The sequence below is a fragment of the Vidua macroura genome, chromosome 7 (assembly GCF_024509145.1).
Source record: "Vidua macroura isolate BioBank_ID:100142 chromosome 7, ASM2450914v1, whole genome shotgun sequence".
Lineage (NCBI taxonomy): Eukaryota > Metazoa > Chordata > Aves > Passeriformes > Viduidae > Vidua > Vidua macroura.
In genome coordinates this window covers 6,995,807-8,146,372 of record NC_071577.1, presented here as the reverse complement: position 1 = coordinate 8,146,372, position 1,150,566 = coordinate 6,995,807, and the positions used below count along the sequence as shown (strand labels likewise).

The window sequence follows — 1,150,566 nt, the reverse complement described above, 5'->3', positions numbered from 1 at the left end:
ATCCAGCCATCACTGAAAATGGAATGTATAAAAAATGCTGAACCTCTGGTTTGTTTTATTAAATCCAATCCAATAGGAAGTCATGCATTATGATGCAGATTTCCTGCAAAATACCTCTGTGCAGAAGCACTGAGTAATGAATCTCTACTCTTATTCTCGATATTCAGTTCTGGCACAATATTCACAAGTGCTGATTGCTTATTCATCTGATTTTTAAGATGAAACTGTAGGATTGCATCCTGGCATTCCTTCCGAGTGCAAAAGCAGAGAGATTTCAAAAGGCTTTCAAATCCAGAGGAGGTTCTTCCCTGAGAAATTACTCTTACTGTGTTTAAACCTTGCTTCATAGACAAATAGGAAGAACTCCTTTCATTGATATGTAAAAACACATAAACCAAGAATTTATTATCAGTCTAGCTAATAATTTAACAGTCATGTTATTATTAGCTGAAAATAATGAACAGAGAAAGAAGAATGAGAAGTGTGCATATAAAAATATTTACCTTTCTTAGCTTACCCTGCTCCTCTGAGCCCTTCAGCCAAGAGTTACAGTCTGGCCTTGATGTGGTTGCAGAGCTGCCACCATCACTAATCCTTGGCTGAGGGGAATAAGATGCTCATGGTGATGGTTTCCTCTTCCTCTCTCTGGGATAAGCTCAGGACAGGTTTTTTTTATATAGGTTTGCTAATATTTTTATAGTCATTCTTCCTCTAACAGTTTGCAGCTTCACATTACATCCAGATTTATTACATGAGACACTTAATGGATGTTGGGAGCTAATGATTTGTTCTCAAAGCCAGTTTTGCCCAGGTTGCATCCCTTTGCATGACCATGGCCAAGTCACTCACAGACCCCATGTCACCTTATGCCTTTGCATCTCCACGTGCCTCCTGTCTCTTCAGTTTCCTCCACCCTCATTACCTCACCAGGCCTGGATTTCTCTGTATTATTTCCTTTGTGAGCCCCAAATGTCACAAAACCATAGTGGCACCATAAAAGGGTTACAGACTTGCACCGTTTGTACTGCCTCCTGTCAGCTGCAGGACACAGGTTATACCAGGGGGGCAAAGCACAGAGAAAAGAAGGGCTGGAAGCAACTCACAGCACAGTTTTCCAAGGCCAATGCCTTCAAGCCATTTCCCATAACACAAATATGGTACACATGGAACTACAGATCAGCTTTCCACAACAGCAACAATACTGATGAGTCATTTAATTGGCTTGCATTTAATTAAACCAGTACCTCATGGCCAAAATCTCATTTGGTGTACAACAAAATAACCAATAAGCAGATCTGCTTTAATCTTTCAAATCAAAACTACATCAGTACTTCAGTATAATTTTGCCCATTTCAGTATAATTTTGCCAAACCTTTGTTTCACTGCTAGTGTGATCAGCACAAAGTCAAAATTTATCCACTGTAAGAAAGACTCTCCATAAAGAAAGACTATTTTATTATGCATTCAGTGAGATGAGTACAGCATATTTTACTACTAGAGATTTTAGTATTTGAACAACAAGGAGAGGAATGAACAGCAACACATTCCACTGCACACAGGCCTTGAGGCTGTTCAGCATCTCACTTATCAGTGATGCTCAGATGATTTCCAGCAGTGTGACACAGACTCCCTTCTTCGTGTAACACATCTGTATTCTAATGCACTATTCATATTTAAAGTGTGCCATTCAGATGAGGCATTTGTTATAGATAATTATAGATAAATGTAGGTGTCCTCTACAGAGAGGAAGCTTCTGCATCTTCACAGTTTGTGACAAAGAACCTTCAGCAACAAAAGCAAAACTTCTACTTTAAAACTTGTGAAACAGCATGAAATAGGAGTAACTGTAATAGAATTGAAACAGAGTTGATAAAGATTAGTGGTGTAGTCAAGAAAACTGAAGTTCCTTTCAATGGAGAAAAGACAGTGGTAACATATCTGCCATATTTTCTAGTGATGAAATATTACACACTTCTTTCCTACATACTAAATGGAATCCAGAGATATGAGTAGACCTAGGTAAATCTCATTCTTCCATAAGGGTGTTGGGGATTTTTAGACAATATTTTTTTTTATTTCTACCCAGTCTTTCCTACATTTTGGTATCTCTCTCCTGCTCTTGGTTCCAGAAACAATTTTAGAGGCCAGTAAAACTCTATTTGCCCCAGTACTGCAGTGCTGCATTGAACTCCAGCCTCCATGGGGATCAAGCAAGAGACTAAATTGACATCATTAACTTCCCAACCGAATCCTTTAAGGTGCAGTTGATAGTGCAGCACAGCATGAACAGCAAAGAGGTTAATGCAACATCTCTAATTCACATCCACACACCATCCTGGAAGTTGTATGCTCCAAGACTGCCCACATTCTCATTTTTAGCTCACTTAAGCTTTATAGACAGGCTCATATGATTACACTACAGTCCATTACACTACCATGTATGATCTATTCAGGGACAGTGCAGTATTTTGGACTATGATGTAGAATCTTTTGAAGTTGAGGACACTAAAAGGTATCATAATCTCATTTAATCTTCAAATGTTCTATCCTGCACCAGTTGAAGAAGGTGGCAGCACTTAACTAAGTCTTCTTTGCAGCTTATTTTCTGTTATCATAGAGCAGAATACAGGTCTATAATATCTTTTACACATACTGCTGCAGGTAGCACAACCACAGCCCCCAAAATCTGTTGGCCTTCTCAGTTTGTTGGAAATTTTTGCCCCGGGGATAGATCCTCCCCCTCCAGGTCAGTCTGAGAAATCTGAGCAAGTGGGACTCAAAATTTAACCTAATTGGAAAGTGAACTCCTAGGATACTTGGCTTTTAGTGAAGGCCAGTGTGGATGGGCTTAGCAGCTAGTCTGCAGGCCAAACAACTGAGTTAGCAGAAGAAGAAATTGATAAAATAATAGTTTATCCATAGCAAGGAAGAAAGCAAGGTCATTAGCATGGAAACTGGTAAAATAGACACAAAAGATATTTGCAGTTAGAGGATACATGCCTTAGTGTGCAGCATGCGTGCCTTAATTTGTTGTAGACTCTTGCCAATTAATTATTCACATTAATTTCTTTATACCAATAAAATACAATAAGCTATTGCTTCGACCAATGAATTAATGAACTATTTTGATGTAACTAGTGACTTAAGGTCACGCTTTGTCAAGGGTATAAAAACTTGGAACAGCTTATAACAAAGTAGAAGCCATTGCTGTCTCTACACAAATGTGTGTGTGTGAGGTGTCCATCTCAGCAGCAACAGGCCAGCTTTCAGATTTCACCCAGGTTCTCTCTTGTGTGCCTTGTACACACAGAGGCCACAGAATTTGTTAGAGAAGGAGCTCCCAGCTCTGCTCTCAAAAATGCACAGTTGCAGTGCTGTCCCCTTCTAGCTCCAAGAGCTGATGTGTCCTAACGATACCCAGAGCATGCTTAAATCTCACCACTTCCAATGGTCCTGATGAAGGAATCGCAGCCCACGCTGCTGCCATGACACGGCAGCTCCAGCCCTTGGCGTGGGGACACCCCTGACCCTGCTGCTGTGGTTTGTCACCCGGGTGTCACAGGTGCCTGCAGGGGACAGCTCTCAAGAGACCTCTCAGGGCAGGACACAGCAGCAGAGAGCTCCCATCCCTCCTGGGACAGAGGGATCTGTGAGGCAGCCAGGGCAGAGGGCTGCTGAAGCGTGACAAAGAGCATCCCTGCTAAGCAGGGCTGGCTGAAGAGAGGCAGTGCCTTTAACACTGCTGGCTCTGTACAAACCCATAGAACAGCCATGCTCAGTGGTGGATGGAAAGGTTAGCAGCAGCAGTGAGGGCTGAAATTTCACACAACTCCTAGGATGACATCTAGAGTCTCCACCCTGGCTTACACAGCTCACCAAATCACCCCAGTGCAGTTCACTGGAATGCTAACAAGTATTTCAAAACAAATTACAGGTTTCATATCCATGCAAAACCAATGCTAAGTTATGGGGGCTTCTCTGTGTGTGTGCACGTGAAGTGAAATTAAAATGTTCAGAATTTTAGACTGCCAGAAGTATAATACAGGCTTGCTCACATAAAATCAATAAAAGAGTGTTAAAGCATTCATTAAATCATCTTCACCAATTAAAAATGAGACTATTCTGATAGGTCTGATTTGTATTCTAAGGGTGTTTTGCACAATTACTCAAGCCTTTGAAAAGACATAATGAGAAAAATTAGTGACAAAGAAGAAAATGCACCAAATATAAATGACATTATCTTCACCTAATTTAATCGGTCATTCCCAGACATGAAAAAGAGCTAAATAAATTCCTACTCTGCTTTTACTTTAACTATTATTTCCCATTGAGTCTTAGGACCAAAAAACTTAAGAAAAGCATTTCAGATTATTTGGATGCTATTCATTTTTAAAAGAGCATCCAAATAAGAAGGGAAAAACTAAATTGTACTACAAGAGGTAACCAATATGAAAGCATGATAAACCCTAATTGAAACACATGGCACATGTTATAAACAATGTCATTTATATTGTTTTAAAAATCAGCTTCAGGTCTAAGGGCAGAGAAAGTCAGGTGAGTGCATGATTGGTTTCAGCTGTATTTAGGGCAGCAGTTCAGCACATGCTCATTGTTTTTGAGCCTGTCCTACTCCATGGCACAGGACATGGGACCTCTGCACCTTCTTGTCCTTCTTCCAGTGGGATACCTCCTAAACCTTCACAATGCATGTAAGAGGGGAGGACCAGCAGCAGCTGCCAGTCCCCTTTTCTCCTGCATTAAAGTTCTACTCTCTGACACAAAGTAAAGCGTTCAGAAAGGTTCTGGGCAACTCCAGGGCTTTTCCAGTAAGTTTCAGAGGATGATGCCCTAATTTGAGGTCTACCCTTGTGGTCCCTTAGTCCTCCTTTATAGATATGCATGGACTCATCATTGCATACTACATTCACATATTTTTGTCAATGGAGATCAAAACTATTTTAATGAAGTATTTGAAGGAATTGTTTCTTCAATTTCAAGCCAGTTTTGGAAGCTTCAGGTAATTAACCAGACTAATTGTATGACTGCAAGGAGACATTTGATACAATACATGCCAATTCATAATGTACTTTCTTAACTGCTGCAGCTGTAAAAAAAAATTGGATTTTTGTTAATAAAGCTAAAAATCTTGTAGGCTATACAACTTCCAGGTGCTAGTCTGTCTTTCAGTGGTACAGTAAGTTTAGTAAATTACAGACAAGGGCTGTCCTCCTCTTCCGTTCTTCATAAATGACAGAAATAGTTACATCACTTATTTTTTTACCTCTGAAGTAGTTAACTGGAACCTAAGCCGTTGCTTTTACAATCCCATCAGTCACTTTACAACCCCTTTAAATTCTGAAAAAAACTGCAGCACCAGACCAAAATTGGGGTGCTAAGTCTGCAACCACTTTCCTGCCACTTCTGTGCCAGAGACCCCCCATCAGATCCACTTGCAAATCCCCTCTCACATCACCCCACGTGGTGCCTGTACCCTTCACAGCAAGGCAAAGCACAGCAGAAGTTCATTACCACACTACCAGACTGAAAGCTGCTGCTCTTCGGGACCTTATTCATGAGCTGAGCAGACATCCCTGCCTCGGGGTCAGAAACATTCGTCACAATGATGGAGCAAATGGCTGGGGACAGCAACAGCATCTGTTGTCAGGTCTGATCCTCATCCCCTCCGTGTGTGCCAGAGCCTGGATTCTCCAGTAGGGTTTAGGTTAAACCAGAATATAGCTTTGTGCCTACAACATCACAGGAAAGCCACCAGTTTCCAAAAGGGCTGTTTGATTTGTTGAGCAAAATTAGAACCAAACCACTGAAATTTATATTCATGCCCTTCTCCATTTTTCTAGCATGACACCAAAATCAACAAAATAATTGTGATGACTCTTAGACACTGACTATTAGAAACCAGGTCTCTACAATAAAGCTTTATTTAAACAAATATTAAAGAACACACATTAAAATAGCTTAATCTGATAGTAGGAGGGAACAGTAAAAGTTCAGAAGGATGGTAATTGAGGGTAGGCATGTCTGCTTTGAAATTACACACTTTCAAACATTGTGATCAAATACACTCAGTGATGAGAAAAAGAAGAGTTATTTCATTTTGGAGATCAAATATTCTAAGATGAGGTGACTTGAGCACCTTAATGAACCAACTAGTCACTTGAAATTTACTTGGAAAGGCACCAGTTTGCTGTCAGAAGCAGTCCATAGCAATCTCCACATAAACTTCAGCCTAGCATTTAATATTCCTTTTAGCCCTTACTAGAACTGGAGGTAGGTTTTTATCTGAATATGCCTGACTGGAAAATAAAACAGAAGAATAAGCAATAAGATACTAGAGCAAGGAATTGTTTTGCAGATTTATTAGGGTTTGGCCTTCAGCATAAAGATTCTAGTGTATTTTCCTTAGGGAAGCAGAACTATCAATCTTAACATCAGAGATACCTGATTTTGTGAGGGAAAAAGAATTGCAGATTATTCCTAGAGCTCACAGAACCTGAATTTTACTGATTAAATCCTGTTGAAGACTCACTCCCCTCAAAGGCCACTAAGGTCTCTTGCAAAGCTTGAAATATAGTTAAGTGAATTTTTATATGCTTTTACATATAAAGGCTGTATTTTTAAGATTAAAAAAAAGTCTTGGATTTCAGCAAAAAATAGTTTCTGAATTTACTCAATTGCTTTGCAGGAAATATTTCCCCAGAATCACTAGTTTCCTCTGGCTGAACTCATTTCAACAGTTTTTTCCCAAAAGATAACTAATTTATGTGGGTTTCCCTGCAGGTAATAATACAGGATGCATGAGCTTTAACTCTCCTAAATGGACAACATTTATACCATTGAAAGTCCTCATTTTTAAATCATTCAACTCAAAGGCCAATTCCATGCAATTGGTCACCTTGCATGTGCGCTGGGATGCCTCAACTTTGCTCTGTTATTTCTGAATCTGCTCAAAGCATCATCAGAGGGGGGAAAAACCTTGATTGTGTCCAGCTGTTTGTCTGTAAGGACCCCTCTAGTGACATGCAAGGAACCTCTGCAGTCAGGAGACTGACTGAGGAAACTAGTTTAGAACACACCTTTTAAGACAAGTTGTATCTTTCCAGGGTACAGAATGCCCACTTGTAGGTCAAACTTCTTGGTTCCTCTGACTTGCAGGAAAATACCACCTAGCAAAGATGTTTATGATGGCAGAAAGTTTGCCCAGTGTTTCTTTGCTGCTTAAGAAGCTGCAAACTGCCTCAGAGGCCTGGGTTTTGGGGAAGAAAAAAAAAAGGAACAGATCAACTGAAATACCTAATCCAGCAATTTTATGAAGAGTTGGTTTGGCCCTCTTCTACAGTTATTTATTTTGGCCAAGGCTGAATACCAAATTCCAGCTTAATAAAACAGGATTGAATCCATATTTTAATGTTGGAGTGAAATGAAAAATCAGGAGCTGCAACTAAACAGTTGCAGCTAATAATACAGTTCAGCTAATAATACAGCTAATAAGCAGTTCATAGCAGATCATGATACAGTGGCAAGAGGTAAATTCCACATTGTGCAAACTTTACTAAGCAATTTTACTAAGTGCAAGTCAGAGTATTCGGAGCATGAAGCAATAGCATAAATATTGAGTAAAAACAAATATTCCAGACTACTAGAAGTTTTAAAGAAATCTAAGTGTGTAATATCTACCAGCCACAAAAACCTCCCAGAGTACAAACAGATCACACAGAGATACATGACAGAAGGAGTCTTCCAGAGAATGGGAATTTCAGCAACCTCTCTCTCAAATATATATTTAAGATATATTGCTTTCTTAATTTACGGTATTCAGTCCAGTCCTTTATTTTCCTGTTTTCAGCCTTTCATACTTTGTCTCAGAATTATTTTTTTTTACCTGCTAAAAGCTTCTTTAACAATGCAGCCAGTGTTGCTTGCACTCTCTCCCACTCACTGAAGCTGCAAGGGATGAAGGAGTTCATCCAATATGCAAGAGATAGATTATACATTTTTTTGATTAAAGCTAAGTCACAGTAAGTGATAAGTGACTCTCTTTTGAGAGCCTGATAAATAGACCCATGAGTGGCAAGGTAAACATTTGGCTGCTGCTCTTGTTTTATAGAAGATAATTTTACAAGAATCAGGATTGATGGGAAAAGGGAAGAAAATGATTACATAGAACAATTATACAAGCAATAAATAATATGGAATTGCTACGGTGCTATTTGAGCAGTAGAAATAAAGATTTGGTTTACACAACTATAAATATGAAGTACTAGGAAAGCCCTAAGTTTAAGCTTCAAACTTCAGTAGTGTCTTTTTTATGGCATAACTCTTCATCCTTTCAATTAATAAAGCTTTTAGCAGAACCAGTGCAATTGCTGTGCTGCGGGGGCTTTTAGCCTCTCCGCACGACGGCTCTGTAGCTGCACTATCTGAGGGTCCACCAAGAGAACGGGAGGGACACTCGGGCTGCTGAAATCCTGCTCGTTTATTGAAGGATCACCAAAGGGGCAGACAGGGAGACAACGAAGCAGAAGGGAGGCAGGTTCTGAGAGCCCCAAGGGGCGGGGTGAGGGATCTTTTAACTGGGTAAGGGTAGGCGGGTCCAGGGTACGAGGGGACAATCGGGAAAGGGCTAAAGGGAGGGGAGATATAACGTTAACCAATGGGGAAAAGGGAAAGGAGTGGTCTTGGTGGAGGAGCCAAAGGGGAAACATGGAGCAGAGAAGATTCTAGGCTAAGGGGCAGACTTGAACAATAACTGACAGGACAGGGGGAGGGTACAATTCTCTTACAAAGGGGTGGGGAGCTCATACAACTGCTGTTTCCCATGGCAACCCTAGACTGTCTTCCCCAGCCCCTCCTCCTACACAGTGCATCATTTTACTCAGGGTGGTCCAGCCACCCACCATATGTGCCAGGCAACAGGGACTGCTCTCACAGGCAGCATCTCCTGGTGGGGACAGGTCACATCCTTAAGGAAAACTCATCTCCTGCCACCCTCCTTGCACCTGCACATGCAGCCACAGCTCTGACTGCTTGATGAGTCCCACCCCACAAACTCTGCTCACAAAGCAGGTGTAAGTTCTCCTATAATTACTCCTGGTTTTATTTGGTCTCACAGAAGGTCTTTTTTGTCCCTTTATTTCAGTTTCATTGGAATGACCATCTTCCACCCCTAGCATCAACCATATGCATTACATTACTATCACCATTACAAAACACTAAACATTGTTATTTACTTTAAAAATTACTTTAATACCTTTTTTGGATTTGAAAATTCTACAATTTAAGTTCACCACCTAATTGTGAAATCTTGAGAGTCACAATACACAAGTAAATCCAGTCCATGAAAAGCTTCTGAAAAGCAGATTATTGCCCCACAAAAATTCAACTGTAGTTTAAGAACACATTTATTTAGTGTATTTTTTTTTCTTCCCAAAATCCTGAAAAATTTCTAGCAGGATGTTTTCACATCCTTAATAGCCCTGGTTTTCAGATTTCCCCACCACCAGGCTATTATCAACTTCTTTGTATGGAGTAAAGTGATTATTTCCTTAGAATGCTGCACAGGAAAAACTCAAGACAGCTGCTATTTTTACTTCAACAAGATTGTACAAAAAGCAGTGCAAGTTATAAAAATTACTCAAAATGGTAATGCAAAGTCAGTGGGGAACCAGCTCACTTCATTAAATATCAGCATCAGAAGTCTCAGACTCACAGAAATTAAATTGGTTTACTGTAATCCATAATATTTACTGTAGCACCAAGTGTATTCCCCAGGATACAGGAAGGGAGTAGGAATATAGAATTAGAAACTCACAACTGGAACTGAAGAATTTCCTATGAACAAAGTCACTGATTTACAGATCAAAACAGTTGTGTGCAGGTACCTTGAGTGGCAAAATCCCTTAAATTATTTCTAATAAATACTTGAAATAACTGCCTTTTCCCCTCTACTCATAAAAACTCTAAATTCTGCATTTCTATAGACCAGCCAGTTGGAGAGGACAAATTTTCAAGTTCAGGACAAACCTCACAGCAGTGAAGTTTAAGACTGAACACAAAGCCTACCAGGGATGCACTTTTCTTCCTGGGTCTCTCTAGTCCATAGCCCTGGCTGAAAACATCACTGGATGCTAAAGACACCTTCATAGTTTCCTAAGAGTAATTCTTGCTAATGGATTCCTGTGACATTCACATTCTCTGGACAGAGAGACATAATTCTCTCTCTCAGAAGAAGCACAAAGAGAAAAAGAGAAAACAATCTTTATCTCTGCTCCTTTGTTTTCCCCATATAGAACTTAGTATAGAGATTGCTTACCTGAAGTGATTACTTGTTTAAATTCTAGTAAAGGTTGTTTAAGTTCAATAACCAATCAAATCCAACTGTGTCTCAGACTCTCAGCAGAGTGTCACAAGTTAGTTTTAAATAAGTAAATAAGTATATATGTAGAATAATATATCTCTTTAAATAGTATATTAATGTAATATAGTAGAGTTTTAATAAAGCTATCCTTCAGCCTTCTGCTCTGGAGCCAGACATCATCATTTCTTCCTATCAGGGGTCACCTAATTTCCAATAGATTCCCTGTAACTCAGAGGCAGAGAACTTCACAGGGATCATCACATTTTGCTTATCAGAGAGCACAGAGATAACAAGTCTCAGGAATTTTGTCCTCTTCCACGTTACCAGCTATTGTAGTAGTGCCAGGGTGCAGACACAGAGCCAGCCTTAGCTGAGGGCAGGGACAGCAAACTTCCCCTGAGCAGTACTTCCATTGCATCCAAAGACAAGCATGGATCTGGTTACCAAGCCAGTTTTCCGGTATTTCCCCCAGCAACTCAACAGTTCAATCATCCTTTCCCTTCCAGATGAACATCACAGCTGAGCACCCAGAACTGAACAAAGTGCCTGCCTCCATACATGGACAGCTCCCCCAAAATCCAAAGGACATGGATCTCATCTCATATTCTCTTGCCTTAACTGACACACAGTGCTTGAAACAAAGAAACTTACAGTATGAAAAATCTATTGCAGGGATAAATTTGCTACCTGCCTGCTCAGTAAAACACAAGTGTTTAAGGCAGAGAATGAGAAGTTCTTCCATCAGGGGAGAGTAGATTAGTAAGTGATGCTGTAATTTATCCTTAATTAGTTGGTTAGGCATCTGCAACTTAATCTTGCTTGAAAGCCAAGGAAGCATCTTCACTGGGCATAAATACCCTCAATTCAGCTACCACCATTGTTATCACAGCACACCTGTACAATAACATGTGTGTTCTTTTCACACTCAAAGTGAGGGACCATGAAACAAATGCTATTGTCAAAGTTTTCCACTTACTCATCAGAACAATGATGACACACCATTACCATCCCACTAAGCACATTATCATGCCAGCACACCAAACACAAATATGAGAAATCTCCTAGTGATACTTGGAAGATATTCTCGATGTCAAATGAAATCATAAACAGTTACAAAGATCTTAAGGAAAGAACTCAAAATCCTATAGGAAGGGAAAAGGAATTGGCCTGGAAAGAGGGAACAACTGAGGTAGAGGCATTAAAAAGTGATGAAGCAGAAAAGTCGTTCAAATGAAAAATGTTTTCTTTCTTCATATTCCTCTATTTTGGCCCAAAGCACACATCTGGATACATGACACGTGATTGCAATGTAGCACACAAATTAAAATGCATTGATTTCTACCAAATAAATATTTGTTTTAGTGAAAATCTATTGCAATTACTTAAAGTATCCTTTTTCAATACAAATTAATCTAAGAATACACAAGTTGGTTGCAGTGGCAAAACAATTACAGCACTTATCCTGTAGATCTTTGTGGTGCCCTTGAATTTTGTCCTTTAGAAAAAAATCATTAATAACTCTGCAGATATTGGCTTGTTTAGGCTTTTTTTTGCATTATCACTTCCAAGACAACCTCACCTATTGTTCCATGTTGGGCGCATATGACTTTCTCCAAGCTTGTTTTTTGATTTTTAACCACTACTCTAAACTAACATGGGTGCAGTCACAATTCTTAGCCCTAAAAGTTTGATTGTCTCCAAAGAAAGCCTTTCATAGGCAGCCTTTCTTCATCACATAGAAGACAAAATTTCACACCAACATCCCTACAGGAGCATCACCACCACAATTCAAACATTGCTCAGCACCTGTGGATGCTGCTACTGAGCCCAGCTGAAAGCTGTGCTCCACTTTGCACTCTCTGTGGTACTGGAGTTTCAGATATTGTCTCAACTCACAATCAAATGCTGAAAGAACAAAGCTGTTACCTCATTTACACTCTCACTTTGTACAAAATGAGGTTTTTCTTACACATGCCCCTCTCCACTCTTTTCTGAGAACTCTACAAGTCAATAGTGAATCAGTTGTATTTAACTAGCACAAGGCTCCTAGTATCTTTCAAGTATTTACTAAACGAAAAAACAACTCAAACTACATTTTAAGTTAAGGGAACATGGTATGGCACCCCAGTTTCCTAGATGTGCAGCCAAAACACATCTAGCTTCAACGCCAGTTCAGTTAGAGAAAAAAACAAAAGCAGTCAGGGAAAATATAGATTTGACATCATGAAATTGACTGGTTTTGTAAGCAAATCTGAAAAATCAGCTTATATCTGTTTTTTTCTTCTCTTCTAAGAGGCTATACAGTCTTACAATTCCACCAATATTCCCAAATCCACATAAGTTAATATTCTTAAAGAAACTGAAACTAAGCGTCAGTTAAGAATCCTGCAAGAAAATCTTAAAAGAGAATGTTCTCATACCCTCATTCTCTTGGTTCTGTCCTGTATTAACACACACAATGATTTCACCAAGTGTCAAAATGTGAAACTTATTCAAAAAGGAGACATTGTATGAAAAGTAGCCCTGCAAGTTTACTGACACATGCTAAATTGGCTGCTGCTGCTAATTACCCTGTTAAAATCCATCCCAAATATGATGGCTTGCACTGTTTATCCTTTTTACAGAACTGTTCATTAAATGTAACATCAGGCAGGCATTAATTGTCATTGTTATGCAAATTCTCCTATTTTCAAATTATATGCTTTGCTTGATTGGAAAAAAAAAAAAAAAAAGGCAGGAAATCTACTTGGAATACATTTCTGGACCCACAAAAGAGCAGAAAGCAATTAGGAACAGTGAACAAGAGTTTACCACAATGAAACCCTGCAAGTCCAACCTGGCCACCTCCTAAAATCAAATGACCAGGTTTGTGGACAAGGGGATAGCAGCAGACAGCATGTACCTGATATCTGGGGAGACTTTCAACCAGAGTCTCACACCCAAGTTCTGCTGTCTGCACTCAGGAGGGATGGAGAGGTCTGATGGTTGGAAGACCAAGCTCAGAGGCTGTTGGTTAATGGATTCATCATCTCTCCAGGTGGAGACCAATAACTTCACCTTGCACACCTGCAGCAAAGTCAGGGCTAAGGGAAAAACTGAGGTAAGGAGAAACATCCACCTGTGCATTACCATAGGCAGCTCAGGAGTTACTGCCACTGAACTGTTTGCTTTCACAACTTCCCAGGTGTCTGAGAGGGTCAGAAGCATTCCCCTGGGTTGCAACTGAGAAAGTCTGTGTTGTTCTCAAGTAATTTAGATTATAATCCACCTAGAAAGGAGCTCTTTTTACCTTTATTTCTGTTCGCAGAGGCACAGCAAGATTACCTCAAGCTGCATTAATGCTCACTATGTTTCAAGGTCTGCTTGAAGTTGGGAGAAATGGTGAAATAATGGGATACAGGAAACTCTGCTATCTTTCAGATGGGGATCAAGCCTACTGTCAGTTTACCCTAGATTTTTAGCCAGCCAAGTTGCAGTTTAAGATAATCCACTTTTGGCATGCCTCCCTCCTCAACACTACTGCACAGTTTTGAAAATGCTCAGCCCTACAGCACAGAGCCCTCCTCATTTGGAGCTCAGCAAGAGACACTTTGGAGTGGATTCTGGAAGCACTTCAAAAAGCACAGCCATAATATTCTTCACAACAGTTTCCTATAAGTAGAGATTCATTTTTCACTAATGAAATGCTAATATATAAATAACTGAATATTTATGGAAACTGAGCATTAACATTGAACACAGTAATAAATAGCACAAACAGCCACTTAGTTCATAATTGTATTTTTCCATTAATTCTTATTTTGCTACTGCAATTCCCTTCATGGGAAGGCAGCACATCACCTAAACCTTGCATTACAGACCATAAACAGGTGATATGTGGATACCTAATGCAAAGAGCAAGGGTTTAAGCAATGAATTTAGAGAACATTTCTGTGGGCAGAATTCACCTTTAAGTATGGATTTATCTGTTGCACAGATTTGTGCCATCCCTTTCCATCAGCAAAATCATAGGTTTTTCAGGTATCCTTCTGAAGAACATACTGCTGTGAAGTTGCAGTTGTGCAGCAATTTATATTCCCTCTAAATATCAGCTGACAGAACTCCTGAGGGTTACATCTGTAAACTATTAATTTTTTTTATGCATCAGGAAAGTTTTCTATTAACAAGTTTAATATTACACCTGTGGACAATGCACTTGCAGTATAAACCTAATGATTCACCACAGCTGTTGATATTTTTATTCTATTTTAGGTTTACTTTGTGTAAGTTTCCTATAAGGTAACACGGTCAGAAAAAAAGTGAGAAACAAAGCTGTAAATGGAGACCAGGGAAAGGGCAATTAACAGCAACTCCTGGGGAAAAAACAGAACTTCTATGACATAGAGAAGTTGTATTTTTCATCATCAATGACATTGCCATTGCCATTATTAATATGTCTCCTTACATTAGTGGTGCTTCAGTGCAGTTAATGGCCCATTTCCCAAGCTACCTCACTCTTAATCTGTGTCTGCCTTTATTAAGCTGCTGGTAAGTGAGCAAAGACAGTGCTCGCTCCTAACACCTCCCATTGAAGACTGGATGTTGCATTGCTTCAAACACCAAATACACAGATCCCTAGAAATATTCTTAAATTATAAATAACACATGCAATTCGTGTCTTAATATCTGTTAGTTCAAAGACTCTGTGGCAATTCATTTTTCAGCCCATAATGTATTTTTAAAAGTCTGTTTTGTTTGCATGAGTGTATTCAGAGTGAGCAAATGCAGCAATTTTTGTGCCTGGAAGCATTGATAAAGTTGGGTTTTCCACTTAGTACTCATTTAATAAAGTCAAATGGATTTTCAGTATTGTTTTTAAGTAACAAGTTGTTGTTCTACTGTTACTGCGAAAATAAAATATGCATTTAAGGATAAATATTCATTTCTTCCAAGAACAACTTGAGAAAGTAATTTAAAAAAAAATTAAGACTACAAGGCAAAATATGGAAATCTTTGCTACATTTTTTTCATATAAAAAAACAGAAGGGCCAGAACTGCTGGTTCTCAGACTCAATTTTTCTACTCTTTTCAAACTTCTGTTCCAGAAAGATTAACTGAATGTGCAAATATGAATATTATGTTAGGCCACACTACTGCCTAACTGTTTATGGGGCAGAATTTTGCCAGCAGAGCAGATCAAGGGCCCAAAGAAACTGCCTGAATATTTTCCTCAGGACTGACTATGCTAACACAGGAATGTTACTCAAGAATCTGCCTTTCTTCCCTGGTGGAGCAAGGAAGGAAAGCAGGGACCCTCATGTTGCATCATCAGCTGTTTTGGTTCAAACCCAGAGCTTCACTAAAACCATTCTGATTACAAAATGTTGAGGGAAGTAACTGTAAAAGGTCTGCAAATGTCTGTGCCTGCAAATGTTCTCTTGTGGCAGTTTCCTAGTGTTGTTTGCAATGGAAGGCTGCATGAAGCCCATTTCACCCAATCCTTTCCTATAGTAAACAGGTCTCTTGATATAGCACTGAAATATGGGAAAGTGGTGAAATATTTCACAACAAAAATATTCCTCAATAGCAAAATTCATTTGGATAAAGAAAGCTGGAAACTTGAGTTCAGTATGAAGTATAACTCTGATTGAAATATGTTAAGGAATGCAAGTTTCACATTCACCTTTTTCTTGTTCTGCTGAAGAGGCAATCACCCAAACATCCCATCTGTCACAGAAAGCCTGACTGCTGCATTCAGGTTCTTTGAGACTCAGATCAGCTGTGATATGTCATTTGACTTTGAAGCTCTGTAAATTAATCCATCACATTCTCTAAAGCTTTGCATATCACCTTGTTCATAGAAGATGCTCAGAAGAAAAAAAAAAAAAAAACAACCAAGAAACACCAAGATGATGCTGTGTCACCCTGTCAAGCTGTACTATGAAACAGTTTCAAAAAAAAAAAAAAAAATTGATTGTTGCTCCCCCAAATATTACATGACTGCTTTAAAACTTGGCCTACTTAAGGCACTTGCATCCATTTATAATTCTACATTGAAAACTTTATTTCCTTTTTGAATTTGACCTAAATTCATTTACAGTTTCAGATCATATTTTTCCCTGTATAGATTATTCACCAAGGGGAAGACAAGCCCAACTCTGAATATTAAATTTATGAGAAAATTATCTGAATGGCTTTTCCAAGAAAACCCACAAGAGGATACATTCTGGTGTGGAAGTTTTTCTGACCTTTTGTTAAGCATTAAAAAACATCAGAGAAGACAGTGTAGCAGGGGTTTGTGGGTTTTTTCCTGGAGTTTTCATTCCCCTCCCCTTACATTCAGAGGTTTAAACTTTTTATTTTCCACCCTTTTCACACTCAGCCCCAGAGCATTCTATGTCCCTCCACATTACTGCATTGCTGCACGTCCATCACCTTTTCCATCACACACAGCTCAGACCTACACGATGCAAACCTGGAGCTGCATTTTGCACTCCAAGCAAGCTGCCCTGGTTCATTTCTTTCCTTTTCTAAGGGTCAGTTTTACAGCAGGTCACTGCTTATAGGAGCAAATAGGTAAGAGCAGCAATAATCCAAGAAGCCATATTACACATTCTCAACTGAAAGAAAACAATTTCAGCATGTGGAAGCACAAACTTAGCCTTTATTTCTAGACTAACATCTCGTTGCTTTAGCTTTGACTCAGAATTTCATGGGACAACTTATTTTGGTAAGGCACAAACCAGATGAAAGCACTGCTGCTATACAGCCCACAGATAACCCTGTATGCACCCAAAGATCACAACACTCAGCTATTAACCACAGACCTCTTGTAGAGAGCTAATTTGTAATGCCTGATAGAGCTTCAACACTAGAGCTGAAATCACTTCCATCTCCAAATATTAAAAACATTCTGTTGTTGATTCTGACTGCCAGAGGCAAGTTCACTGTTGATCTCCTTGTGAGATTTGACACTGAAATTGCTACAAGAAAAAAACAAGACAGATAAAATTAAGCTTCAAATAGAAACAGAGATTAAAATTGTGTGAGGTATCAGTCTAACTGCTCACAGCTGATTATAACTTACCAAGACACACACACATAAGCAACCAGATAGAGTATAAAAATATTTATTATTAAATACACTTGGAAAATATGCATAGAATTCCTAGAATAAGGGCAAGAGGAATGAATTACATCAGATTTGGAACTCTCAGATGCAGTAATTGACTGTTAACATTTCTCCTATCTTAAAAAAAATATGCTGCTGAATTGCCAAGTATAGTATTTTTCACTGTTCTCAGACAATTTTTCTCCTGTTGTGACTAGCTCAATCAGGTAAGTTAAAGAACACAGGATAGTCAAAAGGAAGAGCTAGTTTTCACTGGAAACCTGAAAATCCAATTTCATTGGAAATTCCAATTTCACTGGAAATTGGCTGGCTGGGAGCATCTTTTTTACAAAGTGGATGTTGAAGAATAGATATTGTCAGAAAAAAATCAGCCCCTCTTATGTGGTAATGACCAGGCATGTGGCAATTTCTCCCTGGTGGTCTGTGAAGAGCAGCTTCCAACCCCGTAAAACGTGTCTGAGTACTGGATCTGCAAGCTGAGATAATGCAAGACACCACTTCCAAGTGATGGCTCAGTCAACAAAGCATTAGAGAGCGATTACTTCCCTCTCCTTCTGCCAAAAAGCTGAAGTAGCTGTAAATGAAGTGTCGCCTACTTCAGCAACAGCTGCTGATCTTGCAACACAAGCACAGGCAATGCTACCTGGGACTACAGGAAAGGAGTTCCCATCCCAGAAGCAATCCCACCTACAGGTGGGGGTCCCAGCCAAGCAGCACTTTGAGAGCTTTGAGGGAACAGAAAATTCAGGGTCAGCACATCTGGTGCCTCGGTTTTACCCCAGCATTTGTCAAATACTCAGTAAGGGGTTGGGTTTCTAGTTTTGACGGCATCATACAAAATAGGATCTGGAGAGGGGTGTTTTCACATGGCATAAAAACACATCCTTTTTTCACTGTATCACTATAGGAAGACCTGAGAGAAGCAAGCACATGGTCACTATTAAGTAAATTATCTGCTATGAATAATCATTCAACAGCTAGGTACAGGAAAAGCAACCAGGCTCTCATTCCGGGAAGGATCAACGACTGTCTCTGTGCAGCCTGTACAGTCACCTCCCTCAACACTGTTCTGAATTTTGCAAACTCAAGTATCTTTAAGCAGCAATGACCAAAGAAGTTTAAAGCTGAATAATATCTTCAAGATGGCAATTGAACTCATTTGCATTGAAAAGAATTCTTTGCATAGCACTTTAAGGAAAAAAAAATCCACAGTTTTTTATTTTTTCTCTTTTTTTTTTTTTTTTAGTTTAGGAAAAACATACAATCTGGAATTTAAGACTCAATTATTCATATTAAAAGGGTTACCTATTTGCAAGAAGCAAGGCAACATATGGGTTGACCACAAAAGGACCTGTGTTCTCAAAGATTATGGGGTTGAGCACAGATTTTTACTTCATTATTAACAATCAAAACAGCTGCTCCTCCAGACCCTGACTTCTTAGTCTTTGCTTTCTCTAGCTGCTTTGTAACAATTTTGGTCCCTTAGCTCAAAGAACTGATTTGCTAAGAACCAGTTGTTTTATTATTTCACTGCCTCCAAACAATGATACTATGAATGTGCTTTTAAGAGCTAAGTTTTAAGTGGCAACTGCAAACCAGTATTGAGAGTAGTTTCTACAATAACAGTACAAGAGAATCACGTGATGGAATGCTGGCACCAAGGTGGCAAATGGGAGAGAGAGTGCTTTGGGAAAAGTCTTTTCTAGATGACCCCTACATCAGCAACCTTAATGCAAATCAAATAGGTAAGAAAAGTACCAACATCTAGCCTGGGTATGGTTTTTCATTACCCAAGCCATATTTCATTCAGTTTTAGCATTTCTTACAGAAGCTCCATTAAAAATATCATTTAACACTTTCCATTACAATTTAAGGACTAATAATATTTTACCTGTACAAACTATTCAACAGAAAGACAGACAGGAAATTGAAAATACATTGACAAAATCTCTTAGTACTGAAATCACCTTTATGTTTGTACAATAAAATCACTGTCAAAAAATCTTGTTACTTGTCCAAAAAAATATATATATAACAAAAAGCAAGCTCAAACTGAAATGCAAACCAAAGTAAAACAGTTTACTGTATCATCTAGAAATGATAAATATTTTAGTAGGACAAAGGAGGCAATTCTACCTCCCAAACCCACTCTCCTTGGAGTACTGCATCCAGTTCTGGGGTGTCACATAGGCCTGGGACTTGGAACAGAAGTGTAAAGGGATTTTTAGGCATCTTTTGTTTGAACTTCCTATGCTGCTGCCACCTTTCTCATTCCACCCGTATATAGACACAGAACAGCTGAACGAGAAGGAATGGAAAAGCTGAGCAGCAGGGGCTGATGAGTGACACCCCTGTGTGACTAGAGGCACTAACTGGGAATTTTCTCAGCTCTGGGGCTGCCTGGTGAAGGAGCCAGGAAACCTGCAGAGCACCAAGGTGCTCCTCACCAGCACCTCGCAGGAAGCAGGTGCTCCCTGCAGCATTCACTCCTGCTAACTTCACTTCTTGCAGCAATTAAGGGAGCACGGTGCTCTCTAATAAGTACTGTCGCTTATTTAGCTCATACTTTGCTGCCACTTAATCTTTTACGTGGACTTCTAATTATTCTTTCCCAGAGATATTTGACTTAAATGCACAGCACTGCCTAAGGGTTTCTTAACTTTTATCCAAAACCCTCCAAACACGTGCTTGGCTTCTTGCAATTGGTTTGGTTGGATTTCAGGTTTTGGGATCTTTTGTTTGGGTTTTCATTTTTTTTTTTTTTGATTGCTTTTGTTTGGGGGAGGTTCTTGGGTGGTTTTTTTTTGTTGTTTTGGGGTTTTTTTGGGTTTGTTTTTTTTTTTTTTTTTTTTGGTTGGTTGGTTTTATTTGTTTATGTTTGCCTGGCTTGGTTGTGGAAGGGGCAATATTTTTTTCATTTTGAAGGGGGGAATATTTGTTTGGCTTCTGCTTAAATTATTAGCTACTTTTCCTGTCTGAACTCACCCCAGACTTCAGCAGCCCCTTCAGGAGGGCTTTCTTAGCTCAATTTGACCCTTCAAACTCCTCAATTACTAAATATTTCCTCCCTATCTACAGTTATCCAATTCAAATTCTTGTTGAAAGCCTTAGTAAAAATAAAGAGCACTTCTAATACAGACATAGTATTGAAATAATTTTTCTTGGGTGTTGCTGTTTTGGTTGGCTTTTTTTTTTTCCTTTGCTTGGTTTGTGGTGGGTTTTTACAGGGTTTCTTTTTTGCACATATATATATTTAATTTTCTTGTTAAACAGAGTTTTCAGCTAATTGGACACATTTCAGTTGTAGTTTCATTATTGGTTTTGTCTGTTGTGACAGACATTCAGTATCTGAGCCACTCATTCAAGTGTGAGAAGTAAATGATTCCCAAAAGAACTGCTGAAATATCATATCTAGTTTACTTCTGAAGCCACATAGGGAAGGCAAGATTGGGAAGGTACACATGCAAAAGAACAAAGGAAAAAAATCCATGTATGATATTATGCTGCTTAAGCTAATAAAGACACATCTCTGAAATAAAATTTTGCTTTCATCTGCAATTCCTCACACAGCTGATTAAAACCATAGAAGTAACTCCCAGCCTTCTGTAATCTATTGAAGTCAAGTTGCCCAGGTGAACATTTGTATTTATGCAGCAATTATATAAATAGAAGGGTCCCATTTACCTTTCAAGGAGTAATGAGATGGTACTGACTGCTGTTGTGCTGTACAGACAACTTTTTAATTAATTATGTTAGAAGAAATTTAAAAGTGGAGGTATATTTTTTTCAATAAGATAATCATCAGTCCATTCATTTCTACTTTGATCTATCCATTCCACAGTAAAAATTATCACTTTTAGGGTAGCTATTAGCCAAATAGTTTTGAGCTAATATTTTGACATATTGCCTAATGGCAACAACTCATCAACTGAACTATTTCCAACAGACACCACAAAAAGGCTTTTAACATATAACAGACTGTTTTAATATTGTTTCCCTGGAGAAAACATGTGAGCTTGACTAAAGTTCTCTGCAGTAGATAAATATTTTATACATTGAAGAGGCTGCTGATGAATATATCTGGATTGAAGAGATAAAGTAGATACATATGGTTATTAAAAAAATTAGTCACTTTCCCTAAATGGAGACTTCTGCCCTTCAGAGCTGGAGGTACTTCTCATATACCAATGTTTCTGAAGATACTTTACAGTAATTTCACAACAGTGTGAAAGTCACAAACTTATTAGAACGAACCTTATTTTAAATGTTGCAAGCTACTCTGCCTAAAACTCAGAGTGAGTCATTTTGCTCCTTGAAAAGATAATAAATGAAAGTGCTGAATTGTAGTTCAACCCAATAAGCGATACTTAATTACACGAACTCCCTTTAATAGTAATGAAAGTCTAGCAGGATTAATTTATCTCTCCAGCTGATCATCACATCAGAGAAGAGGGACCATTTCCCTTTTGTGTACTCACAATGGATTTCAAATACTGCTGCACAAATGATTCAGTGCAGACCTTGGCCTGAAACAATGCACCAAGAATTTATTGAAAATTGCCTTTTATTCACCTTACAGCAGTGCTCCGCTCAGAAGGATTTCCAGTCCTACATCACATACTGCTCAGAGACCTGAGAAAAAAGGTTGTTGTATGCAGCAGAAACAATTTCCATCCTCAGCACAGCTCTAGATGGCAGGTGGAAAGCAATTTCAAGTGTGCCAGCTTATCACACAGACAAACCACACAAGCACCAAGTGCAGTGGTGGAACAAGGAGCCTGGCTCAAGCAATGCTGTGCACATGCACTGACTGTGATCATACACACACGTGCCTGAATAAAGAAAACACCAAATTTCCTAAAAATAACATCTTGTCAAATGCTGAGAGATACACACAGTGAACCAGAGCTCAAAAACCTTCCTGTCCCCAAAACTATAGCACAGAAAGCCTCAGCCCAGTGAGAACATCAGTACAAATATTTTAAGCTAACACGGCAAAAAAAAAGTTGAGATAACTTTGTTTCCCACTTTATTCTTTGAGCCTGAATCTGTTTTTGCAAGATCCATTTTTAAGCAGAGCAATATCCAACTATGAGTCATCTGCATGTGAAAGAGCAAATCTAAAGGCAGATGAGAAAATAGGGAAAATACCCTTTGTACTCATGTCCTGGGTGTCATGGAACACCATGCCATTCTGCCAGGGTTTGACCTGGGAGTTGAGAAGTTGAGTTACAGGACCTGTGGAGAGAACTTAAATCTATAGATTAAATTCACATTTCTCGACTTTCAAAAGAATCTTTGCAGGAGTGGCTGAGATTTAGGATACACAGCACTGAATAGTTAAGAAAATCAGGGTGTATCCAGCACAACAATGATCACAGGAGTGAGACTGCATGAGAGCTTTTTCCACTGGACATCTCAGGACGAGTATGCAAATACCACCACTGAGAACTAAATGGTCAACTAAGTCACAACAATGGAAGTGGAAATCATCTTTTACCTTGCAAGGGCAATTTGCCAAGGAAGAGAAGCACACCTGTGGGCCCCAGTAATTATTTCAGACTGGCAAGAGATCAGAAGCTACCTGTAGGACTGGATCCAATGTTCCTCCACATGAGAGGTCCAGGAAGCATCTGTATTATTCTTGCACTCAGTTCATCCTTCAAAGCAGCAGAAAGCCACTGCTGAAGAAACTAGGTATTTCAAAATAATAAAGTTTCTAGCTGTTTACTTAATAAAAATTCCCTTCTAGCATTTAACATCCTGCTTCAATACGATATAGAAACCATCAATCTACACATTGTCTACTGCCCTGTACAAGTCCTGTTCCATCAGTGTCGAGATACCAACTTGCAAAATCAAGTTTTTCAGCACAAATGTGGCTGCTTGTCTTCAAGTGAAGAGGAGGAAAAAAAGGCAATAAATTAAAATACCTGAATTACAGCAATCAGCTCTGAAAATTAGAGCACCATAAATGCATTCAGTTTGATTTCTGAGTAATGGCAATATTAACAGAAGTTATCTCAAGGCTTTAAAATGAAAATAGATATTTGCTTATGGGGCACATTTAAAAATAGTCCTTAGATCTCTACACAGGAGCATACTTGCAGAAAGGCACAAGTAATCTGAGGAATTGAATTCTACAAAGGAACCGGATAAATGATCACAATATCCTCAATTATTTGTGGGTTTAATCCTCCTTATTAAACATCAGACAGCCTATCAGTTTTCCCTTCCTAAGGGGGAATTGGGATTCCAGGAATGCTACAGGAATTTCCATGTGCTCTAATTCCCATCTCCCTCAGTAAGATGGCTTGTCTTCTCTGGAAATACAAACACAACCAGCGTTTCCCAGTGAATGATTCATCTCCGAGCTTTCTATTCTGGCACCTCCTTATGGCTGCTGATATTTCAGCTACAGCTCAACGAGGCAAAAACAGAAATCCTGACCTTCCCACTCAAGGTAACTCTTTTTCCTAGTCAGGCAAGGCAGTTCTCTGCTTCCTGTCACTCCAACCCATCACTTGCATGTCACTGCCAATTCTTTCCCCTCCCATCCAGTATCTGGCTAAGCCATGGTTATTACTCCTGCTATCTTTCAGGCCAGGCTTTCCTGTCCATCCATGCACCAGGATTCACAGCCACTATTCACATCACAACACATCTGTACCACTGCAATTAGCTCAATGCAGTGTAGAGAAACTCTGCCTTGCTTCAATTCATTGACCAGTCCTCCAGCTGCACTGAAAGCTCTCCTCATACTTTTCCTTCTTATTCACCACTGTCTTAAAAGTAATCTCTTCTAAAGAGGAAATTCTTTTTCTCTGCGTGTGTATGTGGCAAACACACACGGCAGTTGAGGCATGACAATCTTTACTGGTCCTTGCTGCTGTCACCATTCCCAAACACACAAAATAAATACTGCAGGACACCACTCAAAGACCAGCAAGTATCAGGAAATAAGACTGGTGGACAGGCTTCATAAATCACACACTAGAGCAGGCATGTGACAAAGAAAGAATGGGGGTGGAGGGAGAAATGGCTACTCCAAAGCAAAAGGATGTCTGTAAGGAGCAGGGACATAAAGGCACAAAAGAAAACAGGCAGTCCAAAGGAGTAAGTTCTTCTTATGAGATAAAAGGGAGGCAGTAAGAAAAAAAAAAAAAAAAAAAAGATAGTGGCTGCACAAAAAAAAAGTCAAGACAGGTGATGGTTCCACATTTGCTGTAAATCTCCCCTGTCATGGAATCATCACAGGTAAGTGATTTTTAAGCACAAATCCCATTGAACAGTGATGGGAGTAATAACGTAGTTTGAAATTATCAACTCCACCAGGGTGAAAGGATGCTCAGATTAGAAATAAGCTGCACACAAGACAAAATGACTGCTCTGATCTGTTCAAAATCAACAGGAATCCTTTGAATCATTTTAAGTTAATGAATGAGGTTTTGGTTTGCAGGGTGGGACAGAGAGGGAGAAGAAATATATTTTAAAGTGAAAATTAATTGGAAAGAAGGATCTATCCTGAAAGAAGCTGAAAAACTGGAAACACTGATTTTATCCATTCTTATTGCCAGTTTAAGGAACTTCTAAATAACTTCTGCAATTATATCTCAAGTCTTTCATCAATGTAAATACATTAAAAATGCACAGTAATTACATGAAAAATATCAGTCATCATTGCCTTATTAAAATTAGTTTATTCAACAAGTCTCTTCTTTCTACATCAAGCATGAGGGGACAAACACCCCATGGCAACTGAAGCAAAATTTTAATCCATCTTTATACACCCATTTAAGATTAAGTACAATCCAAAATCCTAGAGGTAGGTCTATTTCTTATTTAAAACTACATCTGCTACATGCATTCTTTTCAAGCCTTGTTCAAAATTGTCTAGGCCTTTGATAATTTTCTCCTCTAAAAATATCCCCAAATTCTTTTCCAACAAATGCTAAATGAAATGCTGCACATCCCTTCTGAAGAAAGCTCTCATACAGTACAACTAGAAATGTCAATCTGAAAATGTCAAAATATCTCAAAAATAACCCTTTTGAAGCTGCAGGAATTTAACTCTTTCAGCATTCTGATGGAAAGCTTTCCTTCAGGTCAACAGAAAACAGCACACAGTGAAAGTATTTGGTTGGCTAAGTCTATCCTGCCCCATTAGAGCCACTCAAATTGGCTGGAACACAATCAGATGACCAACAGATTATCAGCTAGAATAATTCCACCACTTGGTGAGGGAAGGTGTGCTTCTCCAGTGCTCACATGCAGAACAGAGCTGCAGTCTGAGCTGGGATAGAGAAGATTTTGTTTCGTGGAAGTAGTTTGAAAAAGCACATTTTGAGACAGCTCAGCCCAGCAAAATATTGTACTCTGTAACAACAGAGAAACAGTGATGTCTTTCCCTCCATTTCCTCAACAGGCAAGTATCCAAATTTACTAACAAGTGAACTCAGAAAATTCATCCTAATCTTACAAAATACAGGTGTATTTGGATTTTAAGTAGTGAAGAGATGACTTAAGTTCAGATGCTCAATTTTAAACATTTTTTTTTTCCAGACCTGAGCCTGCAGATTTATTTTTTCAGGGTTTTCATTCAGGAAATCATATTTATTTGTTCCCCCTAGAAGTACCTCTAATAGCTGCCTATTCATGTCTCCAATTATTTTACAGAATCAATTAGATTGGAAAAGACCCCTGATAGTTAGGAGATCTGTATTGCTTGGGCTGGAAGTGAGGAGATACTTGAATCTTGGCCTTTCTTTGCTTGATGAAGAATTGAACTAGTGAGGCTTCTGCTAATTTGTTAGTGGTAGGGAATACCCACTAATCCTCCATCAGAAGTTATTGTGTCCTACAGGACACTCAGCAGCATATTGTAAAAGAGGAATGAAAAAAACACTTATCTGTTCTGACTCGCAGTTTTTGGAACCAAGCTGCTCCCAAGGTATTGCATCTATCACACAGCACTCACACTTTCATTAATAAAGTTTTCTAGCAGCCTGAGTTGGTTTGTTGTTGTTGGTTGGGGTTTGTCTTTTGGCTTTGGGTTTTTTAACCATCTGATTGTACATAGAAAGTTCTTTACACGTTCAGGCCAAGTTTTGTTTTTAACTTACATGCTTGCTTTCAGAGAAGACAACCAAACCAATCTATTTCTTCAACTTCTTGGAGAGAAAAAAAAAACCTAGAGAAAAAAGATTGGATACACTCTGCAACTGCCTCTGTCGACAAGAAAAGGCAGTATGGTGGGGTCCATCATCTCCTTCAGACTTCAGAAAGGGATACCAACCAACCCTTGTTCCAATTATTTAATGATTAGCTTGGATTTTACTTTCAAGTAAGGGAGGGAGGAAATTCAGAGGTCAGAGAATTTTTGCATCCAAAGGCTAGGAAAATAAATAAAACCAGGAAGAGGTTGACACATCAAAACTAACCATTAATATTTAACCTCTCATAAAGAGTTTCCATCCATCGTCACTTAGTAGACAGTTACTTGAAGCAGCAGTCTGCTCTAAAAAATATTGTTCAATATTCACCAGAGCTCAGAATATCTTAAGGAAAAATGTATCCATGTCTTCTGAATATTAGCAGATTAATGCAGAATATTAGGAACTTTAAAGAGGAGAATACTATTTGGGGAAAATATCTGAATTAAAAAACACTAGAAGAACTCATTATTAGTGACCACTGAGCTACTTCAACATTTTTACATGCCCTTTGTGAAGCTGAGCTCAAGGTTAGGACCACATTAGGTAGTGAATTTGTCAAGTGCAGCACTGACACACTTTAGTTGGACCTTTAGAACAGGATTCTTGAGCTTCACCTTGAAAGAGGAAGAGGCACAAACTTGATGACAGCAGACTCAAGTGATCCTCATAAACACTTTAGTCTCAGTGGAGTTTGTTTTGCTTGTGACACAGCTTGGTCACCTCTTACCCTGTTATAAAAGGATAACTTCTCTGGACATGACAGGTCAAGGCTGGGGAACAGTTCCAGTTTATGCAGACCAGCGTACACACATGCATTCCCAACATGAACTGGAAGCTACTCATCCCTCACTGTGCTCCCAGAGCCCGGCTTACAGACAATCTGTGAACAAAAAGGGGTGACAATGACTCAACTCCTTACACATGGCAACCTATCTGCTATTATGAATTACTCATTCAGACTCTGAACACCATATTTAAACGTGTGAATCTTCTCACTTTCTTGTTAATAGTGAAGGGCACAGTTGCATTTACATATCTCTTTGAAGGTTAGTAAAGTAGTTTATGCCAGATCCTCGTGGAGGAGGAAACTGGTACACACTCACAGTTTTGTTGTTCTGGGGTTTTTTTTGAGTTACTGTTACATGTCAAATAGTTTTACATCAGAACATATAAAAAGAAATGTCAATTCAGGGTCATGCCCATACCAACAGGAAAATCATCCTGCTCTCTACCAACAATTAGTTATTCCCTAGATAACAATTAATGTTCAGGCAATAAACTCATAAGCATGGATGGAGATAAAATTAATACATAATCATCACAGCTAGAACAGCGAGGTGAACACACCCTGGCTGGACCAGCCACTCTACCACTCCACTCCTTAACTGAACAGGAGAGGCAAAACAGAACTAAAGGATTGTGCATCAAGATAAGGGCAGAGAGAGATCACTCAGCAATTTCCATCACAGGCAAAACCTACTCCACTGGGGCAAATTTGGTCTTCAGTATTTGTATTAACAAACAATACAATCTATGTTACCAAAACCAGAAGTGGCAAACATTCCACACCAAGCACTGCACTTTATACACCCCCACGTTATTAAGACGGGGCTCACTTTCAGAATACACAATCCATTCATTTGTTATGTCCCCTGGAAGAAGGGGGCACACAAGTCAGCCTGATTTACTGGACCAAAAAATAACACTACATAACATATGCTGGTTATTAAATGGCCATGTCAATAAAGCTAATTTTGTCTACCAGATAACATACTTGACAGTTGACTAACACCTACAAAAAATGTACAATATCAAGAAAAATGCAATTAATACACAATGTCACCTTGACTGGGTGAAGCAGTTTAATGTTATTTGGTTCTTTTTTTTTTTTTTTTTCATTAGTGCTTGCCTGGTATTTTAGACATTTTCAAGACATTTTTCAGAATATCCTTCTGTAGGCAAGTATGAGTAAGTCAAGCCATTATAGAAAGATAATCTACTCCAAGACCCATAAGTTTGGGATGGGGGGAAGGAGTTAAGGTTTATTTTTCTTCTTTTAAAAAGTTATTTATGCACAGCACACCCAAGTGACAAATGCATCTTGTTTTCACAAATGTTTCCCTCCAAAAAATTAAGTTTAAAAAAAACCCAGTTATTATCATAAGCCAAGATATGCACCTTCATTATATCAAATCTCTCAAATTTCTTATCTTTATTTTTTGTATCAGCTTTAATATCATAGGTATAAAACACAAAGACATCTAAATTGCAAACAACTATTGAAAAATTTAAAACAGTAAGTCAAAATAGATGAGATGTATCCCAACCAGCAAAAATATTGTCCATGATACTACATAAAATCTGAAAGATAGATCCCATGGTGAGGCAGAACAAGTAAAATGTTGAAGCTTTATTTTGCTGATCTGGTGGGTACAGACACATTGGGAAGGGGGTGACACAAATTACAGAAGTTCATCTCAGTTTTTAAAAGAAACCACACATACAAAGAAGAAAATAACATAGCATTAATATCAACTGGGAGTCTCTAGTAACACATTATAAAGAATGTTGAAGAGGCAAAGCTTAATTTTTCAAAGCATAATGACAGAACTGTACAATCAGCAGAACTGAAGAAAATAAAAAGGAAAGTACTACCACAAAAATAGCTATTTCCACAACACTGCCAGTATTACATGGTAACTTCATAATAGAAAAAGACGACACAGTCAAAAATCTTTTTACACCCTCTTCCCTCCAAACTGCAGAATGGTATTTATGTGACAAGATAAATTACTTTATTCCAAAACTAACCCTGGAAGATACTTAGAAGCCATTTCAGCCTGGACATCACTCACCACACCAGATACCTGCACCCAAGCCCAGCCAAACAGGATGACATGGGAGTCAAAGAAACAGCAAGAATGGCTGATAGATAATGGTTTAATGTTTTCAATTGAGTTATCACATAATTAACTATATCATCTTCTACATTTATGGAACTAGACTGTGTCAATGTACGCTGTGGTAAAACATTTTGTTCTACTCAAGCTACATCCATATGGGACAAAGATATTTAATCACCAGAAATAACTGTTATATTCTACATCAGATATTTAGAGACTGGCCAAAGGTGTCTGCAATGATAGAGAATGAGCTTTTGACCAAGAGAAATGCCTGCAGGGTATACAACACTTGGGGTGGCGTATGCCCAGCAGCAGAAAATACAATTGGAATGCAGAAATCATTCTGTGCACACATTGCTGGCCCAACCCTCCATCAGCCTTGCATTCCTTACCGTGTTCCTCAACAACCAGAAGACAAAACCAGGTATCTTCTGCCAAATACTGGAATGCACCACTGATATGGTTTATTTCATATAAAAGGTAATGTATTTAAGGATGAACATTATCTTGTTTTAATACGAATTAAAGACTTGTTCCTATCATGCCTTGATATATTTTTGTTTTATAGGAACATCCTTATACGAAGCACGCAGTCAATGAAACCATATGTAGAGCCATATTTCTTCCCTCACAAGCAACATCATAATGAATACAATTTCATTTCACTGACATTGGGACAAAATATCACTGCTAAATTAATCACAGCTTGTGGTGAGGCCCTGGCACAGGCTGAAGTTGTGAATGCCTCATCCCTGGAAGTGTTCAAGAGCAGGTTACATTGAGCTTGGTCGAGTGGAAGGCGTCCCTGCCCATGGGTCATCTTTAAGGTGCCTTTCAATCCAAATCATTCTATGATTCTCTGTCGTTGCAAAATTTAGCTATAACATATTTGTATCACCCACAAAACTATAAATTGATGGCACTAGGCTTGAACTCAATATGAAAAACACCCCAAAAACACTACCAAACTTTTAGTTCCATATTTCTGATTCAGAACACAGTAGAAACATCCTGATGATTTACAAAAGGCACTGATATTACCTACGTGGCATGCCAAAATGAGCCATCAGAAAGGTATATATTTGAGCTGTGTGGGAGAAGGGGGTCTGGTGTCACTTGTATAGTTTGAAATTCAAAAGCAGTTTAAAAAAAGGAATTCAATTAGCTCATGCATCTACTGTGAGTAGGAGGTCTCATTGGGACTGTCAGAGGAAATGCTATTTAATCAACATGATGTCAGTCAAGTGCTTGTCAAACCTACTACAATTTTTCAAAATCCAAAATGTTTTAAACAATAATTGATGGAAAATTATATGTAGAGGTCTGGCCACTTTAAAATAAATTACAGTATTTGAATCTTTTCTAGAAGTTTCTGGCAGGAGACATTGTTACTAGGCTTATTACAAAAGCCTCCCTTTCTACTCTGTGGAAGAAATGTTTAATACCCATCCACCCAAGTAGGATTTGGACCATCTACAAGAACACTTAATTACATAATTATGACATTAAATGAGATAGGCATTAATTAAATCTGCAGCATTTTCTCCCCCAGTTGCATTACAGCAAGTGTTTCTGAAGAGCAAACCACAGGATCATCCAGACCCAGGCTTCCCCCTGGAAGTGTGCTGGGGCAGGTTTCTCCTGGGGGTCTCACACCTGCTGCTGCACCCACCTCCAGGGCTAACCAGCTTTACATTAGACCATCTCAGTGGCACTGCCTGGTGCAAAGAAAGATTAGACCAAGGTTAAAGACTCTAGAGGAGACAACACAAGATGAACAAGGTCCAGAAGAAGCTGCAAGGAGTCAGCTCAGGGCTAACACCAAAGTCAGAGCTATAGATAAGTCTCCAGAACAACTGTTGACCTTGGCTTTGATGTTTGAGTAAGGTCAGCCTAGAAACCCCTGAACTCCTGCATGCTGCTCTCCCAATGGCTGCATGGTGACAATCCTGAAAAGGGCCACAGCAAGGCACCTTGAGACAGTAGTGGCCAAATCAACATCTGATAGTCTTGTAGAACTCCATCTTTCTGGAGGACTGGGAATCAGAAGCTCTGAAAATTTCTGGTACAACCTCTTTTTAACAACTTACTACATCTATCCTTATGCCCAGAAAATTTCTCTTATGTAACAGAAAACTCTTTTTTTAAAATAAAGTGAGGATCTAGGCAGCAAATGAGATCAACAGTATTCCATAACTCCTGTCTGTTGGAAATACCTTAGGTTTGTATCATGCAGAGATACAGGCTAGGCTAGGAGCAGTGTGGTTGGGCACCACAAGGTTGATGATACTAAAGAACTGTGAGGGCTTCTCCAGTGGACTAAAACCTCTGCATCAGCTTTTACCAACAAAGAGCAAGTTCACTTTAGATAAGTGTCAGGTCACAGAACAAAGCACATTCCAGCTTGTGCAGAAGTACATAAAAAATATGATAGATGAAACAGCTTCATAAGCATTTCTGAGCTTCAGCAGGAGGTCTCAGCACAGACAAAGCTCTGCAAATTCAAAAGGAATTATTCATAAGAGGAACGGGTGTTCCTGCAGCAGTAGATGAACAAACTGTTAGACCCAAATCAAATGGAAGAGTTCATGTTTCTGTGCTTGAGAGTCTCCCCCCTAACTGAGGAGGGCTTACCACAACCACACAGACTGCAACAGGACACGAGAGGTAAACAGATTTCGATAAATTGGAAGAGAAATAACTTACAGTATTGGCAATACCACAGTAAGACCCTACTCAAAGCAACAGGCAGTTTACTGAAAAAGCTTAGCTTGATTGATAAATTTTTGAGTTATTGCACCCATGAGAATTCTTTGCAGCCTTCCAGTGAGCTCGGGTTATAAAAGGTGCATTTCTGAGAAACATAACTTCATTCTTCTTTGCTTTGGTGACTGACATTCCATGGAAAGGCTTTTGAAATTGCTGGGTTGTTTTGCAGATACTGCTAGAATCAGCCAAGGAATGAAAACAGTCTTTAATGATATTGAGCTATAAGTTGCTATTAAGACAGCCAGCCCTTTCACAAAGCATGATCCAAAATGTATACACCTATATTATATACATACATTTAATAAAGAAATTCTTGCAATGTCTCTACACAGGCAGCACCACCTGGCAAAAATGCAACTTTGTTATTTGGAAAGAAAACTATGCTTGATCACTAATTTGGCTCAGAGCCATCCCCACTACTGACACAGACTGGGAGATGTACAGATCATGAGCAGGCCTGCTGCGTAGGACTTGGGGACACTGGTGGACAAAAGAAAAACACTGTAATAGGGCAGCCATGCACACTTGCAGCCCAAAAGCCAGTCTTAACCTAGGTTGAATAAAAAGAGTGGCCAGCAGGTCAAGAAGATAATTCTGCTCTACTCCACTCTCATGAGCTGCTCCTAGAGAACTGCATCCAGCTCTGGAGGCTCCATAAAAGCCAGACCTTTGACAGCAGCTGCAGAGGAGAGAGAAAACAGAGGCTAATCTTGTATGAGAAAGGAACATTGTCTGGGGAATGTTCAGTCTGGAGAAGCGATGACACCTGGGAGACCTTACTGCAGCCTTTCAATAAAAGAGGTGGGGAAGAAGGTAGACTTACAAGAAAAATTTAGAAGGGCATTTTACCAAGGTCTGTAGGGTCAGGACAAAGGGAAATAGTTTCAGACTCAATTGTATCCAATTTAGATGGTTTTGAGTAAGGCTTTTTTGTTAACACAAACAATGAAGGTGGTGAGACACTGGCACAGGAACAGAGAAGCTGTGGCTGTCCCATCCCTGGAATTGTTCCAGGCGAGGTTGGACAGGGCTTGAAGCAACCTGGTCTAGTGGAATGTGTCCCTGCCCAGTGCAGAGGGATTCAAATTGGTCTAGATAAGCATTAAGGTCCTTTCCAACCCAAACCATTCTATGATTGCATGAACCATCCAACAGTTGACTGGGAAATCCCTAATTTTCAAGCAGGAAACCAACACCATAGATAGCTTTGGACTGGATGTTTTTTGTGAGATTTCAAGGGTATTTTTTGTTGGTGGTTTGGGGTTTGTTTTTCAGTGTTCATCAAAATCAAGATATTTTAAACAAGCAGCAGACACAGAAGTAGTTAGTTGTAGAAATGGATGTAGTATTTTATACCATATATCTGGACAACCAAACATTGCAAGCTTCACTCTCTCCATCTTTACCAAAAGAAGTATTTGAAAACTCAGAATATTGAAACTGCTCTGGCTGGTGTCCTTGAAGAAGCGGATGTCAAATTGTTTATTATCATAACAACCTGTCACCAGAGAACTACTGTTATGTAGCAAATGCACTACAGATAGATGCATTTTAGTTAAAAGCCTGAAAACTCTGAAGCATTTGGGGGATAAAATAACAATTCAAAACCTAAACAGCAGATTTCGCTGCCTGCCTGTTGCCACTCTAACCTCTGCATCTTCAAAACTGATCTAAACAACCCAGTCAAACAGATTCCTGCCTCCACTAAGAGTCACAATTTAAATGGACTTTTGTTCCACACTATCGCAAATTCTGTAGTCCATTCCACAAACACAGGATTACAGTTTTATTTGAAGGTCTTTTTCTTATTGTCAGGTTTATCCTATATCATTAGAAAGACTGAATGTTTAAATTGGCAATCACCCAAGTTATGCTTTTGCTTCTTTATGGTTGTTTGTCACTGTGTTTCAAAGAAGCTCAAATGCAATTTTCAGAATTTATTACAACCTATTTTAAGTAGTGCAGAAGGTCCAATGACAATTTTTTTTTCGTTTTACTGTTTGGTATAAGATGGGCATTCACATTTAATCATATCCAATGATTACCTCAATGAATACAAATGTGTTACATTATCTTTAAATAAATGAATGTCAATATGTTCCAGGGTAACAGAAGTAATTGCATATTGATAACAGTCATTATCATAAGTCATGGTTGCTGGCAGAAAACCCACTTGTATTTTTTAATAAGGTGCAATATTATGGTCTATTTTGAGATGATAGCTTTCTATTTCCCCATACATAATACAGTATCACTTCAATATAGCTGGCAGACTGTGGAAATAGATAAAAATTCAGAATGCAAACCTGCAAACGGTAAGATTTTACAGTCTTTTGAAACTAGTCTGGATAGTCCAAAATACCTCAGAAAAAGTGATATGAGAGAATCATTATCTATGCCAGGCTGATGTACCTTCTGTTCCACTCACCACAGCAGATAATAGCAACCAGCACATTATCCCAAATTGATACAACCAGATATTTCAGACTTTGCATTGTAGCTCATTGCAGTTTTCAAAGTAATCTGAAAGACACTTGAGAAAGGGACACGTCCCCCTGTTTTTAAGGGGCGCAGAACTTTAAAGCTAACTCAGATATTCTGTCTGCATCTGTTACAGGAGAGCAGGGAAGTTCTAACATCCAATACCAGGACTGGAGGCTCTTGTTCTGCACTACTGCTCTACTTTATTGCTTTCAAGCAGCAGAAAGGCAGGACTTGTTAAAACAAGCAGACAACTGCAGAGTCCTGAAGTGTGGACAGACTATCCCCTAGAAACTGTCCAGGCTGGAGATGACTGTGTAGCAGATTTTGCAAAAGAAAAGCTCCTGAAGGGTCTTATGTGGGCAAGGATTTTAACGTGGAGCAGTACGGTGTGGTTGGGCAAGATCACAGCAAGGTCAAAGCTGAGTGACTCCCTGCTCCTTGGCAGCTGTGAGGCCATGCCTGGAACACTCTGCCTAGTTATGAGTTCCACACACAAAAAAGCCCTCAGGGGAGGCAAAAATAAGAATACACCTTTAATATTCCAAAGAAGCAGAGGCTTTAGTTCATAAAGCGTGGAAAGGGACTGAAGAAACAAGTTTTATTTGACTTGGAGAACAGAAAGCTTGTAAGAGGTGGGTATTGCTACTGCTCTCAGCAGCCTATAGCATAGCTGTGGAGACATGGCTTCTACTCCTCTCCAAGATACTTAATGAAAGGATAAGCAACACAAATACTGCCTGCAGCAATGGAAACTCCCATTGCATGGAGGGAAAAAAAAAAAAAAAAAAAAGGAAACAAAACACAAAAAAACCCCACAACTGGAATTTCACAGTGGGAATGGATAGACCCTGGCAAAGCAGATAGACCTGCTCATAGAGGATTCACCACCTGCCGAGATCTCCAGAACCCAAAGAGCTGGGTCTGCCTAGAGCAGAGTTAGTTTCTTTTACAGCAGGAAGGAAAGCACAGCACACACAGGTGCTGTAGGTTACATTTTTGACCAAAACAGTTCTGGTAACATAGTGATGTTGACACTTCTGCTGAGCAGCATTCTTTGTCACTCTTCCTCACCAGTGATCAGACTGGAGGAGGGTGTGCAGTAGGCTGGAGGGGACATAGCCAGACACTAGCTAGATATTCCATATCACATAACAGCATGCTCAGCAGTAAGAGAGAAAACAAGGCGGGATTTGGAGGGTTTGCCATCTTTTGCTCAGAAACCTGAATGCTTCAGCCGGCACACAGCAAGTGACTGAATCACTTCACAGCATCACTAGCGTTGAGAGGGACCTCTGGAGATAACCCAGCCTAATCCCCCTGCCAAGGTAGGGTACCCTCAAGCAAGTGACACAGGTAGTTTGGAATGTCTCCAGCAGTGCTCTGCCACATTCAATGTCAAGAAGCTCTTCCTCATGTTGAGGTGCAAACATGGTTTAGTTTATGGCCATTACTCCTTGCCCTGCCACTGGGCACCACTGAAAAGAGCCCAGCACCATCCCCTTGACACTTGCCTTTGAGATATTTATATGCATTAAATATCTTGCTTTATTATTCCACTTGTGAAACAAGTTTATTCCCTTCACTCTTGATGCCATCAAATCAGTTCTCTAAGAGTCGTAGAAGGGTTTGTGTGAGGGATTCAGCAGAAAGAGCACTGTGCCATCCCTTGGGAATGCAGTGCCACACCGAGCCCCACCGCCTCCCCAGAACACCCAAACCAGCACTACCAGGAGAGCTTCATTTATAATTACTCATAGCTTCACAAGATAAATACATAATACACTGCTTTGTTGCACCGTTCTGTCATTCCACTGCAGTCTCCGGCAGGGAAAAGGAAGGTGTCAGCTCTAACTTTTCTTAGTCATGGGCACACAAATAAATACGTGAAATAAAATGCCTGGGCAACAGAAGACCACAGTCACCATTAAAGCTTTTTCCCCAGGTGAGGAGTGAAGTCTGGCAGGGGCAAACAACCCTGAGTGTTCTCCTGAACTCACCTGCAAGGATGTATAATTAAACCCTCATTTGTTTCTATGCAACTCTTCCACCAAAGTCTCACACCCGAAGCTTTCTATCCAGCAGCCAAAGCCAAAACTTTTAAAGAGCCAAGTATTTTGAAGCGTTATCAAGTAAATGCCTCAAAGGCATGCCCTGAAAGCAGCCCGCACTGCCCCGAGCCCTCAGGCAGGTGGGCACAGCCACCACGGCAGCACAGTTGCCCTCGGGGCACTCATCAAATATGTGGTTTGATGTTTTTTCTGGGGTTTGGGTTTTTAATTTTGGTTTTTAAGTTATCTCTGGCCCAGGCCCGGCTCTGTCAGGCCCGCCGGCTGCCTGGCAACCGCACAGCACGGGGGGCCAGCCGCGGCAGCCAATGCTGAACTTCCCCAATTAATAAACCTAATTAACATTGCTACTTCTTCATAAGCACTGTAATTCTTCCACTACGGCCAACACCTAGCAAAGGTTTTTCAGCAAGTCGCTATTGTTAGAATACGGTTTGGGAACATTACTAAGTTTTGAAAACCAACCTTGGTATGTATCAAAGCACAAAAGCTGGGGGAGAGATGGATTGCCGAGAACAGGACACAAAGAAGGCAGAATTTATGGACAACAAGGACGTGTTGCAGAAACCTGAGATAAAAAAGAAACTAACAAAGACAACTCAGCAATTGCACTGAAAAACTCTCAGAAAAAAAAGACAATAAAAAGACTACAAATGTGGGCTAATTAGCATGAGAATGGAGAAACCAGTAAAAGAATACTAATTAATGGACAGAATTATGCAATTTATAGCCAATGTGTATTAATTTCTTTGTTTGCTAAAACCATACAAATATTGAGAAGTTTTCCAAATGAGTCTGTACATCTGGGGAGCGATCACACACACACCAAGTGCTGTGAATAAAGTAACACCTGCCTTCTAATACTAATATTAGTTTGATTTATCCCACCATTTTTGGTGACAACAGGGCACCACCACGAGTTAAAAGCAACAGCAATGCGCGTACATACCAGATCTTGAAGGTTGAGCTGCTGGTCTTCCTTCAGGGAGTCAAGGTGTGCTCCTACATTCCCCACACGTGCTCCCCGAGCAGCCCCAGGCGTGCAGAATGGAGCCCAGGCTCGTTTAAGTTCTATTAAGCAGAGTTAATTGGGACCAGCTGTGGTGCTGCAGCCACACCTGAAGATTATCATTGTTAATTGGGTGCAGTCAGGCCAGGGCATTGTGCTGGGAGAACTTTCTGGAGGGGCCAGAAGGACTTGGTGGACCTCAGCTTCTATTTGGAGTGCCTACATGATGCTGGATGTGCAATTGGGGTTTGCCTAAATGCTCAGCAGCCTTGGAAAGTATGCCAGGTGTTAAGGCTTCAAAATGGTTCTGGATTGGGGTGATATGAAGGAAAGTCACCCCTTCCCCTGTGCCTTTCTTGTTCTTCACAGAAACAATATGATTCCTGAGAACACCAGGAGACTTACAAAGCATCCAGGATTCACCACAGACCCAAATTCTCCACGTGGGAGATGTGGAAAATATTTCTCTGACATCCACCAAATAAGATACAACTTCTATGAGTGAAGAAAGGTCAATAAAAATATGTCCTTCAGTAACCAGTTGCGACTGAGCACATGCACTTAAAAAATCCCTCACTATTTGCATACTACTTATTTTTAATGTTATAGGCCCAGCAATGTTGGTAATTAGTGCAAGTGTACTGTAAAGTCAATTTGAAAGTGGACATGTAAAAAATACTGAATTTGTAATATTTTACTGCCTCATGAAGGGCATCTAATTTGGACATTGAACATTTTTGCAGTGAGTAAGCACTTCTATGAATTTCAATGCACATAGTTTCCCACAGAGTGAAATTTTTATGGGAAGTTGCACAATTCTGAGCTGCAAATACTCTGTGTGCTTAGTTAGCAGTTTTATGAGCAGCCAAATTGCGGTTGCTATCAGGTATCTTTTTTTGTTATGTGCTCTTCTTTAACTTCACAGCAAGTATAAAGGCTCTTCTTAGGAGAAAATCGTCTTTCCACTGAGAATTAATCTTTTTTGGTATGCTCTCTATTTCTGGCTTTCACTCTTCTGCTGCTGTCAAAACCCAGGTTCTCTACAAGGTGACTGACACACTGAGTACCTCTTCCCTCGATTTTAATAATAAAGAATCTACAGACATAATGATTTGTTTACACTTTTGTGCATTTTCTGTTGAAGGAATTTTCCCTTTTATATGACTATTCTACTCCAATTTAAGGCTGAGATAGAGCCACACTTAAAACTATCCAATGGGGGCCAAAGAAGTCAATACCTCTCCAGTCTGTATAGTCTATTTCCTACCATTGTCAGGGTCCTCAAGATTTAAAAGGATTCCCAGTTAACTGTGGTAATTCTGAAATTTGACAAAGTTGTCATGAATAGTTCAGTGAAGATCTCTACTCACTGAAAGCAAAAGAGGGGAATGAGACTAACATTGATAATGCATTTGGGTACAGTGGCAAAGCTATCCTTAATATTGATCAGTATAGGAGAAGTTATGTGACACAAGGGGATTAAAGCAGAAAAGGTTATAATTTCAAAGGAAACTTTGAAGACTGGTTGTTTATATTCAACAGGAGACACATAAGTCAATATTTTAAAAATAACAATATTTCAATTATTATATTTCAGTTATTTCCATGCATCTCATAACACTACAGATTTGGCCTCTGTCTCTGTACTTACACATAGAAACTATATCATAATGTGAGTTATCCAAATAAAATAAATCCTACTTGGGGAGGGCGAGGGCATGGTACAAACAGCAATTATAAAGGATTTCCTGTGTGGAGGGCTGGTAACTCTGTTACTGAGTGATGTAAATGAGATCAGAATTTAGTCCAAGGTTCTGTTCTCCATTCCTAAACCGGTTACCTCCCACTGTGGCAGATGTGAATACATATGGGAGAAAGAACAGAACGGATCGGATCCATCTAGTGGGAGGACAGGAACAATGTACATATTGATCTATTTCATGTAACCACAAATCAAAGAATTTTCACATGGAACAGGAATGTATGTATTTGTTTCATATATGACATACTTGCATTTTTAGTAAGCATTACATTTAAAATCATGGAAAGCAACAGCACATGAAGATATGATAAATGAACACCAGAAGTTATGTCACCAAGTATTCTTTAAATCAACACATTTTACTTTTTTAGCTTTATAGCTAATGTTAAATTCAGAATTTTTCTGTGTTTGAGCCTGGAGTCCTTTAAATATACCTAATAAGAACTGAAATATTTCTAGTAAGAAACAGGGCACAGTAGAACTTTTTTCTTTCTAATTCTTCATCCCTGCCTTGTCTGTATTCTTACTCTTAATGCCATTAGTATTTGTTACTTTTTACAGTGATTTTCCAAGAGGAGTTCATGGTAACTATTTATTGTGATGGGATCTTGTTTTTGTTTCTGTCACATAGCAAAAAGTTACCTTTACAACAAAAAAGCTGAAGTCATGATGAAAAATCATCCAGAAAGTTTCTGAATTATAAAAATATGTAAATTATGCAAAACCAAGTCTTGCCTGAAGGGTGAGAGACAGGAAGCCTTAAAGTAAGTTGACACAGTTTGTGAAGTGACAGACAGGCCTTGTTCTTGTGCAGGTTTTAAAATGGTAAGAAATTCAAAGAAAAATGTGAGTTAAACTAAAAATCACACATCTCCACAAATCTGCAGGAAATGTTTCCTGGGATGATTAATTTGCTGGTGTGAATGTCCAGCAGCTTGGCACATGACAGTCACCCCTGTCTGGTCAAAAGTTTAAAGGAACGTGGGTTTCATTAATACTTCCACCATTTGTTCCAATATTTTTCCATTTCTACACTAAGCAGAAATAGCAATTGAGCTGCTAATTTTTTTCCTCTATCTTTCTGTGTTGTATTTTTCTGCAGATGTCCTCAGAAAGGATTTGCTGCTGCCATAAAAAACTGCAACTGATCATGGAAAGTGCATTGGATCAAATTATTCCTTCAAAATGGGCACAGCCTTGCAGGAAAAGGACAAAGGACATGAAAATGGAGGATGTAATTTTTGATGACGGGAGTGGATCCTAGCAGGGACGTGCACCCATTCACCTGCCCATTGTATCGTACACTGGTTTTATTCCTGTTCCTGTTTGCAGGAGTAACTGGCTGGAAATAAGAGAGAAGTGGGAGAGCTTTCCAAAGATGGTGGAAGTTCTCATCACCATGACAAGAAAACAGGAGAAGAAGGGAGATGTGTTGGTGGTTTTTCATGAACATGTGCTGGGGTACATTCCTTGAACTTCATTGCAGCATCAGCCTCGTTACATGGCTGAGACAACTGAAAGATGGCAACAGCTCACATACAGCCAACAGCAGCCAAAGATTTCTTTGTTACAGAGCATTTTAAAAACTCTCTAGCCAACAGCACATTGCTAAAGCTCACAGACAGTTGTTCTAGCCAATCACTGAAAGCACACCTACACCTGCTTCACACAATGCTGGCTTGTCTGCTCTCTATTAACAATACACAATACTTCATTATTAAGCTTAAAACCTTCTACTATCTTGCTAAGCATAGTTTTCTGCACTCTTAAGGTCTATCTTAGCCAAGCCTAAAACTCAAGCTATTGTTTCATGTTCTTGCTTGCTGTACTATTGTAACTTTTCTACTTTTAGACTTTACAGCTGTAGCTAGTTCTAAGTTTTCTGTTCTTTCTGTTTCTAAGGCCTGCATTCTCACCTTTCTGAAAATCATCTTACCTTTACTATTTCCCACAAGGAGAGGTTAAAACCCTCTTACAGCTGTCCATTCTCTAAAAAAATATCTGCTTAGGCCAGTGTGCTGTTTTACACAATTTCCAAGGACTAGAGTATAATCAGTGCTGAAACCTGTTTAACATTCACATGAAAACTGTTATTTGCACGTAGGAGCTTTAGATCTTGACCACTGTACTCAGGAGTATATAAAGAAACACCAAAAATTTAATTACTGTCCTGTAGGGAAAAATAAGCACTTAAACCTCTTAAGTTCCAAATATTCTATATTGCATTATAACTGTATTCCTAGAATTTTAAAAACTGGTTCAAGGGGGGATAAATCTGGTTTCCTGTGAGTCCATCCTTGTAAAGCTTAATAAATTATGTATTCATTTCATTTTCTGAGTCACTGCAGTTGTTTTGCAACATATTTGCCCCAAAGCAGAAGTTCAAAAATGGGCTGCAACCTCTCACAAGATAAAAAGAAGAAAACTTGAAACAGGGAAAAAAGTAAATACTTTAAATATATATATAATATATATATTTCATATATACTTTAAATTTTATGTATGTATATACACACACATATACAAGGTGTAGGTCCTAAGGGCTGTATCTGCAAACAAAATCCTTCAATTTACCAACCAGTACAGAGCTGCCATTCTGACACTCTATGGAAAAGTTGGCCCCTTTTGCTATACATTTTAATAGAGAAAAGAAGAGAAATCTGAATTCTGGATGGCCATTGGACAGTTTCCAGGGCTACAGTAAACTGTGCTACCTTAAAACAGCCCAGAGGACAAGAGTTCATATTTCCTCAAAAAGCTCAAAAATAGTCTAAACCTAGTAGTGACTTAGAAACAGAGAGGAGGCAAAAAGGAAAAACAAATACAAAATGTAACTAAATCTAGAGCATCTCAGCTCTCTGGAAAGGAGATTTTTTTTTTTTTTTTTGACATGCCTTCAGTCCTTCACACACATGGTAAATTATTTATTAATATAAACTGGTACAAAAATTATGTGAAGAAAAAAAAAGACAAAATTAAGGCCATAGTAATCAGTTATCAAATGTTTACTATCTAGATTTTCAGAGGATTTTTAATAGTATTAAGTACCTAGAAATGGTTGGGTTCAATCATATCTACTTAGGACTAATTTATTTGTCAAGACACAGCATAATAAATACTAAGCAGTCCTGAATTGAATGTCCATATGTCAAATTGCTGTTCTGTTTGCTATCAGCTGATGTTTATTTGTTCAGAAGCCTGTCAATATTCTTCAGAGCTGCTATTATCACCTAAATTTAAATTCTTTACATCTCTACATTATTTATGCTGTCTAGAGGAAAAGATGTAGGACCTTCAAAAGATTCTTCATAGCAAGAACTTTGTTTAGCATTGTGGCCTGTCCTCTCTCTATCAGTAATATGATAACCTGAGGGGAAACATTCTTCTAACTTTGATATTTGAGTTGGTTGCCAAATGGCAAGAAAGGTAAATATCCTTGTTTCTCTTCTTTGTAAATACTTCCCTCAGGATCTCATTTGTTCTTGGGGGTAATTTACTATTTTAAAAGTAGAAGGATTAAGCCTTTAGCAAAAAACAAAAGCAAAGTTACAGAGAGAAATATGAGAAAGAATAAATATATTAACATGGCAAATAATTTAGCCATTTTTCTGTTTGTGTTTTAACCACTTATTTATAGCTAATTAAATCAGACCATTTGGTTGTACTTTTTTATCAAGATACTGATTTTTTAATCTGCCCTCTCTGAAATTATCAATTTGAAAGATTAGACTGTAAAAAAACCCTGCGTATTTAATCCTGAAATGATCTTCAAGTTAAAACAGAAGTCAGCGAGGGTACCTACAATATAAATCAATCCACTCTAAAGATACCAATTGTGCCTTTTGAATTCATCTGGTTAAAAAGAAAAATATAAATATTTTAACTTATTTGGTTCAGAGGAAAAGTGGTGGTTTTTGCAGATGGCAAGTGATGATTCTTGCCATTTCTACAATTCAGAAATTTCTAAATCTCACCTCAGTTGTCTTCCAGACCATTTCTTCATTATTTCTTGCAGCTTTTCCAGATTCTAATTTGCCATATAAAGTTGTATTTTCATTAACAGATATGACACAAAGTGAAGGTTTAAATAAAGTAACTACAGATAGCAAGCAAAAATTTCTAACAACAAAGGTAACTGACCAGTCAGACCAGCTCAAATTAACTGTGGAGTATTCAAAGCTTTACCTTCAAAGCAATGCTGGGAGAGGTGTGTTAGGACAATAGTGACCATTAAAAACAGAACATAAATCACGCTGTCCAACCTCAATTAGGGTTTTTGATATTTCTAAAACAGAGGTATCAGGGTAAACATGGAAGCTTGTGCTTTACTAAAACATAGACAAGATGGTCTATATGTCTTGTTCTTCTATAGATACATGATATTTTAAAGTCATCAAAACAAATGCTTCAGTCATAGCAGACTGCTGAAAATTAGAATTTGAAATGTGAGCTCCAGCACTGCCTTCTACATCAGCAAATTACATCTATTATTTAAAGGTATGCATATTTTTATGGAAGTGTTACCCACCCTGCTGCTCCATGGATTTAACCTCATGTTTGCAAATCACGTGATTGGCAGAGTTCATAATCCCAAAATCACCAAGGGCCCTAAAGCCTTGCAGTAGACTAACAGGGCAAGACATTGCCATAGAAATAAATAAATATATAATAAGCCATGCAGAAGAATTTAAAACTTAAACTATGTATATATATATTTTTTTCCAACTTTCCTAAGGCTTAGAGCCAACTGAGCAGAATGCTAGCTGGCATGAATCCAGATGGTGCCCCAATTTCTTTAAGGAGATGCCAGTGTCTAGCCTGGTGTATCTGTTATTAGAAGAATAAAAAGAGCACAAATATTAAGCCCTATTAAAGTAACCCATATGGGCCCTTGAAGTGATTAAGTGAAACAGCACACAGTGTTCCTTCCATGTGCTAAATTGCAGCAGAAATTTCTGTTCACTCCCCTCTTTTCTAAGGAGAGCTGCTTCTTTCTGTGACTAAAGGGAGTGCAGAGAGCAGAATAGTCCTGGAAACAGCAATTTAACCTCTTGCTGATTCAACAATTTAGCTAAACAAGTGGAGTCTTCAAATGCACTTATCAATGAGGAAAATTGTTTCTCTTAAACACTTTTTGAAAGGTCTGGGGGAAACCATGTTATTCTTACCATGGAAATCCCCTTTTTCTTACATAAATACTCCTTGCTCATCTCTGCAGAGATGATGTTCTCATTGGACCAGAGGCTGATAAGATCTTTTTCATAAGTTATATTTTAATTATTTTACCAGATATGTATAACCTATTTTAAAATATTAATTTCATTACCTACTTTGTGAAGCATTTATTGCACTTCTATTTGTAATAGAGCTCAAGAGAAAGTAGAAAGCAGAAAGAAACATAAGGGGTCAATGGAAAGGGAGAAGATTGAAGCCTGTCTGATAGAACTGAAAGTAAGACTGAAGGTTAATCTAGACATCTGATATCTGACCCAGAAATGTGTAAATCAGGAGAGCAGAACCCCTTTTATAAAGGCACAAGGTTGTTTCTTTAGACATGAATAGTTCAGTGTGCAAAACAGTGCTTAACAGGGCATATAATTTAAAAATCCTGCTTCCACAACAGATGGCTTTATTTACCCTGTTTAGAAACTTGACATGGGGAAATCTTCCACTGGAAGCGCAGTTGTGAGCACTGCAAAATAATCAGATGTGGGTCAAAAATCAGATTGCCCTAATACTTGGTGCCAGTGTTTATGTAAGATTGTCACAGTCTGTCCAAAGCAGGAAAATATTCAAATAATTAAATGTATTTAGTGTATGATGTTTTCCCTTCTAAAATAATTGTGACCAAGTCTCAAGTGAAGCACCCCTAAGGGAACAGCTTTCCAGTGCTGCTTTTTTCCATTTGGTACAGTGTTTGAAGTGTGACTTTTGCAAGATCCTTTCTTGCCTTCTGATAAGTTCTGGGAAATATGAAGCCATATAAAAATCGGGGTATGCTGAAGAGTGGCTTATGGATGGAAACATTTAAGAGCAGCTCTAGGAGACACTAGAAGGAAATGTTGGAAAACACTGCTCAGTGCTCTTCAGATTTCCTTGCTAGTGAATGTCTTATACCTAAGAAAGCACCAAGTGTTTTCCCTGCTCCTTATTTTTCTGCCCAAGAATGCTGCTGACCAGTCTGACCAGAGGAAAAGTAAAAGGTGCTGTAGCACAAGGACACCCAAACAAGTAATGAAAGGAGAGCCTGGAAAACAAGAGGCAGGATATCAATATTCTGTGTTGGGTGATGGGAGATAACGTTTTGTTTGGAGGAGAAAGTGGCCTAAGTAAAAATGGAGATGTGTCTCTGGAGTCCATGGGCATCCTGCATGCACGACTATCCCTTTAAAAAATCCTTTTCCTTCTGAGTTCAGTATCTATCCATCCTGGTCATACAGCAAAGGATAAAAAAACAAACAAACAAAAAAAAAAAAAAAAACACAAACAAACAAACAAACAAAAAAGTGGTGTTAGTTTATGGATTCTGAGGGTTTGGGGTCGTTTTTTTGGGTTTTTTTTCCCCAAATTTGTGTAAAACCAGAAGCAGTTTCTAATTAAATTAAGGTCATTAACCAGTTCCAGTGTGATTTGCTAATAGCAGCAGCAGAACCAAATTCCTATGGTGGATCAATCATAAGCATAACCCAGAATATATTTTTCTGCTGTTTGCTTCAGAGGAAGGTCATGAGCACAACAAAACTACACTGGTCTGACTGGACTTCTCACAGATCTTCCTTCAAACTGTGGAGCCAGAACAGAGAGAACCACAGAACTGGTAAATTAAAGTACAGAATTGGGATGCTCTTCAACATTACTAATTTCTAAACTATCATTAACCTAGAGTTGTTACTAATTTTAAGTAGGAATGAACCAAACAAGAGTTTTATCAGTTCACCAACAACACATTTTTTAAGTAAAAAGAACAGAAGTGATATCAGTACTCATCTACAGCTTCATTGTTACTCTACAAGAAATTGGGTGGCTCAATGGCGAGCTACCCAAATTGTTTTATACAGACATTTGCTGAACAGTATAATCAAGAACTTGGGGCTTTCCAGAAAAAGAAATGAGGACAATTTTAAATGCAGTTCTTTAAAAGTAAGTGTATATTGCAAGGGCTGGCAAGCTGATTAATGTTACCTTGGGGTTTATTGCTTCATTAGCTATAAATTCTGCAGTGCTGCTGCAACAACAGCAACACAGAATTATATGTGGGGTTTTTTTTTGTTTTGTTTTTGTTTTTGTTTTGTTTTTTTTTTTAAATTGTGGTATTAATTTCTCTGATTCTCTCATTTTTCTTATCCTGAAAGTTTGACTCGCTGATTTTCACACTGTTGGCTGTCCAAGCTGTGCCTGGCATCTTGGCTCCGTTAAACCGAGTGGCAAGCTGGCTGCAGAGGGGAGGGTTTCATGTGCTCACAGCAGATGTTCTAAATTGCCTCGAGGGCATTCTCACTGCAAAAACAGGAGAACACGACGAAGAAGCCTACAGTTTCTAACATATATACCAAGCAGCTGGAAGCTTCTCAGGCTTTCTGTGTGCTGTGGAGGTATTTTGCTACATATCAATATCAGAAGTTGCTTCTTCAACACTTTCCAAAATGATTTCCAAGGAAAGAGCTCTAGAAGTCAGGGAAATGCATGGCTTAAGTGTTGTGCAAATTGCGTGTCCTTTGACATAAACTAACTCCTTTGAAGCGTTAATTTGGAGAATTTGTCTCCTTACTCCCTAAGTTTAAAAGGCAGATAAAGCACTCTGGTAGTGATAGACTGTTGAGATAAGATAATGGATAACAAGGCTTAAACAGAATAGTCCTTTTCTTCTTTAATTTTGGGTGTGGCATAAATTTCTTCTTAGGAAGCCTTGGGGGCCACTAACAAAAACCATTTTTCTTTGGGGGAAATTAAATTTTTAAAAAGGGCAGACAAATCAATCAGTGGATATTGTGGACAAAATACTTTGTCCTTGCCTCCATCAAAAGAGTGGATGAAACTGGAGGGGGAAGAAAGAACGAGACACTATTTTTTCACGTCTCTAACAATACCATGTATTTTACTTTTGAATTTTTTCCTGACCGCAGTATTGTCTCCTCAAGGAAGTGAAGTTACTTAAATTGCTCCTGTGTGTGGTTTTTCTATTAATACCACTTGCAAGCAGCCTTCCTGCAGAGTTTGACTCTGTGTCTTTCCTCGGCCACATCTGCCGACTGTGTGAAAGCAGATGTGCGGGATCAGTGACATTGAGGAAAGGCAGAACGCTGACACCACATTAATTCCCTGTGGCCAAGCTGTGCTCATGGGGTGCAGTAGGGCAGTGACCCTTCTCCCCGCAGTGGTCCCTTGGAAGGACACGTGCTAGGCAGGCACAGCTTGTCACAGCACCTGTACGGACTGAAGGCACCTCTGCACATCCTAGTCTGCCATAATAGGCTGCAATTTCTGCTTCATGGGCAGAAAATGGATTTTCTTGAAAAAATTGATCGATGTGATTGTGAAAGTCACAGAAATGACCATGTTCTGAGGCTCCTGAAACCATTTGGGTTTGAATCATTATCACTGCTTTTAATGAAGGAACGGGACCATGTCAAGCTAAGAACCCCTTATTGCTCAGATTAACATCAGTCTCAGAGGCCCTGAGATTTTTAGGGTCCAAGCAGTTGGCCATAACTCAAAGTAGTCACAAGTTCCTTGTTACAAGACAATATAGAACTTTCAAATCCAATAGATAGATGCCACAAAGTTTATTTTGCTTTTCTAACCTATCACCTTTACTTAATTTTGCTGCACTGAGGATACTTTTGTCCAATGGGCTGCTATCTCACGCACACACATATATTCTACCATAAAACACTTCTATTGTAACTTCCAAACTCTTAGCTTACTCCACACAACCACACCCCTACAATATAAACTCTTCACCATCTTATCAATACAGTTTTTCTCACTTACTTAAGGCATAGTCTTACTTACAACTATAGAAACATAAGTTTGCGATTTGTCTACTTAATGTCTGTGTGTTGTATTTTTACATCAACCCAAGCCTCTTCCAAGGCTGCAGATCAAACCCTTCAGTGTCTGTGGAAGTTTCTGTTTTTCCAATTCCCCCAGGTTTGTTCAGAACAATAACTCCAATCGTGTACCATTGCTACAGCAATAGCAAATTTACACTAGGTCCTACAACAGAGAGTGTGGTTGTGGTTTTCATATTAAAACCAGACATCTGTGCTTGATTACATGGGTCTTTTCTGGATAATGATAAACAAGAAATAAATAAGAGCTTCAGTATTATCTCATTAATAGCTTTTTTCAAAAGCACTGAATTTTGTTAGACTCTAGCATTATGTCCATGCACATAAAAATTCAGAAGACAATTCATTGACTTAAAATCTCTAACCCACCATCTGAAAGAGCCCTGTGGGAGGTGTTTGATGGTTTGAGATGTGCTTATAGTGATGGATAACTACTTCAGGCACCAGGCCTCCCAGGGTGAATTAGCATGCTGAGAAGTCAGGGTTTGCAGAGGGTGAGGGTGGAAAGTCAGGTCCCTGTGAACGAGTTCATCCCTCCTTGCTGGACACACTGTCCTACCTGCTGGCACTTTCCTTCAAAGAACAGCACTTTGCCTTGCCATGACCTGGCCCTGATCTCTTATTTAGACATCAAAACAGCAGATATTTTCAGGCTGATACAGTCAATGCTACCAGCAATGTGCACCTGAGGCAAAACACCTGAGCTGTCTGTGCTGAAGGGATGTGACACTGAACACATCTGCCTGTAATTAGGGAAATACAGAGACCCACAGGTGTAGGGTTTTTTTTTTTAGTTAAAGAAGAAAAAAAACTTAGATTTGAAAGAGAGAAAACAAACATTAGAACTGTTTTCAATCATTTAAGCAACATAGTTCTCACTTGAGAAGCTTTGATCATGTATAATCCTGTTGAAAGGCTGACTTGTAACCAGCCTCACATACATTATGTTGAAATGCTGTGGCATTAGTGCATGACAGAACTTTATTTTCCATTAATTCATTCTTTGCTGGAAATATAAACACTCTATATGCTTAATAGCCCAACAAATGAATAGTATTGCTTTTTAAAATTGCCTGTTAATGAGAATTTTGCTTGCTATTAAAGAAATCTGAGTGCCTGAGGACCATATTTCAAATGCTGACACACCTATTTTCAACACCAACAATCCTGAACAATCAAAACAAAATCATCCCAGGCACTGCTCTTAGTAAAAGCAGCCATGTTTTTTAACTGATCAGAATAGATATTTACAGCACCTGTGAACCACAACTGATTTTAAAGTAGCTTTTCACTGAATTTATGAACAATTTCATATCTACTCCAGTGCAGCAGTGATGGCTGTGCAAAAACATCCATGGAACAGGCAGTTATTTTCTCAGGGAAAGGCCTGTTGTAAGCAGGCACCAAAAAAAAAAAATATTTAAAAAGGTAGGAAAGTCTGCTGAATCAATAAATCCATGCAAATACAGGGCCAGGCAGAGCTGCTGGCACTCGTAGAAAGAACCAGTTTCCCCAGGCAGGGATACTCTGACTGCAGGAGGGGTCTGAACACACTCTGGTGTGTGGGGAAGGCTCCTACTAATTCCAGTCACACCCAGTGCACCAGCAAAGAGGAGGTATTTGTAAGAGCTTCTGTGTACTAACAAATCACCTGATCAGGAATAGCTGAAAACACAACTGTGCACTCCAAAGAAAGAATGGAATTCACACTGTTATCAGTTTTACAGAATATTAACTAAATCTGGATTATCCTACCTGCAGGTTTTCGTGTATGCTTGTAAGAGCAGGAGCTTCACGCAGTCAGAATCTGAAAGGAAATAGTTACCCAGAGTGGTTGATAGAAATCTTGTGCCACAGGATTAAAAACCCTTCTTCCCAGTTTTGCAAACTTAAAGCATTACAGGAGAAACAGAACAATTCCTTATCTTACTTCCACATGTAAGTAAGGACTTCTGATAGCTTCTGGTGACTGATATTATACACCTGTGGAGGCTGGATTTAAAGCTTACTGCAGTTTGAATATTTGGAATTTTTTTTTATTCCTATTTTCTACTTTCTTTTTCCTGTGCTGGGAAGTAGGAGGGGGAAATCCCTTCAGCTTATTCTAGGTATAAATGTTAAACTTCAGGGCATTTTGTAAAACTTCAAATATATATAGAATGTGGCACTGATGAAGGAAATAGCTGAATAGGTTGTTGAAAAAATGTTAGGATTATTTCTATGTAGCAACAGTGAAAGAGAAAACATTTCCCCAAACTTCTAGGTCTAGTGTCTGCTTTTTGTAGCTGCCTATAGATCTGTGATAAATTCTTTGGCTTATTATTAAATCTTAATCCTATCTGTAGCTGTGTGTCATTTTTGGCTGGCCCTAATGATGAAAAGTACATTTTCCTCCCCATGGAAGGGGGTTTGGAATTAGGTGATCTTTAAGATTCTTTCCAACCCAAATTATTATGTGATTCTAATGTAAAAAAAGGCTTACAAAATTAATGGTTCTGTGTTTTCCATCATGGTGGGAAAAGAGATTATACGAATAGGGGCATACTCAAATATAAAATATGGCTAAATAATCTCAATCAGAAATCATATTTTCATTATATTCTAGTATGATACAGAAATACCACATCAGAAATATTTCATTTTGTCCTTCTGCTGTCCTGTGGTGGTGTTCTGAGAGGGAGCTGGGGAGCTACAGGCACTCGTGGGTGCATTTGTGATTGTTCCATTCTAATTCTGTGTTGACATGGACAAATAAAAACAGGACAGAAATGAAGCTCAGGGGGAAAGAAAAGTTACCTCCACTCAGTTCTAAGTAGAGATATATTGACACCACAACACCTTCTTTGCTGGCACCAGGTGCAGTCACTGATGGAAGGGTGTCTTTGTTGGACAGCCAGGAAGGGAAGCCATGGACTGAGTGGGTCTGAGTAATGATCTGAGGTGACACACATCAAAATTAAAGATATTAAAGAAAACAATGCTTTCTATATTATTATTTATACTGAAAATAAGTTCAAAGTAATACAACATAAAATTATGTGGCTTTTTTAAAAAAGAGCTCGCTGAAGATGCATTTGTAATGATACATCCTGGGTTTTTTGCACAGCCAGTGAAGTTTTATATCAAACATCTAATAAAGTTCCTGTTGGAGAGGCCCAAGTATCATTTAGGAAACCCTGTATATTCCCAGCACACCACTGAGAATAGTGTAAAGAAATACTTTCTCTCCTGGTTTAATTTCCAGCATATCTGTTTGTAGGAACTGTGCACTATTTCATTATGTATAAATACATTTTTTTTCCCCTACAGGCAATCACCACATAACACATAGTGGCTGCAAACCTTAACTATACATAAATAAATAGTCCCATAAGGACTTTCTACAGAGACTGTATTTTCTGATATTCAAAAACACATTCTCCTGCTCTTTTGTTAGAGCTCTAATCTCATTTTCATCTAAAAATATAGAACAAGGAAACAAGCCAGATCCTCACACATTAGGAAACCCATGCATGCCCATAGTACATGGAATTATTGGCTCAGAAAGTCACTAGAAAGGTGTCCAGCCACTACCTTTTCATTTGTTGTATCAGGATTTGATGCCAATGCATAGGTACCAGGCATGAATTGCAACTTCAGAGTAACCTTCTTTACTGCTCTGTTTAATATTTTGTCCTCAGTACCACAAGGTTAGTTCATACACTGAACAAAAAAAAAAAACAAAATAATTTCAGTGTTAGACAAAATACAAATTTGAAGAACCAAGCCAAGAATTTTATTTTATTTCAATGGAAAAAGTGTTGTTTTGCAAATTGTACAATTACAGACCCAAATGGATGCATGGTATAAACTACAGACACCACAGAGGGAAGAAAGCCCTGCATGAAGAGTTTACAGTTACTTTGCTTATCTGCTCTATTGATGTCTGGAATAAAGATGAAATACTAATTATAAAATTCTTTAAAATCTTGAAAGAATAAGGAGGAATAAGTCTCCCTGGTACCTGGAGCCCTGTTTCTAAGGGTAAGGAAATTGAAATCTGTCTGCTGAGTTCTGTCCTTGCGACCTGGTTTCCTAATAGCATCCTGTGGGCCTGTGAAGTGGTACAGATGGTAATAAGCTGAGCCTCAGATTAAAAATGTGTACAATATGAGGAGAGACCACGCAAATTGAAATTCCATCATTTTAAAATGATTTGAGGAGGAAGGCAGTGTTGTAATTAAAGTACTTACATTTTTGAATGGGATAAATGAGGTCTACTGAAGTTGCTATGTGCACTGCAAAAAAACAAAAAATGAATTTGTTAGTTATATAAAAATAAATCTGCAGCAGGTGTTTTTAACTACTTTTTCATGTACAGAGATATAGTGAAATAGTTGCTGTATCAAACACAGGAAAAATAGCTCATTCAACAAAGAACTAAAAAGAAAAGACACAAGCAATAGGCTTTAGAAGGAACCTTGAAGTATTATTTTTAGATGGCTGAATTATAGCCATTTAAAAAATTCCTTTTCCAGCTCTCACTCTGCCTTTAGTTTCCATATATTAATAACACATACTCTGGCAGAAATAGAGCTATGTTGCACACTTGCCTCTGAAAACAGAGGTGAAACACATCTTCTGAGCCAAACAAATAAATCCAGGCTCTCAACATCCCAACTCTAATAACAGCCTGTGAAAGCAGGTGTTTGTTTCAAGCATTCCTGTTTATTTTACACTAAAGTCATACAATGCCATTAATGCCCACTTTAAAAGATTTAGAAGACTAGACACAGTCTTCTCCAGAAGTGATTGCAGTTTTCATGGAGCAGTGTAATTTCCAGTACAGAAGATAAAACAAATCAGGGCCTTAATGACAGAGTAAATATTGAGATTAAATGCAGCAGGTCAGCAAAGCCTGCCTGGATTTGGAAAGAACAGCTCACAAACTAAGATTTTAAGAGTAGAGTGAACTTTCCTTGACTCCTCCATTGTCCCTGCACAACACAGCAGGAAATGTTCCCTTTGGCTCTCATACCCCACTTTGCACATCTACTACCCAACAGATACTCTAAACAACAAGTTCAGCAAATATTAAACAACATCAAACACTGTTCAGCAACTGTTTTCCACTTTTACCTAACCATAAGTCAGCCTTTTCCATGCAATTAGGTCATGTAAGAAGGGAAGCAATGCCAACAGCAGCTGCTTTATGTAACTCACTTCAGCTCTTTCCCAAGGTGAAGAATTTTGCCAGTCATAATTCACAGAAGGGATGATGGTTCTTCTTCCAGGAGTGTGAGCCCTGTGGTCAGACACACATGTTGTAGCATTGCCTCTGTCATCACTGGCCTTCCACATCATATCCAGCACTGCTGAAATACAGAGATATTTCCAGTGGCAACTCCCTAGAGTCCTTCTATGAAGAACTCCTCTTTCCCAGGATTAGTGATGAGGTTCTGATGTGCAGAGCACTTGGCATACACGTAGTGCGTATATTAATATGCAGGCCAAAAGAAAAAATCAAGCTATTCAATAGAAAATTAAGTTCTTAAACTTCCCAGTTTTTCCTCAGAGGGGCAAGTCAAGATGTTCTGTTGCCTGAAGGAGACCAAGAACATCACTGTGATTTTTTTGTTTTATTCCTCTAAACAATTCCTATCTGACACATCTTAAAAGGCATTACAAACAAAATCTGAATACCCAAAGGCAGAGCTGAACTTCTGCATCAGAGAGCTCTGCTCAGGCCATGCCCTCACACAATACTAACTCTACTCCTCAGACAGCTCCTGTGTCACCAAAGAGCAAGTATATCTTCAGTGTGTGACTGATAACTGGCTCAGAACATTGCACCCAAGCATAACTGCTGTAGAGTCTCCATCCTTGGAATGCTCAAAAATTATCTGGCCATGGCTGGAGGAGACAACTGCCAGAGGTACTTTCAGCTTCAACCATTCTGCATTCAGTAAGGCCTCACAGTATAACTATTAAAGGTTTAATAGGCTTTAACAGGTTACATAAAACACTTTTTTGATGCTGGACAAAAGACTGATGCTGAAGATGGTGGCAAGTATCAGCAGTTTATTGTCCCGCAGTACAACATTTATACTTTTTCTCTATATCACACACATAACACATGCTCATTTTGCATTGTCATTGGCTAACAAATTATGTGCATGCACCTTCCATCCTTTTGTAACTGGTTATAATTTTCTCTGTTTCTTGTTGTAAATGTCAACACATATCCACATTCCACACTTCTCCCTCAAAGTTGTTTACCTGGCTCATTCAAGGACACAGCTGCAACTCATCAAGGCCGAGGCTGCCTGCAGCCCCATTCCTATTCTCCTGCACTTTATACTGGATTTCCACCCATAGATTATATGTTTCTTCATTTTTCAGGGCTTTCACATGTGTCTTTCTTCTCCATTCTAATCTTCAGTATGCACCTGGGCTGCAAGGCACATCTGTGTTGTAGGAATCAAGCACATAGAGACCACCTCAAGGTTAAGGTTCCCCCTATGGAGCAAGGTACCTTGACTCCTTGAGTGATAATTTTCATGTCATTATTCTGATGGATATTATTCTTCAGGTTTCTTTCTGAGAATTTTTTTATCAGCAATCAATTTCCCCTTTATTTGCTAGTTTTATTTTAAGTTGCTAAGAACAGCAGGAAGATAAACAAGAATAAAAGTCCAGTGGTACCTTTGCCTACATTTGGACAAGCTGGACAAGCCACTCACATAATGACCAGTGGAATAATGTGGCTCCATGATTTTGGTCAAAGGGTGGCTATGGGCTTGAGATCCTTTGCTTGGTTTTGAACCTTAAAACTGAGGAGAATTTATCCTTAAGACTTGTGCCATCAGACACCTAAATGGGATCTTTTTCTAACTCTCCAGAAGAATAAAAAAACCTTCCCTTTGCCTTTCAAAACAACTCTGTGAACAAGGATTTCAGCTTAAACCTTAAAGATAATCTAATTTCAACTCCCCTACCTTGGGCAGGGACACCTTTCCCTAGACCAGGTTGCTCAGAGCTGCATCCAGCCTGGCCTTGAACCCTTCCAGGGATGAGGCATCTGCAGTGTGCCATATATGTGAGCCCCTCACTTTTGGCTGCCCCCCTCATGTTGTATTTCAGGGATGCAGAGCAGTGCCGCCTCTCTGGTACAGCTTGGCAGAGCAACCAGCAGGTCAGCACACCCTGAGGGGCAGCTTTTGAATACAGGAAAGAGAACACGAGGGCCATGGACTAGCAGGGATTTTTTTTGCAGGCTCCAAAATGTTCCTGTTCAGATGAAAATGGCAACACTGGCACTGTTTTCTTGCCCCCCAGTAGCTGATTTCATCTCAATGTTACACAGTCCTAGAGGAATTGGAAGGGTGAAAGCGGGAGGCAGCTTTAAAATGCAAAGATTTTGTATTTTCAGGGTCAAGTTTATCACTTTGTTCTACACCATTAATTATACATATCATGCATATGATCTGACAGTTTTATATGCTTTGCATCTTAGGTGAATCTTTTCCCTAGGAGGGAGGAAAGAGAAATTAAAAATTTGCCAGGTTTAAAACTCAGGAGGAGAGCTCCCTTCTCAGGATAATTTTTTTTTTTTAAGTTTACACAGTTGCTGAACACAATTTTCAAAGCAAAAAAAATTGTGTCTAAAACTCAGATCCTTAAACTCACACTACAGAAACTTAAATAAGAAGCTTGATATAGTGCCGAGCAGGCAGTAATCCCAGGAATTCCAGAGAACTGCTGTATGCTGTGCAGGCTGAAAAAAAAATCAGACTAGCAAACTGCAGCTACTACACTTGCAGGTTTTCATGAAGATATAGTTGTTGAAAATTCCCTGATTAGTTGGAGAATAGAGCTGTGGTTATCTTACAGGTAGAAAAGGAAAATGGATATTTTAGATTTAGATGCTGAAAATGAAGTCTAGGAAAACTTGCTTCTGACCTAAATATCAACTGAAGATTTGAACCTTCACCTCTGAAGTGGCCATATCATTTTTTCCTACCATTTCTGCTAAGCTCTGAAGGTCTCAAAGGGCCCAGCTCCTTTACTGTGTTTGTGGAATGTATATGCCCAGACACTGCTTTGATGTACATCAGAATAATATCACACCAGGCTAGGGAACATGGATAAGGACTAAATACATATTTCTAAAAAATAAGAGTGTATTATTAGAAGAAAAGTCCATCTTAGTTGGTCACATCCTTATCCTCCTTCTCGCCATTCCTGCAGCATGCCTCTGTTGGCTGCCCATCCCTCAGGCCTGTTGGTGCCTCTAGGCAGGCTCTATGTTTCACTGCCTTCTTCCACCCACATAACCATCAGTGGAATAATGTGGCTCCATGATTTTGGTCAAAGGGTGGCTGTGGGCTTGGGATCCCTTGCTTTTCATTTTTTAAATTGAATAATATAGATTATTTAAATATGTTTTACTATTCATTCTGATTTTGGTTTTTAAATTTTTGTATGTTTTTATGAATGGATTATGAATGATTAGGTAGTTTTATGTAATATACTTTATGTAAATTTATATATTTATGTTTATGTATTAGCAAAAGAAAATTTATTGTTGTTTTGTAGAGTTGTATGTTTTATACTTTTGATATTGACTAATAAATTATTTAATGTAAGAGAAGTAGTATTCTAATAATAAGAAACTTAAAATATATTAAGTTTCCTTAAAACTGAGGAGAATTTACCATTAAGACTTGGCTGAGCACCTTCCTAGCACATCACACAATGGCCCTGTCTCAGCCAGTTTCGAGCTTATTAATTTATGGGAGAGATTTTAGGCTTCCCAAGTGTACCATCTATTAATAGGCAGCCTGATGATCAGCAGGCTCCTGCCCTGTAACTTTGATTTAAGCACATTTCCCTCGCCACGGCCAAAGCACAGCCTGGGAGCTGCCCAGCACCCTACCCCAACTCCTGCTTTGCTCAGCCCATGGCTTCACACGGGCAGCACTCACTCCTCGTAAGAGTTTGCACTTCTTCCCTGCACCCTGAAGCCTTGTTTTTGGAACATCTAGCATCAGCCTTCTGCGGCTGACCCTCGCTGTACTTAACAAGTATCTTTTGTTTCAGCAGCTCCTCTGCTGATCTCACACTGCGCTGCTGACGAGGTGAGCCCCTCCGTGGAGCTGCTGCTGCAGGGGCCTCAGCTTAAATGGAAGTGGCAGCACTTCAGCAGGGCCTAACGTACGTTCTTTGACAGAATATAGATTCCCAAGGAGAAGGCATTCTTGCTGCTGTCATAAAACACTGCTTTTTTCAAACGTCAGCACCATATGGCACTGCCATCCATAGAGCAACTGCTACCACCATCTACTGGCAAGAGCATAGAAGGGAAAGAATGGAGGGCGGATATTGCCTTTGGGTGGGTCTCAGCAGGAGAAAAAAAAACAAGAAATAAAGTATATTGTGGGAAATAGTAAAGGTAAGATGATTTTCAGAATGCTGGGAAAGCAGGTCTTAGAGCAGAGAAATTTAGAACTAGCTGCAGCTGCAAAGTCTGAAAGTAGAAAAGTTACAATAGTACAGCAAGCAAGGACATGAAACAATAGCTTGAGTTTTAGGCTTGGCTAAGATAGACCTTAAGAGTGCAGAAAACTATGCTTAGCAAGATAGTAGAAGGTTTTAAGCTTAATAACGAAGTATTTTGCATTGTTAATAGAGAGCAGACAAGCCAGCATTGTGTGAAGCACGTGTAGGTGTGCTTTCAGTGATTGGCTAAAACAACTGTCTGTGAGCTTTAGCAATGTGCTATTGGCTAGAAAGTTTTTAAAATGCTCTGTAACAAAGAAATCTTTGGCTGCTGTTGGCTGTATGTGAGCTTTTGCCATCTTCCAATTGTCTCAGCCATGTAATGAGGCTGATGCTGCAATAAAAGTTCAAGGAATGTACCCCAGCAGTCCCATCCTGTTTGTGAAAAAACTCCCAACACAGAATATGATCATCTTTCATATGTCAGCAGCCAGTGTTGCACTAGTGATTGCTCACCAGTTGCACTGGTAGGAAAGAGCCTCAAGGATGAGCTTCAAGGTAAAGCTTATGTGTTCCCTGCAGCTCGTGGATTGTAGCATTCACATTCTCTGGAAAGAGAGACATAATTCTGTCTCTCAGGAGAAGCACAGAGAGAAGAAGAGAAAACAATCTTTATCTCTGCTCCTTTGCGTTCCCCATGTGGAATGTGGTATGGAGATTGTTCACCTGCAGTGATTGCTGGGCTGGATTCTGGTGAAGGTTGTTTGGGTTCAGTGACCAATCGGATCCAGCTGTGGCTCGGACTCTCAGCAGAGAGTCACGAGTTTGTTAGTTAGATAGGTAGGTAAGTATGTAGAATAGTATAGTATCTCTTTAAATAGTGTATTATATGTAATATAGTATAGTTTTAATAAAGCTATCCTTCAGCCTTCTGATCTGGAGCCAGACATCATCATTTCTTCCCTGAGCTGGGGTTTGCCGCATTTTACTCTAGTGGATGTTACTGCACTGTTCAGCTCTGCCTTGCAGCAAGAGAAAGGCTGGCTAATCTGCTCTCTGCACTGCCTTTACCGGGAAAACATCACTAGGATGTGGTGCTACAGGAAAGCAGGGAGAGCATCACATCCGAGTGCTCAAACCACGCAGTCCTGACAGAAGATTTGTGTATCTGAGCAGAATTCAGGATAGATGGAGCTGTGTCAGCATTACAGAGTAACTGGGAATTATAAAAGAGTTTGAAAAGAAGAAAAGACTGTGCTGTGGTGCAATGATTCACTGTGAATCTGATTCAAATATTATCAAATAAAACACCTTCTTTTACACCAGTGGGAATTAAAGCAAGCATTAGACAAAATGTACTGATGGGGAATGTTGATACTTCATAACAACTTTCCTGATTTAACTGTAAAACTGTCTTTCCTTAGAGAAAGTTGGTGTAGTTGACTTAGAGATATTAAGCACAGATTCCTGGTAGTTTTTTTAACTTGAGTCTAAATGAACATGCAGGCAAATAACCGCTTAAGAAATCATAGAGTTTTTCCCCATTTTTCACTGACACTGATTGAAAGATAATTGAGGGTCTTGGATTAAGTTCTAACATGAAGCAAATAAATTAATCCTGTTGTATTCAATCAATTTTGGTTGTGTTCTCTGCATAAATCAAGTCCAGAAGAGGTCTTAGCTAAGGCATTTATTTCTGATTCCTTCACCTGACAATAAAAACAGCCAGATGAGATGATTTTATGCTCACTTATAGATTACCATAAGGGAAAATAAAGAAATGCACCAGCATCTATGTCAGAATCAGATATTCAGACTCATAACCAGACAAATCAGGGCATGCTGAAGTCCCAAAACCCTCGCCCCCCATTTCTTCCTGAGCAGTGCCTGGGTCATCTCTGCTCTAACCTGCAGGACAAATGGCAGCCCAAATCTTCTCTGCCTAGTTGTGAAGACATCTGACAACCAGTTACTCTCTGGAAGAGACTATCCCATTTGAGCAGTGGTCAGCAGCTTCCAAGCTTCCAGACAGTGATGCTGATTCATTACCATTTCATCTTGCCAATCTCCTGCTATCTTTTACTGGATAGAGGGCACAAACTACAGCTGAATGCCAAGGAATAAGATCTGGTACGAACATGATGTAACACAGCAAAGTCCTGAGCCAAGATCTGCTGGACCAGCCAAATTGCATCCCAGTGAACTGTTGGAAACGATGAAACCATCAGTTCTTATAAGTTGTACTCTGCATCAGTGCCCAGCACCAAACACTGCCAAGAAGTCTTAATATATTTCACTTTAAGTAACCCAGGCACTTGGAAGATTACTCAGACTGCAGACCCCCTCTGCCTGTTTCAATCAACTGAGAACTCAACTGCTCCCACAATTTACTGCAGTCCTTGAGAGACTCTGATACACCAGAGAAATTTTACACAAAAAGTGGTGACCCAGTCCAAGTTCTGTAGAGTCTCAAGAAACAGCCCCTTGAATTGTCATTCTGCTTCATTCAGGACACAATTCCCCTTTTCTTCCCTGAAGTGATATGTTACTTGAAGAAACACCCTCAGGGGAGAGTGTTTACAGTTGTTGTTTTATGACTTGGGATGAAATGACCACTCAGACCTAAGATCATAAAGCTTCCCACCCTCTGTGTTATGTGCCACGTACATCTCTATGCTATTGTCCTAAAAGATTAGTCCCAACTGCTGAGATCCAAATGCCAGCGAGACCCAGACTTAAATTTGGAGAGTTCACCAGTAAAACAACCTAAACTGCTGCAGAGCTTGTGTTGTGAAGCATCTGCTGCCTCTGCCCTGCCTGCTCTGCTCCACCAGCCCCTCCTGGGTTGCTGGTGGCTCTTGAACCTCGTCCTGAGAGCTCTGTGAGCAGTTTGGGTTTGATCAGTGCTCCCACGCCTACGTGCAGCAGCCTTGCTCCACATTTCCCTATCGATCCTTTCCCTCACTCCTTTGTCCTGTGGGTGGGGGCCCATAATGACACAGAGACCCCAGGCAGGTGCAAGGGAGAGCCCCTTTATTGCAAAAACCAGGACTTTTTAAGCATTTAGGCCTTTACCAGTTACATAGTTTTAAATCATAACAAGCATAATCCAACCAACCACCATACCCCACGATGTGAGCACATCATGGTTATGTAACTTCTTTTTCTACCTCTAATTCAGCTGAGTCACTTTCCCACAGTGCTCCTCTACTGAGCCAAAGTAGCAGGCCATGATTTTACAAGGGTAACAAGGCCCTTATTTTATAAGACTTTGCACCTATATGCAACATTTTCCCTTCACCAAATATCAGCAGTCCCCTCTGCTTTTCCAGGCACCCTTCCCTGGCATCCACTGGGGGCACTGCCACTGGAGACTAGGGATGAATTTTCATTTAAAGGAAAATCTTTGAACTTCCCTTGATATAAACACAGACAACTGACCTCAGTTGTACCAGCCTCATGACAGTTCAAACAGTTCTTCAAGCCCTCCAGAAGTATCTGAGAAGAAAACAAAAGAAAGTAAAATGTTTTTTCCAAGCTTCTCTGCACCAAAATAATGCAATTTCTCTGATGTTTTGTAATTTATTTATTTTGGAGCTAAGGTTAGAAACAAAAGTAAGTAATCATGCCTTTTTCTCCTTTTTTTCCACTTCCTTTCTACCACTGTTGCAAATAGTATTATCTCTTTAGAGTAAGAGTTGCTTTTGCTTCAATCTCTTTGGCTTTTCACATGGTCAAGTGTCCAAGGACTGCTGTTCCTCTGCATGAAAAAGCCTAGATAGCCCAAATGTTATGTTTGGTTACTTCACTTATCCTTAAAACCTAATTGGTTGGTTGTTTTCCTCTAAGTCCTACCCTGGATTTTAATAATCTGTGACTGCAGGAAGGTAGTTTTGTGGCAAAAGCATGGTATAGCCTTGATTCTCTGTCATAATTGCATTATTTTCTTTATGTCCTATTTCTGGACCTCATTCTGACCCTATAAATCCTGTCAGATGCTGCAGGTACACAATATCTCCATTTTCCCCATTTCCTACTGATTATTTTATGAGGACATTCAGTGTATCATGGATTTGAGCTTTGCTGGTGCCAACAGCTCCCAGCTGGGTGAGGGAACAGAACCGAGCTCTCTGTGCTTGTATCTTCTTCAATAAAGAAAATTGGGAGGCATTGAAAGCATCTATGTACTTAAAAATTGGTCAAAATTCAGGTGTTGAAGTCTCTTTTTCTAAGGTGACTTGGTCACTAGTAGCCAGTCACTGCACCCAGGGTAAGTCAGTAGGGTTTACCACTGAGAAGATTTTGCAGCAAGTGTTTCTTCTGTTGCAGCAGTGCAGCAATGTTTATTAATTGCTCCAAGAGCCTTTGATTAAAGGACTTGCAAATGTAGAATACACTATTCACTCTCATTAATTCATTCTGTAAACTGCCTCAATGTCCTTCTAAAGCTGCTGCTGCATCTGGAGCTGTTTCCAGTTACAGTTGGGATTAGCTTTAGACAAAATGGAAATTTGAATAACCTGGCTATGAAAGGAAAAGAACAGGCTGTTCACATTTTTATTTGCAATATTATGTATTTTTACATGTCATGCAAACATTAATGAGCAAGTAAATGTTGACTGTTGGGCTGCCTTCTTTCTGATTAATGCATTTCCTCATAATAAGCTGTGATCCTCTACAGTTCCCTCCAAACCCTGCTGCCTGAATTATTCATTAACCCTCCAACTAAAAAAATTCTTTAGTTAAACTTTTATGCATCTTTATTGCTTCTTTAAGTATCCAAAGAGAGCTGGACATGTACCAGAGAAACTTGCACAAATAAGAAATCCCTATTTGTTTGCTAAGAATTTGAATAGGTGTTTTTAAAATGATATGATGAAGTAAACCCAAAAAAAATAGAGCCACAGGATTCAAGGGTAATTGACCCATTGCAGCAGCCTTAAAAATCACAACCTTCTTTAAAACATGTCTTTTTCTTCAAGGGGAAAAACCCAAATCTTTAGGGTAAAATTATCCCTTATTTGATGTAAAAGAAATTATTTCACTGTAATCAGCTTTCTTCATTTCACTAATGAATAAGTCAAATTCATTTCAGGAGCAGATTAGTCTTTCTCATGATGTGACATACCCTGGAATGCTATTCCTGCTTTGTGCTGCACACACAGTGTTCGTTTTGAGCTACCTATACACTGTTCACAGCACTTTAAATGATTACATAGTAGGTGTGTGTTTATATATAGTATGTAATCATCTCAAATGCTGGGATTGCAATGTGAATAGGTAATAAGAAATAAACTCCACTTTTGATTACATAGGCTTGTGATTAATTGTTTGAACTTTGGTAAATGAAAAAGACTTAATTAATAAAAAAAAAAAAGAACAACCAAAACCAGCAACTCCTGAAAATGGGCTGTTATTATTTAAGGTTAATATATATTTCATGGGGTTTATGTGCAGAGTATAGCACTTTTTGGTTTTTTTTTCATTTTTTATTTAATTTGGTTTATTACCTTATTCATTGATTTCCCATAATAATGCTTCTGCTTATATACTGCCTTTCACTTGGGCTCATAAGGTATTTTACAAACATTAATATATTTTTCTCACCCCTTTTATTTACATTCCCCTTCTAATGAAACTATCATAGACTAGCTGTATATAAATTACACTGAGTGCAAGAGAAGCAGAAGGCAGAACATGTACCAGACGGGAAAGAAAAATTACAATTACTGAAAGGAAAGCCCAAAATGCCATATCCCAGGTGGCTATTCCACCTTCTGCTCTGCCCTCGACAAGGAGAAGTAGGATCATGGATAGTACAGCTGCTTTGGGGCTGAGCCAGCTATGCAGAGGTCACTCAGACACTGGGTTAGCCTGTTCTTAAAAATTTCCTATTAGAGAAATTGTCTGTGGAGAGCACAGACTCTGTTCTCACCCTGAACTACCCGTGCTGTTGGAAACCTTTTCCTAATGTCTATTCTAAATCAGTTGCTTCAGGTTTAGCTTATTACTCCATGTCTCATTCACTTGGACACAGAGAAAAATTGCTCCCCACCTTTGCAGCAGTCTCTTCTCAGTTTAAAGGCAATTATCCTGCAGCACCTGTGCCTTTTTTCTTCTTTAGATGAAATAATAGCAGTTCATTACACTTTCACTAGTAGGCTTTCTCATTGCCTTACACTTGCAGGTCTCTGGTGTTATCTTCAATGAAGTGCTGGAAGTGGACATCAGATTTCACCAGAGCACCTTCACTTACCCTGCAGGGCTTGTTTCTTCTCATAGAATATTCTGAGTTGGAACAGATCCACAGGAATCATCCAGGCCAACTCCTGGCCCTGCACAGACACCTCAACAATCCCACCCTGTGCCTGAGAGTGGCGTCCAAACGCTCCCTGGGCTCTGTCAGCCCTGGAGCCTGACCATTCCCTGGGCAGCCTGTTCAGTGCCCCACCACCCTCTGGGGGAAGAACCTTTGCCTAATATCCAACCTAAATCTCCCCTGGCACAGCTGTTCCCTTGGGTCCTGTCCCTGGTCACCAGAGAGAAGAGACCATTGCCTGATCTTGCATAGCCAGTGAGTGCTTGTGTTTTGCACAAGAGCTTGACAGTGATTTCTCCCACTAGTGATGCCCAGTAATGGCCCAGATCTTTCCCTGCAGATCCATCACCCAGTGTATTCCGAACTGGCACAGCTGGCTGTCCTCGTACAATCATATTGTTGGTCAGCATTGCAAAGTTCATATTTGTCCTTAATTCAACTCCACTCTATATTTCAGTCCATTTCTCCAAATTATAAGGTTATTGGAAAGAATTTTCTTATTTTCCCAACATGCCTGAGTCTGACATGATCTGCATATAAACCTTTGCTTCATCATCCAAGTTACTGATGAAGAAGTTTCTGCTGCACCCAGGGTACACAGGATCCTGCTTGAGAGCTTGGCAGTGAGTCATTAATAACCTCTCTGTGAAAAAGGCTTTCCAGACAGCCCTGTATCAACCTTAGGGCAGTTTAATTACAGACACACTTTCCCAGTCTACTTTAGAGGCCACTATGTTATGCTTACAAAGCTCAAAGTATTCCACGCTGGCCAGCTCTACTATAGCCACTCTATTCTTTCATAGGAAAAAAAAAAAAAAAAAAAAAAAAAAAGCAGGTTTGAAACTTGGATAATTTGCTTTTGATAGATCTTTGTTGTTTCACACTTCCTTGGGTTCACTTGGTTCTGTGCTGCTTTTGGGTTTTTTCCTCACAAATTATTTGTTTCTTCAGTATTTTTTTCTGGGAAGGCTGGCTGATCTGTAATTCCTCTGATCTTCCTTTTCCCTCTTTTTAAATATAAGGACAGCATTCACTTTTTCCAGGATCTAGGACTTCATAAATCCTTCATACTTTCTCAAAGATTATTTTTGATGCCTCTATTTGAGTCACTTCATTCATAACTCCCTGTGAAGAGAGACCAAGTCCACCCAATTTCACAAGTCCAAAGTTGCTTAGCTCCCTGTGATGATTTCTTCTCCTGCTGTAGCTCCAAATCTTGCTTCTCTGCTGCTGTTCATGTGCAGCTGATCTTCCTACTGAGAGCTGAACTCTGATTGATGCAAAAAAAAGTGGTATGAAGTATGTTGGCTTCCTCAGTGAAAATTGCTATCTAAAACAGCATCCCAGGACTCTCCATCACTGATAATCTCTCTACTCTTTCCTGGAGTGTCATATTCTGTGCCCTAATGAAAAGGCTGACTACTGCAATAACCAGAATAACTCCTGCAGATTCTCCCTTGATACATCCTTCTCGTTGCATCTTATATTGTACAATATATCATCATTAAACCAGTCTTAGATATATATAAGTATAAAGGGCTATTTGGGCATCTTCCTGCTCCTTCCACTTCTCCTGCAAGATTGTTTTAGAAATACAGATTTGACAGGAGGCTTGAGCAGTGTCCATGAAAGGCTCTTTAACCACAGGCACTCACCACTTTCATTCTGCTTGGCATTGAACAGATTTCACTCATGTGGTTACAAAATATATGGCACTGGGATAACAATTGCCATCAGAAGAGTTCAAAGCACTTTCCACATGAAACTTTTTAATAAGGCAAAAGTAAGTAAAGTGACTTTCCAGAGGTCGCCCATCACGTTATGGGCTGAGCCAAGAACACAGTCCAGACCTCCCAAATCCCAGGCCAGTGCTCCATCATTATGTCATCCAGCCTCCCATGCTATTAATGCTCAGCCTAAATATATTCTTGCAGCAATTGATTTAATGCCATTAGTTTCAGACAGCTAATCCAAATCTCCTTTAGTTATCCAGCCTCCAGGGATTTGCTGGAACAAAGAACTTCAAGACTGATCCAGAAAATAACATAATAACTTTCCCAGGAATCCTAGCTGGAGTTTCTTAGTGGTAAAGTTATTTTGAAGGAAAACAATCACCTGTAATTCTAAATCCACTGAAAATCAAATGGAAATATTGCATTTAACAAAGTGAATTTGCTAGCAGGCCCACAATGGTTTTCTGCATTTCCTTTTCAGATGATAACATTCAATAAAGATGTACGGTAGTAACTAACGGTATGAAATGAAGATAATTATCATGATACATGAAAACAGAATTAAGTAAAAAGTCCTTGTGGTCTTAGAGAGATGAGAGGGTGGGTGGAATTGGAGGCTGCAGAAAAATTATATCCAGTCAGCATCTCTTGAGCACAAGAGGAGATAAAGGTTCTGTGTGAATTATGGGAACAGACCAGATTATACAACAACCAAAGGGAGATACCTACAGCCATAAAAAGGACTTTGGAGTCCTAAGTCTTTGGCAGTGCCCAGAAGGATGCAGTTCAAAGTCCTCAGAAGATGGCAGAGAAGTAGGAGAACCAAAAGTTACCTGTTTGTTAAGTGTGTGAGAGAACACAGGCAATTAGGACAACCAGACAAATATGTGCCAAAAGAAAGGTCAGGAGGAGGTACAGAAATCTTCCCATCAAACAAGCCACACAGCTTTCTGTGCTTTTGGCTTTCATAATCCAACTTACTGAACTAGGTGGGAGAGGGTAAATGCACCTTTCAGTCTACTGTCTGAGACCTGTATATAGATTTTCTCGCTCACCTGGATTCTTCCATGGTGTTGTTTCAAATTATTGAAGCCTTCAGAAAGCTCTGCTCATGCTGTGTGTTCTCCAGGACTGTAGATCAAATAATAGAATATTACCTTCTTTCCATGTACGTTGTATGTTTCCTTTACAGGACATTTGTTTTTCTTTTCCAGCCAGCCTTTGAATCAGACCTTATTCTTTATAGTGCTTTTTAATTGCCATTATATAACAATGTCAATTACTAGGTTTTATGTCAATGAAATTTCCCATGCCTTTTACAATTTAGAATAATTTGTTTTTATTATCTCTGCTTCAATATGGATGTCAGTGTTCTTAACAGCAAATCTAGTAATAGCTTCTGTTTTCTACAGCTGAGTACATTAAGAGGATGCCTTGTGCTTCAAATACTCTATTGTGTACACAGATAAAATAGAAAATAAAAATATAAAATACAGAATCAATTATTCAAAGAGAAAATTTAAGAATTGTAGTACATAGAAGGGAAAAAGAAGACTTTCTCAACTCTAAGCAGAATCAGCCCTGAACAAAGGGAAAAATTAAATTTCGTCCTACCACTGATGCTACAATTTTACATGGATGGTTTTCCTTTACATTCAGATTCAGCATCCACCAAGCCTGCTGCATTTTACTGTCTGACTACATCCCAGCCTCAGAAGAACAACTGAGATTTAAAATGGTACATCTCAGGGATGGGATATTTAAAGAAACAGTAGACTTGAGGAAAAAGTTCCCGAGTATGCTTTGTACAAGAAAGACCACTGTAGTTACCTTTGTAACCAAGCTGAGATTTAAATATATTTTTATGTACATAAGCATATATAAAGTAAACACAAATATACTTTTTTATAAATTATATACGAGTATATTTTAAATATACTTTTCATGACAGAACAGAAAAAGAAAATCCTGTGACTCACATTTAAGGTGCAGAGCAGGTCTACATGCAAATCTCTCAACTCATTCAGGGGAGATGTTTGTCTGTAGGCAGAAAGCAAACACCTCTCCACACTAATCTCATGTGATTGATATCTCAGTGTGAGAACTCAAGCTCTGAATCTTCAATAAATTGCTCAAGCCCCATATAATATGCTACTGTATCTCTGTCTGCCACGAGCCCTGTTTGAATCCAGTGCTGCCCGTTTCATGTCAGGCTGTTTGTCACCATCCTGGGCTCCAAGCACAGGAGCAGTCAAACATCTGCCTCCTGCACTCAGCTGCCAGCTCTGAACTTGGAGCACTTGAAGTAAGCCATTATAAATCTCACACACAGTCATTTGCAGCGTTTTATCAGCCTCCACTAGTCACTGATCAGACTGCAGCAGCCCACAGTCCTCCAAGCCTTAATCTGATACCTCAGGTTTTAGCTTTTATATTTTTCAGATTCTCTGCTGCTTTAATGTGTAGTTCTGAGCTTCATATGAGGGGATGGTGAGCTCTCTTCACAGAGTGGGGAGACAAAACAATTCCTTCTCCAGCTGGGGACCAAGGACAAATGATCCAAATCTCAGGCCCAAGAGCACAAACAGCGTGGGCTGAAGAGAGAAAAACAAGAAGAATGGGACTTCATAACCTAAAGCTGTAATTGCACAATTAACTCCAATATGCAAATGGAGCAGAACTTATAAAAGTGAGAGACCCTGTGACCAGCCGTGCATTTTGTGACCATTTTGGTTCATCTTGGGTGTAGCCCTGGCTGGGCTCTTGTGCTGCCCAAGGTGGATCCATTGAGGCTTCCTAATAAATCCCTACTTTATTCTTTAACTCCATCCAGCCTGTGTTCTAGGTCAGCATTCACAAGGCATCAAATCCTTCTGATTTCTGCTGGCAGCCCCTCAGCAGCTGACCTGCATGGTAACCTGCCTCAGCAGTATGTGGCTGCACAGGCATTGCTTATGGCCTGTCCAAGGAAAGATGAATGTGCCAAGAAACCTGCTTTTCCCATCCTAAAGCTTTACAGTGTCTCCTAACTTTGTCCATGTTTCCTCTGTAGCTGTCTTTTCTGAATCAGATTCCAGTACAAGAGTCAAATGAATCAGTTGTATCAGCCATGACAATATGATTTCTAACCACTTGTTTTGTTTGCATTGTCATTTTTCACCTTCAGTAATGAGATGCAGAAGCTGGGGAGGTCACTTTTATTACCTGTTTGGACACTGGTGGTTCAGGAGTGGAGAGTAAAACTTAGAAGAGCAGCTGCAATTCCTTGCACACTAAAGTACATGGACTGTGCTAAATTCTGATTAGAGAGGGGTGTGCTTCCTTGTACTTGTGCTGAGTTTTCACCTGCCCTCAGCCAAGCACAAACCTTGTGGGTTTAACAGCTTTCAGAGAATTTCCTTTTCCTGAATCAAACCCAAGCCTTCTTTCACCCTCCCAAACTGACAAAAACCCATGCAGAGATGCATGTACACAGTAACATGAGCTGAAAAGAGATGGCCATAAAGCAGCAGCAGCTTTTTGTGGCATTGATGTGTTTGGCCATTTTCCCTTTGTGCTGGCCTTGCCTTTTCCATGCACTAAATGACCTACAAAAAGTTGTTCAAGAGTTTCTTCAACTGTTCTGGCAAATGGAAAAGTTATACATCAGGCTGATGTTCCCCTTCTAAGCTGAGCTGAGTCTGGTGCTTATAGAGGAAAAAGCATTAAAACACCCTGGAAGTATTTATTTTCTTTTTTGGAAATTTTTCTTTGGGTCAAATTTAAGAAGTGGTCCTGAGAGAATTCAGTGCATCTCCTGAATACTTTTTTCCAAATATCCCTCCAAAGAGCAAGTCATCACATACCTATAGGTGTCTGCACTTTCTACAGCAAGGACTGTGCTGAATGAACACAAACTTTTCATTTCTACAAAGCTGAAATTTGGTAGCATCAGCATGTTGAATTCTGTTCGTGAAAGGAAAATAACAATGACAAATTCTCTTTATGGAAGTATCTAAAGAACCACTGTGGGGAAGGAAAAAAACCCTGAAGCTACCTTTCTCTTTGGAAAGAGGCATTTCTAAATGCCACACATCTTTTCAGCAATTGAAAATACAATGACAGTAGAAAGTTTCCTTTACGAATTACCACAGCATTTTTTCCTTCCACTGGAACAATTTTATCAGGTAAAGCTGCAGAAAAACTTTATATTTATACTAGTTGACAGATCTTTACCATCTTCCCAAAACAACGATACCTCCTAGCCTACCATAATTATCATATTTGGCCAAACACAGTGGATAGACACATACATGTCAGGAGGACAAGGTGGTGGCATTTGGTGACATTTAATACAGTTCCTGTGACAACCAGCTTGGTGGGGATTTGTCTTTTTAGGTGAATTTTCACCAAACATACACTTTCTAATACTGTCTCGAGCCTCTAATTCTGTGAGAGAGATCTTAACTCAAGGCATGTACACTTCCTTTAAAAAAAATAAAAAAGAAAATTGCGTATTGTTGCTATACTAAGCAGCTTCTGACAGCCCAAGGGAAACCTTATTGACCAGAATTGATTTAGTCATAAAATCCAGGACAGCCTCATACAGCTGATGCTTATTCTAGTACAGACCAAAGTCTTACATGGGGTACCATGAACAGTTTGAGTTCACAGGTAGAAGAAAATAGAAGAGAACAAGAAATGATCATCAAAACTTAAGTTAGGTCAGGTTCTCTCATGTATAAATGGAGGCAACTTCCTGAGCACTTTCAAATCTGTTTCACAACAATATCACTTCTTAAGTAGTCTTAGAACTCTTTGTTTCCACTTCACTTCAAAATACATCCCTGCTGGAGCATCTCCTCAGGTAAACATTATCCTGATTTCAACATGCCAGCCAAAAAAACGTCTTTGAACTAATCTTTTCTATTGGTAGCTGAACATTTTTTGTTATGTTGGAAGGACAAACATTTTACCATGGCAGGTATTTTTAAAGCTGAGACCTGACCTTGGCATCCACAAATGTAATACACATTTGCAAACTATATTTTGAAAGCAAAATTCACCATCTGCATCTCCACGTGCTCAATTCACGCTTTGGTAAGATTTGTAAAGACAAGCACAAAAATGTGGGCAAAACACTTGCTCACATGAAGAAAGCAATTATTCTTCTGAATATCTGCTCCTTACCTGACATGTCAAGTCCAAGGATTTAATGCCTAAACAACATGCCATCTTATATATAATTGCTAACATTAACTCCTGTGTTAATGCCAAAGTACCTAATTTTTTGATAGATTTAAGGTCTTAATATATTCATCCCTTTCTGGGAGCTTGCTAGGTTCTGACATTTGTTATTTTTGCCAAAACACAAAGGTTTATAGATGTTTGCTATGTGCAGTGAATTAAAATGCAAATCTCCTTAGTACAATGAAGGCATTTTGTACTCAGGGCTGAAAATTTACCCAAAGTACAAAAATAATTGAATAAATGGTTGCATTCCTAACTATTCACTGACTTCTGCTCTTCTAATTTATTTTCCTCATCCACACTATTACTAGAGGAGACGTTTACTGAAAGCTCATTTCATTGTGAAGCCCAAAACTATTAAGAAAGGAAGCAATTCCTTCCACCACTTTGAAAGACAACAGCTTGATGTGCCGTGTATACTGCCTGAATGTAAAGCTATTTAGTTTTTCTTTCAAAGGAAGGTTGTGACAAAGCTGTCTCAACATAAACCATCTTTGAATCACCAGTTATAATAATCATGAGATAGGATATTCCTGGCCTGTTTCACCTGACTGTATATAATAGAAAATGCATCACTCAGCCATGTCAGAAAAATGAGACTCCAGCTCCCCTCTTCCTGCAATATCAAATTATCTGGTAATGCAGATAAAAACACAGCACATCACAGCTTGTAGCTCCAGCCTTGGGTTGCAGAATAATGGTATGAAATAATAGCTGGCATATTTAAGTTTGGGATAGTTCCTGAAATAGCTAGTGCTGCGTACTCTAAAGAAATATTAATAGAACAGGCCAGTTACAGATCAGAGACCCTGTGATTTTATCACTGTGATTTGGCATTATATACTTGCATATCAATGAAATATGTAATCTAAGATAGTTCTGTTATCTCACATGGAAAGAGCCTTCTTCAGTTAATTTAAACTCCAGTTCAGCTCTGAATGGGGTCACAGTAAAAACTGCTTACCTTTCCACAGATTTATTTCTATGGCCATGTATAGCTGATACTTCACAGTGCTAAATCTCTTCTTTTTCCCTCTTCATCCATTTTTACTCTTTCAACAAGGACAGAACCAGTAGAGCAAGGAGCATTTGTGCAGGTTACTTTTCACCAGAGCCATCAAACCTGTTTACTATGATCAGAATAATTACATCATTATCCGTGTTGGATCATTAATGATGAATGATGCAAAAGGAGAGAAGAACTGAGCTGGACTGTCAGCCCTCCGTTTGAATTTCCATCAAAGAAGCAAACAGTTCCATGGCCAGTAAAACTCCTAAAACCCTGTTCCTGTGGATTTATGTCCTGTGCTTCAAATACCAGTTGCCCAAAAGTGCAAATTCTCATTCCTCAGCAATAAGAGACTATTTCTGTGGGGGTGATCTGTTGTCTACATGATTTCCCAGTAATTAATGATTAGACTGATGTAATAACTGACTTTTTTAAAGCAATTATGCTTCAGCTACAAGCATATGAAGCTTTTCTAATGAAATGTAAGAGCTCATAACCAATTCTTTTCCACAGAAAGGTGGAAAATATCTCTAAGAGTGAACTTTTACAGAGCTAAAAAGAAAATCAGGTAGTTCAGGCCCTGACAGAAAGCTGAATATATATATAATTTCAGAAAAAAAAAATTATATAAATCATTCAGACAAATAAATAGCATTTTTTTCATCATTTGAAATACAAAACTGCCTCTGAGAGGGAGACTTACTCTTTCATCACTTTTGATAGGAGCTTTTGTTGTTTTATTTCCAATCTGTTGTCACTGCTGGCAGAATGGAACCGATTTTCACTGAAGTCATCTTCGCTCCTCCTGTTGCCTTCCTTAAAAATAACTAGGTAATGTTTTATATGTATGTAGTAGCATTTCTCTCATTTATGTTATTTTATGACAGCATTAACTTAAAAATTCAAATAGTACAAATATGTCAGGACATGTGTATACATATTTTTATGTATAACATTGACATGACTGACAATGACATACATCCTCAAACAAATATAGAGACCCCAGACAAATAGGCAGAGTTTCCCTCTCTAACTAGAACACTGAAATGCAATAAATCCATTTATAATCATCCTCCAAGCACATGAAAAGTTTCCTATAAATGTTGTAATTTGACCTTTTCAGAAAAGGTCACCAAAAGGCCATCGATCTCTCATTGGATTTCGATTACACACACTTTGAACCAAAGATCTTTACATTTACTGCTCTCATTTATCACAGAATGCTGATTACAGGAAACATCCAAATTCTGACATTTCAAAGGTCAGTTTGCAATTTTTAAAGATTCCCCTCCATTATTCATTTTATTGCCTACTCTGCTCCACAAGTAATCCATTAGAAATACAAGTTTACTTTTTGATCAAAACAATTTGTATCAGAAACTCAGATTTGAGTGGAATTAAAACCACTGAAATGAAAGCCAAATTATTATGCTGGTTATTCATCAGAGGAAAACATTTTGCTCAAGATAAACTTCTTTACATTTATATAGCTGTAGAGGTGGTTGGTTCGTTTTTTGGAAAGGAAGGGGTTGCTCTTGGTTTTCCTAATCATACTTTAGATAAAAGGTGAGACACCAAACTGGAAAACAAGAGGTGTGTATAGTTTTGGTTTCTGACTTACCACACTGCCAGGTACAATGTCAGTAGCATTACAACTCTCCAAATTTCCCAAGTTCTTCAAGGTCATGCCTTGGCAATGTGGCAGGCAAGTCTAATCAGCTCCTACATTCTGCTTCAACATTCCAGTGAAATACTTTCTCTTCTTGAATGCTCATAAAATAAATGTCTCCTCAAATACATTTTAGTCTGGGATTACTTGTCATTATATATAAATAAATAACTTATCCAAAAATCTTAATTTGGTGTTCTGTTGCAATAATAGAGTGAAATAAATATTCATAGTTCTGAGCACTAACATGATACTCAGCTTATTATGGAAGGGGAACACTATCTGTGGTTTGTTGGTTTTTTTTTTGGTTTTTTTGTTTTGTTTTGTTTTGTTTTGTTTTTTTGGTGGTTTTTTTTTTTTTTTTTTTGTTGTTGTTGTTTGTTGTTTTTTTTTTTTCCCCATGAGGTACTTACCAATAGCAGCTCTGCAGTCTTGGTAGAAAGGTGCTTCTAACTGAGCTTGAAAACCCCACAGATGTACACCTTCAAATAGACACAGCTGCTATGATGACCTGTAAAAGGATATTAGAACATGAGTGGCTTTTTCTGTTCTTTATCAACTATTGGCAATGTGCAAATACCATTAATCACATTTGCAAGATCACCCCCAGGTCTCCCTTCCCCTGCTCCCTACTGTCCCGCCCTCCCCAGGGTTTTGCCACAAAATTACATAATATTTAATTAATTTTTGATCTTTAACTTCAAGAGGAGGACTGGTAAGCCCTGCAGTGCCAGGCCCCTTGCACTGTAACTGATTCCTGTGCAGCTCCTGACCTTGGTTGTAAAGTGCCCTGTCACAGAAGTGACCCAGCCCAAACCTGAGCTCCAGTGACTGCCATCAGCCGGGTGTTTATGTGCACCTGTCAGCAGGAAAGCTGTGGCATGGAGGTAGAAATAAACCATTAAACTTCAGGAGTAACAACGTGTGAAACCCAGCAAACTATCTCACACAACTGGGTTCAGGACCCCAAGGTTTTTGGTTTTTTTTTTGGTGCACCTTTTTATAGGCTGAGTTGACCTGTGGTGTTACAGCTTTATTTTGAGCACTATACACCGAGGTGTATTTTGATATGAGATATGGGACATTGGGGCTTTGCAGAGAAATTATCTGCTTATTCAAGAATAGCTGAATAAATACCAAACAAAATTTGACAACCAAAGTAAATCTTATATCTCTGGCATTGCCACAGGACTGCAATAGCATCTGCCCTTTCCCTTTGGGATATTTGGTCTGTGCACTTCAAAATGCATAATGTAGATATGCTCAGGAGTGGAGCTGTGACTCTTTGTGGGGGAACAGATTTACATCAGCATTTCGTACTGGCTGCCAGTTGAGGCCCAGAATCACTTAAATATCTGTTCTAATGCCATAGAAGTTGGCAAGAACCATGAAGTGCCATGACCAAAATGTGTATAAAGCTTTCCTGCTGAACATACAGACTCACAGATTGAGGATCAGCCCTTTGATATGCCCGTGGAAATCATATGCTATGGAACATGGAGGAAATCTCCCTGCATTAGTGAATTCCTACCTGTTAAAAATCAACATGAGACAAAAGGGGGAAAAAGCACCCATGCTTTTTATTCCCACAGCCCAAACTTTTTGACTTGCATTTTCTGGAGAGCTACAGAATGTCAGATGGCTGCTCTTGTTTAAACCAAGAGCTGAATCCCTCAGGTCCTTCAGATTTAAAAAATGAAAGAAAACACTTCTAAATTACTTCCTTCTCCACCACTTCCATGCCCTGCTCTGATTATGGGTTTTCCTGTTTCTAATTCAAATGAAAGAAGAAACAGTTCTAAGGCACAGCTGGCAGGATATCATACTTCATTTCATTAGTCTTTTTAATAGAGATTAATAATATTCTCTCCTGTTTTAATGGGATATCACGCTTCCTGATGTACCATGAGAAGCACTTTTGATAGACTAAATTCCAACTAGTGCCATACAATCTTTTAGGAAGAGCTTTTAGGAGGTTTTCTATTTCTCTGCTGCATATAAAAAAAAGAAAAGAAAAAAAAACTGAAAGAAGCTACATTTTCCACTTGCAGATAAAATTTTATCCACACAGATTATCCAGGGTGTACTTTACAGATAATATTTTCTCAATCCTCATTTAGAAATATTTGGGATTTTTTTAGTGTTTGCAATGTTGCTTACATTGGTGTTAATCTCAACCACATTAAAAAAGTCAGGCAAACACTAATGACTTATTCCTTCATTAAAGTACACATTTGAGTAATGGATTTATTCAGAGCATTACAGCTCTTCATTATGCACTAGATTGAGCAGTTTGGATTTACTAGCAGCACTTTGATACTCTATGAAAAGTTAACTTTAGAATGGAATGCCTTATTTGCCATGTTAAATGTAACTGAGCAAAAGGAACATCTCACATTCTAAGGAGGATCACAAACAAAAACTATTTGAAAGGACTGTTCAAAACTCACTGCAGCAGCACAGTGCATTTCTTCCTATCCTCCTGAACTCAGCCCAGTTGATAAAATGCATTAATTTGTGCTGTAGATACATCAACCACCTTGCATTGCATTCTACATGAAAACCATTGCTGGCTGAGAGAATTTTTCTTTTATGTACTGAACTGAGGTGTTTTCATCAGTACGTTTGATAGGTCCTGGTTCTGATCTCTACATCAGAAGGAGCTCTTTGGCACACCTTCCTTCAGAAGATGTATTACAAACCAAAGCAGAACAGACACCTGAGTGTCAGCTCTGAAGGAGAGAAACCAAGCAGTGCTATGAAAAGGATTAAGTGCTCCAAAATTGCCATGCTCTCCGAGCTAGCTGACCTCCTTGCTTTGTTTCAGAGAGTTTCATTTCACAATTGTTACAATAAATTGAGTTAGGATAGTTTTAATGCCATGAGGGACATCCAAGGTACACACCTGTAAGGTACAACCAGCTAGAGGTGGGGTAAAAATCCCAGTTTCCAAGTAGATACAGCAAAGGTCTGAGCTGTGGCATTCACATTCTCTGGACAGAGAGACATAATTCTGTCTCTCAGGAAAAGCACAGAGAGAAGAGAAAACAATCTTTATCTCTGCTCCTTTGCTTTCCCCATGTGGAATGTGGTATGGAGATTGTTTACCTGCAGTGATTGCTGGGGGGGATTCTGGTGAGGGTTGTTTGGGTTCAGTGACCAATGGGATCCAGCTGTGGCTTGGACTCTCAGCAGAGAGTCACGAGTTTGTTAGTTAGATAGGTAGGTAAGAATGTAGAATAGTATAGTATCTCTTTAAATAGTATATTAATGTAATACAGTATAGTTTTAATAAAGCTATCCTTCAGCCTTCTGATCTGGAGCCAGACATCATCATTTCTTCCCTGAGCCGGGGTTTGCTGCACTTTACTATATGAGCTGAAGTACAAAGGACTGCTGGCTGTATCAAGCTCAAATGTGAGTTCAACTGAATTAGGTCCAACTGGACCTAATTTGTGAAAGCCAAAATTACCTCTGTTTCTTCTACTACAGAATCAGGCAGTGAAATTCGCTGCACTGAACACTGACTGCGAGAAAATACTTAAATTCTCATTCAATGGGGTGTCCCCCATTAATCCAGTCAGTACAGAATTTCTGGTGACTCATGCAAACTGTATTTTATGCAAGAAACTAATGATCACTGAGATAATATCCTCAAGAAGAATGAATGAGCTAGACCCTGAGGAGCATAATTTATTTTTACTATTTTAAAAAATCCTTACTGGTCTAATAAAATCCCTATGTTTTAGCATATATATAAATTTAGACATTTTAGTAAAGTTCTTTACAATCCATGATGGGCTAAGTCTCTCAGGAAACCTTCAGTCTGAATCAAGAAGATAATTTGGACTAGTTTTATCAAAAAGAGGAATTCACCCTGAACTACTAGGTGCTGTCAAAACTGCTGGCAGTTTATAACCAAATCCCATATAGTGTAATGGCAGGGTTGTTTTGTTCTGACCAAAGGTCTGATTCCTTATAACCACCCTAATCATTACATTCCTTTTGCAATGGCTTTTATTTAAAACAGCAGAACAAAATGTGCCCTGTTAGAAGACAAAAGATTCTCACTCCTCTATACCACAAATGAAGTCCTCATAAGAACTTTCTGATAAGGAATCATATTTTTCAAAATGCATTCTTCCCAGCCAGAAGTCAGGATAGAAATTCTTAAATGCATTTAGGCACTGCTTCAGGACACAGCAAGTGTTGGTTTTTGGTCATTGGTTTTGGTGTGGTTTTTTGTTTGTTTGGGTTTTTTTGGGGTGATTTTTGTTTTTGTTAGTTTGTTTGTCTTTGGTTTGGTTTTTTTTTTGTCAATTTGAGGATAGAAACTTTTTGGACTGGTTCAATATTTCTCATGTAACTAAGCCTTTTTTGAGGCAGGTACAGCCCCCAGCCAACCTCCCCCACTGCTCTATGCCCTATAAAGAACCCACATGTGGAACAGGACCTGCCCACTGTCACTTTAGCCAAGATGCCCACCCTGTTTGTACCAGTGAACCCTCAGAGTCAGCATTAAATAAAGTATTTAAGGGATTGTTGTGAAGGAGAGACTTTCACAATGCCAAAAGTGGGCAGATTAAAAGACAGAAAGTGTCTTTCAAACTCAACTGCTGTGTGACTTAGTCTTTACCCATTTTACACTCTCCTTATACATTGTCTTTTACAGCTTCTCAGCAGATAGAAAAAAATAGATGATAGATAGATAGATAGATAGATAGATAGATAGATAGATAGATAGATAGATAATCAAGCTGAGGCCCAAGGTGGCTGAGCTTTGAGAGATTAGAAGATTTTGGTTCCAGTAGGGAAATTCCAAAATTGTCTTTAATGCATCTATTTCAGAATTTAAGTACCTAAGACATTGGGGTTACCCATGGACTTCATTTGAACTTCACTGTGGGATTTGAATCTGTGCTGGAAAATTTTGATAACAGAACTTATCTTCCCTTTTACATCTCCTTAAAAGGAAAACATTTTAAGTACTGCTTTATTTAGTGATCCCTAGGACACTAGTCCTTCAATAAAATTTTAAGTTCTTAGGCACTAAGAGCCCAAGAGTTAATTTGGTGACTATTGCTCACTGGGTGACCCGATTTCAGCATCTAACCAGGAGAAGCACAATTGTTTTGTCACTGAGGCAGGGCTTACTCAGGGTTTGCTTCTGAAAGGCCAGCAAGTGTTTCACACCCAGCATACCCAATTTCAGAAGACTGCTAAGAGAAAAATCAGACTGTGCATCAAGGCAAGCTGTGTAAGCTTTTTGTCTTTGTTAAGTGAGAGGACAAGAGAAAGGGACTCCAGCACAGAAAATTACATGATCATGCAACACCACCAGACTCACAGGTCACAGCAGGACCTGTGCTTCATATCTGCCCCTTGATAGTGGTGTCAGTTTTTAACAAGAGCTGTTAAAGATGGCTTAGCAGCAGGTTAGTCTCACAAATTCTTATGCAGCCTGCTATTGTAAAGGAATAGCAGCAGGCCTGAAATCAGAAGGGCGAGTTAAATTATCTGCTTTTTTTGTATTTTGTATCATGTTTTTCTTCCTGGAGAGTATGGTATTTCTTGTGGTTCAGCCTGGTTCCTCCCTTTGCTGAGCACTGAATTCTAAATCCAGAAACCCCACAAACAAGGCACACTCTGCACTTCCTCCACAATGCAATCTCCCCTACACAGTGTCTCTAGATCCTTTGGCTCTCAGTTCTGTTAAAGTTGGTAACAAACATCCCTGTCTTGGAGCCCCTCAGAGCAGGAAGAAAGTGCCTGAGCTCGGCAGAGCAGTTTGCAGGAACTGGTGTGCACACTCCAGCCAGCAGTGCTGAGCACAGCAGCATCTCCTGCTCTTGACCATTCCAAGGGTGCTCAGGGGCTGCAGCACCACTGTGCTCCATTTTCACTGAAGGAATTGACACAAGAACACATTCATGTCATGCCACTGGCTGTTCTCACAGCCTTTGTCTGAAAAATCAAGGCTCAAGTACAACTGCACTTGTACTATATCTCATTTGCCAGGGAATTGGTAGAAGGGCGGCAAAATTTACAGCTTTTCCCATGTTCTGCAGTTTGATTCTTGTCAGTTTTGAAGGGTTGGGGGTTTTTTAAGGCTACAGGGAGAGGAGAGACAGTAATCAGAAGGAAATAAAGATATCACAGCACCCTGCACATGAATGTATTACAGCAGTCACGTGCACAAAGATTGCTCTGGTAGACAGTGGAGGGGGAAATAGAATTCCCAAAATTGTCTTAAAAATGGATCTATTTCAGAATTTAAGTACCTAAGACATTGGTGTTACCCATGGACTTCATTTGAACTTCAGTGTGGAGTTTGAATCTGTGCTGGAAACAGATAACAGAACCTACCTTCCCTCCTACATCTTCTTAAATGAAAAACATTTTAAGTATTGTCTTATAAAAGCCATTATATATGTATGAAAACCATTGTTATCAAGGAATTCACTCTAAAACCATGGTTGACATTCAATGTTTAGCCTTTACACGCTGCCAAACCAAGACAGGAATGTAGCCCATTAGTTTTCTCAATCAGTGGTATAATAAGGACCAAGGTATAATTAGCTGACATTCAAAATCAATAGCTGGAATATGTTTGAGCAATTTATGCTCTACTAATTCAAGAAAAAAACAACTAAAATTTACTCAGATTTATGCTCTGAATGAACCAAACTGCTGAAGAGCAGTGGAGTGTGAGTTGTTCATGGACCAAGACCAGAGAGGCAAATTTTAACCAAAATAGATGAGAGGCATTCATTCATGCAGAAGCAGGATTTAGAATGGAAACAAGGACAAGGCCTTAGAACATTGGCATTGTAACTAGTAGAGCTCAATATGGCACTGATGGGATCAAATTCTACCAGGGCACACTTCAGCATTAGCCAAAATTAAAACCTCCATAGGATGGTTGGAGTGGCCACTGGACTCACTCATGCACTTGCATTTTAATTACATTGCAGGAATTGTTGCTGACTGGCACAAAGTGTTTGCTCCTGTGGATTGCCAGGGTGAAAGAGAAAGAAGTTGGCAACAATTCTGTTTCCCCATTTTATCCAAAAGACCCAACAGGGTCTCTCAGACCCAAAGTTGACATTTTATAGGAGCAGATGCAAAAACCCTACAGCAGCTTACCTGGAATCCACACAACTGACTGCACCTGCTTGTCTCTTACTGTAGATATTTTTGTTTCTTTCTTCATTGGCTCTCAGAATAGTCAAGATTGCATGCCAGCCTCAAATATTTACTTTCAAAATAACCTTGAGGAGGAAAAAAAAAAAAAAAACACACTGACATTTTGTGGACAAAGAGACTTTTAAAACTTTTCACAATAGTTTGCATTGAGCTTACTGAATCCACTCTCTCTCATGTGATTGACTCATTATTTCCCATCAGTTCCATCAGTGGAAATGATTTCCAATATTTTTCAGAAAAAAAACACAATGTCAGTAGGGCACAGTCAAACACAATGGCTGTGAGTAGCTCAATAGACTGAATTACTCTTGCACAATTCTCTTTGCCCTGCAAAGAGACATTTTGCAGCATCAATTAGGTTCAGCAAGCATTTTGTTTAAAGTCAAGAGCTGGAAGAATAATGAATTTCTTTGAAGTCTGATGACACCCAGGCAATAGCACAAGTAGAAAGAGAAACAATCTGGAAAACTCATTTACATAAGAAATTGTACCAGCTGACCTTTTATTAGATCTGATCTTATGAAAGATATCAGTATATGAATTTATCATTCATATAGTATATCACAAGCAATTTCTCATTTAATGAGGGCTATTTGCTGCAAATTATGGCACTGGGCTCAGTAACTCCCTAGTAAGGGTCAGTGAGAACAGAAATTATGAATATAATGGACAAGTGCAGAGTGCTCAGGTCCAGTGAATTTCACACCTCATCTATATTTAGTGTTAATTTGCAAAAGGAAAAATCTGCTTGCTACCAGGAAATACCAGAACACCAACAGATTTGCCAAAATCTCTCTGTGTACCTTCAGTAGTTTTTGGTTTTTCATTTTGCACAAAGCTACCCAAAACATTAGGAAATTGAAGATTTATGGATGTATAGTCATATATTTTTGGTTCTTACAGGTGCCACAGGACCCTCAAACAATGGTTTTTATTAGGGGCATTGATGTACAGCTTTCCAAGAAAATTTAAGCAGGGAAGATGCCAGAGATGGTAACAAGTGTGAATGTGGAAGGTTTGCACTGACACTCTTCAGCATTTGGAGGGAATAGCACAGAGATACAGGAAAAAACAAAGGTGGGTAAACTGAGCAGCAAATTTAGGGGCAATCTGAAGACAGAAGTCATGGGAGTGACAAAGAATAATTTAACTCAATGGTACAAAATAGGTATCTTGAAGTTACTGGGGGAAAAAAGCACCTGATAATAGTGAAACAGAAGCACTTTATTTCCAAGATTGTCAAAATATACCTTTTTGCAGCAATCTCCTTGTGGGTTTTTAGCGTGTTAAGTTGCAACATGAGCAGATATTTCTTCTGCGATTTCATTGCAGCTTTCAGTAGCCTTGAAATGAAATTCTTTTTTCTTCACAAGAGCATCATTCCGTGACTATGCCAACAACTCCAGTTGAAAACAGTTTTCCAGACACTGCCAAATCCAAAACACCATTGTCAATAAAGGATTAAACCAACCAGCACTGATTTGTTTCTCCAAGAAACATCAAAGGCCTTCCTAATAAATGTGGCAACTCTTGAGAAAAATTAATTTCCATTATTCAAAACAATTGCATGTTGTAAACTTATCTTTTCCCCAATCAGTTTATATTATCTTGATGATGAATCATAGTCATTAATGAGTATTTCTGAAATAAAACCAAAAAAATTAAACCTTTGAGCATGTTTCTATAATATAGCACATACAGACAGATAAATAGAAATAATATTTGCTCATGTTTTTAGTTTTCAGATTATAGAGCATTTGGTAATAGAAAACAGTATTAGTGCTGAGGACCTTCTTGCTTTGCAGCTTGAGGGATGTTTTCATCCTGTTTCTTTCTGGGAGACTGTGTGTAAAACCTTTTTTCCTTGGGCTTTTTTTGAAGGGAAAGAGAGAGTGAAGGAAGTTTTGTTACACCAGGAGTAGAGGCACTTTTCTGTCATGCTTCCAGCATGAAATAATCACAAGCAAGAGGAATCCTAGTTTCATGGGGGTGCAGTATTTATTTCCTATGTACTATTCAATCCCCTTTCTAAACATCATGATGCTATTTGCCATTAATCTCCAGCTGAACTGTATCAACTACATCATATCACTAATGATCTTCCACCCCATCCTGTGATTTTTGCAGTTTCTTAAAGCAGTTTATTTTATGTTTTATTAAAGCAGTTTGTTTTGACTTGATTAAAAGCACCTGCAGATCCAGATATTATTATTATTAATAATAATAATAATAATAATAATAATAATAATAATAATAATAATAATAATAATAATGTAATGCTTATTTTTAATACTTACTAGGAAGAATAACAAGTTTATGAGAGTATTTCTATATATTTTATATTCACACTTCTCTATGTGTCTTTTCCAGCATTCAAATGAAAGTGGCAGGTCAGTTACCCTGCAAACTCATCCAGACCAGTTTTATAACTTCAACAGTAGCCAATTATTTGCCACGACCAACTCGGTTTTGAGACTAAACAAATGAGAAATAAAGCAATTAAATTATAAGAGTGGTCAGAAATGCTACATCCCCTAAACCTGAGGTTCTGGAAAAATATAACAGAAAAAACTGTTTCTACAGAAAACTGAATACTCATCTGAAAGGCCAAAACTGCCAGAATGGTTTGTTTACTTGAACAGCTACCACAAATTATTTTTTAGGATTCCTAGGAAAGCTTAGGAAAGTTTGGGTTAATATTCAGATCTGCCTTCCAATAGAAGGGTTGATAAACTGGCAGCCTGGATACACAGACACACATATCTGTATATTTGTACATTTATCTGTGTATTTGTACATTTATGTGCATCTCACACCAGAGAGATGAATCCTACAGTCATAGGGAGCAGCACTGTCATTCCAGCCAGTGGAACCAGCCATCAGAGCACTCTTTGACTACAGTTTCCACTAATAAAACTGCTCCTATTGCAGATGCCAGCACCAGCAGAGTGCTCAGAGCTGTTAATAAATACACTGAATTAGAAAATGTCTCTATATGAACAATGCATCTGAGCTAGACAGATTAGAGGATTAAGTTTCCCACTGCAGCAGTTCATATTATGGTGACACAGAAATGTCAAGGATAACAGAAGTTACTACTGAAGCATTTGAAAAACTGAATATAAAAACCATGACTTTAAAGCAAAAGAAAAAAAAATAATAGATTCACAAATCAAATTAAGCAAGACACTGAAGAAGTAAATAAATTCTGAGTAGAAATTATTCAACTGTCTTGATAAAACTCATTAAAAGGTCAGGTCTCAAATCATTCTGTGTGACACACCAAAACCAGGGGATCCATTTCCTAACCTGCTGAAAGGGGCATTTAGGATAAATTTAATCCATTTACCTCTTAGCAATTCAAAGCTTTCTGGATGTATGCTTGCATCTAGAAAAAGCTGCAGAATGTCTCTGTGTGAGAAATCTTGTTATTCATCTTGCTTCCAAAGGATTAGAGGTGGCATGGGGGGTGTCCACCAGAGAGATCTTCATGTAAAACAAACTAAAGTGTCCAAACACAGAAACATCCTGTTTTAAAACCTTATCTCAATTCCTGAAATTACTTTCCTGTTTGTTGTCATTGTCTTTACTGTAAAACTAGTATTTGTTCTGCCTTGCAATTATTTTTTAGTAGTAACTAACTATAAAATAAATTACACATTATATAACCACATTGGAAGTAAAGAAGTCTCCTGATTTCCCAGTATCACCCAGGTAATGGAAAGAAAATCCTGCAGGGATTATTCTTCTTGTTGGTTATTGCACCCGTGGGGCTGGAGAAACACTTGTGACCTTCAGGACACTAAAGATACTCGATGTCAAACCCAGAGAAAAGGTAAATTCTCTGCTGATGTGGAAAAGGGGATGAAAAATTGCAGTTAATGGAGTCAGTTCCCTCTGAATCGGTCCCTTTGGACTTGCCAACGTTTTTCTGTCAGGTAAAAGAATGAACTTTAGTCTACAATAAATCATGAGATGCCTGTTACCTTCTTGAGGGTCAAGTGTTGCTGTTTGTATGGGCAAGCTGGAAAGAAGTTTTAATTTCAAATGCCTCTTTAAATGTAGCCCCTCATCTGCACCACCAGCACAAGCTTGATGTTCAACTTTCTAACCAAAGGTTATCAGCACCTTCTCTCAGGAGCCCCCTCCAAAATTCAGAGCCCAGCTCCAAAACTGAGGTTTTGCCACCAATATTTCACATTTCTTTGGGGAATTACATCCCACGAGAAAATAAAATATAAACACAGCCTTTATAAGCTCCTGCAGTAAAGGCAAATGATAAAAATACTTCCTTTACCATCCTTTTCACACATAAATAAATAAACAGCTATTTCCAGTTCTCCCTTGACACAGGCAGTGCCTGGAACCCACCAGCTGTAACTCTGCCAGATCTCTGAACTGTGCCCTCCTCTGGCTTGGTCAGCACCTGCTGGTAAAGAATTACACAAGAGGTTGTTTTCTTCAAAGTCTGAAAAGAAGATGGAGTGAGGGGGTAGCTGTGAATTTTGGGTTCATGTGTGTTTGTTTTTTTTTAATTTTGCTTACGTTTGATTTGATTTGGTTTTGTTTGCTTGCTTTTCAGGGGGTTGTTGTTGTGTTTTTCCCCACATAATACAAAAAATAATGTTTTTCCCTTCAACTGATGTCTCTGGGCTCCCTGTTCTTTTTGTTTATTTATCTTTGATTAAAGAGTATGTGCAGTATCAGATAATAAATGTGAAAAGGGAACAGGAAAAAGCGAAACTTTTCCAAAAATGTCCAATAAATAGGCATTTAGAATGCAGATGTTTCCGAGCCACCCTGTTGAGCACCATTAAATTCACCTTTATGCTGCAAATCCACCTTACCAAACAAGCAGAGATGTGCCAGCAAACTGAACCACAAAGGAATTGCTGTCATACCCAAGCCTCTGAAACCTGGCCTAATGACTGTTATTCATATTTTAAATCTTTGGAAGGCATAAACCAAACTTACTTGATGCTATATATGCAAATGTGCTATCAAATACTGGTGCCTTTTAGATTATAAAGCACTTATTTTCCTGTGGTGTTTTCCACATAATCTAGCCTCAAATAAAGACATCAGTAATTTTGACTTGATTACACTATAATTATTTAAATATCTTTAATTTCATACACTGGACTAATTATCGTATCTGTTGTTATCATTAAAAGAGATTGTTACAGATAATGTATCTCATATAATCCCCCTAATTGAAAACTGCAGTTCTTGAACAATAACAGTTGTGACAACAACAGCAATTCTGTTTAAAGGCTACCCTGGCAGTACAGCTGGAATTATTGCAAACAAACTACAGTGAGGCACCACAATTAACAGCAGAGCTGAGGGACAACCTGCTGACAGCTGACTTGGTCCTCTTGCCAAATTTCTTTTTCTTCACAATGATCCAAGAGACAGCACTGGGATTTTGCCAGGGAGCTCCCAATGCTTATTATTTATAAAAGTCTATAATAGCCAGGTTTTATCCCAAGTAAATTCGGTGTAGTTGTCTTGTACTGATGACTTTCAAGATCCAGGCCCCCCAGAAATCCTGAGTAGAGAGGCAGAATCACTTCCCTCGACCTGCTGGCACCTTCTCTATTAAAAGGTGTGCTTTCTCCACATGACCTTTTCCTGTTGGCAGATTCCTGCTGGATATGGGAAGTGAAGATGATGCCTCAGGTTTTAGCTTTTATATTTTTCAGATTCTGTGCTGTTTTAGTGTGTAGTTCTGAGCTTCATATTAGGGATGGTGAGCTCTCTTCACAGAGCAGGGAGACAAAACAATTCCTTCTCCAGCTGGGGACCAAGGACAAATGATCCAAATCTCAGGCCCAAGAGCATAAACAACGTGGGCTGAAGAGAGAAAAACAAGAAGGATGGGACTTCATAACCTAAAGCTGTAATTGCACAATTAACTCCAATATGCAAATGGAGCAGAACTTATAAAAGTGAAAGACCCTGTGACCGGTCGTGCATTTTGTGACCATTTTGGTTCATCTTGGGTGTAGCCCTGGCTGGGCTCTTGTGCTGCCCCAGGTGGATCCATTGAGGCCTTTTAATAAATCCCTACTTTATTCTTTAACTCCATCTAGCCTCTGTTCTAGGTCAGCATTCACAAGGCATCAAAGAGGGATAGAACCATTTGCCAGAAAAAGTGCCTTTGGACAGATGATGGCAGGAGTTGTTTGTTCCCAGATCTCCCCCAAAATTGAAAAAAAAAAAACCCAAGAGGGAAAATGACAGACAAAAAAAGCATCCATGGAATGGATGCTCTCCATATGAGAGATTTTTTTTCTCTTCATATGAGAGAATTGTGACAGAGGTTTAAAAATGGAGACTGAGTCAGTACAAGAAATTGCAGGAAAGGGGTGAAGGAAATAAGAGAAGGGGACTGTAAACTGTGAGAAGAAGAACTACTGAGGAGAGGAAAACCGAAAAATAGTCAGACATAAAAGTGCAGATGCATGAATTTCAGATTTGCCAAACACCAACACAGTTCTGAGGAAGAAGTTCAGGTGCTATGTACCAGAATAAAAGAGGATGGAAATACCAGATGAAATGATGAACACTGTGAATATAGAGTGGCATTAAGACTGAAAGCTCTTCAGGGGAAAGACTGCCTTTTTATTGTGTGCTTTAGCAGAAATCAGGAGGATTTTTAGCATAACTCTTTTCTCCAAGTGCTACTTCAGTACAAATAATTAATAACAATAACAGTCAAAATAATTCATAAGACTAATGACTTTACAAAAGATCTTGTGCAGTTCTCTAGGGTAAGTGCTCCCTTCCCTCAACTCACTCCCCAAAATTCACCAGTGAATGTAGCTGCTTCCCTTGACAGCTCATCTTATCTCTCTCTTTTCCTTATTTCAGCTTGAATTATGGACCAATTAATATACTTTCTACCTTATAAGTGGATCCACAGTCAGCTCTGTGCTGAAGCTGACTGCATGTTGCATTGAATTTGTAATGACTATCCTTCTGGCTGGCACTCAGCACTGCTTTTTCAAAGCAAAGCATTTTGGATAGGTAAATAACAAATGCTGGATTTGTCAGATCTCTGGAACATTGGCATTCTACCACAGATATTGCAGTGTCTGATTACCACACCCCAGTGTTAATATCTCTGTAAATGTATGCTCTCAAGAAAATGATCACATTTGATCATTAACTTACACTTAGAAGTATGGACCAGCTCCAGCACAGTCTACTCACTCTTCCTTCACGCTGGTGTTCTTTCCCAGCACACACGTTGGGCTGGTGTTTTAGCAGGAACAAAAGAGCAGAGAACGAGAGCCCAGAGAGTGTTACCTGGTCTGGCTGCAGACTTGAGCCACGCTCTGAGCCTGGGGACACGAATCCTCTCCAGCCTGGAAGGGTGGATCCATGGTTCCAGCACATGGCAACAGTCCCTTCTCCAGCAGACCCACCAGTGTCTCCTGCAGTATGCCAAGGTCCACCCAGGAGCAGCCACCATTCCCTGGCAGTTAGATGTCAGGGGAACAAGGAAATAATCCCATACACCCCTTATCCACGGTGTTTGTCCATGGTTCACCTGTCTCATGCTGTGAGGAAAGGGAAAATTGGATTAATTTATTTAATTGGAATGCTGGAAGCCTTTTGTTATCCTCCTGCAAGCTCCTTTTAGATTCCTGCTATCTTGATTTCTAAGTGAAAACATTCTTAAGGTGCAATTTCTCAGTAGAAAAAAAAAAACCAAACCACCAAACACCAGAGCATATCATCACCTTCCCTTGCAGCCCTTTTCAAGTGAAGTGGACCAGCAAGGGTTTCTCTTTCTTTACAGTACTCATGCCCCTATGTGAATGAGTGCCTTCCCAAAAGCCAGTTGTCAGAGAGCACTGTTGTATTTCATCAGTGCAATTCTCACTTCTGAAGGTGAAATTACTGTAATTAAAACAGAATCCATGCAGATTAAAAGGCTGGCAGGCTGATCTTCTCCAGGATCCTTCCAGATCTTCTTGATAGTTCTCTCCATCCTCCACTCTTGTTATCTATTGACTAAGATGTAAGATTCAAGGGGAAAATGGAAATTTGTATTTACAAAAATAAAGTGTTTCATTTGCTGCTGCATTTTCTAACATTGCAGCCTCTGAATTCTTGAAAAACCGGTGGACACATTAGAAGAGAACCAGGGAAAGGAAACTAATTTGTGTCACCTTTGTACTGGTCTGCTGCTATTTCACCTTTCTGCTAACTGTGATACCAGCACAGAAATATTTAGAGGATTTAGATGTTTTTGGTGAAGCTAGAAAAGGGTCTGATATTTCACCAACTCTATTTATCAGCAGAAGAAGAAACAATAGATGGGACATCCGTCTGTAGACAGAGCTTCCTTAATAGAAGTGACAAAGTTCTGTTGCCACCTCTGCAGTTCTGGGGCCACTGCCACCACATTTGGAACTTAATGTACATGCTTTCAAGTCACAGATTCATTATTTCAAAGCAAAATCTCACCACTATCTCTAATGAATACATTTCTGAGCTAGCAGCAGCTTCACTGCAATACCATTAACTTCTACTTGTGTGCAAACGGATCCTGTCTCAGCATATTTGAATGAGCAAGGCTACCCTGTAACTGCAGTTTTGTTATAAATCTAATAAATAATAATGCAAGGCAAAATTACATTTGCTCTTTATGCTGTCATATCACATCCATTTCATATGGAATGATTTGTCTGCTCTCAAACAAGAGCAGCACTCATCAAGTTCCTCTCCAGTTTTTCCCTTCTGTGCTTCTAAATAGCATTCCCTAATACTGTTGGGAGAGCTAAAAATGGGATTGGGGGGGGAGTGTGTTGCCTAGGAGGCAAAATATCTTCAATGTTCATAAAAAAATAAGTGAAAACAACAAATCTGCATCAACTTTCCTTAAATAACAGCAGGGTGCCAAGGCAGGCAGCAGTGCTCAGAGACAGCTGGGCCTGGTTGGAAAGGGAGGGGAGAGAGACAAAAACCAAAATCAGCATTCCTGAGCACTGATAGGATTCATTTTGCACATTGCAAACATCTCTAAACAGGTTCTACAGTGCAGGACAGCGTTTTAGACTGACCTGTGACAGAAAAACATTTCCTGCACCAGGAGAAACATGAGCTGGTAGCATGTTCTAGCAGGTACCTACAGCTAAGCCAGGCTGACACTTCACAGGGGACCTGCCAGCAGCAGGGAGGGATGCTTCTGCTTGGGGAATATTCTCAGCACTGGATCTGCTTCCTCACTTCCAAAACCACCTTCTGGTGCAAGCCTCCCATGCGTGATGGATCTGGCACCAGGTCCCAGCTGTCCCTGGCAGCCTCCCACGTGCACTGGAGGCAGGGAGCAGCCCCTGTCTGCTCTTCAGAGGCTCAGCAATTAACAATTCATCTGATCATGCAGTATCAAGAGCTGTTAATAACAAACAGCAGCTGCAACGTGAGTAACAACAAAAGAAACAAAAACCAACGGCAGCACTAGAAAAGCAATCCAAAGGAGCTGGTTTCTTCAGGAAAGTGCAGGCTGGTTATCCAGGGGTGAACATAGGGATAAAGAGGTCGAGAGGCAGGACCCAGAAGAGCTGCCTCCTCACATCAGTTCTGGCTGAAAAGATGAAACTGCTCTGCCTTCCCTGGCAGTGTTCCAAACCACGTGAAGGTGGCACTTGGGGACACAGTTGAGTGGTGGCATTGACAGTGTTGGGTTCAGTGACCACAGAGGGCTTTTCCAGCCTTATTGGTTCTGTGTCATTCTATTCCACGGCCCTTGAGCAAAAATCACAAGAAGGGACTGAATGCACCGCAAATGGTCATAAAGGCTTCACTGATCCCCCAGGTTTCTATTGCCACTGCATGAACATTTTCCTTTCTGACTCTGGCAGAGATTTTAATAAACTATTGATCAGGCAGGATGTTTTTGGTACTTATCTCTTCAGGTTGGAACAGCCAGAGGCTGAACTTGGAAAGAAGTGGCTGACTGTCTTCCAAACCAACAAATGCTGAGAACAGGTGAGATCAACCCCTCAGTTAACACAGGTACAGAGGGGTTATTTTGACATATAGGACCACTGCAGGTACTTCTTCAAAATACAGATGTGTCCAGTTCCCTCAGCCCACTGCAGAACTCTGCAGGCATTCCCACCTTGTTTCACATCCCAAAATACTGGAAATTATCCATGCAGACCAAACAGAACACAAGTGATCCGCACTGCAGATAAGGGAGGTGAAAGGCATGTGTCAGAAGAAGAGGTTCAAGCTGGTTGGCTAAATTACCTGACCTAAATACTTCTCCAAAGATTCCATGCTTAATCCTGTTGATATTTGCATGGTGATAGCTGGGGTTTAAGATTTGATCTGTCTGAAATAAAGTGAATAAATTGGGTGATAAATCTTTTAAAATCAAGCTGCAACTCCTATCTCACTGATTTTATCCTTCCTTTGGGACTCAATGCTGTTTGATTAAATACTTGCCCTTTTCTCTCTATTCCATATTATACTAAATTCATTATGATGATTGCTACAATCTGTGTAGCCCTAACTGTAAAAAAGCCTCCTCAGTAAATCTGCTTTGTTTCTGCCAGGCTCTGTAGTGGCTTCAGGACATGCAGGAGAGGACAGTCTCAAGCAGGACCCAGCCTGTGAGATCACTTTGAACAGGGATCCCATCTCTATTCCAGTTCTGGGGGAGTCGAGGAGCCACATTATCACCTGTGGTGAAGATCATGCAAATGACAGAAGGAAAAGGCCCTGAGCCAAGGGAGCAACAACCAGCTGTGAAAAACCTGCAGAGATCATTAAGAACTCACTGCTCTAAAATTTATGGGAAACACCAGTTTCCTGCTGCCTGGGAAAGAAGGAAAAGGGAGGAGGACTTCTAGAATACAGTAGATATTTCAGTTGGAATGAATCAGGTATATAAAAAAATACAGAGTTTCAGAAAGAGAAATCTAAGAATATTTACCCTGAAAAATTAGTTCAGATTTATTTAAATAGAAGAGACAGAAGGGGTCCTTCTGAGTCCTGCAGTACTGCTGCTTATCCAAAGCATTCAAAATTCAAATCAGACCATTAAAAGCAAAAGGATAAAGAATAATGCACAGCTATGACTTTTGTTCACTGCTTCAGCTTTTCTTGACAGATTTTAAATATACTTAAAACCCTGGTATTCCATTATCTCTTAAGTTACTTCTTTTTTATAGTGAATATGCTTTCCTAACCATAACTGGGATGTGGTAGAAAGCTGAGCTTGAATGACAGTGACAGGCTTATAACTACAAACATAAGATGCTGTCTATACAAGCAGTGCATGCATTTTATCAGGAAATAGTGGGCTGCATACACCTCTCCTTCTCCTTTTCTCAACAGATACATCAGCTGTGCTGCTCCTAAATGGGAAAATCAAATAAGTAAATAATCTGTTTAATTTAGTAATGCCTGAGGCTTTAATATGTGAGATTAAAATACTTGATTTCGGAGTATTAGGAGAGTATCAAATAAGTAGGACAACTCTGCAAGCCTCTGATTTTACTCTTCCTGACTTTAATCAATCTCTGCAGTCACTGATCCATGATTGCTGCACTGTGGGTGAAACAGCAAGTGCTTTTTGCCTTGCCCAAAGTGTGGGAAAAGAGCCTGTGCAGCAGAGGAGTCCATAAGCATCCAGTGGGCTGAAAAAGCAGGAATGCGTGCTGCAATCTTGCTGGAGGAGTTGAAAAGAAGGGCTGTGCAAGCTAATTGGTCTGTGCTGACTGCCCCAAACACCGTGTGCTCCAATTCTGAGGAAGAGCATGGAATAAAGGAATAAACCCTGAATAATCATTCCCAAAAGAGGAATCTGCAGCAACGGCATCTCAGAGTTGTGCTGGCCCAGGGACTGCCAGCAAGGGGAAAAAATGGCAAGGAAAGGCAGGACTTGGCTCCCAAGGACCAAACAAGGAAGGAGGGCAGGCTCATCCAGACACCTTTGTGTGCACTGATTGCCAAGTGAGCCATCACTTTTATTATATTCCTTTTTAACCTGCACAGGGCAAGAGGAAGATGGGGTTTCTCAGTATTTTCATAGCTTTGTAAAAATTCCAGCCTTACGGACTAATGCCTCTTGGCATTCCCCATGTGGAAAAGCTTAGCCTGAAAATCCACCAGAAATTCAACCCACCCATCCTAAAAGTCATTCAACTGTATATTTGTAGCACTCTGTCCCTCACCAAAGATGATTGGTTTAAACAAAGCCTTGTGCCAAAGCAACTACAAAGTTTCCAGTTTAGACCAGTTCTGGGCCTGAAGGCTTAAAATACAAGCATAACAACCTGAAAAAACAGGTCTTTAAGGTCTTGCACATGTAAATTAGTCATAAGTACAAAAAAAAAAAAAAACCTCAGCTAGGGAGGACTAATTTTTCTTTGCCTTCATATATTTTATTAATCAGAGCCAGTTTAGCAGGGAAGCACTTGCAGAAAGCACATCAGTCAGCAAACCTGACACTGCCTCTCAGTGAAAGGCCAGCTGATGGTATGTTGCAAATTAACCCCTTTTATCACAAGCAAGAAGCTCTCTCACTCAGAAGTGGTCAGGGAATCAAAGGCTGAAGAACAGTCCCAAACCCATCACACATTGTGTAGCAGCCCCCAGGATGGGGCAGGTGTCCTGCTCTGCTCCCTCACCAGGTCTGTGCCACAATGACACTTTTTCCAGGTGAGACACATCACACTGTGGGACTTGGCACTCAACCAGGATCGCCTCAGTGCTGGATTGTGGATATTCTCAGTTCAGTCAGAGAGAAAAGAGAGAATTCTCCCAGGCCTAGCCTGGGAAAGTTAGGAGAAGGAATGAAAACAATTATCATCTCTCTTTCTGTTCATGTTGTTTGTAGATATGTTGTACCACAGTGTGCTATTCATAGTGCACCAATGGTGTGAGAAGTTTTCACTTTGAGGCCAATCATATTTCACCTTAGCGATCCTGGCTATAAAGGGACACTATTTCCTGCTGATAAACATTCTTCTTTTGCCTTCTGAACCGTGTGAGTCTTCTCGTCCATCCCTGCCTCAACAGCATCTCTGGCTAAACTTAAAAACATCAGTAAAACAACAACTGCTCCGTTTCCTCCTCCAAGAACAAGGCTCACTGCTTCTTCCACGCTTCCAGCCCACAGGAGCTTCAAAGGCATTAATGTTTGAGCTCCAGATGTGAACTTGGATCCCAGTGCTCATCTTGGCTGGAATAAACACCAAGTGGCCCGTGGCTTATTTACCACCAAACTCCAGCAGCAGCAGGCACAGCAATGTGGGCAGCTGGGTATTAAATTGAATTTTATTGCATTTCCCTGGGCTTCCCAGAAGCATTTTGCTCACATTAACGCTGCATTCAGGAGCCCACGAAAGGGAGGGTTAGTAACACAATTTTAAGAGATTTTAAATATTTATAGACTGTGGTTTCATGATTACAATAAAACCTATTGCACTTTTGGGGCATCTCCATTGTTGAGGTCTTCAAGTTCTATGAGGACTGCTCCATTATTAACATGAGGTTGGCAAGTCATTTAATGGGTTTTTTTTAAACACTACGAGCAAATCATTGAAGCAAGCCCATATAACCCTGGAAGGAATTTGTGTGTGCTCTTATAGATACTGTTTGAATCTGGTCTCCAAAGATGACATGATTTTCTCCTTACTCACTGCTTCTGGCTCTAAAGCTAAATTTGTGTCACTTACTCCGAAATGGAGTAAAAGAGAACACAGAAGCAGCATCTGCTGCAAAGGATTCAAGTCTCTGCAGGGCTACACAACTTCGCTCCATTCCTCAGCATGCATTTTTCAACACCACAGCCTCCCAGAAGCTTTGACAAATGGGCAGGCATATTTTAAGGGGATCAGGGAAGGAAAAATAATTTGTATCACCTTTTGACTGCTCTAGTAGTAAGGTTTTTGGTACTCTGTTTTCTGCTAATTGTGACCCCAAACGCATACATATATATCGATAGACACACATTTGTAGGGATTATTTGTTTGACTGGTTAGGGGTTTTGCCTAAGATTTGTAAAGGGGATGTAACCAACTGTTCCCATACCCAGAAGGGTATGTCAGCCTGCAGCATTTCAGCCTGAAATTTCCAGCACCAAATGAACCTTTTGATTTTGTACGAGACGGGCAGCACCAAGAACAAATAGACAGACTTGTTTACCTATCTTTCCAAAAATCAGCTTCTAATTAATCATTATTAAGTGGAAATACAGAAATGTCTTGTCTGGCATTGATTATTAACATCAGGAAATGACTGTATGGGGTAGAAAGCATCTGGTTTTAAACTGCAGAGATCTACTAAGACCTGACTTGCCTCCTATAGACACAACTCCTGTTTCTCACAGGAGGTAAAGGTGCTGAACCCCACTGTGCCAGATGCTCTGAGAGCCATGAGTGACAATGACTGCACCTCTCCATGAGCAGGGATTAAGCAAAGTCATGGCTTCCCTAAAAAACTGGTTCTGTTTGTAAGGACACTGGAGGTATTTCAGCCATGTGGATCAAATCCAGCTGCTTTCTTCAGCAAAAATACACATTACCTCTACAATTATTTTTAAAATTCCATTTCTTAAAATGTTAGCTTCTGATCAGAGCATATAAAATTACTTGATTTAATTTAAACCCAAAGGAAACTTTAAGATCTCAGCATTCCTGTAGCCAAAACCAACACCATGGCACCATCTTCTGGGCACTTCATAAAGCAAGTTCTGGAAAAGCCACAGGTACAGGCTGCTTGTTCCATCCCTGAGCTCAGACAGAAGCACTGTGTCAAAAAACCTTCTAAACTCTGAAACTCTTCATATCCAGCTGTTTTGGAAGGTATTTTACAAGTTCAACAGCAGGTTTAAGAGAATTTATGTACATTTTTGGTACAATTGTATCACCAAAAAATCATAAAAAAAATATAAAAAGCAATCCTCAAACCCTGCAGGTAACATGAATCTCCACAGAATCCTCAATGGGAATCCTAAATCAGACATGTGGATATAGATCCTGCCTTCAGGAGTAAAACCACTGCTGTGATGAAGGTTTTTTGTTTTTGCAGAAAAAAATTCATCTGATTTCTAGCCCATATTTTGATGCTGGTTTTAACCACAAAACCATATGTGGCTTGAAACTCCAAGTCCTGACACAGTGACACACTACATCAATCTATCCAAAATGCCCAAAAATCTTATTTTTACAAGGCCAGCAGAAGAAGGGGAAGAGGAGTAGGATACTTTTACATCTAAATCTGTCTCCATTTGGGTTAGCAGTTCTTTTCATATACAACTTTCCAGCTGACAGAAGGAACAATTGCACTTGGAATTCCATAAAAAATTGCCTGTTACCTGCTTGCTAATTTTGTGTCTTTTCTATCCGTGAATGTTTTGTCAGCAAGACTGTAAAGACATGAAGAAAGCAATTTCTGTATTCACAGGTTTTACATTTCAATTTGGACCTTTGAGGAGCAGGTTAAGAGTGCACAGAATTACTGAGGATGAGGAGCAGAGAAATCTGTTTAAGAACTCTCAAAGACCACACCATAAAGATTGAATTTCCCTGTAAAATAATTTGGGCATCACAACAATTGAGGCTACAGATGAAGAAGCAATGGTTGGGATTTCATACAAGTTCTTCCTTGTATTTGTCTGTCTTGTCCCTGAGCCAGAGGTCAGGGGCTCAGATAAAGTCACTTTTGCTCCAGCACCCTGGTATTCCCTTCTGGGCTGTGGGGAAGTCACTCTTGGATCAAAGCCACAGGTATCAACCTCACAAGAGAAATGACTGAACAGTGTGAAGGGGCATCTCACGCCATTTTTCAGTGGCAATAGAGCTGAAAACTGCATTTCAATTGCCCTTGGTGAGAAGGTTTCTGAACAGAGAGGAAAGCATTCTGTGCCTGGCAATTCCAGGCTATTGTAGCAGATGTCACTGAAAATAATCTCCTACAGCCCTGCATTCACCTGCAGTTCTCCTGACACTGCTGCCCTGGATTCCTCCTCCTTGTTAGAGATTAAAATGGCTGCAGTCAAACTGAAATACCACACTATTGCAAAAATCTGTTTGGGAATTCAAAACTCAGGGATGACTGCACTCTGCAACAGCTCTGATGCCCTGCTGACACTTTAACATCCTTCCTCCCTCCACTCTCAGCAGTAAAACCAGCTCTAGGACTTTTCTGTGTTTTCATTGTAGTTGACTGATTTCTGCTGAGTGTCTTTGCCCTCTCCTCCCCTTCTCGTTCAGTTGCACCAAGCTCACAGGCAGAGAAAGATTTAAAACACGAAGCATCCAGGAGAAAACTGAAATCCTGGCTCACCCTGCCTCATGCAGGCAAGGCAGGCATGAAAATCACCCTGAAAATTCAAATCTCCACAGTCTTTCAAGTGCCTCCTTGAGAAACTCTCCAGTGATCAAATTGTTCCTAGACCTGCTGAAGCTTATTAAGAAACACCTCTGTAAGCAGAAGCAAGACTGCTCTGCCGACTGCTTTATCTCAGTGGAGAATTTGTTGGGTATGGATCCTAATTGGCTTCTCTAGAATTCAGTCCTGACACTGGCAGCACACATGGAGAGGTCTCCAGAGGCTGAGCTCCTGCTGCTGTTGGAAGCACAAAACAGCTCCCAGGGTTTACAAGACCGAGGGCACTCAGAAGGGACTTAAAGACCCAACTAAAATTGTACAGCACTGACTCAGCAGTAACCTAGTGCAGGACCTCTACAAAGTAAACTGGACAGAAAATTGAGCCATCACCATCTCAAGCACCTCCTGTCCTGCCATCCCTTCTGTGTATATCAGAATTCACAGATACAGACCAAACACCAACATGATGCACGTTGAAATCAGAACCAGAAAGACTAAAAATACAAATAGTAAGTACAAATAATAATAACTTCTTCTTTTATAAGAATGAAATACAAAGTGGTCTTGGCTGCTCCGAGCTGACAAGGCATTGGTTTGGGCTTATTAAGTACTCAGCTGGGAGGCTGGAGAACTGGACTCACTGTTCCTGCCCCTGACATCATGCTCTAAAACAAAACTATTAAGCATTGTCAGCATTATATTTCATTAGAAGAGACTTCCTCATGGACATAGGTGTAAAACTCCCCCTGGACTCTCAGCATGCAGCACTGCTGCTGGGAGACAATCCAGAGTTAAGGATAATGGGGAAACACAGGGAATTACAGCTGCACTGCATGCAAGTGCATCCCTAAGTGCCCAGGAGAGACCCAGGTACCAAACACTGCCTGAGCTCACTGGAGAAAAAAAAAAGAACCTCATTTTCTCTCACATTTGCTCTGGCTGCTTGCCAGGGGTTTAGAATCAATTCCTGCATGGATTTCCAGACTTTCTAGACTTTTTATGCTCATATATATGCATATAAAATCTCAGAGCACTCAGTAAGGTGTTTGGAGTGTGATCAGCACAGACTGGGAGGGAAGCCAGCTCCCAGAGGCCACAGTACATGCAAAGCAGACCCATTTAAACACAGATTTCATTCTTCATCTACTTAAGATAGGGCTACATTTAGCTGTATTTCTCTGCTGGACTTTAATATACACATAATATACACAAATATGTATGATACATATATTAAACAATTACAGTTTGAAACACAGAACTGGCAGGAAAAATAATACTGCTCATCAACTGAATTCTTCCAAAGGAAAAAAAAAAAAATACCAAGTGCTGGGTCCCTGTGAGTGAACACAGGCTTGGACCCTGTTTCATCACCAGGGCACATGGGCATTGCCACACTCTTGGCAGGTTGAGCTGCCTTGAGTGGCACAGATGAAATTCCCAAGTTTCACCTCCTCTGCTTTCCTATTACACTTTAGAGTATGTTATATCCACACTATAACATTATACTATTCTCTTTAACACACACAAAATCGTCTTTCACAAAGTTATTTTGAGCCTCTTGCACCAAAGCAGAAAATTAACTCCTCTAAGAAGCTGCAGTGCTCTGTGACTTTTTCAAGCCTACAGTATCTAGAAGTCTGCAAGAGCAAGAAGCTTAGGAACTCCATAACCAGTTTGTGACTCTTGCTGCCAGAGAGAAGAGGGACCCAAACCTCAGCTTGAGGGAAAAGCTCTGCAAGGTCACCCCCAGCAGATACAGCCCAAAACAGAACACAAGTACCCTGGTCTAGGAGACAGAATCATGAATTTACTCATCTCAGAATTCACTTTCCTCCCACACTCTGCCAAAGGGTACCAACACCTCAAACTGCTGCAGCTGCTCTCTGTGTGAGCATGAACCCTAAATCCTTCCACTGGATCTCCAGGATTAGTCCAGCTTTACATTGTTCAAGCCAGGTTAATTCACCCCTTTACGTCTTTCCCCTCCGCCCCATCCCCTCTGTGCCTCTCATGAATTTTGATAACTAAAAATGTAGAGTTTAATACCCTCTTAGCCATTGCTCTATTACCCAACATGAATCATATCTACTTGTTGTATTGAAGGGAGGAAATTTGGTCAAAGAATAACCTAGGTATGAATTTCTGCTCTTTGACATGCAGCTGAGTCCCTGAGTGCAATAGAGAAACAGCTAAGAAAGATACTCAACCACAAATCTGTTATTTCATGGAGCTCTATACACCCAATTCCTTTGCAGTTACAAAAAATTATATTTTATTTTAACTGGAAAGGCAACAAAATTCAGAGCAGCATCCTTAAAATGCCACCATGGGGATTTGTTCTCTGAATCAGGAAGGGGAGGGACAGTGGAGTGAGCCACTCCTTTTGATCCAGGTTTCTTTTTCCTAAAACACCTAGAAATAAAAATAAATGGCCCCAGTGGCCAGCAATTTTCCTCTTTTCCAAGGAACTCAGAGACTAATATGTCACTTTGAGACAAAAGAGACTTTGGCTGCAGGGTTGTTCAACACACTGAAAATTACTCTTATTTCTGGCACTCTGCTAAGAATGCAACCTGCCTCTGTTCATTTCTCTCATAATTTTGCTGTTTCCAAACACACAAACAAGCAAACAATCAGCTCAATGGGCTACTACTGATTGCAGTCTCTGTGGAAAGAGTGAAATGTGAGCTCTTCAGCTGGAAAGTGGCAGATCCAAAACATCCAATAAATATCAGAAGGGACAGGGGGTCCTGTCTCACCATCCCCAGCCCTCTCCTGAGGTCCTTGTCAGCTCAGGTATCTCCCTCAAAAGGCTGACAAACACCAAATCCTGGTGGCAACTCTTCCCTTCACTCTATTTCTAACCACAGTGAAGCTAAACAACAAAATGCCTTTCAGCCTACACCACCATGCCAACCTCCCAGTACTTTTTGAGCAAGCAAAAAGGTTTTCAAAGCTTATCTATTTTTTTATTTTTTTTTTTTAAGACTCTATCGTTGTTATTTGAAAACTTCCTCTTGCCAGGTCACTGTGCTGCTTCAGGGCTCTCCTTTCCTGTTTGACAGAGCCCTGAGGCTACAGACTGGTTTTCCAGGTGTGCCACAGATGTGGGCAGTGCCACACTTCCTCTGAATGCTCTTTGGAAACCAAGGGTCTCAGCACAGAGGTTTTATCCACTTTCTTTTAGTTCACTGTTCAGCAGCAACCTACAGACCCAGTGGTGAAGAGCATTTTCATAGGACAGCAAGGATGAAACGTGGAGAAGAGTCATGGATGAAATAGGTATAGATCCCTGACCTAGCTACCTATAAAAAATAAAAAGACTGCAAGGCCTTCAGGCTGCCCAAAAACCAAGCAACTCCCAAGTTCTTATTTATCTTATTAGCCTAGAGTAAAAGTAAACTATAACTGTTGGATTTGGGCTTTATGGTTCTTAAGAATTTAGGGATTAAGTTGTACTGTGAAGAAGAAACTGTGACAACCCAAAGCTTAAAACTGAGGAAGGTTCCAGCATCTTCAAGGTGAATTTATGCTAAAATATATCATATTTCAAAACCAGAACCATGGGTTTTGCCACAGATTATTACAGTTTATTAACACTTTATTAAAATAATTAAATTAGTTATTAAATTATTGAAATTGTGAGGGAAAGATGCCCAGTGCTTTCGCCTCTTTCACCAGCTGCTACCCCTCCCTCTGCCTAATGCAGACTGCTGGGAGAGAGTGCATGGAAGGAGCTCACCTGGCACTCCCAGAGTCCTCACTGGGCAAATTCCCACCTCAGCCAATCTGGCCAATCCCACTGATGTGACAGTGGAAAAGAACGAGCCCAGTGCATCCAACTTGGTGACAAGTCCTGGCAGATTCCATTGCAGGAAGAGCAAGAGTGTTTTAGGCTTAGATGGAGAGGCTTTCATGGCCTCCATATTTGCAGAACAGAACAGGGGGGGGAATTGATAAATCTTCATCAAACAGTAGGTGGAACAGCAAACAAAAGACTAGATAACCTCAGTTTTAAAGCTGGTTGTTTGCCCTGGCTTTGCTATAAACTAGCTATTCCTAACCCAAGGAAAATAATGAAGTCATCTGCTGTGGCTTTAATGAGAATGCCTTATAGTAGCCATCAATTTAAAACTAATAAAGTTTAATTAAAATTGGTTCTCTGCACCCATGTTTCTGCAGAGCAAGCATCTGGATTTGTGTTCACATGCACAAGATGGGAAAATAAGCTTTGGAAAGGATGGCTGTGGGATTGCATCTCCCACCACTCCACATGAATTCCAAGTTTGCAGGAGGTGGAATTTGTTTTCCGCCAGATAAACGGGACAGAAACTACACAGCCTGAATTTTATCTCAGTTGTGAAAAACATCTGTACAGCTCTCGGTGTTCCCTGACAGAACACAGGCTGAACTGGCTATTGATATGTACCATATTCTGTTTGTTACTAATGATCCAAGAGAAAGTTAAATGGATACGCTGAGCACCTCCGTTTTGTGGCTTATATTGCAACAAAATGAGAATTTTACCCTACAAGCAATAGACACACCAGTACAACTTTTTACTGCTCTCTGTTTAGAGCCTCATAATTCCTGGCATGTATCACTGCAAGATTTTGGTCCTCCCAAAAGCATCCTGAAGGTCACTATTCCCACATTCCTGAAGTTCAAGTGTCCTGTCTTTGGCAAGCACAGCAGCCCATCAGTAACCACAGTGCAGTGCAACAACCAGCAATACTCATAAGAACCCAGCTAAATCTTTAATTCTTTCTCAGACAACAGGAGGAAGGAGGCTGATGGGTTTAGGATTCATAACACAAGCTGCAGAACTCTCTGGAAGCTGTCAGAAGGCGATACAGGCACAGACTTCACGCAGGGGTTGAGTTTTATCAGCACTCCTGAAGTTGCTCTGAGTTTTACAGAATCAGATCCTAACCCAAAATCCTAAAGCAAATCTAAGGGACTTGTTCAAATTTATTCACTTGTTCAAATTTATTCCTTTGGGAATAAATCCATTTATTCACTGGGCCCCTGCAGAGAGGCTGTAACCAGCTGCCTTTAGTGGATATTTCTGCTTTCCACAGCTCTCCCTCACAGCTTTGCTGGCAAGTCCATCACATTTTCAAGAAGTACCTCAAAAGGATATTTATTAAAAATTACCATCATTTCATCCAATGCTACAGATGAAGTCCTCCAGTTTCATCCACTCTGCTTTCCTATCATACCTTAGACTATACAATATTTATAATCTTATAAATATATAACTCAGTACAGCTGTTTTTCCAGTTCTGACAACAGCCTCTGCTCCCTCATCTGTATCACTCTCTAACCTGCATGTTCTTTAGAATGATTTTTTTTCCTTCATTTTTTTCTTTTTATGATATATTTTACTTTTGTATGCAATCAAGGCATTTTTACCCAAGCTGGCAAGAGAAGTGGAATGGGAAGTAAATTAATTTTCAAAGCAATTAGGACACTCCAAAAATAGTATGGAAAAAAGGTGGCAAAATGCAGCACTGTAAGATTTTGCTTCACTAGAAAGAAAGAAAAACAGTGGCTGCTCATAAAAATGCCAAGTGAATTAATGTTTCATTAAAGAAAAAAAAATCCAGTGACACAAAAGACTAATTCAGGTCTCAACATGCCACATAGTCACTGTTTACTATTCCCACAGATAAAGGGTAAAATATATTCATGGTCTGGTTGTCTGTGCAGGTATTTATTTCACCTAAGTCAGCTGCTCTGGGATACTCAGTGCCTTTAGAGAACAGCTACAGCAAAAACAATTACCTTCTCTTAAAACAAAGTTACTTGAAAACTAAGAAGTATAATAAATACTAATCTTCCTAACCCATAGTCCTGACCTAAAGACAAGTAATATTGGAAATGAAAAACATTCATCTCTTGATTTTCCCAACCCAGAGACTTTGTTCATGATGTATGAATTGTCAGTTTACCTAAAATACATCTTTGTGTTGTTTGAAATACCCTGGAAAGTGGGATAGCTGCTTCAGAAAAATTTAAAAAAACTAGGAAAAAAACAAAAGGCACGGGATGGGATGAGAATTTATGTTACACTGCTCTTATTGTGGGCTACAGATGAGCATCAAAAGTGCTGAAGGGCAGTATTTTAATGGGTTACAAGACATCAGCTACAGCATTCCTTGACCTGTTTCCAGGCTGCTCAGCAGTCCAGTCTTTATTTATCAAGTAGGTCACCCTTTCCTCCAGTCTAATAAAGGCTTACAGGGCAATTTATGGACTTGCACAAGAGCTTTATATCAGTAGTGGGTCCAGTCGTGCCTAGAAGCTTCCAGGACAGGAATACCCTTTCAGAGCCATGGTAAAATCTTTTGATCTCATGAATTTATGTATTTGGTTGGCAAACTTTTAGAATCTGCAATTACATCGCCAAGTTTTGAAAAATAAATCAGGAAAGAAGAAAACCAAGTAACCCCTGTGGCACTAGGAAGCCACAGGATATGTGTGGATGTACTGTACACACAGAACATTTCAAATTCTTTCCCCACACAGGTCATCACACTTCCACTCTAATTTTCAGACTTTTTCTCTAAAGAGGTCTGAGTCAGGACTAACTTTTCCACAGAAGCAGGCTCACAAAATAGCAACAATGAATATGAAAAGGGAAAGCATGAAATTGAAATTTGCAGTCATCTCTCACATCAGAAGCTCACCTCTCAGTTTTCTCAGTCTTACTTCCCCATTAAAGGAATTTTTTCCTCCTGTCTACACATAAATTATACACATGTTATGCATGCAATTATGTGCATAAATTATAATGATTTTAATTGCTCTATCTTCTTCAAAAAGACAGATACTCTATTTATGCATGCTCCCTCTCCATGTAAGCAAAGTATTTCTCTGCTCTGGAATTAATTACAAACAACTTGAAGTTGTACTGTCAAGTGAGAGAACTTGAATAGTTTTGAGGCTGATTTCACCTGCATATAGCAAACAGTTTTACAGTAAAGTAGATGGATAGATTTTTGTTCAAGGAATTCTTTATGATGCTTCAACTTTTACCAAAATTACCAGACTTTTTTCCATTCGCTTCCCCCCACACGCTGTTTTAGCAAATGCTTTGCAATCTCAAATCCATCCTGGATTTCAATAGTTATTCACAAAGCTATTGAGGAAAAAACATGGTGAATTTTCACTTTCAGAGTTTACAGATCTGATTTCCCCACAGAAATCAGTGTCTGAGAACTGTAGGGGTCAAACCCCACAGGAGTCAGTGTTTTACCCATGATTAGTTTCAGTGGAGGCTGAATTTTTTGCTCTGTTTAAAAAACACAGTGAGTGTTTGAGAAAAGAGAGTATTTCAGGAAATAAATATTGCTGGAATTGTTGGAAATTGAACTCTTTTTTTTTTCCTCTTCTCCTTCATTTTACATTTGACACATATTACTTTTTCTAATGCTACTCCCTTTATATCATGGCTGCTTTTGTCAAACAGTGTTGGTACAACCATAGCATTCATGTAGGGCCAGAACTTTGCTGGTAAGCACAAGAACAAGTTGGTCTTCCAAAGATAAAGTCTAAAAATCCTTTTTTTTATTCTATACTGATCTGTTACACAGCACAAATTTTTCTTTGAATTGTTTCCCACCTCACAAAATACATTCCAGAGATATAATTTTATATTTTAAGAAATACACAAGACTAGTTATCATTTTCTTTGAACACCACAAATGAGGACTGCCACTTTTCTAACCGGGCAGCTGTTGACAAGAGCCATTTAAGCTGCCACACACACACTAATGAACAGCTGTGCACTCTGTGGGCTTTTGGAAAGGTAAAAAAAAAAACAGATTAAAATGCTTTTAAGCAGCAGAAGCTGGGCTGTGCAAGTGGGAACAGCTTTTTGCAAGAGCAGGGCAGTGCTGGAAAGGAATCCTGCCAGCCCACAAACACAGTGGCACCATTGCACACTGTGGTGACAGCAAGGGGCTCCAAGCTGGTGTCAAGCTCTCAAGGACAGCTGGAACTCTGCTGATGCAACTTTCCTAGCTTTAAACCACTGACCTACAAGAGTCCTTGCAGCAGCTACTGGTACTGAACATTTCTATCCACTTTTATTGGCTGCTGCTGCTGCCAAGGAACTCATCAACTCAAAAGTGCCACATGTGTCCTTCAGCGTAAAATCACAAATTGTTGTTAGTAACAAATACCTTCATTGTTCACAGGAGTGTTTAATCCTGGTGCTTTTAAACCAAAGACTGTTAACCTGATGAATACTCAATTTCTTTTTATAAATATTGATCATTGAAGCTCACAGTGTTCTCATCTGATGAAGATACAACAACAGTTTTCACTCTCAGGACCTGCACTGGTCTGCTGCAGCACTGGTTGAAATCCAAGCATTTGGTCAAGCTTGTTTCCCTGGCTCCTGGCTTTGCACAGGACATGAGAATTATGTGTTTCCCACTCGTGCCAGCCTGCAGTCCTTAGAGGAGAGTGACAGAGTCAGCACTGCACTGCAGAAAATAATCCTGGGCAGGCTCACCCAGGTGGCATTCTGATCCCAAATGCTGGAACTAGGGGAACATAAAGAGGTAATGATAGCACAGAGTTTGTTTCTACAGTCTAACCTTGCTTAGCTTAAACCACTGCTGGGTGCATTTTAAAAGGAATTGCCTCGAAAACAGATCCTGTTCCATACTCCTTAGGTGTAACAACCTTGCACTCGGATTGCAAACATGAAAAAAAATGAAACACATTTGAATTTCAACACAAACCATTTTTTTTCTGATTTTCACTAAAGACTGCAATAAAATCTCTGCTTTATATGCATTGTTTTGCGTATTTGCAAACAAGTTTGCACATCTGAAAACTACAAAAGGACAGTTTAATTTTGCACATGAGTGCATGCAAGCATGTGCAGATTTTGTATTATCAGTACAGTTCGTACAATATGCACCAAAAATTTTAAAACCTTTCTATATATTTTCTTGTCATCAAAAAATTATATTCTGATATTCACTGGTGTTTTTTTCTATTCAGCAAGACACTGATGCTTAAAGTAAGCTCTAGGCCTCCTGTGAAGCCTACACTAAAGTCCCTATTATTTAAACCTGTCATCTCAAAGCAGCATATCCCTGAATAATTTGCTAAATGGGGATGTCTTAAGAAATTGCATATTTCATCCTGGAATTGGGACCTTCATCCTCAGACTGGCCCAACATGAACCTGAGCTGATCATTGCCAATAAAAAGTTACCTGGGACTGCTGTCAGTCTGTTCCACAGTACAAGCTCAAAGCAAAAATAAAGAAATTCATAAGCAGCACTCAACAGTTCTTTAAAATAGTCCTGATGGACAAAAAAAAAAAAAACAAAACAAAACAAAAACAAAAAACCTAAAGATTTAATTTGTTAATACAAGAATATGTTAAAAGAAAATCCTCAATGAAATAACAATGAGGCACTGGAACTAGTAATCTCTGGAGAACAAAGGTCCCTCCAGCAAACCAGCCCAACCCAGTATTTGCAGACTGGTGGAGGCAGAAACAGAACATAAATCACATTTTGAATTACGGGTTTTTCTATTCTCTTGAACACTGAAATGTTTTAGAACTTAATAAATGTTTTATTTTTATAAATGTAGCTTGCATTTCCATGAATAGAAGGATTCTCTCTGCAGCACCAGAAGGACAGGCAATTAAGGAATGAGCTGATCAACCCCATTATGTGACAAGGGACAACACGAGAGACTAATTAGGTCAGTCCCATTTCATTTTTCTCCAGTAAAACTGTGTCTGCTAGGCAAGGAGTTACAAGTTGTAATTAAAATAAATTATGAATTAGCCCATTACCCAGCTTCTCATTTGGGCCAAATGTAGGTTTCCCATTTTAAAAGAACATATTGAATTTTGGATTTCAACACTAGCAATACTGAGGAAGTTTCTTTGATTTTTCTAACATAAAAAACAGAGGGTTTTTTTTATTTTCATAAAATGAAAACAAAACCACTGTTCCTTGTTTCTTTTAAGTGAGCTTGTACATTTTGTAAACCAACTTGAGATACCCTGTTGCTCTGATTTATGGTTTTATTTGGTTTTATAGAAGGAAAAAAAGACCTTAAACTGACAAAATCTGATGAAAGAAAATATAAACCTAAATGGCATCACTAAAGGGATGACTAAAGGAGTAGATGCACACATAGCTTACATTACTAAGCCCAATATTGTAAAAAACTTTGTTTCAACACAACAAATATCCTAATTATCACTCCCAAGCCAACTTGCTTCTGTTTTCCTAATTTTAAAAACAACGTGAGAGTTTTAGCTGGATCTGACTCTTGATCTCTTCTCAATTACTTAAGACCTGCAGACCAAAATCAATCTAATATGACCACTTTTAACAGCACCTAAATCTTTAATTAGAATTTTTTGAAGTGACTATTGGATACCAAGTGACATCCTTTGTTCCACTCATACTTCTAGTGGGCAGAAGCAAAGCTGATGTATGTGACCAGAAAATGTCATATGGGGGAAAAATGTGTGTGCAGGCACTCAGTTGGTAAGACCACCCCAAACAGCACTTCTGCCTCAACCTCTGGTGTCTTTTTTACCTTTCAGAAAGTTCTTTCTCATCTTGAGAATCTTCTGCAGAGGTCTTTGTTTAAAACCACACTGCCTGAGGAGAGACCACGTGAAATCTTACCTGCAGCCACCAATTTTAACACATTCTAGTCAAACACATTTGGATCAATACCTGGGACTGTCTCTTGAATTGCTTCAAAATGCCAGGTCAGGAGCTCCTTGGGTTTTTTTGCAAGCACCTCTGCCAGCTTTCAAAGCCATGTGGCCCCTCCAGAGGCCAAGCCCTGCCAAGACTTTGGTGGCAGAAATACACACTTGGATTTTCTACAGGCCATACTCCTTCCACCAAGATGCTAATTTTAAGCTTATGTTCCTTATCCTCGGGGAGAAAAATATTTATATAGTAATTTATATAGATTATTACAATCTGAGGGGGGGAAAAAAATGAGAATTTGGTGCATTACTTCTATTTGCCACCAAAATCACAATCCACCAAAACATTCCTACCAAAGTTGGGGATCTTTTAAAATAAAAAAGAAATCTTTCATGAGTGTATTAGGATAGGTCTGGTTTTTGTAAGGTAGCTGAGCATTTAAATCTCAATCTGACAGGACCTCTCTTAGGAGGGAAAAAAGCCAAGCTTTTTTTCCCCCTCACTTAGGGGAAAAAAAGACCTATCAGCTGCTGCAGTGTGCAGTTGACACTTCAGATACAGGAGGATTCCACCCTGTCTCCTTTGTGTAAATAATATTCCTTTGTTCTCTTTTACTGAGAGATCTCTATTGCTTCTGCAGGAGCCTGGGACTTAAACTTTCATGTATGTAATTCTTGCTGCTACCCCATAACACACCAGCCCCTTCTTTGCTATTTCTGTTCTCCTCTTTGCTGTTGTGACACAAAGCCAGCTGCACTGGAGTGACAACACTTGTGTACAGCTCTTGGCTTTGAGCTGATTACATTTGAAGATGACAAGGTAAAACATTATTTCCACCCCTCTCAACACACTTGGGTCCTGTCTGCAAAATCAGAGGGGGCACAAAGGAGGGGAGCAGGCACCTCCACCTCTGTGTGTCTGTGCCCCAAAAGAAAAGGTGCACTAACACAGCCTTACCCACAGTTTTCTAGCAGAAGCAGCCCAACACCAAGTTCTCTTCAAATAAAATAAATTTGCTCGTTCCATAGTGACATGAGCAAGAAGGGAAGAATGTTTTTTGTTGCAGTGCTAAACCAGACTCTGATCCACATTTGTAACTCCAGATCCACCCTGTAACCTTTGATGCCTTGAGAAGGCTGACCTAGAGCAGAGGCTAGATGGAGTTAAAGAATAAAGCAGGGATTTATTAAAAGGCCTCAATGGATCCACCTGGGGCAGCACAAGAGCCCAGCCAGGGCTGCACCCAAGATGAACCAAAATGGTCACAAAATGGACAACTCGTCACAGGGTCTCTCACTTTTATAAGTTTTGCTCCATTTGCATATCGGAGTTAATTTTCCAATTACAGCTTTATGTTATGAAGTCCCATCCTTCTTGTTTTTCTCTCTTCAGTCCACATTGTTTATGCTCTTGGGCCTGAGATTTGGATCATTTGTCCTTGGTCCCCAGCTGGAGAAGGAATTGTTTTGTCTCCCTGCTCTGTGAAGAGAGCTCACCATCCCTAATATGAAGTTCAGAACTACACACTAAAGCAGCAGAGAGTCTGAAAAACATAAAAGCTAAAACCTGAGGCATCACCCTGGGTCCAGTCCCTTGACCTTTCAGCTCAATCATTTCCATGTCTGTAAAAGGAAGATGCCAATTTCCATCAGTGTCACATTTCCAGGTTTTCAGCTCTGAAGGGCAGGACCTACTCCCAAAGTGTCTCTGCAGTGCTTACCAAAGGCACCGTGACAGGAGTGGGAGTCTAAAACCAGTGTGACAGCACAGTGCTGGAACAAATAATTCTGTGCTCCAGAAGGTCGAGTCCTCCACACAGGATTTGGAAGGTTTAAGTTTTCAGATTTTGAATATTTCTACTGAAGACAATCTTCAGCAAATAAGGGAGGAGATACCCAGGTTCTAGAAAGAGATTCTCCTACAAGAGCAAGATCCTTCCCACACAAGAGTGAAACTCTGAAACCCCAGGTTTTAATGGTGACCTCAACCTCCTCAGCCATCACCTGTTTAACATTTGCTGTTCCCACACTTTTCCTCCCTGCATGGTGAAGATCTGTGACCCTTTTCCTGCCTAGAATCTTGGCAATTAAAATGTACAAAAACCATTCAATGGTTTATCAGCTGAATTTCCAGGTATTTGTATCTCTTTTTAAGAGAGGAGGTTCTTCCTGCTGTGCTTATTTTAATTTCCTGCAGTAAGCCACAACAATTTCTAAGTTTTCTACTCCCCTTGTATTACTGGACACAGAGAAAGTCTACACCATTAGGGCTAACAGTGTTGGGATGCTGGGAAAAAAAATAAAACAAAAAAAAAAAAAAAAAAAAAAAAAAAAAAACAAACAAACAAACAAAAAAAAACAACAACAACCAAAAAAACCCCAAAACACAAACCCAAAAAACTGAATAAACCAACAAAACCTACACACCACTCCAAAAAAATTGGTGTGAATGTGAAGTTTGAGCTGCATAAAACTTTACCCTGCTTTTACTGGAATTTCTTTGATGTGATTAGTACATTTGTTTCTATGAGACTATTATTAAAACAATAAAACATACCCATAATTCATTTAACACACTGTCAAACTCACCAGCTATTTTAGTCCTGTCATTGCATAGCTGGAGATTTCAATTTTAAGATTCTCACTGACTGTTGGAGACAAAGGTTTGAGAAAATTAAACCCACAGAATATGAAATAAAACACTATAAGGCTTCAGAAAAGAACAATTAGACTTATAGTTGAAGTACAATGATTTTTTTGGCTCTTAGTGACATCAGAGAACAAAAACAATATATTCCTTGTATGCAGTTCATATCAAATTATCTGGTCAATCATTAGTCCCTACATGAAAATTGAAGTCTGTATATGCAAAAAAAAAAATAGGATTTGTGATCAGGGTCAGCCTAATTTTTTTTAATAACAGTTTCCTGCTGGTTAACTTTTATGGTAGTGTTCCCTGGGTTTTTAATAGAAATGTTTTGAGAGGAAACATAAAAACCAAACAGAACCTAACAGAGTCAAAATCCCCATACAGACCCTTTTTTCCAGCCCAAAGAGTTCATATAAAGTACAGGCACCATCATTCCCAGTCCATCCTGCTGGGACTCCAATGTCAGCAGTTCCAGCTGGTCAGAGCACAGCAGCCACACAAGCACTTCTAGGTGTTGGGAAGAGCTCCCTCACCCAGCAAATAAACAGCTCAGAATGCCAGGCAAAGCCAGGCTGTGCATTTCTGCCACGCAGGCATTCACAGCACTGCTCTGCCAGCCACATCCCATGAGCTTCCACCTCAGGGCAGAGCTGGCAGCTCTTGCACAAACAGAGGGGGCAGTTTTGATCATGCTGCTTTAATTGCACCAAAAAAAAAAAAAAAAGGGCACTGGAAGAACGCTGAGAAAGTGTTCTTAAGCCATTTCTCTCTCTTTCATATGCAGTGATAAGGCTGAAAGCAAATAAATTTATGCAACCTCCTTTTTCCCATGCAAGGTGTCAAGGTTCAGAGACAAGTGCCCTGTTGTTATATGTCAAAGCTAAATTTAAGTCAGAATTTTAAACTGTTGTGGGCAAGGTCTCTCTCTCAGTGAATTTCTTCATCTGAAGAGACATCGTGCTTGGCAGGTGGGAAACTTCTGTTACTGTGTTGTTGTTTGTTCTGTTCTGTGATATATATACACACACATAGATATCCTAAATAAAGAACTGTTGTTCTTTTTTTTTTTTCATTTTTGCCTGGAAGGCCCATAATTTTCAGACTTATCATAATTTGGAGGGAGAGGGTTCCCCCTTCCTCAGCAGACATTTTGCTCTTTAAACCAAGACATAAACTTCTCAAACACATCTCAGATATATCAGAACACCAGCTTCCAACACTTGTTTGCATTTTACAGTAGTTTGGTGATTTTGGGGAAGTTTCCCAATCACTTTTTCAGGCCATTCCTGATGCCTTACAGATTTTACTCTTCATTTTGGATTACTTGTACTTGACCTAGTCTTTGTCACATTGTGTACTGCACCAATGCTTCCCTGACTCTCACACACACACACAAAACATTTCTCAAGGTTCATTAAATCCCCATCCAGAACCAGATGCCACAAAAGCCCTCTAGAAATAAAAGCATCTACACAGCTGCTCCTGCATCACAATTTGATTTGCTGCTGCAGCTTTAATTCTCCTAAATAAACTTGGATTTATCTCCTGGGGGTCAGGATGCCAGCTGCCACCACCCCAGCACAACTAGTGGCGAGTTAAAATAGGTACCAGTGCCATAGTCGGAGTGACAGGAGTTGGAAGCTGTGATCCTTATGGGTCCCTTCCAGCTTGGGATAATTTATGATTCTCTACCTTTCAGGACCTTTCCCAGTGGCAACTCTACTTAGATCTGGGGTAAAAAAAACCCAAACATTTCAAGGCTCAGCTAGGAAGAAGTCTAAATTTGACCATCTCTAGCTGAAGGGACAGTGGTAACCATTACCCACTGCACTAAAACACCCATATTGCAGTTAATCATTGTGTGTCTATTAGGCTAGTTGTCTCCATAACAACATAATTAAAAGTACATTTCCAATTCTTCATTATGCTCGTGTTCATGAACAAGATTAATTTTTAGAAAGATGCTCTTGCAAGAGATGACTTCTATTGCAGTCTGGATTGATGAGCATTTTTGAGCAGGAGACAAAACTGACTCAAGTTGAATTAATAATATATGTTATTAATATATTAAAAGCTCTAAACAGCTTTAAAAATTGATTTTACAGTGCTTTTTTGTCATTACAGACAACTTTGTAATTCAAATTCTGTCAAGCCAACTATACATTCAGTTGCAGGAGGAAACAGGAGTTTTGGCAAAAAACACCATTTAACTTAGCAACATCCAAAAATTAGGTGGCTGAGATACACAATAAAAAAGAAAAAAATATTGAAAAGTTCTCCATTTTTCATACTAAAAAAATTATTTCATCCTTACAATGAATGATACATTCATAAACAGATTTCTGCAGTAAACTATACCAAAACCTGATGCAATAAACAATTGAAACCATAAAACAAAGGCTGTTCTGAACAATTTCTCGCTTTCCTGCTGTTTCTAAGCAGAAGAGAGACTCCAGCTTCAGGCAAAAAACTGCAATGAACAAAACCCACAATTCATCTGCAGAGATCAGAATTTTGGGGTTACTTTAACTGCATCTGAATACATCAGCAATCATTTTTTTTATTGAAGCTGAAAGTCCACTTACAAAGCTGAAAAACTTGAGAAACCAAGATATCTGCTGATGTGCAGGACAGCAGAATTTAGAGTTTCTCAGCCACGCTCCTGATTTCAACATGAATTTTACTTGAGGAAAAGTGGAAAACATCACTTTGTTGGTAGAAGAACAGCTCATGGACATTACTCAACAACATACCTGAATCAAAGCATTCCTTCATAAAGGCAAAAAGCATTTTACAAAGTTTTTTATTCTAAGATGTTTAATCCTGAGCCTTCTCACCTGCAGTCTGAAATTCAACAAACCAGCTCCCAAATCCAAATTGCTTGTGGACCAGCTGATTTTGTTTTCCCTCACTTAATGGCTGAGCAGCCTAGTGTTCCTAAATGTAGTTAAGCAGTACATTTTTGAAGGCTCATCTGTGAATTAAAGGAAATTGATGCAAGTGTTGTATTTTTACACATGTACACAGACTGAAAGAAAATACATAATTCTGTTTCTACAAAAAAAAATTATATTCTGGTGTATTCTGCTGAAATATCATTTACTCAATGTACCCATCTCAAAATGGAGATGAGTGAACACTGCTAAGATTTTAAGTGAAGTTTAAGAACGACCTCATTGAAGCAATATTTAGAAGTTTGAAATACTGCTGAATTAACCTATTTAACTCATCTTTGTCCTTTTTCCTACTTCTGTGCAAAAGCACTTCAAGTCAGTTCTGAAGAGCTGCCACACGGTGGAGGTAAAAGCCCACAATTCTAAAATGAGAGGCACCCACGAGTCACTGTAACAATTCTGTCCCCCTTTTATGCCAGTGGAAGTGAATTACTGAAATAAATACCACTCGCTTTGAAAGTTGCTAGAAAGCTGAACTGAGGAGGGGTGGAAGGGGAAAAGAAGGGAAAAAAAGAAATAAACACCAAGATTTTATCCCAAATATAGCTTAAATAGTGGGGAAATTACTGTTGAAAGAATTGAATAAACCTTTTTCAAATTAAAACCTCTGCAGATCGATATGCTAAGAGAATTGGATCCCTGAGGAACACGCTTGTGAAACAGACAAACAGAAAATAAAAACTCAAAAGTTTTATTTTAAACTGAAGCCATAATACTACAAAAAAGTGTCATGTGTAGTCTTACAAGAAACCCATGTAAGTAAAACCAGAACTCCCTTTCCTGAGTATGCTCCCAGCACCAGCTGAAGTCCTTAGCTTTGGTTGTGATGTAAATCACATCCAGCTACAGGCAGAAGAGAATCTTTCCTTCCTGCAAAGCAGAAGGTACACTGCTAACAAACTGAAAACTGGATTTTAAAATGCAATTCTACCTGACACCTGCAGCTATCCTGGAAAAGGTTGGCTCGAAGACCTTCCAAGCACTCCAGAGATTTTTCACAGGTGTACTTGTCAACACATGGAGCCTGTACATTTATGTAATTAATCACAATCTCCATTAAATTTAAATAAATAAATAAATAAATAAATAAATACAACCAAACCTGGCCTTTTTGGGGAACAAAGGGCCCAATCTGTGACCAAACTCTCCTTTTAGGGACTTTTTTCTGCCTCCTTGGGGCTCAGGATAAGACATTACCAGGAAATTTCCACAGCCTCACAGGGCCTTGGGATTATTATTGGCTGTTATTTTTCTGTGTGTACCAACAAAGTCCCAGTGAAAGCCCAAGGGTGTGGGAAGATTGTTAAAGGCTTTGGGAGGGGAGGTGCTGCTCTCTTCCATCCTCCCAGCTGTAGAGAATGACAGCAATAGAAACAGGTGGGAGCAGTTTATCCATATCTGGCTCTGAGAATGGCAACATTTGTGGGTTTGGGGTGATCTGTACAACACCAGATTTGTTTGTGCCCAAAGGATTCACCTTTATCAGTGGAGGAAAATAACTTTTGCCTCATAAGTTGGCAGGATCATTCAAAAGAGCACCACTGTATTATTTATTCCATAGGTCATTGAGGAAAATATCCTTTATAGATAACTTCAGCTTCCAGCTGTTAGCTGGGACTATCACAGAACAGACTCAAAGCAGCTCCAGGAGATTCAGGTAAAACTCAGCTGGCAGCCAATCCCTGGCTGTGCTCCCCAGGCTCAGTGTTAGCCCAGTGATAACAAATTAGAAGGAACAATTAATTCCCCTGGGAGTAGAGAGATCATTACAGAGAGATCCTGATGGATTAGTGCACTCGAGAAATCACCAACCAAGTGGGATCCAGCAAGGACAAATGCTGGATTCTGCTCTTAAAAATGCTGCAATTCTGGATGTACATCCAAACTGGGGGACAAGTTCCTCACCAAGAGGAACTGGAACTCACTTGGAGGGGGAAGTTGCACTGAGTTTGGCTGGAAGAGTTTCTATTTTTTTCACAGCAGCTGATAGAGTGCTGCTTTGCAGATTTGAGACCAAACCAGTGTTGACAAGAGAGCAATGTTTTACTGTTGCTGAGCAGCACTTGCACAGCATCAAGGCCTTCTGTTTCTCACTCTGCACCTGCAAGGGAGTGGGTGGCTTTGTTTAGGTGCTGAAGGAACAGAGGCTGGTAAGATCATCATTATCTTTCCATCAGGTGTCCTGTCCTGCTGCAAGAGGAATCAGAGAGGATTCTTTTTGATATTTCTTGGACAAAAATAAAGCACAAACAGGGCAGTATTAAATCTGAGAACCTGAGAATTTATCATTGATAAACGTCTCTGCAGAAGAGGGAATAGGAAAGAGAGAAAGGAAAATCTCTGCCCCGGCTGGCTGTCAGGTGAAACCTCCCTGGGACAGGGCTCCCCTCTATTTTCTGCCTCCTTAACACATGGCACTTGTTAGGGCTTTCAGCACAACCCCTACAGTAATTTTTCACCCCATGGCCAAAAATGGATTCATAACATGCTGAGGCATAAATAAAAATCAAATTGGTCCCTCTCATCAGGGCCTGGTTTGTAATACAAACAACATTTGTCCTGCCACAGTCCTGGCTGAGTGGTCCAAGCTCCCCCTTCTCCCTGGGCTGTAGAAGCCAACCACCCTTGCTACCACACAGGGCTGCTGCTGAAACCTGCATTTTTGGATGGTTCATCTTTTGTTGTGCAGTACAAACATCCAGAAGTGACAGCTGCCAGAAGATTCCCATGATTTCCATTGCAGTGTTTGATACAGCCATGGAAAAAAGCACAGTTACCTCTAAAAGCTGCCAGCACAGCCATCCAAGGAGAATGTCTCTTGAGGTTCACCACTCTGTGGCTCATGAGAGATTTAGCTATTTCCAGCCATGTACCTAAGGCACTGAGGAGAGGGGGATGAACATCCTTTTTTCCTACAAAAAGAGGAGTACAGCCCTACTGGGTTCTAGGAAGGCTCAGTGCTGTGGGGCCATGTGAGTAGAGGCCTCAGTGAATTGAGAGGTGCCTGTGCAGCAACAGATCTCACCCTCTGTCCTCTCAAAGTGTGATGGGTCACCACTGCAGTTTGATTCCTGTAGGCACAGCCCCCCTCAAAGCATTGACCTCTTATTGGCATCCCTTGGATTCCTTTTGGGGTCAACTCATAGCTTCCCATCTTACTGGTTTGAGGTCCACAGAAACTGCTCCAAAGGCCGTTTGTCCCCATGGCAGAAGTCCCAGTGGCTGCAGCAGTAAAATTATTTGTTTTCTTCAAATGTTGGCACCCTTGCTAAGCTTGGGATGATGCCTCTCATGCCTGGGACTATATTGGTTTGTTTTCCAAAAGCATGCAGACATTGCTGCGTGGCACCTGAAATAGCTGTCTGTTTACTGTTGTTACAGATCTTTGTTTGAACAACTCAGTGTGAGCATTAGCTGGGCCATCACTTGAGGCAAATCTCCTGGTTTACAGACCCCACTTCAGTACAGGCTCTGGGAGGGAGATAATTGACATTTTCAGCAGCTGAAGTACTCGTGTCTGGGCTGATCTCTCAGTGGGAAGAGCCGAATGAGCAGCAGCACCAGCAGTCACACCTCTGTGTTACCACTGTGGCACGGGCAAACTGCAGTGATTCTGGCCATTTGCAGAGGCTTGAACTGAAATTCAGAGCCCAACTTTTCCATGAGGTCGTGACAGAGAGTGAAAAACAACTCCATCAAAACTTACCTTGGTACCCACAGGCTAGTGTTTCCAATAATACACTGCTCAGCTCTCCCATAACCTTCCCCTTTGCTACAAATTACAGATTTCAAAGTGAAATGGGATAAAGCTTTACCTGCAGAAGAGCAGCTCCTGCACTTTCCCTTCCTGCCCCAGCCACCACCACCCTTCCCTTTGCTGCCTCTGGAGATCACTGCCCTTTACCAAGCACCAACAGCTGAATCTGGTGCAATTAATCCCGGTGGGGCTGTCACCTGGCTGGGCAACAGCCAGTGCCACAGGCTGGGGAACATGCCTCAGCCAGGAGCTGCTCTTGGCACTGGTGCCTCTTGATGTGGTGCCCCTTAACCAGCATCCTCCAAACTGTGATTGTGCAAGTGCTTGGTGACAGTACCACAGACACAATTAGGTTGGAAAAGACCTCTGAAGTCATTAAGCCCAACCTAAACCCATCAAGCCAGAAACCACTATCACAGTGATAGAGCTTCCTTTAGAACATTCCTTGCTTTCCCTGTTGTTCCTAGGAAAGGCCATAAAATATTCCAAGTTGGAAGGGACCCATAAGGATCATCAGAGCTTACAAGGGGTCTTGCCAAAACAGGTCCACCACCCATGCACGGATCTCCCCTCTTACTCCTGCTCCCAGTCAGAAATTGATCTGGTAAGACAGATGATGGGGTCAGCAAGTATCAGCCTGAAGGCTACTATCCATGCCAGTCCCACAAGCAGCAGGCTGTGGAGCAGTTCTGGAGCAGAACTTGGATCTGACTCTTTAAGATGTATTTCTTCTATACAAGGTAATTTGGTGCACCAGACCCAGAGGGGCCTTGTGTCCGTGGCTCCCTGCCCTTCCTGCAGCCCTGGATCTGAGCTGGCATTTCTGACTGAAAACTAAGACCAGGCTTCTCCAGAGGCATCCTTTGAGCAGGATGCAAGGGTAGCACATTTGCACCAGACCTTCCTGCTTTGTTGGGACAGGCCCTGGTTAGAGGTGACCATCAGATGTTTGTGCTCCTGCTGTCCCAGCACTGGGGAGCTGGGTCCCCTCCTTGGGCAGTGGCAGTGCTGGCACCCACGGGGCTCACCAGCTCCCACAGCAGCAGCTCAGGGCTACCCACCAGGATCCAAACCCAATGGCAGACACGTGCTGGGGGGATGACCCTGGTGACCACCTACAGGTTTTGGGGATCCCACTTGGGATTTGAGTGCAAAATGCCAGTTTTAAAACACACCACAGGTGGCACAGCCCTTCTCAGACCCTGACACGGGCCATGTGTCTACACTGGAGTCACAGATCTGCCACTTGCCCTCCCCTTTCCCATGCTCCTACCAGCTCTTCAGGACATAACCAAAACCACCACCTTGAGGACCAGTATTTTGTGACATTTCACTTAATTGTTTTGCTGTCACTAGCAACACTGACATGAAAAAAAAAATAATGAAACTTAGCAATTATATAGCTCTTTATATTTTGAAATCTCTGTACAAACATTACTTAAACAAAGCAAGGTAGTATGCAAAACAGTCATTGCTTAAAATAATCGACCAAGGGGTTGTGCTTCAGCGGTGACACCGGGAGGAGGACAAGAATGCTGTAAGGAAAGTGACAAACCAGAGGTATAACGAGGTCTCCTCTTCAGATTTGGGGTTATGAATGGAGAAAGTGTCAAGGACAGTATCTGAAAGTGTTCTTTAATAACCTTACACCAGGTAGGTAAAGCTGATGTGTTTGCACTGGCACACAGGGAGACTGGGGAAGAGTAACTGCTTAATGCAAATAATATACAGCAATATTATACATAGGGATGTATAAATACATATTCACACACACACACATTGGATCTTAAACTTGTTGAGGACGTCTCAGCCAAACTGCAACAAAAATGATACTGATGAAGGTATTAAAAACAAAATCACAGCAGTGACACCAACTGTGGAACTCTCCCTCCAGAGAACAGATACTACTTGAAGTGTTCTGTCTGCTGAGCTGGCTGCAAACACAGCTCTCAATTCTCTTTCCTGGAATGACTGAAGAAACCAAAACACAGCTACCCACAGAACTCATTCCTGCAAACACAAATGCTGTTGGTGCAATTCATGGCCCATTCATTAAAGGACAGCGGGACAGGCCTTCGGCTGAAAGGCGCAGAAAAACACGGTACATTGACATGATCCAACAAGAAATGTGTGCCTTCCCTGGTCCCCACAGCCCTGCCAGCTTCAGGATTCTAGCCCCAGCCCAGTTCCTGCAGCCTCCCTGATGACTGGTTTGCATCATTCCCAGCTAGACTGAAAGTACAGAAAAAGCAGTTTTACTGGAAGCACCGTACAGGCTTGAGCACACAATGCCAGTGGATGCATTGAGGGAAAATTGCCAGAGTTCATCTCCCCAGCTGTGCTTGAGGAACAAACTCCTGCCTAGGGATGAACCCCCCCATCCTGCAGCTCCAAACAACAAGCCTGCCTGTCCAGAGACCCACACAACTTCTCCCATGGGGAATCAACCCAAAATTGCTGCAAATACTTCAGTTGTTTGCATAAAGCAAGCCCAATGAACCTCAAAAGCCTCAGATGTACACACAAAAACCTCTGTGCCTCTGCTAGCTCTAGCCCCAGGATAAACACGACCTCCTCTCCCAACAGAAGCACACAAAGTGAAGGTGGAAACAATTTAAGCTCAACGGAAAACATTCCATATTAGAAAATAAATAAATCAATAAAGAAACCCAACAAAAACCATGCAGTGATTCGGAGACAGAACAGTTATATTTTATATGTTTTATTTCTGTTGGGTTTTAGGTTTTAAATAACATGAGAAATTTTTGTTCTGACTCTATACCTGAATTGCAGCTCTCCTTCCTTTTCAGTAAACTTTGGGATAATTTTCACAGTGGACAGTTAATGATGATGAAATGGGAAAGAATTCAAAGTGCAGCTTCTCTGCAAGCATGAGCCTTCCAAACATTAATTTAAAGAATAGAAATAAAACTATTTTGAAAACTACTGATATCTAACAAACCCAAAATGTTAATTATGTGGTGACCGTGACTAAGCAGTTCTTAGAACACATTCTCAATTCCTAGCTGGTAATTTTTTTAAAACCACAGCTTGGTTTCCAAAAGCAGCACTACTCCATGACAGGCTCTGCCTCATGCTCCCAAACACTCTGAACCAACAGCTTTAACTTGTGCACACTTGCACTGAGAGCACAGTGAGTTATGGGTTTTCCTTGGCTACATGCACTCTTGGACATCACAAAATCATTGAATGATTTGGAAGAACCTTAAAGCTCATCCAGTTCCACAGACAGAGACATCTCTCACTATCCCAGGTTGCTCCAAGCCCCGTCCAACCTGGCCTTGAACACTCCCAGGGATGGGGCAGCCACAGCTTCTCTGGGCACCCTGTGCCAGGGCCTCACCACCCTCACAGGGAAAAAATTCTTCCCAATATCCAGTCAAAATCTAACCTCCATTAGTTTGTAGCCATGCCTGTTGTCCTGTCACTCCAGGTGCTCTCCAGCTCTCTTAGAGCCCCTCTAGGCACTGGAAGGGGCTCTAAGGCCTCCCCAGAGCCTTCTCTTTTGGTGAACAGCCCTGTCACAGCATATGCCAGATCACATCGAGCTGTTTCACCAGCTGAGACAGCCACCATACAGAGTATCACCACACAATTTCACAAAGCTTCAACCCATACACAGTAACACCTTACCTCTTCAGAGGGCTTCAAGTGTCTGCCCACAAAGAGTAACACCGTGTCACTTCAGAAGGCTGCAAGGGTCTGCCCTTCTCGTCCTTCAGCCCAGCCTTTTCTACCCCTCCTGTTCATGCAGTGCACCTGTGTGCCCTCTGCTCCCTTTGGTGGTTGCTCAGTGCACCTGGGCACTCCATGGCTCATTGCTGTCAATGCTGCTCACCTGCTTCTCACAGCTGTGCCCATGGGGGATGAGGCTGGGCTGCAGCCCCACTGCCAATCACCACAGCCTGTGTGCCACAGCACAGCCCCACTGCCAATCACCACAGCCTGTGTGCCACAGCACAGCCCCACTGCCAATCAGCACAGCCTGTGTGCCACAGCACAGCCCCACTGCCAATCACCACAGCCTGTGTGCCACAGCACAGCCCCACTGCCAATCACCACAAACTGTGTGCCACAGCACAGCCCCACTGCCAATCACCACAGCCTGTGTGCCACAGCACAGCCCCACTGCCAATCACCACAAACTGTGTGCCACAGCACAGCCCCACTGCCAATCACCACAGCCTGTGTGCCACAGCACAGCCCCACTGCCAATCACCACACACCGTGTGCCTGCACAGACACTGCTCTCCCAGCCTGTCTCCAGACCTGGACTGATGAAATGCAACACCACTTCCCTGATCCTGAGCCTTTCAGCTGCTAGTTCTCTTAGATTTAGATGAACTGCACACAAAAACCTTCTACTCTGGAGCTTCCTGTGCAGTAACCAGCCATGAAAAGAGTTCTCCAAGACAAGGAGAAAATGAGAATTGCCAACTGTACAGAAACCCCACTGCTGTAAATCCCTAAGACAGCAGAGTCACTGTTCCCACCACCAGCTGCTCCAGGGGCAGAGCCAGCTGGACATCCCCACTGCCAACAAGCTCCTACACAACAACACTCACACAATCAATAAGAATAATCTACAGTTACTTCCAGGTCCTGAGTACAGCCATAAGCAAGATTTCAAGTGTTAACCTTTAGGCCCAGATTTTCTTAAAATTATCCTGCAGAACATATATATATATATATTTAAAACATCTATATTTAAAATTATCTATTTACCTAATCTATAAAACTTTACTACAAGCCAGACTGCCATCTGGAGAAAAAACACCTTAAATTCAATTTCAAGTATTCATCAACATTAAAGTTGTTACTCTAAGTCCTTTGAAGATCCTGAGACAAATACTCAATTATAATTATGTAAATATTCAATCAAAATAATTCTATAAATATTCAATCAAATATAAGGGAGAAAAAAAACAGTAAAAGAATGGAAGCAGCTCCCAGAGCAGCAGTACAACTTCCCTGTGCAGGCCTGCTCCCACCTACCCAGCCCAGGCTTTCCAGAGCCCTCAGCCTCCAAAAGCTGGTCTCCTACAAAATTTGGCAGCTGCCAGAGGCTGAGCTGTCTGATCTTTTTTGCAGTCACTTGAGATTATATACATGGCTATTCCTCCTTGCTCGGTGACACTGATTTCCAGGGATCTCTTCCTACTTCCTTCCACGTGTGAGCTGCACAAAAAGGAACAAGGGATTGAAGGAAGCCAAGCAGTTTTGACTGACTCCCAGAAGACAGATATGGATTGCACACAACCCTGGAAAACTTCTTTTTAAAATCCCAGAATTACCAACTCTTCCTCACAAATAACCTGACACAACTCCTTCATCGAAAGATTTTGGCATGGAACGTATTTCCATTATAGTTTAATGTTAATAGTTCATTCCAACACCTAAAAAACTATGTCTATAATACTATTTAAATATTTTATACACATTTTTGACTTAATTAAAAAAAATAGTTTGAGCTACTACTTTCCTAGTCCTCAAAAAAAATTCAGAGAGACACCAACTTTTGAATGAGTCCCTTAAAAATGTGTATTTCACCTGGGAGCAGTAATGACTCCAAGGAAACACCCACGGCGTGACCACCTTTGCCCCAGCCCCACAGAAACAGGTTCACACACTCAGCTACAGCCCCAAACAGAACTTCTGCAGTGTGACCAAGACAAGGTCAATCCCAAGGCTGGTGTCCCAGTGCTTGCAGAATCTGACCACATACAACTGAATTCCTTTCTGCTTTGGAAGAGGTCAGTCTGCACCTCACTTGGATGACGACTCCAAGAGCCTTGTTGGCCCTGCAGAGGCCATGGGAGTGCTCTCAGCTTTAATGAGAAGCTGACAGGGTGACTGAAGCCACCACAAAGGTGAATTAACCCAGCCCTTCTCTTGCAGCTTCTTCCCCCAGCATCTGGAAAAGGCAGTAACCTCTAGAAGCATCAATTCCCTGAGGGGACCCCTGGGTCCCAGACTCTCTTGTCTTCCCAGAGGAATGCTTGCTATTATCCACAGTACCACCCCAATGAACTGTTTGCACCTCAGTGTCTTCCTCCCAATACATGAACCCACAGACTTCAACTATTGCACAAGTGATTTTCAGGTCTGATCAGGTTTTGAAGCTGAGAACAGGCTCCTACTTGAGTAGAAATGCCTTATCATTAATGACTGGCCAGAGTGGATTTACACCAACGTCTTCAACACCTCCAAGGACTTGCTGACCCCAGGGGTGCTGGGCCTGAGGTGCTCCTTCTACACAGCACTTAATCAAACCTCAGTATCTAGCTTCCATCTTACATTTTTACATAAAGCAGAAGTGTCCACACCTTCAGGAAAAAACACTTTTTAAAGGAATAGTCAAAGCAGATGGACACACATTTGAGAGCAACTTACCTAATTAGCTCCATGATGCCCATCACACATGTAAAGCCCAAAGGCAAGGGAATCTCAGACACAACAATTTGGCTGAAAGCAGATATAACTCACAGGAAATAAGTTTTAAGAACTGGTTTCTCTGTTACAAGAGCTTCTAGAGGAGAGCAATTAATACCCAACAAGTGACTGGTTTTGGCAACTCAGGCTTGGTGCCCTTAAAATGAGCAGATTTTTTTAAAGCTGTTACATTGCTGTTACAGTTAAGATTGTATTTGGATGAGTTCCTGGGATACACAAATCACCTACTTCTAAACAGGCTTCTGAATGTTATAGACTCAACTTCTTAACTTACAAATAATTATTTTGCTGTTTCCAGTTTACAATGGTAAAAAAATGAAGACTTCACAATGGGTATAAATGGGAGGTAAATGTATTTTTAAAAACAGAATAAAAAGCTGCATGTTAAAAACTGGCTCACAGACTAATAAATACATACATCAAAGACATGAAATTTTCAGCAGCTGGTTTTAAAGAGCAAGGAATTGGGAAAAAACTAGCTGTCCTGTCCAGACTCCATTCTGCCTCTGTGGTCTATGTACTAAAAATATCTGCAGTTGAAAAACAAGTTAACAGAGGAGTAGAATCAGCTTTGTCACCTATTTTCTTTTTTAAAAATTAAGCTACTTCCTAAAAGTGTGGTGTAAAACCTAGAGAAACTATCAATTTCTTCATGCACTTGATGACATTGAATTAAAAAAGAAATTATTTTAACCCAGAAAAAATGAGTCATTGTATACAGTAAGGACAGCCTTACTGCAAATTTTCTACAGTAAAAGTATTTCTAGAAATACACCAGAAATTACTTTCCTATAACAAAATATACAATTATGCGTTGCATCATCATTGAGTTTCAATACTTAGGCAAAACAGAAACAGCTACTGTGAAGTTTCAAAAAAAAACCCAAAGAAACCCAACTCCAAAGAGCAGAAAGATGTTTTGACGGCTGTGGAGATGCCAGAAAGCAATGCTGGACACCAGGAATCTCCAGAACAACTCCTCTTCCCAAGTGATGTGCAGTTTGTGAATTAGACTGTGAGAGAAAACTGATCCTGTTCTATGGGCTTCTCCACCCAGGCTCCAAGTCCTGCCTTCAGGAATGCTTTAAACAAACACTCTTTAGCAGTTTGATACTCCGTGGCTCCTTGCTTGGTGTCGTGGTACAGGTTGGGCTTGAGGATCTTTGAGCGCAAGCTGGAGGAAAGCTGTGGGGTTGAGAGACAAGAGAAGGAAAGAGACAAGACCCCATTAAGCCAAACAGCACCAGAGTGAGTTATTTAAACAGCTAATATTAAAACAAGGTAAGGATCTATCAAACAAAATGTTGAGGCTAAAAAAAGCACAAATATACTTCCTGGAAGCTTTATTTCTGAGAGTAAAGAGTGAAACCTCAGCAGTGAAAATGGGATTATCCTTCCAAATAAATTAAAATGCAAATGCAAGCTCAAAGGAGACAGAATGCTTCGCCTACTCAGCTATAAACCAAGGAATATGCATTTTGGACCAGACAGCATCACATTAAAAAGTAAGTTAACAAACACATTGCTCTTTTCCATTACTGCATGAAGCAGCAGCTACCTGGCCTCAAGTTGTACCAGGGGAGGTTTAGATCAGATATTAGGAAAAAAAGCTTCACTGAAAGGGTTGTAAAGCATTGGAACCGGCTGCCCAGGGAAGTAATGGGTTCACCATCCCTGGAAATGTTCAAACAATGTGTGGATGTGGTGCTAGAGGACATGGTTTAACGTGAACATGGTGGTGGTGCTGCATTGATGGCTGGACTTGACCATCTTAAGTGTCTTTTGCAGCCTTAATAATTCTGTGGCTCTAACACAAGGCTCAGCTTAGAACAGGCTGAGAAAGTTGCTTCTGAGTACAGAAAGCACATCCAGGTGTTTCACTAAGACTTCAGGAGTGCGAAGGCGGCCCTCTGGAGCCGTACCTTGGCGTGGATGCGCATCCAGCGGCTGTAGAACGCGTGCTTACAGAGGCGCGACGCGCGGCCCATCTCGTCCTTGCCAGTCGTGGCATTAATGACTTCCAGGCCAGAGTCTCCCACTGTCCAGTTCACACTGAAGTTTGGGGCTTTCCCTGGCTGACGGGCTTCTGCGTTGCTGATACCTGAAAGAAAAGTGATGTTTAATGATGGTAATAAATACAAATGCTTGACTTTTGGCTTTTGTTGGGGAGTGAACAGTCTCAGAAGCAGACTTTTTATTTTGAGGGCATTCTCTGCAGATTTCCCACCAACTCTCAGAGGTAACACCATGAACCTCTCACTCTCATTCTGGCTGAAGTGCTCTTCAGTTCTGTCCCTCCCAGTGGGGCAAGTGTGCACCGCTGCAGAAAGCAGCCTCCTCAGCAGAGGGGACCATGGAGAGCTCTGTGGCAGGAGGTCATGGGGTTCATCTCGCTTCCAAATGCATGCGAAGCTCTGAACCCTGGAAATGTTCATGGCCAGGTTGGATGGGGCTTGGAGCAACCTGGGATAGTGGAAGGTATCCCTGCCCATGGCAGGGGGTGGCATGAAATGGGCTTTACAGTCCCTTCCAACATAAACCATCCTGTGATTCTACTGAAAGCGAGCCCCATCCTCAGCACCCTCCACAAAGCCAGAACTGGCAGACATTTGGGTCTTCCAGCACAAACCCACTGTGTTCTAGCTGACTCCCCATTTTACAGGCCCAGAGATAGGGAACCACAGGATTCCAAACAGGACTCAAATCACTTTGCTCAGTGTTAAATTAAGTGACATCTTCCAGCTATGGCTCTATCTCCAGGGATGGAGAAGCAAAGCCACCAGAATCCAACCCAAGTGGAAACCGAGTCTGGCTGCCTGCCCGGGGCAGGATTTCTTCCCCACGACACCCAAAGATGGACTATACATAATGAAGGTCACAGCAGCTGCTGCTGTGCACGTGTGACTCCTCAGACATTGCAGGGGTGGCTAAACTCTATTTAAGATGCCTCAGTCACCTCACAAACAAAGCACCAGTGCAATTTGTTGTCTCTAGTAAATGAAAATCACACTTTTACTTTAAGGCAGCTCTCGCCAGAACCTATTTCAAGTCTACTCTGCTGTTAGGCCAGGTCCTACACTTAATAAAATCTAAAGAATTTGTGGAAGCTGAACATAAGCAACACAGCAGGATGCACTTCAGGCTGATATCTGGAACACAATCTAATAAAGCTGGGCACCTGGGAGCAGGACTGGCTCACCTGGCTCAGTCTCATGGCACCCCTGGGCCCAGCACTGAGAGTGAGCAAGGTCAGAATGACCCAGCAAAATTCAGTTTGCTTCCTACCATCAATTCCTCATTTAATAAACAAAGACACCTTTTGAAATATAAACCACTGAAGCTGTTATATTTTTACTCTTGGTTTGGATCAATCTTGTCACTATGACTGACAAGAAATGATTAACTGAATAATAACAGAAAATAACCTACTATTCCCCGTTTTCTTATAATATAAGCTGAAAAAAAAGAGAATTGATATAGAAGTTGATTTTACCAAAAGTACTGGGCAAAAGTGCTAAGAAATTGATGCCACATTACAGTTTTTTGTCTTTTTTTCCCTTTAATTTAATGACAACTATACTATTACCTTTACTTTCATTCCATACACTATTAAAACAGTACAGGGATCAGACAGAGGTCATCAAGGACTCCAAAACACTTGTGATATCACAACCAGTCCCATAAGCAAATCAAATAAAAATGAGAAAGCTGAACATCCAGTATGCACTACATCTCCACTGCAATTACAATATTCCTTTCCTTGGTTTTTGATGGATTAATTAAATTTAAAAAAAGAACACCAAAACCAACCCAGATTTAGAATTTCAAATAGATTTAATTAATAACAACCCATTCAGCTGCTTATTTGTATGCAAGAACCCTGGAGAGATGTCAAAGGAGTTCCTGATGATGGATCACAAGTAGCATGGACAGGGAATAAATGTCATCTCAAAATCAAAGCATTTGATAGAACTTTAGGTGGGTCATATCTTCCCCATCAAAATCTAGCCATGAATATAGCACAATATGCTGAGATTAGAAACAGAAAAGAAATTTAAGATAGAAAATCAAGTATTTTACTCTTCTTTGAAAACTAATAGAACTAAAGCTATTTAGAGAACATTGCTCAGAACTTATTGTTGAGTATTATTACAAAGGGATATAATAAAAGCAAAGGTCACAGCACTTTGTGCCAGTGCTTATATAAATAATAAAGTTTGCCAGTTCTTGGAGGAGAGAGCTAAAACAAGCTTCATGAAAAAGGACATGGAAAGCTGAAAAACACCACTGTGAACAGGAGGATAAGGTACCAAAAGAACAGCCTAATTAAAAAAAAAATCACCTGAAGGATTTATTTTTGTCTACCTTAAAAACAAATTCACTAACACCTGGATAAAGATGATCTCTTTGGGAAGAGTGAACACAGTTGGAGAGCCTCCAGCCTGGGGCAGACCTGGGATGTGTGTGGGGGGGAAAAAACTGAGGTAGGATCATTGATGATACTAAATGATTTTTAAACAGCTCTAAGAGGAGCAATAGCAAAAAGTAGCAGAAAAAACCTCACATACTGGGTCTCTAAGCAATAAAAAGTCAGATGAAATTCCTCACAGATGAATATAAAGGAACACACATGAGGAAAAAACCCAAAGCAATCTTGCACAAGGAGTGCTGCACTTGGAGCTTGATATTAGCATCCAGGAATGAGATTTTAGTTTCTAACATTCAGTTCTACCAAAAGGTCAGGTCAGTCAGCAACAGTAATCAAAGTGAATGTCAGGAATTATCAGAGAAGGATCAGGGAAGTGAACAGAATATATGCCACTACATGGACTGGTATTGCTGCTTTTCACTGACTATCACCTACTGCCCTGGTCTCACTAACACAAAAATGGGTCTGCAAAATGATCCTTCTGTGAAAGGGTCTCCATGCAAGGAACAACAAAGTAGACTAAGACACTTCAGCTGCCAAAAAATAGGATTTATGTAGGAAGGAATATCTCAGAGGTATAGAAAAGTGAGTGTCATGACCACTGCTTATGGCCTGGATCTCACAGAGCACTGAGGAACATCTAATTGAGTAAATTAGCAGAAAGGAAGTTCCTTTGCACAAACCTCTGCACACTCCACAGTCCTCCTTACTCAAGGAAGCTGTGGATGGCAAAAAGTTGAAAGCATTTCAAGAACTGGAAGCAGGAATGAACAAATGAAAGATGTGTTAAGGATTTCTAAACATAAAGATCTCAGTACCTTTCTCAGGCTTCAGCCCAGGTGAACTCCTGCATGTCCACCTTCCACCAGTGGCTCCCCCACAAAAAGAGTCTGTGCAGGTCACCCTGCAGATGGGCAACTTGATATTGGCTGATTTATCCAACCATCCTCACTCTGATTGAGAAATAATTTTTTTTTTTTTCAGATTATTCTAGAAATTTGCAAGATTCAAACCTGTCTTCTCTTCAAGTGGGGTGGCCACCCCTCAGGGAGAGCTCAACTGCCCTCAGTGCTGGGGTGCTAAAGGCACCTTGAAAAGCTGGATCCTGCAACCAAGGCTTCCAAGAGTCAGCACAGGAGGGAGCTTTCTATGAATAGACAGATTTCCTGCATCCCTCAGCTGAAAAACACCTGCTCTGGTATGCACTGGAGTTCAATATATGGGGATGTGTTAGTGGTGGGCAGGGCAGTGTTCATTGTTGGATTCGATGATCTTGGGGGTCTTTTACAACCTTAATGATTCTATGATTCAATCTGCTGGCAAAAGATGTAAGCAAAAACTGTCTTATAAACAAAGAAAGATGATGGAAGACAATTTTTAGCAGTACAAACAGTATCTCAAAATAATTTTGACTTAATGCAGGTGCCCCAGAAGACATAAAATTTGCTTTATTAGAGGAAGAAAACCTGTTTTTACAGTACTTTCTCAGCTAAACAGGCAGGACAGTGAGGCAAGACAAGTATTTCTGTTCTAGTTCATCCCCCTGGTAGAAATAAATCTCAGAGGGTGTGTGTGTGTGATACAAGAAAGAACACAGTACTGGAGACAGGTATTTCTGCCACACTTCCTCTAGGTAAGAATACACTGAAAAAATATGGGAATCCAAGAGCACATGGGCAGCTACACAAACGCCCCAGCTGAATCTATCAGCAGAGGTCAGAATATCAGCTTTCAAGACAGTATCAGCTTTCAAGACTGAACCAGTAAAAGAAAATACATCAACATAGTTCTCAGCCCAACCTCCTAAAGAACCTTTCTGTACATTTTTGAGATGTGTATTTTTGTGAAAACTCCACAGCTGAGAACATTTCCGAACTCTCTCTGCTGCACAGCAAGTCCTGGCTCAACTGTTTAAACAGATGGTTCTACTTCATGGGAAATAGATGATAGCACCATTGCAGAAAGATGATTTTCAAGAAGACAAGGTACTGTTACATGCTGTGAAAAGGATAACAAAGATGCTTCTCACCCTGCCACAAACCTGCTGTCTTGAAGGACTGATAAAAATTCCCCAAAATCAGGCAGAAACAGTCCATACATCAGCTACCATGCCCATAAAACTATTAGATATTTGGTACAGAGTGTTGCAACTGTTACTTGCTAATATAAGGACAAATATGTTATTTAACATTTTTATACATCCTAGTTTAGGGAATCCTTATTACCTTTCTTACCTAAAGAAATACCCATTGTTCACAATGCTCTTTTCCCCACTCCCTCCCTATGTTTTTTTTTTTAAATTCATGTCAAATTTCGAACACACTTTAAAATTATGAGCTTTTTTCTCCCTGTAAAAATAAACACATGCCAAAAGCTAACCTCTACAGAACAAAGCAGTAGACATAGTGAGAGGGAGGATGAGATTTCAGTTTTAAAGCTTTCAGAGCATTACTGTAACAAGCCATTTTAGAATTTAAGACAGGTGAGGTGTCATCTCCATCCATTCTGAGTTGATTATTGACCTAGAAATTGTGAACCAAGTGTGTCTATCTTGGCATAGTGATAGATGAAGGGACCACTCAACAAAAATCTGCAGTGCAAGAGAAGTGACAGTGAGTGCTAACACACTATTCCACAGGTGGGAGGAGATTTCCCTAAGCCTTCAACTCTCTTCCTAGGACATGTTCCAAACGGGAATGGTGTGAAAACTCATCCCAAGTTTCATCCACCACTTCTTTCCAACTTTTAAACGTTCTTGCTATGGTATTTCTGACTGGGTGTCTGTATTATGTTTGGACCACAGCTTCTCTATTGTAAGCAGCAAGCAGTTTACTCACAGCAACACAGTTTGCAAGGTTTTGAGAACTACAAAATCACAATGCTACTGGAACAGACTTAGTTACCGGCACGGCCTTCTCCATTAGATACTTGCCACTAAGTAAAGGTCTGTTGAGTGTATAAAGAGGTGGTAGATCTTCTATCTCTGCTATCCTCTGGTATACGGCTCTGGATAGATGATCCCCATGATATAAACTCCCCAAGATGATGCTAGAGAAGTAAATTGGCTCCACAAAGAGGCTAAGTAAGGCTCCTTGAATACCCAATACGTTCCACCTAAGAGGGAGGGAAAAACAAAACAAAACAAAAAACAAAAAAACACTTTCTTTTTAATGAAACAAGTAACATCTGCCAGACATAACAGCAGTTAATCACAATGGACCAGACTTTCAACCCTTCCTCCTGACTAGCACATGACCATGGTAGCATAAGCTGTGACACCTGCCAGAATTTCAGAGATCAGCTTAGGGGATACTCAGTGTAATCCTGAGAAAAATGCCCTAAAGCAGGAGCAGACTCTGTAACTTGTACCTCTGCTAACATGTCTGGTGATGCATTTTCCAGCACTCTGATGCCAGAGATGGACAGGATCATTCAATGGGAGAAAGCCAAACTCTGAGATTCTCCCCCAGACACAGCAGCTGATACCACCAGAAGACACCTGGCAGGGAGAAGAGCATCCTTCCCAGAGCACAAGAAGGATTTTCTGCAAGACCTCCATACCTCACCACCACAAGGAAAGGCCTGTCCTTCAAACCCTGGCCCAACTGGCCACATCCTGCTGGCAGAAAGGGCATGTGCACTGGCTTGCAATAGCCATGGGCAGGGACAACACTGAATATGAAAACTGAAAACATACAAAGAATGCATACAGTCTTTGCTCCTTTTAGCTGCTTCACAGATTCCAAACCCAAATCCCTGTCTGAGAAATATGATTTACACTGGATCAGGTCTGGTGGAAGGGATACAGAATGCCTAGGAGCAAAATCCTGATTTTGTTGGTTTTTGTTTTGTTTTGTTTGTTTTGTTTTTTTTTTTAATTGTGCTCATTTGATAAAGTTTGGGCTCTCAATGTCTCTGTAACTGTCACATGAAATACTTTTGAAAACCTCAACATCTCCTGCAGAGTATTTTCACTGCCTTGCTCTGAGGAATACTGAGGCACTATGAAAGTAGCATATTTCAGTCTTGGAATCCCAGAATGGTTTGGTTTGGAAGGTACCTTAAACATAATCTAGTTTCAAACCCTGCCACGGGCAGGGACACCTTCCACTATCCCAGGCTGCTCCAAGCCCTGTCCAACCTGGAGTTGGAGTCCAACTGCAAAAGCCAGACACAAGCAGCAGGAAAAGTTTCCTTTGGTGCTTGGATAAAACAGAGGAGCACATCAGAAGCTCTCATGCTCCCACAGAATGGTTGTCCTTATTAAAAAGCCCATGCTATACCAGGTTGCAAGGTTCTCCTAGGAAAACAAGAAATTCAGATGCTGCTAACAGTGTTTCCTGCAGCTTGTGCTGGCCAGGCTACACAGCAGCATCCTTTTAGGCTAGAAACTCCACACCACAACTGCTTCACTACTCCAATAACTCAACTACACAGGCTGGCTTCAGGACTTGCAATATGTTTCCTTTTTTTTAATACCAAAATGGTAAAACAAAGATTATAATCCAAAGAAACTGTTTCTTTGCATATCTTTACTGATGATGAAAATGGAGGCAATATGCATTAATTTACTCACCCATCATTAAAAAAGCTGGCCTTAGTAAGTAAATAAAAATACTGTGCTAATATATGAGGTGTATTTTACATGGAATAAAGGCATATTTTTAATAAGACTGAAAACCCAATGAGCAAACAAGTGTCAGAGTAAAGATATCAAGTGAAAATTGCTGCTTCCCAGGACCAATATGCCTTTCTGACTGCTACAGACACAGATAATACTATGGAAGAAACATCTGGAAAAAGAATTCCAAGACTGAGCATTGCAAAGACAAGGCACATATCCCATTTTACACTACATCATCAGTGCTTAAGTCATTTTAAAATAGGCCAAAGCACTCCTCTGGCAAGCCCTTACTTCCTAAATAAACCCTCTGCCAGACCCTTTTCCTTACTTCTGACTTCAGTATTTCCAGAGCTCATGTTTTGCTACTTCCTCCCACACCTGGTGACCTTTTCTGGCAGAGAAAATGAAAGCTGACATTTGTCTTGTGAACTTCTGGTTAGAAGAGGACGAGGAGTGAGGACAGTGAGCAAGTCTTTGCAGAGAGGACTGTATGAACTGGTATTAGCTGATATTCCTGGGCACAGGACTGCTTTGCTGGGCTGTGCTGAATCCCCTTTGCCACCCCAGCACACACTCGTGCTGGGCTCAGGGCACTGCAGAACCACTCACACAACCAAAACTCTTCATATTCAGCAGGCAGGGCTGGGTGGTGGTTAGGTTTATAAAACTAGCTTTAAATTTCACTGTTATGACAAAAGAACATATACTTCTCTACAGGAATGTGTTCTTTTATCAGAAACTGGTTATAGTGCAGAGACAAACAGGAAACCCAAAGGATAACATAATCAGTAAGGCTGGAAAAGCCCTCTAAAATCATCAAGACCAACCACTGACCCTGTCCAGCACCAACGTGCTCACCACTGTTCCCAGGTGCCACATCCACACACCTTTTGGACACTTCCAGGGACACTCCACCACTTCCCTGGCAGCCTGTTCCAGTGCTTGGCCAAATTTTTCCCCAATATCCAACCTGAACCTCACCTGGCACAGCTTGAGGCCATTTCCTCTGGTCCTGTCCCTGGGAGCCTGGGAGAAGAGACCAACCCTCAGCTAACTCTGCCCTCCCATCAGGGAGTTGTGGAGAGCAAGAAGGTCACCCCTGAGCCTCCTTTCCTTCAGGCTGAGCTCCCCCAAATCCCTCAGCCTCTCCCTGTCAGATTTATGGTCATGTTCTGCAGATCACAGCAGAGTGAAAGAAAGGACTTTCTTCTTGTTCCTTTTTTATGCTGTACTTCTGTCAAGCAGTATTATCTCACTTCCATTAGCATGTACACTCAAAAAACTTTTATGAATATAAACTGAGAAGGAACCACCACCACACATCAGTTTTCTAAAGGCCACAGGCATCACCTCCAGAAGTGGTAAAGCTGCCTCATCCTCCAGCTTACAAACACAGACTGGCAGAACTCACACCAACAACTGCTGCCAAAATAGCATTAACCTTTACTGAAAGCAAAATTTCTTTACTGAAATTAAGGGGCCAAATGCTGTATTGAACTACAAACCATGCAGTGCAGAGCAGAAAAAGCAAAATGCACTGCAAAAAACTTCAAGTCAGTGTTGTCTTTCCAGTGGAGCAATTAAACAATGGATTTTTTTTGTTGTTGTTCACATTAAAAATAGTATCAGAAAAGAGTTAAGTAAGTGAACTGACTTAAGTCTAGCTTACAAACCCAAACTGGGTGCTAAAGAATGAGCATGAGCAGAACACAGGAATGCTGCATCACATCAACAGATACTGAAATGCCTAAAGTAAGGCATGTAAAGCAGAGAGTTTCAGATGGGAAAGAACACCCAGGGAAGCAGGTAGGGAAATTCTTCAGATGTAAACCTTCTCACTGGAAACACCTGAGATGCTTGCCTAAGGTAATAAAAAAAATGTTTTATGACAGTATTTAACATATTCTGAGTGTTCTGTTTTTAAGTCACAAGAATTTTCTCTGACAACCTTTAAAAGCTTCACCTTGAAGTAAAATTGATATTTAAAGTTCAAGCTCTTAGATTGGAATAAACAGGCACAAGATTTACATTCAAACAGCTAACACTTAAACAGAGGTGCCCTGATTTGAGATGAGGTACAGCTAACTGTGATTCCTCCACTGTTGGAGTAGAAGGACAGTGTTGGGAAATGCTCCTTCAAACCAGTACATCCCAACACCTTTGCAGGCTCAGCCCCAAGCTTGGCCTTTGCAGATCAACGCACATGGGCTGTGTTCAGCTCCTGTCAATTTACACACAGGACATTCTCTGTGTACTGTGCTCACCTGATGAATTATAGATGAGCACCTCAGTGGGAAATCTGAATTTTATTAATTTGTCACACTCACTGGTTTTCTTATTCTATAGGCACTGCTGTGTATCTTGTTCATAACAGTCTGGAGGATGGGTGCACTTCCTCAACCTTTCTGCTGTTCTCAAGCACACTGCACTAAAAAAAGAGGGTGGAGGAACCAGAGACTGACACCAAATCAAGAGGAGTCCTCTCCTCCTTGCTATGTTGTCACATTTCTGCTTTGGACCACCATCTGCTCAGGGCTATCTACAGTGGGTTCCTAAAAGGTCTGTGGATTTCTTCATGAAATGCAGCTGATTTCACAGCTCTTGACACATGAGAAGGTAAGCAAAATTTAACTCTCAGCAACACTTTCACAGCATGCTGGTAGCACCTCTTGCCAAAAATAAAACCAGTTAAAAATACACGTGGCAGGTAAAAACTCTCCTCTGAATTTTCCAAACGCAAAAGGTACAGAAATTCTGTTATTCACATTATTTTAGAGAAATTGCAGAATTGAGGGAGGCCTAACAGCAGCGAGTCATAAAACTTGATGTTAATATCAAACATCTTAGTTACTCATTTTTATACAGAGAGCAGAATAGGGCAGGGGAGTCGCTACGTGTGACCCACAATGGTGTCCACATGGAACTGGGGCCAAAATACATCTCAGGAAAACAAGAGTCTCCTGCAACTACTCAAACAAGGCAAAACCTGACAAGTGTTGACAGCTGAAAGAGCTTTTCATATCAGTATTATTTATAAACAACAATTACTATGATGAAATGAAAATTACTTAGTTGGCACTTCATTTATCACAAGTTTTTTACCAGCAACTGATGGCAAGTGAGAGAAGGTGTCACTGTAGAAGATACAGCACTATCCCAGAAACCACTTCTTCTGGCATGCAGAAGGCACAATTTCAAAACTGATTTCTTTTTGTCTCCTAAAGAGATTAATTCTCTATGACCACTCCTCTTCAAGAGCCACAGCTGTAAACAGGCAGCAGTATCTTTACAAGGAGTGAGAGCTTCTTTTAAATCAAGTGGCTGGGTCAGCAGCCCACACTATAAATTTTAAGTGCAGGAAGTCTCTGGCCTTTGACAGTAGCTCTTCTCACAAACACCATTTTAGATTTGCAGTTACAGGCATGCAGATCCCCTTGTAGCTGCACTCAGGCAGGCAACCACACAGCTCAAATTTGTCCCAGCTTTTTTGGCATTGCCTGGATTTGCTGCCTATATGTTGTTGGAGACTGAAATGTTACAGTTTATGACTTCAACATCTTCATGAAGAACCTTTGCCTATTACAGCAAAACTGTATAAAAGCTGCAGAGAAAACCACCAAAACGCTGAATGGGGTCCTGGACTGCATGTTGATAAGATAAAGTGACTCAGGTCTGGGCTGGGGGCAGAAGAATACATTCACAGAGGGATCAAGCTTAGCACCTTGGGGGTGGAGGGCACAGCCCTGGGGCTACCAGCTGCCAGGCTGGCACAGACCCTGCACCAAAGGGTGCAGGGAGAGAGGTTTTGGGTGTGTGGTGAAAAAGCCTCTGCTCAGAGGCAGTGAATGCTCACCCTCTGCTGTGCAGAGCTCAGCTGTGGGGCCCTTCACCCCAGGAGAAGCTGCAGGACAGCTCAGGGGTGTCATGGCCCATCAAAGGACCCTGAAGCGGTCCCCAGACCCTGCACATGCTGCAACACATCCAGAGTCCTGCAAGCACAGTGTCTAACTGGCCCCCTGCAAGGGAGGCACGTGGGCATCCCCACCTGCCCCAAACTTACATTAATCCACTGGGTTCTATTCTTTTCAGGGCTGCAGGGGACCCTCACCACCAAGACCAGATGGAGGGGAGCAATGAGGCATCACTGGGACCCCCCTGTCACTCTCTTCTGTCCCCCTACCCCCCCCCCCCCCGCTTTCTCTATTTCTTTTGTTTCTCTTTCTTTCTCTTTGCCTCTTTTACTAGTAAATAAAATATATCAATTTTTGGCACCAAGATTGGTTTCAATCACATTTTTTGGGTATTTTTTGAACATTCAAAGTTCTGCCTGCTTTATACACAGAGACTTAGTTTTCTTTGTTCTTCTTGGTTTAAACTAGATTGCAACATATGTGAGCTTAGTTAAGAGGTTCCATAATGGTACACCTTGGGTAGTCATTTCTCACCACCTCCCCTCAGGTATTTCACCTAAGTGCCACAAAGCCACCATGCACTGCAATTCACATCAGCTACTGTCACTGGGTTAAGAACTGGTAAGGAGAGATGCTCACTTTTGGGGAAAAAAAGAGGAACACTGAGTTAGAAATGTCTGTTTGGATTTCCCTAGATGAGCAGGGAACGAGCACAAAACAAGGCCAGTGGATGGGTGTGTGATGTTATTTCACACAAAACTTTATCAAAAAAATATTTTCTCTTCTTTCAAGTAGAAGAGCACCAATGACCTCCCTTTTAACAACTCAACCTTTCTCAGTTCCTAGAGCTTTTCTAAGAAACTGTGTGATAAGAAATTTTGTGCTTCTCAGCAGAACATTAGTCATTAACTGGACTGTTTGATAAGAAGGTAAGTAATTATTTGAAACCAAAAATATAGGCAGAAAAACACATCAAAAGAAAGACGACAAAAATCAACATTGTGAAGTACCATGGCACCAGGCCAGGATACATTTAAAACAAATGCATGTATATTAATGTTAACTCTGGACAGAAACCACCCTAACTCCTTACTGCAGAGCCACCAAGCTCTACCACACCAGGAGAATCCTGTTTTAATGCTTCCAGTCCAAGTGAGATTACACTCATGACCCTCCCAGATTTCTCACAACTTTTCTTGCATGTTCCTACCAGGTCTAGGAGGGTGCTGGGCAGCACACTGCAGCAAAGCACTCAAAGGCTAGAAACAGTAAATTGGATTATCCAGATAATCCACACAGATGAGGCATTTCAGATACAACTGCAATCCCACATCCCAAATTTATCCACATCTTTCCCAAACTGTGACTTGTGAACCTTTGGGAAAACTCAGTGGAAATTCCTGGGTCTGAGGCATACTGGAGGACTGATTGCTGGACACTATGGAGAAAGGCATTCTTTCAAATGTAAATGGACAAAACATGTCAGGGCAATGTGAAAAAAAAAAAAAAGATTAAAATTTGGGCCTCCTTACCCGTCATATAGTCTTTGTTCTGTGTCAAGGGGTTCTATTTGCTTCCTTCACTGGCACAAACAAAATTATTCCCATTAGCCCCAAGGAGAGGTGACAGCTAGCTATGGAAGCGAGAGATGGATTCTGTTCTGCATCACACAAAATCAACAAAAGTGTCAAATGTGTTCTAGCTCAACAACTAGCTTTTTTTTTATATATATATATTTGCAATGATAATGTGATAAAAGAATGTGGCATGAATCCCAAGTCAGGTGGTTGGGAGAAGCCCCTGGCATGAAACTGGGAGATTTATTTGGTGAATTTTACTGAAAATATTATAAAAGAAGCCAAAATGTGATTTTTGTAGAATTACCTTTCCCCAGCTGCTTGTCCTACCTTCTGAAATGCCCTATTCATTTATGTTAGAGGTATTTAAACTAAAATAAAATGCCTTCCTTCAACAGAGATGCTGATTACATGAGACAAGACTAAAGGAACAAAGCCATTATATAACTTTCCTCCTCTATTTTTCATTTGGCATATGCAGTTCACAAGAATAGTTCCAACTTAGTATCTTTACTAAAATTTGAATCAGGCTAATGGTGACTTGAGAAAACAGCAGAGCTCTTTTAATTAAAACATATATAACATACATTTCATTGAAAATAACAGTTTCATTAGCTGAAAAATTTGCCATTTCTCATCTACTTTGTAAGAGCACAAAGGCTGCAAACATGCAGACTCATTTAAAAAAAATTATGATGATGCAACTGTCCCATATTTCCAATACTTGTTAAAGAATACTACTGCTGATTTTTTTTGTCCACTTATGCTTTTGAAAACAAACAACAAAAATCTTCCAATCTTTCTCAAAAAGAACAACAAAAAAAAAAATTTGATGAAATATAAATGAAAATATTGTTCTGGAAGCAAATTATTTCAATAAAATATTTAAACTATAATTAAAATTCTAGAGTACAAGCTGGAAGTGCCCATCAATTAGGATTTTTTTTAACAGGGACACTTTTCACCATGAAATATAATAAAAATCTAAACTCTGCATGGAAAATGTAATAATCTTTAATATCATGGAATGGTTTGGGTTGGAAGGGACTTTAAAGTTTGTCCTGTTGCAACCCCATGCCACAGGCAGGGACACTTTCAACTAGATCAGGTTGCTCCAAGCCCCACCCAACCTGACTTTGAACATTTCCAATAATGGGGCAATGATGAGGAAGTTATTCAAATATAAGTCATGCAATAGATTTATTGTACTGTTTTCCTAATGGTATACTACTTTAGGGGGGGAAAAAAAAATCTAAAACATTCCTCTGCTATTCCCCAGTGATAGAAATACAAAACAAAGCTGTCATGACTTGATGTGGCTGGAATGGTACAGAGTGATTACACCTTGCCTCTGAAGCCAGCAAAAGGTGTGACACCAATTGCAGGTGAAGAATGAGAGCTTTATCACAGGGGTGGCAGCCACCCTCACACTATATCCAAGCAGTGAGATAAGTCCATCAATTCCCTGCACATTCACTGTGGGTACCATGCACCCCTCCTCTCTTGTAAGAATCACAGGATGGTTTTGGATTGGAAGGACCTTAAAGATTAACTTATTCAACCCCTCTGCCATGGGCAAGAACACCTTCCACTAGTCCAGGTTGCTCCAAGCCTCATCCAGCCTTGGCCTTGAACACTTCCAGGGATGGGGCAGCTACAGCTTCTCTGGGCAACCTGTGCCAGGCCCTCAGCACCCTCCCAGGGAAGAATTTCTTTCCAATATCCCAACCAGCCCAGCCCTGCTTCAGCTTAAGGCCATTCCCCCTTGTCCTACGCCCTCCTTCAGCAATATCATCAACAGTAACAAAGCCAACCAGAGTCTCACCTGGCTATCTTGTCACTGCAGGACATGGTCAGCAGCCTCTCTCCTTGCAATACCCCATCCCACGTCTGGATAGTGGTGGTGGAGCGCACAGGGATGGTCCCTTCCCCAGACTCGATTTTTGTCCGGAGCTGTCCTCTGGCTTTGCGGTTTGGATGTCTGTCCCCTTGGTCTGAAGGACAAAAAACACTGAGGATCAGCTGAGGAATCTTCTCAAAGTGTTTTACATTAGAATCACAGTGAGAAGGACTGATTTGAGGTATTTGCCTGCAGTTACTGCTGGCTTGCATCACAGTTCCTACTGCTCTTGGCAACTTAGCTACAGCGTCAGACACCTCTCACAAATACTGCCTTCCAAAACACACTTTCAGTTAAACCAAGCTTTCACCAAAGGAGCAGTAGGAAGCAGGCAGCTCTTGAGCTCTGTTCTGTGTGTTACAGAGTTAAAATGAAGTTAATGGGCAGACTGTGGAAGGGGCAGGCAGAGAACTGCTGTTAAAGGATGGAAACAGGGAAAGGGGATGGTTAGTTCTGTAGGAATACTTGCTGACTCACTGGCTTATCTCAGTTAGCATCAGCCTCTTCAAGACCACAGGGTTCATCACTCTATACTGAACTTCTACCACAGAGGAAGAACAGCTCAGATTTTTTTGGAAGAGATCTTTGTCTAACACACTTCTATGCTAAAAGGAAAGAAGACACCTAAATTTTAACCGTGCCACTTGTACATGCCCCAAGAATAATTTAAGCTCCCTTGGGTGGAAGAGGAGGACTGCTGTCATACCCTCTTGTGCTGCTTCATGGGGTGAGAAAATCCGAGCATCACCACAAGGAGATGTGCTGATATAGAGATGGAACTGCACATTCTCCTTCAGCTTAAACCCGCCTTGCTCTGATTTGATGAAAATGGATTTTTGCTGATCTTCTTTATTGCTGCAACGGAGAAGAAAGCTGGAGTCAAAACTGACATTAACATGGACACAGGCACAAGCTGGACAGACTTAACAGGCATTAAAAACAAACACAGGATGGTTGAAATTTCTGTAATATAAATCTAACAGTTATGACAATTCACTAAATTAAAGGACCATTGAGACAGGAAACAAAGAGCCTGTGGCAATCCCAGATGTCAAGAGCTTTCAGGCACTTAAATGAAACATCAACAACCTTCAGCCCACTTCGTATTATTTTGATTTATATATTTACAGTTTACAAAATGATTGCCAATTACTTTCCCTGTCCTCCCCTCTTCATGACACACCTCACTGAATAAATGTTTTGTTCAACTCAAACTTCAGGGCAAAGGGCACGAGTTCTAAATTCAACATCCTAATGCAACAGGACAAGTGCTTTACACTGAAATCATGAAGACAGATGTTTTCCACAGACACCTTTTCAGCTCTGTGTGACCAGCTCATCATCTTTTTCCCTCCAGTTTACCTTAGGTAAAGCTCAAGTTGTGTGTACAGAAATTTCAGCAGACACCGTCGAGCTATGATTTCTGCATGGCAATCATTTAACGCAAGACCACGATCACTCATGTATTCCCCATTGATGCATTTTGTTCCTGTAGAAACACTTATTACCAGGGCATCCTTCACATCTGTACCTGCAAAACAAAATTTCAGGAAGGAGATGCAATTAACATCACAAATAATGCACTGAGTGATCTTCTTGCAGAACCCAAACAAGGCTCTTTTTTTTTGGTTGTTTGCTTCTTTTTAAAAAAATAGATGTTTTTCCTTCTGATAATTTATTTAAAACAAAAGCTTCACTCAGCCATACCTCCCTGCAACAGTACCATCAGTGGTTCTTACGAGAACTACTCTCTTCATGTTAGAGCTCAGACAAGTTAAAAACTGAAAACTTGCAAGTAAAAAGTGCTGCTTCAAGAAGAATTATTAAAGCCTGAGATCCAAAGTGCTTTTTTTCCTGAGATTCAGGCAGCCAACAAATTTCAGCTGTACCTTCTGGCACCTATGCAGATATTCACAGCCACTTTAGAAATCTGAAAGGCGTTGGTTTATTAAAGCAGCAAAACATTTTGGAAGGGTATTGAGCCAACAACAGGAAAGCTAAGACTAGAGAAAAAAGAAATATAAAAAGAAATATAGATGTTTACATCACTGTAAAAATTACCAGTATAATGTGTAGTTCTTGGTATGAAACCATTCCATGAAATAGAACTTTAAAAGTACATTAGGTGGATGTTTTCTATACAGAGAACTGCCTTTATCATTTAAAAAGCCCAGCTGAATGAAGGACTAAGAAAGATAGGTCAAAATGCCACTTAGCAAAACACTCAGGGGTAAAAAAAAGCCCCACAAGATAAAATGAACCTGAGCCCAGCTGGGCCCTCCTGCCACAGGGTTGGAGGAGAAGCACCAAGCTGTAACACAAGGCTATGCCACGGGGTCATTTAATTCCAGGCATTCCCAGACACATATTCATGGCAAGATATTTTCTTATTCTGTGTTAAGCTATTTCTTCTGTTAATCAAAAGGAATTCACATGTTAGTTAAATCTTAATTCTTTGGCACATGACTCTTCTTGGAATTGCACATACAGGGCTGTAAAAACCTGTTAAATATTACAAAACACAACACCACAAAAAATAAAAACTACAGCATGTTCCTCATATATTTGGGGCTAAAACAGTGTTATTAGCAGATGGAGGTCTGGCTGTTGCTCAACAGAGCTTGAAGAGCATCAAGGCTTCCCAAATCTCCCAACAGCCTGCGTGAGTGGGAGGGCAAGAGATCAGGAAGGGAGACAGCTGGGACAGCCTCAAAATGAACATTCCACCAAGGGTTCACATGGATTGAAGACCAAGATAAACCTTAATGTGAGGAAAACTCAGCAGCAGCATGGTCACAGATGAGTTTAGGGCAGAACTGCACTGTTCTGGCTGATTTGGACAAGCAGAGATCTCGTGTCAGCACCCAGGGAACCACAACACCACTGCTGACATGTGCACACCTCTGCCATCTGCCAAAACATCGACTGCTTTCTTCAGATATTTTTACTAAAATGACTAACACAGAGCACTAAGAATAAAATGTAGCAAGAAAAAGTGCAAAATCCTAAAGCCTTGGAAAGAAGTGTAATTCAGGCATAACATGCCCAAACCAGGAACACCGATGGGGGATTTTATTTATTTTCCCGAAGTTTCAGGATCAACTTTAAAACCTACATTTCTTGAGCTACTCAGATGTCTCAGGCAGAGGACAGAAACCCTGTGGAAAAAGAAGTATTTGCAGGTCTAATTTTCCTGTAAGTACCTGAGATGTAACTACTATATTTAATCCACCTTCATGATTAAACAGTAAAAATACATTTCAATACTTCTTGACTGAAAAGAGTTAGTTTACTAGATGCAAACATAGCTCTCATATTTAAGCATTCAAGATACTACTTTTTTTTTTTAAATTTACCTGTTGTCATGACAATTCCAGCAAGGACTTTTCGACGTGCATGTGGAGATGAGAAATTTTCTGTCAAATCACTGAATTTATCTACAACCAAGCGTGCAACAGCATCAGCTAACACCTGTAGGACCATACAGAAATGCACATTAAAATAATTTTAAAAATAATTTTAAAATTACAGGAGCATTAAATTATAAAGATTTACACTTTTAAAATGATTGGACAAAGCAAATGAAGTGAGTTTTTATTGCTCACTTTAAAAATTGACCTTGAGGTGTCCCTTGCAAGTGGAAGCAGAGGTTTGAGTGCTCTGTGTCTACCAAAACAAGGTCAGACAGTGCTAAGCCAAGCACTGAAGCACCTAATTCCCATGATCTGATGAACATTTGAGGCTTGGGAGAACAACTGGATAGACAGATAAGTCTATACTCTCATGCTCAGACCTCAAAACACATCATTTCAGTATCCTCAACATTGAACCTGACAATAAGACTGAAGTAAAAATCCATGCCACTCAAAAGAACCTTTTATAACAATATAATTCCTTATCTAACTATTACATAAATAAGGACAATTTTGTTTTCAACCCTAGTTTAATGCTTCCTGTTTTTACAAGACCTATACAAAGTTAGGAATAGAAAATATCAGTGTACAACCCCAAATAAGCGATCTCAGAATTAGGAAAGATTTCTGTCTTTCAGGAAAACTTGAACTTTAAGTCAGGCTATAAGTGAGGCTAACTTCCAAAAGGAAGGAAAACTTTGAAATAGCAGTCCTGCTCCTACTGACAGACAATCCAGTTCAGCACTGCAGCTAATCTCACCTGCTGTTTTCAAGGCAACTGGAACTGTAACTGCTAGAAAAAATGAGTCAAGACCAAATTATTGGATTTTCACCTGAAAAGAAGCTGAAGCCAAGGCAACCATGTGTTGATAACATGTTGATAACAGCAGTATCTGAGATATTCTAGGTGTGCATACCTGGCCCACAGCTCCACATGCCACAAAGGCACAGGTATTGTGTCACACTCACCAGTGCCATTCAGATGTTGAGTGAGGCACTGGAACAGAGAAGCTGTGGCTGCCCCATTGCTGGAAGTGTTTCAGGCCAGGCTGGGCAGGGCTTGGAGCAACCTGGGATAGTGGAAAGTGTCCCTGCCCATGGCAGGGGGTGGATGAGCTTTAAGGTCCCTTCCAACCCAATCCATTCTATGATACAGATGTGTTAGATGCCCAAAAGGAAAAAGGGAAAAGAAAAAAAAAATAGAAAAAAAGAGAAGAAAAAGGTTTGAAGACCATCAGCCCCATCACTCCCATTTCCTTAACAAGGCTCATGGGAACCAACCAACCTAGAAATGATGTGGACATGCTCTCAATGTTAACTTTCTTTTGGAAAAGCTTTAGCAGCCAAGAAATAACTAAAGCTTGGGTGTGATGATTACAGAGCTCAGCAGCTCTCACCAGAGCCTGACAGAAAACAGTGACCAGCAGTCAGGTCCCAGCTGCACCAGCCTCATCCAGGTTTTGCAATCGCTCAGCTTGTGGAATCAGAAGACTCTTGACATTGCAAACACCAATTTTCTTGAAACATTTGAATGGACTGCAACTCAGAAACTCCATATATTTTTCAGGAACACAATTTAGCTCAGGGGTCATGAACATGTCCAGTCAGGCACTGATTTTCAAACACAGTCTTTTGTTGCTGGACACAAAATTGGGTTAGTCCATGTTCTGCCAGCACTACAACCACACAGCTAAAATCTGCATTTAATTGCCCTAGTACTTACCTAATGCAGAAAGCTGAAATTTAAGGTAAATACGCAAAAGCAAAGGCAAATAATTTTTAATCACCCTTGTCTTAGAAATGGAAAATTAATACACAAAAGGTTTAAATTATTAAGCTCCCTGCAGCCATGAGGGCAGATCACTGTATAGCCAAGGCACAGAGTCCCCATTCCAGTGTTTTACCCCTAGCCTCACTGCACAGCAATGGATACTTCCTTCCCAGTTGCAAGTTTTACGCTCTCACTTCTGTAATCCATGTATTTTCTGCTCTACCCTACACTGTGATGTGCTGGACAGCACTTTGTAAAATAATGCTGAATGACATTGTGATGGAATATAGATACTACAGAAACAAACAATTCCAGACAGGAAATGCTTCAGGGCACTTCCAACCCAAACTATGCTATGATTGTACGCTTAACAGAGGCTTTTCTAAAGAAGTGCTGTGCATGGCGATGGTAGCTGGAGGAGTCTTCCCCAGCTCTGGGAACTGAAACTGCCATGTGTTTCTGGGAAGAAATCCATGGCCACTTTGCCTGCTAATGCCATGACAAAAGGCTCCCTGAACAGCAGCTGCATAGTAAGCCTGCATCCATTAGCTTCTTCCAGAAGGATCTTTTTTTTCACATAACAAGCAAAGCAGAGGAAACTGTGGTGGTGGTATACAAAGGAGCACACAGTGAGTTCCTCCAGGAAGATGGAAGCTGGCACAGCAGAAGGGGATGGAGCTGCATCTCACAGAGCCTGGAGCTAAGCTGCTGGCAAGGCAACCTAAAAATGTTTGGATGAACTTAGAGCCGGACACTGGGGAGGACTCATAAGAAGGCCTAAGCAGAACTCCACCCAGACAAAATGAACCTTGGAGATGCAAACAATCCAGGATGAACTGGAGAGGAGGAAAAAAAACACACTGCCAGAAAACAGGCAGCTATATTAAAGATTTCTTATTTCTATTTGATACACGAATTGCGTGACAACAGCTGGGCAGTGAGAAATAAACTCTGTTAAATGCCTATAGAGGTAGTCACTAAGATTTTGGTCTTTGGTAAGAATACTCCCCCAGGAAATTAGAAGAATTATCCCTCTCTCCCAGGCAGCCTATTACACTGACATAGTTAAGGGCATGGAAGAGAAGGGAATAAGGCAGCACCAGGAACAAGACTTACTGGCCAGAAATTACATCCTGCTGTCCCCATCTCAAAACCATGGACTTGAAGCTGTTTCCACAGCAAGCCCAAGCCAGTGACTGGCCTGAGTAGGGATCTTTCACATTACATTCTGCTCTACCGTCTTTCATATAAAAAATATTGATTGGAACAGAAATGGAACTCATGTCTCACCTTTCCTGTGAATGCTCTAACATCTGACACACAGTTTCTCTACCCCTGCTCCTGCATTAAATCATTATTTCAAGTTGAGTAATTCAAAAAAGGAAAGACCTAAAATAGCTGGCAGTTGGCTCAGCAAGGCATGTGAGCTCCACATTATTTTGGGTGTGTTGTTCCCTTCTCTGATGAAGTCACAGTGAATCCACTCCTTTTCACACACACAGACTGGTTTTGGTTAAATACAGATGTTGCAGCAATGTTGTAGCAGAACCACCCTGATCATTCACGCTTGAAAAATATTCTGGAGCTGATGAAGTTCAGGTCAATCTGGAGCTGAAGAAGACCTTGGAAGGCCCTGGAGACCACCCAAGATGAATGCTGGCGATCCCCTGAATGGTGGGAAAGGCAGCAGCAACAGCTCACAGCTCTCACAGGAACAGACCCGAGACATCTCAGTCCTTTGTGCTCTCCTTGGATCTCCAGGGACCCTTCTCAAACAGAAATGTTCTCCCTTGGTTTGTTTTGAATTTTTTTTCGTATCTTCACAGTTTATGGCTTATGTGAACTTCCCACTGCAGGTAAAATCAATGTCCTCCCCTTTAACAGTGACCAGCACACACAATTCAGAGAAGTTTCCTGTAATGACTTAAAGAAACTTCTGCCTGGTTGTAGAGTCTTTCACTGCTTATACTGATGTATCTTGTATATTTCTTCCAATTCCTCAGCAATTATTCCAACATATAATTCATTATATTCCCATAAATATATTCAATATTATCTTTTTCCCAGGTTTGAATCCATCTCATTCTTACTCTCCTGTATACACTCAGCAATCCACTGTAGCCAACTGCCTAGAACTCCTCAGTACCTCTGCAGAAGCAGCTTTCCCAGATCTCCAATCGTGTTATTATTTGTGTATCTTTTATAAATTTGAGTAATTTTTTATACTTCTCCTTGCCCCTGCTTCTCACCCCATTTCTCCTGCTTAACCTTTTGTTCAAAATCTGTCCACAACAAGAAGAAAGGATAAATTGAATTAGGTGAATGATTAAAAATACTCTCTCTGGTGATGTTTTTCAAACTGATCTCATTTGCAGCTATACTGCTCACTTGTGTAGCACAACTTGCTTTCTCTCACCACAGTCAAGCTTTCTAATTTAAGTAACTGTATTTAAGCTTCAATATGTACGATTTCAATTTCCAGCTCTCTGCACAACTTGACTAATCAGTTATCTTTTTAAGTAAAAAGTTTGAGGAAATAACATTAGGAAAACCTCCATATCAGCTTTCTAACATAAGCCATGAGTGGCCTGAAGAGGTGATACCTCCAAGCAGCAGGATCCCACTGTCTGATGGAAAACTTTTCCTTGAGTGACACCAGCAGCCTGGACTGCTGAAGGTTTGAAGCATACACTGGGAATTACTGCTACCAGCATGTTCTTTTCTCAGTTTTACTCCAAAGCATTTGGTACTGGCCTGAGAACTTCTTTTAGGGACAGCACCATGCCATCTTTGACAGAGGTGTGAGACCCCTCCAGAGAAGGCCACCAAGATGTTCCAAGGGCTGGAGCCCCTCTGCTCTGGAGACAGGCTGGGAGAGCTGGGGTGTTCACCTGGAGGAGAGAAGGATCAAGGGAGACCTTAGAGGCCCTTCCAGAGCCTGTAGAGCTGGAGAGGGACTTCGGGCAAGGGCCTGGAGAGAAGGAGAAGGGGGAACGGCTTCCCATTGACAAAGGGCAGCATTAGATGGGATATTGGGAAGAAATTCTTCCCTGTGAGGGTGCTGAGGCCATGGCACTGAGAAGCTGTGGCTGCCCCATCCTTGGAAGTGTTCAAGGGCAGGTTGGACAGGGCTTGGAGCAACCTGGGATAGCAGAAGGTGTCTGTGCCTATGGCAGGGGGTGGGAATAAGATAATCTTTAAGGTTTCTTCACACCCAAATAATTTTGTGATTGTTTAATTTTTTTTAATCAGTTCACAAAGCAGAGCTAACCATAAAAATATTTTCTTTGTTTTGGAGAGGCAAGTTCCTCTAAAGCAAGTGTGACAATCTGTTCAATACCAACACACTGCCAGGTGCTAAATGCACAACTGCTGAGTTTTTCACTGGGACATTTCTACCCACTCTGAGGCACACATTGAGTGTGCTCCTCAGTTTAACTCATTTTCCCAGAACAGAGATGTTCCTCACTGCAGGGAACCTTCCTTCATCCCTGACAAGAGACCAAGCTGTGGGCAAGCAGACAAGCTTGAACTGAACCACAGCATCAGCACCTCAATAACCACCTGTACAGACCATAAGATTATTGTCACACCCATTTCACAACAATCCATTTTTGACTGCAGCAACCCTTCTGTACCATTTGATACCTTGCACCTGTGTTTCTGCTTTTAACTCTCTTTGGGGCACCTGCAGCTCTGCTGGGGTCACAGACAGACATCCAGCCACACTCACAACCACCACCACCATCACAGGGAACATCTCTCCTCTCAACTCCATTCTTCCCACCACAAATGACCTACAGGCAGGTTTGGACCTGCCACCCAACAGTCAATTCCATCTTCACTGGCAAAACCACACTGCACTACTTTTATTTCCCCTAAGCACTTAGTATTTGATTTTTTCCTCCCCTCACATATTTGTAGCTTTCATTTTTTCCAACCCAATATTTTTTCCACTGGTTGTATCAAATCCTATCCTCATTTACATCATTCCTGCACTCTCCAGTTTTTGTGATTTCACCCACTTTAGGATTATCTCTGAATTTAACACTTTTTTACACAGTAAACAATGTCTAAAATAATTAAACAACTCACAGACTTCTTTTAGAAGATAAATCAAGCACGACCTGAAAACAGCACAAATGCTTAAATCATTAAATACACACTAGACCAAAATTACTAATATGTAAAAGATCTAATGTAATTCCAGTAACAGCTAATTAAAATTCAAAGCAAAGCAACACAGTGAAATGCTCGATGACATCCTGATGACAAGCTGATCAAAAGCCCCTGAATAAAAAAATTACTTGAAATAGGGTCTAAATGAGGCAGCACCCATGTACCATCTTTTTCCCAGCTCAGCTTGGGTTTTTCACACTTTCCTCTTCCAGTTTCAGTTTTCACCATTTTACTGATGCAAGAACTAAAAACACATGAATTACTAACAGTGAAATTTTTTTGGTGTCTGGGGTCAAATCTACTTTTAAAAGCAAAGATCCAAGTCTAAAATCACTGAATCTACTGAAGACATTGTAACTACCCAAACCAGCACGATCCTGGATTTGAAAATGAAGAAAACATTTTTCAGTAACACAGTAATTGTGCAAGATTAAAATGAAACCATATGGGAAGTAATAAAATATGCATAATGATCATATATTTTGAGCAAACAACATACTCAAAACAGTCACATTTACTTATACTCTTTGACCCCACATTATGTTAGAATTTTAATGAAATCTAGAACAATGGTTTTGAGATAGAAAAGGTCAAAGCCTTGAAATTCTCAAACAGAAAGCTGCAGAAGAATTCACAGACAAAGATTTTAATTTAGATTTAGGGCATATAATGTCATTAAAAAGACCCAAGAGATGCAGTAGAAAGACAGTAATCAATTATTAGTGTAGTTTGACTGGGAAGAAACAAAAACAAGAAAAGAGGGGAGAATTTTTCTGCATTAAAAAACCCTCAAAATTACTCCATTCTAGTGACTTCAAATTTCTGATCTGTGTCCAGTATGTTGGATACTTTTCCTAGTTCATGAACTATTTGATTTAAATTATTTCTCAGCCAGATTTACTTGCCTAAGTAACTTCCACATGCATATTAATTCGCTTGCCTACAGCACAACCCTTCAGATGAGAGCCATTTAACCACACATCCATGGATACATGCACATGGAAATCAGTGGCAGTTGCAACAGCCTCACTTAATCTGACCTTGACTCACAACAATTTCTGTTGGCAGGAGAGAATGATTTTCTTCTCTGCTAAAAACTGTTGTATCAAATAACAGCTTCACTTAAAGCAGTAATTCTCACTTGAACTCCATCTAAGTCTTGCTGCCTGAGACGAGCAAGATGAGATTCAATCTTTCCCCAGCACAAACCGTAATTCAAGCTGGCACTGGTGCTCTCTTACACAACATGGTCAAGGCTGAAAACATCAGAAACAAAGCCTCTTCTCTGTGCAAGAGAATACAAACTGCCAGAAGCTGTAACTGTATAAATCACCTAATACAGATATACATACACACATATATATATAGACACACATATCTACAGAAGCAGAAATGCTGTTCAAACTGATGCAATACCCAATTTGACTCCTCTTGGTCATTACCCAAAGCCATCCACAACACCCGAAGGGTTTCTCACCTGTGGCAAGTGTAACTGGAGCCCCTCGCTGGGAATGGGCTGGCGAGATGGGGTCTGGTCCAGCTGCATGTTAAACAGGGATGCCAGGGCTGACTGAGCAGCCCGAGCTTTTGCCAGCTTTTTGTTCCTTCCCGAGCCTTCGAAAGTCTGACCGTCCACCGCCACAGCCATGACGAAGTTCTTGGCATGGCTCTCTCCGCTCTCCGAGAGGAACTCGTACTTCAGCCCGGGGCGCAGCTCGTTGAGGATCATGACGGGGTTCTTCCCGCTGGCCGTGGGGTAGGGGGAGGGTGGGGGCAGAGGCGACTGGGAAAGGCTGCTGGCTACGGCAGACGACGGCAACCCGTAGTCCCCGCCGGAGCCAAAGGAGCCGTCCCCGTTGGAGCCCAGGTAAAAGGAAGCGTCAGAAGGGACCGGCGTCTCGAAGCCGTTGAAAAGGGTGTCGGGGAAATCGGCTTGGTCAGATGTGAAGTCTGTGTTGACCGACAGAGTCCTGCCCATGGCCAGGTGGGCTTCCGAGGCGTTTGGGAACTGGACAAAGGAGCGCAGAGCCTTTTCGGCAGCGTGAAGCTTGGCTTTCTTTTTTGTTGGGCCAGACCCCTCAAACACCTGCCCATTGACTTCCACCGCCATCACAAACATGGGGGCGTGGACCGGCCCCGTCTGGGAGAGGAGTTTGTATTGTAAACCGGGTTTAATCTCGTTAAGCTGCATCAGGGCGTTCTTTGGCAGAACGGGGCCGGGCGTTTTCTTCCTCTTCTTGGGGCGAAATTTGGAATGGCCATTGTTGCCCTCCTCCAGAGGTCTCTTCCTGCTGCTGCTGCCACCGCCGTTGGAGAGCGGGGTCCCCTCGCCAAGGCCCTGCCCGGCGCTGTCCTTGGGGGGAACGTTGTCCACATTGCGATTTTCTTTAATGTCGGTGCTGCTCGAACCTGCGGTGCCCAGAAAGAGTAACTTACAATGCCTTCGGTGCAGGATCTTGTAAATGCAAAATTTATAGATTCCTTTATCTCTCTTTGTAACTGGTTAAGTGATGTGTGCTCACAGGTTAAATATTTTTGCAATGCAACTGGAGATGATAATGTAACACAACCTCTCAATAATTCAAGAAACAACATACTCAATCTTCAAACCACACACCTGATACAACTGCACAGCAAAAAATCACTACAACTTTTTTTCTTCGTTTTAATTATGCTGGAACAAAACTTGTACTTCTAAGTTATATTTAGCCTCAAAAATCTTTAAATCAACAATATAAGCCATAGCAACATATGTCCACAAAACAAGCAACTACCATTTGTAAAGTAAAAATGGAGGCCTAAGACCACAACTCTGAGCTATTTAATTCTATTTTATTATCAGTTTAGTCACATTACTTTTGACCCTGCAGTGATTTTAGTTGCTTAAATTGAAAAACTACATAAATAAAACCTTCGTTCAGAACAATGAAAAATTAGGCAGCTCTTTGGCAGGTACCATGATTACCTATTGAATGCTTTTGTTTCTCTTTAGCTATTCCATATTTTTCAAATTCAGTGATTTTTTATGCCTTTTCTAAACATTCATTTCACCTCATCCCAATTTTGTCAGGAACTACAGCTGCCCACTGTTCCAGCAGGACCACAAGACCATATATTTCCACACAGCCTTCTATTACAAAAAAAATCTCCAATTCATCATTTATAAGCATAATTCCTTGTCAAGGAAACTGCTGTCCTGGAGTTACAAATCCCAAAATCACTAAAGATCCTCTCTAAGGCTATGTAGAATAGAAGTGTGACAAAAGCTGCACACTCACTGTGATAATATTTTAATGGGAGGGCAGGGAAGACAATATAGTATTAATTTAATGATTCATTTTCGAAAATGTAAATTGTGGCAATGATACGTCAGAGCTATACATAAGGAATTGAATTTGCTCTAAGTTCAAAGACCTCATTTTCACCCTGATAAAGAAACTAAGGAAATTACCTATTTGTGCTTTGTACTGGCATTTTGAATGAAAAGGCAAATGTAATAGATCAAGTATGTTTAACTCTCCTGTTCCAAAACTTCAATGTATCATCATTACATCTACACTGACTCAAGGTGGTAAATGGTCATTGAAATTAGAGCAAACCAGGTGGAAGCTCTCCTTCACAGTGACAAATTCCAGTCACACTTTCAGTCCTTCCTAAGAATCCCCTACCATGCACACATCACTTCACCCAGGTTACAAAGCTGATGGAATGGTTACTAAATTTTCATTTATAACATCCTCCAGCAAAAGCTCGATAGGTTACTCCTTTCGGTGCTCAAAGAGAAAAAAAGGAAGGGAAAAAAAAAGATCAAAAGAAAAAGCCAAAGTAGAAACACATTTTGTTAAATCACAGCAGCACAATAAAGAATTGTATAGTACTGATCGTACAATTAAGTCAATTAAATTCTGTCAAGAGTCAAAATTCTGAAGCATTTCACTGCTAGAAATCTGCTAGATATAATCAAGTATCTCTTGTTCAGTAACAAACATATTGCCTGGAGAATGAAGGCTATAGGGCCGCAACTGTCAATACACAGTGTTCACACATATATTCTTTATAAAAATATGTATTTATGTGGAGGAATCTAAGGACAATGGAGGAAATTTTTAAATCTTTCCTTACAGCGAGTTTCTTACATCTCATCCAAAACACTGCCCTTACTGGTGGCACCAGGTATTTGCTACCAACCACCAAGACTTTCAGGCTAAACAGAAATCACTGAGTTTACACTAATTAATGTCCTCTGGTTTCATTTCTTTTTATATGAAAACCACTACCAATGCCTGTAGGAGGAAAAGAGGTGTTGAACAGACTTCAGCTGAACAACAAAAACTTTTGCATGGAAGCATGGCAGCTGGAGGAACTCCTTTGTCAGGCAGGGGAATTGATGTCCTGACAGAGAGGAGGGACTTGTAGGGAGCAGGAAATAAACTCGCAGGCTTACCTTGTCTCATTAAGAGAGAAAGGAAGAAAACTACTCCTTTGTTAGCTTTGGAGAACCTGCAAAGTTGTAGAAACTTGGAGAAGAAGAAGACAGGGAGCTAATCCTGAGTCAAACCAAGAGACCAGAGAGGAGGTAACTGTGGAGCTGATCCAATTCCAAGTTTGTGATGGAAAGTGAAAGACTTTCCGTGCAAACCAAAAGGACCTGTGCTTGTTTCAACCCACAGAGTTGCTGGGCTGCAAGGAAAGGTCCCTCCCTCTCTCGAGGGTGAAGGTGTGCTTTTGGTCCTTTTTGTCAGCCTGTCCAGCCCAGCAGTGCTGAGGCTCTCTGATTACCTGAGGGCTTGGGAAGGTCAGTCAAAACATAACCTGTTCAAGTCAGAGACGTCACCGCTAATCTTAGAGTCACATGGAGTAACTCCTCCAGCCAAGCCTCTCCCTGGATGCCTTTTCCAGGCATGCCACCCTTCCAGGGAAGTTAGGAATGGCCCTCCTGGCTCTTCCTCACCTTGCCCAGCTCCCCACATGTGACAGGGCCACCAAGGAGGAGGAGGGGAGAGGAGCGTAAGACACATAAGTGTCCTCCAGGGACATAAGTGACCCTCCCCAGAGCAGCCTCGCAGCTCTGGGCTCTCCCAGAGACCATGGCAGGGAGCCACATGTACTTTTTTTCCACAAAAAGTGTTTTCTAATGGCTTTTAAAGATCCCATAAACCCATGGCATCCACGATGTCCTGAGCAAGGTGCTTCACCACTTCATCACAAATGGCATGAAAACATCTCCCATTGCTTTCTTTGATCCTCCACCTGCTACTCTTACTGCATCTACTGGGGTTTATTTGCTATTTTCTAAAGTTTGATGATTCTAATATTAAACATCCCATGTTGTGCATGATTTTACAGAAATCTCTAATATTTCCAATCTTTAAATTGAATTCTTCAAGGAATGAATGCTTTAGAGAGCCCTTTGAAGTCTATCACATCTGCTGTGTATTTATGGCTTTAAAGCAGCAATAGCACATACATAAACACTTGATGACTGAGATCCTGTTTTCTTAAACATTTATACAACCCACGATTTAAAAACTGGATATTTTTCATGAGACTGGTGTATAGTAATTAAAAATATGTGGCAGCTTCAACTAGATATTTGACTTATATCTGTGGAGGCTACCTTAGTAAAAAATCATAGCTGACACCAACTTCAGCAGAAGGTCAGTTCTGCCCCCCAGATTTCAACTGAACACTCAAACCAGGAAAAAGTAATGGGGAATTTTTCATGCCAATAAAGAAATAAATCTTCCATGTGGACATGCTGGTTTATTTTTGAGTTTATTCCCAGTAATTAAAAAGTGTCTGCCATTAAGATGCTTTATCCATTGGGGACCTTCCATTACCTGCTTGCTGAAAGACAACATTCCCCCTGCTCTGGAACACAATTAATTAAATTTAACTCTTAGCTGAATCAAAAGATGATTCTAGCTACCCTTTATACTGCTGCTCTCATTTAGTGGCCTGGGGAAATTCTAATTAAGTCATTTATTTCATTTAAAAACAAGCAGAAAAAAACACATGCTCTCTTCAGAGCATCTTTTAGAAAAAGGAGTAAATACATCAAAGATAGAGGTCAGGAGAGTCACATGCTTGTGCTCCAAGTGTTCAGAGTGCTGCAGACACACCAGCCATGCAAAACAACAAAAAACAAATAAAAACATTCTAAATAACCATCTCTTCCCCCAAATATCTTGTAGCATCTCTTTGACCAAAGGATAAAGAAGGAAAACACTAAAAATTCAAGTCTGAAACACTATTTTCTCAGGGATATTAATTTATTAATGTAAGACATCATCACTGCCTTATATTTCATCTGAAAAAAAAAGAAAAAAAAAAAGAAAAAATATCAACTTAATTCTGGCTTCTGCAGAGAAATTCTTTTTATGCAACCACGGGCTACAAAGACTGCATAGCCCACCTTCCTTTCCTTGAAGAACCTTTCCCCAAAAGCAGTTACATAAAATAATAAAAAATTAAATAGGCAACTTCTAACATGCCACTTCACAATTATAAGAGATATAAAAGTAAAGAGAGCTAAAAAGTCAAAAAAATTATATCTCTGCACAAATCAAAGCAAAGAACTTAAGAATTTAAACTTTGATTTCTGACCTCCCCAAATGAGATAATTTAGTATTTCAAATTCATGATGAAGGTCATCCTGCACTTTATATGAACTGGGCTCAGCCAAGGTTCTGACATCTCAAAACTGAAGTTATACAAATGCATTCCCTAAACAGTTCCATGGGGCCAAGCTCCTGACAAAACAACAAATTCCTTGAATGGTTTCATGTATTGATGCATTAACACACAAAAAAGCCCAGAAGCAGACAAAAATTTAGTGTTTGTTTTTTTTTTTAATGACACAGAATTAAAGAATGCCCCTATAAAGAGATTATATTTCTACAGCTCAGGCAGGCACCTTCTATGCTCAGATATACCATTACTGAGAAATGGGAGGTTTTATCAAAAAAAATTATGAGACTTATCCAATTACACTTTTTGAAGGCCTCTGTAGGGAAGCCACCTTTAGAAACAGTTAAAATATCCATGTGAAGTAATTTGTTACATATCAAGGAAAAGAAAATTATACCAAGCACATTGCAGTTGAGTTCATTGTTTCACTAAGGAAAAAAGATTAATTCTATTTCAGGTAATATTTTTTGCTTCAGTTTTGGGTTTTTTGAGGGAGAGGATGTTTGTTTTGGGTCTGACTGGTTTATTTTAAAATAATGATCTAACTTCCTCATCTCCCTCTGAAATTGTTCTGTAACTCCTCCAGACTGAACTACAACTCTTCTGCTCCAAAGCTGTTTTGGGCTTTGTCACCTTTGCCAGATGCACTCTTAAGCCACTGTCACTTGGGGGAAAAAGAAACACATTTGTTATAACATAATGTACAATTATTTACAGTCAGGCACAGCACAGCAGCAACAGAACAGTTCTCTGAATCACGGAAAAGAGACAGCTGAAAGGCAAATAACAGTAAAAATAGTTTAGAACAGTTCAATGAGAATACTTTTCTCCTAAGTTATTGGATCTTAGTTATACCCCAGAGTTAGAAGTCTCACACACTTGGCTACATCAAGTACACATCAAGATGATCACTTTATTTGACTTTTTTTGTGCTTTAAAATCACTTTAATAATTCAGTAGCTCAGGGTTGGGACAATCACCATCTAAAGAGAATAAACAACCCATGTGAGCCCTGCACAGAGCTTTTCAAGCTCCTGCTTTGCCTTTTCCTTTCTCCTTTTTTCTTCTCCCTCCTCTATATTACACTCTTCAACTCCATCCCCTTTATCTCACCCCTCACTCCTTACTGGTACTTTACCCTTGGCATGGGCACTACTGATATCATCCCTCCCTTCTTCACTGCTGGTTCAAGACAGGGGAATATTTTGATTAGTCAGCTGCTGTAGGAAAAAATGTAAGGTATAAAGTATAATACAGAAGATATAACTATATTAGCATCTTAAAAACACTTAATGCAAAAGCTCCAATTCACTCTTCTTCACTGCATTTTAAAGTATCTTCATTTCTGCACCTGAAGTTTCTTTGCAGTTGCCCCTGTGCTTGGGAGAAAAAAAATTACTTTCAGAAACTATTAGAGGGTTTATTACTATGCAAATAAACACATCTTACTCATGTTTTCTTCATCATCTACATCCATTGTGAAATATCTTTGCTGGTTTCTTGCCTGGCGGAGACGGCTTCTGTCTGGAAAAGAGGGAGGGGGATACTTAGGCTTTAAGGTAACAACTTACTAGGTTTAAAACTTATTGTTAGTAAGTTTGAAACATTGTTTAAAAGCAGCAGCCCAGGCTTATCATTGGGCGGTTTGGGTAAATCCTGACCAAAGATCCCTCCTAAAACGGAGATGTTCATCAGTGACTGAAAGATGCAGCCCCAGTCTGCCAAAGGCCAGACTGGGATGATGAAGACCACAATGAGGTCTCCCCACAGTCCCCTCCAGGCTGAACAAGCCAAGTGCTCTCAGCTGCTCCTCCTATGGCTTCCCCTCCAGACTCCTCACTTTCTGGATAGACTCCTTTGGACAATCTCTAACAGCTTCATGTCCTTTTTTTACATTGTAGGACTCAAACCTGTCCCCAGGACTCAAGGTGAGGCCATGCCAGCCCAGAGCAAAGTGGGACAATCTCCTCCCTTGCCCAGCTGGGGATGCTGTGCCTGATGTCCCTCCTGGCTGCCAGGGAACTGCTGACTCCTACTCAACTTGCCATCAAACAGGACCCCACAGATCCCTTTCCACAGCACTGCTCTCCAGCCTCCCATTCCTCTCATGTCCTGGTCTATACACACAGCCAGGGTTGCCCTACCCCAGGTGCAGAATCCAGCACTTGCCCTTGTTATTAAACTTCTTACAGCTGGGGACTGCCCAGCCCTCAAATTCATCAAGGTCTCTCTATAGGGCCCCTCTGCCCTCGAGGGAGTCAACAATTTAGTCTCAATTTAGTCTCAGCAGCAAACTTATTTAGTATTCCTTTGATTCCTGCCTCCAGGCTGTTTGTGAAGATGTTGAAGAGCACAGGGCAAGGATAGAGCCCTGTGGAACCCCACTAGGGACTGAACACACACCTGATGTCACCCCATCTACTTATAACCCCTTGTGCCCAACCCCTGAGACAGTCTGCATGACACAACACCAGCACACTCCACTGTAACAAGAGGAAATTAATTGACTGTAATCAACAGGACTTGTAAATAATTATCACCTTAATTAGCACATCAGCCCGGCTACAGTTACTCCTGCAGCACCACTTTGTACTCAAGGACTAAGGAGTTTACAAATTCCTGGTTTAACTTCTGCCAAAGAGATCAGTGAGCATCCCTGAGCCAAGCTAGAAGTGAAAAAGGCTGTAGAGCTGCCCCACACTTCCACACTATGGATAAACTCTCCTGAGGAGCTGGGTTACCAGCCTGGGCTCAGCACCTCACCCCACAGCCTGAAGGAGAGAAAAGGCAAGCTCCTATCTGCTAAAAGCAGACGCAAACAGAAACTCCACTTGCCTTCTTTTTTTTTTTTTTTTTTTTTTAATCATTTCAGTAACTGTGCTGAAACGGATTCTGAAAGCATCAAGGAAGATAAACAGCCAAGGACAGTTGACAGAAGAGCCCTAAGGCACCTAAGAGATGCAATCCTAGAGTGTTACTGCAGCCAAATGACACTAAGCTCTCTGTTTTAAGCTTTAACCACACGTGTACGAGACTTAGACTACTCTTGGCATATAAAGAATGATCACTTTTTCCCTGATCCTTTCTTATTGAAAAAAGCATGAGTACAGTTAGCAGTGCTCAGCTCATCCCTCCAGTCCCCACAACTGCACCAGCAGATCACTCTGGTAAAGAACGTAAGAGTCACAGAACCATTAACTTCAAGACCTTCACAATCAAATCCACCCTTTGACTGAATATGAGCGTGTCCACTGAACCAAAGCATGAAATGCCATGTCTGTTTTGTTTCCTGAGCAATTCCAGGGATGGTGATTCCATCCCACTTCTCAAAGCTAAGCCTCCCTCACTCTAAGCACTAAAAGACTGTGTGTGTTTTATACAAGTAATTGATTTCCATTACAACTAATTTCTAACAACCACCCACTTCAAATCAAAAATACTTGGAAGAAAATGTATCAGATATTTAAAGAGTATGAAATGTTGTAGATGCCCCAACCCCAGCACTGTTCAAAGCCAGGCTGGATAAGGCCTTGAGCAACCTGGTGTGGTGGGAGGTGTCCCTGCCCACAGCTGGGACTCCATGATTTGTAAGGTCCATTTCAATCCCCTAACATTCTACATCTCTATGAATAATGTGTAGGGGACAGTACTGAGCTGGGCAGAGAGAAGGAACTCAGTACTCTGTATACACATCTATCTTCCAAACTTCCTCCCCCACTGTAATCCATGGATTTTTTTTTCCCCACCTGGTTTTCAAGGGTAGAGGATTTGATAATAAGAAAAAAGGTTTTTCAAAGTCCTTCTAAATAAAATAGGACCCATGCCCTCAGAAAGAGAGGGGAGATGTTTTCACCAAATGGACTCTGAGCTCAGGCTGCTCACTACAAAAAACTTCCCCTCTTGCCAAGGCATGCTTGATTACTTCTGCAATCATCAGTGATTCAGTTACCATTTCACTTTGAAGGAGGACAGCATTTCTGGGTTCTTTGACCTTCCAAACTTTTACTCAAGCAACAAAACTGCATTAATAAACACATTCACTGCCTGTAAGTAACCTGTTTAGCAACTGACCTCCAGGAACATCTCAGGTCCTACAGACACTGACACCACATGTGGTTGGGTAATGGTCAGTGGCATCTGAACCTTCCAAAAGGACTTCACTGAAGCTGTGCATCTGCCTTGGACACCATGGTATGTATGATAAATTCCTGAGTTTCATTCCTAAAATCCTGCTATGGCATAAGGGACACAACTACAGTAACATTCTCAGCACTGGAAAAAACTTTTATTTGGGAAAAAAATGTAAGAGTAAAGGAAAAAGCTTAATTTCTGTTATGGATTAACAAAGCTTTCAAGAACAGTAATAAGTGCCATAAATACAAAGTGATTTGGGTCAGTGTATTTACAGCAGGTTCTGTGAGGAATGGGGCTGTGGAAGAAGCCAGCTCCATGGCTACAGGGACTGTTTTCTCTCAGGTATACTGATAAAATAAATTGAGGGTTTGACTGCACTATGCTGGTGTAGCAGAGGGGAGTTTTTTGCTCATAACACAGAGCAATAAACCTCCACTCAGCTCTTACCCTAAATGCACTGACTGAAGCCAAGGGATTCTGCACAGCAGCACACCCTGAAATGTTCTGACTACAAAAACCTTTCTTTTCCTAGATGCATTAAAAGCCAGCCATATCAAATGGGAAAACAGTATCTCCATGTATGCTAATTTAAGAGGAGCCAGGAAAAAGTACACTTTTAATCCTCTCCTGGTTTTAAAGTCTTTAATTCCTGTAGAGTATCTCCAAAGACAGAACATCAGAAGTACTTAAAAATGCAGCAGCCAACACAACAGAACTTGCCTTTGTTTCCACAGAAGACTACTTAAGAGATTTTTAGGTAAATGTTAGCTACAGCAAGCACACAGCACATGAGGACTTAGAGATAACCTGCATTTCTTGTTTCAATATCCTAGGTATCGACTGCATGCAAAAAAGAGTTGTGAAAGACCTTAGGAGTTATTTTGGTTTATTCTCATTACTGAGAGAAAACCTAAATATATTTTGAAAGGGAAATTTAGCACCTAACAACACTTTAGATTCAATGAATGGCGTATATGGAAAAAATCCCATTAACCTGAGAGATGTCACAGAACTATTAGAAAACAGTGTAAGTCAGAAAGCTGCAGTTTTAGAGAAGTTTCCTATTTGTTAAAAAGTCCTCTCCTTCCAAACTTTGAAAATCAAGTGAAATAAAACATTGGGAAATGGATCTTGCTCAAAGTATTTCCAACAAACTGGATTTCTTATGAATCCAAAGTGCAAACACAGAAGCTGCAGTTACCAAAGAGGTTCAATCCTCACCTGAAAACTACATTTACACCACCACCACCCCCCCTCCAATGACTCCTTTGTTCCAGCACTGAAATGCAGCATTGAAATTAAAGCCCTACCTTTCCTCTCAGATCGCTTCATCCTCCTGCGCTTCCAGTGCAGGCGGGCCATGCTGCAGAGGTTCCCCAAGCCCAGAGCCATGGCTTGACGTGATGCCATGCACCCCCCACCACCTGTGCCACCCCTCACCCCCTCCCAAAGCAGGAGCAGCCTATTCCCAAAAGGAGGCTTCTCCTGTGCTTCCTCTGCCCAGCCCCTGGAAGCCTGCAGTGTACTGATGCACAGTCCAGGGAACAAAGATGAGCAGAGGATGCAGCTCACCCTCACCCACTGCCAGAGGCACATGTGACAATTAACCCTTTGTCACACAGAAAGGGCAAGGAAGGACAATTCTCTGAGAAGGACTACATCAAAGGCATCCTCACTGCTAGGTGTGGAAAGGCACAATTAATTTTATTTTGTTATTAATAAAGGAGGGCAACTCTTCAGTCTTGTAGCTCAGAAACAAGGAGAGACAAGCAAGGAAATATTTATACAGCCTAGTGCATGAAACAAGATGCCTTCAGCATCCTCTACAACTGTTTCTCATGTTCCCATTTCATACACTGCCTCAAAAGGCACAGAATGTAGCTGGAGTAGCAGGAATACATAAATATGCCAATCTCAAATACACTTTAGTCACAGATTTTCCATACAGGGGTTTCTATCAGGCCTGGGCAAGAGGCCTCCCATTGTCAACATCACCTGTGGTATTTTCTAGCTTTTTCATAAACTAAAAAGTAACGTGTGACATTATGGGATAATGTGGTATCATCCTGTTTTCCCATGTGAGTGACCAACAAACATATGTTGATCCTGTAGATCCTACATATCATCAGCACAGGCTGAGAGTTGCAGCTATTCTTTAATCCTGCCCTCAGATTAAACCTCACAGGACAAAAAAGCATTTTCCAGCTGTTCTCAGATCTTTATTTCTCAGTACATCAGGAACACAGCACATGACTGAATCTAGATCATCTCTGGTAAATTACTTACATGCACCATCATATTTTGACAACTATCCATGCTGGCATTTTTTGAAAAACATTGCCACTGGCATCTTAAAGTAGGAGTACTTCACTAACCAAAGCCAACATGCTCCAGCTCACTAGAACTGGGTTGATGTGCTAACAGGGTGCTCTACCTGCTGGCACTCATTCCCCAGATCCCAGATAACAGCTTTTACATCTCCAAACTGTGATGGAGAGCAGAGACTGAGTGACTAATTATTTTTGTCTGAAGCCTAAGCACTAAAAGCTTCAAACTTCCCCACTTCAAAGGAACTCAAGTTCTACTTCGGCATCCATGTTATTAGACACTACTTCTCTGAGAATGAAGAAAGAGCAACAGGATCATTTGAGCTCAGTTGACACTGAATTTAGAAAGAAGAACTAACCATGGAGGAACAAGCCACCAATGCAATAGTCATGCCACAGTCACACGTTCACCACTAAGATCAGGAGGAAATGAGTCCCATCAAAGAGCAACTCTCCAAACCAGTGCTGTGCCTAATCTGCTGTGCTGTTCTGCATGCTAATTAAGAGTTTCAAGCCAAGTTTCACATTTCAATATACAATAAGCTGTGTGTGATAGGCCAAGGACATGGAGGGTGAGGTATCTACATCTACACAGCTCTGAAGGAACAGCAATACTGACAAAGAGAGAAAGGGAAAAAACATCCCTTAGGGGGATGAGAATTCATTTTTAATCTTGGAGAAAAAAGAACAATTTGTAAAATGCAAGAACAGCCTGTGCAACTACCAAGCCCTTTACCGTAATTCCTCCAGCTGCTCAAACTTTTACCACCTTGTTCTCAGCACGGCCAAGATTGAGATACATAATAATGTGCATTTCTCCTTCCTTCTGGGGGCCAAGTTCCTGCATTAGCTATCTGAACTCAAAAGTGATTTTGCTCTTAATAATTACTTTATCTGCCCTAACCTGTCAAGAGATTTGATTTGGCATGAAGAATGAAAAGAGACTTCTTCAGGTCACCTTTGTAGCTCTCCTCCCCAAAGCAGCTCCTAACTCTACCAACCCCTGCTCCTCAAGGCAGTGACTCTGGGGTATGACACTCAGGAAGGAGGCCTAAGACAAGGCCTTGAAGGATGACAGCTTTGAAGAGAGAAGATCATCTCTAAGATCTGACTATTGCCTAAAGAACATACACAGTGCATTTGGGAGAGAAACTTGGTGACCTGCTGCAGGTGTAACATTAACAAGAGTTTTAGGAAATAAAAAATATCATAGAACCAAATCATAGACCAGTAGTTTGAGTTGGAAGGGATCTTAAAAAGCTCACCTCTTTCCAGCCCCTGCCATGGGCAGGGACATCTTCCACTAGACCAGGCTGCTCCAAGCCCTGTTCAATCTGCTCTTGAACAATTCCGGGCAGCCACAGCTTCTCTGGGCCTCACCACCCTCAGAGGGAAGAATTTCCTTTTAACTTCTAATCTAAATCTTCCCTCTTATAGTTTACAACTATTTCTTCTTCTTTTATCACTATCTTTCCACATAAAAAGTCACTCTTCCTCTTTTTCATAAGCCCCCTTTAGGTACTGGAAGGTCACAATGAGGTATCCCAGAGTCTTCTCTTCTCCAGGCTGAACAACCCTGTAGATATGTATGAAGTTAAATACTCAATATCCTTAAATACCTTATAGTGTCCACATGATTAGACAAAAGCAGGTTGAAAACCAAGTGCAAGGAAGTAAATACTGCACACAGAACAGAACTATGGCATTCAGTGTTAATGTGTGTGCCGGAAGCAGTAAATCCCACAACATCTTGTATTTCACAGATCTGACACCCAGTGAGCATCAAGGAGAAAATGGGCTGCCTTCTCTCCAAAGAAAGAGCAGTTCCCAGGTGGAATTTGGGACCTACCCATCTCCAATACTCCCATTTCACCTGCATCCCTGAACCAGGAATGCAGAGACACTGAACAACTCCAGCATATTCCACCCAAACCCCAGAGGTAAACTAACCCAGGTGAGATCAGAAACAACACATCGAGACTGATGGAAAAGTTCAGCATCTCCCCAATCCTCCCCTCTGCCACCTAGCCCAGTGGAACAAAGCCTATTATTCCATGGATTTATGACTTGTGATAGATGGAGTTTTGTGATGAAGGATTTGTGAGCCCAATTTAGAGACCCTGTAGCTGTGGCATCTCTAATCCCTTTTCATCAGGTTCCCTGGCAGCGGGAGGCTCGAGGCCATGCTGCAGCCCCTATTTTGCATAGATATAAAGTATACTTATACACATCACCTATCATATGATAAATTTTTAAATAGATAACACGTGAAAATCTCCATGCACCAAAACATCCTTGAAAATCACATTTACTTATAGATTTGGCCCCCATTATCAGCTTACTTTACATACTCTTTGAAGAAATACTCATACACTGTATTTTTTAAGTGCTTTTAAAGATTTTTTAAATTTTTTGCTCCCACAAGCAAGCGGGGTATTTTTCAAGCACAAGGACAATATTACAAGCCAACAGCAGTTTTCCTTTTAGTTTTGTGTACTTCAGCAAGAATGAACAGAAATCAGCATCAACTGCTAGAATTAGTAGGAGCTAAAGTACAGACTGAGTAGCTGCTCTGCACAAATTCCAGACCCAGAGCTGCTGGCTGCATACTGGGAACCCCAAGAGCTCTGATATAAACCTCATACTGGAGTTTACTGGTCAGCTTGGAGTCTATTCCTCAGGTGATTAAATCCATTCCAACAGCACCATCTGCTGTTAAAGAAATTATTGAGGTTGCATCTATTGTTCCCTCAAACAAGGAATTCTAGAGCTCTGCTCCCAATTAGAAATAACTTAAGATGTTTGCAGATTTATTCCTTTGTCTCTAACCTTCTTACCAGGTTTCTGTTAGGACTGAACATCTCTTTTTTAACGTATTTTTTTTCTGAAGGACTCCTCAAGTACCTGTAACTGTCAGAAATGTATTTAGGATGTGCTACCAAGACAAAAGTGGAAACTATTCAGAGTGAAAAACTGAGCAGCCTGGACCTCCCAGTAAGTAATATTAATATCTTCTATATCATTTAAAAGATAATTGATACAGCTATCCAGCACTAAGGAAAATAATCACTAATTGGAAGAAAAATCTAAAATAGTTTTAAAGGAGATTAAAAGAAATTCAGGTATCTTGAAGCTGTTTCATAAAAAGGAAAAAAAAAACAGTCATAGAAGTAGGCTGATGCTTGGGATTAGGGGGTAGACTTACAATTTGGGCTTATTTCCTCTTTTCCCACCAAAATCAGTTATTAAGCTTTGCTCAAACACTCTGCAAACTCTCAAGTCCTACATGCCAGTTCTGCCTATTTACTTTATTAATATGCATTGGATACAAATTTGCCCCCAGAAAGGTAACCAACTTTTTGTAATATCAACTTGTAAAACAATATCCTCTCTATTTTCAAGCTGCTGATCCAATAACTGTGAAGGGATTTAGAGTCCAAACATAAATAAAAGTTATAGATAAAACAAGAAAGTACTAAATAAGTGTTCAAGTACATTAAAATGAAGTTTCTCCTCCTCCAAGTTATGAGCCAAATGAATCAATCAGAAAACAAAGAATCCTGCTCCATGTTTGCAAATACAGTGTGCTTACCTTTTTAGTTATTGGAGACACATGCTGATTCTGCAACCTGCAAGAAGAGGAAATCCAGTCAATTGTTTGTTCTTTAAAAATTTGTGCATTACAAATAGCAACTCCTGACCTTAAAAGGGACACATTTCTGATTCTCTAAAAATAAATAGTCCATACTACAGATACACAGTCCCAGAGCCAAGTCTTTTGTTACCCTAACAAAGACATTCTGGACATTCCTGGTTGGAAAAACAAAAATTAAGAAAAGAAATCAAGACTCAGGATGCCTAATACTGTTTCAGAAGAAACATCCCTAAGGTACAAGCAGTTATGTAGTAGAACCCAATCTGCAATCTGCAATCTGTACCAAGAGAGAGGTTCAGCAAAAATGTAGTAAATAATGGTGTAAAACTGATATAAACATCTGTGCTATCACAGCCAACTTGAAAGCAAATCCAGAGTTCTCATCTTGTTAAGATTTTTTTTTTTTTTTTAAGATCTTCAGTTTTTATTTTTAGGGAGTGATTTTAATCCATATAAAAGGCCCCTCATACAACAACCCCCTTTCCAAACACCACTTTCTCGATCCCACTGACATCAGACTGCATTCTCCTGCAAAAGTGGAAAATCCCTCAACTACCAGCAGTGGGGTGGAAAACAACTGGCAGATGGAGGGTAAAACACATACACCCCTAATCTTAAGGTCTCTTCCAACCCAAACCATTTTGTGATTCTGATTCTAAGGAGGATACAGGATAACAGGGATGCTGTGAGCAGTTTTATTTCCATGAATAAGCACCAGGAACAGACAGCTTTAATTCAACAGACAAGTTCTAAAAAAATACTAATGGGGCCTTACCAGTGTGAAGATAAGGCTTTTCTAAAACAATATTCCCAAATCACAATCACACAGCCCACGAGAGGGTGCTGGTACCCTGCAGAAACCTGCACTGAATTCAAGTTACACAGAGCACAGCTACACAACACAAGCTGATGGCTGCACATCTCTGAAACTAGTTTGGTCAAAAAGGGATCAGACATAATATTTGAAGTCCATAAATTAGCATGTTGCATTGATTTGATCCCAGCTTTTAAGACATTTCAATTTCAACACTTCATAGTGGCATCTTCCAATAAAAATAAAAAGATCAATGTAAATACTACATTGGTCTTAGCATAAACCAGGAAAAATGCCCAGAATACTGAGTTCAGAGTCAAAGTCCCAACCTAGTGTTCCCATATCCACAATATAAACTTCCAAACTCTTGAAAAATGAGCTATAAATCAGGTGTGATGTGAAAATCCCATATTTGTGGCAACAACCACCAAAAATGTGTTTTAAAAACAAGGTTTTGTTAATTCTCTTCCTATGTGAGCATTGCTTAAAGTTACAATTAATCCTGAGAAAACACACTGCTAATAGTTTGTATATTAGTATATCCTTGAGTTAATTTAGGTTCCACATTATCTTCCTTATATTACTCCAGTGAGTAATTCCCTAACAAACTAAAAACAATCCATGAAAATTGAGATTTTAACTTTACCACTGAGTACCAAAAGTCCTTACATATGGACAGCTGCAGTGAGTTTTACAGAGAAAGAACCAGCCAGGGTTAAGAGCTAGGAAAAAAAGCTTATCTTAGTAATTATTTTTGTTATACTGTGAGCAGTAAAGACAGGTGGAGGAAAAACTGAGACTTGTAACACCTTAAACCAGTAAAAATTCTAAATAGCAAAGAAAGGGAAATACCACTACGTTATAAAAGCCAGAAACAAAGCTCTGATCTTCAGCATGTCCTACCTGGCTCTGTCCAGTGGCAAATGGCTATTTTGGGGTTTGTTCAAGTTGTGACATGCTTCCCCAACACCTTCTGCAGGGAGAGCCTGCCAGAAGGGGCTCCTCTAGGAGCTCAGCACTTTGCCACAGCATCTCCATATTGTTACCTTGCAAAAAAAAAAAAAAATCAATAAACCAATTCTTTTCCCTTACTAGTGAGTTAATTTACCCTAAAATGTTCAGAAACATGTCCATGATTTCTTCCAGGGCAGCAAAGGATACTTGAAAATTATTTGAAGAACACAACGTGTCAGCCATTTAGGAATATCTTCAAATTCTAACTTTTTAAAGATCAGCTGAAAATGATTTCAAGGCAATGAGAATCAAAACAGACATCTGTGGGTATCACCTCAGGGCATAAACCTGCAAAAACCACCCAAACACAAGGCAACAACCTGGAGGCACTCAGCACCAGCCCTATGGTCAGGATAAAAAAAAAACACCACTTCCAAACTTTCTGGGTTTACTTTCCTATTTATTTTACTTCTCACATGTTGAAAAAGAAAATTAAATCTGTTGAGGCATCTCAACTGCTGATGCATGACAAAAACCACAGGTATGTTAAATCCAGTGTAGAACAGTTTGGGTTGGAAGGTCCCCCTTCTCAATATAGTGTCCTGCCACGGGCAGGAACATCTTCCACTAGTCCAGGATCCTTCAAGCCACGTCCAGCCTGGCCTGGGACACTTCCAGGGATGGAGCAGCCACAGCTTCTGTGGGCACCCTGTGCCAGGGCCCCCCCACCATCACAGGGAAGAATTTCCTCCTAACACCTAACCTAAATCTCTCCTCTCTTAGTTTAAAACCATTCCCCTTACCCTTATCCCTATCTGCCAGTGTAAAAGTCACTCAGGGAATGTGAGGAAGAGATGCCTTGAAGCAAGACTTTGTTCCTGATCCCAGAAAACAACAGTGTGAGACTCCAGTAAAAGACATGAGGTTAAGAAGTGCTTGGACAGTGCTCTCAGGTGGGATTCTTGGGGTGTCCTGTGCAGGGCCAGGAGTCAGACTCCTTGATCCAGAATCTCCAAGTCAGGAGATTCTGTGATTGTGACATGACATGTTTTCTCATACACCAAGTCATGAGTCTCCACCATAAACTATAAATGCAGTTCAACAGCACAACTACAGAACCAGGTTTTCCTCTGAAAACATCTTCCTTCTAAATATGAAGAAAAAATTTGACATCTATGATGTACTTCAGTTTATCAGTCTGAATTAAAGGAATAATAGCCCAAATCCAACCCACACTCCCTACAGCCCCTTTGAACTGCTCATTTAAAATTCTAAAGCAAATTGAGAAAGAATAGCAACTGAGCACCACAATGAAAAAAGTAGTTTAGAAAAAAAGGACATATATGCTGCAATTGGAAAAAGTAATACAGTTTATACATGATACAAGCTGTCAGAGGCTTCTCCTTCCCTTGATATAAAACAAACTCTTTTGGAACTTACAAAGAGGTACACGAGACACTGAAACAAAGTTCACTGACACTTCAAAAGCTATGAAAATTCAGCAGCTCTTAAGCAACAGGAATCCATGGATAAAATAAAAAAGAGAATGCTACTCCATCAAGTAATATCCAAGCTTTTACTGCAGCAAATAAACAAAAGTATGTTCATTTATTCTCATTCATTATAAAACACACAATTATCCAAAAAATGTTAAGGAAGAAACACAACAAAGTATTTTTCAAATATTCTCTCACCAAAAAGTAGTTCCATATATTTGCATAGTATCAGCAAGAAACTCTTCACTTCTAACTTTTTTTAATTTTGCCATCTCCTATGTTTGAAAAGTTATATTCACTGGTGTACTGGCATACATTCACACCATATATTCACTGGTACATTTGGCATCCTAAAGCCTCAAGAATAAATTTTGATACTGAAACAACATCATTTCAAAATCAAAGGTTTTAATGCCACTCCTCTTTTCACAGGATCATCCCATGTATAAGAGCAGTTACCTTAGGAGAGAACGTGATTGAAGCCAAAGGAATCATTAACATGAGCAAAATTACCATAAATGTCTTCAGGGGGGCTTAGGCTTTAATCTTGTTGTTGCTGTTTTCACTATAGCTAGTGTTTAAATATTTACATTACTCATTTAGCTGCTTTAAACATTAGTCAAACTGAAACAGTCCAACAGTGCAACCTTCAGTAAGCAGCAACTTTTACAAGGCAACAGAATTTAAGAAGTCAGTTGTAGTTTCTGTTTGGTGTTAGTAGCTTTTAGACAACAGCTAAAAAACAAAAATAAGTTAATTTTTACTACAGACAAATTGTGGACAAGAATTTAGGCTACAGGAGCAGCAGAGACAGGACAACCCACCCATCCCACCACATTGACCAAGTCTGACACTGGAAGATGCCCCACTTTGGAGCAGATGTTGTTGCATCAACTTGATAAAACTGCTGAAAGCTCTTCTCAATGCTACAGATCAACCAGAGTTTTCAGCTTAACATATTCAAAAAAAAAAAGCCAAACCTGCAAAACTTCCTTCAAACTTGTATGTGCGGTACCTACTAGAGGAATGGAAATCTTTCTTCCTTTGAACAGCAGCAGTATTTTCCAGCCTTCACAACAAGGCAGACTTGATTACTTTCAGTCTTACTCCCACCCTATGGCAAAGATTAGATGCATGTGAACACTTTGTACTTAGCACTGGTCTTCAGAAAAATGCCTCAGAAATCAATGTTTAATAAAAGATGCCAAATAATTATCACTCAGATTAACAGTGTTCAAAGCCATGAGTTTATGTTGTGCATTAAAGATGCGTATCTTCTCTGGCTGGTACCTGGGAAGTCACTCTCCACAATCCTTAAATAAAGTTTATTGCTTCAGGAGTGCCAGAACAAGGCACTTTATTCCCAGACCTCCCAGACCTTTAAAACAGGTTGGGATGGCTGTGCCACTGCCTCCAGCCTCTTGGTGTAACAAGAGATTGCTGACAAGCTGGGAGACAGGCTGGGAATTAGCAATGGTGGGATGAAGTGTGCATGCTAAGCCATGCCTAAAGTGATACACCCTTCAATGGGAGCTCCCAGACCATGCCTACAGCCTCAAGAACCAATGTGGTTTATTCCTGGATTTAAAAACAGAACACTGAGAGGCCAAGTGTTACCTCTCAGCACCTGATGGTAGACAAGTGACATGACAGATATTTAAACCAACCCCCCTGCTGAAAAGATCCAAGAGGCAAAGCCATATCCACACACAAATCACTGCAGGAAAAAACATCTTATGCAGCCCAGACAACAAGTTTTGGTGATGAGAGGCAACTTGACTATAGTACTGTCCCGAGATGAGGACAGAACAGTAGAAGAGGGTGCTGCAACTTCAGTAGAAAGAGTTCACCAAGGTAAAATGTACAAGCTGGAAACAAGGCTTAACACAGTCACTGATTGTGCACATTTCACAGTCTCAGAACGGTTTGGGTTGGAAGGCGCCTTAAAGACTTCTTCCAGCCCCTGCCACCAGTAAGCGACATCTTCCAATGCAGGAGCACCTTCTACTATCCCAGGCTGCTCCAAGCTCTGTCCAACGTGGCCTTGAACACTTCCAGGGATGGGGCAGCCACAGTTTCTCTGGGTGACCTGTATCAGGGTCTCTTCACCCTCAGAGCCAAGAATTTCTTCGCAAAATCCCATCTAATGCTACCCTTTGTCAATGGGAAGCCATTCCCCCTTCTCCTTCTCTCCAGGCCCTTGCCTGAGGTCCCTCTCCAGCTCTCTTGGAGCCCCTTCAGGCACTGGAAGGACCTCTAAGGTCCCCCCAGAGTCTTCTCCAGGGTGAACACCCCAAGCTCTCCCAGCCTGTCTCCAGAGCAGAGGGGCTCCAGCCCTTGGAGCACCTTCAAGGACTCCCCTGGACCCACTCTAACAGGCCCATGTCTTTCCTGTGCTGAGGGCCCCAAACCTGGACACAGCACTCCAGGTGGAGTCCCACGAGGACAGAGGGGGAATTTTGGGCTTATCCTCTGACTCCCAATGCCAGCCATTCTCCAGCAGCCTGCAGCTCACCAATAGCTTCCCCCATGGGAGATACAGCACAAACTGCATCTGCTGTGCACAAAATGCCAGGGGGGAAAAAAATTCATGGATTGTACAAGTGCACCCACCAACAGCCTTTTTACCAGGTATAATATTATTTTTTAAATAGATGTTATGCATGTAATGTGGAAAAGCTTTAGAGCTCTTTATTCCTTTAGCTTTAACTTGCACCTTACAGGAACTCCATGCACAGGGAAGTTAAAAGGCTGTGAAAGAAACCTGAATCACGCTGTTTTCCCAGCAAAGGATTGGGTTTGCTGGAAAACATATTTCCAGGTCAGTTGTTTTCTTGCTACTTCTCTATGGATATTAATTTTGTGCTCTGGGCAGAGCTGGAGACTGCAGAGGAGCACTGTAGGGATGGAACCAGACCACAGCAAGGACTCTGGGCACACGGTGGCTCTCACCCCACCACACTGGACAAGGAAAAGACACCCAGTGTCCCAATGCAGCAGGAAACCAAAAAACCAGTGGCAGCACCTTAAACTGAGTTTTCTTCTCCACACAGGCCCACTCTGAGGCTGTCCCAGAGAGGGAGCATGGCAGCAGCAAGCTAAACTAAAAGCACTCCATGTTTGTAACTCAAGTCTCACTGACAGCCTGCGTTTCCATAGTGGCGACTTCCAGGATTTTGACATCTGTCTCATCCCTGCAAGGTTTTAGGTAGAAGAAGCTGCTGGACTTCTAAGAATATGAAAGTGTTACAATTCACTTTTACAATCACATTTCTGCTTTTCTCCTACTAAAATATGAGCAGATTTGAAGAACTTCAAGCTAACTTTTGATGTACCTTGACTTCCCGCCAGTCTTCTGAGATCCTGGAGGCCTTCCTCAGGATCTGGCCTGCAACTGGCTGTCAGGGATGTCTCTAACCAAAGACTGACTCAAACTGCCCCTTCCAGGGCAGTTCCTTGAGTTATTCAACATCAAGTTACTTTTTGTTAGAGAAAGAAAAAAAAAAAATTAAAAAAAAAAAAAAACAAAAACCCCCAAAAAACCCACCAAAACAAAAAAAAAAAAAAAAAACACCACCAACCACACTTACGGTGTAAAATCTGAGTGCCATCACCACTCGGGTGTGTGGGCAGAGTGTTTGCCATCACAGAATATTAGACATTTTTCAGCCACGTTCTGCAGAAATGGGACTTACCACCTTCGTATTCAAGAAACTGTAATACATCCCAGAGTTTGACAAGACAAGCAAGGAAAACACCCAGAAGATTTTGGATAGGGCAGGAGGACAGCAAGAGAGAGGGAAGACGCTGGCATGACCAGGCACAGGTCAGGACCTGTGGGCTACATTACTCACATGTGGAATCACAGAATCACCAAAGTTGGAAAATACCTCTAAGATCATTGAGTCCAGCTCTTAAGACAGAACCTCCACATTCACAATTGAATCATGTTCCCAGGTGCCACATCTACACACCTTTTGAACACTTCCAGGGATGGTGACTGCACCACTGCTGTGGGCAGCCTGTGCCAGTGCCTGGCCACCCTTCCAGTGAAGAAATGTCTCCTACTAGTCAATCTAAATGTGCTCTGGTGCAACTTGAGGCCATTTTCTCTGGTCCTGTCACCTGTTGTCTGAGAGAAGAGATCTATCCCTGTCTGGCTACAACCTACTGTGAGGGAGTTGTAGGGAGTAATAAAGTCCTCCTTGAACAAAAACCACATCAGAGAGCAACTGGACCAAAACTTGTGAGTGCATCAAGACAGTGACTCAAGGCTACATCAGACATTTTTGACATGTTCCTCCCAAGGGTTGAGATGTTGGGAGGTAACTGATACATTAATTTTCATTAGCCTTTTTGAGTTCAGATAAAAATTGATAAATAACAAATGATGTTAGGTTATCTGAAAAGCTGAGTATTAAAGTTGTTCCTGATAGCCAAAGAAAATAAGACAAGACAAATGGGAGTTGAAATACTTACACCTACTTTATCTACTAAGTTATTTACACAAAATAGTCCAAAGAATCTCCCAGCAAGACAAACCTGAAACTATTTAGAGGGCAAGAATTAATGAGTAAGTGATGAAAGTTCCTGATCATAGAGTCCCAGGCTGGTTTGGGAAGGGACCTTAGAGCTCATCTCATTCTAAATCTTACCATGGGAAGGGACACCTTCCACTATCTGAGGTTGCTCCAAGCCCTGTGCAACCTGGTCTTAAACACATCCAGGGATGGGGCAGCCACAGCTTCTCTGGGCAGTCTGTGTATACACGACCCTGCCCAACTTTGCAAATCAGCATCACATCAAAGCAGAAGGCAAACAGAGAAGGACTACAGGGTGATACATGGCACAGGGAGCCTGAGAGAAGTACCCTAAAGAGCTGCTCAGTCAAGAAGAACAAATCAGAGTCTGACCATACAAACACAGGGGGAAAGGGAAAAAGGGAAATAATTATCAGTCCTGGAAGGGAGCGCTGTACACAATCAAAAGCAAGAAGTAGTCTGTGCTTTTCAGGCAGAATTGATACATGCTGCAGATGTTGGCAGAGCAAGTACACTAGATTAGCCCCAAGCACATCTATCCTTCTACAGCCCTCCAGAAAGCACATCCGGGTGGCCCCAGGAGGAGGGCAGAGCTGCCAGCCTTCCACGTGTGCCACAGGCAGGCAGCTGCCAGGCAGCACCCACCACCAAGCAGCCAGGAGCTGAGGAGGAAGGATGACAAATCCAAGAGACACCAGCCTTCACCTGGGACACGGGTGAAGGACTGAAGAAATCACTTGCCTGTGATTTTGTTGGACACCAGAGAACTCTCTTCCCTGTTCAGTTGTATTTCCACTCCAGGCAAAAGTGGAGCCACACAAAATGCCTGCTGCCATCCTCCCATCTTACTGGGCACACACACACCTGGACAACCACCACATCCTTCCTCTGTCTCTGCTGCTCCCAACACCTACAGCAGCACAGGCATAAGGTCCAAGGATGACCCCACCAGAGGCCCCCAAGATTTTAAAACAGCAGCAGATTACCAAGGAGACCAGCACTGCCTCTGCACAGACTGTACCTGTTCCAGGCAATAGGATGGAAAATCCTTGTTCCCCTAGCACACCAACCCAGGGGAGCAAATAACTCAAGACATAACATTTCCTTCAGGTTCAGGACAACAAAACCACAGAGAGAAAGCCATTTAATGCCATCAAGAATACTTAAGAGATCTCAGCCACAGCAGCAAATAGTCTATCAGTTCATATGCCAAAAAAACTCCATGTTGAGTAGAATTTGGATTATGAACCTACTTTAGTGACCTTTTACTGTAGTTATTTTTAGACTGAAGTTTTTCTTCTGGACAAAGTACCAAAGATAAAATATTATACATATGCATGTATTTTTAATATATGTACATACTGCATGCATTTTCTGTGAAGAAGCAGCTACTGATTCAGAAATACAGGGAGTTGGCTGTTCTCTCAAGGATAACCTATGCACTGTGAACATGCACTTTACAAGAAACCAAGTCTTAGCTCTGGGAGGTGAAATCCTCCAAAAAGAACATCAGCAGCCTCCTAAGATAGATCCAAAAGTCATTTATTCAAAACTACCCCGCTGCACACATTTTAAAGTAGTATACACTAGCAATGTTGCCAGCACAACTGCTGGATCAAGAGGTGTTTGTATGCATTTTAAGTATAACTGGATGTAAAAATAATCAATACAATTCTTGTATTATTTTGTATTTTTACAATTTATGTCCAGTTTGGACTACAGCAACATCCCAACCCTAGGCAAGAAAACACTGGAAGACAGCAAGGAAGGTCTGTGACCCAGGGAGATGTAAAAATACCCAAGTCAAAGCCATAAATAATGCTGAGGAGCTCTGCTACACTGAAAGCTACCAGAAGAAAAATTCCTTTTCCTGCTTTCTATCCACAGCATTCTAAAAGCTATGACCTTCAAAATATTGGTTATTTTTCTTTAGCTTTAAAAGCCTGCTTCATCTAAGCTGTCCTACAAATCAGGTGACACTCTGGCAAGAGAGGAACAGTCAATAGCCATATTCTTCAACAGAGCTTTTATTACAATAATCAAATGTACTTCTAGTCCCTTCCATATTCACTGAAAGCCACCAAGAGCAGTTACTTAGAAAATGTTCTCACAGCTATCTGGGAACCTCGCTTAAGTCTGGAAAGCAAACTTTAAGAGCAAGCAAACCTACTGAACAAAGGACTGAAGAAAGAACATGTTGAAAGGAGAGCAAGCCACAGCTCGTCTTGGGGTTGTCCTGCGCAGGGCCAGGAGCTAGACTCAATAATCCTTGTGGGTCCCTTCTAACACTATGAACCCTGAACTTGAAAAAGGCTGAAAGCTGAAAGCCAGCAAGGGCATCACAGATGCTAAGAGAAGATGTAGGTGTTCATACCCAGGCTGGGCAACTGGCCCCAGAAGTGTCATGGCCCAACTTCAGCAGAGCTGCTGACTGAAACCTGACTGAGCTTCTGTCTGAGCAAAAGCACACAAGGAGGACAAAGGAGATGGAAAATAAGCAGTGGGGTTGGGAATACTATCCAGTAACACTGGGTATTATCTGGGCTGCAAAAAAAGAGCCAGCTAGCCATCATGATTGGAAACACAGTGATGAGAGGAAAAAAAAGTACAGGGTTATAGGAACACTAAGTTTATTTATTGAAGTTGCTTATATATATATATATCATATATACTAATATTTTAAATATATATTAATATTTTAAAATCTATGAAATGTTAACTGATATAGTATCTTATGTAACTGGGATGTGCCAGGACCAGGAGGGCAGGACGAGCCTCCCTCCGGCGGCAGCAAGCACCCGCAGCCCGGCGGCCGCGGCCCCGCTCGGTACCACGGAGAGCTCCCTTCCTCCCTCCTTCCTAAAATGGAAAACCCAAATTGCCACCAAACAATCGTTTTTCCTTCCAAGCAGGAAGGAAAAAAGCCAAAACGATCTCACGGGCTGTATCTGAGGAATTTGTACGCAGAAGAAGTTCTCTTGACAGCACAGAAGTTATGTGCATGAAGAATGATGCTGCTGTCCAAATATATGAATAAATTACCATCTTGGCAATAAACACAAGCCAAAGCTCAAAAGAAGTATTTCATTTCCAGGCAAGTTCATTCATAGATCTTACTAATAGTGAACCTGATTCCTTTAGGAACTCAGGAGCAGCAGAAGGAAAAGCATATAAGAAGATTAGGTTAATACTATATTTAAGCATATGTAAGGACAGTGAATGAAATAGTGATTATTCACTCATTTAATTCAAGAAAAACAACCAGTTACTAAGAATAGCTTTCAGGGGATAAAAGAAGATAAACTAGGCTGCACCAGGGAAAAAAAAAAAACAACTCGACAGAGCTACAGTAGTACTCACTATCCCTCATTATCCATATTTGTCAGCACTGAGGTCTGGGGAAATCAACTTGGATATAAAAGCATCAAACAGGGACAAACAACCCAAAGGTTTCCAGACTAATGCATCCTTTCTACCAGTTCAGAAGCTTTCCCAACTCATTATCATCCTCATGGAAAACAGCAGAGTTGCATTTAACATAACAGATTTTTGCAAGAGTTTCAAAGACACGAGATAAAACATATCTTGTGGATTTGATAGAAGGACCTGACAGTCCTTGTGAAATAGAGGGGGGAGCTACTGGGCTTGAGCTCCCACCAATTCCAGCATGTATGGTGGATTATGGAGTGAAGACAGGATTTTCTCCACTTTCACAAAACACTTCCTGGGAGACTGCGCCCCTTTGGCAGTACTTTGCCAAAAGCACAGGCACATGCTCCCAAGCAGACCTTGCTGCTTTCACTTGCATCAGCTGTGCTTTTCTGCCTCATGCTCTTGAGAGCTGCTAATTCAATGAAGGGTCCCGATTTAGCTTCTTATTAATCAAACTCTGAACAGTCATTAGCAACAGAAGCACAATCCAATCACAAACTTAGAGGCAGTGGACATGCCCCTAGAGCTCATCTCTGCACTCACCCTCCTCCAAAGGGAGCCTGTGCAAGCTGTCCCACCTCAAGCACAGAGGTGGAGACATGCAGGATTGTCACAGAATCACAGAATCATCAGGTCTGGAAAAGACTTCAAAGACCACTGAGTCTAACCAGGTCCACCACTAAGCCATGTCCCTGTGTGCCACATCTACATGTTTTTGTTGACTCAGAAGCATGTTCCCAACTCCAATTAAAACACTGGCATACGCACCCAAGCCGCAACTGCCAGGGTCAGTGGTTTGAGTTAAGCATTAATTTCCAGCTCCTCTTTGTTATCAAAACACAGTATCACATGACATCAAACTGCAGAACACCACTTGGCACTGGTGAGCGGCAGGAGATAAAAAGCATCTGTAAAAATACCACTACAAGAAGGTCTGTATAATACACATTAAATCCCAGGAAAGCCTATCTGCTGCCAGCACTGGAAGGATGGCTTTGCTGCCTGTAAAAGTGCTTCTAAACCAAGAGACGGTCCACAGACCTAGAGAAGACATCAAAGCCACCATGGCTGAGAAAATACAAGCATTGTGCCACACAGCTGCTCTGAAAAGCTTACAGGAAAAAAACAGGAACATGCTCTAGTCCTGCTGGAAAAGATCACTCTGGTTTTACAGAGAATAATGATTCTGCAGTTGCCTGTGATTCCACACCGATGAACATCCAGACTTTTGTAGACTCCACAGGCAACAGGTCCAAGGGGCTGCAAATCTGCACAGTCAGTATCCAAAAGGTGCTGTTCAATCAGCTGACAAGTTTTAGCTACCAAAATTTATGGGAGAAAACCACTCTTTGTCTTCCAGATTCAGAAGCTATGGCAAAGGCCATCTCTCCCTACTTAATACACCTTGGTAATTTCCATACTGTGGAAAACACCCGTGCTATAAAGTGCTTTCCAGGTGTAAACTTGACCAAAGGCTATCAGGGTTATAAAAGTGAGTAAGCACCCAACAAAAGAAGTTATCTCCTCCTCCTTTGATCTCCCAGAACAAGCTACTTGTGCATATCAAGAGCAAGCCTTAAAACCTGGGCAGTGGAGGAGGGATATAACCCTGGTTCCCTCACAGAGCCAGCTTTATTACAAGTTTCTCCCAAACAAAGCACAGTTCAGCCATCGGCTTATATTAATTCTTCTCATTTTTCAGATATTTAAATATACCAGCACTGATCCTTCAGCTGTGAAAAACATGGCAACTCTAAGGCCAAAAGCAGCATTAAAATGAGTTATCTTAGTCCAGTTTTGAACAGAATGTTTTAATTGGAGATCCTACTATGATCTTACTGGGAGCCATCTAAAGAGTTTTAGAGCTGTTTTATTAAGTACTTGGAATCTGTGCTCAGTGTTTGAGGTGAAAAATAAAATCACATTTTGATATACAGAATGACCTCTGTAAACAAGGTTTTATAAAATCTGCATCTAAAGAAAGTCAAAGGTATTTTCCCCCTCTAATAGTTTTCCAGTAGACCGTGCACAAATATTAGAGCATAACTAAGCAAGGAAAAAGGCAGTGAAACCTTAAACTTAAAGGCTCATTTGCTAATAAAGTTGAAGTGCTGAGTAAATCAACCTAAATCAAGATTAACTTCATTTTAGACACACTGAACACTTTCAGGAGGAGCCCTTCAGAATGGCAGAGGCAAGTATTAACTACCTCTGCAAATCTCAAAACCTACACAGACTAAATGAAGAAAAAATACTCCTGGTTGAGGCTGCCTCACAATTCCTATGTAAAAACTTCACATTACACATGACAAATGAAAGAAACTAGTGTTTAGCATACATGCTCATTCTCTTTTTGATCAAATTTTAAGCTGTTCAGCTCTTTTCAGAGTTGATACAACAAAATTAATAGCAGAAAAAGAGGAGCCACTGCTAAACTGAGTTTGCAACAAAGACAAATTGACATTGGTATAGTACTCACACATAATTTTACCGGCGGCCCATCATACAATTGTTTATGCAACTTTAAAGTATCATAATAACAAAAGCACCAGGCAGCAAAGTAATCAGAAAGTACCTTCTGCCATGCAGCACCAAACTCACCCCCAAGTGAGGAAGATTTCTACTTTAAATTCAAAATATGGTATATTCCTCACATTTTCTCCAAATGAGGGTACTCAGGATACTCTTCATCTTACCTAGGTCCAAGAACTCCATTCTGTTAAAATCTTTTTAAAATTAACTAAACCCAAAAATTCCTCTGCAATCTGCTGAGCAGCCCTTCCTTTTGCATCTCTGCCAAAAGCACTCTGCATGGAAAAATCCTGACCCCGGTGCTTTCCTACACCTATAAAAGGACATTATTCCAAACAACTGCAAGAGCCTTGCAGGGAAGGGAAATTGAAAATCTTCACTCTGTCTCCCTTGTGCTTCAGCCCCCAGGGGCAGGGTGAGGGACTGTACCCAAGTCTTTTGTTTTCTTTCATCACGTATGATGATGCAAGAGTGCTCCTTAGATCACTCCTCTCTGCTTTCACGTAGGAAAACAAGGGATACTTAGGAAAATAAGGACCTACCTTTTACTAGAACTACTTATGAAACTTGATTTCCTGTTTGTCTCACTACCACAGAGCTCCTCTGATGTCCAATAATATCTGCACTCCAGCAACAGCTTTTCTTTCAGGCGAGCACTCATCTGAGATTTCCTTCCTCACAGATTCTTGTGCTCACACAACTCAGAACTTACCTGTGACAAATCCACTCTCTTGCCAAATCTGATGGACTTTTCAAGGTGTTGACCAATTTTGTTCAAGGGCACTAACGGTGTGATGCCAGGCAATGGGAAATCAAGCTTAGAAGCACAAGAAGATAGCCAGAGTTCCAAATAAAGACATTTTTTATGAAGCAATCTTGAGTTAGCAGTATAGACAGCTCTCAACCACAAAGAGACCCAACCCTGGAGCATCAGGGAAGACATTTCTTTCTTTCCCAAAAGAAAAACAAAGCACCCCTTCCTCTTCAAGCACATAAATCTCAAAAAATAATTTAAAAAATAAGTAAGTTCCAGTAAAATGTAAAGAAGGAACACAACTCACAAAACCATAATCCTGTACACAAGAAGATTCTTGTCTCAGAGCTCCCTGGCACTTCCACAGATGCTCAGTATCACACAGAAAAAAAAAAAGCTCAGTAACGACCAACTTCCACCAACACACACAACTCAGGAAAGCAGTCTGACATTCCCAAACCCCTGTAACCAGGTGATACTCACAGAGGACAGCTCTGGAATGAGGTTACAGGCACACCCTGGCTGTGCTGGCAGCGGGCTGGCTGTGCATTCGAGGGGACAGCACTGAGTCACAGCCCTGGGCAGGCAGCACTGACTCAGCCCCGCGCTCCTGCTGGGAACAGAAGCTCAAGGTAACCCCGGCAGCTTTTGTGGAGGAGATGGATTCCCTTGGCTTGGGGACAGACACACACCACAGCTGACCCGGAGGTAGAGAACAGGAAAAGATCCCGAATCCCTTTGCAACCAGACATTCTTAAGAGGATGACTGTACTGAGCATCCTCTGAGCTCCCACAGTAACAGCAGTTACATGAGTTTCTTTGGGGGTTTTTTTACATTAATTATTACTTAAATGCACTCATGTGCTGCTGCTTTGGTCAGCTACAGCCCCAAATACTCATATCTGGCTCCTGCTAGCTCCCACAGCCTGATGACCTCTTTAAGGACTTAAATTGCAAAAACAACTATTTCTCATACCTACCATACAAAAAACATTCACTAAAAGGATTTTAAAAATGTTAAACAGCAGGAAAGAGAAAAAAAACCCAGCCACTCTGTCTCCAAACAGGAAAGAAACTTTTGCTTTAGAATGTCATTTCACTTGCTTACATAATCATTTCACTAAGGTTTTTTTTTGGTGGTTTTTTTGTTGTTTTTTTTTTTTTTTTTTTGGTCAGGCAGCATTTCTACTATAAAGGTATTTCCTTTAAAATCAAGATACATAAATAATAACATCCACTGATAAATACAGCCCAAACCTACAGTTTCAATCTTCAGTACTTAAATACAACCTGAAATCCACACTGCAGCAGCTGGATGGCCTGAGTTTCAAACGTGCCAAGCACCTACCAGTTTCAGAAGTTGCAGGAATAGCAAGAGCTCTGGTCTCTCTTCAGCAGACCAGGTATTCTCAGGCATCCAAGCAAAGAGCCTCATGGTCCTGCACCAGCATGACTTCAAACACAAGAGCCTAACAAGACACTCACTGCAAGCACCTGGAGATAGCCCATTTCAGCTTCACCTGAAACCACCCTGGCACCAATACCCAACCCAGCCCCTGCAGCAGCGAGGGAAACATTCCCCACCTGAAGCACAACTACCACTGCCATCCCCAAAACCTCCTCGAGGCACAGGTGACACTGACACCACTGATTGCTGGGAGGGCATGTTACACTCATGGTCTGTCCTAGGGTGCTCTCAGAGCAGTGTTTACCATTACCCTGCTCAGCAGGAACCCCTGGTTCCCATCCAGAATCTCTGACCCAGACACTGGGAAAAACCACAGGCAGCAGTCTGGGGTTTGCCAAGTGTAGGCATCAGTTTGCTAGGGAGTAGCAGAGCCTCACCTGGTCCCAGTTCCAAACTGTCTGAACTAGTAAGCCCAGCCATTTAGGCTTTACTCACTTAAACCAAAACATGGGTGGCTTTTAAAAGAGAAAAAATGTCCCATTTAGTTAAAAGTTCTCCAGAAGACCTTTGTGCTCATAGCAAGCCAGAGGCCTGCAACTGAGGGCTTATGGAACTGCATTTCCATTCCCAAAACACATACAGCTCAACTTCCAACTGAGCAGATAAATCTGGGTAACTGGGGGCAGTATCCAAGTGGGTCAGGGTCTGTGAGCAGTGTGATCAAAGCTATGAGACACTCCTGTCTCCAACACTGAGCACAATGGGACCTTCTCAGAAAACAAGTGCTCACAGAGCAAACACTGCTCCTGCTGAAAAAAGTTGGCTATTTTTTCTCTCTCGAGCTGAGGAGCCAGCACTCTTGAATGTCAGCAACACAGAGAAGCCTCAGCCAGCATGCTGGCTGCTGAAAACAAACCCCAAAAAGCATGTGCACATGAGAGGCTGGGCCAATGCTCAACCGTCACGCTCTGATAAACCACCCGGCAAGATGTGAGAAAACCCCTCGTGCTGTCCTCGCTCCTAACTACTGAAAGCAAGAACGGTGTGCTCACACAGCCGCAGCCTGGGACACTTGGAAGGCATCCCAGGAAGGATCAGCACAACCAGGATCACACCCGAGCTGCTCTGCCCCTGTCTGATGGAAAACTGTGGAGTCAGAGCCCAGATGAATGGGGCTCTGTGCTGAATTCATGGGGGCAGTGCCTCAGAGCAGGGGTGCTGCAGTCACCTGGCAGAGCCCACTGCTAGCCACCTCCACTTGGGCATGGATTTCATGAAGAAAAACAGGACTGCTCAACCTTGGGCTGTCACAGCAGCAGTGGGAAGCTTTTCTGTGCCAGCCCTGAACAGCGAGGGTTACTGAGCCTTGCCTCTGGTCAGTGCATACAACTGCACAGCGTAAGGGCCAAGAAACATAGCTCACTGCAGAAGGAAAAAAAAAAGATCTGGCAAAACCCCCAAAGGCATCTATCTCGGACATCCCAAAAGTAACAACAGTCATTCAAGATATGACTTGTTTATACTACGAGGCTCATTACACAGAGGCCTGCCTATTTTTAGAGGTAGATATTGCTACAACTGAGTGCTAGATAAACCCAAACAATTATTTTAAAGGGGTATTCCATCACTAATTATTCTAAACATCTTGTGCGTCCAGGAAGGTTGGCCTGCTGCCACTCTCCAGCATAAAACTGCTCCGAGAACAATGCTACAACTTCACTCTCAGGAGTGACAGAGTAACTCACAGAGCAAGCAGGGTGCCTGGGAGATCCTGGCTCCAGTAAGCTCACCACCACTGGGATAAAATAAAAAACAGCGAGAAATGAGACCCTAATATCGTTTATGCTAAAAAAATACATGAAGTTGGTTTTTCCTTTATATACCACCAAAAAAAGTAGATAAAAATTGAGAAATGAAAAAGAAAAAATTGAAGCCCAGGCCAAGGACCAGCATGGCTGATGGTGGCTCGTCCATCAATGCCGTGGTTTCACCAGCCTGAGTGCAGAGTCCTGAATGCTCTGTAGCCCTCTCTGCCATGAGCGTCCTGAGATGAAGCCGTGAAGATGGGCAGAGAGCAGGAGTGGCCCAGGGCAGCGGTGCCCCTCGGTAACCAGGCACCAGACAGGCGCCCTTTGGAAGCCTTTTATCTTTGTTATTTTAAGCAAGCCAGACTTTTAAAAGCACAATCACAGATCTCACGACTGCAGTTTTGCTCCAGCACAGCACAAATCCAACCAAATCCCAAAGGAACAACGAAACCCACCGGGGGCCACGGCAACAGATGGAGAAGGGCTCTGCTGGGGTTATCCAGCCGGGAAGGAAAGGCGCTGGGATGTGCAGCCGCGTTTCACGCCCGAGCTGCTCTCCAAGGACGCGCCGCCTCCCCACTGCAGAGGGCGGGCGGCGGTGCCGGGGGCGGCCGGACCCGGCGACGCCGGAGGAGCACGGCGCCGGCCCGGGGGGTACCGGGAGAAGGGCAGGGCGGTCAAGCCGCCCCCCGCGGCAGCGGGTGCCCCGCACAGGGGTTCTCCGCTCCCCCCGGCCCCGGGCGGCCGGGGCGGGCGCCGTGACGGGCGGCCGGTGCCGCTGGGGAGCTGCCCCCGGGTCGGGCGGCCGGGGCCAAACTTCCCGCGGTACCGGCAGCCCCCCAGAATGGCCCCGAGGCCGCCGCCGCGGCCCCTGCCCGGGGGAGCCTGGCCGGGAGCTCGCCCCCGCCGGGAACGGCCGGGCCCCGCTCCGCGCCGCACTGCGCCCCCGCACCGGCACCTCCACCGCGGCCCGGCCCGCCCGGCCGCCGCCGTCCTCAACAGGTGCGGGGCGGCCGCGCCGGCCGCCGCCGGCACCTGCCACCGCGTCAGGACCTGGACAGGTCCCGCGGGGCGCTCTCGCCTCCGCCGCCGCAGCCCGGGCTCACCTCTGGCCGCGCCGCTGCCCGGGCCCCGCCGCCGCCGCCGCCGCTCCGCCATGCGCGGTCCCGGCCGAGCCCCGCGGCGGCCCCGCTGCGCCGCCGCCGCCGCGGCTCCGTGCGCGCGCCGCCGCCGACGTGCAGGCCGCGCCGGGCCCGCCAGCGGCGCGAGCCCCGCGCGCGCGGGGGCGGGGCCGCGGGCGGCCCCGTCATTCCCAATTGGCGGGGCTGAGCGCGAGCGGGGGCGGGGCCGAGGGCGCTCGCGCGCGGCGGAGATGGCAACGGGGAGGCGAGGGGCGGGGCCGGCCGCCGGGAGGAGCGGCGCTGATTGGGCGAGCGGGGGGGCGGGGCCGGCCCGGGGGCGGGGCCGAGCGGTGCACGGTTCGCGCCCGCAGCCCCCCGACCCGCAGCCCGTCCCCCCCGCACCCGGCACCCCGCACCCCCGAGAGCCCGCACCCCCACCCCGCACCCGGCACCCCGCACCCCCGAGAGCCCGCACCCCCACCCCGCACCCGGCACCCCGCACCCCCGAGAGCCCGCACCCCCACCCCGCACCCGGCACCCCGCACACCCGAGAGCCCGCACCCCCACCCCGCACCCGGCACCCCGCACCCCCGAGAGCCCGCACCCCCACCCCGCACCCGGCACCCCGCACACCCGAGAGCCCGCACCCCCACCCCGCACCCGGCACCCCGCACCCGGCATCCCGCATCCCGCACACCCGAGAGCCCGCAGGGGAGGGGCTCCCGGCCCAGCCTCCACTGCCGGGGCACCCGGCACCCCTGAGCCTCTGCCATTCCAACGTCATCCGGGATGCGGTGTCCGTGTCCCAGTGCATCCCTCCACGCCAGGATGAGAAGGCCAAGCAGTGTTTTCCAGAAAGCGGTGGGAGATCTCCACCCAAACACCGTCAGTCAAGTTCATCAGTGCTCCCACCACGCATATGGCTCTGGTGTTAGAGCTTCGTCCTCCGGCGGAACGGGGGATCCAAAAAGGATGAAATAACTGCTTTGAACCTCGGCTGTTTGTGACAGCAGGCTTAGAACGAAGGTGTGTGGTCACCTAGGGAGCAGGTTTCTGACTCGCATTTTGCTCTTGACATAGAATCCCGGAATGGATTAGGTTGGAAGGGACCTTAAAGCTCATCCCATTTCATCCTCTGCCAGGGGCAGGGACATCTTCCACTCTTTGCACCAAGCCCTGTCCAAATTGGCCTGGAACACTTCAGGGATGGGGCAACCACAGCTTCTCTGGGCAACCTGTGCCAGGGCCTCACTACCCTCACAGCCACGAATTTTGTCCCAGTATCCAGTTTAAACCTACTCTCTGTCAGTGTAAAACCACTGCAGGTCATTGCAGTTTAAAGACACCTGCAGGTCCTGAGCCCAGCTCAGCCCATGGGATGCTGCAGGACACAGAGGAATGCAATGCTGGCCTCGCTCTCCCCAGTTTTAGTGGCTCAGGGTCTTTACCCCACCAGGAACTGGGATTCAGGCTTGCAAAAGCCAATTCAGGCTTGCAGCCTGGTATCACTCCTCATCTCTGCCCTTCAGAGCACTTTCATCGTGTCCCAAAATCTCACTCCTGGCCACAGTTGCCTACAGGCATCAACTGGTCAGAGAAATCTTAACTTTCCCAGCCTTCTGTGCCTTTGAGGTTACCTGACCACCTTTTCAGTGAAGGAATTTTTCCTAATATCCAATCCAAACCTCCCCTGGTACAGCTCGAGGCCGTTTCCTACGGTCCTGGATATGTGCTGACACGTGTTGCTGCATCAAGCACCACGGCATTGCTAAAACTTGGTGCTGAGAACTCTGTGTGCTTTCTCACCTGTTTCTCCAGAGTGTTTAGGTGGGGAGACCCACATTACCACGTCCCTTCAGTGCCCAGCACGGGCTCCAGGTGCAGCACTGAGTGGCTCGTGGCTTCTTCCTTCTCCCCCAGTTCCTGGTGAGGTAAAGATCCATGCAGGCATTCACAGGGAGGGCAAAGAGGACCAACACAAAAGCCAGTGCTGGAAACAACAGCCTATTTTTATACTTCCTTGTCTCACGGCACCGCCCTTTGCCTCTGCCCTGCTCAGGAGCAGCAGCAAAAACGGGCAGGCAGCTTTTGGCTGCTGATGCCTTCACCTCTGGGAATGCCTGTCTGTGTTTTCTTATCCCATTTTACACTCAGGAAATTTAACACTAACTACTGCATTTTTCCCTTGCCTTAGGATCAGCAGTGAAGCCAGGGAACAAAACCACTTTCCTCAGTTCCACCTGTGTGTCACCAAAGTGGTTGTATCCCACCAGGACGGTGGGAAAATCACTGCCAGACACAATCCTGTGCCGTGTGCTCTGGGATGGTCCTGCCTGAGCTGGGAGGTTGGACCAGGTGACCCTTTGTGGTCCGTTCCAACCTGACCCCAAAATGTGGCAGGGACAAGGGTGGGGTGGGAGGCACAGCGTGTTCCCAGGCTCCTCATCCTGCTTAATGGCAGACCCAGCTCCAGCATGGATTAGCTGGCTCCCTGCCACTGTGGAATGAAAGGGGCTCCCTCCCCAACCAGCCCTGGCCTTGCTGAGCTGAGCCACTGTGACTCAGCTGCTGGTGCTTATGAAACATCACAGTTTTCCAAGTAATTCAAAACTTGCTGTGGGTTTTTTTTGGGTTTTTTTTTTTTTTATTGGTTGGGTTTTTTGGCTTGGTTTGTTTTCTGTAAACCCACTTTAATAAATGAATGGCTCTTTAACAATGTTTTTTTCATCAAAGTCCAGGGAAATTGGAAATATTGGGCAGTCCCTCAATAGAAGTGACCATGTCGCATTTCAAACACCACAAGTCAAAAGCAGCTTCACGGTTTCCACACTCTGACAGTGATTTTCCACCTCAGGGAAACACGATTTGCAAACTGGTCTTGCTCCTTGGGGTCCCCACATGTGCTGAACACATCCCTGTGTGCTGGTCCTGGTGCACAGCTCTGCAAGGATTTGGATGGATTCTCCATCCCACATCCACCGTACGGCAGACACACCTTGCAGCCAGCACACCACTTCCTACAGACCTGCTTTCAGAGTCCTTAACCTCACCTGAGGATGTGGTGGATGCACTGCCAGACCCAGCACCTCCTCCACCATTCTGTGCCACCAACCCAACAGAAGCTGCATCCCTGAAAAGCCCTGGCAGCAGATCCAAGCTTAGGAGTTTCTCCCTGCTGTCGCCATATGATCCTCAGCGGGGCAGCTGCCAAGCCTGGGGAACCTGTTTCCAAATCTATGCTGCAAAAAGAAGGAGGGAGGATGTTTAACCCATTCCTTGCCGAGTGGCACGCTGGCAGTCCTGTGGAAGGACAGTGGCATTGTCACCGGGGTGGTGGCTGCTGCTGTAGGACAACTGGGGAGTGTAGCTGCCTAATCAAAGATCCAACTGCTTCACAGATGGTCTGTAACAGGAATTTCTAAGGCCAGCACATGCTTCAAGGCAGTCTGGCAGCTCCTCTTGCAGTAACCTGCTTGTGTAGACCCCTGAACAATGCTGAGGTGTGTCCTCATGCCTACCCGGCGTCCTGAGCTGGGTCTACAGGCAGGATGGTGATGCCAGACTGCCTGTGAGCAAACAGATCGGATGACAGCCAAGCAGAGTGCCCTGCCTGATGTCATCCAAGGGAAGAGCTGGGTCAGGGCAGCCTCAAAATGGACAGGCCCCCACACTGGGCTGGGAACACATCCTAAAGACAGGGATCTCCATCCACAGGGAACTCCATCCTGAGGGGTGGAGGAAGAATGACATCCAATGCAATTTTGCACGAGCACCAATGGTCCTGGTCTTTTCACCCCACCAGCAGGGACTCCACTGCAGTACAGGGCAGAGGAAGGACTCTGGCTCCCCCTCATCCTCTCACACCCCCAGGCTGGGCAGCCACAGGCATGGGGCTGTGTGGTGCCACCCATGGCAAAATGTGCCCTTGGGGTCACACTGAGCAGGCAGGATCAGACACCAAAATGCAAAACTGCCTTGGGGACAGTCTAAGCACTGCCCAGCAACAGGTGATGAATCAATCTGCTCAGTGGTTCCATACAAGGCCAATTTTTAAACCATGAGCATCCAGAGAGGTTCTGGTCATGGCAGAGGAGCTCCAATGTAGGCTGGCTGTTACTGCTCAGCTGCAAGGCCCTGGCACCAAGACAGACTGAGCTGAACTTTTGTGGAATTGTGACAAGGAGTGGTCAAAAAAAAAAAAAAAAAAAAAAAAAAAAAAAAAAAAAAAAAAAAAAAAAAAAAAAAAAGTAAAGTTAACATTGGGAATTAGGAGAAGGAAAAACTGGAAACAAGACCCAGCAAATGCTATTCAAGTACAAGAACATCTCCAGCTCAAAAATCCCAAGACATCTGAGAAGCTGGAAAAAAGCTGGAAAATGGAAAAGGATTGTTTGAATTGGTTCACCACTTCTGTTTACACTGGTCACCACCAGCAGCAGCATCCAGAACTCACCCCAGGTGCCTGCAACATCCACTGCTTGTCTGATGCACCTGCATTGCACACTGAGCAATGATGAGTGTCCCAGTGTTCTCTTGGAGCCCACCACCAACATCAGACATTGTGGGCACAGCACCCCTGAAAGCTCTACCTTTACACAGAGGGCTTAAAGGTGGGTGGAGAAACATCAGCAGAGCTGTAAGAGTTAAGTGTCTTCCCAAAGTTAACACCTCCTGCTCCCAAAGCAAAGGGAGGCAGGCAGGGGTTGTTTTGCCAGTGAAGTGGAAGGTGTTTAGATGAACCATCACATTGGTGAGCAGTGATTACATGTACCCAGGACAGCTGTTAAGTGTATCCAAAACAGCTGTAAACACAGCCACGCTCCCTCTGCCCAGAGCGCCAACACAGCTCCAGGCCGTGGCACCAGGGATGTGGATGTGCTCATAAACCCATCAGGCTGTCTGGGCTTGCAGCCCTCGCAGCTGGAGGCACTGATGCCCCCTGGCCCTGTCCCACAGCAGGGCTCTGAGCAGCCCCCTTCCTCCCTGCGGAGAGCGGGGAACCAGGAGCAGCAGCATCCCCCAGGGAAACAATTCTTCTTGCCTGTCCCCTTCCGTGGGTTGGCTTCTGTCCATCAACCCCTCAAACAGTTCCTGCTAAAGCTGGACAAACCACACTTCAAATACAGATCAAGTGCTCGGCTGAGAACCGTCTGTCCATGTCTGTCCATCCCCCTCACCCCCAGGCTGGCTGAGCTGGGTGCCTGCCCCGGGGTGATTATCTCTTCCTTCATCTCCTTCACTTGGGAGGATATCCTGGTATCATCTGCTTTTACCTGCTCGGGGCCTGACATTTGTTCCATTTCCAGCACCTTCCTGTTTGGGACATTTCTTTGTCTAAGCTTCCTCTCCTACTTGAGTTGCTGAAACCAAGTCCAGGGAGCATCAGGCAAACAATGTATTGCACACCACTGTCAACATCCTCCACAGCAAACTGCATCCTACCCACTCCTTGAGCAGACAGACCAGCAGCAACCCCCCTGGTCATGGCTTACGCAGTCTCAAAGAGAACCTGCACTGCATTCAACCACAGAAGTTCTCAGTTTAGGAACACTGAGCATGGATCCAGACTCCACTCCTCACTGCCCACCATCAGGGACAACTGTGGCTCCCCAGATGTTTGGGGATGATGAGCCACAAGGAGCAGACACAGCAGACCTGTATGGTTCATGTACAAATCACACTGAGTTCAAACAAGGTCACCAACACACCCCATCTGGCACAGAACACCAATCGTTAAAGCAGACAGAAACCCTTAGATAATATTTTATGCATCCTACTTGTAATCAAGCAGTCTGGAAAATCTCAGAGAATCCAGATGCAAAGGTCTAAATCTTAAAAACGCTGATGGCAAGGCACTGTGTTTTGTTTGCACTATTTAAATATGTTTGCACATATTTAACTTATTTCGTAAGGAAATTTGAATTGGTTAAGGAAAAAAAAAGACACCACAAAAATCCTTGTCCCCCTGTCAGCAATACCACTCCTGATGCCAATCCCAGTTTGGATTGCCAGAGCACCCAATGAGGCATCAGGACCAGACAGAGAGAAACCACAGAGCCACACACCAGCTGCCTCTCCCAGAAAAAAAAGTCTGACCAGCATTAAATTGCTCATCAAACTAAAAACACAAAGCCAGGTTTAATGCCTCACATAAAGCAACCATGGTGCAGAGCACAATCAGCAGATCCCAGATAATTATCTCATTGGGAAGAGTCAGCATGCAGGGCATGGCTTTCCCTTGCAAGGAAATGATGAGTATGGAGATAAGGGTGATCCAATTAACTGGACTTTATAGGGATTTCAAAATGGTATGTGGCAATGCTCTTAAGCACTTAAAGAATACCCAAAAGCTCTTAAAGAAACTCAGCTGCCATGGGATAAGAGGTAGAGCCCTCCTGGGATTAGTAACTGGTGAAAGGTCAGGAAGCAAAGAGCAGGAACAGGACTGCACCTCTCAAGGGAAGGTCTGCTGCATCCCACCTGAGTGCTCTGAAAAGGCCAGGACACAGCACTGTGACAGCACAACCATGCAGGATGGCCACCAAGGGCAGTGCTACCAACAGACAAAGGCAAAAATGGTAAAACCCGTTCTTCTGGGGGCAGGGACAAGTGGGGTTGAGCTCTGAAGCAAAGGCTGGATCAGGTGATTCACCTCTGCCCCTCTCTTATGCAACATCTCAAGGAAAGGAGCTGCTGGTGCCAATCTCATCTGCTTCCAAAACCATCACGCAGCTCAAATTTACATGCAGTTGTATTTCCTTGGTTCCCTGAGGCTGCTCCTGCAAGAACCCACCTGGGTTGGTTCCAGAGGTAAATAAAGGGCAAAAGAAACAGACACAAGTGTGGGAAATATAAGGATGAGCCAGGGAAGAGGGCATCTGGGAAAGGAAATAATCCCACACCGGGAAAAACACTCACTGCACGTGCTGGAGCATGCAAGAGTGGCAAAAAGTCAGCAGTGCCAAGTCTCTGCTCTGCCAGCCACTTTCTAGGCCAGAAGGAGCAGGACACACTGGAGTTTCTGGAGCTCCCTGAGTGCTGGGTCAGCCACATTGCCCACAGTGAGACTGTTGAGGACCGTCACCATGGCTGGAGGGGTCTGCTGGCACCTGCAGCCATGTCCCTGGCAAGGTGCCCCAGGCAGACTCTCCTGTGGGCTGGGGTGTGACTGGTGACATGCAAGATTATGGAAAGGTAAGGAGTGCAGGTCTTTTTTGTGAGCTGGGAGACAACTCCTCACCCCCAGACAGCAAACCTACAGATACTCCCCCAAATGACCCATGGAGGCTCAAAGCTCAGACTGAGCAGTGGCTGTGGTGAGGAAATGCAGGGGAAGGCAGTCAGTCCTGCTGTGCCCTAGCCAGGGAGCAGAGGAGAGCAACCATACTGCAGCAGAGACCCAATGCTCCCAATATTCCCACTGCTCCTCACCAGCTGCCACTGGCACCCTAAGTACAGAGTAAGAAGTGCAGCTGAGGGCTGGAGTTGCATGAGCCAGGGCCTGCTCTCAGCTGGAGAACCTGGGAGTCACCTCAAGGAGCCCATGGCAGCCCCACTGCTCCCAGCCAGCACTTGGGACAAGCTGTCTGGAGCCCAGCAGCCACAAGGTTTCCGCAGCAGCCTGGGAGGCAGCCAGCTCCACCCCAATACCCGCAGCACCAGCACATGCCTCAGTGCCAGGGCTGGCAGGGCTGGCAAAAGCCATCTCACACGCTTAGCTAGCTCCAGGGGATCAAAGAAAGCCACGGGCACATCAGGCAGCTCATGGCTTCAAACAGAGTGTAAGCAAAAGTGCTCTCGACCCAGCAAAAGCCACATTTTCCATAGGCAAAGGGGACTTGGATGAGGTCTGTAAGGAAAACTTTCTAGGGCAGACAAGCCAGCGAGCGGAAGGAAGAAGGACGTAGGCTATGTGCTCACAACCCAAGGGATTTCCTTGGGTTAGGCTGTGTCTGTGACTCACTGCACCTTTCCAGGCTGTGCTGCTGCTCTGATGCAAGCCCTGCTCCAGCAGGAACCAGCCAACGGGCCATCGCAGGTACCACGGAGAAATGTGGGAGTAGTAAGAGCAGGGATATTAAAAAAATATCCCTGCACACCAACAACACTACCCAGGAGCTGATGGGAAGGGAGAATCCCCTTCCACCCACTGCTTTGTGTGTAGCTGAAAATACCCACTGGTACCACCAGATGGACAGGATACCCTGGCTCCCACTTGCAGACACAGCTCTATGAACAGCCTTCAAAGGCGAAATCCCCAACAAGAAAGAGAACAGCTCAAAAAAGTAGCCCCAAATTTCTCCAGTGCCGAGCTGAGATGCATTCACTGCTTACTCACTTCTTGCCAAGTCTGGAGCTGCTGGGTTGGGCCCCCACCCACCCCTCTGGCACAACTACTCCATACAGCTTGGAAGCTATTTTTTTCCCACCCTGCTATCTAAAAAAGAAAAAAAAAAAAAAAAGGCGTGAAAGCTTTTATCATCCTGAAAACATGCCAGCTGCGAAGGCGACTCTGTGTCTCAGACGCCTGTTTCCTGGCAGATTTTAAGTCCTTTGCTCAACTGCTCGGATGGCGGGGGCAGGAGATGCCTGCAGCAGCAGGCTGTGAACTGGAGCTCTAAACACTCACATGTTTAACTGCTGCTATATTGCTGGGGGACCAACAATTCCAAACAGTGGGCTCAGAGCTACACACACAGCCAAGTGGGCGCCGGCCCATCCAAGGGCCACCAGCCTGGGCACAGGAGGTACTGAGGGGGGTCATGGCCCAACACCCCCATGTGGGGACAGCTACCAGGCAGTAAAAAGGGAGGGGATCACCCTGCTCTACCAGATCAGTCACCCCTTCACTTCCCACATAATGAGGCTTCACCCCTGTTGGCTCCCAGAGGTTTCAAGGGAAAGAATGGGACCCAGCAAACAGGCTGAGCAAGGAAAAAGTGCTGGACAACTCCACTGTTGGTGCCCAAATCTCCAGTGACCAGCTCTGGCTGTAGCCACCCAAAGGTGCTGGGAAATCCACAAACAGCCTGAGGGGTAGGGACCCCACCTTGGTGCCACCCCAGAAAGACCTACACACAGAGCCCTTCATGACAGTGATGCCTTTGGGGGCTCCAAGTGCTTGGAGCTGGTTTTGCAGAGGTATATCCAAGTTTTGACTACAACCCAAGGATTTTTCCATACCACCTCACGTCATTACCAGAGTGGGGAGTAGGGACTCTCTGGCTTGCAGTCAAAGAAAAACATAGCAGCATTGTCTGCCCTCCTTCATTGTCTCAGGGTCTGGGCAAGCATTTCTCCACATCAATCACCCCCTCTTTTGTACTCTTGTTATTAATATTGTTGCTGTTACTGTTCCTTTTCTTATCTCATTGCTGTTTCCAGTTTTCCATCCTCCTTCGTACTTAGAATCACAGAATAAGAGAATTATACAATGGTTTGGGTTGGAAAGGACCTTAAAGCTCATCCAGCTCCTGCCACGGGCACAAACACTTTACACTAGACCAGGTTGTTCCAAGCAGTGTCCAAACTGACCTTAAACACTCCCAGGGATGGGGCAGCCACAGCTTCTCTGGGCAACCTGTGCCAGGGCCTCAGCAGCCTCATAGGGAACAATTTCTTCCCAATATCCCAATATCTAACCCAGCCCTCTGGCACTGTGAAGCCATTCCTCCTTGTCCTGGTCCTCCAGGCCCTTGGCCACAGCCCCTGTCCTGCTCTCTCTGAAGCCTCTATAGGCATTGCGGGGGGGGGCTCAGTCTCCCCAGAGCTTTCTCTTGTTCAAGGCTGAACAATCTCAATTCTTGGATGTCTTTGCCTTCTTCATCTCCCACCTTCTCTCCCTTTTCTGCACAAGAATGGCTGCACCTGGGGCTGGCCAGCCTGAGAGCAACAGAATGGAGGATGGGACAGAGTCAGCATCTCTCTCTCCGTGGCCTCTGCCAGCAGGAAGCTCCTGCCAGGCCCTGTGGGAAGAGGAGTGGCATTTGTCTAACAGGCAGAGTCAGCGACAGCGTCTGCACTGCCAGAGCCAAGAGGCACCAGACAAAACCTTTGTTCAACAGTGCCAGCCCAGAGAGAGAACAGCAGCAGCAGTACTACTGAGGCACGACAAGTATGATCAAGGTGCCAGCCACCTCCACTGAAGCTGGTTTCAGGCACTAACTTGGGTCAGAGTCAACTGCAGCAGGCTGCTTTCCCAAGGTTAAGAAGCATCAGTTAAACTATTTTTATGGTTCAAAAGACAGCACTGGTATTTTTAGGTGTCAAATTGGGATCATGTCTAATAGGGAATGGCCCTGCCTTCAGTTGTGCCCCATAAAAATTCACTGGGGTTTTGTGAACATTGGTGTTTGGTAAAGGAAATGCCTGCTCCAGAGGTTCCCAATCCCAAAAATAACTGGCTGAAGTTCACAGCCTGCAGGCTGGACAAGTTTTGGGATGCTTCCTACAGGGCAGGCCAAACAGGACACAAAGGCCAAAAGGGATGAGCATCACTCACAGGAAGCCCCTCCAGGGCAGGAGGAAGGCAAGTCTCTGAGTTAGACATGATCTGCAGTTATTTGTCATTGCTTGTAGCAGTCTCCTGATTCACTGCACACATGGAAAGAACAATTATTTTAAGTCATTTTTTTAGAGAAATAAATAAACTCATATTTCAATCCCTATTTACCAAAACAAAAGCCAGACAAACTCTGTGCTGTATGAAAGTATGTTTATTCCAGAGCTAAATTTCTCACAGAAAACATTCTCTATGAACAGCAGCACTGGTCATGACAAACTCCAAAAGCCTCCTGGGCCCCAGGGCATGGAATCCTGAACCATCCCAACAGAGCAAGCAAGAACCCCTTCTCAGAGTTGTCAGAAAGAGGGGGGGAAGAATGACAGAAAACAGATACATGGCCACTTGGCACAATTTCAGAAATCATACCTGCTCACAAGAAGAGCAAATGTATGAAGACACTTTGCAGGGAGATTAATGCCTGCACAAGAATCTCACAGAGCACCCTGCTCTGTGCAGACTGCCTGTAAAGGAGCAGCTGCCCCTGCCAGGAGAGAGCTGCATTATTCCTGCAGACAGAAAGCAGGGCTCTTGGTTTTCATCATCTGCTGAACTGCTTCCAAGGGCCCAAGTGGCTGGGACGTCGTGCCAGGGACGTGTTCCTCTGCAGCCTGTGCATGTCTGGGCCCAGCTGAAGCTCTAAAGGGGTTCCCCTTCTTCCCCCTGCCTCAGCCTCTCGGAGAGGTGCTTGCTGATGGCCAGGAGGGGGTTGGCTCTGTACTGGGGATCGGTGATAACCTCTTGAAAGCGAGCCACTTCCTCCTCTCTGAGGAAAGAAAAGTAACACACCAGTTCTCCAAGTGCCTCATGTGAAAGGAACTGAGCAGATAAGGACCAAGTCATAAAGTAGCAGATTTCTGTTGAGACAGAGTGATCCTGAGTGTAAATCTCAGAGAAAGACAGTGAAAGAATAAACCTAATTTAGCCAAGGGCAAAGCTCGAATTGCTGCCAGCTCCATGGGAGCCAGGGACTTTGATCTCATGCCACAGAGACACAAACAATCATGACAGTGTCCAGCATCACTTGGGAATGGCTTTTTTTAGAGCTTTCCCCTAGTAAACCAGAAACAAGAGACTGTGGATCTGGTGAATCACCAGGAATGAAAATGCCTTCAGACTGCACCAGCACAACGCCAAATTCTCTTTAGAGAGCTCCTCTACTGACTCTCTTTATTGCTGAACACTGAGCCTTGGTAATCCTACATGCAACACTAGCTGGGCACCATGGGAAGAGCGTGACAGAATTACCTCTGCATGCCTGGTCACAGCTGCTTCCTGGGGAAATGGCCTCGTCTCAAAAAGCAAGCAAGCAGGGAGGGACAAGAACAGAGCAGGAGTATAAAAAAAACCCTGTGAGTTTTCACACAGCCACATCCACTACAGCATCCTCATCTCCCCCAGACTGCCAGGCTCTCCACAGCCTCGCCAGACAAGCACTTGGTAGCGCTCAGCTACTTCCCTCCCCTTCAATGCTCCTGCCAGAGAAACAGAGAGAGGAGCCAATGCTCCTGAAGCTTGGCTTGGGGTATTAAGGTGAGACTTAGGGAACCTCTCATCCAAACTAATACCTTGGGAAAGAAACCTCAAGACCTTCCTGCAAACTTTTTCCCTCCCAAGAAGCACAGACTTGCCAGACCACCAAAAGCAAAGCAAGGCAGAACTGAGAGAGAAAGGCATCCCAGCACCAACACAGGCTTGTTTCTGACAGCAAAGGTATTCATGGAGAGCAGTGCTGCATCTGTAGCCTGTTCAGCCTCAGTTTGAAGCTGAATGGCTCAAAACTGACAGAAATCCAGGAAACAAGAAAGCAAACAGTGCCAGATCACAGAGCCTAGCCCCAGGAGAGTTGTGTTGAGGGAAAATGAAATTCTTGATGCCACTATAAACTATCCAACAGATAGGGAATAAGAAGTTGCCAGACTAAGTCCAGGAGTTACTTGGACACATTTAAGCTCTCCATCCTTATTGATATTCAAAAGCCATGTGGACTTGGGTCTTGAGCAACCAGTTCTAGGTGACCCTGCCTGAGCACGAGGCATGGATGAGGTGACCCCCACAGATCCCTTCCAGTCTCAACCATTCCGTGAGGCTCAGCAGGAATTGGACACTGAAAACTAGGTACTTACAGGAGCTGATGTTTCTGAGCTTGTTTCATCAGACAGAAGTCTGCTGGTTCTGCCTTTGCTTTTATGTGGCTATGGAGAGAAAAAAACAAAATAAGTGAGTGTTAGAGCATTAATTTAGCAATGGCTGTGTAGATGGAAAGAGTCCAGGGATTCTGCGTCTGCCTTTCCAGAAAGGACAGGTAATTAATTGTCCTGCATGGAAATTCTCCTGAAAGGCAATTATTTCCATAGCCAGGCACCACAGGGAAATGCAAACTCCTTCCACCCAAGGCTGAGAGAGCAGGAGGCATTACAGGAAAACCAGATCGCTCAGAGCCAGCACTGGTCATTAGCTGTCCGTGCCCAGATCACTTTCTGCTTATCACTGACCCCCAGGTCAAACTGATCCCATTGCTTAGAACAAAGACTCCATGGAACCTCCCCTCCCCACCACATGTGTCACCTCTGCACAGCTCATGTTCCCTCCTGCTGACACCACAGAGCTCCAGCCCCCACAGCCACCCACTACAGGGAGTGCCAGGGATGCTCAGCAAGAGGAGGGAGCAGCCAGCCCTGCTCTGGTTCCTGCAGTGGGATCACTGGGATATAACATGCTATAATGCAGGGTGGTGCACTGTGTGCAGAAGAGGCACAGCAGCAGATACAGATCTGCCATCTCTCTATGCATTCCTTATTCCTGGGCAAAGTCCAAGGAGACCAGGGGTGTAATACCATCCCTCGTGACGCCCGATGCCAAGCAGCAGCAGAGATTTACCACAAAGCCAGCACTAAGCCCCAGCAAGGGACACACAGGAAGCACAGAGATTGCTTTTGGGACTTGTGGTGCACAAGAGGAGCTGCTGGTAGAACTGGACATTAAGGAAAGGAGAAGAAATTTCCATGTTTCGGGATTACACAGATAGGAAAGTTAACAGAAGAAAGAGGCTGGGAAAAGGCTCTGCCTCTGTGGGGTAGCTCCTCCCCAGTTTGCCCTGAAGCAGACCCCAGCACACAGGCCAAGGGGGAGAAAGAGAGCCTGCATCCCACCTCTCTGTTGGAGCAGGGATCAAGAAGGAATATTCCCATACTGGTGGGCACTGGGGGCTATGGCCACCCCCACTTGATCTGCCCCAAAGGTCAGGAAACACAACAATTTCTCACCTCCTCTTCAAGACAGCAGGATCTGGTCTCTTGTTACAGTGACCTCCCCTTCCTACTTCCCTCTCTGGCATGCTACCCTCCATCCTCTTATACTGCCTTTATTTCCCCCAGTCTTCCTTTTTTCTTACTCCCCTTGCCTCACATTCCTTCACGTCACTCATTTCCATCACTCACTTCTATTCAATCAGTTCCTGCTCATTTTCCTCTCCTCTCCCTCCCCTCATTTTTAACGGCTCAGCACAGGAACAACTCCTGGTCCTAGTTTGCCTGGAATGCTCACAGAAGCTCCAGAAAATCCGTCCTCAAGCTGGATGGCAGCCCTTGGTCACCAGAGCAGGGCTTGCCAAATCTGTGTGTGCCACCAAGTCACCCTGGCAGTCCCTTCAGAGGTGAGCAGCTCTGCAGAGGGTGACAAAGCCTAAAGGAAAGTTATCCTGGAGTACATTTCCTGCTGGATTTCCCCTCGAAATCACCAGCATGCTGCCTGTTCACTTGGACCCTGTTAGCAGCTCAGCTTCATTACACTTCATTGCCTTCATTCATTATAAAGCAGAATAAAAACCTCCCTGTAATGCGCTTTTACCCTGCAGGAGATCAAATTCCTGGAGAATCTAATCTTTTATTAATACTGCTGACAAATCACCAGAGTATTACCCTTCCTTTCTGTAATGATTCAAATCCTATAAAGGCCTCCTCTGATTATTTCAAACACTCCTATACAGACATTCAGGAAGCCAGAAGCCAGCAAGGGGAAGAGGAGCCTGTAGCTCCTCCATGGCAGTACCAAGGGGGACTGGTTTGGGGTGAGCAGGTCACAGGCAGGGTAGGTGACATCATCCCATGTCAAACTCCCTCCTCACCTGTGCCAACTTGGGCTTCTAAAAGGAGAGACTTTTGGCAAAGGTCTGAGATAGGGAGAGACGGAGCTGACAGTGCACAGGGAACAGCCAACTCAGCCATGCTCTTGGCCGAAGACACACTACAAAACAAAGATTCTGGCCACAGCACAAAGGCTTGAAGTGCCTCAGGACAAAGCCTGGATGAAGGCCTGGAAGGATGGAATATCAGGCTGCAACACCACAAGACGAGGTTATCAGGTGAGCTCAGCAGCATTACAACGTGGACATCTACGTGCCACTCCTGCAACTCCCAGGACATCTGGGTGCTCCCAGCCTGTCTCATGCCAAGCCTCATCCAAGCAATATGGTTCCCCTCTTAGCTGTGGGTTCAGACACATTTCATCTTCTTTTCTTGTGCCAAGTGAAGCATAAAAATGGTTAAAATAGAGTTGTGAACGAGACCCTGTTCTCCTGACCGTGGCCTGCAGCTACAAGCTGAGCTGAAGGCCCCTTCACCCCACAGGAAGAAGGGAAATACATAGCCCATCTCCAAATGGCACATACCTTTTGAGAGGCTTCCTTCCCCTGCCACCTGTGCTCAGGTAAGAGAGCTCAGGCAGGGCTTCCATCAAGGGCTGCATGTCTCCCACCACAGGTGTTGCTTTCCGCTTCGCTTCAGCTTTTTGCTTTTGCTTGGCCATCTTCACACTTTCTATTTCTGTGTCAGAAACAAGGCATTACTGGAAGAAGGGGAAACACCTGCAGGAGATAACCCTTGAGCTAAGAAATTCATAAGTTGTTTTACCATTTACAACAAGCCAGAAGTGATTTAAACCAGGGAAAAAAATGAACGAAATGCAGCTGGGTCACTCCCTCCATTGATGTATTTGCTTGTAACTATGTACATCCCTTCTGACATTGCAATGGGAAGTGAAATTCCCAGATTTTGTCTGTTTCCATCCCTTACACTGTTCATTGCTCACATCAAAACAGCAGTCCTGGTGTGGCAAAAACCACACTGAGCTTGCATAGAATTGGGGAACGAGAGGGGAAGGGACAACCCAAATACAGTCAACTGGCCTTAAACAGGCACAGCCCCCTCTCTGTGTTGCTGTTGGGACCAAACAAGAGTCTCCTAGCACAGAAAAGATGGGCTTAATGTCACTTGTTTACTTAGTCTGAAGCGAGTTGAGGCTCCACCTTCATGACTCACTGTGGAGTGCAAGCAGTCAGATGCTGGATAAACTGGACCCTTGGAAAAGCACTGCACCGAGTGGCAGATGCACAAGGCTTTTCTCAGGACCAGGTTTCCCAGTCTCCCAGCAGCAGCTCTGACAAGAGTGTGGGCACAGAAAGCTGCACAAATGTTACATTTGTCTCCTTCTTTCTCTTAGGAGGTAAAAGCCACAGGCTTCTGCCTCAGTCCTTGAGGCTCCCTGACGTGGCAGCGAGTCCCACAGCTACCCACACTTCTCAGAGCCAGCAGCTTCCAGGTGAGCACCAGCAGAATGTGTCCTTTAGGACAGCCCAAAAAAGCCCAGCACTGCTACAGGCCTCCAGCTGAACTCCAAGATGCCTCACATGACCCACAAGTCCCTCGGACAACTGCAAGGATGAGCTTCAGTGCTGAGCTACCAACTCCTTGTGTGGACATGAGTGTGCCAGAAGCCACAGGGCTGAGCTGGTGACACAGGGAGGCCAACAGCTCCTTGGCAGCATGGCCACAGAAGCCAGAAGTATTTTTGGTGGGAGCACAAAAGCAGCCAGTCCCACTTACAGACCACAATCCTGGGTCTAATCCTGCTCCCACAGTCAAGGAAGCAGAACTCAAATTCAGTGGCTGCTCCTTTAATGCCTTCGCCTTGCTTGTTCTCCAACTCAGCTGAGTCGAAGAGCAACAGATTTTCATGAACTGCAGTTCTGCTGTACATGGATGTTTGTGACAAATCAGGATTGGAAACACTTCTCCTCACAGCAATCCCTGCCAAGAACACAGCTTTCTGTTCTGCATTACTTCTTTTTTTGGTCTGGCTTTATGAAGCTGACTACTTCAGTGCTTTCATAAACAGTATGTGCTGAAAATTTTCAGACACCTGATTCTGCACAAACATCCCAAATTCTTTTCCTATGAAGTCTTGTTCATCTGAGGAGCCATGCAATATATGTATTTTTAAATGTGCATACTTCTAATGTCTGAAGCATTACAGAAGTTTTTTCCCCTCTCCAGTCTCTCCTAAGATTACTTATTGGAATGGAAGAAAGTTTTGCATTTGCACTACTGGGCTGATCTTTGGTTCCCAGGGTCTTGGCATCCAGTGTCACAAAAGCAGCCCTGGGACAAGAAGAAACAACAAACTCAGATTTAGGAAAACAGAGATGTAGTGATAACTTCAGCAGTCCAAGCTGGGTTCTCTTTTGGGGGACAGAAAGCTCTTTCTCCACAAGAACTGGCAGAGGTTTTAGGTACTTCTGTGCCTGCAAAGCACTTCTAACATCTAGTATCTCCTAAGACAGATAATTTAGCCTGGAGTTTACTGTCTTAGTGTTCTCCTCAAAGCAACAACACTGCATTTCACTCGTATTCCCTCATCTCAGTAATTTCAGAGCCAAGAGAAAGGGAAAGAGGCCACAGCAGGGCCAAAATAGCACTCATGATCTTGGGAAAGACTGATGCTACAAAGGCATCAAGAGGGCTGGATTAAGACCATGTAGGGATCCTGCTCCCAGGCTTTTCCAAAGCAGCTGACCTTGACTAGCACAGCCATCTGTGTTGTGTGTCCAAGCAAGATGTCCAGGCACTCAGCAGCTGTTGGCTGCTGTTGGTTGTTTGGGAGGAGGTCTCCTTCACACTCATGCGTGTGAAATTCATACCTTTTTATCTAAGAACAGCCAGACACACCTTGAGTGCAGCTGGTGCAATCAAAGGTTAATGAACTTGGGCTCAGAGCTCAGGCACACAGATCATTTGGTGTAGCAGAAAGCCACTTCCTTCTGTCCCTAACACAGTCTGTGTCCAACTCTGTTGGGCAAGAAGGTGTTAGGAGAAAAGCCTGTCCCAAGAACAGCTTCAGGCGACACAAGGAATCCCTCTGCCACACTGGGTACGACAGCATAGTCCCCTACTATGCTAAGGCACTCAAAGCAAAAACAGGAAAAGAGAAGCATTTCTGCCATGGGCTGAGTTTGTTTAGCTCATATTTCAGTGCCTCGAGAAAGGCCAGACTGTCTGGTAAGTGGGTTCACTGACCTGTAGCATGTGGGAAAGAGCAGTAACACAGCCAGCAGTGTCCAGAGTTCTCCCTTACTGAGGGGGCAGGAGAGCCCACTGTAGGGTCTCACCACAGAGGTTTGGGATTAGCTGGTGGCAGCATGGAGCTCAGCTCCAGCCTGTCCTGCCATCCCCATGGCTCCTGGGTGAGGAGGAGCTCCACTAGACAGCTACTCACATCTGTACCAGAGTTTTGTAAGATGGAAAAATATGCTAAACTTACATGGGCACAGTGCCCTTCTGGATAAACAAAGGGTTTATATAGTCACATATATTACACATATATTACACATGGTGAAAAATCAAAAGTAGAACTGGAGCAATGACTAAGTCTGAGTGCTAAACACTGAGAAACAATACCTGGAACTTCTATTCCAGTGCTGGGGAGGAATGAAGATTTCTGAGAAGCATTCAGCTTCTTCCAGCACTGTCACCAAACCCAGAGTACAGAGATCCATCAGAACTATGCTCTGTGATATCATGTCACAAGAATACTCACTCTGCAGCCATCTTTCCTTCCTCAACTTCATCTTCTCTTTTTTGGAAAGTATTGTTTTTTCTTCCAAACCTAGAAGAGAAGAGACATGAGATGGAGCCTGGCTCCTGCATAACAGATTCTGTTCAACCCTTGATGCTTTTGAACTTGCTGGCATGGCAGGCAGGCTGCAGGCAGATCCAGAGGCTACCCTGCACCCCAACTTTTAGCCAAACAACTCAAATCTGCCTCGCTGTGAGTTAAAAAACAAGAAACAAATAAGTAGATCAGATCATCAGCATAGGATCACAGAATGGTATGGATTGGAAAGGACCTCAAAGCTCATCCCATTTCAAACCTCCCTGCTGTGGGCCCCAGAACAGCTTGTTCCAAGCCCCATTCAACCTGGTCTTGAACACTTCCAGGGATGGGGCAGCCACAGCTCCTCTGGGCAACTTGTGCCAGGGCCTCCCCACCCTCACAAGGAGAAATTTCTGAAATATATCCAGGGCAGCCCTAAGGAGTAGCTGGTCACTAGCAGCTTGTAGAAAAGACTAGTACCTACTATTTACCAAATTCAGGATTGGAAAGCAGCTGTTGAGCACTGATATCCAATATAAAGTAAAATACTATCACAAATATTTTTACTGGAGATCTGTTGCAACTACTACAAAATTATATCTTACCTCATGTGTTTAAAACAAAATTGACTTTAGCCAACTTTTCTCCTGAAATGTGCTGGAAATACCAGAATTCCAATGGAGTAACAAGCTCCCCAAAGATCATGCCATTCACTTTAGTTTATTCTTAAGTCTGGGGAAGAAAAAGTACACCGTTTTTTCCCCTCCCCAAAAGAAAGAGAAGAAAGGAATTCAATACAATTATGAAAACAACTCACTAAGGATAACTTATCTGAAGCTACAGATCCTTTAGGATAATTTAAACAAAAGCATCCTTTAATAATTTCTTAAGAACAGAACAAACCTGCTGGGGCTAAGGCTACCTTCCCATAAAACTAACAATCACCACCATGTTTTGAGTTTCTAAGACAAGGAGAATGAAGCTGGAGCTTCCACAGCCTCATTTCCCAGAAAAATAAATTCCCAAAAAGCACTTACCACATTTGTTGTGGTATAAAAGCAGATGCTGAAAGAACAAATTGCATGGTCCAATAACCAACTCTGAGTTACGCCCACCCCATCACCCCACATTTCTGTGGTTTCAGGGGAAAAAAAGGATGAATTGTAGTCAATTATCACATACATATTATTATTATTATTATGGAATTATTATCCCACCCCAATGATCTCCAGAAGGCTGCCTGTACAGGACACCACAGCTGCTCCAGCCTGCCCAAATTTCAGCCATGGCAATGCTGGGAAGATCTGCCCCTCATCTGGAAACACACTCATGACTTCACTGGAAAAACATCGCCTGGCAGCATTTGTTAATGAAAATAAAAAGGCCCAATTCAGCCAGCTGGCCAACTCTAGTAATAACAGCAATTCAGGTCTGGGTTGGTGTTTTTTTTTCCCCAAAACAGTAGTGGAATATTTAAGGAAACACAAAAGCTGTTTTCCTGGCAGGAACCCAACCTTGCTGCTGGCTGGGGGAAGGTGGCCACAGATAACCAGAGGGTGCCTGAGGGAAAGGAGCTGCATCCCTCCTGTTCCAGCAGCCAGTTCCTGCCCTTTTCCATCACTTGGCTCCCTAGACACTCCTATTTCCATATCCTAGCCTGCCCTCAGAAGGCAGTTCAGCTGCTTGAAGGTGCAAAGTTGTGTTTGGCAGCTTCCAGCTGCAATGTCGAGTGCCAAAACCGCTGGAAAGCCACTGGAGAACAGCGAAGGCAGAATTTAGCTAGTTAATTAACAGCACAGACTGTCCCCAAGGTAGCCTTTTATTTTTATTTAGCTTGCAAGCACCTCTGAGATCAAGCCAAAGCACAGCTCCATTTTAATTATTTTCCTGTGAAATCAGAAGGGTTTGAATCCCCCTCTCCAGCCCATTCCACAGGTAATTTAACAACACTTGCCTTTGAAACCCTATGCATGGAGCAAAGGTGAGCAAACTCCATTACATCAGCTAAGGGAAAGGTGAGCAAACCCCATCACATTAGCTAAGGATAATTTCCATACTGTAAACTTGACAATTATTTGTTTTAGCAAGAACATTTCTTGCTTTTTTCTTCTTTTTTTTTCTTTCTTCCCTCTGATCTGTGCAGTACAAGACATGCCAGATACAAACAAGTTAAAAAAAAACACAATAGCTTTTTGCCAACTACATCAAGCATTTGGTACTACTCCTGGCAATCCTCAGGATCCTGCTTTCATGACAGAGAAGCAAATTTTTGAGGATGGCTTCCTTAATTTCAGAAATCTTGAGGGTTTTTTGGTAAAGGACTCAGACTAAAAATAAAAATAGAATATATATATATATACCCACACATATATATATGTGACTATTTTTCATAAAGAACTTCTTAGACTAGATATATCTATAAATCCTACCTTAGAAATCCCCATTTTATCCTTTCTAGGCATTCAGAAAGAAGCTGGAGTGAGTTAAAGCTGTAACACTACAGGCTTCCCTGCCCCAAGATCCCACTATTTAATTTTGGCTCTGCAGCCAAGAGGGTTTGACAGTTCCAGGAAACTACATTACTTGGAGCATTTGGCCATTACCAGAAATATTCAACAAACCTGTGCAATGCCACATGGACAGAGGAGGGTCCTTCAGCACCAGGCATTTGCTCCCCGCTGCAAAGCTCCTCCTGGAGCTTCATTAAGAAGTGACATGTAACATTAATTAATATTCCAAAACCCCAATGATACATAACAGTAAAGCTGCTGCTGCTCAAAACATAGTATTTTGGCAAACTGAAGTTAAATAACAACAGATGTTTTAATTTTAGCTTCAGTTGTGTAACAGCAACAATGAGCATATGCCTACAGCTGTGGGATGAGTTAATGAAGGAAGTCAGACTACATCCAAAAGCAGAATATTGGGTGTGGTTTGGGGTTGTTTTTTAAAATTACATAGTGTCACTTGTAAATTGTGCAGTGCTCTTGTCCAGTGGAAGAGCCTGGGAAATGGTAAGGACAGTCTCCTGGGGCACACACAACAGTGCTGTGACCTGGCAGCTGTCAGTGCACGACCCCTGAAGGTGTTCTTATTCCTCTAGGAACAGAGTTGAGGGACAACACGGGCCAGGCAAAAAGCCAGCCAAGAGGTCCTCTGGCAGAGAGGATGCTCCACAGCTCCCTGCCCTCATCCCAGTCAGTGACCTCCAGCTGCACTGCTCCCAAAAGCACTGATGCACAGGGGTCACCAGCGTGAGCAAGGCTTGGGAGTGGCAAGGACAGAGGCAGGGGGCTGTATCCAAGCTCTTTGTCCTCCTGCTGTTGGGGGGGACCCCAGCTTGGCACCTGTATGTGGGCACAGAAAACCCATTTGGGTTTTGCCCAGTCCAAGCCCTGCTGCATCCTGAGCAGGCTTGGGATCCAGTGTTGGAGGAAAAGGTGCCAGCTCCTGCTGGGCCAGGGCAGGTTTCTCCATGGATACAGCATTTGCTTTTCATGATCTAAAACAAGCTACATTATTTTTGTTCACACTTAATAATTACACCAGCACGCACACACTCTTCCTGCCCCAAGGTGGAAGGTGTGAGAAACGACCCTCACTTTTAAAATTTTCAAAAGGTTTATTAAACCATGACAAAAATTACAACAAAGGACTGAATAAGGAAAAATCACAGCACAGGGAGCCCTCCCTTGACTACCAGCCACGTGGCTTCTCTACAAAATAGATGCTCTGCTTTTTTATATCTTTAGCTCCTCTGCTTTTTTATATCTTTAGCTCCTCTGAAAGTTTTGTCAGTCAACTCTTTCCCTGCCATCCATTGGTGGAGACTACTCTTTACATCTTGATTAGAGGTCAGGTATTGTGATGCTACATCCTGGTAACAAGCCAGCCTCCTCTAAATGTCTTGACTACTAAGACTTTTACAAGGGATGGAATGACATATCACAATAACATTACTATACATCTATATAATATCTATCTCTTAATTGTGAGAGCCAACTATTACATTAGTTATCTATAACAAAGGCATCCTACAAAAAGTGGGATCTGCATTCTCTGCCCCTTCAGATCCCCTGGTTATGTGAAGCAAAGCCTACTTCCAAGCCTGGCTTCCCACTGGAAACCCAGAGCAGCAGTGCAGCTCGTGTCCTCACACCAAGGTCATGGCTCTGTCAGGCCTGGTAAACATCCCCAGGCTCCAAGCAGCCCCAGCAAGGACACAAGGCCTCCCAGGGCAGCCCAGGGCACCCTCAGCTCACACAGAAGCACACAAGTGATGCTCCATTAGAGGGGGGAGCACATCCCCTCAGGAGGTGACCGGGAAGTCACAACGTGCACAGCAGTCTGTGAAAGGTGACCTCAAAGTCTGTCCTTATACACGGTGTCTAAAGTGCTGCTGGCACACTCAGACCCTTCCACAAGGTAAAAGCACCTCCATCTCCTCCTCTGCACAAGGCCTTGCCCATTTTAGGTCCTCATCCTTCCTCAGCAGCCCTCCCCAGAAGAGAGGCTGCCCTTCAGAGGCTCAGTCACACACAGGCACAGAGAGGATGCTCAAGGTGGCCCAGTGTGTCACTGCTCCTAAAGCCACTTGTGCAGCTGAAGGTTATTTTTATAACCAAGGCTGAAATGCCACAGGGAACCCAGATTGCTGAGCCAAGGACTGCAGAATGCCTTGTCTAAGACAGAAGCTTGGTATTGCTATTTCAGGCTCAGGGAATCAAGGAAATCATAGAATGGTTTGGGCTAGAAGGGACCTTAAAGACTAACGCATTACAAACCCCTGCCATGGGGAAAAGAAAAAGAAGAAAGGAAGGAAAAAAAAAAAAAAAAAGGACAGGTCTCAGTACTCCCTGACGTGGAAAACTTCAAAGCCCACAAAACAAATGCAGAAAGGCTCACCCACAGACAGATGCCCTGAGAAACACATGCCATGTCAGGGACTTTCCAAGACCAGGTGTGATCTCCTTCAAGCAACAGGGCTTTCCAGCTTTGGGAGAATGAGTCTGCTTACAAGAAAAGATATTTCAACCCCCCAACACCCTTTTCCATGTACATGCAACAAAGGTGTGTACATTTCTTCCAACGAAAGAGTTCTCCAAAAGTATCATAAATTACACAGTGCAAATGTTTTCATTTGTCAAGGAATACCTTGGCAAAGAAGTTGACTTTTTCCTTGCTGTCACTGGCATATATTTGCTCTCTGTGCAGCCCCATAAACAATTTAAATACCTGTGATCACAGTGGATTTAATTTTATGCCCAGTAGTTCTCAGCAAGCTCTTCTGCAGCTTCCAGACTTACAAAAGGTCACTCATCCACAACAGCAGCAGAGGCTACAGCATCAGTGCACCAGCCCTGGAAGCATTCAAAAGGTGTGTGGATGTGGCACTTGGGGACATGGCTTAGGGGCACACCTGGCAGTGCAGGAGGAATGGTGGGATTCAGTCTTAGAGAGCTTTTCTAACCTTAACAATTCTATGAGTGTATGAATGGCAAAGCCTTCTTGCAGTCAAGCTGGTACAGGCAGCTGTAGGTCTGCAGCAACCTCGGATTTTCCACACTCAGCCAAGAAATCTGACTATTCCTGCCTGAACACTGTGAGCAGAGAAACCCCACCAGAGGCTCCTGAGGGCAACTGCACAGCCCCAGCCCCCCTGAAGAGAGGAGAACCAACCATGCTTTCTTTGCTTTCACCACTCCATATTTAAGCCCAAGAGAAACATCTCCAAGAAGTGCAGACAGTGGAGCTGAGGCCAAATGCTGCTTCAGGCAGCACCAGGGAAGCCTGGACCCTCCCTCACCCAGAGGAAACAACACTGACTGGCTCAAGATATTCCTCAAGAACAAAAATTGGCAAGCCTGTACAGTGGTATTAAGCATTGCCATCCAGTTAAGGCAGCTTCCTCTGCTGCAATTCAGACATAGCAGCAAATGTAGGAATGCATATATATATATATATATATATATATATATATATATGGAGATATACATATATATCCATATATATTCCTCAAGATCAGACTCTTGGGGGAAAGCTTCCCTGGGAGCACAGGCAATCCTCACTTCCCCAAAGACCAGCTTTCCCAGAGGTGCAGCACCCAGCTCCAGCAGAAGTTCTGCAGATAAGCAACACGTGACCCTCCTTGGGATTACACCCACTATAGCTGCAGGTCTGACAGGATCTGTAACACCTCTGTCCCACATCTGGATGTGTGAGGCCACATGTGGAGTGATGGGTCCCCTCCTGGGCTCCCCAGGACTAGGGAGACACACACTTGGGGGAGTTAATCCAGGTACAGGCCACTAAGATGATTAAGGAACTGGAGTGTCTTTTACTTAAGGAGAGGCTGAGACAGCTTGAAAAGAGGCCTAAAGGAAATCCTATAAATGTGCATAATACCTGACAGAAAGGAAGAAGATGAGGGAGACAGACTATTCCCAGTGGTGCTCAGTGACAAGAGACAAGGAGCACACAGTGAACCACTTGTTTTTGGGACAATTTTTATGATTTTTTTCAACTGTCAGGAGGTTATGGAGTCCCCAGATCTCCACCAATGGAAACATTCAAAACCTGACTACACACAGTCCTAAACAACCTGCTTTATCTGATCAAAGTGGACCACCAAAGTAGATTCCAGTGAGTCTGCAGCACAATTTGGACAGTTAGCAAGAGTCCTTTCACAGAGGATAAAAATTTATATTTTAGCAACAGAGATGCACGCACCATAGCTATTTGTGTGGATGTTGTAGTTTCAATAAAGGGCAGGGAGAAGAACAGAACACCATTTCTATAAATGCTTGAACAGCAACCAATCTCTGGAATGAGATTTATTCTGAGACCAGGAGTAATTCATGTTTACCAATGGGTAAATTCTCTCCTTAGGGCTCACTAAGGGAGGCAGAATACTGAAACATTGCTATGCTTTTTGACAATGCCTTGCAGGCCTACATTTGAAAGAGATTTTCCCCAAAATATCCTTTCCTTTCCTGCTAATAAGATTACCTTTGACTATCCTATCCTTTGAGAAGCTTTAAAAATCAGTAGTTCAGTATCTCTGCAGTATTACACAGTAAAAGATCTAGATCTGAAATAGTTACACTATTGGATTTTATCTGGTGCTTCTTGTTTATGCAAAAAGCAAGAACAGTTTACCTTAATTTCCTTGTCTTTTGACTGCATATTAGCTAGCAGACAATTAAACTGGCAATCCCTAGGGAAGTTTTCCATCTCCAGCCACTGGTTCCTATAACCCCTCTCATACTGTTTTTGGCACCTGGTGTTTCTTTTACCTATGCCTTCATATATGCTCTTGCAGCACCTTAGGGGAGGCAGCTCTGCTCAGCTGTACTTGTTAGTACATTCCCAATGGATGGATTCAGTGGAGACACTGAATTTTATCACAGAATCACAGAATGATTGGGTTGGAAGGGCCCTTAAAGATCATCTAGCTCCAACCACACCTGCCTCAGGCAGCATTTTATGCTGCATTTCCCCTCAAAGCCAAAGCTGTGGCTTGATGGGGTGCTGGGGAAAGGTGAGAGAGCAGACAAAAATAGAGAAGAGAGGGGGAACAAAACATGGATTGAAAGATGCTCAGAGGACAGAGGGACAAAAGCACAGAGGGACAGACTTCCCAGGCAGACAAATATGTCACTGTCAGGTGCCACTGCAGCGCTGGCAGCAGACCAGCTGCACACAGGAGGAGGTATGAGACATCACCCAGAACGAGCTGTGGAGTTGTTTCTGTTTCTCAGGGATTACAGCAAACACCAGGATCTATTACAGGCAGAGCCCCACCTTCCCCCCACTCTCCCACACACAATACATTCCATGGATTCATTTGTCTCTTTGTAGAAGTACCCAGTTTCCCTCATTTCTTGGAGTCAGGTTTAGCATTCAAAGCCACCTTCCTGGGAAAAACGGGCCATGGAGGGATTCAGACAGATTGCATCATCTGGAATCATTTCTTTAACTGAAATGAGGAAGGACAGGCAACCAGACCGTGTTCACTGTGCAACTTGGTGAAACAAGTGCCTGCAGGAACCATTCCATCATCTGACAAGGCAGGGATGCAGCCAGTACCAAGAACTACAGCTGGACCTTCCCTCAGATGGAGATGGAAAAAGAGAGGCAGGAGCTGTCCCAGGGCTCAGCCCTTCCAGCCTGCTAAGCACACACAGTGCACACTTTACCTGATGGCAAGTGTTGGGGAAAGAATAGAAACTAATAAAGCAAATAAAATAATACAGCATTGCCAGCTGGTCAAAGGAAGAGATTGTCCCACTCTGCTTTGCACTGCTGTGGCCTCACCTCGAGTCCTGTGTGCAGTTTTGGGCACCACAATACAAAACAAGACATCAAGCTGATAGAGAGCTTCCAAAGAGGGACCATAAGGATGGGACAGGGTCTGGAGGGGAAGCCTTATGAGGAGTGGCTCAGGTCACTTTGTTCAGCCTGGCAAGACTGAGGGGAGACTTCGCTGTGGTCTTGAACATGCTCCTGAGGGTAAGCAGAGGGCAGACACTGACCTCTTCACTCTGTGACCAGTGACAGGACTCGAGGAAAGGGCAGGGAGCTGACTCAGGGGAAGTTTAGGTTGGATAGCAGGAAAAGTCCTCTAAGGTTATCAAATCCAACCACTAACCTACCAGTGCAGGTTCCATCATTAGGCCACGTCCCTAAGCAGTACAGACACCTTCTGAGCACTTCCAGGGATGTGAGTCTACCACTGCCCTGGGCAGCACCTTCCAATGCCTGACCACCCTTTCAGTGAAGAACTTTTCCCCAGTAGCCAACCTAAACCTCCCCTGGTGCAACATGAGGCCATTTCCTTGCCCAAGCCCCACCTGGCTGCACCCCCCTGTCAGGGAGTTGTAGGGAGTGAGAAGGTCACCCTGAACCTCTTTTTCTCCAGGCTGAGCCCTCCCCCAGCTCCTCCTCATCAGGCTTTTGCTCCAGACCCTTCCCCAGCTCCGCTGCCCTTCTCTGGACATGCGAAGAATCTCCCACCACACACACTGAGGAGAGGCTATGTGATGTTTTACACCAGTTGTGGCACAGGGGAAGCTGGCAGGGACTGTTTTGAGTTTAATCACACAGCTCCCATTAAAAGCTGCCTTTGGCCAGAGGTTTTTCAAGAATTTTAATGGACAGAATCCAATGTGAACTGGTAGCAAGACTTCACAGGAGAGAAACATTTTTTTTCCATATTAAGCCACATATCCACAATGGATCCTCTCTGTAGGGCTAAGGAAAGGGTGGGAGTCAGAGCAGTGAAGACCACCAGGGAGCAAGGAGGACAAGCTGGATGTTTTTGCACTCTGTGATGTGGAAGCTTGGCAGACAGACACATCTTCCAGCCAGTAGCTACTCAGCTTCTGAATCAGGTCAACCATTGGCAGATAGTGTGAGTAAGGGAGGCACTGCCATTTCCCAGGAAGCCCCCAGAAGCAAAATGTTAACTGGGATTACTCCAGCCTGGCTTCCCTGGGAAGTAACCACTGAGGTAGTATAAGGCTTCTGAAAATATATGATTAGTGGAGAACAATGAGCAGGAACAGGCAAGAAACAACAGCACCAGCAAAACAGCAATGCCCAGAGCACCACTGGTCAAGGGACTCATAACCATTAAAAGGCAAAAGAGAAAGCAAACACCACTCCAAGGCCCATCTGCACCCTTCCTCCAAACACACACATGCACTATGCCAGCCAGTAGGTAACAAACATTACTGGAATGACATCCTCTTACACATAATTAATATATTAACTCATTTGACTGCTGAATGCCCAGTGATCAATACTTAATTATATTTCCAGGCAACAATGCCAGCCAGAAACTGCATTGAGTAGACTCTGCAGATATGTAACTCCAGGGTAAAAAAAAAAAAAACATCAGAAGATGAGCAATGAGTTACATACAGGAGCTTCAGCAGCACAGAGAGGAGAAAAAAGATCACATCACAAATGTCTCCACAGTGAAGGAGGAAGAATTGAGCCATGAAGGTCAAGAGAAGACTGCCAAAACTGGCTGAAATCATAGTTTCAAATGACAGGAGCATAAGGATGAAGCTCTTGCAGAGAGAAAAAGCAGAGAAGTGGGAGCAGCAAGGGAAGGGGCAGAAACAAGGACATTAAAGGAAGCTGGACACCCACAGGACACCATTAAATATTCAGTGAGGTTTGTCTTCCAGTAGAAAGGTGTGGGGCTGCCACAGCAAAACCAAAGCCCACAGAAAGCCCATCTGGGCAGACAGGGAGAAGAGCTGGCAGGAAGATCATTTCTGTTCCTAGCCTGATGACCTGAAGCACCTACTCACTAAGCCCTCTCTTTTCCACAGGACACATAAGGCATAGACTGGACAGATCCTCTCCTTCCATCAGCTGAGAAGGAATAAGCATTCAGGGGCACAGCAAAAGGCAGAGAAGAGCTGGGAGAGGAGAGAAATCCCCCTACCATTATTACCTCCTCAGTGTCTAGCTTGCTAGAAGGGCATCAAATACTTCAGCAACTTTCATTTGAGAAGCAATTGTGCTTATGCCAATCAGTGCTTTCCAGAAAAATCTGAACCTATGACTTTTGAAACATGACAGCTTACCCAAAGGTAACATCCAAGCCTAATCTCTGCACTCCTCCATCTCCCGTGGCAACAATTCTTCCAATAGAAATATGGACTTGGACTTGCTAAAAGTAGGAAAAGACTTCTAAAATTATTCCTGAAGCCCTCCCTTCTTCACAAATGTCCAGAAATACAAGGATACAATGAAAGCACGTGTGCAAAACCATGAAAAAGCCTAGAAAAACATTTGAAGATCCACAGAAGTATTCTTCCCAGGTAACAGTTTCCCTGCTTCTTCTTGGGAGATTTGCTAAATTAGCATCTAAAGGGTGTACTGCAATCCAGACCTGAGGAAAGGGATTTGCTGGATGGCCCTAACACTGGCAAGTAGTTATCTCAGGCTGCCTTTTCAGCAGAGAGGATACTCCACCAGAGTAGGAAGGACCACCCTGCCACCATTGTTCAGAGACCTGCACAGCTCAAGGACAACCTCTGCTTCCCTCCCAACTCCTCAAAAAAAGTTCCATTAATCAGAAATAGTGCTTTAGCATCTACAATCAAGCTGGGACTTCACCAAAACACCTATTCAAAAAAAAAAAACATGTCAACAGTCAAAAAGCCAGAGTGTATTCAGCCACACCTAAGGTAGGCAGCCCTCACCCCTGGCTGGGCCACACATGAGGGAAGGAGCCCTGATTTCATTTAATAAATTCTCTGTTCAGTAAATCTGCTTTCCTGGCAAACTGGCAGCCTCTTCCACCACATGCCTGTACAGGTAACATCTCCAGAACACCACTCCAAGGTCTCTGTATGCCAATGCCCCACCTACTGCTAAAGGGATTGCAGACACACTCTCAAATTCTGCAGTGATGCTGGCAGGATGTTTGGGGGTGCTTTGGGGAGCAGGGAAGAGGTCTGCAAAGTGCTGACTTGCTCCAGGGAATACTGAATGCAATATTGGATTGCTTGGCTCTAATGGAACTAAAGAAAAAACAAAATCAGCTGTAATCGACTTCCATGTTAATGACACAGAGCCAGGGCTGTTTCCCCTGGAAAGATCGACATGGAATGTGAAGCAGTATCAATACCAGGGGCAGTATCAACACATGACATTTGGAAACTTGGCACAGAGACAACAGCAAGCAGACTCCACAGTAGCTCAGGGTGCTGGTAAATGAGAGCTTAACTTATCCAAGCATTTGTTGTTGGTTCTTCCACCCTGCCTCCCCCAGGTCCTGCACACAAACCCAACTCCCCTGCACCAGGTCAGCTTCCTGCTTCTTTAATGAGCTAAGCCAAACCAAGGGAGATGCATGGTCAGGAGCACAGGGAGCTCTGTGAGCCAGCTGCACTGATCTTTCAGACTTCAGTCCCAAGGTCTAAAGTACCCACAATCTATTTTAGACAGAAGTTCAAATTCATCAGTAGCAACATATCTCTAGGCCAACTGTTGCCCCTATTCCAGCCTGACATCAGTGAGCACACAAGCACTCCCAAGTCCTCAGGACAGGTTCACAAGCAAGGACAGAGGGAATGTCTGCAGAACCTCTCATAGCTGGAGGAACAGGGGTACTCAATGGATTTGGTACTGGTGGTACCTACAGCCTTCTACCTGTGCAGTTCACTAGTTTGTTTTTTGTAACAGTTATCAGGCACTGGATGCTTCAAGTACCCAGCTAAGCATTTTGAGGAAAGTGCTGCTTTATACTCCCAAGGTTTTCCTTGCTGACTGCTGTCAAAAGATGGGAGTGCCCAGTTTGGATACTCTTTTTGTTCTGACACAGCACACCAGCTCCTATGCCAAGCCTTCTGGGTGGGTAGGGATGATCTTGTCAGTTATCAGCAGTGACAGCACCAACCAAGCCATGAGAAACAAGAAAAACATGAAAATCATTGGTAGACCCACCCCAACCCTCACTGTGCAAACACAGTTCTCCCATACACAGGAACCATAGAGAAATACAGGTCTGACCATCAGAACGAAGAAACAAATTCCCTGATCAAACAATTCTGACTCTGATTGCAGCCTGGAAGCAAAAAGCAGAAGCAGCTTCAGAAACAGCTCAGGGGTCAACATCAAGCAGCAGGTTTTGACCTGCTCTAACACCAGCTCATCAACAGCCTGAAAAATCCTCCTTCCTCCCCTATTTCACTTTCTCCTTTAGTACTTTTAGCTACAGATTTCTTAGCTGGGTTCTGCCTCTTCACAAGGACCTAATTAGAAGAACAGCCAGCCACAATGCAGAGGCCACAGCTCCACTGGGAAAAAGGCAACATGTGCATGGGTGAAAGGAGATGACCAGAGGCAGGACTTGGCACAACACCACAACTCTGACTTTTTTTGATTCCCCAGCCACACTCAGACATAGGACTCCAGAAGAGCCCCTGTTGTTAGACAGAAGGTAAAGGAGGGAAGCAGCTGGCAGAGGACTCCTACAGAGAAACCTGGATGCACACTCTGAATAAAAAGCTTTGGGAATGAATTCTGTGTTTCCCACATCTGTCTGTTAAACAGTTACAATGAACACTGCTACAGCATCTTTTCTTTCTTTTCTTCCCCACAGACTGAGTTAAAGCTGTATAGCTTAGCCTGTTGTGGAACAAGTGTCTCTCCTTCCCTCCTGAGGCCTGATAACTGTTCCAAGAATGAGCTTTCCACCATGTCTACAGTCCTCTCTTACTTTCCTACTCACTCTTTAGGGGTACTGAGATATCAACACCTCTGCCTCAAAACCCAGAAGGGAGAGCTTGGTGAAAGATTAGCTCACCAAGACTACACAACAAAAAACGATCAGCTCAAGACTACCAGGAAGTTGGTGGTAAGAGGCTGTGCAAACCCACCAAGGATGCAGCAGCTTTCAGACACATATAACAAGAAAGTGCCTGACCTGGCTCCTGGAGAGTTGCTGACATGAAAAAAATCATGCAGAGATGTATGGACACTAGACTTTCCCCCACAGGGACCTCAAGAAAGAGAAAAAAATACAGGAGATATGCATAACATTTGGAGACACACATCTCTGCATCCTGACTGCCACGTCCCTACAAGTTACAGGTTTAGTGTTGCAAACAGCAGATTCCTGACTGGTCCCAGGCACATGACAGAGCACAGGATTCACACAAAACCAGTGCTACTCCCTCAGCCACTCCTCTGCCCTGTGTGGCCCAGAGCACATACCCAGAGAGGAGTATGTGCCTCTAAATTAAAGATATAAACATGACAAACTTCCCTTCAGATGCACACAAGGGAATTTTACAAGGAATAAACAGGCACAGCTTGAATTGTAACATAAGCAAACAAACAGAAGAAAACAGAATTAGAAAAGAAATCCAGCAGAGGACTCAATGCTCTGGTCTGCTTTATGAATGGGCATGAGGTGAGAAGCAAGGCATGGGACAAGATCCAAGACTGCAGTGTGCAGAGACCAGGCTCCAGTGAGACCCAAGCCAGGAGCACAGACATATCCTTTGCTGGGACAAGGGGGTAGAGACAAAGTTCCAGCCTCTTCTAAGGAGTTCCAAGTGCCTGACCCTGGGCAAGACCAATGAGAAGTTAAAAAAGCCTTGCCCCACCCCACTTTCTTTCTGATGAGCTTTCAGTGCTGCCCTAGTTAATCCAATCAGTCCATGACCTTTCCAACAGATCCCTGCCTCTGCTTTCCAAACAGTAGCTCTTTCCTGGACTCCAAACAGTGGCATCCCAACCACTTGGGCTCAAGTTACCCTTTTCTGAGGGCAGCAGAGTCAGCATTTTTATTGCTTACCTTATTCTTGCTCTGTTTGCTTGTTGAACTGTAATCTCTCCTCTCCTCCCTAGTGCTAAGTAGCCAACGCTTCCAGTCTTGGCCATAAGCCTTATTTTCCAGACAATACCTGCATATTCTATTTTGAAGCAAGAAACACAGAGCAGATGCCTGGTAGCTTACAGAAAAAAAAGCATGTTACAATCCTGTACTTCACCTGAGATAGCATTGCCAGCAAATGTCCTGCCATGCGCAGTGGACAGATTTCTTTCCCTGTTCTTTTTTCCCCACCAATTAATTCCATGATGGATCTGAAGGACAGCAGGAAGCACAGGAAAGAAGAAAGTCAGTACAGACTAATGACTGCAGAGCAGACTGGGAAGATATACCAATTTTCTGGCAGTTGCAAAAACGTTACAGGCAGAACAGGCAAAAAAGCCCAAAGCTTAACCCGTACCCTTCAAGTATTTCAATCAGCTCTTCTCAGTTCCAGCAGGTCTGCCACAGAATTGTATTAAAAGCATGTACAAGGTCAGATTCTTAACACTTTCATTCCAGTTTTTAAATTGCAACAGAAATACTGTAGTGACAACTTTATGCTAAAATAGTCAAGGGGCAGAGTGACTGCATGAATATATTTAGGACTGGGATCAGGGCAGGAACAAAAAATTCCACTTTGGCACTGCTTAGCTGTACCATTGGTAGCCCCTCTGCCACATCTCCAGTTACAGCCTCAGGAGAAAAAAAAAAAAAAGCCACTGAAAGTGGCCTGGAGGGAACACCCACTGGAGCACCCATGGGCAGCCCCCTGGCCTTCCACCTTGTGTGGCCAGCCACAGGCACAGGCTCCACACCAACATCTCACAAAGCATTAACAGAAGGCACTTTGAGGACTTGAACTGGAGCCTGGTGTCCAGCAAATTGCACCGCTGAGCTAAGAACATACCAGGCCTGACCACAGCTTTGTGTAACTCCCAAGTAGAGAGTGCCTGCATGCAGAACCTCCAATGAATTTTTATTTTGGAGGATCTGCTTCAAATCCATGTGGGTACCAGAAATTCAGAACAACTATGTGCAAGGGGTCCTGCAACTTAACTGCCATTTTACTGAAGGATCTTTGCCCACCTTGAACCCAGCATCTTCTAGTTTGTTTCATCCCCACTTACCTTACTGGAAGACACTGGGAACAAGTTTAGTCTCTGGGGCAAACCAATTTGATTTAACTTCATCAGCTCCTCTTTTTTCAATTGATCAGAGCTCTTTTCCAAGCAAAAGAGCTCTGATCAATTGAGTCATTGCTCATATTTCACACTTTGGGCATCAATGCCAAAAACCTGATCTGCAGATAAATGTGAAAGCTCAGGAAGGACAGCACTGACTGCAGACACTGCTGTGAGCTCCTATACCTCCTCTGAGGTGAGGCTCGTGTGCTTTTCCTGCCCTGTGCTAAGGAAGCTCAGTGAACCTGGCATCACGTTCACAGTCACAAGGATCTGGGCAATGCCTGCACACCAGCAGAAAGAAAAGCAGAAGAAGAGTTTCTAGAGACACTTCCTGACTGCTCCAATCAATTCTTCTTATGAAGTAATTACTCTGAACCTTATTCAGAGCTTTAGGACCATGGCAAAATTTCCACTGTGTTATTTTAACTGTTGATTAATTCTCCTCTCCTGGCACTCCTCCTTGGATTCTTTAACATGCCTGGTCTCAGGCTCCCTGTGGCGTGAGTTAGCTTCCCCACTCACAATACTCCATGCATTGACAGGGAAATGAAAAAAGTAATCACATGTCAGAGCTTGCCCTTGATTGTTAAGTCTGTGTGGCAGATTAGTGTAGTGTGGTCCCCTCCCCATGCTGCCCTATCTATTGCACAACCATACGTCAAGGAGTTAATCCCACCATCTGCAGCTGTCAGAGCTCCTACACTCCAGGAAACCCACACACCTGCACTTTGGGAGCACTGAGGACACACTAAGTCCAGCCACATCTTCTACCACTGAGCAGATACATATTAAATATAATCATACTCATTTCTTTTACCCAGTAGTCTGTTTAGGCAACATATACAAAGTAATTTTAGATTTAGACACAGAAAAGAGCACCACAACTCAACCAGTGTAACACCAGCAGACTTTCATTATTTACATAATTTAAGAATTATTACATATTTACATAATTTAAGAATTATTACCTCGATCCAGTCACATTCTGATCAGTCAGTTCAAACACCACTTGCATCACAGGTGGCTTTATAAACTGCTGCACACACACTATAACACTAACATAAAGTAAGGAGGGTGAGAATACCCAGGAAACTTCCCAAATAGCTTGTGCCAGGCATATGTTTGATCTGCAGCCCCCAGCTCAGCTGGGCAACACCTGACACGCAGGATTGGCAATGCAGAACACTTCCCATTCTTCTCCTTTTTAGGGGCACATACAGCAGATTTCAAAATTGGGAAGTATTTGAAGAATAGAGCTGGAAAAATAACCACCTGGAGAAGTACAAGGCATAATATCCTTGCTCTTCTGATCTGTGATTGGAGTGGAGATGGAACTCGAGGCCACTCTCAGCATCCATTGCAGCTTAGCATCTGCTGAACCCAGGCACCCCCTCCTGCCCCACAGGAGCACACAGCCTTCCCTGCTTAGAGGGTTGCAAGCTGCCAAGCAGAAGCCCCTGAAGGACAGATCAAGGTGATCCTATGTGTGCATGAAGTCTCTGTGTGATCATAATGGCATTTTAACCTTGAAAAGGTCTTACTAGTTCTAGCATTCAAACATGACACAGGTCTGATGGGTTTTTTTTTCATGGTGGTGATGTTGATTAAACAGTTCAACAAGCCCCAGCCCATGAAAACACTCATTCCAGGTGGTGTCCAAGCATGTCAGGTCTCCTTCCCTCCTCCTGGGAGCACTGCAAGTGGAACTGGTCCAAACACTGCTTCACCATCTTTTCCAGCTGCCACTGCCACTTCTGGTGGCTGCTGCTTTTGTGCTGTCTCAACTGCTCTTCCGCTTCAGCTGACAATTCAGAGCTCCCAAAAGCCCTGAGGCACCAACAGGATCACCAGCTCTGTCATCTTACACAACACAGTCACTCACACAGCATCTTCCCCCCTGGACAGACCTACATCCACATCCCCCTCCCACTCCTCCTCTGGCTCCAGGGACACAGGGCACCATCCCACTACCAACACACCCCTGGGACCATCACCTCACTGCAGACCTCCCACAGCATTCTTCATCTCCTGACAAAGCCAGGCTTGCCCCTGTTGGGGAGCTCTTTGTCTGGCCCACAACGATTCTCACACAAGACTTGTTTTTCAAAAAGGGTCTTAGAGCAAGCCTCTCTACTCCAATATACCCATTTGGCTCACTTAAATGCAGAAGAAATGTTTTAAAAAAGGAAAATCAAGGTCTGGGCCCCTCTAGAAGAGGTAAAAGCTGTTCTGTTGTTTGTTTTTTTTTTTCCCTCCAGCCCATCACCTCTTCACCTTTATTTCAGCCCTGCAGGTCAGCATTGGTTCCTCATCTTGGAATGACATTTTCCTGGTAGAACCTATTTTAAGGCAAGTCAAATTTTTAAAAAGTGACAGGGCTCTGTCACTTTGTACTTGATGCTCTTGCCTGCCAGCAGCACAGGCAGACAATAAAGTCTCATTTACACTGTCTGCACTAGCATCAACGGGTCCAGCCCATCCACCCCATGCAGAGATGAGATCAGCAGCTGCCAGCACAGAGCTGTGGAGAGAACATCCATGATGTTAAAAGAAATAACAGGGGATGGCAAAGGAACAAACTACCATGCGTAGGTGCTTCTCTGACACTCCTTGTCAGCTTTCAGACTTGCCAGACATTTGGCATTGCCCTGATCTTCTCTGGTCTGGGACTGCAGCAGCAAACCCTGAGATTGCCCATCCATGCCCTCACCTCCCATTCAGTATCCCCACACTGGCAGGGCAACAAGGACTGGCATCCTTCCTGTGAAGTAAGTGCTCCCTGAACAAAAAAGCTACACACCCCTTACGAAGTAGTATCTGCAATACTTAGGCTCACCACACCCAAAAAAAAACCACCTACTGAGAACACCTATATCCCCAACAAAGTACCATGTTAGTTCCCAGGAGAGACTTCCATTAAATGAGGGAAGGCAGCAATCTTCCTGCATTGCACAGAAGATGCTGGCAGGAAGAGTGTTTCCCTGCATGAAGAAGGCTGTGGCATGAGCACTGTGCCTGCTAATTTCCTAATATGGATCACAGTCCAATGGAGTTAAATCCACACGCCTACAGACTCATCACGTTTCTCACTTGGTGTAAGACTGAGTTTAATCTTTTTACCCCGCTGACAGGATATTAATTTTACCTAATGGCCCAAGAGCTGCCAAGAGCTATGAGCCATTGTTCACATTTTTATGGCTTTGTTCAGCTTTCCTTCCCTGATGAGGAGCTCCCTATTAGTCCTGACTTGGCTGAGGTGTCACAGCATGACGTGAAGAAATGCCAGCTACATGGTGGATCCCAAACCAGGAGTGAAAAGCACAATCTGGACTTCTCCAGGAGGCAGGACTGATCCAAGCTACTGTGCCAGGAACAACATTTTGACAGTATCAAGAAAGTTGTTCCATTTCAGCAGTTTGTGGGTTTGGATATTGCCACCCTAAAAATAACTCAGGGCAGAATTGTGCTACAAAACTGGCAGCACCCAAGTACACGTTGCTTTGGTACAGCCCCCATGCATGTGAGGAACACAAGGCACTCACAAACTCCTGAGGGACCTGTCCCTTTGCACCTTTGGCTAGAGCACAGGGAGATAAAGCAGCCTGCAGGATGTCAAAACACACTGTGGGTAAGAGAGAAAGGTGTCATGCCTCCCCCTGCCAATCCTCCCACCTGCTCCACCATGCCAGGCCAAGGAGAAAGATTAGTTAATGAAGTTTGCTTCCACTGAGACCTTCCAAAATCAGTCAGCTGTTGGAAACCAATGGTTGATGCTGCTAAACCTAAAAAACAAAAAAAAAATTCCTGCTATTCCAGCTGTCTTGAACCAGCTTACCTTTTCCAAAAGCCAACGGCATGCAAAACATTTCCAGCAAGATGTGCATGGAAAAAGTTCACCCCCAGCCAGGACTTGAACCCAACTCTTCCAGAAGCCTGAAACACACTGGCTACAAAGTCAGTGCTACAGCTGTCTTCTATGAATGTTACATAATAAATAATTCATTTTAAGTATTGTGATGCTGGACTCCAAATCCCAGCCTCACTTAGCCTTTAAAGACAGTGCCATAATTATTTACAGTATTTACATTCCAGAGGATGGTGGGGGGTGTACTATCAGATCCCATTTAAAGATTACTTGTGGATGAAGCAAGGCTGGTTCTTTAATATTTTCTTCAAGCAGAAAAAGGTGGTAGCAGCAGCTGGAGTGCAGCAAACAAATCCATAGATGCATATGGACATATAGGTCAAATAAGAATTAGGCTGAGCAAAAAACAAGTTAGCTGTGAAATATTCTTTTGGCTGTTTTTCCACATACTGTGCTGACCATTTGTGGTTTAATCTTAGAGAAGCTCTCTCTCATATAAGCCTGCAACCCCCCTAAGCTTCAAAGAAGCAACTTTTACTATAAATATTCCGTATTTCTTTATACAGACTCAGGTTTTCATATGAGCATTGTTGTTTTGTACACTTAATGCACCAGGAAAAACTGAAGTAGGAACTGGAAAATTTTGTTCTATGCCCTGCAGAGATGAAAAATAATCAAAAATATAGACCTGACCTAGAAAAAGGAAGAGTTATTCTGCTGCCCTCTAATGAGCACATCTAATATCCGAAAAAGAACACACTCAAAAGAGATCTGTTCTGCCCTGCCACGTCCTCTTGTGCTAAGAAGCTGTCAGCAACGCACACACAGCTGGAGCAGCACCTCCTACACTGCAAAGACAGGCAGAAGAAACACCCAGATGGACCCAAGATCTGTTCTGTACTTCCCTGAATTCAGACTGGAGTATATGGCTGTGTCCTGTTCTGCTCCCTTTCCTTGCCTGTACAGAGGGAGGGGAATAATTCCTAATTCTGACCTTCAGGACACAAAGGCCTGTGTACCTTGTTACAGGTATACAGGTACACAGGCATGTGAAAGAATGACTTGCTTCAACACCTGTGACCTCAATTAAAAGGAGTTCTGCTGTCATGCAAGAGTGTCCCTGCATCTGCACAACTCTCAGAAAACATTCAGCTGAAAAACGCAGTAGGGAAGGCAGAGGAGCCACCACGGGGACAGTTCTACCTGGTACTGAGTTTCATCTCAGTTTTTACTGAGCTACTGTGATACCTTGGCCAGCTGCCCATCCAGCTGCTCCCTCCCTCATCAAAAGAACAGGGGAGAAAAAGAAGATGAGAAGTTTGTGGGCTGAGGTAAACAACAGGGAGATCACTCAGCAATTACAGTTACAGCCAAAACAGACTTGACTTGGGAAAAAATAATGTAATGTATTGCCAATTAAAGTAGAATCAGATGATGAAAAGCAAACACTGAAACACCTTCCCCCCACCCATCCCAGCTCAGCTCCACTCCTTCATTCTGACTTCTTCCTTCCTGACTCCCTTGAGCAGTGCACAGGGCCAGGCAATGGCATTACAGTCACTCTCTGCTGCTCCCTCCTCCTCACACTCACCCACTGGGGTCCTGGTGACTGGAGCACCTCCTTTCTTCCTTTTCTGTCCCTGATCTTTATAGGGCTCTCTCACTTTTTTCCTACTCCTTCTTAATTATATGTTTTCCCAGAGACAGCACCACTGTGCCTGACAGGCTCAGCTGTGGCTGTACTGGGCACACTTCAGCTCTTTGGACCCAGCTGTGCTCAGAATGTGACAGCTCTGGCTTCTGTCCTGCTACCAAAACTCTGCCACACCTAATACAGATAAACAGGCCAATGCCCTCTATTTTGAAGGAAGAAAATACACGAAGAAGTCATAATAACCCCACATAAACAGTATCTAGACATCTGTATGCTATTTCCATAAATAAAAACCCACTCAGGTACAGACACTAAAACAACAAGCACACCTGCAGCTGCAGAGGAGCACACCTAAGCCCAGCCCTACCCAAGCCCAGCCCTGCAGTCACAAATTACTGGCATGAACCAAAAGCAATAGCCAGAGGCTCTGCTGAGCAAAATACAGAAGTGTCACTGAACAAAGCAATTTAAAATTGTGATTTCTGACAACAGAATTCCTGCAGTGTGGAAAAGCCTTCCCATGTCTTCCTGTCAACAGGCACACCAGGTTATTTCAATTCAAACCACATTGTGAAATAACTGCTGCATGTACAGACACAGCCTGTACCCACTGCAGCTGGGAATGTCCTCTCCATGCTAAAGAAGCCCATTCCCGTTACATAAGAACACACAGTGACCTGAATTTACAAATAACCTTGGAGAGGAAAATAGACATCAGGAAAAAACAGAGTTAAAAAGCCATGGAGCTAGGAAATGCAACAGAAGTCAGCCCAGAGCATGTACGTGCACAGCACGAACATCCAGGATCAGAGAAGCCAAAATTCTTTACACAGATCTATTGATTTGCTGTGTGTTCTCCAAGCAATCAAGAACACAGCACAAGTGGGTCAGGAAACAAGTTTGTATGCCCCATTTTCCCTCAAATTTCCTGCCTGAGACTCTCTGAAACACCCCATTTCACTGAAGCTGATTATCACTATCACTACGTGCCTTCCAGCTCACAGTCCCTTCATTTTTGAAGAAATGCTGGGATAGCCTGTTTTTCTGCAGCAGGATTTTCTCCAGAATTTTCTGTGGTTTGCCTTATGGAACATTTGCAGCACTGCTAGTTCAATCTAAATCTGTCCAAATTATCATTTCAAACAACCCAGAATATTCCAGTACCCACTGCATTTAATCCTTGCTTAGCTGTGTTTCCCACATTTAGCTCAATGTATATTGAGATTTACTGTGTTAAAAGCGTCATTAAAAAAAAAAAACAAAACCACACCAAAAACCCCTTTCTACAAGCCACTTGACTAAAAACCTAAGCCCAAATTAGATGTTATATGAGCATCAGCAGTGCCACTCTGAAGTGCTGAAGGGGATAAACAGATCTTCAGCTGACACATGCATTTCCACCCAAGCATAAAGAAAACCTTGGTCCATAAATTGCTCACAAAGACCAGAAAAAAGGATAACTTGCATAGAATAGAAAAACACTATAGATCCCACTAGGTCTAAATTACAGGCATGAACTTTTGAAATCTCCCTGTAACAGAGCCTGTAACTCAGTAAGACCCACATTAGCAGGGCAGAGATTTATCTCTCAGTAAATGAGAAATGTGATTTATATAGCAAAGAAGTAAAAAAAGAAGCAGCTTTTCACATAGGCATTTCCCAGAAGGCTCACTTATTCCTGCACCTCAGAAACATATCAAGACAAGTCAGAAGAGGGAAACCTCTCGTGCCACCCACCCTACATCAATTTTCTAAACAGTGTGTTTATTAAACTCCCAGGACACGTATTTCAGAGAGACGCTTGACAGTTTGACACAACACCATACCACTGCTGGTGACAAGGAAATAGCTCTGACTTCCAGAGCTATCAACCTGCCCTTTCCAAAAGTGCTTCCTCACCCCCCTTCAGATTTGCTTTCTCGATTCCCGCAGTGTTGAGCCATCCATCTCACACCCCACAAGAGGTTTGCATTACTGGAACTTGTGCTGGGAGGCCCCTTTGGCACCAGTACAGAGCCATTCCACCTCTCTCTTTGTAGAATTTATAATTTTATAAATTAATTATGTTAAAGCTTGACCATTAGTACAGCAAAGACAAGGATTTCAGTCCATAACCCTCTTTTGTAACACCACAGCTGCAGTACTCTCCTAAGCAGCGCTGATCTATTTTTGTGTAAGGATGTCCAACCATTTTAAGTTCATTTCACAAGAGAGTACCAGGCTAGAGGAGGATCTTTTTAAAGCTCCAGGAATCATGATCACACAGAGCAAGACATGGCATGACATGCAACTGCCACGCCCCACCACTCCTGGCCAGGAAGGCAAGGGGTCACCCTGGCCTCAAATTCAGCAAGCCCCTCAGTGGCACAAGGCACTAATAAGTTTGACCTAAAAAGATCACGTTTGAGCAACCAACTTTTACAAAGTCTGGAAGAAGGCTTTGCAAAACCACAGAGCAGCACCTCAGGAGCTTCTCCAAAGAAGTCTCCAATCCCTCACTGAGCGATATCCTCCTCTCCATCCATCCAGCAGCATGGAAAGGCTGCTCCAGGGCAGGCATGTACCTTCCACCAGTGCTACTGGTGAGCATTACACAGCAGGCACAGCCAAGGAACCAACCAGAATAAGAAACCAGAGCGATCTGACACATCCTTCAAACTGCTAGGACTCATTTCAAGCTCTTCCCACTGACAGCCTCCTCCCCTGGAGCAGGCTGCAGAACATTTTGGAAGGTTTGGGCTCTCTGGAAAGTGTTTGTGTTTGTATAGTGCTCAGCCACGAGCTAATTGGAGTCTTTTGGTTTTTTAATGTTAATTTTAAGAACAGAGACTTAGCCCCAGCTAGAGGGAGGGAAAGAAAACAAAACAGTTAATTGGTTCCATAAATATTAACACAACTGATTCCTGTGATCTGGCAGAAGGCACTCACAACATGGAAAGGCTCTATTTGCAGAAGGGAAGTAAAAGCACTGAAAACAGTGCAAGCTTCAGATGCTCATTTACTGCTTCTCAATTAATTGCATTTACTTTAATTAAAGTGGAGCTTCCCACAGCTATTCTCACAGCCAGCACCACACTGCACAGACAAATTGTTAAAGCAACATTAGGCAGCATGGATTTTTAACCTTTTTTTAAAAATTATTATTTAAGGCACCAATGTCTTTAGCTTTTAGTAGGATGCCCACTCCACAGTCCCCAGAGACCACAGCAGGTCTGTTCTCCATTTCAACCAAACCCCACAGCTGTTCACCACTGATACAGGACTTGCTCAATCTGACTGCTGAAGTAAGATCCCACTGACTTTAATCCTTTGGACCAGAGGAACAGAGAAACCTTCTGGCTTTGAGGCAAGTTGTTGGGAACTACACAATCTGTTTGAGGTGTCCTGCAGACTGAGGTCATCTGACCTCACTGGAGAGGCTTCCCAGACGACAAACCACTATCTCAGCTCCTCCCAAACACAGTGCAGTTTTCTAACAGCCTGTTACAAAACTCTCAAGACACCAAATCTGCCCTTAAAAGGTGATCTGGCATTGTCAAGATAAAAGCAGGTCCTAATGATGCAGTCAAAAAAAACCAAAAAAAAAAAAATTCAGCTGAACAGCAAGGCAGAAGCAATGTACAGTGAATAGTTACCTAAAGCAATTTACCCAGATAAGGCAAACTACCATCTGTCACTTTATCAAGCTACCAGGGTGGCCAGCCTTGGGCCTGGAGGAGAGGTAAAGAGTTTAATCCCCTCACAGCATTTTCTCTTCCCTGGGAACTTCTCTTGCCTTGCAAATTTTGTTCAAACACTTTCACACACAATGTCAGGAGCAAGACCAGCTTGTGCAGGGAAGTTTCTCCTTTGAGCTGAGACCTGCACATTCAGTCCTGGGACACATCCTGGACCTGTGCAGGTGACACAAAGGACACAGGCACATTGCAGAAGGTATGGGGTGGAGGGAGGGGGGAGCTAAAGCAAGAATTCCCAGCTCAAACAGCACTCAAACAGCTGCTCCTTCCAGGCCAGCACCCAAACACCCATCAGATATTTTCAAAGGCATTAAAACGGTTTCAGTGCACCACCAAGGGCATCACTGACAGCATCAGGGACAGCATTTCACCACTCCCCAAATTCACCCCGCCCAAAGCTTGGGCAGCTAATAACAAAGACAGATGGAGGAGGAACACCTCGTCACTTGGGTCTAGCACACCACAAAGGCACTTCCCAGGGAGATTTCAGCACCACGTTGGAGGTGCTGCAGCCACTCCCTGCCATCCTCAGCGTGAGGAGCAGCCCATTTACACCCTCCTATCCCATCTGAGCAGTGTTACTGTGGGAACAGCTTGAGGAAGGCGTTCTGCACAAAACAAACACAAGACAGGCCTGACAACTGCCAGCACAGAATGAAAAGCTGAAGAAAAGCAACAGCAGCAGAATTGTGAGGATCCAGCAGCTTTCCACACCAGAGATGTGAATGACCAACACAAGCAGATTTCAAAATTCCCCAAGCACGCATTAAGAAAAAGCAGCAGAGGTTTAGAACTGATACTCAGAACAGATGCATTCATTAAAACAATCAGGATTAATTTTTATGTTTTTAATCCTTCAATTGTTAAACACCCCAGTATGCCAGAAGAGTAGGAAAAAAAAAAAAAAAGAAAACAAAATATCAAATCAAAACAGAGGAAAGGTGATGAGAGATGAGGACAAAAGAGGAGGAACCTTAATATTTAAAGGCAACAAACATGCAGAAATCCAGTCAACACACAGGAATAAACTATAGGACACAAAGATTGGCATCCTGTCAAGAGCTCCAAAAGAATAATGGGGGCCTGGTCATGGCTGCAATTTTTCCATACTGGTGTGGATCCACTGCAGGAGTAACCACAAGTCTAGACATTGCAGGAACAGCAATGCTGTCAGAGAAGAAGTCTTACAGGGACTCTGTAACATTCTGGTACAGCACCCATTAAAAAAACCCCAAAACTGGACAAACTGAAATCATATTGCATGAAGCTAACGCAGGACCGACCAACCACAGCTTTTCTGTTTCTCTTGCAGGCTACAAAAGGAGAACAGAATTGGACAAGCGGGTGCAGAGCCCAAGCAGAAGCAGATAAGGTGACAGACCCAGCATATCTGGAACTCCAGAGCAGAAGCTGAGGTGCAAACCAGAAGGGATCTGTCAGTGACTCTGCAAACAGAGGAACCAAAAGAAACTCACAGAAAACCTCAGAAAGGAGGAAAGCAAGGCTGTACACAGCCTGCAGACCCCACAAATTCACTGCTGTCAGTGAATTCCTGCTTAGCCTAATTTTATCATCTCCCATCTCCACATTTCTTCAGGAGGAGAAGGGAATTCTTTGTCAGATACTCAGTTGTTTCCCTCCTCTACACCCCTGTGTGCCACTGACAGCAGCTCCTGTGCTGCAAGACAGTCCTGGACTTCAGAGCACAACCTCTGCTCAGGCTCATGACCTACCCCACCCTATGCTTCACACCCTGCTATAGAATCACAGACCCACAGAGAGGCCTGGGTTGGAAGAAACCTGCAGAGAGCATCTACTTAAACCCCCTCTTTCATCTGTCATTATCCCAGCTTGCTCCAAGCCCCATCCAGCCTGGCCTTGAACACTTCCAGGGATGGGGCAGCTACAGCTTCTCTGGGCATCATGTGCCAGGGCCTCAGCACTCCCATTTTAAATTGAGAAGTCTTTCTTTATGTCCAACCCAACCTCAGAAATCAGGATGATTTTGCACCAGGTTTTGCAGACAATTATGAACTTGCTATTGTTGCACTTTTGTTTTCTTAATAACACAGCCTGTCACCATTCCATTCTGGAGTAGCTGAAAATAAAGCAGGAAGCTACCAATCCAGTTGTTCATATCATTCCACAACTGGTTCATCATCCACTCCAAAAAAAGAGACAATCACAGGCAACTGCTCAGCCAGAGCCAAGCTTGAATAGGCCCTTGCTTCAGGGAACAAACACTGACGAAGGAAAGCTAAAGAAAACAAGAAAAAATGAGCAGCAGCAACCCCGATATGACAGGTCATTATTTCTGACTTGGTAGGAAACATTTAATTCCCACGCTACAGAGGCTCACCCAAATGAGATTTATCCTCTCACTGGAGTCACAGAGGTCCCTGCGTGGATTAGATTACAGCAAAGCCTTTGGTTTACATTACGTCAGTGGCTAAGTAAACTACACTGACAGGAAGCAATCACTGAGCACAGAGTAACCCAGGGACTGAACTCCAGCATTCCCAGGGATGGCACTAGCTTCTGTTACCTACACACGTGTGGAAATCATCTGGAAGCTGGTGTTAAACTGAGCTAATGATTAAAGACAAAAAGCAGAGCAGGAGAAAGCAGTTGCAGCAGGTCTGCTTCACAGCACGACACAGCTTAGAGCTACCATATTAAAATACTTTCCTTTTTAGACCACTGGCTTTTTATATCACATAACACAAGTCTCACCTACAATGAGTTCCATTTTGGTGACATTTTTCATTACAGTTCCACCCTCTCCTTCTCCTGCCACAAGGATTACTGATGCCAGAACAGCCTGTGCTGGTACCTCACACTAATCACAAGCCCACTGAATCAGCCTTGTACCTAAAGGAAGCAACACCCCGCTACCATGAGTAGCAGATACTTCCACAGGGCACCCTGCCTCAACCAGATGTACCAACAGTCCTCAGAAATCCCCCAAAAAACCAGGCCTTCAGCCAACAAGAACCAACACCACCAGTTTATCCTCCCATAAAAAGGGACCTCACTCCTTTCAGCCCCAGCACACACAAGCACTCCTGTTAACTGGGATAACCCTGCTAGAGACTCTGGACTTTCCAATTTACACATTGTGTTCCTCCCTGTTCCCTCAAAACCACCATAGCCAAAAGAGCAGCAAAAGCTGCTCACTTACAAATTGAGGAAAACTATGAGGAAAAAACTGTAGAGAGAGGTGTCCCCTCTTGTTGGCAACCACAGGCAACAGCCCTCAAGCCCCAGCATAGCAGTGGATTGGTTTCCTACAGGACTGCAGCCCTTTGGCTCTGACACAGCAAAGCAGCTGCTCCAGGTGAAGCCTTTTATCTCCTTAAAGTAACCATGCTCTGCTGTGGGTTAGTTAGCCCCTGTGATGGTACACATAGCATCAAAGAGCTGCCTACACCATGGGTTATTTAGAACATAACAATGCTCTCCACGTCCTCTTTTCCTCCTACTTCCCAACATCCAACTGGCTTTTTTGACTACTGTCAAGCTCCAAGCTGACATCCTCTAAAATCTAACCCAACTCCAGGATCTTCCTCAGACTAGGTTTTATTTAGAAGAGAGTCACAGCTTAAGGCCAGATCTAAACACAAAACACAGATACTAGCATTCTTGGACAATGTGAATAGATCTTGGATAATGTGAGACACACACACAGGACAAATACCTGTTTTTCCAACTGCCACACAGCAGCCTTGGCAGAAAAAAAAATCTTCTCTAGCTGGGAAAAGCACAGGAGATAGTGAGCCCACCTACAGTCTGCCAACTTGACCTTCTCAGAGCTTGAAAAGCAAGTGGGAGAGAAGCATGCTTTTGTCTTGTTATTAAATCTTAAAATAGCAATGTGTAGGAGAATCCTACCCTCCTGCCCCGTGCACTAGGCTGAGGGGGAAAGGGAGGAAGAGGTGGAGGGAGTGTTAGAGTCAAGTTGAACTTCCTGCAGAACAGGCTCTGAGCTGACCAGAGACGCCAGGAGACAAAGCACATCTGCCTAGAACCTCTTTTCTAACTCTACTGTGTCTGCCATTGTATGCACAGCCTAGTTACAGTTCACTGAATTAAGAAAAAAAAAAAAAAAAAAAAAAACTGATTTCCATAACGAAAAACCTCTACATGGCTCCAGAGTGCAACAGACAGGGCACAACGGCTTGGGAAGACCTAAAAAAACAATCAAATCACTCTTTGCCTGGTTGAATTGCAGTTTGGAGCCCCCAAAAGAACAGTTATTTTTAGCTGATCATCTGGAAAGCGCGCGAGAGCGCCAAGCAGCAGGGTCAGCACGGCTGCGTGCAGGGAGGCAGCGCACAGCCCCGAGAGAGGCAGCCAGGCACTGCACATCTGCATCATCAGCACTGCACAGGGACCAGCAGCACGGCTCTATTTATAACCCAGACATGTAGCCTGCAATGAAAGGCTGGGACTGCAGGCTGCCAGCCCCCAACAACATGTGTCTGATTTAATTAGAGATGGCAACGTGCACACACGGATGCATACGTGTCCTTTTCCCAGGAGAGTTACCAACAATGAGCCCAGTGTTTCAAGAACAATGTGTTTTGCCAAGGTTGCTGTGCAGAGAGCAGGCAAACGTGTCCTCACAGAACCTCCCTGCTTCCTCACTCTGTGCCCAAATGTCACTGATGGGCAGCTCAGGCAACCACTTGCCCTTGTGTGACTGATTTCTTTATAGCCCTCAACAGGAAAACAAAGTCACTGTATTATTTATCCACATGAATAAAATAAATTAATTTAGTTTGCAAATAAGGTACTGGGAGTCATATGCATTTTCTGCATCAGGACAGCTTGCTGTGCTACCAGGCTCTGTCTGGTAGTTTGTTCCTTCTGGGATTTTTTAAACATTTACATACAGCTTGTGGGAGGCTTGGGATTCAGGTTTCAGAGAAATTTATTGAGACCTTGCAGACATTTAGAAGTGAAAACTGCTTTCAGATACAAAGCTCTCACAGTGAGCAGTCAAAGAGAGCATTTCCTTGCTGTGGGACTGGAAATCAAAGGGCTCTATCATGTCCTCCCTTTTCCCCCTCTCACTTTCCATACTCCCTATGAGTTAAGATTCTCCTGTTAACTGGGAATCCTTGAGCCACAGACACCACAACAGCAAAGGACAGGAGAAGATTTGCTGCAGTCAGGCTGCAGTGAGTGCACAAAGAGAACCTGCTGACATAGTACTAGGTTACCAATGGCAGCTGCTCACTTACAAATTGAGGAAAACTATGAGGAAAAAAACTGCAGAGAGAGGTGTCCCCTCCCACTGGCAACCACGGGCAACAGCCCTCAAGCCTCAGCACAGCAGTGGATTGGTTTCCTACAGGACTGCAGCCCTTTGGCTCTGACACATCTGTTCCAGGTGAAGCCTTTTAGCTCATTAGTGTAACCGTGCTCTGCTGTGGGTAAGTTAGCTGTTAGCTGCTGGTGAGGCAAAAGCAGCCACAGAGCAAGCCCAGAGACCAGGTTAAAACCCTGGCTCTGCTCCCAGCCCTGGCAGTCTTTGGCTGTACCAGGATATCCTAGATTGCCTGAAGCTAGTCCCTCACCTGGGGATCACTAAGCACAGCCATGCAGAAGCCCATCCAAAAAGAAACCTCCTCTAAAAGCCTTCAGAGGAACACAAGAAGCAATGTTTGCTTGGTAGCTCCCTGAGCTTCCTGGGACAGCCACTAAAAATACAGTCCCCAGTGTCTTTGCTCAGAACCCAAAGCAGCACTCATTCAAAATACAACAAACCTGTTCTGGAGGAAATGATGCTTCTGGAGTCCAAATCAAGCTTCTTTACTAGGGTATCAGGGTCAATTTTCAGCCCAGAAAATATACCAGAAGATGAGAAGTCCCAGTCCTTATGCAAAAGAAACATAAAGCAGGAATCAGTACATACACTACCAGGCAACACTTGCTTAAAAAAAATTAAAAAATCGAACCCAGCACCATCCAGATAGGAACAGTGGTAGTGAGCAGGTGTCTCTCTAGAGCAGGCAAGGGCACAAAGGCACCCTACTGTCCTGCTCCGCCCCACCTATCCCCCAGCCCTTCCACACAGAAGGAAGTTTCACAAAGTCTCATTTTGGACTGTTCTGTTCCTAAAAGATTCCTGCCTCAACTCAATCTCAAGTGCATTCACTCCCAGGAGAGCTGCAAACAGCATCCTTAGGAAAAGATGGATTTATTACAGGTACTGAACAATACAGACAAGCAGCAATTGAGAAGATTAGGGGATTAAAGCCTTAATCAATGGACATTAAGCAGATTCAGTTAACTACTAGCAACTCACCAAATCTTCAGCATCACGCTTTAGGCACGCAATGCCTCCCTAAGATCTGCAGTAGCTACATTGGCTGGATTAGAATTTATTACTTTACCCAGCACTATCTACCATCACCAACACATAACTTCACAGTGGGATAAACCCAGCTGTATTCAGCACAGGCAATTCCTCCCTCCTCACAAGGAAAGCTTAGGCACATAGTGTTGAGGGGGTGGCACCTGAACCATGTATTGAAAACACAGCTGGGGAAAACAGAATATACTAAATAATTCTGAATAAACAGCGCCTCTGAATCTGCCCTAACCTAAAACTGAAGGCACGCACTGCAAGGCTCCCCTCCTCTCCCAACGCTTGTTGTAACAATCCCCACTGCTGCACGCAAGTTACGCCGTGGCAGGGCAGCCCAGGCACCCTGACTCCAGGAGCAGCAGCAGTGCTGCGACACTCGTGTCACCGTGGGGACACCGGGGTGCTGCCAGGGCACGGCTGCTGCTCCGGACTAGTGGTAGCAGCACGCTGGGACTGCCAGCGGTGCGCTGTGCTGGAGCAGCTCCCGGCTGCCTCGGGTCACCTCCCCGCCGTGCCGTGCCGTGCCACACGCTCCCACGGCTGAGCGGAGCGTGGGGAGCAGCAGCACCAGCGCTTCAACAGGGCCGGCAGGGACCCGGCCTGCGCCATCCTGTCAGCATCAGCACGGCCAGGCACGGAGCTACCGACGGACACCCCCGCGGCCACGACAGACCCACAGCAGCTCGAGCGGGGCTGGGGCTGTGCGGGGACCGGCGCTTTCTGCAGCGGGAAGGCGGAGAAGTCACTGCGAGGCGGCCGCCGCCAGCCCCCGCCCGCCGCCGCCCCGCGTGTCCCCGCCCGCGGTACCTTCCCGGCCGCCGCGCTCCATCCGCCCGCGGCGGGGCCGGGCCCGGGCCCGGGCAGCGGCGGCGGGTCCCGGGCGGGCCGGGGGGCGGCGCGGTGCAGCCGCGGGCGCTTGGCCTTGCCCACCATGGCGGTGCGGGGCGGAAAGGGCCGGGCCGCGCCGGGCGGGACCTTCCGGCTGCGCCCTCACCGCGCCCGGCGCCCCGGGAAATTCGCCTTCCTCCCTTCCACGGGCGGAGCTCCGGAACCGCCTCTGCGGCGGCCCGGGCCGGCCCGGCTGCTCGCTGTGGGGCGGAGTGCTGGCAGGTGCCGTGGCAGCCTCCGTGCGGGGCGGCCCGCGGATAATCGCCCTCCAGTCAATTGCAGCCTGCCCGAGGCGGCTCCCGTGAGCGGCCCGAGGGTGTTCAGCGTGCTTGGGTTAAACCCAGACACTCTGCAACACAGTTTTACACGCCTCTGTAAGAGCTGAGAGCTCTTGGTAGGAAATGGAAATGGAATGGAAATGATACAGCTAAACTCATTTTATTTGGTTGATCAATTACTTGTAGGCGGCGCCCACTTTTTAAGTTTCTTCACAGGCTCTTAATGTTGCTTTGATCATTAAATCACTGAAATCTTTAGTTGGTTAACCCTGACAAGTGTCAATAAGAAGAGGCAAAGTGAGTTGAAGATTGGACATCTAGGATCTTAAATTTATGGCCTTCAAGGACATTGGTAACCAGAAGATACCAGAGGAGATAGAAGCCTGGAAAGTTGGAGATGCCTTGTCCAAGAAACAGATGATAAGAGGACTAAAGAATGTGGGTCAAATTAGCATGAAGAGCAAGAAACCACTAAGCAATGCAGGATAGAATACTAATTAATCAAGATAATTATGTAATTTACATCAATTTCTATAATGTATTAGGTTGTCTCTAATCTATAATGGTTTTTCTATATATATGTGTGTATGTGTATATATATAATGTATAAGTTAAAACAGTTTTGTACTAGGGTCAGTGTGAAACGTTTTTAGCCACACACACTACACACCTCCTCCTGGTGAGGAATAAAGCCTTACTCACTAAGACTAAAAAAGACAGTTTTAGAGTGAGTCTTATTTATCCCAGCGATTTCGGAGGTTTCTTGGTAACAGTAGCACCAGCCAGCAACCAGGCTGTTACAGTAGGACAAAAAACAACTCTAAAACTTCATGTCAGGAATTATTTCTACAGTTTAAACAGTAGAAAGTACCCAGCAAGCCCCTAGGGAGGGCCAACACCTGCCAGACTGCAGTCATGGGCCCAGGTGGGACACCACAACAAAGCAACCCAAACCTCAGCTGCCCCTTTCCACACACAGGAGGGGGTGAAATGTAAAGCTGCTTCTTCTTGCTGCAAGATGAATAAAAAGCTTCAAGCCTGGAGCCACAGTGTGTTTGATCTTAACAAGCCCTGACAAGTGCTCCCTGGTTAATGCATTTTCGTTTCCACATCCTCTGCCCTCCCCATTTGCCCCCAGGCTGTGTTTCCCAGGGTCTGATATTGGGCCACAGAAGTGCACAGCTGTAAGTGCACTCCTTGTGGGTACCAAGGAAAGAGGAGAGGCCTCTGGGAAGGTACTTGGAAAGATGATAGAACCATGGAATATGCTGAGCTGGAAGGAACACATCAGGATCATTGCGTCCAACTCCTGGCCCTGCACAGGACACCGCAACAATCTCACCCTGGGACTCTAAATGGTGTCCAAGTGGTGTCCAAATGCTCCTGGAGCTCTGAAAACCTTGGGGCTGTGACCATTCCCTGGGGAGCCTGTCCAGTGCCCCACCACCCTCTGGGAGAAGAACCTCGGAAGATGCAACCTAAATCTCCCCTGACATGGGTCCCTGTCATTTCCTCAAATCCTGTCACTGGTCATGAGAGTGAAGAGACCAGTGTCTGGCCCTTGCTTCCCCTTGAGAGGATGTTGAAGACATGGAATCACGTAATGGTTTGGGTTGAAAGAAACCTTAAAGATTGTCCCACTCCCCTGCCTCTAGATCAGGTTGCTCCAAGCCTAGTCCAGCCTGACATGGAACACTTCCAGAGATGAGGCATCCCCAAGATTTAATGTTCATCAGGGATAGAAAGATTTAATGCCCATCAGGAATAGAAAATAACAACAGGAAAACTTCCCTTACCCTGCTCTAGGCTGGGTGAGCATCGTTTAGGAGCAAATGCCCAAAATGACAACTCTGATCATCAAAATCCATGACTTCGGGAAAAAAAACACTCCGACAGTGCCCAGGTGGATGTCCAGCTCCCCACCCCAGCTGCTCAAGTGTATCCTGCATAAACGACAGCAGTCCTTCAGTTAGTGGTGGGGGGAAACACAATCCATGCTAGTAAAAGTTTAAAAATGAACCAATAAAGGCAGTTAAAATAGGAAAGGGAATGTTTAGCAGCTTAAAATGCTTACAAAACAGGCTGGGGAGCATATGTGCTGTGACCAAGCATATCCCCACAGGTTGCCCACCCCCTTTACCTGCAGCACTGAAGGCCAAAGTTGCAGCAGAGCCTGAGGAACAGCTGGAAGGGACTGGGATATGCCAGCAAGCTTCAGCTTTGGCTGCAAGGACTCGTGGTACAGCCTCTCAGCTCCCACTGTTCTGACTCCGAGGGCTCCTAGCATTCCCGTCCCCTTCCTGCAACCTTGAGTGAGTTGAAGCGAAGTGGTTCCAGAAACCCCATGAAACAACTGAGGAGAAAAGACCCACACATTAAGGGCCTCCTCATGCAATACAGAAGGAAAATTACGGCATCTCATCTCATTCAACCACACTTCCTTCCCCCAGATCTGCAACCCCCACCACTGGCAGGAAGCTCCACCAACTTTCCCAGCTTCATCTACCACAGCTCACGCACTCCAGGCCTGGGGAGTGCTCTGCAGCATCCAGCTCCAGCCATCCAGGCTGAGTGAGCATCCCAGCTCCAGCTGGCTCACTCTCAGGGTCCCTCCCCACCATATCCTGCATCAGATGCTCCCATGCTCCTGTCCCACTGCCAGGACTACTGTGCTTTCCTGCTGCACCTGGCTGTGATGAAACCAAGCCAGGACTACGATGGCTTTTTTAATAAAAGCACCAATCCACAGAGCATCCATCCGGGCTTGGAAATTTTCTGCTGGCACTGCAATCTCTCTTCTTGCTGCAAAAATAAACCCATAACTGTAACACAGCAGCAAGTGAACAGCATCAGGGTCTTATAATGCCTCAGGTTGCCCTGACTATGGCAGAGAATTGGAACAACATGGTCTGTAATGTCCTTTCCAACACAAACTCTTCTGGGATTCCATGATAATGCAAAATGGTGACTCAACATCAGCTTGCTTGGAAAGGGGAACCTACAAAGCAATTAATAAAGACTCACGATAATTAGCTTTAAAAAAAAACCCTCCAATCCTGTATGTTTTCTATTTTTATTTTTTTTTTTTTTACTGTAATGCCATGAAGAGGTTAAGAGAAGATTGCCAGGAGCTGGTTCCTCTCCACTCAGGGAAATGTTGCTGCTGGGAGGAGTCATTGGGCACAAAAACTTTAAAAGGCTGCTTTAAAAAAATTAAAAAAGGTGAAAGGTGAAAAAAATGTGAAAGGTGAAAAGTTCTCATAAAGCATGGGATTTTGGGTGGGTCCCTTTCCTATGTGAAGTGGGAGGGCTGCAAGCCCCTGGGTGTCTCAGGAGGACCAGTCCCAGTCCCAGAGGGCAGGATGCTGTGGGTTTGGCCAGGTTGAGTGGGGCTGGCTGGGGTTTTTGGGAAACACGCCCTCCCACAGTCACCACTCTTGACTTCCTCTTCCCCTTGCAACTGCAAGACAGAAATAGGAAGGAAAGATTGGGGTACGTCACAGAGCTCCTGATGCCCAGCTGCTTTTCCCAGCAAAACTTGAGAATCTGAGACCATCCTCATCCCAGCCCAATTACGGAACAGAGACAAGGGCTGGAGGCCAGGCAAGTACAGCATCTCAATTTTTATCCTTCTGTTCCTCCTTTCTTGGGGAGAGGCAGTCAGGCAACAAAGGGGTTTTGTAGTTCCGGTGTTTCAAAGGCATATTTTATTATTCCTGATCCAACCTTTGGCCACTTGAGTTGAGGGAGCTTCAGGAAGCTTGGCATGGCATCCCTCCCTCAGGCGGGTCAGTCTGTGCAGCCTTTGCAAAGGCAGCTCGCCTGGTCTGTAACAATTTCGCCTTTGGAGGTGGCATTGAGCCTGGCAGTGCAGGTGGTTATGGTGGGCAAGGTGCCAGACCTCCAAAACTCCCTTTCCTCAGCAGCCCGCGGGCTCGGGAGGCAGGCAGAGCAGTGTGCTCTTCCCACGGCCTGACACATGGCACTGGGCAGGGTGGCACGGGCTGGGTGCTCACCTGCAGCTCCAGGGCTGGGGGCTGCCACGCTCCCGTCACCCTCCCTCTTCCTAAGGGGATCTCCGCCGCTGCCAGCCGCAGGTCGCAGTGGGAAAGAGGGAAGTGGCATGGCAGCACGGCACGGGGACAGCAGGGATGGCTGCCCGGAGGGCTCAGCGCAGTGTCACCGCCTGGAATGCCTGTGCGCAGACCTCCCCGGGTGTCCCTGCACCCCTGCGAGCCTCGGGGAGTAGCTGGGACAGGGAGTGAGACCCTCGCTCTTCTCCTCCATCTCTCTGTGCGCTGCACACATCAAATACTCTGCAGGCATGTGAGCAGGGAGAGCAGGTCCTTCCCAGCATCTCAGTGGCTCTTGGGTGCAGAAGGAATGTGGGGCACATGCCAGGTATCAGGGAAAGCAGCCTGGTCCCTGCTTTTGATGCTTCTTCCAATGTCACAGCTACAATTCCCAGCCTCCTGGCAGGTGAGAAGCAGAGATGTGAACACACGCGGTGACATCGTGTCCCGCGGCCAGCACAGGCACTGCAACGAGGCTAATGCAAGTTGTGGGAAATCTCTAACTGGTGCATTTTGCTATCCTAGCTGTCGCAGCTGTCACATCCTGCTTCACAGCGGTTTTGCACTTTTTCGGCGCTGTTCCGAGTGATCTCAGCAGGTTGGAGGGTGTGGTGTCCCCAGGGCAGGACAGCCAGAGGGCAGCCCCTTCCTACCCAAGCAGGACTTTGACCCTGGCAGACCCAGCAGCACAAATCCCCTCCTTCCCTTCGTCCCAGGGCAGGGCAAGGCTCCCACGGGCACCAGGGAACTTGGTGCTCCGAGCCAAGGGATGCCACAGACTAGGCAGGGATTTGGTGCACATGGGAGAGAGCTCACCCCACAGATCTGTCCTCTGCAGGCACTGGAGGCTGCTGGAAGGAAATATATGTAAAATATATTAATATTTCCTATGACAGGACATGGGAATATATATATATGTATATGTGTATATATATATACACTTTTTATTTAATTATATTTACTCTTTATCTATAAAAAATATGTTTTTATATATTTATTTTTATATTTTTCCTGCAATTTACATATACAAAATATATATAAAAAGACATATACATGCACACTGAGTGTGATATTCTGCATGGACCGGGAAAGACCTGTCTATGACCACCTGGGTGGGATCTATCTGCACCACATAACTGAGTGATGGAAAAATCAGCCCCAAGTCAAGTGACATCCACTCTCCCATCCTCACCATAGCCCACTCTGCTCATTTTCATTCTGTGCTTGGGGTCTGGAGCTGCCCAGGTTGCAGGGGTGGGAAGGAGCAGTTCTGCTGGGTGCAACACCTGGCATCTCTGTCATGGCATGATGGTCACCTGGCACCAGGGATGTTTGGCAGTGTGGAGGAAGCACCCATGGGCTCTGGCACTAGTGGAACCTCACCATTACAGGTGGATTCTGCAAACACCACAGGAGTCCCCCCAGGATACTGGGCATGAGTGCATAGCCTCCCTTTTTGTGGGAGGATATTTGCTTAGCGAAGCCCTGATGGGAACTTGTGGCTAACAGACTTCAAGACTCATCCCTGCTGTTGAACACTTGCTTTATTTATGGCAACAAGATCACTGCTGGCATCAACACTTCCCCTTCAGCCTTATTTATAACTCCCAGCTTGCTCCTCCACGCAGCACAGCAGCCAGCTCCATCCCAACAGCAGCCCCCAGTACATCCTGAGTGCCAGAGTGCCCCAGCTCTGCACCCTGCCCACAGGCACAGCAGCAAGGACAGCACCCAGCATTTAACTTCTGCACCTTCCCTGAGGCCACCTTCACATCTTCTGGCTTGCAGACCCCTGGGGGGCATCTTGCCCTAAGGCAGATGCTCCACTGGTGGAATATCCTGGTGGCTTCTGCAAAAGGCTCTTGCTGAAGAAGAGGCTTGATCCCGAGCCACCCAAGGCATGTGTTGAGAAGATCAGAGCACAGGGCCAAGAAGGACCCTGGTCCTGAGGTGCACCTTTCTCCCCCTGATGCCACCATGCAGCCCTGGCCAGGAAGCAGAGCCTGGTGGCAATGTGTCCTGCCTAAGGGCTGGGCTGCTCCATCTTGGTGCCCCACTCCCCACCACGGGATGAAGGTGGTTGTAAAGTTCTGCAGTTCTGCTCCTTCACACAAGGGCAGGAGAGTGGGCTACGTGCACCCCTCTGCTTGCTTGAATTTATGGGAAAGAAGGGGGAGAAAACAACTTCACAGGCAGAGAACCTGCAGGAGACAAGACCCGGGGTTGGTGGTGATTGCAAGTCTGGGGTGAGCTGAAGGGATCATCAAGGGGGTTGGAGGAAATGCTGCTGAGGCCTGTGTTGGCACCCTGCTCATGCAGAGTCAGGCTGAAAACCTGCTTTGCCCTCCTCTGAAGGCTGTAAGGAGGCAGACAAAGGCAGAAACCCCATTAGTTCTCGTTGAAAGCCCTGCACTCACCCACCCACACACCACGGCGTAATTTCCCTCCATGGCAGAAGAGAAGAATTGTTGAACTTCCTGTTGTTGCTCTCTCCAAGTATCAGAATGTGCTTCACACTCTTGTGACAAGGGCAAGAAGCCACTGTGGGGTGAAAAATGCATCCAAATGCAGCTCACAACATGAACCCTACTCTACAATACTTGATACCAGCTAGCACTGGGGGTGTGTTGAGAGTATTTCTGGAGTTTGGGAGCTTTTTTTAATCCACTTTTAGAGTTGCTCTGTTTTATGAGATGAGCCTATAAGCAGGAAACTCCAACCTCCAGCAAGAACGAGGAGCTCACAGGGCTCTATCCCATCACCACTGCACACTTTGGCACGGCAGCAGGAATTAAATGCTTGGAAACACTGGGCAGGTGGAAAAGCAGAAGCTCATTGAGTCCATGGGTTTGGTCCTCATAGCATGTGAGGGAACTTCTGGTTTGTAGCAGAACTGGAGCCTAATTAAGCACATTTGGGGTGTCAGTCACTGAGTTCTACAGGAAACAAAGGCAGGACCCACTTTTCTTTCCTGCAAGCTCAAACACTGCTGGCAGAATCTGGAGGTGACAGGAATGTGTTGGGCCAGCTAAGCACAGGGCGTGCGTCACACTCAGACAGGGACATTGCAGCTGTGACAATAAATTATGCCCTTAAAGTCTTACCATGGGGTACTGTGATGGTGGAGAGGAACTTGCAGAGCTCTTTGTCCAGAAGGGCTCTGGCCACCCACCGTAGGATGGTCTTGTGCAGATGTGGCAGAGTGAACTCCCAGGCCACATCACCCCGAGGGTTTGGCTGGGTGACCTCAGCAGTGCCTCTTGTTGGCTGTGCAGCAATGTGGTGTTGGCTGTGGAGCTCTGCCAGGGGGATTGGAAACAGGGCAGGGTGGGCTTCCAGATGGCCCCAGCCGTAATCAGTGATGGCCACCACCCTTAGAGTCCTGCCACATCTCAAAATCTATAGCACAGCTGGGCACCAAACCTCACTGTGCAAACATTACCCAGTGACCTACCTAGACCCTCTCTGTGCCCTTGGGAGGAAACCAGACATCCTTTCAAGGCTGACTAGTGTCATCCTCAGCTGGGGTGGTGTCTTACAGAGGCTGATGAGCTAAGACAGCACACCCTGATGCCTCAGAAGGGGATATGAGCAGCCCTAATGTATAACCTGCCTCTGTGTCTTTTGACGGTTTCTCTTGTTTTCTCATTTCCACATCACTCTGAGCTGTTTATTTGGCGAGTTCACAGGAAGGGGTGATGGCAGGAGCCAAGGAGTGGTTCTTGTCTTACTCAGGGCAGCTGTCAGAGCTGTTTTGAAACTGATGACCTGGTTTTCAGACACTGTGTCTAAAATTGCTAAAAAGGGCAATGTCTGTTCCTTTTACTTTCTTATTCCTTTTTCTTCTTTTAACAAATTCCTCTTTTCTGACTTCCCCATGTTCCATGTTGCAAGGCCATTAAACAGTCAGGGTTTGCATTGCTGGAGAAAGGTGTGACACATGACAATGTTAATGAATGTGATCTCAGCACAGGTTGCCCAGAGAAACTGTGGCTGCCCCATCCCTGAGGCACATCCCAGGTGGTCACAAGAGTGCTTTTTGTCCTGCAGAAAATGCCTCGTGACTGCTGCCTCCAGCTGCCAGCAGTGACCTGGGTGCTGCTACTGGTGACAACAGGTGAGCCCGACCTGCCTTCCTCCCAGCAGCTTTCACGGGCAGTGAAAGAGTGGGGGGACCTAAAATGCTGCCCAAAGCAGCAGGAACACAGCACTGAGAGGTGTGAAAGGCCGTGTCCTTACACTTCCTGGGATCTGGAGTTAACACGAGCCAGCCCAGCTGAAGGACAGCAAGGCAGTTGAGTGCCCTTCCACAGGCCCCAGCATTGGTTTGAGAGGCAGGGCAGGCTCAGGCCAGCATGGGTGCCCGGTGTTGGGTGTCTGAACCCCCCCAGCTGCCCCCCACACCAACTCTGTCTTCTTGCCTTTCCAGCCTTTGCCATGGAGTGCCCCAAGATCAAGGTGGGGACGTGCAAGGACTGCATTCAGTCTGGTCCTGGCTGCGCCTGGTGCAAGAAGCTGGTAGGTCCATGTAGCCTGTCTAGTTGTCAGCAGTCAGCTAATAGGCATCAAGGCAGTCACCATGCCTGCCTGGCTCTGCCTGACTTCCTTGTGGGAGTGTTTCATGTCCTGCATGGAGGATGGGGCCAGGAGGGATCCAACAGCCATGACCTTTCCCCATCAATACCCATCAAAGGTTTTCTTTTCACCATCAATGCCCTGGAGACCTGGTTTGGGGGCCAGGTCATATTGTAAGGTGCCTGTTCGCCCCCTGCTCCTCTGATGTTTTTTTCCTGCTGGCATTGTCACACACAGAATTTCACCAAACCCGGCGAGCCTGACTCCATCCGCTGTGACACCATTGAGCAGCTGAAGAAGAGGGGGTGCCCAGGCAGTGAGATTGAGTTTCCAGGCAATGAGATCAAAATAACACAGAACAATCCCTTAAGCAACAAAACACAGCTGACTCCACAGGAGGTGCACCTGAAGCTGAGGATAGGTATGCTCTGCCTGGCGTTCCCAACACCCTTCTTCCTGTGGCCTGCCAACAATGCCCTTCCACTCATCCCCAGACTCACCTGAGACACAGCCAGACGTTGCAGCCTGCATTTCCACCCCTTTTCTTCCAAGAGAGAGGAGAGGTGTGTGATGGCACAAGCTGGCACAACATGGTAGCTGATCCCGCTGTCCCTGTCCCTCAGGCCAGCCTGCTGTGTTTGAGGTGAAGTTTTGCCGTGCCATGGGGTATCCCATTGATCTCTACTACCTCATGGACCTCTCCTACTCCATGCTGGATGACCTGGAGAACGTGAAGAAGCTGGGAGGGGAGCTGCTCAGGGCACTGGAGAGCACCACCCCTTCTCGGCGCATTGGTGAGCCTGTCTTCAGCCTGGCACATCTGTTTGCTGCTGGGAAGAGCTGCAGGGCTGGAGGGGGATGCAGGAAGTGGACAGCAGCTGTCCCCTGCCAGGCTGAAGAGTGTGGCAGGGCAAGGGACATGGGCATGTACACCGGGGCCAGCAGATTGTCTGTGCCCTGTGCCCTGTGCCCTGAAACTGTTGTCTTCTACCCTAGGGTTTGGCTCCTTTGTGGACAAGACAGTGCTGCCATTCGTGAACACGCACCCCGAGAAGCTGCAGAACCCCTGCCCCAATAAGGACACGAAGTGCCAGCCTCCCTTCGCCTTCAAGCACATCCTGTCGCTGACGGACAACGCCAAGCAGTTTGAGAGCGAAGTGGGGAAGCAGTTCATCTCAGGGAACCTGGATGCCCCAGAGGGGGGGCTGGATGCCATGATGCAGGCAGCAGTGTGCGGGGTGAGTCCTGCACCTGCCCTGCTGCCAGCACCTGTGCTCAGGCAGGAGGGCTGCTGCCCACGCACACCCTGGAGAGGGCTGCTTTTCCCCCTCTCCAGGTGGGCTCTGGAAGCCCATCCTGAGTTGTGATCTGGCAGCAGGGCAGGTCACTCAGGAGAGTACAAGACAGCATCTTACCCCAGAGCCTCCTAACCCTGATCTCCCTTTACCCACCTTCCTTGTGCCCTCCCTGCCCCATGCTGTGGCTGGCACGAGACTTTGGAAAGGGCCATGCCCACTGGCACTGTCCTGCCAGCCTTGCTCAGGGACAGGGGCCACTCTCTGTGCCACTTGCAGGACCAGATTGGCTGGCGCAACGTGACCCGCTTGCTGGTGTTTGCTACTGATGACGGCTTCCACTTTGCCGGGGATGGCAAGCTTGCAGGCATCCTGACCCCCAACGATGGCAAGTGCCACTTGGAGGACAACATGTACAAAAGGAGCAATGAGTTTGTAAGTACCTGGGGGCTGTTCAGCATCTCCAGCACCCCCCCCCCCCCTCCCGCAGGCAGAAAAGACAATGTTATGTAAAACAGCCTGTTGCAGAGACCAAAACATCACCTTAATCACCATAAGTTGTGCTGCCACACCCAAAGTGTCTACTCTTCTGCTGGTGGGGGAGGTTGTGCTGAGTGTGATATCCCTCTCCCCATCCAGGACTACCCATCTGTTGGCCAGCTGGTCCAGAAACTTGCTGAAAACAACATTCAGCCCATTTTTGCTGTCACCAGTAAGGTGGTAGATGTTTACAAGGTGAGGATATGTCAGATGTTCCAGGTGCCTCCATCCCCTTCCTAGGAGGACAGACACAGCTGTGAGTGTCTCCTGCTGCTGTCTCCTGCTCTGCTGTCACGTGGAAGGAAGTGCTCACCTCTTTTCTCTCCACTGGCAGAAACTCAGTGAGATGATCCCAAAGTCAGCAGTGGGAGAGCTGAACCAGGACTCCAGCAACATCATTGAACTCATCCAAGTGGCCTACAATGTAAGTGCTGGAGTTCCCACCTCTCCAATGGCATCACCTGCATTTCCAGAACCACCCCAGGCAGCTGAGATCCTGACTTGTGGTGCTCTCTGGCTCTTCTTCCTGACCTGCAACCCCATACCCTCTTGGTTTGGTCTACTCTTGGACTGATGGCACTTTCTCCACCATTTTTCCAAAGAACCTCTCCTCGCGGATCATCTTGGACCATTCCACCTTGCTGGACACTCTTGATGTCAAATATGACTCCAAATGCAAAAATGACAAGGACTCCATGGATGAAGCAAGAGGCCAGTGTGACAATGTCAAGATCAATGAAGAGGTATGCTCTCCTGTACCAGGAACACCCCACAGCTTGCACAGCTGCTGTTGCACATCCTGTTTAATGACAGGAACCCTGGTTGCTCTTCCAGGCTTTCTGTTTATATTAATTTAATGCCGAGAGTGTCCAAAATGCTATGGGATGCGGGAGATCCTCCGTTGTTCTGGATGTGCCTAGTGCCAAAACCACACTAACAGCTGGACACCTGTCACTCCCCTGTCCTACTCTGCACTTTCTAGGTCATCTTCAAGGTGAAGGTCACAGCCAAGGCGTGCATTCCAAACTATTCCTTCACCATCCGGCCACTAGGCTTCACAGACACCCTCACTGTCCATGTGGCCAGCAACTGCGACTGCCACTGCAATGACAAGCCTGACCCAACTGCTTGCAGTGGGCAAGGCGTCATCAAATGTGGGACCTGCAGGTATGTGCTGTCCACCCAAAACATGATTTCAAATGCTGCCAGAGCTGGGGAATTGATGGGAGAGGGGTGTTGGGCCAAGCCAGGGCTGGGCTCTATAGCTTTGCACAAATTTTTTTGTTCAGAGAGGTGGGTTTGTGCGTTCCCCTTGGAACTGTCCGCTGTGTTCACACGGAGGCAGGGGGCACAATGAGCTTGCTCTTCTTTTGGTGGAGGTTATGCTGTTTCCCTAAGGGCCTCAATCCATCCATCTATCCACCCATCCATCCAGTATCCAATCATCCACCAATCCATCCACTGAGCAGACACAGATTTCTGTAGAAATCACTCAAAATCCCATTTCTTGGCTGCAGCTCACAGCCTTTCAGTGTAATCATTGCTTCATGGCCTCTCAGTGACCAGGAGAGGAAAAGACAGGGTTTCCTGAGGAAATACTGACATCTCCTTGGCAAGGGCTTGGAAATGATAAATATAACAATAATTTCTGGGCATTTATTTGGTGTTGTGAATACGACTGGTGGAAAAGCAGCATTTCTGAGGTTTGCTCCCTGCTCCAGTACGGAGTTAGCACCAAGTGCTAACTTTTTTTTGGTGAGGCTGTCCCAGATTTGCTCCACTTTTGTGGAGGTCCGGGCCCTGTGCATGCCACATGACCACTGACCCAAGCTCGCTCCTCTCCTCTGGCGGCAGCTGCAATTCAAGATACACAGGGAAGAACTGCGAGTGCGACACCAAAGGGAAGACCAGCAAGGAGCTGGAGCACAGCTGCCAGAGGGACAACAGCTCGGTGATCTGCTCGGGGCAGGGGGACTGCGTGTGCGGGCAGTGCGTGTGCCACACCAGCGACGTGCCTGGCAAGTACATCTACGGCACCTACTGCCAGTGCGACAACATGAACTGCGAGTTCTTCAACGGCTCCCTCTGCGGCGGCCCAGGTGACGCGCCTGGGACAGCTTTTCCACTGCTGAGAAGAATTCAGTGCCCAGGGAGATGCGGCCTTTTTGTGCCATAACCCCAGTGGGAGGGTTTGGGGCTGCTGGGTCCCAGCACACCAGCCTGTAGGACCTCCTTGAGGGTGGTGTGGTGAGCGCGGGGTGGGTGATGCTCTGCAAGCATGGGCAGAGGGAGGGTGGCCTGGCTGTCTGCAGGATCTGAAAGCTCTTCCTCTGCAGCACGCGGGCAATGCGACTGCGGGGCGTGCAAGTGCCTGCCTGGGTATGAGGGCAGCGCCTGCCAGTGCCAGCAATCGACGGAGAGCTGCCTCAATGCCCGCAGACACGTGTGCAGCCTCCGTGGGACCTGCCACTGCAACCGCTGCCAGTGCTCGGGAGGGTACCAGCCCCCCTTCTGCCAGGAATGCCCAGGCTGCCCTTCTCCCTGTGGCAGATACATGTGAGTGATGGGCACAGAGAGGGCACGGGGGCAGCGGGGATCCCCAATATCCCTGCCTGTGCTTGGGCAGGGCCCAGCTGTAGCCAAAGCCAGGTGAGAGGGGTTCTGCCCCTGCAGATGTGAGCTGCAGACGCTTGTTTTGCAGCTCCTGTGTGGAGTGCAAGTTCTTCAACAGCGGCCCCTTTGAGAAGAACTGCTCCCAGGCCTGTGTCAACATCCAGCTGCCCACGAACTCAACAGAGGTGAGCGGAAGTGATAGGAAATGCAGGGAAAAGGATTCCCAGAACTGCTGGATGTCCTTCCATATGGTCCAGGAGGATGGCGAGGAGATATATACCATCATCGTTGATCCTGATAGAGGTATCCCATCCCCACTCCTCCTGCCCTGCCACAGGCAGGCTGCCAACCCTGCCATGGCAGCCTCGCTGCTTCGCCAGGGGCTGCAGCCTGACACTGTCTGTCTGTCCCACAGAGTGCCCACAGCCTCCCAACGTCCCACTGATCGTGGGCAGCACCATCGCTGGCGTGTTCCTCATTGGTGTTCTGGTCCTGGTCATCTGGCGGGTCTTGATGGAGCTGCTTGACCGTCGGGAATACCGCCGGTTTGAGAAGGAGAAGTCCAAAGCCAAGTGGAATGATGTAAGAGAGCCCATCCGTGCCAGTAGGGTGTTCTGGGGTGCTCAGATCCACTGGGGAGGGGACAGTAGGAGGGGACATCCTTTCCAGAGGCAGCCATGTAGACCTGAGCCCTCCCCACTACTCATTTTTCAACCCAGCTGGATTTTGCCATTTAGGGGCCTAAATATCCTATGGATAAATATCCTACATCCTAAATATCCTTCTTCCAATGCTCTCTGTGCTGTTGGCATTGGGATGGGTGGGATGGGTAATGCTCTGCTGGAAAGCCCAACACAAGCCTCTCTCTCCTCTCCCTCCAGGCTGATAATCCCCTCTTCAAGAGTGCCACCACCACTGTCGTCAACCCCAAGTTTAACGAATGAGGCAATACCGGCAGGACTGCGATGCACTGTTAAATAAGGAAATGCCAAGCTAAGGAAAGCTCAAACTAAGGAAATCTTAAACTAAGGCTCCCACCCCTTCTTCTTTATCCTCATGGTTTCATCCCTTCTTCCAAGAGGCTCGCATCATGTCAGGTGCTGGCTGAGGGACTGCGCCCATGCCCATCTCCTGGCCCACTGCTTGATGGCTGTGTTAGTGGAGCTGGTAGAGAGGAACACCACAGGAATATGCCGTGGCTCCTGTCCCATCTCCTCATGCTAACTTTGCTCTCTGGCAGCAGTCTTGGACACTGAGCCCCAAAGCCAGCTGAGAGCAGAGAGCTCTTCCAGCTTTGATTTTGAGCTGGGATTTCAAAACTGCCATCTCTCTTCTGCTGCAGCAGGATCTGCTTCATGGAGCAGGCTGCTCCATGCCTTCCCCTGCTGCATTGATCTCCTCCACTATGCAATATTTTCCAGAGAACTCACTGCTGAGTTGGACAGAAAGGGTCTAAGCAGCTGCTCTAGAGGCTGCAGTGATATGATAGGCCCTAAAGGCTAGAGAGCACCTCTGCCTTGCAATGAAGAGCAACTGGAGAACATGCACTGGATCTTTTTCCCAAATCACTAACTGCTTCCTGCTATCACTCAGATCTACCTCAGGCAAGGTTCTGCCTGGGCTTCTGCATGCTTGGTTACCTCCATCATGCCTTGAAGTCCTCTGCACAGTAAGGAGCCACTGTTTGATCTATGAAACTTGATCTGTGATCTATGAGCACCTGGAAAATGGAAGGCTGGAGGTCAGCCATAGCTTCTTCCACCCCCTGGGGCATGATCTTCTCCCTGCTTTGCAAGCATGTCAGACATACAAGGGGCCAGCTGTGCAAAACATCTGGCAGTACCCAGAGCATCTCCAGCTCAGCACTTATCCCATCCAGACACAGCAGCCAGTTGCTCTTACATTGTGGGTCATTCCTGTGAAATGGTGGTACAATTCCATATTTGCTTTAAGTTTGGGATTAATTTGCATAGAGTTGTATTGTGTTGCATCTTTTTTTGGTCTCTGAAGAAGTTTAATATGAATAAAGATTAATATATAAGGTAAATACATCTGTCCTGCTAAGAATTAGGTGCAAGGGCAGCAGCTAAAGCATTCATTGGAGAAACCACAGTCACACCTTGTCATTGCTGCCACCGTTTTCCATAGGGACAGTGCCTGGGAAAGAACCCAGCTAGAGAATCAAACTGTTTTCTACACAACTTGCCATCTATGCCATGAATGGTGCTCCCTTGCAAGCCAAAACTGACTCAGTGAATAGTGCAGAGCAGTGCCCATGTGCTGGCAGCTGTACATAGACCACTTCAAATGAGATTGACTGTGCCACATCTGATCAGCAGTCAATTTGGGCCATTTTATTGTTCTTGAGCAGTGACTGGGAGGGTCTAGGGCAAGGTAAGAAGAAGGAAAGTGTGTCTGATAATCCTCCTAGTACTATCCCAGGCTGCAGCTATTTTTGGCTTCAGGACCCTCAAAATGTTGTCTTGTTTTGCCAAGAGCAGCAGTCTGCAGGCTGGGACACACTGGTTAGGTCATAGCATCACAAGATCATTAAGGCTGGGAAAAAACTCTAAGATGATTGATCATCTAACCACTAACCCAGCACTGCCAGGTCCAACACTAAACCATAATGTCTAAGTGCCACATCTACACACCACATCCCTTAAGGCCAGGATGCCAAGGTTACACCCCTGAGCCCCTGGAGAGGCTTTCTGGGCACTGTGCCTGACAGGCTCCCCTCAGCTGTGAAAGGGAGAAAGGCCAAACTGCTTCCAAGGGGCTGCAGGAGCTGCCAAACCACATCCCAAGAGAAACAAAATCACCCAGCTGAGCCAACAGTCTGCCGTCGTTTTTATTACAACAAGGAGCTCCCGAGACATTTAAACCACTTGTGTGCCAAAGGGAAGATTTCCAATATTCTTCAGATAATGGGGCCAGCCCCACAAGTCTTCCAAGCAGAAGTTCAAGTTCCGTGCCAGACACTTTATCAGCAGGTAGGTGCCACCCAGTCCTGCTGCCCCCACTACAAAGAGCCCTCGATTAATTACCTGCAAGTGCAAAGAGAAATCCCAGCATCATCAGAGGCTGGCCCCTACGCTGCAGCACCAACCAAAATCATCACAGCTGGCAACATCCCACCACCAAAGCTGAGCAGTGCTGGTGTGCAGGATGCTCCCAAGGCTCGTGGCATGGGGAGGTTGGGCACCACCCCTGACCAACCTTTGTCTGCCATTTCCAGCGTTGAAGGGCCTCATGGTAGCGAATTCTGGTGAAGGTCACCTGGGAGGGGTTGCAGGAGAATGTCACCACCCCAAAGCCAGGCAGGAGGAGCTCACACAAGTGGGGAATGACACGCTGGCTTACCATGGTGTACAGTGGGACAATGGTGGAAGGCATGAGGGCGTGGAGAAAGTTGTCCACGCGCTTCCGGAAAATGAACCACGTTGAATTGACGTGCTCACGCATCTGCAACAGAGCAACAGTCACCCCTGTGATTGTCAGAGCTCCCCTGTGCTTTGCTAGCTCTCCCACTGTCCTGGAGGTGGTGCAGGGATCAGTGCCTCCTCAGCCCCAGTGACACTCCCAAGGAGCTCTGAGGCTAAAGCCTGCCAGGGTGAGAGCCCAGCCAGAGGCCCTGCCTGCTGCATGCACCCTGAGAGCACTACTGTGTGCGTGGCCCACGGAACCACAGGTCTGTGGGGCTCACCTACCTCTACATAATTGTACATGGCTAAATCCGAAATCGCGTGGTCATCTGGCACCCTCAGTCTGGAGAACTCGGGGAGGCAGGCACCTGGCAGAAGAAAGTAACAGTTCACAAGCAGCTCCCTGCAGGGTACCCAGCTGCCCTCAGGTGCAGAGGGATGTTCCTCTGCTCCCACATGTCCCCAGCCACCTCACTTACCAAGGTCATTGTGGAACTGGTCCATTAATTCATCAAAGACCAGACAATCTTCAAAGCCCTGGGAGGAATATTAGGGAGTTAATAGGCATAAAGGACCCATACATTCAGGAGAAGTGCTCTCATGCACGCTTAGCTAGTGTAGCTGTTTGGTCCCACTGACCACAGCTTCAGAGCAGGAGTCTTACTCCAGGCCCCTCTGACAGGGGTCTTGAGAGAAATCGTAGGGCATTGCCTTTCCCAGCTGCCTGGACCCCCCTCCCATATAGTCCTGTGCTCCATGGGAAGGTGGCCTCATCACCCTGTCCCCTGTCCTTCCCAGGAGGACATCCTGACAGGAGCTCAACCCCTGCCAATGCAGAGGACATCAGGCTGTGGGACAGGCCAGCCCATGAACTCTACGGAGTTAAACCCTAAAACCAGGCGTTTGTGGGTGAAAGGAGTGGGATCCCCAGCCATGAACTTACTGCATTCATGCCCTGTCCGTAGAAGGGCACCACAGCATGAGCAGCATCTCCCATCAGCACGCATCGGGAGGAGAGGTTGTAGGAAGAGCACTTCACAGAGATCATGGCCTGGGCTGGCAGCAAAAAGTAATCGTGCTTCAGCTCTTGCCTTCAGGTAAAACAACAGATTTTGTTGTGTGGGACCACAAGAGAGAAGAGCAAGCTGTGCCACATCCAAGCTGAGGAAGCCAGGCCACAGACACCGTCAGCTCTCCCCAAGCCTGTGCACTAGGCTGTTTGTGCTGGAAAAATGTGGAAGCCAACTTCCCCCCTGTGAACCAGACATTTTGTCTGCAGGTTTTAAGTTCTGCGCACAACTTAATTAATATTCAATCAATAACTTAATTATTGGCATCTTGGTCCTCTCACTGTGAGCAGTGGTAGATGTTGGTCAATGTAGGAAGGACACACCAGAGAATATCTGAGTTTCTCAGTTAATATGAAGTCCTGGGATAATTAATTTTAAGAGGAAAGGAAACTGCCTAACACAGCTGAGACTGTTGATACCATCCAAGAAAAAGCCCATCCCATCATAGATACCTGTGATGACGAGTGAAAAGGGGAGATGGGAACACTTACTCTCCGATGAGGGGAATGGCATCTGGGAAGTAGGTCTGGAAGAACCCCAGCACTTGCTCGCCTGTTGTGAGCTTCTCAAACTCCTCAAAGGGCATGAAGAGCGTGCAGGTGAAGGACTTGTCCTGCCAGCCAGGAAAGAGGGTCAGTAAGAAGCCCAGAGAGCAGAGAGAACACGTGGCACCTGAAGCAGCAGCTCAGTGCCCAGCCTGCCACCTGGCAATCACAGTGACCCACTGGCACAGCGAGGGACAAATGTCTGGCCACCCCCTTTCTCATGGTGGGCAGGCACACGGGAGGCAGAAACAGTGTGTGACTGTCCAGCATGGGCCTGGCACACTGTCCTGATGCTCCTGGTATGTAGTTTATAGCATCCAGCTGCAGAGTGCTGGTTTGTGGGGGTCTGGCTGGGCTCAGATGTGTGGGCAGAGAGAGGTGCCACAGGTTACTCAGCACTGCGAGGTAGGACTGGCTCTGAGCACCCTGTCCTGCACCCCTTAGGCTGTGGTCAGCCTGGCACAGGCTGGGTGTCCCTCCTGGCTCCTTCCCTGGACATGTGCCAGTATGTGCTCTAGTGGCCAAGAAGGCCAGTGGCACCTGGCCTGTGTGAGAAACTGCGGCCAGCAGGACCAGGGCAGTGATTCTTCCCCTGTACTCAGCACTGGGGAGGCCACACCTCAAGTGCTGTGTCCAGTTCTGGGCCCCTCACTTTAGGAAGGACATTGAGGTGCTGTGGCATGTCCAGAGAAGGACAACAGAGCAGGTGAAGGATTTGGAGCACAAATCCTCTGAGGAGCAGCTGAGGGAGCTGGGGGTATTTAGCCTGGAGAAAAGGAGGCTCAGTGGACACCTTATCACTCTCTACACACTCTGACAGGGGGATGTAGCCAGGTAGGGGTCAGGCTCTGCTCCCAGGTAACAAGGGACAAGATAAGAGGACACAGTCTTAAAATGCACAAGGGGAGGTTTAGACTGGACATTAGGGAGAATTTCTTCACCAAAAGGGTGATCAGACATTGGAATGGGCTGCCCAGGGAGCTGGTGGAGTCACTGTCCCAGCAGGTTTTTAAGGAAAGACTGGATGTGGCACTCAGTGCCATGGTCTGGTTGACAAGGTGGAATTGGGTCATGGTTAGACTCTATGATCTCAGAGGTATTTTCCAATCTAACTGATTCTGTGTTTCAGTTATCCTGTGACTCCTGACCCTCCCAATCCCTGCCACCACAGCCATTCATCCCCACCAGCCCCATCCTGTTCCCCAGGAGAAAGAACATGGCCCTGGGTTAGCACCATGTTAGGCAGTGCAATCATCATGAAGGTGTTTCTCGGCCAGATATGGAGGTAGTTTGGTTCCATGGCAAACTGAAAGAGAAAGAAAATTGCCTTGTATCCTTGACCTGCCCTGCTCAGCTTCCCCAGCCCAGGCTCTGGCTCCCCTCCACACCAGCACGACAGTTCCCATGGGAAGATGCAACAACTACAGGGCCCCTTTCTGGTCCCTGATGCTTCAGGGAGACACAGAGCAAGGGAAAGAGGAAAGGGTAAGAAATATGGGCAAAAATATGATGCTTTGAAATTGCTGATGTCCTCATAGACATGTTCCCATACCTCCAGGATCTCCCAGAGCCAGAGTTAATCCCACCACTCTAGGATGGGCTCTCTAGAATTTTTGTATGCAGATACCAACATTGGCCCTACTTTTGGAAGAGGAAGAGATCCATGCCTTATCTTAGGAAAGGTTTAATCCCTTGCCTGAACCCCAGGTGAAAAGTTAGTTCTTCCAAAGCTGTTGCAGCAGAGCCACAGTGAGAAGGGGGTGGGATGTCCAACCTGTGAAGGTTGTAGCAGCCCCATGGGACAGGCACACTCACATCTCCATCCTTGGGAGGGATGGTCAGCTCCATGTAGCCATGAGGAATGTACTCGTGGCTGTAGTTGAAGCGCGTTTGCCTCATGAACTGTTTCCTGACTGTTGAGAAGGCTCCGTCACACCCCACGATGAGATCGTAGGTCACTTCCATGGTCTGCTGGTCAGACCTGAGAGCAAGACAGTGCCTTGGATCAATCTGATCTTTAAGGTCCCTTCCCACCCTAACCGTTCCATGATTCTGTGGTTAATCCTCCTGTAACTCCAGGCCAGCTCAGCACCACTGTGCCCAGAGGACCTGCCTTTTGCAAAATGTGTTAATAATCTTCTGGGGTGGGGGAAGATCGGCTCTCACTTCCTGGAAGCACAGCATTAGCATAAATAATTATCCTGTAGTTTATCAAAAGCATAACTCTGCCAGGTCTACTCAGCAATGCAGTAGGCACTTTTGGGATAACGCTGCTGTTCTGCAAAGCCTGCAGCACCTGCCAGGAGGATGGGGGTAGGACCAGAACTTCTGTGAAAGACTGTGAAACAAGGTCATGGAACCTCAGAATGGTTTGGGTTTGAAGGGACCTGAAAGCTCAGCCCGTTCCACCCCCTGCCATGGGCACAGACACAACACCAGGGTGCTCAGAGCTTCATCCAGCCTGGCCTGGAACACTCCCAGGGATGGGACATCACCAGTTATCCGCCCTCCCTGATGAGCAATCTGTCCCTGAGCCCAGTGCCATGGATACTGGTACGTTTATCCCCTGCACAGGTCAGGAAGTGTGTGCCTGCTGCCAGCCTGGGGGCTTAGGGAGTTGCTTAAACCTTTCTCAGTCTCCCCATGAATGCTGCCTTGATGTCTCTCTGGTGCAAGGTTTTGCCTGCACAGTAGTTTCAAAACGGAGATTGCTCAATTGTTTGAGGTTTTATGAATGATTAAGCAGAAACTAACTGACCACAGTGCTTGATCCCATGCTTGTCCAGGGATTACCTTTTAATGGATAATGTCCCCAACTCTGCATTGCACCGGAGGAGCTTATGTCCAAAGAACAGTTTAGTGTTGGAGTACTTCTCAGCAGCTGTGAAAAGACAACTAAATGTAGAGGGGTTTACTGTGCAAAAAAATATTTCCAAGAGATCCCTAAATTATAGGGATTTTTGCCATTACAGCAAATAATTTGCTGTGTTTCGTGAGGGCCAGCAGGCAGGGCACACTGGGACTGGTCAACTATGGTATAAACGACTTGAAAAATGCAAGGAATCCTGCAAGGAATTTCTTCTTCCCCACAATTACCTGAGTCATTGACTGCTTTCCACCATCATTCCACTGCAGTTCAGGATGGGATGAGGTGCCTGCAGTCAGTGGGGAATTTACATAAATTTGGTCTAGTCTGATTGGTCATAGAGCTCCAATTTCTATTTGTCTCTTTGTACAATCAGAGGTTATGGAAAATGCCACAAACCATGACAAGGCTGAGGAGGTGTCTCCTGCTTAGCTGGGAAACAGCACAGGTTTTCCTCTGCTAGTTCAGGTTTGCACTTTTTGAGATCTGGGTAAGGGAGCTCGTGGCTCAAAGTCTGCTAGTCACAGGGCAAACCCTAAATCCCCAACAAAAAGTGTGTTATAAGAATTTGCAAACAGAAGTGACAACCTACCTGTCAGCAGCTCTTTGTTTAAGTTTGCTCTGTCCACAGAGAGAATGTACTGCAAGGCAAACAAACAGGGGGTTCAGAAAGCTTTGCTGAAGGACACTCTGCATGGCCAGACAGGAAACCCTCCCTTCCAAATCATCCCCTTCCCTCATTCTCTCCAGCCTCTCCCACATCCATGAGCCCCACAGAGATACAAATGCAACAAAGACCTCATGTGCTCTGCAAAGCAACTCCAGTACCTGGTCCTTCTTGCCATAAGGGATGGAGTATTTTTTCCCTGAAGGTGTGTGTATCCTCCTTGCCCTCATGGGAATGCCCTTGGCCACAATCTGAAACAGAAGGGAACACAACCCACACTTCTGGCCAAAACTGTGGGTTTCTAGTGCAAGTTACCAAGCATCATCCCCTCCCCCAAGCACTGCACTTGAGGGAGAATGGGGGGCTCTTTGCTCACACATTTCCAAACCACCAGGGAAAGCTTTATCAGGGCTGTCATGTCAATTTACTACAGTTTACTGAGATTACTTACAAGCTCATGCTCATAAAAGCCAGAGAGACATTGTTTTTGGACAAAAGGGACATGAAAAATCCCAGAGTGCTGGACAGGGCAGGGGATGAAAGCCAAATTACACCCTGGGACTGGGATGTGTGTTGTCAAAGCCCGGGCTCCTCTGCAGGGATCCAGGGACCAGGAGATCCTGCCACTGCCAGCAGCTGGATGTTAAATGGTAGCCAGTACCCTGCAGAAGAATGTTGGGCTCCCAGCCAAGCGTGCTGGGCAGAAAGCAGCGTGGATGGATTTCAGGGGTCAGCCCAAAGATCAAGGTTTTCTGGGAAAATACAAATCTGGACATGTCAGTGGGGCAAACAGCTGCCTTTATTGCATCCTGCTTCATTGCATCAGCTCTTTTGGGAGTCCATCTACTCCTGCCCTGTTTGCCCTCTGCTCCAGGAGGGAGGGGAGCACGGCAGGAAGGTAAACACTGGAAGGTGCTTGGTGTCCCAGGGAAGCAGCCGCTGCCAGCAGCAGAGCCCAGCTGCCTGGGGTGGGGAGGATCCTGCTGGCAGATGTGCTGTGAGGCAGGGGAGAGCCAGACTGCAGGCATGCAGTGGAAGAGGTCTGGCTGGGAGGAGAAAGGACAGGGCACAGAGAGCAGCAGAATGTGCCAGAGTACCTGCTCCTCCATCCCCACAGCTCGCAGGGCTTGGCGTCCCCTGTGAGACAGGGCCAAGTTAATGCTTCTGCCACGGGCAAAGCTGGCCACTCGGATATCTGCAAGGGACAGCAATGGGTCATGGAGGCAGTGACAGCACAGCCTGCTGAGGGAACATCTCCCAAGCCCCCTGCAGCAACAGCAGGTGGGGCTGGGGGGAGTCTAGCCTGGACCCTCCGTGCCACCTCTAGCCTGGAAAAAGCAGCTGCAGCCAAGTGCTGCCAAGGGAATGCTGGATTCTCGCAGCACCCCACGTGCCAGAGGGCCCATTAACATTAAGAGCCATTTCCCCTCTAAATGGAGAAGGCTGAGCCATGAATGCCTAACAGGTTCTGCTGATGCTTTTTGGGACATTGGCAGGTCACCTTCTTCATGGCTGACCAGATGGAAATGTCTGGGCATTGCCCTGCTCCTCCTCTGAGTTGCCTCATTTAGACTTCCTGGGTTGTCTGGCCAGTGCATGGGGCAGAGCCTCCTCATCCCAGCGTGTGTATCAGTGTAAGCAATGGGCCAAACACTGGAGTAGTGCAGGAGGATCCATCCAGCTCAGAAGGCAAGTGAGAGCAATCAGAGGCTTTTTGAAGCTGTGGAACTTCTGGCAACATTAAGCTGTGCAGCAGAACTGCCTGTGCTGATGTCTATCAGGGCAGGAAGAGTTACCACAGAGTGTCAGGCATGGCTCCTCCCTCCCTTTACCGCACACTTGAGTTATTTCCATGGTATCATTCCCACCTGCCACTTGGCTTGCCATCTCTGCCCAGGTCTTTTTTGTCTGCCAGCTGACAGATACTGAAGATGAACAATTTCTCTGCCTTTGAGCTAGTGGCTTGGCTCTAAATCCTAATTCCTCTTTTGTTGGTACCTTGTGGGCCTGGAGGCTCCATCTCTTCTTCTGACTCAGCACTGTACTATAATGCTTTCTGCAGAGACCAGGCTTCAAAGGTGAGGATTTGAATCAGTGTTTAAGCCAAGAATATAAAAAGGGCATCATTTTAGCAGCTAAAGAGTGGGTTCCCTCCACACAAGATGAACTTCAAATAAATGCTCCTCCCCACCATAGGAGCTGAAGAGGAGAGGAAAATAATATCCCCAAATTGCATCTCTCAGCTTTCATTATTTTCTTACAGTTTCAGTGAGCTCACATAGTAATGATCAGGCTGACCTTACCTTCTCTGGCTTCATAAACGTCAACATGGAAACCTCGTTTAGCAAAGAAACAGGCATTTAATGCACCCACCTACAAGACAAGGACCAGGAATGGTGGATGAAGTATCTCAGAGGTCACTGCTGAGATGCATCAAAGGAAAGAAGTGATCAAGGGATGCAGCTCAGCATAAACAGGGAGGTCCTTTGACCAAAAACCTTAGAAGATTTTTACTGAAGAGCAGTCCTCTGGCAGCCCTGTGTGTTTGCCGAGCCCCCAAGAAGCCCAAAAGCCCATCAAAACTCTTTTTATAAAGTCATACCAAGCTCAGGCTTGTCTACACACAGCAATTGAATGCAGCAGGGCTCACCTCTTCAGCCAGAGACAGCAGAAGCTGGTGTAGGCAAGCTCCCAGCTCCTCTCTGGACTGTGTTTACCTTCCTCACTAATTCACGGTGTAGCAGCATTCCCTTGGGAACATAGTGAGGGAGAACACTACAAATATGTCCTGTTTGTGATTTAAATAACTTTTGAAAATTCAGTTTCCATTATGAATTGTTGTCAGAACTACAGCCTCTTCTGCCATCACTCCTTTCCGAGAAGCTAATGTCCAAAAAGTCAAGAGAGAGATGCAGGTGCTGCAATGCCCCAAGCAGTCATAGAATCAGACTCATGGAATAGTTTGGGTTGGAAAGGATGCTAAAGACCATCTTGTTACAACCCCCTGCCATGGGCAGGGACATCTTCCACTAGACCAGGTTACTCAGAGCCCCATCCAGCCTGGCCTTTAGTGTTACACCTCTCTGCAAGTAGCAGTGGATGAAAACCACCCCCAAACGAAAGCGGGCAGAGGAAGGCGTTTCCTCTCAGCCTGGCATTTACCGGTCTCAGTTCTTGCAAAGCATTTCACATTAGAGATTAGGTTACAGCCAAAATCAGCCAAGGGACAGGGGAACCTGGCAGCCCAAACAAGGACTGGAGTTCAGTGTACCTGGGCACCCAAACCCCTTCACCCAAGAAAAGGAGAGGAGCCTCCCACAGCAGGAACTCAATCAACCCCTTCGCAACACCCCGTCATCTGACAGAGGAATGACTTTAAGAAAAGCATTCACCCCCACGTTCAAGCAGTGTTTTTACAGCCCCAGCTCCCCAGCAAACAATCATGCAGCAGCTAAATGGCATTTCCTACCAGACCACCACCGATAACAGCAACTCTTTTCCCTCGTGGGTCACAGGGCTCCATGCTAGGTCAACCCCTGGGTCTCAGATCCCTGCTCTGTCTCTGATCCCTCTGCTTCTCCCCAGTGCCACTGTCCTGGCCAGTGGGGAGGGGAAGGGAAGGAATGTGGGTGGCTGAGTCATGCCTGGCTTCTTCTCCCCCGATTCACATTAAAGTTTAACTTCCAGCCCAGAGACTGTCAGGGAGTCAGCCTGGCTGAGCCTGAGGTGTTGAGATGGCAGCGTGGCACAATTCAGTCAGGCTCTATCCAAAGGCCTCTTTTGGAAATTGTAGAGCAATCCTGCAGTCTCCAAGGAATACACACAGAACAGGAGGAGAACTTGCATCAGCCAGGCTTTTGCTGGTGCTTCACTAGGATGCAACTGCAGAAGCACTGGTGGGACAATGTGGAGTGACTTCTGGAACCTCTCCTGAGGGTGGGTTGTGAGCCACACTACTTGCCCAGGAGCCTCATCCTGTCTTTGAGGACATCGTTCACCCAAGGAAGCTGTGTGTGGCTCAGGTGTTTTGGGGTGTGATGCTTAGGAGAGAGTCCATGCCTGCTCTGCAGAAGCCTTCCATGACTAAGATGAGGCTGTGAGGAGACATCTCTGCAGATGTCTATATTTCACATATAATGAAATAATGAAATAATTTCCTCTTCCTTGGGAGGAAATGCTCTGCTGAGCCAATGCTGCCCACAGTAAGCATTGAAAAGGGAGGAGCCAATTAGAGCCAACACAAAATAATTAAACAGCAGACAGTGAAACTGCAGATATTTGTGTCACCAAGTACAAATTATTGCTAAACCTGCCAGGCCCCAGCAAATTTGGCTCAGAGAATGATTAAGGCAGAAAAAGCCCTCTAAGAACACCGAGTCCCAGCTGTTAACCCAGCACTGCCAAGCACACCACTAAGCTGTGACCCTAAATGCCACCTCTATGTGGCTATCAAAGACCTACAGGGATGGGGCAGGGATGGCCCAGTGCTTCCCTGGGCAGCCTCTTCCAATGTCTGACAATGTTTTCAGTTAAGAGTTTCTTCCTAATATTCAATCCAAACTCCCATGGCACAACTTGAGGCCATTTCCACTTTCAGGTAGTTGTAAAAAGTAGAGAAGTTGTAGAGAGCAATAAGAATCTCAAAGACAACAGAGCAGAGAGGACAAAGAGCAAGGTAAGTTTTACATACTAAATAAATTATTCATTATTTGTTGTTGGAACACAGACAGCACATGATTAGCTTCCAGCAGTGATAGTTACTATCATTTCTTCATTCCAAACAAAATTTAGGTCCCTGGGTTTTCTTAATCAGACTCACTCACAAACTGCACCAGGCAAACCCAGTACAGATGTTCTCCACTCTAAAATCAGAAGGTGGGAATATATTGAGAAAGTGCTAGAAAATCATTGCTCACCTTTCTATATTAAGCAAAGCCAGGCTGCTGAGAGCGTGAAAAAGTGTTGCCTGATAAAAACTCTGAGTGAGCCTTTTAAGAAGTCATAAATAAAACTAAAAAGAGCAGGATAACATGGGCATGGATTAAAGCCTGTGCTCTGGGGAAAAGTAAGGGAGGGAAAAGTGCTTGATTTATATTGCTGAAGAAAAAGACATGTCAATGGCTGAGGAAGAACAGCAGGATTTATTGGTTTTAGAAAGGCTATGGTCCACTTGCAGAAGATCCTGTACTGTCAGTATGTGGGCCACCTGCAACAAGAAAAACGGGGTTATTGTGTTTAGTAACAGCCAGTAGTGCTGCAGCTGCAAAAAGATGTGCTTGGTCTCATACCTTGTGGTGGAAGGCAGCTGAAGAAAAGGAAGAACAAAGTTCAAAGGCCATGAGAAGACCTACTGATTTCTGCAGTGAATTGCACTGATCCTGACAGGAGCCAGGAGTTCTTTGCTGGTTTAGATTACAAACCCGTGTCAAGGGGAAATAGGTAGAAATGTTCATCCCTTATAATCCCATTAGGGAAATAATCTGTTCAGGAATTCAAATCCTCTGCTAAAGAGGGCTGTACAGATACCCCTGCCAGCAGGTCACCAAGGCTGCAGCTGCCTCCATCCTGTTCTCCTGTTCACTAAGGCTCTGAAAGAGCCATGGCACAGAAATAAAGGTTGAGTTCTCACAGTGTGTCCCCATGTCATCCCCCTCCTTCTGTGGTCCAGCAAGGTGCATTTCTTCACCAGCCTTGGCATGTAAGAACTTCCTAGCACCTAGGAAGCCAAGCAGGACAAGCTCAGAGGAAGGCACAAAGCAAGTGAGCCCCTGGAGGGGCTCAAGGCTGTGACCCCTGCACGGGGCTCAAGGGCTCTATGGATTTGGGAGCATCCTGGGGAGAAGTTCATCCATTTCTGCACTAGAAACCCACCCCCTTCAACTGCAAGCACAAGCGTATGGCAAAGGCTCAGCACTATTTCTGATACTCCCCTCCCTTTGTACCATTTTTCTTAGCTGGTGGTTTGAGCTTTTATTTTCCTGGGAATTTCTGATTAGCAAATCTCCCAGCAGTGCTTCAAGAACATAAACCCTGCTGGGAATCTTAGCCCAAATGTAAAACACTTCCCCATGCCCTCCCCACCCCTGCCTTATTTAGGTGACTGCCATGGCAGGCTGGGGGGTCTGTATGATCCTCACCCTTGTCACATCCCCATGTTTATCCCACAATCTGCCTTGCCACCCCACCTGGGCAGGGAGAAAGGGCTGCAAGCACATGTCACAGCTGGCTGCTTACTTACATTGGCTGGGCAGAGCTGCCAGTCCAGTGCTGCTCTGTGGGCGTGGGCAGAAAGCTCCTGGGGGGCACTGGGAACACCCCCGTGGGAGGGTAATGGTGGTGGTGGTGCACCACAGGTGCCTTGGGCCTCTCTGCTCTCACAGCCAGGGGAGCAGAGAGCTGCAGGTCCTTGTTGGAGAGAGACAAAGGGTGGCTGCAGAAACCTGTGCCCCTCACAGTGGGAGAGGTCCCTAGCTGAGGGCCAGGGTTCCACTCAGCCACCCCCTGGGAAAAGAAGAGCTTTGGGATGTGTCTGGAGGAGAGCCTGCAGGTTCCAGTACAGAAGGTCCAAGAACACTTCAGATTGTGACTTTGGTCACTTGGTGACTTCAGATTTCACCTGATACTCAGTCCCCACTCCCTCCAATTTATTCCATTAGTCAATGTCAGGGAAATGCAGAATACCAGGATGGCCTGGAGAGGAAGGTGGGCATCAGGGCATGCTCTGCCTCTGCCATCTTTCCTAAGGTGCAGTGTCCTCCACAGTGCTCTGGCTCTCCCAGCTCTCTGTGTGTTTTGCCCAGGCCTGGTGCCCTCCCAGAGAGATGAGCCACTGCCCTCCAGCTGGGTGTTGTTACCTGCTGCGTGTGCTGGAGCGGGGCAGAGCTGGCCCCCCCAAGCTGTGTGAGCAGCGTCGGTGGCAGAGCCTTCAGCATCATGTTCTGCATCATGATCTGGTGCATCTGAGCATTCTGCATCAGCATCATCTCCACCATATCTGGGAAGAGAAGAAAAGAATAAGACCTTTATCCACAACTGAGAAGCAGCAGAGGCATCGTGATAAGGAGTGTCCTCCAGCACACACAGACTGGTCACTGCAACAAAGGCAAAGGAGCTGAAAGGGAGCACATTGTCCTGAGTTGTAAGATATATGTGTATTCTATTTACCATCTACTAGAAGTAGGGCAGTTATCTTCTGTTAATTGGGCAGTTTTCTTTATCTCTTCCACAAGCAATCCTCCCTCCAGAGAGATATCTTCTATTAATAGGCCACTGAGTGTCACTGCATGGCTGATAAAATTACATCATCCCATTGTAAAATGCTCCACCCAGAAAGAAGAGACAAACATTCCTACCTAAATATAATCTGAGACTTAAAACAACAGAGACAACCTTTTCCCACTAAATTCCCAAAAGAACAGCTATCTTCTCCACTGGATTCCCAGAAAAAGACCAAACCCATCTACACCACCACCAGACCTTCAAAAAAACCCTACACCCTTCTACAAAATCACTGCTTTAACAAAACCACATCTGTCACTCCAAGAAAACTACAGCCACCATTTAATCAAAACTGCTACCAACATCCTAACCAACAGTGTCAAGTTGTATTCTACCTCTGTCAGTAGTTTATTTTCTAGTTTTTTTGTACTATTGCATTTTTTAAAAAAATTTTACTAGTTAAAAACTGTTATTCCTATTCCCATATCTTTACCTGAAAATCCCTTAATTAAAAAAAAATATAATAATTCAGAGAGAAAGAGTTTACATTTTCCATGTCAAAGAAGGCTCCTGCCTTCCTTAACAGACACCTGTCTTTTCAGTCCAAGACACACGTGAAGAATATTAGCATTATTTCCCCAGACAGTGCAAAGTTGATGTCTGTGAGAGGGGTTGTTCATACCAGCTTTCCTGTTTCTCCTCCCTCCTCCAAGAAAGCTGTTGCTGATACCTTGTCTGTTGCTTGCCCTGCAAGCCCACAGCCCTGCCTGTGCTGAATGGCAGGATGGAGAAGAGCTGAGCTGCAGCTTTCCCTTGCTCCAGCACGGACAGGCTCCTGGCTGTGCTCTCCATCGCTTCAGCCCTGGATTGTTGCTTTCCTGTGAGAGGTTTCCTCACATTTATGTGATATTGCAGTGCCACCTTGAGTGAGAGTCCACTGACTCATAGAATTGTAAAGGTCAGAAAAGACCTTTAACATCATCAAGTCCAACCCTCAATCTTTCATTTCATGCACATCAAATCTCCTTACATGATCTCTGGGATCCAAAGGACGAGTGCAGTGTAACTAATTTGCTTGGGGAGAAGTAAAGAGGGAGAGGTGAGAAAAAATAAGGGAAAAAATAATGAAGGCAACTCTTATTTTCCTTTTTACTGATCATACAAAAAGTAGTTTGCATGTAGCAGCTTCAGAGAAGTCATGAATGGTTTGGGACTATTTTGGTTATGGAAATAAACTCTGATTCAAAAATCCAGACACTTAGATGAAGTATGAGCTGAGAAATACTGCAGTTTCATAACTGAGGATTCCTGGGTGGGATGAACCTTTGGCTGAAGGCTGAGCCAGGGAAATTGTCCCAGGTTTTAGTTCATGTATTATTTCACAGCAGCACCCACCTATGTTTAGAAATAAACTCTTTTCTTGGCATTGCACTGTATTTAGAACAACACTTTCAAATGTTCTGTCTTGTTTCCAAACACAGGGTACAAACAAAAGCCTGAGGAGATTGAACAGCAGGTTAGGAAGGAACAAAAGAATAAAACCAGATTTTAGAAGCCTGTTTGCTAATTCTGGAATCATCCATGTGCATGACTTTGACTTTGTTAATATTACTCAGTGCCATGAGTTGAGCTGTTTTGCTGTCCCAATCTTCCCTTGAGTTTGTAGTTCCTTTTTCTTTCGTTTTAGTGATAAGAGTTTGCCTGAACACCTTTCACAACTGGTACCCATCCCATTTATGAAGCACAACTCCCCAGGCTCCACCAGCTCATTAAACAGCAGGTCACTAACGAGCTTGGACACCATCCCATGTCCCCTTCCAGGTGCCATGGCACCTGCCCTGCCCTCTCCAGGCCTGGGGGCAGGAGCTGGTTCTGTGTGGAGAGTTTGTTACCTTCTTTAATGCTCCCAGAGCGGGGGGCTGCAAAGGGCTGGGCTGGGGGAATCTGTGTGATCAGAGGGGAGGGCTGAGGCAGCTGCTGGATGATGGTGGCAGGCTGAGTTGGCATCTGGAACAGGAAGGAAAATGGAGAAGTCAGGGTTGGTTTTGGCCAGCTCTCCCAGCTATGGGAAGAGCTGTCATCTGCCTAGGCTTCAGGAGAAGTCTGGGATTCTCATGGAGAAGCTGTTGAGGCTGTGGGCTGCATGAGCAGACAGTGATGTGCATTAGAAAGTGGCTGAATGGCCAGGCTGGAGTGTGAGCAGCCCTGCCACTCCTTTTGCCATCTTGTTCCAAGGGCAAACCATTCCCATTGTTAATTTTGGGCCTTATTTGCAAGGTGATTTCCCCTTAGGTTTCGCTGCAGGTAGCAAGGATCCCATAAAAGAGCAAGAGGCCCTTTTTGTGGGATGAGCAATTCCATACAGCTCCCAAATGATTGTCAGCTCAGACTGGCACAGTGCTGGTGGTGCTTTCTAGGAGACAATCCTTACTGTCTGCTGGATAATCCTTGGTGGCTCCACTTGGGAAGCTGGAAAAGGGATCTGGTAGATTTGTGGGAGGGCAGCTCTGTGGTCATGGCAGGGTCCCCCATCTGGTGCAGGTGGCTGTGAAAGCTCTTCCAGAAGGTGCTGCTCCTGCAAAGTCAAGTATTTTCTTAAAGAAAATCTGGTCACAGCAAGGCAGATGTGGAAACTCAGGGCACTGGGAATATTTCTCTGTCTGCTCTGGGGTGTCCTGACCCCCAGGGGAGCACTGACTTTGATCCTCATTCATGGAGAAAACTTCCAAAGCCTCAAGGTAAACTAGAAACCACAAAAGTGTGAAACAGATTATAGAAATTGTAGAGAGTAGTGTAGTGTGTCACATGGGTGAGAAATTTAAGTTTTAAGATTTTTAGTATGTTATAGATGGGTTCAAGATGGAAGATATAGGGTGTTGTCTTACGTTCCTTTCTTCTTACTTCTTCTTCTTGGGTTTAGGTGGTATCTTGTAATTGGGTAGAAAAATCCACATTGCAGGTCTTTAGGGGTCAGTTGTTGGGTTAGAAAGGAAAATAATTTACGTGTCACTTCTTCATTGGGTAGCTTAGTTTTTGATTAGACTTTAAAGGCCTTTTAAGAAGAGATTGTTGGCCATTTTTGTGCTGTTTTTCCTGCACACAGAGTCTGGTGCAGACAGTGTGCTGAAGTTTTGATAAGATATCAATAAACAGAAGCTGAAGACCGAAAAAGTCCAATGTGTCTCTCATTCCTGACACAGAACTGCTCCAGGAGGGTCTCCCCTGCCAGGGGAGCCCCCAAAAAGTTACCCACCTTAAAGCCCACAAACTCACAGGCAGACAGTTTGGTTATGTTCTCTGGACTACATGGGATTAGCCCCCAGGAAGCTGCAGGGCACTGCCAGTGCCTGCATAAGTGTAAACATGGTTTTCCTTTCCACAGATATTGAAGCATAAGAAAAAAGGATTGGGGGAAAAAAACCGTGCAGAACAAGCTGCCAAAAGTCTGGGAAAACATTTCAAGAATAGTTGGTATCCTCCACAAACTAGGAATAAATAACAATTACTATTGTCTCTACTTTGGCATTGCTAAAAATCCCTTCTTTGCATTTTGGCACAGAAAGTTTATGAGACAGCAGCTCAGGACAAACAGAATCATCCCACTTTAGTGCCTGAAGCAGGTGCAAGCTCACACAGCTGTAGTGAGGGAAGCCAAGCTGCTCCCCAGGCTCTTTCCCTGATTAGATGGCCCAGCCTTTCTATTCCAAAGCAGCAGAGCACTAAATCCTGCCCAGCCCCAGAACTAAAGGCCAGGAAACCACTGAACCCACATCAGCAGTGTCTCTTCCTCCTGGCCAGAGGGGGCTCTTACCCTAAGCTCCTGCAGCAGATCTTTCCTTTGCCTCAGGGCACTTTGGAGCATGTCCTGAGGTCTGTTCCCTGGAAGAGGAAGAGTCTCCATTATCTTCTCAAAGGATCACAAAGACAGCTATTACAGCACCTGTGTTATGATATTAATGTGGAAAATGTGTTATTAGATAGCTTGATGTTGCATATGGGTGAGAGCTGGATGCTGCATATGGGTAAAACCTTATAGAATAAGGGCCTTGTTACCTCTGTAAAATCATTGCTCAGGCCTCCTACTTTGGCTAAGCAGAAAAGGACTGTGGGAAAGTGACTCAGCTGAATTAGAAGTAGAAAAAGAAGTTACATAACCACGATGTGCTCACATTGTGGGGTATGGTGGTTGGTTGGATTATGTTTGATAGGATTTAAAACTATGTAACTGGTAAAGGCCTAACTGCTCAAAAAGGCCTGGTTTTTGCAATAAAGAGGCTCTCCTTTGCCTGGGGACTCTGTGTCACTCTGCTTCAACAGCTTGAGTTCTTCCACAAAAGGCTTGGGCTACTTTTCCTGTCAAATACATGTGTGGATAATGACTTTATGCCATGTGCAGTCACAGCTGCTCAGCAGTTCTACAAAGGCAAAACAGCTCTGAAAATAAACTCTTAAGATTGCTCTCTAAACCCTCCTTTTAACCTCCTGGTTTAGGAATCCTTTCAAGCTGAAAGTTTCTAGATGTGCCCTGTGCATGCAGAGGATGCCTGTCTGTAGTAACAGCTCCAACAAACTCTGGTTTGAATGTCAACTTTTCTGGTTTTATTTTATTCTAAATCAACTTCCTTTTCAGTTCATCCCACACATGGTTGATTTTGAAATGAAGATAAGCAAGAATGTTGATATATGCTTTGGAGCCATGCCTGGCATCTGCTCTGGAAAGCACCATTTTGTATTTTGAAACTGTAAGTTGTTATAGGGGATTTTTTTAAAGTGTTTGGCCACAGCATTAGAAGATTCCAACTATTTGTGCACCAGATCAATGAATAGGAGCCCACAGTACAGTCTAGAAATATCTGAGCTTCTACTGGTAGCAGTGAATCCATAGATAATATAAACAGTGCATGTGCCATGCAAAGAAATGTCCTTCCTGCCTTTTCAGAATCACCAAAGCCAAGCAAACAGCTGGACTACAGCAGGGTGTACTCCTAGGTGTAGGAGCTAGGACAAACTGGATCAGCATCAGTTTGCTCCAGCTGAGAGGCTGCACAGGATACCTGGGCAAGAAGTCATCTTATGTTAGTGTTCAGCTGGTTGTTCACTTCCCTTGGTCAGGAAAAAAATAGCTGAAGAAATTCAAAAGATAAAAAGCAGTTAGCTCACAGCTGTTAGGGAGGAGAGGGGATCATCTCCTGAGGAACTCATGCCTGAGAACATAAGCAAGCCCTTCCCAAAATATGCCTAAAATTAGAACAAACGCTTCTCTTACTTGCAGCTGGGAGAGACAAGTCCATCTTCTCTAGGTTCTCCTGTTCATTTTCTAGTCTCTGTTGGCAGAACCATAACCAGAACTGGTTATAAGTCAGGCAGAAAAGCTCACAAGGATTCCCAAGCCTGTGGCACAGCTTTGGGATGGAGGAAGTAGAGCAGAATTGGAGAAAAAATGGTGGTTCTTAAAGAAGTATGAAATGTCTCATTACAACTCTAGTTACAGTAAAGAATAGTGATGCTTCCAGCTGTCCAAGCTATTTCAGACCTTAAAATTGATAGCATGGTGAATCAGGAGACATAATTTATTTTGTAGGCAGAGAGCTGCATCATATGAAGAACTTGATAATGTTGAGTTTGGGCTTGCCTGATAGTCCAAGATCTGGACTCTTGAATCACCAAAGGTCTGACCAGGCAACACATCTTATCTGAAAGCAGACATGAAATTGCCTTAAAACAATCTGAGATTCTCTTTACCCAAGATTTACTCCTAAACTTTGCCTGTCCCAGCTCAAACTGGCTTTGAGGTAACTGGTGACATCTCCCATAAAATCAAAGTCAATTTAATTTACTGTAGATCCACGTAAACTTGTACAATATGATTTAAGAAAGTGACAGTAAGTAGTACCATTCCTCAGTGTATCTCAGTAGAGTTATACTATTTTAAAATACAGTATTAATGCTTCAACATGCAAGAGCAAAAAGCAGAGCAGAGGTGACCCATGCAGAATTATTCCCTTACCTTTTCCAGGAGTTTGAGTTTCAGTCGTGTCAGGTGATCCACCACTGAAGGATCTGCCATTATCTCCTGGAAGAGCAGGCAGGCAAAAGCAGGTTAAAAAGCTAAACAGAGGCAGATGGGCTTTCAGTGCTCATTTTTTTTTCCCTCCACAATTTTCACAGAATAATTCCATTATTAAAAAACAATAATACAAGATGAGTAGAGATTGAGAGAAGCAGATAAAAGCTTCAGTTTCACTCCAAGGTCAGAATGAGAACAGGCATTCACAAGGTCACAGACACAGCTTTTCCTGCCATTTCTCTCAACATACTTTTGTGCTGCAGGTTGTGATGCTCACAGGAAGGCAACTGAGACTGAATATTTATTTATTTGTCTGTTCCTAATGGTTGCTATCCTTCCCCTGGCAGCATCACTAAGCCTGGCCTCTGTGTTGTTAGAGACTTTTAATTAGCTCAGAGGTTTGTACCTGAAACCTGGTTGCTAAGTTTATAGTGTCAACAGGTAACATAAACAATTTAATCTCCAGCCACAGAAGCTTGTGTAAAGCAAATGCCTGGCACATTAGTGGACAAGAAAAAAAGAAATAAAAGCCAATGGTTCTTTAGAACAAGCCCAGTGCCAGCGGTCAGATTATGATCTTGCTGACTGGTACCTGTTTGTTCCACTACAGGGGGTCTGCACACTTTTGACATAGCCCTTTACATGAGTTATTACCACACAGTGACTAAAAAAATGCAGGAGCATAGCTGGAACTCTCCCCTGGGTAAGTTCAAGAGTGAAGGGGCTATGGTGTAACATCCTTTTGGTTACCATCTCCCAAGAAACCTGTAGAATGTCTCCCTCTCCCAGCAAAGCCCTACCAGCATAAAAACAGGGTCACATTTATCAGTGACATCCATAAAAAGAACACCAAGGCAAGAGAAAAAAAGCCAAGGAACAGATACTCCTTCTCAGTAGGATATTTTAAGCCCAGGAGAGACAAGTTAGAACCAAGTTACAATCCTCTGCTCCCAGGAGAGACAAGTTACAAGCCCTTCCTCCCTCGAAGGACACAGCAAAACTGCAGCAGAGCCACTGCTGGCAGCTGGAGCAGCTCCTGAGCTGTGTGAGAGCAGTACAGATCACCTCCCCCAGCTGTGACCCACAGAGCCCATCCCTAAAAACACACAGGCTGGAAGGCACTGGAGAAATTGGGGAAACTAAGGTTCAGGGATCCCTAGAACAGCCATGCTGTGTCAGCCCTGGGGTTCAGCTCCCTCTGGCAGGGCTCTGTGGTGAATGGCAGGAGCGATGAGCCAGAACAGAAAATCCTCTCTCCTGCCAGCAGCTCTCCTGGGAAACAACTCTGAGTCCATTTCTGTACTTGAAAACCCCAAACAGATTTTTCTCTAACGTCTTTGACCTCTTCATCTGAGCAGCTGCAGCAGCCTTTGACAAGGAGTTTCCTAGTTATGCCTGTAAACTGCATCAGTAGACTTTGTTTCTGTGCTGGGAAAGAAACCCACCCCTTTTTGATTTCTGGTGAATATTGAGCTGCTTATTTTACCATCAACTGGTTTAGTACAGTGCTCCTAAAAGTTGAATTTCTAGAGCCTTCATTGCAGTATGAATAGAGGGTTACAAGGGAGTTTGACAAAAAGAACCAGGTATTGCATTAAAAGTACAGCACCTGCGTGAAGCAACTGAATTTACTAAAAAGGAAATGAGGAGAAATTTTTGCTTGATGTGACAGGTATCCCAGAGGAAGTCCAATACTAGGGGGGAAAAAAAAATTAAAAAATTTTAAAAGGTACTTTCCAGCAAACCTGCTAAAGGATCTCTCTCTTCCCACACTTATGGATGCCTTGGTCACAGCGTGATCCTTACTCTTGGGACATCTTACAACCTGCTAATTAATGGGGTGCCAGGAATGTGCCAGCCACACGCAAAATCTTGCTGGGAGGGATCTGTGGCTACACTGAATCCCAGACAAGGGATCACACTTGAGAATGAGGATTCAAAAGAGCAAAACCAGACAAATTTAATCCTACAGAGGAACAACAGGTGTGTTACATGCACCTCACAGGACATCATTATTCTGCTCTATTTAGCGGTGCTGAAGTCAGAGTTTGGATGCTGTGCTTATTTTTAGACATGGTGGTTTAAGAGGGAAAGAAAGTCCAGGGGAAAAAAAAAAGGTGCATTTACAAAATGTAGGTTCTAAGGAAGACTTTAAAGAACTGGCTTTGTTTAATTAGTAAGTAGATGGTGAAAAGAGGACAGGCCAGCAGTTTTTAAAGAAATGAGAGGATACAATCAAGGAGTGGGGTGAAGTAGGGGGGTTTTATCTGGAAAAACACAAGCATTTGGCTACATGAGGAAGAGAAAACCTGATAAAAACAAGGAAAGAAATCTTCATTACCTACTAAGGGAAAAGATGGAGCAGCTAGCAAAAAAAAAAACCAAACAAAACTTTCACACAGTTGTTTACGAACAATTAAAAAACCAAATGTGTTGAACATTGCAGGACTCCTCAGACATAAGAATGGATTAGATAACCTGATGAGGTCCATACCAGCATTGCATTTCTTTGATGTCTTTTATTGATTTTGATAATTTATACCCTTAATTTTAATTTCTCTGAGTTCTAAAAGACAATTTTAAAAGATGTTATGGTAATAACCAAGATGATTAGAGGGGTGGAGCAGCTCTGCTGTGAGGAAAGGCTGAGAGAATTGGGATTGATCAGCCTGAAAAAGAGAAACTTTGGGGTGACCTAATTGTGGCCTTCCAGTATCTAAAGGGTGTCTACAAGAAAGATGGAGAGAGACAATTTACAGGGGTGGCAGGACAAGGAGAAATTATTTCCCTCTGACTGAGAGTAGGTTTAGATTGGCTATTAGGGAAAAAGTTCTTCTCTGTGAAGCCCTGGAACAGATTGCTCAAAAAAGTTGTGGCTGCCTGATCCTTGGAGGTGTTCACTGAGACATTCCATCATTCAGACTTTGTCTTTCAGTGTTGCCCTGGAGGCAGATGGGCTTTTTACTGTTTGCCAATCCAGCACACTGCTCCGAGTAACAGATTTGACGAAAGCCTGTTTTTTTATAACTTAATGATTTCAAAATACAAAGAAGCCACTGGTTTTGTAGCATCAATAAGCAGAGCAAAAGGGAGTTGAATGTTGGACATCTGGGATCGTAAATTTATGGCCCTTCAAGGACGTTGGAGTAACCAGAAGACTCCAGAGGAGATAGAAGCCTGGAAAGCTGGAGATAACTCCATGTCCAAGAAAATGACGATGGAGGGATTAAAGAAGGACAACCAAATTAGCACGAAGAGCGAGAAATCTATAAGTAACACAGGACACAATACTGATTACTGAAGAGAATCATGCACCTTAGAACCAATGAACATTAATCGATTTCCTCACTGAAAATTTACAAATGAGCGAAAAGGCGGGAAGGGAGCCCCCAACCCTCCCTGCGCCATATTGGCCGCCACTAGCCCCGCCCCCATTGCCCGCCGCTAGCCCCGCCTCCATTGGCCGCCGCTAGCCCCGCCCCCATTGCCCGCCGCTAGCCCCGCCTCCATTGGCCGCCGCTAGCCCCGCCTCCATTGGCCGCCGCTAGCCCCGCCTCCATTGGCCGCCGCTAGCCCCGCCTCCATTGGCCGCCGCTAGCCCCGCCTCCATTGGCCGCCGCTAGCCCCGCCTCCATTGGCCACCGCCTCCAAGTCCCCGCTCCCCATTGGCTGTCTCCCGCGCTGGGCGGGGACGGCGGCCCTTTTGAAATGGCGCCGAACGCTCCCATTGGTGGCTGCCGGGGAGGGGGCGGGGCCGGCGGCTCGCATCGGCTTGCCCGGGGTATCCCATCAGCCATCTAGAAGGGGTGGGCGGAGCCCGGCTGAGGAAAGCCGTTCCCATTGGCCGGCGGCCGCGGTGCGTCAGGAGCTGCGGCCAATGGGCGCAGAGCTCCGCCCCGCGCGGTGCGGCTGGCGCGGCGGCGGGCGGGGAGCGGCCCGGGGCGGCCATGACCGACGCTTCGCTGCCGCCGCCGCCGCCGCCGCCGTGAGGGCGCGGGGGGCACGGACCAGCCCGGCCGCCGCATGGAGGCGCCGGAGGAGGCGCGGAGGCGCAAGCTGGAGGCAGGCAGGGCTAAGGTGAGGGGAAGGGGTCCCGGCTAGGCGGAGGCTGCGTCCGCCCCCGTCCCGGTGCGCTGAGAGAGCTGCCAGGCCCTGCGTCCTTCGCCTCAGCCCGGCCCGGGTCTCTCCCCGCCGTGGCGGGTTCCGCGCCGCACTCGGAGGTGGGTGCGGTGTGCCGGCCCGGAGCCCGGTGGGGCTCCCCTGGCGCCGTGGCTCCGCAGGGAAAGTCGTGCCCGGCGGTGCCCCAGCGTGCGGGGCCCATCCCGCTGCACAGGCATGGAAACATTTCCTCGGGTCAGCACAGAGCAGCTGACAGCGGCGCATCTGCCGTCCTTCAGGCTCTGCTTTCTTTGTTCTTTGGTTTTTTTGTTCTTCCCAGCGCTCCCGTTTTTGCCGGGATTCAGTGTCTGTGGGAGCACTGCGTTTCCAGCTGAGGATCCCAAAGAACAGGTGTTGGGTTCTTACTCGGCCGGCTCACTCGCTTGCCTGGTGCCCGCAGGGCGAGCAGAGAGCTGGCTCCGTTTGTTGGTTTCCAGTCAGGCCGGTAGCAAACACTTCATAAGCTCTGATCGTTCAGGTGTCTTCACTTGCGTGTAGTTTAGGGACCTGTGTAGAGCTCACAGGATGAGGCTGATATAGAAAGATAACATTCTCCAAGTAATTAGTACCTGCAGCCATGTGTTTAACGCTGGTTGTGTGCTAACCCCGTTACATAAACACTTCTGCTTTGTTTTGGTAACCATGTTCAAGGAGCTGATTGGAAACGCTTGGTTGCTTTCCTTTCAGTTCACCATTTCTGCTGGGTTTTGAGCTGGATTTGTCATATTTCTCTTCTGGCCATCCTTGCTAAATAAGGCTTTTTAGTTCTTACCATTCCAGTAGGACTGGAGGGGGCTATAGCTACACAGGGTCGTGGGAAGTTGGGACCCATCAGATCTTTCCAGATCCTTTACTTTCTGCAGGGAACCTGTCTGGATACCTGGCTAGTGGGGTCAGAGGTGGCTTGGAGCTGTCCTGTGTTTCTGTTTCAGCTGCTTCCCGCCAGTGCTGTGCACAGGAAAATCAAAGAGCTTTTGTGGAAGGGAGCAGGGTTGTAGCTGGAGCTGTGCTGAAGCTGCAGCCTGGTGATGGGCAGTACAGCTCCTCCATCCCTGGCCTGGCCCTCCCTGATGCTGCCATGGATTCCACACTGCCTGCTCCTGCTCAGCAGTTTCTCATCTGCCAGCCTTGTTATGTGCTGTGAGAACACAATCTTCTGCTGGAGAACAACTGCTCCAGAGAGGGAGCTCTGAGAGCAGGAGTTCTTAAGGTTGAAAGGTTACCTTAGTGTGGCACAGCCTGTGTTAACATTTCTGTTAACATACATTAATTCCAGGTACAGGACCTGTTTATGATTAGAAAAATGTGACAGACTTAGCTTGAGTAAGTTATTAGTTCCCACCTGTTGGCAAACTGTTGTTTGCCAGTAAAAAAAAAAAACCAAACAGAAAAACAACAACAAAAAAAACCCACAAAACAAACAAAAAAACCAGGGACTTGCCTTATGTTTTAAGTTATACCTGCAGAGCCAAGGTTGCATCTACTATTTTTTATACTGTGTGCTAAATCTCTTTTCCCATTAAAAAAAAAAAAAAAAAAACCAGAAACAAACATCATTAGGAGCCCCATCAATGTTGCTGCTGCACAGAATGCTGAGAGGGAGAGCTGAGGGGCAGAGATAGATGTAGTGCTTCCTCTGCTGATTAAAATGTCACAGAGATCTATTCCTTGGCTGGCAGATTGTGGGCAGCAGACAGCTTCCAAAAAGCACCCAGTGACATTTCCCCTTTTTTATTCTGCTTTTCATTTTTCTGTTTTTCTTTGTGCTCCCCTCCTCATGGATACAGCACAGTTTTGAAAGGGAGGAAGAACCATGAGCAAGTGCAGGTTCTCCTTGCTGTGGTGCAGCCTAGAGCAGCTTAAGGTGCTGCCATCTCTGCTGTGACACAGAAGTGTTCAGTGCCCATCAGATCAGCTTTCTGAACCATCTCTAGAGGAGCTCCTGGCAGCAGGGGCCAGGAGTGAGGCTGGCTTGTGTGTGAGGCCTCTGTTGTAGCAACCTGTGCAGTGATGTAATTGCAGTTTGATGCTGCTTCACTCTGGAGGTGTGAACTTTTGAGGGCTTTTTGCCTTACCCCCACCCTCCAGAAATGAATTATTTTATCTTTTGCTTCCTTAGATTTTAGTCTGCTAAGCAGTGACTTGGCAAAGAAATACGATCTAAATGTTCTTCTTTTCAGACAAGTACTTGCATTATTCTTTTTCATATAGGAATAAAAATTCCATTCTTGAGATGCATTTAAGTTATCACCTAATAATATTAATAATAATGCCAACTGTAATTGGCAGCTAAGTACTGACTGTATCAGGTGCCTCAGGTTCCTGTTTCTAACAAATGCAATGCTGATAGCCAGGGTAGTAATTGAGAAACAGAACAAGCCTAACTATTCAGTGCTGCTTTTTTCTCCTTGTTTGTTTCTACCTCACGTTAATTAGTCTGCATGTTGACCAGCTGTGCCTCTAGTTACAGAGCTCTCTGTGCCATACCTCAGGTGTGGGAAGTTTTGCTCTGCTTCCATTTTACAGTTAGGACCTGAAAAATGAGTGCAGGTTTTCCCAGAAGTTTTGTCACCTCATCATTTTGAGGAAGGTCTAGAAAATATTTATTGGTTTTGCCTAAGAGCACTTATTGCTTATGTTTGCTGTATCCAAGAGCTGGAGTAATGTTTATTTGAACAACCTGTTTCTGTTTGGTGCTGATGTGGTTTTCTGCTCTGTTCTGTTTTCTCTGGGTGTCGGTTTTTGTGCTAATTTCTGAAGCACATAATACATCAACTTTTAACTGACTGGTCCTGGTGAAATGAAGTTGCAGTGCATTGGTACCTGTAGACAGTGCTCTCAGGGGTCCTGTGGCAACGCTACATCTTGGCTAAAAGTGAAGGTTTCACCTTTGCATTGCTTCTAGAAAGCAAAAGGAGGGTTAAATCATTCAGAACAGGCATGATGGGATCTCACTGTGATGAGGCAGAGGCAGTTGTGTCTTGCTTTCTTCACATTCACACTCACTACTTCATGTTGGATGGCTGTCTGTGAATTTGAGATGCTCTTACAACAACACTTTATGTAGCTGATGAAAGGCTTTGGAAACTGGATATTGCTCTAAATAGAACTTTTTCCATAAATCTGGAGCATGTTTGAATCCAGCCACTCCACCAAGTCCAGTAGTTCCATAATATTTTGGTGTAGTTAGATATTTTTGCATGTAATGTATTATGATTTTATGTGTTTAGTGCATGTGAATGGGACAAAATAGGTTTTGTTTTCCTTGACCTTTGCTTGACCTTGTGCACTTAAAAATGTATCATGTTTAGGTATTCAGTCATGCCAAGTCTTGGTATTTTAATGTGGGATACTTGGTCTCCCTTCACGAATCAGTAACTGCTCTCTGTAATGCCCACTCTCTCTGCCTTTCATCTTTTCTGCTTGTTTTACTCCTGTTTTCCCTTTTTCCCTGCTTCAGCAGTTTCCTCTACTCTCCATTTTTCTGCAGGTTTCCTCCTGCCCCGTTTCCCCATGTTACCAGGTTAATTAGTGCTGTAGCTATTTTTGACACACGTTGCCATCAGCAAGTGCTGGAGTTGACACCTGGTTTCAGAGGATGGTATTTGTGTCCCACTGCAGCTTTATGCTCTGTTCATTCTGCTTATTATGAGAGGCACAAGTCTGGCAACCTTCACTTAATCTGCATTTCAGTATTACTAACTGTAATTACAGAAGGTAATCTTAAAAATAAAGTGTTTTTTGTGCATAGGAATTTTATCAGCTGGTAAGAAATTGATGTCTTTCTGCAATGTACCTTTTGGCTGCTGGGTGTAGCAGATGTGTAACTGTGCACCTGTTGAGTAGCTAAGCTGTCAGGTAGAAGTTCCTGTAAGGAGAGGGGACTGAACTAGATCCTTTTCACAAACTGAATGAGAAGAATGGAACAAGATTTTTCTGTAAGGTGGCTGTTTGACAGGAAAACCAAGCTGTCAAGCAGTGGCCTTTCATATGTATTGCAGGTAGAACTTGGCAGTGATGTTTACATCCAGTCATCAGTTAACTATCTGTTTTGTCTCATCCCAGGGATATAACACTGCACTTGATAATCTCTGATCTTAACCTTGAAGAAGTCTTTCTCCTTATGAGAAGGATATCTGGATTTCTTCTGTGGGGGAGATGTTACTTAGAAATGCTGCCTTAACACAATACTAGAGTTGAAAATAACAATAATCCTTTTTAAGCTGTTTAGGGTGTTAGGGAGAGTTGGGTAATAAATTGTCAGTGACATTCTTTACAAGTCCCTGGGGCTTTGTAGAGCTGTGATAGCCTGATAAAGTAGAGCATCTGATTCTTCAACAGAAGAAATTAAAATGACCTGGCTTAATTGATTTTCTATTTATGTACTGGAGGCTGCTTTCTGGCGAAGAAGTTTTGCTGTGTTCTCTTAAGGGGGTGGCAGGGAAGGAGCATTAAAATTAACGGAAGTGAATCCTCATCTCAAAGCTTACGCTGGCTAAGACCTGTTTAGATGTATTTGTAGGGGTGTGCTGGTTCTGGCACTATGACAAGGGGGTTCTTGTTTTTCCTGGTCTTGCAGAAAGACTGCTCAATTATTATTTTTTCCTAATGCTTCTACTATATTGACAACTCGTTCCTTTACTAATTTGTCTTGCTGTAGTTCTGGATTATTATTGACACACAGAGTTTCACTGAGTAAAACTTTGATTCTTGTGTGGAAATGAGCCTTTAGTGCTGGTGTGAGATTTGTTGCTTAATGGCACAGTTATCCAGAATGTTGTGAACGTGTGGCAAGTAGGCAGATAAAGCAGTTTTTCTGCAGATGTATATATTTTATCGAGACAGGAGCTCTGTCACCCATGACTGTGTTAATCTTGTGGTCCTGCTACTTTTTCCTTGCTTACCTCTCCCTGTACCTCTTGCAATCTTTCCTGAACAGTTTGCTTACTTCAGACAGCGAAAAGCAAAGGGCGACGTCGCGCAGTCGCAGAAAAAGGCGGCGAAGAGGAAGGGCTCGGCTGTCCACACGCATGACCTTCCGAAGGAAGAGCACCCAGTAGCAGCCAGAGAGGCTGGCAAGGGCCTAGAGGGTCAGGCTGAAGACACCAACCTGCCAGAGGCAGCAACAGAGGCACAGGTAAATTTCAGTATTTCTTGCCTTCACTCCACTCCCTCTGCAGGTAACAAGTGTTGCGGGTGGTTGTTTGACTCAATTGAGTGTTAGCTCACTCACTAGCCGCCCCTGGGAGGTAAGTGAACTGGTGTGATTTTTCACTTGTAATAGTTCATTCTCTAACAAGTCATCTCATTTACTAAGGCATCTCCACAGTATGGCCTGGGCAGCTGTTATTGCCAGGGAGCTATTAACCTCCTAAATTCAAGTTTCTCACCTTTCACTGCCATGGACTTCTCTTTGGGCAGACCTACGGTTATGTGGCTGTGAATTCATGAAATGGCAAATCTGGACTGGGAGATCAACAGATTGAAAACTGTCAGGACTTTATAATGCACAGCATTAATTTGGTTTTGTATCACTTGGCTGGCTCAAATATGCTTAAATGTTTTCTGAAAAACTATAGTTTATTCCAGCATTGTAAAGCCAGCAGAGATGTTATTTCCACAGATTTGTTTTAAGTGTGACTCTGCTTGTGTTTGATGTACTTTGGTGTGTATGTACTGGTGGCTCTCTAAAGGTAGTCATGTTCTCTGTGGAAAGAATTCTGGGGAGTTGGTGCCTTCTTCACCAAAAGCATCTCACCAGATGTGGGTGTGTTTTCACAACATACCAAAGTAGCATGAAACTAATGTGTTTGCAAACCTGCAATGATGGAGGATAAAATTTGTGTGTGTTATCCTACTTTCTGTTGTGGGGGTATCCCTGATGCTTTCAGGATATCTTCAACAAAATGCTGGCATTGCAAAGGCTTTTATGAAGCTACACACTGAGGAAAAACATAGTGCTTTGTCACTCAGCCATAGCAGTGTGCTTGCTACATTTGTGTGAGCTTAAGTTAAAAAATCAAAAATCACTTACTGCTGCTAAGCAGCTTTTTTCAAAATAGCTGATTTGTAAAGCAACTGGAATTCTAGGTTACCTGGAGAGGGTGCCTCCAGGGAGACAGTAATCATTGGGAACTACTTCGAGCAGACTCAAAATGCAGAGAGAGCTGGGGACTGCCTTTTCCAAATAATGCCATAGTCATGTTGGTCTTGTGTATTTAGCGAGAGGGAAACCTCTTTCAAGGTATCAAGCTATGTTAAATCTGTGTGTCAGAAAAAGGTGTTGCTTTTGTGATTACCTGAATGGTTTTAGCATGTTTATTAAATAATCTGTCAGTTTACTGATTTTTAGTAGTAGAATAAAGGTTGCTCAAGTGTTTGCCAGCTACAACAGCAGAGGATCAAGCATTGAATCAGTGTTGAGGCTTAGCCCTAAATTTAAGTGGACGTTATAATACTTTTGTTTGTTTGTTTTTGCAGTTTAGTTCATTTCACCATGAAAGACTAGCTGTATTTATCATAAAGTCAGTTTCTCACAGCACAGACCTTTCTGGCTCCTGCTTAAGATGCTTCCAAAATTATTCTGTTTTTCCTTATTTTTATTTTAAATGGCTATGATTTAGTGTTTGTTTTATTTGTTTATTTACCAGGGCAGCACTGATTTGTTTTGCTGGGAGCCACTGGATAATCATGCAACTGAAGTAAGTGTGAAAAGGTGTATCTTTAGTAAAAGAGGCTGGATAGAGCTGAAAGAAGACTGATAATTTGTTGCTAAAATGATTAATTGAACACTGTTATCAAATATGATGAAACTGATGTGATGTCACTATTTTATGGTATAAAACAGGCATTTCTCTGTACACGTACTGGCTGTGAAAATTGGCTGCTAAGAAAATTGGGGTTTGTAAAATCATAGACTTTGCCCAGAGAAATTTGAATGCTTTTAATGTTTCCAATTGATACTTCGGTTTATTTATCATTATTTCATACAATACAACCAAAAAGTATTCAAAATAAAATACAAGCTACTGTATCCTCTATGATGATTGTAACAATGTTGCTCATAAGAAACCACAGAAATTTCATTTTAATTGAAAAGCTTTACATTGTTATTTCTTATTTGGGTGGACTGTTCTCCAGTCAGATGGATGTAAAGGCTTTGTTTAAATTGGTGATATTCTGCTTCCTTCCTCACAACTTGAGGTATTTAAATCCCAATACATGCCAAAATGGCATGTTGCCACCATTTGGTGCTATAGAATCAGAACACTTTTACTTTACTTTTGTGCCTTAAACTATCATGAAAATGTATTATCTATGATCATTTTTAATTTGAAGTTTTTAAGCTTTAAGGATTTTATGTATGTAATGTTTCTATTAGATACAGAGTCCCAGCATTGAGTTACTTTTAAAGTTGAATTTGCCCAGGACTTAACCTTGAAGCTGAATTTGTTTTCAGACTAATCACAAAGCAGAAATGGTCTTTTTAGTGAATAAATGCATTTCTGTTTCCTTTATGAAGAAAGACAGGGTAAATTCTGCTGCAGAATACAGCGAGGCTGATGCTCAGATGTGTCAGGCAAGGATAGCTGAGCTGGAGAGCAGGCTGCTGGAGAAACAGGAAGCAGTGGAAAGACTCACTGTACAGATGGATGAGCTGCAGGACCAACTCACCCAGCACAACGATTCCATGCAGCTTCAGGTATGTTTGACAGAATTGAGTAATGGGATCATAGTACCTTGTTTTAATCCTAAAAATATTTAGGCCATAAGACTGAAAACCCTATTGGTTTTTAGTGAGAAGTATTTCACCTGGCTAACATGTAGTGCAAAAGGCAGCATCCTCTTCCAGAATACTAAAAAAATATTTTGCATTCCCTTTCTCTAGCATTTCTATGTAAAGGTAAATTATTACTGGGTTCTTACTAGTTACTTTCCCCTTTATATGTTCTTTTTCTCATTCTAGGATTGGGGAAACAAAGACATTTCCTGTTGGTGAGAAATAAATTGAAAAGATAAATGTGATTAACATAAAATAGGATTAATGTATCCCATCTCACTAGCTTCCTCTCACGTGACTGAAGGGAATTGCTGGCAGATAGGAAACAATTTAGGGGATACTAAATATTCATTATATCCTTTCTGAAAACTTGATTGCTTTTTACATCAATAAAAGCTACACATTTGGAAGTAAAAATACCAATTTAATTGCTGGTATCATATAATTTGTTTTTAAAATCACTTTTTGATTAGGTTTGTCATCTCTGAGATCAATTTAAGACTCCTCTTCCATCATGCCTGCCATTGTCTTTGGACACAAAGACTTCTTTGGTGCAAGTTGGTTAAAACTGAAATGTAACTACAGACTCTGTAATGGCTTTGCTTCATGAAAAGCTACTTGTTTCCTAACATGTTAAGAATATCTTAATGTTAAAAGTGCACTTCTTCTGACCCTGTAGGAAACGACAGTTCAGGAGCAGAACGAAATCATCAGGAAGTTAACAACCTGCCTTCAACAGGCCAAGAAAGACCGGGATGAGCTACAGGAGGAGGCTTCACATGTGGCTGGTCAGATCCATGATTTACAGCTCCAGTTACATCAGGTGTGCCTCTCCTCCAGTTTGCATGTCCTTACAGAGACTGCAAGAACAACTTTAGACTGTGAATGTAAAAACATTGAGCTGATCATGTAGCTCCTCACAGTTCAGTTTGTAGCACAGCAGTGAAAATGATTTCAGGGGCAGGGCAGGGTTTTTTCCTGGTTGCTATGGTGAAGTCCTGGAAATATCCTCAGATTTTCCACTTGCTTGCATAATGTTTTGAAGGTCATTGCACTTCTTTGTTCATCACTTAAGCCCTTGTTAGGGAATTTTGCACAATGTTGTTAGTGGTGTTATGGGTTGAGTGCAAGCATTAGACAAGGCCTGCCTTAGGTTCAGATTTTTTAGGTGAGGCACACCTAAACTGCTCTGGCTCGTCAGTTCTTAAGAACTGGAGATCAAGTCTATCATAAAATAAGTTATTCACTGAATAGGCAGAAGATTAACAGACAAATGGCCTTAAACAGGTTAAAACAACTACTAGTAGATTACATAAAGCAGTGCACAGCATAAAGGTACCCATGTTATAGCTAGCAAAGAAATAGTATAGATTAGGAGTTAATGTAACTTACCACCAAACTGATGATGAGGTACAGAGATTGCTTTCACTCAACCCCCGAGAGAGTAACCACAAAGTGGCATCCCAGCTTTGGGGAAGGGCCCCACACATTTCCACAGAACGTGCAGAAGACTTCTGCCTTGTGAAAATTTGGTGTAGCTTTTATAGTTTGTGAAGTTAAGTGTCTGTCAGTCAGAAATTCAAGCTTTTCTTCCTTCAATCTCTCTCCCAAGTCAAGATGTTTATTTTCAGCTGGGAATGCCACCTCCATGGTGCCAGAAATACCTCACTACCAGACAGATGTCTGGCCTGAGATATTTCACCAATTAGCAAATTCTTCTGAGGGGGAAGATGCCCTGAGCTATTGCACCAGCTGACAGGCAGAACAGATAAGCCCTTCTGTGGTGGGGGAATGTCCTGCCACAAGTGGTTTGTGGCCTGTACACAACTGTTGCTCTATAGTTTGGGTTTACATGTGATCATTGGTCCTTTGCCAGAGAAATCTATGAGTTTCTGCTTGGGCAACTGGAACATCTCAGCTGTTAGACAGAAACTTGCTGTGCTGAGGTAATGTGACTTGGCTCAAAGAAAGAAATTTTAAAATAACACATAGGAATCTACTTCAGTGCAACAGGTTGATCATGGATCTAATCCTTGGATAATTAGATATACTGCAGCCTCTCTCTGCTTTAAAATGCATTTTAAAAAGTGCTTTTTTTCTTTCCTGGTGATGCTTAGTGTTCTAGTGGCTATTCTCTCTGAACCTATGTATTTGTTGTTCTTGGAGCCTTGTAGTATATGCCAAAGAGAAATGTTTCTGTGTAGTAACTGTTTCAGGTTTGCAGGATATGGGATTGCATACCTTAAAAGTTTGGATAGGAAGGGAAAGGGGTTTAAAAATTTTAAAAATTAAAACAGACTTTTTAGTCCAGGAATTATCTTAAAGAAGTTGCTTATGCCCTGAAAAATGTCTGCTAAATGAAATTTTGTAAAATAACAAAAAACACTGCTTTCTATCTACAGTTCTGGTTGCAACAGCAAAATGTGGTAATAGTGAAGGCTACTCAACAGGTGTTTGGGATTTGCACCATAAGCCATTGAAAGACAAGGATCAAGCCTCAACTGCATTTCAGGCATATTCTAAATAAGTCTAGTGAGATGATGCACATTGTGGAAAGATGTCAGCTTTGATAACAGATGAAAGCACTAATACTGTCTTCCATATTCTTCCTTGGTTTTAGCAATATACTGAGAAAAATATGTTAAATAAAACATATTTTATATTACCCCGATAGGATAAATGTTTTCCTTTGAAGGGATGGTGGAGAAGAAGAAACCAGCCTTTAGTAATGAGCTGTGAATCTTTGCAGGGAAGACTGGTTTTGTTCATTGTCCTCTTAAATGGCATGTCCAGTCCATTGGAAGTTCTGCTTTGTATTGGAGGAATTCAGTTTATATTTAATATGCTAGATTTATAGGTTCATAATGTTAGAAAATTCACCATAGGGATGAATTATCTAACATTGGCATCTTTTCAGTAAGTAATAGTACCTAAAACATAACAAGTGTTGTCTGCCTTTTCAGGATGATTTTGATTCCTTAAGAATGAAAGATTTAGGGTAAATCTGTAAATACACTTGCTTACAGCGAGTCTTGTGTATCTTGTGTCTTGTTTGGATATAAACTTTCTCCTGACTGTGAGTGCCTTTTATGTGTTCAGGTTACTGAGCTACTGAGGAGTAAAAGTCTCAGGAAAAATGAAGGTTTAGAAGCCCAGCAGCAAATGTCCTTGTTTCAGGATCGTCTCAGAGAGCAAAATGCACACTTGGAGATACTGCGTGAGAAAGCACATGACCTGGAAGTACAGCTGGAGTCTTCTCAAAAGGTAAAAATACACCCTTTTTAAATTAAATTATTTCAACTTTGGTGGTAACTTGAATTTGCTCTAGTGACATATTCTTGAAAAAAAGTCTTTTTATATAGAAATAAATTTATAAGGATTGTGATGACTAACATACAGTAATGAAACAACTTAATGTCTCGTTTCCTTTAAGAGTGTAACTAGTAGTGCCATAAACAGAAACCTTAAACTTAAATGTTGTTATTTCTGAATGCAAATGAAAAACGTGAGGTTTAAGGAAATGAAATCATGGCATATTTTATATGTAATGTTTTATTTTTAAGAATACCAAAGATAAAGAAAATCTGCTTGCCCAAATGGAAGAGGATATGAAAGATTCAATGCAAAAGCTACACAAAAGCATAGATGAAAAAGAACAATTTATTAAAAGTCTTCAACATCTACTGACATCAGAAAGATCTGGCTTGTCTATACTACAGCACACACTTTCTCTCCGGGACTCAGAAATAACAGAATTAAAAAAAGAAATTGCTTTATCCAAAGTGAAAGAACAGCAACATATTGAAGAACTGAAAATCAGTCATGAGAAGGATATTTGCAGACAGTTGGATAACTTGAGGAATGAGCTGAAGGAGTGCCATAGAAGAGAGATTGCAGAAGCCAAGCAGGTCTATGAAGAAGAAATTATTTTAAAATATAAAAATGAACTTGAACAGTTAAAGAAAGAACTCTGTGCTTTGAATTCTGAAGAACACATTCAGAATTTGAATGGCATAATAATTGACTTAAATGTAAGGCTTCAAGAATCTGAAATTAGTAAAGAAAATTTGAGGAAGAAACTTGAAAACCAACGAGAAGACTTTAAGAGGGAAAAATCTGAAATGGAAACTAAATACAAGGATGTAATTGATGGCCTTAAGTATCAACTTTCTTATGCAGAAGAGCAAGTGAAGGAAGCCCAGCGATATAAAAAAGAAAAACAGTCCTTGAATGAAGAGATTCAGAAGCTGAATTCCTACATCCAGGAATTAAATGAAAAGCAACTTTATGAGGCTAAAAAACCTATAGATGTAAGGCAAAAGCATGATGGAGAGATCGACTCCAATAAAAAGTTACTGGAATTGAGGGAAAACCAGATTTTATCAGGGATGTCTCAGTTGCAGGGAGTGGATCTTGAGGAGATGTGGGACAGAGATGAGCCAGTGCATCAGCCAGAACTGGAGTTCCAGTATGACTCCTCAAGGGATCAGTTAGAAGAAACGAAGAATTTAGAGATCACGAAGGATGATGGAAGTGGTGAAGGGGAGAACCTGTCTGAAGAACCCTTGTCAGAGCTGGGGCTTTTCAGTGGTGATGAAGGTATATTGGCTAAATACCTCGTTTCCACAGAAACTCCAGAAGACTCCTGTGGCTCCAGCTCTTCGGAGGGCCATGCCATTGAAGAGGGCAGATGCAGTATGTATGGGTTAGACAACAGTGTGCTCCTAGAACCCAGCAGAGATTTTGTATCTTCTCCATTAAACTCTAGCCTTGAGGAGGGGACGTGTCTTAGTGGCTTGGCTCAAGACATTTTTGAAGGGGCGGAGGTGAGAGCAGAGGCCTTTGTTTCATATGTGTCAGATGGCTCCCTGCAGCAAAACAAAACTGGAGACCATGGTGACATAGAAGATGATGAGATGATGTGTTTGGCAGAGAGACATCTGAAGCCAGCTGAGCTGCTCCATCAGGAGTCAGCCTTGGAAATGCCTTATCAGGACACCCAAGAAGCTGTTGGAAATTGGGAAAAAGCCATGTCTGAGCTCTCTCATATGCATGCAAAACTGGAGGAAGAACATGAAGCACAGATCCGTTGTGAAAAAGAACTTCTTCAGAAAGTGGAGGAGAAAGAACTTGAAAATAAACACATGCTTCTAGAAAAGCAGCAGGGTGAGGATGGAGGCCAGCCATCTCTAACACAAGTGTCAAACCCCTCTACCTGGCTAGAAATGGTGAAAGACCTCCAGGAGGAAAGAGACATGTTGATGATGCAGTTGCAAACTCAGGAGCAGAAAGCAGCTTCTGATTCTGTGACAAGCGAAGTGCAGGCTCTTTTTGGCGGTCAGCTGGCAGCTTTGCAAAGTCAAAGGGATGGGATGCAAAGCCAGCTTAATGCTCAGAAGGCTAAAAACCAGAGAATAGAAGAGCTGTTGAATCAGAAAACCATATCTGAAGAGACATTGCTAAAAGAACTGGAGTTGCTCAAAGCTGAAATCAATAATAAAGAACACAATTTAGCACTTTTATTGAAGGAAAAAACAGCCTTAAGAGAGAGACTATCCAATGTGGAGGAGGATCTATTGAAAGCAGAAAAAGCACTAACAGAGAATGCTAGCATCATTGAGGACCTTGAGAAAAATATCCATGAGCTTAATGCTGAAATGAAAAACATCAAAGAAATACAGGAGTGTGAAAGACTGAGCTATGAAGACAGGTTAAACCTCAGCAACCAAGAAATTAATAAACTTACTGCTGAAATAAAGGAAAAGACTACTGAATACTGTGAGGAAAAAGGCCGGTTGACTGAAGAAATTGGCCAGTTGAAAAAGGCTCATTTGGAGCTTGAGGCTCGCTTGCAGGAGTCCTGTCAGGCTGCCCAGGAGGCTCAGTCCAAGATGGAGAAGCATTACAGAGAGGAAATGGATAAGATGGAGACTCAGCACCTTGCTGAATTAACTGAAGTGAGTTTGGCACACGAGAGAGAGGTAGGAAACCCTGATAACTGCAGGAGTCGTGGGATTTCAGAATGCTTAAGGTAGCCATTGCAAACGTTTGTATGCCTGTTTTCAGATTAAAGAGTTAAGTGCTGAAATAAAAGACAAAGTGGAAGAACAACAGAAGTTGGAAGAAAAAAGAAAGGAAGAGATTGCTATAATAAAAAAGGTACATGCTGTGATTGGGTTTATTTTGGAGAAATAATTTTGCATTGTCCTGTGAGCAGTGTAAACATTTTAGAGATGCAAAATTCTATTTATTGGTTGTTTTTTTTTCCGTGAAGTTTTTGATTTGGGGTCAGGAAGAGTGGAAAATTCTTGTTCCATAATTAGGGCTAAACAAGCATATTTTTAAGAAAGCTTTTCATCAGAGTATTCTCTGCAGGTTCATGAACGGGAGCACGATCGGGAAATCTCTGAGCTGGCTGCTAAACACTCAGAGGAAATGGAGAAGCTCCGTGCTGAGCTAAAGGAGGAACAGACGCACCTTTTGGATGAACTCCGGCAGCAAATGGCAGCCACACACAGAGCAGAGCATGAGCAAGCTCAGCTCCAATCCCAGGTAAAAACAGGGAATCTCACAGTGATTCATATAGCTCTTAGCTGACTTGATGATCTCCAGCATGCACAGAAATCAAGGAGCCTTCTCCTTAATTTTTGGGGATAATACACATGCTCTTTCACACGGTGCTGCAGCCAAAGGAAAAGGAGTGTTCTCTTGGTGGGTGGTAGTAGATATATTTTAGAGGAGTTCTCCAGAATCCTCACTTTATATTTTATTTATTTTATATATATTTTAATATATATTTTAACATTAATTATATTTTAACATTCATTCTGAAGAAAACTGGATGTTTAAATTGATGGTATAAGAGAGAAAATACAGCTCTGTAATTTTTTGTCGTGGCAAGTTTAACAAGTAAATTTTATGAAGTATATAAACCCCTCCCACTTCTTAATTATCCCACTATTAATAATTAGGAATGCTTTCTTGCTAAGCTGAAGTGTGAAGACATGACTTTTACTTTTATATATTTCCCGGGTTTTTGAACACTTCCACTAAATGCGAGTGGAAATGGAAAGAATATATCTAGTGTTAGGTCTAATTATAACCTGTTGGTACACTGGTTAGTTTACTTAAGAATTGAGAAGTGGTGAATTTTATTTCTACTTCTCCAATATCACTTAGAACTTTACTTTGTTAACAAATTATAACCAACAGCAAACATAAGGAATTCTTTCAATAGACAGTGATGAGCTGTGGTGAGCTTGTGTTCTGCTTTGATGTGAGGAAGTGGACAGATACAGGATATTTTGTAGGAAATTAAGAGTCAGGTAAGGAAAGCCTTTTACATTGCACTGAAAACATTCAAATCTCATTATAGCAGCTTACTTTAAGGGTTCTTGCCACAAAGAAACACTCTGCAAGTACAGAAAGGCAAAACTTAGATGTGTTTAACAGTCAAAACTGAAACTAGTCATGAAAAAGTGAGCACATTTCATTAGAGGGGAGGGAGAAACCCTTTTTTACTCCACTGCAGACACTGCACAGCCTTGAACTGGAAGCTTTACGCCTGACCTTAAACAATATGCACACCTCTCAGCTGGAGCTTACACAGTCCAACTTGAGGAAAGAGAAGGAGACTGCCCTCATGGAGCTGCGGGAGATGCTCAATGACAAACGTGCTCAGGAGGTAGCCATTCTGCAAAGCCGCCACCAGCTGGAGTGGGAGAGGATCAAAGAACAGTGTCTGAAGGAAAAAGAAGACCTTAAGTCCAAGTACCAGCAAGAGCTAGGTATTAAAACTGGGGAATAACCATTTTCTTCCTGCACAGATTCCTGTCTTGGTGTAGAGCTGGCCTGTGAATGACAGCTGGTGTTACCTCTAATATGGTTGCACAGGACTGCCATGTGCAAGAGTGCATGCTTTATATATGAAAATGAAGCTCTGCAGACCTAAGTTTAATTGTTATTCATTTGTAAATTAGTGCTAAACTCAATTACTTTCTTTCAGGAGGCTTTAGACCAAGTTCTCATAAAGAACTTGATCAGTCCAAAGAGTAGAGCTCTTATCCCTTATGTTTTGTCAGGGTTTTTCTTGCCCTAAATCAGCACTCTGTCTTTCTGAGAAGATAACTGAATGTTTCCTGTCTTACCCTCTCAGTGTTAGGAAGGAGTTGAAAGGCTCAGTGAGAACCTGTAGCTGGGTGTCCTTTGAGCTGCACTTCCTATAAGACTGTATTTTGGCATAAGCAAGAAGGCAGCTGCACCTCATAGTACTGAAGGCCTGCTGATGATGCTCTCAGCATTGTTTGGGAAATTTCCCTCTTCCCAGGTCAGACCATTTTTGACCTGTATGGCAGAGCTTGAGGAATTTCTGGAGAAAGGTGAATCTGGCAGCAGATCACTGAAGAAGTTTAGAGAATCACAGGCTGGTTGAGGTGGAAGGACTCTCTGGAGATCATCAAACCCCCTACTAGAGCAGGTTCACCCAGGGCAATTTGCACAGGATTGTGTCCAGGCATGTTTTGAATATCTGCAGAGAAAAAGGCTCCGCAGCCTCTCTGGGCAGCCTGTCACAGGGCTCTGTCACCCTCACAGTAAAGAAGCTTTTCCTTGTAGTCAGATGGATCCATGAGGAACACTGCTAGTTGCAGGCCTCCAGCTAGACTGCTCATCACATCCCCCTGGGCTCTGAAATAAGGTTTAGAAACCATTTCTTTAGTTGTCCTTCCCAAAGAGAAAGAGAACATTCACTTAAGGGTGTCTCTTTTTGACCTAAAAGTAGGAAGCCATTTGTTGCCACCAGTAGTGTAGTGAACTGATAGCACGGTGGGATCTGGGAGCAGGAGGAGGTCAAGATGCAGTTCTTAATATTAATGCTGTTAAGGTGTGTTTTTTACAATGTAACTTAATACCAGTTTAATCTCTAAGTTTGCCTTTCCCATGGAAAGACTTGAAATAATGGTTGCATATCATAAACTATTAAATATTATAAATAAGCCTAGGCAACATGACTGATAGGCCTTTACAGGGTTCCTGTAAATTAAAAAAGGGGCCAAACAAGAAGCTGGAATTAATCAAGGGAGGAGCTGGAAAGGAAGAATCTGTTGGTGTCAGTGATAACTGAGCAGATAGTGGCATTTTTCTTACAGTCTTTTTTCCTAGACATTTGTAGAAGAAATTTGAAGTTTCCTACCTGCTGCTACTGGTAGGCTTTGTCTTTCTGGAGGTAATTCTGTGCAGTGAAATGTTGAAATTATATCAATAGTCATTTGAATTTGTATCTTTAGGGTCATTTTTCTTTAGTCTCATATTCTTTGTAGACTTGAGCAGGCTTTACTAATTAAATTGAACTTTACTTTCTGAGTTGTCTTTGCAGCTCTAAGTTCTAGAATGCTCGTTTTCTAAAATGAAAGTGAACTGGTGGTATATAACATAACAGCAGGTGTGGATAGAACCCAGCATCTTACCCTGCTCTATGCCTCCCCATTTAGGTCCTGAGTTTGATGTTGAAAATTGTAAGCTCATCCATATTTCTACTTACAATTTAATACTTTTTGGTGTAAATTTATTAATAAGTATTTTATTTCACAGTTGACCAGAGAAAGAAAATAGAATTGGAAATGGAAGAGACACACATCCAGGCATTAGAGGTACAAATTCTGTTCTTTATACAAGAAAAAAATAAAGCTCCTTTCAGAAAACAAGAGCTAGTACAAGTCCCAGATCTGCTACACATTTATTATAAAGGACAAATAAATGGAGAAAAAAATCATTAATTTACTAAACGTGTTTGCTTTAATATAATGCATGTTTTACTCTCTTAGACCCTCAAAAGAGACTGGGAATTAGAGTCTGATAGACGTTTACAAAACGTGTGTCAGGAGCTGTGTGAAAAACATCAGGCTGAGATGATTGCACTGCAGAAATCTCTGGAAATGGATTTGGAAAAAGTCAGAGCAGAGCTGGGGCTTCTTTCTGTTGAGAATGTACAAGCTAAAAGTAAGTATCATTCTCTGGGAGGCAACTGTTTTATTGAACAGAGACATAGCTAAGTGATTTTACCAGATGTATAAAAGCAAATACAAGCTGTATTTATGTAGCCTCATTTAAAAACTAGGTCGATGACATGAGACTGTCTAGACAACAGGTTGTAAATGAAAAATGGTTTAAAACCTGGATAGCATTGTTGCATTTTGACTTCCACAGAGTATGAGATGTGAGGTTACTATTAAAGGGAGGTGTTGTTTTGCTTCCATCTGAAAACCTGTTTTGACAGTTGCTGAGTTAATCAAAACTGTGGTTAATATTAATAGAAGCTTTTTCTAACAAAAAATTGCATTTGGATTGTGGATAGTTAAGGCTTAATGGAACAAATGGTTGTCTGTTGGCTAACTAGCAGTGTGGAATGCAGAGAACTACAAAGCAGTGCATGGAAGTGTTTGACTTGAAAATACTTTACTGTTCAAGCATTTTTGTGATTCCTTGAAAGCTAGTGCTTAAGCTAGAGACATGCATTTCTATTTGTGTTGCACAAAAGTTGTACAGGTTGTTCATTAACCAGGATGAGGGAGTAAAAGAACTAATTTTTGATTTTAGTGAAATGTATAGAATTGGAGAGGCAACACCAGTTAGCCATCACAAAATTACAAGAACAGCTGCAGGCTGAACATAATCAAATCCTAGAAGAAGTAAAGATGAAAAGCCAAGAAAAAGAACAGGATCTTCAGAAGGAGGTAAATTACATTTCTTTAGTAGTTTAGAGTAGTTGATTTCTCTTTATGTAACAAAGCCTAGACCATATACATATCATTTGGATGACCTGTTTGTATTTAGGGATGTTACTGAAAAAGCAAAATGCATCATGCAGGTAAATACTCTGGGAGTATCCACAGGAGTTCAAAACCTTTGGAATGCCATTTGCTGCCATGTGCCTTTGTGCCATTTGCTGCCATCTCTTCATCCATATTTATGTTCCTAATTTTATGGTTCTCACATTTTGTTTTTATCTGGCTAATGCCTTATGTTTTTGCCAGTGAAGATACTTCTGGCTTGAGGAACAAATTCTTCCCTCTCAGAGGAGTGGGTGTAATAGTTAAGAGGTGCTGCTACTCAGTAGCTCTGATACTGTCAGGAGCTGAGAGTGGTGTTGTCACTGTTTCCATCTAGCTCTGACAGAAGTGTCTCTTGCATGTAAAATAAGCCCCGAGAACAAAATTGTTTAACAAGTTGTGGTGGGGTGGGTTTTTTTTTTTGGTTTTAACATGTTTTTTTTTGTAGCTGGACCAGCTTCAGGTCAAGCATGAGCAACTCAAGGTTCAGTCACAAGAAGAAATCAGGCAGCTTTGGTCTCAGCTTGACTGTACCCGAGCAAATCGACAGGAGCTAAGTGGTATGTTCATAACTGACACATTTTATTTTTTCCTCTTCTTCATACAGAAATATTCATTATTGACACAAAATGCTTTTAGCTGAGTACCAGAAACGTACACGAAGGCCACAGCGTCAGTGGGTTGTAGCCCAATGGTCTGTCTCTAGGTTGAGGCGAGTTAGTGTCAGATGACAGGTTCTGCAGTGTCAAAAAGCATGGTATGACTGTGGGGAAAAGCTTACTCCTCTGCTTTTCCTTTCCCTTCCCATTCCATTCCTGCACACTATAAAATATTCAGTGAAAACAAAAGGTTTTTCATTGAAATGTCAAATTAAGTATCATGTAATTAAAAACTTGAGAAAATGCTGGTCAGTGCAATAACATACTCCTGTTTGTATTTGTTTCAAGACCCAGGTGTATTAAATAAAACAGCCAGTTTTGCAGTATAGTGGTTGGAGATGGCATACACTTCTGAAATAAAATACATCTCTTTGATATGTGTGCACAGACATGTATAACACATTGAAGAACAACTGTGGAAAAAGAAAACCTAGAGACCATGACTCTGTCAGTGTTCTTGTGTTGAGGCTCTAACATGAGGTTCTTGAGTTCTGCTGGGATAGGTAGAAGGCACATGTAACATACTTCAAATGCTATTTCAGATATTCTGAATAATATAACTTTAGGTAGCTTTTGAATTGTGTTAGGGTTTTGTTTGGTTGGTCATACACTAAATGAGTAATTTTTTCTATTAGGCAGACTTTACCATGACTATTTCATTTTGTTTTGATATTACAGAATTATAGTACATAGCACTTTATAGTATTTGCTGGAATTCTTCTCTGTAGCCCTAATCTTTAACATTTCACATGTCTTTCTATGTTCCTAATCATTCACAATCCCATTCTTTGGAGCCCTTTCTGTTTCTTCATCTTTCCTGAAGGTGGTGAGACCAGAATGCAGGCCCATGGTCCAGGTGAGGATCTCTTTTGGTGTGTGAGATCTTAAAGGTGTTTTGTTTTACTCTGCTGTTCTTCATTTGAGTGCTGATTTGACCATGCATTTGGGTTGATTTGGTAGAATTCAAATCATAGCAACTGCATGTTGGGATTGCTGTGCTGGTGTAAGAATGACATGCCAGTTCAAAACAATGAAACACTTTTTTGGGTTAATTTTGTGCTAGTAGACTTTGCTACAAAGTTAGGCAAAACCTACCCATGTCAGATTGGACTTGCCTTGCCTATCACATTGGTGGTGTTACTTGTCCCTTCTTGCCACTTGATTCCTCTGATCCCCATGCCTGGCAGCTTCTCCCTTTGGAAGCAGGCTTGAACCATGGACTTACTTTACAGAATCATGGAATCATGGAGTGGTTTGGGTTGGAAGGGACCCTAAAGCTCATCTCCTTCCAACCCCTGCCATGGGCAGGGACACCTTCCACTATCCAAGCCCCATCCAACCTGGCCTTGAACACTTATTTCTTCTCTTACTCTTTCTGTTTGCATTTTCATTGTGAGCATTTTTTCATGTCACAAGTGCATTTTCTGGTTTGCTACACAGAACCACATTGTGACAATCAGTTGTGTTGCTCCTGGATGGCATCCTCTGTTTCCATCATCATTTCCTAAATTTCTCTTGTGTAACATAAGCAATTGCTTTTCTCCAGGCAAGTTTCTTTTTAAGGAACTTCTCAGAGTGCCTTCTTGAAATTTATTTCCCTTTTCAGTTGATTCTTTGGGGATTTAACTAACTTGAATTATTTGGAAACTTGAGCTATTGGGAAAGCTTATCTGTCTTGAGATTTTTTTTCCCTTTTTACCTACCTTTTAACTTACCTAAATGTTAGTGCTGCTTTAATACAGAAGGTGGGGAAGAAAACTCTCAGAGGGCTAATGAAAAGGCTGCAGTGCTGGCCATTCTCACTCTCTGGAAGGAGGGCAGCTTGGTGAGCCAGCCTTGGTAGCTGCTTTTTACTGCATTCCTGTTTTATTGGTTGATTCTTTTAATTCAGTCAGTTCAGCCTCTGAGCACTTGATGGGTAGCAAACCATCATTAAAGTAATTCAGAATTGATTTTATTTTCCTTCCTGTGATTTTTGTTGTTTTTTGCACAGTTTATTCTCAATTTGATTTTGTTTGGATAGTTTTGCCTGGAGCAAATTAAATGTTCTTGAATAATTTATTGCTTCTGGGTGCTACAACAGCAAGGAGGTGTGAAGATCAAGCAATAGTGCAGGACTCTGCTTGTTACCAGCCTAGTCCTGGACTAGGCAAGAAAATGAGGAGAGCTAACTGTGCTGGTGATTTTGATTCTTAGCATGAGGGCCATTTCTCTGAATGCAGTGTAACTGAGAATGTCTTCTGAGGAAGGAATTTTTGTCTGTCAGAAATTCATTTTTCCTATCTCATTGCTATTTCCAGTAAATGGTTCTTACAAAAGGCAGAGATTGCAGATTGAGGTGACTCCCATTGAGAAGGGAGTGGCTTTGTGGTGTTTTTAGTGGAAATATTAATGGGACAATGCCATTCCTAAACCACTGACACTTGGCAACTAAACCTGATTTTTCACAGAATGACAGTCTAAGGATTTATATTCTTAGTGCTTGTGTTGGTTTTGCCTCTGTTCCAGAGCTAAAAGAGCAGCTCCAGGCTCGAGCATCACGGGTAGAAGAAATAGAATGTTTAAAACAGGAATTTGAACAGCAGCGTCAGCAGAGAAACAGGGAGCACAAAGCTGAATTGGAACAACTGAGACTTTATTTTGAAAACAAGTTGATTGTTGCTGAAGAAAACTACAAAAAAGAATTGGCTTTGTTGCATCAGAGACCACAAGAGCTGACTGACTATTTGCTCCCGGAGCTGGAAATGAGTCAAGATCAAGCAGGGGACATCAGGTGATCTGTTCTTTTTCCTTTCATTTTGTGACAGCATGCTTCCATTTTATTGTTCTTAAGCATAAAAAATGATGTTAGCATCTAAGCCTATTGGCATTGAGCATTAGGTCATGGCCCAGTCCTTAGCAGTTGTTACAGTTGCTCTTTGCCTACTTTCAGCACTACACCATAAGTCATCAAGTAAATTTAACTTGATTCATGACATATCACAGTCTTAAACTTTAAAACCCTTTTCTCAGTTCTTCTGTCACACCTTTTGAAGAGACTGATGAGAAAGAGAGAAGTGTTGCACTTGGTCAGCTAAACCAACAGCTTGAACAACAACAGGTAGGATTTTTGATATGTTACAAGTTCTACTGTTCTTTACATGACCTGTATGAAAATGGGGGTCTGATTCCTAGCTCTTACAAAGAGTAAATTAATTTCAGCTGTTCAGTAGGGCTTAATTATTTTTGACAAGAACTGTAAATTACAACTTCCAATAGCTCTCAGCCTCAGAGGCTGTAGAGAGGAACAGCTGAAACAGTGCTCTGTAATTTTATGTGCTGTTTGGGTTATCCTGGGCTGGGTAAGGAACTTAACCAGTTCTTCTACACCAGTGCAGAATTTGTGGTGTTTCTCTTTTCTATAGCTCTGGTAGTAATTGTGCCTGTCCTTGTTCTCTTCAAGCCAAGATGCTAATTGGCCCCTCTTAAATTTATGTCTCTATTTTCATGCACCTTGCTGTAACTGAAGAGCTCAACATTTTTGCTCAACTTGTTTCAAGTTGACTAAGTGTTTGCAAAAGGAATTTTCCTTTCTCTCATTGGAAGAGTCTTACCATGGTTTCTTAGAAGCTAAAGATCTCTTCCTAACCCTTTATTTCTGTAGGAAGAACTTGCCTGTTTGCAGCTACAACTTGCAGAACAACACAGGCATGAATTGGATTCCTTAAGGTCCTCCCTTGCACTTCAGTATAAAGAGGACCTGATGAAAATGAAGATGGATCTGTCAGACAGATATGTAACAGAAATTGAGGCCTTGAAAAGAAAGCATGGTTTAGAACTTGAGCAGCTCCATGCCCAACTTTCAGAAGAACAGTCTAAAGGTAGGATGACCTGACAGACTGGGAAGGGAAACAGTCAGCTGCTTGTGTGGCTTATATTTTTCTTTAAACAGGCTTATCTGAGGAAGTTTTCAACTTATTAGTTTACCCTAAACTATGGGGAACATTTAACAGATGTTAATCCCTTTCATCAAGCACTTATGGGCATGTTGAGTTGCACTTCTGAAGATATGGTGACCTGAAGTTGATTATTCTGTAGTAAAAACTACTAGAACTGTGGAACAGTTGCTAAAAGGAGTTGATCAGGTTTCCATTTTTGATGCCTAGAAGGTACTGTCATACAAACATTCAGACTAACAATACATAGTTAGCTAATTTAACATACATGGTTATAATTGTATTCCACTGTATGTTGGTTAAAATTATTAGTAGAGCTTTTTTAATTTGCACTTATATTTCTTATCTTCAATTATTTATTTTTAATACTAGAGAGGATATCAAAACTGCTTAAATTAGAATGTTTAGAGATTGGTCCCATCTGACTTTTGGGGAAATGCCTTGTGTAAATATGATGTGCAAAAGAGGAGATAAAACTTCCATAAATCTGCCATTACATTGCCTAGAAAGAAAGTCTGCTCCTCTGGCTGTTGCAGATAAGGAGGGAGGTCCTGCCACAGGTTTTATGGTTATTCTGTGTGTGTTAATAGTGATAAATTCCCAAGATGGTGATAAAATGGAACAGAGTATAAATTCATCCAGTTAAGGGTTTCTCCTTGTCCTGTAGTTAGCATGGTTACTGATAAATTGCACAGCTGACAACATTCAGCTTTATTTCTGTGCATCAATAGGAGCTGTTAAAATAAATTCCAGAATGTCATTTTCTTGTCTGGCTTGGATTTTTCTTTCAGTTTCTTTTTCTTTCCAGAAATCACCAAGCTGTGTCTCCAGAGTGTTCAAAATGTAGCACGTCAGGTTGAGGTGGAGGTGGCTGAGCGAGTGTCTGTGTTGGAGGAAGAGCACAAAGCCAAGCTTGCTCTCTCCAACTCTGAGAAACAGCATATTGCAGAGCTCTCAGAGGAAATAAGGCATTTAAAGGAAGAGCTTATAAAACAAAAAGATTTTTCTGAGCAAAATGAAAAGCATCTGAAAGAAGAAATGGAAAAGGTAATTTGTACTACAAAGCTGTTTTGTGTAGAGTTGGGCAAGTTCCAGCCTGGTGGGAAGGCCAAGGGAGGGAGAGTCAGCACTTGAATTTAAAAGTCCCTGGTTTGGGGATAGCAGCTAAAGCTTTAAATGGACTTGCTTGGATAGACACAAATGTTGGAATACACTTCTGTTTTGGTGTAACTCTTGTACCTCAAAGTCTGAGAGCTGAGACAGTCATACATGGTTCTGTCACTCTTACATGTTAAATCAGCTGTTCCAGCTGAGGATAAACTTGGAATAAATATTAATTCATTGCTCAAATTGTTGCATATTTGAATGCTTATGAGAATTAGATGGGTGAAGCTCTTATTTATCAAGTCCTCCTTTCCACCCTTTTTAAAGAGCCATGGATATGTCTATCCTCTTGCAGGCTTAGAGAGTGATGGAGAAAGCCAGAGACAGTCTTTTTTTGCCTTCTGTCATGGAGCAATCATTTGCTGCTTTGGCTTCTCTTTTTGTGCTACATGCTTTTTATGTGGCATTTAAAAGGAGAAGTTTAAAAAGGATTTTTATTCATGCCTAATAGAAACACCTAAGATGCCCATAGCTGTATAAGTTGATCTCCTGAAAAGATAAGTGACCTCAAGAGAAATCAACATAGAGTACCATATTAATTATATTCATTCTAGAATTCTGCCTCAATTTTTTCTTATCTTTGTAACCCAAACTAAATCTTAATACGCATTGAATTTAATGCATGTCAGTTTATAATTTGTCATTTCAGCCTTACTTTCATTAGGAAGGGTTACTTCACTGCAAGAATTTAATCTTTTCAAGACCTTAAGTGCCTGAGAGTGTTCATTTCATGCATTTCAGTTCGGTTTTGGTAGTTTATTCTTTTTTCTTTTAAATAATTGTCTTCACAGGTAAAACATAAAATTGCTGAGGATCACAAAAAGGAATTAAGAGAAGAAGTCCAGAAAATAGAGAATATGTACAAAGAAAAAGAGAAGAAATGGCAATGTGAAAATGAGGCCCAGAGAATCCTAGCAGAAGAGAAGTTATCACTATTGCACATAGAACTGCAAACCAGAGCAGAATCTGAGAAGCAGAACTTACAAAACCAGTTTGAACTCCGTGAAGCTGAAATGATTCAACTCCAAGATCACCAAGCTGCCAAAATTCTGGAGCTGGAGAAGCTGGTGAAGGAGCAGCAAAACAGCTTGCAGCAGCTGGAGGACAGCCTTGCAGGTGCCCAGGCTGTGCAGAAAGCTCAGCAGCAATATGAAGCTGACCTGGAGGCAGCCAAAGCCCTCATGGCAAAAGAAATGGAAAAGGCCACACTCTGCCTGCAGGAAGAATGTGCACAGAAACTCCTGGAAGCACAAAACAGGTAACTTTCCCTTAGAAGTTTACTCATTGTTAGAGTTGCTTTGTCTTATTTTAGACTTAATGAGTGTTAGTGTAAGGTTGTCACTTGATGGCACTATCTGACTTACACATGTAAGGCTTGCTGTCCCAGGGAACAGCAGTGCTGTCTCTTACGAGCTGCTGTAGATGTTGCTTTGTGTAAAGGCATTTCATCTAGTCTAGCAAATAAAATGCAGTCAAGTTTTGCCTGCTAAGGGTACAAGACATCTGGATATCATATACCATGTTTCAAAGTGAAGTGTGATAGGATATAGAAGTGGAAAAAAATCTCTGAATGTTTTTAAACAAGCTTTTCCTCGTGAACAAAGCTTGTGCTAACCATTGAATGCTGAGGTTGATGGGGCCCCCTTTGGTATTCTTTAGTTCTGATTAGATGCCTGGAACTACTGTTTTTCTTCCCCTTCCTACACCTGTTTTTTGAAGTGAATTAAGGGACGTAAACAACCACTTGTTGGTATTTGCATGCTTTGCTTCAAATTTATCCTTTCTTCCCTCCCCAAAAATATGTTCACAGAACATGACTGGAGAAAGAATGACTGTAAGAAAGCACTGAAAGCAGCAACTTAACTTTTAGATAACTGGTTTTTTTTTTTTTAGTTATTGGTATCTGCATGTAAAAATAGTGTAGTTACTGATTGCAGTAAAGGGCAGTACTTCAGATACTAAATCTTCTGCATCAAGCTTTAAGCAGAACTCAGCTGGGTTTGGAGGAGCCCCCAAGTGTCCCACATACACCTCCACAGTGGTTTTATGCCTGTCTTTACCAGATGTTTTTAGAGATGTTTGTTATGACAGTTCATTTATTTGCAAACATCACATTTGAGATGTAGCAATGTATACACCACGAGATACAGTCATGGCAGTATTTCTCAAATATATTTCTCTGTATTTGTAAGTTAATAGTGGTGCCAGTTTCTCTAGTAATAACCAGATACTTCCAAGTGACATTGCAGAAACCTTTAACTAATGTGGCTATGAAATCATCATTGTGGCTTGCTTTGAATTTAGTTCTGTATTTGAAGCATCAAGTAAAACTTGTGGAGACCAAGTGAGGTCTATTTATTTTCCTTGGATTATTATTTATTAGCTCAATTATTTTTTAAAAAAGTGACTTTTTTGACAATAGTCTCTTAATTTTCTTGGAAATAATACAGGTTTATGGAGGAACACAAAGCAATGACTCAGAAATTCACAACTGAGCAAGAGATTCTTCTCCAAAAGCTGAAAAAGAAACATGTGGATGAGCTGGAACTCCAAAGTCAGCAGTTAGAGGAGAAGCATAAGCAGCAGATTTTGTCTCTGACAGCTGATTTTCAGGCAAAACACCAAGCTGAAATTGAGACACTTAAATCTACACTGGAAAGTAAACAGCAGATTCAGCTTGAAAGATGTGTTGCTGAACTACAAACAAAGCATCAGGCCCAAATCGATGAGCTGGAGGTTAAACACTTATCAAATCTGGATTCCTTGGAGTCTTCCTACCTATCTGAAATTCAAACTATAAGAGATGAACACAGTCAGGCTCTGGAGAAGCTACAGCTGCAGCACAGGGAGCAGCTCCAAGAGCAGGATAAAATCCATCAGGCACAACTGCTTCGGGAGATAGAAATGCTGAAATTGAAGCATGCTGAAGAACTTCAGCTTTCCCGGAATAATTTGAAAATTGAGCTAGCTACTGTTAATATGGAAAAGCTTAAAACCATGGCTCTTGAAGCAGAAGAAGCTCATAAGGTGAGTCAGAAAGAAAACCTAGCATAGGAGGTGAAATTTCATGACACATTGTGTGGGATCACCTTTTCCTTTGTTCTCAGGGGATATTTTCACAACCTCTTTGTGCCAGCACTGACACATTGTGTGTGGCCATATTATGAGCTGAAGCAGGAAACTCTAGCTGAAAATTAAATTCATCTGTTGCTTCCTGCCCCAAATGCTCAGTCTAATGAGTTTTCTGTATCATTTGTGGAAAAGGCACAAATGAGGTACATCTTCTAATGTGTTTAAGATTGGAGGGTCTCCATTTTGTGGCTCAGACCTTCTCTCCCTGGCAGAGCTATTGTGTAATTCTCCAGAAGGTGACTAGACCAAAGTAAATACAATTTTGGATGTTAAGCCACATCTCTAGGAATCTAAAGATCCTTCCAAATAAGTAAGGATTTGCAAAACTTTTAGCTAGATAAGAAAAATAAACCCATTTAACTGTTTTAGAGAGTATGTATATATATGTATGCTCATCCTTCATGAAACAATATTGTTCCTGTTTATTTCAATAGCTTTGATACAGCAGGACATGTGCTTGACATATGGGTTGCAAAGATAATTGTACTTATTTTTTTCCCTCCCCCTTTTTTAATTAATGCTTACACAGGATGATCTGAACACAGCTCTTCGAAATCAGAGGCAGTTGCTGGAAGAAGAAAAACGTCTGGCTCTGGATCTGTTACGTGAGGAAGTGTTGCAGATGGAGGACAAGCACAGGAAAGCACTCCAAGAGCTTCAGGATCTTCATGAGGCAGATATTAGGAAACATAAGGAACAACACTCCAGGGAGTTGGAAGAAGAACTGGGGAAACTAAAAGCACAGCATGAACGTGAGCAAGAGGTCAGAATGCTGCTAATACCTAAACCCAGAACAATCCATGTTTTATCATAAAGTAAATTCAGTTTTATTAAGCTTAGAAATAAGGCTGTACATCTAGATATTTTTGGAATTTTTTTTAATAGTGCTAACAATAAGAGAACACAATCTGACTTCTGCAGATGCAAGCAGCCACTAGTGTTATATATTACACTCATATACTAGGAAAAGTCACAAACAAAATGAGCTTTATCCAGCTATAACCACAGAACACATGAAGTTAGAAATTTCTAACTTCTGCTTTCTCACTTACTAAATTGAAAATTTGATAATGTTCCAAATAACTCTTAAATCACTTTTAGAAGAATAGATTGGCTGGGGAGGAAGTTTCATTAGTTTCCTGGGAGGTTCTAATGGTGATTCAGTCTTCAAGCACATGATCCTAGAAACAGGATTTGTCTATTTTCATGTCTACAGTGACTCTTCATAGAGAGAATAGTAGGAAAAAAAACCCTAGATGACCAGAAATCTCTCAAACCTTTCACTATTGTATCCCAGGATAATTGCTTTAAATAGAGATGCGTAATGCTTGCTCCCATTTGGGCAAGGGAAATCACATCTTAACAAAATATGCTCTCCCTGTATGTCTCTCCTCCTCTTTCCTCTTTATTTTTTTGAATTTCTTTTAGGGAGGTGTCTGTTGGAAAGAGTAAATTGGGAGTACTTTGTTAGTCTGAGCTGATGGTGTCATGAATACAGGAGATACTTGATACCTAATGGCTGGTTGCTTATCTATTTTTATCAACCTGCTTTTTTCTATACTCAGCATGATGATAGCAGCCCTGTATGACCTTGAGGATTGTGGATGTACTCTTCAGAATTTGGTTTAGCTTGATGGGTTTGGTTTGGTTTCATTTCTTCCTTAATTCTAACACTGTGGCTAAAATATTTTATATTCCTTCCTTGTCTGCAGCTGTATGCTTCTGCATCAGCTTCTGAAGTAAAATCTGTGAGAGCAGCTCTTCTGGCTCAATTTGAGGAGGTAAAATTGAAGCAGCAGCTTCAGTTCCAGGAGGAGATTGAGCTGTTGAAGTGTCAGTCAGAGGTGCTGCTGGAACAGCAGATTGCACAGTTGAAGGTAGGCTCTGGTGAAAATGCTCTTCTGAGTAAGCACTGGAAGTGTGTTTTGCTGAAGAAGAGCAATTGGTGTAAGATTTTTGTTCTCCAGCCTCTAAAATGGCACTCTGAGTGAGATCTCTCCCATGCTTCACAATGTTAGAGCTAGAAAAACAGCACTGGAAATAAAGCAGTGTTCTGTGAGCAATTCTCTTTACCACAGGGTTGTCTTAAAGTCCTGAACTGGATATGAAGTGTCCTTCAGCCAAAACCAAAGCAATCAGTGGAACATGCTCTAAGCAGCATTCCTGGTGTACATGTTCAGTTTGTCATTTATGACTTTTTTTTCTTAGTGTCTGCAGATCATCCCACATCTACTGTGCATACTGTGGCTATGTGGCAAAATATTCAGTATTATATAAGCTTTTACCAAGTGTGTGATGGCACTGAACTCTTTGTCTATGAGATACTTTGTTGTTACTCTTGTTATTAATCTCTGCTTTCATTGATTCACCATGATAAACATCATGATAAGCATTTTCAAGATGTTTCCTGCCTCTGGCCCTCTGTGTAGTCCTGATCACTGTTTGACCTCTCTCTGGCTGCTGCAGCTGTCTTTTGAAACAGAGGGCACAAGTGTGTCCTGAAAAGCTGCTGCAGGTATATTTGGCACTGCTGTCCTCAGCTGAACCCCAGGCTTCAGCCCACAGAAGCTGGGACTGGACTGAGGGTTATGCAGAAGCTCAGAAGTGCTCCCTGCTTTTTTCTCTTATGCTGCTTTAATTAGCATTTGCGACATCAGAAACTTCACTTTCTGTTGAAACTTTTCCAGGGCTAATTCTCCTGCTGGTGCAGCTGTCTATGGATTCAGATGGGTTTTTTGCCTCATGTACTTGCTAACCAGTGTTTTGTCCCAGAAGAGACTGGCTGGATCTCTTTGCAGTGTCAGACTGAGCTGTATTGTGGGCTGATACAGGTTTTTACAGCAAGCCTTTCCCTTCCCACTCCCTTGTGTTGATTATGCAGTTCTCTTCATGCCAGACTGTTCCCTTGGTTTCTTCCCTCTGCCTCCCTAGCAGATTTGAGGTATTCAGAATTGTTGTCTGTGCTCTGACTTACTCTCTAAGTGCTTCTGAGAAGAACAAGCAGGCTGCTTCAGAGATTTTGTCCACAAATGCCACGTTCTAGGTCAAGGAAAGTCATCCTACCCCTTTGTGTCAGCCCATTTTTACCTTCCTAACTGCTAGAGCATGGGGCAAAGACTGGCTCAGTCTGCTGCACAGGATCCATATCAGCTCAGGTGACTGCAGGTCTTCTGCTCTGAAGTCTTATTTCTTGCCATGGGGAAAAACTGTTATCTTGACTTCCAATGTAAAAAAAATAGGTGTAATGTATTGGTGTTCATCAGTACTGTGTACAAAGGGACAGTCACTGCCCTGGTTCTGCTGGCCAGTTTCAGCATAATTTTCTTGTTTGGAGGTGTTGATGTGTAAGTTATTACTGCTTGTTATTCTGAGAGGCAAAATGTGTACTTCTAAAGAATACAGAAAAAATACAGGGGATGTTTGAGGTTTTTTTTGGAGGATGGTGGTGGTGTTTGGGCATTTTTTTCTTCTCTCAGTAAATCCAAGTATGTGTGATTTATGCAGGATGAATTTGAAGCTGAAAAAAAGGCATCACTGCATGACAAGGAGCAGATTTTGATTCAGGAGAGGGAGAAGGTGCAGGCTGCTCACCGAAAGGAACAAGAAATGTTATCAGCCCAGCTGCAGGAAAGAGCAGCAATAATTAACCAGGTGTGGAGAAAATGCTTTAAACCTAGATTTTAAATGTGCTTTTGGGGTTGTATTTTAGCACAGGGCTCTCTGCCTCAATGTGTATATAGAGGGACTGCAGGTATAATTCTTGTGGTATGTTAGACTAGGGGGAAACAGAGTGACGCTAAGAATTTCCTGTCTGGGAATGCCCTTACTCTTTCCAGCTCTTCTTGTAGGACTTGATGAGGATTGGGAATGTTGGCATGGGAGCAGAATGCTTTTCTGTCTTTGCAGTATTCTCCCAAATAGATATTTTGACTTATTTCCTAGCATACTTATGAGACAGAGTTTCTAACAAAATGGCAGTAATTTGTCTGGAGGTGGGGGTGGGCAGATACATACAAATATGTATTTTTATTTATATGTAATCATATGTTTTAATCTGGTATAGGTATCATCTGAAAAAATAAATATTAGGGGAGAAGTAATTTTTCTAGGAACTTGTTTTCAGATAGAGTTTATAAAGCAAAGTTTAAGTGAAATTGTTGACTTTGTTGTGTTGTCACTGTATTTCCACAGCTGGAAAAGAAAGTGGCCTCTTTAAAGCATGAAATAGGGGAGACCAACTCTGAACTGGAGACACTCCTTCAGTGGCGGGGCAGGGAAAACCAAGAAGGAGGAAATTTGGTGGCCTTGCTGAGGTCTGATATTGAGCAGTCCAAAGAGGAAAGGTTTGTTACATAATGCTTAGTGCTTGGGGGTTTTTCTATTTGCTTGTGTTCTCACTTCTCTTAAAGAAATCAATAACTAGGCAAAACTAAGCCAGCTCAAAATAGAAGTGTTGGGGATGATATATTGCTTTTATTTGCAAATTATTTTGAGGTTTTTTTAAATTATCAACGTATTCTGACATTAAGAGCAAGTTGGGGTTTTTTCTTGCTCTTTTTCTTTCAGTGTGATGAAGACTTTGGTGTTTTGGGGTTTCTGCTGTCTCTAATCTTGGAAAAGTCTAAAAAAAAATGGAGAGAGGTTCTGTGACCAAGAGGCTTTCAGATGGAGTGGATTGGTTTGACATGTCATGGGGATGTGTGGATTAGAGAAGCTGTCATGTTGAATAAGCTTCTAGAATTCCCTCTCTCATCTTTCAGAAACTGGCTTAGTGTTCATTTTAAAACTAAAATATTTTCATAAGTAGAAACAGAGCTTTTGTTGTCAGGTCTGCCAGAGCACCCTCTAGTTATTTTGATGTCACTGATACTGTAGTAGTAGACTCCTTGCTCCTCCTACTGTAGTAGTGTCTTCCTTGCTGGTGCTTCCACAGGTATGGAAGGCTGAGATGCTTGTGACTGTAGTGTGATCTACCTGTGGAGATGACAAAGGTGTTTTGCTGTGATGCCTCAGGTTTCAGGTTTTGTATTTTTCAGATTCTGTGCTGCTTTAGTGTGTAGTTCTGAGCTTCATATCAGGGGACGGTGAGCTCTCTTCACAGATTAGGGAGACAAAACAATTCCTTCTCTAGCTGGGGATGAAGGACAACTGATCCAAATCTCAGGCCCAAGAGCAGAAACCATGTGGGCTGAAGAGAGAAAAACAAGAAGGATGGGACTTCATCACCTAAAGCTGTAATTGGACAATTAACTCCAATATGCAAATGGATCAGAACTTAAAAAAATGAGAGACCTCATGACTAGTCATCGATTTTGTGACCATTTTGGTTCATCCTGGGTGTAGCCCTGGCTGGGCTCTTGTGCTGCCCAAGGTGGATCCATTGAGGCCTTTTAATAAATCCCTACTTTATTCTTTATCTCTGTCTAGCTTCTGTTCTAGGTCAGCCTTGACAAGGCTGTGCCAGCTCTTTAAAAATGACCTGGTTTTTGTGAGTCATCTGAGTGATCTTCACTGATAACTGCCCTACCATGGCAGATACCCATTTTAGACTGTCAGGTTTAAAGCAGGTTCCAAGTGTCTTTCAAATCAAGTGCGTGCAATTTTTCAAATGTTCAATATGCTTTTGTTCTAGGGAAAAACTGCGTGAATCTTATCAGCACGTTTTGAAATTGCTTATGGAAGTGGTGAAGGCCACAGTAGTTATTGAGGACCTTATCTGTAGCAAGATTGGTCTTTGCCTTGATGACAGTCTGGCTTCTGGAGATTCTAAAGAAGCTCAGAGTATTGTGGAAGAAATGGGATTCATGCAGTATTTCAAAGCCAAAGAAAACAATCACCTAGAAAAAGGTGAGTACAAGCCAGCAAACCTGGATGTAGTTAATTCATATTCTTGAAAACTGCCTTTTCATATCCTTTTGTTTGGATGAAAAAAAGAAAGAGAAAGGAAAAGAGAATGAAAATGCAAACATTTTGCAATGTTTGTCTTTCAAAGTTGATCCACACTTAAGATAGTGTCTATCAGTGTTCTCTCAGTTTATTTATTTTAATAGTGCAACTACTAAAATGGTGTCAGAAAAGCTTGGATAGATTATGGGGTAGGAAAGATGGATTTGGTGAATGCAGAGTTCCAGGTCCTCATGTACAGCAGAAGATTGTCAAACCTTGTGAAAAACCCTCGTGATTTTTCAACATCGAGTCCAAGTTTTCATCTTGTAGTGCATGTCCAGGACCATGTCACTGCCTGATGTCAGTTTTCTGGGTGACCAGTTTTGTGGCTAGCTGTCACTTTTCTGTGTTTTTTCAATAGCTTCCTTGCTTTCAGTAGAGGAGCTGCTTGATGAAACTCTCACAGAGCACAACCAGCTGTCTCCAGGGACTGACGAGGTGTCTGAGTTGAGCCAATACTTATGTGAAAGTGTTTTTGCAAAGCCAGAATTGGCGTGTGAAAGTGAAGAAGCGATACTGAAAATTTGTCATCGTTTGCGCACTGCAGTGGAGAGACTTCTGGAGCTGGTTACAGAGTCAACTAAACAAGTAAAGCTTTTTAATCTGTGCAGAGTCAGCCTGGTCTAGTGGAAGATGTCCCTGCTCATGGCAGGGGTTTGGAACTAGTTGGTCTTTAAAGGTGCCTTTCAAACCAAACCATTCCAGGATTTTGTGTATAACACTGAAAATGTGAAATCGGTTTTAAATCTGTGTATTTAACCTTGTAACAGATCCTTTGGGAAGGCGATTGATTGGTCACCTTAAGTAGATTTAAAATAGGATTTTAAATTCATTTGGTAACCAGGAGTTTTTTTGAGGGGGTTTTATCACACTTCACACTGATGCCTTTTCAACACTGATAAGCAGATTCAGGAAAACTCAGTCCACTGTCAAAATGCTTGGGGAAACAAACATCCTTGTAATTATATGTTGCTTTAATTGTGACAAAAGGAGATGCACTCAGCATCATAAAAGAACTTGAGTATTTCCAGACTGAGTTTTGCAGTGTTTAGACTGCACATATGGGGTAGATGCATAAGCACTGTATACATCTGAGGATTTAATTTAGTGTGATAATAATTAGTTTGTTGGGTAAGGAAGTCCCTAATTGAAGAGAAGATGGGGAGGGGAAAAACACGTCTGAAATGAATCTGCTCATTGGGTACTTTGTGAAACCCAGAGATATGTGCCTGTGTGAAATGCATATTCACCATCTTCAAAAATCCCTCCTAGAATAAGGTGCATAAATTTCCTTTTAGGTACTGGTGATGGTTCCACTAAGACACAGCTAACTTGTGGTTAAAACACTTGCCCAAGCCATGGCAGATCTGGGTTCTAGGTGACCCTCATCAGCTGTGATCCAGCATACTTTGCTTACTGGTGGTGTTCCTTGGAAACCTGATGATATGTCTGTTAGATGTGACTGAATCTCTTGAATTTAAGTGTAAGGATGCTTTGAATTTCAAGTGGCTCAGGAAGTGTCAAGCTAGGCAGTTTAGCCAATTGGCAGGTATTTCTTTTTGTGCACAGTGAAGAAACTTATGTTCTTAAGCAGGACTTGTGGCAAAAATACTGGTATGCAAGAACAGGGATTCACCAAAGCGTCCAGAGGTTTTGGGCAAAGTCAGCTTAGTACAGAAATTAAACTTCAAAACTTGGGCCTTACTGCATGAATGTTCCTAAAAATTGAGAAGACCTTTATTGCAATGTCTGCAGCATTATTACCTTGCATGTGCATCTGAGGTCTGATGCTGGGGCAATTACTCACTTGCAGCTAGAGAAGATGCATGAGAACCACGCGCAGTTCGAGGAGGAGTTCAGCCGCCGCAATCGGGAGACGGCGCAGGTGGTGAGTCAGCACCAGGAGCTGATGGAGTGCCTCAGTGAGGAGAGTGAGGCCAAGAACCAGCTGGCACTAGAGCTTCACAAGGCAGAGGGTAAGAAACAGAACCTGAGTGAGATTGCAGTGTCATTTACCCACAGCCTGTTCCTCCCAATATCTATGATGTGCTTTCCTGGATTTCTTGGGCTCTAAATCTCCCATTTGATCTTACTTTCTGGACATTCTGTTTCTTGAAACATCAGCCCTTAGCAGAGGATGTGTTGTAAGCTCATCCCAGGCCATCAAAGCTTAATGATCTCTATTTGAATCCTACAGATTTGGAGACACTTTGTGATGTGTCAGCCTCATAAAATCTTGATAATCTTAGAATACATTAACTGGTATGCTTTATTCCTTAAGATACTTCAAAAGCCTAGCTATAGTATAAACATAAATCATCTTTTACTTCTTCCTTTTTATGTCACCCTCCACTGTTTGGCAAAAATTGTTTACTCATGTTTACAAGCTATTTTTTCTCAATAGATGAGTTTGTCTATGGCTTTATTTGCATTCTGACTTGGCTTCCAGGCATTATTGAAGGCTACGTTGCAGAAAAAGCTGCATTAGAAGAGGCCTTAAACCTGAAAGAGGAATCTGAGCGTCGTCTTGTTGTGGAGCTGGAGAACATGAGGGAACGCTTCCAGGAGCTGACCCAGGAGCAGGCAATTCTTGGTGAGTAGAGGTACAGCATTCTTAGCTCACAACAAAGTTGTCTCCAGTCAGGGCACTTTGCCATGTCCTTCTGTCATGGATCAGAGTTTGGCTTGATGACCTAATGAGCAGCTCAGCCTGGTGCACAGGTGAGAGGGTCTGCCTGTAAAGGGACAAGCTCTACAGACATGCATCAAGGTCATCAGGAGCTTTGTGGCACAGTAAAGATGAAATGCCTGAAGGTTAGCACTGTCTGTATTCCATACACATTTTTGATGGTCCAGAAGATGAAATGGATCACAATGCCCTATTCATCTTGTGCATGTGTCTGTGTTTTGATTTCTAGGAACACCTGTTGCTAATGTAGCACAAAAAGAAGGTTCAGGTTTGTAATGATAAGTGTGGATTTTTTTTTTCTTGCTGTGTTGCTGTAATGCTGAGTGAATGAATTGATAACTTTTATTATATTTGAACAATGAGGAATAGTACTTAATAATTAGGCCCAACACATTACTGGGTTTATAAGTATCTTGGCCATAAAAAGCTATGACTTCTGTGATGCAAAATTAGGAATATTCAATTCAATACTGAATATTTGAAGTGAAAAAGATGTTTTGCTGCCATCAGGCTTAAACTGCATTGTGCCATTGTCTTTGTTTTTGCCAACTTCATTTTTTTTGAGGGGATGGAGTGTGTTGCAAGCTGGCCTCTAGTGATACAAAGTCAGCTGTCAAAATGAGTAAATTAAGTTAAAGAAGGGAGGGAAAAAGAAAAATATTTGAGGTGACATAAAACTGTGAGCTAAAAAAAAGTACAGCAAGAACGGAAGGACATCTAAGGGAGATGAGAGAAATATAACTGAAAGGATTGGTAGGTCAGAAAAAAGGCAAGCAGAATGGTAGGGAAGGCTAGTAAAGAAAGGAAAGAGGAAACCAGAAATAAGCAGGAAGGATCCATAGAGTTATACACTAATTTTGGAAGTCAAGTGCTGTAGTCAAATTTGTAGATGCCAAATTGAAAGAGAAGTTTTATTTTCCTCCTGAACTAAAGTTTGCCTACTTAACTCCTGAGTGGCTAACATTTAGATCTGATAAATTCATACTTGACATGATTATTTTGTGGTCTACTCAAAATCTAATTCTCCTATTGTTTTCTAGATTAATTTTATTTATACACATGTATATATTCACAGATTCTTGCATATTCACTGTCTCTTGTTTTTGGACTTTCTTTTCCCCAGAGAGTGTGAGCTGATTAAACCAAATCACTAAGGTGAATAAAAAGTTATGTAGGCAAATTCCTGTAAAGAGTCAAAAAGCTGCACTGAGCTTTCTTTACCCATTACTGTATCTTTATTCCTTCTGTCCATTCAGATCTTTCTCCAACACTATTTTTAATTTAACCTATTTTTGGTATCCACCTCACTGTCCTGAAATTTGCTGCTGCCCTCTGTAGAACCGAGTTGGTTATGGTGTATTTTGGGATTGACATTCTCCCAGGAGCTGCAGCCCAGCTCTTGCCAGCAGCTCCTTAGAACTTGAACAGTTACTTTTGCTGCAAGGGCCAAGTTCTGAAATCCATCCCCTTTCCCTCACCCCAGCCATCTCTAGTACTCTTCCTCAGGTTTGAAATTGTTTGTAGTATGTGGAAAACATGATAAATATAAGTCATATTGTTTGGAGCTGATTGACATGGGCTTATTCCTTGAAAAGCTGACGTCTCCTCCTGTTTTTCATGTGGAGTACTAATGTGAGTAGAATGGCCTTGCTAATTAAAACTCTTTTGGAATGGAGCTTGGCATTTGCTAATGATCTGGGGAGTGGGAAGGAGTGTGCCGGGGCCTCTCCTGAGGGGAATTGCATGATGTGCAGTAGCATTAATAAAATAGGTTTGTCTCTACAAAGAAACAAATCTGTGAGCTGATGATCTATTGGTGTGTTGCTTGAAATTCTATTTATACACTTGGGGAACATGTGCTTAAAAAAAAAAAAAAATTGTCAGAAAGATTGAGCCTAGAGGTTACCAAACTTTGACACCTGCTTTCTATGAAATACTGCTGATTCCAGGTAAAATCTCCTTATTTTTTTCAATTAATTTGCACTTCTGAGGTGACTGTGTAGGTCAGTGTTACCTAATCAGTATTTTGTTCCTCATAAAGCACTAGTGTTCCTCTGGAAGCTAAAAAAGAAGCCATCAGCCAAGTTTCTTAGGATATAGGAGGTAAAATTCTTGTGCTTGTTTTCCCAAATACTAGTTCTTTTTTCTCAGGGTCAGTCTAAATCCATGACCTTCCTTTGGGTGCCTAGCACCTGACCTTGCCCTACTCTCTGCACCATGTATTAATAAATACACTAGAGTGCTATTTTATTCACATTGTTCCCATCTCTTGCTTGGCAAAAGATAATCTGTCATGCAGCTGTGGCTGGGATTGGATGTCCTAATGGAATTCAGATATTGTTGGGTTTTGTGGGTTTTTTCTGTTGCATTACATGATACATATACTACATGATATGTATCATACAGCTCCAAGGGGACTGGGAGAGAAATTAGGGCAGAGTCTTCACTTCATGCATGCTGCCAGAGCTTGAGTCACATCCACAACCAAATGAACTTGTGATTATTTAAAAATAAAATCAAAAGTAGGGAGTGTGGCACAGTGATTGCATTGGGGTTGTTACATAGGCTATAATTAGTGCTTGGAGTGAAATGTTACACTCCAATGTAGTTGGAGTGTAACTGTAATCCACAACAGGATTGCTGTGGAGCTCAAGAGCTCGTGTAGTCCATGTTTTTGTCCCAAACTTTCCTTGTTTCTCTTTGCCTGGCTTTTTTTGATTTCCAGAGCCAATGAATTCAGACTCTTCACATTGTTTTTCATTATCCTCACTGTGGTGACATTTTCCCCAACGTGTAGTGTAAATATTGTTGCATTATTCCAAGCCTGTCACACTTTTCTTTTTCTACATGAACATGGAAATTTTCATTATTTTTTGCTTAGTATCAATGGTCTAGAAATGTCATTAAATATCTGTGGATAATGAAGCCCTAGAAAAAAATATTGTAGGTAGGCTGTGGTGGCAAAGATTTGTAAGAGCAGCTTGTAATGACATTAGGTCAGAAATCACATGCATTGTATTGTTCATACTTCAAAAAGGGAATTGTCTGTTCTGGAAATTGGGCTGGATGATTTCTTAAGGTCCTTGTTGGGTTACAGACTTACCTTTAACCTGTGACCAAAAACATTTAAGGTGAATAATGGAACATTTGAAAAGTAAAATCATGAGCTCTTGCAGGACCTTACTTTGATACAAAATAGACTTCTTTTCATGCTCAGGTTACTAACTGTATTCACAATTAAAGGAGCTTTTCTCCGAGAGTGTTCACAGTAAAGTCTTCAGTTTTGGTCTCCTAAACAGTGTGAATCAGTTGGATGCACTGATTAAAATGCAGTTTGTAGCTGTAAATTAACTCTTAATAACTTAAATAATTTCAGCTATGTACACTTCCCTTTTTGGTATTTCTTTTCCTGCACAGGGGAAAATATGTGCCATCTTTTTTCCCAGGTGTTTTCTTCCCTTTGTAACCTCAGAACTGGACTGATTTTCTGTAAGCATGGTTTTTCTCTGCGTTTTAATCCCCACTCAGGTTCAGAGAAATACAGTAACATTGTTTTTTCACAGCAGCTGGCTTCAGGGTCAGGCTGGGTACCAGTGGCCACTGGAAAGATGGTCTGGGTGCTGACTCACCAGTGTAGATGGCAGCAGCAGTATCCAGCATGGGACAAGGCAGGAGTAATGGAGAAACTAGCCCAGCAGTGGATATTGGATGGCTAAGGAGGATCTTGGCATGAGAGTTTAGAGGAGCTGAGAATTCTCTGCTGGATGGCTTGATTAAGGAGAGATTTGGGACAGAAGGGTGGCAAGGATTTAGGGTAAGGCAGTATAGGGTCTCTTACAGCCCACCTCAAGAATAAATACTTTTCTTTGTTTTGATGCTGTCCAAAATACCCAAATTTAATCTCATCTGAATTATTTGACTTTTGTACTCTCCACTGACAGCTTTTATTATTTTTGTGTTCTTACTCAGGTCTACTCAAGGAAGTAGAATTTTTGTCAAAGGAGAAACTTGAGCTTCAGTGTCAGGCAGAAAAGGACCACTCCAACTTACGCTCTCAGATGAAGGTGTTGGAGGTGGAACTGGAAGAGCAGCTGCAAAGTAACCAAGACCTGGCTACAAAGTTACTGGAGATTACTGAATTAAAACAGCAAATTGAAGTTCTTGAAAAGCAGCTTAAAAACCAGCGGCAGTTCATGGATGTAAGTAAGAGACCACATTTCCATGGGTTTGGAGGTGATAAATTCTCATCCTGGTTTGACACATGGAAGGTGGTTCCCAAAATGGGCTGCTTTCAGTTTTGGTTGAAATTAAGACCTTGGTGTTCTAGTCTCATGGAAAAAAAAAAAATTAATTTTCAATTCAGTTTTTGTAGTATTGCAGGGTAATTTTTTTGTTTTTATTAAATGATAATTGTAGTTTATATGCATGTTGAAGTCAGAAAGGTACTTTCTCTTTATTTTTATTTCCCTGTCACTGTAGATAATGCTTTCAGAACTACTAGAAGGTAGTCCTGATTAATTATTAATAATTAGTTAATTATTTTTTAAGTTAACAGTTTCTTCACCACAAAAATAAACCCCAATTATTCTTGTACTCAAGATTGTAATGAAGTCTTAAAAAATATTTTGTTTCTCTCTGGCTGGGTTTACAGGAACAAGCCATAGAAAGGGAACATGAACGCGATGATTTTCAGCAGGAAATTCAGAAATTGGAAGAACAGTTAAAACTGTCAGCAAAATCACAGACTTCAGGACAGTCCAGAGAGCATAGGGTGAGTAAAATCAGACTTGGTGGCCAATGGAGTTTGTTTATTACAATTAAATACCAAAACTCTATGTTTTGGGGGATCTGGCTCTTGGGAGACTTTTTTTCCTGTTACCCAGAGAGCAGATCTTTCCCCACCTGGCTGAACTACATTTAGGCAGTGAGGGTGCACTTACATTATTTATAGTATTTGTTATGGAGATGGTAATGTTATGTTTTATTTATATAATGTATGTTATTTGTTATGGAGATGGAAAGAACTGTTGCATGTGCTTTACAGTCAAGTTTGAGTCTGGTTTAAAGGAACCTCTGGGCCTGGTTTAAATGAACCAAGGAGGACAACACTACAGACACTCTGCTCTAAAAAGCGCCTCAGAGAAATGACTTCTGGGTTCTAAATGTGTTTAGTTTTTCCACCTAAACAATTGTAATAGAGATGTCCTTTGTCTGCATGCCTCATCCTATTTAAGTTTATAAATGAGTCCTTGTTTACACAGTTTTGTTTGTTTGATGCTTGGCTTCAAAGATTAACTTTTGCTTTTTTTTTTCTTTTTGATTGGGTTTTTTTTTCACATAAATGAACATTTTACAGAACTATGAATTGATTCTACAGGTATGGAAAACAGCATGAATGTGTCTTAACTTTTCTTTCCTTTTCCTTTCAATCCCTTCTAGATATGCTTTAGCCTTTTTTCCTCTTCTTGATATGTCAAGGCATGACTTGGAGCTAAGAATACAGGTTTTAGGGTGGCAGAATTCTTGCAGGGAATGAACAACTGCTTTCAATTTAATTTCCTGTACATAAGTACTTAGCTCTCCTGGCTTATTGCTCAGAGGTGTTACAGGCAGTTATTCACTGAAAGAAGCCTTTTGGTGTAAAAGGAGAAGTTGAGGTTTGGAGCCTGAAACAAAGATACTGGAATGGTGATGATAAAACTGTGCCTTTTGTTTGTGGCCTTGCTCTTATCAAAACTTGTAAAGTAGTTAAATTAATTTCCATCTATTTATGTATAGTAATGGAATTGTGTACCTCACTGTTAGAGTTGCACATCCATATCTTCAATATGAATGAATTTCCAGGGAATGAATTTTCCGTGCTGAAAAAATGAATGCTGTAGCTTTGCAACCTCTCTCAGAAAGGATGAAAACTTATTTGGAGAAAAACACACAAGGATGGTAACTAAGCAAGTGACATTTGTGGGTAGGGTGAGGTATGCAGGCATTCTGTGCCAGGAAATGTCAGTATTTGTTCAGTTGTTTAATGCAGCTGTAACAGAAAGTGCTTAATTCACTCCAAATCAGCTCAAGTGAACTCCTGATTTCTGCATGTAGCAGTTATAACAAGTTTCCCTCTCTGGTGTTTACTAGGTACAAGGTATGTGTAAGTGGGATTATTTTGTGGAAAGAGTGCTGGCTGGTTCTTGGGAGCTGCACTGTGAGAGTGAAGGTTATGTGGAAGTGTTTTCTTAGCTACAGGATTGCAGCACCAGCTTTCTAGCAACGTGGTGTTAAAAACATGCTTTTTATGTCTGAAGTGTCATAGTTTGGGGATTCTGATGCCAAAATCTTGTAGCATTAGAAAGATTAGACATCTAGGAGATTTTTCTATACCCAAAAGCTTTACTGCAAGATCTGTGTTATGAGAAGGGAGTAAGATACAGACACATTTGTGCCTGTAAGCAGTTTGAAAATGTAATGTTCATAACTTCTGGTTTTCTTAACCACTCTCCCTGTTTATTATTTGACTCATCTGTTTGCTCAAGCGTGTTTTCCTGCTTTAGTAATATCTGCACAATACTTTGAAGATGTAAAGATCTATGTAAATGCAGAGAATTTTTATTTCATAATGTTGAAGTGGGATTTACATCAATTCAGACACTCTCTGATGAACAAAACATTTATTTTGTAAAATCCCATCTTCCTTGCTCATGGGTATTGACCAAATTACTTATCCATTCCCACTGCTTTCGTGCCTGAGCTTGCTTTCACTATGCTAAATGACTTTATCACACCCTGAGATAGTCTGTCTGTCACACCAAAGCTCCTAGCCTTGCCTTCACCTTGATTACTGGGATCAATGAATGACTGTTTTCCTGCAGCTAAAATTCAAAATTTGTATCCTCTTAATATTTAAATGATTTTTGGAAAGCAAAGTACCTGTCCTGTGTTGGCTCCTGGGAGTCACTCTGATTGCATATTTATCCTTCAGTTCTTGGTATCTCCCTGTAAACTGGAATTCCTTGGAATATTGGAAGAGGGTTCTGAAGTTACAGAAATAAATCCAATGCTATTATTAACTACACATGTAATCTTGGTGGGTTTTTAATCTTATAGCCAATTAACTCTGTCACCAAAACCCTCCTTTGAGAGTATACCTTCATCTAGTACTTTGAGAGTACTACAGATGTTGAGGGAGTAATCAAACATCTGTCTAAGAGCTGCTGCATTTGGAAAACAAGATTTCAGAAAGCTAACTTTTTCTTACTTTCTGTGCATATTTAGTTTTATTTTCACCTGAGATTTTAGCACCACTTTAATCCGTAGTAAAACCTCCTTCAATGTGAAATGACTCTTGCTTTCAACTGGCAGGAAGTCTGTTCATATTGCCTGAATATCTGTATACTGTGATTTCTGTGTAGGTAGAATCTTTGCAAGCAGAAATAAAAGAGAAGATGGATGATTACAATAAATTGTTACTAGAAAAGGAGCGAAAACACCAAGAAATTGCAGCTCGTGATAAAGAGATAGAAAATCTGGTGGCACAGATCCAAGAGCTGAAGCTCAGTGGTGCTGAGGTCTCCAAGACTGTACACAGCTTGGAACAACAGCTGCAGAAAATGAAGAAAGTGGAAACTGAACTGAAGCAGGTAATTTTTCAATCCTTATTTAAATGGGGTTGGCATTACACGGCAGTGGCTTTATGGGGGTTGTTAGTAGTGTTTGCAACGCTGTCTGGCACCCAGTGGTGAGTTAAACTGGTGTATTAATGGCACATATCACAGCCACAGTTTTAAATAATCTCTGGTTCTACAAACTCTAAGTCCATTATAAAGACTTATATACTACTTATAAGTAGTATGTACTTAGATATTGCTTATAAGACTTAAATAAGACTCAAAGTCCTACTACAAAGGCTGCTTTTAACAGTTGTCATGTTTGCTGCTTCAGAGCTGCTCTTGAGCTTGTCTCCAAGTTTCTAAGAAGGTGGTGTTACTGAATATCAAACACTGAGGGTTTTTAATAAGTACCCGTGTTATTAATCAAATTATCTTAATCTGTAGCCCTTGTTCCTCTGGGTCTGAAGCCAGATCTGTTTGCCAGAGTCCAAAACTTCTAGCACTTTGTTACTACTGCAGAGTTAATCACAGCCTAGAGTTAAGAATTACAATCCATTTAGCAAAAGTTACCATACATCTGAGTAACTTTTTCTACCATCTGGAACTAAATGTTCAGTGTCCTCTCAATCATTTTCCTTGGCTGAGTAGTGTTGAAAGCTCTGTGGAGATCTTGTTGCCTACAGTTGCATAAGAGGAGGTGCAAATGAAAGGATGAGAAGATGTGCATATAAACAAGGGAAAATCCAATTAAATGGAAGGGGGAGGTGATCACACTGGGGGCAGCCACTCCTTAAAGGAAGCTCAGAGTGGCAGTGGTGTCTCTGACTGGGAGATGTGAGAATTGCCTGAGTAGAGCCTACTTGGTTGTGGTTTGAGTCAGAGAACTTTAAAGACCTTCCTGAGCTTAACTTTTTCTGTGCTTCTATCCAAACATACAAAAGACATGCCCATTTACTTTGTCTGCCTTGGAGTGGATGGGGACTGTGGTGCTGCTTGCTGTTGGCAAGTTGCTCTTTTCTCTGGAATCTTGGCTTGCTGTTAAACAGGCTTTCTTTATCCTTGTGAATTCAGAATATTCTTTTGGTTGTGTAAATGTCCCCATCAATTGGTTTGTAAATATCTTAAACAAGCCAAACTCAGACACTCTTGAGTTTAGTTTTTCTTTTTTTTTTTTTCCCCAGAAACTAATTCATTCAGTCTAAACTAAACAAGGTTGTACTATTCAATTTGCCATCTGAAAGCATTGTGATAATTGTCTTGAAGCAATTTTGTGCAGTAAATAAGTTCCAGTGGAGCTCTAAGAACAATTAAATGCCACAGGATTTTTCTGTAAAAGTACACTTGATGTGAATGGTAATTGCAGGGTTTTATTCTCCCCCAAATTCCAACATATGAAAAATACATGTGATGGAGAAATACATACAGGTGATGGAGAAATAAGAAATAGGACTGGAAATAGAATGAATATAGAAGAGTTTGTGATGAATACTGAGTAAAGTCACAGCTAACAGATTCATTTGCCCTCCTGATGAGCACAGAGCAGGTCTTTGTTCTGTCCTGCCCCCAATCCTCTCAGGGGTTCAGGTTGCTGATGTGTAACATTGAAGCTCCTGGATAGGATTGGGTTGGGAGGATCACTCATCCTTTTGCTTGAGATCTAAAAAGTGGGGCTAATTTAGGGAGTCTGCTCTCCTGTGGATTTTGGGATTCATGGAAGAAGACACCATGTTAGACTGTGTGTGACTCACCACCCAGGCAGTTTTACAGTGAAGGAGCATTATATAAAGCCCTGATTTTTGCCTAGTGTGCCACTTGCTTTTGCTGGGTCACTGTAGCAGCCTTTAGGACATGGCAGCTGGGGAATGCCAGGAGGAACTGAACTCATGTGTGCAGAGCTGTGCTGACACTGCACATTTACAGCTTTGCAAGTTTTTCCTTTGTCCAGGAAAGGCAGGGACACTGGAGCTAAGGCAGCCCACTTCTGCAGTAGTCTGGATTGCACATTGCTGCTGAAGGGTTTTGGACAGTGATCAGTGTGGTTTGGGTAATGTCTTTAGTTGATAAAAAAACAACAAAAAAAGGCTCTGCTCTTGCTTGGGGTTTGGTTTGGTTTTATGAGTGTTCTTTCTGGGTTGCCAGAGGGCTGGTTCATATCGCAGGTTTCATGCAAGAGCAAGAAGAATTTCTGGTTTTCCCTTACCTTTTGGTACTGTGATACAGCATTAACTTGGCAATTTTATTTTTTTTTTAATTGCTACTCCTTTCAGTTTACAATCAGAAGATGCTAGCCACGTCCTCTGAGTCTTAGATCTCTTAAACTAGAGAAAAAATGGTGAAATTTATATATTTTTTTACAAATCATATAATGAGTCTAAAATAACCTATTAAAGATATGTGCATTAAACTATGGGCACAGTGTTGGACAGCAGAGGCAATTACTGCCTTAGGTTTCTTGTCAAGCTTTCCTTTACTGTATTAAGTACAGATGTGTATGCTTATTGCTTGGACAATTCCCAAGTGAATCCTTCCTCCTTGGACTGACCCAGCTCCTGAGAAGGACTGTGAGAGAAGGAAGATCAAAAACCAATTTTTTTTCAATAAAATAAACTATAGTAGCTTGGCAGATCACAGGTTGGACAAACTTAGTGCTGCTTTATCACATTCTGACTGAACTTGATGTATTTGTGAGTAGGTTTTGACCTACCCAGAACTCTTCATTTCTTAAACTGTGTCCCTCTGTCAAATTTGGTTTGGCATATATATGGTATCATAACAAATTTGGAAATGGCTAGAAGAACAAGACGTTATATTCTTGAACATATAAAGTGTTGTGTAACTGAAAAAGTGTAATTTATCACTGAATGCTAAATTTTCTGAAGTTGTTAAACTTGAATTACAAAAAGTAAAGGGGTAAAAACTTAAATGAGCTAAAAGCATTCAGTTGTCTTGAATTCCTATTTCTTTATAGGCCACTGGGATTATGTATTTTTCTTCTTGTACTGGGTGTGTCAGGGTCAATGAAGTGTTTCAGCAGGATTGTTCTGGTTAAGAAGGTTTGTATATTGACAGCAATTATTTCTAACATGAAAAAAAATCATTTTTCAGGATAAAGAGGCACTGCAACAGCAGCAGTACAATAACCTGATCCAGATCTCTGCCCTGCAGTCTAAACTGGATGAAGCGAGGCACCGAGTGCCAGTGGATGGCAGTTCTGCCCCAGAGCTGAAGGAGCAGCTACAGGCAGAGCAGGAAGCACTTCAGGCCAAGGAGAGAGAGGTGAGAGCTTTGGGAGAGTTCTACAGACTTTGAGTTGCTTTGGCCTCAAGGAACCTTCCTTTTTCTTGCTTTGTTCTGTGCTCCTCTCTCTTCCTGCTGGAAGCTGTCTTGTGATGATTCACGTAACTTTGAGACTGATCACTATCAGTTGTAAACTGATTTTCCTTTCCTTCCAAAGTTGAAGTAGGTAGATGAGTTTTTGTTTGAGAGTGAGAGATAATTATTATATAATTCTTTATAAATGTATATATCATTTTATTTTAGATAATTATTATATATTATTACACCATAATGGTGTAATTTAACCTGTTTTGAGATAATGTTTGTGGTGAATTTTTGTGTCAAGCTAAGAAGAAACACAGAGAAGTTGCTCACAATATCTGGAACTCTTATTGGATTTACAGTATAAATGCATACACAACCCTACTGTATGCTTATATTATTATAATATCTGTGATGTAGTCCAGTTAAGGATGTATAAAGAAGAAAAACAGGAGTGATCCTCCAGCCAATTGTACACCATTCTTTCAAGAGCAGTACAAGCTAATAAAAATTAATTTCTTAAAGGTGGAATTTCCATTTCTTTTATGAAGTCTGATTTCAACAATCATAATTCCCAAAGCCACTATAGCTTGCTACCCATTAAGGCAAGAGATGATAAAAACAGTGGATGGCAACATCACACCGCAGAGAAAAGTGTGGTTGTTGAATCATCTCTTTGTTGTCTGTGTTATTTGGATTGGCACTGCAAGGCACATTTCTGGTTTCTGGGAGGACAAGGATGGTGTTTATATTGAGTGCTTGTCATTGTTGCACATCAACTGCTAATTTGTCTCATATTGTTACATCCAAAGACATCAGTCAAGCCTTGATCTCTCACAATACAGATTAATGGATCTTTTGTGAGCAGGTAGATTTTTTTTTTTTTAAAGAAAACAAACCCACCTTTGCAGTACTTTGATTTTGCAGATGAGGATTTGGAATACAAGCTTCTCACTCTTTTTATATTTATTTATTTATGTTTTATTAGTGCAAGTTGATTAGAGTTTAAATCACTGAATTTGCTGAAGTTACTTCTTGTCATTAAATAATACAATGGATGAAGTTTTATTTTAGAGGACTTATTTGAAACAGCTGTGCATTTTTTTTTCTTTTAGATTGCAAGCTTGCTAGACCAAGTAGAACAATATAAAGATAACTTGAGCAAGAAAGATGAGGAGATATTGCAGCTGAACTTGCAGTTAGAGATACAAAAAAATGTTACTACTTCAAACATCATCCAGCTTCAGGCAGAGAATGCACACTTGCAGGTAGGTTCCTCTAGCTTTTTTTTTTAGTGCACTGCCTAGAATGTCAGAGACCTGCTTTCTTGAGTGCTGAGGTCTTCATCTCATGATATTGTAGACAGATACTTGGGTTGTTTCTCCTGCCATCAGAAGTTGCATTACCCTTACAAGACTAATGCTGGATATCATAGAACCAAAGCCTCCCAGTATCCTAGATTCATGCTTGTAGCATTATCTTCTACAGTGATTTGATTTAAATCGAGGGCTGAGGTTATTTTCTGGGTTGGGGCAGTCTAACAGTGGTGTGAACCTGAAGAAGCTGTAGTTGCGTTCCCGAGCTCTTCACCATTATAGTAAATAAGAGAATATTTAAATAAAGCCCACAGTTCTGCTCTGCCGTTAGGTTGAGAGAGAAAGTCAGTCCTTTCTATTGAGATTTTTGTTTTCTCTGGTCAGGAGGATCTAACAAAACTTCATGTGAAGCGAAGCCAGGACCTGGGTATTAGTGATTGCTCAGCTTTGTCATTCCCACAAGCACTGCTTGAAGAAAAGAATCAAGAAATTGATCACTTGAATGAGCAGATGAAGAGACTTCAGCATGAGCTGCAAAATGCTCTGGAGAATAAAGTAAGAGTGCTTACTATATGTTCGTTGCTTGATTTTTGGGGGAAGCAAGGCGTGCAGATTCTTATTGTAAATGAAATCTGTTTGATAATTTTCTTAGGAATGTAGAGATTATTTTGAGAAGTTACCAGCTGAAATGTGTGGTTCTTTCTGCTGTTAAATGTGTGATTTAATGCCTGTGTGATTCAGAAGAGAAATATAAACTCTGTGTGCAATAATAATTGCCTACATACAGTAATATTCAGTCCTTTTGCTTAGGTTGCAGAAGACCAAAAACCTGAAATTGAAGAACTCAGATCGCTGGTCGAGCACCTTCGCCTTGACCAGGAGAGGCTGCGTAAGGACAAGGATGAAGAGGTGGAGCAACTCCATGGAGTTATTGAAAAGCTTCAAAAAGAGCTGGCACAATTTGGACCAGTATGTCATGAAGATAGTGACAACCCAGTTTATTTCTATGAAGTTGCATTGGAAAAGTCAGTGGAAAACCTTCAGAATGAGTTGAAAAAGGGACTGGTAGATTGTCAAGGTGATGCTGATCCAAACAGAAGAAACACATCCGTACACTCCAAAGTGAGAGAACTTCAGGAGAAACTGGAGCTTGTCTCAGCTTCTAAAGAAGCTCTGCAGCAGCAACTGGAAAAAAAGGAATTGCAACTCAAAACAGAAGTGGAAATTTTGGAGAAAAAATGCCAAGAGTTGCGAGAGTCATCAGAGCAGTCTGTTGCAGAGCTCACCTCCCTGAGAATCCAGCACCAGGCACTTCAGGAAGAATACAGGGTTTCCCAAACTCTTTTGTCTCAGAGAGAGGCTGAGACAAAGATGACTACATCTCGAATTCAAGAACTTGAAGATAAGGTGAGAGAAAGGGAAGCAAATATTCTAGAGAAAGAGATGCAAATTAAGACAATGGCAGATCAAAGAGAAGCTGACACAACTGAGCTGCAGTACTTAACAGAAAAAGCAGCAGAGTTGCAGACAGAGTTGGAAAAGAGAGGTGCAAGTCAGGCACAGGATGTTTACAATCTTCAGTTAGAAGTTTCTAGACTTGATTTCCAGGTGCAAGCACTGAATCAGAAAGAAGTAGCTTACCTGAGAGAAATCAAGGAACTGCAGGGGAGCACTGCAAAACTGAAAGGTGAAATCAAGGCCCATATGAAAGAGCTCAAAGCCCTGCGATTGGAAAGAGCTGAAATTCTTTCACAGTTGGAGTCTTGCAAGCTGGAGGAGCAAGTAGGTCATGAAGAGACTCAATTTCTCAAGCCATTCTGCCAGAGTAAAAGAAAAGATGGAGCCCTTAAAAATGGAATGCATGAATTAGAAGCAAATATTGATCAGTCATTTGGAGTATTGGCTTCCCCTACTGCTAAACTGGTACATTATTTGATTTTTAATAGTATTCTTTGTTTTGGTGATTTTTTTTTTTAATAATATATTTCTAGATTAATAAATTAAATATATTTTCCCCATTTTACTCTATTTTGCCTGCAGGAGTAGTTAGTAGGTGTTATCCCTTCTTTCTTTCCACCTGTGAGTTCTTTCCAGCTTAATTTTTTTCCTCCTGATCTATTGAGGATGGAGAGTGAGAGGATGGGCATCTGCAAGCCAAGCAATGAGCCCACCATGAACTACCAAGACTGCTTGCCATTCTTCATGGCTCTATTGGAGAACTACTTGAAAACACTTCATCCTGTCTCCTTTTCTTTTCAGAAATTCTTATTTACTGTGACTCTTTCTTGTCATTATTCTGAATCTTCTCTAGAACCATTTGCTCCGAGTAACCTAATCTTCTTAAATTCTTATTAAATCACTCAATTTTAGAAAGCAGTAAGACCCAGGTGACCCTTTTTTTCAGAGAGCTGTAGAAATCTGTCATACACCAAGTTACTGTCTTTAAAGGCTGGCTTACAGAGGTAATAAGTGCCAGTTAAGAGGGTTTATATGAAGAGTTGGAGTATACAGGAAAGGAAAAACATTCTGTGCCAGGCTTACGTGGATTTTCAGGGCCCTGCTTGGCAGTATGTTACAGTAATCATCCAATGTAGATGGCTTATTTAAAGAAATGATAGGATAATTGCTATGTATAATGACATGTTTATTTTTAAAGCAGAAATGAAGAGTGTAGCTATGCAAAACATGTGATCATTCCCAGTGTTTGTATTTTTATTTGCCTGGAAGTTCAAGGTTGGAGCAGTGCCATCTGGGTGACACTGTACATTCAGGGCCTGCCCCAGGAATCTCTCAGGAAAAGGAAATAGCTGGGAAAAGTGTTAAATGGCCCATGCAGATTGATGTACTTCAGACCATGGGATCTGTCTGTACAAGGCAACAGGCTTCCAGTCCAGTGGCTACTGGGCCATGTTTTTTATACAAGCAGGGATTGTCAGATCCCTGTTTAAAAAAACAGAATTAAATTAGTATTCAATGAAGAGAAAATTGGTAACATTTTGAAGGATATCAGGGAATGCTGGCATGCTGGGGGCAGTTAAATTATTTAAAAAACACTTTTCAAGTAGAAACTCAGACTCTGAAAGGTTTAAATTGATGTTTGTCAGTACATGTATTTCCATGTTCAAGTGGAAGTTCTTATGTAGGCTGAGGAGGGATAATTATCAAAATTGGAGAATATGTTGAATCAAAGTAAATAAATTACCATGTCTTCAAGCATTCATTACAATAGACTTTTTTTTTTCTATGGATCTAGCTCATCCAGGTATTAGAAAAAGTATAATGCAACATTCTTAAAGGAGCGAAGAACTCCTCCTACATTTATGCTTGGGTTCCAAAGTGGAAACAATGTGAAAATTAGGAAATGTATTAAAATGAAAGCTGAAGGAGCAGCAAAATTATTAAAGTCCTGGCAGCTAGCACTGGGCTTAAAACAGATGATGAAGAGGGGTGATTAACACAAAAGGATTAAGCTGATGGTCTAAAATGTGAGGGATAACAATTATTCACTGTATCTAACAAACTAACAGGTATGAAGGATGAAATGAAATTTCCATGTTGACAGGTTTAAAATAAACTAAAATATCCTGTCAAATAGTGTGTTATTTAGACTCAGTCACAGAATCAGAGGTTAAGAGTAATTTTACCTTAAAATTACTTAGATAAAGCAATTGAAGGAAAAAAATCAATCAATTCTACAAGGTCTTTAAGTGCATGTTTCTCAGTTTGTAAAATCATGCTCAAATTCAATTAATTAATGTGTGTTATTTCATTATAGGAAAAAGATGAAGCTATGTTTGACTTGACAATTCACAATAAAAATCCAAAAACACAGATGAAGCAATCACAAGAAAATATCTTTTGCCAGGAGTTGGACATGATCCACAGCTCTGAAGGGGATCAAGATTTGAAAAAGCATTGCCAGCAAATGTTGGAAATTCATCAAACTCCTGATTCACCAAAACACAATGTGAGCATAGACAAAGAGACTCCAAAAGATTACCAGAATTTAATTGCAAGTATGTCTTCATGGGGCTCACCTGAGATCATGAGAAAGCAAGATATAAGCATGGAGCTTCAACCAGTGCTTCACCTGACACCCTTCTCAGAAGCTGAAAACACAGATTTTCAAATTGTGCACACAAGGTCATCCCTGGAAGGAGAGAATTCCATATCACTGGGATATTCTAACCTGGATGAAAATGGCAGTGGGAATGCAGCAGTGGGAGTAGATAGAAAATCTCCAGTTTTCTCTGAAAGTACCTATTCTGTGGATGATGATGAAGATATGGAGAAGAAGCTTCTGGTAAGTGATATTTCATGTCTGATTTAATTCTTTTTTAAAAAAGACTGCTCAGCCTGTCCCCCTGGGATCATTGAGGGGCCAGAGGCTCCAAGTAGTAGAAACCTACACACTGCTGGGAGTAGGTCCAATGAAGTTCTGGACATACAATTATTAGTTCCTCTCTTACTGTGATAAAAACTGATAAATTCGTGATACTTAATGTGTCAATAATTGAGCTAAACCTGTAAAACCTTTGCTACCACACTACTCAGTGTACTCTAACAGCTCCCCACTTCTTCAACAATCTGTTGTTGAGTGTTAGAAGAAACTCTTTCAAAACTGGATAATGGAGGCTTTTCTTTTTCATGGCAATATTTTATATATTGTGTACATATATTTATATATATTGTCTGTATTCTGTAATTTCACAGGAAGATAAAGTCTATACTTAAGAAAGTTTCTCTTTGACTGTATGTTGTTGTGACTTGCTTTGATGGGTAATTAAATATAAATACATGGTATCTTAAGACTATTAAAAGAGGAAAAAATGGAGATGGAGTGGCTTCCAGAGTGCACCAATGTTGCATTAATCATGCTATTTGCCATCTCTAACACTTGGATCAAGTAGGCATTTGCTAAAATCTGCACTAGTGGAAAAAGTTGCCATAAATGCTGAAACCAACAGCTACATGCAGAAAACCAAAGTAATATGAAAAAATTCTTCTCAAGCAGATGAGAGAAGCTGATAATCTGACTTTAACCCCTTCTGATTTACAAGATGATGAAAGATCCAGAGCATCTGCCATGACCGATGGATGTGGCAGCAGTAAGTTGAACTTTGTAGATTCCTTTTACCTCTTGTTAACTTCAATATTAAAACATGTTTCTCCTTTCTACCATTTTCTTTTACTGTGGGTCTTTTATTGGAAAGCTATGCCTTAGGCAGGTGGTTCTTTGTTAAGAAACATACATATATATGTATATTGTGCCTGCTTTTACCTTTTAATCTACATACAGGACAGAGGCAGGGGATTTGAGTCCTGGCTTAAGTACTTAACTACTTCTCTGGTTCTAAAGGCAACTTAAATGATCTTTAACTTGTTTAAGTTAATTGAGATCTCAACCAACCACCTCAATCTGACCCTGCATTCATACAAGCAGAAGAAATCATGGTTATTCTGCAAGTGGTTGTTCTACTTTCAAGTTGTTTCCATATTTATAAAACTTTGTGGGGATGGTTGTCTCTTCCTTCAGATACCAGCTCAAATTTGGCAGCTAATCTAAAGCAGGAGCTACAAACATCAGATCACCTAGATGCCAATGTCATGGCTTACCTGCGATACCGGGGGATAATTCCAGATATTATGGAATCAATGAAAGAGAAGGAAATACTTTCACCACAGATGAAGGTAATGTATGATTAATATGAGCATGCCAGCAAATTAAAACTGGACAGCAAAAATGAAATGGTAATGTAAAATAGCTGCTACATTTATACTGAAAAATGTTCTGTAATGGTTTAAACTGCAAGTTGATGACGGTTCTTGTCCTTGCATCTCTTGTGACAACATTACTGACATTTGCTTGTACTTGCTAGAATTGAACTAGTTTTGCTAGGGCAGCACTGATGCTGTTTTAGAATGTGGGGTACAAGGACTGCTTATTCTACTCTATGGGTTTGCCTTGGAGGCTTCACAGAAAGTTGTTTCAGAAGTAACCACAGCTGGCTGACATCATGCTCCTCTGCCTGTTCTTGTCATCTTGATGTGATGGAGAGCTGTGGAAACACAGTGTGTGTGCAGGGATAGGTCAGAGCCAGTTCAAGCAACATGAGGAATATACAGAAGACTGAGCAGTGAGTGCTCCCTCTAGTCAGTAATTAAAGTTGAAGAAAGTATATGCCTAGAATTCTTTGGTTTGCTGAGCAAGCTCTCAGGCATTTCAAAAATTCCAGCTACAGAAAGGGAGAAATTCTCATCTGTGAGAGAATACAGTAGGTTACAGTGAGTTCTCAAGTAATAAGAAACTAGAAGAAATACCCTTCCTAGGAAGTGAATCCTGCCTTCTAATATGCTTAGCAGGTCCCTTCAGCTTGCCCAGCACAATGGAGGAAGGTAAGCCTGAATTCAAACTCACTCAAGCTAACTGGCACAGGTAACTCACAAGATGAAGGAGACTGGGCCTTTATCACTGCTCATGTCAGAAGGAAGATCCTTCCCCCATCCATCTGCCCTTAATAAGAGACATGCTGCTCTAGGGTTGGAGAAGGAAGAACACATGGAATAACTGATGTGATCCAGGAAAAGCCAAACACGCAAAGCTGATGAAACCATCTGCTGGCATTAGAACCAGTGCTACCAGAAAAGTACATCAGGTGTTAGTAATTGGAGATTCCTTACTGAGAGGCACTGGAGCACCCTCCTGCCATCCAGGTACTTTCTCTAGAGAAGTTTGTTGCTTACCAGCAGCTTGTATTTGTGGTGTCATTGAGGTTGCCAAGCTGAGTGAGCCCTACAGATTATCACTTGTATAGGGTCTAGCAGCACTGTGACAGGACAGTCCAAAGGTTTGGGACCATGGGTGAAAGTCTCTATCCCCCCAGTCAGAGGAAGGGGACCAGGATGGAATCCCTGACTGTGCAGCTGGTGCAGTACTCAAGGTTTCCATTTTTTATTATCATGGATTTACCTTTGAGAAGCCAGAAATGTTGGGAGCTCATGGAATTCACCCAAGCAAGTGAGACAAGAGTGTCTCCACCAATAAGATGGCTAAACCTATAAGGAAAGCTTTAAATTAGATGAGGAGGGACTGGAGGAATGAAGTCCCTTCTATTGTAAGAAAAAGATCAGATTCAACACCACTGGAGGAACCTGAACATAGGTAAGTCCATGGGACCCAAAGACCTGAATCCCAGGGTCTTGAGGAGATTTTGCAGTTGCAATTGCCAAGCCACTCTCCATCGTTTTTGAAAAGTCACAGCAGTCAGATGAAGTCCCCAGTGACTGGAGAAAAGGGAATCATAGCAGTCTTTCTTAAAAAGCTTAATGATGAGCACCCTGGAAGCTACTGATCTTTGAGCCTCACCTCTCTGCCCAGTAAGATCATGAAATGGATTGGACATAAGTACAAAATTTCTTGTGATGAGACACTGGCACAGAGAGGTGGTGGATCTCTAGGAGTCCATCCCAGAATCCATTGAAAATGAGATTGGATGGGGCTTTATGCAACCTGAAATAATAGAAGATGCTCCCTTATGCCTGTCACAGCAGAGTTGGACTAGATATGGTCTTGAAAGGTCCCTTCCAACTGAAAACTATTCTGTGATTCTGTGTCTAAAAAAGTCTGTGTCAGAGATTTCATGGAAGAGGTGAATTTTATTTTACCTTAAGAAACAGTGGTTTTTTTTTTTAGTTTCATTTGTGAAGCATCAATCTAGACTTTACTGGCTGTAAGATCTGAGGGCATATTCCAGTACTGAATGTTTGTTTGAACACTTTACTGTGCTTTTGATCTTAATGTTTACTAAAGGTTTTCACTGATTATTGAAGTAATCAGTATTTTGATTCCAGAGACAGAAAAACAACTTAAGTTTGTTCAAAAGTAATTTTAAAAATGTGCAAGGAAAGAATATAAAGAGTTAAATAGAAGTACTCTGTGTTGTTTTTAAAGTGCATAGCAATGAGGAACAGCTCCACATGGAGGCTGGGATATTTCTGATGAGATGTGTGTAAGAAAAGGATTCAACTCTCCAGTGACCTTCCCTGAAAAGAGGCCAGGAAACATCTGTGCATGATGTAATAGTTTGTGAACAGGGAATTTATTTAAAATACATTATTTGGCCTGGCAATGTCATAGGAAACAATTTCCACTGTGTAAATTATTAAACTGGTTATTTTGGGAGTTGATATTTGTACATAATTTGCTAAATTAAGCCAAGGTTGTCTAAATACATAATTCAGTTTTCTGGCATCACTGAGGTTTGGTAACCTAGCTTCAGACTTGATAGAATTTAATTAATTGCCAGGAAAGTTAGCTAAATAGTTCAGAAACAAAGGTGAAGTACAGCCCTTTGGCATAAATAGTAATTTATGCTTAATTGCATCTTAGTGTGTTGATACAGACACCTTACTTTTGTTGTCCAGTACTATCTCATCCTACTCTTACACTGCCAGGATGCTGATGCCTGTTTCCTAATATTATCTTTTTTTTTTTTTTTTTCTTCTCAGGCTGTGCTGAAGATGGTGTATGAGGAGAGCCGCAAAATATTGGCTTTGTCAGAGCATCCCTTTGCTTTCAGGGAGCTGAAGAATGTCCCTCAGACCCATGTGGCAATGGAGGGCTGGCAGAAGGAGGGATTATCCCTGCTGGATGCTATCCAGTCACTGAAGGATTACCTCAGCAAGGAGGCAGATAGAGGAGACAAGGTATGGCTATAAAATACCCTTTAAAGCAAGGGAACCAGGTTGTGTGTATGTGTATATATATATATATATATATATAAGAATGTATATATAATATGTTATGAGGCTTGTGTGTGTGTATATATATGTTTAAGGAGAAGGGACAGTACTTTTTAAACACTTCTAAAAGTGCTTAAATTAACAGATACACTCGTATGGTATGAAAGATGCTGGGTTACAGGTTGAGAGAAATGCTATTTAAAAAAAATATATATTTTAACAGGAAACATCAGGTGTTGCTGCTGACTGGAGAGGAGAACTTCTGCAAGCAGTACAGAGTGTGTTTGAGAAGGAGAGAAATATGTTGCAAATTGACTTGAAATCTTACTTCTCCAATCCTGCATCTGGTGACACAAGTTCATTTGGGGAAAAGTTGGAGTATATAATGAAACAGCAAGTATGAAAAGCTCCTAAAGTGTGCTGCTCATAAATCACTTCTTTATTTTCTTTTTTTTTTTTCCATTTTTATTTCTTCTGTTGCTAAATATTTTGTATTATTATATTATTATCTTGTATGTCTTGTATAATGCAGATGGCATGGGACCAGTAGCTTTTAAAGTTTCTGTTGTGGTAGCATTTTTCTTGAACTTTGTTCATAGTGTTACAAAGCCTATTGATTATTTTAGCTGGCATCAAGAAAGACTGTGATATTCAAAAAGAAATACTTGGTTGAATTCTTTCCCTCCTTCCCATTTGACTAGAACTTCACAGACCTCTCTTGCAAAGGGTATATATTGAACTAACTGTGAATCTGGGGGCTTTTTGCCAATAATATTTAGTTTCTATGTTGTAGTAATTGTTATGTATAAACTTGACAAGGCAAGTGAAGTGGGTTTTTTTCTTTTTTACATAATGTTATCATTTTGCATTAATGTGAAGCATGAACTTAGTCATTTGAATGCTTCAGTACAAAAGTTGTACTGCAAGAGTTTGCTTAGTATTTATCCTTGCAGAAGATATGGAAATAGCCTTGTAGTTTGAATAGGCCTTGGTTTGTTTCAGGAGGAGCAGAGGCAGATGGTTGTGCAGCACCTCTTCTCCTCAGACCGGAATAGCCTGCTCTCAGAAATCCAGGACCTCCAAGCTCAGCTCCGCATGACACATCTCCAGAACCAGGAGAAGCTCCAGCAGCTACAGGAAACCCTTACCAAGGCTGAAGATCGTGGCAACAAACAGGAACACCAGCTCCGGAGGAAAGGTAATTCTTACTCTTTGTCAGCTCTTTCTGTCTTCTACATCAGTTCCTTTTTGCCTCAAAGGTAAAAGGCAAAAAAAAGGTGTCTTGCAATGCTGTACAATTCCTCAGTTTTATTGAGTGCACTCAGGTTGCCTATGGTGTTAGCAGTTCTTTCTAATGTCAGTAGTTAAGACAAATCTATGAGAAGCACAGAGAAGCTGTGAAATAACCCAAAGCAATGGAACTGAAATAGTGTATACATGGAGAAAACCCAGCAAGGACAGTAAAACCCCTGTTTGTTTGCAGAGGATTGTTTATCTATATGTTTGCTAGTATAGAATCACAGAATCATTTAGGCTGGATAAGACCTTGAACATTCTGGAGTCCCACCATAAACAGTGCCAAGCCCGCTGCTAAACCATGTGCCTGACTGAATAAGCAAGCCTTCATTTTCACAGCAGGTTCCCTTTATGTAATAAAGAAACAAGTGCAAGGGACCTTGGTCAAAAATAAACATCTTTCTACAAAGCAAAACACTGCATTTTCCTTCTTTTTGTTTTTCCATCACTGTCATTCAGATGTCAGCCATTTAATAGCACATGCACTAGTCCAATAGAGGAAAGTTTCCTGGGCATCCAGAAGTTTATTGCTAATTTTATTTACATAAAACTGTAGACATAGGTACATTAATTATTTTTAAGTACTTATCAAACAGGAGTCTTGAAATTTAGGGAAAGTTGTTTCTCTTAACTCACTGGCCTAAACAGAGCTGGCCAAACAGGTTCCTGTCATAAAATGTTTATGTAAGTGGATAAGTTGGTTTAATGGGGTTTAAAATCCATTAGTGATATTACAGAATATCACAATGGTAGAATCATACTGTTTGTGCATCCTTCTTCTGATTCCTCTCATTTAAAAAGAGGTTAATTCTTCAGACAAAAACACTTCAATACAGCTGATTTTTTTTCCTAATTTGGATTAGTGTAAGTGATATCATATTGTCAAGGTCTCTATAATAGAAATAACTGTTACAGTGTTTTCTTATCCTAGTTGAATTATTGGAATATAAGCTTCAGCAGGAAAAATCTATTGTAAGTGACTTGCACAGCACTCTCTCTGAGGAGCAGAAAAGATCCTCTGAAACATGTGATCTCCTGAATCAAGAAAAAGCATCCCTGAAATCAGAGCTTTCTAGAAGTAAGCAAGAGAATGAAAGGTTGCAGAAATCCCTGGAAGAGCTTCAGAGGGAAATAAATCATTTACGGTAAGAAGCAGATTTATTCATTTACTAGGTTTATCAGCAGGTGTGAAAGAGCTTTATACTAATTGGATCCATAAAACACTTGGAAACCGGAGGCAAACTAGGGTCTCTCACTTTTAAGGGTGATGTTTTCTTTACTAAATTCTGTCATCTTGGGTATGTTCCTTTCCCACTCCCTTCTTAGTGTATGCCAATATTTTGCTTTCCTCTTGCAGGACAACAGCTTTGCTCTGCCAGAGTAAATAACCTATCCCTTAATTGTTACAAAATCGAGCAATTCTAGCTTGGCTTGCAAGGAGGCAAATGTTTTCAGATGCTAACTAGCTTGAAAACTGACACTCTTTAGAAAGAATAGAGGCCACCTTAAAGAAACAAATCAATAGAGCTCAGAGAAACTAACCCAAAATGTCTTGCCTGTGATGCTGGTGAAAGATGTTCTGTTCTGAGCATAGCCATGTCATTTTGAACTTTGCAGTGTTGAATTGGAAAAAAAAGAAAAGGATTTGGCAGCTGCACTTGAAGACTTGCAGGCTGAGCAGCTGAAGGGATCTGAGCTGCGAGGTTGGTTTGAGGAACAGCAGCGTCAGCAGAGGAAAGCAGAGGATGAAAAGACAAAGGCCATGGAGGTAACGCCCAGCTCCCCTGGGGCATGACGTTAACTAGCAAGTTATTTGTGCAGTCTTCTTCACCTCCACTGTTCTTTGTTTAGTAACTGTTAAAACCTCCAAACCTTTCCTGAATGTGCACAGTGTCTTTTCTCACCGAGTTAAAGCTTTCAGTTACTTCCATTAATTGCACGTGTAGAAATAAACCGAGGTTGAATGCCATGCTAGGGTTTTTTCTCCACATCATCTCATGTTTTTTTCCTTTCCCACTTTCCCCTGTTGTGTACTGCCCCTTGCTGACAGCCAGATTCTACAGCTGTGTGACTGCACCCTTAATTCCACAGCAAACTTACCATGGGGGTGTGAGATGTATGATCTCTGAGATTATAAAGAAAACCACCCAATGATAAATAGGTTTGGCATCAAGTGGAGCTTTTTCAATATAATATGTATTTTTGGAGGTTAACCAAAGTCATCCTGTTCCCTTCTAAATGGAACAGAAAACAAGTGAACAGCTTTCTCTCAAAGACTGGAATAGCAATGACTCAGTCCTTGTAAAAGGCCTACAGTAAATGGAAAAGGAGGAAGATTTAACATAAACCATTTCTTAAACCCCAAAACTAAACTCTCTCAAAGAACTCCAAACAATCCTACTTAAATTCTCAAAGTGAGGAAACACAATTCTGACTATTTCCTTGTAGTTTGGCTTCTTCTGTCATCTTCCTGGTAGGTGTTTTAAGTTTGTGAGTGATTTTTGTTGGGATATTTGTTACTGCTGCATGGTTAGGAAATGCTGCTCATTTTCAGAAACCTGCTTATGCAAGGAGGGCAGAGTAGCCAAGGCCAGGAGAAAAGTGCTTTGCCCTGGGGGTACCTGTTGGACAGATGAGTCTGGAATTCACAAATCTTTATTGAAGCCCCATTATGGAAACCTTCTGCCTTTTAGCATCTGACCTGGCTTTCTAGGAGATGACAAATGGTGCTGGCTAGGTGGGGGCCAGAGTACACCTCCCTGCTAGGACAGCAGCACCAGCTCTGGCTGTCTGCAGTGCCCTACACTGCCCCTTCAGTCCCTGTCTTTCCTTCTGAAGAAACACTGGCTCCCAGGATGGACCGAGGGATGGATTTTAAAGGGAAAGAGGGTAGATTCAGATTAGATATAAGGAAGAAATTCCTTCCTGTGAGAGTACCCAGATTACCCAGAGCAGCTGTGGTTGGCCCATCTCTGGAAGTGTCCAGGCCAGGGCTTGGAGTAACCTGGGATAGTGGAAGGTGTCCCTGCCCATGGCAGGGGATGGGAATGAGATGAGCTTTAACATCCTTTCCAACCCAGACCATTCTGTGATTATTTTTATCAGTCTCTACTCTGTGCTTTGAAGAGATGGGCTGCCAAGTCCTGAAGCTTTACATCTACTCTTACTGCTTAGATTTTTCTTTTTAAAACAACAGGGTTATTGCTGTTGCAGATGTTACTTATTAATGGGACTGAGTGATGTAAAAAGTAGTGATTTCCTAATGAGAGTCTTACTAACTGAAGAAGAAATAATGTACTGGCAGATACAGTAACATAAATGTTTATTTTGTGGCTTGGTGCCATATTGCTAAAGAGCATTTTTCTGTCACTTGTAATTTCAAATCAAACTTTTTAATACCTTATCTACTCTAGTTAAATCTTGAATATTTTTCTGGATAAAATAGGTTGAAAATTGCTAAATGCCAGCCAGTCCCACAAATGTGTGTTTGTGCTGGAATACGAATGTGTTCTCCCCCACTGTGCCCAGGAGCTGCAGGCTGCCCTGGATGTGCAGTCGGTGCAGAACTGCCAGCTGGCCGTGTCCTTGGAGCACGAGAGGACAGTGACAGACAACCTCCGCAAGGAGCTGCAGATCGAGCACTCCCGCTGCGAAGCCTTGCTGGCCCAGGAGCACAACAAACTGAGGGAGCTACAGAAAAACCTGGATGCTGAGAAAAAACGTTCCTTGGAGCTCCTGGATTCCTTGAATCATGAGCGTGTTCTGACAGAACAGTTGAGCATGAGAGTGAAGGAAGGGGCTTCCTGTCAGCACAGGGAGTCGCTGCTGGAACAAGCCTTTGTCCGAGAGCTCCGAGCCCAGCTGGAAGAGGAGAGGGCCCAAACTATGGAGCTTGCTGCTGTTATTGAGAAAATGCAGCAGAAGGCCATCCTGTCCAAAAGGCAGCTGGAGGCTGAGGTACAGATGTGCTATGAGGAAACCCAGAAGGAGAAGGAGGTCAGTGACAAACTGCGAGCCACCCTGGAGTCTCTTCAGGCACAAAAGCAAGAGGTGATCTGTTCCTTGGAGGCCCAGAGGGAGAGAGAGGTCAAGCTGAAAGTTGACTGGGAACAACTGCAGTCACTCTTCAAGCTGCTTAAAGAGCAAGATAAGAACAGGAAAGAGGAGAGGGAGAGAGAGCAGAAACAGCAGCAACAGACAGAGCTACAGAAACAGAAGGACTGGCAGAGAGATCAGGAGAGACTGGTGAGAATGCTCTGCCTTACAGTGAAATAAGCCACACACTGGAATTTAACCCTCGGGATGGTATTCTTTGATTAGAATGTTTCCTTCTGTTAAAGCATTCTGAAAAATGCACTAAATGAGCTCTTGTCCTGCTTTTGTGAAATGTAGCTGTTTTCAAGGGATTGTGTCTGGGTTTATTGTTGACGGAAGTTGATCTTTAAATTTTTGCCTCTGCTGGTAATTGCTGGTTGTTCATAGGTGGGGATGAATATGGGTTAAATGCAGGATGAAACCAAACTCTAATGTCGTTGCCCTTATTTTTTGAGCTATGATCCCAGTCATGGCTTGAGAAAATACTGGTTTCACCCTGGGTTTCTCCTTGGATGGAGACAATGCCCACTCCAGTGTCATTAAATGGCTTCCTGGTGGCCCTGCGAAGCAGTGCTCTAAGCCTTTCCCCAAAAGTAGTCTGGCAGATCAGGAACACCCAGATGGATATGCTGATTAGGTGTGGTGACACTTACATAAGTGGGTATACATAAGATGCAATTAACTACTACTAATTTTGTTCAAACAGCAAAACTTGGAACGGCAACACCAAAGGGACGAACAAAGAATTAAAGAACTGCAGGAAATACTGGCAGTATTAAGAGAAAGAGAAAGAAATCCTCCAACTCCAAACTGTCAGGAGGAACTCTTGTGTACCTCAAGCAAAGATGGAAGTGCCACACAGCCTGTGACAAAAGAAACTGAAAAATCCCCCTTGCAACAGCAGCAACAACAGCTGGAGAAGATAAGGCAGCAGTTGCTCTTTGTGGTTGTGCACCTGAATGAGTTCATACATAAAACTCTGGATAAGTGAGTTCATAAAATAGCACTTTGCTTTCCATCCTGCTTCTTAACTTGTGTGTGTCATGGCTGAGAGCCCGCAGCTCTTTTAATTCTTAAAAATTAACAGAACTTGCTCATTTCTCTGTGTATTTATAGTAATTTGTGTGGTAAATATTGCATAAGTAAAGCTTCAGAACCTTAAAGGTCAAGTAGTGGGAAGAAGCAATTAAATGTGTGTTAACATTCTTACAAATCAGCCTGATACTGAAAAGGTATTTCTGCCTAACAGAACGGTTAACGATTGGTCTGCATCAAATGATGAAGCTGTAGCCTCTTTACTGCAGACATTAAGGGAGCTAAAATCAGATTTGTCTCCTCCTACATCTCAGGTAAGGAAAATAGTAACTTATTTTAATATCCAGCTCTGTTTTGTCATATTGCAGAGTCTACTTCTGAGAGCATTTTTCTCCTAGATATGTAATGTGCCCAAGGATCATAAGCTTTGGGATGTGTTGCTGTAGCTTCTTTATGCATCCAGTGGCAGTTGTTTTTCACCAAAATGCCAAGTACTTTTCAAAAAGCACCATTGTGGCTTGTAATCTCAGGGCTGTTCTGACCCAGGTTTGCAGTATTGCAAATATTTTACACAAGCCCAGGGATTACCAAAGACCAAGCTCAGGTCTGTTGATACAAAATACATACATGCATAACTGTTAGATTCCATCTGATTCCCCAGATAACTGCAGTTTTAAGTCTTTCTCTTGCAATAGACAGAGATCTATGACTGTCTGACAAGTAAAAAGTTTTTTGCCTCTTCTGTTCACAAGTCTGATGTGTGACAAGCTGCCTTGGCATGTTTCAGCTCTTCCTGTGTCTACCTGCTTACAAAATACAGTTAATATTTTCCTTCTGTCACCTGTGCAGCCACACAGGTGGTTGTCAAATGGATCATCTCCAGCCTTGAGGAGGGGGATGCAGCCTCTTCTCCAAGTTCATGGGGTTATTTTGGTTAAGCCTTCCTCTCACAAACCTTTAGAGCTGTCAGCTGCAGACAGAACTCTCGTTGGAGCAGAGTTCCCTCCTTCAGGGACTGACCACACAAAAATAAAGGAACTCAAGTTTCCTGACTTAAATTTTGTTTAACAAAAAAAGTGTTCAGTAGAGCACTTTAAAGCCACATGCCTTTCTAGGGCTCAGGAGCAAAAACTCCACTTCTATAGCTTTGCTTCTGTGGACACAAACAGTTCCTCCTCTCTGCCCTCTTTTCAGGCTTTGATTTTTTTTTTTCCCTCCAGAATCACCTTTTCCTTCAGTCTCCTTCCTGAATTTCTCCTTCCTTTAAGGTACTGAACCATGTGCTCAGGAGACCAAAGGAATTTTCTGCTTTTCCCACCTTGAGTTGCAATAAACTGGGGAGTTTTGGACAGGGAACCTGGCAAAATGTCAGCATGGAAAATCTGTGCCAAATGGAGCTGTCTGGTCAATCAGCTGCCAAATGGTGCAGTAGAAATCAAGGACATAGATGACTCATGTAGAACTCCTTCAGATACTACAGATTGTACTGAAATAAGTTGCAAGGAGGAACTGGGGTCAGTTGTTTGTACTGCCTTCTCTAATGGAGAGATTTTATTTCAAGGGATAAAACATCAGCTACCTTAAAAAAAAATCTTGTATTTCTTCTGTGATCTACTGCATCATGCACTGATGTAACTGATGACCAGTAAATTTGTAGTTGATACAAAGAGGGTTACAAAGGCAGAACTTCCATGAGGAATTGGAGCTGGAGTCCTGGGTCTCATTCCTTATCACAAAACTCAGTTTGACAGAATCACAGCATGGTTTGGGCTGAAAGGGACCTTAAAGCCCATCTTGTTCCACACCCCTGCCATGGGCTGGGAACCTTCCACTGGACTAGATTGCTCCAAGCCCTGTCCAACCTGACCTTAGACACTTCCAGGGATGGGCCAGCCACAGCTTCTCTGGACAACAGACTCTCAGAATTGAATGTGTGATTTTTTTCAAAATTTTTCACAACTTGTTTTTGTTGTATGTGCAACTTGCTTTTGCATGTACACAGACATCTTCACTATTTCTGTGCTGCCTGTGGATGTAGAAGAAAGTCAGATGAAAGTCAGAAGGGCTTTTCATGCATTTCAGTTTGCCGTTGGGCTGTTCAACACCTGAATACCATTGCTGGTTTTCAGGCTCATTGTTATTATGTTTTAATTTGTCATAAAGTTGGGTTATTACTCAGTTTGAGCTGTTTGATTGTGGAAGCAACGTGCAAAACCCATTGTGGCTCACTTCCTTCAGGTTTCTATTTTAGGTGAGATCTACAAGTGATGCTGACCCTGTTCAAGAGCTGGAAAGAGAGGCTTGGCAACGAGAGAGGAACACGCTGCAGAACATGCTGAAACAGGCAGAATCCCAGCTGGCTAAAGCCAAAGCTGAAATTGAAAACAAACCAGTGGCAGAAACTTCCAATCCTAAGGTAAAATCATGGGGACAGCCAGCAAAGGGGGTCTCTAGAGCTTGGAGAGCCAGCAGAGCCACAGCCAGGAGGTATCATTTGAACCTGATCTGCTGAGGAAAAAGGGGGTCTGTCAGATTATGGCATTTATGTTTCACTTACTTCTGTAATCTTCCATTGCTGTTTTAAAAGGTTGATTTTCTAGACAGTTTGGTATATTATTTTAAATTAGAAGCTTTCCCCATATGTACCTCATCAGATAAGTTCCTTTGGAACTTTCTCAGTGTTAGACAGGAACTTGCATCAAAAGTAATCTGGATCTTTGGAATTTCTTTCCTCTCTTAAATGAGAGGGAGACTTGGATTTCTTGTCTAAGCATGAAAATAGAAAACACTTGTTATTTTTAATCCCTGATGACTAATCTTAAATACTTTTTATTTTTCTGACACTTTGATTGTAATCAAATCTCATAGGCATCTCTCCCACCATGCATTCTGGCTTACATTTATTTTAAGCAGATGTACTTTTTTAATTAAAAAGTTAACCTGTTTTTAGAGTTTTGAGTGTGACAATTTTGCTTGAAAACATTCAGGCGATTTAAAGAGGTCTGATACTCCAAATCTGGGTGGATTTTAGCAGTGTACAAAATTGTTTTGGTTGCCTTTGTGTCCTCAGTCTGGATATTTGACCTGAAGACACCTTGTTTATGGCTGGCTTTTTGCAACTGTAACTGTGAAAAAAATGAACTTTTAATTTTTTTTTTTCTTTTCGCAGTTGCAGAGATTATATCGAAAATACATTCGAGCAGAGAGCTTTAGAAAGGCTCTGGTTTATCAGAAGAAATACCTCTTGCTGCTGCTTGGTGGGTTTCAGGACTGTGAGCAAGCAACTCTGTCTCTCATTGCCCGCATGGGAATCTATCCTTCTGCAGACCTGCAGCTCTCTGGATCACACTCCCGGCCCTTCACCAAGTTCAGGTGTGCAGTCAGAGCCATCATTGCCATCTCAAGGTAAAGCCAAAACACTCCCTGTCTCTTAGAGGTGATGTTTTCTTGGAAGCTTAAAAGATTGATAGTTCCTGTGGCTTATCCTACATTAATATTAAGCAGAAGCAGTCTCCAGAACTGGTTCAAGCATGACTTGTTAGCTGAGTTTGATCTGTACTAAAGATTTGTAAAAAACATTTTTAAAATGAAAGAGGGTAGATTTAGATGGGATATTGGGAAGAAATTTTTCCCTGTGAGGGTGATGAGGCCCTGGCACAGGTTGACCAGAGAAGCTGTGGCTGCCCCATCCCTGGGATTGTTCAGGGGCAGGTTGGACAGGGCTTGGGGCAGCCTGGGACAGTGGAAGATGTCCCAGCTCATGGCAGGAGGATGGAACAAAGTGGGCTTCCTTAGGATCCCTTCCAGCTCAAACAATTCCATAATTCTATGAAAAAGCTACTTGAGTGATACCCAGCTGCAATATATTTGGGAACCAGTGCACAGCATTACAAACTGAAGTCCTTTGATGCTGCTATTGAGTGAGAAAGCAGCATGGACTCCAAGAGGGCTGGTTTGCACAACTGCAACTTTAATGCTAAAAAATCTCCTCTTTATAGACTGACTCGACACATTCTACCTGATTGGCTAATTAACAAAAACACTTTTCTCACTAACAATCCTTGAGAAGAACAGAAAAACAAAGACTAGAAAAACACCACCTGCAGGTTGTTTACAATAACAAGCTATCATCGTTTCTCTATAACTCCCTAAAAGTCTGAGGAGTGTGCTGTGAGAAAACTTACCTTGTTTTCTCACTCTGTGACCAGGCTGTCACATCCACACTTTGGGGCTGACCCTTATCTCCTTGGTCTCACTGGACAGTCTGTCTTGTATCAGAATGTGATCTGTCAGGAATGGTTCTCTGGAATCCAGTAGTGTGTGTTTCATTGGGTGTGATTTTATCATGCTGTGTCACTGTCAAATGGGTTTTGCTAGCTGTACATGGGACAACGTGCCATCTCCCAATGGCTTTGAGCCCACTGAATGAAAAAAAAAAAAAAAGGCAGTTTTAAATGTAATTGGTGGTTATTTCTGAGCAAATTCATTGTCTAGTTAAAATAATTACTCGCAAGTTTCTATCAGATGATGAAACAGAGTCTTTGACACCAATACCATAATAACAGCAAAGGCTGCAGCACCTCCAAATTCGTGCAGTAACCTCCAAACTCCTCCTCTCATGTAGGAAAGGAAGAGCTCTCTGGACATTAGGAGCAGTGCCAAAACAAGCAAGTCTTTTCAGCAGTTCAAAGATTGTTGCAGGGTAAAATGGGATAAGCCAGCATTCCAAAGACTGAATTTGAAGAATTCTCCTGTCATTCCCACAACAATCATTGCTTTTGTTGTTTAACAGGTTCTATACCAACAAATAATATTAAAATTTAATGTATTTCTGCTTATTTTTAATGCTTGTACAAATTTGTTTTCTTACCAAGGTTAAAGTTTTTGGTGAAGAAGTGGAACAAAGTTGACAGGAAGAGCACACAGGGTGAAAGCATTTCTCACAGTATAGGAGGTAACACAGGTATGTGTTTGGATAAGTACATTGTTTTCTTTGTAATTTCTCTTGAGTGATGTGTTTCATTTAAAAACAAAACCCAAGTGGGAAAATCTGTTTATTTTGCCACTCCATCTGTAGAGTAGAGGGATAGATGATCTGATGTAGGTCAGTAAGGGCTTGAGTTACTTGAGGAACACTTGAGTGTTCCTTTGAGTTACTGATGAGTGCCTTTGTAAGAATTCCAACAAACATCTTAATGCAGCACCCAGTATTGGGGAACTGTTGCCCTTAATGTAAAATTCAATTACTTGTACCTTTTCAATGCTTAACCAAATTCAGATTAAATAGTGTATTTTTCATTACCTGGTACTATGTATTTTTCACTGTTTCTAAGTTGCTGGAAATACTTATTTTAAAAGACAACACCACCTTTGTACCTAAACCCACAGTGGTATGATTCCTAAGAAACTTGAATCCTCAAATGTTGAACTTTCTACCTCAACACAAAATAGCATCAGAATTCTGCTGAATATGGTTAAAACAAAAACAAGAAAAACCTCACAAACTAAAAAAGCAGTTAGCTGTAGAAAGTGTATTTACCTGCATTTAAAACCAGACTTAAGCATACTCTATTGTCATTTTCATGGGTTTACTGGATGTGTTTATGATAGCCTGTTCTCAATGGTTCCTAGTGCGTATTTTTTAACCCTTCATATTTACCACAGCCTCTGGTGCTAGAACAGAAGTCCTGAAAGAGCAGCAGCCCCCAGCTGCCCCTGTCAGCTCTCCCCCTACCCAGGACAGGGACACAGGGCTGTGCCACAGAACCAGCTGTGCTGCAAGATTCACGAGCCTCTCCCCACGATCCTCCTCCCGCTCCCACAACAGGTCAGTCTGCAAAGGTGGGGGATGCTCCAGGTTATTGTAGGGTTTTTTTTAACTTTGCTGAGTGGTTTGTCACAAACAGCCAGGTAGTCTTCTGGTTTGCATGGAATTCACCAAAATGTTTTGGAGAGTTTGAGACCTGCAAGAACTTCCAAAAAACTTAATTCTACTCCACCCTATTCCTCTGTCATGGCATGTGTCTGCTTCTGACAGCCCTGCTAAGAAAAGCCACATGTATTATATGGAGCAGGATATTAATAACAGCAGCCCTGACTGGTGCTCAGTGTGACTGGATTAGTGGTGGCTCAGGTCTGATGTAGATCCAAGGTAGGCTAAATAATGCCTCTTGCTGCTCTTGTTTCCAGGAACAGCTATACAAATGGAAAGGGGGCAGCGGTTCCAGTTTTCTTTGCCCAGAATTCCTGACTATATGAATGCAATTTCTGGATATATTTGAGAGTATAGCATGAGAAGGAGAAAATAATTTGTTTTCTTTTTAAGGTTGCATCTGTCCCCAAGTTCAGCTCCAGACAAGTCCCTTGTGGCACCTCAGGATCCTGAACAGTCTCTCACAGAATATATCCATCGCTTGGAGCTGATTCAGCAAAGGCTGCGAGGAGTGCAGCCAGGTAAGAACCACCTTGTCACCCCTCACAGCTCCTGCAAGTCTGGGCTGCTTCTCACAAGGTTCTTTGTACACACTGCCAATAAAGAGCATCATTTTAAGGAATAATTATCATTACTGGGGAGTAACAACCAAGTCAGTCTCCAGAAGGACCTTTCCAAGTTGTATCTAAAACTCGTCCAAGTGTGGTATTTCTCTTAAGTTCATAGTGAAAGAAATAAAATGGAATAATTTCATGTGATTTCTGCCCCCTCCTCCCATTCCCAAATCCTAACAAGCAAGTGTTGTAATTTAAATGAAGCTGTGTATAGAGTTAATTTGCTTTAAAGTCAAACATAGCTGTTGGAATAGCTGAGCAGGGCTTTCTCTGCAGCACAAATTGTAATGCTTCCCTTAATTATCACTTCCTTATGTTCATAACAGATTTTTTAAAAAGATTTGGAGGCTGGTAAATACAGCCATCTAGTTCTAAGATTTATCGAAGAGCACACAAAGAATTGTAGTGGCACTTTGCTTTTCTATTTAAAACAGTCCCACCTAATTTCTAGACCAGATTTACTTAGTTTAATTAGTCTCATTACCTCCTCTTGTTACATGTTGATTATAGCACAGAAACACCTTATCCTAAGGAGGAACTTGCAAACTGTAATCACATCATCCTGAAATCCTGAAGAGTTTGGGAATTTTGACATTGTTCTCAGCAGGACTTTACCTAGAAACTTTATTACCACGACTTTTTGGGTTTGTTTGTTTTGGGGTTTTTTTCCCAAATACTGCAGCTGCATGGCTGATACAGATAGATAAACAGATTTTAGACTTGAAATCTGACAGCCTTTATGGAAGGAACACATTTTGCATCATTCCAAGTGTGGAATAAGTACTCCATAACTGGGACATGATGAACAGCACTTCTGTGAAAAGTGTATATGATTTCTGTCATTTCCATGTTACCAGGACAATAATGTCCAAGCATTACAGAATGATGCTGCAATCTTTAGAACAGTGCTGTCAGCCAAGTGATTTCCCAGTTCCTAATGAACTAAACAATCACCACAGGAGTGGCAGAATTGAGCTGTCAGTGGGGGTAAAGCAGGCCTGTGATGGAGCACTGGTCCCAGGGTATAGAAGGTTTGCTTTGGCAGATGTTTAGGCTTTCAAATCCTGTTTGGGATTGCTCCTAGGTGGCTCATGAAAATTGGAATTGCTTTCAGTGTAGCTCATATGAAGTGCTTTGAGGAAATAACATGCTGCTAATTGTACACTGTTGCTTCATAACATGAGCAGTTTTCTAATATCTTTTTGTTTTTAATTTAGGGCAACTGCTAGGTTCACCTCATCAGAGAAACCTAAAAAAGTAATGGAAACACAAAATCTGTCCTGCAAGTTCCTGCTTCCTCTGAGTCGGTCCTCACTCAACAAATGCACTTGCAATCTTCCATGCAACTGAATAAAGGGCAGTGCTTTTAAAGCAGATTTTTATATGACTCTTTTTATTATATTTTAGTACTTTAAGAGGGACTTACTTTTCACTAAGAACAATGTTTTACATTCTCATGTGAAATTAAGTCAACAGCTGAAGTGTGCCTGCATCGCTGTATTGTAAGCTGCAAAAAGTCTGTGGTGTTTATTTTTCTATAGTGTATAGGTGGATTCCTTGTAAAAAAAGTTATTAAAATGGCATTTTATTAGTGAATTCTTACATCGTGTGGTTGCTTATTTCTGTCATACCTATTTACTTCTTTTGTTGCTCCTATAATTGTTTGGGTTTTAATATTTCTGTAGGATCACTCCAATTAAAGGAATAGCTCAAATACTTTCAAAAATATCAAAGATACATGTGGCTTTCTGTGAATTTAGGGTTTGCTCTTCTGGTTTTTCAGTATGCAAATCCTCCCTCAGTCTGTCCTATTTATTGTGGACACTTTTAGCTTCATTTTTTTAGTTCAAAAGGCCCATCATTTTGTTTAACTCTATGCATTTTTGGCAAAACGTATCAAATGAAACCTGTGAACTCTATCACATCTAATGTGAGTGATCCTGCCTCTGGTATCTTGTGCTTCAGGGGGGCAGTTCCAAATGTGTATGAAGTTGCTGGTCAGGGAAGAGGAAAGAGGTGCTCTGATGGTACCCCTATTTCCAGTCACAATGTCTCAGTGCAAAAATGAGATCCAAGTATCATGCTGAATAAGACTTTTCTGTGATATTTCTATTTTTCTTTAGAAAAGGCATAGGAAGAATTTAAAACCCAGAATATTTTAAACTCTGGACATGTGAAATCTCTACTTTTGAAGCAGTTGTGTTTTTTAACTTTGGAGCATGAGATAAATCTCGTCTGGTGGCAAATTGTTCTGCTGCAGCCTATTAAAAGATTTTTCTCTACTGGGTATTGAGAAATATATAATGGCATTCATTTGAGATTGTTTTATTACTTATTTCACTGTTTTTGTCTTGATAAACTCATTTATCTGTCAGGTAGATCACCATTTGGTTCTCTGAAAAAAAAGGTGGTAGAGATAGATCTTGGCACATGTAGAGATTTATTACCCCCTGACAGCTATAGGAGAACCCTTGAACTGATTAGGCATAAATTTAAGAGAGCTGTGAACAAACAATACTTGATTTGGTGTAAAAGTTTGGCAAAAGTAACTTAACTTGTCCAGAGTTCCAAACCAATTTGAACTAAGTTTAATTTGGCTCAGTGACTGTATATTTCTTTTAAAAATCAGATTCTAAGAGTCCTAACACTTGATGCAACATTGTCAGACTGCACATGCTGAATGGTGCTGATGCCCTTTTTGCTTAGCATAGCACAAGTTGATCCCTTTTTGGGAACTGTGAATTTCTAGAGCAAAGTTCAGAACTGGCACTAAATCCAATCTGTAATAGCACACTCACAGCTGGATGTTCCATGTTGAGTGTAAGCAGGAGGGCTGTGAGGCCTGTGCTCAGAGTTAGCCAGCCAGTACTGACACTGCAAATCCAAATTCATGCCTAGTCTCAAAATCTGGCATTTCTAGGTGGACAATTAAAACTAACCTTTAGTTTAAAACTTACCCCTTAAAGGACAGTTGGCACATCCTAGGGATCAGTTCTGTTTCAAGGGAATTTGGCTTTGCACTGGCACATTTTTAAATCGGTCTGCAGGGGCTTTTTTATGTCCCAGAATATGCAGGGCTCTTGCAAGCCTTGGCAGGGCTTTGCACTCAGAGGAACTTTTCTGTAGCAGTTGGTGCTTCCCTGCCTCACCTCCTCCCTACATGCTCTCCAAGAGTCTCCTTGGGCAGTCACTGTTTCCAGGATCACAGGCTGGACATGGAGGTACAGGGCAGAGGTGCAGCCTTCTATTCAGGAAAGAAATCTGCAGAGAACATTATGCCTTCAGAGGCTGCCTGGAACAGAGGCTAGACAGAGTTACAGGAATAAAGCAGGTATTTACTAAAAAGGCCTTCAAAGGATACACCTGAGGCTCCACCCAAGATGGATGACAGGTCACACATTCTCACACTTTTATAAGTTTTGGTCCATTTAAATGTTGGGGTTAATTGTCCAATTACATCTTCAGGTAATGCAGTCCCATCCTCCCAGATTGCTCTCCTCAGTTTGCTGTTATTTATACTTTTTGGGCCTGAAGTTGCAATGGTGTCCTTGGCTGTTGGGCTGCAAAAGGATTGTTTTGTCTAACTAAACCATGAGGAGAACTTGCTAACACTTCATATGAAGTTCAGAGTTATATACTAATGCAGTATGGAATCTGGAAAATATGAAAATTAAAACTTATGGCATCAAAGGGATCCAACCCAGTAGGATCTCAGCTACAGATAATGTGTTCCCTTGTGGCTATGTTCCCATCAGCTTTCTGAAGGGAAGTGTTTCTTCCCAATGTAAGGGGTGACATTTTAAGCAGCATGGTTTTCCTAGTGCTGGTGTGGTGTGTCAATGCCCTTGGAAGGGCAGCCACATGGGACACACTCTACTGTGATGTGTTGACCCCAGTAATTTAAGTAGAGAAATTGGAAGCCCCAGTTTGGGGAAGCCCCAATTTGGGAAGAACCCAATCATCCCAAACAGGAGCAGTGTTTTGGACAGAAGCACATGTCAGCAGAACTACTCCCCAGCTTTCCCTATTTTCTAGTTCTAGGAAAGTTGCTACTGGCAGAGCAGTTTGGGTGGTCAGGACCACTGGCAAGGTCGTGGCTTTGCCTTTGCCTGAGCCTCTGGGAGGCAGCAGGAATGCCAGAGCATGAGGCTGTGGTGCCCTGCCACACACTCACCCTGGAACCTATAGTTGAGCAGGGAAAAGCTACTGCCTCAACACAGCCTGCAACCCAAACGCTTCCTGCTGCTCTCTACTGCCCTTTGAGAGGGGTTGGCTTTAGAAAATACACTCTTGCTAATTTTTTTTTTCCTTTATGCAGTCCCAGGCACCACTTTACAGCCAGGCTCTCAGAGCGGAATTCCGTGTCACGAAAATGTCCCTGCTCTACCCTGGGATACCCGGTGGCCCCCGTGGGCTCAGGCTGGGTCACAGTTCCTATTTTCCGTCGGGAGGAAGAAGTGGGGACGGAAAGGGCAGTATCGGTATTCACAGGAAAGGGGCCTCAGCAGGTGCCAAGGCAACGAGGAGGGTGGGAAAAGGAAGGGAGCACGAGAAGGGCAGCGGCTGGACCCAGGAGCGGGCGGGCCGCGCTGTGGCCCCTCCCCAGCGGCGCGGCCCCGTCCCGCCCCTGGCGCGGGCCGCGCGTCCCGGGCTGCGGCAGCGGCTGCGCGGGGCGGCGGGGCCGGCGCCACCTCCTCCTCCTTGCCTGCCTGCCGGCCCGGGACCGCCGCTGCCCGCCTCCGGCCCGCCCCCGGCCCCACCTGCGGCGGCGCTGGGCGGTGGCTCCGCCGGGCCCGCTCGCTGCTCGCCCACCCGCGCCATGGCGGCGGAGCGCGGGGGCTGCGCGCTGGAGGCCGTGCCGCTGCCGCCCGAGGTGCGCGAGAGCCTGGCCGAGCTGGAGCTGGAGCTGTCGGAGGGTGAGTGGGGCCGGGCTCGGGGCGCGGGCGGGCTGTGGGGCCGGCGGCGCGGCAGGAAGGCCGCGGTGCCGCCGAGGGGCCTGGGGGCGGCGGCGGCTTCGCCCCCCGGCGCAGCTCTGGGCGCGCCCGGGCTCCGCTCCTGCCGGAGCCCTCGGCCGGGGGCCGGGGGCCGGGAGCGGGCGGCGGCGCCGGGCTCGGGCGGGCCTGCGCCGTCCCCCGCCGTCCCCGCGGCTGCACCGACCGCCCGCGGCCCCCGCGGCCGGCGCCTGGTGGAGGCCCCGCAGGAGCTCTTCCAAATGGGCAAGTTAGTGTGCAGCTGGATACTCTGGAAAGACAATTTTATTTTAGTTTTAATATTTGTTCCCAACTGTAGGTTAAACCTTGAATCTCTCTCTCTGTATCTGTCATTAATTTCCAACTTTTTTGTGCTTCACTGTATGTGCAGTCAGGAAGGAATACGATGATGCTTGCTCCATTTTTATAGAATCACAGAATGGTTTGGGTTGGAATCTTAAAGCTCATGCAGTTCCATCCTCCTTCCCTGAGCAAGGACACCTTCACTAGACCAGGTTGTTCCAAGCCCCATCTAACTTGGCCTTGGAACACTGCCAGGGATGGGGCAGCCGCAGCTGCTCTGGGCAGCCTGTGCCAGGGCCTCGGCACCTTCCCAGCAAAGAATTTCTCCCCAGTATCCCATCTAACCCTGCCCTCTTGTCAGTGGGAAGCCGTTCTCCCTTGCTTTGTCACTCCAGGCCCTTGTCCAAAGTCCCTCCAGCTTTCTTGGAGCCCCTTCGGACACTGGAAGGGGCCCTGAGGTCCCCCAGAGTCTTCTCTTCTCCAGGCTGAACACCCCCAGCTCTCCTTGCCTGTCTCCAGAGCAGAGGGGCTCCAGCCCTGTGCATTAATGGGCCCAGAGGTGACAATGTGCAGCGCTAGGCACAGGGTCGCTGTGACCATTTGATGGATTTTCAGCCCGCGAAAGGAGGCATCCCTTCTACCTCCAGGTCAGTGTTTGGTGATAACAGCCCTGTGGGTGCTAGCCCTGGTATCTCTGTTAAAGAGCAGGGAAGGATTTTCTGCATACTGATTCTCTGGCACATTCTCTGCAGACAGGCAGGTATAAGTGCTTGGCACAGGAGGGCATGCTGGGGTGGGGGTGACCGAGGCAGCATGTTCTGGGAGCAGTTGCTCCTTGCATTTTCCCCAGTTACACTGTCAAGCTGCACCCTTGAATAAAAGGGCTAAAAACCTCTTAATACCATCTGTGGTTTTGGGATTAGCAGCATTCAATGTGCTCCTCAGATGCTGCAGTTTTCAAATCAGCAGGTTCAGCTGGGAGAAATTTGGGCTAATTCACCTAAACATGTGCTGCCTGATTCAGGTCACGGTTTCAGAAGTTATTCACAAGTCTGCTGTCGTCATCTCCAGTGTGGAAGCTTTGGTGCAGAGGCAGGGGAAAAGTGTAGGATGGGTGACTGTTGTCCAAGTGTAACCTGTTGCTGCATGCCTGCTGGCACAGTCACAAGCAGTACCTGGCATGCCCTGTTGCATGTGCAAGATGAGTTCCTGCGTGTGAGCTGGGACCGTGTGCTCCGTGGCCGTGCTGGGTACAGTGGTTCTTCCTGTGTGCCTGCTGACACGTGCAGGGATATCCTGGGGCTGGCTCCTGTGCTCTGTAGCTCCTGACTGTGTGTTTGTTTAACTGATAAAATATTTTTTTATAGGGGGATCTGCAGTGTGTTAAACCTGTGAGAGGCCTGAAGTGATTGCACACTGTCCTAGTGCTGTGGGTCTGATGTGGAATGTGTATTTCTGTGTAGCTGCTGGATTAATGGAGTGATTGGGTAAAGTGGTAATGTGAGCTTGAATTTCTCGATCACTCTGAAGACTTAGTTTATGGGCTTAGATGTGACTCCTTTTCTGTCTCTCCTAAACTGGAAAACGTTTGCAAGTAGTTCTTCAACATCTGGTGTTATGTGCTCATATCCTGCCATTGCTTGATGTTTGTATGGGCAGCTTTTAATGGAGCTCTATCATTAATGCCCAGAATTAGCTTACTTGGAGAGGAAAGAATAGCAATCTAAGATCTCTAATGCTGAATATGCCACAAGTTAGAGAAGGTGAGTACTTGGGCGGGTATTCCCATCATTTGAGAGGAACTGTGAAAGGACAAAGAGAAAAGGAGAAATGTGAGGGCAAGTTCCTTTCTAGATTGTCTGTGTACTTTGTTAATTGAAATATTGTATGTGTTGTGATGAGGCAGGAATAATGTCTGTTCTCTTTGATTACATTATTTTCACCTGTAGAAAATAAGTCAGGAAGATGATTAATCTCCTCCTTTGGTTTTGCTTCAGATGATCACAGCAAAAGTTGGGAAGAGTGTTTGTGTTGAGGTGTAGAGAAAAATAGAGACATGAGTACGTTGGTACTTTCTAAAGTCATCTCAAAATCCTAAGTAGAGCATTCAGCTGAGAAGAATTTTGGATGGGGATGGAATGCCAGTTCTTGCTACAATTCCAATCATATGCACTTTAGGAATCCTTCAGCTTTACAAGATCCTAATGTCTTGCTTGACATTGTTTGTATTCTTCATGTAGTAGAAAAATAATAGTTCAGGATAAAAAGTGATCCTACTATGATGCTGCTGTGTTGCTTTGATATATCAACACTAATTTATTTCTTGTTGAAAAAAAAAAACTGTGAATCCTGTAAAGAAAACTAAGATATGTGCCCACAACCTTTTGGGGAGATAAGGGCAGTTTTGAGACCATGCCTGGCATCTAAGTTGAGTTTCAGCTGATGGCTCTGTGGACTAGGCTTGCTTATCTTAAGACTCAAAGATGCTGCAGCTTTCTGATGTAATGGAAAGATGCAGAGCTCCCTAATCAGACTGGCAGGGTCTGTGGCAGAGTATGATGGGGATGCTGTGAAGCTCCAGTACTTCAGGTTGTTTATTAGTAACTACAAAACGCTGGGTTTTGGGGGTTTGTTTGTTGGTTTGGTGGTTTGTTTTGGAGGTTTGGCATGGCTTTTTCTTCCCTGCTCTGAAAGAGAGCTAAGGTTATAAACAGTTCTTTAAAAAATTCTTATCTGCAGTGGAGGTTCTGTAGGAAAGGCATCAATGTGCATTTTAAAGCCTATTCTTGTTCTATGATACTGCATCATATATATATTTTTTTTTTTTTTTTTTTTTAATGTACCTAAATGTACTTGTACACCACTTTGGAATTGGGTTGTTTTTTTTTTTTTGCTTCTTCTGGGTTATCTGTGCAGGAAGATGCTTCACTTGTTCCTTGATTATGTAAAGACAAGATACATACAAGTAGTCAAAGGTAAAATTGTGTGATGTGTTCATGTAGCAACAAGGACCTGGTGTCAGCTTGTGTTGGCTTTGTCTTCTAGGACTGGTGGTGGTGGCAGTGTCCTCAGCCAGCAGTTCAGGGACTTACAAGAACATATGACTACATTTGTTTCTTTTCTTGCAAATTTTTGGTGCTTGTTTTTGTCTGGATCCAGTTAGTCTGGGCCATTTGGATGCACAACACTGAATTTGCATTCAGTAAAAATCAGATTAAAAAGCTGCAGGAATTAAAATACAGTTGTACCACCTTTGAGGTGGTGTTTGGCATGTGAATGGTACAACATTTTCTTGGTCTGAATTTCTGCAGCTTGAAACATTAAGTAAATGGATTTGGGTTTTCTTCTGTTTGCTAGGAATTTGTAGGTTGGTCTTACTTTGGACTCTGTGATCTTGGAGGTCTTTTCTAACCTTAATGATTCTATGGACTAAGCTGAAACTCCAGAGATTATCTGCAGTAAAGAGGCTGAAGAGATTTTTTTGCTAGTTCAAATCTATTCTATTAGTCCATCGATTGACAGATGGGGAACACTTCTCAGTGGCTTCTATCAAAGAGTCTGTAGGATTAGTTCAGAGATAGAAAAGTATTTCATGTAGCTTACCATCTTAATTATAACCTCAGTTATTTCTCAGTTAATTTGGGGAGGAGCATTTTCTGCTTCCTGCCACATTGCTCACAGGTTTCTCCTGAGCCTGGCTGACCTTTAGTGGCAAAGGATGCAGTTTACTGGAGTGGTCAGTGGGCTGGTTGCTCTGGTTCCCCTTCAAGTGTTTACACCTGCCTAGACTGAAAGCTGACTCTCATGTGATTTTTATCCCATTTTTTTATTTCCCTTCTAAGAAGGGAAGAAGTTTTGTATATGACAACAAAGCTTTCTGTGGGGTTTTATTGTTTTGGGGATTTTTCTGCAAGGGTTGGGGTTTTTTTGGCACATTTTGAGGTACTGCAGGTAATTCCTGAGTACAAGAAGATACCAGCTATGAAGTATTTCCTGAGAAAAAGTAAAGGTATTTAATGTCTGACATCTTTGGCTACTGCAAATATTCCAGCAATACTTCAGCAAATACTTTTTGTAGTTAGTTTGATTGGGCTTTTTAAAAAATAAATTGATAAGAGTACTTTTTTTTTGTCAGAACACCTTTCTTATAAAACCTAAGGGTAGTGGTCAGACGTGAAAAGTTTAGGTCCTTTTGTTACCAACAGTACTGATGTGGTATTAAATTTCTTCGTGTGAAATCAGGTGAGGAAGAGACACCCACAAACATTTGCAGGTGTTTTTCTTGTGATAAATCATGGTATTTAGGAGTTAAGTTTTTTCTGGTCTTAAAATGGTAGTTTTCTGTTATGGAAGTCTTGGAAATAAATATGATCTGAGGCTATCAATGGGAAGAACTGTTGTAACTGGGGAGACAGATGGCAGTCTGTGAAACTTGACCTGCAGCATCTTTCTTAATTTCTGGGCTCTCCAACAGAAACTGTTAATTGTGTGATAGTACCTGGGACTTGCCAAATGCCCATGGGGACTGAGTAAGTCTTCAAAGCTTGTTCTCCCACCTTAACACCCGGTGCAGGTCTGGGCACCTGGCTGACGTCCTTCAGGCTGTCCCCATCCTGAGAGTGAGTATGGGGCTGAGCCCAGCCCCCCACGCCCCAGCCAAAATCTCACACCCTTCCCGAGGGAAAGCCCCTCAGCTACTGCACCTTTCCCCCTTCTCCTTGGCTACATCTTTTGTCTCTCTTAAGGTCCGGTCGTTATCATATCTTAGGCAGCAGATGGGAGAAAATTCTCTGAGAGGGAAAATAAAAAAAAATTCCTAACCTCTAATATTATCCACCCTGATTTTTTTCCCATACCAACATGTTACATCAAACTTAAACTTTTAAAGTATATACATACATGCATTACCCCAATTATATACATGTGTACATCTAGGTTTAGATACAGGCACAGTGTGACAGGCAGTTCACCCTAAAACAAGGTCCCCTTGAGGGATGCATCGTGTCTCTTCATCCTTTTGCACCACCAGGTGCAACCTGGTCCCTGAGCAAAGACAACCCCACAAGTGGGTTTGTCTTTGCTTGAGGCAGAATTAATCCAAACAGTTTTTCCCAGGATACCTCTTATGTGTACCACCAGAACCTTATCTCTGTTGTTCACAAGGGTTCAGACTGGGCAGGTCCAGCTCAGTTAGTGGAGCCTCTGGTGTTAACTAACCAGGTGCTAAATGCAACTCCCAATTTTTGGAAGTCTCCCTGCCCAGTGCCTTCAAGGTGATTTTAAGCAGTCTGTTGCACTGCTCAACTTTCCCAGCTGCTGGTGCATGATAAGGAGTATGGTACACCCACTCAGTGCCATGTTCTCTAGCCCAGGTGTTCATAAGGGTGTTACTGAAATTAGTGCTGTTGTCAGACTCAATTCTCGTGGGGATACCATGCCTCCAAGGGACTTGCTTTTCAAGGCCCAGCATGGTGTTCCAGGCAGTGGTGTGAGGCCCAGCATAGGTCTCCAGCCATCCCATGGTGGTTTTTACCATTATGACCATGTAGTGCTTGCCTTAGCAGGTTTGAGGCAGTGTGATATAATTAATCTGCCAGGCCTCCCCATACTATATTTGGACCACTGCCCAGCATGCCATAGGGGTTTTACCTGCTTGGCCTGCTTGATCTCAGCACATGTCTCACAATTGTGGATAACCTGGGAGATACTGTTCATGGTTAAATCTACATCTCAGTCTCGTGTCCACTTACAGGTGGCATCTCTGCCCTGATGGCCTGAGGCATCATGGGCCCATCAAGCTAGGAACAACTCCCCCTTGTGTTGCCAGTCCACACCTATCTGTGACACCTCTATTTTTGCAGCCTGATCTACCTGCTCATTGTTTTGGTGTTCCTCATTAGCCTGACTCTTGGGGACGTGGGCATCCACGTGACAGATTTCCACAGGTAACTTCTCTACCCGAGTGGCAATGTCTTGCCATTCTTCAGCAGCCCAGATTGGTCTTCCTCTGTGCTGCCAGTTGGCCTTTTCCCCCCTTCCTCGAGCCAAAGCCATGTGCCAACCAAACCAGGCTAGGCTAGACCACATGGTGCTGCTTACTGAGGCTTCTATATTCAGCACACAAAAACCAGGTTACCCAGGAACTGTTATTCCTTTTTCACCCTTTCCCCTCGATGTCCTCAGGCCTCACTTGGGCCCAAGAGTCCTCTGAACCTTTCTACCTTGGGAGGGTAAAACAAATTGACCCATTTTCTTTTTCTTGTCATGTCTGATGTGCTGGATGATCAGAGGAGATTTTTTTTTTATTCTCCCCTCTATTTTGGAAGGTAATAAAAAGCTGGTTAAGAGGTTCTTGTTGAGTTGACCTAAAATATTAGCAACCATGTTAGAAAGCACTGTTGTAGCAGTGGAACAGTACGATTGGCAATGGTTTTCATCTGTAATGTGCCTTCCCTTTTTTTCTCATTCCCAGTCCCTCATCATATTCATTTTCCGTCATTGTTATTCTGCTGTCCCTCCATCCTCTGTTTCCTGCCTTCTGGAACACAGGAGAATAAACAAGATATCTAGTCTTAGCTGAGAACATCCTTGCACTTCTTACCTTGAGCTGTTTCTAATGAAACAATTTTGGGAGCAGTGAGGACATCAAGTCTTATTTTGTTGGCTCTGGCTTCCAGCTTAAGAATGATGGTGATGCACTTAAAGGCTTGCAGAAAAAAAGGACTAAATGTACTATTCTGTTACCTTTATCATGGTGAGGAAACAGAAGACTCTGAACCAGGAAAACTGGGAATGCTAGGTCATCGACTTCCTTTCCCATCAAAGCAGAATTTCAAACTCAACCAGTTAGGTGCTTGGGGCTTTTATTGGTTGTCTTCTGGATTTCTGCTGTAGTTAACCAGTGTTTAAATTAATCTCTTCCTTGTGTTTGAGCAGAAGTCTTGTTATTCTTTTGCATGTTGCTTTGGTGAGGAATGTTAAAACCCGGTGAGGAACAAAAGTATGATGGCAACCTGTACATTAAGAAGATTAAAATTAAACACTTTGAAATATTCTTATGCAAAAATAAGCTTCCCTTAAAATTATAAATACACATTTATGAAGTAAATAGACCTTTATAAAATTAGCATTGAACACTGTCCTATGTTCTATCTCCCTATCCTTCCCCTAAGCCTAAATTAAGCTCTGCCAATCTTGAGATTATAAAGTGAATTTTCCTTTTCCACTTGCTAGTTAAAATGCTGTTGGGGAGATTTTTATTTTCTTTGTGTTAGTTTGGTTTTTTGAAAGGAATAGACTGTTCTTCTGAGCTGTGATTTCATTGAGGATGGGCTATGGCATCTCTTGGACTAAAGAAGGTGCCTGCTTGATGATATTTCATACAGCTGAGTTACAGATGTATCACCCAATTCTGTTACTGAAAGACTTTAATATACCTGTATGTAAATGGGAGGGAAAACATACCAGTCTCTCTTCATTACATGACACTCATTTGGTTATTAAGAACCCTTGTATTTACCTTGGAATAAGTATCAAATATTTGACAGTTTCTTGGCACAAGGTTTGTAGCTCTCGAGGAAACATAAACTTGGTGCATTCGCCTGAGTTTTCTTGATGTGATGATTGCAGGCCCAAATTCAAAGATCATAGAATCATTTAGGCTGGAAAAGACTTCAGAGTTCATGGAGTCCAACTGTTACCCCCACCATGATGTGCAGTAAAATAGAATGTATGATTTTCCTGTGCAGAGGGCTAACAAAGCAGTTCTGCAATGCAGAATTCAGGGGACCAACTTGAAATGTGTGACTGAGTAATTAAATCCTCCAAATCATCATCATATCCTTCTATCACTTTATCACTGCTTTATTATGACCTTTCTTCTTTGTCAAGTTGGTGTTTCCCTAGCAGTGCTCCAGAGGACACAAAGATTTTAAGCTTCTGTGGATTTTTGTTGTTGTTGTTTTCCTGTGTGGAAGCTTGTGCCTTTTAGTAGGTGTCTGTGATTTGCTATTCAGTGAAGAAAGAAGCAGCTCATAATCTTCTATGTCTGTTGTTACCTTTTAAAGGTCAAGACCTTTTTATTTGATTATCTCTATATCACTTTAAGAACTTGAAGAGAATTCCAACACCTGGTGAATCCAGTTGGGCTTCATCCCTCAACTAGCAGGGAGTTTTTGTTCAGTGTTCTGCTGGATGCCAGCAATGTTTGACAAAAATCTGGCTCTTGTAGGATTTGCTATTTATGGACACTGAAAAGATACTAATAGCTGGTGTTGTTATATTATGAAGATAGATGCAAATAATCTTTTTTTCTGGCTTTCTGTTATAATTCACTGCAGCTCAATTTTTAAAATTTTCTTTATTTTTTCCTTTTTCCTACTTACAGCCATATGGCCTCAGAGCTGGATTGAGTTGAGGGCAGAAGATTGAAAGAAGGTGCCAGTGCTTCAGCTTAGCTGCAACATGAATCCATACCCAAAATAAACTTTTTCAGTGTCTGTCTGTATCTGTACAGCTGTTCCTTCAATCTGTTGTGGATCCAGCCTCAAATGAAACGTAGGGCTTACTGATTGTAGCAGCATTTTGTCCTAGAACTTGAAATATGAAAGCTCCCATAAATCATAATCAATGTGTTTTTGTCCCACAGATCTGGGATTCATCAGATACAGGGAAAATACCAGTCAGCTCAGCATTTTATCAAATAGTGTTTGAGAAGTTATTTGCTGATGGAGAAATGAAAACCTGTGCTGGGAGGTGGGTTGGATGTAACTGGAGGGGCTTCAGCTCCGTATGCACCAGCTGCCTTTGTAGTAAGATGGAATTCTGTCAAAGTCCCACATTATGAGATTTCTGCCTTACTTTATAACGAGTAAGAAATGTTAAGAAAGTGCCAGAATGTGTGGTTGCAAAGAAAGCAGGTCAGACAGGCCATGTTGTGGAAGCACACAGTTTGGTAGGGTTAGGAAAAGGTGTTGTGACCACAAAACATTTGTTGGCAATTGTGTTGTCTAACAAAATTACCAAAGTTTCTAATTTCAGATGTTTGTGTATGTTTTGTATTTGGTGAGAGTTACTTTAGCTTGCAAAGAATAGTCACTGTTTTCAGAGATGGCAGCTCAGTGGAAGTTTTTTTTTCCTTCATTTTTCTTTCAGAAGCAGTATTTGAAAAAAGCAAATTTAAGTGTGAGCATCTTTTCTAATTTTTTTCACCTAAGCTCTCATTTGCTAAGTAAAAATCACAAGCTTAAATTTTATAAACCAGCTAGTTGAGGTTATGTGGTACATGTTGTAGGAATTAAAATGGTTGTACCTGGGGACGCTCATTCTTGCTCTTTGCCTTCTTTCTACTGCTCTGGGTTAGATGTCTGTGTATTAAAATGCATGACCTTGAAACTTCTTAACAGTCAAGCAGATGACCCCAGAGTCACTCCTGGCAGGAACTTGAGGTCTTTTTCCCCGCCTGTCCTCCCCCCCCTTGGTCTCGTGCAAGCATGTCAAGAGCTTCCCTCTGGAGACTTTGATTCTGCAAAGTCTCAGTTGACTGCGTACACAGAAACACCAGTGAGGTCAGGATTCGTCTGGCTGCTGTGGGTTTGTGCATTGTATTTTTGCCGCGTGTTTGTCTGCCTTGAGCAGTTTGGGATACTGAGAAATAATATATTCTGTGGTGGTCAGATGCAGATCTGTGGCTGGACATACCGGTTTGAGCAATAGCACAGGAGTAAAGGTGATGGGCACTCTTATCCCTGTGCTCACTTTCCATCTACAGCCTCCTTGTTAGAGAGGGTTTGGGTTACTTTTCATGAATAATTAAATAAACCAGTCTGTTTAAAAGCATTACTTATAGTCATCAACCAGTGTGATGGTGCTACATATGAAGGAATGTGTTAAGGAAATGGGTATTTTTAAACAGGAAATTCTTCTGATGAACTTAGTGGTTGAAACAAATTATATTTGTGATTCTAGACTTTTCACATTTGTGAAGCCAGGATTAGATGTATTGGCAACTATTGCCTAAATAAATGCAAAGTCGTAGTTTTCTTCAGATTTAGGTTTTAGCAGATATTGACAGGGCTCTGATTTGATTCGATTTCCACAGGACATCAATTTATCAGTGCCCGAGACTGACCATTAGCAAATGAGACTCTTCCCTTCCTAGCAGAAGGTGTTTTCACATGCCCTTCAGAATGCTTAGATTCTGCTAATTGAAAAAAGAACTTCAGGTGCTGAAATACCTGTAACACAGGTGTTTGCAGGAGGCAGGGGCTAGGATGAAGATCTACAAAAGGTATCACTATGGATGTTGCCCTTTTCTGGTGAAATTGATTTTTACTTGATTTTTACCTTATTGTTACTTACAATGTAAGTAACTTGTCACACAGCCCAGACAAAACTATAGAAACCTTCCGTGACACACATATTCTGTATTTGCTTGTAGCTGTGTCTCAATATTCTAATCTTAAATTACTGTTAAGATTATAAATCATAATTTAAATTATAAAATGTCTGTGTATAAATCCTGTATATGTTACTTTTATCCTAGCAATTTATATGGGTCTTAAACTGTGAGATAAGTCTGTGTTGCAGACCTGTAGCAGGGTAGTTGGGATGAGGCTGGTTTGAGACAGAGGAGGAGTAGCAGAATGCTTAGTGAAACCAGAAAATGGTAGATAGTAGTAAGAAATAAATAGTCTTGTATTTTTATTTCAAATGGAAGCCGTATAAATTAGATTTGACAAACTCAGTGTGTACTTACACAACTGCTATATTGCTGCTTCTTCTTCCTGGCAGGACCAGTGTTCCCTGGACTGCAGCCAGAGGGAAAAAAATTTAAAATAATTTTAAACATATAAAACTTGTGAATAGCTAATAACTGACAATTTGCTCTTGTGATCATTGCACATTTTCTGTGCCCTACAGCACCTCACTGCATCTTCCATGGGCAAGCTCTTGCATCAGGGTTGCTTGTACCATTTATTTGGGCTGTTCTCTTTTTGGCTAAGGGCCTTTTAGCCACTGTTGTGCTACAAACAGGTAGATTTTTCCTCACTGTGGAATAAGCCTTTTCTCAGTTTTATGCACTTCTGTCCAAAATATTCAGCACTAATAATAACCCACAAGGTTTTTTGGAGGATTTTCCTTCCTTTAGTGAATATTTGTAAGCAGTGAAGTGAACTGATAGACACTTTATGCTCAGCTTGGAGCTGTACTCTGCAGGGCTTCAGTCACATGTTGGTGCAGCTGGTGCAGTTTGGGAAGCCCAATAAACTGACTCATGACGAGAGGTAGCCTTGCTGTGTTCAAACAAGCAATGTTTTGACACTGGAAAATAAAGAGAGATTCTGAATCGGTATGAGATAATTCCCTGGGGTGATTGAAGGGGACTGTGGGATAGATTGATGACTCATGCAGTACTGATGCTATCAAAATTGTGTTCATCACGTGAAATAGGTTCTCAATGCCCTTTCATACGGGAAGCTGAGAGCTGCAAAACTCGAGAACTTTGTGGCCCTCATCAGTGGGTGTCATATTTGGGAGAATGATTGCAGTGAAATTGTTACCTGGTGCTATGTGAACAACCTTGCCTAATTTTGTGCTAGAAGGACGGTATGACAGTTCACTTGAAGTTAATGTTGCTGTTTTGTAATTAGTAAAAGTATCGTCAGCAAAACATGGTTCAGAATAATTTAAATAGAGATATTTCTGTAAGCACAATGCTTTTGCATTGTGACCAGAGGAGGGTAACCTGTCCAACTCCATTCCCCCCACCCAAACTCCCAAAAAAGCATTTTGACACACTCCCTTCAGATGATAAACCTGGTGGTAGTGTAGTAACTTCTGCAGCTTTGTCAGTTTGTAGACATTATTAGTAACAGTGAAGTAATCTGTATTTAGTGGAATTACCAATTGGTGTTTTATGGCAGTTGCAAATGAGTTGCATTTTGAGACTGAGGAAAACTTAGGTTTAAAGGAAATCCAGTTGCTATCTTTATAGGAATTGGTGTTACACCTTTGAGAGTCATCTTAAGGTTTTTAGGTCTGGACTTTCACATGACACTTCTGGACAGTCTTGAATACATCAGTTGATTAGCAGAGATTCTGAGGAGCAGCTCCTTGACTTAGGGCTATTGAAGGTGGGGCATAAACATAGAAATACATGAAGGATCTGTAACATGACAGAAGAATGTTGCATTGATGCCTTTAACCTTATTTTGGTCTTTCAGTAGATGTTACTGGATCTTGACACAATGTTAGTAACATTGCTGATTTCCTTCTGCCGGAAGAGCTTTTACTGGTAGCTTTCATAATGAATTTTTTTTTATCACAACAGAGAAAGTAAACAACAAGATCCTAAGGAAAATCTGCATACAGAGTTATTGACTTTGAAATTACTTCTTTTATTTTTTTCCTTCCCAGCTGCAGTGACTTGGAGAATGTTTTTAGGGATGTTGTATTAGCCTGACATGAGTAGAATTTCTTGAGATTCCTTAAGAATTTCTTGATTTCAGTCTTATTTTTCCGGGAGTGTCTTGGTTTGAAAGACAGGTGTCTGCTAAGGAAAGCAGGAGCTTCACTTGGAATGGAAAATATTATCCCCTCCCTCCAAGTTACTATAACTTTGAAGTTAAGGGGCTTTCAGGCAGAGCTGTGAAAAGGAGCAGCAGTTCTTTACTAACACACACACACATATCTATGTGTAAGGAGGCAAACAGCCCCAGGCAGGGCCCAGGCCAGGCCCAGCCGCTCTCGGCTGCCGGCGCTTTCCCCTTCGCTGCAGTTCCCGTCACGGCCGCCAGGGGCGCTGCTGGCTCCCGGCCGGGCAGGGCGGGTGCGGCGATTCCCCCGCGCCTGCAGGGGGCGCTGTGCTGATTCCCCCGCGCCTGCAGGGGGCGCTGTGCTGCCTCCCCGCGCCTGCAGGGGGCGCTGTGCTGCCTCCCCGCGCCTGCAGGGGGCGCTGTGGCGCCGCTGTCCCTCAGCGGCAATGGCGGAGGGGCTGAAAGGGGAAGAGGGGCTGCAGCAGGAGCCTCGGAGCAGCGGCTGGAACGGCAGGGCAGGCTCGCCCAGGGTGGCAAACAGGAGGCAGCAGAAACTCCGCAGGTGTAGCTGGAATCACAGGGGAGGGGGTGCAGAGCTACAATGAGCAAAAAAACCCAGAGCAGTGGCAAAGAAATGGCAGGGCTGGGCAGTGGCAGCCCAGCTCCCTGACACAGCAGAGGGAGGCTCCCTTGGGGGGAAAAGGGGCTCAGGCTCCCGAGGTGTCCCCTCAGGCACCCCAGCAGATGGTGAAGGGTTCCCCCTGTGAGAAACAGCCCTCACTTTAAAAATTTTAAAAGGTTTATTCAACTTTAATAAAAACACAAGAAAGAACTGACTAAGGAAAAGTTACAGTGCTGGGAGTCTCTGTGACTAGCAGCCACATGCTCATCTACAAAATGGATGCTCTGCTTTCTATACCCTTAGCTCCTCCCTAAGTTTTGTCCGTGAACTCCTTCTCTGCCGTCCATTGGTGGGGATTATTTTCTTACATCTTGATTGGAGGTCAGGTGTTGTTACACTGTGCCTCCTGGTAATAAGCCAGCCCTCCCCAAATGCTCTGACTGCTAAGGCTATTACAAGGGGCAGAGGAAAGAGAACTATGGGAGGACATAGTACAATAACATGACTATGCATCTTAACATACACATAATATCTGTCTCTTAATTGTGAGAGCCAACTATTACATTATTTATCTCTAACAGCCCTTTGGTGAGGTCGAGTGTTAATAAGGTCGCGGTGCAAAGGCCGCTCTTAGGAGCAGAGCTCCACTCCCGGTGGAAGAAAGGCAGCAGGAGACAGAATCCCACAGTGCTGATGAGCTCTCCCCGCAGCAACCACAGCCTCTCTGCCCTCCAAATGCTGAGAGCACAGGAGAGAGCTAGGAGCTGCCCCAGCCCCCTTTTCCCCAGCCTAATTCTCCAGGAATCTCAGCTCCTCCAAGAGAAACCCTCAGATAAGAGGAGTGCAGCCAAGTGCCCTCCTCCCCTGAGCTTGGCAACTTCTTTCGTCTCTCTTAAGTACCCGGTCCTTATTGTCTCCTGACAACATATGGGAGAAAATTCCCTAAAAGAAAGAAACAAAAGAAAAAACCCTAAACCCCAGCAGGGATCTTTCTGGAATCTTGGGGACAGCAAACCATAGCAAGTGTAAAAAGCTTTCAAATTATAAATGTTTAAAGTATCTTTAAGAATTTGGGAATTAAAGTTACTTTCTAAATGTATGAATTAATTGGTTGAGCTGTTGAAAGAGCACTTGAGCATCTAACAGAAATATATAAGAATTTGAAATTATCCTCTTGTGTCAGGTTTAGAGAGTTGTAAACTCATGGTTTATGGGTTAAGTCATGTAGACTGGAAAAGTTGGCAAGATAAGTAAGGAAAACTAGAATAGCATTGGTCCTAAGAGAAGCTAAACTTCTGGGGGAATGCCTCATTTCCTAAGCACTGGAGGATTTAGCCATGCAGCTGTAGAAAATATAGGTTTACTGGGATTCAGTGCTTTTCACAAGACCACAGTACATCCTAAGAAGACATACATAAAAATCAGAAACGCTCTGCAGTTTGGAGGTATTGGAAAGTCTAAAATTGCAGAATTTGGGCTGAAAAATAGAGCTGTTAATAATGGCATGCCAAGACAGTTTTCTTGGGAAAGGAGTTGCATTTCTGAAAGGAAAATTTTGTTCAAATACATTCAGATGTGTGTGTGTGTGTGTATATAAATGGGTTTAGAGCTCCCTTACCAGACAGCTGGAGAGTCTTAATTTTTCCATGAATAAAACCCAAAATGCTCATTAATTAATAAAAATCATGGTAGATAAGTGATTTTATTTTTCCTGGTCTTAATCAAGACTGGGGAACTTGAGAAACCTAGTCTAGATGAATGGGCAGAAGAAGTGAAACAGCATTTCTGCAGGTCACATCAGCAGCTTCTACATAAGAGATTAACAGGAATTTAATTGTTTCAAAATTCATGGCTGTTTATGAAATGCAGCAAGGCCATTAAAGTGTCTTCTGATCCTCAGTTAAAATGAAGGGACTGATTATAGCTATTTGAAATCCTTAACTCTAAGAGTTAGCAATGTAGGGAGTTCTTTATCTAAAAGTAATGTGGATGCCTGAACAAGAACGGCTTTGTCTTAGGAATGCTTAAACCAATTATTCAAACAATTTAAACATGATGTGGGGTGTCAGTTTTAAAAATGCTGGTATATTCCACTTATCCCAGGCATTGTCTAAGTCTTGGAATTGAAACAGTCGTAAGGGAGTCACCTGCCATAAGAGATGGAAAAAGCAAGCAGTCCTTTAGCATAATCCCTTGAAACTCAAAGGTTTGCTGGTGTGGCTCTGGTCATTTTAATGTTTAATTATTTTTTTAATAATAAATAATATACCACTGCAGTTCAGTGTGCTGCTTGTTAACAACACCTTTCAGTTGTCTGAGAAAATGCTTCTGTAGCAGAGCATTTGGAAGGATAATGTCAGTGGTTCTGGGGTTTTTGGAGACAAGTGTCAAAACCTATTGCTTTGAATTCAGTTTCATTGCTAATGAGTTTCTTGTGTGGAGACTTTTATATTCCAATTGCCCCAGTTTAAATGCAGGAGATGGAGTAAAAACCATCTTAACAGTAGCTTGTTTCATTCTGCATCTATCTTGAAACTTTTTTAATGCAATTTTATACAAGGTGAAAGCAGATCTTTGAAGGTACTGACTTCCATCTCTTCTCGGGTTTGGGTTTTTTGGGGTTTTTTTTTGGCTTGGTTTGGAAGTCCTTGGGTGGTCCTGCTTGTCCTGCGTCCAGTCTCAAGCATCCCACAGGTTGTTGGTGCTTTACCAGGTTTCAACACCAACAAGAGGTGCTGCTGGTGATCTTGGAGGAGATTTGAAATAAATCCACACTCAGATCTGAATTTAGGATTAAGTGACTTTTTGTACTGCGATATCTCTGAATAAGATGGTTTTGAGCATAAACAAGTATGGATTTTCTGGTTTAGGATGAAAAAGGTGAAACAGGTGGTGACTTTTTCCCAAGTACCGCCAATTTGTGCCTTCATCCGTGACCTTCCTGTTCATGAGCTCCTGCATTCTGAAGCCTTTTGTCTCTTGGCAAAAGAATTAAGAAACAAAACAGATACCTATTCAATATTCAGTTTATTGAACAATGTCTCTTCAGTGCCCTGGATGAGTCATGGGTCTTGTTGAAAAATAAATGTAGTCATGTAGATTTTCCCAGTATTTGCACGCAAGGGTGTTTGTTGGACTGAATGGATAAGCTTAAATCTGATATTTTTGTGCTCCAGTATTTGTCTTTGTAAGTGTAATAGTTTGTCTGAGCTTGCATTCTGGACACTCAGTGTGATGTGTTAGTACTGGGGAGCACTGCATTGGTGGGTTTTTTGTACTGGGTTTCGCTGTTAAGGCATCAAATATGTGAACTTTCCAAAGTTCATAGATGAATATTGTTTTAAAGGAATTGCTTGAAATCTTTTTATTTTAATAAAGAGATTCCAAGTGATTGGATGATTTGTAGTTACTTAATAGTGCTCAGTGTTAAGGAGCTGTGGTGGTAAAAGCTGCTTATAATGGAAGAGCTTGAGGAAAGCAGAACTGGTTGGTGTCAAGTGGAAGAACTTTGGTGTTTTGTTGCTTCCTTGTAACCAGGTTTTGTTGAAACTTTTTGTTTAATTGAAGCTTTGTTCTGTTGTGGGTTTTTGAGGGGCTTGGTGCAAAATGTGTCCTCGGCCGTTGTTCTTGCAGCATCCAAAAGGGAGCAGTCCCTCTCTTCCCATTGCGATCCTGCCTCGTGCATCCACACCGTTTGCCCCCCTGCCTCTGCTTATCACAGTTCTGCTGCTGCCCTCCTCCTCAGCCACCCTCATGATGGTCAGAGTTTTCAGCACATTTAAGTGACCTTTCAACAGTGCTGGCATTAATGGCATCACCAAAGCTGCACACTAGATTTGAGGTGAGCCCTTAATGAATTTCTATTATGTGGACTTGGTGAGATCACATGTAAGAGCAAGAAGGGGAAAACCTAAAGTGAATTGTCTGTCTGACATTCACAGTACAGATTTTCTGAATAATTTATTGGTATTTTTCTGTCTCCTGTCTGTTTCCCAGACTCAAAAAAGTAAGAAATTGGCCACCAGAAAACCAGAGGCATAATTTGATAGGAAATAGATGAGCATATCCTAGGACAGGAGGAGGTTGGTCTGTATGAACAGGGAAGACTTGAGAATACAGCTTTTTGGATGGACCAAAATCTTCTGTGAATAACTCCCATGGGGGAATCCTGGAAAAAAATAGATGTATTTGAGTTAGTGATGTGATAGTAAGAAGGTAGAAAAGGTAAGTCATTATGAATGAGTTGAAAACCAGTTTAATGATATGACCTTAACAATGGAATTATAAATTAATTATATAATCATAACTGTAAATTATTATACTTTGATAATATTGTGGATATTATAAAACTCATTATATAGTAACTATAAATTATAGTCAATTACCTGGTTTAGTGTAAGGTGTGCCTGACCATAGAAGGGTATTGAAACTAGATGAGCCTTAAGGTCCCTTCTGTCCAAACCATTTTCTGATTCTATAACTGTGACCACCTCCCAAATGGCAGCATTTTTAGTAGATTTCTCAGGTTTGGTCCAGTTAAAGGCACTTTTTATTTCTCATGCAACTGATAATCAAATACTTTCTATCTTACAGTAGGATTACTCAAAGTAAATAACCAAGTAGCTTGGTAAGGACATTTAGAAGCAATACCATCAAATACATGGAGTATCAAAAGAGGCAAGACAGGATCCATATCCATATGCCTATTTTGGGAAACAGCAATTGCAAGAATTAGGCAGAACTGGTAAGAAAGAATAAGTGACTTAAGGTACTGCCAACCTGTCTCTTCCAGTTCATCATTAATGTTGGTAAAGATATGTTACTGCAAAAGAGTATTTTTCAGGCCTTTGATTATGGGTATCACTGCATGGGAGATTCTGGAAACGTGCTTGGTATGTACTGGAGTAGATTCACCTTTTCTCACTAACATGCTTTGTTCTTAAGAAGACAATTTAAAAATTATTTTTGTATTCAATACTTTTTTGATGCATTTCACTAATAAGGTTTTTGCCAACCTTAGTTCATAGAAAATTCTGCTGCTCAGACCCTGCCTTGGCAGCAGCCTGGGATCAGCATGTTACATTCAACCTCAAGCAGGTGCTGGCTGGGGGCTTAAGCATCTGATACTGCAGACACCAAACCTGGCTTTCCTTGGGCTCTTTTTAACAGATAAACAAGGGAAAAGGTGCAGTTGGCAGAAACCACAGAATCATGGAATGGGCCAGGTTGGAAGGGACCACAGTGGGTCATCTGGTCCAACCTCCCTGCTCAACATTTTGTTGCCAATGTTTGGTTCATGCTGTTCAGGGAGAGCTCCCTTTCATCAGAAAATGCACTTAATGAGTAGTGTTGCAACTGGAAATAAATTGTAAATAAGTTTAGCCACCACAGGGACCTATGCTGGGGTTTCCCAAATGTGCAAGCACTGAACTGTTCTGGTCCTAATAGGGATTGATGGAGTTTTTTTCCTGCCATGAGAGGATGTCTGTGTGCACCAGCTGGCTTGCTTTTGCTGCCTCCTTCTGTGAATAATTCAGCTGGTTTCCTTTTTTTTTTTTTTTTTTCCTCAGTTTATCATTCTGTAGTTCAGCCAGGATCTCTGAATCATTCATCTGATTCTTTGTGTTCATGTCAGATGAGTTATGTGCACCCAATATATTAGTCAGGTCTGATTTCTTAGTAAAATTATATTGTATTATGTTGTTTATGTAGCTTTAACATGAATACTGATGAAGTTTGGGTTTTTTTAAATATGCCAATGTTTTATTTTAAGAAGTCAAAGTGTCTGCATTCACCATAAAATTTTGCCCATTATCCAACCCCCTTTCACTTGTTATTTAAAGATTAAGTGTAGATCTTTTCTCTAAAAGCATGGTTTTACAGTGCATGTGAGGGCATGGTAATGTCATGTCAGGAAACTAATCAAATCTGAAACCAAGACCTAGAAATCCATTGAAAAAGTTTCATAGTTTACAAATTGAAATAACTTGTGTATGGAGTAGACACTGCAGTTTACAGATCTTCTCATTATATTTTTTTCATATACTTGGTGAATTTTGAGTGTTGTGCTGCTGTTGGAGTGTGTTGGGGTTTGCTAGTGGGTTTTTAGATGATTTTCATGGTCTCATAAATGAGGTGGGTATTTCCATGGTCATGGATTTTTAAATCAGTGTGGTTCAGTATTTAGAGTGGTGCATCATGCCAAAATGGCACCTTTGCTGTGATCTTTGTGGTTGCTACCAAAGTTTAAATATGGGGTAACTTCTTGCATATTAATGGAGGGAGGAAATAAAAAATCAGTGTTGCTGACATCCAAAAACACACCATAAAGTTTCATACCAGTTTAATAGTCTGAAGTATCTTCACTGTGTTAATCACTATGCCTTATATAATGAATCTGTGAAGGATGTGAAAGGAGAAGAAGTTGTGCTTTAGAAAGCCTTTTCTTTCATTTCTCCATACCTGGTTGTTTCTAGATTTGCATCTTCAGGCAAATCTAGAGGCAGTTTTCATGGAATTTTTTGGGGATACCATAGTATTACTTAATTCAGATAATTATTTCTGGCCTCATTCATTACAATAGTTGGTTACTACATGTCAGACAATTATTCTACTTTGGTATTTTATCCTTGATAGAGCTAGGAAGTGACAAAAAGAAACTCAGATTGTTTTCATTTCTGTAGTGCACTGAGATTTTGGTTGTTTTCAATTTCCATGATGGGAGCACATCGCGTGTATACAGCATTCTTTCTAAAGCTTTTCACTTTGGAATCTTAATAAAATAACTGTGTTAGACTTATTCCTAAGTAAACATCAAGCCCTAATTTTTGGCTTGAAGTTTAAAGATTATGTCCATTGATCTGCCTGACCACTCCTAGTCTGTTTTTCCCCCAACTTCTTTTGTTGGCTTTCGTGGAAGCAGACAGTGCATTCCCTATGGGCCAGAGGATTCCCGTTCTTTCCTCCCCGTGTGTGTAGCTTTCCTCAGCCTTTTGAAGGGGATGGCAACGTTACTGATCTCCATCCTAATGAGAACTGGAAGTGGTACCTGGTGTGATAGATGTTGTTCACTCACAGGTGTACATATAGCTGGCATCTGTCACTCTGTGTGTGTGTTCTGCAGGGAGTTCCAACAGCATAGAAGGGAAGTGGCAGGGTTGGAGCTTTTCCTGTCTCCCTGTGGACCAAGCTTAAGGATTTACTACAGCAGTGGAAGAGCAATTCATTAATTTGGCTTAACTGAGCCTAGAAACTGCTGCTAAGGCTGCTTTTGTGATCTAGTTATTTAACCTTATTTTGCACTGTCAGATGCTGACTCCTGGCAGATGAAGCAAATAAGTGTTTAAGCCAGGCAATTCCAGAGTTTAAAAGGAGAAGCTCTCTCTTCTTCCTACATACACACACAGTTCACAAGTATGGGTTGTATGGAACAGAATAACCTGGAATGCACTGACTTTGCACATCCTCTCTGAACTGCAGGATTCACCCACCCTTGGCTTTTTAAAGTTGTAAAATATAAGTGATGCCTTTGTCCTGCAACTGCTTTGAAACTTCAAGGTGAAAAGGTGATATATTAATGTGTCAGAATAGAATTTTCTTATTCTAATTTCAAATTTTCTAATTCTAAATGTTACTTTGGATTGCTTTGTCAATTACAAAATTCCTAATGGCTTGGTCAAACTAAGTTTATTAGTTTTGATAATTCCTGCTATACTTTATTAGGCAATTAATGGTATTGTAAAATATAGTCCCACTGTGTAATTGTGAACAGAGTGGAAGACCCAGTCTTTTGCTATTAACATACTGGTGAAATTCCTTCCATTTCTATCATTAAGATACATATAAATAGCTAGTCATTATTTGTCTAGTGTCTAGAACTTGATGTTCCAGTGATTCTGTTGTATGTGCAAAGGTTTAATGAAACTCTGCATTTATATAGTTGTATAACACCGTGCTGCCACTTTTACATCAGACAAGTTTTGTACTTCGATAACTTGAATTCCCTCAAAGGGATGCAAATCCTGCTGCAAATTAAGAATTACCAGTACCACACATTTTCAGTGAAGTTGTGCTAAAGTTCTAATACTGCTTAAAGGCATCGTGATGCTCTCAGGATGTTTCAAATAGGGTCTTTGAAATAGAATTTCTAATGGCTTAGTCAAATGCATCACCATATGAAATGATCAGATGTCATTTCCATTTTAAAGAGATTCCTGTAATATGAAAGATTCCAATCAAGATGTTTTCACACTTCGCTTAGCTCATCATATGCAAACTAAATTAAGGTAGCAGTCGACCTACCAGATGTGGTAGGCACAGAAATACCAGAGCCTATATCTCAGGGCAGCAAGTGTTGGCTGCTGTACAGTTTGGAGATCCAAATCTTTCTTTGATTGCAAGTAATGATTTTCATCTTTTAGTTCCTTTGTTGCCTGTTGATCAGTTTGGCTTTTGCCTCATTGACACAAGTGTAGTGTCTGGGAGAACATGTGCCAGGTAAGTCTTGGAATGGGTGCAAGTAGTAGGTTTGGAGAAGTTGTTCTGGTTCCTAGTTTAGGTTGGAACTAGGAACTTGTGGGTTAAATAAAAATGATTGTGAACTGTCACGGGCAGAATCTTTTGGTAGCACACCTGTGTGTGTCCCAGCTTGAAGCTCACAGGTGTGCATATGGAGAAAATATGTCCCAAACAATTTCCAGTTTTCTTTAGACTGTTTAATTTCTGCCTTTGTTCCTTAACCTTTTCCCATCTTTTCCAATGTTTCTGTATTTTGATCTTTGGTTCATCTTCAGGGTCTTTTTTAAAAAGGTTGTTTAAGACAGAATTTGCAATGATATCTGCTGAATTGATTCTTCCACCTCCACCAATTTTTCAAATACAGTGACAGCCTATCCCAGAAACGTGGGGGATATGTTTTAAATACTTCTACAGATGAAATGTAAATTATTTTTTAGACTGGAAACTTGCCTGCTTTTCCAAACCACCCAGGAGCCACCTCTGAGGCAGAAACCAATATTAGTGTCCTTCATCCTGAAGGAACTGGCAGAGGTTTCTGTGTCAAGGTGATGGACCTGCAATTGTGGCTGTGCTCACCAGTGGCCAAACAGTGCAGTTCTTAAAGGTTTCATCTTGCAGAGCTGATCCAGCTGATTAGGTTCATCCACATTTAATGTATAGTCAGCTCATTTAGAAATGTTTCTGCTCTTGACCTCTGCAAACTGGGGACCAGGAGCCATTTCCCTATCTTTAGCAAGTACCAGGCTCTCACAGATCCATTCTCAGGTCCATTTAGTGAATTTGGCATTAAGATTCTGTTAGGTCTAGTGCTAACATGGTGGAATAGAACCATGCCTGGGCAGAATCAGGGTAACTTTGTGATAGATTCTTGTGTGCACTAATGAAGAATATATTTTTATAGATCATTTTAAGAAATGCTACCACTTTCATCTCTGTCTAGATTAATTTTCTTGGCACCTCTGACATATTTTATGATATATGCTTTACAATACTTCAGATATTTCAAGTAAATGTCTCTTCCAAAAAGAACTCTTAACAGCTCAGCCCAGTGTCTGGCTTTATGCAGGCTTCCCAGCTGCCTCGCTGAGACCGAGGAACCTCAGATTGCTTTTGTATAATCCAGTAACTCAGGAGAAAGTGAGGCTAAATGACAGCAGCTGTGGCCCTGGTGTACCAGCGTGGCTCTTTTTGGAAGAAATGAGGGACCACAAAAAGCCCATATGATGGGTGAATCCCCCTGAGGCTCTGGGGGCAAGGGGGGAACAGTTGTTAGGAAGAGCCCCACCCCCAGGCTTTGGAGAAAGGAACAAAGCCCAGCTTGGCTGGGCAGCACGGCTCAACCTGCCACAGTGCTGCAGAAAACGACAGAGATGCTTTTGACTTTGTCCTTTGCTTAACCTCATTCAAGGCAAGTCCTTCAAGTCAGCATTCCAGCAAAATCAAAGAATTTCCAGGTGCTGCAAGATGCCAGGGTGTGAAGTATTCTGGATTGAATAGGACTCTCTCTTCAACCCTGCCTTTTGATCATGGCTTACCTGTGCAGTTGGGTGGTACCTGGCAGAGGCTGAGCTGCGCAGAGGGTTGGGATAAGGATTATGTGGAGCATTTATGAAGCTGTGCAAATTGATGTCTTCCCTGAGCTGACAGTGCAGCACATTTGTGTAAGGTACAGTTTTGATCCTTAAAGAATTTGCTGAGTTTTAGTCTTCCAAATTACTTCCGGTTTAAGAAAAACTGTTCTTCTTACTGGTGCTTCTTGTCTATTGGATTGGGGTTTTTATTTCTTCCATAATTGATAATTATGCATCTCTTCTCTGAGAGAAGGTATCTTCTGATATCCTTTTCTTTTTTTTTTGTAAAAAGTGTAGTTTATCATTTTGACTACATGTTCCCAGGCAGACAAATCTGCTTGGGCATTTGTAGTGCTTTGTTTTAGTTTGATCTAATTCTCATTTTGATATAATAATACCATATATACATAAAAATTATATTTCTGTGTATTTCTTCTGTTAATTTTTTTTCTGCTGAAAAAAACCCAGTAATTTCTGTCTTGTGTCCAAATGTTGTTTATAATATTTACATGGGTTTATGAAGAAAAACTGGCAAATACTTGCAATGATTGAAGCACTCCAGGATGTGCATTTGTTTTTCTTACCTGTTTTGAACAATGTCTTTGAACTCCCATTGCTTGCTTTGGGAGAGTGTCAATAGCTTGAAATGATGCATATTAACTTGGATGGAGGTTGGGGATGGCAGAATGAAATGATTTTATGTCTGATAGTCTTCTGTGATATAGGGGTGAGGTGGATACTTGAGGAAATGAAGAATATTAAGCAAAAAAATGAAACACAATCTTTATGGATTAAGGAAAGTACTTAAGAGTAAGAACTCTTCTGTGTAAAATCTGAGTGAGTAAAAGGGGTTCTACTTGGCCAGAGGTAGGCTGTATCCATATATATATACATGTAATTAATGCATTTTTTGGTTTTTTTTTTCCCTGCATAGTTTGCTTTGTTAAACTCTTTCACTAATATGTTGCTGACAGAATGTACTTGATGCAAAGATTTAAATGTAGAATTTCCAAACAATATGTATTTATTTCTTCTTTTCTTTAGGAGACATCACTCAGAAAGGATATGAAAAGAAGAGGGCAAAGCTGTTAGCACGGTACATACCACTAATTCAAGGTGAGAAACTCCATGGAAGTTACACCTTTGTGCCAAATCTGTGAAAATATAAAATGGAAAAGTTCTCACCAAATAGACTGGATGAATTATAATACTGTTTGATATGGCATCTAATCAGCAGTGGGAAATAGCTGTCACAGAGAAGTGCAGAGCAAGGAAAAAGCCTGAAATATATATTTTTTATAGTTTTATATGAAATGTTAAATGGTAACATTTTTGTCAGCAAACTTCAGTTTGACAACTGCGTCTGAGACTTTAAGATAACTTTAGAAATGAATAAAGTTATTGCTAAAAGCAAATTGGCTGCTTTCATTAGATGAAAATACTCAGTGGTCCTCACTCTCATGCTTTAATGTGCTGTTTTTTGCATTTACCCTGTGCTTCACCCCATTTCCATACACTCCCTCACCCCCTCTGTTTCTTCAAAATGCTTACTTTTTTATATATAAACTATTACTTCTGAAGCTGGTAATAACCAGACTTTATCATCCACAGCCAAAATCTAAATGCCCAGCTTTTTAAAATCTGTTTTTATGCTAGAATACTGAAATCACTCAGGGTTTAGGGCTGTTATGCTGCCACTGAGATTTGGTGTTCTGTAATCCCCCCAGTTTTCCATAGCTTGACAGATTTTAAGATAAGGGAAAATGAGAAGAAAACTAAAGTGAGTGGAAGCAATAATGAAACACTGTAAACTGAGACAGTGTTGAACAGTCAGAATGTAATCTGGTGTTTCATCATGGGGGTTATTAGCAAATGTTTCTTTTTTATGGTTTTGGTTTTTATTTGGATTTGGGGATTTATTTAAGAATAGATGTAGGTTTTTCCCTTAGTAAATTTGTAATCTCTGTAGGCCAAGCAGACCCAAACTCATCTCTTTAAAATGGCTTGCTCCTTGCAAAGAAGCAGTTTGGATTTTTAGGATGACTTTGGCAGTCAGCAGCAAGCTCTAGCTGCACTTGCCACAGCTTCTCCTCCTTACACCATTTTTCTGGAAAGAACTGTCTCAGTTTTCTGTTCAAAATACCCTGTCCTCTAACTCAGCTTAGTTAAAGATTCTGAGACCAGGTGGAGTATGGATTTTGACTGAGGATTCACAATTGCTAGAAATATTCTATCAATGCACTTTGTCTCCTAGAAAGTCATGTCTTTGGATTTCTGTCTCTTGTTTAATCTCTCATTGTCTTTGATTTACTCTGCCTTCACTCCTTTCTATTGACAGTGGGGGTTTTTACTTTATATTTTTTCCTTCTCAGCTCCCACAAGACTGTTTGCACAAATATTCAAGTACTGAGCTCTCAAGCATAGCTTAGACAACTCCAGTACTTTGTCTGCCATACTCCGTAAAGTAGGTTTAGATTTTCAGCTGCTTAAAGATTTTTCTCCTTGTTCAGCTATATTTTCCCTAATCGCCTTAAGCAGTAGTTTAATGAGTCAGCGAATCCTGTGGTTTGTCCTACTTGCTTGATACCACATTTTCTAAGAAGTACCGGATTACCTGATCATTTTTTTACCACTTTTGCCTAGATTAGCATTAAGCTGACAGGAATCTAGCTTTAATATGCTAAAAAAAATGAATAGACTGTCTGCCTCTGAGCACAAAGAATGATGCTCTAGTAAAAAGATAAAATTTGCTTAAAACATGAAGCTAACTGCCTGGTTCAGTTTCCTGACATATGCTCCATTAACCCAGTTCTAACTTGAAATTTCCTTAATTGACACAGTTTCAGCATGGCTCAGAATAGTGTGTGGGAGTCCCAAAGGCTTTGAGCCTGCAGAAATTTTTCATCGTTAACAATTTAATTGCAGCATTCCTGATAGGATTCATAAGGTTTAGTATCCATCAAGTTTTTGCAGACTGATGTATGTCAGCATTTTACATTTGTTGAGTTCTTGCTCTATGATTTGACATCCCCAGGACCATTAAATCATGTCTTTTTACAGCTTTATGTCTTAAAAGTGTACTTGCATGCCCATAGGTTTGGGTTCTGGGAGTTTAACTTGCCCTGTTACACCTCATCAGCTGCCACCTACAAACTAATCATGTGCAAACTCCTGCTCTCTCAATACCGTGTAAAATGGATTGGGCTATCTTCTGCTGCACTGTATGGCTGAATCTGTGGGGAGCCAAATCATTACCCAGACAGTGCTAAACAACCCACAGAGGGCTTGGTGAACAGAAAAAGACAGAGTGGCTGCAAAGCACATTTTCAGTTAACAGGAAAAGTAAGCAGAACACCCTGTGATTCAAGAGTCTCATTCCTGTAGATGGTTTTGTATTCTAAAATTCTAAATCTGCAGTGATGAAAAGTAAGTGGAAATGTAGAGATTTTGCTTAGGAACCATAGAACTCTGTAATTATATGGAAATAATAACTAGAATGAGTTATTTTTCACTGATCCAGCAAAGTGCACTGTGCAAAATCAAAAAAACAAGTATTGAGTAATAGCAAGCATTAAACAGTAATTAATTATTTTAATGAAGTAAAATTTAACAGTCAGTAATTGGCTTCCTCAGTCAACCTCTGCATGCAAATTCCAGATAAAACTCTGAGGAAATAATTAATTATATCTGTAGGCAATCTGGCATGCTGCATGGTGAAGCTTCTGAGTGATGGATAACATCAGATACATGGAGAGGGTGATTTTGAATATGAGTAGAGCTGGGGTGTAAAAACATTCAGAAATAGCACAATAAAATAAGCAGCATTTACAGTGAGAATTCTGTTCTGATGGGCACGTGATGGTCTTAAACTTCCTTTCTAACACCTCAAGTAAAACTCCTGCCTTGTGATGGTTGTTTCCTGATTATCCTGATTTCTTATTGATATTTTTACAGTTGCCTCTTTGGCTGTGTAAATGAGGTTGCAATTGCAGTTAGTGTCTTGGTGCTGCTTTACAGAGCAGTCCCTGGAAGTTATTTCAGTGGATTTAGTTAGTGCTAGAATAACACCTTGGTGAGTGACTTCATTTCTCCTCTGCTGTCAGAGTGATTCCACTCTAAAATTATTTTCTTCTCTTTTCTTCCTTAGCACTTCTGCTCCAGCAAAATTGAAATGTTAACCATTTTAATTTTTTTATTTTAAGGGAAAATTATTATGCAACCTCCTCTACTTTTGGTTGAGGCTGGCATGTCCCATACTTCTATTTTTCTTACTTTTTCATGGGTTTATGTCTGAAAAATGTTTCTGCTGCTACCAGGAATACATACGTGTTCTGTTCCTGTCTGCACCAGGTGATCTTCAACGTCCCTCCAACCTGGGTTGCTCTGTGATTCTGTGTAACTGTGATTTTTGTTTTTACATCTTTGTGGATAAGAAGTACCCACAAATCAGCCTCTCATTCAATCAGAGTGGGATGAGTTTTACATACCCCTATAGCACTTTGTACCTGTAGTTCCATTTTTAGGGAATATGCAACTTACTCTGGTGTCTTGAAGTCTACAAAAGGTTTATAATTTCTTATAATTTAAGGGAAAAATATATAAGTAACTTTCTTGGTGCTATGAAGTTAAAATTCCCACTTTATACTATAGGTATAATGCATATGATCAAAGGATCTCCAAATTTTAATTGGCTAATTTGGTTGGATTTTGGTGTATTTGGTTTAAATGAGGTATGTGAAAATGTAATGTGTTCACATAAGCTAGTTGAAAAAGCAGTTTATAGCTTCATTGCTCAGTTTCTCAAAATATCAAGAGATTGCTATTCTTGTGCCTTTTCAATTCAGTGCACATCCTTTTACATTAGGAGTGCTGGGCTGCTTGTGAAGCACCTCCTGAACTGTTGCTTAAAATGGACTATTATTTTAAGAAATTCAAGTTCTAGCTATTGCCCTGTGGGTGTTCTGCTTACCAGTCTGTCATAATGTCTAAGTAAGTATGTCTCTTACTTGTGGGTATTTTCATTGAGATGGCTGGATTCTCTGAATTGGATCCAAATCCTAGCTTGTATTTGGTTTCATTGAATTTATAACAAGTGTCTTCTATGCTTTTGTATTCTTTGCTGCTGTTTCATGCTTCCTTGAATGTAAAGTGTACCTGCCCTTAAAATGGTTCCATAAGCTTCAAGTGGAAGCTTATGAGCTGGAATTTACTTCCTTGAGTAGAGGAAAATGTTACAGAATCATGGAAGGTTGTCAAACATAATGCATGTGTACGATGCCTTTTTGTTATCATTATTATTTCTAATCTCTTGAATTTCTAATACCTTATTCTGGGAAATAAATTACAGTGTGTAAACCCTTGTTCAGTCCCTCTAATCTGGAAGGTGTGAACACTTCCAAAACTGGATCTTGAAGATAAAAAAAATCTGTGTATAGCAGGTAATATGTTCTTAGATGGGATATGACAGTAAAGGATGGTAACATTGAACTTGAGTGAGGACTGGATACTCAGTAAGTGCCCCAGAGACAGACCTCCACTTTCTGGATTTTCTGCCTTGTCATACCTTTTCCTTTCTTTTCACACTTTGAACCTGGCTACTGTAGTTTGTTCCTTTCTTCTTTCCAGACCCAGTTCAATAGCTGCAGAAAGATTTGATAATGTACAAAGAGTCTGGAATTTCCTCTTTGGCCTCCCTCTTTCCCTCTTCTCTGTACAGAGCTCTCTAACACATTATGTTTTGAAAATTTGATCTCTACCCACCTAACGTCTTTATCCTGCACATCCTCCCCACAGATGCCAGCAGAGAATCTTCCTTGTCCTGTCAGCTCTTCCCTGCTCTTATAGTAAAATTGTTTTTACTTGTATAAATGAAAATTGCTTGAAATGCCAGTATTAGTCTTGATTCTCCAGTGCTTGTGGATGGACAAATACAGGAATAATTCAAATATTATTTTTAATTTCATCCTGTAGAAGCAAATTGTTCAGTTAGTTGGAACAAGCATCCTTTTTAAGGTGACTTCATTCTTGCTAGCTTTGAGCAAGTTAAAAATGGAGAAAATGCAGTGATAGTGGATCAAGTGCCTTTAGTATATGTCTTTTCTGTAAAGGTGTTGGTGTGAGTGGGGAAACTTTGCCTAATTACCCATCTGCTTTTGCTGAAGGCTAAGGTAGTGATTTGCACAGTAGGATAATAAATGAATAAGCTCACCAGGCTTGTGGAACAGCATTTTAGTTTTGTAGCCTAAGAGTCAGAAGCACTATCTTACTATTTTTACCAAAAAATTATATTTTTCAGATTCATTATTGGTATTTTTGCACTGTAATATGAAACCTACTTTGAGAAAGCAAGAAGGGGGACTTAATCTGAAGAAACTGAGTTTCTAACAGTGCCAAGGATTTCATGCCTCATCCTTATTTAAAAGGAACTTCTGAGATTCGCTGATACAAACTTCATCACAATAACTCTGATTCACAAAAATCTGATCTTAGTCTTGAGAGGAGGAGAGTGTTGTGGTGTTGGAGTTGATCATGGACTCCTGTTGTTATGTGTGGTCACTTCTTCCCTGCTTCTCCTGCCCCCAGTACTGGTGTGGCCAAACAGCAGTGCTGGGATTGCACATGACTCAGGACATCCTGCATGCAATGCAGGTTGCCATCTGCTGATGGGTTATCCCAGTCAGCTCATTTTCCAGATTATTTTCCTCCCACAGGGGATTACAGAATGGAAAAGGGGCTCTTACAAGTCCTGATTTCAAGGCTCTGTAGTTACTACGAGACTGCAAATGGGAAGAGTAAGGAATTGGGAAGAACATGAATCTCTTTTTCTGCTTACCACTAACAATCCTTCTGGAGGAAAATAAATGGCACACCAAAAAAAAAAAGTTCTGGTTTTCTTTTGCTGTCTTTTTCACCCAAGGTCTCTTTTGACAAAATTACACAAAAATGACGTGGATATGATGTTTTCTGAGGATTTCTTAAGTAGTCTTAGTTGAGGGAGGCTCCCAGTCCTGCTGCCTGTTCTCCTTTGTACCATCATAGTTACCATGTTATCCCTTTGCCTTGGCTATTTGCTTGGCTCAGGCTTAAGGAGATGACTCGCCTCGATCTTTCTAACAGAATCTAAAGTTGTTGTTTATTGTTTCCAGATCAGCAAATCCCCCTGGACTGTTGACCTGTGGTTATGGAAAACTTGTGTTCAAGTGAAATGTGGAATAGAATTCTGCAGTGTTTTCACCACTTACTAGATCTGTTGAATCAATTCAGTTGGCAGACTGCATTTGTTTTTCTCTTACAAATAGAATTCTGCTTAAGTGTTTCAAGGAGTGTTAGGTCTCTGTATTGGTAAACACACATTCTGTTCTGCTCCACTGAGGACACTTTGGTTTCTTTGCTGGGCTGTCTCCATATTTCCCATTGGGGAGTGCAGTTGATGTTAGATATTTTGTCATCTGTTTAAAAAGCTTTACTTTTGGAAAACAGGAAAAATTAGGTGAGAATGTGTTCTTTATTACAAACTGTAAAAGAAAGGAGCTTATCTCTGGAGTAGGACTAATTTCTTAAAACTTAGATCTGTGTGAATTATTAAATGTTCCTTTGTTTTTCTATTATTTATCTATCATTTTCACCACACCCACACCCTGAAGCCATATCTAGCTCAAGGTTACCTCTTCAATATCCAGAGGTGTTCACTGTTAGCTGCTGAGGGGTTGGGAAAGGGATTATGGAGTGCATTCATCCAAAGGTCTTAACAGATACCCAAGAAAGCTGATATATAGTAATTTACTGTGTCATGAAGATGATAAAACACTTTCCCTGAGGATATTGCATTTAAATAGAGTATTTGAAAGTTCTTTTTCATCAATTGATTTTTTCTAATTGAGGTAGAAACAGGATATTTAATCCAATTGCACTCCTAATGTAAAGACTGTATCTTACTGAAACACCTTCATAAAAATGTCTTATAATTCCTAGATTTGTTAGTAGTTGCCACTTTCTTTCCTGATGCTCACTTTGTAACAAGGGGAACAGAAACCCCATGAGAGAGGAAAGAACCTTTTCCTACTTGTTAAAGTAAGATCTTGCCTTGCAAAGGAACCAACCCAGATTCCTCTGGAATGATGTCTTCTGTTCAGTGAGAGCTGCTTTTGGTAAATATTTGCATTTTGAAAATGTGGTATTCAAAATAGTTTTTTTCCAAAATGTGTTGTTTTCAAAAGATTTTGGGGCGGGTAGGAAAGCAGAAGCTCTTCAAGGGAAGGAAGGAAGGAAGGAGTGAAATGAATATTCAGCCCTGTGTGGTACAAGGGCTGAATAAATACAGTGACCTTGATGCAGCAGGTCTTACATGGCTGAGGAAAGTTCATTGTAAAACACAGCACTAAGCTAAATTTATGTTAGGATTGTGCAAAAAAAACCCCACCTGCATTGGAATTTTTACATTACATTTTGAAGTGTGGATGTATAATAAAATTGCAAATGGAAGTTTCTAGTCCAAATTTATATAGTCCTTAATGGATCAAAAGCCAGCAGGGAGTCAGCTCATTTTGGGGATGGGGAAAGGATAGTGGGTATTTATTGGTTACTGTCCACCCCTTTGATTTTTTATTCCTTTTGTGCTACAGTGTAAAATTGAGATTCATCTTCCTGAATATTAGCCAGCATAAATGTAAGCAACTGCTCAGGGTTATCCAGAACCCTGTTCTAATAAGGTGCAGAGCAAACAAGTAGAAAATGGTTCTGTTCCTCTTATTTTTGTTACCTTGTGTGGGGCTGGGAAGGTCTGCCATTGTTCCAGGAGTACATGAAGCACCCAGACAACCTAGATTACAGCAGGAGCTTTTACACAGCTGAAGCTGACAGTAATTCTGCATTAATATCTGCAAAGGTCTTGCTAGAGAATTGCAGCATTTTTGTGAAATGTGAATCTTCTGAGTGTTGCTCTGTTAAATGGGTATAGATTAAATTGGATTAAAATGCAGGTAGAAGGTAAGCCCTTTTTAATGGTACTGTCTTACACTAGTTGAACTTGTAAGTGTTAGGGTAGTGAAACAGTGTAGACATGGGGAGCAGATATTATATTTGCAAAGCTGATTTTGTACTAAAATAAACTGTGTTTCAGGTGTGGATCCATCCCTGCAAGCAGAGAACAGAGTCCCAGGCTCTTCCCAAGCCACCGCTGGGGTATCAAAACAGCAGAAATCCCGATCCACCAACTCGAGGGACGAGCGCTTCCGATCTGGTAAGGGACAAATACAGCTGAGGCATCACATGTCCTAAGAGGAAAAGCATACCTGTAAAATGGTACGTGCACAGAAAGCTGGAAGTGCTTTGGAAGAAGGGAAGAGATGTCTTTTAAGTATCTTTTTGCTTTGATGCACGAGTGGTTTTGGTTGAATCCAGCCTGGAGGAAATGCAAGAAGGGAAGGAGACTGTAGACCTGTCTTCTGATGTGTTTCTTGTTGTGAATTTTACTATGCTCAATATGTTTTTCATATTTACTGAGCAAACAAAATCGGCTCTATAACAGTTACTTAAAAATTTTGAAGACTAGAGTGTGTGAATTTGGGGGATTTTTTTGCTTACTTGTTTGGGTTATTTTGTTAAAGCAAAGTTACATATTTGTTGTAGCTTTCTTTCTAATATTTCCTGGTTTAAAGCAAGTGCACAAAAAAGGGAAATATCACAATGGATATTCTACTTCATTTAAATAGACACCACAGTGACAAGCCTGTTTTGGAAAATTGTGTGAAAATACTGATATCCTCATTGCATCCTGTTGCCATTGTTAATTTTCAGGTGGTTGAAGTGCACCATTTCCCTGTGAAATTCCTTGTCACAATAGTGATGAAAAACAGGTGTTTGGAAGCTTTTCTCTCCTAAATACTTTTGGACATCTAGCTGGATATTTTTCTGTTTGTTGTGCAGGGTAATTCCACATCTTGGGTTTGGAGATGAGAGGTGCAAGTGGTGGCAGGCACTGCACATCATGAACAGGAGGCTGGTCTTGGGTCACCTTGTCTTGCCACTGCTTGGGTTATTGTGGTTATTGTGTCCTGTTTGCCCTGCTGATGTGGAAAACCTTGCTCCAGAGTTGGAGCAGATGTGCCTTGTACATTCCTTAGGGCTGATTGATGAATGAGACTTCTTAAATATTCTGTGGATGTATACAGACTCCTTGGAAAGATGCCTGTATTCAGCTACACAGAGAAGAAACTTCTGAATGCTAGGTAATATTGCATAGCTAAATGACATGTTTAAAAATATTTAAAAATAATTATTAAATTATAGAAATATGTTATAGAAAATTATATTTTTTAAAAAAATCAGAGTAAGATGTGCTATTGGTAAACTAATAGAAATAAAAATCCGCAAGAAGAGCGCAGCTAGAGCAGGAAATCCTTGGGAGGTAGTCCTTGGTGGGGACTGCCATGTCCTTCATGTGGCTTCCTATCACAGCTCCCCAAACTAATTTTTCATTAAATATTTCTGTGTAGAACAAGTTCTTTACTTGGAAATTTGCAAAGTTCTTAGTTACAACACACATAATTGGATGTCTTTCTCCCATTAGTGATACATTACAAGGCTTAATGTGCTGAGATGGTATCAAAACCAAATAGTGACTGTTTTGTTTGATTTGGTTTAGGTTAAACTTATTTAGGTCTTTGCAAGGAAATGTAGATATGGCTTTTAGTTGTCAATATCTATTCACCTTTTTCCTCTGTAGTTAAAAAAATCTTCAGATTTACTGCATTAGTGATTGGCTTCTTTATCTCAGCAAAGAGATATTGCTGCCTTTTTTGACTTCCCTGTGTGCTGACACACGTTGACTGTTGTGAGGGATAACCAGCTTCAGCCTCCTTCCCTCAATCTCACACCTTACTTATCCTTTAGACTGTTATGGGGAAGGCAGGGTGGGTTGCTGCTTCTTTTCTCTTTCCTTCAAGTCTTGTTTTCCTTTCTTCAAATCTCATCAGTTCTCCTATGTCTTTTTCAAGAGCAGTTAATGAGGGGAGAATGCAGCTTTTCCTAGAACAGGATCTCTTTCTGGAGCAATTATAGGTACTTTAGAACCATCAACATAAATTACTTAAAATAAGCAAGGAAGTGAAACAATTTTCTCTTTTTATACAATTAATCTGTCATTTACTCTCTGTAAGCACTTTTTAAGATTGTTTCACAGAAGGAGGTGTGTATTTAAATCAACTGTATGTTTTTATCATCCCCAGATATTTGTCTTCACACAATAAATATTATCCAAAAAATTCTAACAGTGAATACTATTGATAAATGCAAGCCTGCTGTCCAGGATTCAGCTGGAATAGTGTTAATTTTCTTTTTAATAGCTGGTACAGTACTGTGTTTTGGATTTACAATGAGAATAATGCTCATATTTTATTATTCTTGTTCTAAGTCTATTATTTTTTATTATGATCATCATCATCATTATTATTACATTTTAATTTACTTCAGATATTATTGTTAATATCTCAACCTGTGGATTTTACCTTTTTCCAGATCCTCTCCCCATCCCACTTAGATAGTGCTTATTGTCTTATAGTGCTTATTTGTCTGTTGGTATTTTGAAATCCTTGAGCAGCAGGGACACTGGTGAGCCTATAAATGTCATTTTTTTCCTTCAACCAACTGTAGAAAATCTTCCTTCTGTGCCTGAGGCAGGGACAAGAATCAGATGTTGATAAATGAGCAGAGGCTACAAATAGGAAAGAAAAATGCTCTTCTAATAGCTGAATAGTTTAGGAGCTGTAAGAGTGTAGGTGATTTATAGTCCACAAACTATTTTAGTTTTTCTCCCTAATTCTTTTTTAAGGACATGTGGAAAGAAAGAAAATGAGAATAGGTACAAGGAATGGGAGAGAAGATTATATGGTTTACTACAGCAGAAGGAGAAAATGTTTATAATAAGTTAGTAATTGTTGATGGTTGCTTGCAGCTTAATAAAGTGCAGAAGCTTAGAAATACTTCTCCAAGACTTTTTCTTCTGCTTTTTGGATGGCAGCACTCCCTTTGGTACATATATTCTTTGTGTTAATGAAATGCTGGGCTTGCTGTTCATCACTTCCAGTGATCACTGCTGAGCATTTGTGATCCCTGTTCTCAAAAATGTGACACATTTGGTCTGATTATGAGTGATTAATTCCCTGAAGAAAACTGAACTCCACAGTTCTTACATGGTGAATCACTTTCACAGTAAATCTTGAAGAATTTAAGTAACAGACAGTGGTAGAGAGCTTCTTTTTGCAATTCCAATATCCAGTTAAAATTTAATTTATATTAATTAATGAATTTTTATACCCTAAGTGTTCTGCTTCTTTAAAATAGTTTCATTCCTTTTACTTCTTTTATTGAAATGTGTTTCATCATGTAGAAAAGCTCTTAAAGAGAAAGTGGAATAGGAACAAAGTGTTCCAGGGAAGTGAAAGCAATTACTTCATTGATTTGGATGAGAGAGGATGTTCCTACTCAGCTGATGTCCAAGGACAAGATATTATAGGAAAGATTTCAAGCCAGGAATAGATTTTAATGAGTATAGAGGGAATGATGAGTTAAATTGGCGCTGTAAAAATAAAACATGGAACAGAATAAAAATTCATCCTGACTGTCTCCTGGTTGCATTTTTATGAGTTAATCTAGTCTGTTCCGGGTTTTGGGGTGGGAGTTAGGACTAGAGGATGAGGTGGTAGCGATTTTGCCCTCTGGAAATGGAATAAAAAGTAGTTCCCATGCTTGCTTCCACAAATTTGTGTGATGTTATGACCTGCCCTGCTCTGCTTTGTTAAAAAGCCCCAGCACACCCGTGCCTCCATCTAGGCCTTTCCATTCCCAAAATGCACAACTGTCTAAGAATGCTTTCATTTTTTAATCTGCCACATTATTTAATAGTTTACTGTATTTATATGCAGACTACAAATATCGTGTGTTATTTTGCTCTTTGGAAGACCTTTTCTGGAGAACAATTTGTGTTCCCCTGCTTCCTATGAGATGTTAATGTAACAAAAATGTCTTTCAAATTGTATGTAGATGTAGGCATGATGGAAGTGACTGCATCTCACAGTTACTGTCTCTTTCTAGAAACATTGCAGCTTGGTTTTGGCTGGAAGTTCTGCCAAGGAAACGTGTCCTGCAGAATGGACATTTTGCCCCTACTTTTAAGGCTGCAAAAATACCCCTTGATGTTGAATCCTGCTTAGAATTTCTGGAATTTGGGGACATAAAAGGTTTGCTTCTGGGTATCTATGGGAATAAACTTCATTAGTGGACAATTACAGCTAAAACTAAGGATCAGGAGAAACCAAGACTTGACAAAAAGCCTAGATGCGGGAATGGAGAAGGAGGCAGTCAGACATAAGGGGAATTTTTAATTTATAAAACATCTATTATTAAGTCCTTGGTGGGAAGGACAGCAGCAAAATTCTGACAGGGCCCAGAACAAAAAAATATTAAAGGGTAGGGGTTTTACAGGTTTGGGTTTTTTTTTTTTCCCTTTTTCCTTCTTAATATTTTCTTCTCATAACAGCATCATCTTTGAACCTCCCATGTTGCTTGCACAAAAAGTTCTTCTTTGAGATAAGCATCTACTTAGTGCATTCCTGAGTCTTGTAGGAGCACACAGGTGGGATAGTATATTTGCATGTATACATATTTTAAATACTGCTCTGAACAGAGTATCTGCAAGGAGCTGCAGACTGAAAAGTGACATTATTGCTGTAAAGAACTGGTTGGTGTCTGGGACCGTATGTTCAGGAATTCTTGTGATTTTGTAGAATCCATTTGGCCAGACTGAAGGGAATGTTCCTTAGGATTCAGCATGACCAAAGGGGGGTCAGGGCTAGAACAGAAATGGTACTTTTTAAATTAAAAAAAAAAAAAGAAGATACTGTAAAACACTCATACCGTAGTCATCACAAAGGTAAATCCCTGTAGGTACAGGGAGAGACTTTCATTGTCTATTATATTTACAAAATTATATGTACAATTATGTTACATTGTATTTTATATGTAAGTTGTATATGTCTGTCATACACACATACCTACAAATAGTTTCATACCTTCAAATTTATCTACCTGTTACATATTTGCATCTTAGCAAAAGAATAGATGGATACTTAGAATATGTGTTGTCTTTCAAACTGAATAGTTAATTTCTGAAAGCCTTGTACAACAGTTTCCATGTAGAAGAAATGTGGTCAGCCCAGTGCAGAATCAGATACTCACTGCTGGGCTTGTCCTGGTTTGGGTTCTGTCTATTGACAGCCACACTCAGCAATAGCAATTCTTTTCTTGTACCCTCTGTCATTAGTCTTGCTGTTACTGTTCATTTTCATATCTCATTGCTGTTTTCAGTAAATTGTTCTTACCTCAACCCATGATCTTTGCCTTTTGTGCTTCCAAGTAATTCTCCTCTCCATTCTACCACAGAGAGGAAGGAGGGGGGAAGAGACTGAGCAGTGCTTGTCTTGAAGTGTTTTTAGAGGAAATACTACATTGGAGAATGCCATTCCTAAACTGCAACAAGCCCATTGTAACTATGTTTAAGTGTGTACTTGTTGTATTGTGCTTTTCATGAGTTTGAGTCTTAGGTGGTAAGTCAAAGCCTATTTTTGGTCTGCCTCATTCCTCCTCAACATCTGTTCACTTCTCATGAATTTTCTTCCTGCATAAGTTTTAGCTTTTGACACCGTTGGAATGTAGATGTCAAAGAGAAAAAGCTGCTGAAAAATCACTGGAATACATTAAATTTTATCTGCAGTGAGGTCTTGACTGAATGCTGAATTCCTCTTTAATCTCAGTTTTGGCTTAAAAATTAGAAAAAATTAAAATACAGCCCTTGAGCCTCTTAGGGTAATTTTTACTTTCAGGAAAGTGAAAGTTCTGTGTGTTTTTTCCCCCTAATTCTTCATATAGAATCACAGAATTTTGTTAGAGTTGGAAAATACCTCTAAGATTATTAAGTCCATTAGTCTCTTTTTTCTGTTTTTTTATTACTTGCATTGTTTTGTGAGAACTTCAAGTATGCATGAACTTGCACTTCTTTTCCCTTCCTGGATTTTGAGGATGAAGAGTCAAATGCTGTTGCAAATTTACAGAATCTGCATTGAAATTTCCCCCCTAGATGAAAATAACTGACAGTTCAAAACTAACATACTGGGTACTCTATAACTGCAGTGTTTATTTCAGGGAGGTTTTCAAAATGCTTCTCACAGAGCATTTTCAGGGTGATTTTGTGAGGAAAATATATCAACTTGCCCCTGCTTATTCTCCCTTAGCTTTGGAAACCATTGCTTCGGCACTGGATTGGAGCTGGAAGCAGTGGTGTTGATTCAGTCCTCCTGACTAACTGAAATTCTAACCTTTTTGTTTGTTTGTTTTCTATCTAGATGTGCACACTGAAGCAGTACAAGCAGCACTTGCAAAATATAAAGAGAGGAAGATGCCCATGCCCTCGAAGAGACGCTCTGTCCTGGTGCACTCTTCAGTAGAGACATACACCCCTCCAGGTATGTGTTGAGTGAGCACAGAGAATTCACAGAGCTGCCCAGAGAAACTGTGGTATCCCATCCCAGCAGGGCAGCCTGGGATAGCAGAAGGTGTCCCTGCCCAAAGTTGTTAGTGGGTTGCACTGGAGTTCTGTATCATGGCTGTATTTCCCAATAATCAGGTCTTGGTTGGATTTATGCTGTGATGTTTTTCCTCACGGTTTTTAGTGTCTCATCTAGAGATAGCATAGCTGCTGAAAGTCCACATGAAAGCAGTCACAGAGTGAGCAGGTACCCTTTATGCATTAAGTATGTTCTCTTACATCATATCTCACTCAGAGGAAATAATCTAGGCAAGCATGTCAGAGCTGAAAATACCTCATCTCACACTGCAGAAGATTTTTTTTTTTTTAAGTTGAAGAAAATACCAGAGCATTAAGTTGCTGCATTAATTGCAGAGCACTCATCAGATGGTTTCAGCTATTCAGTGGTGAGCAGATTGAAACAGTCAGAAAGTCATACATTATAATTGTTCAGATTGGTTATGACAGAATGCCTTTTAATTTTTAGGGGGGAAAGGTAATCTGTTGTCTCACAATGAATTTTCTGAAGGTTAAGAAAGTCATACATGTTGTGCTAGCAAGCCAAGTGGTTTGAGGCCAGTGTCTTGTATACGAAGGAGAGGGATTTCCTAAGATGTTTTATTTTGAGAATGTGCATTTGTCTTTTGTAATGTGGTCCAGGAGCAGAAGCACACTGACTTCTACTGCCCTTCTCTGTCATTTCTAGTTCTTAACCCCCATAGAGAAGGGGATTAAGAAAGAAGAGTTCAGGTATGCTTTCAGAGCTGTATTTCTTCTTTGTCTTCTTCCCATTTAAAGAGAATTCCACTTTAGTTTGCTAGTCCCACACGTAAGTATATTATTTTTGTGGATTCTCCAATTATTTCATTAGTTAATAAACAGGAATCCTCTGTGTTCTTATACATGGTCTTTCTTGACCCTTAACATTTTTACCTAGAAGATACGCTAAGTATTTTTATTAAAGTATCTTTTCTTTTCTGAGCAACTATTAAAAAGAAGCTGAGATGCTGTGGAGGCAGTGTTAGGTTGTGTGATAAAAGCTGCCCTGCTCACCTGCAGAGAGCGTGGGACATGGCAGGTGAGGCAGCCCAAATAACGCCCTGTCCCAAGAGCCACCAGCCCCATCTGCACAAGCCCAGAGGGACACTGTGAGCAGCAACAGGCAGGAAGGCAATTTCAGGACTCTGAGAAGGGTCACCCTGTCCAGGCCTGTCCCTGGAGAGCCTCTGCCCTCCTGGTCAGGTGTGAAGCCCAGTCAGCACCAGAGCACTTTCTGGACTGGGGGGTGAGGGACACGGTGTGGGATGCAGGGCAAGAGCATTTCAGAACTGCATGAGCCTTGTTATGAGATGTCAAGGTGAGGACGTGCAGACAGGCAAAAGGGCAGACTTGGGGAGGAACAAGTGTGAGGAAAACAGCAGGATATAGGATCAAAAGGGCTGGTGGTGTATAAATGGAACACGTGCCATGCCCCTGAGCCTGCACTCCATGCTGTACATGTGTGTACAGAGCAAGATGAGGCCGTGGGATCTGTATGTTTTTGTGTGTTCATGCTGCTGGAGTGTCATCTTCTAGCATGCCTGTGCAGGTGGTCAGCAAAGAAGCCAAGCGTGCTCACACTGGGATTGAGCAGGGTGCAGTAGCACCTTAAATAATAGGAGCTGAAAGCTGCTGGTGTGACCACCACAGGGATGTGATCATGGCCACAAGCCTGCTGGAGTTCATGAACTATTTGAACAACACTCCCGGGCATGTGGTGTCATTGTTGGGGTGCTCCTGTGCAGGGCCTGGAGTTGGACTCAGTATTCCTCATGATTCCCTTCCAACTCAGGATATTCTGTGAAGAGTTCAGTGCCTCTAGAATCTGTCAAGCTCTTTCTAAGAAAAGGTGTTATGAGATCCCCTTATCTCTGTAAGAGAATGGGCCACGGGATGAGTTCTGTATCATGGGGAACCAGGACATTCAGAAATATTCTATGTACTTTCTTCAGCTATATCAAATCATAAGAATAATTGTCTTTTTATGGGTCTGCCTTTATTTGCAAAGTTAGCTCAGCAAAAAGTTGCAAAAACCCAAGTGGTGCTGAGCATCTAATCCTGAGCTATTCACCCACTGCCTTAAGTCCTTGTATTGGCAGGAGTTAATTAAAACATGCTTTGGTATTAGTAACTGAAAGTTTGTTACAAACAGCTACCATCAGGTACCAGTAAGGAAGCATCAGATTCATCTTCTTTACACTGAGAGTTGTGAGGCACTGGCCCAGAGAAGCTGTGGCTGCCCCATCCCTGGCAGTGTCCAGGGCCAGGTTGGATGGGGCTTGGAGCAACCTGGGATAGTGGAAAGTATCTGTGCCCATGGCAGGGGGTGGAACAAGAGGAACTTTAGGGTCCCTTCCCACTCAAAACCATTCTGTGAATCCGTGGTTCTCAGCACAGTGTTAAATTGAAATCCAACTCCTGGCTGGCAGTAAAAGAGCTACTTTTATCAGTCTTCCTTCCAAAAATTTTAACGTACTTCTGGTTTTGTCCTGTTGAGTCTCTGATCCTTCCCACACAAATTTCCTGTGATGAGAACTGGAGCTGAGCCTTCGTGCAAGTCTGGCTCAAAGAGGGGTGGCTCCTGTGACTGTCTTGGGTCAGCTCCCAGCCAGGAAAAGCTGGAAGCCAAGCACACAATATTCTGTCACTGTTCTGTCACCACACACCAGGATCTATGGATTAACCCCAGCTACTGCTGGGGTGACCTTGCTACTTCATGGTGTATTTATGTTTTGATATTAGAATGCTTTTACTATGGATCCTCCATTTTTGTACACAGACTACATTTGTCTTGAGTCTGGGTAAGGAGATACTATCAGAGTGTATTCTGTGAGAAACCTGCTTTTTCTGTAGCTCTGTTTCTTCCTCTGAGCTGATTAGAAATGGCAGACATGGTGGTTTGGTTTGTTTGGTTTTTTTTTTAAATTCCTGGCTGTTCATAATCCCATCTTGTTCCATATTCTTGGGATTATTTATTTTTGCTTTCTGGCTAAAAGAAAGGGAAGGTTTCAAGCAATATGGGGCAGGTTTGGCTTCTCTCCAGGAGCAAACGGAGTCAGCTGCCAAAAACTCCAAATGTGGCAGCAGACTGGAAGTATCACACGAGACATGGACCCAGGAATGGGGATGCACCACAGTTGAATCTTCTGAGAGATCTGTTATTTGGGTGTTTTCATTCAAAATTGTCATGTTTGATGAGGGAGGTCAAATAAAGAGATATCTACAATTTTAACTTTGAAAATGCCATCAAGATAATGGGATTCTTATGAAATTTTTTTGTTTGTTTTTATGATTTTAGACTCCTGAGAGAAATGAGTCTGAAGTTATTGGAAATGCATATATTCTTGAAAATCAGAAAATTAAAGAGCTGGTAACTGAAATGTGTTGCCCAAGATGAGGAGTAACTTTTTTTATGTTGCTTCAAGAAATATATATGGAATTGTATGTAGATGAACAGTTATGTGTCTAGAGGATTAAGAAAATAGCCAAAATTAAGGTTGCAGAATTCCTGATGTAACTAACCCCAGACTTCCATGCCTAGGACTCTTAGAGTATAGTAACAGACACCCTACCTTATATAAAGCATGTAACAGATCAAGTAATTAAAATTCAGCAATTTCTTTATGAGGGCAAGATTTTTTTCTGTAATAAGACTTTCTGGTTTTCTCTCAAAATCACAAGGGATGTATTTTCTTGATATTTAGAAGGACCTTTTTATTTTTTCTTGGATGGACAATAACTAAGGAAAGATTCCAAAGGGAAACATATGGAAAGTTGTAAGTAATTGGATGGTAATTAAATTAGGAGTCCTTTGTCAGACTTCTAACAACAACAAATATACATCTAGAATGAAAAGATGCTTTACTAAGCATTTCTGTGTATTACTCATTAATATCAGTTTATGTGGTTAAAATACATGCTTTGTAATTACTCTTTCATTAACTTCAGAGCACCATGGCTTTTTTAGGAATTAGTTTTCAAAACAATTTGTCAGAAGAATTGGAAAGTGAAGAATTCCCTTCCCCTCAAAAAGAGTAAAAAAGGAAATAAAGAACAACAACAAAAAAAAGGGCTTTATTCGGGTGTGATGAGATCAAATTTACCTGTTCAGAACAGAAATATTTTTTCAGTGGAATAGGGAGGGGATGAGATGCTCACTGATCCTCTGCTGTAGCTAGAAGCCTTTTTTTAACTCTCATGTCATTCCAGATGTTGGAGGTAATTGAAACTTTGCTCCAAGTGTGTTCTGGCCCTATTGTGTAGAAGTTGTTGTCTTAACCCAAAAAACGGCAGCAAGAGGGATTTGTGTGTGCGAACGTCCCATTCCTTCAGTCTGCGCCCCTCACGCGTAGCGCGCGAGAAAGCTGCGCGCAGCACGCGGAGCGTGGCCGAACGCCGTGTTCCCGGTGCTGGGTCATTCCCATTCCCCCATTACAGGCCTGTCATCATTATTTTGACCACAGACACATCGTCAGCATCAGAAGATGAGGGCTCGTTGCGGCGGCAAGGGCGGATCAGCTCCACTCCGTTCCAGAGCCATTCCAACGTAGAGCCCTGGCTTAACCGGGTCATTCAGGGCTCCTCCACCTCATCCTCTGCATCCTCCACCTCATCTCATCCTGGAGGGAAACCTGCTGCTGCTTCCAATACAGCTCCTGCCACCACTGCTGCCACTGTGCTTGCAGATCTCATGGCACACACGCAGATAGGTCAGTAAACCTGCCGGTGTGGTTGGAATGAAATCAGATTACAAATCCCAAAGCAGGGCTAAACACAAAGGTCTTCACCAGGAGATACCTGTGAATAGCCTTAAAATGTGCAATTCACAGACCAGGTAGGTATAATGTATATGTATTTAACCCAAGCCAGTTGCTCATGAGATCTGAACATGCATTCTTCTTGGTAAAATGCTTGCTTTACCAAGAAACTAAGGTTCAGTTTTAGTGGATTCCAAAGCACAATTTCAAAGGAATCCTGGTTTTGGTGCATGCTTTGCAATCTGCATGTATTTACCCTAAACAGTGTCAGATTGTGTTTTTCAGATGTGATTCAGTTGGTAAGCACCCAAAAGACAGACAAACACACAGAATCTTTGGGAAGGTTGCAAAATCAGAAATACTAATCATTAGGGAAATTTTCTGCTGTTTGTAAGGTTTGTAAAGAAACCTAACTTTCCCATATTCCCATTTCCAAGCTTATTAATAATGAGAAATTTGCAATTTTGTTTGTCCTTGGTGGATGTAAGAAAGAGGTAATCTGTCACCACTTCACTTTGAGCCATTCTGGATTTCATATTATGGATTAGTAGAAATTGTGTTTAACTCCTTTAAATTACAAAGTCAATTATGGCTAACCTTTTAAGCTTAATTGGGATTGATGAAATTCTTAATATAGCTGTAAAAACTTGCAAGATACACAAAATGTAGCACAGCAGCTTGTTATGTCTCATGCCCCAGGCCAGATTGACCTGTCTATCAGGAATGTTTAATCAACAACATACAAAATCAGTACCTTGTATGCAAAATCAAGGCCTTTCTAAAGAGTTCAGAGCATTTAAGCAGCTGAATATTGGGCTGTATGCAAGTTTAAAATTCCATTAACGGGAAAAATTATAGTATCTAGAAGGAAGGAAGCAACTCAGGGACTGTTACAAGCTGATTTATAAAGATAAAATTTCCAGTGTCTTTGACAAAGAAAAGAAAAAAGATGCATTTTCGCATAAGAATGGTCTTCCTCATTTCTGCGATGCTTGCCATGTTCATTCCTAGCTTGGTAACATTCGTGCATGGCCAATGTCAGTTCAGTTGGGACATTTTTCCTGTCTGCATGTTCTTTTCCTAGCTCACAAGAATATGAAAACATACTCAGTTCTTACACTGCAAACTTTTATGACTCTTGATAAATACTCGCATACTTTCTAAAAGGGGCTTTGATTTGTCCTAGAGCATAGAAGATGAGTTTATTTATTTTTCAGATAGTGTGCTGATATCAGCAATCTGAAAGGCATCTTACATATCTTAATTGCCATGCCCTACTGAAATATTCTGGGTTTTGGATATGTACTGAATAGCTATTCACAGTTTTGAGATGTTGGAGAATTTAAATTTAGCAGCTTGTTCCCTTACAGCTCATCTTCTCCAGCCTGCATTTTTAATGGTGAGCTCAAACTAAGTTCCCAGGCAGTAAACTGCACTGTTGGAAGTGCACAGTTACAGTAATTAGTGGAGTCAGATAGAAATGTGCATTATTTTTAATATGTCTTTCACTTAATACCAGCAAGGACAACCCTGTATGTTGGGTTTCGTTTGTTTTTTTTTTTTTTTTTCTTTTGTGTAATAATTTTTTTTAATGAATAAGGCTGGCAGTATGTCCTGGTTTTTTTCAAGATCACTGTATCAACTGTGGAGTATTTCCCACCTTAGCTCTTAGAGCAGCTGGAAATACAGATTATCATGGCTTTTAATTCTCTGTCATACCTCTTTTGTTCTTCCTTTGGATACTATGCTCTTGCATTTATCTCTGTCTTATCATCACTAATGGAAAGGTCCTTCAGTCTGAATCCAATTAACCTTTCTTCCTGAAGTCATAAGTCTCCTCACACCTTTTTTTTTAAATGCCTCACCACTTACCTTACCCTGCTGTGCCATGGTATTTCTGGATGATACAAACAAATAGCATGGGGTCTCATGGCCATTTATTAATAAAATGCTCAAATGATTAATTAAGCTAGTTTGGTTTTTATCTGAGCACAAATCCTGAAAATTGAATATATTCCTTCTCCATACATAGTGAGACATTGCTAGTCCCTGCAGGGTTTGTCAGGTGGGAAGTGGGAACCAGGTACACTTGTCTCTGTGGCCAAGTTATATGCTGCTGGAAGCCTATGGTTTGGTACTTTGGGAATGCCAGGGAGAAAAAAAAAAAAAAACAACCAAAAAGCAACTTAAAAATATAGAACAGAGTGAGAGCGTATATATGAGGCAGGTGTATACATGGGCTCTCTGTGGGCAGTGGTTACACAGGTCAGCTTTACACAGTTGTCATCTTTGTGGTTACTGAATCCAGAGCATTTTTCTGACAGATGAAGCAACACTTTCTCCTTCATGTACCTCACCCACGTGAAAGGAATTTAGTCTCTGCAATGCAAACATTGGCATTGCAGTGAGGTCCATTGGAAAGGATGGGAATGGATTTAATTTTTTCTCTTGGTGATGCCTCTAAAACCGCTTAGAGCTGGACTTGTGGCTTGTGTATCAAGCCCTCTGGAAATGTGGCACCAGTGCAGTAAGCACTTGCTATCTTGGGGCTGATCACTGCCTCAGAGTGGGGGATTATGTATGTATTTCACAGCACTGCCCAGATCTCACTCTGCCTGCAGTTTTTCTGGCAGGATTTGTGACATGCTGAGGTCCTCCAAGGACTGTGTCTGCAGAGGCAGCTCCGACCCTGGGCAGCAGGGTTTTCTCCAGCTCTTCCCTGCTGCATTCCTGTTTTTACTCATCAGGATTCTGAATATTTCAGTCCTTCTATTCTTCTTGTCTGTTGTTTAAAACGCTTCTCAAAAATACTGCCATTTCCTAACCCATTCCATTCAAAACCATTCTATAACCATTCTACATTTTTGGAATGATGATAGCAACTTATTACAGGGGCAGTTAGTGATAGGACAAGGGGAAATGGTTTTAAATTAAAAAAGAAGAGAGACTCAGATTAGGAAGAAATTCTTCCCTGTGATAGTAGTGAGGCCCTGGCTGACGCAGGTTGCCCAGAGAAGTTGTGGCTGCCCCATCCCTGGAAGTGTTCAAGTCCAGGTTGGACAGGGCTTGGAGCAACCTGGTCTGGTGGAAGGTGTCCCTGCCCATGGCAGGGGGTGGGACAAGATGAGCTTTGAGGTCCCTTCCAACCTGAACCATTCTGTGATTCTGTGACATTCCCTAAGCATTGCTCTACAGCCAGGAAATGGGGCACAGCTCCAAGCAAAGCAGGCTTGTGCCTCCAGTCTGTTAGGAGGTTCTCAATCCCCTGTGAGGATTTGTGAAATACCCTCATGTAAGAAGCAGGTTTGATAATGTTGATTCTTAAGGTGCCTGATGAGCTCCTGTATCTGTCTTGCATTTCTGCAGAGAACCACTCTGCCCCCCCTGATGTGACCACTGGCCTGGTGGAATACCTGCACCATGAGCGCCCGCAGGTCGCATCCGTGCGAGGAGTGCCCAGAGGCTACAGCAGCAGCATTCTGGAAACTGCAGATGGTGATTGCATTATAGACCTCCTACCTTTCCATCTGTGTCCCCTTGTATATGCATCTTCATGTGCATCTTGAATTTATATTGCCTCAGAGCTTTAAATTTTGATATATATAAAGACATATCTTTACATTTAATTTAACATATACAAATGAAAATCAGCATTTAACCTGTTTTTTGTTGTGATTATTTTTACAAGCCCTCTAAAATATTGAAAGATTCACTCAATTTTTCCAAGCATTCTGATGCTTTCCGAATGGAATGAATTTTAAGGTGTAGCAAATACCTAGATTCCTGGAGAACAGGACATTGTTCATGTTTCAGTTGAAATTTCATGAAGGGGTCAGTGGTTTGAAAAGCTAAATAAAGTGTGAGAAGGTATCTGCATCAGCCAGGTAGCCAGGGAGCAGCACTGTTTGAAAATAAATAAATCCATGGTGGAAAATCATACTAGTTAAAGCTGTTTTCTTCCAAACAAGCTACTCATCCTGAATGACTTTTCCACGTGAAAGTTGTGTGTTTTAGTGTATTTTGGTTAATATATGATAAATAATAAATCTTTTCCATTTGCCAGGTGTCCCAGTGAATAGCAGAGTGTCCTCTAAAATCCAGCAGCTGCTAAATACTTTGAAAAGACCGAAGCGCCCACCTTTGAAGGAGTTTTTTGTGGATGATTTTGAAGAACTGCTAGAAGGTTAATTTTTTTTCAGATACATTTTTTACTCCTATTGTAAGTGGTTCATGAAAGAATTGATACTTAGCAAACGTTGGTTTCTTTTCTGAATAGAAAACAAGTTATGGTAAAATTAATACAGTGGAGCAAGAAAGGTCATTATGTTATGACACGTGGAAGATAATCTTAAACTCAACCCTCTTACTCAGTGTGACGTTTCTGAGCAGCTGCCACTAGAGTTCCCCTACTATTGGTTTGACACTTGTAAGATACAATGTTTTTGTTATTCTAGTCTTTTGCTCCGGATGAACTTCCATTGAGGTGCATGTAATTGTGGAAAGCATCACTTGGAGCCATTAATTTTGCTGATTGTCTGCATTGCGTGTTTACTAACTTCAACCAGGACTTTGCTAAGTAAGATCAAGATACTTCACTTTCTGGAGGAGCTTGGAGCAGGTTTTTAACAGAAGGCCTTTCTTTAAGAATCTATTGTTAGCCAAGCATAGTGTAATTTTTCATCACCTGTTGAGAATTCAGTGCAGCAAAAATCAGTGTCCAGATGTCACTGAAGCCATTGTCTCTGATAACCCTTCTTGACTTAAGGTGACTTTCACTGAAATAGATTCGGAGAACAAGCAGCAGAAAACAGCAGCTTTCCAAAGTAGAGAGAAGTGGGCTAGAGATTAAAATTCTGGTCTTTTGATAATGTGGAATCACAACTCTGAAGTGATGGTCACTGTTTTTTGGGAAGCCAACAGATGGTTAGCATACCATCATCAGAAAGCTGAGGAGAAGTAGTGATAGCTGTGAGGAGGAGGTGAATGGTTCATAGAATAGCCTGTGAAGTGTAACTTACTCATTTTGTACAGATTGACGTTTCCCTTTTACTGTGCTCTGGTTTTAGTGCAACAGCCTGACCCGAATCAACCAAAGCCTGAAGGAAACCAAGTGAATGTGCTAAAAGGGGAACCTCTGGGGGTTGTGACCAACTGGCCCCCCTCACTGCTGGCTGCCCTGCAGCGCTGGGGAACCACCCAGTCCAAAGCCCCGTGTCTGACAGCGCTGGATACCACTGGGAAAGCGATCTATACCCTGACCTATGGTACGTGTGGGAGCCAGCTGCCAGGAGGAATTAGGTGTTCATCATGGAACAACTGCTTGCCTTACTTCAGAGGGGCTGCCTCTGCTTGTAACACATGGTTGGAGGTTGCTGTAGGAATGTAAATTATAAATTCATTGTATATGAATTCAGCGTTTTTAAAGAAGATAAGGAAGAGAAAATGTTTATTGCAAAACATATTGGTTCTTTCCAAGTGGCTATTTGTAAATCTCTTAGAATTGTGTGGGTTTTTTCATAAAAGAACACTAAAAATAGCCCAGTGTAAACTGGGGGGTAGAAACAGATGATGCACTCTTCAGGTTCCCAGAGGAGACATTCCATTTTAACATCTTCTTGCACAGCCTTATAGAGAAGACTCATACCTCAGGAGCATAATCAGGATGTTAATGGTGGGAAGTGAAACTTGCCTGTATTAATGACCTAGAAGTATTATAGTAAATTACATTTTTGGGGAAAATAGCTCTGTCCTTCAGGATAGCTCACTGCAGCACTTCCTTGTATAATATGTTAGAATGTTGAACTTTATTGTTTGCATTCCCACAGATGAAGGATGCAGGAAATATAGCTGAGCAGCTGCAGTAATTTAATTACTCTGTAGTGGAGCTTTGAGTGTTGTTTAGAATAGCATGTTTAGTTTTACATTTAAAATTTAAATAAAAGAAAGAGGTAAACCAAAAAGAAGCCAACTTCTAAATTGTTGGACTCGGCCAACTGTTCTGATACCATCATGCTTAGTGCATATGTGAGGGACTGAGATCTGCCAATTAAGTGTTACAATTTTAGTTTCTGCTTCTTAATTTCTTCTTTTATTCTTTAGGCAAGCTGTGGAGTCGAAGCTTGAAGTTAGCCTATACCCTGCTAAACAAGCTAACCACTAAGAATGAGCCCCTGCTGAAGCCTGGAGACCGGGTAGGCTGCTGTTGGAAGTGGTCCCTATGGATGAAATAGTGAGGAACAGCTTTAGCTGAAGAAAGCCTTGTAATAAAATATTGTAATAATATATTGTAATAATCATTACTATGACTTATAATACATTGTCTCAATACTTAGTATTTCTCTGCCTGGTTATCTATGAACCTGGACATTGTCGTGAAAATTTTGTTCCACAGATGAAAAAGCAGCCCCTCTGTCTGCCAAATGTCAAAAAAAAAAATCCTATTTTTACTGTATTTTTGTAGGTAGCTCTCGTATTTCCTAATAGTGATCCAGTTATGTTTATGGTGGCATTTTATGGATGTCTCCTGGCAGAACTTATTCCTGTCCCAATAGAAGTTCCACTGACAAGAAAGGTAGGCAGATACATTCAACATTTTTATGGTTTGATAAATAAATGAAGCGTTTGTGTGTGTGTGTGTATGTCTAAATCCTACAGTCCTTACATGGGGTCCTTCAGAGCCTGCTCTTCAGAAAGCATCAGGTGGACTGTTCAGTGTACATTCTGTGCTTGGAATTATATTCAGTATTCAGTTAAGGAAAGGGAGAAGTAATATTAAGCTAGTAATTTAAGTATTTTAGGCTATGTAATTGTAGAAATTATTTTAATTCATTATTTTCAAAAACATATGCAGAAGTATTTATCTGAGTTTATCAGAGAAAGGCAGGCAGGCAGAGGCACCATAGTTCCTGGAAATACAGGTATAATCCTACACACCTGGAGATTGTTAGGGAAGAGCTAAAAAGCTACAGGCTCTGCTCCTCAGTGTGTCAGGACTCAGAAACAGCATCAAACCAGTTTTCTGTTTTAGCAGAATTTATAAACATCCTATTGGGTTGTGGAGGGATATACAGCCATTGCTTCTGACACTGCTTTGCTTACTAGATCTGCTGCAAATCTTAGCTGGCACTAAGAAAAGTTTAATTTTCTCAGTCATTTAAAAGTCTTATGGGGTTGACTTTTGTTTTTTCCTGTGATATAAATTGACTTAATGTTTTCTAAACATAAAGAAGTTACAACAAACTGTGCAAAAGCTTTATTTGTAATTTTGCTATTTCTTTGTTTCTCTATAGGATGCTGGCAGTCAGCAGATTGGGTTTCTTTTGGGCAGCTGTGGAGTCACGTTAGCTTTAACCACTGATGCCTGTCAGAAAGGCCTCCCGAAAGCTCAGACTGGCGAGGTGGTGACGTTCAAAGGTGTGGGTTTATTTTTTATGGGATAAAAAGAAGGTATATTAATTGTTGCTGTCAAACTTCAGCTTTTGAGTTTGCTTGCATGCTTCTTACACGTAAAGAACTGCCTTGATTGTCATGGCAGTGCTTTGTGCTGTTTCTTCCTCTCCAGCAGGGGATTTTCCTTTTGCTTGCCTCCTATCATTATCCCTGAATACTGGGGGGAAAAGTCTGATGTTTGGAACTGTGGTGACTGTAGCTTTTATTTTTCTTTGAAGGCTGGCCTCGTCTCATTTGGTTTGTGATTGATGGGAAGCATCTGGCAAAACCAGCCAAGGACTGGCATCCCCAGGTCCGGGATGCCAGCGCCGAGATTGCTTATATCGAGGTGATGCAGTGTCATGTGATAACTTCTGTGGTTACTCTGTCGTAGTTTATGTGATGTTTTCTTTCTCTAAACTCTGGATGTAATAAAAGAGATGGCTATAACATTTTAAATTGTGAAACAAGAATGTTTCCATCCAAGGCTGCCAGGCAGACTGTCAGTTGAGTGACTGTGTGGAGTCAGGTTGAAGACTGGGGATAATCAGCATTTTGGGATCCCCAGGAAAATTTAATTGGAGTAGAGAAACATTTTTTTACCATATTAGTTATTATTAGTATTCTGTGGACATAAATATATTTTTATGCTAGGTTTTTGAATTTAAAAAGCTGGGGTTTGTTTTTGTAATATGTTTTCACTTCACTACTGTAAATTTTCTTGGTTTTGCTCTTAATCTAATGTTTGCATACACTTTCTCTTCTCAGTACAAAACAAGTAAAGAGGGCAGCACAGTGGGCATTACTGTATCTCATGCCTCCATGCTGGCACACTGTCATGCACTGACTCAGGCATGTGGTTATTCAGAAGGTAAGTTTAATAGGTGTAACTTTAAAATTATACTGACAGCTTTGCATCTTCAGACAATTCATGTTGCATAATCATGTCTGGTGTCTCCAGAGAACTTCAGATACAGAGTAGTTGCTTCAACTGCAAACTTCCTCATTCATAAAGGGTGTGATCTGTGAAAGAATGTTAAGCCCCCTGTGAAAATGTAATCAAGGAGGGGATCTTCCTCTTACCTAATCATGTCCCACAAAAGACCATCTCCCCCGGGATGTGAATACAGTGAGAGATCTGCTTGTTTGCAGTCATTCTTCTAATGAACAGCCAAGAACTGCACTTGGTTTTGACCATCTGTATAGAGTTAATCTGTGCTACCATTTAACCAAGTATTTTCCTGCATACATCCATCCTACATCAATGATAAGCAAGTTTTACCTAATCAATAGAAAATATTCCTCAAAAATCAGGTTGAATCCTTGATTTAAAATCTTTGATTCTTATTTGGTTTTTTTGAATCACATAAGATATTCAAATTCCTCAGAGAGAATATTCAAGAAAAAATAGTAGAGCCATGGTGGTATTTCTTACTGGATCTAATTCTTTCAAACACATATTAACTTTTTCAGTTCAGCTGAAGAATTTTGCTTCAAGTCTAAATTTTCAGTCTGCATAGTTCATTGACAGATGGAAAGGGTATTATTATAATGAATCAAGGTGTTAAATACCTTGTATTATTCTAGTCTAGTAATCATAATTCAAAATGATTGCAATAAGTAAAACAAGCCACTTGGACCTTAAGCGGCCTGTTTGCTATAGACAACAGAGATTTGGTTTCTTAGCAGTCATGGAAGTTTCAGAGTTGCTTGAACAAATATTTATAGTTCTTAAGTAATATGCTTTTTAAATCTGATTTTTTTTTCCTTTGCTTTCAGCTGAAACACTAACAAATGTCTTGGATTTCAAAAGAGAGGCTGGCCTTTGGCATGGAGTCTTAACAGTGAGTATTGCAAACAAGGCAAAAAACTGCAGGAATTTGCTTCTTTCATTGGTAGTGTACTGGTATCAGAATGAGGCTATAAATTCATCATTTCTCTCAAATGGTTTTTGTTTCAGGATTTATATTTTTCAGAATAAACTGATGCTTTTTCCATAATTTGTGTAGCATATTTTTTCAGAGTATACACGTAGTTTTCATTACCAGTTAACTGTAAGAGTTATGCTGTACTGTGATGATGGGGGTGTTTATTTAAGCATTGTTACGTGTTCTATATTTTTTAAGCCACTTGGAAGTTTATTTTTGAATCTCTTTCTTGTAGAGTGTTATGAACAGGATGCATGTCATCAGTATTCCCTATGCATTAATGAAGGTTAATCCACTTTCCTGGATACAGAAAGTCTGCTTGTACAAAGGTACCTTAAAGGGTGTTTTAATTCGCCCATCTCTTTTTGGGTTATTTAAAACAAATTAAATTGTTTGTGCAAAATGTCTTTGTATCACACTGAATACCCCATTTCAGTATTCTGTGTGCTCATAGTTTCACTGATGAGTGATATTGATGGCTTCTTCTGAGAGACCTTTAAAGAAACTGTGTTTCTTATTATTTGAATTTATAGCAGACATTCAGTTTCTGTGATCAAGTCCATCTGGAGATATTGAGTATACATGTTATAGTAGTTGAGTATTTGGCATTTGTATTTATTTTCTACATTTGTAGTGTCATAAATTTTGTGTGTAATTTCATAAATTTGTATAAATACACAAGAATACTTACATAATTATATAATTGGTCTTTATTTTGCTCTGCTCATGCAGCATAATGATTGTTTTGACTTGCAGCCCGTGTAGCAGTAGTAAAATCCCGTGATATGCACTGGTCACTTTTGGCTCAGAGGGATCAGAGAGATGTCAGCCTGAGCTCCTTACGGATGTTAATAGTGGCAGATGGAGCCAATCCATGTGAGTATGGATGCATTTCTTGAGTATCAGTCTTGCCAAGATTCTGTTTGTTGTAAGCTCTGTGTCAGAGCTGTTGCTTGGGGAGTTAAGCAGTTTGTTCTGTAGTAAAACACTCTTTGTGTGCCAGTGATGCCACTATTTTTTCATTGCTGTTTGCACTTCTTGCCTATATTTACCAGTGTAAATTCATATTTTGAACTTCGTGGTTTCATTAGTGCTGTATTCTTTCATTAATTGACTTGAACTGACATCTACAAGATATAAATATAGATATAATCCATTTTGGGCCAAGTACTGTATTTTTGTATTTGTATTTTGTATTTGTAGAGGCCTGGTAGAACTGTGAAGGTATGTCAGAAGCATTTGATATTTAAGTGCTGTGACCTCTGTAAGAAACAATCAGATAGGAGCTGTATAAGAGGTTGATATAAAGTTACCCTTAGTGACAAAGTATTCTGATCCCTGAAGGACTTTCCAGGATACTAAGTGCTGCTGAGTGCTGCCAGAGGAGGAGTACGCAGTTGGGAATTTCATTCAGTGTAGTTGTTAGGAGTTCTTTTTCCAAATCTACTGTCTTACAGTGAACTGGAATGCCTTTCAGACAGTTTGAAAGAATATTTGCTTTGTACATGAATGCTACTGTATTCATATAACTGAGCTGAGAGTGAGCACAGACTTTGAATTCCTGCAGCTCAAGCTTTCCTGCTCTTAGAAAAATGTTTTTGATTATGTGATGGTTCTTTCTAGGGTCAATATCTTCCTGTGACGCATTCCTGAATGTATTTCAATCCAGAGGTTTGAGACCAGAAGTAATCTGTCCCTGTGCTAGTTCTTCAGAGGCACTAACTGTTGCTATCCGCAGGTAATTCCCTTTTTTCTGAGAAGTGAACTGAAGCTTTTCTTGGCTATTGAAATGTGTCGTAGAATCGCAGAATGCTTTGGGTTGGAAGGAGTTCAAACCCCCTGCTATGGGCAGAGACACCTTCCACTACACCAGGTTGCACCAAGCCCCATCCAACCTGGTCTTAAACACTTCCAGGGATGGGGAATCTCATGTTAAGGTGATAGTCAGAAAATACCATAACCCACATAGAGATGCCCAAAGACCTAGGCAGAAGGAAATATGAAGCTCACAGGTGTCTCCTTCACTAAAGGATGGGTGATTTTTGTTTCTTTTCTTTAAAAAGTTTAATATTTTCTAAGAATAGTCAGGCAGAAGGTGTTTTTTTCATGCTTTGGGAAAGTGAGGTCTCTTCCTCACTGAAGTTATTGGAGGGCCTTTTAAAATGCCCCCAAAACAAGACTTACTTACTTGGGAGGAAGAAGATGGTGAATCCTCCATCAACTACTTATGTACAATGATTTGTAAACAGGGGCCTAAAATTTAAAAAAAAAATATTTGTAGCTGGTCTGAGAAATACCATTGGATTTCTGGAGATAACAAGTGATGCTCTGAGAAAAAGAAATACTTTAATTAATAGACATATGGATGGGATATGCTGGAATTTTTTGATAGCAGTTCTGATCAAAATGTGCCTTTTCAGAAAGTCAACTTCAAGAAAACTTGAAAAAAAAAACTTTGAAATTTTGGAGAGTTTTGTTTTAGCTCTTTCTTCATTTAGCTACTTTATAAGTCTTGAACTCTTGTTTGGGCAAAGTGAGAAACCATTCTTTTTCTTAACCTTACCAAGCCTGAGAAACCAGCAGAATGTTTTTAGTGACCCTCTCACCAGTACTGATCTGTTGATTCATATCTAACTGGACTTTCTGTCTTCCAGACCTTCTGAGCTGGGTGGCCCCCCTCCAGGAAAAGCAGTGTTATCCATGAATTGTCTGAGTTTTGGCGTGATCAGAGTGGATACAGAGGAGAAGTTGTCAGTGTTAACTGTGCAGGATGTTGGGCAGATCATGCCTGGAGGTAGGAAAGCATTTTGTGTAGGTTTCAGCATATTCCAAATAAGTTATCTTTACTATTACACTTGTGTGCATGGAATAAATAAAAATATTAAATACCTTTAAGGTAGTATGAGTTATGTTTTGACACATTACCTAAACACATGATGGATTAGAGATTAATACACAATAAAACTGAATAACCGTAGATTTTGGTGTGGGCAAATGCTTTTGGCTTGTTGCAGAATTGTTTTTGGAATGGAGTGGAGTGGAGTAGAATAGAATATTTCAGTTGAAAGGGACCTCATCTCAGACCCTGCAAAGGTGATGGAACAACTAATTTTGGAAACTATTTTCTCATGCCCATGGAGAACAAGAAAGTGATCAGGAGTAACCTGGATTAACCTATTTCCTAATGACATCTGTTTGCAACACTCTGGTTCCGGAACTAGGTATAGCTGGGTATTGTTCCTCAGCCCATTAATTGAAGCAAAGAGACTTTGTCTCATCCTTGTTGTTCTTACTTGAGATCTGACTGCATTTGGAGAGGAGAGCACTCTGAAGAAGGTTAGTAAAGGTAGGGTGCCAAACCAGACCTCAGACTTCGAACAGTGGGATGAATGACTGGACACTTGGTGCCATCTACTCCAGCTTTTAGGCTGGCAGTTCCATGGCACTGTCTGTACTACTAGCTTCAGACCCTGTCCTGACCTGCTCTGGTGAGCTTGGAGAGGGTGAAATACAGATTTTTTGAAACTGTCCTCACCCCTCAAGTTTATTATGTAGCTCTTAGTTTATTATGTAGTTCTTACCGAAGAACCTGATTGATTCTGGTCATGCCCTTGGCACCTTTGGCTTGCTATTCTTGGTCTCCTTATGAACTTTCTGTCTTGCAGAGCTGTGGTTCTAAAGCCCTGCTCTCTGTAGAGCATTTACTCAAGGCAAAGATAAAGTGGGGACTCAACTTGTGTAATTTCAGCAACAACCTCTTCTCTGTACACCAAAGCCCCTGATACAAATGAGAGGAGGTAGACAGCTTCCCACTCTGCTGGTGAGAATTTCAGCCATTGTGTGCAAGTCTCATTGGTGTAGTTTAATTTTCCTTATTATCCTCAGAAGCCCTTTGCCACCCCCTGAAGTCAATGGTTCAATTGTTGTTATTGAACTTAAATTCAGTAGAGCTTCCTTTTGCTGAAGACGGAGCAGAAGCTCTGCACTTCATGCCAAAACAAAGCAGAGAAGTCACTTGGTTGTTGTGTAGCTTCTCTTCAAGTTTTTGTTTTGTATTAAGACCATTTGAAGTTGTTTTGAAAGTCCATAATAAATTCCAAGAAAGGCAGTAGTAACTTCAGCCTCACAGTTGGACTTGGATCTAAAAGATCTTTTCCAACCTAATCAATTCTCTGATTCTAGGACTGGCATCAGTGTCTCAAAAAAATAGTGATTTTTCTGCTTTGAGTAGAATACAGGTGGCATGTACTGCTACTGCTGTCTGATTGGGGTGTCCACACTACTGCTGTCCCCTTGAAACCTCGCTGAAATTCACTTATACTCCTAATATTTTCCTTGGATGGTAGGTTAGACACAGGGACACGAAGGGAGCAAGTTTGCATGCCCTTGAGGTAGTCATGAATCCTTTGGTGTACTTACTGAGCTTAAACTCAATATTGCTCCTGTTCAAAAAAGTGGTATTAGATGGAGGATCAATTGAAATCTTTCTTTAGATCAGTTTATCTCGTGTGGCTCCACTTCTATGGCCCCCCTGCTACCAAAAACCTGGCCACGCAAAACCAGCACAGGGATGCTCCTGGCTTCGCTGTAGGCTTGCTCTCACAGCAAATTGTCCTTGACTGCACAAAGGTACAGAACTGCCTGCAGCTACTCTTCATATGCAATTGTTGGAGCTGTAAGTCCCCTGGGTTAATTTTCTACAGAGCATCTGCTCAGTGGCAGGTTCAAGTCTGCCTTAGGATGTTGGAAAAGTTCCCTGTGTGCTTATGGCTAAGTGATTTCACCTCATTATGAGTTGTCAAAAAATATGTCTCTGTCCTTGTGAAATGCCTGATTGATCAGCCAGAGGGATCTGTAAAAAAACCCTTCTCCTTTGTCAAAATTCCTTGGAGCATTGTCTGGCAAATCTAGGGGACCCTTGTGGATTAGGGGGGCCACTGGCAGGCAGTGATAACACTACCATAACTTTCTACATGAGTAAGAAGTGTCAAGTGACTTGTCTGATTGTGTGAGGGGAGAGCAGTTAAATGTGTCCTATTAAGTGTCTCAGAGGGATATGACTTGTAATTGATGGCTGTTGCTATTTAAAAATACAGTAGTAAGTGGTAAAACTACTTGTAGGTTAAGCAGAATTTGGGCAAATTAATTCATTAACTCCTTTAAAACTCTGACTAGCATTGAGCTGTCAGAATCTGGGCCAGATTTACTTCAATTTATCCACATATTAAAAATTCCAGCAGAAATTTCTCTTTACGTTCCTTAAGTCAGAATATACATGATAGATTTCATTATAAAGGATAATTGATAACTTGTGTCTCTTAAAAAATCCTCCGGAGTACAAAGGAAGTCAAAAGACTAGCAGCTACTTACAGGGGTGTGCTAAATGAAAAAAATTAAAGACTTATGTAAGTGAATGACTTAGTTTCAAATGAGTCTGCATGTACATTCTAACAGTGGAGATACTTGTGCCTTACTTGGTAAGATTTATGCTTTCTCCTGTGTAGTATTCATGGAGGGTGTGCCCTTGTCCATTCTGGCTTGGTGTTTGGCATACAGGAGAGAGCATACCACCACCTGTTCATTGCCCCTCTGCTGGCTGATGAGTTGCTTTTGGTTTTGTATTTCTTTCTGAAGGTTTTGTTCCATCTTCTGATCCCCACTGAACTTGGAAGTCTGCCCTAGCCTTTCAAATACTTGGTGACATAGGAGCTCACATTCCTGAATTTCATTTGGAAATGGTCAAGCCAAATGGTTTTGATCTCATGACCTGTGAAGATCTCTGGCATGCTTTATTCAGGAACTATCTGGTTAAAAGGTCACAGATAAAATGTCCACTTGCACCCTCCTTTTCTTCAGATCTTGCTATTTTTTTCTGAGATGCTGAGCCCACCTGCTCAGGGGATCTTACTCAACAGAGCCATCAGCACCAGGGTCATGTCACATGTCACTGCTGTTTAACCCATAGGCCGTTCTTGATGCCACATTCCCTTCATGTTCATTGTCTACCATGAATGGCCATCACAAGATCCTCAAGGGAAGTGCCTCCATCCACAGAGAAATCTCAAAAATAGCATGGGAATTCTTAAGAGAAAATCTGGTATGCATTGCCGTGGAATCCTATTCTGGAGGAATGATGTTTTACCCCACCTGCTGACCACCTTGGGCAATTTTACATAGTTCCTGACTGGGACTGGCATTGCTAAATTTGGCTTCTCGCAACATTCAGTTCATTTTTTCAAATTGGACTGGTAAAAATGGTAGGGAAAGTGTCAGACCTCTTTTCTTCTGCCCATTCTCAGCCTCCAACTTTCACATCGACTGGAATGTGATTGCCATGTTATCTGTCATCTTGGAAGCATATTATACCTTAAGTTTGAGCCTGGATACATTGCTTAGTGGGTATGTTAACTGCAGTTAAGTTTGTCTCCCTTCTACTTCCCAACTAATCGTTTCCATTCGTTTACCAGGATCCTTCTCGTGTTCTTTCTTTGACAAGAGCTAACACTCTTAAATCTGAAAGGTATAAATCCCTATAGCCTCTAATCATACAAAGGCTAGTTCCTGGAAACAGTGCTGCTGCAGCAGCTACTTTGTTGCACTCAAGCAGAAAACTTCAGTTTGGCATCAAATCTTGGGCTTCTGCAAGATCTTCTGCAACGAACAGAATCATGTTCTGGATTGTGGCTGCATTCAATATCTTTTCTAGAAATTTTGGGAGATGATTCCAATTTCCTAAATGTTGAGATGCTCACAATGTCTCCAGCCCATGGATGTCTTGCATTTCATTGTTTCCTCTGTCCATGTCTGATCAAACATTTGCCCAGGTTCTGGTAGTTAACACAATGCATCTTCACTGCAGAGCGATCTGCTTCCTTTACCTCAGTGGAAAGAGTTGTTCCAGAACAACTTGGTGAAACTTTAAGTTTTTTTCCTTAGAATGTGGGTTAACAGCACCTCTTTTCCACTTAGCCCTTAGAATTTTTCATATTCATCAGATCTGTGTTCCTCAGGGCTTTAGTCTGTCACACAGTAGCACAACAGCCACTGCAGAACAACTTCTTTTGGAGACCTGTGCCAGTGTGCACTTGGGATGAGATGTTATCTTCCAATTTAAATGTTATGTTTTGAATACTCATTAATCACCTCCAGAGTCTAGATTTGTGTTCATCCTCATTCAGGTCTGCATTTGGTTTCCCCATATGCTGTTTTTCTCAAGGATGAGGTTTCTCTGGAAACCTTGGAAATACCTTCCACAGTGATTCTAGAGGCATTTTACCCGGGCATTTTAGTATTTTCCCTAAGGCTTCATGCTTCTAGAAGAGAAGTTCTTCCTAAAGACTGTAATGCAAGGGTAGCCATTGTATATGGATCCGCTATGAGATGCTGGAAAGGGAACAAGAGAGCACTTCCTTACCCTCATCAGAACCTTTGGTCACAGCCTTCTGCTGTACAGGCCCTTGGAATTCTTCTTGCATTCCTGCTGTGCTAGTCTTGAAACATCCAGAGCTGAATCCAGTCTTTGGTAGGGCATCAGCATCGTCCTTTGCACAGCAGGATTCTCATCTCCTGCCAGGATACTCCTTGGCAGGTTTGACTGCTGTGAGTCACCATCTGTCAGAATGTACATGTGGACTCATTTGAAGAAAGCAAGCTTTCTTAGCAGGAATCTGTGTTCTTCGTGACGTGTAGTCCACATGTACATTCCTGTCCCATCTGCTTTTCCCTTCTCTTTAATTCTTTTTCAGATGCAATGCTGTTGAGAGAGACTGAAATGGTGGTAGATGCACTCTCTTGTATGTCACACATGAAGCAGGAAAAGGAGGAGAAGCAAGAGTAGAGGCTCCACAGATACTGCAGAAGGGCAGCCTTGCAGTATAACCTGGCAGGACAGAACTGTGCCTGCTGTTAGAATGTACCTGTAGACTACCTGTATCATACATTGGTTACTGGTAAGTATTTTTTTTTTTTACTTGATCAGGGTGATAGGGTTGTCCTTTGACTTCATGGATGGAGCATCATTTAGGGACTGCAGGCTGATCCGTTGTTTTTTCCATGTTGTTGAATGCAGTGAGGGCTGTACATTTGTTAATGCCCACAAACTGTGCTTTCTCCAGTTACTAACACTGCTCTTTGCATCATTGTTTAAGTGTTACATACAGAGTTCTGATGTTTTCTCAAGTTATTTCCTGTAGTAATAAACTATTTAGTCAGTTCCAATTTGCCATTGAGTTTTATTTTTTCCTCCTAAATTGCAAAATGTGGGGTTTTGCATGACCAGTAGTTCATACCGTAGGTTTTAATTCCAGACATCTAGTTCACACATAAAATACCCAGAAACTGTACCAGAATTTGAGTAGCATCTCTTTACTTTTGGTTACCCAAGGTTATCATTGCATGGTTCTAAACAAATTACTAATAACTGCTAGTTGTTAGGTAATTTTTATGCAACCAAGATAATTTAGAGGTTGATCTATTGGTAGGGTGAATAATGGTCTCACCTGTTCAGACCTAGGATGTTGGCTATTGGAAGACTTCTCTAAGATTTCAAAATGTACCCACAGATCTATTTCACCAGCACTCCTTGGTCCATGCAGGCAGCAGAGTTGGCTTTGCCATGTTTATTTTGTATTGACCTGGGTAGATTTATTGATTTCTTTCTTGATCTTGAGTCTTACACTCCCTCAGTCCATTGTGCCTTGGATTCAGCTGCAGCTGATGTGGAGGCTGTGAAGTGCTGTAAGAAAAAAGCACTGCGTTTGTGAACTTAATCTTGGAGAACAGATTGCACAGGCTGTCAAGAAGCTAAAGTGAGCTCTCTTACATGCTATGTTTTTGCTGTAGCTGATGAATAATTGATACTAAAATTTTATCTGTCAGTGGCAGAGCACCACGTGTGTCAGCTGCTGGAGTAGACTAACAGTGTGATTCTGTGTTCTTCCTCTGTGCAGCCAGCATGTGTGTTGTAAAGGTGGATGGAACTCCTTATCTGTGTAAAGCTGATGAGGTTGGAGAAATATGTGTGAATTCAGGAGCAACTGGGACAGCATATTTTGGCCTCCTCGGAATCACCAAGAATGTATTTGAGGTTTGGATTTCTTTTTAATTGTTATATTTCTAGTATTTCTTCTTGTAAATAGACTTATTTATTCCTTAAAGGTCTTGTGTGTCTGTGTGTGTTTTATTGTTTGGTTTGGTTTTTTAGTTAGTTAGAAAAAAGCCCTGGCCAGGTACACTTTGCTTCATTCATACAATCATTACAAGACATTCTGTCTCTTACAACCAAAAATACCAAGTGTTATCTGCAGTCAGTCAGCTGCTTCAATATTCCACAGTCTAGTGTAGTGCCTATGTGAGCATTTAAATTGATCTTAGCTCTAAATTAACACAGTGGTCTTATGTGTAGTTACCTGAAGGCATTTCAATCTTTCTGCCCGTATTTTTCCTTGCAGTGTACCCCATTTCATGTATTCTGGCAGTAAAGGAGTGAAAATCCTTATCAGTCCAGTGAGTGTCTGAATCCTTCTGTGTTCTTCCAGGCCATCCCAGTGACGGCATCTGGCATGCCTGTATCAGACCAGCCCTTCACAAGAACAGGATTGCTTGGCTTTGTGGGTCCTGTAAGTGTGAACCAGCCCTCAGGGCCCTACTTTGTCCTGACTCCCAACTCTAAAGTGGTACCCCTGAATTCAGCAGGACCTTGGGCAGGTCAGGGCACTGACCTCCTATAGATCTTGGAGAGTATTGTTGGCTTGAGTCAGGCATATATTGCCAGGTGTGAGGAGGTTTTCCTGCTCTGTTTCTAATCCTTCCTTCCTTTCAGGACTATTTGGTGTTTGTGGTGGGAAAATTGGATGGCTTGATGACAGTTAGTGGCCGCAGGCACAATGCGGACGACGTGGTAGCCACCGCGTTGGCAGTTGAACCCATGAAGTTTGTCTATCGGGGAAGGTGAGTGCATTAAAAACTTCAATGCTGCTGGTTGGGCTTTGTTGCTCTTTTTTTAACCTACAGACAGTCATCAAGTGACACAGCACACACAGGAGCAATGCACGTGAACTCTTTCACGTGTGTTTTTTAGGAAAGTTAGCACTGGGTTGTGAATTTGGTTGTTCCTGATAACTTGAAAGGTAAATATTGACACCCTGCTTCGTGCATAATAGATTTTAAATTACTTTTACACAGTATAAAGGCAGATCTTAAAGTCTCTGTTTAAAACTTACCTCAAAGCTTCTCTTAAGGCTCTCAAAAGAAGCTCATATGCTGGGTGTAAAACACTTTTGTCCCCTGAGCCTTTTGGGTGGCTGAGGGAGGAACTGTGCAACCTGTTCTAAAGACCAAACCAGGCTGTTGAAGGACCCTCAGAGATAATGTCTTGTATCACCAACCTGAGTGCTCTTCAGTGGTCCATGGCTCAATGTCCTGATGGAGATCAATGACAAGTGGAGTCTCTCAGGGTTCACACTGATACCGGTCCAGGCTGAGGCATTATTAATATTTTATCCTAGAAGAGGCAAACCTAAAATTAAGGTAATTCCCCAATGGGAGTTAAGTATTTTTCAGTGCAAGCATCTGGTGGTCAGTAATTTGGCATAGTCGTCTTCCAGAAGGGACATTTTATGTAGGGACTGCAAGTCTGGTGTGCATGATGGAGTTCTGTAGGCAAGGCTTGCACAGCCCCTACATGTATGGAGCTTGCCTGTCAGACACGTGCTACATGGGTGACTGCAAATCCACCCGACCCCCAGCAGAAGGCAATTACAGCAAGGAACCCACAGATGTTCTAAATTTTTCTGTGATTTTGTGATGATCTGGCATGAATAATGCTTGTGTATGTGAAGCAGTGCCATGAGAGGTTGCAGCCATTCCCATGTGATGATAAGCCATGCTCTGCTCACCCTGTGTTGCATCCTATCATTCTTCTGTCCTTTGTGTTTTAGGATAGCAGTGTTTTCTGTGCCCGTTTTGCATGATGATCGGATAGTGCTTGTGGCAGAGCAACGCCCTGACGCCTCAGAGGAGGATAGTTTTCAGTGGATGAGCAGGGTTCTACAGGTAGTCAGTCTGTCCTTTTCTCTTTCCAGGTGAATAAGGCTGATGCATGAAATAAGAATATTAGAGCTTTTTTTTTTTTTCAGGGTTGAGAATTAACAGAATTTTGTAAAAAGTAAAACTTTCTCTCAGAATGTTTTTTTAACTTCCTACTATTAGGATTCTCAATGTCCTAGGGCTGATGGGTTTTGTTTGGGTTAATGCTACATGTCTCTTCTGATTTCATACTGAGAGTTACCTCTGAAAATATTCACAAGTATACTGCCAAGTATCAGAACAGCCCCAAAAGCTGTTTTATCACTAACAGCCTTATTCTAGATCTGCAACAAGAAGTATTAAAAACTTTTTCCCTTAATTGTTTTACTGTATTTTCTTGGGGATGAAGGACAGGAGGAAGGGGAACTGTGGTAGATCTGCATTTGCAGATTTTAGAATTAATCAGTTCTCAGGAAGTGAAAAAGGAGAGATCAATTATGGAAGACTCTGGGGACCACTGAAGGGAAGGATCCAGAGAACAACTTAAAGGAAGTTTGCTTTTAAGAATAAGGCAGTTAGATAAGAATGGTTTCTGTCTAACTTCAGCCTTCTTATCTTTTTGGAGAGAATATCTGATATTGGGAGAAAATATTTTTGCTTCTCTTTTTCAAAGTGTCATAGCTAAAAGAGACACTTAAGATTTAGGCAGCAAAGATGCTTCCCTCCTAAATTTTGTGAGTTTTATGTTCTACTGCGCTTCTGTGATTGTGCCATACATGCTAAATTTGCTGTGATATAACTTTGGCTTTTGAAAATCTCTGCACTTTTTGCCCACTTTTAAGAGACTTTCCTAATCCCTGATGTGCAGGTGGCATCCCCTTGATAGAGGGCACAAGCAAAGTCCTGGGTCTGCTCCTGCTCCCATTGAAGTCATGGCACAGCTTCTATGAGTTCAGTGAGTGCAGAATTGGACCCTTTATTTGCAAATTGTGGTGCAAGTAAAAATTTTAATGTTATAAATTAATTGAATTCAAATTCTTGCTCTAGCTACATCCCAGTTGATAATGTGGAATGTATGTTTGTTTTTTTTAATTTCTGTGAAGGCAATTGATAGCATTCACCAAGTAGGTGTGTACTGCCTTGCCTTGGTGCCAGCCAACACTTTGCCAAAGGCTCCGCTCGGAGGAATTCATATTTCAGAAACGAAGCAGCGCTTTTTGGAGGGTGCTCTGCATCCTTGTAACGTCTTGATGTGTCCCCACACCTGTGTTACCAACCTGCCCAAGCCTCGGCAGAAACAGCCAGGTGAGGAAACCACAGTATGTTATATAACTATGTTATATAGGGCACCTGCAGGCTGAATTGTTGCTTGGTCCCTAGGTTTTTTTTCCTCATTTTGCACTGTTCTTTTCAAAATGCAGATGTTGGTCCTGCATCAATGATTGTAGGAAACCTCGTAGCTGGCAAGAGGATCGCACAAGCCTCAGGGAGAGATGTTAGCCAGCTGGAGGACAATGACCAGGCAAGAAAGGTGACACTGGGGTTCTGGTATTATTAAATATTTGAATTAGCTTATTCAGAACAAGAGAAGACCAGGTATGATATTCTGCTGAAAATAAACGTGAGGCACTTTGAGTAAATTTGAGTATCTCCTTTTTCTTCACTTTCAGTTCCTGTATTTAGCAGATGTTCTTCAGTGGCGAGCTCAGACAACTCCAGATCATCCACTCTTCCTTCTGTTGAATTCCAAGGTAAGATGCACTTTAGGTCATACTTGGAGATTAAGACCAAAACAAAAGATTATTAGATTCTAAGAAAATTCCTTCTAGAAGTCCTTTCCTGAAATGCTGCAGATGATTTTAACGAAGCAGACAAAAATTGCTAGTTAGTAAGCAGGTTAAATTTTTCCACTTCTGGAATTTCAGTATACATTCTGCCTAGCTTTAAACATTGTGGTAATAGCATTTCCTGCCAGAACACAACTTTTGTCATACTAATGAAAGCCATGATTCTGTCTTCATTCCTGAGCATGAGTGTTAACTGTAAGTCAGAAATGGAGGATTTCCTGATAAGAAGATCTGGAGCCTAAGTAGAGAGCCCTTGGGACAGCTTTGGAGTCAAATTTTTCAGGAGCACTGTCACATCCTGCAGGGAATACTGATGCCTTGCCCTGGGCTAGGTTCTGCCCTCAAAAAGGATGGCACATAGAGTGACAGAAAGAGCCCAGGGACAAATTGGATCTGCTTTGTGCTGTGCTGTACTGTAGACAGGAGTCTTCCCGAAAGTCCGGCAGCAGTCTTTGGGAAGAGAAGGATTTGTAGGTCTCATTCAGAAGGGGAAAAGAATTTAGGACATAGTTCAAACTTTCTAACTTTTCTTTTGAGACTGTGCTTTAACAGAAGAAATCTTTTCAACATTGTTATTGTCGAATTGGTTTATTCTCTCAGAGTAAAGGAGATTTTGAGGGAGGTTTCCTAGTGTGAAGCAGCCCTTTCCCAGGTCACTTTGTTCAGTCAGGTTTTACCCTTGACACAGAGATTCTGCAGAAGGAAACACAAAATTTGGGCACAAAGAAATTACCTGTTGGTGAACACCTGTCTTAAATAGCTGGGTCTAATGAGTTACTGTGCTATATGTTGGTTTGTTCACGTGTCTCCAGGAGAAACCCTTTTGGTTTACCCCTTTTCATGTCAATATCCAAGTCACTGAGCTGCTGCTGTTCTGTAAGGTTTCTGCTGTCACTTGTCTCCTGTGCAGGGTACTGTAGCCAGCACTGCCTCGTGCATCCAGCTGCACAAGAGGGCAGAGAGAGTGGCAGTCGCACTGATGGAGAAGGGACGGCTGAACGTTGGTGACCACGTGGCCCTGGTTTACCCTCCAGGTAAAGCAGCACAGAGAGCAAAACCCACAATCACACAGCACAAGAAAAGAAATTCTGTCCATTAATTGGATTGGAATAATTTTTGCTAGCTCTTAAATGCAAAACATTTTGAACTGGGTGTGGAACAGCCTGTTGATTTGAACAGACACTTGTGACAAATCTTTGTGTCTTAATAATGCAAATCAGTGTGTATTTTGATTTTGGTGAAAGAGTTCAGTCTATTGATCTGATAAAAATGGCTTTAATTTCACAAATATCCTTTCCAGGAGTAGACTTGATAGCAACTTTCTATGGCTGTTTGTATGCTGGCTGTGTTCCCATCACTGTCCGCCCGCCTCATCCACAGAACCTTGCTACCACTCTGCCCACTGTCAAAATGATTGTAGAGGTAGGTATGAGACATTCCTCTCCTCGTGCTTTTGGGGAGTGATGAATGTTGATGCAGCCTGATGAATTGCTTTGCCACAGTCAGTGTAAAATAAGCTAGAAAATAAATATTCAACGTGCTGTGGCTGATTCAGTAATGACTTCTTCAGAATCTCATTTAAGATGGTCTTTTTATTGTCATGATTTATTTTGCTTTGTTTCCAATTACTGTTTTCATCTCTTCATCTTACTGGTTATCTCATCTGGATGCATGTGACATGACTTTGAGCATGAACTCCCTGGTTTTATCAATGGTCTTAATGCTTTGCTTTTTGCAGGTCAGTAAGTCTGCATGTATATTGACCACCCAAGCTATAATGAAACTACTCAGGTCCAAGGAGGCTGCAGCAGCTGTAGATATTAAAACATGGCCCACTATTTTGGATACAGGTACGGTAGCCAAAATGGAAAGAGATTGAAAAGTGATATATTTATTTTGCTACACCACAACCACCTGTCTGAGTGGATGTATTGTGCATTGCATTAAAATAGCTGTCCAGAAACTATAGGGAGGATCTGATGATAATGCTGTAAAGATACATTTTTTGTCCTATGCCTGTTTCCCAAAATAATATGGTACTTCCCCTCTACTTCTGTATTTTAAATAGATGATATGCCTAAAAAGAAGCTGGCTAGTATTTTCAGACCTACATCTCCAGATATGTTGGCATACTTGGACTTCAGTGTGTCTACTACTGGTATATTAGCAGGAGTAAAGGTACAGTAACAAGAGATATCATGTTTTATTCCTTTACCTTTACAAAGAAATCTGTAAACCCCTGAGAGGTCCTGTTTTCCTCTTGCAGATGTCACATGCAGCTACAAGTGCCTTATGTCGCTCGATAAAGCTCCAGTGTGAGCTGTACCCATCCCGACAGATCGCCATCTGCCTGGACCCCTACTGTGGCTTGGGCTTTGCACTGTGGTGCTTGTGCAGGTATGGCTCTGGAGCTCTGGGTCTCCTCACGTGTGCACAGCCTTCTCTAGAACCCCTGGGAATGGGTATGGGTGAAACTGTCAAAAAAACCCAAATTAACCTTTTTATCGGTAGTTCAAAAAACACCTTTTGTGCTGAGAAAAGTCAGTTAGTTCCTGGGGTAACTTCAGGTTTGCAAGTGGAATTAATTGCATACCAAATTCAAGGAAGAAGAAAAAAAAAGGACTTCACTGTCTGTTTCACATTGATTAAGTAAATCCTTTTAAAGTATTTTGAGATTAAACCATATGTTTTGACAAGACCTTTAAGGTGTTCACTGTAAGATTGGTATGCAGTAAGAAATACTGCTAAAGGAAGCAGTTAAATGTTTCTTAAAATTAGTGAGCCTTGTCTTGATTCAACCAGATACCTACTCTAATGCAGCACATTTCACAAAGCTGCAATTTTTTTTTTTGCCATTTAAAACATGCCATATGCATTAATTAATTGAATTTTCATGTTCCTATTGCTTCCTCTCCCCAGCATATATTCAGGTCACCAGTCCATCCTGGTGCCTCCTCTGGAGCTGGAGAGCAACGTGTCTCTGTGGCTGTCTGCTGTCAGCCAGTACAAAGTGCGTGTCACCTTCTGCTCCTACTCTGTGATGGAGATATGCACCAAAGGCCTTGGGACACAGACTGATGTTCTCCGGGTGAGTGGGCTTCATTTTTCCACATAATGACATAAACATACATGTGTCTTTCTGAAAATACTTCATTTTTGGCTTGGAGAATATGAGGTTTTAAGTGTTCCCATGAGAGCCTTCCATTATGACTCGATTTCTGGGGAGTGTTGAGATTGCTGGAAGATTCAGCTTCCATGTTTCTGGTGGAGGAAAAAAAAGTCTTATATTTTCTGGTTTAGTTATTTGTGCAACCTCTGCTGCTGGATGTTTTTGAGATTTTAGGCAAAATATATAGCAAGCCTATCAACTTGTTTGTGTCTGAGACAAGAAAAAAACCCAACACCAAACAAAAAAAATCCCAGATAAATCATACACCAAGAGAAGGAAAAATCCCAAAGCCCCACCAAACACAAAAACCTCACCCAAAACAGCCAAAAGAAAAAGCCCCCCAAAACTCAGCAAGTCTCACTTACTTTCAGATATCACTTGATATCAGAAGTGTTAAGTTCTAAAATGGATATAATCTTCTCTGTCCTGGAAGTGTTCCAGGCCAGGTTGGATGGAGCTTGGAGCAGCCTGCTCTAGAGGAAGGTGTCCCTGCCCATACAGAGGGATTGAAATGAGATGAGCTTTGAAGTCCCTTCCTTCCCACTCAAAGCCTATGCTGTATGATTCTTTGATTCCTAACAACATCAGTTACACTCTAATGCATCTATTTCTTTTTGAGGGAAATCTATCAACTCAGACTCAGTTTCCTTAAAGAGGAAGGAGCATTCCCACAGCTGTAGTAACTCAGCTGCCCAGGACTTCCACTGGGAATGTGTGGCAGCTCCTTCACAAAAAAGTGGTTGTATTGTGTGCTGTCAATAAAGACAAAAAAATCTTGTTCCGCTGGACCTCGCCAAAGGAAATCCTGGCTCACAGCCAGTTGCTCCAGGTTCACATTCACATTGAGAGGAGCTGATGATGTCTGGGACACCTAAAATGTGCAGTGCTAGGAGCCAGCAGGTCTCTGGCGAGCCCAGCCCTGTGGCAAAATGGCATTTTGAGAGTTTTTCAGCTCAAAATGCTGAGAGACTGTGTTGCAGCTACACAATGTCTGTAGTGTTAAAACAGTCTGTGTCTTATTCTAGTGCTTTTGAAGCCATTCTGTTGCACAAACAAAACAGTTTATTTCTAGAATAGAAACAATTTCTAGAATTGCTGCCTTTGAAGTTACAGTGTTTGTTCTGTGCCCCTGCCCTCCCAGATGAAGGGGGTTAACCTGTCCTGCGTGCGCACCTGCATGGTGGTGGCAGAGGAGAGACCGAGGATCGCCCTCACCCAGTCTTTCTCCAAGTTGTTCAAAGACCTGGGCCTGTCTGCTCGTGCAGTGAGCACCACCTTTGGGTGCAGGGTCAACGTAGCAATTTGCTTACAGGTGAGATTAAACTGCTTGTTCCTTACACAGAATCTCTGGAGACTTGGTAGAAAATCATGTTCAGGTGAATAGATTTCTTTTTCTAATGAACTAGAGCTCCATTGCTTGCTTGCTTGCTTCATCACCAAGTTAAATTAAGCTTTTTAATAAGATTTTAATATTATGTTGATTATGATAATTTCACTTTTCTGTACTAATTGACCAATTGGTTTGCTTTTCTGATCCAGAGGGTCAGTACTAAGAAACTTGTTTCCTTCCTACTATGCAGGAGAAGTATTAAATAAACAGTTTCCTATTCATAAATCTTGCATGTTACAAGCAATGCTTTTTCAGCTTTTGTGTGATTCAGATTTTGTCTTATTTTGTATAATGTGGTATAGGGGGCACGTGGATTTAGTATGTGTAATTGTAAATATAATTTCCAATTTTATTGGTGTGGATTGCACTTAATAAAATAGGATTCTATGGAAATTGCTACTGTACTTCTGCAAAACTTTGTTTTTTCTTTTTTTTTTCCTTCCTGGTGCCCACTAGATGAAGAAAAGCCTTTTTAGCTCTCAGTGTTCTAGGTTTCCTGCAAGAGAGATATTCTGGGACATGAGTTACTTAAATATATTGCCATTCACAATTGTTTCCTTAGTTTCTATAGTTTCTTTCACAATTAAAGGAGAAAGAATTTTTAACAAGACCAAGCTAAATGGTTATAAAGAAATGTCAGAGTGATTTTATAAATCAGTAGGTGGAAAAACAGGAAGCATATACGTGAAATCAAGATGACTGCAAATTAAGATTTTAACATTGAATAAAGCTGCCAAGTGTGAAAGAATAGCTTTCCAAATTGTCTGTGTGAATAAAAATTTCAAAAGCCAGTTTGGGATAAAGGGGTGAGAACCAGTTTTTCTGCACAATACTGAATGGCAACAGAAAAAGTACTCCAAAAAAACCCACTGTGGAATACAGGACTGCTGGGCAGTTAAGCTTCCCCTTCATTTTATGCCTTTTTCATCTCTGTTTTCCATTCTTGAGACCCTTTTTAGTGGGAGGGGTTTTTCTGCCCCTTTTCCTCCATTCTTCCAAAGTGATACCTCCATTAGACTTTTAAAATTGGATTTAAATGAATGTTAATGAATGACCAAACTTCTGATACAAATTAGCAGGCTAAATACATGTCTTCCAGCCCTGCTAAACTGGTTCACTGAGGTGTTTCTGAAGCTGCAAACAGTCTTACAGAGGGAGAAGGGGTTTAGTATAAAGCAATGTATGAGTTGCTGTAGCTTTCTTTTGTTCTGTGATCTGAGACTTGCATGTTTCCAAAAGAACTACCTAAAAGTGCCAAGCTCTTAAGTAATCTGAAATGGAAATTTTCTTTTCATTCTAAAACAGTGTAAGTTTTGTTTTCTGTCTTACTGTGTGTATCTTATGTTTCCAGTGCCTCTTTGTTTGTATTTTCTTTTTTCCCCTTTCTCTCTGTTTCCCACACTTTGATGGCCTCTGTTACTTCTGTTTGTGGTCCTGCTGTCAGCCAAACAGGCTGGGCAAGCTGGCTGAACAGGTATAGTGATGCATGTGTGCTTGTCACATCCTAAACTCCATCTGCTTCTGCAGTGTTAGGGACTAGGCCCACATAGGTTTGTGCTTACATCCTTTTGCACTGGCTGTGTGGGTTATAGAGCAGGTGCTTACTTAAATAAAATCCTAAAAGCTGAATTTTAAATCTAAAAATTCTGCAAACTTAGACTTACCTGTACTTACATACTTCACCTGTGCATTCATTGACTGATTCCACAGAAAGCAAAGGCTCAACAGTAGTCACTGTAGAAAGGGGGGCTACTTTATTTATTGGACATTAGGGAAGTGCTTTGTAAGTGTCAGTAAATAAGAGAAAAATTTGTGAATTTATGTAGCTGTGAGAATGAAAGCAGGGTGTTGTGGCTTCTGTTGAATTTGTTTCTTCCTCCTTATTCTTAGGGAACAGCAGGACCAGATCCAACAACAGTCTATGTAGATATGAGAGCACTTCGACATGACAGGTACAGTTATGTTAAAGCATTAACTCTTCAATGGCTGTGGAGAAGAAACTTCACCCTCATTGCATTGGTTTGTTGAATTATCCTTGGCAGCAGCCAGCTGACTCCCTGCCATATTACCATATTATATCCCTGTGCTGTGCAATTCCAAGAAATCTGCTCCCTAACAATCCTTTAGGTAGTGGAACTAGCACAGTTAGAATCTCCTTTAGGGTTTTTTTTTTTTCTTCCTTCAAACCAAAACAACTCTGTTCCTCAGCCTTCCCTGAGTGGCAAACAAAACATAGCAGAAACTCTGCAGCCATAGCAGGAGCCATGGGGTGTACTGGCAGGCACAGGATGCTGGGTTGATGTGTAATGAAAGAGCCCAAAGCAGAGGCAGAAGGCAGCAGGGCTGGGCAGTGGCAGTGGGGCTGGGCAGTGGGGCTGGGCAGTGGCAGTCAGGGCTGGGCAGTGGCAGTGGGGCTGGGCAGGGGCTGGGCAGTGGGGCTGGGCAGTGGCAGTCAGGGCTGGGCAGTGGCAGTGGGGCTGGGCAGGGGCTGGGCAGTGGGGCTGGGCAGTGGCAGTCAGGGCTGGGCAGTGGCAGTGGGGCTGGGCAGTGACAGTGGGGCTGGGCAGGGGCTGGGCAGTGGGGCTGGGCAGTGGCAGTCAGGGCTGGGCAGTGGCAGTGGGGCTGGGCAGTGACAGTGGGGCTGGGCAGGGGCTGGGCAGTGGCAGTGGGGCTGGGCAGGGGCTGGGCAGTGGCAGTGGGGCTGGGCAGTGGCAGTGGGGCTGGGCAGGGGCTGGGCAGTGGCAGTGGGGCTGGGCAGTGGGGCTGGGCAGGGGCTGGGCAGTGGCAGTGGGGCTGGGCAGTGGGGCTGGGCAGGGGCTGGGCAGTGGCAGTGGGGCTGGGCAGGGGCTGGGCAGTGGCAGTGGGGCTGGGCAGTGGCAGTGGGGCTGGGCAGGGGCAGTGGGGCTGGGTAGTGACAGTGGGGCTGGGCAGGGGCTGGGCAGGGGCAGCCGGGCTCCTGCAAGCAGCCAGGAGAGGCTCCCTCAGAGTGGGGAGGGGCTCAGTCCCAGGTTTTCCCCTGAGGCACCCCAGTAGATGGTGAGGGTCCTCTCCAGTGTGATTGGGTGTTACTGAGGTCCCAGTTCATTGACTGCTCTTGGGAGCAAAGGCTCACCCGTGGTGGAAGCAGTAAAAGGCAGAACTCCAAGGTGGCAGCAAATTTTTCCCACAGCAACAGCAGACCAGTGGTTCTCTCTGATCCGAGGACAAGAGAAGAGCCAAGCCCAGCTCCTCACCCCCCAACCAAAATCTCTTGGTATCTCTGCCCTTCCCAAGAGAAAGCCCCTCAGCTGCAAGAGTGCAGCCAGCTGCACTTTTCCCCCTCCTCCTTGGCTACATCTTCTGTCTCTCTTAAATACAGTCATTATCATCTCTTAAGCAGCAGATGGGAGAAAATTCCCTGAGAGAAAAAGAAAAAAAAAAAAGAAGAAGAAAAAAAATTCTAATCTCCAACAGTTCTTAAAGCCTTGTACAAATGTATTCCTCTTATTTTCTCAGGGTGCGTTTGGTAGAGAGAGGTTCTCCACACAGTCTGCCACTTATGGAGTCTGGGAAGGTAAGAGACGGAGTGTCATCCTTCCTCCTCACAGAATCAGAGTGGTGTGGGTTGGAAAGGACTTTAAAGCTCATCCCATTCCAGTCCCTGTCTGCCGTGGTGGGGGGACACCTTCCACTATCCCAGGTTGCTCCAAGCTCCGTCCATCCTGCCCTTGGACGCTTCCAGGGCTGAGGTAGCCACAGCCTTCTCTGGATAACCTTTACCAGCCAGGGGAGAATTCTTCCCAACATCTACTCTAAAACTCCTGTTTCAGTTTAAAGCCATTATGACACTCGTTATGTCCTCATGGCCCTCACCTGGGTGGGGAGCGGTACCACCTGGATCTCATTAAAGAATATGTGGGATGAGATTGGCTAATCAGAATGTGTCCAGGAGAACAGGTTGTGACTGAGTAGTTAAGTGAAGCCAGGTGCATGACATGAAGCAATAGGATAAATTGCTACCACCAAAACAAATCTGAGGCATTCATATGGAAGGCGTTTTCTAGGTGTGAAACCAACACTGAAGCTGCAAAATGGCTGCTCAGAGTTAGAATTATTTAACACGTTAAATAACTGTAGTAGTAAGAGATGGTTGGTGTCTGTGGTGCAGAAAGGAGTAGAAAGGGAAGCACAGACTGTTGACTTCTGATTAACTTTTCTTTTGATGAATTCATTTTCTTAACTTCTGTTTGCTTCTTATTTGAGATTCTTCCGGGAGTAAAGGTCATCATAGCACACACAGAAACCAAGGGACCTCTGGGAGACTCGCATTTAGGAGAGGTAAAGGTTTGGTACTGTTGTACTGTGTGTGTGGGCAGTGGTGTGATCCATCAATACCTCCTGTTAGATAAATGCCTTCCTTTCCCTGAGTGGGATGTCAGTGAACCCCACAGAGAGCTGGCACTGTGTGCATTCCTGCACATGTGGCTGCACAGCACCAGGTGAGACCAGGGCACTAGTCTGTGTCTGCCCAGCAGCTAGAACAGGTAGGGATGTACTCCCATCAGTGGGCAGCAGCAGTAGGTAATTTGCTGCTTGGTTTGACCTTTGTTTTATAAGCATCTCTGGTTGTGTAATAAGATGCCCAGCTAATTGGTTAGCAGGTGTTCCTTTCCAGTAAGCCAAATGCCTGGTTGATTTTTTATGGCCTTTACCATCCCCCAATTACATGCATATAAAACTCCTTTTCTCTGGTCGCAAGTTAATGCTTTCAATAAAACTGGCATTTTGGAGTAGTCAAAATTGTCATTGAAACAGATCTTTTAAATCAATTAACGATGCTGTCTGTGTCTGGCAAAATAACCTATGTTCATTGCAGTCTGGATTTGGTTTATCCCCTAGATATGGGTGAGTAGCCCGCACAATGCTACTGGTTACTACACGGTGTATGGAGAAGAAGCACTGCACGCCGATCACTTTACTGCTCGCCTGAGTTTTGGGGACACTCAAACCGTGTGGGCTCGCACCGGCTACCTGGGCTTCCTGCGCAGGACAGAGCTGACGGACGCCAGCGGAGGTGAGGGGAAGCACCTGGACTACAGGGCCACTGCTGTGAGGCTCCTTGGGGAAGCTGAGCCAGCAAAGACTGGGCTCTCCAGCAAGTTTATGCTGACTTCCCTCACAGAAGACTCATGAATTAAGGAGGCGATGTTATATCATTCAACAGGTTCAGGACATGCACCGACACCAGTGATTTTGCAGTCTTTCAGAAGTTAAAGGTCTAGAGGAGAAACTTTCCAATATAGGAAATAAATTGTTAATCTTGGGAGTTTTTTGATGTTAGCCAAGATGTCTAAATTTGGGAAGAGTTTATCTTCCATCTGCTCCGTTTGTATACAGAATACAAAGCAGATATAGCTCTTGATTATCATATATGTAAAGAAATAAATCTCTGAACATTCTAAGGAAAGGAGTTTGAACACTTGTAACTTAGTAACAAATGTATATTGCTGGTTTTCTGTGATAGGACTTAAATGAATGGTGTCTACATGAGTAGCGTCAGTGTCCTGACTGCTGCCACTGAATAATAATAGCAAGTTTTTGTGCTTTGTAGCTTTCTGAAAAATCACATATCACAGAGATTTTTATCACCATGGAACAATGTCAGTTGTCCTTTAGTTTTTAAGAGACTTTGGGCAGTGAATTTACAGTATACATGAAATACAACTTCCCAGCATGTTTTTCACCTCCAGTAACACAACTGAGCAAGACTATAAAATAGTTAACAAAGCAAAATTGAACTGAGCAGAGTTACAAGTGTGAATGTGGAGAGTGTCCTTCAGATAGGGTCTAGGAGAGCTTTGCGTATTTAACCTGGCAAAGCTGGGGCTGGGAGAGAAGAAAGTTATTACTGTGTAAACTGTGGCATCTTAAGAAACTGAGTAGAATTTTGCTGGCAGGAGTGGGCATAAGCTGGTGTTAAAAAGAAGGAAAAGAAGTTAAATTTGGAAATTGGAAAAGTGGTTGTGTCGATCAGAGAAGAAAAGTGCTCTAGTAAGAGCAGTGGAACAAAAAGATGTTTTAATGGTGGATTTTGCTTGGGTTTATGAACAGAGGTTGCATTATATGAGAGAAAGGGCAGAACTGGATGACCCAGAAATTCTTTTCATTGTGGCTTCAATTGCTTGGAGTCATAGGCAGAAGTGCTACATGAGCTCTTAATTCTCTCAAATGCTAGAGCTTGCATTAGAAATTCTTTCCCCTAGGAAGCACTGGGAACATCTTAGAATGTCAGGAATAAGCACATACAAGTGACTGTGTTTGTCCTGTAGATGTGATGATGTTGAAATGTGTGTGCTGTATTGCAGAGAGGCACGATGCCTTGTATGTGGTGGGCTCTTTGGATGAAACACTGGAGCTCAGAGGAATGAGGTACCACCCCATCGACATAGAAACCTCTGTAATCAGGGCACATAAAAGCATTGCAGAATGGTAAGAACCACAGCCTTATTCTTCTGTATCATTTTATTTCTTCTAAAGCAGAAGAACTTATAACTTCTTTTGCAGTGTCGGAATGTACACGGGTGGGTGTGGTAAACGCATCTCAGGGATTTCACGGATGATGTCTTCTCACATGTTTTATTCCCATTTGGCCCTAATGAGTTATGTATATCACTGGCTGTAGGTCCTCTCCAGCTTCCAAGCATTCAGGTTTAGTTGTAAGCTTCGGGAGGTCATGTCTTTCTTTTCATAATTTCTTTTAGTAACTTGTCTAGGTGTTTTTTCCTCCCTATTAACATGTGTGTCATACCAACAGTGCTGTGTTTACGTGGACAAACCTGCTGGTGGTGGTGGTGGAGCTGGAAGGCTCAGAGCAGGAAGCGCTGGATCTGGTCGCGCTGGTGACGAACGTGGTCCTGGAAGAGCATTATCTCATTGTTGGTGTCGTGGTCATCGTGGATCCCGGGGTCATTCCCATCAACTCCCGTGGCGAGAAACAACGGATGCACTTGAGAGATGGATTTTTAGCTGATCAGTTGGATCCTATTTATGTTGCCTACAACATGTGAAAACAGCAAATAACATCAAGGCTAAAGCACCAAAATCCAAGGGGCTTTCCTCAAAATAACATTGGAATCCATGCTCTTGTTTTTAAAAGCTGTTGAAGACCTTAGGAAAATGGAGATACTTCTCTTTACATGCAGCCCTTCATCTCCCAGATTGCATTTGCTTTCATAAACCCATTGTAAGTCACAGCTGTCTTAGGATGGAGAGTTTACTGGAATTCCTGAAGGAAGCTTATTAGAACTATCATGGACCAATTTTATTTTAGGGACGGGGGGCAGAGGGGAGAGAATAATTATGAATGTCAGTACTTGATGCACTGCATAAAAGGACATAGAGTGGGGTGGGGAGAGAACACCAGCTGTGAGGAGGACTCCTGGAAACAGCACCCAAAGCCGTGAGTAACCATCCGGAGTTCACCCTCCACGTGACTGCAGTATATTGGCAGTATCGGGGTTGGGGCATATCCTTCAACACTGCGCACACCTCTACCACATTCTCTACTGAAAGGAATTTTGCACATATTTGAGATTTAAAAATGCAGCCTTTTTATTTTAAATCACTGACTCATCCCTATTCAGAAGAAGCCAACCCCTTCTAGTCCTGGATTCAGTGTAACAGTTATGCTGCTGATCAGCTTTTTTGTACCAAGCAAAAACAAATACTGTAACAAGGTTACTTACAGTGCCATGCTGGACTCTGTAATGCTATAAACTTTATAATAAAATACAAAGTAATACCCAGTTTTAAGTACTTGATGCAGGAGCCTTCAGTGCTCTTGCTCTTCTAACTCCATGTCAAAGTTGCTTGTTTTCATAGTGTGAGCTGTTAATTCCTGCCCTGCATAATGCCAAGGATTTGAAAATCCATTCCAAAGCCACTCTGAATGATTTGTATAAATGTTTACAAAGCATAGGCTTACAAAATGTTTTCCCTGAATATTCTGTGCTAAAACTTGAAATAGTAACTTTTTTTTCCCCACCATAGAAAACCCATTCATTGTTAGTTAGCTTGAACTGTTGTGGTACAAACTTCCTTTGTTTCCTTTGGAGTTGTATTTAAACGCTTTTGTTCAGGCTAAAATATCCAGTTGGTTGGGTCACAGTTGGACTAATTAAGGTTTTGAAGTTTCTGCCTGATCCAATACTGCAGTGAAGCTAATGCAGAAAGAGAATCTGAAGTTATTCAAGTAAATCTGTGTTTGAAGGTAGGCACAAGACTAGCAAATAATTATTTTTATAGATTTGTTAAAGACTTGAGAGCTACATAATTTTTTTTTTTAATAATGCACAAGTTTGCAAAAGAGCCAGTTATTTCTGCAAGGCAATTCTGCCTGGATTAGTGCCTAAGAAAGATGGATGTCAGTCCCCTGATAGATCAGATTTATCCACAGTCAAATAAACTCTGAAATCTTCAAGAAAAATCTCTCCTTTACAGTAGTTATGGGCCCTGATGGTGTTTACCTGTGGTGTATAATACAGCTGCATACTCTGACTGTAATTATGTACAGAACTTGTGTAACTTATTGTTTGAGTCCAGCAGTCTCCAGCAGCAGGCTGTGGGACACCCCTTCTCCCAAAACAGCTGGCAAAAGGAGACAACTCCCTAACCCCCAGTTCCATGTTGTAGTTTTTTAGCAAACAAAGCATTGTAAGACTTTTGTATTGAGATACTGATGAAAGTTATACAAGTTGCCTTGTAAAGTAAATCTTAAAACAAAAAGCTTATTAAACATTTCAGAACAGCTCTTGCCAATCTGACTTGATGAATGTTGAAACATGAACTGTTAGCTCAAAACCTTGGCTTAGCACAGTTCTCACTCATTACTGACAGTTTAATGCATTTAGAGCTTTTTCTGCAAAACCTCACTGCAATTGCTTTGCAGGTAAAGCAGTTGTAAAGCCTGGATGGTCCTGAATTCCCTGTGTTTTGAACCCCTGCCAAGCTGCAATGCTGTCGTCCCTATGTCAGGTATGACATCACTGCCATGGGGCTGGCAGGGCATGGCTGTTCCAATGTCACTGCCATGGTGCAGCAAAGCAGCTGCTCCATGCATGGCCGAGCCTTTCCAGGGCCTCTGAGAGGCAGCTCCAGGCACAGACTGGCCATGTCCCTGCTTGGTTTGCAGCCGGACATCCACTGAAGTTTATACCCTTGGGAAACATTGCAGAAGGCACCCGCTGGACAGAAAGGCCTGATGCCAGATCCGGGCTGATGACTGCCAAGGAGAAAGCACTAGCTGAAAAGGAAAAGCACAAGCAGAAACAGCAGCACTGGGTTGATGCCCTCCAGCAACTTCATCAGGCTGCACTACCGAAATTCTCCAGAACTGTCAGGGTAAAGAGGGTTCTCTTTCCAGGCTCTCCCCCTTCAGGCCAGTAAGTCCCATGGGCCCCTGTGTCCCCTGGGAAGGAAAGATGAGAATGAAAGGGTGTGAGAAGGGTTGGGGATGGCAAGGGCCATACTCACAGAACTCCCTCAAGGACCAATGATGCCCTGGAAAACAGCAGCTCAGGAGGTGAACATGTCAGCCAGCCTGGGGCGTTCGGATGGGATGAGATGGAATAGAATAGGGTGGCATGGCATGGCAGCTCCAGCCAAAGCAAGGATAGACAGTACACTTTGCTGGGGATACACACACAGGAGACAGCAGTGCCCCTGCCAGCTGCTGACACTCGCCCAGCACAGGGAGCAGGGAAGCACAAGCAGGCTCAGGGAGCAGGCGGGGCGATGGGAAGAGCCCATGGTGCAGCAGCAAAGCCAAGGCACACCCTTACTCTCTAGCTGCCCAGGTGATCCCCTCACCTAGCCCAGCATAGCTGAGGCTGTAGTCTTGGGGGGGCTCAGGACCTGCCATAGGAAGGTTGTTCCAGTCTCCACTGTGCCAGATAGGATGGGATAACCAGGAGGTCATTTGGGGGGAGGGAGGCATGGATGCACAATCTGGCACCCAGCACTCTCAGCACCTGTGCCTCTCAGGGAGGAGGCTGGGGCCCATACCCAGCAGGCACAGGAAGGCCCCAACGTGGTGCACACCCTGTGTGTCATCAGTGGAATCAGGCATATCCAGCAGCTTGAAATAACCAACATAGAAGGTGTCAGTAGGCATTGAGGCCACAGGAATCCGCTCTCTGCACGGTCCTTCTCAGCTCAAAGGACCACTGTGCACATTACAGCTTCATAAGGATTAAAGATCCCAAAAGAAGTCTCACACAAAAATGTGCCAGGACAAAAACATGTGCTTCATGTCTCTTTCTCTTCGTTCAGATTGTGCTGCTGTGCAAAAAGGGTTTCCAGTTAGATTCAGACAAGAGAGGCAGAACATGGAGCACTGAAAAGCGAAGGGCATGGTATAGTCCAGCAAGACATTTCTGTGTAAGAGCCATTGTTGGACATAGTGCTGGATGTGCTATGCAACTTCTTCTTGGTAAGCTCCTGAACGAGAAGAGCAATGCTTTCTCATGGGAAGGAAAGAACGTAGCCCCAGTGTTGGAGGTGCAGATAAGAAGCTGTGTCATGCAGCACAAGGGCAGCAGCAACTTTCTATCCTGGCATATTTGGTTTGGAAGCACTGACTCAATTGGTACATGGAGCTGGTATCCATCTTTGTAAGGCAGTCTCCCTCCTGAAAGATTAAATTTGGCATGTGTTTTCCACTTTTCAGAGGCAGCCTTCTTGAAATTCTGCCATCACAATTCTTTTGGACAAGGTAAGCAGCTACACTGGGTCTTGGTGTGCAGCTGATCTACTGCCCCGGGCAGGTAATGCCCAGTACCAGTGTTCTGACACCTTTGTAGGGGATCAGTCCCTGGATATTTTGGATTTTGGAGGAGAGGATGCTATTTCTTTTGAGATTGAGTTCTAGTTCCTCTCTTTGGCAAAGAAAGCAAATTTGGATGGGCACTTTGAGTGGTCTGAGTGAATTTAGAGGCTTTTCCCAATAGGCAGTCCTCTGGGTTAGAGCTGTTGAACTGTCAGTGGGAATGCAGATGCCAAACTGTTGAGTTTTTGTCCTTGTAGCTTTAGTGTGTGAGCAGTCCCTAGTGCCCCCCCATTTGGATCCTGACTCTGTGAGACTAAAGGCTTATGATGGTACCTAGAGCTGAGAAGCAAAGTGGCGATAGCAGGGTGTGTGTTTGTAGTTTGATGGGTGCCATTGAAATTGTAGGCAGCAAAGAACTTTCTCCACTGACACTTCGTGAGCCCTGGTTTTGGCAGATGTTTTCAAGTTTGTTACTGGACTCTGTAAGAGTGAAAAGGTTTGTTAGGGCAGAAGAGTTTGTGTTGCCGTTTGAATGTGCTGCAAGGAAGAGTTTTTACTTGGAAGGGGATGATCAGCCAAACCTTTTTGTCCTCGCACGGCTGATTTGAGAGCAGGGACGTTTCCGGCTTGGCTCCGTCCTGGGGTGGTTTCGAGCTGGGCTCGGTGCGTTTCCGTCTTTTGTGAGTTGACAGCGCCATCGTGTGGCTGTGATGGGTTGTGCAGTTTATAAACTGCAAAATGAAAGGCAATTGCAGCACGGCCTCTTCCTCTTAGAACCTTTTCTGTGCCATCAGCTGCTCAAACTCACACCCACTGAACTGCATCCAGCTCCCTGGAGATACGCACTTTCCCTCAAGATCTATGTACCATCTTGCACTCTAACTCTCTCAAATCCCAAACCCCTTCAAAACATCCAGCAGCTGCTCGCTAAGAGAAAGTCCTACATCAAAAAGCCACTGCTGGCCTTTATAGTCCCTTTGCACTCTGTAAGCGAGACAAAACACACTGGTGATTCTCACTTTCCTCCTAAACTATACATAGAGCATCAGTTCTCTCAAAGTGACAGAATCCATCATTACAGTGAGGCAGTAATTCACTGATGGACGTGCCAAGACAGGATTTGCTGCCCTGCCCTCTTTCCTGTGCAACCTGGTATTCGCAGTGCAATCATTTTCACACACTTTCACAATGTCACCATGTCCAAGCAGCTAGAGATCACACAGAAGGAAGTGTCAAGACAGAAGATGTTCTCAAAGTACCTCCTTCTCTTAACAGCGTTAAAACTGCACACAATGCTCTGTATCTTCTTTCTCAAACAGACCTGCTGTCACTTTTCTCACTCTCACATCTCTCTTGCAAACATCCTGGAGCTGCTCTCATAGAACAAAGCTCTAGAAGTAAAAGCCAGTACAGGGCTGCACCTTCCCCTTGCCTCACATCAAACTCACCAGTGCACTCTGTCCTTCCCTTCTCCGCTGCCTCTACCATTGTGTTCTCCGGATCTCAGAGCCTAAAGGTAGGCACAGTTGTTTCCACAGAGGGCTGGAAGATGAATAGGAAGCAGCACAAATAGTTCTTGTTTAACTTTACCCTTAAGACTGCCAGCTTAGGACTGTGAATTTGGCTAGCAGGCCAGTGGCAGGCACGCTCCTTTCACAGCCAGGACACTGCTTCCAGCACAGAGAACTGTGCCAGGACAACAAGCTTGCCCGGAGTTTGCCCCTGAAACCTGAGAAATGCTGTCTAAACTTTTGGAAACTTGTATTTGCACTACATTCAAGGGGAAGCCCCCCTTTCTTTTAAAACTTTCAAGAAGCTGGTAGAGCACAGTGCTCTCTGCACAGTCCTTTTCAGCTCAAAGTACCACTGTGCACGTTGCAACCTCACAAAGATTAAAGATCCAGATAGATGTCTCACACAGAAAAATGTGCAAGGACAAAAATATGTTCCTCATGTCCTCTAATAGTGTCTTTGTAGTGCTGGAGAGTGAGGCAGTTCTTTATTCCTGACCACGGTTTGTAAGTAGCTGACAACATTTCAGCCTCTACACAGGCACGGATACAAAATTTTTCCACCTGTTTCTCTATTTTTAGCAAACAAATTAGGGTTCATTGGTTCTAAATTGCATAAATATATTTCATTCATTAGTATACTGTCCTCTATTGGTTATTGATTCCTCATTGTTCATGCTAATTAGTCCATATTTTTAGGGGTTTTAGTATCTGTTTTCTCCAAGGACTTTTCAACACACAGACACAGGCTTTGTTAGTCTCTTCTGGTTTCTGCAAAATGTCCTTGTAGTCCCTAAATTCTGCATTCCAGATGTCCAGCTTCAACAATACATCTTTCTCTCCCAGGCCCTTTTCATTGAAGCATATCAGATTTAGTTTATCAAAACTTAATGAGTCAGAAATTTTCCCAAGCTGTATTTCCATAAAAGTAACTTTAGACAACTTTGCTAAATGCTGGCTTGAAATTATATAAGACTAATATAATTAATATAATGGTTATGATTAATTTAAATTTAATAAAACCATTAATTAAATTTTTTAAAAGTTAATGTCACTTCTAACAGCTGCAGCAGTTTGGAAAGGCTGTAAAAAAATCCCAAAAAGAACTCTTCCTGTCCCTCTTGCAACATGGCTAATGGGAGGTAGGGTGTCTGGTTTGACTTTTATCCAGAAAAAATTATGTGCTGCACCAGCATTACTCCCAAGTGTGTTTCCAAGTGGTTTCCTTTCTCTGACACAAAGTTCAATGCAAACACTTCGAGGTGCAGCAGATGGGTCAGAATGCTGGGCCCACAATCAGCTCACAGCATGCAGAACACTCTGTGGTTACAGGGCTTTCCATGTTGGAAAGGAGCCCTGGGAGGTTTTTCCACGTCCTCTGCATTTTTTAACCCAGACTTTCAAGGGTTCCTGACCAAACCACTTGCTTTTACTTAGAGCCTTGTTTATGGAAGTAAAATGAGTTGTAGTCTCTTAAAAGAAGGCAAGTGTTTTGTTTGAAAAAGCAAGAGAGGTGAGGCGCTTAGAGAAGCCATTTGTACTGACAGTAGATGTAGGAAACAAACACAAATTGATCCTGCAAAATGTGTTTTGTGTTTGAAAGCATTGCACGTAACAAGACAATGGCATCTTAGAGCCTTTGCTGTTTTTCTCACTTTTAATTCCAGGCAGGCATTGTGCCTCACATTGAAAAAGTGCTGAGTGGGACATGCTTAAAGCACGCTGCATTTCAGTGCCAAAGCAGCTTAACTCATATTTCTCAAAACTAAGGAGGACAGGATTCAAAAATCTGTAATTCATCTTAAATTGAATGAGTGTGACATTGAAATCCCAGCTCGCAGCAAAGGTATAAGCACCATTTTTAGATTGGTTGGTGGATTTTTACCTGATTTGTGGGAGTATAAAATGTACTACCCAGGCAATGCTGAGCCTGTCTTCTGAACTAACATGCTGCTGTCACTGGCTCACTGGCCCTCAGTACACTGAGGGAATGCTGTTGAAGCAGAATGTTTCAGATTTATTCTGGGCTGCAAGTGAGTATTAAATAACCTTGCAAACATTAATGAGCTGCCTTTATTGCAGCAGTGTTAGTTGTGAGGCAGAATTCAGCACCAGCATTTTAAAATCTTTATGTCATTTTAGCAACAGTACTATGATGTTGCTTTAATGCCCTTATTTATAGTTGTTACCCTGGAAAAAGGAAAGCAGCTGGTTAATATACTTCAAATATTTATGTGGTCAGATATTTCAAATGAGATATTTGCAAGCCAGAATTCCATGTCATGACCAATTCTAATGTGGGTTGTTGCTACAATCTTCAGATTTTGTGTTTGAGTTTGGATTTTCTGTTATTTTTGTTTTGTTTGGGAGGATCTAGGCACACCAGGTTTTATGGTGTGGCTTGGTTATCCAGTGCCATATAAGCAGAGTTCTATTTTTTTTCTCTTTCAGTATATATTATTAAAATTATATGCACCACTGTATTTTCTTCCAGTCACTTCTGGTTTATTTAACCTTGTTCTCACCTAAACATAAAAGTGCTATATTTCTAGCATTCCTTTAAACTTGTCTAGCAAAGGTAACTGCAAAATCATTATTTATTTCTGCCACTTTTCTCTCCCAAATACGAATGACAGTGCTGTGGTTGGTTCTGTTCCTTTTCTGGGGTCTGTAAAAGTCCATACCTCATTTGAGGGAAGAAAACCATAGCTTTCTTTTTAAGATTTTTTTTTCCTTGCTGTCATTACATGAGCTCTGCTCTTGAATGTTTCAGCCTGGATCCACTTCCATCAACTGTTAAGATGAAGTACATGTTTTTTAGGCGAGCAACAATCAGCTGGTAAAACTCCTGGTAAGAACCTGTGTGGAAGAACATTTGGGAGGGGAGGGGTGTCTGTAAGTGCTCTTACAGTGATGGTAACTTTTTGTCTGATGCAGGGAGAGGTTTCCCTTTGAGAGATGAACATCTCTTAAAATTATCTGAGAACAGAATAAAAGTAGAGATTCTAATCTCCCAGAGCAGAAAGTTATTGCAGCACTTTAAATTCTGAAAATGTGATTTAGCAAAGGTACAATACAGCATAGATGTACAAAATCTGCCCCTCTGACACTTTTCTAGCTTCAGAAGTGAATCTGCATCTTCTAAAAATCTCAGGCCCTTCCTGATGCTGTACTTCTCTTTGTTTCAGTTTTACTACTGTTGATAAGTAGTAAACTGTCATAGTGTCCTTCCTGGTGGGAAATCCATTTGAATCCTCTTCAAAGTGTCAGAACCATGACAGATGTGGCCCACGGGCAGACCCTTGTACTGAAAAACCAGACCCCCCTGCTGGACTCGAGTTCAGGCTTGAGAGAGGGTCCAGAGAGTCCTGTCTACCCTGCCTCACCTTGGGGACATGGAGACAGACGGGGTCCCCACCCCCTTCTCACACATGGCCTCAGGTCTGTGCCAGTGCTGAAAGCAGCTCAACCAAGACCTGAGGAGGATGTTAAAAATGTGGTGGAAGTAACTTGGATGCTAAACTGCTTCTCATCAAGTGAGCAGTACCCTGGGATGGCAAAAATGGCTTTTTGTGGTAGGTGGAGTACAAGATGCTGTCCCTTGTGTGCCTGGCTCTGCCTGAGCGTCCCCTTGCACAGCCTGGGGGAGGCTGGTGAGAATAGCAAGATGGTCCCTGTCCAAAGATGTCATTTTGTGCATAAAATCATTATAATATGTGGAATGAGGTAAAACCAGTTCCATCTGAGAGCATCTTTGCTGTGAATCTGTCACTGTTGGTGCTGCAGGCCAGGAAGGCCCAATGCACAGGTGTTGCTGAGCTGGATGGCAGGTGCAGACTGGAAAGGCAGAAGCACAGGCTTTTTGGGGGTTTTCCTGGGTTTTGCTGAGGCTTTGCAAGGGCTCACCACTGCAAGCCCCTGGATGACCCTGGGAGCAGCAGTCACATCCTGCAGAGGGCCCTTCTTGTCCCTGTGTCCTGGCAGGAGCACATGGCAGTGTGGGCAGCCGGCTGGAACACGGTGCTGGTGACAATCTTGGGTTGTCTGGCCAGTCACAATGACTCCAGGGAAGAGATGAGGGGTCAGTGCCCAACAAGAACCCCAGGGGCATGAGCTGTAGCAGTGCTTCAGCCCTGATCTTTCAGTGCAGACCAGCCTGACACAAAAGGACACGTTTTTCACCAGAGGCCAAACCAACGTTTTATTCCTTGTCATTTCCACACACTCAGGAGGCTGTGCCTGGTCTGTGGTCACACTGGGCCACTCCCACTTCCCTTCTCACTGAGCCTGGACACCTCATCAAGGCATATCCCAGGCCCAGGAGCTGACCCCAGTGCAGGAGCCTCATATGCTGTTGCTTCCAGTTCTGCCGGCTGCTAAAAGCAGGATTGATCAACAAGTGAAAAGCCTGAGCTGTCAGATGGTTATGCTTTTAGATTGTTACACTTTGCCTTGCAAGCCAAGAGTGTCTCAATGTACCAAGAAATAGGTGGGCTCTGCTGAGCACCTGTGATGGGACAGGAGCTGGTTTCTAATGCCATGCCTAGAGCCCACTGGAATCACTGGGGGCTTCCCGTTCAGGCCAGTGGGCTCGGCAGCAAGTTTCCAAAACCAGCCCCTCTGCATCACCTCTTCCTTCAACCCTTGAATTTCCTCTTTTCCTTTGCACGCAAGCTTGGATCACAGCATCCCTCAGCTTCTAGCCCCATGCAAATTCCTGACTTAAAACAGCAGGGAAGGAGCTTGAGGCAAGGCACTCTCTCACTGCATGCAGCCCAATGGGCACTAGCCTTTCCTGAGCCACACAAGTGGTTTTTGTTCACAAAGCCACAGCACTTTTAATAAGCTGCTTAAGTCTAGCGCAAGCTGAACTCTAAGGTGTCTGTAATCACAGCCAGTCCTTTTCCTGGAGGAGCAATGCTGCCTTGCCTCTCTCCAGCATGAGCAGAAGGGGCTCACCTGCTTCCCACAGTTCACTCATGCTCAAAGAACTCATGGCAAGCAGCAGTGACCATTGCAATGAAGGCCACGAACTCCTGGAAGTCGCACTCTGCATCCCCATCACAGTCCAGTGCCTCCATGACTTTGTCCACAGTCTCCTGGTCTTTGATTTCCTGAAGGGACAGAAACAGGTAGCCAAAGTTGGGAAGGACCACAGCGAGGCCCAGACAGAAACATGTCCCCGTTTCCCAAGTGCTCTCACGGCTGATTCTCTGTTCAGACACATCCCAAATATTTTGTGGATGTTCCCAGTCTATGGTGGGGCATTGTCCTGTGCCCTGGGGAATTGCAGCCACAGCTGGGAAGGGACATCTTGAGCCCCTTGGGGCAAGGCTGTCCCCCGTGTCAGGGAAGGTAATTTCCCTAGTATCCAACCCACACCCCAGTCTGCCATATAGGCTGTTCCCCTCATCCTGCTGCTCTGTAGAGCTGGAGCAAAGGACTTAATGCCCTGCTGTGTAAATAAACCTCTTTGCCTGCGCAGGCTTCCCGTGGGAGACCGGGGAGTGCGGGGGCTGTTGGATGGGCCCTGAGCCCAGCCAGGCTGCGGGGAGGGCAGTCCTTACCCCGAGGAAATGGGTCAGCTCGTTGTTGATGAGCTCCTTCAGTTCCGATTTCTTCAGCTTGTGCTTGTCTCCCTCCTTCCCGGAGTACTGGTGGAAGGCATCGATGATGGCGATCATCGCCTTCTCCAGCTCGGACATGGTCGTGGCGTGGCCCTGAGGGCAGAGGGGACGCTGGGAGCGCCAGCCTGGGCAAGCTCCAGCAATTCCTATGGATTTGGAAGCGCGGCCACCCCGGGGCTCCGCCCATGGATCAGCAGGGTCGGACCCGCGTTCAAGGCAGAGCTGGGCTCTGGCAGCAGCCCTGACTTCGGGGGAAAGGTCACGAGAGACCATAACTCTGCTGCCAGGGGCTCTCGAAGACAGCAGAGCCACAAGACAAGGAGAGCGGCAGGCATGGGGTCTGCTCCGGGGTTTCAGAATGGTTTTGCTGTCCCTGCTGTCACAGGTTCCCTCGCCTGTGCCACTGCCTGCAGACCTGGCTCCAGCCCAGCAGTCAGGGGAACCCAGTTGGAATCAGTTTTGATGAGTGCCAGCAGGTCAAAATGAGCACTTCTCGAACCTCCCTCTCCCACACTTGGTCTGGAGGCCCTCTTGGGATATGATGGTAATTCAGACTGCAGTGTTCCCTGCACACTTCACAAACGGACAAACCAAAAAGACTCTGATCCAAGAGGGATAGCTGCCAACCCACCTTCCCAAAAGCTGGGAAAATAAAAAAGCCTTATTGCCCGGCACTCGTTTCGTTCACATCCCATCGGTAAATGTCTCCTGCCCTGCGACCTGGCTACTGTTTCTCCACCACAAGGTACTGAGTCTGATCCCACAGCTGATGTCCTCCCCCGCTCAGCAGCCGGTGTCCGAACGGAAAGACTGTTACCAGACACGATAGAAAATATCCTAACAAAAATACCCTTTTCATGCTCCAGCCCTGCCTGCTTGCAGTCCGCAAGGCTGAGGAGTGCTCCAGAGCAGAGGTATGATTGGAGTGGCGATTCTGCCCGGACAATATCCACCTCCCCCCGGCAGGGACGGCCCGCCCGGCATCCCCCGGCCCCTCTCACCTCCCTGCTGCCGGCGGGGCTGTGGCACAGCGATGCGGCGTGGCCAGGCACCACGGGCACCCGCTGGCTTCTTATGCCTGCGGGGGACACGGGTTGGCAGCGGCAGCCGGGGCGGGGTGTCCAGCCGGGCGCTGTGCCCGCACCGCAGAGCTGCTCGCGGGGACTGGACCCGCCGCCCACGTGGGAGCCGCTGGAAAGCCGCCCTCGGGAGAGCAAAACACCGCCTGCTTTACTTGTTTTCTGAAGACGGTAAGGGGACGTAGTTGCAATCAGCCAATTTTTGTAAGTGACACGTATGTAGGGATATTTCCTGTTTCAAAATGCATCGCAGTAAACTTTTTTTGTTTAAACAAGCACTTGGAGATTATCCCTAGATCCAGTTGTGGCACATTACAAATGCATCTATTATGGTGGCATTTATTTGTTCATGTTTTTCAAAGATAGAATGCCTATTCTCTGTTCATTAGATGGGTCTTTCAATGCACAGAATATTCTGTGAATCAAGCTTGCGATTCAAAGATGTGAATGCTTTCTTTAAAGCTGCTGTTCTGTTCTGAACAGTGAATATGCAAAAATAGCAATTCCTTGTACATCTGATCTTTTCACTATGTTTACTGCAGGTCATTGGGAGCACACTATTAATATTGAACACACTTTTTCTGCTTTCTACTGTTTTAAGATTATAGAGTCAGGCCAAACAGGGATAAAAAGGTTATTTCAACTCGCTCTGCTTCACCAAACATACCACCAACAAAATGCTTTGTCCAACTGAAACCATTGCTGCTTGTGCAAAACCAGTTATACCATGAGAGTGAAAGCATCAATGAAAATACGTTTTGCAGCCAGTGTGAGCATAAGACTTATACTTTTCTGTGTGTATCGTTCAAGAAATGTTGAAATGTTCAATAAATATCCACCTAACACCAGAGACAAGTGAAACTGCAAATATTTTGAACCAATTCTGTGAAGGGAAGTGTAAATCAACATGCAGAACTCAGAAAATGATGAGTTATTGTTTGTATATGGATTCACACTAGAAAAAAAATACTTTCTTTTTAGAAACTTTGAAAAGTTATCTCTAATCCTTTATTTACTTTTAAATGAGGTCTTGATATAAAACTTGTTCACAAGTCCCCTGCCAGCCCCAGCAGCCACCATGAACTGGCATTAAATGCACTTTGATCTAAACCCTGCTGCTGGACAGACATATTCCCTGGCAGTTTTCCCAAATCTACTGATCTACAACACTGGCCATGTTACTTAAAAAACTTTTTCACATACTGGTGTAAGAAAAACCCCATCTACATTGATAATTTCCTTACATTAGCTCATGAAAGTTTTTGTAACAGGCTTAAACACTGATTTGGGGAAAAATAATTTCCCCAGCATTAAGATTGAATATGTTGACTGTAAATATTTACCTGACCACTGAAATTCTTGCATTTAGGGCATTGCATATTATAACAGTTATCTGTGCTCTGGTGGGACTAGCAGGGACAGCAGGGATGCTTTTAGGTCGTGGTGTTTCTAGTGTGGAGGTAGTTTGTCAGCAATTTTGTACTATTTGATTTTTTCCAAGAGTACTTGCATTCCTGTAAGAGCTGGCTATAAATGGGACTCTGTCAGCAGGAAAGAGACAGCATTTTTCTGTTGATAGCAATTTGATCTGGTAGATCTCTAGCTCAGTCCTCAGCCAAGAAATGCATTAAAGCAAACCTTTTCTAGTTAGAGACAAGGTCCTAGCTCATCTCTGTAAATCATATTCTGATGTCATTCTGGAAAGTGACCTTTCCTTAAAATGGAACAGAAAAAGTAGTGTTTGGCAGATCAAAACTTGACCAGTCTTAAAATTCTCTTTCCTGGTGATTCTTGCTGTCCATTTCACCCCAAATCATTCTGACTTCTATATTTTACAGGCAATGATCTGGAATTATGTCCTGATAGGATGGGAAGGAGCAGCAGGATCAGATGTGAACACCAGAAACCTTGACCCTCTTCTGCCTCTGCTAATGAGCAGCTCCAAGAGATTCCTGATACTTGTCCAGGCTCATATCCTTTGCAAAGGCTGCTCTCCTGGCCTGGATCATCCCTAACCCAGCCTGTCACAGTCCAGGAGGTCTGGGTATGAGTATGGGGCTGTGCTTTCAGTGCTGCCCAAAGAGCTGCTTCTGTTATTCTAAAATTCACATTCTGATCTTTGAACAGGAGGGTGCAACCTTGGGGCTCCTTTCCTCAGGGTCAGAGCTTCCTTGCCAGAGTTTTGGGCTGATTATGTTTAAAGAAGCAAGGGGGTTTTTCAGTGCCCAAAGCTGAGCAAAACACTTCAGCCCTCTGCCTGTCTCCCTCACAATGTGGGCTCCTCATACCAGGAGAAAAGACAGCCTATTTCTTTGTCTCTCGGGTGTGTGTGGCGCCAGGCTCTGCCAGACCATGAGACCAACGCCAGCGGTCATTGAACTGGGACAAAAAAAGTAATGAAAGCAGAGGAATTTGGGTGGGAGGGTGAAGAAGCTGCCTCTGCAGGGCTGCACTCGCAGTGCCAGCACACACAGCAGCTTTGCAGGGAGCAGGTTCCCTGGCACCTACAAACACAGCAGCCAGAGGTGAGCTAGTTCCTGGCTGAATCCAGATGAGCTTCAGACACAGAAAAACATGGATGAAAACAAGGTCTAAGTAACCGGAATTTGGCAATTATTAAAAATTTCTGGTGCAGGTGGGTTGTATAGAGACGGAAAAATAAAACCAAGTTGTTCATCTTCCATCACTCCCCTTAGGCAAATATTACCATAAATTATCTTAAGATTTTGGCATCTACAGACAAGTGGATACTTTCATGAACCTCATTTCAGACAGAGTCATTATGACAATTTTTTTTCTTAAACCAAAAATAAACAGACTATTAAGCCTCAGATACAACACCCATGTCAGTGAACTGCTAGAGTTCCCTCTGTTCATATAAACTGTGCAAGAGAAGCAGCACAGCTCTCCCTACTGCGGACCAGTGGGATGAGACACAAGTCAAAGATATTATCCCCATCCATTCTCCCTCCAAGAGAAGTCCAGCACCATCCAAAAAACATTTTGCTCTTACTGAACACAGCCAGGGTTGAAGTGAGTGACCTAAGCCTAGCTTATGAAATAAATACAAAATTAATTATTTCATTCTCAAATAAAATCACTGTATCTTTTGCAGATAATCCCTGATGTTATACTGGACATGACTGAAGACCTGTTTGCTAGAAGAGGAGTATTTTAAATTAAAATTGAAGTATGCATTATATACTGTAAGTGTTAATGATTATATAAGTATTAATAGACAGGCATTTTTCCATCCTGGGGTGTTGATGGGTGCCACATTTGTGAGTAGCTCTTTTGTCCCTGGGCAGTGCACAGACATGGAGGGGCTTTTCTGCCAGTTTAGCTTGGTCTGGTGCCACTTCTGTGGTAGGAGGCAAGCCAGGTCACTGTGAAAGGCTGAAAGGAATTTTATCACTCCATTTAAATAAGTATATATTCAATGTCCACCCAGCCCTTCCAACAGCATAGCAGCAGCAAGTACAGCATCTCTGGGATTTACAACCCCTGTGTGCCTCCTTTTGGGAAGCCTTCTTGAGCCAAGGGGCTTTGAAGGGCTGAAACCCACTTGCTCACTGGCCTGGTAAAGGCAGTGATGGGTATTGGGAGAGAGATGGGGACATGTCACTGCGTTGTTTTATTATTTCCATTAACGATGGAAACCACACGCCTGGACTTTGGGGGTGCACGGCGGTGGGGACAGTCGCTCTAGGGGCTGGCGCTGTCACCCAAAGGGACAGCTCGGTTGTCGGCGTCTGTGGGAGGGATGGCACTCCTGTGCCAGGGGCAGACGTGCCACGGAGGAGTCGCGCCCCAGCGCCTCGCCGAGCGCTGTCCCACGGCAGATGGGGCGGGCCGGGCACGGCGCGGGGGCGGGCCGGGGGCCGCCATTGGCTGCCGCCCGTGAGGCGATGTGGGACCAGCCGGCGCGGCCCCGGCGGGGGATCGGGAGCGGCCATGGCGGCGGACGCCGTGTGAGTCCCGGCGGTGGGCTGGAGAGCGGGAGCGGCGCTGGCGGGGGGCAGTGGGTGGATCCCGGCGGTGGGGTCGCGGGAGCGCCGGTGGCGGCGAGCGGCGGGGTCCCGGCGGGGCGGAGCGGGGTGGCGGCCGCGGTTCACGGTGCCCGTGTCCGGCAGGGCGGTTCGGCGGCGTGGCGGCCCTTGGCGCTCGGCGGCGGCCACGGAGCTGCCGGACTGGCGGCTGCGCTGCGAGGGTGGGCGGCAGCTCTGGCGCTACCTGGGCGATGGCGAAGGCGATGTCGGGGAGCGGCGAGCGCAGACAGCGCTGGAGCAGCACAGCCTCGGGCTGGACACGGTGCGGGGGGCCCGGGCCGGGGCGGCGGGGCCGTGCCCGGGGCGCTCCGCTGAGGTGCCCCTGTCTCCCCACAGGGTGCGACGCTGCAGACGCTGCCGGCGGCCGGCTCGGCCCGGGAGGCGGCCCGCAACGGGATGCGGTTCTACGCAGCGCTGCAGGCCGAGGATGGGCACTGGGCGGGGGACTACGGCGGGCCGCTGTTCCTGCTGCCAGGTAGGCCTGGGCACCTGCCCAGGGATGAGTGCCTTGGGGTTCGGCTCTCTGCAGTGCCGGCCTGTCTGGTCCTCCAGGTCTCCTCATCACCTGCCACACGGCCAAAATCCAGCTGCCCGAGGGGTTCCGGAAGGAGATGGTACGCTACCTGCGCTCTGTGCAGCTCCCGGACGGAGGCTGGGGCTTGTGAGTACCAAAGATGCTTCTTTGAGTGATAGCAGCTCCAAGGTGCAGGACTTGGAGCTGCTGTCAGGTCTGCCCAGGCTCAGGGAGGGGGGCTCAGCACCTGTGATAGGTGTGGGTGGTTGGACTCGCTTGTGCAGCACTCCATGTACACTGTTTTCACAGAGGTGGCCATAGCATCGAGTCTGGCCACATCTCCTCTGGGGCACTATATCGCAAAGCATCATGTGTGACAGGATAGTGCAGAGCAATGTTTCTTCCTGTATTAGTCAGGTCCCTCTTTTCCAAAGTCATCCCTGGCATCCCACTTCACCCTAGCAAAGACAGCCTTGTGCAATGGCTTGTGTCTGCCTAATGGCAATAGCTGGCTAATGGATGTGGTGTTTCTGTATATGCTCCTGACAGACACGTGGAAGATAAATCAACAGTGTTTGGCACAGCCCTCAACTACGTAGCCTTGAGGATCCTGGGGCTTGGGCCAGATGACCCTGACATTGTGCGGGCCCGCGTCAACCTGCACAGCAAAGGTCAGCCGTGGGGCTGGTGCACTGGTGAGAGAGGTCTGGCCAGACCAGAGGGCTGCAGGAACACTGGGGGCTGCCAGATACTGGAAGAACTGTTGTTCTTACTTGCCTTTCATGGCAACTGCATTTTCAATTAATGATGGGAAGCTGTGTTGCATTTTTGTGCCATTGCCTGCTTGCCTTGTTTTGGGACATGTATTCCAGCCTCAGTAATGTGCTCTCAAACATGGGGAGAAGTGGGCCCTGTAATGGGGAACGAAGTTGGGAGCTGGCATGGTTGTGTTAACGCTGAAAGCTGATACTGTTCTGTGCAGGAGGTGCTGTGGGAATCCCTTCCTGGGGCAAGTTTTGGCTGGCTGTCTTGAACGTTTACAGCTGGGAGGGAATGAACACGCTTCTCCCAGAGATGTGGTATGTGCCCCCCTCACTGTGGAGAGAGGAGCTAGTGTCAGTCCTGCCACCAGCCTCCACCCAGAACTGTCCCAGGCACTGGTGATTGCTGGGATAACTCCAGCTACAGCCAGGAACTGGAGGTACTCAGGCTGCTTGTCAGCTGGGAGCCAGCAGCAGGCCAGCCAGTAGCTGGATAGCACTGAACACTGCATCCAAGGGAGATGTCAGAGCACAGCCCTGTTAGCATTTCCCACAGGATCTCTAATACATTCATGTGCTCCCCGCCTGCCACCAGTATCTTCCAGCAGCCAGAACTGGACTCTAGCAGGAAGGGACGGCCACATGTGAGGCTGCCAGCCCTAAACCCTTGCTTGTACCCTCTCTGAATACTCAGAGGGCTGCTGAGTGTCAGAGAGGGAAAGTGTCTGATACTATCCCTGGAGGAAATCGGGGGCTGCACAGTACCAAGGGCTGCTGGTGCTTTGTCAGCAAATGCCATTAACTGTCGGTCATGAAATGGCATAGTTAATGCCATTAACTATGCTGTTGGAAGGCCTCTGCCTTCAACATCCCATGTGACTGAAATAGTTTCTCTTTCCTCTTTGAGCTTGAGGTCCTCCCTGCCACGTGTCAGCTGGGCCTGGAGTGGTGTCAGGAGGGAGTATCCCTATTGGAGGGGGAATCTGAGCAGGGCCAGGCTGTGTGTATATCCCCTAGTGCAGGGGACAGGCAAAGGCCTGCCCTGCTCTGGGCATTCCACACATCTCTCCAGTGGCCCTTGGCCTTCCTTGTTCCTCACAGCAGCACTTTCTCTGTTGCAAGCAGGCTGCTTCCCACATGGTTTCCAGCCCATCCATCACGGCTCTGGTGTCACTGCCGCCAGGTTTACCTTCCCATGAGCTACTGCTATGCTAAGCGTTTGTCAGCAGAAGAGGACGAGCTCATACGGAGCTTGCGGCAGGTAAGGAAGGAGCTGATCCTGCTGGACAAGGATCCATGGCTCTGTGACCACCTGCTGTGCTGGCCATGCTCTTGTGAGCCAGCCTCTGGCTTGCCCAGTGGCAGCTCTCATAACCCACACGGTGTCTGAGCCAGCTCCCAGCAGCAACTGCTCCAGGTGCTTGCTCCTGGCTGGCCAGGCTGCCCTTTGCTCTCTCGTGTCAGGAGCTGTATGTGCAAGACTACGCCAGCATAGACTGGCCAGCACAGAGGAACAACGTGGCTGCCTGTGACGTGTACACCCCACACAGCTGGCTGCTGGGTGCTGCCTATGGTGAGTGTGGGAGCTGCGAGGGATGCTGAGGCTGCCTTGTACCCTCAGAGCTCTTTAGGGTCTACTACCAGCTACTGGTGTATGTCCTGCAGCTGGGATGGAGACTGGAATTATGGGATTCTCCCTCCCTGAGAGCAACAGGGGCCTTGTGCCCATGTCCTCAGGCCACTCTGGGGCAGAGCTTTGCTCCATCCTGATGCTTGTTGGTTGATGGTTGTTGTGTGAGTTGGGGTGCAGCCTGCCACAACAAGTGAATCTGGCTGCACAGGGTGGGTTTTTTTTCACTGCATGTCCCTTTCTTCTCCTGTAGCCATCATGAACATGTATGAAGCTCACCACAGCACTCACCTGCGGCAGCGAGCCATCACAGAGCTGTATGACCACATCAAGGCTGATGACAGATTCACCAAGTGCATCAGCATCGGGCCGGTAGGACACTTGCTGTTAATCCTTTAGTATCTTATCCTTTGTTCTTCAAGGACCAGCTTGTGCAAGTGTGGCATATAATAATCACCAGATCTTGCTCAACTCCTGCTCCTGATGCTCAACAGCTTAAGGCTAAGAGGGCACAGGAGATGCAGAGGGCATGGGGACAGCTGTGGCCCTGGTGAGGAGTATCTCCCCTTGAGGTCCAGGGAGATGATATCAGAGGAAGCTCTGGAGAGTAATCTCATGGCACCTGCCCTGCTAACTCAGCTATGCTGGGTGATGTCACAGGTGGAGCCATTGGGATCAAGACCGAGATAACTTCTGGATGGCTTTGTGTTGAGTAGGGGGGGATGTATGTTTCTGGGGCTGAAAGAAGCTCTCTCCAGAGCAGTGACAATACTCCTCTGGGCAGATCTCCAAGACAATCAACATGCTGGTTCGCTGGTTCGTGGAAGGGAAGGACTCCCCAGCTTTTCAGGAGCATGTTTCCAGGATCCCTGACTATCTTTGGTAAGGGCTGAGTGTGTCCCATCTGGCACAGCACACCATGACTCCTGACTTGCCTCCTGGTGCTCCCACTCTGCTTTTGCTGCAGCACTGTGCTCTCTTCTCCCACAGGCTGGGCCTCGATGGCATGAAGATGCAGGTGAAGTGCTGTAGGAGTTCAGCTGTGAATGAAGGGACCCTGGTGTGCTGGGGCAACCTGTGGAGTAATGGGATAGTGTGTTAATCCTAGGCCTGAGCTCCTGGCATCTCACCTCTGATGCAGCCTTCTCACTGCCACTTCCCCCAGCTGTGCCAGGAGGGAGTACTGTCTGTCCTGCTAGTTTGCCTCCCTGTGACTGGGAGCTGAGAGGCCTCCATTCCCTCCATCCTCATGAGTCCTGGGAGAAAGCCAGGCCCCTGATCCTGAATGTGGGCTTCTCTAAGAGCCATTATGTCCTGCTGTTCCTTAATGCTAGCTACCTCTCCTGCCTTGGCTGTGCACAGAGCAGACTGAAGCAGCTGTCTTATTTTGTGTTCCCTTGCTGTCCCTTGACTTGCTGCATCTGTCCTCTCTGTGCCAGCATGTCAGCTTTGATGCAGCATGACATAGGAAGGAGCTGTTGGGGGTAATGTGGGAGGGACATGCTGTCTCATAGTCCCCAGAGCTGGGCCAGGCTGCTGCTAGCACCTGCCTCTCACTATCCGTTTTCTCTCTTCCAGGGCACAAATGGATCCCAGCTCTGGGATACTGCTTTTGCCATCCAAGCCTTCCTGGAGGTAATGCACCCTTCGGTGTTACACGCTGCCTTGGGAAAATGGTCTCTTCTCATGAGTCCCCAAGTACCAGAGCTTCTGCTGTGCACCCCCTTGGAGCTCTGTTCTGGCCTGGAATGGTGTAACTGAGCTGGGAAAACATGTCTGGCTACAGCCCCTTGCTGACTGCTCACTGTGCATCTCTGTTTCTAGGCAGAAGCCCATGAGATGCCTGAATTCACCTCCTGCCTCCAGAATGCCCATGGGTTCCTCCACTTCTCCCAGGTGAGCAGAGCTGGTCAGTGGTGTCTCACACACTGCATGTGCAGGCTTGGCTGTTGCTCAGAACCCTGTTGGATGCATGTGTTGCCTTCTGAAGAGAGCTTCTGAAGGGCTGACTAGCAAAGTTCCAGACCCAGCCTCCTGTTTTCTACTCCCTGTTTTCAGGGAACCATCTTTGAAGCTTGGAGAGGACCTTAGCAAGGCCCAGGGATGCTTGGGTTGTCTGCCTGAGCTTAGAGAGGCTGGGAAACTGAAAGCTTAGGCTTATTTGCCCTTCATCTTGTCTGGTGCCGACACATTTGAGGCACCCTTCTGGGAAACCCAGGATCATTGGATAGTGACTGTTTGAGCTCAGCTTCTGCTGGCCAGGCCAGCAGTGGCTCAAGGTGTGAGGGTCATTGTCACCAGCAGCTTGATGCAGTCACAGGTCTTGTTTGTGGTGCTGCCAACAGGAGCATTGAAAACAGATGGCTCCCTGGCAGGCAAGCTCCCAAAGGGGGCTTTAGCAACACTTGCTGAAATCAGGCCAAAAGGTGATTTCTCCCTGCTCCAGAGCTCACCTCTTTCCTGTCTACTTCCCTCAGTGGTGGAAGGCAGGTACTGTCCACTTCCACATGGTTCTGCACCTGCAATGGTTTCAGCCCATGGTCCTGCAGCCAGGCACCTCCAGGCTGCCCTCACTTGTTCCTTGTCTCCTGCAGATCCCAGAGAACCCACCTGACTACCAGAAATACTATCGCCATATGAACAAGGTACGATGGCTGGCACTGGTCTCTCAAGGACACATGACTGGGGCAGGGATTTGGGCAGAAGGAATAGGAATCAGGGGCAGCACCTGCTCTCTTCCAAGAATAGAGTGGATGAGGGAAAGTGATCCTGCTCCCTAAGCCCACCTGATCCTTTTCCAGGGTGGCTTCCCCTTCAGCACGCGGGACTGTGGCTGGATCGTGGCAGATTGCACAGCAGAGGGGCTGAAGGCAGTTATGCTGCTGCAGGAGAAGTGTCCCTTCATAGCCAAGCTTGTGCCTGCTGAGCGCCTCTTTGATGCTGTAAATGTGGTAAGAGCTGCAAAAATTAGGCCAAGGGACATGCAGGACTGCAAGAGAAGCCAAGGCCCAAGGAAGTGCTAGATCTGGTGTTAGATCTGAGCTAGTATGAGGCCTGGTGTGGTAACACGCTGTTGTGATTCAGAGCTGCCAATGTGACCTAATGTTGTGTGATGGCCCAGATTGGGCTTGCTTTGTCACAGTGGTTTGGGACTTGGGTTTTCTGCCAGCCCCATAGACCTGTAGGTCTGACTTCATCCTCACAGCTGGCTTGGGGCCAGACTGCACTAGTACTGCCATGAGGTTGTCCCACCCCCCTCTCTGCTTGTCTGGGCAGTTGCTGAGTATGAGGAACCCGGATGGAGGCTTTGCCACTTATGAAACCAAGCGAGGAGGCCACTTACTGGAGCTGCTGAACCCCTCGGAGGTGTTTGGTAAGGGAGCTGTGGGGCTTGGTTGTCCTGCCCACTGTAAAGGGGCAAAGTGGCTCACCATGCCCAGCGGGTGCCTGACAGGGGATCAGTGTGCCCTGGGTCTGAGGGACAGGCTGGCAGCGGCTGGCCTGGAGGCTTGCCCACACAGGGGCTGTGGCACTGATACCCATTGCCTGCTGGCAGGTGACATCATGATTGACTACACATACGTGGAATGCACATCAGCTGTCATGCAGGCACTGAAACACTTCCAGAGCCAGTTCCCTGAGCACCGAGCCCTGGAGATCAGGTGAGGCCCTGAGATAAGAGCTGGGCAGGGCAGAAGAGAGGCTCACTGTCCCAAGCTGCCTGCCATGGCCTCCTGAACAATGTAGCTGCCTGTCTGCATGCTCTTGTCTCTTGTGCCCTCCAATAATGGGACCCATCAAAGCCTCAGAGGGGCTGATGGAGCCCCCAGTGAAGCAAACACTGACTTTGAGCTGCTTCTGAAGTGGATAACTTCTTTCCTGTCCAGGGAGACTCTGCAGAAGGGCCTGGATTTTTGTCGCAAGAAGCAGCGAGCGGATGGGTCCTGGGAAGGGTAAGTGGTGTTCCCAGTACCCCATTTTCTTCTAGCTGCCCCTGTGTGCGAGGGGTCCTCATGGCAAGCATTCTTGGCTTGGCAAGATCTGTGGGAGGGAAAGTAGGGGCTGATCCTCCTCTAGATGTTGTGTTTTGCTCTCAGTTACTCTCCCTTCAGACCAGGTAGAACAGGTACCTTGTGCATTGCACAAGACCCAGAGAAGTTTGGGGTGGCTTCAGCTCCTGTGGTCCCAGTTCTGCTGACACTTGAGTTAGCTGAGAGCAGGTGCTGGTGGGACTGGGCATGGTTGGGCCACAGGGGAAGGCAGGCTGCAGCTCTGTGCCTGGCTCTGCTCTTCTGTGAACACAGCTGTGTTGCAGCCTGCCTCTCCCTGGGGCCTTGCACCTCTGACAGTGCTGCTCTCCCCTTCCTCCTAGGAGCTGGGGGGTTTGTTTCACCTATGGCACCTGGTTTGGTCTGGAGGCGTTTGCCAGCATGCAGCACACATACCACGACGGGTGAGAAGGGGATGTCTGGGTGCTCTGCCCCTACCTACTTCCTGGGCCAGGGTTGGACTCTGTGGTGGGGCTGGATGGATCCCTGGCTGTGCATGGACTCTCCTGCCTCAGGGACTGCTCCTCCCAAATCCTGTGCCTGCAGTATGGCCAGGGCACTTGCTACCTCACCCTCAAACTCTCAGGGCAGTCCCAGCCATGGGCACTGCTTCTCTTTGCAGCTGAGAACCATGGGCATCCAAACACACTCTGTCCCCAGTCCTGTCTTGATTCTGGCCCTCATCCCTGCAGGACTGCCTGCCAAGAGGTGGCCCAGGCTTGCCAGTTCCTCATCTCCAAGCAGATGGCAGATGGCGGATGGGGAGAGGATTTCGAGTCCTGCGAGCAGCGCACATACGTGCAGAGTGCTGAGTCACAGATCCACAACACCTGTTGGGCTCTGCTGGGGCTCATGGCTGTCAGGTAACAGTAGCCCCAGTGCTCAGGGAAAAAGAGATCGAGCTGAGTTGGGTGGCCTTGGGCCTGGCTGGTGTGACCCAAAGCTTTTGATCATGACTGCAGGCCTCCACCCTGGGAAAATGGTGCCATATTCATAATATCTAGTGTCTCGGGGTTGTGGGAAGCCCTTCCCAAAGCATTCAGCATGCCTGGGGCAAGCTCGAGGCAGCCTGGAGGTGGTTGAGCTCCCCAGACACGTGGATGACGGTTTGCAGATGGTTTGGATAAAGATGCTTACATTTCCCTTGTGCTTTGAAGGTACCCTGACATCAGTGTGCTGGAAAGGGGCATTAAAGTGTTGATGGATAAGCAGCTGCCCAATGGGGACTGGCCTCAGGTACATCTTTAGTCTTTCCAAGATATTCCTGAACATGCATGCAGTGACAGTTCCTGTCACTCATACCATTCTACTCTCTGCTTGTCTCCCAGGAGAACATTGCTGGGGTGTTCAACAAGTCATGTGCCATCAGTTACACCGCGTACCGCAACATCTTCCCCATCTGGACACTGGGGCGGTTCTGCCGGCTGCATCCCACCAGCCCTCTGGCTGGACAGCTGCCAGCCAGAGCCAGACCCTCGGCTGGGGCAGGGCAGGAGGAGCAGGGAGCCCTGTCTGCTTGAACCTGGGACGCTGGGGATGCCATGGCCCTGGACTTATCTTGGATCCTGGTGTCTGAGTGGGGCCGTGGTGGTGTGTGCTGCATGGGATATCTCCATGCTGACCTTAGCATGTGGACTGCTGCCTCTGCCAGGGAAGGGTGTTGTGCTGCTGCTGCAGAGCCTCTGCTTGCTGTTGAACTTCTAAACATTCCCTTTCTAAGGTTTTTTCCAGGTATATTCTCCATCCCCAGATGGGGAGTGAAGTGCCTTTTCAGACCATTTTGAAGATCAGATGAAGCTGCCGAGCTGTGTTGTATTCCACATTTGGACAGACTCCCATCCTGGGTTGCAAGGTTGAGAGTCACAGGCTGTGTGTCTACACCAAGAGTGTGGGATTTGGGGTCTCCTCTGTGTGCACCATTGAGGGTTGGGGGACACTGCACAAGCCTTGCTGAGTTGACCTCTGTACTGTGGGTGCCAGTGATGGCCTTTGAGTTACTCGCTGTACTTTGGAGCCTGTGCTGGGAGGGGAAGGACACCTCTCCTCCCCCACATGTGTGAGAAAAGGAGTGCTTTGCTTAATTTTCTTATTGTTCTGTCCCCCAGCTGGTGGCACCTAGCTTCCGCAGGTGAAGTCACCACCAGCCCTTGGAAAAGGGGCAGCTGAAGCAGAAAGCTGTAGGTGGTTGGCATCATGGCACAGCCTGAGCCCCAGGGCTCCAGCCTTCCCCCAGCTCAGACCATGGTGCTGTGGGGCATTCACAGGTCATTGTCAGAGCTGGAAGTCAGATGGGATAATAAATTGCTAAGGGTGATGCAAGAGGAACTTCACTGTGTTCTCCTTTCTGTCTGCTAGTGTGTGTCCCAGGCAGAGGGGAGCTGGCACAGCAGCCTTATGTCACGTGGCTTGGGTTGCCTGTCCCCAGACATGAGCACCATATCCTCCAAACCATGCTGGGAGCCTCTGCCTCCTCTAATGCATTTAGCTACGGAAAAATGTTATCAAAGAAGCAGCTCACTAAAGGGGAATGATTGCTTCACTCATCCTGCTGCTTACACTCATGCAGATAAGCAAGACAGAAAAACTTAATTATTTAAGAAGATTCACCTCAGGCTGTCTCAGCTCAGCCCTGTTTGCCTTTTCCAAATTATGAACATCTTTACACCTGTCTGTGATATTGCTCTGCATTTAAATTTCTTCTTGCTGAAACTGAATTATTCAAGTGTCATGCGGCGATGTGTCTTGAGAGGACATGGCTGTGTGGATTTCACCTATTATTAAATCTGCTCCAAGCTGCAATTTTGGATTGAGCACATGCAGAAGAGATCAAGTAGATACAGGATATATTCAGTACAATTCTTATTTGAGAGAAACTGTTTCTTCCAGGAGTCCTCTGACACTCTTCCCAGGATCTTCTAGAGTGTTTTGATCTCTGATTTCAGAGATCCCAGGCATCAGTCCTAGACTACTCCCACGATGTTACGTGAGGTGATTTTTCTCCTTTAGAAAACTCTCAGCTCTGGAACCTATTCCAGAGCACAGAGCCTGGCTCGGACAGGAGGTGCTGGAGCCATCAGTGCTGTGTGATGGGCTCCCCAGGGAAGGATGGGGGGATCCTAGGCCATGGCTTTGTGCCAGTATCTCCACGAGGAGGTCGGCAAGGTGAACACAGAGCAATCCAGCATAGGACAGGACCTAAGCATGGTGCAGCAGGCACTTGGCCAGCTGAGCTACCACCTGTTCCCCTGGAAGGAAGTTGAATGCCCACTGCCTCCTCAGGGACTCTGCCACACCTGTTGATTTAAGTGCTCTGCAGGCCCCAGGGGTGAGAGGAGCATCCATGCCCTGGACAATAGGTCCCGTGTCTGTGTCACACCCCGGGTGTATGACGGCCACCAGACACCAGGACATCTCCCAAGGAGGCCATGGAAGGCCCTGGTGCCCTTCCTGCTTCAGCTCCGTTGGCAGCTGTGGGGGCTCATTCTGCTGCCCTGAGCAGACAGAGCAGAGGAGCAGCTGCTTGTTGTTTGGGCCGTTCCTGAAGTTCCTGTTGGGTTGTGTCTTCAGCACTTGGGGGAAGGTCTTCCTTGCAAGCTGGGGCAGTTTGGGTGGGCTGGGGGTGTCCCCAGGACACGTGGAGGTGTGTCCTAGGGCTCTTTGTGACACAGTGCACCATGGTCACTGTGGGAGGGAAAGGGACAAAGTGCACAAGGGTGACCCTTTGTGACACGTCGTGACATGGGTGCTGGCGGTGACACGGCAACGCCACAGTGCTCGGTGCACACAACGGGAGAGGACGGAACGCAGCAGTGCTGTGAGGAGCCCCCACACAGCCAGCTCGTTCCTTGCTGACCCCGAGCTTTTCCAAGGTGTTTTCTGTGCAGGTGACCTTAAGGCCAGACTGTGGGTCTTGGTGATCCATAGCATTTCCAATGTTTCTCTTTTGCAGATGCTTTCAAGGGCAGTCTGTAGGACTTGATGACCCAGAGCCTTTAGAAAATGTCTTCTCTCACTGTGGCAGGAGGCCTTCAGGACAGAATGCAGGACTTACTGTTCTGTAGCCTTCCCAAGCCTCCTCTATTGTAGGTCCCTTCAAGGCTGCAGCACTTGCTGACCTGCAGCTTTTCTGAGGTGTCTCTCCTGCAACCAGCCATAAATCCAGACACTGACATGGCAGAGAGACCTTCCAGCCTACCCAAGAATGTGGAAAAATGCCCTAGTGGTGCCCCACCACAGCAAGGTAATTACTTGCTACAGTTCCAGCTGCTGTAGAAGGCTGAGTGAAAGACCCGGGCCACAGGCCTGGTGCCTGCAGCCCGCTTCGTCCCGTCCCATCCCATCCTGTCCCATTCCTTCCCTGTGGACATGCCCATGGATAGGACAGAAGAGGGGCTGGTGCTGGACTCCCTGGTAGCCTGGGGCATCCTGGGGCTGTCCCTGCCTGGGGACCGCAGGGCTGGGCTGTGTTCTCTGGCCTCTCCTGCAGCTCTTCAGCTCTGGCATTCCTTGCTCTTTGCCAGATGCAGGGAGGGACCGGACACAAGGGCCAGACTCTGCCCGTAGCTGCTGGCACTCTGTGGGCCAGGTACTGAGAGCCATCCCCACCTTGTTAGCTGAGCATCAGCATTGGAGCACTCAGTGGATCCTCCCTCTCTTCCCTATTGTTCCTTCTTTTGCAGATGTTTAGGAACCTCACAGGCACTTGGTGTCAAGAGATGATCAGCATGTTTACCCTTGGTAAACATGCAGAGCCAGCAGAGCCTGGCGCCACAGCCACTCAGAGCATAGCTTCTGCTCCCAGCCTGGATCTTTTTGGGGAGAGAGTTGTCTCCAGTCCAAGTCAAGTAAGCAGCCTGTGGCTAGGGCTGGGTGTCCCCAGCAATAGTGTGGTGCCTTCAAGCCAGTTCCACTGGGTCTCCTCAGCCTTTGAGGCCCAGCCCAATGCGGTGGGAAGTACTTCTCAGGGAAAGCTGGGGAAGTTGCTGCTGTGGCAGCTCTTCAAGTCTCCCCATGCCTTCTGCAGGTGCCAGGCTTTGTTAGGAACATGCACCAGAGGCTTGCGTCCAATGGGCCTCCAGACGACTGGCTGTTCATGGACATCCTGAGGCTGACTGAGGCACACCCCACTGATGTTGCAGTGACCCTCCTGCGCTGTGCCCCATCATGTGACAGGTACAGGGCCCACCTGCCTTGAGGGCTCAGGTCTAACCAGTCTGTAGGGCCCATCACCCTGTACAGCCAGTCCAATGGGGTCTGCTAGACAGGCAGAGAGTTCCAGAAGCCACTGGACACTCCATTTCCCAGCCCTGGCTTGTCAGCCCATAAGCCTCCTGACATGCTCCCTCCCTACCCCTCAGGGCATTGTGGCTCTGTCCTCTGGGCCCTTGTGGCTGCCCAGGCCACAGTGCTCTGGCTGAGACCCCCCTGACACCCAGCTCTGGTCCTGCAGAGGTGCTGCAATCATGTGGAAGACCATAGCCTCATCAGGAATAACACTGGAAAAGGTGCTGCCAAAACTGCTCTGTGTGATGGAGGGCTGGCCACTGCAAAAAATGTACACCTCTGATGGAGACAATAAGGATGTATTTGCCCTGGCTGTGAGTTTCTGTAACTGGCCATTGCTTGCACACAGGTTGCTTCTCCAGTGCCTCTCCATCCTCTCCCCCACTGCAACGCATCTCCCTGCCTCAGGCACTGGGCTGGCACCTGGCTTAGGGGCAGGTTCAGGGGCACGAGCCAGATGCTGCCCCTGTGTCTCCTCTGGCCTCTCCCTCGTATGCTCAGGCCTTGCCACTCAGCACTGAGTGCTGTCTCTAGATGGTTTATCCTTTGCAGGCAACCAGGGTGGTTTGGGAGATTCTCCGCCTGCCCTGGTGCCCAGAGCCATTTGTGGAATATTCCCCCCATCTCTTTGTGGCTCTGCTCTTCCAAGTTTTCATCAGTACAGAGCAGCAATCAGAGGACATAAATACTTTCTGGAAGAGATGTCAGGAGGAAAATAGCCTTCCCACCAATATCAATAGGTGCTCCATCCCAGTCCTCCTGTCACTCCCACGTCCCCAGGGCTGAAGCCTGGGCTCCCAGCATGACCTGGGCTTTACTCTGCATACAGATTTGCAGTGAACACTGTGAAGGCACTGTTGCACCATCTGCGTTTTCTGGATTTACTGATGGTAATGGAACGCAAGTGTGCCTGGGACACCCTGCTCTGTGCCGACAGCCACCACTATGCAGTGGGTCTGCTGGCCAGGTGAGACCTCATTCTCCCCACCGCCCCTCTCCTTTGTGCCCGGAACACCCCACCCGGTCCCCGTGGTCATGGGCAGCAGGGCCTTGTCACCAAGGGAGGGATCAGGAGACTGGAAAAGGCTGGGAGAGGAGGGTGCCCCGGAACAGCCGCCTCCCAAAGCGCCCACGGGGTGCTCGGGAGAAGAACAGACCTCTGTCAGTCAGCCCTGGGAGAGGTTTGGCCGCCCAGCTCAGGAGCAGTGGTGCCTTTTTCTCCCCACCAGGGAGATGCGCCGTGTCACCCTACCCTTCTGTTCCTCCATTGCACTCCGCCTGCTCAGGTGGCTCAGCAGGGAGGAGCCACGCTGGGATCTTGCTGCCCTGGCGTTCCTCGTGGAGGTGAGCCCGATGGCCAGCGCTGCCTCGCCCAGCTGCCTGCCAGCCCTCTGCCCTCTCCTAGCCCCAGCTGCCTGGGACGGTGCCCGCGCCCTGTGCTGCTGCCTTGGCTCAGCCCTGCGTGCTTCTCAGCTCCTGCCAGCTGGGCACTCCCATCACTGCTCTGTGCCTTTCAGGTCCTCGACTGCCTGGACTTGAGTGAATGGGGTATCAGCATCCTGGAGATCATGACAAGGCACCTGCAGAGCAAGTCTGTGGAGAGGTGTCACCTGGCACTCAGAGGCCTCGTGGTGCTCAGCAAGGACCCCTCGATGGTGAGAAGGAGGCAGCAGCTGAAGCTGTGCTGGCAGCGTGGGGCTGGGGAAAGCAGCCCCGCCTTGGGCTTGGCTGGGCTTTGGGAGCTGTGGCAGCTGCTCCCAGCTCTCCGGGGTCGCTGTTCAGCTGCCTGAGTGCTTTAGGACAGGCTTTGGCCTCTGGGCTCCATGGCAGGCAGGTGGGGTTGCACCCCTGGAACCATGTCGGCGGTGCAGCTTTCCATGGATTCACAGCACAACCTTGTGTTCCACACAGGCCAAAAAAATGTGCGGCCTGTCTGAATGCCTTTTGGAGCTACTGAGGAGTGAAGACATAGAGGTGGTCAAGATGAGTCTCTCTGTGTTCACAAATCTACTCCTGAACAAAGATATCCTAACATCCAGCTCCACAGCCCCAAAATTGGCTGAGGCGCTCCGGCCCCTCTTTGACAATGTAAGGTTCTGTGCCCCCAGCCACGGGCACTGGGTGCTGCCCAGAAGTGTGGTGCCCTGTGGATTTTTGGGCCTGTGCACCGGGGGGCCAGGAGAATCCAGTGCTGAGTTTTTTCCTTTCCAACAGGACAACAGCCTTGTGCAGCGGCTCTCCATTGGCCTCTACCAAGATGTGATGGAATCAGTGGTGGAAAAGGGAAAAAAGCCCCTGAAGATGCTTGTGAGCCAGAGCCTGCTCCCTCTTTTCTTCCACTGCCATGATGAGAACCGGCGTGTGGCACAGGTGAGGGCTCCTGGGCGCTGCTGTCCCCATGGGAGGGGGCTCAGCTGTCTCCCCACACCCTGGCTCCTCATGGCCTCCAGCCTCCTCCCGGCCTTGGCACAGGGGCGCGGGCCCTGTGCCCCGGGCTGCCGTGCCATCTCTGGCTCTCTGCTGCTCTGCAGGCCTCTCGGGAAACGCTGCTTTCTGCAGTCAAGTTCCTGAAGAGAAGGGATCTCATGCGGCTGCTGAAGACGGATGACCCATGGAGCTTTGCCGAGCATGTGGTAAGGACAGCCTGAAGCCCCAGCCCCAGCCCCAGCCCCAGCCTGGAGAAGCCGCCTGCCCTCGGTGCCCAGTCTGTGGGGCTGGCAGCTGTGGCCCCTGCCCAGTGCTGCCCGCAGGGGCACCGGCCTGCGCCCCACCCGCCGCTCCCTTCCCTGGGCCGCGCGGGCTCGGCTCCAGGCTCCTCTGGCCCCGAGCCCGGTGCTGACGGAGCCCCGACCCAGCCGGGCTGTGCCGCGGGGCGGCACCGCGGCTCGCCGGGCCCTCCGCCCCGTCCAGAGCCCGGCTCCTGCGGCTGCTGGCCGGGCCTCAGGGCTGTGTGGGCAGGGGGAGCAGTGCCGGGCGTAGGGAGCGGCCGGCCGAGGGCCAGGGCCCACACCAACCCTTCCCTCCGTGCCCTGCCCCTCTCTGCAGCTGGCAGAGGACAGGAGCCGAGCGGCCGAGCACCTGCGCCTGGCGCTGCCCTACCTGCAGAGCCCGCAGGAGCCCCTGCGAGAGGCGGCCGTCAGGTCTATTGGTGAGTTACAAATCCGGGGTCTCGGTCCCTCCCTTCCCCATTGCTGCAGCATCCAGGCCAGGGGCCATGACGGGCTCTGTGTTCCCAGGGATCGCCGGGGTGCTCATGAGGGGGCAGCCAGAAGAGCTGCAGCTCATCTGTGAGGGTGAGTGAGACCAGCGAGGTGTCATTAGGAGCTGGCAGGGGAAGCTGCAATCCCTGCCTCAACTGCAGATGGCTCTGCTCCTTCTACGGATGAGGGGCAGCATGGGGAGAGCACAGAGCCACTTCAGAGGTCTGTGGGAGATTTGTGGCCAGCACCTTCCAGCTGATCCTTGTTGTGTCCTGCTTCCTCCAGGCCATGGCAAGAGCTGGGTGGAATGGTCCTTTCAGGGGGTTTCCTCACTCTGACCGTGGGTCTGCCCTTTATTTCAGCCCTTCAAGCCCTTAGCATAGATGACAGCCCCTCCAACACAAACCTGATAGTTCAAGTCATGTTAAATGAAAGAGCTGCATTACTAAGTTCATCTTCTGAAGAGAGACAACCAGGACAGCAGCAGATTCCATACAAGAGGAGACAGCCTGGAGATCAGAGGACAGCAGCTGGAGTTCCAGGCACTGGAACTGCTGGAGCTGCTGGGAACACCTGAGCTTGCCTTCCCTCTTTACTGGTCCCTTCCTGCAGCCCTCAGACCCTGCTTGTTCCCTTCCCCTTCTCCCGAGCTCATCCCTCTGCTTTGATTGCCATTAATAAACATTTCAACTTCTTCACCTCATTTGTATCTTTGTGGAGCTGAAGTGGAGCAAAGCCTGAGCCCTGGAGCACACAGGCTGGGGCTTTTCTGCCATTCTTTTCTGTGCTGCATTTTGTGCACAAGGCAGGTCATGCTGGAAAGGTCCCTGCCCTGAAGGTCTGGTTTCACAACAGTGTGGACCTAAGGGTCTTGCTGAGCACACTGAAGGTCAGCAGTAGGACAAAGACCCTGGATTTTAGAAGAGCCAGCTTCAGTATTTTTTGAATCCAGCTTTGAAGGATTCCATGGCAAGCATGCACTGAGAGCAAAGGAGCTTGGAATACTGGAAGTTACTCAAGAAAGCACAAGAGCGGTCCTTCCCTACGAAGGGAGAGGAAGAGGGCAGAGCCAGAGACCTCTCTGATTTACAGTGAGCTTTGGGTGTACTAAAAATGAAGCAAATGAAGCAGCAGTTCAGTTCAGGGGCTGACACACAACTATCCCACTGTATGGAGCGCTGTCAGGCAGTGCTGGGATCCTGGGTGCAGTTCTGGTCCCCACAACTGAGGAATCACAGCTCCTGCCTCAACCAAGTGAGACCAGAGGGAGGATACCCTTCCAGTCTCTTTTGGGCATGGCTGCAAAACAGCTGCTGCTTCTTTCTCCTCCTGGGTTTGGGGTTTGCTGAGCCCAGAGCCAGAGCCAGGTCGTGCTCTATTTTCCAAAGACTGTTCAGAGCAGGCATGAAAAGTGCTCTGTGCACAGTGGAGAGTCCTGGATGAAGGTGCTTAGGAGAGCACCTAACCCAAATCTACCCTTTTGCAGTTTAAATATGTAGTTTGCTCCAGCAAGAAAGAGCTCCTCTGGCTCTGTCAGTGCCTGTTCTGCTGCCTTTGGGCTACCTAATGTTGGGATAAGGAACTTGCACCAATTCCAGAGTCTGCAGTGACAATGAAGATGCCGAATTTGAGATTGGTAAATTGGTATGGTGACTATATAAGGCTAAGCTGTAGTCCTAAAACTCCTTTGATGCTGTGATGTTTGCTCAGCTGTTGAGAACTTGAGTACAATTGTAGTTTTGCTCTCAGCTCTAGGAATCACAGAATCCTCCAGCAGTTTGTGTTGGAAAGTATTTTAAAGATCCTGTAGTTCCAGTTGCCTGGCTCTGGGCAGAGACACCTTCCATTAGAATTGGACTAATCCATCTTTACCTTCCCTCGTCCAGATTTTGATCTAATGTGAATATATCAGCTGGTTAGATTTTGTAGCTCACAGAAATGAAACAGGAGTTTCCCAATATCCCATCTAAACCCACGCTCTGCCAGTGAGAAGCCATTCCTCCTGTCACCCCAGGCTCTTGCCCAGAGGTCCTTTCCAGTTCTCTTGGAGCCCTTTCAGGCACTGGAAAGGCCTCTATGGGCTCCCTGGAGCCTTCTCCAGGCCGAACATTCCCAGTTCTCCCAGCCTATCAGTGTAATGTTCCAGCTCTTAGACCACTTCCTGGTCCTTCCCGGCCTCCTCTGGACTTCCTTGAGGTCCTCTCCACCCATCCCAAAGCCAGCACAGACAGAAGCTGCCCTCAGCTGCCTTAAGGGAAGAGCACATACAAGCCTTCTGCTGTTGGAAACACGGAGTTGGGGTAGAGCAGCCTGGCCTCCCAGCGCTGCTAGGAAACTCTTCAGCTGAGGAAGGAGTTTTGGTTCACTGGAGACAGCAGCTCCCCCTTTTGGCTTTAAACACAACCAAAGGCACAGGCATTGATTAGAGGGTGAATAAAATTATGTATTCCAGTCCTGCCCACCTTTCCCTCAGGGAACTGACAGGCCGCTGAGTTCAGACAGCTTTTCTTAATGAGACAGGATTTTTTCACAATCATGCCATCAGAGCACAAACAGGGATAAAGCACTTTTATTTACACTTACTCAGTTTGTAAAACCATGTGTACACTGCCATCATTTAAAGTGCAAGCTACATGTCTTCTGAATAAACTGAAGGCATAACAGGTGCTATGTAAGATAAAATACTGCCACCAGTAGTTATACAACTAACTACAGGTGCCAGTAGCGTAGTTCAAACCCTGACCAGCGTAGTGTGTTACTTCCTCTTGTATATTACCAGCCAAAAACATATTCCATTGCTTTAGATACAATACTTTCATCTTTCCTAGGAGTTTGTCTGTCAGAAACCACCTAGAAGGCAGGGAGAAAAACAAGAAGAGAAAATACAGAGAATGAGTCAACATGTAGTTAAATAGTTTTTATGCTAACCATTTATTTCTTCTTTTCCTAAGCACTGCTATATTTTGACTAAATATGTTTGAAATATCTTCAAAACAAGCCCTCAATCCCTGGAAAAGTGACAAGTCATTGATTTAGTATTTTTTATTATTATGTTAGAGACTGAACAGACTGAGCTTGTACTTGAACCACATCATTAAAGAACTGACTGCAAAAGATAAAGGTCACGTTGAAGTTAATGTCTGCACAGCCTCCTAGAGCTAAGGGGAGACAACATAAAAACACATATTTCTGTTTCCCTTAAAATACCTGATAGTCACTAGTGGAAGCCTTATATGCTGTTGCAAGAGGTCTCATGGTAGAAATCCTTGCAGTACTGTTTGCAGGTTGTGTTGGTGTGCCAGCAGGTTTTGTAGGTGGAGTGAAAATCGAAGACATTGAGGATGTAGAGCTTCTTTCAAAGTTTTCCATCACACTCTTAAAGAGAGGGTTAATATAATGTAAACAAATACTGAAAAACAGTATTCCAACCTTTGCCATCTAAAATTATCTACTATTTGAATTTTTTTGTTAAAATGTATTTGGATCCCAAAAGATAAAAGGTGTGTCAGTAGAGAACATACGGGTGCACATGAGTGCCAAGCATTTTCCTCACTGCAATCATTTACATTTTGAATTATGCCATTGCAAAGTATTGGAAGGTTAGAATCTGTTTGCTGTCTGTACTAAATGTCAACCAAGTTTGAAACAATGTAGACAGTAAAATACAATAGGAGATGCAATCAAACTTCAAGGCTCCATTTCATAAGCTTATGTTTAGAAAGGAATGCATGTAGAATGGAAGAGGTAGGAGGTAACTTGATGGGAACCACAAGTTCCACAACAAACCAGAGAAAACAAGATGGTAAATAACAAGCAGCCTGGGGACGTGTGATTTGGTGCATTTGCACTCAGTGCAGCACGGGATTCAACCAGCCTAAAGATAGCAGAAATTCAGCAGCACGTTTGGTAGAAGAGCACTTTCCAAAATAAACAATAGCATTGGTGTACACGGTGGGTGTGCAGCTGACTCTGCTTAGCTCCATGGAACTAACTAATGGAACCCATGGAAATAACTAATACTTTTAAATCAGAAGCCTAAGTGCTGATGTCAAATCCATCATATCTAGTTTTCAATCGCAGGAAAGTCTTACCAAAACCAATCCTTCAGTGGATTGGTCTCCTGAAATCTTTTGCCTCCAAAAAGACAAATTAATGACTTATGGGTTGATTTATTGGTATATGAAAGTGAATACTATCCACAAAAGACATAAGAATTCAAAAGCAATGAAGATCAGATGCCTGGCAATTATATGTCTTAGATGATTACTCCTAGAGCTTCAGCTTACAGGCAATGCATTCATGGATACAAACTGGACACCAAAAGAGTAGAAAGGCATGGACAGACCACCAGCAGAAGCTCACAGAGAAAAGGACCATAGAAGTAGTTGTTTCTGAATTTTATTGAGTGTAAGAAATGTTTCAGACTGCTAAAAGTTCAGTAATTGCAAGTTCAGTTTCTAAGGCTGCCTTCTCAGAAGGGTTTACATTGGAAAGCTTACAGCACTCTTTAGTATCATATACCCTTAAAGGAGACAAAAAAGAAAGATCTGTGCACTGTAGAAGAATGGCTGTTATTTGCTTAAGCTAATGTACAGTACCCAGTGCAAAGGGCTGCAAGCATTAAAGGTCAGGATATTGCCAATACCTAGACACTAATAGCTGATGTTAATATTAAGACTACAAGACAGCCATGTGTACCCTCAGCTCCTACTTACAAGAGAGTGACATGTTTTTATAGGGGCAGGTGGGAGAACAGGATTAGGATTTTCTTGCTGACAAATTTTCAGTCCAAGTAGTAAGATAAATTCAAGAGCCAGAAGCACATAGTCACATAAAAAATAGGTACAATTAGGAGTAGCAACAGTCTTAATCTGCCATTAGGCATTTATTGCAGGCCCTAAATGTCACAAATTCCATTCAGGAAACTGATCTCAATTGTGTCTTATATTATGGTTTCACTTCCTGTCTCGTGCACCAATATAATTGCGTGCATTGTAATTTCCAAAGAGCACGGAGATTGCTCGTAAAGATCCTTCTCAGCAGGAAATGTTGACAAATACTTAAGAAAAAACTTATGTAAATGTGTAACAGACTGTATCTACACAGACAAACTACCCCAAATTTGCAATTCCAAAAGAAAAAAATTAAAGCGGTCAGGGGAAAATAAAAAGAAGAACCAAAAGCAGAGTGCCTTTGAACTAAAAACAACTATTAACTTACTTTATCTATACAAGGCTTGACACCAATCATGATAGATTCACCAAAAATTCTTCCATCTTTGCTTAAGGCTTTCCGGGCTTGAAGCTTAGACTGATATCGAATGTGCATCCAGTTTCCTGTGTTGGACATCTGAATGAGATGAAGTGAAAATTGTGAAATGTAGTTTCTTACTTGCTTCATTCACAATGTTTTCTGACATAAGTCTCAAACTAAGACATACCACATGCTTTAATATGTTTCCATACTGAGCAAACTGTAGTAGAATGTAGGAAGCTGATGCTTGAGGAAATCTGAAAGACAGAAAGAAGTACTCAAAAAATTATGAGTAGTTTAAGAATTCAGGTGTCAAGCATTTAGAGAAATCCAGAAGAGACCACTGTAACATCAGAAGCAGTGACTTGAGAAATACCTCCTTCTCAGCACTTTGCCACACAGCCCAACAGCAGAATGGTGCCTTTCTAACTAGACAAAATAACGTGTAGCTCAATTTAAGACGCCTCACTGAAATGTATGTGTTTGCTTGCTTTCACCATAGCTGTATTTGCAGCACATACCAATGCCAGACAACATCAATGCCCAAGTATTTTTCTTGTACGCTGTAAAGACTTCACCCAGGTTTTTCTGATACTTTGGAAATCAACTTACCCAAATACAGTTACCCAAGTGTCATCAAGTTGATCTTCTGAAGTAAGGGAATCACCTTGAGTATAAAAAGGATCTAGCTGAGCAGGAGATAGAGTGGTCTTCTTAGGCTGCCCAATACTTGCAGGGCTGAACATGCTTGAAGCTGTTAAATTAAAATGGTATTCCTGAACTGTCACCCTGTTCTTTTAAAAGTTTTAAAGTTCTTTTAAAAGAACAACAGGGTGCCACTGAACAAATTTATTTTGCAAGACAGAGGTTTCTAATAAAAAGCGTAAATTCATGTCAAGCATTTCACTTGTATGTGGAAGAGTTTGATGGGGATTTACTCACAGACAGAAAAAGTAAAGTCAATCATAACTTCACATCTGCAAACACACTAGTAAGTTTTTATGACTAGCAACCTAGTGTTCTCTTTGACTTTGAAACACCAACAGCTAATACAATTGCCAAATAGGAACAGGCCAACAGAACAAAGCTTAGCAAGAAGCCACTGGTTCATACACAAGATATCAAACCTTGTGAAGATGGAAGGCAATCCATCAATCTCAGCTTCTTCATTCAATTACAACCACCCCTGTGCTCAGTTCAACACCACATTTGGAACAAGGAACAAGAAAAGCTGCTTGAAACTCAGTCAGTCTCAGGATGATTAACTGTTTCCGACTCATTCCCATATACCTTTGAAAGGCTAACAAATACACAAGCTCTTCATAAATTAGCAAGGAACTGATGTAGCTTGAACAGTCATGATTTTTCTGTATTAAAAAAGCAGTAAGAAAAGAGAATAGAAATTTTGACAGGACATCTACCTGCTCCTGGAGTTGATGGCAAAATTCCAACTGATGGGCTCTGTGATAAAGTGAAGCTGGCCTGCATTAATATACAGAAAGTAACAAATCATTCTTATAGGTATACTGCTCAGATCAAGAGAGACAATTTTCAAGTGATTTAAACATTCAGGTAATAATATAACTGTTTGCCTTAAGTTATTCCTAACTTTTAAGAGTAAGAACAGATATTTGCATGTACATTTAACAGAAGATTACCAAGAGCTATTAATGAAAAGTTATTTGACAACATATTTGACGTATGCTTTGTGAAACAAAGTAGCTTTAAGTACCAATACTCAGAAACCCTTTAGTTTACCTTCTCAAAATAGTCATGTCACTATTGCTGCACTGTAATAATTCACACATTTGTGTGCATCCTGCTGGGAAGGCTATTAGTATCCTAAGTTTATCAGCATTTTCACTGCCTTAAGGGTTCAGAAATCATGGAAACATAACCTTCCCTTGTATGGACACTACTACTAGACTTACCTTCCTGCTCAACTATTTAGTGCATAGAAGGAAAGTGTACTTTGAGTTTTAGATGGTGGTAGTTGTTTTCTTTTTAACATGGGATTTCAACACCCAAAACAATTTTAGTCTACTTTCAGCCTGAATCATGGCATTTCTTAGCTACAAGATCAAACAGCCTGGAGTACCAGCAGACCTAGCAACGTATGTTCTGATAGCTGCTCAACATTTTTTGAAATTTAATATCCAGTCCTTTAAGACACTTTAGCATTCTGTCCTTCACAGAAAACCTCAGTTTTCAGAAGGCAACACTCAATAGAAAGAATGCTTATTCAGTTCAAAGTGTTCTCCTTGCATCAAAAGACTTCAGTGAAAAAGGACCTAATAATGCTTGATTAGTCAGTTAAGCAGCAGAGCTTATTATAAAATTTACATCAGAAATTTGAGTGTTCCTCTTTCAAAATTAAGTCCAACTGTCTACCCAAACTTAGATTGCACATTTTACTCTGAAAGAAATTCCTTCTGTTTCCATAAGCGCCTCTATTGCCTTCTAAAAGATAATCACAGAAACCCGGAACTATTAAGTTTGGAAAACTTAATAATCCTAAGATCACTGAGTCCAAGCATTAACCTAACACTGCCATCTTGACCACTAAACCATGTCCCCAGGTGTCACTTCCACATGTTTTTGAACACTTTCAAGGATGGCGATTCTAACACTTCCCTGGGTGGCCTGTTCCAATGCCTGACCAGCCTTCCAGTGAAGAAATTTTTCCTGATAGCCAATCTAAACTTCTTCTCAGGCCATTTTCTCTTGTCCTCTTACTTGTTACCTGGGAGAAGAGACCAGCCTCCACCTTGCTCCAACCTCCTTTCAAGTTGTGAAAGGGTCCTTCTGGCAATCAGCAGCCCAATAAATAATAAACTTGAAAGAAAGTGAAAAGCTGACAAACAAAGCTGAATTTGTATATACGAAGTATAACTGAGGCATCACTTGCATTTTTCATTTCCTACTGAATTGAAAACTGGCAATAACAGGAATTTGCTTCATGACCACAGCTCTTGTTTCAACAGGAACAGGCACAACGAACAACCCAGACTAAGCACTGGCATGATCTGTAGGGTCATCACTCATTTTGCTACAGCAGTTTATACAACTAAGTTTGAGAATTCACCGAGGCAGTAAGCTGCCTCACATCTTCTGCTAAGAACAGGCCAGTGCTGAAGACACTTACTGTTCGTCTTGAGGACAGAGGTGTTGATCCAAGCCCAGGACTAGACAACTCATCATATATGCTTCTAACTGGTGGAGCACCACCTTTATCCTTATGCGAAGGGACTACTGGTTGTGGGGGAGACCCTCCTGCAATGCAGAGGAACAAAAGAAGAGCATGACAAAACCTGTGACTTTGCTTTGGTGCTACTTGTTCTTGAAACTTCAATAATAAATTCTGCCATGCTCTCATGTTGATTGTTGTTGAGACTGTTGATTGTTTCACTGGAGGTTTGCAGAGCCATCTTTCCTACCAAATGTTCAGGTTTGAATGTTCTAGGTAGGAGCATCACAGGTGTCTCAAACAGCATCTGGCTTAGAACTTTCAGACCTCTTATTAACCCAGTATATTCACTGTTTACATGTTCTTTCTCTAAGGTCCTGAGCATGGCTGTATCTTTCAATTTTAAGCCGGGCTAGAAATCTATTTTAATCGTTTCAGAGACTAACTTGCCTATAGTACAGATGCAAAAGCAAGATTTTTAAAAATTGAGGTATCCTACATGTTAAAGAGCCATACCGAATTGCACGGACATTGCACATCACTGTCACATTCCCACTGTCCAAATTCCTTGGCTTCTCATCTAATTTCATATTAAATAAAAATGTAAGCTCTTGAGAGCAGGGACTAGCTTGCATATAGACAGGAGGAAGTTAAACCAGCTGCCCTCCCATTTTGTAAACTTTGGGACTTCCAGTATAACAGAGAATGAAACTTCTTGAAAGAACTTGACATATCTTAAGCCTTTGTGTGGATTTACCCCAGGGTAAAAAAAAGTAGTTTGCATCAAGTTTTCATTTGCAAGACATTTGGAAACCAAGCTTTTTCCAATGCTAAATTCTGAGCTTCAAGACTCTGCTCCGAACTGTTTAACACATACAAGAAGTGCTACTGTTACATGGAATAATGTGCATTATGTAAAGCACTCTCCCATAAAGGTTTGCAGTTTAAGTGATGTACTTGATCACTCCCTTTGGGAAGTCTGTGGTTAGTATCTTACTGGCTCCCCTGTTCCTAAAATTGATACTCTGAGGCTATAATAAACCCTTTAAAAAACAATTTGGTGAAATTCACATGAATACTTCCAAGTTCGTAAGTATTTTTGTAAGAGGTTTGTTCCCAGATATGTAAGGGCAGGCAGACAAGAGCAAGAAGCAGAAGAAGAACAAACCTCCAATTATGGAACATTTTAAGTTGCAAGGGACCTGGAAAGATCATTGAGTCCAATCCAGCCTGACATTCAAAGAGAACATTTTATTAAGAGAAATTCTTGTAGTACTTTAATCCTCATTTTTTTACTTCACAATGACTAGCATATTAACACATCAGGTATTAAATGATGCCAACTGATTTAGTAAAACCAAGATCACCCAAGGCATGTCAACTACTCACTCATTCTTCTCAGAGAAGGAAACAGATGTACAATACTAACATGGGTAAGAACTTCTCCTAGTCTGATTTATTAGGTGGTTGAAGAGAAATGAGCATCTACAGCTAGGAAAACTACTCCAGTCCAATGACAGCAGACATCAAGACTTTATCTACAACCACTAGATACTAATTAAGAAGTATATTTTCAGTTTTTCTCCACCCAGTTTTTCTAAGTTTGACAATCTGTAAGTGACCTTATAGAATTCAAAGAAATAGAAAAAATTATGCAAAGAAATCAGCAGTTTGCACAAGCTGCGTTTAGTTTGCCAGCAGTTATCTCTGTTTTCAACATCAATGCATGTGTAATTGACTTGTAAAGAGTCACATAAATTGATTCTGTATTAGGAGAGGTTTATTACCTTCCCTGTAAAACAAACTTTTCTACCAAAACTGCCACATTTAAAACATTTATTATAATTGAATACACTGAGTTCACCACTTAATCAGTGTAGCTCGCTTATAGGAAGATATAAAACTATAAGGATTCAAGTCTGCAACAGTCATGTAGAACAATGAGACAAACCAATTTTTTGCTTTCAAGACAATTTTCCAACATTTAACAAATTCTGACCTGCAAGTAGTGGAGACCTTGTTTCCATGACACCAATTGAAGGGCTGTGTAACGCACGCGGCTGCGGAGTCACTGGTGCAGGTAAGTCACCCATCAAAAACCCAGGGAGAAATTGAGCACTAGTTCCTTGTTTTGGAGATGTCGGGGAGCCAAGAGTCATTGGTTCAGCTCCTGAAAACAAAATTTTAAAACATGAAAAAGACAAGTGAAAGACAAAGGCAGCTTTTTCTACTGCGGGCTCTATTAAAGAAACATAACACAAGATACAGGAAGTGATTAAGATCACAGAATCCCAGAATCGTTAGGGTTGGAAGGGACCCGTGGAGATCATCTACTCCAAACCCTCTGCCAAGGCAGGGTCACTCAGAGCAGCTACACAGAAACGTCTCCAGGTGAGTTTGGAATGTCTCCAGAAAGGGAGACTCCACAACTCCCTGGGCAGCCTGTTCCAGTGCTCGGCCACCCTCAGTGTAAAGACGTTCTTCCTCACGCTGAGCTAGAACTCCTTGTTGCTTTGGTTTATGGCCATTACTCCTCGCCCTGTCGCTGGGCACCACCGAAAAGAGCGTGGCACCATCCTCTTGGCACCTGCCTCTGAGATATTTGCATGTATTGATGAGATCAAAGGCGGTTTAACAATGCATTTTCCAGGTAAGCCGAGTGTGTCACAATGTTGCATTTCTCGCAATTACAAGTGGCGGCCGATCGATTTAACCCCGCTTCCCTTTCGCATCACCCCAGCGCGAACCGCCCTTTCCCGGCGCCGTGTCCCGCTCCAGCTCAGCAGCATCCACACCCCCGCCTAGAGCAGGGGTTCGGCCGCGGCCCCACTCCCCTCACAGGAGCGCAGGCAGCGCCGGGAGACCCGCCGGGCGGCCCTGGCCGGGCAGCGGAGCGCCCTGAAGCGGCGCCCAGCAGAGGCGAAGCGCGGCGCGGGCCGGGGGGAGCCGCGGGCCCAGTTCACCTGCGGGCAGCAGCTCCATGGCGAAGGCGGCCATGTCGGCCCGGATGGCGGGAAAGAGACGGCGGCGGCGGCCCCGCCTGCCACTTTCAAACGGGACGGAGCTTCCTCCGCCGTCACTTCCGACCTAGCCCATGACGAGTGGGGACGAAGTGGGGCGGGCGGAGCCCCGCCGGGGGATGAGGGGGTTGGGGCCTGGCATCAGCTTGTGCCGGGCAGTGCCCTCACGGCTCCTTGGCAAACGGTCCCTGAGGGAGGGGCGGGTCGCGAACCGAGCTGAGGGAACCGCGGTCACCGTTACAAGCGCTTGTCCTGGGCTGCTCCCGCGGGCTGAGAACTCGGAGCAGCCTCCCCACACGGCGTGCCGGGGAAAGGGTGTCAGTCAGTGCCCAGGCTGCCGGCACCGCAGCCACCCGCCTCCGCAGGGACAAGGCAGTGAGCTGTTCCCCCGCCGCCGGCACGGGGGGTCAGTGACCACGGACAACAATCAGATGCAGCGGGGTTGCCTGATCCCCGCATCAATGTTTAGCATAGAATCATGGAATGGCTTGGCTTGGAAGGGATCTTAAAGCTCATCCAGCTTCACCCCCTGCCACGGGCAGAAACACTTTCCACTATCCCAGTTAGCCCTGTCCAACCTGGCCTTGGACACTTCCAGAGATGGGGCAGCCACAGCTGCTCTGTGCCAGGGCCTCCCCATCCTCAGTGTAAATAATCTAATCTCAGCCTACTGCCCTCTCTTTGAATCCGTTCCCCCTTGTCCTGTCACTACATGTTCTTGAGCAATTCATACTGAGAACAAGAGAGGTCGTGGTTCAAACGCAATGCTGTGCTACAGTGCAAATTACTGGTACCAGGACAGAACATCAATCTTGAAACCAAACCTTTTAAATCACTTTAGCACACAATTTATCCAAACACAGTGTTCTCTTTATTTTGTTGCATATCAATATATCAAATCATTAAGAGATGGCATGAAGGCCATAAAAATACTATTAAAATCTTGTTGATTTTTTTAAAGCATATTAAGACACTAATTTCAGCCTGGGATCTCTCAGGAGGATCAAAATTACATACCCTATGATGTCTGTTTTTTACATATGATGTGGAATGGAGTGAGGGGACAGCATGTGAGGACTAGATGTGAAGAAAAAAATAGTAGCATGAGCAGAGATAGATCAGTATCAACATTTTTTGTATCTCTACTGAAATGATGTACTGGAAAAAAAAAAAAACACTAGTTCCAAGACTGGGCTCATCATGTTAGTGCACTTCAAATCACTACTAGATGAGAAACAATAGAAATACATGAAGCATTAAAGCATCCTGTGCATTTTGAGCATCCTCAAAAGACCATCTTTTTAAGTTCAAAAAAAAAATAATGACTGGCTAGCCCACAAAATTGAATAATATCATCTGTAGTTGCAATATAATTTTAAAATCCAATATCAAGGTACTTAATTATATGAACATTTTATTATCTCGATTTTACAACCAACTAGGAATGCACAGATTTGGAAAGAAAGCAACTTACCTCAGTTATTTTACTTTCTCTATTGCCTGCATTTTCTGATGGTTCAGTAAGTAAACCATCATTCTATTGTTTTCTAATATTTCAAGGAAAACTGCGCTGTATCTTTTTATTAGTGCTCTGGTTTTAGGCAAAACTTCTCTGAAGTCAGAAGTCAGTACACCACCATTTGGCCTTTTGATAACATGCTGGAGAAAACATGGTCAAAGGAGGGTAAGAAAAAAAATATATAAAGACTTGAAAATGCACATGTGAAAGGGGATTTCAAAATGACAGGATAAAGTACATCCAACATCTATAGTCAAAACAGTCAAAACAGATAATTTCACTTCTCCCTTTGGATCAGTCATGATTGTTTATGCTTCCATTTGCCTTTAAAATCTGTTCTTGGTACTTGTGAAGCTGCTCCATGAATCCAGGATTTGGACAAGCTGCAGGCCTTGCATTTTTCACCAAGGAAAAGGCTCTGGCAAAGCTCAGTCTTTCTGAATTCATTAGAAAACCAATGACTACAGCCGCTGCACGGGAGACTCCTGCATTACAGTGAACCAGCACCACGCCATCCTCCAAGAAAGAAATGAAACATAAGTTGAGATATTCATTAGGTACATTACATGTGTAAGAAACTTTACATAAAATTCTTGTAAGACTTATTGAAAGCTCCTTGCTGAGCTCAAAGCAAATATTTACACATATAAGTCCAAACAAAGATATAAGCATGAAATTAAGTATTTTTCTACCCAAAAATGCTTTATTATTACCAAATTCGTCAAACTTAATTCATACCACAGAACTAAAACACATCCTATTTCTTCCTGAGGCTTTACAGCAGCCTGTTAATGTAAAAACCAAATGACAGACACCCAGGATACTAAAGTATCTGATCTAATTGGGTGCCAATTTTGAAATAGATTTTATTTGCAATATGGAAAGGAACTTGACAGTATCTTGTTAAAGGTTAAAAACACAGCAAGGCAGCAAACAGCCGGGCACAGAGGCAGATTTTAGAACATCTTGTAGTCCCAGTTGGATGTTTCTTGTGTACTCTGCAGGGAAGATTCTGGGTAACAGGGATCATGCACAGGAACAGAAAAATTAGAAAAGACATCGTGTGATTTGCAACAGATCTCTCCCTTCCCATCACACCACTGGTACAACTATGAACCCTTAACTGGGAACTAGGGTGCAAAATCCAAAACTACTCAACCTCCCATAGACTCACAAATGCTTCTTCTGGGGTTTGAATTCAGCCTCACCCTAAATTATATATAAAATTTATGGGTTTTATCCTACTTAAACATTACCCTCACAACATTTGAGACCTGAATGTCTCTTTTTAGACACTGCAAGCTTTGTTAAGAAATAACAAGCCCAAATTAACACAAAGACAACTAGACAATCTAGCACATCTTAAGCAATGTTTGCAAGGCCCCGGCTTCGTGAGGTTTTCATGTTTGTATGTCACACTATGATCTGGAAAAGCCCCTTTGACACAAAAAGAAACCACCAAACCCTCAGCACTTCCACATTCTGAATGAAAATACTGAAACATGACATGATGTGCTCAGATACTTGAGGCTCAAGAAAACTATTCTAGTTATAAACAGCCTGTTCTGTCTGCCCTTAACAGGCACAAGTTACTTAATGGCAATTTTGCCCAGAGACAAAAAGGTCTTCTAAGCACCAGGGTTCCTTTCCAGGAACTTAAGAGTTTATGTTACAGATTTGGGAGCAACAATTATCTGGTATTTTAACAGACACACAGACCAGAAAATGGTTCCTGCTCCAAAAATCTTCCAGTTTAAATAACAAGGCAAAGAAGTATGAAATGCAGTATTATTATCCTTGCTGGAGAAATTCCAAGCTGAGACTAGAAGAATGAGGCACAACATTATGACAGAGCTAGGAACCAATCTAAGCTCCTGCATCCCAGCATGGCAAATAATGACACCACCCTTCCTTGCAATGAAAATCACACCTCCTGTGCACTGCTTGCTAGAAATTGCTCTCTTAAATTTTTTTTTCCTTTGTACAGCTCATGCTTTATTTGCTTTTCACATTTAAGTTTGATGTATCTTTTTCAATAACTGCTTTGTTTTACACTGCCAAAAATTATATAGTGATATCCATGAATCCTGAAAATTATTGAACATTAATGAATCTGGGCCATAATATTAAACCAGCTTTAATACTGAGAATGTTTATCTTTCCTTGTCAAAGTCCATTGTTTATAATTCATACAGAATTTTGGCATGTCATTCTTAACTAATTTTGTATTAGCTGTGAATGCAGAATAAAAGTGAGAAACAGATGGCAAACAGGAAATTCATCTCTATTTACCAAGAATTCCTTGCTCTAATGCTGATATCTTAAGGTTTCCTGCCCAGAAATGGTCTGTGAACTTGCAAGAATCATGTAAGATTCAGGACCAAGTTGGGTTTTTTAAAATTTTTATGTAGAGAGAAACAACATCACCTTTCACCAACAGAAAAGCTGATTATACAATGATTGTACACAGTGGGCAAAAAGCCTCATCAAGGGACGAAATTTAAAAGAAGCATAAAGGTTTTTGTGAAGCTAAAGGCTAATGTAATTCCTTATTGATCCATTTTACTTTGCAGTGAAACTGAGACTTTTTCCTTAGGAAAAATAGGTGGAGCAATAAGGAGCGATGTTCATGAAAAAGCAAAGACTCTTCTCTTTGGAAACACAAAATTTCAGAAGTTTTATTATTAGATATTAAACATATTTAAAAAGTATCCCTCATTCACAGTATTATGACTTGACATAGATCACTGAACATGTCATGGAAAACCTGCCTGCCAAGTTGGAGCCTAGAAGAAAAGTTGAGCTCTGATCAGTATCAGAATTTGTACCATGCTGTCTAGAGACTTGAGCCATTACAGTTTTAGAAAAGTGAATCCTGTTACAAGCACCCAGCTGGCAATGACTTACAGAACACTGCAGGCTTCACTTGCATCCTCAAATTCACATGCTCTCATACTTCCTTCATGGAGTTAACCATGTTCTAGAAATAATTTCTCATATATCATGTTCTCTCACCAGTGAACACCTCTTCCTCCCCCATTTTAGGAGATGAAACAGTAGTGTCTCTGTGGTTACTTAAACAGAAGAGCACTTCATGACACAATTTATCATAAGCTCTTTTAACGCTACTTTGTCAAAGCAAATAAAGTAATTCAAACCACCTAGAGATCTGTCTGTATACCACTATCATGTGCTTTTTGAACTGATCTGGGAGAGCAACTATTCCACCAATTACCTTCCTTTCATCCACCTCTTCCATCAGAAAACTACTAATGTTGTTGTAAAAGTTTTCCTGTAAACTCCTTAACCTACAAACTAGTAACTAAGATATAAACACCAGAGGCAGAAAGCAAAATTGTGCAGTTGTGAATGGCAACTTTCATTTAGACATGAACTGGAAACTGTAATTAGAAACCTTTGAAAGGTCATTTAGTGATAATACGTTATCACATAGCTTGTAAATTATAAATGAGAGAAGGAAAGAACACTGCGACACAAAGACAACTGGGGCAAGATCATCTTTTATCCCAGTCTACATAAACAATGAACCTGATAGATATGATAGAATAACACCCAATAATGTTTGGTTGTTGAGTTATAGTTTAGATACCAAAACAATGGTGGTCATAAATTACACACTAAGCCTGAATTTAACAGCTCTGAGTTGGGCGTGTTCCTGGCTACAGATAACTGCCAAGCAACCCCAAAAGGGTCTATTTTCTATGTCACATCCTTTCAGGATTTTGTGAGCAGTTAAATCACTTTTGGCTCCAAGACTACTAATACATTCTCTGATATTCTTGGAAGGTAAATCGATTCATAGCATCTTCTTTGAGCAACCTGGTCTAGTGGGAGGTGTCCCTGCCCACAGCAGGGGGTTGGAGCTAGGTAATCTTTATGGTCCCTTCCAACCCAAACCATTCAACGATTCTATAATGAAATACACAAGGATGGTGAACAGCTGATGATAAACCACATAGATCTGTAAAATATCTGTTTCTTGCTACTAATCCAGGCTGGTTTCTAATCCAAAACAACATCCCCCATGGATAAATAAATGTTCTTCATTTCATTCTGTCAGGGGTAGTGACTTGGATTTAAGATGCAATTGTGTAATCTGAAGTCAAGCCCTGGTCCAACCGTTTTAAAGAAACATTTCTCTAAAACTCAAGACAGTAATTCTGAAAAAGCAGTGCTGGAGGGAATGAGAATCAACAGCAATGCCATGTCTCTAGGAATGCTTAGAAATTACTTGGATTTTCTACTTAAAATTTAAAAATACTTTTAAAATTTTAAAAATACTTTTAAACTATTCATTTGGTACCATATTTTCTTTTAACAAAAGCTGTTTCAGTTCTTACGTAGTGTTATAAATAATCTACACAGGACAATTATTAACATTAATTATTGATAGACTGTACCTGGATCTTGGCTTTCTCAATAAACTCAAAACATTCTGGGAAATAGGAGGTAATATCAGTTTCTGGGAGGTCCAGAATGGAAATGGTCTTGTATATAAAGTCATTGAGGAAGGCATTTTGGACTCCATATGCCACATTTAGAATGTGAGTGACCTAAGTCAAAAAAATAAAAGAAGAAAAAAAGAAAAAGGCATTTTCTGAATATAGCAAGCAAAGAGAGCAGTAACAAAGGTGAATGAATCTTTAGGCATACACAGACTCCACATTACACTGATGCAATGTTCAGTTTTACATACATATGCTGTCTATGGTTTGCTTTTCTCCAAGCAAAGATTCAAAGTGTGCTAAAACATACTGTGATAAATCTCAGTGTTTTTCTGAGAGAAATTAAAAGATCAGTGCTCAAACACCCACTAAAAAATGGATTTTCAACAGAAAAGGGAGTTTTCATCACAAGGTTGGAAAATAAAAGAGAAAGCAATAGGAATGAGAGCACAGACCACCCAATAATCACCCAAATTTCAAGCCTGCTCTAACCCATCAGCTTAATGCTCCTTCTGGTTAGTTACCAGAAACACTTGCTGAGGCAGAAGGATTTCAGAGTAAACTATACCTGTTCTTGGCAGGTGACACCACCTCTGGCCTCCTGCCATCTCTGCTCTGTCCAGGTTGTGGGTTATTTATAAAGTTACAGTAAAATGACATTTAGATGGCACCAGATGCCAACCTGGTGTATGCCCTGTCCTGCAGAACCACCACTGCCCAAAGGCCTTATCACCCCATTACTGCAGTAGAGAAGAGTAAAAAGACAAAATTTTGGGACAGACTTAGAGAAGCTGCTTTGTTTTCCTAGTTTCGTCAATCCCCATAAGGCAAGAGGGAATGGTGCTGCTTAGTGTCTGAAGTGGAAATTCCTATGGCAGTGTAGGAATCTGTTCCATTAAACAGCCCTAAACAATCATCACTCTTGCAGGGAAGCAAGATTCTTTTCAATAGTACCTAGCAACAGGATGATGAGCAATTGGAATAAACCAAAATGGAACAAGTTCCACCTCAGCATGAGGAAGAATTTCTTTAGATTGAGGGTGGCCAAGCACTGGAACAGGTGCCCAGGAAGGTCACAGAGTCTCCCTGTCTGGAGACATTCCAAACCCACCTGGACACGTTCCTGTGTCACGTGCTCTGGGTGACCCTGCCTTGGCAGGGGGTTTGGACTAGATAATCTCCAGAAGTCCCTTGGAAGATTCTGGGATGCTCTGAAAGCATTTCAGCTTCTCGTGAAGCCAACAGAAACCCATCCACCTGCAAACGGAGCAGCCTTTTGAAAATGCAAGTGGAATACAGTTTTCCTCAGATTCGCTAGAGAATATTTTAGTATCTTTAATCTATAGGAGACGCACTTAATTTACGCGAGATGCATTTGTACGCCCACGTTTTGTAACGTTACCTTGTGCTTCCTCATCGTCTCCAGGTCGTGGGCAGCATCCTGCGACCCTGCGGAGAGAGACAGAGCGTGCCCGTAGCTGCGCCGAGCCCCTGCCCGGCCGGCGCACCGCGACCCCCTCTCCCACCCCACTCACCCAGCAGCAGCCAGGGCTTCACCACGCCGACCTGCAGGTCGGCGCTGAGGTCCTGCACGAAGCCGCCGCCGGGCGCCGCCTCCTCCTCCTCCTCCATGTGCAGGCAGGCGCCGCGCCACGTCTCGATGATCCTGCGGCCGGTCAGCGTGGTCACGCGGGTGCGCTGCTTCCGCAGGTTGGCCCTGGAGAAGCTGCGGATCTCCTGGGCGAGGGAGTGCATGGCCCCTGCGACTGCCGGCAGCGCTGCGCGCCGGCCGCGCCGCGCCGGCCGCCGGTGACGCGGCCCCGGGGGCGGTGCCGCGGTGCCTCGGCCCCCCCGGCCCGTCCTGGCGTAACCGAAGGAGCCTTGAAATAGAAAAGCCAGCGTTCCCGGGGCCCTGCTGCTTTGGGGAACAGGCCGTGCAGCAGCGCCTCTCTGGCTCTAATTGGGACCTGCTTGTAGGCAAGCGTGGGGAAACGTAGTAAGGAACTAAATGGAAATTATTGGAGTTAAATATATATATGTTTGGTTTATTTTTTCCAAAAAGGCAATAGGAAGAAAAGGGAGGCAAGGTGAGGCTGCTTCCCCTTTATTCCCAAACTTAATGCCCATGTTTTCATGTATTCTCTGTAGTTTACCATTTGCAATGTTCCACAGCTGGTCATAGAATCACAGCATGGCTTGGGTTGGAAGGGACCTTAAAGACCATCTCATTCCAAACCCCTGCCATGTGTATGGACACCTTCCATATGTCATCTTAAAAGCGACTCTTCTCCCACCAGTTCCCGGTCACACAGCCTCAGAGGACAGTAGCCCACCCTGCAAGAGAACACATGAGGTGCCTCAGTCCTGGAATGACCTCATATCAATCCCCACAGCTGCCTCAGAGCTGGGGATTGGCCATCTCTTCAGAAATGAAGGTTTGGGGGCATCCCAGCCTCCACTGCTGCTGTCGATAGTCAGTCAACTGGAGGAAGAAACTGGAAAAAGTCGCCAGATCCAGGGTGCAAATCACAGAGCAGCTGGCAGGACACGATGGGAGCAGCCAGCACAGCAAGAAGAGAACACAGAGTACTGTGTCCTCTTCCTGGGCCACAGGGCACAGGGACTGTCTTGCAGAATCACATGAATTAGCAGCTCTGAGCAGGGCTGTGAGGGTCCAACACCAGGGTTTTCCATGAGGAGTGTGTGTTCAGCCCTGGTGAGAACACCGGAGTGGTGAGGGATCTCCTGGGACTGTGTCCATGTCCTAGCACCAGCACATGTGTGGACCAGGTCATTCCAAGCAGCACTTTGAGAGATGGGGAATCCACAGCTTCTCTGGGCAACCTGTTCCAGGGCCTCACCACCCCCACAGTAAAGAATTTCTTCCAGATATCTAGTTCCCCTCTTTCATTTTGAACCTCTTCTTTCTTGTCCTATCACTGAGGTTCCTGATGAAGAATCCCTCTTCCTTGTAGGTCCCTTCAGATAATGGAAGCCTACATAAACGTGTGAAACATTTGCTTGCAAAGTGAGCTGGTAATACTGTTGACTTAAATTCTGCCAGAAATACATTTCAATTTGCTAACAGTCCTCTGTGCTGGCTTATAAGAATAAGGACATACTGCTAGAGTACTTCTCCTCTTGTATTATTCCTCAAACTTACGTTGGAGGGATATGATGACTCTGAGAAGATCCTCCTGATAGTTCCCCAGAATGCAGCACAGACCAAAGGCAGCCATGTAAAGAGGTCTACAAATGCCTTGGCAATTTGAGAAGCAGAGAATACTATTAGGAACTGCAATTAACTGTTAATTATTTCTGGGAATGCCAGAGGCAGTTTTCTAACAGGAATGGGATATAAAATCAAGGTAATGTAAAAAAGGCAGAAACCCCCACATGCTATCTGCAGCAGATGGGGTGGTAGGACACGTGGACAGCAGCACTGCAGCTGAGCCAGCCAACGGGTGTCCTCTTTCTGTTAATTTCTGTTAGGCCAGGTTTGGTTTGGGTCATGTCCGGTGAAAATTAAGGATATAAAGAGGAGTTGGTTTCTGGCAGTAAAGGTATCTTCTTCGGAAGTACAGGGTCTTTGTTCCCCATGGCTACAAGTGGACTGTGCTTCTTAGCAGTTATCTTCAAACTATAATGATGCAGAAGTTGATTAATTTGTTTTTTTGTTAAGGTCTTATCAGTTATTTTGGTGAAGTTGAGCAGAAAGGAAGCAATGGAGAGCTTTAGGTCTGTGGCCCAAGCCAGCAATTACATAGAATTTCAGAGCTGTTTTCAAGCTGCATTGGCTCACTATGGCTGCCTCTGTGAAAGACAAGGATATTAGGGTATCTTGCAAGAATGCAGAGAGCCTTGAAAGGGTTAAAAGCATTGTGCCTAGGCATACTTGGGCAAGAATAAGAAGCATTGTAACCAATATTTCTATATTTCATATTCATCTATTTCTATATTCATCTAGCTTCTGCTAGATGAGACTTGGCAAGGAATAGGGAACAAAACTTGTGAAAAATGAAGGACAAAGCTTGCAAAAACCAGTGATGAAATCAATAAAACAGCTAACTAAAGACTGCACATGCCTAGAGGAGAAAGGTGAAAAGGGCACGGCGATGAAGACGTCCAGCCTTCATCAGGAGACCACTGAGGAAGACTCGGAGCCTTCCTCAGTGCCACCAGCAGGATGCGCTGTGTCTGCGCCTCACGTATGCTAATGATAGCGAGGCGTTTTAGGAAATAACTTGCATGACTGTGGGAAATGGATTTATAGAAAATTCTCAAAACCTAGCAGAAAGCTCACATGGCATGCATCTGTATGCAAACCTTGAGATAAGAAATGCTGACTTAGAAATGCCAGAGAATAGGACAGACATTGTTGAGAGAGAAATAGAACTAGAAACAAGTTTCAAAGGATGCACTTGCAAATAAGACTAGATACTTTAGAGAAATAGAACTATAAAAGATGCATTGCAGTAAGGCCTACGAGTGGTAATTTTAGATGATTAAGGCATTTACAACATAGTGTAGCAAAAGCTGATAGACCAAGAAACGCCTACAGTGTATTGTAATTAAGAAACAGTTGTAATTAAGAAATATTGTAATTAAGAATAGTTTTCCCCTAGAAAACCCTTTTCTAAGGAAAACTATGAATGTGCATGAATGTAGCCATATATTGTGGCTTGCTGTGTGCCTGGGTGTGCGCTGTTAGGAGCGGTGATCTCTGCGTGCCCGGTGCACTAAGTAGAGCTAATACCAGTTCCTTGGATTCTTGGACTTTGTCTTGGAAGTGTCTCTTGGCCCGGTTTGGGGTGATTCAGCCTCGTGTCAGGAAATTTGCAAGGCCTTAGCAAAATTAGCTTGCAGACAAGCCCAGCATCCTCCCCTTAGAGTAACCAGGTGCTTTGCAGCCAGCTTCTGGCCCATATGAGTATGGGGTGTGCTGTGTGCGCATTTGCAAGACTAAGACAAATTTGTAAGACACTCGCAATTAAACTTAATAAGACAACTAGACGTTGCTCCTTGATCTCAGAGGAGGAAGATGCAGTACGTGCGGATGCAGAAAGGCGGCTGACCGCGCAGTAATGGATTCATTTTGTGCTAGGGATGTTATAACTGCCTTAAACACCAGAGGTCCCTACTGGACAAAAAAAAAAAAAAAAAAAATCTGTGCTGCTCTTTTCTCTCTGAAATCCAAACACACTGCGGATGTTTATATGCACAATTATTATCTTATTATTTAGTGTGTCCATTTGTGTCATAAGCATTAGATCTAGCTTGAATATTCATAGACACTCTTTCTTATAAAGCAGGCATTCCCATGATGATGTCAAGTTGTTAATACTGTTCATTACAGGATGGAAGAGAAGATAATTGTGAATTAGAGTTTTAAACTGGGATTTCAGTTCACAGATTATTTCCTATATTCATCTTGCATGCTTTGCTGACAGTAGAAGACTTCTTTAAAGGTGTGGCAGGAACTGGATGCTTTCTCTACTTCCTTGGCTGAAAGTATTTATGGTATTTCTGGATCCTCAGGTTTTGAATAAGTTACGTATCAATGCAAATGCAGTAGTTAAAAGTAATTTTTAATGTTATGATTCTTCTGTTTTGTCTCTCAAGAAATTCAGCAGAACCTGTTCTATGGGTGTAAACTAAGAAATGTGTACTGTAATTACTAGTTATTACAAAAAGCAGCTTGTACATATTCAAAGAGCCCATATGGCAGTAGTACATCATCTCTCTGCTGTATCTATTTCCTTCCACTATTATTTTTGTCTAGGTACTGCCTGTACTTATTGATGCAAAAGAGCTGGCTTCCATCTGAAAAGTGATAACCAGACATTCCAGATAGCTGACTTTGAAAAACCAGCCTTGAACTCTGAAAAATGCATATGTTAGAGGGTTGAGCTAGATTGTAAGATGCTCTGAAAATTGACAGTTGATTCTTAAGCTGGTAATTTAACTGAAGTGGAGAACTGAACCCTAATTAATGCACTAATTACATCACATTTCAGCCTGCATTTACCAGATGACTTTGAGGAGTAAGAGAAATGGGAGAGAAAATCAAACTATTGTCAGCTAATATCTAACTCTAATAATGCCTCTGCTTCAGACTCTGTGTTCTGTGGTTGAAAATAACAGAGAAGTTGAAAATAACTCTATGCACCAGTGGGTGACTGGATGACTGTGAATCATGAATGTAGTGTGGTGATGAGAAATGCAAGTGTGACGGTGAAATGCATGAGGAGGTATTTGAAACAGAGAGAGGGAAATAATAATGCCATTGTGTGAAGTTCTAATAAGCCTTTTTGGAAGTGCATTGTGCTATTTGGGGATGACGGTATTCAGGAGTTGATCTCATACTTGAAACAAATGCAAAGAATAGTTTAAAGCTTAAATTGCACAGCATATGTCAGACTCTCATCAAAGCACTCTGGTTCATGGACCCCTTGGGACAGGCAGCTCCTGCCCATGATGACTTGGGAGGGAGTGGCCTCCTGCAGGGGGACTATTTCACCACCATTTGTGCCAAAACACACATAAACCCTTCTGAGTGTACCTGCTTCATGCATCCCAGGATGCTGTCTCCTACACAGCCTGGAGGCCCTTAGCTGGAGCAGAATCTTGGTTTCAGCTTTGCAAAGCTGTCAAGACATGATGCCTACTCCTATAGGCACACAGGGTGTGGTGATTGGCAGTGGGCCTGTGCTGTGGCACACAGTGTGTGGTGATTGGCAGTGGGGCTGTGCTGTGGCACACAGGCTGTGGTGATTGGCAGTGGGGCTGTGCTGTGGCACACAGGCTGTGGTGATTGGCAGTGGGGCTGTGCTGTGGCACACAGGCTGTGGTGATTGGGAGTGGAGCCATGGCCCAGCCTCATCCCCAGTGGGTACAGCTGTGCAGGACAGGTGAATGATATTGAAGGTAACGAGCCATGGAGTGCCCAGGTGCACTGAGCAACCACCAAAGGGAGCAGAGGGCACACAGGTGCCCTGCATGAACAGGAGGGTATAAAAGGCTGGGCTGAAGGATAAGGAGGGCAGATGCTTGCAGCATTGTGAAGTGCCCTGGTGTTACTCTGTATGGGCAGGTGCCTGAAGCCCTCTGAAGAGGTAAGGTGTTACTGTGTATGGGTTGAAGCTTTGTGAAGTTGTGTGGTGATACTCTGTGTATGGTGGCTGTCTCATCTGCTGTATGTGCTGTGGCATATGCTGTGACAAACTCCTGCTGGCTTTTACCCTTTCTGAAGCAGTTAGGAGTCACAAGCTCAGGCTAATTCACACCCTGAGCAACAGGGTGAGATAGTACGTGGGAGGATGGCTGGAGTATGACCTGCTCTTATTTCCCTTCAGTGGCATATATCTGTGCTCCATGCTATTACCTTCATGTGGAGAGGTTTTACCTGAGAGACAACCACTCCTTTGTTCTCATCAGTTTGTTTTTCCTCCTTTAGATTTGCCAGTATCTTGTAGGGAAGGAATATTCTGGAAGAAAAGTAGAGTCTCAGCAATGCTGATGGAGCATGATTGGTCCTCTTTTCCAGCCTGGTTGTGTACCTTTGCCCCACATCTGAGTGAGGATGCAGCTATTAGCTCCTCTGTTCTCATGTCCAGTAACATGCCTGGGAAATCTATTGTAAGTGGAAGACTGGAAAGTGAGACTTCAGAAAGCTGGTGGAGTGCAGACAAAGTCTTGAAATGTTATTTTATGAGGAAGAATGAATTTGTAGCAAGGCCTGTTCCAGCACTTAATGTAGTGAAGGGTGAAAAGTCCACAAGGATTCTCAGTTTTGTATACTGAGCTCATTGCTGAGGTGAACTGTGAAGGCCTAAGGAATTTGAAGTTTGCCAATGATTGAGGGTTTTTCCTAGGAAGGCAGGGCAGAATAAGTATATAGCCTTTTAAATGTGTTACTGTAGTAGTTGGACTAAATGGGAAGCAGGACCATGCTGAAGGCTGTGTACAGAAAGTTAACAGGGCACTCCTGCACAAAGTGCTGCAGTTACACACGTACTGTGACCTGGTTGTTAGTGAGCCAAGCTTTGCTGGAAGGCGTTAGTTTGTTCTGAATTTCTGGATCTGCTAGTTTGTAACACATGGGAAGTGCTAGACCCTATTGGCTAAACAAGGTACAGTTACTTGTGTGTGCGAGTAGGGTGAAGCCAGAGGTGGTGGGAGTCATCTGTACATGTTTTTGTGCTTTGTTTCTTCATAACTGTGGTGCTCATGTACTGCTGCAGAGGGTTTTCCACTGTAAGGGGAAGTATATATCCTAAGCATTTACGTATCCTCTCTTCCTGTATTCCTTTGGCATCCAAATCAAAGCATCCATTAAAGCCATGCTGCATCCTTCTTGACCAGCTTTATCTATGCAGTGTGTTAGGTAAGAGCAGATGCATCTTGATCAAGCCCAGAATCACAGCCAGTTCCTCAATTCTTTGGAGTCTGGGGGACTGTGTTGGTGATCTAATGCTGATAAATTGCAATATGGAAGCCCAGTCTGCTAAAGACTGTGAAGAGAGGCCCAATGATTGCTCTCATTAATAGTCTGTGAACCTTCAAACACTGCCTTTTATCCCTGGCCTAAAGGATAGGCAGCTGCTTTAATATTTTATTTCAAGCAGCATAATTTGCTGGTTTCTATAAAGCTATCCTGAGCCAGTGGTGTTTCCACTGGCGTATCTTCTCATATTGCTGCAGGGAAATTTCCCCAGAAGCAAAGGCATGGCCCTACAAACACCAGAGCATTCCCCTCTGCTCTCGCCATACTTTGTGAGCAATCCATATGAACGAGCAGACAGATTCACTGATCTAAAGATGTGCGCTTTTATAGCGTGTCAGGGATTGTGCTTAATGAAGAGCACTGAGGAACAGGGTAGAATGCCAAGCTGAAATATTTAGTAGCCAAAGGGAGTACCCCTGGGGACTGGTATGGGGAAGATCTGGCAGTACTCGTGTCTGTGTTACATAACTAGGATTTGAATTTCACTCCCACTTGTGCCCAGGTTTCTGTTCTCCAGGTGGACTTGAGCTTGCTTCTCTGCAGTCATGTGTTAGCAAAAGTAGACAAAGATATATATATATATATACATACACATATATATATGTATGTTGTTCGTGTAGCTTGGTGTAAAACTGAGTATGTCAGCTCTGTAGGAGTTAGGCAAAGTTAAGAATGGAAAGGAACAATATCAAAAGACTACAAGAACTTTTTAACAAAAATGCACGTTTGAAACACGCTCCATTCACGATGGCTGCTCTGCAAAGGAGTGATGAGTAACTATGCAGTTAGCACAGACTATCAGACACCAAGGCAGTTTTTCTCCACTGCTTGTGTGTTATTTCCTCCTAAGTATACCCTCACTTCAGAAAAACCAACCTAAGAGAAGTTAACCTTGCAGTAAAACTTGAAAAAAAGGCATGTAAGGGTCAGGGCTCTCAAAAAGAAATAAGAAAATCTGAGCTCTTCTTTGAGGGATGATGTTAATGTGAGTTTCTTTAATGCTTTCAAGTCCTTTGAAACCTGAAATGTGGTTTTCTTTATTTTAGGTGGCAGATGTGGAGTAAAAGGTTATGATTTTTTTCAGTGGTTATTATGACTGCTCTTAGTTTGTTGGGTTTTTTTGTGTGAATGCTCAAATATCCATTTTGTACCTCAGCTTTCAACAGTCTACTGCAAAAACATAATTAATCTGTCTCACAAACTTTCTGTTTCTCTATAGTTTTATTTCAGTGGTCATTTGAAGGCAGGAGAGCTACTTCAAAAAAAATCCACAAAAATTTCTCTTGCTGCAAACACTAAGCCTACACCCTCAAAAATTAAAATCAAAGAAGGTAAGAACCAAATTTTATTTCAGAGTTCTTGTAGCATCATATGTGTAGCTTCCACAGGCATAATAAAATATTAATGTTACCATTTGTGCCAGGAAGTATAGCAAAATTTTTTTTTTGCTTCACAGAGCTCAGGAAGGAAACCATTGTAATTTCTAGTCAAGATCATAAAACAGCAGATACAGTAGGAAAATTATTTTATAGATTAGTGTAGTTAGGCATGTAAGTGATACCTGCCCTTACTGTTCATCATGAAGAGATGCCTTCTATAAGTAGGGTAAGGGTGAAGTGGAACATGCATAAACACAGCATCCCACATCCTGAAAAAAATACTGGAGAATTCTGTTCCTCTTCATACCCCTTTTGTTGCCTTACTATATCACTAACGTTGCATTGTACTTGATGTTTGTGTGCTGGAAGCGATTCCCTGGAGAAAGGGAAAGAAAATGAAGCTGTCCAAGCCCTGTCTCTTTCTATGTCTATAGTTTGATCCAAGCAGCCCAGAGCTGCCTAGTAATTTCCATTCTGCTCATAAGGAAAGACCTAACTTTCCTTTTTCTCTCAAAATATTGAGGCAGGACATGACCTATGTTATTTCTTTAAATTCCTGTATACAAGATACAGATTAAGCTAAGTGAGCCTTTGCTACAGGACCCTAGAGATTTGCATAGGTTCAGACTTCTGACACATTCATAAGAGAGAAGTAGATCAATAAGTATTCAATGCAAGGCAGTGTCTCTGGCTCACAAAGTCCCTGAGCTGCAATTTGTTGGGGTGTGAGAGTACACCCTGCAGAAGCAGTGATGTGTGTTTGTCCTCATGTTCTTCCTCAGCACTACATTCTTTGGCCACAGGACAGAGACAGGACAGTGGACTTGATTGGCTTTTAATCTGCTCAGGTTCTTAGGTTTATTTTCCTTCTGGTCAAGTGAATAATAAAAATTAGTAAGATCAGCCTGATGAAGTTAAATAATTCCATAAAATCATATTTTATTTACCTAAAGCCCGGACTCCAGAGGCTACATCTGTCAAGTGGGAGATAATGCAAATTGCAGGTGGCAGAGTAAAGCAAACTTGCAAAAATAGTGTGGATGGGAAAAATGATGTTATCCAAGTTTGTAATGAGATATGTGTCAGCAAAGAAAATAGTACTTCTGGGATATTTTTTATACCCACATAGGCACACTCAGAAAAAAAAACCGATTTTTTTTTTTTTTTTTGGTGGTATACTCCAGAGTCAAAGAATGACCCAAATTGACCTAAACTGTCTCTTAGTGTTTAATTCTTTTTTTCTTCAATAATGAGACAGACTGAAAGGTCAGGGGATTTTTAATCATGTTTTCTCTTTGGATATTTCAGTAGAAAATGTACAGAAGCATTTTGCTTGAACTCAAAAGCTGTTCCTAAGCTTACCTTACTTTATCACTACTTTTAAAGTAGCCAAAAGTTTCCATTCTGATAACCTATTACAGTAATTAATTATTTTTGTAGGAAATTAATCTCCAAATGTAGACCATAAATGAAGTTCAGGATGATGTAGCCATGTTTTCTGATTTACTTTAGAAAAAACTTGTGTATCATTTAGACTTAAACTAATGGTAGAAAATTAGACTTGGATGCCATTATGAATAGATTTGATGTAATTAATTTACTATCTTGTTAATATCTTAATTGGGAAGATTTCTTTCCTTTGGAACTGTCTTGTAAAAACAAGTCCTTTCTTCCTTTTCCATCCCACATTCTCAACCACAATTTCAAAACCACCAAAAGCTCACTGAAGAACAGTCCTCAAATGTTGAAGATTTCCATTCCATTTCCATTCAAATTTGACTGACACAACAAATGTCCTACCAAAAAGGCCACCTAGTATTTGGAGTACCAGTCAATGACTCTTTGTGAGCAGCACTGAGTGTTCTTGGCTTCATCTTAATATTAAAACTTCACAATTTTTATAAGATGTACTGGCTGTTTTCTGTCCAACTCTAAACAATGAGCTTCATTAATTGAAGCAGATAAAATCTCTGTTACTTTGCTAATGGCATTCCTTGTTAATTCCTTGTTAATTCAGCAAGTTAAACAAGAGACTATTTTTGACATGAACACTATGAAGTGAAAAGATTTTTCTGGATTAGACATGATTATTTTGTGTGAGTAATACTTGCTTGATCATTAACAATTTCATTATCAATGTCAAAAAAATATTGCAGGGAAAACAAACCTGGAAGATATATATAAAAATATATATAGTGAGTTATACCTATAAGCCAAACTTTTTTCAACCATGTTAAAAGGTGTTTATGCTATTAACATCCTTTAAAAAATTAAAAATAGCTAAACATTACAACAACAACTTCAACAATACAAACAAAACCCTGAACATTTTATCACTAACGAAATGTGTGTGGAAAGCTATAAGTGCAGTAGAATTAATCTGTGTAAGGAAATCCACTGGTAATGATTGATCTTCTGATTAATGGCTTTATTACCTGTTAGAAATTGTTACAATTGTGCTTTTATTTCACATTCTGCTTTGTAACTCTTAACAGTAGTACTTAAGTTGAAAAAAAAATTAAATACACAAAATACAAGTTGCTTGACTCATCTATACAAGGAAATTCTTTGCTATCTAGTCCTCTGCTGCAGCAAAGGAAGTTGTGCTCTGTTTACCTAGAGAGCAAATCATTAGGAAATAAGTACTTTTTAAGTGCTCATGCTTCCTGTAGGAAAATTACTGTGCCAGGTTTCCCCAAAAGCAAAATTTTCTGCATTTTATTTCAAATAAGAACTCAAACTAGGCTACTTAAACAGCTAAAGTTAAGATGCAGATTCATATATGTTTTTGAGTGATGTAAGTTTGATGGCTGCACATAATTTTTTATTGTGGCAACCTTAATAGCCACTGAACTTCAGTTCTTAGCTGCAGTTATTTGAACGTTCCTTAGTGTTCAGAGCCTTGTCCTGTCCTTTTACCTTTCTCCACACACAGGGTTTCACAGAGCATATTGGGATGGACTTTTGTCATATTCTATCTCTGGTCTAAGTTGTATATTTAGGTACTGTGTGAAACAACTGGGTGTTTTTACATATTTTTCAAATGGAAAAAAACATTACAGATGGTAATGTGATGGTTTTTTAATCAACACAAGTTTTACACTCAACTGTAGTGGTTTTTCAATCTTTTTCCCCAGTTTGATTGTAATGTGACAATTTGGGTGGCACTCATGTCAGTCTTTTCCACTAGCTTGCTTTTTGACACATGTTTTATCTACAAAATCTACCATTGCAGTGTTCTGTCACATATAAACCTCTAACTTTTAATGATCCCCACTAACTGGTAAATGTGATTCCTAGAATGAAGGGGAACCCTATTCATTCTTTGGATGTTCCTTGATTTGAATTTTCCCCCCTTAAATGTAAGGTTAGGCAGGGATTTTTTTTTTTTTCCAGTCTGCTGGATGGATCATACAAGCTATTGTACTTAATGAGGGACATGCTAATCCACTGGGTTCTTGTGAAAGAAGAAGACAAAGTAACCTCTAATAGATTATTTTTTTACACTTACAACTGTAGCCACTCCTGCTACCCCATTTATCTAGGACAGAAGTGTAACACAGGCTGAAAAAAGTAAATCAGAGCACTGGAGCTTGTATATGCCTGCCAAAAAAGGCTCTGTAGGTACACAGAGATAGTTAAACTTGTAGGCCCAATTGAAGTCCTGTATTTGTCTTGGTTTGAAAAAACAGTGTCTGCTAAGGAAGGCAGGAGCCTCCCTTGAAATGGAAAATGTAAACCCCCTCCCTCTGAATTATTGTAAATTTGAAATTAAGGGGCTCTTGGGCAAAGATATGGAAATAGAAATAACAGGTTTTTTTTACTAGGAAAATTAAAAATACAAATGCAGTAGTACAAACAAAACATTGACAGAGTCAGAACATGCCCTGGCACCCTGTGGGTCAGGGTGGTGGCAGCAGTCCCATTCCATGGTGGCTCAGCCCTCCTGCAGTGCCAGCTGTGCTTCTGCTGGAGCAGGGATCCTGGACAAGGCTGGAGTTTTCCTCTGAAGCTCCAGGGCTGGTGGAGATGGGCCTGGGCTTCCTCTGGGAATGCAGTGGGGCAGAAAGCTGCTCCTCTGGGAATGCAGTGGGGAAGAAAGCTGCTCCTCTGGGAATGCAGTGGGGCAGAAAGCTGCTCCTCTGGGAATGCAGTGGGGCAGAAAGCTGCTCCTCTGGGAATGCAGTGGGGCAGAAAGCTGCTCCTCTGGGAATGCAGTGGGGAAGAAAGCTGCTCCTCTGGGAATGCAGTGGGCAAAGGCTCCTGTGGTGTCCCAAAAGTCAGATCGTATTCAGGTAGGAATGCTTGGCTCCTCCCCCTGGGTGGAGCATCTCCCCATGGGATGATGGAATTTTCTCAGCTATGCAGGGACACTCAGTGGCCCATGAACAGAAGAGATCTCCTGGAGGGAGGATTGGTTGTGGAAGAGATAAATTGCCCCATTAACAGCAGATAACTGCCCCACTTCTAACAGATGGCAATAGAATACACATCCCCAGCCACATCTTGTAATCTAAGACAGTTTTTCTGTGTGCTGGAACACCGTAATAGGGCTCTGCCATCTGTATTCCAGCATTAACACACAACATTTTGAATACATCCCAATTTCAAAGAAGTCAGAGATTGTTCTTTGCAAACTGAGTACTTGTGATTTATTCTGGTCAGTGGGCAGATAGCATAGGCTGGGTCATCTTTGTGACAAAGATTTGAAGGCCATTAAGCATTCTGTCAATATTTAGTGACCTCATAGACATCTTGGAGACCACCATTGGGTATCCCTGGCTGTTCAGCTGGTAGAGAAACTGCAAATAAAATGCTCTTTCTAATCCAGGTGGACTCCTAATCCAGTGCTCTTTCTGATTTCAATATTTGTCAAGGGATTTTTAAAGCTGGCGATGTAATGCTGGCTTGGAAATCAAATTTAAGGTCTACAATTGTATCTGTTCAAGAACTTAATTTAGTTGTGTAGCTCATTCTGACAGCTCTCTTAAACTTTGTTTCATAGCCAGTGGGAGACATCTAATCCCCTTTCTCAATGGTTTCTGCAGGAGTTAATTGTCATCCTAACTCTGAAACTCAACAACTGGATCCTGATTCCTCTTCTGCTCTGAAATTAAGCAGTGCCTCAGGCTGGAACAGGCCAAATATCAGTCCACCACTGCTCTCTAAGCTCATTCTGTTTAGCCATGCTGATAACTCACATGTAAACAAATTTCTTCCTGCAGTCCCAAACCTCTGTAGCAGGCTGACATTTGATTAGCCAGTTAAGCATCATGGACCTGGGACACTCTGAGAAACCTGGCTTTCAAATCTTGGTACCAGCCTGCTTCTCTACTGATCAATACTCATTTACATTGTGTTGGGCCAGTAGTCCTGGAGCAGAGTTGTCCCTCCAGTATGAGCAGGAGTGCTCGTGCATTCTGAAACTGGCAGGTGTCTGCATGTTGTGAAAGAATACCTGCTGGGGTGTTCATCATCTTCAAACTGACTTTGCACACCTCTTTTATGTCCTCCCCTATAGCTCCTCCAGAACTTTACACTAAAAAATTTGAAAGCAAATCAAATCATGTCAAATTGGATCCTTTACCATCCTGAAACACCCTTGGAACCCCAAGAATTAGAGTTCCTGGGTTCTGTGAATTTTTTTTTTTTTTTTTTTTTTTTTAATACACAGGAAGGAATCAGTCTAAAACTTCTTACAAAGCTTCTCCCTATCACCCTGTGTACAAGAATCAAACCTTTTGGTACAATTATACTTCTGGCAGTCTTTCTAAATCCAGTAATACAGCTGCCATCAGGAATGTTTTTCGTTTATAAAGATCAAGCCTGAGCCTTTTAGTGCCTGGAGTTTTTAACTAAAATATCCTTTTTAGGATAGGTATGTATATGGTAATTTTGATAATAATTGTATTAATCATGATACCTTTCAATGTGTGCAGAGATTAATGAATAAGGCCATTAAAGGAGTGGTTTTGGTGGACAAGGGGGAGATATTGGGATATTCAAGACAGATGATGGACTTTGGACCTGGTTAGGATAAGAGATGTGATAACAGGATGCCTTGTCTAGAGCAAACAGAACTTTGAGGATTAAATCAAGATTGCAAGAAGATCCAATCAGACTGGTTTACTGGGAAAAAGAAAATTACATCAGACTTCTGCAAGCAAGAGATGTTTAAAATGTATAAGTTTATGTGATGATTAACCCAATCACTGTAGTAAAACATTAGTCTTCCTAGAGTAAGTATATAAACAGTGGTACTCCACAATAAATTTGGATTCTTTGACCATCCCACTGAGTCCCCATCTCTCTCATCATTGCCAATACTCTCCTTAACGCATTCATGTTTTTTTAAGTTCAAAGGTCTGGTATCTCTGAGCGACTGCTGTGTTCATATACAACCTCAGCTAGAAGGATGCTGACACAAGCATAATTGAAAAGGAACCTGGCACATGTATGAGCTTGCACTTTAATGGGAGAATAGATTAAAATAATACCCAAATACCTTCAAAGGAAGGAAAGAAGAGAACATGGTAAATTGCAATCATGCTGGCTTTATAATGGATTAAATAGCAAAAAAGGTTTGGGTTCATCAAGAAAATTATAGATTGAAATATAATGACTGTCCGCTTGGTTTAGTGAGAATGATAGGTCTTTTGAACCTGTTACTTCTTTACATAAGATTAAAAGTCTGTCTGATAAAGGCAATTGTGTTTTTCAGCGCTACTTATGTTTTTAGGGTCTCCCAACAACATTATAGCCTTTGTATGGTAAATTATTCAGCTTGTGTACCTTTACAAGCAAGTTCAATAATGTAATAAACACATATTATTAACAAATACATACTAAGACTTGACCCAAATAATTGGGATTATCGTGGCCATTTAAAAATTCTGGTCTGTTAGTTTGTCTTCCTGTTTTGAACATTTTCTACCTGAAAATGAAATAGTGAACAAGACAAGTCTGTAAAATTGTTTTTTTGGACTTCTGTTGTCCAAAGGGGAAGAAGTCATGCAGTGGGCTGTGCTAGTTTGCTCATGGAGAATGCAGTTGATGTGACGACCTTTTCACTGAAAATCCTGGCCAGCACAGGGCTGTTTCACATGATAATCCAAGCCAGAAGTTGAACTAAGGAAAAAACAGAGAGGAAAGAAAAAAAGTACAAATACTACTACAGAGATGTAAGTTTTAAGTGTAGCAAAGATTGATGTGGCAATGTGACCTACTCTACAGTAGTAAATTGCCCACTATGGATTTTAAAATAGCAGTGCTAGGAAAGTATAAATCCCTGTGTGCTGTTCAGCCTGGAGAAGAGAAGGTTGCATAGAGACCTTGTAGCAGCCTTCCAGTATCTGAAGGGTCTACAGGGAAGCTGGAGAAAGCCTCTGCCTCAGGAGCTGTAGTGATAGGACAAGAGGGAATGGGTTCAAACTGAAACAAAGGAAATTTAGATTAGATATGTAAGAAATTCTGTAGTGTGAGGGTGGTGAGGCACTTGCTCAGGCTGCCCAAAGAAGCTGTGGATGCCCCATCCCTAGGGTGTTCAAGGCCAGGCTGGATGGAGCTCTGAGCAACCTCTTCTAGTAGAAGGTGCTTCCTGCCCATGGCAGGGGTTTGGAATATGATGATCTTTAAGGTCCCTTCCAACCCAAATAATTTTATTATTTTCGTTACTGTCTGAAAGCCCTATAGTGATTAGCAAATTAAACTCTGTACTGAATAGAGAATTGACTTTAAAAGGACCAGAGCTGAGCTTCACCCAAAACTGAAGTTGCCCCAAAAGTAGTATGACAACATGGGCTTAATACTGTCATCATTAAAATTGGTGACAAAATTGTGGAGTGCTTCAGTACATACATTGACATTGACCAAGAGCTTTGTTAAAAGTCTGTGTGTAAACGCATTACAGTGGTAATCCTGATAACACACATATACAACACCCAAAACAAATGAATTGGCTTGGTGACGTCATTCCACTTGCTTGGCTGTACATAAATTACAAATTCTGTGATTATTACTGTTTGAAACTTCTAGAACATCTAATATGGCTAAAAAAGAATTGAATATGAAATTAAAAATTAGATACTTTTGTGTTAGCTGTAGGTGTGTAGGTGAGGAACAAAAAAAGTAGTAGTACTTGTTCTTAAATGGCTTTAAGGTGAAGGAGGATAAGTTTAGATCAAATATTAGAGGGCAATCCTTTAACGTGGAAGTGGTGAGGCACTGGAACAGGCTGTTCAGAGAGGCTGTGGATTCCTCATCCCTGGAAGTGTTCAAGGCCAGGTTGAACAGAGTTCCTGGTCTAGTGGAAGGTATCCCTGCCCATGGCAGGGGTTTGGAATGAGATCATCTTTAAGGTCCCTTCCAGCCCGAACTATTCTATGATTCTTATTTTGCAGTGCAACTACATAAGAAACATCTTTGTTTCAAGTAGAAATATTACATCTGATACTTTAAAAAATAATTTATAATGGAAGGCAGATGCTTTGTATAAAATATTACTATAGATATATAGTTAAATCACATAACATTTTATGTTTTATAAATTTAAATAGCAGTTTGAATATTTCTGATGTTTTCCATAGACTCCAGTAATGAAAAGTCAGGTCTAACAGGTCTAACCTGATTAATCTTTACAACACTGTTGCTAGGTACTCCTGAATTTTGGACACAAAGCTAAGAAATGAAATCATCTGATAAAGGCCAATGGATGAATCAATAGCAGACTCCAGACTGGAACTCTAGGTTCTTGCTTCCTAGTTTTAATCAAATCATAAATTGTCTTGTAATTGCTAAAGTGAAGAGAGAGGTCAGTTGGTAACAATTTAAGTACATTCAGGCTTCTGACATTCATTTCTATGCTTTCTAAAATAGATTAGTTTAAAATCTCTGAAAGATGGAGTCTGATTTGGATTTCTAATGCAAAAATGTGAACTGAATATTAAATACAAGTATTAATAGGCAAAAAAAAAAGGCACAGATGGTGGTGCCACTATAAAAAAAATAGATTAGAAGGTTAATTCTTAAGCCTGTCTCTCATTCCCTAGTCTGGGGATTCCTGCATCCCAGCTGGTTGTGCTGGCCTCTCAGCGCTGAAATCATCTCCCAGAGACATCACAACAAGGGATGGTCTCCTGGAGGTCTGTTGTTGATATTCACAGCACAGAAATCTCACCATTCCTTAAAAATACATGCTTTTAATTTCTGTGGCTTCAAGTGGAAAAAAGAAAGCAGCAGTGATGTGACTCATCTAGTTGGTGATATGCTGTTTCTCAGAATTTGCTGTACATTGGTCTGGAACAACAGCTTAGGGGGATGGTGTCAGCCTCATGAGTGGGGCAGAGGGGCTGCAGGTAGCACTTCCACAGGTATCCCTGGGTTCTTCCCACTTCCCAGGGCAGGTGTGATGCTATGGTGCTGGTGGAAGTGCCCTGAGAAAACAAGGGTCACCAGCAGGGACAGTATGTCAGTATTACTCTGTGCAGTGTTCTGCTGGGCCTTGGTTCTTAAAAAAATCATAGAATCATCAAGGTTGGAGTAGACCTTTAATGTGATCCAGTCCAGCTGTCAATACAGCACTGCAACTGTAACTCCTAAACCACATCATCCAGTGCCAGATCCAGATGCCTCTTAAACATCTCCAGGCGTGGTGACTCCACCACCTCCCTGAGCAACCTATTCCAATGCCTGACCACCTGAACAGTGAAAAAAGTTTGCTAATGTCTAATCTGAATATTCCCTGTCTCGGCTTAAGGCCATTTCCACTCATCCTCTCACTGGCATGGCAGAGGAGATTGGCTCCCCCCAATGCACAGGACTTTCATTGTTTTAAGTAAAAAAATGGAGTCGATTAAATTAAAAGGTGAACTTGATGAAGTAAAAAAAAAAACAAAACGGGGCTTTCATAGCCTCACAGAATGGTTTGGTTTGGAAGGGGTTATGAAGACCATTTTGTTCCAAATCCATTCCAGGGACAGGGACAGCTTCCACTAGACCAGCTTGCTCGAAGCTCCATCCAGCCAGTGCCTCCGTGGATGAGGCATCCATAACTTTATTCGGTGTAAACCTCGCAGAAAAAGGGGCGTTCTTCACCGCTCCGCGGCGCACCTCGGGGCTCTGCCCGCAGCCCCCTCACGGGCCCGACCCGCGGGCACAGCTCGGCGCTTCCGCCGCCCGCCCGCCGGGGGCGCCCGAGCGCCGCCCCACGTGACCCGTGCCCACGCCCCGCGGAGGCACCGAGCGCCGGGCCGGGCGGACAGGGAGCGCCGCGCCGGGCCAGGCCGGCGGCCGCGGGGCTGTGAGCGGCGGTGCGGGCACCGAAGGGCCAGGATGTCGCGGTCCGTTCTGCAGCCCAGCCAGCAGAAGCTGGCGGAGAAGCTCACCATCCTTAACGACCGCGGCGTCGGCATGCTCACCCGGCTCTACAACATCAAGAAGGTGCGGGGGGCCCCGGCCGAGGGGGGGGGGGTTGGACGGGGAGCCGCCCCGGCGCGATCCTCAGCGCCGCTCGGGCTGGCGCTCCGCTGGGCTTGCGGCTGTGCCGGCTGCGCCGCGGCCTAGCGGCGGGGCCCGGGAGGCTGGGCGGGAGCCGCGCCGCCGCCGCCCGGCCCGGGAAGGGGGGCCCGGGGCTTCGGTGCGGCCGCCGCATCGATACCGGGAGAGGAGGATGAAGGAATGGAGGAGGCCGGGCCGATCCTGGCGGCGCCCGCAGGAGCGGGGCCTGGGCCCGGCGCAGCCCCCGGAGCCGCTGCCGCCCCGCTGCCGTGCGTGACTCACACGAGCCGCGAGTGGGCAGCGCCGCGGGGCTTTTCCCACGCCAAAACCTGTCGCTACCGAACGGAAAAAGGGGCTTGGGGTAAAATTAGTAAGTTTAATTTCGATAAGTTCGAGGCGCGCGGTTGCTTAGCAGCTCTCGGCGTGAGATGGAGCTGCCGGGGGTGCTGGAGCAGCTCCCCGGCTGCCGAGGGGAGTGGATCGGTGTTGGCCTGGGTGAGGTGGCTCGGCGGTGCAGGAAGCTGTAGGTCTGGGTGTTGAGAGAAGGATAGGTCACGCCTTCGGTTAATTTCTCCGGTGCTCGGTTAATTTCTCTTCTGGAGGCAATCGTTGTGCTTTGCTGTAGGAAAGAACGTAGTTCATGGCCGCGGAATCATAAGGTATTTGGGTTGGAAGGGGACCTTGAAGATCATCTAGTTCCAACCCCTGCGCTGGGTGCTTGTATCCTTCCCAGCTTCGTTTTCCTAATGAGTGATAGACCGTCTGAAAGTGTATGGCCCCTCAACCCACTTCCAGTAATGAATACCCGTTAGGATTTTATTGCTTTGCCTTGAACACACTTATTTGAGAAGTTTTCCTTATTTCAAAGAAAATGCTAGTTATTACCTTTGAGCGGCAAGTACATCTTTGTGGGTTCAGCACATTAAAATTTCGGTGCTGTTCCCATGCTGGGTTCAGCTGCAATGGCAAAGGGAGTTTGAGAGTTCTAGGTGCTTACTTGGTCCTCTGACTTCTGAACCCAGGTTTCTGTCAGGAGTGACCCTGCCTGACTGATCTGAGGTAAAGGATGTGTTTTGTCAAAGTTTCTTTCTCATACGGGAAGAAGTAAAAACTACCGGAAGAAGTAAGGACTACCAAGTGCAATGTTGATTTTAATTAAGGTGTTTTTTTCAGGGAAAAAACCCCAACAAATGAAGTGTTTGAAGTAATTAAAAGTCAGCGTTCATCCAAAGCCATTTCACTATTTGATGTGCACTTGAGTGTTTCTACAAATATTCTTCTGATGATTTGTAGAAACTGACATAAATCAGGCATTCTGACTAGATGATTGCAAATCCCTGTCTTTCTGAAAGATTCCTTTTAGACTGTAGTTTTGTACATTGGAAAATCCCTTCAGTTAAATAATGGTAGCAATATAATTGCACTTCTAACAAACAACCATCCATAATTTATGGGGAAAACCATCAAAATGAGGAAGCTGTTTGTGTGAATGCTTGTTGCACTTTGAGATAAATATCCCAGGTGAAAAATGAGCAAGGGGAATTTCTCTTGAGCACAGCCCTGCTGTGTGGGACAGGAAACAGAACTGGAGAAATTAAACCTCGCTTTGATAGCTCTGCCTTAGCCATTGTGAGTCTGGGCTCTGTTTTCATTCCCAGTGTTCTGATACAGGGACATTTACTCCTGTTAAATGCTCCAGTGCCTACAGACATGTTTCTCCTTGGCATGTTTGGATGGCAGAGTCCTGAGCCTGCTGGCCCATATGGAGGTAGCTCTGCTGGTCTCATGTTTAGGAAGTGATGCAGATGGACAGGCTCTCTGTAGGGGAGCATCAGCACTGGGGGTGACACCATTTTTTCCTGCAAATGCCAAGAACCAAGTCCAAAATTGCTAGGTCTTGCATACAGAGAGACAGTAGGCATGACCAAGTGGCTTGATTATTGTGTCATGTATAGTTTTGCAAATGTGGAGATGTCCCAGGCACAACTCTTGTGTATTCATGTAGAGATTTGTGAATTCAAGTAGTAGTTTTCTTCAGCTGCAGTCAGTACTGCTTGACAGGGGGAACTGGCCAGCTCAGAGGGTGAGCTCAGAAGTCTTGGGATTGATTATTGTATTTTATTGTGAGTCTCTCTTCAGCCCAGCTGCAGCATCACTGACTGCTTGGAACACTTTAGTTTTGTTTATTTTTTTTTCTCCTGTCTCTAAGGTGTCAATTCCAAAACTGCTGTTTAAGATTCTATCATAGCTCTGTTGAAGATGATACCGAAACTCACAGTACTAGAAAACCACACAATATGTGGGTTTGTGGTTAAAGGAAATGGTTAAGACTTTTTTTAATAAGAGGAAGTGAGAGCTTGAAATGTGTGTAGCAGCAGTAGAGATTACTCTAGATGCTGTCTAGAGAGTACAGATTTTCGAGGATTAAGAATTTCCTCAACTGTTAGAAACAAAGCAGGAAAGTTTTACTTCCCAAAGAATCACAGAAGTTGTTAAAAGCAGTTAGAAACAATGATTCTTTGTTTCATCTTCCTATACAAATTTCATTTTTGTCGCTGTTGTGCTTGTAGCTGATAATTGTTCATAGTTTCCTGTTTACTGACCTTCTGTGCTGCTGCTGTCTTTTGAAACAGTTAAAAGTTTGTTGTTTTTAAAACAGAGTATCTGACTGTTTTTTTGCCTCCAGAAGTGACATAGAAATTAGGAAAAGTGAAGTTACTAAGGTAATAGTGGATGATGAGACAGAACTTATATTTGCACCCTTTAAGGAGGTGGATTTTTTGTTGCTGTTGTTATTTTGAAGGATGGCTCTTTGCTTGCTGTTTTCAGCTGTCTTTTGCACTGGGACCAGTATTAGTAATGAACTTGGAACTCCTACGCTTGTGATTTCTCTCTTGGTTTGTTCCTCCTGTTTTTTAAGAATTTATCCACGGTTATCTAGGTTATTGTCTACCCTGTAACTTTTGTCATTACTTGCCTATAGCTACACCTGTGTAAATCAAAGACAGCAGGGTTTTTTCATGCCTTCCTGGCTCAGGTGAAGCTTGGATTTCACGATTACCTTCCAGAGCAGACCAAGTCTTGTGTTGGTAAGCTTTGTGCTGCCATTACTGTCAACTGTTTTGTTTGAGAGTGGTGGCAGCAGAGAATAATATTTTTTGTAGGCCTGTCTTTTGTTTGTTTATAAAGCCCTTGGATACCAGGATGTGTTTACAGTAAGAGAGTTGATCTTGAAATACCTGAAGTAGAGATTTAGGTGCAGCCAATCAAAGGGGTGTGATTTTGATGAGTGTTGAAGTAGTACTACAGTCAACAGGACTGCTAGGGATGGAAGTTAAGGTTTTGAATTATTTAGAGTATATGTTAATCAAACATGATGAGTCTGTTATTTAGCATGAATTGCTTTGCTAGCAGTGTTCTGTCGTTCTTCACAGTATAGGTTTTACGTTTGTTCACAAGACGTTTTTTAAATGTTATTAACAAAACAAATCCTTTTGAGTTTCCCAACTTGATTACATAGTATCTGAAAAATGAGGATCTTAAACCAACTCTTAGATGTGAACTGCATGATCAAACTGAAGTCATAGATGAGGAACTTAATTGTTTGCAGAGGCTTTAGCTGACTTTATATTTTCTTAAAAGTGTAGTAGTGGAAATACTGGATTTTTACCTATATTGAGGATGTTACTACTTGAATTTAAAAGTTGTAAAAGCTAGTTTATTGTTTTATTAGTAGAACCAGTTGATAAAGTGTACAGTTTTGCTTAGGGACTTGAGCAGTTCTTCAGGAACTGATTTTAGGTGACTGGAAGACCATGGGGAAGTTTCCAATCTGCAGTGCTCTGAAGTTTGGAATGGTGTAGGATTAGATCACCCTTTGGACACAGAGCTCCGTGCTGGAGTGCAGACCTTTGAGCTGAGAGGAAAAGCTCACCAATAATTTAGTTTTGAATTGTAAGGTTGGTGCTGAACAGATAATGTCAGGTAATGCCTTCAGGTCACTGCAAGTGTCCCAGGGTGGGGCAGTATTGCTTCCACAGATGTCAGCAGTTCTTTAAAGGTTAAAATGGCAATATATGTTTGTGACTGTGATCTTGGAGGAATGGCTTATAATACTTATTGATAGGCAAAGGAGTAAGCCCCAAACAAACTCACGGTGATGGCAATTAAAAAAAATTCCTTTGCTCAGGAAGCAAACACTTTACTGGTGATACCATATAATTTTATTATTTTTCACTCAGAAAAGCAATTAAATTTGTGAAGAAACAGAAAGACTTTGTAATAAAATAAAAGTGTCCCAAAAATATAGAGGCTGAGTTTTTCCTTTTGCGTCGAGAATAGATGCCCAGAATTATCTTGCCTTGTTTCTTGGCTTACAAATACAAGTTACCTTGCCCCCTGCAATCACTGTTCATTTTGTGTTAACACAAAACCAAATCCAGTTTTAGTTGCAAGAGATTTTTAAAGTTGTGAGCAGAGGAGATAGACCTAAAAAGTAATAACAGTTCCCATTTGAGGTTCAGAATAGACAAGGGTTTCCCATTGCCTTGCTTCTTTTTCTTAAGATACTATTTTATAAACGACATAGAGGAAAAGTTTTGTGGCAGTGAAACTTGTCTTACTTTTTTTTATCCTTTGCATTTCACCTGCCCCATATTTGATTAGTAGAACCAAGGCCTTAAACAGGTGCTTCAAACACAAGAGAACAATGTGAATTTATCACTGTACAGACAGTGTCAAACCCAGTATATTTCATTCATTCACAAGGTGATGGGTCAGTCTAGTATGGCCAGCTTAGAAGATAACTTTACATGTTGACTTAGCAAGGCTGCTGACGTGACCTCATGTGATTGTTCTCGTGAACAATCTAAGGAAGTGCAGCGTGGATGAAGTTGTGATGATGAAAGCAGGTGGATCGCCGTATTAGGGAATGATTGTGAAGATCTCATTGTCAAATGGGGATCAACAGGGTCTTGTTGGAGTGTGTGTTACCTCTGGTTCCAGTCACTCTTTGATTCTACAACCTAGATCACACCTACAGTGTGCTTAATATATTTATATGTAGGAAACTGGGACAAGCTGCAGAATCTAATTGAAATTCAGCTTGAGCTTAGCAATTGTAGGTATGGTCTAACAGGCTTGGAGGTGGCTGAGCAAGTATGATTGTAAGCTATTTTGTGCTTAGTGGAATTTAAAGGACAGAATGAGAAGTAATGAGATATCAAATCTGGAGAAAATAGCTGGGAAAGGTTAGGGACATCCTAGGGCAAATGAGCTGTGTAAGTTTTGCTGCAAAAAGTCAGGGATGACATGAGATTATATGAATGTGTGAGCAAGATAGTCTGAAGGAAAGTAAGGAGTTCTTTTGCTCTACATCTCCTTCATTGAGATTCATTGAAAGCATATCTGATTGACAGTCTTTTCAAGGAAGATGTGGACAAAATGGACAAAGTTCAGGGCAGAATAATAAGGACAAGTGGTGCAGAAAATTGCACCCATTAAAAAAATGGGAATGTTTTTTCAAGTCAGCTTATAAGTAATACAAATTTGTAACTATTTAGGACTGAAGTAGAGAGATGGGGAATAGTTTGTGCCATCCAGTATGACCACCAGAGATCAAGAAGTGATGGATTAAATTAAATATTGGAAAACTGAATTGAATATTTGAAAAGACTGTGAGAATGTTTTTGAACGTAGCCTGTTAGAGACTTGTAAGTAAAGAGTTGGCAGACATATTCCAGGAGCAACACAGATACAGTTGATCCAGGAGAGGTAGGTAGGCAATTTCTTGTGTTCCTTTCTAGCTTTTTCTTCTGATTTCACATGAATTTACATTTTACTTAATTGAATTTCTGAGTATCGATACACTAGGGTTGAAAGTAAGGTCTATACTTGGGGTCAGCACATGCCAAATAATGAGTAAACACAGGGAAGATGTCTTGTTTAGATCTAGGAAACACTGGACTGATTGTAACACCTTTAATTGTCATTTTGAATTGATATGATGGTACATTATCTTTTCAGATTTGGATCCTTAGTAAATAGAAAGTGCAACAGCTGTTAAATTTCTAATAACTTTGTGCCATATTTTGGATATGTCCAAGGCCTTTAGAGACTCTTCATAAAGTAGTTACATGAAGACCTTCTTCTGCTTCCAGATCTTGGTTGAAACTATTAGCATAATTTGTATCAAGATACAGGTTTACATTTCATCATTTATGTAACTACAAGCATAAGTAATGTAATTTACTTAGTACAAGGTCACCCTTGCTATGCTGGTGTAGGACACTTAAATTTTAGCCATCAAAAATATTAAACTATAATAATTTGTCCAGGTGTAACCAGCTAATTCTTGCTTCTTGTTGGATAAGACTTTAAAAGGGACAAGTCTTTATTCACAAAACTTATTTGGGACCAGCCTGTTTAATAATGAACTTTAGCTTTCACAATTTAAAATACAGGCAAGCAGTTGTAGTAGGCTTAAACAGAGGTATTAAAGCAAATGTAGTGTGAACCACTGTTCAAAGCAGCTCTTTATTGTTTATTCCCTTCTCTTTCCTTCTCAGTAGTTTTGCTTTTTCAGAATTAGAGATTATGAGTTCATAATATTAATTGCTTTAAATGCATGGCAAAACCAGAGTATATAATAGGTTTTATCCTACAAAAATGTTATTAATTGTAAAAACGTTTCTTTGAATGTTTGACTGTTACATTTAGTTTAATTTACAGGCTGCACAGCTGGAAACCAGGCATGCAAACTTAGAGATATGTCTTAGCATGAATTCTTTTAATGCCAGGAGCTCTTCCAAGGGAAGAACAGTTTTACTGTGCTGCCTTTCTGGCCTGTCAAAAAAAAGTACTGTAGTAAACTGTAAATGGGACATACAGGAGCCTTTCCTGTTTTTGGGTCTGAGGTGTCCTGAAAGTATTTCCATTTACTGATCCAAGTTACTACCTTGGGGAATGGCACAGTTTTTACTGTTGTTGAAATTCCATCAATTTCCTTGTTAAATTCACAGAGTTTTGTGGTGCAGGTTCATTTGTAAATGAAACTTAAAGGTGAAGTGATTTGTTGACTGAGATTATTTCAGTGTATGTTGTCACAGTCAAGTGGAGCTGCACTTAGCAGTGTTTTATCTTAGCTCTGCAGCAAATCAGCATCTCTTGAAGTAATAAATACATTAAATTACTGCAAAGTATGGTTTATGATAATCTGCTGGTGTAGGAGGTTTGGGGGATGAAAATACAAAATTTTTAATTCAAATTACCCTGTTTCTCTTTTACTGGGAGACAGCCCCGCTGCTAATTTAGAATAGCTTGGTTTAGCAACAACAAAAGAAAATAAATAATACATCTTTCCATAATACAATAAATATTTAGACTTTATTTTTTTACCATGCTAAGCCATGTAATTCCAGTGATATTTCCCAGTGTTCTTATTCAAGGGCACATAACAGGTTGATGTGAATGAGTGGCATGAGTGAAGTTCAGGGGTTTTAAATGCAAGTTTGGGGCACTGACTACTGACAGTGATTGTACCTGAACATAAACTTCCTTTTTTATTCATGCCACTTCAGCTGCATGTATATAGTCATTTTGTTGATTGATGTTTTTTCTTCTCCTTCAACATCCTCTGCCCTCAAGTCGGAAGTAAAATGTTAAACTTAGATTTTTACAGTGAGAGCTGTAACAGTACTAGGGCAAAAGGTCTCTTTGCAGTACATTAATATTGGTTTATTCTGGGCCAAGGGCAGTTGAACTGGATTGTTTTCCTGTTTAGATGCCACTTATTTTAGATGTAGGCCTTAAACAGATTTTTGTAGTTGACTGTTTTCATGTTGGCTGCTTCTGAATGAGTGCAACATAGAAAGTATAGATATATGTAATATTCTTAATTTTCAAAGTGAAATTAGTATTGAAGAACCTAGTAGTGAGGAAGAGAATCTGAATTTTATGTAATAATAATATAATTATTTACCTCACTAGGGTAGATAGGCAAATGCTGCTTTAATTCAAAACATGTGGCCTAAACATGTGCAAACAGTGCAGGTAGTCTGCTCTCTCTGAAGCTTGGTAACTGTGCATATGATAGCAAATCAGTGTTGTGAATAGTGAACTTCTTAGCTAGAGAAGTCATATTGTTCTTCTTGGTGGTTACACAGAATGACTTAGTTCAGAGCTTATCATAGCAGGAAATAAATGCTGTGTAACTTGAAGAAATCCAGCATCTGAACCCTTTTTTTTTTTTTTTTTTAATTATGTAGATTAGTTTCTAACCATAACTTTGCATGATCTTTTTCAGCATAGCTGCTTATCAGCTGTTCAGTAATGTACAAAGGAATTCAGAGTTGACTGCTGGGAGATTCTTTGAGTATAATATTTTGGGGCTGAAGCAGCTGGAATCTCATAGCTTCAGAACTGTGAATGCTGCACTAGTAAGAGCATTTTTAATTTGTGAATTTCTTTTTAATGCTCAAAATTGTAGTAATTCTCAGTTGTGGGGTTGAATTGAGGAATAAGAAATAAGAAATGAATTGAGGAATGGTTGTTGCAACCCACATGGGGAAAAAAAGTGATATCTGAGGCTGAGAAAGGACTACTGGTTTTAGCTGGTGCTCAGAATTCTGTGTGAATACTGGAGAGCTGTATATAGGCAAATGGCCTTTGTATATTCTACCACAATGTTCCTACCCATTACAGTACTCACAAAGGATTTTGTATTGGCTAATACAACTATAAAAAGCAAAAACTATATTTCTTACCTACATTTTAAGCCTATTGCCCTCAACGTCTTTGTTCTATTTAGAGCAAAATTCTGTTTGTGTCTTACCACACTTTCATGCTTGTGCAAAAGTGCTAGGATTGGAGTTTGCATATTCATTCTTTTGTGCTTTATAAAGTAAACTATGGAGAGTTTGAAGTGTCTTCATCATTTTGGGAGAGGTTTAACTTAAGGAGATTGTTTTACCTGTGATACTGAATGCAGGTAACTGTATGGATGAAAACTATTGATGTAACAACAGCTTAGATCTGTTAATACCAGTTCTTAGAAAGGAGCTGAGCTGCTGTGGAGCATGGGAGAGTGAAGGAAAATGCATTGCCCCACTCGTTCAGTGACATCGCTTGTCCTCTTTCAGTTCAGTCTAGGTGGGCTGGTACAGCTTTCTAGAAGCTGGAATTGTGGTGTGTGTGAGGGATGCTTGTAACATCTTGCAGGAATTTTCTTATTTTTCCATCAGTCTAGAGTAGTTCGTTAGTAGGAAGAGTTACAGTTGCTTCAAGTGTGATGTCAGCTAAGAAATGATGGGGAGAAGCAAAGAAGGAGCATATTCACATATATGGAGAGGTTTGCCAGTTAGACTGAGGAGAGCATTATCTTTTCTGGGGGCTGAGTTTCTGAAGGCACAGGAGGATGTACATGTTGATGTTTTCAGATCTCTGTTTCCTTGCAAGTGTTTGTGTAAGGGCTGGGGTAGAACACAAGTTTTAGTAAACATTTTGAAGAGCTGATTTATAGGAAGGAAAACATCTGTTTCTAGCAAAAATAAGGAGTGTGTGTGGAAGGAGTGAATTGAGACTGAAAAATTTATGAAGTCAACAGTGGTAGATTTCTTGTCTCCTATATAACAGCAACCATGCTGGAATTTAACAGGGCAGTAACAGTACACAGGGCAAGAATATGTGTCAGTTAACTTGTGTTCTTAGTAATCCTTCTAATAGAGAAAGTTACATGTTTAGTGGCAAGAATTACAAATTGAAATAATATGACAAAGGTTCTGACACCCATGACACAGAGTTAATTAAAACTTCATAAATTTGTAGCTCTATGTTGAATATTTAATGCCTATTTACAGTATAGTTTGTACTTTTGAATTGCATAGACTTTAAGGTGCGTACAGAATAGCTCTTTTTTGACATATGTGGTTTGCTCCTCTAAGGAGATTGAAGCAACAATTTAATATCTAACATACTGTGGAGGTTGCTGAATTTATTTTCATTATAAATTCCTCTTATAGATATGATGCTGTAATAAAGTTTAGTACCTTTGTGGGAAATTTAGCAAATATGAGTGTTTTGATATCAGAATAGTACATGAGTATGCGTCATGATGGTCATGTACTACTGGTAGGTGTTTTAGAAACTTTCAATAATGACTCTTTTATTTGTTTTTTTTTTCTTGGCTACCGTTTCTTTTTCAGGTATGTAAAACTTCACTGAGTTTCTCTCCTTTTTTCCCCTGTAGTTGCATGTGATGTTTGTTAACTTTTTTCCCTCTACCTGAACTTAGTTTGGAAGTCCTATTAGTAGTTACATGTCTCAGTATATTCACAGTGCTTTGCACAATAGTAACATTTTAATAAGTAAGTGTAAAGTTGCTTGTGAGTATTAGAACAATCAACATCAAGTAGAAAGTGTGCTGACTAGAGTAATAGATGGTTGTAATGTTCTCTTGGATGTAGGTAATAGTGTATTAGTTCACATAAATGTAATACTTGAGAATTTAAGAGTAATTTGTTTATATGTAATTTTTCTCTCTTTTTATTACACTGCTTTCCCAGCAAGGACAAGTTTGGAAGGTTTGCAAAGCTTTTCACCTTCCCTTTGCCCGCTTGCCCGCTTTCAGAATCGGTCTCATACTCCATGACTTCTGTCTCTACAGTCCACAACTCGGTCATAGAAATCAATGTGGAAAGGTTTTTAAATGAGTTGTCATTTGAGTTCACTCTGTTGTGTAGAAACGCCTAGCATGTAATTTAGTTTTGCATGAGACGTGAAGCTCCTTTGCAAACCCCTCTGAGGAGAATAAAACTAAATGAATATTTGAGAGAAACACAGTTTGAGCGCATATTTTGTCATGTAAGTACCGCTGCTGTTAGTATGTTACTCCAACTGAAGTGGTGTGGCATGGCTCACTAGTCAGAGTAGCAGAGTAGTGTCTGGCAGCATGCACTGTAGCTGGCAACAGGAGGTGCTTCCTCAGGTGTCTGTCCAGAGAAGCTGTGCTGATCCTGTCTATGTAAGTTTTAATTTAAGAGACCTAACACTTAGCTGTGACTTTGCATCAAAATTTAGTGATACTTTCAGATTGCTGCTTTTAAAGCTCAGCCTATGCTGCTGTAGGAATAAAGAACATGAGTAAAACTTCAGTTTAAGGGAATAGAGTATGTTAGGCAAATATTGGTGGTTTGATTTTGGGATGGAAAATTGTCTTACAGTTACAACTGGAAAAAAATTAAATGTAGATTGGTGGTGGGGTGTTTAGTTTTGTTTCACAAAGGATAGTTTAATCACTGAATGCCCAGCACTGTCCTCCACAGATGATGACATGATCGAGTTTTCTAACAGTTTGTTAACTCCAGATGAATACAATACTACCTCAAACCAGGAATAGTGTTAAAAGGAAACTTTTTTTTTTCTCTTTCTTTTAGGACTGAGTTTTTTCCCTCACTGCTGTTCTGCACTAACTGCTTTGATACTTCCATGCATCTTTTTCAGTAGAAGAGCATCTCTGTACTGTTTCCCATTGCATATTTCAGCTGTGACAGTCCCTGCACTTTGCCTTTCATTTTATCACCTGCTCACTAAAAGCAAACAAACGAAAAGAGGAATCTTTCTAGTTTGTCTTCAGATTTGCAATTATCACTTAACTTTACATGGATGATTGTGTTTCTACTTCATTTTGTATTGTATTTTTTTATAGGCATGTGGTGACCCCAAAGCCAAACCATCCTATCTTATTGACAAAAACCTGGAATCTGCTGTCAAATTCATAGTCAGGAAGTTTCCAGCAGTAGAAACACGCAACAACAACGTAAGTAATCAAATGGCTGTATAACTATTTTTCTCTCTACCCTTTCAGCACAATCTGAGAGGTTTACATTTTCTTATAAAGATCTGATGCTGACAGTTGCAGTTGGAATACAGGTGTTGATTCAAATGTCTGGCAGGATACTTGAGAAGGAATTATCTTTAAGGAGAGAATATTACACTGTAATTCTGGATGGGTTTTGTTAGGATAGGACTCTTTCTGGTTTTCTTTTTGCCTGCTCTCTTCTATGCCATTTCAAAGAATTGTCAATGGGAAGAAATCCTTGGAAAAATAATGCCTTACTTTAATAGGAGAAATTCCTGGTGACCAGACCGATTGCAGAAGATGAAAGTTGCATAACTTTATTTGTGAAGTGTCCTAATAAGCAGATCAGTAAAAAAACTCCTGTCTGCAAAGTGGGAAGAAATGTTTGTGCTTTACAGGTACCCTTGCCTATGGAGTCAGTCCCTGTGGGAGTGAAGAACGCTTTAGTACATAAGGAGAAATATTGTGAAGTACAAAAATATAGAAATAAAATTGTTTCCTCCTCATATAGTGAGTTCAGTTGCAGAAGTAAATTATGTTTTACCTTTGAGTGGCTCAGTATTGCTGAATTTGACTTTGAAGCCTTTTTTTAGGTAAATGTTAGGCTAGAGGCAGGCATTTTGGCAGGTGATGTACACTTGTTCCCCTGTTTCAATTTGAAAGAGAAGGGCCCTTCAGATGTGTGTTTAACCTGCTTATATTTCTTTCCAAAGGTGGAGAGTGGAGGTAGGTGTTGGGTTTGCATGTTCCCTGAATGCAAGTGCGTGCCTGTGTGCTTGGGAGGTTTAGGCTTGCTTTAAGCATTGAGGTTTCTGCAGAATGATAGTGATGATAGCAATGAGAGTAATTAGTTTCTATTACATTGCCATCTCAAATTTGTATGTAATGTCTCCAATAATACCAATGGAGAAAAAACTCAAAGAAACCAGAAGAAAACTTTACCTTATGGAGGAAACAATTTCATTAACAATGTGCTTTTTCCCTTTAAAACTTGTACATGCTTTGTGCTCTTTAATATTGCTTATCTCTATATTGAACTTGATTGTGTTAGTAACAAATATAGAAATTCCTTATCAAATAATGTAAAAATAGTAAATCTGTCAAACCATGTTTGGTAAATGCTTCCATATTCTCTAAGCTTGGGGGGCAGATCAACTATTAAAAGATAATGTACATAGAATTTACTTACTGCAGCTGCATGTATGCTTGAAATGTCATCCAGTTGTTGATTATGAATTTGGAGCCTAAGTAATGATAGATATTTGAGAATTTGTTGCTGTGAAGTTTATGGAAAGAGATCAAAGAACACTTGCTATATTTTGACAATCACAGTTTCTAAAATAGGACACACTCATAATGTTTTGTCATTGCTGTGTGTTTATTTACTATGAGCCAGCCGGGCCTGTGTTCATTAAGCAGAGTTGACAAAAACCTACCCTCCTTATGTATAAGCACACTTTAAAAGTAGGATTTTAAGCTCTAGCAATAGGCAGCTGGGGTGTCTGTCCTGCAGTCAGAGCTGATGGCATTTCTCTTAGTTATTTGCAGATGTTTCCCATAGAGTGTTGTAACTCCCAAAAAAAGAAAAGGGTGATCAGAGATTTAAAAGGACAAAAAGTTAATTGGAACAGAGACACGTTGGTTAAAGAAATATCACAAAGGATTACTGCAGTGGAAATAGCTAAGAAATCATAAGTTGTGTTTCCTCCTTGCAGTGAAAATTCCAGGACACCCTTTCAGGAAGGGGTTTTGGATTTTGTATGTTGGAATGCAGCAGTTGCCACTGCCTAGCACTGTGTACCTTTGCTTTCAACATGTCAGTAGGTGATGGTGCTGAACAAGCTTGCATTCAGTTTTAGAGAATAGGTAGTGCCAGCTTTTTTGATTTTTTTTGACCTATTTTAGCTGTTTTTTCTCAGGTATTGTCATCTACAGTGTTTTATGTCTCAGAAATGAGTGACACATTTTATTGAAGACTATAAGCAGTGTTTGCTGTAATCAGGTGGTCTTGAAAAGCATGAATTTTCATTCTGTTGAAAGGAGTAATTCTGTTATGTTTGCTATTGGTATTCTTTTACGTTTTTATCCATGGAAAACCGAGTTCTGATTTTGTTCCTCCTTCAGTGTTTGACGTGCTGAGTCATCAGAGCAATGTCTGATAGTTGCTGGTTTTCACTATTGTACTGAAAGTTTGTGGACTTTCACAGTTAAAACAGGGAAGTGGCTGATGCATCCTTGCTAATCAGGCTGGAAAATTAAATGGAGTAGTTAATCTTCCAAAGGATTAATTATAGATAACTCTGCACCTTATCAGTTCATAACTCTTCCATTGTTTGGGGGCAGTTCTTGTGATGTCTTACACCTGCCCTTTCTTTTCCAGTAACCATTGTGAATCACATGACCTTGAAATTGTGCAGTTTGAAGACCAGGCTTTTAAACTGTTAATGAAATAGGCCACCAGGGTAATATTGCTGCACACTGTATGAAATAACCTGTGAAGGAAGGAATAAGCAAAAATAAAAATATAAGCAAAAATTGGAAGGATTCAGAAAGTGAGAAACAAACAAGATAGATACATAGAGTCCTGTTTGAAAGGAAAGTTTCTTTTGTGTTTGGGGGAGCTTTACTATTTATAATTATTTTAAATTGACTCAAGCTTTGCTTTGAAAAAGCCTTCTAAGCTGCAGATGGCTTCCAAAAACTTTTTAGCACAGTTGTTCTTGGTCAGGTGTGTGACCTAATTGTGCTTGTATTGACTCAGAGTAGCATTTATTGTTACTAAATTTCCTGGCCTAGCTTCAGAAGGAAAGTTCCAAAGTAAGGGATGCAGAAGCAGCCTGATTTTTCTGATGGCTGTTTAGAGTTCATCCTCTTACAAGGGGGTACATGTGAGGTTCTTGTCACAGAGAAATTGAAAGAGAGCATACTGAACTCAAAAAAAAATGTTGTAGGACCCAAAAGTTGGTCTGTTCTCAGTCAGTGCTAATACTTAATGCCTTTTAAAACCAGAATAAAATACTTCACAATGGCGAACTGGAGATGCAGAGAGAAAGGACAGAAATTTATTTTAGCTTTTGAGTAGGATTTGATAAATCTGCTGCCTGTGCAGGTAAAGCTCCATGTCTTTGTGTGATGAAGTTGTAGCCCCGCTTCTGCTTTCCCAAGCACCACATAGAACAAGTAGTGAGAATATCTGTCTTCTTTCTTGAACATATCTTTTTCTTGGTTTCTTCCTCAGCAACTTCTTTGTAGAAAAACTTACATTTTTACATGTCTTTTGGAAAAATTGATGTTCAGTCATTGCTTAGCACAAAGCAGACCAATGAAGCATCACTTTGAAATTTCTAATTGGATGGTTAGTGAGGGAAAGATCTGTTCTCCAGATAATGCTAGTCTTCATCACCTAGTAGGTATGTTCTCAGTGGTGTTCATATCAATTCCAATTGTGTTTTGTACTGACTAATTTTCTGCTGTATTGTGCCAGTAGGGACTGGAAATAAGATCTCTTGGAAGCAGAGGACAAGCAGTATGAGCCTTTCCAGCCTACCAGGGTTAGGATCTATAGTTTTGAATTAGTTGACTTTACTTTTTGAATTTTTGCCTTTTCCCTTTTAGATCCCAGTGTGTGTTTGGTTTGCCTCCTGTGTCTTTCACAGCTTCACTTCACAACAAGCTGGTTACATACACATTAGATGGAAGTGAGAGAGGTGGTGTGGGCACAGTGTCTGAACCTCCTTGGCTAAAGCTTATTAGAAGTCATTAATGCATGCTTTTATTAAATGCTTTCTTCTATTAAAAAAACTAAAACTCACACTTTATAACCAGTCTTGATTTTTAATTTGTGATAGGTGCTTCCAGTAATTAGTCTTTTTCAGAACACTTAATACAAATAATAACCTGATTCAAAATTTTTTTTTTTCTTTTGGCCCTGCAAGTGCTACAGGTCATCAAGGAAAATGTAATTTGTTTGCTTGTTTCTAATTAAGCATTTAGTACTGTAATTTTCATAGCACTAGTGAAGATAATTTAGAAACTGTCATCTCTGGAAAAATAACTTTGGAGTCTCAGCTCTGCTGCCTCATGTATTGGTAATCCCTTTTCCCTAGTAATTTATTTTTAAGGAAATTATGTAGTCATTAAAGCTATCACAGCTGTTTTCTTAAGTCTAACTTAAATTATCCCCATATTCAGTAAATGATTATATTTTTCTCCACCTTTCTGGGGTGTTAAGTCTCTTGTATGGGAGACTTTACTTTCCAGATAACTTCCAGCTTGCTTAAGCAAAAAAAACCCAACTCCCCAAATTCCACCATAAAACTTAACTGGCCTTTTCCATGAAGATTAAAACCTTTTCCAGGTAAGGGGGTGCCATGCACAGCTGCTTTTTCACCTCTGCTCTTGCTCAGGGAGCTGAGAGTGGTAAAGGACTGCAAAAGAGAGAAATTTTCCTGAAGTCACTGAGGCAGCAGTTTAGTTTATGAATGTTCCCCTTGCATGAGTGAAGTCAGATGATGAGCAATTATTCTCTGTTCAGCTTTCTATGAACAGTTAAGATGTCTTATGCTTGAGAACAGAATATATTAATGACAGTTCATTTCACAGGAAAATGTAAAATATCTACAAATAATAAATTTTAGTCTACATTTTTACTAAAAAGTAATTCAAAATTGAAATTGTTCAGCTAATGCCTTGCTCTGGTTCTACCATGCTTACTGTTCTGGTTTTGTATGCAGTAGTGTGTCTGATGTCTTCAGTTGTTACAGATGTAAGACTGACTTAAAATATCCTGTATAACAGAATACAGTATATAAAGTTTTTAAGTCATTTGTGAGTGAGCATTTTTTTCATAGCAATTCTAAGAGGTTATGTGAAATCCTGAAATCTCTTCAAAATGTTTCACCAAACAGAATTTTCATAACATATTTTTTCAAAATAGGAAGTGCTGTCAGCTACAAAGTTTATTTTCTTGGTTTGACCTTTGACTGGGCCTGAATTAAAGATAGAATAACATCCAAATAGTGTGGTTTTTTTATTATTATTTGTAATAAATCACTGTAGAACCCTGCTGTAAGTCATGTAAATCCATACAAGTCACTTGCCAACGTAAATCAATTTTACTTGCTCCTTGCTTCATAGTGTCTGCAATACCTGCAGAGGAGTGAATGTGTGTAACACTTTACCCTCTCCTTTATCCAGTAAAACTCTCTTTGCTTTAATGATTGGCAATTTAAGAGCTTGACCCTTAAAAACCAAGGAAACAAACAAACCCATTGAGATGGCATTAAAAAAAAATTGTATGAATTGTAAAAATACTGCAAAAATTGTAAATGAAGGTGAGAGAGTGGGGAAACTGTTTCTTACAGCTGAGAAGTAGATCAGTTTTTAAAGAGAAGCCTTCCTGTTCCAGTTGTCTGCCCTTATTAATTCCTTGAGAACTGTAACAGTTATGGAGCATCACAGGTGACTATTTCCTTTTCAAAGCAGTTAACTTAGTGCTAGGAACTTGAAAACAAACTAAAATAGATCTTGTGGTAGACATACATTAGTTAGTAAGCATGTTAAATATTCTATTTTATCTTTTTATATTCAGCACAGTACTTCAGAAACTGCTTTTAATTGGAAATAAGAAAACGAAGGACACATCCATCGTTCTAGAGTTAATTTACAGAATTTAAAACTATTTTTTTTTCATTTTATTAGATGCTTCTATCTTTCCCTGCTGTTCTGCTACAGATTTTGTAGACACAGAACTTTGTTCAAATTAATTGAGTTTTTCAAATGTTCATCTAAAGACTCTATAGGTGATAAGCATAGTGAGTTCAACAAATGACAGTAAGAATACTGGCAGTGATGATTTACCTCTCTCCAGAAATGTAACAGTCAGAATTTATAATACTGCTTTTTGGGGCTTGTATTCCAGCTGGTAAGACTGAGTTGATGGTATTTTTGCTGAGGACATGGTAATATTTATGGATTGTAGAAAACAAATACAAGTGTTTAATGATCAGACTTGCAGGAAAAATATCACACTGATATAAGAAGCAGAAAATTCTACTGTCTATTTCCAGATCATGGAATAAGGCATTTATTCACGTACTGCTGCTACCAGTCAAATAAACTTGATAAAAAATTACAGGACTAGGGGTACCATTTGCTTTTACACTCATAAGACTCTCTGAACAACCTCTTCTAGTTGCCTCATATTTTTTGTGAGCCATTGTATTAAATTGATATTTATTCACATGATTAGTACACCAGGCTTGCATCATTTCTCCTTTGTCTGAGGCATTCATATAAGCTTTAAGTGATGCCGTCTTGAACTCTCCAGTTTTTTTTTATTCTTCTAATGTATTTTCTCTATTTATATAATTGACTGTGTAAGGATCTTTGTGATTTAATATAAAGAAGGAAAGGCACAAGTTAAAGGTCAGTTCCTTCTCCTGTAGGTATTATATCACAAAGTCTTAGCTTTGCTCTTTCTTATTTATAAATAATATTCAAACATGATCAGAGATGTGGTATTTTGTTAATAGACAAAAGGAATAGACTCAGATTAATTATTTGAGAGGGTTTTTTTTTTTTTTATCTTGCCATATTATGCTGAAATTTCTACAGGTTTTCATAGGTCTCAAATCTAATTCACCTCATTCAAGAAAAATACTGTTGGTATAATTTGTACTTCAAATTCTCTAAGAATAAATAAACCGCTTACAGCTAACCAGTTTACAAGGCATAGTCAGCTATAGTAAAAATATTTTGATAAATAAAAGTATTTTGATGTTTAAAGAGTTATTTCTTCAGTATAACCTCTTTTAGGATATACCGACTTTTGTTGGTTATTAGAAACTTTCAATAATGAATTGCAGGCTAAGGAAAAAAGCCTCAAACCAAAAGCAAATCAGTATAGCACCAGCAACTTCTAAACAGCTGTTAGGAAATTAGTAATGGAAAGTTTTAATGCTGTGATTGTGCAAAGAGTTACACCCACATTCTTGAATGATAAAAAAGCAAATAAACATCCAAGACACTGCATGCTTGTAAGCTGTTCTTCTAAACATCACTGATCAGGCTGTGCTCTATAAATTGAACTATTTGCCCCATACTGATATAACAGTCAGTTTATATGTTGTTTTATTTTGGTGCTACTATTTTAAATAAAAGTTTACTGACCCCTTTGACACTCAGCGTTCAAAGAACAATCATCTCAACTCTAGGAAAGTTTTAGCATCACTTTTGTGTAAATATTTCTGGGAATATAGGTAACAAGGTAAGAATGCACAGCAATGAATCCATAATCCTTAACTGAGTGTGGCAAATACCTCCCTATACAGCTTCACCGAATTTCTGAAAATTTATTATTCCTTTTGTGATTGTATTCCCCAGCACCATCTCCCTTTTTGCCATATCTCCCCATTTCACGTGTTGGGGCTTGAAATTGAATGTCCTGCAGGAGTGGCCATTCAGTTGCTATTTGTTATACCAAAAATAGGTGTAGTGTACAGCAACCTATAATTTTGAGAGTCTCCTTTAGTATTGCACCTTGCTTACTATGATTTAGGATTGCAGTGGAAAAAATGATGTTAGGGGGGTGTGCAGTGATAGTGAGTTCTGGTTTTGTTTTTTCTCTGCACTAGAAATAATCTTACTTGTGGATCACACCCTGTCATCTCTTGCTGAAAATTTTTGAAAGGACTTCTCAGATTCATCTGGTTCACTTGTATTAGCTGCACAGAAAAAAACTATTTCTGCTTAGTCTTCTACAAACTCAAGAAATGCTTGAAGTGCTAGGGCCAGGGTGCAAAATTAAAACCACGCATCATAACTGAATTTTCATTGTATAAGAGCTGTTGACTGATGGAGCAGTCCTGAAAGTACTGAAAAGTCCTGAAAAAGCAGATTTTCCTCTGGAGTGGTTCTAAGTGTAGGCACAAGCTGGTCTGAAGGTGTACTGGAGCTGCACAGACATCCTGGAGCTCTGGAGTCTGTGTGTGATGATGCATGCTTCATTTTCTGAGCTCGAAGAAGTTGAAGTTAAAGCTGTATGCTGGAAAAACTACAGCTTGAATCCTCATGCTGAGGATCAAAATGCAAGTCATGGGATTTGAAAACAGATTTTTGTACAGCAGCACATTAAATGGGAATAACCTTTTTCCTGGTGCATGACATTTATCAGGACAAGTTACAAAATAAACACATGTATTGCACCTCTTTCCATTAAGCCTCGGCTGATGCTTATGTGAAAAATACTTAAATAATAGATAGGCAGGCATTCAAAGTCCAATCCTTGGCCATGGTTTAAGAGTAGGCAGGAGTAGTTTATAATGTAGCCATTCTGATTTGCTCATAACTGTCTATTCCTGTCTTCCTTGGCAATAATGAAAGCGTTATGGCTCAAGACTTCTAAAAAATCATCATCACATCTAAAAATGTAGAGGAGAGAAGCGAAGTGTTTTTTACATGTGATACCTAGTTGTGATCCAGGCAGTTTGTTTTACCAATTTAGAGGAATTTTGATGCTTTACATAAAACTGAGAATACAGAGTACAGCTTTATAAAAGAGAGTGAGCTGAAGAAGCATACTTAGTTCTAACCTCTTATGAAAACAAGGTAATCAATTCAAAGCAATTTTTTAATCTGTCTTATAATTGATTGCTCTTGTTGAGAAAAAGATGATATTTAACATGATCATCTTTAATTTAAAATCTTGCAGATTTTTGGAGGGCACGATTTTCTATTGTGACTGCTTTAACTCATTTCAGTTCCTCTATCAGGAGGGAGATGTAGTTTGTAGCTGGATATTGCCAGTTAAATATTTGGATACTTGCAGTGCTGTGAGACTGTCATACTTAAATAAACAGAATGGCTGTTCACTAACAGCTGCTTTTTTGTGTTTTTAATTGTCTAAGTGATCAGTTTTGTTCCTTCAGGAAATCTTTAAAAATAAATAGTATTTCATTGTCTGTTTAAAATATATAAAAAAAGAAATCCATGTGAATTATTTTACCTTTGTATTCACGTTTGCCTCTTCCATTTTATCCACAAGTGTCTAATGCTAGTGTTTTGCTTCTTTTATGTTTCCTTATTTTGTTGCTTTTGTTTGAATGTATTATTGTGTTTATATGGAACTGGTCAAAGAACCGTTACTGTATTTTATGTTTGTATCTACATTTTATTTTGCATGCTTAACGTGGCTTTGCCTGGATATTCTTTTTGGTAAGTTCAGAATTTAAAAGCATAATGTTTTTCTGTAGTAAAGTTTGTAACCTGCCACCTTATTTTCTTCCACCTCAAGTAACATAATTATTTTGGTTTTGGCATACTGATTTGTGCTCATGTACTGTTCTGCTTTTGCAAATTATCCATATGTGATAACGTAACACTTCTGACTACCATTTTCATCTCTAGCTGAGCTAAACAATACGACTCTGGTACTAATGTGTACTAATGTAACTTTTATCTTCAAAATGTAGTTGGCAGCTGTTAAAATGGTCAGTGCTGAGAACTCTGTGTATTTGACACACACAGAACCTCAGTCTTAGAAAACCATGTTACAGCTTCTTTGCATAGCCTGGCGGTTTCTCTGCGCTTCACAGGTATTACTTTTCAGCAGTCTTCTCAAGTCTTCTAAGAACAGTGTGCATGTTTATGTTTCTCTTTTAGCAACAGCTTGCTCAGCTCCAGAAGGAAAAATCAGAGATTTTGAAGAACCTGGCATTATACTACTTCACGTTCGTTGATGTTATGGAATTTAAGGTAAGGTATTACAAATGTGTAAGTTGTTCTGTCACATAAGGTTTCTGTAATTTATTCATGAAATAACACTGTATAATGAAAAAGCTGAACTTGAAGATCTGCTCTTCAAATAAAAAAAAAAAAATGAAGCTCCATCACTAATTATATCTTTTTAAACTAAAGTTATTCCTTTGTTTTTCAAGGACCATGTCTGTGAGCTGCTAAACACTATTGATGTTTGCCAAGTCTTCTTTGATATTGTAAGTTTCTAGGTTTAAACTTTCAAAAATGTTTACATTCAGAGTCCTGTGGGTAAAAGGACTTGCTTTTGTTAGTCCAAGAAACATCACATCTCCAGTTATAAATGCAAGAGAAATAAAAACAACGTAGGGTTCACATTTCTAACTTTTATAATAGAGAGATAGACCTTTCTTAGTAGGCTTCTTATGGACAGTAGTAACAGTACTGTTACCAAACATAAAATTTTTTCAGTAATTTTTTATTTATTGCATCTGCAAATTAATTTCTAGTCATCTGTATGCTTATGCTTTGTAAGACAAGAGAAGACTGTTACTGGTGTCCACCTAAGCTATGTGAGGAGGTCACTTTTGGGGTTGACTAAAGCAACTACAAAAGCATCTAAAAGTCTTATATTTAAAATAAAACCACCAAAAAATCCAACAAAACCCAACAATAAAAAACAAAACAAAAAACTACCACCAAACAAACATAGAAAAAAAGCCTCCAAAACCACAAAAGAAAATCTCCATCACCTTTTCCTGTTGGTTTCAACTTTCTTAATGTTCTTAATGTCACCTTATTAGTTTTTGTCATTATTTTAAATTTGGCCAACTTAGATTGATAATATGAAAAAGGAACAGGTGTGTATTCTGTGGAATCATGTTACAAGGCCAGTGGGATATGTGCTAGTCTTTCACATTTGGCTTTTACTAAAATGCAGTTCATAGGCATGGCACTGCTGACTGCTTAGTAACAAGAAAAGTTTTCCTATCTGTCAGGTAATCTGTGACACTTAAACCTGGAAGGATTTATTTGGATGCTTTGCTTTCATGAGTGCAAACAGTTCTGGGAATCTAAATGAATAAATTAAGGTTATACAAAGTCGCATGCCACCAGAACAAGAACTTTGTTCAAAAGACAGCCCATTGTATTTAAAAATGCTGAAAATTGGTGGAAATGTAAGGAAAAATGTTTTATGCTTTTTTCTGTAAGTTTTTAAATGATAATTTACTGGTTTTCATTTCTAGACTGTAAACTTTGATTTAACAAAGAACTACCTAGATTTGATTATAACCTACACAACTCTAATGATACTGCTGTCCCGAATTGAAGAAAGGAAGGCTATCATTGGACTGTATAACTATGCCCATGAAATGACACATGGAGCAAGGTAAAAAATTGATTGTATAAAAGACATGTATAATGTTAATGATAGTAACAGCTACACCTCAGTGAATTGTTTGTTGTTGCTTTTAGTGACAGAGAATATCCACGCCTTGGCCAGATGATTGTGGATTATGAAAATCCTTTAAAGAAAATGATGGAGGAATTTGTACCTCACAGTAAAGTATGTAACTACTTTTCACAGGCATGCAGTAACCTTAATTGGGAGAAACAAAGACAAAAAGTAAATATGCAAGAGTTTGTTTTGTCGAAGGCCATTTGGTATAAATTTCGCATGAGATTTCTGCTTACATTGAATGTCTAGGGCTGGGGATTGATACCCTATTAAAAAGCACAACCTGCAGAAATACAGGAATGATAAGACCCGTTAGTAAGGTGCCATTCTATTCACTAAGGATTAGAAATTAATAAAAAATCAGTTGTGGATCATCTGAGAATAGCTACTTCTGTCTTTTGTGTAAGTTTGTAGCTTGAAATTAAAGAGATCCACACTGTTTCTGTGAAGTTGATTGTTTTGCTGGATTGCTGTCCTAGATGAATGTGAATTTCTGTTTTGTAACCTGAGGTGCTTTGGTTTGGATTTTCCAAAAGATCACCACTGCCTCTTTAACAGTAGCTCCTGTACTCAAAAGCTGACACTGCTGAGTTGCCTTCACTGAGTTAAAGGAGCTCAATTCCTTTAGTCCTTTCTGTACAGATGTTTCTAAGTTTCTGTTCCTACACATTTGGTTGTGTTGCAGTTCCATGATGTTTTATCTAGGCTGTATTTTCATGTAAGAATATCTTGGAAAAATTACAGAAGCTTCACCAAAGTTAAAGTATATCCTGTTTTATCACTTCCCGTTTGTTCACTAGATTTGCTATTCTGTCAAAGGAAACTAGATTTCTCTGATCAGGACTAACTATTATAAAGATGTTACTTTCTAGGTGCTTGCAAATTAATTGCCTAACAATTACAACTTTGGAATGTTTGGCAGTACCTTAAGTTAAATTCTAAGTTATTTCCTAAAGTTTTAAAGGTTTGGGTTTTTCTTTATTTTGAAGTTTAGGTACTGGTTGTGTTTTCCTTCTCTAGTTGCTTTTCTAGATTTTTCTCAATTTCCTTAAACTTGGCAGTATTGTCACTAGAAATTCAGAGCTTTCCAGCTACTTTCCTAAATGCTCTGAAGTGAAATAACTTCTAACTTGTCTGCAATCTTATTGGTGTTACACTTTCCACGATTCCTATCTTGTTAAGACTTGCTTAGCTAAGGATCTCATTTACAAGTAATCTTTTCTGGTGCATATTTTAGCAAAGATGCTTTTCTTCTCAGTATTATCTTTGTTTATGCTCTCTTATATTTAATAGTGGATCAGTCCTTTCCATTGACACATTTGTAAAGATGCCTTTCAGTCCAATTTTTCCTCTTGTGCTTATCCTGTGCTAGAAGCATAAACTGGAGTCAGGGATATTTTCAGAAACATTCTTGGGTTGCACTGTCGTGGAACTGCACGCTGAAGTTGTCATTCTGTAATCCCACTGTTTTGCAGCAAACCAGGCAGTTGTTTAATCCTTTACATCAGCTTCAGCAGATGACTTTGGTTTTTTTGCCTGAGTGATCTCCTCTGCTCTCATGCTGTTCAGATCTGGCTCCCTGAGGATTCATTCAGGCACCAGTATTGATACTAAAGTCAGGGAAAAGACTTAGGATACACTTGCTTAATTTTGCTACAAAAGCTTAATTTGCTGCAAAGATATTCCTGCAGACAGTATCTGCTCAAAAGAATTATAGTTTGCTACCAAGACCTACTAAAGGAAGTGGCAGGGAAGGGAGTAACACAGCAACTGGGATGCTTGAGTAAGTAATGAACAACTTCCAGTTGTGTGTGAGAGGGCTTTTGTGCCTTGTTGGTTTATTTCCATGCCCTCTAATTCTGAACTCAGATTTTTGTAACTCTAACTAAAAATAATAGAAATCAAACTCTCCTGCTTCTTTGCATCCTTCCTCTAGCCTGGAGTATTCTTTTCTATGTTAATGATGCAATGAGGTTTAACCTTATGTTTAATTTCAAAACTAGTTCCCTAAAATGTTTTGATGACTTAGTAATAATGCTGAGGAAACAGCTCTGCTGATGGAACAGTACTGACCATTCAAACTAATCATTAGCCTGCTTTCTAGTCCCTTTCAGATGCTCTGATTTCACTCCAGATGGTCTATCCTCGACGAAATCTCTCAGCTGACCAGTGGAGAAACGCACAACTGCTGAGCCTCATCAGTGCCCCCAGTACAATGCTTAATCCTGCACAGTCTGACACAGTATGGTCTTTTAATTTACATTCTATGATAGAATTAAGTAAGGTTTTCTGTAAAATAGTTGTCTGTTGGATCACCTCTATGTGACTTTTAATCAGAGATGTAAATACGCTGATTAGTACAGGGGGAAAGTTTTCTCTCATTAAGTAAAGTTTCTGTTACATTAACTCTTGCCTTCAGCTTCAGTAATTTGTTGACCAGAAGGTGAGGAGAAGCAATGTTGACTTCTGCAGTCATAGAGGGGAGGAATCCTGAGTACCCTCTCAGGTGTTTGTGAGCCAGGAGACTGGAAATCAGAACTGATCCTTCCTTTAAAATTTATGTTTGCACTTGCTGCCTCAGCTGTGATATGAATGGTTATCTTTCTGAAAAAAAGTGAAGCTTTAATGGCTGTCAAGCTGTGATTAGTATCCATCAAAAGCTTTTAATTCTTGAATATTGTTAAATACAATGTTTATTGAAAATAAATATTTGTTAAAATTTGTTCAAGGTGCTGGAGGTTATGGAAGCTCACTTAATATTCTAACCCTCAGTTTCTGAAGTGCTGAAACACTGAATCACTGTTAGTGGTCAGTGGCTTTCTTTGATCAGCATTTAAAGCTTTGTTTGTTCCTTTTTGCCAAGTAGTACTTATAACTAGTGTGCTACAAATGACTGTTTTTTTAACAGATGCCATGTGAATACCTGTCTCTGGATGCAATGGAAAAATGGATCATTTGTGAGTAAAATATTCTGAAATGACTCATGGTTGTATTAAAAAAAATGGTTAACTTTTAAAAGACTACTTGCTTTCTGTACTCTCCAATAGCTGTTGTATTCAAATAAGATTCTGGAAAACTTGATTAAATTTCATTTGTACTAGCATGCAGTGAAGCTAGAATTCAGCATCTGCTGCTGGAATAGATTGTGTCACAATAGATTGTGTTCCAGACTTTGACTGGAAGTGAGGGCTTCAGTAATTTTGATGAAAGTAGTCAAGTAGTATCAGCATAAAGTAATTAATTTCACACAAATATTGCAAAAATACTTCCATTAGAAGTGGGAAGGGAGGTATTTTTTATATATTAGAAGATATTATACATTAAAGAGTTTGTTAATGATCTATGCAAACTATTGAAGACAAAATACATTAATCATCTCACTGTTCTCTTACTGTCTTTGTGCATCTGATTTGTAACATACATCAATGTGAACTTTTGAAGTTGGATTTATTTTGTGCCATGGAATCCTAAATAGTGATGCTACAGCTTTGAATCTTTGGAAGCTTGCACTTCAAAGCAGCTCTTGCTTGGCTCTCTTTCGAGACGAAGTGTTCCATATTCACAAAGCTGCAGAAGATTTGTTTGTAAACATAAGAGGGTAAGTTTTTGTTCTCCTTTCAGAATCTCTGCTAATAACCCTATATTACTTGAAGAACTGTTTCAAACAGATTACTTCTGCTTCATGTAAGTTCTGCTTAGGTACACAAGCATTTTTGCTTGGTATCTTGACTGTTTCTTTAATTTTTTTTAGGGGCCTGATTTCATAACCACCACACCTTTTTTTATCTCAGTCTGAAATCCTGGTGAATCAGTCTTCAAAATGACAAATCTCTTAGATTAATGATGTCATCCACAAATCCTGATTTACTGAAGGGAAATGTTACGAATGTGCAGTTTGCTTGAAAAATTGCATCTTGTTGCCACTTTTCCTGCAGTATATTATATGAAAACTCAGAAACAAACTTGAGACCTCTACCAGCAAACACCAGGAACGCTTCAGTAGAAAGTATTTCTGGTTTAGATATCTAGTTTTGGCATTTAGCTCTGCTCAGGAGCTGGTGTGCATTTTCTGCTGTATCTTGCTTTCTATAACACTGTAGCTCCTCTCAAGTCCCACTCAGCTCTTTCTAAAATGTGCTGCTGATTCTTATACCATATCTGATTGGTTTTTACTTGCAGCTACAACAAGCGTATTAATGACATCAGAGAGTGCAAAGAAGCTGCTGTTTCACATGCGTGAGTGTCTTAAAAAGTTTTTCTGACAGATTTTAGGATTGGTTTTCTTAAAGCAAAATTATAAAGATTGTACAAACAGAATTTGTCAAATGCAGAATTAGTCATGCATTTTCAAATGAAACATTTACTGATTGTTCTTTTAAATCTGTATTTGCTTAATGTCCTTACCGATTTAACTTCCCAAGTTAAAATAATCTAAGTTCTAGATTATTTTTCAAATTATCAGGATTGGAAGCATTTAGTTTATTCATTACTTATGTTTTGTCTGATTACAAAAGGTGAATGCAGATTAAATAGAAATGTTTTAATGTAGTCAAATGCACATCACAGAGAGGGGACAGAGAACTTGGGGTTTAAACTTATTGATGCTTCATGAGTATATGGTGTTGGTGATGAGGATGCCAATTTTTGGAACCACATTCTTCAAAATTCTGAACTTTTGAAGTTGATATAATATAATTTGCCTATACTTGGTCTTAAATGCTTTTGAAAATCAAGTATTCTGTGTCTAGCATGGTGGATAATGTATGTTCTTTTGATGCAGCGGTTCAATGCACAGAGAGAGACGCAAGTTTTTACGTTCTGCTCTCAAAGAACTAGCCACTGTCTTGTCTGACCAGCCAGGCCTCTTGGGTCCCAAGGTAATAACACCTTTAATGGTTTGCATTTGGGCAAGACCCAGTGTGTATCTCAGTGGTACATCCAATATTTATTTTCTTTGGGGGGGAAAAAACTCCTCACTTCACTCTGAAAAAGCCTACTTAGTTTTTTAAGTTCTTGTGTTTTAGAGACTAGTTGCCTCTTGAGTGCACAAACTATTCAGCTCTTGTGTATATTGATAAGATTGAGAACAATTCTTGTTTTTCAGGCACTTTTTGTATTTATGGCATTATCCTTTGCTCGTGATGAAATTATTTGGCTTCTTCGTCATGCAGATAATATGCCAAAGAAGAGTGCAGATGATTTCATAGATAAGTATGTTTGTTTTTAATGCTATACCTTCAGTACTAGAATTTCACAGACAAAATAAATGTGAAGGCAGTAGAATCTCAGAAAAGGCTGGCTACATGGAGCAGCTGGGAATGTTCAGAAAATTTTTACTTGGGAATATTAAGTGTCCCACCAAAACAGAAAACTAGAAATATAATCCTAGAAATTGGAGCACATCAGTGAAAATTCATATATAAAATAGGAAATATTTTATATAAGTTTTGGGTTTTTTTTGCCTTTGAATAGGCAAATATAAAGGTTTTTCATGTGTCTTCACTGATTTTGCATTGATCAAATCAATGAAGGAGGCAAGAAAACTTTCAAAAAGCTTTATTTGTTGATTGTAGATTCTCTTGACAGCAAAACTGTCTTTTAAATCAGCTAAGCTTTATTTATGTAATACAGCTTTAGTGTCACCATAAGCAGATGGTAAAAATGAAAAATATGATTACAAGATTTTACAAGTGTGGATAGGCAGGAGACTTCTCAAGATTACTGGACACAAGGCTGAAGTGAAGGATTGCAGGATTTTAAACAAGTAACAATCACAAGGTCATTTATAGAGCTGGAGTGGGAAAATCTTGGATTCTCTCCACTGGATTTAGGTGCTAAGGAAAGATGGAGGTTCCAGGGCTCTCTGAAATAACCTGTGCAAGTTTTTAACCATTCTCATAGCTTGGAAAAAAAAACCCAGAAAAGCAGTTATTAAACTTGTTTTTTATCAGGTTTAACCACTTTTTGAGAAAAACAGTTTTTCAAATTCAGCTGTACAGAAGGACTGCTTATTCAGAAAAATAACTGAATAGTTATACAAACCTTTGAGGATTACTATAGTGATATCCTGCTAATTTATGTCCTGTTGAGTGGATTTGACCTTGCAGAGAAAATTACCTATGTAAGCTCCTTTTACAACATTAACAAATATTTTCATACGGAAATTAGCTATTGATAATTGTTTTAAAAGCAAGGTATAGGAGGAAATTCCCATGATAGAAATTTGCTTTAATATTTTGAGTGACATTTGTAAGCTTTTCCTTGTTTTTTTTGTCTAGGCACATAGCTGAGCTGATATTCTACATGGAGGAGCTCAGGGCACATGTGAGGAAATATGGACCAGTGATGCAGAGATACTATGTACAGTATCTCTCTGGCTTTGATGCAGTGGTCTTAAATGAGCTGGTGCAGGTATGGCGACATCATGGCTCTGGCTTCTCAAATGCAAATTTGAACAAGGGCTTCTTGTCCAAAATGATGTCCTAAAATGCATCCCAGTTTGTGGATTTTGAGGAATGTTGTGGAGTAAAACAAATTAACTTACTGTTTAATTCTGGGATTTAGTGTTGTACTTGTGGTTTCTATGCAGAATCATAGAATATCCTGAGTTGGAAGGGACCCACAAGGCTCATCAAAGTCCAACTCCTGGCCTTGCATAGGATACCCCAAGAATCCCACCCTGTGCCTGAGAGCATTGTCCAAATGCTCCTTGAGCTCTGGCAGCCTTGGGGCCATAGCCCAAGCCCTGGGGATCCTGCTCAGTGCCCAACCACACTCCGAGGGAGGAACCTTTTCCTGATATTTTCCTTACTTTTCCTAATATCCAACCTAACCCTCCCCTGACACAGCTTCAGACCATTACAAGTGGTATGAATTTATATACTTCAGTCTTCATATATGAATATTATGAAGCACTGTTATGTTTAGAGACTGTGGAAACAGGTACTGTCACAGGAGGAGTGTAGAAACCTTTTCTTATTTAGCCCAACCAAGAAGTGATAAACTTTCTGAAGTGCTTTGGTTTCATTCCCTGATGACCCCACTAGATGGAGCCCAAACTGAAATGAGGGGAAGAAATGGGCTTGAATTTTAGTTGTCATTAATTCATAACAGCTATCAAGCACCAGAGTAGAAAAGTGATTGAGAGCTAATTTGGATTTTTTCAGCCCTTAGATTTCAATGTCAGTTATTGCTGGAATTATGAGAAACTTCTGCACTGCAGTACTTTACAGAAGTGTGGCCCTGTTAGTGGCTAAAACTACAAAGATTCATGTTGCATTTTGTAAAATTTGAATGCTTAGTAAAATAAATTTGAATTTTTAATTTAAAAAAAATTGAGAGAGGGGTTTTTTGGAGGTAAAGTGATGCTGATGTGGGCTCCATTATAACCTGCCATAACCAGGTTTTCTTTGCAGACAGGACAGAAAATACAGTATAACATTTACTGACAGATTTTCCCATTTTGAGCTGATAGTAGCTTGGAAGCAATCTCTTCTAGGTATTTGTCATCAACCAATGAATTAAAAAGTGAGAGCTATTAAATAGCACTATTTGAAATATCCCATTGATTAAGTTACCTCTTGTAGGTTTTTGAACAACTCAGAGTATAGCTGATAAATGGGGCATGGATATTGACATTATTTCATAAACCAAGTTTAAAGCAATAATAATAATAGCAACAATATTTATTTTAGAATCTTTCAGTGTGCCCAGAAGATGAATCAATCATCATGTCCTCTTTTGTAAACACAATGACTTCACTAAGTGTGAAACAAGGTAAGTTTAAATAATCTTGGAAAATTGGTAACAGGCTGGCAGATTCCTCTGAAAAGTTTCATCACTTTTGTTTTGTGTAATCAGTAGAAGGAGCATTTGTTCAGCATTTGTTCCCTTGTTCCTCTTCCATTTTTGTATCTGCTTCTTGTGGTGTGTCCCTTTTCCAAAGGATGCTATTGGGTAGTAATCCAACCTTTTAATATAGAAAACGTATTACACATATTTTCATCCAGATATTTTAATTCCTTTTACTGCAACTGTACTCGATCAAAATTCTTGCGTAAAAACATAAGGTTCATTACCCAAATAATTCTTTACTATTTTGGGGTTTTTAGAAGGTCTGATATAGTGTATCTGAATTTGTTATTGTTTTCTAAGGGTTTTCTGTTCTGTATTTTTCCCTGATGCAGTTGAAGATGGAGAGGTATTTGACTTTAGAGGAATGAGATTAGACTGGTTTAGATTGCAGGTAAGAATTGGTAAATATGCATGACATTTCACTAACATAAAACCAAAATGTTTCATGGATTACTGCTGTTCTAGATTACTCTCACACTGCAAGTGGGTGACAGGCTATCTAAAAATAACCTACTCTTAAAATCAAACAAATACTTCAACAGATAATTTGCTATGTTTTGGTAGCACTTTGTCTGCTTTGGGTACTTTTTGCAAATCATCCCTTGGGGTGTTTGTAACAGTTCAGAAATAGAATGTGTTGAGGCTGAGCTGTTTGGTGGGTGTGCAGAGTGTGATTCAACGTGCCTACACTGCTAAGGGAGAGATTACAAATTTGTGTTTTGCCAATATTTGTTCTGCAGTTTATCTGTGAATTAGTGCCATATTCAGTGGCTGTTTAGAGACTTCACTGAAAGGCAGTTTGCTGTTTTTTAAGCTCTAGTGGAAAGAGAATAATCCCTGCATGGTCTTTAAATACACAGGTGTCCTGTGCATAGCACAAACAGTATTTAACATTGGTATTGAGCAATAGCAATGGAATTTGCACAAAAGCAGTTGCAGATATAACATATCAATTGTGTTGTCTTTTCAGGCCTACACCAGCGTTTCTAAAGCTTCACTTGGCCTTGCAGACCACAGAGAACTAGGAAAAATGATGAACACAATCATTTTCCACACAAAAATGGTAGATTCTTTGGTGGAGATGTTGGTGGAAACCTCAGATCTTTCTATCTTTTGGTATGCTACTAAAGTGACTGTACAAGTTTTTTATTATTTATTGTTTGCTTTGTCCTTGCAAGTGTAATTTTTAAATAGCACACTTTGTAGGAAGATAGGCCAGTGGAAGAATCAACTGGGATTTCTGGTTTCTAGCAGAATTAGTTTGAAAAAGATATTTATGAACATCTGTCAGACATATTCTGACAGTCATATAACTGATCAGGAATCATTTGCAGACTTTTCCTTAATATTTTTTGGCAAAAAGTGCAAATTTTTACAGTCCCTATGTGGCAAACATCAGAATAAAAATATGATTGGGATAATAATAATAATGTAAAATAGATGTGCAAATAAAATGCTTAAGAAGTGAATGCAGAAAACAAACAAAAATGATGAAAGCATGGGGCAGTTTTTGGTATACAAAACATTTATGGTCACATCTGGTTTGTATGAAGTAAACCTTATTTGCAGAAAAAAAAATATATATTGTATTTAAATGTCTGATTAATAACTGATTAATTCTGTTCAGTTTTTATAGTCGTGCTTTTGAGAAGATGTTTCAGCAGTGTTTGGAGCTTCCCTCTCAATCAAGATACTCAATTGCATTCCCACTGCTTTGCACTCACTTTATGAGCTGTACTCATGAACTATGCCCTGAAGAGGTAATTTTTAAATTTAGGTTATTTTCATCTCTTATTCAACAGAGAGTGAACTAGAGCTGAACACTACAAGAAGGTGTTTATTATGACAATTTAATATTTGAGGGAGGAGAGTGCTAAAAATGTAAAAATGGAGGTAAAACAAGTAGATACCTTGTTACATGACTCTTCATGCATAAATCTCTAAATCCTTTTCTGAAGTGAGAAAGAATTTTGATCTTTGCTTTAAAGAGGGATTAGCTAGGGTACAAAAATTAGATGACTTTTCAGGCTTAGATGCTAATAAATCCCATATGCCTGCTAAAACTTAGAAGCAACAGTTTTCCTGTTAAATGATTTATAAACTCATGGTTGGGAGAAGGAAGTAGGAAGTTGGGAGTTCTATATGGGTTGTTACAGTTTTCTTCAGTAAGGCAAAAAAAAGTGATACACAGTATAATGTAAGCAGTTGCTTTAGTCAGAACTAGGTAATGGAAACCTTGTTGGTTAGAGTTAGAATTTAAAAAATACTGTGGTGCTTGAAGAAATGGACTCTTTGTTAAAGGAAGCAGTTCGAATCTGAGGAAATTCTTTCTATTTTTGTTGTAAGGGCATAAATCCTTTAGTACATTTCCTGTATGTTCGTTGACTTTGAAATTAGTCTGGGAGTTAACTTGGCCATTTTTATCTAGTGCTTATGAAAATGTTGTTTTCATTCCTAACAGTGCTCATCTGAAACAATTTGTTGAATAAGATTTATTGTAATATAAACAATATGGGGTTTCCTTACTTAAAAATAAAATTCTTTTCTGCTAAACTTCATTACAGTATACCTCTATATAGGTACTTTCCTTGCATGCTTTGCTTTAAATAGCAGCCAATGTTATTTATATTAGACAAGCATTAAAAAATTTCCAGGAAAGCTGAACCCTTCAGGACAAGAGACATCTTTGAGAACAATTATAGTAAGAAATCAGTAGCCAAAGTCCACTGGACACTAGCTACTGTGCATTCAGCTGCAGCAAGCACATTTTGTCACAGCCAGCAGAACTTGAAATTCAATATCTGAATTGTATGTCTTGGTAACTATTATGGTTTTGGAAAAATAATCTTTGCTGTGCTGTGTACAATGTATCATAGTGTGACTGATAGAAAGTAAACATCAGTGGTGAAAGGAGGATTTCAGCAAGACAGACTGTGCTTGTGAGAAAGGAACAGAATCCAGAAATTAATGCAGCAGTGCTTTATTATTGACTTTTTCAGTTATCTGAAGGACAGTGCTTTCTCTACAGCTTGAGTTGCATGCTCTTTTCCCCCTAGACAGTATTGGCACATATTAATGAAGAGGACATTCACAGAGACCTTGGAATACTGGGCACATTAAAGCAGATTTGGTCCAAATTAAATGTGAAAACCTTCAAACATTTTTTTTGCCTTTTTTTACAAAAAATATTTTTCATGGTGACTTTGAAAATTTCATGGTTCAAATTACTCCCAAAAAGAAAAAAACAGCCTGGAGTCAAGATTGTTGAGGACTAATTAATTTATTATTTCCCATATCCTAGTTACATGATTAGTGAACTGTTCTCTGCAGTACTGTGGGACTGATGGGAAACTGAAAATCCTGCTTCCTTTTCTCCCTTTTTAACAGCGACATCATATTGGAGATCGTAGTCTTTCCTTGTGTAACATGTTCTTGGATGAAATGGCTAAGCAGGCTCGAAATCTTATCACAGACATTTGCACAGAACAATGTACACTGAGTGATCAGGTGAGTAAGGTGGTGTCTATTTCAATTTTCTTTTGAGATTTTCTCCATTCAGTTTTCTGGATATTTTCTGTTCTCTTTTTTCTCTGTGTTTTTGGGTAAACTTTCTGTTTCTAAAATTGAAGGTGATTTGAGCAAGAATTTTTAATACTAGAATTGTGTCAAAGGAAGAATGTGTTATTTGTGTGATGAAGTGTGCTAAAAAAACTGGATTTTAATTTGAACGGGCTGTTTCTTTTTGTTTACTAGTTGTTGCCAAAACATTGTGCCAAAACCATCAGTCAAGCAGTGAACAAGAAGTCAAAAAAACAGACTGGAAAGAAAGGAGAACCTGAAAGGGAGAAACCAGGAGTAGAAAGCATGAGGAAAAACAGATTGGTTGTGACAAAGTAAGCTGCTTCTTCTGTTCTTTTCACCTTGAATCCCAAGTCAAAATGTGTTTCACACATTTCAATATGTTTTACATATTGAATGCTTCTTGCTTAATTTGTTTGAGTAAATTAATTGGCTGTAAGTTTGACAGCTTTGCGGTTTGTCATGCTTCTGTGGCTTGTATAGAGACTGAATTTTGTAGCATAAGTAATAGGAATGTTTGTCACTTGAATTTGTCCCCTTGGCTGTTTCCTTTCCTGAGCAGAAAGAATCCCTGTGCTGTAGCTAGGCTTCCTGAATAGTCATATTAACTGTGGGCATGTGAGTCCAAGGAGTGGGTGGCATCTTTGATTCTACCTTGCTTTAGCACTCTTTAAGTACAGGCTGGACAGGAAGTTCTTGCTGTCTTCTAAATCACTTAAATGTCTTCTTTTTTTTTTGGTGGGGGAGGGGGAATTAAAAAATACATATATCTATACATATATATAAAAAAATATATCTCACATCACTGTATTCAATGCAGATCAATATGCAGTTGTAGGATGTGTTCTTGGCCAAAATACTGGTTTTTAAATATGCTAAGAAAGTGTCTCAAAGCAGAACATGATAATGAAGGGTTAGACCTATACTTGCTTTTGAAGCATTATCCATTCAGTGTGTGCTTTCCATGATAATATACACTTCTGTTACATTAAATATTTTTCTTAATTTCTTTCTATTTCTTTCTTTCTTTCTGTTTTAAAGCCTGGACAAACTGCATACTGCACTTTCTGAGCTCTGCTTCTCAATCAATTACGTACCAAACATGGTGGTTTGGGAACACACGTTTACCCCAAGAGAATATTTGACATCTCACCTGGAAATCCGCTTTACCAAGTAAGGAATATTGTAGAGTTAGATACACAAGATAAGCCTTTGCTAGTTTGTGTTAGAAATACTGTGTACTTACTACATTAAACTAGGTTTTAAAAGTGGAACTGTGAGTAGAATCCCAACTAAATGACTATTAAGTTACTTGTTCAGACATACACAATAGTCAATTTCTGTTTTAAAATAAAATATGTTGAAATCCATGTAATCCATTTAACAGCCAGATCCAGCACTCCCAATCCTGTGTATTTTGTAGGAGCTGATGATGGCTGTTTTTCGGCATGTATTAAGACATGTATTCCCACCATTCTTTTGCACAGTGCTGGAGTGTTTTCAAGTATTTGAGTCCACTGCCTTGCTGAAAGGAAGTCTAAAAATCAGAAGTCGAGATCTGACAAAGCCAACTGAGAACATGTGCAGTTACTTTTTTTTTTTTTTTTTTTTTAAATAAAGTGCTGCTGTTTGATATTCCTGTCTGTTCCTACCTTGAACTTACCATACATCTTTACAGAAATAGGCAAATGGCAACTTCTGGAGAGGACTTCATATTAAGCCAGACAGCCATCCTACTATTTTATATAAAAGACTACTGGTTATATATTTCAAGCAGGGTATAAGACTTAATCAGTTTAATCATTAAGACCTAATATTAGGTCACTGAGCATTCCATCAGTAAGATAAGGTGGCATAAAAATGAAGATAACTGCGTGACATTTTAAGAAGTCAGCTCTTTAGGTTTATAAACTTAGACCAATAAACTTGGTCACTTGTGCTTATTATTTTAATTTGGGGGAGCTTGTTGTTGGGGCTGAAGCAACAGGCACATTACTTTCAGAGACTGCTTTCCATTTTTCTGCTTCATGAAAGAAATGAAACTTGTTAGCTGAGCAGAATAGATATTCAATTTATAATTATTTTTCATACCTTCAAGTGGCATTTCTTTCAGAAGCTTGCAGTGTTCCTTAAAAGACAATGGTAGTATCTCACTGTTAGGCTTTCTTTACTGTTTCAAGCTCCTCTGTGTCACATGTGCTTGGACTGGAGGTTATTATTATGCCACTTAATCTTGTTATGGTATCAATTTTGAATTTATTTTAAAATAAGACATAGCCTCAGAAGGTTGTGCCTTATTTTGTTCAAGCTATGTCTTTTTGTTCAGGCTATGTCTTATTTTTGTTCAAGCAATAACAAAAAAGTTACTCTAAATAATATGGTGTTCTCCTCCAGGATAACTCATCCCATTCACCTGTGCAGAAAGTCATGATCTACCGATTTCTATTTTTTTTATTCCTGTTCTGTCTTTGAAAAATACATATTACTTAAAAACCTAGCTCTTAAAAGTCTGAGACCATTATAAACTTAAAATAAACACTACAACAAGTATTTGTTTAGTAAGAATGCTTTTAAGGATCCCCTGACACAGTTTGTTTGAGGACCTGGTTCCAGTGACATACTGGGTAAGGTCCATGTCCATGTATGTTGAAATGGAATATACAGTCCTTAGTACAGTTCTGCTCTAGCTTGAAAGCTGGCCTGTGAACATCTGTTATTAGAAGCCTGGTTTTATTTATAGTGAGAATTTGAACAAATTAAAGTATGTCCTGCAATTTCTTGGCTCCTTGATTAAAGATAGAAATCATGGTGTTAGCTGAAGGGAGATGTATTTTTCATAGTAGGATTTATTGGATATTAATTTATATTAATAGTATATATTGGATATAGTTTCCAATTCATACTATACTGTAGCTATGTTCTTTTCAAAAAGATATTTCAAACTATAACAGCAGCTTTGATCAAATAATATCTTGTGTTAATATGCTTTGAACACGTCAATACATGATTGCTCTTGCATTTCCCAGAAGTTCTGCATTTTAAAAGAGTTCAACAAAAATAATTTATTTGCTGAAGTAGTTACTACATAAGCCCTGCACAGTGTGGGTTGCTCATATATATTTGGGGGGGAAAAAGCTTTATTTAAAAAGTGCTTGGTGAGTATTCTTAGTCTCATGAAATTTTTACTGGAACCACAGTCTTTGGAATCCAAAATGGTTTTTAAAAGTACTGGTGTACTATGTGCATTGATCAGAGCTTTATATTTGTGGATTTGAGAAATATTCAAGTCAAATGATTATCTTCCATGCTTGAAAGTGCTTCAGACCAGGTTGGATGGAGCTCTTGATCAACCTAACCTAGTGGAAGGTATCCCTGACCATGGCAGGAGGGGTCAAACTAGCTGGTCTTTAAGGTCCCTTCTAACCCAGGCCATTCTAGCATTCTATGAAAGTCTGTGGATGTAAAATCATCTTTATAGCTGCATCTTTGTTCAGTTTTACTAAGAAATGAATTTGCTTCCTATCCTTTTGTTTCTAAAAGGTCAATTGTTGGAATGACAATGTATAATCAAGCAACACAAGAGATTGCAAAGCCTTCAGAGCTGTTGACCAGTGTAAGAGCCTATATGACAGTCCTGCAGTCAATAGAAAATTATGTACAGATCGACATTACACGAGTGTTTAACAATGTTCTGCTTCAGCAAACCCAGCATTTAGATAGTCATGGTGAGCCAACCATTACCAGTCTGTACACAAATTGGTAAGTATTATATGAATGCTTGTTACAAATTTTTTAGAGATTTTTTTTTTGTTGCTGTTGTTTAATGAAAAATCTGGAATTGGAGTAGTGGAATTATTTTAAATTTTCTTAAGTTTCCAACATCACATATTTACTTCTCTCTGTACCTGTTAAAAGCAGCTTGAAATTTGCCTGTTGGCAAACTTTTTATACATTTTATAGGGATGAGACATAGAGTAAAATGCAGGCATCAGTTGAACTATGAAAATAAAGCTTTGGTGTATGAGCTTTGCTGTCCCTTCTCACATAGCTGTACTTCATGAAGATGTGCCTTTTCATCTAAAACATTTCCCCTTTCTGATCAGGTATTTGGAAACTTTGCTACGGCAAGTCAGCAATGGTCACATAGCCTATTTCCCAGCTATGAAGGCATTTGTGAATTTGCCTACAGAAAATGAATTGACATTTAATGCTGAGGAATACTCTGATATATCAGGTAAACTTTGATACTTCTACTCAATATTTGTGAAGGACAGTTATTGTATTGCTTGAGTTATTGGAATAACAGCAACTCGCAGAGCAGCTGAGCAGAGCAGCTCTTAGCGTTAACAATTGTTAGCCTTCAGTAGTATTTTAAGTACTTTTTATTCATGCTGCCTCTTGTCTCACTTTTCCTATTTTTGGTCAAAATAGCATTGCATTTAAGCTAAAGAGATGGGTATATTATGTGTTGGTGACTACTGCTTCAGTTTACTACCATACAAATTCTTGCCTTTAAAATCATACTTTGGGGTACAATATTTTTGCACTTAAAATACAATGCTAAATACCTGATGGGCTGCAAATAAATGAAGATGGAATATTGGAAGTATAAGAGTTTCTTTTTTTTTTTTCCTCAGAAATGAGAGCCCTTTCTGAACTTTTGGGACCATATGGCATGAAGTTCTTAAGTGAAAGTCTGATGTGGCACATCTCTTCACAAGTTGCTGAGCTTAAGGTAACCTGGGAAACTGGTGGTTGGGAAGGCAGTAGTTTTCTGGTTAAGCTTCCTTTAGGATATTTAATACCTGTGTTTCTGCTTGCCATCTTTTTAAAATGACTTCATCAAACAAACTGATAAAGGTGTGAGTTTTACTCTTTTGTAGTAAGTTTGCACAGGTAGTATGTGTGCATCCCACATTCTTCAACAGTTGAATGTGCAGGAATTTATGCAGACTGTTCATTTCTGTTAGCTACCCTAAGTTAGAAGTCAACTTTCTTTTATGATCAATGGGAAGAGAAACGTTTTTCAAGATCTTCAGGTGTTTGTGAAGCCCTTACCCAAGACTGTTGACTCTCCAAATGTTGCAGGAAAATCTCAAATCTGTCTTAGTAGTCTATAAGGGCTTATTTCTTAAAGATGTCTGTATGCATCTATTATTTAGTTTACATCGGTGAAAGACTTCAGGTCTTTTTTTTCTTTGTTAGTTTTCCTCATTTTTACATGTGTCTTTCCCTCTGGCTCAACAGTAACTATTTATTATAAATGTCTGTGTTCTGATAAGTAAACCTCGCATCTACTGCACTACAAACAAATAATAAAGTTGATGCAGTGAAAAAAATTGGAAATAAGGGCATGTCAAGGAAGTTCATTTCATGTATATTCAAAACAGCAAACAGTGACAGGGGAACCACTTGGTACCTGTGTAACTCCTTCTGGAAAGTAGTTTTAATAAATGTAATAAAATATATGCTACTTGCTCTGGATAGTCATACTTTTAAAATGTCACTAATTGGCTTAGATATATTCTGTTATGACTTGTTCTTTTAGTGTAATTTCCAGATGTAATTCCAAGTTGTTATTACATCTCATAATTTTCAGTTTATTTAACCACTGATTAAACTAAGGATTTTTTTGTAACTATTCATATATGCTGTATTTCTGGAAAAAGTACATTAATACCTAAGAGATATAAGGAACTTCCTTTCTTTCTTCAATAACAATTTATTATTATCATACCAGACCTTCGGAAATGTGTGGTTCTAATATATCCTGTGTTACACTTTCAAGGATCTTGTTTTCTTTGTAAACACCTTAATTGCAGTGCTACTGAATGAAAGGCTGAGATAGATGATAAAAAGGTTTGAAGCCTTTTATTCACTGTCACAGCTTAAGAAGAGGGGCTGCTTATGCATTCCAAGCTGGCCTAAGGGCATGCAGCACCCCTGACCTGAGTGCCCAGCCTGCCAAGTTAATTGATTCCTTATGCCCATCCCTTATTCCAATTTTTGAGTTAGAGCATGAGGCTTTCCAGGTGAGAATGGTGTGGTTTAACTCTTCACTATGCCCAAAGTGACATCTGTCACCTTTTAAGTGAAGCACAAAGGTCTTTGGCAAGTGTTTCTTGCTGTGCTATTTGTTCACCTACTGGGGAGTCATTATATTTCCTCAAAATCAGCACAATTTATGTTGTAGATGTGTGTATCTTTTTAAAAGCAGCTTTGAATAGTGTCTGAAATCTGTTGTTTTCTGATACTGCTGAGGGTGAGCAGACCATGATGTAGATCCATATGTGCATGACAACATTTTTGGAGGAAAAAACAAAGTAATAAAATGTTCATCTCTTTGGCTGAGACAGTTGGCTTAGCAAGAGAGCCCTGAGAAGCATCTGTGTTTGGGGGAAGAAAGCAACAAGAGGAGAGAGTGGGAATTTATTACAAGTAGGGTTCAACATGCTTGCTTTGCTTCCTGCAAAGTGGGACCAGGTGTCAGTTTTATATCTGAAGTTTAAGATCTAAAGATATAAAGAAGGGGAAGATTGCCTCATTTAAGCCACTATTTTAACTATATTCCAGCCTTCTTCTTTCAAATCTTAAATTAATATGCTGGTTATTCTTTGTGAAGCTGAAAACTTGACTGAGTGCATGGGCTATTGCCTTCAGTCTTGCATTCTGGAGAGCTTTGAGGGATTTAAATTAAAATGCCAAGTTCTGATACATTGGGTGGTTTAAAATTGCCCATTTGATTTCAGCACAAAGCAGTCCTGCTTTGGCTTTCAGCATAGAAGTATGTCATACCCATGCACACGTCCACTTCACTCGTAGTAATTGCAGTTTGGGTTGGAAGTGTTACCTATAATCAAAAGAGAAAAAACCCTTGCAACAGTGTTAAAACAGTAAAGTAAAAAGCAGAGCTTTATTGGAAGTGTCCCAGTGGTGATGGGCTCAGCACTGGATTTCTACAGTTTGATAAGGTTAATTAATTAGGATATCTCACAGTAGGAGATTCAGTTGCCCCAGTAACCCATCTTTGGGTCAGCCCCTTGGAGCTGGTCCAAGGACTTCTTTGCCCTTCTTGTTATGAGAAGAAGTCATAACTTCTTTTTATGACTTCTCAGATTCTGATTGGAAAACCAAAAATGTCATTCTTGCCCTCTTCCTGACAATAAGTCTAAACAGTATTTTCAGGAATGTATTATATGGTTAGCTTATTGTCCTAAAATCTAGGGGAAAAGGATAGGAAAAATACTGGATCTACAACCATGCATTAGCAATCTCCAAAGCTACATATGTATGAAAAATATATAAAAAGCTTAGGCATCAGAAAGGAAGGGACCTTTAAGATTCTTGGTTAGTGGGTGCTGCATTTTCTATAGCTTATTTCTTTCCCTGCTTTTCAGTGAAAATAAGAAAGTAGGGAGAGTGGGTGGGTTATGGATAGACTCGAGCTTGTGGGAGTAGCATGATCATGATCCAGTGCAGTTGTTGGACAGATCTGCTTTGCACAGGCTGCTTACTACGAAGTGGGAGTAAACACAGACCACCATTTATTTCATAGCAGCATTATAGATTGTGTTGTTTTTATTCTCCTCCTATGGTCACAGGAGCATTTACTCTATAATTTAATCTGCCTGCTTGCCAGATGCTGTGTTTTGCCCTGTTCTCAGTGTGGGTTGAAGTGAAGTAAAATAAAACTATTAAAGCAGCTAGCAAAACTATCAAAGGTTAGATCTTTGTGGATCCTTAGTGGTAGGTTCCTGTAGGTATGCCTCTTAGATTTTATGAAATATTGAATTGTGTTCTAAACTTAGTGGCCTACATGTTTGGTGAATATTAATTTTTTCTGCTGCCTCCTCTGGAAATTAAGATGGATTGGAGTGCACCTACTTGGAAAATAAAGCTATTAATAATCACTTTGGAAGACCATCTCCAATTGAGAATGTCTTTGTTTCTCCCTCTATCCTTCAGTTCTTTTTTACGTTGATTTCATTTAGTATACAAAACATTAGTTGAAGTCTTCTTTAAACAGAAGGAAAACCACTTCAGTGTTCAGAAGAACACAAGAGATCTGCATTTTCTTAGCTGTTGATTGTCCTCTACATAAAGATAATCACTTTCCCCTTTCTGAAATAGGTTCTTAGCATTGAGACTGCAAAAATATTTTTATAAGAATAAACTACCTATTTTTTTTAAGAGAGTTTAAAAATACATCTTGGCACAGCCTAAGTTCCTCAGCTAGCAGGAAATTTGGATCTGACATTTTAGAGATGTGATTATGCAATCTCTAATTTAAATTTTAATCTGATAAACATTTGGAGAATGATTTCAGGAAAGTTATTACATGTACTCTAATCTTACAAGTTGTGTATATTGGAGCTGTTAAAAATTAGATACAGACACCTTTTCTTTTCTTTGGCCAAACTGAAATGAAAACTACTGCACTTGAGTTTAACTGTTTCAGACTAAGGTGTGGGGACCTGGAGGTATGTCTTTGCCTTTTCATATTATAGTGGAAGAAAATTCCAAGTAAACTGCACCAAGGCTTAACAGTCTGACTTCCACTCTTGATTCCATTTTTCAGGTTTACCAACATTAAATTTCAGCATAATTAGTGAAAGCAGCAATCCAAAAGAATTGATTCCTTTATGTATTTATATTTTTATTGTAGTATGTATACTTTTCTTCTAAAAAGCTGAGTGGCATAAGGAGCTATTGTCTGATTTTTATGGAGTTAAATTCCTTTGCTTTAAGATGTGGTACACATTGCTCAATACAAAAATCATGTTCAAAGGGGTAGTTCATCCTCTGCTTTTTGATTTGCTTTTGTGTATGGTAGTGACTGATGATAATATTGATATTGTAGTCCTGTTAAGAACACAGTGGGTACATCTGTATTCCGTGGAGTTAGTTGCTTTTCTGCCAAGTTGGAATGTCCTAAATCAGGCATTTATGCAGTTAACATGTTGAAATCTATAGCTGACATGAATCCTTGCTTCTTTATAGAAACTTGTGGTGGAGAACGTTGAAGTTCTAACACAAATGAGGACCAGCTTTGACAAGCCAGACCAGATGGCAGCACTCTTTAAAAGATTATCATGTGAGTATCTAACAAGATCCTACTGAAGATACAGAGTTATTTTTTATATTTGTCTTTGTAAAGAAAATGGGAAAAATTAATTTCGCTTAATATCCATAAGCAGCAAGATGTACATGAGCTCATATAAACTGATGGATCATTTTGAACTTTTCCAGCCTTCTCATGTACAAAGTGAGATTTCAGTGTTATTCAGTGCAGAGGCACTATATTAGTAATGAGTTTTGAGCATCATTTCAGGGATGATAATACCTAGCTGTAGCAGCAGTAATATAGAAGCCTGGTACATAGCTTTAGAATGTGAAACAAAAAATAATTACAATAAAGAGACATCTTTGTCCTCAGAAAAGCACAGAACCAGTGCTAGAATCCAGGACTGTCCCTGTGTAGACTAGGTTTCATTTCAGGAAGTGGTAAATGTGATAGTCTTCTACTGAAAATCCCATTGTGGATTCAGCTACAAAAACCTGCTTTAGCACTGGTTATTTTGGCTCTTTTAAGGAATGGCTTTGTTTCAGTACCTTGTTGTTTTCAATATTTCGTTAAATATTTTGTTTCTCCTATTGAAGAATTGAGCTTGTAAACATCAACACTCTCTTCATTGTTCTCTTTTCAGCTGTTGACAGTGTTTTGAAGAGAATGACAATTATTGGTGTTATCTTGTCTTTTCGGTCATTGGCACAGGAAGCACTTAGAGATGTAAGAAAGAACTGAATATGTTCTGAATCATTTTCATTGTATTTAACTTAATGGAATGATAGGATGTTTGAAGCTTAACTGTTCAGGAATGCTGCCTCTTAAAAGGTTGATGACATGTGGGTAAAATGGCAATACTCAGTTGTAACTGAGCTTTGAATTGCAACTTGGGGTTGAGGGAATCTTTTTTGAGTACTGTTCAGAGAGCCATTACATTAAAACATCAAATTTAGTTTAGATCGTGTTTTCTGTGTTTACTCATTTTAAAGGCTTTTATTTCTCTTCTTTATTGCAAACATTGATTAGGCTTTAATGTCTGAAATCTACAAACAAATACAAATGCGTAAAATAAAATCCATTAAAAAAGAAAATAAGCTCAGTAAAATAATGGTAGTGTCTAACAGATAATTAACATGGCAAGCAATTTTTCTCATTTTCTACGTATTTGTGTCTCTTAGGTCTTATCCTACCACATTCCTTTCCTTGTAAGTTCCATTGAGGACTTCAAAGATCACATTCCAAGAGAGACTGACATGAAGGTAATGTTTGACTGAAAAAGTTGTAGTGTAGTTTTGGAGTTTACTGAAAATATGCAAGCAACAAGACTTTCATGTTTAGTGTTGAACATCCAGACACAAAAACCACCCTTTTTCTTTTTTTTTCAAATTCCCCCCCCCCCCCCCCAAGAGCTTTGTAAGTGTGGATCTGCAGCCTCCTAATGTTCTGGGGAAAAAAATCACAACCAAGTGATAGAAGAAGCACAAGTCTCTATCTGCCTGTGATCACATTTGAGAACTTTGATAGACTTAAGAACAAGATTTATCAAGTGTTAAAACACGACAAGAGGAAGAATGCTGAGCTGCTTCACACTTGTGAGCAGTACAACTAGTAAAACAAAATATTTCAAAGACTCTGTGTATGTGGTTGGAGCTCTGTGCATGTAATAGTGACAAGTCTGGTTTTGACCTTAAATTGAAATTTTTTGTGAACCCCCTGTATGAAATGCTTGAGAAAAAAGGCAGTTTAAATAAGGTACATTTCTTCTGAATGAGAGTGTGTTTCCATCCAAAAACCCTTACTGGCACCTCACATGGCTTCTGGACATGTAAGCACAGTAGCTGAAGTCTAGCAGGGTTTTTAATTTCTTATTGCAGCCAGGAGTCTGTGAAAGATTTCAGCTGCTTAATGGTATTGCAGCAGTTTGATTTGCAGAGAATGTGCACTGGGATATACCATGTACATATTTTTAACTTTGCCAGAAACAACTTCTAGAAATCTGCTCTTGAGCAAAGTATGGTTTTTAAGGGCCAGAATATGTTGTTATCCCTGAACTTGAAATTCACATTTTGCTGTTAACTCTTGAGGAAAGTTACTAAATTCTGTGTATGAAAATTCATTAAATAACATTAACATCCTCCTCCTTTTAAAAGTTCAGAGTCCATCATTGTGAGCTTCATTATTTTAGAAGACACAGTTGAGCAGTTATATTCTGGCTCATTTTCAGTTAAAATTACTGAAATTTTACATGTATGCTATTTCATTCCAAAATATAATCACATGCTCTTTGAAACTTGCAATGTTGATAAACCAGCCATGAATGTCTGATGTCCCAGAAAACACTGAAATTCATACACAGAGAAATTCTGGGGAAATGCTATAGAAAATTAACTTCAAATGTACAAACTCATGATAAAAATTGTATCAAAATGATCCAAGCTGCCTTGGCACTTCTCAAAAAAAAGCCTTAAAATTCCCACCTGTAGTTGTGGAGAAAATCATTGATCACCAGAGCATCATGTTCAGTGCATGATTGAATTTGAGGAATCAGCATCCAGAAAAGATGGGAAGTTCACTGCTTTGCTTGATCTTTTCAGAAAATATCTTACACCCTCTGGTATCAAAGAAGTGCTGAAAAGTAAGGTGGGATAAAGGCTGCAACAGTAATCACTGAAGACAGTCTCTTACCATTAATGTTTTTAAGTTGATGATAACAGATCATTTGAAACAGTTTAGTGGATCTCCAAAGACATCACTGAATTCCTCAGTATCAGCAGATACAAGAAAGTGTAGTAATTGCTGCTTCTTTTCTGGAAATCAGCAGAGTCATTTACAATCACTGGAATCATTGCATGGGAAAAAAGCTATCTACTGCAAAATAAAACCCTGCTGAGGACTGCTGCCTGGCTCTTGCCACATAGCACATCTTGCCTTCTGCTCCACATCATATTTGGCTGTAGGCCTTCTCTGTCTCTGCTGTAGTTCTCCTGTGATTCTTGAATATACCTATTTTGTGTGTTGGTGTGTGATTTTTTGTTGTTGTTGTTGTTGTAAGTGTCTGAAATAAATTCTAACCACTGTGGATATACTCCACTGTGCTGGTGTAGACATGATAGCAGCCACACATGTCATGCTTTCTGGTGTGACATGATGCCACATAGACTTGTTGGAGAGTCCGTGGCTTGTCTGGATAATGTTGGAGGACTGTGCATGGAGAAGCCAGAGCTGGGTAATCTTGTCCATAGTTCCTGTTGGGAATACTGGAAACCCTTGACATGTACTCCCCCACAGCTCTGCCGGAGCTTTGTCTTGGAAACATCTTATTGGAGGAGCTAGGAATGTTCTGTGAGCCTGCTAACAATTAAACCCTGAGGACAATTAGCAGCTCACTGAGCTTTCTTCTGGCCCTGTCACACACAGCTCAGCAACTCTAGGTAACAAAGTCTTCTTTTGGGACAGTAGGGCAAACTTTTTTTTTTTTCTGAAAGGCATATTAAGAGACAGATCTTTACAGGGTTTTGTACAGTGGATTGGAAAAGTTGCCCTATTGGGCATATTTTAGGACATAATAACATACAAATTTCCTATATACTGAATTTATTCAACCAAAGTATAAATAGTTTTAAAGCTGTTGATGAAATTAATACTTGTTATGAAATGTTATCTTTATTTTGCTATTCCCAAAACATATGATTTGGGGTGACTGTCAAAATGGGGAACTCTTCTCCTTTGATTTGGATATTTTTAATATTAAATTCTTGAGCTGTCTATAGAAGCCTTCAGAAACATTTGTTGCACTGTTCATATAGTGACAGGACAAGGGGGAATGGCTTTAAGATAACAGAGAGTGGGTTAAGATTAGATATTAGGAAAAAATTCTTGACTGAGAGGATGGGAAGGCCCTGGCAAAGGTGGTCTGGAGAAGCTGTGCCTGCCCCATCTCTGTTCAAGGCCCAGTTGAGCAGGTCTTGGAGCAACCTGGGCTGGTGGAAGGTCCCTTCTAATGCTAGCCATTTTGGGATTCTGTGATTCTTTTGAGCCTGTTGGCTGTGAACCACGCCCTGTCCATATGCTCTATCATTTTTTTTCATGCAGGACTGTGCAAACAGCATTGTATGCTTTTCATACCAAAGCTTGCCCTCCTCAGGCTGGAGCACACAGGGATAGTCTGCACAATATTCACTACATGGAGCTGCTCAACTGTACATGAGAATTTATGGGAAAAGTGTAAAACTTCCCAAATTCTAGTGGCAGTAAGACATTGCTAGTGTTTCCTGTTTTCATTTGTATTTGGTGTAGACCTGCTTTTGCAGAGAGACATCTGAACTATGATTTCAGAAACTTAGTTGAAATAGTAAATGGAAAGAGAAAACAACAGTGTTGAAGGCTTGTTAATGGTAACAAAAGAGACATCCTGGGATGGATTGGAAAATGGAATACATTTCAAAAAGTTCTTAGTTCCTCCAAGTGCTGTGACCACTTAGACTCTGATTTTTGGTGCCTGGAGTCAATGAACACTGAATCTGTCTAACATTGGCATCTTTGAAGATTTCTCCATAATTCTATTTCACCAGATTGTGACTTTCGGTTTTGTTTAAAAATGCTGTATTTGTAGATGTTGGCTGATACTTTAGATCTGGTAGAGAAAATATGTCAGTTTCTCTTGAACATTAAAGAAAGATGTAGAAACAGCTAATTGGAAGTCAGGGTGTTGTTTTGGAGGTAATGTGGGAAAGTATATGAGTTTTGTTTGGCTTGACACAACAAAATTACCATCTGGTGCACAAAATACAGACACAGCTGCTCGGTGGAGGTTACAAACAAATAAAAACTACAGTCTCTGTCTAATATGTGCCAAATCTTGAAATTCCTTAGTGCCTCAAACTCATTTTAAGCATGACAGCAGAAACTGCTTCATCATCTTGACATGAAAGTATTCAGTGTTGTCTTTCTTCTGGTCCTCAGGTGGCAATGAATGTATATGAACTGTCATCAGCTGCTGGACTGCCTTGTGAGATTGATCCTGCTTTGGTAGTAGCACTGTCTTCCCAAAAATCAGGTAAGAAGTTCCAACTTCAAAAATATAAATGTTAAAAAGAGAAAAGAAGCGTTTAAAGTGCTAGGAGGAACCTCCATTGTATTCCTTCAATAAACTTCATAAATGGCATGAATTACTTGTGCCTGCTATTTATTGATGTTAGCTTGAGAATCTTTTCAAATATTCATGAATGGATGTGCTGACCTAGAAGAGGATATCAGGTAGATGTAGAAGGAATTTAATGGTGAACACTGCTGTAATTTAACAACAATGACAATAAGAGTGTCTCATGAACAACTTGATCAGTTCTGTTGCACAGATGTGTGACAAATCTGTCAGCTAAGTAAGCATTAGGAGCTGAATGCAGCTTGTGAATTTCACAAAATTTTATTGCCCGTGTGTCCTACAAGTGTTAACATGAAGTTTACAAGGGAAAACAGTAAAATAAACATGTTGGAGAATTAACATGTATCATGCTTCCTCTTGGTGTTTTAAGGCACTGCTTTCTAAGCTTTTCAGTTTTGTTTACTCTGGCATGTTCAAAGACATGAATTAAGACTCCTAAGTGCTTTTTGATGGTCTTCAGCTTTTTTTCCTATCTTGCTTACTGAGCATTTCATTACTTTTTTTGTCCCTGTATATTCTGGATAGTTGGTGTTAGAATGAGACCATGAATATTTTAAATGCTACCTAAGTTGTTTTTGCTTACTTCAGTTGTAGTTATTTTGAGAGGGGAAAATCCAATTCAATATTTGAATTTAAGTCCCAAGCACAATTTCTTTGTTCACTTAGAAAAAAAGCAACCCAAGGTGTATTTGTTCTATCTACATTGTATGTAGAAGTACATAGAGAAGTATATTTTTATTACTCTTTTGATACTCTTTGTTAAGTATCTGGTATCTAAAATGACATTTTAAATAGATTACTTTCATTGTGGTACAGCTATGAAATATTTAAGCTAGGTCAACAAAGAGAATTTCTATATATTCTCATAATGGTTTATGATCTTGTGTTTTGATTGTTACCTTTGGAGTTTGAAATATTTTGCTTTTATTCAGTTTTCATAAAGATAAATTCTGCATGTCAGTAATTGTTGACTTTTTAAAAACTAATCTTAGGCTAATGTGTGATGCTGCTGCCATTTTTGTAAGCACAAGGTTTTAGTGTGAATTGACATGAGTGCACCATCACCTTCTGTTCTTTTGCCAAAGGGAGATGCAAGAGAAGCTCTTCTCTTAGAGCAATAACTGGATTTATACCAGCATGAAAAGATCACTATTCTGCTCATCATATTAAAGACTTAGTAACTAAATTATGAGGAGTAATAGCATGGCAGTGGCTTCTTTTTGTTCTCCTACATAACAGACTGGACATTTTGCAGCTGTACTCTGTTCCTTTTGGCAAGACTGACATTAATATTCCTCTTTTCACAATACAAACATTGACTTTGTTGGATTTTGCTTTAAATTTCAGTTTGGTCAAACATTTTATGTTCTACTCTACCTGCAGCTGAAAGATATTTCAAGATTACTTCTTTAACTAAAGAACTTTATTATTTTTGTTTTTAGAAAACATTAGTCCAGAAGAAGAATATAAAATTGCTTGCCTTCTAATGGTCTTCGTGGCTGTCTCCTTGCCCACTTTGGCTAGCAATGTGATGTCTCAGTATAGCCCTGCCATCGAAGGTAATGTAGAGTCAGCTCAATATTTGCTGGGAATGCTGTCTTTACGATAGTTCTGGTAGTGTCTTGAATACATTCACCTTTAATATTTAATTATATTTTATAGTGAACAAATTTTAAAATCAGTTAGCCTTAATTCAGGCAAGTTCTTCTGAAAGTACTTTAAAAAGTATTTACTTGACTCTTGTCTGAGATGACTTTCTATGAAAAATTAGTTTGGTACTTGAAATTTTGAGAACAGTTCAGACACTGCAGGGGGCAATCTTGTCCTAATGTGGAATCATTCGAGCTCACATTCTGCATTAATGAATGTGACACTTACTATTTAATATAATATATTCTAGTAAGTATTAATGTTTTAGTAATCTTTACATTGGCCTTGGGCCAATCATCCAAGGTGTCCTTTCTATATTTAATATGCTGTTCATATTGCCAAGCATAAAGTTTGGGAAACTTGAAAGGTGTAAGTGGTGAACAGAATTATTTCCTACACAATAGTTTGACTTTCTCATTTAAAAAAAAAATTAACTTTGCCTCAACAAAATTCTTTGCATGTAATCCACAGTTTTCTTTCTCTTTTTAAATTGAAGACCAAGAGACAGTACTTTTCAAACACATGCAAAAGTCACCTTTTGGCTGTTCAAGCTATTTTCTTTGTAATGTGTAACATGACTCATGTTAAAGACCATATTTATACTGCTTCCATTCACTGGGATGCATGTTTTCTCTAATTAGTTTTTAAACTTGCATTATTTTTAATTTGCTCAAAATTGTAACTCACAAGATAAGTGTAAACTGGCTTTTGAACATTCCAAGTACCAGGAAAATACCAAAAATTTAAAAATCTTTCTGTATCACTTAATGTTGCATGCAAATCATGTTTTTTAGAGACCCAGGATTGTTGTTTTACATGGGATTAATCAGCCTTCTCTTCAGTTTTGAATTATTAGGGATCTGTTGACTGTAGTTTTATTTTAAAACGGATGGCATAGACTTCTCCAGTTGTGGAAAATGTTAGATAAATCTGATGTATGAGTAGAACTTAAATACTGATTTGAAAATTAAAGAATTTTTAAGTTAAATGTTTTTTCTGATGAATGGGGAGAACAATCTGTAACTGCAGAGTTGTTTCCTATTATTTGTGCTCTCCTAGTATTTCTGTTGCTCTTTGCAAACTTTATCCATGTCATGATACTTGAACAAAAATCTTGGAATATAGGTGAGAGCAGGGAATATCTAATATGATTGGTGAGGTGCATGGGTAGAAACTTCCTTGTTTGAAGACTGTCAGACTTACTCAATCCAAATGAACTTGTTTGTGTGTGTGTGTAAGATCACATCTCTTTAAAATTACCGATAGTTTTGTAAAAGAAATCCTCTGGAAGCACTTCCTGCTACCAGTTTCTCCTTCAAAGGATCTTACCAACTCTAGAGTCTCAAAACCTGTATGGCTTGCCAGGGGGGCAGTACTAAAAGTTTTACTGGTGTTTATATTTTCAATTTATTCCTCTGCAAATTAATTGCTAAGAATATGTCAGGCTAGCTGGAGGTTCTCCAGCAAGTTAAAGTTCAGGCAGGTTTACCTTCCTCAAACTTCCTCTCTTCCTGAGACCCTCTTAGTCATCATGTTTTTAGCAGGCTGAAACAACAGATAATTCTACTGTTGAAGATAAGCAGATAATCTTCTGCCTGTTTTATATCATCTAGCTTAAATATTCTGGTTTATGTGGTTTCATTTACATTAAATAGCCCTTAAGATGAAGTCAGTCAAAGCCTTGTTTCAAAGTGAGCTCTTGAAGTACAGTTAATAGATGACATGAAACTGTGACTGGAGAGAAGTTACATCTTGCACTCAAATAAGCCCATATGAGGAGTTGTTACTGCTTCTGTGAGACATGGCCTGTGTATTACATAATTTTTTACTGAGTGGGCTCTTTTATTGAGAGGAAAATCTAGCAAAAGGTATACATAAAATACTTTCCCTCTACAAAAATAACTGAACAAACAGAATAGACTTTGTGATTCCTGCCTTCCTTGCATAATACTGTGTTCTACCCTTATTGTAGAACATCTGGCTTGAAACACTTAATATAAATGGTATTTCCAGAATGTGGACTTAATAAATTCTGCTTTATGAAGTAAATTCCCTGGGCGAATCCTGAATTAATCCATCAACGAGTCACAGATTTGAAGGAGTTTCAGCTTTCTAATCTGGCAAGACATATCTCCCAAATACAGGCTGTGCTTGGACAGCTGTAGCAATGTCTGTATTCCCTCTGTCTGCTTCAAGATCAAGTCTGTTTCTTCCACGAGTTCCAGATAAAGGCTCAAAGTCTAACAGACCTTTACTTTTGTTTCCAGTACAGAATCTGAGCTGCTAGTCAAACAGCAGGCTAGAGGTCTAATTTGTCAACTAGAGGGTAGAATAGAATACTAGTCTGCAAGAGCCCTAGTTCTTTTCTAAATACTTGAAACCTGTTGTGAGTTGGAAGACAACAGTTCTTTTGCTGAATTCCCTTGTTGATGCTTTTTCTACAGCCTGAGGCATAAAAATGAAGTCTTTTGAATAAAATGAGCCTCTTCAAAGACAAATACATATTTGAATCAGAATTAAGCGGAACAGATTTTCTTGACTGATATTCATGTAAAAATAGGAGACAAAGTTGGAGTATCAAATCTGGGGGCCCTGCTGAAGGAGATCCACAGGGATCTTCACTGGGACCTACTAGTCAGCATATTCACAGACCACCTGGATGGGGGGGCTGAAGAGTGAGGTGAGAAAATCTATATATCATGTGAAGTTGTTGAAGGTGTTAGAGGAGTGAAGAGCTGCAGAGAGGTAGGATACTGAGTAAACTGGGCAATAAAATGACAGCTAAAAGTAATTTTAAGTTAAAATAGTGATATGCATGGAGAAAAAATGGACTTTTCTCATGTGGAGTGATGGGGTCCAGCTGACCTCACTATTCATGCATGAACTTGGAGTTATGGTAAGTGACTGAATGAAAGGATGAGCTCATTGCTCAACAATGGTCAAAAAATAAGAATCAGCATGCTTGCATGCTTGAGTTCTTGTTAATTCTCAAAGACTACCTCCTTTTCATATGCTCGCACGTGCCTAAGATACTTGCCCAAGTGTATATTAATTTTATATTAAAGTGGTATATTTGGCTTAATTTGCCTGGAAGAAATATCAGATTTATTGAGTTCTTCTGCTCTCTGTAAAAACTGGTGTCATTTAACCACCTTCCAAGGCTCTGAAGCCTGGGTGAATTTTAGGCAAGATGTTACATATGAAAGTCAGCAATGGAACAGCTTTTTTCTTGAGTACCTGTAGATCTCCTTGAGTGATACTGTCTGGGCATGAGATGTTCATTTACACAGAAGGGGAAAGAAATAGTCAATTAGCTTGTAAAAATCCTGTATTTTTGGTCTAGTCAAATGTTAACACTCTTAAGTTAACAAAATTCCAATAAATTCCTTATTTCTAAAAGCCCCAGGTTGTTTCTCAGGTTGTTGTGACCATTAGGAATTGGAAGGCAGAGCTGTACTTCTGGTGACTTTCCTGATAGCAAGTGCAGTGTGGAAGAGTTCCTTGCTCCCGTTATGTAAGATGCTAAAAGTCCTCCTTTCATTGTCACAAGTCTCTTTAGTATTTGGTGATGTTTTCCAAAGAAAGCTGTCTTTTCCAGCCTGGTGCTGAGGTGATTTGAGTATGTTTTTGTTTAGGGCATTGCAACAACATTCACTGCTTGGCAAAAGCTATCAATCAGATTGCTGCAGCTTTATTCACCATCCACAAGGGAAGCATTGAAGATCGTCTCAAAGAATTTTTGGCTGTATGTATAACTTTATTCCTACTTGTTAAAATGTACTGTTGATTTGGGATGCAATGCAACTGAGTTCATAGAAATCTGCTTTTGGTGCATAAGACAGAAGAATGTTTTCTATATGTTTCTATATACAAGCCTGTGCATAGATTAAAATTTGCAATAGTTCTTTATGAACACTTGTATGTGATGTTGGAAAATTAGAGGAGCAAGTCAGTGCAAATGCCATAGTTTTTTTCTGAACAATCTTTAGTATTTTAGCACATACCATTTCTCACACTGTGTAGCCCATGACTGGGAAAAAAAACCGTGCAATGCATATAAAATCAAAATTATGTCTAGCTGACTTTTTTTCCCATGGTGTGGTGGATACTTTAGTTAGTTACCTTCTTTGAAAAAGTAAGATAAACTTCAGAATGGCTTTTGTGTTGTATCCTTTGACATGCCTGCCCTTCTTAAACATGAACAGCCAGGTAGCAGTGTGTTACAGGGGTACTTGGGAAGAGGAAATTTTTTATAACTCAGAGTAGATTGAAGATGAAAGGTACTGAAATTTTTAGTGATGCTTAGGAAAAAAATCAGTTTTTAGGTCATGGTGACATGTTTTAAATACATTTTGGTATGCTGCTTGAGTAGAAGTAAAATTTTATAAATGGCTCTTAATTAGCCAGTATTTAAAGGAAATGAAAGACTAAAACAGCAGCCTCACTTTAATTTTAAAAAATTGCTATTGATTTTGAGTGGGTTTTGATTTTTCTGTTTGGCATTAAAATGTGTGGAGAAAAAGCCCCTCCCTCTATTTTAGGTAACTTGCTGTAACTAGAAGTTCACAGAAACAATTTTTCTTTTTTTTTTCCCCTTAAAAGAATCTTTCACTTTTGGAAATTCATTGCATTTTGTAAAACAGAAAAAAAAAAAAACCCTATGGCCATTGACCTTGTCTAATGCAACTGCTGGATGTAAAACATGAAAGAGAAATGGTTGTATCAAGTTGCATACATTTGACAAGTGAAGAAAACCAGTATAGTTTCATGTGATAAAAACACTTTTGGTATGAGGTTTGCATTCTTTCAGTGTTTATGGACTGCTTTCAGACCACTTCTTTTACTCCACAGACTATGACTTGATGGTTCAGATATTTTGTTAATCTTTCTTTTTTAACACTTACTGTTAGTCTGAAAGAAAAACATTTATCTTGAGAAGAAAATTAATGCTGAAGATTATCTGCTTTCCTGTCCAAGTTAATTACATATGAAAAAAAAAAGACATAGGAAGTTCTTTAATGCTGATGAGTATGTACTATGTATCTTTTGAAGTACCCATATTGACTTCATATTAAAAATTGATTCATGACAGCTTTTTCAAGAAGAATCTTGAGAAAAATCTATTTTTAAAGTTAGTATTTTAATTTAAAATCCTTTTCTGGTAAACAAGTGGTTTAGGCATGTTGCCATTGCTTGGTGTAAGGGCCGAAATGATGACTGTACATCTGAAAGTTGGAAGGGGTTTTTTCAAATTTCTGTAAGGCATGAAAACATGATGTATCAAGGCATCTACAAATGAAGTATTTTACTATATTCTGTGATCCTGAGCTTGTAAATACCTAAGTACATGTTGGAAGTTTCTAGGATATCTTCTGAAACTAGGATAATGGGTTGCTTATGGCGATGCCTGTTTCAACCTAGAGATAATATTGGTATGGGAGGTAATATAAAAGTAGATCTTCATTGGAGCTCCAGGGGCAGCTATGGAAGAATGTCCACAAAACCCCACATAGGGTGAATACAGTTTTTATAAGTTTAGCAAATTAGCATAATTGACAAAAAGCATCAATTAGGAGGACAGCTGGTAATGTAATCCCTCCCCCCCCACCAGTTTGAGCCCCTTCTCTGGAGCCCTCTCCTTGGTACTAGCTGTCCTTTGTTTATGAAAATGTGTCTCAAAGAGTTGTTCTCAACCCTGGTAGCCAGGAAGAGCCACGATAGCACAGGGGGCTTGTTCCCTCCAGGGCTTGGAGCTCTGGAATATGTTTTGTCTTTCTGCTTGGGAAAAGGGCGTGGAAGAGTACTGGGAAAAATAGCTAAATGCAATAATAGGCTACAGAGCTCCAAATATATGTGTAAAGAATACAGAGAATACATAAGAGAAAAAAAGACAAAAATCAATAGGCATCGTTCCCCCCACTTTTTAGAGACTAGCAAGACTCTACCTTGTCTAGTCTCTACTCCATATTTAATCATACCACGGGTTTACACAACCAGCTATCCCACTGGCTAACATACAGATACTAACTGTACAGCTACTAAGAATATTTGTCATCCAAGCCCAGTTTGGTAACCATGAAGTGAGTGTATACCCAAGGTATATTGATAAAATATTGTTTGTTGACAGTTAGTATGACCTTTCTTCAAAACTTATGTTGCAAAATGGGTAACATTTCAAACAATAAAATTTTTTTTCACTTTAAACCTTACAAAAATGCAGTAAGTTGAAATGTATATTGGGAAGGACAAAGGTGAGATCTTGATCCCCTGGGAGTTCTGTCATTGATTTCAGGAAAAATCATAATTGTCAACCAATGATTACAACAAAAAGTTCTCTGCAATAAATTAATTTACTTTTTATATTAAAATAGCATGTGTCATTTATTAAACACTACTAGGAATAAGCCAGTATGGCACATTGAGACTAAAGCCCAGTGATGTTTCATGTGCTCAGGATTACTTGCTTTGCTTTGTCATTATTAGTACAATGCAGAGTCCATTGGCTTTGTGTAACAAAATAGCAGAAGCTCATCTATGCTTTATTTTATTTATTGCTTTGAAATACTCATTTTATGTAGCTTGCATCATCCAGTCTACTGAAGATTGGCCAGGAGACAGACAAAACTACTACAAGAAACCGAGAATCAGTTTACCTACTACTAGACATGGTGAGCATTTGTGTGTTTTATTTGTAGCTCACAAACCAGTGGAAATCATTTTTATGTTGTTCTTCCTGACATTCTAATGTCAGCATTTTTTTATCATTCCCCCAACATGTACATATTGCCATCATCCTTTATTGCTTAGAACATTGTATCACGTTATTCAGATAATTTTCATTGTTCACCTAGTACGTACCATATGTTTAAGAAGCAGTGTTCAGAGTGTGTAGGAGAAAATCCTCTCTGCTCAGAGCATTTCCTCTCAGTATTCAGTAACTTTTGGAAGATGACTCTTTATATAGGAAAGCAAAATACTTGCTTTGAGAAGCAGTGAGTTTAAATGTAGGAAGTTTAAATGTAAGGGTTTTAGTAAATTGTGTTTTTAGTATGTTAGTTTGTACTGTAGTTTTATGTAAAGATGTGTTTAGTTTATTATAAGTAGATAGTATTTGGGGAAATACTATACCCAAAAATATGCTATACATATACTAGGGAGAAGCACTACTATAAACTTGGTGCAGTTTATTTTCACTGTGAAATATGTGAGTGGTTATGTGATGCAGGCTGGGAGGATCTACATGAAACAGATTATCAGTAGCAGGCAGCAGAAGGTGCTCTGCAAAACCTTGTGTTTCTGGTATTTTTCAGATTGTGCAGGAGTCTCCGTTCCTGACAATGGATCTCTTGGAGTCTTGTTTCCCTTATGTCTTGCTGAGAAATGCATACCATGCTGTCTACAAACAAAGTGTTACATCCTCTGCCTAAGTATCTACTTACTGGAGATAAGACATAGCACGCATCTGTGTGGCCTCAGTTTTATCTGTAAACTGTGGAGCTATTTTACTCTATGGCCTGATGAACAGTTTTGTGAATTATACACTTTTTCCATAAAGTTGTATTCCTAAACAGTGGTTTCTTAATATGGTTGTACTACAATATAAGCTTGGTTGATTTTAGGTTGCACACTTACAGAAAATTTCTTTTCTCATTCCTTCCTTTTTTTTTTTTTTTTAACTTTAGAGCACCAGTTAAGTTTTAAAAATACTACTTCTGCTATATGTTTTTTGATATTGATCATGCAAAACAAAAATTGCTTGTTTATTTCCCAGAAGAAAAATGTATGTAGTGATTATTTTACATAGAATAGCTTTCATCTGTGTGTAAATTATTTCAAATAGGGAGAGTTATAAACTTGTACCTATTGTTCTTATTGAAAACAAATATTGGATGTGCATTTCTGTGAAGTAATTACAGCATTTCTAGTTTTATTTTGAAACGTTCACCAACCTACGTACTATGACACTATCTAACATTAAAAATGTTATAGGACTGCTTATCCTACAGACAGTGATCCTCTCCCAATACTCTTAAACAACTGCAAGTGGTGGTGTTTGTATAAAGCATAGTGGAAATTTTTTTTAAACTAACTTCTGTGGTGCCCTGTTGGCATTAACACTACCATTGTACCCTGCTGTATAATAAACATTCTTACACATTTATCATATATTGATAAAATGTTAGCCCTTAACCACTTTTTATATGTTTTAAATTTTTGAAATTCAAGTGTACCTTCCATAACATACAATAAACACTAGACTGTATTATCTGTAGGTGAATTATTTTTAATATAAATGTTATCCTAGTATTTTAAGCTTTAACTGTGCTGTTGTGCATTGATTTACATCTCACAGTTCATTAAATATCAATCCTTAGAGCTTTTATGTGAAGACTTCTTTTAATCCTTCACCTTTTGCCTTTTGCGATAGTGAATCTTGTAAAAGGTTGGAAGAAGGAATTAAAAACAATGTTAAAAATGTCAGTTTAGTGCCATTATCCTTTAAATCTTATTTTTACATAATAAAGCAAGAAAAGCATTTATATAGTATGTAGCTATGCCAGTTGTACCCATAGAAATAAATGTATTGTTAAAGTATGAAACTTGAAATAATCCTAGAGCAGGCGAATGTTGCTAAAACCGTAACATCAGGCATGACTGAGACAGATGTATAATAGTCCCTTTTCTATCAGTCATGCAAATTGGCCTTGCAGGGTAGCATAGGCTCATTTAGCCTGAAAGCTGACCAGATGGTTGTGCTCTGTAATCCCTGATGTATAAAGCTGTGTGTTCCTCAACAGGCTCTGGACATTGTATAGAGCCCCTGTTCTTGGTGCAACTTCTGTGCATGCTGGTAACTTTTTCTGTTATGAAAGAGCTGTTGTGTGCTCAGTTACAATAGCTTCCTCTGTCCAGAGGAAAAAAAGTACTGGAATAAAATTGTCCTAAGGAAGTAAGACAGTACATCTATATTTTTCCTAATTATGCATTTTATGTTATAACTATGGAAGTGTTTTTAAATTGATAAGTTAGTACCATAATGAAGAAGTTTGTACATAAAGTAATTAGGTTGAATGCAAGACTTATGAGTTCTACTCTGTAATATTTATAGTCTAATACATTCAAACGTTCTGATTTCAATTAAGGTTTTGATTATGATGTAGCCTTTTGTGGGAAAACAATGCCTATTTTCAAGAAGGATTCTTGAAAAGCTTGAGCTTAAGAAATAACTTTTGTGCCTTTAATATTTTTAAATACAAAACAATTGTATGTGTCCATTTGCCTCAGATCCCAGATTTCCACTGTCTGTGTGTTAGTGAACCAAATCTAGAAAACAGGTAATCACTGACAAATAGGTAATGAGTGCAGTATCTCTGCAAGAAGCTGCTTCTGACACAGTTGGATGAGATTTAGGCATGAACCTTTTAGATATGGTAGTTTCTCTGGGAGTCCTTACACGTGGTGTCTGGCACACAAATCTCTGAGGTGATGCCTTTTTAACTACACTACTGCTTTTTAACTTGGGCAAGATCAGAACAAACCACACAAGGGAAAATTTGGGGAAGAATCATGTGGACTCATCAATGTGTTGGTTGGATTTGGGCAGGGCTGGAAGGGTTTCCTTGTTTTGTTCTTGCTGTATTTCTGTTGTTCCTGGTTTCAGCTGAGCTACTACAGAGCTGTTTAGGGTTCAGCCTGCTCATGGAAGGCAGAGCACGTCAGGCCTGGTCCTCAAGGCAACCTGTGTCCATGCACTGCACAAACAGTCAAAAGCCTGGTGAACCAAGTTTGTTGGGAAGGAAGATAGAGAAGGAATTTTTCCTCTGGAGCCTGCAAGACCATGTCCACAACGTAGTAAGTTCAACACTTGCCACTGTATATCGAGTCATCTCAGGTGGCCTTTTGTGCCATTACAAACAAAATGTGTTTGTAATTCCTGGAGCACAAAGCACAGATGGCTGGGCTGAGTTGGCCCCATATGGAGCCAGTTTGGATCAAATGTCTAATTCATGGGGGAGGGTTTTGCCTCATGTGAGAAACAGTGCAGAAGAAGAATGTCCTGTTGCTGCCCACAGAACTATTTTTGTAGTTAAAAAAGATCTGTCTGCCAGGACAAAAGATTACCATTGAAATCAAGGGCTACTCCTAAACCTTTTTTTGCTGTAGTAATTTGTTTTCTGTATAGGAAAAGGAATTGGTAACACTTGAATTGTACCACTTTTAATACACTGAAGAAAGGCATTCTCCCCAGAAAATGTTGGAATGAGGCCAGTGATTTGAAGAAAGATATGAGCCTTCTTCAGCAGGTCGTCATGGGCTTGTATGACTTCAGAACTTATTCATTCCAGATTCAAGAATTTCGGACCATAAGTAAATATGCTTGGCCTCTAAACTGCATTTTTTCCAAAAGTTTCCCTGGTCCTGAGATTCAGCATTGTGATTCATACTAAAAAGTGAATCCTCAGTTACTTACTAGTAACTTATAAATTCTTTAAGTACAGGTATGTCTGAGCTAATGCTGTATTTTTTTTTTTTTCTGTGAATTGCTCCCTCGAGCTGAATGAAACTCAAAGCTAGGAGTTTAGGTGTAGCAAGTCATCCTGTTCAATCAGTGAAAGAGATTTTTTTAGACATAGGCTTCAAATTGGTCTCATATCCAAATTCAAGCATTCTTTAACACCATAGTGCATTTTGGGGCTGATAAACTAAGGACTGGAAGAATACAGGGAGGTGCTTCCATTTCAGTCCTTGTGGCTAGCCCTGAAACATGGACAGAGCTGGCTGTCCATAGCAAGGTAATTGAAATGGCAGCTACACACATACATGAATTGGTTTCATGGATAGGAATGGTTTTCAGTGTTGTCAAATAACCAGCTTTCAAAAATACTGAAGTTCTACTTGTAATTCTTCTGTAAGTACAATTTTTTATCGTTTTAATGATAAAGCTAAATCTTCCACTGAAATGACAAAACTTTTTTACTCTAATTGACCACTCCTTGTACGCTTTTGCTATTTGTCATGTTACAAAGCTGTAAATATTTATACTAACTCATAGCAAAATCAAAATGTCCCCCTGACCTGTGTCCAAAACCATATTAATTTGCTATTAGTCATGCTTTTTCTAGCACTTCTGGGTCAAAACGACCTGTTCATTGGATATGGTGTCAGTGTGTCTTAGAAAATTCAGAAAAAGAAATTCTGAGTATTAAATTCAGAATGAAAAGCCTCTATTGACCATGAAGTAAGGGTATTGTGAATAATTTCTCATGTAGACTTTAAGGTTGTTGCCCTGCTCGTAATCATAGTCATCTTATGAAGTGCCTTCTCACAAAAAGTGAAGGTAAGCAATAAAAATTATCCTGCCACCTGTGTGTAGAGAGATGTGAGCTGCAAAGCTATTACAGCTGTGTGAGCCCCAGTGCTCATGAGTCCAGTTAATTTCCCACTGACCACATACTTTCCTATCTTGTCAGTGCTCACATCATGTGTCTACCAGGATATGGGAAAGACCATATCACAGGTTACCTGCAAACTCTTCTTGCCCTCTCTGCCCTTGTCATTAGCCTTTGAGTCTGGCTGAATGTGAGGGAATCTCGATGGGCAGCCAGTGCAGAGAAGGTTCATGTTTGGCAAAAGCAGTAGTACTTAATACAAATTCAGCTATCTTTTTCACAATAGCAAGGACACAATCTCAGCAACAATGAAACCATTCCTTGCATAGTCATACAAAGGAAAGAGAAGTATCACAACAAATGCATTGTAAACTATGTCAATTATGGTAATACAAAAGAGGACTGAAAAGAAAAGGGAGGTAAGAGGGGAAAACGCTTATTACAGAGCCATCAGAGAAGTTGGGAAAGACATTGCTCAGTGACTCTGATTCCATTTTGTGACTCTGAAGTCACTGGATGTTTTGTGGATCAATTCTATATTGTATCTCACAGACTTCAGGATTGCATTTAAAAATTTCAGCTGATGTATCCTCTTTATTCCATACTGCACATGAAGCAAACTTATCCTGCCTTAGGACTATTTGTAAATAAAGGATCCTTGCAAGTGTAAAACTTCTAGGTATCTTACCATGAGCTTTTGTTTGCCAAGACCAAGTCAGCAGAACTGGATAGGACCATCTCTCTCATGCCTGCTTGTCATGAAACACTAGAGGAGGTATGTGCTCTTTGGATCTAGTTCCATATATGTCTAAACTAGAAGATGTCAGGAGTGATATTGAGTGATACAGGGAGGTAAGTGAAAGAGTTCATCTCAGCAGTTTCTTATTTTGGGTAACAAATCACTTTAAAGAGCTGAGAAGGTGGGTTGAGCCTGTGGCACTTGCTTTATAGGTAACTTTATTAGGGGAACAACTGCACCACTGTTTCCATAACCTTTTTTTTTCTTTTTCTTTTTTTTTTTTTTGAGTGCTAAAAATATATGTAAATGATATCTAGTAAAAACTCAAAAACAAGCAACAAGGAAGTTATAATGCATTTGAATTTAATCGTATAATACTAATTGTTTGCTGGCTAATCCATGGTCCCCCAGGCAGTGGTTGGAGGTGGTCTCAACCCTTTGCTAAGGGGTGTTGGGATCAGAGTTCATTTGTTTCAAATCTCTCTCCAGACAGTAAAGTGAACACCATCTTGTGGTTTTTGTTGACAGAGATGACACTTAGCACAGTTGCCATAGGTATCACATGCCTCTGAAGGGGGGTCCTGGTCCATTTAAAACCAACATCACATCAGAGCTTCTCAAAATCCCATTTACTAGCAGAAGATGCAAGAAGCAAAAGAGTAATTGCATATCAGTATTGTAATTTTGCAGGTAGGAGATGGGGACAAAGAACAAATTAAGGACACAGCCTCTGGCATAACACTGAGGTGCCTGGATCCCAGCTTCAAGGTGAACATGCTGTTAAGGTCCCTGTGACCCTAGTCTGCAGAGGAGAGGGAAATTAAAGGCAGGAGAACCTCTGAGGTTCTGTCCTGCTTGAACCAAGTAGGATGAGGGTGGTTTGCAAAAGCATTGGAGCTGAGATGCAAAGCAGATAAAACCCCTGCTGCCTTCTTCCTAAGGAAAGCTCCCAATAAAAAAATCCCATGGTACTGGAAAATGGCTTTTTCTGTACTTGTAATCTAATTATTCCAGCATGGTGACTGACAGCCTTGCAAAGAGAGGATGGGCTCATTGGGTATTTCATTAGTCCTTAGTGAGCAGGTAAAATACACGAGCTTTTCTAAGTCACAAAGCATTGATCAAGTTTATTTCTGCGCAGTTAAACTGGCAAATATTTGTGTGTATGCATGTGAGCTGCATTGCTCCAAAAGGATTTATGTTTCCAATTTTAGTAAGTAAGCCTGTGGCTTCAGGGAGGGGGGAGAATGCAGCATTGATGTAAGAACAAAGATTCTATAAAGGTGGGGGCAAAAAAACCCAAACAGCACACCCTACCCTGAGAAAAGCTTGTTGGAAGGTTAGTTTTATGGATCTTGTGAAAGCAGTACTGGGGAGAGACAGCAGAATGGCCACACTTAAAACCTATAAATAATTCCTAGAAAAATGCCACTAGCTTTTTCCCTTGGTATTAGTTGAGCTATGGAAGTTTGTTGAGTAGAGAACTAAAGCAACTTTAAATCATTTAGTTCTCAACACTGTCACCCTATTATTTAACCTTGTAAAAAAATTCTTAGTTATAAAAAAAAGTCTTAATATCATCAGGTTAAAAAATGGAGAAAATGGAGAAAAATAAGCATAGTAATAATTTACTGGCTCTGATTTTTTTTCTACCACTACTAAAGTGTGTGGGGGATAAAGAACTGAAAGTCCCAGAGTTCCCAAAATATCCCCCAAATCACTGTTTTGAGGGGGGTAGGGCTTCAGCATAGCCTGGTGCATACTTCAGAGAGACTGTAAATCATTAGACATTCTCTGGACTGCTGCAAGGGTCTAAAAGATCTGGTGGGCAAGCAAAGGCTTCTGCAGAAAAATAATACTTTCTAAGAGATTGGACACTTATTTTAGACTAGGCTGTGGATTATGGTAATGTATAATGACTTCACACTGTAACATTGTGTGGATTTATGCTCATAGACCACCTGCTCTTCCTTAATTTTGGGGTATCTTTCTATTTTCTACTTTCATTGCTATCTCTCACAGAAGTAAAAATAAACTGGCAAAACCTGGAACACCCTGACAAAGTCACAGCAGCAGCTGCAGCCTCAGCAACTCTCCCCAATTTTAAAGCTTTTCAGTAAATCAGAGATGGGATGAGAAACTGAGTTGTGAAGTTAAAAATAAGCACCCAGGAGCTACTCATGTGAAAAGCCCAGCTGTGCAAGGGTCTGACAGAGCAACAGGCAAGTGAAGCACACAGGTAAGGCAATTGGGACCCTTCATCTGAAGAATTAAGAATTTCCGTGTGTGGGTTAGCTTTTTAACATGAAATTGTTTTTACAGGGCTGTTTAATAGTTGGAACATCTGCTGTTTGTATGGCTCAGCTCTCAGGAAAGGTGATTCTTCTCCCACATTTGCTGAGGTTTCCATAGTGAACCCTTAGAGATCCCAATGTCTAAAAATATTAGTAAAAATACACAGAAACTGGGCTGGCTTCTGTTTATAGTTATTAATTGATCCTTGGTGCATCAAACCCAATCAGCTCCCACTGAAGTGAGCAGCGAGTCTGAGTTTTAGCACCTGGTGATATTGGGCTGGTACTGCCAAACTCAGCTGTTTGTGTAGGGCTTATTTTTAGGCATGGGTGTGATTTGGCACTTAATACTGCAGGGCACTGCTAATAAATCTGGGTAAGCAGCAGCAGAGGCAGGCTCAGGCCATGCAACCAGAGAGGCTGTAAATCTGAAATAGTAAATTTATGGTTTAACGAAATTAAATTCAGAGTGGTTATGGCCTTTAAGCTAGGCCTCTCAAGTTATTTCTGCAGGGGCCAGGCTAGAAATGCTGTGTAATGTGTAGAGTATTATAGACCTCTGTGGGTTTGGGGTTTTTTGTCTTAAACACTCCATCTGGAAGCAATTATAACTTGGAGAGGGTTCAGTGGATGCGGTTGTGTCTCTGTCGTGGCCCACAGTGGGAGAGAAGGAAGTATTTTTTATTATTCTCGTGGTCATTGTAACAGGGTATAGCAATTTGTCACATTAGAGTAACAAATTGAATGCATATTGAAATCGAATGTGTGTTCATAATGCTACCACGGATGCTATCTCACAGTCATAAACACTTGAGCAGGAGTTTAAAGCACAAAAAATGAAAAAAACCTGTATGCTGGCAAGCAAAGCAGCCAATCATCCTCCTTTGTGTCCCCTCCCAGGCAGCAGCAGGACAACCAGTGGAGCAACAACTGCCTTCAGGACACTAATGACATGTCAATCAGTACTGTTAAGTGACTGTAGATGGTTGTTCATCTTTGGCCTGGGGAATTGGTGCATTAACAGGATGAGGAACCGTGGAATTAAATGAAAATGGAGCTACTTTGCTCTGAAACACATGCAAATGCTTTCCCAGTTTGAAGTCCAGGCACTGACCAACTAACTGTGCCTCTGAATTTAAGATGTGCTCTCCCAAAGAAAAAATGGCAATTGCATCCCTTGCTTTAAGTGACTGCAGTCCTGATGCTAAACCAAGGGGTCAGGAAAGCTTTTGACATTGTAATTCAGCTGCACAAGGAACAGGAGCATTTCTGTTCCACCACAATCTCTTGGCTCACAGCTGCACAATATTTTATAATGAAAATGAGCTGGGAGGATTTGGGGGAAGGTTGCTAAGACACATCAGGAGGTTCAGCTTTCTGTCTTCTGCTGTAAGTCCCTTCAGCATGGCTTAGTGCTTTGAGAAACACATACAACTTGCAATAAATCTGGCAGTGATTTCCCACAGAAACACTCATCTAAGTTCCAGTGTCCAGGTGGAAAATCAGCACTGCAGGTAGCAAATTTCAGTATCAAGAAGCTGTAAACTCTGACATGACTACAAAAATCTGGGAAAAATCCTAAGCAGCAAACAAAATCACTCTGCAAAATGAGAGTGCTGTGGGAGAGATATGCCAGTATGTGTCTCTCTGGACAGACTTGAAGCTGGTAATACAGAACTGGCATGATGTTGTCTTTGAAATGCATGTCACTTAGGCTTCTTGGTGTTTAAAGATAAGGCAGTGTATTTTTATAGTCATACTACTAATTTTACCCATAACATGGATGCAAAACACTGGGCAAATAGTTGTTTTTTTTTTCTGGGAATTCAGTAACACTGGCAATTTGAGCAAATATTACTATGAAAAAAAATCTAGAAGGCATGCAGACTCCAAGAGCAAGGGATAGTTAATAATGGTCTGTCTAATAAAAACAGCCCCAAATATTACAGTCTGAAAGACTGTATTAAAAGAACCTTTTCTTCTTTGCTATTTCCACACCATCCATGTAGAAGCCTGAAAGATTATTAGAATAAGTTAATAGTCCCCTGTGTTTTATCTTCCTGAGGGAGTTATAACAAGACTCTAGCTGAAACAGGAAATATACAATAAATCCCATTTTTATGACTCTGTAAGTCAATGATTTTATGGTTTCAGTAACAGGCATGTAAGAAGTATTTTAGGGTTTAGTTTTCAGTGAGTTGCGTGGTTGTTTTTGGTTTGTGGTTTTGTGTTTGTTTTTCTAAGGCAGTGTATATAAGCAAATTAAATCACATGTAATCCTGAGATTGCCAAAGAAAGATTCAGGACAACAAAAACCTGTTCTAAAGAAGTATTTTTCTCAGCTAGTCTTATTCTTGGGGATGTCCTGAATAGATACAGTCATGCCTGCACCTTTTTTTCATTTGGAATGGGCAGGACCAGACCATAAAGAAGAGTCTTGGTTTATAAACAGCAGCCCACTGGGTCCTTGGGCAGCCTGAACCACTGATGGGATGATGGGAAGCTCCCCAAGCACAGAGTGAGCCTGCATCTTCTGTAAACACTGCCACAGGTCACTAATCTGAAGGGTCTGCAAACTGAAAGTGGAGAGATGACTTATTTAATGTCACCTAGAGCTTACAGCCTAATGCAGGCTGTTCTCTCCAGTGCTAATGAAATTTATGGTATCTAAAATACAAATGTGCCTGCACACAGGCCTCTGCAACTGCAGGGCAGTTGTTAGACCAGGAAAAATAACACCCTTGTTCTGCATTTTTTCCCTGATCTCTGATTTTACCTTTCTGAAATTCATAGAGCCATACAATGGTTTGGGTTGGAAGGGACCTTAAATATAATCTCATTCCACCCCCCTTCACCATGGGCAGGGACACCTTTCACTATCCCAGGTTGCTCCAAGCCCTGTCCAACCTGGCCTTGAACACTCCCAGGGATGGGGCAGCCCCAGCTTGTCTGGGCACCCTGTGCCAGGGCCTCACCACCCTCACAGGCAATAATTTCTTCCAATATCAGCCTAAACCTGCTCTCTTTCAGTTTGAAACCATTCCCTTTTGTCCTGTCACTTCAGGTTTGTTTTAGACACATACTCATTTCTCAGCCACTTGTAGACTATGGAATTAAATGCATCCACAGTAAGTACTTAGTACCTCTTCTCTTAGAAATGTAAACACAGATTTATTGATCTGCTGAGCTCTGCCCCAAGCCAGAGTAGGTGGGATATGTTTTGAGCTGGTCCTTCATCCTTCCTGTGCCTCCTCTGGCCTATAAGCACCCCTTGCTTATAGAAGTAAAATGCTGGGGTGTGTGCATAGGGATGTTTCTTATCTCTAAAGGGAGACTGTAACACTTTAGGATAGAACTGATGCTAAAAAATACACTTGGGACTGCCTTGACTGCAACATGTTAATCTTGACCAAACCTGTATGTGTTTCTTACTATTGCAAAGAAAGCTTTAGATTTCAGTTTTATTTTTTAATGAGATCATATTTCTATATTTCTATCCAGTAATGTGGTTGTTCCAGCTTAAATTTAAAATACATGTATTTCTGTATTTCAAGCCATGAATTTTTCCTGATGGACAGTGGAGCTGGACATCAAAGCATCTCAGAAAGCCAGCTCTTGCTTTTTAAGCCTGTTACTGTTTATCTGCCTCCTGCAAGAGACAAACAAGGAAGGGGGGAATAGATACTGCGTAAAGGAAAAAATAACAAAGAAATAAATTAATGCCAGGTGTCTGGAAGCAGTTCCTTACTTAGCTTCCTTTTGGGAGAAGGTGAAACAACAAACCCCACAATCTCTTTTCATGTTCTGTGCAGCCCTCCTCATTCTGCTCTGTTTCTGTATCCCCAAGTAAAGTTGGTTGGCCATCCCCAGAGCTGTGAGGGTTATCCTGCCACCTCCTGCTGAAATCCATCCTCAAGGCACTCCAAGGTAACCAAGCTGGGTTTTTTTGGGGTTATGGATGACTAAGTTGGACCTCAGGCACTATGCACTGTTGTAGGTTACTGTGATTCTTGTGGGGAATAATAATAACAATAATGATAACAATAATAAAACAACCAACAACTTTTCCTGTAATTTTTGTATGAGCTACTCTAGAGGCAAATCCCTGCCCTAGGCCTCAACCCCACTGAGTTCTTGTTTATTCTAGGAAATGACTTTGTGTGATACTATGGGCTGTATTATTATTCTTTGAATTTATAGGTTTGTACCAACCCCCCAAAGTGTACCATGAAACTCACAGGCATGCAGTGCTGATCTCAGTCTGCTGCCTGGGCATACTTTTATTACAAAATTCTTGCTGGTCATGCATGATGTCAAGCTGATAGAATGATGATACCACAATGTGACTAAGGCCTTTTGGAGTTGCCCAAGATAAGGAATTCGATTGTTGTCACAACCCAGCCCCAGAGTTTTAGCACTGCCCTTGTTGATGGAAGTTGTAGAAAGAGATTTTTTTTCTTCATAAATCTAATGAAAGTGGTGGGAGCGAAGGGGGTGAAATTCCTGACAGCACTGTGGCAGCACCCAGAGAAAAAGCTACTTTGTATTTTGAGACTAGTGGAAAATTTCAGATACCACAGCACATGGTTTCTCAGCTAACATACAAACTCCCAAGTCAACATTTTCAGTATGTACACATATTATAGTTCCAATTAGCAGTATTGGTGTTGGGCAGCAACTGCATGTGAAGACAGAGAGTAGGTTGGTAGTTTGCTCTTTTCCTCTAGCCATTTCATTTTCCTTCTAGTGTAACTCTACCTGCAGAGCAGAGCACTGTAGCTGCATTTTGATAGCATGAAACCACAGCCCTCCTCTTCACTGTCTCTTTTTCTGCTTTACCCAACTCCTCGTTCATTTCAAAAGGTGTCAAGACTGGCCATAGTGCTTCTGTGTAACAGAAAATAACTTGGCAGGCACGGAGGGGGGGTGTAAATGTTTGGTTAAAATAGCAATGTTTCAGGTCAGTAATCAGACTGCCTAGTTCCAGCCAGAGGTGAATTTTTACCACCTCGTATAAGCTGATTTATAGTGGAAGCATTAAGAGGTAATGAATGCAGACAGCCCTGCGGGCCAGCAGCCCCAGTCCTGCCGGCAGCCCATCCTCTCCCAGGCACCAGCTGCACCAGGAGCTTGCCAGCAGGGCAAGTGGGCAGTGCTCTGCCAGCTCAATGCATGGGAGGTATCAGCATTGATATGGTGATCCCACCAGCACTGGAAGATGTGAAGACAGATTGTATAGGAATGCGTGGGGATGCCAGTGTTTGCTGTTCTGAAAGAATTTTCAGTAATTTTACTCTTTAAGTAAAGAAGTACAAGATCCTCTCATGTAGATTGTGTAGACTTGGGGCTAAAAAATTAAAATTATGGACTTGATAACCTTATTGCAGGCATAAGAATATTCACTATTATCAATGCTTTTTCTGCAAAGCACAGGAAATGTTTTTAAAGCTGGTTTGTGTAATTATCAATTATCAACTAAAAAAAAAACAAATCCCGGAAATAAAATACAGAGGTGGGAGAATTTCATATTGAAGTAGAAAATATGTTAATTCATGTCAAAGTTACTTTGCATTGCTCTGGCCCATTTCCCTGGACTCATTCTCGGGGATGCACTGCTCTCACACTCACTGCTGTCAGGTAAGGTCCCAATGTACTCAGTACCCACACTTGGGTATGGTTTTTATTACACCACATGCTTTTTAAACGTGTAGTCTTTTACACTGCTAGGGAAAACTCAAGCCTGAGGCTTTGCTATGACTAAATTGGAAGAGCTAAGAAGATGAGTAAAAAGAGTTCTCTCTCTAATTCCCCCTGCAGAGGAGCAAGCTTCCCTTTACTTGCCTTCCTGGCTACTTTGCAAGCCTGGATGCAGGTGCAGGGTCATGGGCAGCCTGACTGATGGCTCCTAAGGCTGTCACGTGCACGTGTGTGTGAATATTTCTGCCTCCCTTTGTGGCCCAAATTTTCTTCTAGGGGTGCAGGGAACAAGGTTTGGGTCCTTGAAATTAGCACCTGCAGTGGTGTGCAAATAAAAGGTACCTGTAGTCCACTGGCCATATCACAACTCCTTGTTTGCTTGGCATGTGCCTTTGCTGGAACAAGGACATTAGCAGCTGAGTTAAAGGGATTAAGGTTTCATCTGCAGTCATAAAATTAAAAACTGCAGAAAAGCCTTTCTAGGCTTAGGACCCTGTGTTTGTGAGCCTGTATCCACGGTTGCTTTCACAGCTAGTTCACATTTGTGGTCTGGTTTCTGAGCATTGGCTTGTGGTAGGTATGTTTCTATTCACAGGTTTGATTTAGGGGTAGAAGCTGGAATAACAAATGCATGATCGAGCAGTTGCTCGTACATTTATAACTGGAAAGAATTTATTCAGCTAATAAATGTCAGCTTGTTTTCTCTGTGCAACCTGGTCTAGTGGAAGGTGTCCCTGTCCATGGCAGGAGGTTGGAACTAGATGATCTTTAAGGTCCTTTTCAACTCAAACTGTTCTGTGATTCTATGAATCTATCAAGGCACATTGTTTCAGATAAAGTCAGAACTCCCTTTGCTGCGCCACTGTTTTGCAAGGTATCTTAAACAGTATCCAGCCTCTTCAATTTTTTTTTAACCTTCTGAAAAGAAAGCATCCCCAGCTGCTGAGCCTTTAGCTTCCTCATTTTTAAGCCTCTCAATATTATTCTCTCCTTTAAAACTGCTCACCCATCGCTACGTCTAGGTGACATGCTTTTCGTGTGCACCTCCCGCTTAAACATTTGCACCAGCACAGTGTGTGCAAAAAACAAAACAAAAACAAAACAAAAAAAGGACTTTCCTAAGAAATATGCATGTATTTCCGAGAGATTGGTCTGAAATCGTGTTCATGTTCTCTTCGGGGAGATTTCAAGCGCTCGCTTGCCTTCCGGCGGGGACGAGGCAAATTTCTCTCTGGTTCTTCCCAGAACGAGAGCCCCCTCCCCTCCCCTGCCCGGGGCTCTCCTTTGTTCGGGGCCGGGCTGCGGGGCGGAGAGGCGGGACCCGGTGCGCGCCCGGCGGGGGCAGCGCGGAGGGGCCGAGCCAGGGCGGGCGGAGCCGCCCCCGCGCCGCGCTGCGCCCGCTCGGCCCCTCGCTTACCGTCGGGGCGGGCGGCATGTGGCGGGGGCTGCCGGTGCTGGCCCTGGCCGGGCTGCTGGTGCTGGGGCGGGCGCCGGCGGCGCGGGGGGCGGCCTGCGAGCCGGTGCGCATCCCGCTGTGCAAGCCGCTGCCCTGGAACATGACCAAGATGCCGAACCACCTGCACCACAGCACGCAGGCCAACGCCGTGCTGGCCATGGAGCAGTTCGAGGGGCTGCTGGGCACCAACTGCAGCCCCGACCTTCTCTTCTTCCTCTGCGCCATGTACGCGCCCATCTGCACCATCGACTTCCAGCACGAGCCCATCAAGCCCTGCAAGTCCGTCTGCGAGCGCGCCCGCGCCGGCTGCGAGCCCGTCCTGGTCCGCTACAGCCACGCCTGGCCCGACAGCCTGGCCTGCGACGAGCTGCCGGTCTACGACCGCGGGGTCTGCATCTCCCCCGAGGCCATCGTCACCGCCGAGGGCGCGGGTGAGTGCGCGGGGACCGGCACCGGCACGGGGACAATGGCCGGCGGGCGGGGAGGGCAGCCCAGCCGGCCCGGGAGCCCTGCCTCCCCTCCGACCCTTCTCGGATTCTCTCTGCTTTGCCCTCCGCTCTTTTGCCGTCTTTTCTCTGCCTTTAGCAGCCGCATCGCTGCTGGAAAAGTTTTGCTGTTGGGCACAGAGTGTGTGTGACAAGTGACAGCCCCGCCACCGTTCTGGGGAACGCGTACGAGTGTGGGAGCTCCAGCCCTCGTTCCACATGAACGGGAAGCGTTTCCATACCGCTCTTCGGGGATCCATCGGCAGCGGTTGCTGGCAGAGAATGAAGAGCCACCCAAGTGAGGGGTAGCCCCCAGGCTGCCGGCTCCCCCTCTCCCCCCCGCTCCTCTGTGCTCATCTTCAGCCGCTCCCTCCCACAGCAGGTTGCTCCCTTCCCACACAAGGCCACCACTCCACAGATCTGGGGAAAGATCAGTGCCCAGAGGAGCCCCAGGCAGGAGCTGGGGGGCCGAGGTCTCCCCAGCCACTTCTATGCCGGTGGTGGCACATGCACACCTGGAGGGGAGAAAACATGCTCATCTCAGTGGTTAGCACCGAAGGTACAGGTTACAGCACAGGTTCCCCAGCAGGTCCCTGGGCTCTAGAGCTATAGCCAGGAGTGTAGCAAAGTGCAGCCTTCCGTTGTGTTTTGTTCCCAACATCCCTGAAGCCAGCCAAATGCTGCGTCCTGCACCCGAGGTCTGATGGTGTGTGACCACTGTGGCCTCAGAGGGGCTGTTGGAGTGGCTCAGCTTTACCTCTGCATCCTGTTTCACCAGCTGAGCTCACTGTGATCCCCCAGGATGGCTGGTGCTGGGTGTCTGGCTGCCATCCAGCAGTACTGTCGGGGGCAGGAGCATCTCTGCACAGTCAGGTGAGGACTGCTGACTGCTCAGACCATGCTACAAACCTGCTGTGCCTCAGGGATCCTGCTCTTGTCGCAGCTGCCTTTGGGCTGGAGGAGTTGGCAGGACACCGCTCCAATGTGGTGAGCTGAGCACCACAGAGATATTGAATACAAGGAGCTATTGAACAGGAAATTAAAGCAAGCTGGTGGGTGGTTATCACGAGTGAGCTCTGACCTTTTACAAAGTGACTACAGTTCCTGTGTATTTTCAGGAAAGCATTTGCTGCTGGTGGAACCAGGCTACCATTTTCTTTGATGCAGAGTTTCAGTGCTGGTGGCTCTGCCAGACCTCTCCATCAGAGGAGTTGGAGAGCAGTACTGGGGTTGGAGAGCAGACCAGAGGGGTCAGAGCAGAGCAGCACCCATGCACCCCATGAGCTTGTTGTGCTGCTACCTGTCTCCTTCAGTGCCCACAGCTGCAGTGCTGGGTTTTGGGAGCTCACGGACGGGCAGTGGATCTCACCTCTCTGTCCTCCCCCAGCAGTGGCCTGGGAATGAAAGGGGGATTTTTCATGCTGTGCTCAGCACAGTGTTTTACTGTGCTTCTGTCCCACTACTAAATGCTTTATGTATCCCACTGCCAATAATGCCAAACGCTGTAATTCCTGTTTTCTTCTCCTAACAAAATATCATGCTTCAGTTTCCTGACCGTGCTCCCCAGCTCAGCCTTCCCAGGTAAGCTGCTCTCTCCGTCTCCATTAATTTACAGGCCAGACAAACCCTAATCCATCTCTGTCTCTATTCTCTTACCCTCTGCACCTCTTAAAACCTCCATACCCTCATATCTCCAGTCATTACTGCTATTTCTAACTTCTAGCTGCTTCCCTCTTGCCTTTTCCTACTTTTTTCCCCAGCCCATGAATGTAACCATCTATTTTTGCCATCAGCTGCTGCCCTCTGAGCACTGCAGTCCTGCTGGGATAGTTTTGGGGAGATGTGGTTTTGAACACCAAGCACCTTTCTCTGCAGCATTTAGGTGCTTTCAAAACCACCTTAAAAATGGCTCCAGCATGAGCAAGGTTTGGCAGGTCTGCAGCGATTTGAAAGCAATCACATTCAAATCTGAAGGGAGGAAGCTTGGCTGAAATCGCCCCCGAGTTACCTATTTCTGAGGACCTCAGCAGTACAATAACCTCTTTGAGGGATTCCAGGGCCAGATCCATGAAAACTCTCTTTCAGTGAATGAGAACCTGATGACATTCTCATTTCTGGGCTGAATATTTTGAACTGATGCATTATGCACCAGCCTGAAAGAATCCTTCTTGAGGGAATAAAACTGTTCTTTTAGAAAGCAGAGGGAAGGATTCCTGTTCTAGGAAGAGGTAAGGTGAACACTTTCAAATCCAATTCTCCAAATAAAGGATTGCAGCTCAGTAGAAGACACAAACAACCAACTACCTGATGAGTAGCATGCAGAATCCCTGCTCTTATTTGTTTTATTTTATCTCCTAAGCAATTTAGCCCCTTCTGCTGTCTGTAAACTATACCTAATAGAGTAGGCAGAAATACAATCCATTGTTTCGTGGTTTTCTGTTGTAGAAGGGGCTTTTTGCTTTCTTCAGAAGTGAAATCTTGTTTTTGCTTTCATTCTTTTGCTACCTGTAACAGGGTTCTACTGTTTCCTTTCCTCCTGAGGTTTCTGTGTTATTGCTGGTGAACATCAGAACATTTGTCTTGTCCCTTCCATAAAGGAGCCTTAAGGATGATGTGGTCGGTGTTTGTCCTTGTCAGAGCGGGGCCTGGGTTCACAAGCCCAGTTTCCATCAGTTATGTTCCCTGCATCCCAGTAGCCTGTGACTGTTGCAAAATATGGAGGAACTGTGGTTGGTAAAATCTGTGATAAATCTCAGTAAGAAGTTCACTTTCAGCTGTTGAGGCACAGTCCACCACACACATCTTCTAGGACCTCTTTACATTTGAGTCCAGGTGGTGAGGAAGATCCAGACACTTTCTGTCACAACACCAAGGGGCTGCTGACATGGTGAAGGGATGAAGCAGCTCCTGTGTCTGTGATAGAGAAAGCTGACAACAGTGCTGTGTTTTGGGCTCAGTTAGAGGAATAGCTGTGCACACCCTCTGGGCTTGTGCTGGTCTCCAAAACCTGAGTGGGAGCGTAGATTGGGAGGTCTTAAGTTCCTCAAGTTACAGAGACCGACTTAAAACATGTGGGAAATGTATGTTTCTTGATTTTTCATTCTCTTTGGGAAGCATCCGGGTTCCTTTACAGCCAGAAAGCAGAGGGATGCTAGAGGCATGGTGTGGGTGTTCTGGAGGCGAGTGTGATGCTGAATAATTTGGCTTTTTGTGGAGGATCCAGCAAATCATCATCCAGGATGGAGGATGAAAGAGCATCTTAATATTACATTAACAGCCCAGATGTCAGATTAGCTCATGCTAATGTCTGAAGTCTCCTATGGCATTTATCCCACATCCCTGTCCTGGGCTTTTTGGAGGTGAAAGTGGTTCTGCATGCAGACATTAGTACAAGCTGTGTTACATCTCTCTCTCTGTTCACTTGCTTTCAGTCTTCATGTGCATATGCTTATTCTTCCTCCAATCTATCAAATTATCTGCTTCCCTCATTCAGGGCCCTGTCAAACTTTCCTAGGTCTGTGAAGCAGCAGGAACTGCTGAGAGACAAAATTGTCTTAAATCTAGAATTTCAGAGGCAGGACCTCGTCTTCAGTTTTGCAGGTAATAAGTGGCCAGTGTTGGCATTGGGATGCTGACTAAAAAAGCATCTTTGACATGTGTCCTTGGCTGCTACTGCCTAGCAGAGTGTTTATGTCTCAAGTGAAATGTTTATTCCTGTTTTGAAGGGGGAACTAGCAACAAAACCAGAGCAGTGTGATGGGTACTGTGCATATTGGAAGTCAGATCTGTCAGGCAGGTTGTCTCACCATATCTTACATAGATAAGAACATAGCTTGAAGGCGTGTTGGCCTGTTAATAAGATGTTGGAGAAAAGGGAAGCCACATCACAAGGTATCAACCATGTGTAGTTAGCACCCAAACTATCAGGAGGTGTCTAAGGAGAACTTGGTTGTTTTTTTTTTTAAAACACCATCTCTTAAAGAAAATTACAGATTATTCACATGATGGACATCTATTTTCTTAAATCATATGTGAACCCATGATTTCTTTATGTTGCCCATGTCTGTCTGGATGAGTTCATAGTAACCCAGTATGCTAATTTGGCATTGCAGACTTAAAAGACAAGTGAACAAGCCATTTCTCATGCTTGTTTCTTATGTATTATTAACTTAATTTCCAAAACAGTGGTTTCCAAGCTCCAGGTCAAATTTTTTCTGACTCAGTCTTTGCCTAGCTCTACTTAGAGCAGTTGCTGTGCATGACAGTGCTGGGGGAGTGTTACAGACTGTGCTGAGGACGAGCAGTTGTGCCCAGGTTATCATTTATGAAGTTGGGATTTGTTTAGGAGCAGCCTCATTTCTCAGTTAAATAACAGATTTATTTCAAGCTTCAAGCCTGAACAGGACAGGAGAAGTAAATAAGAGAATTTAAATCTTAGTAATGAAGATACCACCAATGGTGTTAAGTGCTTACTACAGTTCAGCTGCCTTTGTAGGCTGAGTCCCCTGGATTTTACAGTCTAAACATTTAGTCAATACCTGGGCCATTAAATGTCACCAAAACCTGGTGAGATTTGTTATGAGGAATAAAATGTTATGTGGAACAGCCATGTTGCTGGCTGCTCTACAACTTGGAGTTTGAGTTCTTTGTGTTAAATGTTAACTAGAATAAATTTTCCTATCACTTGGCTTTTCTGTGCATGTTTTTACAACCAGCTTAGCAAAGATCCTCTCTGTATTAATAGCTGAAGTAAATGACAATGAATTCATGCATTGTGGAAGGGTTTCTTAATTAATGGGGCTCACAGATACTTCAGTCTGAAGAAGGTACCCGAGCAGCAGCCATTGGCTGTGGTTTAGTTCTTTGGAGCACAGTGCCTTGGGTGGCTTCAGTAATAGCTGAGCCATATTCTTTAATCATAATGACAATCAGGATCGTGTTATTTTTTGCCTTCCTCTACCTTTTAACATTTTTATTTATTTAAACAGTGGTATAGGAAAGCTGTTTGCTCAAAAATTAGGTATTACCAAGTTGTTTCTCTTCTCCAAACCTCTCACCCAAATCTGTGGTTGTGGGCATTGCTATTTTGTACACTTACTGTGTAAGTGGCTTTTATTTAGCTCTCCTTGTTAGTGTTTTGTTTGTTTGTTTGTTTGTTTTAATATAGAATCCCTCTGAAAAGCAATTAATTAGGATGGCATATTGGAAAAAACAATTTGGATTTGTCTCCTGCTCCTAAACAAAATTTAATAAGAAACTTTTGGATTGGAACTCTGGATAGTATTCCCCTCTTTGGCAATCCTGCTAACCATCACTGACAGGTGTTTATTTCTGAAAGATTGCTTTGTATAGACAGTACTTGGCAGAGGGTTTGCCCCTGAAGAGAAGTGGAACAATAGGAAGTCAGTTGTTTGGGGTTTTATAAATAGCTTTTTTCCCCCTCCCTCTGTCTGTGTTGCAGCTGAAGGTCTTGGCAGTGCACATGTCCTGGTGGAGAGAGGCCTCTGTCCATCAGGCTGCTGGGGACAGGGGCTGGGTGGGTGCTCACACACACCTGAGACCTGACAGGCAGCTGGTGGCAGGCCTGGCCCCTCTTCCAGCCTCCTGTCTGGTAGGTAAGCAGGGACCAGACTGTGTGAGTTTAACTGGGGAAAGGGTCAGAGAAATGAGACAGCTTTCCTGAGAGGTGTCATTGAGTGCAGGGGTCCCCAGTCCCCTCCATAGGCCTGCGTTCCTGTCCATCTGCAGAAGCCAGCCATCCCTGAGTAGGCACGAGTGCATTGGGAAGGATAAGCATCAAGGCAAGGTCAGCACTTGCCTGGCCCAAGCCCCCCCAGGTCTGGGAATGAACTGTGGACTGATGTATCAGTACCTGTTCAGCCCTGCTTTGCTCACCCGTGCTGTGACCAGCAGGCTGCCCTGCTGCCTTTGTGCAGGCACAGAAACAGGAGGCACTTCTACTCGTGGGTGCTCTGCACACAGTGGTTGAATTCCTCTGGCTGCACACAGCTAATTCTTTGGGGATTACTGGTTTGGGGTGGGACAGGTGACCTGGCAGTGCAGGGTTAGGAGATGCCTCGAGGCTGTGGTGTGCTGTAATTTGGTTAAAAATAAGTTGTGTAGCTAAGGGGGTGTGGGGACATCTGGTGAAGCAGGTCAGTTCCATGCTTGTTTGCATGTTTATTCTGGCTGTATCAAGGGCTCACTGGCTCTCCTGGTGTTGGTGTGAGCTCCAGGGACAGTTCCTCAGCCAGTACACATGGGCATTGTACTCCACATGGGCCAGGGAAGGCTGTGAACCCTTTACTGGGCTCTGGTGTATTTTGAGTTGTAATTTCAATGTGGATTGGACTAGGTTTGCTCAAGCACCACAAAGTCATGCCTGCTTGGATCCATCCTTGGTTTATGTAGGGACAGTGCACTTCAGGGCTTGTTTTTCCTTCTGTGGATGGGAGATGGTAAACATTTAATCTGATATTTCTCTTGTCTTCTCTGTTATGAAGATTTTTTCTGTTCCCAGTAACAATTTTGATGGAATGGGGAATGTGCTTTGAAGGTATGAACAAACTATCCCTGAAATACCTGTTTTGGTAGGAATTTTAGCTTGCTGGGCCACATGAAAAACCAGAGGAGCTGGCTTGGTCATATGCAGATAGCCTTCAAGAAAACCTGACTGTGGCCAATGCAGCTGAGTGAGAGGGGCAGTGAATCTGGAGAGCTTTCTCTGCAGGGGTTTTGGGTGCCCAGAGTGGGGAAACATCTGAGGCCAGCCCTAGGTACACAGAGAGGCCCATGTGGCCACCGCTCTGTGGCTGGTGGCTGGAGGGTTTTGCAGGTGTTTTTTTGGAGCTGATGGGAGGATTATCAGACCATAGACCTTTCTCTAAGCTTTTGCCACATCAGAAGGAATTGTAGATTTAAAGCTACAGCTTGGCTGAATGAACAAGACAACAGATAATTGGCCCAGGAGGAGAAGAATGAGAAATGTGGTTGTCCTTTTGTTTACCATTTGCAAGAAGGAAACCATTTCAATCCCTTTTCCGTCACATCCTGGAATACCAGAATGCATTTGATACAATATAAAATGCATTCTTAATGCATTGAGAATAACTCAGGTGAATAATCAAAATCAAACATGTAAGTAAGAATCAGCTTGTACAGTTTGACTTGTTACAAGGCAGCATGGTGGAGATTCAGAGGTTCCATGGAAGCACCTGATTGCAAAGATCAGATTGGCTCCATAAAAATGTTGGGTTTTTTTCTCTATAAACTAAGATCCTGTGGTAGTTTGGAACTTTCTTTGCAAGAAAATGGATGTGATGTTTTATTAGCAACAGGACATTGAATATAAAAGAGTATCTATTCAATCTTCCTATGCTATTTTCTATAACCTTTGCTCTTTATGCTGATTAGAATAATTATTCCTGAAGTCTCAATTTTTTTAAAGTTAATTATTATGTGAGGGAATTAGTTGTTTTTCAGTTTTACTCTTGCCCTGACTGTGATTTAGCTGCATCCTCATCTATGTAAATAAAGTTTCATGTTGCTTTGAGTAGTATAAGTATTCATTAAGTGGAGATTTTATATATATATATATATTTAAACAAGAATGGCAAAATTAGAAGTTTAGCTAAGTAATATTATTTTTCTTGTAAACAGGTATTTACAGAATTTGTGATTAAATAATGATCCCAGCCCTTACAATTTAATCCACACATCTAAAGTCATGAGTACTGAGTATCATGAGCGTCCTGGGCTGTCTCACAGCCGAATGGTTACAGCTCAGGCTGCAGGAGAGGAGCTTTTGTTACATTTGTTCTACAAAGGCAACAGCGTTGCCTCCATGATTATGTAAGAATCTAAGAAAGTTGATTGTAGGATACCAGATTTCAGAATTGGAAGAGCAGCATAAATGACTAAGTGTGCAAAATTACAGAAGGGCTTGTTCTTTGAAAATTTTTCCATTTTATCTGCCATTCTAATAAAGTGTCCCGCCTCTCTCCCAATTCTTGTTCCTCTTGCATTTATTTTGTCCTTAGCTCATTCAAGGTTATATGTATTAACATACTTGTTTTTCATTATTAAATATATGTATAAAGCCATTAAATTGTGTGATTTAATAAGTAGGTTTGAAATGATGCATTTTACTAATGTGGGACACAGTCCACTTCTGAACGTGTCTGAAAGCAGTTCTTGGGCATAGTGCCTTTTTAAACTTCTGTTCCTTATCTGTCCTTCAGAGTAATCAGTGTGTTTTTAAACTGAGGGGAAGGTCTGAAACATTTATTTTGGCATTTGCTTCAACAGTATAATTATGGTTGGTTGATTTGATTTCCTCAGTAACCAAAAAAAAAATCCCCAAAAGTAATTTCTCCTTCATCATCTAATTAAATGCAAACACTACATGTGTTTTCTGTAGGTGATCAAAATTCATGGCATAAATGTCAACTCTTGTCTGAAACCTGCCAGTCTGTAGCAATGGAAATGGGATATTTAGTCTGCTTCAGCATTTAACATGGTATGCTGGATTCAGGTGAAATTTGGGTAAGACATTGTGTCAACTTTACTGGACTGACCTCTAGAATATTGCAAACTGTTTATTAGTAAAGTTATTAAGTTTCCACATACTAAATATTAGAGAAAGAGAAAACATTGTAATGTATGTGTAGAGAAATAATCCAATATTAAAAATACTAACATTTCTTTACATATTTTACAAATCCATGCCAGATTTCCCTATGGATTCTAATAACGGCAACTGTAGAGGTGCTGGCATTGGTAAGTACATTTTTATAAAACTGTATAATAAGCTGTAAACTTTCAAGTCCTTTAAATATGTAATTAAGTAAGAAGGGCACTAAGTGATAAATACTTAAATACTTACTCTTGACTAAGAATACTGTAGATTGTGCTTTTGCATTCCATGGGCAGGTGGGATTTGGGGGCTGCTCAGCCTCAAAATGTCCATCAAAGCAGGAGGGCTGTGCTGATTTTATTAAAAGTATTGTCTTGAACAGAGAGAATAATCATTAAATTGATTTTTCCTTGGGCAAAACCAGTGAAGATAATGGTTCATTCTGACCTTGAACTTTCCAAATTAAATTCAGTACTCTTTGTAGATAATGGCAATACTCCTGTTAGCCTGAGGAGGTTGAGGGTGGCACCTTCTGAGGCTGGTTTTATTCTGGCAAGTCCCCTGTTGCTTTTTATTTCTGTTTGGGTTTTGCTGGAACTGAATAAAACCCCTTGAGCATTACCACTACTTGCCAATGCAAAGAAGCAAAGCCCAGGATGGTAGCTAATAATTATAGGAATGTGAATCTTTTGCTCATGCAAGCCAATGACTGTAGATTTCCTTGAATTTTATTATGATTCCATCCAAAGTTCTTCTCTTAGGTCTTTGCCAAGAAATTGAGACTTGGAAGCCCTAGCATTGACCTCCATGTCTTTTCCTTCTGCAGAGGTGCTGATGAGCTACAGTGTGCACTGATGTCCACTTCAACAATATAAACACCTAAGACAACCTAAACACCCTCATGGTTGTTGAACCTAACATTAGATACCTATAGATTTAATTTCAGCATTAAGCTCTGTGACCAAATTGCAAAAAGGTGTTAGTAGTGCCCAGTTTATAATACAGTTAAAAAATTTAATCAGTAGGTCCCAATGTGAAAGCAGCTATATTTGTGCAAAATGTTCTTTAAATCACAGTGTGTACCCTCTAGAAGCCCAGGTACAGTTAAAAAAAAAAAAAAAACAAAAAAAAAAAAACTCATAAAAGCAAGCCCCTGAACAAGCTTTGCTTTAAATTGTCTTGAGCATGGGACCATGTCTGGAAGACTTGCTAAAGGTAGTTGTTACTAACACTAATATCTTTATAGTTTGAAGCCATTTTCAGTTGTGTGACATTGAGAAAGTAGGGATTTCATGCACGATGTGGACTGTACAGAGAGCATACAAGCACTTCACTTTGAGCATGAAAGCAAAGCTGTATGCTCTCCATGTCACCTTATATCAAAACTATGAAGCAAATCTTTACTGCTGCCTGTCCATAGACATGTAATTCCATAGGCATGTAATTCCAGTGAGTGACCCTGCAGTGGAAGAGAAAAGTTTCAGTCATATTGTTACTGTTATGATGCTTTTCCGTGGCTGAAAGCAAAACCAAACCTAAAAAAATCCCGTCTAGAAAATAGGGCAAGGATGCACTGAAAAATTGCTGATGCAATATCTGCTGATACCACTGCCTTTTACTGTACATACATCAAATTGCTGATGTTACTGCCTTTTACTGTACAAACATGATTTCTGGTTCAATGTGCTACATCTGTCTGAGCTGGCAAACACAGCTGGACTACCTAAAAGGCCATGTTTCAAAATGGCTTTATTTATATGTTCAGTAAAGTAAATTTGTAGTTTTGCCATTGAAAATAGAAATTTTTTGTTTCTTTTGTAAGTAGCAAATTTTGATGTATTTTTTTTTTTTAAATCCCATTTTTAACATTTTCTGAATCATATTGCTTGTGCTGCTGTGCTTGGTCACAGGGAACAGTACTCATGGGTTATCCCTATTTGAGACACCTTTTTTTTCCCTGTCAATGTTTGCTGGCAAAACCTTCCCTCTGAGTCTGCACGGGGGTTTTTTGGGAGACCTTTTTTATCTCTGTTGGAGTACATTGTTTTCTGCTTCATCATATGCTCCTCAAGTCCCTTAGACAATTTTCTAGAGTGTTTATTTTTTTATCCTTTGTTTATCTGGGAGGTGTTTGCCATGTTTGAGTGCCTGTGCAGGTCAGTATTACAGCCATGCATGCACATATATTTAAGATGACACAGATGTTTCTTGGTAGCAATCCATGGGGAAAACCATTCTCTCCATGTCTTTTGGCATTTACAGATTGAAGCTTTCAAAGACTTGAGATTTTGAGCAGTTTGTAGCCCTGTATTTACTTGAAAAGAAGATTTAATGGCTAGCTGTGATCTCAGCCAAAGCCAGTGGGAGCCTCTGCTGCCTGTCTCTGTGCTTGGGACACACCATTGTTGTGGTCTCAGAGCTCTTCTGGTAATTCTGGCAGCTTCTGAGGAGGCTCTCAGGCAGGATGGGATTTTCCCTCAGCATCAGGTGATGCAGTACATTTTTATAGCCACCTTTTGTGGGTATTTCCACTCCTGGGGGAAGGTCAACATTTGCCTTCCTTGGAATATCACTGTACCAGGAACTGGGAGAGAGGAATTGGTTCTGGCTCTAACTTTGTAACTGACCTTGGAAAATGACTTTTGTGTTAGTTTCTGCATCTCTAAATAGTCATTAAGAATAATGCAGCATTTTGTACAGTTCTTTTAAATGTAAATTTTAAAAGCATGAGGGTGACTAGGAGGTTCTTCAATAAGAACATGAACGCGTCTATAATTTAGCAATAGAACTAGACTAACAAAATATATTCTAAAATTTATAAAGTAAGCTAATACTGCATTAAACCTGAAGGAAATGTCAGACTGTGTTCTTGTCTTGCAATTTAGTCTATTTTATTTTACCTGGGACACAGTGCAAAGTACTGTAGACCAGGAGAACATTACCATTGTTGGACTTGAGTGCTGAGGTGCCTGTGTGAGCGAGGGTCATAGGAGCACATCTTCTATTCTCTGTTTCAAGGCAGAGAATTTGGTCTGCAGTATCCATGAGCTCACAAAGGCAGAAGGGAAGCCAAAAATCACTTCCCTTCTCTGCTTTTGTTATTTTAACACAAATACATAGAAAAGTTAAAGTCTGTAGGACTCTATATATAGATTCCTGAGGATGTGTTTGAAATTCAAGGAAATAACATACTTTTCATTTGAAATGTTTTCCTCTTTCCTGTATTTTTTTGTATTTTCAACTACAAAAATTCTTCTATGGAAAATAATGATTTGAGAAGTTGGTAACCATATGCTTTTTTAAACTTTTTAATATGCACAAAACTTATATAGCAAATAAATCTTTTTCAGACTCTTCATGTTGAATTTAACTAAATCACTAGCTTCTATGCATCGATACTTAGCATGATGGTGTATAGAAATAAGCTGCATTAAATCTACTTCCATTTATGCCAAATCAAATGTCAAAATAGATGGCCATGCACATGTAATACTGGCATCTGCTGTTTGAAATTACTCCACCAAACCACACTTAGACACTAGTGTAAAATAAGAAAATATTTGCAGTAGAACAACCAGCCCTGAAATACCAGTGGTGTTAATGAACACTGCTGTGGGGCTGGAGCTTCAGCATTAGCATTCCCTGGGCACTAATGAAAATGTTTTTACCTCTCTTGGAGTTCCCAGCTGTCTGGCATCTGTACCTTTGGAAATGCTGCTCTGACAGTGCTCATTTGTGTTGGTTTTTTTTTTTTATTTTTTTTTTTTGAAGGCTATCCTTCTGGCCACAAGGGCTTAGAATTTTTCTATTTTCATTAAACTTGGACTTCTGGGTCATAATAAAATCATGTAAAATTTACACAATTCCTAATGGTGGATTGGATGGACCTCTCAGCAGCCTGATCCAGTTGAAGATATCCCTGTTTATTTGCAAGGGAGTTGGACTAGGTGGCCTTTAAAGGTCCCTTCCAATGCCAGCTATTCTATGAATGCCTACTAGCCAGAATATTCCAGTTTGTTAAACTAACATGAGATACATAATATTCAAAAAAATGTTCAATCATGCACTGCCGTAGTATTTTCTTTCTGTGTCTCTATTACGGTCTGTATGATAAAAGGGACAGAAAGGAGGGCATTCCTTAAGTCTAGCACAAAAGAGAGAGCAGCATTGCAAGGATGGAATTACAGCACCTGCAAGCTCAGGATTGAACCTTGAATTGGCTTAAAAATGATGGTTTTGTCACTCCAGACTCAATGTCTGTGGGTCTTTGTGTTTGCTGTGGTTTAGGTTTGTTTTTGTTTTTTTTTTTTTAATTTTAGAATGTCAGGTTTTTCTCCTAAAAAACATTTAAGGTCTCATGGACAGTTCCACATCTCCCAGCAGAACAGGCCAGGAATGCCCTGTGGTTTTTACTATTTCACTGTAATAAGCAAGTCAATTCAGTGAAATTTTTGTTAGGTGTTGTCAGATATAACCCTTTTCTGACTTAGAGATGGGGTAACTGAGAGGTGTTTTAAAAACTTTTATTCCATTTTCAGTCTCATGAGAAGGGTGAGTACCTTGTATGCTTCACTCTACACAGCAATCAGTGAACAAACCCATCGGATTTATTTATTGGATTTATTTTCTATAAATCCAATTCCCACACTGCGTGAGCTCCAGGTTTTGGGAAGATTGTCACTGAATACATGCTCTTTTCTTTCTAAGCAAAGCTTTCTGTTTCTGTAGACCGCTGCAAGTGCAAGCCTGTAAAAGCCACCCAGAAGACCTACCTACGCAACAACTACAACTACGGTGAGAGCAGCTGCATGGCCAGCTCCCAGCTTTTCTAGGGCTGCAGGAAGGGGAAAGTTTTCATTAAAAAAGCCTAAAAAGTTCACAGTTACTGATGGTAACCCAATATTACTTATTGCAGGAGGCAGGTGTAGTCTGAAATGTTTCCAAATTGGAAGGATGGAGGGGATTAGCTTACTATGTTGGTACAAGGGTGTCTTTGTTGAGTTATTTCAGTTTTAATGCAGGCATTTGGGGTTCATGTACTTCTCTGGTGTGAACAGTGATGCAACAAAAATGACATTGTGGGTTGCTGTGCCTGAACTGCCTCTGTGATTTCCAGTATACTCAGCTTTTGCAGAAGGGGATGTGTGTAGTAGCTTTCATGCCCACTACCTCTCCGTGAGATCTAACAGGTTCTTTTCCTTCTGCTGTATCGAAGCCAGCAGTGAGCATCTTGCCAGCTGTGTTATGCTGTCAGTAACACCTGTGAAAGTGCACATGTCCTGCTCTTCAGGCATATCACAGCTCCAGGCTCTTATTTTTCTTCATGCTGTTTGTTTCAAGCAAGCTAGGGCAGTGAAGCCACCGAATACATATGACAGGAACTGAACAATTGGGCCCTTCCTTATTGCAAAAAACAGGCCTTTTTAAGCAGTTAAGCCTTTATCAGTTCCATGGTTTTAAATCATAACAAACGCAGTCCAACCAACCACCATACCCCACAATCTGAGCACATCATGGTTATATAGCATTTTTTCTACCTCTAATTCAGCTGAGTCACTTTCCCATAGTCCTCTTCTACTTGGCCAAAGCAGATGGCCTGAGCCATGATTTTACAAAAGTAACAAGGCCCTTATTTTATTAGGCTTTATCAATATGCAACACTTCATTTTTTTTCCATTAATCAGGTGAAAAACCTTAGGTTCAGCCAATTTAAGGTTTTATTTAAATGGTAGCTATTGTATAATATTTATTAGGATTGTGCATTTATAAAGCCAGAGTCAGATAATCTTCTTTTAAAAATAGTTTGCTGTTAAAAGCTTAAAAATTACAACTGTATTCAAACGCTTTTTTGGTCAATATTCAGTTTTATGTTGTTTTGATCATTTATAATGATCAAATATAAATATGATTTGTTTATAAAATATAAACAAATATATGATTTGTTTATTAAAAATTAGAGTGACTATTCTCTAGTCAGAAACTGCATATGGCAGAGTCATTGAGCATGCTCCTATTCATTTTCTTAAGCTTTTGAAATTAAATACATTTCAAAAGGCATTTGAAATATCCCTGAACTAAAGCAATATTTTATTTTGAGATCTTAAAAGGTTTTGAGAAAGGGCATCACTCAGTGTAAATTGTGCATGCTAGATGCACTAGTGTTGGTTGGCACCTGTATTTAATGTGTCTGCAACACATTCTGGTTAATGGCTGTTATGGGCAATGCATGTGAAGTAAGGAGATGTGTAAGTCCATGGTTTTCTTTCTTCTTTATTACCTTTTTCACATAGGAGACATTTGGAATTTGGGGTATCTCCTATTTATAGTGTGGAAAGGGACTCTTTGAATGATGTGGCATTCTCTAGAGCATGACCTCTGGGCTGGCTTTGCATTTGTATGTGGGATCAGTTCACTGGGCACCATGAGAGAATGGAAAGCTTTGCCTTTGAAAGGCAACCTTTCCTCCTGTGCAACTTGAGGCAAAAAGAAAGGCGGGGAGAGGAAACAATTAGAGAGGTCATTGGGTCAAGATCATGAGCATTTGAAGTTCAGAAAGAGCAGAGCAGATTAGTGCTGGCTCACTGGAGAGAATGAAAAAGGTAAGGGCCTGTCATCCAGCAGAAGTAGTGATATGAGAAGTTTTAATGCACATTCACTTGTTGTATAAGGTTCAGCGATAAAGTTTGCTCATCTGTACTCCAGGTAGTCAAAGAGGGAACAGTCACAGCTCAAGGGAGAGGGAGACCATACAAGAAATAGATTTAATGTATTTAACATGGAAAGGGTGAAGAAGAAAGGAAGGAAGGAAAGAAGTCAAAGCCCAACTTAAACAGGACATAAATCCAGCTGGTACGTAACTCCTGCTCTTCACCATATTATTAAGGGCCACACTGAGCTACCTGGACCTCCTTGGTGGAGGGTGAAGTAATGAAGGGAAGAGATGGATGCAGAGATATTGCAGGAGTTCAGCTAAGCTTCTGATATAGGACCATGCAAAAGACTAATCCCAGAGGTCACCAAGAGCAGCTTGGGAGTGACCTGCATTATCTGCTGCTTCTAACAACGCTCTTTGTGGCTCTTCCCCAGTCATTCGGGCTAAAGTGAAGGAGGTGAAGACTAAATGCCACGATGTCACTGCAGTAGTGGAAGTAAAGGAGATCCTGAAATCTTCCCTAGTGAACATTCCAAAGGACACTGTAAACCTCCACACAAATTCTGGCTGCCTGTGTCCACCCCTCAGTGCCAATGAAGAATACATCATTATGGGCTACGAGGACGAGGAGCGCTCCAGGTAACTCCTCCTGTGCTATCCTTGACTGTTCTCCTGTCATAAAGCTGAACATCAGAGCCAAAAGGATGGAGCACTTGGTGTGGGTGTCTGTACATCTCCTTCATGGTATTCAGGGAGGGCAAGGCTCTCTGCAGGCACGGAGATCTTAGTCTTGTGTGTGTTGGGTTGTATAGCCTCTTGATGGAGTTGTCTCTGTTGTGTAGGTTACTCTTGGTGGAAGGCTCCATAGCTGAGAAATGGAAGGAACGTCTTGGTAAAAAAATAAAGGTAAGAAAATACCTCACCAGAAGTCAAATGTTGTGGGTGCTATAAAACATCTACCTGTCTTTTTAAAATAAGGGAATAAAATGCATATGCTGCCTCCAGTTAATCAATATCATGTATGAAAAACTAACCTGGTGTTTTATTTGCTTCATTACTTAGAACTGCATGCTGAGTAAATAAAGGGATATATTGAATTACTCCAAAGTATCCCATTGTAGCAGGAATCAAAACCTGTCTCAAAAAAGCAAACAGTAGGAGTCTTTTAACTCTGTGGGCAAGCTGTGCATTCCACAACACATGCCTGCTTAGTTGGGGTTGTGATATGAATGAAAAAAAAAAAAACAAAACCCCAAACAGACCAGGGGGCTTTACAAATGTTTTTCAGACTAAATCATGGGCAGGGACACCTTCCACCAGCCCAGGTTGCTCCAAGCCCCATCCAACCTGGCCTTCAACACTTCCAGGGATGGGGCAGCCACAGCTTCTCTGGGCAGCCTGTGTCAGGGCCTCCACACCCTCACAGCCAAGAATTTCTTCTGTATATTTTATATAATCTAATCTGATCTCTGTCACTTTAAAGCCGTTAGCCCTTGTCTTGTCATTACATGCTCTTGTAAAAAGTCCTTATCCATCTCTCTTGGAGCCCCTTTAGGTATTGGAAGGTACTCTAAGATCTCCCTGAACCCTTCTCCAGGCTGAGCAGCCCCAACTGTCTATATGAAAATATATTCTGGTTTTTCCTTACTTAAATGTTTTCTAATGCCTTCCAATTTCTGGAAGAATGACCTTTTTATGTTTTGATGCACTGCAAAGTATCAATGGTTTTGACATTGTCAGGAGTGTCACTTTACACTGAAAATTCTTATTTTGACACAACTTCTCAGCCATTCATTTGCCATAATGGTTTTGCCTGTGCAAACCAGTCTTCTCTTCCACTCAGCACTTTCTTCCTCAGGGTCACTGGCAGGAAAATACTGTTGTGTTTATAAAAGCAAGATTTTCTGTGCGCATTTCTCACATCAATGGAGATTACAGGAGTGAAAAGATACAGGGATCTTATTTCAAGTTGTTGTTTGATTTGGCAGAACCCTGGGAAATCCCGTGCCACAAAGAAAATATAATTTTGCTGTCATGGGGTGACTTCTGCTCAGTTTCAGTTCTTGGGTGGTAACATCATTTGTTGGAATTTTTTTGGGGAACACACTTACTTTCTGACTTATTTCCTTGTTGTCTGTAACCTGCTGCCTCTGCCCTCACACCCAGCCTGGGAGTGTTGAGGTCCCTGCCATGTCACCCACTTCTCATCATCATCTTCCTTTCCAAGAGCATCAACAGTTATACCAACTATATTTATTATGTCTTTTTTTTTTTTTTTTTTTTAACTGTGATTTCTATTGCCTCCAAAAATAAAAATAAATAATAATATTTTTTTTAATTAACAAAAATCCCTTGACCATTTTTTCATCCAGTTTCCCCCAAAGATTGCATGAGTAGCTTCATTTAAATTTTATTATTTCAAAGGTGAGTCCCCCTTGTGCTGAAGCCTTGTATCAGACCCTTCATTCACAGAGGCTACAAGAAAGCCAGGAAAGAGTTTCCCTGTTTAAATGGCTTTTCCCAATAAGCTCTCATTGCACCCTTGAGCCCAGCGCAGGGTGACGCGGTGGAAACAGCAACTGCAGCTTTTGCTGCTGTTTGCCAACACATGGTTCTGTGACCCCTCTGGTAATTTCTGTAACCTCTTGGGTAATTTCTGTGACCTTTCTGGGAATTTCTGTGACCCCTCTGGTAAATTCTGTGACCCCTCTGGCAATTTCTGTGACCCCTCTAGTAATTTCCGTGACCCCTCTGGTAATTTCTGTAACCTTTTGGGTAATTTCTATGACCGCTCTGGTAATTTCTGTGACCCCTCTGGTAATTTCTGTGACCCCTTTGGTAATTTCTGTGACCCCTCTGGTAATTTCTGTAACCTTTTGGGTAATTTCTATGACCGCTCTGGTAATTTCTGTGACCCCTTTGGTAATTTCTGTGATCCCTCTGGTAATTTCTGTAACATCTCTGGTAATTTCTGTGACCGCTCTGGTAATTTCTGTGACCTCTGTGGTAATTTCTGTGACCCCTTTGTGAATTTCTATAACCTTTTGGGTAATTTCTATGACGCCTCTGGTAGTTTCTGTGACCTCTCTGGTAATTCCTGTGACCTCTCTGGTAATTTCTGTGACCCCTCTGGTAATTTCCGTGACCTCTCTGGTAATTTCCATGACCCCTCTGGTAATTTCTGTGACCCCTCTGGCAATTTCTGTGACCCCTCTGGTAATTTCTGTAACCTCTGTGGTAATTTCTGTAACCTCTTGGGTAATTTCTGTGACCCCTCTGGCAATTTCTGTGACCTCTCTGGCAATTTCTGTGACCCCTCTGGTAATTTCTTTGCCTTTGGATCCGCAGCGCTGGGATCAGAAGCTGCGCCAGGTGGGGAAGGGGAGGGCAGAGCCCGGACCCAGCGAGGCGGCTCCGAAGCCCGGCAGCGGCGGCAGCAGCGCCCGGCAGGCTCGCAGCTAGGTGTGACACGGATGCTGCCACACACCGTGACATGCAGGGGACTGTCTACCAAGACTTCGTTGTTGGAGCAGCAAAGGAGAAATTGCACTATTGCACGTTATATTCTATTGTTTACTACAAAGTAATGTTTTAGCTTTTATTAGGTTTTATTCTCCCTCTTTGTTTTCCACCTTTTTCTTTTTGGATATGTGCAAGTTCTGGAAATGTTTGGTTGTTTTTTTTTTCTGTTACTAAGAACTGTAGAAAACTGCCCTTATGAGATGAAGAAAGACAATGACATGTTCAATTTACCTTTTTATCTCCTGAATCTTCTGTGGAAGAAAACTCTGATGCAAGCAGGAATGAAATCTGGCAAAGACCATTGCTTAAAGTCATAACTCACACTGGCTTTCCCTGTTCACTCTTTCTTGGTCACTGTTTGCTGAAACTTGCTCTCTTTTGGGTAGGTTATCTGGGTTTAAGTGTATCATTTTTTATTCTGAAATACATTTTTTTTTTTTTGTTAAGAGAACTGTTTGAATCAGTACAGCTTTACTAAGTTTTCTTACAGATAAACCACTTGCATAAGGCAGAGTCTAAGTTTAAATATGTCCTGCAACAAACACAATGTGCATGTACACAGGGAACCTGGATTTTCCAGTGCTTTGGGCCTTAAAGGAAATATTATCTTATAATAACCATAATTTATAACATGCTTCTTCTCTTATAATGGCAGTTTTTTCCCCCTTTTCTCAGCTGAGTTATAGGAGTAGACAGACTCACCAGGCCTGATTCCCAGTACAGGTCTGCAGTTTAGCCTTTTGATTTTGTGGTGTTATTCTTAAATCCGTGCCTACATAAACAAGTGTTCAATGCTCAGTAACATATGTCCAATAAAAGAATTGTAGTTGCCAACACAGACCTTACCTGACTTCTGAACCAACATCATATTGCTAATACTACTCTTGAAAATACAAAAACCAAAAAAAAACCTTAATTTTTGTGCTTTAATAGAATTCTTTGCAGATGGTGCCAACATCTTGGAAATTATCTTTGTTTTTCTACTCTCCCATGCTTGAAAGAAATTAAAATGGGGTACATCAAAGAACAATCCTCTTTGGCATAGTCTGCAGAGGGGAACCAGCTCTATTTAAAAAGAGCAAATGACTGTTGTGTTCTAGCTGTCAGTACTGTCTTTAGTACACTAGGGCTGCCTTTCAGTAAGAAAATAGTGTTGAGTTGTTGGGTGGTTTGAAAATATGATGATGATAAGTAGCACAGAAGTATTTGGGAATATTATAATAAATCTGTTTTAAGGTTTCAGTTAATAACCAGCAATCTTGGGACAGGTTTTCCATTGGGCTAGATACCAAGAAAGTTGAAAAAGAACAACATCCTGCAACACTCAAATTTTTATTTATAATTAAAAATAAAGGAATAATTTAGGGGAAAGATTGGTTCTGAAAGCTGACAGAAGGATATTAATTCTCTAAGTATTAAATCCCCAGTATTTTCTCAGAATTACACAGATCACAGAATTATTTAGGTTGGAAAAGACCTCCAGGATCATCAAGTCCAAGCTTTGATTAATCTCCACCACATCAACTAGACCAGAGCACTGAGTGCCATGTCCAGTCTTTTCCTGAAGACCTCCAGGGATGGTGACTTTAACAAGTATTTCTACTGAGCTGGTAAATAACAGAACAATTTGTCAAATTGTGAATAGCTTGTTAAATAATGTTACAAACCTCATTATTTACCCCAAAGCACCCACTGAAGTCCCGTAGATGAGTGCTGGAATCACAGGGTCTGCAGTCACGGCTCATCATGTCATGTTCTGCTGTGAAATCATAAAACCCTGTTAAAGATGGAGAAAATCCAGACAGCTGGGAGTTTACCCTTTGCTAGACACCACTTCTGAAGATGGCCTCTCCCATACCATTTCTCTGTGATTAACAGCCACCTTTATTTAATCCAGTTGCAACCCAGTACTGACATTAGTTGCATTAAATGCCAGAGCAGAGCACAGTGCTGCACTTTAAAACCTCAATAAGAGAAAAATGAGCGGCATTTGTAACAGTCACACACGTCATGATGTTACAGTGAAAATATTTCCCTAACTGGAAGCCACCTGATTGCTATTTTTCCAGAGGTATTAAGCATTTTTCATTAACACATGAAAAATGAGGGTTGGCATGACGGGCTCCTTGGAAGAGGCAAGAGGCATTTTTCACAATCCCTTAATTAACTGAGGAGCCTTTTACAAACTCTGGCACTGCTTTTACCCCATCACAGAGATTTCAGTGACTGAACCTCTGCAGCACCACCCAGACTCACTTGTGCTGGTACAAATGACATGTAGGGACCAGTGAGCTACAGATGGCACCACATCAATTATTTCAGTAACTTTGAGCAGGATGTCTCACATGTGTTTTGTGGCCTGGAGCACACTGAAATGCTCTGTTGCTCTAAAGCTGCACTTACTGCTTTATCACATCTTTGAGGACTTTGTGACATCCACTGGTGTTTTAAAGTGACTTTATTTAAATTATAGTCTTATTAATTTGACCTAGTTGTACATTATTTTCTTGCTTCTTCCCCGGGAAATCATTTTCTGCTCTTTTTGTGCCCATTTTAATGTGATCCTACATTAAACTTTCAAAAATGCACTGTATAGAAGCACTCAGCCCTCAGCACAGTGTTTTCAAAGACATCCACTTGGGATGTGACTTTCCTTCAATTTGTAATGTATTTTGTTCCTCCAGTTTTATTAACTTATGTAAACACAAAGTCAAGTATGTTCTAAAAGTTTGGTTTGTCCAAAGTCATGTTGCTCAGCTGCAAAGGAAATGGAGTGTGGACTGCAATGTCTGCCTGATGGAAGAGCCCCCAGGAACAGTCACACAGGTACAGCAAGGGAAAAGCGCAGGGCAAGGGAGGAAAAAAACCCCAAAGCAGACAGATTTCAGAAGTTGACAGTTTCTGAAGGGCTGCATGCCAGGCTGAGCTGTGGGTCCAGTGCTGGCTCTGCTCCCAGTGCCCTCAAAGTGGCCACTTTTACCCCAGTGTGGCCGAGCTGGTCCAGGCTCTCCTCCCTCCTTAATTCCCAGTTTCTCCTGCATCCTGTGCCCAGGCTCTCCTCTGCCCTAACCCCTGGGGTTTCCTCCCTCCTGCTCCCAGCCCTCTGGAGAGTGGGAAGAGCTCTTCTCCACAAGGTGACAGAGCTGTGAATGCAGCCCCTCAGCCCACACCAGGCACACATCGGGTCCTGCTGCCATCCCACCCACCTGCTGCATGCAAGGCACTGCAGGAGCTGCTGTGGAGCTGCAGATGGACTTTCAAAGAGGATGCTGAGTTAGAAGAATAGAAATTACTTAAGCAGCAACATAGCTGTTCCCATTTGAAAACATCACTGTGATGCATTTTGGACGTTGTGGATTGGTGCTTCCATTCTCATCCACACCGTTGCCTGGTTCCTGTGTTTTCCAGACATGCTACAGCTCTGCCTGTGGTGGTCACAGTAAGTACAGCAAGGTGAGCACCATCACTGAATCAGCAAATCCTATGAAGCATGTTGACAATCCTATTTAATTACTGGGCTTTGGATTTTTTTTTTTTTTAATACTCAATGAATATCAGTTAATGTGAGAAGAAAAATCTGCTGCACAAAAAGCCAAGAAAACCAAACTTCTGAGTTAATCATGTTTACTACTCTCCTGTCCTCACTCTCAAAGCCTTTGGAAGAAAGCAAGGTTTGTTATTTTACATCTTGCCTAGTTAGGTCTCTGAGATTCCCTGTGTCAGGAAAATTAATCCATCATGTCAGAGGTTTATGTCCAAAAAGGAGACAGAGGAGTCCTGTAACTGTATTTGAACAAAGGGAGAGGCCATGGGGCATTTCCCACAGCGTCTCTTGGATTGCTGGAGGCTTCTTATCCCAATTTCCTGGCCACATTTCCCTCTCCCTTTCCCCGTTGGCTGAGGTACTTGAGAGGTACAGACTTCCCAAATCATCTAATGCAGACCTGCCTTTTCTTTGTATCTCTGTTCTTTTTCTCTAAGTCCAGGAATTTAGCACAGCCTTTAGTGACAGTCTGTGTCAATTAGTGGAATTAGTGGAATTCCTCTGGAATTTATGGTCCCTCCCATTGCTTCTTTCACCTGTCAGTATCTGGCTTTATCTACCAGCAGGCCCACAGTTTGTTTGTAAAGACACAACCCTCTCATTCCTTTCACCTGAACATCCCAAACAATTTAGAACTAGAGACTGTGGTGTGAAAATGCGGCGCTTTTTAAATCTTCCCTAAGTTGGGTGGAGCTTTGCTTTATATTCCCAAGTCCTGCACTCAAACTGGGTCAGTGTATGCTAACAGGTAGAGTTTTATTCATTTGTAAAAGTCCTGCTTCCCATCCAGCATCTACTGCATTCCTCTCTTAGAGTAAGATACTCCTACTTCATCTTTCAATCCCCATAGCTAAGGCCAAAGAAAAAATAATGCTGTGTGAGGATGAAGAAAAGGAAAGATGTACAGTCTGGGAGCAAACCCACCTCTGTCACTGCAGAGGGAACAGCAGCTGACCTGAGGTGTCACCAGGGACAAGAAGCAGCTGTTTCTCTCATATCCTGTGCTGCTCAGTGCAGTGCTGGTAAGTGATTCTGCAGTCTGTGCAGGGCTCTGCCCTCCCTGGAGCCTAGCTCTGTCACTTGTTTCAGGAAAAAAAAGCCTTGAATTGCTTTAGAGCGCTGCCTGCACTGAGGCTTCTAGTGTGATCTCTGATGGTGTGTCCCTTTTAAATGAATTTCCATATGCTGGAAGGAAGGCTGATTTCACTCTGTTTCCCAAGATCTTGTTGAACAGTATAGAGACAATATAGTATATAGCTTTAATCTTGCCTTTAAAGGCAAGATTATAGAAGTATAAAGCTTTAATATAAAAGTATATAGCTTTTAAGCTTGCCTTTTCACCTACAGTGAAACTATTTGAGGGTCATGGTCAGTCTGTTACTTTTGTAAAAAATTTTGTAGCTATGAAAAAAGTGCTCTGTAGTCTGATTCAGAGTATTTCAGAGTATTCATTTTAGAACTGGTTTGTTTGGAGGCAGCACTAAAACCCTATAAAAAGAGGGCAAAGAGAACAACATGTGATAGCCAGCTTGTTAATGGTGAACAATGTGGTTATTTTACTGGGTGATGCACATAATGCACATGTGACCAAGTATCATGGGATGTATAGAAGGGTTGATTAAAACCATGCCTTTCCCATATCTGGGTTAGATTAGTCCTGAGAGAAAATATGCAGCTTAAAATCTCTGTGAATAATTAGCCTGACAAGTTGCTTTTCTGGTGCAGCTCAGCAGATGAGGAGGCAGGAGGAAAAAACACCAAAGTTGCTTATTCACAAGAAATGTCCTTAATTTCTGGCAGGGGGGTCACTCATGGCTTTAATAAATCTGCTCTGGACATGTTAGCAGTGGCATGAAAATAACAGAGCTTGATTTCAGCCTGGGAATTATTATTTTGGAGTATATTTCCTGCCATTGAAGCCAATAGTTACCAGAGTCTATAGGGTGAGAACAACTTGCATGTTTTGAGAAGAGCACAGAAAAAAGAGCCAGTGAGAAGAGCACACTTCAGTCCATCAGGTTTCAGGGCTAAACCGGAATCAGGGTTTTCTTTTTTTTGTAATAGTCTAGAGTCTGAGAGAAGTAAAGTTCAGCGTAGTCTCAAAGATGGGATGAAATGCATCTACCCTGAGTGACACTCTAGACTTGCTTCCCCATTCCCTGGTACAGCAGCATAATGTGTAATTAAAAAAAAAAAAAAAAAAGAAAGAAAAGAAAAAAGTCCTGTACAGCTCAACAATTCCCTGTCCTGCAGGAGAAATCTTAGTAAGTCATTCTGTCCTGCATGGAGGGGTATTTGCATTGCCTCTGTAACATGGTACAGGACACTTGATTATTATTCACTTATTCACTTTGGACAGTGCTGTTGGAGCCTGGGCAGATGCAGGCTCAGGTGAGCATTGCTCTCTTGCTGCATGTGAGCTTGCAGCTGCCCTTTCCTTGGGGTAATCAGCACAGCCTTATGCATAAGATGCATTCCTGTGCCACAGAATTAGGGAGGCTGACACAAAACACAGCGTGGCCAGAAAACTGGTTCAGTGTCACTGACAGAGCCACTAGCACGGAGGTCAGCTGCAAAAGTGCTTGGGCTTGACCCTCTTTGTCAAGATGTTCTTGTTCTCTGTGTTTTGTGGGAAGAGAAAAGGAAAAGCAGAGCTTTTTTTCCCTGTAGGGTTGCTGGGTGAGATGTATTTGGCTGCCCCTCTGACTTGCCACACTGGGGATTGCAGTCCCCTATCCTGAGCTCTGGCCTATTTAGTGCCTGGTTCTTCCCCTGCTTTTCCTCTGGAAAGCATCTGCCTGTGTTCCAAACCTGGAGCTGCCTCACACAAGGCTTCCTGGATGTTTGCTACACCTTGGTTTCCCAGGAGAAATGTGTGTAGATGCAGAATTAGCTGAAGCCACCTTAGGAGCAGCAGCTGCTTTGGTGGGCAGCTTCTCTTTGGTTCCAAAGTAGGGCAGATGAGGACATAGGAAATCCTGAGGCTGCACTACTCCCTCAGTATTTTTTTTTTTTACAAATGAGCCTAGGTTATGCTGTGAAACCCATGGGAAAGACTCCACATCAGTGCTGACTGAGCCCACTGCTGCAGTCCAGGTTGGGGATGGCAAACCAGGTCACTGCTTCCTTCACAGAGCAGCTTAAATGCCTACATGGAGCCCAGATAAGCCTTGTCATGCAGGAGAGATTACTGGCTCTGAATTAAACCTCCTCTGGCCTGTAGGGAGCTCTGGGCCTGCCAAAATGCCCCTCACCTACTTCAGGGCTTGGGAGGTTTAATGAGTGATAATGAGGGGAGGTGGGGGAGGGATAGAAAAGGAGTTTCAGGACGAGAGCAGCAGAAGGAAATGACTTGTGACTCGGCTCTTGTGCCCCTTTGCCAGGCAGTGCACTGTGAAAAGCACAGATGTGCTACTATATATGTATATATGTGTATATGTATATATGTATATATGTATAACTAAAGGCAGCATCAGACTGTCACAGGTGAATAGGGGTCATCAGGTGAATTAATGTGTCATCAGCACACCTAATATTAGGACTTGCTGACTTTTGAGTGCTGAACACTGCAAATCTGATCTTCCTCTGCAGTTATCTAGGGTTTGAAATAGGTCAGAAGATTTTGATCCCTTTATCCTATACGATCCATTTGGAAAAGTGGTTGTCTTTGTCCTCCACATGGACCTGTTTCTGTCCCAGGTGCTCTGCCTCCTTCTGGGCCTCTCTTTGCTTTGCTGAGGTAGGAAAACCTGCACCACCTTTTTTTTGGTCCCAGACTGAGTATCTGAAAGGGGACATTGGTCACCAGGTTCTACATGCATAATTCCAGCTTTTCCCAGCATTTCCCTCTGGGAGATTTGTTTGAGTGATAGGACAACCAGTCTCCATTGCCCCAGGGACTTCACCAAGAGGCTCATAGTCTCTCTGCTCCCTTTGCCAGCTTTTCCTGCTGCCCCTGGCCTCATGGAACCTTTACCACTTGCACTCTCACTCTGACGTGCCACCTGACATTTCCTGAGGGCTTCCTTTCTGACACAGGTATCCCTCCCGTTCAAAGCTGGACGCTGGTTTGCTTTTTGCCTCGCAGCTCTCCCTCTCTGCTTTCTTGTGGCTTTCTGCTCCCCTGTGCCCTGTGTGTTTCCTGGCTGCTTATCTCCCTTTCTTCCTCTCATTGTTCTGCAGCTGGAGCCAAGCCTCCTGCCACTGGCTGATGACTACCAGGGACATTTGCTTCCTGCCATTGCCTCACATCCCCTTTCAAGGGGTTCTGTGAAGATCAGTTACAGGGAAATATAGCCTATCTGTTGGAGAACTTAAATGTCCAAGAGTTCTTGGTACATTGTTGATTTAATGTAAAATTTCTCACACCATCCCAGAGTGCCAAGAAATTAAAGTGCTGGAGCTGCTGAGGCAAAGGTCTGGCTTTTCCTTGCCTGTGTGGGTGGATGAAGTATTCCTCCCTAGCTTTGCCCCTGGAATTGACTGTGTCTGAAATCAGAGCTGAACAAAACAACTCGAACAGCTGATATTTAACACTTCAGGCTGTGCGAGTGCATTTCCTAAACGTCTTGGTGAAGAATTACAGATTGGAAATGGAAAGCTGAGTCTTATTAGAAGTATGGGGCAGCCTTAAATCCCTTGGTTTGAGGAACCCTTTATCTGACACCTAAATACCAGGTAACCCATCGTGGACAGTTTCTTCTGCAGCACAAAACATGGCACAGGGTGTTCTTAACACACTACTTGAGGAAAATCAGGGAAAAAAATGTTAGTGGTTTCCAGCTGCATTTCAACCCATGATTTTAGCACATTTTTTTCCTGTGAGAGGCTGAAAAGAGGTGGGAATCTGGAGAGGAAGTAGAGGCCTGAAAAGAATGCAGGCTGAAAAGGGATGGGAGGCCAAAGAATTGTGGAAGACTGGAGGACAGAAAGTGGAGGCTGAAACCTGGGGAGAGGCTAAAGCACTGTGGGACACTAAAGAAATCTTTTTGTGAGATGGAGTCTGAGAGTCTATTGAAAGAGTGGAGGAATAAGGAGAAAGCATCAAATAGAGTGGAGGCTTAATATAAAGGTGAGGCCCTAAAGGGATAGAGGGAGAAAAAAGAGTGGGAGACTGAAAAAGAACAGAAGGGTCAGTGTAAAAGGTAGAGGGGAAAAATTGTGGAAATGGAGTAAACAAGGAAGGCTGAAAAAGAAGTGGAGGCTAAAAATGAGAAGGAGGCCAGAAAGGAAGTGGGGTAACAAAGAAAACTGGAGAGAAAAAAAGTAGAGGCTGCAAAAGAGTAAAACACACAAAGAAAGGTCAGTGAGAAGAAAAAATGAGTCAAGAAAAAATAGAGGCTGGAAAAGGGTAAAGGGCCAAGAAAAGGTGGAAGAGAGGAAGAAATGCAGAAGCTGAAAGGACAGGAGGACACAATTATGTGGGAAGCAAAAAAAAAATCCAAAGTACAGACCAAAAATGTGGAAGGTGAAAAGCTGAAGGGAGAGTGTGGGGAGAGGGAGGAAGAAAGGGGCAAAAACTGGAGATCGAGGCCAGAAAAGTGTAAAGCTGGAATGGGGAAGAAGGCTGAATAAAGGGTAGAGGCCAGAAAAAAGTGGAGTCTGTGAAGGGTAGGAGGTTAAATTGGAGTGGGAGGGTGAAAAGGGGTAGAAGTCTGGAAAGGGATGCTAAGTTGGAGTGAAACTTTAGGAGATGAAAAAGTGGAAACTGATATGGGGAGGAAAGCCAAAGAGGGTAAGAGGTCTGAGGAAAAGTTTAGGCCAGAAAACAGCGGAGGTCAAATTTTGTGGGAGATGGAAAAGTTGTGGAGCATAAATGGAAGCCAGGAAAAGGTGGAGTCTAAAAAGGAGTGGAGGCTAAAATGGTGTGAGAGTCCAAAAAGAGGTGGGAAGCTGGAAAGCAAGAAGTGGCTAGGATAAAGTGGAGCCCTAAAACTGATGGGAAGCTAAATTAGAGCAGGAGAGTGAAAGGGTTAGAAGTCTGGAAAAGGAAAGGAGATGGGAGAGGCAAAAAAGATGTGGAAGTTTTAAAGGGATGGGAGGCTGGAGAACAAGATGTGGCCAAAAATGTGAAGCCCTAAAAGTGGTGGAAGGCTGGAGGGAAGTAGAGGCCAGGATGTAGAGGAGGTTGAAAAGAGGGCAGAGGCCACAGAAAGGGGCAAGGTGAGGCTGAGGAAGGGCAGGGCAGGGTCAAGGCAAGGTAATGGAGTGCAAGGCAATGTAAGTCAGGCATGAGGAAGGCAAGGGAAGGCAGAATTTAAATTATGGTCAAAAGTATTATAACCTCACCCCTTCCTCTGAAGTGTAATTGGGTAATGAGAGAGCATTCTGTTGGAATACCAGTAAATTGGATACCTTTTCTGAGTGAATATTACTTTCTGGTTGACAAACTTAACTGGTGCTCTCCCAGATGGCCTGAAATAGGCATTTCAGACAGTGGCTTCCCAGGTGTCAATTTAGACACCTCTATGTTCAGTGCTATTTATTAACAGTTTTCTTTTTAAGGGAAAATGTTTACTTTTTCAGCTTGAATGTAATAAAAATACCAAGACAACAGTTTGCTAAAATATTAATGTTATATTTTCATTATAGATTGGATTTAATGAGGTATGCTAGCTTGTGCCAGCATCGTGCTGTTAATCTGTGACTCCTAACACCTGCCATAAAATACAGGTCATTCAGTCATTCAGTCTGAAGGGTTTCATTTAGCCCTGCCATGCACAGGGATTTGTACCTGTGCAAATTCACAGCAAATTGCTGTGAATGGTGAGGATTATTCAGTGTGAGAAATATTTTCCATGCCTTTGCAACGATAACAGAGCCATTGAAATAGTACTTTTCCACATTTTCAGGCTGTCTTAACAATTACAAGCAAGGTATTTTAAAAGCACTGTTCTGCCTGTGGGTTTAGATGGCTGGTGCTCTGCATTTGCTGCCTTTCTAGCCTATAAAACAGAGGGGTATGGAAAACTCCTACTCTGGATTTTCATTCTGGACCTCCAGTCTTGTGGCCCACCACCTGCACCATTCCTGGAGAAGGGGGTGAGGTCTGGTGGCCTCACTGAGGGTATTTCCCTGTGTAGCACTGTACAGTGATGAGTAGCAAGAGTTGAGCTGAGACCAGGATCCTGCAAACTCTTTACATCAACTCCCAGGCCATAAAAATTCTCTCAAACCTAGATATTAAAAATTGGAATCTTCCTGAAGCACAGGCTTTCTTTAGGCTACCTGTCTACTTTTTTTTTAGCATGTCAACTGTTGTTTCTCATCCATTTTCACACTGAGAGACAAAGAATGTGCCTATCCATAATTATTAAAAAAATATATCAACTTCCAGCTGTAATTGCCTCCAAAGCATCATGGCTAATTAAAGATAGGCCCAAAAGTGAAGGCAGGGCTCCAGCTGCTGGGAGCAGTGTAACCTCATATGCCACCAGCTGTGGCCCATTACTGGCCCTCCTAGTAGTCAGGGGAAGAAAAAGAGTAATTAGAGGAGTTTGTTAAAATGAAATCATATAGCATAACTGGGCTTTACCTGCTGCAATAACACAAAAACTATTGTCTTACCGTGGAATGGACTATACTGATTTAGTTTCTGTTTGTTTGCCTTTTTACGGTGTCTCGGGGCCATCTACTTTAAGCAGGAGTAAAGGTCTGCAGGAATGAGAGTCCTTTGCTAGAGAAATTACATTTTCTCAACCTTGCAAATGTAATCCTTGAAAGTTACCCAGAAATAAGTGTCAGTTCTAGTCTCATAAAAAAGCAGCAGGTTTGGCTAACAGCTATGTGATGTCTTGCTTTTTCTTTTTAAAAATTATTTAGCTCTGTGACTCTCTCTTCTGTACTCAGTGTCAAAGGATCTGTGTGTGAGCACCAGAGCTGGGCCACCTTAACAGGGTCAGCTGAAGGTTTTGCTCTCATTTCATGCTGCTGCTTACTTTTGTGACTGAATTACTGGATATGCTGAATTTGCATTTGAAAAATAGTTCTTGTACCTTTTCCAGGCCAAATCTCTGCTTAGGGCAGGTGTCTTCAGGTTAGTAATGCAATCAGATACTCTGCATGGAGCAGAAGGTATTCCCTAGAGTGCACAGATCTCCCTGATTCCCCTCTGCTTCAGAGCACTGAAGGGTAACTTTCTTCTGGCTCTTTTAAACAAGGTTCTCTATGTGCCCTTCTCTGAGTGCAAACACTGTTTTTTCAGCAAATGCCACATGAAATTGTAAAGTGTACCCTTAGGAACTTTCAAACCCAGCTCTGCATTAACACATACCAACAAAATCACAGTGCAGTCCTGGTTTTAACTTTGCAGGGATCATTGGGGAGTTTTAGCTGTTATTGCAACAGTGGATCTTTGTTTCCAGATGTTTTTTTGGGTGGGAATCTTAGGAACAGTATAAAATTCTTATAGGAATGTGTTGATGGTAGAGAGTTGTGCTGGAAGTTTTCATGTAGGAGTTTGCTTTTAGTAGATTGCTGGTTGTGTAAGTCTTGTTGTAAGACGAATGAGTTTTAAGCTGGGGGATGCAAAAAAGGGATGTTAATTTAGCATGAATTTATGAAAACTGGATGCTTTGTAAGGTGCAGAATGCGGGACAAAGGTGAGGCTGTCTGTGCAGTGAAACTGATACAAAAAATCAGTGCAACGTTGTCAAATGTCTCCCTGGTGTTTTACCAAGTATGTCAGATAAGCTTGAACTTCAAAAAATTCAAGACTATTTGAAATAATTTTAGAAAAACTTGGTCTTTGGCCATAGCTTCTCTTAATAACAAATTCTTTTCTCCCTCCAGAGAAAACTTGAGTGAAAGTTGATCAACAGGGATAGGTAGCATTGAAACTGGTAAATGAATATGAGGATTTATTTTGGGACCTGATGGACATTCAATTCTCTAACACGTTTGGCATTGCACTACCACAGCTCGTACCAACACTGTGCTCCAGAGGATGCAGTTTAAGGTGCTTTAAGGCTCACATTACTTAGATGAGTTTCAGACCAGGGTCTAAAGGAACTAAATAAATGCCAGGAGCTCTTATTATAATCATAGCTTGGTTAATAACTGCTCTCTTTAATTTTGAAGTAGTGGCAGGACAATGATAAAATATGTTGTTGGAAAAAGTAAAGTGGGTATGGAGCGAAGCAAAAATGGATGATGATGACTATCTTTGGTAAAATAAAAAACCTTTAAGATCACACTTATGTCTGTAAAAGCTACAAAAAGTCTCTAGGCAGTCTGTAAGCTCTTTAAAATTCAGAGCAGAGTAGGAAATTATGGGATGAGGTAGTTGAAAATGCCATGGGTAATATGGGTCTGTTTCATAGGCCTTGGTGCCTAGAGCTGAGAATCAAATTTTATCTGTTTAATGATGCAAAGTGTCAATAACATCCATTATTTAGTGGAAGAGAGGGGATTACACAAGGTCTCCAGTTTTACCCAAAGCTACCTTGTTAACTTTTCTCAAGATACCAAATGTCTGTGCTACAGATTATCAACTACAAGGTAAGTTTCATATGAGCCAAGTAAAATGATGTTTTATAATATCCTGTTAGTATATATTCTTCCTCTATCTTCTTGATTACAGTTGTCACTTGTTGATGTTCATTATATTCTTGCAATAGGGGGGTTGAATTTTCCAGGATGTTTTTTGCAGCACAAGTTTTTTAATGCTGTGCCCCATTTGTGTTCTGTGGGATTTTTCTGTGTGTTTTTGTTTGGTTGGTTTGTTTTGTTTTAAATAAAGTTGATTCTACTGGGAATATTATGACTCTTAGATGCATAGAAAGGACAAGGGTTTTTCCTTTCTTAACTCCCAGAAACATCCATGGATTTCTCCTCCTCAAAATTTAGCAACAGGATACATAAAAGAAATGTAACTTTTAAACAGATGGAGTAATATATTGGTTAAGAATGCATTTAAACTGTTGTATTATCTTCATGTTGTATTATCTTCAGCAGGTAAATTAGCATATAAAGCAGAAGGGCATCACATTTTCCAAGGTCTTATGAGATGCTGTTTATCTTGCTTCTTTTAATTATATTTTGAAAGATTACCTGGGCCTTGATGTAACTTTTATGAAGGCTCTCCCTGGCTCAAAGTGGTTTTGAAGACAAGTTGGTCTGTGTGGTTACAGCATGTCAGGTTGATGAGGGAGCACTTGTTAAGAAAACACATCTACTTCTTGGCATAGACATTAAAAATATGCTATCTGTACATTCCCAAATAACCTCATTAAAAGATTTGCCCTTTAGGGGCAAGAGGGGAAGACTGTGGGGTATGCTACAGATTAAGGGCTTAGTTTAGGAGGCAGTTTTTCAGGGAGAATGCCTACCTTTGTGTTTCCTTTTACACATCTGAATGGCTGCCTGTTCCTACATGTGGGATTCATTCTCCAGAGAAGATGTCAGAGCTGTATTATTTGACTAACTCGATGGGAGTACAGCCAGATCATCTTGCTTGAGTCATCCAGATGGTAATATTTCATCAGGCCTGCAGACCTCTGGCTTGAAACATGCAGGGCTGGAAAGAGGAAGGGAAGGGAGAAGAAAACTCCATGCTGAGTGCTCCTCACCCTGATGGCCCTGCTAGGAGCCCATTCCCAGGGGGTTTTCCCTGCCTTGCTGTTTGTCATGGGGGAAAAAAGGTTGCAAAGGGGACTTTTGTCCCAACACTGAAAGGGGGAATTTTTGTAGTCTTGAAAAAATTTATTGGCTAACAGAAGTGTTTCCTACCAAGCTCTAGAATTGTAACCTTGCTGATAGATTATTGATGGAGATAGAGCAAACCACAAATTATTCTTTCTGAAAGGAATTATGACTTCAATAGAGATGATCAGTGTTTCAGAGCAAAAGTCCTTTTTAATGTGAAGTTAATTTGTAATTTATTGTTGTTGTCATAAAGTTTGTATAAGAAATAGATTAACTTTTTAAGTTTCACTTTCTTGGTTTGACCATAAGAGCAGGAGTTGACCGGAAGCCAAGGACTTTTAAACAGTTCCATGAACTGGGAAATTCCAAACCCCAAAAGCTTCTCATTCTTCATTCCTTTCATTCTTTCAAAAATAATGCAGATATGTCCCCAGCTGCAGCTTGTAAAGAATGCAAAAACCCCACTCTTGAGTACCAAAATAGGATGACTTCAGAAATTTGCAAACTCCTTGTCATGCAAAGTACCTTATTTTTTTCCAACGTGCTCTACTAGGTTGGCTCAGGAATGTATCCAAAATTACAGTTCTGCCCTCTTTCATGCTTAATTATCCTGTTACCTAGTTTAGTAGAAGGGTTAAGGTGATGGTGTCCAGACAGAAATCCATGTATGGGCATGAGAAGATTTAGGGTAATTTTGGCTTGTTTACCTGCAGGAGGTGGAATATGTAAAGCACTAAATACCAGCACTTAGTAAATGCTTCTAAGGGAGTCGAGCCTGCAAGAAACTAAAATTCTAGATTAATGCTCTAGGTATTTCACAGAATCACAAGGATCACTGAGTCCAACATCTGGCCTTGCACAGGACCACCCCCAAGTGTCACACTATATCCCTTGGAGTATTGTCCAAATGGTCCTTGAGATCTATCAGGATTTTGCTGTGACCACTCCCCTGAGGAGCCTGTCCCAGCACCCAGCCATGCACTGGGAGAAGAACCTTTTTCTAATATCCCACCTAAACCTCCCCAGACACAACTTCAGGTCATTCCTTTGGGTTCTGTCACTGGCCACCACAGGGGAGAGATCAGTGTCTGCTCCTCCTCTTCCCCTCATGAGGAAGTTGCAGACCCTGATGAGGGTCCTCCAGGCTGAGCAGACCAATTGTTCCTCATACACTCCTCACAAGGAGTGTCCTCATGGTCCTTCTCTGTTACCCTCCCTTGAACATTTGCCCGTAGCTTCATGTCTTCCATATATTGTGCTGAGGGATGCAAAGCTGCGCACAATATCCCAGGTGAGGCTGCCCCAGGGCAGAGCAGAGCAGGATACATCTCTTCCATCACCCAGCTGGTGATGCTGGGCCTGATGCTCCTAGGACACAGTTGACTCTTCTGGCTGCCAGGGCACTGCTGACTCATCTTCAACTTTCTTTCACCCCATCCTGGGGTGCTGCTTTCCAGCATCAAATTCCCCAGTCTGTCCATACATCCAGGGTTGTCCCATCCCTGGTACAGGATCTGACACTTTCCCTTCTTGAACTTCACCCGGCTGGCGATGGCCCAGTCCTCTAATCTGTAGAAGTCCCTCTGCAGGGCCTCCCTGCCTGTGAGGGAGTCAACAGCTCTTCCCAGTTTTGTATCATCTGTGAACTTGCTTAGTGTCCCTTCTAGTCCTGCTTCCAAGGCATTTATGAAGGTGTTGAAGAGCACAGGGCTGAGGATGGAGCGCTGCAGAACCCCACAAGTGACAGACTGCCAGTCTGATGTCACCCCATTCACTCTCACCCTTTGTTCCTGACCCATGAGCCAGCTACTCACCCATCTCTTGATGTGTTTATCCAGCTGAATGCTGGACATTTTATCCAGAAGGATCCTGGCAGAGATGGAAAGTTTTGTGTAAAATCCAAAAAAGATGACCTCAATCAACTGGCTTCCCTTGATCAACCAGGTGGGTCACCTTGTCATAACAGGAAATCAAGTTTGATAAGCAGGCCTCACCTCTCATGAAGCTGTGCTGGCTGTGACAAATAACTGTGTTGTCTTTCAGGTATTTTTCAATACATCCCAGAATAATCTTCTCCATAATTTTAGCAGGCACTGATTTGATATCTATCACACTCCAGCAAGGGCTCTAGATCTCATTTGCTGTTGGCAGTGCTGCAGAGTGAGGGTAGAGCAAACAGGTTGCTTTCTAATAGCATCTGAACAATTTTTTCTCCTTTTGTTTTTGCCATGTTTACTGAAATTCTATGTGTGTATGGGTCATTCAATTTTGTAGCAAAACCCTTATAATTGCAAAAATCTCTTGTAGGAAATATGAGAGGGACTAAGCAATGCCTCCTAAGTAAGTATCTGTTTTTCACACCCATCCATCCCTCTTTTCATCATCCCTCTGCCTCTAAACATAAGGTGCTTCCATCTCCATTGTTCTGAAAAGCACAAAATACAGGAAAGAGTCGGCTTGTGTAGGTGTTGTCCTCTGAGAATGCTTCAAAACCCAGTTTACAACCTGTAATTGGAAGTTCAAGCTGTCTTATGGAGGTGTTCAAGGCCAGGTTGGATATGGCTTTCAGCAGCCTAGTCTAGTAGAAGGTCTTCCCACCCACAGCAGGGGGATTGGAATTGAATGATCTTTCAGGTCCTTTCCAACCGAAACCATTCTGTGATTCTGTGATTTTTGGCCTTTTCTCATTCCCAGAACATTAACAGCTCCATTAGCTGCTGCAATCTTACCAGATGCAGAATTGCAATACAGACTCCTAACAGGAAACAACAGATTTGGCTAACCAGAACAACAGAGATTTTGCAAATTACCTTCTTGGAAGAAGAGCCCCTTGTTTTTTGTGTAAAACTGCCATCAGAAATGGAACAGTTCTATGAGTGTGGCTGCAATAGCTGCTCTGAAGCTGCTGGTGCTGGTGGTCTGCAGCCTGTGGATCACTGGCTGGAAAGACTACAACTACCTCCTCTTATGGTTTTTGGAACTTCTACAAAAGTCTGAAATGAACAGAAATATAGAATAATAGAATGAAAATATAGAGTAATTCATACGAATCTTCTTAAATCAGGCTGCTCCACTAGAGTTTTACATATCTTCAAGGATGAAGATTCCATGGTCTTCTCCAGTGTTTGACTATCCTTGTGATGAAAATAGTTTTCCTTATATCTCATGTAGATGTTTATTGTCTTCTGAGGCCTGTGAAAAACTATAGCTCACCTTAATGCTGCAGTTTAACTGCCTCTGAAGCAAACAGTGAATGAAGTAAAAGTGACTATGTTTGTGTGGCAAGTGAAATTGAAAGAAATAATTTCTTCCAGGCTAAGAGTCACATAAGAAAACAGTTTTTCTTGAGTTTCTGACATTTTATGCAAGTTTTGAAGATTCCCTCTCCCCCAAAGTAAAGCAAACACAAAACTGGATTGATCTTCTGAGGCAGTGATGGGGTTCATCCCTATGATTCAATGCAAGTGACTACATTCAGTGCACTGGAGAGCTGTGAAAGCAGCGTGCTTCCCTCCTGCTTTATCCAAAAATACAGCCTGAGACAACGTTGTGATGGCTCAAGGGCAGCAGCATTTAATGGAGCTTTATTGGATTTTTCCCTTATTGCTGAGGAAAGACATGTGGCAGGAGGAATTTGACACTGAGCAGTTGCTGAAGATCTACAGCTTTCCTCATTTATTCAGGGAAGAAAGTAGTATTTTTAAAATATGACTATTGCTTGGAATTTCAGCTATTTAAATGGTGATAGAAGATATAATGGGCACATTAATACTTTTAAGATAACTTAAGATGAAATTACGCAGACAAATGACAGGAGCTAAGGAGGATGAGGAAAACCAGTACTTCCAGTCTAAGACTTCCCTCCAGCATTTTCCAGATGAATTCTGCATTGAGCTACTGGAATAGATTCACCCTCAAAGCATGATACAGATACATGAAAAAAAAAATATACTGAGCACAGGCTATTTAGAATTTTGCTTGAAATATTTACTTCTAAAAATCTGATGTTACTGTTTCAAATTTCCTTCACTTGCTTGCCTGTAGCTACGTCTACAATTTAAAGTGATGGATCTAAATGAAGAGACAGAGCTATGAATATATTACAACATGCAATTAACAGCTTTGTAGTAGCTTTCAATGTGACTATTTCCTGAATCTCTACAAACCCGATTCTCTCTCAAGTACTCTGACTTCACTGGTGTGCTAATGCTCCAAATATCCTTGCTTAGGGATCTCCTAAATGTGGTAAAACAGGCCTTCAGCTCCTGCCTACCATGAAAGTGGGAGAAGTAGATTTTTACAGCTGTTTTGTCCTCTCCTGAGATGCCTTATCTCTCTTTTTAGTGTGCTGTGGATCCTTTTCCCTGATGTTATTCTCACAACCCAGGAAATGTCCTTGCTTTCCTCTGCAAGGTTATGCTTTCCTGTCACCCAGAAAGATGTTTTAGGGAATCCTCCAGCTCCACTGCAGTTTATCTACAGCAAACAAATGCTAAAGTCTGTGTGTATAAGTGGTAATTTTCTTGTTTGTTCTAGTGCAAGATTGTTTCATTAAACGGAAACATTGAAATATTTATTCATTGGGGTTTGGTGAAGTTTGCATGGTTGGTTTTTGCATGGTTGGTAAAGTTCAACAGGATTCCAAAGGGTGGATGTATAGATCTTAATGCCACTCCCTTGGTCTAATTCCTGTCCTGTGAAGGATGTCAGGTACTGAATCTGAGGAAGATGCAGCTCAGAACTCTGCATCACTCCAATATGAGCATCATTCCACTGGGGATGCATAGCTGCAAGATCCATCTCTTTTTTCCACCATGTTTTTAAAAGTGGCTTTTGTAAGAAGACTTCTGTAGACTCTTTAACACTTCTCAAAGCCTCTTTGAGAAAAAAACCCCAACAACAGCAACAACAACAAAAAAGGAAGAAAAAAAAAAGCTTTGGAAAGTGTTTTTCCTTAATACAGTTAGCATTTTAACCCACTTTAATCTTCCCAACAGTTTACTGAGTTTTAGGAGGTATCAAACTCCTTTTAGAAGACAGAACAACAGATTCTATTTGACCTGAATGAGGAAATGCAGAACAGCTCAGGAAGCTTCCCTGGGTGCTTATTAAACTTTCTAATTACTGTTTAGCCCGTATAAACCTCACAGCTAGAGTTCAAATATTTTGAGAGGTGAGCTGATAGTGGGAGATTAACTGGAACAAGTGTGTTATTAAATGTGGTTTAGACCTTGCATATTTAATAATGCAATTAATGTCACAGAAATTATCCCCAACTAACTCAGTGCTACAAGAAAAACTCTCTAGGAGCTCTCTCACTTCACTGTTGAAAGCTGTGAAGAGGTGGGGATGGAGGTTGGACATTGATGGAGAGGAGGAAGAGGAGGGGTGAAAGTTTGCAGGGTCCAGCTGGCAGGTGGGGCTCTGCCAGCTGTCACTGCAGGATGCTGATCCTAAGGAAAAGCTCAGAGGGAATTTCTTGGCACTGACCAGAATGAAGTGTGCATGAATCCACTGAGAATAAGGATAGGAAGACACTGACAGTTTCTCTGGCCAGGGCATGGCCCTGACCTTCCAAGGGTTGCTCCCTGAACATCTGGCATTGCTGCTTTGACTCCTCTGGGGCTTTTTTAGCCTCATAGACTGAGCTTCCCACTCTTCAGGCTGTCTCTGTGTGCTACAGTTTCTCTAAATAACCAGTGGAGAGAAGATGTTTGTATTTGTTTAAAGCACACGTGGAGAATGAAGAAAGTCTTTCCTCGTCACAGCTTACATTTTACAAAATCTTGTGACTTATATTTTAATGTTCATCTCTTGGCCCTGGTTGTCCCTTGTTCCCCTTTTCTTCTGAGCAGGCATTCTCACCAGACATTATGTGAGGATTATAGAGGAGTCCCAAATGTGAAGCATGACCTGACATTATAGAGGAGTCCCAAATGTGAAGCTAATCCAGCAGGTCAGAGGCTGGTTTCAGGCAGCCACTGATTGTTACTAGCCTTAACAGGAAAAAATCAAGGTAAATTCCTGTGATCACATTTGCTCTTTAAGTACCTGGTGTATGAGTAGGTGTGAGAGATGCAGAGAACATTACAATGAGTCAGTAGGAACTTTTTTTTTTGGTACAGTTTAGTCACAGAATCACAGAATGCTTTAGGGTGGAAGGAGCCTTAAATATCATCTCATTCCACACCCCCTGCCATGGACAAGGACAACTTCCACTAGACTAGGTTGTCCAAAGCCCCATCCAGCCTGGCTTTGAGCACTTCCAATTAGGAGTGAAGAAGACAATACTTGTTCAAAGAAAACACTGAACTTTTTTTTTTACTCTTTCTCTACAAATTTCACATCATTGTGGGTCTCTGCAGATTTCACTTCCAGTCTTCTCACTGATGTGCTTTGAATGCCTTTTTCACTCTGTGTACTTCATTCTATTTATGTGGTTCTCCCCCTTCTACCTGTGCTTTGAGGATCTCCTCCTCCAGAGGCTGCCTTGCCAGCTGACCATCCCCAGCTAGGACCAGAGTGGTGCTTGGATCAAATGGAAATTTACCACTGCTGTCATTACACTTGCAAGTGCTCTGTAAATATTTACTATATTTACTAAAGCTGCTTTGCTATTAGAAAAAATTCTCTGCAGGTGGTGTTCTGGAAATTAATTGACCAGTGTGTTACCTGCAACCACCTCCTCCTGCTCCCACTATTGGCTAAGGGTGGGAGCAACTTGCAGCTCTAAGGGAGATTTGCCCAGAGAGCTGAGTCACAGAGAATATGTGTATATATCCCTTTTCTGTCTTGCAACATCTCAAGAAATTGTTTTCCTGAGCTTTATTTATAATATATTATTTATGATGTGTAAGAAGTAATTCAAATACTGACGCTGCTCAGGTGCACTTTGTGTGTAAGGAAATGTAATCTTAAATATTTAATGCAGCTATTTAAAAACCAAATTCATATTCATGTAGCGCCATCTGTCACCAAGGCTCTGCAGCTGCACAGGACAAGGGCATTTTGTAAAATTGAACTAACATAACTCTTGGCAGCGCTTAAAAATAACTTCTTTATGGGGAAAGAAAAAAAAAGAAAAAGGTTTCTTAGCTCTTATTTTACAGGGTGTTTTGTAATCCTGCATCCAGCTGTGTGAACAATGAGTTTGGTGAAGCTTATCTGTGCATGTACATGGAACCCAGACTCAAACTGGGCTCAGCAAAGAAACCTGAAACTTCTTTTGGCTTGCTCAGGATGTGGGAGCTCTTCACCTTGTCTTACCAGTCTCAGGCTGAGATGGATGGAGATGGGCAACACATCACGACATCAGTGCAGTGCCGTTGTCCCCAGTATCCACAGAAAAAAAACCCTTTGGCACGAGTGCAACAAACGCTTTCCTGCTCCTTGTACCTTTCTGATGTACATGTTTACCAGCCTCAGGTTTGTTCTTATTTTTCCAAGCTTTTATCCTGTTGACTGTTGGGCTGTGAGTGTGTGTCTCCCATCACTGGGGAGGAGAGGGCTGTGCTCATGTAGGAGCACAGCCTGATTCACAGCACAGCTCTTTCCTACAGGCATGTGCCTCCTGACTTTCAGATCAATCCCCCAATGACTTTCTTTCCAACCAGGTTTTCCAGGCAACTACATGGGAAGCTTGTTCTCTGCCAGGTGTTCGTAATTGCATGCCTAGTAAATGATTGGCATGGAGAACTCATGGGTGAAGTATTAAGTCTTTGCTGTTAGTAATTTGGTGAATACAACTAGCAGTTCCAAATATTGCATCCCCTGATTCTACAGATTAAATGTTTTCATCAAAGCCACTGCAGCATACAAATTTAGTTGTGGTTTTTTTTCTGAAACCCTTCAGGTAATTTTGCCTATGTAATCATTATCTACCAGAAGTCATGTGAAGCTGCAGTTGTATTGGCTTGAACTCAAAATTGGAGCACAATTGGCAATTTTAATCTTTTTATCAATTGGCACTGCTGGCGGGCTGGGGCAGCTTCTCCAGTTGCTACTCTTGTAAGTAGAGGCAAGAAAAAGCCAAAAGGCAAAGGCTAGAGAGTGACTCTGCCTGAGTGCCTTGACTTCTAAAGAGCCCAGGGTACCTCAGCCCAAAAAAAGTGGGATCAAGGCTAGGGAAGAGTTCCCACTCTTTTTATTCCTGGATTTTGGGGTCTCTGGAATGAGAGAGAATCCTTGGACTTTGGGGTCCCTCATTCTTGAATTTTTGGGATAAAATCCCCGGATTGTGGGGTTCCCCATCCCTGGATTTTGGGGATCCCATCCCTGAATTTTTGGGATTGAATCCCTGGATTTTGGGTTCCTCATCCTTGGATTTTGGGGATCAAATCCCTGGATTTTGGGGCTCCCCCCATTCTGCTTTCTGACCTCAGGGTCTTAAATAGACCACAATAGCTTTGGGCACAGATAGATATGGAGTACAATGAACATTTTGGGTTCCCCAGGACAATGCACCACTAAATACAATGAGGAATTTCTTAGCTTTGCTGTTGAGGGATTGTCCTGAGGGGTGACTGGTGGCCCTTGCAGTGGTTTGGGCACCCTGGCTTGGGTCCTGTCCTTGAGGTCCTGTCCTTCAGCAGAAGCTTGCAGGATCTCCTCCCACAGCCTGACAACAGGCTGTGATTTTTCTTTTCCCTCTGGAAAAGGCCTTCTGAACATGTGTGCAGAGATTTATTATGCAGACATCCACAGAATAAGAATAAACTAAATCCCCACATCACCAAACAATGCACTGTTTGGGGTTTAATGAAGATTTCTGCCCCCTCCACGCACCAAATGGATGCTATACAGTTTAAATTATGTATAGGTCCATTACAGAATAATCAGTGCTAAATACATATGCATACACAGAGCACAATAAATTATGTATCTTGCCTCAATATTTCATGAAGAAGTGCCATGGCATGTATTGATTTCATTTAGACCTGAGTTCAAGAGAGCATTTAAACATATTTCTGTTTTTAAATCCATGAATCATCATAACAGGACTGTTCAGGTGCTTTCAGTTAGATGTGTACTTAACAACCATGCTGAATTTGAGCCATAATGATAATCAGATTAATATTTTGAACCAGTGCCCACAGAGGCCAATGGGAGCCATTTAATCAATTTTACTAAGCTCCTGCAGTAAGACTCATTTTTTAATATATTTGTATGCATATATATATATTTAATGAAGGAAATGGAAGGTAGACCTCTACTAAGAAATTGGAGTCTGTCTGAGCCTGGAGTCACCTTATGTAGTCATGAATTTCTGTAGCAATCTGAGGAATCAAGGCAAGCTATCTCAAAATGCCACTGGCAGCCACTCACTCATTCCTCCAATGCCCAGGACGTGCCACAGTGAAGGCTGAGCACTCCCCTGCTCATGTGAGTGAGCCAGCATCCTCTGGGTAACTCATTTTTACCTAATGAAATTACTGGGATTCATTTTCTGTCCTGAAAGATATCAGGAGGAAAAAAGCTTTTATGGACAAAATGTTCAAAAGCACTTCCATAGCACAAGAACTTAAATCTCACTGGCAGACTTGGAGCTCTGACCAGATTGGGGGGAGAGGGGCTAGCCTGGACCACCTAAGACTTCCAGCTATTTTTCTGCACATAATGTCCATGCTGCTGGTGAAATAGCTTGTTTTGGGCACTTTTCTCATCCTGAATCTGCAGCTTTCAGCTACATGCTTGGTCTTCTCTAAGACAACTGTTAAGATGCATTAACTGAGAGGTCAGAAAGGACCAATATATCTGATCAGGAAAACAGTTGCATTAAATAGAACATTTAATTTGGTCCTGAGGGTAACACTCAGGAAACTGTACTTTCTAGAGTGAGTCTGGCATACAAACATGCTCACACATTATTTTCTTGTTTTTGTAGAAAAAATCAGGTCACAACGCCTGTGGCTCTGCTTTGAGGCTTGCATTTCTTCTCCTGGACTTATCCAAAATTTCTCTTTGGAGAATGTGGCTACAAGTAATACCATAATCTACAGAAAGACACAAAAGAAGCCAAAGCATAACCTAAAAGCCTAATTAACTCATTTCCACTAAATTACCTTTTCCTTTCTCACCCTTTTTTCATCTCTTTCTCCCTCCAGGACACAGGCAAAGCTGGTGGTCTTGTCTTTAATATCTGCAAACTACAAGGTGACTGAGCTTTTCTCTTTAGGATTTTGTCAACAAGAAGAAATAATGGTTAATATTTCCCTATGAAAGCATCCTTTACAAAAGTAAATTAAATAGCCTGTGTTTTATCACTTTATTGTTATTACCATTATTTATTAATAGCACGGTGTATTGTGCTTTTGTTTATTTTTAAAGCACAGTGTTTGTTGTCAAATCTGTATGTTGGCTCACACATTAATATGAATGCAAATATTGAGCCATTCTGTGTAAAAAATATCACCTCTCATGGATCTTTAATACTGCTGTGCTTTGCTTCCACAAAGTGGTCTTGCAGTGAACTGAGAAAATCGTTCTGGACCTTAACTGTCCAGAAGTCTAGGAGGTAATTGGTTTTTTCTGGCTGCTGTAAGAACCAGGTTAATTTGGGGTGGTTTCTTGTGTGTTAGGAAAAGAGTAATTTTCAAATTGTGGCCATCAGATTCTGAACCTCTGATGGGCCCCAAACATTTTACCTCAAACTGCCCTCATATTGCTCAGCTCTAACTTCTGAATCCAGAATCAAACTACTGAGACTACACTAAATGCTGTGGGTTTTTTTTTTTCAGTTGGATAGGCCATATGAATGGGATTTAAATGATGATATAGCAATGTTTAGTCCATTTCCACTCCTGCAGTCTTTTTATTTCCTAAGAAAACTCATATAGTGTTATTTATTGTCTCATCTGAAAATGACAGAAAGCTTAAATGAATTATTTTTCACTTACCTGAAAGGGTTTAAATTTTGTGGAGTTCACAGAGTAGCAAACATTTAGTAAGTTCCCATACCAAGATACAACTTTCTTTAGTTTTCTTCTGTAGATTAAAAGACTTTGGTTTAGATTTTAAGGATTTATTTCATATGTCAGTATCTGTTAAATATCCTGTAGAAGAAAATCTGAGAAGACATACATTTGTAGATACAGTCTTTTTTATCTGTGGCAAAATACAAAGACCTGCAAGCAAGCCAATATTTAATTGCATTATCTAATGGCATCAAAATTTAGTTATGGCTCTCTTTAATAAAATTAATTTGTAGTCTTAGATGATAATTCTAAAATTAGATCACTTCACACCTTATGGCTGTCAGTTCACTTTGTGAAAAGAGCCAAGTCTTCCACACTCACTGCAAAAATGCCCTTTTGTTTCTGCTCAGAGGCTCTGAGTTGAAAAGACTTTTTGAGAAATGGCTAAACTTGATGCATTGTTTAAGTCACATTTTTTTTAATAGCCTTCTTCCTAACAAAAGAATTACTGTGGCTGTTTCAGGATAATACAATGGGAACTACTGAATGCTTTGGCAAAGAGTATGAGAACAGAGAGAATTTGTAGGGGTCCTGCTCATGGCACTCCAGGCTCAGAGGTGCCAGGGAGTGAGTGATCTGACCCTGTGCCTTCAGCAGGTGCCAGTGCCCACAAATTTGTCTCTGCCTTCTTTCAGTCCATTTTAGTTTTTCACCTCCACAGAGTCCTCTGCTAGTGAGTTCTGCAGGTCAGCTGCATCTGTTCCTAAAAAGGTTCCTCCTGCTAAGCATAAAATAGCCTGAGGCTAGTGCCACTGGTAGATCCTCTGTAAATCCCTACTGAAAGCAGGGAGAGCTGCCCCCTCATTGATGGCAACGCCAGTTCCTAAAAGTGGGCTTAAAACTCAAGCTTTGGCTTTCTTCCTATAATGGGAAGATGTTGTGATTTCCACAGCAAGAATCAACAATGAAATCAATGCCTGAGAAGGTGAAAGAAACAAAAAACGAACTCTAGAAAGTGGTGAAATATGGTGTCAGATCAGAATCCTCTCTGTTCCTGCATCTGCCACCAAGTTTCTGATGTGCTCATCTGAAAAAGAGACAGAAATGTTATTATTGACCAAGAAATGACAGAGCTCCCAGCAGGTGGGCACAGGCTGCCTGACACACTTTTATGTCTTTGGCCTCACAGCAGCTTTGGAGGATAAGATGGTGGCTCAGTTCCCCTTGCTTCCAGTCTGGCATCTCAGTGCTGCTTCTGCCTCTCCAGCCAGCCATTTCCTAGGGCACTAGTGTGGCACTGATTTATAAATATCTGCAAGTGTTTTTTTAAGAGCAGAGTGAAGATGCTTTAGAAGAGAGGCATGCTTGCCTGTTGGGCAGCAGCAGCTCGAATACCTCAGTGCTGCAGTTATATTTGATGGTGCATGTACTTTGCTTCAGGAAAGCTGCCAAATGGCATTTTATTCCTACCTCAGAGATCTATGCAATTAAAAAAAAAAAAAAAGAAAAAAAAAAAAAGAAAAAAAAAAAAAAAGTGACGTTCCATGCATTTTTTTTTTGGCCAACAAAGTGCCTGCAGGTCTTTACACAGCTTTACCAGGCTGGGATCAAAGCCTGGCTCAGATCAAAAAGCACCATTGGGACTGATGTTGTTTGTGCGTAGAGTCAGGGCCTTATCAAGTGGCTCAGGCTAGGGTGAAGGTAGCCACCATCCAGCCAATTTCCCCAGAACCAAATGACAGAATTACAGTCTGATCCTCAGCCCAGGACCCCTGGAAGGGGCAGATTTCTCCTAAACATTAATGTTAACAGAGGGGTTTTATTAATTCTTTGTCATGATTCCTCTTTAGCCTCCAAGCCAGATGTGGCAGTCCTGGGACCAGCTGCGTTAGCTGTGTTTGAGTGTTAGAAAAACTTACCCAGATACATTTCTTTAATCTTGCAGATGCTCCTTCACTTTTCTTTTTGCAGCAAATGGAAGGTCATGAATTTCCTGCCATGCAGATAATTTTTCTAGGTTTGTTTCTCAGTCACAATGAGTGTAGACCTGTTGTCCTCACTGGCAAATTTTGAGCTCTTTTGGATTTGATCTCCCAAGCTTCAAAGTATCACTTTCCTTCTGAATTGCCACATTTCTGCAAGATAGCTTGCCCTTGCCACATCATTTGGACTGCCCATCTGTTGCTTAGCTACAAGACTAATAATGAGAGCCCAAATGACAGCAGAGTGGGCACCAGAGCATTTCAAGTATGACAAGGCCCTAAGGATGCTCATCAGTGTATGTGCAGGAATATTACATGCCCTGAATTCTGAGGTTTTAGTGACCATGACTGTTAGCTTTAGCTTACACAGCTCTGGTTGCTAATAGCTTGGCTTTTGCTGGAGCTGGCACGTTTGTAAGCTGTGGCCAGAGACATTGATTTTAAGGAAGGTGTGTGCTTGGGGAGAAATTGCTGAACGAAGGCCCTTGGAAGAGGGAAATGGGATAGGAGAGGAACTCCTTGGGGGTTTTTGTAAGGGAAAACTGTGATTGTCAGGGTTAGGTCCCAGTTGCTGGAGTCAGGTTATGCAATGCAGTATCAATGTGAACTGCAGAACTAGCCATAGCTGCTCTGTATTATTACTGATCTGTATCCACAGCAGCAATACCTTTCAGCTTTTCCCTGACAGTTTGTGTAAGTTTCGATACCAGTTTGTAAATTTATAACTTTACAAACTGGAATTGCATTTTTGCAGCCTCATGAAAATGAGTGGCACCAATTGCCCAAGACACATCTTCGGTTCCCACAGCAGCTGTGTGAAAGACACTGTGCTGTGCTTCCAGCAACATCAATTAATAGTCTGGAGGTGAGTGCTCAGCTCAACAGCTGAATTTAGTAACAGTTCATCTGCATGCAAGAGAAGGGTTCGCTGAATCTCCAGCAGCATCTTGTAGGACTCATACTTCAGCTTTGTGGTGGCTGTGGCTGGGGCTTTTATGGAGAGGTAGCCTGGGGAATGATTTTCTTGAGGTTCAGCTGCCTTCAGTGTGAGTCATCAACAGGAAACAGAGATAAGAGCCATCAGCTGGACAGTGCTGGAGCATCCCCAGAGCAAGGTCTCAAGGAGAGGCTGGAATGGCTTTGTGCTTAAGAGTTTTGTTGCAGTAACTGGTTGTGTTGATCCATAGCTCAAAAGCAACCAAGTTCCTGCATACACCTGCAGTTTGATGCCAGACCAAGGGGGCCTGTGGGAAGGGCAAGGATTACAGTCTTGGTTTTCTTTTTATCTTGTCTCCAAAGGTTGCTCTTGGTGTTTGCACTGCAGATGTGAGCTTGACGAGACACCATAGCTGACCATAGGAGGAGTCAACTCCTTTTCCCATGTTTTAAGGCACAGAAATGACATGAACAAAACCTGATCAGTTAAGAGGAGAGGAGTTCACTAAAAAATACTGTGTGATGGATTTCTGGTTCATATATGGTGACACAGTGCTACTGGGGAAACATGCACCAAGGGTGATTTCACACTGTTATTATTTCTTGTTAACAGCTTAAGCATATATGTAAGTAACGAGGAACAAACCCCTCCCGTGAAAGTGCTAGTGCTTTTTGACCCCTAAACTCAAAAGCAAGGAAAGCTCTTGTTGAAATACATGGTGATGTGATCCCTTTAGAACAGCAGGGCAAACCCCCAAAACTTGTAATCAAGTGGGACAATGTTGTGTTTTTGCCTAATAAGATACTGCATTAACATATGGAAATTCAGCTCACAGGGACTTGTGCCATGTATATGTGCAGTTTATGGCGTTGTTCTAACACCAAGAAAAGAGTCAAAGTTTGGAACACTGCCCAGGTTTTTTACTTGGTTTCCTGTGTATTTGCTTGCCTGTCACTTCTAAACCTGTTTTGCCTCTCACTTAGCAGTGGAGTTGTGCCCAGATAAAGGCATTACCAGCTAAATACTAGTTTCATAACACACATGTGTTGCTTAGTCCCAGGATATCACTCAAAGCAAATTATTCTGCTGTGTTACATTGTCTGTTGATCACTCCTTTTTGCCTTTTATCCTTGTTGTTGTTCTTCCTGTCTTGCAGAAAGCCAAGGTGCCAGGCCATTAGGAAACTGAATTATTGAAACCTCATATTGATTTTTCTTGACCATATAGCTGACATAATCATGCAAGGGCCTTGCCTTGAGCTATGCAGGAGGGGGTTTGGCTAAACACTTGACAGCTCTCCTCACTCCTTTTCTTCATTACCTTCCATCTCTTTCCTACCCCATCATTTCCAAGAGGAGGAGGTTCTGAAAACCATTATGCAGAGTCATTTCATTTCACTGTCAGACTCCCTTTGCTAGCAGGCACACAAATGATGGGATTTTTCTTTCTCTTCACTCTGGAGGTACACAAACAGATCAGTCCGTTTGCTAAAAGCCTCGGCACACCACGGTATCCATGGCAACACACCAGCCTGCGCAAGCATCTGCAGAAGCTTCAAAAATCAGAAATACCAAGTGATGACAAGGAGTTGCTTCATACAATGGATGTTTATAGGTGTCACAACCATCTGAAATACTTCCTTTTCCACCCATCAGTTCCTTGATTATAATGTGCTTTACATTTTCCTTGCAGCTCCTTTGTCAGAATTCAAGATTCAAGGCAGAAGTAATCCTTCTTCCAATGTTTATTTGCTTTGGGTTTTTTTTGCATTTAGATCACTGGCTGAGGTATCCTATGGGAATAAGCACCCCAAGCAACACTGTTAACTTTCCTCTTTGAACTTTGAGTTGGAGTACAGGCTTTTCAAATGATAAAAATCCACAGTTGTAATCTAAAAAGCAGTGGTCTAGGTCAATCCAACTAACAGAAGTAGTTGTGTGAGTGCTAGGCTGAGTGGTGAATTGACCCATCATGTTGCATGAATTACTGGTTACCTAGAGTGATGACAGATTTAATAAGATCAATCAACCATTTTTTGGAAATATTTTTATTTAAGTTTATCCACCTGCTGGCATGGCAGAGACTACTCCAATGTGTTTACAGGCACTTACTGAACCTGTGGTTTGTTCAGATCTGCTTTCAGGCAATAACATTCAGGTGCTCAGGCTGCAGCTGAGCTGGTTGCAGAATTGTATCAGTTCACTAGACCAAGCCTGACCAATCTGTAATTCAGAATGGGTAACTCATGTGGGCACTGACAGACACTGCTGAGAGGCTCATGCTGGCCATAGCCCTAGTTTTGTAATACAGGAAGGCAACAGGCAGGCTTCAGGCATTCAGGACCACCTTCCTCAATTCAGGGAAGTACTGCTTCCCCATGAAGATGCTTATCCATCAGGGTAGGGACATTCTGAAGCCAAACTGGACAGCTGTGTTTGTTGCTCACACAAAGGCTGAGTAAAAGCCTGAGTTTGAAGTTTGGTAATGGGAAAGAGCCCAAGTACATACATGCTTAACCTCCAGCCACAGCTGTGGGGGGAAAATAGCCCCTCGTTCTGTCTGTAATGTTTCCCTTCTCTGAAGAAGTAACATCAGTATTTTATTCATAGAAAGGTGAAAAGAAATGCAAAACCCAAACCCAAGTTGAATTATGTTGCCCCATATTGTGGTGTTAACTCGACTAGGCTAATCTGTTTTCAACTGATGATTTAAGCTTTAGGCTTGGAAAATGCAGTAACATCTACCTGCTTGAGTGTAACAAGAGGATCATATTAAAAGGCCTTATCAAAATTCCACCCTAATAAAACAAGCTATCAGTGCATCAGACCACTGATGAGCTTCCATGTGCAAGCATCTCACAGGTTCTTTCTAAGGTCTTTAATCCTCGTAACTTCTGTTGGAACAATTCAGATTTTCCCCTAGAACAGAAAATTAAATATCAAAAATAGCATATTCCTTGTATTCTTACCAGTTTGACTATTCAGTAACTTACACATCATATTTATTTTGAAAAGCTAATTTTTCATGTAGTTTTGCTAAAGATTCAATGTGCAAAGAGATTTCACTACATAAAACTTACTGTGTGTTCTGTTCATCTTCTTTTTGGTCCTGTAAGTAGGCAGTGGGTTTTTTAGTGTTTTTTTTTGTTTTTTTTTTTTCATTCAAAGACTTGGTAAGGCTGAATGGTGCATTAGTTTTTTCCCTCAATTCTCAAGATAGATAAAGAAGGCAACACTTGTAGTAGTGGGAAGCTAGAGATGGCAAAACAAGTAACCCAACCTGAAATTTTCTAGCAATCATCATTCTTTAACTAGAAAATGCCAAGAGCAACAAAACTTATTTTCCTAGAGAGGTTGGGTTTTTTTCTTCTTGTTCATATGGAAATTTAAGAGATGAACTATTGTTCTCTGCCCCAGAAAATGGGTTAAAGCAGTGAAAATTGGTTTAGGTTAAGAACTTTCTACAGCTGAATTGTGCAGGGATCAGTACTCCCCTTGCTTCATTTTGAATACATTTAAAAATGTTCTGTGAGATATCACAACAAGTCTGTGACACCCAGCTTTCTTCTCTTCAGCAGAGCAATCAGACCCACAACCAAAATTTCACAAAGCTTCAAGAGCTGAGAGGAAAAAACAGCTTGATTAGGTAAATGACAGGGGAAAAGGCTCTGGACATAACCATGAACCCTGTAAGGGACCACTACTGCCCATTTTTCACATTGGTTCACTGGGGACTCTCCTCTCAATCCCAGCAGTGAGAAATGAAGGTGTCTGCTGCAGTGCATTCTTTACTGCAGTTCTTATCTCCCTGCAGTCCCAAGAGCTGGTTGCCCAAGTATTTTGTACCCTCTCTCTGCTTTCAAATTATTCTGCTTCTAATGCAGAGACTGGCTTTTGACATCAAAAGCATTTAGCAAATTAGAGTGTAGCTCCCTCAAGCTAATTCTTCCATCATAATTCACATGGGTACTTAGAGTCCCTTGCACAAAAAGACCAAAGATAACTAAATCGACAAAGGCAGCATTGCTCTTGTACAAGTCCTTCCACTGGGCCAGATCTCACCTTTGCTTAAAGCTTTCCTGTAGCAGCCTGAGACGTTTACATTTACAAACAGGTAGTATCTCCAAATAATATTTGAATGGAAAATGTAATCAAATGGGAGACAGAAAAAGGAAGGCTTTTACATGGAAATGTTACTATATGAGCTGTTGAGATACATCAGAGTTTCTTGTCAGAAAAAGAAAAAAAATGGAACATAGTTTGTGATGCAAAGTCAGGGATAAGTCCATTCTGTTTTCAGTGGAAGCTTTTATTTTGCTTAGTCGTTGACCAGGATTTGAAGGAGCATTCAGCTCGCTTTTTCCCCCCATTGCCTCTGTCGGGCACTAGAGGGACCCTAGAGTTTTCCAGCCCATGAAAACATCCCGGCAATGCCGAGGCGGGAGCCCTGTCTTTCCCGGTCACCTTAACCTAGGTGTTTCCAAGGAGAAGGGTGGGGAAAAAACTGCTCAGCGTTCCCACAGACTGCAAATATGCCACTGAGAGTGCAAGGGGACATACTCCTTTGTTTCATTAACCTCACTGGTGCTCGCAGCTCTTCCCATCATCAATAAATAAGAGCTGACTTTGTCTTGACTGCTCTGATGGCTCAGCTAATGTGGTGACATCGGCGCCAAGGCTTGAGTCATTGTGTTTTTGAGAAATTAAATGTTTCCTTCCCCCGTCTGAAGTGATGCCAAATACCTAGGTTGCCACTACTGCATCCCAATAAACTCTCAGGAAAGCAGTGGGGAATTGTTACTGAACTATAGTAAGAGACAAAGTATTGACACAAATTCCTTTTAAACAGCATTCCCCAGACACAGTTTCAAATTAATCTGTTCTAAAGACAACTATAGGCAATTTCATTCCTTTTTCTTTTAGTAGGCAGGCAAAAAGTCCTCTGTATTTGACTTACCAGACTTCCATACAGAGATCCATAATTCAGTATCTCAAAGCTATACTATAAAGCTCATGGTTTATGAGGTGATGCAAAATCTTTTTTCCTTTATACAGAAAATCTTTCCTCACTATTGCTTAGTGGAAAGATGCTTTCTGATCTCTGCATGAATATTTCTAATAAAAGTATGTGCATGCATTTTAATATCTCTAACATGAATTAAAATATTTTTTTCCGTCTTAAAACATCTACTGTCAACAGTGCTGCTGAATATTTCATGTGAAGTATAACGTAATTTGATTAGATAATTATCTCAGGGGAAATGGTGACTGCCATTTTTTTTTTCTGTGCTTATTTTTCATCATCTTTGATGATTGTTTAAAGGAGAGATGCAGCTGAATGACTAACTTCTAAGACTCACCTTCTCTCTCTCTCTGTCTCTCTCTGCAGGCTGCTGCCGAAAAGAGACAGGCTGCTGCTGTGCTGCATCTGAGCTAGAGGCATTGATTCTCCGTCACACATGGAATATTCTGAGCATGTCTCCAGTTAGTTACACCCCCCCCCATCTCTAGGAATGTTTATGGACAGTGCACAGTGTATTGTACAAGAGTCTTTCCATTAAGACATCTTTTCATCTTTTCCATGATACCCGTTGCAGTATTTGTTTCCAGTGAAAGTATAGAATTTTTTTTTTAATATTGTAAGCTTTAAATTGATCTAATTTCCATTTGGATGAAGTTTAACTTTTTCTTCTTGATCAAGTCAACTGCTCATTCCCTCTCAGGGCTGCTTCTGATTAGGGTTTATGTTAAGCCTGCATTCGTGTTATCTAGGTGGTGAGAGGAAGGGCAAAGTTCCTGTGCTTGTGGGGAGAACTCCATCAAGGTCTTTGCATGGATGCCTAGGCCTCCAAAGAGAGGCACAGAAAAAAAAAAAAAAACAGCAGGAGAAAGGCACTGGATTGTCTTCAGGGTATTGCAGACACTGGTGCACGTGCCCTGAACCAGTGTCTTTCCTCCTGGCAGCCTGGGAGAAAGACTGACTGCAGCAAATCCATTTTCTCTGAAAGCATCTCTGGAAGGATGTACATCACTGATGGTGAGTAACAAGCAGGGAACATGATGCCTTTGTCACTTTGGCAAAATCCTGCTCCTTTTGCATGGCACTGATTTACAGACTAAATGTGAGAAAACAGCAGCGGTGGGAAGTTCTCTCAAACAGCTTGAGGAGGGCTCAGGAAAAGTACTGGAAGAAATATTTGTACTCCTCACTCTTTTTAAATGAAATTTTCCTGATTTACAAATACATAAAAATACTTAACAAAGTAACTTGGCCTCCCCAAGTCACTTCATTAACACTGACATGGAATATATGTAGAAGTTGCTGAGGGTATTTCTTTATGAATGAAGAAACAGACGCAAGGGCGGGACCTAGGCTTTCCTGAACTGCATTTTGACCACTCAGTCTAAGACACATATGGCCCAAATTACAGACATGAAATCTTCTAGTTAACCTGCTAAAGCCCACAAAGAAAACCAAGTGCTCAGTACTCCTGAAAATTATGCTTGAAATCAAGGTGGCTGCCTAATTAGTGACATTTGGGGAAAGAATGTGGATAACCTGCTCACAGTGATGCAGCAAAATGCAACCAAACTGAAATGAACGTTTAAAGTTTTTCCACTGCAGTATGGCTAATAGTGTGCAATCCAGGTCCCCAAATATAAAGATATTTATCTTCACTGAATCAAACTACAGTACCTTCAAAACATTATTACAGGCTAATACATACATGACATACTCAGCATTTTTGGTTAAGATTCCGACAGACTGACTTTTGCAGTCATGAATTATTAACAAACTAAAATTTGCTTAGGGCAACAGAAGAGGTAAGAAAGCAGCATTTTACTCTTTCATCTCCAGCACAGGTGGGTTGAAATGACATGGTTCTGGCTGTAACAGGTGAGGTGAGCTGATGCTGTAGTGATACTGTGGGAGGAATGACTTTGGAGTATAGCAATGGACACTCTGAGGGGGCAGTTCAGTTCGAGAATGTGATAAGTGACAAAGTAATAGGATATCTTTTATTGCCCGATTCCAGGAAATGCCTGGAAAGCCCGGCCCTAGGAAAGCAGCGTGGAAGTGAGCAGCAGCGCGGCGTCTGAGGGTGTCGTTGAGGCGTTTTTTTCACCGATCTCACTGCTACTTGCTCTCTTTCGCCAGAAGAAAAGGAGGAATTAGACTGAGCTGGACTTGCACCGCTGGAAGATCCAACTGAAATCAGGTGAGGGCCTTTCGGTAAGGTTTTCCATCAGTGGCAGGACACCCCGTGGCCGGGCGCCCCGGAGCCTCGGTGTCTCTGCAATGCAGGGGCCGTGGCGGGGCGGGGCGGCAGCGAGGGGCCGCTCCTCCACCTCCACAGGCGCGGGGGCCCTGCGGGAGCGGCGGCGGGGCCGGGGCGGGGCCGGGGGCGGGTCCCGGGGGCTCGCGGCGCGCAGGCGGCCGCGTCCCGGCGACAGCCCCGAGAGCGACGGGGCGGGTCGGCTTGAGCCGGGTACCCCGCGTCCTCTGTGTGCCCGCCGGTGCCGGCAGCCGCCGTGGCGCTCAGGTAAGCACCGTGCCGAGCCCCGTCCGAGGAGGAGGAGGAGGGACGGGCGGGGCGGGGGCGCGGGGCCGGCGCCGTTGTGGAGTGCGGGGGCGGAGGGGGGGGGCAGCCGCGCGCGCTTCCCGCCTTGCGGCTGTCGCGAGCCCTTTTTGGGGGCACCCCGGCCCTCGAGGGTGCTCCCTTCCTTCCTTCCTCCCTCCCTCCCTCCGTCCGTCCTTCAGTCCCTTCTTTGGGCTCTTCCGTCCCGCAGCCAGAGCGGAGTTCTCCGCGGGTCGCCGCCGCCCCACCTCGCGGAGGTGAAAATGGAGCGGGGCGGCCGCCCGGTAACGCCCGCTTTACCTTCATGGGGGCGGCTGCCGCAGAGCATCTCCGGGCTGTAGAGCCCTCCGTAGGATGCGAACCTCTGTCCTCTCCTGCCCCCACCCCTAAGCTTCTCTAAGGGGATCTGCGCGGCTGAACAAAGAACGTTGTGTCAGGCGAGGGCTGTAAGCGCTGTTCATTTGCATCGGGGAGAGGAGGGGGGAAAAAAAAACCCACCTAAAAAAATGATCCCCTGTATTGCATGGATCAGGGAGGAAGCAGCCGTGCACGGGAGCCTCAGCGGCGAACAATGCCTTTTTATGTAGGAGAAAATGATGTAAAATGTGCGTGGCTCAGATGGCTGCAGGTAGGAGCCGTAGGCGTGTGCTGCGCTGCTCTGCCGTGGTGCTGCACCGAGCCACCAAATAAGCCTTGATCTGTCCTGTTCTCATTCGAGACACTCCGACCTGCCCTTTGGATGAGATGTGCTTTATGGAACACCTTCTGGAAAGAAGGGGGTGTGCCGCATGCCGGGAGAATTGCTCTCCCCACGGAAAGATACCAACATGGTCAATTTCCCTGGGTTAAGCAGGAACTTTCGCTTTTCCTCCGAATAAAAATATTCCCTTGTGTTTTTGGTGGATTTTCATGTAGGATTCTTCCTGAGACAGAGGTGTAGGTTTTCACTTGTAAGTGACCATTAGCATAGAGAATAGCATTTTAACATAGCAATTAACAGAATAGCAATTAACATAGCATTAACATGCAGTAGAACGGGATGTATGCACACATATGTTGCAAGTCTTACTTATTCTAGGTCTCCAGCATCAATTTTCATAATTTGTCACGTCTCTGTGGTCATGCCAATAAATCATACTCCATCCTTCCTCAAAAAATCACTTGCTGTCCAGCATTTGTGCTGCTTATTGTTCAGAAAACCTGTCCCTTTTGTTTCCAGAAGGGTTCTTCCATGTGAGATCGAATCACATATTCTTTTGGTTCTGTTTTTCCCATTTTCTCCACAAACCTTTGTTTTTCTCTCCATGAAAGAACCGGCTTCTTTTCACCTGTGCTGGTTTAGACTGACAGGGATGTCTAGACTACAGCTCTCGTAGCTGAAAGACTCAAGAAGAGGCTCAGCTGCAGAATGTATTTATTTTCTGGAGCTTCCTTCCCTTTCCTCCCGACTGAATGGCATCAGCATCTCAGCCCTTGCTTGGGAAGAGAATGTGCTGAGAGGGCACAGCATAGTGAAGTTGCCCCTGTGTTATGTCACAGCTCACGAAGAAGTGATTCATGAACCATGAAAGACTGGGCACTTCCCCTGAGCGTGCTACAAGCTCTCTTCACTCAGTGTAGAGGCAGTCCAGTTACGCTTGTGGATGGTTGTTCATTTCTCCAGCTGATGTTCTGAAAGCGTGATAATGTACAAAGGAGCCCAAACTGTGTGTCTAGTGCCTAGGACTGGGAGCCACCAAATGCCTCAGTGTCTCTTTCATTTGCAAGACACTGATGGTGCACTCAGCAGTGGGCAAGACCTCAGTCTTCATGTGGCACCAGTTTCCTGGAGCGCAGGCATTTACAGGTGAGCTGAAGTAACACACTGAAAATAACCCCAGTGGCTTTGTGAGGCCATTCTGCACGGTAATGAAACATGAAGGTGAGCCCTGGCACAGGGCTCTGTGAAGAGGACGATCTCAGCAGTGGAGCATGGTGCCATAAATTCTGTCTCTTCTCATCTTTTCTTATCTCATCAAGGGACAGGATTTGGTTTTTGGAACTTTTCAGTTTGTTGCACCCATGTTGCACATTTCCTGTGGGTGTTTGAGAGAAGCCAAAGAGCTGTCATCCTGAGAATTAGAAGTTGCTGTTCTTCTTCTGTGGAGAGTTTTAGCACACTGGAGGGCAGGTCATTGTGCTTATAATGCAGTTTGTTACGTAAAGCAGCATTTGCAGCCTTGATTTAGAGGACTGATGTAATTATTATGGTATGTTATATCATACCCACTTAGCTGTGTTCTTTAATGTGTGGATAATAAAGAAATATTTGTAATTTAATGACCCCTGAGGTGCTGTGCCTAGGCAGGAGTGATCCTATCACAACAGTCCCTAAATGAATTGCTGCATTCTGTGGGTTAAGAATTCCCTTGTTGCTAGATGTTTTTTTCCAGAAGTATACCTTTCCTTTCAGTCTATCATGTGCCTTTCTGTACAAGTTACCCTTTGCTAAACCATATACCTAAATTCACAGAGGAAACATTTGCTATGTGTGCTGACAGAGTGGGCTCTGGCCTCTCTAACTCTGGCACTGTGCTCACTTAACAACTGTCTGTGGAAGTTGCTAGAAATATCTAACCCCAGAAACAGGGCTGAGGCCCATTGCAGATTCTGCTGGGCTTTTTCAGCTTCACCTCCCAATGTGGCATGTCCTGCACGTGTGTTGGAGACACGTTTGTTTTCTTAATGGGGTTGGAAGAAGAAGAAGAAGAAGTCAAAAAGAATTGAGGTTGTGAGGACTTTAGGACAGAGGCTTTCCGACAGTCGCCTTTTGATTACTAATGTCTCTACAAAGGCACAAGGTACAACAGAGCTTGTAACATATCTGCAGCAGATGAAGGAAAATCTGATCTGCCATGGTGGGACAAATGATAATCAGCTTAAGAAAGGAAAATAAAAGCTCTACTGGTGCCTGAAGCCTGAGTTCCTTACAGATCTTTCACCTACAGTGCAGGCAGTGGCTGTGCTGAGAACTGATCTGGTAAAACTTCTGGCTCACAGTCAAAGAAAAAAAAAATCTACCCCTTGGCTTTATTTGGGTTTCAGAAAAGGCATTTCTGGCTGCTGGACACTGCAAGCTGAACTGAAGCCTTAACTAGGAAGGGATTAGGGAGTGTTGCACTTAAAATACACACAAAGATTACCAGAAATTTGGAAAGGTCTAATAGTGGTCCTAAGACTAGGTAACTTCCCAAGGTCCTTTCTAAACTGAGTTATCTGATGATCTAGATATTTTGGGGTTTGGGCTGTCTTTAAGTCCATGTGTGCACTTGATGAAGAAATAAAAGCATGCATGTGCTTGATATGTAGAATTGTTCCTTAAGACTCAAGGACGCTTGTTTTGGTCCATCTGTATTTATTCAGTTCAAACACATGCTTAAGTGTGCTTGAAAGTCAGCTTTAGGCATGTTTAAAAAATAAGCATATTTTTTACAGAAAAGAGAATGTTTTTTATGAAAAGAGAAAGAGGATAAATTCCTGGTACGTGGGCTCAGTGTTGTAAACCCCTTGATGATATTTAGAGATACCAATTACTTCCAGAGAAAGCCTGGAAATGTGCAGTGTTCTCTGATACCATGACGTGGCTTATCTCTTCCCAAACACACGTGCACACGCTAAGACAGAGTATGGGTGGGTCTTGACATATTTAAGGTTGGTGCTTTTTCTTCCATCCTTCCGCTTCATGTACAGGTGTGCTCATTAGCAACAGTTCTGTACTGCATCTTGGTTAATAAGGAAAAACAGCATGAGACTTATTTCCATGGGGTGGAGCTGATTTAGAGGATTGGTGCTGGAAAACAGAGACAGTTTAAGCTGCCTGCCTCAGTAAAGGAAAAAGCTTTCATTTCATGGGAAGGTTTAATAGCAGGTTATGCTTCTAAACTATACATGGGTGTTTTAGAGGGACGTTCAATGTGACATTTGTAATTGCTTTCTAGGTATCAGAGGAAAGAATTGATGTATCCATGGGGTTAATTTGGATTGTTGTGGCCACATGGGTTACTGTACTAGCTGTTAAGAGGATTTGAGGTCTTGATTGACCCATTTTACTTTAACACTAATTGTTTGCTGTTTTATTAAGGCGAAAAGATGAGCTAATCCTTATGGTTTTACACTCACTGCCGTTTTTCCCTACAGCAGTCTCACAGATGAAACTGATCTTTGTTCTTTTGTCTTGACTGGGGAGGTGGCAGAAAGGGATAACAGACATCAGCTTCAGAGCGTTAGTGTTTGTACTCAGTATCCTGCATCTTTGTTACGATGCCAGTTTGAAAGGAATTGTGGTGAAAAGGTGTGGCTTGGTCAATTATCTTTGTTTTCTGCAGTCTGTGAAACAGGTTAGTGCTGGTTGATAGGCTTGACCAGTGTTATGGTATGCTCTTTCTCTTTTAGTCTTTTTAAAGTACATGTTTTTCTAACTTTCTGTGATGTAATGAGACTTTATTACACCACAAAAACAATTTATTTATTTTAGCACATGATGCTTCCAGATAAAATATATGTGTTTCATATAGTATAAGGGAGACAATGGCCTTATTACAACCAGCAGGGTTGAGTGGTGAAAATTAGAAAATGTGATGAGTTCATTGAATCTGTACCTGACTTGCACCATCTGGAAAGAGACAATGCCATTTACAGCTCTGTTTTCTGAATATTGAAAATCTGGGGTACTTTTTGCCATCAGGGAAACAATCAGTTTGCACCTGACAATTCTTAAGTTGTGGATTTGTAGGCAGAATTAAGGTCCTTTAGCAAATTTTGCTCCTTCATTTAGACTTGGCACTCATGGGTATGAGGAGTTGAGGAATATTTATTATCTTGTGTCAAGCCTCCAGCAAGTAGGAAGATTTCTTTCATTTAGTATTTCTAGTAGCTTCCAGTGAGTAGAGTCTATGAAGAGTTACTTTCCTCTCTGTGAAACTTGTCATTTTATTCCCTGAGAGAGTTTTAAATTAAATTTCAATAACTGTTTGCAAAATTAGCTGTATTTAAAGTATATGCAACCTCTGGATAAACAAGACAAAACCCCCCAAACAAACCAAACCCAGTAGTCCAATCGTGTCAGCTAACTTGGCAGCATTTAATTATAGGACCTATTGATTCCATTAACCCTGTGTTTTCACTTTGTTTTCTGGAGAGAATGATGGGGCTGGTTTCTGGTTTAGAGCTAGGAACTGTCGGTTTTATCTTTAGGAACATAGATTATCTCTTAGGACAGCTGCTTGGCTATACAAAGCTTGCCATTTTACCTGAGATTCTGGTCTTGGATGAACAAAGCTAGGAAATGAAAACTTACTATGAAAGTTCTGAACACAGTTCGGGGTGTGCTTTTGAAAACTCTTGCATTGGTCCAAATTTGATCCAGAGATGAACAGTAGAAAGTGCTGTAGACATTCAAAAGTGGCCTGTGTGCTTCACTGCTGGTCCAGAATCCTGTATCTGCTGGCTGTGAGCAGAGATGGATTGGCCTCCTCCCGCGTGTCTCAACCACGACTGTGCCTGGAGTAGCCTCAGCTGAGTTTGAGGTACAGCTAAGTTTCTCTCTTTTTGTTGAAGGTGTCTGAATAGCTTGTGCAGCAAGTGCAATTGCAAGGTGCCAAACATTAAGTGCAAGCACACGCTTTTCTCTGGGAAGGCTCAGAGTCTGAGAGGGACTGTGAAGAAAGCATTTTTTTTCTGCTGTGAAAAGGGCTGAAAGTGTGTGTTAAAGACCCTTTGATTTTAAGGAGGATTCAAGTGTGGATTTGAATTCTGGTTAGCTGGAAATCTGGTCAGCTTGTTTTAGCTAACCAGATCTTCTCGTGCCAAGGTACTCTGTTTTCCACAGCAGCCCCTCTATGACCACCAGGTCTGAGCAGATAGATCTGATCCCCTCATGGGGACTTTGGCCAGACCCAGGGACATGTGCTGTGCCAGAGCCTATTGCCAATACTTGATAATGTTAACATGCTTTTACTGTGCTCTGGCTGATTGTTGGACAAAGAGACTCCACAGTCTTTTAATGCCCCTGCCCGATTCTTGCAGCTGATGTGTGATGTCTAAGGTGTGCCTAGGCATCCCTTCCTCTTCTGACCACGTGGTAACGCTCAGACAGCAAAGCTTCTCCTTCTGTTTGAAGTGCTGTGACTATGGCTTGATGACCAGCAGCTGTATGTTCACGTGTAGGTTTCTGCTGACAGAGGACTCCTGCTGACATATCCCTGGCTACTGGTTCCTGATGTGCTCTCAGGTGTTGGGCTGCTGCTCTTGCAGGCTGTGTTTCAGGGTGTGCCGGGCAGGCAGCCTGCCCTGCCTGTTCACAGCAAGACTCTAGTCATGCGTGTAGGCATTTGTCTGCTTCCCTTGAGTGTGCTGAAACTAACACTAACTTTTATTTCCATCAGCAATTAGAAGGTTGTTCAAGGAGGCTGAGGGAAAAAAAAAAAAACAAACAAACCAAGGGCTCAAAAAGGAGACATGCAGGAGTGAAGCTGGATGATTTGGAAAGAACAGACCTTGCTCAAGGGGTGGTCTGGATGGTCAGTCCATGGTTCATATCCCATCCTTCTTGTCTGCCTGTAGCTTGGGGTGGGTGGGCATCAGAGATAAAGGCAGCTGTGATGGCCCTGAGCTGCTTGGATAGCCTGTCCTCCTTCAGTGCTCCCCTGCTCCCTGTATTACAAAATACGTAGTGCAGGGGGGTAGCCACAAGAATAGAAGGGATATTTCTGACATAAGAGTGTCAGCTCCTCCAGATTTGTATCAGAGTTTGTGATTTGCGCTGTTAGGGCAGTGTTTGCACCAAAGGTTGTTCACAGCATGCTCAGAACATACCTGGAGTCAGTGTCTGTGTTGCCAGGAGTCCAGAGTAGACCTAGGTATTCAGGGTTGTGGCTAAGTGTGTCTGGAAGGATGTGCCCATCCTCTATCTATTGATTTGATGTCCTATAAAAAAAATCTCTTCCAGGAAAATGACAAAGAAACATATAAATCAGGCAGAAGGAAGCTGTCTTTTGCTCTCGTGGTTAATGGCCAGAGAACCGGCGGGAGAGATGGAAAAGGCACTTCCTTTACAAACCCATGGGGAACCGGTCCCGGTGCCCCTCTGGATGGTGAAATGAGCTGGAGCAGGAACAACAGAGGCAGGCACACCCCAGAGTGGCAAATAAAACATAGCAGAAACCCCGCAGCTGTAGCAGCAGCTGTGGGGTGTACTGGTGGGCACAGGATGCTGGGTTGAAGTGCAATGAAAGAGCCCAAAGCAGAGGCAGAAGGCAGCAGGGCTGGGCAGTGGCAGTGGGGCTGGGCAGTGGCAGCTGGGGCTGGGCAGTGGGGCTGGGCAGTGGCAGTGGGGCTGGGCAGTGACAGTCAGGGCTGGGCAGTGACAGTGGGGCTGGGCAGGGGCTGGGCAGTGGCAGGGTGGCAGTGAATTCTCCCCCTGGTAGCAGCAACTTGACCGTTCTCCTCTGATCTGAGAGTGAGGAGCTGAGCCCAGCACCTCACCCCCCAGCCAAAATCTCGCTGTGTCTTTGCCCTTCCCAAGAGAAAAAACTCCCAGCTAAGAGTACCCAGCTGCACCCTGTCCCCTACCTTGGCCACTTCTTTTGCCTCTTAAGTAGCAATTGTTGTTATCTCTTAGGCAACAAATAGGACAAAAGTCCCTGAGAGAAAGGAGAAAAAAAAAAAAAAAAAAAAAAGAAAAAATCCTAACCTCCAACAAGAGTAATTAAAAAAAAAAAAAAAAAAAGAAAATCAAACAAACCCCTGTGTGTGTGTGCAATGCTTAATAACCTGATTCATTCCGAAGAGCACAGGATAGAGTGTGGTAAATAAGCTTTCATTCCATGTTGTTCTGCAAAGTTAAGCTTTCAGGCTGTAGAGAGTTGGTTGTGCTTCTGAATAAAACTCAGCAGAATATTGAAGCTAAGCATTCCTTGTTACCCACCTGCTGTCTCTTACAGTATATAATAAATTTATGTTTAAACTTTCAATAAAAGGTATTTTGTATTACTGCAAATTAATATAGATACAGTTTTATACTCCACAGGTTGCCAAAAATAGCAAAATAGCAGAGGTGATTTATAGATAATACTTATAGTCTTTTATTTTAGATAATTTTTAATGGTGTGCTACTAGTGTTGCATAAAACATTAGGAGTATTTTTAATGCAGTACTAAAAATTCTTCTAAATGTCCATTTCAATAGAAATGGTTGAGAACGTTTTTTGTGGAATGCATTTGGGGAAAAAAACCAGTCAAACTGTATGCACTTAGAGTGACCTTTAGTACTCTTCTCTGAGCAAAAAAAAGCTGAATTCACATAGGCTTTTTTTTTTCCTTCACTTGTTTTGGTCCACTGTACGCTTCCAGCATCACTCTTAGCAATAAATGGAATTAATAATTTGTTGCAAAGTTCTAATTGATAATTACAGGCGCTTGAAAATTAGAAACACGTTTCTCATTTTACCTTCTTTATGATACTGATACTTCAGATGCTGGAATGTGTGTTTATTTAGATGGTAATGCTGGTATCAGGATGCCAGCACTGACCTGCATCATTACCTGTAATCACCAATAGGCACATTCAGTCGCCATAGGCACAGTCAATCAGGCCTTTCCTGCCAGCCAGCCCTGAGTCTGTTCAGAGACTGACCTTTGGCTGGGTGCTGACTTGTGGAAGTGCTGCCAGTGCTGCTGGATGTGCACTGAGCAGCTATAATTATGGGGACTTCTGTCCTTTGATTCATCTGGACTAAGTCTTTGAGCCCTGTATTGTAAGTTCAAGCTTTATGACCCTTATAGTAAGTCAGTAATATCTGCTGAAACAATGCCTCATTCAAAGCTTTGAAATCTTTTTATGAACTTGATTCTACTTTTTGTTTTCTAGCACAAATGGATTTGTACACTGCTATTTATGAGAGAGTAGTCCTTGACTGTAATTAATTTTTTTTAAAAGATGCTGACAATGACAATATTTAATTGGTGAAAAGTGTGTACCTCTCTGAGCCAGCAGATAAAAATGCTACTGGCTGTTTTAAGGGCAGATACTCCTTTTCTTTGGGTGGTGTAATGAATTTTCTGTTTTATTCCAGTGATGGGAACAGAGCAACTTGGTGAAATGTACAAGCTGTACTTAAAGTAACTTCTTTACCCTTTAAATTAAGCATTTTAGGACTGAATTCTTTTACCACCTATTACAAGCAGGAGAAGGGAATAAATACTTGGAAAAAATATTGGGTAAAATGAATATATTTCATACTTCAGGACATGAATCCATATTTACTATCAGGGTCAGAAAGACTTCCTTGCAGACACTGTATTGCAGGTTTGGCATTATGGGGCTTTACTCTGAAATACCTCTGTGGTTGGAACCAGGTGATCTGCCCTTACTGCTCTGCCAAACTCATGTGAATTTAAGTACAGAAGTTTCAGTTACTTGGGAGATTTGAGTTATTTTTGTTTCTAATTTGTTTTATATATGGATAGAAACGGTAATTTTTATTTTTTTCTGAAGAGCATGGAATTTTCTTCTGCATTTTAAGTTATTGCAAGATCAGTCTCAATGACACTGCTTATTCCAGTGTGCAGTGGAATAAGTGAGTTGTCTGTATCCTGGGATGGGGAGAGAATGAATGTTTTACCTCTACTGTGTGTTTGTGTTTTCTGTAGCAGTGTTTTGGTGCCTTTTTCTTGCTTGCCTAAGGGAGAGGGAAGGTAAGTGAAAAATGAGCTTTCCTCCAGTGAGACAGTGATCTGTGGGCACATTAAAAAGGCAGGAAAAAAGAGATCAGAGAAATGTGCTATATTTTCACTTGAAAAACTAGCTGTGGAGACTTGTTTCAGCTGTTAGAGGTAGGTTCAGAGCTGACAGGTCAGTAGGAATAGAATTTGCCTGTTCCAGCAGTTGCTGAACAACAGATAAAAAAGAAGTGGCTGTCTCCTTATATTCACCTCTTTTTGCCATCCAAGCACGACATAAATTTCTTTAGGATTCTGTTCCTTTCATGCCTTTGCAGTTGGAAAATCTAGTGGATTTATCTGCCCTACTGCTCTTACCTGCAGGCAAAGGTTGATCTAGATTGAAGTGTAATCCTCCTAGATTAATAAATAAGCCCTGCCCCATGTCTGTGTCACTAAGCAGATGGATAGCTCTTTGAAGTATGTTTTGAAGCTTGTGAAAATAATTTCTAGCAGAAACTTGCATTTTAAAAGATATTAAAATATACAGATAGTAAAATGAACAAGCAAGTAAGTGTGCCTCAAGAATAAAGGTACTGTATCTCTAGTCACTTGCTAACATTTCCCTTTCTGTGATGGATTTACTTTGTAGCTGAACTTGAAAATCCTTCACAACTGGCACTGGTGCTGGGCAATTTCCCCTTCCAGTGTAGGTCTGTCTGCATTTATCTCTTTCAGTTTGTTACCTTTCAGTTTAGTCACTCATTTTGTATTGAGACATAGCTCTGGGCAGAGCTCTGCGTAACGAAGAAACCATGAGGAAAGAACATGTGATATTCTTCTGCTGGATTTTGTTTTGAAACGAGATGTTGCTTGTTTTCTGAGGAGCTTGGGATCATGGGCAAGACAACTGTGGGATGAGCAGTGCATATGAGCTTAGTGGGATAGTGGTGGAAGCTGCTGGTGTGTCCATCACATGTGCACTGTTGGTTTTGGTTTTAGGTTTTCCTGTTTGCTTAGGTCCCGATCCAGAGTAGAACTGGAGAAGCCCTTCTGGGCTTGGAAATGATTCGTGTTGCAATTTTCTGGGCAAATTTTTGGCTTTGTCTCTGTATCCACCAATAAATCGATCAGGGCCTGTCATATCCCCACAGGCAGTGAAGGCCTGGGGTGCCTATGGACTGTGCTGAGGACTGATGGGGCAGTGGCTCTTCAGGATACTTGGGTGCCCAAGAGCAGCAAAGCAGATTCCTGGCTACTGGGCAGGGTAGGCATTTTTGCCCTGTGTGTCTCTGAGCAGCGGCTGTTTCCATTTCATAACCTGCTAATTCCGAAGCACAGTAGGACCATCCTGACTCTGCAGAGTTCCCCAGCACAGACTGCTTTTCCATGCACTGGAGGAGTCACAAGGGCTTTTGTCTTTGCTGTAAAAATGAGTTTTCCCTGTCATGTTTGAGAAATACTGACACAATTTTTCTATGCACGCCACTGACCCTGTTACTTGTACATAACCAATCTGAAACGTTCCTGAGAACTGACTACTGCAAGTAAGCAAATAAATATTTTCTGGATTTGGCCTGAAGAGAGACAAGGTGGAACTGAGCTACAGGCTGTGAGACGCACCTGCCGAACGCCATGGCAGCATGGCAGAGAGAAACTTGTCTCCACCTGACCTTGGCGGGACGAGATGTGATGTGGCAGATGCTCTGCAGAGAGGAGCCTGGTGGACAAGTGCTCTTGAGTCCGTGCAATTAGTTGTCACAAATGGCAGACAGACAGGGACTTAGACAGGCAGCTAGTGGCTGCATTGGTGATGATGCTCAGCTGAAACAAAGCCCAGGGGTTGAAATTAAGCCCATGCTGCCAGCTGACCTTTCTGTGGGACGGAGGGTAAGCAGCCAAGAACTATGGGGAGTGATGTCTCCCAGGAACAAAAAGACATCCCAAAGACAATGCAACTGATTTTGAAAAAACACGTCAGGAAAATTGAATCTACAGGTTTGAACAGATGCTTGTTATGGGCTAAAGACTGTGATCTGACTCTAAATAGCACCAATGTTTCCGACCCTCAGACACGGGATGCCTCAGGGGACGCTCTGTGGTACCAGCTTACGTGGGGCGACAGAGCGCTGGCAGAACTTTTGTGTGCGTGGTGGGCAGTGTTTGAGGTGCTCATGGCACACGCAGCACCTGGAGATCGGGAAAAGAAGGATGCTTGTGTCACCTCGACAGTCACAGCAGCCCCTTCTGCGCCGCCGTCGAGTGAAACACAACGCTCTGATCATGAGCTTGTCGGGGCTCTGGAAGGTGAACGGGAGAATGGTTCCTTTACCCCCTGATCCTTTTGATCCTGGGGGCAGCCTGATCTTTTCCACCCCAATCCGCACGATCGATGGGCAGCGGTGAGAAAACAAGCTGCCGTGGAGGGGCATGTGGATTTATTGAGTGCTTTTCTGAGTGTTTACCAGCCCAATCAACCACCTAGATGGAAAGGCTTGCCTTATGGTATCACAGAAGAGCCTGGCAGCACCGGCAAAAGCAGCACCACATCCCTGCTCCCTACACATGGCAGGATTTACCCGGGGAAGGGAAGAAGCAAGACCAAGATAAACTGTATCCTGCTGACCGTCTGCATTGTTCTGATTGCTTCTTGTGATGCATGCTCCTGCAATAATCCTGATTTGAAAGTTGTCCTCTCAAGCTGAAATTACACAAAACCATTAACTCTTTTCTATATTGCTTATTTTCAGTTCCTGTCCATAGGCAGAAACATTCCCTTGTAATTTTAAGTTGCTTCCCAAGGATCTGTCTGTTAAATCACTGTCTCCATTCATGGGAAAGATGGTTACCAGTTTTTGGGTGTTGTGATCTGTCTGCCTGTTCATGGGGAAAATAAGTTCTTGTGAAGTCATGTTATCTTGTGGAGAACCTGGGCAAACTCCTGCGAGTGAAGGAGAAAATTGTAAAATGCTAAGGAGTTGAAATGGCACATATACTTTACTACTTCACCCTAGCTTTTGGGTTTTGCTGAAAACAGTGATGTGTAAACTTAACACTTTAAACTCTAGAGATGTGGCAAACCGATGTTACACATTTTCCTGAATTTGGTGGGTTGAAATACGTTCATGTTATGATTGATACCTTTTCCATGTGTATTTTTACTTCCACCCTGTCCTGGTTTCACCATACAGGTGAACGTGTGAAAGACATTCAGACGTTCAGTGTTGTTTTTTGTCTGCTTTTGCAGCCCTTGGAGTACCTGGCTCCATAAAGACTGATAATGGGCCAGCCTATATGTCCAAACAGATGGCTGATTTTTTTAATTTGTGGGGTTGCACTTTGTCATGGGTAGTCCACGTTCCCCTACGGGTCAAGCAGTTGTTGAATGGGCCCATAGGACTCTCAAGTCCATGTTGTTAATACAAAGTCCATTTTGAAAATAAAGTTCACAGGATCTAACCACACTGATAGGTTGTGTTGCTCCCTGAAAGAAATCAAATTACCCTGGTTGTCAGTCTTGCTTAGTACATTTTAAATCACCTGTTTTCTGTATAAATGGTATTATTATAAAAACTGCTCTTACCTTGGAAGTGATTTTTTTTTTTTTTTTTGGTGAAGGACACAAAGCATAGGGTCACAGTGAAAATGTTGCACTTCCTATTAACAGTCAGAAATAGTCCTGGCACAGTCTTTCAGTGATAGTCATAGGGACATATGTGTGGTAATAAACAGCCCTTCTAGGCTTTCTGCTGTGGGCTCTGAACTTTGCTGTGCTGCAGATGACTTGCTTGCAATAAAGCCCTTGTCTGTGTCTTTAATGAGGGACTTTCCTGAGGTAGAAATTGCCTTCCTTGGAATTAGGGAAGGAGGAGTGATGTGTATTGTGAAGAAAAGCTAAGCCAGGAACCACCTGGCAACCAGATGGCCCCTAGCATGCTGCATTGTACCCACACCTTCATTAAGGATTACTTTGGCTGTCTCTGGGTAATAGATTTAGAGGTTTGGGGTCACAAAGAATTAGAAAAGTGTAGCCAGTTGCAATTAAACATGAGTTATTTTTAGAGGACAAAGAACTGAGCTGAAAGCTGAATTAGAGCTACTTGAAATGTTAGGGCTCAAATGCTAGGGTGGTCTTTTCTAGGTGACTGACAAAGTAACCCATGCACTCCAGTCAGAGGCACAAAGCCACCCAGGGTGTGACAGGTGGGCTAGAGATGGCAGAGCTGTGAGCAATGGCAGTAATGTGCAAGTGACATTATTCTACTTCCTTAGGGCAGCTGGCGTTAGGTACTTCCCTCTGAATATTCATGTGTGCAACAGATAAAGGTTCCTTAGACTATCAGTAGAATAGAACTGTGCTTTGCACTGTGATTTGTATAAGCCTGGCTCAGTATCTTACACTTACGTTTTACCTACATTTAATTTTGTTTTGTGTTTCACCATCAAAGTGCCTGCAGTCCAAAAAAGGCAGGCTCAACGTTATAAACTTTTCAGGTGAATTATAAGAATATTAGTAGGAAAATAGATATCTGGGCAGAACAGTACACAGCACCATTTTTTGTGTTGTTGACCACTTGGCAGCAGTGGGTGGTGTGTGGGGGTCAGGAATTCAGGCTGACCCTGTGTGGTTGCCCAGAAGTGAGCAAGAGGAAACTGCTCTCCCTCCTACATCCTCAATACTCACCTGCTTACTCCAGCAGGTAAAAAGAGGCGTGGTAGTACTGAGGTGCGTGGGTGTGTTTTGGCTGTCTCACAGCTGCTCTGGGAGATGCCTTTTCTTGAGGGAGCTGCTCTGTGAATAAGTGTAGGCACACAGTGTGTGGTGACTGGCAGTGGGGCTGTGCTGTGGCACACAGGCTGTGGTGATTGGCAGTGGGGCTGTGCTGTGGCACACAGGCTGTGGTGATTGGCAGTGGGGCTGTGCTGTGGCACACAGGCTGTGGTGATTGGCAGTGGGGCTGCAGCCCAGCCTCATCCCCCATGGGACAGCTGTGAGAAGCAGGTGAGCAGCATTGACAGCAATGAGCCATGGAGTGCCCAGGTGCACTGAGCAACCACCAAAGGGAGCAGAGGGCACACAGGTGCACTGCATGAACAGGAGGGGTAGAAAAGGCTGGGCTGAAGGACAGCCTTCTGAAGTGGTGAGGTGTTACTGTTTATGGGCTGATGCTATCTGAAGTTGTATGCTCATACTCTGTGTATTGTGGCTGTCTCAGCTGTGACAAATAAGTGGCCCAGATCTCCTGGTTTTTGCTGGATCCAGGGCTGATTGATACTGCCTTGTATCTCATTGCCCAGCCTTGGAAGGTTTTTAGCCACCTTGGGAGAATAACACATGCCAAAGAAACTTTGCTAGTCCAGGGGCTGTTGCCCCTGCAGGTTGCCTTCCTTACGAACACTTTGGAGCATCTTCAGGAAGCTTAAATAGGTTGTTCATTACTTTCATTCTCATGAAGTTGATACAATAATGACAGCCTTGCTGGCTTTTATCCTGTCTATTCTTTTGAGCAGCTTCTTTGCAGAGAGTGTATCTATCTCTGTCAGTTTCACGTTAAAATGTTTGTAAGCACAACTTGAAAACACAAATGGAACACCAATTTAATTACTTGTTAGCATTGATGTCAAAGTTTATTGTGACTTTAATGCAGCGAGTTCTGAGGAACCCACCTAAAAACCTTGCTTTATGTATTGCTTCAGTTTTTAAGTCCACATCCTGTGGGGTTGGTTCTACAGCTGTGATCCTTGTTAAAGACAATCTAAACTTCCATTATGCAACTGAAGTGTTTATATTTTATTAAAAACAAGCCAACGGTCCTCTACCACATGGTAGGGGCAACCACATAAATATGGAACAACTCTCTTGAAAGAGTGGATCAAGTTGGTCAGTAAGTCTTTTCATTTTCTTGTCTCTCTGAATCTGAAAGGCTATATGGCATTTATTTTACCTTCAGGAGAGGAAAAATAAATCTTTGCAGTTCTTGAAAGCTACTGCCCCAGGTTAGGCAGTCCTTACCCTAATGGTTTGCTTCCCAGAGAGGCAAAAATATCCTTTTGCCGTGTGTTGATGTGTCTTCAACCAGTGAAAACCCCACAGCAACAACTTGGAAAGAAAAGCAGGGGGAGTGTGCCTGAAGGATTTGCTGTGCTGCTCTTGGTTTTCCCTTGAGAAAAGCCCAGCTGTCTTGAAGTTGAAATTAAGATGTAAATCCTAAATTAGGCATAACTAGGGTCCTTCCTTTAGACAATGTCTGAAGCAGGCAGCTTTGGTTTTGGGAATATGCAGGTTTTTTCAGTGTTTGAGCAGTGAATGAGGGAGGAGATGATTAGCAATTAATGTATTGTGTTGGTGCTCTCCAAAGTTGGGACAAAAAACAGAACACGAATTCTTTTTCCCCAGGAGTCCTGCTGCTAATGGTGTGTAAATCTGATGAAGACCTGTAATTCTAAATGTACAGAGTTCCTGCTCCAGGAATGCATTGGTATTAAAATGAGCAGAAGGTTGTGGAATGGGTCTTTCTGTATTTTCTGTGCATTTTGCAGAGTGGGAATGGATAAGTCCTGAGATGTCTTGCCTTGGTGGGGGTTTCCATGGGCCTGCCAAAGTGCTAAAGAGCTCTGGGAATTGGGTTGCAAGGTGGCTTGCCTTAGCTAGGAATCTTTACTTTGTCTCTTCTGGGCTTGGCTTAGTCCCTGAAAGAAAAGTATTTTGCAGAAACATTTGAAGTAGCAACACAGGCACGATAACCTCATTTTTGTCAGGGAGCTGGAGTTAGTTCTAACACTGTGTGGAACTTGCTGGAGGTGTGAGCATGTATGAAGCAGTAGGGAGAGTTTAGGTTGGAATGGGCCTGGGGAAGCAGGCTGGGACTCATTCCCATCTGGAAGCTGAGTGACTGTGGTGTTTGTTATTCTTCGTGTTGGGGTTTCAGCACCTGCTTTCACACTAAATCAGCTCTTGAGAATGCTGTAAAGGTCTATAAATGCCTCTGTAAAGGTGCTTAGGGCTCTCTGCTTGTGTCTGACAACTTTAGGCTCATCTTTTCTCTCTCTCCCTCTTTTTTTTTCTCTCTCTCTTTTCTCTCTTACCTTTTTTCCCCCCAGAAGACTTGTGTAGTGTAGGGGATGTTAACGACAACGTTAATGACAAAATAGTTTCAAGACTTCAAACTTATAGCAAATTAATAGTAGTAATTATTGTTTACAATATTACTTTTGCTGGGGAATGTTATGAAATACTTACTGAGTTGTGTCACACAGACATTCATGGTCTAAAGTGGTCGTAAATGGTCTTGAGTTTTATGGCATAATTTTTCAATCTAGAAAAAGACCTCTTTCAGCCTAGCTTTTAGAAAGTGTTATGAAGTGGTCTTGTGTGTGATTTAATCATGGTCCTGTACATTGATGTTTACTTTGATGGCTCAGAGACATAAATAATATTATAGCAGTGCTGCTTTAAAATAGTGCTTGTTCACATTGTCTAGCTTATTAACTAGGGAAGCAAAAAGCAAAGCAGATGTTTGTTTTCCTTTTTCCCTACTGGAAAGCTGTTGTTCAATTTTGGTTTTGCCATGTAGATTTTTTTTATGGTGACAATTGGTGAAATCATGCTGTTAGTCAGATGGAAAAGTGCATCTTTATAAAATGTCATTTGAGATACTGGAAAATGCCTAGCTGGGCTAATGCTGTCACTTATTCTAAGCTAGCAGCTTAGATACTTCCTGCAGTTTCCTGGAGTCATATAATGGTCTACTTTAAGTCCTGTATTTATGAATCTTGAGCTATGACTCAGGGAGTTAATTTTTCTTTTCCATTTGGGGCAGAGACTAAAATAAAGATGATTTTCTACAAGTGCCCAATCCTGAATCTGACAATTTTGTAGAGAATTACTACATTTCTGTGAAAGTTTTATACCAACTCAGTTTTTTACTAGAGAATTATTCTTGCTTCATAATGCCATCTGTTGCTTAGAAAAATTCTTCAGGAAGTCTTTTCTTCCCCCAAAGTGCTCATGATACTAAAAATTTCTTACAGAACTGATTTGAATTGCTGTAAATTTCCCCAAGGATATTCCATACTGATCAGCATTGATCCTTTTATTAATTTCAGTAAACTTTTCATTGTACATCCATACTCATAAAACCATTTATGCATGTGCATGTTTGTGTGTGCACATATATGACTCCACTGAGCTGTATGGAACTTAATATTCAAATACTACTGGAGTCTAATACTTGGATTGTGCTAAACAGAAACAGTGCCAAGAGTAGGGACATGATTGCCAGTACATGAGAGCTGTCACCTGGGCAGTTTTCAAGTGAAACATGTTTTACCTGCAATGAATGCTACATCATTCAGTTTTGCACTGAAGTGCCTGAATCACGAAACCCTTCTGCATACTACATTCACATGCCATGATAGTATCTCCTGCACATCCAGAAAAACTCTAAATAGGAAGTTTTTCCTATGGCAGCAATGATGAAATGTAAAGAATGACAGAATAACCTGTACATGTCTTTTGAAATATGAACATTCATATTATAACAATATTTATGATCAATTGACAAGAAAAGACCTATTAAATAATCTTAATAGATTGCTAAGTTTTACCCCACTTGCCATGCTGAGATGATTTCTACAGTATAAATTGATAACTCTGCCCTTAGTCCTTTTTCCTCGTTTGCTTGGTTGTATGAATTGTAACTGTGAGAACCTTAGATGGAATAAATAGGTTTTGTTTCTTGTTCTATAAAGGGGAAGGTTCTGTGTTCTGCTTCCTGTTGCAGGAGAGGATGATGTTACCACTGGTTGTGAGGCTCAGGTTCTTGATTGCCAGCTTTACTCTCCTTAAGGAAGGGAGCTGTCATACAGAACTTTACCAGGGGTAAAACCCTGGATATCAGATTGGGTCTGCTATTTCACTGTGAATTCAATTGGAGAGCAGGAATACAGGATAGAAAAGTGATGATGTGTAATCTAGAGCCTGTTTGATTCACTGAAAAGAAGTAGGTATTATTAATTATCATCTTCCATTGAAAGAGCTTCTGAAGGCAGATTAAATATTATGGGGAGTTGTTGTCTACTGCTGAGACATTCTTTACCTAGAATCTCAGAAGAATTAAAGTCTGCTTTATATTCAGTTGGTAAAGTTAGTAGAGCATCCATTTTTTTAACAAACCTATTGCTTTGATTTATTCTCTACAAAGCTTGTGGGAGGGACAGTAGTAACTGGGATAAGATTGTCAGTGATTTTTCCATAATTTTCTAGACTGTCCTGCAAGTGAGCAGCATATAAACCTTGCTAAAAATTATGGCATAATTACTCATGCATTGGGATTTATGAAGGGATTCCTTGCAGAGCAAGGACAACATATAACGAAATTAATGGCCTGCCAGCTTTAGATCTTTTTTTAAAGGGAGAAAGTGCAGATCCTTCAGTGTCACTTGCACATTATCACATGTAACTTGTGTGGTGACTTTTGGGAAGGATGAGGGAGACTTCCTACCTGTTTAGACCATGAACATAAGCTGGCAAATTAATCTAAAAACATAGGTATGTGAATATGCATGCAGGTGAGCATTCACGTGGGTTTTGTTCTGTACTCATTGAAGCAGCAGAGAGAGAGAGAGATTAGTTTGTGCTGGGTCTGAAACTGCAGTGTTTCAAAGATAAATGACATTTCTATTCACTCTTTCTTTATATGGTATTCTATGGACTTGATAGTTCAACAGTTAAGCCTGGACTGTAATCTCTGGAAACCTTTTTACAAGAGCTATTTTGCAGTAAAACAACATGCTTTATAAATCTTGATGTGTCAATGGAAGGTCACCTGCTCTAACATCAATCAGGATTTACTCTCTAGGTATAAGTGAAATCTGCACCTGAATTACTAATTGTTGGACATTAGATAATCTTTAGTTACTATATCAAAGTTTCATTTTGGCATTTTCCAGTCAAAGACAAAATCTGGTTTTGGGTGTTTTTTCCCAGTTGTGATTGAGGTCCTTCTCCTTTAACAAAAACCAGGTATCTTGTGGCATCAATGCCAGCCTGTTCTTTAGGGATAACAAGGAGCCTGTGCTTGTAGACTGTTGCAGGATTAACACCTGAAGTGTGGTTATTCCCTTTCCTGCTCTTCAAGCAGTGCATACCCAGCTGTGGCACTGTCCTCATAGCTGTCAAGCCTTGGGGGCAAAACTTTGCTCAGAACAACCTGTGTTAGGAGAAAATCTATGGGTACAAATTTTAAAATTGTATGTGTATTGTAAAAAACACAGGTTTCAGTCTGCTCTGAAGTTGGCTCCTAAATATGCAGGGAGAACTATGTTGATGCCAGGGATCTAGAGAGGAAAGGCATGCTTGAACTGAGCATTTTGCCTGTGTTCTGTGGTCCTGGCCTCCTGTGTCTGAGGTAGATGATTGTGTATCTCTTTGTCTCTTTGGGCAGGCAGGGGACTGCTGCCTTTTAGGAGAAACAGCACTTCATGGTCCCTCTGTTCTCCAAGGATGTCTGGGTGATTTTATTATTTCCTTCAGGGTTTTCTTCTCAAGAGTATTGTTTTGGTGCAGGTTTTTAGAGCCCTAACAGTCTTCCCAGATGCACTGGTGATAACACCATGCACTGTCCAGGTACCTGGACAGACTTCCTGATACATAAATGTTCATTAGCTCATATCATGGACATTAATCCCATAAGCCAGCTCCAATCAGCAGCTGAGCTGGGGACAGATTTAGGGCAGGAACCAAGTCTCTCTTTGAGCACAGGGCACATAGAAAAGGGCAGGGTCTTAAATCAGTGTGTAATTTAATTGTTTAGGTTTTCTCGAGGCCTTGAAGCAATGCAATGCAGGTTTTTTGAAGCTGACATAACAAAATACTGGGATATGCTGCCAAGTCCATGTGGGTGGAGAAAAAAAGGAGGTGTTACTGATTTTTATAAACACTTGTGTTCTCAAGAAAGAAAGAAAAAAAGGAACAGACTTTCCCAATGGTTCTTTGAGAATGTAAATGCCATGAGTATTTTGGTCAGCGGCAGAAATGGCATTTCCTGTGCTGTCTTTATTGCTCAATTGCCTTGTCCTAGTTACATAAGTTGTAGTTTATCAACTGGAGCAGATGCATAGAAAACCTGTTGGAGAACTCTACGAGTCATTCATCACTTTCTCAAAATTTCCAGCTGAATTACTCATACTCATAAGTTGCTGTGAAAAGAGAGCTCAGGTATTCTGCATCAAAGCATTGAAGTTGTTTCCATTCACCTGTAAACTAAATATTTTTTGCCTTGTATTTGATGATATTTAGGTGGAAAACTTGAAAATTAGCACAAACATATATAGTTTTCCACAAAGACAAATCTCAAAGGCGTTTATCAATTATGTGACTCTTTTTCATCCTTGATAAAACCTTATTTCTTGTAGTGGTTGGAGACAAATTAATTGTCACACTTATATTTACACCTCATGTGGTGAGGGATGCTTGTCACCAGCCTACATAAACCATTTGCTTTACAACAGTGTATTGATCAGCCCAATATAATGTTTTATTTACATAACCAAATCTAAAGAAGATACTTTTTATCAAGCGATTCTATGTGTAGATGATTAATTATGACAGATGTAAATAGTGTTCAAGTAATTTTGATTTTTTTAAAAGAGGCCAGTGACTTTAAAAATATTTGGCAGTGCACAGTGTGGCCTGGCAGTGGAGACTCTCTAGAGGCTGTTCACTCTGATTTGTAGAAGAGGCTTAGAACTGCCTGGATTCATAGCACTGTTTGCTCTCCATTCTGGGCCTCTTGCTAGGCTGATAGAAGATGGCCCTCTAAAGATGCTGAAGGTTTTATTAACTTATTATTGATTGCACTCTGCATTAAAAGAGTGCTTTGCTGTTCAGAGCTCTAAGATGCTACAGAGCAGGGGCAACATTACTTGAAATAGTAATGACCAACTCACTTCCAGGCAATCGAAGGAGATGTTGGAAGAAAACAAACTAAAAAGTCTAGCCCCAAACGGAGCAGAGGACACAGTGTTTAGAATAGCAGAAATGTGGGAATCTGTGAAGCTCACTTTATATTGCATGTCTCTGTTTGTAAGAGCAGGGATTTAAATTGTGTAGTGACTTTTAGTGAATTGGCATGTGAATGGAGGAATGTGCTTGGTTTTGCTTCTTCTTGCAAGCCTGACCTGAAGCTGTTAGCTGTGGAGCTGTTTATCCCAGCATCAAAAACAGCCTGTTGTACTAATCACTGATCAGGTCGTGGGACTGCTAGGTCTTGTTTCCTTAAATTGGCCTGGTAGTGCCTTTCAGTCAGTGGCACTAGAGTGAATAATGAACTCAAGATTTGTCCTGGTATCCTCATTGTAGGCCATAGGTCTTACAATGTAAGTTATTAAATTACTGTAGATGAAACACCAGAGAGATTGGTCCTTGAGTCCCTTGGGGACCGTGGAATTGCAAATTAACTCCTCACAATTTACTTAATCAGAGCATGTATTTATTTTCTCAGAAAACCTTCTCTTGTGACAAAAGTTCATGGAGCAGCTAATTGGAACAGAGGTACAGCTGGGACTCTCAGTTTCCTTCTGAGAGTAGCAAGCTCCTTCTGTGCATTTCTGAGCCAGCTCTCTGTGATGTACTGATATGTAAGGACTTTACATTGATCCTCTGTCAGGGGCAGGTGGGCCCAAAACTCCTCAGCACTCACTGTGGAAGAAAACTACTGTGCTGACACTGCCTCATTTTGGCTTGCTCCCAGTTTCCAACATGCTCTTCTTTGTTCTTCTCACTATAAACAATGCTGCAGGTGATATTTTTGTTACTGTTACTTGTCTTTCAAAACAAAAATTTCTACTCTTTCGCGATACATTGTAAGGTGGTGCGTCTCAAAGTTTGTTGGATCTGTGGTGTCAACTACAGTTTGTATGGTTTAGATTGTAGGACAGCTTTAGAGCATGAGATCTTTCCTTCTAGTTTGAAAAATCTAGATCCTCAAAGAAAATGAGTGCAAATGTTTGGCTCTTCTGTGAAGTGATCTCTTGCCTTTCACGTGCTTGCAGGTGTGAATGTAGGGGCCAAAACATATAAGGCTGATATTTTTCAAAAGGATCTGAGTGAAATGTAGTGGGAATTGGGATGCACAGAAATCCTGAGTTTTTTTGTACCAGGTCCAGAAAAATCACATGCAGCCCATGAGGGCTGGCTGCTGCCATGTAATGTGTTCCTTCATATGTAATCCCAGTGAAATGTTTTCCTTCTGAGCAGCTCAGTGTCTGGGTGGGTGCCTGCATGGAGCTGTGTGAGGTGGACGTTCAGGCTGCCCAGGTGCCACCTGGCTGAGGAACCTGTTGTCCTCCTCCCAGTGGTCCCAGAGGACTTTGGCCCTGATGTTGATGTCCTCATTCCCTCCATGCAGTGTAAGTAAGACAAGAAGATAAAAGCTCTTAGGTCTTGACTACAGGGACAATGTTTGTCCTCAAAAAGTGTGTTGTTATTTCAGCTCATGAGATGGAATGAGGGAAAATGAAGCTTTAGTAGTCATGGTTAAGTTTTTATTTTGAGAGAAAGAGAACATGAGGTGAACGTGTCACTCAGTTTACTTTTCCTAATGCTCATTAAATTTATCTTCAATGTATTTGCATTATGTTCAGGTTATCTAATGAACTTGCAATTACTCCTTCTCTTTTTTCGTCCCCAGTTCTCATCTCTGCTATCATCACTATGAAAAACAAAACATTCTATAGCAATAGGTTTGCTGCTCTAAATGAAGGGAGTTCTTTTTAACAAAAGTTGATTTAGTGTCTGAAACCAGAAGAGTTGTGGTTTGTCTCCTGGATCAGGTGGCTGTAGTGGTGAAGACCAGCTGACACAGGAGCTTTTTGTTTTGTCCTTGGAGACAAGTATTTTTCTGATCAAGAAGGATATGCAACTTTAGGAAATCAGGAATTATAACTACTTTAACATCTGGTGTCAACAAAAAAAACCAAGTGTGCTCAAATTTCAGAATATTATTTTTCTGTAATTAAGACTGTCTTTCCATCGTAAAGACTTTCAGTATCTCTAGGGATTACAGGATAATAATAACTTGGCAATAAAAAAAAGAAAAGAAAAATTTGCCAGTTGAAAGTTGGCTTCAGATATATTCTCCTGAGTATATTTTTTAACCATATCATAACAAAAACAAATTGTTATATTTAGATTATATCAGATAAAAAAAAATTCCTAGCAGTCTGTCATCTGGGGTTGGATCTTGGTGGTGAGAACTGCCATCTCAAAAGGAGAGATTCTGTTTAAAATGCCTGGGGTTTTTTTGTGGTTTGTTTTGGGCTTTTTTTTTTTTTTTTTGTGTGTTTTTGTTGTTGTTGTTGATTTTTTTTTTAAATAAAGCATGCTTAACTATCCTGTAGGTGCAAACAATCCGTGTGTCTCCAATTTCTAGTTCTGCTGGAAGTGCTGGGAAGTGAGGTTCCTGGGTGGTGTTGGGAAGTCCTGGCATGCATCTGTCTGCCCCTCTGGGGACACAGGTATGCTTAAAGCTGTGTCCTTGCATGCCATGGCTGTTAGTGAAGGCTGGCTTCTTCATCACTCAGCAGGCTGTGACAGTGCCACGTGGATGCATGTTTATGGATACAGATCCTGATCCTGAGCCACTCTGGTTCCACTGGAATGCTGTGAAAAGGAGTGAATTGCTCTGGGAAGCTGTCACTCCACTGTGGCTCTGCCTTCTCCATTTCCCCTTCTTCCTTTGCCTTGAGGAGAACCAATGCCTTGCACAAACCCCAGTGATTTCCAGGAAGTCAGTCTAGTCTGCTTTGCAATAATTCTCTCTTTGAGTGAATTTGTTTGGTGAATTAGCAATAATGTCTGGCATACTGAGTGCAGAGTTTCCTGAAGGGAAAACAAATACGAATTTAATATGAAGAGTTAATTTATATGCTTCTCTTTTGAAAACAAATTTTTTCACTGTTCTGGAATCTGGATGAATAGTCCTGGAAGCACAGAGAAACAGGAATAGGAAACATGCAGCTTGAGTGCAATGTTTGAGATACTGCCCTGTGCAGAGGCTGACCTGGAGACTCCAGCCTGGCACTGTGGGGTGGAGCTGCTGAAACAATCCTCTCTAAATAACAGATCTTAGAGCTTGTTTTGCTTTTTTTGTAGTAAGTCGGTTGTGAATCCTTGTTTGCATTATTCATCAGGCTTCAAAGATAGAGGAGAATAGCTTTTAATGAATTCATGCACTAATATTTTTCCATCAAGAACTGAGTCAATTCCTGGAGGGCGAGCATCTGTTTCCATTTGAGGTGTGTGACCAGTCAGGCCATGGCATCTTTGCTGATGCTGCCACTGAAGAGGCCAGCTGCATGGATAATGGATCTTGGGGCCCGGCGTTCTGTCAGCACCTGGATTGCACCATCGTGGAATTTCATGCAGGCTGTACGTAAGGACTGGGTGAAGCAGCACAGTGAGTGAGGCCTGGGTAAAGATAGTGCAGATAGGCAGTGCTGTGGTACCTCCCAGAATAGTAATTTTATGTTTATCCTCTTGGAGCGCATGCGCTTGTGGGCAGAGGTTACTGCTTCAGCCACCGATGCCCATTCCTGGCTGAGACAGCTGTGCTGCAGGCTCTCTCTCCCAGTTTGCTGAACTGAGTAACTGTGCTAACTTAGCTTGCTTCAACAAATTCCTGTGAGTAGCTGGATTGACAGCTTGTGGGGAGGCAGCCCCAGAAGTAGATAGTGTGTTTATGATGACTGGGGAGTAGTAACTGGAGAGATACCAATGCATTTTCTTTTGTAGGCTGGGAAGGCCAGCTTTGTGTTTATTTTTTAAAAATCTTTCTTGCAGTTTAAAACCAGCTCTCTCTTTAGAGCAAGTGTTTGCATTTGAGCCTTTGGAAGTGCTTGTGGTCAGAGGCACCAGCAGCACCTGCAAGTGGACACCTAGCTAATGCTTGGTCCCTTTTCAGTTTCATGACATCTTGGGAAGAGAGCTCCAAAGACTTGGGAGAACTGGTGGGGATGAGTGGGTGAATTGAAAACAAAGTTACTTGGTCCAGCTTGTAACTGGAGGAAGATGTATTCCTCTGTTTTGTAGACAGAGTACTTTCAGGGCTTTGCCCTTGCTGGCTAGGATTATATGGGCCATGTGACAATCAAGGGCATTTTCTGGTGCTGTAGACTGTTGTATGCACACAGGCTGTGGTGATTGGCAGTGGGGCTGTGCTGTGGCACACAGGGTGTGGTGATTGGGAGTGGAGCCATGGCCCAGCCTCATCCCCAGTGGGTACAGCTGTGCAGGACAGGTGAATGATATTGGAGGTAACGAGCTATGGAGTGCCCAGGTGCACTGAGCAACCACCAAAGGGAGCAGAGGGCACACAGGTGCACTGCATGTGGGATGAAGAGTATAAAAGGTTGCACTGTATCACAGTAAAGAGCTGTGCGTGCTTGAAGCCTTCTTCAGTGTCAGCTGTGCCTCCACCGTTGTCCTGACAGTCGACCAGTGATGATTCATAACTGGATGGGTCATTTAATTTCTTGCTGGCAGGTTAGGAGTTTTTCCTGTTGTTTGTACCCTCTCTTATTACTAGGCCTTCTCTGCAGATTTAGCCTTGACTTGCCCCTGTGCAGGGATGAGATGCTTGCTGGCAGCAACTGTGTAGTTTGTGTGGGCAGGTTTGAATGGTTCTCTTGAAAAGTCTGATAAAAGTCAGATGGAGTTCTTAGGTTTCACTGTCTGACCAAAAGATGACAGTGATTTGTTTAAAGATATTCTGACTGCTTTATTACATATTTTATTTTTAGAGGATTCCAGTCACTTCATGTGAGGGATCATAAATAGCTAAAATGTGTTCCTTTTCCAGACTGGTATATAGCTAAATGGATTGCATGACACTAGACCAACCTCTCCAGCCACTGAGATGCTCTTGCTGCACAGAGACTCAAGTTTGTTTTCAGAAGCTAGTGAGGGTTTTGCCTTTTACTCAGGCTCAGTTTTCTGAGTCACTTAGTGAAGTTTTACTATGTTTTCTTCTTGGTAGGGAGTCCCATCACTGAGAGTTCAAATGCTTGCTCCTTTTTGTGTGAGAAATATAATCTATCACAGCAAGCAGTGTGGGTAGACCTGAACTCCACATTGCCACTGTATTTTTGGGAAATTCCATAACAGTGGTATAATGTGTCATTGGGAGTTACTGTGCTATTTCCTAGTAAGATTTAGCTCTAAGCTGGAGCTGTGTCTGTAAAATGCTTTTGTTCAGCTGTAATACACTGCATCAGGGTGTTTCTTGCTTTCAAACTGAAGTAAAGCATTGAATCTCCAAAATGCTTCAAAATGGGAACAGAGGTCTCACTGCAAAGTAAGTTAAGAGCAAAGGTTTGACAAAGTAAATCAGAATTTCTGGTAAGAATCTTATATCTGTCTTTGGGAGTGACACTCTGCAGAACTGTAGTGCTTTCCTGTCTCAGTTGCACACAGGTGCACTGTTTTTAGCTGAAACATGCTACAATCCACCCTTCAGACAGGTGAGCTCTGGAATCACAGCTGAATATGAGTAGGGCATATTATGGCCAGTTTGAGGTTCTCCAGTGTAAAACCAATATTGATATGTACTGGAATGAATTCACTGGGTGATTAAGGGGACAACGAGGTTTGAGGAGAGACACAGAGGGAGATGTTTCTTCTTCCATCTGCCAAGGGGGGAGGTTATTCAGGAGTTCCAGTGCTGCCTTTAGCTACCTTGTGGGTAGGGAGAGTGTAGAACAGGTGCTGCTAAACTTTTCTTGAAGCGCATGATGAAGGAGCCAGGGCAAAGATGCAAGTTGAAACAGGGTAAATTCCAGGTAGATCTAAAAAAACCCTTTTGTGTCATGAGGGTGATTAAACACTGGAACAGAGACACTGATGGGTTGTAGACTCTTCAGTCCTGGAGGTTTTTTGAAGCTCAGCTGGATGAGGTCTGGGTGAACTGCTTGGAATAGGTGCAGAGGCAAGAGACCTCAAGAGGCCCTTCCAGCCTGTGTCATTCTGTGATTCTAGATCTGTGTGAAGACTGTGGCCTCTTGAATGGAAACTGATGAGGAAGATCAGATGTGCTTGAGAGTAGTCAGCTCTTGTTTGGCCTGTGCAACTCTTGTGTGACTCATGGGTTCAGTTCTGGCATTGACTTTGAGTGTTACAGATACAGTAAAGAAGGAGTGCAAATCCTCCTCCTATACTGGCTCATGCTCTGTTGCCATTCTGGTTTGGAGGGTTTGCTGTAAGCTGTTGAACAATAATTTTGTGTAATTAAATACCTATTATTAGTAGATATTTGGAATAGAGACTCGACAAGGTAAAGGCCTTGTCAAGCCTCTAAAGGGGAAGAAACGATGCTTTAAGTTTCAGCTTTCATATTTTTCAGATTCTGTGCTGCCTAGGGTGTAGCTCTGAGCTTCATATTAAGTGTTAGTAGGTTCTCTTAACAAGTAGGTAGATAAAACAATCCTTTTCCTTAGCTTGAGACTAAGGACAACTGTTACAAGCTTCAGGCCAAAAAGTATAAACAATGGGCAACTGAAGAAGAGCAATCAAGAAGGATGGGACTTCATTACCTGAAGCTGTAATTGACAATTAACTCTAATATGCAAATGGACCAAAACTTATAAAAGTGTGAGACCTTTTGACCTGTTGTCCATTTTGTGACCATTTTGGATCCATCTTGGGTGTAGCCCTGGCCAGGCTCTTGTACTGCCCAAGGTGTATCCTTTAAGGCCTTTCAGGAAATACCTACTTTATTCCTTTAGTCTCTGTTCCAGGTTCAGCTTCTCAGGGCATCAGATGTGGTGGAGTTGTGAAGAACAGCAAAGAAACATCAGCAGATGTACAAAACTAGCAGAGTAGCTTTCTGAAGCAGCTTTTTCCACTCCTGTATTTGTATACCCTAGCTGCTTATTGTAAGGAACCCCTCCATGTGATGTTCCTGGCCTGGCAGAATCTTTTTTAAGTGCCAGGGAAACAAAGAGCTGTACTGCTTTTCCTCAAGAGAGAAGGCACAGGGGCCCCAGTGGGTCATCAGAAAATCATAGCAAAGATAGGAAGGAGGTGGTTTTGTTTACAGCACTTAACAATTTGCCTGCTGAACCACCACATGGTCCATGGGCAATTCATGGCCAAAATAGCTGGTTCTGCACAGCAGCTATTCTGTCTAAGCATCAGAATGTGTCCACTGATTGTAGGTGGCTTTTATCCTCCTTTGGCTAGTCTGTGGGTAACAAATGTTTTTACCAAGATCAAGCTGCTGGCTGTTGCTGTAACTTGTGCCAAGGTTAAATGTCTTCTGCCTGGTTAAGACTGACTTTTAAGAGGTAGGATGTGAAAAGTGAATGAACCTGGGAGAAAAACAGGAGCAATACCAGCTTCTGGTTTGTGTCTCAGTACCATCTTAGGAATCTGCTATGGAAATGTTTAGACCAAAAGATGTCTTTCTTTGACGATTGAAAACATCTTTCAGAAGCTCTTAAAAAGTGTTTGAGATAAACAGCACCTTTCATTTGTGGCTAATATCAGACTATTATTAAGATTCATTGCTTTCACAATGATCTCTCCATTCCAGTGCATTACTGTGCTTGGGCTCTCTGCCAGATCTGAGCCCTGCACAGTATCCCTTAACAAATGAATATGGCATGGGAACATACGAACGTGATATCTGTGTGACCATCACTCTAACTGCAGAATTTCACTGACCCCTGAAAGTTTATCTGGTAAGTTCAGATGAGACAAAATTAGTCAGTATAATTTCCCTGGTGCTGAAAGCTTCACACGCACTGCAAAATGGAGTGTGAGATAAACTACCATAATGTATTTCCTGAACAAATCTCATTGCTTCTCTGTCTCGGGGAAGTGTCACAGTGGTAATTCTCTAGACACATTTGCTTTCCATCTATCTTGGTGAATGAGAAAGGGAGATGGATTAAGAGATTTAAACTTTTTGAGGTTTTTGAGGTCTCACAGGCACCATTGCCTGTAAGGCAATATGTTGTTTAACAACTCAGGGGCTGTACCACTTCACTTTTCTCAGTAATAGTATACGCTTTGGGAGTAAGATGTTTATTTGTTTCTGCTGTCACAGTGTTATTGCTACACAGTAAAGCTTGATGTGTCTTTTGCATTTGTATGTAGTAGATGGATCACACATTGACAAAGAAACCAAACCAAAGCTAGCCAAACCAACAAGAAGAAAATGAAAACATCTGTGTCTGGGTAGAGAGGTTTAGTTCTCCCCTGTGGTCTGTTTCTTATCCTGCTAACATTGCTTTGGTCAGTATCTAAAATACATACTTTGTAGTTTCCCAAATATGTATTTGGGTATTGCCCCAGACAGCAGCTGTGGTGTGTGATTTGCTTGTGTGGGAGAAGGAACTGGGAGGTTTGGGAGGTGCTTGTGTGCCAGGATCTCAGCCTTCACCTCCCTGCAGGAACAGCTGGGAGCCGTGCTGCTCCTCTTGGGAGAGCTGGGGGTGTGTTTGGAGTCTTTAAATCAGAAACTCTTCAGAAGTTCGTGCAGTATTTCTGATGTACCATGACTCAGATAAGGTCCTGATTTCATCTGTGGCTCCATGGCATGTCTAGTATGAAAAATATTGTCTGGTAGCGTTTTATTTTCATACTTGTGAGTTGTAGCATACCACCAACCTTTTCTTAACAGTTTTACTACAGCCAGTAAAAGTGGTCTGTGAGTGGTAAACAAACCATAATTTTTAGTGTCATGATACTAAATTAATTGCATTTGTGTGAGATAATCCTTTATTTCCTGTATTGCTGTTTCTAGTTTGCTACTTCTTTCCTGCTATTAATTGCTTAGTCAGGTATGGTAGATCTGTTTCACTGCTGTTGTACTACAGGTGAGGTTTGTACAGGAAATAACAATGAGTGGAACTCATTTGCTTTAGAATTTGTGTTTGCTTGCACAATTAAATATGTTCTAAAAGGCTGAAATACCTTATTGCTGCCACTACAAAGCAAGACATGCTGCTTACATGTTTAAAAATCATTATTTAGGGCTGACTGAATGACAAATTTCTTCCCCCATACTGGGTAAAGTCTGAAAATAGTAAAGCCTTTATTACAAAAATACCCTGTAGGACTATTGATGGCTTAGATTTACAGTCCTTTAGAATATTACTGATACCTTAAATAAACTGCGTGACTGCACATGTAAACATATATTCTGCTGATAAACATATTTTTAGATGTTGATGTTCTTGACTAGGACTGACAGAACTGTGCCAAATATACATCCCAAGTTTGTGAGAAGATTTATTGTCCAAGCAGATAGGTAATTTTCTTTGGGCCACTGTTATTCTGGTCTTTTGGGAGCCTTAATACATGAAGCCAGTTGAGTTTAAGGGTGTAAATATTGCTGTAAATGAGACAGTAATACAATTCCTGTAAGAAACCTGACGGATAGTTGATGATCATTAATCATTACTTTTTATCTTGTTTCTAAACAGAGTGGAGAACAAAGCTGTGTGTCCATCAAATGAGTACAAAAATTATTGTTAATCCTTTTGAAGTGCCTTCTGGTGGTAATGAAAACTGCACCCACAATTAAAAAGAACCAAAAATAAGTATTTGTCCAGATGAGTACTCAAGGGGAAGAGATAAACAAGGCAACATTAATGGGGCTGTCAGAATTGTCTGTAAGTCAAAAGAACAGAGAATAAAATCAGTCTAGATTTCAGCAGCTAATTCAGGACACAACATCACTGAGGGCAGCAAGCCCCAAATTTTATCAGTATTTAGGGTATGTTCTGATATGTCCCAGGGCATGTATTTATTTACTGCTTTTCTAACTGAACTTGAAGATGTTTAGCTCCTAAAGCAAAGCTTTCTCTTTTTTAATTCAGCCATGTGGAAATCTTAGTGTGTGCAGAGGGTTGTCAAGTGGAGTCTGTGGAGTTGCAGCAAAGCTGAGAAATGTTTCAATGTGATTCTTGAAATTGGGACTTAAGTTTTCCTGTGGCTTAAGGGATGCTGGAACTAAGTATCCTTGCTCTAAAACTATTTAGCAGAAACTGTGTGCTGCAAGGCAGGCTGCGTGGGCTAGGCAGCACAATTCCTTGTGGCAAGCTGTTGTTCTGGTCATCAGAGTAGGACAAGGGTGGAGGAGAGCTGAGCACTGATTCAGCCAGAGTTACAGCGATGCCCTGCTGTCCCCACACATCAGTGAAGTATCTGCTCTCTGTTGTCCCCAGCCTGCACCTGTACTTCCCTTTAAGGAGGACATTTGCCTTTCAAGGGCTGCAGAAGGTGGATTCTCCCCTGAGCTGGTCTTGCTGTCAGAAGGGCTGAAAATGTAGAACTTTGGCTAATGGCACTTATTAAGAAGGGGGCTGGAGCAGCTCCAATGTTAATAGCAGAACTGTGAACTCTGCTCCAAATGACTGAGGACCAGGTGCGAGGTGTTTGTGCTAGCCTTGGTGGGTAATGAGGTATGATGTCGTACCAGCTGCTCACTGCACTCTACCATACCCATTCTCTCAATTTAACCCTTGTGGTACATCTTTCTACTGAAATAATTCCTTATCAGAGGACCTGTTTCCCTTCTGCATTGAAAATTTTCACCTTTGCCTCTATGGACTGTTTCGTTTATTTGGTTGGGGTTTTCTTGCTATGATGTCTTCCTATTCCAGTTTCTTCCTTCCCACAGTGCTGGTTTTTTGGTCCCATCCTGTTGCATAGTCCTGACATTCCACAGGCTGACAAACATGGCACATGGCTGGATGCTCCTGAAAAGAGAGGTCAAAGAGTAATAAATGATGCACAGTAGCCTAAATATGCCAGAGAGCTGTGGATACCCAAAGAGGACATTTATGATGTTACAATGTTTTAACCTATTGCAAGGTCTGATTAAATTTATGTTAGTCTAAAACAGTTGATATTTTATCTGCATTTGAAAGGGGAACACTTTCCCCTCAAACACTGCATTGAATTCCTCGTGATCTTTACATCACGGACTTGCCTGAAATTGTTGACATCACCAGACACAGTATATGCTGGCAAACAAGGATGCTTTTTTTTTTTTTAGATGTAAATCAGGCCAGTCTGATAGTTACATTTTAAGGGTGGGGAGAGAAAGGCAGTGAGACAGCTGTGATTTAATCCCCTTATCATTGTTTTCGTGGCAGTGGGAGCTAGATAAGAAGTCAGGTTTGCAGGGACAGCTAGTGAAAAGTTGTGTGCATGGCTGGGTTGTTGCTGGGCTTTGCTTTGCACTGCCACAGCTAGTTTTACTTGTGCACATGCCACTTGGGTGTGTGTTGGCCAAGACCACCTTCTAATCAAAAATCGGCCCAATTCCAAAGCTGGCCTCAGCAGTGACAGACTCCCTTCCTGTACAGTGGAAGCAGAGCTCCACAGTGTGCAGCAGATGTTGCCCACTGGCTGACAGATGCATTTAAAATCAGTTGTAAAACTGGATTTGGGATTTTGCAAGTTAAATTGAACAAGAACACATGTCATTTGATGGTCTGTATGCTTTAAGAGAGAGAACTGTATTTCTGATAGACTGGAGTTCTGTGAAAGAATAAAAACAAATCTTGCAGCTCTGCTCTATGAAATAGGACACTGAATTGCACCTGGGTGCTGGAAAGACAGGTTTATTCCTTGTTTTGTAAATAAACTCCACGTGGGTGATCGTATGTAACTACTTTGCTCTGTGATGCAAAGATCCCTGATGTTGTCCAAGACCGAGAAGTGGGCATATAAATGGAGAGGTGAAGACAATTAGGTTGTGAACAAATGTTGCACTATTGCAGCTGTAGAGCTGCTGGGATGTCAAATGTGTTCCTGGTCCTTGTGGTCAGAGTAGCCACCTTTGGATTCTGTCACACAGGACTCTGTTCTGGTCTCTTCTGCTGCCAGAGTGACTTGGTGGCAGTGAGGTAGCTGGGTGCAGTTGTGATAAGGTCTCTGAAAGTTGGGAAGTTACTTTGGTCGTGTTCCAGACCCAACCTTTGAGGTGATGTGTGTGCCAACGTAGATTATGTTTCAGTAGCACTGCTCTGTTTTTTTTTTTTTCTTTTAGTTTTGGAGGTGCATGCTGCATGTATGGGGAGAAGGCCGGGCAAATATCAATGTTAGTCTTTTTTGGGAATTGAGAGTTGAAACAGTTTGTACTGGTACAAACATAACGTTTTGTTATTTCTCTGAAATAACACCTAAATTGAAATCACTCTTCTTAAAGAGTAATATGCTGAGAAGACCATTTTAAGGTGTAAAGAGTGGCTGAAAAACAGGGCATTTGCAGTACACAATGCACTTCTCACCAAGGCCTTGAGGTGGAATGGTGGTGTGGCATTCTGCCACTACCTCTGTTTATTTTATCTTTTCAAGCATCTGTTGTTCCTTGGAAATGCTTTAATTGTGTCCTTTTGAAGTATCATTCTGATGATTCGGCAATAGGTGGAAATAAGATGCTGTAACATATTGTGGCTGCCTGAGTGGCTGAGTGGCTGTGCTGATGGGAAAATGATGGAAGGATCAAGAAATGACTACTCAATAGAATATCCCAGCTGTCCCAAGCACTGAGGCTATAGCATATGATCGAGGCAAAACCCCTGTGTGTTGCAGAAGAGCACAGAACATAAAAGAAGTTATCACTTCAATGTATAAAATATAAGATAAATACACTTCTAAGAGATGGCTTATCTTTCCTTATATTGCTTCTCATTTGAGAATGGGAAGGAAAACTGTGATCAGGTTCCCAGCTCTTCAGTGATTGCTTGAGGAATATCTGGTTCTTTCTGCTGCGTTGTGTGGGTGGAGCGCCCTTGCTTTGTCCTCAGCTATTGCCAGCCTGGTAGAGATGCCATGAAAAAGAAGGTTGAGGAGTCATTATGACCATCTCTGCCACCCTACCCTTGTACTGCATAGAGACATTTTCCTTTATATTATGCTACTGGATAATATACTGAAAATTCTCATAGGAACAAAAATCCCAACCAAAGTACTGACATCTTTTATAGTTTCAAAACATTCCTTTGGGATAGAGGGTACGACAGTTGTCAGACATTTCTTTATGGTGAATTCAGTGGCCTCAAAGCACAGTGAAAAGAACAGAAGGAATGAATAAAATGCCTTTCCCCAGAAGGCTGCTATTTACAAAGGAAACTCTCGTAATGTATTGAACATGGAGATATTAATCTCCTTTTAATACTGTGATATGTTTAAGAAAAGAAAGGGAGGGATTTCCATTAGGGAAACTTGAGATCTATGGAATAATTGCCAGAATGGAATATAAGCTAGAAAACAAAGATCAACATCTGATCTGCGCAAACCTGAAATGATTTGGAATGTTTTCAGAGTTTGTCATTTTATCAAAGGAGATAATTTAGAAAATAATTGAAAATGTTTGTGTCTGATGGACAAATTTCAGAAATAGTATTTTATTATTTATTTTGTAATGTAAATTCGTTTTTCTGCAGCAGCAAGTATTAGTGAATATCTTCATTAAATGTTGCCATATAGCATTGTTCCAGAAATTAATTTTAATTTTATGTACCATAATGAGGATGGCTTGAATAATATAAGCAAACATTGAAAAGGATGGGACGCTTTCACTACTGGAATTTAGAAAAAAAAATTAAATTTTTTTTTCCTTAGTTTCTCCTGAACTACTTGCACACTGTTTTCAAACAGTTTGAAATTTGAAATGTTTCAGTGTCTGGTCAAAGGAAATTAAGCGACCCTGAAGCATAAAGAGAATTGACTCAAAATGGAAAGGTTTTTACTGTTTTTATCTAACGCATTTTTCCAAGACTTTACCTGTTTTAATCTGTAGGCAAGACATAATTGAAAAAGAGTGTGTTCCCATGGTTGTTTCATTAATCATGACGAAATTAGATTTACCAAAAAATTAATCCTCTTGTATTTGCTTTAAGGTTTTAAATATGTAAATGGGCAGTAAGCCTGTTCTGAAGAACACAGAAGAGGTAGTATTTTTATGACAGCTACCAAGGCAGCTCTATTAATTAGTCTTCTCCATTGCAGCAGGAAAATACTGAGATATTTGATTTGCTTTTTCCCATGGCCTCTGCAAAAAGAGTATATTGTGCACTTTGTTACAAGGATACTTACAAGCACAGATGTTGTTTTTAAAATAATAATAAACAGAATTATGCCTTTTTTTTGCTGGAAAACAACATTGAAGGTTATGTTATTGTCGAACAGAACATAATATGAAAATCCTTTATTTCCCCTTGTAATAGGCAGTTTGAGTGATCAACTTTAGTTATTCTGATTATTTTTCCTTAGCTGTTGTCTAAATGTTTAATGCTGAATATAATTTATCTTTTGGAAATTGCATATAGAATTTATAGGCTCCTCTTCCTCCCATTGTAAAGCATAATTCATGTGTGTATGCTTTCCTGTGAAATTAGGTAATTTGAAAGTCTGGTTCCTTGATATGGAACTTCTACTTTAGTAGAAGGACAAGGCTCTGGAAACTCATGGTGAGGTATTTGCAATGAAAGAATGAAATCCAGTGACTTTTTTAAAATTTTTTTTGTGTTAAATATCTTAATAAGAGAAATATCACCAGTACAACATTTTTTAAATTGGAAGATTGCTGCTTTAAAAATTGTGGAAGTAATATAAAGAAAAACAGAAGTAATTTTCTTGCAAGGTGGAGAAAAGAATAGAATTTCACAAAATGGCAGAAGAAAAGCAGATTTAACTTATAGTTTTACAAAAGCTGCATGATTTGTACCAGCATTACATACCACCAGAGTGCTGTTAAAAGTTGATTTGATTACAGGATTAGCCAGGCCACAAACACTTTCACTTTTATTTTCCTTCAGAGGCTGTTGCTCCATGAGAGAGCTGCCTTTCTGGGTGCTTTGTGCAGGTAAAAGTTGCTGCTGTGTCTTTAGCTGGCCAGTTGTGGTCTCTGCTCTTGTAAAATCCACAAGGATTTTCCAGGCATCTGGGAAGGGGAGAGCAGAGAGGATATCTAGCTTGTGGTTCTTCAGAGAAACAATCAGTAATGTCTTTTGAGATATGTCTGTGTATATATCTATATTTCTATCTATAATATTTTATATATATATATATATATATATATATACTATCTATCTATATCTATGTGTGTGCGTGGTAACTCCTCAGTGGCTCATCCAAACTGGGTACATGCAAGGTAAAGATCCTTCACACAATTTAGCAGCACATTTTAGCTTTTTTTCTTTTTTGGTTGCAGAAATTGCTTATATTTTGCTTGATGACAGAATATGGTTTACAAGACCCAGTTCTGGGTCATATTTTATGTGTATCTAGTCCCATTGCCCTCTTCAAAAGGCACAGAATATTAGAAGGGGCACTTTCTTTTTTTGGGAGGTGATTAGGAATTTATAATCTGTTACTGTGTTTTCAGAAATTTCTCCCCTAAAGCTGAGAAGTCTAAAGAATTGGTGTAACCTCGGCCATTATCTTGGAAAGCGAATGTAATTTTATCAATTTATTTTCTAACCTGACAGGAAAATAAATCCTTTAATGTTTTCCCTATATGCCATGTTAAGCAGGTCTTCTCTAAAGAAATCCTTGCTGTAGCAGCTTACTGAATAATTCACATGATTTCAGAGATAGGGGTAGAATATGTGTGTATTTTAAGTGATAGTAACCAGAACTGGTGTTCTGGACAGGAGTGAATGGTGAAAGCAAAGCTGTCAGTTCATATCACTGGAGTTAACACTGATAATGTGAATGGTTTCCTTGTAAAGATAAAACATTGAAGTGAAGAAAACCCTGAGCAACTGCTGGGGTTTTTTATTTACCCATCTCTTATTCTTCAAGAGAAGGACAGGTGTAACCGTTCCCTGATGGGGATGATGAGATGTGTTGTCTTTATTTGTCTCATTTACCTTGGTTGGTATTTTAGTTACGGTCTCAAGTGGGAAGTTTTGCTTTCGTTCTGTGCCTTGCCTTAAGGCAAGCACTTTCTGAGCAAATAGTGACAGAAGGCACACAGGCTGTGGCCACACAACCAGCTCAGGTGTGCTGAACATCTTACTGATTGTTGTGCTTGCCTGCAGCTCCACTCTGTTCTGCTGCAGCGATGTTAGACCTGCCATTCTGTTGTGGTGGCATCCTCTTCTGTGCCTTGGCAAAGTAACTCACCTGTGCTTAACAAGCTCTGTCCTCAGTGCTCAAGAGACCTGCAGGTAACAGTGGGTGCTGAAGCTTTTTCTTGCTGGGGATATTCTGGCTTTTGATTCAGCCTTTACCAGATGTTGTCTCCTTAGGGCAGAATTATCCAGTTCTTTGGTTCAGTTACCGTTATTGCTGGCATATTTGCCTTTGAGCTAGGGGCATTGCAAAGGAGGCCCTAGCCCTAAAGACATCATCAACTCAATGTACCCTTGTTTGTAACTCTGAGTGTGTTTGACTTCAGTGATTTTTGCCAATTGCTGCATGGTCATTTGCTCTGTTGAATGTTCTTTCTTCTGTGGTCAAGTAGAGAAGAGTCCTTTCTGAGGTGTTTTTAGCCATGTAGGGCTTTAACACAGACATTTTGCCTCTCTGGTGTGCACATCCCATGTCTGCCTGAGGATCATGGATGGCAGGACTTTGTTGCAGTCATCTGATGGGAAAGCAATTTTTGTATTGAGCTATGAGTGCTTATTCCTTGAGTTTTGTAAGGTGGAAAGCTGAGATGAGACGCTGGGGCAGAGAAGAGAAATCATGGAGTTCTTGTGCCTTATCTGTTGGATGGTGATGATATTTCCCCTCGACTGTTACAGCACTTGGCTTACATCTGCCTTGGGACTTCAGGAAGCACTAGGAAAAAAGTGCTGACAAGGACAAAAGTAGCTGGCTTGTACTAGTGCACTGCTAATATTTAAGTGGTGTAGAGGAAAGGTACTTGAGGATTGCAAGAAGATAGTGGGAAATCAGAGGAAAATGTGCAGAGCGACCTGCTGAGAAGGGAATGTTTAGGGAGAAGTCTTGGAATAGTGTAGTTTGTCCAGGTGGATGATGACAGGTACTTGAGCAGTATCCTAGCCAAAGACAGCTGATTTTAAGCACTGACATAAGGTGGAGTAAACAGCCATATCAAGGTTAGCTGACAGCACATGTGCTTCCTGATGTATTCCATGTTTTTGTGCAGGGGCCATTAATCCTACAGTACTCCTGAGGTCTGTGTGTCTGGGTAAGATCTCACACTAAACACATGAAGGGAGGAAGTGGGAAAAATCCTATCACTTGGACAGAAGAGTCTATATTTATTTGCTCTGTTTAGTTTTCAAACAGTTTGTCACCCTGAAGGTTCTTGACTGCATGTCCTAGAGAGTGTCTTCCTCACTTAGACTTCACCAAAAGTGTCCAGCTCCCCAAAGTCACTGCATGTCTCACTAATGTTACTCGAGAAGACTGGTGAAAGGATGGTAGTAGGAATTGGCTTGTCTGCTGAGAGATTGCAAAAGGCTGCACAGTAAATTGAGAATGGTGAAAGGGAGGGAAAGTGTAAAACATAAAGCCAGTATAGTGCTTTCAGACAGAAACTGAAAATTGGATGGTGTGACTTAGCAGTAAGAAGAGCAAATTCTTTTCTGAAGAACTGCAAGCTCACTGTATGTAGCAGAGAAAAATTAGCTTCAAGTGTAGAACGGGGCAGTGAGACTGCAGAGTCATTAAATCATGTTTTCTGCAGCTCCCATGATTTCTGGCTCTATTCAGCAGAGTGAGCTGCTGGAGACAGACTGAGCAGCAGAACTGTGCCCCTGGCACAAGTGTCCAGATAGCCAGCAAGAGAATTTTCAGCCCTTGTAGTGTGAGGTGTATGTAGTGAGGGATTTATTTAGTCCCCTAAATTAAGGGACTGGTATAGCACCTAGGAAGTGATTTATGCTTGCAGTGTGCTCTTACAGCTTTTTGGCTTACCACACCTCTGTGAAGCACATGCAGGTAGTTCTGCCTGTGGCTTGACATTGATGCTTCTGAGGAAATTGCAGACACTAGGCTTTGCATAGAAAGGTTTTGGCATCTGAAGTCCTTTTCTTGTTGTGCTGTCCTCTGCATTACTCTGCTAATGATCTTACTGGTGCTTTTTGAAACCTGTAATTAGAGTGGGCTTTTTGATTGATGGGAACCAGCATTAAAGGATTAATGAGTAGAACTGAATATTTTGTGATCCTTGAAGTGTCAACATAAGCATGCATTGGCACATTGCTGATTAGCTTGATTTAGTCGTTGGCAGCCAGCACAAGGCTTTTTCCTGAGATAGTGTGCACTTCAGCCACTGCAGAGGGACTTGGTGTCAGAGTTACTATGCTACAGGATTAAAAAAAAAAAGAAATCCGTGGCTCCATGCTTTTCCCATATCAATTGACACAACAGAAGGCTCAAATCAGTGATGCTCTTGGTTTCTTCTCAGAGTGGAAGGGGCAATTCTCACTCAGTGGCAGTCTTGTGCTTTTAGAAGCCAGAGTTCAGAAGATAATTTTAGAACCTACTATAATTGTAGAATGTTTAATTTTTAATATATTTGCTCTTTAGATGTTTGTGTCCTGGTTAACTTTCCTTTTTTTACCTGCTTTCCATTCTTATTTTCTTAAAAAAAAGTTTACATAGTTACTCGGTATGTATGTGTATATATTATATATATACACACACACATATAGACAAATACATGCAAACACATCTGTCCATGCACACCCAAATACTGAGGACCAGAACTTGTGCAGCTTATGAACAGTCTGCTCTCCTTCATGTGGATCCTGAATATAATGACTTTAAGTGGCCTCTGCCTATGTGGTTAGGTTAACATTGCACCTTCCCTGTCTTAAACTAACACGTTGTCTAGAATTTTGACAAGTGTATTCTAATTTATTTAATGCTGCAGCTGTACTTGCCTGCTCACAAGTGCTTTCTTTGTATATTTCTAAAAAAAAAAAAAATAGGCTGTCAAAGAGATTATATTCCAGAACCAAAAAGTGTTAATGGAAATGTTGCATAGGATTCCTTCAGCCCTGTGCTTGGTATGCCTTGATTTTATGTGTGGTTATGTGACTCTTGCTGTGCCACAGTCCAGTTTCCTTTTTTTGCTCATATAATACTTGCCACAGTGGCCTTCTTAGGGCTGTTGGAGCAGTTTTCTGTGTATCTACTTTGAGTGACCCTCAAAGATTAAAGTCCCTAGTAAATCAAACTCCGCATTTTGAAAGCTCCTTGAACGTTTGAAAATCTCTATTTTGGAAAAAAGCTTAAGATGAATTATATATGTATCATTTTGAAACGTACCTAGACAAGCTCTTTCCTCAGCACCTATAATTACAGTGTTCCAATCCTGAATAGAGGGTTTCAAAAGAAGATAACATTCAAAGCTACTCATTAATTGTGTTTCTGAGTGTCAGCCCTTTTAATAAAAGAAAAAGTACATCCTTCCTTCACCAAAACACAAATACAATAGAGATAATGTCACTTCCGAAGGAAGGATGATTTAGAGCTAGAGTGATGCTTGTGCCTGCTAATTAAAAGTTAATAAATCTGTAAAAAAATGGGGTTTCTAAGCCAGACTTGAAGGAGCTTGCCATTGTTACTTGTAATGGAGGTCTCTCTGGTAAGGCACACAGAAAGCCCTACTATGTGTCCATGCCTTCCCCTATTAACCTTTAGAGTGGGTAATGTCATTAATGAGCTGTTTCTGTGATGCCACTCTTTCATATATGGTCTAGGAGGCCACCAAGGACTTTGTATTTATATATTTTATTCAGAATTTAAACACAGTATTTACTTAAAAAGTTTTAAAGTGAATTTTAAGTTCTCTACACTTCCACGTGTGTTTCTAGTATGGCTGTAGAAATAGATTGAGTGCTGGTCAGCCCTTGCAGCTCAGACAGTGCCTCTTTTGTCATGCTGCAGCACAAAATGTTACACAGATTCTTAATGCACTCGACCTCAGTCACATCAGATGATGTATCACAGACCAAAAAAGGCTGTTAAAGGAACCTTTTAACATTGCTGAGTCAAATGGCTCATTTCAGGAAACACTGGAAAAAAGGGTGTTTGTGCAGTCTTTGTGGCAGCCTTCTGCATACGTATTACAAAGCAGTCTTTAATTATGGGATCACATTATTACTTGTTTCTGCAGCACTCCTGCCTCATTAAGTGCATGTTCCTCCATTTGGGAGCAGCCACTCGGTGCTTTTGCCTTTCTCCTGTATTTTCAGAACGCATCTTAATTCTTTGTTTTCTGCAAACTGTGTGAGACTGCCCTGAAAATACTGACTTTTCTGTATCAGTCATTCTTATATTATCTTGTGTTTAGGAATTCGTATTTCTGAGCCCTGCAGTGAATGAGTTGGCACTTCCACTGTAGAGGTGGAAAAACTCATTTGAAGTCTGAGTAACTTTACATGTAGGTATCCAGTGGAAGCTGCTTGGGGTCACTGTGGCATCATCAGCACTCTGTCCTGGCCCTGTGTGAGTAATTTGGGCATGGAGAGGGGGATTGGTTACCAGAACCTGGCTAGAGGCTGGGAATGAAACAGTTGTCTAAACTGTGCATCAGGAAACTGGAGTTTAAACTGCTCAGAAAAGTGACTTCTTTAACTGGGATGGCAGGGCCTTTTGACTTTATTCAGAATTCATATATCACCCTATTTGAGTACTAAAAGCCTAGGTTACCACAAATTGAATTGATTTGTTATCTAATTAAAATAAGATTCCCCAAAGTAATCCTTCATGGGACTGCGTATGGCACGTAGAAGCTCCAAAAGAACTCTCATTGATTTCTGATATGAATGCCTTAAATTGAACTTGATTTTTGGAAGTGAATGGCACTCTTCTCTGTATTATTGAAGCTTTGCATTTTATTATTTGATTTGCTGTTTGTTGAAAGGAAGCTGCCTATGGTGATATTGAAAGAGGGTTTTTTTTAAACTAGTAAACCTTAACTAGTGCTGCTCCTAGACTTTTCAAAGTTGTGTAGCTGCCATGAGCTTGTTTGATGAGAACTCTTAGCATCATCTGAGACTGTGATGGATGTCATCTGACTTGAGGTCTGTAAATGCTTCCAAATATTTTGTAGGGAACTTGCAACAAATAACTTAATTCCTTTGTGCCTCAGTAACCCTTCTTTGCTGGGGTAACTAATCCTTTGCTGTATGGTACTAGAATTGGGAAGGTGAAGATTATAGGCTAGGAGGTGTTTGGACATTAAAATAGTAGGAACTTGTAAAGGAGAAGGGAGACTGTTCATTTAATACTTCCTCTTGAGAAGTTGTGATTGGCAGGGCTGAATGTGGTGATGTGGTTGGAAAGTGGTGGTCAGTGGTGGAGCTCCAATTGACTTTGTGGGCTCAGGACCACACGTGAGAGTAACAGAAAAACTGCTTGAGGATTTTTGTAGGAACATGTAGATTCTCAGCAAAAGAAAGCAAAGAAACTTCTCAAGCATATTTTCATCACCAAGGAGAAAAGAAGAACTCACTTTGTGGTTTCCTGACACAAGTGTCCGGGATGGATCCTTAACTCCTGTGAACTGGTGGCATTTCCTGAAATTTTGGTAGAGCTATGCTGATCTGTGCTAGCTAGGAGTCAGGTCTTTGAGTATGCAGTCCAATGGAAGAAAAAAAGTTTCAGGCAATTCTTTTCCTCACAGGAAGCTTCTAACCATGTTAAGTCTTACAATGTTGATGCCAATAAATAGAAAAGTTTTAAGAGCAGATAATAAAAGAATATGGTTTAACGTTACTTGCAACTGGGTAAACTGAATAAACTCCTGGAAATCAGAGCTGCTATGAGGAAGACACTGCCTATGAATGAGAATGGGGAACAATTAAAAATTTGCAGGCTCATACTAACAGAAGAACCTTGTCACGAGGATAAAGGAATTACTTCAATAGGAAGAATGGTTACAATACTGATCTCTCTTGAAAGTCAGGGTTTGTTGTTCGTTACATGTTTTCCTGCAGTGTTTTGAGTTACACCCTTGAAAATGTGTTCAAACATTTAAAAAATGGATAACAGGATCATCTAGAAAACCAAAGAGAAGCTCTGAGGCTCGTTCACTCCAGAAATACCGACAGTGCTCGGTGTACTTTTTGTGTGAATTTCTGACCCTGAAACTGGCAGATTAAAGTTGAAAGGTTCTGTGCTCCTGGAAAACTAGGCTCTTGGCTTCCATTGAAAGTCTTGAATGTATCTACTCCCTTTTTGCACAGCAGGGAAGGTGCCCTACAGATCTGTTATGTTACTGCTGCTTCAGTTCTGAGCCACAGAACTGTGTAAACAATCTCAAATATTCTGGGGGTTTTGGAACTCATTAAACTTTCCATTTCACTGGAAGTGGTAAGAGGCTATCAAAAAGTACCATGGCAGATGAGGAATGGTATTAATTAATTGGTAAATGGTAATTGGTCAGTTAGAGATAAAGTGAGCATTGAAATTTGTCTGTTTCAGGAAATGGAAAATTATTCTGTTCTTTCTTCACACAGACTGCAGTAGGCAGGCTGCTGAACCAGTAGGCTTCAAGTGTGAACGCCAGTCCAAAATGTCATTTAGCTGAGTGTACCTTCAGGGCCAAGGCCTTCACAGTGCAGCCACAAACAGCTCAGCTTCATTGCCTGCAGGCAGGTGAACAGCCAACATCTTGGACTGTGCATTATCTTCAGTGAGCAGATCAAAGAACGGTAAATGCACGAGGCTGGAAGAAATTGGAAGAGATGCAATGCAGATCTTGGTGGTGGCAGCAGGTTCCCTGGGATATCGCCATCCTGTTTACCTGGTTCTTTTTGACTGTCCAGTGAAGGCAACTGACAGCTTCAGAGGGTTCCTAATTTAGTTGGATTAGCCTAAATCGCCTTTGCAAGTCCTTCAGACATGTTGAACAACTGCTGGCTTTATACTTGGTAGGATTATCTCCTGGGCTGAGGCATGTCTGTGTGTCAGACAACACTTAACAGTATGAGGTTGATGGCTCTGACAGAAGAGCTCTGGAGAACCTATTAGGAGCCACCTCTTCAGTGGAAGCTGAATATTCAATTGTTCACCTTGCTATTACTGTGGGGTGTGACTTGCCTCCACCTAAGAGCCAGCACAGCAGAGAGGAATGTGGGCTCGCACTGGCTGAGCAGTGCTGTGTACCTGGGCTCAGCCTGTTGGCTCTCACATGAGATGGTGGGTGAAGCTGTATGTGGAAACATTTCCTTTTTGCTGCCCCTGCAGCAGCGCTGCTGCAGCACTTTGGATCAGTGAGCTCCGTGGCATTGGTTTTGAATGTGATGAAATACTTGTAAAACTCTCTCAGCTCGGTGTTTTTTCTGGCTATTCCCACAAAGCATTGCAAGGAAGTGAACCTCAGGCTCGCTAACCCTAACCCCCTGAGCACACATTCAACCACCTGCCCCCACAAAGAATATAGGATCTATATATGTGCTGCTTTTTTCCAGTAAATATGCTATATTGTAGCAGAAAGCTGGGTCAGACCAGTTTGTTTTGGTTGGTTCTTTACAGAAGTAGATTTGCTGATTTGGGCCATCTGTCTTTCAGACATTTATAACTAATTCACAGTTTGTTTTGAGAGCCTGAGTTAAGCTGACAGGTCTCCAATTCCTTGTGTGGTTATCATCCTCTTTCCTTTTTATGGTGGTTGGTGGTTCTGCGCTTGCTTTTAGGCAGTGCTTTAGGTCTTCCCTCATTTCCTGTGAGTTCACGGTGTCAGTGGTTTCATCTATTAGTGTGTGGTTGGTTTCAGTCTGTTGGTTGGGGATTTTTTAATCATAAAAAAATTAAAGTATGATTTAATCTGCTTAAGTTGACTTTCCTACATGCATCCCTTCTTTAAACATATTTCTCTGGTCAGCCCTGTAGTCAGTTGATGTCCCCCCTTTGTTTTACCCTAAAATTGGTTTTCTCTGTATTTTTATTCCACCTCTAGCACTTTTCTGCACTTTTTTGGCCACCTATGAAGCCTTACTGACCTGTGTGGAGTCGCTTAAAATCTTTTTTTCTTTGAGATTCACTGCTCTTAATCTGCTCTACTGGTTCCTTCCTTATATTTGAATAGTTGATATTATCATTTCATCATCACCCTTACCCAATCCATCTTCCACCTTCAGATTTCCAAACAGTTTCTCCCTTTTAGCTAAACCAGCTCCATCTTCTGAAGTGAACTGTCCCCAGGGTGTTGGAAGATGTATCCAGTTATGCCAATTAATTTTTTGGATAAGCTCAGCTATCATTGTAGTACGTGCCCATCTCTTGGGGCAGGTGTATACTGAAAGATGGAAAACACGGGACAACTTTATTTTCCTGTGGGATCTTACTGGAAAGCAGTTAGTGAAAGACTTTGGTAACCAGAGCTGTCAGTGTGACTCCTTGCAGGAACACCAACTTCACACAAAAGCTGACAGCATTAGCAAATGCCACTGTAGTTACAGGAAAGGGAGAGATAGTTTTGTTCAGTGTAGACTTTAAAGACAGCTCCTGATTTTATCATCCAGCAAGTATTCAGAAGTCAAAATGCCAACTTGTCACAGTGCTAATCTTGTTTTCTCTGAGTCAAGCAGTCGGCATGGCATTTTATTAATAGTCTTTTCCAGAATATGTCCCCTGTTCACCACAGGCTGCATGAGTCAGGGCTGTGATTTGGAAAATCTTGATGTTTTAAAGTGGAGTTAACTGAGTGTAACCGTAGCAGGAGTGTAAATAGGTGTCTGATTGGTGTTTCATGGCCATTTTAGCAACAAGTCTGTTTCCCTTTTATTGTGACCACAGATAGTAGGGTGAGTCTGGAGTCTCTAAGGAATAAATAATTGTGGACCAAGCTGTAAAATACTGGACATTCTGCTTGCCGGAGGTGCCAGGGTTGTGTGTTTGTCCATCATTTGCTCATCAGAAGCTTGACCATTCCTCCTTGTTTCTTGGTTTGGATATGAGCTGGGGAGCTCCTCAGAGATCGGAGGGTGCTGAATGGGGTTTTGCTCAAGAAGGGAATATTATGCATGAGTTGTTCCATGGTTGTGTTTTGCTGACCATTGCTAACAGTGTCTGGACGAGTAGCATCTTCCTAAAGAATGCTCAATCTTTGGTGCATGGTTCTGCACCTGGGGGTGGTACTTTAGACAAATGTCATTTAGTGAGTCTAACCAGCTTACAGCTGATTTTCCTCTCAAGACATATGGAATTAACCAAAGATAATAAGATCCATGCCTGGCCAGTATATTGTAAGAACTGACTTTCCATTTGCTGGTGTTGAGAGGAAAGAAGAAATAGTTGAGCTTGACTTCCCTTCTTCTCTTCTCCTGGTTACACCTCCATCTTCATCCTCAGTTATGGCAGCAGTGTGCTGTAGAGACTAAAGTCTTTTTTGCTTTTGGAAAGTTGCCCCATGCTTAAAAGGAGGGAGGGATGCGGTCCTTGCTGTCTGCTCATGATTCAGCTGCTGCTTCCTGTCAGCTTTGGCAAGACATTAAATCTAAATCTTCTCTACCTTTCTGTGAAAGCAAATACTTTTCTTCTCTAGCTTTGGTAAAGTCAGAGATGAAACTCCCATTGCTTTCAGTGACAGCCCCTATGCTTATGGGTACAGGGGGGACATAGCAAAGTTCACTAAAAGTATAAGGTGATTTTATTCCTGCTGACATTTATCTTCTCCCTATCTTTCCCCTGTGAAGCAATGAGTATCTTAAATAGCTTTGTCCAGCTGTGAGTTTTGTTACCCACATGTTGGCAGAAGTTAGTTCTGCAGGTAGAGTTCATGCTGATTGAAGATGATAGGCTGGAAAATGGTCCATTTGTTGGTTGTTGACATGAAGCTGGGTAGGGAAGTCTGTACTTCTTCCTTCTTGGGCAATTCAATGCAATTTGTAAATGCCAACAATTTGTGGTTTATGGGTGCTTCTCCCTTGCCTAGTCATTCCCAGGATTTGCAAAGCAACAATTAGTCCTTGTTTATGCCATTGTTATGATACTATACCCATTGTAAAATATGTTTAGTAACTCAAGCACAAGGCAGTTAAGGAGGTGCCCAGGCTCCTGCAGTAAAACAGCTGTAGCACCAGAGAATTCTGTGACTGCTCAACAGCACTTCCCTGTTGCAGATTTTTTCTGGTACATGATACCACATTACCTGATACTGAATTAATAGGTCCCATCAGTCTGGTCTGCAGCTTGTGAGCACATCATGTGTTACTGTGCAGTGTAACTGTGGGATTCCTGTCGACAAGGAAGCTTTTGGGAAATTAGGTTGTTTTATCTGCATTGTTTGTTTGCTGACTCCTTGTACTTAGGGCTGTTGCTGTTAGCATCTTTTCTAATTTTTGGCAAATCATCCCCAGTGAATCTAGATACATGAAAGGTCTTCTGCGTTCAGACCATCTTCTTTCTGTAAAGAAGGAAGGGATTTAGTTGTTTTATGAAACTCTGATCCTAACAGACACTGTAGTGTAGCCTGTGCTGCAGAGGAATCAGCTTTTCCATGGACATTCACTTTATACAAAAACAAGCATTCTGTTCAGCCTGGGCTCTTTGGTAAGACATGGTCTGATGCAAATCAAGGGATGTAAGCTATAATGGCAAGAGAGGTTCTTGTCACTGAAAAGGAGCATTTGGTGGAACTTTGCATGTTACTAAAAGCAGAGAAGGAAGGCATTTTCTTATTAACATGTTGCAATTAATGAGTCTTTAATTCATATAACAAAAGTAAAGCTTTTCCCTTTAACAGCTGCCACTAACTGAGAGCTTTTGTTTTGTTTCAGATTGTGGAAACCTGAAATAAAATATCCTGTGACTGACAAGGTGACAACAACGCTGCAAGGTGGGTCTTCTGTTTTTGTTGGTCTCCTATCAGTCATTCCAGGGCTCTGGAAATGCTGCATCTTGACTTTACTGGGATGGATTGCCTAATGAATCTCTGAGGCTTGTTCAAACAAACCCACATAGTTTGACAGGACTCCTCCTATGGCCTGCATGTACTTGAATTATGTATTGTAATGGTGTTTTAAACAAAGAAAATACGTACATTTTCTGTGCTGCACGGTGAAGGTGTTTATGGCACAGAGGTGAAAACAAGTGAAAATAAAAACATTGAGGTTTTTGCCATTTTTTTTGGCAAAAAGAGACGTCTTCTCTGTAGGAAATGTCCTCTTGTCATTGTGAGCTGAGCTGCTGCTGCTGCTGAGCACAAGCACTGCAAGTTGAATCTGTGACATGGCATTTTTTTCTTTTCACACTTCAAATTTAGAGTTCACAGTTAGCAAAAAAGTTCCCTGCAACATGTGCTGATCACTTGTGTGTTAGTCACCACGTGCTCACCTTGTCTGAGGATTCGTTGCTCTGTTTTGTGGAAATGTTTTATTGAGGTTGTGTATACCACATTTGCAACACAGCCCAGATGCAAAGAGATGCTGATCCCAGGATTTCCCACTTGCACCCTTGGTATTATCTGTTCAGAGGGGTGTTTGTGTAATGGGTGTAGACAGCTTTTAGTTATTTGAACGACTCAAGTGAAAAACAGCACAAAGAGAGCTGGTAAATACCATTTTCACTTTATCCATTGGTTATTGGAAGAAGAACTGCTTGGTCATTGTTCTTCCAAGAAAAGTTAAGTTTTCAAGCACCAGGTTTATCTGGTGACACTGCGCAGTCATGACGAAGTTGGATTTTGTTCTTAGGTTTGGTTTTTACCTTTTCTGTACTTGATTCTTGTCTGCTTTATAGGGTGGAGAATGGAGTAAAAAGTGGGACATGTGTTGCCTGTATCTTTGTGCTGGGGGTGGTTTCTGCTGACAACATTGCTGCTCTTCCTGCAGCCTCACATCTCTCTCAGAGGTCATAGTTTTTTCCTTTGTGTGAAGGCGTGAGTCTTTCTGGAGGATGTGTCCACAGCCAGAGAGTGAGCAGCAGTATTTCAGTGCAGAGCAGCAATCTCTCTGCTGGGTATTTTAGAGGGTGTTTCTTGTCACCAGCTCTGAAATACTGCATTATAGCTGTGACGGGCTGCAGTGCAGATGTACCACTTGTATTTCTCAAGATGTTTTAAAAAATTGTCGCAGTCAAGTAAGCCTCCTCTTGCAGTGGGAGAATCAGGGGAGATAGGAGAATTTATCAGCAAGGCTTCTGTTGTCATTGTTCTTGAGTGGAAACTGCCAGGGGCCTGCTCATGGTATTAATCCTTATCCAGTGAGAAGAGGTCTTAGCTTTTGTTTCAGTGAGTACGTGAGGTTTGTTTTATCTGCTCCTTGTCAGCCTCTGCATGTCATTGAACTTGAATCATTAGGCAAAAAGTTAAATGATCAGGAGGAGATAGGTCTTTCAAAGCTGTAATAAGGCCAAATCCAAAAACTTAAATAGGAAGGAGTGATCGAGGATCTGAGCTAAAAGTGTAGACAAAGTTGTTTGGTGGGTGCTCTTTGCTAAGAGCAACAGGGAAGTTGAGGAGAATTCATTCTGCATTTCTCTGTGCTGGTCTGTGCTTCAGTAGTCTTTGTGGCAGGGTTTGAATGCGTTGTCTGTTCTTACCAAAGATTTATCACAGTTGATGTGTGTAAGCAGGAAAGTCAGAGCAGGCTGGTGAACTTCAGCTGAAAGAAGTAGGTAAACTCCTGTCTGCTCATAGAATTGAGCAGTAACCCAATTCTTCCAGTGCCTGGAATATTGGTACTGTCAGCTGCATTTGAGCTGCTCACAGTTTATCAATAGAAGCTGTGTTCTTGCATAAATGGAGAGCAAAAGACCTTCTTGTAATTAAATAATCAGCTGTCTAAATCTCATTTTATTGAGCTGAACACACAGTACAGACTAGAGGAGCAGTCCTGCACCAAGGCTGTTTAAACACATCAAACGTTTTCAATTTTACTAGGTTTTGTTCTTCTCTTTCTGTCTTCTCCATGTGAATCTAGGGCACATGCAGATCATGCTCAGTTCTTTTTTTTTTTGTCTTGCTAGTGTTCCTTACAACCCTCTCTTAGGCATGTACACAACCCACATAATGGCACAGAGAAGCTCTTCACCTGTTTATTGGTCTCAGTCTGTTGCATCACTTTCTGAACTGCCCCAAAGCACCTTCTTTGCTCATCAGACAGCAGTGTATCCTGCACAAGGGAATGAAAGCAAGATTGTTTGTCTCAGCCTTGTCTCTGCAAGCTGGGGCATGTGTTGAACATAAATATTACCTAGTTTTTCATGCTTGAAGGGCAGTAAAACCCCAATCCTCAAAAGAAAATATTAAATGTAAGCAGAACTGTTGCATTTTACTGAGGAAAAAAAAAAAGTCAACAGAAAGATGGTTTTATTTTTTATTGGAATGTTTCACCAGAACAACCTAATTGTATGTAATGGTACCAATGCCTGTACTTATTCATGGTGAATTTCTCTGTGGTATGAACTAAAAACAGAAGAGAATTTTATTGGAAGTCTGAAGACCTGCATTACCTATCCTAACATTAGGCCCTTGTATGTCATTACTGCTTGCAAGCAGTGTGCTTACCCTGCTCGCCTCCTGTAGATGAACATCTCAGGATGCTGGGAAGGTCGTGTGGGATTGAGCCATTTTCTTGAAGAAACTCTCTCTTTCCATTGACTCTAGAAGAAACATAGAAACTATGTAGAATGAAAGAAATGAGTGAGCTGGTGTTCTTAGAAGCCCTATAAACAGAGCTAGCTGAACATTTGCCTTTGTGTTGTTTTTAAAATATGCAAGAACTGGCATCATCACTTATACTGTGGAGTCTTTAATACTTCTGTCTTTAACTTGCTGCTGTTCTGGGCTGTTTCTCTTGTACAAGTGATCTGCTGTAGCCCAGCAAATAAAAAATTGTAATAAGGCACCTGATCTCTTGGAAAAATCTAAGTTTCATCCTACCAGGGTATACTGGTTCTCTAGTTCCCAGTGTAAGATTATGCACCTCAAGTTGTTTTGCAGAGCTGCTCATCTGTACACACCATTACCATTCTCTCCTGCTAGGAACAGAAAGTGTCAAGGGATTCAGCAGTTCAAATTGCTCCCACAGCAGAGGTTCCTGAGGAAAGCAATGTCACGTGTGGCCCAGAGGAGTGAGAGAACAGTCCACGTGGTCAAACAGCAGGATGTTATCCTTGGGCCCTACTTCTTTCTCTGGGATAGGTTTTCTGTATGATAGTCTCCTTGTGCTAAAATTAAAAAAAAAGAGAAAGCCAGACCTTCCTGTTGAAGGCATTGACATTACATCCAACATCCTCTGGAGAGAATCTTTGAGAGAGACTCATGTGAGGCAGAAGCTATTTAGACCAGGGGAGAAAAAAACATGGGAAGTGCTGAATGAAGGTGGTGGCTGTAGAATTTTTGCAGACAAACCAGTTGGCACCCATATGACTGTGAACCAGGTGTGCTTGTGGTATGAAGTCTAACAGATGAGATTTCTCACTGGCATGGCTCTACTGAAGTCATCACAAGTCTGTTGTTATTGCACAGCAGCAGAACTGCGGTGTTGATTTAGTTCTTGCAGGTGCATTTGGGTTACATGTCCAAAGTCCACTTGCTGAAATAACCCAAAGCCTGAGATTAGGAATGTACAGAAATAGATGTTCTTTTAAGGGCCACTTTGCTCTTCATTCTCTGCGATTACGTACGACACGTAAAGATGCAGTTTTCTGAGTAATACCAAATGCTTGGGTTACCATTCTACCAAACACCAGATGTGAAACCAGAAGCTAGCAAACTGTTTATTGAGGGAGTAGCTGAGGAAGCTGTTCTTATTAATGCCAGCAGCTCCTGAGTGCTAGTTTAGTTAACCAAGTAAATGTTTCTGGGTTATTTTTAATGGCTAATTCCATTGCCAGCAGTGTCTTCAGGAAAAAAAAAAAGAAAAATGGAAGGAACAGGTGGCACACAACTTCTCTTTCAAAAGGAAACAGCATATTGTAAAACTGCAAGCATCTGCTTCTACTTAATGCTTAATCTTCAGTCACTCTGAGATGCCATTCATTTATGTGAAATAAATTGTTATACCAGCTAGTAGGCCCTTACAATACTTTTTAACCTTATTTTATTCAGTGGGGTAAAACCACATTCCTTACTACCTCCTGTATATCATACCAGGAGGCTGGAAGGCAATAGGATAAACAGTTTTTATTAGATCTTTCTCCAGAGCAGAAAGTAGGAGTTTTACTTTTCACTTCAATGGGAGTAGGAGCCAGACTTTTTTGTGATGTGCAGCAATGGCATCTTCTGAGACAGTCTTGAAGAAATGTTATGCCCTTTAATACTAACCTGAAAGGTTTAAATTCAAGTCTCTTTGGAGATAGAAAACATCTTCTATGAAATTATTTTACACAGCAGGAAAAATACGTAGATTTGCAGGTCAGTGGTGAAGATCTGGATAAAAGTTTCTATTCCTGAAAGGTTTTTTGATGTGTGTTTTTTCTCCCTGCCCCCCGGGTATAGGAGAAACTGTCTTTATCTACAAGATTTGCTTCACTTACAGCCTTTGAAAATAGTGGCTGTAATGCCTTTACATTTTCAGTATCTTTTATTATTGGTGGGGAGAGGGCATTTCAGTGTGTGTAGCACTCAGAGGTAGAAGCTGTTCTGTTGCTTAGAGCCCAAACTCATATCCTGTTTGTAGATTTTTATCTCCATTTCTTACATCTTCACAGGTTTCTGGACACATTACCACTTAACAATTGATATGTCAAAAGTCTTTCTTCCAAGAAAAGTCACTCACAGTTTTCTTTTTTTCCTACTGGTACCAGTAATAATAGAACCAGGGTTAAAGCTATTCAATCTGATAGGGCTGTACGAAGTGTCTCACTGGAACTCTGCCTAAAGGCAATGTCAGATTTTCTGGTGTGGCCAGGTCTGTAACATAAAAGGGTTGACATCCTGAGGAGAAAGAGATTACAGTCATAGGAAGAATCAGTTATTTTTCTTCCAGTTCTTAAATGCTGCAGGCATAAACATGCCTCATCATCTAAAGGTAATACAGTTTTTGCTTTTGTGTTGGTTCTCACCTTGGAAGCCTATGGTATTATTGGGAAATCATTCACCAAATTCTTGATTTTCAGGCTTTGAAAGGTTGACTGTAGAATTCTCTTCATTTGTCTGAGCAGTGTATCAATACAGGAGTTACTGACTTTTTTGCTTGGTTTTGCTTGGAACTGATTTTCCTTTTTGCTATTATAATACAGTGTATATATATATATATGTATATACATAATATAATATATAATATCCAGTTGTTTTGTTCTGTGAATGAAACATAACACTTTTAAAAATATACAAATCATACATCTTGTATTACATCTCTGGATATTTTTGTGTAGCTGAAATAACTTTGTCAAGTTTATAATTCCTAGGCTGTTAAGACTAGTGCCTCAAATCCTGATAAAATCAAATCAACTCTACAATTCTAGGGGATGGGATAATGTTTGGATTCTCATTAAAAAAGAGAAAAATACTTCTAAAGAAGTCCATGTATCTGTACATGTCCATATTTACCCACCTCTGGCACATGGGACTGCTTGTGCTTTGCTGTGTTTCTCCATCACCTAGGTTTGTTATCCAAATGCTGTAAAATGCAGTGCATTATATTGCCAGGCATTGATATAAATAAGTAAATGATAGAAATGGTATAAACTTTTCTCAGGCTTTATTGTTGTGGTTGCTTTGAGCTGAGCTTCCTAGGACCCATCATCTGAATATGAATCAGTGGGAATGGTGTGGCTGAAAACATGAAGACCTCAATCCTTAGTTTTTAAGTGCATTCCTACGAGAGATTTAGTTGTGGTATGGAACTGTAGGAAAGAGTTCAAATGATTTTGGAAGAACTGTCTCACTCAGACTGGTCTTTCTAAATATTTCAATGAGAATCTCAGAGATAGGGGAGATTCAGTGCTTCACAATGGTGCTGCATTTGAAATCCAGAGCTTTATAAGTTTCTGGTAATTATTTTTTTTCCTTGAGGTACCTGCTGAACTAAATAATAATCCTTCTTTAGAAAAGATTATGAAAGTATGTTTGATGGGGTTAGGAGCCAGGTGGGTGGCGAGGCTCTGTGTGGCTGAATGTTTACATCTGAGAAAGGCTTTTGGACCTGGTTTGGAAAAACACCACTCAGGGAATAGTGCCTGCACAAAAATTCTTGCTATGGAGGTGGGGTGGGAGGTAAAGGTGCAGGAGTCACAAATGAGTTTGAGCCCATCCAAGACTGTGGGTAGAGGGAAGCCCCTGTTCTCCAGCAGTGTAGAGTGTACAGCTCTGTGTCTTTGCTCGCCTTGTGATGAGGAGGCCAAGTTTAGAAGCCAGAAAAATGTCATGTTACTCTTTTGTGCAGGTATTTTGTTCCATAGTTGGGGCGGTGTGGAAGGAGTATTCTTGGAGATCCAGTCCTGAAGTACAAAGTGTCTCCATTAGGAGACTCTGTTAGCGTTTCCAGATTGCATCTGAGGAAATGAGGAACATTAAGATATTAATGTTATTAATTAATGCTGGCAATAAGTAGGCAAGTCTGTGACCCAGCTGGGATCAGATTCCAAGCTCCTGAGCCTCATGCAGTGCTTTTTTGTTTCTTCCACCAAAGTGGCTCTTTCTGTTGTACATCTTAATTAGCAGCTTATCTGATCTAACTGAGAAATAGCTTCATAGTGCAAACAGTAACAGTATGGGCAGATACGTGTATGAAATTGTATTTTGTTTTTAATTAGAGTAGGGGTGCGTGCCTCTGAGACACTTTACAATGTGCTCAGAAGGAGAACATGTGGACTCCAACCTATCAAGTAGGGAACTACTGCTTTGGATGAAAAACTGGTGCTTTTTTCAAGCAAATTCAAAGGCAAGTTACATATGTGGGCCATGGGAGCTGGGATAGAAAGCTTGGACTTCTAAATACAATTCAGACTGATTCTGCCAGTGTTTTGTATTGGCAATTATGCATTTTCATAATAAGCAAGAGCTGAAGCTCAGGATTGCTGTACTCAAGCTCTTAGTGTCAGAATGCAATCGTGCATGTTGTATTTGTGCTAGAAACCTTGAAGCAACAGGGCCAGATGCTTTTTTATCTCTGAAATTGCTTATGTCCATTGATTTCAATAGACTTGTACCCACATGCAGTTACAGCCAGCAAAACCAGGCTCCTGAGTCTCAGAAATAGACTGTGAAGATACTGAACAACATCTGTAGCATAGCAACAGGAAAGCCTTTATGCCTTTCTCATTTATGACTGGTCTCAGACCCTGACAGTAATAGTGAACATATGGTGGAGGGTTTGCTTTCTTTTTGGTCAGGCTAGTCAAATTGTTTGGGGGTGTAATGCTGACTAAGTTTAAAACAGCCAGATATGGTGCAAGGACTCAGCTTTGAGGAACCTCATCTTTGGTTCAGTGCTAAGGTTTAGGAAGACATCACACCACCAGCATGGCTCCATGACTTATGCTTGCTTTCCATGGTGTTAACCTATCCCCTGTGGCAAGTTTGGCCTTCTTGATCCCATTAGAAACGATGCCAACAGGGTCTGGCATGTTTCCTCCTGTGCAGTGCTGTTGTGTGCTGTGTGGGCAGCAGAAGGCCCAGGCTGCCATCCCATGGCAGGCCCTTCCTGGGAATGAAAAAAAAAAAAGTGCTTTTTGTGCACAGCAGAGAAGGAGGTGCTGGAACTGCTGTGAGCAGGCAGTTAAGTGTTCCTTGGGACCAGCATCTCTGCTTCAGATAATCAGTGTTGAGACCAGAGGTCCGTGGGGCACCTGGCGATGCCGCTGCTTTTTGCCTGCTGTCAGGTATCTCAGAGTCTTATGCAAATAAACTGTTTAAGAAAATGAATTGCTTAAGTCAAGCCATTCTGGAAGGAATATCACCAGATTCTGTATCAGCCAACCAGACACCTGAAAGATGTCCTGTATTTGTGTGTTTTTCCCAGTGTCTTTTGTCATTTTTATGTTATTTGCCTTTAATTTCTTCAAGGGCAGAGTGGAAAGTAGCATGAGTGTCATAACTGTGTCCTGTAGTTATACAACCAAAAGAAATAGAAAAAAGCTTCTGTGGTCTTCTGTATCTTGGGATTTATTAGGTGTCTATGTGCTGACAGAAGAAGATGGGAAATTGTTTTCAGTTTTCATCTGTTACCATGAAGGATGGAATAGGCAAGTCTCACAAAAGTACTGTAGCACAAAAACTTGGCTTTTTTGTTTCTGCTCATCATGGGCAATTCCCTCTCTTTGTTTAAAATTGTTTTCTGGTGTCTCAGTGAATAGACAAAAGTGATTCTGTTTTCCTAAGTGCAGTACCAGGGAGAGCACCTTGCATGTAAAGGGTTTTTCAGAACAAAATCTAGAGCTGAGTTTGAAGTGTTTGGTCTGTTCCTACAGCAGTGCTAATCATTAACTAAGAATAGAATAATTTGCAGTTCAGAGAAATGCTCTAATCTATTCATGCCTGTGGGAAAATATTGCCTTCGCTGTGTTCTTTGGGGCAACTGCAATCATTTGAAGGAAGTGAGGTTAGGAAAGTGTTCTGCTGCATGTCAGCTGAAGCAGCTCTTTGTTTTCTTGGCTACTCCACTGACGTACATTACAAAACACTCCATTCAGGAAGATGATAAAACCAAATATGCAAACAGAAGCAGCTTGCCAGTCATCCTTCCCAGTTCCGTGCTAGGACCTGATGGATGAACTCAAACTGCCCGAGTGCTTGGGTTACTCCTGGCTGGAAAAGCCAGAGAGCAGTCAAAAGAGAAATAGGAGATGCCCAGACACCGCTCCAGGACCCACTGAGTCGATCTGTTCTGTGTCATGTGGTTGCAATGAAGCCAGCAGGTGTAAAGATGGATGGGCTTTGCAGCCTGTTTGCTGAGGCAGGAGGGTTCATATTCTGCTGAGCCATGCCTGGAGAGGGTTCTGAGTTGGAGAAGACCTGTGGGTTTCATGGAGAATGTGCCATTTAGACCCTGCAGGCTACCTGGACGAGCAGTGTGGTCCATAATTTCTTTTGAAGTAGGGTCAAAGTCTGGTATTTTTTAGCTGGAAGTCAGGAGCAGGATGTCAGTTTCCTTTATTGCTGACTTCACCCACCCTTCCTCTGTGAGTCCTCATGGCTTTGGAAAGACCTGACTGGCCCAAGGGGGCTGCTCTTGTGTATGGAACCATTTCCTGCATTTCTCGTTGAGAAGATGAGTTTTGAAGATGCAAGCACTCCTCTTTGGGAGCAGTATTCTTAGGATGAATCATAGCTGCTGGCCACTGATGTAGTTGATGCAATCTTTCTGAAACTGTAATCTCTTTAGGCAGCTAAGGAATGAAGCTGAAGATGAAGGTTACCCAGGTCTCCTCAAGGTTACAGAGTATATTTGCAGGAGGAGCAATCTGAACCTTGTCTTTAGAATTAGTATCAATGCAGAAGAGAGTAGGCAAGCCTCAAACAAGTTTATTGTGGTTGTGAATAATGTGTCTGGGCACAGCAACTGTGATTTGTGGTTTCAGGGCATTTTTAAAGTGCATGACTCTTGCTCTTGCAAGGGGAAAAAAAAAGAGAAGGACATTTAGATTAAGTGGAATGACTGAGACTTGGACCAAAAGTTTTAAAAAAAGCAGTGGGGTATTTTTCTGTATTAAAGTTTAGAGTCTTTGAGCAGGAAAGCCTAAGATTAACTTGACAGGTCTGGAAATACTGCTGGCCTGTCCCCAAATCCTGTGGTTTCCCTCTTGCACAGAGCCCTTTGTAGCCATAGCAGGGGGTGGCATTTTGCAGAACCTTCTATCAGGGGCAGCATGACCCAGCCCTGCAGCCAGGTCAGTGCAGGCTGAAGCCTTGCTGTGAAGTTACAGGGGTGGTCAGTGCATTCTTCTCACTCACTGCAGAGCAGACACTGCCCTGCCTCTATTAGGCTGTGTCTACCTTCATCAGGAAGCAGTAATTGCTCCCTAATTAGCTATATGCAGCAGTTGGAAGTTGGAATTTAGGTATAAGTTCAGTCATGACATGTGTGGAATCAGAAAGACACAGAGAAATGGGGTGAAAGTCTTGAATTTTGTGTTTGCAGGTGCATACATAATGGAGGGGGATGTAAGCCCACAGAGTGTTTTTCATACCAACTTTCACAAGGGCAGCACATCTCAGAAGGCTGTTATCTACCCTATGAGTCTGAAATTAGACCCTTTGGAGCAGGGGATGAAGCAAAAATCATGCTGTGTTAATGAAAGAGTTTGGGACCTGGTCTGGTCGCATTGCTCTGGGTTTGTTTTCCAGGCAGATTGAACAAAATATTTTAGCTGTGAAGTCCTAAGAAACAGCCTGTAAAATGTCAATGCTTGCATTTCTAGAAAGGCTATTTTCTTCAGCTTTGGTTGATTTCCCCTGCAAGTATGCTGATTTTTGAAGGTTTATGTGAATTCAGTATGTCTCAATACATATGCCAGTAGACTCTTTGCATGGGAGCTGTCACATTCATCACTTTGACTTAAAGCTGTCTTTAATTCTCCTGCTTAAATCTTGCCCTCCTCTGGAGATGTTTTCTGATTTCCCCTTGATTAACAAGTATTGCTTCAGACCCTCTTCTCCACCAGTGAGCAGTGGACCAGGGTGTATTGGTGAGCTGTTGGGAAATGGGCACTGCTCTTGCCCCCGTACACATCTTGTGTTTCAGAGACACACAGCCTGTGCATTTTATGGGGCACTGTGTCTCTCCACAGAGCCCCTCTGATTGTGTGTCTCCTCTTGGTCTTGTGTAATGTGGTTGTGCTAGGTCTTGCTTTTAAACCACAGAATTTCTGAGTGCTGATTGCAAATTGGAAAGGAAAGGCTGCTTGGATTATCAGCAGGAAAACAGTAGAAGATATGACCTTTCTTCTGCTCCTCAGGGCAAAGCAGAGATCCTTGTGGTGTTCTGCTTTGAAACAAATTGGTAAATAGCAGGGATGTTTTGATCTGTAACAGGTTGGCTGCTGAGGTCTTTGTATGCTTCCTAGGTGCTGAAGGAGATGGAGTGGAAAAGATATTTCATAGGTATTAGAAGTCGGAAAGAAAAGTAATGTAGACATGTAGAAATAGCTTATTCAGGCAGGAATAACAAAATCTAGGAAAGTTAGGCCAAATGAAGCAGTGCAGATGAAAATGTTGCCTGAGCTCAGAGAACAGGCTGTGACTATTTACCATGATGAGGTTAGATGGGGATGGTGTGAGCTGCAGGGAGTGCAGCAGCTAGGAAATAAAAACGGCCAAAAGGTCTGTGCTCAGATCCAGGTAAATGAGCCATGCCACAGGACAGGGCAGGGGCAGTGCCAGAGCTGCCTGGAGATGTGATTCCAGAGGTGACTTTTTCTGGTGGTGTCCTTGCCAAGGAGAGCAGGGCTGACAGTGACTGGCTGTGCCTTATGTGCTAGTTTGACTTCATAGGAATTGGGTGTGATGAACGTAGCACAATATGGTCTGCACATAAATGGTGCCTTGAGAGGCTGCCTGGAACAGAGGCTAGACAGAGTTACAGGAATAAAGCAGGTATTTATTAAAAAGGCCTTCAAAGGATACACCTTGGGCAGCACAAGAGCCTGGCTGAGGCTCCACCCAAGATGGATGACAGGTCACACATTCTCACACTTTTATAAGTTTTGGTCCATTTGAATGTTGGGGTTAATTGTCCAATTACAGCTTCAGGTAATGCAGTCCCATCCTCCCAGTTTGCTCTCCTCAGTTTGCTGTTATTTATACTTTTTGGGCCTGAAGTTGCAATGGTGTCCTTGGCTGTTGGGCTGCAAAAGGATTGTTTTGTCTAACTAAACCATGAGGAGAACTTGCTAACACTTCGTATGAAGGTCAGAGTTATATACTAATGCAGTATGGAATCTGGAAAATATGAGAGCTAAAACTTAAGAGTTTAAGTTATCAGTTTTAACTCTTAAAAGAGTTGGTTCTGCCATGACCATCTTTTTTTACAGTTTTCATACTTTGCAGTACTCTGTAGCTGTGTGTGATACAGGAGACTACTTGTCTCCCCAGGTGAAGGGGAGTCTAGCAGACATGAGCCTTGTGGAGGTCTGGAGGAGCCCCTGACCTCCCTCTTGATGAGCAGAGTGTAAAATTGTTTTAAAGACTCTTCAGTGGAGAGAGACACTATGTTCAGCCCCACATTGTCTAAGAATGTGTCTTTGTGTAGTGTGAACAGCGTTGGTTTCAGGTATTAAATGCTACAGGTGAATAAAGGGAGAGACAGTGTCTTAAACATCTTGAACTTCAATTTGTCTTCTAGTAAACATAGCTTCCAGATCCCCTTTTCTGTTTGCTGGCTCTTGGAAGATGGATTTCTGTTATCAGACAGGAGTATGAGTTGAGTATTTTTCCTGAGCTTTCGTATGGATTTTGTGGCAATTACTTGGGAAATACACAGTTATGGGATACTTCTTTGAGATGTTTTTCTTTTAAAATAACAAATGGAACAAGATACTTGGTAGTGTGCTATAGGAGCAATTGTTGCATGATTGTATTATGAAGAGTCTAAACTAGGCATAAAAATTATTTTAAAGCCTAACTTCTGAATTAGTGTAATTTTTGACTATTAGATAATTCTGAGAGTGAGCACCAGGAGGTGACAACACCTCCTCATACTTCTACATTCAGACAGGGAGTCTGACCAACTCACCTACACTTCCTACACTGGAAGTGTTTTATGTGTTACATGTTTAAATGTACAGTTTCATACAATTTCTTCCCCAGACCAGTCCTTGCTTAATGGTCTAGATTTTGGCCTTCACACCCATGTCTGCAGCCCAGCAAACTTCTGTAATTTAGCACTCTGCTGGAGCATGGGATTGGCAGGACAGCAGTGGGAGTGTTAGGGGAAGAAGGTGCTAGTTAGTGTGTGTGTGGAGGGGGAGCAGAATATGGTCCTTAACAAGTACAGAAAAAATGGTGCTGGGGATGAGGGAGTTACTGAGTTCCTAGAAAAGCTGGTGAATGGCCTTTCTAGGAATGATAGTTTAGAGCCACATAATGGAAACAGTAGAACCAGCCTGAAAGATCGGCTCAGTGAGGTCAGGGAAGCTCAGCAAAAGAAAAGGAAAAAGTCCTAGGTTTTCTTGTTCTTTGTGTGGTATCAGGATTGGTTCTAAGTTTGCTCTGTGTGTGTATGTGTGTCTGTGACGTGACTGGCTTTGAACACTGAGATGCAGAGCACAGTGTGATATCTCTGTGAATTTTGGTCCTGTGGCCAGCAAGAAAGGGTGAGTGGGTTTCAGGCAGGCTGTGCTCCAAGCCCAGTTCTGCTGTTGATTTCCTGGGTGACCTCAAGCAATGTAACAACACATTTAGCATGCTGCAGAAACATGCAGCAAGTCTGCTGTCCTTAGATGTGCATTAGTAGTGTTGCTGTTGGGAAAGCTGGTTTCATAAAATAAAGCTTTCAGAGAAGAGTTGGCATAATTTGACAGAAGCCTGTGGTTTACTGCCTGCAGAGCACTGAGGAGTAAGTAGTAAAAGCTGCTTGAAGTCCTAGCCAGATGATACAGCCAAATTGTCATTATCATTGCACATCATAAAAGCTGTTTGGGAGGAGATTTAGCTGTTTTCATTCATGGCTTAGACCGACAACAATACCCTGCAATAGCAGCCACATTTGTGCAAACATTTCCTCATTGTGTGACGAAAGCACTCATTGGCAAGTTAGGAAATTTTTGTATTAAAAGGCTTTGCCTGTAGCTGTGGACCTGGTTAAGTAATATGCTATTAAGCTCAATTAGAGTGGTACAGTGAAAATAGATGTAATACTTCTGCAAGGAAAGAGCATGTAAAGACCTGAATGAATGAGGTGTTATGAATAATGCCCCCTTATATGAGTAGAGCCATTGAAATCAGGGGCTCTGCACTTCTGTTTCGTGGTGTTTCTGTTACTGTTTTATTGACTTCATTTTGATGCCTTATGTTGACTGAAATGTTTTAATGTTTCTATTTTAAAACTCAGTAACTGAAAATTGCTAATGCAAATAAACAAAGTGGACAAAGCAGCTTCTGGAATTTTTTATGCTTTGCTGGTATGAACTGGAAAGAGACAGCCTCTCTGTTCCCTTTCTTCCCAGCCATATAAGTTAGGTTGTCCTGTGATTACATGCCTTTTGGAGTGAGTGTAAAACTATCCTGTCCCTGCATGATGTATGTAATACGTGGGAAAAAAGTTTCCGTCTAGTAACTGATGAGGACAATTTCCTGTAAGCCAGTTCTTGTGGTCTCTGGTCTCCAGCCAGATCTATTTTTACTGCCTTTTTCTTTTTTTTTTTCCTTTTTTTTTCCCTCCCCCGTAATTTATTTTTTCTTAAGAAGAAAAAAGTGTTGCTGCCATGATCCTTACATGCAGATAGGCTGCAGTTCCAAAAGGCACCAACAAAGCCCTGAAGATAACATGTCTTCTGATCACCTTGACTTAAAGCTTTTGAGCCACATCATAAAGTCACTTTCAGTGCATGAGAGCAGAAGAGAGTGAACATTTGCCTGTGCTGGTTATCACTTTTGAGCTAAAGCCAGGCCCAAGTAATTTGGTATTACTGCAGCCAAAAGTGTTTTGCTCCTGACACTGCTAACTCTTAGGCTGATGTCACATAAGGATCTAGGAGCACAGAAGTAGTTGCCTGATAATTCACCTGACTAGTAAATAAAGCTGAGGAGACTTACGCTTCCAAGAGAGATTTACACAACAGGAGTCTGGCACTGTCCAGCCCGGTGTTAGTGGAGGAGATCTGAATGTATAGAGAGAATGAGCAAATTAAATGGGATCTAAATAAAAGCTTGAAGGGTAGAGATGTGAGAGGAGTAATTTAGAACAGTCATTTTCCACTAATGTGAATGGAAATCCTGGCTGCAGCTGTAGAAATGTTGTGCTGCAGGTCATGTGTGTATTTAAAACCAATCTCAGTCTGTTTAAACTTTTTTCCCAAGACTTAGGAATCTGTAAATCTTTCAAAAAACAGTTTGCAACAAGCAGGAGAGATAAGAGTCTATGATGATAGAAATTGGGCTTGAAAGGCATTCTGATAGCCAGGTTCTTAGGAGTGCCAAAGGAGAAAGACAGGGCGATGCTGGACAATTACTGTTTCACAGATGATAGTGTCAGCTTTGGAGTGCTTTTTTCCCCCCTCAATTTGTCAATATAATTTCTGGACTGGGTCAAGAAAGCTGCACATTCTGCAAGCAAAAAGGCAGAAACATGCAATGTACTCACGGGACAAAGGGTGGGTTTCCTAATAAAGGAACTGAGAATGTGTGTGTTGGTGCTTGCAAACAGGTGCCCTGGTTAGTACCCACAGTAAGGTGATTAGATATTTAATCAGGAAGATGAGTACACCTACTTTCCCATAGGTGGTAACAGTTGACAAAAGACATGGAGAACTTAGCCTCATTTGGAATCTGAAGCACAGTTTGTACCAGTCAGATCTAGCAGTAGTTGGATTTTTTCTCCTATAACATTCATGTGTTGAATGGTTGTTGGTTATGTTTTAAATGTTAACCTGGTTACTCTAGGATGAGCACATCTGGTCCTCTGATCTTGGAAACAGGAAGTGTTTGAAAAATTGCCTTTAGGTTTTTCGTGTGGTTTCTGGATACTGATGCTTAGAGCCACTGTGACATTTGTTAGTTTTCAAAAAATGTGAAACAAATGTTTCTTGTGAACAAATGTTTTAATGTATTTTTAAGAAATGGATTATATTCAGAAAAGCATGAGTTGAAATGGCCTTTTTGTAAAATAAGACGTTGGCAAATTTTTTGTGCTACAGTGACAACAAATCATCGTTGGCAGATTCGAGAGGAGGTGTGACTTCTGCCCTCTTGACAAGGTGCCACTATTGCTTTGAAATATTGCTGGGGGGTGGGAAGAGTGTTTGTGGTCTTCATTGGACTCAGCCTCAACCTTCACAGCAATAGCATTGAACTGACATTTTGTTGCAGGAAATCATCTGGTTATTTCGTGTTATTCCTGACAGTTGCAGCATTACTTCAACTAAATAATGTTGGGTAAACTGGCAGTGATGTTTGCTGTGAATCATCCTCACTAATGAACCTATTTGATAGACAAACAATAGTTATTAGCAAGGTGACATTTCTCTTCTGAATCACTGTGCCTTTTTAGCTTTATTATCTTCCATGCTCTATTTTGCAAATTACCATTAGGCTGAAGGGCCTCATTCTCTTCCTTCTGGAAAGAAATATGTTGGTCTGATTGGAAAATACCTTTAATAACAGGAGGGACTCTGTTAATTTTGTGCTCCAAAGGTGTTTGCTTTTGTTGTGTTTTTATTCTACAGAATTCTGCCCTGTTCCCCACTCTGATTTTAAGTGTTCTCAAGGAGGCAGAGGAATGAGTGCTCTAGGTAAGGCATACAGCTCAGTCCAGGAGATGTCTATGGATGCAGGTGTGGACCAGGCAGTAAAAGCAGATTCTTTAGAAACTTGAGAATTAGCAGAGGACTTAAAGAGGTTTTGTGCTTCTGTACGTGAAAACAAATTTGTGCCAGTACTTCCAGGGCTGTCCAAGTGGTGGTTTAACTCATGAGGTAACATCAAAGGCCTTGAGTAATTGCATTCTCCAAAGCTCCTTTCAAAAGAGAAAACCATAATGGAAGTGATGCCACAAAGGCTCACCCAAATGGGTGGTTTTATCTACACAGTTTCTGGCCTTTAGGCAGCTGTCCTTCCAGTTTAATAATACTGAGTCATACCTTTTGTTTCTACCCTTCAAGTCACCGAGATAACTCTGTTGTCCTCTTCTCTTGCAAAGCAAGCAAGGATTCGAGACACTTTGCAGACAGGAGAGCAGGGAGAGTGTCAGCAGCAAGGGGACCACTCCAGCTGGTGCCCAGTCTCAGAGCAAGGAAGGCAGTGATGAGATCTCTGTGAGGAGCTGAGCTTTCAGCAGCAATGTGAGTCACATCCCTGCTTTCCCAGCATGTGTGGGCACTTGGCAAAGGGATGGCTTTGCTGGCCAATTATTTGCTGGAGACTTTTCTGCTAAAGCAGGTGCTCTATTGAGAGCTTAACCCTGGATTTCTAAAAATCACAATCCTTTGTATTTCATTATTTGCTATGCATCTTAGACTTTGTCTTGTATCTTTGTATCCTTTTCAATTTTTTAAATATTTTCTTTCAGTTTCTTTTTCTCTTGATCCCTTTAATGGAAGTGGTATGTGTATTAGAGTAAGTTTTAGCAGTACTTCAGAAAACAAGTAGGTTTGCATTTGTGTGGAAGACTTATACCCCTTTTTTGTGGTGTTCTTGTAGTAGGACAGCAAGTATGGTATAATAGGACATGAAACACCCATGTTTTGCTCAGTTTTTAATGGCATGCAATGTTTTATACAAGCTATGAAACTTGATACTGCCTCTTTCATTTAGAAGGCTGTGTGCTTGCCTTCTTTGATGTAATTCAGTTGACAGCAGTGGGGTTGTTCCTGATTTACACTTAGAGAAAAGAATAGGCAGTCAAGAGCAGCACAAGTTCACACCCAGTTGTGTGTTGACTCATTTGCTCATTGTCTTCTCTGTAGCAGAAAATGCTTTTAGGGTACCCCTGAGGAATGTATCCAAGTAGAGCTAAGTTTGAGATGAGGTATGAGTTTAGCTGAGGGCTGTGCAAAGCCAGGGATTATCATATGATTCGTAGTGAAGGTGAAAATTGGTGTTTTCATGTGGGAAAGGACTGACCATTCACTGACCTGACCAATTAACATGCAGGACTGTGGGTTTTTAAATTGCATTTCTAATTAAACAGAACCAAAGGATTGTTTTAGCTGTCTTCTGGACAAAGAGTTGCTGCTATGAACACATGCAGCCCTGCTTGTGCACAGCAGCTGAACAAGGCAAATCTCCAGAGGCCCCTGCCAACCTCAGCTAGCTGGTGGTTCTGTTCTGTGAATGCACAAGGACTTATGCTTTTATTGGAGTAGCTTGCTTTTTGCTCTTCCTAGTTTTCTGACTGTGTTTCATTTGGGACATTTCCAGTCTGTGAAGTTATCTCATGTCAAATTCCTCCTTGCCTTCTCCTTCCCTCTGCTGGGCCCCCATCTCAGATGTTGATGTTTCATCACTCTGGTCTGGGAAACTGTTGCCTTTTTATGGTAGTTCTTGCACCTGTCTTAGTTCTGATTGGTTTTGCAGTGTGAATAAGATGCACATCAGGCCTCACTGTGGCACACCAGAGCTTAGCTTTATACCTGGATCAAAGCATCTGAAGTATGATTAGGTGGAGCCATCTTCTCCAGTCTGCTGGTGGGCTCTCAGTAGCTTGCTTTACCTCTATCATGTCAAAGCTGTCTAGATCCCATTAATAGTCTGGGCCTGTGGCTAAGATGCTGAACATTTCTAATCCTTTTGTCCAGACAGCTTGGGCTGAAGCATCCTCTCATCCTCAGCCAGGGACTTACAGTGTGGATGATGGGTAAATCCAATCTTGACAGCAGGCTCTTAAATGATGATGTAGCTGTGTGCTCAGTGTCTTTTGTTCCTCTGGGACTGTCTGAAGACAGCTTGGTCCTGCCTCCATGTCTTTCTGGCTCAGTTTTCTCTTCAGCCAATGCTTTGTTGTGTCCCAGTTAGCTTTTTCTTCTGTGTACGCAAAAACTGCGTGGCTCTGAAAGGGAAACATCTTGCTCTCCTGTGTACAGCATTTCTGAGTTAATAAACAGAGATGTTACCATTGCTCATCTAGGGGAAGAAGTAGCACTAAAACTGGTGAAGTAAGTTATTGTTTAGGGCTTAATTAAACTTCCAGACTTAGGCAATTAAAGGTCAATATACCAAAGATTTGTGCCTGGGAATTCAGAGCTTTTTTTTTTTTCCCCTTTTAATTAAGGAGTATTTTGTTTGATGATTAGATGAATGGGACCAGAAGTAACTAAATCAGCCAGCAAACCTGCCAATGACTGGTGGGTTTGTTGTGAAAACTGTCAAATAGTTGACACACAGCTCAGATTGCATACAGTGCTCAATGCCAAAGTAAATCATATAGTCTATTAACCTTGGGGCCTGTAGAGGGTAAAATACAGAGCCTTGCTGGTTGGAACACCTGTAGTAGCTCAACATACGGAGATACATGTGTGGAGGAGACTTCTAAATAAATGCCAAATGTCAAATTGGCTGAAGGGAATGTAAGGGAGAGGGGTAAGTATGTTATAACTTTAGATGTGTTGCCATGGTGACGTGAGCAAACCCAGGAGTAATCTATAATTGAGAGGTATAGGAGAGCCAAAGTGGCATTGCTGTTTGCAGAGATTCAGGTGCATGATGGTGAACCTAATGCTACATTTGTTGTGCTCAGTCCTGCCCTCATTCTGAAGACTATTTACAATTTACTTACTGCTGGTTTTCAGAGGCTCCCTGTCACTTGAAACACATACATTTGTTTTATTTAACAGCAAGTTGTTGACCCCTGCCAACAACTGATCCCAATCGGGGTTCTTTATGTACTGCACAAATAGGATATACATGCTGCATCTGGTAACCATACTGTAAAAGCAAAGCAAATCTTGGTCTGGAACTTCTGGAACTGCTGGCTCTGTATTTCAGTTGCACTTTGGAAGCTGGACAGGCCTGTAAAGACATAACAGAAAAGCCTGGAGTCAGCGATGCCACCAAGCGCATGATTTAGTCTAAGTGCTTAAGTGCTCTAAGTGAGGATGGATAGCCCAAGAGCTTAAAGTTATACAGATGCTTAAATGCTTTGTAAACTCTGTGTTTAAGGGCTTTATCCCAAAGGATGCTGCAGAAACTTTCACTGAAGTAAGTGAGGATGAAAGAGTCCTCATGCGGTGCTAGCAGCTGTAAGAATTGTGTGAAAGAAAGAAAGCATGCTATTGCTGTTGTGATTTTGCATAGTTTACCATGGAAAAAATAATCACCAAAATTACTTCTGGGTTTGGTTTTAGTCGTGGGTTTTTTTTGGGGGGGTTCAGGGGTGCATGGCAGAACGGGGGTGTATAGTATGATAAGTATTTGGATAATTTAATCAGCATTAAATCTTACTTTAATTATAAAACCAGTATAGGTGGAAAATGGAACATAATTCCACAGACAATCCATCCTTTGAGGCCATGAATAGCTGTTTTCATTTACACAGGGTTTTATAAAAAATGTTAAAATAGGAAGAAAGTATTTTCATTCAAAATTGTGTCTATGATCCATCCTTTACAATGATTTTCAAACTGATGCTAAACACACTGGGGTACTTGTCTTTTAACATTACTGACAAATGTTAGTGGAATTGTGCACTTTGTTTTACTTATGTTTTAAACATGGGAGATACTTTACAACAAACAAAACATTCCTGGTATAAAATATTGACTGTCCACCACATCTAGGGTTTTGCTCTCTAGCCCAAGTTATTTAAAATAATAAAATAATCTGCTGCTTTCATCAGAAGTTGCAGTATTTAAAACAGTAGTCTCTGTCTAGTGAAACTGTGCATTTACACCATGTAAATGAAGAACTTTGTTTGTTGCTTTCCTCCCTCTTTGACATTTAATGATGACTGAGATAGCAGACTCGTTGGGACAGAGATCTTCCACTGTCTTTCAGTAATACTTGCATTTTCAGATTTTTTTTTTTTGCGACACAAGTTCTCCCCAAATGAAAATAAGTGCGTAAAGCTTCAGGCAAAGCAGTGTTTTTACTCCACTACAAAAGTGTCCTGGAGTTGCTAGAAAATCTGTTTGTAATATGTTTTTACTACTCATTTTCCACAAAAACATCAATCCTGTATAACACCTATGTATCTGTATAAATATTCTTGCTGTGTGTTTGTACAGTGCCTGGTACAAGGCATACCCATTAGCTGTTTCCTAAAAACTGTTTCACTGTGATCAAAATAAGCAGTAATGAGATTTGTTTGAGGTTTTTTTCATAGGTGTAACCTTTCACAAAGTGGTGTTGGGGAGAAGCTTGGTCCTGGCAAGAATGGGAGAAGTTGTAATTGTACAGGGATTATAAAGAACATAAAATTCTAAGATGCAATCACTTCTACAGAGCAACTGAGCACAAACTGAGCTTGTTTGTGGTTGTATAGCTGGGTTTTTAGTACTGCCTGTGAGACATGTAAGCTGTGCCAAGCCTTGATGTGTAGAAGGCAAACAGAGTCATTCCTCATTGAGCAAATCATAACTCCACACTCCCTACAGGAATGTTTTTCACATTGGTCTGACTGGTTCAATGTGAGACATTTCAGGAAAGAAAAATTCTGTGAATGAACAAAATGTTTCAGCTTCATTGCTGTTTCTGTTTGATTTGGGGGGCAGGAGTGGCAAAACCCAAATAAAATCCCCTAAACAGTCAAGAAAAAGAGCTAAAGGTTTGTGGATGTTTTTATTCTTGCGCTTTCTTTTGATGTTTTTCCCATTCAGATACTGTGTATCCCTTGAACTCAAGTATTTACCCCAGTATTTCTAAGGCTCAAAGTTATATGCAAGTGGAGGGAAAAGGCCATGCATTTTCTTTCCCTCCTGCCCACCCCTCTGTACTCTGCTCAATTATTTTCTGTGTTCATGCAAATAAAAAAGGTAATTGTTTTCCTCCTAACCTTACTGGAAAACAACCCTCATTAAAGTCCTTAGTGGAAAGAGGGTTGGATGGGATGCCAGTGTGTTAAAGGGCTTCTGTGTCTGGGAAGTGCCTTATGTAAGGAGCTATCACACGGGGACAGACGGCGCCTTGGAACGTGACCGTGGCTGGGATCCCTCGTGGAGATCTTGCAGCGGCTGTGGCGGCCCTGAGGAAACGGTGGTGGCTCTTCCCCACCATCCAAAGTGCATCTGTGCTCTCCCAGTTTGGAACTCCGTGTTGCTGTGGCCTTTCTGCTGCCTGCTGGGGTAGCACTGGCACAGAGCTGCCTCCAGCCCTTTCACTACAGACAGGCAGTGCAAGGGAGACAAGACTTGATCTAATAGCATCCCGCTCCTTGAAGAAATGGCATATATAGAGTTTTTCTGATCTTCTCCTAGCTGCTTTTTCTCACCAGACAACCCAGCTAGTGCCTAGAAGATGTTCACGGGATTGCTTCTGAATTAAAGCTTCCTGCAGTGTGCATAAAGTGGTGCACATCTTGCAAAGTGGAAGGTTGCTATCCAGCAGACATGCGCTGTGCTGCCCCTGAAAGCAGGCTATTACCTCAGAGGGAATGTAATGCTGGTGTATTAAATTGAAAATCACAGCAATGGAGGGGAGAAGCAGCTGTGTTGGGAGCTGCCAAAATTGCAAATAAAATTATTTGGCTGGGTTAAGGAAGTTGGTTAGTCAGAAGTTAGAGCTTGCTCCCCAGTCCCTTTGCTGTAATTCAGAGATGCAGTGCGTAGAGCGGTGCTGCTGCTGCTTCACTTTTGATTCATTGTCCTTATTGATAGAAAGTTCCTCCAATACTATTTCAATTTTTAATGTTTTGATTACCTGTTTTTCATGTCCACTGCATGTGTTCTCTGTTGTGCACTGTAATCTTATGAATATTTGAATATGATACTTTAATGTCTGCTATTATCTGAATTTATTTTCATTTAGTCTTTCTACATAGGTCTTGCTTTATTGAAGTAGAGTTATTTTTATTGCTGCAGCAAACTGGATAGCCAAAGGGAATGAACTCTAGATAATCCTCCCAGAGAAATGGCTCTTGGTCTGTGGTGGTCATGGAAGGGCTGCACTGGCCTTGACAGCTGTGCTGAGCAGAGCTGCAGCTGTGGGACACAGGTGGGGAGGGGGATGCTGCTGAAGCACCAATGAAATCAAGATGTGTCCAGTAATGTTCTGAAGTCCCATCCTCAGTTGTGCTCGGCTCAGTGGTTCAGCAATTGACTGAAAATCCGAGGGGTTTTTCTGCCCTGTCAGCTTTATTCTTGGCCACGTCAAGTACTCTGAGCAAGTTGCCTTGGAGAATTCAGCCTTTGGGTGATTCTAATTCAGAAAACAGATTTTCTGGATTGTGAATAACATGTTTGTGTCCTTGTATTTCCCTGTGGTTCTGTCAAACGGAAGTTTTTATTTTTCGGCTTAGAGAGACAGTGAGAGGTGGAAGAGTTGAAAAAGGGAAGAACTGCATTCAGTTCAGGAAGAAATGTGGTACTTTGCACCATCGCAGAGTGCTGTGAGCAGTGATGATCCTGCTGCTTGTCCTGCAGCCTGATGCAGGCTTTGGTGGGCATGGAAGTGCAGGAGCACTTGTTTACCACTGAGAGGCTTGTCATTCTCTAATAGGAGTACAGCCCTTCTGCAATGTAGCACAAACCAGCCTGGACTTGGGCATTAGAAATTTTGCACCAGGCTGCAATCCTTTTGATATTTATGTTTTCTTTTTTTTTTTTTTTTTTTTTATATAGACATTCCTCACTCTAGTAGAGAGGTACAGGATAGTGGTTTAAGGGGAAGTAGACTGTGTGACAATGTAGCACTACTCAAGCAAACAAACTACTTTGTACTCTGTAGTAGTTTACTTTTTGTATGTGAATTTCAGGCAGAGTTCTCAGGGTCCTGCGCAGGGCTCTAGGGAGGCAGCAGAGAGAATCACAGGGCCACCTCACTTTGCTTTTTATGGTGGTGACTTTTATGGGTTGAAGGCTGTTGGTGCATGTGTGTATGGCTGTGACCGCATCACTGTGACCTTGTGACAGTCTGGGCTTTGAGAGCAAACCTCAAAACCTTCTGTAAGTGAAAGGACGTGTGTGTGTACTGGGTAAGCAAGCTCTGGGGGCTGCTGCATGCTGGTGCAGCTGCACAGCTGCCACACCTAAGTGTAAAGTGAAAAAGGCTGCTGCAACAAAGTGATTCACATTTATTTAGCGAGTGCTTCTGAGTAATTTGGTGGGCTGACACCAGATTGTGACAATACATGTTGAAGGGTTACTGGTATCATCAATCAACTTGTGCTTGGCTGCTGCTCTGTTGTGGCTTCTCTTGCCCTATTTCTTCTTGAAGAACTGTGTAGCTGTAGTAATTTTAAGTTTTATATTTATCCTAACCACAGGAGATAAATGTGACATGTCAGATTCCCCTGGTCCCATCACTGGCTTCTCATTTGGTTTAATAATGGCTATAAATCGAACAGTTCCTGCTTCCCAACACAGCATACACCTGTGCTTTCTGTCATCCATGGCTGTAAGAAAACAGGTAGCTGAGACCAAGATATGAAAAAGCAATTTATAAATGGCTGGTTATCAGAGCTGTGTTTCTGTCATGAATTTATTGTGGTATAAGAGTGAATGACTAATTTTGTTTGGTCCATAAAACATTAGAATACAGCCAATTTGGACATGTAGCCTTGTAAAGCACATAATGCCATCTCTGAAAAAACACTGGTTTCTTAAACACATGTGCATAACAGGTGCTTCTGAAGCAGCTATTTGTACAGGGTGTTTAAGAAACTGTTTCAGATATCTTCCTCAACAAGTTTAGTTCATGTTCCTTACCCCTAAGTTATAGTGCTCTCATCTGCTAAAGTCATAGTTAAGTAAGGGCAATTTTCAGTAAGATTAGTTTTGCATTCCAAGTTATGGGTATGTTGATGCTCTTCTTGAAGAAGGAGGTTGTTTTTTTTGGTAATCCAGTGTGTTATGAAGTACTCTTTTAGGCAGTGATGTAAACAGCCATTAGCTTTCAGTAGTAGTTGGAAAGAGAGGTAACACGAGTCTCTGCAAACTAGGGCAGGCACAGATGAGTGAGTTCAATTGAATGTTGGCTTATATGAAATGATGAGTGGAGAGTGCTGGTGTCCCATGCAGACTCGGTCAAAGACGCACACACCAGTAGAAGCAGCTGTAGAGACTCTCCATCATTTGAGATAACAGAAGTCCTGTGCTTTGAAGCCAAGGACTTGGAGTCCTGATTTTCCACCAGCATGAGAATGAAGCATCCACAGTAATTTTATTTATCTGAGTATTTGTTATGTTGATTCACAACATTGGCATCAGGCTGTTGGATTAAAAGTTGTTTGACTTTAGACACACTTTGTACTCCTGAGATTACAGAGGTGCTGCTCTGTGTGTGATTGTGCAAATGGGACCCCAGGGTGTCTGGGTGAAACAAGTGTAGAGCTTAGTTCTACCAGCAGTCAGGATTCTGGGGAAAAAAAAAAACAAACAAAAAAACAAACCTTAACCTGCAGAAATGAAAGAATCTGGTCCTGAGGTCCACCCATGAGAAGCATCCAGATGTTTTTCTCTTTTAGACTCTGCCTAAAAGAGTACTTCATAACACACTGGATTACCAAAAAAAACAACCTCCTTCTTCAAGAAGAGCATCAACATACCCATAACTTGGAATGCAAAACTAATCTTACTGAAAATTGCCCTTACTTAACTATGACTTTATTGAAAACATGATGGAGACAGAGCATTTGGCATGACAGCCTGGTGTGAGGAGGCGCTGCCTCAGGGAGTGTGGTAAGTCTCTCAGCAGTGGCACAGGACTCTGTGGCTACAAACTCTGGAGAGAAGGAATAAAGCCAGTCAGAGTCACATGTCAGTGTTCTGAGGGTTCCGTTAGGTAAAGTTTATTTAGCTTTCTAGGAAGCTGCAGTATTTAATCTGACCTGAAGCAGCAAACAGATGGAGGGATGTATTCTGTCAGAGAAGAGAGCTGTATTTTTGGCTTTCACTTCAAGCAAGAGATTTGTAGGTGGCTTGCTTGGTGTTCTATGAATTTGATGCTCTATATATTTCTGAACTGCTCTATATATTTCTAATCTTTTGTAAGCAACATAATTTTACAACCTCCTTATGCTTAAACTACTTCTTTGCCCAGGAGTTAAAAACAGGTTCCTTCCAAATTTGATTTCCTGTTAGACCATACGTTCTGCTGCTGCAGGGAGCAAGTCTTTCATGTCAGTCAGTCAACCCTTGGCTTGACTGGGAGTTACTTACATCCTCCAGTGGAACCATGTATTTCACTTTATAGATGGGCCAGTGTATTCTGGTTTTGTGTTTACATATCTGAAAGGCAGGATTCTTTCAGGGTTCATTTCTTTATAAGGCTTTTAACTGAAGAGAGGCTCTTTCCTGTTAAATTGAACTCAACTTTCACAAGTGCATATGTGTGCAAATTTCCCCGTCTCCTCTGAGACCATGCCTAGTTAAGAGGAGGAGAAAAGTGGACATTCTTGGGAAGGTTTGTTCTCATCATATAATAGCCTCTTATAAAATAGAAACAAAACTAAAGTTGTTGCAGTGCTGCTTATGTAAATAGCAGTCTAGGTTGGGGCTGAAAATAGTTGGTTCTCCCTTTTTTTCAGGGTAAGCTATTCAGCATTCCAAACTGACTTGTGCTGGGAGCAGACATCACCAGCAAGGTATTTCCTGTCTCCTTTTGCCAAATGCTAATAATAATAATAACAACAACAATAAAGATTTAAAAAAATATACTCAAATCAGAACTGTGCCACACATGACTTCATTTGGCAGCACAGGGCTTGCTCTACATAACTTCTGTCTTTATTTTTTTTTTTACTTATATGCCTGCCAAGAGCTTCTGAATTAATTTGTCCCCTTCTCACTCCCTGTCTTGTCCCTGCTGAAGGAAAGGCATAGTGGATCATGCTCTGAGCCAGAGGAACATATGGGATGGGGGAGCTCCACCTGACCAGTTCAAGGGCTGGGCTGTCATGTGAGGGCAGTGCCTTGGTCACTGAAGCTGAGCTGTCTCTGCCCCTGAGCTCCATCTCAGGCATGCTGCCTCTCCCCAGCACTACTGCTTCTTGAAGGTTTAATTTCTAACTGGCTTTTTCTGGTGCTTATGTCTCAACTTGGGCTTCCTTCCCAATTGAGTTTGGCCACACTGACCATAAGAAATAGGTGCCTGCTTCTTCTTCCTGATCTCCTCTGAAGAAGGAAGAGTGGAAACCTGTTTTTTTTTTTGTGGAGCACAGGGTCTCTATTCCTTTACATGGGTGTCTAATCCATGACAGATTTTAACTGTGCTCTAAAATGTTTTAGATCCCTTGATCTATGGTTAAATCAGGAAAAATGAAATAAAATCTCTGGTACTGAGTGACGAAGAGAAAAGGGAGTTTGCCTGTAAAGAGTAGAAACCTGATATGCAAGAAAGCACAGCCTTGCCAACAAATTTCACTGTTGCAGGGAAAACCATGAGAACATTTCTGAAGTTTCAATCCTGCAGAAAGTAGCCAGGAAGAAATGAGTGGGAATTTCTTTTTCATTGAGGGCAAAAGAAATATGTGAAAGTATTTAAAGTGTGAGTCTCTGAGCTGCCTGTGCTTGTGAAATGGTGGTACCCTGAAGAGGCTGGCTTAGATTTGTGGCACATTAAAATGAAGTAACAGTTTCATGGTAGTTGATAGTAGTTTGTGGCACATCAGTTCCAGTTTCTGCTTTGTTAAATATTTTTAAAGCTGTTTCAGTGTGCCCAGCTTCCCTTCTTTAACCACTGGGAACTCTGTGAATCCCTGGCTTGTTTGTCTCCAGCCACAGCTGGAAATGCTGGATATGTCCCAGCATCCCATTTTGCCTAGGCAGCACCTGTGTTTTCTGAAATAAAATCTAATATACAAATACGAACATAATCTCTGGAATCAGTTAGAAACTGTGCATCCACATGATCCTCTGTGTGTGTGTGTGAATTGGTTTTTCTTTTTTTTTCCTTGTTAAGTTCATTATAGAAGAAAAAGTTTCCAGTGGAGCCCAGTTCTGATGAGCCTGTATGGGTTAAAAGGAAATAAGTAGTTACTGTCCAAAATTACTTTCTTTTGTCACATGTTCCCTCTAGTCCTTTGTGATCTCACCTGAAGGTTTTTATCTGATACTGGGTTTGGATTGAGTCTGCATTGCTGATGGTGCATTTGGCTGTAAAAATGAGGTTTAATTGATTTTCAAGGATAGGAGAAAATGGTGTTCTTGATAACCATTGCCGTTTCAGGTAATGTATGCTGACAGTGATGTGAGCTGCTCAGAGCAATAACAACTGGCTGACCTGCCCTGCCTTGGCTTTGAAGTGCCTAGTAAAACTTGCTGTGGCCTCGTAAAGAGATTCATCATTTTTGTGTCTGTCTGCTGATGGATCTCTAATGTACATCTCCCTAGCTTTGCATCAGGATTAATAATCAACATACAAACAAATCAGGTTGCTCTAATTATTTCTCCTGCTAAGACTTTGACCTTGTTTTTTTGGCTACTTAGGGTGGAGGGGCTTTCAAGAGTGGGTGAAAAAGCTGTATACCTTCCCAGTTTGTACCAGAGGACAATAAAAACCTATATAGACCCTTTTCTGTCCATTTCCTGGGGCAGCACATGATTTGTGTCTCCATGACATCCCGTGAAAGCTCAGGGTAACAGCCCTACATGATTGATTATTGAATACCTTGGTAGTTTTGGCAGGGAAAACTGGGCATCTCATGGCTACTTCAGAAAGGCAGCAGCAGGCTGGAAAAACTGCAGTTTGCTAACCCTCTCCTGACCTGCTATTCCTGCAAAGTTCCCACCGAAGAACTCTCAGGGAAACTGAGTTTTATTTCAGAACATCAAGGAAATATGGAAGAGTTTGGAGATGTCAGTGCTGGAAGTGGGGCTTGCCAGAAGTAGTAACAGACCAAACTTTCAAGGCAAACAATGCTGCACCATGGACTGACAATATCCCCCCATAATCTGTATTAAAAATAGGTTTTGAAGGCTCCAGTTTTAGCATGATCCATTCAGTAATTCATATGGCATTCCCATATGTTAGGGTGAGAGGAAGGTGGAAATAGTGGGAGTCGGGGGAAAAGACACTGAGTGATCCTTATGCCATTTCAGTTCGGTTAATTGCATGTGTTTAAAATGTTGTAACGTGAGCAGATGGGGTGTTTCACAGTTATGTGCTCTGTGTCTGGATACACACACACACACACACACACACACACACACATATGTGAAATTCTCTAGCACTTGATTCCACAGAGCTGTGCTGAGGCTTTACCAACAACAATGGGTGAGGGGATGGCATCAGTGGTGGGGTGGGATGGGTGATCTAATGTTGGTATCCCCAAAACCACGTGAGATGTTCAGTGAGCAGTCCCAGAGCTGGTGGCTGTGTTGCATTTAGTGACAACCTCAAAGATTGTCGTGTCTTCTTGTTTGAAGCCACACAGCTCTGAAATCAGTAAACAAATTTTTTTCAGGAATCTGGGCCTCAAATGTACTTTGTACTTTAATATCAGGGTAGTTTCAGTCTGGGAGTAACCTGTAGAAGAAGGAGTGTTGTCTCTGGAAGCAGTGGCTGTGTATCCTGCAGAGGAGCAGGAATGTGGGTTCCCTCCTCTTGCTAAGAACTGCTGGATTGCCCGAGGGCTGCACACCAGTAAGCACCACGCAGCTTGGGCAGCACTCTGCTTTCAGCTGGGATAATGGGTGTTCTTCTGCCCATGCTGAAATCCCACTTCAGTCCTGACTCCACAGCCTCCTTGCTCCCTTCTGCTGGCAGCATCAGTGCCGAGCCTGTAATGGGTCACCAAGTCACCTGGCTCCTTTCCTCAGCTCTTTCCTGGTCTTGTTCCCTCACTTCTGTCCCTCTTGCCTGCCCTTCACCCTGGCCTCTTCCACACAGGTTGTTTTGGGGAAGGGGCAGCCTCTTCTCCCCACAGAGCAGCCTGCCTTTCCTGTGCTCCTCAGCAGGAGGGTGGCAAACAGGTTTTTTTCCTCCTTGCTGCTCCAGCCCTCGAAGGATGGAGTAAAGCAGATGGCACCAGCATGAATGAACAGCCAGCAACTGAGCGAGCCTGTTTGTCAGCTTGGGCTTTGCTCTGCATGTGTATGCCATGTTTGCCAAAGCTGGGCTTTTCACTTGGAGCCTCTGCTCCTGCTGGGATCTCATTGGGAAGATGAGGGGCCCCTCCCATCTCTCCCCAACCTCTGGTCCCTAAGATCAGCCTTTGCTCTGATCTGCTCTTCCCTGAGAGCAGCCAGGCTTGCAGCGGGACCTGTGTGTATGGCTGGGCTTCACTTTGTGTAATGTAATTTCTCTGAATCTTCAGGTAAGACAAATCTTTTATTTAAAATCCATTTTTCTTTTCTATTTTTCTTATCTTAACAGATTCTTTGGGGTAGTCTTTTGCTTTTAAGGGCTTGAAGACACCTGGCTGAACCCAGGGGTTTTGGTTTCTTTCACTTAGACTGGTAGAGACATTCTCAGCTGATTTCAGTATGAGCTATAAGTGATTTGGACCCAGCTGTTCTTTGCTTGTGGGGATTTTGTTTCATTGGGGTTTTTGTGTGTATTAGTTCTAGGACCAGTCCATACAGCACTTGCTCTCAATTTTCAAGCTGCGTCCTCTTTGCATTCTCTGCTGCTCCCCCTCCACGTGGACTGGGAGGTGTGAGGAAGGATCTTGTGGCAGCCAAACCATTGTGCTGTTCTCAGAGGATTCCTGTGTCATGCAGTACCAGCTGAAAGTGCCTCAGCAGGTCCCTGCTGAGCCCTCACCTTACCTGCAGCTGGCAGGCATTGTCCATCTGTATTTACACATGTGACAGAAGCTGGTCCAGGTGACTGCAGGACCTCATCCTCTGGGTCTGGTCTGGAGCTGAGGTCTCAGCTCTGCTGTGCAGACAAAATGGAAGGAATACAATAACCTTTTGCTCTGCTGTTGGGTAAGAAAGGCCAAATGTGTAGTGCAGCTGGGTTGAAGAAATACTTTCTCACCCAGTTTTTGGAAGTCAGGGCAGAGATGCAGGAGCTGGGCTGAGCTGTTGCCTCTGGTTGCAGTGAGCTACTTGGTGCCTTGCAGCCCCTTTCCTCCTCCCACTCATTATTTTGTCTCATGCATTAATTTCTTAGCAGGTGCCCTCACACTGGGAGAGCTTTCAGTACTGAAGAGTCTTTGTGGGCTTCAGAAGGAAAATAAGAATAATTGACTGGGCAGTATAGGCAAGGATCAGCTGTCACTACCCTTGGAGTACCCAGGGGAAATAAGGAGATTCAGTCCAGTGCTTTTCAAGAATAAAAGATTAGTTCAGGATGAGAGAACCTTTTGGTCTTTTAAAGAGGCAAAACCTTGAGCCACAGAAATTAAATAGCAACATGTAGAGTGGCAGTTGAATAAAAATAAAATGAAAGCACAAAAAAAAAAGCCTTAAGCTCTTTAGTTTATCTTACTCTCCAAGTTCTCTATCAGATGGCAAGCACCTAGATATTAGGGGCATGCAGTCAGGAGACTTTTTATCTTCAGCTGATACCTGCCTTTACACTCTGCCTTCCATTCATCTCCTGATCACATGTTGCAAGGTAGAAAGCATTTTCTGGTCACAGTGACTTGTTTTTCAAGTTACTGAAGTGTAAAATCGTTTTTACTAAGGCATTACAAAATAAAATAGTTTCCAGTTATTTCTGTCTTGGCTGTGTGTTGGAGTCAGTCTGAACCAATGTAAGTGTTTATACTTATTAATAAAATATAGCTTTATATAGAGAATGTTTCCACACTTAGTTTCTCCCTTGTTCAAGGGAATGAAAAGAGACAAGGAAAAAGACTTTAAGATACACTAAGAGATGGATGAAAGCCAGAGTCAGAGAATTTTATAAATTTCAGCAAACAGGTTGAAGAACAAGGGAAAAAAGATGGAAAAAATGGAGTGTGTGTATTACACATTTATCTAATTTTAAATTTACTTACATTTGATCCTATATTTATAGCACAGAAACATTTCAGAATTATCCTAAATTTCTGAGGAGAAGACAATATTTTCTTGCCTGAAAGCATCAGGTGTGACGCATAGGAAGGGCCTCTAGAAGCAGACATCAGAGGATGAGCTAAGCTCATTGCTTTTTCTTTTTTCTTCCCCAAAAGATTTGAATGCTTCTGTGTATTCACTGTGCTTAATGGTTGATAGATCCTGTTAAACTCTAGAGTAACAGAGTAATTTTGGATTTTGGGAAAGGTGAGTGTCATGGTTTGAACTGGCCCAACACCAGGCACCCACGGAAGTCACTCGCTCACCCTCCCTGCCACAGCTGGGCAGAGGAGAGGGGAAAAAATTATTGAAGGGTTCATAAGTTGAGATAAGGATTGGGAGATAGCACCCCAAACACCCCAAGGGCAGAACAGGCTCACCTTAAAGTTGCAAAGTGAATTTATTACTAACAGAATCAGAGGGGGATAATGAGAAGTAAAATAAGCCCTTAAAACATCTTTTCTTCCCCCAGCCCCTCCCTCCTCCTTCTGACAGCTCAGGGAGACAGGCTATGAGGGTTTTGGTCAGTTTGTCACCTGAGGTTTTCTTCTGCTGCCCTGGGAGAGGAGCCCTTCCCCTGTGAGACCCTGGGCTCCCTCCCATGGGACACAGTTCTCTGTGAACTTCTCCAGCGTGGATCCTCTCTGCTGAGCAGCAGTGCTGCCACAACTGCTGCAGTGTGAGTGCCTCCCACGGCAGCCAGGCCTCCCCAGACTGCTGTGCCCTGGCTCACTCTGCCAGGGCTGCAGTCCTGCAAGGCCAGGCTGCTCCGGCCTGGGAGCAGGGCCCCCTCTCCACTGGGTCTGCCACTGGAGCACAGCCTCCTCCAGGCACCCACTGCTCCGGCCTGGGCACCTCCCCAGGGGCTGGGGTGGATCTCTGCATCCCCCTGGATCCCCAGGGGCTGGGGTGGATCTCTGCATCCCCCTGGATCCCCAGGGGCTGGGGTGGATCTCTGCATCCCCCTGGATCCCCAGGGGCTGTTCATGGATCTCTGCATCCCCCTGGATCCCCAGGGGCTGGGGTGGATCTCTGCATCCCCCTGGATCCCCAGGGGCTGGGGTGGATCTCTGCATCCCCCTGGATCCCCAGGGGCTGTTCATGGATCTCTGCATCCCCCTGGATCCCCAGGGGCTGTTCATGGATCTCTGCATCCCCCTGGATCCCCAGGGGCTGTTTATGGATCTCTGCATCCCCCTGGATCCCCAGGGGCTGTTCATGGATCTCTGCATCCCCCTGGATCCCCAGGGGCTGTTCATGGATCTCTGCATCCCCCTGGATCCCCAGGGGCTGGGGTGGATCTCTGCATCCCCCTGGATCCCCAGGGGCTGTTCATGGATCTCTGCATCCCCCTGGATCCCCAGGGGCTGCAGGGGCTCAGCTGCCTCACCATGGTCTCACCAGGGCCTGCAGAGGAATCTCAGCTCTGGCCCCTGGGGCACCTCCTGCCCCTCCTTCTCCCTGACCTTGGTGTCTCCAGGCTGGTTCCCTCACATGTTCTCACCTCCTCCTCTTCTCTGGCTAGAAGAAAAACTGTGCCCCACTTTGTTTTGATTTTCTTCTTAAATATGTTATCACAGAGGCTTTCCCATCTCTCCAATTGGCCCAGCCTTGGCCAGCAGCAGGTCCATCTTTGGAGCCATCAGGGATTGGCTCTGTCAGACATGGTGGAAGCTTCCAGCAGCTTCTCACAGAAGTCACCTCTGTGGCCTCCCCACTATGAAAAACCAGCTGTGCTGAGGAAAACCAGCACAGAGGCAAACAGCTGTTCTGTTTGACAGTCAGTATATGGGGTATGTGCAGAGATGTATTTTTACTGATGAGATGCTCTTAAGGCTCTCCAAAGATGTAAGGAAAAGAAAAGCCCTTTGGTCCAGCCAGCATCTTTCACTGAACCTTGGCATGTGCTCTGTGAGTGACTTGCCTCTTTAATGTTCCTGCCCTCAGGAGAGGCTGAAGACAAGATTGGAGAAGAGTTCTATGCATGTAAGACTGGGGAACAGTGGCAGAAGAAAATCTGAGAAAGCTGGTTTAATCACGGCCCCCTCCTGCTGTGGACTAAGTGGAGGCAGCATCTGGAAGGATCACGAAATACAATCTGTTGGGGGAATAAAAAGGGCTGGAAGAAAAGGGTGTTGCCCAGCACTGCAGTGGCTAGAGCTCAGCACTCAGATGTAATCACTGGATGGTCTTTGAGAAACACTTAGCATGACTTTTAAGAGAGCTCTTATAGCTTAACAGGTGACATCTTGTAGCAAAGAATTGAAATATCCTGGAGTAGTATCACAAGTTAATAAAGAATCAGGTAGCTTTGCCTGATGTGAATTTTCTAACTCTTGACCTGCAGCTCTCTGCAGCAGGTATCGGTTTTGTCACCAGCTGGTGAAGTCTGGTTATTTTGGCTTGGCCCTGTGTATTTTTATTAGTAAATCTGTTGAGGTATTAATGACTTCTCATGAATCCTTTTATTAAGAATTATAAATAAATACTTCTTTCTCTGTTCTCCAAAATTTTGTCTCTGAATATGAAAGAATAAGAGATTCAGTCAAAGGGAGGATTGGTAGTTTCCAAAACAATATGCAGTCTCTTGACTCATATGCAATGAAGAGAGGATAAGTTCTATAATGAAAACCCATTCCTTTTTCACTGATCTCTTGTCCTGTGAAAGCTCTGTCAGAAGATTAATATCAGAATGTAAGCAATGAAATGTTGAGGGATGATTTTGCCAGTTTCAAGTTCTGAAGCTTGTGGTTTGCGTTGACCAGAAAGCAAAAATGATTCATGATGGTAGTACAGAATGTCAGGAAGTTGTAACTTCTGCTGTTGAGAGAGTTGCATCCCAAGTTTGTTGTATTTGAGTTGATTTGGGGTTTGCTTTATAATCTGAAGTCAGTTGTAGGAGGTAGGTGTGTGTCCTTGGGAGAGACTTGCTGTACTGAGGTTGGTGGGGAATGGCCCTTGGAGCTTCCCTTGTGCTCGCTGGAACACTGCTGAGCCACAGGCAAAGTGTGAGTTCTGCCAAGGGACAATCCCAGGGAGACTCAAGAAAATAGCATAGTGCCCAAAATCCAGGTGAGGCTAACACTTTATGAGGAAAACATCTCTAACAAGATCCCTAGCAGCTAAAAAAAAGTAAAAAAAAAACCAAAAAAACAGCCCAGTTTCCTCATAAACTAGATTCTGTTTATTGGGCTTTTGTGGCTCTGTGCATGTACCTGCAGGCAGACTACAGCAAGAACAGGGTCTGTGAGGTCCTTTCTGCCTCACTCACCTGGCTGAGTGGCTGTTACAGCTCCAGCCATCCTGCTAACGGCAGTGGGGATATTCAGGGCATGGTGGAAGATGACTTGAGCAAAGGCAGCAGACCAGAAAATACAGTCTTTGTGTGGAGCTGGGAAGAAGTCCCACTAGTGTGTGAAGGGTTGCAGGAGGACACTGTCCTGTTCATGGCTTCTGCTCAGGTGGAGCTGCAGACAGGTTGAGCCATGCTCTTGTTGCATTTTCTGTCACACCTTCTTACTAGTTGCTTCTCATTGAGTTAGCTGTGGTGAGTGATGATGTTACAGTGTAAATCTGAGAAGTCCTTTGTGGTTTGCACTGTCACAAGCCCCACACTGGGATGTGGGAAGGGTTGCAAGGATAGCTTTAGGGGATCAGTAATTTGGAGCTGGTTGCTTTGATAATGTGAGCTTATAGTGTTACCACTATGATGTGGTGTTGTGCACTGATTTTACAAGGTTTTTAGTTGTTTGGTTTTGGCTTTTTTTTTTCCTTTTTGTTTCTTTGTTTTTGATTTTTCCTCCTCTTAAGAAATTTATCTAGTCTGATCTCTTTCTATTTTTGAAATTGTAGCTTTTTATTCTTTATGAGGAAAACAATCCATTTCAGTCTTACTGAGTTTCATTAACATCCTTCCCCTTGAATATGGCAGCAAGCCAGTAAAATTAATGTGCTGTTTGTCTGTCTCTTAGCACAGTTTTTTTGCTCAGAAACTGTCTTGTGCAAAACTCCAGACCTTGAGCTAGAGGTTGACATGAGTGTGCCTGTCTCCACTACTGATGGGCCTTTAAAAGGTGTCAGTGGAAATTCCTCTGTACAAGATTCAGCTCCTAAGAAGGAACACCTCCTGTGCTTTGCTACTGATGTTGGTCCTGATTTGGTCTGCAAGGCTAACTTCAAAAAGCAGTGAAAGCTCAAGCTCCCATCAGCTATGTGCAGAGAATCATCAGTTAAGAAAGGCACAGAAAACTGTCTGCTTATTAATATTTATCCTTAAATGATTTATGAGGCTAAAAAGAATAAACAAGTGACACTTTATATTTTGTTACAGCAGTCTCTTATCCTTGTTTAGTATTGTTAGTGGAGAGCTTGTGTCCAGAAGGGTGTTTGGTGACACCATCAGCTGAATAAGGTCTTTCAGATGTGTCTGTCTGCATTAGTAATGAGAATGCTTGCTCTTGTCTTACAAAGGAACCATTTCTTTAAAATATAACCTCCTCTTTCCCAGTCCCTCCGCAAATGATTTCATCATCAGAATTCTCATTACAGCCGTCTTTCATCCCTTTAACGTTGGATGAAAATCTCTTTGTCTTCAAGTTCCTTCAATTATTAATGATTCAGTTGTATTCTTTTTGCCAATTGGTGCAGAGAGAACCTTGGAGCAAATGTGTATTAGTTATTCCATTTATTCTCTTCTCTTCGTTCCTTCTGTGGTCTTTCTTAATAGTGCTCTTCTCCTGGTTTCTCACTCACAGGTTCTGCATCATTGCATGGGGTTTTTTGTTCAAATATAGGAGCCATTGTGCCCCAAAGACTAACTTTATTTTTGAAACCTTCTAAAAAGAGGCAGGGAGCCTTTTTACAAATGCTGTGAACATCTTTATTTTCCAGTCTTTACAGTGATGTTAATAAGTGGTCGGACACCTTTATCTGAACCAGTTGCACCCTATGGACCAGGTGGAAGTCTAGGGGATGGCAGGTCACAGACCCAGTAAAATTGTTGGCTCCAGATCCTCAATTACAATCTGAGTGGCATTGTGGAGAGGCAGGGCCAGCCTTGGTGCCCTCAGCACCCCACTGAGGTCCTCCAGCAGCAAAGAGGGAAGGAGTAGGTGGGGTTCACGTGGAAGAGCTACAGGCCTTGTCCTCTGAGAGACTGAGCTGACGCGTAGTGGGAGCCCTATAGGAGCTCCCCTTGGCATTCCTTTGCCAGCCCCAGTGTCCCTGAAGCTGTGGGCTTTGCAGCTCTCTGAACCTTAATGGCAGCCTGGGGCTGAGGTTCCCAGCACTGCAGCTGGCCCAGAGTGGAAAGGTGTGGAGGGAGCAGTGCTGTACTCTGCAGTTCTCATTAGGCTTGGGAAGGATGGAGAGCAGGCAATGTAACTCACTCCTGTGGCCAGCTGAGTTTTGCTGGAGCTGTACCAGTTGCCCAGTTAGAGAAACTAGGTGCCTTCAGGACAACAGAATCCTTATTCTCTTCAAGGAGGATGCCAGCCTGTCTAGGCACTGCTCTTGGTGCTCTTTGTATAAAAATAAATAGTTTAACCTTCCTCAGTAGCACGGGTTCTAGTTACCACACACACAGATTTGCTTTTAATTAGCCCAGTGAATTACTCTTTTATTTCCCCTTCCTTGATTCCCCTCACTCCTCCCCCCACTGATTTAGAATGTAATTGTTTTCTTCCTTTCTCTTCAAAAATTATATTATCTGAAATATTTTTGTTATTGCTTGGGTTTTCTCTACTTTAGAGAAACCTATCTGAAAACATGTGCTTTACAAGGAAAGATTAGAAGAATGTTTTCCCAAACTCTCCCTTTTGCTTATCTGGACTCTCCCCAGTTTGCCAGTATCTGTCTTACTGTGCAAACCCCACATTTTGGCATTTCTCCAGCTGAGACACCACCACCAAAGAAAATGGAATAATTATCTGAATGTTTTAGGGATAACATCCCCATTAGGATAAACAAAACTGTGGTTTGTCTTTTTTTGCCCACAGTAAGCGTTTTCCTGTCAAATTGCTGTTCAGTCCTTTTTTTCTTGATTTCCTGCTTTTGGATCTGGGAGCTGCTGTGCAGTAGGCTGCAATGATCTTGGTTTTGGAAGATGCTTTCCTGTGACAAACGTATCCTAACTTGGGGTGAAACCCAAATTTTATAAAAGCAAAATCAGGAGTGGTGAGATGAATTTGTTGGCATTTGTTACTGACAAACTGATACTACCAGAAGTATTTTTCAAGTTGTGCTCTTGCCCTGTAGGTATTTAGATAGCTGTAAATTGCTTGGTTTGTTTATTCTTTGCAAAGATGGCACTTTCCTGATTGATTTGTAATTTTCCGCAGCTTCAAGGGACCTTTCAGGAGAGAGTGTGGTGTTTGGGAAGACGTTTGTGAAGATAAAGCAGACTCTTGTCTGGTTTGTTCTGAAGTCTGAAATACTCTTCTAGAGTCAGGGAGGATCCACACAACTTTCTAACCTGCGTCTTCCTTGTTCTGAGTGTTTCTTAAGTTGCTCTTTCCTATTCTAACCTGAAGTTCTGCTTCTCTTTAAAACAGTCATATGCAGTAGTTGTTCACTGTTGGTCTTGTGAAAATTGAGCAATGTTGAGGTGTAGCCTTCTGTGCATTGCCATTGTTCTGCCTCTCTGCTGAAGCATGACTTGTCCTGTCTGCATTTCAGATCATACAGATTCTTCTTTTGTTGCCTTTTATGTTCCTGGCTAATCATAATTTAGTTTTTTCCTTAGCTTTTCTGGTTATATTCCCATAGTTTTGTTTTCCCTCCTATATATGGGATTTGTCTTTGTTTTCTGCATGATTTCGAGTTGCACATTCAGGCTCTTAAAAAGCCTACCATATTCTTCCTATGTACTTGCAGAGTTTGTTAAAGCTGCTAAACTCTCTTAATTCTGCCTTTCCTTTCTAGTTATGTCTATCTCTAGAGCCTTGCACAGAGGATAAACCCTTATATTTTGAGCTGTCCATGCTTCTCTTCCCTGCCAAACTGAATGGAAGTCTTCCAAAGAAACTCAGGTAGGATGGTAGAGAAGCCAAGACTGGCAATCCTCTCTCCATCCTCCCCTCTGCCTTTCCCCCTTTTAAATCCAAATCATATTCTCCTTGGTGCCCTAGAATTGCTGTAGGATCACTTCTCTGCTAAACAGTACCATCCTTTGAAACCAGTGTAAACCAGTGTCTGGATGGCTTATGGTAGCAAGAAAGCCTGTGCCAGTCATTGAGACAGCAGGAGGCTTCCTGACTTACTGGCCATGCTGCCATTTGGGCCTGTCATCTAAAATTCCATGGATCAAAGTACTGCTTCATCTAAAAGAAGGTCACGTCCCTTGAGGTATATGAGATAAGTGCTAAGGTCCTTCATTTATCCAAAAATCCCTTTTGTCTAATGACTTTCATGTTTTTTACCCCGTTCTGATAAACTAGATTTGACTATAATCACATTACACTTCCCAAAAGTCTCCCTGGTGATGGTGATTGGATGTGGCACCCTTCACTTTGTACCCTGAGCTCATGGACAGTGTGAGTGCTGTGAAATAGCTACTGTCTTTCACCCTTGGGGCAACTACCTGGTCCAGAGAAGAGAAGTAATTTACACGTACAAACAGCTTAAAAAGAATTGTGGACAGTACTGTGAGGCCAGGGTGAATGAAGGCTGTGTTTAAGTTACCTAATCCAAGTCTCCAGTCATTAAACCCATTTTAATCTTGATGTGGTAAGTGCTGTGGGTTCAGGGGAGCAGTGGCTGGCTTAAATGTGTGTAAGCAAAGAGGGAATTGGAATCGTTGTGTTAACCACAGGAAATCTGCTTTTATGATGATGAAAGCAGGAATCAATCATAAGTAGCTAATGAATTAGCCTGCAGTATCTGCTGTGTTCATTTCACAGTAAATGTGATAGTCAGGATCCATAAAGAAACCCTTGCAAGGGGGTCCTCTGCAAAGGCAATATCTGTAACGTGCAGTGCACACTGCCAGCTCTCCTTACCTCTATCTGAAATGCTACAGGAGCGTGCATGAATACAAATTCTGATCCAAGGAGAATCTGAGTTAAGATTCTGGAGTCATGGAAGGGCTTCTGGTGGTTTTAGCATGGCTTTGTCTTGGAGGTCGGAGTGGCTGCTGACTGTGGTTGGTTTTCCTGGAAATCTGCAGCCTGTGCAGGGCAGGTGTTGGGCAGGCTGAGCCTGGCTGCCCATGTCAGGTGGGGATAAGCTGTTACATCATTCTGGCAGTGCCATGTCTGGACCCACGTGGGTCAGGCTGACGGCCAGCAGCGTGCTCATAAGGCTGCTTTTGTTGTCTCTCCTCTGAGGTGAGCAGAGAGCTGCTTCCCCTCCGGAGGGCTCAGCTGCCGGGAGCTCTTCCATGGGTTTCTGCCTGACTGCTTTCCTTACATAAAGTGTTGCTAAGTGAGAAGCTGTTGAAACCAATTGTGCTGCATGTTACTACATGTTTCTGCAATTTCCATTGCCTGTCTAGTTGGTTTTGCTGTCGAGGAACAGCAGTTAGCTGAGCTAACCAAATTCAAAAAGTATTTCTTGAAGAAAAGTATGGACATAAGAGAAAATAATCATCTGGCAGCTTTTAGGAAGGCAGTACTTAGCTGTTAGAGAACATATTTCTGAGAAAAGACTGATCTTTAATTTGATCTAAATCAAGATCAAGTTGATCAATCTAAAGATCTTTAAGCAAATACCTTTTCACTGGAAGGGGTAACAGATACCAACCTGCTTCAAGCAAACCTCTGTTTTCATTACTGCATTAACTATATACCAATGTCCTATTGACTGAAAGAACCATTTTCCTAAATATAAATGGTAGTTAAATTTAAATACTATCCAAAACCTATGATTAGACAAACAGCTAAATCTGTGTATTTTCCATTGCAGTTACTGATTTCTATGTCTTTAAGACCATGCCAGCTTTGTTTATATTTTAATTGCATGTTTTGCAAAATCTGCTTCAACAGATGATTCATTAGTTTAGAATATTTTATTTATGAATTTAATATAGAATAATAGCTAAGGCTTCTGTTAAAAGTTATGACATGACATTTAATTTAAAAGCGTTAGGTTACCTGATTAAGTGAAGTACAAACGGATACATTAATAAATTCTATTGCAGTAGCTTTGATATTTTACAGTAAGCAAGTTTTTGTCTTGACTCATCACCCCACTGGTAGGCCAGGAGAGAGAAAAGGTGAGAACAAGTGGTACAGATTCTCTCTGCAGTATTTTCTTAGTCATGAACCATGTGATAGGATGGAGAAACAGTTGGTGTTTCTCTTTGATGCACAGCTTGTCACGTGGACAGCCATCAGGACAAGGGCTGTGTGTTCACTGGTGTGATCTTTGAGCCTCCCACTAATGCAGTGCTGCCTGCACAGTTCTGTCTCACAGCCTTCAAAGCCATTCCTGGATGCAGTGCAGTCATCTGGTTTTGTGGAAAGTCTCTCAGGTGGAATTAGTTTCTGCAGGAGGGTTGGTGCCGTCGGCTACTTCTGATATTGGGAGAAACACAGGGAATGAGCTGGAAATTTGGATGGCCTTCCAGGAGCGGTGCAGTCACAAGGCACTTCTGGGCTGTACCAGTTGGGACACATCAAATGTCTTCATAATGTTTCAGTGATTCTCTGAGCTGGAGGTTTGCCTCTGCCGTGTCGAACTTTGGGGTGTGATTGCTCACTCACTTTTTTGCTTTGGATTTTGAGGTTGGGGTGTTTGGTTTTGCCCAGCTGTCAGTGACACTAGCACCCCAGAAACAGCAGGCTGAACAAGCAGTGAGATAAAGCTGTTCCCCATCCCATGCAGTACCCAGGACAGAGGGGATGGTTTATTTTGGGGTAGCTGTACAAAAGCTTATGTTTCAGCTGTTACTAGTACTTCTGCCACATATACATGCAAGGTTTAGAGAGTAACAGACACATTTAATGAATTTTGCTTTCTTATTCTTTTATTCTCACTGGTCTCTAGGCTAGAAAAGAAGGATTTCCTCAGAAAGCCAAAGAATTTGGTGGCTTCAAAGGGTTAAGTGCAGTATTGGTTGTTCTGAAAAACAGACCTGGGAGTATTTGAATATCCTACATCTTCCAGCTTGATTTTAGTGACATGTTGGCACAGAGAAATAGAAAATCCTTTTCTAGATATTCCACATATCAATTATTTAGTTGAGGAGAGTCAGCTAGGATTCACAAAAGAGAGATCATGCCTGAAAGTATCTGTCTGACACGTTTACAAAAATAAGCTGAAGTAGGTGAAAGAGAGGCCATAATATGCCTGGGATTTGAAGACTTTTTATATAACCATGCTGCACAGAACCCCATGTTTTATCAGCTGGTGTGTCAGTGGGTGCAAGAGAGCTGGTCATGATAGGGGGTGACTTTGGATGAATGCTGGGAAAGGGTAATGTCAGCAGTACAGGTCTGTTTTGTTGGGGGACTGGGAGGAAGGACAGATGAGTCCTGTAAAGATGTTGGGATCTGCTGTGGATATAAAGCTGGTGGCACCACTGGTGTAAAGGAAATTGTATGATTGGAAGGGCCCTGGGCTGGCTGCGTGAGGTGGGCAGATCAGCTCCTGCATGCTTGTACTTTGAGGAGAAGACTAAAAACAAAGCCAGGCTCCCCCTGCATCCTGAAGCTTTCTAGCCTGCCTTGAAATCCTTGTTACCCACAGAGGCTGCTAACTCAGCCTGTGGATTTTCATAACTGCTCCACATCCATCCTCTGTTTTGTCAGTAACCACAGAGAGGAAGACAGTGATTTCAGCCTCACAGCCTTCCTCACTGCACAGCCCTGGTGAAAGAGCTAGTGTGCTAAACTGCATCTGCTTTTCTTGAATTAATTAGTGCTCTTCTATTTTGTTTTTCCACTGCCTTGAGAAGGGGAAAAAAATAAAACCTAGTTTTTCCCTCAAATGGATGGTAAAATAGATAGTCTGATGTTTATTACTACTGTAGAAGATCAGACAATATTTAGAGAGTCTGGTGAAGCATTTGTCTCCTCTTAAGCTCTCCAGAAGGCAGTAATCCCTGTTTCAAGTGCTAAGACAATAGTGAATAAAAAGAAAATTCCTTGTTCCAGGGCTATTTTTACCAGAGTGGTGCAGTTCCTGTTCAGTAGACCTATGCCTCTTAATCTACATCACTGATGATATTGGAAGCTATTTTAGGCATTGCATAAAATGTTCATCCAGTCTTTGCTAAAAAAGAAGCAACCAACCCACAAGTCCTTTGTTGAACACTGGTTGCAAGGCTTCAGCAGTGATTTGGGTAGAAAGATCTTAGGCTGAGGCTGTGGAAGCTTGGGAGCAGAGGTTGTGTGTGACCTTGGAAAAGCCCAAACTGATGATTGTTCTTTCCTCTTCCCACCCCCTCATTATCCTGAAAATGAGAACACTACCTTTATCTTTTTAGGGGTTTGGCTCTTCTAATTTATAATGGCAGCTGTCTTCTGCTTTGCCCAGCATCTTGCACAGAGGGACCCAGTTTGCAGCTGGACAGTAATGAAATTGAGTTCATTATCTTGTGTGAATGTGATAATTAAATAAACCCCCCCTGAACCAGCAAAATTTTTAGAGTTTCGATCAGGCCTCAGTCACAGTGGTGAGATTTACTGAGATGGTAAATGTCTTTACTCCTCTTTGAGAAGTACAATGCTGAAAATGTAATTTAATAATTTCCAGGATTTTGACTTGTCAACTTCTTTACATTTGTATTTTCACTGTGTTGGGATGCATTGATTTTATGTGATGAGTTTCCTACTTCTGTGAGTAAGCCAGGTAAACATGAGGTTAAATTTCAGGCAGGGCTGAGTGTTCTCTGTGTTCCAGCATCTATCTGGATTAGTCTCTTCATCCCTGTCTCCTCCTATGCCTTTTGTCTTTTCAAAAGTATTTTTATAGGTGTGAAAACATAACTCAAGGCAGCCAGAACAAACTTGATGATTAAGATGTTTTTTGTTTGCAGTATCTTAAGACGAAACCATTTGCCATGGGCTGTTTCAGCAGCCATTGTGTCTCTGGAAATGCTGGCAGGGGCAGCCTGAAGGTGGTTTGGGTAGCTACTTGAAGGTCCATCCCTAGGCTCCAGCATGTAGGACACAGGCTGGCAATGTGTATCCATCCCTTGTGAGCCAGGGGAGTTCTGTTAGGAACCTCTGAGAGAAATTACAGGACAGTTTTCAGGACTTCTTATTCTTCCACCATGCCAGCTCCACGATGTTTTTGCTGGGACCTCCCAGAGCTCCTGGTTGCTTTGGCTAGTGAAGGGGAGCTGGAGAAGTGAGGGGAGAGATCGTAGCAAGGCTGTGAACAAGCACCAACCGGTAAATGGCAGAGCTGAGGAAGAGGAGGAAGGATTAGGCTTTCCTTGGCTTCTGCAGAGGATGATCTTTGCAGTGGCAGCAGCAGGCACCCCTTCCCAGGAGTCCCAGGAAGCGTTTTCAGAGGAAAGGTCTAAGAATTGTGCTAGTGCCACTCCGGCTTGTTTTTTCCTGTTCCTTCCAAAAGGCCTTTTTGCTGCCATGTGGTACTTGCTCCACTGTCATGCTTGAACCACACAGCCTACCTTCCTCCATTTCCTCATCCTCCTCACTGCTGTGGTGGTTGACAGAGTGGGGAAAAGCTGTCAGCTCAGGAAAGATGCGCTTAAGTTACTAAGATCTGTTTATAGCAGCGAGGGTGGAATTTCTGTTTGATGCAACGGTTGATGGATGTGTGAAGTCATCCTGTGGTTGTGGGGGAAGGCAGAAGGGAATTGATTCCCTTTGCAGCCCTCTACCCCCAGAATTTTGGGAGGCAGTCCCTGGAAATCAACGGGGAATTTGTTACTCCTTCCTGTAAGCCCCTTGGCGCATTCAAGGATAAATGGGGTTTGTTGAACCTCTCCCAAATTTTGTGATGGGGAGAGATATTTAATTTTCCTGTTGATAGCCTTCCCTGTCAAGTGCTCTGCTGTCACAGGGACTGAGAAACACCAGCCTACTGCTGGGGAGTGAACCTAGTTGACTTGTGTGTCCTGAGTGCAGGGAAATTTAAGCTTTCTTCAGTCCTTAAGTGTGTGCTGGGCTCATTGGGTACTCCTGACTGACTGCTCCTTTGCTGTGTATGCTGTTTTATTACAAACTAAAAATGCTTGAAAACAAACCAGTTCCTCTTTTCATTCTTCTTATAGTCTTTTAAAAAATTCATTTATTTACTACCCCTCCCCAGCTGAGCTGTTCAGCACCCCAGCTCCTCACAGAACACGGGGTGATTTCCAAATTCACAGGTTCCTTTTCCTACTGAGATTAATATTGTCCTGAAGAAAGCCTTGAAATAAAGAGATGAGATCAAAGCAGACACAACAACTGAATAGTGGCAGTAAAACTGAAGTCCTCTCTTCACAAATAACTTGTTTCTGAGCTGAAATGTGCAGTGAGCCCACAGTGAGCTGTTATACTCTTGTGTTAGTCCTGAAGGGTCCTCGCTTGCCCCTACTGTCCTGCAGCACTTCTGCATTTTCCCTGGTTTTATTTTCCCTCAGCGTGAATAAGCAAATGCAAGGCTCAAATAGCACAGTCAGGCTGGTTCCAACACGTGAACAGCACTAGATAGAAAAATAAAAGAAGGAGAGCGAATTGCCTTCTTGATCTGTAAAGGAGAAAATACTAAATCCTTCCAGACCTCCTTTTTATCATGTACCATCCATAAACGGTGTTTGGGGTTCGGATCAGCATCACAGCAGAACCCAGGCGCGCTGCTGCCTGTGTGCAGTGCAGCCTTGTGTGTGTCTGGCAGCAGCACAAAAGAAAGCAGCTGATGATATTCACAGGATTAAAGGCCCGATTCCTGGGGACACACTTGGTTGGATGCAATTAAAATGCCTGTCAGGCATTTGATACCAGCAGCCCCTTGACAAACGGCTTCAGCAGCCGCGAGGTGCAGCATCCTATTGTAAGTGGATGATGGCGGAGCTGGCTGCCTTGGCGTCGTTCTGGAAATTTCTGTGGCCAGTGAACTCCCTCTTCCTCTCCCACTCACCCTCTTCTCCTTTTCACCGCTGCGGGGACTTCTGCTAATTTGCAGTTTTCCTTTTCCTGACGTGCACATGGTAGATACGAGCTGGTGGCTTGCAGACTGCGTCTGGCTGGGGACAGGCAGCGAGCCGATGGATAACAGCGCTCCGGGAGAATGATTATGCAGCAGTTATTTAAGGATAGGCTTTTGTGGTATGGCAGCATATGAGCTGGTAATGATTTTATTTCAAAAATGTCAGCTTTGTTTGCTTGTTGAGAATTTGAGAGATTTATACCTTTATGCTGAAGCTTTTTGGATTTTGTCTGCTCTAGATTAAAATCCGTAGCAGTGCACACTGGATGAATTAAAATGAATAGGTAATAAACTTCTGTGGCTTTGTTTATACATTGATGCATGCATAGTGTGTGTTGTATGCAGACACACCTTCATACACAGATGACTATATGGATATGTTTATGCATTTTTTTTGCCTTTGTATGCTAGAAGAAAAACTTTCCTCATAGCTAAAAACTGTTTTCCAGCAAAAATGCAGTGTTTTCAGGGTTTTTTTGCCCCTCCCTTTGTTTTGTATTAGCAGATTCTTCAGTGTATAGTCTTGGACGCAGCGTGCAGATTGGAATCCTCTTGTTCAAAGATCGGAAAGGTAGGATGCCTCTCTTTGAATGTGGGAATGAATGTGGCACAGGGTGTGGGCTGCTCTTTGTTATTTTGTTTTTTCCTTTCTGATTTCAACAATAGTTGGTTTTGTTTGTTTTTTGTTCTTGTCAGCTTTGCAGAGATTTTCAAATTGTTGTGCCAGGCACTGTAAAGTTATTTTTGATGTGTAAATGTATGCTCTAGGTAAGGTAACTAATTAGCCCTTTTGGCTGCAGCTACCAAAGGGGTGAGGTACAAACCTGAATGCTTTTCCATTGTCTTGTGTTAGTACAGCGAGGGTGCAAGCTGCCCCCTCTCATACCACATTTGGGGTCGTCCTAATGCTGATTTTAGCATCAGCAAGGACAGGGTTAAACTGGCAGGCTTGTTCCAAGCGGGTACAATCTCTCCCAGGAAAGCAGCTCAGGGTTCCAGCAGCCTGTCAGTGCTGGGTGAGCATCTGTCTGATGGCTTTTTCACATACCACTGGCACTTCAGAAATTATGTCTGCCTATCAAAAGGAGGCAAACAAGCTGGGCTTTTTTGGCAATGTCATTGCTAATTCCCAGGAGTAGCAGTTTATTGTCCTCTTCCCCATGTACCTTTTGGCTGTGGTTACTTTAAGGCTTTGCCCCTGTAAAGGAAAGAGGGAGGTAAAATGTTACAGAATAAAATCTCTAAGTTACTTTGCATTGGACTTCCAGGTGTGTCAGGTAGCTAAGGAATACAGATTTCATTGATTTGTAGTGAGGACTGTGCTAAAAAAAAAAAAAAAAAAATCCAGGCAGGATTGAAAATCTGCTCCCTTCACCTTGATGCAGAGAGAACAAGGTATATCCATCTTGAATTAACTTCTCAGGTGCCAGTTCTCACCCAACACCTACCAAAGCAGATTTTATCTTCTCTGTTATGGTGCCCTACAGGTGATCATACTTCTTAGGTCTGCATTTAGACCTGGAGGGAATGTGTGCAATCACAATATGCATGTGTATTTGTGTAGTTAGCCTGAAGTTTTAGGGGGCCTTTTAAAAACATGAAAAAAAAAAAACCCACAGGATTTTTTTCTGGAAAGGCAGTTATGTTTCATTCTTTGAGAAAGCCTGGGCTCCTGAAATGGCCATTGTGGCTCCCCAGACAGGGAGGAATCCCAAGCCAGAACCTGGGCACTGGCAAAAGTGTGGGCCACTGCTAACAGCAAAGTATGCCTCAGAAAGGTGATGAATAATCAATATCATTGAACCATAGGACTGGTTGATAGATGCTGTTTCCTGAGGGAAAGCATTGTGAATTTTTCCAGATATTCTCTCTCCTGTTTTCTTACAGTTCTTACAGTTATCTTATTTGTTTCCCTTTTCTACACATCTTTCCATTCTCTTGGCCCTTGTAGTTTTTCTATCTGTGGCAGAAGACTTTTACCTAATAGATTTTCCTGGCTGAATAAAATGCTTGAAAGGAATTCTTTACTTGCTAGTTTAACTTAGCTGCTTTTAATACTGTTTCCTCCTGGTATCAGTTATCACTAGACTCATTGAAATAGAAAAGCCTGTAGTAAATAGTGTTTAAAATGCTTTAATTTGTGAAAAATGCATTCAACGATTTGATTTTAGCTAAGAGCCAGTCCCTTCTCTTCCCTCTACTTTTAATTTCACTTCCATTGTCCAAGGCAAGAAGCCAAACTGCAGTCTCATTCTGATTTCATTAATGTTTTGCAAACTCTGTCTCAAGGACTAGTATTGCTTGCTGGGCTTGATGTCAGAAGCCAAGGTTTTGCTGCAGCACTGGAGAAGGGGAAAGGAAGGATCTCCCACAAATAGAAATGATAGCATTGTTAGCAGACAAGTAGAACTACCTAATTTTTATAGTATTGGTGGATAAAGAGTCCAATTTTTTGACAATGTGATGCCTTCAGATCCCAGCAGGTTTTCATTTGCTATGGAAATGTCTCTTATCTCCTGTGCACAGCATCTTACCAGTCCTCTGTGATATCTTAAAAACAAAGAAAGGGCATCAGCTGTTTGTTATTAAATCAGAGTTGGTGGAGACTGGATTTTTTTACTACATATAAAAATACATATACATTTTTTGTATTTCTGATTTAGCAGTCATTTTGGCCTCCTTCTTTCATCTGGGTTTTTAAGAGCCATGTTACAAATCATTCATTTGGGCTACAAAGAAGAAAATGAGATGTTATACTGGCAAAAATGGAAATTATTTTAAACAATATAATTTTCTTGATGATGTAGTAAGGGGTACTTAGGCTGTAAGAAGAGAATTAATTCTAGATTGACAGGTCTTAAAAATCCTGTGGCCACAGGATTGCCTTGGAATATCAAAAAGAAATCAAAAGAAAAAGAATATCAAAAGGAAAACATTTTGCTAGCTGATACAAAAGGCAACAGAAGCCAGAGTGTGCAGCAGCAATGAGTTGTGCTGGATTAGAGTGTGTGGGCTCCCAGGCATTCGCCCAGGGTGACGTGATGTTTGGCACTTCCATTAAACCTATGACATGGTGACCAAATGAGCCAAAGGCATCTAGAGGGAACATGTGGTGTCACCTCACCCCCAGGGCTCTCCTGCAGGGAGCAGCTCCAGGAGTGAATTTGGGCCTCTGTGTCTGCCCCTGCCCTGAAGTGGTAATCTGGTTTTTAACCCTGCTCCTAATGACCCTCACAGAGGAGCTAAGGAGGCTTTATGGCTGTTCTAGGCTGGGTCTAAACATCCCTGGTTTGTTTGCCAGGGTTAGATCACCAGGATTGATGTTGTCTTGTCCTGTGATTACATGGAACAAGCAGTGGTTTGAGCATTGGAATGAATGGTGCTGACTTTGATTTATGTCTTGTGCTTGATGATAAACAATTCTCAGTGATGATTTTCCTGCTGTTTTAATGATTAGAAAGACTGTCTCCTAGGCAAATAAGGGTCCTATATTATGGCTTTTCTTTCAGCTGCAATGTGAGCAGGGTCGCTTGCAGGATCTGCTTTTCCTACTTGAATGTCAGTTTTCATGGGATGTGTAGGAAGGCAGCTACCTGTAACAAAACAGGCTGAAATCGGTCAAGGGACTCAAAAGTTACTAGCTGCAGGGAACATAATCTACATAAAACTTTCAGTGATACATCTCAGTGAAAGTTCTTTCACATGGATTTGCATCTCCTCCCATGCCAGAGCTTCCACTGTTCCAGTTTCTGTGTGCTGCCAGCTGGGCAGAGCACGGTGTGCTCTAGAGCTGCTCTGGCCTTTGTGTGCCTGTGCTGCCTGTCTGAAAGGTCAGAGGCACTGAGTGGTGAGGTTATGGCAGTGCTTTCTTCATGTAAAGGAAGAATTCAGTTTAATTTTGTTTTTCATGTCTAGGAAGAAAAATTTCTGTCCTTAATTCTCTGTCAAGCTACATTTAAATAGTAAAAGGTAGGGACAGTTAGCAGAAGTTTGGTTTAGTAATGTTAGAAAGGACCTTGTGTAACCTGTCAAGAAAGTAATCATTAAAGCACAAGAACCCAACGGAGAATGAACTGGACCAGGAGCTAGGTTGACATGACTTCAACTGGAGAAAAAGGTGCACCTGATTAGGTGCAGGCCTGTGGTTCCTGTGAACAGCTGTAAAACTGCCAGGTTAATTCCTGAAAGTTTGTGTCCGCTTTCTCTTCCTTATTTTCTTTGTCTCTAAAACAGACAAAGAAATGCCAATGTATTTCTCAGGAGAAGTATTCAGCTTTGCAAAATGATTGAGATCCTTGGTTACAGGAAGCTGTGAAATTTGATCACGAGACTTAGCATGGTGGGTTTTGTCTTGGCTGCAGTAACAAAGGTATTTGTGGTATTACTGCAGTAGCAGTAACAATAAAAGGTTAAAATATATTTACTAAGACTTGATTTCTCCCAGCTTCACTCATCAACTTAACTTTTTCTTCTTCTTTGCTGTATTGAATTACATTATGATCACAGAGGTCAGTGATGACATTTGAGATGTTAATGAATAAATAGTAATCAATTAATCTGTCCCATTTCATACAGGAGAATGGCTGTTTCCTGATGGACACTTAGCTGGCATGCCAAAGCTGTGAAGGGCAGTCTGTGTTGCCAGTAGCATGCTAGGGAAAAACCTCTGTAGCAGCAATGCTGCTGAGTCATGCTTTACAACCCTGGAACATTCCCTGAAAGGCTGGAGGTGCAGATTAACTTCCTTTCCCCATCTGGTCAGGGGACAATTCGTTCCATTGTTTGCCACCAAGTGAAGCCTCTAGATAGTTATGCACTGCTGCTGTTATCACTGACCTTTTATGGGGTGCATTAGCATGGAGCTTGCGAGAAATCATGGGCAATTTATTTTAATGCATTGGGTGTCAGTCAGTGCTAAATCACAGAAGCTATTTACGTTTATTTTCTGAGTCATCCCAGTTTCTTGTGATAAGGTGATTTTTTCAGTGTATATGGTTGGTAAACTGCTTTTATCTCTACTTTTTCTTATTTGGTGTGTATATTTTGCTTAAAAATGCAAATGTATGCCTTAATTGGCTAAAAGAAAATGAATCGTGTGTAAGGAGGTGCCTTTCTTTGCCTTTTCATTGTCAGGGGGAAGGGGTTCATGAGACAGGAATAGAGAGCGGTAGGGGACATATCAGAGGCTGTATTAAGTGACAGGATAAAAGTCTCTGTAGCATCCAGTTGTCTCTGTAGTTCCCAAGTTGCTTCCTTCCACATGCCCAAAGGGACCTGAGCACTCTGCTGCTCCTCAGCATGGTAGCATTTGATACTGAGAAGCTTGATCTTACGGTAGAATTCATAACCCTGAATTTGTCTGAGGAGAAGATGATACATGGGACAGCTCTGGGCACTTGCACATCCTCAAACATTTATTTCAGGTGTTTGAAGTACAGATGTGGAAACAAGGTCACGACACATCTCTGTGGAAAGTTCCTTGACAAATCACTGCCAACTGCAAGTACAGGGCAGCACAGTCCAAGCATAGGTAGTACAGCAGAGAGGAGATCCTGCTGAACTGGTGTCTCATTTTTGCTCTGGAGGAAGCCCCTAGTTCTTCCTGCTCTCTAGTGCCAGGAGCAGTGTTCACCTGCCCGTACATCCCTGTGCAGCTGGGCTGTGGTGTTGGTCAGGGTGCTCTCAGGCCCCACTTGAGCTTCTGGCAGCACTGCACTGGCCAGGGTGGTGCCTCAGGTTTTAGCTTTTTATATTTTTCAGATTCTGTGCTGTTTTAGTTTGTAGTTCTGAGCTTCATATGAGGAGATGGTAAACTCTCTTCACACAGTAGCTAGACAAAACAATTCCTTCTCCAGCTGGGGACCAAGGACAAATGATCCAAATCTCAGGCCCAAGAACATAAACAACGTGGACTGAAGAGAGAAAAACAAGAAGGGTGGGACTTCATAACCTAAAGCTGTAATTGCACAATTAACTCCAATATGCAAATGGAGCAGAACTTATAAAAGTGAAAGACCCTGTGACTGGTCATCCATTTTGTGATCATTTTGGTTCATCTTGGGTGCAGCCCTGGCTGGGCTCTTGTGCTGCCCAAGGTGAATCCATTGAGGCCTTTTAATAAATCCCTACTTTATTCTTTAACTCCATCTAGGCTCTGTTCTAGGTCAGCCATCAGGGGACTGCTGCTCTCTTGCAACTGTATTCTACATCTTCTCTGAGCTTCAGGAGGGTTTTATTGGCATTTCTGAGCTCATAATTTCCAGCATAAGATGTCAGTGGAGTTGATTTGGAGTTTCACAGGCTTAGAAGTCTCTCTTGCCAGGGTGGATTTTCTACACCCACACCCCCCTCGCTCCCCCTGTTTTTTAGAATACCTGAGGCTGAGGTATCATGGAGAAAGGGCAGCAGAAGTTGACAACACAGGGCTGTAACAACATGGAGATTAATCAGGCTCTGCCTTTGGTAGTCTAGCCCTGGAAAGCAGCCTGCCCTGTTGGGATTCAGCGCTGCTGCATCCTTCTTCCCGTGTACCCAGCCCTGAGCACTCCAGAAGACAAGCTCACTGGCAGCTCCAGCTTGCCTTTGTCTCTGTCTGCAATCAGAGCTATAAAAACCCTGTCTGCAGTCATAGTCTACCTGAAGTTGTCTCTGGCAGGGGTTAGAGAAGGGACAAATCCACTAACATTTTGTAATTTAGGACACAACTATCTCCTTTAGGATTTCCATAGCTGCAGCAGTTTAACTGAAATCTGTTGAAGGGTGGATTTACTTGTGTTGATCCAAACCCCTTCTCAGCACTTTCTAGTGGGATTGTGGTGGCCTGGTGGATGAATTGGCATTAGACTCCTCCATGCTGGCAACAGGGTGTAAACCAAGTTTGTGGTGAATCAAGATGGTTGATACCTGTATTGATGAATGCATATTAAATCTGGGCTTAGCTGTTGCTGCATTTCAGTGTGTGCCAGCCAGTCTGTGGTGCCAGGCCTGATCCTGGAGCTACAGCCAGCTGTAATCCTGGCCACCCACAGAGGTGCTCAGCCCCTCTCATTGTCAGCTGTCCAGTGAGGGCAGATCCCTGACCCAATGACATTCTGCTCCAGTGGCTCCCCAGGCTTCTGGCAAAGTCGAGTGTAGTCTGACTGTTGATCCTGTGTCTTTTAAAAATTTATAGGAAATTGGAAATACACATACTTCACTTTTCAGTGAAACAAGGTGCAGTTGAATGTGCAGTGAGCTCCTTACTCATAATACATACTCTGCTAGAGCCAGTGTGCAGCTTCTGCATGTACCTCCGAATCTCTAAATGACAGGACAACATTTGAGTAATCTTTTCTTGGGTTTAGCAAAATGATGATAAAGCTGAAGGAACATTAGAAGCCAAAGAATGAGTCAAGACAGCACTGATTTTTTTTTTTTTTTTAAATACACATAATAGAAATTAAAGCTACAAATTGAGAACCTCAGTCATGTGCTGAATGTCCTCAGAAAAGATAGAAATCTAAGATTTAAAATTCTGTGATCCCCCCCATATCCCACATTCCTATGCATATACAAAAAGGGTCAACCTCTCTTTCCAGAGCCCGCTGGGGTCCACAGAGATCTGTGCTCAGCACCTGTTGCTGTGGTCTTACTGTACTCAGAGCTGCTCCTGATGTCCCCCTGAGCAGAAGCTTAGTTCCTTCTTGGGTGGATGTGCAGTGCCTCTAGGAGAATTGAGTCCTCTTCTTGGAAAGTTGCCATGAAGTATGTCTGCAGTGCAGCTAAGCATATTAACAGTCACTAAAGTAAGAACTGGTGCCATTATTGGTGGTGGTGGTGTTACATAATAAGAACAGCAGTACTTGTAAGGTCAGAGTGAGGCATGGGCAGAACTGCTCACTGCACCAACCTTCCCTGCAGCAAATGCCCTTGAGGGTCTAAATGAATGAGCTCACTCTCAGGTTCATGGTACTTAGTGTCCATTAGTAAACATGTCTTTCAGCAAACACTTGTGGAAGTAATATGGAAAAGTAAATTCAAGACTAATGTATACAGCTACTAAAAGTAGTTTTACAATTGTATGCTAACTCGTGTGTGTAAAAACTTTAAATACCAATGTATGTGTAACAAGGGGGAAACTTGAGGACTTCAGTGATTAATTATAGAACAAAAGAGATGGAAACCATGCTCCATGACACAAGTAAGGCATCCATGCAGCTCACAGTTTGCAAACCATAAAGAATTCACTAACGAATAAAAATCCCCAAAGAAACAAAATCAAAAGAAAAGAAACAAAACAGACTTCTCTGTAGCTGCCTGTCACTATCATCTGAACTGATGCACATCTCTTGGTTCCCCTTAATTCTGTGTCTTCTAAGTGTTGTGTTTTGCAGATCTTGGAGTGGGTAGGCAAGTGTAAGAGCAGAGTAGTCAGAGATTTTGATCTTCATAAACCTGTTAGTTCAATGTGGTGGGGTGGCCCTTAGTTCATGGAACTGGCTAGGTTGCATTCTTGGGAGTGTTTGAGTGGGCATATTGTTATTGTGGTGCAGTCCTGTTATTTTCAGTGTTGTTGTCCTGTAACTTTTACCTGAGGTAAGCCTAGAGCTTACCTTTTCTTGTGTGCTGTCATTTCTCATTTTGTGTGTCTGTAGGAAATGCAACATGTTTAATCTTACTTAGCATATTGAATGGAGGGAACCAGAGCAGAAGGGTGTATTGAATCTAACAGTTCCTGCTCCTGGGCATTTGTGCCTGGCAGCCCAGGTGCAGGTCAGAAGGCTCTGCACAGCTCTCTTGCTGTGGTCTGCCTGCACAAGTTGGACGTGGATGTCTTTAGGCAGGAGAGTCTGCACATGACTAAAGAAACGCCTCCTGTTTCTGCTGTGCCTGTGCTGGTGGTGCTGTTCCCCACCACATGTGGAGGCCACATCTCTGCCTTTTGCTGAAGGTCATACTAGTTTTTTCTTTTCTCAGCTGTAGGAAAAAAATCTGTGCAGGAAAAAATCCTCTAACTTCTGCTGCTGTGTTTGAAAAAGGCTGCACAGAAGCTTAGGGCTGTTGTGATCTCCTTTATAGGCAACTTGGCAGGTGATTGTAGTTCTGCTTCAGAGATGTCTCCAGCACCAAAGCCACCTCAGTTAGCTTTTGGATTGTGATTTGGTGCGACTGCAGCTGTGCTACAAAATACTTCTTGGTTTTGCAGCCCAAAACTTTTTTGTTGTTATTGTTCCTCATATGTTAAAGGTTAAACTGAGCACAGCAGGCCAAATGTAAGTATTCAGCCATGGTGAATAGCTTTGAAAAATATTTGTGATTTCCTCCCTAAAATACCAATCTGTAATTAACAGTGGAGAAAAGTAGTGAGATGTACAAAAGGGGATACAGTCAAAATCATTGCATCTGTGTCCACAGGTTCACCTATATTTTGTTAGTGTTTGTGTTCGCATTTTCTGGAGCTCTCTTTATTACAGATAGCCCTTGTAATAACACTGTTGTGACCTACAAAATTCCTTTTGCAGTATCCAAATGGGCATGAGAAATACCAAAAGAAACTCTTCTATCTAATATCAATGAAGGAGTGCTGGAGTTAGAAATATTTTTATGAGATCTGTTACAGTAAAGTATTATGGACAGACTAATTCCTGGAACAAATAAGCTTCTTCCTGTAGCCAAATATGTGTGTATATTTGTGCATGATCAAATACAATCTAGAAATGTATAAAAACATGGTATCAGGAGGGGAAGAAAATAGTGTATCTTCTTTCACTCATGTTTTAGGGTGTGTTTAGGGTGTGGGTTTTTTTTGACTTTCTACATCTGTCAGAGGGGAGATGATTGTTTCCATCTTGTCAGGCAGAAAGGTTATTTAGATGTTCTGAAATACTGTTACTGAGCTAAATTTGTTAAAATAATTAAAAAAAATACTCTTACTGGGCTTAGAGTAGCAACTGTGGAATTGACTGTTGACTTGAAAAACCTTACACAAGGCTTGCAGTGAAGGATAATCCCAGATGTGAGCATCTCCTTTCCACATGTATTTTTTGTTTGAATCGTTTACTAAATGTAATGAAAGGTCCAAATTGTTCACGTGCATTCTATCAGAAATATGTTACCACCTGTTATGAACAGGTTTAAACACAGAAGAGCAAAGAAAGCTAAGTCTCTGTATAAAAACATGGAAAGAACTTTGGAGGTTCAAAATACTCCTAAAATCGAGATTAAAACCAAACAAGATTAAATGTTGATACCAAAAGATTGGTACATTTGTATTTAATAGTAAGAGAAGCAAAGAGAAAAGCAGAGAAAAGTTAGAAAAAAAGTCAAGCTTACTTAAAAAAGCATTGAATAGGTCATCACCACACTGTACTTTGCACCAGCTTTGCCTTCCTTTTTATGGGCCTCAAGGCAGGCTACTCACAGTCCAATACTGGGTGTAGTTTTCAGGTGTTCAAGAGTGATTGTGATAGGCAGACATAATGACAAAGCACTTTTTCAACCCCTTCAGGTGTTAAGCAGTCATAATGGTGAAGCACTTTTGGAAGCCTTTATCTTATTATTAGGCTCTTACACCACCTTTGGATTCATGTTATGATGCTAATATGCTTTCTTGCCGTTTTGCTCCTTTCTCCTTAAATCAAGAGAAAGAAATAGTTGTATAATAAAATACGCTGCGAGAAAGGCGTATATTATGACAAAGCTTAAAAACGGTTTGGAGGATTTCCAGTCACGAGTGTTTATGAGAAATCATTTTCATTTCCCAGCAATCCTGTTTGCAGAGATCATCAGGTATCTATAAAGATGAAGTAGTGCAAGATGTCAGTGAGGTGGGAAGCAGGGACCCTCAGCTCCTGCAGGAAGCTGCTGGCCATGTCTGAAATGCTGACTGGAAGGGCTGTGCCTGATGGGCTGCCTGCCAGCACAAAGACAGTGGCACTGTCTCTGCAGGTTTGCTGTAGGAAGGTTAAGCCTATGGATTAAAGTAATCCTTACAGCATTAGAAGCCCCAGTCTTGCAGTGTCTGTAGGGGAAGGGCCTGCCAGACAGCACAAAAACTTGCTGGGATATCTCTGATTGAATGTCTCTCACCAGCCCCTCCAATGTGTCCCCTGCAGTTTTGTGGTTGTCTCTGGCTGTTGGTTTGTCAGGCTCATCAGCAGTTTTTACTTTTGGTAAAATGCTCCCCCACAGCAGAAACTGGCCTTGGATCTGAGCCCCTTGGCTGCTTAGTGGAATTAAGTCTTTCACTGATCCATGTCATTCAATATTCACTGCAGCCCACTGGCTCTGGCTACCCCAGCTGACACTGGTTTCCTGGTCCTTTTGCCCTGCATCTGTCACTGATCCTGTATGTGCAGAAAGTTTAGTGAAATGGGCTTTTTTTTTTTTTTTTTTTTTTTTTTTTTTTTTTTTTTTTTTTGTGCTCTGCTGTCCATGGCAGCTTGTCTCAGAACCCCAGTAATGAAACACTGGGCTTGCCAAGCTACCTGCCACATTTCCAACACAATGTGCCCCTGCCTTTCCCAGAGCTGGGCTGTTTTGTCCCTGGGTCTGAAGCATGTGTTTGCAAGGCACAGAGGCATTAGCTTATCACTGCTTGGCAGGAGCATCTGTCCCAGGCTCTGCTCATGGTGTGCTTGATGGAGAGAATGGGTGAATTGCTAAATGAAAGCATGGAAGGAAACCCCATGACCTCTGCACCTGTTTTAGGTTAGAGGGCTCCATGTGACAAGAGCCAGCCTTTGAATCAGCACGTCTAGAGCTGGGCTGGGCATAGGAAAACTACTTATCTGTTTAAATAGACTTGATGGCAATTGTGTGGCTGCCATCTGTCCTACTTCACACACAGTAACTTTGTTTTATTATCATCTTTAACCATGTCTTACTAGGGCTCTAAACTGCTGGTCAGTCTGCATTCATTAGTGAACAAAGAGGCTGCCACTTTTTTAAACGGAAAATAATCTTACTACAATAGTGGTAAATGAGCCTTTTCCTCCTGTTTTGGCATGAGTGCCTTTCTGCACAAGAAATGTGATTGATAGCAGGGAGCTCGCTGCAGCATTTATCATCCTGATTAATCACAGCACTTCAATGGGGCGCTTTGCTTTAAACAGAAGACAGTGGCCATCTAAACAATAGCTGGAGCATTAAGCACTGAAAGACAAAATTCATGTTATGATTTTTTTTATATTAGGAGAGGGGAAAAAAAAAGCAGGATTTCAAGGAGAATGAGTGTTGGGTGTGGAGGATGCTTCAGAGAACTCTGTAAAAAGTTTGTTAGCAAGAGTTAAGAGGTTTGAAGGAGTTTTCAAGTGGGCTAACAATAATAAAAATGTAATAGCAAATGTGTAATGCACTGTAAACATGGTTTGTTGTGCCAGTTCACATCCCAGTCAGTCTGCTTACCTGCTGTCAGGAGATGGTAGTGATTCATGTGCCAATGGCTGGTTCCACTGTCCACGTGGCAGTAGAGAGCAGACTGAAGGTCTTGGAATCTCTGGACCACCTCTGGATCCAGTCACATGCAGCACTGCACGTGAGTGGCAATAGGAGTCACTCTCAGAGCATTCTCAACATCAGCAATGAAGACTTTTTAAGATTGCAAGCATCGAAGTGTCCAAGTGACAGTCTTCCCTTTGGCAACCTGTTGTTAGAGTTTTAATGCTTGTGAGAAAGCAGGAATTTTCTGGAAGATTTCTGAAGGTGTTTGTTGTCTGCAGACAGAGGTTAAGCTCGGGCAAGGTCAGGGTTCCCCTGTTGCTGTTGGAAGTGTCCTCTTAGTGTTGTGTTCCTGAGGGCTGCAGGGAGTCCCGTGGTTGTGCAGAGATGATTGAATTGTCTTTGGGTGCTCAACACTGTCACTTTCCAGTGCACATCTGTGAACTGAAAATTGAAAGGGGTCTCAGCTCTTTCTGTAGCAAAATCCTACACAGGTTTCTGTGCAGACAGGGTGAGAGGGAGGAGTGAGTCCTCCTGAGGATGTGAAATATGCCAGCACTCTCAGGACCTTGCTTCCTTCACCAGAGGTGGTAGTTGGGAGGTGGTTGGTATGTGAGTGAGTTAATAGACAATTGAATTTTAAGGTCTTTGCAGAAATGTATTGGTCTCTTTTTGCCCATTTCTAGTCTCTGTCTCATTGAGATCTGTTGAGCTTCTACAAAAAGTTTGAAGTGCCCCAGTAAGCACTGCATGAATATATCTTAATATATCCCAAAGGGATGTTATGTTATGGAGTGCTGTGCCTGACAATATCAGCAAGGGAATGACCAAGAGACTATTTCCTTTTGGGTGCTTGTGGTCACAGCTACTCTGTGTCAGGGATCCCTTGCTGCTTGTAGGGGAAGCATCTATCTGCAAAACTTAAGCCAAAATTTGAAAAAAGCTACCTAGTCAAACAAAAAGAGAAGTGGCAGAGGAGGAAGGGGAATAGAAAGATCCAATTCTGTTTTGAATTGCTGTTGGAACTGGCCACCTGTGTGGCTTTGGTATTGTTCTGTTGCAGTGAGTAGCAATTTGTAGAAAATGAACCTTCATTCCTCCTGCCCTAACCACCCTGAACACTGCATTTAGGATGGGAGCAACTGTGGGGTTGCTGCATTGTCACTTAAGTAAAACTAAGGAGCAACTACAAGGTGTTTTGGCCATTGTAAAAGAAAATGTCAGTAACTGCAGATGGTTAGACACTGAATAAAACAATTTGAGAGTTGGGAAATGTGTGGGGACACTGACACGAAATACAATTGCATTTTATGTGATGGGGCAGATCTACAGTACTTGAGTTCTCTACTAGAAGCTGGTAGACAAAGTTGCTTGCATGAAGGCAGTTTTCTGCTAGATCTTCCACTGATTTCTCTGTAATTTGGGATGAGTAATTTAATTCCTGCTCTCACACCAGACTACATTACTTTTTCTTAGCTAGAAAACACTTGGAAAAACATGTTTCTGGATGCCGTGAGGTAGATGCCTAAACTATAGGAATTTATATAGTTATCTAAAACCTGTATATATCGTATATTCACTTGAAAGTGGGGTGATGGGGTCAGTCACTTATGAGGGGACCTAGATCATGCAAAAGGATTCTTGAGTTGAAGGCATTGCTGTTAGAGCATGCTGTGGATGGGGTAAGTGAAAAGAGCTAAATGAGAGTGCTTTGGTTTTTGCAGCAAACAAAACCCTGTGGCCTGTAGTGTGGCAGGACACTAGCCTAGCATTTGTTTGTATTAGCAGAAATGGCAAATGCTTTTATTTTGGTATTTAAAACAGCAGAAATTAACATTCTAACTGCTTGAAAGTCATCATATGCAAAATTTGCTGTTAGGGCCTAAGGTTCACTGTACAGCATATGTTATATAAAACTCCTGTGGGTACCTGAATCCTCTTTGATTATGCCAGAACAGAGCTATCAGAAGACCTGGGTGTAGTTGTTGCCTGGCCTAATAAAGACCCAGTTGTTGACACTGAAGGCCACAAAAAGAGAAATGCTCCTGGACTCAGGGCAATTAACTTCCTATTACTTTTCTGTACACTCTGTCACAAAGTTGAGATCTAACAACTAATCCTAGCACTTTAATATATTAATTTCACCTTGCCCTTTCTCAAATCATCTAATCTTGCCATAAACTTGTGTGTGTTTGTGTGCAGTCATCTGTTAAAGGCTTGTCTGCATGCAAAACCTGCACCATTCCACCCATAGGTGCATTAAGGGGCTGTGGATAATTAAACAAATGTGCACTTTCTTTGTTGTATGCCCAAGAAAGACTGAAGTTTTCTTCACTCTGGGACCACATCCCTTCCCAGTCAGTCTGGCTCTTAGGTCTGTAGAGATTTTTGATGTCATGTGACACCTGTGTGGTATCATATCATGTGGGTTCTCTGCTTGCTTTTTCTACCTCTGTTGGGGTCAGGATTGAAGGCTCTTGAGATGGTGTTTCATGTTCAGACTCAGGTGTTTATTGTTTCTTATCAGTGAAACAGCCTCACAACCATGAGTTCTGCAGCCTTTCATTAGCAAGGCACAAAATGGCCAACTATCTCTTGTTATAAGGTCTTTTAAAACTAAAATACTTAATTAAGAAATGACACCTAGATTATTTTCCCTTTTAACCCAATAACTGATCTCTCGAAGCCCGCAATGCGGACTTTTCTGTCCAATTACAAAACACCACCCAAACCCAGGAAGAAGGTGAAGAAGAACAACCTGCCTTCACCCTAAAACCTCCATCTTGCTTCATATTTTTTTCTATATTCTAAAACCCCAAACTCTGTTTTTCACCCTGTGGTATTACACACTTCTAACCAACTACACACCTGTAATCCCAGTGCTATTAATCAATTTTGGAAGTCTTCTCCACAGCCTCAGGTCAAATGCAGTGTTCTATTGTGGGTCTGTGCCTTTCAGCACAGAAAGTTTAAAATTCTCAGCATCCAGGATTCCAGCAATATCACTTGGGTACGATGCTTTATGTGGTTTCAGGTTTGACACACCAGTTCCTTTTTGGGAGAGAACTCACTCCCTGGCAGAGGGGTAGGGACTGGAAGTGGTGTTCAAATACTCAACAACAACTTCCTCTGCATGAGAGCATTCAGGATGGAAGCAGATGCTTTCTGTGAGGACATATCCCACGTTGTCACTGTGTCTCTTCAGCTGATAGCTGTCATTGCAGTGTGCACAGCTGTAAATCAGCTCGGGATGGACTTCTGAAACCACCTCTGGGGTCCTAAACACTGCTGATGTAACAGAACGATCCTTCTGACCGAAGGATTGCATAAAGCAGCCTCTCCCCCTTTTCTCTCTGTGTTACTTGTGAGAAGTGTGGGATACTGCCAAGAGAACATGGTTCAAAGCCTGCTGAAACGCAGGTGAAAACTTTCATCAGCTTCAGTGGGTTTTGGGTTGATCCCCTAAGGGCCTGCTTTGATCATAAAGAGAGTGCACAGGGCAAATTTAGGCACTGGCATGAGAAGGGCTGCTCTTGCTGTGGGGGTGTTTTCTGCTGAGGTTTGCAGGTGAAGAACAGTGGCCCTTGGGGTTCCCTCCCACTGCTGAGGGAAGGAGAGGCAGGCTGTCTGCGGGGCACAAGGCAGCTGGGGAGGAAGGCACGTCAGATGCCAGCTCAAACAACATGCACAGTGACTTGTACAAAGTGGAGCTTAGATAACATGACCTGCTTGACTTATGGCACCACTTCACCTCAGCTGCAGTCAGTCTTCTTCAGGGAGAAGGTGGAGTAAACATGCATCTTTTAACAGGTGACAGGTGAGATAAAGATGAGGAATGTTAATTGGAATTGTCACCGCAGAGTCTTTTGCCAGAGGCTGGCATTATGCTGAAAAGTGACATTAAGAATGTTGGCAGGATGGGACAATCTACTGTTCAATATTAACGACTAAAATCCACCTTCTAATTATTCACTTAAACTGAGGTAGGAGAGCTTTGGCTTGCTTTAGTTTCCAAAGTGCCATTTCCTCTGAAGTGCTCATGACTGCCACAGATACTACTTTAATACAACCCTTACATCTGAAAAGCTCTCAGCATTTTGCTGGGGATGTCTGTTCCTTGGCTGATGATCTTCAGTGGAGTAAACTAGTATAATGATCCATACATTATTAATCAGCTAAGGTATAGCTAAGGTGCAGTTGGGTGTGAATGTAGAGGTGTTTGAGTGTGTGCTCAGTGTATACAAATTAAGGTGCTTTAATTCACATTTTACATCATTATAACAAATACTTAGTAATTGTGATGGACCTGGCTGAATGTTAAAGGTAAGAGTGGTGGGGGGAAATACCAAAAAGACCCTTTAAAAGAAATTGTTACTTGTAAGTGGTTTAATAGCAACACATGGCTGTCTGGCTCAACCTAAAACTTAAACTGCAACACTTTCATTTTTCTATTCAAACAAATTTTTACCGTTTTATTGACTGGTTGCAAATGGTGCATTTAAAGCATATGCAGTCAAAATGGTGTAGACTTTGAGGATGGCTTTAAGCTTCCTTGTGTGTGTTTCAGTATTTCCTAACATGTTAGAAATTATCTGCCATTTGGACACCTTTTCAGCTCTTGTGGGAAGGCTGAAAATTGGGTGCAAGTTTTGAGCTCATGGCATTTGTAGGGCAGGACACAGTGAATGTTTCCCCTCTCACTTCCTTGTGAGCTTCTTTAGCTGTTGCTACTTGAGGATGGTTTCTGTTAAATTGCCTGTGTCACTTTTGGAGATGATTTTCCTTGAGTTGGTACTTTTAATGATGCATAGGAAAGAGTAATGTTATGGAAAAGACTTCTAGTAGGGATGCACGTCTCATTTTCAGAGGTGAAGCCGTAGTTGGCCTTTAAAGGCAGTTACTGTTTGTGTGCACATGTGCTGCAGTAGGAAATCGGCTTTTTGTGCCCTGGTGGCTCTTAGTTTATCACCTCTGGAAGCCAAAACACGTGCTAGCCCTCACCATGCAAGATTTTGCTTCTTGTGTAGTGTAGTTCACTTTTTAGTTCCAGTAATAAAATATCTTTTGCAAGATTTTTTTTTTTTTTTCTGTAACTGGCAAGATTAAGGTGGATTGTTTGTTTATTTAACTAGTTATCTTATTTTTCCTAAGAATAACAGGATTGGAAAAGGTAATTCACAACATGCAGTTGATCCAAAAGAATAGATCCCCTCTTCCAACCCCTGAAGGCATCTAAGCACCCATTAGTCTCTTAGCATTAAATAGCCTTGTGGAGTAGTGTTAGCAAGACTGCTTCTTCATAGGCTGTTAACAACTGAAAAGAGCTGAAGCAAATTTATTACAAGTGTATTACACTTGTATTTATTACATGTGAACACAGTAAATTGTTTTGTAATATTATTTTGCATTTTATTTTTACATTTTTACCTTTTTTACAGTTTTTATCATTATATTACAGTGTATTTATTACATATAAATACAGTAAATTGTTTTGTAGTGTTCTTTTTTTGCTTTAAACTGTTACCTTTATACTAAGAATGTGCTTGGTCTTTATTTTGGCAATTATTCTTTTCACTTTTTTTGATGTTTGGGCTAACTGGTAAAATCCTCTTGATCTTTGCAAGCTGTTACTGGTGAAGTGATGAGTAAAAGACACCATCTCATATATCCATCTGAATTGAAAATACCCTGGCTACCTTTACAGAGCGAGCCATTGAGATACCAGAATATGGCAAAATTGTATCCACTAGTTACTGATACTGTGCAGTTGCCAAGTAGAGGTTGTGTGACAGCAGGAGGATGTAGCCTAATTGAGGCAAATTGATTATTTATTTTGTGACACTGAGCACATATACTGGGTTACAGGGGATTCATTCTGGCTTTGGTTTCACAGACGTTATGGCCCCACTATCACACGTGTTCAGGATGAGTTGTGTCCATATTTACTTCTGGTGGAGCCTGTTGCTGGGACACCATATGTCTCTACAGAATTCAGACACACATTTTAGGTGATGTTATATTGGTGGCAGCTTCTCCTATCAAGTGCCTTTTTTTCCCCCCTGAGTGAAGAGTGCCATGTTGTAGTTCTGCCTTTGTAAGGCAGACTACACTTGGTAGGAGGCCTTTGAACTTCTCCGTCTCAGCCTTGATTCTTGTCTCCCAATATCCTCACCATTAAACTGGGATGTGGCACAGCTTGGAGCAGATGCCTGTGGGCTCTTTGGCCAAAAGAGGAAGACTGTAGATTCCCTCAAGCAATTTTGGGTTAATACCACCATGACTGGGTTCTTGCATATAAGACCCCATGACAATCGATAAGGAGAGCAAAATACAGCTTTTAAAAAATATTCTCAGCCAAGAGGCAATTCATTTCAAAAACTGTTTTAATTAGTTTGTAGGGGAGAGCTGCTTCACATGGCATATGTTTTCTGGGAAATGGTCCAGCTCAGTATTAAGAGGCTACAAGAAAATTGACACTAAACATGTGGATGCAAGGGGCTTGACGGAATGAAACCTTAATAAAGGTCAATTCTGGCTGATTTTCCTCAAGGAGGCTCAGTTCAGGTGCCTTTTATTTTCCAGGGGTACTGACAGCTCTGTTGCCTTATAGAAGTATTGTACTGGTGATCAAATTTTGAGTTCTACCTAAACTGGTGGAACTGAATATGGTTTAAGGCCACACTCTCATCTGATAGAGTCTAGAGTTGTGCCATTTAGGTCAGTGTGCTTGTTTTGAGCGAGCCAGGTCTGGTAACAATATACCTCTTTAGGAAGAGATAGAGCACTGGCCAGGTGAGCACAAAGAAGTGCAAGTGATAGGTGTAGTTGTATTTATAGGGTACAGCTGTATTCTTCTGTATCCAGTGATGTCATCACTGGATAGGGAATCACCCTTTCTTTGGAAGATCAAACCCAGTCCTGTTCCCATCATCTTAGAGCATCTTCCCCAAAACACACTTAGAACTGAGGAGACCAACTCCCAAAGGAGGGAGGATGTGTGCAGGGTGTATGTCACCTGACATTCTCCCTCCTTACCCAGCTGGGTCCTCATCCAGCAGGAAAGAGAAAACATACCATGCCATGGCCAGTCCCATGAGGCAGTAGGTGTGCTTTCTTTTTGGTGGAGAAGGTGCTGTTCAGCAAAATTCCCTAATGTGTGCCCAGAGGAAAGGTGGAATAAGGAGTGGCTGTCCATTTGGAATAGGTAACTGGGCAAGGTTTCCATTCCTTCCACACCTCTAGTTTGGCTGTTGCCTCCTTTATTCTCCAGTCCATGTTTTCTGATCAAAATGGAGCTGAAGAGTGTCCTTCAGCATTTAAAAAGAGATGTGGAAGGAGGAGATGGACAAAGCTCCCTGCCACTCCATTGCTCATTTCCTGTTTTCATGTATTTCCCCAATTCCTACAAAACCCAAAGAAATCTGTTTCTTAATGCCTTAGAATAAGAAGCAGCAAAGCACTGGGATTTCTTAGTTTGCATCCAAAATACCACGTCTTCTAATCATCTCAGAGCAGCAGACATGAAAGCTCCTTCCAGAGAGATGTCACAAAGGTCACACGTTTTCCTTTGAATAATGAGCAGTGCTTTTAAAGGAGCTTAAGATAAACTTCAAGCCTATGGCCCATATGATCTGTTTACTGCATATAAAGACTGCAGCCCTTAGCTAAGCAGGAGCAATGATTCTGTCACTAGAGCTTGGATTGAAACTCCAAAAATCTTGCATGTGCTTTCCTGATGTACCATAAAGCCTGTGTTTGTTTTTAGGCAAGGCATTTTATCTTACTTAGCCTCAATTCATAATCTTTAAAAAAAAAATAGGCACAATAGCACAGTGCAACACAGTTCTTAACTATGTTTGAAAATGATTCCACATAAAATACTCAAAAATCAGAGGCAGGGAGCAGGCAATAATGGGACAGCTGGGGAATGGGAATCAGGTTATGGAAGAACAAACATAGATAACTCTCCTGTTGTGTAACTTGCATCTGAGCATATTCTGCACTGATGCTGAAGGACAAGTTGTTTGATTATTGCAGAGACTCTGCATCATAAATACAGGTACATAGGAGCAACTTGGAAGGGACCTTAAAGAGAAGAAGAGAAGTTGTTCCAACTCCGTCTGCTGTGGGCAGGGACATCTTCTGCTAGACCAGGTTGCTCCAAGTCCTGTCCAACCTGGCCTTGAACTCTTCCAGGGATGGGGCATCAACAACTTTCCTAGACAACTTGTTCCAGTGCCTCACCACCCTCCCAATAAATAATTTTTTCCTAATATCCAATCTAGACCTCTTCTCTGTTAGTGTGAAGCTGTTCCCCCTTTTCTGTCACTTGATGCTCTTATGGATTGTCTTTCTTATTGACTTACTTCAGGTACTGCAATTAGGTCATCCCAAAGCCTTCTCTTTTCAAGGCTGAACTATCCCAATTCTTTTAGCCTTTCCTCACAGGAGAGGTGCTCCAGCCCTCTAATCGCTTGGTGTCCCTCCTCTGGACTTGCTCCAACATTTTAGAGCTGATAGAGCTGTGGGATACAGAACTCAGAGGCAGTCTGGTGAAAAAATGAAGTCTTTCAGGCCCTGTGGTTGAAAGGAGAACATTTTTCTCAGAGTTGAGATGCCTCAGTCCCTGGTCCTGAGGTACAAAAAGACAGCTGGAAACAGGTGGGTTGGTTTGGCTCCATAAGGTGCACCACAGGGCTGATCCCATAAGTGAGATGGGGCTCAGTCTGCATAGGGCTGTATGAACTGACTCCAGCAGAGGATCTCCAGCACTGTAGGTCTCTGTGCTCTCAACAAAGGGAAATCTGTGGCTGTAGTATCTGGCAGCCACTGCCTGGCTAATTTGTTGCTGGGATCTGGTGGTACCTTTTATGAGTGCAGGAAAAGCTGCCTCTTTCAGCTCTGGGAGCATATGGAGCTTTCTGCCTTTGCACAGCAGCCATGGAAATTTACATCTGTGGAAATATTTTTTGAGCTATAGGGTGGGATTTTTGAGCTAACAGGTGGGATTATAAATTGTAATAGCCTCAAAATAGAAAGCATGAATTTTGTTAGCAAATACGTCAGTGCAGAAATTGAGATTCTCCTTACTGTGCTTGTTGCTGTCCACAAATGTTTTTAAACAACTTTTTTCCTTTAAACAGCAATGTAATGTTGTCTCTGGATCTTGGAAACCATTTTCAAATGTGTGAATTGAAAGTGTGGATTTGGAATGTGAAAAAAATATCTCCCATGGGGGCAGAATTGCTGGCCTCCATATAACTGAGTTTTCTTTAAGTTTTCCCATTATGTGTGACTCATCATTGTGCTAAAGTATCCCAAATCCTTTGTTACAGAAGGTTGCAGCTCTTGTGCTCAAATGGGTCAGTAATCTTTGATTTCAGGCACTTTCCTTAATCTTTATTAAGGTATTTCTGTAACAGAGCACAGTGTTTTAAGGAAGCTCTTATCTGCTTTTGAGTAATGGCCTTCTGCTTTCAAAGACCTGCAAGTCTCACATGCTGGCTCTAAAAAAGAGGCAAGTTTGCTACGTGAATTAGGGACTAGAATACTTATTTTGAAAATTGTTCCAACAGGTGTTAATGGCTCTGCTGTAATGCATAAAGTCCATAATCTGAAGGTCAAAACACTATTTTTGACTAGTTCTATCTTCATAAATGTGTTGCAATCAGTGTTGGCTTTTGTTGGAGAAAGCATGGCACTGTGAGTTACTGATGCAACCTGGTACTGGTAATCTCCAGCAAGTGAAGTACAGCTTTTCACCATGTAAATAATTTCCCAAGATTGGTCCACTTAGGGTAAAGCATTGCTATTTTAATGCATTTTGATGCAATCAGAAGTATGTGGTGCTGAGAGAGAATAGCAATTTTCTTTATGGGGATTTAGTTTCAAGAAGTTAGGAGTCTGGGTTTGTCCAGCTTTTCATGTTGGCATCCACTTGCTAAGTGTTTTCAGTTGCACCATGCAGTTCTTTTGGGGGAGCAAATAAGGCATCTTAATGCTTTCTATTGTATTACTCCATGTTTTGTCATCTCCTTAGCATTGTCTGCTTTCTTAATCAAAAACAAATTAAAGTGTAGTAGTGGAACACACTTGAGAACCGCTAATAAATGAAGGGAATTATCAGAGAAAGGCTAAAAGAAAATTTTGTGAGCAGTTTGGCTGGAAATATAATCTGTGCCTCCTGCAGTGCTGGCTATCAGTGTTCCTGGTGAGTTTGTCTGATTTTGAGCCCTTGAGCTGCTGCAGAAAGCTCCACACAGCTTCTGCCTTATAACAAAAGTAGTTATGAGTTTGTGTTATTTTTTAAGTATGTGGGGGGGAAAAAAGCACAAGAATTCCTCCTGAACTCACAATATAGTGGTTTTCCACTTCTAGCAGCTTCTAGTTATTTTAAAAATTGTGAAAGATGTGGGATATTTTATTAAAGTAAACAAAGCTCTCTGAAATGAGTGCTCTAAAAGAAAAACACTCCTATTTTTCTAAAACCCTAAACTTCAATGAGGACACAGAAGTGTGTATTCTTTATGGGCACTCTGGCCTCAGCTTGACTTCAGCTAGTCCTATTTCTTAGTAACATGCATCCTGTTGAATTGGGCTTTTATAGCTTAAGATATTAAATACAGAACATTTGGTTTCCCAGGAACTACATAATTTTCAAATAAACAGGTGTTTTGAATACATACATTACTGGGGAGAGTCCTTACAGCTAACTCATCTCCCAGGTGAAAACTGGTCAGTTTATTCTATCTTGTCTCTGGAGAAAGTAAGAAAGGCCTTGTTTCCTAGAATTAGGTTTGGAGTTAATACTGAAGTAGGAAGTTGAGCTTAATGGAGTTTATCTACTCAAACAGATCTTTTAACAGAAAAAAAAAAAAACCAAACCATGTGTAAAATGCTAACTTTTTTTGGGAGAAAGAATTAGTTTCAAAAACTTTCTATTCCTGAAAATTCCTTCCTCCTTTTCTGATTTTAAAATGTGTTTTTTAGACACTTTGAAAATGGAAGAAAAATTCATTTAGTTTGGAATAGCTCAAATTTCTGAAGGAAAATTTAAAAAAAAAAAAAAAAAAGTAAAACATAGCTGAAACGTTTCATTTGACCTAGTCTGAAATACTTAGGGCTTTTTGATATCTTGAGCTTGATTGACAAAACATTTCAGAAACTGTATAGGACCTGGCAAGGCAATATCTGCCAGCTCTGGGCATTGATGACCTACCCAGTGGATTCCTACCTGGTTTAGTGCAGTAAGGAAACACCAACTTTTTTTTTTTTTTTTTTTTTGAGGCCAGCTGAAATCCTTCATGTTTCAGCAAGGCTCACTGGCTCACAGTGTGGGTATGGAATGGGATTCTGCTGCTGCTGGAGCTGAGAGGGTGCCCACAGTGTGAAGGGACCTCTCCAATAGCCACTCATGTACCCAGCACGTGGACAAAGCCAGTCCATGTTTGTTTTTAGAAGTAAAAGAATAATGTAATTAATAAAAAATGTGATAGGAGAAAAAAAAGTTAACAGTCAAGTGGTTACAGGAAGACCTGTGTCTTTAGCTGTATTTATGGGCACATTGTTTTGTTCCAGCTCTGCTGCCTGCATCCTATGTAAAAAGAGCCCTGAAAATAAAGTAGGATTTCTTGTAAGAGCAGACAGGTGTTGGAAAATCCCAGCTCTACAAAGGACAACTGAGAGGTGTTTTAAAAGATTTTATTCCATTATCAGTCTTGTAGAAGACATAAGAGTCTCTTGGAGACATAAGAGATGTAAAACTCAATGCCATTCTATCAGAAGCCACCCTATTTCCTGCTTACAATACCTTATAAATGTTTTTCAGCCTATTACCTTTTGCCACACAATGCTGCTAATACTCCGAACACCAATCACCTATTATTTTACCCCGTGTGGTCTTGCCACAATGCATCTTTCACAGTTCTAATTCTCCAAAATATCTGGTCTTTTTGCAAGGCCATCTTTTGAAACTTGTTTCTAGTTCAATCTCTCCCTCAACAATGTCACCTCCATTCCATGGCCTTCCTAAGTCAGCACACCTTATCTCAGAGTTTGCATACAGATGTACAAGACTGTGTGAGCTTTCAGCCAGGTTCTGAGAATCCTTTACAAATCCATTTCTCACATCAGGCAGAACAGATTAATGACAGGATGCACTTGCAAGTGCCCAGGAGCCCCAAACCCAGCTGAGAAATGCAGTGGCTGCTCCAAGCCATGAGGCTGGCCCTGCGTTCCCAGACTCAGTGTGAATTGCATAAATGCAGAGTGACATACTTGCCGAGTATAATGGTGTAAACTTTGTGACTAGGAATTGTTTACAGATCTGTTTTGGAGAGAAGATTTGAGACTGGCCTTTATAGCCTCTCAGGAAGCACCCAGTCTGTTTTGGACCTCTACCCCAGCTTGAAATTCTCTTTTATGGCATCCCTCTGCCCAGTCCAAACATTCTATTTAGAAATTTATTACCTGCATGTAGTAAGATATCTGTGCCTTAATATTTATCAGCAGAACCCACCTTTAGTGCAAATAGAGAAGGGCTTTCATAAACTGGGACAGCAGGAAAAGAGGCTTTGCCACTATTTTGTTTCTTTACTGGATACAAATGTCAGAGCTTGAGGATTTTTTTAGGGAATCCAGGGACTGAGGCTCTTAAGGATTGGAGAGCTATCATTCTGTAGTCTGTTTGGACAATTTTCCTCCTGTCACACCTCTGTGGCTGACATGACTGTGGCACTTGTGGTCCCATGTCCCATAAGCATCAATCACCTTTAAATGAAATTGGTATTTCTTACCAAATGCATGATGATAGGCAAATGTCACTTGAGTTTGCTGCTTTTAAGAGTTGAGCAAGGATGAGAGAGAGGGCATATGGAATGAAGGGAAAACACTGAAGGGGGCAAGGCTGGATGTGGACATGCTGGTGTCAGCCATCCTGTGTTTTGGGAGTGATAATGTGACTCCTGGCAGGTCCTGTTTCACAGTGGAAACATTTTTTCCCGGCTGATTCTGGTATCACATTGTCTCTGGCTTGGAGTATTGCTTATTTGCATAAGTCATCAGCAGGTTACTAGTTTTTCCACAAAGCAGGATGCATGCTAAGAGGAATTTTATGGCAGGTGTAGTTGCTTCAGCAGTCCCCGGCCTGGGAGAGACACTCTGCTTTTGTGAGCATTGGCTTTGGAGGAGCAGAAAATCAAGTGGTGCTGTTTCAGATGTAGCTTGGATGTGCTGTGAGTGGTGGTGGGCATTTCTAGGAGCTCTCAAGGTGCAGACCTTCAGGCAGGCCTGGAGGAAATGATGGCAGGGGATGTCTGGAAAATCTCCAACAAAGCAAGCAAAAAGCTTCCTGTTTTCAACTACTGAAAGATTCTGCTTTGCTTGATTCCCCTTCAACCTGTGACAAGTAGCTTGTGCATTCCAGATTGCTAATGGAGATAAGTGGTTTAGAGGTGACCTAAGAAATAACAGGTTTAAAGCCTCTGGGAGATTTTGCTCAGCAGTTGTATTGTGTATAGGAAGTGCATGTATTACAGGAATATGTGCTAAATGGACTTCTCAGTATGATCCTGAGCAAAGCTCGTATCATCCTGTGGTTCTTTCCAATACAGTGCCAGTAAAACATCCAGAAAGTGCCATGGGATGGGGTCAGTACTGCAACAGTACTGCTTGGTTGTAATACTCTAAACTGGAGAGAAGGAAAAAGCAGAAATCCAAAGTATGGTACAAAAATTTCTTTAAAAAGGTGGGGAATGCTGGCTAACCTGTACTGCATCCCCTGTCATGTTTGCTCCCAAAAGGTGGAGGTCTTCAGGCAATGTTTTTATGCCATTTGTCTTTATCTTGGAGGTTTCTGGTGGCACATAAGCCGTGACATTGGAGCTGTGTCTTCAAGGATGTGTTCTAGCAAATATGTTCTGTGTGCCTTCCTCACTTAATATAGTGCTTTGGGCTTCTAATCTCGAGGGCATCCATATCAGTGCAAAAATCTGCAGCTTAAGCTCAGTTTCTAGGGTACTGCACAGCTTGCTCTTGACTCCTCAAAGTTAACTTCAGTGCACTTGGAATTAGAGATAACATATAGAGCTGATTACAGAAACCCATGTACTAGCATAGGCTAACGTGGCTTCCCCCTGCAGTCCCAGAGCTGCCATGCATCCTGAGCCTTTGCTCTTCTCCTGCCATCATTTTCACTGGCACATGCTGGGAAAAGGCTGCACTTGGTTACTACAGGATTTTAGAGCTACACGCTGTTGTTGCATCATGGCTATGCTGGGAGTGTGTGTTCAACCTTATCATTAGGTGCAGGAGCTGAGAGACCTGGGGTTTGCTCCTGTTTCAGACAGCAACCTGCTTTCTTACCCACAGAAAGTCTCTCAGTCTACAATCCTGTCAAAGGAGATTTTTACTTTTTCAAGAGAATCATCTGAAGTTTTATTGACACCCTTAAATTTTATAATATCACATGGATGAAAAGAAGAAAAATTAACTCATCCCCAGCCAAAAAAGTGATATATTTTATTGTGTCTTATTTTGTATTTCCATCACATCTCTGATACACCAAGTTGACTCCTGGGTTATAGGATGTATTGAGGAAATTTTCTATCTGCCTGGACTCTCTGTCTTCTGTTTATCTTGAAGGAAAATCTTCAGGATAAACAGAACTGGTGTGTCAAAAAAGAATACTCAAGTAAGAGGATGGACCCAAACCAGTGCAGCAGTTCTTGCTTTCTTACCCTGTCTCATATGCTCAGGTCCTTAATTTCTCACTGGCATAAGACATATGTCAGTATGTCAGTAAGGCAAAAGGCTCCTGTGCTGTCCTTTGGAAGATGGTTGTTTCATCTGCCTTGTCTGTTCACCTCCACCCTGTGCATGGGCTATAGCTGTGTTACAGTCCTGGATGCTGTAGGGAAAGCAAACACACCTTTAATTTTGGACAAGAGAGCCTGGAAGCCAAAGCAACAACGGGCTTAGCACAGAGCAGCATATGCTGCTTTGCTTCTGTGCTGAGTGTCCTGGAGCTCCAGGAGGAGGGGCTCAACAGCAGCAGCTGAGATAATGCCCTCACTGAGGGCTGCTGAGTTGAAGTGTGTCCCTGGAGTGGGGCAGCATAGACCTGAGGCCAGTCTGTAGTGTGTGCTCATGCCAGGCTTGTCCAGTTGTGCAGCATCCTTAAATCCATGCTTAGCAGAGCTGAAGTGGCTCTGGCCAGCTGTCAGTCTCATTGTGATTCTTTGTCCTGACACTTCATCCCAGCTCCTCAGGTCCTCTTCTTCTGTGCTCTCCTCCCTGCCTTTTTCCTCCCTCTCAATTACAGTGATGACTGAGGGAAGGACTCTTATACTTGTTAGTTTGCACCAGCTTGGCTGTCAAGGTGTTTGTAAGGAGATGAAAGTCAGTGGCTCATTTTCTCTGTTGATTGTGTCTGTCGATCATGAGTGAAAGCCCTTTGCAATCTTGGCACATCCTGGCTTTACTCATTGCATGAGCTCTGCCTGGGAGCAGCCTGATTTCAACACACACTCTTGGATTTGCATCCACGACCTGACTCAGGGCTAGGGGTCTTTTAGAAAGTGCTATTAGTCCAAAGACAGGTTAAAAGCAGAGTTTAATAAGAAGCATATAATACAATATCTGTATTTTGAAGTAGTTAATTTTTTTTTTTTTGCTGTTGACTGAAAAAAAAATGTAATAACTTCTTAAAACTTCTTAGTGTTTTTCACTGTCTTGGCTCTGAGAAGTAGGGGAAATGTAAAGTCAAGTCTCAAATTTAAAAGTCTCCAGCTTCCAATGGGAACTCCTTTTTGTGGTGCTGGACCGAAATATGAAAATGTATCAAACATATCTTCTATGCATGTGATATTGAGGTGAGGATGGCATGTCTCTAATAGGTGGAGGATTTCTCATTCCTACGTTAAATAAATATTTTCTCTTGGATACCAACTTGTAGGGCTGGTGGTTTCTGTTTCACTAAATGACTATTAGACAGTCCCTGTCCAGAATCTCTAGTGAGCTTTTCCTCTTCAGCATGTGAAGATACAGCTTGTGCCCATACAACCATTTCATGGTGTCTGAAATAGCTGGGGCCTCCTAAAATAAATCCAAAGACTGTAGTTCATTGCTATCCAGCATCTTCATTAGCAGACAGCCTTTCTTCTGGAGGTAAGATCCTTCAGTGGAGGAAGATGGCTGATCTGTGGCCCAAGTGGGTGACAAGAGGAACTCAGAGACTCTCTCTGCTTTGCTGACAAACTGAGAAAAAAAAACAGGCCAGCAATCCATCTTGGAAGTCTCTTAAGGTATCATAAGAATTTATAGGAACTCATTATACAATAAATTATAGATATAAAATAGCAGGTGGTACATCTTTCAAGCAGCATGTATTAAAATTCAACTTGACAAGACCAGAAAAACAGCCCCCAGACCTATCTTCAATAACGACAGGGGATGCAAGTTGTGGTTAAGAGAAGTGGAGTGTTAATGACAGCTCTGTGCCAGTAATCACAACAAAATGCCTCAGTGGTAATTGTCATCAGAACGATTTCCTTCCCTGCTAGTTACAAAATCAGATAAACTATTAGAAACACTATTTGTAAAACCCAGACACCATATATTTTCATCCAGTGTAGCAGTTGTCTCTGTCTCTGAAGTTCCTGAAAAAAAACCCCTTGGGGTTCTAGCTGGGCTGCTGAATACAAGCTGTGAAAATACTGGCATTCTCATTTTATCCTTTGCTCTCCTGTCCTTCTCTGTTTCCATTCTTTAATCCTTACTTAGTGGCAGCCACTAATGCAGCCAAGTTACTTCTGCGTCAAGAGGATCAGGAAACTGTTTCCTCTCAGGCCAAATGTGCTGACACTGCTAACCTTGATTTCTATAAATGATTGAACAGTGTCTCCTGTCTGCTGTGTATTTCAGGCCCCACTTAGCCAAGATTCTTGCATGCTGAGACAGCTTTTCATCTTCCCTGTCTCCTCCTCAGAGTCATAACCAAGCCAGGCTTTGTTTCCTCCATGACTGTGAGCTGCTTAGACTGGCAGTACATTTTCCCCCATGAATAGACCTTTCTCAATTTGCAGGGTTTTAAAAATTTCTTTTAACTATTGAAAGATTTGGTGTGGATGTTTTAGTGAAAATGAGTCACCAGACAAGCAATGGGAATTAAGAAGTATTGGGAATAATCCAGTCATTTTAACGCAGATGCAGTGCAATAGTTTTTGGAATAAATAAATTTGTGATGGTACGATCAACACTGCTTGTTTTTGCGTCATTAAAACCTTTTATAAGTCAGCATGGTCAAAAGGGAACATGCTAAACTGGCTTTCAGAGGCAACATGTTCCAGGAGTGAGGAAAGTACTCTGAGTTGTGTGCTATCCCAAGCAAACTCAGACTGATGGTGAAAATCTCAGTACAGGTTTTTCCTCAGTCAGTGTGGCTCTGGAGTCTTGATTCTCAAGTTGAGGCAGCATCTGCTGCAGTCCTTCCTGAATTTCAGGCCACAACTACAGCCATGGTAAGCTGCTGGCTTCTGCTGATGTAATGTACAGCACCACAGCCTGGCCTCTGTTTGCCTCCTTTAGCTAAAGTGCTTAAAGAAGTTTGCTCTCTGCATCAGCCCTAGCTGAAGTTCAGATATATTTGACCTTCATTTTGTAGCGCTTTGGAAACTGAATAATAATAAAAGTGTAGTGAATTCTGCCCTGCAGATAACCCAGATAACCAGAATATTTTTTTTTTGCATTCCTTAGAAAAATGTCTGTTATTTTAAGCCTCTGCTGCCAGTGGGAAAGCATAAGGGTACATGGGAAGTAGGAAGGAGGAGGAGAGTGTGGAGTGTAAAAGGAAGAAGCTGTGGGGAAAGGTTTGGTGCTAATAGATTGGATCCATTTGCAGCATTGTTGGGCAAAGCACTAAATGCTGAAAAGTAATTTGTGGCAATTTAGGCTTTTATCATAGTGTGTATGTTGCTCTTGAGGTATATATAGCAAAAGGCAACCTCCCCGACTGAAGAGTTCAAAACCTTAAATGTGCATTTCTGCAGGCAGATTGGTGAAGCTAATAGATATCTGCAAGGCAGACTCAGGGCCTCAGGTGGATGGGCTGACCCATCAGGATAACAGCACAGCTCCTCTCTCAGGAGAACAAGTAGAACAGCTTAGGAAAAGAATGTGATTAGTCCTTACAATTTTCATTGCAGGTGACTCTGCAGAACAGGTGTGTTGTTGGGTAGGTTATACAGAAGTATTTGAACACACACAAACCCTTAAATGAGAAAGGAAAGCAGCTCCTGAAAAAGACAGACATATTTTTTTAAATTAGTACAATGTATGAATTTATCAATCCTGTTGGTTTTAAGAGTTTTGTAAGGGAAGAAGTAGGAGTAACTTTAATGAAGAATAGTTACAAATACCTTGTGCATAAATAGAACCTGAGTCCTCTCTTGTGTGTGTGTATATGCACACTGTATTTTTTCTATCAGTTTTTGTAGGTAGAAGTCAAAGTGTTTACCAAAAAGAAGAAAAGGCAATCCCTACTGGATACAGCAGAGGAAGTAGCATGCTTGATCCACAGATAAATGGCAGAGCCAGAATGAGCAGGTTTCCTTGACTGTTTGATGCTAGGTCACATCCAGCCTAGAGCTGTCCAGCCCTTTGTTAGTCTGCATCAACAGAGACTCTGTCTGCTGTACTTCAGTGGAAGAAAATGTGCTGAATGCACTTACCAGGCTGTATTTATGGATAAGACTTCAAGTTTTCTTCATTGTGATAAGCTTGCATGTCCTGACATAGGTTTCCATATCCAAGATAGAAGCTACTAAGCACAGCTTCTCATTAGGAGTGAAACAACCAGCTCGTCTGTTTTGTGCCCTGTCCCTAGTGGAAAGTGTCACTTGGAGCAGCCAAAAAGCCATCCCCTGCATCCTGGCTCTAGGGCATCAATAAACCAGCATGTCCCTTCACCCGAGCACAGAGCTTTTCTAAAGACACTGCCAGTTTTGAGTAATTCCTTATTGAGACAGGTTCTTCTGGATTTCTGTCTTAAGCAACAGGGTTTGGGAGAAATACAAACAAAAAGAAACCCTTCCTGATACATTCTGCACTGTGATTATTAGAAGATGCTTTCAGGAAGTGGAAAAGCCCATTGATATATGTGGTGCCACATTCTGACCAGGCACTTAAATGTTAACTTCTTGCTTTTTGTTTAAATGCCCTGAACGTGGAATTGTGGGCATCTCTGTGTGGGTGGGTGTCTCTTCTGTTCTCTAGCAGAAGAACCTTTGAATCATCTCATTTTCTTCCCTTCCCTCTTCCTCAGCAAGAGGTGGAAATGGTGATAACAGCCTGAATCCAGCAAATTCGTGGGACACCAAAAATGCTGCCCGCTTCTGTCATCTGTATTTTGATTGGTATTTTTGGTATTCTGCTAGTGGCTAAAATCACATTCATTGCAGTGGACCTTCAGTGGACTACTGGGACACGTGTTTAATGGTGGTAGAATAGATAATGAAAGTGCAAAGGCAAGTTTGCTTTTTGTAAAAATGCCATCTGACCATCTGGCATACAAGTAGCAGGTGTCTCCATCCTTCTGTTAATGTCCCTGTTGAGTGTCTCTGTCTCCTTGCCCCTCCCAAGAGGGGTGTTCCTCTGGTTCTGGCTCTGTGGCTTTATGTGGCAGTGGTGGCACATCAGAGGGCTGTTGGGATGCCACGTGCTCAGTCCTCGGCTGTCAAGAACATTGATCTTTCTGCTGAGCCAGGGAAAATTTAATTAGCTTATTTTAACATTCATCTTTGTACTGTGGGTTGGTGGAGTTGATGCTGGCTGGAGCCTCAGTTCCATGTAGCTCATTTACTGTAACTAATTATTGCTTGTAAATGAGTGGTGCACTCAGCTGACAGCCTCTGCAGTAAGGTGGAATTTATTCCATTTCAAATTTTTAATTTATTTGCTGTCAGAACCATATGAAACCTTCCTCCTTCAGGGCAGCAAAATCTTTCTGTTCTTGTTGGATATTAACTGGGCAAACTGATGGAAAGCTGTAGTAAGCACAACCCCATGCCAGTGATGTGGTACAGACAAGGTGACTAATTCAGTGACAAAGGATGACAGTCCAGGAAATAAAAAGAACCTGAACTGCTCTCTACCTTAAGGTTAGTTGCCTTTGTGAGTATGCATTATGATTCTCTCTGATTTCATACTTACATCTTACTTTTTGTCATTACTTTTTATCCTTCTTCTTAATTTGGTTTAGTTATGTGTTTCTTACTATTCTAGCTCCTGGGAATGCCTGCCCTGTTCTTGCTGAAGCTTTAAAACCGTGAACTCTCAAACAAAAGCATTAACTTGGGTCAGATAACCTATACAGGGAATTAATTTCTGAACAACTGAAGTCAGAAAAGTTACAAGTGTCTTGGCCACGAGAAGCTGCAGCCTTAAATACAGGTGATAGTACTAGCTGGCTTCATAATACCTGGGGATACTCAAGGACATGAGGTAAGGGGACCCCTTTCACCCTGATAGGAGACACTTGGGCTTCTGTCTGCTGCTTGCACCTGGAATGTTTTCCCCAGTGTCCTCTGGTCAAGACTTAGAGAAAGGAGAGAGGATGAATGGTGGGGCATGCAGAGGCTGTTTCAGCAAGCTAACTACATGGACTGCCCAGGCATTTATCTCGGATTAAAGACCGTCACAAAAAGGGCACTAACATCTCTGGTAACCTTTGTTACTTATCCCAGCTAAACGTAAGACCCTCTGCTACAACTTTGGCAAGGAAAAACAGTTTAAAGAGGAAATTGTAGTAGTTCCCTGCCTTGGTATCTTCAGCTGTTTTGAAGTGTCATACTGGGAAGTCAGTGAGGGACTCTTGCTCTTCTTCCATTACTTTCTGTGCATCTTAGCAACCATTTTCCTCCACTTTCCTCATTCCTGCTTGGGATTGCCCTGCAGTAGAGTCTCTGCATATAGCAGCTCTGACAGTTCTCCCAGTCTGGAGGGAGTCTGGCTGGAATTGTGCTGTGCTCCATTTGCCTTCCCTGATGGACAGGGAGTCAGTGCCAGATTTTTTTAGTGCTGGCCTAGGGATTAAGCAGCTCCTTGGTAGTCCCAAAGCAGGATGGACATAACAGGGTATCTGAATTAATGAGTCTTGGGAAATAAAGCTGAGAGAAAAAGGCTTGGACAGAAATGTACACATAAGATGTAAGGACATTTTATAGTCCCTTACAATGCTGAGTTTATGCTAAATTCGCTGCATAGAGACTAGTGAGCATATTTTTCTATTTCTTTGTAGGAACAGAGGGTTTCCCTTGTTTAACAGTCAGACTCAGCATCCTATCATCTGCTTACCCAGGTATGACCTTTTAACTTGTTGGCATAGTTTAACAAGGAGGCTGCTTCAACAAAATAAGAAGGCTTGAGAAAACTTCTCTAGTTCCTGGAACATTTAATTTTTCTGGGGCTACTTCCTGTTTTTGCAATACTCCTACTTTTAAAAAATAGGAGTATTTTAAGTAGGTTTTTTTTAAAGCTTCCTGCATATGATGGGAGCCACATTATCCATTGTCAAAGCAGCTGTCTCACTTTTGGCTTAGCAAAAACCTGCTTACAGCCCTGGGTGGCAAGGGCCTAAGATGGTGATGATACAAAGGTCGAGCATCTGAGACAGGTGACAGTGCTCCTGCACTCTGCTCTGGTTTGTCATATCCTGCTGCTGCACTGGGTCGTACCATAGATAAGATGAGAATGATTTGGCAGAGTAATCAAAGGCACAATGATTCCAGGTCTCCAGAATAAAAAACGATTGGGTTGGATCAAATAAATGCACTTTTTCTGCTTTTTGAAAAGAGAAAACAGGAGATTCCTGTCCAGAAGAATAAAAACAAGCATTAGAGAACACCTGTGTCATGTAGATGAGCAGATACTTGTTTTGTCAGTATTTCTGTATGCACGTGTATCCATTCCAGTTTGATTTTCAAGTGAACATAGTTGCTGTTTTCACAAGCATGAATTTTAAATGTTAAAATACTGAACTTCAGCAAGTGGGAACAGAATTTGATTGAAAAACTACATCTGAAGTGTAAGGAAGAAATGCAGTGTGACCAGGGTGGCAAAGTGCTGGAGCTTCTGCTGGTGTAACTTCATTTGGGCAGGGGGAAATACTGCCATTATTTTGGGGAGAAGTGATGTGTTTGCTCTGGCCTTGCAACAGAAGCAAAATGAGGGTTTCAGTGAGCCCAGGTGCCTGTAGAAGCTCATGTAACCTCTCAGCCCAACAAGAGGAGGTTCAGACTCTGCATCATTTGAAGAGTAGCATGAACACATACATGAGCATTAAAGTTTTATTCAGGTGGTAAATGTACCTACTTTGCCTTGTCACTAATAAAAAGGAAGTTGCTGGATTACGGCAGTTCAGGACAAATTTCTGTGAGATCTTACTTGAACAGTGAGCGAAATCAATCTCCTGGATTCTCCTTGAGTACTCAGTGCCATGATTCTGAGGCTACCAGGATACTTAAAGATGAAAAACTTGAAGCATCAAGCACAGGTTTAAAGGAAGGCAAGCTGATACTACAGGATGAAAAAGGTAAAAGTGTATGGTGTAGGATTTGTGTGGACATGCACATGTGCACTTCTGTGTGTATGTATTGAGTACAAGGCTGGTTTTGGACTTGAGCTCTTATAATCCCATAAATCTATCAATTTCCCAACCAGCCCCTAGTTTACTTCTACATGCAGTGTCTCCTGGATTTATGAATTTGAAGGAAATTGAAATAGAGAATCAAATTTGGCTCTCTGCATTTGTAGGCTGTAAAAAGCAGACACACAAGTACAAGATAGTTGCCTTTCCACATGTGAACTTTTCTCTCTCACAAACCACAGGCCTGACATGGGCTGTGGAGGCACGTGAAATGTGTATGTGCTAGCCTCTCCTGTCTCTGAGGCATATGATGTGCCTGAGGGTTAAGATGCTTCTTGTTGTTTTGCAGAATTTCAGTGCTACTCCTACTCCTGGAAAGCACAGCACAGGCAGCCCAGCAGTTTTGGAAGGAGCCATTTGCCTTCTGGGCCTCAAACTGTGGGAGGGCAGGAGCCACCCCAGCCCTGGCATTTGCTCCCATCAGGCTCCTATTTGCTCCTGGGGGCCGCCAGCACGTCCAGCACCCTGCAGGCTCCTGCCAGTCTCTACCAGGCAGGAGGGGCACCATAAGCAGCGATCCTGCATGCTTCAGGAATTTTCCCATGGCCTCAGAATACCCTTGCAGCAGTGCAAGTACGAAATGAAGGATTAAATTAGCCTGTAAGACTTAAAGTAACAGGCAGTTTTTATTGCAGTTGCCATTCCACTGTTGATAATGTTCCACTAGTGATAAAGTAAGTTCTCAGCTGTCTGCTGTGCACAGCTTAAATTGTCTCTGCAGATCCCACCCCTAACTGACAGACCTAAATTATTGCTCTTGAAATAAAGAGTATATCCATGGAGTGCTCCATAGCCTCTTGATGCTGCTCAGAGGCCACAGACAGTTTAAGAAGTTGGCAAGTCTGAAATGAAAAGAGAGAGAATCAGTCATAGATCAGAAATAGCATTTTCTTCACAGGGTTACTGCATCGGTGATTAGGAGATAAAATACAGGTGTAAGATCCTGTGAGCATTGCTGTCTCTCCTGTGTCCTTTGTGTGACTAAAAGTAACAGAATTTGCAGTGGAAATAATGTGTCACAGGTGTGTGACAGGAAAAGTTGTGACAAAGAAGGTGGGGGTCAGCAAAAGGAGAAGTGTTTGCCCCCTCCCTGTGTAAGAGCATCCCATAAGGCTGGGCTGCTGGATGGGGAGGAGGAATAACAGAATCAGGAAGGTGGCACAGAGGGCATCAGGAGTGGGTGATAAAGCTCTCTGAGCTGGGATGTCAGTACAGCCTGTTTGCAGCATTTGGAGCTGAGGGTGCAGCTTTGGAAGAGTTGCAGCATTCTCTGATGCCCTGGTTTTGCTTCTGATGCTTCTGGGGCTGCTGCAGTGTTCTTCATGCTTCTCAGTGGGCTCTGTGGTTCCTGGGCCCTGTGGTTCCTTGTGCATTGTGAACAAACTCAGCATCTCCTTCTGATGCGAGCTGTTCTGTGTATGAGCTGTCTGAAGGGACCCCAAAACATGAAGGTGCCATTTACTCATCTGGGGCTGTTTCTAAGCAGGACAGGGAAATTTTTAACACCCTTGTAAGGCTCTGTCACATTGAGATTACAGGTAATTTTGAGTAACCTTTTGAGTGTAAGCATTGTTTGAATTTCTTTTTCTGCTGTAGAAGGGGAGGCACGTAGATGGGGATGGAGCTTGGCAGCAACCATCTGGAACAGAGCCTTGAGGGCAGCAGGAGGTCAAGCTGAGCATGCAGTGCACTCAGGGAGAGCATTTGTGTATTGATACTTTGTTCAATTAGGCTGGAACCTCTCTGGATAAAGGCTCATCTTAGATTAATTTTGTACACAGCATACGTACACCATAGCTTGTAATTTAGGGTTAGAAATTTCCCTCATCAATGATTGAATGTTAACATTATACAGTGAGGAATGATTAGAACAGTTATTAGAAAAGAGATATGAATTGATACTCACTAGAAGGGTTTCTTGTAGAAGCTGCAGAAGAAATGTTGGCTTGATCTCTAAAGAGGAAAAAGTTTTAGAGATGTTCTTGTTTTTTTTTATTTTGCTTACTTTGGGTGTGTTGTTTTGTTTTGGTTTTTTTGTTGGTTTTTTTTTTGTTTGTTTGTTTGTTTTTTTTGCAGTGATTGTTGTAGCACTAGGGAAAGTTGGCAGGTGGGCAGAGTGGAGCTTAGTGGTGTTGTTGGTGTTGTTTTCTCTTTTCTTTTCCCATGCAGTTGGCTTGAGTGTCTCCTGCTTGGCTTTGGGAGGGCTGCAATGAGGCATCCCCACCTGGGTGGTTCTGACATGGGGCTGAAGGAGGCTCTTGGCACACTTACTGTCACAGTCAGTGTGGCATCCATTCCTCCTTCATCAGCCTTCCTCTTAAAAACAGTCCCCTACCAACCAGTAGACTGTTCTGCAATCTCACTTGCAAGAAACTTTCAGCTTCCAGGTCAAACTTAGAAAAGGTCCTGGTACTGAACTAGCCTTTGGGATTTCCTCCTTTGTGTTTATCACTTAGCATCAATCTACCTCTTTCCTTCTTCGAAAGGAGGGCTGTCATCAGTTTTGTAGTCAACTTCTCTTCCCTCCTTTCTTCTGATTGTCTTAATAGCCATTATCTGCACATTCATGCATTTACAAACACCTGTTTTGAACACAACCTCTTTTGAATATTCTGTTAGTTGTATTTGTGAACTAGCAAAGGTAGAATTTGCTACGTTTTGAAAGGATTGAGATGTGATCATTAAGCAGTGGGAAGGGCACAGAAGGTCCTCTGTTACTGTCAAATCATGAAGATGACGGTGGTGGTATTAGTAATACTCCTATGTAGCAGGCTGAGTCACTAGTAGATGCTTAAAACCTGTTTACATCCAAGAAGCAAAGCAATTCAGGCAGAAATTGACAGTCAGGTTACCTGTCTTGCTGCAGCTTTTCAGCAAGCCTCTTCCCAACTCTTTGGATGCAAGAGGTTGGCCAGAGAGACCAGGAGGGGAGAGGAAGAAGGAAATGTCATCCTTCCTTTCCCCTCTGTTGTGATGAGCCACAGAGTTTAATTTCAAGAAGAGATTGGTAAGGAAGGGAAACAGGTGTCCTGTGTGTTGCAGCTTATGCTTGATTCCTTTGTCAGGATCAGCAGCCAACCCCAACACAGAACTTTTCCATTTCTGTGCAGTACTTAAGTGACTTTATAGAGGGGCAAAATTAAGGAAGTGACGGTGAGTTGCTGAGCTGCATTTTGGTTTTGTGAACGCTTACTGCAGTTGTTTCTGCATCTCCAGCAGTCAAGTCAACATAATCCCTCCTGTAGCTCAGGAACCAGTTCAGTGTGCTAATGCTGAATTCTCACAATTGTGAGTTTTGTCCCCTGGATTATAAGGAGGGAAAGAAGACACCATGGAATAGAAGCTCATCTCTTCTAAAGGCAGTTGAATTTTTGCTGTGAACATCCTTTTGAAAATGAATCATCTTGCTAAGGATTATAGCTTTACAGCTATATGAAAAAGAAATTGCTCACACTTGTAAAAATTACAGTTTCAGTTTTCAGAAGTCCTTGCTAAGTGGTGCACATCAGCCCTTTATTTACAGGTGTGGCTAGTCTGGGGGCTTGCTCACAAAGGCCTTGTATCATCTGTCTCCTCCAGTGGTCTGACATGTCCCTTGTTCATCTTCACAGAAAACCCTGCTGCTGTCTAAAAACACCTTAGTCCTCCTGCCATGTTCTCTTGAACTTTCCTGTGGAGCATTTGGTTCTGGCTGGTGTCAGGACAAGGATGCAGCACACAGGGATGTGCTCGTGTCTCTCACTGAGCAGGGAGCTGGAAGTCAGTGCTGCCTGCAAAGCAGCTGGGGGAAGAATGATCCTGTTCACACTTAATACCTGTAAATAGCTTTGTAATGCAAGTCACAAGTTCCTAAGCAATACAGCCTGTAAGTTCAGTGTTAGGGAACCTGACACTCAGAGTTAAGCCTTCTTGAAGTGTAGTTAAGCAGTTGTGATAGCAAATATGCTTTTGAAAGAGACAGTGGGAATAATGGAAGTGCTGAGAGCATTCTCCATGAGAGAAGTTTGAGAGGCACAGATTCGTTTGTATTGAGGAGTGACACTTGTAAGAAGAACAGATGTTTGAATCCTAATTTTTTTCCAGCATAGTTGATAAAACCTTTCATAATCATGACAAAAAAAATACTGTAGTTGTCATCCTTAAGATGAGTATTTTTTTTTCTCTTTATTTTTAATCCTTCTGAGACTTTGGGCCCTTCTGAAGCAGGAAGTTTTAATTCAGTCCAGTCTCTAGCCATGACATTTTGGACAGCTGGAATAATTACACAGGGAGGGGCGTATAATACACCATGCAATTAATGTTCAAGTGAGGTCTTGATGTGAGAAGTGAGATCCTCACATGGCTTGTCTCTTTCTTGTTTTTCAAATCATCCTTGAATTTTATATCGGAAGACTTCAGGACATTACTGTAAGATTGCTGGTTGTTCTGCCTTTTGCCATGTCTGTGTGGAAATCTGGGGTAAATTGCAAGGCACTTTGATCAGGAGTCTGCTTCAATGACTAATTCCTAATGTTGCACATACCTGCATCTCTATGAGTTTCCTGCAGCATACTCTTATTAACAGCTCCCTGGTATTCTTATTTTCAGTTGTAACTTATTTGGGGCAAGAAAAAATGTTTTGATTTTTTATACAGTTACTCTTGCATCAGTTTGGCTGCTAGAAATCATAAGAACATCCACTCTGTGCTAAAAGTAGAATTAGACACAACAGGATTTTGAGTCTAAGGTTAATAATGGTGGCATGCCTGGGAACTAGATACTGTGTATAACAGCTTTTGCTGTGATTCTTCATAATGCTATATGATTCATTGCTGTAGCTATCATAATATTAGTGACTAGGTGTCCAAGTCTGCATTAGATCACTGTTGTGTTAGATGCTGTGTGCTCAAACAGCAGGGTTGTTCCAGACCCCAAGGAGCTTACAGTCAAATCTCCACAGAGGCATGGAGCTGTAAGCAGCCAGAAAGGACTGGTGGGACAGTATTTGTCAGTGTAATTAATACCTTAGAGACTCCATAGTTCATGCTGGGAAATTATTACCTCATAGGATATACACCTTACAAGGGATCAAATCCTATTTTACTTGGGGGTGTTTCAATTTAAAATCCAGTGTATCGTGAGTTGTAAAATACAGGAGGTCAGCTTCACCTCCTGTTTGTCTCTGCTGTTTTAGTATGTTTTCCATTGGGAATGTTGTTTTCCCTAATACAGCAAAAGTCTAGTTAGTAATGCAGCTCTATTTCTGCATATTGTTCACTGTAGCAAGTAACAGAAGTGGACAAAATAGTTCAGTTCCATTTAAAACTAATGTAAATGTTGGCCTTAGAACAGAATTGGACCACGCTGCTGCTCCATTTTCTCCCTAGGTTCTTAATGTTCAGATAACTGGCTTCCAGCTCATCAAGTAAAGATGACAAAACCTGTTTCTTCCTGGCCTGAGTGAGGAAGATTTGGTGAAGTCATGCAAGTGCCTTCTCTTGCAGTCTGAAATGTTATCTAGGCCTTCTGGAGTAAATCTGTACTTTGAAATGCCTGAAGTCAGTACTTTCTCTTAGTTTGTTCAACTCAGTGCTGGAAATGTTGCCAATTTAACTGTTTCTTAAATAAAAATAATGGGTATTATTTGTCAGTGTGAGAGGGCATCCAGTGTTGGCTCTCTGCTTAGAGCTTGTGATGTTCATCACTATTCTACAATCTCTACTCCACCTCTCCAGCCTCTGTATTCCCTTCCTGTGGTACCATGTACCGCTGGTTTTCTCATCTTGGTTCCCTCTGGAAGATTCCCACACTACTGTGATCTTTCAGATTCCCAGCATCTGATCATTTCTTTCATACCCACTTTGCCTTACCTGTGTTGTTTTTCCTCATTCTTCACTGAATTATCTCCATTTACTCCTTGGACCTTTGGGATTTCTTGACTTTTTTTGCATTTTCTTAGCAACTTTCTATGTCCTCTGTGCAGTGACTTCTCTCTTTCTGCAGGTTAACCAGCACCTGTTTCATCCTTAACCTGTCTGTGCTTAGACAGTTTAGTTTGGCCAGAAAGATTATGTGCTGTGGCTGCATGTGAGCTCCACGTCTACTGAGCAGACTACCAGGACGCTGTCAGACAGGAGAAATATAGTCTGAGCTCTTCTCCTTTTTTTTTTTTTTTTTTTTTTTTTTTTTTTTCCTTTCTTTTCCTTCATAGAGGCATTTATCCTCTCTCTCTTTTATCCATCTGTGGGTTTCTTATGGTGGTAGGTAGGAGCTTAGAATCTTCTGACAAACATGGTAGAAATTGGCCAGTGCGATAGACAATTACAAGTGTGGATAGACACAGCAGACAGACAGAGACAGGAAACAGGAGCACAAGTAGTGTAAGAGAATTAAGGAATTTGTGTGTTCACATATCTTCAGCTAAGGTGACCAGCAGAACCAACCAGGCAGTTTACAATACTGGTTTGACCTCAGGGAGAAATCTGAATGACCTCTTATGTATATATAGAGGCAGATTGGTATTAGGAACTTGGTGCTTACCTTGTGCTTTATGGTTCCTTAAATGAATTCTGGCACTATATCATGTCAACGTTTTTAATTCCTACCAAAGACAATTCTTTGTACAAGGTATTTTTAGAAATGTGCATCCATCAGAAGGAAAAAATGCAGCAAGCTTTATATAGATTCCTGGAGGAAAGATGTGGGAAGTGCTGTGGAGTATCTGTGAAAGAAGTCATTTAGAGACAAGCCAGTTGGTCAGGCCAGCAGCCCTACGGAGTTGAAATAAGAATCTGCATTTTTGTTTGTTTTTATGGTAATACCAAGAGCAGGGTAGTTTGTAGTCTGCAACCTTCATCAGAGACTTCACATCCAAATTTTAATCCATGACTATTCTGTCAGTCCTGGCTTATGATCGAGAGTTTTAAGGGATCAAGTTCCCTTTCAGCAGCACCAGAGGCCTGAACTGAGCACTGAGGCACCCAGGGACTGGAGCTGTTTGGCAGCCTCTGTCCCCAGAGCTGTCAAGCAGGCACACAGTGCCCCAGATCCCTCTGTTTCCCTGTGTGCTCTGGTGTCAGTGGCCATTGTTGCAGTCCTTCCTTTTGAGTCTCCTTTTTGTGGCTTCAAGTTTGTTGTGCTGCCTTCAGGCAGTTGCTTTGTCTGATGAATGTCCTTCCTTGAGCAAAACTTTCTGAAACCTGGATCCAAAGGCTTTGGTTGGGAGCCAGAGCATCCTTGCACATGTGGAAGAGACAGCCCTTGCCCTGAAGGGTTTGCATCATAAATAGACCAGTTACACACCGTGTGGATATCATAATACATATTTTACAGATGGGAGAACTGAAGTATGGGCTTGTTTATTCATAAATTCATGGTAATAGTGCCAGGTAAGCAGCAGAGTCCTGGACTAATTCTAATCTTGGATCTCAGTGCCTTAACCATAAAACTGCTCTGCCTTTCTAAAAATCCTTGTGATTGTAGGAATATCTGTATTACACCACAATTGTATGAGGAAGAAAACCTCTATTTGAGTGAAATAATCTTGAAGGTACTTCCATTGGTGCATGAAATTCTTCATCCCTTGATCAACTTTAGTAAATTCTATGCAGGTAGTGCCTAATTAAAGAAGGAAGAAGACAAATTACCAGAAAAAAAAATTAACAATAATCCCTAGATGACGTGAGACAATCATGGTCTTAGCAGTCTATAGATAATAAGAGGGAAATCTCTTTATTTAAAATTTCTAATGTTACTAATCTCCTGGTAAATCCATGCTTATGAAGGATAAGTCAAACTTTTTCTTAAACACAGAGTTTTTTTGTCAGTGGGAGGTTTGGATGATCATAGGCATTATTCTTCTCCTATTTGCAGCTCTATGGGGGCACGATCCCGAGTCTTAGCAGAAAGAAAGAAGGAGAGGAGGAAAACCAGTAGAAAATTATGTCATTGAGCCAAGGGGCTGTCTGAGCTGGTCCTGCTGGCTTGAACTGGCACAGACACTGTGTTGTGGGTCATCAGTATGAAAGTGGGCTTCATAGAGCTCAGCCATGGCTAGTGTCATTCTGACTGTTCTGTCATCAGCTCAGCCCTCTTCTCATAACTCTTTGCACCACGTCTCACCCTCTGATATGAGATGCCCATGGTCTTCTGAGTATACAGAGTCAAGTTTTGCTCATGTTTTGCCTGTGTGGTGTACAACCCATGGAAGTTGGTGGGAGTCAGTTCTGTACATGTGCAGGAATAGGAGGGTTGACATGGAAGCTCCAGGCAGTCAGTGGGCACAGATTTGGAGGTGGGGTAACTCAAGGTAATTCTCTTGACCTCAGTGAAATTACCTGTGATAGATGCTCCTTAGAATTCTTCCCCAAAATATGACTGACAGTGATCTAAAAAGTCTCTTTTAGGATCTTGCCTGGTAGGGGTTATGACACTCTCCACATCTGATGTTCTAAGTTGAAGCAAATACACTTGTATCTTTTTGCATGGCTGAGAGCCTCTGGTGTCACTGGAAGATGTTTGTGCCTCCCTCAGCCTAGGTGGTGCAATCCACCCATGCAGCCTGTGTGATTTGGATAGGATATCTCTGTCTTTAGGGTATCCCCTGCTGCTGATGCATGGGTTTGTTCCCTCCTCTGGTGGAACCCTCTATCATCTGCAATGCTTAACTCATGGCAGGTGAAAATACAGCTGCAAGTGCACACATTACACATAACATTCAAAATGGAGAGAGCAGCTGTTAATGTTGTGTAAAGATGCAAGCGAGGGGCTGGGAGACCTGCCTGCTCCACTGAAGCTGTATCAAAGGTCTATTTTATCCCTCTTGTTTCAACTCAGTTTACATTTTCCTTTTGAGAAGGTGGTATCAAGGGTTTCTGGCATAGTTCATGTTCATGCCATCTCCGTCCGTCTGGCTGATAGATTTTTTCCTCATGGAGCTGCTGCTTTGGAAGCCTAAAGGATGCCTAATGCTCCAATATGGACAATGTTGTGGAGAGGGTGATTGATCTTTCCCGGGGAAATTCATTCTGATCTCACCTTCAATGAGATACAGTTTAGCTGGTCCCTTAATTGCAAAAGCAGTCATTTCCCTCCTGTGGAGGAGTAGCTATGTCTTTTAAGAGAGAGCTCTGTGACATGACTCCTTTTGAGTAAGCGCCTAGTGAGTTGTTGTGATCAGAGGTGGGAAACTCCTCCCTTTTCTTGCCCCCCACTGCCTGCAGGCCGTTCCTACAGTCTGCCTCAGTTGTGGGATTTCACACATCCACTGCTGACCAAGCTGCTTGGTGTGGTTTGTTGCTGGCTTTTGTTTCAGCCACAGTCTAATTATCTAATTTGACATGGCTGAAGGCTTGGGGTGCAAACTCTGGCTCCTAGTCAGACTGCAGGAATGCAGTGTCCATGTCCATTAATCCAAACACAAGGCTGTAAATTAAAAAGAAAATAGAAACAAGCAAGAAGCCCAGAAGATACAGTGCTATTGCTTGAGTTTCTAGAAGTAAATATTCATAAAAATCAGCATAAATTTATAAAGCTAACAAATTGGTAGGACGAAGGGGAAAGCAGAGGGTTTCATAGCTTTGACCTTATCTCAGATATCAACAAAAAAACCCTTTTTGTCCTGGGGGACTGTCAAGTTGCCCTCACATTTAACATACATGTAATTGTCTGGTTTTCAAATCAAACCTTCCATCATGGTGCAGAACATGTATGTGTGCTTTATCTTCCTTGAATGGAATATTGTACAAAAGTACTGAACAACAACCAAACTGTCAGCTAAATTTTTTTCCTGAATAAAGTATTCAGCAAAATATATCTCTCTGGATGTCTCTGCTGCCTCTTACTGCAGAAGGCTGGGGAGCTTGTGAGAATGCTGCAATGCAGCAAGTGTACTACCACTGATTAAAAGTAGATTTTTTCATTTTGCTTTGTTTTGTTGTTGTTTTTACCCCCTTTCTGCAAACTTGTGGGTGGCATTTTAATCGAGTTCTCATGGTAACAAACATAATTTAAAAGTACCAAAGCCTACAAAATTAGGCTTTTTTCTGTATGTGATTGAGGTGGGTGTTCAAGTCATTACAACTGCAGTGATGCTAGTTATTTCAGGGTTTCTGGTGCAGAGATGACAAGGGAAGTAAAATGGAAGCAGGTGGTGCTAAATGCAGAAAACATTCATCATCTTTTTACCAGGTTCCATTGTTGTCCTCTCTGTAAAGAGGGTGCAATTAAAGTAGTGTGTAATGCACTCCTTACGTCGCTATTTCATCCTTTCAGCTGTATTCAGGCATCACAGTTATGCCATATTTGTAATTCCTGAGGGAGGCAGTTTTATTGACTGATGTTTTGATTCACTATTGCAAACATGAGCCCCCATCAAAGCACACATGAAAATGCTTGAGAAACTGTGGAATTCTGTATGGAGTTACCATGTATTTCTGCATGTAGGAAAAAATGCAGAGAAAAGGCAGCAAGAAGGGGTTAAAATGAAGCCATGAAGGATCTGATTTGAATGTTAATAAATTGATCTTGAAAACACTACATGACTAAAACATGCTAACTCATGGAAGTCAGTTGGTTGTGTCCAGTGCTTTGCCACGTGTGATGTAAATGTGTTGTGTTTGATGCTGTATTGCACCCAGTAATTTTATAGTGCCCTGTATTCGCAGTCCTGCAAGTAGGCAGTGACCAAGGTAATGCAGGTCAGTAATCCTGTGGGGTTGTTACAAAATTTAAGATACAGCTCACTCTTAGCTGCTGAGGAAAAAAACTTGATTTACAATGAGAAAACATACTGGGTATTTCCAGTTCTTAAGTACATGAAGTTCCTTTTTTTTTTTTTTTTTTTTTTGTGGTGTGGTTTGGTGTTTCTTTTGTTATTACAGCCTGCTTACAGGACACGAGCAGTGAAGGACTGAAGGATATAACAGTGTAACACCCCAAATATCCTTGCCTAGCTTACTTGCAGAAGAATTCTATCCTTGTCCCAGGAGCTGTATGTCAGGGATTGTTGATGCATGTTGGTGATTTCCCAGCAGACATGCCTGGCTCTGTTGGTAGGACCAAGCCCACACCTTCAGAAAAGTGTTGAAAGTAGAATTTTCAGAAGCATGAGGATTGCCAGTAAGACAGAATGCTGCACTTAGGGCTTGGGTAAGGATAGAGACATCTTGATACAGAGGAAAAAAGCTCTCCTTGTCTCCCTGGCTTTCCACACAGGTATTATTGATCTGTTTTGCTGCAAGGCTGGACTGGCTCAGCTCTTCCTCCTGCTCAAGAACATGTTGAGTGCTTAGACTTCTTCCTGCCTAGGGACTGGCTATTTATTTTATGGTATAAAAGTCCAGTTCTGCCCTTTTGTACCTAATTTGGCTTTGCTTTGACACTGCACAGTGATTTGCAGAGATGGGGATGTCCAGGGGCCTTAATGTATATTCTATACCATGGCTGCAGCACTGGGCTTTGTTGCTGCCCCTGTTCTTATCATCAGGTATCTTGTTTGGCAGTTGCTGAAATGGAAAAACAAATGTTGGGAGTTAAATTGCAATGATTTTTTAAATCAAGATTTTAAGAAGAGGCAGAGTGAGAAGTTTTCTTGTACCATGTCTTTAGAGTATTTTCCCTGACTGTTTTTTATACCATTGACTGAGAACTAGTCTGGGAATTTGAGTAGAAGACTATGAATGCTGCACTGATCATCCCTAATGTGAGCTCTTTCTGGCTGCAGAAGATTGTTCTGGCATGATAAGGAGAGCTTTGGACAGTGTTCATAAATCTTCCTGTTGTCTTTGGAAATCTTTCACATTACAGCCTCCTGGGGTTTTGAACAGGTAAATCAGTAGAAAAAAAGAGTAAAAGGTCAAGAGCCAAAGAAAATAGAGCTATGTTGTGTTTCATGCTAGGGAGCAAAGAGAACAATGAAATATTAACTGTATGGAGAGAACTGATTATACAGTAACTTCCTGTCACCTTTGAGTTCATTTAGGATTGATGGACACCTTCTATTTAAAAGCGTACCTTAGTAGTTCCTTGCTGTGGCTGAAGGAAGAGCAGCACCTGCATTTCAGAAGCTGCAGGTGGATATGAGCAATGCTCCTTGGAAGTGGTACAATAAAGTGAAGTGCACTGCATTCTTCAAAGCAGCCTGTCATTTTAATGTTTCATGTCTGAAACATCAACTGTATTTTTTAAATGGTAATTTTTTTTTCGCTGATCATGGGCTTTATGTCAAGTATAATGAAGTGGATATTGTAGTCTTTATTAGCCTGATGTTAACAATATGCATGTCACAAGTAAAGCCCTCTAAACTGGTCAGAAATTTGAAGAAAATTGAAATGTCTTGAGGACTGCAAAATTTTGCTTCAAGAAAAATCTTGTGACTTTTTTTTTTTTTTTTTAATATTCGCAAAGGAACACTGACAAAGCACCAGAGTAAATCCTCTCTGAAAATCTTTGCCAATTGGCATGCACGCAGTAGGGTTTGATCCTAGCAGTGCTTCAGGAAAAGGAGCTTTTAGGATTTCATTATTCTAGTTGGTGCTGCAGCCCCGCTCATGTAAAGTGTTTCAAACTGGTAACAGCTAAGAGGACAGCAGCAGCAAAGCCATTCTTTTTATAATATGGTAAGATACAGACAGAAAGTATTCTGTCAAAAAAAAAAAAAAAAGTAGTTTTCATAATTTCTTGGTCTTTGACAGTGCATATGTAGGGTACCCAGTGATGCTGGAAAATACTTCAATCCTCTACCCTGGAAAAATGCCTCCAAATGCCACATCAGCCTGATAAAGTGCAGACATCAGCTGTGGGGTGGGAGGGAACTGTGACAGTCTGTGAACTGATCAGGAAGTCTATCCCTGAACCTGTGTCTTCATCTGCATTTTCATGGCCATAGGGGTGTTTCAGAGATTGGCGTAGGGCTGGACATGGGCTGTATGTTGAGGCACTTTTTGTGTGCCCAGAGGGGGGCTACGAGGAGTGAGGCTGAAGAGGGACACATTGGCACAGGTGCAGTTAGTTTGGATAATACTGAATTTACTGCCTGTTTGTTCATGGGTGCCTTCTCACAGTTTTGAAGGAGTCTTCAGCATTTGATGGGAGGAGGTCTTTTGTTTCACATGGTGCAGGTCTAGATGCAGAGAAAACAATGGTGGTTTATTGCTTGTGATAATTTTTGGAGGTGTGGGGGGGGGTCTCTGGACTTCAGAAAAAGTTGTCCTGATGTTCTACACGGGGTCTGTTGCACAGGCTGTTAGGAGCCTCAGTGTGACTTTTTGTGCTAAATTATAGGCACTGCCCAGGACAAACTTCGTCTCAGGGCTCAGGCTGAGTAAATTCAGGTAATTTTATACCTTTGAGACTGGATCTGGGACAACTGTCTTGCTGCCTGTTACTCAGCACTGGCTCCCTGAGAGATGAAGGGGAGGGAGGCCTTGGAATGTTGTGCTCCTTTTGATGGCCAGGACCTGCGTGGGGGTGAAGGTGGTGTGCTTCAAAAAGTCCCTGACAAATGTTAGTAAAGTCAATATTTGGTGTTATCCCATCTGGTATCTGTAAAAGTGCTGGTTTTGCTGCATCTTTTACATCTTCTAACACAGCTCAGGGGAGGTCTATTGCCTAGACTTCTGCCTTAGTGAAATCTCCCTCCCTGGCTAAATGGTCTAATGTTAAGTGTGCCCGTCTGTCTTCTTGGGCATAGTCCTTTAATAGTTGTTGTAGTTGTTTTTTTCCATACTCCCTCCCACAAGATGAATTCAGTGGGGGAGAGAAGGATGTGCATAAAATGTCTCCAGTCATGGGGCACCATAACATGAGCCGCAAACACAGCATTTAGCAGATTGTTAAAACAGGGCGAGTTCCTCCCATGATCTTTTGCAGCTTTACAAATGTCTTTCATTTCCCCATGGGAGATGGATTCCCATCCCACAGCTCCCCTGAGATACGGGGCTGGTGCCACTTGAATTTTGGACACCAGTTCCCAATCCCCCTCTGTTACCGCTGCTTCCCGCATCTTCTGCCATGAGCCTTCAGGCTCATCTTCAAATTCGGATGAGCCCTCAGTCTCTTCCTCGGAAGAGGACGTTTGCCTCTTGGCAGAAGAGCGGGTTCTTGGGCTGACCAGCACGGCCCGTTGTTTGGGGCCTGTGGTAGCCAAGATGGCCGCCTCCTGGCCAGCGTCAGGGGCAGTTCCGGTTCCGGTGGGAACCGAAAAGGGCGGAATCGGAGGAGGTGGGGCCTGCCCTGCAGGGCCTTGTTTCAAAATGGCAGAATTGCGGCCTGGGGTTCCAGGTGTGTGGCCCCGGGTGGAGGTGGACTCCAGGATGGAAGGGGGAGGTCCCCGACATGGGGGTGGATCCCAGCGCAGGGGGGAGGACCTGACGAGAGAATGGGGAGCGGGAGTGAACTCAACATGACGGCCCCCCTCACAGGATGGGCGCCATTTTGTAAACCGTAGGAAGGGAGGTGGGATTGAGGGATAATAGGACGTGGGTTAGGGTAGGATCCAGAGCGGTATGGCCAGTAAAGCCCTGGGAAGGGATAGAAAGGAGGGGAGATGGCAGACAGCAGGTGGCTCTCACCTGTGTCTCGTTGCAGGTTCCATCTCCCATCCTGTTCTCAGGGTTTTTGGGGTTAGGGACACGGGGCAGAATGCGAGAACTGGGGAGGAGCATCAGAACTTTGAACACTGGAAAGAGCCCCATAAATTAAATGAAAGGTAGAGTAAAATTTGGCAACTCGTAACACCCCTTGGGTTTGTAAGAAACAAAGTCTTTCCCCAGCAGCATCCCAGAATGCCAACCAGCAAACAGAATCAACAGGAATGTCTGGAAATTCCTTAAATAACCAATGAACAAAAGATTTTAAACTCCTCTTACAAAAATTTTTCCCCTCTAAAATCAGAACTTCCCTAACCTGCACATGAGGGGGGCAGCTCTGGCTCAGACACTTTGTGGTGGCAGTGCCAGAGGAAAAGACCAGAGGTTATGGAATCCACAACAGGAGAAAGGAACGCTGCATTACTCTCAGCAAGAGGGGCCCAAAACCATTCCCTCTGAACTTCCAGAATTCAAGCTGACTCTTCCTGAAAGCCATTCCAGCAGCACCAGGAGTTTGGGCAGGAATAGAGCCCAGATCTGAGTGACAGGCAGCACTCTGCTGATGAAGAGTATATAGCAAGGCATTTGAGATGCCTGCATTGAGAGTTCTTAGCTTTCCACTGACTGAATTTGTACTTCCTTTTATGGCCAAGAACTTGTGGAAACAGGGAGCGAAGGGCAGAAGAGACAGCTTTGATAAAAGATGTGTGGGGAAAGGTAAGGATGGAAAAGCAGTGAAATAGAGGCAGGTTGGAGAGAGGGGGACAGAAGTCCAGGAAGGAAAACTGGAAGTTAATAAAGGATTGGGAAACTGCTGCTTGGAATGAGACCTGCAGGTGAGGACCTGGAAGTGGACATTGGTGTGGGAAGGAGAACAGTGGCAAAGTCTGCAGTGGTGAAAGCTGCAGACTGGACAGCAAACATGGACTGGCCCTGGGTGAGGCACTGAAGCCCATGGGGCAGTGGCTGGGCAGCTGGTACAGTAGATACTGAGATAATCCAGACAGAGGGACTGGGAAGAATAAAATATGTTCCTTGAGCTAGGCAGTTGCCTATATATGCAGAAGGATATCCAGTTAGGGTTATGCAGTTATCCCTGTTTTCTTTGACATCTCAGCTCCTGAGGTGCAACTGTGCAACTCTGATGGCATTTCAGGTGGCTCTGTATGTGTGATAGATGTTGATGCACCTCCAGACAAAGTCTGATTTGTGACAGTTACTTGGTTACTGGTTTTGCTCCTTTTGCATTATTGGCAGTTTTTAGTATGCTGTATCAACAAAAGCAGAATAAAACTTTCTATTCCTAAACAGATTAAGTTAAGCACTACCCAGATGTGTATATTCAAGTGGCTGCCATGGCTGGATTTTGCTGCTGCATGATAGATAGTGATTTATTCTGTAAGGTTTGTGCCCTGAGCTTTCAGAAATACACTACTTTTCATCATGAAGCCCTGCAGAAGTCTAGCAGTAATAATTAGCAAGCCATAAAAATCGACCTGATTTGTGGGAACCACTGAAGAATGCAAGGAGACATTTCTGTTCAAGGAGGTAGGAACAAAAGCGCGTGGTTACTGACCCAGTCATGTCAGACCTAAATTTTGAGGGAATCCCAAGTGATAAGTGTTCTGCAGTCTGAATACTGCCTATTCATTCAGCCCTTCTGGCAGAGTGAATGAATCATCTTTTCAAGCAGAGACAGCCCCTCTGGGTCAGAGTCGAGGTCATTGGTGGGACATGTGTTCCAGACTGCTTGCCCTACATGAAAAAGAAAATATACAAGACTTTGCTAGCGCTGTTGGAGCTTTGAGCCTCTCAGCTATAAAACATTTATACACACGATCTCATCAGCCCTCTTACAAGCAGTGGCTCTGGATACATAACCAGGTCCTTCTAGAAGGGCCGTTTGTCTTCCTTGCAGCCCATGGCTGTCCCTCTTCAGCAGCACCTCTGACGCAGAACATTTTTCTCAGCTGATCTTCCTGGTGATGTCCCCACCTGATAAATACCTCTGTGTCACTGTAGTCAACTCAGTGCTGCCTCTGGATTTTTAACGTGAGGTGATCGGGCTGTTTCCACAGAATGAGTTGAAAATGGGCACCTCCTTTCTTCATGTAGTGAACCAGCTCCATGCAAGTAGCAAGCCATGGTCTGCAGAGCCTCTTCTGTTCCATCAGCAGAGGGATATCTGGGATTAATGCTGTGTTTCAGTTAGAAACTTATCAGACCAACAAAGCTGTTCATTTGCTAGAGCCTGCCTGATCAATAGGTGCTTTTCATTTGCAGAGCCACAGTCTATATTATACAGTGTTTTTTCATTTGAAGTTGTTAGGCATTGTGATGCTCAGAGAGGAGATGTGATATTTCATCATACTTAATGACCTTTAAAAATGAATGACAAGAATCCACACAATTAATTAAAGTCAGTATTAATATAGCAAACAAAGCCACTAATCCACATTAGAGCTACATGTTATTTATGTGGCAAAAACATTGCTTTCCCCAAAAAGGCTCTCAGATTGAGAAACCATGGGAAAAACAATGAAAGGAAAATTCAACAGTTTACTTTTGAACCTGTGTAAAATTCCATCATGCACCCCCTGCTATACATTCCATACAGTGGGAAGAATCACTGCTGTATATTTTTGCAGGGAGCCCGTCACTGGTGAGTTCTGTTTGATGCACTGTAGCTCTTTGTGGAGAGAGGATGGTTTGTTTTTTCTTCTCTGCTTATCTTCTCCCTGCACACTTGTGTGCATTTTTGTAAACATTTATCCCATTCCTTTCTTTCCCAGGATGAATAGTTAGCATGTCTAGTCATTCCTTTCACAGAAGCTTTTCTAGGGCTTTTATCATCCTTGTTGAGCTCTCTGTACCTTTTCCAGGTCTGCTTTATTTCATTTGTGATTAATAATTAATGTTTTCAGGCATCCTAAACAAACATCAGCATTAGTGCTGCTGACAGACTTTGCAAAAGGAAATGTACAGAGAAATTAAAGATAAATCCAAGATCCAGGTTGGATCCTGGGTACCTTTCAAAAAAGACAGCAGAAGCCTTGAGTGCATGTGTGAATATTCTGTGTCCATCCATGCTCTGCATGACCTAGTGTACCTGTTGTGCTTTTTTTGTCATCTTGGCCTTTTAGTGGAAATCTCTGGCTGCAGTCCATGGAAGGACACAGATAGGATACTTTCCTTGTCCAGAAAGTCACCCTGGGGCTACCTTCTGTGTGTAGTGCTAAGTATTCATCTGGAGCAGCTCATTCTGGCCACTGCTAATGGCAGGAGTCTAGACTGGATGGTTTGATTAGAGATCAACCTAGCTTTCCTCCTTCTCACCGTTTGTCTCTCTGTATTAAAAAAACACACACACTGCCCCATGGCTTGAGGTTTTTCCAGACCTTTTCCTCAGTGAATGTGTTCCTCAGTCACATCTTACCATTCTTGACACGCTGTTCCTTCATCCAATGCAAATTTCTTACCTTTCTCTACTCCCTGGGCCTGGGCTTGTTTGGTACCTCACACAAACTCATTCACTCTTCATCTTATCCCAGGACCCTGCCACTGACTTAATATTCATCAGCTCCTTGGCACTGGGTGGCAAGAAAAGGGGTGGCAGCAGAACAAGGTTAAACTCAACCTGTAGCAAGAATCAGGTAGTTGCACACACCCACAGGAGCCTAGGGAGGAAACAAGTCTCTGGAATAGGTCTTTGCTGTGACAAAAAATCCTGCAATTAAGATTTCAGAAAGGCTGAGTGATGCAGTGACTTGGTTCCTACTTATGCTTTAGATACCTTAATTTTCTAAGTTCAAAAACACAAGGAATTAAAAATTAAACTTAAAATATCACTGTAGTTCAAGTACAGGCTGAGGCATATATACTTATCTTTCAGTGCACAGTCCAAGAGCTCAGTTTAAACACTTCAGAAGGAAAACTTTTTCTGAAAGCCAGAGCTGAAAAATCAGCTCCTGTGGCTCCAAGTTCCTTCAATACTGTCTGTCCTCCCTGGCCTCTTGTCTCCTTGCCTGAACAGGCTAGAGGAGACTGCCTGCTTTATTTTCTTTTGTAGTTTGGTTGAGTAAAGATTTGGAAGGGTAAACCTATGATAAAACCATACCCCAAATATTGTGATTTTACTATCTAGAGCATTTAGAGCACAGAAGATTTTGGGTATTCTCATTTTGAGATAGGGAGAGATTATTTTATTTGCCAGGGTATACAGTCATTGGTCATACAAGTGGGTGGCTGAGTGTGGGTGGACAGCATATTTTTAAGTCATATAACTATAAGGGTATATTTCATTTAAAAGAAGTTCTTTATTTGTAACTTCGCTAGTTAGAAAATAGTATGAAGGGATGAAATAATCTTACCACTTCTGATCAAGGTTTTGCAGTACAGCAAACGCTACTCAGGCATTCCCTAGGAAAGAAAATTCTAGCAATAACTAATCAATGCCAAGTTTGTTGTAAATATAGAAACAAGATGAATTTGTGAATAACCTCTTTCCCGATCAGTTTTCCAATGCTTTCTCTCCTTATTTCTGTTTATTTATTTACAGTTAGAAGCATTGTGCCACAGCTAAAAGCTTTGACTCTTGTTGGCTGTAATGAGTTCCTGGGCTCTCTAAGTTTTCCTGACCATGAAACTGAGAATCAAAGCTGATTAAGTGAGTCTGGCTGCAGGGACCTGGGCACCAGCTTTCTTTTGCCTGATTCTCTTTTTCAGCATGAATAAACAATGTCTCTGGTAGACAGTATAATGCTTTTACTTTACTGTGTGCCTGGCATGATTGCCTGGTGTGTGTGAATGTAAGGAAGGGAAGCTCAAAGCACTCTCAGCAAAAGAATAATCTGCTGCTCTTGACTTAGGGAGGAAACTTCTTTCACACCAGCAAGAATTTTACCCAAACAAGCTGGAGCAGCTTGAAGAGCCTTTCCTGTTATCCCCTTCATACTTCATTTTAGCATCATCATCTTTGTGGTGCTTGTTCAATTATAGAACAATTGACCATATTCCTTTAACTCAACATAAGGAAGGACAGAAGTAAGTTAGGATGGCAGCTGAATCAGGAGCTCCATCCCTGGATCCCCTTTTGGGTACGTGGCCTTGAAGAGGGTGCAGAGAGCTGTGTTTCAGAATTCTGCTGTAGCCTGGTTCCCCTGCATGTATTTAGAGGGAAGAATCTGCCAGAAATTAACCCAGGACATATGTTATGCCATTTGTAGTAGCTGACATGATGATTTTCCCAATGACAGCATCTGGGTTTTTTCAAAGACTGTGTTGTAGCAGGAGTAGAATTAGTTTCCAAAGGTAGGTAAGACCTTTGAAAAATCAAAATGTGCAGACACATTTATAGAGACAGCATTTTTTTTTATAATTAAAAGCTCATTGAATAAAGACAAGATCATGTGTAAATGTGTCATGCTTGATGAGACCTTGGTGAAAACAGAAGAAACAAGGGTTGTGTCAATAACTTAAGTGTGCAGAGAAGGCAAAGACGTACCAGTGTAGTTAAAGTGCTTTATTCTGGATAAATGAGGTTTTGTTGTGTGTGTTTTTGCTTAGCAGAAAGGTTTGTATCACCTCTGCTGAATGGTCCAGTTTGCCTCACCTGCATGAAGAGCAGCTCACCTGCAGTTGGCAAGAACATAGAAATGTCCTATGTGGAGAATATTCAAGTAATATATTAGCATAATTAATTAATTCCTCACTGCCTAATGTGAGCTGTCATCCATCCTGGAATCTCTTGAGAGAGGAGATGCAACATCAAATCAATGTGTCTTAGTAAGATCAATGTGGGGAAAACAAACTCTTAAGATTTTCACTCCAGTTTTTTATGGGTTACCTTTACCAGCCCCTGTCCAAGTACAAGTGCTGATCAATTGTAACACGAGAGCAAAGGAAGCACACAGCTGTGCAGCATGTTTGCAAGGTCTGTGGCAAATACGCAATTTGGCTGACACTTCTTCAAACACAGGTTTGAAAATGTGAGGGTGAGAATGAGATGATTGTGCTGTGTAGTGTATGCTGTAGTCTCCTTTTGTGCCTGTGCAATAAATAAGAAGATGATGCCTTTGTCTCAGCTGTTTATAGGCACTGAAAGTTATAATGGAAATGGCAGTGGGAAGGGGAACCGAGCATTCAATATTCACTTCTGTTAGCCAGCCAAGGTTTTAGCTGGCCAAACTTGTGGAATGTTGGCAGCATTGGCAGTGCTTTTAGTGTGATATCTCTGTGAGTATTTCTTGTAGTTCTACCTTGTTTTCCCTAGCCTGCAATGGCTATATCACATTGTATACTTCTTCCCTGACCAATGAAGGATTTTCCTCCTTAAATAGTATTTTGAGTACTCTTGTCTTACGTAGCCCATCCTTCAACTCAGCTATGGTGTTGTCATGGATCTTCAACTATCTTCTTACTGAGGTTTGAAGTGACTGTGGTAAGAGGGAAATAAGAAAAAAAAAATTATTCTTTTGGAGTGAGATTTCCTGGGTGCAATCTGAGTCATCTTTTGCCTTCGAAATCACCTCCATAAAGTGAAGGTTTCCTCTGATTTTCTTAACTTTTTAAAGATTTGTTTGTAATAAATGGGGAAAATATTATTATTTTCCTAGGATAAAACACACTCTAAAAATACGGACTGAGTTGTGGAGTATTTATTTCATTAAGCCTTCAGTATAGACCTGAAAATCTCTAAAGTGTACCACGAAGAAAGGTTTATTTTCCAGATAGATTATTGCAGTATTTTAAAGAACAAGGGGGTTTAAAGTGGAAAGCTTTTTAAGACAAAGTATTTGAACTGGGAGAGGACCTACTGCTTGGTGTGCCTATGCTAAGTAATCCTGTGTACCACACCAGTGAGCTGAATTCCCTGTGAAAAGCCCTAAGAGGGCCATGTCTTTGAATGTTTCCCTGTCTGATCACACCCCAAATGACTTCATCTGCCACAGCCCTTGGAGCTAGTGCTGTTTGTGGTGGGTTTTAATGTGCCTTCTGCACTGAGGGTGAAAAAGCTGATGTAGCCATAAATGTGAATCTTTTTCTCTGCCAGGACTGAAGTCAGAGCCTTGGCACAGGTTGTTTAGATGGCTGCTGGCTAAGGGCAGCAGAACCTCCTGTTTCAGACAAGCCTGCCAACTGCAATGCCTTGTCTGAAGTGCATGGTGCCCATTTTAAATTGTGCTTGGTGGAAAAGTCAATGCAGTGTGTCTGACTCCAGAGATGCTCCCCTGAGGGGAACCCTCTTCTTGTTCAGGCCTTGTTTCAATGACTCTCGTGGGAACAAAAAGCTTCACTGAGAAATCTGGGAGCTGCCAGGAAACTCCCTGGCTTCCCATAAGTACTCCTTCCATCCTTCAGTCCCTCCTGCTCCCTTAAGACAGGAGGGATCTCAGATAGGATTGAGCAGACACTGCCTTCTCTGTTTCCTGATCAGAAGACAGGGCTGTCATGGTGCCTCATCTTAAAATGTGCAGGACTGTATGCAGTTTAATCCAGGGGCATTTGTGTTTCTTTGTGTAGGCACCTGCACTAACTGCTATGGTTTCTTCGGCGCTTTTCCCATCCTTATTGTGGACCAAATTTATTGGTAATAAGTTCTTGCTGTATTTCATGTTTCAGATATCACTTGTAGTTGTCATGGTGCTGTTGTTATGGTTACCATCTCCTTCACCAGCTAAAATGCCTTTCCTGTATCCTGCAGGAAGCAATTATGATAGATAGGAACGCAAGGGTTTGTTGAAAAGGGTTGGTGTTGAAGCAAGAAGGGGTGTACAGGGATTCTTTTTATCTAGAAGTGAGCTCTAGTGGGTTTTTTATTGTTTTTTTTTTTTCAGTCACAAGCTGTTAGTACCATGATGTCACCATTTTGAGATAGAAGGGCACGGAGTTTGAGTAAGTTGATATATAGTCCCTGAGTATGGGACTGAGGGCAGCCCTTCAAGCTGGGCAAAAATGTCTCAGAGGGGAGCATCCAAGAGGAGTCAGCTGAGGGGCTTTTCAGCAGCCCAGAGAAATGAACACCTTCCCAAGGGAGGAAGGAGTAACAGCTGAATGGCTCATTCACTTGTGCCTGCGTTCTGCCTTGGGACAGAGCTGTTTCCTGCCAGTGGAAATGTAACATGCTGCATCTCATCCCTTCTGTACAGCACCTGGGTGTGCAGCACCTGGCTGAGCAGGGTTTGCAGCTCAGCACAGAGCAGGGCTTGGTCAGATCAACATTTCTCCAAGTGAAAGCATCCCCCTTTCTTTAGGACCTGGGCAGTTTCTGCAGTGGGATGACCCACCCTTCCCACCTGCCTGGCTCTGCTGGTGTCCAGCTCAACTGCTGGGAGCTCTGAGAAGGGTTTAAATCTCTGCTGTCACAGGCCTGGACACTGTGCAGGAAGGATCAGAGGACTTGTCTCTGTTGTGCCAGTGCTGCAGACCTGATCCACTGCTTTTGAGGCTGCAGCCATCCCTCATTCTCAGCTCTGGCAGGCATGCAGATTGTGGAAAAAACAATTTCTCATTTTCTTCATGTTCCCACAGTAAGCTTCCTTTGTTCAGCCTCTGGTGCAGGCATCTTCCGTTATTTTCATGTTTCGTAATCCAAGGTACAATCAAAAGGATTGTCTACAGAGAATATGTGGCTACTGACTAAGTGTTTGCAGTGTGGAAATGGAAAAGCCTTTAAAACCCACCAAATGCTGGTACAAGTGTGAGGAGATGAACACTGCCTGCATTTTTAAGGGATGCAGGTGGTGTTTAAGGGGATAGTTTTGCTCCTGTTGTCGACAAAGAGGGATCTAGCTGAAAGCTAATAATTCAAGCAGTGGACAAGGAAGAAATAAATCATATTTGTTCTAAAATACCAGAGAAATTTGTTAGTTTATTCAGCTAGAGAGGTAAAGTGGGTCCCATGGAGAGAATGTATAATTCTCTCTTAATAATGTTCCATATTACTGCTATTACAGCACTTTGGCATTTAGCATCAAGTGTGCCTTTGGTTAATGGTTTTGTGGCTTCTGGACCATGACTGCGTGTTCCTCTTGGGAAGCTGACTTGGTGCCCATCAGACACCATGAGACTTTCTCCCTATCCCTGCTGTGTTCTGTCATTCTGTTTGAGCAGTGTGAAGCACACCACTCACACCTGAAAATAATCACATTAATTTGAGAGATGTATGCTAGCTGAAATGCAGGAGTGAAACGGCATCCAAAATTGGCCTTTTCATTTTGTGGATATGTGGAGAGTGCATGAAGACAACTGTGTTGGTAAGGTTTGTGGACTATATACTACAGCCTGAGCTTTTGATGGTGGCAGGAGGTTATTGGAACTTATCCATCTAAATTTCCCACCTTCTGCCTCTTGTTTCTATTCCAGCCTCCTGATACCTCCCTGCTTTCCTTGGCTCTTCTAGATGTAAGTTGTTAGTAAGTTAAATTTACTGGAAAATTCCATTGGGACCTTTTAAATCACTGTGCCAAGTATTTATTATTTAGATCCATCATCCCTGTTGGACAGTTGGTGTGTGGTCATGAAATTTCTTTTGTTGTGTTATTTACTGGTGTAAGTTCAATTGCACCTTATTTGTGTATAGTGTAACTCATTTTGAAGATTTCCTAATTTCTTCTTTAATTCTTGGTGCTCTTCTTTCTGGAAAATATTACAAACATGTCACCTCATTAAGTTCTTTTCTCTGAAGGAAATTCTCTGAATTTCTTAAATTTCTTGAAACAATCTCTTCTAGACAGTCTAGTTGAGGAGTTTTGGAAGCCCTGGATACCTGAGGTGATTAGCCATATCTGTGCACTCCAGCCTGCATCTGTGGAGCAATCCCCTCCCTCTTCTGGCTCTGGACTTGGAAGCAGCTGCACCTCAGGGCAACTGACTCTGGTGAACCTGAGTTAAATTGCCCTCTGGGAACCAGGATTTGGTCTTGGAACCACTTCCCACTGTGCTCAGGATATGGCTATACACCCTGCCAGGGTTTGCTTTTCTATTTTTTAAAGAGTGTAATTGTCTCTCCTTTCAGGAGCCTCCAGTGATAATTTTTGCCTGAACTAGAATTGTAGCTCTGCCTCCATGTATCCAGGTAGCTGTTTCTCTTAGTTGATGAATTAGCTTCCCTGAAATTAAATATCCTCATTTCTCTCTGAATGGGCTCATAGATACAAAAGCAGGAAAAACATGGCTTGAAACAGGAAGGCAGTCTATTTGCAAAAGTCTTCAGTATTGGCCTAATTCTGTTGTCTTAAAAAGTAAGAAATTTGTAGAAAATCCATCCATTTATATGCAAAGGCAGTGTTAATGTAACACTAAGATGATTCTGGACAGCTAGCACGGCAGGAAATTTAAATCAGCATTATCTTGGGTTTTGCATATCATGGCCTCATGCTGTATTACTGTGGGTGATTTGCTAGAGTTCAAAGCATTCAGGCTTGGTTCAACCCAGCCATGGCAGCAGGAGCTGGTGTCACATGAAAGAGTATATGGATTAATAAATATGTGTAGAGTGCCTGCAAAAGGAGGAGGTAACTGCAGAGTCAGATGACATCTCCCCCATGAGACTTGTCCCTCTGTGTTTAAGAATTTTCTGTCTGTCTCTCTTTTTCAGCCAAGTGGCTGAAAAAGCTGGGAGGCTTTGTTTTTATCATCATTTCTCCTCTAGCTTATTAGTTCAGAAGAGAAGATATCCAGTTCAGATCCATGATGTTGTCCCCTCAGTGCACTGCCTGAGTTACAAGGACATGAACTTAAGGTCTGTGAAGGATCTCTTCACTGCTGCTGCCAGTGGAGCACGATCTCTCCAGACAAGCAATGGCTTCAGTAGTGTGCTCCATGTCACTCTGGACAAGGAAGGCCTTTTTGGAAGGGCTGTGCATGGCCCATGGGTGTGGGTCAGTATCACTGATGTGATTTGTGGCGCTCAACAGCACCTACATGATCCCTCTGGAAGGAGAGGACATTTCCCACCCCAGTCCTACTCTGTGATTTGCACGGGTGGCCTTGATCAGACTTCAAGGTGAAGAACATCTTGAGTGTTACCTGTGCTATGTGGCTACCACAGCCTGCCCCATGGCTTGTGGGCATGGTGTGGGCCAGAATGGCTTTGGAGTAAGGGGCTGTGCTGGTGGGTTGGTGCAGCCAAGGCTGGTGCTGTCTCTGAGCTCCGCTGCCCTTTCTGCTGTGGTCAAGCACCTCCTTGGTCACCCCCTCACTACCACTAACCTTAGACAAAGAGTGAGATCTTGGCTGTAAGATTGCTGCTGTGTATTCCCTGATATAGCAGTTCTGTTGTAATGGTTAGCAAAGAAAGGCTCATAGAGATCCAAATCAATTTTAACCAAAGCAACATGACATTTTAGAGGACTGGCTGTGCCTTCTTATCTATGTCTTTTTGAAAGCCTTCATTGCAGTTTATGCAAAGAATAAGAAACTCATGGTAAAAAGAGGGACTGTTTGCATCCCTGAAGTACTGTGTTTCCCTAGGTTGTCCAAATTATTCCAGGTTTTTTCTTGTTACATTCACTATTTAGATTCTGCTATATTGTCTAGCCACTTTAGTATTTCTGTCAATATTTACATTACCTGATTAATTTAATTCCATTCTATGCTAATGAAATGAAAGAAAAACAGTTCACTTGATGGTGCAAAGCACACCTGTGTATTCTGGATTTTAACCCAAGCTGTGGATGAATCACAGCACAAAGCAGATAGTCATTGCTAAATTGCTGAGTACAAAGATGCATTGTGTGACTCACTCACTGTTTCTCTCCTACCATTATAAACCCTGAGAGCACTTGATGAATAACAGAGAGGCAAGAATGAATTCATCCATGCTTTACTCTGTAACCATCTTTTATAAATACTGAGCCAAATTCTGCCTCCAGATACACGCAGCTCGCATTGAAGTCTGCCCACTGTATTTATTTTTAAAGATAAAAGCACTTTTGTTATTTTCTCTGAGGACTTCTGTGACACAGTCCATTGTGAGGATGTGAATATCCTTCCTCAAGAGCTTCAAGTGAAGCAGGGAGTGTCTGCCTGGAACCAGGAAGGATACTTCAGGGATAATAGCTTCCAAACTGTGGTGCTGGAATAGAACCACTACATTTGTCCCAGTGATTTTCAGAGCCACATTCCCTACACTTGGCTCTTTCATAACCCTCCCTCTCCTGGTGTGGCTCTAGGCTCCTCTCATGGGTGACCCAGGGGCTGAACTGGTGAAGCTGGTGGGCAGGTTCATCCTGCTCTGGGGTCTTGCTCTCAGCTTCAAAGCACACTGCGTTGGTGAGAGAAGCCTTGAGTTAGGGCTTGGGCTTTTTCTTTGGTTGTTTTTTCTGGGTTTTTTGTGATTTTTCCTGAGCTTCCCCAAGGGACGTAAATGAGAATTGCCTCCTTTTTTCCCCTCAGAACAGGATTTGTTCTGTCCTCATATCCCAAATGCTGGTAGCTTTGAATGTGTGCTACTCATTGCTGTAAAAAGGGAGACATCTGGCCCATGGCCTTATGTTTTGGAAAGGCTCTGGTGAGAAAATGTTCTCTAGAATCATGCAGTAAACAGATCTAGAGGCAGGGGTATATTTTTTTTTTTTGTTTGTAGGAGGGGGTTTTGCCCATCTTGGGCTGGTATGATGTGAGATGGCTGCTTTAAAGCTCTGTCTGTACCTGCAGAATGTCTCCCTGTTGAGTCTCCCATTAGGGTAACAGAGGTGGGGAAAGCAAAAGGATGTGGAGTGTGTTTACTTTTTTCCTACCTGTGGTTGACTGAGGCTCATCCCTCATTTTCAGTACAGCTCAAAGGAAAACCTGGGCTGCAAGTTTCACCGATGCTGGGTCGGGGTGGGAGCAGGCAGAGCACTTTGTAAAACAACATGACTTCACCATGAGGCAGAAGAGTTATTAGTCCTTTTTGATATGGAACTCCAGTTTGAGTCACATATTGTGAATGAAATCTAATTTTGTGATTCACCATGGTTTTTAAAAAATCTGCAGCAGCTCTGAAAGCTGTTATTAATAAATTATAATGTCTGATCAGAAAGAGGTCAAATTATCAATTATGAATGATTATCTGACAAATAGCCTTTTCTCATGTTTAGAGGTTTTCTTCAAACTGACCTGACATTATGGAAAGTAGTTTCTTTCTCTGGTTTGTGTTTTCTTAAATGTCTGCAGAATACATGTACTATCTAATTTGTGCTGCCTTTTCTAGTCTGCTCAGCCTCTGTGATATGTGGCTGGTTGACTGCATTCAGCTCACTGCTTTTAGGGTTTTTTCTCCCAGGGAAAAAAGGAGGTGGCAAGTGCTTTTGGAAAAAGGCCTGCTGATTTCCAGTTTGAAGTAGCTTACTCTCAGGGCAGGTCACCTTCTCCTCTCCAGAGGCTACTGTATCATCAAAACATGATTATGATTTATTGCCTTCCTAGGTTTACATATTGAGGAGCTCCTGCTGCATTTATCTGTGAGGAATAGCCAAGTGCTATGGCTTATGCAGTGGCTTCTTTCCTTGGCTTGGACAAATGAGATCTAACTAACAGGAGTGAAATATGTGTGAAGTAGCAAATAATAATTAGTTTTCTTTCTGTACAAATACTGATAGTCAAAAGAGAATGCAAATGCTTGTGTGAGAAACAAACTGTTCCCCACATGTTTTGGACAAGAGGGTTGGACAATTGTGTGTGAATGTTCACATGACAGCAAGTAAGAGGGGATTTAACTGGCATCAAACAGTATGGATGTTCAGGAACCCAGTGCACAGATTGGCTTCTGTCATGACAAGTAGCAGATTGCATGTGCTGGAGAGGCCACGTCACCTTGTGCTTCTGTGCCTGACAAGCACCCCCTCTGCTGCAGCAGCAGCTTCACTTGTAGCAGTTGTGGCATTCTTCCTTCTTTGCCCTGGGAATGGGTCGTGGCACTGTGATGACAAATTCACTTCTTGTTAATTGGGTTGATATTTTAACTGTAATTAATGCGTTAAAATCGGATTAATAAATAGGCAGCCATCAAGAGAATGGTGCTAATAATTGCAAGGCATGTGAGAGTCAGGGAGGACTTGACCCATAATTTTTACTGCTGGTGGTTTCTTTTGGATTTAAATCAGTTCACTCATGGCTAGGACAAACATGCAGAGATACTTCTTTCTTCTGCTGGACTTGAATTTACCAGCAACATTGCTGATGATGTGCTTGTGTTGACAGTCAGGGACACAGTCACCCATCTGGAGCTGATCTCTCCTGCTCATGTCATTACAGGCCACGCGGTGAAGGCAAGGAGCCATGGCCGAGGATAGGAAAGATGAAGCCAAGGCACCACACTGGACTTCAGGTCAGCTAACAGAGGCTTCTTCACACCCACATTCACCTGAAATTAAGGATCAGAGTGGCGCAAGCGCTGGACTGGTCAGAAGTGCCAATGGATTTCCGTACCGAGAGGATGAGGAGCTGAGGCTGGGCAGCCATGAGCAGCCAGGGACGTATGCTCAGACCAAAGAGAACGGGATCAACGGAGAGCTGTCATCAGGGAACAGGGAGACTGCAGGTAATGCACCTCGATGCCCTGCTGCAGAACACAGGGCTCTGCAGACCCCTGGCTATTTCTCCAAGAGGAGATGCTAGGTGGAGTCCAGCATGCTGTGGGGGAGCTGACACGAGGGTGTATGTGCTTTGGAAGGGCACTAGCTCTTCACTGCGAGGGCTGCATCTTCACCCAGACTTATACAGATGATACATACTCAGGACTCTGGGCAGGACTCTGAGAAGGCTTCAGGAAAGGCCTTCTTTGTAAATGAGACAGGGTCACCCATCAAGGGATGTGGCAACAGACTGGTACAGAGCAGCTGCCCAGGTCCTCTGGGCTACCAGGGAGTAGGAAACTGCCCAACTGTTGTGCATGGATGGCTTGTGCATTTGTGTGCAGGAAGGATGGATTCTCCTGTTATTGCTCACAACTAGCAAGACCTTCTTGAGATCATGTACTGTTTGCAAAATAATGCATTGCTCATTCTGGCTGGGAGTACCACAATTCAGTATCAGCATTTATTCATCCTTGCCCATCCTTGCAGTATTTCACTGGATGCTCACTGGGACTTAGTCTGTTTGTAAACTATGTAAGGTTTTTAGAATTCAGCTTGTTATTTGCAGGGAAAAAAAAAAAAGAAGAGTGTGACTGTGTCAAAATGAAATATGCAAAGCAAGTTTCCTGTTTTAGAAGTAAATGCTAATTATCTTTGTGCAGAGTTCCCACTCCAAACCCCAAAAGCACAGTGCAAGAAGAATTTCTCTTGTATAGACACAACTGCCCTTGATGCATCCATTCATGCATGCTGAACAGATCTTTCTAGCAATGTTTTTTGGCTGTTCACAGCATTTGGAGATGCTATCCATAAATTCTCAGAGGCTGGAGAATTTTAAGGCTCCTGGACCATACAGTCATTTCATAAGCAATTGTGCTCGAAATGGAGGTATCTGCTAAAAGTAATGTGTTTATATTTTAAGTCTCTTCGTGCAGATGGCTTTCAAATTCTGGCCAAGGTAAAAGAAATCATACGTGAGCATTCAGGTGAACACAGTGTTGATGTCTGGGGAGATGCTAAAGAGTGTTTTTGCTTTAACCCAGCTTTATTCTATGTTTAGCCAGCAAATAGAGACTGAGTGCATTTCTCATCTTTGCCACAGATTTGTCACCCCATGTTGGACAAGTCCCCCCATACATATGCAAAAGTGGGGATAACTTTAAAGGATCAAAAGGAATTTCCTCTCCTTAGAAAGAGAGGAGAGAAATGCTATTCTCAGGCTCTCTGAAACTCAGGTTCTAAATGCTGCTCAGAGAGAAATCCAAACATTTAATTGAGTTTGCAGCTAATGGGTGACAGGAGGAAGAAAACCACTGCTGGCCATCAGCAGGCATTATAGTAATGCCTTTTCATGTTGCTTTTTGAGTCAAGTGGTCAAAAGCAGAACAAGACAAAATGAGGAAGCATATTCTAGGGCATGCAGTAGTGATGGGGACACAAATTTGCTGGGGGAAGAAGATTCCTCTTCATCCAGGTGAAGTTTGCTTCAGTCACCACTTTGTGGCCTCATTTCCTCCTTCCCTGCAGTTTTCTCACTGTCTGCTCAAACTCTAAGATCTCTGGTGTGCAGACTTACTGTCAATATGTACAGCTTTTGTTTGGGAGTCTTAATATAGCTTATCTCATGACATCTTTGTCCTTGAGCACTGGAGAAGTCCCTAGAACTGCTTGCCTTCATGCCTGAATTCCTGGCTCTCTGGAAACCTGTACACTGCACACTGAGGCACTGGCTAATTTCAGGGCAATGTAAACCTTCGTAGGATACTTAAGATACATTTCTTTCAATATTTTTTTTCTCTTTTTGAAGGAGAAACCAGTTAGCAACTTACTGTAGTGATAGAAAGGGACCAGAGTGTGTTTTGCCACTTCAAACTAGTATTTACTAGTTGGATGTGCTAAATTCAGTGAGGGGAAGGACTTCCAGATTTTTCAAATTCAGATGATTCAAATTCAGAATTTATTCTTGAAATTAGGATTGTTATTCGCAACAAAATTTAGTCATCTTTCCTGTGTTTGCTTGAAAATTGTAACTTCAGCGGGGTATTGCATCAGGTAGGGTTTTTAAATGCCACTCTGATACACATAATTATCAATAATGTGAATCATTTAATCATTTGTAGTAGCTTACTGACTCCAAACATCTGAGGAGAAAGTGCACAGGAAGCCACGGTTGATGGAGATAATTAACCAAGCTGTGGGTTTGAGTAGATTTACAGGGATTTTATTTTCTCTGGTACAAGTCCAGCACTGTAACCTAGGAAAGTCTTTGTCTTCTCAGCCTTCATGTTGGAGTCTGTAAATCCCCAGCAACTGCCACAACCTTATGCACAGCAGAGCACTAGTTTAAACAGAGATTTCCCAGGCAGCTGTCCATCACCCAATCCCTGGTGCATTTTGAGGTGTTTCTCCTAAGGAAGGGCTGCTGCGTCTGACTGACCCAGGAGCTGGGATTTAGCCACAAAATGGCCCTCTCTTAGGGAGAGGTGTTCTGTAGCAGGGCAGTTGACCCTTCAAGGCACAGCAAAGCAGCAGGACACCCATTCACAGGGCTTGTGCTGTAAAATCAGAGGGCTGTGTGTTAAGGGAAAAGTTAGAATAAGGCCACCAGGACAAAGACACCTTATGCCCACAGTGATGCAGAGGCAAGGGATGGTAGTGGGGGAGGAAGTGACAGTTCTTCCTGAAACACATCCAGTCTATCACTACAAGTGACATTTTTAGATTTGCACAGTTAAAATTTGCCTTTGTCTATATATGTCTCTCTCAGTGTCTAAGAGTTACTGAGTCTGACCTCAATTTTTGGAATCCTCTGAATCTGGCTGTTCTATTGCCTTTGATTGATCTGTCTCAGCATCGTGCTGGTAATGGCTGCATGATGGAGGCACATCAATGCCCTCCTTTCAAAGGGACCGATAGGAACGTGGGAGAGTGCACAGAGCTGTGGGCAGGGCAGCCTCAGGGCCTGATCCAGCAGCCACCCAAGTCAAAGGCAGATATGTGCAAGAGAACAGCCCTGTTTTTTTTGGAATAGCCCACAGGAAGCTATTAGGGGTGTAATATAAGTGTGGGTGGTAAAGCACCTATTTCTTTTTGTATGCATTTTATGGATATAAATTTGTATATGTACTTGGGCCTTGTGAATACTGACCTAGAACGGAGGCTAGATGGAGTTAAAGAATAAAGTAGGGATTTATTAGGAGGCCTCAGTGGATCCACCTTGGGCAGCACAAGAGCCCAGCCAGGGCTACACCCAAGATGAACCAAAATGGTCACAAAATGGATGACCAGTCACAAGGTCTCACACTTTTATAAGTTCTGGTTCATTTGCATATTGGAGTTAATAGTCTAATTATAGCTTTAGGTTATGAAGTCCCATCCTTCTTGTTTTTCTCTCTTCAGTCCACATGGTGTCTGCTCTTGGGCCTGAGATTTGGATCATTTGTCCTTGGTCCCCAGCTGGAGAAGGAATTGTTTTGTCTAGCTACTCTGTGAAGAGAGCTCACCATCCCCTAATATGAAGCTCAGAATTACACACTAAAGCAGCACAGAATCTGAAAAATATAAAAGCTAAAACCTGAGGCGTCATTTCCCCCCTTTTAGAGGCTTGACAAGGCCTTTACCTTGTTGAGTCTCTATTCTAAGTATTTACTAATAATAGGTATTTAATAACAGATAAGTATCTAAGTATCTGTCTACCTCTGACAGGCCAGCTGAGCCCTGTGCTTCTGCCAGACACAAATGAAGACACCTTGCCTTTGGTGCGGTCTGCAGCATCCCACAGCCTGAGACCACAGAGTTTCCATGTGTTCTCCCTGCTTCATGCCTGTCCATGTCCCTTCTCACTTGCACACACAGAGCATCTTTGGTGAAAACCATAGAATTATTAAGAGTGGAGAATGAGACCTGTAGGTTTTGTCAAGCCGAACATTTCCATGTTGGGTGAAATGTGTGATGCAAAAGGACACGATAGTGTAATCTGTGACATTCACATTCTCTGGACAGAGAGACATAATTCTGTCTCTCAGGATTTGTTTCTCTTCTCTCACAGACAGAAGAAGAGAAAACAATCTTCATCTCTGCTCCTTTGCTTTCCCCATGTGGAATGTGGTATGGAGATTGTTCACCTGCAGTGATTGCTGGGGTGGATTCTGGTGAAGGTTGTTTGGGTTCAGTGACCAATGGGATCCAGCTGTGGCTTGGACTCTCAGCAGAGAGTCACGAGTTTGTTAGTTAGATAGGTAGGTAAGAATGTAGAATAGTATAGTATCTCTTTAAATAGTGTATTAATGTAATATAGTGTAGTTTTAATAAAGCAGGTCCTTCAGCCTTCTGATCTGGAGCCAGACATCATCATTTCTTCCCTGAGCCAGGGTCTGCCACGTTTTTACCATAGTAATCCTCAGAAACTCACTCTGAAGTGGGCTGACAAGGAAAGCTTTGGACTGGACCCAGTGGTAAAGCACAGGATATGCCTGACTTGCAATGAAACCACGGGAGTGACAGCTTTTTCTTTGCTCACTGGAAAGTTGTGGTCAGCTAACTGGGAGGAAGCTATGAGGAGGACTACAGATATGCTGCAGCATTCTCTGGGAACCAGCAGTTCGATATAATCCATTTTATTTGAATTCCAAGAGCATCAAGCTACAAAGGTTTGGCTTTTTGCACTTAAAATGCATCTGTTTTTTCAGTAATGCAGTAACTAACCAGTCAAATTTATATAATTAAGGATAATAATGGTGAACATTGTGAAGCATCTTCTACAATATGTCTTTATATACAGTGACTCAACTGATTAAGTGCTTTCTTCATTATATGCCAAATTCGGATTTGTAATTGGAGGGGGTTTGGATTACCCAAACTGTTATTTGATGAAATATTTTTTTGACAGATGAAAGGAAAGCATTTCCTGAAATCCTATTACCAGAGCCTCAGGACAGTGTCTGTGTCCTGGTGTCAGACAGTGTTAAGGACAGTAACATGTCATACCAGAGTGACAAAATGTAGTCCTTCATTAATTGGCAGGGAGCCCAAACCATGTGGGATGCAAAGGGACTGTGGTAAGCTGTAGCAAGTTCCCTGACATGGCACAGCAATCCCACTGCAGGCTGGGCACTTTTGCCTCTGGGGTCACGAGGAAGGTGGGTGAGAGGCAGCCCATGGCAGCTCCATGAGAGACCTGTGAAGAGGAATGAAGAGGTGGCAGTATTGGTCTGAGGGAGAAGTAAAGGGGCTAAGCAATGTGGGGAAACAGACTCAGCAGCAGGAGAGCTGGTGAGGTGGAGGCTATGAGGGATCAAAGCAGGGGTGGGAAGAGGCAGGGGAAAAAGGAAAATTGTAATATAAGCTAAGGACAATAGAAGAAGGTCCAGTTTTATCTGCTGATCCAGAGACAAACCAGCTTTTGTGTAATGGCATATACTACCCCAGAAAGCAGGGGATTCAGACAGCAGGAAACAACTGAAAACTGTGAAGGGAAAAACCACATTACAACTTGGAATATAATTTCTCTTAATTCAGCTTTGTTTCAGGCTTCGTAAAGCTGGACTAAATAGGTATCTGGAACAGACTTATTCCATCTACTCTTTTAAACAAGCATATTTATATAGAGTGGAGGGAATGCAAACCTGGAAGATTGCCCTGTCATAGCAAGTAGTGCTTGAGCAGAGTCCCTTTAGGTTAGTTATGCAAAAGAAAACCCCAAAAACATGTTGAAGGCAGGAATTGTGCTTGTTTCAGCTTCCTGCTGTGTGTCAAGGAAACAGTCTGTATCCCATTCTCTTCCATAACCTTGCCTTGTAGTAGCCAGTCTCCAGGTAAAGAGGATCTTGTTCACAGCCCACATCAGCACAGCACTGTTAGAAAATCACCATGGTGGTTAGAAAGTCACCATGGTGCTTCGCTGTGCAGGCTGAGGGCCCTCAGCCCCTCTGGACTAGTCCTGGAGCAGAATGGCAGCTCTGTGTTTGGGGTCACTAAATGCAACAGCCTTTACAGGCTGAAATGCCCTGAGAGTCATAGCCTGCTCCCATGGTGTGCTAGTGGTTTGTTCCCTCCTCTAGTGACATCTCATTTAATCTCCTTTTCCTTCCTCTCTCTCTTGCCATACAAGTGGTAATATTCTGATGGCACTGGCAGCAGACATACAAACAGGCCTTCTTTGTATGGAGGCATTTTTGTTCTTTTCAACAGGACTGCTTTTGTCAGAGATTTCCTTTTCATTTGGCTGTTTGCACTGGCTGTCCTGCTGCTGCCCAAGTCCTTGTGGAGCTGTAAGCCCCCCTGATAAGCTCCCTGAATGCCTGTTTCCCAAAGGAGCCTCCCAGCCTTGTTGTCAGATGTGCATTTTCAGCAAGCAGTGTGTCTTGAGCAATGCAGACAAAATGCTCAGAAGGATGTAAAATCAATGACATTCAGAGCTGATTGCGACTGCTGGGTTTGTCCCATTTCTGTTATTTATTTTACAGAGCTGGAAGAAGGTATCTTACTGTGTCATTGATGGATCCCATGGGAAAGAAGCTGTTAATTAGGCATTTTGATCTCCCTCCCCTTGTCCAGGAACTGTGACAGTAATTACTGTACACTATCATCTCTGCCAATTTAGATACAGGCAAACATACCATAGGCATCTGAAACTTTTCTTCTCTGTGTTAAGTGTAGTACAAGTGTCATTTTCTGGGACACGTTACTGGAATATTATAGACATATTCAAAGCATGTTGCTGAAGACTGTGTGGGTGGGGGCAACAGAACTCTTCTAGGGAACTTGCAGAAAATGCTGGGGGTTTTACTATTCTCTATTAACCTTGCTATAAAGGAATAAAGGCACAGAAATTCCATCTTTTCACATTCCCTACCCACAGCTATCTTCTCCCCGACTCTAAAATATTCAATAACTACCAGTCTCTGTGGGTTTTTCTGTGGCTGGCCCTATCAGTCAATCCAGTAAGACATTGTTTTTTGTCCAGTCATAACCTCTCTAAGGGGCTGGCTCTGCCCTCCCACTTCCTCTTAGGGCTTCAGAAATCAGTCAGTGATTGACACGTCTTGGTAGGAGCTGGAGGGTCTGGCACAGTTGTGGGCAGAATGCAAAAATTATTGTCTGAAAGGGAGCAGGGTGAGCTAACCTGGTGTGCAGGTGCCGTTGGTTCCCATGGCTGGGAGTCAGCCACGTAGAGAACATCAGCCATCAGGCTTTTCTATCCCTAAGCTCCTCTGGGAGTGTGTGGTTCAGACTTGTTTTTGAAAACTGTATCTCAAACCAGGTGCAGTAACACCATCAGAGCCAACTGCTGCATCGAGCTGCATCAGTGCATTTGGCCAAGGGAAGGCATCCACAAGCCATTTCCTTTGGGCTCCCTGTTGGTGTTTCAGTTCACTTTGGTGCTTCCTTGTTACAATACAAGCATTGCAAAAGCAGCTGTGCTTCCTTAAGCAGTGAGAGCAGAGTGCCTGTGAGCGTGTTGGCTTGGCAACCAGCACGCACTTGATGCTGTCAGTGCTCCCAGAAAACATAATCTATAACCTCGGAGATGTAACAAGGAACAACAAGGCTGGGATGTGGAAGAAGCATCTTTCATAACATGTTCCAGCCACACCTTAGTTTAGACTGTATGCCACGAGCTCTGTTTGTCAAAGTTGCCTTCTATGAACATCTGCAGCCTTTCTTGGGGGACTGCTGTGGCCAGGAGAGTTATTGCTGCTGAAAATGTCAGATACTCAAGGCATTCTGGGAGTTTCATTTTTGCCTTGTCTCTGCTTTTTGTTTGCCTCTGCCCTCCCTCCCCACCATCCATGTTTAAGTACCTGTTCTAATGAGGGTTGTAAATGCAGACTTCCCTGTCTCTATTGGTCAGATCTTGACCATCCAGCAGTGGCATTAACTGAGTGACTGGTAGGGCAGTTGTGCCCAGAAGACATTCTAATTTGTGGCCTGTTCTGCTGGAGTCTTCCTCAGTTTATAAAGTGTGTGGTAGGAGACAGCTTTTGCATTTATGAATTACATAAAGTAGACAGGACTTGTAAAAGCCAGGAGAAAAGGCATAAGGGTGGAGAGAGCTACCCCAGGTGAGCCAGGAGGTCTGTGCAGAGCCATGGACAAGTGGCCCAGCACTGTGCAGGACTGTGTGCCATCTCCTCACAGGCTTCTGCCCTCTGGGCTGGGCTCAGCTCTGCCCCTTGAGAGAGGTGGAGATGGGGTGCTTCAAAGGCTCATTACTGTTTTGTTTAAAGGGTTTGTCATGGTCTCCATCACCATGATGGCATCATAAAGGACATTCAGAAACACTGGGCAATATTTGGCACTGAGCAGCTCAGGCTGGTATTGCTGGGGACTGTGCCAGCATGTAATCTTTCATTCCAGTTTTGGTCTGAGGGCAGAAGGATTTGGAAGAAGGTTCATTACTAAACAACAGAGCCTTGTTTTGCAGGCACACAGCTACTCTTGTTTCGGGCAGAGCAGAAATGGCATCTTCTTCTCCAAAGTCACCTTGGAAGCGAAGCAGCAGGTTCTTAGGTGGTGGCAGGGATGTGCTGGTGAGCACTGCTGGCCCCATGTCCAGCTCCCTTGCCCTGTGTCATGAGGGCAGTCATTAACCTGCTCAGCCCCACACTTCACAAATCCTTCCCTCCCGTTTTTCCATTGTGGAAGCTCAGGTGTTAGGTTGATGCACTTTCCAGCCCAGGCTAAGGAAAGCCCAGGACAAGGCATCCCCAGGTCCTGCCAGCACACAGGGTGGACATCAGCCTTTCCTCACCCATTGGGCACGGGTTGAACTTTTGGTGGAGAGGAGGTAGGTACCATCACATCTCTCACAAAAATGAGAGTCGCACAAAGTCTCCTCCAGGCTTGCTGATGCCTTTTTTCCTCCGTTGCCATGCCAACATGGCCCTGCTCAAAGTGAGATCTCTTTCTAAGCTCCGCTGAGAGAAAGTATGTAGCCTAGGAGATTATTTAGCATTCAGGAGTGCACAGGCTCCCTGTGATGTCTGTGAGCCACAGTCAGGCTGGCTGACAAAGGAAAGGAGGATTTATTTTTTTTCCTCTTTTCCTCTAACATTTGCTTTTCAAGGTTAAGGGAAATAAGGAAGAGGCTGCAAGCACTTTTTGATTGGGACCCCACTCTCTAGTCCTCACTGAGGCACCACTTCCATGGAAATGAAAAGAAAATATTACTTTGGGGTCTATTTTCTGTACAAAGTACAAGTATGAGAGAGATATATATGCAAATCCCTTGATTTGACTAACCACGATTAGCTACTCTGTATTAGAATTGGAAAGCAAAGGCAATCTGGGTTTTAATTTCAGTGAGAAACTTAAAGGAAATAGTAGAAGAAAGCAGGGGAAAACCCTCATCTTTGACTTTCGTCTCTTCTCTTGCTGTATTCATATCCTGAATACAGACAGGAAAACTGAATGTGTACTAGTGTTTTCGTTAGGGTTTTTTGTTCTGTGGAATTGCTACTGGTAGATTAACTGCTCACTTGAAATTCAAGCCTTATAATGATAATACAGATTTGCTTGTCTTTGCCAGCTGAAGAGATGGAAATCAACACAAAACAGCTGGCATTAGCTGGCAGCTGAGCACTGATGATCCAGTGCCTGTCCCTACCAATGGCTGATCTGGAAATTCAAAGGCACTCAGAGTGAGATGTCTGTGTGTTGCTGTTTACGCTGTTATTTGTTCTTTGGGAGATTCTGAGCAAAACATTTACATTTTCTCTCCTGCTTCACAGACTGACTACAGAGCACAGTAAGTGGTGCTTGGAAAACCTCTTCTGAAGTGATGATTTAGAAATGCAGTTTTGGTCGTTTTGTGGGGTTTGTTAGTATTGAGGCATTGCTCATGAAATGCAGAAAGTGCAGGAAACTCAAGGTACTCCAGCTGTGTACATTAGGTCATGGGAGTGAGCCCTTCTCCTGTGTGTGGAAAATAACTGTCCAAAACTTTCGTTTTAGTTGCATGCAGCATATGGAAAATAACTGAGAGATATCATTAGCTTCAGGGCAGGAAAACCTTTTAACTGCTTCTCAGAGACATTTCACTCAGGACTGAGTAGATTGAATAGTTCATGGAAATCAGTTTCACTAGGAGGCACTGTGTATTTCGGGAGGAGAAAATAAACCCCAGGTAGTTTGCTTTTTGTTTCTGTTTCCTTCCTTGACACTAATTCATACATTATCAGTTTGGTAGAGCTTCCAGCAACCCCTATAACCTCTGACAGTTAGGATAAAACTGATTTTACAGTCTGGTTCTCTGCCCGTGCATCTGTCCAGACAGATACTCTGCTCCTCTTTATGAATGTGTCAGCTGCCAGTGCTGTGTAGATGTGGCAGTCTTGCTGATGTACTGAAACTGTTTTCATCCACAACCTTGTACCACATATGAGGAGAGGGAATAGGATTCAATGGTGACTGTTCCTTTTTTACCCCAAATTCAGAGTATGTGCTGCATCTGGGGTAACACAGCCTGCAAAGGTTGTCGGTGAGCTGAAACTAATCCCTAGCTGTTCCTGTGTATGAGTTGCTTTCTTTTTCCTTTCTCTGTCATCCTTTCTCTCTATTTAAGAATATGTTATACTTCTCAACGATTGCTCTGTCAGCTCTTCCTTCTTTTTCTCCTTTCTCACTTAGTTGTCATTTTTAAACTTGTTATCTGTATGTGCTTCCAGCTTTATCCCAGCCATCCAGTGTAGCTCCTCTGCAACCTGGAATTTCCAAAACTGCTCCTCATTTTCAGTACACTAAGGAGCTCAGCCTCTGGATGCAGCTCTCTTGGAGGCTGCAGTAACCCCAGCCCTGGTCTCACTTCTCCCCTCAGCAGCTGGACATCTCTAGCACTATGACTGCAGAAGCTTGCAGGTATTTAGGTGCCCAGAGAACACAGCTTTGGCAAAAGTGGAAGAGATAGTTCAGAAGGTCACTAAACCATAGAATTGTTTTAGTAGGAAGGGACCTTAAAGCTCATCTCATTCCAATCCCAGGTTGCTCCAAGCCCTGTCCAACCTGATCTTGGACACTTCCAGGAATGGGGCAGCCACAGCTTCTCTGGACATCCTGTGCCAGGGCACTGACAGGCATTGAAGGTGCACTGAGGGCTTTGATGTGCACCTCTCACATTTTCCTTCTTGAAGAGTAGGTGCACATTTCTCTTTCCTAATCACATTGCACACACAGAGGTGTGAGCTGGCAGTCCCCAAGAGCAGGCAGGCAGTGGATGGGAGCAGGATTCAGGGATCAGTCCTGGTCAGAGGCAAAGCTCCCTTTAGCTGGGACAGTGCCAGAAAAGAGGGGGAGAGATGGGGGAACTGCTGACCTTGGCTGAGAACTGCTCTGGAAATTAATCTGTACACGACACAGGCCACTGCCTATCTATGGGACACTTGTACACGCTCCTTTGGAAGGATGCAGCGCCATTCCTCTGTTGTCAGGAGGAACACACCTGCCTTGGTACAGGTGCAGGCTGGACTGGGAAGCAGGGCTTGGAAGAGATCAGCCATGCAGCTGCTGCTGCAGTGCAGAGCTGGGCTGGACCAACAGTGTGAGCACTAAGGTGAGCAAGGCATGGCATTGCTGCATTTTATGTGTTAAATATCCCCTGATGGGTTAAACCAGCATTCTGTTGGCATTGAGAGATTGATCTTCAGTCCTGACCAGGCATGACTAAATCCCACACAATATGTGCACAGGTTAATGTTAATTTTAAGCTTAAATCCAGCATAGTTTTTATAGCATACCGTGAGTTCTTTTTAAAAAAGATCAGAGAAAGCACTGTAAAAAGTGTTTAAAATCATCCCAGAAGGAGCTAAAAATGAACCTTAAGGGATGCATCACCTCCTTCTGTAGGTGGCTGATGCTTCATTGACTTTCGTAGAGGTTCTTAAAAGTCGGTTTGTTTAAAATGTTAGCTTGTACTAAGTCCAAAACTAATATTGATTTAAAAGTGAGTTACCCATTATGTGTATTTACTCACACTGAAAGGATTAAATATCTGGTTCTTTGTTTCGAAGCCAAAGTGGTTTCTTCTGTGTGAGTCCTAGGGAATGAATACTTTTGTGAAAAGATATATATATATATATATAGCTGCTTTGTATGTGCAGGTGTTGTTTTGAACTGATGCCAAGTCTCAGGAAAGGCAGTGGGACATCACTGCATTGCCCTGGCTGAGGGTTTGGTGTTGTCAGCTTCAGTATTGCTCTAAATTGTGTTGCCCATGCATCAGACAAAACAGAACTGATAGCTTTTCCCACTTCCGATTTGGCTGGGAAATGCTGGCAGTGAATACTTTGTTCCAGGCAGTAGACTTAAGACGGGCTCAGGGGATGCACAGGAAACAAGTATTGCAGTAATGAGGGCTCGTTTGTAAAGCTTTGCATTATTATACTGACATTGGTATGACTCCTTTTTAACAGACTTACATATTTCAGGGGGGACTGAGGAGGGGACTGGTCCCTTGGTGTTTTGTTCTACAGCTGCTTGATAGTGTGGAGGAGGCCTATGCCTAATAAATGTGCAGGGGGGCCAGAGGAGGGGGCTCACTGGAGCTTTCAGAATGGCTCCTGGTTCCTAGCATGAGTCACTTTAGATTTTGCACTTTGTGCCCTGGAGATTTGGACAACATGTCCAACTCTTCCACTGAAGAACGTGATAAGGGAAATTCAGTGAGAGCAGGGGAACTGAAACACACAGAGAACATGTGGAAAAGATCCAAGGACAGGCAGCCTGAGCTTCCCTGCTGCTTCCTTGAATGCTGTAGAGCAGCTGAGGGTGCCCAGGAAAGCCAGCCTCTGTTTGTACCAGAGCACAGCCAGGCCAGCACTGCTCAGCTGCAGCCAGGACTCCCGCTGTGCACCAGATTTACTCTGATATAAAGCTGATAGCACAAAAATCATAGAATCACTGAGGCTGGAAAAGGCCTCCAAGATCATCACGTTCAAAAGCGTTAGGGAGCTGGGTAGTGGTAGTTCAGATTTACAATCTAGAGTTTAAGGACAATATAGGAGTGGCTGTTGAATTCCCAGAACATAGAGCTGTAATGCATTTGCAGTGGAGCTCACCGGGGTGCGAAGCTGCTGTGCCAGGTACGCAGCTGTACCTGTTCCTGCCCTTCTCACACAGTGACTGCAATACATCTTTCCCCAGTGTTAATCTGAATGTTTGTACCTTGGGAATCCAATGCATTAAACTGTCAAAGCTCTTTCTTTCCCAAAACACAGACCTTTTCTGGCCTGTTCTTTTGGTTAGCTGGTGAATCCTGGTGATTAAATTAATCTGTTGCTGTCCTCATGGATGCTGCAGTAGCTTAAAGTCAGCAAGTTTATTAGGGAAATGATACTTGTCTGTTGTGTTGTGGCTGCATTTAATTTAAAAGCTGATGTTCATATTATTTGCCTTTGTAACTCCTGCCAATTATTGCTAATATTGCCAACATCCAGATCAAGGACCTACTTACAGCAAAATATTTACACTCACAAAAGCCATTTGAAAGCCAGTATTTAAATTCCATAAAGCTATGTTATGCCTTTTTTTTTCAATCTCAAGCACTAATCTGTTGGCACTTTTTGGGGTTTATGTAACTTATTCATAATACTTTGATTGCTGCTGTGCATTTTTCTTTTAATCTGCATGCAAAAAGGCAGTATTTAGAGCTGTCGTGATCCCAGAGATCAAGTCCAAGGTGTTTCTCTGGTTTTTCCACCCCAAATGCCACTGGGTGATGCCTGTGTCTTTTCTTCCTCCAACATTTCAGTAGTCTTGACTGACACAAGGCTTCCAGGAGAGCTGTGCATGGGTTCAGGACCTGTCCTTAGGGGACTGGCTAATGCCTCTAAACAAATCGAATAGCTATTTGGTTTATAGCCCGGCTGCACTCGGAATTGCAGTACCCGGGGGGGGGAAAATCCATAGGTCCTGTTTTGCTTTTCAAATCATCAAAGACAGCAAATAGCCATTTTGTATCTTTTCTTTCTGCAGGAATATGTGGGGTGTTTTGCCTCACAAGATGATGCAGGTTGCTTTGTGCTTTTGTTGTTGACTCGATTGCACTGTGCCAACAATTAGTGCTGGTTACCTTGGAAACTGCTCTGAATCCCACTGAGGATGTTGACAGGCACATCTTGACTGAAATTGCTTTGTTTTCACAATTCTGCAAGTATACATGTTGCTAATCCTTTTGTTGTGCCCTGCCTGTGTTCTTTCCCTGAAATGTAGCAAAATTAATGAAACGTATTATTTTATCCTTTCCATCTCATTGCAGCTTTCTTTAATCCCTTCTTCTGTCTCAGTGCTCCAGGAACATTAATTACCCTTTACTTTAACTGAGCTCACTGTTTTTTTCTTGGTAGGTGTTTGATGGGTGACCTTATGAATGTGTGTGAAGTTTTGACACAATTTGTAGTCTCCTTCTTTCTGTCCCTCCTTCCTGTCATCCCTTTTCTTTGGTTTTCTCCTGGAGCAGAAGGGGCTAGAATGCTTAGGAGATAAATGAAAGCAAATAAGAGCAGGGATTCTGCACACTACTCATCAGGTAGTTGGTTGTGTCTTCTACTGATCTGCAGTCCATTATTTGGAGAATTGGATTTGAAAGTGTTCACCTTACCTCTTCCTAGAACAGGAATCCTTCCCTCTGCTTTCTAAAAGAACAGTTTTATTCCCTCAAGGATTCTTTCAGGCTGGTGCATAATGCATCAGTTCAAAATATTCAGCCCAGAAATGAGAATGGCCATGCAGTTCAAACAGGTAAACTTTGTTTATGCCTTAAACAAGTTATGCTTTACAGAGACCAGGTAGCATCTTCTGTGACCACAGGAAACTCAAGGTCTTGCTGCCACCCTAGTGACATTGGGTGGAGCTATTGCCAGAAAGAGGAAGGGGTGATGCTGCTCTAGTCTGGGAAGACTGTCCTGATGAAATTGTGGAGACGTGATAGGCATTTTCATATTAGGAGGCACTGTCCCTGTTGCTGTGAAATGGGTTCTCAAGGTGGGAAGAAGCAATAGATAAGTGGGCTGAGTGATCTTGCTGAATGGAAGTCATGAAACACAGGGGACTGCAGGCAGGAAAGGAGAAGAGCTGAGGAGAAAAACTCTGACCTGACTGGAGCAGCTCTGGCCTGAGAAATCACTGACACTGTTACATGAGGTGACAAGCAAGCTGTTCTCAGGGCAGGCTGTACCAGCTCCCAGTTCACTGCCAGCAGGGTCCTTGCATCAGTGCCAGTCACATACCTGTGAGGCAGGGAGAGGCTGTGAGCCCTGCCCATCCTGTCAAAACCAGTCCTCAGAACAGTCATACAGCTTTGCACAGAGGGATAGGGGAGAGAAGATAAAAAGCACTGCTGCATGAGGGCTGTCAGAAACAAACAGCTGAACAGTTTCACCTAAGAAGTGGTGCTCGTAGCAAACTCAGCTTCTCCATGAGTTGAGTCTGAGGTTGTGGTAGGTTGGAAGAGAAAGAGGAAAAAGTGCTAGAGGCTGAAGGACAACCATTAAAAGGTCAAAGAACATAAAGAAGAGACATCACACATCACTGTGGAGATGTCTCACAGATCTGATTTTTTGCTCTTGCCTTTGTAGTTGCAGATATTTTTAAAAAACTATTTTTAAAAACTATTTTGTGGAAATGTTTATGTCAGGACCTCAGACACCTATTTTAAAAGACTCTTGCCACTGTCTGTATATCTGTCTCTGGGGCTGGTAAACATGTCTGTTATAAAAGTTAATGGAATGGAAAGCTGTCATGGGAAATAGAAGTACTGTAGGTAATGTGCCAGTGGAGACATCTGCAGTCCAATGACAAATGCAGCAGGATCAATAAGGAATGAAGGAGAGCTTTGAAATTACATCTTGGCCTTGTACAGGATCTGATCCCAGATACTGTATCATGCTGTAGCCAGTCTTTGGCATGTAACCTCATTTACCAGCCCCTGTCTGAGTCTCTGTCTGGGAAGGGAGCCTCAGCTATCAGGAGGGAGTGCAGGAATGATGAATTACAGGTTGGAATTACACCTGCTTCAGTGTAATTCTCAGTGCTAGAGTGGCTGGGTTGGGGACTGGGCAGCTTCTGTGCCCATGGGTGTACTTGTGAGGAGAGCAGCAGCCTTTGGAGGCAGCAGGCCTTCTAAACACAGCCAAGGGGGAAGGCTGTGGCTCCCCATCACAGCTGGTTCAGCATCCTCTGTGCATCTTAGTACTCTGGAAAGGGTTTGTGTCCCTGAGTCATCTCTGGGACACAGAGATTCTAGATCTCCTGATTTGGTATGCTGGGGTTTGTAGAAGAATTGGGCTGACTTCCAAAACCAGGAGCATAGAGTGCTTAATTTGTTTGAGTTTTAACTTTGGTTTAAATTAGTGTAGTGCCTCAGACAGGGCACTGTCCTCTCAGGAGGGCAGAGTCCTCTGTTCCTGCCACAGAAGAGCTGTGGCACTGGCAGTAGCGTGGCAGAGCTGACCTGGCAGCCCTCTTGGAGTGTGATCTGAAGTGACCTTTGAGGGAGCAGCAGAGCTGCCATCGTGGTATGTCAGCCCCTGGCCTCTCAGCTCAGCCTGCTCCCTGTCAGGGCTTTGGAGAGCTCATGCTGAGGGTGTTCACTGTGTTTTCTCTGTTATGGACATCCCATTCAAGGACTCTCTATACCATAGGGTACTGTATTCCCTAAACTCAAGCTGTGTAGCTCTGTCTGTGTCCTGTATCATGAACAGCAGACATCTTGGTAAAAGGAGCAACATTTTACTCTCTACAAAATGCAAAGAAAAGGCATGTTGCTGTTCTTTGTTCTGCTGGAGTCTAAGGTAAAGCCACGCTCCTTATTGCTTTTAAGAAATAAATCTATTTGTTATAACTTGTTGTATGTTAGTGCCATTTCTGTGGCATGAAGTAGAGTCAGAAGGAGTCTGCCTGTTTAAAGAGAGGGAAAATAAATGTCTTCAAGCAAAACCATGTCTAGTGAATACATAGCCCAGCATCCACAACATTCAAGCTGCCTAATTTCCCCCTTTTTTTGGTCTTGTTTTGGTTTTTTGTTTGTTTGTTCTTTATCATTAGGCTGCCTTGAACTTCAACTGAACCATAAGAAAACTATGAAAAGTCTCAATAGCAGCCGTGTGAGGATTTGACTTACCCACTGGATCTTCTATTTATAGTGTCCATTAGTACAGAGGAGTTTGTCCTTTTGCAGCAGTCATGTATGGCAAAAGCACTGTTCTGATGAACTGCCCATGCCCCCTGTGTCACCCAAAATATCCATCAGCAGAGTGTTCAGAAATAAGCCTTTCTTGATTAAAGACCACTGCCAAACAAAACAAACTGAACAAAACATACAACCCCAGAGGCCATTTTTATTTTTATTTACTTATTTTGCGTTGCCTGAAATAGAAATTTCTATATACCAGGAGACAACCTTTCACCCTCCTGCATAGCTCCCTGTGGAGCATTATCTTTGTCCCAAGCAAATTAAATCAGGAAGAGAGCTGAGAGGGTGAGAACTGCCTTCTGAGCTTGTAGAGCCCATTTGTACTAGAGAACCAGGCTGGATGGGAACAAGTATAAATTCTGTTACAAAGGAGGCAGTTTTTCATGATTTGTCTTAACCCTGCTGGGAGGAGGGTTGCAGTAGCTTGGCTGATGGAAAGCAGTTGACCAAGGGGATTTCCTTTGGATATGCTCCAGGGTACTAAACCTGATATAGGTTTGCATATTTTATATCAGAAATTAATTGGAGGGTTTCATTAAAATTTTCATGTGAACATAAGCTTCAAAAATGGATTCTTTTAATAGTCTTCCTCATTGAGTCTTGATTTGTTCATCTGAGCTAATAGTGTAGTCTCGATGATGTTACTTTTGTGGTGTGATCAGTAGCTTGGTGAAGTTTTGACAGGAGGGCCATGTGTCGCATCCTTCAGGTGTGAAGTGGTGGCAGGAGTTGGTGCGGGGTCTTCTGTAGCCGTAGCACTCAGTGAAGCTCTGTGCTGTCCTCCATGCTCACCAGAGCTGTCAGGGCTCTTCTCTTTCCTGCTCTGAAAGAGCAGAATCTGAGCAGGGATATACCAGCTATCAAAGGATGCTTTCTGGAAGAGCAGTGTGTCTCTCTCCAGCACATGGAAGGTGCTGCAGCATGCAGCCCCGTGTGTCTGGAGGCGGAGGAAGGGCCACGCCGCACGTTCGTTCTCCCAGGTTTTCCCAGCTTGTGCTTTGCAGGCTGCGTGTGCCTCACAACACAGGGAGCTGTCGGGACCTGTAAGGATTCCAGATTTGTGTCCAGTCCACTGGTCTGCAGCAGCAGCACCATGTGAGAGTCTGGGAGGGTCTGGGAAGTGTCTGCTTTGTGTTTCTCACGAGAGGAGGGAACCCAGAGGTGGCAAGAAGCACCCCCAGCATCCAGCAGGTGTGGAAGCAGCCCAAAATGAGGTGCAAAGCCCCAAAATGACATGCAGGCCCCTGAAAGGCAGCTGGGAAGATTGCTGGGCTTTAAATCAATATTCCTGTTCTTTGATCTATAGGACTGGCCACATGCATGACTTGATTGATGGGGTTATGGCGCTCCATTTGATCTACTTAACCACAAAGGGGAGTTTCATCTCATACTAGGGATGTGTTGTTGAATAGAAGAGCAGAACTGGAGCTGCTCTTCATAGTCTCCTCCTCCTACAGGCACCTTTATCATACTTAGCCTCATCTCAAAAAACAGTTGATTTGTTTCCTCCAATGTGGAAGGCTGCCAGAACTTCTCACCCCTGACAGTAGGAAAACAGCATCTTTAGATTTCTAATCTGTATTTATTCTCAAGTTTATATTCATGTATTTCAAATGTTTTTTCAAACTCATGTTTTTCAAATCAGCTTGTTTTTTTGGTGTTTTTTTTTTTTGTTTGTTTGTTTTTTGTTTGGTTTTTTTTTTTTTTTTTTTTTTTTTGGTTTTTTTTTGGTTTTTTTTTGGTTTTTTTTTTTTTCATTGCTTGGTAGTTGTTCTGGTGTATACATCCATCTAGTTTTGCTGTTGGGAGCAGCCAATGGAACTGTTGCAGTCACTGCCCTCCAGTGACTGCAGTCACTGGTGGCCAGCCAGGAGTGCAGTGAATTGTAAGGTATAAACACCAAGAATTAGGAATGTTCTTTGCCAGTGGGTGGGGATTTTTAATATCTCGTTAAAGAGTTTGTACAAAAGAAAGATTAACCTAGAACTTTGGTTTTAAACAAACATGGCTGTGGTAATTCACATCTGTGTTTTTTGGGAAAAGCAATTGGCTTTTCTAAAGGACAAATGAAGAGGAATAGCTTCACATTAAAAAAGAAGGGAATTTTGTAAGAGTGACTGTGAAAATAAATCATTATTAATCTAATGGACAGTCCCTTGTCAGAGTGGTTGCTGTGAAGTTACATGTAGGGCATTGATTTAAACATACTTGCCCTTCCCAGCCAGTTCTTGCCTGAAGGATGTGGTAATGGGTGAGCAGAGCTTTTATTCCTGCCCTCAGGATGGTGACTAATGGGGGCTCTGGCAGGAGCAGGGTGTATTGACATCTGCCATTACAAACCTCTGTCTCCACACAAGGGCTGGAGAAGCAGTAAAGTTTTGCTCTGTTCCCAGGTGTGCTCAGCTGTGCAGCTGGTGGGTTGTGACTGTGCAGCTTGTGGCCTTCCCTGGGGGTCAGCTCCATCTGTGTTGGAAACAGCTGTCAGACAGCACTTGGATATAGCTGGAGAGGGAAGGGGTTTATTTCCACTGAGTTTGGCTGAGACAGAAACATCTATTGATTAATGATGAAGGGAGACTAATCTCACATACAGATAAGAACCACAAACCCTTTGCTCTCTGAGAGCTGCTGGACCAGCCCTTAAGATCTTGATTTGTTACATCAAAGGTAGCTGAACTTCCAGAGGGGAGGAAACCTCTCTGTTTGCTTCCACATGCAGCTGTGTGCCCGATGACATTTCACTGCACCTTTGAGTGGGTCTGGAGTTGAGCTGAGACAGTTTCTCAGTTTGGAAGAATTCACTCCTTGAGTGGTCCTACTACTACATTCTGCTTGCCAGAGCAGCCACTTGCTCAGCCCTTCTCAGGTGTGCTACACCTTGTGGGCAGTGGGGAGGAGCAGAGCGTGGGTTCTGTGGCACCCAGCTCTGTCAAGCATGCAGTGCATGAGTCAGCTCCATGCATGGAGCAGGCTGGGGGAGCAGCAAGGAGCCCATTCCACCGAAAAAATGTCATCCTCTGCCATCCCTCTGCATGGTACTCAGACCTACTGTTTAAATAAAGCTTTGTGTGGCAGTCTTCAAAGGGGTGAGGAAGATGAAGTATTGATTTTAACCGTGCAGGAATGTTATTTGGCCCTTCAAGTCCCTCACCAGCATAGAAGGCTGTCTGGGAAGTGCCTTTAATGCATACTGTGTGCTGCTGAGGAGGAATTAGAGTCCAAAGGGCATGCTGGAATGCAGCTAACTTCATATATTAAATGTCAAGAAATTACATTACTCAGCTGCCCATTTTACCCATTGGCAAAACAATACCTACAGACATTTTTCTAGACATTTAATAGATGATTGTCTTAAAATATTGCAGTTGCAGCACATTGTCCCTAAGAGAAAGAACATTTAATAATGATGCTTTGTGCATCCTGATTAGAGTGAGCTCCTGATTTTTATAAATACTTGGCATTTTGCACTGAAACCTTTGGAATATCTGGTCCTTCTCTTTTATTTTTAATGATTTCCTTATATTTCAGGAAAAAAGATTACCTTTTAAAATGGATTAAGTCTGCCTCTGGTTTTCATTGTTTAAGCTAATCTTTCTGATTTTAAACACCATTCTGATTAGCATGCTTTTCTTTCTTTTTTCTGACTTTGCTACTGCCACAGAAGAAGTGTCTGCGAGGATAGTACAAGTAGTAACAGCTGAAGCTGTAGCGGTCCTGAAAGGTGAACAGGAAAAAGAAGCCCAGCACAAAGATCAGCCTGGATCACTACCTTTAGGTAAAATGAGACAAAGAATGTTCCAGGTATCCTTGTGTCTGTAAATGTCTGTATGTATATAAAAAAATGCAGTTCCAGCTGTGTATTCACACTGCTTATGGTTGTGGTTGTAAACCATAGCTACCACTGGATAAATGCTGGGGCCACAGGATTATGGCAGGATCCTTTATTCTCAGTTCTTCATGGCCCTGTGACTCTCTCATTCCCTGTTTGCTCTAACAGCAGTTCTCCACCTTGTTTTTGACTCATGGTTGAGTAGCTCAACCATGAGTGTGTTTGGTGGTAGGGTTTTGTCATCACATTGGTTGGAACTGTTTGTGTTCAGCCGTGTACAACGTGAAGGATTAATGTCTGAAGAGGCAAAGATGGAGTGAGAAATAAAAGGAAAGTGAGGCTTTGCTGGTTGGGTGGTAGCTGCTCAAATAGATGGAGATCCTGCCATTTTTTGCTTCCACAGGAAGCAAAAAAGAATGGGTCACACCAGATTGAGAGCAGCAGGCAGAGTGAGGGCAGATTGTGGAAGGAGTCACATGGTAAAAAGCAAATCCCAGCAGTCTGTACTGGGAAGGGTAAGAATGCCACTGGTCCATGCTGTGTCTCCATCCTCCTGTTTCTCCTTTGTTTAATATCTCTGAAATATATGTGTGTGTGTGTGTGTGTGTGTATCTGTCTTAACTATCTATCAAAGAAGGTAGGTATACAGCCATTTGTACCTAAAGTGCTTGCTCCTTGCCAGAAAACTTTTGCAGTAACTCAAAACATGCACACCAAAGGCCAGAGAAAGGACATGCTTCATCTTGAGGTAAGGAAGTCACGCAAGCCTGTCCTAGGATAGATTCTGCTGAGTGCATGTTCATTGTGATTAAATCAAAACAATGCCCTGCAGTGTTTTCCCCACAGGTAATCTGCTTGTTTTGGTGCAGTACTTGGCCCTTGCCTAAGAATGAATTAAAGTCAATGAGTAATTTAGAATATTTGTTGGAAATTTGGTTCCCACGGTTTTTTGCTTCATTGAACTAACTTAGAACTGCAGCGGGGAGATGTGTTGCTTGGTAATTCCCTTCTTTGCAGAGACTCAGTTTTACATGGAAGACCCTAGTTCTCCAAATCACTTCACTCAGGCCTGGGAGAGGCAAAATGGATATTCAGTTCCATCTAGTCAGATAAGTAATTTAAAAGACATTGTGAGAAGTATGTCTTCAGTTAACAACTGTTGGTGTTACAGTTCCTGTGGTCAGATGCATTGTGATGAGTTTATAAATACTCTGTCCCTGGACATCACATCTTAAGGACAAGCCACATATGGTCTTTTCCAAATCACACTGAAATCAATAGGAGGAAGCATGGAAAATTCTGTTGGGGCTTTGAAAAGTGGCCTGCCTGTGCTTGGAAAGAAGCCCTGAACAGTAAACTGAGATCTGCCTGTTGAAAGGTGCTGTTGATAAGACAGATCTGTTAAAACAAATTTGGTTGGGTTTTTTTGGTTTTTTTTTTCCTTTTTTTTTTAAACATTGGTTAAGCCCCAGGAGTGGATCTGTTTTTAAAGAAAAAATTTCTCATAGTGATTGGTATGAGATCAAATGCAAAGGTCATGCTAAGTTCATTTAAGAAGCTTGTTTAGAATTTCAACATACTTGAATTGAAGTAATTGAAAAAAAAATTTCTTTTCAGCATCTGGTCTCATGACTGGGAATGAATGTAAATCCCAGTCTTAGTGCATCTAAGTTTTCACTGTGCCTTGCTCAGCTGAATCACTGTTATGTCACAGCTGATATAAGTTCTCTGTGCTGGTATCTTTTGCATTTAGACAAGCAATATTTGCATGTGTTCTGTGATTAACCTTGAACACAGCAGAAGAAAAAAAAGTGTGCAGAATGGAGTCTTTTCATGTACTCAAGGTGGATTAAAGAGATTGGGTGCCAGTTTCTGATAGTTGGTGTGAATATATAATACCTCTGTGTACAGATGCTTTTTTCTTGTTGCCTTGGGTGGCTGAATGCTTTTTAAGAGGCAATACTGATTTAAAAGAGTATCTCGTATTTGATTTTTATATTGTGCTCTATAACCAGAGTTTTGTAAGTAATTCCTACCATTAGAAAACGAATCAACAACAGAAGAATAAATCCTTTTATTATAATTTCAAAAGTCCATGTATTCTGCAAGGGTCTGTCTAAAAATCCAGCAGGCATGAGACTTCATCAGATAATTCCTCAGCTGGGCAGAACAGGCTAACTGCAGCTTACATCATGTATTGGTCTTCCTGGAATTAATGACTCTCTCTCATTTTCACTGTTTGATTTCTAGCAGTTGAAGAGTCAGCCAACCTGCCTCCTTCCCCACCTCCATCACCAGCTTCTGAGCAGACTGGAGTTCTGGAGGAAGGTAAGGGTCTCCTGGACATTGCAGTGCAGAGCTGTCAGCAGAGGCATGAGACATGGATCTAAAGGATGGGGAAAACAGAAAACGGAGATACTTTCTGCAGTGGAGATACTTCTCATGTGGAAAAATAAGCCATTCTCAGCAACAACTCCCCATCTGCAAACCAACTGCAGTGCATGGATGAGGTAGACGCATGCACAGAGGTAGCTGAGGGATATGCTAAGTACATCCATGCTAAAGAAAAAGAGATAGTGTTGCTCAATTTTTTGTCTGTTGTATGCAATACGAGCCACTGCTGTTCCAGTGTGGTCACCAAAACGATGATTAAGTATAGATCATCTTTTGTTTCGAGATGTGTTTGGCTGCATTTTTAAAGTTACCATTGCCTTTTGGTTTGGAATCTTAAATGCATGAAAGCAAGGAGATTCAGAGCTGGATCATTTCTTTGGCCCTTGACCTGTAATTCATGCTCCAGTGCCTGCATGTATTGGAAGTTCTGCACACAAAGTGCAGCAGTCGCATTCTAGTCTTACAAAGCAAATTTCTATTCTGTTCTGCACGAGTGTTCAGTTTCAGTAGCCCCTGATCACTGCATTTTCCTCCTGCTGAAAACTCCTCCAGCAAAGAACTGAAATGTTGCCTTGGTGTTAAGCAGAGGCCTGAATCCCAGCGAAGCTGCCGCAGTGTAGGCGTGTGCGTGAATGCTTTGTTCAGCAGAAGACAACTGCTGCATCAAGGCCAACAGCACAGGGAGACAGCAGTGTGTTCAAATTGAGCTGTATCATGGGGATAAGAAGGATTTGGGTTCAGAATCTCCAGGGGACTGTCAGTTGAACTCATGTCAGTAACATTTTTATGTCTCCACTTACTTCCTTCTTGGATTTTCTTTCAGCGTTTTATCTTTCTTTTTGTTACATAAGTGCATGAAAATAATTTCCTATCATCTGCTGAACAAACTTTGTTGGTATTTTAACACAGAGCCTCTATGAATTTTGCAAGTGGATGGTTTCTATTTCACATGCTAGCATTCTCTGACTCAGTTAATGAGGACACTGCAATTAGGCATGTTCCATCACGCAGTCATTTTGACACAATGAAATTACAGGTTGTGTTAACAACAACATTTGTCAGTCCACTCTACTGGAAGGGCCTGCTAGGTGTGGTTAGTAACAGCTATAAAGAACGTGAGTGATTGATTTTTGTTGCTTTTAAAAAAAAAAATCTGCCTGTTGTATGTTTAAAAAACAATACAACAGTTCCTAGACTCATCACACAGAGGTAATGGCAATCAAAACTATTAACTGAAAAGAGAACTGGTAAGGCATTAGCAAAGATTTTTAGAATTGTTACCAGGGCTTTATCACTATTTTTCATATCATGGTAAAGGGCTTGTTCTTCTGCTTCAGGCCAAAGTAAAGGTTCTTCCATTAGCCTCAGGTTTAGGTGTGGCTTTGTGTGCTACTTGTATCAGCTGTATATTTGCTTGTATTTCAGGATTTTAAAAAGTTCTTATATTGTTTTATTGACAGGAGGTTGTAGATTGGCCCCATAGCAAATGGAAAGCAGTTTGCTAGTTGTGCTTACACAGGAAGGTGGCAAAACACTCTACAACTTGAGGTTATTATCCACTGCCAGACTGCAGCTCTCAGCTGTGAAATGACTCAGCAAGTCACTTAACATTGTAGGTTTTCTCTTTCCTTGCATGTAGAATTGAATTAATATAATAGTACTTACCCTGCAGAGGTGGTTACAAGGGCTGAAAGGACAGTACTTGGGAGATGTTTTGATGATTTACACAATGTCATGGTTTTTAATAACTTTCAAATAATTTTCTTAAACATTAGTCAAAAGAAACGTTTCCACAACATGGAAGATTTTGATTCAGTGCTTCATTTTTAAGAGCAGATGTCCATTTTGTGAGGGAAGTATGGATAGAAGTGATGTCTTGAGTATTTAATGAACTGTGCTGGAAGCTTCTTGTTTATGTCTGGCTCTCAAACAGGAACTCACAGTAGAGCTGTTTGAAGCAACAGAAAGAACTTGGAAATAATTTCACGAGAAATTTATTATGTTGCTTTTTACCAAAATATCAGTGTTGTCAGTTCAGTGTAGTAAAAATGGTGGTAAAAATCTTGTGCTTTGCTCGGTATCAGAAGATAAAGTCCTTATTTTCTGTGGGTAAAGTTCAGGTTTTGCTGACCTGAGTGAGCCAGACCTGTCAGTTTTATTCAGGCAAAGTTCCCATTCAGAAGAGTTTGCCTCAGTAGGGTTTGACCCTGTTTTACTGTACTTGTTTAAACCTCCTGTTCCCTATACCATCTAGCAATCCATCCTCATGCACCTTTACATTGTCCATCTTTCTGCTGAGTAAAATACAGTTTGTTAATTAATTGAACAAAAAAAGGTGAGCACTTGGTGTGTCTGCCTCAGACCTTTTTTCCCCTTTTCCCAGAAGCTTTTCCTAATGCACTTGTCAGTGTGTGTCGCATTGCTTTGAATCCAAGAGACTTCTTCAGTCAATGTAGCAAGGAAATCACTGTTGTAGACTGACAAAGGTGGATGTGGCCAGCCATGCAGCAAACACAAATTAAAAAAAAAAAAAAAAAAAGTAGGAAAGACAGAGAGGTTTGTGGGTCAGGTTTATTTCATGAGCGAAAGAAGTCGGTTGGATGTAGGTTTCTTTGATTTGGCTGCAGGAAAACATTCAAATGAACTTGTCCCTTTTTACTGCTGCAGAAGGTAAGAGAACTGATTTGCCTTATTGAAACTATTATATTTATTTCAACTATAATGACATAATTTTGTTCTGGAAATTAAATTTTCCCTAGCACCCTCTAATCCTTTTATCAGTTGTACCTAGTCTTGCAGGACTGATGTAATATTCTAATTTCTTGGCATTTCTTTTGTGCTCTTTGCCTTTTGATGATGGTCAACATCTTCATGTAAAAAAATTTTAAACATTAAAGAAAAGAAGGGTGCCTCTGATGGACTGTCTTCCACTTTGAAATAGGCAGGTTAGCCTTTATATACCAAATAAGAATGTGTTGTAAACTGAAAAGAATCAAGTGTTGTATGAAAATGGATCTGTTAATGGTGAAAATTACTTCTTGAAAGGCATTCTCAAAATATACAAGGAAAGTAAAGCAGAATAAGCCTTTGTGAGAAATTATTTTAATCTTGGACTTTAAGATGCATTAGGGATTTTCCCATGTATTGAGACAGAAAAGATTAGAAGGGACTATAATAACAAAGGATTTTTCTTATTGCTGAAATAAAAGCATAGCCTCCTTAGAAGACATCATTATCCTGTTAATGAAATTATCTGCATTAATTCTGAAAATATCTTTCTTCAAACTGATAAAAAAACCAATGTAAATCTGTAAAATAGCCACAGATGTAACAGCCCCAAACAGCAGCAGGCTTTGCACTCCTGGTGATTTTGGATCATCACAATAGCATGTATTAATCATTTCCACTGCTGTCAGTTCCTGCAGTTTTAAGGAGCAGAGGCAAGGTCTCTGTTTTCTTGCCTATAGTCATTCAGAGCCTAGAAAGAAGGGATTTTCAGCCCTGTTTGCAACAGTATAGACAAGTTTTGGGATTTCATCTTCACTCTTGTTGATGCATTTTGCTTTTGAAGGGCCCCATGACAAACCCACAGCTGGAAGGAGAACCTCTCCTTCTGCACATCTTCCTTCTCTGTATTCAGCCTCTTGACCATATCCACCTTCCCTTCTTTTCTTCATGTCCCAGTTCCAGCTGAATAGGTGGCAAGTGCTTCTGTTCATTCAGCTCTCGTCTTCAGTAATTCATGGGCTGGTGTGAGGGCACGCTGCAGAGAAGGGGGAGTTGAAGTTTTGAACCTTCTTGCATTTAGGAGGAAGTTGATTCCTGGTCTCTCGTGCCCTGAACTCTGGGCTCACCCCTGTAATTTGCCTTTTGCAAACTGTGAGCCCCCTCAAATTTGTTACAGAATTTTGTAGATGTTTCTGTGGAGAAGAAATCCACAGGTTCTGCGCTGCAAGTAGATTGAGATGGTTCCCTGAAAGCTTGCTTCTGGCTCTTAAGTACTAGGGAAAAATGGGAAGTTTGGGCACAACACTGTGCTTAGCATGCTCTGCAGTGCTCTGCAGAGCTTCCTGCTTGGCAGAAGTGGGTTGCCAGGTTTTCTTTCCACACCTGCCTCTTTTAATACTGCATAAACCCCTGAATATGGGGGTTGGATTCCACTACAGAAGAGAAGCAGCCAAACTATCAGTGGTTCGGGCACTTCTTTGTCCCCTGAAAGAAACTGTGAATACAGTTCTCTCCTAACTGAGTTCCACATGTGGTCTTTGTGCACACAGCATATCTTTGGTCCCAGCCAGCCTCAGGGCTGGCACCAGTCTAAAACATGGACCCATGGAATTGGTTTCTCCTACAGCAATCCTTTCCCAGGCAGAAGAAATCCATGCCATGACATTACAGGACACTTGCTGCCAGTTACTTGAGAAAGCAGAGGAGCTTTTTGTAAAGATACAGATGTTGTTGTGTCATTATGTACTGTAGAAAGAAACATAAAACTTGGTGTTGTTTGCCAAGAAGAACCTTAGAGCTCTTATAAATGGGATTGGTTTCGATCAAAATTGTTTCCAAGGCTTGGGTAGGGTAGCATTCCTGAGCCCTCTTGTTCTGGCATCCCACAAAGAGATCTGTTACACTGCCTGTGTTAAAGCCTTGCTTTCTGACAGTGTTTTGGATCTAAGAGTGACAGTTTTGGAGGCTCTGGGGGAAATCCTGTAAGTTATAATTGCCTTTAGAAAGACCAGAGACACAAAGTATGGACTTGTACTTGAAGCTGGTAGGAAATCCAGTGGAACAGCTGCAGCTGCTTAAGGCACCCCATGAATCAGTGTTCATCAAACTATCAGGTGTCATACACTGAGAATGGACTTAAACATCTTTTCTCTAGCACTAAATGTTTCATTTTTCATAGCTTTATTTGTGATGAGAGGATTCCTCAGCCTACAGGAGGTCCCAAGTCTCCCCTCTAGGCTTGTATGGATGAGATGGTAGGCCAGTCATTTTCATTGGGTAGTGTTATTTTTCTTTGTCTTGCAAAAACTGCCCCTCCCTGTACTTGTCAGTAGCTGGTGTAGTCCCACTAATGTGATTTTCTGCAAGGCTACAGTGATGGGAATAAGCCTGTCATTCCAAAGCATTAGCAAATACTGAGGTGGGAGCTAGTTCACCCATGGAAACATGACACAACAGCATAAAATATAGGACTGACAGAGACTGCTGTGAGCAGCACTTTGTGGCCTTTATCGGGATAAAAAAGGTTGCTAGCTATTTGGGGAAGGGGCTTTTTGTTGTTTAAATGCTGCTTATTTATAGGAAAAAGAAAAGTGGGGGATTTTGAAACAGGTACAATGAAAAATAAAGTCACCACTGGCCAAAATGTAAGCTGATTTGCTTTTTAATTAAAGATCTTTTGAAATTTTACACTTTTAAGTACTAAATCTGATGATTAAGAGGAATACAACTATGTCAGGACACTTCAGAGGTTTTTAGTACAGTCAGTGAGGTGTGAATACATATGAGTATAGTGTGAGTTGTGAGATGCAGTTTGTGCACAGCATGTGTTCTTCTAAGTCATTAGTGTGTAGTTTTGAAATGCACTTACTCCTAGGATTGGTGTCTGATGTTGGTTTACCCAGCAGAAAGGGCCAGGTACATGGTCTGTGTGTTAAAATGCACAACTGCTCATTCCTCCATCCTGCATTAACCCATAGCCTGGCTGGTGTCATCCACTCCAGCATGGCATAGTGGCTGATGGTGCTAGAGCATTTGTCCATCCTGCTTTATTTTTTCCTGTGTGTGTGTCTGTCCTGCAGCCTTTGTCTGTGTGTCTGTTTGTAAATGCAGGGGCAGAGGATAAGGTGGGGCTGCTCCAGCACTGCCCCGGCTGCGCGCCTGCTGCCGGCCGGGAGTGGCGTAGACACCTGGCCCCCTCCATTTCAGTGTCTGTGCCCAAGGAGGAGCCCTGCAATTCAGATGAGGAGTACTATGAACACCCTTTGTTCAGCTCAGAGTGGACTGGCTCTAGTACACACCCCAGTGCCACAGTGAAGAGCACAGAGGTCTTGTTGGGCCATGATGAAGGTGAAATGAGCATGGTCCCATTTGGTTCCTCTTCCCCTCTACTCACCTGCCATCCATTCCATTCTTTATGTGCCTGGCATTGCTGCCTTCTGGGGAGGGAAACCTAATTGTGTTTTCTCCCCAGATGGAAGTGATGCCCCTCCAAGAGTCTCTCCATGTCTAGGTAAAGCTGTAGCATGAGCAGCTTTGGGGTCAGTGTAACTGTGGTTCCCAGTTAAATCAGGGCTCTTGTTCTTCAGGCCTGGCTTATAGCAGAAGCAAAAGGAGCAGCTAGTTAAAAGAACTGGAAGCTAATTTGTTCTGTGTGCCAGAGAAATACTGCCAAGGACAGTACACAGAGTAGGCCACAATATTGTTACTGAAAGTAAGTCAATTGTTTACACAATGGGGGAAAAATATGCCTATACCAAAGATAGCCCTGGAAGGACTTTAATTCACCAGCAGGTGAAGTAAGTAAGTTTTACCCCAGTGTACACAGGTAATTTCAGGCCATAATAGGTCCTGTTTGATTTCCAGTTGTTTTGTGGACACACTCTGTTTGCATTGTGCCAGCTGACTGCAAACACAGAGGGATAAAAGCCTCTCTGTACTTCTGTTTCTATGACCTGAGCACATCAGTAAGTAGTATTTTTTTCAGTAGGGGTTATGTAAAAGTAAAACCAAGGGAGAATCTTCTTCACTGGCTAACAGAACAGCTGACTACTCAAAAGCGAAATAGTTGATGTTTCAATTCACAGCACTCAGTCTTGGGAGCTGAAGTTAAAAATAGTACTGGATCCTCTAAAGGTTTGTGTCTCAGGAGGATGGAGCTGTCCCCCTGAAACTGGTCACTGGCTCATTTTAAGAAAATCGGGGTTGTTCAGAATTAACAGGAAAAATACAGAATTAACAGCCTACTACTGTAACAGCATGGGTAAGAGATCAGCACTAATAATTGAAAATTGTTCATGTCAGCATCTCTAACAGAAGGCAGGAAGATAGAAGAATCACAGGGGTAGCCTTACTTGAGCTGTGTGCCTGCAGCTGTAATTAACAACCTGATTAGTTCATGGGCAGCTCTTTTCAGTCAAGTCACCTGCCTCTGGTGAAAGTGTAAGATCTCAGAACATCTATGTGGAGGAGAAAAAAGGCAGATAAGCTGGATCATGAGTGGAAAGATAGGCATTATGAGACCCTGAGATCCTCTCAGCTGGTGAGAGCACGGTGCTCAAATGCCAAGATTCAATCCCTGTACAGGTCAGTCACTTGAGAGTTGGACTTGATGATTCTTCTGGGTTCCTTCCAGCTGAGACTATTGTGTGAAACAGCTGTCCTTGCTGGCCAGCAGTCTGTTTGGCATAAGAGTCTGCTGCACAAAGAGAGGCTATATGATTATTTTGTTAATTCAAGGATAACTTTCTAGTTTGAGTAATTATTTTTATTCAGGTGGCTTTGTGTAAAGTGTTACAGGAAATGAAGGAGTATTGCTCAGAGTAAAATAAAAGGCTTTCCTTAACATTTTTTAATTGAGAGAGATGCACACAAAAGTACATAAAATCAGAAACCGAAAATTAAAGCAAGTTATTCAGGTCAGAGTCTCTTGTAGCTGGAGACCTGTTGTCCTGCAAGGCTGCTTTTGCAGTCTGCCCACATGCAAATATTTCTTCAATGCTCAGGCATTGGTCGGGGTCTGATTCTGAATCTTCTGGCTTCTGTTCATTTAAGATACAGTATCTAACCTGAATTATTTTGTTATTAATAATGTGTTCTTCTTTACATAGTGATATTTTCTCAGCCTCGGTGTTTATGTTCCTTAATCACTCTTTTAAGGCCATAACTGAAATGGATGATTGATTGTCTAGTTTTCACTGGACCAATCTCAGGAGAAAAACAAAGCCCTTGTAATTCCAAGAGGATGGATACACCCACTTCCAGATTTGAAAACACTTTGTTCTAAGCCTGATTCAGCAAAGTACTTCATCATGAGACACATTTTAAACTCAGGGATGTCATCAGGTTGCCTGCAGCATGGCTGCTGGTCAGCTCCTTGAGTACGTTGCTGAATCAAAGGATTCACACTTAATTCTGGCTTCTTACCAGAGGGAATTTTTGTCTGAATAGCAGTGGCAGGAATACAAGTCTGAAATGGAGATTTTTCTAATAATTCTTCTGCCATGGCATAAGCAAAGATTGTTCTTGATTCTACTATACTGATCCTAACAGCCCATAGGCTGAGTGGTATGTTTTAGAAATTTGGATGAACAAATAATTATATTGCATTCATTGGTTTCTTTGACTTAATTGATGGTGAGGAGCCTGGGGATAAGTGGGAAAACAGAAAAGAAAATACAGAATTCTTAGGTTAAAATAGTGATTTTCACATACAGATTTCAGATGTCAGGCAGTGTCAAGGAGAAATTGTTTATAAACCCATTCAGTGTAGGAAACTTGGCAGAAATCTTGCAAAAACCATTAATCATTAGCCATGCACAAGGCCTGTTATGACTATGAAAGTTCTCAGTATTTTGCCAAATCCAGGATTCATACAGTAGATTGACTTGCTGGCACTCAGCAGTCTGTATTACCAAGGTCAGCGGAAAGAAATCAATGCCTCATACCTTCCTCCACCTCAGTTGAATGTCGTGTACTGGACTAAACAGCACATTATTAGAAAAATATCAGTGTACTTTGAGCTCATTGATGCATTAGTGTTGTCAGAGCCATCCATCATTCCATTCCATCTCCATTTCCAATGACTATTTGACCCACTGTCATGCTTGGGAGGGGTATGCCTGTAAAACACTTTCAGCTCTCATCTTGTGGCATAAACATGCTTGTCTGGGGGGAAGCAGACTTCTGGTTTGTTTTTTTCCCTAAGGAAAATTCAGTTCCATGGTGGCTAAAATGAACTGGGTACTGGCAGTCCTTTACAGACTTACATCGAAAATATTGAGGTGAAAGGGTTATGTAAATGCAGTCCTGAAAGGGTTATGTAAAAGCAATCCTGTTCAGCTGTGTGCTTGGTGCTTACTGTTGGTGGTGATGTCATCTGTTTTTTCCATCCCCAAGAAGAAGAACCAGTAAAGAGTCTGATGGCTGTGGAAGTGAAACCTGCTGCTCTTTCTGGGAAGCAAATGGGGAAAGAGCACAGGCCCCTTAAACTTTTGGACCAGTCAAAGGCCCTCTGTGAGGGTCAGTCGGATTCTGGTTCAGTGTGTCATGAAGAAAAAGTGCCAAATGTGGCATCCAGCAGGGAGGGTGTGACCTTTGTGGTGGGAGCACTCCTGAAAGACACACCCCCTTCCTTGGCTGAGGAAGGTGTGTCCTCCTTAGGTTTGCATGTGTTTGCTGCCAGCAAATCCTTCTCCAGCTTTCTCCAGTGCTTTCCAAGCCTGCTTCATTTTCTGTTTTTCCCATTTATTAGTATGACTGCTCTTGTTATTATGCTTGAAGAGTGTGTAGTGGATACTTTGATTGTGTAGGTGCTGTATGACAACATGGTTTCCCACCGCTGCGGCTGATTCCTGAGTTTTTTACTTTGCCATGATAAAATATTGCTTTGCAGCTAAGCTTATTCCTCTGTGTAAGCCTTTTTTCCCCATCTGAGATGTGTTTGCCAGTCACATTGCTAATCTATGTATTTTTTTTCTTTTTGGTGCAGAGGTTCATCTGCATTTCTTTCAAACAGCAGATTTGCCGCCTTTGACTATGACATAAAGATGCTTAAACTGTAGAAATGTTTTCATTTGCAGTGTGCAGGATTTTTGTTTGGTTGGTTTGGTTTTTTTGTGTGTGCTTCAGTGCATTCTGGTTTAGCTTCCTTAAAGCTGATGCTTCTTATATCATACCCTTGTCATCCATTGCAATCCACCCCTCCTCTCCTCAGTCATTGCCAGAACTCTTATTTTCTGCGTGTGCCACCTTATAACAAATGTTTAACCCTGCTGGAGTGCCCTTCTTAGGCAAAATCTCCATCACTTCCACTGGGACATTTGCCTTCAAAGTGAAGGTTAGGACTGGGTGCACTGAGTGAAGTTTAGACTTAATCTCTGAACAAAATATTTACTGCAGTCATCCTTCAGTACATAAGAACTAGGCTTCAGTATTTTTCATTTAATGGCATTTTTTAATGGTATTCTTTTAATGTAAAGACACCTTGTGTGGACTAGTGATGTACCCACTCCCTACCTGGCTAAGGAATGCTGCCTTTAGGAGGCTTGTGTTCTGAATGGCCCAGCTGAAGAGCATTGAATTCCTTTGGCAATCAGAATATGCTTTGATGCCATTGGAATTGTTTGCTTGCACTACAGTAAGTGACACAGTAGGATACATGGAGAAAAGCAGTATCTAGCTCTTTAATTTCTGTGAAACAAGGATGACATCAGCCCAGTGGCCATGCTTTACGCTTCATGGGGATTGCAAGTCAGTCACCAAATGTAAAAATACAAAGGAGCAAAATTACTGCAGGTGTAGATTTGTAGTCTGGGTACCTGTAGATTTTAGAATCTCAGTTGCTTTTCTGACTCAGTATTAACACATGCAGATATTTAAATAATGAGCAATACTTCAGTACTAATTGTTCTAAAACCAGTCAGATTCATCAGAGCAAAAAGATGGCTCCATGGACTTCAGATCTGAAGAAATTCAGAGTTAGTCTAATGCTAGTTGTAACAAGCTTTAGAAAAAACTCATAAAATCTAATTTCCAGATTAGTGCAGAAAGGTATGCCACATTCTGAAGTCTTTCTCTTATATTTTCCATTATAGGAAGATTTCAAGGAGATAGGATTAATTATCTTCCACAGGACATTAAAAAAAGATCAAGCTATTAATGATTAACAGAGTGGGTATTAAAAAAAAAACGTAAGTAGGTATTACCCTCTGAAAATAAAGTGGCAGAGTATAAGAGAAGCCTTTTTAGTTTCGAATTAACTTAATTAGTGCCTAATCTAGAGCCACAGAAACATGCCAAGCATTCTTTGACTTCAGCTACAGCTGTAGGTGACTGGCCATTTTGAAGACCAGACCTTCAAGATCTGGGAGTATTAATAGGTGTGTTGCTGATTTCCACATGCTGGTTTGGTGACAGCAGTGAGATTTTGGTCATTTGACAAAGAGCGAGTGTTGTAAGTTGGTACAGTTAAAAAAACAGCCTCTTCTGAATCTTGCAAAACCCTTTGCAAGCATTATCTCTAGTTTAGGCTGTATGTAGAACAAAAATGTATAAAAATACATTGAAATGTACAACTATGTATGTTTTAAATATCAGCAACACACAAAGGTACTAGTGATTCCTTTGAAGTTGCAGACTTCACTATCACAAAACTAACATAAGCTACAGAGTCCAGCAAAGCTTCTAATCAAGTGAGGTTATTTGTTGTGATTTTGCTGTTGTATACAAATCATGAAGACAAAGAATTTACATGAAATCATCTCATTTCCGTGCTCGCATTTATACGTGTACAACTCACATTTTCCTTATAAAACCTTATACATTGAAAGGAAACTAGTATTTAACACTTCAAAGCAAATTTCTAGGTGGATGTCTTGCTGCATGCTCACATCTTTCTCCCTTTCCATTCCATCAATCATATTAAAATGTTGTAGGCCACATGACTGCCTGCCTGTAAGTGCTTTAAATAATTTTGCTATAAAACCCAAACAAATTACTTCAGATTTACTTGCAGCCACGAAGATGGAATTCCGTGTCCAGGAGGGCACATGCCCTTTTGCAGCAGAACCATTAGACACAAAGCAACGTGAATCTGGGAAGGACAATAAGACTGTTGAGCAACCTAAATATGATGCCTTAGTTCCACAGTCAGCAAAAGCAGAGGCTGCAGATAAAAAGGATTCAGAGAGCAAAGACAAAGAAAAAATGCTTTCACCTCCATCAGAATGGATCTTGAAAACTGATTCACAGAAGAAAGGGGAAGCCAGTTTTGCAGAACCTGCTGCTAAGCCTCCTGCTCCTCAAGAACGAGAGCACTTGTCATCTCAGCTGCCTGAAGAGAGCAGGGTGGAAGAAAGGACTGCAGGTGTGCCCTCATCAGCCAACCAAGTTATGGCTATAAAATTTCAAGACAACCTCAAAGATACCCTAGGTGGTGCCATCAGCCATGGTGAAAGTTCTCTATTGCTACCAGAACCCAAGGCAGAAGCAGCCAAAAGTGAACTTCCTTCAGGCCCATCTCCTGCTCTCCCCCAGGAGCTTTCACTCAAAGACAGTTTCAAAACACATCAGGAACCTACTGACCAACTGTTTGCCAAAGATCTCAGTAAAGATGAACAGATCCACAGAGACAGGACATTATCTCTCCAAGAAGTCTCAGCGGTAACTGTAGATGGATTGAAAACTCCAAGCACCCCAAAAATCCCTCCATGGGGAGAGGAAAAAGACATGACTAAGGATGAGAGTGATGAGGAAGAAAGGTACGACTTCTTTGATAAAGGGGAGGCTCGAATATTAGATGATGGTAAAATTACCACAAAATCAGAAGTTAAGACACTTTCCCCAGGCAAAACAGACTTTCAAAAGGATGGTGAAGCTAAAAAGTCACCTGATACTCTCAAAGCAGAAAAAGAAACAGACCAAAGTGGGCTCTCAGCAGCAGCAGATGTGAAAAAGGAGGCACAGCAAAGCACACAGGTACCCCCAGCTAAGTTAAGCCATGAACTGACCCTTGAGAAAACAGCAGAGCACCCTGATACCGCTCAGTTATCCAGAGTAACAGAGAAAGCCCCTGAGGCACCCGGTTTAACCACTGAGAAGACTCCTACTCTAGTAGCTTCTCAAGAGAAAGATGTTAAAAAAGATACTGAGGAGGGTAAGACAAGTGTTACAGCTCCTCATCAAATCAAAGAAGAGGAGGATCAGTCAGGAATGTCAAAGTATTTTGAAACCTCTGCTCTGAAAGAGGAAGCCTTCAAAGCAGATGGTCTGAAACAAAGCAGTGATTACTATGAGCTAAGTGACACTAAAGAGAGTAAATATGAGCCTTATCAGAGAGGTCCTCTAATACCTGAAGATGAAGAGGAGGAGGAAGAGGAAGAATTACAGACAGAATTGAATCAGCAGCCAAATGTGCATGCTCGTGAAATGGGGTACAGTACCCTGGCTCAGAGCTATACACCAGACACATCTGAAGAACCCAGTTCTCCAACAGAAAGAATGTTCACTATTGACCCCAAAGTCTACGGGGATAAGAGAGAACTTCACAGTAAAAATAAAGATGACCTAACTCTGAGCAGGAGCTTGGGACTTGGGGGCAGATCTGCAATTGAACAGAGAAGTATGTCTATTAACTTGCCCATGTCCTGTCTGGACTCAATAGCCCTAGGATTTAGTTTTGGTCGTGCACATGATCTTTCTCCCCTCGCTTCAGATATTCTCACTAACACTAGTGGAAGTATGGATGAAGGTGATGACTACTTGCCAGCAACCACACCAGCATTGGAGAAGGCCCCATGCTTCCCCATTGAAAGTAGAGAGGAAGATGAGCACATAGAAGAAGAAAAAGTGATGGTAGAAGAAAAAGTCCAGCCTGAGACCTTGGCTGAACCATCCTTCCAGGCCAAAGATTACTACAAAAATGGGGCTGTCCTGGCTCCTGACCTGCCTGAAATGTTAGACTTGGCAGGGACAAGATCTAGATTAGCCTCTGTGAGTGCAGATGCTGAGGTGGCACAGAAGAAGCCAGTGCCTTCTGACACCGTCGTGGAAGACAGCAGCACAGCCCTGCCACCTGTGACAAATGAAAACCATGTAATTCTGAAAGCTGAAAGTCAGCTGGAAGACTTGGGCTACTGTGTTTTCAATAAGTACACAGTACCACTCCCTTCTCCAGTTCAGGACAGTGAGAATTTAACAAGTGAAACCTGTCCCTTCTACGAAGGCACAGATGAAAAACTGAGACGTGGCCTCGCTCCTGACTTGTCTTTAATAGAAGTGAAGCTGGCAGCTGCTGAAAAATCAAAAGAAGACTTCCTCAGTGAAAGAGATTTAGGTCAGCATGGTGAGTCCGCTCTGGTGAGGGACTTTGAGGAGGAGAAAAAAGAGAAACTGGATACTGTGCTAGAAAAAAGTGAAGATCAAGTTGACTCTAAAGAGGTCTGTCCCATTAAAGGAGTAGAACCAGAGAAGACAAGAGCTGAGGCAGTGTTAGAAAGGAAAGAAGAAAGTGTGGCTAGTAAAGTTCATTTACCTGCCGATGCAATGTATGACAGAATTTCTGCTTCAGAGGTAGAAAAAGATTCTATTTGTTTGTTGTTGGAGAAGGAGAAGACTCTTAGTGTTGTTCCTGAAATAGCTGAGATAGCTGAGATAGCTGAGTTAGAAGCTCCAGTTAAACCAGATTACAATGCTATTAAGCACGATATGGAGGTAGCTGCAAGGAGAGCTGACCAAGAATATCAGAGTAAGTTAGACACTAAGATCAGTGAGGTTGTTTCTCTTCCTTTAGGGCAGGACAAAGCCTCTCTTAAAAGAGCAGAGCCTGAACCCAAAGACACTCAGCAGAAAGAGGAGACCATCTTCTCCAGAGAAGCAAAGGATGCAGATGTACTTTCCAAGACTGAGCCTAGTTATGTGAAAGACAGCAACAAACTGTCAGAAACAGAAATTAAGGAAAAAGTAACTAAGCCAGATCTGGTACATCAAGAGGCAGTTGATAAGGAGGAATCTTATGAATCTAGTGGAGAGCATGATCAAGCCCAAGAAAGTTTGAATGGAGAGTCTGTGAAACCAGAGGATATCAAAGCAGAACATCCAAAACCTCCCATGTCTGGGGAAGAGATGCCCACACAGTTACCAGCTAAGGGGACTTCTGTGGAGCTCCTCTTTCCAAAAGCTGAGCCTCTCCAGGAGGAGCCTGCTGAGATTCAGATGGAGAGCATACCACAATTTGTAGAAGGAGCTGAAGAGACTCTTGAAAGAGCTGTGAAACCTACGGAAACCCAAAAGCTGCTGCCATGTGAAGTGGCAGCTGGGGCCCCAAAAGGGGAAGAATATGAGGAAGAAGAGGTGGAAGCAGGGCAAGAAGCAAAAGAAGAGGATAAACAGCATCTTGTACCAGAAATGCCCCCAGACTTTGGCGAGCCTGCTGCAGCAGAGATGGGAGCCAAGGGTAGCCCAGAAGCCCTGCCTGAGCTGAAAGGCATTATTGAATCAGTGGTGACAGTGGAGGATGACTTTATCACAGTGGTGCAGACAACAGTTGATGAGGGTGAATCTGCTTCTCACAGCGTGCGCTTTGCTGCTACGCAGCAGGAAGACATTGAAACAGGAGACTCCCAGGCTGAGGAGGAGCTAGATGTTGAAGAAGTGGAAGTTGAGCCCAAGGAAGGCTCCCGAGAGGCTCCTGCTTCACCCCAGAGAGAAGAAATCCTGCTCACTAACTACAAAACAGAGACGTGTGATGATTACAAAGATGAAACAACAATTGATGACTCCATCATGGACACAGACAGTCTCTGGGCAGACACTCAAGGTGTGCATTATCCTTTCTGTTTTGTCTGTTGAATATTTTTGCTTCCAAATCATAATGATTGAAAAGCAAAATTATTACAGTTATATTAGTAATCTCAGCATGTTTCAGAAAAATGGTAAAAATAGTTTGCTTTTTTAAAATTAATCGTCTGCTCTGTCTTCAACTATTTTTTTCCCTGCTCCTCTGAAGTATTGTTAACATTTGTTACTAATCTTTTGTTTGTTGTTGTAATTTGCTCTGATCCTACAGATGATGATAGGAGCATCATGACTGAACAGTTAGAGACTGTTCCTAAAGAGGAGAAAGCAGAGAGAGAATTGCGAAGATCATCTCTTGATAAGCATAAAAAAGAGAAACCTTTTAAAACTGGGAGAGGCAGGATTTCTACTCCTGAAAGGAAAATAGCTAAAAAGGAACCTAGCACACTCTCCAGAGATGAAGTGAGAAGGAAAAAAGGTTCATTTCACACTCCTATTACAATTTTTTTTTTTTATTTTCTTACTGTTTGACAGTACTGTCTGGTTACTCTGTTGTAGATTATGTGTACCATGACATTATTAATGGTAGTGTTTTTTAATGAGATATTGTACAATTACGTGAGAAGCCATGTCTAAGGCTCACTGCTCCACTGGTCCTATTTCATTGTAGACATCCCCACTGATTACTGGGTAATGCATCTGAGCCAATGCCCCAGTGCTGCCCCTCTTCCAGCACAGGATTTGTTCCCCTCAGAAGAAGCAACGCATTGGGTTGGAATTGTGGGGCAGTGGGCCAGACACTTGACATATTGATCATATGAAATGATTTGCTGTTTTTTTTTTTCTGATTCTATGTTTTTGTGTTCTTTTTGTCCATAGCAGTGTATAAGAAAGCTGAACTTGCTAAAAAAACTGAAGTTCAGGGCCACTCTCCCTCCAGGAAAATAATTTTAAAACCTGCTATCAAATATACTAGACCAACTCATCTCTCCTGTGTTAAACGGAAGCAGACAGGTGACTGCGTTCTGTTCAGTTATGCAATGTGGCTGGCAAACATAGACATTTTCTTTTGTAAATCTCATAGCTCTAGCAGCTTTTCTATTTTTTTTTTTCTTCCAAGAGTATCAATCTTCACAAATAGTATTGCTTTTTTAGTGTTTTGTACCATTTTTATTTTATTCTTTCTCTCTTTTCTTTCCCGGTATTTATTTGTTTGTTTGTTTGATGGAGGCCATGATCATGTTTGCTTGTCATTGCTTGGGCCTCCAAGTGCTGTGGTTGTAACTTGGCATCGTGCTTAGAGTGTGGTGTTCTAGGAATCTCTACTCATCTTTTTTTGTTTATTTTTTAATTTTTTTTTAATTATGCTTTTTTTTTTTTTCTGGTGGGAAAATGTTGGCAACTTAAACCATGGTATGCATTTCCATTATTCTGATTTTTTACTCTCGTGCATAATAAGAAGTGTTTCAGACTTATATTTTGTTTATTGATGTTATCTGCATTGACAATTCCCAATCTGTCACTGATGTTTATGCTGTACAGTCAAAATCCACAGGGAGAATCCAGCCACATGCAGCATGGAGCTGAGAGAGAAGAAATCTGGGCTCACACTGTGAAATGCATTCCAAGCAAAAATCTTAATATTTGGTAGAGGAAGATGAAAGGAAGAAAGAAATTATTCCTGTTACGACTTCGTAGATGTATCATTATTTAGAGGACCAAAAAAATTCTTCCAGCCTTTTCACATATTATTCATGGTTCCTGTGAGTTCAAAGTGGAAGGATGAACATCTTGACTTTGATTGTGATCTTAAAAATTGCTAAAAGAAGCCAGGTTTTCTGTTGTGTAACGTAGCCACACGCTGTAGTGTTGTTTGGAACTAGGGCTAATAGGAGAAGAACCATGCACAGCAATGATCTTCTCATAGCTTAAAAATTAACAGAAAGATTCATTACCTATCATATGGTTAAGCAGAGCAATACTAAAAGTGTCCCCAGGCAGTCATTCCCCTGCAGTTTTGCACCAGTCCCTCCTGTTGTGAATGTAGACCAGCCCCAGCAGGGAGGTCTGAGCAGTGAAAATGAAGTAAGAGGATGGTTTAGAGCAGGTTTGGTATCATGCCTCTGCTGTATGAAGTGTGGATTGTATCCTGGCTGTGTTCCATTGGGACACCAGAACTAAAGATCCCATCACCTTGCTCCTGTGACAGAATCTTGTCCTTTTACTTCTCCCTCTCAGGAGAAATGGAACCAGGAAAGGAAAGGCTGGTTCAGTCCTCTCTGTGTTGCACTAATGGCTCCTCCTCAGTTTGCAGTCTCTGGGCTGTCCTAACTTGCACTCTGAACCAAAACTACCCAAGAGGGAGGAATTTTAAAACAGAGTTAAAACATTTCTAATTGCTGTCTCTTGCTGCTTGCTGAAGCACATCTTGATAGCTCAGAAGTTACAACCCATAATTCACATGTTCTTTCAAAAGCCCCAAGAGGTTCAATAAGCTGTGGACACGGGTGGGGGAAAGGCACTGGCTTTGTAGTGTTCTCAACTTCATTTACACTTCTGCAGCTGTGTGGTCAGTGCTGTCATGCCCTCAGGTATCTACCACTACCTCCTCTGAACTGTTCTGACCCGTAAGATCCCAAAGAGAACTGAGTCATACCAATGGACTTGCATAAAATCTGCCCTGTGCCTGAAACATGTGCTGCCTTGGCAAATCTCAGAGGTTTTTCTCTCTCACTGCAGTGCACAGTGAAGCAGATGTATCAATCAAAGTGAGAAATGTAATGCAAAAACTACCTCCCTTACTTAAGTCCTCCCTTATTTAAGTCCTGAGGTGGAGAGCTACCAAAATGATGGACCCAGATTGATCATACAACTTTCAGAAATGTGGCTTGAACGTTGAGCTCTAAAGCAGAGGAGCTGAAACCATGCTAGAAAGTGATCAAAAGTATTTCTTAGACTGTTTCAGCACACTCGTTGCTGGAAAAATTACAGTATGCCTTATTTTCTTCTACCTCCCTTTTTTATACTTCCTGATGGGACTTGGGGGGAGACCATGAGAAAGATTGCAATACTGTGTGATATTCTGAGAGTGCAGGTGGTCATATGTTATCTTACATATCCCTGAGCTTGATTGTGTCATCCAGGTCTCCCCAGGATCTGGAATCTAGAGGGACATTGTCTCTCTCCCATTTTCTTTTTATGTGAAATATAGAACCATTTCTTGAAGCCAGTTTTGACTGTCAGTGCATCCTGTTTGGAGTGGTTTTGTCAGCTTTAGTGATGCCTGGGTAATGAAGCCCCCCAAAAGTTCTTGGCAGTGTAGTCTACAGAGCTTTGAGTGTGTTGCAGTCAGTTAAAATCTCCACGTGACTTCAAAATGAAACATGTCCACTCATAAGATACAGATATCTACCAAAGGAAGTTAATATCTGCTTTTATGTTTTGCACAATGGCCCAGAAAAGTACATTTTCCCCTTAATGCCCCTCAATACCTGAAAAAAATTCCCACGTCACTGGTAAACACTGGGAAGTACCTGTAACTGACAGCACCATATCCATGAGGCAGGGACTGTTTTTTGTGAGACTTGTCCTTGCCATTTGAAAAAGAAATTGCACAGCCAATCCTGACGAGAGAGTTGGGAAATCTTTGCTTTGACTAATGTAGCTCCATGAGTGAAACCCCCAGCCTGGCCTGTGTTTTATTGGTGGCTGTGAGATGCTACTGCAGAGGAGTTTGTTTTTTTTTTGGAGGCAAGGCCAGGACAATGACCTGGCTATTATATGCTTCTGTTTCTTGTTTTCAATTCTGGTGTTGCCCCCTGAGCTGGAACATGTTTGTAGGGCCTGTAAAAATCTTGTGTTCAGATGGAGAAGTTGTGGTTGTTACCAGGCACATTGGCACAAGTGACACAGCTTTTTTTCCAGCTCACAGTGGTGACTGGTTAGGGTTGAATGCCAAGGAAAGGAGGAAAGAAGCTGTTTGTGGTTATCTAGAAGAGATGGAAACCAGACCCAAACCAGCAGTAACAGCTGTGGTAAAGTGTGACACGGGAAGGCTCTGCTGTACTTACCTCTCTTAAAAATTCAGAAGAACTGAAGTATGCAGTTACATGTTCTTTTCCTCCTCACAAGTTCTCTCTCCTACACCTTGGACTAGAGTGGGTAGTGTGACAGAAAACCAGGGATAACCTCACCACGCCTGGGAGCTGCCTTTGAAAAGGGAAAAATTAACCTGACCTTTCATGTATGAGGGATAAGGGTTGGCTTAAAGTTGGAAAACACTTGGGTTTATAGCAGAAGGTTGTCATTTGTGGTTGTTGTCCTACTTCTGCTTTTACCAAGGGCATCCTGGCACAGGTGCCAGAAGATTTCATGTGAGTTGTTAAGTGGCACATCACTTCCTAAGCAGCAGCCTTGGGGTGAAGCTAATAACCTGCTTTCCAAAAAGTTGCCCCATTCAAAAACCAGTGTGGATGGATTTGAAGTCCACGAGAAACATCTTACCTCAAACCATGTATCAAATAAATGAAATACTGGATCAACATTCTTGATGTCCCAGATAAACCTTGAATTTCTAAATTCTTGAGAGCTTAGTTGACCATGACACACTGACCTCGTTGACACAACTAGGCTGAAAATTCAACAGTGAATCTCTCTCTTTCCATTATGAATGTTGGCTAATATTTTGACTGTGATGACTGTAGAAGCCTCTTTTAAAATTTTAATTTGTGGATGATTTAAAGGAGCTTGATTTTTAGAGGACAGTCCTGAAAATCAGAATGCTAAGTTGTCTGAGGATTGACCAGAAACTCTTATATTTGTCAGCTATTTCTGGAACTTTTTTCTTTTCATTTATAGACTTTAAGGAACGTGAATACAAAATTACATTTTGTTCAAAACACATAGAATACCATCTCAAGTAAGATGAATAGAGAAAATTTTTAAGGCAAGTAAATGTCTGCATACAGTCACTGAGGGTAATTCACAAAGTACTTGCTTTGCACAGTAGTTATTTAATTGGTCTAACAAGTGTACTGAATGGAAATGCTTATTATTACTGTCTTTAACTGTCAAGTCTTTCTTTGGATTTCTCAGCAGCAGGTGGTGAAACAAACCAGGCTCCTGCTGTATTTAAACAAGCAAAGGAAAAACTCTCAGTGAGTAAAATAATCTTATTGTTCATCTTTATAATCTCCTTTTGCCCTTATTTCACATCTATTTGTCTTAATTCAGTAAGTAATTGTGTGTTCCATTTAAGATTTGTTCACCATATTCATTATTCATTTAAAAGAATAACTAAAACCACCTTTCCAGAATAACCTTAGAAGTCTAGTCTCAAGTGGTAGATGGTGACAGTTTGCAGACCCACAGAGGGCACACAGACTCCAAACTGCAGGACTTGAAGTCTGGGCAGCATTTTGAGCCAGGCCATGCTGTGGGATACACTGCTTATCTTGGCCCTTGCTGCAGCACCCAACTTGCATTGTCACCTTGCTGCACTGCTGTGTGTTACAAAAACACAGAAGGCAGAAGCCCTCCTCCAGGACTGCTGGATATCTCCTGGTGACCCATTCCACAGCCCAGTGTTCTGCAGGAGCCATGCCTGTGTAGAAATTAGTGGCCAGTAGAATTTACATTTACTGCTTTCAGTATGGCCACTTCCTGGGCCACTGTCTGTGCTATAATCTGTCAGATTACAGCCTTGCCTTGCCTTGCCTTCAGCTGCTCTACAGCCTTTTCTGCTTCCTGTGTCTGGCTCTCTTAAGGAAAGACTCCCTTGCTCCTTGCTGACCCTGCACTGTTGCTGTCCCTTCCCTCCAAAATCCCCAGGAAACCAACCTCTATTCACTCTCCCCTATGCAATTACTTTTGCCATCACAGTGACACATGCTAATTCACACCTGCAGCACAACACTTTGTCATTGTTATCCTAGAATATGTGGAGTTGGAAGGCACCCATCAGGATCATCAAGTCCAACTCCTGGCCCTGAGCAGGACCATCCCTCATCATTAACAATTAAGAATTTCTTTAGAATTTCTCTAAATTTCCTAATATATTTCCTAGTATATTCCATGGATGATTTCTTTTGTTTGTTAAACCAGACTCTCAATTCTTTGGGGAGCAAAAAGCTGTGTCACACGAAGTGCTACACACTGTTTATGAATTGTAAGAAACTGGTAGTGCTGAGAGCAGTGTAACCTTTTGGAGGCTTTGGAGGAACCATGGTTTTTCAGGTCTGACCCATTCCAGCTCAGAACTGGGAAACTGTTAGAGCTTCTTTACAAGTGACTAAGATCTGGGCAGGTTTATGGGCTGAGTCTGAGCATGTTTTATTACTGTCTTTTCCTGACAGACCATCAACACTGGCACAAGAGAAGCCAATATCTGCCCACTTTCAGTGTTTATGGAGTCCTCTAGTACAAGCACTACAAAATCATTCTGTGAAATTATCTTTCTGTATACCTTTCCTATTCCTGCCCCTTATGTTATAGCACATTAAAGCTGTCCCCTGCTTACTTTCTCTCCCTGTTGTCTTGCCTCTCTGGTTGCCACACTCACACACCTCTTGGATATTTTCTCTTCTTTTCTGCCTCTGCTTTTATAAAGCTCTCTCCCTATTTTTGTTGTTTTGTTTCTTCGTGGTTTTCAGCTTTTATGTCCTTCAAGTGCAGCCTTTTCCTCTCCACTGGTAATGTTAGATCATCCAGCCTGGTCAGTTTTGTTATTCATGTTCAGACTGCAGTTTACACAGGCCAAGTTCAGGAAAAGCTAAACAGTTCCATCTGCTGGAAGCAGCTGTGTACCTGCAGTTCACAGGGAGGTGATGAAAACCTGTGCCATGTGTTAGGAACACCTTGAAATAAAATGAGGGTTCTGCATCGACACTTCAGCAATCCCTGAGAATCACATAGATCTTTGTCCTCTAGACAGCTGACCCTTCCAGCAACATAAATTAAAACAGAGGTCAGAGGTAATGTCTTGCTAACAGAGACTGAGTTTTCCTGCAGGGATTGAGACACGGTTTCTTTGCTTGCTCAACCAGCTCTGGGCAGATTCTGCTGCTATTCCTGATGCTAAAAAGTGCCTTGTTACATAAATACCATGTGGGAGCTCTAGACTGTAATAACCAGAGCTGTGCAGTAGCTCAAGGTCATGCCTTTTCCCCGTCTGTTCTACTGACAGATCTCAGTGTTGTCCATCTTTAGCATCCACATTAGATTCATGTATTCACAGAGGACACTGAGCAATGTGAGTGAAAATTCTTTGCACTGTGACTAGAACCTTTATCTACAAGAGTTTTTCAGTCTCATTATAGGGGTAATTTCTTGCATGCAAACTGAAAATGGTGAAAACCACAGAAGGAAGATTTGGACCTCAAGCAATGCATGCTTAGTTTTATGTCTAGTTCAGAAAGCCAGGTGAAAGGTGCTTGCAGAATGTCTGCTTCTTGGGCCCACCCATCATAGATACCCTGCTTCCATAGTGTTTCAGCATCAATAAATACCTTCATGGATTTCTAAATGCAATCCAAAGTTTCACAAATGGATGAGACCCATAAACTAAACTATGAAAAACCAGTCAAAGTCTGGACAAGCCTTTGATTTGACAGAAACACATATTCTGTAGTTTCTCTTTAAAATAATTATTCACTGGTTTTCTTCTGTTTATTCTCAGACAGTAAAATAAGTATTTAAAAAGAAAGAGGCATCAATTCGTTGCAAAACTCATTATGGGAATATGTTCTTGCTAGTAAAGCACTTCCATCCTAATTTCTTGCCCTGCTGCTTGGTCTGGAGGATGACATCCAATGGAACTCCTCTCAGCTGTACTGTAGGACTGGAATTGCTTGATACAGAGTTCTGCAACTCTTAATCACATGGGTGATGTCATGGATGACATTCAGCACAGCAGCCTCAGCTGAATATGTAGCCTAAGCCAGAGGTGGACAGCACATTCTTTTCTCATTTTCTAGCAAGACAACTTTAAAGCAGTTCACCTTTTCTGAACATTGGGAAAGTCTAGGGGATTGAGATCAAATGCCAAGTTCAGTGCTAAAGATCAGTGCAAATCCCAGGATGACAGGCCCATTGGGATTGTTCCTATGAGGAATTTCATGCTAGTAGGACTACAGAGAGGATCAGGAGTACCAAGGTAACACCTTTGCAATTGCTCTTTGTAATATCAGTCATACTAATGGAAGAAAAAAAGTATTTCTTAAGCAAGTAGCCTTATTCTGTTTCAAGGAGATTCCTTTTTGTAAAGCAGTAAGATGCTTCTAAGTATCAACAAAGATTTTCTGCCTATCCTGTTGGTGTTTAATTGTTCTTTCAATGGGATATTGTCATTATTTGGTATCAAACAAGTATTTGTTCACAATAACATACCATGTCGGCCTTTCAACCATATATGGCTCTCCTCATCCCAGGACTCCATACTGCCAATATAAAATTTTGAATTTCTATGGAGTGACACCAAATGCACAGAGCAGTATCTGGGGTGTGTTAGAGATTTTGTCTGTACACTGTGGCAAAATAAGGAATTACTGTTGTCCTCCTGCTGTTGTGGGAATACTGGTGTAACTTTGCTTCTAAGATTCCCACTGTTTTATTCTTGATTTTAGCCTGGAGCGATATATTTCAACTTTCAAGGGCTGGGATCTCTTGGTGCTCCTGTAGCTTTGCCCTTGTTTCTAATGCAGCAGCTGTACCAGTTAAATGCCACACCTGGCACCAGATTTTTCCTAATAACACAAGACCAAAATAGCATCTGCAGAAAAAGGCAAAATCCTAGAATCCATAACTCTGCATAGACCATTACCAGACACAGGAAAAGTATTTTTAATAGCTTGGCTTTTTTTTTTTTTTTTTTTTTTTTTTTGGTCTATGTTGCATGTATTTTCATTTTGTCCAGCTTCATGTTGTGTTTTGTTTGTTTTCTCATGACTAGACTGCCTCTTTGTCAAAGATTCCTGCCTCAAAGTCTAGAGCAAAGTCATTGCTTCCTCCAAGACCCAGCTCAGCTTGCTCATTAACCACTAAAAGGGCCACATGTCTGGATACAGACAGTTATTTTGTTCGGCCCTCCTCTGCAGGCCCAAGAGACTCAAAATCAGATGCTAAGGTAAGGTAGCAGAGTTGGTGAAGAGAGTCAGAGATGCACAGGTGAACTCCATGAAACACATTATCTACCCACTGAATTTGAGTAATTCCCTGCGAAGCTCCTGTGGGATAACTTACATCCAGTGGCAGGAGAACTGATTAGCAGGCTACAAGATGGATAAAAATGGAGATACTCCAGAGGAAACCTAAGTGAAGTTATAACTACAAAGACATATCTTCTTTCTGTTGATCATATGGATGCGACTTCATTAACTGCCAAGAAGTTACAGCCATTTGCAAGTGGGTAGGTGGTAAAGAACAGCAGGACTAATTTACCATCCAAGTTTAAAAAAATGCAATTTTTGACCTGTTAATATTCTTCAAAATCAAATTCAATCTCCAGCATAGGAGGGTACAATTCTAATTACCAGCAGTAGGTGATGGAATAGGGCAGAATCCAAATGCTCAAGAAGCAAATTTAGTCAATGCATAGGACTTTGTGAAGAAGTTGCAGTATAAATTTAGAAAGATTGGCAGTCCATTCCAGCTTTTCCATGTTTACATTTAACTTGTGTTTCAAATTTACATTATGGTGAGTTAACTATCCCCATTTAAAAATTGGTTTTGCCATTGACTTGGATTTTTGGTTTAATGCCATACATGGTGTGTCTTTTACTGGTTGGGACCATCATCATTTGTCTTCAGGAAGAATGTCTGCTTATACTGGTCTGTCTTTGGCTGCACATCTCATAAGCAATCTCATAAGCTCAAAAATATTCTAACATACATGTCCATTGCCTTAATGGTAAAGAGGGGTTTACTCTGGTAAAGAGAAGGTATGCACTGATTTCAAAAAGTAAACATTTTATTATAGAAGGAATTAAAACAATAGGATTTATAATCCCACACTCAGAGGGAAAAAAAACCCAAAAAAACAGAAAAACCAACAAAACCTGTAGCTAAAAATTTATCTCCATAAGAAATTTACAAGTTAGTGCTTGAATATGCAAAAATCACACAACACCTACCAATCTAGTGTATGGTGTATTCTGGACACCAGTAGTGCAGTTACTTTGCAGGTAAATTCACACAGGAATTTCATATTTGAGCTCTAGAGAATTCTTTTACTTTCAACTTGCACTTAAAACTCCCACTTTTTTTACTTAGTAAGAGCGAATTGTGGAATCCATCCGAATTTAGATCCAAGACTATCCCTAGATGTCTCAGGATAGTCATGAGAAGATGTTTTGATGCAGTAGAGAAGCACCAGGGAGCTAAAGCAGAGCATGGAGTGTGACTGATCCCCGCAGGTTCCTGTGGGAGGAGCAAACTGGGCCCATAGGATTAGGTTTCCCCCTCTGTGTGCAGATACAGCAAATCATAGCCCAAAGAGTGAGTTTTGAAAACTAAACCTTCCTTTGTTGTTGTGCTGCTATTAGGATGGAGTAAGCAAGAGCCCTGAGAAGCGTTCGTCTCTACCAAGGCCTTCCTCTATCCTTCCTCCTCGACGAGGTGTGTCAGGAGACCGAGACAGAGAGGAGAACTCCCTCTCCCTCACAGCTTCTCTTTCCTCTTCAGTACGACGGACTACCCGTATGTTGTCCTTTTTTTTCTTTGCATATTCACCTTCTCCTACTTCTGTGGTTGTCTCTATCCTCGTTAGATTTGTCACATTGCACAGCATGACGTGTCCCTGCCTTTGACACAGAGGAGTGAGTCTGGGGTGTGCTGTTGGAAATTAGAGCCCATAGAGTGGTTTTGTTCATATGCCAAGTGCCTGAAACCAGGGACAGGATGCACCTGCAGTGCCCAGAGCAAAACTGCTGCCCAAACTAATTGCTGATATTAGAAAATGCCTTTGTAGGGAGCTCAGAGCTGGGTGAGGTATTTAACACAGAGCATTTACAAATAGCAGCAAGAAATAATGAGTCAAAACTGAAGCAGACAACCTGAAATAATTCTGATGGATCTTGGAAAAGTGAACCTGATAGTTACAGTCATTTATTTGCTGCTTCCCAGTAATTATCTCCCTATGCTCTACTCCTAGGGTAAAATTCCTGCTGAGAATGGAGATGTAAACTAGCAGTGACTCACTAGGGGCAGTTAAGCTAGTGAACCAGCTAGGTTCCTTTTATGAGGACCAAAGTTATCTAATCACAAGCCAAAATAAATTACAGGACAAAGACAATTTATTAAATGACCCCAGAACTTTTAGCCATGCCTTAGAACCCACATGTGGCTTCCTGCTTTCCAACAGGAGTTCCTCTGTCTTCTCTCTTTAGAAACCAATCTTAGCCCTTTTTAAGACAGCTTATGGGAAGTAGAGGATTAAATTCTGCAAAAAAAAAAAAGTCCTTTGAAATTTATAAGTGATGGTCCAAAGGTAAAATGGACCATCGCCTTTGAAAGCCGAGTGACCTCCAGCTGCCACAGCAGCCAGCCCATTCTCCTGACCAGGAGCATTTGGCAGTGTAGTGAAGGGCTGAGGAATGAAAAATAAATATACTAGACCTGCAAGGAGGTGGGAAAAAAATAATTCCCTTTCTGTCTCAAATGGTACAGTGAGAAGCTTTAGGGTTGGTTTGGAAAGAGAGAAACCTGTTCAGGGAAATGGGAGGTGAGTGGAGTATGTTCAGTCTGCCTAATGAATCATGTAGAGCAAAGAATGTCTCCTGAGCCCCAGGGACAGGAGAGCACTGGGTTTGGGCCACCATCACTGCATAGACAGAATGATCAGCAAATACTTTTAATAAGAATGTGTTTAGTCCCACTGGATGCTTTTGAGAGGCCCATTGGATTTATAATTTCTGCACATTTGAAGAGTGAAAACATACATGCACCCATTTGGCATTGGGGTTCCCAGGTTTTGAGAGTTACTTTGATATTTCTCTCCATAAGTATTCTCAGCAAAATTTTACTTTGGAGATATCTCAGCTTCTGTTTATTTATGTTTGAGAGTTAGGAGCAGAGCTGGCTGCAGAAAGCACAGCTAGACTGATCCTTGTGCCCAGTAAAAAGGAATGGCAATGCCATAAACACTGAATGGAGCTGCTACAAAATGATATAGTTGGGGTTTTTTTACTTGCATGCAAATGTAAGTAAAATGTGACTTTTTATCAAGGTTGCCTCTGGTAATGGCTTTCTTTCACAGCACTAATGAAAAATAGGAATTGAATGTGAGGACATCTGCCCATCCACACAAGCAGAGCTATAGCTTGTGCTCCACTTGAGTGCCCACCTGGGGTTCATCTGCACTTTTCCAGCAATGGTATGAGAAACAGCACCAGCCAGGCACTCACAGCTTTTCATTTCAGGAATATCATCAGAATTTTTACTGCTTTCTAGTTTATTGTCCAGATCCACTGAAATTGGCTGGATCAAGTCCCAAAGGTTGGATTCCAAGGATGCTTCTCATCCTTTGCCCAAAACAGAAATGAATGTGATGATGTGCCTTATTTAGGCAGCTTTGCAGGAAGCAGAGGTATTGTGGGAAGCACTCCTGTGTTACAGAATGGAGAGCTCAGTCACTCTGGGGGCATTACCTCAACCTCTCATGGCAAGGTAACTCCTGGCAGGTTGGTTAGCCAAGTAAGACACAGGGAGACCCTTTCAAGCTGCTGTTCCAGCAGTAGCACTGCCATCTTAAGAGCTGTGTCTTTCTTGGCACACAGGGATGCAGTTTTGGGAGTACAGAGGGAAGAAGAGCTGTACTCCTGTGGCCCTAAAGCTGTTGTGTTTTTTGTTTTTGTTTTTGTTTTTTTTTTCTTGAATGTAGGATCAGAGCCAATTCGTAGCAGAACGGGAAAAAGTGGAACTTCTACCCCCACTACTCCTGGCTCCACTGCCATCACTCCAGGGACACCACCAAGCTATGCCTCCCGTACCCCAGGCACTCCAGGGACACCCAGTTACTCCAGAACTCCCCACACTCCTGGGACCCCCAAATCTGCAATACTGGTACCTACTGAGAAAAAAGTTGCCATAATTCGCACTCCTCCTAAATCTCCAGCCACTCCAAAGCAGCTACGAGTTATTAATCAGCCTCTACCTGACCTCAAGAATGTCAGGTCCAAAATTGGGTCAACAGATAATATCAAATACCAGCCTAAAGGAGGGCAGGTAAGGATTCCACTCTTAATGTTCACACATATGTTATTTACTCTTTTGTGTGCACCTTTGTGATAGGCGTGGGATAGGAGACATTTTGAGTTGCCTTGTAAAGCTACTTCTGTTCCCCAAATCCCTTGTTTGTTTAAGTGATGTTAAATGGCAAAGAGCACAATCTTCAGAAACTATCTTGCCACATGAAAACTAACAGTGCCTGAGATCCATTAAAAAATTTCAAACAAGACTTTGCACTCCATGCCATAGATACGTTTCTGCCTGAGTCATCAGTTGCTGCTTACTTAGTCTTTATCAGTACAAACAAATAAGAGGTTTGTTTAAATCAAACCAGTTGAAAAGGAATCCACATATATGTTAGCAGGATTACACAGTACATTGTTTTTTCCTGTGCCATTTATACGACATGCATTGTGTTGGGTGAAGTTAATTAGGGTTGCAGCCTCCATCCTGGTAAATGCTTCCCATATTAAAGATGGGGGAAGGGGCCAGATACTGCACTTAACCAGTTTTCTTGTTCCTGGGTTGAAATAAGCAGGAATAGGTTTTAAACTGTATAAACTGGAGGATGTATATAAGTGTAAACATAAGAATGTGTTGTAAGGCAGATCAGCATTTTCTATTCTCACTGAAAGAACAAGAATTCAGTGATGTCTTTATGTGATTAAGCCCTGAAAAAAGAGGTAATTTCATACTTTGCAGTTATGCAATGAAGCACATTTTCATAAGGACTGCTTTTAGCTAAAGACTGAACCTGTGTGTAGGGTGGCAAAATCAAAGGCTCTCAGAATGCTTTGGGTTGGAGGTGACCCTAAAGATCATCTAATTCCAGCCCACTCCCATGTGGCCTTGAGCACTTCAGGGATGAGGCATCAACCACTTCTCTGGGCAATCTGTGCCAGCACCTCACCACCCTTACAATCAAGAATTTCTTCCCAACATCCTATCAAACTGCCCTCTGGCAATTTGAAGCCATTCCCCCTTGTCCTGTGACTCCAGACCCCTGTCCAAAGTCCCTTTGCAGGTCTTTTGGAGCCCCTTTAGGCACTGGAAGGGACTCTAAGGAATCCCCAGAGCCTTCTCTACTCCAGGCAGAGCAATCTCAACTCTCTGTCTGTCTTTGTAGCAGAGGTGCTCCAGCCCTCTGAGCATCTTCATGGCCCTCCTCTGGACTTGTTCCAGCAGGTCCATGTCCTTCCTATACTGGGGACAGAGTACTCCAGGGTGGCATCAGTGAGAGCAGAGGGGCAGAATCCTCTTCTCAGCCTAAGGATCATTCTTCTTTGGATGCAGCCCAGGACATGGTTGGTTTCAGGGGTGCAGGTGCACACAGCTGGCTCTGGTCCAGCTCTCATCCACCAGCACCCCCAAGTCCTCGGCAGGGCTGCTCTCAATCCATGCTCTGTTCAGTCTGTATTTGAGCTTGGGATTACCCACATCAAGGACCTTGCACTTGGCTTTGCTGAATTCCCTGTTATTACAGACAGAACTCACCAAATTTTGGAAGAGGCAATAAAAATGGAGGCTTTCATGCTAAGCAGAAAATTTTGGAGACTGAGGGAAAGATAGGAAGTACCATCAGTCTTGCTGAGGTTTAGTGCTTATACCTTCCTCTTCAGAGTCTCTGCTAGATACTCTACTAAGCTGGAAGAGTCGTTTCTCATTTTTGAGCAAAGCAGAAATGCTAACACAGATGGCATTAAAAGCCAAAATAATGTCCAAGCAATTTGTTTTTCTTCCCATTTGGAAGAATTGTTCTATCTTACAGTAGGAAGCCATCCATTCTGTTAATGTTTAAGGTGTTAGAAAATCAATAGTAACCTGATAGGTATTCTATGTGATTTAGCAACGAAGAGGCAAGGAAAACAACAAAGAAGGAGGAAAAATAATACAGCTTAACAATATCTATGCTAAAAATATGGACAACTCAGTCTTGTGCATGTAAACAATTATGTTGATGTATTTTCTGTAAGGAGTACCTGTGTATTTCATATTGGTTCTAGACACAACTCTGTGGTGAAAACACCCAGAGCCTTCAGCTCCCTTTTACTTCCTGAGTCACAGCAATGGCAATGTGAGTGCTTTATGGAAGGTTCCTTTCCCAGCTGCCTCCAGGGACAGGGCATCAGGGTGAATAACATGTTTCCCATTTGGTTGTCCTGAAAACAGGACATTCCAGAAATCTGGGTTGCACAGTGTTTCCAGATCAGATACTTATATGTATGTATTAGTATTGGAAGTGATAGTGGAACTTAGAGAACAATGAGGTTTGCCTAATGCTGTCTCAGAAAGAAATAATAAATTGGATCAAAACTTAACATTGCAGCCCTGTGCCTGCTATAGGTCTTCCAGAGAAAAAGAACAGTGAGATATTTTAAACAGTGAGCTATCTCTAAGGTGTTGATCCTGTTTTCATGGTAAATTACCACATTCAGTACTTTCCAGGATCTGCACACTAGCCAGTTACTCATCAAGTCGTGGAGATAATGCCTCAGCAAAGGTACTTCTGCCTTTATTTTGACAGGTGGGATTATTTTGCATGGGAGCCCCACTCCATTTGCCATACCATGTAGCAGATGTGGGTGTGCAGGGGCTCCAGCAACACAAATTCAGACTGTGCTTCTGGATTAGCATTCCTCACACAGGCCCAGCTGTTGGACTTAGGGCCCAAAACCAGCACCATGGTACCCTGTCCTCCTCCTCTCTGTCACTCTCTCTGGACTGTAACAATTATACAAGAACCAGGAGGCCACAACAAATTGTTTCTTTGTAGTCACCATGCCTAGACAGCTAAATTTCCTTATCAGCTCTAAAGGACTGCTCAGAGTCTTTGCTGAGCAGTGAAGGATGGCACAGGATGGCATTTCACTGCTGTGGGCATTACAGGGGAAATCTGCTGGGTGAACAAAACGTCACTGAAGCTAAAGCATTTTTTAGTTCCAGTGGTATGTAGCCACTGAGCTGTGGGTTGGGCAAAGAGAAGCTCACTAAATTTTTCCTTTATGTCTCCTTTATGCCATAGTTGCTCAGTCTAGACAAGAAGTACTAGGATAATTATTTTCCAGTTTCTACAGTTGAATTTTATAGGGTCTGTGAGAGCAACACATGAAAGCTAATTTCATTTCCTTGTGTCTGCTCAGTTCTTTAATGTCTGGTAGCAGTATTACCCTGGCTGAAATGAGCTGTTATCTGCTATTTTCTTTTAGTGATGGTACATGAAACAAACAGAAAGCTTCTTTATAACCTGAACTGGAAATGCTGATAGCAACAGCCACAGGAAAAACAAGCAGAGAAAAAGCCAGTATCTATCTGGGCAAGTTAAGTACATAAACATGTCATGCAGAACACTAAAGGAGTACAGACAGATAGGCAGCCCAAAAGTGTCATTTCGAGACAGACTGTCCTTTTACCAGTGGTGTATTTGGACCTGGCACAAGGGCTTCTCTTAACTTTGAGCTGTTCTGGAGAAAGCTGCACTCTGAAACTGCCAGAGGCAGGGGTGCAAAACTGAAGAAGCCCTTGGGGATGTTTGAATGCTAAATAAATCAAGAAGTGCAGTGCTTCAGCCTGGAATTTTATCAAGAGCTCATCAGACAGCAGACTGATTTTCCTTCAGCTCTGACTTGCCAGCCACAGAAACAAAGAAAAGGAGAGAAATCATTCCACCTGATGGGGGTTGTGTGTGGTGTGTAAAGAGAATGCTTTTAGGGGAAGAAATAAGCTAACTTTAGAAGCATTAAGCTCCTACTAGGAATAGATGGCTTGAAATGGGATTTAATTGGTATTCTGCAGTGGGGAGAAATGAGGGCTTCTCTGCTCTGTGATGCAGCCAGGAGGTGGTTGTCTGGTTTTCTCTTTAAGGTTCAGTATGGTGAAATGGATCATTACTGGCAAAGCTCAGAGGCAACTTGCTCATGGGTATGTCTGCTGGGCTTCAGATGGATTTTCACACTGCGTCAGCTGTGGAGGAAATGCTGTGCTTTCAAAAGTAACCCATTTGCATCTGTTATTTCTCAGACAGCCCAAGGGAAGCATAGGGAGCTGGGAGAGGGTGTTGGAAATCTGTTTCAGATGCCAAGACTGATTTTTTTTTTTATTGTGTTTTTTTGGTTTTTTATCAGATTTTTGGTTTTTCTTTTGAAATTCTGTCTATGGATATGGTTGGTACCATATCAGAGTGCACAGAAGTGCACTAATTGAGTCTTTTCATTCCTGGCAAGGCAGAATATTTATAATGCTTCATGGGCCAGCAACCGAGGATAAAACTAATCTAAATTTCTCTTAATTTTCTCTTAAAATGTATACCTAAAATCTCAGCCATGGGCAAGAACTTCAGTGGATGTGAAGCAGTAGAGCATCATCAAAGTGAATTGAGCTGCACAGACTAGAATTACATACATAAGCTTTAAAATACCAATAATTATAGTGAGAGCCAGGCACCTTGTAAGAAGTAAGATGACATATAGAAAAAATGAAATCTCTAAGCTGTGCTGACAAATGAAATGTTCCTTGAAGATTTTTAGGAAGATTTTCACCATCTTCCCTAAATTGTGGAAAGCAAAGTGCAATTAGCAATGAGTCAGAAAGTTTGAACAAATTGATGACACCACTATTCAGTAGATGCTTTCCAAAAAGCGCTGAAATGCTTGCAAGGAGAATGGGCTTGTGCATTAGGTGATAAAATAGACTGGCACTGGTAAGACATCTCAGAGGTGGGCAGAGGAGGAGGCTTGAATGGGTATCTTTTGTTAGCTTCAAAATCAGTTTGGATTGATGCTGAATTGATTTTTTTTTTTTTTTTTATTGCCTTGTCTTCTTTTATATATTCTCTGTGTTCTTTACACATAAATTTTGTCTTGGTTTGAAGAGATGGGTATCTACTAAGGAAGGGAGGAGCCTCTCTTGAAATGGAAAATATAAACTCCCTCCCTCTGAATTACTAGAGTTTTGAAATTAAGGGGCTCCTGGGCAAAGATATGGGAGTATGAATAACAGTTCTTTATTAGGAAAAATAAAAATGAAAATGCAGTAATACAAAAAAAAAAAAACAAAACAAAAAACACTAACAGAGTCCAAAAAAACACTACCGGAACATGCCCTGGCACCCTGTAGGTCAGAGTGGTGGCAGCAGTCCCATTCCATGGTGGCTCAGCCCTCCTGCAGTGCCAGCTGTGCTTCTGCTGGAGCAGGGATCCTGGACAAGGCTGGAGTTTTCCTCTGAAGCTCCAGTGGTGGTTTAGATGGGCCTGGTCTTCCTCTGGGAATGCAGTGGGAAGACGCTGCCTGTGGTGTTCCAAATGTCAGATTGTATCCAGGTAGGAATGCTTGGTTCCTCCCCGTGGGCAGAGCACCTCCCAGTGTGATGATGGAATTTTCTCAGCCATGCAGGGACCCTCACTGGCCCATGAACAGAAGAGATCTCCTGGAGGGAGGATTGGTTGTGGAAGAGATAAAGAAAACTGCCCCAGCTGGTTTTAACAGGTGGCCCAATTAACAGCAGATAACTGCCCCACCTGGTTCTAGCAGATGGCCATAGAATACACACCCCAGCCACATCTTACATTTCCAGCCTAAGACAATTTGTAGTTCTGTATCCTATTATTGTATTTGTAGCTTATCTCCAGTACTTTTCCTGACCCTACTTGATAAGCAGAAAGACAAAACACATTCCAAAGGTTCCAAGCTGGGGGTCTGAGGCTCCTATCCTATCTTGGTTCTTCCTGGGAACCAAGGTTGAGATCAGCTCTTCATGACATATTTTTATGAATAGTTTAGTCCCTATCTAGAGATGGGGGGATTTGAAAAAAGAGTTGAACTGGGGGGATTACCTCACCAACTATGCTTCTAATTGGGAATTTTTGTCAGATATGCTAATTTGTAAAACCTATTAAAATGTATACACATTATGCTGTGTGTGCATCTTTGGCATTTTCCACCTGACGAATTGTGCGTATAAGGATTGTAAATATAAGGATCCTTATAAAGGTAACCCTTTTTTATCACCCTAACTGTGTCTGGCTCATGATTTTTGGACCAGTGAAAAAGCATTAGGATGGGAGGAGAGATTCCCCCCCAACACACACCCCAGACCCCCATCATCAGGATTTACAACCCTGTCTGCAGAGATCAGTGGGCTTCTGGCATGTTCCCTGCCTCAATGTCAGTGTGCCGGGGTGCAGTCAGTACAGACACAGACTGGTCTGGTTGATTCATCAGAGCTGAGCACCTCCTGGAGAAAGGGAGGTCAGAAATTCTCAGTTAACTTCCCCTTGAGGTGGCATTTTATAATTCCTTCTCCTGCTGCTGTTTCACGTCTTTGCACCACTTTGTGTACACTCATGACTGCCCAAAATCTGAAAGTCTGTAAGTTATATACTTTTGGTGCAATGGCTGCTGAAGAGTGTCTAGAAAGATGGTGGAGAGCAAGGCTTCACAAAAAGTGCAGTCTGAGCTGTTGCTGGATCCCACTCTCCTTCCAGCACATCATGTGCTTTTTCTCCATTGTAACAACATAGTTGAATCAAAACCACTTAGGCCCAAGTTAAGAGGATGTTCTTGCACAGGTCAGTGATGAACATAAATGAGCTTATTAGGGCCAAACTCTGTGCCTTCCCCAGCCAGAGGCACGTGAGGCAGCTGTACAGGGAGGTGTGGGTTGACATGGAGCATGGCTGCTGTTACATGGTATAGCTGAGAGACTGGGAGCCAATTGTTTTCACACCATTGGCTTCACTCGTTGGAATAAGTTTGTGCATTTGTCAACTCAACAATTCAAAACTGTAAAGTAAATTAATCTCTTGTCAGTCTGTTTTTGCTTTCTTTGTACATTCCCAGGTCTGGGGATTTGCAAGACATTTGACGGGATTTGTTCTGCACTGAAAATTACAAATTCACCACTTGTTAATTGCAGATCTATAAATGTGAAGAGAAATTAGGAGTTTCGGGTACACCTTCAAAACTCTGTCAGAGCTCAAACCTGTAATTCTTAAGTTTATGAAATTTAGAATTTTGGCTGAAAATTGCAGATTGGACAGAAATAACATCTTGCAGCTCCAGTGTTCTGACTGCACTTGTTTAAAGGAAGGCTTGCCTGAGTACAGTCTGTACAGTTAAGCCTTGAATTATTCTGGATAAAAAACTAGATGTTCTTCCTGACTCATATTTTAGAAAAATTAAGCAATCACTGCCAGCCTTTAGCAAGTTTCAGAAGGGCTTTTTTGAGGAAAGGTGTTTGGTTGCTAGAAATGAGCAGGGAATTAGGACAGAGTAACATCACTGCAGTACCTAACCCATCTGTAAAAAGTGCACCCTGCCTGTGAGGCAAACTGTGAACCACAATCATGAGGCTCCCAAGCAGTCTCATGGGCTCTAGCCACTAAGAGAACTTCTACTCACTGCAGTAGCCATATGTGTCTCTCAATTTTTTGTAGGCAGTGAGCAGCAGTGCCCTGGTTTCTGCCACTCAGATGTTCAGTCTAGGGCTGCAGGTGCCACTTTCTGGAGGATTCAGTATCTTTACACCAACTACAGTTGGCAGCTTAAGCAACCAGTTCCAGCTCTCAGCTGGCAAACGTTAGAAGAGACAAATCCCACCTGTGATGGTACCATGTGTTGTTGTTCTCTCATTAATAAGTATGGGGAGAAGCTGTATATTTTTTTTTCCTAGAGTAGGTTGAAATTACTAGGATGTAAATTCCTGTGAAAGTCTGAGTTATCCCAGCAGCAAGCTCAGCAAAGGAGGTGTTTCCAGCTGAGCTCTAAGTAGCCTAAATTTTGAGAAATAAAATGAGAAAGGTTGTCGTTTTGGGAATAATGGTCAGGGAATACATAATCTGCATCAAAGCTGTTTCATCATATAATAGTGAAATGCATGGAAAGGTTAGAAGAAGTATATTTTGCTAGACAGGAAGGGCAGGAAAGAAAAGAATAGAAGGTTTTATATTGGAAATTTGGATTTGAATAATAAATAAATGCTAAGGGACATATCTTCTGAATGTTGGGAAAACCAGCTTGCATGAAGAGATGACTGCAAGATATTTTTGAACTTGAACTGAACAACCTAATTGTCTCCATTATGCTGGAGTAAAGAAATTCCAGAGGTAGTGGCTCAAAACTCATCTCTTCTCAAAGACTTGGAAACTGATACCTGATGTTCAGCACTTGATATTTGCAGCTAATAGTACTCTTTCCATGAGTAGGAACTGTTGTGCCAAAAATTTAAGTATTGGATTCTGAATTTTAGCAAAATCTGTTAGTTTGGTTGTTGTTGAGGTGTTGTTGTTAAAGGGAGTACTAAACCAAGGATTTTGTGTTTTAGGTGAATTAATTGCTCTCCCAGGATTTTTTTAATTTGATGTGAATCTTCAATACTTTTTTTACAATTCGTTTGATCAGCTCCCCAGCTTTAGTGAGGAGTGTGATTGCAGAATATGCTACAGTTCATCTGACAGGGATCTTGCACTTCCTTGAACTCTGTTAAATTCAGCTGTTGACTACTGACTGTAAACTCTTTGGCATGGAATTTAATTTCGTACTTCTAGCATAATTATGCAGACCCTCTAAGTATTTGTCCATAGGCCTTTCCTCCCCTGATTGGTGGGGACATGCCTTGTTCAGCATGGCCATCTTGTTAATTTCTTTAGTACAGTGATGTGAGGGTAGGTATAAAGAAGCTTGTCAATCAGCTACTCTTGTCCTATGCAAGGATTCAAGACTTGGCTGATCACAATATTATCTGCTCAGTGTCTGCCTCTCAGTATGTCTTTAAAAGTCAGAAATGATTGTACCTTGCTCACCCTTTACTAAGAGCAGAGTGAGAATGGTACATTATTTTGCCTATGTCCAGCACAGCCTTTTATTTTGAATATCACTAGCTTCTGGACTGGCAGCCTTGCTGGTGTGTGTATCCACTTATTCCAGGAGTGCAAAGGCTGAACATCATCACAAGCACTGTCTGTAGGTGTGGAAAATCTGAGGCACAGTCTTTCTCTTCAAGGACTTTACTAGGGCAAATAAATACCCTCTGTCTGCCTTTCCTCTCCCTGTAGCCTCTGGCAGGAGCATGAAGATTAATATCATCTGTCCTTGGCAGCAGATAAATTTGGAAGCACTTTGAACTCTTGATTCTAATCAGTTTTTAACCTTACTTCATGTGTAAGATCAATTCTTGTCTCACTAAATACCTGTGTTAACCTGGAGATCAAACATTGAAATAATGTCTAGTTCCTGGGATATAGATTAGTCAAAGTGTTGTGGTAAATAGAAGGAACCTTTCCTTTTTGATGAGCTAGTAGGAGTCTGGAAGCTTTTCCCAGTGTCACAGCTCCACAGCATGTTCAAACAGCAAGTACAGCCAAGCTAGAGTATTTTTAAATGCTTTAGGCAGTATTTGTGGCAGAGCTTCTCAGAGGCTTTAATTGCAAGGCATGGAGAGCATAAGCCATCATTTCCTTGGAAAAAATATTCAGAGCCTGTAATATCATCGGCATCACAATTTTTGTTCTTCAAATATCTGTTTCAATGTATACCAGTGTAGTATGCCATAGAAGGGAAGTTGTTTATGGACTCTGCCCAGATGTTGATAAGTTTGGGGCTTTTCCTCTTCTTGTGAAAAGCAGCTGAACTGAATTATTCTAGGCAGCAATGGAATATAATTCTTTCTCTTGCATAAGCAGCTTTTGGACATTGGTGTTGTGTTTAGCAGTGAACTAAACTGCTAAACACAACTGAACTAAATTATCTGAGGCATTTCTCTGCCTTCCTCTCAGTGTTTCTACAAATTTCTGCTCATCACGAACACAGTGGTGTAGTACTGGTACAGGAGGACCTGCAAATTGTTGTACATGGAGTCTTGGAAAACCAACTCATATTCTGTTTAACAGGGGGCATATATCTTGTGACATTCACATTCTCTGGACAGAGAGACATAATTCTGTCTCTCAGGATTTCTTTCTCTTCTCTCACAGACAGAAGAAGAGAAAACAGTCTTTATCTCTGCTCCTTTGCTTTCCCCATGTGGAATGTGGTATGGAGATTGTTTACCTGCAGTGATTGCTGGGGTGGATTCTGGTGAAGGTTGTTTGGGTTCAGTGACCAATGGGATCCAGCTGTAGCTTGGACTCTCAGCAGAGAGTCACGAGTTTGTTAGTTAGATAGGTAGGTAAGAATGTAGAATAGTATAGTATCTCTTTAAATAGTATATTAATGTAATATAGTGTAGTTTTAATAAAGCTATCCTTCAGCCTTCTGATCTGGAGCAGACATCATAATTTCTTCCCTGAGCCAGGGTTCGCTGCATTTTTTACTATATATATCTGACTGGAAGAGTCACAATATTGTGTCTCATAGCCTGTCTTCTTCTTGTGCCAACAAGCTTAACCCAAAACTATTCCCTGTGCTCTAGTGTAGAGGTTTCCCTTAGACCACAACCCCCAGCTGCTCTGATTGTCAGTCAGGCCACTGAAGGAGTGGGAAGGGAACTAGCTAACTCTGCTGAGTGCAGAGCAATATATGCCTCATCTAAATCAATTCTGAGAAAAACACTTCAACACTTGTTCTCCTTGCAGGCTATGCATAAATGCTCCACATTGCCCAGAGCTCTCACAGGCAGCATTCAAACTGCATGGGTGGGTGTTGGAGTGCACTCTCTGTCCTGCTGGGGACTCTCTGGAAGCAGTGGGAGTCACTGGGGCCATGCTATGTGCATGTTGGCACACAGTCTGCTTTGGGCTTCAGTTCTGGATCATTGCTGAGGAGTCATCAGAAGATAGAGTGAGAGGAAAGCCTGTCAGACTTCCAGGGCTTCAGACAGAAACCAGTTTTCTCTTGGGCAATATGGTAATAAACATTGCATTGTTTGTAAGGCTTCAATTTTCCACTGTAGTTTAATTACACATAATTATGACAAGAGCTGAGGAACCTCAGCTTCACCTTAACCCAAACACTGACTTCCAGGCCCTTTTCAGCATACCTGGGCAAACCAGTATCACATCAGAAGAGAAGGTACCTACTTCATACTGGCAGGTCAGAGCATAGGTTACAAGGGACTCTGTCATGACATTATCTTGTTGGGATTTCAAGAGTGTGAATAGAAAGCAGTCCAGTTTCTGCCACAGACTTTCATTTTGCCACCCACAAAATGTTCCCTTTCCTGAATGAGAGCATGAGCGGGCTTGATCTTTCATTTAACTTTCAGCACAACTGAATTGCATATATGTGCATCTCCACCACACCTCCACCCACACACAAGATGTGCATACACATTTGGAACACAGAGGACCTTCCTGGTGAGTCATTGTGTTTGTGCTGCCTCTGTTGCAGGCAGCTGCATCATCTAATTCTTTTCATCAAGTGCCATCATGAAAGTTTGCCATTTTTTTGTAGCTGTGCTCCCTCACGTGGCAGTTCCAGTCTCCTTGCTCTGACAGTTAAAGATTTCCCTCCAGATGCCAGCTTCTAATGATTCATAGTCAGTTTACATTCTTTGTTTGCAAGCCAAAGTTTCTCTTTAGCCTCAATGGTTCCTGTCCCTTTCTGATAAGCTCCCTCTCCTGATTACAGTCTGATTCCTCAAACAAAACTGCTCCTGCAGTCATGCTGGCTAGCTGGCAATCTCAGCCTTTCTCAACTCATTTGGAACTTGTTGGACAATTTCAACCAATGCTGCTGGCAAGGGAGCAGTGGTGAGAAATACAGGTGGTCCCTCCACACAGTGATGGTTGTTGAGAGAGTATGGAACAGGGACTCAGCGTAGCACCATCACTGGGGTAAAGGCAGTGAACTCAACCCTTCTCCACAATCAGGGACAACAAACAGTTGGCTGGTTGTGTATTAGCCTGTCTGCCCAGTCTAGCAGACTTGGGAGAAAGCTTGGGACAAAATGCTGGCTGAAAGTGGTAGGGCTTGCTGGAGTATACAGGATGGATGAATTAAGCAGTTTAAGCCCTTACCTGCAGGAAACAAAGCCCTGTTCATTTGTGGAACACTTAGTTACAGAGGGTAGTTATGATTTAAATATGTGCAGGGATACTGATATATCCCAGGAAAGGGAGAAACAAATCAGCAGGGAAGCCTGAATCAGTTCGGTTCCTCCGTGTGCCAGATGAGCAGCAGAATGCATGCATGTCCCTCAGCTCTCCCCACAGCCCTCAGCACAGGACACAAATGATGCATAGGTCTCCTGCTGGCCCTGCCACACAGGGGGATATTTCACCCAGTGAGATGGAGAGATAATTGAGATTATTGGTTCTTTATATATCTGCTAGCTGGGTCCATGGGCCATGTGACTCATGAACTGCCAGACTTCTGAGTGCAAATCAGCCTTTGGGCACTTGATCAAAGGCACCCTCTCAACTTTTCACCTTACTTTGGCTCCATTTTAAGCTACAGGCCCCCAGTGCAGAGGTCTTGCCATGACCTGTAAGTCAGCGTTTTCAGAGCAGATGAATCCCTGTGGCCATAGCTAAGAAGTGCTGCTGATCCATCACTGAGAGATGTGCTCAGAAAGTGCCAGGAAGGTTTTCTTTCTGTTTTGCCCAGTTGTGTCTGGCCAGAAGCTCTCTGAGAACCACATCTGAATACACATCTGATGTGTGTTTCTGTAACTGATGTGACATGTTGTCTCATATAGTACATTTTTAAACAAATATTATATTGAGAGAAAGCACAAGCATGAAATTCCAAAGGCATTTGCTTTCATGTTTCAGGGTACATTGGTTTATTTGGACAGATAAGCAGATGGGAGGGGGAAAGACAGGAATCAGTCTGACTATTGAAGATGCCCTTCTGAAGGTGACCTACCAGTTGTGTGGGGTTGGCTGGTGCTGTCATCACTGTTGTTGCTGAGTATGCCATCACACCAGATCTTTATCAGTTAAAGTGAGATTTTTGCTTTAAACTAAAATATTTAAGTTAAAAATAATCTTAACATTCTTGATTTAGTTGTTATATGTAATAAGAAGGATCCCTGGAACAGCTTGCTATGAAGAACTTCTTCATATTAGCTGCAAAGAGTGACCCTCTGAACATTTTTTCTGAGAGTTTACTGAGCTTAAGTTAAGGGTGCACTCCAGTACCAGAAGATTCAACTCACTGTCTAAATGTGCTGTTATCCTCACTGCAGCAGCCAAAAGCTGCAAACCTGATGCCCCTGTAAGAGGGCAAATAGTATTTTCCTAGTCTGGGGAGGTGAGACACAGAGGGAGTGATTTGTCTCAGATTTATCAGGGAACCTGGGGCAGTTTGAGAACCTGAAGCCCAGAAGCAGAACCTTCACAGGGTTCTGCTTCCTCCCACTGACTGCTTAGTCTGTTTTGGTGCTGCTTTGTGCTCCCAAAGTAGTGAGAAGCTGCAGTAAGGAACCTCAGTGTGGCATGGTCAGTGTGCATTTCCCTCTGTCTTAAATTGTAGGCTTACCTACAACAGTAGCCAACAGGGCTGTGCTAAGTAATCTGCCAGTGAAGGCTCTATAATTGCCATTTAGCAAAATACATAGTAACCCAAATTCTCTGGCTTTCTGTACAGGAAAGTGTAAATTCCTGTTGTATATTAATACATAACAATAAAATCCAATGTAGATTTCATACAATCCAATAAAAATGTCATAGTTAACCCAGAGAAAGAATATACTGCATGGGTGAATATACTCTGATGCAAAGAAGGCAGGTGCAGCCTTGGATAGGAACACCTTCTCACCCACCTGAAAACTCTATTACTGATGAGCACAACCGCTGCTCTTGCTCAGAAATAAATCTGAAAATGGTGTTAGCCAGGTGTGTATCCAGTTGTCCCTGCCCACTAGCCATTGCCATGCAGCTGCACATCATTCCCTGGGAGTACAATTATTGGTGGCACCTGAGTTCTGCCAAGTAGAGGAGCTGCTTTGTCATGGGGGTCAAGCATGGGACAGCACAGCCTGCCCTTGACAGAGTTTGCCTCCAGGCACTGTCCAATGCCTGCAGTGGCTAAAGTAACGTATTAAAAATGTGGGCTCCTGGCATGTGTAAGGGAGGCTGGCATCATGAAGGGAACAGCAAAAACCTTACCTTGTTGTGTGAAGAGACTAAGAGCACAGGGGAGAAAGCACAGTGCTGCTAGCACTAGAAAGTAATTGTGCCCAAATCTGGCACACCAGATTTCTGGCAGGCACCAGAAATCAAAAAGTAGTGATTGCAGCTCTAGGTTTCCAGATGCTGTTGTTTTCTGCCTTGCCCTGTAGTAGATGACAGTAAGGAGAGGGAGCAGTACAGAACTCTGAGTAGTTTAAGTAATTTTGTTGCTCCCCTTTCATGGCACTCTGAGGTCTGTTTTATGTATGTAGCTGCTATTACAGCTGTATGGCAGAAGGTGGGTTGAAATACCTCAGGATTTCAGCCTGTACCTGTGCTGTCTGGATCTGGGATTTCTGCTGGAATGCTGAGCTGTGGGAAGGTGGGTTCCCATCTTCTTGTGGCCAGTTCAGCAGAAATACTGAACATCACTCAATAGACCCTAGGACAGGCTGTCCAAAGACTAGGCCCAGTCCAAGCAAGCATGGAGTTCTTTAAATTTTTCAGGGAAAAACCACCTCTCATACATCCCAGTATAGAACTGTACCCTTTGTATTTCACCACCACTTTGTGAGGTAGAAAAAGAGCAATGCAATATATTTACAGATGCTGTGTGAACATACTAAGCACAGATATTGACAGGGTTTATTTTCTCACCTTTCAATACAAATGTCAGAAGAAGGAGTCACTGTAGGAGGCAAATTACCCTTGTTTCCGTGTCCTGCACCCCCACCTGAGTGTGTGTATGGTATGTAGTAAGTTGCCTCCAATTCCTTTTAGGTTAGGATTTTAAACAAGAAGATCGATTTTAGCGATATTCAGTCCCGGTGTGGTTCCAGAGATAACATCAAACATTCTGCAGGGGGAGGAAATGTAAGTAGTATGGACACCCTGTGAACAGGCACTTCCACTGCGGTGAAGCACCTCACACAGGCAGAACCCTCTGTCTCCCTTCCTCTGAGCACTGCTTTCCTTTTTGCTGCTGATTCACATGTGAGTTTGGTCTGGTAGTCGAGTGAGCCTTGTGTATGCAGTGGTGGCCTCCTGATCTTTCCCCACAGAGCACAACACATTTTCAGGGAAAATGGAACTGATAAAAGAAGGGTTATCTCTAAATGCTCAAGTGAAAGTGCAGTGGTTCAATGCCTCTCTTTCATGGGAGCAGCCCAAGAAAGTAATTTCCAGAAAGAGACTGCAGCTCACAGTGAGACTCCAGCCTCCCTGTTGGGCATTTTCCATGCATCAGTCCTTCCTCAGCTAACCTTTCCATTATGTGCATTCAGCAGAGGGGAAGAAGAAAAATAAAACAGAAGGGCAAAGAAAGCTTGGAGAAGAGGGTGTGATCAGCCAGCATGCTGAGTGCTGATGTCACAGCGTTAGTCCAGTATAAGAAACTGAGGTGGCCCAGGGTTTGACCAGACACCTGCTGGTTTTATTGGGCACACTGGAATAGCTTAAGGTGGCTATGACTGTCCTGATGGGAATGATCACCCCTCAGATGGGAAGAGCTGATGGTGTGGGCACATCTGATCAAGGCAGGGTCAATACAGCAGCCAGTGCTGGCCTAAGTCACTGGTGGTGTGGTGAGCAAGCCAGTGGTGTTACAGTTACCCTGGAGCTCCTGGCTGGCCTGGAGGGCTGTGCCTTCTTGGGGCCTGCCAGCTCAGTGCCTTGGCTGTGGGCTGCATCTTGGAGCTATTTGGGAGTGCAAGCAAGATGGGAGTGTCGTGTCACTCTGTGGCTGTTCCCAAGCTGGGCTCATCACAGCCATGGCAAGGTGGCAGCAGGAGGAAGGAGGGTGCCTGACCTGCTGCTCTCCAGTGAGCACTGAGCCAGCTGGCTGAACCTCAGCCTGCTCAGGTACAGCTGCAGGAGGCACATGTGTGGATTACTCAGTCTCTCCATAGTGGACTGACAGGAAATGCATACCATATTTAGATGCAGAAAAATACAAAACAGATGGTAGAGAAAAAAGCAGCCACCAAAATATCCTAGTTGCCAGGATGCATAATCAAGACAGAAGCAAATGGGATGGGTCCTGCTGTGTGCAGGGCTTTGGAGCACACACTCTGAAAGGAGGAGGATCATAAACATTTTGGAAAGAACCCCCAGTCTGATCTCCTTTATTCTCCTCTTCATTTTGCTAATAGTAAAGCTTAACCCAGCTCTGTCATCTCCCTAGGTGGGAGGTTTCCTTCTTTGTGGCATGGTCTGTTTTCTACTAACCATTTCTCCTTTTCCAGTGGTTTGTAGAAGCCTCTCGCTCTTTCTCTGCAGGGCTTGGCTTTTTATTTATTTATTTTATTCTCTCCATTCCTGTAATTTTTGTATGTGTGCACTTTTGACAGGTACAAATTGTAACCAAGAAGATTGACTTGAGTCATGTGACTTCCAAGTGTGGCTCACTCAAGAATATACACCACAAACCAGGTACTGTAGGAATTTATGGGTTGTGGGACAAAGCAAGGACCTAATACTGTTATTTGAACTCAAAATCATGGATGATACCATTCTTTTTTACAGTCAAAGAGAAAAAGAAATACTCTTTAGTAATGAAAATACATTAAACTACTTAACTAAATATATACAGTCATAAAGGTATAAGGCCACCTAGTTTAGAGAGGTGATAAAAAAAATAATGCCAAAGGATGGTGGTCTGGTATAAGATTGAAATACAGGCTGAAGTCAGTGAATTACTTAAGCACGTGCTTAAATCCCATGAAAACCACTAGGACTGCAGCACCTGCTTACAGTTTAAATATATGTTGAAGATTTTATATTTTACTGAACGTGCAGAGCATTATTCTGTGCTTCTCCAAAACCGTTAGATCTCAACTAAAAAGGAAGTAATGTGAGTGCCCTCATGCTTCAGGTCACACTTTCTCCTGCACCATTTCAGCTTCCTAATCTGTGTTTCCTTTTCCTCTGTAGGAGGTGGGCGTGTGAAAATTGAGAGTGTGAAACTGGATTTCAAAGAAAAAGCTCAGGCTAAAGTTGGTTCACTGGAAAATGCTCACCATGTACCTGGTGGTGGTAACGTCAAGGTAAAGGAACAGCTGTCAGAAAAGGCTCCCACTGTGCCCCTGGCCCAGTGAAATTACTAAAGCTGTAAATTCAGTGATGGCTCTGAATTGAGTAGGAAATATCTGTCTGTCCTCTTTCAAGCACACTCATATACCAATTTGTTCCCTTTGAAATTTGGAATGACCAATCTTGCATCCACATCTAAGCTGAGAGTGAAACATCATGTGTGCAGTTTGTGCACTGTCTTTTCCCCCTAAAGATAAACCTTGTTTGGGACTGAAGGACAGCACAGGTATGAGCTGAGATGAGGACTCTGTTGTGAAACAGGAGGAGAGCATCTTGAAAGTAAGATCACTCCCACAAATATTTGAAAATACAGATTTTGAAAACAAATCACAGTGCCCATATAATGCTTGTGAAATTTGTACAGCTAGGAACTTCTCTTTAAAGCATCCATCAGAAAGAGAAATGGTAAAAGAATGTAACATAGTACGCCAGTAGCTATTAAACAAGGTGAAAAATTCAATTTTCTAAGGAGCAAAGAAGCTTTGATCCTTCTAATAGTTTTTAAAAGTAAGCAAAATGATGCCCAAATGATGGTCTGAACCAAGATAATTTAGTGAACATATAATGTGTGAAACTCTTTATTTTCCTGGAGCAGATTGACAGCCAGAAGCTAAACTTCAGAGAGCACGCCAAGGCCCGTGTTGATCACGGGGCTGAGATCATCACGCAGTCACCAGGCAGGTCCAGCATGGCCTCGCCACGCAGACTCAGCAACGTCTCATCCTCTGGAAGCATCAACCTGCTTGAATCACCCCAGCTTGCTACCCTTGCTGAAGATGTCACAGCAGCCCTTGCCAAGCAGGGGTTATGAATTTGCTCATTTTGCGTTGTATGAAGTAATAATATTTAGGCATGAGCTCTTGGCAGGAATGGGCTCAGAGCAGGTGTTACGTTCATTCTTTACCATGTCTAAAACTAAGTTACATCCCAAGACTTGTAGTTACCATACAGTTAAAAAAAAAAAAATAGAAAAAAAAATAAATTCCATAGATGCAGAAATTGGCCTGACCTCCATTTATAACAGGAAGACACTGGCTTTATATGGGTATACAGCGGTATGTTACATTGGACAATTATTGTTGCTCTGCTCTGTCTTGCATGGAGTACTGTAGTATGATAAAAATGCATTTTTACCTTTCATGTGCCTGAAGGCCATCCACCTCTTTCTGAAGAGCCTTGTTAATATCCCAAGTTGCTCATTTCACAGTTCTTTTGATAGATGGGGAAATAAAAAAGAAAAGTTGCCCATTGTAAGTTATTACAGGTTAAATTAATAGTCTGCTTACCAGAAGGAAGGACATATAGGGAAATTCAACATTAATTAAAAAAAAATGTTACTTTGTATAAATGAGTAGAACAAAAGTTGAATTAAGTTATTAACATTTTTTGAACCTGGTTAATTATGTCAGTGTATAGCTGAAAAGCCAATAAATTATTTAAATAATAACTAAAAATACTAGCTGGAAACATTTGAATTGTGCTTTGGGAAGTGACGTAAAAAAGCTGCTGAAAGCGAGCACTCATACCCCAACAGACTTGTGTCTGATTAGAAAAGTTGGTTAAGCAGCTAGATTTGTGTGCATACCACCAGTTTCACATTCTTTCCATCTGTTTGATACAGTATTATAGATATATATATTTCTCTGTGGCCATTTGTGATACGCCCTCCTCATATACTTGAATATTCTACTTCTTTATTCACAGTATCTGTGTCTCTTGCACCCTTTGGTGTTGCAATTTTAGGTATGTAAAAGTAGATGTTAGCAGGGGCTTTTTTCCCTATTCATAAGAATACATTTTAAAAAGATGAAAATTGTAGCATGAAGTTGCTTTCTGTAACAACTAAAAGCCGTGACCCTGTTTTAGTGACAGATGCAAGTCTATTCTGTGATGCTAGAAAAAGGATTCCTTCCTTCTTCCCTTCCCTCCCTTTCTTCACAAAGGAATGAATTTTGTGGGGTCCAGATGTTTGTAAAAGAGTCTCCAAAGAAGGCTGAGTTTGGACTATGGATTTTTTAAAAATCCCCAATAGCTTGGTTCTTTCTTTTGTTCTTTCTCTTTCTTTCTCTTGTTCTCTCTCTCTCTCTTTGTCTTTCTCTCTTTTTCCCTTTCTTTCCTTTCTTTCTTTCTGTTTCCCTCCCTTCCTTCCTCATCTTTTTTTTTTTTTCATTCCCATAGTAACAATGAATGTTTGATTTATTGTTTTTCTTTTGCTAAAGTTGAAACACAGAAAAAATATTAAGATCTTGTTTCCACTCCTTTGGTGATGTCTCACATGTACACTCAGGCACTCAGGTAACAGTGATAATCATAGCAGAGATACCTGTAAATTACAATACATGAATAAATAAAAATGAGCTCCCTAGACTGGTTGTCATAGTGATTCATCAATTAAATAGGGCATGTTAAAATCTGAGCAAAGTGGGATTATGCTGACTATAAAAAGTATAAGAAAAAGTGTGCATGAAAGATAAAAGGCAGCCAACAGATCTAGTGGAGTTACCTGAGAGAGCGCTGGTGATGGGGATGATCCTCAGCAGCAGATCATCACCTGCTGATGCCCTATGTACATGAGACATTAAGGAATGACCAGTTTACATTCTTGCAGATTGTTTTGTCTTTTCCTTTTGAAACCTCGTAACTGAACTTTGCACTGTCTGTTGAGCTATACTTGATATATGTATTAGGTTAATGATGTATTTTGGAAACTTTTGATCTGTTCTTTTTCCTTCTTAATTTTTGTGTGTGTGTGTGTGTGTGTTGGGGTTTGGTCTGAAAAGACTCACAGAGATTTTTATGTCTGTGGAGATTCTAAAAATTAATGGCACAGGATTCCCCATCATTACATTCGGGTAGCAATGCAGTTACTGGACAGTAAATACTCAGTGGACCAAAGTGGGGTTTTGGCTAAGCTGCTAGCAGTACCAACACAAAACAGAGCGGTTAAATCTCTCCAACTTTTACTGAATAAGAACTTCTTACAGCCCCACACATGACATTTCAGCTCTGCAAAAAGCTTTTTCACACAATAAAGTACCTAACACTGTAAGTCAGTTGTTTCATACAAAGGACAGTGAGTTTAGAACCATCCCAAGTGCAATTGGAGGATTCTGATTTCTGCCTTGTATTTGTTACACTTCAGCTTAAAGAATTCACATGGGAACAGTGTCAAGTGAGGTGCATTAAAATCTTCTTCCCATGTTTTCAGAAAAACAACAAACAGAAAGGAAAACTGACAGTATTTGTATCACATTGCTCTGATTATGCTATCAATTAATATAAATTTGCCTTGCAGTGGTTTTTCTTTCTATGCCTTTTGCCAGTGTAGGAGAAAAACTATGGTACTACTGAACCTCTGCTCTCTGAACCCGAGCAGTATCTCATGGGCACAGTGTTAACGTGAGACTCAAGTGTTTTTATTCTCCTTTTAAACTTGGCATACTCTAGAAAATAAGGCTTAGTTAATCCACCTATGAGTCCAAAGTTAGAGTGTGTAACACACCAAGTCATTTATTTAATGCATTAAAATGAGCTTTCTTGTTTTGACTGAAGCAAAGACCTTCGTAATCATTATCATCCTTCCGTAGAAAGAATCCTAGAATGCTGTGGAGTTAGATGAAAAGAAATTAAGAGTTTTGTGCTTTTGAATAATAATTAAAAAAAAAAAACAAGTTATGTTACATGACTCTAGATGTTCACTGAAAAGCTCATATTAATCTTAACTTTCTCAAGAACAGTGTTCGTTTTAAAAACAACAGTTTGTAAATATGTAATGCCCACTAAAGAAGATAGAGCCAGCTTCCTGGAAACTGCATCTGTTGTGTTTCTTTTCCACAGGCATGTTGAGCCAGCAGGTTTGTTGGGTGCCTGAGACCCAATTGTGTAACAAAGCAGAGGTAATCCAGACAAAAGGAATGGTGAAACCTTGTTTGGGTACCTAGGGGAGCACCCCAAATTTAATAATCCATCGGGTTGTAGAGATGAGAGAATGCTTCTGCCTCATCTGCAGAGTTTTCTTTCTATGTAACCACAAGCTGAAACAAATCAAAGTTGAGCAAACCTCTGTCCAGCAAGAGTAAAGGAAAAACTAAACCTGATGAGGAAAATTTTGAGCCCACAAGGGCAATATATATTTTCACTGTACAGCAGTAAATGGAATTAATCATTCAGCCCTCTGCTATGGTACAGTAGTAACCTCATCATGACTGCTCACACGTCTAAGTTTGCCTAAATACATGACTCAAAGGGAGTCAAAAGGCAGCCTGTGTTGACTACGACATGAGCAGAAGTTTTTTCCATGCTGGAATAAATACTGTTTGAAACCCAAGTATATGTCCCTTCAAAGGCAAATGCCTTGAAGAGTAGATCACATTAACTGTGAAAATCAGTGCTGGTAGATTTCTAGCCTAGGTGTCTGTGAGTTCACTCACTAGTCAGATTGCTAAAGCAACTCCCTCTGCAACTCCAGCAATTCCCACCGCAGGATGGTAAATTCGTTTCACACTGGGAAAAGTCAAGCGTATAAAAGCCACTTCAACTTTAGCAAAGAGAAAAAGCCAACAAGTAAACATGCTCTATGCTGAGATACGGAGGAATAAAGTCTGCTGTTACAAACCTGTGTTTTTTTCTGATAATTCTAGAGCCTGTTACCATAAAAGAGGCATTTCTTGAATGGCTGGTGGTAGGTAGTTCATGTTTTTCAATCCAATTTGCAATTGTATTTGTTGCTGTATAGTGATTGTTTTGCAAAATAAACTCGCTTGTCATCTAATTGCATGTGTTAGCTTCCTGTGTTTGTGATCCAGCTCCTCCTGAATCCAAGCCCTGCACAACCAGCACCTGCTGGTACTGCACACAGTCTGCCCCGGAGCAGTCACAGCAGATCCAATTGTATTGTTCAGCCAATCCCTTTCACTTCTATACAAAAGGATCAGATTTTATGGCTGGCATCCTCTTCTGCGGATCAGTATCTCCCTGCTGGGTGCAAATTTCTTCTCTGAGAGGGTGATTAGACATTGGAACTGGCTGCCAGGGAGGTGGTGGAGTCACTGTCCCTGAAGGTGTTTAAGGACAGCAGTGTGTGCCATGGCCTGGCTGACAAGGTGGCGTTGGTTCATAATGTTGGTCAGACTCAATGATCTCAGAGGTCTCGAGATGATCTCCCAACCAAACCGGCCCTGTGATTCTGTGGTCAGGACCTGTGGACCTGTGACCCAGGCCCCTGGATCAGGGACCCCTGGGGCACCCTGCACAGAGCAGCGGAGCCTGGACACAGCACAGCTGTACGCTGGCCCTCAGGCCCTTGTACACCAGGGAAATGGTGGCCCTGGGCCACCAATGTGATGCGGCCTCCTCCGCCTGCCTGCCCCGTGGATTCCCTCAGCTGGCTGGGCACAGAGGGAGCATGTGGACAGTGCCAGGGTAGTGAAGGTGACAGGAGTTGGGTCTTGGGGGTGAGCTGCTGGGTCTGTCTTGGAAACTAACAGGGAAACAGTGCAGACTTTGAGGGGTGCTTGGAGCGTGTCGTTATGGATCCATGGTGGATGCTCAGCCCCAGCCTGAACTCAGGCTGAGGGGAGTGTGGCTCTGTGCGGAACAGAGAAATCACAGATGGGTTTGGAAGGGACCTGAAAGCTCATCTCATTCCACCCCCTGCCATGGGCAGGGACACCTTCCACTAGACTGGGTTCCACCAAGTCCTGTCCAACTTGGCCTTGAGCATTTCCAGGGATGGGGCAGCCACAGCTTCTCTGGGCAGCATTCTGCTGAGAGTACTGCTGTGTACAACACCCTGCTGAGAGTACTGCTGCTGCTCCGGGCAACAAACACTGCAGAGAACATTTGTGTGCTGGCACAGACTGCCCGTGTGTGCTGGGTGTAGGGGTAGAGGAAGGGATTACAAGTGACCTCGCCCCTGATAAGTCACAGCTGTACTAATTACCAAAGAAGAGCAGCCTTGCCCTTAATGGTTTGCAGCTGTGACTAATAAAGATCAGTGTGATAAAAGGGTGGGCTGGCCGGCCAGGGAGAGCCTGGACAAAGAGGACCTAGGGGAAGAGGGAACGATCCAGAGAGACACAAAGAAGAACAAAACAAGGGAGAGAGTTGCTGGTGCAGAAGATCTGTGAGGTCAGCCTGGCTCTGGTGGAGTTAGAGGCTGCTGTTGGAGCCTGCAGTCACAGTGGAGCCAGGTAAAGGCCTGGGGTCAGAGGCAGCAAGGAAATACTTGCAGTGATATTCCAGCAGGAACAGCCAGCAGTTAGAGAAGCCAACAGCAGGAGTTTGCTGTAGTCAGAGTCAGGATGGCTAAGCTGGAAAGGAAAGCAAACTGGGGCCCTTTTCATGTTGTTAAATAAGAGTCTGTGTCTTGGCTCATTTCTACCCCTAACGAGAGGTCTACTGCAACATTTCGGTGTGTGGTGTAGAAAGGAAATACAACTGAGTAGAGTGCCTTAAGTATCCCAAACCTTCACAATGCTGCAATGTTCCTAAGTAAATGCTGTCAGATGACCTGGAGGAATGATTAAGTGCCATTAATTATCCAATAGAAGCACCCTCCTAAGCTTAGGTACAAGGCAGAACTAATGCATCATCTATCTGTGGAAAGGATTAAGAAACTAAGAAGAAAAGGGTAAATCTCGATTTAAGCAGTCACAGCTAGAACAATGGTGGAGGACAGCTGGTAAGAATCTGTTTTTCCCTTTCAAAGCGAACAAGGAAGAGATGGTATTTCTGTGATTGTTGAGTCTTAGTAACAGCATGGTGGCATGATCAGTGTGGTAGGTGATATGTTTCATAATTTGCTAGCAGATATGGTGTTGGAGTGTAGGCATGCAGTTCGTTTGATTGGGAGTGGAGCCATGGCGCAGCCTCATCCCCAGTGGGTACAGCTGTGCAGGACAGGTGAATGATATTGAAGGTAACGAGCCATGGAGTGCCCAGGTGCACTGAGCAACCACCAAAGGGAGCAGAGGGCACACAGGTGCACTGCATGAACAGGAGGGGTAGAAAAGGCTGGGCTGAAGAACAAGAAGGGCAGACCCTTGCAGCCTTCTGAAGTGACACGGTGTTACTCTGTGTGGGCAGACACTTGAAGCCCTCTGAAGAGGTAAGGTGTTACTGTGTATGGGCTGAAGCTTCTGAAATTGTGTGGTGATACTCTGTGTCTGGTGGCTGTCTCAACTGTGACATGTGCTGTGGCATATGCTGTGGCATTAGAGCATTGAGATGAGTACAATTTGTGAACAAAATCTTGATTACTGAAAGGGAGGGAGGGCCAGGAATCCTGCTACAATGTTTGTTAGAAGTACAGAGCATCTGTCCATCCTGTGCCTGTCTCAACTCGTGAGGTGTTCTTTGCACTGTACAGGAGGATGGCAGAAGGCCTTTCACCTAAAGGTGCTTGGCTATGGAGAAGTCCCAGTTGCTGGGATTAAAAAGCAGTGTGGACCTGGTGGAGGGAATCCCAAACCTGTTTTGGTGGGAGCACCCTTGTTCTGGACAGAGAAGCATGCTGGTGAGGTGGTGCTCAGCTCTCTCTGAGGAACAGAGAGGAAGGCGTGTTTGGTAACTCAGAGGATCAAGAGATCCATGCTTTCTTCTCTAGGAAGAAGATTAAAAAGTTTGGGTGGGGCAGGTTTTGAGGGGAGGAGGTTTGTTGCCTTTTTTTTCCCCAAAAGAAGCAAAAGTCTTTCAGGTACTACCAGAGCATGGAGATTCCTGAGCCAAGGAATGATAATTTGACAGTGAAAGCTGAGGTTTTTTCTTTCCCCAGGCTTGTCCAGATAATCCTCCCATGTCATCTCCAGGAACATGTTCCCTCCCATCCTGCCCTGTCTCCCTGTGCCTGTAATGCATGTAGCTGCAGTTAAATGTCTATGTGAATATGTTTTGTTGCTTGAATGCTATGCAAAGGCAGTAACTTACTGTGTGAGGTGTGGAGGGCCTGTGTTTCTGCTCTGTTTTGAAACAGAACTCGTAGATGCATGAGTGCTGTGCTACTCTACTGCTTCTACCTAAATGTGGCTGAGGGATTAAATACCTAACTGATCTTGTGGAATCTGATCCAGCTGAACTGCAGTCCACTCCTGCCCAAATTCATGCAGCAACATGAATTGAACTTTTAGGGGATCCTTGCAATTTTAGGGATTATTTATCCTTGTTTCTGAGCACAGTTGTGTTTTATTTGAGCAGGGCTAGCTAGAAGACCTGTGAAGGAGACTTCTGAAGAACCTTAGCTGAAATGTTTTCATGCTGTTTAAAAGCCCTTAAAGAAAAAAAAAAAGGCTTTCCCAGGCTTCTCTAAATTTTTACATTCTTTCGACCTGACAGACCCATATGGGAAAGGGTAGAACGAGTGATACCCATCAGTGCTAATCTTCCATGACTGGTTGTCCCTAGAGAGAAAGGGTTTTCCTTCATGATGGGTCTGTTCAGGCAGGACAGAAGCCTGCTGGCAGCCAGTGGAAGAGTAAGATCTCGAGAGTGTGGCAAATGGTTTTTTTCCCTGCTCTGGAATCTACATTTAGGAGCTGTTTGCAGCTTTGCACTTGGAAAGGCTGCTGCACAACAGAATGCTTGACATACTCTTGAGAGCCTGGATTCTCCATGGAGAGTTCAGAGAAATAAGATGTGAATTCTTAGGAGTGTGTATGGCAGGGATTGATTGAGAGTGGGAACTTGGAGAGCATAACCATGGAAACAAGTGCAAGGCAGTGAGGTTTGAGCAGCTCTCTGCTCTGAGCACTCCTGTATAAGCTGGGGGCTTCTGCTCTGTGTCCCCACTCTGTGCCATGCTGCCAGCCTTGGCTGTTTCTAGATCAAGACTGAACCCTGCTGTGCTGGATTGTAACCATAATTGTCTGATGGATAAAGGAGTGATCTGGAGGCATGTCAGACTCCTCCTGCCTGCAGTGAGAGAGGAAGTGGGGGGTTGGTGTCATGGGCATCTTCTGTGACTGAGCAGCTGGCACGGGCTAGGAGCTGTTGGAGTAACACAGAGCTTTCTCCACTTTTCCCTCACCTGCTTTGACTTTTTGCAGGAGTCTTGATCTTTCTGCAGGCAGACTGACCTGTGTTTCTGTGCCCAAGATGCCAGTGTAGCCTAGAGAACAGAGCACAGGTGAATTTTCAGGAGACTTTGCTGTTGTCCTACTGTATTGGCCTTTCTGAAGAATCTACTTGTTTCCTCTCTACCCTCACTGTAAGGGAAGGCAGGGGACTGATTTGCAGGACTTTTCCTTTGTAGCATCCACTGCAGTGTTAGTACTTAGGTGTAGTCAAATACTGACTGCAAATCTGAAAGTCTCTGATGCCAGCAGAATTTCAGTATAGAGATAAATAAAATCTTCCAGATGGTAAAATTTCTTCTCTTAAACATGCAACTCCTTTTACACACGGAGATACAGATTACTTCAGCTTTGTGTGCCCTTTGTGGGGGTGGGCATTGTCTCCAAAACAAGGTGAGAACAAACCTTGTCTCTAGCTACTGTCAAACTTAATGTGAACTACCTTTGCCACCTCCAGATGGCCTGTCTGGATTTGAGGTCTGCATCTTCATGCCTGCAGTTCTTATAACTTGATGTTTCCTTTGTTGTTGTTTCCTTTGCTCTCTGATTTGTTTTGCATCAGAAGTTCTATAACTTGAAACTTCTGTACAAACAAAGGGATTTATGTGTCTTCTGTGACTGGGTGCTTCCTCTGAAAAGTCTTCATATAAGCAACAAAATGTCACTTTTTTTTTTTTTTCTGTGAGAGCTGTTTGGGGTGAACTTGCATTGGTCTTCCATTTTATTCTATTAATTATTTGTTATAGTATACTATCCTCTGATATCTTTGGGTAGAGAAGGAGAGCTTATCTAACAGTGCCTGAGAAATGTTTCTAGCAAACCTGACTCAAACATACACTTGTATTAGTCAAATCAGTCTGGTGTCTAATTGGAAACACCAGTAAATCTGCTTTGGCACTTCCCATCCTCTCCACCTCTGTCTCAGCTTTTCTGTGTAAGAAAAATCAGTGGAATAACTACCCCAAAGTTCCTCTGCTCCCAACACCTGTTGGATTAGGCCATTTTCTGACCCAGAGATGAGGCAACTGAGAGGCATTTTAAAACTTTTATTCTATTTTTAGTCTCATGTGAAGGGTGAGACAATAGAGATGTTATAATTCACGCCATCACAATTAGAAGCCAATTATCTCCTAATTACCATACACTATAAAAGTTTCCTGGCCTATCTCAGCTTTAGCTACACCATGCTGTAAATGCTTTAAATCATCTCATCATCTAAAATTACCTCTTGTGGGTCTTAGAACTATCAAAGATGTATTGCAGTATTTCTCTAAAGTATTTAGTCTTATTTGTAAGGCCATCCTTTGAAACTTGTTTCTAGTTCTATTTCTCTCTCAACAACGTCTGTCCTATTCTGTGGCATTTCTAAGTCAGCGTTTCTGATCTCAAAGTTTGCGTACTGCGTGAGCCTTCTGTCAGGCTTTGAGAAGCCTCTACAGATCCATTTCCCGCAATCGCCAACCTGCGCTTTCGGGGGGGGTTTGTGACTTGCTTCCCTCCTCTTGCCCATTTGGGAAGGAAGAAGGGAGGGAGCGGGAGGGTAAAGGAAGGGGGGTCGCGGGAGGGAGTCGCTGTCCCGGCCCGGCGGGCTCTGGGATGCTCGGGAGCCGCTCTGGCTGCCGGCGCTGCCCGGCCCTGCGGCGGCCCGAGGCGCAGCCCTGTTGCTGGCGGCGCGCTGCGGGAAGTTTGGCGGGCGGTGCCGCCGCCTCCCTCCCTCCCTCCCCCGGCACCGCCCGCTCCGGGCACGGGGAGCTGGCCACGGAGGGAGGTGCTGAAGGCACGGAGGAAGCTGGAGGACGCGGACATCTTCGCTCCCCCGAATTTCCTCCCTGCCTTCTGCAGCCATCTTGCACCAGCGGGGCTGAGGGAGGCGGTGGGCTGCGGGGAACGCAGGGGAGAGGGTGAAGAGTTGCGGAGAGCCAGAGGCAGCCATGGGAGATCCCGACTGCTGCGTCTGCTGAGACTGCAGCGGCTGTCACCGGCACCATGGTGAAAAGGAAAAGCTCCGAGGGCCAGGAGCAGGAGAGTGGCCGTGGCATCCCTCTGCCCATCCAGACCTTCCTATGGAGGCAGACCAGGTAAGAGCAGGGCACTCGGGATGCAGCTGCAACAGGGCAGTGGAAGTGCGGAGGGGCTGCGGGCCAGCTGCTGCCCAGGGGCACGGAGGATGCAGTTATTACTGCAGCTGCAATGTGAAGCCGTGAAAAAAAAAAAAACAAACAAACCTGTTTTCTTTACTCGGTATAGAGCAATTTGTGTGTATCTGGTGTGGGAGGAGGTCTCAAGGCAGCTTAAACTAGTGGCAGCTTCTTGATTTGACTTTAAACCATCCATGTCTATGTTTCTCTGTGCACCTTTGCCTTCCTCCCTGTCCCGTGCTCCCCTTCCTCTCCATCCCCCATCTTTTAAGAGAACTCGTGGAGCTCTTGTAGCAGGAGCAGCATCCATCAGTGCTGCACCAGACCTGCAGCTTTGCTTCTCTCTGTATTTGCAGCTGTCCTGGAAGTGTAATCTGTGCTTTGAGAGGCCAGCATGCAAACAGATATGTCCAAGTGTCACCTTATTGCACAGGACTGGAGATGTGAGAGGGACTGGAGATGTGAGAGGGACTAGCTGAATGTATGGCTGGTGCTTTATGTTCCTTGGGAATCCTGTCAGCCTCCTGTCCTAGCAGGATTCTGAATTGAAAACATTGTGGGGGAGGTTGGAAGATTTGAAGGTTGTGGCTCTAATTTAAGGCCTCAGTCACAAAATCCCCTTTTGCCACAGCCGGTGTCCTTCACAATAAAATAAAATAAAAAACCTGCAATAAGGTGACCTGATTATTTTTTTTTAATATTTACTCTGATCTCATTCTGGAGGAGAGTGATAGAGGGTGAGTGTTCTCGACATACAGCATACAGGCCTGCACTTCACCATGAGCCTTCCACATCAGCAGCTGTGCAGAAAAAAAATATTTCATGCAGAGCTGGCAAGTTGATCTCTGGCTTAAAATAGAGGCAGGGCAAAGTTCAGTAATATTTAACAAATTTTAAACAGGATATGTTGAAAATCTTTCACTGAGGTAAAATGGCTGAAAATTGTCTGATGGAAGATTTTTATCTCTGGGAATGTGTGGGCTGAATTAAATGCCTCTTGACATATTGGGGTGGGCACTTTTTCTTCTGGAAAATATAACAATATTTATCAGATGTCATCAACAGGTATCTGAACATACTTTTGGCTTATGTCTTCCTTTACAATGAGTTTCTCAGCCTTTTGACAGCCTTCTGACATGAGAGGAATCCTAAAAATAACTAAGGAAAATACACGTCGATTTACTGGGTCTCTAATGCTGCTTCTCCTTTCTTTCAGTGCATTTTTAAGACCTAAGCTGGGGAAGCAATATGAAGCTTCCTGTGTGGTATGTAAATGTCTCTTTTTCAATGCTTGCTAGTAACTAACTTGTCATGCAGATCAATCTGACCATAGTGACTGATCAGCTCCACAAGTGGATCAATCCATCCAGCTTCATTTTGTACTTGTATCACATGAAGGATTTGAAATTGTTCCCATGTAGAGAATCTGTGTATCATGTCCACCTTCAGACAGAACAAAAATAATTTATTTGGACATTAGTAATTCATTAGCAATGCTGTAGTAGTGAAATAAATAATGACATGGGCAAACTGAGCTGTGACAGTCTGGGTCTAACCTTGCAGTTCACCCTGTGTGGATGTGCTTTTGCATGAGATTGATGTCCTTTCAGTTTGCAGTTCCTGAAGGTTTTTCAAGCTTATAATATGGAAAATCTAAGCAATATTAACAGACTTTGAACAATACTTTTGCCATTGTGCAACATGGGAAACATTTATACTGAAAACTAAAGGGAGCGTATATTATCAGAATTATTAAGGAGATGCTGTTATGCAGATACAAATAACTCTTATTTCTAACTTCAAATAAAGCCTCAAGTTACTGCCAAGAAGTGAAAAGGAAAGACATGAAGCAAGTTCAAATAAGATGGGTATCTAGAGAATTTCAGAATTCCTTGAATGGTTGCTGGTCTTTGGATTGCTTAAAGTACATTAGTCAGTTGCAGCCAAACTTGACAGAGTGGAAAAACTTGGTCTGGACACGTATCTTAATAGTTTAAAGTTCTTAGGTTGCTCTGCATCAATTTTCTGACTTCCTTCTCACAAGGCATTATGCTGGAGAAGCTATATCTGTTGCTGAGTCATTTTCTTCTAAGAAATCCATAAATTTTTCAGAGTTTTTGCTAGATACCAGCTAGAGATAGAGGATTGCTGGCTTAGTGTGTTGGTGAGTAAAACGTTCAGTTCTAGCATATGCAGCAGTGATGACTGGTTAATGCCCCCTGACAGTGTCTGGTTGTTGAGAGGCTGGAAAATGGAGCTTGTTTGTCCTTTACCAGGAGCCATGCCTTGGAGCACCTCTAACCTGGGGCTGTGGCTTCATCTGTGGGTTCATACCTGTTACTGCTGGGAAGAGGGTCAGAGCTTCCTTCTCTGTGCCTTCTCTGTGAGGTACCTCTCTGCCTGTAACTCCCTTTGCTGGGCTGTTGGCATCAGGTCCCCGAGGCTGATTCCAGAGCACCTTTCTTCTGGGGGCACATAGTGGAATTTACCAAGTGTAAAAAACAAACTATGCCCCAAAACTCCTCTAAACTGCGAGACAACATAAATCACATGCTTCAGCCAAGAGAAAGGGAGCTCTGAAAAACAGGCATTTCATGAAGATCCAATAAATTTCCAACTCTTGGATGGAGAACCTGATTATCCTCCAGTTCTTAACATAATCATTAAATTATGGTAGAAAATGCTCAAAGGTGGGACTTAGCTTTGAGGGATTTTTGGGTAACAGGCTGAACTGACACATTTGCTGCCTTATGCTTCATCTGTTTCCTCTCCCTACTGGTGTGCCCACACCAACACATTCTGTATTATCCAGTGGGGCAGCAGAGTGCTGCATGCATGGGTGAGACAGGGTTTCTGGTACTTGACTTGTCTTCTGAAGCCTCCTGCTGACTATCTAACACCCCTGTATTGACTAGTGTGCCTAAAAATATTGTGCACCTGTTGCGTGATCTATCCTTTTGTAGTTCTCTAGCCAGAATTGTTGTAGGCATGTCTATAGGCTGTTAACTGTCTGGCAGTGGATATGGCACAACACTGTGCAGTATTCTAGTGTTTTTCTTGGCTCTAAACTTGCTGCAGTAGAGTTTGCTGCCTATTGTGCATTGGGGAAGCAGATGTTGGAGTCTGAGATTCAGTGAGTGCAGCATCTGGTCTGCAAGAGCATATTGCATTGCTTCTTTGAGGTTTGCTATATACCATAGTACTTGAGGAAAAAAAAACCCTAGGCCTTTCATTGCATTGTTCTCTTTATCTGAACCATGAATAATAGCCTTTAAGGTGAAGATAAATACCCTCTCCCGTACAGGGTCTTACAACATCTAAATGTTTGTGCCTCAGTATGGATTTAATGTTCTTCCTCCTCCCCATTCTGAAGTCAGGCCATTCCTGATGTGCCTGAGTCAAAGCTGTGAATGACCTCACAGGAAAGCATGTGAGTGCTGTACAAAGCCAATGCATTTTTTGGGTGATGGTAAAGAACTCCAAGATATACTTAAATTCTTCTGCTCTGGTTTGCGTTGGCCGTGGAAGAACTCAAATGTTTTCTGGAGGATCCTGAAAATTCAATTTCCCTCTTTTCTAGTTTTTTTGTGTTTTTCCCCCCTTGTTTTTGAAAATGTAATTGCATGTTTTGTTATTACGGATAATTAAGGTATAGCTATGGAACAAACTTCAGAAAGAGGCCACCTTTATTTTATCCAGCAATGGACATGGTTGCAGAAAAGTGAATTTCTGTGAGTAAAGTGTTTGGCATCTGTGTTTCATTGCTTCTGAATCTTTATTCACAATGTTTATAATGTTTAGTAAATAATGGAGTCTTAACATCCCTTGTGCTATGAACTCCTCGTTCCCTAGATCTTTCCAGGAACTCTTCCTTGCTCGGTGGACCTGCCCCAGACTGACAGTATGTTCTGCCTGCCCTTCAGGCTCTTTCCAGTCAGTCTGAAGTGGCTTCAGCAGTGCTCTCAGCTTTACTCCATGACAGGCTGAGCTTTGGAAGGACAGGGCATTAAGGTCCCCACCAAGGACACAAGTGGAGTTGAAGAAGCACTAACCATTCCTCTGTGTTTCTGCCACGGTCCCTCTGTACCTGCGCTGGGTAATCCTGCAGGGATGTTCCCTGGCACTCTGAGAGGATGTAACAGGAGGTGCTGAGCTTCCCCAGGTAACCTCTGGGCACCCTCTGTCAACCCCTGGCTGACCTCTTCCTGCCTTATGCAATTCACTGCAGGGACAGCTTCCCTGGGCTTAGAGCAGGGGAAGTTCAAGCAAAGCTCTTTAGGAAGCCTTGACAAAGCCCAGGCAGAATGCAGCTGACATGGGAACAGACAGCCTGCAGATGCCTAGACAAGAGGTACAGGACAGAGCAGGCAGTGACCCACAGGCTGATCCTGGTCACAAGGTGTTTGGCAGTGCCTTTGGCTCTTGGTGGAGATGAAGGTAAAAGGAGAACAGCAGCAGTGGGAAGGCAGCCAGACAAGGCTGGCCACCATTCCCTGTGAAAACAGCTGTCACCACCAGGCTAAAAGGAAAAATGCTTGTGTAAGTGGTCCTGAGGGAGCTGAACACACACACAGCCCTGCTGAAAGGGACTGTTTCTCCAGCCAAGGCACTAACTTCCCTCACTATCCCCTTGGCAGATGTTCTTTATCTGCCTTTGGTGTGTGGGGGGTGTTGGAGGCTTGAGCAAGCCTGCTGTAAGTAGGTAGTTGTTTTCTTAGCCAAGCTGCAGCCCTGAGGCTCTAGACATACCCAGAGCATGACAGTATCTGTCTTCTGACTCACTCACAGGGAGCTTTTTCAGACATTCTCATTCAGCCTTCTTATTTGAGCATGGAGCTCCTCTGAGCTGTGGCAGCAGTTGCTTAGTTTTCATGCAGGGTGAAAATTAGGTCTTCTGCCCCTGTAGCAGGTCCTGAAAGAGAAGAGCCATAGCACACTGAAAAGGAGGCTCAGGTGCAACACAGGACCTTGCATCTTGAGTGTCTGGTATAGACAAAAGCTGCACCTTTATGGAGAACTCCAGGCAAATTCCACAGGAAGTCCAAAGAACTGCATGTTCCTGTTGGACATTCAGTGCTTTCCATACAGCAGCTTTTGTGTTTGCATTTTTCTGGCAACATATGGTACTTCTGTCTCATATTCTTGTGATCACATAAGCTATTTCAGAAGCTAATCTTTCATTGTAGTACAGGAATATTTAGCTTTCTGCTCAGACCTGGAAAGAACAGAAGAATCTGGTGGCTAACCACATAGGGAAATCTTCACAAGAGCTCAGCAGCCCAAAATGTTGTGATAAATACAAGCCTAATCTAAAGATAAAATTGCAAACTCCTTAGCTGCCTCTTGAGTTTCTGAAGCATGCTGACAGTGGGTCAGAGCTTGCAGGAGGCAATTGCTGGGGAACTTTCTACCTGATGCCATTCAAGTACCCAGGAATGAGACCTTGATTAGAAAGCCAGGGAGCAACAAGGTGTCTTCTGTCACACTTCAGAACAGGGTTGGTGTTCCCAGTGATTTTTTTATTTCTCCCCTTGCCCTGCAAACTGAACAGCTTTGTCAACTCTACTAGAGTGTGAGCTTATGGTTTGGCTTCTGTGCTGGAGGTGAGATCATTCAGTTCAGTAAGCCTTGGTCAGCACTGGTGCTTGGCAGTGAGCTAGTCCAGCTCACTAACGTGGGTAGGAGCTGCTTACCTCTGTACTGACCTTCCTTTTGGCTTGTGTAGGGGCTTGGCTTGGCTGAATGAAGGATTCATTGAGCCCCAGAGCTAATGGAAGGGTGGAAATAGGAGTGTGTGGCTGGAGCGATGGCTAAGGAGTGGTCCCTGTCCTCTTTTGATAAAAATAAGTAAAACCTCATGTTTTTCACTGGTTATTTCAAACTTTGTAGTATTTGTAACTATGCACCTCTTGTTCTTCTTCTTTGCTGCTTTGCTCCCTTGTTTTGTTATGTAATAATCCATTTACTGGGATATTTACTCTAAACCTCTGTTGTCTTTATACTAATGCACTCTTTGTCCTCTGTGAATCCTGACTGGAACAGAATAATCAGGCCTTACAATTGGTGCTTTGCTCCCTGTTTGGGCTTCCAAAGCATTGGTATCCCTTCATTTTGCCCCCATTCCCGAACTGGTAGGATTAAATGGCAGGAGACTTTTCCTTTCAGATGCTGTGACCCCTAGCAGATCACTGTAAGGGTGACTTGAAGCATCCCTTCTCTGGTAGACAGGTTATTCATTCCTGGTGCTAAGAAACACATATTGCTGAGAATACGATCCATGGCACATTATTTTTGACTAATCCTCAGGAAGCCAGTGTTTTTTCCGTGTATTACAGCAAATGCCCTCAAATTTCAACCATTTTTGGTCCACAAGGAAAGTGCATTATGTTTCCTGACTTCATCCTGGTGTTTCTAGTAGGTGGGCAGTGTGGCTTCCTGCACACTGATATTTGTTGGCAGCTGTGATGGTTATTGTCAGTATTTCAGGATTCAGTCTGTTGGCATAGTCTTAGTTCTCTCTAATGGCTAGATTTGAGTTTCTGTTTCTCTGAGCAGGACTGGATGCTGTAAAACTACAATGGTGTGGCACTGTGCTTGCACCAGGACACCCAGCCTCTTGGTAGAGGAGCTCATGTCTGCCCACACCACCAAACAGGGCCACAAAACCTGAGAGAACAAAAGTGCCCAGCTGCTGGCACAGGCAGGAGGGTGCCTGTTACCACAGGTTAGCATGCCATGCTTGGGAGTGGTTGCTCATTCAGGAGAGCTTGTTTTGACATACTTGTTTTGCTCTTCTTCTTCGTAGCTAAGTCTATTCTTATTACCACCCCCTCAATTTTACAGGGAAAAAAATTGATATGACTAGTGTTGCAGGATAAGCTTTGTGAATCTGGAGTGAGGGCCTTTGAAGCATCTTTTGGGCAACAGTTACTTGTTTGCCCAGAGCTTGGTAAAATTGGTGAAACAGCAAAGAGGTAGCCATGAGGTTGAGCTGGTTTACAGTTATTGTCATTATCTTTGCTGTAGGTACTTCAGTGAAGGAATATAACTGCACTTGTGACCTATAATGAGATCTTTGTATCTGATCACAGCAACAATTTATTGAAACAGTTGGAGCAGCTAACAATAAGGAGCTTCCTTAGGGATTTCAGTGGCAAATAGCCTTATTTTGTGTTGCTTGAGGTGGAAATAATGAACTTGCTGCAGCCATCAGCTCTGTAAGTGTTCACAAAACCATTACATCATAGCTGGACAAAAAAATTTTGTACACTGATTATTTTTTGTGACAGGGTGTGAAAACATTTCCTAAGGCCCATATACCTTTAGTGGTTTGCCCTTTATGTTACAGTAAACTGAAAGAGTGTGTGTGTTAAAGAACATCCAGCACTCAGCTCCACAAATTCAGGCTTTCCTAGCTCCTGTGACTTCTAACAGGATTACTGGCATGCCCAGCACAGCTGCAAGTGTGGCTTGATGTCAGCACTGACTAATAGACAGATGATACTTACTTCAATTCTCTTATATTGCAGAAAATACATTTTGTGGTCCATTCATTTCTTAGTCAATATGTCTGGTGAGCTGTAGTTACAGACTGTATTTTTCAGGACAAATATTTTAAAATTTGCTTCAGTTATACAATTAGTGATTTTAAAAAGAGGATGTTCATGTACTGGGAGGAATGTGCAGAAACAGATATAATGTCTTTTTTTTTTTCCTTTGTTCTTACTTACAGTCTTTTGAAAGAGTTTTAGTAGAAAACAAGCTGCATGGCCTTTCTCCAGCTCTCTCTGAAGCCATCCAGAGCATTTCTCGCTGGGAACTTGTCCAAGCTGCTCTCCCTCACGTGCTGCACTGCACTGCAACACTGCTCTCCAACAGGAACAAGCTAGGTCAGTGCTCGTGTCAGCTTGTTTGCCATTATTGAAGCTATCAGTGAAAATGTGACAGATTGCTCAGGGTGCCAACAAATTCCAAATCCTTAGAATTCTAATCAGTTTCTTCTGGTGATTGCCTTTCTTGATGATTGGGCTTTCTCATTTAGGGGAGGGTAACCTGTGAAATCTTCCCCAGTGAAGTTAGTGGTCTGATGAGCTAAAGAGTCAGAGTAGCTCAATAACATTTTGCTAGTTATTTCCCAGCAATAATAGAACTTACTTTAGCACCCAGTGTGCATGGATTCCTTGAAGGAATAGGTATTTCTTTCAGGGCATGCTGCAGTGGTCAGTTGCAGCTGGTACTTTTAATATCTTCAGGTTTTGGGGATTTTTCTTCCTATTTTTCTTTTTGTTTAGACCAATGCATGTGACTCTCAGCAGATAGTCAATCAGACAGTAGAGATGCAGACCCAAATCCAACTTACTTTACTTACTTTTGTACTGATTTCAGCAGGAGTTTGCTTCCTGAGACATGCCAGTAGGCAGCATTCACAAGGCACAGCTTGAGCACCTTGTAGTGCTCACTGGCATTTTGTCTCATTCAACAAAGTCAGACAAGACTGTTGAGTTAGTTTCTTTTGGGACTGCTCTATGGCCATGCTGCTGTCCATGCCCTGCAGCTGACATTGCAGACTGAACTCCAGATGCTGGGAAATAAATGGAGGCTTCTGGTTTAGGAGGTTTCAAATATAATGAGGCAGAATGTTGGTGCTTTTCATTGTAGAATTTTAATTTTCAAATGCTTTTCTTGGGAGTTGGATGTGCAGCCTCCAGTGTAACTCTGAACAGTATCATTAATGGAAACCCTGTGAGATAATGTGATGGGTTTTTCCATACAGGACATCAGGATAAGCTTGGAGTAGCTGAAACAAAGCTTCTTCACACTCTTCACTGGATGCTGCTGGAGGCTCCTCAGGACTGCAGCAATGACCGATTTGGAGGAGACAGAGGCTCCAGCTGGGGAGGGAGCAGTAGTGCCTTTATCCACCAGGCTGAAAACCAAGGATCACCAGGGCATCCCCGGCCCAGCGCCGTGACTGATGAGGAGGAGAATAACAGAAGGAAGTTCTTCCAGAATTCCATGGCCACAGTAGAGCTGTTTGTGTTCCTCTTTGCTCCCCTCGTCCACAGGATTAGAGTAAGTGGCACAGTGATGGGGTTCTTGTGTGGACACAGCTCTGAGCAGGAAAGGAATGATTCTGCCTTTGTGCTTGTTATTTAATGCAGCTCACAGTGCACACTGGGGTACCACTGGAAGTATTTTAGCAAGCTGGCAGAATGCTGCTGCTATTGGGAAGAAATTCTTCCAGTGCCGTGAACAATCACCACAGCATCAGGCAGGCACAAAGACAAAAAAATACAAAGTAAGCTGTTCTTAGCCTTTGGGAATGGCAAAGATCTGTGGCCCCTGTGAAGTCTCTGGGATCCTGAAAGCTGCAGAAAGGATTATGAGCTTTAACTTGCTCCAGTGATTCTCAACCATTGCTCAGAAAAGCCCTGCTGGATTTTCGGGGATTCCACCATGGGGCTGCCACTGGGGTTTGTTGTTGTCATTACTAATCATCTTGATGCTAATTACCAGGACAGTGTTATAAGCATGGCAGTGGAGCATTCCTTTGTTCTGAAGTGTGAAGCAGGCTGCAGGCCTCCCGTCTACTGGGGTTCCTCTGTTAATTTTATCCTGAGTGCATCAGTTTGCAGAGTGATGTGATGAAAAGACATTTTCTTCATGCTCTGACTCCTGCCTCTGGGAGGCTGCCATTTAGCCTTTGTTTCCAGCTAGGCCTCAAAAAAAAGCAGGTCCTTGAAAAAAGGACTAAAAAGTCATGAAGTGATGGGGCTATCTGTCCTAATCCTGCCTTCTATGCTGCAACAGTTGAAGAAGGTAGGAAGGAACAGGAGATAAAGGATAATCTTTTGATTAAGGCAGGTAAAAGCAAGACTGGAGAACTAGATGCTTTCTCTACTTCTGCTACTGAGTTCCTGTGCAGTAATGTTTAATTTATTTAGCCCAGATTTTTCATACTTGTTTACTAGTTGTTTGTAGGCTACTGGGACAGGACAGGAAGAAACACTGAATTCTTCCCAGCACTACACATAAAAATGCAGGCTGCCATTTGAATAAATGGAATGAAACTGGGGGTAGACCTTGGCTATTAGAGATTGGAGTTCCAGTCTTTTATATAAATCTTTCTGGCATGTTGTGTTCAAGATGGGGTTAATAATAGTACCTCAAGTTTACCTTGAAAATATTTGAGATCTCTGGAATACTGTGATGATGAACATTGAAAAAGCCAATTAAAATAGGCACATTTCTGTCATCAAAACAAAGTGCAGGAAAGGAGTTAAATGAGGCATGTAAATGGTTCACTAAGGGGATGTTGTCCTCTCTGTGTCTTCTATGTCTCAGGGGAAGAACACTGCCTGCTCAGATAGCCAAAGTAATGCATGGGCTCAAGGAAGATGACACATTTGCATAGACAGACCTAAACTATGGAATTCCTGACTTCTGGGAGGATTTGTGCCTTGAGCAAAATGTTTTTAAATCAGGCTTTGGGGGCTGCATGTAATTCTTTAACTGCATGGCTGTAGGTAGAAGTGTTGGCACGTCACCACAAGCTGGCAGTGCCAGTGAAAATGCAGTGTCACTGCTAGCAGGTCTGAAAGCCTTGCAAGTTGCTGTTAGTAGAAGCAGTAATTAAAACCAAGCTTAGTTTAAGCCAAGCTTGTGAGTCGATTATGATGAGAGAGCACTAACAGAGGGTAGGGAATAGAAGGGCTGGAGAGCTACAAGCAGTGGGTTCCTGCCATTCCTTTAGCTCTGTCTGCATCATCCATTCCAAATGCCAAGGCATCTGGGGCTGTCTCAATAGGGGAGTGCTGTGCACCTGTAATGGTACCACCAAAACTGCTGTTACTGTTTGTTTGCCACGTGGGGGTAGCTGGGGCTGTGCTGACATCTGTCTCTCCTGATGTAGATCTGACATGAGGCCAAGTAAGTGCATAGCTGTGCCTTGATCCTGCTAAGATTTCCTTGTGTACTAATTTATATGATTTCCACTGTGTAAAACAGTGATAGCACAGGTGGAAGTGTCTCTCTGTAGCAGTGTCTCTCTGTATTGACAGAGTTCAGGTGCTAGCAATGCTAATGGTAACACAGTAATGTGTACCACGACTTCATAGTAATCTGTTACATGTTTCCTCAATTTCTAAGTAATGCTTTAATATTTAGTATTCTTTGGGGAAAGAAGTTCAAGTCTTAGAGTGCAAATCCTAAAGTTGAGCTTGAGTACTAAACATAAAGTAGTTATGTGTATTTAAAAGGGATATTTTGTGATTTTCTATTACAGCTTAATGTCCAGGGAAAAACAGGGTTCATTGACTAGGATAGAAACTTCACTTGAAAAAAGCCTTTGTATATTTTTGGACTGAAATTTCCCTGTGATTTTTTTACTAGCCATAATTGACATGTATAGAGCCTGCTGAGTATTGTCAGTAGCCCTTGAATTAGCATATACTGACTGGACAACTGCACATGCTATCCCTTATTTCTTGTAAGAAATGACAGGCTTTGCAGACTGGAAACAACGTTCTGTTTTTCTCTTTAGGAGTCTGACCTGACGTTCCGGTTGGCTAGTGGCCTTGTGATTTGGCAGCCAATGTGGGAACATAGGCAGCCTGAAGTTTCTGCCTTCAATGCTCTTGTAAAACCCATCAGGAACATCATTACAGGTCTGTGACTTTGCTGTGGTAGTGGAGCTCCTGAGATCTGGGAAACCTTTCCCTTTGTTTGCCTGGTGCTGCCCTTCTGTTCTGTATTTGAAGGAATATCTGCAGGAACTAGTCAAACCTTAGAGTAGTTTAAGGTTGTTTCCCCTCAGAGTCAACTGACATTTGCATAATAATTAAATAAGAGATGGGAGAACCATCACAAATAGGAAATTTTTAACTTTTCAGTGGTGTTATATCTGTCAGCCTCATGTAATTTCTGTTAGCCTTATCTTAGTTGCTGAGAAGGGTGAAGACAGTATCTCACAGCAGGCTGACATGAGTGAACAAATCTTTCCTAAACTGGCATTGGAGAAAAATAAACAGTGAGGAGCACACAGGTGGTCCTGCTATTTAAAATTTGATTTCCAGCATGTTACGAAACTAGAAAAGGTAGTTTTGAGAGAGTCCAGTGAAGGCCTAGGTTGTAAAGTCACTTTTGGATACTGGAAGTGGTTGCTTTTCCTTTGTGCTTCAGCCATAGTGAGGTTGGAGTTGGATACTTAGGCTTCCAAGGCTTTGGCTTCCAAGTCTTTTTGTCTGGCCTAGTCCTAAAAAAACCCCATTTTTACTGTTGTTTTAGACAACTGTTATTTTATAATTCCTGCAAGGTGGTGAAATGAAAGTGAGCAGGGTATACTGCTGTACCATTGCTTCTAGTTCTCAAAAATATGGAACTGTAATTTTCATCATAGTGAAAATGTAATTCACTAGATTAGATTTTTCTGGTAACAGGTCATTTTGGATGTCATATTTTGTTCTGAAGACTCTGTAGACCTGCGGGGAAAGTCCAGAATTAAAAAGGTTCAGGTCTTCCAAATTATTTAAAACAATCTTTTACATCTTGCTCTTTGTCCCTCTGCTTCAACTTCTAGAATTAAAATACAGTATTTCAGTCCTGGAACTAACAAGGGAAATTAGTCCTAAGTTTTCTTTGACTATTGGATTTCTTTTTTTTTTCTATAGGTCTATGTGTGGTCAGAAAATCCCTAAAAATAGTTTCAGAAGTAGAGTCTGGAAGGAAAATGCTCTGTTATGCTTTGAAAGCTTTTTCAGCAGGACAGAAATACTAATTGGAATGAGGTCTTTCATGTTCAGGAAGATGCTGCTATCTTAGCATTTTCTCAAACTGGGAAAAAAGAAAAACAAATTTACTTAAATTTTCCTTCAAACAACAAATAAAAAAAAAAGTAATGAAGAAGCTTTGCAGTATTTGTTTTGCAGTCAGTCTGATTCAGTCACATCTGCACAGCTTTCAGCAGGATTTCAAGACTTGTCATCCTAGTTTGTGTGATACCCTTGGTCTGCTACAGTATTACAGGTCAAACTTTGTGTGAGAGCCATGTATTTCCTGTGCTGAAGGCATTTGGCAGATTGGAAATCACAGTACACTTTGAGTGATGTAACCTAGAAGAGGACCTAAATATATGTAAAGGATGCAGAACTCCAAAATAAAAGGCACTGCTCTGCACAGGAAAACACAATTGATGGCAAATGGATTTAGAATTAAATTTATATTAAAATTTTATTTTAAAGAAATAGAGATTTTTTTCAGTAGACAGTGTTGTTGACAACACAATGGAGAGAATTTAAAAAACTAACCCAGTCCTATTTTCTTTTTATGGCTGTGACTAGTGCCTAGGAAGTTTGCAGCAGCAGATAGATGGCTGGTTTTGTTTTCTGGTTTATCCTTTTGTTATAATACTTTATAATAGGTACATTATAGTGTAGGAGGCATTTCCTGAAATGTCCTGCTTTGACTTCTTTCCTCAGCCAAGAGAAGTTCTCCCACCAATAATCAGAGTGTGACTTGTGAATCCCCTAATCTGGACAGTGGACGTACTGAGGTAAATGCTATGCTAAGAGCTGACAAGCTTGAATAAGGTGCTGAGGGAGGGGGGGGAATAAATATTGAAAGAGAACTTGCAGTTACCACCCTAAAGTATTTAATCTCCAGAAATTTCAGTTATTCACAGCTGAGGCTCCCAACCTTGTTTGCAGTGGAACCAAAGGGTGGTGGGGTATATCTATCTGGATGTCCTTGGCCTTATCCTGTCTTATAGGATGGGAGCCTGATCTTGTGTATGGCAGGAGGGTTGGAGCCTGATTTGAAGGTCCCTTCCATCCCAAATCATTCTCCTGGGCAAGAGAGCTGTACAATGTACAACATACCCTTTGCCTGTATGGTGCCTTGTATTGAGAAGTCCCAGGTTTGATCAGTTTTTCCTTGGTATTATGGTGTAAGCAACTGTCATGTCTAAGCTCAAATTGCAGTTATAAAACTAACATGGGAGATATAAAGATGTTTGTATACCTGTTTTCCTTTTTGCAACTATCCAAAGGGACTGCAGGTGGTCTGTGAGACAGCACAGCCAGATCCTGGACCTCCAAAGGCTTCTGGTTCAGCATGTCACCCTGGAAATTCCTTGGAGGGAAGTGTATCCTCCCAGACCTCCCAGGAGAGAAGTACTGCACATCCCAGGTACAAAGACCTTCAGGAGAAACTTGGGCTCATGTGATTCAGTACTGGAGGTCACACAAGTCCATCTTGCATGCACTTTTGTCTGCATGTGCTGAGGGTGCTGGAGGTTGGTATCAAATTCTTAATTCAACAAATCTCAGTTCTGGGTGATGAAAAAGATGGCAGCACTTGTTACTCAGTGCTGCTTTCTTCAGAGAAGTCTCTAGCTGGCCTCTTGGGACAGTTTCTTTGGTCTTTTCTAGAATGTTGGAATTAAAGACTCAAAAAATAACCCTCAGGTTCACCCCTTCCAGGCTAGGTTTAGCTTCAGGCAACTGGTATATTATTTGGCTTCCTTCTGACCAGATTTTCTTTCCCCCAAGCAAAGAATTTCTGCAAGCCTATTTCCAGTGCCTTCATTATGCCTCCTTTGCGTCCTGCTGCATGGCTGGCTTTAGACTACTGACCCAAAGGAACAGCCTAACAGAGAGGGACAGCTATGCAAACTTCCAGCTTGTCCTGCAGTGTTCAGGTTCTGGTTTCCAGCTTGGCACTAATAAATTCATCTAGATTTGGGCACATAAAGGTAGAAGTAGATTTTCCAGAAGTGCTGAATGCTCAGTAGTGCCATAAAGTAAATCAAGCTGATGAGTATTTTCAGAGATTTTGGAGAGGGAGGGCTGTAATTTTAAGTCTCTATGGATTTAGGAGTGTCACTTGAACACCTGAGAACTCTGGTCCTGTTGCTTATCTCTTTTGAGAAATGTCATATCCAAAACACTGCAGTTTTAAGAAATTGCTTCATTACAGTGATAGAAATATAGGATGGAGTGACTTTATGAATATCAACTAGGAACAGCTCTGATCTTTCAAATGGGAGCTCAGGGTATCCTTTCACCGATGCAAAGGAAAAAGCTATTCCTTAGGCTCTCATCCCATCAGGAAGCTTCCTTTGGGTTTTTTTTTTTTTTAATCAAGCCTGTTGTCACTTCTGGATCTGTATTTAATTTGTATTAATGTGAGCCAGTACAACTGAAGGTGGGGACAGAGCTGTCTTTCTGTGTGTGAACACTACTGCTCAGAGTGCACAGCTGTAAAAAATAAGCAGCCTTTTAAGAAGACAGAATCAGGTGATCAATTTATCAAGCAGGGTCTGGGTGGTTGCCATGGGGATGAAGCTTCAGACAGGCTTTGAAGAGAGCATCATTATGCCTCCTCATTTGCAGAACTCATTGATGAGTTAAAACTGTACAGGGAGCTTTGGTTGCCAAGCAACAGATAACTGTGGAACAAATGTTGTTTACTCTGCTTACCAACAGCCAAAGTGTTCCTTTGTCCTTGGCCAGGGGTTGAAGGAAGGCTGTGTTTCCACTTTCCCTGCAGTCACAGGCAACCATGAGCTGATTATACAAGCACTAGATTTTCCTCTAAATGAACTACAGAATTTGATTCCTGGTCCTCAGAAACTATCTAAACAAATGGCTTGTTCTGATCCTAGCTGAGTGTCGCTCCTCCGTGCAGTGTAATTCTCCACATAGAGATGATTCAGTTTAATCCTGAAGCAAATAAACCACAGCCCTTTATCCAGCTGCTACCTTGAACGGGCTGCCTGGGAAATAGACTTTGCAGGAAGGACTTCAGTTACAAATATTTCACAAGGAGAACATGCCTTGCTCCAGCCTGTGTCATGCCTCAGGTTTGCCTGTGCCACAGATAGGGGAGCATGAGAGACTGTTTATTTAGCCCCATACACTGCTCAGGGTCCTGCAGAGCAATGCATCACCTTTCACAATTGCTACTGGGATGACAGGTTTTATTTCCTTTGCTGGGATACTTTGAGTATACTTCTGGCTTTTTGCAGGCTAGACCTATGTGGCACAGCCTAAACTTTGACAAAACCACCCTTCACATCAGGTTTATGGGGACAATGTTACAGCATATTCCCATTTCACGTTGTTTTCTTTCCTAATTCAGCTTTTCAGGTTTTTGTGACAGCTCATTTCAAAGTTGTCAAACCTGCAGCCTTTTTACCTGGAATACAGCACTAGGAGGGAAACTTTGAGTCTGTGTATTTCATATAGTGTGGCATATGCTGATGCAGTCGCCAAGTGCCTCCAGTGTTGGCTTGTGGGGCTGGCAGCAAACCAGCTCTGCATCCATGTGTTGATCCAAGCCCAGCCTTGACACCTGCTCCCTGTTTCCAGGCATGTAAGGTGGAGCAGGGTTCGTGTGATTCCAGTTGGTGTCAGTGTTCCATGCACACTTCTTTCTCCTTTGCCAGTTCCATGCCTGCCTTGGAGGCACAGGGCAGAGATCCAGCAGAGCACTTCAGCACTCAGAGGTCCCATGGATCAGTGTTGCTGCTGTTCCCTAAGGCTTTCCTGGACCACGGCCTTGGACCCATTTATTCAGCATGTGGTGGAGATGGGGATGACCTGTCCACACTGTTTGCATGCTATTTTGCAGCGTTGATAATAAAAATACCTTTTAATAAAAAACAAAACACCAGCTTGATGTTCTTGTGATGATTCTCAAATACCTGAGAATATAGTGCCTGAAAGTACTCTTCATTTTTATAGAGTCCCAAAATGCCAGAAATAAGTAGGTCACAGAGGTGTGTTTCTAATATAGAGTGGAAACTTTCAAAATGCGTATTCAGCAGACAAAAAAAAAGAAAAAAATTTACGGGAGTTCCTGCACCACCCACAGGATTTCACACCTTCTCTTACCATGTGATTTTCATTCCTATGACTCCCTTTCACTTGCTTCTTTCTGACAGATTGTCTCCTGACAGCTAGTGCCTGTCCAGAGGGTAGATCAGGCCAGTTGTACTCTGCTGGGAGAAAAGTGGTATAAAAGATTAGGGATAAAAAGTTTGGGGCAATTCATTGCAAAAACATTGGCTGTGAATGACATATAGCTGCCTTTGAAATCTGAACTTTCTAGATTCTCATTTTTGAAGCTCACTACAGCTGTCTTGCTTTTGTGTGCACTAATACTTAGGAAATTCCATATTAAAATCCATTGGGAAATTTATAGGGCAATAAGACTACAGTGAGGGCTTTAAAGGGTGCTTTTCTCTAGAATGCTTCAGCAAAGAATGCCCATAATGATGACTTTTATTTATATAGGCATCAATTTAATTAGCTTAAAAGGTTAACTAACTTAGCTGCCTTGCCTGCTTTTTCTTAAGTAATGCCTGATATGTGCAAATTTAAACCATTCCTAAATATGTGTTACTGGTATCAGAGCTGCAGATGCTCAAGGGTTGCTTGTTTCCTGCTGAACAAATTACTCAGTACAGGTACTGGAGGCTTATCTTCAGCTCAGGTTTAAGAAAGCACCCCTATCCAAGAAACCACTTAACAGCTTGTACTGGAGTCCTCTGGGGATCTGAAAGCTAAATATCCAGTTAGGTACCTTAATCCCAAAGGACTTTATGCAGAGAGCTGAGTATCTAAGAAGGCCTGAAGAATCTGAGGACTGACATTTCTACTGCTGCTTTTTGGAACAGGGTGTCCTTGGTGATTCCACCGTGCCAGAAGTCTCGCTACGCCACGTACTTCGATGTGGCTGTGCTGCGCTGCCTGCTGCAGCCGCACTGGTCCGAGGAGGGCACGCAGTGGTCACTGATGTACTACCTGCAGAGGCTGAGGCACATGCTGCAGGAAAAGCCAGAGAAGCCGCCCGAGCCTGAGGTTCCCCCTCTGCCAAGGCCTCGCAGCAGCTCCATGGTGGCTGCTGCACCCTCTCTGGTGAACACCCACAAAACCCAGGTGAGCAGTTGCTGTCAGTAAGAAAAAAACTGCTGTTATGTTGATGCTGTGAAGTGATTGCTGAACAAGTAGCGATGGGCACAGCTTTGGTATTGGCTCACTTGCATGGAGGTCAGATACTTGCATTGATTCAGAAAAAGACCATGAGAGCATTGAGCGCTTTGAAGGCAGAATCTGATGCAGAGGGTCAGAGCTGGTGACTGCTGGAAGCTGGAGTGTTGGTTTGGGGTAATTAATCTAGGGTGAACTGGGATAGCATTAGTTTTTAACGTGAGAATGTGCTAATGCAGTTGCTAGAAGAAATGGTTACTGATGCCTTTGCGTTACCGTGTAATGCCAGGACCCACTGAGCTGCTCTGGAGAAAAGGAACTGGTATGGGACTGCACACTTCAGACAAACACTTGTGTTAAAATATGGAATTAGACTTGGCAAACAGTGGCAGTGAGCAAAAGCTCTCCATGTTGTTACTTCTTCCACTGTTATTCTTACATAACTTTTATATTTGCCAAAATAATCTTAGTAGAGAAACTGTCCTGATAGGTGTCCAGTATTGCTCCCTGTTTGCTGGACAATGAACCCTGTAATCTTCTCCTTAGTGCAGTAAAGATCTTTGTCTTTAAGCTTAAACAATTGTTTGTGTTGTTCACCTGTTCTAGGGATAAAAGGGGAATGTTGTTGTGGTTTCAGTTAATCTCCTTGTGGATTTGTGCTACTTATAGGTTTTGCCCTCTTTTCCTGTTATGTGCAGCAAATGCTGATTTACTTAGTTGATGGAACTGCCTTACAAAATTTAGCAGGGATTCTATTTTTGCCGTCTCATATTATGACACGCTCAAATAAAAGACCTGTTCATTTTGCTATCAGATGTCATTTTTTGAGTTGGAAATCTCAGAATTCTCAGTGTTTTTCCTAAAATTGCTGCTTTAGGGGCTCTGACAGATTTTGACTGGAAGGAAGGTGAAATATCTTTTCCCCACCAGACCCCAGATGCTCAAAATCTAGAAGACAAGCATAAACAATGTAAATATTGCTACTGTTATGCTTAGATCTCAGGACTTTATAGACATTTTTACAATTATTATGAGAGCTGGTGATTACTTGTAGTTCTGAAGGCTCAGCAGCAGCAGTATTGTTTAAATTGTATTATACTTAAGTGTAATTTGTACAATATGTTTCATCCCTGTAAAAGCTTGACATAGCTCCATTAAGGCCAGGCAGTCAGAATTACTATTCAATCTTAATCTACCTGTGCGTGGAGATTTTATAGGATTGCTTTGTGTGTACAAAAAACCCCTCCTTCATATCATCTGCTAGAGGGAAAATTGAAATACACTGCTGTTGATGTGTTTCACTATTTCCATACACGTACTGTCCCTTTGCTCTTGCTCATTACAACCTGGTTGTTTTGCGTATTAGCAAGTTTAGCTCCCAGTGCAACAGGGAGTGCAGTCAGTGGTTTGCAGAGGCAGTGTGAATGAGATTGTCTTCCATGGGCGCTGGCTGCACTAGTGTTGCCCTGGTTCTTCTCTTTGTGCTGTCAAACCCTTCCTTCCTTCCACAGGCTTGGCTATGTCTTGCTTTTCTAGGTTGTTTCACTTGCAGAAGACTCCATTGCTCTTCTCTAATATTCTTTTAAATCTGTTTGGCAATTCCAGTGGGTACATTGTAGCTGTTAATGTGAGGACTCTGTCCAGGGCATGCTTCTCTCCAAGGCTGGGTTTGATTGCTTTTGATAACCTCTGTGTCAGTCCAGTGTATTTTTGCCGTACTTCATCAAAATAGAATCCTGTTCCAGGGTTCCAGTTTGTTAAGCAGAACAGCTGTGATGGAGGAAGTGAAATAGTCTTCCAGGCAGCAAAGCTTTCAACTCATGCCCCCTTTCTTTACAACTTTGAGGACTGAAAACTGTGCAACACACAGAAGCAGCTGGATTCTGGTTCATCCCAGCCAACTGTAGGAACTTCACTGCTATTCTTACATTAAAGTCTCATCAAACCAGGCTCTCTGCTAGTTCAGAACAGAGAATGCCACCTCCCAAAGGCTAGGATTTGTCCTTTCTGTTAACACAAGGGGTTGTATGCTGAGGCTTCACAAGCTTGTCTGACACAGGGTTATGCTAAAGCCTGTTTTTTCAGTCTAGACCTGAAATTCCTAGCACAGTGTCATCATTTCTACTCAAAGGTGATCAATAACATCTCAAAAACATTGGCATGCTGTGTTTCAGAAGGAAAGATATAAAGTGGCAGGCAAAAACTGAGTAAAGAACACGTCTGCTTGCAAATCACATCAAGGAGCAGTAGATTTTTGGGGCAAATCAACATTGTTTCTATTGCTCTAAGATTTACCAGAATAACCAATAAACTGATGATCCTGCACCTCCCTGAGCCTCAGCAAAACTCTCATGCTTCCTGTTGGGTCTGTGTGTGTAAAATCACATCTCGGATGTAAGCTTGGGCTGAAGCAGTGGGGATTGAGAGGACATGAGGAATATCCTCCACGTATTGCCCATTAAGCTGAATAGCAAAGTAAGAAAAGTTTCAGTGCAGCATTCTGGCACTCCTTGCTGCGTGGGAAAAGGGGGGGTTGGATGGAGTGTGAATAAAGTGAATGCTGTCTGCCTCTGAAAAGTGACTTTGGTGTACACATGTTTCAGACAGGGCAACACGTGATAAAGGAAACCTGTATGGCACCTGTATGCAGAGAGAATTCACTGTTAGGGCAGGTGTAGGACATGGAGCCTTCAGACCTTCACAAGCTGCTACAGTCTTGCACTTCCTTTGCAAGAAGAAAACTTAAATTAATCATAGCACCAACGCAGCTGTAGTGTAGTGCTCACTGCAATGCTGATGGAATGCCAAGAGTCTCAAGTGTGATGTCCTGAGAGCTGAGAGAAGTACTAATGGGCTGGTACCCATACAGTCATGCAAGAGGAAGATAGTAAGAACAACAAAATCTGCAGGAGCAGCCTCCAAACCCAAACTATTTTGCTGTCTTATCCATGTTATGCTTATGGTAATTGCCATGTAGTGTACTGCACAGAATAGCCATGTTTTTAATCACTCTTCATCAGGAGTGATTCATTAAAATGCATTGTATACAACACTGTAGATTTAAAGTAATTCTGTAATTTGCTTCTCTGGTGGTGTTTGCTTGATACCTACCCTGTGCAGATTTCAAAGCTGGGACTGTGTCTCTGTTTGCATGGCTTGTGTCTCAGAAGGCTCTACTCTGTCTTTTGGTGATCATAAACCACCCACTAAAACACTGATTTAGTAACCAGTGGACAAAGATACTTAATCCAAAACGAATTCATACAACGTTTTATAGCCAGAAGAAGTCAGAGAGCTATAAAAGCTAAGGAAAAAACTATATGGAGTACTTGCTGGCCTCACTGTTGGGAGTGGCTGGGGTTGAATCCTGATTTACTATGTCTCCTCTGAATCTTTAGTCATGTATGCAAAGTGGTGGATAAGCATATGTTTGTACTACAAACAGTGGTGAAGAGGAGCCTTGCTGCTGTGTGTCTCCTGCATTCTTGTGCTGATAAAATTAAGAGGGAGGATTCAAGGGTAGTGTTTGATTAGTCTGAAAAGTCTCTGAAAAATGTGTGATCCCCAATATTTGGTACTGCAAACACTGCAACTGATGTTAGATTTCAGCTGCAAAGATTGTCACTGGGTTCTGCTGGACCTTGTGCATAAAACTGCACACTTGTGGACTACAGAAGCTGGCTCTTCAATTTGCAGTCTGCCTAGGCAGATTCTAAACCTGTCATAGTGGTCATTTCATCTATCCCTGACATATGGCTCTCTCTGCATTGAAAGCAAAAAGGTCTTTTAACATGACCCACTTTGCAGCATAATTTTTCTGGTGGGACAGCAAAGAAAAAGAGCATTCAATTGGAAAAAAGCTGATATTTAGGCAGATGAAAATTACCCTGGGGGGATTCAGTTAGGTCAGCTGCACAAACATCTCATGGAAGGTTGGAATTAGGTCTTTATTGAGGGCAGATGGCTGGAAGCTGAGTTTGTGCCAATTTCCTTCTTTGCAACAGGCAGGTATAGCATGTGTTGTTTGATGGTGAGGTGAGTGAGCTCTACTGAAGCTGGGGTGAGTGAGCCTCATGGTTTTTGCTGTTGTAGGACGTTCTGTGATAAAGGGGGGAAATTTCATATGAAAAATGATGGCTGGGGAGCCCTATTGTTACAAGAGAAGGATGTTTACTGATTTAGAAGTCTTAGATTTCTTCGGTGAGGAAATAAATTTTCTGAAAATTAAGTTTCTTGAAGGGACAGTGCTGCTTATTGCAGTTTAGTTCCAAAATATGTATTTAAATATGTGTGTTAAGGGCATAGATCTTAAATGAAACACTTTGCAAAGGGTAGCCATTATGATTGCCCATGGATATAAATCAAGACCTCAAAGGTATCATCACTTACTTGGAGTCATACCTGGGGTCAGAATCAAACATGTTCTTCCGTGCCACCGGACCTGGCTGACAGCAATGCCTGAGGTTTTCCACAGTGTGCTGTACTTTTTTCCATTGGTGACTTAAAGGTTAGACGAAGTAAATAATTCTGGAGGTTTCTAAACTTTGTTCATTTATTTTTCGTTAAATGTGTAAACTTTTTTGTGTAATGAATTGGAGGTCTTTTTCTTCTACAGTGCTCCTATGATAGTTCTAGGAAGTAGCTCCTTTTTCAAAGCTAGTTATCCTCTATTTCTCCTTGTGCTTGTCTTCTTTTGGGAGCTGCAGGATCTTACAATAAAATGTAATGAGGAAGAAAAGTCACTAAGCACAGAGGCATTTTCCAAGGTTTCACTGACCAACTTGCGCAGACCAGCAGTTCCAGATCTCTCCACAGACCTGGGGATGAACATCTTCAAAAAGGTGAGTGAAAGAAAACTGCACTTTAATTTACCTGTGATTCAGCACCTTAGTGTCTCCCTAAGTAGCTGCTCAAGGTCTGCTCAGACTATATATTCATGAGGTCTGCTTGGAATATATATTCATGCCATATGTGAGATCATCATCCCTTTTCATTAGAATTTATTCTGTATGTTATTATATTGGTTTTTATATGCATATCCCAAACATAATGCTGAAGTCTTTATTCAAGTAATTGTCCTGATGAAACTGCTTGAGAGGAGGATGCTCAAACAGTGCTGAATTGTAAGTGCCAGTGCTCACTGTAGTTCCAACTAATTCAGTGAGTTCTGATTTTTTTTTTACCTCGTCTTAGCTCTGGGTTTCCAACCATCCATTCCATGCTCAAAGAATGTCATAAAATTATCCAAGGGCATCCATCCCAACCTCAGGCAAGACTGAACTCCTTCAAATGCTTGCAGGATCCCAGCATGCAATTAGCTTCTACCATGGGAAATGGCCAAGATAAAATGCTCAGAGTGCAGAGTTATACTTGGGAAATACGTCTGTGTTATCCTTTCCCCTCAAGTGGGTGTTCTCCATGCCTCAAAGCTTCTTAACTGCTCCTACATGTGCTCCTCTCCCTGCAGTTTAAGAGCCGCAAAGAGGACAGGGAGCGCGAGCGCAAAGGGTCGATTCCGTTCCACCACGCCGGGAAGAAGCGGCAGCGGCGGATGGGGGTGCCCTTCCTGCTCCACGAGGATCACTTGGATGTCTCGCCCACTCGCAGCACTTTCTCCTTTGGCAGCTTCTCTGGAATTGGAGAGGACCGGCGTGGCATGGAGAGAGGAGGGTGGCCAACCACCATATTAGGTGAGATATCGCTGTGTCTGCCCCAGGTCCGGTGTCGCTCCTGTTGTGAACATTCAGAGAACACCAGGGGCTGTTTCTTCATCCAGTCCTTCTGTCACCCTGTGTCCTTGGTTCTGTTTGCAGCATTACACATCTGTCTGTAACTGCTCACAGCAGACCTTGAATGACTTGTACTTCAGTTCACTTTTTCCCTGAAAACTTCTTTACTGGAATAATAGCTACTGTGGGAACCTGTAGCTACTCTCTTCCACTTGAATACCGCTTTTCCACTTTTCCTGTGTGATAGCATGTGTTGCACAAGCATTGCATCTTCAAATAGATTCAAAGAATTTTTTCATTCCCTTCTTTAAAAGAGAAATCTTTGGAGAGGCAACAGTATCATCAGCATGACAATTATTTCAATTATGACAGCAGGATGACAATTGTTAGCAGCAGTGTCATTAGTATCATTAACAATGTTGTTCGTATGCCAAAAAGTTCTATTCACAGTTTTCCTGGAGTGCATATTGGATACAATATAAATAGGATATTTTCTCAGTGAGGCTTATACTGTCTTGATACTGCAGAGGTACAGTGTTTGAACCTAAAAATTTGCTACTTCAAGTTTCTAAGTTCACTAAACAGTATTTTTTTTTCTATTCTTGAAGAATTTCCTTTGCCTCTGCACTCTTCATTCTACTATACTTATTTTTGGGGGCAAGGGGAGAAGAAATTAAATTCCTATAGCATGCCCCAAAGGGGGTGGAGTGCTCACCAGTCTTATTTTCTTGAAGGTGCTGGTGGTTAAGAATGTGGGTGCCAGCTAAATCAGCATGTGCTGAGGGAAAGAGCCTTGCAGAGAGTTTGGGTCATTTTGTCTCTACGTCAATGAACCCACCTGAGGGATCCCACCACAATCTTTGGTTCTGCTTCACAGCGTGATGAAAAACCTTGATTTTTACAGACTCCAATCCTTTAATTTTTAACCACAGCTGCTGTCTCCAGCCACCCCTTGTGTAGTTAAACAAAATCTCCATTTCTTGTCGTCGCCCTAGGGAAGTTTACCAGGAGGGGAAGCTCTGACACAGCGACGGAGATGGAGGGGCTGAGCGCCCGGCACTCGCACTCCCATCACACGCTGGTCTCTGAACTGCCAGACCCCTCCAACAGCCATGGAGACAACACAGTCAAGGAAGGTAAATTTAACACATCAGGACAGGTGTTTCACTGAAATACCAACCCCAGAAAGTGGAAGGAAGCGTTACTGTTTCTACATGTATGTGACTAATTGATTTTTCCTTTTTTGTTTCTGTATCTCTTGAGGGGTTTTTTGCACTGTGAAGAAAAATGTTTCAAACTGTTCATGTTTATCTGGAACAGTTGTTAAAACAATTGGTGGCCATCAGTAAGGAGAAGGCATGGTTTGACGTTTTCTTGCCTTACCACAATACAGCACAAAAGTGTGAACAGAAACTTGGTATTGCTATCTTAAATGGTTTCATGGGAAATTTTGTGATATTTAATGCCTCTATGCAGTCAACAGCTGCTAGATTTTGCTGGAAATCACAAGGTTTTTTTATTTAATTCTCCTCGTTTCAGTTGGAGGTCTGGCTTGAAATTTACTCAAAGTCTCCCTGAGGCCCCTGTGTCTTGGAGGCCTCTGGAGAAATGGCAATACCAGTGTGACTGCAATGGCAGAGACAATAGACGGGACTCGTGATAGGGAGGAATCCTTCTCTTATCTCTGCCTGGGATTTAAGGGACAGGGCTAATGGCACATGTCCCTGCCTGGTGCACATCTGGGCACATCTCATCTGTGACTGCCCCTCTTCATGGGTGCATGATAGGTGTGGGGCTCTGCAGGTGGAGATGAACAAGGACCTGGTTCATCCACCCTGGAGGTGTGGCAGAGGTTAGGTTGGCCCATGCCCTGTGTCAAGACTGCTGCTGTAAAGAAAACCAGATGGGTCACTGTCAGAGGAGACTTCCTTCTTAAGGAACGGAAAGACCAATGTGGAGATCCAGCTCATTACTTAGAGAATTCTACTGCCTCCCTGGGGCCCAGGTTAAAGATGAGAAGAGAAAGCTTTCTGTTATCCATGATTGAGTTTTCTGGTAGGTAGCAATGAAATTGCAAGAAGTCCCAGGCTAATCAAGAGAGACTTCAGGGTTTTGGGATGACTGGTTAAGGTAAGAGGGGCAAAAATAATGTTCTCCTGTAGCCTTCCAGTCATAGGAAATGATGAGGGAGGGCAGGAAGAGCCAGAAGATGGCACCTGGCTCTATGACTGATGACACTGGTGGAATTTTGGGGATTTTGATCATGAATTGATTTACATGACACCATCACTGTTGGTGATAGCCTACTCTTGACCCAAAGGGGGGAAAGGATCCTTGCACAGGAGTTATCAAAGCTCACTGAAAGAGCTTTAAACTGGATTTGAATAGGGAAATGGTCAGTCTTGATGATCTGAGAGGTCTTTTCCAAACTATGTTTCTGTGTAGGATTTGAATATGGATTTTTGTTACCCATTTCAAAACAAACTAAGCAAAAAATCAGTGAAACAAAAAAATTTGCCCTTGGATGCTCATCAAATTTGGCAGCTCAGGAACAAAATACCCTAATGCAATCTTTATTGTTATCGTCACAATACAAATTTCAGTGAATGCCATTAAAAAGTCACACTTGCCAGAAAGAAATTCTCTGATACAAGCAGCTGATTCCTGCCCTGATCCTTGACCAAATTGTGGCCGAGTTCACAGTACTGCTGTTGGCCATAGAACATTCTCCTAATTCATAATGCCAGTTCAGTGCTAGCACAACTGCACAAGCTGTCAGGAAATGTGATTGTCACTCTGGCAAGTTGCTGTGTGCATAATATAACCACTCCATCACTGAGTCATTGCTTATTAAATGTATTAGATGTCATTAGTTCATTAATTAGAATATATTCAATAGCCACAGGAAGAGGTTCTTTGCTTTTTCTCTAGCCCTGTTACCGTACTCTCTGGCAGTCTAAACAACCCTATGGGTGTCTTTCTACACTAGAGGGTATATAAACTTACTTACAAAGCACTGTGTGGGAAACTACAAGCACTGTTGCCAGGAAATCAGCATGAGTTTTAAAAACACGAGGCGTCCTTGATAAAAATTTGCACTTAAAGCCAGCTTGCTAACCTGAGCAATTCAAAGTTCCTGTCTCTGAACACTGTGAGCTTAAGACTGCAGTGCCTTTCTCATCAGACAGCTATGCATTTTGGAGATGGTTTAGACTGTCATAGGTACTGTTTCTTTCAAATGGTGTGATGAAATTTTCCCGATTGATGCAACTTGGAAAGCTGTTTCAAATTTGTGCTGCGGCTCTGCTACCTTCACCCCTGCCTTTCAGCTGCAGAGTTCTTTCTCTTTGCCTTGCAGGGGCACTGCTGCTTTTAAGATGAAGCACTGGATTAATGCAGGGAGAAAAATCCTTTTGGATTAGATTTAGAATGTCTGAGTTGCCTGATCTACTTGACTGCCCATTTAACATCAGCTTGAGCTGCCAGAGAACTGAACCGCTAGAACGAGCTTGGGGTTGTTCTAATTTACACTGTCTTAAAAGAATAAACGAGTTTACCTTTGATCCCTGTACACATGATAGGAATTAGGAACTTGTGATTTCTTTTGGCATTACAAACCACTTTAAGAGCTGCTCCTTTTTAGACAAGCTCAGCCTCAATCTTCCATTCTGTAGCTATAGAGATAGAAATTTATTCACAGGTAGCTGTTTTCCTCCCTGCAGTGCGGTCCCAGATCTCCACCATCACTGTGGCCACCTTCAACACCACGCTGGCCTCGTTCAACGTGGGATACGCCGATTTCTTCAGTGAGCACATGAGGAAGCTTTGCAACCAGGTGCCCATCCCTGAGATGCCCCATGAGCCGCTGGCATGTGCCAACCTCCCACGGAGCCTGACGGACTCCTGCATCAATTACAGTTGCCTGGAGGATACGGATCACATTGATGGAACCAACAGCTTTGTCCACAAGAATGGCATGCTGGATCTCTCGGTAATTGGCAAGGAACAAGGAAAGCCAGGTCCCTCTTCTGTCAATATAGCTGTACCATTGAGATCAGGGGTTTGATGGGCTTTTCCTTCACCTCTTTAAATGGCTTCTCTCAGCAGTGTATAAAGGTCAGTCAGATACATTTGTGCATAACCTAAAAGTTTCCTCTGAGAAACTGCAACTCCTGTTACTCCTTGCAAGGAGTGCATGTGCATGTGGAATGCACACATCGGATCTTAACTGGTATTATGTAATGGCTGTGTTCCTGGGGCATGCACCAAATTCCCTGTAAGATAGTGTAAGACTGAGTAGCACCTTTCTTCTAGCACCTTAAACCTCACTTTTCCTGCTTTCCCCTCAATGAGTTGCCAGCTCTTGGTGCACTGAAGCAGTGTTCTCAGGCTCACAGATGTCATCTCATGGTTTCCTTTTCAGCCTGACTGTGCCCAGCCTGTGGTTTCTTGTCTGACATCTAGATTGTAGGCTTTTGCTATTTAGGGTTCTGTATTATTTGTTCAGAATCTGTACCGTGCCCTCTGTAATGAGTCTCTGGAGTCTAGAATTTCCAGGCACTAAATATTACTAGGAGAAAAAGTAATTCTGGCTTTAAATATGATGTTTGAATCTCTCAGGTGGTCCTGAAGGCTGTTTACTTGGTTCTGAACCACGACATCAGTTCCCGGATTTGTGACGTGGCACTGAACATCGTGGAATGCTTACTGCAGCTTGGTGTGGTGCCCTGTGTGGAGAAAGTTCGGAGGAAGAGTGAGAACAAAGAAAATGAGGCCCCTGAAAAGAGACCAAGTGAAGGATCCTTCCAGCTTAAAGGGGCTGCCTGTGGTTCAGCTTGTGGGTTTGGGCCACCTCCAATTAGTGGAGCTGGAGATGGTGAAGAAGAAGGAGGTGGTGGAGGAGGTGGTGGAGGTGATGGAGGTGGTGGAGGAGGAGGAGGGCCATATGAGAAGAATGACAAAAAACAAGAAAAGGTTTGTCTTGCTTCTCTCTTTATACCACTCCAAATGTACTTTAATGTCTGCTAAGATTGAGTATGCATGTGTATGCAGCCACCCTTCTGTTTTGCTCACTTGGGGTTCTGCTGAGGAAATATGATTAGCAATTCAAGCGCTGTAACTACTGCAGAGAAGCAGCTGCCAGAAATGGAGTTTGTGAGCCTGGCATGGACATTTTGAATGTCTTGACAAAGTGTTTGAAACCCTCAATCGCAATGATTTTTTTTCAGGTTTATTATTCGTAGCTTGTAAAGGAAAAATGGAACCCAGTGTGTGAGCAGTTTCTTTTATTTGATTACTAGAAGTCTTAAATTTTTCAGTATTGCTATGAGACTTGGACAACAGATGCCATATTGCTGACCTCTGCAGCTGCAACTTACAGTAGCATAATATCTTAAGACATTTTAAAAAGATGCTTGGTTTTCTACTCAGCCAAGCCAACTCTGTTTTTCAGGGTTAATTTTTTGAAGTAAGTTCTGAATGGTAGGCATAGGAGCATGTAGGATCTTCCACATTTATAGCATAACTTTTTGATGGGAGCTGAAAAGGAGGGGGCTAGTCTCTGAACTTGAAAAATAATTGGAGTAAACACTTCAAGAATAACAACTCAGTAATGGAGTGTCTGAGATGAGAAAGGGAAGGCAGTTTGTCAAAAACAAAATGCTAACAAAATGCCAGTGGTTGTGCCAGGGTTACACACCGTCTTTCCCTCTGTGACCCTCAGGATGAAGGCCCATCTGTCAGCACCCATAGGCTGGCACTCACAATGCTGATCAAAATTGTGAAGTCCTTGGGCTGTGCCTATGGCTGTGGAGAAGGACACCGAGGGCTCTCTGGAGACCGCCTGAGACTCCAGGTATTTCGGGAGAATGTAAGAGAATTAAAGCTCATTAAAGTGTCCCCCCTTGTACTGCTGAGATCGCTGCCTGCCCCCTCTGTAGCTTTCCCTGTATTGACAGTAAATGTGTTGCTTTTTGCCCCAGCTCACAGACTGTGTTGCAGCCCAGCCGTAGCAGATTTTCAGCTGTAGTGTTGCCTTCCAGTCCCTGGGGCTTTCTAAGGCCACACTTGAGGCCCAGGGTGCTTCTGGCCACCCCAGCAGATGGGCTGGGACAATACATGGGAGCAAATTCCATGTGTGAGCTGGTGTTAGTAATTTTTCACAGGACAGGACCCCAAAAGAGTATGCTACTTACAAGAGCTGCAGCTATCTTGGGTTGCCTATGTAAATCCAAAAGTCGGAGGTGTAAGTATGTTCACCTTTGCTAATGGTGATCATGACTGATTGCTGCTGGGCTGCTCCATCAGCTCCTGATGGTTGGAGTGCACTGTATTTGCACTGTACTTGTTCTGTTGTTCTGCAAGGAAGTGAAAGAGTCACTCGTGCCCTTTTGAAGGATATGGTGGGTCATTACTGTTGATTCCTAACATTTTTGCTTCTGCCCCACTTGAGACATTGGAAAGTGCCCAGAATGTAGCCCAGACATCAGATTTAATCCAGAAGACTTTGTCTCCTTGAGCTCATTCCAACTCCCTGTTAAATGGGAGCCTTTCAAAGGCCTTCCCAGTGCCCGCCTCTTCCTCACCTTGTGTGCTTGCAGAAGGGAGCATTTTTCATTACTATAATGAAAGTTTGCTAATCCCATGGGATGTGTGTGAACCACATTCTTCTCCATGGCTTCGGATACCTTGAGCCATGCCAACAGAGCTATAATTAGGTTCTGGGCTCTAAGGTTGAGTTCTCAGAGATGGATTGGATGCTCTGTATCCTTGCAGTGTTCTTGTGTTAGCTAGATTTCCAGGTACTGCAGGAGTGGACATAATTGGACAAGATGGGGTTAGAGAGTCCCAGTGGTAGCAGTAGAAAGGTTCTGCACAGAGCTCTGGTTGAACAGGTACCATATTCATCACCATGTCAGTTAGATTCTTCTCTTGGAGCTGAGCCAGCAAAGCATTTAGACCTATGCATAACATTAAGTATAAATGAATGTCTCTTGGAACCAAGGTTCTTATCAGGCCCATTGAACTGAGGAAAATATTTTCCTACATGTGTAAGTCTGCTGCATTTTCTGTGTGTCTGGCCAAACTGCTTTGCATGCACCGTTTGTGTTGATTGTGTGGACAATCTGGAAAGTTAAGCACGCTATTGTAGATAACAGGAGAGTTCATGTTTCCTCTGGAGATGATATTTTAGATTCTTTTAACTCCAGGCTTTATGGGGTCCCAGTAGGATAATAGATAGTTTTGTGATAAGAAGTTGACAGTGAACAGCTTTTAAGCAAAAAGTTAGTGTTTTGTATGATGTAAATTGGTCATTGGGTATAGGGGCATTCAATAGGTTGGGTCTGAACTGGAGGGTGAAAATCAGATGCCTGAGGCTAACAACCTGTTCCACCAAGGCACTGAGCATTGACAGAGGTGGTGCATTCCCAGTTCACTTACATCCAGTGAGATTTTGCTTTGGGGGTGGACACAGGAAGAGAGGACATGAGATACAGCTGGTAGTGGCTTTATCACCACCTCAAACAGTGGCGCCCATACTGGTGCACTCTCTTTTTGTGCTGAATTTCTCCTTGGCTCCAGAGTTGAACCTGGTCCTGTTATGGGACCATTCAGAGACAGCAGAACACTGGCTAAGTGTAGAATTACCTTGCTCTTGCTAGCAAAACTTGAACACGTACTTTGATGTGATATGATTTGATGGACACTGTTGTAGGCCCAGAACTGCCTCACGAAACTGTACAAACTGGATAAGATGCAATTCCGGCAGACCGTGAGAGATTACGTGAACAAGGATTCTCTCAATAACGTGGTGGATTTCCTGCATGCCTTGCTGGGGTTCTGCATGGAGCCAGTCACTGATAGTAAGTATACCTGGTGCCAGTCACTTGTGCCTCTTAAACTGTGCCATCAGAAAGAAGCCACATTCTTGTCCTTCACAAACTACAAAATGTGATTTGCTATTCTCAGAATATATGAACTGTATCCTTAGGCACTGGGGGTCGAGGGAGTTGGACCTCTGGGTCTGACCACCCAGTGACCTTGCCTTGAGATCTTGTAGCACACAGTGCACCTGAAATTGAAGGGCTCCCTTTGATTCATCCTCCCTCTTGTTCACGGCTCTTCACAGAAGAGATTTTCATTAAACCATGCCTCGGGCAGGAAGTTTTCTGCTTCATGACATGACAAGGCACCTGGTGGAATGGCCTGTTTAATACACAGTTTATTTATTCTGAGTGGAGGTATAATTGAGCTTTAAAACCCTCTGTGGTGCCTCAGAGTTTAGAAGGCACCACAGTAAGCAGCAAGAACTGCTTGAATGAACGAGAACATGGATGCACAGATTCATATGCCTGCAGTTACAAATGCATGTGCCTGTGTGTGTACATAGAGGGGTTTGAGGATTTTTTTTTTTTTAAGTTAGGAAAATTATGTTCTGTATGAGAACAATCAAACATTTATGCTTGATCACTGCATGAAGCAACATTTAAGAGTGACTGTTTACAGAGTAGGAATAGCTCCTCTGAAACACTCAGGGAGTCTGACTAATTTATTAGCCTGTCTTTGATGCCAGGAATTTCAGAGAAAGCATCAAAGAACATTATATAGTCAGCTTTCATGAGGAAGATTCCCATATGACATTTCCCTAAGTATTCATCAATTATTGACTGGCTTATTCTTTGAAACATGACAGCTTATTCAGCTCTTGAAAGTCTTTTTCTCTCATCTCAGGAAACTGGGATGTTTTTTGTAATTCATGTAAATGTGTAATTCTTTCTTGAGTCTTTCTGAAAGCTTGGTGTCCTTGTGCACCTTCCAAGAAAAGCATTCCTATAGTTCAGAAGATTTTAATTTCATGGGTGTTGTCACTTTGCTGCTTAATCAAACATCTCTTATGCCTTAGAATGGTAATTAGAAAATCTGGAGTTATTGTTCAAACTTGAAGCCTTATTCTGTACTTCTCTAAATGAGAGGTGTGATGGAACAAAGCTAGATTTGTCCTGATATCCTTTTTCATAATAGAGGTATTTTTGGGAAGCTTTCATACTTATAATTTATTTTACCCTTTGCTTCTACTGTATTTTTGTGGGGTAAGATTGTGAGAACTTAAGCACAGTGTACTAGGTGGGGACGTGTCCTTGTCTCATGTATCATAATCCCTTTACATGTGTCTTTAAGCCCTCTCTTTTAAACTATTCCCAACAAGATGGCTTGTTCAAGTGCTTACACTTGAATTTTACAGATAAAGCTGGATTTGGGAATAACTTCACCACAGTGGACAACAAGTCTACAGCCCAGAGCGTGGAAGGTATTATTGTGAGTGCCATGTTCAAGTCATTGATCACTCGCTGTGCATCCACTACACATGAGCTGCACAGCCCAGAAAACCTGGTAAGCCCTTTATACCAAGTTAACAAAGTGATTGTCTCCCTGTGCTGGGTGCTAGTGAAGCTGCATCTCAGAATCTGGGGTCTGTTCTGGGCCACTCAGAAGTTTTTTTTGTTTTGTTTTTTGTTTTTTTTTTCCCTAAAGCAGGGAAATGGGGCTGGGAAAGAGTCTGGAGCACGTGTCTTATGAGGAGCAGCTGAGGGAAACAGAGTTGTTTAGCCTGGAGAAAAGGAGGCTCAGGGGAGACCTCCTTGCTCTCTACAACTTCCTGACAGAGGTTGTATCTCAAGGTGTGGGTCAGTCTCTTATCCCAGGTAAAAGTGACAGGACAAAAGGAAATGGTCTCAAGGTGCATCAGAGGAGGTTTACATTAGATATTAGGAAAAAATTCCTCACTGAAAGGGAAGTCAGGTATTGGAATAGGCTGCTCAGGGAAGTGGTGAAATCACTATCCCTGTAGGGATTCAAAAGATAAGTGAATGTAGAAGTAGGGACATGGTTTTTTGGTGGTCTTGACAGTGCTGTGTTAATGGTTGGATTCAAGGATCTCAGTGGTTGTTTCCAACCTCAGTTACTCTGATTCTAAGACCATAGCTGCAATGAATCCTTTCAGCAAAGTCAAAGGCAGTTCACTTGGTTAACCACATGGCCTGCCAGTGCCAGACTATGTGAATTACTGAACAGCAACTGGGTAGATCTGCCCAAGGTTTAGACAAACAGGCAATTTACTGAACACATGGAGGAAAGGAAGGTGTTGCTTTTTGCTATGCATATGCTTGATATATGATCCCTTCGAGCCAGGTCTCATAAGCTCTCAGAGAAACACATCACACCTGAGATAGCTCAGATACCTCAAATGGCATAAAATCGGCAAGATGGCTTCTGAGGTAGTGTGGGAAACAGAAGAGTTTTATTAAAAGGCAAAATAACAAAGCTCTTTACAGAGAAAACCCAAGCCAGGGGCAGGAGGCTCTTGCTCTTGGTAAAAACACCCCACAAAAGTGATTACTTCCTTGGTTCTCTTCTTCTTCTAGTGAATTGCTTAGGCAGGACCTTTTGGCTTCTGTCCAATTGACTATCCTTAGGTTTGAGGTGAAGTCCCCAAGGTCCTATGAGATGTCTTTTTACCAAATTGAGGAGAGAAAGTTATGGGCTTTTTTCCTTTTTAAGGAGACAAAGGATAATTTGGTCACTCTGTCAACAGGTGGCACATTCCTACATGTGCTGTCTTCCCAGAGCAGTCAGTAGAGTGGATGACATGAGTGCTCTTCTTCCAAGTTGCTGTACTCTAGGAGCTAGTCTCAGGCCTGCTTTATTATCAGAAATTAGGATTTTTCATGGAAGCAAACAAGAAATATTCCTGTATTCCATCATTACAGCAGAGCTGTAGAGAGGCTGAAGTCCAGCTAAAAGGACAGTAGTGCTCTGTGAGGAGAAGGAAAATCACCTTAGTGCCTTAAGCCAGCAGTGTAGTCTACCTATGTCCAAACCCTCTAATTCTTATGGATATTCCTCCTTTGGAATGTTTGTCATAAAAGGTTACTTGGTGGCATACAGAAAAACATGTCCCGTTATTGGACCAAGAGTAGAAGCATCAAGTGCAAATTTGCCTTATAAATTGACCCTAGACCCTATTTTAGTGTGAAAGGTGAAACTTACTGTATGGAGAATATAGCATGTAGAGCATGTGTGCAGGTATGTTGTTTTTTGGTCATTGTTTCAAGTCAATCTTGTGGTTAATATCTTACTTTAAAAAAAAGCCTTAATCAGGATAACCTTGTTGGGTTTTTTGTTTTGTGGGGTTTTTGTTTTGTTTTGTTTTTTTTGTTGGTTTTTTGGATTCTTTTTACTTTGTTCCTTGCAGGGAATTTTCAGGATAATCCAAGGTCTTTCAGGAAAGCTCACAGATCAAAAATCAAGCCCTGTAAAATTGTTCCCTCCATCCCCTTGCCCTCAGATACAGAGGTGATTTGCACATCACAGACATGTATGAATGTTCAGAACTAAAAAGGGCCTTGAGTGTAGGAGGGAGTTGGGGAATGAGTGAGTCATTCCTCTCTCTTCATATGATGTGAAGCTCTAAAATAATGAAAAAAAAAAATCCCAAGACACTCACTGGGTCTGAAAAAAAACATGCAGTTGTTTGCATTCTACATCCTCTGTCATACACCTGAGGTATTTCGTGCCTTTTAAGTTTGTGGTCTAGATGAGTGGTATAAAACAAACTTTGAGTCATCTTTGTAGCTCCCTCATTTCACAGGTCTTTTAGCCTCTCATACCTCTCCATCTGCTGTATCCCATTGCAGATCATGTTCCATAACAGTGCTCCTCCTCGTCTGCTTCTTCTGGGTGCACTATGCGTTTCCAGCCAAAAACCACAAACCATACTCCTGAAGAGTAGATCACACAATAGCCAGAGGAGAAGTAATGGCCTGGTGAAGTACCTCAGAAAGTACTGACTCTCACTGCTTCTTTAGAAACTGCAGACTGAATTTGTTTGTTTTGTTTTTTTTTATGGTGTCTTGCTACTCAGGGCTTGTACTGTGATATCCGACAGCTGGTCCAATTTATCAAGGAGGCTCATGGGAATGTATTTCGGAGAGTGGCGCTCAGTGCCCTCTTGGACAGTGCTGAGAAGTTAATACCAGGAAAAAAGACAGAGGAAACAGAGCAAGAGCCAAAACCTTCTGGGAGCAAAAGGTGGGTGTCAGGAGGGAGAAGGTAAATGACTGACTTGCATATGACTCTATGACTATCTGTGCTGAACAGAGCTCCGAGGGATTGTTTTGTCTTTATAGCATGTCGGTTCTTGAAGTACAGACTTGTGCTGTGGCAGCAGTCTCCTTTAAAATTTAATGATCTGAGACTGCAACAAATTTGTAGAGAAAATCATTGGCAGTCTCATGTAAGAGGCATAAGAGAACAGTACCATGGAAATATTGGGATGAGGAAAGGTTAAGAGAACCAAGAAGCATAGTGTCACTCCCAAAACACTCTGTGGATGTAATTTTTAATATGCATCACATCCTTTGGGATGTGTACCTGTTTTTCTGACAGGCAAACCCTGCTATGCAAAACAAATCCCAGAAGAAATCTAATATGGACATGCTTCTTTATCAAAAAGAAATTTCCTCTGGTGCTTTGAGGAATTAGTCTTATTAAAATATTGGGAAGAAGGATTAAGAAAGTTGAAAAAGTCCTGAAAACCTTGGCTTTGCTGCTAAGAGCTGATGCCTTTTTTTAGGAATAATATGTATATAGAGGCAGTAAGTTGTTAAGGAGAGGGTACGCCTCTAAAGCTGCTTTGCAGGTTTCCATATCCAGTTCTATGTGATGACCCTGAGATGGGCCACCCATGTCCTCTGGCTGATGATTTATCTTGTCTGTGTAGATCTGAGGCAGGAAGTGTCATCATTGACAAGGGCCAGGCCTCAGCTGCCCCTGATGAATGCCGGAGTTATGTCTCAAGCCGCCCAATGCAAACTCCAGAGCAGTAAGTAAATATTGGGTTGTTCAATGTGTTCCTGCCAGCAGCATCCTTCTAGAGTTGGTACAAATGGGCAGCATAGCAGATGTACCTGTTTGGATGGTACAACAAGCTGTTGAGTGTCTACACAGGGGCTACTGCAAACAACCAGGTAATGCCTGTTTTCAGTGCTGCCAGCTGGACCCATCCTGGCTTTGGTGGGGAAACAGCAGAGGTTTGCAAATTGCAGTGCAGTACATATGTCAGTATTGTGTACCATGCTACTAGAGCAACGAATAGCATGTTAATTCCTCAGAGATGTAACCACAACTGTTCTCCTAACTTTCTTTGTACTCCTGGGTAATGATTTTATTAATTTTCAGCTTCCAAGTTGTTGCTAAGAGTCTTCAGTGAGAGCCAGCCCATTCCTGATCTGCCTTGGGCTCTGAAGATTGCTGTAGTTTCCTTTTCAGCACAGGGAATCAACCTGCTGTTGGCATTGTACATCTGAAATCTATGTCCAAAGAATTCTGCCATTTACTATTGAATTGAACTTAGACAATACTCCTAAGAATTTTAGAAAATTCTACAAATGGCCACAGGTCCCTAAGTAATTTTGGGCAAGTCATTTAACTCCTCTGAATACGTGTCTGTCTTGTTAAAGAGCTTTGAGATGCACTACATGAAGACATTGCTTGCACAAGGGCCCAGAGCTCTACATCACAAATTCTCCTGCCTTAACTGATCCTGCAGAGTCTCACTGTTGCTGAGACAGCAAGGCTAACACAAAGCCTTTTACTGCTCTGCAGGATTGTACAAGTTGTTCTTCTCTGAGCCCTGCCATAGCTGTGGGACATCTCAAGAATACAGTAAAAAATGTTGTCCCAATTCCAGTACTTAATGAGCAGGTTCACAAATGGCTGTCACGATGTCCTAAGGCTTTCTGGTACAAACGCTTGTAGAAATTACTGATGTGGTCTTATAAATGTAGCTCATTTTGACATAAAGAAGGTGGTTTACTTTCATGTGTAGAAACTAAATATTGGTATGACCTGTTCAATGGATGTTATGAATGGAGAGGAGAACTTAAACAAGTCCTGCCTTTGACTCAGATTTCTGGCAGTAACTCTTTTTAGGGGCAGCCTACACCCCAGATGGCTCTCACTCCTCAGGTTCTTAATGATGACCAATTAGATCTATTACAAAATGAATTATTTATTTAATAGACACAAATTTAACTGTCATACAATTACTTACTATACAGGATAAACAAAAGAAACAACTAGTAGATTAACAATATGGGGCACTGTAGTAATAAGGTACCTATATTACAGCTAGAGAAGAAATAGTTTCGATTAGGATTCAACGTATCTTACCATCCACTTTGTGGTGGGGCATACATGAAGTCTTTTGCTCTCAGTTTCTGAAGAATTAACCACCAAGATGCATCCAAGCCTGGGAAAGGAGCCCTACAGGTTTCCAGGGCGTGTGTATGAGACTTCTGCCTCCATGAGAACTTGTGGAGCTTTTGTAGTTGTCAAGTGTGTCTCAGATAATGATTGCTCACTTATCTCTTGACATCTCGCTCTCAAGGTGAGGGATGTTCATTATCAGCTGGGGGTCTGATAATAACCAGAGATCACTCCCTTTCAGGCATCTGTCTGGCCTGGGTTATCTCACCCTTGTGCACCAGCTGATGCACAGAGCAGATGAGCTTTCTGTGGTAGAGGGAGGATGGCGTTCTGCCTCAGTGGACAAGCACCTAAAGGTAGAAAAGATGATTATTTTATGTCTTGAACAACACTGAGTGTGTTGTCAAGCTTATGTCCCACTAAGAGCAGTATATTTGGAATTCAAAATGAAACAACCTCAAGTGATAGAGAGGGGGCTGCAGAAGGGAGGTCTCGTTTCCCTGAGCACTCAAACTTCACTGAAATGCAGTTCATGCTTTGCATACCTTCTGTTCTAGTGATGAGCAAATCCAAGGGGCCAATCTGGGACGCAAGGACTTCTGGAGGAAGATGTTTAAGTCACAAAGTGCAGCGAGTGATACCAGTAGTCAATCTGAGCAGGACACATCCGAGTGCACCACTGCTCACTCTGGAACCACCACAGACAGGCGCTCCCGCTCTCGCTCCCGACGGATCTCCCTTCGAAAGAAACTCAAACTTCCCATAGGTAAATGTATGTCTCTTTCTATTCTATATACATATTGCATGTGCAGAGAAATATAGCTAGATATAGCTGTCTTAAGAAAGACTGCAGCACAGTTCCTTATTGTCTGTATGTTCTCCCAAAAGAAGCTCTGATTTGCTGCTTGCTCCATTTTGCAGATGTGGAACTGAGGCAATGGGAAATGTAAGCAATTTACCAAAGATATCAGGGGATATTTTTGTCAAAATAGATTATTGAAGCTGTTCCCCCAAAGCAGCAGGCTAGTACTATAATCTCACAGGCACTGTTCCTGTCTGTAGAAGAGAAATATTCCAAATTAACATTTGTTTGACAGAGAATATATCAGTTACAATTTCCAGGACCTGGCCTTGCATGGTAGTTAATACTTGTTACATGAAAATGTTGCCTTATGCTTTTCTCTTATTTTCCCACGCCTTAGTGTGGCCACTGTGGAGAAATACACTGCAGTTGCTAAGAAGTAGATTCTCCTAGAAAGAATGTTTAGGTTTGTACTGAGTGTCTCGTTCTGTAACAGGGAATTGGCTGAAGCGCTCCTCCCTCTCTGGCCTGGCTGATGGAGTGGAAGATCTCCTGGATATCAGCTCTGTCGACCGTCTCTCCTTCATCAGGCAGAGCTCCAAGGTAAATGTGTCAGGCTGGATTACAGAGAGCTTAAAAAGGCAGGATCTGGCTGGTTTTAGCTGCACATGGGAAGGTTTTTATTCCTTACGGACTTTGCAGCTAACAGGAATGTCACAGAAGTCTCCAGAGCAGAGCCATGGGAATTTGCCACTGGACTTTTGTACCTCATGCTGATGACCAGGTTAAACTTACACTGTAGTGGTCAGTCTGATCTGCTGCACTGAGAGGGAAGTGCAGGCTCTGTCAACACATTTAAGCTTTAATTTTTGGTCACACTTCTCCTTCCTTCTTTGTCCTTCCACAGCCTCTCAAGAAAGACCAATCCTTTAAGCAGAAAGCTTAAAAGATGAAGTGCTTCAGCGTATGTAAATCTGTGCCCAGACCCAGCTGTGTTACCCTGGTGACCCTCACAGCCCTTCTGTAGATGTTTGTGTCTAACCAGTGAGTGTCTGACCAAGATCCCCAGGCTGACCAGCCCCTCTGTCCCTGCACAGGTGAAGTTTACCAGCGCAGTGAAGCTGTCAGAAGGAGGGGGGCCAGGAGCAGGCCTGGACAACGGGCGAGATGAAGAGGAGAATTTCTTCAAGCGTCTTGGTAAATGGCGCACCTGCCGAAGACACCCATCCAAGCTCCATCACACAGAAGAAAAAGATGGTTAGAAATCAGGGTTCTCGTCTCCTTTTTGCTTTCTTTTTATCATTTTTAAAAATATATTTCTTTCTGTATTTTACCCCTTTCCCTTTTTTCCTGCTTTCTCCATGATTTTTGTCTCCATTGTAGCCTTCTCCATTTTTTTAGTCCTTGTAACTGTTTTCTTTCCCTTCCTTCTTTCTTTTGTTTTGATTTAGAAAAAAGCTCTGGTAATTTTTTTTCTAAAACAAATCAGCCTAAATAAATTATACAATACAACATTTGGGCTTTTAAAATCAAATCAAATTTGGTCAATAAACTTGAAAAATTAATACTTGCTTCAAAGCACTTATTCAGTTCAAAATTAGGCGTGTAAATCTTCTGTTCTCCAATACAACAATTCCATCAGTTTTTTTGTTTAGTTTTGTTTTTTCAATTTGTAACTATTTGACAGTTTTAGCAAATATCAGCACAGAAATGGAAAACTCTACACAAACCTTGTTGTAATTATCTCTTTTCTTCTGTGTTTGCATGTCTAGTCTCTGCATACCATTTGTTAGGGATGCTGTCCCTTTTTCTTAGCACACAACATAATAATAAAAGCACTCCTTTTCCTTTCCACAGAAGTGTATTTTCTCAATTGCTATGTATTTTCAAAGTCAGCAATGTCTGAAAAGTGCCTTTATGAATAATACAAGGTCATGGTATAATCTGTTTTAAAAATATCATGCAGTCATTGACATGCTCATGTTGTCAGCTCAAAGCACATCCTTCTTGTCAGGGGGATAACCTTGTATCTTGAAGTTCTGTTACTTTTTTTTTTTAAGGCAACACAACCGAATTCCCAAAAACACACAAAAATGAGTCAATTTTATTTTTTAGCATGATTTCTGTAGTTTTACAGTATGCTACATTTTCTGGCATTATGTTTGGTTTTTTTCTGACATTACACTTTGACATTGCATTGTGTGTGTTCTGCCATCACCTGTCCCAGGCCTGCAGTGTAATGAATGTAAGGTATTTTTAAGGCAAGTGATAATTTCAAAATATAAGCATATCTTGTCACTGTAAACTGGTCATTATCTGCCACTGGTGAATAGTGGTGCCTTTCACTTAGCTTCTAGATGAAAAGTATTTGCTCCTTTGTGAGAATGCATCAGTTCAGCACCTTGTTGTAGTCTGGTAGCATTCCCCAGCAATGGAAGAAATTAATTTCTTCATCCACTCTTTTGTGCTGAAGTGGGTGTAAAATACTTCCACCATATTTTAAAAATGATTAAAAATGGCTGAGGGGCAGTGAGAACTTTACAGACTGCCACAGCTGTTTTTGCAGTGTGTCTGTGAGATGACCTTCATGTTTTGCTCTGGAAAATTAATTTTTTTTTAATCTTGCTAATACAAGAGTAATAAAAGTTTATGAGGCAAAGTGTTACAGTTAAGGAAGCTGTATCACTGTATCTCCAAGGGTCTCTGACACTCAATGAAAGCCATGTAGCTTGAGCAAAAACAGCTGTATCTGCCCAGTGTATGTCTGTGCTTCCATGTGCACAGTGGCATGAGTGTGAGGCCCGTTCACGGTGGGACAGTTTTTAACCCAGTGGAACAGTACACTACACCGAGCCTTCAAATCTCCAGTGCTTCCCTCTCTTCCACACAGATCAATTTTTCTGTGCTTAACGAGGAGAGAATAAAGGTCTTTTAATGGCAGATGGGTGTACTGTTAAATCCCTCAAGATCTGATTCTAAAGCATTATATTGGTACCTCTCTCTGCCTTCTCATTTTTGTCATTCATGGCATTATGCTATTACTTTGCTCATGTTTTTTCCATGCAGTGTTTCCTCTTGTGTTTTTGGGTTTTTTAACAGTAGACCAAATTTAAGAGGTAATGGATAAAGGAGAAATAAATTACATAAAAATTATAAAATGTAGAACAAATTGTGACATAATTTATGAACTGTAATCTTCATTGTGATTTATCATGTAGACCACTGGAAATTCTGTGTTATAGATGTATGTAAGCATACATATGTGTGTGTATCTGTATGTGTGCATATGTATACATATATCTACACATATATATTTACACATTCATGTGTAAAAATATTTATTTTAAAGTAAATAAATATTTACCTATAGCTCTTTTTACCTATACTAAGCGCACATAGACATGTATAGAGTTACAGTGCTTTTATAAGAGACCCATAATGTTCCTTTGGGCACTTACTGAAGCTGCTGTGAGTGACCACAGGAGGTGTCAGGGGGTTCCAGGCACAGCAGCTCAAGCTTGCTCTGAAGGATGAGCTCATGGTCACAGAGGGAGCAACTGTGGGGCAGGAGCTCGTGTGTCCTGGGTTAGGAAATGGTCTCTGCTCTTTGGGCGAGGTCTTCTGGAGGCCTGAGTCAAATGAATTAGGTCAGTGAGGGCTGCCCTCATCACAGCAAGGCTACTCCAGGATGAGCATAACAAGGGACAGTCACCAGCTGCCTCTGAAGAATTGGCTTGTAAAGCTTCAACAAAATGCAAGATATGCCACTGAGCTCAGATGGACAAAAGCTCTGCTAGCTCTTTATAGTGTGGGTTAGGGACGTGCCTTAGGTGAGTTTCTGTTCTAGATCTCATACTCGCACAAGCTTAACAGGGCCCTGAATAGGGGACATTTGTTTGTGCCTCAAATGAATTAGTGTTATGGCAGTCATAGCAGGAAGGCTCAGATAAGATATAAAAGCTATAAGGAAAGCTATAAGGACTTGGAAGGATGTTTGTGACTGCTTGCATGTGTAAGTGTTCTACTTGTTCTTTCTACTTTGTTTGATCCATTTCAATGGAATATTTTCCCAACATAGGAGCATTTTGTTTGCTGGTAACTAGGTACAGTTTCACTGCAGGAAAAAAAAAAAGACAAGGAATTCGTAAAGAAGTCTCTTGAAATTTGATATACCTCTGTCTTCAAGGGAAAAGTGAAGATCTACATTGTCATTTTCTGTTGTGACCTTTTTTTGTGGCACATAAATGCTTTCCAAGTAATTCTAGAGAGTGCACGCCCAAAAGAACTTTGAGGTTTCAGCCATTCTTCTTTCCTGAAGTAGACAAAAAGTCCTGTAGAGCTGTTGTTTTTACTCTTGTCTTTCAAATAATCTATGTTTAAAACCAATTTTGAATTCTCCACTCAGTGTTCTCTTCTTCAGTGATTTATCCTTTAGTGTTCTGTAAACTTTTGTACTTTCAGATGTAAACAGGGAGAGTATATAAAGCCCAGAAACTGTCCTTTTTTTTGACCAAACACTTTGGCCTTGAAACAGCTTTCCTGACTTCTAATCTCTGTCTTTCTACCATTCTCTCAACTCTATCATTACCAACTGCATAACGATCTTCTGGACTAGAAGTGCTGATTTGGATTAGTTGATTTACGATGTGAACTCTATACGTAGAGTTTAAAATTGTCCCCAAGGTGGGATGCCATCTTCATTTTTGAACTGAACTCTTTTCCATCCCAAAGTGTACAAGAGCCTTCAAGGGAGAGAGGCTGGAATGATGATATCTAGGAGTTGAGGCCAGTCTCATATTTCTCTTTGCTCTTGTGGTAATTGCAGGTGTATGTCTGAAAAAAGTGCTTGATTTCCACATAGACTACACATTCACTACTGATTTTTCTGTCCTAGTAGATGATATACTAAATTGATCCATGAGGAATAAGTGTTATGCATGCTGCATTTTAAACTTAAAGATAATAGAGAAGTAAGGAAAAAAATACTGTGAGCAAGATGATCTGTGTTAAAGAGGTGGGGAGGAAAGACAACATCCTAGTTCACCTGTGTTGGAGTAGGTCCTGGGCTTCCACACTGAGTGTGGTGGAACTGTTCTGGGCAGATACCAGTATAACCAGTGCCAGAATCTGACTAGTTGTATGTCTGTTTCATGGAAGTCACAAATATTGTAAAAATGAACCTGTTATCTTCAAGATAACACAAGGAGAGAAAGGGATTTACACTAAGACTGTACTCATCAAGATTTTTGTTCCCCGTTTTTTACTGGTGAGACACTGTGTTCCCTTCTCTCTACCCCTCCCTGCATCCCCTCTGTACTCTCTACCTCTTTAGGTTGCCATAGCTTTGATGATCACTTGACCTCCAAACAAGAAGGAGGAAAATCCAAGAATGTTGTGAACCTGGGAGCAATCCGCCAAGGCATGAAGCGCTTTCAGTTTCTGCTGAACTGCTGTGAACCAGGCACTATCCCCGATGCCTCCATTTTGGCAGCAGCTCTAGACCTTGTAAGTCATTATTGATCTCTTGTTTCCTGCTGAGAGCATGTGCATATGTGGTGGTCCACTGTCATTCACTAATGCTCTTCGTGCCCCACAGACACAATGTAAAGCATCACAGCAATGCCAGCTGCTGGTGGTGGTATTAGCTGGAGCTTTAGCATCTGTGAGTGGACAGGTTTGCAGATAAAATGGATCCTTTTTTTTTTTTTATTACATGGCTCCCCATAACTACACGATTGCCAGTGCAAAGCTTGTATTGTTGTCTTTGTACTTCTCTCACAGACACTCTGTTTCTGCTCCTAGTGTCAATCTACAGAATAAGGATTGAAGATTGGATAACTACTTGGAGAGGTGCAGGAATTCCACTCTCAAGTTCTGACAGAGTTATAAGTACATTAGGCAACACTGAACTATTAGTCACCACAGCCAGTCAGTGGAAAAAAAATATATCAGAGTGTGTGTGCTTTTAAATGTGGATATTGCTGGTTTGCCAGTGCAAATCAAAGTAGTGACACAATTCAATCCCTTCTTCCTGATATTCTGTATCTCCTTCCTTCTTATCCTTGCCAGTTGTGTTTTTTAACAATCCCTCCCATTTCTAAAGCTGTGGCCTTCACCCTGTGATTCATGAGCCAGTGGGGCTCTGTGAGGTGTTTATATGACAAGCAAGGAGTGTGACAAATACAGCTATGAAAAACCAGCCAAATATTAGCAATTTCTCTGCATGCTGCTTTTTACTTCCTTCTGTAAGTGTTTGGCTGTTTGCAAGCTGAAAAAAGATTAAAAGGCACCGCTCTCAGGGCATCCACATGTTCTCTATCCCTTTTCTTCCCACGCCCCACCTCTCACTTGTGTGGTTGCTGTGCTATTTGTGCTTAAATTGAGTTTTTTTGCTCACTGCTGGAGCTCTCAGGCCCATGGACTCTGCCTTCCTGCTAGTGCTGTGCCCTGACCTTTGCTGCACTGCCTGCTCCATGGCTGTAGGGATGTTATGCTCTGTGCACCACTCCTCTGTATCTTCATCTTAACCTTGCCCACTTGGTCTGCACATTCAAGCATGTCTGCATTAGTGCTGGTCTGGAGTTGCTGTTGTTGTCAGTTCCCATCTAGCTCTACTGTTTGGAGTGGTCCTCATCCATCTTCCAACAGACACAGGTTCCATTCACTGTTTCCCACACCTCCTGCCAGAGACTGTTGCTCCTCTGGATGGAAGCTGTGGATGCAGTGGCTGACAGAGTAGCCTACCAGGTGGCTCTTACCAGTCAGGGTTGCAGTGAGCTCAGAAGGTGGCTTGCACCCTGCTGAGTGTGTGACACCCAACTTCAGTCTTCAAGGCTTCCAGGCTGCCACCCCATTCCAAATTCTGAGCTAACACAGTAAGGTGTGAGGTGCATGGGCAGGAAAGAGCTCATTCCTAGCAAATCACCAGGAGCCTTCTGAGTACTCTGTGTTCTGATAAATCAGATGATAAAATGGGGTTTGGCAATTGTGTCTCTATTGCCTGTAAATGTCTTAATTTTTCAATTTCCCAAATGCCTAAGCACAGACCAGCTTACTCTGTGCCCATGCATGAAGTCAGCTGGAAACTACCAGTCAGAGTGAACTGTTTAAAGGTGTTTGACTTCCAGAGCTGACTTCTACAAACTAAAATGTAACCATCTCTCCATTCCACTGAGAGACAATTTTGGTATTAGAATTTCTAAAAGGTCTTCAGCTAAAGATGAAGGAAGCCTTGCTCTAAATTATAACCTTGGGAGGCTCCAAATACCTGTTCAGTTGGCATTTTGTCTACAAAGTATGGGAGATATGTAGAAGTTAGGCAGTTACATGCAGTGTATATTTTAAAAGATGACAGCCTGTCATCTCACTGTATTGGTTAATGGCAATGGAAAATTCCCACACTGTATGTTAGCAGAGTACACCTAAAATGGGTGTTTTAACTTCTGTTTTCAGGCTTTTGAAGTAATAGTTGGAATCAGGTCTGATGCAAATGAAAAGCTTCTTAAGTCATTTTATCCAGCCTAGTTGCTAAGGCAACCTTTAAAAAATGAAAGGCAAACAGTTCCAGTTTCAGTTCTTCCATAATTTTTCTGAGCATGTTTTTTCATGCAGGTTTGCAAAATTCTATTCTTACAACAACTTTGAAATCTTTGATCAGCCTGGATGTTTGTTTAAAGAAATTAGAACAGTGAAACAAATGATGCATCCTTATGGAGCTGATAATTTGTTTGTATATTAAAATGAGTGTTGCCTTGGGTTTAGTGGCTATGCAGTTAACATATTTTCCTAGAAGCAGCATCCATACTTGACTAAATTTTTAAAACTACAATCAATATATGGCTGTGCAAACATTCAGTGATAATTGATACATTGCAGACAGCTTCATCTTTATGTCCCCAGCTTAAATCCAGACTTTGCAATAGTAAAATTTATTTACTTTTGGATATTTCAGTCCATGCTTAAGTTCCTCTTGAGGGTTCCAATAAACTGCTCGCTAGGATTGTGTTCCTATGTTACCTGAAGTATCCTAATTAGACTGCTGTAAATGACCAGCTTTTATTTGACCAAGTGTGTGACACCTGCCAGCATTACATTTCTCCAATAATATGTGTGAGCTCATTTGTTGTAACATGTGACTCTTTTATCCTTGTTGAAATGCAATAGTTGTACTGTTTTCTGGTAGGATTGTGTTTGAGATGACCTACAAAGTACTGGGACAGTAGAAGCAAAGTCTGAACTACAAGAATACTTGTCAATATCCTGACTCCATGTCACCCTGGGTCTTAGGCAGACTGTGTTGTTCCCATGTCCCTGTTTCCATGGCAGAAATATTTCTCTGTAGAAGTGCTTATGCTTGGGAAGGAACTCAGAGATTGCTACAAACAGGTCCCAGAGAAAAAGACTGGGAGCAAAACCAAAGAACTGTGTCATGGGTTTTACTTGACCATTTTGTAGATATAATCAGAGAGGTCTGAACTAATTGAAACAGACAATTCTCCAAGACACTGATTAGTAATTTACTTGCAACCTGTCTTCATCTACCTGCTAAGACAACTTTCAGACAGTGTCAGACTCACTTTTACTTAGACAGAGCAGAGCTACTCAGTCAGCCCCTTTTGAGAGTACTCAAATTTACTTTGGCATCTGTTAAAATATATTGTTGGTATTATGTGCCCTTTTTTTCTGTCTTGAAGAGAACAGAGTCAAAAATGAATTTTTGCTCAAAGTGCCATGTGAACTTTAAGAAGGGACTCGAGGAAAATTACCACTGGTTGGTTAGTGTCATAAAAGTCATTGTTCTTGGAAACAAAACTGGACATAAGTACTCTAGTAATAAAACTGCAGAATCAGGTAATGTGATGCTGTGAAATTCCAAATCCATTCTGTATTTGGTTCCTTCCACCCAGGCCATTTGCTCTTTAGAACAAACCAGGTTATCTATTGAAAAAATTCACTGAGATTACTTGAATTGTTAACAAACTGGTGAATTAATGTAAATTTATACAATACAAGTACAAGAGCAATTTTCAAGGTGCAAAACAATATAGTAGGTCTAATGTTAAAACTGGACTTGTGAACAATTGCATAGGCATGGACAGACTTGTGAGAGTATTGCTGCTGTGTCAGGTTTTGACAGTGACCACGGTAACTTGTGTTCTTTTCAGCTGCACGTCACCTGCCTGATTAATTTCTCTCCATTTGTGATGTGTTTCTCTGTTGTGTGAATCCATCTCTGTTCATTCTGTCACATCTTCATCTTTCTCTTGCTGCTGCTGCTTCAGGTTTCTCAGAGCCTCAGGTAAGCAATCACAGGGAGCTTGTGCCCTATCACTTTCAGAAAGCCCTTTGTACAGGAGGTCTTGGCAGTGATTTTTAAATAATATAGTGATTTTTAATTAATCCTGCTCCTCCCCTTTGCCCCCCACCCTACATATCCTCCTTTAATTGTGGTAGTTGTGTGCTTTCATCATGTTTACAACATGTTTCTTTACAGGATTCCAGTATGCTAGGAAATTTTGACTTCATTGCTAGTGACCTAAACCAATAGTAGACTAAGGCTGGGGCTTTATCTCTTCACGTATGTCTCCATGGTTGAGGTTTTACTTTGTGAGAATAAAAGAATAAAATCCTCAACTATTCTGTGTTCCATATTGCATGTGCTCAACCAGTAGTTTGTAATATTCTTCCAGTTCTAGATACTTGTTTTGTTTCTGGGTAGCGAGTGTCTGCATTCAGATTTCTGCCTTCTTCATCAGAACATCATGGCAGCTTAAATCTTCCTATTCAAGAGAATCACTCTTTTTTTCCCCCAATATTTGTAAAAATGTGAGCAAAAGCTGCAAATGGATGTTGTGTCAGTAATTTCTTAAATCAAACTTCAGGAGCATTGATCCAAAATTTCTTGTTTTCAATTTTTTATTAGAACACTCTTGGAGGCTTTATTTATTAATCTTCAGCAGATCATCTCACAGGGTCTCTGGGGCTGTCTAGTACTTATAGACCACATTTGACAAGCCCTTCTTTATAAGTAGTTGCTGATCTGCTTGAATTATTTCATTAAAGCTGTCAGCATCTAAAAGTGTGTAACACGTGCTCTGTGAAATCCCTGTTAGTGAACCTTTTAAAGCCAGCTGCTGAACTGTAGGCATTGTTGTATTGTTAGTTTTACAAACTGCTGATTGCAGGAAGAAAGGGGAACATTAAATGGAAATTAGTAGAACCATTTGCTTTTTAGTCACTTTCCATGTCTGTAAAGAGGTTATTTTGGCAGTTTAGACTGCTGGGAAAAAAAGCTACTCCTGAGTCTAAGCTACCCTTTAGGAAACAAAATTACTGTGTCCATTTTTTGAACATTTCGGGAAGTTTCAGAAGCATTCTTTTTTGGTCTAACATTTGTCCTGCTGGGTGATTTAATACAAACTAAGATACACTCAGTATAATTTCTCCCATTAAAGTGATTTTTTCTAAGCCAGGGACAGGAGGATTTTCCTCTGGAAACGAGTTAGTCCTTTCAAAACCCACCTGCCTGTTGTTATTTCAGTACCGAGTTGCCTGACACTTGGCAGGCAATTAAGGCAATTGAAATTTGGCCAGTGAAATTTTGTTGACTTACACCAGAGTAATGTATTTCTGTCTTCACAGATATTAATTATAACTGCAAAATAGTGCTTTTCTTAGTTCTAACAAGCCTCCACTTATGCTTTCATCCCCAAGATTCAGAAGCAGAACCTAAAGTGACAAATGCCAGGATTTGTGTGGCCGTGGTGTCATTTGCTGCTGCAATATTTGCAACCTCAGTAGCAAAGGTGAAGCTAAAACTTGAATTGTTTGTGCAGTAACAGTGCTAGATGCACGCTTCTGCTTTTGCAGTTAGGTGGTTTCTGAAGGAGAGCATTACAGAGGGGTATAATGTTCTTCTTAAGTTTATATTATGTTTCTTTCTGCCCCTCCAGTGTTTGGACTGAGCAAGATTGCTCAGTGTTTATGAGCTTGCTTTTAGTAGCTCAAGAGGTGAGACTTATGCAGAGAGACTCTGGTGTCAGCTTTTTGCAGAGACATTGCTCGTACCGTGTGACTCCTTGGCAAGCTTGCAAAGCAATTTTTAAAGCACAGAATACTCTAATGTTCAGGGAGCTTCTCCAACGTGGTTTTTTTTTTTTTTTTTTGCTTTTAAGGTGATTTTTTTTTTTTTTTTTTTGCAAACATTTCAGGAAGCTCCTGTGGTGGCACGAGCAGCCCTGTTCCTTGAGTGCGCACGCTTTGTCCACCGCTGCAATCGTGGCAACTGGCCTGAGTGGATGAAGGGCCACCACGTGAACATTACTAAGAAAGGCCTGTCCCGTGGCCGTTCTCCTATTGTGGGCAACAAAAGGAACCAGAAGCTGCAGTGGAATGCAGCCAAGCTCTTCTACCAGTGGGGAGATGTAAGTGTTTGTTTCTCTTCTGCTTACATTCAAAAATACGACAAAATAGAAAGGTAATTGGATCCTATACAGGATTTCAGTCCCTGTAGGACGGGGACTCAGAAGCCTGCCTTTCAACCTGCACCTCACAGCCTGCCAGGATCCCCCCTTCTCCTAAGGGAAGTGACTTTGCTAGGACGTGTTCTCCCCAAGGATCTGTTTGGCCCATTCTCCTTTTTCCAGCACTTTTCATATGTGAATGGCTAAGGAAGAGGGAAAATGTGGGCTGTGATACTACTTTCTATTTTTCTTACTTCCAAATATATTTAGCCTAGGGCTCCTTGAACTAGGTGTGGTGCTGTATATTTAGTAATGGGTTTCTCTTTGCCGTGCTTAATTCAGTTTTTCTTTGCACCCATACAGACTGTTAGCACTTAAAATTTTTTGGCAAGGAATTCTACAGAGCTACTATGAATCATGTAAAGAATTGTTTCTTTTTGTTTGACACTTGAATCTTTCAAGTTTTATTTGATTGTGATCTCTTACCATGCAGGAAGGAGGCAATTGCCTTATCTGGCCCTGTGAATGGAACTTGCAATTTTCTTGTAAAGCCCCCAGGATATAATTGCTGAACATCTGACATGTATACAGGTCATTTCTCACAACTCAGAATAGTGGGAGAAGTTCCTTTGACTGGGTTCAGATGTCTTTCTGGAAGTCAGCGTTGTGCTTCTCACCTCTTCTAAAAACAGTGGTTTTTACAGTGAGCACCATGATTTCCTTCCCCCCCCAGAAAAAGAAGACAAAATCCAATGCTTATGGAAATTTAAAAATCATGTTCTGCCTTGCTGACTTGAATTCTTGTAGGTTAAACCAACATGTGCTTCTCAGTGGTCACATTGTAGGGAGCCTCAAAATAAAGCTGACCAAAACAATACATTCCCACCACAGAACAGCCCAGGGGGAGAATCCGACTTGGGTCTTAGAACCTGAGCTCAGTATCTTTGCAGATCTCCTCCTTCCATTCCTAAAGCTAACTCAGAAAATGCTACCTGGCTATCCTACTCTCTGGTGAAGTCTCAAACACAGGAGATTATCTTAATAACGGCACAAATACCAAAGTTCCTTGAAAAAGTAAATAGGGTGAAGGTATTTGCTTCTGTATTCCATGGAGTCACTGCCTTAGCCTGACTCCTTTGAGAACTCTTTAGGATTACATAGTCATTGAATTTTTGCATGCTTTCAGAGAGCTAGAACTATCCATCTCTGTTTGTAGATGCTATGCTTCTAGACATTCCCTTTTCTCAGATTCTAAAAAAAAAAAAGAAAACAAGAAAGACAGTAAACATTAGAAGCCACTTAGATTCCCCCTCAGCTATCATTTTTAGTAACTGATATACCTGACCTGGAAAAAGTCCAGGAAGGTTTTCTTTTCATAATGTCAAAAGCATTACCATGTAATTCAAGGTCATAAGAAAGGAGACAGGGAAATCTGATCATAGGCAGCTTAGCATAATTGTCTTCCCCTTAACTTTAATGGCATCATAAGACTTATCTGGATGCATTCTCCATTCTAAGACTAGCGTGTGTTTGCTGCTGCTTAGGAACATTTCAGAAGGGAAAAGCCTTACATTTACTAACTGTGAGGTAGAATAAGATTTGGAGAGTAGTTTTAGAGTGTGGATTTTTTCCTTTTCCTGCAAGGTGTCTTGCTATTCACTCATATCTCTGATTCTTCTCATGGAAGGCCAGAAGAATTTATTTACCCACAGCCTCCCTAACAACCATCAGAGAATCACAGTGGTGAACCCTTTCCACAGGAGGTGAGACTTGGACTGCCCACAGCAGGCATGAACCTTTTGAATCAAAAGACTTGATATGTTCTGCTGTCTTTTGAAATAATACAATGTTAAATCTATCCTGATCAGGTTAGTCTGTCACTTCCTTTGACTGCTTCTGTTGAGAGGACTTCTAGTTTTGCTTCTCTGTTTGCTAGAAAACTGAAAATACAGAAAAAACACGTCACAAATTCAGTGCTCATTACATGGAAAGCTGTGGGATTATGTCTTACTGCTTTAACATTAGGGTGGGATTCACAGCATAAATAATATGTGATGAATTACTGTTTTATGGACAGGCATGCAGAACATTTCTTCCTTTAAATGCCTGAAATATGAAAGGAAAAAAATTCAGACATGTGCAGTTCCTTTAGCAATGTACAGGCTCAGAGATAGCTGAGATTGGCAACTATTCGTGTCAGCATGCAAACCACAACAGTATCACCTTATTCTCTTTATGTAGCAGAGTCTACCCTTTCCTTCCCCTGTTGCTGGATTTCAGAGGAAGAGTTTAATAGCAACAGTTATAATAAGTGACCATTTATGTATTTCTGTGTCACTTCAGCCACGGCAGGAAAATTATGTAGTGCTGGCATGACCATCACTTCTGACTTGTAAAATATTTAGAAAACCTACTTAGTATCTTTGTCTAAAACTATCCCATACTCAAAAAGGCCAAATAAATAGTGCTGATGTAAAGTCTGTAATTTAAAACATATCTTCCCTCACAAAGCGACGATCTCACAGGATAAAATTTCACATATTTCTCTGTCTCATGTATGTGCAGCAAAGAAAATCAAGACAGTTCTTAAGAACTCTCAAGTGTCCCAGCAGGAGAGCAATCTCCTTGCTAACACACCTTTACCTGGAGTTTGCTGACAGCACCACGAGAGCTGTTGAGCAGAAGACCTACATTCTCAGTGGAAAGACTTAGCAAAAATCTGGACTAAATATGTGAAAGGAACAAAGAAAAGTGGAAGAAATTAATACTTCATAATGACCTAATCTCCTTCTGCCTGTTTAGAGGGGTTTATTGTTTAACTAAATTTACTGAAAGTTTTCATCCTGAAATTTGACACTTTTCAAATTTTTGTTGAAAAAAAGGGGGAAATAAGTTATAGTTTTGATAGCAATCAGTCTTATGTCATCCCTTTCTCCCCTTTAGACAGTAAAAATAAAGCCAGGGCGTTGTGGTTGGGCTGAAATTCTCACCTGCTGTGCTTCTCTTTCTCCATCTGCAGGCAATTGGTGTCCGCCTCAATGAGCTGTGCCACGCTGAGAGTGAGAGTCCTGCCAACCTGCTTGGCCTCATTTATGATGAGGAGACCAAGAGGCGCCTGAGAAAGGAGGATGAGGAAGAAGACTTTTTAGATGACAGTAAGGAGACTCCCTTTACTACAAGAACCCCCGCTTGTAAGAACCTCTGCTTTAGGAGCACTTAATATTTTTTCTCTTTTTGTTTTCTTGCCACCCAGCTGTATTTCCCAGTCCCTCACTTTCACCCCAGCTTCCTCCCCTGTTCTTTTTGTGCCTGGGTGTAAAACATGACAGATGTGTAACAGTACTGAAAGCCTGTGATGGGAAAAGGGGAAACCAGGCAATGACCTGCAATTCCTGTACACAGAAACTGCATTTGTAAGTTCTTGAGCCTTGCTGTCACCTAAGTGTCAAAAGTGGTTCAGGCTCCATTCCTCACAGTTACTTCTGCCAAAATGTTTGTTAAAGATCAGCCACTTTTCCGTTTCTGAACCTTGAAGGGTCAACTCACCTGATGTGAATTGGCACAGCTCTGCTAAATGCTTATAAATCTTGACTTCAGTATAGTGCCTGATTTTCAGGCAGAAATTAAAAAAAAAACAAGCATCATTAAAAATCTGTCTAACAACAAGATGAAGAAACCACATACATTTGTGCCTGTGTGTACATAAGGGTTGAAGAGCTGTGACAGATCACTGATTCTGAATGTCTGTATGGGCATGCAAGTTATAGCAAACCCTGTGAACCAAAAGAAATTCTCAAAACACATCCTGTTGTAGCTGTAGGTGAAGGTGGTAATGAGCATTGTGTGCTCCTTAGACACCATTTGTGTATGTATGTGCTGTAATTTACTGGTGCTTGCCTGCCTGCACTGCTGTTCCCTGTTGGATGTAATGTTTATCTTCTGCTTTCTCTTCCTGTGGTGTTCTGGATTTGTTCTTAGCACTGCATCAAGGCCCACTTTGGGCAGTGATATAGCTACATGGATTGCTTGCACAATTACAGAAGCCTGACTTCAAAGGAGGCTATCTTTTCCAGTTATCAGGGTAGTAATTAATAGGAAAAGTATCTTTTTAACAGCTAGTCATAGCTCCATTATTTTGAGATAATTTTCTACATTTGAAAGTGGTTCTTTTCCACAACTCTTTTCCACTTTGGAGTGGAGAGAAGCTGTTAGGAAGAGTGACATGGCATTTGTAAGGAATGAGCTTCAAGAGAAGGTCTTGGCCCTAAGCTGGACCTTCCCATGTGCCACTGTGTGGTGTGCCAGTGCTGGCAGCCCCAGGAACAGGGGTGGCTCTTCTGGATTGTCCCTTTAGGGGATATAGGCAAAGCAGGAGGAGGTTGCATACCAAAGATTCCAAAATTAAAAGCTGCATTCTGATTACTGGCTGGGAGGATAGGCTTTCTTTTCCCTGTTCAGCCACTCATACCAGGCACAGGGGATGTGGAGTTACTTTAAAAGGGTACCCTGAGACAAGCAGACAAAGATCAGGTATGGGAATAAATCACATGTGGACTCCATTTTCTTCATGGTGGAAAAAGCCCATTCTTTATTCACATAACTCCTTTTTATACAGTTTTACAGACCTGTGTGTGACTCCAATTGGTTATAGAGTTTTCTTGCCAATTACTTTATTGGTTAGAAACAAGTTGTTACTCTGTATTGACTGTATATATGTGCAGGAAAGGTTGTTTGTGAGAGATAGTTTTCATTTTTCTATCTAACAGTGTAAAACAGTTTATACAGGTGTAAGTTGTTTTTTCACCCAGGAAGAGATTATGTTAATGAACTGCTCATGAGAGGATTGCTTTCACATGGGAACTTGCAAAGGGCTAGCTTCCCTTAGAAGAAATGAAGAAAGCTTCCCCTAGAAAAAAATGACAGGCTAGCCAGAGCAGCCCTGATTTTATAAGGCTTTTCTTTATAATTTTTCTACCTTACTGCAACAATCAAGTTATGGTCTAGAAAATAGCTGATCAGTAGTCTTGCTTTAGGCAGGGAGTTTTCAAGAGCTGCTTTATATGGTGTAGGAAGCAGACTGAAAAGCATTAAATATGCAGTTGGATACTCCATTACACTGTATGTCACATTTGCTTTTGATAGTTCAGATTATTTTAATCTTTACAAAGTCCACAATTTGTTACTGGTGATGTGTACAGGGGATCTGGCAAGCATCACAGATCTGGTTTTATCTGATCCTTGCAGTGTCTTCTCACTTGTTTGGTTCAATCTTTTTTGCAGAAGCAATTAGATCACATATGAGAAAAGCAAGTAAAAACACTAATCTCTCTGAAATTTATGTAAATGGTAATATCAGGAATAACTTAAAAATGGGTGTGGTTAGTTGTTGTCACAATTAGCTTTTTAATTTACTGTTTTTGCTGTCTGTTATCCTAAAAAGTACTTGTCAAATTGATCAAGCACTGAAGAATCCTTCATACTTTTAAGCTTGAATTGTATCAGATGGGTTACAAAGGGTATGGTTTTAAATCTGATTGTTTCAATACAAAACTTGAAGTATCAGCTGATACAAAATTTGAAGTATTTTGACAATCCCTCTTCCCTTTCCCTCTTAGTTTTAGGTTAAGGATTTGAATGTAAAATTTGATTAAGTAGTTTGATTTTTCCCTTGATTATCTCTATATAGCAGAATTATAGAAGCCTGACTTCAAAGGAGGCTACCTTTTCCAGTTATCAGGGTGGTAATTAATAATAATAGGAAAGGTGTCTCTTTAACAGCTAGTCATAGCTCCATTATTTTGAGATAATTTTCTATATTTGAAAGTAGTTATTTTCCACAACTGCAAAAGATTTGACTGAATGCAAAACTGAAAAGGAAAAGAAGGGTATCTACTTCTTAACCTGTATTAGCCTTAAATGATTTGTGTACAAAATGTCATAATCTTGTTGTTAGTTTAGTAGGTACTTCAACATAATATACTATAATATATACTCTAGTCAGCTATTGTGCTACTTCATTATTATGCAGTCTAATACAACAGATAATGCAATATAATATATAATTAATATAAAATCTAATATAATATCATTATTGATTACATAATATAAAATATAATGTAATATAATTATTGATTATATCAGTGTAATATAAATATTAGCATTACTTCATGTGCTGGTAAATACGTGGTTTGTTATTTGATTTATTCTGTTTCTTTTAGTGTAGGAAAAGTAGCACAGAAGTGTGGGGTTTCCTGCTTTTCAGTGCAGCTTGCATCGTGCACCATATGTGACAATGTCCATCACCTCTTGGCTCCAGATCTTGTATTAACTCCTTGTTCATGATAGAAATCTTCTTTCCTAGGCACTGTGAATCCTACCAAGTGTTGTTGTCCTTTTGCACTAAAAATGGCAGCCTGTCAGCTTCTCCTGGAGATAACCACATTCCTTCGAGAGACCTTTCCCTACATGCCCAGACCACGGACCGAGCCTCTTGTGGTAAGTGGGCCACACTCATTGGAGAGGGCTTTGCCCACAGAATCACAGATTCCAGGCTCTGATGAGAGGTAGAGTGGGGTAAAAACTCCAGTGGATCTCTGCAGGGAGAAAGGAATCATTGCATGGTGAATAGAAGATGGTCAGGGTACGTGAAATGGGTTGGTTAAGAAGGTAAGACCATGGAAGCACAGCACGTGCTGCTGGAAGTTAAAAAGAGTTTCCAAAGAGAGAAGAGAGATTGAGGAAAAAAGGGGTGGGGGACTTGGGAAGTGTGGGAGTGACAAGCTGAAATGCTCACTCTCTTTCTAGCAATGGCCAGGGATTGGAACAAGGCAGTTAGGGGAAGGGAATAGAATTTGCAGAGAATTTGCCAGAGCTTTAAATCTGCAGATTGGTTTGGGTCAGACCCAGAGAATTGCAGGGAGAATAGGAAGAAAGGAAAGAGATGGGGACAAAGACGCAAAGAAAGAAAAAAAAACTCTATGAGACTCAAAGGCACAGGCAAATCCTGGCATGAACAGTAAGCTAAACAATCAGTTAGGTGACAGCTAATGTTGTGAATAGCAGAACACATGAAAACTGATTTTCAGTGATTAATTCTTGTGTGGATTTTCTTATGTCTTAATACTGCGGTTTAACATTACCTTTAGCCTGTTGTTTCAAAAAACACACATGCACAGAGTCATTTGTTGACAAGATGAGTTGACTGTGACCCTCAGCTTCAGAGCTGGTTAGCATGGAATGAGATGAGAATTGAATGGCTGACATGGTCTCAGCTTGTAAGCCAAATTTCTTTGAGAAATCAGGATAAAAAATATAAAGAAAAAAAAAGTTAAATTTCCATGAAGGATTTAGCCCTACTATCCTGATTTTTTGTTAATGACAGATCAAATTTTAGTCCTGGCAATTATGCTTGACAGGCTGATTTATCTGGATAGTATTGTAATTAGCTTCTGAAAATGAGTCCAAAGGCTGTAGATGACCTCTGATGAAGTGGCTCAGCCCCAAGGTATGCAAGAAGGACAATTTTTAAAAGCAATAAATTCAGCAAAATCCTCCTTAAACACACTGGTGTTATTACAGCATAATAAATGGCTGCATCCATAAGCAGGATAATACCATGGTTTAGAATTCATATCATTAAGTAGTTAGGCTTGGAACTAAGAATATGTTGGATAATGGAGGTCAACAGAAATTAGTGCTTTTATGTGAGCTAGAAATGCAACTGGTTAATTGCTTTCTAGACTTGTGTATGAGAGACAAGGAGGAGGAATTGTTCTGTGAGCTGTAGATGAAAGAAACCTCAAGGGCACATTATGCAAGAGTCTAAGAAAAAAATGGCCACGGAGTGCTGCTTCTAACTTTGTACAGAGGAAAAAAATAGAGGCAACAGTAATCCAGATTAAAATATGAAGTCTGTGTTTTGGAGTGGTGCTTCCTTTCCATGAAGATCAGGTACATAATGTTATGATCCAATTATCTGGAATTTCAGTAGAGCAAATCTCACTTCCATTGGTGTTTGTAGGCATAGATAGTCTGTTCCATAGACAGGAGCACAGCCTTGGAAGCCTTGAAGAAGTGAAACATTTGCAACTGAACTAGTTTTGGTGAGCTAGTTTAACTGTGAAGAGAGCAGGCAGACTTGCTAAGGCTGTGGGCTGAGTGAGGGCCACAGTCCTGACTGAAGTTTCACCCAAAGCCTTTTACTGGTCATGGAGCAGATACAAGCTCATTTTGCTCACAGCTGTAGACATTCCAAAGCCACCTGGATGTATTCTTGCGTTACCTGCTCTGAGTGACCCTGACTTGGCAGGGGGGTTGGACTGGATGATCTCCAGAGATCCCTTTCAATCCCAATAATTCTGTGACTGGTAGCTCTTCCATCCTGGCAGGTGGCTCAGCCTGCTGCAAGGCCAAAGAGCAGTTGGGCTTAGGTGTGATTAATATACCCCATCTGAAGCAGTTCTTCCTGAAGACTTGGGATTGTTTAGCCTGGAGAAAAGGAGACTCAGAGGTGACCTTATCACTCTCCACAACTCCCTGAAAGGTGGCTGTAGTCAGGTGGGGTTGGCCTCTTTCTCAAGGCAGCACTGACAGAACCAGAGGACACAGTCTCAAGCTGCACCAAGGGAAACAGAGGTTGGATATTAGGAAAAAGTATTTTACAGAAAGAATGATAAAGTTCTGGAATGGCCTGCCCGGGGAGGTGGTGGAGTCACCATCCCTGGATGTGTTTAAACAAAGACTGGATGTGGCACTGGGTGCCAGGGTTTGGTTGAGGTGTTGGGGCATGGGTTGGACTCCTGATATTGAAGGTCTCTTCCAATCTAGTCATTCTGTGAATTCTGTGAAGCTTCTCTAGTTGCAGTGGGAGCTCATACTGCTGGCACATCTGTGTGGTCTCCATTCTGCTACAGGATCTGGAGAGCTGCAGGCTGCGTCTGGATCCTGAGATGGACCGACACAGGTATGAGAGAAAGATCAGCTTTGCTGGGGTTCTGGATGAAAATGAAGATTCAAAGGATTCCCTACACAGCAGCAGCCACACCCTCAAATCTGAGGCTGGCTTCGAGGAGAAAAAAGGTTTGTCAGAACAATAAGGCTTTTGTATTCTCAGGGCTTGTGAAGTGGCGCTTGGTTTTGTGTTTTCATTTGCATAGACTGTGTTAAAAAGCAGGCAGCCATGGAGTCACGTGGCTTTAAATCATTTCCAAGACGCTTTTGGCCTTCAGGGTTCAGTATAATGAATGTGAGAAGCAAAGATGTTAAATTTTATAAAACAGTGCTATGACTGAAATCGATTGAAAGCTTTGCACAATTGCTAAAAAGGAGCAAGCCTTGTTTGAAACTGTCTCTTAGTGGGATGCTGAGAGAAGAAGCATCACTATTTGATTCACTGTAAAAATAAAGATCAAAAGTGGTGTTTGTTTTTTTTTTTTTCTGATCAGTTTTTCACTTTGGGGAAATCACAGATAGAAGGGAAGATTGGTATTTTTCTGTGGAAAATCTGTACGGGTTTGGAAGTCATGGCATCACAACAAATTAGTGTGATTGGTCTCTTGAATTCTTTGCTACCACATGAGAAATACACTGTGTGGCTTTTGATGGCTAGCAGATTGATGTTACCAACATACTCTATACTGTACAAGCAGACTTCAAGCTCACTGTGTTTGCTGAGAACAGCAGATCGTTTCCATTTTTGAGCCATCTCATGCAAGACTCACATTCTATCTGATGGTACAAGTGTTGCAATACAATATAGTCATTGTGTGTATTTGCAATTAGAGACTAAACTGCCAGATACCTCTAGGTCACCTTCTAACACGTTTCCTAGGACTATTTACATTCTGTCTCGTAGTAGTAATTTACAGGTGCAGGGATTGAATGATAATTTTGATGATTGCTTGGAAAGGATAAATGTTTAATGATTGTTTCACAACAGTGAGGTCTGTGGCTGGTTTTCCTCTCAGAACTGTTATGTCTGTTAATGATTCGGGGGAGCTTTTATTGACTTCTACAGGCTTTGGATAAAGTTTGTGTTGTTTTCAGCTGTGACCTTGCCATAAGTACTGGAGAAAATACTATAAATGTTTCCAAGACTTGTGTGGTGTAAAACTTTCCCCAAAATTTTGTGTCTAGTGGGCCAGTTACTTCTGTGCAGACCCACCTAAGAAAGGTGTGCTGGATAAATTGATGCTCAGCCTCATTTCGCCTACTCTTGATATATTGGCAGCCCAGAAAAACACACAGTCTTATGGTCTGTCTGATAGTCTTAAGTTGTGTGGGGTAAGATGTCTCTGCCTATTTAGATGAGAAAAAGTTTGGGTTGGGGTTGGCATTTTTTTTTTTTGAGGATAGATGTAACAATTGCTTGAAACCATTTTTAAGCTTTTCAAGGAACAGTCCTGCCCTCTGGGACATTACCTGAGTGGGAGAATACCTTCAAGCAGGCAGTCCTGCTGGAAAATGCTGGTGGAAAGTCTCTAACTATCCTCTTTTTCTTAGACACAATGCTGACTTATCTTTTCCTTTGCATGTTACTGTGCTACAGGCGTAATGTATTTTTGGAAAGATAGTATTGACTTTCTGCACCCTTTTCTCCTTTAAACTACATTTCCCTGTGGTCTTATTTGAGTTTTCTTTCCATTTTGCCTTTTCCCTAAGCTGTCACGTAGTTGTCCCTTACTAAAGCTGCCTCTTTACTGCATTTTAGACATGGGCAAAGTGACTATGGTAGGAAGGTTGAATCCTAATATACCTTAGCAAAAACGTAATTTCAGTATTTTAGAAGTTTAATAAATGCAAGATAATGTTATATTTTAAAATTACAATAATTATGTTCTTTTTTTTGGCCACAGCATATTCTTCTGGGAATCCACCTGGGCCAAACTGCAGATGTAGAGGCATCTTTCATAATCTACACTTTGCTAGATAAGAAAACGCTGTTGTGTGAATGTAACTAAATTTTGCTTGCCTGCAGTGAGAGGTTTCTTTATCTCAAACTCTTTGATGAGTACTAATCTGTTTCCCTTCATTTTTCTGGAGTGTTAAAAACTTTGCTCTCATTGCTCCCCCCAGGCATGGCTTAGCAGCTAACCAAAAGCCACGGGTTTACTGTATAGAATCTGCTCCAGGTAGGTCTGAAATACAGACACTACAGCTAGGTAGATGCAGGCTCTCAGATGATCACATGTACTCTTTGGGTGCCAAAAAGGGATTCTTGCAGACTTCATGGAATGCAGTTACATGTGCTTAAGCAGTCTGGGGTTCGTGGAGCTGATGTGAACATTATTCAAGCAGTAGCGATTGCTAAGGAACTTAGCATGGTCACTTGGAGGGAGATTCTTTGGTCACTCAGCAGTGGTTTGCCACCTGGTTTGTGAGGACTGAGGAGTAGCTTCCAAAACATATCCAGCTGTCTTGACCAGGATGCTAGCCACTGGAAATGGGAGTGGGAATTGCATTCTGGAGGAGGTGGGGGCAATCTCAGGAGCAAAGGTGTGTTTGCTTTATCCTGAAGCCAAAATACAATCCTATTTAAATATTTTGCTTACCCATAGTATCCAAAAAGCTCTGTGCTGTTCATTCCCAACCACACACCAAAGGTAATTGATCACACGTGGCCTTGCCTGGTTAGATCTGCAGTAAAATGACTGAGTGTTGCAACATTTGGACTGACATACTGCCATGTACTGCCTTTGAACTAAGAGGAGAATGAAAGTGCAAACAGTCGGTGCTTTAAACATTGAACCATTCCATGTCTGTGCTCATCAAAAATGCAGAGTGTCAATGGATGTTGTTAATGCCTGAAAGCTGCTGATTTGTCTGAAGGAGAAGATCTACGTGCTTCTGTTTCCTCTAAAGCATTCTAATGATGAAGAGTAACATGCAGAGACACGGATTTATGCAAACCTTACTTCAAAGAAGCCTTGTGTGCTAGCCTCACGGAGCAGACTCCCCTCTCGCAGTCACACATGCTGTATAAATAAATCATTGATCCTACTGCAGAGCTCAGTGAGGTTTACAGAACCCAGGCCCATGGGAAAATAGGTTTGTCCAAGGTGCCTTGTTCATGCTTGGGATTCAGCCAGCTATCCGTAGCAAGAGGTGATGCTGCACTAATGTAAACTCTAAGGACTGGCAAAGAAAACTGCAATTTACATCCATTGGGCAGATCCTGCTTCCTGGCAGGAATTGATTCAAATTGGTGTGAATTGTAGGAACTTCTTCTCCATGCTTTGGGTTTCTGTTAGTGCAGATGACTCTACTTGCTGGTGGTTGAACAAGGGCTAATTCCAAATACAGACAAGGCCTGAGGTGATGTACCAGATCTCCAGGATATGAGGTGTTGAGCACATTTTTGTGAAGCATCTTTACTGCCTGATTGATCGAGCTGCATTGGCGTTGGCTTTGGAGGGAGCCTCTGACCCCACATTCCTTGGCAGAAGACGCTGCAATACAGGCTGGCAGCAAAGGGTTGGGAGGGTGGGGAGGGCCAGGATCTCTTTCTTTTTTAAATGGGGAAAAATTAAGGGGAAAAAAGTCCTCTTTTATTCTTTTAATACAGTTCCCAGCAGGAAGATCAGGATAGGAGGCTCCCGCTTGCTCCAGATTAAAGGAACCCGCAGTTTCCGGGTGAAGAAGGGGGGTTCCCTTTCCAGCATTCGCCGGGCCGGCAGCCTAAAGAGCACCAAGTTATCACGGCAGGACTCAGAGTCTGAGAATGAGGAGCTGCAGCTGTCCCACAGCAGGGACACTGTCACTGATATAGGTAACTTAGATGAGTGGGTGGAAAGGGAGGGGACAGTAGGAAGGACCTTAAACTCTTGACGTGATTGCAGCAGAGCTAGAGATGACGAGAGATCCCCACCTCTGCAGGCTAGGAAAAATCTAGAGCTCTCTTCAGGGGCTGCCTGGACTAGGGCCTGGGAGGAGCACAGCACAAATCCTGGGTGCAGGGTCAGCTCCATGCACAGATTGTCAGTTCAGCACCGTGTTGGAGCATGAGCTCTTAGAATGCTGGCCTGCCAGCTCAACGCTTGCTGTCTGTAGGGAGCACATGCACCTGTGTATATGCACATTAACACACACACACCCCTAAATCACAGGATATCATGAATACATGAGGTGATATGTATATATGATATGTTATTGTCCATAGCAACAGATTGGCTATATGTGTGTATATATATATATATATATATATAAACACATATATATTTAAGCATGCACTTCATATTCTGTGTTGGATATGATGTCGTATGCATGCCAGGTGACATGTAAAACATGTATTCCTATATGCAGAACATAACATTCACATGCTGCATAGTATATTTCTACATACTGGCACATACATCTATTTTTGTGGTTTACAGCTGCTTTCCGTAGTATTTAAAAGATGGATGTCCGTGCATTTATCTTATGGAAACAAGATGTGCATCCTACTCTGTGAAATCTCCATCACAGTTGAATTGAAGGGCTTCCCTTCCATATTTGCATTAACAGAAAACTGTGGATACATTTGGAGCTGGAATAATCAAGTTTAATGGTCATTTTTATGTTGCCCAAAAGATGCTTCAGTAGGAGAACACGGAGAGTGGGATTGTCAATTCTGTAAACTTTGACGAGTCACAGTTCACTTAAAGAAGAGAAAAAGGGTAAACCAAAAGTCATCTCCAGCCAACTCTTAATATCATTAGTAATAGTTTTATAGGAGGCCCATAGGGTGTGAAGTGGTTAGGGGAAACACAGGGGTCAGTGAAATTCTCAGGGAAATCTCTCCCTCGGCCGAGTTCTGAAGTGTTCTAGTGGGCTACAATCAGGATTTTTTTCCCCTTTCATCCCCATGACTTTAGCAGTTTCTATGGGCAATTAGCAGGGACTTTTCCTGTTGGCATTTCCAGTTGGATGCCACTTCTGGTTGGATTTTTTTGTTGACATTTTTAACCACAGAGCCCAGTCAATGCAGATCACTAAGCCAACCATTTGCAGCATCTGAATGGTGCAAAGAATTTGTTTATGATGGTTTTGGATTATCCATTTCCCTTCCATTAAAGAAAAAAAATGGAGGGACAAATGTTTGCTACTGACAAGATGGCCTATGGGTCAGGTCCAAATAGTTCTTGTAAGTGTCAAGCCAGCACAGGACTGGGGAGGGATGTCCAGGTGCAGTCTTTCCAGTGTGACATATTCTGCGTACTCTCATCCGTTCCCACAAGGCTGGCCTGGCTTACAAGTGCTGTCCCTAGTCTTAAAGCACATAGGGAGCAATAAAAACAACAACCTTTTGGGTATTTTTCTTTTGAAGAAGGGAGCCCTTGGAGTGCGAGCGAACCCAGCATTGAACCTGAGGTACTGAGCAACACAGGCATGGAGGAGAACTATCATCGGAACATGTCGTGGCTGCACGTAAGTACAGGTTGCCAGCAGTGCTCTCAAGGATGGCATTTTCAGTAGAAAAACCTTTGTCTGGCAATAACCAGATCACAGTTTGTGCTTTTCCCATGTAGCATAAAGGATCTCAAGTGTAAGTAAGCTGCGACCTTTGGAAATTGTGTGTTTGCCATTTCTAAAATGGACTTAAATCGCCTTGTCTCTAGTTCATATCTTTAACTTTTTTTCCTCCCTAGGTGTGCAGGGACAGCCATACTGCCTCAGCTGAAAAATACATTAGCTCAGTACCTTATCTCCAGCATGGCCAGTAGAGTGTATTTCAGGGAGAGCAACAGAATGGGCTACAGTGTGAGCTGGGCTTCCAGGAAGTGGCATTTTAGAAGCTGCTCGTGTAAGCCAGCATAGCCTTGTGTAGTCTTGACTCTGTCCAACAGACAGGCAGTACAACACTGCAGATGTGGTTTGGTTCATGCAGGGTCTAAGGCATCCCTTTGGGCAATCTCTGTGCCTGTGATTTAGACTTGCCAGAAGTCAGTTGGGCAAGTCTGCGTTGCTGTGCCATGACTGATGGTGTCCTGTGTGAGCACAGACACTGGGCAAGTCTGCATTGCTGTGCCATGACTGATGGTGTCCTGTGTGAGCACAGACACCCTTCGACTTCTGAGTTGCTTTTGGGAAAGACAGCTGTCAATACTGACTTGGTATCTTCATTTTTCCCCAGATATTTCACATAGACTGCTCTCAGCTGCCCCATTCCTATGGGGTGTGGGCAAGCACAGGCTTAATCTAGTACTTTGATGTCAGAAACAGTTCTTGATAGTTGTCTTTTTTAGATGAGGCTGTCAGGGCAGGGAGCTTGAATGCCACGTCTTCCAATCTAGTACCTCAATCTCTGGACTACCCTGCTTTCTGCCAGTACTCTAATGCTCTTGGTAATGATTACAGCTCATTTGGAAATTCCAGTGAACTAAACTGAGTATGTTAGACATATGTGTATGTATTAGATGCTGCACCACTAGAGGATAAGGGAATTTCCCTAGTTAGCAGCTTAAGATACATCACGGTGCCCTTGCTCAATGTGGGAGGATGCATGAACTCATGAATTCTGAAAGAAACTTGAGATGCTTGTCTCACTTTGCATGTGATTAGCTTGCATAGGAGAAAGGAAAATTTGAAAAATCACCTGTTACAGTTAATGACACACAAGTATCAACATTACATGACAATGCTATTATTTTTTCATTTGTTAGAAAGAAGGTGTGGCTAGATGGTCGCTAAAACTACAGGCAAAACAAAAGCCTGCTTTACTTAGTTCTCACAAGCCAACAACTCAAAAGGATCAGTGGTCCCAAAAGGCACCAGCATTTCCTTTAGCTGTTCTTTAGGGAGCCTGGTGTCCTCACTCTGTGTCAGTGTACCATTACAGCAATTTATAAGAGTGGACCAGAGGCTGGTAGAAGTGCTACAGCGCTGCTATACAACCTGCATCTTGATACCAGTATTGAGTTATTCTTTATTGACCCCAAAATTATAGGAGGCCAGAACAAGGAGGCACACACAGGAATCTCACAAACACTACACAGATTTGTTTAAGATTAAGCTCCTGTCATTTTTAGAAGCTTCAATATTTTAAGGTTGGGAATGATGTGGCAGCCTGGAGAGAGAGCCAGCAGACTGCAGTTGCACAGACACAGACACATGGGATGGAAAATTGGGATAGCTTCCTTCTGGTAGTCCTGGGTATTTCTGCACTGGGTTGTGGGGGGAAGAGAAAGATTCCTAAAGGCCTCTTAAGACCTACAGTGTGAATGGCTTGGAGATGCCTGTGTGTTTTCCTCAGAGTGCTAATAAGAGACTGGGTGTGTGTGTAACGTGAAGATCAATGTACAAAGAGCTGCTGGGCTGAGCTTTGCTCCTCTGGCAAGAAACCATGTGAGTTACACACCAGAGTGGTCACTCAAGCGTAGACTTTCCAGGGCTGGTTTTAATTAAGTAGTTTAGGGACTAATACCAGCGTTTCTGTAGCAAAGCAGGGCTCAGAATAGTTAAATTCCAAAATATTTACCTGATTTCTAGATAAGTTCTACTACTCCTTGCTGCCATATGGCAACACTAGTAGAAATAGCAACTGAGCCAGCTACCATAGAGCTGGGCTGGATGGGTCTGCCCAATGACATGCAGAGCATCTGACACAGCTTATTTCTACTTCAGAGCATACTGAGATATTTCCCTTTGCACCCCTTGAAGGAAACTTATGCCCAAGCATGGTGGGTTTGCAGCTTTAATAACAATTGGCTAGTTGATGGTTTCTAATCCAAGCTCTTAGAGTGGTGATAGAATAGCTTTTCTGCAAACTGAGAGGATGCTGTTTTCCTCAGCCTTAACCTTGCTACCAGCTGAATATACACATCTATAGCAGCTCTGTTCCTTTGCTTAGTTAGCACTAATGTTTCTTTAGCCATGCCCAGCTAGTTTGCAAACCTCTTGTCAGTGTGAAGACCTACACAGACAAATACCTTTTTAAAGCTGTGTTGAGCTTCACACCTCCTTAGCCAGGAAAAGGCTGAGGAAAAGTTGGCTTGACTGGCCCAGTCACTGCCTGTGTAGCTCCATTTTCTGTAGGTAACTATTTATGTTTTAATGTCCAGGTTATGATCCTGTTGTGCAACCAGCAAAGTTTCATATGCACGCACATCGACTACTGTCACCCACACTGCTACCTCCACCACAGCCGGTCCTGTGCTCGCCTTGTCCGGGCCATCAAACTGCTCTATGGAGACACAGTGGACTCCCTGAGAGAGAACAGCACTTTGAACAACGTGGCAAGAGGCAAAAAACAAAAGGAAGTGAGTAAATGGAAAAAGCAGAACGCTTTAGGGTTTGTCCAGGTATGTCATGATTGCCTTTAAAAAAACTGCATGATGTACTCATACAGTTCTTTTCATGACAAAATGAATACAGATTTTCCTAAACTTGGCTTTGCTGTAAAAAAAACCCCAGCAATTAAGTCATTCAGCATTATGTAAGGATTTTAATCTGTATTGACTGGGATGAATCCTAGTTGCTGATAAGGTCATTTAAAAAGCTTACAATCTGACTTCAATTTTAGTGCTCTTTTGTGGCCTCTGGTTACTACCCTGTGGATTCTCTCTCTCTTTGTTCATGTTTTTTCTTGTCTGATAATAAGAATCACTCTTGAAATTCTTGTAAAATCTTGTGTAGTGTCTTTCTTTTAGGTCTGAGCTCTCAGCTGTTCCAAGAATTGTATAAATTAGTCTTTAGTGCTTGTCTCCTTTTAATGACCATTTCAGCAGGGTATTCAGACAACTTTGTGCCTTTTTATATGTAAAAGTGTACTTTTAACTTTAGTGGAAATAGATTTCTGCTTTCAGGAAAGTGCCCTCCCAGGTATCAACTGCATTGTGTCAACAGTTAAACCACATCAGACAGACCACAGTTATCCTGAATAATTGTAAAGGCAGAGCCTTTCAACTGCTTTGCAGTAACATGGAAAACAAAAGTGTTCATGGAACTGCTATGAAGCTTTCAGTTGGGTAAAGAGGCTGGCAGTGGCATATGAAGGGGAAAAATTCATTATGTTTCTTCATCAACCAGGAGATTGTTTTCTGTCAAGTTATAAAATTGAAGGATATTTTTATGGAAGAAAGAACAGAGCAGGTGAAAAAAAAGCTAATGTTTTTGCTTTCCTGAAAACTGTAAACACCACATGTTTCCTCTAGCACAGAAAAGCATGAGTTGTTTACTAAGAGAGGCAGTCATTTCCTCTGCAGAAGCAGGCAAGAGATGAGCAGCTGGTATGTTTCATGAAAGGTACCAAAAGAACCCTGCGTTTCTGTGGCTTGTTTCATCTCCAACTTTGAATTGCAAGACAGAGACATGAATTTCATCATACATCAAACCATCAAAGCATTTAGGAAACAGCAGAAAAAAAATGAATTTGAGAGGCACTGAGGTCTCCTACAAACATGTGCAGGGTGTTTGCAGAGACGTCACTTCCAGAGAGCAATTGACAATCTTTGCTTTTTTCATAGTCCAAGAAATACATGGACGTGTGTCCAGAGAAGGGAATGGAGAGGAGGAAGGGGCTGGAGCACCAGGAGTAGCTGAGGGAGTTGGGGGAGCTCAGCCTGGAGAAAAGGAGGCTCAAAGGGACTTTCTCAGTCTCCACAGTCTCTGACCAGGAGGGTGCAGCCAGGTGGGTGTTGAGCTTTGCTCCAAGGGAACAAGGGATGTGACTGAGAGGAAATGGCCTCAGAGCCATTTCAGTTGCACCAGGGGAGGTTTAGTTTGAATATTAGCAAAAATCTTCTTCTCTGAACAGTTTGTCCAGCCCTGGCACAGGCTGCCCAGTGAGGCAGTGGAGTCACCATCCCTTGAGGACTTAAAAAAACTTAAGGATGTCACACTTGGGGACATGATTTAGTGGAGGAGTTGGCAGCATTAGATTACTGGTTTGACTTCAGAGGTCTTTTCTCCCATCAATGATTCTATGATTCTGTGAGAGGAATCATTCTGTTCACTGAACACTTCCTTTGGTAATTTTTTGTGGAGGAAAGCTGTAGACTTTTTGCCTCTAACCTTCTTAACTAAATACATGGGTGTGCCACCAGTGAAGATTACACAGATAACATTCACATTGTTCATTTGGTTTACTGTCTTCTCCCTTAAGATTTTATTGGGAAAAGCATTGTTAAAAATAGAAGAAGATTGGATGAAATGTGTTGTCTCACTGATACTAGGCCTGTTGCCAGCAAAGAAGAAGGCTTTGTGCTACAGCTCTGGTACCAGATGGTTTCTAGTATATGGAAATTCCTCTTGTACATAATCTCCTTTTCCACATTTTGAGAAATATAAAAGTGAACCCCACTTTCTTTTTATATCCTTCCAGTGCTCAGACAAGTCATGCTTGAGAACTCCTTCTCTGAAGAAGAGAGTGATCGATATCAACTTGGAAGGGAAGAAGGACTCTGGAATGCTAAAATACATCAGGAATCAGGTACTGATTAGGCCATATGCTAGTTAGGGAGGCAGATATATAGGTGCCAGGTTAAAATGCAACAAGAGGGAAAATATGTATGGATCTCCAAGCCCATGTGAAGAACTGTTCCTGAATATCAATCAGTTCAACCCTACATCTTTTCCCAATCTGAGTAATACTAAATTTAAACCTCTTGAGGAAACATGGTCAAAGAACCCTTTAAACATTTAGCTCCATTAAATCACAGTCTGCATCTCTGGCTTTCCATAATGACGTATGCACCAGAGCTGAGGATACAAAAAAACAAAGAATTCACAGATATGTTTAACTGCAGCCTGTCAGTTTACAGTATTTGTTTTCTTTGTTTTTCCTTGTTCAAAGTTCCTGATGAAGCAGCAGACTCTTCATAAGCCTGTTCTTAGTGAAAGTTTAATGGACCTGCATTGCTGGCTGTGCACCACTTTGGGAGAATTTGGCTTTCCTTCTGTCCTCTTTTTTGGTGTTTTGGTGATGTGAGGGACAAGCAAAAGACTGTAGGAACTAGCTTGGAAACACTGCCAAGTGTTTTTAGTACAGGCTGAAAGCCACGTCCCCTCTGTGGAGCATTTTCTGAAATGGATGAACCTTGAAGTTATTGATGGGTAACTTGCTGATCAAAACCAGGGTAAAATCACTTGAGTGTGTTCTCCCCTGTAGACAGCTTGCTCAGCCCTAAAGCATGGCTTGGTTTGTTCCAGGTAATGAGCCTGTCCCCTGCCCCTCTGTCACTGCTGATCAAGGCAGCTCCCATCCTCACCGAGGAGATGTATGGGGACATCCAGCCAGCAGCGTGGGAGCTCCTGCTCAGTGTGGATGAGCACATGGCTGGGGCAGCAGGTGAGACAGCCAAACCACTCAGGATGGCTGCTGTGGCTGCACAACTCACAGGACTTTGCGGTTTTGTAGTGGAGGAATCAGAATGCCACCAAGGGTTTCTTGGGGGCTGTTTGGTTTGCATAGACCTTTGTGTGCTCTGTGGAAAAGAGGTGGTTAGAAGGGTCAGGAGGACACTCTCTCTGAGGCCCTGGATGGTGGTGGATGTTTGGAGAATATAAAAATTACTATTTGTATTCAATTTGGTTTGTAGGCAGAGGAAACATTATGATTCAGGCTGTCCAGAGTCTACTGAAGCATTCTCTATGTTGCCTCATGGAAATGTTAGTACTGATGCCTTGAGAAGGCTGACCTAGAACAGAGGCTAGATGGAGTTAAAGAATAAAGTAGGGATTTGTTAAGAGGCCTCAATGGATCCACCTTGGGCAGCACAAGAGCCCAGCCAGGGCTACACCCAAGAGGAACCAAAATGGTCACAAAATGGATGACCAGTCACGGGGTCTCTCACTTTTATAAGTTCTGCTCCATTTGCATATTGGAGTTAATAGTCTGATTATAGCTTTAGGTTATGAAGTCCCACCCTTCTTGTTTTTCTCTCTTCAGTCCAGGTTGTTTATGCTCTTGGGCCTGACATTTGGATCATTTGTCCTTGGTCCCCAGCTAGAGCAGGAATTGTTTTGTCTCCCTGCTCTGTGAAGAGAGCTCACCATCCCCTTATATGAAGCCCAGACCCACACACTAAAACAGCACAGAGTCTGAAAAATATAAAAGCTAAAACCTGAGGCATCTGTACCACTTGAGAGCTCATACAAAAACTGACACAGGGAATGAGAGTGAAACTGTCATAGCTCCTGTCAGGCTGTAAGGAAAATTCCCATGTTGCCTGGAGACAGCAGCATTGCTCATTAAGTATTGTTATTGTATGGTACTATCTGAATTTTCAATTTCCACTTGGTTTTAAAGTGTACAGATGATTGCTGATGACACACGGTTGAGAGGCATCTTTAAAACAGATGATTAGGACATCATATACCTCAGCTACCATCGTGCTGTTTTGCATGGTACTTTTGGTCCTTTGTCTTGCTCTATTTTCTCTTGGAGACAGACTGGGATCATTCCACAGAGCCCCCTGAAACAAGAACTGGTTTTACCCATGAAAATATCCAGGTGATTTCTACTGGGGCACTGTCTCCTGTTCCAGAGCTTCTGTTAAAGGCAGAGTTTCTGTTAAATCAGCCTTGATTAATCACCCCAGAAATCACTTGGAAGTGCAATCTTTAAAAGCCAAATTCAATTAGTCCCTTTACTTCAAGAGATGTTCTTATTTTAAACAAGTCATGGCTGAGAAGATCAAAGCTGTACTTCCTTTTGGAAAACAGGTTTTCCAGAAGAATTTATAAGCTTCAAGTGTAATGCTGTGTGGCTCCAAAAGGTGGAATCACACGTGCTTGGTTCCATGAAGCAATACAGTTTTCTCTAGGTCTGGTAGGTTGGTGATCCTATTTATGGAGCCAAGATGGGATTTCTTTTGGTGTGGGTTTTTATACCTGCAGTTTTTCTTTGCCAAATAAACACATTATTTGGAAACACAGGTGATCAGCTGTTGTCTCCCTGCAGCTGCCATGTTCCTGCTGTGTGCTGTGAAGGTGCCAGAGGCTGTTTCTGACATGCTGATGTCTGAATTTCACCATCCAGAAACAGTGCAAAGACTGAATGCCATTCTTAAATTTCACACGCTCTGGAGGTTCAGGTACCAAGTGTGGCCACGGATGGAAGAGGGAGCACAGCAGATCTTCAAGGTAGATAAGACACATGAAGCTTAGTGGTGATATTTACAGCTTGCCTTGTGGGATAGATGTGTAATGACAGACTGCCATGAAATTTCCTGAAACTCTGTTTAGGGAAAAAAATGATTATATGCCTCTCACTAGTGGGGAAGGTGATATGAAGAAGTCCTGTATAAAATAGGGAAGATAAAATGGGGACTCAGGTCAGGAGATATGAGAGAAGATGTGTGTCATACATGGTGCTACAGTCCAGTGAAATACAGAGGTGGGAAAAAATTGGCAGAGTTAATTTATATCTTGGGTACTTGTGCTCATGTTCACTTAACAATACTGACAATAAGAGTTTGCTGTAACAAAATGTCTTTCATGGTTTTGTTTAGATTCCTCCTCCAAGTATAAACTTCACTCTGCCTTCTCCTGTGCTGGGGATGCCATCTGTGCCAATGTTTGACCCTCCCTGGGTCCCTCAGTGCAGTGGGAGTGTGCAGGATCCTATAAACGAAGATCAGTCGGTAAGCAGACATCCTGAGAGTAAGCACTGCTTTTTCTCTGTAGCAGCAAATTAAACCAAAAGTTGTGAGATTATTTCCCAGCTGGGAAAAAATCTAGTATACTCTGTGTAGGACATAGAATTTTCTATGTGGGCATCAAGTTTTCTGTTTATTCACTGAGGTACTGTACCCTGTGAGAGACACTGACTTACGTCTTAGGAGCATGCAGCTGCTCTCCCCCCCAAGAGAAGATTTTTTCAATAGAACTGTCTGAGAGACAATTTAGTCTGCACTGGTTCATATGGGGTCTCCTGGGAGGAGTTTGCACCAAAGCTTATTGTAGGTTTATTTCCAGTAATTCTCCTGGTGAATCTCTGTTCAGCTGGCACTAGTCTGATTTACATTTAGAAACTGAGGTGCTGAATGTCACTGAGGTGAAGCCTTTGTCAGAAAATCTGTGTGCATCTTAACTATCAGCTTCAGGCTGGGTTTCTTCTCTCTTGCTCCCAACAGAAGTCATTTTCTGCCCGAGCTGTGTCACGTTCCCATCAGCGAGCTGAGCATATCCTGAAGAACCTGCAGCAGGAGGAAGAGAAGAAACGCCTGGGCCGAGAAGCCAGTCTTATCACTGCCATCCCCATCACTCAGGAGGCCTGCTATGAGCCCTCCTGTACACCAAGCTCTGAGCAGGAAGAAGAAGGTGTGTTCTGGGACCTGGAACTCCATTCCAGCAACCTTAGAGCATTTCCCACAAACATAGAGCACTGCTTAGGGCAGTGATGTCCAGGAAAATCGATTTTTAGTGTTGGGAATGTCCCAGCCATGTCAACTTGTTGAAGAGCCCAAGTAATGGGGAAAAAGTGTATTTGAAAATTAGTACCAAAGAAGAGACAAAACCTTGGATGTATTGAGTTCTTACTGGGTGATAGACACCGACCCCATCTGCCCCAACTTCAGTGGAACTTGCCAGCATTTAACATCTCAAAGCTCCCAGTTTCTTGCAGGCTTTAACACAAGAGAATATGCAACACTAGGAATGAAATCTGTCTTCTAACTCCTTAATAATTAAAGGGTGGGAGGAATTGCTCTTTGGTTGTTATCTGTCTTAAGAAACAGAACTTAGGATATACTGAATTGCCCCTGGGGTTTTCTACCTTTGTGGTGAGTAGTGGGGGAGCCCAGGTGACCAGATCAAGCTCAGTACCAAACTTTCAGACAGCCAAAGTTACATGACAAGAGTCACAATAAGCTTAGTCTGTGGGTGAGGAGTTTTACTGGCCCAGGCTAACAGAGCACAAAGACTTCATTAAAGGCATTCCAAGGTATGTGCCATTAGGTGAGTAGAGAGTTGATGGGATCTAAGCATACACTGGAAAATCTGTGAGCAGAAATCCTAGTTCTTAAGGAAAACTAAGCACCAGCAACAATGATGGTTAACTGGGAGTGGATGAAAAGAAGTACAGAGCCAGCTCTGTTAAAATGTGATACACCAGAGCACTAAACACTCTTATGGACCAATGTTCTGCTGTTTCCCAAAGCATGAGCAAATTACCTATCTGACTGATCTTTATAGCTGTTAAATTGTGTCTTCTGAGTGTTACCTGACCTGACTTTTCAGTGTTCTGATTGGGTTGCAATTGCTGTCCTTCAAAAAATTCCTTGAAGTCTGTTGGCTGGATCTGGATTGACATTTCCCATTCTCTTTGTCAGTAGAAGAAGTTGCCAACCTGGCCTCCCGCCGTCTCTCTGTGAGCCCGTCCTGCACCTCCAGTACCTCTCACAGGAATTATTCTTTCCGCCGTGGCTCTGTGTGGTCAGTGCGCTCAGCAGTCAGTGCAGAAGGTGGGTGACTTCACTTTGGAGCATTCCCTCCAAGATTTCATTCACTGGAAGCCTTTCCTGTTGACCCTTAAAGCCCTGGTGTTTCCTTTTGCCAAATACAGTCCCAAGCTTGAGCTCCTTTATGATAAGTTACTGCCCTTCATTATTATATTCACCTCTGCTGTCACAATACTTTCTCTTGCCTCTCATGTTCTACTTGGAGAGTAGTGCTACAGGGAGCACTCTAGCTGAAAAAAAAAAAAAAGGGATTTTATCAAAAGGAACTGGATTGCATACAAGAAAAGAAATGTAAATTGAAAAATTAATTCTTGATCAAGAAATTGGCTAGAGGCTCCATTTCTTGGTGGCAGCAGCAAACCTGTCATGCTTGCACAGTGAGCAGTGTTCTGATCTTTGTTCTGCGTGTAGAGCCACTAACATAAATGTTTCTCTAACCTGCCCGGATAGTAGCACAGTGTGTTCCCTAACTCCTCTTCCTCTTACTGCTCCAGATGAAGAACACACTACGGAGCACACTCCAAACCATCACGTGCCCCAGCCACCTCAGGCTGTGTTTCCAGCATGCATTTGTGCAGCAGTGCTCCCCATTGTCCATTTGATGGAAGACGGAGAAGTCCGGGAGGATGGAGTAGCTGGTATTGACCTCGATTCATCTTCAAGGGATTATTGCTTAAGGATGACAGAACCACTTTCAAAACTATTTGAATGTAGATTTAGAACAGAAATGTGTCTTTGTAGGGTTTTTCATTTTTATTTTCTACATAATTTGTGTTTGGGATTGAGGGGATTTTGCCTTTTCAGGATCCTAAAAAAGCCCCTAATTCAAAAGAAATCATGAGAAGCTGAAAAAAAATCTACTGGGGGGATACAAGAATGGTAAGAGGCCTAAGACAAGTGTTCTTTGAGGAGTAATTGTAGAAGCTGGGCTTGTTTGGTGTGATGCAAAGGAAACAGAGAGTTAGAAGAACACTGACACTGACTTAGAGTTTAGAACTTGGGAAGATCTGTTTAGAAATTTTGAAGGAAGTTAATCACCAGGATCATAATTTCTGTTGATTCTCCATGCACAGGGGTTTATCAAGCCCTGGCTTGTCATAGCTGTGGTTAACATACCTAGTGTAGGTGACAGTCCTGCTCCAAGCAGGGCTTGGACTGAAGATCTCTGGAGATCTATCCCCACTCATGTTTTTGCGTTCCCATGACAAGCAGAAAGCCATCTATACATAGCCTGAACATTTTGGTTATGGTCTACGATGTCTTTGTAAACTGCTAGTATATTTCCTTGTATTTGTTTTATTGAAAGTGGTGATACATGGGGGGCTGCTCTGATTCCTTCATCTCTCGCTCATCATGTCAGCTAATTGTGCATTTAACTTCCTGTTCCATTTTGTATTCAGTTTTAGCTGTATGGAGCCAGCCCTCTAAACAATGTATGTGTGATTTTGTGATCAGGAGCTGAGTGCTGAAAACAAAATCACGAATAATTCTATGTTGTTGTTGACCTTCCGAGGATTGCAAATAATTGCACTGCAGGGAGTTGATCATCAACACAATTCCCTGCTATCTAATACTGTTCACCAACACCAGATCAAATCATTCTATGAATCACCATGAAATTGAACTTATGTGCACAAACAAAAAAAGTACATGAATTTATATCTCTCAGTTGCTGGATTTTGTCCATCTGGAGTTAAGAATCCAATCAGTTATTTCTTTATCATTCCTTAACAGTCATGAAGTGCTTCCAGTCATATCACCTGTAGTTAGGGAAGGTTCAAATACTAGACCTGTGATTATTATTACTGGGATCACTGCACTGGTTACCAGGAATTCCAGTACATTAAATGGTGGCTTGAGTGTTCAGTATAAAATATGACAGAGGAAGGAAGAAGACTAGGAAAGTTTTTTTAAGTATGCCAGTTAATGGCTTTTCCAAGAGACAATTCTGACCTGGTTTCCTTTCTCTCTTGCAGTAAGTGCTGTTGCCCAGCAGGTCCTGTGGAACTGCTTGATTGAAGACCCCTCCACAGTTCTGCGCCACTTCCTCGAGAAGCTCACCATCAGCAACCGACAGGTACCCTCTGCCCCTCCCCAGCAGGTGTAAGAATTCAGAGCAGGGCAGCACAGCTGCCAGCAGAGGCACTTTGTGGACGTCACTGGAGAAGGAATTTGCTATTATAGTGCAGCATCTCATCATTTGGCTTCAGTGATTGTCCCCTAATGTAAACAGGACACGGCTGATTTGTCACCACTGAGGATCTGACTTGCTCCAAGCCAAGCTTTGAGCTGCTGTTTAGTGAACATGGCATAGGCAGTATTGCCTTCACTCATGCCACTCTATTCAGGTTCTCTGCAAGATGGGGTGGCATTGTGTCTCTGTGGCTTATTAGACTGCTTCCAAGATTTAGAAAGAAGAAAAGCATGCTGGTTCTGACCGTGTAGAAGGCAGGGAAGGCAGGGAAACTCTCAACTGCACTATCACTTTCTCAACTGCATATTTGGTGTATGGTATCAGTAGTATCACTGGCCTCAGCTTACAAGCCACTACCTAAGAACTGGCTCTAAAATGAATGTTAAACCTGAGAAATATCAGAAAAGGCTGTCCTTTTCCTCCTTGAGCAAGCAGGTGTTGGTGGACTTACTATTCCTGAGATTTCTCAGCCATCACCCACAAAGCTTTCATTTAAGGGAAGGTCATGTCTGTTTCACAGAATTGTTTGGGTTGGAAGCAACTTTAAATATCACATCCTTCCAGTCCCCCACCGCTGGCAGGGGTACCTTTTACTGCACCAGACTACTCAAACCCCCTTTGAATCTCCCCTTAAACACTTCCAGGGGTGGGGCATCCACAACATCTCTGGTCAGAGAGGTTGTTTGTTCAGTACCTTTGAGAAGAAAGCTGTCATGTGTCCAGCATCAGAGGCCTCTGAGCCATTGCAAGCTGTTGTTTCACCATCTCTTCATAGGCCTGCTACGACCACAAGTACAGAACACAGAGAACAGGTGTGTTTCCCTACAGGTGTATCAGTGGCATGGATTGTCCTGTGCATATCCATGCCTACAACACTGGCTCAAATCTGCTGTGGGGTTAGAGGATAAGGGCCATAGAAGACATTTGTGATGCCATCTCTCTCTTCAGCTGACAATGAGATTCTGTCCCTTCTATAATCCCTTCACACCATGAGGAATATCTTAGTTTACATTTAAGGCAGGCTCCAAAATAAGGGAAGATAGATTCTGCCTCCTACCCTGCAGCCATACTGAGGTGAGATGAACTGGATTTCACAGATCATCTGGGATAACCACAGGGACAGCAGTGCACAATCAGTAGCATCACAGTCAGTACAAATTGCAACAGGAGGTTTTTCCTCTCTGAGGTAAAATGGGAAAGACACTGGCCTGGATGCAGTGCCCTGGGCTCCCACTGCAATATGTGGGAGCAGTAACAGGTGTATAGTTTTACTTCATGCACTGAGAGACAAAGCTGGAAAAGGGACAAATGGGAAGAAACAAAGCAAGAAAGGACAAAAGGGAGAAATCTGTTCTTCACTTTTTGGTGGGAAGAAAAAACTTTTGCTTTTCTTCCAGGATGAACTGATGTATATGCTAAGGAAGCTTTTGTTGAACATTGGAGACTTTCCTGCCCAGACATCTCATATCCTCTTTAACTACTTGGTGAGTAGCTTGTGGGCCCACTGTGCAGCCCAGATCTCTCCTCTGCCTTCCTGTGTGCAATAAATGCACTTTATTTTTCTTATATAGCTCATACTTGCTCCTGCTTGTGGGTGGAAGTCACCAGGCTTCCACTAGCCCTTCTGGCCTTCTGGGGAGAGGAAAAGGAACCTTTCTGTTTTCATTAAACCCCTAAGCAACTTGTCATGGATTTCTGAACTGAACAACAGTCAATGAGTTGAAGACAATTAGAAGGGTCCCAGCACCAGAAACCTTTAATTATTTTACTTAATTTGGGTTCAGAAAGTGCTTTGCTGATAGACAGTCCTCTTGGAGCAGATTTAGCAACTTCTTTCAAGACTGTGGACAAATGTAGTTAGGAGGTGAGGCAGACAAGGTGTATGTTTCTCCAGGGAGACTTCTGTAGTTTGTGAGTTGTTTACATGGCAGCACTTCAGAGCATATAGAATAGGAAATCTCTAACTGCAGACATTCTCCCTTTTCTTCATCTGGAGTGGCTTTAAGCTATACTGCAGGAGTACATTTTGCCCCCAATCCTCATGATCTCTAGAAAAAGGAAGAATATTGCAGGCAGATTGTTCTTTAATATGCATAAAATTTCAGGATGAAAGTTTAATGAGTTTATCCCCATGAATGAAGAAAGGGAGAACAATACTGTTATTCTGTGTTTAAACAATGCTCTACACAGTTAAAAGAGTGTGTCCACCTGATATTCCTCTTGCTTACTACCTGCAGGTAGGATTGATCATGTATTTTGTACGGACTCCATGTGAATGGGGCATGGATGCCATTTCTGCCACTCTTACCTTCCTTTGGGAAGTGGTGGGTTATGTTGAAGGACTCTTCTTCAAGGATCTCAAACAAACCATGAAGAAGGAACAGTGTGAAGTGAAGCTGCTGGTGACTGCCTCAATGCCAGGTATAAAACACAAGTCTTTAAATCTCCTTTACTTCAAAGTTTGTAGCCCACTTTACCAAAAATAAGATACATCAGAACCAGATCAGAAAAAAACCTGTTACAAATGGCTGCATATTTTAAGGCAATTTTCTTTCAGTTGAGTAGTCAATCAGTAAATTCTACTGCTGATTACTTGGTATTCAGAAAACCACTTTAAGAGCTCTAAAAGAAGCAACTGGAAAGTGAATTAGAACAGTATTTCAACCCAGAGCTTTGTGCCAGTTGGGCTGTGAAAGGCTGGCAGGAGCACTACTGTAAATCTCTACCATTCAGACTCTGGGCATCATGAGTCAGACGAGATATCTTGCTGATAAACAGGTTTGACCTTTTGTGTGTGTTTCTTCCTCAGAGCTGACAGTTGCTGCTAAAGTCAGCTCATCCTTTAAGAACAGATGAAAGATCAATTTCTCATTAAACTGTGGAAGTGTGAGAGTATGTTAACACTGCTTAATAGTTCCAGAGAGGACTTGCTTAGTCTGCCTGTCCAGGAATGAATTTCAAGTACCATTCTTCCTCCATGGGAAATCTCTTGAAATTGAGTTAATTAAAGAGGTCAGGTTGAATGCAACAACTTTTCTTCCTCTAGGCACAAAAACCCTTGTTGTGCACGGACAGAATGAGTGTGACATCCCAACACAGTTACCAGTCCATGAGGACACGCAGTTTGAGGCTCTCCTGAAGGTAGGAGTCTATTTTTGAGTGGACAAACTGCTTGCATTTTCCTGCCATAGCTGGATGCCAGCAATCCATTCTGCCTGATCATCCTGTCCCAGCGTCAGGGAGGGAAATTCTGCTCACAGGCATGTTTGTGTCCCTGTGAGGGGAGCTTGGTTGCAATAAGCAGGATCCCACGTTTAAGGATAATAGAAATGCTCTGAACTCAAACCTCACAAATGCAACTGCATTTGGAGACACTGCAGCTTTTGGGTATTTGCTGTATACTTTTGATAAATAACACAAATCATTTAAATGTTTGGTTTTATCAACACTAGAGCTGAGAGATTGATCAAGATCAGAGTGAAAATGATGGTTCAGTAGCCACAACAATATTCTGGTATACAGGAGCTATGCAGTCACTTTCTGCCAAAAATTTCCTGGATGGTTGTAATTGAGCCACATAGGAAACAGATTTGTAAAAGCCTTCAGTTTGTCTGACTGTGTTAAATTTTACTGGGAATCACATCTCAATGTTTTGAAGGGTCAGAACTTCAGTGTCTCTGCATATCACCTATCACTAAGTCTTGATAAATACCCACGCCCATGTGGCTCATACAGGCAGACAAATATGTGTGATATCAAGATAAGCAACACCAGTCTTCAGGATTGTGATATCAGCATGCCTTGATTATCACAAAAATACTTAGGTACTTCATGATAAAAAAAAAAAAAAAAATAATTAAAGCCACTACACTGTGCCAGTCTGATTGAGGCATGCATTTTTGTGCCTTTATAGATTATTAGATGGATATTCTTCTTTTGGATGTTGTGGTATTTGTACAAAACAATTAAAAAGTAACAGGATATTTTGATTTCTTTCTTTTCAGGAGTGTTTGGAGTTTTTTAACATACCTGAAACTCAGTCTTCTCATTATTTTTTAATGGATAAGCGTTGGAATCTCATTCATTACAACAAGGTAAGGCAAAGATCAAGTCCACGTGAGTTTTCATCTTGCTTCTTTTTAAACACCAGGGTTATCTAAAGGAGAACAAACATCCTATAAATAGAGTTCTGTCTGTGGGCACCACATCTTTCGTTGTGTATGCTGAAAGATTGGAATATGAGAGAAGAGGGAAGAGGCAGAAGACGAGAATGTCTAGTTTTCTTAGAAAAGATCAAATTTCTCTTCTGTTTATGCTCTTTCATGATGCCTGACACTGTCTGAAAAGCCCCTGCCCTTCAGAAAGGGCTAAAGGGCCCTTTATTCCACTCTGTTGAGTGATGCCATAGTGATTACATGTGTTTAAAATACACTTTTTTCCTTTCCTGGCAGACCTATGTCCGTGATATTTATCCTTTCCGGAGGTCAGTTTCTCCCCAGCTCAACCTGGTGCAGATGCATCCAGAAAAGGGTCAAGAGCTCATTCAGAAACAGGTAACTCACTGTCACAAAATACCTCTTCCCAGAAACAAACCCTGAAAAGAATTTTTTTTTTTTTCCTTTTAAAGGCTTTCCATCATGCTGCATGCAGATCAAGAGCTTTGCTGGAGAAGTAGCAATCCATGTGAAATCTGCCTTGGGGCCATATACACTGTACATTATTCCAGGAAGATTAGAGTGGGATGTGAATTCCCCTCTCCCCCACTCTGTGCAGCCAGTTTCCTTTTAGTGGATCATTTTGGAGAAAATTTACAAAAGGATGTGCGGGAATGCGCTTAAACATTATGAATTTGGTATTAACAGTTGTAGCCAAAAACCAGCTATTGTAGTTGTGTTATTACTGAGAATAGGAAAATATCATCAGGAGTGGTTATAAAAGGCAGCTATAAAGCTGCTTAAGAGCTACTAGCTGCTGCTAGTGGAAAATAAAGTCAATGCCATCTGATATGTGTATGGCACAGAATAGGACAATATTTCATGTGCTGCATCTGTCAGTAGAAAGTCAATAAAAATCTGAAATTACTTGAGATCAACCTGGTTGCTTTTCTATCAGAAATAACTCTGGTTCTAGGAAGTGTCCCACAAATAAATGAGTTTAATACACTCTACATGATCCAAAAATACTTAAATGGGCTTCATATTTTTGTCAGGGCATTATTTTGCTCTCCACATTTTTATATTTAGAGCAGTTAGAGCCCCAAATACTTCTAAGGTAAAACTTGTATCATACATTTGCTAGCCTCTTCTAGTCATGCAAGATGTTGCTGGAAAACATCCAACTTCAGTAAAGAAAGCAACACTGTAGTAAGCACCACTGAGCAGCAAAAAAAGTACTTTTTTACTTGGACAAGTACTTGCTTTGTTTTATTGACTACTTTTCTTTTGCAATTATACATATATTTTCCATGGCCAGGTGTCTTATCCCAGAAGGTAGATAGGAATTCCAACTTCTTGTTGACTATAGTCTAAGGCCTAGGAGAGAGGAAATACAGACATGGGGCTTTCAGCTTGGAGTTGGTTTCTCTGACCACCTTGGGGCTTACATTAATCTACAGAAAAACCCATGGCAAAGTTGAAAATTGTTCCCCAACCACTAGGGTCCTCCAGAAGACTGAAATGGAAAGCGATGTTAGAACCATTTTTACAAACACAGGCCACCTTTGCAGACCTGGGCTGGAGAACAGTGGCACACAAATTCTAGTGAGAGGGTGCAGCACCAGCCCTGTGAATTTCACCGTGATCCTCTGAGCCATGAGCGCAGCATCCCTCGGACCAGAGCAAGCCGTAGAAATGAACCTGCTGAAGTGCACGGGCATCTTAAAGAGCTTTTGGATTAGGCTGATGTAGATCTTTGTCTCTTTTTCCCTGCCAGGTGTTCACCCGCAAGCTGGAGGAGGTGGGGCGGGTGCTGTTCCTGATCTCCCTGACGCAGAAGATCCCTCCAGCCCACAAGCAGTCCCACGTGTCCATGCTCCAGGAGGATCTCCTCCGCCTGCCCTCCTTCCCCCGCAGTGCCATTGATGCCGAGTTCTCGCTCTTCAGTGACCCCCACGGTATGATCCCCTGGCAGCTCTCCTGGAGGGCTGGGCAAGGCTCAGGTTTCACTTGATGCCTCAGGGATTAGCTTTTATATTTTTCAGATTCTGTGCTGCTTTAGTGTGTGGATGTGGGCTTCATATAAGGGGATGGTGAGTTCTCTTCACAGAGTAGGGAAACAAAACAATTCCTTCTCAAGGACAGCTGATCCAAATCTCAGGCCCAAGAGCATAAACAAGGGTGGACAGAAGAGAGGAAAACAAGAAAGATGGGACTTCATGGGCTGGAGCTGTAATTGGACAATTAGCTCCAATATGCTAATTGTCCAAAACTTATAAAAATGTGAAATCTCGTGACCAAGCCCTCTTTTGATTCCATCTTGGAGCCATCTGGGTAGAGCCACGACTGCGGCTCTGGTACTGCCAGGGTGTAGCCTTTGAAGGCACTTCAGTAAATATCCTCTTTATTCCTCTTAACTCTGTCTAGCCTCTGTTCCAGCCCCATAAGGCATCACAGTGAGGGCTTCATTTGCCTTAGAAACACACAGGCTTGCAGCTTTTCTGGAAGCTGATGAATCTCTTCCTGGGGAAACTGATACAGAGCTGTTGGTTTGTAAGCACAGCAGTGGAAAAGGCTTCACTGTTAGAATTCTCCAGACAAGGCTACTTGCTTTGGACCCAAATGAGAATAAGTTTTAATTGACTATTAAAATTATGCATGAGACTACCTAAAAAGGATTGCTCAAAGTCCTTTGCCATTTGCTTTGAGGAATCATCTTTGACATCCAAGGAAGACTGGGCAGCTTCTGCAGCGGGGATAAAGAAACTGTCCACACAGAAACTTTGCTCTGGATGTAAAGCAGGGTTTCCAGCCTGATGTTAAATAGGTTAAATAGGTTATTGTTGCACAGTGGTAAGCATTGGCAAGTTCTGTACCAGCCCTAAAGGCACTTGATTTCAGAAGCATTATTGTAACCCTGCATCCGTTTCCTGTAATGTGTGGGACACCTAGGACATAAAACCTGAGCATAAATCTGCACAGCCACTGTGAGGGCAGATGATGCATGTACAAGCTCAGATCTTCCACTTTTTATGGGAAGAGTGTCCAACCAGCAGATTAATGAACTGTGTGATATTTATCAATGTCACTGTTGAGGCAGGACAGGAATGATGAAGACTCCAAGTCAGAAGGCGAGAAGAGAACTCAACTGATTTATTTCAAATACATCACTCATTTTATAGAGCACATCTTGCAGACCAATTTCATTGGTCTTAAAGTAAAAACATCTCACACCATTGGTGCTCTGTGAATGACGCACGGTGGCAGAACATATCTATAAACAATGTGAACAACAGGAGAGAATGAATTATTTACATTCCTTTCCAACCGTTTCCCAGGCTCAGCCTGGTAGAAATCTCTCCTTTTCTCTCTGACTGAACTGAGAATATCCATATAGCATTCTTCATCTTCATATTGATGCTTTAAATCGAGGTTTACTGAAGCCCTGTGAGCACTTAAAGAAACACAGGATGGGTGAAATAATTTTTAAAAGGCAGAAGGATGGTCATTGTTCTGGGATGGTTCTTTGCAGTGAGGTGAGGCTGGCTGTGGTGGACAGAGCTGACTGCTGTTGCTGTTGATTGCTCTTCTCCCCTACAGCTGGCAAAGAGCTCTTTGGCCTAGACACCCTTCAGAAAAGCTTGTGGATTAAGCTGCTGGAAGAGATGTTCCTTGGCATGCCCAGCGAGTTCCCGTGGGGGGATGAGATCATGCTGTTCCTGAACGTGTTCAACGGTGCCCTGATCCTGCACCCCGAGGACAGTGCCCTGCTGAGGCAGTACGCTGCCACGGTCATCAACACGGCCGTGCACTTCAACCACCTCTTCTCCCTCAGCGGCTACCAGTGGGTGCTGCCCAGCATGCTGCAGGTGAGCCCTGCCCAGGGAACGCTGCCGTGTCCTGCTGACAGAGAGCAGCTGCAGGTCAGACCTGGGCAAGAAATTCTTGAGAAGAACTTCCCGTGAGTTCTTCCCCGTGAGCGTGCTGAGGCCCTGGCACAGCTTGCCCAGAGCAGCTGTGGCTGCCCCATCCCTGTGAGTGTTCAAGGTCAGCTTGAACAGGGCTTGGAGCAGCCTGGGAGAGTGGAAGGTGTCCCTGCCCATGGCACTGGGTGGAACTGGATGGGTTTTAAAGTCCCTTCCAACCATCCTGTGATTCCATGATGGAATTGGTACCTAACAGGGAAACTTTGATCTGCTGAGTCCTCACGAGAGCTTTTAGATTCCCCAAGAAGGCAACAGTGGGATGGCCCAAATTAGCTTTCTGTTTCCTACTTGAGTAAATTACTAATTTTTCTGTTCTCCTTTGTGTTAAGTAAATAAATGTCTGTTTTCCTTTCTCTGTACTTCCACACAGAAGTGTGAAATTCCTGGGCAATTTTTGGACCTTGGGCATATCTCCATGGTTTTTGCTTCGGGGATGGCTGAAGTTTGGGAAATAGTTGAAATATCTGGATTTACTACTTGCTAATTGAAACTAAATTATATTCACTTTTAAGTATGAAAATAACTCAAAACATTTATGAAAAATTGCATGTTTTTTCTTGTGAGTGATGACAAATATTGGAAGTGTCAGAGGAGGAGTTTCTCTTCATTTCCAGATGAAGAAGTGGGCCTCTTTTCCTGTTGATTCTTGGAAAAAAAAAATCAGCTACTGAAAATAAAACAAAAAATACTTCTTTTACAGGTAGAAAGCATTATTTCTGTAGGGCTCAAAGGCAGTATCTAAGTAGAAATTTAGTATTATAATGCAAATACAGAAAAGAAGAATCCCTATACATGTTCATTTTCACATAGTTAACAGAGAACAATAATTGGACCCAGTGATTACTTTAGCTATCTAAACAAACTCTGTAGTAACTTAAAAGTCTGATATCCTGCCTTACATGATCAGATAAGTATGAATTGGATCCAGGTCAGTAATGCATGGGTTTTTTAATGAGAAACAAGACATTTTGAAATAAAATAGCCTAATAACATTATTTGAAGTGGTCAACAGTAACCGTTCAGTCCTGCAAAGGATTTTCCTTTCATTTTCACTTCGTGTTGAGAGAAATCAGTTTGTAATTCTTTCCTATCCTCACCCTCAATTACTGTCAACTACTGAATTACTAAAATACCACACTTGGGAGGTAAAAAAGCAATTCCAAAAGAAAATACAAGTGTTTCTGAGCTTGTTTGGTTTTGCAGACTTTAATTTCTCTGTGCCAGGCACCCAAGATCAGTTGGTTAGTTTGTGCTCAATTCTTTCACCACTTCTGGGCTTGATCCAGCTGCTAGTTGACTCTCATTTCCCGATGCATACACACCCATTTCCCCACACTGCTCTTTGGTGCAGGTTTTTCTACTTTCCTTGCTAAAATGCATATACAGTTAATTATTTCCCTTTTCTAAGGTAAATGAGATATTGCTGGTAATTGATGGGCCTCATCCCCATGCTAGAGGGTTCTGGTTGTGTGAAAGCCCTGCTAATTTCCTCAGCCTACCAGGGCACTGAGAAGTCTCTGCAGAGGTCTCACACAGAGAAGTTGTTCCTAGGAATTCAGACTGCTTACATAACTGAGAAACAAATCCCACAAATTGGCAACATATTCTCTGCATGGTTCAATGGCCAGCCCTGAAGGAAATGCCACTCTAAAAAACTTAAAATATTTTAAAAGTGGGTGGCGCTGTCACTGTGGTGGAGGACAGAGTAGGAGTACAAATCACCATGACAAACTAGAAATGGAGTCTGAAAAAAAAGAAAAAAACCCAAACTTAGGTTAGACTACTTTTGAATCATCAGCCACAGAATATGGGAAGGAAAGTAACTGGTTTAGTGACACCTCTGCAGGACAGAATGTTGGAATTATAGCTCTGAAGCCAGACATGAATCAATAGCACCCTTCTGCTGAAGGATAGAAGGGAAAAATATCTCAAATGCCAGTCTGGGGTGACTGTACAGATTTGTATCTTGTGAAAAACATGGAATAATTCTGCTTTCATTATCAGTGATCCTCACTGGAAGTACTGGCTCTATCCAGCTCAGAGAAAGCATCAGTTAACCCAAGAGACTGCAGGAAAACAGGGATGTTCATGTAGAAAACATGTCTTGTGAGAAAGGACTGGAAGATCTGATTAACTGAAAAATAGGAAGATTCAGAAAGAAAGCACTAACTTGCTTCTAACAAGTAAAGTGCTTCTAGGAAGGAGAGAGAAGCAATCAACCTCAATATGTAGGACAAAAAATATTGGACTAATAATGAGAGGAACGTTCAAGCATGAAAAGCAAACCTTTTCCTAAGGATATTTTTGTCCATGTGTCTTGGTTTGAAAAGACAGGTGTCTGCAGGAGCCTCCCTTGAAATGGAAAATGTAAACCCCCTCCCTGCAAATTATTATAAATTTTCAATTATAAATTGAAATTAAGGGCCTCTCAGGCTGTGGGTCAGGGTGGTGGCAGCAGTGCCATTCCATGGTGGCTCAGCCCTCCTGCAGTGCCAGCTGTGCTGCTGGAGCAGGGATCCTGGACAAGGGTGGAGTTTTCCTCTGAAGCTCCAGGGCTGCTGGAGATGGGCCTGGGCTTCCTCTGGGAATGCAGTGGGGAAGAAAGCTGCTCCTCTGGGAATGCAGTGGGGAAGAAAGCTGCTCCTCTGGGAATGCAGTGGGGAAGAAAGCTGCTCCTCTGGGAATGCAGTGGAGAAGAAAGCTGCTCCTCTGGGAATGCAGTGGGGAAGAAAGCTGCTCCTCTGGGAATGCAGTGGGCAAAGGCTGCTGTGGTGTTCCAAAGTCAGATTGTATCCAGGTAGGAATGCTTGGCTCCTCTCCCTGAGCAGAGCATCTCCCCATGGGATGATGGAATTTTCTCAGCCATGCAGGGACACTCAGTGGCCATGAACAGAAGAGATCTCCTGGAGGGAGGATTGGTTGTGGAAGAGATAAAGAAACCTGCCCCATTAACAGGAGAGAACTGCCCCAGCTCTGACAGATGGTGGTAGAATGCACAGCCCCAGCCATGTCTTGTAATCTAAGACACCATGAAATGCATTGCCAGGGAGGGGTGGTGCAGTCTCCATCTTTATCAGTGTGTTAGAGAAACCTATCAGGAATGCCAGTGCTGTAGTTGGTCCAACCTGGGCTCAGGAGGTGAAGAGTTGGAGCAGTGCCTCCATGTCCTTTTCCACGTGCTCAGGTGTACTCCGACTACGAGAGCAACCCCCAGCTGCGCCAGGCCATCGAGTTCGCGTGCCGCCAGTTCTACGTCCTGCACCGCAAGCCCTTCATCCTGCAGCTCTTTGCCAGCGTGGCCCCTCTCCTGGAATTCCCTGTGAGTCACAACCATCCTCCTGTCTTGGGGGGAAGCCTGTGTGTGCAGCCACCCCTCATCAGAGGTCACAGGCAGAGAACACTCGGTGCTGCACAGAACCAGGTTGCCACTTTTTTCTGCATGTTTCTGTGCATCACTTGAGGCAGCAGGGTGCTGAGATGGCAGGCTGCTGGTGTCCAGGCCACTAAATGTGGTCTCACTTTAAATTTCTGTGTATAAATATATTATAAAAGGACAATAATGGCTTATGACTATTTACATGCAAATCCATTCTTACAATCCAGCAATAGGAATTACAAGCTTAAAGCCAAGTTTTAGCACATGTGGCATCTAAGACTAGATTAGTCATGTTTGAAAATATTCCTTAATTATGATCTAACATTTTAGACATGTTAATGGGATCTTAATTTGAAGTGGGGCACTGCCAGCACACCTATCTTTGTCCTGCACAGGGCAGCAAAGATGTGTGTGCAGTTTTCAGATCCTGCTCCCACTGTGGCATCAGTCTGTTGAGTCAGGCAAGGCTCACTGGTTGAAAGCAATGAGCTCTTGAACTCCAGGTGGACCCTTTGTCAAAAGCAAAGGTTGTCCACACCTCCAGATGAACATTCCTGGGATGACGTGAATATCTCTTGTTGGAACAGGATGCTACAAACAATGGGACCAGCAAAGGAGTGTCAGCTCAGTGCCTGTTTGACCTGCTGCAGTCTTTGGAGGGAGATACTCCAGACATTTTGGACATCTTAGAGCTGGTGAAAGCAGAAAAGCCTCTCAAGTCATTAGGTAATAATAAAGCATCCTGTATTCAGTAATTATGGTTTATTATTTATTGATTCAAGACAGATTTCTTCAGAGCCCTTCTCTTCTTTAGGAATGTCCTATCTGTTTGCTGTGCCTCATGGGGCTTTTAAGACTGGCTTTATCACCATCACCCTTTTGATATTTTCTGCAGGAGGGGAATTATTAATTAATTTTATTCCAAAGCTACTTTTTCTGCTTTAAGCCTTCTAGTCTAAGACTAGCCTTTGGCATTTTGAATTTTAACATGTGTGAGTGAAGAATAAAGATGCCTGATAAACTGTATTATGCTGACAGGATCAGTGTCATCCTCTGCTCTGCTCCATGTGGACAGGAAATAAAAGCATCCTTTCCCATGGGCAGACTGTGACTAGCACATGATGATGGATACAATTCAGACATCCAGCAGTGCTGAGCTCCTGAGGAGGGTGTTGATTTACCCTAAAGCAGAATATGTATGGCTGTATGGTGTATCCAGAACATTCTGTCTCTTGATAGTAATCCATGCAACGCTGCATCTAAGATTTTGGCTGCTTTGTGATTTTTATAAGGATCTTCAAATTGCTTTCCAAATTTGCACTTCTGTTAAATATTAGTTATCTTGATGCACTGTGAAGTCTGTCTGGCCTTAAAGTTAAGGCTTCGTAGTAATAAAGTGGGATTTTATGATATAGAAAATTTTAATATAAAGTGGTACAGAAACCGAAGATATTTCTTCCTCTTTGTGTACATTCGCATAAAATCTTGGAGATTTCAGTGGAGAACTATTAAAAACATCTCTGAAAATCCTCAAGCATGAGTTGATGATGAGACTGTAGATGAGTGTGCTGTGTATCTGGTATCTTCCATATGAAGATCAGAATTATGATTTACGTGTTTTAGCACCTTACCTTTGACTTGGGCTCCTGCATAACAAGGTCACCTCTGAAAACAGGACTATAGTTCTATTAAAAATATTATTCTTGTACAAATATTATTCTTTCTGGTTTCTTAATGCCCAGAACTAATTATGCCCAAAGTGATATTTGTATAATGTGACTTAAATGCTTTTGAAAACTTTTTCTGAAATCACTAGCAAAACAGTCACTTTTGTGCTGGCACCCATGTGGCTATGAGTATAAAAGGGGCTTGATTTTTGAGAAGTAAAACTGTGTTCTACTATCAGTGGTGCATCAGCATCATTTTTTGTGTGGTTAGAACATCTAAGAAAAAAAGCATTAAAAATTATGCTTAAAAATTATAATGAATTTGACATATGTCCTTGCCATATATGAGCTTAAGAATTAGCTTTTGATGGGAGATGTTTGAAACAGAACTCTGTAGGCATTTTGCTCAGCAGCAGGTGACCTGCTGAGAGCTGTTTCACCTACTGAGTTCTTGGGCAATAGGGTTCAAGTAGGAGTGCAGCATATGTTTCTTTTACAGAGATAGATTTTTATCTGTTCAAAAGCCTATTGGGCATTGTTAACATGAAAAGCAAGCAATAGCAGAGGGGGAAAAGGAAATGTGCTGGCTCCTTTCATACTTAGTATGTGATAGTGTGTGATACTTAGTGTGATAGTCTCCTCATATTGCTTTACTCCCTCAGACTTCTGCTATGGGAATGAAGATCTGACCTTTTCCATCAGTGAAGCCATCAAGCTGTGTGTGACAGTGGTGGCTTATGCTCCTGAGTCATTCAGAAGGTGATTCTCTGTTGTTTTGACTTGTGCACGCTCAGAAAAGGCATAAAGGCTGCATATGGTATGTGAAAGCAAGGCTGGCAAATGGAGGCAGAGGATAAAGAATTCCAAGTGTGGGGCTTCTCTGAGGCCAAGCCTCTGCCTGTTACCCCTTCCTAGGGGTAACACCAGCTCCAAAGTACATATGTTAGTTTGCAAGAGGGATTCAGGGAAGAAAAGAGTCTTTGGAAGGGAAAATAGCTGTTAGCAAATAGATGACATATTTGGAAGATACCTGAAAGTTCAGGGGTTTATTATTAGCATTAGTATTAGTATTAGTATTAGTATTAGTATTAGTATTAGTATTATTGTTTCATGCATCATCTAGTTTCCCCCTGAAGTTCCTAATCCAATTTTTTCTTTGGCTCAAGACTTCTAGTGAGAAGCAATGAAATCATTGCCTGGTTACAGATCCAGGGTCTTCAGACAGAAACCTAAGCCTCTACCTAATGTGATTTCAGGGATGACAAAATAAAACAGAACAAGTGTTGTTATTTTTCCAGCCTCCAGATGCTGATGGTCTTGGAAGCCCTGGTTCCCTGTTACTTGCAAAAATTGAAGCGACAAACCTCTCAAGTGGACACTGGGACAGCAGCTCGTGAGGAGATTGCTTCCATGGGTGCCCTTGCCACCTCTTTGCAGGCCCTCCTGTACAGTGTAGAAGTTCTCACCAGGTAACACACGTGGGCCAAGGGGCTGAGCCTGCATTTGGATGTCTGTGCGGGGACAGGGAATGCCCAGGAGGCCACAACACGCAGCTTAGCTTGAGTTTTTCAGACTTGGTAAAATCACTGCAAGTAATTTCTGTGAAATTTCTGTGTGCTTGTTAGATTTAATGTGTAGTGTGCTGTTCACCTTCTCTTTGCCAGGCCTATGACAGCCCCACAGATGAGTCGATGTGACCAAGGCCATAAAGGGACCACAACAGCAAACCACACCATGTCAGCAGGTGTGAACACCAGGTAAGGCTTTTCTTTTCTTTTCTTTCTTTTTTCATTTTCTGAAACAGTTCTGGTTTGGGTTTTTTTTTTTTTTTTTTTTGGTAAAGTAAAATCTCATTGCTCAGAGTGCTTGGCCTCTGACAGCTTGAGGGAATGCTCTGGGTACTGTACTGTGAGAGAAAACAGTCACATCCAAAGAGCCCATTCCCCAGGACTGCATTTCTGATGATACCCAGAATACCCATGACTAGGATTTCTAGTTTAAAACATTTCTGATGATACCCAGAATACCCATAACTAGGATTTCTAGTTTAAAACAATAGAGGACACACATCCTAAAAGATTCATTCCCCTTTCTGCCCTCTAGAAATATATTGCTGAAGCTCACTCATTTTCTGCTTTGCTTCCTGCTGAGTCCAGTGTCAAAGTGACCAGTGGGCAGAGCTGGGTCAGATCCTTCTGGCCTTGTTCTAAGGGGCTGAACACCTGTACAAACTCAAACTGCCTGTCAGCTGAGGCTCTCAGAGATGGCACCCCCTCTAGTTTTCTTTTGCTCCCTTTCCCATTTCCTTGTACATTCCCTGTGGTCTCTTTCTATGATTTTTACCTCCACATTGATCTGGGGCTTTTTTTGTAGTTATAGATAGTACAGGAAGGGTAACTGACAACTTGAGAGAAGTCAAAAGGATGCCTGGAAATATTCTTGTCCTTCTTAAAAAACTCCCAAACCCAACAAAACAAAACACCAAAGAACTTTCTCACAGAAGAAGGAAACAAAGAAGGACATGGCATCAGTGAACTGTAATTTTGATCCTTGGCCATAGTGACCATTCCAGTTAGGCTGCTGCAAATTAGACAAGGCCACTGACAATTTACTTGGTCATAGAGGAAGGGATTAATCCACCCACAAGCATTTGGGAATGTAGGTTTTTTTTGCAGCAGGCAGCCCTGCCTTCTCCTGGCCAGACTATGCCTTAGTGTGCTAAAAATTTGAATGTTTGTGCTGACCTAGAAGAGGAATTGTAGCCTAGCAAAAGCTGGGGTAGCTGTTTTTCTGGAGTTTTCCAAGTTATTACCTATATTTTTTTTTAATCATTCAAGGGATTTAGAAATCAATTTCTTCATGGATCATCAAAGGGCTATTATGTCAGTTTATTAATGTGTACACATCTTGGTTGGTAACTCCTGTCATCAGTCTGTTATTCTTTAAAATATATTCAGTCATGGTTAAAACATGACTCTGAATTTCAATCCCTGATGAGAAGCAGATAAATTCCAGACATGACAAACCAGCAGATAAACCAGAATGCTGAGGTCTGAAGTGGATATATGCCATTTACTTCATTTGCAAGATTGCTCAGTCTAAGGAAAATAAGGTGTAATGGAAAGTAGTACTTTATTATCTCTCTGCTGATTTTGGAGAGCAGTTAATATGTATCTGCTGACAGACAATGTAGACATTCCCAGTGCAGGGTGACTCAGGCATCTTGACTTACATTTCCAGATTTTTCTCATTATCAGACATTCAGCCTCTGATCCAAAATATTTCTGCACTGCTCCAGGTTTTCTGCACTTGTTTCTTCTGTTGTGTTATCGTTGCAACAGACATCTGCTAGCAACAGCAGGAGTCTCATGAGGTTAGAATGATTACTGTTCAAGCCTTGGACATGGTAGCCAAGTGGTGCAGGGTCTATTAATGCTTTCTCAAAAAGAAGTAACAAGAGAAAATGACAAGAAAACAAACAAACAAACAAACAAAAAAAACACAAACCCACTCTGAGGTATTCTTTTCACTTGGTGAGCTCTGGTTTTATGAAAGAGACTTGAGCACTGGGGTGAAAATCAGTAAGAGAAATCACTTGAAAGAGAGCTATGTTTTTTAAGCCTGAAGTTTTCCTTTCAGAACAAGGCCAATAACTCTAGGAATATGTTTTGTGGTGGAAGTTGGTAGATAAAGGCAATTCAGTGTGGTCAGTAACTATGCATAGGCATTGTTCCAGTGACACAAGATACCATCCTGACCATGGTGAATAAACCTCTGGACTAGAACAATGTCACTTTCTTTTAGTGCAAGTTTAGGCACTACTGAGTTGCTGTTTGCAACCTCACTGTTTCTGTTTTCCCAGGTACCCAGAACAGGGAGCCAAACTGCACTTTATCAGGTACAGTAAAATTTTATCCCAATCTCCCCTGATGTGTGATAAAACGTTCCCACACACGGTTGCTGTGACAAGCAGCCTTTTGTCAGGGAATGTGTCAAAGGATAGTTTATCTAGAAAATATTTACATTTTTAGCAAGACTTGGAAGATTATAACTTCCCTTTTTTTTTTTTTTTTTTGTTTCTCAATTGCAGATGCAACTACTTTTTCTTTCAGTTGCAGAGGAAAGCATCTGTTGCAAAAAGATGAAGAGGTTGTAATCTATCCCAGATGATCTACTGCCTATAACACTCTCTACTCTGTCTTACTTTGTATCCTCCAGGGAGAACCTTCACTTAATGGAGGAGGGCCAGGGTCTTCCCCGAGAGGAGCTGGATGAAAGAATTGCCAGAGAGGAGTTCAGGAGACCACGGGAGTCGTTGCTGAATATCTGCACAGAGTTTTACAAGCACTGTGGTCCGAGGCTGAAGATTTTGCAGAATCTGGCTGGTGAGCCCCGAGTGACTTCTCTGGAGCTGCTGGATGTGAAGTCCCACATGAGGTATTCCACAAGCATTCTGCTTGTTCATTTCAGGGGGATTCCTTTCTTTTAGCTCTTTCTTTTTCATACTAGCAGATGGAATCACTTTTTGGTTGTGTAGTTGTGTGTTTTTGTCTCAAACATGCAGAGGCTGTTTTGGATGTTCCTTAGATTGTACTGATGGTTTCTTAAGCTTTCCCTGGTCTCATTCTGACCCCCATCTGAAACAGCTCCCTCTGATGTCTCAGGACAAGATAAGTCTGTCTCTGCAGGGCAAGGGCTGGGGAAGCTGCCTACCTGATTGAATACAACCTTTATCCTCTCCAGTGGCACTGTGCATCAGAGCCAGCAGCTTGCAAGCAAGAAAGGCAGAACAGCCACTTTCTAAGTGCCTGAAATACAGGCAAGGATGGGACAGAGGGCATTTACAGGCCCAGCACTTCAGCATGTGATGCAGCAGATGCACAAATCTTCTCCTGGAGTGCTGCACTGAGTCCAGCTCATGGGTTGGATGCTCACTACAGGCAGTTTCATATGGTGCTGACCTAGAAGTTGGGAATAGGACCTCCTAACACTTTGGGCCTGATTCTCTGAGTTTGCACTTCATGGTAAACACAACATAAATGCTACTGAGAAGCAATAACTGGGACAAAAGGGCATAGATCTGATTATTTTGTCAGTTTTTCATTTACACTAGCAGCTGGCAAATACTGCTCTCTTTTCAAGAGAGAAAATCTCTCATGGTCAGAGGTTACAGCAGTAAAGCTGACACTGATTTACAGCAGATAATGATTTATGTTCTGATTCCTTTAAGTCTCCTGGAAAGTGCTACAAATAGCTGCTTTGTCAGGGTTGTGACCTAAAATGCTTAATCATAGAGATCTCTAAATAAAAGCAACATATCTTGATCCTTACAAAAATTCATAAGTATCAGTGACATGACTGACAGGATTTAACCACTGTAGGACAAGCACAGTTCTACATGGAGAGCAGATTTATCAGAATGTGATGTGACAGTCATGGTCTTGGGAGGCTGACAGGTGCCATTTCAGAGGCTTCAGAAAACAGGATAATGTGCTAGTCACTTCAGACAGGATTTATCTCACCCAGTTTTAGCCATTTAAAAGTCAAATGTTTAGTCTGCATAAGTCATGAAGATCTTTTTGCACCCAGCAGAAAGGAAGATACACATCCAACTGTTTATCCCACTATTTCAGGAAGATAAAAATTTCCCAGGTTGCTTATTTCTGCTAGGAAGCAGCTAGCTGATTAATTGAGATTGATGTTTCAAGTTGGATGAAATGGATCTCACACTTCATAATGCATAAAGAAGTTTTTATATATCATTGCTTGGAACTGGTATTGTATTGCTGAAGAAGCTTAATTATATGATAATTTAAATTTCACAGCATTTAAGAAAGCAGACTGACTTCACAGTAGGACAAAGCAGTTTAAAAAAAGGAATAATAAAGAAATTCTGGATAAAAACCCAATTTTATACTACTTTTGGTTAATCTGAGGAACTTGTTGCCCTTGATATTACTAGGCAGATTATAAAGAGAATAGAAATATGCCATTAGTTGGATGCATTTCAGACAAAGCCCCCACATTATGGATAGGATTGTACTGTAATCATCCAATACAAAGTCTGTTGATGTTTCATGTTTTATTTCTGGTCTTTGCTTACTACAAATATCCAAGTATTTCAGTAGATTTTCATCAAACTGCAAGTGTAAGTCAAATGCTGCCATGATATTTCACAGTCAATACAAAAAAATGCCATTGGCAAGGCCATCTGGGATAGTGGAAAAAGAACAGCAACACAATCTGTAGAGGTGTTAGGAGAAACAAATAAAAACTGCAAGGAGCAATCCTACAAAGGACATGTTGTGTTAACCTATGGACACTTTATTTTTAAAATTTAACACCTGAAAATTGCACAGTGATACTTCCTAAAGGGATAATGCTGAAAAACAAGCACAGAACAAAACCAAATCACTCATTAACTGACAAACAGATGATGTAAAGTCTATGTTTCACAGGTATTTGCAATGTTGTAGTCTTACTGCCAGGAAAGGTACTTTGGTTTTAGCTACCCAAATCTCTAATTCCTGATGTTCCCTTGGTGCATTTAATGTCAATGTAAAAGTAATGTTTAGAGCATTCACGTATTCTTAAATATAAACAGTGATTCCAGCAAAAAAGTCTTAACAGACCAGAACTGTGGTATCAGATCTAAGAGTTTAAATAGCAGCACATTTGACTTCTGCACCATTTTCTTTTTACTAGGCTCCTGAATATTTATATGCTAGTTCATTGGCACGTGTGTAGAAATGTTGGAAGCCTGGATGCTGAGAATTTTAGACTTTCTGTGCTGACAGGCACTCACGCCCAAAAGAACACTGCATTTGACCTGAGGCTGTAGAGAAGGCTTCCAAAATTGAACGATAGAACCGGGATTATGGGTGTGTAGTTTGAATAGAAGTGTGCAATATCACATGGTGGAAAACTTAGAGTTTAAGGGTTTAGAATGTAGTAATATATATAAAGCAAGATGGAGGTTTTAGGGTGGAGGCTGGTCTTTCTTCTTCACCTTCTTCTTCTTCACCTTCTTCACCTTCTTCACCTTCTTCTTTCTAGGTTTGGGTGTTTTTGTGTAATTGGATAAAAAAGTCCGCATTGCAGGGCACAGGTGTTGGTTATTGGGTTAAAAGTAAAAATAATTTTGGTGTCATTTCTTAATTGGACAGTTTATCCTTAAAAGGCCTTGTAGAGAAAGAGATAGGGCTCCATTTTTACTCTGTTAGAGAGAAATGCTGTAGAATTCATGATTTGTGAGACTGTGACATAGATAAGAACCAATAAACATCTGAGTCCAAACAAGAAATACCGTCTTGCGATTTAATCCCGACCTTGGCAGAAAAGAAGCAAAAGAACCGCCACAGAAATGCAGGTTGTGTTTCTTTTTCTCCCAACGCCCCGTGGTTTCAGGCTGGCAGAAATTGCGCACTCCCTGCTGAAGCTGGCTCCTTACGACACGCAGACGATGGAGAGCCGCGGGCTCCGGCGCTACATCATGGAGATGCTGCCCATCACCGACTGGACAGCCGAGGCGGTGAGACCTGCCCTGATCCTCATCCTAAAGAGATTGGATCGTATGTTCAATAAAATTCACAAGATGCCTACTCTGAGGTGAGCAGGTACTCTGGAAACCCTCTGGGGTCCGTTTCTGATGTTGCAAGCCTTGAAGTGTGGGTACGTCATCTACTGTCATGTTGCAGTGAGCCTTTACAGCATACCTCAAAATTACAGGTGTTTTTATCTCTGTAAGTGTGTTTATGTTGATGTTTTTGTTGTGTCTTCTGGTAGCAGCGTGGTTATTAAGAATTCAAGAGAGAACTTCCAAAAATGTCATTTTTCTTTCCCGAAAAGAAGTCTTCGGATTTTTTTCCATCTCACTGCCCTTTTAATTAACTTCTGCTGTGAGTTTTTTAATGGAAAGTTAAACTGTAGTAAGAGTATTTCTAGCATGGCAATACTGTTGTTGTCTATGTCCTCTGTAAAGACAAAAATAGTCAGGAGCTATTCTGATTGCAGCAGATTGTGATTGCTCCCTAGTAAAAGGCAAAGAACTGCATCAGCTGCTTCAGGTCCATGCCTAGTGGAAGCCTGGTAGATCACACAGTGGCTTTATGGTATGTACAGGCTCTGGCAACTTCAAGAAGTATCGACTGTGAAGCATCCCTGATTGGAGGCAGTGGTACAAATCCAGTCTGGGTGGTATAAAATCACTCAAAACTGTGAATTTTCCAGTGATCTGAGTAAAAAGAGGCATTGGTCTTGGTCACCCTCATGGGCATATGTCCTCAACTGCTTGAATGGCACTTCATTGGCAGTCTCAGCTGAGAAGCCAAATCATGTTAGAGAACATCAGATTTATGTCCCAGTAGGAATCAAAGATGGAGCAATAACAGGGAGGTAATATCTTCTTTCTGGCATCACTATCCTTTTCTTTGGCTAACCTGCTTCAAGAAACTCCACCCTTGTAGGGAATTCAGAGGCAGAAATTTTGGTGCTTCTCTCTCCTGTTGGTTTGATTCTTTGCCATGTCTTGCCTGTTTCTTATTCATTCCTTCTTTCCCTGCTCATACTTTCTTCTGCCTCAAAGGCAGATAGGGGTTTCTGTTCTTGAAGATCTTTCTTCCTTATTTAAGTTGAATGTATGTCCATAAATTAAAATTCCTTTCATATTCTTTCTCTCTCTGGCTGTACCTAGGCTTGGCTTAAATTACTCTTTTGTCCACAAAAGGACAGCAAAGCCACTGGACCAAATGCAGCAACTAGATTTGAGCATCACAGATTTGAGTCAAGCAGTCTCTTTGGGATGGGTCTGGGTGCAAGAGCCCAGGAACCATCCCTTGGGGCACTCATGATCAGAATCTTATACACTGCCTCCAGTGGGCATCCCACTCCAAACCCAGTGTCTGCTGGAACCAGTGGATGTGTAAGAACAAGTACAAGAACAAACCACTGTTCTGGGGACTTAGTTACAGTGGATGCACAAAGGTGAGATTTATGGAGAATTTATGGAGATTGGTCTGGAGAAGAGTTTGCAAAGCGAACACTTGATTCCCCATGTGGCTCTGAGAAGTCACCTGAAGAGCTTGACTGGGGTATTGTTTAAGGCTTGAGCTAACAAGCTATGCCAGCCTTTTGTCTTTCTGTCCCAGTAAATGCAGTCAGATGCTTGTGAACTACAATGACTGCAGAGAGTCAGGCCCTGAGATGAAGGGTGTGAACCACTTTGATGTTAACCTGTGCTCTGTCTGCTTACGATTAGGAAGGGAAATCCTTTCAGCATCTGGTATAATCCCTAAATTTTGTTTTGGTGAAAAAAAAGCAAAGTGTCAGGGAAGAAAGGATCCTGGAATGAAGGACTTTGGTGCTGATGGGGAGTGAATCATTCCTCCTGCACAAGGTGGAGATGAAGATTATACAGCTGGGTCAGTTTACGTTTAGGGCAGTGTGTGTCTGAGAGTGACACTGGTGGAGCAGCCAGAGGAGCTGCAGAGGAGCTCGCAGAGGCCACTCAGGCTGATGGGGTCTGTTCATGCCAGCGGGAACATCCACGAGCCACATGGGATGGAGGGCGATGGTCTCGGCACAGCAGACCTTTCCCCACACAGGCACACCTGAGGCCACTGTGCGGCCTCCCTCTTCAGTGGCAGCGAAGCATCAGGGAGTGAAACGCAGCTCCTGCACCGCTGCTGCTGTGAGGGCTCTGTGTCAGCAGCCCCAGCCCGCTCCGCCACGTCTCTCGTCTCTCGATCGAACACCCCGTGTGCTCTGTGGCTCTGTGCCTTCCCGGGCCGCGTGGGTAAAGCGTTCTCCTGTCGCGCGCTCCGTGCTGCTCCCGGACATCGTGGCTGTGTGACACGTCTCCTCTGTGGGCGTCACTGTGTGTCGGTCGCCGTGTTTGGGCGTCTGGTGGGGGGCAGGAGCCCGCGGCTAACGGCACCTACTGTTGTATTGCAGGCGCCAGGTTGAGTGGGAGCCTGCCAGCAGTTTGATTGAAGGGGTTTGTTTGACACTTCAGAGGCAGCCTATCATATCCTTCCTGCCTCACCTTAGGTCTCTGATCAATGTCTGTGTCAATCTGGTGAGTAGCCGAGCGGCAACCCCATGAACCTTTGCTAAACCTTCCCCTGCTGTTGGTTTCTCTGGACTGAAGATGACAGTTTATTCCCAGTCCTGTCATTTTACCTGTCCCCTTTACCCCTCACAAGGGGGCTCTGCAGGTGACGCTAGAGACAGGAAGGTTCATTTTTGAAGTGGTGCATGGGGAGATACAGTGACCGACAGCAGCGGTCAAGCGATTTATTTTCCATCACTTCCCACGCACCACTTTGAAGATCCACCTTTGCCAGACTGAGCTGAGAGCTGAGGGCTGCAAGTTGGAGAGTGGGGTGGTGGAGCCTGCACACACCTGGTAGAGACGGGGAGAGGGTGGCACTGGGGATACCTACCGTCCCCAGTGGGGAAGGGCCCTGATTGCTCTGTCAGAGGCCAGCAGCTGCTGGATAGTTAGAAGGGTTTACAAGGTGAATTGGCTCCACTGTCTGTAATGTCCCTGGCTTGATCTAGTACAGGTTTGCACTGTACAATATTCAGATCCCTCTCTTAGTAAAGTTTATGCTCCTAAGAGTGTTGCAAGAGACAGGTGATATGGAGAGAGTCTGCCTGGTCATTCAGTGGTAGACCACAGCGTTTCTGCAGCTGTTAGACTGGGGACAAGCCCCCACTTTGATGTCCGTGTAACTCCAGCCATTTGGGCAAACAAGCATGCTTTCATTCCATATGCAAAAATATAAATGAAGGGGGAAAAGCTGCACTAGAATTTTACTGTTATTGGGTTTTATAACATTTTCTCCTTAGAGCATAAATGTTATAACCTTACCTTGCAGCTTACAAAAAACATTTCAGGGTTCACCAGTGCTCTGAGGGCCTTTAAAAACAATGATCATTAGCTAAAATGCAATGGCAGGTTTTGCCAGGTTCCTGTCCTTCAAGTCAATTCGGCACTCATCGTGCCGCAAAGGCAGGGAAGCTCCAACCTGTCAGAGCCCATAAGACTTCTTCCCCATCCAAGCAGAGGTAGCAGCTACCTGGCACTAATACAAATCTGGGCCCTCAGATTGCTTAAGAGTTGTTACATGGGGAGGTTGCTACACAGCTAGCTCAAGCAGGAGTTTGGAATGGCCTTGCAGTTTTATCAAGCAGGCATGGCAGATTGAATCACCCCAGCGAGCTCTCCAAGGGGCCCACAATAAGAATTAGCCAGTGCTCTAAAAATAGCAGAAAGCTCTGCAGTGCTGAAGTGCAGTCATTGTGCTTATGTTCTGCTGGCTGAGAACACCAGGGAGAGCTACCAGGAACACATACTTACTGCCTTATTGCACTGTGAGCTGTGGGAGCACTGACTGCATGGTGTATCACATGTAGACCACGAAGCCCAAAAATCAATCACCCAGGAAGGCGGGGAAATATCTCAATGATAATCAATAGTGATGTAAAGAAGGGGCTCTGACACTTTTCCTTCCAAATTGTCCTTTGGTTTTCTGGCAAAAAATTGGTTACTGCCTTTTTCCCCAGGCTGAATTTGAAAAAGAAGCATGCATTCATCTCCCATAAGCTTAGGTGTCTGCCAGGTACCTTCTCCCTGTTCCTGTCATCTACATGTGTCTGGTCATGGTGAGAAACAGGCATATGCAGGCCTGTGATTTAATTGCTCCTGAGGGACACATCCCAAACAGTACAAATAACTCTTCCCTAGAAGTGCTGTTTCCCTGTGGTGAATATTCAAGAAGTTCCAGACAACCAGGGCACATGCAGGTGACTCTGCTTCGGACATCTGGGGTCGGTCAGCTGAGAGGAATCATGCTTAAGAGTTCCCCAGAATAGGCTGTGTTTGAGAGGAATCTGAACATTGTACAAAACCTGGCTTGGGTCAGACTTAGGACATTATTTTTCAAGCAAGGGAAGGGAAAAGATGTCCACTTTCAATGCAGACTTTTTGCTTTGACGACAGATTTTTATTTGTTACAGTTGTCAAATGACATATCCTCCAACTCTAGCTGTTCCACCAGTCCAGTGCTGGTCATTCAGGGCTGGTACTGGGTACATTTATAAATGTACCGGGTTCCCTGTGCACTCCTCCCATCCATGCTGGTTTCCCTCTTTTCCCCTCCCCTTCCCTGCTAGAACACCGTCTCCTCACTGGCCCCAGCTCCTGCAAGGACCACTGAGGGGGCTGGTTCTACTAGATCCACCCCAACTCAGTGCTCAATGAAAGGCACCTCCATTTCACTGACGTTGGAGGATATGGCATGGATGAAACTGTAAGTAGCCAGTTGTGGTGATGTGCTCTGTTTGTATTGCAGGTGATGGGAGTGGTAGGACCCTCCAGTGTGGCTGACGGATTACCCCTTCTTCATCTCAGCCCTTATCTCTCGCCACCTCTGCCCTTCAGCACAGCTGTTGTCCGGCTTGTAGCATTGCAGATACAGGTGTGTCTGCCCTGGCCCACGGCCAGGCCTTTAGAGCTTCTGGTTGAGACACCAACTCATCAGTGCTCTGTTTTCTTTCTGCAAAAGCTGGGCAAAAACTGTGGAACGTGCATCAAAAATTAAGGAGAAGCGACATGTAAATTCTCCCTTCTTTCTGAAGGCTTGAACTGAGCTCAGAACTCATCTGTTGGGGCCAAGTCCACAGCAAGCATCCATCAGCTTAACGCTGCCATTGAAGTCCAGGGAGTTTGGCTGATGGATGCTGTGTAAGGCTCTGACAAGCAGGTCAGGATTCTCTGCAGGATCTAAGGAGTTAGCGTAAGACTTCTGCCACAGGAGGACGGGCCCTGGCTTGGGATACATCCATGCAACCCTTCGTGTCTTCCTGTGGGACCATGTGTGTAACTGAGAGTGGAGTTTGTGCTCTTCTGCTCTTACCTGAGCTGGTCACACAGTGTGCCAGCACAAAAAGCAGGGCAACTTGGCTTTTCAGCTGCTGACGCAATGGTGTCCTTGTTGCCAGAATTAAAAAAAAAAAAAAGTTCCAGACTTTTTGGAGAATTTCACCACTATTCCTTTCTCATAGCAGCACTATAACTTTTTTATAGAGTCTTTCTGCCTCGGTGTCCCTTTCCTTCCCCATTGGCATGAAATTAGTCTGAATGGTGACCAAAGAAGTGGCAAATTTCCTTATCTAGCTCCAACTTGCATTTTAAAATATGCATTGGTACATCCAGTTGAATACTTAGGCAGGTATTTGTGAGCAGCAGGGTGGCTTGGGAAGGAAGGCTTACAGGGACCAACACACAAAGCTGTCCCTCAGAGCATGAGGTACAAAAGGACTTTTTGGTACAAACTGACACAGAAAGAGAACAGATTTCTTCCAGCTCTGAGATAATGGTTCTTTAATCAAAACAAATGAAAACAAAAGGCTACTTTCACCTGCTGTGAAATATTATCTACTAAAAAACCCAAAATAGATACCAAATTAATATTTTTTAAATTATGGGGAACATTTATTATGCTCTTTTCCCTGTTCACTCATTTGTGGGCTTAAATGTAATGAAAACCGAGCATGTCAGGAAAAACACGAATCATAATTCCCAACACTTCCAGCAGAATAAAAAATAGAACTACTTCACACCCCATCAGAAAACATCTCCTAGAATTTCTCAGCCCAGGTCTGCAAGCTTGAGGAGTTGCAAGGTTCAGTTGCATTTCACAGCTAAGTCTGTAGCAACTAGGATGTTGTAAATGAGCAAAGGTTCTAGTGGCAGCTGTTTGACTTAACTCCTCTAAAAGAAGGTGAAAGACCTTTCAATTTAAGCTTGACTATGTGTCAAGAAGTAAACATGCAATTTGTTTATTTTTCAGGAGTTCATTCTTTGTGTTAGGGAGGATGACAGGGCAGCACAAAGTGAGGCAGAACAAAAATACCTTTTGGGAATAGCCTCCATGTTCGGACAGGAGAATATTTAGATAATGTCATTTGTGCAGTTTCTCTGTTCCTTTTTTTATTCTCTGTGTCAGATCCTGATACCACTCACAGCAGTGCAGAGCTCAGCACTAACACTCAGCTGACTCCTGTGGGATACATCTGATTTTGTTAATTGATAATTAGGAGTTAGGAGTGTGGGCTTCTTACGTTTGGCTGTGACACGAACAGGTGATCCCTGTGTTACTCTGGAATTCCCTTTACTCCTGACTAAGTGGTCTGAGGGCATCTCATTCAATCAGATCAGCAGTGCTGGTGTTGTGCTGTGTGAACAGGGTGGCCGGGGGTTCGTCATTCCCGGCAGTGACTTGTGTGCGTGATCTGCTGATGAAATCGTTTAATCCTTTTTTATTATTACTGCGCAGGCTTTGAAAGAAGATTTCCCCCTAAGCCATGTCGTCTCCCCATTCACCAATCAGGAAAGAAGGGAAGGAATGCTTTTAAACCTACTGATTCCATTTGTGCTCACAGTAGGATCTGGAAGCAAAGGTCTGACTAATTTAACAAAAAGAATTTTTGTCCCCCTTTTCTGACAACTGATGTTTGCACTTTCCCCGCTCTCTGTATTTTATTTTAATTTTAAATTTTTAATTTTGTTTTCTGTCACTGGCAGTATGTCAGCAAAGTGCCCTTTGGGTCTGAGATTGAAAAGAGCCCTATTGGGATTAGTTATTATTTCTTCTCTTTATTTCAGCTGTCCCTTGGTTCTTGAGTCAGGTCTTACACAGACGTGCTCTGCTTTTGAAACTGGAGTGCAGGGCAAGACAAATCTGTTGTAGCAGAAGTCACAGAGGGGAGCAAAGATCACAGAAATTGCGTGCCCCCGTGGATCACAGTTTACTCAATCCATGCCACTTGTCTTGCACAAGTTCTGCTCCTTGCTTTCTGCTATAGAGGGTCTTCACTGGTAAATCCCTAAATGAAAGCAAAGAGTAAAGGGAGAGGGGAATGCCAAAAGGAAATGAAACCACTGGATGGGACATTTCTTTGTGCTGTGTAGCTCTGTGTTTGTGCGTGTTTGTGTTGGTGCTAAAATAACCTTTGCCTTTGCTTGCAGGAGGAGAAGCAGCATAACAAAGTGTGGGGGACGGAGTTTTGGCTTAGGGGACATTTGAGATGCACCCCATTTTGGAGCTGAGCAGGGTCTGGATCTTTTGAGCGTCTGTGATGGGATGTAGCCTGATCTTTCTCTCTCTTTCCCCTCCCAATGCATCTCAGACAGCCCCTGGCTGGAGCAGCCTGAGGTCCTGCTGCTGCTCCAGACTGTTATCAATATCCTCCTGCCACCTCGCATCATCAGCACTTCCCGCAGCAAGAATTTCATGCTGGAGAGCTCCCCTGCCCACTGCTCCACCCCGGGGGACGCAGGGAAGGACCTGCGCCGGGAGGGGCTTGCAGAATCCACCAGCCAGGCTGCCTACCTGGGTGAGTGATGGCCTCTGCTGACCACTGGGAAGAGACAGAGTTAAGGTGGAGTGCTCTAGGCTGTAGAGAGCACCAAAGAAAACCATCTCAGGCAGGAGCTAACTGACCTCTTTAGAGTTGCTTTAGCCTTGTCCTGAGCAGGGGCCAGAGTGTGAAGTCAGGAGTATCTCTGGAGTACACGGCAAAGTGAGCGGTGTCTGTGCTGCAGCTGGAGGAGGAGCAGCACAGGTAGAAGTCACTCAGTTTTCATACTGCCAGACCACAGCAGAAGCCACAAAGGCGAGTCAAACTGCCCATCCGCCCCTAACATCACAGTCCCACTGGCCCTTGGCCATCTAGGGCGAGAGATGATGTAGCCTGTCTGGCTGCTGGCCCCACACTGGCTGGTGTGCCCTCTGCTTGCTGTAGGGTGGTGCAAGATAGTACTGTATTATCTCACATCTGAGCCACAGGTGAAAGGACAGAAAAAATAATTAAATTGGAGATGCAGCATCACTGAGGGCAGTCAGGCCTATACAGGGACAGTTTAGTCTAAAGTAGCCCTTCAGAAACAGCTTCTCTGTTTCTGATTTTGTGAGGGCATTTATCCGAAGATTTATATTTGGGTCTTTGTTAACCTGTATCTGGAGAATGGAGTAAATCTGATGAAAAATTGGCAGTTCACCACTGATTTAGCCCCCCACCCAAACAAACCAGGACATAGATGTCTAATGGCTGAGAAGTCTTGGCCATCCCATTAAGTAAAATGGAGTAGTCAACTTTCCCCCAACAATTCCCAGGCCTTGCTGTTTTTACCAGACCAGGGGGGCATGGAAAAGGGGAGATTCCTTGTCTCTCCTGTGAGCCAAGTGTTAATCACTGCCCGCTTTAATGCAGAACATTGTTTTGAACTTTGCTGCTGTTCATCCCCATTTGTAATGCCATGCTCTTGCTCTTGAGAATTACTGCCCTTGGTTTACTGGAACATACTTGTATTTAAATTGCAGTGTGGCTGTGACTCATGCAGCTGCTCCGCTAGAAAGGTTCTTGTCATCACCCTATAAATCATCTCCAGATTATTGTGCTCCCTGGGTGACTCTTTGTGTGGATATGCTTGGTCAAGATTCTTGAGGTTGTCTGATCAGCCAGGGCTGTATTCCTCCTCTGACCTGCTTCCAAAATACCTGATTCTGAGAAGACAAAATAACTCTGCAGGGAAGGGAGAGGGAACACCAGAGCAAGAAAATACAGAGGAATTTAAGTATGAAGTAGAAAAATTTCTCCTGAAATGGGACTGCCAGTCCTGATCCTGAGGCCTTTACTATTAGAAGGCTGTTTGCTCCTTCCCTACAATGTTTGGAGAGTGATAGAAAAGCCAGTTGTGGCTCTGAGGTGTGTGGGCGTGCACGTACACGCAAAGCGTGCCTGTGTAGGTTTGTGCCCAATGTGGCCTCCCTATCCTTCCCCCAATGCTCGTGAGGGACACTGGTGACATCTCTGACTGCCCTTTGCTCGTGTGTGTTCCCCTGTAGCCCTGAAGGTGATCCTTGTTTGCTTTGAACGCCAACTGGACAGCCAGTGGTACTGGCTGAGCCTGCAAGTCAAAGAGATGGCCCTGCGGAAGGTGGGAGGGCTGGCCCTGTGGGATTTCCTCGACTTTATCGTGCGAACACGGATCCCTATCTTTGTGCTCCTTCGGCCCTTCATCCAGTGCAAGGTAACAGTTGCTTTGCTCCTGATGTATCACTCTCTGAAGGCAAGATAGCCCTTGTTCCCCAGCTGAGAACAGAGGAACAGCACTGCTGGAAGAACTACATGTAGTGAGTGACCTTTCAGAAGTTAGTAGGCCTAAGAACCCTTTGAAATGAAATCACAGAGCTTTTTCCTAGCCAAAACTAAAGAGTGTACCAGTCATCCAGGAGCTCTGATCCATGGAGTACAGCTAGTCTTAGTTCCTCTGGAGGGGGAAGTGCATGTGGACTTAATTCTACAATGAAGACATTCAGAGGCACTTGGAAGGAGTGTGGATGTGCTGAACCTGGGAGGGTGTTGGCAGAAATTGTCTAGTAATCTCTCTTCTGCACAGAGCTGGGCAATACAGCTAACAGCCAGGAAGGACCACTCCCCTTTCCATCTCTTGGATGAAGGTTCTGGCAGGACTTTTGTGCATGGACAGGCAGCTGCTAGGCTAAGGCACCTGGGGCTTAAGTTAATCACAGCTCCTTGCTGGTTACTAGGCAGACTAGCACATGGTCCTCTACCTTATTTAGCTTACCTTGTCTCTCAGACTAAATCATGGAGGAAGAAGCTGTCTCATGATAGGATCATGAGCTTAGCATAAGGGAGCCCTCCATGTAACCTGTGCCACTGAGGTTTTGATCTCTGTTCAGTCAAATAGAAGATTGTCCCTGAAAGACAGGTGGAAACCTCACAGATGGAGCCAAAACCTCTTGACTACAAAGCCTGCTGGCTGCAGGCTCATGCTAGTCTGGAGACTAGCCCCAGTTCCCTGGGCACCATCTCCCTGCAGTTCTAACTACACATCCCAATTTTGCAGCTGCTGGCCCAGCCCGCTGAGAACCACGAGGAGCTGACTGCCCGGCAGCACATCTCGGACCAGCTGGAGAGGCGCTTCATCCCGCGCCCGCTCTGCAAGAGCTCCCTCATCGCCGAGTTCAACAGCGAGCTGAAGATCCTGAAGGAGGCTGTGCACAGCGGCTCTGGTAAGGAAGGCAGGGAGAGCTCATGGCCCTCAGCCCAGGCCAGACAGCTGCTTGCTCTGCAGTAACTTGTGAGGCAGACCTGGCCTCTGCCTAAATGGGAATGGGGGTAATCCACACACACCCTGCCAGCCTGCCCCCCGAGCTTATGCTCAGCCTTGCCACTGAACAGCCAACAGAAGTCCAGGTTAGTTGTGAAATGCACCTATTTTTACACCCAGTCTGAATTCCTGTTCCAGTCTCAGCTGGCTTGTGCAGCCCCAGTGCAGTGGGGCCCTCCAGGCCACTGTAAAGCCAAAGCTCCTTGTGCAGAAAGGTCTGGCTGTTCAGCAGTTGCAGATCTTCCTCCTCCTTCCTCCTGGTCTCTTTGATTTTTCTCTAGTTTGACATCCACATCGGCATCCCTGAGCTGCTGGGGCACTTCAGAATTCTCTCCTGCACAAGGGGAGACTTTTCTCCAGTGACGGCCACCCCTGTTGCCACAAGATGGCAGCCGCTGCTCACACATGGCAAGCGGTTTATGTGTTTTGTTCGTAGGAAAACAAATTCACGAGGAGATGCTTCAGTCTTTTTTCCTTGGCAATAAATTGCCTTGTTTCTAAATGTTGAAGCTGATCTGTAAAATACAGGTTGTGAAAATCAGGCTGCGTAAGTAAAACAGAGATTTTGGAAAGGTGAGGTGAGCAAGGCAGCTGCTAGTGTTTTGTCACCTCTGCCACCCCTATTACAGTATCACAGAATCATTAAGGTTGGAAAAGACCTCTGAGATCATCAAGTTCAACCTTTGACTGATCACCACCTTGTCAACTAGACCATGGCACCAAGTCCAAAGTCCAGTCATTTCCTGAACACCTCCAGGGGTGGTGACTCCACCACCGCCCCGGACAGCCCATTCTAATACTTAGCAACCCTTTCCATGAAGGAATTCCTCCTGTCCAGCCTGAGCCTCCCCTGGTGCAGCCTGAGGCCATTTCCTCTTGTCCTGTCGCTCCACCCTCCTGTCAGGAGTTTGTAGAGGGTGAGAAGGTCCCCCTGCCCGACTAGCCCAGGCAGAACGAGGTGCCCGACACGACAGGAATGCTTGGCTTGCTGTTGCTCTCCAGTGCCACCAGTGACTTGGCTTTGGTTTTCCCCCTCTTGCGCAGCTTACCAAGGGAAGACATCTGTCAGCACTGTGGGCACCTCCACGTCTGCCTACCGCCTGAGCCTGGCCACCATGTCCCGCTCCAACACGGGCACGGGCACGGTGTGGGAGCAGGACAGTGAGCCCTCCCAGCAGGCCTCGCAGGACACGCTGAGCCGCACCGATGAGGAGGATGAAGAAAGTACGTGGCCAGACACGAAGCCCCGAACACTGAAGATGTTTTCTTGATGCCCAGAGGCCGTCTGGGAGGGGGGAGCTCAGCTGCCCCTGTCCCAGTGTGAATAAAAGGCCCACAGGAGCGTGAGGTTGAGTAGCTGGTACATGGTGTTAAAGTTTGGGTTGTAAAATACCTCTTCATTGCCTTCTGAGCTGTGGCAGGGCAAAGGGGAAGGCACACGGAGGTTTTCAGTGCCTGTGACCCAGGATGATGTGCAGTCATCACAGTGCTGACAAGGCATTTGGCAGCCAGGCCTCTCTTGGGCCCTCATGACAGTGGGCAGGGGCTCTGTAGTTAGGATCCTGTTCCTGCAGGATCCCCAAAAGCATCAAACAGAAGGAGTGAAAATGGGGGGTTCAAAAGAAAGGCCCATGCAGTTACAGCGGAATTGCCTTTTGGGAAAGAGCAGTTAGCCTGAAACTTTGCAGGTTCAGCCCAACTTCATTTCAGCTGAGTTCACCACTAAACTTTGTACAATCCACCCAGAGCTGTACTGCTTATACATTGTTCAGATATTTACTCACTGTGGCAAAATATGGTTTCAGCCTCAATTAACTCTGAGCCACTCTGTGGAACGTTAAGTGTCATCTTCCTGTCTGAACTGTGGCATTATTTCCTCAGCCCTGCCTTGGATAAACACTGCTGTAAAATATTTCAGTACATCAGAATTGAAAAAAAAAAGTCAAAAAGAGGAGAGAAAATGACACAACCCACCCCTTTGTTTTCTTTACTTGTAATTAACAATTTGCTGTGGCAAAAACCACAATAATTTCATTCTGGATACTTGAGAAAATTTGAAACAGCACTGAAAGTTTCAACCAGTCCTGATTGCAATCCAGCTGTCTGCATAGTTCTCTTGCAGTATGATGTAATTGAGTCAATTTATCCAAATTTTTGGTGACATTTTAAAATGCGTGTCCTGAAGGGTGTTGAAGGGTGTCAGTTCTGCATTTTGCTGTCAGGTATTTTGGCTTTTTTGTCACAGTGCTTTGCGAGATCATAGCAGCAGTTTATTTCACAGCAGGAAAACGTCCAGTTACTACTTTTATGCTGGAAACGCTGCATATTAACATGCAATTCTATTAATCACAGGAATTAATCTCTAGTGGAAGCTGAATTCTGCAAACGTGTTTTCCTGAGAGCCATTTAAGCTGAAAGAATACATAAATCTCTGCCCCATGTTTGTCAGGTTCCTCATCCTGCAGAGGTTTTTGTCTTTCTGCACACTGGCTGTAAAATCTAATAGAATATTCCAATTTGCAGGCTTGAGCTCTTGGTAAGTGAATGCCGGGTACTCCTTTGGCATCCTGTTATCTCTTGACAAGTGTCGAGATGCAGGTGGGGTTTGGGTGGTTGTTTCCTCTCTTTTCCTGTTTTTTCTCTCATTCTAGATGACTCCTTGAGCATGCCCAGTGTGGTAAGTGAACAAGAAACATACCTTATGGGTGCCATTGGGAGGAGGCGGTTCTCCAGCCATCTCTCCAGCATGTCTGCACCTCAGGCTGAGGTGGGCATGTTACCCAGCCAAAGGTAAAAACATGGGCTTTTCACCTTTCCCATTTTAATAACAAGAGCAGAAATGGCCCAGGTACATCAGAGAGGCGGGATAGTGGAATTGGTGCCAGCATAATGATGCTAAATTCATTTGTCCTGGAATAATGTTAGACCAAGGGTGCAGGGTTGGAAATAATGATTTTCCAGGGCGATCTGTGTTGTGTAGGGTCCATAAGAACAAGCTGTCATCCCCAGCAACCTTCCTCTTAAACAGTTTGAGAAACACTCCACATTGCTATTTTTCTCTGCTACCACTGAACAGCAAAAGGAAATGTGGTTTTGGGGTATTCACTGAAACAGGGGACCATACCCAGTTTGTGTAGGGAAATGGGGAGGAAAAACTTTTTTTTTTGAGAAGCTGGGAAGGAGGGAGAGAGGCAGTTTGATTTACTTTGTTTTTTTTTCCATGTGTTCTTTGTCCTTCCTAGAACAGTATCTAGCTCATCACAGAAACTAAATGCTATGTTCAAAGATGGGATTTAATACTGTTTTTAACCTCAAATACTTGTTGATACAAATAACTTTGAATGCCTTATTCCTGGTTCACATGGAACGGTGAGAAAGAGCCTGTTGGGAAGTGTTCACCTTTAGAAGATGTGGAGAGAGGTTTTGCATTTAAACGTGATTTTTTTTTTCTAAATAAGCAATGTTTATTGTTTTATTTGTCCATGACATAGTTATCCAAGGATATCTGACAATAGATGTACTAATTTATGTTATTTCCTTTGAACCTTTAAAGAATATATTGTACATTATGTCTTTTGACCACCCCTGGAAGAATCAAACAACCTTGTTCCCTCCTCATCCTTGCTTGGAGTTAAAGAAATAATCTGGATAGATGAAGGAAAATTAACATTTGTGGTACCTACCAGCAGAGATAGGAGAAGTTACACAGATTTTATCTGTGAGTTTTCACAAAAGGATTTACAGGAACTCATTTGACTCTTGAACACAGTTGATTCAGTCCCTTTGTTCCTTGAAAAATTAATATGCAAGACTGCATTTTCCTCAATCTTTCACTACCATCTTCAATGCATAAACTTCATAAGAGTCACAGCTGACTGAGAGCAATGTTTGCTTTGTGCTATCCGAAATCACGGTGATGCTGAGAAAAAAAAAACACTTTAATATTAACACAGAGCTTCTCTACTTTTTAAACGTATGGTATAGCAGGAGAATCACTTTTCATCTGGGTAGGGGAAGGACCAGCTCAGCAAGCATAATCATACTCCTCAACATCATGCCCTTTGAGTTATGGATGGTCTCTGGGCTTTCAGACTGCCTCACAAATGTAAGCTAATTAATGCTAAGTAATATTATTACTGCTTTCCTGCTGGTAACCCAGCAGACTACTTCCCTTTCTTCTTTCTTTCTTTCTTTCATGTTTTTCCTATGGCCTGAGCAGGCTGCTCCTGCCTGATGGCTGCATTGCAGAGCTGTTTATTTACAGTTTCATTGCACTATGAGACCTTGTTTCCCAGATGCTTATCCTTAGAGTTGCACCAGAAGTAAAGTGGTCTGTAGCTCATGGGAGATAGATCAGCCCTCCCTCCAGGAAGAAGTGGCTCATGGCGAAGGAAAAAAGCTTTCTATGAAGCTGACAGTAAACAGAAATGAAATAAATAAAAATGCTGCAGGAAAATAGCTTTGAAAACAGTTCCCTGACTTATTTCTTTTAGAAACACATCCTGTTGAACTTCTCAGCTCCCCAAATCTCAGCAGAGGCTTCATGCAGTGTGAACTCTCTCTAAAGACAGCTCCTGTTATCAGATGTTCTTTCAGCTCCTCTGAATCATATATGTGCCGTTGAGCGTGTGAGACCAATTAATGTTACCGTCCTTTTTTTACCTTTTTTATTCCGTTGATATTTTTTTCCCTTGAAAACAGAGACAAGCGCATGCTTTTTGCATTTTCTTTCCCTAAATTCTTAATCTCCCTGCCCCTCCTGCAGTGAACCTAATGTCCTCGATGACTCCCCGAGCCTGGCCACTGAGGGCAGCCTCTCTAGGTACAGTGTGAACACTACCTGTCTGTCAGTGTGTGTGCTGGGAAACGAGCTGTTTCCAACCTTCTGTCTCTTCCCCTCACCTTTTGTCACTCTCTCCATCTCTGTCTCTTGTGGCTCATCAATATTCAGGCCTGCAAGTCAAAGGTGTAGCAACCCACCTTCAGTTTTCAGCTTTGATTGCCAATAACTTTGAGAAGGCTAAAGAGAAGGGGAAAGAAAAAGCTGTAGTGAAAGAAGCAGCAGGCTGGCCTTGGGGTTTTCCCCTTGTTTAACAATTGCTTGAAAAATGATCCATGAGGCATTAGCTGTATCCTGTTATAAGCATTAGTCTGATGGCTTATGTAAAATGGAGACATCTGTTTTTTCATTCATCTCACAATGCTGTCACCACAAAAGACTTAATATCACTCTGAGTTTTTTACCATTCACTGATAAAACTAATTATGGTAAGTCCTGTGGAATATAGTGTTTTGTGGGTGCTTCACAGTAATTCTCATTAATTTTGCAAAGCATTTTCAATTCTCAAATGACACCTTAGAAATTGTGCAGATGGACACCATAAATACAAACCTAAAATGGCTCTGTTAGCAGTGGAGTTCAGGTCTAGCTGTTCCTCATTACCTATAGACAGGGGAGCAAACACAAACGGGTCAGGAGTGAACTTCAAAGGGAAGGCTGCACCTTTAACACCCAGATCCGTCATGTTAATCATTCTCCCTGCCCTGCTGCTGTGCTCCTGCCTCTCAACCCATCCTCTTGAGGCTGGAGAGCTGTTGTTAGTCCCAAGAGCATCTCTGTTTCCTCCCAGGAAAACACGGCCCCATACATTGGCAACACGGAGGGTAACTTGCTATTTCATTCCTGCACCAGTGGAAGCTGTGGATAAGTTGAGAGGCGTTTGTGTGAATGGTTTCTGCTCCATTAGCTTGGGTTTTCATGTTAGTAGTTGCTTTTTGGGACGGGGACAGGCTGCTGTGTCTGCTTGTTCACTCTCCTGAGCTGACAAAAGGAGAGTTTATCATCAGTGCTGTCACCGAGCTCATTCCATACAACATGGTGTCCTTTGTGTGTGTGAACCCTGCTCTGGCAGACTGGTCTATGATGGGTTAGGAAAAGACAGCAGCTTCTTGGCAGGGGCAGGAGTAATGTTACCTGTTCTTTTGACAAAGTGAGATGGACTGCATGGTCTGAGCTAAAGAGGTGAAGAGAAATCATTCAGTCAAAGAACTTGCATGTTGTCCCTTTAGCAGCACTAAAAACTCAATACAGTTTTTTAAGAGGATAAAGGGGAAGGTCTGTATCTGAGCTAAGGCAAATAATGACCTGATACTTGGTTACATCAGTGTTGGTGTTTGAAATCTTGTTAAGTAAGGGGTAGCCACTCCTAATTACAATGGTGAGGCTAAGCACTATGAGACACCTAAGTCAATAAATGTGTTCAAACACAATAATTTATTCTGAACCCTGAAATGTAATCAGCTGTACAATGGGTTCCTATTAATTCTCTAGGGACCAGGACACTATCCTGCACCCTGCTCTATGGTACAGAGATCTCATAGAGCAAATGGGTGAGCAGATGCACTTGGGAGTCAGTTCTGCTGAGGTTTATTACCCTTTTCAAGGAGTGGGCATTAATGTCTTAAGAATGGGCACCAGGGCTGCAAAGCCTTAAGAAGGAATGAAGACGCTGCAAATATGTCTAAAAAGATTAGGTTAGATCTCTGTGAGGATGAAAAGATGTTTCAACTGCATTGCTAAATATGAAAATTGGATTCCTCCTCTAAAGGACAGCAGTAATAAAGCAGATGTTGCAGAAGCTTATTGTGCTATGGGGATTCTAGGGCAGAGTTAATTTGTTTTTACATTCAAGAACATTAGTTCTGAATAAAGCAGGCTTGAGTTTTTCTTATGTAACTTTGATTTTGGATGGTGCACACTGATAGCTTTTTAGGATCACCTTCTTAATTCACAAGCTGGTGTTTATTCATAACTGAGATAAAGAAATAAACAATATTTACTAAGGACTAGACCCTTGTGGAATGTAGGAGTCTTAAATAAATTAAACAAATTGTGACAAATGCAAAAATAATAATAAAGTCTGTTTCCCATTGTTCTATAGCAATTAGACACAGCCTTGAAGAAAAGCAGGGACGGCAGGAAGGGGAGAGCACTGAAGTGCTCAGTCAGCTTGGGGTACAGGGCTGAGGAGCATCTGAGAGAATAGGCTATTTTCCCAAATCAGAAAGGAAGAAGGTGAAGCCACTGTAATGGAAATCTGTTGCACAAACACATTTCTCTGTAATGTTTGTGCCTATCCTAGCTTGAAAAACCAGATTGTATCCACATTGCCAGGGCAATTGCAGCAGCAGATTTAATGCTAACTGGGCTGGGATGTATGTGAAAATACAATATATTTAACCCATTCTCCACTGCCTTTGTCCACCAACCCTCTCATTCATATGTCTAGGGACACAAAGTGTCTACCATGGTGGTGTGGCAAGCATGTACATCTCTTTAATAGACATTGAAGCTCGTTGCTTCCTTTGTTTTGTTTTGTTTGGTTGTTTTTGTTTTGTTGGTTTTTGTTTGGTTTTTTGTTGATTGGTTGGGGTTTTGTTTGTTTGTTTATTGCCTGCATGGTTAGTTTTTCTTGTAATTCCTGAGTATCACTTCTTTTACTTGCCAACCCAACAAAGTTTGTTTTGGCCCCCACTGTGTGACTGCACTGTCTGTCATTCCTTGTAGTGCTGGCAGCATGCATCCATAAACTTGGGTTGGATTGATCTTTGGCTCACCTCTGCCCTATATAATGGGAGTAACATTAGTGTGCAAATAAACCCCTGACAGAGATACTCAGAGAGTGACAGGGCATCTTTGTGTTGGGCTAGAAAAAAATCTTGTTTCTTATTCCCAAATAAATGTGGCTTATGTCCTTTGGAAAAACTGTTCTTGTAGATCAGATTGCCATGGGCGGGGGAAATATACTGTCAGCTGAAAAGGCACTTGATTTGGTGTTCCTTGGCTGGGTCCCACGGGCTGTCAGAAAAACAGTGTATTCCTGGTCAGGTCTGGTAAACAAAGAGAGACAGAAAAGGAGGGAGGGCAGGCTGCACAAAGCCAACCCTCTGCTGCTATGCTCCTTTTCACAGAATCAAGATGGGTAGATCTGTTCTTTGATGTGAAAAGAAACCCTCACAAATCCTCATGAAGAGAAAGCGTATAGCTGAAAATTCAGTCACCCGTCTGCAATTTGTGGTCTTTATCATTCTCTCTCGCTCTCTCTTTCCTTCTTCAAAATGTGGGGATAGAGAGCAAAAAGACAGCCACAGCAGGACTGTGTTGTGCACAGGCAGCTCTGCAAAACTCAACTGCTCTCAGGTCCACCATTTCCCTGCAATAGCTATCTGCAATTTTAGCTTGTAAGGTCATTCCAGATTATACCAATTTGTGTTATGATTCAGTACTGGAAGTGAATATCAACCAGGCCACTTAACTCATTTCACTTATGTTATAAGCCAGGCTGAAAATCCCAGACTCCAGCAGGAGGACACTAAATCCAGCTTTTTTTTGCTTGCCTATTGTTTGTCTTCTGTGCATGGGAATAGTTTTTATCTCATATATAGCCTCTGTGCCCTCACACAGTCCATGTTTACCTGTTTTCTAAGGACTTTTTCAAGTGTTTTCATATCACATGTGAAGTGGGTTTTTCAGCACTGTAAACTGTTTTGTACTGAATATAATTGCAGTCTTTCTGCTACAGACATGTCTCCTTCCTCACAGAACTAAGAGTTCCTTCATCAAAAATTGTAACAGTATTTTCAAGCTAGTCCAGTAGACATTTTTTGCAAGAAATTCTTTGTTGGAATATTAGGTTCTTTCTAGGGTTCCAACACTTCTCCAGCTAATTCCTACTTCACTCACATAGTGGTAACCACGGTAAAAACTTCTAGAAATGCAGAAGTTTTTATGTAATCCTAGAAACAGAAGATTAAGGAAGTTCATCAAGCAATTTTGAGTAGTCTAGATCACAAATATAAAGACTAATTTAAGTGCAGTATCTTTGTTTTAATAAGGAATGATGTGATGCTTTTGGACTTACCAGTCATATGTGCTGCAGTCACTGTCTGAGTCAAGAACACACCTCTGCTAATAGGAGGTAACTCTAAGGGCTCTGCTTATCCCTAGGCAGGTGTTTGTGTGGTGTTTAGGATGCTTGGTATGTAAAGCAAAAATGCTATGGAAAAGCTGGGATATATGTTCCAGGAACTGGTGAGTTCATTTGGAAGACCTGTCTAAGGAAGAAAAGAACTCAAATATATCTTGGTTTTTTTTGGCTTTGAGCTTGCTGAAGCTTTTCCTCTTTTTCCAAGGCAGTGCAGCTGTGGTGAGATTGCTGAGGGCATGCCCAGGATTATTAGTCTGTCAATCAAAAGATAAACAGCTTCAAGGTCCCAAGATGTCTCTCTCCTTGAAGTTGCCACTGCCTCCCCTGTAGAAGTGATAGAAACATATGGATATGGTTCATTGCAAAGCCTGGCTTTAGTTTAAATGAAAGGAAGGAAGGAATAAGGCTTTCAGATCAGGTAACAAGACTTTGCCCCCATCTTGGTTTGAAAGACAGGTGTCTGCCAAGGGAAGCAGGAGCTTCCCTTGGTATGGAAAATATGACCCACTTCCCTCCAACTTATTATAACTTTGACGTTAAGGGGCTTTCAGGCAGAGCTGTGAAAAAGGAGCAGCAGTTCTTTACTAACACACACACACATATCTATGTGTAAGGAGGCAAACAGCCCCAGGCAGGGCCCAGGCCAGGCCCAGCCGCTCTCGGCTGCCGGCGCTTTCCCCTTCGCTGCAGTTCCCGTCACGGCCGCCGGGGGCGCTGCTGGCTCCCGGCCGGGCAGGGCGGGTGCGGCGATTCCCCCGCGCCTGCAGGGGGCGCTGTGCTGCCTCCCCGCGCCTGCAGGGGGCGCTGTGGCGCCGCTGTCCCTCAGCGGCAATGGCGGAGGGGCTGAAAGGGGAAGAGGGGCTGCAGCAGGAGCCTCGGAGCAGCGGCTGGAACGGCAGGGCAGGCTCGCCCAGGGTGGCAAACAGGAGGCAGCAGAAACTCCGCAGCTGCAGCAGCAGCCACGGGGTGTCCCGGCAGGCAGGGAGCATGGGTTAGAGTGCAGCGAAAAAAGCCCGAGGCAGCGGCAGCCAGGCTCCTCCGCAGTAGCCGGGGAAGACGCACCCTCCATGAAGGAAGAGAGGGTTGGAGTCCCTGTGTTTTCCCCACCCGAACAGATGGCAAGGGTCCTTTCCAGCGAGGCAGGGTGCCAATAAGGTCCCAGTTCAATGGTGGCTCTCATGAGCAAACGCTCAGCTGAGGTAGGACAAAACAGGGTAGGGCTGGGCCCTGGCAGCAGCAGTGAATTCCCTCCCCAAGCAGCAGCTCCACTGTCTTCGTCCGAAACCCAGAGAGCCAGGAGCTGTGCCAGCCCCTTTTCCCCAGCCCAATTCTTGTGGTATCTCTGCCCCTCCAAGAGAAAACCCTCATTTAAGAGAGTGGGGAGCTGCACCCTTCCCATGGAAACTTCTCTTGTCTCGCCTAAGCATCAGTCGTTATGGTGTGTCAGCAACAGATGGGACAAAATTCCATGAAAGAAAGAAACAAAAGGCAAAATCCTAAACCCCAACAGCCCCAAAGCAGAGCAGGAAACCCTGCATGTTCTGTTCTGCCAAACCTTGTAAGGACAATCGGTAAATTCTGCCAAAGTGAAGAATGAGCTGCTCAGAAGGCAAAGCTTTTTAAGCCTCTCCACAGCCGTCCTCCATGTCTTGTCTGACCATGTACCTAGGTTTGTCTTCTTCCTCCACCGCTGCGTGGTCAGATGATTAGCCTTCATTCTCTTGGTGGTACTGACAAACTCCAGGGAGGTCCAAGGGAAGCATCTAGAGAAAAGAATGTTGTTTTCCTTTAGATTAATGCATGCCAAAGACAAAATTTATTGCAATACTGAATCTTGAACACTGTGTATACCAGCTATAGCTGGAAGTTGCTTAAATAGGACCTGTTGCTCAGTGGATTCCAGTCTGGCTTAAAAAAAGCAGCTGCCTGAGTTTAAAGAAGTCTGTCTTAACTGTTAGTGACTATTGTAGTCATAAGTCTCTCAGCTAAAGTGTTTTGTGACTGCTAAATGTCCAGCGTTTGGAGGAATACAGTGCTTTGATAAAAATGAGGGGAGGCTGGTATCTTTATATTAGGTAGGTTGAATGGTCAGTTGAATGGTAGTATGAGATGGTGCATAGCAGAGTATGTTTTATTGCTAAAGTTTCTTCTACTGCAGGTTTTCAGATATTTTGTGCCAGTATATTAAAAACCAAAAAGCTCTGTCTGTCTGTCTATCTATCTAATTTTTGTTTACTTGTCTCTTTTGTTTGTTAGTCACAAAAAGACTTGAGGCTGCAAGTGTTGAGTGTGGGGCCTTGCTCACATAACTCATGCATCCATTATGTGAATGGATCCTTTGTCACTTTGCGTTTGTTTTTTGTTTGTTGACTTAAATTGAAATTAAAACAAGATGACAAAATTGTGATGAGGCCATGGAGTCTTATTTGGGAAGAAAAAAAATAGCTTTTACAACTTTGTCCTTGAATAAAGGAAAAGCAAACAAGGCTTTTGAGCTAGGAAGCTGACGTTCCTGCCTTCACTGATGTGGCAAAGGATGCAGAGAAGTGAGTGCTGCTCAGTGGGATGCATCAATCAATGACTGAAAACTGAAATCTGCAGTTATTTATATTTGGATGCTACCTGTGCGTGGCCAAGTCCTGAATACCATGACTCCACCTCCCACCCTTTCCTAAGCCCTGGAAGCCACAACCCAATAGACATGTCCCCTCCCATCCTTCAAAGATAGTGCTGCTCTTTGAAGTGACTGTGCCATTAGTGGTTGGTCGATCTCTTGTTTATTTATTTACTTTAGTCCCAGTTGCCAGGACACCTACTAGTTATGCAGCGTGCTTCTGTACTTGGCCTAATGCTGTCAACATCTCACAGGGTGGCAAGTGTGCAGAGCGAGCCAGGACAGCAGAACCTCCTCCTGCAGCAGCCCCTGGGGCGGAAGAGAGGCCTACGGCAGGTGAGGACACAGGCAGTAATGAACAAACCTTCTCTCCTGCTGTGTGATTTGGTTTGGCTTTTCTTGCATGGGGCTGTGTGGACATTGACGTGTGGATGTGATGTGTCCCTTCTACCTAATTTTTGCTATACTAGGGCAGTCCCTTGACTTAGCAGGAACCATAGCACAAATTGTAGGTGTGAAGCCAGGCAAATCCCTCAGAGAGGAGCTGCCCTTCATTTTCAATTCCTCAGTCCTGTCCTCTATAGTAAAATGCAGCGAACCCCGGCTCAGGGAAGAAATGATGATGTCTGGCTCCAGATCAGAAGGCTGAAGGATAGCTTTATTAAAACTATACTATATTTCATTAATATACTATTCAAAGAGATACTATACTATTCTACATACTTCTTGCTTACCTATCTAACTACCAACTCGTGACTCTCTGCTGAGAGTCCAAGCCACAGCTGGATCCCATTGGTCACTGAACCCAAACAACCTTCACCAGAATCCACCCCAGCAATCACTGCAGGTAAACAATCTCCATACCACATTCCACATGGGGAAAGCAAAGGAGCAGAGATAAAGACTGTTTTCTCTTCTTCTCTCTGTGCTTCTCAAAGAAATCCTGAAAGACAGAATTATGTCTCTCTGTCCAGAGAATGTGAATGTCACAGTCCTCTGCAGGCTTTTTTCTTATTACTATTATTAAATGATGGTCACACAACCTGTCCTGCATTACATTCAGTGTTGAAACTGAAAAGGCACAAAGCCCAGAAGTTCATGTGAAGGAAATGTGTGAGCCATGGAAACCTTAAAACACATATCTGCTAAAAGTAGAGTGAGGGGACATCAGAGGTACAGACAGCGATGATGTGTTCTCCTTTCAGAGAAGAAGCTGTGCAATATGTGACCATACATCAGCCTAACTCTGTTCCAATGTTTAGCTTCGACGACCGCTGCTGTCACGTCAGAAGACTCAAACCGAGCCTCGGAGCCGTCACGGAGCTCGACTTTCAACCACGAGACGGAGCATCCAGCCAAAGCCAAAACCCTGTGGTAGGGCACTGCTGCATTTCCAGAGCCAGCATTCCACACTGGAAAGTAGAAAATGCTGTGGCTTTAGCTTGAAGGAATAGTAGGTTGTTACTAGCTTATATTAAAGTGAAGTCCCAGCAGCTTTATACTTTTTCCTAGTGAACAGATATCCTGTCAGAAATCCACCCCCCCAAAACACTCTGATGGTTTCTCCAGAGGTTTTCAAGGTCAAACAGGACATGGACAACGAATGATCTTGTTTCCAAGAGTTATGGAGAATTTAGGGGATGGGTTTCCTCTAGTCAGGATGCCTTATCCAAAACCTCCCAATGTGCAAGTTTGGAAGATGCCATCATAAGCTTAGCAGTACAGAGCTCTAAGGACTGCATATGGAAATGAATGTAGGACAGTTTCAGTCTGTGCTGTATGTTTCCAGGAGTCAGCACTGCCAAGCTGAGCAGGTGGTTGTATTCTGTACCATCTGAAGTGAGCAGTGAGCTTTGGAGGAAACATCTCCAATAGCAAAGGTTACTTGTGAACTTGCTGCGTTTCAGCAGGAGTGTGCTGGGGCAACACCACTGCTGGAGATGTTTGAAACACAAAAGTTAACAAAAAATAATTAAAAGCAGGAATGGGAATATCAGTTTTACTGTTAAGTTTTTAGTCTAGCTGTCTTTACTCAGTGCTCTTCTGTTATTCCTGGCTAGTGGACTTAGTCTGCAGGAATGAGGGGTTATCTGTTGCACTTTTTTCCTTAGATTTTCAGCAAAACCTTGGGCAATTCTCCTATCTTTTTCTATGCCAGTTTTTCTTTTATATATGAGGGAATTCAACTCAGTGTATTCTTCTGGAATGGAAAGATGTTATGGGTGGTATTTTTCTCACCAAGCCATGACAAGCATAGGTGTGCTGGTTAGACTTCAGGAGATCCCAGAGTCTTGCTGTGGCTGTAATAGAAACCCAGAGTAAAAGACTTTCAGATTAGATGCTGATAAGACAGCTTATATAAAGATGGAAGGAACCACAAATCCTGTCTTAGTTGTAAAACCTCCAGGGATTCTCTCTCTTCTTTTCTTGTGTATTTCTTCCCAAATTGTAACCCTGAGTTTTCTGGGCTTTGTACCCTTCAGCGGAGCAGAAGCGGTCGGTGACGTTCACTGAAGCCCAGCCCGAGGCACCCCCGGCCTGCGCCGTGGACCCACCGCAGCAGCCGGGCTGCAGCCACAGCAGCCCCCAGGCCACCGGCCAGCAGGAGCCCCTGGGCAAACCTGTGCTGACTTCCTCTCCTGCCATCGTTGTGGCTGACCTTCACAGCCAGGTAATGTGACTGCTGGGTTTGTAGCCTGTGTCCCTCCACTGCTCGGTCCCAGGCACGGGGAAGCGCCGGATGCCTTACAGCACTGTGATGAAAGCTGGCAGGAGGGTAAAGACAGCAAACTCTCCTGTGTGGCTGTTCTTTAGGCTGTTTGCTGTCAAGCCCCCTGCTTCTGTAAAGCCATTCCTTTCCAGGTCAATGCAACAATTCTTAATTTGAAAATATATTTTCTGCATCTTCCCTTTCGGTCTTCCCATCATACAGTGTCCTTCTGGACCCAATCACCAAGGCAAGCTGTCCTCAACAGGTTTTCACAGGCAATCCATCAAAGCCTCAGGACTGTTTAAGCACCACATTGCAAAAGAAATTGCTTGTCCAACATAATTCTGTGTTGGCCCCCACTGAGAATGGTGCAGGGACAATTCCAGTCATCCCTTCAACACATCAGTGACACTGAGATAACTTTTATACACCCAGGTATCCAGTGTCTTTTGAGGTTATGTCCTTTGCCATGCACAAATGAATGCTCTCTGTCTTCGGAATCATAGAATGAATCACAGAATGGTTTGGACTCATTCCACCACCTTCCACGAGCCCAGGTTGCTCCAAGCCCGTCCAGCCTGGCCTTGAACATTTCCAGGGATGGGGCAGTCACAGCTTCTCTGGGAAACCTTTTCCAGTGCCTCACTATCCTCAGTATAAATGATTTTTTCCTAATATTGAATGTAAACCTACTCTCCATTTGAAGCCATATGCTAAAAAAGATTAAATGTGGGAGTGTTAATGACTCAAATCAGATTAACTTTCTGATCTTTGATGTAAATTTGATTCATCAGCAAAAATATATTGTTAGGTATAATTTTAAGGGATTTATAATCTACAAGTGCTTAGTTCTTTATGGTAAAATGTATATCTGAATGAGAAAATACTTTATAGACCTTCCTTTCCTTTTTTCCCCCTCTCCCTCCTGCTTTCTCTGAGCCTGACCACCAGCTGTCCTCAACTGCAGAGCGAGGCACTCTCTGCTGAGGAGGAGAAGGAAAAAGAGGAGGGCTTGGAATCCCGGCCAACGACAGCCCAGAGCACCCCTCCTACCCAGCTCTCTGACACTGAGGACTACACTGGCCTGGAGACCACCAGCTTGCTGCAGCATGGGGACACTGTCCTGCACATCAGTGAGGACAATGGCATGGAGAATCCTCTGCTGGCCACTCATTTCAGCTTTGCACATGTGGAGCTTGGGGAGACAGATGTTGATCTAGATGAATCTCATGTTTAACTCTTGGGGAAGTACAGTAGTGGGAGGAGGAAGGAAGTGTTTACCTTTCCTTAGAGTTCCCTGCTAAATAGTAACTAATTAAAGCAAGAGCACTTTATTATCCAAAAGCAGGAAATAGCTATCAGCCAGTTGCTATAGACTGGCAAATTTCTGTTTGTGAGATCTCTTTTCAGTTCAGGGCAGGACCACAGGAACCAAGAACTGGTACAGAATTCTCAGGATAGGGGTGTGTAGGCAAACGTGGTCCATAGAGCCCTGATCTGGCAGCCGTGTACTGTGATCAGCAGCCTCACTGGGTAATGGGCTGCTGGACTGTGTGAGACAGAGAAGTCTCTTCTGAGACTGTGCCTGAGATTTATTTTTGTAGTGTTTTTGAGAGGAGGGCTACACAGCAGCTGAACCCAAGGCTCTTACACTTTGAAAACAGTGAAAACACTGACAGAAAGTACCAATCTAAAGCTTGATTTTCTCAAGCCTGGGACCATTGTTTCTAACTTGCAGAGCAACAATAAGCACCATAAAGCAATTAGACTTTTCTTTTCTTTTTTTTTGGCACTGCAGACTTAAGTTGAGTTTACTTTTATCTGTTAGTTCCATTCCACTCTGTAAAATATTGCCCTTGTGCTACAAAAATATTTGCTCTGTAAAACTAAATACAGTATATAGCGTAAGCAGGAATGCATGTGCTGTCCACAGACACAGATGGGCAGGGGCTGAGTGGTCTGCAGGTGGTATAAATAACCCACACTGTCCTGCTTTAATGTACTGAGCTATTCATCTCCAGAGTTTAAAAAAATACTCCAAGAAACTGCATCTGGAATGCGTGGACCTTCTGGTCCCAAGCAACTGCTCCCCTGATGCTGTTGGATATACGTAGAGGGATTTAAAGTAAATATTTATATATGGTATTTTCATGTTACTATATATATATATAAATATATATGTACATTGTAAACAAAAGATGGATATTGCAGGGCAGAAACTTGATGAAAGAATCTATTTTTGGCATGCTGAGATTGTATTTTAAAAGGTTCCATTTTATGTATGTAATGTTCATGGCTGCAAGTATTAGATGAATGTATGTAACATTTATAGAAGGTGGAGATCCCTGGGGGGATCAGCTGAAGTCACAGCTGAGTTAAAGGGTTTTTCTGCAGCATCATGGAATTACACTGAAATGTGAATTTAGCCATTAGCTGCTGACAGGCAAACTGCAAAATAGCTGTGAAGCAAACCATGAAATCATCAGCAATGCCCAAAGACACCCTTGGGAATCATACACTGCCGGTTTTGGCTCATGTTAGACTAACTGGAGTTTATAATCATGCCATTGCTGTGCAGAGGAAGATGTTTTGGATCATCCTGAGAGTATCCAAAATGTGCTCATTACCATTTTGGCTCCTGAGGGCTTGCAGTTTTGACACACACATCATAAAGCAGCCTTACTAAGGAGGGAAATGGTATCCTTCTAGCCATCTCCAAAGAAAGGACTTGCAGCTCTCCTCACAGGCTCTGCAGTAGCTGTTGCAGTGCTACCCTGCAGACGGCTGCCTTGCTGCTGTAGTGCAGCCCACAGGTTTTCCTGGGGCTAAGACCATTAAGCACACACCTGGCAGCAGGTTTCAGCCTGTGAAGCCCACGGAGCCTTAGGCTGCGCTGCCTGGCATTTGCCAAATGCTCACATTTGACAGGAGCTGTGCACACCAGTCTGGGCAGGGAACTCACTCACATTAAACCTCTGAAGAGAGCAAAAGCCATTTTTGTCCCAGGTGCTGAGCATGCTCTGCTACCACTCCGTTGGTGAGAGAAGGAGAATCTCAGCATGTCTTGAGAACAGCAGGGCTGAAAAAACAACTATTTTTATAGTGCACCACCTCTATCTCCCACATATATGGGGCTATATAAGGTACAGGTGGTGCTCTAATGCAGTTCTTGGCCTTGTAAGAGAGGTGACAGTGTCCCGACGGATGTCCTGGATAACGAAGTTTCCTCTGCTGATCAAAACATGCTGTACTGCTTTTATCTCCTTAGTGCACTGGAGCCTGTGCCAGCTACCTGTAGGATGCTGCTTTAGATTAGCTCCTAGCTCAGAGGTCACTCCAAGAATTGCTAAATTCCAGATGTTAAGTTTTATTATTAACACTGACGCACAAATGAGAAAAAAACCCCACAGCTTCGCTTTCAAGTCCCAAGGTAGGCTTGGTCACTGGCAGTCTGGGGGGAGGAAAGCTTCAGACAGGAGCCGAGTAAACGGCTGGGACACAACACATACAGAATTCATGGTGCACTTTATGGAGTGACCTTTTCTGCAGAAAATGAGGAAGCATCTTCCTTAATGAAAAGTAGAGGCCTTCCCACAGTACTCTTCTCTAGAGATGACAAAATAACTGTGATTTACTTCATTTAATTCCGTGTATATAACGTTCAAGTCTCAAGTTTCCACTGTCACAGGTGAATCCATGGTAGTAAGCCATAGCAAGGACTAAAATGCCTCTTTTTAATGTCTACCCTACTAGAAATCAATGCAACTTCTAAATGATGTAATCTGCAATTTAGTTTTATCCAGGTGGCTGGGCAGCTGGCTTTGCTTTTGTGGGATGATTGCTCAGAGATGGCACAGACAGGCCAGCCCATCAGCCTGACTTCCCGTGCGTTTTACTGTCGTATCAGTTGCATTTAATGCCGTCTTGATGAGTGGCATACAAAGTACTTTAGGTGGTTCGTGCTTTCCTCCAGTATCTCTGTACCAGAACCGGTGTTATTTCTGCTGTGAAGACATACGATGCTGCTTTACATAGTGTTAGACGCCTTAAGCGCATGTCGTGTTCAGCAGTGTCCGGCTGTGCCTGTCTTGTCCGCGTATCAGTCGGTCCCGTCGCCTCAGCATTTTATGCAAACGTTGTCCCGAGGATTAAATACAAAGGAACGACGGCAAAGGACAGAGTTCTGTGTTTGAGCGTCTTGCGTAACACGGTCGGTGTCTGGCGCTCTGAAGGGTTTCCATACGCGGTTTTGTTCCGGGATACCCACAGCGCTTGTTAATGTTTACCCCTCTGCTCCCAGGCCCGGCGCGGGGGTGCCGCGGCAGGGGGCCGGAACTGTGCTTTGTGGGGGACAAAATACGCTTGGTCGGGAACTTAAAATCACGCACACAAAGGTTATTTGCACTATTATTATTTCCGCCGATTTGGGACCGAGGGTGCGGCTCGAGCCGCCTCAGCGCGGCCGGGAGGGCGGAGCAGCGCCCCAAGATGGCGGGGGCACCGCCCCGGCCCTCCCACCGCCCGGCCGGCCCGCCCGCCGTCCCGGCAGCAGCCGCGGCGGCAGCCATGGCCTCGGGGTGTCGGATCGGTCCCTCCATCCTCAACAGCGACCTGGCGGCGCTGGGCGCCGAGTGCAGCCGCATGCTGGACTGCGGGGCCGACTACCTGCACCTGGATGTAATGGACGGGTAACGCCGGGGACGGGCGGGAGCGGCCGGGCCGGGGGCGCGGGGGGCGGGCGGAACGGCCCGCTCCTCCCGGCCGGCACGGGGTAACCTGTGGGCGGGCGCGTCTCTCTCTTCGGCCCCAAGACACTTCGTCCCGAACATCACCTTCGGCCACCCCGTCGTGGAGAGCCTGCGGAAGCGGCTGGGCCAGGAGCCCTTCTTCGGTAAGGGCCGGGGGCTGCGGGGCGCTGCCCCTCCCTCCGGCAGCGGGACTCGGCCCCACTGCCCGCTCGCTCTCCTCTTGCAGACATGCACATGATGGTGGCCGCGCCAGAGCAGTGGGTGAAGCCCATGGCAGTCGCCGGTGCAAACCAGTACACCTTCCATCTAGAAGCGACGGACAATCCCGGGGCACTGATAAAAGACATTCGGGAGAATGGGATGAAGGTGAGGGGAGTACACATTGTGCTCTGCTTAACTAACAGCTGCCTTGCTGGCAGGTTCTCTGTGGTGACCAGTGATAGGACCTGAGGGAACCGGCAGCTGTATCAGGGGAGGTTTGGGCTGGATATCGGGAAAAGGTTCTTCCCCACAGGGTGGTCGGGCACTGGACAGGCTGCCCAGGGAACAGTCACAGTCCCAGTCCCAAGGCTGCCAGAGCTCCAGGAGTGTTTGGACAAGGCTCTGAGTCACAGGGTGAGATTGGTGGGGTGTCTGTGTAGGGCCAGGAGTTGCCCTTGATGAGCCTTACAGGTCCCTTCCAACTCAAGGTATTTTGATTCCATGATTTTATGGAAAACTCATTGTTGCCACTTCAGGTGGTCTAGGATTGGCACATGCAGCCCTAACACACTGTGCATGAAGTCAGTCTTTCATGAATCTGGAATTTTTTAAATAAAGCCTGTTCTTCCTGCCATTGCACAGTTGTGTAATTACTTTCCTGGGTATCCGTACTAAGCTCAGGCCAGTCTTGCCCTAAGGTGCCCTTGGATTTGGCTTTCTGCAGGTTGGCTTGGCCATCAAGCCTGGCACTACAGTTGAACACTTGGCACCTTGGGCCAATCAGATAGACATGGCTTTGGTGATGACAGTAGAACCTGGGTTCGGAGGACAGAAATTTATGGAAGACATGATGCCAAAGGTAAACTATGTTTCTCTTTCATTATTTATTGAGCTAAAAGCTAATTAACAGTAGGGAGTAGTGAAGTAGATAAAACCTTTTCTAGATGTGTATGAGCAGCTGTAGGGTGGTAGCTCAGTGCTCAGCTTTTTATGTGGTTCCTCAGGTTCAGTGGCTCAGGACACAGTTTCCCTCCTTGGATATAGAAGTGGATGGAGGAGTGGGGCCTGACACCATCCATAAGTGTGCAGAGGTAAGAGGTTGCAGCAGAGCAGCATTCTCAGTCACTGTGCTGAGAGACTTATCAACTCCCAGAAAATAAAGCTTAGGAGAAATTTTTAGTTTTTGGAGGGAACTGTTAAACACATTTAATATCAAAATCTCTTTGAGATCTAATTTTGTGTCTTTTTTTGAAAATAGTAGCTATTGAAGCTTCCCCTAAGCCAAAGAAGTTTGTTTCTTTTATGTTGATGTAAATAGGAGCAATGTGAAATTACGTATTTGGGGAAGAGCTGTGCATTCTGAACTTGATTTGGGGTTGCAGTTAGGGGTATGTCACCTGTGTCCTACCTGTAGGCACACCAGCCCAGAATTGCCTGGGTGTTTTCCAGGCAGGATGTAGGCAGTGGCTGTGTGGCACGTGACTGAGCAGGGGCTTGCTGTCTCCCAGGCAGGTGCCAATATGATTGTGTCCGGCAGCGCTATCATGAAGAGCGCGGACCCCAGGTCTGTGATCAACCTCCTGAGGAACGTGTGCTCAGAAGCAGCCCAGAAGCGCAGTCTGGATCGATGAGACCTGCCCAAGCCGTGTTCCAGAAGGCTCTGGGCCTGCAAGGAGAACCCTTTTCTCGTGCATAAGTGGGGGCTGGATGAACACCAACTACAGAAACTTCTTGCTGCTGAACAGAGGAATCATTCCTTCACTGCAATGAAGCAAGCAGCAGTGGGAAACATTCAGTCTTTCAGGGTTGGAAATGCAATGGTTTGAACCTGTCTCTTGATTTTGTGGAGGCTAATTTTGTGGCACAACTTCTAATGCTGACTGGATTGAACCACAGTCAGTATGTTGCTTGCTAGAAGAGTGTAGCATCGCCACAAGAATCTCTCTTGTGGAAGACTCTTAATCAAACTGCCTTCTGCTGTCTGTATTTTGTCATTTGATCTGTGCATTCCTACAAAACTTTTTCCACTACTGCATTAAACACCCCTTCCTTGGTGTGTTAAGTTCTTGAAGCTGACTGTCATAAATAAGTGGGTTTAGGAGTAAGTTTAGGGAAAAGGCAGTTTAAGAGGGCTAAAAAAATCCCAGTGATGGTAGAAATGTTCCTGTCCTTTGCCTCTGTTGCACTGGAAGTACTTGGCCATAGAAATCCAGCATCAGATAAGTCAGTGCAGCATCTTTACCAGGTCATGAAGTAAGGAATATCTTCTCACTTAGCTTTCAAATAGCCAGTTAAGACAGCTGTGTCTGAAATTCCTGGAAGTGATGGAATTCCTCAGAAGAATGTTGCTTTAATACTCCTCAGATAAGTAAAAGGCTTTTTCTTGCTCCACTATCTCCTTGGTTTGGACGTGTGTCTGAGTAAATTAAGATGGTAACATACAGAAAGGGTAGCTGCTGAAGAGATATGTAGATTGAAATGCCTGAAGATGGGTCTGTAAAACAGCTTGTGAAACCATACAGTCATCAGTCCTTCAATTTGCTGTGTCCACAGGCCTGGCCTGTTTGGGCACATGAGAGGTGAGTTACAGTGCACTAGAGGAAGACTGAGCAGGGCATTTTCAGGCCAACATGTCTCCCATGGCTCTAATTACCATTGCTGGCTCTTAAATATTTCATGGTGTTCTGTGTGGCATTTTTCCCTTTAAGTTGCAATTACAGAAGGGTTGCAGTCTTCTGCCTTGGGGGGGCAGGAGGCTCAGCAGCTGCAATTTCCACAGGGCCAGAGTCAGGTGTGTTCTTGCAGCAGCTGCTGAGGCAGTGCCAGGGCTGGTGCAGCCCCTCGGAGCCCAGGCCCTGTGAGGTGCCCCACAGCAAGGGGCAGTGCCCTTGGTGAGCAGCAGGAGCTAGGGCTAGTTCAGACACTCTGCAGGAGTATCTCAAATTGCTCAACTGCCACATTTTTTCTGCATGGTTAATTGTGGTTTAAGTGAACAAATTTCTTCCTGTTTCCACTCGCAACCCCATTTGGGAACTACCACAAGAAAAAAGGAGTTGTCTGGACCTATTGTACTGAGAGATATTTCAGAACAGGTTTGCCAAAACAAGCTTGGCCATGAAGCCTATAGTCCCAAGGGCTGTTGGGTGTGTGTTAGAGTAGCTTATCCATGCTTCTGGAAAGAACCAGTGTAGAGTTTAGTGTATGTGTGACAGTCGTGGCTCTGGTAGCTAAAATGCAGGCTGGACAGCCAGCAGCTGAAATGAAAATGCTAGTTCAGGATGTGGAGTCTGGCTTTTCATGCTGTTGAAAGCAGTAGGACAACAGCTGTAGTATACTAACCTTCTGCAGTTGAGTGTAAGCTGGATTGAAAGGGTAATCAAACTATTTCTGTTGTTTTCCTAATTAATTTGGGGGTGACATCCAAGTTGTGCTAGTTAATTGATGCTACTAAGATTTGTGGAAGGTATGTTCTCTGTTCATAGGTTGTAGCCATTTTGCAGTTGTTTTAAGAATGTAAGTTTGCGCTTGCATTGACTGTTAAGTTAGGAGTCGTGTGGGAGAGGCGTTACACTCACAAAGTAAATTACTTAATTGCTTCTGTCTGAATCCCACTCAAGTGGGTTTATGCAGATGACTCCTGATGCCACAGCTTTTACACATCTAAGGTTAAATCTGTTAGCAACCATGTCCAAAAAATCACAGTGATGAAATATTCTTGTTCTTTAATGCTTAAGATTGTTTCAGTTTCTCACCCGTGTCCATGTACTGAAGTGATCTCTTTGGGGCCTGTTTAGGCCTGCCCTCCTGTACTCATTAACAAGCCTTGAGTCCCAGGACTGGATCTGAGTGCTGACATGAGAACCCAGAGAGCTGCTTGCATGGTCTCCCCAGGGCTGAATAAACCCCAGTCCCATGAGATGTTGCAATCCTCTGATAAAGTTTCAGCAATCAGGGAGAGCACAGCCTGTTGTACTGAGGCGTGTGGTCTAGAGTGGTCCAGAGTAATCTGACAGCATAGGTCTGTCTGAACTGAAAACAGGATGAAAACAACTTGGACAGGGCTAAGTCACGCTGGGCTTGCACGTGTGCTGCACAGAGTGGTACAGCCCACAGCCCTGAGTGAGATAAAACACTGCAGGAGACGCACACAGAGCTTAGTTTTAATAGGGTTTAAAAATTCTTATTTGTACTTACATGCCATTAAGATCCTGGATGCAGAGATGAAGCATTTTAAACCCTCATAGCAGCAGGAAGCAGAACATAAGTGGTGTTAAAAAAATGCCTCAACTGAACATGGCAAATAAAGCACATGGAAAATGGCTTTGTGCAGCTGCAGACACCTACTTTCTTGCGTGGGAGGGCCTTGCTGCATTAGGTTTTAAGTTGGTTTTTCACATCACTCTCTTAATACCTTCAGCCATAGCAGTAGGAGCAGCACTAACAGCTGTTTTCATAGCTTAACAGCCAAAGAGAGGTTGGTTTTTGTCTGGGGTTTTATTTTCTGTTTAAAACTTTAAAAAGGAATGAAAACAAGCAGGAGATTCTGCACATTTTCTGCATGACTTCAAGGATGAGCTTGGCCCTGAGTCCTCAGCCTGCTCCCACAACAGGTACAGCTTCCTCATTACACCAACATTCATGCAAAACTGAACTGCCTGGAGGTGGGAGCCCAGCTGTGCATGACATGGGCTGCAGGCAGTAAAGCAGCCTAGCAGTGCTGATTGCAGCTGCTTGCAGTAGAGGGACAAATGAATGGACAGGGCTGGTCCTGGAACCAAGTTGATTTCATCAAGGTTTTTAAGCCTGTCCCAGTACTGAAAGGGGGCTGCTGAAAAACCAGGTGCCTCTCTGGAGCCAAGACACAGAGTGGAGGCAGAGAATACAGGGCACAGGTCTGCACCTTGCTTGCCATGTGCACACAGCACTGCCCAGCTGGCCCTGCCCGCTGGAGGGATGCTGGAGGTGGGCAGGTGATGGAAATGCAGCCTGTTCCTGCCACATGCATGTCCTGCACAACTGCTGGCAGAGCCCTGTGCACACCACTGCATGGAACAGCCCTGTACTGGCACTGTTCTCCAGCAGCCACATTTGCTGTCACAGGCCTGGCCAGCTGAGAGACAGCTGCTGGAAAAAAGATTTCTGCAGTGAGTGGACTGGGGTATTGACCAAATAGACATTTTACTTCTATCTTGAGCCTGCTCAGCCTTCTTCTAACTAGCCTTTTTACTGCTGTCTCATGAAGCAATAGCAAGTTCCCACAAGGGCTGGTAAGCCCATAGAAGAGACACAGCTAAAGGGGTTCCCCTTGCTCAGACCACTACCTGCCTTGCAGCCCCTGCAGTGGACAAGGAACCCAGCAGCTGCTTGAGCCCACACCAGGCTGACCCTGCAGCCACACGATGGTTTGGAACTGCAGCTGGGACCTGAACTGCAGTGCAGGGATGCTCTGCAGATCCCCAGGCTAACCAGACTGGGATAACCGAGCTCCTCTGACACACGGAGGTCTTTGGCCTCCTTTTTAACACCTTTCTGTTTCCACCCTCCAGTAAAGAAAAATCCTCCTGTAACAGATTAGATTGTATTTCCACTTCCTGGCAGCACTTTCAGGACGTGGAAGACAGCTGGCCTGGCTGGCTGGCTGGCTTACTTGGTCTTTCCCCTCTCCTGAAGTGCAGGAATTCCTTCCTCCCTCTGCCCCAGGGATCAGACAACACAGGAAACCCACACCTTACAACAAAGCTGGGTGAGAGCTGGTCAGACCAGGCTTCCTAAGGAGTAGATAGGGGTATGGAAAAGACCTGAAAAACATCTGAGACACTGACCTTTCAGTAAGTTTTTCCTGGAAGCAGATGCACATGCAGGGCAAGAGAGAGGACAGCACACACTCTGTACTGAGGCACTGAGAGGGTCCTAGGCCTCACAGCATAAGTGCAGCATCAGTACCACAGCAAAGCTGCAGTGGGTTTGCATGCCAAGCAGAGCTCTATGCCAAGAGGAAGTATTGCTGCTACTTCTTCACTTCTAAAAAGCCATCAAATTCAGACTATATACAACATTTATAGAAATAAATTTTAATTAAAAAACCAACCTTGCATCAAAGATTATTGTATCAGACATTGAGGCAAGATTCAAATTTAAGACAAACCAGTGTTAAAAAAGTGTTTAAAAAAATAATCAGAATGTGCAATAAACTACAATGTAGCAATAGGATGTAGTGTTGAAACTTTACTGAACTGTTTTCATAGGCCCAGTGTGTATTTCCTGTCATTTTGACCAAAAAAATAAATTGACACTAAAACTGGGTCATCTGTCCAGTGCCATTCCAGATATTACACATGGAAGAAAACTGCACGAAAAACAGAGACCCCTATTAAATTGCCTTCAACTGTCCTACACAGAAAAACTGCCTGTTGATGGATTACACCTACATTCAATGTTTAATCTTTGTTAAAACCTCTTGGGATTGCAGATACATTCCAAGCTATGCTATTCAGATGCAAGTTTAAACAACTTGCCTTTGTTTTCTCACTGTGCATGCATTGGGAAATGAAAAATCTATCCAGAATCACAATGGAAAGCTTTGGGGCTTTTTTTTTTATTGCTCTTCAAGACATCAATCATCTTTTCCTTTCCAGCTAGTCACCAAATGTTGGTATACTTACGAGACTCTTACAAGGCACTGTACAGAAATTGGAACAAGACATTAACATATTTAAAGCAAAGTATTATGAGCCTCATTAGCTACTGAAGGACTAAGGAAGTAAGATGATCCAAACCACAACATTCCATGGGCTGTGTCACTGATTTGGCTCGATCCCTCTCTCCTCCTGTCATTTCCTCCCCACAGGCCTGAAGCAGAGACCCTGCTTCCCCCTGCGTCAGATACATTGACTGTGGCAATGCAGTGGCTACTTCTACCTTATTGCTTGAGGACTTCAACGTGAAACGTGCCCTAGCACTACTGAGAGCCATGGCTTAAGCTAGATGCAAGGCTTGCAGATCCCCTGGATTGAATTGCTGGTTCTCACCTACCCTTACCTTACACATGCAGTTAGAGAGACAGGTTTCTGCCCTATGGTCATGCCACACAGGAGAATCATCTGAGGCTAACACTTATCCCCACTATTTTCAAGTAGTTTTTCTGTGTTCAGTTGAAGTTGTTGGATAAGGTAGACAGCATCTCCTGCTGCACCAGAGTCCACTAGAACCAGATATGCATTTGAAAACAAACAAACAAACAGAAAAGGATGATTATTGACAAATGTGGCAATATGACAACAGAAAGTGAATGGTGCCAGCAATTTATGTGCGCCCACTCCCGACATTGGGAATATTAGACTTCCAGCTTGAAATAATTACTTTCTCTTGGGGTTCAGGAAGAAGAAAGTGTTGTCTTTGGGATTTATCCTGCCTGTTACAAAGCAAGAAAGAAAATACATTATACGCAGCTAACATAAAGGTTTTGAATTGTGCTGTCATATGCTGTGTGAACGAGAGATTTTACCTTACACTTCTCTCCACCTTAATTGGCTTTCTTAATGAACCACATTATTCCCTGTCACCTTTGTTTCCTTGTACCATTGCTTCCCAGGCAAAGGCTTTTGCAGTCTTCTGACTCTTGGGTAGGTTGTTTTCTTGGTGGATAGCCATTGTCTGGCAAAGCAGTGGGTGTGCCTGGAGTGCAGGAAGAGTTGCTGGGGAAAGTTGCACTTGACATTTCAGTCTGATTCGTTACTTGATCTTGGCACAGTAAAGCTTCTACCTCTTCATCTTTTAGTGGAAAAACTCGAAGTTCCCACAGCCCAGACTGAAAGGAAGCACAAGAGTAGGAGTGAGGGTGGAAAAGGAGTATAGAGGATAAAAAGGGATTTCAGTTGAGTCTGAACTGATTAACTGTGTGCAGAATCATGTGCTATCAAGTAACAAACAAGTGTCTTTCTTTACAATGTTTGCAGGGCTCTTCAGATAAAGAATACAACACTGCCGGCACCAAGACGTAAGCTGGCTGCATAACGGTTTGAAGTAATAATAGACCTACCCTTGAACAGGCAAGGAAACTTTTCCACAGTGCCAGACCATCAGGATGCCTGACCCCCTAATGACCAGGCCTGTCTGGAACCTTGGCCAACACCCCTGAAAAAAACCCCAGCCTGAACCCAGTCCTTCCATATTTGCCTCAAAAACATGTGCCATATGTACTGAGCAATGACTTTTACTTGTTGACAAATCTGGGGTTAATTTACAAAGCACAGCAATGTAGTTCTAAACAGGAGTACTACATTCAGTGCACGTGAACTAGGCTGACAGCCTGAGATTCTGATCAGTGAGATAGGAGTATCTTCAGGTTTCTTTGCTGAAAGCTATTGGAAGCACCCACCTTCTCTTCCTGGCTCTCTCTGCAGAGTGGTGCCATCCCTGAACAAACAGAGCTGTGGGCTTCTGAAGCTGGGTCAGGAGCAGGGTCAGCAGTGCAATGGTCTTTCTGCACCACGTCCTGGCTGTGTCGGCCATCAGCATTTTTGCTGTAAGATCTAGTGCAGAATTAGAAATGAGTTTTAAGAGCTACTCCCTGACCTTTCACATTGCCATGAGCAGTTCACATTTTCTTTTCAAAGTGTTCAGTTTCTCCATACATGCTTGCTTAAATCAGAAGAGCAGAGGAAAACTGGTGTGGTTCTTGACCTTGTTGGCTGGAGCCAAAGCAAAGCACTATGTGGAGGAACTAAGTGGATAAAATGGGTGGGACAGGCACACTCTGGCTGCAGACAGCTAGTGACTGGTGCCATTCCTGCATTTTGCTCCACATGCTCACCAGAACTGTGATTTTGGACAAAAGAAATCTGTGAGCCACAGGCTGTTCCAGTCGGGAGGGCGGCCTCACCCACAGGAGCTCATGGGGTCCAAACTGTCATCACTGTGCCACGTGCAACTTGGGAGACAAGTCCTTGGGCTTCCCCTTACCACTTCTGCTCTGGATTCAAGTGCAAAGCAATCAAAAATGTAGTAAGATTAAAAATTTTGACCTCACTTTCAACAGAAATTTAAACTAGGTATAAAATAGTGGCATGCATTTGAAATGCCAGGTGGAAGCCTGACCTTGCTCATGTCAGTGAGCAGTTTACTTCTGAATTCAAGCAGCACTAAGATTTTACCAAGGAGTTCAGTTTCAAAATTAAGGTACATACAGAACTTTTTATTTTTCAGTATACTTTCTAAAGTTGGGAGGTTTTGTGTTCAAAATTGCTTAAAATAAGTTCCTCAATATGGCTTAGCTCTATTTTTATCCTGCATTTAAAAAAGCTATCTTTGACTATTTATTCCTAGTGTCATGGTTCACTTTCAGACAAGAGTAGACACAAGCATATGATAAATACTAGAAAAAGTTATTCCAACATTTATAGGCTGCTTTTTGCCCTAGCAGACTGTGAAGTGATTTATGGGAATCATTTTCTCAGGGCCAAATTGCAAATGCAGCTTTACAACTTTTGTTCTGATATACACTACTTTTTGCAAGACTTTTAGTGGTTATATTTAAATCTGATGAGTTCTGCACCAGATGGCAAGCCTGTGAGAATGAACCATTCACACAATGACTTTCTAAGTGTAAGCCCAGGACCCTTCAGTAACACATCTCTGAACACTGTGGAGTTTCATCTGAGTCAGGTGATTGAAGAAGGACTTATGATACACTGGGTGGCTAAAGTCATAGTAACTGGGAGTGGCACAGTCTAGCAGAACTCTGTGTTCAGAGAGGGAGGAAGATAATTGTTTAGTAACTAACATGCCCTATTTCTGTAAGTATGCCTGCCTCAGCACTGCTTTCCCTTACCAGCCACGAAGTTCAACATACCTGCTGCTGTCCCTGATGAGTTAACTAATGAATGGTGTTCTCATTTTCAAACCTCTGTAGAGCATTTCTGCCACTCCTGTACCACAACCCACACCAGGTTCAATAGGAAGGCTCTCATCAAAGCCAATACACCTGCCTGCTGTTCCTCCTGGGCCAGCGGCTCTGCTCCCACAGTGACCACCTTGCACGCTCTCTTTCTTCGTACTTGGTGTGGCGCAAGGAAAAGGCTTTGTCTGACAGGTCTTCTACCTGTAAGGAGGCACAGGGAGAGCTGTCATTGTCAACATCACTGAAAACAACACCAGCCAGTATTATACATAATTCTGCAAAGGTCTATTCAACAAACAAGAAGAGGCAACACAATGCTTTCACTACAAAGGCACATTTACATGCATTCAGTTTACAAGAGCTCTGGTGTATGGGATGCTGTCATTTTAGCTTTATTTCTTTACAGGTCTGTGGTTGATCTGAATGGATATAGAAGTTATACCCCCTCCATGCAACTTAACACATTTTTCTCTGTGGTGAGAGGCAGAAAATTTAAGAGGAAAAGCATTCATATGCAAATCAAGGAAGTGTTAAAAGTATGTAATAAAGACAAGTAAAAATTCCAACAGTTTCCAGAGACTGCTTTAGAAGGAGGCTGGGAGGCAGCAGGATTTGCTAGGTGCTCTTTAAGCACTGAGAAATAGGTTTGAGATCACCAAGGACTTTGATAACTCCACAGAGAGGAACTTGGTGAACTTGAGGTGCCACATTCCTGCTGTGAAACCAAGCAAAAAATGGCTTCTGCTTTGAAGATACTATTTCTTACCAATGGTTTGCATGAGCCCAAGTACAGCTTAAACCAGCCCTAATGCAAGTACTTTTCCTGCTCTAGTAAAACAAGAGCCAGCATTTTAGGTAAAGGATTGCACCCTGACTTTCACTGTGAAAGTACCATCCATGTTCTTCTGATGGCAACACACCAGGAAATTTGTTCCTTACCCAGGGCTGGCTGAGGAGCACTTTGCTGCTCCTCCCCCTCACTCCCCTGATGGCAGGGGGAGTTCTTGGCTGGATGCCTCCAGTGCAGATCACAGTTGTTTCAAAGTGCTCCAAACCATTCAAAGTTCACCTAAAAAGCTGAGGTTGGCAGAAGCATTTGAATGCTGCAGCCATGGATTTTATGCCAGCTAGTCCCAAATCAAAAGCTGAGAAATTCTTGGAAAGAACAATTCCTGGTCACAGAAGCTGCGAAGCTGCACTGCCAGATCAGCCCTAGACAAGAATTATACTAATAACTGGGGGGGCCATGAAAATAAACTGCCTTTTTTTTTTTTTCCTAAAGCAAAATCCTCAGTGGTTTTGTACAAGTAACACCATTTATCTTCCAATTGAGCCTACAAAATAGAGAACCAAATGCACGGTCCTCAGTGCAGTGCCAAGTAGTGCCATAGAGACCCTGGCAGTGCTCCACTTCGTGTGTTTCTGTGGAAGCCATGCCCATATCAAGTCTCTCAGCACTGAGGTGGTTCACAGCCATTGGGGTACAATGGCAAAGTATCACAGCCAATCAATGTGATCCCAAAGGCTTCATTTTGATTGGAATCAGACACAGGACCCATTTGCAGAACTGCGGCTGCCCAGGTCCTCCTCAGCCCAGCACTTGAAAGGAACCTTCAGACAAACAGGCTGCTTAGTTTGCTCATCTCATCACTCCTTGCTGAAGGCTCCTTCATTGCTTTTATTTATTTATGTTAAACACAAACCATTTTGTTAGCTGCTGGTTTCCTTTCATGCAAGTGAACTTAATGGGCTTCCTCTTCTCTCTGAAATTCACCAGCTCTGTCACTTGGAGAGCATCCAAACAGGGCTACATCTCAGTTCACATTCTGTCTTTCCAAGGTCAATGATGTATAGCATGAAAGTGAGAATTTTATGAACTACAAAAGTGTCATTCCCTTAGGGGAAATACAGGGTTTTTCTGTGCTCAGATTTCCTTTGAAGTGGAAACAAAAGAAAATTTAGAAAGAAAAACCTAGAAATTTGAAAATATTTTTCTTAGCAAATTGCCAAAACTTTTCATGCTGGGAAGAGATTTCATTTTTAACAAGTTTCCATTCAAAAGTTGAAGTCCACATTCCTGTCCAAGTGAAGAGTTTTGAAAAATACAGAAATAAGCCTTGTTTGTTTTCCATAGCTGGTGATAGCATATTTAACCACTTGTTTATTTAAAAAGAGTTCTACTCTATTCTTTTGAACAGTACATTTTCTTATTTAAAAATTATCAGTTCTATGGATAAAAATTTCATGACATCAGAATAAAAGGTCTCTACTTGGTTCACTACAGCCTCTGCCTCTCCCCAGCAGTTCCTCTAACAACTTTAGATTAATTTAAAGTTCTGTAACAGGAGAAATTTGGTGGGTTTTCCTCACTAAGGTTAGTTTGAAAAAGGACAAAAGAAGTGTTATTCCTCAGTGGATGGATCTGGCAGGGATGTTGAGAAAAAAGGCTGTGGGGAAGGCCTATTTGTGAAGCATGTCTAATGATTTCACTCAAAGAAAACTAAGCTTTGGATCCCCCCATGACACTGCAACACACTGTGCATTAATGTTGAATAGCACCAGGAATATTTCTGAAAGGTTCTCAAAACAACAAAATGCGTGTTTCGCTCTTTGGCTCCATAGGAAACTCTGAGTCATAGGCCATGAAAACACTTATGCAAAACTAATTGCACAAGGAATTACTCCAAAGAATTTTTCATTACTAAAACAACTACAAAATAAACTTGAATGTTACAACTGAGCCTTTCCAGAAGCTTTGACCTGGACAAAACAAATTAAAACCAAAACAAAACAGGAAAACCTGAGCCACACCCTCCCATGCCTTAAAGCAATAAGACTGCAAATTCATGCATGCAAACCAGGAAACTCAAATGTTCCATTTCCAGAAAGTATTTTTAGAGCAAGTAATAGAGCCAACATAGATAGTAGATTAACTTTTGCATTGCCGATTTTGTTCTTATAATGCACAACTTCCAGAAACAAAAAAAGGACCCATAAAAGGTAAGCTTTTTGTTCTCAAAGGCACTGATTCCCAGAAAGTGCTGAGTTCCCATCCTTGGATGTGTGGCTCACGTGGAGCACAACAAATTGGGGACCCCACATTTATTTGTAACTTAGTAAATGCTGGATGCAGATCTATTGCATGGATATGGGTTGTTGCATTGAAAGCCTCTAAATGAAGAAGACAGAGAAGAAGACAAAAATTAAGATGACAAAGACAACAAAGATGAAGAAGAAAAAAGTATCCAGTGGCAGAAATCCCTGACTACTGCTTGACACAAGGACAACTCTGAAGTTTCAAATTTAGCTATGCAGAAGATTGAGAAGTAAAAAAACTATTATGTAGTGCCATAAAATTTTTTTTAAAGTATTATCATTTCCAACACCACCACAGGCTACTAGGGAGTGAAGTAGAGAAAAAGAGCATTTTATATAAAAGCAGAAAGTATATTTTGCCTTCCCTTGTGTTTTGTGAATGACCTACTGAAGCTTGCCTTGACTTTAGCACACGGAGCAATTTCAAGAGTGTCAGAGCATGAGTGCAGAAAATGCCAGCAGGTAATGGTGCTGTTTCCTCATGTCTTTTTACAAGCTTACTCAGTAGCAAATGTAACTCAGCTCAAAGCTGGAGGAAGTTGAAGAATTATGATCAATCACCTTTTCTCAGTACTCTGAAAAACATCCAAACTAATTAATACGATCCCAAAAGAAAGAGAAGAATTGGCAAAGGATGATTTACACAAACAAGATCATTAGCATTTTTCTCTGTCTGACATCTCTCCCCCTCATTCCACCCAGGGGCTGACAGATGATACAGAAGCAGTGGGTCACAGCAGGAGGTAAAGCTGCTGCATTGTTAACTCAAGTTATTTCCTGGCCAGAGGATGAATCATACAGGATTGGGAGTCATGCCAAACACAAATGTACTGGGTGGGCTACTAATTCAGACATTAGCCCATGAGCTCCAGAGAGAGACCTTCAGCAAAACACACTAAAAGCACAAGACAACTCATCTCTATGACATCTGAAATCTAAACAAAAAATCCACTGATTCCATGCAAGTTCCTTGAAGCCCTGAATGCAAATCACTGTTGAAATTCTTCACTCCTCCCCAGATACCAGGATGAAGACAGCAATGAACAGTAGATGCTCAAGGGACAGAGTGCCCTTACTGCCTTTATTAGCTATTCTCCAAAGGGTTTAATTAAATATCCTTGCAGGAGAGTTCTCCTGTGTGTGGAATTTGACCTTCTGGGTCCAAAGGAAGGACAGGCATGTTTCCTGCTAGCTGGGAGGGTATTAACCCAGAAGGGGGTGGGTGGAAGTGACATAAATTTGACCACAGATTTCACAGGAATTTCTCAATTGCTCATTGGAAAAGGCAGGGACAGAGTAAGCTTTTCTCTTCCTTCTAACCCAAGAGTATGCTGCCAGATAAGTGCAACTGCACCAGGTAAGGAGTTGAGACCATGATGTTCTCCTAAAGGAAAGGTTATGGAGCAGGCAGCTACAGACCTATAAACAAACATCTGAGGAAGTTTGTGCCTTTGTGGAGAGCGCATTTTCTACCCCAGGGCAGTGACATAATGATTTGTTTACTGAGTTTAATGGAACCTTCTGCACTGCTACTTAAATGCCATCTTTTTCTACTGCTACAGCAACTAAACCTCTGCTGCAGAGATTTTCTCAAATAGCAGCTTGAGAACAGATATTGTGGATAAAGGCAGGAATACAAATCCTACAGTTGCAATTGGTGATAGTGGCAGAGACTGGAGCGAGATTAAAGATGTCCAAAGGACAGCAAAAGTGACAGGTTTCTGGGAAAGAAGCCACAAAAAGATTGGAAGGACAGAAAATCAGCCTAGAGACCAGACTTGCTGGCACATTCATCCCATGGTTAGGAAATGCCTCAAACCCCTCATTAGGGGAGAAAGGGACCCCCAGCTTCAAAGTCCATGGACATTCCCTGAAGAAAAAGGTAGATTCTTATGTCTGGAGGAAGCAGAAACTAGCCCATGATCTGCAAACTTAGCTCAACAGGCAGGCAGAAAATCCTGAAGATTACGCTGTTCCTGACAATGCAGCAAAGTTTGCTCCCAACAGGAGGGTTGCAGGAGAACCAATACTGAAAAGAAAACTGAGGAAACTTGCTGGACCCACAGGCAAGATGCCTGATTATCATATGAAGAGCAACATGCCATGGGAACTGGCCATGGAAGGAGAGGATGAGAGGGAGGGACAGCACTGGTGGCCCCAGGAAACAGTCACACTGGGACAGGCAGCATTACAGTGCTCAGGAGCAGGGTGGCAGAGCCTGACCCAAGGGACCCTTTAGGATCACTGACTGTGCAGCAGCAAGGGGCAGAAGAGCCAGACAAACAATGAACAAGGAATATTAATGGTATATTTCGATTTCTATCTTCCACTGGAGGGATAAGACACATTTTCACAATCTGGTACTTAATACTTTATTTCTGAAACTTGAAACTTACTGGGATTTGTATGGAGTTGGTGTTTTCAGAAAGAATACACCAATTACCCCAATTATATATTGTATCTACTTTAAATAAACCTAGTGGTTTAATTAAAATACAGCCTACCTCTTCTTCATCTGTTTGAGATTTTTCTAAAGGTTGAAGTTCAACAACTCTCCAGCTAGAAATAAGACAAGGAAAATCAAATTAAGTTTAAGGTGCTGATACCAGATGGCTGAAATTTACATTTTCCTTTCCCAACAAAGTATCTAACCTTTACTTTTGCTAACACAGTCTTTAAGATATCCAATACAGTTTTAATAATATTTTTCAACTTAAAAGGCAATAAAAAAAGCAAATACATATTATGGATTTAAAGTACAGAACAAGTACATTTAGCACTTCAGGCAATGTGCTACTAAGACACTGAAGTAAGCAGAGGAGACCAATTACCCTGGTTTTGAAATCTAAAGATGTTCTCTTTATAAAACAAAGGAGAAAAAGATCTCTAGAATCATGGATTGTAGGCCTGTATGGAAAGAAACAAGCTTATTCTACTGTATCAGAATGGCTAAATTAAAAAAAAAAAAGCTAAATCCATTTCTGTTAATTCACAGAAAATAGTTTCCTACTTTCTTACGAACACACAAAAAAAGACAACAATCTTCAAAAAATCGTTCAGAGCTTGTCAGCCTTAGGGTATATTAAAGGCCATAACTACAATTAAGATGATATAAATCCACTTATATTTTTAGCCAGTCTGTGCATCTGCTGCATCCCTGTGTATATCAGATTATTTCTCCTGTGCTATCAGCTGTCCAATCTTCCCACCACTTTGGTCACATGAACTGAAATGCACAGATAAAAACCCAAGTGCATGAAAAGATGATCTTTAATATCATAACATTTTCTAACTCTATGTAAATTATATTCTTAGTTAATGTTCTCATGTTCATTTTCACGTCTTTGCAATTCAAAAGGTTGTGAACAAACCTTGGAGTAAGGATTTCTTTGTACTGTAGTTTCTCCAGCTTTGATGGTGCCACCAGTGACATGGGAATAACAATGTTGTCTATATCATAGGAGCTCTCACTTCTCAACCTCCTCCTGGAGTTATGCTGAACAATAAAAATCAACACAAGAGGATCAGCTCAAATCATAGGAAATACATTTTAGCAGAGAAACATTAGAACTTCACAAGGAGAAAGCCTGAACTTTAATGGAAACAAACTATTCTAAAGTGCTCATTTATGTGTTCTTTGATGATGACTGACTCAGGGGAATAAAGGAGTGTGTGTTGTCTAAACTGCGTGAGATGCACATTTAAACTCAACTCTGCATTAAAACATGACAACTCACAGAGCACCAGTATACCACTAGGCTTAACAAAACTATGGGACCTGAATCTGAATATCATTGTGAATTTTCCATTAATTTCAGTAAAATAGTGTGTTTCTGTACACTGAGCCAGAGTTCTGCTGCTCCTCAGCAAATTATATACCAGAGACTTAGCTTGTATTTCTGCACAAAGGGTTTTAAATAGGGAAATTGAGAGCTAACAAATTTTGTGACTCTATTTGCACCATGAAGCCATTTTATATAGCTGCACCAAGAAAAAAGGGTCATAAGTGCCCTAGTGTAAAACTGAGAACATAAATCACGGTGTATTTAATGACATTTGGGGGAAAAAAAAGGCACAATGCCAATAAATCAAATTTACAGTCCAGTTATATGACCTGCAAAATTCTTTCATAAACAAGTACACATACTCAATCTGGAATAAATTAGTAAATATAATCCACTTAATTCACTGTAAAAATGCTCTGCACTGTCATATGACACTAAATCAGATGTAAAAGGCATGTGGCTTTGGACTATTAATTTGCACAACTCTCTGTTGATATTTCAGTTGAGACAGTGACACATTTTTGGTTTACCTGTGATGAAGTGCTGTGAGTGGGCCGAGACATAGCACTGACACTGCTTGTGGGAGTAAAACTGTTGTGGGACTCGGGCTCTGCATGTTGGAAGGAGAATGTCTCAAACCGAGCGCTACTTTCGCCTGTCATAAAAAATAGCAATAAACAAGACATACTGCCTGTTGGCTATTAGACTGCAGAAATTTTTCCACACAGTAACAGTAAAGTCATTTCTAGAAGCCTACAGTGAGCCATTTACAATTTACTGGATACTAAAAAAAACCATCTAAATAAACATTTGCTATTCATCCTGTCATTGCTGTTCCACAAAACTCATCCCTCTTATTCCACGAAGGATTTCTTCTCATGGAACAGCTTCATATGGGCAAATCCTGACTCTTTTTCAGGAGATGTCATAGGCTACACACACAGCAAATGCAATCTGACTTAGATTCCCCTTGTTCCCCAGCAGCAGTTGGGGTGCATCTCACAAGTTCTCCCTGTTTCTTTCTTGATAAATGGTAAAACTGGCAGCAAGGGTAACAAAAATCAGTTTAGATCTAAACCAATAGTGGTTTCTTTTGATTCACTGCTCCAGACAAACTGTAATTCCTGTTTACTCCCATTCAGTCCTAGTATAAGCAGCATCTAGAGGGATTTACAATTTAACCACCTGTTTTGCTTTCCTTCTACCTAATTTCCAGTAAGAAAGGAGAACTCAGACTTAATATACCAGTGAACAAAAAGAATGAGTATATTCCAACATGGAAAAAGAGGTAAGACTGATCCTAAAGACTGTATTTACACAGGCTGGCTCAAGGTAATGAACTACCATCTCCCAGGCAACTCTGCAACTCCCTGGCACACAGCTTTTATTTTTGGTCTTGTTCATTAGGCTGACCTTCCTCATGGATAATTTCTCCTAGACAGAGCCCAAATTAGGAATAAATATGTAGTACTACACTCATAGCACTAATAAGCTAGAACTTGTGCTCCTACTCATGAATGCACCACAGAACAGTTTTCTGGCTCTGGGATGATCCTCATGATAAAAGATTGCTTTTTTGGTTCCATTTACAAAAAAAAAAAACTAAATACTATTGTCAGGAGACTAATGGTAACTTCAAAAGGTTTATAGCAAGATGTTTTCTCTCTTACCAGTGCTCCCAAGTAACTCCAGCTGTTGATCTCAGTGTTCATGACTACACTTTGGGAAACTGAGAAACACTGCGTCAGCATCCACCTCTTGGGGACCAGCAAGTGGTCAGGGGAGCAGGTGGCATGGGAAACAGGATCACTGGTGGTGAAAGGGGATAGGGCACAGCACCCCCTTGGAGACAGGCAGAGTGCAAGACAAGGCTGTACAGCAAAGCCAGGGCTGTACTGCACCAGGGGAAGGATTCAAAAGACAACCCTCACCTAAATCCAAAGCAGCTTTCAGTGTGCCCCCACACAGCTTTTATTCTCTCCTAAGACTTTCTAATTCATTGGGGGGGTCTTGCTTTGGGGCTCTGGATTGTGGGTTTTGGGGATTGTTTTAATCCTAGATCATAATTTTTTATTAATTCATCTCTGCAGTAATTCCTGTATCTCCACCTCTAGTGAAAGATTACAGTTTTGCCTGGATATGCACCAGCAGTTAATTTTTCCACAATGTTAACTGATCATTTATACCTTTTCATTCTTTCCTAAGGGAAATTTTAAACTACTATGCTTTTGCTCAGTGATTTACTTTCTTCAAATATCTTGTGAAGAATTTTGCCAAAGGTTTTCCAAAAGTTTCATAAATGAATCTGTAACAGAATCTGTTAGGCTTTACATTCTAACAGCCTGGAGAGGTAAGATGCCATTTATCTTTACAGTGGTATGCTAAATTTTGTATCCCTACATTATCACATTATTCTACAGAACTTTTAGGGCACTTCCTATTAACTTACCAACTGCTGAAGCAGAGATTCAGTGGCTTAAAACAGAACAGTAACAAGGGTAAAAACACAGTAAGAACTGGCTATCCACAAGTCCTCTTAAAAGTCTGGAAGGGATCCAGAACCACAAATGACAGTACACAACAAATGAAATATAGTGAACAAAGATGCCAGGAATAGTAAATGTTTCATTGGGCACATGACTTAACAGATAACTTTGCAATGTTTATTTCATTGACTACTATGAAAAAAACCCTTTTGTACTAAGAATGACACCCAGTATTAGAAGAACATAGTTGAACTGCTGAGCAGTTTCCTTTAAGAGTACTCTAAAAATAAAATACAGCAGCTTGTCTCATTCTGTATGTACACTTAAGAAGAAAGATGATTACTATACTTTAAAATAGCAAATTATTTTCAGGGTGTTCTAAGTCTGTTTCTTCATAAGTTTCATAACAGTATCCTTTTTGGAGACAACTTTTAATTCTCAGAGCCCAGTGATACTCATACAGTACATATTTAAAAAGATGTAGTCGTCTCTTGCAATGCTATTTTTCTCTTACCTACTGCTGTCTCACTTAGATGCCTTTTCTTTCTTCCTTCTGACAGCTGGTCAGGTGTCCCTAACACCAACTGAGATTTGGAATTAGATAAACAGCCACTGCTCCACTGTTTGACAGAAACATGTGGATTATAGTCTGTAACAGAAAAAGCATGTATCAAGTTGGAAATTACTATTCAACGGTACAATTTACAGGAAATCTCAACTGCTGAACTATTTATAATAGCCCCAAACTTCTGCTAGGAATCCAAATAATAACAGGACTGAAGTCAGGCTCCTGGTCCAAACTCCGCCCACTTGTAGTATCCTCCTACAGCTCTGGTAGGATCATCTCAGTGAAATTAAGGAGAACCTGACACTATGGTCTGAGAAGAGATTCCTCTTCCACCTAAAGCCATATTCAGTTACCTTCTCTGATAACCTGCTTTGTGACAAGTTTATAAACTGAACCTCTTCATGGCAGAAAATACTGACAAATGAATGAAAAATGGCCTTGCAAATGCTAAAACATTTTGCTTTACATACCATTGTCAGCAGATACTTTAAACTCCCCTCCCAAAGATGACGTATCAGCAGGTTCTCCTTTGATGTCATCCTTCCTTAATAATGTTTCAAAGTATATGTGAAGAGGAATATCTAATAAAAAAACCAGAAATCCAAAGGAATAGAGTCTGTGTTAGAAAGATAGCAACCTTTGAGCCAATGAATTACGCACCATCACTAGAGGTCTAGGCATTAATTCACCCATCACGTTCAACATAATCTGTGAGCACTATTGCTAAGGACTGAAACAGACTCTGGAGTGTATTGAGTGAGAATAAGTTTGGGGTCTTCCCTCTTGACCAGCTCCTGCACAAAACCCAGCAGAGCAGAGAGCACACAGAACACTTCTCCTGTAATGTGAAGAGGCTTTGGTTCAGCCTTTTGGGTACAAGTCATTAATGCTTTTGGAATTTGTTACTGCTGGGAGCCTATAGGTATTTTCAAGGTACATTCCCTCTCTGTCTCCCTGGAAAAGTCTATAGCAGGGCAATGTAATTCATTTTCTGATAGGAGTTCTAATGCAGAATTAGCCTGCAAAACATTTCAAGTGGTAAGGAATCTAACTCCTGTTGTAAAGCAGGGAGGCTTAAAAAAAAAAAAAAAAAAAACTCTCTCTGAAAAGCCCTTCTGGAAAAAAAAAGACCAGAATGAAGGGAAATTTAATTGAAAGGAAGTGTCAATGTAACAAGCAGGCTTGACAGCCAGTACATTCAGAATGAGAAGAGGACTGTGGGCAGAGCCCAAAGGTGGGCTTTAAACTACATATATTTATGCACAGTCTTAGCCTCATATGCCTTCAGGATGTGCCAGGACAAAAACTTTCAACATATTTTGCTAAATAAAAACAACAATTTTTTTTTCAATTTGATATGGATCTAACTTGATTGCTTTATCTCAACACCCCAAGGTTTTTGCTGTGTTTCCTACTCTACTTCCAAGTTAAACAAAGGTCTGAAAGGTGTATTAGTCACATTTAAGTAAAGAGAGAACCAAAACATTTCTCCTATTTTGTTGGTCTTTTGGTTTTGTTTTTTTTTGGGGTTTTTTTGTGTTTTTTGTTTGTTTGTTATTGGTTTGTTATTGAATTTGAATCCCTCCTTGCACACAAAAAAAAATCAAACTCACAGAGTTCTAAAATTAAACAAATGCCAACAATGTATTTTTAACATACAGAGAAAATGAATGCAAAACCCTTTTCTTTTACTCTGCTGACAATTTTTATATATAAAGATGTGGGCACAGCACATGCAGTATTTTAAAGACAAGTTATTGCTCTGGAAGGGGATAACCAAGAAAGCTGCAAAGAAAACATGAAATGGAGATAGGCTACAACTTGGAAAATTTCTACCATGCATTTATTCACAGTAATTCTTTCACATGAAAGAAAATGTTGAATAGACTAGTCTTCATGAGGAGGTAAAGACAGCAAAGTGCACAAAGTAAAGCATGAATCTAGCCTCCCCCAAATGTGAGGACTGCATTTGAACAGGGGATAGCAGGTCTAGTACTTCTTGCCTGTCTCAACTATTATTAGCAAGGCTCCTGGAAAGAGAACAAATATGCCTTAAGAAATATGTTCTTGATAGTGGAATGAAGCTGAAAACATTTTTTCCTCCTCCATCCTGGCCAAGTGTCCAACAGTAGCCACAACACAGTCCAAAGCTTTTTAGGTTTTTTATGATGACAAAGCTTTTTTTGAGAAAACAAAAGGTCAGTGTTCTTGCTACATATCCCAGTCTCCTTTAACAGGGAGGTAAGAACACAAGGGGTACAGACCTTCCTTGAACAAATGTCTAAACCCCTGGGGTCCAGCTGTGCTGTCAGAGTCACAGGGGAAGTGATAGCGTGTGTAAAAGAAAGATTTAGGTGATTTTTTCTGTCCACAACAGAGTTCTGCTACCTGGGATGTTTGCTGTTGCACTCTTGGAGTGAGTGTTCTATTTCTCCTATCTGCTCCTACAATAATCTCCTCTTTAACCCATGCATGGGATGCAAACTGCCAGAGCTGAGGCTTTCTCTGGATTCCATGTCTGTTGTAGATGTGCTTACCACACATGTCCACACTTGGGTCTTCTCTACAGGCCAGTGACAAGTTCTCCAAACCAAGCCTTAAGTTAATTCCTGACTTCCTAATACAAGGCTGCAGTATCTAGACTGTCATTATGGGAATACAATAGGTTTGATTAAAGATTCAAAGTCCCAGCCTCATCTCCAGAATTATTTTGTGGCAAAGGAGCCCTACAGAACAGTGTAATTTCTGTACTGGTCAGTAACTATCTGGAAACAGGTTTTTCCTAAAACAAAAAAATCCCACAAAAATTCAATTCCTTCTGCTGGTAAGAGCATTTAGGCTGCTATTTTGAAGTTCCAAGTACTGTCAAGTTGCACCTGCTCTAATTTCAGGGCTTAGTCACAGTCAACATCCTCTACATTACTGTCCAAAAAGATGAAAAGATCAGATGACAAGAAACCATAAAACTTCAAAGATAATAAAAAATGCTGACTATCACAAAAATAATTAGAAAACCTAAATAAAGTTTTTTAGACCTAGTCCGAAGGGCCTGAAGAGAAAGAAAGTTGCTTATGAAAACAACACAACCATGGTATTGTGTTGGCAGAAGCACCATCTCTAAAGGACTAACCCTGACTCAATAAGACCCACCATGAAACACCCATGCACACCTTTTTTCATGACCAGTCTTTCAAGGCTGTAAGCACATTGCTGGCATGAGAAACCTAGAAGGTGTGTTTTTCAAAATTCAGGATCAAGTCAAGACCTTAACTTAGTCTAAACTCATGTATTTTGACAATGTGAAGTTTTCTGTTAAGACAACTAAGTCCTAAAAATCATTGAAAAGACAAGTTAGTCCACAACCTCTACAAGCACAACCACTCTGTTAAGTCATGGCATTACTTACCTGAAGGGAATGATAAGACTGGATGGAAGGAAGAGTCCAGCTCTTGCACATAATCTAGGATTTTAGATTCTGTGCTGTACTCACTGCTGCTGAAAGTGGAGGCTGGCACCACACATGGCAACTGAGTTCTATATGGAAAGGAGGCATCTCTAGATGGAAAAGTCTGCAAGAATACACAGAAACAAAGGTTAACTTTTCCTTTACTCATGTCCTTCAAATTAGACCAGAAGAGGAAAAAAAAAAAAAAACAACCAACAAATCAACAACTCAGTGAGTGACACACTTTAATATGTGAATGGGAAGAATATTCCAACAATCTCCAGATAGTCTAAATATGACTTACCTTCACTTACTATGGACAACAGTGCACAATACAAAGAATACAAACTGCTCCTTCAATTAGGACCAGGAAACAGCTGTCAAAGCTTTCAGATTAAATGTAACTGTTTCCAATCATTCTTTTGATCTATCCAATGACAAACAAGCACCCCTTAAAATTTGATTCTAGGACAACAGGCATTATATAAATGCAAAAACAAACTTAACACCAGACTAAATAGAGGGGTTTTATCCCCTTAGTTAAGATTCATAGCATCAGTATCTCTAGGCACCTTGAAGAAGAAAGAAACTATATTGAACATTTTGAGCATACTGTGTACTTACACAAACCAAAAAAGCAAAGCCTTTACCTTGTCATAATTTAAACATCAGATAACCAACAGAAAGAAGACATACAGCAATAAACACGGGGAGGGATGCATTAAGAACTGATTAATAGGTAGTAAAAGGAATTACTAGAAAGAAGAAAGGTGCAAAGAAAGATTAATTTAGCTGCTTGGCTGCAAAGCTTGTTTAAGTATGGAAGGTAAAATGATGGATGGCACAGAACTGGTAGATGTGAAGTAGCAGGACCGAGGCAAAAGGCAGGGTGAAAACAGGCAGGAATAAGCAGCAGAGTGCAGGCCATAGACTGAGCTCTGAAAGACAGAAGGAAAGAATTAAATGTGATGATACAAGACAGCAGCAAATAGTAGTCTGTGCTCCAGAATGTGCTACAGAAAGTACTTCGGGGAAATAATGTGGCATAAGCTACTTTCTTACTGGATACATGTGGTAGTAACCCCAAAGATACTGCCATTTTTAAAGGTTTCTGATATTTTGCCAAATGCTTTAGATCCTGCAAATGGGAATGGAGAGAAAGGGACACTTAGGGGGATCTCAAGCCTATCATTGCACCAGCAGTCACATTTATCAACCCCTGGGAAACAGTTCCAGTGTAAAAAACTGTAAAAATAAATATGACATTTTCTTATGACTTTTTATGGAAACATGTCACATCAAAGGCAAGACTATCAAAGAACATTACTTGCATTTTCTGTACTTCTGCTTTCTGAATCAAAGAAAACTCTTTCTCCTGCCTGAAATACTCCAGGCTGCCCTTTAGCACTACCATTCATGAATTAGTGATGCAGGGATTATATCTACCACATAAAATTCCCTCCACCTAGTCAAAGCAGTCCTTCTGCTACATGGCATCAATATTCACAACTCACATCATCTCAGAAAATATCACATTAAGAAGTTTCCCTTTCTATCTGCTCCTTTCTTGTCAGTTACTGAGTTCTCTATGCTGGTACTGTATCTGAGAAACTACTAAAATCAAGTAAGCATGTTATGATGCTGGAGCAGATAACACAGTGATAGTGGAGGAAGGTTCATGTATTTAACTTTTTTCCCCCCCAGGAAAATATTCACAGTCCTAAATCCACCTTGATCTCCATACACAGGTGTATGCACAAGTGCTTTCAATTTAACTTAAAGAATTCTTTCCTAGCCCAGGACTCCTTCAAATCAATGTTCTGTTATTTTCCTTTGACAGACATATGGGACTCTTCATCTGTTAAACTTTAAACATCCATAAAGTGTTGGCAGAACTGGGTCCTGTGTTTGGAAACACTAGAGGGATAAATGCTGAAGTAAACTTAATGTTTCCCATTATATGGATCATTACACTGAAGCTTAAAGAGCTTTTAGGTACTTGCTCTACCTCAATGCACTAAGGACTTGCTTTTCAAAAATGCACAAAAGCATATTTCTTGTTGATATTTGGGTTTTAGAAATGAAGTAATTTACTAAATCTCTATTCTTTAAACTGCAACAGCACCACTTCTACCTGTCCTTTTTTTTATTAATAGAAGTGAATCACATTACAGTTGATAAATCTCTCATTCTTTAAAAAGAAATTCCCAAAAACTGATCAGTAAAATTACCTAGAAAGTATATAGCTAAGACCAAGACATTCTGACATCCAGACCATTAGTCCCTACTCACTTTTTCTCGCTTTAATCCACTTTAGCCCCAAACATATCCAGAATATTAAAGCTGAGCCAGTTCAAAAACATGCATACATGGTCAAACAACCTCACACTCCAAATCCATTTTGAAACTGTATTAAAATCCATTTGCCAATATCAGTAAATGGAGAATTCTTTTCTTCAACTTGCCTGTGATGGGAATTACAAAACGTTATGCCTGAATTTGTGCCTTGAATGCTCTGGCATCAACACCTTAGTAATGAAATCTTCATTAAGCCAGTTTGTAATCCAAAAGAAAATACAAACTTCATAGAAGAAAGAGCAATTTTATTTAAATATTTGTGAAGCTACTAGGGGGAAAAAAGCTAAGAAATTTGTCAGTGTCTTTGTTCCTAGCTACCAGATCTGGTTTAAATTTCTGATGGAGTAGTCTTCCACTGGAAAATGCTGAATTAGTGAAATCATGATGTTTCTCAGAAATGCTGACTTAATAAACTCTTGATGAAAAAATTTCAGAAGCCCTTAGTACTGCAATCAAAGCATTTTACTCAAAGGAAGTGATTCAACTTTTATTGAAATAAAATTGAAGAATTGTTTATTGGAAAACTAAACTCTCCTTGCTTGCAATTCCAAATAGAATACAGTCCACAAACCAATTGTCTTTTGCAGCAGTCAATTATTGAAACTTTAACACAGCAACAAAAAAATCCATCAAAACCCATCTGAAAACAAGCCCACATATATATCCATTCAGCCACAGCAATAACACAGCAACATTATGGCACACAGCTTTTAGGAGACAGGCCCCTACAGCAAACCTGACCACAATGCCAACCCTTCAGAAAACAAGAGAGGTTACAGAACTCTTATCAACCTTCCCCTTTCCCCTTGCTATACTACACCTGGTACATCTCCTGAAACATTTTTCTTCATTACTGAAATACAAACCCTCACGTTTCCTAAGCTCAAGCAGATATGAAGGATAATATTACATAAAATTCATTGTATTAGAGAAAACTCACTGTTTTTAAGAGGAAGTGAGGAGTGTACAAGCTTTAAATATTGAACTAAAATAGCAGCTCTGGTTTAAACTTATGAAGCTTATGAAATGAAATGGTGTCAACCAACAGACTCTAATTTTCTAGAGTATTACGAATTTTGAACATGGATTTTTCACCCTTAGTACTGTTTTACTGGGTTACAGAAAACATAGAGAGCAATTAATTTTCATACTCAAAACAATTCTTGTGCTTGCTTGTGGCAGACTGATGCAAGAGTCAAAGTACAATTGGCTCATGCCTCTGTTCTTGAAGGGTCAGAAGGCTGAACTCTACTGGCCATCCCATCCTTCTGCAGAGAAAAAAGTGTGAGTCTCTGAAGCGTGACATAACTGAAAGGAAAAATGTTTTGTGCTCCCATTTAAAAAAATTGTGAAGTGAATTCTCATTTTGTGGTTTCAGCTACTCATCACTAAAACTCTGACCATTTTTGGAAACATGCCCAAGTGTAACAGTACAGAGAGCCACAGTTCAATTATGCCACTGTGTCTGAATCCAGGAAGGTAATTAAATTAATTCAAATACACTCTGCTGAATACCTGTCACATCTGCTCCTGATTACTCTTATTAAGCCCAAAAAGGCAAGGAAAAATGCATTTATTCTCTCTACAAACACATTCTCAGGAGTTTTCAGCAATATCAAAGAAGAGCTATCTCCCTCAAAATTAAAAACTGTTCTTCAGTAAATGGGTAGCAGAGATTTAACTATGGGACTCAAGAGAACCTCTGTGTGGGTGGCTGACAACTTGCCTTTGAACACCAAACACACCAACTTTTAATCCTGTGCTGTGTACAGATCAGACTAACAGAGCAGCCTGTTTGCCTCAGTGCTTTAGCATCTGCCTGAAGGGCAGCCCACTCCTCCATGGCCTCCCTCTTCTGCACTCAACACCCTGCTCTGAGCAGAGCTGTGTCCCTCTGGCAGAACACACAGCTCCATGAAACCTTGTGTTTCACAGTGTAAATGTGCAGGTCTGAAGTGCAGAGTGCTTTTGGGCAACACACAATACATGGGACAGTGCAAGGTTCATCTGAAAGCCCCCAAGAGCTTCTTTCTTATTAACACGTAATGGGAGAGAGGGTGGGAGAAGCATCTAAGACATCCCTACATGGGAAGGTGCACAACAGATGCTGCTGACACACACACCCCTGCCACATGTCAGACCCTCCCTTCCAGATTAAGTTTTTATAGCAGTCAAATGGATGTGCTTTTCCATGCACGTCAGGTACAGGGATGCAGGCTGCTCCAGGATGTAAAATTCATCTGCCTTGGCCCCTCTAAAGCTGTCAGTAAAGATAAGATGGCAGATCCTATGGCAGAGACCAATTTTTTTCCAGGAAGAGAACGGAAAGTTTCACTAATGAAAACTTACTCAGCATCCAACTTATCACAAATTCAGATTTTTTGGTCAGTATCCTACAAGGAGTGATAGCTTCTACTGTTCTCAGAGATCACCCACCTCTCCTAAGCATACATGGAGTTTAGTTTCTTTAATCCTGCAATAAGCCAATGGGACTATCACCTGCTCTGTAGAAGTGCATGCTGTCTTCTACATCCTGAAACAAAGATGTTTTGTTCAACTAGAAAATCAGTTGAAAAATCAAGGTTAATGCTCAATCTTTGACTAGTTAAACCAAAAGAAAGAAAGATATGTTAATCCACAGGGATATCTTCTCAAAAACACCCTGCAGAAATTAACAGTAGATGTGATTAGCAAAACACTACAGAAATGTCACTACACTAAAAGTGCAAGACTGCAGAAAGCATGAAGGTTTTTCTTTCTGACCAAAAAAAAAAAAAAAAAATTCACAGGCTTACTGGCTTGCCACAAACCTCAGAGGATGGATCTAGTTCTACTGGCAGTATCACAGAGTTGCAAAGATAGAGGTGTTGGTCCCCTTCCCTTCTGCCTTCATGCCTCCCTCCCTCAGAGACAGAAGTCTTGTCACACATTCAGAATAGCTGTATGTGTACCAGAACTTCTCCTGCCACTCAGGTTCCATTGCTTTTTAACTAACAGAAGGCCTTCCTTTTTAACTTCCAGAGTTAAAGCAACAATTTAATTAACTATTATTTTTGCTTACAAACTTGGTAGCCAAGGGATTCTCCTTCCCATACCACAAGACTGACATATCCACACAGGTACCACACCACTTGCATTGAACCAGTTTGCAGGAGACTTGGCAACAAAACAACATTTTTTCAGAAGTTAGCAATGCCAGGAAACTATGCTGAAGCAGGTGGTGGAGCCAGTATCTAGGGATACCAAGGAAGAGGATGACAACGAGTAGACTCCACTCAATGCAATTTCTTTCCTCCCAAGTACAGACCCCTAACAAATAGCATTGCTATTTAGCAAGTAAGATAAAGTCTATGCATGCTGAATACAAATTATATGTGTATATATGTGTATTATATATAAATAAAAATATATACACACACTCTTTCCAAAAACATTAAAATTAACAAGACTTGGGAAAGACCACATGTATTTATCAAGTGACATAAAAAAAAAATACCACTGGCACTAGACATGGACTGGGAATGCTCCTGAACACAGAAATCAGAGAACCAGCATGAGATTTAAATCAAAAGAAGAAACACATACACTACAATTTAAATACTTTTCTCCTGTCTGCTTTGGAGCCTTCTGGACAAGCACTCACTTTTTTTCGAACCACTAAATGAAAGCAGATATTCTGCTCTTACTTAAAACCCAGTTGAGACTGCAGAGAAGAAAATGTGGCAATATGCAACTGCAAGAGCTAGCAACATTAGACCAACTGTTTGCCTGTGGTATCCAAAATGTAAGCTTTTGGACTTCAATTCCCAAATTTCAGGTGCTGGCACCTTTGTAAATTTGAATTCTGTTTTCTCCACATGCCTCAGTCCCCACAGCCAACTCTTTCTCCAGCAGGTGGAATACAATTACAATGAGAATTTTCAGATTAAAAAACCCCACCATGCTCTACAACTCTGCAAAGAAACACACAGGAACAAAATTTATAGTACTCCAATCTCACTGCTCTATTGTCTCTTACCTTTACTTAGAGCTATATAAAGTTTTTGTAGATTAAAAGTCTACATAGCATCAATTACATCTCTTGGCAAAACATGACTTGAAAAAAAGTGGAATTAATATCCTTTGTTAGGATATTAAATGAGAAACTAACAAAATATAATGGCAAAACAAAATCCTTGTCATTAAAAAAAATCCTGCAGCAAGTTACACAGGTAAAACAGCAAAAAATAAAACATCAGGGCATGTCAGCTAAGCAAACCTCTCTGAGAGTTTCTGACTAGTACAACACTTGTCTGCTTTTAAAAATTTAGTCACAGATAATTTAGTTCCTTCAAGTGCAGACAAAAAAATAGCAGGGGACAGAGCTACAATTTTCCTTACTATAGGAAAAGCATATGCAGAAGCACAAAGCATTAGAGTAGAGAATCTGGGGTGGGGGAAGAAGGCAGTTATAAATGCAACAACCACCGAGAAATGATTCAATAGGTGTTTGTGTCTTACAGTCCTGACACCAATCTGCTACTTACAGACTTTCTGGGTTTTAATGCTTAGATACTTTTGGTCTTCTTTCTTAGCATTAAATTACATAACACACATTTTATAGGAGGAGACAACGACCCGAGGTTTTGACTTGCCAGCTGTAACAATGCAAATGAGGGGCAGATCCAACATTTTGAACACAGCACTCTCAGACTTCCAACTCCCACCTGCAAACTTTGTCTCCTGTTACTAGAACACACCTCCATCTTACTCCTTTGTGCTGTTCTGCATGCAAGTTTTACCATTCATTCATTCAAATGTTCATGCTGAAGAAATGCACCACGACAATCATGTCCTCTAGACTGAAGCACAGACTGCAATCCCAGGGTTTGTTGTGCATGATTCACAATCAAGAAATGGCCTAATCTCTTTACAAAGCTGTTTAGATAAAGAAGAAAGATACAAAAGAGATTCCAGAGCCAAATGATGACTCAGGGATCATCTTGTGGTACTTAGTCATTCTGATTTAGGGGACAAGCGGATTTGGCCTCAAAGGTTGTTTCAAGTTCCTGAGGATATTGGATGGTGACAGATAAACCAAACACCCTGTATCCTGTTTTATTTATCTGCAATCTATCTTGTCAGTCTGGAAGGTCTTCTAGAGTTTCACAGACTTCTGTATTTTCTTTTAGATACTACCCTGTGTAAGCATTATTTAACTAGCACAGCAGGGGAAGGTGTAGTCCTTTTCAGAAAAGAAACAGCAGAGGACAATATAGGGCATCTCTCCACAGGCAACAGGAGGCTCCTAGGTCATACACACTCATTGTAAATGTATGTGGCATGGCAGTAGATAAGAGAAAAAATGTGGCTGCCTTCCCAGTGACCTTATGAACTAACAGATGGCATAGCAATTCACAGTTTCATACTTTACTTTTCCTAACATGGATGTTAGAGGGGTGAGGGGGGAGAATAAGCTTCCCAAATGAATCTGAAGAGATGTGAGGGATGACACTCTGAATGTCATTCAGATGCACAAAGGGTACAACCAGGCATTGCAATGAAAATCCAAATATAAATTCTTCAAAACTATCCCAGCATTTCTTAATGTCCCACACATAGAGGTCTGCATTTTGCTGTGATTCTCTGCTCATAATTCTTTAGTCACCATTTGCTCAAATTACTTTGCAGAGCAACATCTTCCCTCAGCACTGCCAGGCACTGCTCGCTGGCTGTTCAAACCAGGCACCACCAGGAGCTGCAACATTCAGGAGATTCAGTTTGCTCCTCTGACTTTGGCAAGCTGGAATTTGTTAATTCCACATCTGCTGTAAGACTCCCAGCTTGTTTTCAGGCCAGTGACGTTAAAGAAATGGGGGTCCTCACAGATTGTAGTACCAGGGGTTATATAAATATGTTAAATTTGAGGAAATATGGGAGAAGCACTTGCTAGAGAAGGCACACTAATGTTACATTAAAAATCCAACTATTTCCTATATGCTAAGAAGCTGCTCATTTTTTTCTGTGAAAGACAAAAGGAAATTTGCTGGATTACTCTGGGGAATATAAATGCCTTTTCAGAGAAAGCTAGGTATCAATCCCAGAAACCATTCCCTATTTTGCATCCTTACCCTTAGACATCTGCCTAATCCAGAAGCAAGCCTGGGCTGATGGCCACTGCTCTTTCATTACAAGATGAGCAATGTCATCAACAGCTGGGAAACCAAGTGTTGCAAGTGCAAGACTGTTAGAGTAAGATTTGTTGAATGAAATGATACACTGCTGATTGCTCTTAATTTAAAACCTCAATACTGATTTCGTTTGATTGTCAGAATGTGCTGGAAATGTCCAGTTTATTTTTATCACTTACTTCCTTAGCAGAATCCCTGATCCTCTGTTTTCAACCAACACTGTGTGAGAGGCTTTGTTCCCTGCTTTACCTTAATTTTCAAAACTTAACTGAGTTTGGCACTTGCATAATGACTGAAGCTGGCAACTCAATTTCTGCCATAATTTCTTATTTTCTCAAGGAAAAAGAGCTACAGAATCTGTTTGTACTCCATTATGTAGTTCTCCACATTGCCTCTAGGTTAACTTTCTCATGGAAAGGACATTCAAAAGCAGAGTCTAAACACAGAGTTTTGAGCTGAGAGCTGCAGTAAGCATAAACAGTATTCCCTACAGGGGTGTTTTACCCCGCTGTCTTTGGGACATCTCTTCACTTTTGGTACAGAGACACTGAAGCTGGGTTAATATAAGGTAACCTGGCACCAGAGATGTCAAGATTATGGAGCAGACACAGAGTTGCACCAGCTCCAATACTTGAAGCCTTAACTAGTAACCTAAAAACGTACTTTTGGCTTGCAGTCTACAGCCAAAGGTTAATTATAAATCTTTCTTTGCAGCCTACAAGTCAAAGTAAACTATCAAGCGTGCAGAGCAGCTAAGCTCTGTATCTGGTTGAAGGTAAAAATGTAAACTCTGCCTTGAATTCTGGCTGTCAGGCTATAGACATGGAGTTCCTGATCACAAGCCTTTACTGATATTCTCAGAACTGCACTAACTCTGGCCCACTTCTCAGAACACAGAGACATAGGCAGTGCTTGTAGAAATATGAAATACTCAAACCTGCAAGACAAGAGGCTTCCAGAAAGGCCTGTTATTTAGAAACTGCATCTGGAGTGAAAACCCTTCATGTTTAAGTCAAAGGAAAAGGAAAGTCCTTGAGTCTCTTGCTCAGGAACTCTCTCCACAGCTGCAAGAAGCAGTTGGAGTCATCAACCATAGCACGAGGCCTCCAACCTCTGTGACAGGATTGCATGGAAACAGTAAGTCCAAGTCCACAACAGTCTCCTTGGTCAATGCAAAGAAGATGAAAAGCTAACTAGGAGAAGGCAGAGCTCCCAGACTCACTTGCCAGCCCCATCCCCTCTGGCCCAAACCTTCCAGGCAGGCTGCCAAGTCTTTAAGCCCCACTGCCAGGAAGCTGGGAACTCAAACAAATAAGAAACTGGACAGTTTTTCAATAAAGTATCTTGCTAAAACTAGGACGCCTCTGCCATTTTGCAGAGAATGCTGAATCAGCATGGAACATCCTTGCATGGGAAATTGTTCCCCAGACCACTGGCACACTTAGTAAATCCTAGACAGTTAGCTGAGGAGACATGGAGACTTTCCCTCAATACTACACTTAAAAAGGCAAAGTAAAATCAAGAAATTATAACCTCTTGGGATTAGCACTGCTCTGAAGAATGAGTTCATACTGTCTCTGCTCCCAAATTAGACTGTTTCTTTAAGCACCACAGCTAAACTCATTATATATTCTTACCAGCAACATGCTATTAATATCATATGTGAGATATATCAGAGAGCCTTGCCCTGCACAAGACAATGTGTTTTTTTCCATTTTAAAATATTAATTCCTCTGTAACGCAGAAAATTCTCAGAGTTTTAAAGCACTCTTTAAGTGTCATGAAAAAAGCAATATAACTAATCAGAAACAGCAAAAATGGAAACAAGATTAAGATATTGCATTTCAATTTACTAGAAAATAATGTGCCACCAGCTGTGTAAGCTTTCCTGTAGCTAAAACAAATATTCTGAAAACAAGCAGGCAGATGCTTTACACTGTAGCCTGTCTCCTCAACAGTCAGGCCTCCAAAAGAACTCTCTTAGATTGTACAAGGGCTTTAAGACAGCCATAGAACACATTGATTTGATAAGCAGGACTCTGAGCTATCTTTAATTTTTACGTTCAGCTCATTAACTCTGAGCTCCTGCAGACACACCCAGTACTGGCACCACACACACTCCGTGGTCCCTGAACGCAACAAATAAGCAGCACAACATGCACCATTCCTCTGGCACACCAGACAAGACACATGCTGACTCAAGCAGCTGGACTCTTTGGTTTTCTTTCCCGAAGAGAGAGGCCAGGGCCTACCTGCTGATTCCAGTGACAGGCACTGTGCATTCTGTAGAGTTTCCTCTTCTGGAAACTGTGAAGTGGCCTTGTTCGAGCAGATGTGCTCACATTATTCACAGAGACAGATCTGAGCCTTGTCCTGTCTCTTCTTCTTTTCTTGATGTGCTGATGGTCAAGCAGCCAGCTGCTTGAAGAGGACACCTCTCTATTGTCTGAAGCTCTGCAGTTTCATGAATAATGAGGAGAGGAAATACAAAACATCAGATATGCTCCACAAGCACAGGCCATGATTTCACACACTGATTAGCATTAGCTATCTAATTCTAAGAGAATTTTATAAACACCACAAGGTTTTAGCATGCTGTTTCAGACAATTGTGTATGTGCTTTGTTTGCCAGTTAATTACTTTTCATGTCAGGTCAGGAAAGGGAGCTTATCATTCTTCTTCTCCTTTGTGCTCATGGAAACAAATGTCAAAATGAAGTTAAGCCCTCAAGCATATATCGAGTTTTGTTTTTTACAAATTCAAGAGCTCTCTAATAGCTTTAACCCGTATGAGTTTCAAGTTATAATTAATATTTCCCTTCATACTGATGTTCCATTGAAGACAGCAGTCATCCTAATGTAAAGGAGACCTAGAGTTCTGTCCTAATACTTTCAAGATTTTCTGGTTTTGATCAAGAACTGAAACCTAAGTAAAGTTTTACAAACCAGTGAACAACTCACTGTGAAGCATTTGTATCAAAATTAGGAACTCTACAACTTCAAGTGTAAAGAGTCAAAATCAAGTGCAAAGATGTGGCCAAAAGCAGTAGCAGCCCGTGCACATATGTGTAGAACAACCTCACACCATTCTCACCAACCTACAGCCTGTCTGGTGACCAGAATAGGCAATAACACCACAAGGTAAGAATTTAAAACACTCATTTGGGTGGGAATGACTCAATGGGAAGAATGAATTTCCCTGCTATAGGTATTCCTGATTTGATTTTGTTGCTGTAGCAACATCTGCATGCAAAGTTGAAGGCTTGCTGCAAAAAGCCCTCCAGTGTGCTTTTATTTTTACAATACTGAAGACCTTGACCACAACTCTGGACTGTCTGAGCAGTGCAGCCACATAAGGTATTTTGGCCTTGGTTCATAACAGGTCATCTATCTGCACAAATGATTATTTTGTCTTATGACAAGTCAAAGTTTTATTAGAAAAGCTGTGACACAATAGAACATGAAAATGAATTTATTACAAGGCCACTTATAAATCTTTTTTGACAGGTGGTATTCTTTTACCAGTACATTTTTATTAAATGAAAAGGCTTGCTATGGAAGTGTGATTAAACACACTTCCATGCTGTGTTGGAACAAGGTAACAAGGCTTTACAGGCTTGAATTTGAACTGTCTTCCCCACACAGCAATATAATCCAATAAGCAACACAGACACATGAAAACAACACGCTAATTAACAGAGGATTGTACAAAGTATTTAAAGGAACATAACAGTGAGTGCCAAGAAAAAGCCTGAAATACTGAGGCATGACATTCTTAATGTTAACACTGCATTTTTAAGGCTTGAGAAAGAAATACAAGGTTTACAGTCCATGGAAAAGACTTAAAATACTCTCTCTGAATTCTCAGAAACATTTTCTAAGTCAGATGGTCCCAAGCTCAACTTGTGGATTTCCACATCTCTCTCTTAAGTGAGGGACAACTTGGAGAGATAAATTAGAACAAAAAGCTCCTCAGCTTCACTCTTCACCGTCTGTGATTCCTGCCTTTGTTCTGGTGGTCTGCCAAGGCCCTTGGTAATTTCTCTGACATCAGCTATATTTACCCTCCTGTGCCTTGCAGCACTGCACCACCCCAGTTTCAGATGAAGAGATCTCATCTTCGTGGCCTGGAGCTCCAGTACATGGCAGTGGGTTTTCCTGCCACTTGTGTAAAAGGCTTCCCAATCAAGCTTTGAGTTACCCACTTGCTTTGATCTTAGTCTGTGTGGTTTTCAGAACGTGATTCTACAGAAGAGCAAAATGAACCACGGCCAGATGTGAAAGTCATAAGTTTGCCAGAATGCTCCTTTCAAGGCTCAAAGGTTTGCCTTTCTTGTTCCTAACCTTACTTCCAGATGCAAGCTTGCACAGCAAGCCATTAGACAGGCACTAATTGTGTTGAAGAATTAAGTTTTTCCTTCCTCTCCCTTCATAAGAAAGGGGTATCACTAGCTTAGGGAACTGCTTCTATGAGCATCTACCTTCATGCAATGCTTTGGGCTAATCTTGGCACCTAGATTCAATTGAGCAAGGAAAAGCAACACAAAAAAAAAAGAAGGCACTAATGTAATTAGGCCTTGACAGATGGCAATTCAAGGTTACCCACATTCAGTCAACCAGGAACTGTCCAAGCACCTCCACATCCACTGCGAACAGCCCGTTTAACCAACTGTACTGCAACCCCACAATTACCAACCCCAAAGCATCTCATGTTTAAACCTACTTTAAAATGGAAAATTGTGGTTTTCACATCAACAGCCTACAACTAATTGCAAGAACTTATTTAAGTGAAAATTGCTATCACCTGTTTTTTTCCCCCCCTCTCAAAAATAAAAAAATCCCCTTATTTTCCAGTTGATTTTGATTTCAGCTTCTGAAATACTGAATACAGTCAGAATGAACTCTAGAAAAACATGGGGAGAAGCAGCTAAGAATTAAGTTAACTGCAGCAAATTAATTAGTAACTAATAAGTTAATTCAATTAATTGAACACACAGCTACTACAACAACAATATACCACCAAAAACCTGAAACATGCTCAAAAAAAACCTCCAGAAGTAGGAGGCAGTGAATTTCTCTGCAGGATTCTCATGAGAACCACTCTATTTCATGCATCTTTAATGAACACTATTTATTCGCAGATTTCAAAACACTTCATAAGCAGTAAAAAATTAAAACTAACTGTTTAACTCATGTTTAAGACAGCATCTAGAAAGCCCTAAAATCTCTCAGATTCCCTTCCAACACCTACCTTGCCAAAGTCCAGTTTAGAGCTACAGCACTAAGAGAATCTTCCAAATCCTAAGGTTTTTTTTGGACTTTTTTAGGTCATGAGTAGAAAACAACCAACCTTAGAGAGTTGTCCATGAAGCAAACAATGTGTTACTCATGAAATGGAAAGACTAACTTTGGACTAATAAATAAGAAGAGAATTGGCTTGAAGTTACATCATTAGAGTCTCTCATCATGAAGTTCACTTCAGACACTCCTAAAAACATTTTTAAAAGCAGGAATTTTCCCTCATCTGTCTCATGAAAAAGTCAGATTCAAGACACAGCCTAAACGACTCTCTTCTTCCACATACCCATCTCTATTAGCAACTCCTATTTCAGGGCTATTTTTACTCCACATCTAAGAGGAACCTTCTGATTTTCTCCCACATAATCTATAAACAACTGATACATCAGGAGCAGGGATGTCACATGCCAGGACCCCTTCATCCTTAAATTTAGGGCAGAACCACACAATCACTGTGCAACAGAAGGCAGCTAAAGAAGCTGTCCATCCAAGCTGCTCACTATAATCTCTTTGTGGGAGGCTCCAGCCTCTGCAGCAAAGCTGAAACAGACGGTGTGGCCAGCTCTTCTTGAGTCAGGAGCCAGGGAATTATGTTCTTCTGCACACTCTGCCATAAACACCCCAGTTCTAGTTGGGAACAGGTTCTTCATCCACCTGATCTTAATTAAGACTTATGAATAACAGCATCCTCAAAAATCACATTACAAGTATCTCAGGAGAAATATCCAACACACCTAGACTTTTTGTAACTGTATTCAATTACCTTAATGTTGTTTTGAAACTAATATTTATTACAGCCTGTACTGTACTTAAAATCTTTAAATAAAATTTAGAATTACTAAGCAGTATGGACTAGCACTGAGAAACATTTTTCTAAAATATTAATTTCAACCTATAGTCATCCTGGAAGGTATGTCCATCCAGAATAAAATACCTTGAATGGAAAACAGTATCTCCAAATTCCTGAAAATGTGGGTGGCAAAGATAAATTTGGCCTTTTATTGAAGACTGATCTGCTTAAAATTAAGGAATTTACCACCCTGACATTGACCCCTGCTGAGACACGTGACATTGCTTATGTATTCTACTAATCTAGTTTATCAGTTTTCCAGAAATAAAGCTGGACTTGTTATGACAGAATGCATTAAGTCTCAAATAATCACAATAAATGTGTTCCTATACTCTTTCACGATTTCACAGATTCATCTCCCAAGTACTTAAACAGTTATAGTGACTGTACATTTATGATATCTTTAGGAACAACACAAAACCCTACTGTTTTCAACGTTACAATCAAGGCTTGACTTCTCTTGAAACCTGCAGAAAGCAGCTCATTTTTCCTTATTTAATATTGTAATGATTATTAGTTCCATATAGATAACTTTACCAAAAGTTATTCTCAAGAAAAACCCTTACCACACTGTCACCCACCTGAAGGAGATACCATTGACCAGCTGTCTGTGTCTGCAGGTCTTGGATGAAAGAGATGAAGAAGCTGGAGACAAATTGAGTGGAGCAATTAGGCTGCTGATGATTTCACTTAGTTGTGCACTCTGGAAAAAAAATTAAAATTAAAGGTAGTCAGACTTATCCAGACTCAAAAGTTCAAAGGTCCCGGGTTCTTGTTTTCCTACTTAGGATTTCGGTCCTGTACATCATGGAATAATTATATTTAGTTTCTTCCTGTGAATAACTGTGGTGGCATGGTTTTCTTTCACAATTATTATGTTCAACCCTACCAAAACCGAAATAAAACACCAGCACAACCCTGAACATTGTTTATACACTTGAAGTAGTACCCTGAATACATCAGTGACCTTAGCATTGTAACTAAAAGCCTTTAAAAGGAAAAAAGAAACCAGAACACTTTACAGCTGATATTACAACAGCTGCAACCAGAGCTGCTAACTGGCCATTTGACAAGCATTTCAACAGGGGAAAAAAAAAAGGTCAACTGTCTATTCATTGTACATTTTGTTCACTCCAAGTATTTTTGTTCTTAAAAGAATCCTCTTCATTACAGTTTGACAAAGGTGTTTTTATAAAAGGAAGTGTAACTACTTCAGGACTATTGTAATGACAGACAGAATGGATAGGATCTTCTGGTATCCTCAAAAATAGCAACAAGAAGCTGCCACCCTGCCACCCTGCTCTCCTGCAAAAAAACCTGACTTTCAAAACTGACCCAAAACAAATGAAACAAATGTAGCCAATTTGTAAGACTAAGAATTAATCCTTCCAAAGCAATGAATTGTGGACTGACTCCAAAAACATTTCACAATGATTTTTTGTTTTAAATGTCAGACCTTAAAGGCTATTCTCACAATACATGTAGCTTGCTTAGAGGAAACTCTGTTCTGCACACTGAACAGAAATTAAATGTATTTGAAATGGCATACTCCTTTTTTTTTTTTTTAAAACCAACCTTTTGCATTACTTTGCTGGATTTTCATTCAGAACTAAGAATATTTAAAACATTCATTGTCAGGGTTTACCTAGTAAATTTTCTGTACATTTTGATTTTACATTTACATTTATGCAGAAAGAGGAATAATTTTTTGTTTGTTTGTTTCATTACAACTCACATATTTTCTATTAACATTCAGGTGATGTAGTCTGGTAAAAATTTCGCATCAGAATAAAAAATTCAGGGATGGATATTAAAGCACAGAAATAACAACTCAATTGTAAAAGAAGTGGGCAAAGTAAACAAAATGCCAGTAAAATAGTTAGCAGATTGATTTTAAAATCTCAGCAGAATTAATTCTGTAAGGAGTAGTCTCTACTGAATAAAAGAGCATTAAAAAAATAGGCAGACTTCCAAAACACAAGGAAAAACGTACATGTAGCTATGAAAAGGACTTGAAAAAAGTATTAATAAAAATTGCCAGCCTTAGTCACTTTTATTCAACATGACTTTTCTTTTGGTTCACAAGCAAAATTCCTTATTCTTAACAAAGGAATACTTGAACAGCAGACTGAGGAATTCTGTGGGAATATCTGTAGATGTTCTTCAGGCTGCAGCATTGTTGCTCCTGACACTGAACAAGATACTCAGACTTTCAGAGTTAAGAACAGAACTGGTAGTCAAAAAGGAAATCAAACCCCAAGGCTTTTAGTGGTGTAAAAGGGAAGAAACCCAATGTGTTGTGTGAGAAGTGTTAGTCTACTTCCATGTAATTTTCAGATCATCAAAGTTCTTGGACCCCTTGGACCAAGTTTGTGGCTACTTGTGGACCAGGAAACAGACCACTATCCCTTAAATTGTCAAAAGTCCTACTGAAAAGTGTGTTTAATTCTTCAATCCACCACTTAAAAGAGGGGCCATTCATCACATTCTAAAAATGCTCTTTGGGTTACCTTATGCAATTGCCAGCACTGAGCATATAAATTTCCTGTTTCATTGCTTCTTCACTCCTGCCTGTGGTGGATAAGATTTATCAACCAGGGGAAGCATTTTAAGAACAAGAAAGTATGATTATCAAATAAGCAAAAATGGCACAGAGATTCAGGAACAGGCACTAGTACTTAATGCTATTACTTATACCTCTTTTAAAAAATGTGTGCGTGACCAGGAGTTTACGTAGAGCAGCAGAACAACAAATTAATGCCCACAGTGGTTTTGTTTTACACAAACTGCATAAATTCATTCTGTAAAACAAATTTCCAGTATCTCCTTCAGCAATGCAATCCTGCCACATCCTTCATGCACTTTCAGGCGAAAGAAAACCTTGTTGGATTCTATATAGTATTTCCTGGAATCAACCATGGAAACAGCCATTTTGCACACTGCAAAGCAAAACTCCACTGACAACTACGTCTCCTCTGTACCCAGTAAGCACCTGGAATTCCTCAGCTCCAAACCAGAGTCCTACAGTGTTTGAAAAGGCAGATGAACAATTGTATTCTGCTGGAGCTTTTTTATATTTTTTTTAATTTCAAGTGCAATATATCTCCGCTGTCAGCTGTTCTCTTTCATCTCACATTAAGCTTTTCCTGAAACAACCTGTGGAAACTCTATACTGACCCCACTGTAAAGCAGGAGCAGATTTGTGGATGGTTCTTAGAGGCTGTTATGTGTCTGCTTGGAGGGAAACAATGTGGTAACACAGACACGTCAGAAATAAAAGGTTAATTTGTAAACCTGCTGTACAGAGTAGTTATTTAAACCCTTCAATTAATCACCACCCAATCCCAGGACTGCAAAATAGCTTTCTGTTTGGAAGTCATCACCATGGAACCTCCCTATTTCTGAAGTCAATCACTTGGCTTTGCTGCCAACTCGGTTTTGTTTTACTTTACCTGTTTTTCTATGTTTCGTAAAAGCAGAGTAGGACTGCTGGGTGACATTTCAAAGTCATGCTCCGGCAAAGAATCCTGGCTCTCAAGGGCAGCTTGCGAATTCCCTGTGGCGTTTAATAAAGCTTCTTGCTCTGTCAATTGGATCTGCTTCTTCAAAATGTCTTTTGGAAATGGGAATTCTTCTAAGACCACCATCCCCTAGACAACAGCAATTGAACACAGTTGGTTGACAACAGATTAAGCCTCCTAAATAATTTTTAAGGGGCAGTCAAACCTGGCACATTCCTCTTAAATCCTCCTGACGATTTTTGAGCACTTAGCTAGATTTTAAATATACTTCACAGCTAAACAATGGAAATAGTAGGCTTTTTTTTTTTTTAAAGCTACATCAATTATGCTACTCCTTGTAACAGCAATCACTCCTGTGTCATTATACCACTGCTTAAACATCTGTGCCAAAATTCAAATCAGAAATTCATACTTATTAGAATATTAGATGATATTTTGCCTGCTGATTTAAGAGGAGGTTTTTCTCTAAAAAATCATCACCCTTTGATTTGAACTTGGTTTTAGTCTTTGCAGTCAATAAACTTTGCTGGAGACATTTTAAAGTGCTTTTAAAGTTTCTCTTATTCCTATCCATGTTCTACACAAAACATCAAGGCTGTTATTTTTATGCAGCAGAAATGACACAATTCGAAACAAAAGCCTTTTACAATTTAATAACTGATTTTTCAAGGTGAGCATTTTTAGAGTTTTATAATTAGAAGTAACTTTCCTAAATATTCTAGCACTGCCACTACTTTTCAAGACCATCTGCATAAATGTGGTATCAGATGTGGTGCACCATCTAGAACACCACCTAATAAGATAAATATAACTTTATATGGTAGGGAAATAACAGAGTTTCATAAATTGAACTAGAAAAAGAATACCCCTATTGTGTTTTCCACATGACAGATTTTAACAATGGAAGTCTCTAGTACAATCCTAGGTAATGTATCAGTTGGTTTAAGAATTTAAAATGTCATACAAAATAAAAGCAAAAATAACCTTATGACAGTCAAACCCAGTCCTCAAATAGGTCCTTGGTTTGTCATTATCTTGAGCAAATAAATTTAATACCAGAAATGGCTACCAAACCTCTGCAGGCTATTTTCAAAGAGAAAGGGAAAGAACTTATTTGCTTTTAAAGTACTAACTGTAACTCAAATATCAAGCAGATATTAAAAGAATGGGATCATTGTAATTCTGCCTCAAATCTGTCTTTCTAATGAGAATATTCCAGTCAACCAAAGAACAAGGAAGACTGCCATAATGTGAACACAAGGAAGCCATGTTTCTATTTCTTTAACCAAGACAGACTTCACCTAGGTTGTGGCTGTGGAAAACTAAGGATCCTGTGGTTTCAGCAAGACCTTAACTACTGCCTCAGCAGCAACTGGCCTTAAAACATAAAAGCAAGTCTCAAAAAGACTTCAAAGAGGAGACTAGGAGAAAAAGTGAAATTGTCTTGTTCTCATTGTGCCTAACTTATTCCATTGTTTGAATTATAAATTCAAAGCTGAGAATAAAGATATTCTGTAAAAATAAACAAAGGTGCTTGAAAGCTTTTAATGCCTAAAAAGGGCACAGAGATTCTGAATGTCCATCAAGTCAGTGCTAGATTTTTCACACAGATCTTCACCGGCACTTTTCCATTTACAGCAGATGGACACAAATCCAGACCAGCAGCATACTATGGGCAGTACATTCAAGGAAATTCAAATAGAGAACTAATCTTTGTGTGCCACAACAGGAGAACAAGCTATCTCAACAGCTTTAAACTCCTTTAGAACTTAGAATCTCTAGTTCTTTTTAGTAAAAGGATCATAGGTCATGACCACAGAGAGTCTAAAAGGTCTAGAACTCAAATTCTAAGTTCAGAGGAATGGGAAGACACAAATTAAAAGTGTTGAAAAGAGGGACATACACAAACACATGCTTCCAATGGAATTTTATTTTTTGAAGTTTTAGAAACTTTTTTATAAAGCATGGGAAGAGCAAAGCAGAAAAGGAATAGGGAAATTGACAGAGTATATGGAATGGGAGAGAGGGAATAGACACAGAAGGAAAGAGGAAGAGTAAAAAATTAGAAGACTAATACACACTGTATTACAAGAAATGGGTTACAATCAGTAGGTTTTGGCAATGACTGCATTCTTCCCCAAATGGAATTGTTTTGTCTTGCAGATATAGATTTTATTTTAAATGAAAAGACTCTCAAAGATCCAGAGGTGCTACTTGTGTGTCTGTAGAGATGGAGAAGTCACACTGTAGTAGGCCTGGAAACAGCCTAGAAGTTATTCATGTCCCCTCCTATTGCATTATGGTGCTCAAGGAATGGCCTTTTGCTTGAAATTGTTGTTCCCTGGCTAAGAATCACATTTTTTTCCAGTCAAAGTACATAAAAAACACTCTGAAACCATTAAACAGCACACAAATTCTAATGATATTGTGTAATTCCTTTGCAGCCACTAAATGAAAACAAAGAGCTCTTCTATCAGCCCACATGTGCTTCTGTAGCTGCTGCACTGGTGTTCTAGAAACATGTACACGAAAAAAAAAATCCCATCTGAAGAAAATAGGTGCCTGCCTTCACTGTGGGACACAATGCCAAACACTAAATACCACAGCTGGTAAAATGGGCATGGAGTTTCAGAAAGGAATGTCACTAAAAATCTCCACCAGGAAGATGACTTGGCTCCAAACCAACATACCACCTAAAGAAAATGCGTGACTAAAATCATGTTTTTCCTCTTATTTCTCTGATATTTATTTCTCAATCTTCTGTAGCTGATCTGACCTATGGCATCATAAAGGCTGACAGCTTTTGGGTTTAAGAGTGTGCATGTATCTGGTATTTAGGACAACACCAAACCATGGGCATTCCCACCCTTCACCAAAATATAAAATCTCCTTACACAGACCTTAAACAAAGGGCTCTTCATATCTTTATAAAGAAAAACCTGACCAGGGACAAGCTGGATATGAAAAAAAGGGCTCTGAGGGCAAAAAGGAGAAGCTGAAATAATTCTTCTTTATCTGTTCAAAGGGAAATGTTCTCTGAGGTGATTTTCCTCTCCTTTTAAACTCTAAGTCTCATGTGCCACAACATAAACTCTGAAGCATCTTCTTGCTCCTCTCAATTGTATTTATCTGACCCCAACAGATACCACAGAACCTACAAGAGGCTCATTGATGAAGAGTCAAAGAGCCCTGTACTAAAACCTCTCACTATCATACCACCTCACACAGGTTTGGCTTCTTGTATGTCAGAATGACCTGAGGAACCCATTAAATTGATAGCTAGATTACTAATGGTTTAGGAATGTCACTTTCCCACTGACTAGGCAGCTCAATTTACAAAAACTAGTACATGAATTACACACATTGGAATTTTAGTAATTATTAATCCTTGACCTGTTCAAAGTGCTGTACAAAGATTAACCATCTAATCCTCAGAATAAACATGCACTGCAAGTAACAAAAAACCCACCCTGAAAGCCCACAACACAAAAACCATCCCACCTGAGAAGGCCATCTCGCCTCTCCTGCAGAGGGAAAAGCCAGTAATAATACAGTACTGTGTGCTGGGCCCCTGAAAGCCACTAACAAAATCATTATAACAGATACAAAGGTAAGAGTTTCCAAATCACAGTCCTATATTGGTGCCTTTAAGGTACAATAGTTTTTAGCTCCTGATGTCTTTCCCATTAAACTCTGCAGGTGGTAGCCTGCACAGACACAAGAAGTCTAGAGCAAAAAAAAAAAGAACAGCAACAAGGAAGCAAATGCATAAATATTACAAGAAACACTGTCAAAAGATGATTTGAAAAGCCCGTTTATGAGCTTACAGACAATACCTTGGTGGCACGTATTTGCCTGTGAAGGTCAGTTAGTTGTTGGATTTTGTATTCTAGTTCTGAAATCTGGGCTTGAAGCCATGTCCAACGGCTGCCAATTCTAGCTCTGTCTGCAAGCCACTTCCATTCAGAAGTATAGCTGCTGTGAAGACAAAATGCTAGTTAGTCCAAAAATAAAGATAACCACATTTGCACAAGAACATTTTTGACAGCTGCTCTGCCTCATGTTGCAAGCATCTCAGTTGCTTTCAGAAGATATCTGATTATACCCATCCAGTTTCACATCAGCTTATTTCTGTAGGAACAGAACTTGTCCAAACCAGTACAGGCCATGCTCACTGGCTATTCCCACACTAAACTAGTTCTTCGTTCTGGATTATAAAACACAGAGCTGGATAAACTACTGAACTATATCAGTTAAGGCTGATTACAGATGTGTAAAGAATTCCAGTAACTCCACCAGCAAGAATCCAAACTCTTACACCATACTTCCTCCCACAAGCTTTTAAAAATATTGCTTGCTAACAACTGGAATCTAATAAAACATCATGCAGCAATGACCACTAGATATCAGGTCACTGCCCCAAAAAAACCTAACTAAGTAGTTTAAATTTCTTTTATTCAAGCTTTTTTATAAATATCTGTGTCAGTTTAGTTTAGCCAGATCACTCTTACTACTGTTTAAAATAGATGCTTTTTGCAATACAAAAAAATATGCCTCCTGGTACTTGACATTGTGAACACCTTAATTTTATTATGCTAAATTCATCACTGGGATCAGCAAACATTACTCAACCTCCATATTAAACAAATGAATGAGGAAACCATACCATGCAACAATCTTAATATTCAATAAGTTTAAGGAACACAGACAAGACAATGCAGTATTTTAGTATGTAACTTCCGCTCCTATCCTACCATTAACTGAGTTCATTTATTTACAGAAAGTAACTGGTGGTTTTTTCCCTAGTGAAGCTGTCAAGTAGTTTGCCACAGCTAACTTAAAAAACTGTAAAAACAAAAATCAAATGTCTAGAGAAGACGTGCTTTTCCTCAAGTTATTGGGATAATGACTGCATCTAGATCCTTGATGACACTGTAACTTTTGCACATGCAGAATACATGAACTCCTGTTCCCCAGGCAATGAAGGGCACTGAAGTATCACAAAAGATACAAGAAATAGCAGATGCCAAATGAACTGGCATAGAAACATAATACAAGTGTAATTGTTTTGTGCAGAATTTTGTGTCAAGTATCTCAACAACAAAGAAAGATAATAGGGCAGAAGATGCTAGATGTGTCCTGGCATGAGTAGGGAATCATCAAATTTGAGAATCCTAACATTTTCAAGGCTAATATTATAAAACATAATATAACTCAAAATTTCAGAACTTTCAGTCTAGTTTAGCTATCATAAAGAGTAAGGATAGACACAGTCTCTGGTAGGTCACCTCTAAAATACATAATCTTCTCCCTTTTTAACATAAATTATCCTCCCACATAATTTATCATCAGTTTAAACTCTCTCGTATACAGAAAAAATGAACATATGAAATTATGGTGATTGAAACTTCCTATTTAAATACAAACTCTATGAGGAAGCAATGTGGATTACCATCAAAAAGAAACTCAAAGAACTCTGTAAATATATGTGATGATAAATTACTTGCATTTTACATATTCTAGTAGGTTTCTCCTAGGAAGAAAGTATATGAAAAAAAAATATATGAAAAAAGTATATGAAGTCATCTTGTGAAAATCTATTTTTCTGTCTTCTTTTTTATTTCTCTTTATCTTCCCATTATTACCAGCAAAGAGTAAAGAGTCACAATTAGTTATGCTTTAACCAGGTCTTCCTGACAAGAACTTCGCTGGGATTGACAGCTTTTGCATGTTTGTGATCCTGAAAGTCATAAAAATACACTTTGCTGGGAAGGGGAGGCAATCTGAATTCCAAGTTTTTAATTAAATGTGTTCACACAAGCATGGTGGCTGGAATAGTTAAGACTTGTCTCAGGACCCTGGTCTGGCAAAAGGCTAGTCCTAAGAAAGAGATGCTTAATGAGTCTATAAAAATCTTTTAGTTAATAATTTTAACCAAAAAAAGTTAGAGAGGAATAAAGAGGATAACAGAGAAAAACCCAGCTGGAGAATTGATGCATTTATTTCTGCTCCTTTCTCAAAAGGCAATTGAGCAAATGAATGATGGAATCCCACAAACCAGGACGTGGTAAAAAGAAAGCTGAGGTGAAAGGAAATAAATCACACTGACAGGTTCATCTCCCAAACTAGATCCAACTCTGGGGAGAAAGGTGAGCTACTCTCAAACAGACTGAGGAGGAGAGGAAAGGAAATGAGAAGAAAAGTAAGGTGTCCTGTACACAGCTGGGAAACAAGAAAGCAGAATGGAAAGGGCCAGAAGTGGCCTTATGTCACCTACACTGCACGAAATCAGTGTGGCATAAGGGAATTCACAACCAATATCAAACCACAGCTGACAGCAGAAGGAATGTTAAATGTTGTAACCTCTGTATATTACTGTCTTACACGTAAACAAGAATCCTCTGCAAAGTTACATCACAAGTTGTTTTTCAAAAATGGTTGCATTTCTTTTTCCACTTAGACACAGTATTTAATCTTGAATCAATTGCATTCACTGGTATTAAGTACTTTTTTGCTTCATTCTAAAACACTATTTCTTAAGGCTTTAAATTCTATTATATAATTAAAATAACAGCATTTAATTACACTGTGTAACAATGCCCTTAGGCCCCACTCTAAGGAAAGGTTTCCACTGAACTAAGCACAAGCATTTTATGCTCAGGCCAAAGGAAACAACTTTAGCTTCTCTGTTTCTCCAGGCTAACCCATGCCCAGTGCCTGCTCAAAGACTTGGGCAGCTACATGGAGACATGGATTAGAGAGCTGCTCCTGGTTAATTTTAATTTTAGGGGCAGCATGACTGAAACAAGTTTAAGTCTAGATCCCTTTCCCAGTTTTCATGTGTTGCACACAGGATAAGAGACAGAAGCATTGCTAAGCTCTGTTCTCATCCCTGTCACTCCTATTTGTTTGATCTTGTATTATTTTTAACCATCTTTTCCTCTAAGCCTATTTCTCTACAAATATTTTAGTAAAGCTTGTAATTCCTAAGGAAGATAAAATCACTATGAGTTATCCTCACACTCCTGAAGTGAGCTGTTTGCATACAAAGCAGCACGGTCACTCAAGTGACAAATGATAATCTCTTTCTGCAACAATAAAAATCCAAACCAACCCTGAAACAAAACCCAAACCTGTTCCTGCTAGACTGTAAATCTTAACCTTCACTCAGTAAAGGAAGTTGTTTCAAGGTGGCTTCAGAGAATTCATTAACTCTGCAAACCCAGAGAAGAAAAAAAAAAAAAACAAACCCCACCAAAAAATCAAGCACAGTTACAAAAATAACCTGTCATTGGAGGAGGAAGTCAGCAGCAGGTGCTAAAGTAGAAGCTCCTGCTCTTGTTTTCTGTTGGGAATGAGACAAGAAAAAAGACGTTTCTGTCTGTCCCACTTCCTGTGTACTCTCTTTGCAAAGTATCTTTACTTGGTTTCCGTGCTTTTGACTCAAGATCATACATCCTCAACAGGAATTCCAAAATCTTTCTTCTGCTAGCAACTCAGTATAAACCATGTTACACTGGTAAAGTTTCTCATGTTCAGTACTGTAGTACAGTGGAATATTAAATTTGCATATAAACTTATTGCTCTTGCAATGACTCTAAATCTGCAAATGACCTCCTACATTAATCCAGGACCATTAGAATTGGAAGAGAACATGCAATATTGATTTTGTATCAAAAAACATGTCGTTTAAATTGCCCTAGGAAAACATGCTGGAATTGCTTCAGGGGCAACTTGTTTCCATGCAAAATACCTGCCTGCATTTCTACTTTGGTTGGACTGCAAGTCAATCCTGCACAACTTACAAGAGAAGGAAAGCAAGGAAATGCAGCAGAACAAACAAGGAACAACGAGCACAAAGACAAATGCAAACAAAGTATGATCAAAAATATAGCTGGGAGCAGACATTCATGCTGTACTAGGGCATCCCAAAGTATGGAAAAGAGTTCAGCTGGGGATCATCAGCAACAGTAGAGGCAGTATAAGTATTTCATGCTACTTGCTTCTGCTGAGACTGAAGAGGCAAGTAAAGAGCACTAAGTACTGCTATTACAGTCGGAAGTGGTGCTGGAACTGAAGGAAGTTTCAGCCATGACCTAAGGACAGAATGCACAGATGAACCCTTTAGCACTCTCACCTTCCCTCAAAGAGAAACATTGAGAACAAACCATGTTTTTACATAACCAAACCAACATTGCAGAACACAACAGGACTCTCAGAAGTATTTCCAGTGCTTCTATTGTGTTTTTGGTGAGATTTATGTTTTCCCAATAGCTAAGACCAGCTTGTCCCAAAAAATGAATGCAGACAACCTAGCTACGCAAAAAAGGGAGCAGCTAGCCGAGATAAAATTGCTGTGCTACACACACTGCTGGTTGGGGTTTGTGCGTGGGTTTGGGGTTTTTTTGGTTACAGGAGACAAGAAGAGGTGGAATTTAAACCTTAGAGGCATATTTTATTTTTATAAGCAAACAAAACAGTAAGCCTGAAAACTGTTCAAAAATTATGGAGAAACACAGTGGTGTTTAAAATGCACAAAACACAGAGAACCTGGGATTAGACAGTATGTATCCAGGAAGGTTGGTTCAAGCAGGTATGATGAGCACAGGAAAGAGTATTTTAGAGTGTGCAGCTCTGTGACCACTGCAAGCTTCTCCACAAGTTATCTCTACATGCTGAAAATTAAAGCAAACTAAAGCTTTCCACCTTTGTAACTCCCAGTCATGACATGTCTGCAGGGACAATGACAGGATGCTTCCTGCTGAACAGGAAAGGAGCGTGCTTGCAATGGACCCACATCAGAACTCAAAAAAACATTGACAGCCCTGTCACCTTTCAAAAGGCTTTTAAAACACCAACATTTTCAAGTAACAACACTCTTAAATACACAAAAGTCAGAGAGCAAGGCACTCACATGATGTGGGTGGGAAAAAGAATCCTCCAATTCCAAAATTCTTCATTAAACATAAGAAGGGCAGCTGTTCCTGACATTCCCTCTTATTGTTTCTGCTCAGTCTCTCAACATGGGGTATTTTGCTCTTTCTGCTAGGTGATGTTCCCTTTGGTTTAATCCACATTGTTCTGGCACCCAGTTGTCAGATGATAGTCCTAAAGGGACCTCCACCATCCCTGCTGGTTCATCTCCTCTCACTGGAACTCCTGGGCTAACAGAAGCCTATTGCCAATCACATAGCAGAGAAGTATTTGGGAGCAAGAAGCAGCTCATAAATCTGACTCTACCCTGAAGATAAAGAGCTGATCACCCTCCTTAGTGGGAGTCACTGAAAACAATGGCAGAAGTTCATTGGTTTTATGAAGGATTGATCTCCAGAAACTGAAAAGCAAAGAACCAAAGAAATCAGAAGGTTCTCCAGTCTTTAAGTTCCATCCAGACATCATTTGACTCACCATAAACTTCATGAAACATTGGGGAAAAAAAAATCACTCATCTCCCAGTTCTCTTGGGAAGCTCACCCAGTTGTACAAAACCACAAAATATTCTCCACTCAATTTCTCTATCACAAATGCCCCACAGCACACTAGTGTGGTGGGAGTCCCTCCAGGACTGGAGCTGACAAGCTGTGAACTTCCTCAGGTGCCCCTAATTTTTCACCACCATTACCCTCAGTTCTCTGACTACACATGGTAAAGCCCAAAAAAGAACTGTCCTGAATACAAGTATTTTCTTGTAAGCCACTAATGTGGGCCCAGGGCTTCTGATACCTTTGCTCAAAATGGTGGAGAAATTCAACATTCCCATTTTTCTTCTCTCTGCAGACACTGACAGTAAACAGGACATTACCTACGAAGACTAGATTATATAAAATATTCAAATTAGGTAAATTTGGATATGCTTGTATTTTAGTCATGAGATAAAAGTGTGCCCACTCCCAACCAGAACCTCCAACACTTGTAATAGCTGAACAAATACATCCAACCATTAAATGACCCGTAAATGCTTTCTCAAGGACTAATTCTTTCAGAACACCTACATAATGTTTGTTTTCAGAATGAACTAACTTCAGTTGCTGTTGAAGCATTAATTTCCCTGGATCAGCTAACTGTTAAACCCCTAATAACCACATAACTAAAAAAAAAACAGTGTGTGCTGTTTTATGAATGCAATCTCTTCTATGCATTCCTGAGTACAAAAAAGATTAAAGCCAAACTGTAAAGATTTTGGCTGATCAACATTATTATGGCTGATCAACATTACCCAAAAAAACCCACTATTTACTGTGGCAGTTCACTCTCAGCCTTTGCACAGACTATCCAGGAGCAGTGTGCTGCTGTTTTGGAATAACCAACATCAAACCAAGCTATGCACTCCCTACCCAACTCCTACTCCAAAAAATCAATCAAGAGAATTTCTCTGGTGCTCAGAATTAGCTTGCAATCTCTGTGAAGATCTCCAGGTCATTCTACTGGATCCTACCAGGTTGCTATTTCCTTTGGTGTTTAAAAGGAATTTTTACCTGGCATTTTGCTCTGAAACACTACACAGCTTCCCAAAACTTCCCAAACACTACACATTTTCCTCTGAAACACTACACAGCTTCCCAAAACATGGGTTATAGTTCTCCCTATCATCTACAGAAATCAGCAACTGCTTATTACAATTACAATTTCTGGCACCCATGCCTGATCTTACCATCTCTAACACACTGAGGCCATTCAATATTTTCAGAATTGCATCCAATAATGCATGTTGATCCCAACATATAACACATATCTCATCTTCCCAAATGAAAAAACTGTACCCAGCTGAACACTTCAGCTATGCCATCAGACCTGAGGAATTTATGCAGTAATACCTGAAATTATCAACCATAGCTGTGATTTTTCTCTTGAAGAGAAAATTTATGGAGGAAAAAAATTAGATAGCAAGGAATTAAGTAGCAATGGAATCAAATTTTTACATCTTCTACAAAATGAGAAGGGACAGTGGGGAGGATAAAAGAAAAAATCAATATTCAGAGAAAAAAGGTTGTAGGAGAAAATTGAAAATATGAAAAGGGAAACTCTCTGTGCTCAGATACCCTAGAAGGGAGAGACTTCATAAAGAATTTCACTGGTGCACTATATATGCTCCCTATGTGATAGGGAAATCACATCTTCCAAACTGATGAGGTGCCACAGACACTATTTGCCTGCTACAGGGTTCCTGCAAAGGATCACACTACTGGTGCTGTTTTATATTAGAAACTGAACTGTTACACTTACACTGAATTGTCAACTCAATCTGGGGACTGAATAAATTAAAAAGTCAGCTTCTTAAAGGATCGGTTAGAGTGTTGAATCTTTCCAATGGCTGGCTTCACAAACTGGTGGGTGCTCTTCACCTCCAGCTCTGTTTACATAATTCTTTAGAGCTGAATTAATTATAAAAGGCCAAATGGGTTAGTGAGGGTGGAGTCAGTCAGAATATTAACGGCCCAGAAGGAAAAACCTGCAAAAGGTAAACAACCAGCAGCATTTCCTCTTAATAAAATAAAAAAGAAAAACCAAACATGCTGTAAATTGAGTATCTGCCAATGGCTTTTGTTAAAAATATTTTAAATTAATTTTTAAAGTTCTATTATCTGCTCCAGCACCCCAACATGCTGTACATCAGTTCAACATGAAGCAGAGAAGGAGGTAGTGCTAAAATGCAGAGAAAGAAACTTCAAGAACTGCCTAGAAACGAGCTTCTTTTCTTGTCTTTGAAATGGCACAACATCAACAGATTAACAACAAAACACCAGGAACACAGGCCTAGAAATTATCTCTAAGTATTACACAACTGCCCTTCAAAAAGAAACCAAGCAGTGCTACATCTGTAGCCCATGCTCAACATAAAATAAGGCAGAACTTACAAAATACATTCATTTAAAGATCTGTGCAAATGGAACATTATGACAGCACACAAGCAGCATATCAATGCTGTCCAGCCACTGAAGTTTACTCTAAAATTTGTATGTATATTCTTACAAGAAAAAGATGGAATGGTATTCTTGTAAGCTCCAATTCCATCTTATAAGTCAGTGTATATATATATATATATATATATATATATATATATATATATATGCATGCATATATAGTATCAGATTCTAATGTAAAATCTCTAAGAACCACATTCTTTTTGCTAATTTTGGACAACTAACAGTTGAACCTGGAAGGCTCATGCCAGATGCACTGGAAATCAGCAGCAGGCTTTTGGTAGCCCTACAGAGAAGTACAAACTGTCCCTGCCAGGAGGGGCTGTGGTAGGTGAGGAAGTTGAGGACAGAGAAATCAGGTGAGACAGAGCAGGAGCAGCAGCAAAGACACCGCCACACACTGATGTCATTACCTACATCCAGCAAGGGCTGGGGAACATAATGAATGTATGTTTGAACAGTTTGATATTTGGGTGTTTTGTAGGAGCCTGGGATTGAATTTCACAGAGTTTTTCTGCTGCTCAGTCTACCCCATGGGCTGGGAAGAAAGGGAGTTTATATTACATATATTCAAACGTAGACCTTCAGCTGTATTTGTTTTTCCAACACCAGAATCAGTAACTAGAAGTTTGCTAACTGAAAGTTGAATTGATTTAAATTCCCCAACAGAAAACTTATTTTAACTCACAAGAGCTAGGCAAAGTGTGTGGATGAAAATAAAATAATTTACAGCTGTTTCAGTAAAAAAAGAGCACAGGTCAATATATTTAAATGCAACATCTAACATCACATTCTAACCCATATTTAGCAGTATGAATGAAACCCTGTTACAGGAGAGCATTCCTATTTTGGGAAGTCTTTATGCACACTTTTTACTTCATGTGAAAAGGAAAGCACTTAAATTATTTCCTGTATCAGGGGCCCATGTATGCTGATTTTCAAAGGCACTGGGTGTATCCCTTTGAAGTGGATTCTCACTAAATCAGCGTTAGCTATAAACCAAAATAACACTGTCCTTGCTTTACAAGAAGTTATAAAGACAGTTCATTGTTGTTTATAAACAAGTACTTTAATTAAAACACATTTCACAGCTTAGCGAAAGAAAAAAGCTTGCCATAAAACACTGATTAATCAGCACTTGACATCAAGCACCAAATTCTTCTTGTCTCCAATTTAATTAAGCATACAAGGTTATATATACATACACATGTGCCTGCTTATTAGATTTGCTATTTTACTACGCTATCTTGACTGTCTATTAAAAAGTTATTAAGAAGAGTAATGCCAAGTTTTTATTTAATATGAATTCAACACCCATATAACTGAAAAGATTTGAGATTCCCAGCTCCAAGTTTCCCTTGCAGGTTAAAACCTGTCAAACCTTCTGCCTTTCACTAAAACCTTTCAGTTTGCCTTCAGCAGCTGCAAAAATATTAACGTAATTACAGGTTAGAAATCAGGATCTCCACTAACAAGAGCATTACTCTGGTATTGTAAGAACAATGTCTTGCTCAACAGCAAGTTTTTATTCCTGCACGTGAGATCTCTAAGGCACAACAGTAAATTCATGTGGGACCCTGAAGAAGTTATTAATTCATCTTATGGAAACCCAACCAAGTGAGGTTAAATATATTCTGAAATAATACATGTATCCTGAGAGTTGAAACAGAAGGTAATATAAAGCTATCTTTTCTTTCATTCTCCTCCCACATCCTAGTGATAGGAGCCAAGAATTGAGAAAATGGAATTCTTGAAAAGGCAACATATAAAACATTCTTACATCAGCATATTATTTGCACTCATAAATTTATGCTTATTCAAAAGCCCTCATATTAATCTTCTATGCAAATAAGACATTTCCTGGACTTATAAACTAAAAAGGTGTTAAAACCAGGAAACAAGTGGGGGTTTGTGCCTAAGAGCAGCATTTTGTCCTGGCAGACTCTCCTCCTCCCCTTCCCAAACTCATAATTCAGTTCTCATATCAGGCATGAAGTGAAATTACAGCTCAGTGTGGAAAATTAGGACCTGACCTTGCAAAAACAAACAGCCTCCTTTATTAACGTGGCTCCAAGACTTGCAATAAACCCTGTCCCTTAAGCAGTGCCATGTATAGCCAGGCCTGCAGAACTGCATTGATGTTTCTCAGTTAGCCACAAGAAAAAAATGCTAGGAAAAATGGAAAATAATCTAGAACAAAAAGATTAGATCTGGAGATACTAGTCATAATGTTTTCTTCCTGTATTTTCTCTGCCTTAATGCTCCCCTCCCCATCACATGTTTGTACTAAAAGCAGATTTCCCATCTTCTCTTTCCAACTAGCAATCTAAGGGGGAAAAATAAAGGAGAAAAAAAAAAAGAAAAGGAAGATTTACTATCTCTTCACATTCATTATAAAAGTTTCCAGGCACAACAAATCCTGTGGGCATGGAAAAATATAACAGTGAGTCTTCGTCAGGCTTGAGGTTGCTGGAGGATAATCAGTAAAACATGTCTTTCAGAAATCAGAAGGAAAAGCATGAAAACATTTCAGAGGGAAAATCCCACCAAATGATGCAAAAGGATTGTATTTGGATAGGGAAAGGAGAACTGGGAAAACAAGGCACAGGATTTGTCATGAGTAGAAAGAGCTACTTATTTTGCAGAAAAATCTACTGCAAGCAGGTTTTCTGTCTAATCGATTAGATGCATGTCCTACTGTTTGATGGAGTGAGCAGCTGTTTCTTCAAAGAACCACAGTGATGTATCTTTTGATTCTGGAAGATCACACATGTAGTGTACATAGAAGCAAAACTCTGCACTCTGCAACTTTAAAGGTTTCCCAAAGGATTACCTGAGCATCAGAGTTCTTTGTGGTACATTGTATTTCCTACTACATCAGGAATAGACAGAAAATACATCAATAAGAATGAGGAGCTGGCCTAGCAGGATACACACTACTGCCAGAGTGCAGCTGTATTACTGAAAAACCTTTGAGCTCACATCATCATCCAATTCACCTTGTCTGAAATCTATGACTATTTCTATGTATAATCTTTCATCTTCATGAACCACAAAGATCAACAAGTTTCAAGTAAATTCAGCTGGTGAAATGTTGTCTATGTTGCAAATCAAGTGTTGGTTATGAATCCCTAAAGGAATTACTCATGGTCAGCTTTGTGTTGCCTTCCTTGGGTACTCACTCTGCTCTGGTTTCTAACACCTAACAGTGAGCCAGAGAGCAGCACCTAAAAGCTGCCTTTGGAAAATTACAGAGAAGGACTACCACATCCCCTGAGAGAATTTCCTATGCCCAAAGGATGGAATGTCCTCAAATACACCAAAAATTATTGCTGGAAATGTGGCGCTATGAAAACTGACAGGTTAAAGACATTCATGAGCTGACAGTAGCAGCAAAATGACAAAGGTCCCTGAAGACAGCCAACTGTTTTTTCATATTTCTTTTTAGTAGACTCTGAAAAGAATAAAATATGTTTTGATTAAACTCTTGAAATGAGATGAGCCTTTCCAATTACTCTAGGAACTAGAGAAGTTTGTTAAGTATGGTGAATTGCCTTCACCAGCAGACCAAGTATCTCTCTTGTCCTGAGGACAGAATCTATGTAATGCAGCAACAATGGTTTAAATATCTCACAACTGCTATTTGCAACTAAACAACAAAGGTATTGAAATAGATGGATAAAGACAATCTTACTTGAGCCACAAAGCATTGAGATACAGCTCAGAAGAGCTTATGTCAATACTCATTGGGAAAAACTCTTTTCAGGATAATGAGAATGAACAGGTTCAAAACACTAAAAATAACTCCAGGTTTGTTATGTAGCATGAGGAATTGGAGCTGGAATCAACTTCTTCCTCCTGATGGGAAACAGACTGTTCCCAGGCAGACATGGTTACTGCAGGTTCCTCCCTGCCTTGCACATTGGATTGATACCTCCTCTCCCAACAAGAAGAATGAGAAACACCACAGTCACAACAATGATCAGTCACCACTGTGATTATACCCTCAAGTTAAATGCAATCAGTACACTGAGATATGGGCAGAACCAAAACATTCTTTCCATTCATTGCTACATTACTTGAACCTTAATGTAACTACAGATACATATTATGAAGATTATCACAGAGGAATTCAGAGTAAAAGCCCTCACTATGAAAAATAAAAATTTCCATACAGGTGAGGAAATGAGTATTGTCTCACCTACATGATCCTATTGCTTCTGGAAAGCACTTATAGCAAATTCCCAAGGAGAGAAAGGCAATTCAAAGCATATAAATCCACTCATCAGAAATAAAAATAGATATTAACTTTGTTTCTTTTGTCCCTACGAAAGGCAATCCAGAAGGCCTTAAAGTGGCAAGGCTCAGCAAACAGCAAATCTCACCAGCTGAACCTGTAAATAACTGATTTACCTTTGTTACCTCGAAGAAAAAGGGCAGCATTTTAACCCCAAAAGCAAATCTTAGGAAGGTTGGAGAAATGAAGAAATACATTCTGAGCTGAAGATAATGATAAATTCAAATAAGAGACAGCCTGTCCTCACTGTATGCTAATTCAAGCATTGCCTCAGCCTAGGCACACAGACAAGTCTTTCGCTTAAATCAGGCAGTACTTTGAGCTTGCTGGCCCAGCAGCACACCTCAAACGCCAGTGATTCCTCCCCTGTCAGCGTAGCAAGGCCACTGCTGCTGAACAACTGCTCTTCAGTAAGAACGTAAGGAAAGGGAAACAACTCAAAATAAAGGGCCACACTGAGTCAGACTACAGATCATCTTACCCAGCTCTCCTGCCTCCCAGCAATAGCTGAGATAACAATGTTACAACAGTGCAGGCATGGAGGGAGCAGTGCCTCTCCGGCAATATGAACATTCCCTCAGCTCCCAGCAATAGCAGCTTGGGGATTTCCTGAGCCAAATGTAATGGGTTTGCACTTAATAATCCTCTGAGGATTTTTTCATCAGTGCAACAAAGTAAACTGAGTAAGCCTTAAATGGAAAGATAACTGCCAAAAGCCACAAGAAGGAATAAAGGTAAAGGACTGCCAGGGAGAGTTAGAAATTCAAGTGTCCCTGGCAGGAAGAATAAAGAAAACCATCACGCAAAACTTTGGTCCAAGTTTTACATTATCCACAACCGTTCAAGAATCAGGAATTTCTCAAGAGTTTTCTTTTTCAGTTCATGTAATCATAAGATAAGAATCCTAGAACATAGATATTACTTAGAAGTTCAAGTCTATCAGGAGAAGAATGTGGATTCTCCTATGCTGGGGAGAGCCCAAATGATGTTTTTTATTAAAATATTTCAAAAGAATAATTATTTTGCCAACTCAAATATTTAAGATGTTTCTAACTTAGTTGGCAAGTCATTATGCTTTGGACTTCACCATAGTATTTACCATTCTGATAATACGTAAAAGAAAATGAAAATATTTTCTCCTCTGTTTTTCAGACCTACAGAGCTTAGCAGAACACAGCAGAGATTTGATACAGCCTTGTTAGACTGAAGCTATAAATATGTAACAGGGCAAAGCTCTTCCAGTTTCAGAAGCTTACTTGATTTCTTCTGAGCATTATGCTTTTCAGGAAGCAGAATGGGCAGTAAGTGTTTTTAAGTATTTTTTAATTTATTTTTTCTAGACACTCTCTGACAGCAGAGGGTATAAGGAAAGACCAGTAAACACAAACCCTGTCCTGACTAGCTTGTAAGAGCCCATGAGAAACGTGGGTATCATGAAGTTCCCACCAAGCTGCTGCATTTGTGTGCAGCTCTCTTCTGTGTATCGCAGTCCTGACTATTATATCCAACAAACCTTAAGACATGCTCATCTCTCCAGCTTTGGGAAGAGGAAAGCAGCTGTCCTTTCACTGCTTTCTAAAATTTCTTGACTGAAGAGATTGTGTTAACAGTGTAGCAAGTTAACAGGTTTAAAAAAAAAAAAAAAGAAAAAAGGTTATACTGTCATCAGAGAGCAATTTTACCATCTTCTCTTACCCACCACTGATTTGTAACTTGCATTGACAGGATTCCTGCCAACTTAAGACACTACAAGTTAATGATATGAATTTCCCTCTGGTTCATCCTGACAAAGATACCAGCAATAATAAAACCTCCATTGCTAGCTACATTCATAGTTGCAAAGTGACTTCAGGAAGTAAATTAATATTTTTAAAATTAAAAGTTAAAGAACCAAACTTTTTCAATATAACAATCACCAAATACTGGATGGCTTGATACCTGCATCAGATGATAATTTTTAATTTTTACTCTTCATCACAACATAGTGGATTTCAAGATCCTAATACTGACTAATTCTTAATAACCCCAGAGTAAAATTAAAATTATTTTCATTCTGGCCCCAAGTATTTACAGCAATCACTATTTGATTTACAGCACCATTCAAGTATTAGCAGTATTGATGTAATGCAAACTGAGAGAGTGCAGTACAAACTCTAGTTCTCTGCAATTCTAGTAAAGCAACTGCTCCTTAAATGCATTAATTAGAAGTTCTTACTTCCTGCCAAACCCAGCTCACACTGTCAGTCTTGCTGATTTCAGTAAGACTATCTATTGAGTGAGGTTACTCACACAAGATGAAATCTGCAGGTCTAGACCCTTCCATCCTGATTTATAAGTAAGAAGCACATGAGTCGAAGCAGGAATTTAACACTTACGCTTCCACAGTGTGTTCCTCACCATCTTCATCCGAGCTGCTACATGTTGCATCAGAGTCCAGGTCCTTCTCCACGCGAGACAGCAGCCCTCCAGTAGAAAGTGCAAAGCCACGGATTTCACCCGGTGCGACGCTAACTCCGTTCTGTACATCCACACTCAAACTACTCTCCGAAGTAGTTGTGTTGTTTTCCGGCCAACCTTCAGTGCATCTGAGGGAGCTATTGCTCAAAAATCTAGCTGGCTCATGGAAAACCTTCATTCTCTGAAGCTGATGTTTCACAAAGCATTTCAGCTGCTGATCACAGTGTTTGATAACATGCTTTGCCAGGAGCATTTGTAAACGCTTCTGAGTTCTTTTGGCGCGACTGATTTCCATTTGTTGCTTAGTGACACACTGGAGTAAGCGAGCACACACCTCCTCCTGGGTGCAGCTCAAAATCCCTTCTGAAGGCCCGTGAAGAATTTGGTGTAATAAATCCCCTTTTATTGTTTCAGTGCAGACTTCCAAAGCCCTACCCAAAACCCCATTCTTCTTGTACCATTTACCATTTAAAAGTTGCATTTCTTCTGTGTTACTGGATTCAGTTACACTTGAACCTGAAAGTCTCTGCATTCCTGCCAAGTTCGGAGATGTGGTCTCTGAAAACACTGCCCCTTTGACCTGTTGCTCAGGTTCTGAATGACTAATATGACCAAATGATGTGTCAGCCCCATTATGTAATGACTTTCTCATCTTGGAGCAGCCAGGCTCTCCTGCTTTCGTTTGCTTACCAGTTTTGTTGTTAAACGCAGAATTTGTACTCATTAACAAGACAGACTGATAGCACTTGGAGGATGGTGGGGAACCAAAATGCTGCACACTGAACATATCATTCCTGAGGTTGGGCTCAGCAGTGGGGAACCCCAGGACTGAGCAAGTAATCCGTGCGATGGAGTCCTCTTTTATCTTCTCTTCCACTGCCCTGGAATTTTCCATGCACAAAGCTGTATCAGACTCCATAGCTCTAGAGGACAAAGAAGGTGACAAGTGGATACCATGACCTTTTGTTGTTGCCTCTCTGAGAGCTGGTGTCATTATAGCTACGGTAGGTAGTTTACAGCAAACCTGAAAATAACATGGGCCATGTAAATTTCCTCATTTTCATGACACAGTACAAATACAACAACTCTGTTAGACATTTCATTCTCTCAACATCATTCAAAAATTCCATAAAAAAGGACGTTATCTAAAGAACACAGACTATGTTGCCTCCCAAGTCAAATAAGAACACCCTTTCTGTTTTTTCTTTATTTCATTCAGAGGCTGTTCCATGCACAATGAAAGCCTTTACATCTCAGGGGAATAACTGTTCATACCTCATTTCATTTTTGATTCTATCAGTCTGAGAAATAAGACCCAAGAAGTTCATGTCTGTCATCTAACCTTGCCCAAACTGAAAAACATGACCTTGAGCAACGTGACTGGCACTGTTGTGAGAAACAGATTTACTGTAAATCTATATAAAGAAAGCATTTTATGAATTATTATAGGTTCTTATAAATACACATTAGAAACCAATCAACAAGGCTAATGCTTTCAAAATAGAAAACTCTAAGTTCTGAAGTTTCCCACCAAAAAAGAATTCTTTCCTGTGCCTCTAGATACCACTCTATTCATCAGGCACTGTCTGTGTAATACATACAGATTATTTTTCGTAACAGATCGAGAAATGACTGTTCTCCTTGACAAATCCTTTTGCTTGTGGTTTGCCAATTAACAAAGGGCTCCCAGACTTTGGGATCAAAAGACCAATGTCAACCTTCACCCCTTCTTGTCAGCAACTATGCTGCCAAGTCATACTGTATCTACTCCAAGAAGGAATCACTTTCACCATACTTAGAGCTTTGTTTAGGAGATGGTTAAATAAAACCAATGAATGATTTAATTGAACATGGCCTGCAGAAGCCTGAAAGGTAAGTTCCTGTCAGCTCTTCATTAAGAAACTAGAGACAAAACCAGAAACCATATGAGAGCAGTAGCAAAAGTGAGTGCAGCACAGTAATGCTACAGTAAATTCTGTTGAACTGTGTACTAGGTGAGCAGCACTTGCACTGCCCTCCTTTTAATGTCTCCAGTTTCCTTGATCTCCACAGAAACTGCCTAGCTCAGCAACTTTCAATGCACAGATCCCATAAGGGCTCAATGATTCTGAGACTGCCACATATGGAGCTTAAGAAGAGATCTGTCTGAAGCCTTAGCTTGTTTATAACTACAGGTTTTTTGCACTGAAGGTGCAAACATTAAAGTGAGATATGGGAACCTAGGGAGCTGAGAAATACCTGCTCCTTAACCCTCAAAACGTGAAGCAAAACATAGAGAGCCACATGCTCCAGTACTGCCTTACCACTCTCTGTGTGCTTTATTCACCTTTCATTGCTCCATGTGTACTTCATCCAGAAGGTTTTCATCTCTGCATATCACCCTCCTGGTCCTACTAGGACCAGGTTTGGTGGTCCTACTGCTAATCATAAATGATATCATTAAAATCCCCAGGATTTTAACCTTTATAAATAAGCCAGTAACTTCAGCCTAAAGAGGAGCTCAGCACAAAGTCCTCCCAGTGGACAGCTGTTCAGGAAGAACCCCACTCTAGGATTAGACAGACTAGAATACACTGTTGAGAGCTGGAGCTCCAAATCCTAAAGGCTCTGGTGATTCAGTAATGCTCTCAGCACCTGGCTGACTCGTGTCTTTCCTTTTGTAAAAGCTAGCAGGCCTGCAAATATGTAAATCCAAAGGAGTGTGAATTCAGACACCAATGTCTCCCTGGCCGTTACATAATGGCAAATAACTATGGCAAATCAGAGCAACTGTGCTTGGCTAAAACATAAGGGGAGAGAACTGAACAGTTCCTCTGTGGGGTTAATGCGAGCTCAGGAGCCCCTGTGTTTGACCTCTCCCTGAGAATTCCAAGAAGCTCTCCAAGAAGAGCACCATCAGCCTGGTATCTACATGCACCTAACAATGTATTTATAACTGTTCCAACTGTACCATCCACCTCCCTTAGTCTGAGTGTTTAGCAGGCACAGGTTGCTACTCCCGAAACCCAGGAAACATCCACACACAGTGGAGCTGTTTAGGTAAAAAAGTACTTTGGAGATGTGGATCACATACCTGTATGGAGATGGAGATTATTCAAAGAACTGGCAGCACAAAACTTTATAGTGCTGTGTTTTAACTCCATCACATTCCCTCAAATACCACTTACCCTTTTGGCACAGTTTCAAATTTCCAAAATTGCAATGAATATCATTACCATTTTTTTTTTCATCTGGGGGACTTCTTTGTAACTCTTCTAGGGGAAGGAGGGGAAGAATCAAAACACCCTCATATGGAACACAAACATTGAACTAAAAAGCATTGACAAATCACTCATTTAGAGTGCCTGACCAAGTATGCTTAAACTACAAAGCAGCTAAAAAATAAGTAAAATGCTTTTTAAGAGGGAAATCACACAATTAACAATCCCTTACCCAGAAACTTGGAAATTTCATACAATGTTTCTGCCCTGAAGACAGTGTGAGACACTCAGGTGCGCTCATCTCACTACAGAGACATCAAAAAGAACTTATAAAAGCTGGTACTGCCACAGTGTCCAGCCCCTGGCATTTCTCCAGGAAGTTCACACACCCACAAACACACAAAAAATGTCATAGGTACAGAAGCAAAACAAAGTATCTGGTGCAAAAAAAATGATAAACAAATTTTAGTACAAGTACTTGGTTTGACAAAAGTTATACAATTTACATTTTTACACATTTTATTTAATTTTGGCAGAAAGCTGCAAAAATTATTTAATACCACCCATATTGGAAGTGAATTTCCAGAGCAAAACCTACTATCTTGGAGGGGGGAAAAAATAAAGGCAAAGAGGGAGGGAAGACAAGTACTGCAAAATGGTACACCAGAAAAGTACTTTCATTCTGGGGAAAGCTTTTTGGTCATAGGTAAACCATTTGACAGATTTCTTTTGCATCAAGCATTACTTGAGGTTTCACAACCAGAACAGCTGAAATTCTGCTAAACTGGCAAACAGTTCGCTTTTCATCTACTGAATAAACACTCCACTTGAAAGGCTAAAAAGTACTGTAAAAAGAAAAACTGGCATTAAATAAGTACTGGGGAAGGGAAGAAACAAGTACCAGACAGTTGCACAGTAAAGCAACTGATGTTTAAACTGATGACTTTATGCTTATCCTCCCCTAATGCCTTAATTATCCAGGAGGATAGAGCTGGGAATTGCAGTTTACCACAGCCAGACCTGCACCCTGCTCCCTTCCACCACTGCAGCTACAGGTTCCTAATCCCCCAGTGGCTCCTGCTCCTCTACCTCTCCTCTCCCTCTGCTGATTTCTTTGTCCTCCCTTGACACTTCTTCCTTATACTCTTTCCCTACCAGGCTTACTTCAACAGAATTTGCCTAAATCCTGAAACTAGTGTCTTCATGTTGTGATTAGCAGCACCCTTTTAAAAGAAACACAACAAAACGCAGCCACAACCCAGCACACAGGGTGGCACTCCCTCCCTTCCCAGCTTTTGTTTACAGTCCTTTCACTTTTTGACTCTTCTCCCCCTTGCATAACACTATCACTTTGGTTACACAACACTGCAGACAGTGTTCTGGGGGATTTTTGCTTGGGGGGAAGATTGCTTTGTCTTTTAGTGGACTTTTTTGTTTGTGATCTTTTCGTTTCCAATGACAATAAAACTTCACTCGCATGGGGCTTTTTAAAGCTCCTCTGTAGCAGCCTTCTCTCCTTGTAAATCGAGTCATTTCTCTTCATCATAAACACCTGAAATTTTCTTCTTAATAATGAGATTCCTCGAGACCAGGAGGAGATTTTCACAATTATTTCTTTTTGCTTTGAAACTCAGAAGCCTACAAACAACATTTTAAATTAATATGACTGTTTCCAGCTTATTCACAGATAAACAGTGTTTCAGATAAGCCAGTTTCCACTGTTTATTCCTTGCATAGATGGCATTTGAAAAGCAAAGCAAAGTCCCTGACAGCAGACAGTCTCTGGTGAAACACTCAAAATTAATCTCAGCAAGAATGCTCAAAAGTACTGTATTTCAACCTGTTTTAAGGCCTCTTAGAGACAACCTGCAGAAGAGAGGGCAGCTAGAAAAGCAAACTGCAAAACAACTGCCAAAACCTGGTTTCCTACAGCTTTGTGCTGCTTGTCCTGTAATCCCCAGCTCCTCCTGGGCAGCCTTCCTGATAATCACTGGACAAAAATAAAGTGCTCTGGCAGGCAGGCACTGCTGCAGCACTGCCTCAGCCGAGCGCAGCGCACGGGACCTGAGCCTGGCCAGCTTCTGCAAGCCTTGCCTGGTGGGAGGCATCCCTCAGCCTTTACCTACCCCTCCCAGTCTTTGGGAAACCTACAGGATTGTAGTGATTTCTAAGAATAGCAAGAACAGCTTGACAGCACAGTCTGCATTTTCTCACAGAATAGTTTGCAGCAGCGACCGTAAAAAAGATATTGGTCCCACTGGGCATGTCCTGGTTAGGAGTATGAAAGGAAAAGGAAAGAAGCCTAAGTTTAATAACACACCTGGGACCAGCCTTTAAGAGTGAAAAAAAAAATCATTTCAGTAGGCAGCTTTTGTTTTCACTTTAAAAGCAGACTAGTTACTCATGATGTGTATTTAAGCATTTTAGTATTTTGTTCTATTAATAGACTGGGAAAAAAACCCATAAATCCAAACAGGATTATGTGGGGAGTCTCTAAGTTCAGCAGCGCTCACTGTGCAGGCACAACTATCCAGACAAAACACTCTAGTGTTCTGTACACCCCAGAAGATACAAGCACAAATTCCTCCTATTTGGGAAAAAAAACAAAAAAAAAACCCACCAAAATACAGCACACCATCCCCCCTACAAAAGGATCTCTCTTTGAACACTAAGAGATCTCCATTTAAGGCAGACCACCCAAAGTTTCAATCATAAAAAACATCCAAAAGAAGGCACTTCAAGTGGAACTCATCAGTACCAATTTATGGTAATATCCACGACTCATTAAAATATCTGAACATGTTTGTTTTCCTCCTTGTTCAGATCTGATCTGAACAGAGAATCAATATAATTTCCAATCTTACTACCACATCATCAACTAATTCTTGTTCAGTCTATAACACCGTATTTGCAAAGCAACATCCGAAGTAATTTTTAATTTATGTTAAATGCTTTTTGTGGTATAACAGGTGCCTCCATAAGAAAGCTGCACATATGTCTCCAACATAAATATCTGCAATACCTTCTGGTATCTTTCATCGTAAATTCCGTATCAACATTTCCGTGACACTTTAGAATTTCAGCCTTGGAGGAGAAGGCTCTAAAACCTGGTGTTAAATGAGACCCACTCGGCTCTTAAGACACTAATTAAGATGACTGGAATTTAAGCTCCTCAGAACATTCCCCAGGATTTCAAACGATGGCCCAATACAGCAGGAGAGTCCTAAAGCACACAGACTGCTTTCTGAGATGGTACATTTATCAGTGTAATTTTTAGTATTTCCTTTTTATTAAACTAGCACAAAAAGGAAGTATTTACCCTTTGACAAAAGGCACGCTTTAATAATCTGGATTTTTTTTTTAATTAGCTCACGTTGCAAACTGGAAATTGAAAATTCCCATTTTTAATTTGCTTCCTATTAGAGAGGGGTAGGTTCGGAATACCTCAGTCACTGCTACATTTTTGAGGGGAGAGATGCTTCATTTTGCAAAAAGTGGATGGGAAGTCTAGCTCAGGAGCACACAGGAACTCTCAAGGCAGGCTGCAGGATGTGGATCCGAGCTGCTCCCCACAGCTTCGCTAACCCTTCCATCTAAAGTGTCCAGCTCTGTAAGCGGTGCGCAGTGCGGGAAGCGTCGCGCAGGGTGCCCCCGAGGCACAGCAACCCGCGGCCGTGGCCACACGCTGATTGCCAGCGGCAACTTTCCAGCCGGCGTTTAAATCCCGGCTGGGACACGCGGGGCGGGCGCGGAGCGGCCCCGCCCCCGCCTCAGAGCCGCCGGCCCCGCCCCGCCGCGCGCACGGACCGTTACCCCCGCCCCGCCCCCACCCCCGCGCATGCGCACCCGCCCCTCCCGCCGCGGGAACCAACCGCCGCCCGGCCCCTCCGTGCCCCCGCCGCCTCACGGCGCCCCGCCGCGCCGCGCCCCGCGCTTGCCTCCGCGTCCGGCGGGTTCTCCGCAGCGGCACCGGCGCCGGCGCCGCCTCAAGCCCGCACAGCACGGCGCCCGCCACGGCTCACACTGCCGCTCTTGAAGAGTCCGCGCCCAGCTAAAACGCAGCGCGGCGGGGCGGGGCCTCCCCCGCTCCTCAGGGGGAGGAGCGCGGCCAATGCGGGGCGCCGGGGGCGTGGCTCGGGCCGGGGGCGTGGCCGCCCGCCATTGGCGGGGCCCCGCCTGACGCGAGGACACCGCCCTCCCCTCACCCCCCGCGCGCCGGGGCCGTGTGGGAAGGGAGGGGACAGCTTCAACTCTTAACGCCCAGCACGGGTAAAGGGATAAAAAACCCTCCTAAACACGCGCCTTCCAAGTTAGTACCGCCAACAAACAGCCCTCAAGTTCACTTGCATCACATTCCCTCCTCCGAACTCCCCCTCAGCGCCCTGAGGTAAAAGCGGGCACAGAGGGAGAAGCCCCGTTTCCCCGCGGGCTTTGAAGTAACCGCAGACAAGCGTGAGATTGCATAGAAATGCTTTATTATGTTTGTTTGACCAAGGTAATTAAAATAAGGCATTCCGGGTTAGATGTAAACATAGAGGTCAGCTGCACAGCAGGTGGCTGCTGCACAGTGAGCAGGTGTACGGCAACAACAGCAAGTGTCAAGTTCTACTTCTCAGGGGGAAATACAAATTCAAAGTTACATCAATATTTAATTTTGTTATAAATATGGTTTCTGTCAATATTTGATTCTGAAAAGCAAGGTTTGGATTCATCACAATCGGTTCAAGTCTGAAAGACCAAGCTACCCAACGTTCCAGAGATAAAAGTGCCTTTCACTACCACAGCTCTTGTCACCCGGAGAACTACTCCGTGTTGTACAAAGACATTTAAATTTTAAGTTCATTAAATATTAGATATCCTGCATGTGAGCACACTGTTATTACTATCATGTGCTTTAAGTGTCACTTCCTTTAAAGAACATTATACAGCATATTTATTTTACTTACATTCTGATGTCTGATTTTATGCCATATATTAACATAAAAAAGGATTCTGCAAGATTCTGCAAAGTAGTAAGCATCTGCCCTACTTGTCACTGACAATGTCTCTAGCAATAAGTTCTTTCATTATTTCATTGGTACCGCCATAGATTGGCTGAACACGGGCATCCACAAAAGCTCTGAGGGAGGGAAAAACAAAACAAGGAAATATTACAAACAACACCTCAGAATGACCATACAATCAATAAAAAAGACAGCATCTTATCTTTAGAGATCCCTCTTCTCAAAGTATACTATTCCCACTGATAAAGTAGTTCTTATTTTCTAAGAGGCTTCAACTACCTAGAATATTACAACTTTCCAGGGTGCTGTGTGCCAAACCAGGAACTGGGTCAGCATCTCTTCCCTGTTTGTTTATAGTGTAAAGTCTCCACTATTGCCTCTAATTAAACAAAGAAAAAGCCCTATAAACCCAGACTCCTGCTACTACTCCACTCCCAATTCTTGCTCCTGGTGACAGCACACAGAATGATGACAGAGTTTTTCCATCTTCATTCTGCTTCATCACACAGGAGGAATTTGGCATTCTCTGGAAATCTACATATTACTGGACCACAGAGATAATAAAACCCTGTGTGAGGAACTACTGTACACACAGACAAGTTCAAGGACACCCCAAACTGGCCTTCTTTTAACAAGACAGCACAGATCACTCACAAATTACACTCAATGAAAACATGGAGGAACAAGTTATTTTAAAGCAACATTTCATACTCAATATATTTAAAATTTAAATAAAATCTAAACCTCCTCAGTTAAAAAAATTAGCTTACTTATCACAGCTGCACAGCAGTCCTGTGTTTGCTATTTCTACTGTCAGATTACCAACTCTTTGATTTATTTATTAAAAACTGCACCAAAATCTCTACTTGGTGTGTCACATAGCCTGTACACAAACTTCACAGATAACATATGAGGATATATACAAAAGCCCCATAAATGTCTCTAAATTCATAACATCAGAAAAAAAATGGGAATGGCAAATTACTTTTTCTACATATAAATCTCCTAACTTTTTCACTTTAAAAGGTGTAAAAAAGCTGAATGTAGCCAGTTATGCTCTTGAATTGATGATTTGATACTCAGTGGTAGCTGATCAACACATTTTCTTCACCCATATGCATTTAATTTCAGATAAAACTTAAAACTAGCTCCCCTCATTTCTACTTTTATCGTTTTGCTTCTTTTTTTTCTTTCAATTAACATTTTCTTCTAAAAAACCGACTTCTCTTTTTTGTGAAAAAAAAAAAAAAAACCAAAAACAGACAATAACTGCTGAACAGATTTTGTGTTTTTTGGAGAATCAAAACAAAGCCTTCCCACAGACATCTGTACAGTAGATTCCCTTTCAGTTAAACATGAGAAAAGGAACACTAAATCACTACTAACACTAAACAGCTAACACACAGATGCAAAAGAAGTGCCTCATTTGACTTTGCTGGTAGTCTTTCATCATACAATGTGAAATGTTACACTTACTTTGCAATTGGATACTCCCACATGTACCCCCATCCTCCGTGCATTTGTACACACTGGGTAGCTATGCTGTTTTGGAGATCAGAACACCTTAAATGGCCAAAAGGAAATTTGCTTTTAGAAGGACATTATGTTGCAAAAGATAAAGATATGTTAACAAGACAAAAACATAACATGATCAGTAAGAAATAAATACTGCTCAATTCAATGCATTAAAGGTTTGCTCCCTTTATGGGACAGCTTTCGGAGAAGGAAAGGTTACAAAACAGACAGGCTTGTTTACCTTTCTCACAGGCCAAGAGAATTCATTTGTGAAGCAAGCTGATACAGTCTTTTGTTGCCAAATCCCTCAGTGTTGTCAGAAATTAACAATAAACCAGGCTTCCCCCCACCATTAGCAACACAGGGATACTCTTTGAGCATAACCATCACCTGGGCATAATTTATTTTCTGCAATAAACTTTCCCAATAGCCTTTTCTGCAATAGCTTTCAATTCTAAACATACTGTAATTCTCCAACAGCATTTGTTGACTACAAAATATGGATTTAATAGCAAAAAATAAAAATTAATTGCACTGGAAGCTCAAGCTGTAGTTAGAAGACATGAAAAAAACCACTTTCTAATCATACAGCTTTCAGAGGCAACTGAAGAAATGAAAATGAAAATCCAATTGCTTCTCCTTTTCCCCAAACCATCCCCTCCTTTCATTTAAATCCTTACAGTTTATTATACCAACTGTAATTCTGCAGCTGTGAGTTACTGCAATTGTCTTTCCTAAGTATATTCTCAAATTCTTTTAGGTATGTACCACAACCTGTCACCACAAGAAAAACCGAACCAAAACAACCCTACAGACCTTTTCCAGATATGAGAAAAGAGATGCACAAACCAGGTTTTAAAACCCTCCAAAGCTCTAACTCAAGTCATTGACTACACAAAAAGTTTGAAGGAAAATTGGAGACTAGAGAGAATCTCCTAATACATTAGGGAATACAGCAATTCTACATTCAAAGATTTTCTAGCTCATTTAAGTGACTCTTATGGAAGGGTCAAAGGGACACCAGTGGGGAAAGAGGAAATCCACAACAAATCATGATGGTAAACAGCTGTGAAAGTGAGGGATTTTCAAAAGTCTTGCTTAGGGAAATTTGTTGAGGAAGTGGGTCTGCATTTCTCAGCTGGCATTAGTTCTTTCCTCCTCCTCAAAATGGAATGCCTCTGCTTCTGTACCTGGTACTTCTAGGTAATCACTGCCAGGAATAGCACTCAAACCCCTTCCTTCCATTGTAAATATTTCTGCTCATTTCCTTATACTCATTTCCATATACTTATTTTGAAAAGCCTAAAAACTGTAAGCATGTGTATCTTCCATAAATTTCTTTGCTCGTGTCTCATGTGGTTTTTTTTTTCTCCCATCTTTGCAATGAGCTATAACTATATAAATCCATGTACCACTACCTTAGATATTTCCAGTTGTTTTGCTCTGGTAAAACTAAGTTAACATATAACACCACCAAGCACAGGGTGAGGCAGAAGAAGTTCTGGACAATATAGGAAACCACTTTTCAGTCTCAGTTACAGCAACACCTGTAGCCAACTATTTCTTCCCAAAACCAGATTGCTTTGAAAACTAGGTAGGCCAAACAGCTATTCTTAAGTAACATTAACTAAACAGTATCATAGAGCTTCAAATATATTTAAATTTGGCTCCAAATATTCAAATTTTGCTTAAAAAAAAAAAAAAAGCCATACACCCCACTAAAAAAACAACAAAGAAAACAAAAAAAGAATCCAACAATAAAATGCAAATTTTTGCCTAAAAACCAATGGAGTACTTGCTTTTACTTAAAGCTAAAGCAGAGCCATGATCTTGTTATTAATGGAAGCCTATTTTAAAAGTATGCCTTTATTTTGAAATGATCTGGTTAACCAAACTTGGTTTTCAGTGTAACTCTGATTTTTGTTGCCCACATCATTAGAGTAAAGATCATGCAAGTAACACTCCCAGCTGACTGTAAGCACATACCAGTACTTTGCCATGGAGGCTGTGGCGGAGTCCAGGCGTTTATCTGCATGCAGCTGCAAACAGTTGTCCATAAAAGCTCGGCCCACACAAATCTGCGTTTTTATTTCGGCCAACTTGTGCTGTACTGTCTTGTTTTGGAAGTGGATAGAGAGGGGAGAGGAGAGGAGTACAGTGCAGTTTAATACTTCAGGTAGAAAACACAGCATTTTCCAAAAGGACTGCTGTTAGAAATCACTATTTCAAACTTCGGCTCTTTACATCAGAAGACACCATACTTTCCAGACAATTACGTATTCACCAGTCCTATTAGACAAAATTACTACCCTTTACTTCTCAAGGTCAACTCAAAACACAAATTTAAGAGAAAAAGCCCAAGAGAAAGGGAAAACAAATTCCTAGAGAGCACGTGGCAGAAGGCCCAGAGCGCTCTGTCACTCTTGGCTCCCTCTGGCGAGGAAATGTCCTTTCACTCTGTAGAGGCATCACCTTTCCCAATTAATAACATTTCACCACCTATTGAATGCTTTTTCTATGTATTCTTCAGAGTTTAAGCTACATGCAAAGATACTGAAGCAAGAAATAAAAGAAATTTTAGAATATCAAAGTTTTTCAGCACCGAGTTCTGTCACATTGGAAAAGAGGTTTAAATAGAAAAGCTAAAATTCATCATAAGGTTATGTAAAACCAGACCAGGCAGGCATTCGACCATCATCTTGTAATTCTGGTAGGGAGGGGATAAAAACATCACCCACTAATAAAAGTTCCTTCTTATTTCAGTTCTAGAAATATATATAAAAAAATAAATCTTGCTTCCCTTGACAATAAATACACTGGGCCAGTGTACTACTACAAGGAAAGAACTCATTTCAAACGCTGTAATGTGGCATGACGAAATGAATTAGCCCAAGGCAGAGCTCTAATTGGAAAGGATTATTTATAATATGCACACTCAAGTCATCACCAAAAAAAAAAAAAAAAAAAAATTGAAGAGATATGCAGAAATTCATTATTTTGGCAAAAATAATATACTTTTTGAAATTTATTGTCCGCCTGCTGATGGCCTAGCCTAAAAAGGGAGATTATTTTGGAGATCTCTGCACAGTAATAAATAGGAAGCATCCCCTACCTACATTTAAACAAGTTAAAATATAGTTCTTTTGTGTTTCAGTCGCACAGTGAGCATACTAAATTCCATCTGGAATTATGGACTCCTGAAGGTGAACTTTAAAAACTATGAAGATCATAATCCCCCGAAGGATATCTAGCATTCCAGCCTCTAAAAGTTTCAGCTCTGGTGCTCTTCACAACTAAAGATTTGAGTTTGACAAAGAAAGTCTCAAGACATAGAAATGGGTTTTTTTGGTAATTATTTCAGAAGTATATCAAAAAAAGAGGCAGCCAACATCTTCAGCCCATGTGAGTCAGTTCTATCCTATAAACCAAACATGCAGGAGCTCGGCCTCCTTCAGCCCTAACAGTTAATGTCGTTGTCAGGAAAACTGCAGTATAGCAATCCTGTGGAAAGCAACATCTGTTTTATGACTGCAGCTAAAGAGTGTAGGCACAACATCTCAAAACTCAATTATCTACCCCCATCAGGAGTGAGCTCTGCCCACAGAGTATGACCCAACATTTTTACATGCACTTACACAAACACCTAGACTGCTGCTGGCTGAGGAGTCTCATCACAACATTCATGAAGCACCTCCACAGCACTCGGGCAGCAAGGTCACTGCTGGGAGTCCCCCTCCTCCAGCAGCCTCCAGAATATTTTTTCTGCAGTGCTCTGTGTGCAGAGGAACACAGTACCTGCACAGGCTGCCCCCAGGGTTTCAGGCACAGCCAAATACAGGCAGGTGTGATGGCCCCTGTGATTAGGACCTCTGGCAGTAAAATGCAAGGCTCAGATGGACAAGGGAATTGTTCTTCAGCTGCAGCAAGGAGCCAAAACACTTCCTGCCTACCTATTTCCCTCTCAGAAGCAGCACTGCTGGGAGGTTACCTACCCAAATAATAAATACATACATTAAGACTTAATAAAATACATACATGAAGGCTTTTCTGGTGCTTCTTTAGAATTATTATTTTTGCATTTCAAAAATGAACAATGGGCACAGAGGCAAAAAACAGCCACAGTGAAAGCTTTGATAATGACCCTTTCAAAACAGCCCAGTAATTTTCATTTGGTCACTAAATCACAAACAAAGCTGTACAGCAAACACACTCTAGAATCTGTACACAAGCGGCTCAGGTCTAACTCACCTGCAAATGTGCAATTGTCTTCCCAAAAGCTTTTCTTTGCCTCACATAATTCCTTGTTTCTTCAAACATGAATTCACAGCTAGCAAGAGCCATATCAGCAATTAGCAGTCTTTCCTTTTGAAAACACAAATTACAGAATCCAGTTGAGTTAGTCCTACATTTCTCCACATCAGATGCACAATTAGGACACAGATGTTCAGTGCTGTTCATTAAGGGAGTGGGAGCAGAAGTCACATAAAATATCAAACCAGACATACTGCATTACTGAAATTAATGAGTTGGACACATGCCTTGCTGTCTAAAGCTCACTTTTAAGTCTTTACTGGCATAATGCTCCATCACAATGACTCAAAAAATAGCTACAGATTGACCACAGGAATCTTACTGACTGAAAAAATTCACATCAGATTCTGTCTCAATTATTGGCTTCCACTGCTCAGTTTAAACAACAACTGTATTTAACAATTTCAATAGGACAACTCTAGGGGGAGAAAAGCCTACAAAAAAAGTCTTGTTTTTCCTTCTTCATTGCACAGTGAAAAACAAAAACTAAATGCAGAACAATTTTTTTCTGGCAACATTGAAACAGTCTGATGCATTGCATTGAACCTGTTCATGGGGACATCTATTTAAAGCATTAAAAGACTTCCTTTGATCAGGTTTCATATTTACTCACAGTATAAAATTAAAAAATATGATCCCTACCAAATGAGGCAAATATGTCATAGCTGTGACAAAGCACAGACACATTTTGGAAAACGACATTGCCTCCTTGTCCTCTGAAATAATTGCAAAACTTCATAAGCTGAGTTGTAAAGTAGCAAGGTATTTTGGCAGCTAAATAATATCTTTACTTTGTTATATGAACAGAGTTCCATGTAACTTTAATATGCTTCTACTTGCAGAAGACCTAGAACAGCAATGTTTGTTTCTTGAAAGAGAATGCCAAATGAATCAAAGATGTCCAAGCTATACTTAATTTACTAAGAAAAGTGCTTCCATACTAGAAGTACACAAGAAATCTGTGGTATGTTCTTTTTAACACACTACCCTCAGGTTTTTCAACAGCTGGGTTGCTGATTAAGGTATCTGTCTTTGAGCTGGTGGGATATCAACACTTTTAGCAATGCCCAAAGAATTCTACACCTAGCACCGTGTGCTTCAGTTAAACATCGGCAATATCAACAAAACATTGCACACAAGACTGTCAGAGACTGGAAAAAATTGATGTCTCAAGACATTTTGGGATGCATATGTGGGGGTAGGAGGGCAGGCTGGGCCCTGTTCTGGCAAGCTGCACCCTGCTCTGCACACCACAGCCCCCAGGCCAGCCTTGCAGTGTCTGTCAGTTGTGGCACACTGGAGGCAGTGCCCCAGTCTTGCCTACACCAGCTCCTGAGTGGCCGAGTGACCATGGTCCCATCTTGGGGGAGGCCCAGGGTGGCTCTGGGGTTTAAAAGACTGACCACAAGGGGAGCTTGTCTTGATCCTATCAGCCTCTTGGAGTCTCTACCTCATCATCACTGGAACTCAGGAATTGGTAGTTACATGTGTGGTTTTCTGTATTTTTTCTATCTTTCTCCCTTTCTTCTCCTAATTCTCTTTTCATGGAACATTTTGGGTACCGTAACATCGGACAGGTTTAAAGGCTGCTAAGTTAAACAAACTAAGTTAATGCTAAGGCAAGTGTTTTATGTTAATTGGATGCTGCACTACATCCTTTGTCAAAGCTCCTTGATTTTCTATATTTTGCCAGTAAACTTGTATAATTTTGACCTCCTGAGAATATCTGGTCACTATATCTCCTGTGGGCTTAACCCATAGAAATGTTTTGGGGTTTTACAAAGGTATCCCACTTTGGTAAGCCAGGTGGCTCACCACAGTACATGAACTTCACAACTAATGACAAAATCTGTCTCTGTATTCTTCCTGCAGACAGCAAACACTCACATTCCTTTTACCTGAGGCAGCTCTGCCATCAGATAGTAGAAGCCTTTGTTCTCTTTTCCAAGCAAGGCACTGGCTGGCAACCGCACATCTTCAAAAAACAGCTCTGCTGTGTCCTAAGAGGATTTGAAATGCAACAGTTGAGAGTCTGACATTCTCATCCCATTATAACTTATTTTTCCCTATTGTTTTCTTGCTATTGTGCACTGTAACTTGAAATCCCAGGTTCAGCCTGGAAGGATCCTCCAGAAGTCATCTAGCTGACATCCTACTCAGAGCAGCTCCAGAAAAACAATCAGCTGAGGGCCTTGTCTAGTTAAACTTTCCAAAGCTTGAAAGATGAAGGCTCCAGGACCTCTCTCGGCCCCTGTCCAAGTACCCAATCACTTTCCTAGTGGACCTTTTTTTCCTAATACCTACTAAGAATTTTCCTTAACATAACTTGTCTCCTTTGCCACTCTCCTCCTCAAAGAACGCTCAGGCCCCACCATCTCTATAGCTAAACACATCAGTAAGATCCTCTTCTCCCAGACTTCTTTGGAGTAAATGCATCCAGCTTCCTCAGCCTCTCCTTGCACATCACATGCTTCAGACTTCCACAGGCAAAATCAGGATACATTACATTGCATGTTTGTGCTCAGAAGTCTAACAACAAGAACAGAACCATAGTTCCATCTTACATTTATTTAGCAGTTGCCAGGCATTAAGTGGGTTTAGATTTTCTCCAAATCTATTGCATTGGAGGTTGTATGAACTCACTTGAGCTTTCAAGCCAATTTTGTTAAGTTTGCGTCCTTTGATGAAACCTTTTGTTCCGTTTTCCACCAGAAAAAGGCTGATCCCATGAGCAGGGGATCGGGCCTCCCGGTCTGTGACCGCAACCACGATCACTACGTCGCTCATCCAACCATTAGTGATGAACACCTGTATAAAAAGTAATTTAGAATAAAGCAAGGTGCATAGAGGTTAGAAGAGATCACCAAGTAGCATAAAGTAAAATTACATTGACACTTTCAGAGGTGAACTGAAAGGCAAGGTTCAAGTGTCCAGAAGAATTTCAAGCTTTTGATTTTGAGGGTTTAGGAACAAGGCAGACATTAATTTGAGAAGTACTGTGTGAGGCAGAAGTGTGAAGTTAAAAAATGCACAGATCTGTTTCTTCTGTCTGTCTCATGATAAAGAAGGAATACAGTATCAAATGTAGATATTAAATAAACACAGAGGTTCTCTTATCTAGAAATTAAATTATTTAGGCATAACACTCAAACCTATCAACAGCTTCTTGTCACAACTGCTTACTATTATCCTGCAGAACAACTCATGAGCCTGTCAAATGGATCCATCTTAAGTCCAGCAAAAGAAAGCTTTCTGTCCTGTGTGGCTTCAAATGAGTGGCATGGGCACCTTTTTAGCACTTACGCACATCTATCTGCTTGCACACATTCTCACCACTGAAATTCTGCTAAGACCAGAAGTCTCTATCAGTACTGTGTTATCAGCAGCAGTACAAAATAAGATTAAGACATTTCATAGCTTTCAAAAAAATAGTCTGTTGAACCTACACTCCCACTTCAACACTATTTCTGCCTTCTTATTTTTCATTATGGTAATGAAAAAACTGCTTTGCCACAACTTGCCAACACAGTGGGAGCATCTGAGGAAGCTGTTTTGGTTTTTTTCTAACACGACCAGCAAGCTCCTGAATAAAGATTCCACAGCTTTCATTGTGGCAACAGAAGTTTTTACTCAAGCCACAGAAGATTTCACAGCAGTAGTATATATATTTCGCTGTTAAACATCAGTACTAAGAACCATACTGCTCATAGTACACAGCACATTTTTCCCCCTCTCCTTCACAGTTTAAGGGAAGATAAGCCTTTTAATAGGCTTATTTTAAAGCTACAAAAAACAACCTATACAAGCCCTCCCATAAATCAGTTTGTAAAAGGCCTGCAACAGACATATCTCAAGACCTATAAAAAAAAGTAACTGGAAAAAACACCCCACCTACAACATAACCCACACAAAAAAACCCCAAACCAAACCAAAAGTAAAATGATTGGAAGGAGATGCTGAGAGCAGTGCACATCCTGCTGCATTCAGCTAAATGTATTCAGTTCCTAAAGCCAATGAGCAGCATGTATGTCAGTGCACTTACCTTACTCCCATTAAGAATCCAATCACTTCCATCTTTTTTTGCATATGTCCGTACTCCCTGCAAGTCACTAAAACGAAATTCAAAAGGTCCTTCAAAAAAACATTCCAGAAGCTGCAATTTGTATCTTGGATTCTATCCAGTCCAAAATAAGGTAGATTTTATACCATCCAGACATGGGCTCAGAGAAAGAATAGTGAAATAGCTGAGTGTAACAAACCACAAGCAGGGTGTGGAAAAGGATGATAAATCTATGCAACCATACAGGAGCATGAGGTCCCATTTCCCCATCTCTGCTTGTGGGAGGTGGTGTAATGCAAGCACTGATATCAACAGGTCAGCATCCAACTACACAGTACACCTCAGACAACAAATGCCAGATAAAACCAATCCTCTTCACAGGCTCAATCCTGATCAGGAGGCTCTGTGAAAAGCCACCACAACAACATGCAACATCTGCCATTTGTAGAAACATCAGACCAACAGGTTTTGCACTTCACATGTCCCTCTCTCTTTTGGAAACTAGTCAGATCAGCAGTGTCTACTCCAAACATGTGCTGGGCAAGGAGGGACATTTCTCTGAAAGGATTCAGAGGAAAGAAAAACAAGGCGTTCTGTTCTACAGAAAAAGCTAATAGTAAAGCCAAGCCTACTTTACCAAGATACGTAATGTCCCACTGACTATGCTTCATATAATAAGTATGTTCACATGACAAGCAAGTTGCTAACTATAAACTCAGACTGCAAAAGCAAACACAAGGCATGTTTGCCCACAGTGGGACAATACAGAAATGGATTCTGAGCTACTATCCTGAAATGACAAAACTCTAATAAAGTAATCTATAACAGGTTTTTCAAGTCTTACCTATAATGTAGGATAGTCTAGTCTGTAAAGTAACTGATCAGGAGGCTCAGAATGTTTTTCACTGACAAATCAACAGACAGCAAATAACGTTGAGACCATTGTTTTAGTATTTGGCTTACCTGCCAGCCCCAGGTTCTGTCATGGCAATAGCTCCAATGCACTTGCCTGCAACCATCTGGGGGATAAAGTGTTTAATCTGTTCTTCAGAGCCATAGTTTGCAATGTAGGGCATGACTATATCTGAATGAAGGCTAAACCCTGGGCCTGTACAGTTAACATACATCCTGGAAAAAAATGGGAGGGGGGAAAGTTCAGAAAAAAAGACTTGAACACTGAACTTGCACCTTAACACAGAGCCAATAATGAAGAAAACCCCACTACACAGAAGTCTCAGAGATCTTTTACCATTATTTATAGAATTTAATTTCACAGCCAAATGGGCACATAACCTATCAGGCTAAAAAAAGCTTTCCCCAGTTACAATGCCAGTGTTACTCAAACAATGATCCAGAATACTTAAAACAGGAGGGATTTACATATATGTAAACTATCCTTTCCATAGGAAAGATAACATCATTTTCTATAAGCAAATGTAGTCCATAATAAGGATAACTTATGGAAAAAAAATACAGTCACAAACAATATGACCATTGAAATTCTTCCTGAAGCATGCAGTACTCACTGCTCCTCCCAGACGATGGCTGAAGAGAGAATATCCGCTCCGATGCCTCCATGTTTCTCAGCAATAGCAACACCCAGCAAGCCCTGCTGTCCAGCTTTTTCCCAGAGCTCCCTGCTCACCTGGCCATCCTTCTCCCACCTGTGAAATGAACACAAAACCTGGGTCACACACTGAACCCCCCACGTGCTACTGTTTATCTGTCACGGCTGCTGCTTCACACTGGAACACCAGCAGACAGTGTCAAGGTACACAGACAACTTTATGTCACAGCCAAGAAGCAGTGGCTTAATCACAGTTTCCAATCTTCAAGTCCACAGATGACACTGGCATTGCAGGGACAACAACTGCAAAACAAGTTTGAACTCCTGTTTCCAATACGTAACCTGACAAGATTTCATTAAGACTTGTTATGATTCTTACACCAGACTGGGATTTAGGCAATTTAGCCCCAGCCATCTGGATAATTACAGGTCTTTATCCTCCTAACATTCATTCATTTACCCACATAAAAAATGAGTATAACACATCAGTATCTTTCATCAAAGATTTCAACTCTACCAATGAAAAATGCTTTATCAGAACCAAATGATACCATATTAGTCAGTTTTGTATAAAAATCTGTCCCTGTGCACTTCTTATGAGTCAGTGAGTCAGTACTGTATCTTGGTAAATTACTGCTTTAAGGTACTTTCAAGTTTGTGTAAATAGATAGTTGAGTCTTATCTGCTGACAGTTTGCAAACTTTAACACCTATTCAGGAATCACCTACTCTTGGAAAACGAGTGCCTCTTTATGGGGTTTGCCAACTCAGTAGAACGTTGGGTGGCCATTAACGGTCTGGGTTTTCTTTTATTTAACGCCTTTATTTTCTAATGCCACAATTTAAAAATTATATGGTTAACAGATGATATCAGAGACATTCCTCTGACACACCTGTGGTGCAGCAGAGCTATACCATAGCTATTTACCTGCAGTCAATCAAGTATCTTATCCCACATATACAACAGAATAATAGAATCACAGGACGGTTTGGATTGGAAGGTACCTTAAAGCTCATCCAGTTCTGACTCCCTTCCATGGGCAGGGACACCTTTCACCAGCCCAGGTTGCTCCAAGCCCCATCCAACCCGGCCTTGACCTCCCCCCAGTGCTGGGGCAGCCACAGCTTCTCTGGGCAAGCTGTTCCAGTATTTAAGCTGTTTCCAGCTTTTGCTCCTACACTGGAAATCTTAAATCTCTTTCTACTATCCCTGCTTTCCCCCTGATCCCCACTTTCAGGGACATTCCTGTCTCTACTTCACCCAGCACCAAAGCTTCTCCTCCTCACAATAACCCACAGTTCCATTCACTGATGCTACATTTGTCTCTTCACCTCAGCCCAGACAATTAATGTTCTGTGCCTGAGGCCTCCTTGTTTACTTGAAAGGTGTGAGAACAGAGGGGTTCATAGGCCACTGAAGTGATGCAAGAAGACAAGCTGAACTTCATACAGCCTCCCTACGAAATTGTTGTGTCAGCAAGATGTCAAATAGGATCTTCAGCAACCTCAAGCAGAGCCAATACACGTCCACAAACTGCCCTGGAAGTCCTTCCAACAGAAAATGAGAGAAAACATCTGGTTTTATGGACAGAATATGACTGTACAGTGGAAGAGCATAGGACTAAAAGGTTGTAGTCTGAGGATTAAAAAAAAAAACAAACTGTCACCAACCCTGCTGTAAGCCTCCTGCAGCTCATTCCTGCCCCAGAGCCATGATGTTCCACCCACACAACTGAGGCACCTCAGCTGTTTGTGGATACACACTTGAGCTGTGTCAGGATCCCCTCATCTAGCAGGGCAATTTCAGAATAAGCCCTTCTCTATCCCTTGCTGTTTTCACTTCAAGTAAACTAAAAATTGCTTAAGACAATACTACAGCTTGACACTTTTGATTCAAAACCATACCCTGAGTTAATTTTTTCCCGTTTCACCACTATAACGTGATTGGATGTGACTAAAATAAAGGCTAAAACCACCCTCCAGCTCTAGTTCAGTAGAATTGCAACACTTCTACTGTACAGAAAACGCACATATTTCCACAGGAACAAAAACTAAAGAAATTCAAACAAAGATATTTTGTGCAAGTTTCTCGGTAATGCATAATTCACCTCACCATGCTATAGGTACCTGCACGTAGCTACAAAATCTACTGCAAGAGAGACAGCGACACATCATCAACGCCTTTTTCAGTGACTATTTCCCAATAGTGTGGGAACTGAGCTGCCCTCCAACTCTACCCCAAAAACGTTTGTGTTAGTTAATTCTAGAGGCAGGGAAACTTTGCTGCAACTCTGCAAACTGCATTCATCTGCTCATGGGCCTAAGGATGCCAGATTGCCTACACTGGAGCTCAAAGGATGCATTCGATTTTGATTATGTGTGATCTTCCTTCACACGACTTTCAGAGGTTTGTTTTAATTTGGTACATTTGAAATAGAAAGCTTGTACATGAAAACTTTAACATGAAACCTTTATATCCTATTGTATCGGGAGTAACACTGCAGAAAGCATTTTGGGGAAAAATGGAATACTGGCAAAGCAAAATGTTTAGGAGGTTATCTTACTCTGCATGAAAAGGCAGCACTTCTTCCTGAAAGAATTTCCTGGCACTCTCCCTGAAGATATCATGGTCTGATGAGAAGATCCTCCGAGTGCCTATGTCAGTCAAAGTTTTAGCAGAAGATGGTTCCAGGCGCTTTGTGCCATGCTGTTCTGTTTGCAGAGGACTGAAAAAAGACAAATTAATGCATCTGTTAGGACACGGGCCCCCTGTTTGCATAACCCTTTTAAAATGAAGGAAACTCCCATGTTACTATATACAGTTCACATCCCAACTCTGGCACACCATTAGGTGTAAAGGATACCCATGATAAACACAAAGAACTAACATACACTGCACTCCACTGGACTATTAATGGAGGTAAAGCAAGGCTGGTTTGTTCTTAACACTTCAAATAAATTAAAAACAATAATAATACATATATAAGTAAAAGAATAAAATTACCCTAATGAAAACAAAAGAATACTTCAACAAAAAATAAAAACTGAAACAGTGGTAAATGTCAGTAGTAGAAACCACAAAAGGAAAGCCTAATTATGAAATAAGAAAGAAGGGGTTGTAACACTTTTGTAGGGGTTTGGAACATCAAGGATGACACACTACAGCTGAAATGAAAATTCACTTCTCATATTTGTGCATTGGATTCTTTGACTTGCTTTTGTTGTATTGCCATGAAACATCAGAAGCTTTAAGTACAGAGCTGAGTACATGGAAAAGGCATTCACTTTTCCTTTCTCAAACTATTTGGTTAGTCTCTCAGTTCCTCTGCACATCAGCTGTGTGTAGTTCTACAGAACTCAGCTGAGCCTCTGCTACAGAGATGAAAGTCTTTACTACCACATTAAGTTACTCAGGCTCTGTCAGTGCAATAATCCCCCTAAAACACAGACTCTACTTACTTCTAATAATATTTGGAAAAACTGGGATACAGGAGCTTGCTTGTTGAGTATTTTGTACCCTCAAAGCTAGACACACAGTGACTCCCTCAAAACCTCCCCCTTATTTTCAAAGCTGTTTAAGACGATGTTGAGTTTTATTTAAGCCCAACCTTTTGTTTAATTGTGGCTCACACCCTATATGTCACACAGGGAAAGGCCTGGCTGCTCCCTTATACTGGGAAAGACAACTCGAAGGTCTGGGGAGGTGTGATCCCACTCCTGCCACGGGGGAACGCGGTGCCCGGGCAAGGTCGCGCCCGGCTGTCACCTGCTGCCAGCACGGGACCCGCTGCTCCCGGGAAGTGGAGCAAAGGTCGGGAAATCGCGGGGATGGATGTGCCGGGGCTCCCGGGGCTTGCCCAGCCCCAGCTGCCTCCTGCCATGGGGGCACGGCTCCCCACACACGCTGAGCGCCTGTAACACTCCCGTTACACGCACCCACAGACTCCAAGCACACATCCACACAGAACGGACAGCACACACACACACAGCCCCGAGCAGCCGGGCAAAGACATTCACCCCGCTCTTTAGGGAAGCCAAGCTCAGGGGCGCTCGGCCCCTCACAGCTCGGTGCCGTCCGCCCCAGCGCTGCCCACCACGGCCGGTGCCGCTCACCTGGGCTGGGCGGAGAAGGGCCGGCAGCCGGCGGCCCTCAGGAGGCCGCGCAGGCGGAGCAGCCGCGTCGCCATCTTACGGGACAGGGCGGGACAGGACAGGGCGGCACCGCCGCTGGAGCCCCGTGAGTTATCCCTGCGCCCGCCTACCTACGGCTGGAAATCTCTTCCGGGCTGGAGGCGGGAGTACCGTGAAACATCAGTGTCATTAACATTTTTCTAATGTAGCTTTGCAATCACGTCATGGAGGGGAGCGGGGGCAAAGCCGGACGAAGGGGTTGTGCGCTGAAGGCGGCTCGTGTGATGGCACCCGGCATGAGGGACGACCCTCCAGGCCACGGCTCCATCCTCCTCCTTCAGAGCCCTCAGGAATGGGGGTGTCCCCCCACCCCCGGGGCGGCATGGCAGGAAGCTGAGCCCCCGCCCCTCAGGGCTGCCCCTCACTGGGCCTTTTCGCCATTCTGCCTTAGCCGGCCCGGTCCTCCTGCTGTCAGCGGGTTTTGATTGGCAGAACCTGCCCACCGAAATAATTTAGCACGTTTTCTGTGTGGGTTTTTTTAAAAATTTATTTATTTGGGGGGGGGGGTTGTTTGTTTAGGTTTGGGGGTTGTTTGTTTTGGTGTGGCGTTTTTGTTTGTGGGGTTTTTTTTGTGTATATGTGTGTGTGTTTGTGGGGGTTTTTTTGGTTTTTTTTGTTGTTTTTTTTTTGTTGTTGTTGTTGTTTTTTGTTTGTTTGTTTTTTGGGGTTTTTTTTTTCTTTTTTGAGTGCTGGTTCTCTAAATTACGTGGTTTACCTTTATCGTGTGTAGGGGCTTTCCAAAAATGGAAGTGTTGTTCTGAATGTTACCCATCGCACAGCACCAATCACACACTGAAGCAAAGTATTTCTGGTTTTTTTTAATTCTAGTTTGTGTAAAGTAAGGAGCTAGGTGGTAACCCATAAAAGTCTAGCTCCCCATTCATCAAAGCTTTACACTACTTATAGACTTTAACAGACAAAGGCATACATTTTATTGCATAACCTCTTTACTGATTAGTACTCAACCCCCTGCTTGCTAGTTATTTCTCTCATTCTCATGCAAATTAGTCCTCACGTGCAGTTCTTCCCTCCGTTTGAGTCTGGAGTCTATTTTGAGTAGGTGGTCAATGAGCCAGCGGTCACAATCTCCCACTGCCACAATTACCTTTCCTCCAGTTACTGCAATGCTCATAACTGTGCTAATTAACAACTAAAAAAATTACATAAACAGTTGTTCACATCTTGGGAGGGAGGGACTTCATATCAGAGCAGGCATTTCTGTAGGGAAGAGCAAACCACTGTCCGTGGGGAGAAGGATTAAGATTTAATAGTCTGCTCATAGTTCTTCATCCCTTTGGCTACTGAGGTCACCCTGCTGCAGGGGGCACAGTGCTGACAGAGGATACTCTCCCCAGTCAGCCAATTTGGGAGAGTTTTGAGCCTTAAATAGGCATCTTTCTCCAAGAAAGGAGCTCCTATCAGTTTATTTTACCTACAATACCCTGACCTACAAAATGATAGATATAACTAGATGTGCATAGAGATCTGATAACTAGATCTGATATCTAGAAAGTATGTGTTACCAATCATCATTAAATATGGGGTTAAAATGACATACAATTCTCATAACTGGGGTTTTGCATACTTCCCTCACTTCCTGTGTGGCTTTCAGGAATTACCCTCTGGAGTCATAAGATGACACAAAAAATTCCAGCAAAAAGGAAGTTTTGAACCTTGATGTTTGTTGAGAAATAAAACAAATGCTGAAAAGGCTCAAAGTGCAAGTAGATTGGACCAGAAGATATTTTTCAAAACTTCATCATTTTAAGCTGATACTTTATTGGGAGTGAATTGTACAAAGTCTGTTGAAAGAATGCATGTGGTTTGGGTGGATTTTTTTATATTGATCCATAGTCTAAACCTGTTGTAAAGTTTTTTAACATCTATAAAAAGTATTTTCAGCTACAGTGTTCCTACACCTTAAGCCGGGAGATGGCACTAGGGGAGCAGCTATTCCTATGGATGGGAGTGTCTGAAAGCAGCAATGCCTTTGGACCAGGGACGGTGTTTTCGGTGTGTGACGCGTCGGCAATGCACAGAGCTGCCTGTATGTGCAGACAGAAGCATCTGCATTACAAAACCGGTTGCAGCCTGGAAACTTGTCCTGTTTTTTCATTTGGGAGTCTGATCTCATATTATTCTGTCAGAATAGGCAGGAGGGAACCATGCAGGAGCAGTTGAGAGGGTAGAAGTAAAAAGGAGATTGTTGGGAATTACTGAACTTGGATGCCTAGAGGTAAAATTTGGCTACGTTTATGAGGTCCTGTCAGGTACAGCCTCCTGGAAAGTGCCTTCCTTAAGCTGGTGTAGGCTCCTGGGGAAGCCAAACACCTTGGTCATAGGTCTGTTAGCAAGCAGGAGGCTGACAGGGAGATTTGGATTCCCAGGGATGCCAGGTCAGCCTATTTACAGTCTTGGCAGCTTTGTTGTAGCAAGAAGATCTGACAGGACATATCCCATCACATATGCACCTATGCACTGTAACGGAGCTGAGAGGTGGTAGATCTTGTCCTAAGCCACAGAAGAGTGAACTTTGTCCAGGCTTCAAGGATCTGTTTCTGGGAGCAGGAAATACCTTAAACAGACAGTGGCAATCAGATTGACATTTGGCATTCTTTGGGGAAGAAGGGTGGGTACAAAAATGGGACATTAAGAACACCCTTTTTCCTTTTTAATGTGCTTGCAGAAAACAGAGTAGAAGCAGACCCTGCAACGGGACAGAGTGTACAATTACATTGTTGCTCCTTACAGATGCTGTTTCCAGTTTAGGATTGTGCTTTTCTTGCAACAGTGTAATGGGTCTTTACAGAGAGGTCTCTGCAACTCTGTTCCTCCTGGAGGCATAGTCGCAGGCTGAAATCTCTTAATTCTTGTTTTCTGCCCTTCATGGGGATGCTTTCTCTTTGTTATGGTCATCTCCCATACCAACACATGGCCTGCCCCTCCTTCCTGAACTCTGGTGTAGCCTCAGGAGAGGATATGGTTTGCCCGAGGTTATTGGTGTAAATTGTTCTCCCCTGCTGAGTTAGTGGCAGACTTTTTCCTTTGACACTCTAATCTGCACAGATCTCTATTACTCTGTGATAAACACTAGATAAACATACTCAGAAGTAACAATATCCACTCCTCCAGTATTAGAACTGTTGTCAGCGTAACAGCCAGAGAGCTCCCCTGCAGTGTGTACAGCCCTGACCTGAGGCCTTTGTGACATTTGGGCTTTGCTATGAATTAGTTTGGTTGAGCAGTCTCTCTTCAGTCACCCATTTTGTTTTTTCATTATTTCCAGTGTTAGTAAGTCATTGCTACAGCTAGAAAGGATTACCTTCAGTGTCTGCTTTGCTGTGAACAATGTCTAACAATGTTTACTACAGTGAGTGTAATTTAAAGCATTATCTTGCTGAAAAAAATGCATATGGCCTTGCTAGATACCAAGTTAGAAAATAAAGGAATTGTAGGTTACTTGGAGGAAAAGTGTTCAAAGCTCTGGGGGTAAGGCAAATTGAAATGAAAATTGGGTTGGTTTTTGTCAAACTTAATGTTCATCTGAGAAACATGTATTCTCCAGACATGAAGACTGTACAAGTATATTCAGGTAAGAACAGCCATATAAAAAGAATTATCTGTTTCTAAGAAAAGATAATTTTTGCAGTCTTTCATTCCCACTGCAAAGTAAAAGAACTTTTAAAGGAGTTGAGCAAAATAAGTCTCATTGAATGGGTTTTTTTCGGTCAAATAATTTACCTGCAACTTTCCATGTGTATTCCTGAGCTGGGACATCATTAGTCCTATTACGTCTGCAGCAGCATCTGTTGCTGTGGAAGGGTGTTCTCCTACAGGGATAGGCATGTTAGATTTTATTTTGATAACAGACAACTTAATGTGAAAAACTAACAGTTAATATAGCCCTTGGATGCAATTGTCCTAATTTTTCTCAGAGCTTTTTTGTCATGTGCTTGCCTTTGAATGATGTTTGCTATCTAAGGTACAAATCTGAAGTGGAAGATCTGCTTATAGATATGTTCTTCTTGAATGATCAGCCATTCTGAGCAGCTCCCTGACAGTTGTTGCCACCATGTCTCAGCCCTGGGGGTGATTTCTGTCTCTGTATGTGGGTAAGGGAAGCTCCTGCTCAAACAGACGTGGTCACCTGTGCTCCTCTCTTTTGCCACATGTGGTGGTGATACTGTCTGCAAAGCCAAGCTGCAGGATCTGTTTAGAGGTTTTGAAAACACAGCGACGGGCAGCACTGGCCCCTCTCACAAAGCACTTTATTTCCTTTTTAGACTTTCAGTCTGTGTTGCAAAGAGTGAGTCCAACTGTTCATGTCCAACATTCATGATATGAATAGCCTAGAGGTTTGGTTTCTGAGTTATTTAAAGCTGATGTGCTGTCTTTTTTCAAGAAGAATACAGTGCCAATTTAGCATGGGTGCCCATCAGGGGACCTCCATGTTCTTCATCCAACTTTTTTGTGTTGGCATTATAGTGCAGGGAGAGCTGGAATAAGATGCAGAGCTCTCAGCTTACTTCTCCCTTGATACGTGACTCTCCTTAGTGTGCCTTTGCATGGGGTCACACGATGTCAGTCATGTGGGCATGAGATGATGTGACAGAGACAAGCAGCAGCGAATGGTCGTGTCTTCAAGTGGGCATGGGCCCCTGGTGACCAGCTCTCATTCCTCCTGATCCTGGCAGAGCATTGCAACAGTGCTCTCACTCTCTGACCACGTGGAGCATATAGGCACCCAGCTGGAGGGAGAGCCATCTCCTTCAGCCTGTGCCTAGGAGCACCAGGGAGATCCCACAACCCTCCAAGGCCTGTGTGTGAGGTCCAGCATTAGCTGGGAATCAGCAGAAAGAGGCACATGGGAGTCAAGTGTGAGAGTCTCGTGAGCTGATAATGAGACTGGGCAGGTCTGAAGGTGATGTTGGCAGGTGATATCTCACCATGGAACGGATTTTGTTGTCTGTGTGTTATCCAACATGAAACCTCAAACTAACATGTTTTAAAAAGGTTGCTAATCTTGGGTGCTGTCCTGAAGCCTGTGCAGGCATATCTTTGTCTGTTTGTTAGATAGCTGTCAGCAGTTTTCAGCATGCAGCAGTGGCAGTTTGGAGCTTGACTGTATGAGTTGCTCAATAGAGTATTTCAAAATCACTCCTACAAAAGCTGAAGAAGAGCAGCAGTTTCAGGGAGCACTCCCAGTGAAGATAGAAGTTACACATTGAAGGCCTGGTTTCCTCTGTGGGAAGAATTTGTTATGTCTGATACCAAAGAAGGAAGTCTCAACTACTCAGATGTTCATCAGTTTGTGTTTACGTTAGCATGAGGGACAGGGTAAAAGCTCTCAATTTGAAGAATTCAAATTTTCAGTGAATTTTGTCTCTTGGTGGGTTTTGTCCTATGTAAATCAGCTGCAGATCATTAAAAATGCACTTGATTTTTCAGCAACATAAAACAGCAATGTGTGAATATAAAAGGCACATAAAGGCACTGGCTGAACATGGCAGACATTAATATACTTAAGGTGTTGCTGAAAGTTGAAAGCATTGCATGAAACAGGGCTGCACAAATTAGGCATTATCTCCCAGAAAAGGACTACTGCCTTGATGTGTAATAAGCATTATAGTTGTATTAGGATGAAATTATACTTCTGTACTTTCTATTGTATCAGAATCAAAATGAGTGGCATCCTGTGTTATGGTATTAAATACTTCTAATAGTATTTTAAAGCATCTCTGTTCAACTAATATTGATGCTTACAGCTTCAGACTTCATGTTTGTTATTGGTTTGGTATCGAGGAGAAAGCCACTCCATCTGGCTGATTTAACAGAGCTCAAATGATAAAGACAACACTGAGATCAGCCCTCATGAACTACTTTTTCTTCAGAAGTGCCAAGTACTTTTGAAGCTAGGGTTTCCTAATCCTAAATTCTGTAGCTTTACTGCTCTTTTAACAATTTTTTTTTTTTTTTTGTGTGTAATGTGCAGAATACACATGTATCATTTCATGTACCAGTCACTGGGGATTTGGATACAGTTTTACTAACAAGTAACTCAGGATTTCCTTCACAGGTCTTCAGCTGCTGCAATCCAGTTTACAGCACCCTTTACCTAAAAACATTCTCAACAATTTAGAGTTGGTGGGTGCCTCGATTTTGGAGACAAATTTCAGGAGAAAACACCCTGGAATGAGTGTTTCCTCTAAAGAGAAAAAGGCTTCAATAACTCCCTTTTCTTCTGCCAATGAGAGTAAATTGATAATTGATACCAGTGGGTGTAAGTGAACAAAAGATAGCTGTTTATTAACAAAAAAGTGTGTGTGGTGGGTGCCTGCAAGGCACAGAAAAGGCTGGAATAAATGCTAGATATGAACTCTTGGAAACTTCCCGTACACCCACCCACACACCCACAGCAGAAAACAAAACAAAACAAAACAAAAACAAAAAACAAAAAAAAACCAAACAAAACAAACAAACAAACAAAAAAAAAAAACAAAAAAAAAAAAAAACAAAAAAAAAACCACACAAAAAAAAAAAAACAAACCCACAACAACAACAACAAAAAAAACCCAAAAAAAACCCCACTCAAAAATGCCCTGGGAAGAAAAAAATACATGGGCTGACAACATGGCCTGGAAAACAAAATGGCAGCTGGTCTGTTTTGTTTCCAGGAAGGGGAAGAGGAGTTCATGTAGCAGCCTGGAGCAGAGCAGATGGGAAACCTCTTGAATTTCTGGCATGGGTCTCCTCCTCACAGCAGCCATTGTTGGTGGAGTTTAATGTCCTTTCTCGTGTTGGTTCAGCTCCTCTAAGGTCACAGGTTCCAGGTGGTCCTGCTGGGCTCCCCAGACGGGCTGAAAATAAAAAACAAACCAAGCTGAAAACTATTCAAGGGAACAAAACCCCAAAAAGTCACCAAGAGGATTTCCAGTACATCCTCCAGGCTAGGGGAAAGGAAGGGAAAAAACTTCTTGCTTCAAGCTAGCAAAAAAACCCTAATCCAACAAAAGGAACAATGCAGCATCCCCTATCCATGCTGTCCAGAGCACACTGGAGAGACAGAGACTGAACAGAGCCTGTGCCTGGTGTTCCCAGGTCCAGGCTTTGGTTCATCCTAAAGATACCACAGACATTGATGGGCATAAAGCAGATGATTAGGGAATCAAGTATCATCATAAAATCACCCCACGACAGTGGTGTGAAAGGAGATTGAGAAGTGTGTATTTAAGCTCATGGTATGGACTCATTCCCACGTTTTGCAATAATTGTGTTAGATACTGAGACTGATAGCTGTTTATCAGCTGTGGCTGGGCCTATTAGTCCAGGCATATAGAAAAGTATGTTTTCTTATCCCCCATTTAGCAAGAGGTTGAGAATCTGTCTGTGTCTAAGAAAGTAGCACCAAATTTGGCAGGAATAACATGATGGGAGCTATCACCAAACTGTAAATTAATGTAATGGGTTTAATCTGCACTGAGGGAGGAAGGATTTCTTTAACAGATGCTATGCTGCTTTCAAGAAGGAGAATTAGGCAAGCACCTCCCTTGCCCAGGGGGAGGTATTGAGCTCAGAGAATGTAGGAAGGCATGCTGGGGTGTCTGTACTCCTGCTGTGGTGATTAGCAAGGCTCCTTTGTGATTGTGAGGTTGTACTCAGCTTGCCTGGCTTGCCTTCCTAGCATGCCTTGTTTCACAGCCTTAGCAGACTTGCTAAGAAGGTAAATAAGTCCTGCTCCTATGAAAACGTGTTCTTGCTGGGTGGCTTTCATACCATATACGTGTTCAATTAACTGCTGGTTTTTATCCTTTCAGAGATGAACAAGAGGTACAGTAAGAGCATCAACCTTTGCTCTGAAGATCAGGTACACTCCTGGATGACTTAAGGGACAGACCAGAAGAAACCTTTTAAGTTAAGCAAAGGCAGAAGTGTTTTATTTGTTATCTTCTAAAAACTTAGCTTTTGAAATAGACAGGATGGTTACAGATGAGAAACTCTGAACTGAAACCACTTTTTAAACTAATGAAGCAGTTAATAAGCACTGTCATTTGCATGAAGGAGAACAATTGTAAAAAATTGTAGTGTTCAGTATAGCATGGAGTGAAAAATATGTCTGTTTTTGTGTCACAAGGAGCCAAAGAAAATGCCTTCCTGAGCAAATAGTCTGGAAAGCTGATACTTAGAAATACACAAAAGAGAATACTTTTTGGTTTTGTGTCTGTGAGTTGGTAAAGCTGAGGAATGCAATAGCCTAAGAAGCCCAGCCTATGGTTTCAGGTGTATATGGCATGGTAAGATACAGAATGTTCTTGTTGTTCCTTGAATGATGCAGAATTCTAAACTAGGTAACAAAACCATAGAAAGCAATTAATCCCTTTTACCTGGAAAGAGGTATTTCTTTCTCTTATTTTTGCTGGTTTTGGAATTCAAAAATTCCAGGGTTTTCTTGATCCTTAGAAAAGAGTTCAGTTATTGCAATTGGAAAGAGCTGCTTCTCTTCTGAGAAGAGAGAACTTCTTAATGAGTCCTAAGTACCAGGAACTCTGGAAAACAATTTAGAAACTTTGTTTGCTTACTGGATCTCTACATGTTAATGATGGGGTGGATGGCAATTTCTTTTTAGCAGCTATTTTAAAGCTTTCTTCAGTCATAATTTCTTGTAAATATTTAAAATTGTCTCATAGGCTCTCTGTAGCCTCTGCTCAAAGCATTTAATGCCAAGTGGTGGCCCCAGACACAGTTAATGTTCTGCAGGGTGGATGAGGGTTATGTTCTTAGGACTGGCTAATTAGTTAGGCCCTAGGAAATTAAATACCACCATCCTCACCATAGCTGTAGGCAGAGACCATCACTGTCATGCACTGTATGCAGAGGATGTGACTGAAGGAGACATCCAGTGAGGTTTTCTGTGACAATAAAGTTACACTTTTTGAAGCTGTGAACTCTGTGCTGTACGGACCTTCCTACAAGGCATACCTGACTACAGGGTTTCTTCATTATTTTCTCTTCCTTTATATCCAGCTATGAAAAGTTAAGCATGGCTGTGCACTTGAGATTTTTTAAAAAGGGGTTTGTGCAACTCTGCCAGTTCCAGAAGGGCTTTGAATTCAGTAACGCTTTTAGCATGAAAAGGAGCTCTCTTTTAAATGGGTTGTATCACAGGGCCTTCCCTTCAGTGCAAGCATTCTGTGGCTGCCAACTGCAAATCTGCATGAAGTGTGAATCAAGTTTCAAGACCAAAACCCTCAAAATGTGATTGGCTTAAGTGCATGAGACTTTTTCTTCCCCAACTGCAACAAATTATAGGTGCTTTGTTTCTTCACATTTTCACATCCAAGCCTGCTTCACAAATCTCATGGCAACCACAAGAGAGACATTTACATTTACTCTGCTTATTCCATGTGGTGTATGGGGTTTACTTGTGATTTCTTGGTTCTTGTAGCTGAGCCATAGAAAAACAACCTCCATTGTGGTGAGGTAGAAGCATGTTAGGCACTCCTCACTTCTGGTTTTCTTAAGAATCTGCCTTCATGGAAAATGTGCTACATAGCCCTGTCCTGCTAGATAAGATCAAAAGAGGCTGGAAATTGTTCCAGCCTACATGCTCTGATGTACACCAAAGGCACAACAGTCAGTTCCTTTTGCTGCCTAGCAGACAACAGGGAGGTGAGAAGGAAAAAGGTCAGCACAAGGAAAAGTGCACCAAGGAGAAGTGTTCCAGGTGGCCATGGAGAACATAACTGCTGAGCCAGTGTGAGGTGCTGCTTTTAGCATTGGCTTTCTCAAGACTTTGTGCTGTGTCCCTGTCCTGGTCTCTCTCATGTGCCATTGACCAGTTTTACTCACAAGACCATGAAGAGGCCAAGTGAGCTTCAAAGGATGTTTGTGAGGTTGAGCATGAGTTGAATTCCATGCAGCCACTGGCTACAATTCATCCTGTGACATTTCTCTGTGCCTAAATGCCTTTCATCCAGCATGAGACTGTATTCTCCAGCAAAATAAATGATGCATGAAAACTAAGAAGACATGGTGAAAGTGAATTTTTCTGTTTAAAAGTATAATCACAAATAACTGTTATCATTGCTATTTCTTTTAACCAGTGCAAATAATCCCTCTTGAAATACTTTTCATGCTGCTGAGGAAATACATGGATGTTTTTTATGGCTTTTTTCAATCTGCCTCATTAATTTCTTAGTGTAAGGCCTTTCCAGAGGGCTGGCAAAAGCCTTTCTTTTACAACAAACAGTTTGATTTAGGAGTGCTGCTACCCATTATTGCTACATTGGTGGAGAAATTATAGTTTATGAACTAATCTATAGCATCCTCCCAAATCATAGATTTTGATAATGGAAAATTCAGTTTAATGCTCTAATGAATCACGGTCTGATAGGTACTGTGCCAATTAGTCTAGAAGGTAGATGTGTGTGAAATTTGATATTTCCAGCAACATTTGGTACTTCATTTTAAAGTAAATGTAAGTGCCTGCGTAAATGAAAGTATTGCAATTTTTTGTTATAAAATAAATGAGAAATAACAGGTTACTAAACAAGTAGCATTTCTCTGTTAAATGTTTGAGTCTTTCCTTGTATCCCTGCAAAAGTCACCCTCCCTGGCATAAGAAGAGAGTAGACTTAAATCTGTGGAAGGATTGCATTGACAATAAGATAGTACTTGTGTGGTGGTTTAAAACCATCTGGGAATTAAATTCCAAATAAGCTGCTCCTCTCCTCCTGGCCCCTCTGGTGAGAGAGGGACAAAGGCAGAGACTATGGCTTGAGATAGGATGAAAAATTAACAAGCAACAGTATTAATAACAAAAGTATGCAAAAGAGAAGGTGATTTAAACACAGAGGCAGACTGCAGAGTGCTGGTCATTGGCAATTTCTCTGAGGAAGAAACAGAACAAAATGGCACATGTTCACCTATTTTTCCCTCTGACTGATTTGAGTGGTATAGAATAGCAACCTGGTCACACGCACTTCACTCTCAGCTCTACCTACTTCTGGAGACCTGCAAGCAAAACTGGAACAACTCAGAAGAAGAGTGCTTAAATGTGTTGTGTTTAAAGTCTGAGATTTGGTTGAGAACATGCTGAAGTGGAACAATTGTTCTTGTAATAATGGTGTGCAGTGCCATAATAGTGTAAAGAAGACAGATAGGAAGGCTGAAAGGTCTTAGTGATGTGAACAGCCAAGTTTGCCTGCCAGAAAGATGTCTTTGCTAAACTTTCCTCTCCTGGATTTGCCCTTGCACCATGAAGGTCAGGGCTAGCAGATCTGTGTGAAGGACACAGGTGATGTTATAGCCTGTTGTGCTTCCTCAGTTTCTTGGTCTGTAGGTAGGAGGGACAAATGACCAGTGCCTAGCAGCTAGCAGCTCCTGAAATAAGAAAAGAGAGCCACACCGAGAGGGTTTTGAGGAGACATGTCTGAAGAATCTTTGCCCAAATGAGTTTGGGGCAGTGGTTGGAGCTCACTGTGTTCGACACTCCAGTGCTGTCTCTTGATGCATCAGGCACACCTGACCTGCTGTGTGGTGTTGTCCTGGAGAAATGCTCCGTTCTGTCCATATGGTGTCTGTTTCTGCACAGAGCTGCATCACCCACTGGCTGGAAGCCATTCTAAAATAAATTAAAATACAGCCCAAGACTAGGGAGAGTGTTGATAGGGTGCAGAAACAGTTGTTCCTTTTTAGAGTAGCATCTGTGTTTCTGATACTCAGGTCCTGCATGTAAGAGATCTTTTTGTTGATAACATGGTTGACACTTTTGAGTCTAGGATACCTTCAGAGAAAAGCACTGTGAGTTGTAGAAAACAGCCTCTGCCTTTTCCTAGACAAGGACCTGGACCCTTGAGCAGTGCTAGATTGAGGCACATTGCTCCTCTTGCAGTTTTCTGCTGTTTAAAATCCATTCTGCTCTGTGCACATGAATCCCCTTCTTTGAGAGGCCTCTGGCTATCCCTGGCCTGGCAGAAACAGCTGTGGAGATGTGTGATAGTGGCTAACTCAATGAATACAGCCACTGCCAAGAGCACAGTTACATCCTTGGAGCCAATCCTTGGAACCACCTCTCGTCAAACTTTCTGACACTTCCCCCTCAGTTTTGTAGGCTGCTCTGCTTCCTGTGCCAGTTGCTGGATCTAGTGCTGTGTACCAAGGACTGGTGATTCACAGCTTGACCTTCCTCTGGGAATTTAGCCTTGGTCCCAAGGAGTTAAACTGTCACTTGGGTGGAGTAGTGGAAAGTATGTTCATTAACCACGTTCTATTTAAAATACAAAGCAAATGTAGTGATGGCAAGAGGTATCAGATGACAGAGACTGAGAATTGCTTTTTCTGTTCAGAGCCTGAACAGATGCAGGCTGGCTTTCCTTCCTCAGCTGCTGGGATCTTCAGTCTCTCTTGGAGCAGTTGGTTGTGCAGTGTATTTCTTTCCTTAGGTGAACACAAAATATAAGAGAAAGCAGCCTTTTGTGAGGAGCACTCCCCAGGAACAGGGCTCTGAGTGATGCTTGTTTTACTAGTATGGAGGCAGTAGGTTGAAAAAAGGTCAACCTTTAAATGGTTTTGATTCAAAGTAAGAGGTTTCTCTGCTCTCCTACAGATGAGGCACCAAAGCTGTTTATACATTTCCAAACTGTGCTTTCAGATTGGGTATGATTTCAATGGGATTTATTGATGAAATCAAAGCTGATTTTAAGACAGTTTTGTGTGTTTCTCAAAAAGCCCAAAAAATCCCTTGTCATTAGGTTTCCAAATGATCTTGTTTCTTCATTTTCAAAATGGATAAATAAAAATATTTATGTGAAAGATGTCACTAGCTGAAAGAGGCTAGTAGTATATAAAGTATATGCTTTTATTTATAAAGGAGTTAAGATCTTATGAGAACGTGAACATTTTTTTTCAGATATCTGTGTCAATTTAGGATGGAAATTTTTAAAAATTACTAAAACTTTTGGATAGCATAAAAATCCACTCCCTGTAAAGCTCTACGAAGTACTCTGAGGCTTGACCTCAGTTTAGTAGGAAAGGAGAATGCTCTTTGTTTTCATCGGTTTTGTCTGCAACAATTATTTGTACTTTAATTTTTGAGCAGTGAGAGTAGTGTGATTAGTATTACCTTGATTCCTTGCAATTAGAATCCAGAGAAATACTGTCAGCCTCGTTATGTCTCATAATATGACAATTTGTTTTAAACAAAAATCTGAATGTGAGTTTTTAAAAACTAGCGTGTTTAAAAATCTGTCTGCTTCTACAGCGATGAGAAGTCATCCGACTTTGTTAGTTGCTTGAGTCCCAAATATTTTAGACGTTAGTAAAAAAAACACAAACAAAAAAAAACCCATGATGGAAAATCTGGCCTTTCTCTTAGGGCCTTGTCCAGCCTTGGACTAGGCAGGTTCTGTGACCAAAAGTCAGTGCAGCGTTGACAAGGCAGTGTGAAAAAGAGGTTCACAGCATATACCTATATATATATATATATATATATATATATATATATATATATATAAAATCAAATGTTGTTTTGATTTTCAGTGTTTTTCTTTCCCAGCAACCAAGATCCACAGTTTCTTGGAAAGAGAAACTGCCTGGAGCATGGTATATAGGCAGGATGTTGAGGAACAGTATGATATGTAGCAGTGCTTTGAGTCTGCTTATGCATCCTGTACTTTTTTAAATTGCCCTTTCAGGATGAAAGGGCATTCTTTTTACTTGTGGATAGAAGAATTCTATCCAGGGTTTTTTGCATTTTGCGTGTAGCAACTGGAAGCCTTTGTAAGCTATCTGCTGGCAGAAGTCTCTGGGCAGGGTGTAATTCACAGGTTCATTTGGCCCTGTGTACCAGCATGGTGAGGGTTTAAATGGGAGATTCTTTGGGAAGCCTCAGAAAAGAGGCAGCTGTTGTTTGAACGGCTGTGGTTTATTCTGGTGCCAGCCACCCCCACTGCACCTGTTGGCACTTGAATTATGGTCATTTTGTGCATAGCAACTCAATAAGGCAAGGTAGGATTTTAATAGAACAGGCTGATACCCAGATGGGGATTAAGGCAGTTTCATGAACACTTAAGGAAGAGAGAGGAGCAACATTTAAGGGCAGGGATGTAACAATGCTTCCCTGAGTAATGGCTATTCCCACTGTTGCTGCAGCAGGGGTAGTTGGCCTCTTCTTGCCTGGCACTGGGCCTGTTCCCAGTTACAGAGCATTCAGGGTGGCTGTAACTTCTGATTGCTCCTTCTAGTTGTCCATAAAGCTGTAAATAAAGGCAGCAGGTAGGATTTTTTTTCCTAAGAGTGCTGTTTACCTGCTGTTGGAGCAGTACAGAGGAGATTTTGCTGGGAAAAGTGGCTGTGAAAGGTGCCCTGCAGCAGGGCCACCCTGCCTGGTTTTGGATTTTGCCACTTTGGAGCTGTTCTGACAACTGATACCAGGTCTTCTTCTCCCAAAAATGTTGTAAATGCTGATGCTGGTGATAGTGCCCTAATTAATTACTCCTCCTCCCAGACCCCAAAGAAAGAGATTTTCATTAAGATCAAGTGAAGTGATCCTGGAAGTGTCCATATTTATATTTTTTATAAAACTTTATTTTGTAGTATGCAATGTACAGGGAAAATGAATTAACTGGTGAATGCTGTTTTGAGTGGATTTGAACAGATGGGGAAAAAAAGGACTTCATAGCCTCAAAGTGACCACAAGGATTTATGGATGCTTTATTTTTCCAATAAATTACATTGTTTCAATGCAAATAACATGGAAAGAGATGGTTGGGATGGATAGACTCTGGATGGTAGAGTTTATTCCATGTAGTTTGCTTTGGTAAAAGCTCGGGTTTTTTCAATGAAAGTGTAGTGACCAAAGGTGATGCCCATGGATGTGCTGGTAAAAAAAAAAGGTGGGGTTGGAGTCATATCATCCAGTTCTATGCAGTTTCCATGTTGATGGTGACAGACTGAGCAAGAATTTCAGGCAAATCTTGAGTGCCATCTGGTCTTTCTAATTTTGGCTTGTTCTGAGAAGGAATGGGAGAGTTGTATTTGAAGTCAATATTGTCTGAAGAAGCAATTGCAAAATGACAAGCTGAGCCCTTGATTTCTGTTTTGAAGTGTTAGTTTCATACAGTTGGGAATGTGTATTTCCTTGGATAGAATAACTGACAGTTCACATAAGCCCACAAAAGTTTGTTTGCATTTTAAAGACATCTGCTGCTTTGGGGCTTGTTTTTGGTGATGTTTTTTGGGGAGTTTTTTTCCAACCTCTGGGCAAAATAGTAGCATATAAAGGCTAGGGGGTGGGGGAGGGGTTGTTGGTTTTATTTTCCCCTACTTGTAGGAGAAGTGCTAAATAATTGGGTACTTTTCAAGCCCTCTTTTAGCTTTTGATCAATATTCTTCTGTGACAATATTCTTCTTCAGATGATTATTTTGTTTGAAGATTATTTTGTTCTCAGCAGCTCACGTGAGTATTCAGGCCACTCTGTTTTAACAGAAATCTACAAATTATTGGAAGGTGTTGCTTTGATTTCCATTAAAAAAAAAAATCTGTTGTGCTTGTAGGATAAATGTCTCAGGTTGTCAATTTGCATTGTGTTTGAAAAATCTACTAAACACCAATGAGTTACAGGGCTGTGAACAAGAGCAAGGGACCTGCACTCCTGCTATCTTTGCTTTTGGACGACACTCTCATTTTATTCTTTTCAAATTGTTGGGGAAATGTTGGTGTCATGGTTTTGTAGCCTCTGTTGGCCGTGGGTCTATAGAAGCCTTTATGGATAGCATGCAGATGAAGTTAAGTGTACAAATGAGAAGAACTTACCACTTGGTACCTGGAGAATTCCTCTTAGACTGACAGGATGTGTTTTACAAATGCTGTGGAAAAATACAGATATGCTAGTTAGAAGGAGCAGCAAATGTTACCTTGGGAAATAACTCTAAAATTAACAGCTGTTCATGAGCTGATGGCATTAAAAATATGTACCTGGTTGGATTTGATGTGATACAGTGATAGAAAGTTTTAACTGTTTAATGTTGTACAAATCAAGCTCTCTTCTTGCTTAAATGTGATAAGACAGTAGCTATTGGATACAATCACTGCAACTGCTCTACAGAAAGTCAGTCTAGAGATTTGGTGTTGACCAGAACAGCCTCCTCTGCTGTGGCTGAATGGGGTCTTTTGCATGGTGTGACTGCAGGATGAGCATATTGCCATGGTTGTTTTCACACATAAGTCCTTTGACCTAACTCATCTGGAGCTTTGTCTGATTTGCCTGAAAAGCTAAAAGTTCACTGTACTGAAACTGTAAGAGAAGGGAGAAATGCAGGATGGATGCTGAACTCTTGCACCTACCCTCATAGTTGATGCAGCCATTTGAGTCCTCCTGACCTTTCATGAGCTCGTCTACTTCTTCTTCTGTCATCTTCTCACCTGAGAGTGGAGAGAACTTGTTTCATTCTTCCACACAGAACTGAGGCTGAAAGAGCTTTTCCAAAGGCTTTTCTTATTTTCTGAGTTAGCGAAAAAACACCTATATATGACATGAGCTTAATTAATTTTAACTTTCTTTAGAAGACAGAGACATATATGCATAGGGATTCTAGTTATTACTACAGAATAAAGAAATTTCTATACAGCAAATCCTCTACTTTTGTCTATTTGTGTTATGTCACTGAGATGTACAGACTTTTCTCTCTATTCATCAAATAACAGTCATTCTTAATATCTTGTCTCAATTTAGATGTCATAAGCCTAGTCTTTTCCTTTGGTCTTTAGTAGGAACCCCAAAGCTCTGTTTGCTTTCTTTGTGGATTTAAGTTAGGAAACCCAGAGTCTTGTCTGACTTGGTAGCCTCCTACCTCTTCAAACTTTTTGGATTACCTTTCCTTCCTCTCTCATGCCTCCAAACCAGCAGCATTTTTCAAAGTGCTTGCAGAGGGGATGATCCCTTACCCAGAGTAGCCAGCACATGGCGGAGCTCAGCACCCATGACTGTGCCATTGCCTTCCTTGTCAAAGACACGCAGACCTTCAACGAAGTCTTCAAAGGTGCCCTGTTCCTTGTTGTTGGCAGCTGCTTGCAGCATGGGCAGGAACTCTTCAAAAGTAATCTTCTTGGCATTCATCTCTGGAAAAAAAAACACCAGTTGTTACCTGCTAGGTGTTTGTATGTGTATTACTTAGGCATATTTGCCCTCAAACGTGGGAGAGCTCTCCTATTCACAGCTCTTTGTAGCCTTTACTCTAGTCTTTGCCTCAGAAATTGACAGTTCCTTTGCAGAATCTGGATTCTCTTATCCTATGTGTTAGTTTTTACATACATCTGATTTTTCATGTCCAGGATCCTTCTCACATAGCTTTGTATGCTTGTATGCATGCTATATTTTTCTTTCAGAAATGAAATTTGTTGTATGAGTTAATCTTTGAAAATATTTGGGGAGTGAGGGAACTGCAGAATACAGTCAAACAAAAATCTTGAGCCCCAGCAATGGAGCAAAGGTAACCAGAGTGGGATGAGGTGACTTAGACAAGATGCTGAGGTTGCTCACATGTTACCGACCTCTTCAGGGTCTCTTTGATGTGGTGGCAGAACTTATTAGCAAAAGAATAAACTAAGTAAAACTAGGAAAGTACATTGTTGGGAGTTGCCAATAGTAAATTTGGGCATGTCCACAATGGAGGTTTAAGACCTCCCAAGCTTAGTCCATCTAACCCCTTTCCTCTCTTTCCTCTCATGAGCCAAAACTTGTAGTAGTCCTCAGTGAGAACTTCCCCAGGTGTTTCTCATTTTGGTTTGTTTTGGGTTTTTTGGGGTGGTTTTTTTTTTTTGTTTTGTTTTTTTTTTTTTTTTGTTTTTTTTTTTTTTTTTTTTTAGCAAGGCTGCTAAATAAAATAATCTTTTTTTATTCTTTTTTCTTCCCTCATGGATCTTTCCATTGCCAGCCTTCATCTGGGCAGCTACAGAATATAATAGATGGAATTAGATGGACAGATATTTTTCATTATACAGTTGTTACAAAACCTATTTTACTATACAGCTTTATCAAAGTCATTGTCAGTTATTGCTGGAATCACTGAAAGTCCTGGTATGATTTCACCTCTGTGTTAGTCCTCAATGCTTCCTGCTGGTACCAAAGCTTTCTGGATTGTTCCTCAGAATTGTCTTTACCACGCCAGAGGATGTGAATATAATTTAGCCTGTCTTAATATGGCTCTGCATGACTGAAATCAGAGATCACCTGCTTCTAGGTCCTTGTTAAAATGAGGGGACTATAGTATTTATCCTTTCTTTTTATCTCTGAAAGGGAGGAAAAAGAAATTAAAAAATGGCTGCAGTAATAAATGACCAATATATGCTTCAGGTTTGTAGGAGCTTTGGGAAGACCATTCCAGTCAGCTGAAATATACAGGTGGGTTTCCAGTTCCAGGGCATGTCTTGGCTTATGCAGAAGTCCTTGCAGTGGAAGGACCTGAAGAGTTGAGTATCAGTTGTTAGAAATGGACTCACAGCTCTCCAAGCAAAGGCTGGAGCCCTAATGGTCTGTGAGCAGCAATGAGTGTGTGTTATACCTACACTGAGTTGACACCAAAACGGTCCCTACAGAGAATTCTCCATGTCTTAAGCAGAAGGTTTTCCTCTATTCCCCATCAGCATCATTCTCTTCCCAAGGAGGGAGTGAAACACCATGTATTGTTGTATAGTCCCCCTTGCTCCCCATCAGAGCAAAAGCTCCCCTGTCTCCTGCTGTGACTATTGGTGTTGCCTGATTGCTGTTCCCCAATCTCAGGAACAGCCCAAAAGACTGCAGGGCACTTACCTTCTTTGCTGGGGTTTCCCAGAATTTTGTTGACCTCTGCATTTGTCGGGTTCTGCCCCAGTGCCCGGATGATATCGCCAACCTGGCTGAGGGTGATCTTGGCATCACCAGTCCTGTCAAAGAGGAGGAAGGCCTCCTTGAAGTCTGCAAGAGAAGAGCAACACTGAGCCAGGCAGCTCCCTATTGACAAAAGATGTGAGCCTGTTGTCTCCTGGCACTGTTCCACTGATGCCAGGGGAGTTAGCCAGGGGAATCTTTGGCCCATAGTCCCAAGAAAAACTCCTCCCCTCTGACATTTTGGTTTCACTATTTTTAAACTTTTATATCTACCTTTCATATCTTTCCTGGCTCTAATAACCATCAATAGCTTTTTGATTGACCCTTTAGTTATTTCAAGCACAGGGAAAGATAGGTTCTCTACCAACACTGTCATTCAAGAACAGGTTCCTTCACATGATGTAGCAGCAGGTGGTAAAAATGTTGTTATCCACTCCACCTTGTCTCTCCAGAGAACTGGGACTGTCAAGTGCTTAGCAGTGCAAAACCTTTGCCTGCTTCATTGGGTTCTGCCTGCAATCCCAGCATCTCAACCACACATTGCTTATAGGGATCTTGAAGGTGGATTTCAAATGCTTTTACTGTTGTTTTCCTTTTAAATTGCCTTACAATGTGATTTCCAAACATGTTTGTTCCCTCTTTTTTTCTATTCTTTGTAGTTTGTCCCTGGTTCTTACAGATGCATGAATATTCCACTTTTCCAGTGGAAGTACTCATGTGGTGCTTTTTTCTGTGCATTTCCAGTGTGTTCACTTTGCAACTTCACTTCTTTCACTCCTGCCAAGCGATCAGTGTTCATTTGTTTCCCCTTGTTGGATAAGGCCTTCGGGTACAGGCATTTCTCCTACAAAAATCAGCATAGATAGTTGCCTTCATTGCATTGCCTGCCTTCATCTTCTGTTGTGAAGTTCCATGTCAATCATATTACTCTATTTTTTGGCTTTTTAGAGAATTTGAATAAAGAAGTGTGTCTTTAAAAAAGAGGAGGGGACAAAGGTCAACTGTGTGGCTAAAAAGCTATCTTTGAACCCCATCTGCCACAAGCATCTTGCTTTGTGCTGTGGATCTCTTCTGCACTGCAGTGTCTGATGGTGCTGTGCTTTAGCTCCAAGTAAATCAAGTAAAATGTCTTTTCCTTGGCCATGATTCTCATCCAGCAGCCACACAGGCTTTGTGTTCCACAGGCTGTGTAATGTTCATTCTGCCTTGGGGCAGATTTAGGAATAAGAAGCCACATTTCAGATCATGTCTTCATTCATCTTGTGCTGGGGACGTGATGCAGAGGTATTTATGTTTTTGCTTTAGTCTTCCTTGTACCACCTTGGAGTTGTTGCTGGCACCCAGTAAAAGTGCTGATACACAGTGTCAGCCTGCTAGGCTGTAATCCAATACATCTGAAACTAATCTTCTTACTGTCTCATGTGAGACACCTATAACCCTTTGCTGCTGCCTCTCTTTCCTTCCAGCGTTTATTGCAGGTTATGAAATTATGGCCTTCTGGACCAGTGCAGAGCTTCCTGATATCAGCTCCAGCAGCTGAGATGGGTGGAGCTGTAGTGATTTATACCATATGATCTGGTCTTTCATCTGCTAAATCAATGACATTTAGCTGCAGTGATGTATAAAACAATGCCAGTGTGCTAATAGCAAAGCCATCAGGAGAGTTTCTTCATTTTGTAAATCCCATGAAGTTTTATGTTCACTGGGTTCTGAACACAGCTCCCTAGCTTGGAGAAAAGGACTGATTGCTTTTTGTCTCTCAGGCATGCATTTCACTGCAATATATCTTTGCTATGGGTTTTTATTTTTCAGTTTTTATTTTTAATTTAAAAAAATATTTAAGGGCCAGTCCTAGTTTATACTTCTGCTGGAGCAAGCATGTTTAAAGCCTGTCTGATGATGGTACTACCCAGCTGCTGGTGCATCAGCCTGTGCAGATAGAAATAGTTACTGAGGGTGGGCATATCTGCTCCTGGGAACTGTTCCCTCTCTCAAGTAGTTTCTATTTGCTCTGCTGCTTGGTTCAGCCATTGTAGTTACAGCAGCTGGATGATCTGAAATACATAGGGAAGCTGAAAGAAATATTTTGCTTTCAAAATATTGCCAGCAGCTTTGAATTGAGGACATTTTTCCATAAACCCACCCAATCCTTTTGTAAAATGTTCAGAATTAAGAAGTAAGGAAGAGTCCAAATGACTTATTTTGTGACCAAGAGAGTTTGGACTGCAAGAAGAGAATTGTTACCATTCTCACTTGCTGCGCTGTACCTCTCTTCATTGCTTTGATGGTATTACTGAGAGCAGGCTCATCTTCACAAAGTTTAGGGCTCTCTCAAGACCTGTTTCCAGACATTCCACTCCCTCTGAATTTCTAGGAAATCCTTGTATCTTCCTTTCTAAACACTTTCTTCAGTCTACTGTTTGTGCTACTGATTTTTTTCCATTTTAAAACATTACTTAATATAGCCCAAATGCATCTCTTAGGCTATTTTAAACACTTAAAATTAGATTTCCAGAGCTTCAGTGAGAACTATTGTTCATATCAGATTTTTTATCTCTTTCTAGAAGATTGAAACAAAAAATTTGGAAGCTGCAAGTTGCTTATGAATCAAAGAATACAGCAAGATGCTCAAGAATTGCAGCATGTCCACACCATTGTGTAAGTAGCAGTTTACACAAGTCACTTATTTGCTGACTATTTCCATGCTTAAAGAATATTTTTACAGTAAAACAGCCTTTGTTTCTCCCCTTCCAGAACACCTTCTGGCAAAAGTGACATATAGAACTCTTGCATCTTCTGTTCATGTGAGATTGCAAAGTTACTGCAGCTAAGTAAAATTTTCAGCCCACTTCCTCCTTCTGTTGTCCTCCATCTGCCTATTTCCCCTGGGACTGTCAAGTTCAAGACTTATTTTCAGCATCCTTGTGAAGAGCCAGAACAGGAGCACAAGTGAAGAATGTTCAGTAGGTAGAGACAGTGTATTTCCTCTTTATACCATGGTATAAACTTCTCAGTTCAGATAGCTTGTAAACAAACATCCAGATAAATTACATGTAGATCTACAGCCACCTTCTTGTTCTGCATAAGTCATCACAGCTCTGAAGGCAAGATGATTTACATCAGATGAAGTCTTAGCTCATTGTTTTATAAAAGTTAATTTCTGAGCCTGTAGCTCTTTTTGAACCCACACAGATGTAAAACGCATCAGCTCTCTTGTAACTTACCATCCTGTTGCTCCTTGGAGAACTCGATCTGTTGGAAGGAAATCAATCACAAAAAATAGCTTAGGAAGGGGGGCTGGGGGAGAACCTGTGTGTTTTCTAAAGCATCCAGCTCAATCCATGAGTCATCTTCCAGAAGAGCAAAAAAGTGGCCTGTCAAATGTGCAGAAGTAATACAGATAGCAAAAGAGCTGTTAAGGCTAGTGAATATTTAGCATTTGGTAGCTAATTTGTTCCCCCTCCTGCCCCTTGTTGAAGTTTAACTTTGATTTCACTTACCATTGATTTCATCAGCAGAGAAGGACTGCAGTTGGGAAGAAAAAGAGAGAGAAAAAAAGAGAACTAGTACTGCTGAAAATGCACTGAGAGAAAGTAAATAGCACAAAGTACCTGAGTGCTTTCACTTCTGTCTCGCCTAATGTAGTTAGGCCATAGCAACCTAATCTAGCAACTTCCTGCGGAAAAATGCACCAGCAAGTCTATTCTTAAAGTTTTCATTAAAATCTACATCCCAGGGAAAGACAGAGCTGTGGCAAGAAGCAACAAAACCAGAAAATCTCTTAACTAAAAAAAGCATAATTAGATACCATCAAGCCCATTTACTTTTTTAGCATAGATCCATTTTAGTTATACAATTTGAAGTAATATTTCTAAACAAGCAGCTTTTTTTCATTAACATAGAAAAAATAATTAAATTATTCCCTTAAAGTTTATGTCTCAAATGAGTTTTTGATTGCACGCTGTTTCATAAAGTACTAATATATGATATTTGCTTATATAAAAATACGATTTTTCCTTGCCACTTCAGCTGGTTGCATTTTATTAAAAAAAGCTTAGGAAATTGTAACCATTCTATCAGAAGCTGTGGGAGCTGCACCACTACTTTTGCCTGGTTCAGAACTGGAGGCTAACTGGAAAACCTTGGATAATCCTTTAGGTTTTAACAGGAAAACCAAGCAAACCTAAGCTGTCTCCTGGACTATCCTTCCCCCACCCCCCAAGACCTAATATGGGCAAGAAGCCCTATTTTCTTATGTAAAATTCACTGGCTGGCTGCTAACTATTAGCTTTCCAGTGCACCCACCATGGCTGAGTTGGAAATGCAGAGCAGCAGACAGGCAGGAAGGATTAGCTGAGAGGTCTTGAGAGTGGTCCTGCTTTCCTTGCCTTTCTTCCCCTTATTTATCCGGTAGTGCTGACGGCATTGCCTGGATTAGGTGTCAGAAGGAAGAGGTCCCTCCCCTTGGCGAGTTCTTTAGCTTTCTTAGGGCAAAGTGACAGGAGGCTCCATGTCTTGATAGACATCTTATGATGGCTATTTTTAGGGGGCTGAAGAGGGGCAGGGAGTGACAAGCAATAAGTTTGATTCATGTCAGCACTTTCTGGGTCCATACCATCAGGAGGAGATATTCCTTGTCCGGACCTACCAGGACTTCCTTATAGGGAAGGATTCTATTTCTCTGATAAGCTGTAGAGTCAGTGAGCAAGGAGCAGTGAGGGTGAGGAGCTGGCTGGTTCCACACGTGGCTTGCAGGATGTGTGAGATGCAGCTGAACGGTCCTCATATCTTTGCTGGGCTTTGCTCAACCCCTTACATGGATAATCCAGTGCCCAACATTAGATGGGTAGTACTGCTGCCTGTCTGCTCAGGGGGATCCTGTTTTTGACACTGAGCAGAAAAGTTATCTGTCAACAGAGGTGGTATCCTGCTGTGAAGCTCTTCCTCTGCACACTCTGATCATGTTTTCCAATTTTTTAACATTTTAAAAGGAAAAATTATCTGTGCAGTTTGGAACCAATTGTATTAAGTTAGTGGCTGATGTGTAGATGTACCCTGCAGGGCAGTGGGAAATCTGTGTTCATAGTAGCCTGGGATCTCTAGGATACTTTTCCTCTGGGGCTTGGGTTAGGCAGGGCACCAGAGTGCTGGGTTTAGAGCTCACAGGTGTGTACAGAAGTGGTGCTGTTCAGGTGTTTGTGAGGTTGAGGCAAAGGAGAAGCTGTGATAGAAGCTAAGGACCCCAAAAGCCTTTGTGAACTGGAAGGATAACTGTTCACAATGGGGAAAGGGCACTTGCTTTTTGGGTTGCAGGGTGGTCATGGTGGGCCTACAGACAGGGAGCAGGAGGTAGAGGCTGCAACTTCTTCAGTAGCAATGTAGCCACCATGTAGCATCCCCCAAGATGAGGTCAAATATCTGAATGGAAGCTATGACATGTAAAAGGATTGGCAAACTTTGCTCCAAGCTTCTTCCATTCCCTATTGCCTCAGCCAGATCAAGAGTGTCATGAAGCCAGGGTGGGAATAGTTGTGTGACAACAGACTCCCAGTTCTGAACTCAAATCCCCCCTTTTAATTTCTGTTGGTTGCCTCTGCAAAGCAGTCACTGCTCCTGGTTTTCTAATGATGAAATGTGATTAGTGAGAAAAACCTTCTCCTGTAGCTTGCTTAGTTACCCTGAAGAGAAGCATGACTTTTATGATTGTGTCTTTTCAGTATGTTGAATACTCTGAATGAGAGAATCAAATTCAATCAGATTATTTTACTGTTGTTTCTAAACTGAGCAATCAAATTAAGCGAATTTGAGATACTAATGTCCTACCTCCTATTCAAAAAAATAAAAATGCAACTGCAAGGATTTTTCTGAGCTTGCCATTTTAGCTGGAAAATGCTCTGTTCAAATAAATTATTTGCAATTTTTTAGAAATATCTGGAAATATACTGAGTATGAAAAAAGCGCTACAGAGAATTCTTTGCTTTTGGTTGGTTTGTAACTGAGTTTTGGTGTTTTTTTGCTATTTGTAATCTATTAGCCTGTGGGAACAGGGTGATGTAGCCACAATCAGGTGTGGCTGCATAGAAAGGGGACTGATGGTTTTTGCCCTGGATTTGCTGCCATGGGTTTAGCACAGTTCAGAGTTCCTGATTTACACTGGTTGGGGATGGAGTTCAGACAAGTGAGAAAACTCCTCAAGATCTTGGCCATCAGTCCCCATGCATTAAAAGAGGAGCTTTTGAAAGACTTTGGCAGAGCTGAAATGGTGTGTGAGACAATGCAGTATGTTGCTTTTTGTGGGATTTTCTTTCTGCCTTCAGCATCTTGTTCTCCAGTGCTGGCATCTAGGAAATGTTGCCCTGAAAACAGATTTGAATTTTTTTATTTGTTTGGTTTTGGGTGTTATTTTTGTTTTTGGGTTTTTTTGGTTTTTTTTGGGGGGGGGGAACACTTAGACTCCTTTTCTTGAACAGGTAGGTTCTATGTTTGGCTACAACAAAACTCATTCCAAAAGATGCCGAGCAGAAAATAATTGGAGTGCATTTGTCTTAGGCATAGAAAACAGATACCTGGATTAGTCATCTGGCTTAAATGGGCTATCAAATATTATCAGTTGAGAGGGGTCTACACATAAGCTGATTGTCTTTTGACCATATGAGAGTTTGGCTCAGAGTTCAGATGAGGAAAAACTAGTGCATTGTATCAGCCCTTCATTTTAGTACTGGTCCTTGAATAAAATCTCTCTAGACAGAGTTTTACTGGGGAGGAATATTCTAGCATGGGCATGTTGCATTCACTTAAATGAAGAATCACCCTGCTCTAAGACAATAGGTCTGTTGGGGGGTTAAAGTGTACTTGCTTTCAGTAAGAGCAGCTACAAAATGGCCTAGATGAAAAATATTTCAAATACTCCTTAAAAGAAATTAAAGGTGAGATTTCCAATTCTAAAAGGAGCTTTCAGAAAATTCAAAAGGGACAACAAAGTATTTTGCAGTGATCTGGTCTTTGTTCTGATCCTGGCAGTGTTCTCTGCATTGTCAGAGGACACTGAGTCTTGAGGATTTAGGGATGATTTTGATGTTTCAGGGAGTTCAGTTTAACAAAAACTGAATGCCCCACCCCTAGCAAAAAGAATGAAAGGTTGAAGCAACTGCAACACATGGGAAAGACCAGAATTACTTGGATTTCTCTAACTTCATATAGTCCTTATTTATGAGCAGATTTGTTATCCAGAAGGCTATCTGTGCCAAAGAAAAAGGTGGTGTGTTTTGAGTTTGGTTTCTTTTTGTTGTTTATTTGTTTTGTTCCTTGCATTATCTGTGACTACTTCCTAGTAATTATGTTGCCAGAGGTATTTTTGAATAGGTCCCAGTTAAAGGGTGAAGCTGATGGGGTTGTATGCAACTCTTTTTCACCAGCTAAATAGAGACCCAATCCACAAAAAATTCCAAATTATTAACAAAGTTCCTAATTTCCCACAAGTCATTGGATTGTGTGCCTTAGGGCCCCAGGCTTTGCAGTGGGACGCTGTGCTCACCTCTTTAGGCTGGTGGGCACTGTGACTGAGCACAGCTGTGCTGAGGAGCAGCTGCCTTGTGCTCCCTGTAACTCAGGAAAGGTCTGGACAGGATGAAAAGCCCTGGGAGAAGGTGCTGCTGGGGGTTAAAGCTGCTCCCTTTGTTTATTACCTTTTGGATGAATGACAAGAAGAGAATCATCTTAGGAGTTTATTTGAGAATTAACAGCTATTTAAATGAAAACTCTGTCTCTTTAAAAGAGACTAAGACATATTGGATATCTTGGAAAACAGAGAGGAGAAAATCTCAGATTCTCCTAAGATACTAATTCTATATTTAGCCTTCTATTCAGGACTGAAGGGGGTTTTAAATTATTTTTTTAAACGAAATTAAGATAGGATTGTGCCTTCAGTAGTTTATATGATACCTGCTCACTATTAATGTCTGCTTCTTGATTAATGCAGCTGCACATCTTTTCTGGTAGACATCACTGAGTGCAGGATTACACATCTTCCAAACCCCTGTGAAAAGCAGGTTGTCCTTTTCCCATCCCTCACCTCAGTTCCATAATTTGTGCAATCAATGCCACAGGTTTTAGAGAAGCTGCTTCTCAATTAAGTAAGAATTAACAGCCTGATGGATTTAGCTTCTTGCTGTATGAGGCAGAAAAACATTAGAAGAATAAGAGCTCTTGAGAAACTGAGGTCTGTTTTGAGAACAGAGCTGCCTAGAAACACAACTGAAGAAAGAATAAAAACAAGCCCCATTAAAGCAGGAGAAAAAATTGCATTATGAGATACTATCAGGTTTGAAAGAATACTTCAGAAATATCTCTGAGTTTAAATTACCTCACTGCAGATTAATTTGACCTTTTTCCTAAGCATTTTGTGTAACTTTCCAGTTTATAGATTTTTAAAACGTCACAGTTGCTTTGCAGCTGTGCAAAAGCTTTTGGATGAGCCTTGACGTTTAACTAATGTGCCCTTCTGAAATGTCTGGGTGTGACATGTGCTCTAGCTGCACTCCTGATCACATCCTTTTGAACACATTTCTTTAGCTTCAGGGGGGAAAGTGCCTTCAGCTGTGCTCATTTGTAAACATGTCCCATTTCTAATTGCCTTTGTGCTGGAATGTTTATAATCGAGGGGATACACAAGATGTGAGGTTCTGGAGCCCTGCTTTTGGAGGGATTTCTTGTTTTAACATGCCTCCCAGTGGCACTGTTAGAGTATTAATGTAATTGAAAACCTTGCTACTTGACATTTAAGTGCTCTGTGGTAAACCAGCCAGCTGAAAGTGCTTCTTGGCAGTGGGTATAAGATGTAATAAAGTCTTAGTGAAACAAGGGCAAGTTTCCAGGTTGCTTGTTTCAGATCTCCTTACAGACAACTTCTTTCTTTGCTTGTCATTGGCTAAATTTGTCACCTTCTTCTTACCTTATGTAAGATTAACTCAAGTATCTTGTTACTATCTTTTACAATGTCTCTGTGCTCTGAGGGGGCTTAAAACAGTATTTTAGAAATTTTGTGGGGTTGTTTCGATGGGACTAAGGCTCTGCCACATAACTTCTGTTAACACTTGGAGTTACCCTGTGAGCTCTAAAAATGTTACATTTTGTGTAATTCGCTTTCCACTGTTTCTACCAAAGCCTGCCATTCACCAGAGATGCCAAAGGCTATAGGTATTATTTTTTAAATGCTGCTAAAGCATTTAAGAATGGATCTTATTTAAAGAAAAAAACCAAGTCATTATTTTTCAAACAACGTTTTCAATTAATAACATTAAGGAAAAGTGTCTGCTAATATATGTGGGTAGTGTCTACTTTTGATGAGCTCCTTGCTTAGCAGCAGTTTAGGAAGAAAAGGAGGCAAAGTTCTTCTGAAAACTTTGTAAACAAAACTAAACTGTGGGGTTTGTGTTTCCAACAGTGTCCCAAGGAGATGTTTGGTGTGCAGCAGTCCTTGTCCAAGTGGCCTGTCCTGGGACACCTTTGTGCTGTGCCTTGCCTGTCCTGGGTTTGTCAGCAGCGTGGGCTGTGACTTGTCAGTGATGAGGTTCACAGAGCCAAGGGCTGGGGCTGTTCTAGGCTGGATCCTGGATGGTGCTGGGTCAAAGCAGTAGCAGGAAGCTGGTCTGGATGGCATCAGAGAGGCACCTTTACATCTCTTAAGACCAAATTCATATTGATATTTGTCCCCTTCCTACCTGTAAGGACACTTGGGACTGGTGACCTTGTCCAACAGATCACCTGTCCTAGGGAATCCTTCTGGAGTCATAACTGGAGATAGATCAGGCATAACTTGACTACCTGAGCCGAAAGTTTCAAGTAAAAAACTGCTGTTTCCTAAGAAAGCCCTTAGCACTTCTGAGCAAAGCCACTGTTGACATTCCAGCTCTCACTCCATGGCTTCATGTGGAGTTTGTCTGCAGCACAACAGCTCTCCAAGTGCTTCAGCTGACATTTGCAGTGCTGCTTGCCCTCTAGCCCAGGAGCTTTCTGTCAGTGCATTTTAGTAAGTTTATCTCTCTCTGGTTATATCCAAAGCAATATCTCTTCAGAGATGACCTACTCAAGTAGTGAATGTAACAAGAAATAAGGTTGCTTGGAGAAACACTTTTTACTGCCTTAAGAGCTCTGCAGTTAAAAACAATCACAGGCTTACTTCCATGCAACAGGCATCATCAACATGCATCACACAGTTACACAAGACTTTAGCAAGTCTTTACTAGTTGGTAGCTTTTAATTGTTTTTCTTCTGAACATTTGGGTGGCTGATCTGCAGTTTGGCATGGCATAATTGATGTCCTGGGATTTCAGTCTCGAAAATGCAGGTATAGGAAGCCCTGTGTACCCCTGAACCTCACTTCCAGTGTGGACACTTGCCCAATCTCTGTCTCTACTCAAGAGAATATACTCAGCTGTATCCTTGGAGTAAAGGACCTAGTGTGATACCAGATCAGGGCACTAGACATTCTGATCACCATCTGCAGAGTGGAAGCCTGTGAAGCACTGCCCTCAGCATCTTCAGCATTTGCATCCCAAAATATCCTAGTTGATTTTATGATCCTAGGCTCTGTCCAAGGGTTGCTTACATGTGCTGGGAAGGACCCTTAGGTTTCTGCCAGAAAACCAACATACTTTTCTTGTTGGTAATAGGGACTAAGTTATACAGATTTGTGCAATGGGAAATTCATCCATTTCCCACTGCCTTAGTTGCAAAACCAAGCATGATACATCTGCATTATTCATATTTCATCCCAGTTGTTGCAGAAATAGACCCACAGTAGTGCTTTTCATGAGTTAAACGTTTCTTCTCACTCAGGCTTGTGTGGGAGAAGAAGGTTGATAAAACACATAAGCTGTGCTTTTAGGAGTGTACTGGGCCACAGTTTTAATTGCAGAATTCATGGGGGTCTCTTAAGTAAAAAGATCTATATGGTCTTTTTGATTTTAATCATGGTTGGTTCTTAGTGATGGCTCTCAGCTGCTTCCACTGCCCTGTTCTCTTCTCATTTATTATTTAATCTTTAACTTTTGTGCCTGTGCAAATCCAAGACATGTTAGTAATAAGGAAAATTGGAAATATACATTTGGTCTGGAAGGGCTTGTGCAAAGATTGAGTTTTTATGCTGTTCCCTGGGTAGAGGGAAATAGGTCTTCACATTTCCATTTAAAAGCAAGTTCTTCATCCCTGCCTTCACTCTCTTCCTATGGTTGTAATACTGTAGCCCAAGGTGAGCTGAAAGGGCTGAGTTTAGAAATTTGAATCTACCAGTTGGATATTCCTGTTACTCAGTTTTATAGTCAACAGATATTGCTGAAAAATAGAACATATTAGATGCTGTTGGCACTAGCAAATCACCAAATATTTGCTCTAATTTGGTTAATTTCAAGAGATCAATAAAGAACAGAGAAGAGTCAATGGCTGTCATAACTTTATCACAGCTTCTGATGGTGATAGACAAACCCAGCTTGAGTTCTCTTAAGGAAGGAGGGGAAAAAGTGCCAAAGTTGCAAAATGTGTACTCCAAAAAGTCCAGAAAACCAGATTCTCTGAAGATGGGCCAAGAAGGGCATCTGAGTGGGGAGGTACCACCAAGAGAATCACTACTCATGTTTGCAAACCACCATGTTTGTTTTTGGAGACTCTTATGACTTCTGATGCCAACTAAGAATGAAGTGCACAGCCAAATGTGACTTCTTTGGCTGCTGTAAGCCCTGGTTGGGCAACTCTTCCCTTACCCACCCCAGCTGTAACAAGGGGCTTGGATGTGTCTCTATAAAAGCTAACAAAGCCTTTCTGTGTGTTTTCCTGCTGTGTGGCTCCCTAAATCATCGTGGCAGTGTAGCCTGACATTCCCAGTCACCTCTCTAGAGTGGCAAGCTCTGGCATGGCTGCTAATTCCCTGAGGAGTGAAGCACAGCCCAGTGGATCCCCTTGTTTGAAGTGATGTGGGTTTTGTCTCCGTGTCTGGCAAATCACTACAAAGAGCCCTGGGTCAGGATTGTTCAGTGAGTCCCAGACAAAACCTTAGTTTTAAGTACTCCCTGCCTCCAAAGTTTTGCTGGAAATGGTGCTGTAACTTTTATCATGCTGAGACTTTGGTGATTGAATGGAAGGACTGAGAAATAATTGAGGGACTGGGCTAAGACTCAGAAAACTGATTCCTGACTCTGCCACATGTTCTAGACAATCAAAGAAAGTTTCCCTAAATTGTATCTTTTTTTATGAGTCTGAATATGAAAAAAACTGGAGAGTTCTCTGTTCTCCCAGTGTGTATTTCTTGCTGCTATTTCTTTTAGGAAAGGAGTGAACTGCAAAGATGCCCCAGAGTGCAATCTGACATTTTTAGCTGGTAATATATTATTATTTGATTAGCTAGGTTCAATGGAGTTCAAAATTCTATTTTCTCCTGATTAACTGGACATAGAAAGCTATCAAATCATATTAAGTTATTTAGCAGCAAGTCTAGCTTGGTTCCCCACCATCCAGTGGAATGTGAGGCCTAATCTAATTTTCAGACAGTATGCTCAAAACTAGTGGGATTTTAATATATTCTTCAAAACTCTATGTATTTCAAAATGTCTTTTTTTTTTCCCTCTTCTCAATGGTTTCAGCTTCAATCTTATGAGAAGACACATACTTTTTTAGCAAAATACTGACTATAGATTAGGAAAATTAAAGTAAACTTGGAGAAGTTTCACTAAATGGCTTAACATCTCAGGACTATATGTATTAAGGTATCTGAAATACAATTCATCATGTATAGCTCCTATTAGTAGTCTTTGTCCTTCTTTTACCCATAATAGGTATGATTCTTTATGTAGAATTTAGCAAATTGGTCCTGGGACCAATCAGCTTGCCAGGTAGGTACAGAATAACTATTTATAGTCCTACTCAGAGAAACTAGTCTGTGTCTTCATCTCTTAACTGCTTAGCCTCCCTCTCCTCTTTCCTAAGTAAAGAATCTCCCAAAATGGAGGAGTTTTCTTCAAAGGGTCAGGGCAACAGTTAGTGATGTTGGTTGACATGCAAAATCTAAAGACATTATGAGAACAAATGACAGTGCAGTCAGAAGGAAACCTCCAAAAGACTCCTTCTCTTTGTTGCTTTCAATTTGCAGCAAATTCTAAATTCTCAGCAAACATGTAAGGATGAGAGGAAATCACTTGAAATTCTTCCATCCATGGCTTTCTTGCTCGTGGTCTCACCAATTGTTGTACAGTGCAAATGAAAATAGGCAAAACTGCCAAATCTGCTTTAAACTGTTTTGTTTTGTTTCTTTTAAAGATAAGTCATATTGATCTCAAAGCACATGACCAAAGGGCCATCAGGCAGTTCAAAAATTTGGAAAAGAATTTTAAACTATAAAAGATGGGTTTTTGTACAGTGCTATGGGAAAACATTGTATTCCATGTTTCAGTAACCCCATTCCTGTCCTCATGTACCTACTTCAGGGTTTTTTGGGGGTTTTCTGTACTGTGTTTATTTTAACAAACAGGTGAGACTGGTACCAATTGGGTAAAAAGTTCTGAGGTTCCAACATACTTTGGTCATCCCCAGACTTCAGTCCTTTGTTAAATCATGCGCCATGCCTTACACCCTACAGCTACTAAAACAGTCAAAAGCTCAGGCAGGTCAGCAAACCCGTCGGCTGAGGTTACTCATTCATTTCCTCGCAGTCCCCAAACCGGAACCAAACTCACGCCACGCTTCAGTGCAGCTCCCAGCCAGGACTCTGCTCCCTGTGCCCTGTGGGCCCCCTCAGCACACGCTCACCCATTTACCTTGATGCTCTTGAGGTCGATGGCAGGTTCTTTGGGCTTGGCTGGTGCAGGTGCTGGTGCTGGTGCTGGTGCAGGTGCTGGTGCCGCGGCCGCTGCTGGTTTCTTTACATCCTTCTTTGGTGCCATTTTGTGTTGCTTAAACTGGAAAGTAAAAGTGCCCTAAAAAAAAAAAGTTAAAAAAAAAAAAAACACCCAAACAAAAACCACTTAACAAGTGATTCCTGGGAGAGGAGCAGTGGTCAGAATGAGCTACAGCCTGTACCCTGGAGGTGGACCCGATGTGCTAAACCCTGTAAGGGCATATATATATTTCACTTAGTGCCTCATACAGTCTTGACACATGCAGCTGGATTGGACAGCCTGATAATCAAGGGGGATGTCATTCTAGCTAGAGCTATAAATGGAATATAAGAGTTCAGGGCTTCATGAGATCAAGGGACTTTTTTCCCCTTTAAAACACAGTCTACCTCCCTGTGTTTTTTATGCATTCAAAGGAGAGTGAAATATAACAAGCCCAGTTTCAGATCTGCTGTTGATCTGAAATTTGGATATGGATTGAACGGTCCTTTTTCTCATGAGAATTTTAGTTCTGCTTAAGTAATAAATCTTTCTTTCCTTCCCACCCTTCCCCTTTTCCCCCATGCCTGTGTAGTACTCCAGGAGGATTCAGTTTCAAACAGTAATTTTGACTTTCATGGCTGGGGAGATCATATTTTTCCAACTCCATTTGCCTCTCTCTTTACAGCCCTTCTCTCCTCTTCTGCTTCCTTTTTGTTCAAGGAAGTGTTGCTCAAGCAAAGGCTCTGGGTGTTTAAAAATAAAGCAGACAAATACGGAAAACACTGCAGTACCTTCAGCCAAGGCATCTCTCCCTGACCTGACCCTGGGTGTCTTTCAGCTGTTCTTACTTTTTCTTTCCATCACATTAAGACTGTGTTTAAAATTGAAAATTACTTCCTTTAATCTTTTTCTTTGATCTTCTTTTTCCTCTCCTAGGATTAAGCTGTGCCCTAATGGAACAGAGATCAGCTGGATGTTATCTTCCCACACTGAAAGGTTTCCCTTTGTAATGTATTTATTATTGTAAACTAGCCATCAGGCAATGGAGGCACTTCTGTTTTCACCTGTTTCACCTGCCACCCTGTGTCCCTTGTTTATCTTTCTACCCCTCAGTCTCCTGATGGATGTCCCTGCTCTCCATGCTCTCCAAGATACACAGCTTGCAGGAGAAGGTGGCTTTTGTGTTTTCTTTAGACTTATTCCATGACAGCAAAACAGCTTCTAACTCTTTAAACTTGATGATTTCCCTGAGTCCATATGATTGAGATTTTGCACTGACTGTTCCTCCCTTGTCTAGCAATCCCTGTCCTATTTACTCTCCAGACTCCTGAAGTTTTGTGCTAGTAAGTGCAAGGCTTTTGATGGGGCTCATGTTTCTGTCTCATGAACTATAGGTAGAGTGTTTTGTACTTAGAAGTTAAAAGCTTGAAGGCCTGTACATCCAAAATCTGGCAGGATATCCAAGCACTTGCCTTTTCAATTAATGTGGTTTTTTGGTAAGTTTACTTTCCTAGGCAAAGTTACCAAAAAAATGTATACCAAGAAGAGGGATGGAGAGTGGCTAAAGGTGTACTTTCTTGTAGGATCATGCTCAGATCTCTTCTTTGCTGCAGCACATGACCTTGAGCAAGGGACTTGTTGGAAGTTGAGTCATCCCTTTTGAATCAGTAGACCTGTACTGATGGATATAATTTGAAGTCTTGGCTCAGTCTCTGCTTTAGGGAACACAGACTAGGAAGGACTTTATTTCCTATTTCTCTGCCTTTAAGCCTGTAAATGTATGAGCTCTGCTGGCTGCCTCCAAGATGCTTTATGGAGGGATTCCTGCTCTGCTAAACTGTCTGGGAAAGTGTTAGCATGGACTCTGCACTGCTGCTGATCAGCAGGAGCCTGTGGACTGTCATCCCCAAGGGACCTGATGGGGAAATCTCTGGTGATTCTGGTGTTTTATACTGCACAAACCAAACATCAGTACAATGAATCCCAGAGGTGTAACTTGGATGGATGCATAAAACCAAATTTTATGCATCACTACACCTGTGAGAGCTTTCTTTGCAAGAAATAATTGGTGATGATCTAATAATTTCTATGATCACCTCTGATTTGCAATAAAATAAGCCTGAAAGCCACCACCAAATATATTTTTTAAAGGAAGAAAGGATTTCAGGAATGAAGAACAAACTTAGTGGGTTTTTTGCACAGTTGTGGCCTGTGTAATTATGCAGATGTGTCTGGATATGCTTCATTCTGCCACTAAAGGTGGTTTTGTGATGTCCTGACCCAAAATAATTATATATTGATTGGATGAGAAGGTAAAACAGGTATGGGGAGGAGGAGGATAGCAAGTCCTTATTTCAGTTGCTGGGTTAAGGATTTGGATCCAGTCAGTTCTCTGGTGCTGGGACAGGACACCACAGGTTTATCTGCCTGGCGAGACTGAATGTGTCCCAAGACATCTCTGGGCACACATCAGGTATGTCCCTAGGGAGCAAAGTCGTTCCAGGTGATGCAGAGATGTGTCCCTGTGGCATGCAGTTGTGTCAGGAGAGGATTAGGCTGGGTGTTAGGAAAAGGATTTTCATTCAGGGGGTCGTCAAGCACTGGAACAGGCTCCCCAGGGTAGTGGTCACAGCACCAAGCCTGACAGAGCTCAAGAAATGTTTGGTCAATGCTCTTGGGCACAGGGTGTGATTTTGTGCAGGGCCAGGAGTTGGACTCAGTGATCCTTGTGGGTCCCTTCCAGCTCAGGATAGTCTGTGATTCTGTGATCTTGCCTGGGAGCTGAGGTTTGCAGTTCTCTGACAGTACTGTTCCATCTCACCCTAGGCTGTGGGTTCCAGGGGCTGCAGCAGGAAGGCTCCTCTTTCACTTTTAGCAGCCACTTTTTGCAAGCACAATTGACAGAACAAAATCCAGGGTCTCCCTTGCTAGGACTTGCCAAGATCCATGTCCAAGGGAAAGCAGCAGCAGCTGGGAATGAGAATTCATGGGCATCTGCCTTCTTGGGTGCACAGCTCCTGGGCAGTGCATGGATGCTTCTCTCCCACAGAGGAGCTCATGTTGAGGGGAATGAGCAGTGATGAAGCTTCAGCTTTCCCAAGGGCCTAGAAAATTCAGTAGTGAGAAAGGTGTTGGTTGGAAGCCATGTCCTATTAGCCCTGCTACTCAGTGATACAGGGGGCTTGCTTTGGGCTTGCCCGGTTTTTATTGGTTTAATTGATGAGGATACAGTTCTGGCCAATGCAAAACTTCTGTGCATTTGGGCTGGTTTTAGTTGAACTAACATAAGGGAAGTGTGTTTTACATCCAGATTATTGAAGTGATTCATTCTGACACTTCTGAAGTGGAATATGTTCCTTTTGTCAGGCTAAAGTCACAGAGAGGTGGTATCAATTGCAGCACCAAAATGGAAATGGGAATACCTGGCTGCACTTCCTGTGTGTTTGCTAGGAGATCTCTGTCTTTCTGGTCCAGTTTTAAAAGGAGAGCTCTGTTTTGGGCTTCCTGTAGCCCAGTGAGTCAGGCCCTTCTTCAGGAGGAGGGAGCTGATGGCTTAAATGCGTACTGTGAAGTAGAAGATAAGATGTTCTGTATTTCAGGGGATTGCAAGCCCTGGAGCTGTTGGAAGAAAAGGTGAGTGCTGTTGCTCCTGCTCTGTTTCATAGTGAACTCCCTTTGAGACTTTTGCCTTTTGCTGTCTAAAATACCTGAAAATGGAATTGGCTTCCTATTTGTTTAGTGGAATTGTTAGTGAGTTCATGGCAGTATACCAGATCAAGCACCAGAGGAAGTGTTGGTTGCTCTGATGGGAGTTTGCTTTCAGACAAATGTGAGAATACAGACTATTTACAAACACCTAAGTGCAGTCAGCATATTCCACTCTTTTCCTGGAGACTTTCTCCTGTCCCATGCGCACTTACTTGCTGTAATTTCAGCTAAGGTTTTTCTCTTTCCTGTGATCAACTCCTATCTGACACCTGTTGCTGTTAAATATTTGCTGTGTTCCTCTTCTGAAGGCTGGGTGGCTGCAACGTCAGCAGGAAAAATTACAAGTGTTCATGTACCATTTGGCAGGCAGCAATCTCAGAAAGATTGCAGTGGTCTGGAGCTGTCCCATGGTACAAACACATATTTTATTCAGCCCAGAAGTGAGAAGTGATCTCATTTTCCAATGTAAACACAAAGATATTAATGGAGGAGTCTACTGAACATAAACAAGGAGAAAGGTTCAGTGAAATTTAACGTAAATACATGCAAATGATATTTTTTTCCAACGCCAGTTTAATTGTACATTTTGGAAGACTGGTTGAAGCCAAGAACCTAATAAGGTCCAGGAAGGAACTGCGTATTTAGGCAGTTATCAGGAATATATGACTTTCCATTCACAACAAATTTGGAAAGAATATATAATCCATTTTACTGTGCTTGAGCAGCTCTTGACCTGATAGAGAGTGGGTGCATTTTTCCACACCAAGATGCTGCAGAGTTCCTTGTGGTCTCTTCAATGTGTGATTTTTGCCATGAGAGAGAGGGACTGTTTGTCTGGTTTGATTCTTGCATGTTCATCGCTGGCTTTAAGTATTAAGCCAGGGCTCCACTTCCAGCAAACTTTAAGGTCTCAGCTTTAGCTGTAATGCTGGCTGTGTGCCACAGAGTGGCTAATTAATCTGCTAATGATTTGGCTTTTCAGTGCTCACAGCATGGAAACCATTTTCAATAAAATAGCAAAGCCTCTTGCTTTCCAGGATGCTCAGAGCTGCAGAACATCCTGATAAGCTATAGAAACTTGTGCAGAAGAGAGTCAAGCCCAAAAAATTGCCTGGTCAGCGTGTTTTACAGATCCTGGTCATAGGAGCCTGTCTGGAAGGTGGTCTGGGAGCAGGGTGCAGCATGGGAGGACATCTCGAGCTGACTGCAAGGGTGTCACCAGCAGTCAGCCAGGAGCAGCCCCATGGGATTTGCAGGTGGTGGGAAACAGGGCAGTGATGGGTAAACACTGAGCACAGCTTTATATAATGGCACAAAGATTGAACTGCATGGACAAATGAAGGGCTCCATTGGCTCCAGGGAAGATTTGTCTCTTGGCTCCTTTAGGTGCTGCGTAAGGTGTTGCTAGCCTGAATGCAGCCAGGGGCACGTAGCAGTCACAGGGCAGTGTAGGCTGAAGTCAAACCTTGCTGAAGGAGCAGGCAAAGGAATGAGCATCTAAAGAAGGGGAAAGAAGGCACCAACTGGTGTGCCACATATAGCACACGGCTGACTTAGCACTTGTGTCCTTCTGCTCAAGGTTTTCTAATTCTGTCCCAGACGATGTCAGCATCCCCCAGCAACTGGCAGCAGCACATACAAGGCGTTCCCTGCAGAGCTGGGGAGCGTCTGTCAGCCCCTGCCCTGCCCCAGGAGGGCTGCCTGCAGGGGGAGCAGCTTCCTGACGGTGTGTCTGCTTCTCAGCCTTGCCCGGGTGACTTGGGGGCTCCCTTCAACCTCACCTTTGGGCAGCTCACCTTCCTCATGCCATCGGTCCCTGTGGAAGAAAGTGTCAGCCGAGTGCTCTTTGCTTTCCCCTGTCCTGTAAAGCTTCCAGTCATTTTCTTGGCACCTCGGTTTCCTCGGCATGAGCACCAGTTTATAGATCACTGAGCAACCAGGCTCTGAAATGCGAGTGCCTGGCTAAGTGCAACAACAGGGTGCATGGACAGAGGGCGATGGAGGCAGAATGTGAGCATCCAATCCCACCAGGCAGGACTCTCTACCAAGGGGAGCACTAGCTGGCAGGCCTGGAGGGGTGCTGTGTAGTTTGAAACATAACCATCAGGCACTGGATAAGATGTTAAATTCTGCATGCTCTCTCACACTGCACAGGATAAAATTCCCTTGATGCTGCTTTGGGAAACTGGGATTCCTGTGTCTTCAGAGCTCCACAGCCTAAATGTGAGCTGCAGAGATTCCCTTGCCTTTTCCTTCCTCTCTTTTCCCTGGAGCATGCAGCAGAGGATTTAAATTACTGCCATTTAGAATGATCTGTCTTTCTTGGATCCCATATTACTCTACTAGGAGAAGGAGTGACTTCAGGCTTGGGAAGGACAATGAAAATAGCTCAGTGTCTGGCCCAGACTCCCCACATACCTGCATTGCCTGGAAGGTTTCATTGTGACTTATGAGGTATCAGCCTCTTTTCTTTCACTTTTTTCTTCTCCCTCTCTCTTTTGACATGAAGTGCTCCAGGTCTTGAGTCAGACCAGGAACTAAATAACTAAATAGCTTAATATGATGTGGTTTAAGTTTTGCTGATTTCTGCTAGGGATCAAGTGGGCTTGAAATCTACCAAAACTCCAAGGTCATATCTGTTTTTAGGAAATCTCTTGCTTTCACAATCTAGACCTCATTTTCCCTTCAGTCATTAGTAAGACTTCTCAATGAGGTATGGATAGCTTTCAAGACATGGAGCTTGGAGATATGAGCATCATTCTCTGAGATCATATGTTCTCTGTCCTTGTCACTGGAATTCTGTCTTTGCCAAGCACACAGTCTGCATTTGCTTAAATACTGCTAAAAGCCCAGACACTCCAAAATGTGTTTAATACACTGGAACACCCTGTTTTCTAATTACCTGCATGATTCCTGCTGTTGTATTAGAATTTAAGTGGTATATAGCTCAGTCTTATACAAACCTTGAGATGGCCCAGCAAGAACAAAGCTGTAGGAACCAAATTTTTTCAGCTATTTCAATGTTTAGCAGTAAATACTTTGGATTTATGAAACCTGTGTAGATTTCAGATAATATTTGTGCATTTTGAATCACACCCATGAAGATGATTGTCTTTGGGGAGAGATGGCCATAACTACATTATCATATCATCATTCACATTACACATACCTCAGAAAGCTGTTTTAAGAATGTAAGTAGCATTGTCAAGGTTTATGAAGCCCTGATAGAGGTCCCCACAAATATCTAGAATGTATCTGTACCACAGTTGTCTGAGAGAACACAAATGAACATAAAGCATTTGATGAGCTCCCCTTTTCTCATGAATCACTATGATAATATTTCTAAGCATCCTGTGTAAAAAGTGTCTGTATTTAGAGAATTGACATGGAAAGATAGAGCTGACAGTTTGGGCTGGAGGTTTGGGAGTTTGAGGTTATTGTGCCTGGTGGCAGTGTTCCAGCAGGCACTCCCAGCTGTGATATCCCTCTATAATTGATGCTGTTCCTTTGGTCCAGCCTCCCAGCCATCCCAACTCAATGCTCTGAACTGACCTTCTTCTGTACCATGAACAGGTGCTTTCTGGTGGCACTGTACCCTCTTGTCCCAGCAGGATGTTCATTCCCAGTGCTAAGCCATGTGTGGAGGGGTGTCTTCCACCCAGCAGGCAAAGGAGGCTGTAGGCAGGGCCTGGCAGGCTTTTCTTGCACTTCTCCAACCAGGCAGGGGCAAAGAGCCTCCTTTCAAAAATGTGACAAGATGACAGTGTGAGTCCCTTAATGCTTTTAGTGGGAGAGGGGAGTCTCAGAAACCACTAGTGCTGCAATCCAATGTGAGAGAGCACACAGTGAACTTCCTCTTTTTCAAGGAGGCAGGAAGGTCTCACTGGAGCCAGCCATACAATGGATGAACCTGGCCAAGCTGTTTAAAACCAGCTGTGATGGAGCTTGGCCGCTTGTACTGTGCTCTTAATGTTTGTGTGTTCACTCTGTGTGTGAAAACAAACTTGGTGAAGCACTGCAAAGTCTTCCCAATGAAGCTGCCCCTCAGTGCAAGCCTGTTTTTTGGGGAGCAGTGATGCAGATGTAAGAAATGTCTCTCCTTCAGGGTCTGTCAAGAAGCTGTGCTGGCTCTAAATAGACTGCTGCTGCTGCACTCCTAATTTAGCTGTAGGCAGGCAAGTGACATGGTAAAGCTCAAGAATGTCACTTTGCTTCTTGTGTGACCTATGAGATCAGAGGTTTTTAGGAGATACACAGTGACTCTTGCAGAAAGTGCTGCTGGATACAGGAGGTGGAAATCCTCTGGGGCTGGGCAAGATGTCAGAACACAAGGGATAAAGGACCCTCTGGGAGGGTCTCTGGCTGCAGGGAGTGACTGAGCACCTTGAACACCCTACAAAAGCTTTGTTTGTGCTGCCTGGAGTTTGGCAGCTAGTGCAGGCTGTCTATGCCTCTGCCTACAGCCCTTGCAGTTATTATCTCTAAAGTTGCAATTTCATATAAGACACATGTAATCAGGTGTTTGGTGGTCTTCTAGAGTGCACTATAAACCAGGCTTATATAGCAGCCACTTCTGTTTGAATAGCTAGCCCTGAGAGCTTTTCTCCTGCTTGTTAAACTTCTGTCAGAGTCAGATATTTGCAATATGAGAAGCTTCAGAGCTGCCACCACGAGGCTGATGACATATTTTAGAAGACTGTTACTCCCAAAAGTAGTTTAAAAATGCCTGGTATTGTTATTGAATACTTTTCCCCAAACTCATCATCCCAAGCAACTCCATTAAGGTGATAGAACTGCAACAGTTGGCTGTGGGTTGCTCTCTGTGTATGTGCAGGTTTTCAACACTTTGCTTAGTAGGTTACTTCTACCTTTCTGTTTGAGAAATATTAGATCCTAGAAGTGGGAACAGTAAGTGCAACTGAACCCTAAGTGCCAAGGCTGATTTGGGTGATTGTTTATAGCAAAGACAGTTTAAGTCACAGTGGTAAGTACAGTGGAAGCAGCTTCACTTCTGTAGTTTTGGGGGCTATAGAATAGGTGGGAGATTGGGTCCTGAAAGGTTATGCTGCCATGCAGGAGTTGTCTAACACAAAACCCAATGTCATGGCTTCTTTGAATTAATTGTGCTGCAGTGAATGCAAGCCAGTGCCTCTCCTTCAGAATAATTTGTGAAATTGTTTCATATGTGTTCATTTTTTATTTGTCCTTGTGAATGTTACATACAGGTAATGACTGATTAAGTTCTTTCCTTAATTCTTATTGTGTTTAAGTGAGTTGGCAGGGACAAAGGTTATTAGTCAGATTTAAAATGCAAGTTTTTGGGGACTTAGTATTTGTATAGCAGTTTTAAAAAGATACTGTCTTCTATTTTCAATGCTGCTCCCTGCAATGAGCATGCAGGTTTCTTATTACAGTAAAATCATATTGAGATAATTGGGGGATGTGAGAATCAAGGCATTTGGGAATGTGGCTGTGGCTATCTAAACTTTCCCTTGTAGGATGTGTCTTCCAAATGATGGGAAGTATTGTAATGTTAGCAGCCTCCTGCCAGTGCCTCTCTTCTCCCTCTTCCTGAGTTTAATGTCAGTTTAGCACAGACATTATAGGGTACCTTGAAGTGGGGGGCTGTTCTACATTTAATAATGTCATAATAACCAGCCTGAGAGGTGTGAGGCTGGAATTTGTGCCTGCTGTTGTTGGGGGTATCTGTCTTCCAGTTGTGGTTTTTATGATCTGAAAGGAATTGAGACTCAGTTTCTTGTAAAATTAGATAAAGCTTGTCTCTTCAGAGCATCACTGTAGTCTCTTCCATTTTCTCTTTGCATCACCTTTTCCTTTTCTGTTTTTTAACCTTCTTGCAGTTGCAGTTCCCTTTTGTTGCCATTATGGAGGCAGAATTTTTATCTATCCCTTGGAAAGGATATTTGCAATTTTTACAAAGATTTTGTCTAGTGTTTTTATAATTTTAGCAGTAATTTAAAAACCACAATCAACTCTGTCTGCTGTGGATTTTAACACTTAATACAAGTATGCTGGCAATCCTGGGTAGCATGTTTGCTTCTTTGTCTGAGGGTGGTGAATGCTGAAAAGCACCTTGCCCCCACTCCCAGTGCATGTAATGTAGCAGATCTGCTTGCTTCACAGCAGAGTTCAAAACTAACATTCCTCAGTTCCTAATTAACTTGACAAGTCTTTCTCATCCCACAGTCCTGTCCTTTCAAAAGGAAGGAGAAACCTGAAAACACATCACAGTTGTGAACCCTTGTGGTCTGTCTGCTGCTGGGAGAGGAGGAGCAATGTGTTTGCTGCAGAGGGATTAAACAGCTGAAGAAAACAGTCCAGCAGAAAGTGGCAGGGGCAGCTCCTGGGAGAAGATATCTGCCAGGAGGAATGTGTTGTTGGCAGCTTCAGCCACTGAAGGTTTGTTTTCCCTCTGTTGCAGACCTGCTTTCCCTGTCAGCCTTTGCTCGGTAATGAGGATGGTAACTTATTTATTGGACAAGGATTTCAGCAGCCACAAATGATTTTGAGAGACTTTGTCTTGGGTTTTCAGAAAGTGATGCACACTCTCCTCTTAAAAACAAAATAAACCACCGTGTGGCCTCCTTTCATGGATTTTTAAGGTGAACATCCTCCAAATCAAAGTGTCTCAACTCACTTTATTTTGAAAATCAGTTACTACAGATGGATTTCTAAAGAGCAAGTGATGGCTAAGTCTGTTTCTAATAATGTCTCTGGAACCCCAAGGACATGAATTATAATGTACATTGTGTGTTGCATGATTAGGATTTAAACTAAGGAGGAAAAGATCCTAATGGGAAACAGTGGTAAGAGGAGGTTACAAGCAGGCACAAATAAAGGCAGGCAGTCTGCTAAGTGGGTTCAAGGGAGAGCTAGGAAGATGTGTAAACACAGAATTTTGGTACCCAGTACCTTGAAATGGTATTGTCTGCAAATACTGGGATGCTGAATTGATGGGAACAGTTAAACAAGGGTCTGGCAGAACTTTTTCTGTTCTGAGTTTTGGGGGCAATTCCAGTCTGCACAGCGGCCAGATCATGGGGCCTGAATCCCCATCCCATGAGACAAAAGAAGGTGCTCAACCCCTGTGGAAAGCAAAGATATGGGGAATTTCATTACTTACAGTTCACTTTAAGAAGATCACAATTCAGTTTGTTTTCCAGTTCTCTCTTGAAGAGGGTCCCACAGAGAGCCGGCCAGAGTAATGACACTCAAACCAATATGGCTAGATGTCATCCTCCTTTATCGTCTAATTTATCCATATTTTATACCTTATTGCCTTCCATAATACAATAGCTAATTAGCATTCATTGACTAATGTAATATGATTACATATACAAGTCACTTATAGATTGGCTGTTATACTACAAGCATCTGATCAGGTTATAGTACGTGACAGTTTTCAGCGTCCAGCACTGACTATTGTATTCATACAAAGCTTATTGTCTTTTCAAGGATGTCCTAATTACTTCTAAAATAACCAAAGTATCTATGTAATCTGTAGACCAGGGTTGTCCAGTTCCTGCAAAGAAATAACATCAAATCTGCAGGCCAGGGTTGTCCAATTCCTGCAAAGAAATACCATCAAGGATATCATGCCCTTGTTCCATGAGAAATTCCTCTACACTCTCTTCCAGAGTTTGAAAATTCTTCTAGTATGCTTTTGTTTTTTCTTAATGCATTTAGTCCCAGATGAAAGATGGTGCTTTTCAGCTTTCTATGGCTTTTGCAAACTGCCAGTTGGATTTTTGTGTGTTGTCTTTTCTTCCAGCCCTAAATTTGAGCCCATGCAAGGCTTCCAGGCTGTGTCACTGTGTCTAAAGGTTGTGTCCAGTGATTTAGCTGTGTCGCAGACAGGTGTCATAAAATCAGGCCTGCTCTGCTAAAGTAATAGCTGGCCTGTCATTTCTTCTAAGTGCAGCTAACTATTTTGCAAGTTCTCATGCAAAAATGTCTTGAAAATGAGAGTTCATCAACAATCTATTTCTAGGGTGAAAAGCAAGTGCACCTGTATAAACAATAAAATCCGTCCCATGAGAATCAGTGAAGAAAATATGTAAATAATTCAAGAATAGAGAGATTTGATGGACAAGTTAGTAAAATACCTTTTACTAACCAATAGAGTAATTGGCAAGAAAGCTATTAACCAATTAAAGTTCCACGTGACATTTGTAAAAACTGTACAAAATGACTTGTGTGAATAAAGAATTGGCTTTCCCTGCATGAAGAAAATGAAGTCTCAGCTGACTTATTACAACGTAGGTGGAGCTGAAGAAAATGTGCCCAACAGCTATGGGAAACTAAAAGTCTTCACAGAAGTTCTTCATTTACCAAATGAAGAAATGGGGTGCCTGGCCTGCTGTAGAACAGATGGCCAAGAGATCCTTGCTGTTTTTAACAGCTCTCTGAGAGTCTTGGCCAGTCTTTGTGGTACTCTTAATTGTAACTCAGTTTCCACAAAGGTGAATGACCTTTGCAGCAGTTAAGTACAGAATCTCAAACTTTCATGGTCCTTTTAAGGAGCTGGTGACAGTTTCTGTGCTGGTGGGCTGTGCATTCCTTGGGGTTCATACGGCATGGCCTTACACATGTGCAAAGGACATCCAGACAAATACTCAGCCGAGCTCCCTGTGACCTACCTTCACACAGCACATCTCCTGCAAGCTTCCAGGGCTGGGCATTGCTGACTGGGAGCAGTGAGGTTTTCTGCCCATTCTTCCCTCTCTAGCTGAAATGGCAGGCCTGGCCAGAGGCAAGGAGAGAAGGGTTCTAAAGGGCTGGCTGAAGTTCTAAAGGCTGGCCAGCTAAAGGGCTGGCAGCTGAGATTTGGGATGCTACCTTCTTCCTGATCACTGTGAATCCAGCCAGAGCTCATCTTCTTGCCATGATAGTACCTTCCTGACTTTATTACAGGGAATAATCAATGGCAGAGCATGATGATAATGGGTTAATCAGATGAGAAATGATTCACACATTTCTTCATTTGGGAAATGAAGCACTTCTGTGAAGACTTTTAGTCTCCCAGACTCTCTTTCACATGACTCAGAAGGGTATAATATTGGAATCATAGCATTAATTTTGCATTGCTTTGTTCTATATTTCTATATTTGGAGTTTTAGGTACTGATTTCTTCCTCAGCAGCTTTTAAGCATTTTCTAAGTGTAGTAAAAATGTTACTCTTTTCAGTGTGACAAATGCAAAAGAAGCATCTTCAGATATCAAGCTCTATTTGGGGTCTTTCTGTGATGTGCCACATCCAGAAAAAATGAGAAACTCTGCACCAGAGATGCTGGAAAATGAGCAAAAGAAATGAGAGAAAACAATAGCAGAGAGCAGCCAAATGACTCATTGGAAGAACCCCAGCTTGGCTCTTCTGTTCATTTGCAGGCAGAGGAAGGAGAGTTGTCTGCTTAGTCCAAGGCAAGGCTGTCTCATCAGGGCACCTTTCAAACCACCTCCAGACCTCTTCTCTAAATTTCTTTCCTTTTGATGAAATGACAGTGTTTAGGGAATTGTCAGAGTGTTATGTAGAGATGTTATAAGCTTGAGTGGGTTAGACCCTTTAGTGGGTTAGACTTCCAGCCACCCTAAGTGGATGGAGGCTTTCTCCTAATTCCTAGTGGAGTTCTCAAAGCTGCCTTCAAAAGTGGTGTGGGGGTACTGTCTTGAGCTGATTGGACAGAGGAGGCAGTGGGACCCCATCTGGAAATGATGTGTCTGGATGGGGCTTTTGAGCAACCTGGTCTAGTGGAAGGTGTCCCTGCCCACGTAAGGGGGTGGAACAAGATAAGCTTTAAGGTCCCTTTCAACCCAAACCATCCTGGGATTCTGTGACCTTCCTCTCAGACCAGAAGTGGTGGCAGGATGGCACGTGAAACTTCCATCAGCTGAAATTATTAAAGGACTCAGCTCTGCATGGACACAGCATGAACCATTTACAGTTGAAAATGTGTTGAGGTCAGTAATGTAGTAGGGTTTTCTTTTTTCCAAATGGTGCAATTCATTGGGGAATTTATCTATCATCTATCTAAGGAAGATCCAAGCTGCATGTGGATTGTTAAAGAGTTTTGTTCAGGTATATCTAATCTATTTTCTAACTGAATACTTTGACTGTAACCTCCATAGTCTGAGTAATGTGATTCACTCTTCTTGGCCTGGTTTCCGAAGAAGGTGAGGCTCTGATATTTGCCTTCCTTGTCCATATGTCTATATTCTCTCAGTGATGCCTTTTTCTTTTTTTTTTTTTTCTTGTTGTTGTTGTTGTTTTTCTCTAAATCCAGCAAAAAATAGAAAGAAGGAGGGAAATTTGTAGGAAGGTGATTGTCTTCCTTATAGGCTTTGTGACAATAGCAGCTGGGAAGAGTCCTAGATCAGGCCCTCTTGCAGTAAAATACCTATCATATTTAAACCATTAAAAGCATGTCAGACCATATTTCTGTTATTACAGAGAAAGTCCATTTCCCCCTTGCTGACACCACCTGTCCCCAATCTGGGGTATAGGGAGTAAGTGCTAATATAAATCTTCTGGGGTTTACAAGGTAGTATTAATTCCACACTTGAATGCATAGACTGTTCAGTGGAAGGCTAAGTGATTATTGGGATAAGTCAATGAGATTACTGCTGCTGAAAACCAGGGAACTGGCATTGTGAATATAATAAAAGAGGATGATGAATGATGATTGTTATGTTTTAAAAAGGGTCTGTGTGCTCCCAAACCCCAGATTCATGTGTACTCATTTGGGATCCCTACATTAGACTGTCTTCTCCATATGCTTGTAAAGCCTGGGGTCAGCCCTGCTGGAACAGGATATTTCCCAGCCTTGGAGGGGTATAAACACCTTGGATTTATCCCCTGTGATGATGAACCACCAGGGGTTCCCAAAAGCTTCCACTGGCAACTTCTCCCTTCTGGTCTGGAGCCCAACTTCTTGCAGATGAATTTGTCAGGCTTGCAAGTATTAAGCACTGCAGTCTAATGGGGTGGTGAGCCCGAGTCTGGGAACTGCTGTGCTGTTTTTGGGTGTGGCTGTCACCTAACTGCCACCTGCTGTAGCTGTCACCCAGGTAGGGTTTGTTCTCCTTCCCATGGTGATAAATATGCTATGAATTCCCAGCAAGGGGATCTCTGGATGTAGGATATACTTTCATTCAAAGTTTGTATGTTATGGTGATTTTCTTGGAGTGTCTTAAAGTTTATTTTTAGAGGCGTGTCTCTCTTTATTTTTTCAGCCACTCATAAAAATCTGATCAATCCCTTGCTGTCCACTACTGGGAGTGTCAGGATGGAGGTAGAACATCTCATTTACAGGGAAAACTGTTCCAAATCTCTTCTGGGAATAGGGGAAACCCCTGCAATTAAGGGCTGCTTTGTGTGTCCCCTGTGAGGAAGCTGTTTGGCACCACTGTGGTCTCCTCCTCACCACTTAGGGGTATCCTTAAAGAGGGGGATCTATAATAAAACTTGACAAAATGGTGGAAATATGATCCACTCCACAGTGTGATTAAGGCCAGCAGTCATTATGTGGAACATTTGCTCTTGCCTTGTATGCAGCTCTACACTACAGTGTAACTATTTATGGGCCTGGCTCCAAAGGGATTTATGGAAAGCAAAATACTCCCAGTGGATTTGATTACCGCCTGCGAACGCTGCAAATGCTGCAGCAAATTGCAACTGCTGCAAAATGAGCTTTCCACAAGGGCTGCCTGACACGTGTCCTGCTAGCAAGAGATTCCCCAGCCATGAGGAGATGGAGTTAAATGGCTCCTCACAGTCCTGCTCTTTTTTCCCTTCTTAAGGCTTACGAGTTGGTTTTACTGCTGCCTCTGTGCCATTTCTGTCTTCCTTGACACAGAGCAAGCAGAGCAGTGTACTGTCATACTCAGGCTTCAAGGGTGGCCAGTCATTAGAGGATCTATTGTACTTTTTTGGCCACATTTGTCATCTTTCACGCTCTGGGGAAAATGTGGGCATTGCAGGGCATCTGAGGGTGAAGGGTGGCTGCAAGTTGTCCTGTTCAGAAAAGAGGGTGGCAAAAATAAATGCCTTTTGTGCCTCTGAAGTTGAGGGACACATGAAAAAGAACTTTATTCTCTCCTTTCCTTTCTGCTGGTGCTCTTAGCAACCAGAATGTCCAAATACTGGGAATGGGGTTGTTCTTGGGAGGTCCTGGACTTCCTCCCTGTGAGCTGAAGGAGGGTTCAGGTTTCCTTGTGTTAAGGAATGAAGGGTTCAGTTTCCTTGTGTCTCCTTGGTTTTGCCTTCCCCCTCACACTGTGTTTTGCCTTCCCCTTGCTGTGCGGCTGTAAACTGGATTTGTGAAATGATCCAAAGTAAAAGCTACCACCCTTGTTCCCCAAAAGTGGCAGCATGGAGACAGAAACAAGTGGGTGACTGAGGTAGGGAGAGAGGCAAAGCAGAAGTGTCTGTAGCAGAAGGAAGTGGCAGGGACCACCATGCTAAGGGTGACGGCTGGCTTGGGGATCACTTGGGAATACAAAGCTTTGTGGGTAAGGCAATAGCAGACTGTCTTGAATCAGCAGCTATATTGAGAATTGTTTTGTTCTGCTTTTCCCCAACAGCTTTTGAGGAAGTGGGTTTGATGCTGACACAAGAAAAAATCCTGCAGGATTCAAAGATATGCCAGTTCTCTCTGGGTCTCAGAGCTGCCATGCATTGCTGCCCAGGACACAGAGATCTTCGTGCTCATCCTCTGCTTTGAAAGGTTAATTGTGCCAGTGGGGTGGCAGGAGGCTGAAGGGCAATGCTCGTCCCCAGACTCCAGATGCCATGTTTGCAGTAGTGCCAGCAGCCTTTATGGGCTTGCAGAGCATTACCCAAGCCATGCAGCATCACTTCTGCAGGAGCAACATCCCTGATCCTTCCTCCAGAGCTGGTATGTTGTGATATGTTGTAATCTTTGGCAAAGACAGGGAGTGAAGGAGGAATGCAAATACATTTGTCCTAAAGGGAGAGTTCTGGTTTATCTGTTTCCAGTTCATGGTAAGGGGATGTTTGATGAGTGGCGTCCTCAGTCTTGGAAGAGTTTGCTTGTTCCTTCAAAAAAACACAAACAAACCAACCCTCCCCTCGCCCCCGCCCCCCAGCCCAAACAAATACAAAAAGAAAAATGAAGCAACAAAAATTACCTGTCAGATATTGCTGGGCACCAACCAAGACTTGCTTTTAAGGTCAGGCACAAACAAGCTTATTAGCCGAGTCTGAAATTTGACCAACTGTTCAAAATTAAATAATTCCCCTGACTCCTGTTGCAGAGGGGCTGGATCCTAAACTGCCCTCAATCAGTTGCAGCTCCAGACGTGGCCCACATAAAGGTAAAAAATACCTTTTGCCAAGGTTATTGAACTGTGCTGGGTAAGTTGAGAGGCACAGCTATGGAGATGCTGCAGTATCCATTCACACCAGCTGTGACACTGAATTTGAGAGTTTAAATCTGTATTGGCCTGGGCTTATCTGGTTCCTGCTGCATTAAGAGTGACTTTGCATGGTAACACTGCACCCCAGCTGAGCACAGAGATCCCCCTGAAAACCTGAAACAAAGCATGGCCTGAGACCCTCCCATACTCTTTTAAGGCCCATTTCCTTGCCTTGTGCTTCTCTGTCCTCATGCACTGCTGAAGCAGGGGGATTGCCTGGAAATTCCCAAGGCAAGCAGCAGGTGAGGGAGACCAAGGTTGCTCTGGCCCTGTTGGGCAGAGATAGCACTGCAAGCCCATCTACAGGAGCTGTTTCAGCTCTACCTAAGCTGGGTTTTTCCCTTGACAAATACCCCAGTGGTGAGCTTTGGTGTCCTTACACATGTGCCCAGTTGGATTTTCTTGATGCTCTTGCCCTTCTGGGATGTCCCCAAATGGCATTCTAAGGGAAGGTATGTTTGGTGCAGCAGACTTCAAAGAGTGAAGGGCAACACCTGTAGAAAAGGGAGTATTTGGCTTTCTGTTCCCTGCAGGTTGGGAGTGGTTGGTGGCAGGGCTTGTGTAATATCTGCAAAGCTGATGTGTGGAGATTGCCACCCAGTATGTGGAGTGTTTCCTTGATTCCTTGATAACCTGAGCATGAGCTGTCCTCCCCTATGGGGAGTTTGAGTGGCTTCAGGCAGGACTGGGAAAGATTTCCTTTTTTTGTTCTGTCCCTCAGGGGTGTATATGACTGAGACCATGCATTTTGGAAGGGCTTCCACGGTTCTCACACGTGTCATCCCACACAGTACACAAATACAACCTCTCTAGTGTGGGCTTTTTTGGTTTGAGTGCCTTTCTCAGGAGCTGAACCCGAGCTCTCCCGAGGTAGGACTGAGCAGCTGAGGAGTGCGGGTATGTGAAGTGACAGGGTGGCCGCTGCTGTCAGGCTGCATTGCCACCTGCTGGGGACACCAACGCCCTTCTGCGAGGGGTCCCCAAGCTAGCGCCCAGCTGGGGTGAGTCTGGCTGGGCTCCAGCCTTTTTCCTCGGGTGCTTATTTTGAGCTGATCTGCTGCCTCTTGCTTTGTTGGAGTTTGTCTTCAGGCACTAGTAATGTGTAACTCCGGGGGTTTAAATTTCCTGGTTTGGGTACTGGCTTTTGGGTTTCTTTCACAAGGTGCAGCCAAAGGAATGCAGGGGACACTTTGGCCAAAGGATTTGGACATTCTGGGCAGGAACAGGTGAGGAATCTGTGTTGTTCTTCTCAATGTAAAAAAAAAAAAACAAACCAAAACAAAACAAAAACACCCAAAACTCTTGCTACAAATTATCTGTATGTCCTGGGAACTGGCTTGCACTTGTGGACTTGTTGGGAGCCAGCCATGTTCCCTTGGGTGTTGCCATCAAAGAACCCCACTCAGATTTGGCCAAGCTATTACACTGAGCTGTAAAAACATGGACAAAATAAAATAGGGGAAGTCAGAAAGATGAGACTGTGATGCAGTGAGGTCTGGCTGGATAACTTGGGTAAGCCAGCAGGTTTGGGCCCCAGTGGCTGCTTCTCCCAGAGCTGCTTTTGTGGGATGTGCCACTCTTATTCTCCTCAGGCTCAGCTCCAAGCCTGTCAGGTAGAAGCAGTCTGTTCTGGGGCAAGGGGATGAGCTGGGGTTTGTGGAGGCTGAGATCTCTTCTGCTGTGCTTTTTCCCTATTAACTCTGGGAGAGCATCTGCCACGCCACAAGCCAGCAGCCTACTCCAAAGTGGTTTCAAAGGGAAACCACTCATCAAATCCCTGCAGCGGTAGTTAATAAATGGATTTATCAGCTCAGTGTGTCTGACTGCAAAGGCTACAGGAGCTGAGGACAGCTCATGGCAGGATTTTTTGGAAAAAACTTTAAATAATGTTAGCCACTGATTTAGTGTGCGTGCTGACAGCTGTTAGTGGCCATTTAAAAAGTTAATATGTAGGAATGAGAAATGAAGTAATTTAGGCAGACAGAGCACTATCTGTTGCTCTCCTGCACTGTCTCTATGTCATATCTTTGATAGCTGAGGCTGCTGTCAGCTCTTGAGAGCTGAAACCATGCTGGGCTCTCAGGGGACTTGCACACATACAGATGGCATTTGGTTAACAGTCTTTGGGATGTTTTTCATCTTGCTGTTCACACTCATACACAAAGGAGGTGAACACAAACTGAGCCAGATGATAAAGCATTCAAAATATGTTTTTTACTTGTTTCTTGGGAATATAGGTTATTTTATATGTTTTTTGCTTTTGTTTTTAACAGACCACCACCATGGACAAACACAACCAGCAACAAGTGTCAAATGTCTACACTTCTAATAAAGTCCCTCAGGTGCCTTGTTGAAAAAGGACCAGTTGAGTTTTCGAACCTTGTCTTGGTCCTGCTCCCTCTCCTTGGCACACAGGTGGGTGGAAGTGGGCAGCACCACACCAAGCCCCTGTATGAGAAAGGAAGGGTAACCAGAGAAACTGCATTATGCTGCTTTCTCATCCTCATTGCTGAACCCCCTTCCTCAAGACCTTTACCACAAACCTTAATAGAAACTATAGAAAACCAGGTTGTGTAGGACCTCAAGCAACTCAATATAAGCTTGTGCTAGAGGGCAGGATCACCTCTATCCACAGCACTCCTGACAGCTTGGTCTTAAAGCCTCTGCTGCTGGACAGTCACGGCCTCCCCGAGGTGCCCTGTTCCTCCTTTCACTGAGCAGGAGGTGCATTTTTAGGAGGATCCACCTCTTCCTTTTGATGGCCAGCACTGCACACAGGTGTATTTTGGTGCAGCCAACAGCAACCTGCAGGACTCTGGTGTCCAGTGGAAGCCACAGAGGGAGGATGCAGCCTTGGAAGGAGACACCAGTGCAAAAGGATGCCCTGGGATGAAAGCACAGCCTGCAAGGGAAAGCCCAGGACTGGCCTTGATGGATTGGAGATGAGGGAAAAATGTGAAATACCCTTAACACTCCAAGTGGGTGGAAGGCCACTGAGCCTCCAGGAGCTGCCAGCACAGCACAGCTGTTGTGGAATATGTTGATCTCTTCAGACATGAATCCTGGTCACAAAGCAGGCGGTAGAAATAACCCAGAATTTGGTTGTTTCAGCATTTTTATTAGACAGTGCTCCACTCAGCAGTTGTACACATGGCCCTAATGCTCCCCTAATCAGTGCACAAACCTTGGGACATTATGTTTGCAGGCCACCATGACCCAGACTGCACAAACCATGCCCTTTTACAGAAGTGGTGCTCAGGAGAAACCCAGGCTCAGAGCAGTGTCCCTTCACTGCCATCACACCAGCCAGGCTGGGAGGTAACTTCAAGTGCTGTTTGATTAGGCAACTCCTCTCTGCTTCCCAGTCACCTCCCTGCGCTGCTTAGGTCCTGTGAATGACAGGGTATGCCTGCTGCTGTGTCCACGTGAGCCTGAGACTTCTGACAGGGATGCCCACCCTCAAGGAGATGAGCTTTTCTGCAATTCAGGCTGTCTTCTGATGGACTTTCAGAAACCTATGAGGTTGAACCTATGAGGGCAGCAGGAGCGTGGGCTTTGAGGAAACAAATGAGCCTTCCAGGGCTGGTTTCTGCTCCTTGCCTACCCAGGTGGTTCTCATGGAGCTCCCTGTGCCACTGGGGCTCAGCTGCCCTGTGTTCAGGCACGTGTGAGTGTAACCCTGCCAGCTCTGGTGGTCCTGCTTTGCCACTGCTGGTCCAGGAGAGTGGCTGTGCTGCCCTGCTATTTCTCCCCTGTCCTTCTGGGACTTGAGGCACTCAGCAGTTCAGCCCTTGAAGATCAAAACTCATGGCAACATTGGTGCAGGCTGAGGAGCTGCTCTCAAACAGCACAAAGCTGTGTGGCTACATCTGTAAACCTCCCTGAGCTCAGTGTTTAGCTCATGCTCAGTGCTAAGAAAGTGGTTTACAGAGTCAGGTTCCAAATTCCTGTGAACTGGTGCAGCATCAGCTAAGGACGGAAAAGCAGATTTACTTCCTGCAAGTACCTGATCTGCATGACACATCAAAGCCAGTTAACCTAGTGCAGATTTTCCAGTTGGGTAGATGAGTGGTTGCAAATTAAACTACAATAGACAGTAGCAAGGCAAACAAGTGACTCAAATTATCCAAGTTTCAGAAAGCTTATAAAAGAAAACATGTAAATAACATCTATACAGCTAATAGGTGAGAACTCACTGGCATACATTTCTTTTCCCTTGTTGCCTCTGGTGGGCACCTGGCACCACCTAATACACAAATTTAAATAAAGACTGCAAAATAAACTCTCAAAGCTAACAAGAAGAGACCACAAAAGCAAGCATGCTTAGCTCACTTTTGGACTGGAGTTTGCCACTGGATGACCAATGGACTAGCAAGGTTTAATATAAGATGGCAATGGATTACTTGTCTGTCACTGGAACAAATGCACAGAAGAGCCTTTGCCTTTAGAGCAGATAAGGTGCAAACTCAGGACAAGCCTTTGGCATGTCAGTTCCAGCTCTGCCAATTTCAAGAAGATATTAAAAATATACATAAGACTCGACAGTCCATCACATTCGCTTCACGTGGCACAGTCCAGATACTGAACCATCTGCTCTCTGGGTGCTCAGAAAGAAAACACTTGAAAACAACTTCCAGGGCAATAGTCTCAGTTTTCCATCTGTTGTTCTCCAAAGGCAGCTAAATTCCTGCAACTATTTGTTAGCACAAAAAGAAGTTAAATAGCCCAGGTTACATTCAATAGAAAACTTCTTCCCAGGAAATGGGATACAGGAAATAGCAAAACTCTGTAACCAACAAAATACTGTACAGTTCTCCCTGCTCCCACCTGCAGCCCTGAGTTTTGAAGGGACACCAGCAAAATCTGCATTCTGTCTTTTAAACTAAACAATGTAATGAGACAACTAGAAATGTTAGAGAACTCAGCATGCCCTCAGGAGGATGGATTTACGTTCAGTTAGGCGAACAACGATGAGTCTGGAAAAAGGAGAAAGCAGCCTTGAACTGCGTTTCCAAGTGCAGAAGGATACAGGGCAGCAAACTGCCAAGCAGGATTCAGATTTAGAGTTCAAATGCAGGGAACTTGGCCTTGGTAGGCACCAGCAGGTCAGCAAGAAAGTAAATTGTTCCAGCCATTCCTGAGGATGAAAAAAACACACTGTGCTTCAGAGAAATTCCCTTTGGGCACCGTTTTTCTCAGTTATCCAAGGAATTAATGAGTTATGAAGACAGAAGAAAAGGTCCTAAATATTTTTCAAGGTTTGAGCCCAGGTTTCTTGAGCAACTTTGGTACGTCAGTGGGGAAAAGCACTTTGAAGTTAATCAAATGTTGAAAAGCACCTGGCAAAATGCCATGGGTCTTTTCCCCACTCCAGCTCCCTCCCTTCGGCTTTATCCAACCACAAGTTCAACACTGGGCAGCTTTGTCAAACTCTGATCATTGAGGCACTGCTGCCCAACGTCCTGACTGATGGAACTTCTGCTGTCCCTTGGCCTGCAGCAGCTTGGGGAAATTAGGGTTAGCTGGGGGGCTGGTTCCTTCAGCAAATACCCACTGATGGCAGATTTGGGGGGAGTTGTTAGCAGGAGGCACAAAGTGCCATAGGAGCTAACAAGGCCCATAAAAGCAGCCCCATTTGTTCCTCACCTTTACAATCAAACTGGAACACTTATGAAGGATATCAATCCTTAAAAATGTACAGAAAAGAGACTGTCTGAGAAGCCAGGCTACAAATAACCAAAAGGAAGCCTGTAGCCATGAAAGAATTCCCCTTGAGATCTGTATGCAAAATCTGTGTGGGAAGCCTAAGAGGATAAAATGCTCCAGCTAAGACATTAGCCTGTGCTACAAGGAGACTCCTTCTGGGAAAGGATAGAAAAAAACAGTGGGTACAAGTTCCTTTCCATCCCCTACACTGAGTTTTGCAAAGACTCCAGTGGAGCTTGTATTCTGTTTTCCTTGGTGCTAGGACAGCTTAGATCCAGGAGTAAAACACAAGGCTAGAGACTGAGATTACCTTCAAAGAGAGAGAATGGTGTGTCTGGAGTCCGGCACCCATGCTGCCCATAGCTTAAACACCACTCTGCAAACTGAGAAAAGAGGTACAAAAACGGTTCAAATTTAGTTAATGGCAAGTCTTGAGAAGATAATACTATCTCTTGTCCCCAGACTACCCCTTGCAGAGCAAGGCTTCTGAGGAAAATCCCTTCTGTGCAGGCTGTCAGACAGTGACTGCACTGTTGAAGGACTACTCTGGTGCAGTTGTCAGATCTAGCTGCATGTCTGCCCCACTAGAAACTGGGTTGCAAAGGCAGCCATGTAGAAGGCAGAAATGAATAAGTCCCTCTACTGCCTTACTCTTACCTTGCAGGCCCTGTAGAGGTATTTCATGTTCTGAGTGAGGTTGTACAGTGCCAGGAAGGCATAAGCATTGCCAGCTGTGCCATGGCACAGCCCGTAGCCTTTCTTCAGTAACCCGTGCTGCCAGATCACTTCTGCACACTGCAGGGCATCATTCAGGTACTGCTGCTCCCCAAAGACCTGTGGAGACATGAAACTGTTGTCCTTGCTGAGGCAATGTCCTTCAAACAAAGAGCATCCCTGTGGGATACAGAGGCTTGGGTGTCCTGCTGAAGTGTGTCTGCTGTTTACTTTTTAAGGAGGGTATTTTTGATATCATGAGTGGGGATGTAAGACCATTACTTCACACACAACTAGTTGTCTCCATCCATCACCTGCAACAGGGCAGCCCACATAACTGATGGATATTTTCAGAAATATTTGTTTAAAAGACTAATTTCTGTATCAGTCAGTGGCTCCTGTGGGGTGATTTCACTGTAACGAGCCATCCTACTTCCAAGCAAGGGCAGTCTCCCAACATGTCTGGAGGAAGTTTCACATTTAGGGGTCTCTAGAGGGTCTTTGCAAGATGTCTGGTACCTTGTATGCCTGGACAAGCATGTAGATTACACCTGGAGCTCCATGGCACCAGTGGACGAGTAGGTCTCTGGTGTCACCGATGCACGGAGGGTAATTCCCAGACGGGAACTTGAGCTGGCAGACATAGTCCACGCTGGGCTTGACTGTGTTGTGTAGCTTTACTTGGCTCACTCCAAAGCCAGGCTGAGAGAGAGAAAACATTCAAATCAGGGAGAATTACCATTCTGTCTGTCCCTAAGAGACCCAAGGTCTGCCCAGAAGGTGGAAACAAAGTCAACTATGGCTACATTCCCTCTTGCTCCTTGTAAATGAAGTAATTTCTTTGGTTTGGGCTTTCATGCTTCACAATTACCTACTCAGTCCCTGGCTGCTGTGCCTTTTGGCAGGGACTAATTTCCAGTCCTACCCTTGCATCCCAGAAACAGACTGTTCCTAGCATGTCGCCTGGTCCTCTAAGCAAGAGAGCTTGCTGCTACTTTTCCTAAAGACGAGCAGGAATAGCTCCAGGTCTAAAATCAGTATTAAGGATGATTCCTAGCATCTAGAGCATCTCAACCCTTGGCTGCTGAGCCAGCCCAGCTGGCAGACTGCAATTCTGAATCTTCACAGATGTTGCTGGGTAATTTCAAGAGGCTGACTTCACTGCTGACCTCAGAGGGAAGCAAGGGAGAGGCTTCAGTGTCCTCTTCCAAAGACACTGCCCCACATGAAATCTGTGCAGTTCTAATTTCCCATGGCAGACTGCAATGAACACTCTCATCTAAGGATCACATTGTTCCCAGGCTGGTAAATGGAAAATTAAAAATCAATATTTGTGCTGTAAAACCATTAGAGATAAAAGATGTTTTCCTCTCCATATTTCACATGCTTGCTTCTCCCAAGGCTTTCTGTGCATCATTCTTGGCTGATCCAGGTTCCTTATACTTCAGATAGCAGAGAAGCATAAAGCCCACACAGTATTTTATGGGAGACTCAAAATTATTTAAAACAGCCACTTGGGAACAAGCTCAGGGACTTGGTACAAATTTAGGCTCGCAGCACATGGCTGTCTCCCCTGCTCCTAGCTTGCTATTCTGTGCTCCTGGGCAATCCCTCCACCTTGCATTCCCCTCTTGCCAATTCTTCTTCTTAAAATCCACCAACCATATCTTCCTCTCTGAGCCACAGAAGAGTTATATTCACAGGACTTCTACTGATGCTGTATATGGGCTTTAACTTTGACAGTCCTGAATGAAAGCTCAAATGCTTGAAACCTGGTGGCTTCCTTTTCCACCTGCTCTGAGAGTTATGTCTAATAAAGCATTATAAACCATTTCTAGACCAAAATAATTTGCAGTGCTCATGGATGCTCTTAATGCTTTCAAAATTCAATGTTACTTATTGCTGTTATTTTTCTAAGTGCTTGAGCACTGTAAATATATGCACGAAGGGACCCACATAGGGGAATTATCACCCTCATTTTTTTCAGAGCCAGAACAGGGAATACTGACAGAGCTCCAGGGAGTTGTGCAAAATAGTGAGAAGGCATCAAAGCAAAGGGGTACTGCATCTCCCAGCCTCTTGTCTTGCTCTGCATACTGCAGTCACTGCAGAACTCAGTTCCTTTATCGAAGTCCCACCTCTATCAGAGTTGGAAGCAGGTTCTGCTTTGGATACAAAGGCATTTCCCACTTTCCTACTATGAGCACAATTTCTTTCACCATGCTTTTCTCTCAGAGATGCTCCAAGTAAACACCTCAGAAAATGCAGGGAGCCAGCAGATACCAACAAATGTGAATAATTTAGAAGCAATTAACATGAGGGGGAAACTCAGACACAGCTGAGCTACAGGCCTTCATTATGTGATACTGCTGGTTAATGCAGGTCACATTTCTCCACACATCTCCAAGGTAATCATGACAAACACATGGGTAAGTCCATCAGACAAGGTATCTTTCCCAGTTTGACATTCCCAAGAACCAATTCAAATGCTGTTCCTTGTTCAAAGAAATGTGAAACAGCTAAGGACCCCTCCCCTCATGGCTCTTACCTGCATGAGATAGTAGTAGATCCCAGCCAAACCATGGGCTGCTCCTACATAGTACTCCTGGTACCACTCAAACATCAGTGGGCTCTTGGCTGTGAAGTTCCTCTTTTTGGCTAAGCTCTCTCCTGAGGCTACAACTGCTTCGCAGACCTGTGAAGGGATGGGAACAAATGTGGGTGAGGGAAATGTTGCTGACTTGAACACAGCACAGTGAGTATTCTGACACAGAACAAGATGGTGGAATGAAATGTATGCCAGTCCAGTACTGCCTATGGATTTACATGGACAGTGGTGCTTTGTCCCTTTGGAAGAAAAGCAGGCATACCATGATGTGGTTTCTCCCTTATTGCCACAGCTCCTTACATACAGCATTGATTTTTACCTGCCCCAAGATGAATTACATGGGAAGAGACAGATAACAAATCAGCAAAAGGCATAGTACCTGCTGAATGTGACTGTGAGGGATCTTTTCCTCTCCAAAGTGCTTATTCACAAATACCAGTGCAGAGAGATAGCCCATGCGCCCGTAGAGGAGTTCATCTGGCACTCGTGGGTCAGCCTTGTGTAGGTGCAGCAAACTGCAATAAAACATTCCCATGGGGGAGATGAGAGGGAAATGCACTCAAACATTGCACTCAAAGCCATGTAAAAAAGCACTAAGACTGGAGCTCAAAACCATGGTTCATTCCCTCATGCTACTGTGCCCTAGGAGTTGTCAGGCCAGGCTCTGGCTCTCAGCCTTCCAGCTGCACAAGGTGGAAGGTGGAATCACCCCTTCCCTTCTGCCTTTTGTTTGGCTGATTGCTTCAGTCTGCTCTGCTCTTCACAATACATTCATACTATATGCTTGGGTTTTAGAGCACCAGCTTGGAAAGCTACATGAGGGGGAAACCTGGGCTAAAAGAGATGGTCAGCATAAAGCTGCTGACTGATCAGGAAAGTCTGCCATTATCTCCTTGTGATGTTACTGGCAAGGTGGACGCTCTGCCAAAAACCATCACTTTCAAATTATAGGGCTATCCTTTTAATTTGGCTGGCTAAGGAATATTTGAAAGTCAAACTAGTGCTAATGGTATGTGGAAAAAATCTCACCCCTAATGCTCTAAAGTCCTGACAGAGAAGCCCCTTTCTCTCCATGCCTACAAATAACCTGGGCTATGCTGTCAGGTGAGAAAGAGGTATCCCCATGAGCTAAAAATTGAAGTAAGAGGTGGAGCTACACATGTTGTTTAACACCAAGCTGCCGTGGCACATGGAAGAAATATCCTCTAGGGAGAACTGAGCAGCAGTGAGGACAGCTTAGCAAAGTGGGAGTGCTGTGGCTGTCTGAGGACAGCTTGCTTGGCACCAGGCTTCAGCCCACAAGTGCAGAGTGAGGTCTGCTGCAGTCAAGCGTTTTCTTTGCCACTTCTCTGTTATGATATTGCAAAGCTGGTGATATTCCTGTAGTGCTAACAGAGACTGACAGCACTTCACACTGGTGCTTTGTAGCCCAATTCACTCTTGATGCAATTTTTCCTTTGTTTTACCTCTCATCACACTTCCAGAAAGACTGGATGTCCTTCCCTGTCAGGGCAGCAGGTAGGAGTGTGATTGGATTTGACTTTATTTTTCTGTTCACCTATAAGACAGCAATCTGAAAAGTGCCATCACTTTTAAAGTACCAGCATAAGTGGCTTTAAGGCTGTTCCCTGACTGGTTCCTGCTGTGAAACCAGCCAGGAAAAGCTTTGTGTGTGCTGAGCTTCCCTGCTACAGCAGTGTGAAGAACAGAAAAGGTGCCTTGGCAGCCTTGGCTCCCTGGGCTTCATGGACTTTGCAACAATGTATTGCAAAGAAACAACCAAATGCCTCAAGTAGAGTATGCTGGGCTGTGACTCCTCATGGCAGGAAACTTTCTTCCCTTGCACTGGACTCCAAATGATTTTGAAGGAGAAAGGAGGGAGCAGTGTCTCAAGGTGTATTGGCACTTGACATGTGGACTTCTCCATGGGGGAGGTTTCTTTCTCACAGATTAAACCCAAGAGACAGACTTTACACCCAAGGCATGGGTTCTTCTCAGCTGCAGGAGCTGAAAGGAAAGGCCTGCTGCCTCCTCGTGGTGCCTGTTACAGAGTCTGAGGAAGGCAAATGAAGAGGGTTTCCAGGGAGGTGTTAGGACAAATAGACTCTAGGCTGGCCAGAAGAGAAGCTGGCTGGTGATGTTGTTCAGCTCTGCGATGTCAGGAAATGTCAGGTGATATAGAAGGAATGGATGGATGTGTGAATTGTAATACCAGTGTTAGGGATTTTCTCAGTTCTGGATGTGATACCTTTTTTTATGAGGAAATCTGGAGCAACTGGACCACATTTCTGTTCTTTGTGCATTACTGCTCTAACTGCTTTTCAAGCAGGATCATCAGGAGAGGAAGCCTGCCAGAAGTTTCTGCTGTTTTTGAAACGTGGTCATACATTCAAAAAGAGATGCCTGGGATGCTGCTGGACTGAATGCATGCAGAATGCATTCCTCAGGTGTGTGGGGTAAGTTGTGGTCTCTGAAAGGAAGAGCCACTCCTATTCACATTATCAGCCTATCACCTCAACTGTCAACCACCAGCAGTTTCTGGACAGAGGGAAATCAAGGCAGCTGTAGAGCAAAATGGGATTTTTGTACACCATTGACTCTGAAAGCATAGTTTTGACCTTCTGAATTGGTGGGAGGTGACAGGAAAAAGAGGGCCCCTAGAACATGGCTCAGATTTTCACAGGCTCTTGGAAAATAGGCTGCCCCGAAACATCAGTCTCTCTAGAGCATAAAAGCACATTTTTGGGTCATGAACTCATTTAGGAAAAAGCAAGCTTCTGTCTCTTCCACTGCAGGTAAAACCTGGCTGATGGATTCTCTCCACTGCCTCTATAAAGATGAGGTGCTTTAAAAGACAGAGGACAAAATGCAGAGAGGCCCTTCTTCTCCACAGCTCTGATAAAAGTGCTCTTTCCATGCACTTGCACTGCACAGCTTAGCAATTGTTCTGTAACTAAACAGCACACTCAAAAACCATTTAGAAGTTTTGATTAAGGGAGCTACTTCTCAAAGAAATACCCTATTGTAAAGGAGCACGGTCAGGCTAACTGCTTTGGGAATTGGTGGCACAATAAGGACAGTATAACTGTTCATTTGAGGAAGCCACATTTTTCTGTTTTCCTCTTGCAGATGTATAAAGAAACCAATTTCCATTGTTCTGACTTTATTATACCATTAGATGGCAGTGCAAAATTAATCACAAGATTCCATTCTGCCACCAAACCATAGGCAGAGCAAGAGGGATATGGGGAGGGGAGACCTGAGCAAGAAAACATGAATTAGGAATTGTTTTTACAACCTGGGACTTATGCACTGACCACAACTGACCAGTATTGTTTGACAGATTAATTCCCTTTTTGTTAACAAATATGTTAATCATAGTGAGATTTGCCACTCTGTCAAAGCAAAATCTAACCCACAGATTATTATCAGAATAAAGAAAGAATTCTGTCCTCAGACTGATTGTATCTACATCAACCAGAAGCTATTCTTAGTTAAAGGAGTGGAACTGGGTGTCCAAACTATACAGACACCTCTGATTCCCACCTGTGGCTTTTTTAAATTGCTATTATGCATCACTTACTCAAGGCTGTTTAAGGGCAGTCAGTGTTTTGAAGCCTCAGGGGTTTTGTCTTTCTTTGTGCTGATCATGTAGGAGTGGAAACTCTCTACAGGACTGTTTCTCTCCTTCTTAAAACTCTCTCCCTTAACTGAGAAATGCTTGCAACTACATCTCCTTAACTATTTTCCTATTTGCCACATGCTGATCTATGACAGCTTGTTTGTCGTTTTCTTGTCTTAAGTACCCAACAGAAATACATGTGAGAACAGTCGAGGAAAGGCAGGAAATAGAAATAAATGAATCATAACCAGCTGCATTCTGCAGTTGAAAGGGATGCTGTCAATCTTAGGTTTAAGTCAAAGACAACTAATAAAGAGCAAGTGGAAGCAAGTACCAAAATTAAATCTAATAATCTTACCACATTTTTCCTTTTCATCAAAATGACTGTAAAGCTAAATTAAAATGTTCTCAAAAACCACCAAACCCCACCTTCTGGGTTTTTTTGTTTTTAATTTTGGCACTTTTTTCTTCCTGTGTTTATCAGAATTATTTTTATGATGGCAATACCAGCTGAACAATATCCTTGTTCCCCAGCCTGCCATGCAAATATGTTTGTCCTTAAACCACCTCTTTTACCAGGGCAGGAAAAGTTTGTGCTGCCTTGCTAAATTACTGGATTATTTCTCACACAAGACTGCAACAAAATGTATTCATATTTGTCAGACAGTGCCTCACACAAGCCCAGACCAGCTCTATGAGCAAGAGGAAGGTCAGGTCAAAGCCATAACCAAGTATTTTACCGGATGATGCAGTCTTCTGCCTGCTTCTGGTTCTGCAGCTTGTGGTAGACGACAGCAGCCACTGCCAGGGGCCCAGCATCACCACACAGGAAAGTGATGGATCGCCTGGTCAAGCACCTCAGGCTCTTCTTCACGTACTCATGGGCCACCTGAAGGTAGGCTGGGTCTCCATACACATCAAACAGGTGCAAATACAGCAAAGCAATGCCTGCAGAAGGAACAGAAAGGTTGCATCCACTAGAAATGTTTGCTCTGTTACTTCGATGAAGCTGAAAGTCTGGCCTGGCCCTCATCTAGGGCATAAACCTGACAGACCAGGGACATAACCCACAGTTCCTTTCCTGCTTTGTCATCTCCTTGTAACTTGATGCTGCTTGTGAGTGGATGGCAAATCAAGACAACAGCAGGGTCTGACCCAGGAAGGCCTGGAGAACAGCACAGAATTGCATAACATTTTATATACAATTACATACAATTTTAGTAGCAAGGAGCAAAAGATGAGATAGACAAACCCACCTAAATCCATACACTGTACCTGTGACTTCTGCTCAACAGTGAATGGGGGGGGAAATAATCTCTGGGCAGATGGTACTTGTGACAGAGCAGAACTGAATTGTCACCTTCTCTACTTTTTCCCCATGCTTAGGGGGTAAGGGGTTGGGTCACTTAGCTTGGATTGGATTTTTAAAAAAAGTGACACACCATCAACACTGAGAAACAGCATCCTTAGGACATCCAGACATCCCACTTGACCCTTTTTAAAAATTTCCTTCTATTATTCTTTTTTAATTCCTTTCCACTGGCAAGGTTGTTGCAGTTCCCTGGACATCATCTCCTGCTGTTGAGCAAGTCCCAAGCCCTACAGCAAGGACTGGTGCATCCTAGAAAAAATGGACTGCCCAGTTCTCCTCTGCAGCACACCACTTATGAGATCAGCCCATCTGAAACACAAAGAGCTGCCTAGAATACTAGAAAAGGCTGCATGGTCCTCACTAGAGGTTTCTAATGGATTGGCCAGCTACAAAAACAGTTCTGCTCCTCAGCAGTCACATCAATTGCTGTCCTTTGCCTCTGTCTGCCTTGTCTTCACTCAGCTTTTGAAACTTTCAGTAGGTAAATGAGGAGTTCTCAGTAAGTCTGTGCCTGACAGGTCTGTCAGACTTGAACCATCCTTCTGATCTGGGAGACATCCTTAAACCTGCACTTAAGAAAGCTACTGGCCTACATCACTTTGAGAAGAGCTTATTTCTCCCCTTAATAATAACCATTTCTAAGAAGACTCAGGTCCTGCATTAAGCCTAAATTAATAGAGCCAATCTCTGCAGATTTTGATGTGATAAGGTCAAGGGGGCAAGCATGCTGCAAAATTACAGTCCAAGGTACTGAGGACAATTTCAAACTTGGATAATTTTCTCATTTTGCATGGGTAATCTCCAAAGCTTCATGTTACAGACAATCCAATTCCACATGTACATTATGTATAAAATTTCCATTCCTTCTGAAGCTAATAACCTTGTCCTCTCTCTAAGCAATTTAGTGCTAGCAATTCTAGAGAGAGCTCAGATGTACAGTGCCATCACTCAAGTCTATAAGGATGTGGATATGAAGCCCTTCTTTAAAAGGGAACCCTCCTTTTCCAGCTAGAAAATGTCAAGTGACTCTCCTTGATTTATTTAGTACCTAGCACATCATCTAGACTCTTATTAGCCTGATAGCTGTCTGAGCACAACTTGCACTCTTGACTTATCTGCTTTAATATACAACTTTTAGCTTTGTAAGTAGTTTCTATTCCCATTGTCATCGTGCAACCCTAATTATGCACATAAGTACCCTGCCAAGACCACTGCAAAGACTGAATTCTTAGAAAGTAAATCTCAGCATTGTTTTCTTCTGATTTCTTTGCCTCTCCTCTTTTAAAACATTTCTCACCCCCTATCCTCTCAGGCCCAAGCATCTTTGGAAAGACTCCAAAAAACCACTGACCTGTACTAAAGGATGAAGCTGCTTTCCCAAAACATTCACTTTTCTTTTTTATTTATAAGACACTGAAAGGTCTTATAAACTGCATCCAAAGCCAGTTTTCTCAATTCACTCCGGCTGTCATTTGATACTGGCAATACGCCAGGTACCCACAAAAGCTGTTCACTCACCCTCTTCTGTTACAGTTGGGAAAAGGAGAGGGAAAAAATTAATGAAGGGCACATGTATTGAGATAAGGATTGTGAGAAAAAAAAGTCTAAGGGCAAAACAGGTTCAAATTTAAAGGTATAAAGTAAATTTATTATTAACAGAGTCAGAGGAAGATAATGAGAAGTAAAATAAGCCTTTAAAAGACATTTTCCCCCCAGCCCCTCCCTCCTCCCCACTGACAGTACAGGGAGACAGGGCATGAGGGTTTTGGTCAGTTTGTCACTCCTGATATTCTTCTGTGTGCTCAGGGAGAGGAGTCCTTTCTCAGCTATGCCATGGGGTCCCTCCCATGGGCAAACAGTCATTCCAAAACTGTTGTGGCATCACTCACTTGTCCACAGGGTATAGTCTTTTAAGGACAGGCTGCTCTAGTCTGGAAGCCAGGGCCCTCTATCTCTGGAAGCAGGAGCCCTCTTGCTCTATTTGGGTCTCCCACTGCATCACAGCTTGCTCTGGCATCCACCCGCTCCAGTGTGAGCACTTCTCCCATGGGCTGTGAGTGGAACTCTGCATCCCCCATGGACTTCATGCATTACAGGGGCTCAGCTGCTTCACCATGGTCCTCACCATGGCCTGCAGAGGAATCTCAGCTCTGATGCCTGGAGCACCTTCTCCCCTTCTTTTTCCACTGACCTCGGTGCTGCCATGTTTTCGCCCACATGTCCTCACTTCCTCCTCTTCTCTGACTGGAAGAAAAACTGCTGCTTGTAGGTACCACTATCAACAAGTTGCAGTAATTCAAAGATTCCTGCAGGATCCTGTAGCGCCGAGAAGTTGATCTCATCTAGGTTCTGAGTCAGGGAATTGCCCATCCTGTTTCTGCTGCCGGCCACACAGCCCCACCACTATTGCACGGGCAGTGGTGGCTGTAGCGGTACTGGGGCTGTTTAATGCCTCTCCTCATGTGGAGAGGTGTTAAAAAATAAAATCAAGGTTTGCAGGTTCCACAGGTACAAAAGGCATGATCTGTAGTCTCTTTGCTCAGCTCATGTCTCCGTTCATGTGGGGTGCAGGGAAGGAGAAGCTGCCACCCTGGCCCTGCCCTTCCCACCACAGTGTATTGCCCCAGGCCGTGCCAGCATGGCGGCAGCCGCGGTGCCTCCCCAGCCCTGGGGAAAAAACTGTGCGTGCGCTGTTTTGATTTTCTTCTTAAGCGTGTCATCACAGAGGAGTTACCAACCTCTCTCATTGGGCCAGCACCGTGTCCATCTTCAGAGCCATTAGAGATTGGCTCTGTCAAACACGGTAGAAGCTTCCAGCAGGTTCCCACAGAAGGTAACCCTGTGGCCCTCCCCTGCTACCAAAAACTCAGGCCGTGCCAAATCAACACAATTCCTCAAGGAATTCCTTATTCCCAAATTGATCAGAAGGGCACAAGCAGTGCTGTGTTCAGCTTGCTGATCCCTCTGTTGCCATCTGTGAACCCCAGTGGGGAGAAGGCAGCAGAGGACGGCAGGCACAAGCATGAAGGGGCAATGTTGACAGGTGTATGTAGAGGGATACAAAACACAGTCACCTGGGTGACATTCGGTATTAACCTGTGGGCCAAGGTGCAGGCAGAGTATTTCAGAGGCAGTGCAGGTCAGAGACAAGAGTATCCACACAGTGACCTTGGTTCAGTTAAGGCAGTGTTGCTCTGCAAAAGCTCTTCCAAAGCTCTGCCTCACTCCCTCTCCAATATCCTCCTCACCCCAACTGACTGGGTAGGTTTGTGACTGACTGGGTGTTTGGTTGGCATGCTTTACATGATACACAAACATGGCAACACCAAACACATGGAGCTAGGTAGGCTGTGGATCTGCTCCATTTCTGTGTGCCCTGGAGGTCTGGTGTTCAGTTGGAAATGTGACCTAATTTTGTGACCTCTGACTATTTCCAAGCAGAACGGCCATACAGTGGCTGCCTGTGGCCTGCTAGCACCAAAGATGTCTGGGCTTTGTTCTGTTGATTGTTTACTACTGGACCTTTTTCTCTGTAGTTTCTCAGAAGTCCGAGTTTTTTGCTTCTTGCCCCTGCTGCAGAGCCAAATGAGATGGGGAATTCATCAGAGAGTCCTTGATGGTACAGGGCTGCACTGAACACGTGCTGCTGACAGACCAACAGGGCTCTGCTGACTGAAATGGCCACCTCCAGCATGCAGAAAGCCAATACATGAGAGTTGAGTGTCAATGCCCAAGATGCTGGCTCACTGCAGGAAATCAGGAGGCCAAAGTCAATCCTGCGTGCCTCACAAAGCCTGCTTAGTCAACACCTTAGAAGGACAGTAAACAGCACCTCTCTCCTCTCATCCTTCTGTAGGGTAGGTGTAGAGGGCTACTTTGCATTAGAGATTTCTTTAGAGCAGGGCAGTGGAGTTACAGGCAATTGTGCCAGTTGTGCCAGAGTAACAGCCAACTTGTGCTGATGCCCTGACTTCAGCAACCATTGCTTTCAACAGAGCAGGCACTGCTAGAAATACCAGGTAAGGTCTTGCTTGTGAGCTAAAGCTCTGCAGTAGGCACAAAGAGTATCTCATCCATATGACTGTTCTGTTGATCAAAGAGAAGTTGTGCCTTAACTTCTCTGCAAGTTTAAACTTGCTCTTTTGTTGGACTGCAAGCAGTTTGCTTTGCAAGCAAGTTATGCCCTTAGACTGTTCTGAACATGCCTCCTTGCCCAGCAGGAGCTGAGCTGTGCATCTTCTACCAAGGAAAGGAGGTTGCCAAAAGAGGATGCTTTGCTCCAAACCGACCACCTAGAGTTATAAAAATCTCTTTATAGAGATCTTGCATTGACCCAGGGCAGTAAATCAGCCAGCAGCCTCAATGCAAGATGTCAAACATAGAGGGAAGAAGCAGAAACCTATCTCTGCACAGTGATGAAACCTGATGGTTTCAAGTGAGACAGCTGAGGCCATTTTATTAAGACAGGCATGAGGTAAAATAGCACCGATGGCCCAGCTTTATTGCCCAGCTCAAAGGATAATTAGCATCTTTCCAGATGCAGACACATGGGATGCTACCTTGCCCTCCTAAATGCATGCCAAAGCCACACTGCATGCAACAGTGAGACGTCTCTGGAAGTCCATGTTCAGATCTGACTGGGGAGCCAGTTTGCAGCTTTTCTTCCAACTGCATGATTGATTATCCAGGATGCCTAAGCATTTATCCTGCCTTAAAACCTGGGTAACAGAGCTGCTTCTGTTAAACTTTTTACCCCACTACAAAATCCTACAACAGGTTAGGTTAGCAGGGATCAGTGGTGATCTGCTCCAACCCTCTGAAAGGAAGGTCAACCTCAAATTTGCATGCCATTGCTTTGGGCCTTGTCCAGTGTCTGACTATCTCCAAGAACAGAAAATTCACAAAAACTACCTGTCAAGCATTTGGCAGGAATGTGGTTTATGTGAGTGACCCAAGGCACTCTATTATCTCTCAGCAAATGCAGCCTCACTTTCTCTTGTTCTGTAGGGATTATCTGAGGATTTACATTTTTCTGAACAGGACTAAAAGGGATGTAAGTTCTCTGGGTTCTGAGGTTAAAACACAACATATTGCACTAAAGTAAATGAGAAGTATTTTTCCAGAAGTTTTCCTGAACTAGTTCAGTTGTAATTTCATTCTTACATGGCTTTCCTTTCAAAAGACAACTGAGCCCTGCTCCTTGTCCCTACTTGCCAGTGGGCCAGCCAAAAGCTGTGGATGGGGCAGGCCAGCTAAACTCGCTGGGCAGTTTCAGAGGCCTTCTGTGACTAAGACATTGCCAGAGAAGGGGATGGTTTAATGGGAAACAAATTCCAAATGAACTACCATAGTGTGGAGGAATATATATTATATACCTCATCACCTTGGAAGGATGGAACAGTCCAGTAGGCACTGGACTCAGGAGTATGTCACCTTCTGCAGTCAGCTGGTGACAGGAGTGAATTTCCTTCCGTTCCCTTTCCATCATCTATGCTCCCAGTCAAGACAGTCTTTGGAGCAAGGCCTTGTGCATTATCACAAACACCAACAGGCATACAGGTATCCCTCAGTATCCTCAGGCTAATCTGTTTGGAAATGGGTGAGGCCTCTGTGCTTCTACCAGGATCTGAACTGCTTCTGACTCAGAATTAGCTTAGAGCAGTTTAGCTTCCCTCAGTCTACACTGTGATACCACTGAAACAGATTAGGGAAAAAACTCTTCCAGCAGTCTCCCTAAACTGATGAAAAGCCAAAGCAGAACACAACAGCTGAGGCTGGTCTGTACCCAGGCACGTACCAGGTGCTGCCTATGGGGCCCCAGTCTCTGTGGGGAACTGAATGAGAATGTTAACAAGGTGATTCAAATGTGTTTTGAGGGCATTAAGCCATGTGCTGGATAATCTTGATCCAAAGTGTGTTGTCACTGCCTCTGAGCTGAAAATCTGAGTCCTCCCCTCCCTCTGCTCCAGCTTCACATGCCAAGAAGCCGTGGCTTCCCTGGCATGAGTGCATGCTGGGGGAACAGGGCTCTGTCAAGTGTGTTGGGAAAGAAAGGAGCCCCAAAGTAAAATGCCAGCATATGCTGTGTATTACTGAGTGTAATATAGTGAGTTCAAGTATGTTACATTTCACACAGAGTTTGTGCCAAGAGAGCCATGCTTCAAATCTCCCTTATTAGCAGCCACAGGAGTGAGCGTTGATTTCAGACTGCTGGGCAATGATTCACATGAGGAGATACTCAACAAGCCTTTCCTATACAAGCAATTACAGGAAAAAGCTGCTGTCTTGGCCCAAATAATTTTGTCTCTGGAAACAAGCTCTGAATAAATTAATATAGCTAGAATTGGAAAAGAAGGTAGGGTGACAAAGTTATAGTGTAACATCTGCAAACTTCACCATGCTGGCTGTGACTTCCAGGAAATCTGTCCATGGATTTTTTCCTATTAGCCAAGGCAAGAAAGCTGTGTGCCCACTGAGGAATGATCTCTTGGAAGAAAAGAGAAGAATCCCTCTTGAGAAATTCCCTTCCAAACGAAAAGAAGCTGAAATCCTGAAACAGAGGTCTCAACCACTTTTTCTTAACTGCAGTCACTTTCTAACATGAAGTACCATAGGACCACGTTAAGAAAGGGAACATGGCCTCTGGGGAAAAGTGTTTTCCTTCTCCCCAAAGACTTTGAGAGCACTTGTAACATCAACTATCCTCCTGCTTTGTCTCCTCAATTTTCTGGCCAGAGGAAGACTCTGCAGTCATGAGTAAAGACCACCTTTACCCAAGCAGCGCTCCTCATCAGAGGGGACCTCAGCACAGGGTCACACAGACTGCAAAACTGAACATGTCTGCCAAGGTGAAATCAGCCAGCACTCAGCAGAAATGTATAAATTCACTGGCAGCAGGAGCAGAGTGCTGCCAAGACAGCAGCTGATGAAATCAATGTTCTCCCACGCTGGAATTTAATACTGGCATCCTAGCACTTCTTATGAACTGCTCCTCAGTGCTCTCGGTGCCTGCCTTACTAAAATTTTGAAGCAGGCATTTCTAGCACTGCTGTCATCAAGCTGCAACATTAGTTTAGCACCAAAATAGTGAACACCACTCTCATAAGCAAACTGTTGGCATTAAGTTCCACAGCACCCACACACAAGCCAGCCACACCCAGATTGTACTGCAGAAAGTTGCCATTTAAGATTGCAGTGTACTGCAAAAAGAAGCAGCACCAAAAAAATCTTGCAGCAAGCATGAGATTGATTTCAGCTACCCTAGGGTCCCTGAATAGGGCCTGGCACATCACAGAAGGCAGGGGAGATGTCAAAGCACACAGCAGCAGCTGAAGCTGGGGCACAGAGAAAGGTGTGTCCTCCCTGGCACCAGTGGGTAGAAACAAGGAGGCAGAGGCAGGGCACACTCCCAAGGAAGGAAAACCAGGTTGAAAATGCAGACTAGGAGAAAGACAAGCTCCTGGAAGCTTTGCACACGAGTTAGTATGAGGAAGGCTTCCACACTTTGTTATACTCACATTAGTATTTCTGCTCCTTCTGGCAGGCACTGGAGCAAAGCCAGTGCTCACTAAGTGGAGTGGCACTACCTGGGAAACAGGAATGGAGCAATCTTCCAATCAGACAAGGTCATCAGATAAAATATAGCCCGAACAGAAAAGATAGACATTATCTCAGGCCATGAAGCTCACTGCTGCCAGATGCAAGGAGCACTGGATGAAGCACTGGTTTTGTTGTCATCGTCCCCACCATGGCTAGATTTGGAGCCTATCCCTTTGAAGGCTTCCATGCCTACTCTCAAGCAAGTGCCAGCTTTCTCTGTTGTGTAAGTCCAACACTATTAACCAAGACTAAACCAATCCTGCCCTATGACACTGTGGTCTTCCCTCTGCAGCACGAAACCTGCTTCAAAAATGGGGAGTCCAGAGAAAGACATCCCCTTGCTCAAATGGACTAAAACATGCAGAAGAAGTGCCATTCTTGACATGGCTCTACCGTGACCATTCGAATGGCCAAAGCCCCACGGTCTGCCAGGACCTGATCTAGAGGTGTGCTCCAGGGAGCTCCTGCCCCATGGGATCCGACCCTACCTGTCCAGCCAGTGTACGCGGTGCAGTCATGCGGGTCGGCCGACTTGAGGCCCTTCTCCATCTGCTGCAGCAGCTCCCTGATTTTGTTATTCAGCCGCTGCGTGAATTCGGGGGTCAGCTGTGGAGAGAAAACCCACCAAACGTGAAGGCAACGCCAGCAGGCGGGTGGGCATCCGTACACCGGGCAGCCCCGGTGTAACAATGTTTGTAACCAGACAGGTCCCTGCTCTACACGGCCGGGGCAGATCCCCACGGCCGCCTCACCCCAGCCCCGCTCACCCGCCCGGCCGCGTCGAAGTAGCCGGTGGCCAAGGACTTGTCGTAGTCCTCGTAGGGGTTCGGGAGCGCCCGCTGCGCCATCATAGTCCCGCTCGGCTCGGCCCTGCCCGGCTCCGCTCGGCTCGGCCGCGGCCCGCCCCGGCTCCGCCCCGGAAGGCGCCGGTGCCGCCGCGCGGCCCTTCCCGCGCCAGGGGCGGGCTCGGGGCCCGCGGCTGCTGCCGCCGGCGCTGAGGGGCTTGGGGACCCTGTGCGGCCGATGCTGTGGGGGTCGGGGCCTCTTGCAGCAGGTTGTGTCTGCTTTAGAGAGCTCTGTGGAGCCGAGGTCCTCTGCAGCTCAGGCATTCATGTAGGGTTTTATGTGGCTGGTCATCAAGGGGCCGATTGCAGCTGCCCCTGTGGAGTTTAGGGCCCCGTTGCTGCTGGGTGTGTGTGCTTTAGGGAGCCCTTTGGAATATGAGGTCGCTCGCAGCTGGCTTTGTGGGGCTTAGGGACACTGTAGGGCTGAGGGTAACTGTCTGTGTCTGGCTTAGGGAGCCCTGTGAGATTTTGGGCCCTCAGAGATGGTCTTGTGTTTAGGAGTCTCATGTGAGAGTCCCTGTGGGGTTTGGTTCAGTTGGCTGCATGAAGCTTGGAGGCCCTGTGGGATTAGGGGCCCCTTGCACCAGCCTGGAGTGGATGGGCACCATGTGGGTTTGGCATTAAGCTGGTGCAGGTGCTGACAGAGGAGAATGTGCTGAGTTCTGCAACCCCCAGCAGGATTTCCTCACTTGTGGTATGACCCAGCCTGGATGGGGGACAGGGGCTCTTCTTTGCTGAGCTGCTGCATCTCACCTGTGCTGACTGAGCTACATCTGCCTCATGAAGAGGTTAGGTCCCCGTGACTCATAGACCTGAGCAGTGCTTTTCCTCCCAAGTACAACACAACTGTGCTGCCATGGTGCTGGGGGTCTCCTTGCTGTCATTGTGGGGCAGTGTGCCCCTGTGCAGCCGCTCATGTACAATGTACTTTGTGCTGCCAGTAGCATTCATTGGGCTCACGTGTCCTTGTGTGCTGTATTCCTCAATCCAGGCCTTGCTCCTTGGTGTAACACTGTGCCCAGCTCCCTTTCTTCTGACCCTGTGGACCTGGGATGAGTTGTGACGTCCCTGCTTGAGGTGTGGCTTGCTGAAGTGTGTGACAGGTGCAGCTTTGGGGCTCCCCAGCACTTCTAGCACTGCAGGCTTGCATGTGTGTCTCTTGGGGAAACACAAAGGGATGTGGCTGAGCTTGAAGCTCTTGGTGGCTTGTCAAGGTCTAAGTGCAGTGACACTGCCCTTTGTAGGAGCTGAATCCGGCTGGGTGGGTTTAGGGGAAACTGCTGCTGTAAGAATTTACATACTGGTGACTGAACACCCATTAGGCTGCTGCATTCATGCCTGTGACAATTGTATTATGTAAGGGATTCTGGTTTTCTCTCCATATGTCCATTCTTTATTACAATCAATAAAATTAGACCTTAAAGAAAAAAAGTAAAATATTTCACGATATGGTGCGAAACAGGCATAGAAGAGGGAATTGCAATTATGTTTGCTTTCAGTTCTTTTTTCACTCAGCTGTTTGCTTGTTTAGTGAATTTCAATAACGTAAACATTGCCTTGCATTCAAGGCAGAGAGATGGACTGCCTTTTAGTATTGAGGGAGGTGGCTCTAGCATCAGCAAAAAATAATGTGGAGTCTTCTGCTTAAGGCCAGATTCACAGCCCTATATTATGGTCTTCCATCTGCAGGTTTAAGCAGTATTCACTGCCCTCCTTCCCTCAGGCACAGTTCAGTATTAACTCCCAGCACTTCAGAGTCTTTCTTTGATTCCTCACATTAGTTTTTTTTTCCTTATCACTTAAAGACAAAGATGGTTTTCCCAAATTATCCTGCCTGTTCTCTTCACCACCCTGCAAAGGAGTAATGTTGCAGTATATAGTTTTCTAATTGGTCATGGTCACTTTGGCTTTGATGCACCTCTTGCTGCCCAGGATGAACCCAGAAATCCAGGCTGCAGCTGTCACTCAGAGCCCAAGTAAGAGAATCATGATTCATCCTTTGTAACCTGCCCATGCAGAATGGGGAATGAAAGAAGGAAGTGATCTTGAGAGGAAAGCTGCTCCTGTGTTCTTGCAATCCCAGTCACTTTGGGCTGTTTGGGAGTGGTGGGCCTGTTTGTTTGCTTCTGAAAAGGGTCGTGCTGCGTTCTCTGAAAGAACAAAAAAATTAAAAGCTGTTAAAGCAGATCCGTTCAGAACACATCTAGTCAGGAATTGTGTGTGGATGCAGCTATGAGAACACAGGGAAAATGGTGAGAAAGCAACTTCTAGTAGCCTTCCTGGCAGTCCTGTCACAGTTAGCCCCAGAAAATCTGTCTCTGAAGTGACTTGCAATCAATCAGTGGTTGAATAAATGTCCCTAAATCTTTCTTCGCTCCACAACATTGTCTAAAACACAAATCCCTACTAAATTTTACCAACATAAGAATCCTGGCTGTGAGTGGTCTCAACTGCACTCATAACATATCTGTGGATTGCGTGAATGAAATGGATGTTTCAAAGTCCTCCTTGAAGAAAAGCTCAGCATGGCTGAGTGTCTGCTCCCTCCTCATTCCAGTGAGGATATGAAACCAAAATCTCTGGCAGATGTTACAGCTGCTTGCATGCTCCTGGCATCCTGCCTGAGGGCATGCTGAAACATCTTCCTGAGAGGAGCTGTCTCCTGCTGGAGACCGTCCTTCACTGGCTGTAGGCATCTGTCAGTTCTGTAAACTCACCTGCAGCGAATCTCCATGCAGCACGTGCCCGATGTGGGCAGTGCAGAGGCACACTTGCAAGTAGCCTTTCCAAAATGGTAGTTTGCCATCTGCCCCGCCTCCACAGCCTCCTCTCAGGGTCAGAGTGACCTCATGCAGCAGGCTCCATGCTGTGAACCAGATGGGCTTGGCATGGTAACCCCACAACAGCAAATGTGAGGGTTGCTTGTTCTCCTTTGCCATTGCATGCTATATGTAATGTAGTGCAGTGAGCAAGGGTAGAGTGT

General features: G+C 42.3%; 22 protein-coding genes and 3 long non-coding RNA genes across 54 annotated transcripts; 11 read left to right on the top strand and 14 right to left on the bottom strand.

Annotated features, from left to right (window-relative positions):
* Positions 1-124,656: 124,656 nt before the first annotated feature.
* On the bottom strand, positions 124,657-185,841 carry ADARB1 (adenosine deaminase RNA specific B1). 6 transcript variants are annotated; one of them, XM_053982505.1, is made up of 11 exons: positions 185,776-185,841; positions 166,868-166,904; positions 158,264-158,338; positions 151,602-152,533; positions 144,118-144,232; positions 142,124-142,292; positions 141,468-141,616; positions 140,687-140,855; positions 131,682-131,863; positions 126,243-126,421; positions 124,657-125,505 (listed from the first exon to the last, which is right to left on the bottom strand). In XM_053982505.1, exons 3-11 carry the CDS (start codon positions 158,289-158,291, stop codon positions 125,329-125,331), a joined length of 2,100 nt encoding a protein of 699 aa, XP_053838480.1. In that variant the 5' UTR covers positions 158,292-158,338; positions 166,868-166,904; positions 185,776-185,841; the 3' UTR covers positions 124,657-125,328. The 6 variants fall into 6 exon arrangements, with proteins under 6 accessions (XP_053838480.1, XP_053838483.1, XP_053838482.1 ...); XM_053982508.1 differs by lacking the exon at positions 185,776-185,841 and adding an exon at positions 185,125-185,143; XM_053982507.1 differs by lacking the exon at positions 185,776-185,841 and adding an exon at positions 171,214-171,301.
* Positions 185,842-196,487: 10,646 nt separating this feature from the next.
* On the bottom strand, positions 196,488-236,388 carry SLX9 (SLX9 ribosome biogenesis factor). The gene is made up of 6 exons (XM_053982944.1): positions 236,248-236,388; positions 234,837-234,945; positions 204,224-204,292; positions 201,021-201,174; positions 198,478-198,546; positions 196,488-197,117 (listed from the first exon to the last, which is right to left on the bottom strand). Exons 1-6 carry the CDS (start codon positions 236,371-236,373, stop codon positions 196,991-196,993), a joined length of 654 nt encoding a protein of 217 aa, XP_053838919.1. The 5' UTR covers positions 236,374-236,388; the 3' UTR covers positions 196,488-196,990.
* Positions 236,389-244,732: 8,344 nt separating this feature from the next.
* ITGB2 (integrin subunit beta 2) lies at positions 244,733-251,749 on the top strand. The gene is made up of 15 exons (XM_053982994.1): positions 244,733-244,796; positions 245,109-245,197; positions 245,492-245,675; positions 245,878-246,048; positions 246,251-246,492; positions 246,829-246,984; positions 247,189-247,284; positions 247,424-247,513; positions 247,692-247,832; positions 248,072-248,256; positions 248,944-249,188; positions 249,426-249,645; positions 249,791-250,005; positions 250,118-250,284; positions 250,584-251,749. The coding sequence occupies exons 1-15, from the start codon at positions 244,733-244,735 to the stop codon at positions 250,644-250,646; spliced, it is 2,328 nt and encodes a 775-aa protein (XP_053838969.1). The 3' UTR covers positions 250,647-251,749.
* A 793-nt stretch (positions 251,750-252,542) lies between these two features.
* On the bottom strand, positions 252,543-261,883 carry KMO (kynurenine 3-monooxygenase). 2 transcript variants are annotated; one of them, XM_053982990.1, is made up of 15 exons: positions 261,745-261,883; positions 260,579-260,648; positions 259,373-259,470; positions 258,437-258,526; positions 258,201-258,249; positions 257,536-257,623; positions 256,558-256,723; positions 255,977-256,048; positions 254,689-254,810; positions 254,071-254,218; positions 253,607-253,664; positions 253,413-253,495; positions 253,066-253,167; positions 252,922-252,981; positions 252,543-252,749 (listed from the first exon to the last, which is right to left on the bottom strand). In XM_053982990.1, the coding sequence occupies exons 1-15, from the start codon at positions 261,796-261,798 to the stop codon at positions 252,582-252,584; spliced, it is 1,428 nt and encodes a 475-aa protein (XP_053838965.1). In that variant the 5' UTR covers positions 261,799-261,883; the 3' UTR covers positions 252,543-252,581. The 2 variants fall into 2 exon arrangements, with proteins under 2 accessions (XP_053838965.1, XP_053838966.1); XM_053982991.1 differs by lacking the exons at positions 259,373-259,470; positions 261,745-261,883 and having other exon boundaries at positions 260,579-260,629.
* Positions 261,884-263,397: 1,514 nt separating this feature from the next.
* On the bottom strand, positions 263,398-274,972 carry C7H21orf58 (chromosome 7 C21orf58 homolog). 3 transcript variants are annotated; one of them, XM_053982567.1, is made up of 10 exons: positions 274,876-274,964; positions 271,811-271,925; positions 271,501-271,566; positions 270,760-270,817; positions 269,305-269,372; positions 267,925-268,068; positions 267,386-267,500; positions 265,130-265,269; positions 264,514-264,680; positions 263,398-263,481 (listed from the first exon to the last, which is right to left on the bottom strand). In XM_053982567.1, the coding sequence occupies exons 3-10, from the start codon at positions 271,558-271,560 to the stop codon at positions 263,466-263,468; spliced, it is 768 nt and encodes a 255-aa protein (XP_053838542.1). In that variant the 5' UTR covers positions 271,561-271,566; positions 271,811-271,925; positions 274,876-274,964; the 3' UTR covers positions 263,398-263,465. The 3 variants fall into 3 exon arrangements, with proteins under 3 accessions (XP_053838542.1, XP_053838541.1, XP_053838543.1); XM_053982566.1 differs by lacking the exon at positions 271,811-271,925 and having other exon boundaries at positions 274,876-274,972; XM_053982568.1 differs by lacking the exons at positions 271,811-271,925; positions 274,876-274,964 and having other exon boundaries at positions 269,305-269,433; positions 271,501-271,515.
* Positions 274,973-275,583: 611 nt separating this feature from the next.
* Positions 275,584-347,394, top strand: PCNT (pericentrin). Its single transcript, XM_053982796.1, has 53 exons — positions 275,584-275,637; positions 280,658-280,855; positions 282,369-282,419; positions 283,241-283,420; positions 284,178-284,321; positions 286,598-286,762; positions 287,062-289,479; positions 289,565-289,657; positions 289,874-290,050; positions 291,030-291,285; positions 293,087-293,145; positions 293,320-293,494; positions 294,092-294,228; positions 294,773-294,884; positions 297,492-297,756; positions 297,996-298,083; positions 298,627-298,843; positions 299,727-299,965; positions 300,874-301,340; positions 302,533-303,109; positions 303,744-303,977; positions 304,927-305,091; positions 306,719-306,865; positions 307,406-307,557; positions 308,847-309,061; positions 309,522-309,748; positions 310,974-311,136; positions 311,610-311,753; positions 315,819-316,048; positions 316,501-316,620; positions 317,206-317,226; positions 319,253-319,480; positions 322,556-322,726; positions 323,884-324,036; positions 324,469-324,639; positions 324,895-326,007; positions 327,860-328,387; positions 329,099-329,192; positions 329,621-329,775; positions 332,593-332,790; positions 333,050-333,223; positions 333,829-334,024; positions 335,054-335,267; positions 335,740-335,890; positions 337,651-338,367; positions 338,924-339,204; positions 339,467-339,566; positions 341,504-341,668; positions 342,422-342,657; positions 344,127-344,215; positions 344,917-345,079; positions 345,578-345,705; positions 347,016-347,394. Exons 1-53 carry the CDS (start codon positions 275,584-275,586, stop codon positions 347,057-347,059), a joined length of 13,359 nt encoding a protein of 4,452 aa, XP_053838771.1. The 3' UTR covers positions 347,060-347,394.
* LOC128810167 (uncharacterized) lies at positions 319,898-350,634 on the bottom strand. Of its 2 annotated transcripts, XR_008437964.1 has the most exons (4): positions 350,559-350,634; positions 348,948-349,059; positions 343,437-343,673; positions 319,898-319,982 (listed from the first exon to the last, which is right to left on the bottom strand). It is a non-coding gene; the product is annotated as an uncharacterized LOC128810167 (long non-coding RNA). The 2 variants fall into 2 exon arrangements; XR_008437963.1 differs by lacking the exon at positions 319,898-319,982 and having other exon boundaries at positions 343,228-343,673.
* Positions 350,565-430,262, top strand: DIP2A (disco interacting protein 2 homolog A). 3 transcript variants are annotated; one of them, XM_053982788.1, is made up of 39 exons: positions 350,565-350,714; positions 375,362-375,433; positions 383,436-383,555; positions 389,713-389,832; positions 394,397-394,642; positions 398,057-398,185; positions 398,754-398,873; positions 399,757-399,954; positions 400,790-400,881; positions 401,151-401,261; positions 401,980-402,103; positions 402,358-402,467; positions 402,887-402,989; positions 403,898-403,962; positions 404,282-404,375; positions 404,803-404,922; positions 405,670-405,784; positions 406,701-406,840; positions 412,995-413,131; positions 413,583-413,663; positions 413,867-413,994; positions 414,984-415,098; positions 416,175-416,376; positions 416,493-416,602; positions 416,742-416,822; positions 417,829-417,952; positions 418,219-418,340; positions 418,657-418,768; positions 418,987-419,096; positions 419,185-419,315; positions 419,838-420,006; positions 421,229-421,399; positions 422,922-422,951; positions 423,368-423,429; positions 424,973-425,030; positions 425,720-425,794; positions 426,356-426,530; positions 427,822-427,945; positions 428,271-430,262. In XM_053982788.1, exons 1-39 carry the CDS (start codon positions 350,618-350,620, stop codon positions 428,521-428,523), a joined length of 4,746 nt encoding a protein of 1,581 aa, XP_053838763.1. In that variant the 5' UTR covers positions 350,565-350,617; the 3' UTR covers positions 428,524-430,262. The 3 variants fall into 3 exon arrangements, 2 of the variants coding, with proteins under 2 accessions (XP_053838763.1, XP_053838764.1); XM_053982789.1 differs by lacking the exon at positions 422,922-422,951; XR_008437962.1 differs by lacking the exons at positions 416,493-416,602; positions 416,742-416,822; positions 417,829-417,952; ... (11 more) ...; positions 427,822-427,945; positions 428,271-430,262 and adding an exon at positions 415,940-416,026 and having other exon boundaries at positions 416,175-416,185.
* Positions 428,438-440,589, bottom strand: S100B (S100 calcium binding protein B). 2 transcript variants are annotated; one of them, XM_053982794.1, is made up of 4 exons: positions 440,421-440,587; positions 439,360-439,512; positions 438,752-438,906; positions 428,438-428,510 (listed from the first exon to the last, which is right to left on the bottom strand). In XM_053982794.1, the coding sequence occupies exons 2-3, from the start codon at positions 439,495-439,497 to the stop codon at positions 438,766-438,768; spliced, it is 279 nt and encodes a 92-aa protein (XP_053838769.1). In that variant the 5' UTR covers positions 439,498-439,512; positions 440,421-440,587; the 3' UTR covers positions 428,438-428,510; positions 438,752-438,765. The 2 variants fall into 2 exon arrangements, with proteins under 2 accessions (XP_053838769.1, XP_053838770.1); XM_053982795.1 differs by lacking the exon at positions 428,438-428,510 and adding an exon at positions 436,087-436,585 and having other exon boundaries at positions 440,421-440,589.
* Positions 440,590-444,417: 3,828 nt separating this feature from the next.
* Positions 444,418-453,114, top strand: LSS (lanosterol synthase). 2 transcript variants are annotated; one of them, XM_053982791.1, is made up of 22 exons: positions 444,418-444,469; positions 444,632-444,809; positions 444,884-445,022; positions 445,100-445,208; positions 445,611-445,732; positions 446,044-446,140; positions 446,948-447,083; positions 447,287-447,395; positions 447,706-447,824; positions 448,237-448,334; positions 448,443-448,470; positions 449,031-449,087; positions 449,277-449,348; positions 450,047-450,097; positions 450,254-450,403; positions 450,729-450,825; positions 451,009-451,114; positions 451,340-451,405; positions 451,825-451,905; positions 452,194-452,364; positions 452,659-452,737; positions 452,830-453,114. In XM_053982791.1, the coding sequence occupies exons 1-22, from the start codon at positions 444,453-444,455 to the stop codon at positions 453,019-453,021; spliced, it is 2,274 nt and encodes a 757-aa protein (XP_053838766.1). In that variant the 5' UTR covers positions 444,418-444,452; the 3' UTR covers positions 453,022-453,114. The 2 variants fall into 2 exon arrangements, with proteins under 2 accessions (XP_053838766.1, XP_053838765.1); XM_053982790.1 differs by having other exon boundaries at positions 446,945-447,083.
* Positions 453,115-455,264: 2,150 nt separating this feature from the next.
* On the top strand, positions 455,265-460,682 carry LOC128810164 (maestro heat-like repeat-containing protein family member 6). Its single transcript, XM_053982792.1, has 16 exons — positions 455,265-455,370; positions 455,451-455,741; positions 456,022-456,086; positions 456,181-456,345; positions 456,525-456,673; positions 456,951-457,098; positions 457,337-457,524; positions 457,614-457,751; positions 458,014-458,128; positions 458,302-458,439; positions 458,696-458,872; positions 458,999-459,154; positions 459,316-459,417; positions 459,830-459,932; positions 460,021-460,077; positions 460,347-460,682. The coding sequence occupies exons 2-16, from the start codon at positions 455,672-455,674 to the stop codon at positions 460,559-460,561; spliced, it is 1,986 nt and encodes a 661-aa protein (XP_053838767.1). The 5' UTR covers positions 455,265-455,370; positions 455,451-455,671; the 3' UTR covers positions 460,562-460,682.
* A 1,855-nt stretch (positions 460,683-462,537) lies between these two features.
* Positions 462,538-471,676, bottom strand: NUP35 (nucleoporin 35). The gene is made up of 9 exons (XM_053982942.1): positions 471,388-471,676; positions 470,424-470,594; positions 468,383-468,510; positions 466,659-466,719; positions 465,850-465,991; positions 465,425-465,494; positions 465,205-465,333; positions 463,192-463,359; positions 462,538-462,834 (listed from the first exon to the last, which is right to left on the bottom strand). The coding sequence occupies exons 1-9, from the start codon at positions 471,419-471,421 to the stop codon at positions 462,757-462,759; spliced, it is 981 nt and encodes a 326-aa protein (XP_053838917.1). The 5' UTR covers positions 471,422-471,676; the 3' UTR covers positions 462,538-462,756.
* Positions 471,677-472,292: 616 nt separating this feature from the next.
* DUSP19 (dual specificity phosphatase 19) lies at positions 472,293-479,237 on the bottom strand. The gene is made up of 4 exons (XM_053982356.1): positions 478,965-479,237; positions 478,832-478,878; positions 477,385-477,537; positions 472,293-473,479 (listed from the first exon to the last, which is right to left on the bottom strand). Exons 1-4 carry the CDS (start codon positions 479,182-479,184, stop codon positions 473,258-473,260), a joined length of 642 nt encoding a protein of 213 aa, XP_053838331.1. The 5' UTR covers positions 479,185-479,237; the 3' UTR covers positions 472,293-473,257.
* An 18,323-nt stretch (positions 479,238-497,560) lies between these two features.
* NCKAP1 (NCK associated protein 1) lies at positions 497,561-556,666 on the top strand. Of its 2 annotated transcripts, none has more exons than XM_053982441.1 (31): positions 497,561-497,751; positions 509,510-509,620; positions 519,329-519,415; positions 519,598-519,654; positions 520,663-520,805; positions 520,892-520,982; positions 522,979-523,116; positions 523,783-523,831; positions 524,316-524,472; positions 525,054-525,110; positions 525,655-525,751; positions 525,979-526,085; positions 527,153-527,285; positions 528,569-528,650; positions 529,061-529,119; positions 529,699-529,844; positions 530,356-530,488; positions 532,116-532,235; positions 532,482-532,621; positions 533,349-533,480; positions 535,848-536,066; positions 536,411-536,541; positions 536,945-537,042; positions 541,308-541,401; positions 542,015-542,097; positions 542,553-542,633; positions 546,337-546,430; positions 547,978-548,094; positions 551,821-551,930; positions 554,764-554,853; positions 555,496-556,666. In XM_053982441.1, the coding sequence occupies exons 1-31, from the start codon at positions 497,644-497,646 to the stop codon at positions 555,610-555,612; spliced, it is 3,381 nt and encodes a 1,126-aa protein (XP_053838416.1). In that variant the 5' UTR covers positions 497,561-497,643; the 3' UTR covers positions 555,613-556,666. The 2 variants fall into 2 exon arrangements, with proteins under 2 accessions (XP_053838416.1, XP_053838415.1); XM_053982440.1 differs by having other exon boundaries at positions 519,323-519,415.
* Positions 556,667-569,738: 13,072 nt separating this feature from the next.
* Positions 569,739-589,895, top strand: FRZB (frizzled related protein). Its single transcript, XM_053983120.1, has 6 exons — positions 569,739-570,192; positions 578,977-579,024; positions 583,610-583,675; positions 585,968-586,172; positions 586,376-586,439; positions 588,882-589,895. Exons 1-6 carry the CDS (start codon positions 569,739-569,741, stop codon positions 588,993-588,995), a joined length of 951 nt encoding a protein of 316 aa, XP_053839095.1. The 3' UTR covers positions 588,996-589,895.
* Positions 589,896-624,321: 34,426 nt separating this feature from the next.
* On the bottom strand, positions 624,322-625,547 carry LOC128809984 (cuticle collagen 40-like). Its single transcript, XM_053982446.1, has 2 exons — positions 625,153-625,547; positions 624,322-625,068 (listed from the first exon to the last, which is right to left on the bottom strand). The coding sequence occupies exon 2, from the start codon at positions 624,958-624,960 to the stop codon at positions 624,322-624,324; it is 639 nt and encodes a 212-aa protein (XP_053838421.1). The 5' UTR covers positions 624,961-625,068; positions 625,153-625,547.
* Positions 624,532-857,335, top strand: MAP2 (microtubule associated protein 2). Its single transcript, XM_053982442.1, has 16 exons — positions 624,532-624,618; positions 673,080-673,138; positions 719,546-719,611; positions 752,750-752,809; positions 782,962-783,247; positions 804,128-804,241; positions 806,546-806,623; positions 818,430-822,230; positions 822,480-822,686; positions 823,088-823,222; positions 827,303-827,364; positions 832,747-832,900; positions 835,083-835,426; positions 851,823-851,904; positions 852,406-852,518; positions 853,160-857,335. The coding sequence occupies exons 5-16, from the start codon at positions 782,986-782,988 to the stop codon at positions 853,373-853,375; spliced, it is 5,568 nt and encodes a 1,855-aa protein (XP_053838417.1). The 5' UTR covers positions 624,532-624,618; positions 673,080-673,138; positions 719,546-719,611; positions 752,750-752,809; positions 782,962-782,985; the 3' UTR covers positions 853,376-857,335.
* A 6,229-nt stretch (positions 857,336-863,564) lies between these two features.
* Positions 863,565-990,461, top strand: UNC80 (unc-80 homolog, NALCN channel complex subunit). 3 transcript variants are annotated; one of them, XM_053982079.1, is made up of 65 exons: positions 863,565-863,710; positions 864,987-865,035; positions 871,503-871,659; positions 872,544-872,842; positions 875,313-875,436; positions 877,246-877,319; positions 877,815-877,954; positions 881,448-881,709; positions 886,467-886,601; positions 887,228-887,450; positions 888,485-888,625; positions 891,212-891,480; positions 892,110-892,463; positions 893,212-893,358; positions 895,204-895,351; positions 896,731-896,879; positions 899,410-899,576; positions 900,268-900,369; positions 902,312-902,520; positions 903,053-903,159; positions 903,654-903,753; positions 907,889-908,061; positions 913,767-913,979; positions 917,038-917,173; positions 920,380-920,513; positions 922,931-923,096; positions 926,581-926,784; positions 928,321-928,421; positions 931,055-931,252; positions 933,316-933,423; positions 934,143-934,281; positions 935,896-936,077; positions 936,446-936,577; positions 937,070-937,256; positions 938,267-938,398; positions 938,890-939,033; positions 940,372-940,472; positions 941,987-942,073; positions 942,827-943,010; positions 943,636-943,730; positions 944,594-944,683; positions 945,041-945,142; positions 946,521-946,701; positions 948,344-948,612; positions 951,914-952,048; positions 952,693-952,831; positions 954,435-954,531; positions 955,071-955,241; positions 955,437-955,529; positions 957,635-957,670; positions 957,991-958,209; positions 961,180-961,380; positions 963,724-963,847; positions 966,129-966,254; positions 968,115-968,238; positions 968,968-969,174; positions 970,686-970,870; positions 971,711-971,876; positions 973,019-973,198; positions 974,626-974,764; positions 976,740-976,796; positions 983,830-983,911; positions 984,838-984,949; positions 986,059-986,246; positions 987,253-990,461. In XM_053982079.1, the coding sequence occupies exons 1-65, from the start codon at positions 863,619-863,621 to the stop codon at positions 987,520-987,522; spliced, it is 9,957 nt and encodes a 3,318-aa protein (XP_053838054.1). In that variant the 5' UTR covers positions 863,565-863,618; the 3' UTR covers positions 987,523-990,461. The 3 variants fall into 3 exon arrangements, with proteins under 3 accessions (XP_053838054.1, XP_053838055.1, XP_053838056.1); XM_053982080.1 differs by lacking the exon at positions 926,581-926,784 and having other exon boundaries at positions 902,312-902,526; XM_053982081.1 differs by lacking the exons at positions 926,581-926,784; positions 976,740-976,796 and having other exon boundaries at positions 893,212-893,343; positions 902,312-902,526.
* LOC128809800 (uncharacterized) lies at positions 978,734-989,337 on the bottom strand. The gene is made up of 3 exons (XR_008437849.1): positions 989,252-989,337; positions 982,517-982,724; positions 978,734-981,285 (listed from the first exon to the last, which is right to left on the bottom strand). It is a non-coding gene; the product is annotated as an uncharacterized LOC128809800 (long non-coding RNA).
* A 253-nt stretch (positions 990,462-990,714) lies between the features above and the next one.
* RPE (ribulose-5-phosphate-3-epimerase) lies at positions 990,715-993,296 on the top strand. Of its 2 annotated transcripts, none has more exons than XM_053982097.1 (6): positions 990,715-990,962; positions 991,097-991,176; positions 991,260-991,399; positions 991,959-992,093; positions 992,239-992,325; positions 992,743-993,296. In XM_053982097.1, the coding sequence occupies exons 3-6, from the start codon at positions 991,262-991,264 to the stop codon at positions 992,863-992,865; spliced, it is 483 nt and encodes a 160-aa protein (XP_053838072.1). In that variant the 5' UTR covers positions 990,715-990,962; positions 991,097-991,176; positions 991,260-991,261; the 3' UTR covers positions 992,866-993,296. The 2 variants fall into 2 exon arrangements, with proteins under 2 accessions (XP_053838072.1, XP_053838070.1); XM_053982095.1 differs by having other exon boundaries at positions 990,852-990,973.
* A 3,993-nt stretch (positions 993,297-997,289) lies between these two features.
* On the bottom strand, positions 997,290-1,058,745 carry KANSL1L (KAT8 regulatory NSL complex subunit 1 like). 9 transcript variants are annotated; one of them, XR_008437848.1, is made up of 16 exons: positions 1,054,816-1,055,028; positions 1,051,302-1,052,407; positions 1,036,545-1,036,686; positions 1,032,640-1,032,837; positions 1,029,769-1,029,890; positions 1,025,293-1,025,494; positions 1,014,474-1,014,636; positions 1,011,538-1,011,648; positions 1,011,014-1,011,148; positions 1,008,544-1,008,668; positions 1,007,600-1,007,724; positions 1,006,733-1,006,787; positions 1,001,221-1,001,333; positions 999,612-999,765; positions 998,739-999,041; positions 997,290-998,645 (listed from the first exon to the last, which is right to left on the bottom strand). XR_008437848.1 is itself a non-coding variant. In XM_053982087.1 (15 exons), the coding sequence occupies exons 2-15, from the start codon at positions 1,052,375-1,052,377 to the stop codon at positions 998,793-998,795; spliced, it is 2,970 nt and encodes a 989-aa protein (XP_053838062.1). In that variant the 5' UTR covers positions 1,052,378-1,052,407; positions 1,058,522-1,058,745; the 3' UTR covers positions 997,290-998,792. The 9 variants fall into 9 exon arrangements, 8 of the variants coding, with proteins under 8 accessions (XP_053838062.1, XP_053838061.1, XP_053838063.1 ...); XM_053982087.1 differs by lacking the exon at positions 1,054,816-1,055,028 and adding an exon at positions 1,058,522-1,058,745 and having other exon boundaries at positions 997,290-999,041; XM_053982086.1 differs by lacking the exon at positions 1,054,816-1,055,028 and adding an exon at positions 1,058,028-1,058,338 and having other exon boundaries at positions 997,290-999,041.
* A 291-nt stretch (positions 1,058,746-1,059,036) lies between these two features.
* On the bottom strand, positions 1,059,037-1,075,316 carry ACADL (acyl-CoA dehydrogenase long chain). The gene is made up of 11 exons (XM_053982092.1): positions 1,075,152-1,075,316; positions 1,073,603-1,073,764; positions 1,070,999-1,071,136; positions 1,070,436-1,070,600; positions 1,069,455-1,069,521; positions 1,068,056-1,068,220; positions 1,067,311-1,067,412; positions 1,065,350-1,065,463; positions 1,063,088-1,063,215; positions 1,061,063-1,061,149; positions 1,059,037-1,059,702 (listed from the first exon to the last, which is right to left on the bottom strand). Exons 1-11 carry the CDS (start codon positions 1,075,223-1,075,225, stop codon positions 1,059,609-1,059,611), a joined length of 1,296 nt encoding a protein of 431 aa, XP_053838067.1. The 5' UTR covers positions 1,075,226-1,075,316; the 3' UTR covers positions 1,059,037-1,059,608.
* On the top strand, positions 1,075,212-1,124,644 carry LOC128809801 (uncharacterized). The gene is made up of 3 exons (XR_008437850.1): positions 1,075,212-1,075,275; positions 1,117,870-1,118,082; positions 1,124,263-1,124,644. It is a non-coding gene; the product is annotated as an uncharacterized LOC128809801 (long non-coding RNA).
* Positions 1,089,922-1,108,132, bottom strand: MYL1 (myosin light chain 1). Of its 4 annotated transcripts, XM_053982100.1 has the most exons (8): positions 1,098,398-1,098,459; positions 1,097,593-1,097,617; positions 1,097,317-1,097,344; positions 1,094,036-1,094,179; positions 1,092,172-1,092,345; positions 1,091,572-1,091,649; positions 1,091,041-1,091,093; positions 1,089,922-1,090,237 (listed from the first exon to the last, which is right to left on the bottom strand). In XM_053982100.1, exons 2-7 carry the CDS (start codon positions 1,097,602-1,097,604, stop codon positions 1,091,065-1,091,067), a joined length of 465 nt encoding a protein of 154 aa, XP_053838075.1. In that variant the 5' UTR covers positions 1,097,605-1,097,617; positions 1,098,398-1,098,459; the 3' UTR covers positions 1,089,922-1,090,237; positions 1,091,041-1,091,064. The 4 variants fall into 4 exon arrangements, with proteins under 4 accessions (XP_053838075.1, XP_053838074.1, XP_053838073.1 ...); XM_053982099.1 differs by lacking the exons at positions 1,097,593-1,097,617; positions 1,098,398-1,098,459 and adding an exon at positions 1,107,895-1,108,132 and having other exon boundaries at positions 1,089,922-1,090,104; XM_053982098.1 differs by lacking the exons at positions 1,097,593-1,097,617; positions 1,098,398-1,098,459 and adding an exon at positions 1,107,895-1,108,131.
* A 2,672-nt stretch (positions 1,124,645-1,127,316) lies between the features above and the next one.
* On the bottom strand, positions 1,127,317-1,147,668 carry LANCL1 (LanC like glutathione S-transferase 1). 2 transcript variants are annotated; one of them, XM_053982094.1, is made up of 10 exons: positions 1,147,506-1,147,668; positions 1,147,227-1,147,344; positions 1,138,508-1,138,715; positions 1,134,525-1,134,660; positions 1,134,086-1,134,232; positions 1,132,057-1,132,239; positions 1,131,481-1,131,657; positions 1,131,134-1,131,206; positions 1,130,147-1,130,254; positions 1,127,317-1,129,201 (listed from the first exon to the last, which is right to left on the bottom strand). In XM_053982094.1, the coding sequence occupies exons 1-9, from the start codon at positions 1,147,587-1,147,589 to the stop codon at positions 1,130,178-1,130,180; spliced, it is 1,203 nt and encodes a 400-aa protein (XP_053838069.1). In that variant the 5' UTR covers positions 1,147,590-1,147,668; the 3' UTR covers positions 1,127,317-1,129,201; positions 1,130,147-1,130,177. The 2 variants fall into 2 exon arrangements, with proteins under 2 accessions (XP_053838069.1, XP_053838068.1); XM_053982093.1 differs by having other exon boundaries at positions 1,127,317-1,130,254.
* Between the last annotated feature and the right edge of the window lie 2,898 nt (positions 1,147,669-1,150,566).

What these genes read in the sequence shown, in the direction of transcription:
- ADARB1 (XM_053982505.1), bottom strand. Translation starts at nt 158,291, where the DNA reads ATGGATGTAGATGATGAAGAAAACATGA. An exon ending in CAACTTGAGCTTTACCTAAG is followed by an intron (nt 141,617 to 142,123) that starts GTAAACTGGAGG and finishes TCTCCGTTGCAG; the next exon opens with CAATAAAGAAGATCAGCAAA. An exon ending in TGCAGTGACAAGATAGCCAG is followed by an intron (nt 131,864 to 140,686) that starts GTGAGACTCTGG and finishes CCTCCCTCTTAG; the next exon opens with GTGGAACGTATTGGGTATTC.
- SLX9 (XM_053982944.1), bottom strand. Translation starts at nt 236,373, where the DNA reads ATGGTGGGCAAGGCCAAGCGCCCGCGGCTGCACCGCGCCGCCCCCCGG. An exon ending in GAAGGAAAGATGGCTGCAGA is followed by an intron (nt 201,175 to 204,223) that starts GTGAGTATTCTT and finishes TTTCTGACACAG; the next exon opens with AAATAGAAAGTGTGAAGATG. An exon ending in GCTCAGAAACATCAGCTCCT is followed by an intron (nt 197,118 to 198,477) that starts GTAAGTACCTAG and finishes TTCTTTCCTCAG; the next exon opens with AGAGGAGGAAGTGGCTCGCT.
- ITGB2 (XM_053982994.1), top strand. Translation starts at nt 244,733, where the DNA reads ATGCCTCGTGACTGCTGCCTCCAGCTGCCAGCAGTGACCTGGGTGCTG. An exon ending in TGCAGGCAGCAGTGTGCGGG is followed by an intron (nt 246,493 to 246,828) that starts GTGAGTCCTGCA and finishes TGCCACTTGCAG; the next exon opens with GACCAGATTGGCTGGCGCAA. An exon ending in AGGTGGTAGATGTTTACAAG is followed by an intron (nt 247,285 to 247,423) that starts GTGAGGATATGT and finishes CTCCACTGGCAG; the next exon opens with AAACTCAGTGAGATGATCCC.
- KMO (XM_053982990.1), bottom strand. Translation starts at nt 261,798, where the DNA reads ATGGAGCCCTGTGACCCACGAGGGAAAAGAGTTGCTGTTATCGGTGGT. An exon ending in GCCATTCCCCTCATCGGAGA is followed by an intron (nt 254,219 to 254,688) that starts GTAAGTGTTCCC and finishes TTTTACCTGAAG; the next exon opens with GCAAGAGCTGAAGCACGATT. An exon ending in ACGGACAGGGCATGAATGCA is followed by an intron (nt 253,665 to 254,070) that starts GTAAGTTCATGG and finishes TATTCCTCCCAG; the next exon opens with GGCTTTGAAGATTGTCTGGT.
- C7H21orf58 (XM_053982566.1), bottom strand. An exon ending in CTTGTCTCTCCCAGCTGCAA is followed by an intron (nt 269,373 to 270,759) that starts GTAAGAGAAGCG and finishes TTCCTCTTCCAG; the next exon opens with GGAACAGACCTCAGGACATG. An exon ending in CAAGGATTATCCAGCAGACA is followed by an intron (nt 267,501 to 267,924) that starts GTAAGGATTGTC and finishes TTCCTGTTCCAG; the next exon opens with ATGCCAACTCAGCCTGCCAC.
- PCNT (XM_053982796.1), top strand. Translation starts at nt 275,584, where the DNA reads ATGGAGGCGCCGGAGGAGGCGCGGAGGCGCAAGCTGGAGGCAGGCAGG. An exon ending in AGATTGCTATAATAAAAAAG is followed by an intron (nt 289,658 to 289,873) that starts GTACATGCTGTG and finishes TATTCTCTGCAG; the next exon opens with GTTCATGAACGGGAGCACGA. An exon ending in AAAATGCTCTGGAGAATAAA is followed by an intron (nt 324,640 to 324,894) that starts GTAAGAGTGCTT and finishes CCTTTTGCTTAG; the next exon opens with GTTGCAGAAGACCAAAAACC.
- DIP2A (XM_053982788.1), top strand. Translation starts at nt 350,618, where the DNA reads ATGGCGGCGGAGCGCGGGGGCTGCGCGCTGGAGGCCGTGCCGCTGCCG. An exon ending in GTACATACCACTAATTCAAG is followed by an intron (nt 375,434 to 383,435) that starts GTGAGAAACTCC and finishes ACTGTGTTTCAG; the next exon opens with GTGTGGATCCATCCCTGCAA. An exon ending in AAGTTTGTCTATCGGGGAAG is followed by an intron (nt 413,995 to 414,983) that starts GTGAGTGCATTA and finishes TTTGTGTTTTAG; the next exon opens with GATAGCAGTGTTTTCTGTGC.
- S100B (XM_053982795.1), bottom strand. Translation starts at nt 439,497, where the DNA reads ATGTCCGAGCTGGAGAAGGCGATGATCGCCATCATCGATGCCTTCCAC. An exon ending in AGCTGACCCATTTCCTCGGG is followed by an intron (nt 438,907 to 439,359) that starts GTAAGGACTGCC and finishes CTGTCCCTTCAG; the next exon opens with GAAATCAAAGACCAGGAGAC.
- LSS (XM_053982790.1), top strand. An exon ending in CGTCAACCTGCACAGCAAAG is followed by an intron (nt 445,733 to 446,043) that starts GTCAGCCGTGGG and finishes TGTTCTGTGCAG; the next exon opens with GAGGTGCTGTGGGAATCCCT. An exon ending in GCTGCTGGGTGCTGCCTATG is followed by an intron (nt 447,396 to 447,705) that starts GTGAGTGTGGGA and finishes CTTCTCCTGTAG; the next exon opens with CCATCATGAACATGTATGAA.
- LOC128810164 (XM_053982792.1), top strand. Translation starts at nt 455,672, where the DNA reads ATGGCAGAGAGACCTTCCAGCCTACCCAAGAATGTGGAAAAATGCCCT. An exon ending in CCCTGGCGTTCCTCGTGGAG is followed by an intron (nt 458,129 to 458,301) that starts GTGAGCCCGATG and finishes TGTGCCTTTCAG; the next exon opens with GTCCTCGACTGCCTGGACTT. An exon ending in GGCGGCCGTCAGGTCTATTG is followed by an intron (nt 459,933 to 460,020) that starts GTGAGTTACAAA and finishes CTGTGTTCCCAG; the next exon opens with GGATCGCCGGGGTGCTCATG.
- NUP35 (XM_053982942.1), bottom strand. Translation starts at nt 471,421, where the DNA reads ATGGCCGCCTTCGCCATGGAGCTGCTGCCCGCAG. An exon ending in CATGGAGCTGCTGCCCGCAG is followed by an intron (nt 470,595 to 471,387) that starts GTGAACTGGGCC and finishes TTTTGTTTTCAG; the next exon opens with GAGCTGAACCAATGACTCTT. An exon ending in GAAACATATTAAAGCATGTG is followed by an intron (nt 465,334 to 465,424) that starts GTATGTCTTAGT and finishes CATCTCATTCAG; the next exon opens with ATGTCCAACACAGGAAACTG.
- DUSP19 (XM_053982356.1), bottom strand. Translation starts at nt 479,184, where the DNA reads ATGCACTCCCTCGCCCAGGAGATCCGCAGCTTCTCCAGGGCCAACCTG. An exon ending in AGACGATGAGGAAGCACAAG is followed by an intron (nt 477,538 to 478,831) that starts GTAACGTTACAA and finishes TTTTTGACTTAG; the next exon opens with GTCACTCACATTCTAAATGT. An exon ending in TTGAGAAAGCCAAGATCCAG is followed by an intron (nt 473,480 to 477,384) that starts GTACAGTCTATC and finishes TCTTTCTTGGAG; the next exon opens with GATGGCGTGGTGCTGGTTCA.
- NCKAP1 (XM_053982440.1), top strand. Translation starts at nt 497,644, where the DNA reads ATGTCGCGGTCCGTTCTGCAGCCCAGCCAGCAGAAGCTGGCGGAGAAG. An exon ending in TTGTTTGTAAACATAAGAGG is followed by an intron (nt 524,473 to 525,053) that starts GTAAGTTTTTGT and finishes TTTTACTTGCAG; the next exon opens with CTACAACAAGCGTATTAATG. An exon ending in TTCACTAAGTGTGAAACAAG is followed by an intron (nt 528,651 to 529,060) that starts GTAAGTTTAAAT and finishes TCCCTGATGCAG; the next exon opens with TTGAAGATGGAGAGGTATTT.
- FRZB (XM_053983120.1), top strand. Translation starts at nt 569,739, where the DNA reads ATGTGGCGGGGGCTGCCGGTGCTGGCCCTGGCCGGGCTGCTGGTGCTG. An exon ending in CGTCACCGCCGAGGGCGCGG is followed by an intron (nt 570,193 to 578,976) that starts GTGAGTGCGCGG and finishes AATCCATGCCAG; the next exon opens with ATTTCCCTATGGATTCTAAT. An exon ending in GAGGACGAGGAGCGCTCCAG is followed by an intron (nt 586,173 to 586,375) that starts GTAACTCCTCCT and finishes TCTGTTGTGTAG; the next exon opens with GTTACTCTTGGTGGAAGGCT.
- LOC128809984 (XM_053982446.1), bottom strand. Translation starts at nt 624,960, where the DNA reads ATGAAGGTAAAGCGGGCGTTACCGGGCGGCCGCCCCGCTCCATTTTCA.
- MAP2 (XM_053982442.1), top strand. Translation starts at nt 782,986, where the DNA reads ATGGCCGAGGATAGGAAAGATGAAGCCAAGGCACCACACTGGACTTCA. An exon ending in GACTGGAGTTCTGGAGGAAG is followed by an intron (nt 806,624 to 818,429) that starts GTAAGGGTCTCC and finishes ATTTACTTGCAG; the next exon opens with CCACGAAGATGGAATTCCGT. An exon ending in CTGGTGGTGGTAACGTCAAG is followed by an intron (nt 852,519 to 853,159) that starts GTAAAGGAACAG and finishes TTCCTGGAGCAG; the next exon opens with ATTGACAGCCAGAAGCTAAA.
- UNC80 (XM_053982079.1), top strand. Translation starts at nt 863,619, where the DNA reads ATGGTGAAAAGGAAAAGCTCCGAGGGCCAGGAGCAGGAGAGTGGCCGT. An exon ending in ATGGCATGCTGGATCTCTCG is followed by an intron (nt 891,481 to 892,109) that starts GTAATTGGCAAG and finishes TGAATCTCTCAG; the next exon opens with GTGGTCCTGAAGGCTGTTTA. An exon ending in ATCTCATTCATTACAACAAG is followed by an intron (nt 944,684 to 945,040) that starts GTAAGGCAAAGA and finishes CTTTCCTGGCAG; the next exon opens with ACCTATGTCCGTGATATTTA.
- RPE (XM_053982095.1), top strand. Translation starts at nt 990,852, where the DNA reads ATGGCCTCGGGGTGTCGGATCGGTCCCTCCATCCTCAACAGCGACCTG. An exon ending in GGGCCAGGAGCCCTTCTTCG is followed by an intron (nt 991,177 to 991,259) that starts GTAAGGGCCGGG and finishes CTCCTCTTGCAG; the next exon opens with ACATGCACATGATGGTGGCC. An exon ending in TTCGGGAGAATGGGATGAAG is followed by an intron (nt 991,400 to 991,958) that starts GTGAGGGGAGTA and finishes GGCTTTCTGCAG; the next exon opens with GTTGGCTTGGCCATCAAGCC.
- KANSL1L (XM_053982084.1), bottom strand. Translation starts at nt 1,054,884, where the DNA reads ATGAGCGCACCTGAGTGTCTCACACTGTCTTCAGGGCAGAAACATTGT. An exon ending in TGAAATTTCCAAGTTTCTGG is followed by an intron (nt 1,052,408 to 1,054,815) that starts GTAAGGGATTGT and finishes TGTTATTTTCAG; the next exon opens with GTTTGCTGTAAACTACCTAC. An exon ending in GGCAAATACGTGCCACCAAG is followed by an intron (nt 1,032,838 to 1,036,544) that starts GTATTGTCTGTA and finishes GCTGTTGTCTAG; the next exon opens with GGGATGGTGGTCTTAGAAGA.
- ACADL (XM_053982092.1), bottom strand. Translation starts at nt 1,075,225, where the DNA reads ATGGCGACGCGGCTGCTCCGCCTGCGCGGCCTCCTGAGGGCCGCCGGC. An exon ending in GCCATCGTCTGGGAGGAGCA is followed by an intron (nt 1,070,601 to 1,070,998) that starts GTGAGTACTGCA and finishes ATTTTTTTCCAG; the next exon opens with GATGTATGTTAACTGTACAG. An exon ending in TGATGGCAGAGCTGCCTCAG is followed by an intron (nt 1,065,464 to 1,067,310) that starts GTAAAAGGAATG and finishes TGTTTTCAAAAG; the next exon opens with GAAAGACTGCTAATTGCTGA.
- MYL1 (XM_053982099.1), bottom strand. Translation starts at nt 1,108,020, where the DNA reads ATGGCACCAAAGAAGGATGTAAAGAAACCAGCAGCGGCCGCGGCACCA. An exon ending in GGGAAACCCCAGCAAAGAAG is followed by an intron (nt 1,092,346 to 1,094,035) that starts GTAAGTGCCCTG and finishes TTTTTTTTCCAG; the next exon opens with AGATGAATGCCAAGAAGATT. An exon ending in TGGCTGCATCAACTATGAGG is followed by an intron (nt 1,091,094 to 1,091,571) that starts GTAGGTGCAAGA and finishes ATTTTTCCACAG; the next exon opens with CATTTGTAAAACACATCCTG.
- LANCL1 (XM_053982093.1), bottom strand. Translation starts at nt 1,147,589, where the DNA reads ATGATGGCGCAGCGGGCGCTCCCGAACCCCTACGAGGACTACGACAAG. An exon ending in CGCGTACACTGGCTGGACAG is followed by an intron (nt 1,138,716 to 1,147,226) that starts GTAGGGTCGGAT and finishes TTCCTTCTGCAG; the next exon opens with GCATTGCTTTGCTGTATTTG. An exon ending in TGCTTGTCCAGGCATACAAG is followed by an intron (nt 1,131,658 to 1,132,056) that starts GTACCAGACATC and finishes ATGTCTCCACAG; the next exon opens with GTCTTTGGGGAGCAGCAGTA.